The 1,080,046-nt window shown below is 43.8% G+C and overlaps 5 protein-coding genes, 6 long non-coding RNA genes, 2 other non-coding genes and 7 pseudogenes across 32 annotated transcripts, besides 68 other annotated features; 9 read left to right on the forward strand and 11 right to left on the reverse strand.

Moving 5' to 3' along the window:
- Window positions 16,453-17,652: an enhancer, noted in NCBI's record as "MED14-independent group 3 enhancer chr13:98381876-98383075 (GRCh37/hg19 assembly coordinates)". NCBI's record gives its function as "activates an origin of replication core promoter dependent on BRD2, BRD4, P300/CBP and CDK7 cofactors, and independent of MED14, by STARR-seq in HCT116 cells {active_cell/tissue: HCT116}" and the evidence as "EXISTENCE:reporter gene assay evidence [ECO:0000049][PMID:35650434]".
- Window positions 143,308-143,377: an enhancer, noted in NCBI's record as "active region_7895". NCBI's record gives its function as "activates an Ori minimal core promoter by ATAC-STARR-seq in GM12878 lymphoblastoid cells {active_cell/tissue: GM12878}" and the evidence as "EXISTENCE:reporter gene assay evidence [ECO:0000049][PMID:35858748]".
- Window positions 143,408-143,527: an enhancer, noted in NCBI's record as "active region_7896". NCBI's record gives its function as "activates an Ori minimal core promoter by ATAC-STARR-seq in GM12878 lymphoblastoid cells {active_cell/tissue: GM12878}" and the evidence as "EXISTENCE:reporter gene assay evidence [ECO:0000049][PMID:35858748]".
- Window positions 143,548-143,647: an enhancer, noted in NCBI's record as "active region_7897". NCBI's record gives its function as "activates an Ori minimal core promoter by ATAC-STARR-seq in GM12878 lymphoblastoid cells {active_cell/tissue: GM12878}" and the evidence as "EXISTENCE:reporter gene assay evidence [ECO:0000049][PMID:35858748]".
- LOC124903259 (small nucleolar RNA U13) lies at window positions 172,640-172,743 on the forward strand. Its single transcript, XR_007063958.1, has one exon. It is a non-coding gene; the product is annotated as a small nucleolar RNA U13 (small nucleolar RNA).
- On the forward strand, window positions 188,483-189,084 carry RPL7AP61 (ribosomal protein L7a pseudogene 61; annotated as a pseudogene).
- Window positions 198,925-199,130: a silencer, noted in NCBI's record as "fragment chr13:98564348-98564553 (GRCh37/hg19 assembly coordinates)". NCBI's record gives its function as "represses an EF-1alpha promoter that drives an FKBP-Casp9 reporter gene in an ReSE screen in HepG2 liver carcinoma cells and phorbol 12-myristate 13-acetate-treated (for megakaryocytic differentiation) K562 erythroleukemia cells {active_cell/tissue: HepG2 | K562(+PMA)}" and the evidence as "EXISTENCE:reporter gene assay evidence [ECO:0000049][PMID:32094911]".
- Window positions 200,237-200,519: a silencer, noted in NCBI's record as "fragment chr13:98565660-98565942 (GRCh37/hg19 assembly coordinates)". NCBI's record gives its function as "represses an EF-1alpha promoter that drives an FKBP-Casp9 reporter gene in an ReSE screen in HepG2 liver carcinoma cells {active_cell/tissue: HepG2}" and the evidence as "EXISTENCE:reporter gene assay evidence [ECO:0000049][PMID:32094911]".
- On the forward strand, window positions 240,506-311,127 carry IPO5 (importin 5). 12 transcript variants are annotated; one of them, XM_011521089.3, is made up of 31 exons: window positions 240,506-240,547; window positions 240,950-241,029; window positions 247,178-247,234; window positions 249,991-250,113; window positions 256,554-256,661; window positions 263,524-263,617; window positions 269,334-269,414; window positions 272,252-272,444; window positions 275,893-275,995; window positions 276,957-277,053; window positions 277,264-277,368; window positions 279,723-279,845; window positions 279,936-280,056; window positions 284,362-284,449; window positions 287,370-287,476; window positions 289,298-289,422; window positions 289,515-289,604; window positions 289,695-289,868; window positions 292,961-293,179; window positions 294,890-294,973; window positions 296,712-296,844; window positions 296,934-297,055; window positions 299,077-299,173; window positions 300,873-301,045; window positions 302,361-302,472; window positions 302,557-302,612; window positions 303,560-303,682; window positions 305,316-305,535; window positions 306,412-306,640; window positions 307,823-307,964; window positions 308,567-311,127. In XM_011521089.3, the coding sequence occupies exons 5-31, from the start codon at window positions 256,612-256,614 to the stop codon at window positions 308,651-308,653; spliced, it is 3,348 nt and encodes a 1,115-aa protein (XP_011519391.1). In that variant the 5' UTR covers window positions 240,506-240,547; window positions 240,950-241,029; window positions 247,178-247,234; window positions 249,991-250,113; window positions 256,554-256,611; the 3' UTR covers window positions 308,654-311,127. The 12 variants fall into 12 exon arrangements, with proteins under 12 accessions (XP_011519391.1, XP_047286254.1, XP_047286255.1 ...); XM_047430298.1 differs by having other exon boundaries at window positions 256,557-256,661; XM_047430299.1 differs by lacking the exon at window positions 249,991-250,113 and adding an exon at window positions 262,722-262,828.
- Window positions 262,769-263,498: a silencer, noted in NCBI's record as "silent region_5453". NCBI's record gives its function as "represses an Ori minimal core promoter by ATAC-STARR-seq in GM12878 lymphoblastoid cells {active_cell/tissue: GM12878}" and the evidence as "EXISTENCE:reporter gene assay evidence [ECO:0000049][PMID:35858748]".
- Window positions 263,679-264,028: a silencer, noted in NCBI's record as "silent region_5454". NCBI's record gives its function as "represses an Ori minimal core promoter by ATAC-STARR-seq in GM12878 lymphoblastoid cells {active_cell/tissue: GM12878}" and the evidence as "EXISTENCE:reporter gene assay evidence [ECO:0000049][PMID:35858748]".
- Window positions 273,780-274,056, reverse strand: FTLP8 (ferritin light chain pseudogene 8; annotated as a pseudogene).
- Window positions 348,331-348,927: an enhancer, noted in NCBI's record as "H3K27ac-H3K4me1 hESC enhancer chr13:98713754-98714350 (GRCh37/hg19 assembly coordinates)". NCBI's record gives its function as "activates a minimal SCP1, AML or CMV promoter by ChIP-STARR-seq in primed H9 embryonic stem cells {active_cell/tissue: H9 hESC(primed)}" and the evidence as "EXISTENCE:reporter gene assay evidence [ECO:0000049][PMID:30033119]".
- Window positions 350,720-351,315: an enhancer, noted in NCBI's record as "H3K27ac-H3K4me1 hESC enhancer chr13:98716143-98716738 (GRCh37/hg19 assembly coordinates)". NCBI's record gives its function as "activates a minimal SCP1, AML or CMV promoter by ChIP-STARR-seq in primed H9 embryonic stem cells {active_cell/tissue: H9 hESC(primed)}" and the evidence as "EXISTENCE:reporter gene assay evidence [ECO:0000049][PMID:30033119]".
- Window positions 351,316-351,913: an enhancer, noted in NCBI's record as "H3K27ac-H3K4me1 hESC enhancer chr13:98716739-98717336 (GRCh37/hg19 assembly coordinates)". NCBI's record gives its function as "activates a minimal SCP1, AML or CMV promoter by ChIP-STARR-seq in primed H9 embryonic stem cells {active_cell/tissue: H9 hESC(primed)}" and the evidence as "EXISTENCE:reporter gene assay evidence [ECO:0000049][PMID:30033119]".
- LOC105370328 (uncharacterized) lies at window positions 353,143-430,741 on the reverse strand. 4 transcript variants are annotated; one of them, XR_931669.3, is made up of 4 exons: window positions 362,118-362,334; window positions 361,784-361,913; window positions 353,788-353,877; window positions 353,143-353,244 (listed from the first exon to the last, which is right to left on the reverse strand). It is a non-coding gene; the product is annotated as an uncharacterized LOC105370328 (long non-coding RNA). The 4 variants fall into 4 exon arrangements; XR_931670.4 differs by lacking the exons at window positions 361,784-361,913; window positions 362,118-362,334 and adding an exon at window positions 430,670-430,741; XR_001749971.1 differs by lacking the exons at window positions 361,784-361,913; window positions 362,118-362,334 and adding an exon at window positions 365,825-365,893.
- LOC107984566 (uncharacterized) lies at window positions 360,026-362,304 on the forward strand. Its single transcript, XR_001749972.1, has 3 exons — window positions 360,026-360,176; window positions 361,672-361,801; window positions 362,239-362,304. It is a non-coding gene; the product is annotated as an uncharacterized LOC107984566 (long non-coding RNA).
- Window positions 429,376-429,425: a silencer, noted in NCBI's record as "silent region_5455". NCBI's record gives its function as "represses an Ori minimal core promoter by ATAC-STARR-seq in GM12878 lymphoblastoid cells {active_cell/tissue: GM12878}" and the evidence as "EXISTENCE:reporter gene assay evidence [ECO:0000049][PMID:35858748]".
- On the forward strand, window positions 429,420-742,007 carry FARP1 (FERM, ARH/RhoGEF and pleckstrin domain protein 1). Of its 3 annotated transcripts, NM_001286839.2 has the most exons (28): window positions 429,420-429,608; window positions 500,051-500,244; window positions 630,593-630,697; window positions 652,226-652,268; window positions 654,948-655,026; window positions 664,652-664,749; window positions 671,561-671,675; window positions 672,498-672,645; window positions 675,214-675,309; window positions 676,788-676,951; window positions 677,643-677,711; window positions 680,474-680,549; window positions 682,058-682,307; window positions 696,169-696,356; window positions 697,565-697,654; window positions 698,732-698,865; window positions 711,403-711,481; window positions 717,874-718,111; window positions 722,407-722,537; window positions 724,597-724,689; window positions 725,635-725,703; window positions 725,938-726,027; window positions 726,792-726,874; window positions 726,954-727,066; window positions 727,501-727,667; window positions 732,929-733,036; window positions 733,497-733,648; window positions 735,067-742,007. In NM_001286839.2, the coding sequence occupies exons 2-28, from the start codon at window positions 500,074-500,076 to the stop codon at window positions 735,146-735,148; spliced, it is 3,231 nt and encodes a 1,076-aa protein (NP_001273768.1). In that variant the 5' UTR covers window positions 429,420-429,608; window positions 500,051-500,073; the 3' UTR covers window positions 735,149-742,007. The 3 variants fall into 3 exon arrangements, with proteins under 3 accessions (NP_001273768.1, NP_005757.1, NP_001001715.2); NM_005766.4 differs by lacking the exons at window positions 429,420-429,608; window positions 724,597-724,689 and adding an exon at window positions 429,925-430,323; NM_001001715.4 differs by lacking the exons at window positions 429,420-429,608; window positions 630,593-630,697; window positions 652,226-652,268; ... (22 more) ...; window positions 733,497-733,648; window positions 735,067-742,007 and adding exons at window positions 429,925-430,323; window positions 531,322-532,135.
- Window positions 429,666-429,975: a silencer, noted in NCBI's record as "silent region_5456". NCBI's record gives its function as "represses an Ori minimal core promoter by ATAC-STARR-seq in GM12878 lymphoblastoid cells {active_cell/tissue: GM12878}" and the evidence as "EXISTENCE:reporter gene assay evidence [ECO:0000049][PMID:35858748]".
- Window positions 460,346-460,640: a silencer, noted in NCBI's record as "tiled region #2492; K562 Repressive non-DNase unmatched - State 21:Repr". NCBI's record gives its function as "represses a minimal TATA promoter and a strong SV40 promoter by Sharpr-MPRA in K562 cells {active_cell/tissue: K562}" and the evidence as "EXISTENCE:reporter gene assay evidence [ECO:0000049][PMID:27701403]".
- Window positions 462,616-464,100, reverse strand: RNF113B (ring finger protein 113B). The gene is made up of 2 exons (NM_178861.5): window positions 463,113-464,100; window positions 462,616-463,007 (listed from the first exon to the last, which is right to left on the reverse strand). Exons 1-2 carry the CDS (start codon window positions 464,065-464,067, stop codon window positions 462,994-462,996), a joined length of 969 nt encoding a protein of 322 aa, NP_849192.1. The 5' UTR covers window positions 464,068-464,100; the 3' UTR covers window positions 462,616-462,993.
- Window positions 488,926-489,220: an enhancer, noted in NCBI's record as "tiled region #10209; HepG2 Activating DNase matched - State 5:Enh". NCBI's record gives its function as "activates a minimal TATA promoter and a strong SV40 promoter by Sharpr-MPRA in HepG2 cells {active_cell/tissue: HepG2}" and the evidence as "EXISTENCE:reporter gene assay evidence [ECO:0000049][PMID:27701403]".
- On the reverse strand, window positions 490,666-491,023 carry RN7SKP8 (RN7SK pseudogene 8; annotated as a pseudogene).
- Window positions 495,355-495,431, forward strand: MIR3170 (microRNA 3170). Its single transcript, NR_036129.1, has one exon. It is a non-coding gene; the product is annotated as a microRNA 3170 (primary transcript).
- Window positions 566,900-566,949: an enhancer, noted in NCBI's record as "active region_7898". NCBI's record gives its function as "activates an Ori minimal core promoter by ATAC-STARR-seq in GM12878 lymphoblastoid cells {active_cell/tissue: GM12878}" and the evidence as "EXISTENCE:reporter gene assay evidence [ECO:0000049][PMID:35858748]".
- Window positions 572,392-572,893: an enhancer, noted in NCBI's record as "H3K27ac hESC enhancer chr13:98937815-98938316 (GRCh37/hg19 assembly coordinates)". NCBI's record gives its function as "activates a minimal SCP1, AML or CMV promoter by ChIP-STARR-seq in primed H9 embryonic stem cells {active_cell/tissue: H9 hESC(primed)}" and the evidence as "EXISTENCE:reporter gene assay evidence [ECO:0000049][PMID:30033119]".
- Window positions 600,266-600,560: a silencer, noted in NCBI's record as "tiled region #11603; HepG2 Repressive DNase matched - State 14:Gen5'". NCBI's record gives its function as "represses a minimal TATA promoter and a strong SV40 promoter by Sharpr-MPRA in HepG2 cells {active_cell/tissue: HepG2}" and the evidence as "EXISTENCE:reporter gene assay evidence [ECO:0000049][PMID:27701403]".
- Window positions 602,584-603,226: an enhancer, noted in NCBI's record as "H3K27ac-H3K4me1 hESC enhancer chr13:98968007-98968649 (GRCh37/hg19 assembly coordinates)". NCBI's record gives its function as "activates a minimal SCP1, AML or CMV promoter by ChIP-STARR-seq in primed H9 embryonic stem cells {active_cell/tissue: H9 hESC(primed)}" and the evidence as "EXISTENCE:reporter gene assay evidence [ECO:0000049][PMID:30033119]".
- LOC105370327 (uncharacterized) lies at window positions 615,037-620,069 on the forward strand. 2 transcript variants are annotated; one of them, XR_002957490.2, is made up of 3 exons: window positions 615,037-615,155; window positions 615,367-615,990; window positions 619,602-620,069. It is a non-coding gene; the product is annotated as an uncharacterized LOC105370327 (long non-coding RNA). The 2 variants fall into 2 exon arrangements; XR_931667.3 differs by having other exon boundaries at window positions 615,367-615,638.
- Window positions 722,236-722,671, reverse strand: FARP1-AS1 (FARP1 antisense RNA 1). The gene is made up of 2 exons (NR_046595.1): window positions 722,603-722,671; window positions 722,236-722,489 (listed from the first exon to the last, which is right to left on the reverse strand). It is a non-coding gene; the product is annotated as an FARP1 antisense RNA 1 (long non-coding RNA).
- STK24 (serine/threonine kinase 24) lies at window positions 732,016-863,938 on the reverse strand. 3 transcript variants are annotated; one of them, NM_001032296.4, is made up of 11 exons: window positions 863,576-863,938; window positions 806,074-806,304; window positions 769,096-769,152; window positions 762,081-762,189; window positions 761,652-761,809; window positions 753,207-753,392; window positions 750,522-750,667; window positions 748,605-748,728; window positions 747,203-747,271; window positions 743,999-744,135; window positions 732,016-740,040 (listed from the first exon to the last, which is right to left on the reverse strand). In NM_001032296.4, exons 1-11 carry the CDS (start codon window positions 863,615-863,617, stop codon window positions 740,004-740,006), a joined length of 1,296 nt encoding a protein of 431 aa, NP_001027467.2. In that variant the 5' UTR covers window positions 863,618-863,938; the 3' UTR covers window positions 732,016-740,003. The 3 variants fall into 3 exon arrangements, with proteins under 3 accessions (NP_001027467.2, NP_003567.2, NP_001273578.1); NM_003576.5 differs by lacking the exon at window positions 863,576-863,938 and adding an exon at window positions 808,606-808,956; NM_001286649.2 differs by lacking the exon at window positions 769,096-769,152.
- Window positions 732,071-732,120: an enhancer, noted in NCBI's record as "active region_7899". NCBI's record gives its function as "activates an Ori minimal core promoter by ATAC-STARR-seq in GM12878 lymphoblastoid cells {active_cell/tissue: GM12878}" and the evidence as "EXISTENCE:reporter gene assay evidence [ECO:0000049][PMID:35858748]".
- Window positions 732,666-732,960: a silencer, noted in NCBI's record as "tiled region #8978; K562 Repressive non-DNase unmatched - State 8:EnhW". NCBI's record gives its function as "represses a minimal TATA promoter and a strong SV40 promoter by Sharpr-MPRA in K562 cells {active_cell/tissue: K562}" and the evidence as "EXISTENCE:reporter gene assay evidence [ECO:0000049][PMID:27701403]".
- Window positions 732,891-732,940: an enhancer, noted in NCBI's record as "active region_7900". NCBI's record gives its function as "activates an Ori minimal core promoter by ATAC-STARR-seq in GM12878 lymphoblastoid cells {active_cell/tissue: GM12878}" and the evidence as "EXISTENCE:reporter gene assay evidence [ECO:0000049][PMID:35858748]".
- Window positions 745,266-745,560: a silencer, noted in NCBI's record as "tiled region #11628; HepG2 Repressive DNase matched - State 17:Gen3', and K562 Repressive non-DNase unmatched - State 16:ElonW". NCBI's record gives its function as "represses a minimal TATA promoter and a strong SV40 promoter by Sharpr-MPRA in HepG2 and K562 cells {active_cell/tissue: HepG2 | K562}" and the evidence as "EXISTENCE:reporter gene assay evidence [ECO:0000049][PMID:27701403]".
- Window positions 750,548-751,049: an enhancer, noted in NCBI's record as "H3K4me1 hESC enhancer chr13:99115971-99116472 (GRCh37/hg19 assembly coordinates)". NCBI's record gives its function as "activates a minimal SCP1, AML or CMV promoter by ChIP-STARR-seq in naive H9 embryonic stem cells {active_cell/tissue: H9 hESC(naive)}" and the evidence as "EXISTENCE:reporter gene assay evidence [ECO:0000049][PMID:30033119]".
- Window positions 762,989-764,188: an enhancer, noted in NCBI's record as "P300/CBP strongly-dependent group 1 enhancer chr13:99128412-99129611 (GRCh37/hg19 assembly coordinates)". NCBI's record gives its function as "activates an origin of replication core promoter dependent on BRD2, BRD4, P300/CBP, MED14 and CDK7 cofactors, with strong dependence on P300/CBP, by STARR-seq in HCT116 cells {active_cell/tissue: HCT116}" and the evidence as "EXISTENCE:reporter gene assay evidence [ECO:0000049][PMID:35650434]".
- Window positions 762,989-764,360: a biological region, named in NCBI's record as "P300/CBP strongly-dependent group 1 enhancer GRCh37_chr13:99128412-99129611".
- Window positions 763,230-763,329: an enhancer, noted in NCBI's record as "active region_7901". NCBI's record gives its function as "activates an Ori minimal core promoter by ATAC-STARR-seq in GM12878 lymphoblastoid cells {active_cell/tissue: GM12878}" and the evidence as "EXISTENCE:reporter gene assay evidence [ECO:0000049][PMID:35858748]".
- Window positions 763,340-763,489: an enhancer, noted in NCBI's record as "active region_7902". NCBI's record gives its function as "activates an Ori minimal core promoter by ATAC-STARR-seq in GM12878 lymphoblastoid cells {active_cell/tissue: GM12878}" and the evidence as "EXISTENCE:reporter gene assay evidence [ECO:0000049][PMID:35858748]".
- Window positions 763,640-763,859: an enhancer, noted in NCBI's record as "active region_7903". NCBI's record gives its function as "activates an Ori minimal core promoter by ATAC-STARR-seq in GM12878 lymphoblastoid cells {active_cell/tissue: GM12878}" and the evidence as "EXISTENCE:reporter gene assay evidence [ECO:0000049][PMID:35858748]".
- Window positions 764,066-764,360: an enhancer, noted in NCBI's record as "tiled region #10916; HepG2 Activating DNase matched - State 8:EnhW". NCBI's record gives its function as "activates a minimal TATA promoter and a strong SV40 promoter by Sharpr-MPRA in HepG2 cells {active_cell/tissue: HepG2}" and the evidence as "EXISTENCE:reporter gene assay evidence [ECO:0000049][PMID:27701403]".
- Window positions 765,024-765,083: an enhancer, noted in NCBI's record as "active region_7904". NCBI's record gives its function as "activates an Ori minimal core promoter by ATAC-STARR-seq in GM12878 lymphoblastoid cells {active_cell/tissue: GM12878}" and the evidence as "EXISTENCE:reporter gene assay evidence [ECO:0000049][PMID:35858748]".
- Window positions 767,687-768,187: an enhancer, noted in NCBI's record as "H3K4me1 hESC enhancer chr13:99133110-99133610 (GRCh37/hg19 assembly coordinates)". NCBI's record gives its function as "activates a minimal SCP1, AML or CMV promoter by ChIP-STARR-seq in naive H9 embryonic stem cells {active_cell/tissue: H9 hESC(naive)}" and the evidence as "EXISTENCE:reporter gene assay evidence [ECO:0000049][PMID:30033119]".
- Window positions 769,288-769,477: an enhancer, noted in NCBI's record as "active region_7905". NCBI's record gives its function as "activates an Ori minimal core promoter by ATAC-STARR-seq in GM12878 lymphoblastoid cells {active_cell/tissue: GM12878}" and the evidence as "EXISTENCE:reporter gene assay evidence [ECO:0000049][PMID:35858748]".
- Window positions 771,171-771,862: an enhancer, noted in NCBI's record as "H3K27ac-H3K4me1 hESC enhancer chr13:99136594-99137285 (GRCh37/hg19 assembly coordinates)". NCBI's record gives its function as "activates a minimal SCP1, AML or CMV promoter by ChIP-STARR-seq in primed H9 embryonic stem cells {active_cell/tissue: H9 hESC(primed)}" and the evidence as "EXISTENCE:reporter gene assay evidence [ECO:0000049][PMID:30033119]".
- Window positions 771,299-771,468: an enhancer, noted in NCBI's record as "active region_7906". NCBI's record gives its function as "activates an Ori minimal core promoter by ATAC-STARR-seq in GM12878 lymphoblastoid cells {active_cell/tissue: GM12878}" and the evidence as "EXISTENCE:reporter gene assay evidence [ECO:0000049][PMID:35858748]".
- Window positions 771,529-771,608: an enhancer, noted in NCBI's record as "active region_7907". NCBI's record gives its function as "activates an Ori minimal core promoter by ATAC-STARR-seq in GM12878 lymphoblastoid cells {active_cell/tissue: GM12878}" and the evidence as "EXISTENCE:reporter gene assay evidence [ECO:0000049][PMID:35858748]".
- Window positions 772,009-772,088: an enhancer, noted in NCBI's record as "active region_7908". NCBI's record gives its function as "activates an Ori minimal core promoter by ATAC-STARR-seq in GM12878 lymphoblastoid cells {active_cell/tissue: GM12878}" and the evidence as "EXISTENCE:reporter gene assay evidence [ECO:0000049][PMID:35858748]".
- Window positions 782,782-783,616: an enhancer, noted in NCBI's record as "H3K4me1 hESC enhancer chr13:99148205-99149039 (GRCh37/hg19 assembly coordinates)". NCBI's record gives its function as "activates a minimal SCP1, AML or CMV promoter by ChIP-STARR-seq in naive H9 embryonic stem cells {active_cell/tissue: H9 hESC(naive)}" and the evidence as "EXISTENCE:reporter gene assay evidence [ECO:0000049][PMID:30033119]".
- Window positions 787,879-788,018: an enhancer, noted in NCBI's record as "active region_7909". NCBI's record gives its function as "activates an Ori minimal core promoter by ATAC-STARR-seq in GM12878 lymphoblastoid cells {active_cell/tissue: GM12878}" and the evidence as "EXISTENCE:reporter gene assay evidence [ECO:0000049][PMID:35858748]".
- Window positions 791,173-791,332: an enhancer, noted in NCBI's record as "active region_7910". NCBI's record gives its function as "activates an Ori minimal core promoter by ATAC-STARR-seq in GM12878 lymphoblastoid cells {active_cell/tissue: GM12878}" and the evidence as "EXISTENCE:reporter gene assay evidence [ECO:0000049][PMID:35858748]".
- Window positions 791,663-791,732: an enhancer, noted in NCBI's record as "active region_7911". NCBI's record gives its function as "activates an Ori minimal core promoter by ATAC-STARR-seq in GM12878 lymphoblastoid cells {active_cell/tissue: GM12878}" and the evidence as "EXISTENCE:reporter gene assay evidence [ECO:0000049][PMID:35858748]".
- Window positions 792,758-793,357: an enhancer, noted in NCBI's record as "H3K27ac-H3K4me1 hESC enhancer chr13:99158181-99158780 (GRCh37/hg19 assembly coordinates)". NCBI's record gives its function as "activates a minimal SCP1, AML or CMV promoter by ChIP-STARR-seq in naive and primed H9 embryonic stem cells {active_cell/tissue: H9 hESC(naive and primed)}" and the evidence as "EXISTENCE:reporter gene assay evidence [ECO:0000049][PMID:30033119]".
- Window positions 793,358-793,957: an enhancer, noted in NCBI's record as "H3K27ac-H3K4me1 hESC enhancer chr13:99158781-99159380 (GRCh37/hg19 assembly coordinates)". NCBI's record gives its function as "activates a minimal SCP1, AML or CMV promoter by ChIP-STARR-seq in naive and primed H9 embryonic stem cells {active_cell/tissue: H9 hESC(naive and primed)}" and the evidence as "EXISTENCE:reporter gene assay evidence [ECO:0000049][PMID:30033119]".
- Window positions 793,958-794,557: an enhancer, noted in NCBI's record as "NANOG-H3K27ac-H3K4me1 hESC enhancer chr13:99159381-99159980 (GRCh37/hg19 assembly coordinates)". NCBI's record gives its function as "activates a minimal SCP1, AML or CMV promoter by ChIP-STARR-seq in naive H9 embryonic stem cells {active_cell/tissue: H9 hESC(naive)}" and the evidence as "EXISTENCE:reporter gene assay evidence [ECO:0000049][PMID:30033119]".
- Window positions 799,659-799,708: an enhancer, noted in NCBI's record as "active region_7912". NCBI's record gives its function as "activates an Ori minimal core promoter by ATAC-STARR-seq in GM12878 lymphoblastoid cells {active_cell/tissue: GM12878}" and the evidence as "EXISTENCE:reporter gene assay evidence [ECO:0000049][PMID:35858748]".
- Window positions 804,381-804,440: an enhancer, noted in NCBI's record as "active region_7913". NCBI's record gives its function as "activates an Ori minimal core promoter by ATAC-STARR-seq in GM12878 lymphoblastoid cells {active_cell/tissue: GM12878}" and the evidence as "EXISTENCE:reporter gene assay evidence [ECO:0000049][PMID:35858748]".
- Window positions 807,158-807,659: an enhancer, noted in NCBI's record as "H3K4me1 hESC enhancer chr13:99172581-99173082 (GRCh37/hg19 assembly coordinates)". NCBI's record gives its function as "activates a minimal SCP1, AML or CMV promoter by ChIP-STARR-seq in naive H9 embryonic stem cells {active_cell/tissue: H9 hESC(naive)}" and the evidence as "EXISTENCE:reporter gene assay evidence [ECO:0000049][PMID:30033119]".
- Window positions 811,190-811,269: an enhancer, noted in NCBI's record as "active region_7914". NCBI's record gives its function as "activates an Ori minimal core promoter by ATAC-STARR-seq in GM12878 lymphoblastoid cells {active_cell/tissue: GM12878}" and the evidence as "EXISTENCE:reporter gene assay evidence [ECO:0000049][PMID:35858748]".
- Window positions 811,660-811,709: an enhancer, noted in NCBI's record as "active region_7915". NCBI's record gives its function as "activates an Ori minimal core promoter by ATAC-STARR-seq in GM12878 lymphoblastoid cells {active_cell/tissue: GM12878}" and the evidence as "EXISTENCE:reporter gene assay evidence [ECO:0000049][PMID:35858748]".
- Window positions 812,857-813,176: an enhancer, noted in NCBI's record as "active region_7916". NCBI's record gives its function as "activates an Ori minimal core promoter by ATAC-STARR-seq in GM12878 lymphoblastoid cells {active_cell/tissue: GM12878}" and the evidence as "EXISTENCE:reporter gene assay evidence [ECO:0000049][PMID:35858748]".
- Window positions 815,717-815,886: an enhancer, noted in NCBI's record as "active region_7917". NCBI's record gives its function as "activates an Ori minimal core promoter by ATAC-STARR-seq in GM12878 lymphoblastoid cells {active_cell/tissue: GM12878}" and the evidence as "EXISTENCE:reporter gene assay evidence [ECO:0000049][PMID:35858748]".
- Window positions 823,220-824,083: an enhancer, noted in NCBI's record as "H3K27ac-H3K4me1 hESC enhancer chr13:99188643-99189506 (GRCh37/hg19 assembly coordinates)". NCBI's record gives its function as "activates a minimal SCP1, AML or CMV promoter by ChIP-STARR-seq in primed H9 embryonic stem cells {active_cell/tissue: H9 hESC(primed)}" and the evidence as "EXISTENCE:reporter gene assay evidence [ECO:0000049][PMID:30033119]".
- Window positions 850,046-850,340: a silencer, noted in NCBI's record as "tiled region #8410; HepG2 Repressive non-DNase unmatched - State 19:H4K20". NCBI's record gives its function as "represses a minimal TATA promoter and a strong SV40 promoter by Sharpr-MPRA in HepG2 cells {active_cell/tissue: HepG2}" and the evidence as "EXISTENCE:reporter gene assay evidence [ECO:0000049][PMID:27701403]".
- Window positions 854,712-855,213: an enhancer, noted in NCBI's record as "H3K4me1 hESC enhancer chr13:99220135-99220636 (GRCh37/hg19 assembly coordinates)". NCBI's record gives its function as "activates a minimal SCP1, AML or CMV promoter by ChIP-STARR-seq in naive H9 embryonic stem cells {active_cell/tissue: H9 hESC(naive)}" and the evidence as "EXISTENCE:reporter gene assay evidence [ECO:0000049][PMID:30033119]".
- Window positions 857,238-858,437: an enhancer, noted in NCBI's record as "MED14-independent group 3 enhancer chr13:99222661-99223860 (GRCh37/hg19 assembly coordinates)". NCBI's record gives its function as "activates an origin of replication core promoter dependent on BRD2, BRD4, P300/CBP and CDK7 cofactors, and independent of MED14, by STARR-seq in HCT116 cells {active_cell/tissue: HCT116}" and the evidence as "EXISTENCE:reporter gene assay evidence [ECO:0000049][PMID:35650434]".
- Window positions 858,065-858,114: an enhancer, noted in NCBI's record as "active region_7918". NCBI's record gives its function as "activates an Ori minimal core promoter by ATAC-STARR-seq in GM12878 lymphoblastoid cells {active_cell/tissue: GM12878}" and the evidence as "EXISTENCE:reporter gene assay evidence [ECO:0000049][PMID:35858748]".
- Window positions 858,966-859,260: a silencer, noted in NCBI's record as "tiled region #9599; K562 Repressive non-DNase unmatched - State 14:Gen5'". NCBI's record gives its function as "represses a minimal TATA promoter and a strong SV40 promoter by Sharpr-MPRA in K562 cells {active_cell/tissue: K562}" and the evidence as "EXISTENCE:reporter gene assay evidence [ECO:0000049][PMID:27701403]".
- Window positions 861,448-861,507: a silencer, noted in NCBI's record as "silent region_5457". NCBI's record gives its function as "represses an Ori minimal core promoter by ATAC-STARR-seq in GM12878 lymphoblastoid cells {active_cell/tissue: GM12878}" and the evidence as "EXISTENCE:reporter gene assay evidence [ECO:0000049][PMID:35858748]".
- Window positions 862,972-863,841: a silencer, noted in NCBI's record as "silent region_5458". NCBI's record gives its function as "represses an Ori minimal core promoter by ATAC-STARR-seq in GM12878 lymphoblastoid cells {active_cell/tissue: GM12878}" and the evidence as "EXISTENCE:reporter gene assay evidence [ECO:0000049][PMID:35858748]".
- Window positions 863,892-864,201: a silencer, noted in NCBI's record as "silent region_5459". NCBI's record gives its function as "represses an Ori minimal core promoter by ATAC-STARR-seq in GM12878 lymphoblastoid cells {active_cell/tissue: GM12878}" and the evidence as "EXISTENCE:reporter gene assay evidence [ECO:0000049][PMID:35858748]".
- STK24-AS1 (STK24 antisense RNA 1) lies at window positions 864,086-865,672 on the forward strand. Its single transcript, NR_046542.1, has one exon. It is a non-coding gene; the product is annotated as an STK24 antisense RNA 1 (long non-coding RNA).
- Window positions 864,222-864,371: a silencer, noted in NCBI's record as "silent region_5460". NCBI's record gives its function as "represses an Ori minimal core promoter by ATAC-STARR-seq in GM12878 lymphoblastoid cells {active_cell/tissue: GM12878}" and the evidence as "EXISTENCE:reporter gene assay evidence [ECO:0000049][PMID:35858748]".
- Window positions 864,462-864,651: an enhancer, noted in NCBI's record as "active region_7919". NCBI's record gives its function as "activates an Ori minimal core promoter by ATAC-STARR-seq in GM12878 lymphoblastoid cells {active_cell/tissue: GM12878}" and the evidence as "EXISTENCE:reporter gene assay evidence [ECO:0000049][PMID:35858748]".
- Window positions 883,631-883,680: an enhancer, noted in NCBI's record as "active region_7920". NCBI's record gives its function as "activates an Ori minimal core promoter by ATAC-STARR-seq in GM12878 lymphoblastoid cells {active_cell/tissue: GM12878}" and the evidence as "EXISTENCE:reporter gene assay evidence [ECO:0000049][PMID:35858748]".
- On the reverse strand, window positions 896,937-897,705 carry NUS1P4 (NUS1 pseudogene 4; annotated as a pseudogene).
- CYCSP35 (CYCS pseudogene 35) lies at window positions 916,316-916,788 on the reverse strand (annotated as a pseudogene).
- On the reverse strand, window positions 927,640-928,138 carry CALM2P4 (calmodulin 2 pseudogene 4; annotated as a pseudogene).
- Window positions 940,200-940,319: an enhancer, noted in NCBI's record as "active region_7921". NCBI's record gives its function as "activates an Ori minimal core promoter by ATAC-STARR-seq in GM12878 lymphoblastoid cells {active_cell/tissue: GM12878}" and the evidence as "EXISTENCE:reporter gene assay evidence [ECO:0000049][PMID:35858748]".
- RN7SL60P (RNA, 7SL, cytoplasmic 60, pseudogene) lies at window positions 958,811-959,109 on the forward strand (annotated as a pseudogene).
- SLC15A1 (solute carrier family 15 member 1) lies at window positions 970,632-1,039,503 on the reverse strand. Its single transcript, NM_005073.4, has 23 exons — window positions 1,039,426-1,039,503; window positions 1,013,674-1,013,690; window positions 1,013,199-1,013,280; window positions 1,012,954-1,013,095; window positions 1,010,743-1,010,862; window positions 1,008,635-1,008,734; window positions 1,008,326-1,008,416; window positions 1,006,068-1,006,151; window positions 1,002,709-1,002,791; window positions 999,329-999,415; window positions 998,685-998,774; window positions 996,698-996,742; window positions 996,573-996,605; window positions 996,403-996,491; window positions 995,517-995,598; window positions 992,965-993,084; window positions 991,120-991,266; window positions 989,311-989,360; window positions 975,301-975,408; window positions 975,079-975,187; window positions 974,412-974,555; window positions 973,021-973,128; window positions 970,632-971,746 (listed from the first exon to the last, which is right to left on the reverse strand). Exons 1-23 carry the CDS (start codon window positions 1,039,427-1,039,429, stop codon window positions 971,555-971,557), a joined length of 2,127 nt encoding a protein of 708 aa, NP_005064.1. The 5' UTR covers window positions 1,039,430-1,039,503; the 3' UTR covers window positions 970,632-971,554.
- Window positions 994,686-994,735: a silencer, noted in NCBI's record as "silent region_5461". NCBI's record gives its function as "represses an Ori minimal core promoter by ATAC-STARR-seq in GM12878 lymphoblastoid cells {active_cell/tissue: GM12878}" and the evidence as "EXISTENCE:reporter gene assay evidence [ECO:0000049][PMID:35858748]".
- Window positions 1,024,914-1,025,456: an enhancer, noted in NCBI's record as "OCT4-NANOG hESC enhancer chr13:99390337-99390879 (GRCh37/hg19 assembly coordinates)". NCBI's record gives its function as "activates a minimal SCP1, AML or CMV promoter by ChIP-STARR-seq in naive H9 embryonic stem cells {active_cell/tissue: H9 hESC(naive)}" and the evidence as "EXISTENCE:reporter gene assay evidence [ECO:0000049][PMID:30033119]".
- Window positions 1,041,953-1,045,028, reverse strand: LOC105370330 (uncharacterized). Its single transcript, XR_931672.2, has 3 exons — window positions 1,044,897-1,045,028; window positions 1,042,553-1,042,863; window positions 1,041,953-1,042,414 (listed from the first exon to the last, which is right to left on the reverse strand). It is a non-coding gene; the product is annotated as an uncharacterized LOC105370330 (long non-coding RNA).
- Window positions 1,068,646-1,068,940: a silencer, noted in NCBI's record as "tiled region #1899; K562 Repressive non-DNase unmatched - State 21:Repr". NCBI's record gives its function as "represses a minimal TATA promoter and a strong SV40 promoter by Sharpr-MPRA in K562 cells {active_cell/tissue: K562}" and the evidence as "EXISTENCE:reporter gene assay evidence [ECO:0000049][PMID:27701403]".
- Window positions 1,072,531-1,073,730: an enhancer, noted in NCBI's record as "BRD4-independent group 4 enhancer chr13:99437954-99439153 (GRCh37/hg19 assembly coordinates)". NCBI's record gives its function as "activates an origin of replication core promoter dependent on BRD2, P300/CBP, MED14 and CDK7 cofactors, and independent of BRD4, by STARR-seq in HCT116 cells {active_cell/tissue: HCT116}" and the evidence as "EXISTENCE:reporter gene assay evidence [ECO:0000049][PMID:35650434]".

The raw sequence follows: 1,080,046 nt of genomic DNA on the forward strand, positions 1-1,080,046 counted from the left end.
GAGTCTCCTCCAAATTCAAGCTCATGAATTTGCATTTTGAGCTCTTCAACTTTTTTGAGTAATTATTTTACCAGAGTTTGGAATAGGATTCGCTCCAATAAATAATTGTACTGGGTCCAGTTAGAAGCCTCAGGTAGGTACCTTTTGAAAATGGATTCTTCCAAATGTAAGGAATCTGGAAATCCAGGAGTCTGGGACTCTACTTTCTGAGACACCAGTTAATTTTATGTACTAAATTTGTAGACCCAGAACCAATGCCTTTCTAAAAGACTCCTTATAAAAGGCAAATGAGAAATATTAGAAATCTTTTGCACAAATGTTAGTAAAAAACTTCAGCCATCAGGGTGAATAATCTTGTTCCATTGGCCAGAGAAAAACAATTTGGATACAGGTATTTTTTAATAAATTAGTAAACTTTGTATTTTAGTGCCTGGCATATGGCTACAATTTTAAAATAAAAGCTTTAAGATCTGCCTTGATCTGCATGATTATTTATGTCTGTCTATGGGAATGTATGTGTGACATTTTTCTACCTCTGGAGAGTATTGACAAAATTAATTTGTAAAAGAGCCATATTTAATTGGTTAATGGAAAAATAAGCTCTTATATTGATTAACTATTCCTTAAATTATTCAGGAAGGTTGAAACTAAACTAAAATGTTTTTCAAGTTCATGTGACCTGGGAGAATTTTCGGTAAATAAAAGTTTGTTAAAGCTTGTCAATTTGATAAAAATAGGCATGTCTTCAGAGTCAGCATTAAATATAATACAGATGTACAACTTTTTCAACCTAAGTTTACTAGTAAAATAAGCTCAAGTTATCGCTATATTAAAAGATATATAACTTGGCCAGGTGTGGTGGCTCAAACCTGTAATCCCAGCACTTCAGGAGGCCAAGGCAGGCAGATTGCCTGAGGTCAGGAGTTTGAGACCATCCTGGCTAACATAGTGAAACCCCCATCTCTACTAAAAATACAAAAATGAGCCAGGTGTGGTGGTACACACCTGTAGTCCCAGCTACTCAGGAGGCTGAGGCAAGAGAATCATTTGAACCTGGGAGACAGAGGTTGCAGTGAGCCAAGATCACACCACTGCACTCCAGCCTGGGTGACAGAGCAAGACACCGTCTCCAAAAAAAAAAAAAAAGAAAAAAGAAAAATAAGATGATGACTGTTTATGATCTCATTTTCATAACATTCAAGCATAATTGTTTTTTAAGTGAGTTAAACAGGTATAAATGAGATAAAATTCCTATATAAAAGATGTCCTCTCTGTACAGGGAGGTTTTAACATTCTTGCCATCAATTAAATGGAGGCTGAGGGAAATCTATACAAATAATGATTTAATTCTCAGGCCTAGCCAAAAGCTATAAGACAGATAAAATTTTGCCTCCCTGTATCTTCTTATTACAGAGAAACTATAGATAGCTAGGTCTGTTAATAAACATGTCCTGTGCCACCTTCAAAAATTGTACCATGAGGAAGCAGATGCTTCTAGAATTATAAAATGATGTTAAATTACAAAATGCTGGTATGTTGCAGGCAGTTCACAATTGCTTGCTTCCTTATTTTCATTGGAAATTAGCAGTTAAAAATTCTAATTAATATATGTAATTAAAATTCCTAGAAATAATAAGGGAAACAACATCATATGCCAGCATACAAGGAAGATAAGATGTGGTTTTTGCAAGGAAAGCTATGATGTATGTGTTCTGTTTCATAAAGGGAAAAGGAGACAAATTTTTATCCCAAAGTAGAGTGACTGGTTGTTCCACAAGGAGAAAGACTTTGAAAAGTATAGGACAAAAACTAAATGGATATAAGAAAGTTGTAGGTTTGTGAAAGAGGAATCTTGGTAAAGGAATTTTATGTGTGATCAACTGGCTAAAATTTGAAGGGAATTATAAGGTTTTTTTAAACTGAGCATTAATACCAAAAGTACACTGATGCAAATGGAGAATTTGGTCCTTTCTGTTAAAACAATAAGCTTTTCTTGGAGTCTTGGTCTGTTCTTTATAAAAAATTATGACAAGTTTTTCTTTACTTATTAAGTAATTAGCCTAGAAAACAAAGATTATGTGTTTTATCAAGATAATTTCCTGTCTTTGATTACTAAGAAAACTGAATCCTCTATATTAAAAGAGCTAAGTTTTTTCTACAACTATATGGCATTCTGTATTTACCTTTGAAGACTTTAATTCACACTCTAGTTAAATGAATAAATATTGTTTCACAATGACTTGTGATCCTATTTTAATTAAATATTTCAAACCATTTGATATTCCTGACAACTTTCTAATACCAAATCCTAAATTAAGATCTTTCTACCTCAAACTAACTCTGGGAGCTTCCAGACAGGTCGCTAGAGTATTTCAAAAAAATTTGTTCTCTTTTCATAAGAAGAGAGATATGAAACTACCTAGGCTTATTTGATATGTTAAATTGTTTGGGAAGTATTGTCTAATAAGTGATGCTGAACCTTCTTTAAGCCATATATTATTAATATGTGTTTAATATGTGTTTCATAAATTATACAGAATGCCCAGAAATCTGATAGATTTGGTATGATGCTACCAGTCATAATTTTAGTTATTATCTTAAAATAGTGTATGTCACAGAAATAAAATTTCCTTGTCAACTGTGGTATAATGAACCCTCATCAGATTTTCACCATGGCCATTTTAAATTTTGTCATCCACAAACAGTTAATTGGTTTACTCTGGTACTTTCCTGAAAACTATTACAAGCAACTACAAACCTAGTGTTTGTCTTTGAGGTGACTCATGGAAAGGACTCTGACAAGTACAGGGTTTTGATAACTTTAAGATCATACCATTGAACTGGATAACAATTCCCAGAACTCTAATGAAGGAACTGATTGGTTAATAGAATTGCTAACCCAACATCAAGCAGAACAAGAAATAACTGAATACCAAGCAAATTCCTCAGCAGATTTTCATGCTAAGTTAGCTAGTATTGAAAATGTTAGAATATGCTATTTGAATGAACTCCATAAGATTGATCCAAGTGAAACCACCTATAATAACCTATTTAATAAGCAGTGTTATATGTATCTGACTTGGAAAAACAAAATTTGTATCTAAAAGGATACAAATTTAATGTTAAGCATGGACTCACAGAGGGTTTGGATGGCTGCCTGGTCTTTTGAGTCCTTAAAGATTCCATTACTAAAAACTCTGCAGCCCAAGACTTATCATAGAGTAGATTAAATTGTGTAAATTCCTCTAAATGGGCATCTTTTGGTAGAATGTTACTTTATTGGCTTGGCACAAATGTAAATAAGGTTATGGTTAAAAATCTGTCTCAAATATCAGCTACTATAGTTAAGTTTACTGCAAAGGCTATAGGTGCCTAAGAAACTTCTCTAAACTCCCCTGCTAAATTTTTTGTAGATAATCAAATTGCCTTGGACCGTCTGTTGGATGAACAAGGGGCACTGTGTACATTAGCTAACACTCCCTCCTGAACTTGGATAAACACATCTGGTATTGTAAAACCTCGGTTATCACTGAATGACCTGTTGCAGTATTCTCATTCAAGCATTCTTCATTGTCTTGGCCATATGATTGTAATGACTGACGGAGGGAACCCGTGCCACTCTTTCCACCACCATCTTCACCAAAACCAAAGCATGGTCTTCATGATGTATGGAGACTCCTCACATGCATTGCAGTGGACATTCCTTGGAGATCAGAAAAACTTAACTGAGAAAGCTCATTTTTGAAGTGACCTAAAGAGTGTCATTGAAGTAGATCTTAAGTAGTCATGGTGATTGTTTACATGGTTGTCATTGGACTCAATCTCAGGAGCTGGAATGACAGACATTCTTGAACAAAGAAGCCAGGATAGTGGAATTAAAAGGGTTTCATCTCAGTGCTCCCATAAGTATGAAGTGTATACATTTATAATTTTCACTTATCACAGGGTAAATATAAAACTGATCCATTTAAAGAATTATCTTTTTCGAGAATTCAAAGAACATAGAATTTTGTGAAATCTTTTTACTTACATGCCATTTTTCTTTCTAACTCTACCCCCCCCCATCTATTATTTTATAAACCAGTTGGTACGTAAGTAGTTTCTCGGGGGATGACATATTAGCTAAAGATTTTCTATGTAGTGAACCTGCTTATATATTTACATATATATATATATATATATATATATATATATAAAAATTCATCCAACTACTTTGTTGGAATGATCCCCATGAACTGGAACTGCTGGAGCAAAGTATATGCAAAATCTATACTTTGTGTAAATTTCCTATAACCAGAGTAAATTTTCCCAGTATTTGAAGATTTCCCACTTCCTAAAACTATACAAACATTAGATATCAATATTTGTAAACACTGATAATGTAATTTATAGTGAAATTGCTTTTTCATCTATTAATTTTAAGCTATATCATCTTCACATAGCCTTGTAAGTCATTTGTGTTATTTCATTTTCCTCTGTTTTTTTCACTTCCCTTGTAATGTTAGTCTCTTTGTTACTGATTTCTAAGAGCTCGTTTATCATTAAAGATATTAACATTTTGTCAAGCTTTGCAAATAAAATATTATGTTTTTTCCCATTTATTTTACTGTGGTGTTTTATTTTGGGGTTGTATAGAAGTTATATATTGAAAAACAACCTTGTTCTGTTTTTTTTTTAAGAAATCAACAAACTCGATAATTGGTTAAAACAAGTACATTTCTATTCTGTATCATTCTTTGATTTACTTAATTATAATTGGTTTGGTTCACAAGGGCCTTGGTTAAGAAGCATATTTCAGTCTTTTTGTGTGATCCTCCTGATAGTCATCATAGTAGTCTCCCTGGTATGCTGTATCCTTTAAAAAGCCTTAACTGCTTGTATGCAGTCATCTACTGTATGTCAGATGGTCTCACTCCAGGTATAGCAACAATAACACAAAGAGAACATGAAGAATTATTCAGCTGACTTAATATCATGACTGTGAATTCCATACAGACACCAAAGAAGTCTGTTATGATGGTGACAGAGAATAACATCAATGCCCAAGGTTTTAGTGAATCTCTCAAAATTGAGAGGCTGGCTGAAACGGAGGGATTGTTAAGGCAAAATAAGGAGGCCATTTGCCTGAGGCTGTCTCCATACTTTGAATTCTTATGTAACAAACCACAATCTAACTTAGTATATAAACAGACCAAAACCTAACTTTTTAGTATATTTTTTGTAAATAAAAATTGCTGGATTTCAGCCAATCACAGGCATCCAACTGATCAGACCAAATAAGGCAAATGCCTCATCACACCATGCCCATAAGGCAAATGCCTAGCTATAGACAACCAGGTAACTTTTTTATTTTGCTTCTGTGTTTGGCCTATAAAAAGCTCACTGCTCATGCTTCTGGATAGAGGTCTCTGAACATCTTCTTGTCCTGAGAGTGCTACCCAATTCATGAATCTTTCTTTGCACAAATGAACTCTGTTAAATTTAATCTGTCTAAAGATTGTTTATTTATTTAGAGACAGAGTCTCACTCTGTCGCCCAGGCTGGAGTGCAGTGGCGTGATCTCAGCTCACTGCAACCTCCACCTCCCAGGTTCAAGCGATTCTTCTGCCTCAGCCTCCCAAGGACCTGGGATTACAGGCATGCACTACCACACCCAACTAATTTTTGTATTTTTAATAAAAACAGTTTCACCATGTTGCCCAGGCTGGTCTTGAACTCCTGGCCTCAAGTGATCTGCCTGCCTTGGCCTCCCAAAGTGCTGGGCTTACAGGCGTGAGCCACCATGCCCGGCCAAGATTTTTCTTTTAACAGTTCTTATCAGCTTCCAGATTATGTAGTGCTGAGACAGCTTTCAGGTACTAAGAAACAAATTCAGGCCTGGGATAAAATCTATGCCCCACTGCTTACTAGTTTAGCAAACAAACAGGATAACTACAAATAAGTTTTTTGGGGTTTTTTTGTTTTATTTTAGAGACATTTAATACATATGTCTCACTGTGTTGTTCAAGCTGGCCTCAAACTCCTGAGCTCAAGTGATCCTTCTGTCTCAGCCTCCCAAGTAACTGGAACTGCAGACGTTCACCACTGGGGCTGGCTAAATAGGATTTTTATAGAAATCATAAATCAATATTCTAGATAATTTTGCATAGTTATTTTGCTATAAGCAAAAGATGTACAATTTTTCCCCAAAATATGTTTTCTAAGATAGCATAAAAATACATAGACATAATACTTACTTAGGACAAGTAAAGGTTAAAATACAGTAGGCCCCCTTATCCACAGGGGATACATTCCAAGACCCCCAGTGGATGCCTGAAACCACAGAGAGTTCCAAGACCTACACATACTATTTTTTCTTATACACACCTTTAATAAAGTTTAATTTATAAACTAGGAACAATAAGAGATTAGCGATAATAGCTAACAGTAAAATAGAACAATTATAACAATATGCTATAATAAAGGTTACCACAAACTATGGCCATAACTTTTGCAGTTTCAGGTGTGACAGCAAAACTAGCATGAATTTTTTTCCCTCTTCACAATTTTATTCTTACTATATATCTTAGCAACCTCAGCGTGCAATTTTGTTCTTTCATTAAGTCAAGAACTTTAACTTTTCACTTAAAGGAAGCACTTTATGGCTCTCTTTGACATATCTGAATTGCCAGCATCACTATTCCTGCACTTTGAAGCCATTATGAAGTAAGATAAGGGTGACTTGAACACAAGCACTCCAATACCATGACAGTCAGTCCAATAACCAAGACAGCCACTGAATGACTCACAGGTGTGTAATGCACACAACATGAATACATCGGACAAAGGGATGATTCCTGTCTTGGGTAGGACAGAATGGGACAGTGTGAGATTTCATCACACTACTTGAACTGGTACTCAACTGAAAACTTAGGAATTGTTTATTTCTGGAATTTTCCATTTAATACGTTTGGACTACTGTTGACTGCCGTTGAAAACGTATGAATTGTTTATATCTGGAATTATCCATTTAATACATTTGGACTACTGTTACTGCCGGTAGCTGAAACCATGCAATGCAAAACCATGGATGAGGAGAAACTAATATATAAGCAAATATTTTAAAACTTACTCACTAATAGTGTTTTTTCATATCTTTTCTATAAAATTTTCTGTTCTTCCCAATATCTTCATTTCAACCAATGTGGCAATATCATTCTCCAGATAATCTGATCTCCCTGACCTGAGCGAACTTTCATTCTGTCCCTTTTCCTCCCCAGTTCCCATCAGCCAATATATGCTATAGATTTCTTATATCATACCTGTTTCATCCATTTTTTCATTTCTACCTCTTCTCCTCCAAATATATTTTTGGATACTTTGTTTTTTTGAAAGTTTATTCTAACTCTCATACTTTAAATCCATCTAATACATACCATTCACGCCACATTCACGCCATTTTCTCTGTTCAGATGTTTAAATAGAACCCAGTTGCCTAGGATAAAGCTGAAATCATTATCCTGATATTCTAGACTCTCCACAAGCTGATTCTATTGCTGAAAGGAAGTGATCCTTCCTTCCTTCTTCCCTCCTTCAGTAAATGTTTATGGTGCACCTAGTATATGCCAGGCACTGTGCTAGTCAGTGGAGATTCATTAATAAACAAACAAGACATGGACCAGTCCTCAAGAATCTGTGGTCTCCTGGGGAAGAGGTTTAAATCAAATATTGACACAACAATACAAATTGTAATAAGCACTATATAGAAAAAGTTGTGTTAAGAAAATGTATAGCAAGGTTCTTGAGCTAATTAAGAGGAACATTATAACTTTGTCCCAGTCCAGAGGCAGCATTCACACATGGAGTTGCACAGCATGGCAGCCCTGCTCTAGGCAGTCAGACAAGTCCTGAGTAAGAGACACTTGAGTTTCCAGCCAAAGGGCATATTGGCTAAGCGGAGAGGCAGATCATTCCAAGTCCAGAGATTCATACGCACAAGGTGCTGGGGGCAAAAAGGAGCTTGACATGTTCATGAAACCAAGAGGACGCTGTGTGACTGGTGTACAGGGAGCACCCAGCCTCCAAGTTTCACCCACACCAGTCAGCTCGCTGGGCCCAGACCACACCTTGGACCCAGCAGTCTTAACAGTTTTGCTTTCATATATTTTATTACTCTCCTATTCTCTCTTTAAATTTAGTTCATAACTCAAAATGGATCATAGCTCTTTATGTAAAATCAAAAAATATAAAACTTATAAGTGAAAACATAGGAGAAAGACCTTGTGAACTTGGGTTAGCAGCTATTTTAGGCACAATACCAAAAGCATGATATACAAGATAGAAAACTTTATAAACTGGGCTTCAACAAAATTTTGTTCTTCCAAAGGCACTTTAATAGAATGAAAAGATAAAATAGAGAGAAAATATATGCAAATTACATATCTAATAAAGCACTTGGATCCAGAATATATAAAGAACTCTCAAAATTCAATAATAAGAAAGCAAACAACCCAGTAAAAGGTAGACAAAATATTTGAATAGACATTTCTTGAAAGAAGTTATTTGGATTGTAATTAAACACAATAAAGGATGGTCGACATCATTAGTCTTTTGGGAAATGCAAATTAAACCGTGAGATACTGCTGACACTTATTGGAATGACTAAAATCAGAAAGACCAGCCAAACCAAGTGTTGCTATGGATACAGAGCCAGTGGAATTCTCATACACTGCTGGTGGGGACGTAAAATGGTACAATCATTTTAGAAAGAGAAAACAGTTGGACAGTTTCTTAAATGGACACTGATCAGAAGACCTGACAATTGCACTGCTAGATAGTTGCCCAAAAGAAATAAAATCATATGTTCATCGAAGACTTGAACCTGAATGTTCATGGCATCTCTATTAATAACAGCCAAAAATGAAAACAACCCAAATGCCCAACAAGAGGTATATGGATATAAACAAATTGTGGTATATTCATATAAAGAGTTACTACTCAACAATAAAAAAGAATGAGCTATTGATACTTGCAACAACTTGGCAGAATTTCAAGATAATTGTACTATGTGAAAGAAGCCAGACAAAAAATTCTAGCAAGCAGTCCCAGTGACTGCCTGGAGGCAGAAAGGTGTGGAGAGAGGAATTATAAAAGGGCATGAAGAAACTTTGGGGGTTCACGAATGTGTTCATTGTCTTGATTTTAATGATGGTTTCAAGGACGTGTACGTATGCCAAAATGGGTCAGATGTTTCACTTTAAATATGTATAGTTCATTTATGCTAACTCTAACTCAATAAAGCTGCTAAAATATAAAAAGTATGTTTTAAATGCAGGTCATAACTCAAATCTTCTAGGAGCTATCTCCGATCACTCTAGTTCAATGTCTCCCCTGAGATCTATAAGTACTTAGTGATCTATGATTCATTTGACTCTTAACATTTACGGCCTTTTGTTATTAATTATCATTTATTGGGCACGTTTACCACCTCAGAAACAGAATCAGCACTTCTGCTCCTCCCTCAGTCTCTAGAATGGTTCTTTGCACGTAGTAGGCCTTCAATGAATATCCTGTTGAAAGATTCATATTAAACCCCTAGAGAAAAACATTGTGTTATTTTTCAAAAGATAAAATATAGGACCTCCTCCAGCACTCGATCGAGTTGATAGAAACAAATTCCTAATTTATGCTTAAGCAGCTCATTGCCAAACACAGCAATTTCAAATGTGAAAGATATTTACGAATCTAAAGCTACAATAAATCATGTGTGACAAAATTAGTGTGATTGGCCAAGGATCAGATAAATTCACATTACAAACCATACAATTAACCAACACTGCCAAAGTAAATGTTTCAAAAAGAAGCTAATTTGTAAATGTTCTTATTTGTTTGTTCATTCATTTATTTACTCACCTCATTCCAAAATATGCACGAGCAGAATAAAGCAAAAAATGCTACCAAAAAACTAATTGTGTGTTCCAAAACAATTTGGTATCTCAGTGTGAGAAAATCTGCCATTTGTGTCACGGTTTTCATTTTATCCTATATATTTCACATACGTAATTATTATTTACACAAGGCACCAGCATGGAATAGGTGGAACTGTGTGACAAATTCTTTATTTCTAGTTAAATTCTGGATATTGGCTGTAAGAACCACTTCCCCCCACCAATATCTGGATAAAATTGCTGTGAACCTTCATTCCAGGTTAAAGTTTAAATCTCCTGCCAAGGTTTTAGCAAATTCCAGGGAAGCTCACATTCTGGTATCCACCTTTGTCTGAGGACCCTTCACTTGTGAATCAGCTCCATTTTGAAACTTCTTAACCACTTGCTCATGCTCTGTCTGCTGCAGCACAAAGATCCAGCCATAGAATGCAGCTCTTAGTTTTCAACAAAATTATCACCCACACAAAGCACTTGTGTGTGTGTGTGTGTGCGTGTGTGTGTGTGTGTGTGTGTGTGTTAGGTTTAATGAAGCTCTGGGAAGACCCAGGTTACATCTCAACAATGCAGGCAACTTCAAATAGAATATTAAACAACGATGCCTTACATTCATTAAACAAACAACCATGCCTGACATTTCAGACCACTCAAGTAGTAAGGAGTCTTTCCACTCGCCACTTGAGGCCACTTTAGCCCACTCTCCATTCTCTAACTGGCTTCTCACTTCCTCTTATCCCTCTTACGGCTCTTTCCCATTACTTCCTCTGGCTCTCAACTCTTCTCCCTCTACTGTGCAAAGCAATTCTGTCTCCCCACTTCCATTCCCACGCACTGCTTCAGACCCATCCTGGCACATTCACACTCAGGCAGGTACTCAACAACACATTCCTTTCACATTAAACACATCAACCCCCTTTAAATGTAGTCATATCAGTAAACAGCAACTTCTGTTCTGCATCCTATTTACCGGGCTTTGATTTTAATCCAAAAATTCACTAATATTATGTTGGAGGCCATTTTAATGGACAATAAAATCTTTAAAACCCTCAGATGCCAACTCTGAACTGTGTTTTTCCCTGTGAAGATTTCCTCGGCTGCCCAGGTAGTTAGCTGCTTCTTCTACCTTTGCTCAGAATTTATCTTGTCATGGTGCTAATGATGTTTTCTCTTCCACCAGCCTGAGGATGGGAACTATACCTTATTCATCTCTGTAGCTACATCTGCCTCTATCATATACTAAGCATTTGGTAAATATTTGTCAAATCAATTATTTGATGCCAATCACGTCTGGTTGATGTTGGGTAGCAAATCATTTGGTCCCAGACAGCAAATGCACAAATCCCTACAGAAGTGAAGCCGAAAGGCCAAAAGTTAGAAAGCCATATAGATAGAAAAAAAAGAAAAACATATAGACAGAAAAAACAGAGCTATTCAATGCAGAAAGGTACACCATGTACTTTTGATCATTCAGCTTATTCTGGAGGCAGGCTTCCTTCCAACCTTGACTTTCATAAATTTTGTTCTAGCTGTGCTGCCTCTGGAATTCACAGTGCCCACTTCACTAGACGATGACTCATGCTCACCATGTTCCACATTATTTCCATTTTGATATCATTTGGAGGCACTAGACAAAAAGACTATAAACCAATTCTACAACAAAAGATGGTCTCTCAGTAAAGAGTTTTCACCCACCTCCTCTCTCAGTTGGTTTTCCAAAGAATAATTATAGAGCAAAACTGTAAGCTCACTGAGAATAATAGCTGTATCTAAGTTTCCTTTATATAACATCTTGCACCAACTTGAGCTTAGTAGGTATTCGATACATATTGAATTGCATGGGAATAACCATGAATTCAATTCAGCATGGCAATGACTTCAACAAAATATGTTTACGTGAGTACATATGTATATATGTGTATGTGTGCATATATTCACACATATATACAGAGAGCAAGTGAGACAGCACCTGCATTGTAGGCAATCGTGAGTAGTTGCACTTGATTATTTATTGTCCTACATACACCACACTGTGCCATCTGTTATTCTTTCATTTAATCAACATTTATTAAGTTCCGACACATCAGGAAAAACTATGAATAGAGGAAAAGAGGATGTCTTGTCTCTTTACAGCTGCCTCTAATTTTTCTCTCTGTTGGAGCAGAGAAGAGCAGGAGCAGGTGGAGAAGGTAATACAGCCGCATGACTGTTGGATAATACAGTGTTATTAAAGGGAAGAAGGGATAAATCCCATGCAGCCTCCAGCATCGGGAAGTGCCGAGTGTTGAATGACTAAATGAACACCAAGTCCATGTGCTTTAGGGAGGCTATCAGGCAACCCATCTCAATCTGAGAAAAAGTAATCAATGAGGTAGGAAAACATCCAAAGAATGTGATTTATAAGAAAGACATGCAAGCACCACATATGCGTGATGTAAGTTAACAGCCATAGCCAGCAGGCGATGATGAGTATAATTGAGATGGAGGCGTTTATCAAAACTTGTAAACCTATAATAATTTAGAGCTAAAAGGGCCTCAGCAGTTTTCAGGTGCAACATTTCCCAGTCCTTTTTGGGTCATACACACATAGAAAATGACAATATTTATAAGGCACGCTGAGATAAATGAAGGAGGTTGCTTAGGGTAGAAGGCTATCGGCTCAAGGCCCAGATCAGCTCCCCGAGGGCTGTCAGGAGACAGTAGTTGAAAAGGCCTACTTTAGGCCAGTCTCCTCATTTTGCATGGGAAGAAACTGAATCTTTGCTCAAGATTACTCAGCTAGAAAATCGAAAAAGAGGCAGGAGTAGAGCTTTAAGTTTCTCTCTTAATTGATGCTTTTGCTGCAGCTGACCCTTGAACAACACAGGGGTTAGGGGCACCAACCTCTATGCAGTCAAAAGTCCACGTATAACTTTTGACCCCTTCAAAAACTTAACTATTAATAGCCTACTGTTGGCCAGAAGCCTTACTGATAACACAAACTGTCAATGAACGTATATTTTGTGTGCTATATGAATTATATACTGTATTCTTACAATAAAGCCAGAGGAAAGAAAATGTTATTAAGAAAATCATAAGAAGGATGTATTAGTTGGGGTTCTCTAGAGGGACAGAACTAATAGGATAAATGTATATATAAAGGGGAGTTTATTAAGGAATACTGACTCACATTATCACAAGGTTCCACAACAGGCCATCTGCAGGCTGAGGAACAAGGAAGCCAGTCCAAGTCCCAAAGCTGAAGAACTTGGAGTCTGATGTTCAAGGGCAGGAAGCATCCAGCGTGGGAGAAAGATGTAGGCTGGGAGGCTAGGCTAGTCTACTCTTCACATTATTGTGCCTGCTTTTATTCTTGCTGCACTGGCAGCCGATTAGATTGCATCCACCCAGATTAAGGGTGGGTCTGCCTTTCCCAGTCCACGGACTCAAATGTTAATCTCCTTTGGCAATATCTCACAGACACGCATAGGAACATACTTCACGTCCTTCCATCCAATCAAGTTGACACTCAGTATTAACCATCACAAAGGAGAAACTATATTTACAATTCATTAAGTAGAAATGGAACATCATCATCCTCGTCGTCCTTATGTTGAGTAGGAAGAAGAGGAGGAGTTGATCTTGCTGTCTCAGAAGTGGCAGAGGCAGAAGAAAATCCAGATATAGGTGGACCTGCACAGTTCCAACCCATGTTAAGGGTCAGCTGTACTCCAGTGCTTCTCCAAGTATTGTCCCCAGACCAGCAGCATCGACATCACCTGGGAACATGTCCAAGTGCAAATTATCAGACCCCACCCTCGACCCTACTGAATCAGACACTGGGGGATGGGGTCCCACTCTCTGTGCTTGAACAAGCCCTTAACAAATTATTCATTCTGATGCTCACTCAAGTTTGAGAACTACTGTTGTCATCTGTACTGACTCTCAATGCTGCTATAAGCTACCAGGTTAACATTTAGATTGCCTAACTCAGGGGTTGCACAATGTTTTCTGAAAAGGGCCTGAGAGTTTTGTAGAACAAAAACAGTTATTGGCACCACATAAATGAGTGTGGCTGTGTGCCAATAAAACTTTATTTATTTGCCAAGCTGCCAGAAGTCCCACTTTTCAAAGGATAAGGATGGAATTAAAAGTATTTATTTATAGATTTTCAGGGACATATCTTTCAAAAAGAGAAGTAAACTTTAATTGTACTTCCCTTGTGTCTGTTCTTCACTTAAAATTGCTTACTTCTCTGAGAAATTCAGTACCAATTTAGATATCACTTTATAATCATGTAATACACAAACTCAAATCATTATTTTCACTGGTAAAAAATGAGTTGTGTCTGCATACTGTACATTTTCTACAGCATCTGATTAAGAAGTAGTTAGGACAATAAATAACTAGAGTTTTCTTAAGTCCTTCCAGCTGAAGAATTTGTTGATTTGGGGTTGTTTTGTTTTTGAGATAGAGTCTCACTCTGTCGCCCAGGCTGGAGTGCAGTGGCACAATCTCGACCTACTGCAACCTCCACCTCCCCGGTTCAAACAATTCTCCCTGCCTCAGCCTCCCGAGTAGCTGGGATTACAGGCTGGCACCACCATGCCTGGCTAATGTTTGTATATTTTAGTAGAGACGGGGTTTTGCCATGTTGGCCAGGCTGGTCTCAAACTCCTGACCTCAGGTGGTCCACCCACCTTGGCCTCCCAAAGTGCTGGGATTACAGGCATGAGCCACGGTGCCCAGCCTGAAGAATTTGTTTTGAAAGAGGGTTAGCCTATAAAAATACTTTATTTTGTCTGATTTTTCTTTTTAAAAGGAAGAGTTTTACGGTAAAAGAAGTGAGACTATTCAATTCAGGACAATAAAGCGAGTGGGTGAAGATAATGCTAATCTATTCCTCTTAAAAATAGAACTATGCTTAGAGGAGAAGTTTAAATACTTAATCTGGAATCATGGTGGTTTGGTTAGTCATACCTCCTAGATCTTTACAGCTATAAAAGGGCCCTTAGGAATTATCTAGTCCAACCCTGTCATTTTGCAGATGACTAGGCTGAAACTCAAAGATGCCAAGAGTGACAGCGGTGGCTGCTGTTCCCCAAATATTTGAGATGTTCTTCATTTTCCAGCCTGTCCTCCCACTAACCACACCTTGCCTCCACAGTTAGGTGACAGCCATGTGACCCGTCCCGGCCCATACACTGTGAACAGATGTGACATGCTACTTCCTGGCTGAAATTGTGGCAAGCCAATGTGTCCCTCTCTCTCTCCTTCCCCTCGGTGGCTCCCATGTTGAGATGCTGTAACCACAGCATGAAAGCCACCTGAATTTCCAGATCACCCCATGGAAGGCAGCTGCTCTAGAGGATGGTCCAGCACTCATCAGGTTTTTGTCTTTGTGGTTCACAGCCACAGAGATTTCAAGATGTCCTTGTTCCTGCAGCATAGTTTAGCCTATTCTAACAAACACACTAAGCAACTCACTCAAGTTCAGTCAGCAAGTTAATGGCAGAGCTAGGATTAGAATCCAAATCCCCTGACTGACGAGTCGAGGGCCATACTTCATCACTCACCGAAGAGTCAGGATAGGCTCCACCAAACCGAATCTTAAGCAAAGGAACCAGACAGTTGAAAACGGAAACAGACAAAATGTGGACTGGTAAAGAGGCAGTACCCATGCCTTGAAGTCCAGAATTAGGAGGGGAATGGTCAGGAAGGAAAGAAGCCCCAGTGTTCAACTTTCAACAGAGGACTAGGGAGGCCGAGAGGACAGAGGTGCGATATTGTCCTTGATGGTCTCTTGTTTCCCAATTTATACATTTCCCTCAAGTTGATGACAAGTGCTCCTAGACTCTGTAACCCAGTTAGGGAGTTAAATACCCCAAAAAAGTGCCACCATCTTTTTATTTGTGCACAGCAGCCATCAAATAAACAGGAACCTTGTGCCTCAGACCCAGATTAATTAATTTTTTTTTTAATACGGAGTCTCGCTCTGTCACCCAGGCTGGAGTGAAGTGGCACTATCTCAGCTCACTGCAAGCTCCATCTCCTGGGTTCAAGTGATTCTCCTGCCTCAGCCTCCCAAGCAGCTGAGATTACAGGCGTGCACCACCATGCCCAGCTAATTTTTGTATTTTTAGTAGAAAAAGAGTTTCACTATATTGGCCAGGCTGGTCTTGAGCTCTGGACCTCAAATCATCTGCCTGCCTCAGCCTCCCAAACTGCTGGGATTACAGGCATGAGCCACCGCACCTGGCCCCAGATTAATTTAACACGACATAGTAGAAATTTTTAAAAACAACAAATTGAAAAACAAAATGAGTAATTGGTTGCTAAGCAACATCAGTGCAAAGCTCTTTCTTTCCCTTCAAGAGCATTTGCTGCATCTTTATGAACAAAAGTTAGAGTACTTAGAGCAGGCATATATTTGGTGGTGCCATCAACAGATACCAAACGAATTTTTCCTAAACACAGCATACTGCACTGCGTCAAGCACTTCAGAGTTCTGAACGGCTACCCCCTGTCCATAGGATGACGTTGCCTGTTCTGAATACTCATTTTTCTTTGTACAAACAGGTTAGATGGCCATCTTTTGGAAGTAATCAAAATAAAACAGGAGATTTTGCAAAGTCATGCAAGGACTAGAGGGGGTTAGCTGTGACCTGTCTAGTGTGAGACCCTTTGTCTGGATGCCAAGCAGCTCAAGCTAAAGGTTAGCCCCTCTTTCTCTTATCCCTTCCTGGAAAATGGATGTTTTGCTCCTGAACTGGCCTCTCTAGATGCAGACACTCACTCAAATGTGAACCAAAAGCAAAGCTAACAATGAGCTGAGGGACCACATTTCCAGGTCTGTCTAGACGACTGTCTGCTGACTCACTGGGGCACATGGCCTCCTGCATTGCCCTGCCTTGTTGCCCCTTTCCCCTCCTGCTTTCAGTTTGGCCTCACCCACTGGCCCTGACATGTACCACCACATCTCTTACCTAACATCTATTTTAGACTCAATTCCCCTAATCAAGCTTACCAAAATCCTTAGAACTCATTTCTTGCTGTTTTCTCCCAGCTCCAAACAACAGGGCACCTTTCCTAGCAGCAGGACACCGACGCACTCTAGGAAGTATCATCCAATGTGCAGCTGCCCGACGGACGCCACTTGACCCAAAAGGAAGCAGACAGCAGAATGGACTCTGTAAGCATTTCCATCAGGGATACAGAAAGTTGCTCATCCCAGAGCTCTTAAAGCACCTGTTATGTGTAAGACACTGTTCAGAGCTGTGGATATTAAAACAAAAGAAACAGTTTGATTTTTGAGGAAATAAGACTAACACAAAAGAAGGCAGTGGGGAGGAGCCAAGATGGCCGAATAGGAACAGCTCCGGTCTACAGCTCCCAGCATAAGCGGCGCAGAAGCCGGGTGATTTCTGCATTTCCATCTGAGGTACCGGGTTCATCTCACTAGGGAGTGCCAGACAGTTGGTGCAGGTCAGTGGGTGCGCGCACCATGCACAAGCCGAAGCAGGTCGAGGCATTGCCTCACTCGGGAAGCGCAAGGGGTCAAGGAGTTCACTTTCCTAGTCAAAGAAAGTGGTGACAGACGGCACCTGGAAAATCGGGTCACTCCCACCCGAATACTGCGCTTTTCCGACGGGCTTAAAAAACGGCGCACCAGGAGATTATATCCCGCACATGGCTCGGAGGGTCCTATGCCCACGGAGTCTCCCTGATTGCTAGCAGAGCAGTCTCAGATCAAACTGCAAGGCGGCCTCGAGGCTGGGGTAGGGGCGCCCGCCATTGCCCAGGCTTGCTTAGGTAAACAAAGCAGCCGGGAAGCTCCAACTGGGTGGAGCCCACCACAGCTCAAGGAGGCCTGCCTGCCTCTGTAGGCTCCACCTCTGGGGGCAGGGCACAGAAAAACAAAAAGACAGCAGTAACCTCTGCAGACTTAAATGTCCCTGTCTGACAGCTTTGAAGAGAGCAGTGGTTCTCCTAGCACACAGCTGGAGATCTGAGAACAGGCAGACTGCCTCCTCAAGTGGGTCCCTGACCCCTGACCCCCGAGCAGCCTAACTGGGAGGCACCCCCCAGCAGGGGCACACTGACACCTCACACGGTCCGGTACTCCAACAGACCTGCAGCTGAGGGTCCTGTCTGTTAGAAGGAAAACTAACAAACAGAAAGGACATCCACACCAAAAATCCATCTGTACATCACCATCATCAAAGACCAAAAGTAGATAAAACCACAAAGATGGGGAAAAAAACAGAGGAAAAAAACTGGAAACTCTAAAAAGCAGAGTGCCTCTCCTCCTCCAAAGGAACGCAGTTCCTCACCAGCAATGGAACAAAGCTGGATGGAGAATGACTTTGACGAGTTGAGAGAAGAAGGCTTCAGACGATCAAATTACTCCGAGCTACGGGAGGACATTCAAACCAAAGGCAAAGAAGTTGAAAACTTTGAAAAAAATTTAGAAGAATGTATAACTAGAATAACCAGTACAGAGAAGTGCTTAAAGGAGCTGATGGAGCTGAAAACCAAGGCTCAAGAACTACATGAAGAATGCGGAAGCCTCAGGAGCTGATGTGATCAACTGGAAGGAAGGGTATCAGCAATGGAAGATGAAATGAATGAAATGAAGCGAAAAGGGAAGTTTAGAGAAAAAAGAATAAAAAGAAATGAGCAAAGCCTCCAAGAAATATGGGACTATGTGAAAAGACCAAATCTACGTCTGATTGGTGTACCTGAAAGTGACGGCAAGAATGGAACCAAGTTGGAAAACACTCTGCAGGATATTATCCAGGAGAACTTCCCCAATCTAGCAAGGCAGGCCAATGTTCAGATTCAGGAAATACAGAGAATGCCACAAAGATACTCCTCGAGAAGAGCAACACCAAGACACATAATTGTCAGATTCACCAAAGTTGAAATGAAGGAAAAAATGTTAAGGGCAGCCAGAGAGAAAGGTCAGGTTACCCTCAAAGCGAAGCCCATCAGACTAACAGCAGATCTCTCAGCAGAAACCCTACAAGCCAGAAGAGAGTGGGGGCCAATATTCAACATTCTTAAAGAAAAGAATTTTCAACCCAGAATTTCATATCCAACCAAACTAAGCTTCATAAGTGAAGGAGAAATAAAATACTTTACAGACAAGCAAATGCTGAGAGATTTTGTCACCACCAGGCCTGCCCTAAAAGAGCCATGAAGGAAGCGCTAAACATGGAAAGGAACAACCAGTACCAGCCACTGCAAAATCATGCCAAATTGTAAAGACCATCGAGACTACGAAGAAACTGCATCAACTAATGAGCAAAATAACCAGCTAACATCATAATGACAGGATCAAATTCACACATAACAATATTAACTTTAAATGTAAATGGACTAAATGCTCCAATTAAAAGACACAGACTGGCAAATTGGATAAAGAGTCAAGACCCATCAGTGTGCTATATTCAGGAAACCCATCTCATGGGCAGAGACACACATAGGCTCAAAATAAAAGGATGGAGGAAGATCTACCAAGCAAATGGAAAACAAAAAAAGGCAGGGGTTGCAATCCTAGTCTCTGATAAAACAGACTTTAAACCAACAAAGATCAAAAGACACAAAGAAGCCCATTACTTAATGGTAAAGGGATCAATTCAACAAGAAGAGCTAACTATCCTAAATATATATGCACCCAATACAGGAACACCCAGATTCATAAAGCAAGTCCTGAGTGACCTACAAAGAGACTTAGACTCCCACACATTAATAATGGGAGACTTTAACACCCCACTGTCAACATTAGACAGATCAATGAGACAGAAAGTCAACAAGGATACCCAGGAATTGAACTCAGCTCTGCACCAAGCGGACCTAATAGACATCTACAGAACTCTCCACCCCAAATCAACAGAATATACATTTTTTTCAGCACCACACCACACCTATTCCAAAATTGACCACATAGTTGGAAGTAAAGCTCTCCTCAGCAAATGTAAAAGAACAGAAATTATAACAAACTGTCTCTCAGACCATAGTGCAATCAAACTAGGACTCAGGATTAAGAAACTCACTCAAAACCACTCAACTACATGGAAACTGAACAACCTGCTCCTGAATGACTACTGGGTACATAATGAAATGAAGGCAGAAATAAAGATGTTCTTTGAAACCAACAAGAACAAAGACACAACATACCAGAATCTCTGGGACACATTCAAAGCAGTGTGTAGAGGGACATTTATAGCACTAAATGCCCACAAGAGAAAGCAGGAAAGATCCAAAATTGACATCCTAACATCACAATTAAAAGAACTAGATAAGCAAGAGCAAACACATTCAAAAGCTAGCAGAAGGCAAGAAATAACTAAGATCAGAGCAGAACTGAAGGAAATAGAGACACAAAAAACCCTTCAAAAAATTAACGAATCCAGGATCTGGTTTTTTGAAAGGATCAACAAAATTCATAGACCACTAGCAAGACTAATAAAGAAAAAAAGACAGAAGAATCAAATAGACACAATAAAAAATGATAAAGGGGATATCACCACCGATCCCACAGAAATACAAACTACCATCAGAGAATACTACAAACACGTCTACGCAAATAAACTAGAAAATCTAGAAGAAATGGATAAATTCCTTGACATATACACTCTCCCAAGACTAAACCAGGAAGAAGTTGAATCTCTGAATAGACCAATAACAGGCTCTGAAATTGTGGCAATAATCAATAGCTTACCAATGAAAAAGAGTCCAGGACCAGATGGATTCACAGCCGATTCTACCAGAGGTACAAGGAGGAACTGGTACCATTCCTTCTGAAACTATTCCAATCAATAGAAAAAGAGGGAAACCTCCCTAACTCATTTTATGAGGCCAGCATCATCCTGATACCAAAGCCGGGCAGAGACACAACCAAAAAAGAGAATTTTAGACCAATATCCTGGATGAACATTGATGCAAAAATCCTCAATAAAATACTGGCAAACCGAATCCAGCAGCACATCAAAAAGCTTATCCAACATGATCAAGTGGGCTTCATCCCTGGGATGCAAGGCTGGTTCAATATACACAAATCAATAAATGTAATCCAGCATATAAACAGAACCAAAGACAAAAACCACATGATTATCTCAATAGATGCAGAAAAGGCCTTTGACAAAATTCAACAACCCTTCATGCTAAAAACTCTCAATAAATTAGGTATTGATGGGATGTATCTCAAAATAATAAGAGCTATCTATGACAGACCCACAGCCAATATCATACTGAATGGGCAAAAACTGGAAGCATTCCCTTTGAAAACTGGCACAAGACAGGGATGCCCTCTCTCACCACTCCTATTCAACATAGTGTTGGAAGTTCTGGCCAGGGCAATTAGGCAGGAGAAGGAAATAAAGGGTATTCAATTAGGAAAAGAGGAAGTCAAATTGTCCCTGTTTGCAGATGACATGATTGTATATCTAGAAAACCCCATTGTCTCAGCCCAAAATCTCCTTAAGCTGATAAGCAACTTCAGCAAAGTCTCAGGATACAAAATCAATGTACAAAAATCACAAGCATTCTTATACACCAACAACAGACAAACAGAGAGCCAAATCATGAGTGAACTCCCATTCACAATTGCTTCAAAGAGAATAAAATACCTAGGAATCCAACTTACAAGGGATGTGAAGGACCTCTTCAAGGAGAACTACAAACCACTGCTCAAGGAAATAAAAGAGGATACAAACAAATGGAAGAACATTCCATGCTCATGGATAGGAAGAATCAATATCGTGAAAATGGCCATACTATCCAAGGTATTTTACAGATTCAATGCCATCCCCATCAAGCTACCAATGACTTTCTTCACAGAATTGGAAAAAACTACTTTAAACTTCATATGGAACCAAAAAAGAGCCCGCATCACCAAGTCAATCCTGAGCCAAAAGAACAAAGCTGGAGGCATCACACTACCTGACTTCAAACTATACTACAAGGCTACAGTAACCAAAACAGCATGGTACTGGTACCAAAACAGAGATATAGATCAATGGAACAGAACAGAGCCCTCAGAAATAACACCACATATCTACAGCTATCTGATCTTTGACAAACCTGAGAAAAACAAGCAATGGAGAAAGGATTCCCTATTTAATAAATGGTGCTGGGAAAACTGGCTAGCCATATGTAGAAAGCTGAAACTGGATCCCTTCCTTACACCTTATACAAAAGTCCATTCAAGATGGATTAAAGACTTAAACGTTAGACCCAAAACCATAAAAACCCTAGAAGAAAACCTAGGCATTACCATTCAGGACATAGGCATGGGCAAGGACTTCATGTCTAAAACACCAAAAGCAATGGCAACAAAAGCAAAATTGACAAATGGGATCTAATTAAACTAAAGAGCTTCTGCACAGCAAAAGAAACTACCATCAGAGTGAACAGGCAACCTACAACATGGGAGAAAATTTTTGCAACCTACTCATCTGACAAAGGGCTAATATCCAGAATCTACAATGAACTCAAACAAATTTACAAGAAAAAAGCAAACAACCCCATCAAAAAGTGGGCAAAGGACATGAACAGACACTTCGCAAAAGAAGACATTTATGCGGCCAAAAAACACATGAAAAAATGCTCACCATCACTGGCCATCAGAGAAATGCAAATCAAAACCACAATGAGATACCATCTCACACCAGTTACAATGGCGATCATAAAAAGGTCAGGAAACAACAGGTGCTGGAGAGGATGTGGAGAAATAGGAACACTTTTACACTGTTGGTGGGACTGTAAACTAGTTCAACCATTGTGGAAGTCAGTGTGGCGATTCCTCAGGGATCTAGAACTAGAAATAACATTTGACCCAGCCATCCCATTACTGGGTATATACCCAAAGGACTATAAATCATGCTGCTATAAAGACACATGCACACGTATGTTTATTGCGGCATTATTCACGATAGCAAAGACTTGGAACCAACCCAAATGTCCAACAATGATAGACTGGATTAAGAAAATGTGGCACATATACACCATGGAATACTATGCAGCCATACAAAATGATGAGTTCACGTCCTTTGTAGGGACATGGATGAAATTGGAAATCAGCATTCTCAGTAAACTATCCCAAGAACAAAAAACCAAACACTGCATATTCTCACTCATAGGTGGGAATTGAACAATGAGAACACATGGACACAGGAAGGGGAACATCACACTCTGGGGACTGTTGTGGGGTGGGGGGAGCGGGGAGGGATAGCATTAGGAGATATACCTAATGCTAGATGATGAGTTAGTGGGTGCAGCGCACCAGCATGGCACATGTATACATATGTAACTAACCTGCACATTGTGCACATGTACCCTAAAACTTGAAGTATAATAATAAATAAATAAATAAATAAAAAGAAGGCAGCACAGGCTATTCATTTCATCCGATTCTGCCTTTATGAACATATTACAAGAGATAAGGAGGCCAGGGAAAGGGGGCAGAAGATAACTTTAGACTTGGTTAACAGCAGATTCCAAAGGGCAGTCTTGTTGATCAGGAGGAGGGGCAGGGCCACTTTCAGAAGAGCCTCCTAGAGGCCCGTTCAAGGTCATTGGCAGAAACCGGGACCTGCTTACCCTCCTCCTTCGCATGTCCTCTGTGCTACTCCCTCCCAGTCAGGATCGCAGAATGTTTTTTGAGATTGAATTCTTACTCCCATTACTCTCACCCCTGCTAGAATCTGCCTGTTTATTGCCAACACCTGAGCCCCACCTGCCACAATTCCTTTCCCTCTGCCACATCTAGCTTTGGAGCTGGCTGGCCCACTTTAGCTTCATGACCTGAGCACATTGCCTCCCTCCCCGCCTCATGTTCTCGCCCCCAAAACTTTTCCTGAGCCCATACTATTTGTTAGGAACCAAGCTTGGAAACTCTGGAAACACAAAGACAGAAGAAAACATTGTCCTTTTCCTTAAGGGATGTACCATCCAAAACAGGCAACCAACATAGAAAGTTCTAGGTCCAACTGAGGCGAATTTCGGTAATTTGAGTTCTCCAGGGTGGGCACTACATGAATGGCAACAGGTGAGTTTCTTCAGTTCATCTCAATTGAATCTGGTGCAGGGATTTGCCTATGAAGCAAAAAGCTTCCCACTGAGCAAGTTCAGTTACTATAACATGCTTCAAAAGGACAGTGCTTGAACTTCTTTGCTTAATCCAGTCTTCTTTGCATAGAGCATTGCTAGGCACTGAAAACAAGCTCATTAAAGATGTAAGAGTTGAAAGGTAATTAATTCGAAGGACCAGTGCTGCTTCTGCCTCTCCTCATGCCCCCTACACACACACACACACACACACACACACACACACCTTCCAATTTCCATTTTTCATGCAATGTGCTTTGTAAATGTCAAGAGCAATGCACAAACAACAAGTATTGCTATTATGTCCTGCTCCCCTCCTATTCCTTGTAGAAGAAGATGCCCTGGTCATTATAGCAACCTGTGCTGCATAGCTCTTCTCCTTCACCTCCCCACACTGTCATGGAAGTGAGATCAACTAACATCCCTGGCAAAAATAAAGCCAGAGCTCAGTGAAAGAGCTGTGCCTTCATCTCAGTACTGCAAACTTATGTGCCCCTGAAGCAGCTTATTTTCTGTTTCTGATGGGTGTGCTTGTGAGTATAAACCTAAAATGTTCACAAAGTCAAGGCAGATTACATCCTTGGCTTCCTCTCCATCAATCAGGCTTGCCACAATGTCCCTGAAAAATTAAATTGGTCTGCCAGGATTTATACTTTATGAGGTCTCATATTATTGCCCTAGAATCTGTTCTTCTCAAGGGACTTCCAGATGCATATGATTTTCTTCAACACTTCTCCAGGTATAGAGGTGCATCTTTTAGGATCTTCTCTTCCATGCTGAAATCTTGCAGAAACCAGAGTTCCCTTTTGACTGATTTAGTAGGATAGGTTCAGGCATGAAGGCACTGCCTGCATTGTATAGGATAGTGGTCATACAACAGGAAGTCATGACAAGTGGCATGCATTTGGGATAATGAGTTAATTGTTGAATCTGAGCTTTTAATTCTAAAGTTGATAACTAATAAATAGAAAGTTTGCTCTATTAAAACAAGTCCAATTCTGAGGGCAGCCATCTCCTTAGGCAGTCAAGTAGATGGCCTGGATGATTCTAAGAGCCCACCCAGTCACACAATAAAGACTGCTGAAATAAATGCCACTTGAAGAACAGCAAACAGTATGCCCTTTTGTTTTTAGAATCCTAGAACCAATCACAGTTTCTAATAGCATCTAGCTCTGCTAATGTTCCTTCTTAGAACTTCTAAGTTCTAAATACTTTCATGTGAGCACTTTCAGCAAGAGGAAAGTGCTTTTCAAATGGCTTTTTTTGGCAATTGATGTCAAATATAAATAAATTCCTTATTGACAACTCTAGAGTTTTGTTTTGTGGTTGGTCTCTAGACTCACAACGAAGTTCAAAAATATTTTTGAAACAATTGAGAATTCTAAAATTCTAATAGTTTCCTGATTGCTGCTTTCCTGTTGCACTCTAAGTTTTCCTACATTAAAACATATTATCCAAGCAGCAAAAGTTCCTGTATCAATCAATAAGCATTTGCTGAGAAGTTTCTATGTACTAACACTGTGAGATTAGCAGGGGAAAATACAAAAGAATTCTATGACATATCTGTCCCTAATAAGTTTACTGTCTACTTGAGAAACAAAATTGACCAATGGACAAATTTAAGAACATTTAACATTTAAACTCTGCATCCCAGTCACAGACATAGTAAAAGGTGAAAATGGACAGTACATTGAAAGCCAGACAGGACTTGGAACAGACAATGAATTTCTGCATTTCAGGGCCTTGGTCTTGCAGTTTCTTTCACCAGAGAAACCATCCTTGGCACACTCTCAAAATCAAGTTCAAATGCCCCCTCATCCATGAAGCCTTCGCCAGTGTTCTTAGTTGGCATTAATTGTTCCCTTTGCCAAACTCCGAAGTTGCACTTTGCTTGTAATTCTGTTAACATCATTACTTAATTCTGCTTTAATTTATAGTTAACTAGCAAATATCAGCCTTCCTTAATGAGCTTCTTGAAGGCGTAGATTGAGACCTCACCCTTGGATGCTCCCCCAAATCAGCACCTTGTTGCTGTTTTATCTGTGTTTAAAAACATTTGTTGACATTATTTAATTTTGCCATCATATCGAGATTATACTTTCATATAATAATTTATGTGCTGTTTTCATGTTAGTTTGGTATCTTCCATGGGAGTTTTCAAGTTGAACTAAGATATATATAGTTTAATATACCATCTATCATTAAATTATATCATACCCAGATTTTTCATAATGCATTCCTTTTCTCTACGTGTTATACATCAGATTTTTTTCTGTAAAATAGAAATTAACTCAGTCCAAAAACTATAATATCATTTCAATAAGTTAACTTTTTTGTCTTCATTAACATTCTCATTTGGAACAAGAACTTGGTGAAGCACAAGGAAGCTCTTAAATCATATGCAACATATTTAGAATATTTTTAAAGTGCTTTCAGTTGTTATATTAATATTAGCTAACATTTATTATATACGTATTGGGTGTCAGGCACTGTTAAGCTCTTATATAAATTAATAATTTCTTACAAAAATCTAATTTCCAATATTTTGTTGCTGTCATTAGCTATGTTATCCTCCTTGTCCTTGTGAGCTTGTCTTTCTTTTAAAATTCCTTTCATTTAATTTTAGTGTGGTTTCAGAAAGGACAAAAATTGATGTTTGTGCTTAATTGGCCTTAGCCTGGCTAGAACCCAGTGTTTATTTCAAAGAAGGCATTTTAGTACAATGGTCAAGAGAGCAGGCTCTGGGGTCAGACTGCCTGATTTTAAATCTTAGTTCTAAAAATTATTAGCTGTGAGACACTGTGTAGAAATAAAAAGAATTTAAAATAGCTTTAATCTCCTCAGAGAGATAAGAGAAGTTTGCAAGAGATAAGAGAAGTTTGCAACCCGAAACAATAAAAAGATGCCATTTTTAGAAGAAGAGAGAAGAAGGAAGAGGAAGAGGAGGAGATTCAGAAAACAAACAAAAACAAAAATGGTTCGTGGAAATTAAAAACATGATTGCACAGATTAAAAACTCATTGAAGTGTTGAGAGATAGGAGTAAGGAAGTTTCCTAGACAATGATGTAGAAAATATAAAAGAAAAACCAGAAAAATTAGAAGACCAGAAGTTTAATCTCAAATAAAAGAAATTTCAGAAAAAAAGAATAAAATAGATGAGTAGCTGGGCACAGTGGTTCACATCTGTAATCCCAGCACTTTGGAGGCTAAGGTGGGTGGATCACTTGAGCCCCAAAAGTTTGAGACCAGCCTGGGCAACATGGTGAAACCCTATCTCTACAAATACAGAAATTAACCAGGTGTGTGGTGGTGCACACCTGTAGTCCTAGTTACATGAGAGGCTAAAATCAGGCAATCACTTGAGCCCGGGGAGGTCCAGGCTGCAGTGAGCTGAGATCAGGCTATTGTACTCCAGGCTGGGTGACAGAATAAGACCCTGTCAAAAAAAAAAAAAAAAAGAAGGAAGGAGAGAAAGAAGGGAAGGAGGGAGGGAGGGAGGGAGGAGAAGAAAATCGTCAATGACCTACTACAAGAAAATAAGCAGATCCAAAGGGTGTGAATTTTCTGATGCAGAACCCACCCAGCAAGTACCCAGAACAACAAAGATAGATCTACCACAAGGCACATCACTGGGAAATTTCAGAACATAAGAGTAATAGTAGATTCTGAAAGTCTGCAGAGAGAAAAGAATAGATCACATGCAAAAGATCTGGAATCAAATGGCTTCAGAACTCTCTACAGTAATATTGGAAGCAAGAAAACAATGGAGCAATGCCTTCAAAATTCTAAAAGAAAATAATTACTATGATATCTAATTTAGAAGGCTATATGAGGCAAATTATCAATGGAAATACATTCTTAGAAATGCAAAATCTTTACCTCCCATGTACTTATAGGGTCTCAGGAAACCATGTCTCAAAATAAAGGCCTTGGAAGCAACTCTCTGACCTTCTCCTACCCTTCAGTCTCTGGCCTTTTATTTTCCCCCGAGGCTAGCCATAAAAACTAGAATCCCTCTTCCCCAAGGCAGGTCATAGAAACCAGAACCTCTTTTCCCCAAAGCTAGCCACAAAACCTAAAAATATTAGTCTTACTTTCCCTACATCTTTCTGTGTAAAATGTGGCCATAAAGAATTATCTGGGCTGAAAATGGTGGCTCATGCCTGTACTCACAGCACTTTCAGAGGCCGAGGCAGGTGAATCCCTTGAGTCCAGGAGTTTGAGACCAGCCTGGGAAACATGGTGAAACCCTGTCTCTACAAAAAAAAAAAAAAAAAAAATATATATATATATATATATACACACACACACACACACACACACACACACACACACACACACACATACACACACACACACACACAAATTAGCCTGGTTTGACGACATGCGCCTTGTAGTCCCAGCTTCTCAGGAGTCTGAGGCAGAAGGATCGCTTGAGCCCAGAAGGCAGAGATTGCAGTGAGCCAAGATCGTGCCACTGCACTCCAGCCTGAACACTGTGAGATTCTATCTAAACAATAAAAAATTAAAAAAGAATTATCTGACCTACCTTCTTTGATCATAGATCATAAGAACCCCTTTCCAGAGAGGGTCCTATCTCATACCCAGAAGGAAGGAATGAATGCTCAGAGAGGCCAAGAAGAATCTTGGCTGGGTTTCCCCACTCAATCTATTAGTAATAGATCATATCCTCTTTGCCCAGTGATATTTCTACACAGCTATCCATACCTTGTTGAACCTAAGCATAAAATGAGCAGTGTCCCCTGTATTTTTGGATTTTCATTCTGAAGGCTTCAGGGTCACATAAAACTATGATTAAATACATTTGTATGGATTTTCTGCTACTAATCTGGCCCTTGTCAGTGATGTCAGTGAAACGCTCAGTGGGCAAAGAGGGAGTTTTCCCTTGGCCTCTACACACTCTTTCTAGAAAGCTCCAGGAGGATGTGTTCCAGTAAAATGAGGAAATAAATTCAGAAGAAGGAAGACATGCAGGTAAGGGGGAGCCGGCAGAAGGATGATAAACACAGAACCCTGATTATCATTAAGTGCCAGTCACAAGTCAGTCCATATTGAAGCAGTGAGACACAGGAGCCAGGCTCACTGAGAGCTGTCATCACCAAGATGCCACTGCTTTCTACCCTGAGCCCAGAATAGCTAGGTGAGCCTAGCACAGATTGACCAATTAAACACACACACACACACACGTGTACATGCACACACCTATTTATGTAGCATGTCCTATGTGTAAGGCAATGTTCTAAGTTCTTTACAAATATTAACTAATTTATCCTTTAACTAACCCTACTAAGTAGGTATTATTATTGTCCTCATTTTACAGACAAGGAAAATGAGGTACAGAGTAGTCAAATAGCCCAATGGTCATGGAGAGGCCAAATTTCAAAAGCAGACAGGCTGGCTCCAGAAGCTCTTAACCACAGATTCTTATTGGGTACTCGGATGATGAAGGTTCTGCTCTTCCTTTGAAAACTGCTGCCTGGATTAGCTGGGGAGGCTCATTCACCACTCCTAGGAGTCTGAGAGAGCCCACAATGAGCTTAGAAGCAGAAAATACAGAGCAGCCAATGGCTCCGAGCCTTCTTCTGCCTATCATCCAATACCTGCTCCACACAACAGCCCTGCCAGGTGCCCCGAATGTCCTGAGCCCAGGTCCCCAGGACACACTCAGTGCCTTGCCTTGACTTCCCCAGAGGGCTCTTGTAAGTTCTTAGGCAAGCTGAAGCCCTACTATGACCCAGAGATCAGCTTATTTTCTTCCAGGAGCCTTCATCTGACAGTGGCAATGCTTTCCCTTTCTTATGACACTAGAGGTGTACTTGCTGCTCAGTTTTTCCAAATAAATATCACTAGGGTTACTTACTCATGTGATAACACTATAAAGAAAAGCAAGAGTGTGATCAGCATGAGTCACAGTTTTAGTTACCTCTGGGGGAAGAGAACAACGAACTAAGAGAGGAGCAAACGGGCTTCCACAAGACCAGGACTGGGGATGTCCTGTGTCTTAACCCAAGTGGTGGGTATATGGTGTTCATTTTATCCTCATCCTTTAAACTGCACCTATATATATTTTATACATTCTTCTATGTGAATGGTACATGCCACAGTTTTTAAAAATTAAAAATAAGACACCTGGCTCAGGGGTCTGAATACATGAGGCCTGTCTCTCCTAGAGAGGCTAGGGTTTGTAAGGGTTTGGGAGTGGGCTGAAGTGTGGAGATAGTTGATTGGGTGCAAGGTGAAGTCAGGAGACAGAGAGATGGAGAAAATGTATTTCCATGCTAATTCTCTCCTATTCTTATGACTTTAGACAATTCGCTTCTCCCCATGAGACCCTGTATTAGTCCATTCTCACAGTGCTATGAAGAAATACCCGAGACTCATTTATAAAGAAAAAAAGGTTTAATTGACTCACAGTTCCACATGGCTGGGGAGGCCTCAGGAAACTTACAATCATGGCGGAAGGCAAATGAGAAGCAGGCACCTTCTTCACATGGCAGCAGGACAGAGTGAGTGCAAGCAGGGGAAATACCAGATGCTTATAAAGCCATCAGATCTTGTGAGACTCACTCACTATCTCGAGAACAGCATGGGGGAAACCGCCCCCATGACCCCATCATCTCCACCTGGTTCCACCCTTGACACATGGGGATTATGGGGATTATAATTCAAGATGAGATTTTAAGTGGGGACACAGCCAAACCATATCAGACCCTATTTCCCCAATGGTCAATGAAGACCATTTCTCTTCTGCCCACCTCAGCAGTGATGAGAGATGAAATGAGACCACATATTTGAAAATGATTTGTACGCTGCAAAGTGATTTCTATGCAGCAGTAATGATTATTATGGCAAGAGCCGCTTTGCTAAGGACATCTGCACATACAGGGATCCCCATTTTAGGGTCAATGTGTCACATTCCTCATGTGCTTCCCACATGCTGTTATCTGGCTCTTTGCTATTCTTAGATTCTCTTTGATTGCATCACAAATATTTGTTCTCTCTTGGGAATAACTGAACAAAATGAAATTCTGCCATCAGCTGCTCTCACTGGAGAGAAAGCACAAAATGTATGTCCTTAGGCACACTGCATCCAACAATAACCTTCGCTGCTGCTTCTGATCAGTATGGAAAGAATCGGCCAAAGCACCTGTGAACAGGGTCAGCCTTGTCCACATAGCAACGTACTTGAGTGTCAGCTCTGGGAAGAACTTGGAGCATCACTAAGAACAGGAGATGCCTCCTGAAGCCCGTGTATAGGTCTGGTGCATATGCTGGCCCAGAAAAAAATCATTTTTAGACTATGTTTCAGGTTCAAAGCAAAACTTCATTTTACAAAGAGAAGAAACTTCAATGGTCATCTAAACTGCCAATACCCTTGGTAAAAGTCTCACCGATGAGGCCTTGGCAGAGAGATTCCAATGTATTTTTCTTTTTCAGATGGACTCACCTGTGAAAGGCACTGGTATGTCCCAGACCAAAGTTCTTTGTCACCCAACTGTGGGATGTAGAACCATCTGTTCTGCATCACAAAAGGACACAGCACATTTTATTTTCATGGCACTTATTCATTGAGCTGTTTTCAGCTTCTTAGAGTACAACAGTGCTATGATAACTCCACAGACCAAGATAAATCAAGTTAGCGTCAATCCCACAAACCAAGTAAAAAGGCTAATTAATGTCCAGTAACCCAATCCATCAGCTCTATCATTTGACTATTTTGCCATTACTGATACAGAATAACTCGGCTCCGGGCTAAATCCCACCCTTAGGCCTTGAACCGTGCCCCTAAGTGAAAACAGGTAACCTCATTTTTTTCACCCCCAATGTTGCCTTTTTGGCCTGCCATGCCCCATCCTGTGCCCAGAAAAAGACTTCAGCTGGCAGAGCAACATAAGCAGCTGAGCTGTGGGGATACAAGTGGCTGAGTAGTGAGCAGAGAAGCAACTGAGTGTCAGAGACTATGGATAGACATGGCTAACTTCAGAAGGTGCCGCTTCAGGGAATGATCACCTTCTTCCTGCATCATCCCCTTTCCACCTCCCCATTGCACTGACAGCCACTTCCATCACCCAATAAAATTCTCTGCATACACTTCCCTTCAATCCATTTGTGTGACCTCGTTCTTACTAGATGCTGGACAAGAACACGGGTGCTGAGAGGGCAGGGGCTGGGATGCTGCTGTGGGAACTGCACAGAGCCTGCTCCTGCCAGAGAGGAGCGACTGACTAGTTCCAGCATTTGTTCCCTCTGGTTCCCACATTTGCTTGCTCATAGGCTCCCTCTTACAAGAAGTAACCAGGGGCAGGCTGAGTGAAGTAAGTAACTCCAGTTCCCACCCCTCAAAGAGGGTCGAAGTCAAGGGAACTATCCTGTATCATTACCAGAGTGTTACTCTTCTGATATGCACCAAAAAGAAAGATGGAATGAGAACTATTTTTTAGAGGTTGTTGGCGGTTGATTTATGTCCCCTCCCCAAATTCACATGTTAAAATCCTAACTCCCAGTTCCTCAGAATGTGATCTTATTTTGAAAAAGGGTCATTACAGATATCATTAGTTAATATGAGGTGATAAGGGTGGGCCCTAATCCAATATGATATTCTAAAAAGAGAAACACGAACACAGAAACATGCATCAAAGGTCTAGGCACAGTGGCTCATGCCTATAATCCCAGCACTTTGAGAGGCTCAGGTGGGAGGATCACTTGAGCCCAAGAGTTCAAGGCCAGCCTGGACAACATAGTGAGATCCCCATCTCTACTAAAAAAAAAAAAAAAAATTAGGAGTGGTGGTGCACACCTGTAGTCCCAGCCACTCGGGAGGCTGAGGTGGGAGGATTGCTTGAGCCTGGGGAGTTGAGGATACAGTGAGCCCTAACCGCCACTGCGCTCCAGCATGGGAAACAGAGCAAAATGTCACCTCAAAAATAATAAAATTAAAAAATAAAAAATAAAATAAATATGTATAGAGGGAAGATGATGTGAAGACACAGAGAGAAGACAGCCACCTAAGGCCAAGGAAGAGGGTCCTGGAACAGATTCTTCCTTCCCAGCCTCACAGGGAGCCACCCCTGCTGACATCTTGATCTTGGACTTTTAGCCTCCAGAACTGTGAGTCAATAAGTGTTGTTTAAGCCCCTAGTTTGAAGTATTTTGTTACCATAGCCCTAGCAAACTAATACAAAGGTAAAAAGGAGACTAAAAGAATGTGTGTATTGTATGGCTGGGCAGTGGCTCATGCCTGTAATCCCAGCACTTCGGGAGGCTGAGGCACTTCGGGAGAATCACTTGGGCCCAGGAATTCAAGACCAGCCTGGGAAACAAAATGAGATCCACATCTTTAAAAAATAACAATAATAGATTAAAAGAATGTATGTATTGCCTGTGGAACTGAATCTCCCCTGGTGAAGTTTTTCTGTATTTTCCCTTCTATTTGGCTTTCATTGTCATGGGAATCTCCTGGAGCGTGAAGTTTAAATGTGAACTCCATGGGCAACAGAGGAGGACGGATATGCCTTTCACTCCTTTGCTCATGTAATTATAAAGCCTGGGTCCATCTGCCAAGATCGGCCTCTCCTGCACCAAGGACTTAGTGTGTGGAATAAAGACCCAACCACTTGGTGTCCGGCTCTTCATCATTTATCATCGTTTGCACTGAGGCTACAGACAGCCTGAGTCTGCCCAGCCCAGGCTGACAGGACCCTGGCTTCAGGCATCAGCCTCCTCTCAGCTGCAGGCCTTCAGCACCTAGCACAGGGTCCAGAGATGCCACCCACTCCTCGGGACTCAGCCCCAGGCCACTCCCTCAAGCTTTTCCCAAGCAAGCTCCCTCACAACTGTACCAGCCTCTCTTCCTTCCTTGTCTTCATTCACCAAATTAAATTTAAAGACTGCCTTCTACTGTTTCTCAACACCAGCCAGTTCTCAGCTCTTTTAAGGGTGTTGTTTTTTGTTTGTTTGTTTTTTTGAAACAGAGTCTCACTCTGTTACCCAGGCTGGAGTGCAATGGCACAATCTCGGCTCACTGCAACCTCCGCCTCCCAGGTTCAAGCGATTCTCCTGCCTCAGCTCCCCAGTTGCTAGGACTACAGGTGCCCGCCACCACGCCCGGCTAATTTTTGTATTGTTAGTAGAGACAGTTTCACCATGTTGGTCAGGCTGCTCTTGAACTCCTGACCTCAAATGATCCACCCGCCATGGCCTCCCAAAGTGCTGGGTTAAGGGTGGTTTTTTTAAAAACGCAGATGCCTGGGCCCTTCTCCAGGTCATTTCAAACAGACCATCTGGTTGGCTGTGGTGTAATACAAATATATATTTGCTTTTCGTTCCCAGTTTCTGGCCCAAATTCCTAAGACTCTTGGAATTTCCGTGAGAGGAGTGTCTTCGTTGGAACCCCTGTAGACCACAACTGAGTTGATGTTAATAAGTGGCTCAGGTGGGGCCCCTAGAGGGATTCAGGGTGTAGCTGGTCACCAGAAGGAGCAAACAAACGATTAGGGGGTGGAACTTTCAGCCTCACCCCCAGCACCCAACCCAGGCCTCCGGGGAGGTGAGGGGAGGGAAGCTGGAGACAGAGCTCAATAAAAACTCTTGAAGAATGAGATTTGGAGGGTTTCCGGGCTGGTGAACGCAGCAGTCCTGGGAGGGGGGTGTCCCATTCCATCCCCCACAAGGCATGGACGCTCTGCATGCTCCTCCTCCCACCAATACCATGCCCTCTGTGCCTCTTCCATGGGCTGTCCCTGAGTGGAATCCTTAACAATAAAGCTGGAACCATAAGTACAGCACTTTTCTGAGTCCCTTTGTCACAGCAGGTGGCTAGTCAGGCATGAGCAGGGCAGGGGAGGGCTCCTTCTTCCCTGCCATCAGGAACGTCAGGCAACCATCAGGTGATAGTCAGATGATTATTACAAAGTTTTTCTAAAATAATAATTGGTCACAGCCATTGCCAGGGAAAGGCAGTCTCTCAATAGATAGAAAAAACCTGAAACTCGTGATCAGCAGTTTCCCAATAATATCTCAGGAGTTGGGTGAGTAGACTCAAGCATGCACACTAAGTAGCAAAATAGTGAAGTTTAACTGGTATATGACCTTCCTCTAGGAATGTTAGACTAGTAATGAAGCAGCTACATTGGGGTATATGCCCAGGGTTCGTCATCAGGAAAAGTTAGGACTTGGACACACATGAGGAGTTTAGGAGTGCAGGTTTAATAGGCAGAAGAAAGAGAAAGAAAAATAGCTCTCTCTCTAATGAGAGAGGGGACTCCCAAGAGGAAAGACCACTGGTGGTGGATGAGATGGATCTTACGGTCCACCTTGAGGAGGGAGTTTCTGATTTACGTAGGGTTCACAGATTAGTTCAATCAGTTATGATGTTTACATAGCACGCGGGGAAGGCCGGTCACCCCACACTAATCTTATTATGCAAATGAACTTTCCCCTTGGCCAGGCCATCTTCCTTACTGTACACGTGGCTGGCAGAGAAGGGAGGATGGAGCCACCATCTTGAACATGTCTAGTCCCTAGTTCTTGCAGGCATTCACCCATGCAAGCTCCCAGCTGGCTTGTCTATGTCTACAGCTCAACTTTACAGGCTGCTCTTTGTTAGAAAATGATTTGGAGCTGCTTTGCATTAAAAAGACAATCCCTACCAAGGACTCCCATACCCACACTATCTTTCTAAGTGATTTCTTCTTAGCTCTTATGTCAGTAAGGGAAGAATGCCTCAAGTGAGCATGGATATAACTTCAGTAAGCACACTGCACATGCGGCTCCTTCCAAGCACTAGCAGGCCACTGTGCATAAGGACAGCCCACCCCAAGGGAAGAATCAGGGGAGAAGAGACATAACCCCAGAAGCATGCCAATGTATAAGACCCCAAGTCAAAGGTCAAACTGTGCACTTGACCCCTCAAGTCACCTGCCTGACCGTCTTCCAAGTGTACTTTACTCCTTTTCATTCCTGCTCTAAAGCTTTTTAATAAACTTTCACTCCTGCTCTAAAACCCGCCTTGGTCTCTCACTCTGCCTTATGACCCTCAGTCGAATTATTTCTTCTGAGGAGGCAAGAACTGAGGTTACTGCAGACCTGTACGGATTCACCGCCAGCAACACTGAGTCATTCTAGTGAATCACGGAACCTGAAGAAGGAGTGGTAAGTGTAACCATAATAAGTTCATTGCCTGATGTGCATGGCAGGTCAATACTCCAAGACACCAGGTGGCAGCAGAGAAAGAGGTTTAATCATAGGGCTGCCAAGCAAGGAGATGGGAGGAAACCTCAAATATGTCTCCCCAAGGAGATTGAGGCTAAGGTTTTCAAGGGTTTTGGAGCAGGCTGGAGTGTGGTGATGGTTGATTGAGTGCAGGTGAAGTCATTAGACAGGCAGGTGAAGAATATAGATTCTCATGCTGATTCAGTTCCTCTGAGGGGGTCTTCCAACTGGTTGGCGTCAACTGTTTCAGTGGAATTCAGGGTCGGCTTAAGCAATTCTTAAACAAAATCCTCATGATCCTATGATTCTGTTTAAGCAATTCTTAAAAGTCTTATGATTTTAACATTAGAAATCCTGTCTATAGGAGCAGCGGGCATGCAAATGGTCAGTATCTAGTGTTACGTGGCTTTGGTTATAAGGAAGTGGGTCAAAGCACAGACTAATTAATGCTTAATTATAAATATATTTCTGCCCAGAACTCTTGTTAACCCTGTGAGGATGGCTTCCTAAGCAGGGGAACCCTAAAATTTAGAGTTGGCTGGGCAGAAGCATGGGTTGCCTGGGGATCCCATGGGCAGCTGGCATCTGAAGTGCAGCAGTCTCATGGGACTGAGCCCTTTAACATGTGGAATCTTATGCTAACTCCAGGTAGATAGTTGAGAACTTAATTTAATTATCGGACTCCCACTAGAGTCCAGAGAGTTGGAGAACTGGTTGGTATCACATGGGCAGTGGCAGCACTGAACAGGGGCACTCAGCTCTCCTTCAAAAGAAACTTCTGGGGAAGAATTATCACAGTGGTCTAGTGGCACCAGATGCCACCCTTTTGGTCCCATCTTGCATTTGTGCTGAGGAAACCAACTTGTCCCGGTTTCCTCAGATATTCCCAGTTTTAACAATCAAAGTCCCAGAGCCTGGTAACCCCTTCAGTCCCAGGGAAACTAGGACAGTGTTCAGCTGGTCAGTCAATGGCTTAACACAGCTCCCCCGCAATGACTGAGCATTGTGGAATATGAGTTCTGGCTCACTCCTGCACATACACAAATCCTCTGACAGGCAGTTTTTGCTTGGGGACTTCCCACCAGCCCAGCCTGAACTTTCTCACAACTGTGCTACTGTCTGAGGATCAGCTGACCCAACCCTCCTCTTTCTCCCCTCTCTGTCCACAGGGGTCACGCTTGCCTCGGGGTCTGATGGCTCTCCCTGCCTGCTCCCACTCTTTCCCCGTCATCTTTTCCAGGGACTTCCCGCAATCAATCTCTTACCTGTCTAATTCTGTTTTGGCACCTGATTCTTAGAGGACCAGAATTGACACAGGGACCCATTTATCAATTTTTTTTTTGAGACAGGGTCTCACTTTTTTTTTTCTTTGAGACACTGTCACCCAGGCTGCAGTGCAGTGGCACAATCATGACTCACTGCAGCCTCAACCTCCCAGGCTCAGGCTATCCTCCCACTTCAGCCTGTCAAGTAGCTGGGACCACAGGCACGTGCCACCACACTCGGCTAATTTTTTTTTCTCCTGATAGAAAACAGGGTCTCCCTATGTTGCCCAAGCTGGTCACAAACTCCTGGACTCAAGCAATTCTCCCACCTCATCCTCCAAAAATGCTGGGATCATAGGCATGAGCCACCACATCAAGCTTCTAAGTATTTTTTAAAGCTCCCAAAGCAATTGTGATGTCAGCCACATTTGAGAACCACTGTCCAGCTGTGCTAACTACCAATGTGTCTGCCTGTAGTCTAATGGGGGGAACAACATGGAAAATGCAGCTAGGCATATGTGAGCTGAATGTTCTGGAAGCACTGAGGAAGGAGAGACTAAATTGCCCTGATGAAGTAGGGGGTGGCTTCAGCTTCCTGTGCTGAGAGACGACAAAAGTATCTTAGTCTCTTAGGGGAGAAATCTTACTATTTGTCCCATCATATCACACCAGTATGATAAAATTGTCATGTATTGTGGACATAAATTCATAATACTAAGCCTTGATTTCCAGTGACTTCTATTGAAATTCAATAGAAAGAAAACCAACTTCCTTAAATATCCTGGCAAAAGAACTGGTGTGTGTGTACATTCTGTGTGTGTGTGAGAGTGTGTGTGTGTATAAAATGCTGCATCCATAGAGCTAAACCTGTCATGCTAGCAACACACATGCTTTAGAAATATGCAGATTTTTACATCAACTGTCTCCAATAATTTCTGGTTTTCCTTTTAAAAAATGCATCACCAATTATAGGATAGTTATCCCAGCTGGAAGTCTTTTATCTTTGCTGGATACAGCCATTTTCCAGCAAGGCTAAAAACCAGATAAATGTTATGTGTGGCATTTAAAAAGTCAAATATTATACAAGGTCACATATGAATCACTTTTTTCCCAAATTAACACATTATTTTGATGTTCCAAGAAAAATGTTCTAATGCATATTGCCTTTTAGCTTCAACTATTAAGCAATTTGAAACAGAGGCCTCCATCACCCGCTTTGGACTGCCAATCTCCAAGATGGAAAGAGTCACACGTGCATACCCAAGCAGCTCTCTGCTAATGGGAGATAGGTACAGTGGGAGGGGAAAAAACATACGTTTCCTTCAGCGTTTTTTCTTCTAACTGTGATCTGAGGTTGGAAGAAGGGTGGCCACAAAAATTGTTGTTTTGGGGAGATTTGGTTTTGGTTTTTATTCTGGTAAAATATGCCTAACAAAAAATTGCCATTAACATTTGATCCAACTTATAGAATATAGGTCCCTGGAATTGCACTGTGCATTCACTTCCTGTCCACACACACATACACGCTCATTCAAATGCTTGCACACACATTCACACACTCACACACTTGTACACACATTCAGACACCCTTATATTCTCACACTCAGAGACACACAGTCACACATATGTTCACACTCACTAACACATGCATGCCCCTGACCTCGCTCTGGGAGTTGAGATACTCAGTTAAAGCATGATGCTTGTTAGGAGGATAATAGAAATGAACCAAGGAGGTGAAAACTCTTCAGGGAAAGGGGCAGGGAATTTGCCCTAGTTGGGCAATGAACAGACACCTGAAAGTCTAAAATAATAAGAGATTAACGTGCGTAAAAGGGAAGTATAATTTTCTTTCTTTAGCTGTCTATGGCTCCTTAGCATAAAGGGAGTTTGAGAAAGATAGAAGGGAAAATTACTGTCTCATGTGTGCCTTCCCTCAAGCTACTGTCCCACCTCCCTTACGTTTTCCATAAGCAAAGATCATAAAATCATAGTCTATACTTGCAATGGACTAAACAGTTGTGTCACCCCAAAATTCATATGTTGAGACCCTAATCTCACTGTGACAGTATTAGGAGGCAGGCCCTTTGGGAAGTAATTAGGTCATCCTCATGAATGGGATCAATGTCCTTATAAAAGAGCCCCTAGAGAGTTCTCTCAATCCCTTTTCACCCTGTGAAGACACAATGAGAAGTCGGCCATCTGCAACACCAAAGACGGCCTTTTTTAGAACCTGACCATGCTGGCACCCTGATCTCGAACTTCTAGCCCCCAGTACTGTGAGAAACAAATGTCTGTTGTTTATGAACCTCCCAGTTCGTGGTATTCTGTTACGGCAGCCACAACTGACCAAGACAATACCCATTCTCTGTTCATCCCAAGCATGTTGCAATGCTCTGCAACCTGACTTCACCCCTAGTACTTCACTGGCACGGCTCCAAATAATTATCTCCTAATTACCAGCTCAGTGCTTTATTCTTTGGTCTTCAGCCTACTTGAGCCCTCTGCAGTACAAGACACCATGGATAAATGGCCTGGAAACTCCCTCCCCCGTGGCCTCTAGAGCACCTCTTTCCTGCAACTCTCTCTGGCTGTTCCTCCTGTTTCTCCTGCCTGTAGGTGTCTGGATCCCCCTGTCCTTCCCCGGGCTGCCTTCTTTTATGTGTTCTACATTCTTGCCTTGGGAACCACCCAACTCCTTTGCCTTCTGTTTCATCTGTGCTAAGAACTCCCTAAACTCTCTCCTCACCTGACTGCTCCTTCATTGTTCCTACTCAATAGACCCAGGTGCCTGCTGGACAGCTCCTCCTGTCTTCCTTATCAGCATCTCACACTTGACATGCCCAAAACAGAAAATAAATAAATAAATAATAAATAAAATAAAACGACAACAAACAAATACTGTCCCCTTGGTATTCTTTATCTGAGTTAATGGCACAGTCTTAGTTAGCTCAGGCTGCCTTAATAAAACACCGTGGACTGGGTGACTTAAACAAAATAATTTATCTTCTTACAGTTCCAAAGTCTGAGAAATCCAAGATCATGGTGTCAGCCAGTTCAGTTACTGGTGAGAGCTCTCTTCCTGACTTGCAGATGGCCATCTTCCTGCTAGGTGCTCACAAGAGGAAGAGAAACTTCTCTGATGTCTCTTAGGAAGACACTAGTCCTATCAAATCAGGGTTCCACCCTTATGACCTCATTTTATATTAATTACTTCCTAAAGGCCCTATCTCCAAATGCAGTCACATTGTGGGTTAGGACTTCAATATATGAATATAAGGGTGGGGATACAATTCATTCCATAGCGGCCACCATGTTCCAAGCTAGGTCTCATTCTTGACTCCTCTCCCCCATATACAGCTGGAAACCCCAGTGCTTGAGCTGCTGACCCTATTTCTCTGTGGCCCATTTCTCTGTCTCCATCCCTACCATTGCACCTCCAGTGCAGCGCCCCCTTGTGCCTTGCTTAGACCACTGCCTTTGGCTTTCCTGCTGCCCTTCCTCCCCCAGTCTTTCCACTGTAGTGCTCCCAGGTCAGCATCCAAAATTACAGATCTGATCAGGATGTCTATGCAATGCAATAAACTCTACATAATACAGTTTTTCCCCTGTCCAACCCTCACCTACTTCTCTAGTCTCACTTCCAGCCATTGTCCCCATGTATCATGCTCCAGTCACACTGCCATTTCCAGCTGTCCCAGTGTGTGCTGCCACCCTGGCATCACCTGTCTTCCTTTATCCAGGCTCCTCTTCTACTAAAATGTGCTGCCCTTCCTTCTTTGCTTGGAGCATTATTGGCCATCCTTCAGATCCTGGGGTAAATATGATCACCAAGAAGATTTTTCACACCGCCCCACTCCCCGCCACCTGGAGCTTAGCTGCTCCAGGACCTGATCCATACACCTGTTATAGCCTCTGCTGTGTTCATGCGTCTGTCTCTCCCACTTGACTTGTGGTTCCTCATAAGTAGTGAGTTCATTTGAGTTCATTTGTGCTGCTATAACAAAATACCTGAGACTAGGTAATTTATAAAGAACAAAATTTATTCCTCATGGTTCTAGAGGATAGAAAGTCCAAGATAAGACATCAGCAGGTTCAGTGTCTGGTGGGGGCCGGCTCCTTTACAGCTCTCCTACTGGTAGCATCCCCACCTGGCAGAAGGTGGAGGGGCAAAAGGAATGATCACTAGTTCTCTCCACCCTTTATATTATTTATTTTTTTATTTTATTTTTTTAGAGATAGGGTCTCACTCTCTCACCCAGGCTGAAATGCAGTGGTGTGATCATAGCTCACTGCAATCTCAAACTCCTGGGCTCAAGGGATCCTTCCACCTCAGCCTTCCCAAGTACCTGGAGCTACAGGCACATGCCATCAGACCTGGCTAATTTTGTATTTTTTGTGTACAGATGGGGTCTTGCTATGTTGCCCAAGCTCATCTCAAACTCCTTGTCCCAAGTGGTCCTCTGGGCCTCCCAAAGCTCTGGGATGACAAGCATGAGCCACTGCATTCAGCCTCTCCAGCCCTTTTATAAAGTTGCCAATCTTATTCTTGAGGGCAGAGCCTCCCTCATAAGGTAATCACTTCCCAGAAGGTCTCGCCTCTTAATACAATGGGAATTAAGTTTCAACATGAATTTTAGAGGGGACATGTCCATAGAACCAAGTACCTCTGCTTCCCCTAACAAGTATCTGATCAATGTAAATGTCAGTGTAGTGTGTTGCAGGAATGTCATTTAATTGTCATTAACTTTTCTCTAGTGTACAGGTAAACCTTAATTATCTTAAACTATGTATTTGTATGGACCATTTAATTCTTTTGAACAAAGAATTAGACTTTAAATATACATACATTCTTCATCTGAATATAATCACGTCATTTTTAAAAAAACAAAATTAAGAAGACACTTGGATTATAAGCCAATTCTTCCATTTTCAGAAGAAACATATGGTACTCGTAACCAGGATATTTAATGTATGATTCAAATGTGCTCTGAAATAAATTTTATGAAGGCAAAAACCATTATATTTTAGTGTTTAACATTTTACTTTAGGCTTAATTTTAAATAAATCTAAAAGAAAAAGGTTACAAATACTCCTCAATTTAAAGATCCTCCTGGGGTGAATAACCTCACCTTTGATCCAGAAGCACTAGAATTTTTAAAGATTATATAAAAGTTGGGTTGATATTAAAATAAAAAAACTTCTTAATTAATCAGATTAAATCTCTGTGCATTTCTGGCTATATGCTTCCAGATATTCTTTTCACAAGAGTCTTTTGAAATGTCTACCAGAGGTGGAAACTTTTATACAAAAGCGCCCTGAATCCTGTAAGGAGGACAGAGCACGGAACATCAGGCAGCCTTTACAGGAACAGCTTCTGACCTTTTGAGCTAGATTTTGTAAAGTGTAATGGCTAAGGGAAAGCCTCCTCACTGGCAGTATTCCTGTTGTGAGGAAATTCAGACACAAATGTCCCGGAATCAGGATGTGATCACCTTAAATGATGCTTAAATGTCCTTATAATTAGCATCATCTTGGAGTTTTTGCTTAATGATAAAGGGGAAGAAATCATTTTCTCTGAAAGAAAGGAAACCCCAGATAGAGCAGTGAGACCTTCGAGTACCCAAGAATGGAACTTGAGCAGTCCAGAAATGTGGTGCTTCTTTCATGGCTGAACAAGGACTTTTCCCCATCAAGGCACCAAGTTTGTGGAACTAAGTCACTGGTCCAACCACCAGAGCTCAGTGGTGACTGGGAACAGGAGAGTGACGTGAGGTTAGTTGCTCCACTGTGGCTTCCCAGTGTGGGATGTAAGTGTCCTCTCCACGGGGTCAGGAAACTTGTCTTCGTTGGCCTTGTGCACTGGTGCACATCCCCAAGCCCTGTGCTTGGCGTATCCTGTCTCTTCCTACTTCCTACTTGAGACCACTCTCAAACCTCACCAAATTCCTCACTCACCAGCTGCTTCTCACCTCAATACTTTACTGCCCATGTTGCCTCCCTAGCCACCTGGAATGCCACCTTGACACCCTTCCCCAACCCTTTCACTTGGCAACTTGCTATTCAATCAGCTCTGTCTATTACAGTTCACTCTGTCATCTCCTCCCGGCAGCCTTCTCTGATCCCTTTCCCCAAAGCTGAGTTAAGACCCAGTACTAGTTTCCTAGAGCTGCCATTAAAAGGCACCTAAAACTAGATAGCTTAAACCACAGAAATTTATGTCCCACAGTCCTGGAGGGTACAAGTCAAGGTCAAGGTTGTTGGCAGGGTTGTTTCCTTCTGAGAGCTGTGAAGAAGAATCCGTTCGAAGCTCCTCACCTAGCTTTTGTGATTTGCTGGTGATCCTTAGAGTTCCCAGTTTGTAGAAGCATCACTCCCATCTCTCCTTTCATCTTCTCATGTTCTTCTCCTCAGTGTGTGCCTGTCCCCCAAATTCCCCTTTTTATAAGGAGATCAGCCTTATTGGATAAGGGCCCACCATAATTAACTTCATTTTAACTTGATTACATCTTGAAAAACCCCATTTCCAAATAAGGTGACATTCTGGGGTACTGGGGACTAGGATTTCAACATATGACTTTGAGAGGAGGACACAATTCAACCCATAACAGAGCCCATTATCCGTGTTTCCATAAAGCCCTCCATATGTCCCTATCATTGCTTTATAATTGACTATTCAAATGACTGTTTCCTCCAATGGACTGTGCGATTATTTGCAGAAGGCACTGTGTTGTGTGATCTTTGTACATCCAATGCCCAGCAGAGTGTCTGGAACACCTAAGGACTCAATGAATAAATGAATGAATGGGTCCACTGTGAAGATGTAAAATATTATAAATGAACTATGTACAGATTTACTCTACAGTCAACTTAAACATTTTTGTAAACATACATAAAGCATAAACATATGTATACATGTTTGCATGTACAAGACTATGCATACTCAAAACATTACACACGATATGCAGATATAGTAAGAATGATTTTACTGTCAGTCCCTCCTCAGTTGTATATTTGTAAGTTTTGCCATCTCTGAACCAGATCCTTTCCTTTTCTCATTTTGGTTTTATCTTTTCTGATCCCTTTCTCTGTCCCACTCCAACAAGCGCTTTCCCCGAGTCACAGCCATTTGGAAAATACAGAGAACCTCGAATGGTTCTAGTGCCTAATCCCATTTCCAATCACTGTTTTTGTGCTTTTACACAACTGGATGTACTGAACTTCTCCTTCCACTGGTGCCACCCTCAGGCACTTCCTGCTTTGCTAGGTCCCAGTGGAGGTTTGGGCAGGAGGGGAAGGCTCTCAGGCGGAATGCCGCCCGGAAGACATCCCTCAACTTCACATAACTTAGAAATTGTTTGTTCCATAATTATTTCCCAATTCTTACTGCAAGTATTCACACAGCAAATACAGAGATCTCAGACCCAGCCACTCTGGGGAACAGTGGTTTAACATCTTATCTCAGATGCAGATAATACTCTAAATTCTTTCATTCCCATGATATTTGGGTTACAAATGCTTCCAATATTTTCAAAAGCTCTGGGCAAGTCTCCAAATTAGAGTTTGCTCTGGTCCATGTTTAGTTATTTGTGAAGTCCTTATCTGTGGTCTTTGCATCTCTAGTTTTCTCACCTGTCCATTGGAAGAGCCATCAATGGACATCCCCACACAACAGGGTCAGAAAAGGAGATTAACACACATGTGGTGTGTTTAATTTTTAAAACTAAATACTGGCCTGATTCTCACAAGTATGTTTAATAAATGCACACACTTACATTAACATTCAAGAACAGGCATCATGGGATGAGTGCCAATGTTGCTCTGAGTTCCCCACGAGTAAAGACACTAATGGAACAGCAGTCCATTTGGAAACCCACGCTTGGCCTCCATGAATGGGCCACCTGAATAGTCCTTCAGCAGTTGAATAGTAGCATGCATGTAGTCCCAGCTACTCGGGAGGCTGAGGCAGGAGGGTTACTTAAGCCCAGGAGTTTAAGGTTGCAGTAAGACCACACCACTGTACTCCAGCCTGGGCAAGAGAGTGAGACCCTGTCTCTAAAAAAATAATAATAATAATAATAATAAATTGCAGATAATAAGAGTACCTACCTTAAAATGTTTTATGAGGAGTATGATAATACATTTCAAGGACTTAGCACAGGACCTGAAAAATAATGATATCTTGGCACATGTTAGCCAAAGCTAAGATTTGTACTATTCTTCCCATCTTACAGATAAGAAAACTGACAGGTTGTCACATTATAATACACCCACAAAGTGATGGAGCTGGGATTTAAACACTGCTCTGTGACTCTAGATCCCACCAAGTAATTACCATGTTCTCACAGTAATTAACTATCTAATTTCCTTATTCACTCATTCAACATATACATATTGATCAAATGCTCAAATGTTGGACATTATGCTAAGAACTAGGAATACAACAGTAATCTAAACAGACAAGACCCTCCCCTAAAGGAGTCTACGCTCTCAGGAGAAAAACTAATATTAATCAAAAACCAATTGGTCACATGAATAACTTATTACTTAATTTTTTTACTATGAGCTATAGTAAATATTATTAAATAAAAATAGGATGAGAGTCAGCAATGTTAGCAAAAACCATGGAGTAAAGAAGGACCTCAACATTTCATCCCTCCACAAAAGCAATGAAAAAAACTGGCAAAAACCTGTCAAAATTAACTTTTCTTATTGAAGTATGATTGACAAATAAAAAATTGTGTATATTTAAGGTGTATAACATGGTGTTTTGATATAAATATACCTTTTGTACTGATTCTCACAATCAAGCTAATTAACATATTCATCACCTGATGAAGGCCTTTTGTGTGAGTGTGTGGTGAGAGCACTAAAGATCTACTGTCATAGTTCAAGTACATAATACGTTATTATTAACTATAGTCTATGAACAATTGTCACAATACTGTATATTAGATCTCCAGAGCTTATTTATCTTACAGCTGAAGGTTTGTGCCTTTTGACCAACATCTCCCTATTTCTCCCAAACCCCAATTTCTGGCAAACACCATTCTACTTACTCTCTGTTACTCTGAGTTTGACTATTTTAGATTCCACATATAAATGATATCATGCAACGTTTGTCTTTCTGTGTCTGATTTACTTCACTTAATGTCATCCACACTGTCACAAATGGCAGCATTTCCTTTTTTAAAGCTGAACAATATTCCATTGTAAATATATGCCATAATGACTTTATCAATTCATCCATTGCTGGATACAGGCTGTTTCCATATCTTGGCTATTGTGAATAGTGTTGCAATGAACCTGAGGGTGCAGATATCTCTTTGAGATAGCAACTTTGTTTCCTTTGAATATAGACCCAGAAGTAGGGTTGCTAGATCATATGTTAATTTTACTTTTTAGATTTTATTTATTTATTTAATTTTTTTTTTTTTTTGAAACAGAGTCTCACTCTGTCACCTAGGCTGGAGTGCAGTGGTGCAATCTCAGCTCACTGCAACCTCCACCTGCTGGGTTCAAACAATTCTCCCGCCTCAGCCTCCCGAGTAGCTGGGACTACAGACGTATACTACCATGCCCAGCTAATTTTTTGTACTTTTAGTAGAGATGGGATTTCACCATGCTGGCCAGGCTGGTCTCATACTCCTGACCTTGTGATCCACCCGCCTAAGCCTCCCAAAGTGCTGGGATTACAGGCGTGAGCCACCACGCCCAGCCCCAGTTTTATTTTTAATATTTAGAGGAATCTCCGTACTGTTTTCCATAACGATTACGCAACTTATATTCCTACCAACAATATAAAAGGGTTTCCTTTTCTCTACATCCTCACCAACACTTTTTATCTATTGTCTTTTGATAATACACAACCTAATAGGTATGAGATGGTATCTCATTACGATTTTGATTTGCATTTCCCTTATGACTGGTGATGGTGAGGACTTTTTCATATATCTATTGGCCATTTGAATGCCTTCTTTAGAAACACATCTATTTAGGTCCTTTGCCTTTGCCTGTTTTAACTGGGTTTCTTTTTTTTTTTTGGCTATTGAGTTGTATGTGTTCCTTACATATTTTGGATACTGATCCCCATTCAGATATATGGTTTGCAAATATTTTCTCCCATTCTGTAGGATGCCTTTTAATTTTCTTTATTGTTTCCTTTGCTGTGCAGAAGCTTTTTAGTTTAATATGGTCCTACTGGTCTATTTTTGCTTTTGTTGCCTATCCTTTTATATCATATCCAAAAAAATCATTGCCCAGATCAATGCCATGGAGCTTATTCCCTAAATTTTCTTCTAGGAGCTTTATAGTTTCAGGTCTTATGTTTAAGCCCTTCATTCATTTTGAGTTGATTTTTGCGTATGGTATATCATAAGGTTCCAAATTTTATTCTTTTGCATGTGACTATCCAGTTTTCCCCCACATCATTTATTGAAGAGATTATTCTTTCCCCAATATGTTTTTTCAGCTCCTTTGTTGAAGATTTCAACCATTATCAATTAATTATTTTTTCAAAAATTGAAAAAAAATGGAATTTTTTTTTTCAGAACTCTGGAAATTAACCAAAGACTTACAGCAACCCAGTGACCATTTATTTGAGAAAAATTGCTGAATCTTGGTAAGAATAGCAAAATTGGGGACATTTTTAACTTGCTGTATTTTCATCCCCTGTTCCTAAGCTTATCAGAAGCCTTGGAAAATAATAGTCCACATTCCCAGGGCTAGAGAGAGCAGAAAGTATCTAGAATTCTTTCAGAGCCTCATTCATACCTGTGTGGTAGGTCCTTGGCACCCCCCTGGGAAGACTTACCTTTATTTAACATAACTTGGAACACACAGTGCTAAACAATCACAGATAAGAGGAAATCTATGCAGAAATTGGAATGTTTATTCCTTCCTTTCAGAAGAAGGGAGGCAGTACAGGATTAGATAAAGTATTTGCCAAAAATACTTAGAGACAATTATTTTAATGTCACTACTGTCTGGGATGATAGATAGCAGTTGAGGCAAACAATAGACTAAACAAAATAAATAAAAGGAAAAACTGAGGAATAAGATATTCACAACACCTTTGAAAATCTCCAACATATTTCTAGGAATGTAGAAGTCCACATGCATGTAAAGCGCTGTGTATGTGCTCCAGGAAGACCTGAGAAGTTATGAAGTTCTTATCTCTGGCTGACCTTGAGGTTCTTTCAATAAATGAAGGCTAAGGTAGAGTTGTAACCTGCCTGGCTGAGCATTAAAGGTTGTTCCAACACATACACAGGCCTCTTCAGCAAAGCCTGGGAGATTTTCTGGTTTCAGGCATTCAAGGAAATCTGTTCAATCATTAGCTAACCACAAAAAAAAGGGAATAGAGATGTGAGTGGCTACAAACGATGAATACATGCTTTACAAAATTAGTTCAGAAAAGCCACTGAATACATGCCTACTACTATAACAAGTAGCAACAACAAAAGAACTTGGGAAGGTAGAAAAATCTGATTCCTAGAGTTAGTACATAATATTTAAAATGTCCATTTTTCAACAACAACAACAAAAAACTAAGAGACATGCAAGGAAACAAGAAAGTATGCCTCATACACAAGGGGGAGGAAAGAAATTGTTTCTTTTAAAAACTCCCTGAGGAAGCTCAGAAATGGGACATGGTAGACAAAGACTTCAAATCAGCTATTTTTAGAAGAGCTAAAGGAAACCATGTCTAGAGAACTAAAGGAAAGTGTATGAGTCAGGGTTCTCCAGAGAAACAAAACCAATGGGCTATATAGAGATATATAAAAGGAGATTTATTATGGGATTCTGCACGATTATGGAAGCCAAGAAATTCTATGATCTGCCATCTATAAGCTAGAGAGCCAGAAAAACTGGTGGGGTAATTCAGTCTGAGGCCAAATGCCTCAGAACAAGGTGGGTGGGCCAGTGGTGTAAGTTCCAGACTTACAAGGCTGCAGGGGGGCGGCAGGAGAAGTGGTGTAAGTCCCAGAATCCCAGGGCTGGAAAACTAGAAGTTCTAATGTCCAAGGGCAGAAGAAGATGGATGTTCTGGCTCATGAAAAGAAAGAGACAGCAAATTTACCCTTTCTCTGCCTTTTTGTTCCATTCATAACCTCAACAGACTGGATAATGCTTAACCACATTAGTGGGGGTGATCTTCTTTGCTCACTCAGTCTACTGATTCAAATGTTAATCTCTTCCAGAAATGCCATCATAGAAAATACTAAAAATATTTTACCAGCTATCTGGGCATCCCTTAGCCCAGTCAAGTTGACACATAAAATCAACCATCACAGAGAAAAGAAAATCTGTGGAGAAGTTGGAAAGTTTATACATTGGTAGTGGAAACGTAAAATACTACAGCTGTGATGGGAAATGGTTTGGCAGTAACTCAAAATGTTAAACATAGAGTTACCATATGATCCAGCAAATGCATTGCTAGGTGTATCCCCAAAAACATTAAAACAAAATTATTTAAACAAAATCTGTACATGAACAGCACTATTCACAATAGCCAAAAGGTGAAAACAACCCAAATGTCTATCAACCAATGACTAGATCAACAAAATGTGGTACATCCATGCAATAGAATGTTATTTGACCATAAGAATGAAGTAGTGACTCATGTTACAACATGGGTAAACCTTGAAAACATTATATACTAAGTGAAAGAAGCCAAACAAAAAAGCCCACATATTTTTTATTCCACTTATGTTCAGAATAGGCAAAACCATAGAGATAGAAAGTAGATAAGTGGTTGCCAGGGAGTGGGGAGATAGGGAATTGGGAGTGACTGTTAATAGGTACAGGATTTCCATTAGGTGGGATAACATTGCGGAGTTAAATAGTGGTGGTGTTTGCACAACTTTTTTAATACAAAAATCCACTGAATTGTACACTTTAATGTGGTGAATTTTATGTACATAAAGTTTTATGTTACGTTAAGCTTTTAAAAGTAGAGTGAGATTTGAAAGTGTAAGACAGGGATACTGATCATGTGGGGAAGTGGGTGGTGGGGTGCAGTTTCCAAGTAATTATATTTGAACAGAAATTTGAGGGTTGAGTATGAGTTATCCAGGTGAAATGGAGAGCATTTCAAAGAGCACCTGCATAGGCAGCACATCCCAGGAAAGTGGTGTAAACATCCAAGAAATACTAGAGTGACTGGAGGACTAAGCATGAGAAGATGAGGCTGGGAGACTGAGTGCCTGTCATTCAGGACCTGCTAGTTTGGAGCTTCCCAGCTGTGCAGTGAGGCATGCTTATGACCATGGCTGCATTATAGGTGAACTGTCATCATAGATTCCATCATCTTTGGGGGTGGCATAAGCCCTCAGGCTGGTTGCCTCTGAACATAAACAACCTTATTCATTTTCTTGTGAAATCATACACATATTCTCATTTTCTATGTGTGCTAACATGTAAAAATCGACTGGGAAGTTTGAACCTATATATTACATAAAGGATTCTGATGGAATACCATTGACATGTGACTTTATTTAAGCACGGGTATTCCATTAAAGCAATTGGCCTTTTTGGAAGATTACCTCTACTGCAGTGTGGAGTAGTGATAGTGAGGAGATCAATTAGGCAGCTGTATCAGCACGGTATTACAATAGCTTGAAATGTGCAGATGGAGAAGTATAGGTGTATTTGAAAGACAATTAGGAGAAAAACTAACTTGCCAATGGGCTGGCAAAAGATTCAAGATCAAGCAGCATGGATATCTTACAGGTTCTCAGCAACATCCCTGAATACACAATAGGGGATTCTCTCAGAAGAACACTGCAGGAGGGATACATTTTAGGGAAAGATTATGAGCTTGGTTTTGGGCATTTTCAATTTGAGTTGATGGTAAGATATTAATAGTAGATGTCTGCAAGCAGTTGGATATATGGATCAGGATTTAGAGATAGAAATTTAGATTTCATAGGTATGTTTTTTATTTTATTTTTTATTTTTTTTAACTTTTTTTTAATTATACTTTAAGTTTTAGGGTACATGTGCACAATGTACAGGTTAGTTACATATGTATACATGTGCCATGCTGGTGCGCTGCACCCACTAACTCATCATCTAGCATCAGGTATATCTCCCAATGCTATCCCTCCCCCCTCCCCACACCCCACAACAGTCCCCAGAGTGTGATGTTCCCCTTCCTGTGTCCATGTGTTCTCATTGTTCAATTCCCACCTATGAGTGAGAATATGTGGTGTATGGTTTTTTGTTCTTGCGATAGTTTACTGAGAATGATGATTTCCAATTTCATCCATGTCCCTACAAAGGACATGAACTCATCATTTTTTATGGCTGCATAGTATTCCATGGTGTATAGGTGCCACATTTTCTTAATCCAGTCTATCATTGTTGGACATTTGGGTTGGTTCCAAGTCTTTGCTATTGTGAATAATGCTGCAATAAACATACGTGTGCATGTGTCTTTATAGCAGCATGATTTATAGTCCTTTGGGTATATACCCAGTAATGGGATGGCTGGGTCAAATGGTATTTCTAGTTCTAGATCCCTGAGGAATCGCCACACTGACTTCCACAATGGTTGAACTAGTTTACAGTCCCACCAACAGTGTAAAAGTGTTCCTATTTCTCCACATCCTCTCCAGCACCTGTTGTTTCCTGACCTTTTTATGATCGCCATTCTAACTGGTGTGAGATGGTATCTCATTGTGGTTTTGATGTGCATTTCTCTGATGGCCAGTGATGGTGAGCATTTTTTCACGTGTTTTTTGGCTGCATAAATGTCTTCTTTTGAGAAGTGTCTGTTCATGTCCTTCGCCCACTTTTTGATGGGGTTGTTTGTTTTTTTCTTGTAAATTTGTTTGAGTTCATTGTAGATTCTGGATATTAGCCCTTTGTCAGATGAGTAGGTTGCAAAAATTTTCTCCCATTTTGTAGGTTGCCTGTTCACTCTGATGGTAGTTTCTTTTGCTGTGCAGAAGCTCTTTAGTTTAATTAGATCCCATTTGTCAATTTTGGCTTTTGTTGCCATTGCTTTTGGTGTTTTAGACATGAAGTCCTTGCCCATGCCTATGTCCTGAATGGTAATGCCTAGGTTTTCTTCTAGGGTTTTTATAGTTTTAGGTTGAACGTTTAAGTCTTTAATCCATCTTGAATTGATTTTTGTATAAGGTGTAAGGAAGGGATCCAGTTTCAGCTTTCTACATATGGCTAGCCAGTTTTCCCAGCACCATTTATTAAATAGGGAATCCTTTCCCCATTGCTTGTTTTTCTCAGGTTTGTCAAAGATCAGATAGTTGTAGATGTGTGGCGTTATTTCTGAGGGCTCTGTTCTGTTCCATTGATCTATATCTCTGTTTTGGTACCAGTACCATGCTGTTTTGGTTACTGTAGCCTTGTAGTATAGTTTGAAGTCAGGTAGTGTGATGCCTCCAGCTTTGTTCTTTTGGCTTAGGATTGACTTGGCGATGCAGGCTCTTTTTTGGTTCCATATGAAGTTTAAAGTAGTTTTTTCCAATTCTGTGAAGAAAGTCATTGGTAGCTTGATGGGGATGGCATTGAATCTGTAAATTACCTTGGGTAGTATGGCCATTTTCACAATATTGATTCTTCCTACCCATGAGCATGGAATGTTCTTCCATTTGTTTGTATCCTCTTTTATTTCCTTGAGCAGTGGTTTGTAGTTCTCCTTGAAGAGGTCCTTCACATCCCTTGTAAGTTGGATTCCTAGGTATTTTATTCTCTTTGAAGCAATTGTGAATGGGAGTTCACTCATGATTTGGCTCTCTGTTTGTCTGTTGTTGGTGTATAAGAATGCTTGTGATTTTTGTACATTGATTTTGTATCCTGAGACTTTGCTGAAGTTGCTTATCAGCTTAAGGAGACTGGGCTGAGACAATGGGGTTTTCTAGATATACAATCATGTCATCTGCAAACAGGGACAATTTGACTTCCTCTTTTGCTAATTGAATACCCTTTATTTCCTTCTCCTGCCTAATTGCCCTGGCCAGAACTTCCAACAGTATGTTGAATAGGAGTGGTGAGAGAGGGCATCCCTGTCTTTCATAGGTATGTTAAAGGTTATTTGATGCTTGGCTGTGGATGATGTCCCCTAGAAAGCCATTGTAGACTGAAGAAAATGGTCTTAACAGCAATATTTACAGTGCAGCTACAATAAAGTAAGTGAAAGACACTAAGAAGGACAGGCTTTAGAAGCAGAAGGAAACATGAAGAGGTTTTAACATGGAAATTGAGGAGAAAACGTGTCTCTAAAGGATGATGCAATAAACAGCAACAAATGTTGCTGACTATGTGGTGATGACTGAAAATTCCCCATAGGATGTAACAAACTGGAGATTGTGTTTGTAAAATAAAGTGAGTGAAAAGCTAGATGGAGTGAATGGGGAAGCCATTGGGAAATAAATAAAGAGATCTCTTTCAAGAAGTTTTGGCTATGATAGGGGAGCAAGAAATAGCTCATAGCTGGAAAAGATAGTGGGGGAGAAACTTCAGCATGATTCAGTAGAGAGGATGTGGTTTGCCATGGGACAGAGTTGGCTAAAAGGGTCAGGAAAATAAGCCCAGGTAAACAGAACTAATCTAGAACACACTGTCTGGAAGGTAAGATCGAGGATCTGGGAGACAAGATATTTAATAAAAGAAGCACTAGCCATCAGAGTTGATGGGCAGAAGCCATTTGTTCTGCTTGCAGTTTACTGCAGGTTTCATCAAAAAGCCACACAGCAGGGACCATCCAGGGGACAGGTAGTCCTGGCATCAAAGGTGAATGTGATCCTTAATTTAGCAGATGTAGAAAGGCTAAGATAACCAAACATTATGGAAGTGACACCTTTGCAAAAGAAAGGAGGCCCAGGGTGAAAGAAAAAACTGAATAAATGGACAGGAGAATACAGTATTAGTCAGAGTTCCCTAGAGGGACAGAATTAATGGAATAGATATACATATATAAAGGGGAGTTTATTAAGTATTAACTCACACAATCACAAGGTCCCACAATAGGCCACCTGCAGGCTGAAGAGCAAGGAGAGTCAGTCTGAGTTCCAAAACTGAAAAACTAGGAGTCTGATGTTCGAGGGCAGGAAGCATCCAGCACAGGAGAAAGATATAGGCTGGGAGGCTAGGCCAGTCTCTCTTTTCACATTTTTCTGCCTGCTTATATTCTAGCTGTGGTGGCAGCTGATTAGATTGTGCCCACCTAGATTAAGGGTAGGTCTGTCTTTTCCATGCCACTGACTCAAATGTTAATCTCCTTTGGTGACACTCTCACAGACACACCCAGGAACAATACTTCGTATTCTTCAATCCAATCAAGGTGACACTCAGTATCAACCATCACACATCTACCCCTTATCAAATTGAACACATACACATCTCCTGAGATTATATATAATCTTCAAATAAAGACAATAATAAGAACATAATTACACCTAAGATAATACAACTATTCTTCATACAACCAGAAACCCACCAATCCCCAACCCAAATGTTATTACATAAAGTTAACAATTTTTAAATGCTGATGTGAAGTCAATAAATCTAATGTCACATAATAAAGGAAAATGAAATAAAATAAATATATTTTCTTAGTACAAGTGTGTACATGCACAAACACGTTTTTTACAAAAGAAGGAGGAAATACTCATAACAATGACAGGCCTCATTTCTGTCATCATGTCGTCATAGTGATGACTACCTTCTTCTACTGCCCATTCTATTTTCCCTTTGCCTTCAACAAGCACCTCAGTAGGTCATGGTTTTTTCCTGGTGGACTGACCCATACCTTCGTTCCTGAAGGGTTTGGGTCATTTGTAGTCCTGTCTGGATTAGGCTGTTGTAGTTTTCCATTGACCTTAATTACCAGGCATGGTAATACTAAGAAACACCCTAATGGATCTCCTATATTCCATGCCTACTCTTCCTTACCCTCCGTTGTGGAGTAGTAGGCTAATTTCATCTTGATAGTCCAGGTCAATCACCCCAGCCAAAACTGTAACTCCCTTCTTAGCCTGTTGACTTAAAGGTAGGAGGAGCCCAAAGTGTCCAAGTTGCAATCTTAACTTCCAGTTTAATAGAATCATTGTTGTGTCTCCTGGTGGCAGCGTTTCTCCCTCTGGAACTAAGACCTCTAGGCCAGTAGAACATAATGTCATGGGAACAGGAAGCAAAAATTTTGCCAGTGGATCACTAGGGGTGATGGTGAGTGGTGCCGCTTCCACTTCCACCCTTGATTTCAGGACCCATGAAACAGTACCATATATTGGACACTGATTCAGAGCATACATGGCCTTCTGGAGAACTTTGCTCCAGCCCTGCAAAGAATTGTCACCTAGTTGGCATTGTAATTGTGACTTCAAAAAGCCATTCCACCATTCTATTAATACAGCTGCTTCAGAAAGATGGGGAACATGGTAAGACCGGTGAATTTCATGAGAATGAGCCCACCGCAGTGCTTTTTTAGCTGGAAAGTGAGTGCCTTGGTCAGAGGCAATGCTGTGTGGAATACCATGACAGTGGATAAGGCATTCTGTGAGTCCACAGATGGTAGTCTTGGCAGAAGCATTGTGTGCAGGATAGGCAAACCTCTATTCCAGTGAGGACAAACCTCTGCCCTTTCCATGATGGAAGAAGTCCAATATAATCAACCTGCCATCAGGTAGCTGGCTGATCACCCCGAGGAATTGTGTCATATGGAGGGCAACTATTGGTCACTGCTGCTGGCAAATTGGGCACTAAGCAGTGGCCATAGCCAGGTCAGCCTTGGTGAGTGGAAGTCCATGTTGCTGAGCCCATGTGTAACCTCCATCCCTGTTACCGTGGTCAATGACAGGGTGGCTGGGGAAAGAGGCTGAGTGGTGTCCACAGAACGGGTCATACTATCCACTTGATTATTAAAATCCTCCTCTGCTGAGGTCACTCATTGGTGAACATTCATATGGGATACAAATATCTTCCCAGTTTTTGACCATTCAGAGAGATCCATCCACATACCTCTTCCCCAAATTTCTTTGTCACTAATTCTCCAATCATGCTTCTTCCAAGTCCCTGACCGTCCAGCCAAACCATTGGCTACAGCCCATGAATCAGTATATAATCACACATCTGGACATTTCTCCTTCCATGCAGAGTGCACGACCAGGTGCACTGCTCAAAGTTATGCCCACTGGGAAGAGTTCCCTTCACCACTGTCCTTCAGAGATGTCCTGGAAAGGGGCTCTGGTACTACAGCTGTCCACTTTCAGGTGATACCTGCGTATTGTGCAGAGCTATCTGTGAACCAGACCCCAGTCTTCTCTTCCTGTCAACTGATCATAGGGAAGTCCCCATGAGGCCATTGGAGCAGGCTTGGGGAGAGAAGGCAGGGTGACAGGAGTAGAGACTATGGGCATTTGAGCCACTTCCCCATGTAACTTACTTGTGTGTTCAAGACCTGCTCACACCCAATCATGTATATACCACTTCCATTTGATGATGGAATGCTACTGTGCATGACCCACTTTATGGCTAGATGGGTCAGAAAGCACCCAGTTCATGATAGGCAGTTCAGATCACATGGTGAATTGATAACCCATAGTCAAATATTCAGTTTCCACGAAAGCCCAGTAACAGCCCAAGAGCTGTCTCTCAAAAGGAGAGTAATTATCTGCAGAAGATGGCAGGGCCTTGCGCCAAAATCCTAGAGGCCTCTGTGGTGATTCACCTATGGGGTCCTGCCAAAGGCTCCAAACAGCATCCCTATCTGCCACTGAAACCTCAAGCACCATTGGATCTGCTGGGTCATACGGCCCAAGTAGCAGAGCAGCTTGCACAGCGGCCTGGACCTGTTGCAGAGCCTTTTCCTGTTCTGGACCCCATTCGAAACTGGCAGCCTTTCAGGTCACTCAATAAATGGGCAAGTAACACACCCAAAAGAGCAATGTGTTGCCTCCAAAATCCAAATAGGCCCACTAGGCCTTGTGCCTCTCTCTTGGTTGTTTTCTGGACAGGCCCCACACCACTGGATCCCTAGAAATTTTACTGAGGTAGAAGGTCCCTGAATTTTAGTCTGATTTATTTCCCATCCTCTGGCATGCAAATGTCTCACCAATAAGTCCAGTGTGTTTGCTGCTTCTTGCTCACTGGATCCAATCATATAATGTCATCAATGTAATGGGCCAGCGTGATATCTTCTGAAAGTAAAAAGCAATCATGGTCTCTCCGAATAAGATTATGACACAAAGCCAGAGAGTTGATATACCCCTGAGGTAGGACAGTGAAGGTATATTGCTGGCCTTGCCAGCTGAAGGAAAATTGCCTCTGGTGGGCCTTATGGACAGGAATGGAGAAAAAGGCATTTGCCAAGTCAGTGACTGTATACCAGGTACTAGGAGATGTGTTAATTTGCTCAAGCAATGAAACCACATCTTGTAAAGCAGCTGCAATTGGAGTCACCACTTGCTTAAGTTTACGATAATCCACTGTCATTCTCCAAGATTCATCTGTCTTCTACACAGGCCAAATGGGAGAGTTGAATGGGGATGTGGTGGGAATCACCACCCCTTCGTCTTTCAAGTCCTTGATGATGGCACTAATCTCTGCAATCCCTCCAGGGATGCGATATTGTTTTTGATTTACTATTTTTCTAGGTAGAGGCACTTCTAATGGCTTCCATTTGGCCTTTCTCACAATAGCCTTCACCCTACCAGTCAGAGAGCCAATGTGGGGGTTCTGCCAGCTGCTACATATGTCTATGTCAATTATGTATCTGGTACTAGGGAAATGACCACAGGATGTGTCTGGGGACACACTGTACCCACTGTAAATCGGACCAGAGCTAAAATCCCATTAATTACCTGACCTCCATAAGCCCCTACTTTAACTGGAGGACCACAATGCCATTTTGGGTCCCCTGGAATCAATGTCAGCTCAGAGCCAGTGTCCAGTAGTCCCCACAATGTCTGATCATTTCCCTTTCCCCAGTGCACAGTTACCCTGGTAAAAGTCTGGAGGTCTCCTTGGGGAAGGATGGGAGAAAGATTTGCTGCATAAATTGTCAGTAATGTAGTGGGGTCCTTCCTCAAGGGGACTTGGCCTCCCCCTTCATTCAAGGGATTCTGGGTCTGTAAACTGGCTGAAGTCTGGAAATTGATTGAGGGGTCGTGATTATCTGTTTTTATAATTCAGATTAGTCTTTTGTCCATTTAACCTAGTTTTGTGGTTGTATAAATTAAGTAGTAATGCAGTAGGCTTTCTATCAACTTTATTTCTAGGAATGCCATGATTAATTTGCCAATGCCAGAGTTCTACACAAGTCAGACTCTTCTGATTGCCACTTTGCTGTCCATTCCAGTAGTTATGTCCACCTTGCCTTTGACGGTTGAGTGTCACCATTTGCCACCTCAGGATCCACCTATTTACACTGTATTTCAATTTTGTATTTGAGTGACTGGGGTTCTGTTAGATCTGACATACAGAGAAGAGCAATTACAGGGCTCTTCAAAGACGCAGGTACTGCCCTCACAAACCTGTTTCACATGGCTTTGGTCAAGGGTATAGCTTCTGGTCCCCCCGAGGTGGGATGAGTAGGTCTAATGTGACTAATACACTTGACCATCCCAATGTTCATAAGCCTTTAGATCCCTTCCTCTACATTAAACCAAGGGAGATCAGGCATTTCCAGCTTGCTCACAGTGGGCCATCTTTTAATCCATAGTTTAACTAACCAAGCAAATAAACTATTAGAACATTTTTTAACTCCCTGAGCTGGCACCACTAAATGCAGAGTCCCTACTTAGTGGGCCCAGATCAATAAATTCAACCTGAGCCAACTCTATGTTCCTTCCATCCCACACCCTTAATATCCATTCCCATGCCTGTTCTCCAGATTTCTGTTTATATAAATTAGAAAACACAGAATTCTTTTCAAATGTAGTGCACCTCCTGATGGGTCACACTCTCAACCTCACCTCTAGGAGCATGCCAGGACTTGAGTCTAGTTATAGGTCTAGAAGCAAACAGGGGTGTGGGGTGGCAACTGAGGAGAGTCAACATTACCTTGCCTGGCAACTGCCTCAGGGGATGCCATCATTGTTGCCTCAGGCAGTGCAGGGTTTATCTCCTCAGACAAAGGTGAAAACACTGATGGCAGCATGGGTCAGGGAGGGGATGTTGCCACTACTGGGAATGGGGAAGCTGTTTCTTCTGGCAAAAAAGGTTCATCAGAGTTTACAAACTCAGTGTCCCCAGCTTCATCAGGGTCCTTCCATACATCCCCATTCCAAGTTGCAGGGTCCCATTCTTTTCCAGTCAATGCCCTCACTTTAACAGTAGACACCTGGTGAGGCTCTATATGCACCTTTCATTGCAGGTCAGCCACTCACATGATAAGAACTTGTGTCTGTTTTTCCACGATTTCAGCTCTTTCTCTACAGGAGATAAGACTCTCACCCAGGGCAATCTTAGCAGATTTGAGGTTCACCATCTGCTTCTCAAGCCGGGAGACAGAATCCCTGAGTTCATCATTTTCTTTTATCACTTTGTCCACTGAACTTAGGAGCAAACAACCAGCTTCATTATGTTCCTTGATTCTCCACATATGGTCAAAGGTATTATGTATAGAGTTACTAAACTCCTTGCCTCTCATGAGCAATGAATCAGAAATGTCAAATGCATATATTTTGCATAACTCTCTAAACAGTCCATGCCAAAGACTATCAGTGTTCTCCATACTATTAGAAGTAAAGTCCGTAGCATTTGGGGGTCTAATCATGTTAAGCAGCCAACTCCAGAAACCCTGAAACCAATGAAAGAACTCCATCCTTAATATTCTGTTCCTCTAGAACCACTCCTGGTACCAAAATCTGTTCTCTAGAGGGTTCTCTAGAGGGACAGAACTAATGAAATAGATATTTATATAAAGGGGAGTTTATTAAGCATTAACTCACATGATCACAAGGTCCCACAATAGGTCATTTGCAGGCTGAGGAGCAAGGAGAGCCAGTCTGAGTTCCAAAACTGAAGAACTAGGAGTCTGATGTTCGAGGGCAGGAAGGACCCAGCACAAGACAAACATGTAGACTGGGAGACTAGCCCAGTCTCTCTTTTCACATTTTTCTGCCTGCTTATATTCTAGCTGTGCTGGCAGCTGATTAGACTCTGTCCACCCAGATTAAGGGTGGGTCTGCCTTTCCCAGCCCATTGACTCAAATGTTAATCTCCTTTGGCAACACCCTCACAGACACACCTAGGATCAATGCTTTGTATCCTTCAATCCAATCAAGTTGACACTCAGTATCAACCATCACAAACACTAACCTAGTATTTAAATTATTCAGTCCTAAGATGAGATCAAGGAATTTTAAGACAATCAAATTCTGAGAAGTATGTTATTATAAATAGATTTCTAAGATTCTATTATGTAGGACAGGTCCCTATCACACTGTGGCATCTAAAAAGCTACCAAGTCTCAATTTTGTATCAGGCACCTGACTAAGAGCTGGCTATATTTTGATAAACCAATCAGAAATGGCCTCTTATCTAGTAGAGTTTACATTGCAGTAGAAAATAACAAACAAGCACAAATAAATACCAACAGAGGTAAGTGCTCTAAAGAATAAAAGAAAATCTTAGGAAAAATATAGAGGAAGTCCTTTAGAATAAGTAGTCAGGGAAGCCTCTTCTGAGGTGATAACATTTAACTGAAGCCTTAAGTATGAATAAGAGTTAACTCGGTAAAGAGAAGAGGAATGAGTATCCCAGAATTAGGGAACAGCACAATCCAAGTGAAAATAAATATCCTCCCCCTCCCGCTCCCTCTCCCCCTCCCCCTCCCTCTCCTTCTTCCATCTGCCTCTGTTGCCGAGGCTGGACTGTACTGCCTGATCTCAGCTCGCTGCAGCCTCCCTGCCGCCTCCCTGCCTCAGGCTGCCGTGATTCTCCTGCCTCGGCCTGCCGAGTGCCTGGGATTCCAGGCACGCGCCGCCACCCCTGACTGGTTTTTGTATTTTTGGTGGAGACGGGGTTTCGCCGTGTTGACCAGGCTGGTCTCCAGCTCTTGACCTCGAGTGATCTGCCCACCTCCGCCTCCCGAGGTGCTCAGATTGCAGACGGAGTCTCACTCAATGCTCAGTGTTGCCCAGGCTGGAGTGCAGTGGCGTGGTCTCCGCTCGCTACAACCTCCACCTCCCAACCGCCTGCCTTGGCGTCCTAAAGTGCTAAGATCACAGCATCTGCCTGGCCGCCACCCCATCTAGGAAGAGAGGAGCGTCTCTGCCTGGCCGCCCATCGTCTGGGAAGTGAGGAGCGCCCCTGCCCGGCTGCCCCGTCTGGGAGGTGTACCCAACAGCTCCGAAGAGACAGCAACCATCGAGAACGGGCCATGATGACGATGGCGGTTTTGTCAAAAAGAAAAGGGGAAAATGTGGGGAAAAGAAAGAGAGATCAGATTGTTACTGTGTCTGTGTAGAAAGAAGTAGACATAGGAGACTCCATTTTGTTCTGTACTAAGAAAAATTATTCTGCCTTGGGATGCTGTTAATCTATAACCTTACCCCCAACTCCGTGCTCTCTGAAACACGTGCTGTGTCAACTCAGGGTTAAATTGATTAAGGGTGGTACAAGATGTTCTTTGTTAAACAGATGCTTGAAGGCAGCATGCTCGTTAAGAGTCATCACCACTCCCTAATCTCAAGTACCCAGGGACACAAACACTGCTGAAGGCCGCAAGGACCTCTGCCTAGGAAAACCAGAGACCTTTGTTCACGTGTTTATCTGCTGACCTTCTCTCCACTATTATCCTATGACCCTGCCACATCCCCCTGTCCGAGAAACACCCAAGAATGATCAATAAATACTTAAAAAAAAAATTTAAAAAAAAAGAAAATAAATATTCTCACCAGCAATGCAGGGAACTCATTTGTGGTCCCTTTACATGACCCACCATGTGAAATCAGCAAGATATTTCATTTATTTTTCTTCCTCCATCTTCAATCTCAAGCTTTCCTCAGACAGTCCATGTCATCTTTGGGAGGGAGGGGGTTCAACTTTTTTTTCAATAGTTTTGGGGAACAGATGGTTTTTTGTTACGTGGATAAGTTCTTTTGTGGTAATTTCTGAGATTTCGGTGCACCTGTCACCTGAGCAGTGTACACTGTACCCAATGTGTAGTCTTTTATCCTTCACCTCCCTCCCCGAATCGCCAAAGTCCATTATATTATTCTTATGCCTTTGCATCCTCATAGCTTAGCTCCCAGTTATGAGTGAGGACATAGGATGTTTGGTTTTCCATTGCTGAGTTACTTCACTTAGAATAATCGTGTCCAACTCCATCTAGGTTGCTGTGAATACCATTATTATTTCATTCCTTTTATGGCTAAGTAGTATTCCATGGTGGATATATATCACATTTTCTTTATCCACTTATTGGTCAATGGGCATTTAGGCTGGTTCCATATTTTTGCAATTGCAAATTATGCTGTTATAAACATGCATGTGTAAGTGCCTTTTTCATATAATGACTTAATTTCCTCTAGGTAGATACCCAGTAGTGGGATTGCTGGATCAAAAGGTAGTTCTACTTTTAGTTCTTTAAGACATCTCCATACGCTTTTCCATAGCGGTTATACTAGTTTACATTCCCAAAAGCAGTGTAAGAGTTTTCCCTTTTCACCACATCCACACAAACTTCTATTATTTTTTGATTTCTTAATTATGGTCATTCTTGCAGGAGTAAGGTTGTACCTCATTGTGGTTTTAATTTGCATTTCCCTGATAATTAGTGATGTTGAGCATTTTTTCACGTTTGTTGGCCATTTGTATATCTCCTTTTGAGAATTGTCTATTCATGTCTTTTGCCCACTTTGATGGGGCTATTTGTTTTTTTCTTGCTCATTTGTTTGAGTTCCTTGTAGATTCTGGATATTAGTCCTCTGTCAGATGCAGAGTTTACAAATATTTTCTCCCACTCTGTGGGTTGTCTGTTTACTCTGTTGGTTATTTATTTTGCTGTGCAGAAGCTTTTTAGTTTAATTATGTCCCATGTATTTATTTCTGTTTTTGTTGCATTTGCTTTTGGGTTGTTGGTCATTAAGTCTTCACCTAAGCCAACATCTAGAAGAGGTTTACTGATGTTATAGTATAGATTTTTATGGTTTTAAGTCTTAGATTTAAGTCTTTGATACATCTTGAGTTGACTTTTTTTATAAGGTGAGCATTCAAAATCCAGTTTCATCCTTCTGCATGCAGCTTGCCAATTATCCCAGCACCATTTTTTGAATAGGGTGTCCTTTCCCCACTTTATGTTTTTGTTTGCTTTGTTGAAGTTCAGTTGGCTGTAAGTATTTGGCTGTATTTCCAGGTTCTCTATTCTGTTCCAGTGGTCTGTGTGCCTATTTTTATAACAGTACCATGCTGTTTTGGTAACTATAGCCTTGTAGTATAGTTTGAAGTCAGGTAATGTGATGCTTCCAGATTTGTTCTTTCTGCCTAGTCTTGCTTCAGCTATGTGGTGTCTTTTTGGTTTCCATATGAATTTTAGGATTTTTTTTCCCAGCTCTGTGAAGAATGATGATGGTACTTTGATGGGAATTACATTGAACCTGTAGATTCCTTTTGGCAGTATGGTCATTTCACAGTATTGATTCTACCCATCCATAAGCACAGAGTGTGTTTCCATTTGTCTGTGTTGTCAATGACTTCTTTCAGCAGTTTTGTAATTTTCCTTGTAGAAATATTTCACCTTCTTGATTAGATATATTTCTAAGTATTTAAAAAAATTTTTTTTGCAGCTGTTGTAAAAGGGATTGAGTTCTTGATTTGTTTCTCAGATTGGTCATTGTTGGTGTATAGCAATGCTACTGATTTGTATACATTAACTTTGTATCCTAAAACTTCATTGAATTCATTTATCAGATCGAGGAGCTTTTTAGATGAGTCTTTAGGGTTTTCTAGGTATATGATCATATCATCAGCAAGCAGCAACAGTTTGACTTCCTCTTTACTGATTTGGATGCCCTTTCTTTGTCTTGCCTGATTGCTCTGGCTAGGACTTTTGGTACTATGTTAACCAAAAGTTGTGAAAGTGGGCATTCTTGTCTTGTTCCAGTTCTTAGGAGGAATGCTTTCAACTTTTCCCCATTCAGTATAATATTGCCTGTGGGTTTGTCATAGATGGCTTTTATTACCTTGAGGTATGTCCCTTCTATGCCAATTTTCCTGAGGGTTTTCATTGTAAAGGGATGAGGGATTTTGTCGAATGCTTTTTCTGCATTTTTCTATTGAGATGATCATATGATTTTTGTTTTTAATTCTGTTTAAGTGATGTATCACATTTATTGACTTACATATGTTAAACCATACCTGCATCCCTAGTATGAAATCCACTTGATCATGGTGTATTATCTTTTTGATATGCTGTTGGATTCAGTTGGCTAGTATTTTGTTGAGGATTTTTACATCTATGTTCATCAGGGATATTGGTCTGTGGTTTTCTTTTTTTGTTGTTGTTATGTCCTTTTCTGGTTTTGGAATTAGGGTGATACTGGCTTCATAGAATGATTTAGGAAGGATTTCCCCTTTATCTTTCGGAATAGTTTCAGTAAGATTGGTACCAATTATTTGAATGTCTAATAGAATTTAGCTGTGAATCCATCTGGTCGTGGACTTTTTTTGTTGGCAATTTTTTATTACTGTTTCAATGTCACTACTTGTTTTTGGTCTGTTCACAGTTTCTATTTCTTCCTGATTTAATCTGGGAGGATTGTATATTTCAAGCAGTATATTCAGGAATAAATCTTTCTCCTCTAGATTTTCTAGTTTGTGTGCATAAGGTGTTCATAGTAGACTTGAATGATCTTCTGTATTTCTGTGGTATCATTTGTAATATCTCTCGTTTCATTTCTAATTGAGCTTATTTGGATCTTCTTTCTTCTTTTCTTTGTTAATCTCACTAATGGTCTATCAATTTTGTTTATCTTTTCAAAAACCACCTTTTTGTTTCATTTATCTTTTGTAATTTTTTGTTTCAATTTCACTTAGTTCTGTTCTGATATTTGTTATTTCTTGTCTTCTGCTGAGTTTGGGTTTGATTTCTTCTTGTCTCTCTAGTTCCTTGAGGTGTGACCTTAGATTGTCTATTTGTGCTCTTTCAGACTTTTTGATGTAGGCATTTAATGCTATGACCTTTCCTCTTAGCACAGCTTTTGCTGTATCACAGAGGTTTTGATAAATTCTGTCAGTATTATCGTTCAGCTCAAAGAATTTTTAATTTCCATCTTGATTTCACTTTTGACCCAAAGATTATTCAAGAGCAGATTATTGAATTTTCATGTATCTGCATAGTTTTGAGGGTTCCTTTTGTAGTTAATTTCCCATTTTATTCCACTGTGGTCTGAGAGGATACTTGATATAATTTCAGTTTTTTTTAAATTGACTGAGACTTGTTTTGTGACCTATCGTATGGTCTACTTGGAAAATGTCCCATGTGCTGAAGAAAACAATGTATATTCTGCAGTTGCTTGGTAGAATGTCTTGTGAATATCTGTTAATTCCATTTGATGTAGGGTATAGTTTAAGTCCATTGTTTTCTTGTTGACTTTCTGTCATGATGTCCTGTCTAGTGCTGTCAGTGGAGTATTGAAGTCCCCCAATATTATTGTGTTGCTGTCTATCTCATTTCTTAGGTCTAGTAGTAATTGTTTTATAAATTTGAGAACTTCAGTGTTAGGTGCATATATATTTAGGATTATGATATTTTCCTGTTAGACTATTCCTTTTATCATGCCCCTCTTTGTCTTTTTTTAGACCATCCATATCATCTTACCAATGATTTTTAAAGAACAAGAACAAGAAGACCAGAATATATCTGATTGCAACATGCTTAGTCATAATTGCAATAGTCACAATGATCACAATTCTACCTGCAGAGATTTTTTTCTTTCATTTGATTTTAGTCTACCATATTTTAAACACAGAGAACCTGTTTTCTATGTGTGAGCCCAAGTGTTAGACTGTTTGTGGCCCACATGCTCACAGTGTAGTTACCTGATGGACGGGGTAAACCTTCTTCTTAAGGTGAGACAGCCCACAGGCAGGATCACCTCCACAACCACCTTATGCAACTCTGACCATGCTCCCAACTCATTCCACAATCTGGCCTTTGGGGTAGGAGTAATACATGATAAAATTTGGAGTTAGGAAGAGGGTAGATAGGAAAATGAGAAGATGAAAAATGGGTCAGGGCAGGGAGGAGGAAAGAAAAGGGCAGGGGAGGGACCATTCCAGGGAAAATTGTACCTACTCACAATGGGAGGGAAGAAATATTTAAATAAGCAATAGCCAAATTTTTCACTGTTGTTTATTCCCTCTCCCAAGTATACATTTATTCACCTGGGCCCAAAATACACAAACTGCTATTTTAGAATAGCCTATAAAAAGAGTTTTCTGCCAAATTCAAAAACACTGTGCCCATGATCTAGGTTAGACCATGTATCTGCGTATATTGTTTTTATTTTGCCATTTTCAATAACACAAGCCCCAAGACATAATATCTTTTGTACTCCTTCAGAAGTGCATTGGCATATTCTGCCTTTCTAATGTGTCTTAAACACTACCAGAAACTAGACGAGGTTGATTTATTTGAGTCTCTGACTGTGCAAGCTCCAAAGAGTCTTTGATGGAAACAATTTGACTTTGGACTTACGGGGAAACTGACAGGCTCAGTTCCATCCACTGGATTGTAAGTTCCTGTAGAGAATTCTCAAATATATTTTTGATCAGCATCTGCTTTGATGTGATCTTTGCAGGAGTAAAGGAAAAGGAATGGAGGGAGGTTGGGAGGGTAAAAGGGAGAGAGAAAAGGAAGAAGGGAGGGTGTAAGGGAGGTCTTGACAAGAACGTTGATGGCCCACATTGGAGATGAGAATGACGCATGGCCAGCTATGGTTTTGACATCAATCAATAGATTATCATTGGCCCGTTTGTGACAGCTGCTCTATTTACACTGCACCCCCACTCCTTAGCCCACACAGGGCCCAGTGTAATGTTCTGAATGGTGGCTCATTATTTAACCACCCTCCAGGCACAGCACTCAATGAGACACTGTTCCAGCTCTCTCAGAGTTTCTCCTCCAAAGGAAAGAGAAATGAACATTGATACCAGCCCAAAAACACACACAGTTCTATTGAACACACAAATATAAATTCATACACACTCAAATGCTCTCGCTTTTCTGCCGTCATCTCTACTTTCATTATTGAGCCAGCACTGGAGAATTAGAAAAGGGTCTCCATCCCTCTGGATGGACAAGCCCCACAGCCTTGGGAGTCTACACAACTGTTTATGGTGGCCCTATTAATTATAGACATTCTACACATCTAGAATCCAAGAGAAGAGAATTTAGGGTTTATTCTAGATGCTGAAGAGTATGTATGGTAATATCCTTGGATACCTTTTCTGTTATTTTACAAGAAAAAAAAAAAGGAGGGAGGGCTAGAAACTGAACACTCCTTTGTATTTTTTTAAAAAAACATGCTATCGAAGGTTCTCAACGTTAAAAGAATTTTTTGTTAATATTTTAAGTGCCTGTCTAGGCACATGTGTTTGCTAATGGATATTTCTACTTAATCCAAATGACAGAGTTCTACATACCTCATAAAGAAAAGTCATTCTATTTTGATGCTGTATTTACTAACTCAGAAACCTGACATTTCTGGAGGAGCTGTGCCAAGTAATTTCATGATGATAAATTTTATAAGACAAAATACTGTTTTCTACACAGCTCAGGTATAATTTAAAAGGAAGATAAACAGTTCCAACATTTAATGGGTAAACAAATGTGGCAGAATAATTTATTGAGATATTAATTTGTGATTTTTTGGTCTTGCTCCTGCAGGAGTCTGAAAAAATATAAAAGTATTGTCATTTGCCCAGGCAAGAATGTGGGCATGTTATGAGTCCAAATTCCTTCTATTATTTACAGTGTCTCATTTTAAGGCCTGAAAGCAAAGCTGCCAAGCAACCTTCAAAGAGAGAGCTACAGCTCCAGAGAGTAAGTTATCAAGGGCCTATCCTAGAGCAGGGCTGGGTCAGGGGAGGATGGAAGGAGAAGTTCCCCAGGATATCATAAGGGATGGAGTTGGGGTGAATCTATAAGTGGAAGGGATCCGTTTACCAAATGCTCACAGAATTCCAAGAGGTATAGAGGGACCAGGAATATCTGAAAAAAAGTAGTCTTCAGGTTTCCCTAAACAGCTTCATATGGACTACCTTGGTCATGAGTAACCAATGTTGAGAAACCAATGTTGCAATCTCACTCCCACTCCCACTGTTACCCTCAGCCATGAGAATCCGAAACCATTCTTGGTCTAGGTATCACTCCCCAGCGGTATGTTTTGCTAAATAATCTTGGGTTTAATTATAATATTGGTCACAAATTATTTGCTTTGGCCCATGGGACACAAGTGGAAACTTGAATAGTGCTTGCTTATTTTGATTTCATCATTTCTTGCTGCTTCTGGAACACAGTCCCCCAGTAATCTGGGATAGCTGAGTCATACTGGACAGACATAGCCCTATTGCCCACACCACCAGGGCCAACAACCAGACATGTGAGAGAGGTCTGGGACTGACAAACCCCCAGGTGACCCATCCTGCTATGGGCTGAATGTTTGTGTTCCTCCAAAATTCACATGTTGAAACCTAATCTCCAATGTGATTATATCAAAAGATGGGGCCTTTAGAGGTGATTAAGTCGTGGGAGCACAGCCTTCGTGAATGGAATCAGTACCCTTATAAATGAGGCCCCACAGAGCTAACAAGCCCCTTCCACCATATGAAGACACAAAAAGAAATTACCATTTATGAGTAACAGGCCCTCAGCAGGCACCACATATGCCAGAGCTCTGACCTTGGACTTCTCAGCCTCCAAAATTGTGAGAAATAAATTTCTGTTGTTTATAAGCCACCCAGTTTGTGGTATTTTTGTTATAGCAGCCCAAATGAACTAAGACAGAGATTGGTACTGAGGAGTGGGGGTATTGCTACAACAAATATCCAAAAATGTGGAAGCAGCTTTGGAGCTGGTTAATGGGTAGAGACCGAAAGGATTTTGAAATGTATGCTAGAAAAAGCCACATTGCCACGAAGATACCTTAAAGGGAGGTTCTGATGAGAGCTCAAAAGAAGAGGAAGATGTAGAGAAAGCCTCAATCTTCTTAGAGAATATCTAAATATTTATGAGCAAAAAAATTCATAGAAATACGGACAGTAAAGGCCATTCTGAAGAGGTCTCAGATGTAAATCGGGAACATAATATTAGAAACTCATAATATTGGAAGCTCAGCTTTGTTATATAGTGACAAAGAACTTGGCTGAATTGTGTTTGTGCCCTTGTGTTTCATGGAAGATAGAACTTGTGAATGAAATCAGACATTTGGCTGATGAAATATCTAAGCCAAGTATTAAGGAGTAGCATGGCTTCTATTGAGTGCTTATGGTGAAATGCAAGAAGAGAAAAAAAATAAAGTCAATTTCATAATCAAAAAGAAAGCAGAACTTAATGATTTGGGAAATCCTCAGCCTATCTCTATGGGGTAAAAGGAGAAAACGTGCTCTGGAGAGAACACTAAGGTTGTGGCCAGGCAATCTTTTGATAAAGAGATGAGTATGAATTACCCAGGTGATGTTTATCAAAATGATGGAAGTATGACCTCTGGGCATTTTGGAGATTATCAGTGCTGCCTTCCATGACCTGCCAAGAGTGACAAAATGTAGGGACCAGCCAAGAGTGACAAAATGTAGGGGACAGAACAATGTCAAAAGAGGGGCCCTGAGCTTCTACAGAGCCTCACTCAGTGCTTGCTCAAGTTTGCTTGCTTAATGCTTTCACCACCTCAAGTATCTGCTCCCCAGATTCTGGTGTGATGCTCTTTGGCAGCCTCAGGTGTGGCTCCAGGAGGCCAAGGTGTGATTCAAGACACAGTGGCTGTCCCTCTAAAGGGCATGGGCAGTAAAACTGGGCAGCCACCACACAGTGCCATCTCCATAGATGTGCAGAGTGCATGAGCTGTGGGGACATGGCTGTCTCCACCTAGATTTCAAAGGATGCCCTGAAGAGCCTTTGGGCCCCATCAGGGAACCACAACAGAGAGCCCCCAAAAGGGCAATGCCTAGTGGAGCCATGAAAGTAGGGCTACTCATAGCCTTGGATGCTCAACACCTGCCTGGCAATGCTGCAGAGTCTGGACCCCTGTCCCACGGGCTGAGAGGCACAACATTGAATCAAAGATGACTTTGGAATCCTAAGCTTTAATGCTATTTGCCTTGTTGGGTTTTGGACTCACTTGGGACCTGTCATCCCTTCCTTCTTTCCTGTTTCTCCCTTTTGAAATGGGAATGTCTATCCTATGCCTCTCCTACTATTGTATTTTGGAAGCGAATAACATGTTTGATTTCACAGGTTCACAGCTGGAGAACAATTTGTCTCAGAATGAATAGTACTTTGAGCTTCACCTATATCTGATATAGGTGACATTTAAATAAGACTTTGGACTTAAATTTTAAAGTTGATGCTAGAACAAGTTGAGACTTTGGGGGCTACTGGAATAGAACGAATGTATTTTGCATGCAAGAAGGACATTGTTTTAAGTGGTCTAGGAGTGGAATGCTAAAATGTTTGTGTTCCCCAAACTAATATGCTGAAATCTAGTCCCCAGTGCAATAGTATTAAAAGGTTGGGCATTTAGGGAACAATTAGGTCATGGGGGGGACCTAATGTGTCATGAATGAAATTCATGCCCTTATAAGAGAAGCCTCAGAGAACTCCCTTGCCCCTTCCACCATGTGAGGATGAAGCAAAAAAGTCTCCATCTATCATCTAGAGAGTGAGACTTCACCAGATGCCATATATGCTGGTGCCTTCATCATGGACTTTCCAGCCTCTAAAACTGTAGGAAACAAATTTCTGTTGTTTATAAGTCACCTCGTCTGTGGCATTGCTATAGTCACCTGAACAGATTAAGACACATACCCAGGTGACCCAGCTGTACAGCCACATGAGAGAGGTCAGACAAGACCAGTGGAAGAACCATCCTGCTGAACCCAGGCCACACTGACAATCCATGGAATCATGAGCTAAGTTAGGGCATGGTCTGTTATGCAGCAATAACTGATTCAGAGTTTTAGCAAGAGAATGGTGTAGGTACCCTTCTACTCCAATAGCATCACATAACTCATGCTAAGTCCCTCCTACATTAACTGCTACCACGGGAGCAATGCAAAAGCCCAAGTTCCAAATTAGCCAGGGACCTCTTCTGAGTTAACACCTTTTTCAAGTCACAACATGCTTTTGAGCACAGGTTTTCCTTCCAGAAAGCCAGGTCAGAGCACGCATCAGTGCTGACACCTTCAGACTCAAAACCACTGTCCTCTCTTCCTCCCTCCTCACTCTGGCCTGCCTTCATCCCATTGGCCCTATCAATTTCCAAGACTTTCCTGAAAATGGGCCTTGAACAGAACCCATCTGGTCAACCACAATAGCTTTACCTTAATTCTGAGTCTTAGGATTTTATGAATTGACATGTGTTCCCCTAATATTTATATGTTGGCATCCCAACCTCTTGTACCTCCGAATGTAGCCTTATTAGGAAATAGGGTCATTGCAAATATAATTAGTTAAGATGAGGTCATACTATAGTAGGTGGGCCCGTAATCCAATATGACTGGTCTCCCCATAAAAAGGGGAAATGTGGGCACATCAACACAGGAAGAACACCATGTGAAGATAAAAGAGATCAGGGTGACACTCCTATAAGCCAAGGAATGCCAAAGATTGCCAGCAAGCCAATAAAAACTAGGTGAGAGGCATGGAACAGATCTTCCATAGCACCTTCAGAGGTAGGATGGCCCTGCCAACACCTTGATATTGGACTTCTAGCCTCCAGAATTATAAGACAGTAAGTTTCTTTTGTTTAAGATGCCTAGTTTGTAGTACTTTGTTATAGCAGCCCTAGCAAACTAATACACAGAAAGAGGGTTTTAGGGGTCTCAGTTTCTTACCAACCAGGAGATCCCTGAATTATTTATACAAATTACTAGTCTCTTTCCCAGCTCCCTGGTCTGCTAAGTTATGTAAAATAAAAGACCCTGTCAAACACTTTCCCCAGGTCAATGCCTATGGACTAGCCGTGCACATAAGTTATTTTTTTAAAGTAATTCTACTAAAGGTCTCCTATATACAAGGAAATAATGTCATAAATTTTCTCAAATTTTACAGCAACAAATAGATGTCACTTTACATATACTATCAATTTAAGTATATACATTACAAGTTTGCTTTGTTTAACTACAGATTGTTTGATCCCGGAAACATTGGAGGAACAAATCTTAATGGCATTTAACGATGCCAAATTTGAATGCCTCATTTGATAAATCAGAATTTTTCTGAGCAAATTATTTGTTTCAGCATTTGCTTATACTATGCACATATGGATATCTGAAATACATCCCTATGAAACAAGAAAAAATATAAATGGATTAATTAAGGAGTTGACTCAAGAAGTTAAAAAAAGTAACAAAGTAAGCCAAGGGAAAGTAGAAAAAATGAAAACATTAATACATTAAAAAAGAGATCTCATATAATTGATAAGTATACATGAGCTATTATTTTCTTAAGAAAAAATGAAGCTATATTTAGCCTTTTTTTCAATGAGAAAGAAGAAAGAAAAAATAGTAATGGCAAAGAGAAGAGTACCACAGATACAGAATAAATTAAAGACTTAAGGGTCTTAACTCTGTCTATAGCTCTGTAAATACATTTGAAAATATGAGTAAAATGAGTACCTCTCTTCTTAGAAAATTAAAATTACCAAACTTGATATCATAACAGAAATCTTGTCCTCACAGATCTGTATCCTTAAAAGAAATTAAAATCTTTTGTCAAATGATCTCTTCCTGACAAAAATGCGTCAGTCCTGAAATTTTCCAATGTGAATTCTCACAATCTTCCAGATTTGAATTCCAATACTATGTACACTTTTTCAGAGACTACAGGAAGCAGGAACATTGCTGACTCATCTTTTAAAGAGCAAAAATAAGACTTTCACTTCTGCCCATAGTGGAGTAATAAATAGAAAACAAAGTCACCCTCTCACCTGAACAAAAACAAGAAAAACAAAGCAACAAAATATGTAAAACAATAGCTTTGAAGACACTGGACATCAGGCAATGAAGGAAGGTGATCCCTGGGAGTTGGGCAGTCAATAAAATGAGCCCTGTGGTCGCCTAGCTTACTTCTGCCAGAGTTTCCAGGCTCTAGCAAGGGGTGACCCAGGTGGAGAAGGCCATGGACTCCCTGAATTGAGGAGATAATGCTGAGAGCCCAGGGAGACCCAGGCATTTAGATTTTGCAGGAGTGAGCAGTGGACTGGAGGAGTATAGAAGGAAATTGTATTGATTTATTTTTTTTTTGAGGTGAGTTCTCACTTTGTCACCCAGGCTGGAGTGCAGTGGCGTGATCATGGCTTACTGCAGCCTCTACCTCCCAGGCTCAAGCAAAGGTACATTTTTTCCTCTGAATCACCTTTGCACTATTGTTGCAGACAATTGTCCACATATGCATGGATCTATTTCTGGACTTTCTATTCTATTTCTTTAATATGCCTATCTTTGCACTAATACTACACTGGCTTATTATAATTTTATAACTCTTGAATCAGGTAGTGTTATCCCCCCATCTTCGTTTTTTGTTAAAGTCATTCTGCCTATTTGGGGTCCCTTGCACTTGTAAAAATTTTAGAATCTGGTTGTATATGTCTACAAAAATTAATGCTGTGATTTGTTTGGAATTGTGTTGAATCTAGAGATCAATTTAAGAACTGACATCATAGCAACTTTGATTCTTCTGACCTATAAACATATTTATCTGGGTCTCCTTTGATTTTTCTCAGAACATGTTACAGTTTTCAATGTACAGGCATTACATATCTTTTGTCAGATTTATCCCTAAGTAGTTAACATTTAGGTGCTAATTTGTTTTATAGTTCAGTTTTGGATTGTTCATTCCTAGTTTACAGAAATAGAATTAATTTTTAAGTATTGATCTTGTACCATACAACTTTCCTAAACTTATTTATTAGTTCTAGTTGCTTTTTGTAGATTCCATCTGATTTTCTATTTAACTGATTATGTCATTTGCAAATAAAGACAGTTTCACAATCTGGGTGCCTTTCCTTTTTCTTGCCTCATTGTGCTATCGTAGACCTCCAGAATAATGCTGGATAGAAGTGATGAAAGCAGACATTCACCTTTTCCTGACCTTAAGGACAAACTATAAGTCTTTCACTATCACAAATGTTAGCTGTTGGTTTTTCTTAGATTTCCTTTATCATGTTGAGGAATCTCCTTTCCATTTCTAGTTTGCTGGAAGTTCACATCAGGAATGGGTATTAGATTTCATTAAGTGTTTTTGTACACCTACTGAGATGACCAAAGGGTTTGTCTTTGTTGGGAAAGGCAGTCTCCTACGTGTAGTCTTTTGACCCATACTTGACTGTGTAAGAATGGGCCCTGGGCCTGGAACACTTTCTTACCAAAGTATGAAGAGTCTTCACAGGCTGTGCTGAGCTTGTTGCCTTGTGTGGGAATATCTTTCCCTATTTCAGACCCAGTGTGTGCTTTTATTTCTGCTTAAGTGTGTGTATCACATGGTACTTGGCTAATCCCACTGTTATATCTGTTCTCTGCAGGGAGGGGTCAGGGTCCTTCTGCTGCAGTACAAAAGGCATGTGTGCAGGCCAGCTGCCAGGAGAGACCCACAGGCCATGGAGACTGACACCAACTACTGAAACTGATCTTGCTCTGTCTCTTCTTGTGTGAATAAAGCATTGTTCCATCCAGTGATTGACTGAATTGAATTTTCTTTGGTGGCTCCAATACCAAGAGGCAGTGGGCAGAAATGCTCAGACTTCTACTCCTGATAATAGGCAACAGACATCACCTGTTCAACAGATTAATTTTTGTGTTAATATGGTGAGATACACTGGATGATTTCAAGTGTTAAACCAACCTTGCATTCCTGGTATAAACTCCACTTGCATAAACCCTCTTGTATGTATTGCTGAATTTTATTTGCTAAAAATTTGTCAGGATTTTTTGCATCTATGTTCCTCAGGACATGGACCTATATTTTTTTTCCTTACAATGTCTTTGCCTGGGTTTTTATATGAGAGTAATACTGGCCACAAAGAAACAGTTGAGAAGCATCATAATCCTCTTAAATTTTCTGGAAGAAAATTTGTAGAATTTTAATTATTCCTTAAATTGCAGAATTCACCAGTGAAGTAGCTGGTATGAGAGTTTTCTTTGCTTTAAGGTTTTTAACTACAAATTTAATTTATGTAATAGACAAAAAGCAATTCAGGTTATACATTTCATCCTAAGTAAGATTTGTTAAGTGTATCCTTAAAGAAATTTGACCATTTCATCCAAGTTGTCAAATTTATTACCATAAAGTTGTTCACAGTATTCTCTTATTATCCTTTTAATCCCTGTAGAGACTGTGGTGATGTCACCTCTTTCATTTTCTTTTTCCTGATCAGTCTTGCTAGGGGATTATCAACATTATTGATATTCCCAGAGAACTAACTTTTGGTTTCAGTGATTGATTCATGAAAGGTCCATATATGCAAAATGACACCCAAACATAGAAGGAGCCAAGAAACCAAAGAACAAGGCAGACAAATCCAGTCAGTTGGCAGAAGGTTATTTACTGGGGAACTAACAAACAGGAATGTGGTCTTGGGCAGCCACAAGACAGGTAGAACTCCATGCTGCTGCTCTTCAGGCCTGGGACCTATGTACAATAGGGAAATGTTATACATGCTCCAGGCCTGGGACCCATGTACAATAGGGAAATGTTATACATGCTCCAGAGGGAATGTGCAGGACAATTAAAGTCTTCTTTCTGGGAAAAAAAATACGTGCCTTATAGCCTGTAATTTATGCTATAACATCCAGTTTGTTTTCACCTAAGGGCAAGATTTACAGAAATTATGTGTTCATGCATAAGGAACTGTAGATAAAGTAGAAATCTCAGAGGCATTCCCAAAACTACAGTTAATCAAAAGTCAACATGGAGGACTAGCATCCAAGATGGAGCTACTTTAGCCTTCCTAGTGATTTTTTTTTCAGTTGTTTCATTTATTTCTACTCTTACTCCTATCGTTTCCTTTCTTCTGCTTCTTTTGGATTAAATATACATTTATTTTCCTAGTTTTTAAGGTGGAAGTTGAGGTGATTGATTTGAGTTCCTTATTCTCTTTTACTGACTGCTAAAAATTCCCCTGTAAGTACTGTTTTAACAGCATGCCACAAATATTGGCATGTTAGGTTTTCATTTTCATTCACGTAAAAATATTTTCTAATTTCCTTTTAATGTCTACTTTGACTAATTTATTATTGAAAAGTGCAGTATTTACTTTTTAAATCTTTGAAAACTTTCCAGATATTTTTCTGTTTTGGTGAGAGAACATGCTTTGTATGACTTTAATTCTTATAAATGTATCGAGACTTGTTTTATATTTCAGAATTGGTTTACCATGGTCAGTGTCCCATATGGACATGAAAAAAGAAATGTAATTTCTTTTACATATTCTACTATTATATATTCTAAATAGCATATTCTACTATTATTGGGTAGAGTGTTCTATTAATGTCAATTAGGTCAAGTTGATTGACAGTGTTGTTCAACTCTTCTACATCCTTGAAGATTTTCTGTCTCCTTTTCAAACAAATTATTTAAAGAATGGTATTAAAACCTCTAGCTGTGGATTTGTTGATTTCTTCTTGCAGATCCTGCACCTTTTACTTTATTTTTAAAAATCTCTGTTATTCAGTGCATAAACACTTATGATTTCTTCTGTCCTCTTGATGAATTGACCCTTTTATCATTATGGAATGACTTGTTCTATTTCTGGTTGTCTTCTTTGTTCCGAAATCTACTTTGGCAAATACTATTACAGCCACTTCTGCTTTCTTTTGATTAATGTTAGCACAATATCTTTTTCCATTCTATTACTGTTTTTACTTTTTGAGACAGGGTCTTACTCTATCACCCAGGCTGGAATGCAGTGGCATGATCTCAGCTTACTACAATCTCTGCCTCCCAGGTTCAAGCAATTCTCATGCCTCAGCCTCCCAAGTAGCTGGGATTACTGATGCATACCACCATGCCCACCTAATTTAGGATTTTTTTTTAGTAGAGATGGGGTTTCACCATGTTCCCCAGGCTGGTTTTGAACTCCTGAGTTCAAGCGATCTGCCCACTTCAGCCTCCCAAAGTGCTAGGATTACAGCCATGAACCACTGAGCCCAGCCCCATCCTATTACTTTAAATATAGCTCTGTCTTTATATTTAAAGAGTATTTTTTTGTAAGCAGTATATAGTTGGATTTTTTATCTAATCTGAAAAATCTGCATTTTAATTGGGTATTTAGACATTTACATTTAATATTATATGATTAATGATATGGTTAGACTTCAATCACCCATCTTGCTATTCATTTTCTCTTTGGCCTATTTGTTCTTTGTTTCCTTTTTCCTCTTTATTTACCTTTTTTTTTCAATTCATTTTGATCTCTTTCAGATGTGTCATGAATATAACTCTGTTTTTTTTAGCCATTGCTTTAAGGGTTTATGGCACATATTTTTAACTTATCACAATCGATGTTAATATTATACCAATTCAGCAATAGTGTGAGAACCAGATGCCCCTCAACTTCAATGGGGTGATATCCCAAGAAACCCATCATAAGTTAAAAATATCAGAAGTCACAAATGCATTTAATTACACCCAACCCACCAAACATTATAGCTCAGCCTGCGTTGCCTTAAACGTGCTCAGAACACTTAAACTAACTTACAGTTGGGCAAAATCATCTAACACAAAATCTGCATTATAATAAAGTGTTGAAAATCTCATTTAATTTATTGAATATTATACTGCAAGTGAAAAACAGAAGGATTGTATGGGTACTCAAGTATAGTTTTTACTTCATGTGTACCACTTTTGTACCATGATAAAATAAAAAAACTAAGTCAAATTGTATTAGTCCATTCTCACACTACTATAAAGAAATACCTGAGACTGGGTAATTTATAAAGAAAAGAGGTTTAATTGTTTCATGGTTCTGCAGGCTGTACAGGAAGCATGATGCTGGCATCTGTTCAGCTTCTCAGAAGGCCTCAGGAAACTTACAATCATGGCAAAAGGTGAAAGGGAAACACACATATCATCATGGCTAGAGCAGGAGCAAGAGAGGGTAAGAGGGTAGGTGTTGCACACTTTTAAACAACCATATCTCATGGGAACTCACTATCACAAGAAGAGCAGCAAGTGGATGGTGCTAAACCATTCATGATAAATTTGTCTCCATGATTCAACCACCTCTCACCAGGCCCTACCTCCAACATTGGGGAGTATAATTCAACATGAGATTTGGTGGGAACAGATCCAAATAATACCATTCTGCCCCTGGCCCCCCAAAGCTCATGTCCTTCTCATTTTACAAAACAAAATCATCCTTCTGAACAGTCCTCCAAAGTCTTAACTCATTTCAGCATTAACTCAAAAGTCCACAGTCCAAAGTTGCATCTGAGACAAGACTACTCCCTTTTGCTTACGAGCCTGTAAAATAAAAAATAAGTTAGCTACTTCCAAGACACAATAGGGGTAAATGCATCAGGTAAATACTGCCTTTCCAAAATGGAGAACTCAGCCAAAAGAAAGGGGCTATAGAGCCCATGCAAGTCCAAAACCCAGCAGGGCCATCATTAAATCTTAAAGCTCTAAAATAATCTCCTTTGGCTCCATGTCCTAAATCCAGGTCACAATGATACAAGGAGTGGGCTCCTTGGGAAGTTCCACCTCTGTGACTCTGCAGGGTACAGCCCCTGTAGCTGCTGTCACAGGCTGGTGTTGAGTGTCTTTGGCTTTTCCAGGCACACGGTGCAAGCTGTCAGTAAATCTACCATTCTGGGGTCTGGGAGACAGTGGTCCTCTTCTCACAGCTTTACTAGGCAGTGCCCCAGTGGGGACTCTGTGTGGGGCTCTAGCCCCACATTTCCCCTCTGCACTGCCCTAGTAGTGGTTTTCCCTGAGGGCACCATCCCTGCAGCAGTCTTCTGCCTAAACATCCAAGCTTTTCCATACATCTTCTGAAATCTAGGTGGAGGCTCCCAAGCTTCAACTCTTGTACTCTGTGCACCTGCAGGCTTAACACCACATGGAAGCCACCATGGCTCACAGCTTGCACCCTCTGAAGCAATGTTCTGAGCTGCACCTGGGGCCCTTCTAGCTATGGCTGAAGATGGAGTGACTGGGATGTGAGGAGCAGTGTCCTGAGGCTGCATAGGGCAATGGGGTCCTGTGTCTGGCCCACAAAACATTCTGTCCTCCTAGGTCTCAGGGCCTGTGATAGGAGAGGCTGCCACAAAGATCTCTAAAACATCTTTGAGGCCTTCTCCCCATTGTCTTGGCTATTAGTATTTGGCTCCTTTTCACTTATGCAAATTTCTGCAGTACTGGGGGAACCCACCCCCAATGTTTCAACGTAGGTTCTTTCTATTTTCCCTAAGTGTTGGCCTGTCTGATAAATAAAGAGAAAGAGTACAAAGAGAGGAATTTTACAGCTGGGCCGCTGGGGGTGACATCACATATCAGCAGGTCCGTGATGCCCACCTGAGCTGCAAAACCAGCTAGTTTTTTTTAGGGATTTCAAAAGGGGAGGGAGTGTACATACAGGGAGTAGGTCACATGCTTCAAGGGGCAAAAGGCAGAGCAGAGATCACATGCTTCTGAGGAAACAGTACCAGAGCAAAATCAGAAACTCCTGATAAGGGTCTATATTCAGCAGTGCGCACATTGTCTTGATAAACATCTTAACAGAAAACAGGGTTCGAGAGCAGAGAACGGGTTTGACCTCAAATTTACCAGGGCTGGGGTTTCCCAATTCCAGCAAGCCTGAGGGTACTGCAGGAGACCAGGGTGTATCTCAGTCCTTATCTCAACTGCATAGGACAGACACTCCCAGAGCGGCCATTTATAGACCTCCCCCAAGAAATGCAGTTCTCTTCCTAGGGTCTTAATATTATGTTCCTTACTAGGAAAAGAATTTAGCGATATCTGTCCTACTTGCATGTCCATTTATAGGCTCTCTGCAAGAAGAAAAATATGGCTCTTTTTGCCTGACCCCGCAGGCAGTCAGACCTTATGGTTGTCTTCCCTTGTTCCCTAAAATCGTTGTTATTCTGTTCATTTTCAAGGTACACTGATTTCATATTGTTCAAACACACATGTTTTACAATCAATTTGTACAATAGTGGTCCTGAGGTGACGTACATCCTCAGCTTATGAAGATAACAGGATTAAGATATTAAAGTAAGACAGGCATAAGAAATTATAAGAGTATTATTTGGGAACTGATAAGTGTCCATGAAATCTTCACAATTTATGTTCAGAGATTGAAGTAAAGACAGGCATAAGAAATTATAAGAGTATTATTAGGGAAGTGATAAATGCCCATGAAATCTTCACAATTTATGTTCTTCTGCCGTGGCTCCAGCCAGTCCCTCTCTTCGGGGTCCCTGACTTCCCACAACACTGCAGCCTGCTTTAATTTCTCTCCTAAAGATGAACTTTTCTTCTCTACCACATAGCCAGGCTGCAAATTCTCCAAACTCTTACACTTTGCTTCCCCTTTAAGTATAAGTTCCAACTTTAGGTCATTTTTTTTTGCTCACACATATGAGCCTAGGCTGTTAGAAGCAGCCAGGCCATTTCTTGAAAATTTTACTGCTTAGAAATTTCTTCCCCCAAATACCCTAAGTCATCACTCTCAAGTTCAAAGTTCCACAGATCCCTAAGGCAGGGGCACAATGCAGCCAAGCTCTTTGCTAAGGTGTAGCAAGAGTGACCTTTACTCCATTCCCAGTAAGTTCTTCATTTCTATCTGAGACCTTATCAGCCTGGACTTCACTGTCCATATCACTAATGGCATTTTGGTCATAACCATTCAATCAGTCTCTAGGAAGTTTCAAATTTTCCCTTATCTTCCTGTCTTCTTCTGAGCCCTCCACACTCTTCTGACCTCTGCTCATTACCCAGTCCCAAAGTTGCTTCCACATTTTCAGTTATCTTTACAGCAATGCCATACTCCTTGGTACCAATTTTTTGTATTAGTCCATTCCTCCACTACTGTAAAGAGATACCTGAGACTGGGTAGTTTATAAAGAAAAAGCATTATGCTGTCATCTGCTCAGCTTCTGGGAAAGTCTCAGGAAACTTACAATCATGGCAGAAGGCAAAAGGGGAACACACACATCACATAGCCAGAGCAGGAGCAAGAGTGGGGGAAGTGGGAGGTGCTGCAGACTTTTAAACAGCCATATCTCACAAGAACTCACTATCACAAGAACAGCACCAATGGGATGGTGCTAAACCATTCATAAGAAACCCACTCCTGAGATCCAACCACCTCCCACCAGGCCCCACCTCCAACACTGGGGACTACAGTTCAACATGAGATTTGGTACACAGAGCCAAAACATATCACCAATCACCATAAGTCATGGACCATGTGTACTTCTATTTTTCCCCTCCTGGACTTTGTGCTATTTTTGTCATACATTTTACTTCTACACAGGTTAAAACCACCACACTACATTGTTAATATTTTTATTTAAACAAGCAATTATCTTTTGAAGACATTGAAATAAGAAAATTTTCATACATTTATCCATTTAGTTATCATTTTCAGTGCTATTTATTTCTGTAGGCAGATCTAGGTTTCTGCTATTCCATCTAGTATCATTTTTATTCTGTTTGAAGAAGTTCAATTAACATTTCTCATAGTGTGGAATCTAGCTGATAAATTATTTCAGCATAGCTGACAAACTCAGCTATACTGAGTTTTTGCTTGTCTCAAAAAGTCTTTATTTCTCCTTCATTTATGAAAAAAATCTTTACTGAGTGTAAGTTTCTAGGTTGGAAGGGTTTTTTTTTTTTCAGTACTTTTAATGATGTTGCTCTATGATCTCTTTGTTGCTTTGTTTCCAAAGAAAATATGCTGCTATTCTTATTTTTGTTCTTCTGTAACATAAAATGTCTTCTTTTCTCCTCTGGCTACTTCTAAGATTTTTTCTTTATCACTTGTTTCGTGCATTTTATGATGTCTTAGTATAGATTTCTTCATGTTTCTTGTACATGGGGTTTGTTGAGTATCTTGAACCTATAGATTTATAGTTTTCACCTAACTTGGACATTTTTCAGCCATTGTTTCTCCAAATTTTTTGTGTATCCCTACCACACACACACACACACACACACACACACAGCCCTATTCTTCCTACAGGAACTCCAATTACGTGTACATTCATTTACCTGAAGTTACCTCACAGCTCATTGATGCCCTATTTTTTTAGGTCTTTTTTTGTCTCTACATCTTGTTTAGAATGGGTTCTATCGCTAAATCTTCAAAATTACTACTACATATTTTGGCAATAGATTATCTGATGTTAATCCTATCTAGTGTATGTTTCATCTCAGAGACTGTAATTTTTATCTCTAGATATTCAATTTAGGTCTTTTCATATTTTACATGTCTATTTAACATATTCAGTCTCTCCATTAGCTACTTGAACATATGGGATACAGTTAGAACTATTTTAATGTCCTTGTCTACTGAATTTAACATCTATGTCAGTTCTGGATTGGTATCAATTAATTCCTTTTTTCTCCTCATTCTGGTTCATATTTTCTTGCTTCTTTGTCTTATGAATTTATAATTTTATCACATCTTTATCAAAAGATATTTGCTATATCATTATTTTTAATAGAAAAATAGAAATGACATATCAATAATGAATTCAATAAGTTAGAAATATAAAATACAAATATATTTTGATATATATCATATGAATATGATATATATGAAATACTAGGCAGATGATAAGAATGAGGTTGCTCCATGTTTGCAAATATGCAGATGTCTTCTAAATATACATTACAAAAAGGCAAGGTTTATGGCAGTGTGAAATAAAAATTTAAAAGGTTCTAATGTGTATAATACATATTGTATTGTGTATGCATTTTTTTCTGTTTGAATGCAAACAAATTAACAGTTACTTTTAAGGATAGGACCTTCAGGGACTCCGAGTGGGCTTAGAAATTTTTACTCTTCATTTTCATTGAATGTTGCATTGTCTTAGTGGGTGCATGTATTAATTTAATTTTTACTTCTGTTTGTTGTGTTTTATAACGTTAATGGTGTATTTCTGCTGAAAATGGAGTTGTCAGCCACTTCTGTTTTCTTCCTTTTCTAAATTTAAATACATAGTATTAAAATAATTACCTAACGATAGGGATAGATCCCGATTCTGTGGGGTCTGATGTTTAAAGAGAACCCTCTTTAAGAAAAATAAAAATAAAAAAATCTTACTTTCGCAAATTTCCTGCTATATCACAAAATTTAGTTGTGCATGTGCTCATTGGTCTCCTCTCTACTAGAATGTAAGATCCACACGGGCTGGGTTTTTTTATCTGGTTTATTCACTACATTACTCCCAGTACTAACACATTGTAGACACTCAATATTTGTCGAACAAATGAATTAATCGGGTGGGAGGTTGAACTCTGTGACCTCTAAGTTCCATGACAATGCTAAGATTAGTGAGTCTATATCTGGGGACTTCCTATTCCTCTTACCTTTCCCTACCCCTACCTAAGAAAATCACTTACCCAATTTCCACTTCCCATAATTCTTAGAAGGAAAAGGATGTCCTTTATCACACATCTGAGGTAACGAATAATACCAATCGGTAACGTTGTTTAGGCAAGTGCTGTACATCCAGCACTAACTTTGACCTGCCCAGCATCTGCTGGCAAGAAGTTCTGTAGCCATGATTGGTTATTAACTCTTAATCATAGCCTTCTTCTGCAATCAAGAGCTTTGATTAACTCCATTTACAGTCCTGAAAGGGCAGAAGTGAGGGGGCGGAAGGAGTTGTGAAATTAGACGGTAATGATCATTCTGGGCTCCACAGCTAGTCCAGGGTGACTATTTCATTTCTTGTTAGTCCCTAAGTGATAAAACGCCAGGATTCTCACCCTCCTGTCATGTGTTTCCCTCTCCAAGACGTTTCTGCTGTGAGCCTGACTGCCAACCTCTGTTCCCAGGGGTGAGGCTATTGCCAAGAGAGGATCCAATACAAAAAGCAAGTCAAGCCAAGAGTGTACCTGGTCAGACAGGGAGGATTGTCAGAGGGGGAGACCAGCAGTGTTAAAGCCCACCACCAAAGGCCTGACATTCCATTAGCAGAGTGCACACTTCCCCTAAACACTCAAAGTATTGGGCTGTTCTTGAAAGCAGCTGTCTTCTTGGATCATGATGATGAGGCCAAGGCTGAAGCTCCCTATTCCCTCTTTTGCCTATTTTATGAGCCCAGCACCATCTGGGATGATATTTGGCTTTTGAACCTCACTAAGAAAACAAAATTAGCCCTGGATGAAGTTATTACATTGCAAATATCTGATTGTCATTCAGAGTTTTCTGTGATCTAATCAGTTCTCATCAAGTTCATATCATCCAAAAAGCACTCTGAGGATAGTGTGTCTTGTAAGAAATAGCTCACCTTCAAGGGTCATGACATGTAAACTGGTAATTACAACACAAAAGAAAGCAATGACTCAAGTCCCAGAGTGGCTGAAACCCTATCTGGTGGGAATCAGAAAGGCATCAGGGAAAAGCAGCTTTGGAGATAAGTCTAAACAAGGAGAAATATTTCAACAGGTAGAGATGAGGTGTGAATCTACAATGTTCCTCTAAACTTCTGAAACATTCACACCTTTAAATTTTTCACTGAACTGTGTTGGGCTTAATTCATTCAGTTTCAACCCCTCATTTGCCTATTTTTCTCCACCGAAGTTGCAGCGTGATGGGAACAACGCGTTCTGCCTCCGCCCACTGGCTGGCAGAAGCGTAATGCCTGCGAGCAGAAGGGGTAATACTGGAGGCTGAGTCACAAGCTCCATTCTTCTTTTTTAACTGCTCTATTGAGGTATCATTGACAAATAAAAATTGTATTTATTTAAGGTTTACTGTTTGATGTTTTGATATATATGCATTGTGAAATGATAACCATGGGTCAAAGGGAACATAGCTTCAATTATGCAGACTCCACTCTGACTTGTAGCCCTACTGATGAAATGCTGCTCTGTAGCTCTGGTGGTCTGATGTTTTTACACCAAAAACAGGCCAAGCCAAATAAGTTTCGGGAGACTGTCCTGGCAGGAAGCCTTTATATTTAGATTAATCCAAAAGGCGTCATTTGTTAACTGCGGCACACTGTGCCTGAAGCGCAGGTCACGCAGAACATCTGGTTTTGGTCAAGTCTTAGTTTGTATTCAGTTTTCCAACTGGGCTGAGTCAACACAAGTTCAAAGTATGTGCCCTGTAACAGACAATACAGCCTGCTATTGAGCTGTCCGGGACACCCAGCCTTCTGCCCTAACTCTGTCACCTTCGACAGGGTATACCTTTAATCTCGGTGACTCGAGGAAAAGCAAAGGGACGCCTGTGTTTTCTGTGCATTCATTCATTAGCTCTTCATTAAGACATTGTCATTGACAATCAAACAAATGTTAATGGCATTTCTTTTTTTTCCTTTGAAATCAAGATAACTCTTGTTCAGACAACATACAACATCATGTCTAGAACATACTATCAGGACTAAAGCCAAATGCATTATGCAGTGTCCCCTCTAATGGCAGTGTGTGGATGCTGAAGGGTTTGTGAACATTCTGGGTGAAGCTGCAAGCTCTTTTATTTTATTTATTTTTTTTTTTGGAGTGTGTTTTCATTTCGACGCTTGTATTAATGTAAATAGCTCCTCTGGGTAATCACCTTATAACCAATTACATTTCCAGATTTCATGGCTCATGTTTGCATTTCTGTTTGTAGTTATGTTGGAGAACCATCCAGATAATGGGAAAAGAAGTGAGATTAATCGATAAATGAAGCATTCTCACTTAATGAAAACAAAATGATGCTAAAATGACTCACTATACAGATGAAGGTTTGTCATGGCATAAGTAAAATAATGTAATAGGAAAATTGATTAACCACATAGCACATGGGAGTATAGGCACAGCAAACTCATGCCAAATTCAGTGGTGAATAGCCATGTAGTTTCAGCAAAATAACACCATCCTCTACATCCCATTAATGTTGTCAATTTGTCACCTTTTAAATTTTTATTTGTATTAACTTTATAAATTTTATTTTAATAAATCATTTTATAAAAGCTGTAAACATAGCATGTTCTCTCTAGTTTTATGTTTTTATGCATTAGGTAAAATAATAAAAATGTAAAAACAATTTAAGTCAAAAATTAAAATATCAAAAGTGTTATTACCCTTTTGCTCAAATTTGAGAAATAGTGAAGTAAGCCTAATCCTCCCTATGTGTCTAAAATGTGATGGGCTAGGTCAACAAGGCAAGAGCCCTGACTGATTTTCAAGCCAGTTGAATTAGACGAGAAGAGTTTTAGAATAATAAAAGCAAAAACGGTCAAGGAGCTAAGAGTTCAAATCTCAACTATGCCATTTGCAGAGTGTCAGAACTTAGATAAGCTACTTCCACTTCTCTGGGCTTCAGTTTAATCATCTGTGAAATAAGGAGGTCTTAGTATAGAACTATTTCAGGTCCCTTTCAACTCTGAAATTTTATGGTTCTATTTCTCCTTTATTCTAAAGAAGTTAAAAGACAGTCTCTGGGTCGTAGAAGCCTGCCCTCTGCTGGCCGAAGCCCATTCTTCAATCCTGACGTCTGCCAAGTGTGGAGATGAAGAGACCTAGACCGGCCTCAGCCCTAGAAAAAGGTCTAGGCCCTAGAAAAAGTTAGGGCCAGACGCGGTGGCTCATGCCTGTAATCCCAGCACTTGAGGCAAAGATGGTCCGGTCCCCTGAGGTCAGGAGTTCGAGACCAGCCTGACCAACATGGGGAAGCCCCATCTCTACTAAAAATACAAAAAATTAGTCGGGCGTGGCAGCGCATGCCTGTAATCCCAGCTAGTCAGGAGCCCGAGGCAGGAGAATCGCTTGAACCCGGGAGGCAGAGGTTGCAGTGAGCCAAGATGGTGCCATTGCACTCCAGCCTGAGCAACAGAGCGAAACTCCGTCTCAGAAAAGAAAAAAAAAAAAAAAGTAAACAAAAAGGCAGCCTACTTTGCTTTTTTTTTTTTTTTTCTTTTTTTCATCTTCTTTCTGTTATTTTCTTTTCTTGGATTCTGCTCTTGGAGTAAGGGAATGCTGAAATGTCCTTCACAGTCATCCTCATCTCTAATCTGTTCTTAGGCAACAGCCCTGTCTATACGCAGTCACCCTACAGCGACTGGGTTTATACCATGACATCCCAGTCTCGCCTCACCACAGCTAACTGGCAAGTCAAGAGCAGCTAATCCAACTATTCGGTATCCTATGGCATGACCTGGAGGAAAAACAGGAGCTGCATGGTGTAGTCTTGCATATGAATTGATGAAATCTTAAGCTAAAGAGGTGTCAGAGTCCACCCCCAAGATGTCCCTGGAGATCTCCACCTCCTAGCCTTTATGTCTTGTGTCGTCCCCTCCCACAGTGAATGGGACTGACCTGTGGCACCAATAGCATATTGTAGAAATGGCAACATGTGACTTCCGAGGCTGGGTTATAAAAGCGAGCTGCCTCCGCCTTGCTTGCTCTTGGATCACTCCCTCTGGGGGAAGGAAACCAGCTGCCATATTGTTAGGACACTTGGCAGCCTATGGAGAGCCCACATGGTGGCAAACTGAGACTCCTGCCAACAGCCAGATGAGTGAGCCATCTTGGAAAAAGATCCTCTATCCCCAGTTATGCCCTGCAATGACTACAACTCTGGTTGTTGTCTTGACTACACCCTCATCACAGACTCTGAGCCAGAAACACCCAGCTAAACTGCTCTGAATTCCTGATCACCAGCAACTGTGTGAGATAATGTTTATTGTTTGGTGCCACTAAGTTATGGGGTAATTAGTTACAAAGAAATATATATCAAATATAAGAGATGGCACCCTGAAGGCATCTTTTGGGAAATTCAGGGAAGATCTGGGGCTATCAAGGACCCCTGGTATTTATACCCCTCATGATGTAAGTCCCATCTGTATGCACTAAGAAAGGAGGTCTAGGGGTTCTCATGGGTAGTTACCAGGATTGCTATGTCTGGAGGCAAATATGACTAGGAAGTATATTTTGGTAATGCTCTGGCCTATTGGGTAGAGAAACATAATGTAGAATCATGACATAAGAAATTAGTCAAGGAAAAGACAAAATTTCAACCCATATGTAAAATAAGTTGGCAGGCCCTGCCATAAGGCACAAGAGGGTAAAAGTAACACAGCTTTGAACAACAACAACAACAGAGTAACAGCTAGAATCAATGTGTTTGTGGGTGCATTCAGAAAGTAAAGGAGTACACATGTATGTTGGGAGACAAAGGAAGGATGAATACAAAAATCAAGACTGAGAAAGGTGGGGTTGAGGAAGTTGCAAAAACTGTAGGCTTAGTGCCTACATAGGGTATCCAAAAAGTCCAATGTGCTGTCTTCAAATGGGCATGGTAAACCCTGCTTGCTTGGGACAGATATCAATATCCAGTTGAGTTTTATCTGAATGGTGAGACATCGCACAGCTGGTCAGGCGATAAGCACAATCTTAGGCAATCAGTCCATCAGCAGACCATGTGGTTAGTGCTTGGATCGACAGAGAGCAGAACACAGCCTGGGAACATGTTTCTCCAATAGAAACATGCTTTAGATCAAAACTCCTGGCTCAGGAGAGAAATTGAAGCAGTATATGGACTGGATTGTCTCAAAGGGACTAAAAAGGCTGGGACTCAGTAGATAGATGCATGCATGTGGCTTGGCTAAACACACTGGGTACCAAGACACATTTAATTCCTGATCCCTGGAAGTTCAGGACTGATTTCAGAACTGGTTGAAGCTGGGAAGGCATGAGCTGGCAGACAGCTTGAATGTTGTCAATGACAATTGTTCCACCAGCATTGTAAATAAACTGATCTACCAAATATTTTTGAGCAATTATAAGGTGTAAACAACAGGGAAGGAATTTCGCCTTGAAATTTCTAGAAAGCTATTCTTATTGTTGCCACTCTATAGAGACAAGAGAACCCCACTCAAAATTCAGTTTGGATGTTGATATGGTTTGCCTGTGACCCCACCCAAATCTCATCTTGAATTGTAGCTCCCATAATTTCCTCATGTTGTGGAAGGGACCCAGTGGGAGATAACTGAATCATGGGGGCAGTTTCCCCAATACTGTTCTCATGGTAGTGAATAAGTCTTGCGAGATCTGACGGTTTTATAAGGGGAAACCCCTTTCGCTTGGCTCTCATTCTTCTCTTGCCTGCCACCATGTGAGATGTGACTTTCACCTTCCATCATGATTGTGAGGCCTCCCCATCCACCTGGAACTGTGAGTCCATTAAACCTCTTTTTCCTTATAAATTACCCTGTCTTGGGTATGTCTTTATCTGCAGTGTAAAAATGGACTAATACTCACTCACTCTAGTCAGTTATCAGTCATAAGACATTCCTAATCCTTGTGCATATTCTGTCACTGCGCTTACTTTCATTAATTTTTAAAATAATGATTTGCATCTCAATAGATGCAGAAAAACTTTTATAAAGCCCAACATCTTTTTATGATCAAAGCTCTCAAACTAGGCATCAAAGGAGCATACCTCAAAATTATAAGACAAGTCTATGACAAACCCACAGCCAACATCATACTGAATGGGCAAAAGCTGGAAGCACCTCCCTTAAGAACTAGAACAAGACAAGGATGCCTACTCTTAACCACTTCTATTCCACATAGTACTGCAAGTCCTAGCCAAAGCAATCAGGCAAGAGAAATAAATAAAAGGCACCAAAATAGGGAAAGAAGTCAAATTATCTCTCTTTGCTGACAATATGATTCCATACCTAGAAAATCCTCAACACTCCACCAAAGGCTCCTAGGACTGACAAACCACTTCAGTAAAGTTTCAAAATACAAAATCAATGCACATAAATTAGTAGCATTTCTATGCAGCAATAATGTTCAAGCTGAGAGCCAGATCAAGAGCACAAACCCATTTACAATAGCCACAACAAAAATAAAATACCCAAGGGTACATCTAACCAAGGAGATGAAATATCTCTACAATGAGAACTACAAAACACTGTGGAAAGAAATAATGGATAATACAAACAAATGGAAAAACATTCCCTGCTCATGGATTGGAGGAATCAATATCGTTAAAATAGGCATACTGCCCAAAGCAAGCTCCAGATTCAATGCTATTCCTATCAAACTACCAAAGCCATTTTTCACAGAATTAGAAAAAATTATTCTAAAATTCATATGGAACCAAAAAAGAGCCCGAATAGCCAAAGCAATCCTAAGGAAAAAGAACAAAGAGCATAACCTTACCCAACTACAAACTGTACTACAAGGCCACAGTAACCAAAACAGCCTGATACTGATACAAAACAGACACATAGACCAATGGAACAGAATAAAGAACCCAGAAATAAAGCCACACACTTACAATCAATTGATCTTCAACAAAGTTGACAAATATAAGCAATGGAGAAAGGACTTCCTATTCAATAAATGGTGCTGGGATAATTGGCTATTCATATGCAGAAGAATGAAACTGGACTCCTACTTATCACCACATAGAAAAATTAACTCAAAATAAATTAAATACTTAAACGTAAAATCTTAAACCATAAAGACCGTAGAATAAAACCTAGGAGCTACCCTCTAGACCTTGGCCTTGACAAAGAATTTATGACTAAATCCTCAAAAGCAATTGCAACAAAACCAAAATTTGACAAGTGGGACCTAATTAAACTAAAGAGCTTCTGGACATTAAAAGAAATTACCAATAGAATAAACAGATAATCTACAGAATGGGAGAAAATATTTGCAAACTATGTATCCAACAGAAGTCTAATAATATCCAGAATCCATAAGAAACTTAAACAATTCAACAAGAAACAACAAATAACCCCATTAAAAAGTAGGCAAAAGACATGAACAGACAATTTCTCAAAAGACATACAAGCAGCCAGCAAACATATAAAAATATTCATCATCAAAATCGAAACCACAATGAGATACCATCTCACACAGGTCAGAATAGCTATTATTAAAAAGTCAAAAAATAACAGATGTGGGCAAGGCTGCAGAGAAAAGAAAACCCTTATACGCTGTTGGTGGGAATGTACATTAGTTCAGCCACTATGGAAAGTAGTTTGGAGATTTCTCAAAGAACTCAAAACACAACCACCATTCAACCAAGCAATTCCATTACTGAATATATACCCAAGGAAAATAAATCATTCTACCAAAAAGACACTTGCACTCATATGTTCATCACAGCACTATTCACAATAGCAAAGACATGAAATCAACCTAGGTTCCCATTGACGGTGGATTAGATAAAGAAAATGTGGGACATACACACCATGGAATATGATGCAGCCATTAAAAAAAGAATGAAGTCATGTCCTTTGCAGCAACATGGATGCAGCTGGAGGCCATTATCCTAAGAGAATTAACTCAGGAACAGAAAACCAATACTGCATGTTCTCACTTACAAGTGGAAACTAAACAATGAGTACACACATATACAAAGATGGGAACAATAGAAACTTGGGACTATAGAAGGGGAGGAGGGAAAACGGAAAGGGTTGAAAAACTATCTATTGTGTACTATGATCACAACCTGGGTGATGGGATCAATGATACTCACAACCTCAGCAAGATTCAATATACCCATGGAACAAACTTGCACATGTACCCCCTGAATCTAAAATAAAAGTTGAAATTTTAAAAATAAATAAATACTAAAATAAAATAATGATCTGTATTTACCTATTTCCTTCAGTAGACCGTGAGCTCTGCGAAGGCTGGGACAGCGTTTTGTTCATTTTTGCATCCCTACAACTTGGGTCCCAGCACAGTGGTGTCAATAAATATTTGTTGATGAGAAGAATAAAAATATACAGGACAGTGTTTGAAACCTGGGGATAATCTTGATTCATAGGCAGGGAGTAAGAAGTTCTACTTGACACCGGGGACTCTTGTGGGGCAGGGGCGGGGAGGGATAGCATTAGGAGAGATATCTAATGCTAAATGACGAGTTAATGGGTGCAGCACACCAACATGGCACATGTATACATATGTAACAAACCTGCACGTTGTGCACATGTACCCTAAAACTTAAAGTATAATAATAATAAAAAAAATTTTTTTTTAAAAGTTCTACTTCATACTATGCAATTCAGCAGAAATTCAGGCTTCCCTGCAGTGCAATCTGACCTCAGACTTCCATTAAGTAACTAAACTTTATATTGTCCTAACACCTTTAGCCTCAAAACTCAATAATCACATTTTCTTCAACTTTTAGGAGTGGTCTTGCTCTTATCTTCCTTAGGTCCTCCCTTCATATTTACTCATTTATTCAACGTGTGCTCATCAGATATTTATTAAGTGGTTACTATGTCCCAGGCACCATTCTAGGCACTGGGGATACATCGATGAGGGGGAAAAAAAAAAAAAGACAAGAATACCTGCTCTCATGGAGCTTTTGGAAAAAAGAAAAAGTACACTGGGAATTCTGCTTGTGGTCAGAATGCAGTTTTAAATCAGATGGTGAAGATATACCTCAATGCAGAGATGAAATTTCAGCAAATACTTGAAGAGAATGAGGGAATACGTCAAGCAGCTAGGGGGAAGGAGTCCTAAATAAAGGGACCAGCTAATACCAGCACTCGAAGGTTGGAGCAAGCATGTGTGTTCAAGAAACTTCTGTGGTTGAAGCAGAATCAAGTAATGGGAGATAATGCTAGTAGATGATGCAGAGACAAAAGTCCAGCCCCTGAGCTCTAGTTTCATCCTTGGTTGTCTCTACGGGGCATTGTCATCAGAAGTGCCAGGGATTCGGGACCAGAAAGAGGTGCCTTGGAATTTCTTCTCTACCTCTCACCAGCTCTATAGTTTGGGGAAGCAATTCCCTCTGTTCTGCCTAGGAAGCACTTTATGCAGGTTATCTCAATGAGTCTTGGAAATGCTCCATCAAGTAGGGGCAAGTATTCCCATTTTACAAGTTGGAAACTGGCCAGGTGCAAACTGGCCAGGTGTGGTGGTTCACACCTGTAATCCCAGCACTTTGGGAGGCTGAAGCAGGTGTATCACCTGAGGTCAGGAGTTTGAGACCAGCCTGGCCAACATGGTGAAACCCCATCTCTACTAAAAAAAAAAAAAAAGAAAAAGAAAAATACAAAAATTAGCTGGTCATGGTGGCGGGCACTCTTAGTTCCAGCTACTCAGGAGGCTGAAGCAGGAGAATCACTTGAAGCCAGGAAACCGAGGTTGCAGTGAGCTGAGATCACACCACTGCCCTCCAGCCTGGGTGACAGAGCAAGACTCCATCTCAAAAAAAATTAAATTAAATTTTTAAAATATATAAATAAAAATAAAAGTTGAAAACTGAAGTTTAGAGGGTTAGAGAGGATTTAGTAACTTGCTCAGAACTGTCAGAAATGACAGAATCAGGATGGGAACTCTGGTGACTTGATTCCAAAGGCTGTGTCCTTCCTCCCTACTTCACATGGGATAGCTCAATGTGTGTCCAGAGTCTGGCACGTACTAAATGTTCAGTAAATGTAATTCTTTCTTTCCATTACCTTGACTGAGTTCTCTGAAGTTGTCTGCTTCCTTGGCCAGATCTCTGAGTGCTGCCTGCTCTGAGGATCCCCATTTCCCACGAGGATGCCTTCATTTCCCAAAACAGAAGTTCTCATTCAACAGTGTTGAATGCCTGGCCATTGCCATTGCTATGTGACCTTGGGCAAGTCATGTCACCTCACTTGTAAACCCGGCTTGGTATTCTCTGCTTGCTCCAATGGGGGACATATAGGACAGAAGCCATGTAAAGCATCTCACACAGAGCTTCCCAACTCAATGACTAGTCGTTGCTACTATTGTGTTCTTCTGGAACTTGCTTTCTTTGCCTTCTTGGCTGGCTTTTCACCAACAGTTGAGCCAGCCTCACTTCAAAGGTGGATGGGATTATGGGTTCTGACCCCTTGTAGTCTCCTCAGAAGATTTTTCCATTGCTGGCCATGTTAACAGATGTCATAAATACATCTAATTTTTAAACAAGCACATCTAATACTTTTAATGTTTTAGCTACAGATGTGAATAAAGGGCAGATAGCTCTGCTGAGGTCAACTTGGACTGTCTGTTCATGTACTTATGGTTTTGCTAGAATCCATATACTGGAAAGAAACATTAGCTAATTTTTACATTTTAAAACACTTTCTCTATTTAGAAAGATTGATATAAACAGGGTTGTGGTGTTACACAGCTCTAGGAGGTATCATGCACATGTTTGTACCTGTGGAGCTGTGCAATGGTTGACCCTAGGAACAAAGAAACACATGCTGGACACCTGTCCCCGGCTGCCATGAGTGTTGGCTGCTAAGCACTCAGTTGCCCCCTCTGGAGAATCATTCTCAGCTGCGTGTGGAGAAAAGGGAAGCCTTGCACACTGTTGGTGGGAATGTAAATTAGCAAACCCATCATGGGCAAATGTATGAAGATTCCTCACGATATTAAAAATAGAACTACCATATGATCCAGAAATTCCACGTCTGAGTATAGTACAAAGAAAATGAAATCAGTATGTCCAAGAGACATTTACACTGTCATGATCATTGTGGTATTATTCACAATAGTCAAGATATGGAATCAACCTAAGTGGCCATCATTCAACCATGAATTGATAAAGAAAATGTGATGTGGGGTGGCTCATGCCTGTAATACCAGCACTTTGGGAGGCCAAGGCGGGTAGATCACTTGATGTCAGGAGTTTGAGACCAGCCTGGCCAACATGGCGAAACCTCCTCTCTACTAAAAACGCAAAAAAATAAAAAATTAGCTGGTCATGGTGGGTGCATGCTTAAAATCCCAGCTACTCAGGAGGCTGCAGCATGAGAATCACTTGAACCCGGGAGGCAGAGGTTGCAGTGAGCCGAGATGGCACCACTGCACTCCAGCCTGGGAGACAGAGCAAAACTCCAACTCCAAAAAAGAAAAGAAAAGAAAAGAAAAGAAAATGTGTTGTATGTACACAATGGAATACTATTCAACTTTTAAAAAGAAGTAAATCCTGTAATTTGCAACAACATGGATGAACCTGAACCTAGAGGACATTATGTTAAGTGAAATAAGCCGGGCACAGAAAGGCAAATAAATACCACATGATGTCACTTACATGTGGATTCTAAATAAGTTGAACTCAAAAAAGTAGAGTAAAATGGTGGTAACCAGGGTCTGAAATGGTTTGGGTGGGGTGGGGGGGAGACAGTGGGGGCAGGGGCCGGAGCTGGGGAAATGTTGGTCAAAAGGTACAAAATTTCAGTTAATCAGGAGGAGTAAGTTTAAGAGATCTATTATACAACATGGTGACTTCAGTCAATAGCAGTGCAGTGTACTCTTGAACATTGCTAAGAGTAAACTGTGTGTCCTCGCCACAAAAAATAAGGATGTGAGTTAATACGTATGTTAATTGACTCGATTTGGCCAGTCCACAATGCGTACATATTTCAAAACTTCATGTTGTACACAATAAACCCATATAATTATTATCAACTTAAAAATTAATTAAAAAAAAAAAGGAATTGTCCTCAGCCAAACAGACCCTCAGCCAGACCCAGAGGCTAACAGGAGGACAAGACAAGTTAATGACCAGAAACATTTGGTGAAAGTTAGCAGTTATCTTTATTGCTACTAGTGATGTTTGATGACTGGCTGACCTGGGACATCAAACTATGGCTTCTGATCCTAACTCGGGACTCTTCCACTCTATGACACATCTATCTAATCCAGCTCAATCTCAACTCTACGATTTAGATCCACCTACCCTCAAAACCAAAATTCAAATCTATCTTCCCAAGCTGGCATTCTTTCCAGGTTGAACAAAAGTTATGAGTCATGGGGAAAGGAGTCCAAGAAGAGGCTCAGGTTTCCAAATCTAAATCTCAGAAAAATAGAAGCAAAATGTATTTCTTAAAGAACCCACATCCCAGCCCTGAAAAATTTTGATTTTCAACACTCAAAACATAACCTATTCAGACAACTATATTGGGCTGAGTATATTGCAGCTGTGATAAATTCCACATGATTTAATATAATTTTAAATAATTCACATTCTCAACTATGTCAGTAAATCTAAAGATGCAACAGCACTGTAGCAAAAATGCATCTTTTTGTATAAATATGTCTTTGTTTCCTCAAAAGAAGGCTCACAAAAGGATTTAACTCAGAACTACTTGAACTGATTTAATTCAACTATTTGAATGCCTCAATTTTCAGCAAATTGGCTGTGTTCTATATAAATCAACTAATGGTATTAAAAGATATTAAACAATGATAATGCTTATTAGAGGCATAATCCTATCTCAGGCGAATTCTCTTGGAGGTTAATATGGGAGATATATTTCCTTTCTCTAAAGATAACAGCAAATGCTCAGATTTTCAGTCATTGAACCAAAAGAATATTAGAGCCCCACCTGGTGGATCTGATGCTTATTCAGCGTACAAAATAAAATTTTTCACTAAGCCATTACTGAGTACCGTGCTATAACTGCTTTCAGAATGTAGCAGTTAATCTGTTTCTTCATTTTACATTTTGGTGTCTATTTCCTTCTGCTTGAATGGCTGGACTTCATCCTCCAGCATTTATCCACCCCTCTCTTTCTCTAAAAACAGCCTTCATCTAGACATGGATTAACACAGTTGTGTTTAATATATAGAAAATTACATTTCAAAAGATTCTATTTTAACAAAGTTGACAGATAACCTAATCACAATTATATCACAACATAAATTATATATTATAGTATATGTGATATGCATATATCGCAAGTTACTAAATTGTATAATATTAAAATACGGTCACACATTGCTTAATGAGAATGATATGTCCAGAGAAATGCATCTGTCTCCTCCGCATCTTGTCCCACTGGAAGGTCTTCAGGGGCGATAACATGCACAGAGCTGTCATCTAAGATAACACTGCCTTCTTTTGGAATACCTCTTCAAGGACCTGCCTGAGGCTGTTTTACAGTAACTTATTCATAAAATAAGTAGAAGAGTAATGTTATAAAATACTGATGTAAAAGTATAGTAAATACATACATCAGTAACATAGTCATTTATTATCAGTATTATACACTATACATAATCATATGTGCTAGACTTTTATACAACTGGTAGTACAGTAGGTTACATCAACATCACCATAAACACATGAGTAATGCATTGTGCTAACAAGTTACAATGGCTACAATATCAGTGGGCCATAGGAATTTTTCAGCTCAATTATAATCTTATGGCCTCACCACCATCTACATAATTCACTGTTCACCAAAATGTCATTATGTAGCACATGACTGTATATATTAAACTTTATATATAACTTATAAGATATACTCTCAAACACAGACAAGTTTTAGGAATAGAGTAATAACAGCCTTTATTTTCTCAACCAAGATGAGGCTGTCTACTAAGATATGAGGAGTGGTGGTTGGTCACGAGACTGGAATAGTTACTGAGAATGGGAGACAGAAATAGCTACTCTAGGAAAAGTAAAAGCAAGTCTCAAATGAGATATGCTTTCAATAATCTGGGGACAGAATCAGAAAAATTACCTCCACACAAAAGGACAAAGGAAGGTATTACATAATGATAAAGGGTTCAATTCAACAGGAAGACTTAACTATCCTAAATATATATGCACCCAACATTAGAACACCAAGATTCATAAAACAAGTACTTCCAGACTTATGAAACAACTTAGACAATCACACAATAAGAGTGGGGGACTTCAACACCCCACTGACAGTGTTAGGTCATCAAGGCAGAAAACTAACAAAAGAAACTCTGGACTTAAATTTAACACTAGACCAGCTGGACCTAAAAGATATCTACAGAATGCCCCACCCGTCAACCACAGAATATACATTCTTCTCATTTGCACACAGAACCTAATTCAAGATCAATCCCACTCTCAGCCGTAAAGCAAGTCTCAATAAATTAAAAAATATAGAAATTATACCAACCATTCTCTTGGACCACAATGGAGTAAAAATAGAAATCAGTACAAAGAAGATCTCTCAAAACCATAAAATTACATGGAAATTAAACAACTTGCTTCTGGATGACATTTGGGTAAATAACACAGGAATCAAAAACGTATTGGAAATAAATGAAAACAGAGATAGAAAATACCAAAATCTCTGGGATACAGCAAAAGGAAAGTTTATAGTACTAAATGCCTACCTCAAAAAGTTAAAAAAAAGACCTCAAATTAATGATTTAACATTAGACCTAGAGGAACTAGAAAAACAAGAACAAAATAACCCCAAAGCAATTAAAAGAAAAGAAATAATTAAAATCAGAGCAGAATGGATGAGATTAAGACCCAAACATCCATACAAAGAATGAACAAAACAAAAAGTGGTTTTTTGAAAGGATAGACAAGATCAATAGACTGCCAGCTAGATTAACAAAGAAAAAAAGAAGATCTAAATAAGCACAATCAGAAACAACAAGGTGACATTTTAACCAACTCCACAGAAATACAAAAGATCCTCAGAGGCTACTACAAACAACTCTATACACACAAACTAGAAAATCCAGAAGAAACTGATAAATTCCTGGAAACACACTCTCCCAAGATTAAATCAGAGAGAAAATGAAACCCTGAACAGACCAATATCAAGTTCTGAAATTGTATCAGTAATAAAAACCTGCCAACCAAAAAAGCCTAAGACCAGATAGATTCACAGTTGAATTCTACCAGATATACAAAGAAGAGTAGGCATTAATTCTACTGAAACTATTCTAAAAAATTGAGGAGGAGGGACTCCTCTCTAACTCATTCTACAAAGCACCTGATACCAACACCTGGCAAAAACACAATAAAAACAAGAAAACTACAGGCTGATATCCCTGATGAACATAGATGCAAAGATCCTCAACAAAATACTAGCAAACCAAATCCAGCAGCACGTCAAAGACTTAATTCACCATGATCAAGTAGGCTTCACTCCTGGAAGGCAAGGTTGGGTCAACATACACAAATCAATAAATGTGATTGACCACATAAAGAAAATTAAAAACAAAAACCATATGATCACCTCAATACACACGCAAAAGGCTTTTGATAAAAATCCAACATCCCTTCATGATCAAAACCCTCAACAAACTAGGCATCAAAGGAACATACCCCAAAATTATAAGAGCCATCTATGATAAACTCACAGCCAACATCATACTGAACACGCAAAAGATGAAAGCATTTCCCTGGAAAACTGGAAAAAGACAAGAATGCCCGTTCTTGCCACTCCAATTCCACATAGTACTAGAAGTCCTAGCCAGGGCAATCAGGCAAGAGAAGAAATAAAAGCAATCGATATAGGAAAAGAAGTCAAACTATCTCTCTTTATTGACAATATGATTCTATACCTAGAAAACCCTAAAGACTCTACCAAAAGACACCTAGAACTGATAAATAGCTTTAGCAGTTTCAAGCTACAAAATCAACGCACAAAAATCAGTAGCATTTCTATACGCTAATAATGTTCAAGCTCAGAGCCAAATAAAGAACATAATCCCATTTGCAATAGCCACACACACAAAAAATACTAGGAATACCAAAACTACTAGGAATCACCAAGGAAGTGAAAGATCAACGTTACTGAAAGAAATTATAGATAATACGAACAAATGAAAAAACGTTCCATACTAATGGATTGGAAGAATCAATATCATTAAAATGGCCAACTGCCCAAAGCAATCTACAGATTCAATGCTATTCCTATCAAACCACTAATGTCATTTTTCACTGAAATAGAAAAAACATTCTAAAATTCTTATAGCAAAAAAATAGCCTAAATAGACAAAGCAATCCTAAACAAACTGAACAAAGCCAGAGGCAGCACATTACCTGACTTCAAACTATAGTAAAAGATTATAGTAATCAAAACAGCATGGTATTGGTACAAAAACAGACACATAGACCAATGGAACAGAATAAAGAACCCAGAAATAAAGCCACACACATACAGCTATGTGATCTTTGACAAAGTTGACAAAAATAAGCAATGGGGAAGGGACTCCCAATGGCTGCTGTGATAGCTAGCCATATGAGGAAGAATGAAACTGGACCCCTATATTTCACCACATACAAAAATTAAATCAAGATGGCTGCTGGGATAGCCAGCCATATGAGGAAGAATGAAACTGGACCCCTGTATTTCACCATATACAAAAATTAAATCAAGATGGATTAAAGACTTAAATGTAAGACTTCAAACTATAAGAATTCTGAAAGAAAATCTCAGAAACATTGTTCTGGACATCAGCTTTGGGAAAGAATTTATAGCTAAGTCCCCTAAAGCAATTGCAACTAAAACAAAAATGGACAAGTGGGATCTAATTAAACTAAAGAGCTTCTGCATAGCAAAAGAAGCTATCAACAGAGTAAACAGACAACCTACAGAATGGGAGAAAATATTTGCAAGTTATGCATCCAACAAAGGTCTAATATCCAGAATCTATCAGAAACACAAACAATTTGACAAGAAACAAAAAAACAAATAGCCCTATTAATGGTGGCGCATGCCTATAATCCCAGCTACTCAGGAGGCTGAGGCAGGAGAATCACTTGAACCCAGGAGACGGAGGTTGCGGTGACCTGATATCGTGCCATTGCACTCCAGCCTGGGCAACAAGAGTGAGACTCCATCTCAAAAAAAAAAAAAAAAAAAAAGGAAAAAGAAAAAAGAAAAAGAAAAAAAGGAAGCAAAAGACAGAAACAGACACTTCTCAAAAGAAGACATAAAAGGGCCAAACAAATATATGAAAAAACACTCATCATTACTAATCATCAGAGAAATGCAAATCAAAACCTCTGTGAGATACCATCTCACACCAGTCTAAACGGCTATTAATAAAAAGTCAAAAAACAACAGCTGCTGGTGAGGCTATGGAGAAAAGGGAACTCATACACTCTTGGTGGGAATGTAAATAGTTCAGCCACTGTAGAAAGGAGTTTGGAGATTTCTCAAAGAACTTCAAACAGAACTACCATTCCACCCAGCAATTCCATTACTGGGTATATATCCAAAAGAAAAGAAATCATTCTACCAAAAAGACACATGCACTCATAAGTTCATCACAGCACTACTCACAATAGCAAAGACATGGAACCAACCTAGGTGCCCACCGATAGTGGATTAGATCAAGAAAATATGGGCTTGGTGCAATGGCTCATGCCTGTAATCCCAGCACTTTGTGGGGGCCGAGGTGGGCAGATCACTTAAGGCTAGGAGTTCAAGACCAGCCTGGCCAATATGGTGAAACCCCATCTCTACTAAAACTACAAAAATTAGCTGGGCATGGGCGGTGCACGACTGTAGTCCCAACTACTCAGAAGGTTGAGGCAGGAGAATCACTTGAACCCAGAAGCCACAGGTTGCAGTAAGCCGAGATCCCACCACTGCACTCCAGCCTGGGCGATGGAGCAAGATTCTGTCTCAACAAAATAAATAAAAAAAAAAAGAAAGGACGAAGGAAAGAAAATGTGGTATATATACACCATGGAATACTACGTGGCCATAAAAAAGAACAAAGTCATGTTCTTTGCACCAACATGACTTTTTTGCAGCTGTAAGCCATTATCCTAAGCCAATTAATGCAGGAACAGAAAACCAAATACAGCATGTTCTCATTTATAAGTGGAAACTGAACATTGGGTACTCATAGACATAAAGACAGCAACAATAGACACTGGAAACTACTAGAGTGGGGAGAAGGGAGGAGGACCAGGGTAGATAAACTGCCTATTGGGTACTATGTTCACTACCTGGGGGATGGAATCATTAGTACCCCAGACTTCAGCATCACACACTGTACCCACATGACAAACCTGCACATGTGTCCCTGAATCTAAAATAAAAATTGAAAGTAATTTTTAAAAATTTAATTCTTTTCCACTTACAGATTTTTATTATCACATAACTTGAACAATAAAAATCTGATGTTTTAATTTTTTTTTTTAAAAAAGGAAAATTAGCTCTAGAATTTGAAATGTGTAAGAATCAACCTAGTAGGGATAAGATTGGCCATGTGTAGATATCTTCTCCAAAAGTGGCTTACTTTTAATTTCCATTCTAAATGTGTTCCTGATGAGGCCAGGGCATATTCTAAAATCTGATTGGTAAAAATAATCTAAAATGGAAGCAAATAAGACAAACGGAAGTGATTAGCGTGACTTGCTCATGATACAGTAATGTAGAGTAACAAGTTAGGGGTCACTAATGAAAAAAGGAAGTTGCTAATTGCCTTCCCAACATCCATTTCCCACTCATTCCTTCCTGGCTAAACCCCAAAGTTGTTCAGTATAGCAATCTGCCCTGTTAAAATATTTTGACTCTCACCTTCCTTGCAGCTACGGGTGGCTAAGCAAACCAGCTCAGCCAATGAGATGCAGGTTGAAATCCCTGAGGAGGGCTTCCAGAATGAAAAGGTAAAACCTCTGCTTAAGGGTTGTGACCCCTTGTCATGGGCCTTCCCCTTCACCTTTCTTCCTTCCTAGAGGGAAGACATGATGCCAGAAGGTACACACAGCAGCCATTTTCACCCACGAGGATGAAAGCCAAATGCTAAGAGTGTTGGAGAAGGAGGACTCTGGTTCCTTACTGAGGATTTTGAGCTTGGTTCTGGCTTTTTGTAACAGGAGAAAATAAGCCCCTTCCTTGTTTAAGACATAGTCTTTACTAATATCTAAAGGTAATCCTAACTGAGAATAGGATTAAAGTCTATCTATGTAGCAAAAGGTAATTCAACATCGCATTCTGAAAAAAGAAAAGAAGAAAATGAAAGAACGACTTTAAAACAGTTACTGAGAATATAAAGCTATAAAAAATACCATCTCTATTTTGAAATCACACTCACAATCAAGTGAAAAAGACAGATTCATATAGAGATGATTTCAATGTATATGTTTAAGCTACGAAAAAGGATGTGAATTTCATGAAGGCCAACAAGAAATAGAGATGTTGAAAGAAAACAGAGAGAAAGGATAATTCTCAAAGCCAGGCATGTGGAGAATTTAGGACTGATTTGTCAAAAGTTCCCAGGGAGACAGCGCAATCTGATTTTTTTAAAAAAACAAAATATATCCACTTGATTTAAAGGCCAAATTGCTATTTTGCAGCCTTGGTGATTACAATTTCAGTGGTTAAGGAGGAGGGCAGATGTCAAATTGCAGTAAGTTTGGGGAGTAGATTGGAGGTGCATACACACCACCTTTATAACCTACCTCCAGGCGTGGTGGCTCACTCTTGTAATCCCAACACTTTGGGAGGCCAAGGTGGGCAGATCACCTGAGGTCAGGAGTTCGAGACCAGACTGGGCAACATGGTGAAACCCCATCTCCATTAAAAATACAAAAATTAGCCAGGCATTGTGGTGGGCGCCTGTGGTTGCAGCTACTTGGGAGGCTGAGGCAGGAGAATTGCTTGAACCCAGGAGGCAGAGGTTGCAGTAAGCCGAGTTTGCACCACTACACTCTAACCTGGGCAACAGAGCGAGACTCTGACTCAACAAACAAACAAATAAAAATAAATAACCTAGCTGATAGCTAGGTGGAGGGATTTAGGGCTTCCTATTGATATGCTTACAGGTTGACGGGAAAGATGCAGTACGGAGAGTGAGGTTCAACTTACAAGAAAGTCAAAAATACACAGAGCAAGACAGGGCACACAGGGAAGCATAGGACCGAAAGCACAAATGGATGGGAGGAGCCTTAAACAGAAAGATGCAGAGCATCTCAGAGACGAAAGGAAGTAAGTGAACATGGGCAGAGACATGTCAAGTTTCAGGAATATAATGCTAGCCTTTGTGTTCTCAGCAAAGCTGATGGAGCTGTCTGCTGAAATGGAAAAGGTGGCAGCTGGTCCATGCACTGGAATGGTTGCTGGGAATGGGAGGGAAAGAGAGCTACTTTAGCAAAAAGTAATAATAATAATAGCACATTTTTAAAAGTCAAGAGGAATTCATTGTCCAGCTATGATAAAAGGGACAGAGAGGGGATAATGAAGAAACCTCTCTGATTTTCTGCATACTCACAATGCATGCATTTGCCAAGTGGGGATGGGGAGGCAGGGAGCATTTAAGAGAGGTTAGATCAGCCTATAGAATGGCAGTCCTTAGGTCAAAGTCCCATTCGTGGTGCATTAACAGGGAGCAGGGTTAAGTGGGGATGGGACCATTCCATGGCCATGGCCTCATCCTTCATCAAGGAATGTGAGCAAAGCGAGTCCCTCCACGGAGGGAAGTGCATATGGTGGACATTGTGAGACTTGCCTATCTGATACTCCTCCTTTTATGGATTTACAGAGTAGTACTCGCATTACATATAAAATAAAAGGTTGAATCTGGAAATTAACAGACATGATCCAGAGTTCATGGTGACATCCATCAAATTACAAAAGTTATAAGGCTCCGGGCAAAACACCACCTAACTTTTCTAGACTAACTAGTTTTAAAAATAAAATAAAATAAAATGTAACTACCAAAAAGGGGAACATATGTAATCTACTCACTCCAACCATCTTTCGAGTACATGCTCAAAAGCACTGAGCTGAGTACCTCTCCAAATGGGAAGATGAAAATTATCCAGGCTCTGCCCTCAAAAATGCATACTCCTAATGATGGAGACTGGTTGATGCCGCCTCTGGTTCTGTATTCTACCATTTATTCTCCCTTCCTGTGTATATTATAGGCAAATAAGCTAACCAGAACTGAACCCAGCATGCTCAAAAACTGTGCTATGTTTTCTAAAAAGTTCATGGAAATAGACCTTACCTAGGGAGCTTCTGGCATGCCTCACTCTGACCCCATATCAATGAATTCTGTTCCAGACGTCACACTGTGAGACAGATGTATGCATAATACAGCTCATGCATGAGGGACAAGGGACTATTACAAGTGAAATGTTTTAACAAGTTTTACAAAGACGAGAAAATCTTAGAAATCTCCAGTGCAAACTTTTCGTCTTAGAAATGTCAAACCTGTGCTTTGAGAAAGTGAACAGTTTTGACCAAAGCCACACAATCAATAAATAGCAGAGTTAGGGCTCAGGTCTTCTCCATGTGCCATTAGTATTAACAATAGTTGGGATATTTCACTTGGAGAAGAGGAGACGGAGAGACAGACAGATCTTCCATGAGTTGAAAGGTAGTCAAGAGTAAGAAAATTTTTTCCCAGTAGCTTCAGAACATAGGAGCCAGTATTTCAGTTTCTTTCTTCTTCAGTCACCTATTAAATCAACTCACATTTGAGTTGATTGTCCAAGGCCACAAACAGCATAAGTTACACAGAAAATAATCAAAGATGTTTTATACAGAGAGCTGTTTCCAACTTTCCCAATGACTCCCAACGTGCTTTGCTTCCAGTCATCTTATCTTCTTCAGGTTCCAATTCTCCCTTCGTAAAGTTAGCATGCTTTTATTTTCTACTTGTTGTCCCCAGAGGTATGTTAAATTAAGGATTTTGTCTTGGTGCAATACTGTCACCTCTTTTCAGCAAAAGGAAGGGCACATGAGCAATGAAATATTGCCCGGGAGCTCAACTGGCTACTCTTCTCCCAGCAAGATTCTGTATACTGGAGGTTGTGCCAGTTGTTAAGTTATTGCTCCTTGGCTCCAAATCCACTGTTCTCTGCCCAGCTTTGCCATACTGGAACTGGACCCTGTAGACATTTCTCCTTTGCCAGATAGCTTGATGTTTTTGTCAATGGGGGTGCTGGAGGGACCCTGCAAGGCCAAAGCTGGAGGAAAGGACTCTCCTTTCTTCCTGTATAGTGTTATTTTCTGTGCATCCTGCTCAGGGCCCTGCAGCACTTGCCACAGGGCAGGGGTCCTCACAGACCGGCTGCAGCCCAGGCCCTCCAGTAAGATTACCTGCCAGGAGTAAGGCTGCTGGTTCCAGCTGGTTTCTCAGACAGACAGAAATGGGCCATTCCCAGGTACCAGCTTCAGCCTGTGCCCTGCAGCACGTGTCTCTGCCACCAGCAGGATGCACGTTCTGTAGCTTTCATGTCCTCTCCACAAAGGACTGAATCTACACTTTGTGGAGAACAGGGATCTCTTCTAACTTTCTGAAGTTATTTTCTTGTTCACATTCCCTTTGTTATCAACATCGTAGCTGCTTTCCACAGTTGCTATTCGTGTACTCTCTAGAGTCCCATTCTATCCCTACGTATGGTTAACTGCTCTTTTACTAGGAAACAATTCTTTACATAAATTTTACCTATTTAAGTTACTGGCATGGTTGGTGTCTCCTGAACCTTAGCTGAATATTTTTCAAAGTTGCTCAGGCTCTAAATCCTCTTTCTGTTCTACCCTCTATTTCCATATAAATTAATTACAAATTCTATTCATTCTTATTTCCAAAGTCTTTGAAAAATTAGGCTGGGGGTGGTGGCTCATGCCTGTAATCCCAGCACTTTGGGAGGACAAGGCAGGTGGATCACCTGAGGTCAGGAGCTCCAGACCAGCCTGGCCAATATGGTGAAGCCCCGTCTCTACTAAAAATACAAAAATTAGCTGGGCATGGTGGCAGATGCCTGTTGTCCCAGCTACTCAGGAGACTGAGGCAGGAAAATTGCTTGAACGTGGGAGGCAGAGGTTGCAGTGAGCCAAGATTGGGCCACTGGACTCCAGCCTGGGTGACAGAGCAAAACTCTGTCTCAAAAAAAAAAAAAAAATTTTTTGAAAAACTTTAAATCTCCTTTCATGTCCAAGGCCACCCACTCTCACTCCTAACCTCCTATCTAGTTGTGTTCCCACATTTTTATGGTCTGTGTCCCTTTCAGTACAACCGTAAAAGTCAGCTTTCACCATATCTGTTGAACAAGTTACCTTGCTCACCTGGAGCAGAAGTCCTGTTCTGTTGCCTGTCACCAGGAGCAGAAGTCCAAGCACTCCGCCCACTGCCTCTTCACATCAGAGTCACCAAGGAGAACAAAATGCCGCCTGGCACTAACTAGATGGAAGAAGGCGTTCCCCACGTAGGAAGGAGACGGAGCAAGATCAGCTTCAGTAGAGGGTGTTGGTGCCCCAAAACCAGCAAGTTCCTCCCAGCAGCTGGCACAGGGCCCGTGGCCTGCACATACCCATCTTGTGCTTTAGCAGGACCCCAACCCCTCCCCATGAGGCACAGGTATAACAGTGGGGTTATCCACATGATGTACACACCAGCAGAACAAAGGGGTACATGCTGAGTCTGAAACAGGGAAAGATATTCCCACACAAGGTAACAGCCCAGCACAGGCTGTGAAAACTCTTCGTATCTTAAGAAGGAAGCGTTCCAGGCACAAGACCCATTCTTATGTGGCTGAGTGGATGATATGGTTTGGTTCTGTGTCCCCACCCAAATCTCACCTTGAATTGTAATAATCCCCACCTGTCAAGGGAGGGACCTGGTGGGAGGTAGCTGAATCATAGGGGTGGGTTTTTGCCATGCTGTTCTCATGGTGGTGAATAAGTCTCATGAGATCTGATGGTTTTATAAAGGGGAGTTCCTCTGCACACGCTCTCTCTTGCCTGCCACCATGTAAGAGGTGTTTTCAACTTGCAGCACTTATTAGTGCTTTGAAAAGCAATCATTGACTCATGCCACATCTTTTCTTTTATTATTCTGCTTTGTCATTTAACTCACATAGTTCTTTATTTCTCCTGACAATATGTCTTTTCTACTTAGAAGTCAAAGTCCACCCAAGGTGGTATTTTGTGTCAAACTTCTTCATATCCTCAGAATCTAGCAAAATAAGTCATGCATCTTACATACATACATGAGTAGAATGAATATCAATGAGTAAAATGTACTAAGATAGAACTATAGGTCCCCATAAAGAAGAATAATGAGAGTAAATTTGCCCTAGGAGATATGTAAATATAGTATGAAACTATAGCAATTAAAGAAGGATGTTACTGGCTTAATTAAATCAATCAAACAGATTTAACACATCAGAAACTTCCAAATAATTGGGATTTTGTTATATTAAAAAGGTGGCATGTAGCTACCTTACTGAATAGATGGGGAAATTATGTACTCTTCAAAATATAATGAGAAAATTGACCAAACATTTGGGGAAAAGTTAGATTCCTACCTCTTCACTCTACCCCAAAATTAAGTCCAGATGGAGTAAGATTTCAATGTTTTTGAATTTTTATTTTCTGATAATGATGAGTTCGTTTATTCAAATTTTCCCCATAGAAAATGACTAAAAATGGTAGGTAAAATATTTTAAAATATCTTAACTGCAACCAAGAGAAGCAGATAAATTACTGAGCTAAAGGCAAATGAAAGTTACAAACCCAGAGAGCTATACTAATATGAAAGCCACTTTTGCTCTAAAAAGTGTTTGCCAACACAGGCAAACATGATTGTTTGCTTGAGTGGCTTTGGGGGAGAGTGGAATAGAGGAAACATTCAAAGAGATAAAGGCTGATGAATTTTCAGAACTGACTTAAGACACCAAACCACAGATTTCAGAAGTTTAAGGAATCTCAAGTTAAACAAATAAAAAGAAAACCAAACCCAGGTATGTCATTATGAAACTGCAGAAAACCAAGCAAATAGAAAAATATTTAAAACAGCGGGAGAAAAAACAAAGGCAGACTCTCTGTAAAGAAAGCATCATGAGACTGACAGCTGACTTCTCTCTAGCAGCAATGAAAGTAAAAATCATGGCTTTGTCTCAATTCACTTAATAGATTGCTGCCTCCAGCCTGTATTTTCCATTCTAGCCTTTATCTATCTCCCTTAGAAGGTGAAAGATGCAGTTCTTCTGTGTTTTCCATACACCTTGCCATAAAGCTACCTTCACATACCTTTTCATTAGAGTTTAAAATACTTTAGAACACAACCCTTTGGGCAACTGCTGCATTGCAAACACATTGCCCTGATTTAAAGCAAATCTACTCTGTAGTAAAGTGCATTTACCATTTTCCCTCAGGAATGTGAATCTCATTTCTGAGAATGGTAACTTGCATTATGGTACTATGTGCCAGGAATTGTATTAGGCTGTTGATGTTCAGTATTTAATTCAGTGTTCATAAGAACTCTATGAAGAAAATGTTTTTACCTCCATTTGACAGACCAAAAAAAAACTGAGGTTAAGAGATTTAACACATTTTACATGATTTTGCAGCTAATGATGGCAGAGCCAAAATCTAACTAGTCTCTGACCTCGAATCCTATGCATTTTCCACTTCTCATGCTGTCTCCAAGAAGTCCACAATCTGAAGGCATAATAACACAGATTACATGTGACTACCAAATGTTAGTCTACTTCCTTTTAAATTCTAACTCTTCTGCATACTACCTGAAACATACACATACAAGCATCAGTACATACTTTTCCTTAATTAGAAAAAAAAGTATTATTGGATTGCAAATGTTTGTACCTAGAGATAATAAATGTTCCCCTGTTCAAATGTCAAATTTTACAAGGATAGGACATTTAGTCATTGCACGTTTGCAACAGTCAGCCACCTGCTGAGGATTATGTCTAGATGTAGATTTCCAGGATGTAGATTTCCTGATAAAAGGATGTATCTGTCTAATTGCTGCAGGATAAAAATTTTTTACAAACAAGCATGTTTCTTTCAGTAGAAAATAATCCTCATAGGTACACACTCAAGACTGCCATTTTTTGATGTAAGAAAAGGTGTTCATAGTATTTTACTGTCAAAGGGAGAACTTTTTAATAATACACTGGATTTCTGAATTTTTAAAACCCAGTTTCAAATCCTTTCTTTATGCCTATAGGGAGTTTAGACTTTACTCTTTCCAGCTGTCTCATAATCCACTGGTATTTAGCAAAACATTTGGAAGTAGGTGAAAAGAAGGCTAGACTCAATGATTTCAAAATGAGTGATGACTTCTTTACTTCTGCATTCTCTAATACAGTAGCCACTAGCCACATGTGGCTACTGAGCACTTGAAATATTATTGGTGCGAACTGGGATGCCAAGTATAAAATACACACTGAATTTCCAACATTTAGTATAAAAAAACTAAACTATCTCAATAATAATTGTTTTATAGTGATTATATGTAGAAATAAGTTGCGGATATACTGAATCAACCAAAATATATTATTATAATTAATTTCACCTGTTTCTTTTTACTTTTCCTAATACATGGCTACTGAAAAATTTAAACTTATCTGTGCAGATCCATTTTGTGGCTCATACCATATTCCTGCTAAACTGTGCCATCTTACTGAAAGGCATTATCCTCCTAACTGGCGTGCCTGCCTCCATCTATGGCATCCCTATAGTCTATTCACAACAGAGCAGCTAGAGTAAACCTTACAAAAGCGTAGGTCAGATCACATCACTCCTCCCTCAAAGACCTCCAATGGCTCCCATGTGAGTCAGAATAAGAGCCAAAGTCCTCACAATGGCCCTCCAGGCCTTATACAGCTTGACATCAACATCTCTGCCTTCATTTTCCCCACTTCTGCTCACTCAGGTGACCCTAACTACATAGGCTCCCTCACTGTTCTTTAAACACCCCTTGGTGCTCTCACCCCAGGGCCTTTGCACTAGCTATTCTCTCAGTCTGAAGCATGCTTGCCCCTGTTATCCTCATGGCTGAACCCTTCGACTGCCTTAAGGCTGCTCAAAACCCACATTCCCGATGAGGTTTAACTATCCCCTCGCTGCAAGTGGCAACCTGTGAAAATCTGCACAACCCTTACTCTGTGTTGCCTTATCTTTTTCCCTTTTTGATAGCTTTTATCATCTTTAAAATCTACCATATAATTTACTTATTAAATTGGTGTCTGCTTTTTATTGTCTGTCTTTCCCCACTAGAATGAAAGCCACAAGAATAGGAATATTTGCTGTTTGATTTACTGCTGTAATCCAAGCACCAAGACCACGACCAACACATAGTAAGCACTTGATTAATAACTGTTGAATGGACCAGGCTGGCGGGGAGGGGGTGACATTATTGCATAGTACAAATTCTTAGCACTTCCAAAGGATCCTTGGCAGTAGAGGCAGGAGAATTGTTACACATAGGAGGGAAAAAATAGAAAAGAGTGGGAAACCAATCAATGGGCAAAACTAAATGATCATTTGTTTCCAATAACATTTTTACCATCACTACAGACAATGACCGTCTTATAGACAAGAAGTATATCTTTTTCATATACATTTCTCTTGCAGCTTTACCTATGGTAAATTGAACTATTGGCCCCAATTAGTCTGCTTTAGTAAGATTATACATCCACTCTCCTGTCATGATGGTGCGGGGGAATATACCTCCACATCCACTGACTCTGGTCATGGCCATGTGACTTGCTTTGGCTAATGGGAGGTTAACAGACATGACACAAGCAGAAGCTTAAAATGTGCTTGCACAGGCTGGGTGTGGTGGCTCACGCCTATAATCTCAACACTTTGGGGGACCGAGGCCAGCAGATCATGAGGTCAAGAGATCGAGACCATCCTGGCCAACATGGTGAAACCCCATCTCTACTAAAAATACAAAAATTAGCTGGGCATGGTGGTGCACACCTGTAGTCCCAGCCACTTGGGAGGCTGAGGCAAGAGAATCACTTGAACCCGGGAGGCGGAGGTTGCAGTGAGCTGAGATCACGCCACTGCACTCCAGCCTGGGTGACAGAGAGAGACTCCATCTAAAAAAAAAAAAAAAAAAAAAAAAAAAGCTTGCACAGATTGGCCTGGCCCACTTGTACTTCCAAACTCCTACATTAGAAGAATAAATTCCCAGGAGCCATTGATTCTCCACCCTGAGTCCTAGAATGAGAAGCATGGAGCAATCCTGAACTTGACCCACGGACTGAAGCTTATAAGCAAAAAATAAAAAAGTTTTGTTGTATGGCACTGAAATTTTGTGGTTGGTTGTTATGTAGCAAAAACTGACTAATACAGCATCTGATACATAGTCATATTAAAAATATATAGAACCAGGCATGGTGGTGCACACCTGTAATCCCAGCTACTTGGGAGACTGAGGCAGGAGAATCACTTGAACCTAGAAAGTGGAGGTTGCAGTGAGCCAGGATCGCACCACTACACTCCAGCCTGGGTGACAGAGTGAGACTCTGTCTCATTAAATAAATAAATAAATAAATAAATAAATAAATAAATAAATAAATAAATAAAATATGTATAGGCTTAATGGGGAGAAGTTACAACACTGTCTGCCATTCCTAGCTGGTGCCTGACCTCCTGCACTATTGTATTTGTTATAAGTGTATTTGTTGCACCTAACTCCTGCCTACCCACCTGACTTTTACTCCTTGCTTTGTGGGCTAATGGAAATATACTGTGACCCCACATCAGCCCGACTGACCCACTTGGCTTTGCAACCCCACTCACTTTCACTACTGCCTTCCTGCTACTTAGCCATTTCTGGATCACTACTCTGTCCAGGCTTGACCTTGACTAACCCAGGCTTGACCTCCTGCTGTGTCTGATTTCCACCAGAGCCCATTACCCACCCCTAAGAGACAGCAGGTCTGTTCAGGGAGGTCAAGAGAAGATGGACTTGAGTAAGAAGAAACACAATATTGGGCAGTAGTGTTAAGAGGAAAGAGAAATCATTTAGAGAAATATTTAAAGTGTGTAGAAAGAACAAACTTCCAATGATTGTCCCGAATGCCAGCTAGACATGTGTCAGAGGCATTCAAGCCAGAGGGACTCCATCTTGAATTGGGGCTGGGTAAAATAAGGCTGAGACCTACTGGGCTGCATTCCCAAGAGGTTAGGCATTCTTAGTCACAGAATGAGATAGGAGGTCAGCACGAGATACAGGTCACAAAGACCTTACTGATAAAACAGGATGCAGTAAAGAAGCCAGCCAAAACCAAGATGGTGACAAAAGTGACCTTTGATCATCCTCACTGCTCATTATATGCGCATTATAATGCACTAGCATGCTAAAAGACACTCCCTTCGGTTCCATGACAGTTTATAAATGCCATGGCAACATCAGGAAGTTACCGTATATGGTCTAAAAAGGGGAGGAATCCTCAGTTCTGGAAATTGCCCCTTTCCCAGAAAAATATGTGAATAATCCACCCCTTGTTTAACACATGATCAAGAAAGTTGAGAAACCCATGCCACTGCTCTGCCTATGGAGTAGCCATTCTTTCGTTTATTTTCTTTCTTAATAAACTTGCTTTCACTTTACTTTATGGACTCACCCAGAATCCTTTTTTACATGAGCTCCAAGAACCCTCTCTTGGGATCTGGATTGGGACCCCTTTTCAGTAACACATGTACATTCACTCAGGAAATCCAGATCCAAATGAGTATGGCATTTTTACCCAGTAGGAGGTAGAAATCATCCTCACACTTTGTTTTCTCAATGTTCTCTTCCCAAAAGCCCTTGTCCGGTACCTTGAGGAATCACCAAATCTGCCCCAAAGCCCATCAGATGCAGGAGCTGATGGACAGAAGAGGTCATCCCATGAAATGGAAAACTTCCCCTCCAGAAAAGATGCCCTTCCTCATGACACTGCTGTGGGACTCTACAAAAAGTCCAAGCTCATCTTTAATGCCCCTGCAGAGCAAATGCTTAGACATTGCTTTGGCATCTACAGCTGAAATCTCCAAGTGTGAAGGTTTTGTAACTGCTTCTTTTGAATTCATTTTGTAAGTGCTGATTACTTGGCTCCAAAAAAAAATGCAAAGCTTTTAGAGACCATTATCAAGCCATGAGTGCTGCATCCCCTTTTCTGATGGTTCATTCTTCTCCACCACACTTTTCGGTGAAGTCCATCTCCTTTATTGGTTCACTGAATCGATTCATATTAAGATAAAAGGTCCATCTTCTGGTTTGTGGCAATGATGCATTTTATCTTGAGTTCCCTTCTTTATCTCTTTTATAAAATTAATTTGAGGACATTTTCCTCATGAGTTTATCGTAACATGAGATTATTTTTAAAACTTTTTATTGAACTATAGCATAAACATCCATAAAAAATGCAATCATCAAACCAAAGTGAAGCCTTTGCACAAAGTGAATACACCAATGTATGTAGGACTCAGAACAAGACACCAGACATTACCAGAACCCTAAAAGCCCCCTCGAGCACCTGCTGGTCATTAACCCTCCCACCCTCAAAGGTCAACCTATACCCTGACTTCTGACACCATAGATTAGTTTTACTTGTTCTTGAACTTCACATCAATGAAGTCATAGAGCATGGACACTTTTGAATCTGGCTCCTTCCATTCAAGATTATACAAACTTTATTCATTTGCATCATGTAGTTGCAGTCCAATCATTCTTATTGCCGCATAGTATCCCATTGTTTGAAGATAACACACTTGATTATTCTGCTGCTGATAGGTGGACATTAAGATTGCCGTCTGCTTGGGGCTATTATAACCAGTACCCCAAGGACGTTCTCCTATTTGTCTTTTGGTGAACGTGTATGTATGTGTGTGTGTGTGTGTGTGTGTGTGTGTATATATATATATATATATATATATATATATATATATTTCTGTTGGGATTGTATCTACTAAAACAATGATCTTTTTTTTTTTTAATTATACTTTAAGTTTTAGGGTACATGTGCACATTGTGCAGGTTAGTTACATATGTATACATGTGCCATGCTGGTGCGCTGCACCCACTAACTCGTCATCTAGCATTAGGTATATCTCCCAATGCTATCCCTCCCCCCTCCCCCCTCCCCACCACAGTCCCCAGAGTGTGATATTCCCCTTCCTGTGTCCATGCGATCTCATTGTTCAATTCCCACCTATGAGTGAGAATATGCGGTGTTTGGTTTTTTGTTCTTGCGATAGTAAAACAATGATCTTAATTTAGAAGTTCTTCCTGTTTAAAAAAAAAAAAAACTTCTGAATATTTCTGAAGAGGCTGGTATTTCAAATTCTGAGTTCCAGATCTAGACTTTCAGGAGGAGTTTCTCTATCACCTTCCCTGAAAAATAAACAGATTTCTGTGGAAGGAAGGGTCCAGATATTGAACGGTATCCAAGTATTAATAGGATAGGAAATGTAGTAGAAAAGAATATTAACACTTAAGTGATTTGTGCCTCTTATTCTGGGGAGTGTTAAAAGTTTTAATTTTCTTAATATATTTTATTCACTTAAGAAAAAGCATTCTGGCTGTCAGAACACAAAGCCAGCAATTTTCACCTCAGTCCCTTCCAACTTCAGCCTCCAGAGAGCTAGCTGATTGAAGGTCATATTAAAAGAGCATTAAAAAAGAGATTCTACCAATTGTCAGTGATCCATCTGCAGCTTTTCCTCACCAGAACACACAAACCAGAGCAAGGACAGTCAAGAAATATGGGAAGCAATGGTAATAGACATAAAAATAGTCTTTTTTGGAAATGCAAAATGGTACAGCCACTTTGGAAGACAGTTTGGCAGTGTCTTACAAAGCTAAACACACTCTTACCATATCATCCAGTGATCACTCTCTTGGTATTTACCCAAAGGAGTTAAAAACATATGTCCGCACAAAAACCTGCACATGAACACTTATGCCAGCCTTATTCATAACTGCCAAAACTTGGAAGCAACCGAGATGGCCTCCGGTAAGCAAATAGATAAGCAAACTGTGGTACATCTATAAAAGGGAATATTATTCCGAGATAAAAAAGAAATGAGCTATCATCCACAATGATATACTACCTCACACCCATTAGGATGGCTACTCTCAAAAAAAAAAGCAGAAAATACTCCTGACCTCAAGTGACCCATCCACCTCGGCCTCCCAAAGTGCTGGGATTACAGGTATGAGCCACTGCACCAGGAGTTCGAGACCAGCCTGGCCAACATGCTGAAACCCCGTCTCTATTAAAAAATACAAAAATCAGCCGGGTGCGGTAGCGGGCATCTGTAATCCCAGCTACTTGGGAGGCTGAGGCAGGAGAATCGCTTGAATCCAGGAGGCAGAGGTTACAGTGAGCCGAGATCACGCCACTGCACTCCAGCCTGGGTGAGAGTGAGACTCCGTCTCAAAAAAAAAACAAAAACAAAAACAGAAAATAATAAGTGTTGGTGATGATGTGGCAAAATTGGAATCCTCGTGTACTGTTGGTGCAGCTGCTATGGCAAACGGTGTGGTGGATCCTTAACAAATTAAAAATAAAATTACTACTTCACTCAGCAATTCCATTTTTGTTTATATACTCAAAAGAATCGAAAACAAAGAGATATTTACACACTTGTGTTCATGGCACCATTATTCACAATAACAAAAGATGAAAGCAGCTCAAGTGTGCATCGTTGAATGAATTAGATAAAATATGGTGTATACACACAATGGGATATTATTCAGACTTAAAAAGAAAGGAAATTCTGACACATGCTGCAACCTGGATGAAACTTGAGGACATTATGCTAAGTGAAATAAGCCAGTCAAACCCCAACAAATATTGTATGATTCTACTTATATGAACTACTAGAGCAGTTGAGTGAAAGAAAAATCAGAAAGTAAAATGGTGGCTGCACGGGCTGGAGAGAGGGGAAATGGGGAGTTATTTTTTAATAGACGGAGTTTTAGCTTTGCATAAAGAGTTCTGAAGATGGATGGTGGGGCAGTTGTACATCACTGTGAATGTACTTAACACCACTAAACTCTACGCTTAAAAATGGTGAAGACAGTAAATTTCATGTTGTCTATATTTCATCACAATTTAAAACAGTGTTGGCCAGGCATGGTGTCTCACTCCTGTAATCCCAGCACTTTGGGAGGCCGAGGCAGGCAGATCACTTAAGGCCAGGAGTTTGAGACCAGCCTGGCCAACATGGTGAAACCCCATCTCTACTAAAAATACAAAAATTAGCCGGGCACGGTGGTGCACACCTGTAATCCCAGCTACTCGGGAGGCTGAGGCAGGAGAATCTCTTGAATCCAGGAGGCAGAGTTTGCAGTGAGACAAGATTATGCCACCGCACTCCAGCCTGGGTGACAGAGCAAGACTCTGTCTCAAAAAATTAATTAATTAATTAATTAATTTTAAAAATAGTGTTAAAAAGAATGAACTATCAAGCCAAGAAAAGAGGTAGGAGGAGGTTACATGCATATTGTTAAGTGAAAAAAGCCAGCCTTCATTACTGTCTGAATCCAGCTATATAAGATTCTGGAAACACAAGACTATAAAGACACTAGAAAGATCAGTGGTCACTAGGGGTTCACCAGAAAGCAAGGGAGGGATGACAGGGGATGCACAGGGGACTTCCAGGGCAGTGAAACTATTCCGTATGATACTGTAATGGTGGATACGTGATAATATACAGTTGTCAAAACCCATGGAATGTATCACACAAAAAGTTAATCCTAATGTAAACTATGGACTTTGGTTAATAATGTCTAAATAGTTGTTCACCCATTGTACCAAATGTACACCAAAGCAAGATGTTAAAAATCAGGAGATGGTTGGCTGGGAGAATGAGCATATACGGCAGCTATTTATACTTTGACCCTCTGTCCTCATCAGTGGAATCCTGGAAATGGAGCTCCCAAAACTTCTCCCCTCTCTGGGCAGAGTCATGTCATCATTATTTTACTGGTCACCAGTGCCCACCTCTGCCAATCTCTGGCGCCTTTGCCCTGTGATCCTAGCTCCCTCTAAGTCTCCACTTTCTTAGCATGCACTGACCTCGCCTTGATTCTGCCTAGAGTCTGTCGCTGCCGTGATGGCACCTCTCCACCTCTCTCACCTCTGCTGATGCTAACCTGGCCGCTGACAATGCTCTTGCTGGGCAATGACACTAACTCTACCTACCAAGTATACAATGATTATAAAGTGACTGAAGGGGGCCATCCTGATCTCCCAATTTCCTGCTTCAGTCTTTTATATATGTTAATTAAGTTTTAGCTCTCCTACAGCCCCTGCCTCCTTTCCATGTCCAAGGAACGTAACCAAGGTGCTTTTGGGATTGGGAAATAAGCTGTCACCCAAGTGACCCCATACAAAATCCCATGCAAAACATCCCTTTGTGCTGCAAGTCAGTCAATGTTCTGTGCCTCTCTCTTACCTCTGATCGCTCCCTGATCACCAAGAACACTATCAAAAACAGGGAAGCTCTAAAGTCTTAACAATAAGCTCCTGAGCCAGCCACTCGAAGACCTTGAAACTGCTTCTCTGTTGGGATAATTGATTCTGCATGAAATAGATTCCTGGTGGATCTGCCCTGGCATTCTAGAGTTTTCTAGAGCTGAGGTTCCCAAATGCTAGGCCATTAGGCCTTGCCTTGCTAGGCAAGGTTCTCAAAATTCCATGGCAAAATGAGAAAAATAATGTAGTGAGTTTTTTTCACAAAAGCCAAACTTACTAAATTTTAAAAATTGCCGGTTTTGGGAGATTGTATCTTTCCTTCATTGGGATGGGTGTTGGTTAGAGGTCCATTTTTTAATTGAAATGATGATGACAGAAGTTTGCCTGATAGTAGGTGTTTAAAGCCACCTCCTAAACGCATTTGTTGTGAAGGAAAAGAAAAAGCCACCAACACTCTGTTGATCAAAAAAAAATTAGTTTTCCTAATCCATAAAAATCCATGTTGGGATTCATTGCCCTAAGTGAATATACAGATTACCTCTCTTCCTCCAAGGATCTGAAATATATATAAGAAAAACCTGGATACTCAAAGTCACCACCTAACCTAGAAATTGTATCCAACAGAAAGTTTCCACCACCTCCCCTTTGCACCCAGTGTCCTGCTAGAACTGCCAGCCCAGGTGGACTTTTCCATGCTGCTTCTCCCCTTGATCTCCTTGATGACTAAAATCAGGCAACAGAAGGCAGACGGTGGAGACTCAAATGACTGAATCATCCATCTGCATGTAGATCCTTGAAAACAAGATTTTTCTGCAGCCCAACCCACAGTTAGATCATGTGCCCAGTTGAGTCTCGTAGTTAATGGAAACAGGTGTCAGGAGCCAAACACAGCAACCTGCAGGCTTTAGCGTGGCTTTCAGGATCACAAGCTTGTACAGGATTCATTCATCACTTTGGAGCTTAAAGGAGAAGCTTGAACTGAGACCATTTTCCAGGAAGATCATCCCACAGGGCCTGAGGCAGAATCAACATCACCCCTACCTGGAAAACAGGGGCTCATTTGCTTTGAAAGAACCTCCTGTGGGCCACTACACTAGCAATTTCTTTTTTCAATCCAAAAAAATAGGATAAATCCATTATTAGTCACTAAGCCAAGATTTACTACAAAAATTGACATCCAGGAAAATGTTGGCTTGTCTAAGTTGAAAGGAAATTTCTGTATCCACATTTGTTTTCATATTAGTTTCATTATTTCTCTCCAGCCTGGTATAATGATTCATCTGTGAATTGGAATCACTTTCCTGGGATCCTTGAAAACAGACAGGAGGCTGCTATTAATTGATATAACCATTTTAGAGACAGAGAAATGGAGACAGAATTCAACACCTCAACAAGGCAAGAGACCAGCTGAGGAAAGATACCCCTATTGCCCATCAGTATAGCACCTTTCCTGCAATCAGACCATATTGTCTCTTAGAATACTGTTCTCAGTTACCATGATCCTTTACCTTCTAAGATTCTACATGTATTATATAAAGGTCCAGGATAGTTTCATATTTGATCAAATGATGTAACTTCTAGCAGAGGTTTTCAAACTGTGCTTCATAGGGAAGGGACCATATTGAGGGGAAGAAAGTGTGGGTATGGGTGGAGGCATTGGAAGAGTTGAAACTTCACCCCTTGTTCAACCAGAGAAAATCCATTTTTAGATTTTTTCTTACACATTGTGCTTCCATGTAATATTTCAAGAAAAAGTGCATTTTTTTAAAAAAAGTTTGCAAATTACTCATAAATCTGAAACTGTTTTTGCAAACTATAAGGCATAATGCAAATATAGGTGTTTCTACTGTATACATACAAGGAGAGTGAAGTCTGCTCATCAGTGGGCACAAGCAGACAGACATTTATGCATGCCCATTTTACAGATGAGAAAAATGAGGTAAATTCCCACATCTAGCAATATTTGAGAATGACTAATTCCAAAACCTGTGCTTTTTCTTCTTTATCAGATTCTCTAACCTTTTAGCCAATGCATGTGTCTGGCTTCCTCAGAAAATTAAACACCACAATCTTGGTTCTAAAACATCCTCAGAGGCTCAGGAGAAGGCAAGGTTGAAAAGTTCAGCTTTTACTGCTATTTATGGTATTATCACACCAACTGTCAAATATAAGGTTTAAATTTTTTTTAATTTACTGTTTCTTTTCTGAGATAATACATGACCATTTTTAAAAACATATTCCTGATTCTTTCAATGGCAATCAAGTCATTAGGCTCCACTGGCGTTTATTAGCCTTAATGAGAAAGAAACATAGCCAAAGATTCTAATAAATAAGAGTGTTTTATTCGGTCTGCACTGCATTTTCCTTCTCTTCATTAGCAATAGCCCATATGGATGCACCCATTGCTTGAAAAATGATTGTCATCTTTCTCAATAATTCTGATGAGGAGCCCTATTTTTAACTCCCATCTAAAATACATTAAGGGAGCCATCTAGTGTTTCCAAGTCGGCATTTAGTAGTTATAGAGCACATCCCTCCTCCCTAAATTTGATTTACCATCTGTGTTCATTCTCAGTGTTCCAAAGCATCAACACGCGGTGTATATTTCATTGGGGGGCGAAAAAAGGTTAAAAATAAGAGCTCCTTAAGCTGCCTTACACCTGATTCTCTGTATTTGAAGGATTCTTAACTCCATGGTTACTATGAGTTTTTTTTTCTTTCTTTGTTATTAGGTTCAGCAAGGTAACAACATGTAAACAGTTGAGCCATTTGAAATAAACACACTGTATGTTCAGCAGCCTCCCAAACTTAAAACCTACATTATATTGACTATTTTTCTGACAGCAAAACAGGGCCAAACTTAGACACAGGCAGTGCAGGTCACAGTCTACTTGATGAAATTTTAGAAGCATCAGGAAAGGCTCCAAAACATCTTCCACCACCTCCTGCTTTATGCTTTCTAATCTTCTAATAGCTTTACCGAGGTACAGTCGACAGAATAAACTGCCTATATTTAATAAACTGTACAGTTACATGAGTTTCAGCACATGCACACAACGAGAACATCACCACAATCAAGATAATGAGCATTTCATCACCCTCAGAAGTTTCATCCTGCCCCTTTGTACTCCATCCCCCCATGCTCCTCCCCCAACCTTCAGGCAACCACTGCTCTACTTTCCATCGAGAGATTAGTTTGCATTCCTAGAATTTTGTAAAAATTAAATCATATGGTATATACACTTTTTAGTCTGGCTTCTTTCATTCAGCTAAATAAATTATTCCATGTTGTTATATGTCAATATTTTGTTGCTCTTTATTAATAAGTAGCACTCTAAGGTAGAGATATGCCATGGTTTGTTGATCAATTCACCTTTGGATGGGTATTTGAGTTATTTCCAGTATTTGGCTGTTACAAATAAAGCTGGAATAAATGTACAAGCCTGTATAGACACTTACTTTCATTTCTCTTAGGTAAATTCCTAGGGTGTGGAATTACTGAATTGTATAGTTGGCATTTGCATAACATTTTAAGAAACTGCCTGTCTTCTGGAGTGGTTACATCATTTTACATTCCATCAACAATGTGTGAGAGTTCCAGTGGCTCCAAATCATCACCAACACTTGATATTTTTGGTATCTGGATTATAGATATCCTAATGGCTGTATGATGGTATCTCATTGTGATTTTTAATTTATTTTAATACATATTTATACATATTTATGGGGTAACGTGATATTTTGACACATGCATACAATGTTTAATGATCAAATCAGGGTATTTAGGATATCCATCACCTCGAACATTTACTATTTCCTAATGTTGGGAATATTTTGAAGTTTCTCTTCTAGCTAATGAAATATACAACATATTATTGTTAACTATAGTCATCCTACTACGCTATTGAACACTAGAACTTATTCCAACTAACTTATTTTAAAATTAGTTTGTGTATGTGGTATAAGATAGGAGATGTTCATTTTTTTGCATATATGTGTTCAATTGTCCTGTCACCATTGGTTGAGAAGATTAAACTTTCTCCTACTGAATTCCCTTTACACCTTTATCAAAAATCAACTGGTCATTGGACTACTTTTGGGTTCTCTATTCTGTTCCATTAATCTAAATATCTATCTTTATGCAAATATCATATTATCTTCATTTTACAAAAAGTCTGAAAACAGGTAGTATAATCTTCCAACTTTGTTTTCTTTTTAAAATTGTTTTGGGTGGGGTGGGGTAAGAGATAAAAAAAAAAACATATTGGGTACAATGTGCACTATTCAGGTGATGGATGCATTAAAATCTCACACTTCACCACTATGCAATCCATCCATGTAATCAAAAACCACTTGTACTCAAAAGCTATTAAAATTTTAAAAAATTAAAAATAAAAACAATAAAATTGTTTTGGCTATTCCAGGTCCTTTCACTTCCGTATAAATTTTAGAGTCAGCTTGTTAATTTCTATAAGAAAGCCTGCTGAGATTTTGATTGGTATTACATTGACCAATTTGGGTAGATATTAAGCCTTTTGATCCATGAACATAGTGTATCTCCCCACTTATTTAGGGTTTGTGTTGGTTTGTTTTTACATCAGCAACGTTTTATAGTTCTTAGTGCATAGTTCTTGCATCTATTTTGTCAAATTTATCCCTAAGTATTTTATATTTTGTTATTATAAATGGTATTTTTCATTTTTAATTATTGCTACTATATAGAATTATTATTTCTGTGTATTGATTTTGTGTCCTACCAACTTACTAAACTCACTTTACAGTTCTAGTAGCTATGTGGTAGATTTTTATGAGATCTTCTAAATAAACAATCATGTGGTTGGAAAATAAATATGGTTTTATATCTTCCCTTTCAATCTGTATGACTTTTTTTTCTTGCTTTATTCTTTCTTTTTATTTTGAGACAGGGTCTCACTCTGTCACCCAAGATGAAGGGCAATGGTGTAATCACAGCTTACTGCATCATTGCAGCCTCAACCTCCCAAGTTCAGGCAATTCTTCTACTTCAGCCTCCCAAGTAGCTGGAACCCCAGTGTGCCAACACATCTGGCTTCTTTTTTTTTTTTTTTTTCTGTAGAGACTGACACTCCCTATGTTACCTAGGCTGGTCTAGAACTCCTGGACTCAAGTGATCCTCCCGCTTCAGCCTCCCAAACTGCTAGAATTACAGGTGTGAGCCACTGCACCCAACCTTTACTTGCTCTATTGCACTAGCTAAAACTCCAGTACAATGTTCAGTAAAGATGATGAGAAAGGACATCCTTGTTTTGTTCCTGATCTTAGGGGGACAGCATTCACTCTTTAACCATTAAGTATACAATTAGCTGTAGGTTACTATATAATTGTTCTTTATTATATATACTCTATTTTTTAAAGCAGTTTTAGTTCCTAGCAAACTTGAGAATAAGGTACAGAGATTTATTCTACTTTTCTTTATTCTGTCAATATAGAAAATTGATTTTCAAATGTTAAACCGACTTTGAACTCCTGGGACAAACCCCAGTTGGTCATGATGAATTATCCCTTTATATATTGGTGGATTTGACTTTCTAAAAGATTTTTCAAAATTTTCCTATCTAAATTTATGAGAAATGTTGATCTGTAGTATTAATTTCTTATAATGGTTTTGGTTTAGGTTTCAGCATAATTCTGTACCCAAAGAAAGAATCAAAGAATTTCTTCCTCTTTTGTTTTTCTATACAAGTTTGTTTGCATGAATTTTTCTTTAAATATTTGGTAGAAATCATCAGCAAAACCACAGAACTTTTTAATTTTATATTTTAATTTTTGTGGATACATAGTAGGTGTATATATTTATGGGGTACACAAGATGTTTTGATACAGGCATGCAATGTATAATAATCACATCACGTAAAATGGGGTATCCAGTAATAGATGTGATTGGCTTATTTTGTTATTTCCTGAGTGAGATCTGGTGGTTGTTGCTTTTCAAAGAATTTGTCTTTTCCATATAATTTGTCAAATGTATTGGCATGAGCCTGAGCAACATAGTGAGACCCTGTCTATACAAAAAAATTTAAAATTAGCCAAGCATGGTGGTACACGTCTGTAGTCCCAGCCACTTCGGAGGCTGAGGTGGGAGGATCTCTTGAGCCTGGGAGGTTGAGGTTGCAGTGAGCCACAATTGCACCACTGCACTCCAGCCTGGGTGATAGAATAAGACCCCATCTCAAAAAAAAAAAAAAATATTGGCATAGAGTTTTAAATAAAATCCCCTTATCCTTTTAATTCCCTTCTCCTATTGCTGATAGTGATAATTTGGGTCTTTTCCTTTTTTTTTCTGATCATTCTGACTAGAAGTTTGTTTATTTATCTCAGAGAACTAGTTTTGGTTTTATTCATTTTCATCATTTTATTTTATTGCATTTATTTTTGCTCTTATTTTTATTATTTCCTTTCTTCTGGTCACTTTGCATTAGTTTGCCCTACTTTTTTTAGTTTTTTAATGTGGAAGCTTAGAATATTGATTTTATATTTATCTACCTTTTTTTTTTTTTTTGAGATGGAGTTTCACTCTTGTTGCCCAGGCCAGAGTACAATGGCACAATCTCGGCTTGCTGCAACCTCCGCCTCCCAGATTCAAGCAATTCTCCTGCCTCAGCCTCCCGAATACCTGCGATTACAGGCATGTGCCACCACACTCAGCTAATTTTTTTTTTTTAAGTAGGGATAGGTTTCACCATGTTAGTAAGGCTGTTCTTGAACTCCTGACCTCAGGTGATCCATCCACCTCGGCCTCCCAAAGTGCTGGGATTACAGGTGTGCGCCACCATGCCCAGCCCATTTATCTACTTTTCTAATTTGTTTAATGCTATAGTTTTCCTCTAACACTAATTTAACAGCATCCCACAAATTATAAGTAATATTTTCATTTTCATTTAGTTCAAAATATTTAACTTCTCTTGTGCTTTCTTCCTTGACCCATAGATTATTCCAAAATATGTGATTTTGTTTTGAGATGTTGGAGCATTTCAAGACATCTATTATTGATTTCTAGTTTGACTTCATCATAATGAGTCTCTAAATATTTGTTGTATAACTTTAATTCTTTGAAATTTGTTAGAATTTATTTTATGGCTCAGAATTCATCTATCCTTTTTAATGTTGTAGGTACTCCTGAAAAGAATCTGTGTTGTCTTCTTGTTGAAAAAAGTGTTGGAACACTATAAATGTTCATTAGATCAAGTTGATTGATAGACTTTTTCAAGTATTCTGTATCTTCACTATTGTCTCTCTACTTGACCTATCAATTGTTGAGAGAAGGATGTTGCCATCTCTAATTATAATTGTCAAGTTCCAGTTGTGGACCCTATTTCTCCATTCAGTTCTGTCCCTTTCTGCTTTATGTATTTCAAAGCCCTGTTATTATGTACATAAACATCTAAAATTATCATGTCCTCTTAATGAATTGACCTCTTTATCATTATGAAATTACTCTTTATCCCTTAAAATATTCCTAGCTTTGAAATCTTCTTTATCTGATATTAACATAGCCACTTCAGCTTTCTTTTTATTAATGTTAGCTTGGTATATCTTTTCCCATCGTTTTCCTTTTAACCTATCTGTGTAGTAGACAGCATATAGTTGAATTTTTAAAAATAAATTTGACAATCTTTTCATTTAGTTGCAATGTTAAGGCCATTTACATTTAATGTGATTATTGATATGGTTGGGTTTAAATCTACCATCTTAATGCTTGTTTGCTATTGGTTACCTCTGATTTTGCTCCATTTTTCTTCTTTGTCTATCTTCTTTTAGATTGAATATTTATGATTTATTTTATCTGATTCCTTATTAATTATATATTTCAATTTTGTTCTTTTTGGTGATTGCATTGGGGTTTACACTATCCATCTTTAGCTTATCACAGTTTACCTTCAAGTAACATTAGTTCACATAATGTGTAAGGACCTTACACTAACATAGTCACATTTTCCCCTCTTTCAGTCTTTGTGCTGTTTTTGTCACATATTTTGCTTCTACATATTTTTATCCCTTTATATTGTTATGATTCTTGCCAATATTCAAACATCTGTCTGAGTTCATATTCACTGGAGTCCAAATGAAGCACCTGAACAGGTTTTAATGAGAGATGAAGATAGGAAGAAAGCTTGACAGCTAGGTGAATAAACACCACACCAAGGAATAAACAGGGCAAAAGGAGACTTTTCCTATTTTAAGCTTTTGGGAAAGCAAGCTTAGCCAAATGCTAACTATTTGAGAAAACTCATCTGTTTCCCCTTTAGACTGCCCAGATTTAAAACGCTGGACAGTACACTTACAGCATTAACCTTTGCATTTTAAAGCTACAAGAATAAGGCAAGGTGAAGAGAATATAAGATCATAGCTTTATTATGAACTAGTTAGTTAACTAGTTAGCTTGAAAATCAGCTGATTTTAAGAAGCAGGTAAGCCACTGATGTGACACATTAGCCAAACAAGTAGTTAATTGAATGTGTATTCTTCTTTCATTTTTTCAGATCTTATGTTTAATGTCATATAGGTCTATTACTTTCAGAGACCAGACCAAATTTATAATAGAAATGTAACAAAGTTAAAAATAAATGAAAGTTTACCAAATGTGATCCTATAAACAGAATTGTTTATTCTTCAGGAAATTTTACAATAAACTCCTTGAGCTATAAGACAGAAATTTGCAAAGAGATTCAATAAATATAAAGCCTCCTCTCTCTTACCGTCCTTTATACCCACTCCTACCCTTCCATTTGTCTGGACTCCAAAACGCAGAACAGGAAGAGATTGGAGATCCACCAACTCCACGATCTTGGCAAGACTTCAGCAGCCATAGGGTCCAGGCTTAAGTACCCATGTTCCCGAATCTTGATGACATCTTAACACTTCAAGAATTTTTGGCATAAAGGAGCTATTGTAAGTAGAAAGTCTTGGAAATATTATTCTACAAAAATTTGTTTACCACAAAGTTAAAAGTTTTCTGTAGATCACCTCATTTCTGTGAGGAGAAATATTTTCTAGTGCACAGATTTCTAATAAGCTTCAGTGTCTTTTCCACTCCCTTCTCACTCCCCTCTCCTTTTCTCCCCTTCTCTATTTCTCTCTATGTCTCTTTATTTCCTACTTCTCTTCTTTAAATAGAATAGTGGTTAGGAATACAGACACTGGATCCAATTCTCCGAGTTCAAATCCTAATATTGTCACTTATCAGTAGAGTGACTTTGGCCACCTAACTTCTCTACTTCTCTGTGCCTCAATTTTCTCATCTCCAAAAGTGAGGATAATTGTTCCTACCTCATTAGAATGTTAAGAATATTAAATATATAACATATTTTAATATTTAATATATAAATATATTAAAACATTTAAAACAAGCCCTGACAGTAAATTCTCCATGATTAGCTATGATGATTATTATTAGTGATAATAATCTTTATCATTATTTAAGTGAGAAATATTTACTCCCCTGGAAGGCTGTGGGAGAGAAACCACCAAGTTTCTCTGCATTGCTCTCCCACTCAGCTTCCATTCTGACCACTTACAGGTGTCATAAGTTTTGGGTCCCCCACAAGAGACACTCTCTGAGCAACCTTAAGCCTCCAAGAACAGAGCAGAGGCAAGAACCAGCTTGTCAAGACTGTGCACGGAAGAATGGACCCAGATTTGCAGCAAACATTTTATATCATCTTATACAGTCACTTTATTTCTCCAATTTTTTTTTTTTTTTTTTTTTTGTGACGGAGTCTAGCTCTGTCACCCAGGCTGGAGTGCAGTGGCGCGATCTCGGCGCACTGCAAGCTCCATCTCCCGGGTTCACACCATTCTCCTGCCTCAGCCTCCCGAGTAGCTGGGACTACAGGCGCCCGCCACCACACCCAGCTAATTTTTTTGTATTTTTAGTAGAGACAGGGTTTCACCGTGTTAGCCAGGACGGTCTCGATCTCCTGACCTCATGATCTGCCCGCCTCAGCTTCCCAAAGTGCTGGGATTACAGGCGTGAGCCACCACACCCAGCCTATTTCTCCAATTTTCAAACTTCCTTATCCATGACATGAAGCGTTTGGAATAAAATTATCCCTAAATTCCACCCCGCACCATGCTACCTCAAATTCCATAATCTATTCCATGTATACAGGTTTCTTCATATTTGCAAAATACAGAATACATGGGGCATTGAGAAGTGATTAATTCTGACTTGGTTGGGGAGTTGGCAGGAGAGGTGAGCCTCCCACCTTCCTGTGGGCAAGCTCACATGGGTTACAACCTATTGAGCTCCTGACAACTCAACCGCACCCACCAAGAGGAAAGCGCAGCAAGTGCACCGTGGGTTTGCTGGGGCAGCAGGGGCCTTTCCATGCAACGCTCCTTCCAGCTGTCTTACAAGAAGAAATACCAGGAGCACATCACAGCACTAGAAAATAAGGGTGCCCCCTGTCCCCACTACAATTATATGTACGCCTCTTTCTATTTTCCTCTTCCTCAACGCTCATTTCCCTTTCTCTTTTTTCTGCCTCTCCTCAGCATTGCTTCCCACTGCTGCTGACATTTAGGACTGAAAGGCTGCAGCCACTGTGGTCGATAAACATCTGTCCACCCAGCCTTTCTTTCTCATTTGATGGGCATGTTTCTCATTTATATGAAGTTACATGCACAATTTTGTACAGATAAGTTGTACAATGTTGAAGAAAAAATAACAAGGAGAAGAGCAAGAGAAGAAAGAAAAAGAATTATCTATACTCCTACCACCCAGGTTTTTGTATATTTTCTAATCTTCTTCTGGGCATAGATTTTTATCTTCCCAAGGAATATTACATGTTTCCATTAAGTGATAATACCACAGTTTAAACCTCCTTTTTCCACTTGATACTATTTTCAAGCATTTTCCACGATAGCATCTATGCATCACAAATATATTTCATGTTAATATTTTATACCCTATCAAGTGCATATGCTAACGGTTGCATCTGGTGGACTGGTGAAGTCAGCTTTGGCATATGCACTTGCTGGGGTAAAAATATTGATCATTTAGGTTATCACTGTATTGATCATTTAGGTTATTTCCAGGTTTTCACCATTTTCACTAGCACTGCAATGAGCATCTTTGTGCGTTAAGCTTTTAATATCTTAGAGGTATTTATTTTGGATCCCATAAATTGAATCACTGGGTCAAATGGTGTCAACATTTCTAATCTATGTGTTTGCATAATATTTTCCAAAAGACAATGATTTCAACCACTTATTCATTACACCATCATTAATTCATCTAAAAAATTTTATTGAACATCTACTGTGTGTAGGCACTACCTAGATGCTGCGAATAATAGTGAAAAGTGCAGATGTGAAGCTTCCTTTCCTTCCAGCCACATACAAGAGCCTCCTCCTTCTGCACCTGGGACCAACCCATCCCTTAAAGAGCTGAGTAAACAGCAGCAGCTGTTGAATATGCATTGATAGTTTCTATATGCACATGATTTATGAAGTTTATTGCATGCAATCAAAGGTATATGACAACCCTGTAGGGAGGCATTTCCATAAACCTCCTTTACAGTTAAGGAAAATGGGATGTAGAGGAGTTGAGTGGCATACCCAAAGTCAGATTTATAATAAAGAGTGGGTTGAAGGGGCCAGGGGCAGTGGTTCATGCCTGTAATCCCAGCACTTTGGGAGGCCAAGGCGGGTGGATCACCTGAGGTCAGGAGTTTGCAGCCAGCCTGACTAACATGGTGAAACCCTGTCTCTACTAAATACAAAAAAAATTAGCCAGGTGTGGTGGCACATGCCTGTAATCCCAGCTACTTGAGAGGCTGAGACAGGAGAATCGCTTGTACCTGGGAGGCCTAGGCTGCAGTAAGCCGAGATTACACCATTGCACTCCAGCCCGGGCAACAAGAGTGAAACTCCTTCTCAAAAAAAAAAAAAAAAAAAAAAAAAGCGGGGTTGGGGGGGCTTGAAGGAGATCTGTTGGTTCTCCAATCTCGTTCCTTTAGCTAATATGCTATACTGCTACCTATTGTACATCTTTATGTCTTCAGGATCTACCCTTAATTTCCCATTTCTCAATGAATGCTAGTAAATGGTCACTTCTTAGCTCCTGTGCTCCTGGGATCTTCTCTTCCTCTCCAATCTAACTTCCATAACATGGCCTTCCCTTCAACCAATCTCTTGCAAACCTCCCAAATCCCTTGCTTATTGTTCCACATCAACCACCCAGAAAATCTTAACCCTGGACACATCCAGACTAATGTGAAACTCTACACGCCCATCATTCCAGATGTCCTTCCATTCACTGGACTCACCATCTTCTCTCCCGTCTCTGCATCGTGGGATGTGGTGTTCCCCTGCCTGTCACTCTTTTCTCCACCTCTTTGTCTGGCTAGCTCTTACTTATTCTTTACCCCTGGGCAGACATATCACTTCCTCCAGGAAACCCCAGACCAGATAAAGGGCCTCTCCTATGTGTTCCCACAGGCACCAAAACACTTATTACACTCACTGGTCATTTCTTGTCTAATGTCTTCTTTGCTATAGTATAAGCTCAGCAGGGACAGGGACCCTCGAAATCTTGTTTACCCCTATGCCCCACACCTCGTCCAGTACCTGAAAAGTAGCAGATCTCTGTCACTGTTTATAAGTTGAATGAACATTCTGTGACGTTGGTGCAAAAGTAATTGTGGTTTTCACCATTACTATTAATGACAAAATTTAAAAATTGCCATTACATTTTTTTTCTTTTTTTTTTTTTTTTTTTTTTGAGAGGGAGACTCACTCTATCACCCAGGCTGGAGTGCAATGGCATGATCTCAGCTCACTGCAAGCTCTGCCTCACGGGTTCACGCCATTCTCCTGCCTCAGCCTCCTGACTAGCTGTGACTACAGGCATCTGCCACCACACCTGGCTATTTTTTTTTGTATTTTTAGTGGAGACAGGGTTTCCCCGTGTTAGCCAGGATGGTCTCGATCTCCTGACCTCGTGATCCACCCACTTCAGCCTCCCAAAGTGCTGGGATTACGGGCGTGAGCCACCGCGCCCAGCCGAAAATTGCCATTACTTTTAATGGCAAAACCCACAATTACTTTTGCACCAACCTGATAAAAATGTCCCTGCATGGAGATGTCTAACAATGACAATGAAGAATTTCTTCTACTTTACATTTTAAATGTCTCAGGTAGTTTTCTTCTTCATGGGTTTAACATTGTATACCAGGGTATACATACCCCATTTTTTTCAATCTTCAGACATTAATTGTATATAAAATTAATATGGAAATCTAGGTTGATTAACCTGTTTTGTTTGGACAAAAGCATTTATCTGTTAAATAAGAAACTTCATCAAATGTTAAAATGTTTCAGTGAGACTGCCTGGTGTGTTTTCTCATTTTTAAAAAAGTTTAATTGTAGTAAAATATGTATAACATAAAATTTACCATCTTACCCATTTTAAGTGTACAATTGAGTAGCATTAAGTACACTCATAATGTTGTGCAACCAGTCTCCAGAACTCTTGTCTTTTCTCATTTTTTTAGTAAACCTCAAGCACTAGAAATATTTATATAAATGTCTCTTCTTTAGAACAGGGGTTTCCAGAGTTTTCAAATAAAGAAACATCCTTTAATATTTAAAAAAAAAAAAGTCCATGGAGCCCTATAGGATAACAGCCATGTTGCTAATATCTGTGAGAAAATAAACTGTGGAAATATTTTTTTTTTCTGAGACGGAGTCTCACTCTGTTGCTCAGGCTGGGACTACAGGTGTGCGCCATCATACCAGGCTAATTTTTGTTTTGTTTTGTAGACAGAGTTTTGCTCTTGTTGCCCAGTCTGGAGTGCTGTAGGGCAATCTCAACTCACTGCAGCCTCCAGGGTTCAAGTGAGTTTCCTGCCTCAGCCTCCCAAGTAGCTGGCATTACAGGTGCTCGCCACCACGCTCAGCTAATTTTTGTATTTTTAGTAGAGACGGGGTTTCATCATGTTGGCCAGGCTGGTCTTGAACTCCTGACCTCAAGTGATTTGCCCACCTCAGCCTCCCAAAATGCTGGGATTACAGGCATGAACCACGGTGCCTAGCCAATAAATTATTAATCCAATAAAACTTTCAGATTTGCATTTTACTAATCAACAAAACCTGAAACAAAAGCCTGCAATGAAAAACCTGCAACAAAATCTGCATGTAGGTATAACAGACAAGGCTTGGATTTTCTGTCTATTTCACAATGACACTCATTAATCCACAATATAGTAGGGGCAGGCTTCTGGCAGCCACAGATCACCAGACCAAGAGAGGTCACCTAATTCAATTGAACTAATCAATTCCTTCATCAAGAATTTGAAATTGGTAGAAAGACAGAGGCGGATATTGATGGATGGGTTGATGGATTCGGTGTTTCTATGAACTAAACCTGAAAGATAAATTCAGAAATTGTGGGTGGTCATATTCAACAGCTCATCAGCACCATAATTCTTTGGAGGGGTCTATTATCCCCATGTTACAGATGGGAACACAGAGGCACGGAGAAATTTTGAGCCTTGAACTTGGACATCAGCTATTTCTCAATATGGCCTCCCATTCAGCGCGGCACTCTTGAAATGGGGCTGTCATTGCAAGTTTACCTGTCTGTCTTTCCATTAAGTTATGAGCTCTGTAAGATCTCGGACAGTATCCTGTTCAATGGCTGCCCAATGAATGTTGATTAAGTAAATAAATGAAATTATATTTTGTACTGTATGCAGTAGCAAAAAATAATATAAACAATTATTGACAAGAAACCTAACCAACTTGCTCAAGCATTGAAGAAATATGGTTAATATGCCTGAAAACTCAGATACTGTGTAGAGTTTAGCCTTCATTGTATGATTATTTGGAGAAGGAAAATGATCACTGTGTTTTGTGTCAGCTTAAACTAAGTGTGATTGATGATATAAAGCTACAACTGTTGTCTTTTAAGGCACTTCAAAGCAAAGTCAGGCTATAAGATGTTCTGGATATTATTATTCCAACACTGTCATTAACACTACTGCAAATGTAACTTCTAAGCTCATAAACTTTGTGTGTACCTGTCATTAAAGTCCTTGAGGAGCTATTACTTATCTATAGTTGGAAAATAAGAAGGGCTGTTAAGGTGAGATCCGAGAGGTCTGATTCAGTGATACTTTGGTCTTTGAGATTATTTTATAAGTAAATTTAATCTCCTTAAACACAGGTTTAAGTTATGTCCTATTTTAACACACTCATAATCCTAATGATTCTCAAAAGTTTGAGAATATAATTATTTCAGGACCTCAATTCCAACTCCATATGAAATATTGATCTTTAAAAGTCTGTCAGAATTGACAGCCTTCACAGCCTGAAAAGATAAATGAAAAAAATTATTTGATAAGGCCAGGGAGAAATTTCTTCCCTCGTATTACTGATAGATGTCCCAATCTGTCTTCAGATCAAGCAGACAAATTTCAAATTTATTCATAGAACACATTTCACACCTCCTCTGTGTCATAAGTTTAATATGTTTCCTACACCATATTGTATCAAAATGCATAACTGAAATTGGTTCTGTCATAAATTGTTACAAAATGAAATTCTGAAATCAGATTAGTACTTATTTAGGAACTGTGCATACTGAAAGAGGTTGAAAGATTTTCATTTATTGTTACAATTACTTTGCAAGGAAATAAGTTACTATCATACTATTTTTCAGTGTTAAAGTTCCTTCCTTTCAAAAAATTTTGCCAATGAGCAGTGGCTCACACCTCTAATCCCAGCACTTTGGGAGGCTGAGGCAGGCAGATCACTTGAGGCCAGGCGTTCAAGACCAGCCCGGCCAACATGGCAAAACCCTGTCTCTATTAAAAATACAAAATTAGCCAGGCATGATGGCGCATGACTGTAGTCCCAACTACTTGGGAGGCTGAGGCAGGAGAATCACTTGAACCCAGGAGGTGGAGGCTGCAGTGAGCTGACATTATGCCACTGCACTCCAGCCCGGGAAATAGAGCAAGACTCCATCTCAAAAAAAAAAAAAAAAAAGATTTTGATACCACCTCCACTCCCCTTTAAAAGCTCACTACGAGTTAACACAATGTATTTGGTCCATAATTCATTTGCTTTTTATTATTGGATCATGCTTTCAGTATTCTCTGAAGTTTAATTACAAAATTATTTCAATGCAATTCAGGATGTTGGCAAATGTGTCAAAATCATTTTCATTTGAAAACATACAGTATTGTTATTTTAAATGTACCACCTATATTATTTCCAAGACATTCAGTTCTTTGTATGTAGAGATGGCACTGCTGATCCCTTATCAGCGGGAAAATCACTACATTGTACTGCTAGCAGTGAAAACTATCTGTAGTTAGACATCCTTGCTTCCTCAAAAATCCTGCTTTTATTAGAGATGTTCAAGGAGCATAGCTTTCTCTCAGCAATGTTAACTGGACCGCGTAGTAACTAAATTAGTCCTGGAGGTCATGTTAATGCAATGCTAATCACCTAAGTTATCAAACTGAGACACTTTCCATTTTGGGCAGTACTCCCTCAGGTACAACCAACAGACACTCAGTTAAACTGGCTTAGTCAAAATAGAGAAATGATTGGCTCTTGAAACAATTATAAAGTCCAGGAGTATGACCAGCTTCAGACACAACAAATTCAGTGGCTCCCAACAGAACGCAGGACCTGGGACCTCACACTGTGTCTCTCTCCACTGAGCTTCTCTAGGCTGGCTTCATTTGCATATTATTCACAATATGGTACCCTTCAGGCTTACCTTGGCTAGTTTGCAACCCCAGTAGAAACAGTGTCTCCAGTTCCTGGGCAGGACACTTGCAAGGCCATCTTTCAATTAATTACTGTGTCCAGGAACAAGCAACAGTAATGCCCACCCCTAACTTCAGCACATGAGGTTCATCTTTCCTGAACCTCATGAATTGAGATGGGAAGAAGGGTTGTTTCCTCAAAGGAAAAATCTGCGAGCTGGTCCAGAAGAAAGGGGAATAGTGCCAGGCAGGCCAAAACAACAGATGCTGTTTTCCATGGATAGGCAGCCCTGTGAGACTCAGAGGAAGTTTTCCCTTCCTGAAACCTTCAGTGACCTCCAAAATGAAACATAACAAGGTTCCCCAGCAGCAGAAAGAGCACTTGGCTTCCTGCGTGAGGTCAAGGGGTCTCACTCCAGTCCTGCCATTACTTAGGAATGACTTTGAGCTGACTGTTCCAGACCTATTTCCTCACCATTTTAAAAAGCTCTCTGGACCAGTCCCCACCCAGAAGAGTCTTCAACAGTGATCCTCTGCCTGAAATGCCCGGCCTAAGGTTTTCCAGACTTAATGCACACAGAATCCACTGATTTATCCCCCGAAAACTCATCGAGATGGCTCTCAGACCCAAGCTCAACATACGTCCCAGCCCCATTCTCTCTCTCACTCTCTCACACATATACACAAGCACAGCCTACACCTGTTCCTCCTTCTCCTTTTGTGTTTCATACCACAGAACCACAGTAGGTGACCTCACATCCTAGCCAAAGCCAGGAGCCAGAAATTTTCTAAAATAACCACCAGATGTCAGCCTACACATATGTCCCCTTCCCTCAAAAAGACTCTCAGGTCTAAGGTCTACCTGGACCCAGGGAATCTCACCCTAGAGTCCGTGGGTGGGTTCCATTCAGATCCATGGGCCTCCTGAAATGATATATCAAGTTGTGTGGATGTGCACATGGGTGCATGTATTGGACATTTTCCCAAAAATAAACTTTTTAGTTCTTATCAAAATTTAAAAGAATATCCATCCCTGTGTCTCCCTTTAAAAAAACCTCAAGAACCACCATTTAGCCCAGCACTAAAATGTCCCATGCCTCTCCTCACTTCGCTAATGATGCGCAAACACTCAGCACCTTCAGGTGGCTTTTAAACATGGCCTCAAATTCTCCAATACCCTCCCTGATGAGAGCTGGGGTCTACAGTCCGTGTTCTAGAATCTGGGTGGATGTGTGACTGTAGAAGCCAGAAAAGAACAGGGAACGGGACCCTGGGTAGCTTAGGAGTCCGGCCAGCTTACAAAGCCATGCAGCTTCCACCTGGTCACCACAACAGTATCATCTTTGGGAGCCCTGAGCTACCGGTATGAACTCTAACTACCTGCAGCCTCCATGCTTGAGAGGCTATGGTGGGTCAACAGTCCCCATGGAGCCCAGCCTCCCAGCCATTGCCATCATCACTAGGCATGTGAGTGAAGCCACCCTGGCCCCTCCAGACCAGCCCCTCTGGCTGCTGATCATTACTGAGGGACCCTGTCAACAACCATGTGGAGAAAATAATCATCTAGATGAGCCCTGCCCAAATCTGTGACTCACAGAATCATGAGATAGAATAAAACGGTTGTTGATAAAGCCATTAGTGTTAATGTGGCTTGTTATATTGCAGTAGATGACCAGAACGTCCCCAGACCTCTTCCCCAGTTCAAATGCCATGTGGCTGCCTAGAAAAGATAGGTGGATGAGGCAACCTTGTTGAACTAAAGATTTCAAGATGATCTGTGGCAGTAAGTGAAGTGCCCAGGGTAGGAGCTGGGGCTAAACATGCAAGTTCCTGCCCAGCAATTAAAAACAACTGGAGGCTTCTTAGAACTCAGCTCTGGCCAGGCGCGGTGTCACGCCTGTAATCCCAGCACTTTGGGAGGCCAAAGTAGGTGGATCACAAGGTCAGGAGTTCGAGACCAGCCTGACCAACATGGTGAAGGCCTGTCTCTACTAAAAATACAAAAATTAGCCGGGCGTGGTGGTGCACACCTGTAATCCCAGCTACTCAGGAGGCTGAGGCAGGAAAATCGCTTAAACCTGGGAGGCAGAGGTTGCAGTGAGCCAAGATCATGCCACTGCACTCCAGCTTGGGTGACAGAGCGAAACTCCGTCTCAAAAAAAAAAAAAAAAGAACTCAGCTCTCTGTAGGGGATAGATCATGTCCAGAGAGAAAAAGAAAGCAGCCTCGGTCCAAATCAGGGCACATGCAGATCAGCAGGGTATTGAAACCAGTCAGATACGGCTTAGTTTCTGAATATCTAAATGATAATCCTAATGAATTATCTTGAGCACTGTGACAGGCAGAATAATGATCTTCCCAAAGATGTCCACATCCTAATCCCCAGAACCTGGAAATATGTCAGGTAACATGGCATTAGTCCATTTTCACATTGCTATAAAGATACTACCCAAGACTGGGTAATTTATAAAGGAAAGAGGTTCAATTGACTCACAGTTCCACAGGGCTGGGGAGGCCTCAGGAAACTTACAATCATGGCAAAAGGCGAAGGGGAAGCAAGGCATCTTCTTCACAGGGTGGCAGGAGAGAGCAGTGCAAACAGGGGAAATGCCAGACACTTATAAAACCATCAGATCTCCTGAGCACTCACTCACTATCACGAGAACAGCATGGGCGAAACCACCCCCCCATGATGCAATCACCTCCCTCCCTCCACACGTGGGGATTACAGTTGGAGATGAGATTTGGCTGGGGAGACAGAGCTAAACCATATCACATGGTAAACGAGAATTAAGTTGCAGCTGGAAGTAAGGTTGCTAATCAGCTCACTTTAAAGTAGATTATCCTAAATTATCTGAGTGAGCCCAATGTAATCCATTTACAAGCAGACAAGGAAGCAGCAGAGAGTCAGAGGAGGATGTGACCAGAGAAGAAAGTCAGAGAGAGGTGATGTTGCTGGCTGTGAAGATGGAGGAGGGGCCACAAACCAAGGAGAGTGAGCAGCCTCTAGAAGCTGGAAAAGGCAAGGAAACTGATTCACTTCTGGACTTTCCAGAAGAGAACACAGCCCTGCCAACACATGAATTTGAGCCAAGTGAAGACTTCTAACTAAGCCAAGCGTGAGACTTCTAAATTACAGAAATATAAGGCAATAAATTTGTGTTGTTTCAAGCAACTGTGTAATAATTTGTTACAGCAGCAATAGAAATTATTACAAGCAACTACTATGTTATAGATGTTATATTAGGAGCAAAGAATCTATGAGTATACTGCCTTATTGAGTCCTTGCAAAGAAGTATTGCTATCACTGCTTTTTAGATGCCAAACCAAGGTTCAGAGCAGATAAGCAATGGACGAAAAGTCCTGTATTAGTCCGTTCTCCCATTGCTATAAAGAAATACCTGAGACTGGGTAATTTATAAAGAAAAGAGGTTTAATTGGCTCATGGTCTGCAGGCTGTACAGGAAGCATGGCAGCACCTGCTTCTAGGGAAGCCTCAGGGAGCTTTTGCTCATGGTAGAAGGCACAGTGGAGGCAAGCGTCTTACCTGACAAGAGCAGGACCAAGACAGCGGGGAAGGTGTTATGTACTTTGAAAAACCAGATCTCGTGATAATTTACTGCCTCACTGTCATGAGAACAGCACTGGGGGGATGGTGCTAAACCATGAGAAACTGCCCCTGTGCCTCCAAAGCACTGAGCACCAGCAAATATTTAATGCTTAACAGACTGCCTGACTCATACTTGAATACTTGAAGAATCAAAGATGCATGGATGGATGGATGGGTGGGTGAAGGGGTAGATGAGTGGGTGGGTAGATGGGTGAATGGGTGGGTGTATGGATGGATGGATGGATGGATAGATGGTTGGTTGTGTGGATGGTTAGATGATTGGATGGAAAAATGGGTGGTTGGATGGATGGTTAGATTAATGGCTGGGTAGATGGAAGGATCAATAAATGCGTGGAAGTGTGGATGGGTGGATGGGTGGATGGATGGATGGATGGATGGATAGATGGATGGATGGATAGATGGTTGGGTACATGGATGGTTAGATGGTTGGATGGAAAAATGGGTGGATGGATAGATGGTTAGATGAATGGTTGGGTGGATGGGAGGATCGATTAATGAGTGGATGAATGGGTGGGTGGATAGATGGATGAGTGGATGGGATGCATAGATGGGTGGGTAGGTGGATACATGGTTTGATGGAAAAATGGGTGGGTGGGTGGGTAGATGAATGGATAGATGGGTGGGTAGATTGTTGGATGGATGCATAGGTGAATGGACGTGAGGGTAGGTAAGTAGATGGATGGGTGGATGGATGGATGGATGGATGGATGGACTGGTGGGTGGATGAGTGGGTGGATGGGTGAATGGGTGGAAAAATGAATGGGCAGTATAGTAGCCATTCAGAGACTGCTAAAGTGCTGGAAAGTTGACACAGAGCTACGTAACAGTCTTATTTGATATTTACTAATAATACAGTTCCATGGAGAAAAACATCAGCTTATTTGACTTAAATATGACATGTATTTGCAAATCTCATGAAGAGAAACTCACACTGCTTTTCAAAAAATGGTCCTGCCCTGCAGTGGTGCTGACATCAAGCAGTGTCCCAGAGAGGGGAGGAAGCAGACACTGGCCAGAGATCCATTATAAGGGCTCTTGGCTCATTAACTTTCTACTTCCATCAGTGGCCTTGTCACCTCAGTTAACCTTCTTTCCATCTCATTTCACTCCCCCTTCTCCCAGAAATCCATGATACTTCCATTTTCTCTTCCATTAGGGCACAATTAGGAAGGTGCTTGGCATGTAAGGAAGGCCCAATAGATATTTGGCAGTGTTTATTAATGAATCCCACTGTTCTTCTGACACATCTATCCCCTCTAGTCCTTCACCCACGCAGCTACCAAAAATATCAAAACAGCATGAGATGTCATATTTTAATGTGTAACACAAATGAAATGTGGCCTGCTTGCTACTGATTTAAGGTCTAGCTTAGTCCTGTGACTCATTGCAAGTCAAACAACAAAAATCCTTGAAGAGTAAATAGCAAAATTTCCTAAAAATTTCCATTAGACTCTCTCTCCCTAAAGACCCTAATCGTTGCTTTCTTTCTCCAAAAACAAGACAAGGGTGGGGCTTTCTGAACTGGCTCCGGACACCCTCCCTCCTGCTCATCCAGACTTTTCTCTCCTCTTGCTCACTTCCTGCCATTTCACATGCAATCGAATTTCAACTTCCCAAATATATTGTGAGTTCCCCAGATCTTCTCACTCCTTTTCCATGATCAGTGCAATTAAGACATAGAAATCAGAAGGTCGACATGTGAAAAAAAATGCTCAACACCATTAATTGTCAGGAAAATGCAAGTTAAAACCACAATGAGGTATTACCCCACACCTGTCAGTATGGCTGTTATAAAAAAAAAAAATGATAACAGGTGTTGGCAAGGATGTAGAGAAGAGGGAACCCTTGTACATTATTGGTGGGAACATAAATAGGTAAAGCCAGTACGGAAAACAATATGGAGGTTCCTCAAAAATTAAAAATAGAACTAGCATATGATCCAGCAGTCCCACTACTGGCTATATATACAAAAGATATGAAATCAGCATGTCAAAGAGTTATCTACATGCCTGTGTTTACTGCAGCATTACTCACAATAGCCAAAATAGGAAATCAACCTAAGTGTCCAGCAACAGATGAGTGGATAAAGAAAATATGGTGTAAATACACAATGGAATACTATTCAGCCACTAAAAAAAGGAAACCTTGTGTTTGCAACAACATGGATGAGCCTAGAGGACATAATATAATGTTAAATGAAATAAGCCAGGCACAGAAAGACAAACACCACATGATCTCACTTACATGTGGAGTGTTAAATGTCAAATCATATAGAAACAGAGAGTAAAATGGTGGCTACAGGGAAAGAGGAAGTAGAAACGGGAAGATGTTGGTTAAAGAGTATCAAGCTTTGGTTAGACCACAGGAATAAATTCTGGAGAGCTATTTTACAGCCTGGTGACTATAGTTAACAAATGTTAATAATAGCAATGTATGCTTGAAAATTGTGGCCCAGGTGCAGTGGCTCATATCTGTAATCCCAGCACTTTGGGAGGCCGAGGCAGGTGGATCACCTGAGGTCAGGAGTTCGAGACCATCCTGGCCAACATGGTGAAACCCCATCTCCACTAAAAATAGGAAAACTAGCCAGGAATGGTGGCAGGCACCTGTAGTCCCAGCTACTCGGGAGGCTGAGGCAGGAGAATTGTTTGAACCTGGGAGGCGGAGGTTGCAGTGAACCAAGATCGCGCCACTGCCCTCCAGCCTGGATGACAGAGGAGACTCCATCTCAAAAAAAAAAAAAAAAAGGCTAAAAGATTAGCTCTTAAATGCTCTCAACACAAAAGCGTGATAAGAATGTGAGGAGATGGATACGTTAATTAGTTTGATTTAGTCATTTCACAATGTATACCTATATCAAAACATTGAATGTTATACCATAAACATATACAATTTTCACTTGTCAATTATACCTTAATAAATCTGGAAAAAATTAAAATTTAGAAAAGAATATCTCACAATTATAATATTCTTTTAGATATGCTTTTCTGGAATCATTTCCTTTGTATGTTACGGATTAATGTATAATATATGAACATTACAGCAAGGTAATTCAATCTTTGCCTTCCGATCTTTGTGCTGTTGTTATCAATAATTTTATTTCCACATATGTTAGACATGGTTACTATCTTTGCTTTAATCAGTCAAATATATTTTAATAAAAGTTTAAGATGAGAAATAAAAACTAAAATAAAATAGAAGCCAGGGAAAGTCTTGGAATAATTGTTTTTAGTATCTGTCACATGTGATTTGTTGCAGTTAGATTTCATCAAAATGCATTGGCTTTATTTGGAGAAGGCCATGGCAATGTTGGAGCCCAAGCAGCATAGATAATGTGCGTATATTTGGCACTAGGGGGCGATATAGCATTGCTTTCAGCCCTTCACTGTCAGCGCACACGCAAAATAAATGAATTCCCGCTAAGGAAAATCATTCCCAACTTTTCTTCTGCATCTCAAGTCATTGGCTCTTACGTCACTTGGCAAAGCACTCTGAACAGCAGGCCTCGAAGGTCCATTCTTTAAGTTACTGATTTATCGATTTTGTTTGCTGGTGTTTTCACTTAATCCTTGGTTTGCTTTCACTGAGCTCTGAGAGTTTTTTTAAATTGGTCAGTCTTGCTAGAATTCCAAACATACAAACAAAAAAAAACTCTACTGTTTACAGTAATCTACCATGGATCTAGTGGTTGTCTGGATTCTGGCACAGGGACTGGCTCTGGGGGGCAGCTGAATTCTGATGGAAGAAAGCACTAATGCTAATGTGGAAGGCCTGCGCTTGGCTGAGTCCCAAAGGAAGCAATTCCAGGCCCTGACCCCAGGCTGGGCCCCTGTTTCTCGGTCACAAGGGAGGCCAGCTAAGACTTGTGCAACCCGGCTCGAAGGATGTCGAAGCACCCTCAATTTCATATGCAAATGAGAGCCAGTCCAAAAAAGGATTGCAGGGTTTCCCAGAAGGTCCAGCTCCTTGGAGGATTATGAAGCCGCCAGCTGATTTCACATTCCACCTGATTTACAGCATTAACTGCAGATTTTTTTTTAAATATCTAATACGATATGATGCCTACGTGTATCAAGATGGCTCTAAGGAGCTTTAATTTGCATTGGGTTTTTTGGTTTTGCTCAGTCATAGCATGTTCTAGGAGCTACTTGTATCAATATCAAGAGGGTAAGTCCCACCAGCACTCTCAGGAGGAGGCCTTCCTGTAGGTATTCAGGCCCTTGGAAGAAGGGCTGTTGGCCCTAGAATTTACCAAAGGGGCAGAACTCAGGCCCTCTGTATTCTGACGGTGAAGTTTGTGGTTCCCCAAGGAGGAGGAAGAGATGACACAGGTGCTCCCCAGGTGTCTCTTGCCTCCTGGAATGGCCGCCAGAAGAAGTGAAACAGCTGAGCTATGAAAGCTGTAAACTCAGGAGCACAAGGAGGGCAGGGGCTGGGTCCTCCCTCAGAGAACCACAGTAATGAGCACAGAACTCAGTCTGCACCAGGTCAGCATCTCTGTCAGATGGTGCTGGACCAGGCGTCCTCCCTACCAGGGCCACCACTTGGGATGTTGGACGTGAGGCTCACAGAAGCAAGTAGGAGCTGAGATCTTGCCCAGATTTCCTGTGCCACACAAAGAGTCCACAGGGCTGTGCATGCCCAGACGGGCATTCCTCCCTAACTTCTGGAAAGTCCCTGGGGGACTTAGAGGTGGCTCTGACATTGACACGGTGTGGCAAGGAGGAGCTGTGGCAACGGCGAACTGATTAAACTTTGGCTTCACCACCCAACTCCCTACCACCTCCCACCTTAGACACTATAACCCTCAAGTTTTTAAACAACTGGGGGAGCAGGTAGCCCTAAGAAGGAGATACCAGCCTTTCTGCTAGTCAAGAATGACTTCGGAGCTGGGTGTGGTGGTGTGGCCTGTAACCCCAGCCACTTGTGAGGCTAAGGCAGGAAGATTGCTCAAGCCTGGGCATTCGAGGCCAACCTGGGCAACATAGACAGACCTCGCCTCTAAAAAAAATTTTAATAATGATCTTGGGTTAGTTTTCATTTTTTAAGAGATGATGAGACCACGTGTGTGCTGCAAGTTTGTGAAATAACGCATCAATAGCGCTCAGAGTAACACTCAGACGGCAAAGAACTTATCATAATGCCTTTTTTAATGCCAAAATGAGTCTTAGAGAGATTAAGTGACTGTTGCACAGATAATAAATGAAAGAAATGTGAGTACCCAGTTTCTCTCCCCAGTACTCTAATTGATAGATTTTGGAGCAATAGTCCTGCTTTAATAATTAATTCATATTGCTGCATGGATGAGCTATGGGATATTATAGCCAATTCTACCATAAAATATATCATTAAAAAATTTTTTGCAAACTAATTCTTAATTTGGCTAGCTGAGACCTTGGACTAATTCCTGGAACCAAACCCTCTCATTTCTACATCTGCATGGTGACAGGATTGACAGGCGATTTCCAAGGGCCCTTTCAACTGCAGAATTCCCATAGTCTGAGCAAAAATAAGCATTGACTATACAACAGAAATTAAAATAGCTTTACAACAACACTGCCAGGAATTATTCTCCAGATCGTGCAGATGAGAAAACCAAGGCTTTGAGAGATGAAGCCTCTTGGACAGGATCACTCAGCTGGTCAGTAGAGAGGCAGGATCATGAGCATGTGGCTGCGAAGCCCACACTCCATTGACACCCTACATGACCTGCATCAAACAAAATACTCTTCCCTTGGTTTCCCCGCCAATGTTACACACTATGATTCGGTCCGACATACTCTGGGAGAACTCACCACCAGTAGGAGTATGTTCAAACATGGTCACTCAAGGAATGGGGAGTTTGGTGGGGAATTGAGAGTACAGACGATGTGTACAGTGAGAGGCATTATTTGACCAGCAGGCCTGGAAGGAGGAAGGGCTGCCATGGAATCAGGGGATTCAGTCCCCTGGAAGGTTCTGAAAGGCAGCTCAGAGCAGAGGCAGTAAACTAGTGGCCTGCAAGCCATATGTGGCCACAGCTGTGTTTTTGGTGAGCAAAGCACATTTTTAAATTGAATGAGTTGCCAACATTTTTAGATTTTTTTTTTAATCCAGATTTGTAACCCAGGCGGTGCTGGAACTTAACAACAATAAGCTGGAGTAGAGGAGCCCCATCCCCCTGGAGCTCTGCATCTCTAAAGTCACCATCCTGTCTAGTTTTATTAATTTAAGTTAGCTGCCTCTTCAACCACTCCCCATAGGCAGTTGAGGTTAAGACCCTTGTTCTGGAGGCATTGAATTGGCGGGGAAGAGAGCAGCTGTAGCAAGTGGCGGGGGGTGGGGGGTAAATGTCAGAAAGGACCAAAGGATGCTGCTGAAGACAACTTCCCATAATTCAAAATTTTGCAAATGAAGACTGGCCAGATTCTGTGCAATTAAGAACCTGGCCCAGTCCAGGGAAGGGCGCCAGCCTGGCGTAAAGAAGTTTTGAACGTGATCCCGATGCGAGTGCTCACAGCAATGAGAATTAGCTCCAGAACCTCCCCTTCCGCTTCACCTGCTCATAGGTTGTTCTGCTCTCTGATATCCTATTCCCAATCCTTGCTTAATGTGTAGATTCTATCCTGCCCCATTCCTCCAACAAGACTCTCTAAAGTCCCAGTCTTGGGACTCATTCTTGGGTTCTAGCGTTCACTTCTTTTGTCTTGGAGTCTGGTGCCCTGGTTGTGTAAGTCACAGTACTGTGTCACTTTTAAAATTTCTCTGGATTGCAAATAGTTTGTTGGGTAAAGATTGTTGTCTGTCTCATTATTGCATTCTGAGGGGGAAGGGGGAATATCCCCTGAGGATTCAGAACCAACACTTGGACCTTACTCAAGCCCAATTATATATATGTATACGCGTATATGTGTGTATATATATGTTAGAGTATATATATACATATATAAACACACCTGTATACTCTAGATACCTTTAATCCAAGAAATTCAACAAATTAATAGAAAAGCTAGCCCCAATCTTATGATACCTCTGAGGCTCCAGGAAGAAGTATACATAAAACCTTTCCAAAGAGCATATCCCCCAACAAGACCGCACTGCAGTCCTAGATGTAAAATCCCACTGGAAAATCAGCTCTCAATTCAAGATTATAAAATTCACAAGAAAAAAAATGCACCAAGAACAAAAGTCTGCATATACAACAAATATCAAGATTAGATCCTCTAAAGTTTCATTTAACAGAGCCATCTGAGTATAAATAAATATGTTTAAGATTAATTTTAAAAATAGAATTAAAAAATTAAACACATAGATAAACATTCTGAAAAAAGAGCAAGTATATTTTAAGGGGGTCAAATAGAACTTTTAAATTTGTGAAAAAAGATTGTCATTGAAATAAAAAATTCAATTGATGGATTAAGCCACAAATTTGAGGTAGCTGAGTAGAAACCCAGTGAACATGAAGGAAGAGCTGAGGAATTTACACAGCATGAAGCACAGAGAATTAAAAGACAGAAAATACGAAAGAGAAGTTAAGCGATATGGAGGATAGGAAAGAAGGTCCAACATGCTTCTAATGAAAGTTCTAGCTGGAATGCATACAATGGAATACTATACTGCAATAAGAATGAACAAATTACAATACATACAGCATGGATGAATTTCACGAACATAATGTGGAGTGAAAGAGAATTAGAGTATGGCTTCATTTTTACACATTTGAAAAGCGGGTCACACTAATCTATGGTGAAAGAAGTGAAGATAGTGTTTACCCTTGATAAGAGGCAGACAGTGACCCAAAGGGGGCCTAAGGAGGCTTTGGGGGTGCTGGGGCTGTTCTGTTCCTGGGTCTTGGTGCTGGTTAAACAGGGATTTCTGTTTGTGAATATTCATCAGACTGAACACCTCTAATTTTTGTACTTTTTAATGTATTTTATGCTTCAATAAAACTTTCACTGAAGAGTAAAAAAGTTTGAGATAGAAAAGAGAAAACAGGACAGGGCTGAGAATGGGGGCTCACGCCTGTAATCCCAGCACTTTAGGAGGCCACAGCAGACAGATCACCTGAGGTCAGGAGCTTGAGACCAGCCTGATCAACATGGTGAAACCTCATCTCTGCTAAAACTACCAGCCTGACCAACATGGTGAAACCTCTTCTCTACTAAAAATACAAAAATTAGCCAGGCATGGTGGTGCATGCCTGTAATCCCAGCTACTTGGGAGGCTGAGGCAGGAGAATCTCTTGAACCCAGGAGGCAGAGGTTGCACTGAGCCAAGATGGCACCATTGCACTCCAGCCTGTGCAACAAGAGCAAAACTCCATCTCAAAAAAAAAAAAAAAAAAAAAAAGGAAAGAAAACAGGACAAAAACAACATTCTAAGACATAAGGCTGAGATTTTTCTGGAAATGACAAAATGCATGATTCTGTAGACTCAGGACAACAATGAATCTTTTGGAAAATAAATTAAAATAAATCCACATCTAGACATAGTGTGGTTTAACTGCAGCAAACAACAGAGCTTTAATGCCATCAGAAAAAAAAATGAATGAATGAAATATCATCTACAAAGAAATATCATCTACAAAGAAATCACAATAAGATTAATTTCAGACTGTCCAGGTGCAGTGGCTCCTACCCAGCACTTTGGGAGGTCAAGGTGGGAGGATCACTTGAGTCCAGGAGTTCAAGACAAGCCTGGGCAACATGGTGAAACACCATCTCTACAAAAATTGAAAAATTAAAAAAAAAAAATAGCCAGGTGTGATGGAACAAACCTGTGGTCCAGCTACTCAGGAGGCTGAGGTGAAAGGATCCCTTGAGTCCAGGAATTCAAGGCTGCAGTGAGCTATGATCATGCCACTACACTCCAGCCTGAGCGACAGAGCAAGACCCTCTCTTGGGGAAAAAAAAAATTAAAGATTAATTTCACACTTCACAACAGTAGCAAAAGAAACTAGAAGACTCTGAAATAATATTTTCAAAGTGCTTAAAGAAAATAATTGTCAATCTGGAATTCTGATCCAACTAAAATGTCATAAAAGAATGGAGACATAATAAAGACATTTGCAAACAAATCAAGACTAGATATACTTGAGGTAGAGGAAAATTGAACCCAAAAGTAAAGAGTAAGCTATAGGAAGCAATGTTGAGCAAAATATTGGGTAAACAAATAAGTAAATCTAAACATAATGGCTAATTTGAAGTCTGTAAAAACAAGGTAGGGAGATGTTATGAGCTGAACTGTATCCCCCAAAATTTCATACATTGAAATCCTAACCTCCAGGACCTCAGAATATGACCTAATTTGGAAATAGGGTCATTGCAGATGTAACAGTTCAGCTAAAATGAAGTCATTAGGTGAGCCCTAATCCAAACTGATTGGTGTCCTCATAAAAAGGGAAACTTTGGACACAGAGACACCCACACAAGGAGAATGTCATGTGAAGATAAAGGCAAAGATGGGAGCAATACATCTACAAGCCAAGATGGCCAGAAAACCACTAAGAGCTGGCGAGAGGCATGGGAAAGATTTCCTCTCACAGCCTTCAGGAGGAACAACCTGGTCTTGACCTCGGACTTCCATTCTCCAGAACCGTGAGACAAAACATTTCTGTTGTTTCAGCCACCCAGTATGTGACCTTTTTACAGCAGCCCCAGCTAACTAACACGGGGACTAAAATTTATGCTGGAGAACAATTGCATTTTAGACAGGGGTCTGGGGTGGGGGAATTAAAGGTAAAATGATCTTGTGTGTGTAGGAAAAACGTCAAGAGAGTGATTAACTTTGGTCTTCTTAATATCCAGAATGTGTGTTAAATTATAAGAGTAATCACTACCAAAAGAACAGAAATAAAATGTATAGTTTCTAAACGAGCAAAGAGGAAAGAAGAAATTTCTTAAAGCAGCAAAGAAAAAGTACAAAAAAAGATAGATGGTAGAAACAGACCTGTAAGAAATGTGTAATTAGAATACATGCAGACTGACTAAATTCTGCATTAAAAGAGTATCTCATTGATGGATGGATACATGGATGGAAGGAAGGAAGGAATGAGAGATGGAAGGAAGGAAGAAGAAAAGGATTTTTGTCATATGCTATTTTCAAGAGACACACCTATAAGAACTCACAGTGGTTAAAAATAAAGAGATTACTACTCAAATCCTAACAAAAATAAATTATTATAACTGTTCAGTGGGCAGAATAATGCCCCTCATCAAACATGTCCATATCCCAGTCTCCAGGATCTGTGACTATGTTAGGTTACATGGCAAAAAGGAACTAAGATTGCACACAGAATGAAGGCTGCTAACTTCCTGACCCTAAAATAGGGGGATTGCCCTGGTTATCAAGGTTGGCCAATGGAATCACAGAGTCCTGAAAAGCAGGAAAGGGCTATAGAAGGAAGTCTGTCTGAGTGTATTAGTCCGTTTTCACACTGCTGATAAAGACATACCCAAGACTGGATAGTTTACACAAGAAAGAGGTTTAATTGAATTTACAGTTCCACATGGCTGAGGAGGCCTCACAATCATAGCAGAAGGCAAGGAAGAGCAAGTCACATCTTACATGGTTGGCAGCACGCAAAGAGAGAATGAGGAAGGTGCAAAAGCGGAAACCCCTGATAAAACCATCAGATCTCATGACACTTATTCACTACCATGAGAACAGTATGGGGGAAACCACCCCCATGATTCAATTATCTCCCACTGGGTCCCTCCCACAACACATGGGAATTATAGGAATACAATTCAAGATAAGATTTTGGTGGGAACACAGAGCCAAACCATATCATTCCATCCCTGGCCCCTGCAAAATCTCATGTCCTCACATTTCAAAACCAATCATGCCTTCCCAACAGTCCCCCAAAAGTCTTAACTCATTTCAGCATTAACTCAAAAGTCCACAGTCCAAAGTCTCATCTGAGACAAGTCAAGTCCCTTCCACCTATGAGCCTGTAAAATCAAAAGCAAGCTAGTTATTTTCTAGATACAAATGGGGGTACAGACATTGGGTAAATACAACCATTCCAAATGGGATAAACTGGCCCAAACAAAGCAGCTACAGGCCCCAGGCAAGTCAGAAATCCAGTGGGGCAGCCAAATCCTATAGCTCCAAAATGATCTCCTTTGACTCCATGTCTCACATCCAGGTCACACTGATGCAAGAGTTGGGGTCCCATGGTCTTGGGCAGCTCTGCCCCTGTGGCTTTGCAAGGTACAGCCTCCCTCCTGGCTGCTTTCACGAGCTGGCGTTGAGTGTCTATGGCTTTTCCAGGCACTTGGTACAAGCTGTCAGTGGATCTACCATTCTGGGATGTGGGGGACAGTGGCCCTCTTCTCACAGCTCCACTAGGCAGTGCTCCAGTGGGAACTCTGTGTGGGGGCTCCGGCCCCACATTTCCCTTCTGCACTGCCCTAGCAGAGGTTCTCCATGAGGGCCCCTCCCCTGCAGCAAACTTTTGCCTGGGCATCCAGACATTTCCATACATCTTCTGAAATCTAGGTGGAGGTTCCCAAACCTCAATTCTTGACTTCTGTGCACCTACAGGCTCAACACCACGTGGAAACTGCCAAGGCTTAGGGGTTCCATCCTCTGAAGCAACAGCTCAAGCTGTACCTTGCCCCCTTTTAGTCACGGCTGCAGTGGCTGGGACCCAGGGCACCAAGTCCTTAGACTACACACAGCAGGGTGACCCTGGGACCAGCCCACAAAACCATTTTCTCCTAGGCCTCTGGGCCTGTGATGGGAGTGGCTGCCATGAAATCCCTCCCCCATGGTCTTGGGGATTCAGCTCCTCATTACTTATGCAAATTTCTGCAGCCAGCTTGAATTTCTCCTCAGAAATTGGTTTTTTTTTTCTATCACATTGTCAGACTGCAAATTTTCTGAACTTTTATGCTCTGCTTCCCTTATCAAACTGAATGCCTTTAACAGCCCCCAAGGCACCTCTTGAATGCTTTGCTGCTTAGAAATTTATTCTGCCAGATACCCTAAATCATCTCTCTCAAGTTCAAAGTTCCACAAATCTCTAGGGACCATGCAAATCTCTTGGAAGTTCCAAACTCCTACATTTTTCTCTCTTCTTCTGAGCCATCCAAACTATTCCAACCTCTGCCTGTTACCCAGCTCCAAAATCCCTTCCAAATTTTCAGGTATATTTTCAGTAGTGCCCCACTCTACTGGCACCAATTTACTGTATTAGTCTATTTTCACACTGCTGATAAAGACATACCCAAGATTGGGCAATTTGGAAAAGAAAGAGGTTTAATTGGACTTACAGTTCCACATGGCTGGGGAGGCCTCATAATCATGGCAGAAAGCAAGGAAGAGCAAGTAAGTCCCGTCTTACATGGATGGCAGCAGTCAAAGAGAGAATGAATGAGAAAAACCATCAGATCTCCAGAGATTTATTCACTACCACGAGAACAGTATGGGGGAAACCACCCCCATGATTCAATTATCTCCCACAGGGTCCCTCCCAGTGGGAATTATGGGAGTACAAGTCAAGATGAGATTTGGGTGGGGACAAAGCCAAACCATATCAGCAAGGAAGGTGTCCCTATGAGAGAAAGGCACAGAGGGATGCAACATTGTTAGTGTTGAGGATGGAGGAGAGGGCCATGAGCCAAGGAATGTAGGCGGCCTTTAGAAGTCAGAAAGGGCAAAGAAACAGATACACCCCTAGAGCCTTCAAAAATGAACACTTTTTTTTTTCTTGAGACAGAGTCTCACTCTGTGGCCCAGGCTGGAGTGCAGTGGCAAGATCTTGGCTCACAGCAAACTTCGCCTCCCAGGTTCAAGCAATTCTCCTGCCTCAGCCTCCTGAGTAGCTGAGACCACAGGCACCTGCCACCACGCCTGGCTAATTTTTGTATTTTTAGTAGAGACGGGCTTTCACCATGTTGGCCAGGCTGGTCTTGAACTCCTGACCTCAAGTGATCCTACCACCTCAGCCTCCTGAGTGGCTGGGACTATGGGTATTCATCACCACACCCAGCTAATTTAGCTAATTTTTTAATTTTTTGTAGAGACAGGGTCTTGCTATGTTGCCCAGGCTGGTTCCAACTCCTGGCCTCAAGTGCTTTTCCTGCCTTGGCCTCCTAAAGGGCTGGGATTACAGGTGTGAGCCACTATGCTCAGCCTGTGTCAGACTTCTAACATACAGAACTATAAGATAATAAGTTGTATTGTTTTAAGCCACTAGTTTCTGGTAATTTGTTGCAGTAACAGTAAAAAAACTAATCTAATTATATTAGCATAAATATATAATTAATACATTAATATAAAGTGATATATACTTAATAATCTACTGAATAATTAAGCATACACTGGTTAATACCTATCAGTAAGCTTGAACTTATAATGACTCTGAGGCTGCATGTTTTTAACAGCATTGCCTTAAAGTATGTAAAGCTAAAATAAAATAGTTACTAAAAGGAATTGAAAACTCAGCCATCATAGTAGGATAGCTTAATAAACCTTTCAGTAAATGATAGATTAAGCCGACAAAAAAAAAATAGGATATGGAAAATCTAAACACACAATTGTAACTTTAACAGTACAATCAGAAGCCATTGAAGATGTTTAATCTTTTTTAGTTTTAAACAAGAGGAAATAATGGAATCCTTGTTAAGTAATCCAGGAAAGTGTCATAATACAAAAGCAACATTTTAAGAAAAATTGGAATTTTTCTTAAATTTAAATGCCACATAGTAAGTATCTGTGAAGCTTCAAAATATAGAATCCTTGATTCCTTTTCTGTACTGTACAGACAATGCTGCCATGAAAATTCTGAAATATTCACAAGATAATATCACAGATGAAAGATTAGGTGATTGTAGTAAAAGTCTGAATTGGAACAACTGAAAAATTGTGAGTTTGGCTTAAATTAACAGGTCACAGTAGCTATGAAGAATGTTTGTTCACTTTGGGTCCAGGGCTCAGGTTACCTCCTGATCAGACTTGAAAACAGCATGAAAAATACCAAGAAATTCCATCGGGTTTTATTAATAACATAAGTAGGTCTCATATTTACAGGGAACCAAAAAACATTCAAGAGACAACAAAAAATTTGGCCTTGCTTCAAGTTGGGTAGAAATAACAGGAAATTAACCAAATTGGAACTGTCTGGTGAATGACCACTGAAAACTGATGGGTTTGTTCTAACAGTGCAGCCAGGTGAGACAAATGCGTTCCTACGGAAGTGGAGTCATCATTCCAAAGTGGATGATTCAGTTGGAAGCCACTGTCTTAGGTCTAGATGATTGCTTGGATTCATAAAAGAGGTAAATTACCCAAAAAAAGGTGAGCAATTTGCTTCATGTGAATTTCCTCATTCAGACCTCTTTCTCCTGGAATCGGTTTGAATGACACAGAGTGCCATCTGTCCCAAGAATACCCAATGCCTTTGTGAAAGCCGTCTTTTGAAATCATAAACTGAGACCACAGAGGCAGCTAGGTAGCCCAGAGACAGATTACCTTGCTCTCCCTTTCCCCTAACCCAATCTGAAGTTCTCTAGCTTCCAACCAAGCTGATAACCCAATATGCGTAACAAGAACTAACTCAATGTTCAAGAATTGCAATCAGGTGGCGGCTCACACCTGTGATGCCAGCACTTTGGGAGGCTGAGATAGGAGGATTCCTTGAGGCCAGGCATTTAAGACCAGTCTGGGCAATGTGGCAAGACCTGTCTCTACAAAATTTTTAAAAATTAGCACAGATGGGGTGGTGCACACCTCTAGTCCCAGCTACTCAGGAGGCTGAGGCAACATTGAGCTGTGAGCACACCATCGTATCCAGCCTGAGCAACAGAGTGAGTCTCCAAAAAAAAAAAAAAAAGAATTGCAAAGAATGACATTTGAAACACAGGCTGGGTTTTAATTTAGCTTTCCTTTATCACAAAATAATGAAAAGAGACAAGTCCTTGTAATGACTCTCGCCCCTTCCACACACACTCTTCCTTCAAGTCACCTCTCATTTAAGACAGGAAAGTCCGCACAGCAAGAGTCTCACCCATATTTGCATGGGGTTCCTAGTGATACAGACAGGAGACAGGGAAATACTGAGTAGAAGAGGGCAGTTCCCTGGCAACGGCCCCACCCTCAAGCCTGGAGACCCACAACCCTAAATGGGAAGAGGCATTCCTGTTTTGGCACCCAAATGTTGCCTTTTCCAAGACCACTCTGGCCCACCACACTCCTATCCTATGCCCATATAAATCCCAAGCTCCACTGGCAGAGCAGCAGAGGAGAGGAGTGTCTGAACGTTGAGAGGAGTTCAGCTGGAGATGGTCAGAGAGGAGATTGGCTGTGTGACGGCCAAACACCAGGGGAAGATCATCTTCCCACTCCATCCCCTTTCCAGCTCCCCATCCATCCCACTAAGAGCCACCTCCATCACTCAATAAAGTCCCTGCATTCACCATCCTGGAAGTCCATGTGACCTGATTCTACCTGGACACCAGACAAGGAGCCAGGTACCAGGAGGGCAGGGTGTAAAAGGTAGTCACCTGACTCTCCACTGAGCTGTTTTAACACTTAGCCATTCACAGACAGCAACTGCTAAAAGAGCATTAATTGTAACACACCCCTAGACGCTACAATGGGGCCAGAGGCCAAAAGCACTCGTCCCAGCTCCTGCACCTGCCCATGTGTGTGCTCCCCCTCCATAAGGGGTTTGAGTGCAAGAGCAAACAAGCCCACACCCCTGTCACAAGTCCCTCGAGGGGGTCAGGGAACTCTCCAATTTCAATAGTCCTGGAATCCCAGAGGCCTCTGCTGATAATGTCAGAGCACACATCCCAGTCTGTCTTCACATCCAGAGTTTAACTCTAGGAGGAAGGAAGTCCTGGAAGCTTGTCATGTTGGGAAACAAGGGGTGAAGGGAATAATAGACAGCAGTAGTGATTCCCAAGCTGAGGTAGCAGCTTTTACAAATCCCTGAGCCAGGAAGAAACTTAATCAGATTGGAGAATGATTAGTACCACAGTTCTGCATCGTTAGAGTACCATAGAATGGAGGAGTTGGCCATGGGACAAGGCAGAAGATTAAAGAAACAGGCAGAGGCTGCATTTTATTTTAAGGCAATTGTTCTCCCACTAATTTAATGTGCATCAGAATTACCTGGAGGACTTGTTAAAACTCAGGGGGCTGGGGCCTACTTTACTCCCAGAATCTGATTCAGTAGATCTAGACAGGGCATGAGAACAATATTTATAACAAGTTTTCGGGTGCTGCTGATGCCACTGGTCCAGGAAACACACTGAAAATCGCTGCTCTAAGGGGCTCCTACAGTATCCTGAAGGCTTGCAAATGGAAAGAAGTAGAGGCTCCAGGAGCTGTGATGGAAAGGTCTTGAAGAGCGTTTTGAATCTGTAGAGGGCAAGGTCATGACTGAGCACCAGGAGGGTGTGGGGGAGTTTGAGGAGGGCAAAGGCATTCGGAAACAGGTGCTGGGTTCATAGCAGGGGCGGCTGGGTAGTTTTAAGGTGTAGATGAAGTTGGAGATGATACATGTGTAATGGCAAACTGTTATCAGTTGTCTGACTTTCCCCAGCAGGAGTAGGAGGTGCAAGGGTAAGAAAGGAGAAGGGGAATAGTGGTTTAGATCCAGGATTAGAGTTTTCTTGATGGCTAAATATAAAGAAAGGGGAGATGGCCGGGCACAGTGGCTCACACCCGTAATCCCGCACTTTGGGAGGCCGAGGCAGGCGGATCACGAGGTCAAGAAATCGAAACTGTCCTGGCCAGGATGGTGAAACCCCATCTCTACTAAAAATACAAAAATTAGCCAGGCGTGGTGGCACGCGCCTGTAGTCCCAGCTACTCAGGAGGCTGAGGCAGGAGAATTGCTTGAACCCAAGAGGCGGAGGTTGCAGTGAGCCGAAATCACGCCACTACACTCCAGCCTGGGCGACAGAGTGAGACTCAGTCTCAAAAGAAGAAAAAAAAAGAAAGAAAGGGGAGACAAAACAAGTTGGAATGTTGGAGTGTGGTGTTTGAGCTACTTAGGAAAAGACATTACTACCGGTGGGTTCTGATAGACTGATGGGAAATTAGGGCCTGGAAGTGTAGATGAGATCAAAGAAAAGGTGTTGTGGTTGCAAAGGAGGGAGAGCATTGGAAGGATAAGTTGTGGATCAGAATGACAGGTTAGGACCAAGATTCCAGGGGTAGAGAAGTTTCAGGCCAGGCAGGGGCAAATGGATGGGCTCCCAGGGGTTTGCAAACCCCTTGCAACTTTTGGGGAAATATCAAGTGAGGTCTGAAAGATCATTTTCTCCCTGAGAGAGGATTCATAACCTCAAAAGTGTTTCTGAGCCATAACTGACTGAGACTCAGTGGCCGTGTGTATCCCCAGAAGAGGGTGACAGAACTGGAGTTGAGGTGAAGGCCCCCGGGTTTGAGGGGGCTGGAGAACCGTGGAGCAGGACTTCTGGTGGGCAGAAGACAATAAGACAAGAACCAAAGTCCACCTGCAAGTAGACACATTACAGAGATCAGAGAGGTGGTTGTGACAGTCACTGAGGATGGCAGTTATCAAAGTATCTTGCAAACAGTAAAGCATTTCTAAATCCATAAAGGTTATTTTTTATTATTATAATAACTTATTTTCTGACTACTAAAATAAAAATTCCCCCTTTGGAATTTTTTAAAATACAGAACTGTAAAAAAGATAACTAAAAATTATGTAACTGCTCAAATTAAGTGATCACTGTGAATTATAGCAGATTTAGGGTAAAATGACTATGAGTGATGACAGCCGTACTGCCTTTCACATGTGATGCTCGGACCTGGAAAACCAACAGCCAGACCAAAGCAGCTCAAAGTAGCTAAGCCCTCTGGGTTGGGCTCTCTGTTCATGCCCAGGAGCCACTCGAGCTCACTCCTCCAGCAAGAGAGGCTTCTGTTTGACAAGAACATTCATTTCTATTACAGAATTATAAATACAAAGAGTGAAAAAATAGTGCCTATCAGTCTCCAACACATCAGAGTTGTCAATTAAACAGATTTCATCCTAGTTCTGGTCTTTAATTGCTGACATTTTAAATTTTGCATTATATTTCTGTGCCCACCCCATAATCTCACTTATCGTTAAAAAATTAATTTATTATAAAAGTCCTGTTTTCCAGCACAATGGAGACTAGTCATTGGTTGGTTTGTTAAGGTGGAAAATAATTATCTTTTTTTTTTTTGAGATGGAGTTTCACTCTTGTTGCCCAAGCTGGAGTGCAATGGCACGATCTCAGCTCACTGCAATCTCTGCCTCCTGGGTTTAAGCAATTCTCCTGCCTCAGCCTCCCAAGTAGCTGGGGTTACAGGTGCCCACCACCACATCCAGCTAATTTCTTGTATTTTCAGTAAAGATGGAGCTTCACTATGTTGGCCAGGCTGGTCTCGAACTCCTGACCTCAGGTGATCTGCCCGGTTCAGCCTCCCAAAGTACTGGGATTACAGGAATGAGCCATCACACCTGGCTGGAAAATAATTTTTTTTTTTTTTTGAGATGGTATCTTGCTCTGTTGCCAGGCTAGAGTGCAGTGGCGCAATCTCAGCTCACTGCAACCTCCACCTCCCAGGTTCAAGCAGTTCTCCTGCCTCAGCCTCCCAAGTAGCTGGGATTACAGGCACCTGCCACCACACCCAGCTAATTTTTGTATTTTTAGGGGAGGCGGGATTTCACCATGTTGGCCAGGCTGGTCTCAAACTCCTGACCTCATGATCCGCCGCCTCAGCCTCCCAAAGTGCTGGGATTACAGGTGTGAGCCACCGCACCCAGCCTTGTCTGCCTATTAAGCTAGGTTACAGTTCGTCAACAAGGACTCAGATATAGAAGTACAGAGCCCTTCTCAGGCCATATTTAGTTTACTATAACATTTGTAAACCAGTTCTTAAAACAAAGGTGGTTTTAGCTGCTACTCTGTGAGTGGTGTCAAAGGCGTAAATCAATATGCATTAGCACACTATACTTATACTGCATTAAATCTTCCCCAAGGATTTTGAAAAAAAAAAAAAAGCATCAGTTGCAACAGAAATACTCTTGGGAAGATGAAAAATAGAGTGATGTGGATATTATCCTTGTTGATATACCTGAAATATATACCCAGAGCTTTTTGCAAATACAGCATACAATCATCTGAATTAAGTGGAAAAGAGCCAGATGAAATGAAGACCATTAAGTTTTTACAGCTAAAAAAACTCTCATTTCATCTTTATATTGTATAGGTTCATTAATATTTCAATCAATTACATAATTACAATAACAAATACGTCTGGCCTAAACATACAAAAACAAAACTGATTCTTGGTAAGCATATCATCTCTACTGATGGGGGCTTAGCGGTGCAGGCAAACCAGAGAGAACTCAGCATCATCTCATGAGGGAACAGCACACGGAGCAGCCATCTGTGTTTTAAAGGAAGAGTGAAGAACATTGTTTGATCCATGAGTCCCTTAAGTGGAAGTCAAGACCATTAAGGGGAGACAAGTTAAGAGAGCTATTATATATTCCAAAATTTTTTAAGGCCCGCTAGGCATTACACATCAATTAGAAGGGCTAAAATTTAAAACACTGGCAATACCAATTTCTGGTAAAGATGTGGAGCAACAGAAACCCTCATTCATTTCTGATGGGAACACAAAATGGTACAGACACCTTGAAAGACAGTTTGGCAGCTCTTCACAAAGTTAAATAGAGTCTTACAATTTGATCCATCATTGAGCTCCTTAAGTGTTTAATTTGAAGGTTTATGTTCAAACTAACTAATTTGAAGGTTTATGTTCACACCAAAACTTGCACGTGAATGTTTATAGCAGCTTTATTCATAATTGCCAAAAACTGGGAGCAACCAAGCTGTCCTTCAGTGGATGAATAGACAAACTGTGGTATCCATGCAATAAAATGCTATCCAGTAATTAAGAAGAAATGCACTATCAAGCCATGCCAAGAAATAGATGAATCTTAAATACATATGGCTAAGTAAAAGATGCCACCCTGAAAAGGCTGGATACGATGTGATTACACTTGTATGAAATTCTGGAAAAGGCAAAACTATAAAGACAGTAAACAAATTTATGGTTGCCTGCAGATTGGGGAGAGAGAAATGTTGAATAGGTGAAGTGTGTGGGAATATTTTAGTACAGTAAAACTATTCTATATAATATTGCAATGGTGGATACATAACACTATACATTTGTCAAAATCCATAGAACTTTACAACACAAGGAATGAACCTTAATGTAAACAAATTTTTAAAAAATCATATAGGGGAATCACAGGATGGTATGCACAATGTAACAAAACAATCCGACTCTATTACATATGTAGGAAACAACACAACTGAAAGGGTAGAGGGAAAGGGTATGTATTAGTTCATTCTCACACTGCTACAAAGAAATACCCAAGACTGGGTAGTTTATGAAGAAAAGAAGTTTAAGTGGTTCATGGTTCTGCAGGCTGTACAGGAAGCGTAGCAGCTTCTGCTTCTGGGGAGGCCTCAGGGAACTTGCAATCATGGCGGAAGGCAAAGGAGGAGCAAGACACTTCACATGGCTGGCACAGGACAAAGTTGGGGGGAAGGTGCCATATACTTTTAAGCAACCAGATCTCACAAGAACTCACTCATTATCATGAAAACAGCACCAAGGAGGATGGTATTAAACCACGCATGAGAAACTGCCCTCATGTTTCAATCACCTCCCACCAAGCCTCACCTCCAACATTGGGGATTACAATTTAACATGAGAGTGACGTGGGGACATAGATCCAAGCCACATCAGGTGCTGACCTAAGTAACTTTAGAAATGACCAGTCTATAAGACTAAAGGCAAATGGAACTGTATATAAGACTGTACTTTGGGTGATGATGTAGATTTACACAGGGGTACAGGTTAACAATTCCAAAACCACTATACCTGTATTCTGGAATTGAACAATTAAGAAAATGGATGACAGGCCAGACACAGTGGCTCACATCTATAATCCCAGAGCTTTGGGAGGCTGACGTGGGAGAATTGCTTGAGGCCAGGAGTTCAAGACTAGCCTGGGCAACATAATGAGATTTCGTCTCTACAAAACATTTTAAACCTAGCCAGACATGGTGGCACACACCTGTAGGCCCAGCTACTTGGGAGGCTGAGGGAGGAGGATCACTTGAGCCCAGGAGTTTGAGGTTACAGTGAACTATAATCACACCACTGCACTTCAGCCTGGACAACAGAGAGGGACCCTCTCTCTAAGAAAAGAGAAAGAAATGGATGGCAGATGGCAGATGCCAGATTTCTCACCATTGGAGCTGCAGTTTACAGATAAGCAAGGGGAGGTGGCTGGAATGATTCATGTGGTAATGGGTTAGAGCTAAAGACATCAGTATGAACTCATAATTAGCTTAATATAGGTACAGATGATTATATATAGAAATATTTCTAAATTTATAACCGCCTGATGGGTTCTCTTTGCCCACTGCCTAGACAGAGCCAATTTATCAAGACAGGAGAATTGAAATATAGAGTTTAATTCATTCAGTGCTGGCTGTACAGGAGACTGGAGTTTTATTGTAACTCAAATCAGTCTCCCAAAAAACTCAGGGATTGGGGTTTTTAAGACCAATTTGGTGGGTAGGGGGCAGTGAGTTGGGATTGCTGATTGGTTGGGCCGAAGCTGTCCTCTCGCACTGAGTCAGTTCCTGAGTTGGGGCCACAAGACCAGATGAGCCAGTTTATCCATCTGGGTGGCATCAGCCTATCCATCAAGTACAGGGTCTGCAGTCTGCAAAATATCTCAAGCACTGGTCTTAGGTTTTACAATAGTGATGTTATCCTCAGGAGCAATTTGGAGAGGGTCCGAATTTTTAGCCTCCAGCTGCATGACTCCTAAATCGTCATTTCTAATCTTGTGGCTAATTTGTTAGTCCTACAAAGCCAGTCTAGTCCTCAGGTAGGAAGGGGGTTTGTTCCGGGAAGGGCTGTTATTGTCTTTGTTTCAAAGTTAAACTATAAACTAAGTTCCTCCCAAAGTTAGTTCAGCCTATGCCCAGGAATGAACAAGGGCAGCTCAGGGGTTAGAGGCAAGATGGAGTTGGTTAGGTCAAATCTCTTACACTTGTCATAATTTTCTCAGAATTTTTCAATGGCAGTTTGAATGTCTATAAACACATGGCTTATATATCTGTAAACCAAAAAGTCTCTGAGACATGTCTCAATCAGTTTAGAAGTTTATTTTGCCAAGGATAAGGACACGCATCTGGGAGACTGGGTCTGTGACTTTCTCCAAAGATAATTTTGAAGGTTGTAATATTTAAAGGGAAAAGGGCAGATACTGGGGAAAGAGGAAGAAATTTTTTAAAGGTGTGGGTAGATAGGAGACAAAGGGTTGCATTCTTTTGAGCTTTTGATCAGCCTTTCACCAAATACAAAATTTACAGGTCGGGGGCAAGGTAGAGGTCTGGCTCTGTGAATCTGCATTTTTACATACGGTAAAATAAATAAACAATAGGGCCGAAGAAGCAATCAGATAGGCATTTGGTGAGCAGAGGGATGACTTTGAGTTCTGTCCTTTTCCCATACTTGTGAAGATGAGCTATCAACTTACGTTGCCAGGGTGAAATTCAACAGAATAAAACAGGAGGCAGGTTTGCCTGACGCAGTTCCCAGCTTGACTTTTCCCTTTGGCTTAGTGATTTGGGAGTCCCGAGATTTATTTTCCTTTCACGTATCTCTTTGCTCCGTCAGCTAAGAGGGCCAAGAAGTAATGACACCCCTGCAGCCACAAGCACACCTAATGCCCAGATCTTTGTCTCTAATGCCATTCTCCAATAAAAGGAACCAAGGATCCTTGGAGAAATGGCTGAATCTCGGACTAGAGCAGGAAACAATACAAGATAGGACTGTGTTGGAGGAAAAACCGGGTTCTTGTCACAAGATCAGGAAAGAATAGGCTCGCAGTCACTTTGAAGGGTGAGGGAGAATGGAAGTTATTGGGTGAAAAGGAAAAAGTTAGAACAACACAGCAAAGTGAGATGAGGTCCTGCTAACAGGCGGGCTCTCCACCTCACGGATTGAATCCCAGGTTACCACACAGGAACAGGAGGGGCCAGGCTCCTCCCCGCTGCAAACGGGGCAAACTTCCCCGGCTCCACCCCACTCTCCCAGTGCGCAGGCCAGTTGGAGATTCTCCGGGGTCCCCTTTGTATTTGGCTGTCTCAGCTGGAGCATCTTATAGTGCCTGAAATCAAGAAAGTGCTCAAAAAAGTAAAGAAAAATGTTAAAACTCCACAAGGATGTGGGTATATCAAAGGGGTACAGGAACAAAGTGAAAGAGTTCTCTGTGCCTGAAGGTAGAACGATTTGAGCAACAATATTAAGTAGTATTAGATTATAACACAAAACACAAAATAAGTATCCACAAGTCTATAATGGCATAAATAAGTGACTGAATAAATAAATAAATGGGGAGAAGAGACAAGTCTCCTGTGCAGAATTCCATTAATACATGTACATACTCTGCCCAGAATCCCAGTTCTACAAAATACCTGAGGAGTACTTCTCAAAATCGTCAAGGTCAACAAAAACAAGTGATACAGGGGGTAGAAAGAAATTATTTAGGCAGATAGTAGGGCAAAAGAGTCCTCGGCAGAGCTTCCCTTCTAACAAAAAGCAGCCCAAGAAATTATTTTTTTCCTAAGAAAGAGCAGCCTGAAAAATCGAGCTGCAAACATAGATAAGCAAGCTGGATGCCAGCATTCACAGGAGAATGCCAGCAGCTGTGCCAATAGAAAACAGCTACCTGGGAGCCAGGAGTGTCCAACATGGAGGCTCCGTCTTCCATTTGTTTGTTACCATGTGTACGGTAATAAAAAAATGGCGCAACTCAGGCAGAGAACCTACCTCCATAATAAAAGATTAGAGTGGGGGCTACCAGATATTCACGCCCTATGCAAATGGCACACCTGGTCTAACCAGTCTTCCTCCTTACCAGCTCATCTATAAAACCCCCGGCATTTCACCACAGATCAAGCAACCCGTTTTCCAGCACCCCACTCTGCAGAAGAGAGCTCTTCTCTTTCTTTCGCTTATGAAACCTCTGCTATCAACCTCACCCTTTGTGTGTGCCTGCCCTCGTTCTCCATGGACATGAGACAATGAACCTCGGGTGCTATTCCAGACAGTGAGGCCATTTCAAAAGGAAAATCTGAGAAACTGTCACAGCCAAGAAGAGCCTAAGAGGATATGATGACTAAAAGTAATACGGGATTCTGGGTGAGACCATAGAACAGAAAAAGAACATTAGGTAAAAATGAAGGAAATATGAATAGAGTATGAATTTTAGTTAATAACCATATATCGATATTGCTTCGCTAATTACGACAGATGTGCCACACGAAATGTAAGATGTTAGTCATGGAGGAAGCTTGGGGTAGGATATATAGGAACTCTGTACTATATCTGTAATTTTTCTGTAAATGTAAAACTCTTCTAAAATAAATGTGTATTTTTTCAAAGTAAGCTAGGTTAGAAAAGTCACTCATTAGCTGAGTGACTTTTTTCTGTAAATGTAAGAGAGTAATTTTTCTGTAAATGTAAAACTCTTCTAAAATAAGTGTGTATTTTTTCAAAGTAAGCTAGGTTAGAAAAGTCACTCTAGATTTCATTAGAAAAGGAAATCTGCCTTTGGAGGAAATTATTACTTAACTATTACTATATACCAAACAATTAAAAATTTATTCCTAAATCTTAGCCCTATTCACAAAATTACAGCACAGCTGAATAGATAGGTCAAACCTCCTATTAACAACGCACTATTTAACATTTGCTAATTTGGAGAAGCTGGGAAAGAAATTGCATACTTTTAAGTGAAAATAAGACATTCACTAAAGGGTCTTAGCCAAAAGAAAAGATTTAAAATATTTAAAATATAGATGTAATTATAGTATAGAGTGCTATTTATATTTATTCATCAGAATTAAATAAGGTTTTAGGTGTCGCAGATAGCAAGGAAGAGTGATTAATGAGTCAATGAGAAGGACTCAGTATAAACTGTATTATTAAGAGTTTTGGCCAGGCACAGTGGCTTATGCCTGTAATCCCAGCACGTTGGGAGGCCGAGGTTGGTGGATCACGAGGTCAAGAGATTGAGACCATCCTGGCCAACATGGTGAAACCCTGTCTCTACTAAAAATACAAAAATTCACTGGGCATGGTGGCACGCACCTATGGTCCCACCTACTCCAGAGGCTGAGGCATGAGACTCGCTTGAACCCGAGAAGCAGAGATTGCAGTGAGCTGAGATCACGCCACTGCACTTCAGCCTGGGCAACAGAGGGAGACTCTGTTTCAAAAAAAAAAAAAAAAAAAAAGAGATTTTCATGATTTTTAAATCAAGTGAAAGAATGTATGTATATTTTACAGCAAAGACCCAGACTTGGCCACCCTTTTCCTTCCCTGGCATATGTAAACAAGACCAAATTGCCTACTTCAGCTATAGCGACATGTGCAAAACTCTGATGCTCCTACCTGATATCCTTGCTGAGACTATGAGACACTGCTTGGCCTTTTGTTTTAACATTGCATTGTGCGGATTTATTATAGGCTAGATCTTGGGTAGAACTGAAGCATTGGAATGATGCTGTACTAGGAGAGTCATCCTGTGGGAATAACTTTTAAGCGATGCCTATGTGTAAGGAGGTCTTTCAAAACCAAAAAATTGGCCAGGTTTGATGGCTCATGCCTGTAATCCCAGCACTTTGGGAGGCCAAGGCGGGCAGATCACCTGAGGAAGAGGTTGCAGTGAGCCGAGATCGCACCACTGCCCTCCAGCCTGGGCAACAAAATGAGACTATATCTCAAAAAAAAATTTTCTGTAGAGAATAGTTTGGTGGTCAAGTCCACTTAAGTGTAAATGGCTTACTGTAGTATTGCATCCTGATCCTAGACAACAGGGAAGTCACACCATTTTCTAGGTTAAAACAAGGCCCCTGGAGGGCATAGTCCTATTAGAACCACGCATTGTAAGTGAATGGTATTGACCCTGCTGACTACAGAACTGAACAAGAGAGAACCAGCCTTGCCCAAGCTACAGATTGGTGCTATTTCATCTGAAAAACTAGGAAAAGGAACCTGAGCTTCTGCTCTAGAAGAGAGGAGAGGGAGAGCAGGTCAGAATGACCCCACAGTTGCCTGGGATACCAAGGTTACCCAAGTGTCCTCACAGTTTATGAAAGAAAAATGCACGGAGTTTATGTCAACCATGACTAAGTAAACAGCTTTTGAAAAGGCAGGCAGGACATGGATAAGCTCAAGGAAGCAACCAGCAATACAAGGAGGCGGCAACCATGGAGAAGGGGTATACCATTGGCCGGCTAGATGAGAAGTAGCCATGTGGTGGTTACCTGTGGCAAAAGAACACCCACGATGCTTAGGGCTTACAAAGACTCTGGCTTGTGTGTTTTCTTTGTGAGTTGACTCTTATGTTCTAAACCATCCATAAGTAAACAGCTTCTCCTCACCACAAAGCTTGCATGTCTGCTGTTTCCAAGTTGAAGGAGTCATAAGACTCTCACACAAGCCATCCAAAAGCTGCTTCAAACTGCAAATGACTTTGAGTTCATGGAGGCAAGGATCCTTGCCACTAATTTCCCCAAACCGTAGCAAGAGCACTAGGTACCAGTTATGATCCACCATCTTAAGGGGCATGTCCTTTTAGACGAGATCCTTTTAAGCCAAAGTTCCATAAGAAGCAGGCAAAGGGCAGAATCTTTGGGGAGCATGCTGAATACAGCGCAAATGTCACCAGCGATCCAAGAATTCTCTGCAGCTGTTCAGCCTTTACAGACATGGGTCCTCTTGGATATTTCTGGGTCAGAATTAGCACCCATGATCCCTACAATCCCTTACATTGTTTGGCTGACATTCTTCCTGCCCTTTCTGAGAAAGTGTTTGACCTGCAAGTGTGGGACAGAAAGCCAAAGAGCTTCTTGATGTGTTAGTCCCCTAAATAGCTATGCTTTCCCTTTAGACTTGCAAAGTCACTGGGCTACACAGCAACGGTGGACCATAGTTGACCCTAATAAAGGAAATTACTGGACTAGGCTAAGCCTACTCCCTTAACTCTAGATCTAAAAATGCAATGGATGACATTACCATTTCCATACCTACAGTAGTCCTCAGCTCACAGTGAAAAGAGGGCTGAGCTGAGATTGGAGCACTTGGCTTCCTACCATTGCTTCTAACCTTGTAACCCTGGAAAAGTCATCTGAACTCTCTGAGCCTTCATTCTTGCTCTCTTTAAAACAGGGGAAGGCATGTATTTGCAGGGTGGAGCAGTCCCCTGGCTCCTCTAGCTTCACTCTCCACCTTTTGCGATCTACTTTCCGTCCTCGGAGGCTGACTTGTAGGAATGACATCACAGGGCTCTTTTGCCCTGTGGCTTCCAGTTTGCCATCAGGGACTCCCAAGAAGAGATTAGGAGGGAATCCCAAGAGTGAGGGTGGGGTACTCATCTGCCCCCTGCTCTGTTCCTGTGGGATCTCCTGGGAGTAGCAATGTCCCTCTCCTGAAGTTCCCTGCTCTCTCGAGGCAGCCCTGTCTACCCAGTCCTCCCCTTTCAGCTTCTGGTAATGGGTCCCTTGCCAGGCCCCTCAGCCCAGCAGGATAACAACTAGCCCTGGGTTATTATACCATCCTGTATGGTTCCCTATTCCTGCCTTTGTGGATGGTTTAGTAAGTTTAGACCTTCCTTAAAGTCCCTCAGTTTGAGAATGCAAACTGTTTCCTGCTGAGACCGTGACTAATACAATGAGCTAGATTTGAGGAATGCTGAGCGTCTTCGGGGGCCTTCTTGGATTCCATTTGCACTTTGATTTGAATTTTATGACTGCCAGATCTGATGGGAGATTGAAACCAGCTTCCATAGCTTCAATTATGAGTTTTGGATTTTTCACAATAGTTTTACTGTTCTCACTGACCGATGCTAACACAAATCAACAAAATACATTTCCACTTGCAAATACGCCTCATTGGAAAAATGCCACTTTATTTGTTTCATGTATCAGGATATCGTCTAAATTTTATTGAAGAAAAAAGGGAAGAGGGACTTTACTGCTTTAAAATGTTTGGTAACCGCAGGTTACCAAAACGCAGGTGGATGGCTTCTGGGATCCTTCCCAGATTCTAAGGCTCTAAAGCTCACATTGTGAGGACTTGGGAAATGCTTAGCCTATCTCAACTGTGCTTCCGGGCAATAAAACAGGGGGTGACACCCCCTATAGGTGAAAGTATAGGAATAATTCTGGGCTTCCTCCCACAGACCATACCCACCCTGCCCAAGGTGCCAGCCACTGGGGCCTGAAACCTGGCAAAGGTGATGGGGTGTAACAGTGTCTCACCCTCCTCCCCTATTCCCTCAGCCTGAGTGGTTCATTCTTCTCACTGATATCTCTCTTATGTAAACCAAAAATAAAATTCTAAGCCCCCCAACCATCTGAATGGACCCCTCCTCTCGGCCAAGGCCATTCCAAAATTAACCTGGAAAACCAGTTCAGGCCATGATGGGAAGGGGAAGTTGGACACACCTCATGATACCCTCCCTTTTGGGATTACTAACTCTTTAAGTCTGATAGAAACGTTTACACTCTATTCTCTCTGAAGCCTGCTCTACCTGGAGGCTTCATCTGCGTGACAAAACCTCAGTCTCCACAACCCCTTATCATAACCCAGGTATTTCTTTCTATTGATTCTGGGTCTTTAGATAATAACTCCTTCAACCAATTGCCAATCAGAAAATCTTTGAATCTGTCTATGGCCTGGAAGCCCCGACCCTTGCCAGTTGTCCCATGTTTGTAGATGAACCAATGTACATCTTACATGTACTGATTGATGCCTATGTCTCCCTAAAATGTATAAAACCAAGTTGTAGCCCAGCCACCTTTGGCACATGTTCTCAGGATCTCCTGAGGGCTGTGTCACAGGCCATTGGTCACTCATATTTGGCTCAGAATATATCTTTTCAAATATTTTACAGAGTTTGACTCTTTTGTTGACATTTAGTAACATAACATTACTCATAGCTGCCTACCATTTCCTGATAGCCTACTATGTGCCAAGCACTGTGCTTAATGCTTTATATATGTGACTGGTAACTGATAGACTGGTAGTTTCCCACGCTGTGATGCCATGAGCCCAATTACGCTGACCAGCAGAAGGTCCAGCCCCTGCCCATCTGATTCCCTCATATCCAGGAGGAATCTGTTCACTCACCCATGTCAGGAGGAGATTTTCAGGCTGTCCTGCCTGCTTCAGTCTCCTTACACCAAAACTCAGTCAAAATGAAATGGGAGAGTTCCCTGATGCCCTGGCAGGATGTGCCACAGGGGTGTGGCTTGTCTGTTCTGCCTCCACCGCTGCTCAAACCCCTTACAGGAGGGGGAGCATGCAGGTGGGCAGGTGCAGGAGCCAGGATGAGCACTTTTGAGCTCCAGCCGCACAGTGGTGTCTAGGGGTGTGTGCCTGTGACTTTGAAGCCCCGGTGGGCATGCTACAGTGCTCTTTTAGCTCTGCCATCTGCAGATAGCTTAAGTGTTAACCATCTCAGTGTCCTCTTGGCACCCATGTATCCACACACGTACCCAGGTTCTTGTCTGGTGTCCAGGAAGAATCAGGTCACACATGGACTTGAAGGATGGTGAATGCAGGGATTTTACTGGGTGACAGAGGTGGCACTCAGTGGGATGGATGGGGGCTGGAAAGGGGATGGAGTAGGAAGATGATCTTCCTTTGGAGTTCAGCTGTCCCGTGGCCGATCTACTCACTGACCGTCCCAAGCCAAACTCCTCTCAAAACTCAAACGCTCCTTTTCTTCTCTCCTTTTCTGGTGCGCCACTCTTCTGTTCCTCTGCTCTTCTGTTCATCTATCTGTCTGCTCATCAGCTTGTGGAGCCTAGGGTTTGGGGTTTATATGGGTACAGGATAGGGAGGTGTCATAGGCCAAAAATGCAACATTTGGGTGCAAAAACAGGAATGCCTGTTCCCATTTATTGCCACAGGTTTCCAGGCTTGGGGATGGGGCCTATGCCAGGGAACTGCCCTCTTCTGCCCAGTATTTCCCTGTCCCCTGTCCGTATCAAGAAGAATTTCACTCTAAGCTATACAAGGTCTTTCTTTAGGCAATTCCCCTGAGCCACTCCTCTAAGGCCAAAGTCTGTCTTCAGGAAGGCTAGGTAGGGACAAGCAGAAAATGGGACTGCCTCTCAAGGGACAAGGGCCATCTGATTCTTCTCTCTTCACTCACTCAAGGCCAAAGGCACCCACCACCACGATCTCCACAGCCCACTTCTTTCTACCCTGTTGGTAGTTTTATTTCAGGGCCCTCCTCACCCTGACCCTGCTCAGCGTCCTCCTGAACCTTCCTGAAGACTGTTCTGAGCTTCAAATCTTAGGGACAAGAGGTTAGAATCTTAGTCCCTTCTTTCTTAGAAAGTATAGAACTCCTCATACAAACTGTTGAAGGTTCACCCCAGTACTTTGCTTTTCAAACCCTATGAGGTGGGAAGTGATTTCCCTCCCCAACTTAACCCCAGTAGTAACTCAAGTCTTCACCAAAGTGACATTTGTGGTCTCTACCAAAAGTAGCTGGCCAATATTTTAGCACCCAATTCACCAAGCACTGCTGAGTGTGCATACCTGGTTTACTCACCTCTATCATTCGATGCTTACAGCTGAGAAAATCAAGACTCAGAGAAGTTAAATAACTTGCCCAAGATCTCTCAGCTAGATTTTGAAACTAAGTTAATTAAATTTCACAGCCCAAGCTTGATCCAGGTGGTAGCTCCATTCTCTACGCATCCCTTCTTTGTTTCTTTTAATAAGGTCACAACCGTTGAATAATCGTGATGATGGAGCTTCGGAGGCCGCAACTTAGGGTAGCCCTGGCCCTACACCCTGAAAAGGTTCATCTGCATTTTCTTTTTGTAGAGTGAAAGAAGATGCAAACAATGATTCCTATTTCAAATTTCTGATATGAAAAGAAATCTCTGGAATAAATCCTGCTGCTCTGGTTTTAAATTAATCTTGTATTGTCAGGAGACCATGAGTTTAAAACTGAGCACTTGGGGAGCCAGGGGTAATTTTTAGAATCACAGTGAATGACAGAGCAAACAGAGGCTCAAAGTCAGAGTCAGGCACATGTCTCTGATGAATGAGCTAGCAAAAAAATGTTGTTCTACTACAGTTCAAACCGCCAAAGTCAGATGAGGCTGTTTTTAGAATATATAAAGGTTCTGCTAAGTTCATCTCAAGTTCAGCAATGTAAAAGAAGTGCTCCATTGGCAATACAATACAGAAGGAGGAGCTCCAACCTTGGAGGCAGAAAAGTGGGCTTCAATCCCAGCCCGGCCTTGGGCACAGTATCTAACTTCTCTGAAGCTCAGAAGCCTCATCTATAAGACGGAGACGATGGTGCATACCTTGTTGTAAAGAGTCAAAGAGATAACATATCCCCAGCCCCAGAACAGTCCTGATACATGGAAGACACTAAGTATTCAACATTCAGATGAATGACGGGATAAAGCCCCTGATATCAATCACAGACACACTCAGTGAGGATTAGTTCCCTTCGCTCAGTCAACGCCATGAGTGTGGTCAAGATCATCTGGGGGAGAATAAGGAATGAGAGGTGAAGGAGCCAAGAGGCACACCAGGAGACATCAGAAAGACTCAGGAGGAACTGGAAGGAGGTGGGTGGCAAGCAGGGGAGAGGGAGACGGGAGCCCAGAGGGAAGGGGCTTATAGACAGGGAGATGTCCACAGTTAGATGCTGAAGATAAGCACTGAAATATATCCAGATAAATCATGGATTAGGCAGTCACTGGGGACCCTGGTCAGGGTTCCAGCAGGAAACAGATGACAGCTCCAAAGAGAGTTGAATGAGGAAAATGTACGATGCTCTGAGCAGACTCAGGGGAAAGTGGCTGGGGTGAAGTGCCCTGGGGTGGAAACAGCAGGAATCCACCACAACCCCTAGCCAGAAGGAGTGAGTTGGGCAGGTTCTCCAAGCCCCAGTGAGACCTGCATCCACAGGTGGCCATCAGTGGAGCTGGGGGCTTCAGAAGAGGAGGCAGCCATTGCCAACCCTGCCCTTCAGGAAGGGGCAAGAAAGCAATACTGATGACTCTCTGCTCCCTGCCTCCCATCACCTCCCCCAACCCTGCCATCTTCCACTAGAAACCAGAAATCCAGGTAGCTGCTGTCTACAGAGGTTGGCCTCCTGGGGAACAGAGCATGGGGAGAAGGGTGAAGGTCAGCATATCCAGCCCCCTGGGTGAGAGCAGACAGTTTGAGTAGCAGGGTGGTTGGGATGGGTCGGGAGAAGGGACAGCAGGCCCTCTACTCATAGTGACTCCATCAATAGCTTGAATCCTATATACACATCTGAAAAATAAAATACAACACAATGCCACTTCTTTTAAGATAGTCTACTATTCAGAATTCCCACAAAGTCTAACTGGCCTTCCCCCAACTGGTCCAAATTGAATTGTACTGCCTGCTGTCACATGGGGAGCTGCAAAGCCACACATTTCAAGACTGTCTAAAAACACCTCCATGGCTCTATCAGATGGCAGCTAGCCACAGCACTACTTCTTTTAGAAACCACAATTCCCAAATCTGAAAACGATTTGAGAAAGTACTACAAAAATGGCTATGTCTGCTCTGCTTCTCTCTCTGCGTCATCCTTGTGCAGAGAAAAGAACAATTTCAGCTCCTTTTGGGGATACAGATGTGCCCTGACCTACCTTCCCTCCCTGACTGGCCTGAGCTATCTTTGAAATTGGGTCTGCACTGGGGCCGGCGTGTCCTCAAAAGTCTGAGCGATCTGACCATCCATTAAGGACTGAGGTATTTGGCTTTTGCTTTTCCAGCCCCTCCCATCAGGCCTGTCCACCACCTCTGTCCACACCCCTCCGACCCACACACACCTGCACACACACCCGACCCACACACACCTGCACACACACCTGCATGCACATCTGCACGCACACACACACACACACACACACACAGACGCATTTCACAGCACAGTCTGCAGCCCTCTTCAATGTGGAAAGCTTGAGTGCATCACTCCACCTAGGGCAGGAGCCAAGCTTCCAGGTGAAACTGGAGCTGCAAATTCTTTCCCTTCTGGATGCCACAGAGCAGAAAGCAGACTCTTGGAATCACAGATCCCAGTGCAGGAAGAGGACTTACACTGCCTGGGCACCCTGAACAGTGCATAAAACCTCCACAGCCACTGCCTGGCTCATGGCAGCAATTCTGACAACCTCTTGCTTGGTCCACTTTCCTCCAGAACTTGTGCTGTCTGAGACCTTCAGAATGTGAAGTGCAGTGGGGAAACTGGGAGGGAAGCAGGTTAAGACTCATCCTCCCTCTCTTTAGGAATTCTACCAGTTAGCATATGGGTTGAGCCATATGGAAATGCTGTTATGCTTCAGTCAAAATGATGTTAAGATCCTCTTGTAGCTCCTAAGTGTGACGATTGGGTTTTCAGGCTCATATGTGAGATGTGCCTCCCTCAGATCTTGTTACGATGTTGGCACATTACCCATCTGATGTGAAAAAGAAGTGATGTTGAATGTTGGCATTCATATAATTCAACCTAAACCATAGAGAACCAATAGTCAAAGTACCACACTCATGAATGGGTTGGAAAATGCCCAACAATATCACTAAGACAAGGCTGTCTGTGTAAATTGGACTAGAAAAGGAGTATAATTGAGGCCTAAGTGGAGTTTCCAGTTGCCTTTCCCTAGAATGGATGATGACCATGGCTGCCAAGCAACTTTCTCTGAGGCAGAGGGGGAATGGTGGTCCTCCCCAGCCAAAGGAGGGCTCATCTAGGTGTACTGGTTGGGGACACCAAAAGAGATGCTGTGAGGCAGGGAGGGAGAAGGGTTGCCCCTTTTCCTCATTATGAATCCTAAAAAGTGGCCCCCCACATATTGTCCTGCATTAGCTTATGATGCAGACATTGTCTTAGTCCATTTGTGCTGCTGTAACAAAATATCTGAGACTGGGTAATTTATAGAGAGCAAAAATGTATTTTCTTACAGTCCTAGAGGCTGAGAAGTCCAAGATCAAGGCACCAGCATTCACTGTCTGGTGAGGGTCATCTTACACATCAGAAGGTGGAAGAGCAAAAGGGATGATCTGTCTGTCTGGAGGCTCATTTATAAGGGCATTAATCCACCCCAAAAGATCCCACCTCTTTGCAATCTTTGCATCTCTACAAAGTAGATTGTGTTTCAACATGAATTTTGGAGGGGACGTCAACATTTTAAACCATAGCACACATCAAAGTAAATCTGGAAGCACAACATGGTTGTGATAGTGAATTTTATGTGTCAATGTGACTGGGCCACAGGGTGCCCAGGTGAAATATGATTTTTGGCTGTGTCTGGGAGGGTGTTTCTGGATGAGATTAGCATTTGAATAGGTGTACTCAGTAAAGTACATGGCGCTCCTTCATGTGAGTGAGCCTCATCCAATTCTTTGAAGACCTGAATAGAACAAATGTCAGAGAAAGGAAAAAACATTTGCTGCCCCCTTTTCTTGAGCTAGGACATCTCATCTCATGTTCTCCTGCCCTCAGGCTTGGATTTATACCATCAGCTTCCCTAGTTGTCAGGCCTTTGGACATCAGACTGAATTATACCATTGGCTTTCCCAGGTATCCAACTTGCAGACAGCAGATAATGGGACTTCTTAGCCTCCATAATCATGTGAGTCAGTTCCTCATAACAAATCTCCTTTTAGATAGATAAATAGGTGATGGATGGATGGATGGATGGGTGAACGGATGAATAGATAGATAGATAGATAGATAGATAGATAGATAGATAGATAGACAGACAGACAGAGAGATAGAGTAGGGGTAGAGACAGAGATAACCCCTATTGGTTCTGTTTCTTTGAAGAACCGTAACTAAGCCAATGGTTCACCTGATGAGCACCCTAGTATTTTGCTTGCTCAGGCTATTTGTGGCTCCCAATAACATAAGCAGAACCGAGACATTCCCATAGTCCCCAGGGGAGACTCAGGAGGCAGCTAAATTCAAAGAATCATAGGGCCTGCCACACTGAAGGGAAAAATAATCAACACCAGAGGCTTGGGGTGGCCTCCTTTACCAGGAGCCAGGTGGACACTAATGCAGAAACCCAGAACTCACAGAGTACCAGCAAGAATCAAGGGAAGGACAGGTCATCCAGAGAGGGCTAGCAGGTTCTGCCTAGGCAGGAGGAAAGATAACACATTTTCCCCCCAAGATTATAGAACAGGCCTTGGCCAACATGCTGGAACCAGGAGAGGAAGAGAGCTATATAGAGCAGGGCCACCACAGTCAACCCTCAACATGAGACAAAGCTGTCTCAGCTGACTTGTAAACTCATAAGAAAGAAATACACGTTTCCTGGGGTATGCCATTGAGATCTTGAGGTTGTTCTGCAGCTACATCTGACCAATACAAAGACAGAGTTTAACGTGACTTGATCATACCTTGTGACATTGTCTGTCAACACGAGCCACAAACACAATATTAGAATTTAGAGGCCAGGCGCGGTGGCTCACACCTGTAATCCCAGTACTTTGGAGGCCAAGGTGGGCGGATCACCTGAGGTCAAGAGTTTGAGACAAGCCTGGTCAACATAGTGAAAGCCCATCTGTACTAAATACAAAAATTAGCCGGACACAGTGCTGTGCACCTGTAGTCCCAGCTACTTGGGAGGCTGAGGCAGGAGAATCACTTGATCCCCGGAGGTGGAAGTTGCAGAGAGCCGAGATCATGTAACTGCACTCCAGCTGCTCAACAGAGTGAGACTCTGTCTCAAAAAAAAAAAAAAGAAAGAAAGAAAGAAAGAAAGAAAGAAAGAAAGAAAGAAAGAAAGAAAGAAAGAAATTAGAGTATATTTCATGATATCTCTAACCAGCCCAGTTGGCACTGTTGGTACAGGGGAAATGATACATCTGAAGAATGGAAACAGACTGTCAATCGAGAAAAATGATAAGACAAGTCTCAATCATTTTAGAAGGCTTATTTGCCAAAGTTAAGGATGCACACCCAGGAGACAGGTCTATGCCTTTCTCCGAGGATGATTTTGAGGGCTCCAAATTTAAAGGGGAAATGGTAGGATATTGAGAAATATACAATTTTCATGTAAGAGGGGTATAGGGAAAAATAGTCATTCATGCCTTTGTCTGGCTCTATTAATTTGCATTTTTTTGCATAAGATGACATAGACAAATGGGCAGAGGAAAAATACAGGGAATCTGCATTTGACATAAGATAACATAGACAAAATGGGACAGGGGAACAATCAGATATGCATCTGTGTCTGGTGGGCCTGGGGTGACTGCACCTGTAAAGAGAAGCTATCATTTTACATTGCCATGGTGAAATCTTCACAGAAACACCTTAAAAGATCTTGCAGCTCACTAGGAATTTTCTTGTGGGCAAATTATGGGGGAGGTGTGTAGCTTTTTATCTCGTAGCGATCTTATTTAGGAACCAAAAGGGGGAGGCAGGTTTGTGTGACCCGGTTCCCAGATTGACTTTTCCCTTTGGCTTAATGAGTTTGGGGTCCTAAGATTTAATTTCCTTTCACAAGACTATAAATAAAATTTCTTTGCTCCCCCACCACTGTCACAATAAAAATAAATCTGTGACAGGAACTTTCGCTTCACTAGAAAACAAATTAACAAAGGAAGAACAGCTATCTGAACTTCAAGCTCTTCCAAATGAAGGATGCTATTTTGGGGAAGCAGTTAGCTCAATGAAACCTCATTATATAAACTCACTTTGCAAACTCTTCCCAACCAGGCAATCTTGGTGATGATATGTGGTTTGGTCCAGAAATGAAGGCAAAAAAGTATTAATTTTTAACATGTAAGACCCATTTTTTAAAGTCTTAAGGACTGAAAAACCCTAGTTTTAATGTCTTTCTCTATTTAATGAAACTTGACACGGGAACAATTCTAAGTGAGAAGAAAGAGCAAATATCTTTTAAATTTACTCTTTCTTAGTAAGGGTGGTAGCAACTGTACTTCATCAGGTTCTGGAATGTCTTTTCCAAATCTTAATAAAATGCAGCATTATCATAAGTTCAAATACAAGCAAGAAAACAAGTACATGGTAGGTTTATTAATAGTAGGTTAACCCAACCAGGTGGAATTTGAGATTACCTTTGGTTCAAAACTGTTTCAGAAACAAAAGGAGACAGGGAGATTGTAAATTCCAAAAGAAATGGAAACTCACAGTCAAAGGCACCTTACTAAAATCCATTTTAAATCTACTGAATCTCAGCAAGTCACCTATTAAAGGCCACAGTTTCACTTCTAATGAACAGAGATTAAACCAGTTTTGACCACCACTATCTAATAATGTCTTTATATTTTACCTCCCTTGTCAGAAAGAATTAATTCATGCTTTATTCATTCAGCAAATATTTATGGATTGTTCATGTTCCACCATGAGTTCTTGTAAGTCCTGGAGGGAGTATTGACACGAATAGTGCACAGTTCTGTCCTCAAAGAGCTCATAGTGGAGGAGCCAGATAAGACAACTGACAACCCCAAGAGAACACCAGCAGATTGTAATCTATGAGCACACAGATGAGGACAGCAGACCCAGCCAGCAGGGTCAGGAGAGGCCACTCAGAGGAACTGAGACATTGGAACTCAGGCCTGAAGGATGATGGCAGGAAGCCCAACAGGAGAGGCCATTTCAGGGAAAGGGAACAATATTATGTTTGAAGGCAAGGCAGGGAGAGCTTGGAGTATCTGGGGAATGACAAGTGTTTCAATATGTATGAATTTGGCAATGGGGAAGATGAGGCTGAAAAATTATTCAGGGCCAAATCAAGAATCCCCATGCATGAGAAAGACATCTCAAAGAATGACTTCCTTTTTTTTTTTTTTTTTTTTTTTTTTTTTGACAGAGTCTCACTCTGTCACCCAGGCTGGAGTGCAGTGGTGCAATTTCGGCTCACTGCAACTTCTGCCTCCCAGGTTCAAGCGATTCTCCTGTCTCAGCCTCCCAAGTAGATGGGATTACAGACAGGCACCACCATGCCTGGCTAATTTATTTATTTATTTATTTATTTTTGTATATTTAGTAGAGATTGGGTTTCGCCATGTTAGCCAGCTGGTCTCGAACTCCTGGCCTCAAGTGATCCACCTGCCTCGGCCTCCCAAAGTGCTGGGATTACGGGCATCAGCCACCACCCCCAGCCTCAAAGAATGACTTTTGAAGGAGATAAAAGACCAGCGTTGAGCCAGTAGAGAGCAGAATTTAATTATGATTCTGCAAATCCACATTTAAGGTCATGGCGTCCACAGTACTATTACTCTAAAAAAAATGTTTTTTTAAATCAAGATTCAGAAGGAAGTGCTACAGATGTTACTCTGGGCAACCTGGTTCCATCAACTGGTTCTAATTAAACCAACACCTGCATTTTACGCAGGAATGGACTTTTCGGGAATAAGGATCCAGCTTTTCTCAAAGAATAATAAAATAATAGCACTCATTTGCTGTGGACAAAGGGTGCGGTAATGTGGAGCCAAACTGCAGAGGAAGTTTGTAGAGAAAAGGGAGGTCATGGTTTTTAGGCTGAGCAGACAGGTAAAAATTGTCTTCAAGGTTATAAAATTAGCAAATTGCAAAGCCAGGATCCAAAGCCATTTCTCCTGGTTCCAAACCCAATGTTCTTCTTGTTGTCTTCTTCTTGCTAAAGAAGCAGCTTAGCTGACAGTTCACTGGCCTTAAGTCAAACAATCTAAGTTCAAGTTCTCATTCTGCCACTTGATATTTTTGCTATATTTGCTGAATGAATAAAGAATGAATTAATTCTTTCTGACAAGGGAGGTAAAATATAAAGACATTATTAGGCAGTGGTGGTCAAAATTGGTTTAACCTCTGTTCATTAGAAGTGAAACTGTGGCCTTTAATAGGTGACTTGCTGAGATTCAGTAGATTTAAAATGGATTTTAGTAAGGTGCCTTTGACTGTGAGTTTCCATTTCTTTTGGAATTTACAATCTCCCTGTCTCCTTTTGTTTCTGAAACAGTTTTGAACCAAAGATAATCTCAAATTCCACCTGGTTGGGTTAACCTACTATTAATAAACCTACCATGTACTTGTTTTCTTGCTTGTATTTGAACTTATGATAATGCTGCATTTTATTAAGATTTGGAAAAGACATTCCAGAACCTGATGAAGTACAGTTGCTACTACCCTTACTAAATTTCCTTGTTAGCCTCTTCATGCAACTCAGCCTCCTTGTGAATAAAATGAAGGGGTCTGGGCCCGGATCTGTGCTTACACCATTTGCCTAGAGATCCACACATGTCTGGGTTATCAGTTAGGTATTATCGCCTCTGATTGTGGACATATTTGCCTCCCACCCCTACTCCTTGAGAGATATAAAAGAGAAGCCTCCAGATGGTCCAGAAATGCTGTGTGTTCATGGGCACATGGTGGCCCCAACCTCAGCTGCTACAGTTCCACACAGGTTTCACTAGGAAAAAAGAGTTCATTGCTTAAAAAGGAAGAAGAAATAAACAAGTCTGTCAAACACTGGCATGTATGAGCACTAAGATCATTTCCAGCTAAAAATAATTGACCTTCTAATGTTGGGATGATAAAGGAAACTTAGATGATTAAATATGAGATAACTCTTACTGAATGCTACATGCCTGGCATTATGCTAAGAGCTTCATATGTATTAATTCATTTTGTTTTTTTTCTTGAGACGGAGTCTCTCTCTGTCGCCCGGGCTGGAGTGCAGTGGCGCAATCTTGGCTCACCACAACCTCTGCCTTCCAGATTCAAGCGATTCTCCTGGCTCAGCCTCCCAAGTAGCTGGGATTACAGGCGTGTGCCAACACACTTGGCTAATTTTTGTATTTTTAGTAGAGACAGGGTTTCGCCATGTTGGCCAGGCTGGTCTCAAACGCCTGACCTCAAGTGATCCACCCACCTCAGCCTCCCAAAGTGCTGGGATTACAGGCATGAGCAACCGCACCCGGCCAATTCATTTTATCTTTACAACACTCTTGGAGGTAGCTACCATATCCATTTTACAGATGAGAAAACAGAGGTGCAGAGAAATTTAACTACTTGCCTGAGATAACCCAGTTAATAAGGGTGAGACCTGGGATTGGAACCCAAGTATTCTCACTCCCATCAGAATACACTAAACGTGGCCCTCACAATTTACTCAGGCAACCATCACATCCTAAAGAAAATGTGTTAAGCTTTTATTCACCGAGCACACTCTCAAGTAAATGTGACTCTGTAGAACTTCAGAGTCAGATCACCTTAAGTCCATTCTGTTTTCTTAACTAAATCCTTTTCCAATCCACAACTTGAAATTACCTTCCAGAAGGAAAGAAACTAAGTTTTTTATTTATTCACATGCATAGATCCACCACTGATCAACAACTTGGAGCATACAATGATAATGACATTTAAACACTCAGGATGTGTAAAGCATCATGACAGATACAGGTCATGAGTCATCTCATTGAACCTCACAGGACTCATATGAGGCAGGTCCTAGTAACAGAACTCTTTGGTTGCAAGAAAGAAACACCAACAAGCATAAGCAGGAATGACGCTGCAAGACTGCTTCCCAGAACCCGGGAGAAGGAAACCAGCAGAGCCTCTGGAAACAGTGACAACCAGGAACTCGGAGAAACTCCCCAGCTCTAGTCTCCACTTCTCCAGAGAGGATAGGGGATGTGGGGAGGAAGTAAAGGCACAACACTATGTGAGAACTCAGGAGTTCAGCTGTGGCTGAAGTGTGTGGCATGTGTGCCTGTGTGTGCAGGATGGGTGGAACAGTAAGCTGGTGAGATCAGTAGGACAAATTACAAAGAACTTTATAATTTGTAATTAATAAATTATAATTTGAGTTAATTTATAAATTATAATTAATAACTGTATATTGTATTTTTAAAGTATGATTGTGACATACTTAAATATTTTTGGAATGTTTCCACCTAAACATGTACACACACACACAGACACACACATACATACATGTAAATAATGAATAACTTTTTTTTAAAACCACCTCTATGCCAGGCACTAAGTGCTATTCACATTACTTAGTCTTCATAATCACCCTATGAGGGGATTATATTACCCTTCTTAATCCACATTGTCTTAGTTCAGGTTGCTGCAACAAAATAACAGACTGGCTAACAGAAATCTATTGCTCATAGTTCTGGAGGCTGGGAAGTCCAAGATCAAGGCGCTAGCAGATTCAGTGTCTAATGAAGGTTCACTCTCTGCCTTATAGTTGGCACCTTCTTTCGGTGTCCTCACATGATGGAAAAGAGACACAAGCTCCTTCAGCCTATTTTATAAGGTCACTAATCCCATTCAGGGGGACAGAACCCTCGTGATCTCATCAATTCCTGAAGTCCCTACCTTTTAATACCACCACACTGGGGATTAGGTTTCAACCTACAAATTTTGTGCAGGCCCAAATATTCAGATCGTAGCACCCATTTTACAGGTGAAAAAAAATCAAAAGTTCAGAGTAATTAATAACTTGCCCAGAGCACACAGTTACTGCATAGTGGAGCTCAGATTCCAACCCAGGCAGTCTGACATTAGTTTCACGCCTACTCCCTGCTTCACTTGAATGAGGAAATAAAAATGCTACAACATGCTAAGAAGCCAAAGACATCTTACCAAGGAATCGGAATGTCGAGACAGATGGTTAGTAGGGCTTGTCATCGTTATCAAAACTCACATTTGTATTGCACTTTATAACTTTAAAGTGCGCTCACATCTGTCTCATTTGGTTCCCTTGACCCCATGAAGTGAGAACAACGTGGTAGTTTAGGGTGAGTTCTGTACCCTGCTTTCCCTCATGCCAGTGCAGTAGGCTGCATAATTGAGCCTCCGCACTGCCAGCAAGCATCCAGGAGAAGTATCACCTGCCCATGCTCAGTGCAGAAAGTGCAAGAGCACTTCCAAGAGCAAGAGACAGTGCACTCTCTCTGGGCTTTGTTCAGCTCACTTATGCTTAATTCTCACCCAAACTCTATGAGACTTTTGAAATTTATCCAGAGACCAAAGTGATAGAAATGAGCCTAAGTTCTCAAACCCTCCTCCAGAAAGGCCAGGCCTCTGGCTCCATCTGGCATTGGAATTCCAGGAGCCACCATGCTAAAGGTCACCCCTGGCCTGCCCGCATCCTGAGCTCTGGATCATTCTGAAGAGACGTCCTGAGATTAAGCAGATGAGAACCCATGGACAGTGTAGGAAAATCATATGTTGTATGGAGCCTTGGAAGAGCAATCTGAAACAATGATGCAAAGAAGGAGGCCAAGGAGTGAGGAGTGGGCAAGGAGAGTCTGCAAAGAGAACCAGGAGCTGGGGCTGGGAACCTTCTATGCACATGGACAATGGGATGGGTGGAGCCATTCTGTGACTGGTCAGAGTTCTGGAGTCATCAACCTTGGCTAGAAATCCTGCTTTATCACCTACTGGGTGTATGATAGTGGGCAAGTTACATAGCCTTGTATCAGATTCCTCTGCTGTAAAATAGAGATGACGCTTACTTCCAGAGGTTACACTGGGAAAGAAATGAAAACCATATTCCAAGAACCAAACATACTTAACTGGCACATCACACTTCATTATTGATAGTTTCCATGATATTAAAACATTCCCTCGGGCTGTGCATCTGAATTTCTCCTCTTTATGGACAATAATGAGCCATCAGGAAAACAGGAGGTAACCCTCACAATCAACAAGAGGCAAATCATTAAGTAAACTAGTTGTCCTAGCGACACCAAACTCAGCGGAATATTAAGAAGCCATTTTAAAGGATAAATATGAAGGACATAACCTTTTAAATGATTAGTTTAAAAAGACACAAAATTCCAAATGTACTCTCATTATAATTATGTAAATATATGGGCCTTACTGAAAAGACACGTGGAAAACTAAAAATAGAGTAATACATTTATGTATTTTTAAAAAATATTCATATCGTCGGGCATTGTGGCAAATGCCTGTAGTCCCAGCTACTCCAGAGACAGAGGTGAGGCGAATGACTTGAGCCCAGGAGTTTAAGACCTGCCTGGGCAACACAGCAAGACCTAGTCTCAAAATATATGCATATATCTCTATATATGTATTTATTTAATATATTTATCTTAATAAATATATAATATTTATGCAAATATACTATGTATTTATTATTAGAATAATATATATTTTATGTATTTTATGAATATAAGATATATATTTTAAAATATAAAAATATATATATAAATAAATTTATGTGGTGCTCAACATCATTAGTTATTGGGGAAATACAAAGTAAAACTACTGTAAGATACCATTACACATCTACCAGGACACCTAAAATTGAAGGACAGATAAAACCAAGTGTTGACAAAGATGAGGAGCAACTGGAACTCTCATACATCTGTGGAAGGTTCAGCCCTTCCACTAGTTTGAAAACCATTTGGCAGTAGCTGCCAAGCCAAATGGAGTTATGCCCTATGACCTGGCATTTTCATTCTTCGGTGTAATCCCAACAGAAATGAGTGGTTATCTTTACTAAAAGAAAGTTTAAGAACATTCATAGAAGCATTACTCAAAATAGTTCCCAAACCAGAAACAACCTTTGTCCATCTACAGGAGAATGGACAAATAAATGTAGTGCATTCATACAATGGAACACTACACAGCAATGGAAAAGTACACATTACTGCTATAGACAAGGAAGAATCTCACAGATATAATGTTGAGCAAAAGAAACCAGCACAAAAAAGCTCAAAACAGGCAAAAGTAATCTGTGGGGCTAAAGAGAAGCCAGAGAAGTGGGTGTTTTGTGAGGGAGCATTGACTGAGAGGGAGTATGAGCCTTCTGGGGTACTGAAAGTATTCCAAATATAATTTGAATGATGGTTACACAAGTGTATATAATTCATTGAGCTAATGCCTTAAGTAAGATTTATGTACTTTGCTGTACATGAGTCATACTTCAACTCAAAAAGCAGAAAATTTTTAATATTAGTATTAAGATTTTTAAAAATTCAAATCAGGCAAAAATTTAAGATAAAATCTGATTGACTTTCTTTCCTCTCTCTATTCCCTTGAAGTTTTTAGTTTGGAGAATTACCTGATGTACTCAGTGAGAATACATTTCTAAGACAAAAACAGTTAGATATTTTAAAAATATGATGCAAAGCATAATGCAGTTAAATCTATTTTTGGTGTCTGTTTTTCATTTTTGTTGTGTAACATTGAACAGTCTTTTCCTTTCCAGATCCCTCTGAGCTATAGTTTGGCCACTTATAAAAAGGTTGAGAATTTTCCCTGCCTCATTTGAGCCATAAGAATATATGAACAAAACCAAAAAGGTTGAGAATTTTCCCTGCCTCATTTGGGCCATAAGAATTTATGAACGAAACCCTGCCGGCACTTAAAAATATTGAACACTCTTAAATATTTTAAATGCTTCATATGGTATTCCACACGAGATGAGCCCATGCACTAGATGTATCTGTGGGACCCTTTATATTTAACCATATCCCTTTTCTTGCAAACATTTCTCCTTATTTAACTTCTGTCTTTTGAATGTATACTGTATTCTGAAACATAAATGCTTAAAATGAAGTTTCTAACAATTTATTCAAGTCACTGATACACCTTTAGTGGTTTCTTGAGCTTGAGCTTCACTCCTGGAATGAAATTTATGTTGAATGCTGTTTTCATCTGTTTGGAATGCTATAACAAAGTGCCATAAACTGAATGGCTTATAAACAACAAAAATTTATTTCTCACATATGGAGGTTGTGAAGTCCAAAGTCGAGGAACCAGTAGATTTTAAGCTTGGTGAAGGTCTGTTTCCTGGTTCATAGATGGTGTCTCCTGTCTGCATCTTCTCTTGGTGGAGGGGGCCCAGCTCTCTGGGGCCTCTTTTATAAAGGCAATAATCTCATTATAAAGGCTCTACCCTCGTGACCTAATCACCTCCCAAAAGTCCCACCTTCTAATACCATCATCTTGGGTGTTAGAACTTCAACATATGAATTCTCAGGGGTCTCAAACATTCAGACTATAGCAAATGGAGTTCCAAAGAGATACCTCAAATTTCAAATTGTAGATCATTATTATCTGTGCAGTTTATTTTTTATTGTATTGTATTTTCTACCTTTTTAATAAAAGCCATTTAACTGGGGTGAGATGGTATCTCATTGTAGCTTTGATCTGCATTTCCCTGATGATTAGTGATATTGAACATTTCTTCATATACCTTTTGGCCATTTGTATGTCTTCTTTTGAAAAATGTCTGTTTGGATCTTTTGCCCATTTTTACTTTAGATTATTTGGCATTTTTGCTATTGAGTTGTTTGAGTTCCTTCTATATTCTGGTTATTAATCCCTAGACAGATGAGTAGTTTCCAAATATTTTCTCCTATTCTGTGGTGTATTAGTCTGTTTTCACACCACTATAAAGATACTATCCAAGTCTGGGTAATTTATAAACAAAAGAGGTTTAATTGACTCACAGTTCCACATCGTTGGAGAGGTCTCAAGAAACTTACAATTATGGAGGAAGGAGAAGCTGGCACATCTTACGTGGCAGCAGGCAACAGAGACAGTGTGAGAGAGGAACTCTCAAACACAAAACCATCAGATCACGTGAGAACCGTCAAACACGTATAAAATCATCAGATCTAATGAGAACTGTCAAACACTTATAAAACCATCAGACCTCATGAGAACTCACTCACTAAACAGCATGGGGGAAATAGCCCCCATGATCCAATCGCCTCCCACCAGGTTCCTCCCTCAACACCTGGGGATTACAATTCAAGATCAGATTTGGGCAGGGACACAAAGCCAAACCATATCACGTGGGTTGTCTTTTTACTTTATTGTTTCCTTTGCCATACAGAAGTTTTTTAGCTTGATGTAATCCCATTTGTCTATTTTTGTTTGGTTGTCTCTGCTGTTGAGGTCTTGCACAAAGAATATTTTCCCAGACTAATGTCTGAGACCATTTCCTCAATGTTTTCTTCTAGTAGTTTCACAGATTCCTGTCTTAGATTTAAATATTTAACTCATTTTTGGGCTGGATGCAGTGGTTCACACCTGTAATCCTAGCACTTTGGGAGGCCAAGGTGGTAGGATCACTTGAGCCCAGGAGCTCAAGACCAGCCTGGACAACACAGTGAAACTCCATCTCTACTAAAATACAAAAAAAAATTAGCCAGGCGTGGCAGCGGGTGCCTGTAGTCCCAGCTACTCGGGAGGTTGAGGCAGGAGAATCACTTGAACCCTGGAGGCAGACGTTGCAGTGAGCCAAGATCACACCACTGCACTCCAGCCTGAGCAACAGAGCGAGACTCTGTCTCCAAAAAATAATAATAATAATAATAATAAAAAATATTTAACTCCTTTTCAATTGATTTTTTTATACAGTGAGATGAGGTCTAGTTTCATTATTCTGCATATGGAAATCCAGTTTTCCCAGCCCCACTTATTAAAGAGACTGTCCTTTCCCCCATTGTATATTCTGGGTACCTCTGTGAAAAATGAGTTGGCTATAAGTGTGTGGATTTATATCTGGGTTCTCTATTCTGTTACATTTGTCTATGTGTCAGATTTTATGCCAGTACTATGCTGATTTGGTTACTATAACTTGGTAGTATATTTTGAAGTCAGGTAGTATGATGTCTCTAGCTTTATTCTTTTTGCTCAGGGTTGTTTTGGCTATTCAAGGTCTTTTGTGGTTCCATATAAATTTTAGGACTCTTTTTTCTATTTCTGTGAAGAAGATCAGTGGTATTTTGATAGGGATTGCATTGAATCTGTAAATTTTATTGGGTAGAATTGTCATTTTAATAATATTAAGTCTTCCAATCCATGAGCATGGAATATATTCCCAGTTTTCATGTGTCCTCTTCAATTTCTTTCATCAATATTTGATCATTTTCCTTGTATAGATTTTTCATTTCTTTGGTTAATTTCATTGCTAGATATTGTGCAGTTTAGATAGCTTTATGGATTTGATAAGAAGTTTGTCTTGTTACCACGTCATTGTGTACTATGGACTTGCCCCTTCAGGGTCTGCCCAGAACGTTCTCAAGCCCAGGAATCCCTTTCAGAATCCAGCTCCACCATTCCAGGAAGGGGGAAGAGTGAGGAAGCCTCACTTCTGCAGATGTTCTCTGCCGATTTGGGGGTGGGTATGTGCATACTGACTGCAGTGACCTCACCCACAGATGGGCTAACCAAGCTATAACTGTTTATTAGAAACTAGAATGGTTCCATGAATATGTCATTCACCATTTCTTTAGTAAATTCAGTTTACATCATCATCTGCCTACAAGATAAAGAATACTTTATGCGTAGTATCAGCTCACTACAACCTCTGCCTCCTGGGTTCAAGCGATTCTCATGCCTTATCCTCCCTAGTAGCTGGGATTACAGTGACCAGTTTTCTTAATGAAGTATTTTTCCTACTGGGAAAAAGAAAACCAAGAAAGCTTTCCCTCCACAATTGGTGGGGAGGACGCTCATGTTCTGGCCTTTCTCCACTTTCCTACCTGGCATTCGTCATTCTTGGAACCTCCCGCCCCTTCTTCTGCGTCACTGCTGTTTCTGTGAGCATTATAAGCTTGCAGTTAATTCACCATATGACCTAAAGTCAGAATAATGACATATGGAATTTCAGGCTGATTTGCTGTACAAAGAGATCTAAGCATATGCCTCTTGAGAACAGGCATTGCTGTTACACAGCACCGTGAACACATCCATACTGGATTAATTTGGAATTTGCAAAGTTTAAAAAGAAACCTCTCAAGAACTATGACCATGATTATAAAAGTCAGACCACCAGACTATGATCTGTATCCAAGGAATGGTACTGAAGATTTTCAACCCCACTGAGCCTGTTATACGGATGGCTAACAGAGTCTGGGCTGAAGAAGAGATGTATACATTATCTTTTTTCTGTAGGTTTCTCAGACACCACCTGGGCAGCTGACCTATTTCACTGTCAGAAGCAATGACATGAGTCTCATATGTGATACTTTTCCAACAATTCTAAGCTTCAAAATAAACAATTTTGAAAACCTGCAGCTCAGCACTTGGCATTTCACCAGAACTTTCCCAACTCCCCAAAGCCAAATCTGTTTTTTTATTCTACCATGGAGTGCCTCGTTTATCTTTCCCAGGAGAAAATGTAAAAAAAAAAAACCACCTACAGAATTTGGTTTGGAGGGTATATAATGAACAGATAAAATGATCCTAGAACAGTAGTCCCTTAAAAAAGTTATATCAGGCCTAGATTCTTCTAGGAATATGTATATATAAATAATAATAATCTAGTATCCCAATTTTTATTCTCTTTGATCTCATTAGTAGATTTCTCAAATACCAGGTAAGAGAGAGCAACCCACATAAAATAGACAAACAAAAGACAGCATGTATTTTAGAATAATTACAGAGTTCCGAGTATAAATATCCTAGTGTTGCTAATATCATACTTTCTAATCAACAGAGGACATAAAGATTTAATGCTGTCTTTATAGCACATGAAAAATTTATTTTTGCTTACTGAGGAAAGAAGTATAAAAATTGATTTGATACAGTCCATTTTTAAAAAAAAAGATAAGTCTTTACTATGGAGGAAAATAAAACCTCAATGTTTGGTCATATTTACATATGTTGACTTCTAGAAGTACAGATTTAGACTGACCTTGAATGGCCAGATTTATTTCTGTAAGGCGAATCTGGAAAACTTCTCTACAAATGTAAACCATCAGGGAAACGGGTGGCATCAGGCCTGACAGGGGCTTGTTGATTTTAAATATGGCACATGTGTTATTTTAACCAAAATTTAAAATGCTATCAAAATGTTTTAAAATGTTCAAATCAAAGCTGAATTATTATTTCCAGGCTGAGCACAGTGGCTCATGCCTGTAATCCCAGCACTTTGGGAAGCTGAGGCAGACAAATCACCTGAGGTCAGTAGTTTGAGATCAGCCTGGCCAACATGGTGAAACCTCGTCCCTACTAAAAATACAAAAATTAGCCAGGTGCATGTCTGTAATCTCGGCTACTCAGGAGGCTGAGGCGGAGAACTGTTTGAACTCAGGAGGCAGAGATTTCAGTAAACAAAGATCGCACCACTGCACTCCAGCCCAGGCAACAGAGTGAGACTCTGTCTTAAAAAAAAAAGAAAAGAAAAAAGAAAAGAAATTATTATCATTCCCGGTTAGGCCTACAAAATGGGATGCAATAATCACCCCTGTCTGCTTGTCAAATGCAGCTGTTACATCCAGCTGTGGTGGCAAAGAGTCTTCCTTTATAAGTGTTTGAAAGCATCCCCTGAGATGAACCAGCTCACTCAGACATTGGCCAGTCAAACAGCTACTGAATTGCTTAAAGTGGCCAACTACATTCAGGCACAGAGCAAGAAAAGCAGAGAGCTGCCAGAAAAGGGGTATCCCCACTGAGACTGCCGGTCCTTTAAGCAGGTGTTTATAAAGTCACCACCTTGGTGGAGAACAACAAGGCTCACCTGGGGATGACTGCACATGTGTGGATTCCACTGAGCTGGTTGTTCTTCCTGCTGCCTTGGGCTCTAAAATGGGAGTCTCCTAGTTCATTATCAAGAGAAAAGCCAGACTGGTGGGATGTTTCCTCCACAGAAAGACCTGCACCACCATTGCCTTTACACAGGTTAACTCAGAAGACAAAGGAGTCCTAGCTAAGCTGGTGGAAACTACCAGGACCAATTACAATGACAGACATGACAAGATCTGCTATCATTGGGGATAACATTCTATCAAATTTATGGCTCTCATTGCTAAGCTCAAAAAGCAAGGCTAAAGAACTTGTCGCCAAACTGGGATAAAGGTTTAATGTTACCTTTACTGTACATAAAAATAAAAATTAACCTTCAAACATATTAATCTCATTAAAATACCTTTATTCTCCAAATTTGCATTGTACTATAGCCTAGAACGCACAGACTCATTTACTATTTACAGCTCGTGATCTCCCCAAGCCAATGAAATATTCTTTGTCCCTCTACCTTATATTTTAATTTCTTGGGTGCCTGTCCTTGCTCTCCTAATAGATAGACTGCAAGCTTATAGAAGAAAAGAAGTGTATGTTTCTTCTCCTTGGACTGACTTGATTTAGGTCTAAGATCGCTTTATTGTTGTTGCTTACATTCTTACAGCTCCCAGCACAGTTCTGCACACATGGAAACAGTACAGAGGCCAATGAGCGATGCACAATAGGGCCCCTGGGAACTCAACCGTGCACCCACATCTACAGCACATATCAGTCTCTCTGCTTCTGGGGATTATCTACACACTGCAAGTGGTAAATTGGTTAGTAGTTACCAATTCTGTCACAATCGAATGTTTGTGCTCCTCTAAAATTCATGTTGAAACTTAGTTTCCAATGTAATAATATTAAGATGTAGGGCCTTAAGGAGGTGATTTGCTCATAAGGGCATCTCCCTCTTGAATGGGATTAAGGCATTTATCAAAGAAGCTTCACCAGGATTCTGCCCTTTTTGCCCCTGCACCTTCTGCCATATGAGGACACAGTCACAAGGTGCCATCATGCAAGCAGACAGCACAGCCCCTACTAGACACCAAGTCTGCTGGCACCTTGATCTTGGACTTCCCAGCCTCCAGAACTGTAAGAAATAAATTTCTATTCTTTATGAATGACCCAGCCTCTGGTATTTTGTTATAGCAGTGCAAATGGACAAACACATACAAAATACCAGAGCCTGGGTAATTTATAAAGAACAGAAATTTATAACTATGGATAAAAGTCAGTATAACACTAGCCCATGCTGTGGTAACAAATAGACACCCAAATCTCACTGGGGTGTCACAGCACAAGTCAACTTCCACTATTCACAAAATGTCTAGTGCAGGTAAAGAGCTCTCCAGGGATGTTTTTTTGATGTAATGACTAAAGATAGAGGCTGCTTCCGTTGTGTGGCTCCTCCATGTCAAAATGGTCACACAAAAGAAGAAGATGATGAAAAGCCTATGCCTGTTTTTAACTGTCTCAGTCCAAAAGTGACAAAAATTCATTTTTCTCATGGCCCATCAGCCTGATCTAGATACATGGCCCCAGTTCAACTATGAGTGAGATGAAGAACTAGGGGAGCCCATGGAATATTTAGTGAACATTACTGTCTCAAGCATACAACCAATTTTTTTTTTTTGAGACAGAATCTCACTCTGTCACCTAGGCTGGAGTGCAGTGGCTTGATCTCAGCTCACTACAACCTCCGCCTCCTAGGTTCAAGTAATTCTCCTTCCTCAGTCTCCCAAGTAGCTGGGATTACAGGTGCATGCCACCATATCTGGCTAAGTTTTGTATTTTTAGTAGAGACAGGGTTTCACCATGCTGGCCAGGCTGGTCTCGAACTCCTGACCTCAAGTAATCTGCCTACCTTGGCCTCTCAAAATGCTGGGATTATAGGCGTGAGCCACCATGCCTGGCCACAACCAAATTTTTTTAATGGAACCAGAGGACCAGTTACAGAATGCCACTTGTATAGTGATACAGCTATACCAACAAGGCACATAACAATATATTTTATTGTGTAAATTAATTAAGAGCTCCACATATTTATATTAAAATAAAATCCCTATTCATGCAATTGATCTTTATCATTTTCAAGGAAAGCAAGTCCTGTAAAGAAAGTGTGTTTTTATTTCGTACAAAGCAATGAGGTGTTATGACTTGGCTTTGGAAGAAAGTTCTTAAAATAATACATCAGGCTCATCTGTTGAGGCCGTCCCTTCTGCTGCAGCTTGCTATTGCCCAGTTTTCTATCTCTTATAATAGTAACCAGCTTTGAAGCCAAAATAAACTCTCTAGTTCTCTAGAACACCCCATCTGCCTCATCCTTCAACACCAGGAGTCCTTCCAAAGCTCTTAATGGCTGAGGCAATGCATACTATAAATTAATTGTCATGTGGCTTCATTCCATCAAGGCTAAAAAGATGTGCCCATTTCATCATTGTTGCAAGAATAAAGTTTTTAATTTCACACAGCAATCTTTCCCAGATCACTAGCTTAAAGACTATCTTTGGTATGGTAAATGAAATAGTCATTCCGCACGTGAAAAATAATCTGAGACTCTAAAAACATTCCATTGGGATCAAAATAATATCAAAAAAGAATGGTCACAAAAATGTTTTACCTCCATTAACAAAGGCATCTATTCTATTTGTTAGCACACAATCATAATTTCGTTATAGCCCTTTCTTTGTATCTCTAGGAAAATAATAAGAATTGCAAAGTGTAATTTTTGTAACTTATAAATAATGCTTTTACAAATTAGAATTCTGATAACCCCTTAAAGGTTATGACCCCCAAAACTTATAAAAATTACATTGGGCTGGGCACGGTGGCTCACACCTGCAATCCCAGCACTTTGGGAGGCTGAGGCAGGCAGATCACCTGAGGTCAAGAGTTTGAGACCAGCCTGCCCAACACAGTGAAACCCCGTCTCTACTAAAAATACAAAAATCAGCCGGGCATAGTGGTGGACGCCTGTAATCCCAACTATTCGGGAGGCCGAGGCAGGAGAATCACTTGAACCTGGGAGGCAGAAGTTGCAGTGAGTTGAGATCGCACCACTGAACTCCAGCCTGGGCAACAAGAGCAAAATTCTGTCTCAAAAAAAAAATTGCATTGACTTTCTCTCAAAACTAGAAAAGTTTTGAAGTATGAAGTTAAAAATATAATTGGAAGATGACATATAGTCAACTCTCCTTACTCTTATGAGTTCTCCCTAGAGATACAAATGGAACTTTGGTTCTTCTAGTATCTCTCCCATGTGTTACATCATGGCATCATATTCAAATCAAAGAACTAGAACTGGGAAGTGCCAGCAGCTAGCAATAGATACCAAAATAGCTTCTCTTTTTCAAATTTTTACAATCACTAACATTGAGAAATGGTTACCCAGTACAGAGTTAGGTGAAAACACGTACACACATATATAGACATTTATTTAATTACATGTATACCCTACCACAAATATCTATGTGGTCTCTTGTCTTTTTACTAGATTCACTACAGTATAACATAAGATACTTTGGGCTGTGAATTGGAGAAAAGAAAATCCTTATTGTCTTAAATGATGGGGAAATTAATTGACTCACATAATCATTGAAGTCTGTAGCAGTGTTTCTCAAAATATCTGTGGACAGTTGTTCTTGAATTGATTTAATTTTTCAATTCAGTGCAGATTGCTACATGGTTATAAAGCACAAGATTTGTACACAGTTTGCACAACTTACAACTCATCCATTTGTTGGACAACACCCCAACTAGTCTAGAGCCTATTTGGCTAGATAAGTGCATTGACCACACACTTGGAGGCGATTGCAATATCAAATCCCTACAAAAATTCCTAAGCATGTCTCTCAATTTCTATGTCTATGTCATCATAGAATGGTAACAAACAGTTCCCAGACACCCTACATTTTGAGTGGCCCTGGTCTAGAGATAGGTTGGGCATTCACAAGGTTCTTGTTCCATCTCCCTGGCATTTTTTAAGTTTTCCTCCTTTGTGTGCCAGCTGCCTCCTCGGGCTGGAAGGAAGATGTGTGCAATGGTCCCAGTCTTAATATGTGACAACATCCAGAAGAGATAGGTCACTTCAAAGCAACAGCAAAAGAGCAAAGAAAACCTCTCCTGGGAGGCTCTAGCAAACTTTCTGCACATCTCATTGTCCTTAATTGGATCACGTGTCTATTCCCGAACTTATGACAGGCAAGAAAAAGGGGATTACTCTTGGAGCAATTGGGCCCCCTCCTGGAGCTAGGGGTGGGAATCCATCCTTGGGGCATGTGAGTTGCATAATAGAGAGTAGAGAGTGTGTTGCATTAAACATAAAATTGGGTTTATGTGGTAAACGTGGGAAGGAGGAATGGATGATAGGGAGACAATCAACAATGTTGGAAGTATTTTAACTAGGCTTTTGTATAATTATTAGTCAATCAAAGGATATTATTAAGTAGTCATTAATTTAGTAGCTTTGTATCGAACTTGGGCACACAGAAAGCCTGACTTACCCTAACATTTCCAGCACCTGAGGAAAGAATCCTATCGACCCTATGTTCTCCAATCATTGTGACCAAGAGAAAAGGATTTCACAGAACAATTCTGGCTGCTTAAGAGAGGAATTGGCAGGGTATCCTTATGGATTTGAGAGTGAGCAGTTACTAGGGAGGGGGAGGTCATGTGAACTGGGCAGATGCTTCAGAAAATGTCCCCACAATCATTTAAAAATTAACTCCATAACTCTCTCCTCCTTAAGTGTGAGTTTTGCACAGTGACCTCCTTTCAAAGAGTACAATGTGGAAGGGAGGGGAGAAACTTGATAGTGGAGAAATCTCACAAACAGCACTACAGCCAGGTGGTCAAATTCAAAATCAACAGTGATAGATCACGTTGATAGTATGTACCCTTGATGTGATATGATGACAATGGTACTTAGCATCTGTGGCCTTCCTCCCAATAACCCATTACCTCAGTCTAATCATGAAAATATCAGACATCCATGTGTGGGCAGGAAATGAAATAAAATATTTAAAAACTAAAAAATAAAATAACAAAAAAGAAAACATCAAACAAATCCCAGCTGATGGACGTTCTACAAAGTAACTGACCAATAATTCTCACAACTGTCAAGGTCATAAAAAAAGTCTGAAAAACTGTCACAATGAAGAGCACCCAAGGAAACGTGACAAATAAATGTAATGTAGTGTCCTGGATGTGTTCCTGAAAGATAAAAAGATAATTAGATAAAGACTAAAGGCACCTGAATTAAGTATGGGCTTCAGTTAATAATAATTTATCAATATTGGTTAATTAATTGTAGCTAATGTACCCTACAAATGTAAGATGTTAATAATGGGGAGATGGGAACTCTGTACTGTGGGCTTAAATTTTCTGTAAATCTAAACATACTCTAAAAAACAAAGTCTACAGCCTGGGCAACATGGCAAAACCCTGTCTCCACAAAAAATACAAAAGGCCAGGTGTGGTGGCACACACCTGTAGTTCCAGTGACTTGGGGGACTGAGATGGGAGAATCGTTTGAGACTAGGAGGTCAAGGCTGCAGTGAGCCGTGATCATGCCACTGCATTCCAGCCTGGACAACAGAGAAAGACCCTGTCTCAAAACAAAGTCTATTCATTTTTCTAAATTGCATGCTACTAAATAGGTGTTTAAAATTATTTTTTGATGGGTATAGAGTTTCAGTTTCAGATGAAGAAAAAGGTCTGGAGATGGATGGTGATGATGGTTGCATGACAATGTGAATGTAAGTAATGCTATAGAGCTAGTACACTAAAAATGGTTAAAATGGTAAATTAAGTATATTTTACCAAAATTTAAATGTATCTTAATAAAGTATACAATTATATTGGTGTTACTACCCAGTTTAATGACAGGTTTCATAGGTATGTGTTCTCTGTTCCGAAGGAATTCCAATATGTTGAGCATGAATATCAATGTAGAGTCCAACTATAAGTCAAAATCTCAGTAAGTTTTGGTTAGTGAAGGTGATATGATTTGGCTCTCTGTCCCCACCCAAATCTCATGTTGAATTGTAATTCCCAATGTTGAGGGAGGGACCTGGTGGGAGGTGATGGGATCATGGAGGCAGATTTCCCCCTTGCTGTTCTTGTGATAATGAGAGAGTTCTCACGAGATCTGATGGTTGAAGAGTGTGTGGCATTTCCCTCTCTCCTGTGCTCCCATGGTTTGATGTGCTTGGTTCCCCTTTGCCTTCTACCATGATTGTAAGTTTCCGGAGGCCTCCCAGTCATGCTTCCTGTTAAGCCTGCCCAACTGTGAGTTAATTAAACCTCTTTTCTTCATAAATTCCCCAGTCTCCGGTAGTTCTCTATAGCATTGTGAGAACAGACTAAAGCAGAAGGATGGGGAAACTTTCCAGAAAAGGTGTAACTTAAAATCCTTCTAGAAGAAAGGGAAGAATTTAGCTGAGAGGAATATGGGTGATATTTAATTTCACAACACTGGAAAGAATTAGGCTTCTAACTGATATTGGATTTCAATCTGCTTGAGGTCCACCACCCTGCACACTTTTGTAAGTAAACCTTCTTCAAATTATCCAAATTTGAGTGAGTCACCTGTTTCTTGTTGGGACCCTGACTGATATTTTCTTGGGAAATATTTTCTTGGGAGTCGATCTTGGGAAAAATTAAAAAGAAGACTATGGGTCAAATGACGTTTGATGAGAAGCCTTTGGAGAGAATCATACATTAACATATAATTTGGAAGCTCAAAAAGGTGTTCGTTATTGTCCTTCTCAATAACATGAGAAAACAGAGACTGTCCATATAGGTTATCCCTGTTCCTACTTTGGAGCTTAGAGCAGAATACAAAACAGTGGAAAATGGATCTGGAAGGGCAAATGAAAGCTATTTAACACATTCGATAGGTCTCATCACTCATTCTCCTTCCACTGAAACAACCCCTCTACCTCCTCCCCACAGTTTAGGGAGGACCTCAGCTAATACTGGGGAAATGATTGAGAAAAATGTTACAAAAAAAATTGTAGGTGCATCAATTGTGGTACTTCTGACTATAAGAAGAGTAGACCCAACTAATAGAAGTTAAAATAAAAGATTATTTTATAATAAGTCCAGAAGAAAGACAAGTTCAAGCCTAGGTAAATCCATGATCCTACTATGTCCTCAAGAGCCAGGGGCTTTTTCCATCTCGGTAGCATGAGAGCAAAATCTCCTCTTGGCTGCAAGATGACTGCAGATGTTCCAGGTCTCACACACTAACTCAACAACCTCTAGTCAAAAATAGCAGCATTTCACCCTAGGGTTTTCTTTGTTTTAGTGAGGAAAATCTCTCCCCAAATCTTCAAATAAGATACCCTCAGATCCCATTAGCCAGAACTCAGCCTCAAACCATTTCCTAGGAATGTGAATGAGGTTGTCACTTAAGTCAATCACAATTTACCTCCTGGGACTGTGAACGAGCCACAGATTCAAAGTTTCTACCAACAAGGAAAAAGGTGGTAATTGCTGCAAGGTAATATCCAACATTTCTGTATCGAGGGAGGGAAATACAACACTTTTTCCTCAAAGAACCAAAGAACAGGCTTTCGTGTAGCTTCTTCCTTCTTCCCCCATAAGCTGGAGAGATCGCCAAAGTAAAATTTTTAGTAAAAGGAGCACCAAAAATTTATCTTCCTTTCCACATCTCTGCCTTTAAGAAAATATATTATGGTGATTTTTGCTTTTGTTCTTTACTTTTTTGGCTGTTTACCACCTTTGGGGATATAACAATAAATAAACCAAAGCCCCTGAATTCTAGGAGCTCATGAATGATGTCAAGAGAGTGGTAAGTTTTTAATCCTTCTTGAGTTAATTTTTGTATATGGTGAAATGTAAGGGCCCAGTTTCATTCTTCTGTATATGACTAGCCAGTTACCCTAGTGCCATTTATTGAATAGGGAGTCTTTTCCCCATTGCTTCTTATTGTCAATTTCAGTGAAGATCAGATGGTTATAGACCATCTATAAAAATCTAGAGTCTAAAACTATAAAAATCCTAGGAGCAAGCCTAGAAACTACCTTTCCAGATATTGGCCTTGGTAAAGAATTTATAACTAAAAGTCCCCAAAAGTAATTGCAACAAAAACAAAAATTGATGAGTGGGACATAATTAAACTAAAGAGCTTCTGCACAACAAAATAAACTATCAACAGAGTAAACAGACAACCTACAGAATGGGAGAAACTACTTGCAAACTATGCATCTGACAAAGGTGTAATATCCATAATCTATAAGGAACTCAAACAATTCAACAAGCAAAAAACAAATAACCGCATTAGGAAAAGTGGCAAAGGATATGAACAAATATTTCCCAAAAGAAGACCTACATGTGGCCAACAAACATATGAAACAAATGCTCAATATCTCTAATCATTAGAGAAATGCAAATCAAAATCATACTGAGATACCAGGTCATACTAGTCAGAATGGCTATTACTAAAAAGACAAAAATTAACAGATGTTGGTGAGGTTTCTGGGAAAAGGGTACACTCACACAACGTTGGCAGGAATATAAATTAGTTCAGCCAGCGTGGAAAGCAGTTTGGAGATTTCTCAAAGAACTAAAAATAGAATTACTATTTGGCCCCGAAATCCTATCACTGGGTATGTATCTAAAAGAAAATAAATCATTCTACAAAAAGATATACGCACTGGTATGTTTATCACAGCAATATTCACAATAGCAAAGACATAAAATCAACCTAGGTGCCCACCAATGGTGGCTTAAAGAAAATATGGTACATATACACCATGGAATACTACACAGCCATAACAAAGAATGAAGGCATGTCCTTTGCAGCAACATAGATGGAGTTGAAGGCCATTATCCTAAGCAAATTAACACAGGAACAGAAAACCAAAAACTGCCACGTTCTTACTTATAAGTGGAAGCTAAACATTGGGTCTACATGGACATAAAGCTGGAAACAATAGACACTGGAGACTACTAGAGGGGGAAAGGAGGAAGGAGGCAAGGGTTGAAAAACTACCTATCAGGTACTATACTTACTACTTGGGTGATGGGATCATTTGTACACCAAATTTCAGCAACACATGATTTACCCATAAAACAAACCTGCACATGTACTCTCTGAACTTAAATTAAAAGTTTAAGAGAGAGAGGAGAGGAGAACACTCTGTGTACAAAGGAGAGACCAGTGACTGAAGTCAGGAAGTGAGCAAAGGGGTCAAGAGCTACCTTCTGCTCTGGAGAGCTGGGTGGTGCATTGGCTGTAAACAAAAGGAAGCCCAGGAGACATCTGCTTAAGACTTATCTTAGACACTGACTTTAGAAGGAAGAAGCAAGACCTTAGTAAGGTAGGAAAGTGCCAGGGAAACAGGGCAAAGCTTCTTCAGGCAAAGCTTGTCTGTTTGACAGAAGCCCTCCCTGAGCTGTCTCAGGAACTTGAGTGAAACAGCAGTGACTCACACAGGACACCCCCTCAAAACAAGGCAGGGAGAGGCACTGCTGGCCATCCCAGCCAAGGGACATCACAGGAGCAAAGAATCAGGAGCAAAGGTGAGAATCCCAATGCCAAATCTGTACATATGAGAGATGGGTATGGAATGGAGACAATTGAAATCCAGAACTGCACCACATGCCATTAGTTCATAAGAGAACAATGCTAACGATGACTGTGAAGATGTCAGTGATGATGAAGACAATGACAACAATCGTGTGATGGCTGTGGTCACCTTGACACATCGGCTGGGTTAGTGGAGGTTATCCCTGCAGTGCCACCTGCAGGTAAACTCGAGAAAGACCTGGCCCTTTCAGTCCCTTGACCCACAAAGAGAAGATCCAAGTATCAACCTGAAGTCTTGGTTGATACTTTTAGAGCAAGATGTTGTTAAATATTTAGCTAAGGATTTGCAGTTGGATTTTCATCCATACCAACATGACTGCTACGGTTCTGTTTGAAATGTTCACAGCTCAGAAAATTGCACCACCCTACAAGTTAATCAGCTTTTCTATACATAGTTTCTTCTAGTGTGTAATTACTGGCCGGGCTTTATATTATTTTAGGATAGTGTCAGCAGCTAATTGTGGTACAGTCTGAATGCTTTGAAATGAGCTCGGCTGACTGTGAGAATAGCTCAGCAAATTTAAGGCTGTGTGTGCATCATTTAAAAAGTCTATTGTTTAGCAGGACACTGAACATGGCAGATTAACGGTGGAGTCCAATTCAAAGGCAAGTGATTATGGAATCCGACCTGCCGCACACTTCACTTTGAACTTCCTAAGCTGCTCATTCTTTGCTACCTACTTACCACACTCAACTCCCAGCGAATGTTTGTGCTGGCCCACATGCACAGGAAAGCCTCCAGCCCTGGAGAACAGCTGAGCGTCAAACATGGCTACAGGCTCACAAAAATCAAGTCATTTGGACTGCGTAGGAGGGAGTGTCATTCTTGCCTCAGGTTTCTTTTAAGAGAAGGAATTTCCTTTCCATTACCCTGGAGGCAAAAATGTAGGAAGAATCCTTCTGGCCCCTTTTGGCTTCCTTAGCTACTATTCTATTTTTGGTTTGTTTGTTTGTTTGTTTGTTTTGGGGTTTTTTTGGGTTTGGGGTTTTGTTTGTTTGTTTGTTTGGTTTTGGCACTGAGTCCCCCTCTATTGCCCAGGCTGGAGTGCAGTGGCACAATCTCAGTTCACTGCAATTTCCGCCTCCAGGGTTCAAGTGATTCTCATACCTCAGCCTCCTGAGTAGCTGGGATTACAGGCGCACACCACCACAGCTGGCTAATTTTTGTATTTTTACTAGAGATGGGGTTTCACCATGTTGGCCAGGCTGGTCTCGAACACCTGACCTCAAATGATCCACCCGCCTTAGCCTCCCAAAGTGCTGGGATTACAGGCCTGAGCCACCATGCTGGGCCTTTTAATTTAATTTTATTTTATTTTATTTTATTTTATTTTATTTATTTATTTATTTATGTTGAGATTGAGTAGCTCCAGTTCTGTAGGGTATGGATAATGGATGAGAGCACCGTATCTGATGGATACATTTGGGAAAAGGAAGGAACATTAGTGATTCAGCCACTTCCACTCACTCTATCCATATTCTGATTTCAAGATACAATTGTTTTCCCCTTCCACATTTCAAGCAACTTGCCCCCACAGAGGAACCCCTGCACGGATTCAGGTCAAATGGTGTTGTCCAATAGTTTTCCCAATAATTCAGAAAATTACATAAATTCTACATATTGATTTAACCAAAATCGTAATGTCACTCCAGTGGGAGGATGGGAAAGAGGAAGCAGTACAACAAAGGTAAATACTTAACTGCCATAATAGGAAATTAATAGGTAATGTCTAAAATTAATGAGTCAAAGGATACTATTGAGAAATCTAGAACAGGATATATGCCAGAAGAAACAGCCAAAACTGTCTTAAGAAGTTGCCAGCAGGGAAGGGAATGAAATGGACTGGAGAACAGTGGGTGTCTTAGTCAGCTGGGCTGCCATAACAGAATACTACAGGCCGGGTACAAACAACAGACATTTATTTCTTGCATTTCTAGAGGCTGAGAGTCCAAGATCTAAGTGCTGACAAGTTAGGTTCCCAGTGAGGGTTCTCTCCCTGGCTTGCAGACAGCCATCTTTCTCCTGTGTCCTCTCATGGCCTTTCTTCTGTATTTGCAGAGAGAGAGCCAGCTCTGGCATCTCCTCCTCCTCCTAATGAGGACACCAGTACTATGGGATTAGGGTCCCACCCTTAAGTGTGCAATGCCAACAGATTGGTGTTTGCTATTGAGTGAAAGGGGTGCCAGAGATGTATAGATGTTAACAGAAGATAACTGAGAAGGACTTCCCCTTAAACAAACTTTAGTCATTTCTCAGCCCTCTTCTCAACTAGGTCTTGGCCTTGGCCTACTGAGCCCAGTTTTAGCAAAGAATCCTGCTAAGTCAGTTTATCAAGAATATCCCCATCCTGATATCCAATCGAACTCCTTTTCCCTCACCCTCGAAACTAATCAGCTCCTCTCTCTTGTTCCCTTGATACCTCACAATTCTCTTAGTCATTTTCCATCCTTGGCCTCACCTTGCCCATCGACAATAAATCCTCACTTGTCCCTGCTGTATTTGGAATAGAGTTCATGCTCTCTCCCCTGCTGCAATAGTCATGAATAAAGTCTTCCTTGCTATTTTTAACAAGTGTCAGAATAATTTCTCTTTGCTTTAACACAGTGTACATTCTCTATGCTTTAACACAATATCTATACTTTTAAATTGCCATTCGGTTTCATCCAAGTGGTAAGAAATAACATTTCAAGCTTGTAAACTAAATTTAAAGTAGAACAAATTCTCTGTCACCAAATAACAGCTCCCCTCCCCAGCCCATATATGCCCATCTCTTGCTTTCCTTCTGTGTAAACAGCTTCTAAAATGACTCCCAGTGATCCCCACTTCCTGGTATTCACTCCCTTGTGGAATCTGCTTCTTTTGTGTGGGAGCTAGAACTAGCTTCTAATAAAAAGAAGATGGGAAAAAATATGGAATTTATTTCTGAGATGGGATTATAAATGCCTATGACTACTGTTTTGAATGCAGCCTCTTGACTGCTTTCTTGGTTGGCTTGTTTCAATAAAGCAAGTTGCTGTGCTGGAGAGGCCCATGTGTCAAAGAACTGGGGGTGGCTGCTGACCAACAGCCAGCATGAACTTATGTCTCTAGCCAACAGCCCACAAGAAACTGATCCTGCCAACAGCCACATGAGTGAGCTTAAAAGTGTGTGCTTCCCCAGTCAAGCCCTGAGATAGCTACAGCCCTGGCCAACACCTTGCTTACAGCCTGTGAGAAATCCAGAAGCTGAGTACATGGCTAAGCCTTCCAGATTCCTGAACTGCAGAAGCTATGAGATAATAAATGTATGCTTCTTAAACTACTACACTGTGGGGTGATTCGTTACAGAGCAATTGGTAACTAATACATCTTCCATGGCCTTCTTGTCATTGGTCAACTTTTGTGCATAACTTAAAAATAGAGACCAGTGTGACACACAAATTTTGGATAGTTTAAGGACACATAGAATCCACTGCACTATCCTGGGCAGACAGTGTTCTGATTTAAACTTGACTTTTAAAAGATGTTCATGCAGATTTTTGTTTCCAGTATTTCAATATCTTCTCCAGTTCCTTCTGAATATTGCCTGCTTCCATCATGTGGAAAAGCATATTCCAAAACAAGGGTATGAGGCTGGAGGAGTGAATGCATAAAAAATGTTTAACATCCCTCTAATACCTACAAGTCACCCCTCCATCCCTGCTTTTCCAGAATTATGTTTATTCATTCAACATTTATTAAGCACTTACTATCCTGGCACTATTCTGGTACTGCCAGGATAGTAAACACAGCAATGAACAAAAGAGGTAAGGTGTCTGCCTTCACAGGAGTCATGTTTTAGTGAAGGGGGCAATAAAAAAAATACATAATATAAGGTCAGATAGTGAGAAGTGCTATAAATAAAAAATAAAATGCAGTAAGGAGGATGCTGAATGGTAGAATCACTCTGGAAGGAAAGGTAGGTGTTTTAGGTAGGGTGGTCCAAGAAAAGAGCCATACTAGGAAAATGTTTTAGATAATACCTGAAATAATGGAGCGAGCCATGGGAAAAATCTGACCAGAGTATTCCAGTCTAATGAAAGAGCAAGTGCAAAAACTCTGATGTCAGAACAAACTCGAGATGTCAAGAAACATCAAGAAAACCAGCACAGGCTGGCTGTGGTGGCTCACACGTGTAATCCCAGCATATTGGGAAACTGAGACAGGAGGATTGCTTGAGTCCAGGAGTTGCAAAACAGCCTTGGGAACATGGCAAAACACTGTCTCTATAAAAAATACAAAAAAAATTAGCCAGGCATGGTGTCTGTAGTCTCAGCTATTTGGGAGGCTGAAGTGGGAGGATGATGGAGGCTGCAGTGAGGTGGAGGCTGCAGTGTGCCATAATCAGGAAGTGGAGGCTGCAGTGAGCCATAGTCATGCCAATGTACTCCAGCCTGGGTGACAAAGTGAGACCCTGTCAAAAAAGAAAAAGAAGAACGAAAAAGAAAGAAAGAGAGAGAAAGAAAGAAAGAATGAATGAAAGAAAGAAAGAAAGAAAGAAAGAGGGAGGGAGGGAGAGATGTAAGGAAGGAAGGAAGGAAGAAAGGAAGGAAGAAAACCAGCATAGCTGGAGCAGCATGAGCATTTAGAGGTGAGGCTAAGGTTGGAGTGAGGAAAAGGGCCTGGCTGTAGAGCTTGTTGACCAGTGGACAAGTTCGTGTTTTATTATGAGCATGATGGGAAGACTGTAGAAAGTCTGGGTTTAGATGATTCCAGATTATGTGTATGGAGGGAAATGGGTCACTGACAGTCTAAGATACCTTTGGAAGAAGGGTAAATTGGGATAGAAACATTGGCGAGTATATTAGTCCGTTCTCATGGTACTAATAAAGACATACCCAAGACTAGGTAATTTACAAAGGAAAGAGGTTTAATTGACTCACAGTTCAGCATGGCTGGGGAGGCCTCAGGAAATTTACAATCATGGAAGAAGGGGAAGCAAACATGTCCTTCTTCACATGGCAGCAGGAAGGAGAAGAATGAGAGAAGTGCAGAGAGAAGAGGGGAGAAGACCCTCACAAAACCATCACATTTCATGAGCACTCACTCACCATCATGAGAACAGCATGACGGAACTGCCTTTATGATTCAATCACCTCCCAAGAGGTCCCTCCCTCAACACGTGGGAATTATGATTTCAATTACAATTCAAGATGAGATTTGGGTGGGGACACAGAGCCAGACCATATCAATAGGTGCTTAAAAAAATAGAAAATGTGCACGTTCTACAGCCTGGTCATTCCATTTCCAGTATATAACATACAGAAGCCACTATGCATTTGCACAAGGAAACATATATAAGGATGTTTATTGCAGTATTGTTTATAATAATGAGACTGTTAAAGATGGAAACTGAATAAAATATGGTACATTATAAAGCTGTTAAAAGCAATGAACTAAATCTATTTGTATGAACATACTATGTTTGAAAAACAATGTTGGGTGGAAAAATCAACATACAGATGAATATGTCTTGCATGACACTACTTATTTACACTGAAAGCAACAACCAACTCACAAAACAATATTACCTACTGGTTGTATATATATATATTTATTTATTTATTTATTTATATATATATATATAAATACAGACACACACACACATCCATACATACAGGTTGAGCATTCCTTATGCTTGGGACCAGAAGTGTTTAGAATTTCAGACTTTTTCAGATTTTTGAATATTTAGGATTCTGGAATATTGTACTTACCTATTAGGCATCTCTAACCCCAAAATTCAAAATCTGAAATGCTTCAACAAGCATTTCCTTTGAGTGTCATGTCAGCCCTTGAAAAGCTTTGGACTTTGCAGCATTTTGGATTTCAGATTTTTGGATTAAGAATACTCACAATTTAGGCCGGGCGCAGTGGCTCACGCCTGTAATCCCAGCACTTTGGGAGGCCGAAGCGGGTGGATTACCTGAGCTCAGGAGTTCGAGACCAGTCTGGCCAACATAGTGAAACCCTGTCTCTACAAAAATCAGCTGGACATGGTGGCAGGCGCCTGTAGTCCCAGCTGCTTGGGAGGCTGAGGCAGGAGAATCTCCTGAACCCGGGAGGCAGAGGTTGCAGTGAGCTGAGATTGTACCACTTCACTCCAACCTGTGCAACAGAGTGAGATTCCATCTCAAAAAAAAAAAAAAAAATAGAATACTCACAAGCTGTATATGAAAAGAAATTATAGAATTAATTGAAAGGATACCTACAAAACTCATGGTAGTGGTGGTGGGAACATGAATGGGACACAAGGTCAAATGTCGCTTAAGGCAGCGGTCCCTAATCTTTTTGGCACCAGAGACCAGTTACACGGAAGACAATTTTTCCATGGATTGGGGGAATGGTTTGGGGATGAAATTGTTCCACTTCAGCTCATCAGGCATTAGATTCTCATAAGGAGTGCGCAACCTAGATCCCTTGCACACAGTTCACAATAGGCTTTGCACTCCTACCAGAATCTAATGCCACCGCTGATCTGACAGGAGGCGGAGCTCAGGAGGTAATAATGCTCACTCGCCTGCCACTCACCTCCTGCTGTGTGGCCCCCGTTCCTAACAGGTATCGGTTTGTGGCCTGGGGGTTGGGGAACCCTGACTTAAGTTTTCCCCATAATACTTCCTTTCATTATAAAAATAAAAAGATACATATGACAAAAATATCCTACATTAATTCCAGGTGGTAAGAAACTGGTGCTTTTTATACTGTTCTTTCTACCTTTATATCCATGTAGGAAAAAGCTCAGCTATTCTACAACAATTAGTTGGAGCAAAAGGAAAGCCCTTTTGCTTATTTATGGCCATATAAAATTATTCTGCCTTGAGGAGATAAAATCAGATCTCTATTTTGGACTCAAGAAGAAGATTAAAATGTTTCCCTGGTTGTTTTTGTGGGTAAAATAGGCCACTTATAATTCTTCAGCAGTTTCTGCGGCCTCAGGCCTTTGCAGTCTGCTCTTCTTAACACTCTTCAGCAAAGCCACAAGGCTCCAGTCTCACAGCCAGGGTCAATATCACTTTTATTATTTTATGTGAAAAGGTCTGTTCACACAGTCCTTAAACCTACATCCAATCAGTTCATTTAAAAGAAAAAAACCTCTCCATCCCTGGGATGAGGTCCAAGGACTGAGATATCCTGTGAGCTGAGAAAGAAGAAGTTTAAACCAAAGTACAGATTTAAGCTTTTAATCCATTGATTTCATTAAGCTAGGCGGCCTGGATCGAAACCAGTCTCATTGGCTGTGAAGACTAGAAATAAATAAACAAATGTAATTACATGTTTATCACCAAGCAATTGTCAGGTATAATCTGCTGATACTTGAGGGGAAGGTAATGTAGGGGAAGCAGGGTGGGATGGATTGTTGCCATTTTCTTCCTCCTGATGGGGATTTTTGCAAAACTTAGAATTTACCTACACAGTTTCAACTGATATTGATGTCATAAATCTGACTTCATATTCCTTTTCCCTTACCTCAGCCACATTGTTGCCAGATCCTAAATTTCTTTATGCTACGATTTCAACCTCCAAGTCTGTCCTCCACTGGAAAATTCATCGCATCAATCCTACCCTCAAATCCTTTCCTCCAGGCTCTGAAAAAAAAAATGGGTGCAGTGGCTCACACCTGTAATCCCAGCACTTTGGGAAGCCAAGGCAGGAGGACTGCTTGAACCCAGGAGCTCGAGGCCAGCCTGGACAACACAGTGAGACCCCATCTCTATTTTTTTAAAAAAGTTTCCTTCTTGATATAGTTTGGCCATGTCCCCACCCAAAATCTCATCTTGAATTATAATCTCCATAATCCCCACATATTGAAGGAGAGACCAGATGAAGGTAATTGAATCATGGGGGTGGTTTCCCCCATGCTGTTCTCATGATAGTGAATTCTCATGAGATCTGATGGCCTTATAAGGGGCTCTTCCCCCTTCATTCAGCACTTCTCCTTCCTGCCGCCTTGTGAGGAAGGTGCCTTGCTTCCCCTTTGCCTTCCACCATGATTGTAAGTTTCCAGATGCCTCCCCAGCCATGCGGAACTGTAACTCAATTAAACCTCTTTCCTTTATAAATTACCCCACTTTGGGGCAGTTCTTTATACCAGTGTGAAAATGGACTAATATACCTCTCCTTTTCTGTGGCAAAATGAGAATTTTATTCTTCAGTACTCAAATATGAGAAACTTCACATTTCTTCCTTTTTCTAAGTCAGATAAACCCACTACACTGTGAGTTGCCTCACCCACTCCCTCAACATGAGAGAGGATCTCTTCCTACTTTTCACAGAATTGTATAAGAATCTTGGTGCCAGAGAACCAGCAGGAGGGCTGAACCTTAGTCCAGAGCTTTCACCTCATGGCTGGGGCTCCCTCTGGGCTGCTGCCCAGGTCCTCTGGCATTGGATACATTCTAAATGTCACACAGGTGCTGGGGTCTCTCAGTGACCCACCCTGAAGAGCACAGATGCCTCCCCAGAACCTCTTGCTGCTGCTGGCCTTGGTGTACACAGGTTTTCTACAATGATTCCCAATGTAAATGGTAACAGCAGATCATCTGACCAAGTCACTCTCTCCTGGCTGCTTATTGCATTTAGAATAAGGCACATGATGCAACCCTATTCTGGGAAATGCACTACCCCTGCCCCCTGTCCCCCACTCCCACCGCTCACCCCAAGCTCCAGCAAAGATCCACTAAATGCTCTCTATGTCTAACTGCTTCCATCTTTCACCTGCTTTAGGTTCTGCCTAGAACACCACCTTCTCTACCCTCCATCTTCCCTCTTCTCCCCCGACCCCCAGCCTCACCTGTGTTAATAGTGTTAACACAGATGGGCTCTCAAGTCAAAATGCTTGGGTTTAAACCCACCTATATCTGTGTGTGACCTTGAGCAAGACACTTGATATGGTTTGGCTCTGTCACCACCCAAATCTCATCTTGAATTGTAGCTCCCATAATTCCCACATGTTGTGGGAGAAACCTGATGGGAGATAATTGAATTACTGGGGCAGGTCATTCCCATGCTGTTCTCATGATAGTGAATAAGTCTCACGAGATCTGATGGTTTTATACAAAGGAGTTCCCCTGCACATGCTCCCTCTCTTACCTGACACCCTGCAAGACATGACTTTGCTCCTCCTTTGCCTTCCACCATGATTGTGAGGCCTCCCCAGCCATGTGGAACTGTAACTCAATTAAAACTCTTTCTTCATAAATTACCCCGTCTCAGGTATGTCTTTATTAGCGGTGTGAGAACAGACTAATATAACACTTAACCTCTGTCTTAGCACCCTTGTCTGTAAAATGGACAAAACATATTAATAAAACATTAATTGAATTAATAGATTACAAATAAATTACGACAATATAGCACCTATCCATAGGGGTGGTGATAAGAATTAAATTAGCTACTACTAATAAGTGTTTGGAGTAATGGCTGGCCTGTGGGAAAACCACACTAAGCAAGTATTGTTACTGTCACTGCCACCCAGCTGAGCACAAGCTTTAGCTCCTCTGAGGAGTCTCCCCTCACTCCTCCAAACTGCCTCCAGCATCTCAGGGCACTCCCTGGTTTCAACGTACTCTGGTGACTTTCTTAACATAAGACAGTGGGTTTCCCCGGTTCAGTGACTTCTCTGTCACTAGCCCTATGCCCATAGCCGCTCATATTACCGTAAATACAGCACAGATATTGGAGTTCAACCAAACCATGGTTTTCAACCCCACATTAGAATCATCTGGGGAGCTTTTAATACACTGCCTGGGCCCCAAGCCAGACCAATTACATCAGGATCTCGGAGCATGGGGCTCAGACTTCAGTATTTTCTTAAAATACTGAAGTTATATATACCAGGTGATACTTATATTCAGCCAGTGTTAAGAACCACTGACCTGAACCCACATTGAAATCTCAGTTCTTTCACTTCCCAGCTCTGTGACCTTGGGCAAGTTATCAAGACTCTCTGAGTCTATTTCCACATCTGTAAAATGTGCATTAAAATATCTGACTGCACTAGTCACATGCAGAGTGTGTCACCATGGCCTGCACAGATCCGAGAAAGACAGAGGGAGGTCGAGGTTCCCTGTCTTCCACTCTGCCAGGCCATCACAAACATCTTGAGTCCCTCCACCAAGGGACACACTGTTGGGCAGTCCTCTCCTACAGACAGAGCTATTTTCTCCATAGGACACCCATAGCCATGCCCTTCCATGGCATCTGCAGATGCAGGGGTGGGAACGCCTTCCCACTCTTCATCCCCACGGTCCTTTACTCTGCCTTGTGGGTTTGCCTTCACTCTGCCCACCCTTGTATAAATAATTCCTTTATTAAAATCTCCCACGCTCTCATCTGAGTGCGCCATTTGTAATCCTGCTGTGATTACAATAGCAGACCAATTGCACTAGAAAGAGAAGAAAAAAGAGAGAACTGAAATCTACAGGTAAATTTTTAGAAAAGTTAAAAAAAAAAAAACACCTCAATCCTACCTTTACTGGCAGAATAACCCCATGGAACCCTGGAAAGCTTGAAAAGACTTCTGGGTATCTGTGTTTTGTTTGAGAAAAAACACAGCAAACTAAACCATATTCCAAGTTTTTCTGAGACTGTGTCTCATACCACTATTTTTCTAGTTGATGATATTCCTTCCGTCAAAGCCTTCTTGTTCTTTTCAAATTGGCAGAAATCATTCACAGAATTGCTGTGAAGATGAAATAAGGCCAGGCATGGTGGCTCATGCCTGTAATTCCAGAACACTGGGAGGCTGAGGCAGGTAGATCACTTGAGTCTAAGGGTTTGAGACCAGCCTGGGCAACATAGTGAAACCCCGTCTCTACAAAAAATACAAAAATTAGCCAGGCATAGTGGCACACAGCTGTAATCCTAGCTGCTGAGGAGGCTGAGGTGGGAGGATCACTTGAACCCAGGAGGCAGAGGTGGCAGTGAGCCAAGAATGTGCCACTGCTCTCCAGCCTGACAGAGCCAGACCCTGTCTCAGGAAAAAAAGAAAAAACATTAAATGACATGCTCTATGGAAAAAACCTATCCCATCAAAATGATATAGTGGAACAGGCTCGGGCTTTGGTGTCAATTTTTTTTTTTTTCTTGAGACAGAGTCTTGCTGTGTCACCAAGGCTGGAGTACAATGGCATGATTTTGGCTCACTGTAACCTCTGACTGCGGGTTCAAGTGATTCCCATGCCTCAGCCTCCCGAGTAGCTGGGATTACAGGCATGCACCGCCACGCTCAGCTAATTTTTATATTTTTAGTAGAGACAGAGTTTCACCATGTTGGCCAGGCTGGTCTCAAACTCCTGAGCTCAGGTGATCCACCTGCCTCAGCCTCCCAAAGTGCTGGGATTACAGGCATGAGCCACCGCGCCCAGCCTGGTGTCAAATTTACGTGCCAAAGTAGACCTAAATTTGCACCCCACTCTTCATTCTGTAACTATAATAAAACAAATTGTTTATTGCGTCTGAAAATTAGTAGTAATTCTCACCGGGTTGTTGTAAGATGTTATATAATGATTATTATGAGTTATTATTTTGAGCACTTTCATGTATCAGACAATTTAATAAGGACTTTATATGCACTATTTCATTTAATTCTCACAAAAACTCTCCAAAGTAGGTGCTCTTTTTAATCCTTATTTTACATATAAGGAAACTGATGATCGGAAGTTTAAGTAATTTGCCCAAGGTTGAACAGCTAGTAAATAACAGCATAGGAGATGATGTATGATGTAAGGTGCCCAGAGTGTATATTAGGTACATGATAATGATATCCTGATAGTTTGATAGTGATTAATTTTCTTGTAAAACAAAATACAAGGAGAGTTCAGAATCCCATCATAATCTAGTAAAGTAGTTCTGAGCTAGGTAAGTGCCCCGATTGTCCAGAATTCAAGGTTTCTCTGTCTAGGACTTTTAATGAGCATAATGTCCTGTATTTTCACTCCTAGGAATTCTCCCAAGAAATATATATCCACAAAAAGACATATACAAGAACATTCAGGCCAGGTGCAGGGGCTCACGCCTGAAATCAACACTTGGGAGGCCAAGGTGGGCGGATCACTTGAGGTCAAGAATTTGAGAACAGCCTGGCCAACATGGTGAAACCCCATCTCTACTGAAAAAATGAAAAGTAGCCAGGTGTGGTGGCACGTGCCTGTAGTCCCAGCTACTTGAGCGGCTGAGGCAGGAGAATCACTTGAACCTGGGGGGTGGAGGTTGCAGTGAGCCAAGATCGTGCCACTGCACTCCAGCCTGGGCAACAGAATGAGACGATCTCAAAAAAAAAAAAAAAAAAAAAAAAGACTGGAAGATAAGGTTAACCCGAATTCTGGAGAACCTTTAATAGCAGACTGAAGAATTCGAGCTTAATATAACTATCAGGAAGCAAGGCAGTAACCTAGTGGAAATTACGGTTGTATACAGCATTGAGAGAAAGGCATGGATTTGAAATCTCTGGTTCTAGGCCTGGTTAATCTCACTGCAAACTGTATGAACTTTGACAAGTCTCTGGGCACCATTTCCTTATCAAAAAAGTGAAAAGAATAATGAATAATCTCAAATATATTGTTAATGAGAATTGTAAAACGGCAATGATATTTATCATTTATCTGTATTTATCAAGAACTTGTTAAATACCTGCAATAAAATGTAATAATGTAATAATTAAAAATAAGTGAGACTAAGAACATGAGTCCATTCAATAAGCTGCTGTAGAAGTCTTCCTACCAATGTTATTCTCTAAAGGTCATTCCTGGCTGTGCAACTATACTTTGACTAAACTGAAACCCAGGAACCTAAGTTTTCTACACCCTTAAAAGATGCATTTACTCATGTTTTCGTGCATTCAATAAAGACAGTACAGGGGAGTATGAAAGGTTTTCTATCATGACTTAACTCTGCTTCTTGCTTTCCCGCTGTGCCTAGATTTAGTTATCAAGACAATTTGACCCTCACTCTTGTAGCAGAAATGGTACAAAAGGCGGCAAGAGGAGAAAGATGCAGAGCAGCCCTTTTCCCTTGCCTTTTCCTAGATGATTTAGAATTTCCTGATTAGGCACTGGAGCCTGAAGGCAATCACATCTGTTCTTTGCTATTTAATACTTGTCAGCATCTCTTTAGGAAAGAAAATCTGAATGGCAAGTTTGTGCAGTTTTTTTCAGGTCACTATGCCCTTCCAAAGTTGAGATGATAATTAAACAAAATCTAGGTATGTCTTTCATTTTATTTATTTATTTATTTATTTAGTCAGGGTCTTACTCTGTTACCCAGGCTGGAGTGTATTGGTGCAATCACGGCTCACTGAAGCCTCAACCTCTCGGCTCAAGTGATCCTCCCAGCTCAGCCTTCCACTGGGACCACAGGTGCACACCTCCACACCCAGCTGGTTTTTGTATTTTTGGTAGAGACAGGATTTTGCCATGTTGTACAGGCTTGCCTCGAACTCCTGAGTTCAGGCGATCTACTCACCTCGACCTCCCAAAGGGCTGGGATTACAAGCGTGAGCCACTGCACCCAGTCCTACGTACTTCTTGATGCTTGAAAAGTTCATTGATATTCAATACTTACTTTTTTTTATAATATAATGGATTGAAGAAAAATAGCCAAAGTCATTGAATAACAATTAAGAAAGTAAGAGTTACAAATGACCAATATATGTACCAGAAAATTCCAACTCTTTCCTAATTGAAAAGATCTAAATTAAGGCCAGGCGCAGTGGCTCACGCCTGTAATCCCAACACTTTGGGAGGCCGAGGCGGGTGGATCACTTGAGGTTAGCCTGGCCAACATGGTGAAAACCCATCTCTACTAAAAATACAAAAATTAGCCGGGCATGGTGGCGCATGCCTGTAATCCCAGCTACTCGGGAAGTCTCACCTGATAACAATATTCCATGGGTGTAGCCTTTTACCTTTTTTTTTGAGACAGAGTCTCACTCTGTCACGCAGGCTGGAGTACAGTAGTGCAAAAATCTTGGCTCACTGCAACCTCTGCCTCTGGGTTCAATCAATTCTCCTGCCTCAGCCTCCCACGTAGCTAGGATTAGAGGCATCCATCACGCCTCGCTGATTTTTGTATTTTAGTAGAGATTGGGTTTTGTTGTGTTGGCCGGGCTGGTCTCGAATTCCTGACCTCAAGTGATCTGCCTGTGTTGGCCTCCCAAAGTGTTGGGATTACAGGCGTGAGCCACTGCACCCAGCCAAGGGTGTAGCCTTTTAATAATTGATATTAAGTTAATGCCATTGCTCATCTTTGTATTCCCAACTTCCCCCACCCCCCACCCAACTTTGTTTCAGATGTTTCTTGTATGCAACAGATAGTTGGGTCTTACATAGCAATTCAATCATTCTTTTTATTGTTATCAGGTGAGATTAACCCACCTCTATAAACATGGGAGGTACGTTTGGTCTTAGTTCCGTCATCCTATTTTGTTACATTTTTAATATTTTCATTGCCTAAAAAATACTTTCTATAGGCTGTGATTTCTTTATAGTTTTGGTGTATGTGCTGTTTCGCTTTGTTTTGTCTTGTTTTTGATACAGGGTCTGCTCTGTTACCCAGGCTGGAGCGCACTGGAGTGATCATAGCTCACTGCAGCCTCAAACTCCTGGGCTCAAGGGATCCTCCCACCTCAGCCTCCCAAGTAGCTAGGGCTATAGGTGGGCACCACCACACCTGGCTAGTTTTTTATATTTGTAGAGATAGGGTCTCATTATGTTGCCCAGACTGGTCTTGAACTCCTGGCCTCAAGTGATCCTCCTGCCTCGGCCTGCCAAAGCGCTAGTGTTACAAGCATGAACTACCACACTTGGCCTGGTGTGTTTTTTATGATAATTGGAAAATCTGGTGGCTTTGTTCTAATGTTTACATTTACAATTTCACCTTTTTTTTGTTATTTTGTGTTTTTCTATTTTCTGGTAGCTAATACATGAACATGGTACAAATTTTAAAAGGTATAAGAATATACATTGAAAAATGTGTCTTGGCTGGGCACGGAGGCTCACACCTGTAATTCCAGCACTTTGGAAGGCTAAGGCAGGAGGATCACTTAAGCTCAGGAGTTCGAGACCAGCCTGGACAGCATAAGGAGACCTCATCTCTACAAAAAATAAACAAAAAATTAGCCAAGAGTGGTGGCATGAGCCTTGTAGTCCCGGCTACTCGGGAGGCTGAGGTGGGAGGATTGCCTGAGCCCTGGAGGTCGAGGCTGCAGTGAACTGAGGTTGCACCACTGCACTCCAGCCTGGATGACAGAGCAAGACTTTATCTCAAAGCAAAAGACAAATATGTTTCTCCTGTCTTCCCAGGTATCCAGTTCTCCATCTTAGAGGCATTTATTGTTACAAAGTTTCTGATAGTTATAATTGTTTAATACTTAATCATCTATTTTTAGACAGCATGAATTACTCCCATTATGAACAATAATGTTAGTGTATTTCTTTTGTTTCTACATCCCCATATTATCTGATTTTTGTTTATTGTCTTTTTTAGTATTTACTTTTATCCTTAAATATATTTGCCATCTATTATTTTTATACCAGATTTCAATGATTTCTTATATCTCAATCTCTAACTATTAAAGAAATCATAGTACTGGCCTGGCGCGGTGGCTCACGCCTGTAATCCCAGCACTTTGGGAGGCTGAGGCGGGTGGATCACGAGATCAGGAGATCGAGACCACGGTGAAACCCCGTCTCTACTAAAAAATACAAAAAAATTAGCTGGGCGTGGTGGCGGGCACCTGTAGTCCCAGCTACTGGGGAGGCTGAGGCCAGGAGAATGGCATGAACCCGGGAGGCGGAGCTTGCAGTGAGCCAAGATCGCGCCACTCCACTCCAGCCTGGGAGACAGAGTGAGACTCTGTCTCAAAAAAAAAAATCATAGTACTTAGGTCACCTCATACCTTCTCACTATCTCATCCTCCAAAATTTTAATAGCTACATCACTTCTACATCATCAGAATTTATAGATTTAACCTTTCATCCTCAACCATATCATGAGATCTGTTTTGGTCTTAATCCTGCAAGTAGAATTGATGTTATACTGCAATTTTTTCATTGAGCTTTTATTTGGCTGAAGTTTGTCTATAGTATTTTCTTTAAGAAGGGCTCATAGAAGCTATAGTCCTTAGGCCAGGTGTGGTGGCTCACGCCTGTAATCCCAGCACTTTGGGAGGCCAAGGCAGGCGGATCACGAGGTCAGGAGTTCGAGACCAGCCTGGCCAACAGAGTGAAACCCCATCTCTACAAAAATGCAAAAATTAGCCAGGCATGGTAGCACACTTCTGTAGTCCTAGTTACTCGGGAGGCTGAAGCAGAAGAATCGCTTGAACATGGGAGGCGGAGGTTGTGGTGAGCCAAGATCATGCCACTGCACTCCAGCCTGGGCAACAGAGCAAGACTCTGTCTCAAAAAAAAAAAAAGCTATAGTAATTGCATCCTGGGTGACTAAAAAATATTTGTATGGAGGCCGAGTGCAGTGGCTCACGCCTGTAATCCCAGCACTTTGGGAGGCTGAGGCGGGTGGATAGCTTGAGACCAGGAGTTAAAGACGAGCCTGGACAACAAGGTGAAACCCCTTCTCTACCAAAAATACAAAAATTAGCTGGGCGTGGTGGCACACACCTAAAATCCCAGCTACTAGCAAGGCTAAGGCACAAGAATCACTGGAACCTGGGAGGCAGAGGTTGCAGTGAGCTGAGATCACACCACTGCAATCCAGCCTGGGTGACAGAGTGAGACTCTGTATTAAAATATATATATATATATTGCCTTTATACTGGAAAATTTTAGCTAGGTTTTTAAAAAATGTTTGTCACCCTCTCCTTCTCTAAAGCTTTGTAAGCAAAGCTCCATTGTTTTCTAACATTGAATGTTTCCTGAAGAGTCAGAGGCCAACCTTACGTTTCCCCCTTAGAGGTGGCTCAAGCATTTCCTCCCCACCAAAATGCCAAGGTCTCTGGCTTCATCTTGGTAGACTCATAACTTTACCAGATGTTACTGCTGTTGATTAGTCTGTATCAATTTTTTCAATAAGATGGATCCCTTCAAACTGCAGATCCATGTCTTCTATTTCTATGAAATAAATATCTGGAATTTTTTTTCTAATTCTGAGACAACTGCACATTCAAATTTCCTTTTACTCCTGGAAATGTTTATTAAACAGTTAAAATATCTTATTTTCTTTTTTTTTTTTTTTTTTGAGACAGACTCTGTTGCCCAGGCTGGAGTGCAGTGGTGTGATCTCAGCTCACTGCAACTTCCACCTCCCAGGTTCAAACAACTCTACTGCCTCAGCCACAGGAGTATCTGGGACTACAGGTGTGTGTCACCACACTTGGTTAATTTTTTTTTGTTTTTTTTAACTAGAGACAGGGCTTCACCATGTTGATCAGCCTGGTCTCCAACTCCTGGCCTCAAGCGATCTGCCCACCTCAGCCTCCCAAAGTGCTGGGATTACACCGTGCCCTGCCTTAACATTTAAATATCTTCCAATTTTTTTCTGTTCCATTATTTTCTCTTTGTCATGTACACCTCTTATGCATATATTAAACATCTTTTGTCTTTCATAGATCAGTTTCTCTCTAATCCTTCTTAAGTGTGCTCATTTACATTACATTTTGTTTGCTTTTCTCAATATGCCATCCATATGCTCCTTTGAGCTACTTTTAATGAGGCTTTTATTTCTGTAATAGTCAATATGTATTTTCTTCTTCTTCCCTTTAGTCTGTTAGTTTATGTTTCATCTCCTTATGTTGCCCTGCTATATTTTTCCTGAATTTCCTATATTTCTTCTTTAAGCTCTTGTTTTATAGACACAATTGAATCAAACATTAATTCTTTTTCCTTTTTAGGTTTTGAATGGTGCTGTTTGGTCACAACATCCACTTGCTTTGAGGTAACGTTTTTCTGATGAGCATTTTTTTAGCCAGCATTAGTGTTCCTCCTTTCCCCATTTTTTTTTTCTTACAGTATTGTTGTATGGTTCTCATTACTATTTGCTACAATTTGTTGCAGGTTACAAGTTACAAATGGTCTAATTTTCCTTAGTAGTCATTGTTGAATTGTTCAGTTCTTTCTATATCAAATAATTGCAGAAATATCATGGGAGAGGGGCCAGGGGATAATTTCCAGAGTATCAGAATCACAATTAGGTTCCCTGAGTGAGGTTTTGGGTTCCAGGAGGGTTTTTCAGTGTCAACTTTTCCCCCAGGAAATCCAGACTGATAACTTTGGCACTGCATGTGATAGTTTCCTCTGCTCTACTGGCAAAGTGCTTCTAGCAAATATGGTGGGTCTGTGTGTTTCCCTGTGTTCCAAATTAGGTATTGTTGGCCTTGCTCTGCTGACATTCTGAGAGATCTGCACTCCAGGCACCTTCTGTGGACATCAAGCTCACGTTTTACCGTCGCCACTGAATTTGGCCACCCTCCCCCCTCTACTGTGCTTCTGCGCTACAACTGTCCCCTCGTTTATTCAAACATGGAGTTTTCTTTCCTATTTATTTTTGTTTGCTGGCATTTTTAGAGATGAGACTGCAGAAGAACTTTCTTACTATGCCATTTTAAACACAGCTATCTCATGATTTTTGTAAAATCCAGATATAATTGTTGTCTTTTTTTATTCTTGCGTAAAGTGTGAAATCTTGCATACCTTCATGGTATTTTGTAATCAGCCCCAGCCTATTTCATCTTCATCTTCTGCTGCTTCCTCCCACAACTTTTGCTTTGGCTACAAGATGATATCATACAAAATCCTCAGTGGCAAATGTGTTTTCTCCTGAAATTCATAACATAAAATAGCCATTAAAGGGTGTTAGTCATACTTGATAACTATTACTGAAATAAAAACAGGACTCAGGCATAAGAGAGAAAAGAGTTTATCAAATGGCAATCAGATCAATGGGGATTGTTTCAACAGAGAAAATATTTGACAAAATAAAAGTGAATTCCTTCCTGAAGACACTGGGATATATAAATCAGAAATCCCAGATTTTGCATAAAAAAAACATGAATTTTGTCCTTTCTCAAATTCCTTTATTAATCTTGGGATTCCCTTTAAAAAAAAAGAAATGTTTTTATTGAAGTATAAAATACATACAAATAACTTCATAAATCATAAGTTTACAGTTCAATGAGTTCTTACAAAATGAACACACATTTGTAATCTCCAATATCAAGAAATAGAAAACTACCAGCCCCCAAGAAGCTTACATTGGCCACCTCCTAGTCATTAGTCCTTCACTGCAAAGATATCCATTGTCCTGATTGTTCACCATACAATATGCTTTCTTCTGTGTTTGGCTTTCTTTAACTTAACATTATGTTTGTGAGGTTTATCTGTGCATCTTCTTTCTGTATAGCATTGTACTGTATAAATATATCACAACTGATTTATCCATTCTACTGTTGGTGGAAATTTGGGGTGCTACGTGTTTGGGATTATTATAAATTGCTGCTGTGTGCCTTATTTCACATGTGTTTTGGTGAGTACGTATACAAATTTCTATTGTGTATACCTAAGAGCAGAACTATTAAACAACAAGGTCTATATGGCCAGCTTTTAGTGATACTACCTCAGTTTTCCAAAGTTCTTGGGAGACCCTTCTGGAAGGATTTTTATGCCTGTGGTGAATTTGCATCAAAAGCATTTATATTGGTTACTTTTGGGGCCATAACAATCCACACTGAAACTTAGTGGCTCACATCAACTCTTTTGTTGTTCATGATTCTGTAGGTCAGCAATCTGGGTGGCATCCTAGTCCATTTTCTGTTGCTATAACTAAATGCCTGAGACTGGGTACTTCATAAAGAAAAGAAATCCATTTCTTAATGTGGTACATATACACCATGGAATACTATGCAGCCATAAAAAATGATGAGTTAATGTCCTTTGTAGGGACATGGATGAAGCTGGAAACCGTCATTATCAGCAAACTGTCTCAAGGACAAAAAAACAAACACTGCATGTTCTCACTCATAGGTGGGAATTGAACAATGAGAACACATGGACACAGGAAGGGGAACATCATACACCGGGGCCTGTTGGGGGGTGGGGGGAGGGGTGGGGGGAGAGGGTGGGATAGCATTAGGAGAGATACCTAATGTTAAATGACGACTTAATGGGTGCAGCACACCAACATGGCACATGTATATATATGTAACAAACCTGCACGTTGTGCACATGTACCCTAAAACTTAAAGTATAATTTAAAAAAAAAAGAAATCCATTTCTTACTGTTCTGGAGGCTGGGAAGCCTCAGGTCAAGGGCTGCATCTGGTAAAGGCCTTCTTGCTGGTGAGGACTCTGCAGAGTCCCAAGGCGGATCAGGGCGTCCCACAGCAAGGGGCTGAGCAAGCTAGCTCAGGACTCTCTTTCTCCTCTTATAAAGCCACTGATTCCCCATCCTCATGACTTCATCTAATCCTAATTACTTCCCAAAGGTCCCTCTTCTCAAATGCCACAGTCAGATTCCCCACCCTCTTAATATGGTTACAGTGGGGACTGTGTCAACATGAGTTTCAGCAGGGACTAATATTCAAACCATAGCAGGTGGCTATGCCAGTCAGGTCTTCTGCTGAGGTCACTAACGTAGCTGCCGTTATCTGGCAGCTCCACAGGGTCAGATGGGTTAAAATGACCTCATTATGTCTGGTGGTTGGTTCTGGCTCTTGACTGAGCGGCATGTCTCCCGCAGGTCAGCTTGAGCTTTTCACATTAGAGTGGCATTCAAAGAGGAAGAGAGCAGACACTAAGATCTCCTGAGGCCTCATCCTCGTCCAGGAAGCCACCCAGCATCACTGCAGCTGCATTCCACAAGTCAAAGAAGGGCACAGGGCCAGTCCACATGCAGGGAATGGGGAATAAGCTCCACTTCTTTTTTCTTTTTTTTTTTAACTTTTATTTTAAGTTCAGGGGTACAAGTGCAGGTTTGTTTCATAGGTAAACTTGTGTCATGCGGGTTTGTTCTACAGATTATTTCATTACCCAGGTATTAAGCCTAATACCCATTAGTTATTTTTCCTGATCCTCTCCCTCCTCCCACCCTCCACCCTCCAAAAGGCCCCAGTCTGTGTTGTTCCCCTCTATGTGCCCGTGTGTTCTCATCATTTAGCTCCCAAAACTCCACTTCTTGATGAGAAAGTCAGCAAAAAAAAAGTCAGCCATTTTTTTTCCAATCTCCCATCATCTTTCGTCTGACCACAATTATTTATTTTCCTCTCACATGCAAATTATGCTTGCCCCACCCTAGGAACACCAAGTGCCTCATAAGTGCCTCATCCAATTATGGCATCGTGCTCAAGGCTATGGTCTAATCATCTGCATTGTGTCCAAGTGAGGCTCCTGGAGGACTTATCCTCAGGTGTAGCACCCCTCAGTCTGGACACCTACAAAATAAAAAGGCAAGTTTTCCACCCCGCACATACCCAAAATATCATAGTAAAGCGGGATAACCACAATAAATAATCCTATTCAAAAGGGAAGGATGGAGGGACATAGAAGTAATTTTTCCATGGCAATTCTCAAACACAGCTGGACATCTGTTGCCAGGTCCCCCTAAACTGGAAGCCAGGAAAGTTCTTTTTTTGTTTTTTGTTTAGTTTTTGTTTTTGTTTTTGAGATGGAGTCTCACTCTTGTCGCCCAGGCTGTAGTGCAATGGCGCGATCTTGGCTCACTACAACTTCCGCCTCCCAGGTTCAAGTGATCCTTGTGCCTCAGCCTCCTGAGTAGCTGGGATTACAGGTGTGTGCCACCACACCTGGCTAATTTTTGAATTTTTAGTAGAGACAGGGTTTCACCATGTTGGTAAGGCTGGTCTTGAACTCCTGACCTCAAGTGATCTGCCTGCCTCAGCCTCCCAAAGTGCTGGGATTACTGGCATGGGCCACTGTGCCTGGCCCTGGAAAAGTTCTTGATTAGGGTTCATTGCTGTTCCTTTGGCATGGAATCACCCAGCTCATATCTCGGAGTGGTTCTTGGCTCTACACTACACTAGGGGCCCTTAGCTCAGCCCTCTGAGACAACTTTTCATTTCTATAAGAAATGGCCCATTTTGCCACTGAGTAGCTTTCTCAGTCTGCCTCCTACCTAGAGAATGTCGGGAGCCCACAGGTCATTTCCTTTTTTTTTTTTTTTTTTTTTTCATTTTGAACAGTCTGTTCCTTTTAGTGCAAGCTGGCAGTGCTTTTACCAGGAAAATTCTCTTAAAATTTTTGTGGATTTCTTGTGACTTTGCTACAGATCTTCATGTGGCAAAAGTCATATTGATAATTTTTGTTTAGACACTTCTTCTTCTACTTTGGGTCATAAGTCAGGCTGAGTGCAACAATGCTCCTCTGTCTACTGAGAGTGTTCAGGAGACTCTGCCTTGACTCTTTTGGCAAACTTAAATATGATGTCACAGCTGTACAATTAATTTGGGACTTGGGCCCAGGTCTCATTTCATTTTGAGACTCTTCTATGAGCTGTGGAGACCAGGGATGATCAAACAGTTTTATCTTCCAACCCAGCAAATCTTGGATCCTTTCTTTTTTTATTAATATGTCATAGTTGTACACATTTGGTGGGGGTGCATGTGATATTTTGATATATGTATACAATGTGTAATGATTTGGATCCTTTCTGTTTTCTCTGAATTTTACTTGCAAATGAAACAGCTACTTCTTGACTTCATCTCTCTCTTCCTCTACCTTACCATGTATGTATTTTAGACCAACAAGCTGACACTTTCAACATTCTGCCTGGGGACTTCCTTAATGAAATTCAAAGGTTTATTAGTAGCATTTGCTGTCTTCCAAGTTATCGTAGACAACAGTCTTGCAGATTGCTCTGTCATTTACCCCGATTGCTGGAGCCATCTCTTCATTGCTTTTCCAATCTCCGCTAATGCTTGATTTGCCACTTACACACAGCCTTGATGAAAAGTTTTATCACCACTGTCTGTTCTTTTTCTCCATGTCATTTCTCAGGATTGTTTATTCAGCTAGTAACCTTGAGAGATGAGATGGTGTCTCCCCCAGGACAAATAGTAGGCTGCTAACTGCTTGCTCTGAAAGTGTTGGGGTCCCAAAGCTCAGTGCTTCTCAGTGGCATCTCAGACCCACTGCATGGGTGGCATTCATCTAGGTCACATTGCATCGTCCCCATAGGACTTGGAGGCAGAGAAAACCAAAGCAAATATGCTGACGCCCATGCTGCTTGCTCTGCCATGAATAATAAAGGCCTTTATCTCTGACACAGGAATCTTTGTCTAGCGCCAGCATCCGTGAAACAGGCACAGGCTCACTTATCAGCTTGTAAGTAGGCAAAAAACAAATCCCAGATCCAACAGTCTCCATCTCCAGAAGGTATTCTCAGATTAATTTCCAACAAACCTCGAGTTAACACTACCAAAATTTGGACATGACCTGAAAAAAACTCACTTCCCTGAGATAGAATTGGAGGAAAAATTATGTTCATAGCATTTTTAAAAATTCAGAACCATGTCAGAATTCAGAAATGGAAGTAAATCCTATTAACATCTCTGTGCTCATGTTTCTATGTGACCTCAGAGCTAGCCTAGCCTAAGATCAAATGAAATATTATAGCATTGTCAAAAACCACGTATTCTCTTCAGGAAGTTTTATCTTTAGGAACATTTATCCGCCTAGCAAGAAAAAAAATTCCAATAACTTGCCAAATGCAATGCTTTATGTAGTTTCTGAACAAACATTGTAATCTTTAACTCTATGACTCCCAAATAATGTCTGTGTTACAAAATAACAAGTCAGAAAAAAAAAAAGATTAGAGACATAAGGAGGAAAAAAAGATAAGTAGCATTCATATCTCACCTACCACATGCCAAGGAACTGTAGAAACTTTGTTGATATTTATGTAAAACCCTATGATAATTGCTACTGCAACTTAAAATAAAAGTTACATTAAAAAAATAACAATTACATCAAGGATCCGTGGCTCATGCCTGTAATCCCAGCACTTTGAGAGGCCAAGGCAGGCGGATCAGTTGAGGCCAGGAGTTCTAGACCAGCCTGGCCAACATGGCAAAACCACGACTCTACTAAAAATACAAAAATTAGCCAGGTCTGGCAGCACATGCCTGTAATCCCAACTGCTCAGGAGGCTGAGGCATGAGAATTGCTTGAATCCAGCAGGCAGAGGTTGCAGTGAGCTGAGATTGTGCCACTGCATTCCAGCCTGGGCAACAGAGTGAGACCCTGTCTAAAAGATAAAAATAAATAAATAAATAATAACAATTGCTACTGCTTTAATTTCACGATGAATAGTACAGCCTGGTGCCTAGGAACAGACTCTATGACAGACAACCTGGGTTCACAGCTCAGCTCACTGCTAATTAGCCCTAAATGTGGGGGGCAAGTTACTCAGCTTCTCCAAGCCTTTGTTTCCTCATATGCAAAATGGGGATACTATTCATTCCTACTTCCTAGGCTTACTGTGTTATTTGAGGTAAAAGGGTTAACTCCTGTAAAATGCTTGTAAACGTGCTGTTTAATTTCAATGAATAGTATCTAGGTCAAAAACACTGAATGAGGAGGAGAGAAAAAGAAAAAATGTTACCGTGTACAGGAACAGAAATGGCTGGACTACACGCTCAATGATCCAAGAGTCTGGGAAGAAGGAATGCAGTACTTCAATGCCTGGATTTCTGGATGACTGCAAGTTGACTCCAGAAACTTTTTTTGCATTAGCATCTTTCTAAAATACAGAAATCTAATGTCCTTAATCTCAGACATCTAGCCTCAAAAACTATGAGACAATGCATTTCTGTTGTTCAAGCCATACAGTTTGTGGGTCTTTGTGACAGCAGCCCTAGGAAACTAACACAAAACACACTATGTAAATTTGCACTATCTTTTCTGACTTCTTTTCTTTTCTTTTTTTTTTTTTTTTTTTTTTTGAGATGGAGTCTCGCTCTGTCACTCAGGCTAGAGTGCAGTGGTACGGTTTTGGCTCACTGCAACCTCCGCCTCCCAGGTTCAAGCGATTCTCCTGCCTCAGCCTCCCAAGTAGCTGCGATTACAGGCACTTGCCACCACGTCCACCTAATTTTTGTATTTTTAGTAGAGACGGGGTTTCACCATGTTGGCCAGGCTGGTCTCGAACCCCTGACCTCAGGTGATCCGCCCACCTCAGCCTCCCAAAGTGCTGGGATTGTAGGCGTGACCCACCGCGCCCAGCAGACTTCTTTTCTAAACGAAGACACAGTACAGAAGTGCTTATAATAACAAGTAACAATTCCCTACCCCATCCCTAGTCCCTCTCAGTTACAATCTAAAGAGCCTTTTAAATTGCTGTTAAATTTCCTTCTTCTTTAAAGCCTTTCCAACTACCTGGAAATGCAGTGTGGGTTTCTCATTTCTCGTCCATGTACTCTGATATGAATGTTCCACTTTGCAGCACACGAACCGCCTATGCAATGCATATGCATAATACATTTTATTTTTTTTAGTGTTTGAACAACTCCACATCAGACTGCTTTGGAAGGACGTTGGCTTTATGAAAGTCTGTTTTACATGGAGGTGCTGTGGGCAGCTGAAAATAGCCCAGGCTTCACGGGGGGTCCACTGCCTGCCTACTCTACCTCTAGCCAGGTGACTTCAGTGCCCCACACATGGTTGCCTTTTTTTTTTTTAATGGATGTAGGGAGATAATATCTCAAAATATGAATCTCAGTGCTCTTCTTTTCTTTTTTTTTTTTTTTTGAGACAGAGTCTCGCTCTGTCGCCCAGGCTGGAGTGCAGTGGCATGATCTCAGCTCACTGCAACCTTCGCCTCCCTGATTCAAGCGATTCTCCTGCCTCAGCCTCCCAAGTAGCTGGGATTACAGGCACCCGCCACCATGCCTGGCTAACTTTTGTATTTTTAGTAGAGACGAGGTTTCACTATGTTGGCCACACTGGTCTTGAACTCCTGACCTCAAGTGATCCACCTGCCTTGACCTCTCAAAGTGCTGGGATTACAGGCGTGAGCCACCGCACCCGGCCACTTCTTTTCTTATTTTACTGTGAAATACAAAACATTCACAGTTTAACCACTACCTAAGTTAGAAGATAGAACACTGCCCCTCCTCCAGTAATGTTCCACATCACTCGCCATTAAGGAAGTACAAATTAAGGCCATGATGATCTAACACTACACATGTATCAGAACAGGGGAAAAAAGTGTAATAGCAGCAATAGCAAATGCTGGCAAGGATGCAGAGAAATTGCACTTCTCACACATTGCTGGTGGAAATGTAAAATGGTGCAGTCACTTTGGAAAATGGTGTGTTGGTGTCTTTTAAAACTCAGCATACACTTACCATAAAATCCAGCAATTGCACTCCTGGGAATTATTTAAGAAGTAAAAATGTGTATACACACAGAAACCTATGCACAAGTACTCATAGTAGCTTTATTTGTAACAGGCAAAAACTGGAGGCAACCGAAATGTCCATCAAAAGGTGCATCCATACAGTGAAATGCAACTCAGCAACACAAAGGAACAAACTATTGATAAGAACATGTGTTGATCTCAAGTGGATTCTCTGATTGTACAAAGCCAATCTCAGAAGGTCATGCATTACACAATTCCATTTATATAACATTTCCAATGACAAAATTACAGAAGAGGAAAATAGTCTAGTGGTTGTTGCCAGGGTCTAGGGATGGCAGGGAGGGGCTGGAGGGAGGAAACTATGAAGGAGACGCACACGAGGAGCTTTGTGTATGTGTAATCAAATGACACAGAACTAGATCCATACATTGGACCAATGTCAATTTGTACTATCATTATGCATGATCCAACTATTGGGGGAATTGAGTGACAGGTATGCTGGACATTTATGCACAGTGTTTGCATCTTCCTGTGAATTTATAATTATTTTAAAATACATATATTTTTAATTCTAAAGTAACCACCACCTAAGTCAGAAAATAGGATAGTGTCTCCTGTCCCACACATTCCTCCCCACTCAAAATCCTCTTCCTTGCCATTGACACCTTGCTTCCTATTATATATTGACCACCGGTCTTTGTCTGTTTATGTTGCTACAAAGGAATATCTGAGGCTGGGTGATTTATAAAGAAAAGATATTTGGCTCATGGTTCTGCAGGCCATACAAGAAGCATGGCACCGGCATCTGCTTCTGGTGGGGACCTCAAGCTGCTTCTGCTCATGGCGGAAGGGGAAGGGGAGCCAATGTGTGCAGGTCACATGGTGAGAGAGAAGGAGGCAAGACAGAGCGAGCAAGAAGGTGCCAGGCTTTTTTCAACAACCAGTTCTCTCGGGAACTGAGAGTGAGAACTCACTCACTCCCAAGAGAATGGCACCAAGCCATTCATGAGGGATCCAAACACCTCCCACAAGACCCCACCTTCAACACTGGGGATTAAATTTCAACATGAGACTTGGCAAAGCTAAACAAACTGCATCCAAACCATAGCACCACCTACACATGCTTTCCTAAAAATAAATTATTTTTTGCCTAATTTAAACTTTATACAGATGGAAGCAATCATATGAAATCTTTTGACTCTGCCTTTTTTCACTAAACTTTTTCACTAAACATCATAATTGTGAGTTTCATCCATGGTGCGTGTAGCTGTAATTCTGTATTCCATCAAATGAATACACCACAATGAATGCATCCATTGTGTTGCAGATGACTTTTTGGGTTGTTTCTGGTTTGGGGCTATTATGAGCGATGCTATCAGGAGCATTATTGCACCCTGGTGCATCTGTGCATGCAGATTTCCAGAGAATATACCCAGGAAATAAGCTGCAGGCTCCTGGGGTATATTTATTTTCAACTTTACAAGAGAACAATAAATTATTTTCCAAAGGTTTGTACCATTTTTCACCTCCATTGGCTGTGTAGGTAAGTTCTTCTTGCTTTGTTTAGCTTTGAAAGACAGATTTAGCCATTCTGGTGGGTGCATAATTGTGTCGTGTTGTAGCTTTAATTTGCATTTTTCTGATTACTTTTTGGTTGAGCATTGTTTCATTTTGGATTGTCTCTGTTATGAAATGTTGGTTCAAGTTTTTGACCATTTTCTATTGAGTGGCGCATCTTTTCCTTACAGATTTGTAAGAATTCTTGTATATTCTGAACACTAACCCTTAGTCTCTGACTGTCCTTTTCCTTCATTCCCTGCTCTCCTTTCCCAATTCAGCAGGCATGGCCCTTCCTTTCTTCAGCCAAAGGCTTAGGTAAAAAGAAAATCAGTAATAGGAATATAAACAAAACCGAAATACTGTTTATTTTTATCTCCTAAATAAATTCTTTAAACTATATTAGTTACACCCATGATCATAACAGCTCTATTCACAATAGTTAAAATGTGTCTGCAACCAAAGTACCCATCAATGGATGAATGGATAAACAAAATGTAGTATATCCATCCAATGGAATATTATTTGCCTTAAAAAGGAAGGAAATTCTGATACGTGCTATAACATAGATGAAGCTGGAAGACATTATTGTTGCTAAGTAAAACAAACCAGACACACAAAAAATAGCATCTTTGAGCAAAGTCTGTGGGATTCCACTTATATAAGGTACCTAGTCAAATTCACAGAGACAGAAAGTAGAATGGTGGTTGTCAGGGACTAGAGGTGGGGAGAATGGGGAGTTAGCATTTAATGGATACAGAATTTCAGATTTGCAAGATGAAAAAAATTCCGGGCCAGGTGCTGTGGCTCACACCTGTAATCCCTGCACTTTGGGAGGCTAAAGCAGGAGGATCACTTGAGTTCAGGAGTTTGAGACCAGCCTAGGCAACATAGGGCACGGACCAGCCCATCTCTACAAAAAATTTAAAAATTAGCCAGGCATGGTGGTGCATGCCTGCAGTCCTAGCTACTCGGGAGGCTGAGGTGGGAGGATCACTGGAGCCTGGGAGGCGGGGGCTGCAGTGAGCAGTGATTGTGCTATTGCACTCCAGCCTGGGCAACAGAGTGAGACACTGTTTTAAAACAAAAAAAAATTCATCACCACCATGAATGGTGGTTATGGTTGCACAACATTGTGAATATATTTAATGCTGCTGAACTGTACTCTTAAAAATTGATAAGACGGGGCCGGGCACAGTGGCTCACACCTATAATCCCAGCATTTTGAGAGGCCGAGGCGGGCAGATTGCTTGAGACCAGGAGTTTGAGACCAGTCTGATCAACATGGCGAAACCTCGTCTCTACTAAAAATACAAAAAGTTAGCTGGGCATGGTGACTCACGCCTGTAATCTCAGTTACTCAGGATGGGAGGCTGAGGCACAAGAATGGCTTGAACCCGGGAGGCAGAGATTGCAGTGAGCCAAGATCACACTACCGTATTCCAGCCTGGGCAACAGAAACAGACTCGATCTCAAAAAAAAAAAAAAAAAATGATACGATGGTAAATTTCGTCATGTATATTTTATCACAATACAAACTGTATTAGTACGGTTGTTTAAAATAACCTTTTATTAATACAGAGAGAAGTAATATGTGTATTTTTAAAATTAGAAAAAATAAGCAACGTGCTAAATAAATGAATAAAATGTTTTCATTTCTACCACCCTCACTGTGACACTGAATGTAGAACTTCTGATCTGAAATGAGCCTTCTGCTGTACCTGTTTGATAATCTACCTTATTGTATATGTGATTTATACTTTTTTTTTTTTTTTGAAAGGGAGTCTCGCTCTGTCACGCAGCCTGGAGTGCAGTGGCACGATCTTGGGTCGCTGCAAGCTCTGCCTTCCGGGTTGAAGCAATTCTGCCACCTCAGCCTCCTGAGTAGTTGGGACTACAGGCACCCACCACCACGCCTGGCTAATTTTTTGTATTTTTTTTTTTTTAAGTAGAGATGGGGTTTCACCATGTTAGCCAGGATGGTCTCGATCTTCTGACCTCGTGAACCACCCACCTCGACCTCCCGATACATTTTTACATTCAATTTTTTCCAATTGAGCTAAACACATAACAATCGTTTTAAAGCCAAACCTGAGTTTGGCGTTTTGGTACTTGTTTGTTTTGTTTGTTTGTTTGTTTTTAAAGAGTCAAAAAGCAAGGCTCTAAATAGGCAGCCTATAAGATTCATTCTTAAGCAAGAGCTTGGGGCTGGGCACAGTGGCTCACTCCTGTAATCCTAACACTTTGGGAAGCCGAGACATGCAGATTGCCTGATCTCAGGAGTTCGAGACCAGCATGGGCAACATGGTGAAACTCTGTCTCTACTGAAATACAAAAAACCAGCCGGGTTTGGTGGCAGGCGCCTGTAATCCCAGCTACTCCGGAGGCTGAGGCACAAGAATTGCTTGAACCTGGGAGGCAGAGGTTGCAGTGAGCCGAGATCATACCACTGCACTCCAGCCTGGGCAACAAAGCAAAACTCTGTCTCAAAAAAAAAAAAAAAAAGCTCTGGGGGGAAGTTAGAGCATGCTGGGGAGGAAGAGAAAACGGGAGGAGTTGAGAAGAAAAGAAGGTGGGCGGGCCCTACACGCCTAGAAGAGCAGAGAGTGGCCTCAAGATGGCCTGGACCCTGTCAAGGTGAACACCCTTAGTCCCAGAAAGCAAGCTGGGACCTTGGCCAAAGACAGCAACTTCATAGACTTTAGTGAGCACTGCTTGTTGCTGTGCTAATAAACTACAGTGGTTTATTAGCAATGTGCCAGGTGACCCCCAGCAAGAGTGACAGCTATCAGCAACTTCAGACTGCACAGCCCATCTGGACTCTCCCATGGCCCGGAATATGTGTGGATATCACTGAACGTCCCATATTCCTGAGGAAAGTACAACCTGCCACAAAGGGTAGTTTTAAGGATGGAATAACTCATCTGAAAGTATCTGGGACAATGGCAATCTCAGCTCTATGGATGTTTATTGTTCTTGATTTTTTTTTTTTTTTTTTGAGACAGAGTCTCGCTCTGTCACCCAGGCTGGAGTGCAGTGGTGCGATCTTGGCTCACTGCAAGCTCTGCCTCCTAGGTTCACACCATTCTCCTGCCTCAGCCTCCCAAGTAGCTGGGACTACAGGCGCCTGCCACCACGCCCAGCTAACTTTTTGTATTTTTAGTAGAGACGGGGTTTCACCGTGTTAGCCAGGATGGTCTCGATCTCCTGACCTCGTGATCCACCTGCCTCAGCCTCCCAAACCGCTGGGATTACAGGTGTGAGCCACTGTGCCCGGCCTATTGTTCTTGATTTTAAGCAGGCCTATCTCTAACTCCAATTACACAGTAATTGGCATGATCCCATTGTTACCTATGCAATGCATCCTATTTGAAGATAACTCAATAGCTTACAAGAGAGGAAAAGCAAACATCATTAACCACATTGCGTGGCTATAAGAAATGAGGTTGATTTTCCTGAGGGATGGTAATCTGACTCTGGACAGATTCCAAATTCCAAACAGGGGAATTTCCGTGCTCTTTTGAGCAAAGGTGGTACCCCTGGAAAATCATACAGTCTCCCTGCTTGGAAGACCATCTCTCCTTTAAGTGTGTCAACTTTTGCGACTATTGTTCAGTTTCCTAAGTTTCATGATGTCATTGATCTCATGAATACCATGAGATATTTGTTATTGCCTAAGATGCTTTAAATTAGCTTTATGGTTCTCAGAAATCACTAGACCCACACAAAAAAATTCTGTCTGGACTGCAAATTTTCAATGTCCTATTTACATTGAGCAGTTTAACCTCTTCCATTAGCAGGCAATAAATGTCATCAGTTTTTAATGAGTAAATACCAGATGCATGGCATTGTTACAGGCATTAAGGTGTAACAACGGAGAGATCTGACATGGTCCCTTGACCTCTGGTTCTACTCAGAAACATAAGACACCAGACATGGATGAAGCTGGAAACCATCTTTCTCAGCAAACTAACACAAGAACAGAAAACCAAGCACTGCATGTTCTCACTCATAAGTGGGAGCTGAACAATGAGAACACATGGACTCAGGGAGGGGAACATCACACACTGGGGCCTGTCGGGGGGTGGGGGGCTAGGGAAGGGATAGCATTAGGAGAAATACCTAATGTAGATGATGGGTTGATGGGTGAAGCAAACCACCACGGCACGTGTATACCTATGTAACAAAACTGCACGTTCTGCACATGTACCCCAGAAATTAAAGTATAATTTTAAAAAAAAGCAACATAAGACACCTTAACAATGAGAACAATATAGATGTGAGGGAAGTGGCAACTAGAAAAATGCTTAACAATTTTTATAATTAACATAGGCTTTTACAAAGCCAAATTTGGAAGAAAAATACTTTTTATTAATTTTTAATGTTATTGTAAGCTTTGTTCACATTAACCATGATTTCATTGAGCTTTTATTTTTATATTTCTTTACATTTTACTATGCCATATTCATTAAGTTTTTTGTTTTGTTTTGTTTCTGAGACAGAGTCTTGCTCTGTCGCCCAGGCTGAAGTGCACTGGTGTCATCTCCACTCATCGCAACTTCTGCCTCTCAGGCTCAAGCAATTCTTGTGCCTCAGCCACCTGAGTAGCCAGGATTACAGGTTGTCCCACCACACCTGGCTAATTGCGGTATTTTTAGTAGAGACAAAGTTTCGCCACGTTGGCCAGGCTGGTCTCGAACTCCTGGCCTCAAGTGATTTGCCCACCTCAGCCTCCATAAGTGCTGGGATTACAGGCGTGAGCCACTGCACCCAGCCTATATTCATTAAGTTTTAAGAGGAGATGATAAAACCAAAATGAAATGAATTTTAAAAATAGGTATCATAAATTTTCTTTCAAGGAAAGAATTGTTTCAATAACAGCACTTTTGTTGTGAATCATATATAAAATATTGTTATAATATGTGCATTACAGTAATATTTACTTGTTTAATCATTCAGTGAAAACACTGCTTAGAGAGAGGTAGGCAGATTATATGATGCCCATTTTATAGAAAAGAAAATGTACTCAAGAGGTCATGTGACTCTCCCAAATCTTACCATGAGTCATAAAAGCAGAGATTAAGTTTCCTGACTCTCAGGCCTTTGCTGTGCCCACTTCATGCTGTGTTCACTGATTTTAAAACTCGACTCCCTCAGTCTGTTTCCAGCTTCTTTTCATAGCTGATTACAGTTTTGCCTTCCACGGCTCAGAAAAGTGTTTTCATTTGTACATGTTCATGCTTTCTCAAAGGATGCCGACATTCATCACAGGACTTCAGACCTGCAAGGGGTCTTTGAGATCTAGTCCACCAGTCTCATTTTATAGGCGAAGAATCTGAGGCCCAGAATGGTTAAGAAGCTCCAAGAGAGGTAGAAAGGCAAATAATGGCATAAAAATGAATCCTATAAGAAAAGGTTAAAGGCACTGAAATCGTTTCCTCCAAATGGCTAATATAATAATGGCCTTTGAGTATTAGATTTATGATTCAAGACAAGGAAGTTTTTTACTCTTCTCTGTCTCTACCAAAAACAAAACAAGTGTTTATTAGAGTGAGCAAAAAGAAAAATACTAAATATGGGAAAGAATTTTCTGGCAAGACACAGTGGCTCATGCCTGTAATCCCAGCACTTCGGGAGGCCAAGACGTGAGGATCACTTGAGTCCAGGAGTTCAAGACCACCTGGGCAACATAGGGAGACTGTTTCTACAAAAAAAAAAAAAAAAAGTTAAAATTAGCCAGATATGGTGGCTCATACCTGCAGTCTCAGATACTTGGGAGGCTGAGGTGAGGGGATCACTCAAACCCGGGGGGTCAAGACTGCAGTGAGCAGTGATCACACCACTGCACTCCAGCCTGGGTGACAGAGCAAGATCCTGTCTCAAAAAAACAAAAAGTAAAAAAAAGAATTTTCTGGCAGCCAGGAAGAAACCTAGAGAGTTTTCTTTTTCATTCTTTCTTTCTTCTTGAGATATAATTCACATACCATACAGCTCACTCATTTCAAGGACACTTCATGGTTTTTAGCATATGCATAACTGTGCAACCTTAAGTATAATCCATTTTAGAACACTTTTATCCATTAAAAAAACACACCCTTTAGCTATCATTCTCCTGCCCCACCCCCAGCTCCACTGGCCCTAAGCAACCATTTAGTCAACTTTGTCTTTATAGATTTGCCTATTCTAGTTCATATAAATTAAATCATATAATATGTAATCTTTTGTGACTGCCTTCTTTCCCTTAGTGTACTGTTTTTAAAGTTCATCCAATGTTGCCGCATATATGAGTATTTCATATTTCTTTCTATTGCTAAATAATATTCCATTGTATGCATGTACCACATTTTATTTATCCATTCCTCAGTTGATGGACATTTGGGTTGCTTGCACTTTTTTTCTCTTTAGAAACAGGGTCTCACTCTGTTGCCCATGCTGGATTGCGGTGGTGCAATCATAGCTCACTGCAACCTTGACCTCCCATGCTCAAGTGATCCTCCCACCTCAGCCCCCCAAGTAGCTGGGACTACAAGTTCCCTTTTCTCTTGGGTATATGCTAAAGAGCAGAATTGCTGGGTCAAATGGAACTCTGTTTAACTTTTCAAGAAACTGCCAGACTATTTTCCAAATCAGCTGCACCACTTCACATTCCCGCCAGTAGTGTAAGAGGATTCCAATTTCTCCACATACCCACCAACATTATTATTATGACTTTTTGATTATAGCCATTTTCGTTTGTATGAAGTGGTATCTCACTGTGGTTTTGATTTGCATTTCCCTGATGACTAATGTTGGGCATCTTTTTTTTCCCCCCCGAGACAGTCCTGCTCTGTCACCCAGGCTGGAGTGCAGTGACACAATCTCAGCTCACTGCAACCTCCAACCTCCACCTCCCGGGTTCAAATGATTCTCCTACCTCAGCCTCCTGTGTATGGGCATCTTTTTATGGGCTTATTAGCTATTTGTATATCGTCTTTGGAGAAATGTCTATTCAGATCTTTTGCCCATGAAAAATTTCTTTTTAAAAGGTTAGGCCAGGTGCAGTGGCTCATGCCTGTAATCCCAGCAATTTGGGAGACTGAGGCTGGTGGATCACCTGAGGTCTGGAGTTTGAGACCAGCCTGACCAACACGGAGAAACCCCGTCTCTACTAAAAATACAAAATTAGCCGGGCATGGTGGGGTGGCACCTGTAAGCCCAGCTACTCGGGAGGCTGCGGCAGGAGAATCACTTGAACCTGGGAGGCGGAGGTTGTGGTGAGCCAAGATCATGCCATTGCACTCCAGCCTGGGCAACTAGAGTGAAACTCTGTCTCAAAGAAAGAAAGAGAGAGAGAGAGGAGGAGAAAGAAAGGAAGGAAGGAAGGAAAGGAAGGGAGGGAGGGAGGGATGGAGGGAGGGAGGGAGGGAGGGAGGAAGGAAGGAAGGAAGGAAGGAAGGAAGGAAGGAAGGAAGGAAGGAAGGAAGGAAAGAGAAGGTTAAGTGCAGATTAGACTCTTATTCTCTGGGTTGCTTCATATCTAATCCTCTCTTAGATAAATTATGTAAGTCCTAATTGTATCAATTAGAGTTCTTCTGGCCCTTTCTAGTTCAATAAATCTATAGTTTAAAAGAATTTTCATATCTGAAGTTTGATTTTTGTAGAATACAAGCTGAAGACAAAATGCTACAAAATGTCCCCTCTCCCACAGAGATGAATTTTTGAGTTGAGAGTCTGTGGAGATGCATTTCAGGAAGATCCTTTGTTTCAGGGGCAAGTCCTACAGAACAGAACAGGCTTTCAATATTGGTGCAAAACCTGGCACAGATCAGGGCCAGTGGGCCAAGGGGCTTCATTTCCTCTGGCATTTTAGAATGATTGCCTGAAAAAAAATAAACCTTGCTTTTGTCTGAATTACAACATGATGGGCTGATTCATCTTCAACCCCCACTGAAAGGGTGTAGCTGAGTTGCTTCACCAAATATATGATGTAGCATGAAAATATGCGTCCCAGGAAAGGCAGTTCGGCAGGGTCTCCGTATAAGAATGCTCAGCCTTGGTGGAAATGCCAACACTTGGCTTCCAGGCCTTTCCCTTCCTCTCTAAATGAGTTGCTTCATTTATATGTGAACACTTTAATTTTTCTTTTCTTTTTTTTTTTTTTTTTTTTGAGACAGGGTCTCTCTATAGCCCAGGCTGGAGTGCAGTGGAGCGACCTTGGTTTACTGCAACCTCCACCTCCCAGGCTCAAGTGATTCTCCTGCCCTAGCCTCCCCAGTAGCTGGGATTACAGGCGCACAACACCACGACAGGCTAATTTTTGAATTTTTACTAGAAACAGGGTTTCGTCATGTTGGCCAGGCTGGTCTCAAACTCCTGGCCTCAAGTGATCCACCTGCTTTGGCCTCCCAAAGTGCTGGGATTATAGGCGCAGGCGTGAGCCACCGTGCCCAGCTAAAAATATTTTTTCAGTTGGATTTTTTCTTTTTTCTTTTTCTTCCCCCAAGACATGGTCCCTCTCCATTGTCCAGGCTAGAATGCAGTGGGGTAATCACAGCTCACTGCAGCCTCAGCCTCCTGGACTCAAGCGATCCTCCTACCTCAGCCTCCCAAGTAGCTGGGACTACAGGTGTGTGCCACCACGCCTGGCTAATTTTTTTATTTTTTGTAGAGGCAGGATATTGCTATGTTGCCCAGGCTGATCTCAAACTCCTGGGCTCAGGCAATCCTCCTACCTTGGCATCCCAAAGTGCTGGCATGAGTCACCATGCCTGGCCCTAAGTTGTATTTTTAAAGCCTGCAGGCTCAACATTCAAAAAACTAAGACTAATGATATTGAAAGGGAAATAAGTATGTACCTGTTTGTATGTGGATAGATGTGGTGTTAGGTTTAGGAGTTAGAGTAAAAAGTTATGACTACTTCAGGGGCACCTAAAGGCACCACAGTTAATCACTCGAACACAATATAAGCTCATTGAATATTTTAAGAAATAAGGACAAACATTTTTCTTCCTTTCTCTTCCTTTTTTTTTTTTTTTTTTTTTTTTTTTGACAGAGTCTTGCCGTGTCACCCAGGCTGGAGTGCAATGGTGCGATCTCGGCTCACTGCAACCTCCGCCTCCCGGGTTCAAGCAATTCTCCTGCCTCAGCCTCTCAAGTAGCTGGGATTACAGGCACCCGCCACAACGCGCGGCTAATTATTTGTATCTTTAGTAGAGATGGGGTTTCACCATGTAGGCCAGGCTGGTCTCGAACTCCTGACCTCGTGATCCACCCACCTCAGCCTCCCAAAGTGCTGGGATTACAAGCGTGAGTCACTGCTCCCGGCCCCATTTCTCTTCTTTTAAACAAAAAACAATGTACATTATTATCCATCACTAACACGGATACCACTGCCCTTAATAGTATAATGGAATTAAAAGAAATGTCCTAGGCCCAGCCTGGTGGCTCACACCTGTAATCCCAGCACTTTGGGAGGCCAAGGTGGGTGGACCACCTGAGGTCAGGAGTTCGAGACCAGCCTGACCAACGTGGTGAAACCCCGTCTCTACTAAAAATACAAATATTAGCCAGGCGTGGTGGCGGGTGCCTGTAATCCCAGCTAGTGGGGAGGCTGAGGCAGAAGAATCACTTGAAACTGAAAGGCAGAGGCTGCAGTGAGCCAAGATCATGCCACTCCACTCCAGCCTGGATGACAGAGTGAGACTCTAAAAAAAAAAAGAAAGCAAGAAAGAAACCTAAAATAATGTTAACTGAAGGACAACGTATCAACATATCTAAATGATCATCAGAGGGTGGACATTTTAGAAAAAGAAAAAAAAAACAGACAATGGGGTTTGCTGATTATCCAAGATTCTCACAGCCCATCTATGGCTACATGAAGTGAAATGAATAAAAGGCAAATAAGGCCACTCATATGGTTTGGCTGTGTCCCCACCCAAATCTCATCTTGAATTGTAACTCCCACAATTCCCATGTGTCATGGGAGGAACCTGGTAGGAGGTAATTGAATCATGGGGGCAGGTCTTTCCTGTGCTTTCTCATGATAGTGAATCAGTCTCATGAGATCTGATGGTTTTAAAAAAGTTTCCTGGTCGGGCGCTGTGACTCACGCCTGCAATCCCAGCACTTTGGGAGGCCAAGGCAGGGGGATCACCAAATCAGGAATTCAAGACCAGCCTGGCCAACATGGTGAAACCCTGTCTCTACTAAAAATACAAAAATTAGGCCACGTGCGGTGGCTCACATCTGTAATCCCAGCACTTTGGGAGGCCAAGGCAGGTGGATCACCAAATCAGGAGTTCAAGACCAGCCTGGCCAACATGGTGAAACCCCGTCTCTACTAAAAATACAAAAATGAGTCCAGGCGTGGTGGCTCACGCCTGTAATCCCAGCACTTTGGGAGGCCAAGGCAGGTGGATCACCAAAGGTCAGGAATTCGAGATCAGCTGGCTAACATGGTGAAACCCCATCTCTACTAAATATACAAAATAGCTGGGCATAGTGGCACACACCTGTAATCCCAGCTACTCAGGAGGCTGAGGCAGGAGAATCGCTTGAACCCGGGAGGTGGAGGTTGCAGTGAGCCAGGATCGCATCGCTGCACTCCAGCCTGGGTGACAGAGTGAGACTCAGTCTCCAAAAAAAAAAAAAAAAAAAAAATACAAAAATTAGCCGGGCATGGTGGCATGTGCCTGTAATCCCAGTTACTCGGGAGGCTGAGGCAGAATTGCTTGAACCCTGGAGGAGGAGGTTGCAGTTAGCTGAGATCACACCACTGCACTCCAGCCTGGGCGACAGAGCAAGACTTTGTCTCAGGAAAAAAAAAAAAAAAAAGTATCCCTGCACAAGCTCTCTTCTCCTGTCTGCCGCCATGTGAGATGTGCCTTTCACCTTCCGCCATGTTTGTGAGGCCTCCCCAGCCATGTGGAATCATAAGCCCAACAAACCTCTTCCTTTTGTAAGTTGCCCAGTCTTGGGTATGTCTTTATCATCACTGTGAAAACGGACTAATAAAGCCACAATGCAAAATATCCACCATAGTGCTCTCTATATGTGACTTTCTAGCCTACCCTTATCCACCATGGTGATTCCTATTCAGTATTCCACTGGTTGTGCCTGCTGATGAAGAAATCAATGTATATTCCCCTAAATCCTGTCTTTGGTGTAGGTTTGGAATGCCCAAGGATCAGCCAGTGCAGTCAGGTCTGCTGGCACCTTCCAAAAAACCAAGTGATATGGTTTGCCTGTGTCCCCACCCAAATTTCATCTTGAATTGTAGCTCCCATAATTCCCGTGTGTTGTGAAAGGGACCCGGTAGGAGATATTTGAACCATGGGGGCAGTTTCCCTCATACTGTTCTTGTGGTAGTGAATAAGCCTCACGAGATCTGACGATTTTATAAGAGGTTTCTCCTTTCACTTGGTTCTCATTCTCTCTTGCCTGCCACCATGTAAGATGTATCTTTTGCTTTCCACCATGACTATGAGGCCTCCCCAGCCACATGGAACTGTGAGTCCATTAAACCTCTTTTTCTTTATAAATTACCCAGTCTCAGGTATGTCTTTTTTTTTTTCTTTTTTTTTTTTGAGACCAAGTCTTGCTCTGTCACCCAGGCTGGAGTACAGTGGCACAATCTCGGCTCACTGCAACCTCCACCTCCTGGGTTCAGTGATTCTCCTGCCTCAGCCTCCCAAGTAGCTGGGACTACAGGCACCCACGACCATGCCCAGCTAATTTTTCTATTTTTAGTAGAGACAGGGTTTTGCCATGTTGGCCAGGGTGGTCTCGAACTCCTGACCTCAGCCTCCCAAAGTGCTAGGATTAGAGGCATGAGCCACTGTGCCCAGCCACGGTCTTTATCAGCAGCATGAAAACAGACTAATACACCAAGCAACTGGTCAATGTCATAGGCACTGGAGAAACTTCTCGGATTTGTTCTTTTAAAATGTTCTTCAGGAAGGGCACAATGGCTCACCCCTGTAATCCCAGCACTTTGGGAGGCCAAGGTGCTCCCAGCTCACTTGAGGCCAGGAGTTCAAGATCAGCCTAGGCAACACAGTGAGACCCTCCCCCAACGTCTACAAACATTTTTTTAGAACATTAACCAAGTATGGTGGGGCATGCAGTGAGCCATGATTGCATCACTGGACTCCAGGGTGGGTAACAGTGCAAGACTGTCTCTAAAAAAAGAACTAAAAAATAAACAAATACGTAACTAAATAAAATGTTCTTCATACATTTTGCAGTAACCTTGTAACCATTCAATCGCTGATTCTGAATCTATGTAAATTCTGGTATCAGACCCTTGGTAAGATGCTTGAGCAAAATGCCATGAAGACACCTGCCCACAAGCCAAAATGTTAGAAGTCAGGTGCAGTAGCGAGCTCCTGCAGTCCCAACCACTTGGGAGGCTGAGGCAGGAGGATCTCTTGAGCCCATAGTTCGAGACCAGCCTGGGTAACATAATGAGACCCCTGTCTCAAAAACAAAAAAAGAACCAGTGACATAGGATGAGGACGAAGAAGCAAGGAATAGTGCTGAAGAACTTTCAGGATATGCGGGGTGACACTAGAAAGTGCTTAGACATCACACGTTACCAAGAAAAAAATGTGACCTATACAAAGGAGTCTGCCCATGTCCTATGAAACAATTTAAAAATCAAAAATAGGCCGGGTGCGTTGGCTCATGCCTGTAATCCCAGCACTTTGGGAGGCCAAGGTGGGCAGATTACGAAGTCAGGAGATCGAGACCATCCTGGCTAACATGGTGAAACCCCGTCTCTACTAAAAATATAAAAATTAGCCGAGCATGGTGGCGCGTGCCTGTAATCCCAGCTACTTGGGAGGCTGAGGCAGAAGAATCGCTTGAACCAGAGAGGCAGAGGTTGCAGTGAGCTGAGATCACACCAGCCTGGGCAACAGAGAGAGACTCTGTATCAAAAAAAAAAGAAATAAATAATTACAAAAATGGAGTTTGGCTTTAATTAATGATCTGAATTAATAAAAACAACAAAATGCTAGGCCAGCGCAGGGGATCATGCCTGTAATCCCAGCACTTTGAGAGGCCGAGGCAGATGGATCACTTGAGGTCAGGAGTTCAAGACCAGCCTGGCCAACGTGGTGAAACCCCATCTGTACTAAAATACAAAAATTATTCGGGCATGGTGGTGGGCACCTGTAATCCCAGCTACTTGGGAGGCTGAGGCAGGAGAATTTCTTGAACCCGGGAGGTGGAGGTTGCAGTGAGCCGAGATCACGCCACTGCACTCCAGCCTGGGCAACAGAGTGAGAATCTGTCTCAAAAAAAAAAGAAAAGCTAAATGTACAAAGCTAGGGCATTGAGATCCATGAGAATACAGGGCAAAATTGATGTTAATCTGTCATATAAAAATTTAATTACATCCCATAAATATCTGCAATTTTTTATTGTTTATTTTTTGAGACAAGGTCTCACTCTGTTGCCCAGGCTGGAGTGCAGTGGTGCAATCACAGCTCACTGCAGCTTCAACCTCCCCCGGCTCAGATGATCCTCCCACTTCAGCTTCCTGAGCAGCTGGGACTACAGGTGTGCACTGCCACACGCATCTAATATTTGCATTTTTCATAGAGATGGGGTTTTGCCATGTTGCCAAGACTGGTCTTGAACTCCTGAGCTCAAATGATCCTCCCACCTCGGCCTCCCAAAGTGCTGGAATTACAGGCATGAGCCACCCCGCCCAGCCAATATTTATAATTATTACATGTCAACTAAAATAAAAGAAAAAGTAATTTAATCACAAACCCAGTTGACATAAACGTATGTAATATGGAATTTCCTGTTGTTTCCATACAAATTTATCTTTGTCTATTTGAGAGATCAATTTCTCTTTTCAGTATTGAGTAGTGAATAGAATCAAAATCTGTGGGTAAAGAAGCTACTCAGACAGTTTCAAAACTGAATTTGATGACACATTTGTACCCAATCTGAGTGGCCCCCAGCAACATGGGTTTTGAGTTCTCAAAGGCCAATAGATAGCTCCCTTTCCTTTCCACAGCTTTGGGAGCTTGGGCTACCCTGTAACGTCTAAATGCCTGTGCAGTGTGGGCCTGTGAAGCTGGCAGGGTGGGCAGTGTAAATGCCCACTAGCAGGAGCCAGCTGACCTCCTGCGTGTCACAATAGCAGCCAGGTGTCTCCACGGTGACGTCTCTGAGCCAGGAGGTCAGAACTGTGGGATTGATGACCTCCCACAACTGGAGCAGCCGGGAACAGCTCTGACCACAGTAAGTCATCCCAAAACCTCACATTCAGATGAAACCATTTAAGAATTTCATCTGCACTGAGGAACAATTTAGCGTGATACTGGAGGGAAAGAGTTTCCCTGTGAGATCCAGGAGGTCCCTTTAGCTCGTCTCCTGACGTCACCACAGTCATACCCAAGAGGAAGGAAACGTCAGAGACAATGATTTGGAGAACATTCTACACAAAAACCAAGTATGAAACAATGACGATTTCATGATGGCTCATTGTTCTTTGGTATTGTGCCTTACGTGAGCTGGGGACTAACTCTGTATCCTTAAGGAGGCATCACTTGATTAGAGTTGCCCAAAAGAATGTGGGTTATTATCCTAAAGGTCTGTGTTGCCATCCTGAAACAGTCAGAAATCAGTTTTTATTTCACTTAGGTGGTTCCGGGGAGAAGCCTTTCCAGGACCCATGTGTAGGCACAACTGTTTTCCCTGATCAGGATACTTGCGGCACTCAAGTGAGTCTAGAATTATCAGATTTTGTTCTGTCTCTCTTCACTGTGAATTCTATTCTTTATTTCCTTTAAAACAAAAAGCTCCTGCTATTTTCTCCTATAATTATGATATCTGTTTCTTGATCATTTTACCTTCTATTCACCAATTAATTGAAATCCAACCCATCAGGATTATCTACCCTGCTTTCCTATAGGGAGAATAAAAAGTGCTTAGAAGCAGTATGATTTTCACTGCCTTTAATTTCTCAAATCCCAAGATGTTCCATTTAAAATCTTTAGAGTATCTATTTTGTCTTCTGTACATTATGGTTGTATTCCCTCAGAGGCCGAGTATATTTTATCTTAGTTTTCAGAGATCACTAAAGTCAAGTAAATGAAGGAAAACAGAATTCATTTTCATTATGGGAAAACAAAATCAATCCCTAAGTAGTCAAAAGATTACTTACTTAAGGAACCACCTGGTTAACTTCTTCTCCTAGAACTTAATCCCCTAACTAGGGGTAAAAAAGGCTCATTGTCATCTTATAAAGTATTAGATACCAGGGACTTGTCAAATGCTAATGCCTTTATTATAGAATGTTTAATTTAGACCTTCCTAAACAGTTTTGCTTTCTTCCGTCATTTGTCTGTGATGGAACCTCAAAGACACTAACTAGTATGCGAGACAGATTTGTGTTGGAACATTGTGTTAGCTTTCCAGTAGAGTTAAAACTCTGGAATGCAATTATAAACCTCCAAATGAAAAATACCGGCCGGGCACAGTGGCTCACACCTATAATCCCAGCACTTTGGGAGGCTGAGGTGGGAGGATCACTTGGGCCTAGGAGTTTAAGGTCAGCCTAGGCAACATAGTGAGACCCTGTCTCTACAAAATATAGAAAAAAGTAGCCAGTTATGGCAGAATGCATCTGTAATTCCAGGGACTCAGGAGGCTGAGGTGAGAGGATTCCTTGAGCTGGGGAGGTCAAGACTGCAGTGAGCCATGACTGTGCCACTGCACTCCAGCCTGGGTGACAGAGTGGGACCCTATCACGAAAAAAAAAAAAGAAAAATACCTAAGTGGCCAAATACCTTATAAAGTTCATGCATGCTACTCTACAGGAAATATCCTCAGCTGTCTTCTCTGTGCTGAGTTCATATACTCTTGTGCCTAGTTCATACATGCTTGGTCATCTGCCTTCCAAAGCACACAGCAAACCAGATGATGAGAGCAGCTGACAAGTGGAGACAGTTGTCATTTTATGTTGGCAGCTACAATAAATGACACTGTCTGATGGAGAAAATGAGCGGGGAAAACACTTCCAAAACACAGGCAGAAATATAAGAGTTGAAATCCCAGAGTTCCAGAACAATTTCACCTCAGGGCAAGCAAGCCTAAGTGGCCTGTGTATCCACCACTCTACCACAACCCAGTGACATAACCGACTTGATGGTCCTCAGACGCCGGAGCTGGGAGGATCCCCTAGGGTGCTGCCCAACTCGCCCCAATTTACAGATGAGGAAATGGAGGCCTCAGGAAGCATTGACAGCCCAGTTCAGGATCACAGCTAGTTAAGGGGGAAGCTGCAACTACAGTCAGGATCCCCTCATCCCAAGGGCCAACTTCTATCCTATACGCCCCACTCTGGAAAGGTGAAAAATAATTCAGCATTTTGGCCAGGCGCAGTGGCTCATGCCTGTAATCCCAGCACTTTGGGAGGCCAAGGCAGGCGGATCACAAGGTCAGGAGACCAAGACCTTCCTGGCTTAACACGGTGAAACCCCGTCTCTACTAAAAATACAAAAAATTAGCCGGGCGTGGTGGCGGGCACCTGTGGTCCCAGCTACTCTGGAGGCTGAGGCGAGACAATGGCGTGAACCCGGGAGGTGGAGCTTGCAGTGAGCCAAGATCGCGCCACTGCACTCCAGCCTGGGCGACAGTGCGAGACTCCGTGTCAAAAAAAAAAAAACGAACAAAAAAAGTAAAAAATAAAAATAATAATAATTCAGTGTTTCAAAAGGTTTCAAAAGGCCAGTAAGGAATTAATACATGTTTAAAGAATTTTCTTGACAAAATGGTTGAAGGCTCATTGGTTACATTTGAGAATTAAATAAGATAAAGCATAGAAGGTTATCCCTCAAACACAGAAAGAAATCAAAATGTTGTCAGTTATTATTATAACTTAAAAATCTGATATATAAAAAAGTGCTTTTTTACAGAAGTCAGAAGAAAGTAGGTTGAGCATTTTTAATACTAATCTTTTAAATACCTTTGCTCTGCCAGAAAATTAATTTTCATAAAGCAATACATTGTTGGATCTCACCCTTAGGAAGGTCTTCCCTGGGCACCCTATTTTAACAGTACCCCATCACCTCTAGCTCTTTACTTTGATTTCGTATGCTTTATAACCTATTACCATATGAAACTAAAGATATGTATAAAATCTTTTCTCTAAAGCTTCTCCTAAAGTTCACAGCTAAAATACTATGATTTTCTTCTGGTTTTTAAATAGTCCTCTTGTTAGAAAAGATTTAGCCCTTATCCTCAATCTCACAGCCACTAAATAGTCAATTCACACAAGCCAAGTGATTTGTAAAATAGGAGTCTCTGCAAACTGAGTCCAACCAGCTTGAATAATAGCATCATAACATAATGGGATCCCTTTCTGGTGGTAGTGTCCGGGACCAAATACCAAAATTCCTATTTTAAGCTGTATTAAGATTTTCTAAATGTAGCTATGTTTCAAGAGAAAATGCTTGGTCTATGGATAGCTGAAGCCATGTAAAACAAGCATTCTTATCACATGGGTCCAATATCGCTGATTTTACATGGCAGATAGACCTTAAAACGCATTCCTACTTTTCCCACTCCCTCCCACATTCTTTAAAAGGGTAGGGTTTATTATCTCTCTGAATACTCAAATGAAAACTTAAGTGTATAAACAAAACTAGAAAAATCCTTAGATTAAGATGGGAGGAAGATGGTCTTTTGACCTCTTAATATTAGTTTGATCTAACATCTTTTTTTTTTTCTATTTTTTGAGACTGAGTCTCATTTTGTTGCCCAGGCTGGAGTGCAGTGGCGTGATCTCAGCTCACTGCAGCCTCCACCTCCCAGGTTCAAGCGATTCTCCCACCTCAGCCTCCTGAGTAGCTGGGACTACAGGCCTGCGCCACCATACCTGGCTAATTTTTTTTTTGTATTTTTTGTAGAGACAAGGTTTCACCATGTTGGCCAGGCTGGTCTCGAACTCCGACCTCAGGTGATCCACCTACCTCCCAAAGTCCTGGGATTACAGGCATGAGCCACCGCACTCAGCCTGATCTAAGTTCTTTAAATGATCATTCCATATTGTTAAACAATGTTTCTAAGTGAGAGGTAGAGAATTATATTAGTTGGTAGGAGGCCTAAATGCTTGAAGACAATTTAGAGAAAACTAGTTATTTCCTTGGCACAAAGTAAATCCTACTACTCCTGAAGTATAAGAAAAAATAAAAATAAAAACAATAAAAATAAACAATTCTTTGATCAAATAATTTTTTTAATTGACTTGTTCTGATCATTAGGGCCTACTTGTTCAGCCCACTATCCTTACATGCATTAGTGGATTCCTTCTCTTTTTTATCTCTGAAGATTTCAGAAGTAGATCAGTGGATTCCTTAAATGTTAAAGAAACCCTGTCTTCTGTAATCCCAGCTACTCTAGAGGCCGAGACAGCAGAATCGCTTGAACCCATGAGGTGGAGATTGCAGTGAGCCGAGATCGCACCACTGCACTCCAGCCTGGGTGACAGAGTGAGACAGAATGAGACTCTGTCTCAGAAAAAAAAGTAAAGAAAGAAACCCTTGCAATCAGAAAGAAAAAGAGAATTACAACTTAAAGTGACTAATGTTAAATATACTATTATATTTGGACTATATATAAACTAGAAACCTCCAGGGCCTGGCCTCAGGTGGAGTTGTCTTGCAGCTGATTGCTTGGCTCTCTTCTCTCTTCCCAACCTGATGTCATCCACTTCCACAACTTTAAATGCCATGAAAGTGATGGCTTGCCATTTCCAGCCCTGCCCTCTTCCTGGGCTCCATTGTCCCTCTATCCTCAGCCACGTGGCTGTTTCCTGTGTCCCACAAAAGTGCCACGAAGGAAACCCAGCTCTTCTCTCCAGACCTTACCCCAAACACCTCCTTCTCATCTTAATAGCATCATCAGTTGCTCAGTCACAAAACCTGGGCATTCTTGATCTCTCCCGACCTCACCCCCACCATCGGGAGAGGACTCATCAAGAAATTCCAGAAGCTTAAGTGTCAGGGACTCTCCTTTGCTCAGGACCCTCTATCTCATTTTGTGTTACCCCATTGCAGGGTCCTCTATCTCATTTTGTGTTTAGTTTTTATTTTTCTTATGGAAGGCCCTCAAACTGTATGATTTAGGCCTCACAAACCTTGGATCGGCCTCTGCACCCTCTGTCCAGCTCATTTCCAAAAGAAAACTATCTCAAAAAAAAAAAAGAAAGAAAGAGAAAAGAAAACCATCTAAAACCGACCACACAACAGTGAACACTGTTGATTGCTACCACCTCAGTCCAAGCCCCATCCCACCCCACCCCACACTGCAGCCAAGATGATCTTTGAAAGTTGAAAGCTTCTCAGGTCAGATCTCTTTCTTAACCCTCCACTAGATTCCCCTTTCCCCTAGGACAAGTCACACTACAAGAGGCAGGACACGGTGGCTCACACCTGTAACCCCAGCACTTTGGGAGGCTGAGGCAGGTAGATCACCTGAGGTCAGGAGTTCAAGACCAGCCTGGCCAACATGGTGAAACCTCGTCTCTACTAAAAATACAAAAATTAGCCAGACGTGGTGGCGGGCACCTGTAATCCCAGCTACTCGGGAGGCTGAGGCAAGAGAATTGCTTGAACCTAGGAGGCAGAGGTTGAAGTGAACTAAGATCACGCCACTGCACTCCAGCCTGGGTGACACAGCAAGACTGTGTCTCAAAAAAAAAAAAAGAGAGAGAACAAGTCACACTACAGAACCATCACAATGCCCTAGTAGCAGAACATGCTGCTGAACTATCAGGGTGCCCTGGGTGATCTGGCCTCTGCTGGCCTCTCAACCCTCTCAGCTTTAGCTATCCCCTTCTTTCCTTTCTGGAATACCCCAACTTGTTTTTGCCTCTGTCCTTCGTATTGTCACCTCTGCTTGAGAGAGCCTCCTCCATTTCTTTATTTGCCTCATCTTTCATTGTCACCTCCTCTCAAAAGACTGTCCCGGCAGGGCACGGTGGCTCACGCCTATAATCCCAGCACTTTGGGAGGCCGAGGCGGGTGGGTCACAAAGTCAGAAGTTCAAGACCAGCCTGGCCAACATGGTGAAACCCCGTCTCTACTAAAATACAAAAAACAAAAATTAACCGGGTGTGGTGGCGGGCGCCTATAGTCCCAGCTACTTAGGAGGCTGAGCCAGGAGAATTGCTTGAACCCGGGAGGCGTAGGTTGCAGTGAGCCTAGATAGCGCCACTGCACTCCAGCCGGGGTGACGGACTGGGACTCTGTCTCAAAGAAAAGAAAGACTGTGTCCCTAGGGTATGACCCCACTCCAAATCCAGTCATTCGTGATCCCATTATCTTCTTTTTTCACCTATAACTGTATGCAAGTATCTTATCAGTTTACTTGTTTATTATCTGAATTCTTTCAAAAGAGCTAAGCTCCCTGAAGGTGGGAACCCTGTCCGCATGCTCACCGTGGAATCCCCACAGCCTAGCAGCACCTCCCACAGAGGGGTGCCTAATATTTTTCTAAACAAATGAATGAAGAAAATGTTCATTAAACAAATACTACTGCAGTTAAATGTGGCATCAAGCAGTACTACACATAGGATGCATGGAATTGAAGCCTATGAACCATTATAAGGTCCCTTTCATTTGTTCCTCATTAACTGTGGATGACTAAAAATCCATGCTGCCAATAGCTCCAACTATGAGATGCAGATCGATGTCACAATTCAGACTCCATTATGTATGTCCTCACAATGCAGGAGGTGAAATGTGTATGTCATGTGTCCAAATTGTAAGATACTTGCTGTAAGTAGCAAAAAGATGGGAAGGAAAGTCTACAGACCAAATCATATCTGAATCTCCCCATTCTCCCTCTCCACAAATATTGGTTTAGGAATTCTCCGAAGTTTGAAGGTTATGAATGGTTATCACTCAAGGATTCAGAACTAAGGTAAAAATACTGTGAATGATAGGGGGAAAAAATCACTAATTGAGGTCTAAATCAATATCCTTCAGCTCTCTAAGGAAATGTATTTTTAATATAATAGCTTTATTGAGACATTCATACACCATAAAGTCCAAATTTTACTTTTTATTTTATTTATTTGGTTTTTTTTTTTTTTGAGATGGAGTTTCACCCTTGTCACCCAGGCTGGAGTGCAATGGCATGATCTCGGCTCACTGCAACCTCCACCTCCTGGGTTCAAGCAATTCTCCTGCCTCAGCCTCTTGAGTAGCTGGGATTACAGTCGCGCACCACTACGCCCAGCTAACTTTTGTACTTTCAGTAGAGACAGCGTTTCACCATGTTGGTCAAGCTGGTCTCGAACTCCTGACCTCAGGTGATCCACTCGCCTGAGCCTCCCAAAGTGCTGGGATTACAGGCATGAGCCACCTCACCCAGCCTAAAGTTCAACCTTCTAAAGTGTACAATGGAGTGTTTAGTATATTCAGTGGGCTGCACATTCATCACTATCACCCTTTCCTCACCCTAAAAGAAAACTCCATACCTGCTAGCACTCACTGATTCCCCTACCCACCCCATGCCCAGGCACATGGCAAGCACCAATCTACTGTCTATGGATGTGCTGATTCTGGACATTTCCCATAAGTGGGACCAAAAAAATGTGTGGTCTTTTTGTCTGATTTCCTTCAGGCAGTCTAATGAGTTTAAGGTTCACTCATGTTGTTACATGTATCATTACTTTATTCTTTTATTGCGAAGTAATATTTCCTTGTATAGTTAGAAGACATTTTGTTTATCCATTCACCAGTGGATGGACAGTTGAATTGTTTCCACTTTTTGGCTGTGGTGAATAATGTTGCCATGAACATTCATGTACAAGTTTTTGTGTCAACATATGTTGTCTTTTCTCTTGCACATATACCTAGGAGTGAAATTACTGAGTCAAATGGTAACTCAGGCTGGAGTGCAATGGCACGATCTCGGCTCAACGCAACCTCTGCCTCCCAGGTTCAAGTGATTCTCATGCCTCAGCCTCTCGAGTAACTGGAATTACAGGCATGCGTCACCACACCCAGCTTATTCAGACTGTTTTCCAAATTGGCTGTAACATTTTATGTTCCTATTAGCAAAGTATGAGCGTTTGAATTTCTCCACATTCTTGTCAACACTTGCTGTTGCCTTTTTTATTAAAGCCATTTTATTGGGTATGAAGTGGTAACTTACATTGTGGTTTTGATTTGCATTTCTCTAATGATGAATGATGTTGCACATCTTTTCATGTGCTTATTGGCCATTTGTATATTTTCTCTGGAGAAATGTCTATTCAAATGTTTTACCCATTTTTTTAATTGGGTTGTCTTTTTTTAATTGAGAGTAGGGCTTTTTAAATATTCTGGATATAAGTCCCTTATAAGACATATGATTTGTGGCCAGGCGCAGTGGCTCACACCTGTAATCCCAGCACTTTGGGAGACCAAAGTGAGTGGATCACTTGAGGTCAGGAGTTCAAGACCAGCCTGGCCAACACGGCAAAACCCCATCTCTACTAAAAATACAAAAATTAGCTGGGCGTGGGGGCGCACACCTGTAATCCCAGCTAATCTGGAGGCTGAGGCAGGAGAATCACTTGAACCTGGGAGGCAGAGCCTGCAGTGAGCTGAGATCATGCCAATGCATTCCAGCCTGGGTGACAGAGTGAGACTTTGTCTCAAAAAATATACATTATTTGCATATATTTTCTCCCATTCTATGAGTTGTCTTTTCTCTTTCTTGATGGTGTCCTTAAAAGCACAAAGGTTTTAATTTTGTGAAGTTCAATGTATCCATTTTTCTCTTCTGCCTTTTGTGATTTTGATGTCATAGCTAAAAAATGATTGCCTACCCCAAAGCGATGAAGATTTAGTCCTATATTTTCTTGTAAGAATTTTATAGTTTTAGCTCTTACATTTAGTCTATGATCCACTTTGAAGTTTTTATGACGTGAAGTATGGGTCCAGCTTCATTCTAACGCATGTGGATATCAAGTTGTACCGGCAACAATCTTTCCACAGTGAACAGTCATGGCTCCTATATTAGCCAGGGTCCTCAAGAGAAAATGAACCAATAAGAAATAGATGGATGGGCACAGTGGCTCACACCTGTAATCCCAGCACTTTGGGGGGCCCAGGCAGGCAGATCACTTGAGGTCAGGAGTTCGAGACCAGCCTGGCCAACATGGTGAAACCCCTGTCTCTATTAAAAATACAAAAAATTAGCTGGGTATGGTGAGGCACATCCGTAGTCCCAGCTGCTCAGGAGGCTGAGGCACAAGAATCACTTGAGCCTGGGAGGCAGAGGTTGCAGTGAGCCAAGATTGTGCCACTGCACTCCAGCCTGGGTGACAGAGTGAAACTGTCTCAAAAAAAAAAAAAAGGTAGATAGATAGATTTATTTTAAGGAATCTGCTACATAATTATGAGAGATGGAAAGTTCAAATCCTGCAGGGCAGGCTAGCAGGCTGGAAATTCAGGTTTGAGTTGATGTTGTAGTCTTGAGTTTGAAATCTGAAGGGCAAACCAGCAGGTGGAGATTCGGGCAAGGTTTCTGTGCTGTGGTCTTGTAGCAGAATTGTTTCTTCCCCCAGAAACCTCCATCTTTGCTATTAAGGCCTTCAACTGATTAGATGAAGCCCACCCACCTTGTGGAGGGTAATTTGCTTTAGTTAAAGTCAACTGATTATAAATGTTAAATTGTATCCACAGATACTTTCCCAGCAACATCTAGACTGCTGTTTGACCAAACAACGGGGCTCCAACAGCCTAGCCAAGTGAAACATAAAACTAACCATCACAGTATCCTTGTCAAAAATCAGTCTGACAACACATGTAAGGTTTATTTCTGGAGTCACTATTCAATTCCATTGATCTATATGTCTGTCCTTATGCCGGTAACACTTGTGTCTTAATTATTATAGCTTTTTTTTTTTTTTTTGAGACGGAGTCTAGCTCTGTCACCAGGCTAGAGTGCAGTGGTGGAATCTCAGCTCACTGCAATCTCCGCCTCCTGGGTTCAAGCAATTCCCTTGCCTCAGCCTCCCAAGTAGCTGGGACTACAGGCATGCACCCTCACGCCCGGCTAATTTTTTGTATTTTAGTACAGATGGGGTTTCACCATGTTGGCCAGGATGGTCTCGATCTTCTGACCTCATGATCTGCCCGCCTCAGCCTCCCAAAATGCTAGGATTATAGGTGTGAGCCACTGCACCCGGCCATTATTACAGCTTTATAGTAAGCCTTGAATTCAGCAACTGTTAATCCTTTGAATTTTGTTTTTTTCGACTGCTTTGGTTACTCAGAGTCTCTTGCAACTCTAGATGAATTTTTAGAATCAGTTTGTCCAATTTACACTCCCACCAACAGTGTAAAAGCATTCCTATTTCTCCACAGCCTCGCCAGCATCTGTTGTTTCCTGACTTTTTAATGATCACCATTCTAACTGGCATGAGATGATATCTCATTGTGGTTTTGATTTGCATTTCTCTAATGACCAGTGAGGATGAGCTTTTTTTCATATGTTTGTTGGCAACATAAATGTCTTCTTTTGAGAAGTGTCTGTTCATATCTTTTGCCTACTTTTTGATGGGGTTGTTTTTTTCTTGTAAATTTGTTTAAGTTATTTGTAGATTCTGGACATTAGCCCTCTGTCAGATGGATAGATTGCAAAAATTTTCTCCCATTCTGTAGGCTGCCTGTTCATTCTGATGACAGTTTCTTTTGCTGTGCAGAAGCTCTTTAGTTTAATTAGATCCTATTTGTCAATTTTGGCTTTTGTTGCAATTGCTTTTGGTGTTTTAGTCATGAAGTCATTGCCCATGCCTATGTCCTAAATGATATTGCCTAGGTTTTCTTCTAGGGTTTTCATGATTTTAAGTTTTACATTTAAGTCTTTAATCCATCTTGAGTTAATTTTTGTATAAGGTGTAAGGAATGGGTCCAGTTTGTGTTTTCTGCATATGACTAGCCAGTTTTCCCAGCACCATTTCTTTCTTTTTTTTTTTTTTTTTTTTTGGAGAATGAGTCTCGCTCTGTCACCCAGGCTGGAGTGCAGTGGCGCGATCTCGGCTCACTGCAAGCTCCGCCTCCCGGGTTCATGCCATTCTCCTGCCGAGTAGCTGGGACTATAGGCACCTGCCACCACACCCAGCTAATTTTTTTTTGTATTTTTACAAAAAAAAGTAGAGACGGGGTTTCACCGTGTTAGCCAGGATGGTCTCGATCTCCTGACCTCATGACCCGCCCGCCTCAGCCTCCCAAAGTGCTGGGATTACAGGCGTGAGCCACCGCGCCCGGCCTCCCAGCACCATTTCTTATATAGGGACAGTGTGGCGATTCCTCAAGGATCTAGAACCACAAATACCATTTGACCCAGCAATCCCATTACTGAGTATATACCCAAAGGATTATAAATCATTCTACTGTAAAGACACATGCACACGTATGTTTATTGCAGCACTATTTACAATAGCAAAGACTTGGAACCAACCAAATGCCCATCAATGATAGACTGGATAAAGAAAATGTGGCACACGTATACCATTGAATACTATGCAGCCATAAAAAAGAATGAGTTCATGTCCTTTGCAGGGACATGGATGAAGCTGGAAGCCATCATTCTCAGCAAACTAACACAGGAACAGAAAACCAAACACCACATGTTCTCACTCATAAGTGGGAGTTGGACAATGAGAACACATGGACACAGGAAGGGGAACATCACACACCAGGGCCTGTCGGGGGGTGGGGGACAAGGGAAGGGAGAGCATTAGGACAAATACTTAATGCATGCAGGGCTTAAAACCTAGATGATGGGTTGGTAGGTGCAGCAAACCACCATGGCACATGTATACCTATGTAACAAACCTGCACGTTCTGCACATGTATATCGAAACTGAAAAATTAAAAAAAAATCAGCTTGTCCATATCTGAAAAACAAAGGCAATTGGAATTTTAATTGGGATTACCTTGAATCTATAGATTAAGGGAGGGAGGTATCACCATCTTAATAATATTAAATCTCCCAATCCATGCGTATAGACTGTGTTTCCATTTATTTAGATCTTCTTTAATTTCTTCCAACAATGTTTTATAATTTTCAGCATACAAGTTCTACAGTTCTGTGAAAGTTACTATTACTTTGTTACTGAGTCTTATTCTTTTTTGATGCTATTGTAAATAAAACTGTGTTCTTAATTTCATTTTCAGATTGTTTATTGCTAGTGTATGGAATTACAATTGATTTTTATATATTGATCTTGTCTCCTGCAACCTTGCTGAACTTGTTTTGTTTGTTCTAATAGTTTGTGTGTGTGTGTGTGTGTGTGTGTGTGTGTGCTTGTGTGAATTCCTTAGGATTTTGTCTATACGAAATCATGTCACTTGTGAATAGAGATAGAATTTCCAGGCCGGGCACGGTGGCTCACGCCTGTAATCCCAGCACTTTGGGGCGGCCGAGGCAGGCGGATCATGAGATCATGACAGAGATCAAAACCAGCCTGGCCAACATGGTGAAACCCCATCTCTACTAAAAATACAAAAATTAGCTGGGTGTGGTGGCTTGTGCCTTAATCCCAGCTACTCAGGAGGCTGAGGCAGGAGAATCGCTTGAACCAGGGAGATGGAAGTTGCAGTAAGCCGAGATCTGCACTCCAGCCTGGGTGACAGAGCAAGGCCCCCTCTCAAAAAAAAAAAAAAAAAAAAAATAGAACTTCCAGTAAAATATTGAGTAAAAATGGTGACAATAGACATTCTTGTCTTGATCTCAGGGAGAAAACATCCAATTTTTCTCAACTAAATATGATGTTAACTGTGAGTCTGTCACAGATGGCTTTTATGAAGTTGAGGAAATTCCTCTTTATTCCTAGTTTGTTGAGCGTTTTAATAATGAAAAGGGATTGGATTCTGTGAAAAGCTTATCCTGCATCAATTGAGATGCTCATATAGTTTTTACGCTTTATTAATATGGTATATTACATTGATTTTCATATGTTATGCCAACCTTTCATTCCTGGGATAAATTTCACTTAATCATGGTAGATAATCCTCTCTATATGTTGTTTAATTCAGTTTGCTAGTATTTTGTTTATAATTTTTGTGTCGATATTGGTCTATAGTTTTTTTTGTTTTTGGCAGCAGGGCACAACTGGCCTTATAAAATGATTCATTACGTGTTCACTCTGCTTCTATTTTCTGACAAAGTTTGAGTAGGAATGGTGTTAATTGCTTTTTAAATGTTTGGTAAAATTCACCAGTAAAGTCATCTGGTCTGGGATTTTTCTTTGTGACTTTTAAAATTACTAATTCAGCTGGGCGCAGTGGCTCACGCCTGTAGTCAAAGCACTTTGAGAGGCCGAGGGAGGTGGATCACTTGAGGTCAGGAGTTCAAGACCAACCTGACTACAGTGAAACCACATCTCTACTAAAAACACAAAAATTAGCCGGGTGTGGTGGTGTGTGCCTATAGTCCCAGCTACTTGGGAGGCTGAGGCAGGAGAATTGCTTGAACCAGGGAGGCGGAGGTTGCAGTGAGCTAAGATCACGCCACTGCACTCCAGCCTGGGTGACAGAGCAAGACTCTGTCTCAAAAAATAATAAAATAAAATAAAATAACTAATTCAATAGTTTTACTTGCTGTAGATCTATTCATATTTTCTATTTCTTCGTGAATCACTTTTGATTTGCGTTTTTCTAGAAATGTGTCCATTTCCTCTAGGTTATCTAATTTGTTAGCACACAATTGGGTACAGTATTCTAATTCTTTTTATTTCTGAAAGCTGGGTAGTGATGTCTCCTCTTTCATTCCTGATTTTAGTATTTGAGTCTCCTCTTTTTTTTCCTGGTCAGTACAGCCAAAAGTTTGTGAATTTTGTTGATCTTCTCAAAGAAACAATTTTGGGTTATTTTTATTTTCTCTTTTTTAATTTTCTATTTCATTTATTTCCTTTTAGTCTTCTTTCTCTTTTTCTTCCTTTCTCTTTCTTTCTTGCTTTCTTTCTTTCAGCTTGTTGTGGATTTAGTTTGCCCTTCTTTCTTTAGTATCTAAGGAAGTAGGTTATTGATTTCTTCTTTTCTAATTGATAAGGACAGCTCTAAGTGTCCCTATGAGCATTGCTATCACTGCTATCCCATAAATTTTGGTATCTTATATTTTTGTTTTCATTCATCTGAAAGTATTTTCTGTTTGTTTGTTTGTTTGTTTGTTTGAGTCTCGCTCTGTCGCCCAGGCTGGAGTGCAGTGGCTCGATCTCAGCTCACTGCAAGCTCCGCCTCCCGGGTTCATGCCATTCTCCTGCCTCAGCCTCCCAAGTAGCTGGGACTACAGGTGCCCACCACCACGCCCGGCTAATTTTTTGTATTTTTAGCAGAGACGGCGTTTCACCATGTTAGCCAGGATGGTCTTGATCTCCTGACCTTGTGATCCGCCCACCTCGGCCTCCCAATATGCTGGGATTACAGGCATGAGCCACCGCACCCGGCTCAAAGTATTTTCTAATTTCTCTTGTGATTTTTTTCAATATAGAGAAGGGGTCTCACTCTGTCTGTCACCCAGGTTGGAATGCAGTGGTGCGATCATTGCTCACTGTAACTTTGAATTCCTGGGCTCAAAGGATCCTCCCACCTCAGCCTTCCAAAGCACTGTGATTAGAGACATGAGGCACCGTGCCAAGCCATCTTGTGATTTCTTCTTTGACGCACTTGTTATTTAGGAGTATGCAGTTTAATCTCTTGTGAATTTCTCAAATTTCCTTTTGTTCTTGATTTCTAATTTTATTCTGTTGTGGTCAGAGAACATACTTTGTTGGTTTCAATCCTTTAAAATTGACTGAAGCTTGTTTTACAGCCTAACATATGGTCTATCCTGGAGAATGTTCCATATTCACTTGAGGAAAATGTTTACTCTGCTGCTTTTGGGTGGAGTGTCTTACACTTGTCTTGTAGGTGTAGTTGGTTTATCTTATTCTTTGTCTTCCATTTATTATTGATCTATCTAGTTATCCTATCCGTTACTGAAAGGTGGGAACAGAAGTCTCAAACTATTTTTGTTGAATTATCTATTTCTCCCTTAATTCTGTCAGGTTTTGCTTTATGTATTTTGGTGCTGTTAGGCACATGTGTTTAAAACTGTTCTATCTTCCTGATTGAATTTTTTATTATAAAAATGTCCTCTTTATCTCTAATGACATTTTTTGTCTTAAAATCTATTTTGTCTAAAATTAAGAGAGCCATTCCACCTGCTTTTGTTTTTTTGTCTTTTTGAGATGGAGTCTTGCTCCGTCACCCAGGCTGGAGTGCAGTGGCACCATCTCGGCTCATTACAGCCTCTGCCTCCCAGGTTCAAACAGTTCTCGTATCTCAGCCTCCCAGGTAACAGAGTACAGCCGCCTGCCACTACACCCAGCTAACATTTGTATTTTTAGTAGAGACGGGGTTTCACCATGTTTGCCAGGCTGGTCTTGAACTCCCGACCTCAAGTGATCCACCCACCCTGGCCTCCCAAAGTGCTGGGATTACAGGCGCCTGCCACTACGCCTAGCTAAAGTTTGTATTTTTAGTAAAAACGGGTTTTCTCTATGTTGGCCAGGCTGCGTATCTGCTTTTGAATACTGTTTGCATGGTGTGTCTTTTTCTATCCTTTTACTTTCAACCTATTTGTGTTCTAAGAAAAATCATTTAACTTAGAAATGAAATCTTTCTGCTAAGTATATATATATATATATATATATTTTTTTTTTTTTTTTTTTTTTTTGATACGTAGTCTCGCTCTGTCACCCAGGCTGGTGAGCAGTGGCGCGATCTCAGCTCACCGCAAGCTCTGCCTCCCAGGTTCACACCATTCTCCTGCTTCAGCCTCCCGAGTAGCTGGGACTACAGGTGCCCACCACCACGCCCAGCTAATTTTTTTGTATTTTTAGTAGAGACGGGGTTTTACCGTGTTAGCCAGGATGGTCTCCATCTCCTGACCTCGTGATCCGCCTGCCTTGGCCTCCCAAAGTGCTGGGATTATAGGCGTGAGCCACTGCACCCGGCCTCTGCTAAGTATATTTTTATTTCAGGTATTAAAATGCAACAAATGATTTTTAAAAATCCATTTACCACTTTTAAATGAAAACAACATCAAGAAAAGGTATTTTTATTTTCTCCAACTCTTAACCAGTCTTTGATTTAACTGATAAGGATTTATTCTTCAAAATCAGATGTGATTTTTAAGAATATCATCTTCAAAATTAAGTACCATCTAATGGTCCACCATTCTGTTTCTGTCAAATCAGCAGAGGAAAGAAATTCCTAAGGGAACACTGCTCAGAAAGTACTGCAGCATGTCTTCAAATGCCTGAGGATCAAGTTGGAAAACTAGAAGCAACAGAAAACACAATAAGGTAACTGATTTCACCTGGGGAAAAGTCACTTCCTGTTTTGTTTTTTTTAAAAGAGACAAGGTCTCGCCATGTTGCCCAGGCTGGTCTCGAACTCCTGGTCTCAGGCAATCCTCCCACCTCAGCCTCCCAAAGTGCTGGGATTACAGGCGTGAGCCATCACACCCAGCCAAAAGTCACTTCCTAAATGTCAATGTACAAAGTATGTAGGACACCTATGTGTAGCTAGTTGGCTATTTTATTCTCCAGCAAAGCACTGCCCAATCGAAATATAATATGAGCCACAAATACAAATCACATATGCAATTTTAAAATTTCTAGTAGCCATATTTTTAACAAGTAAAAAAAAGTGAAATTAATACATTTAACAATAGTTTATCAATAAATATAACTATTTTATTTAACACAATATATTAACATTTCTACATGTGACCAATATAAAATTGTTATTCTTAATTTCCTACTAAGTCTTTGAAATTTACTGTGTATTTTACACTTAAAATATATCTCAGGCCAGGCTCAGTGGCTCACGCCTGTAATCCCAGCACTTTGGGAGGCCGAGGCGGGTGGATCACGAGGTCAGGAGTTCGAGACAAGCCTGGCCAAGATGGTGAAACCCCGTCTCTACTAAAAATAAAAAAAAATTAGCCGGGCATGGTGGCGGGCGCCTGTAATCCCAGCTACTTGGGGGGCTGAGGCAGGAGAATCGCTTGAACCCGGGAGGCAGAGGTTGCAGTGAGCTGAAATCGTGCCACTGCACTCCAGCCTGGGCGACAGAGTGGGACTCCGTCGCAAAAAAAAAGAAAAAAGCATACCTCAGTTCAAACACGCCATATTTCAATTGGTCAACAGTCATAATGGCTAGTGGCTACCATAATGAGCATTGCAACTGTAGCATTGAAAGCCAGAAATAGCCTTTAATAGCTCTGTGATAATCAAATCAAACTTGATTTTTTTCTTAACCACAATTATGATGCATTCCTGTAACATGACCACTTATATAATGAGAATATAAAAATGCAATAGTCTAACAGGTAGATGTCCAATCAAAATTAAAGTTACAAATTTTAGAGGTTGCAATCTGTATTAGCAATCACAGCCACTATCTATTAAGCATTTACTCTGTGCCCGGCACTACTGCCAGGTATTTTAATCAGTAGTAAAAAATACTTCTATTACACCCATTTCAGAGAAGAAGAAACTGGGCTTGAGACAGGTTACCTTGGGCAAGATCACACAGCATGTAGGCTGTGAAGCTATCATTTGAACTTGCACATTGGCCGGCTCTGGAGCCTCTGCTCCCAGCCTCCCTAAAATGAGTCCCTCCATCTGCAGATATCCACTGAATCTCAAATATAAAACTAAGAAAGGGCGCAAAAGAAAACAATCAAGTCAAAATTTCCCTGCCTGTGTTCCATTCCACAATTTACTGAGGGCCTATTGTGCACAGTGTCCTTCAGGATTGTTAGGGTCCCACTTGCCCCTGGCTGAGGTGCACTGACTGTATGTAACAGACTGCTTCAGAGCAGGAACTTGAAAGTTTTGATAAAAAGCAGTTGAAAAAAATGTGAATATTTCAGCATATTTTCAATAATTTTTCAACCATTCAAACTTTTTTTGCTGGCTCTTATCTAGGCAACAGAAAACATCAGTATTAGAGTCAGAAATCTTACTTATCAGCCAAGTGTCTATTGAATATCTGTAATCCATTCCATACACTATTTCACTCTGCACAATTGGGAGACTAATAGAAAATACGCAAGTAGATTTTATATAAACACAAATGTGATGCACATGACTATGCATCAGCTGCAGCCTTAAGAGTAATTACTTGTTTAAGGCCAGGCGCGGTGGCTCAAGCCTGTAACCCCAGCACTTTGGGAGGCCGAGGTAGGAGGATCGCTTGAGCCCAGGAGTTCAAGACTGTCCTGGGCAATATAGCAAGACCCCATCTCTAAAAAAACAAACAAAAAGAGTAATTACTTGTTTAAGGTCACATTTAACTCCCAAATCCATCTTACTAATAAAAGAGATAATTATTGAGTATCTACTTATGCAGACACCATACTATGTGAATTTACATATATTATCCTAACTTTCAAAACACTCCTATGAAGAACTATCATTCCAATTTTACAGATGAGAAAACAAAGCCAGCATTCTTTTTCATTGTACCAGGTTAATTATTAACAAAAATAATAATGCCATCAGCTTACATTGGTGTAGTTACAGATTATAACACTTTGATTTATACCATCTAAATTGACCCTCATAATAAATTGTGATATCAAGAGCATAGCGCTTACAACTACCAAGATAAGGAGTCATAGAGACCCGAGACAACTTAAAACAAAATTAGATTATTCACTTGGGAGAATCTTATGTTATTTGCATTCAGCACTCTGCAAACCAGAAAGGGCAGACAAAACCAAATTCTATCCCAGCTGAGAAAAGCTTTCACAGAGGTCTTACAAGCCTAACTTCTCCAACCTTCTCCCACTTCCAGAACACTCCCATCAACATGGGAGCCCATAAAACTAAGAGCAGTAGTGGGAGAGATTCTGATGCTCTCTAGTTAAGGAGCCTGGTCTCCTGCAGTATTACAAATAGGTCATGCCCAGGCTGTGCAGTACTTCCTAACAGCAAAAATCCTAAACTACCTAGATTTCAAGTAGCAGTTGAGAGAGACTTTGTTTTCTTTCCCCCAACCTCACCCTTTTCGTAAAGGGTTGCAAATGCTCCAAGCAAATTTGCCTCCAGCACTTAATGGAAGTAGTGCCAAGTCTAATAAACTGCAAGGGAAAGGAGCTGGCCATTCACAAGATAAACCACTAAGTACATTACTTCGGGGCAGTTTTGTTTTTGTTTTTTTATTTTAATGCGGCCAAAGCAATGGCAGCGAATACGGAGTAAGCAAAACTCAAAGTTTTCTATCCTTGCATTTTTACTTCCAATTATAAGTTAATGCTAGAAGAACTTTTATGATTAATAATATACTTTTTATTATCCCCATTTTATAGATGAGAAATTGAGGCTTAGCGACATTAAGCACTCAAGGTTACACAGCTAGTAAGAGACTAAAGATACAAATCCCCTAGACTCAAGTTCAAGGCTCTTTACCTTCCACCATTTGATCTCCTTGGGAAATAAATAAATCTATAATCCTGCAGGCTGTTTTTATGGAATATCTTAGTTATTTTCTTTTATCTTCTTTTTTTTTTTTTTTTTTTTTTGAGAGGGAGTCTCACTCTGTCACCCATGCTGTAGTGCAGTGGCATGATACTGGCTCACTGCAACCTCCGTCTCCTGGGTTCAAGCGATTCTCCTGCCTCAGCCTCCAGAGTAGCTGGGATTACAGGCATGCGCCACCATACCCAGCTGATTTTTTTTTTGTATTTCTAGTAGAGACGGGGTCTCGCCCTGTTGGCCAGGCTGGTCTCAAACTCCTGACCTCAGGGGATCCACCCGCCTCCCAAAGTGCTAGGATTACAGGCGTGAGCCACTGCACCCAGCCCCTGAGTTATTTTCTTATAAGAAAATGATACTCTTATAAACAATAAGGACACTGTCTATGGGAAATGGGCTTCTAAGTGCAGTAAACTTCCCAGAAGGCTGAGCATTATAAACTCTTCAAAATGGCAAGCCTGCTACCGAAAATACAGTCCCCACTTAGGAGGTTTTCTGGACACCAGAACCAGTCTCCATTGTCAGGACATCTGCTATCTACCCCAAGTTTACTGGAATTTCTCCCATTTTGGGTGGCGGGGTGGTCTCTTCATTCATTAACCTTAAAATTCTTCTCCTTCCCTTTTGATTGGATATTTAAAATGTTAAAATAAGGCTGGGCTGTGATTTCGTGTTCTAGCAGTTGATGTCACCACTAATACAAAATTGTTTTGTTTTTAGCCTGCCTGAAATAATCTTAGGTTTACGCTTTGCCTCGTTAAAAAACAAGCTCCTAGCCGGGTGTGGTGGCGGAGGCCTGTAATCCTAGCACTTTGGGAGGCCAAAGTGGGAGGATCGCCCGAACTCAGGAGTTTGAGACCAGCCTGGGTAACAGGAAGACCCCATCTCTACCAAAACTGGAAACATTAGCCAGGTGTGGTGGCTTGTGCCTGCAGACCAGCTAGTTGGAAGGGCTGAGGTGGGAGGATCGCTGGAGCCCAAGAAGTGGCGGCTGCAGTGAGATCACACCACTGCTCTCCACCCTGGGCAACAGAGTGAGACTCTGTCTCAAAATAATAATAATAACAATAATAATAATAGTAACAAATATCTGCAAACTTGATTGGAATTTCTATTATTTAGTAACTATTAAGCAAATATATGTAACCTACAGACTCATTGCCAATAGAAACACATATCGCAACAGGTGTTAAAAAGTAACTGGAGATCGGGCCATGCCCTAAGCAGCCTCTAAGCAATTTATCATATTTCACTGTTAACCTAGTCATTTGAATGAGTTGTTTTTGTCTGAAATTCTTTTTTTTTTTTTTTGAGACGGAGTCTTGCTCTATCACCCAGGCTGGAGTGCAATGGCACGATCTCGGCTCACTGTAACCTCCACCTCCCAGGTTCAAGTGATTCTCCTGCCTCAGCCTCCCGAGTAGCTGGGATTACAGGCGCCCACCACCACCACACCTGGCTAATTTTTGTATTTTTAGTAAAGACGGGCTTTCACCATGTTGGCCAGGCTCGTCTCGAACTCCTGACCTCAGGTGATCCGCCCACCTCGGCCCCCCAAAGTGCTGGGATTACAGGCGTGAGCCACCTTGCCCGGCCTGTAATTCTTAAAACCTTAATAACCTTGGCTGATGATGAAACCTCCTCAGAATCCAGATACCCCAACGACCCACAAAAAAAAAAAAAAATCAAAATCAAACAAAAAAAAGCTGCCCCAAAGTAATGTGCATAGTGGTTTGTCTAGAAGAAATAACGTGGCATAAGAATGAAAACTTGTCACATCTAAGAAATATAAATTCAACAAAGATAGGTCTGCAGACCTCCTGTAGAGAACCCATCATTGTCATGGCCCAAAACTTTCTAAGAGAATTTTCTCTAGGAACCAATTAGAATCCTTTAGAAAAAAATCTTGGCTGGCCATCCCAATTGCACGTGGATCCCAGGGCTCAGCCCAGATTCTAAACACAGTGGCCAAGATTTAAAATCATTCACCAAAGAGCAAATGTTTTGACTTTCAAAGAGCAGAACTGCAGCAGAATAGCCAACAGGAAATTAAATTCCCTAAGTTAAATACTATGTACTGCCAGCGGTGTAGAACTACTCTTCCATCTCACCCAGTATGAAACCTCCTCACTAGAGATGTAGTGTCCCTTTGGGGCAGAAATGAATTGTTTTTGTAGCTGGGCGCAGTGGCTCATGCCTGTAATCCTAGCACTTTGGGAGGCCGAGGCGGGGGGAGGGCGGGGGGGGCTGGTATCGCCTGAGGTCAGGAGTTCGAGACCAACTGGGCCAACTTGGTGAAACCCCGTTTCTACTAAAAATACAAAAAAGTTAGCTGGGCATGGTGGAACATGCCTGTAATCCCAGGTATTTGGGAGGCTGAGGCATGAGAATTGTTTGAACCCGGGAGGCAGAGGTTGCACTAAACCGAGATCGCGCCACTGCACTCCAGCCTAGGCGACAGAGCAAGGCTTCCACTGACACCCTTAGCCCAATGTATTGGATACAACAGGGTCTCAACAAAAGTACCCTCTGATTTGTACACTGCTCTCTGCCTTTGGCAGCCCCAGGAGTTAAAGAACATCGCGTGTATTATCTGCGCATTAGAATGCTGAAATTGAAATTACGCCTCTAGGTTCCTAGACTGAGATTGAGATAATCAGCCCTGTAAACCAGGGCTCCTTTAGGAAGAAAGGTGTCTCTCTTGACGTTCCCCAATCATTGCGAGAACAGAATCCCTAAACAAGGGATTCAAGGGAACAGTCACAGATCCTGGGGTGGGGGCATGTTTGCTACGTGTACATCCGAAGACGACCGCGGGCTGGGGACGGGCGGCCTGGCGGGACAGCCCCGGGCTGAGTAACCCCTCTTCCGGGCAAGCCCCAGGCGTGAGTCACTGGAGAGCGCGACGGGAGGAAGGGGCGCCCTGAGTCCACAGCCCTGGGGGAGGTCGGAGGGTCTGAAAGCGAGAAGTCCGTGAGTAGAAGGTACGTAGGAAGTGGGTCTAAAGGGACTGCCTTCCTGGGGGTGGGTGAAGGGCTGGATCCCAGGGAGCGAGGGACCAAAGGGGTGGGGCCTGCTCCAGCGGCCACGGGGAGGGGCCGGGGGTCGCTAGAAGGAGGCCGACCAGCCCGCGGCGCCGAAATCTCCCGCGCTCAGCAGCTGGCCCCTCCTCCCCGGCCAGGCCTCAGGCCCCTTGCCGCGGCCGGGCCCGCCGGCCGGCTCCTCCCGCTGTCCCCGCGACGCAGCCCTGGCCCCAGCCCAGGCCTCGACCTCGACCTCAACCCCGACCCCGACCCCGATCCCAGCCCTGGCCCGGCTGCGAAGCCGCCAGCCTACCCAACCGGCGTACAGCCGGCGGCCCCCGATGCGCGGCCACTGACGGCACCGCAGGGTGCGTGGCCAATCAGCGCGGCCCCCGAGGAGGCGTCCTCGGCCCCGCCCCCCTGCGCCCAAGGCCAGTGAGGCGCCGGCGCCGGCGGCCGCGGCGGGGTGAGAGGCCGCGAGGCCCCGCCCCGTCCTCCCCTTTCCCCTTTGCCCCGCCCTTCCCGCGCGGCCCCCCGCAAGCCCCGCGCCGCCGCTGGTGCCGGTCCCCGCGCTGGGCCCGCCCCCGCCCCTCCCGCGGCCCGCGAGCGCGCCTCACGGCTCCTGTCTCCCCTCCCTCCTTCTCTCTCACGCCTAGCGCAATGGCGGCGGCCGCGGCGGAGCAGCAACAGTTCTACCTGCTCCTGGGAAACCTGCTCAGCCCCGACAATGTGGTCCGGAAACAGGCAGAGGTAACCGAGTTCGCCGCCCCAGTCTTCGCGCCCTGGCCGGCGCGCCGACCCTTTACCGACGCCAGCCGCACCGGGCCTCGGCCGGTCCGCGGCGGCCGCGCAGGCTGGGCCCGGCGGGCGGCGGCCGCGCAGCCCACGTGTGAGGCGGCCCGCGGCTCCCGGTCGTGCCCCCGGGCTTTTCCGGCCATTGCTGCCGCGGCGCCTGGCACCAGTTACCTCCCCGCCGCCGCTCGCACCCACGTGCGGCCGCTCCCGACGCGCCCCCGTCCAGGTGTGGGGTGCCGGGCGGGCCCGGGGCCCCAACTTCGCTGGCCACCCCGCTTCCCAGCTCCCCGCTTGCCCCTTTCCCGCTTTCTCCCAGTGGGAGCCCCCACTGCCCTTCCAGCCGCTGTCTCCACCCAGCCTAGCGCTGTGGGTCTCCCAAACCCTGGCTGCTACCTGACCCGTCACGCCTGCTTCTACCCCTGCTCATCTCCCACACCGTCTGTCCCTCTCTTTTTAAATATGTGCCCTGCCTTGTCCCTACTGCCTTTTTCCATTTAGTTCTTTCTCATTCTAGTTCCTAACATCAGAAGCCAGATTTCCCTACCCCCTCCCACCTCCAGTTTTGTGAAGTTGCCTTTAGGGTTTCTTTCTATGCAGTTTCCACCTTACTCTGGGCTTATAATACACTTACTCTGCTCTTCAGACAAATTTTCTTTGCTCTCTAGAGAATCGTGGGATAAATGGGATGTAGTGGGACTTCCGTTGTTTAACTGGGCCAGTACCATATGTTTAAGTCTTCAACTTCATTAAATCTAACCGTAATCTCTTTTTTTCAAACCACCTCTTGTTCCTGGCCTCCAAAATGTGGAGAGACTTTCAAGTGACAGTATTTTAAATATATCTGTAAGCTCATTTACCAAGTTCACTAGAAGACTGATGTTACATTTTCAGCGTTGAGACCACGATTCTTGTGGGATACTTCCAGGGGAGGGAGAAACTTTCCAGTTTCTTAGCTGACCGCCAAACTTGGTTATATATGGGGTTTTTGCAACCATGCGATTGTAGAGTTTCATAAGATTAAGTGAAGGATGTTCAGCCAGATATTTTTAAATAACAAAAATTAATTTTACATATAGCCAATGAAATTGACTGCAAGTCCTCTTCTGAACTCAGGCCTGAAGACTTTTCCAGGTGTCTTTGAAACGACGGTGGTAATCGTTGTTTTGAATAGATGGTGGATATGCTGGTTACACTTAGGGGTTTTATATTAAGTGAAGTAAACACACCCAAAATTCGGTTCTATGTGAAAAAGCATTTTCTACTATTCACTTCATTAAGTTTTTATTTATTATACATGTAATACATGTTCAGGGTAAAAATTCAAACAGTGAATCGTTTCTTATCCCGTTTCCCAAAGGTGACCGCTTGTGTCGTGAATCTTCGCTGAAAATTTAACATACACATTCATTTTTTACTTAATGGGCTTATAATACTATTTACACTATTTTGCAACTTGAATTTTTCACTCTATATTTCACATTGCCTCATAAGTGAGGTTTTGGTCAGCTATAGATTATACATCATATGGATAGATATTTATATAAGCAACCCTCTATGAAATGGATATTGCGGTTTCCAGTGACCTGCTCTTTTAAAAATAGTACTATGCGCAGGAGTACATGTATACCTATCTTTGCATACTTTGCCAGGTTTGCTTGTAGAATACTGAAAAGTAGCATTTGTTCCTAGAAGTGATATGCATGTATTGCACCAGTTTGCCTTGGGGATATGATGATGCTTTAAAAAAAAAAATTAATGCTTTCTGGTAACTCTTGAGATAATTTTTCGCCAAAATAACTTTTTAATCCCAGCATGAAAATAATAGAAATTTTCATGTGTTACAAAGCAGAACAGCATTGTAATTAGTAAGCTAGTTTAATTCTCTCTGTTCCCTCCAGTTGCTTAAGTCTCTATTGTCAAGCCTAGTGGGGAATCTCTCTTCTATTGAACTAAATACCAGTGTCTGGTTTAGCTTGAATTCCAATTGGTGCCTGTTGTAAATCTTTTATCACTTACATCACTTTGGGGATAGTTATCAGCATTCAGCACATTTTCTCATAAAGAACAATTGGAAATAAGTACTGTTATTCTCTTAGTCTCTTTATTCCTAGTGAAAACATTCAGATACTAGGTTTTTACTTTCTTTGTATATCCTGAGAATGTATTAATATGTAAACTAAGTACTGTGATACAGAATTTTCTAATTTGACCTCCAAAAAAGTAAATGTTAAGAGAAGCTCTCTGGTGCCATAGAATGCCCCTTTCTTTTTTGCCTAATGAAATAAGCGTTTTATAAGAGATCAAATGAAATAAAATTAGCATTAAGTCTGATACAGCAAATATAGAAATATTTTCTATGAACTGAAAAATTGGCCAGGGCTCAGTAAATATCTTTGTAATTTACTCATTCAAAATAAAAATACTTAGTCGACACATAAATACCAAACTGTTGACTAAGGTGACTTTTGTATTCAAATATGGTTATATATTTGGTTGAAATCATTGAAGAGACGTCAAAACTCTAAAAAGTTAAAACTTTTTTCGTCGTATATGCCATTTAGTAGGCTTTATAGTTTATTTCTATTTTTAAAAATCTGTAAGGATATTTCTCTTTAACTTTATAGAAAATGTTTCTCATTTGAAGAAACGTATGTGAATGTCCCTGAGTCTCAGAATACAATAACGTGAATAAACCATTGAATAAATAGTTGACAAGTAGTGCAAAGTACAGTATTCATGGTATTTATCACTAGACATTTTTATATGACATAAGCTTAAGTATTTATTAATCATATGCATGGATTTTATTTTCTTACTAAGGTTCTCCATACAGAATTTGTTCCTCATTGACTCTAATAGAGAATTTCATTGAGTGTTTTTTGTAGAGACAGGGTCTTGCTGTGTTGCCCAGGCTGGTCTTGAACTCCTGGCCTCAAGTGATCCTCCCATCTCCCAAAGTGTTGGAATTACAGGCATGAGCCACCACACCCAGCCCATTGTTGAGATTTCAATAGACAGAGGATAACATTGAAAAATATACCTGATTGTTGAGGAACCAGGGTGTTAATAGATAAAAGTCATGTGTCCCCTCTTTTACTTTTCCTCATACAAGGTAGGCTCACTATAAATATTTATGGAATGAGATGAGTACATATGAGCATTTCTTCTTCGTGGGCAGGGAAGAGGCGGAGGAGAAGTCTTTGCATTGTGTAAATTGTATAAGGTGGAATCAAATCAAATTGAAATTTTGTTTGCCACAACTGATAACATTCACTGAACCTAACTGGACTAGTGCTAGGAATAGTATTAGAAACAGTCTTTATAATTCTTATACACTAATATGCTACGTACTTAGATACAAAGATAAAAAGTTACCATCCCTGTCTGTGTGGAACTTAGACTGTTTAACCATTATCCTTGACCATTGTGATGGTATTGATGTAATACTATATTTGGATTACCACAGTGGAACATATCACATGGAGAGAACCCTCTCTCAACAGACATCATCTGTCACTCGTACTAAACTCTCCCACCATTGGCTTCTAATTCATTATGGAGTAGAGTTTAATATTTGGCCCAATGTTAAGTTGGGTCAATTGTTAAGTCTACTAGAGTTAGCATAGTCACACCAACAGTTCCGCCTGGGCAAGAGTAGGGAGCCTCAGGATTTATATTAGGTTTTCTGACAGTGATAGCCTAGTAGAGAAGTTTATGGCTGGGCGCGGTGGCTCATGACTGTAATCCCAGCACTTTGGGAGGCCGAGGCAGGTGGATCACGAGGTCGGGAGTTCAAGACCAGCCTGGCCAAGATGGTGAAATCCCATCTCTACTAAAAATAAAAAATTAGCCGGGCGCGGTGGCAGGCGCCTGTAATCCCAGCTACTGAGGAGGCTGAGGCAGGAGAATCTCTTGAACCTGGGCAGCAGAGGTTGCAGTGAGCCGAGATCGCACCACTGCGCTCTAGCCTGGGCGACAGAGTGAGACTCTATCTCAAAAAAAAAAAAAAAAAAGTTTTTGCAAAAACTTGATTTAGACCACTGAAAATTTAAGTGTTAAACATTGATCACATTACCAGTGTTTAAGTGGCTAAGCTGGGTGCTTTTTATTGTATAGTGAGATACTTTTTAAATGAAAACATACTACTGGTATAAGGAGTTGCTTTGGTAAATATTAAGTGAAAAGTCTCAAAGGTACATAACCATTTTTGCATTCAGCTTGTGAATATCTTTACATAAATTATCTCTTCTGGATAAATAAATTCAAACCATCTTCTCTCCTCGGCTGTGAATACTTTTTGGCACAGTTTTCAGCATTGTTAAGATCCTATGTGCTTTTTACTAGAATGGGAACTTGAGGTTATCAGAAGATCTTGAATTCTCCTTTCCCCCAAAATCTGTTCTTCCCCAGACAGATATGTTTGAAAAGTTTGAAACCTGTGTAGCACTGCATAAATAGAACTGGTTGTTTAATGAAGTGAAACAGAGCTTTCAGTACCAGAGAGATTTTGAATATGGTTGGCCTTAGAGGACCAGAGTTCTGTCTGCTATTCATTGTCTATGATCTTAGGCAAGTCATTAACTTATAAGCCTTTATTTCCTTATCTGTTAATATCTCATGGATGCCATGGGGCACTTAGTAAAAGGTTTAAGCTAGATGTGGATTCAAAATAGCCTTGTTTTTCCTCCCTTGTCACTTTGTTCCAGAGAAGCCACGTATAGAGGTATGGTAGCAATGAGAGCAGGTAAGCTCTAAAGAAATCAATGTTACCCACATTAGACTCAACTCTAAATTGCTAGATAAGAATGGATTATCTATTTACTAAGAGGCTTCTTAGAGTAAGCAATTCCAAGTGTACTTAAATTGATTTCTTTTCCACAGTGAACAAATACCATCAGAATTCTTGCATATGAATCTGCACTTCTCTGGACAGCATATAGTTGGTTCTTGTTTTTTAATCTGTTCTGATCATCTGTCTTTTAATTGGTGTCAACTTTTTATTGTTAACCAATTTGTTGTGATTTTACATTATTAGCAGAGGATAGAGTGTCCTGAGTCACAAACCTCTTGCTAATAGATCTACAAAAGACGATAAAGCCTCCTGGCCGAATTTATCCTGACCACATTCATTTATCTATGTAGTAAGGTTTTAGTATGATCCTTGCTTGGAAGAAAATGTAGCATAAAGGATTTGAATACTTTGTTTCTCTGACTTACTTCCAGGTGTGTGTCTGGTGGTTCTAAGCAGTGGTAATTTGAACCAGTTGTACATCATCCAGTCTAAAAATGTTAACGAAACAGTTTCTCATGATGTAAGGTGATTTTAAGTGAGCCCTAAAGTTTGCAGCACAATGGCTTAAGTCACATTTGGCAATTTTTTGGCCCTCTTAGGCCTTGAGTTTTGTTAACCAGGGAGCATAAGTTGGGAAAACATGCACACACATTAGAAACATTTGTTTAAGAGATATATGTAGAAAGGAACTTGATAAGTAACCCTTTGGACATCTCTTCCCTAACATATCTGAAGTGTATTTCATGTCACAGAAGGTGTTAACACCAGACCTAGATTAAATAATTTCTCATGCATCCTTCCCACTGTTTATTTCTTTCACTGGTTTACTCATGAAGTTTCCTAACATTCTTTCCTAACCATTTTTTTTTTTCCATGCAGGAAACCTATGAGAATATCCCAGGCCAGTCAAAGATCACATTCCTCTTACAAGCCATCAGAAATACAACAGCTGCTGAAGAGGTACTACCTTAATATTTGTGACTATTACATTCTTAGAAAATAAGTTATTAGATGATGATCATAGTAGAAATTAGAGAAATGAGAATTGTGATTAACCACATAGACTTTACTAGAACTTTGTACTTATTATTTGCTAAAAGCTACTTAGGAGTTATAATGTAATTTTTTGAAGTACTTTGTATTAAGAATGAGAGTTGCCTTTTTTCCGCATAAGATAATGTGTCCAGGGTAGATGAAGATTAATGGTTTTATAAGTAATTGCATAAGAATTATTAAATTAAAGTGATTTGATTTGATTGATTGATTTTGAGATGGAGTTTCACTCTGCCCAGGCTTGAGTGCACTGGCACCATCTCGGCCCACTGCAACCTCTGCCTCCTGGGTTCAAGCAGTTCTCCTGCCTCAGCTTCCCGAGTAACTGGGATTACAGGCGTGCGCCACCACACCTGGCTAATTTTTGTATTTTTAGTAGAGATGGGGTTTTGCCATGTTGGCCAGGCTGGTCTCGAACTCCTGACCTCAAGTGATCCACCCCCTTCAGCCTCCGAAAGTGCTGGGATTACAGGCATGAGCCGCCACGCCCAGCCTAATTTAAGTGCTTTTTGCAGCTAAAAGTTTTCTTTCCTTGAAACAATTTATTCTAAAGAAGTAAATTAGTTCAGTGTTTTGATGTGTTATCAATGTTTTGAAAAAATATTTTTTTCCCATCTTTAAAAATTTATGCTTATAACCATCTCTGGATGAAGTGTATGTACTAAAGATATACTTAGGAACAGAGACATTTTCTAGAATATTTTATTAGAATCATGGTTTTTAGCTAATTACCTAGTTCCTATACCAAATTCAAATTTGTTTTAATTTTAAGAATTACTTTTCCCTATGGTAAAAACAAGGCTATTTCCTAGGATTTTATAGTTTCCTACTACTGATTGAGGCATTTTGTAGCTAATTCCACCCCCCCCCCCCACCGTCCCCCCGATTATAAGTTAATATCCTCATAAATATTGAATGCCATTGAATATCTGTTTACTTTGGAAAAGGTATAAAAATACCCAAGTCTAGAAAACTATTCTACCTACAAAACATTACATTTAGAGTTTGTAGTGTAAGACTTTTTTTGCTAGCAAACTGTATATAAAATGCTTATCCTTGATGGAAATAAGTCACACTAAACTTTTACATTATGTTTCACCTGACTTCTTCCAGTCAGTCAGTTTAGACTAGCAACTTCATGTTCTCTCAACCACTTTAAAAGCCATATAAAAGTATCCCAATTTTTTTTTTTCTAGATGACAAGAGGTACTTCTTTGCTTTTGTAACCTGTTCTTTTCTGTAACTCAAAATGGATGTCAAATATGAAGAACCCTATATAGGGTAACTTCTTTTTTTTTTTTTTTTTTTTTTTTTTTTTTTGAGACGGAGTCTCGCTCTGTCGCCCAGGCTGGAGTGCAGTGGCGGGATCTCGGCTCACTGCAAGCTCCGCCTCCCGGGTTCACGCCATTCTCCTGCCTCAGCCTCCCAAGTAGCTGGGACTACAGGCGCCCGCCACTACGCCCGGCTAATTTTTTGTATTTTTAGTAGAGACGGGGTTTCACCGTTTTAGCCGGGATGGTCTCGATCTCCTGACCTCGTGATCCGCCCGCCTCGGCCTCCCAAAGTGCTGGGATTACAGGCGTGAGCCACCGCGCCCGGCCTAGGGTAACTTCTATCACTAAAAACAGATGACTGTTTTAATTCTTGAAGATTAGTGCAAGTTAGTAAACAAATTTTAAAGCCAAGAATACTGAATTTTTTTAATAACTTGTATTAAGCCTTATTTAAATCTTAACTAGATTTAAGAATTAGATGATTGTTGTGAATTAGTGACAGCATCTTGATTGTGGCTTTATAGTTTTTGGTATATGTGTGAGAAGAATTGCACATGAGTTTTAACCACTTTTATAAGAATTGTAACCATTTTGAATTCTTTCTAGAACATGTTAAATATTTGTAAAGGTTTCTACCTACCATAAATGTTTCAGTAAAAAGATTTCTCGGTGAAAAGTAATGGAGGAAAAAAATAGCCAATTTTATTTGTATAGCTTAACATTTTTTTTGGTCAAATTCCCAAAGTAATTATAGTGATAATGAGTAACATCAGCTTGGGGAAATCGAGAGCAGGAAAGATTAGGTTCAATATTCCCAATAGCTTATTGGCTTGATTTGATAAAATTTTAGAATGGCATTTGTCTTAGCTTTTCTTTTGATAATCTCAAGAAATGTTATACAGAAAATGCCAAACTTAATTACACAGATTTGAAAATGAAAATCCAAGAATACACATGTTGAGATGGATTAGCACTTTTTAGGTATCGGGAACTCGTAATGTTTGTTTGCATGAAAGAAGCATTTTATCTAAGATGCTAATGAAAGGGCGGTTATGTAACAAGTTAGGTCAGGCTGGGAGCCTAAGGTTGGGTGGGAAAGGCGCTTGATATTCTAGAATGAGACCAGACAGAGAGGTAGGAAAAGAGCATTCATTATAGGGTTTACAATTTAAGATTTGTTTTTCTCCCAAATAATGTGTTAAAAACAGGGATTAAAGACAGGTTTATCATTGCTAAAATATGTGTTCCTAATTGAATTGTAATGTGATTAGAAGTTCTCCTCACCTTAAGTACAAATGGCTTATTTTGTGGCACTAACAAAATAAGTCTGTATAATAGACTAATGTAATTAGAAAGAGTTATATATTTACTTCTTTAGAAAATTAGGCGCTTTTGAAATATAAAAATACAACAGTGAAATACATCAATGGCAGAGTGAATCTAGTTATTAACAATGTTATCTGTTTATAGGCTAGACAAATGGCCGCCGTTCTCCTAAGACGTCTCTTGTCCTCTGCATTTGATGAAGTCTATCCAGCACTTCCCTCTGATGTTCAGACTGCCATCAAGAGTGAGCTACTCATGATTATTCAGATGGAAACACAATCTAGCATGAGGAAAAAAGTTTGTGATATTGCGGCAGAACTGGCCAGGAATTTAATAGGTGTGTATGCAGGTGCACTCATGTTACCAAGAACATGGGTATATCCTTCCTTTTTTTTTTTTTTAATGGAATCTTTTAGAGTAAGATTCATAAGTACCTGAGTACCATTTATTCTGTTTAAAATGAATGTGCTTATGGATTTTGCATTTAGAGCCAGAAATTACAGATAGATGTTTGTGAAATCCAGTCATAGGACTCACCTATTGGTATTCAAAATACCCATGTGAGGCTAGGCACAGTGGCTCACACCTGTAATCTCAGCACTTTAGGAGGCCGAGGTGGGCACATCGCTTGAGTCTAGCAGTTCAGGACGAACCTGGGCAACATGGCAAAACCCCGTTTCTACAAAAAATTAGTGGGCGTGATGGTGTGCACCTGTAGTCCCAGTTACTTGGGAGGCTGAAATGGGAGAATCACCTGAGCCCCAGAAGCTGGAGACTACAGTAAGCGGTGATCACGCTACTGCACTCCAGCCTGGGCAACAAAGCAAGACTATGTCTCAAAAAAAGGAAAAAAAAAATCCATGTGGAAAAATAATTTTGTAATTTGCTTGAAAATTGGCAGTTACATTTTCTCCTAAATCTATAATGTTTTAGAAGCACAGGCTAATTAATGGTATGACCTACTTTGTACATTAAACTTGCCAGTTGAACTAAAAATCAGAGACTCCAGTGCTTTTGCTGTTGTATATGTGTGGTGACAAATATATACATATACTGTTACGTAGCTATACTATGTATATATATATTTTTTTTTTTTGAGACGGAGTTTCGCTCTTATTGCCTAGGCTGGAGTGCAGTGGTGCAATCTTGGCTCACCGCAACCTCCGCCTCCCAGGTTCAAGTGATTTTCCTGCCTCAGCCTACCAAGTATCTGGAATTACAGGCATGCGCCACCACACCCAGCTAATTTTTTTTGTATTTTTAGGGTTTCTCCATGTTGGTCAGGCTGGTCTGGAACTCCTGGCCTCAGGTGATCTGCCCATCTCGGCCTCCCAAAGTGATGGGATTACAGGCATGAGCCACTGCGCCTGGCCTACTATGTACATTTTTAATGCCCAAAAAATATTTTTTTAAGTGAGGTAAAAGGCAAACATCATAAAAAAATGCATTTTACTAAAGGTAAAAATCCTTTTTAGTCAACTAAAAATAATAGTAATGTAATTGAACATGCTACTTTTTTATCTTGCTGCAAAAAGCTTTATTTCCATTTGGTCTAGTGCCTGGGAGAGGGCTCCAGCTTGGTTAAAAAGCTACCTAATGGCTGGAGGGAGAGGGTCAGGCAGAAGCTCTGATACATTGAGGGGGACCCTCAGAGGTCACTGGGCTTTTAGTGTTGTTTGATGATGAGCCTTTTGAAGAGACACTTGCCCAGCTCAACATAGGAGCCAACTAGCCTGCGGAGGTTGGTCACGTGGTCACCCATCTTAATGAGTTTCACTTCCTCATCTAGGAAGTGGCTCTCCAAGAAGTCACAGAGATGGGGATCTGTGCAGGCAGAACCCAGGGCATGAAGATCCAACAGGGCCTGGTTCCTGGTACAAGTTCTTCTCCAGGGCCATGACAGCTTCCATGGTGTCTTGGGTTTTGTCCCACTCATCTTCATACTTCCTGCTCGTAGAAGAGAGTGTAGCCACCACTTTTTTTTTTTTTTTAGACAGGGATTTATAAGTGTGGTTGTAAGCGCAGCTTGTTTAGATGGCATTTTTAATAGTTGAAATGAAGATCAAGGTTACATGGGAGATTACTATTGATTGAGCTTACTACATTATGACACTAATTTTAAAATCTCATCAACCAGTAATACAGTAAGTCCTTGTTCAATTCAGCTAGCAGATTGTATCCTTTCTTATGTCAACCATTTCTTAGAAACTAATGGGGAATGTGTCAATTCTTTATATTTTAGATGAGTTCAAATTAATTTTTTTAGACAGTTTTGTTCTGTTGCCCAGGCTTGAGTACAGTGGTGTGATCATGGCTTACCGCAGCCTCCACCTCCCAAGTTTAGGTGATTCTCCTGCCTCAGCCTCCCACACGCCCAGCTAATTTTTGTATTTTTTTAGTAGAGATGGAGCCAACTGGGTTTCACCCTGTTTGCCAGCCTGGTCTCAAATGCCTGACCTCAAATGGTCTGCCCACCTTGGCCTCCCAAAGTGCTGAGATTAGAGGCATGAGCCACAGCGCCCAGCCCTAATTTTGAATATTTTTAAATTGTTTAGAAAATTCTACTTTCCAGTTTTAAGTATGCAGATAGGAATTGTTATAGGTGACATCATTTCTCATTCAGAAACACTTAACAATGCAAACCTTTCCAAAGTATTCAAAGTGCTCTCATAGATTTTTTTTTTTTAAGCTGCTATTTTATTTCCCCTCAAAGCATCATCTTTAGGTTGAAGAAACATTTAATGTCAGCTTAGCAGCACAATTGTCATTTCACAAAAGTTCAAATATCGGGGGACGTTTAAAAAGAAAACATCTGTAATTCATCTGTAAGTTGTATAACTCTTAAGGTCTTTGTGACAATATAACCAGAGTCTTATAAGTGGCACAGTAGATTTTTGTGGTCACTCATTTTTATTATAAAGTATTATTTAAAATCTCTTAATCTTGTTAAATAGTAAACATATTAATAACATCCTCTGGCACTATTTGAACCAAACTGCAAAGTGTGAGCACCCTGTATGGGTCCTGAGATTCTAACCCTGATGTCTTCTCAAGTTCCAAAGTAGTTGTTACTTTGGTTTCAAGACCTTGCCACCAAATACTAGCTTTGCCTACTTTTTCAACTCTTTAATAGCAATGGTATATATAAAGGAGTCAGTCAATCAGATATTTGTACAGTTAAAAGTGCTGCCTTCTCTTCAAATTCCACTCCTTAGAAATAACCTCTGCCAGCCAGGTGCGGTGGCTCACGCCTGTAATCCTAGTACTTTGGAAGGCCAAGGCAAGTGGATCACCCAAGGTCAGGAGTTTGAGACCAGCCTGGCCATCATGGCCAAACCTCGTCTCTACTAAAAATACAAAAATTAGTCAGGCATGGTGGCAGGCGCCTGTAATCCCAGCTACTCGGGAGGCTGAGGCAGGAGAATTGCTTGAACCCTGGAGGCAGAGGTTGCAGTCAACCGAGATCGCGCCATTGCACTCCAGCCTGGGTAAAAAAGTGAAACTCCATCTAAAAAAAAGAAGAACCTCTGTTAATATCTGATTATCTAACCCAAATACAGAGTTGTTTGGTTTGTTGGTTTGTTTGGTCTTTTTTTTTTTTTAACATGATTGTGATGCCATTTTTATGGCTAAAGGACAGAATTTTGTGGAGTTTTTAAAAATAGCAAAAGTGACATTTTTCACTACTCCAGGTTTGAATGAGGCTTATGAAATGAAAGGATTTACTCCTAGTATATTGAAGTTCTGACTTACACAACTTTATGTCTGGATTTCTTTACTTTCAGATGAGGATGGCAATAACCAGTGGCCCGAAGGTTTGAAGTTCCTTTTTGATTCAGTCAGCTCTCAAAATGTGGGACTGCGGGAAGCTGCCCTTCACATTTTCTGGTATATACATTAATCTAGTTTTTTGAGACATTTGATTTAATGAATGCCCTAAACACCTTTTAACTGATTATTTTAGCCTAATTTAACCTTATACTTAAAATGATAATAATGCCTTTACATAAGTTTTGTTTGTATTTGTATTGGAAGCAATTTTTTTTAAAAGGGCCTTTTATTTCACATTATGATCTTTTTTGTACACAAAGGTTCTCTACAGCTTGCTTGCTTTCTCTTTGTCTTTTATGATTCTGAAAGTTTTATTGAACAGTTTCCTCTCCTTTATTTGGAGATTAACACAATACTGGATGTAGCTTTTCAAAAGCCACATTAATAATGGTGTCTTGAAGAGGAGAAGGAGAATGCAGGTGAATCCCCATTATGTTTTCTGGGTCTTGTGTGACCCAATTTTATAATATGTTAAGAAACCTGTATATTTATAACCAAATAGTCTAAGTTTAGAATTAAGTGATTATTCTTTGCCCCACTGTGCTATATTTTTTTACTACACCTAAAATGTGCTCAAGATCATACACATTTTAGGCTTTGTATCATTTTGTACTTTAGTTGTCATATATATCTTTGTTTATATCAGTAATTCAGATTAGAGAATGCAGATGGCCGGAGAGCATAGTTCTTGTAGTTTTCATCTGAAAACCTGTGGTTGCTCTTGTCCCATCCTGCACTCCAGGTCAGCTTTCGACTGAGACAGAGTAATAAGGATAAAAGCATGTAGCTGGGAATGGGCTGCTGAGTAGCCTCTACTCCCAGCCCAGACTTCTCCAGTATGTTTTCATTCACTTAACCCAAAAACAGGATTGCTTAGAGAATGGGTAGATGATGTTCAACCTATGGATTAATGCGTACTGAGTCAGGTAAACAAACAGTTCATTAGAGATTCTAGCTCATACTTTACCAAGATATTAATATAATGTAGTTTTTAAAGAATGTTTGGATTATCTTTTAGGAACTTTCCTGGAATTTTTGGGAACCAGCAACAACACTATTTAGATGTCATCAAACGAATGTTAGTTCAGTGTATGCAAGATCAGGAACACCCGTCGGTAAATAATTTCAATCCTATTAATATAACCATCTATTTTAATCTAATTTGCGAAAGAAATTAGTATATTAGGAGGTTGTTTTCACTTTTATACTTTAAAATACAAACACCAGTTTTACTGATAAAGAATAATTTGATCTTGAGTAAGAAAACTTGAATTTGCGTTTATCAAAAATTTCTCATGTTTGACATTTTTTCCTCTTGATTTTAGATCAGGACGTTATCTGCTAGAGCTACAGCTGCATTTATACTTGCAAATGAGCATAATGTTGCTCTGTTCAAACATTTTGCAGACTTGCTACCGGGATTCCTACAGGTATGAAAGCAATATAGAATAAATCATAATTATATCTTATTTGGTTCTTTAATGCATTCAATCATTTATGCAATAAATTCATATTGCCTATTATGTTCTGGCGCTAGGCATACAGCAGTGAACAAAACATGCAAATCTCAGTCTCCATTAAGCTTATGTTTACTGCCTTTGAAAGACATTTTTAGTCTCTTACAATATTTATAGTTATAAAATTTTTCTGTAATGTAAATGTTGTAAGCAATTATATGCTTATTGTTGAATTTATGGTCATGTAGATTATTTCCATTAAATCAACCAAATAACCTGTGAGATTTAATGCCCATTTTACATAAGGAGAAACTACTCTTAATTACAGGGTGTGTAATAGTTTGTATTATAATGTAAGTTTATGGTTAATTCACATTATCGTTAAGGATGTTAATTTTTAAGAATACTTTCTGCTTTAATCAGAAAGCAAAATAAGATGAGACAAGATAGAGCATATATTCAGGGCAACTTGAATCTATGCTCCTGGGGAAAAAAATTTTATATTAATTAAAATTTAAAAGATTGGACAAGTTAGTGGTTCCCAACCTTGTCAGACTCCAAACTCCTTTTTTATGGCAATCTTTTAGTAATTTTTCATGTACTCTTCTAAAAATGAAATGCATAAGTAATGTAATATATATGCATAATTTTTTAGAATATTAATATATGGCCTTAATACAAAAAAGAAATGCAAAGAAACGTATAATAAAATGGCTTGCTTCTCCTTATGTAAATGGTCAGACAAGACTACACTGGAAGACATAATAGACTAGGTGGCTTCCAAGTGATCTGTACAAATGCAATAGCTAAAACTGGACTAATAGCAAAGATATTGGCAAGTCAAACACCACAGTTCCCATTAGAATTGGTGATAAGATTTCCTAAAATAGTAAGGTTCTGAACAAAGCAAAGTAGAGGTTGAGTGTCTCTTATTCAGAATGCTTGGGAGTAGAAGTGTTTCGGATCTCAAAATCTTTTCAAATTTTGAAACACTGTATTTGTGTTATACTTACCAGTTGAGCATCTCAAGTCAGAAATCCGAAATACTCAAATGCGCATTTCCTTTGAGTGACGTGTCTGTGTTCAAAAAGTTGAGGATTTCAGAGCATTTTGGATTTGGGATGTTCCACCTGTATGTATCCATTCTTGATTGATACAGTAGTTACATTGGAGGGGGGGATAACAGTTGTTAAAACCAGGCAAAAAATAATTTGTGAGTTAGTTTCTAGGTTCAGATCATTATAAAGAGTTTTCTCCTTTTTATAAATGTCTGGGATTTGTAATAATGTGAAATGCATAATGAGAAGATCATGTAAGTCCCTTGTGCTTGTGTCACAGGTGCAGGACATTTAGTATCCATGGCCTTTGCCCATCCTCAATCGTGTGACCATCAAGAAATATCTCCTGGGTGAAAACCATTCCTCTTGAGAACCACTGAGTTAGAGAGGATTTAGAGGAGCTAAAATTGAAGGTTTCCACATGATAAGTTATTTAAAGGATTTAGTGAAACTTCTCTCCCCCTGCTATCACAATGAAAAGATAGTTTCGTGACAGAACATAAATTGTAACATACTATTGCTTTAGTAGTTTATTATCTGAAATCTCTAGTTACTGTTGAAATCTAATCCCGGTTTTCTTCCTCTGGATTTAGAGTAAGTTAAAATGTTTACCACAACTTTTAAGAGTTGTTATTCTGAAATAGATAATGATAAACACAAAATGCATACTTTAATACCACAGTGACCAGACTTAACATCCAAGATAAATAAAATGGGTAATATTGGACACTTTAAATGTATTACAGGTTCTAGTACTTACTATGCGTATGAGAAAAACTAGGGCATGGATATAAGAAAGGACAGAAGAGCCAGGTGTGGTGGCCACACATGTTGTCCTGGCTACTCAGGAGTCTGAGGCACAAGAGTTGGAGGGTACTGTGAGCTATGATTGTGCCACCACACTCCAGCCTGGGCGACAGAGCGAGACCTTATCACTGAAAAAATAAAAGGACAAAGGAAAGGGACTCCTGGTTATAAAAAAAAGTAATTCCTTGGTAGCCTTAAGTATTGTAATGGTTATTATAGTTTCACTGATTTTCATTTTGACTTAGATGTAAATCTGTTTTGAATGTTTCTAGTTAACATCCATCAGAAGGAAGGTATACATGTGCCTGCAGGTAGAACATTTGCATAATATAGATTGCTAAATTATTTAGTGAAAAATAGTTTAGTAATATTTCTCTATTGTCAGCATCTTAGGAATCTTTTGGCTAATGAGGCATTATAAAGTGAATCTTCAGCACCGACTTTCTGTTTCATCTTTTCTAGGCGGTAAATGACTCGTGCTACCAGAATGATGATTCTGTCCTAAAATCCCTCGTTGAGATTGCAGATACTGTTCCAAAGTATTTGCGTCCTCACTTGGAAGCAACTCTACAGCTAAGTCTAAAGGTAAATTAAGTACGTTAGTAAACGTTCTGTTTGTTATTTTCAGGGACTAATCTAAATTATTAAATGTATACAAATATGTCTTCTTTGTAGTTGTGTGGAGACACTAGCCTCAACAATATGCAACGCCAGCTTGCCCTTGAAGTGATCGTCACCCTCTCTGAGACTGCAGCTGCTATGTTAAGAAAACATACCAATATTGTTGCACAGACTAGTAAGTCAATGGTCTTCAGATAGTTTATGTGTATTGTGGCCAAATTTTTGGATAAATTTGCTGAGGGTTGTGTGATTTCTCAGATTGTTGAGAATATAATGAATATCCTTTTAGAATCAGATGAATTTGGGAAAATGCATCTCAATACATGCAAGCGTGGACCCCCACATTGTGGTTATGCCTTTAAGACTTTGCAGACACCCTGAAATCTGGTGTTAAAAATAACATTTCTAGAGTGGAGTGTGACAGACTCTATCATTTATATGTTAATATTGGGCACAGTTAATAGAGTCAAAAACAATTCAGCGGGGATATATAGATGCACAGTAGCGAACTACAAACCAAAATAGCATGTCTTGCTTACCAGTGAAGCCAAGATTAGAAGAACAAGGTCTAACACTAGTCATGGCTCTGTTCACTATATTACATTGCTTTTGTTTTATAGACCCTCGTTGCAGCAGAAACTTAAATGGCTATTGTGCTATGGAAATACTACTTTAAGTTTCATTGTGCTGGGATAAGGACTTGAGAACTAACCTGATCATTTTCTGGCCTAGCCATTTCTTAATGAGCTAATGAGTACTTGAACACTTAATTTAGAGGGTAAATACGTCACCAGATTTATTTTGTAGTGGTACCTACCTTTTGTCTTACACTGAGGTAGTGGTTGGAATTTTAGAAACATTCCCATTTAAGTCAGGAACAAGAAAAATATCTCCTTTATCACTGTTCATGTTGTACTGACTGCCCCAGCTGATGCATTAAGAGATAAAAATAAGTTATAAGCATTAGAAACAATGGCTGGGTGCAGTGGCTCATGCCTGTAATCCCAACACTTTGGGAGGCCGAGGCGGGCAGATCACCTGAAGTCAGGAGTTCAAGACCAGCCTGGCTAACATGCTAAAACCCCGTTTCTACTAAAAATACAAAAAATTAGCCAGATGTGGTGGTGCACACCGGTAATCCCAGCTACTCGGGAGGCTGAGGCAGGAGAATTGCTTGAACCCGGGAGGTGGAGGTTGCAGTGAGCCCAGACCATGCCATTGCACTCCAGCCTGGGCAACAAGAGCGAAACTCGTCTCAAAAAAAAGAATTAGAAAACAAAAATATTGCTTATTTGTAGGCTATGTGGTTATTGTCTACAAAAAGTTTTAAAGACTCAACAGATAAACTGCTAATCAAAGGGTTAAGCAAGATCCTTAGATATGAGAACATTTTATTGTAAGTGTTCCATTATTCATAATAATCATTTAGAAAATTTTATAGGCATGAGTTATAGTAACTGGGAATAAATCAAAAGATGTACAAGACATATGGGAAAGTTGAATAACATATTGAAAGACTAATAGAAGAACAAATTATCAGTTCTCAAATTAATCTAGGGTTATGATAGAACAATCCTGAAATTCTTCTGAAAGAACATAGGGCCTGGAGTAGCCAAGACAATTTTGACGAATAAAGTGGAGATCTTGTTTCATCAACTCTGTGAATTTAGAATGCATTGATGATGCAGGTGTTGACAATGGATCGGATGGAACAAAGGGTAGAGTGTAGGAGAAGATCCGCTCACATGGGAACAAAGCCATTTTTAAAAAGATAATTGATCAAAAGTTCTTGGGGCCAGGCATACTGGCTCAGGCCTGTAATTCCAGCAATTTGGAAAGCCAAGGTGGGTAAATTATGTGAGCTGCTGAGTTTGAGACCAGCCTGGGCGACATGACGAAACCCTTTCTCTGCCAAAAATACAAAAATTAGTCGGGCATGGTGGCACACGCCTGTGGTTCCAGCTACTCAGGAGGCTGAGATGGAGGATTGCTTGAGCCCAAGAGGTCAAGGCTGCCGTGAGCCAAGATTGCACCATTGCACTCCGGCCTGGGTGACGGAGTGAGACCCTGTCTCAAAAAAAAAAAAAAAAAGTTTCTGGGATATCTTTCTTTCATTCTTTCTTTCTTTGTTTTTTTTTTTTTTGTTTGTTTAATAGGTTTATGGGGAACAGGTGGTGTTTGGTTTAGTGGTGATTTCTGTGATTTTGGTGCACCCATTACGGGAGCAGTGTACACTGTACCCATTGTGTAGTCTTTTATCCCTCACTCCCCTCCCACCCTTTCCCCTGAGTCCCCAAAGTCCGTTGTATCATTCTTACACCTTTGCATCCTCATAGCTCAGCTCCCACTTATGAGTTGAGAATATAACTGGTTATTTCTATGGGGAAAAAAATTCCAACTCTAGACAGCTTATTAAAAAAACAGGCCGGGCGCGGTGGCTCACACCTGCAATCTCAGCACTTTGGGAGGCCGAGGCAGGTGGATCACGAGGTCAGGAGATCAAGACCATCCTGGCTAACACTGTGAAACCCCGTCCCTACTAAAAAATGCAAAAAATTAGCCGGGCGTGGTGGCGGGCGCCTGTAGTCCCAGCTTCTCGGGAGGCCGAGGCAGGAGAATGGCGTGACCCGGGAGGCAGAGCTTGCAGTGAGCCGAGATACCGCCACTGCACTGCAGCCTGGGCAACAGAGCAAGACTCTGTCTCAAAAATAATAATAATAATAATAATAATTTGGGGTCTACTCAAGACCTGAATATTACCTTGCACGCTGGAACTAGTTAAAAAAGTTAAGGGCTAAATATTACAGATATATTTTACAAGTAATGCTTAATAGTAGATAATTTTCTAAGACTGAATCACAAACCATTGATGTAAACATTGCCAAATTGGCAAATGCGAAAACAATTTTTTGACCAATCAGATACACCATAAATGAACTGAAAAAATAAGCCACAAACTGGAAGAAAATAATTACAGTGCACACAATCAACAGTTTTGTTATCTAGAGAATACACAAAGGCTGAGAAGAGGAAATTCATTGCTTTTTTCTTCTTTAAGATGGGGTCTTGCTCTGTCATCCAGGCTAGAGTGCAGTGACATGATCTCAGCTCACTGCAGCCTCCCAAGTAGCTGGGACTACAGGCACGCACTACCACACCTGGCTAATTTTTGTGTTTTTTGGTAGAGATAGGGTTTTACCATGTTGCCCAGGCTGGTCTTGAACTCCTGGGCTCAAGGGATCCTCCCACCTAAGCCTCCCGAAGTGCTGGGATAACAGGTGTGCACCAGCAGGCCCAGTCAGGAAATTCGTAAAAGAGGGATCTGAAATAGCTAATGAACCCTGCTAAGTCTCAATAAAAACAAGTGTAATTGTGGAATACAAGTTGTCCAGAAGTTTGACAGTATCAATTGTTAATAAAAGATGTGGAACTGAGAGGACGCTTATTCCACCCCCAGGGCACTTCACACATTTTTGTGAAATAACGGAGACCTCCACTTAAACTTCACATAGTTTATGCAACAGCTGTGCAGAGCGCAGCTTGTTTGGTAATTTTCTTTTTTTCTTTTTTTAGACAGAGTCTCGCTCTGTCGTCCAGGCTGGAGTGCAGTGGTGTGATCTTGGCTCACAGCGAGCTCCACCTCCCAGGTTCACGCCATTCTCCTGCCTAAGCCTCCTGAGTAGCTAGGACTACAGGTGCTCGCCACCACACCCGGCTAATTTTTTTGTTTTTGGGGTTTCACCATGTTAGCCAGGATGGTCTCGATCTTCTGACCTCGTGATCCGCCTGCCTCAGCCTCCCAAAGTGCTGGGATTACAGGCATAAGCCACCGCGCCTAGACTTGTTTGATAATTTTTTAGTACTATTTGAAGATAGTAATAACAATTTCATGCCTAGACTCATGCTTGTCAAAGAAAAGATGTAATAATCTCATCAAAGCAAATTTTATAGGAGGAAAAAATTGGAAACAACCAAAATGTTTATCAGCTAGACAGTGGGTAGTATGTTTATATAATGGAATGCTATTAAATAAACTGAAATCCTTATGTGTTGAGAAAAAAGCAAATTGCCGAGGTACATATATTATGAAACCATTTATTATATAAAAAATCAAATCTTGAAATAGTACTATAATTTTGTATAGAGATATGGAAATCTGTAGTTCAAGTGTGAAAAAACAATTGCGGAATGAGAAACATTTGTGATGTTGCTTCTTACCTCTGGTGATGGGGAGAATGTAATCGGATTTGGGAATTTCATAGGAGGGTTTGACTTAATGAATGTTGCTTTTTAAAGAAACGATAAAAGCAAATATAACAAGGTTAAAATTTAACAAACCAGGTTTTGGGGGCACAGACAAATAATTGTTTTGTCTTGTTCTCTTACAGGCAAAGTAAAATCTTAAAATTCTTGTTTATAAATAGTGATATGGATAAGATAAAGTCACAGTCTTCGGGTATGAAATAATTGTTTACTTTAGTTCCTCAGATGTTAGCAATGATGGTTGATTTGGAAGAAGATGAGGACTGGGCAAATGCAGATGAACTAGAAGATGATGATTTTGACAGGTAATCAAACATTGTGTCCAGGGTGGCAGTGAAAGCCCTAGGGCTCCACGGTCCATCTCTTCACTATTGCACCCTGTAACCTGAAGGTAAACTTTTAAGCCTGGAATATGGGGCACTTTGCCTTGCTGTTGTATTTATTGCTGTGTCACATGTTATAAGTAGTATTTTCTTTAGTTTTCATGTATAATTTATATTAATAAAATTTATGTTTCTTGGAAGTTCATAAAAATATTTTAATAGTTAATACATAAAGTTGTATTTTATAATCAGGAACTGAAAGATACCTACAACAACAAACAAGGAAGTTTTTCTTTTTTAAAAAAAAGTATGACATGAAAACAGCAAATAAAGTAGCTATGTTTTTTGTTTGGTTTTGAGACGGAGTCTCGCTGTGTCGCCCAGGCTGGAGTGCAGTGGCGCGATCTCGGCTCACCGCAAGCTCCGCCTCCGGGGTTCACGCCATTCTCCTGCCTCAGCCTCCCGAGTAGCTGGGACTACAGGCACCTGCCACCACGTCCAGCTAATTTTTTGTATTTTTAGTAGAGACGGGATTTCACCATGTTAGCCAGGATAGTCTCGATCTCCTGACATCATGATCCGCCCGCCTCGGCCTCCCAAAGTGCTGGGATTACAGGCGTGAGCCACCGCACCTGGCCAAGTATCTATGTTTTTAACTGTCGTACTCTAAATTATTTCCAAGTTTTTTGTTGTTTTTGTTTTTGTTTTTAGTTTGAATATCTTTTAAAACGTGTATAAAGCAGCTTTTTTGTGATAAATGCTTTTACAGGCAGAGACTTCCCTTAGAATAATTGTTTCAACAAAATTCCCTGCAATACACATCATATTTTCCTAGTAAAAAGCAGTTTAACTTTAGGATAGGCAGCATCCAGTGGTGAAAAGATGAGAGTCAACTGGGTAGAGTATTACTATTGTACTTATTTATTTCAGCTTAGGAAGTCCCATGAATACAGGAAAAGTCAACCAAAATCTGTATTCACTGTGCAGTAGTAATGATGGCCCCTTACATGTATGTGAAACATAGCACCTCTGAGCTCTGTTACTTTAATCAACTTTATTAGCAGTCCCAGAGGTGTATTATATTACAGTTGCAGAAAGGGAGATTGAAGATTGAGTGATTTGTCTGAGGTTATGTAGCCAGTTAATGGACTGGGGTTAATTACCATTGTTTTCATTCTTCCCAGTGCATTATACTACCACCTTTTCTTTAAAAAAGCTGAAATTGGCTGGGTGCAGTGGCTCACACCTGTAATCCCAGCACTTTGGTGGGCAGAGGCAGGCAGATCACCTGAGGTCAGGAGTTCGAGACCAGCCTGACCAACATGTTGAAACCCCGTCTCTATTAAAAATACAAAAATTAGCCGGGCCTGGTGGCAGACACCTATAATGCCAGCTACTCGGGAAGCTAAGCGAGGAGAATCTCTTGAACCTGGGAGGTGGAGGTTGCAGTGAGCTGAGATCACGTCATTGCGCTACAGCCTGGGCAACAGAGCAAGACTCCATCTCAAAAAAAATAAAAAGCTGAAATTATTCTCCTGAAAGACTTGGAGTCAGTATAAACTACTAGGTTAATAAAAGTAAAAATTAAAGATTTTTGGCTTTAGAATATATATGCATTTTTGAGACTTAATCCCATTGTTAAAAATGACTGATTTCTGGCTTTAATACTGTCTTGAAGTATATGAAAGTAATCTTTCACTGGAAATCACCTGATAACGGCTGAAGAGAAGACCAGGGCTAGGTCGAATTTCCTTTTTGGTTCAGTTACTGTAATGTGCTGCTACCTGTCCTTTCATTTGCCCTGCAAATGGCACTTAAATTTATACAGTTTAAGAAACTTTGTTTTCTAAACTAGATGAATAAGATTTTCTCATTTGTGAAACAGCATAAATATATTTTCAGGGTGAGATTTTTTTAAGTCTAAAAACCTGTTCTGAAGATAATTTATAGTTTCATTTTTATAGTATTGTCTTTACATAGTAAAGATAATGCACATGAAATACACTACTGATCCTCCAGTTCTAAGCCAGGATAAGTCCAAATGCTTTTATGCCCACATTCCTTTGGCTTTCAGAGAAGACAATAGAATTGAGTTTCACATAGCTATGCATAGTTTTTGGCAGTGCAGTTTGCACCCCTTTAAGGGTGAATAAACTCACAGTGGGGAAGATTATACATTCTCTGCACCCTTTTCAGTTTTCTATGTTCTGTTCATTGATAGGTTTGAAGACTGTATTTCTAGGAAATGAAATACATGAGGCTCTTTCAATACTGCTTTTACTGGAGTGTTGAAAGTGTCAGAAGCTATTTCTGAGAACAGTTTTTAGCCAGTAGCGGGTGGGGGTGGTCTTGAAAAATAAGATTCAGGCTGGGCACAGTGGCTCACGCCTGTAATCTTAGCATTTTGGGAGGCCCAGGCGGGCGCATCACAAAGTCAGGAGATCAAGACAATCCTGGCTAACATGGTGAAACCCCGTCTCTACTAAAACTACAAAAAAATTAGCCAGGCGTGGTGGCGGGCACCTGTAGTCCCAGCTACTCGGGAGGCTGAGGTAGGAGAATAGCATGAAGCTGGGAGGCGGAGCTTGCAGTGAGCCGAGATCGTGCCACTGCGCTCCAGCCTGGGTGACAGAGCGAGACTCTGTCTCAAAAAAAAAAAAGAAAAATAAGAATCAGGCATGACTTTCTAAACTATGGTGGATCATGATAAAAACATTTACTCTTTTTTCTTTTCTAAGCTGCAGAGTTTTTAACCCCTAATTTCAATTCCACATTTAAAGACAGCTTGAATTCTTTCTCAGTCTTAGTTTAATAATAATATGGTTAGAAGTATGTCTGTAGAGTATACTATTTCTTTTGTGTTTCAGATATATTGAGTACATAATTCTGTTTATGTGTTTAGCAATGCAGTTGCAGGCGAGAGTGCTCTAGATCGAATGGCTTGCGGACTTGGTGGAAAGCTCGTTCTGCCGATGATCAAGGAACACATTATGCAAATGCTTCAAAATCGTAAGCTGTGTCCTTCAAATGCTAGAAGAGTGAAGTTGTGCCCTTTCTAAAGCTTAAATTCTAAGATATGTTTAGACTGTTAAAAATTAATCTTTGTCTTTTTATCATCCATATTTAACCCAATTCATTTATTTTACCGATAAAATTGTCAATCCCAAAGAAAATGTACAGATTTACTTCCTAGCCAAAAGTATTTAGATTTGAATTTGAAAATGATGTTATTATTTGAATTTTTATGGAATATTAGAATGTTTGAATCATATACTCTTCTTTCACCCAATATCTTTTATTTTTAAAAGAAGAAACTCTATCTAATGTTATCAAAAGAGAAACCACTTCTTTCTTTCTGTTTTTGCCCCTGACGGAGGTGATGGTGGAAGCCCACCTGCCCTGGAGGGCAGCTGTTGTTGTTGACACAGGATTTCGCCATGTTGCCCAGGCTGGTCTCAAACTCCTGGCCTCAAGCAGTCCTCCTGCTTCAGCCTCCCAGAGTGCTTAGATTATAGGCATGAGCTACCACACCTGGCCATCCTTCCTTTTTATTTCTATGAATATTTCAGTTACCTTTGTACCTGTAATATATATATCAATCCCAAAGTTTATTGTTGTATGTGTTTTATTTTCATTTGTGTTTTTTAATTATAAAGTTAATGTGTTCTTTTGTTAAATTAAAATTCAGAAGTATTAAGTTAGAAATTTGTTTGTTTTTTGGTGGAATCTCGCTCTGTTGCCCAGGGTAATGTGATCTCAGCTCACCGCAGCCTCCACCCACTGGATTCAAGCGATTCTCCTGCCCTAGCCTCCTGAGTAGCTGGGACTACAGGCACATGCCACCACGCCCAGCTATTTCGAGACAGAATCCCACTCTGTCAAACAGGCTGGAGTGCAGTGGTGCAATCTTGGCTCACTACAATGTTCACCTCCCAGTTTCAAGCAATTCTCCTGTCTCTGCCTCCCAAGTAGCTGGGATTACAGGCATACACCACCACACCCAGCTAATTTTTGTACTTTTAGTGGAGATGGAGTTTCTCCATGTTGGCCAGGCTGGTCTCAAACTCCTAACCTCAAGTGATCCGCCCACCCTGGCCTCCCAAAATGCTGGGATTACAGGCATGAGCCACTGCACCCGGCCTAATTTTTGTATTTTTAGTAGAGACGGGGTTTCGCCATGTTGGCCAGGCTGGTCTTGAACTCCTGACTTTAAGTGATCCACCCGCCTCAACCTCCCAAAGTGCTGGGATTACAGGTGTGAGCCACCGCGCCTGGCCTGATACATACTTTTAGAATCAAGTAGTCACGCACTTTTTCTGTTCATTTTTCTAAAAAGTAAATATACAAATGTTTTGTTTTTTGTTTTTTTTGTTTGTTTGTTTCTGTTTTTTTTTTGAGACAGAGTCTCGCTCTTTCGCCCAGACCAGAGTGCAGTGGCGCGATCTCGGCTCACTGCAAGCTCCGCCCCCCCGGGTTCACACCATTCTCCTGCCTCAGCCTCCCGAGTAGCTGGGAATACAGGCGCCTGCCACCGTGCCCGGCTAATTTTTTGTATTTTTAAGTAGAGACGGGGTTTCACCACGTTAACCAGGATGGTCTCGATCTCCTGACCTTGTGATCCGCCCGCCTCAGACTCCCAAAGTGCTGGGATTACAGGCGCGAGCCACCGCGCCCGGCCTATACAAATGTTTTTATATTATATATACATATACCCTTTTCAAAAAAGTTTTGTTACTCTTTTCCAAATAAGAACTTTTATACATCTCCCTCTACCAGAATGACATGTTTATAGTGTGTAATTGCTATTCCATCTGTAATTTTTTTCGGTAGCTGACTGGAAATACCGGCATGCAGGATTGATGGCCTTATCTGCCATTGGTGAAGGGTGCCACCAGCAAATGGAAGGAATTCTAAATGAGATCGTAAATTTTGTTTTACTTTTTCTCCAGGATCCTGTAAGTACCAGTAAATATTTGATTCAAAATGATTAGTGTAGCTTCATGTGGAAACCTTCTTGCTTTTACTAATGAAAGGGAACATTTTCCAGCATCCAAGAGTAAGGTATGCAGCCTGTAATGCCGTGGGACAGATGGCTACAGATTTTGCACCTGGTTTCCAAAAGAAATTTCATGAGAAGGTAAGTAACAAGTCCTCAAACACTTAAATCAGACTTTAGGAAGAAGGGTGGACATTTCAACATGTGTGCCCATTTGGTTTCATTTCACAGGTGATTGCAGCTCTGCTGCAGACCATGGAAGACCAAGGCAATCAACGTGTGCAGGCCCATGCAGCTGCTGCCCTCATTAACTTTACTGAAGACTGTCCCAAGTCACTACTTATTCCATACTTGGATAATTTGGTGAAACATCTGCATTCCATTATGGTACTGAAGCTTCAAGAGGTAAGTTTTAAGATCTGTAGGCTGCTTTCTGTTTGTAGATTAATTTGGGTTGATTTGATGGGTAAGAACTGGAGAAAGAGGGACTTGCAGCATGACCATAAAGAATATAAAGTACAAAAACTGAGGAGGCTATTCGGAGTTGTGGAATGATGAGTAGAGAAATTCAGATTGACCAAAATGTGGGCTGATAATTGGAATTGGGAAAGATACAGCTAAAGGTCAGGTAAAATCAGTGTATATGGATCACCCTGAAAATAAGGCAGAGAAGTTTTTGAACTCTGATTTATGTAAAGTGTGAAAAACCATTCTGTGTTCTTAAATGCTGCAGGAAATTATCATATGGTAAAAAATTAGTGTGGTAGCATTGGGTGAGGCATACACAAAAAAGGGAGAAGATTTAAGGCAAGACCATCATACTGTCATCGTCCAGGGAGCTTAGATAGTAATAGTGGAAGAGGTGATTCTAAAAGACATTTCATGGGAAGCATTAACAGTTTGTTTCTGGCAGTTTGAATTTTAAAAGATGAAAGGGCCCGGCACGGTGGCTCATCCCCGTAATCCCAGCACTTTGGGAGGCTGAGGCAGGTGGATCACCTGAGGTCAGGAGTTCGAGACCAGCCTGGCCAACATGGTGAAATCCCATCTCTCCTAAAAATACAAAATTAGCCGGGTGTGGTGGTGCACGCCTGTAATTCCAGCTACTCGGGAGGCTAAGAGGAGAATCACTTGAACCCGGGAGGCAGAGGTTGCAGTGAGCTGAGGTGGTGCCACTGCCCTTCAACCTGGGCAACAAGAGCAAAATTCTGTTTCAAAAAAAAAAAGATGAAAGAGAAGAAATTAAAAAACATTGAGTATTCTAACCAGAGTGGCAGAAATACAGAAGTTGTAGAAGCAACATCATTTTTGAGTATCCAAGTAAAAATGATTATAGTTACAGCTGAAATAAGGGATGCAACCTGAAAACAATTGAATGATGTTAGTCCAGCACAGTGTGTGAGAGATGTAGATGCGAAAAGCAAGGATTTTAGCCCAGTTTATTGTCAAATGTTTATTGTCAAATGCAATGAAAATGGATTACTACTATAAAAATGAAATGAATAGAAGGCATAGAAAATAAAAGATAAACCTGCTCTCAAATTGCTATAAAAGTTTCTAATGCCCTCAATTCCTATACTTAATATGAACTGGTAGCAAATAGTTAACAAACCACAGTTTGCATAGCACTGGCAATTGGTCAGAGAGCAAGATAAACAAGAAATGCAATGTCTCAGAAGCCAAAGACAGAGGACTTATAAACAAAGGCCCAAGTGCTCAGTATCAGATGACAGCAGACTAAGAATATGATAAAGGAAACATTCGTGTGCCCGAAGGCAGACCGAGGTGGACCCAAGTTGAAGGCAGATTGGTTGGTTGGTTAAATCAGTAATGGATGGATCCAACATGACTTTACAGGTTTGGGTGGATGGCTGTGGTATGATAGTCTGTGTGTACCCCTGCCCTTCCTTCCTGCAGTGAGGCACTATATGGGTTTTTAAAGATAAGTGGAAGGAGTTGTTGGGATGGGATGGTAGGAGGACAGTGTTCACGAGGAAGAGTTGTACGAAGAGAAGGTAGCCTAGCAGAGGAGGAAAGACATTTCCTCTGGGGCCAGCAGCACAGTCCACACTAAACATGGAGCAGAGGTTGAGGTACAGAAGCAGAAAGTAAGATGGCTTTCTCAAGACATAGTTGAATGTGTAACACAAGTTAAAGAACTCTGCTGAGAGTGTGGGTGTAATTGACGTGGGGAATTATGAAAATCTGGAGTAGTAACTGGCTCAGGTTCATATGAGTTAATATTTTATTTTATTTTATTTTATTTATTTATTTATTTATTTTTATTTTGAGATGGAGTCTCGCCCAGGCTGGAGTGCGATAACGCACTCTCTGCTCACCGCAACCGCCGTCTCCCGGGTTCAAGCCATTCTCCTGCCTCAGCCTGCCGAGTAGCTGGGATTACAGACGTGCACCCACCACACCCGGCTAATTTTTGTATTTTGAGTGGAGACAGGGTTTCACCATGTTGGCCAGTCTGTTCTTGAACACCTGACCTCAAGTCATCCGCCCACCTGGGCCTCCCAAAGTGCTGGGATTACAGGTGTGAGTCACCGTGCCTGGCTTCTTTTTTTTTTTTTCCCCAGACAGAGTCTTGCTCTTGTCAACCCAGCTGGGATGTAGTGGCGCAATCTCGGCTCACTGCAACCTCTGCCTCCCCAGTTCAAGCAATTCTCCTTCCTCTGCTTCCGGAGTAATGGGATTACAGGGGTGTGCCACCACACCTGGCTAATTTTTATTTATTTATTTATTTATTTATTTATTTATTTATTTATTTAGTAGAGACAGGGTTTCACCATGTTGGCCAGGCTGGTTTTGAACTCCTGACTCAGGTGATCCGCCTGCCTCAGCCTCCCAGAGTCCTGGGATTACAGAAGAATTATTTTAAAATATTGCTGGTGACAGGACGGGCCCAGCAGCAAATAGTTAGTAAGCATTTGTTACTAGCTGGGTCAGAGAACACCAGATCTTTGGTGCAGAGAAAAAGGTCATCTCATCTGTTTCAGCAAGACAGATGCAAGAGAAGGCAGCAGGGTTCCTTCGTGCGATCTTCTGGGGAGAGGGGGTTAGAAGATAAAGGAAGGGGCCAAAGAGGGAATTTTCTTTATGACGTAGTAAGACAGCACAAAATATAATCATAAGTAGAGGAAATCAGTGAAGAAAAAAATGAGGATGAAGTGTAGGCATTAAAGTTGATGAACACAAAAATTTTGATTCCGTATCTGTACTCAAGAATTAGCTGTGCTTTGAGATGAGACTAACATGAGTTAGAGGTGTTGTGTTAATAGAAGAGAGAAAAAAAAAATCTCACATAAATAGTTCAACATAGATTCTTTTTATAGAAATTTCCTCCAAAACCTACAGTCTCTGCTTCTGGAGAGGTGGTCTCATTCTGCTGTTTCAGAAAAGCATTCAAGAACTTGAAGGGAGTAGTAATTGTAAATTTAAATACTTCTTCCAGTTTTCCTTTGAGGTAATAATTTGTGTCTTCCTTCTAGCTGATTCAGAAAGGCACCAAGTTAGTTTTGGAACAAGTTGTGACATCCATTGCATCAGTTGCCGATACTGCAGAAGAAAAATTTGTCCCCTACTATGATTTATTTATGCCATCACTGAAGCACATCGTTGAGAATGCGGTTCAAAAAGAACTGAGACTTCTGAGAGGAAAAACTATTGAATGCATTAGCCTCATTGGTCTGGCTGTTGGGAAGGAAAAAGTAAGTAATTTTTTTTTTTTTTTTTTTTTTTTTTTTTTTTTTTTGAGACAGAGTCTCGCTCTGTCACCCAGGCTGGAGTGCAGTGGCACGATCTCGGCTCACTGCAAACTCTGCCTCCCAGGTTCATGCCATTCTCCTGCCTCAGCCTCCCGAGTAGCTGGGACTACAGACGCCCGCCACCACGCCCGGCTAATTTTTTGTATTTTTAGTAGAGACAAGGTTTCACTGTGTTAGCCAGGATGGTCTCAATCTCCTGACCTCGTGATCCGCCCGCCTCGGCCTCCCAGAGTGCTGGGATTACAGGCGTGAGCCACTGTGCCCGGCCTGTAATTTCTATTATGTTAAATTTACTGTACCTAACTTGGCTGTGGAGGCATTGAGAGTACTAGAGGGATTTTTTCCTTCTGAAAAATGGTTTTCTGGATGCTTGTTTTTTTCCTTACTCCTTTCACATTGCTCCTGTTTTATATACAAATTCTTGCCTTCATCTTTTCATTGTTTGTTTGTTTGGTTTGGTGTTTTTTTTTTTTTTTTTGAGACCAAGTCTCACTCTATCACCCAGGCTGGAGTGCAGTGGCATGATCCTGGCTCACTGCAACCTCTGCCTCCTGGGTTCAAGCGATTCTCCTGCGTCAGCCTCCCAGGTAGCTGAGATTACAGGCACCTGCCACCACTCCCAGCTGATTTTTGTATTTTTTTTTTTTAGTAGAGATGGGGTTTCACTGTGTTGGCCAGGCTAGCCCTGATCTCCTGACCTCAAGCAGTCTGCTCACAGGTGTGAGCCACCGCGCCCAGCCCGTCTTTTCATTGTTAATATTAAGGTTTCTTTTTAGCTCAGCTGTGCTCCTGATGCCTCCTCCTTTCCCCACCACACACAGTGCATCTCGTGGGAGGTGTGTGGAAGTCAGTATCCATGTTCGTTCCCTTTAAATATGTGCTTGGAAACATGTCACTTGCTTTCCTATTAATCTAAAATGCATCAAGTGTTCTAAGAGAGAAATCTATGCATATAGATCTTCAGAAAATAATTACCAAGGACCATTGGCCAGTGTGTTTCTCAGCCAACATCTCAGAATTGTTCAAGCTAATGCAAAAGAAGTTTCTCTGTCATTGAATCCTCATGTTCTGACCCTGAGAATTATCAACAGAGAAGCTCTGTCTTGCCTTCTTCAAAACCAGCATCAGTATTAATTTATATTTGGAACTGGTTTCTGTGAGACGCTGACCACTAAAACATTGGTATGTTTTTTACCAATAAAATATTTGTATGTCCCATACTCTATATATCTGGCTTTCAATGTCTCTTTAAAACGCTGCCTGTTTATACAATGGAGATTACCAGAACTGCAAAGAGTTAAGTGAAAATCATAGACAAAATTTTATGCAGTGAATTCTATAAACAATCTAAAATTTTCTTTCTGAATTTGAATTCAGTTTTACTGCTTGAAATGCGTAAGCCATAGACTAACACCTGATGCCATTAGAAGTACCTTTATACTGTAGTTCCCTGCCCTTCAGTGGAAAATATATTTTTCTAGAAAGTGAACTAAATCTGTCACAATATAGATGAGAATTTTTCAATATGATAGTTTATCTATGAAAGTTATGACCTATGTGGGCAATGTAGTCGATTTTTTGGCAAAGCTTTGCTAATTACACAAGAAACAAAATTCGGTATCAACAAGTGTGTCTCTACATATTTTCCTCTAGTTCATGCAGGATGCATCAGATGTGATGCAGCTTTTGTTAAAGACCCAGACAGACTTCAATGATATGGAAGATGATGATCCTCAGGTAAGTGGTCTTAATGCATTTGCTTTGATCCGCTAATGAGTTGTGGACAGCACATGGTTCAATATATTTAAAACAAAAGGAGTGATAGGTTTCTTGACATACTATCAACCCCTGCTAGCAGAGACATTCTTCACTGATTTTCCTTCTGTTTCTCAAGCTACTTTTTCTCAGTCTGTTGTAGGTTGCTCTTGCTTTCTGTGACTCTCACTCAAGTTTTGGTGTTTGTGGGTTCTATCCAAGGCTCTCTTCTCACTCCTGTGGAGCAGTGTCACTCACAGACATGGCTTCCGGTTTCCTCTGTGTGCTTGCAACTTTCAGATCTTCAGAATTGAAGATTCATTTATCCAACATGTAATAGACATCTCCATTTGGGTGTCTCCTAGCCCTTTGAAGGCTGCATGATCTCCCTCCCCTGGCAGAAAATACAGAACCCAAGAATCTCAGGACACACTGCTTGCCTCTCCGCCAACGAACAGACAAAGGCATTTCATTAGGAGGAACCCCTGCCTCTCGACACACACGCACATACACACATAGGTATACATACCCAGCTAACGCTTGCTCACAGTTCTCATCCTTTACAAGATTTTCCTGATCTGCTCAGTCTCAATGGTGGGCAGTTCCAACACTGTTATAGTAACATCATAAATGTTTGTCATATCTTGATGGTATTCCCAATGCCTAACATATAACAAGGCACTCAATAAATAATTGTTGAATTAAATTTTGACTTTACATTGCCACACTGTAATAGTTTAAATAGGAAAACATACCATTTTGCAAAGAAAGCATGTTTTGTTGTTGTTTGCTTTCTTTGCAAAATGATATGCAAATATACATGTATGTTTTGTATGTACAGAGATAACAGGCAGGAGGGATACTTAGCAGACTGCTGACAGTAGGGAGACTGAGGGGACTGTAAGCTGTAGGGAGGGGTGGTAAGGACGAGGCGTGTTGCTCACCTTTGTATCAGCCAGCATATAGTTTAATGCCTGGCATGTGAGAAACACCCAGTACCTATCTGAAGAGCGGGTGGACTTTTACATATAAAATCATTAAGAGGTGGGGCATGTGTCCATGCATGCTCAATAGATAAATAGGTAGGTGGATGACAGATATCAGGGGATAAGAATCACTTTCTAGGTTGCAGGGGTGGTGAATGGAACCAGATTCTCTAGGTAATTTGCAGATGATAAAGTCTGTGTAAACACAGTAATAGGAGAAGAGGTGTTTTAAATATACTCAGCCACTTATGAGAAAATTATAACAGCTAAGAGAAAAGGATGTTTTGTTTCTTGGGTTTTAATAAATGTTTAATGAATGGAGTGGCAGGCAATAGGGATACAGAGTCAGATAAAATACATTTCTGTCTTCAAAAAATTTGTAACTGGGAGTTGATGAAGTGTTTGGTTTTGTTTAGGTGATTAGTTTCATTTAGATGATTCAGATGCTAAGAAAGAAAACCATTATCACTTACTGAAAGTAGAAAGAAATACCCAAGGTTCTGGTCTTTGTGTTTTGCCTCACCTGCTGTCCATATCCCAGTGTAGTGAGTTCACAGGGATTTCATTATTGATTCTGAACCTTTTAAGTACATAACCTTTAGAAATGCTCTTACTGCTTAAAGTACTGTGAACATATCAATAAAACATTGTTTCTATGAAATAAGGAAATGGCTTTCTTTATCACGTTTACCCATTGTTTTTTAATCTATTTTAATTTTAAAATTTTTCCCCAGATCTCTTACATGATCTCAGCATGGGCCAGAATGTGCAAAATCCTTGGAAAAGAATTTCAGCAATACCTTCCAGTGGTTATGGGGCCTTTAATGAAGACGGCTTCAATTAAGCCCGAAGTAGCCCTTTTAGATAGTAGGTGTCTTTAGAAGGAGCTATCGGTTATAATAGTTCTCTCTTTGTTATTATTTTTCATATGCATTTGTTTTCTTCTCCGTTAATAGCCCAAGACATGGAGAATATGAGTGATGATGATGGTTGGGAATTTGTGAACCTTGGAGATCAGCAAAGCTTTGGTATTAAAACTGCAGGACTAGAAGAAAAATCAACTGCTTGCCAGATGTTGGTAAGAGAGCACTGTTTTTACTAAACTTTTATTTTACATCTTATATACATTTCATATGAGTGCTTTTAATAGCTGCTAAAGAAATTACTTTGGAGAGCCAGTAATATGTTCCTTAAAAAGTAAAGTTTTCTTTCCATTTTAAAGAAATCGTATGGATAAACCTTTCATTATCAGTGCTGTTTTAAATAGCAAAAAACAACAAATAGCCCAAATTCCTGTTAGTGGGAAGATGAATTACTGTGCCTTGGAGTAATATACAGCCATTACAAAAAGTTTATAAGCTACATGAGGGAAGGATTTTTGTTGGTTTTGTTCTTAGTCTATAGTAGGTGGCCATGGAATGTTTTTTAAACAAATGAACAGAAGTGTGTTCATGCTATTTAATGTGAAACAAAACTTGTATGATTTCAATTGTGTAAAAAAACAGATATGGCAGGAAAATCAAAATGTTCGGTTATTATCCCTTATGGTGTTTGTGGTGTGCATATGCATGTTTAGTTCCTAGTTTTCTTTTTGTTTTCTTTATGAGCATGCGTTTTAAAGTGAAGGATAATCCTTTTTTTTTTTTTTTTTTGAGGTGGAGTCTCTCTTTTTCACCCAGGCTGGAGTGCAGTGGCACGATCTCGACTCACTGCAACCTCCACCTCTGGCGTTCAGTTGATTCTCCTGCCTCAGCCTCCCGAGTAGCTGGGATTACAGGCGCCTGCCACCACAGCTGGCTACTTTTTGTATTTTTAGTAGAGATGAGGTTTCACCATTTTGGCCAGGCTGGTTTCCAACTCCTGACCTCAGGTGATCCGCCTGCCATGACCTGGGATTACAGGCATGAGCCACTGCACCTGGCCAATACTTACTTTTAAAGTTAGATTTTAGAAATTAATGTATTTCTTATTGTCATCTTCAATACTTAGTATCTATAAATTATAAACACTTTGGATTTTTGTGGGTTTTTTCTCTCAACTGGAAAGCAAATACAAATAATAACATCTTTAAACAGAATTAATCTTTAGATGTAGTAGAAGAGAATGAAACAATTGGGTTTTTGGGGTTTTTTTTGTTTGTTTGTTTGTTTGTTTTGCTTTTTGAAACAGAGTCTTACTCTGTCGCTCAGGCTGGAGTACAGTGGCTTGATCTCAGCTCACTGCAGCCTCCGTCTCCTGGGTTCAAGTGATTCTCCTGCCTTAACCTCCCGAGTAGCTAGGATTACAGGTGCACGCCACCATGCCTGGCTAATTTTTTGTATCTTTAGTAGAGACGGGTTTTCACCATGTTGGCCAGGCTGGTCTTGAACTCCTGACCTCGTGATCCGTCTAACTCTGTCAGCCAGGCTGGAGTATAGTGGTGCCATCCCGGCTCACTGCCACCTCCACCTCCTGGGTTCAAGCGATTCTCCTGCCTCAGCCTCCCAAGTACCTGGCATTACAGGTGCCCGCCACCATGCCTGGCTAATTTTTGTATTTTTAGTAGAGACGGGGTTTCACTGTGTTGGCCAGGCTGGTCTCGAACTCCTGACCTCGTGATCTACCAGCCTCAGCCTCCCAAAGTGCTGGGATTACAAGCATGAGCCACCGTGCCCAGCCATGATTTTTTAAAAATACAAAATAACAGAAGCGTTTTCTACAGATTTACAAAGTAAATGCTTCAATTAACTGATGGTTTCAGGGTTTTTTGTATCTTTTAGAATGATTTTTCCTCAATTAAGTGATACATTTTGTTTGATGTATTGCTGAAACTTGCTGAATGGAATACGAATGATTCCAGCCTTTGAAGGGACAATATATACGACAATAATTTCCTTTTTTTTTTTCTTTTTGTCACTCACCAATACTACAATCATTTCATGACCCTTCTTTTAAGACTCTTTTTAGTTGGAAGACTAATTTGACAGTTCTACATGCAACTTTAAATGTAGTTCTAGTCAAAATACAACCTCCTGTGGTCCTTATGATTTTGCTGTTTGTTAATATTAATGCTTGAAGACTAACATGAATCTTTATTTCCTCCCAATACTTTGGTTACAGGTTTGCTATGCTAAGGAGTTAAAGGAAGGCTTTGTGGAGTACACCGAACAGGTTGTCAAACTGATGGTCCCTTTACTGAAATTTTATTTCCACGATGATATCCTACAACTTCTGAATACAAAACATGTCTAGATTTAGTAAACTTGTAGTTTCTTGGAGTATTAGACAGTGTTGACTGAAGTAGACTTCACCATGATTGTTTGTATTTGCACTAAGTGTACTCTTAGGTGATAAACTCGGTTCTCTGCATGTGCCTTTGTTTCCACTTGTGCCAAAACATGAAAAAGAAAACGTGACCTATCCTATGTTTGTCAGCTTTCTGTGGCCCACTTAAGGATTTAAGGATAATTAGCAAATGATTACAATTATATATAGTTGCTACTTTCCCCAAATATCTTTTGGTAAACGTTAAGAAAATAAGACTTTTATTTTAAGAGATGGTGTCTCACTCTGTCACCTAGGCTGGAGTGCAGTGGCGTGATCAGGACGCACTGAAACCACAACTTCCCAAGTAGCTGGGACCCAGGTGCACAACACCAAGCCCAGCTAGATTTGATTTTTTTTTTTTTTTTTTTTTTTTTTAAGAGATAAGGTCTGCCTATGTTGCCCAGGCTGGTCTCAAACTCCTGGGCTCAAGCAGTCCTCCTGCCTTGGCCCCACAAAGTTATGGGATTACACACCTGAGCACTGTGCCTGGCAAGACCTGTCTTAATAGATTAGAGAACCACTGATAGATGGTCAGCTTTCTGTAGCAGTGAGAACCCTACATTTCAAATGTGGATAGCACCTTTGCGGGGAAACATCACTTGGCACATCTGCATTCTTTTTTGACACAGGGTCTCACTCTGTTGCCCAGGCTAGAGTGCATGGCACGATCTTAGCTCACTGCAACCTCCACCTCCCAAGTTCAAGCGATTCTTCTGCCTCAGCCTCCTGAGCAGCTGGGATCACAGACATGCGCTACCATGCCCAGCTAATTTTTTGTATTTTTTGTTTGTTTGTTTTTGTTTTTAAGTAGAGACGGGCTTTCACCACGTTGGCCAGGCAGGTCTCGAACTCCTGACCTCAGGTGATCCACCCACATCTGCGTTCCAATATCTTTCTCAACATAATGATAGCCGTAATTAATATTTTCCAGTACATTTTTATGCCTTTACACACGAGAGTGGTAGACAGACACAAACCCAGATCTGTCTGACTCCAAAGCCCGTTTGTCATCATTCCTTTTACGGTATCCTATAGTGGTATCCTTTACAGAAGACAGCTTTTACCCAACAAAGACTTAACTTCCCAGGATGCCAGAGGACAAAGCGGGATTGCTTTTAAGAGGAAGTTATCAAGACCTTATTTTATAAATGAGATTAGATAGGGAAAGGCAATTTAATCTTTATTAAAAACTGAAAAGGCCAGCATAGGAAGAGGTCCTCGGTGGTCTTTTTCAGGGAAATACTTCAGTTGCTTTTATTAGAAACAGATAGTACCTAAGGTTTTGAGGTAGGTACAGCTTAAGGCATGCTAATGGTCATGGGTCCTTCCATAGTCATTTTTGTATTTTGGTTTACATTTGAGCAATAGGCAGCCCTTCACTGCTGCTGGACTCATTCCTGCCACTATTACAGGTGACAGAGGAGACAGGAGGTATGTCTTTTCTATTTTTATACATGCTTTATATTTAACACAAGCTCTTGGGTATCTTAGATAAACAGAAGTTGCCTAGCACTCCTTTTAGTGCATTGAACCCTTTAACATTTAAGCAAAATAATAAACAGTCTTTTGAGGTTCCTTAACAATGAAACGTGTTCGAGTGGCAGCAGCGGAATCCATGCCTCTTCTCCTGGAGTGTGCAAGAGTCCGTGGTCCTGAGTATCTCACACAGATGTGGCATTTTATGTGTGATGCTCTAATTAAGGCCATTGGTACAGAACCAGATTCAGACGTCCTCTCAGAAATAATGCATTCTTTTGCAAAGGTGAATATTTTTCTCTTAAAAAATATGTATAAGGTTGTATGTTCATTTATTAGTCTTGCTAAAAGTAAAAAAAAAAAATTTGAGACAGGGTATTGCTCTGTCACCCAGGCTGGAGTGCAGTGGCGCAATCGCAGCTCACTGCAACCTCCACCTCCTGGGTTCAAGCAATTCTCATGCCTCATCCTTCCAAGTAGTTGGGATTATAGGCATGCACCACCACACCTGGCTACTTTTTGTATTTTTAGTAGATGTTCCTCAGGTCTCAAACTCCTGGCCTCAGGTGATCCACCTCGGCCTCCCAGAGTGCTGGGATTGCAGATGTAAGGCAGCTAAATAAATTTTTATATGCTATAGTGTATGATTTGTTAAAAAATAAAAATGTTAAATTTTTTGTTTTAATATTTTGGTATTATTATGTTTGTTTTAAAGAGGGTAAATTTGCCTTGGAAGGGCAGTATAGGTAGAGGGAATGATATGGGCAGCAGCATGGAAGCATGCATTCTTTGGAAAAAGAGAAGAAATTCTGAATACTCTAGTATTTTAGTCTTGCACTTAATAATCCAACTATAGAAGCTTGGGTATCATCTCCAGTTTCTGTTCTTTACACTTTCCTCAATTCTTCTCTTTTTTTTTTTTTTCATTGCCCCATCTCTTTTTCATGCCATTGAAATAGCCTCACTTGGGCTACTCCAGATGTCTCCTTTCTTTTCCTCTCAGTTCATTCTCCTTTCCTCAAGCACTGCCTTCCTCTTCATTGAGTCACTTCCTTTCTCATACAGTGTCACTCCCATTTTGCACAACTCTAGTTTGCTCCAATCTTGATTGAAGATTTACAGTTTCTCAGCATCTTTATATGTCCTTATTTACACTCCTGTAATTCAGAATTGCTTCTGATTTTCCAAAGACAGCATGCTTCCATACCTTTGCCTATATTTTATTTCTTCTACCTCTAATGCCCTTCCTTCAGTGTTCTTGTATGTTGTGTGTACGGAGTATGGATATAGCAATTGTGTTCCTTAGGAGCTGGTTGTGTGTGTGTGTGTGTGTGTGTGTGTGTTTTCCATCTTTGAATCCTCAGTACCAAGCATGATGCCTGGCACCTAGGTATGCTCAGTAGTGTTCAAAAGAAAATATTTTTTTCTAACTCCAATCTCTAAAATGCTGTCATTCTAACAAATACAAGCTAAGCATATGTAAATAATCTTCCAGGATACTGAACTGTGTTCATTTTTCCATATGATTCTTAGTGGAGTTTAACTTTGGACTCCAAACACCCCAAATCTTATGGATTGCTTTCTTTCCTCAACCTCATTAGTGCATTGAAGTAATGGGAGATGGATGCCTTAATAATGAACACTTTGAAGAACTGGGAGGTATATTGAAAGCAAAGCTTGAAGAACATTTTAAAAATCAAGAATTACGACAAGGTAAGTTTTCCATGCTTTTATTTCTGAATATAATCCTTGACCATCTTGGCAATCATTTAAAACATTTATTTGGGTGTGTTTTAGTTAAAAGACAAGATGAAGACTATGATGAACAGGTCGAAGAGTCACTACAAGATGAGGTAAGTTATTCCCTTTGGAACTTACTTACGTGACCACTTGCATCTGAAAGACTTGTAAATGCCTCAATTTCTGATTTATGTGACTTGTCATTCTGATGTAATTATCAGTCTTTAGCAGAGGAGTCAGATATATTTCCTCTCTTAATTTATGAATAAGTAATTTGAAATTAAACTGATATGTCTTTCGGTGCTATGTGCATTTTGTTGTAATACCTCACTCAACAAAACACCTTGAGGTTTACCTAGTTCATTTACATACTGCTCACAACAACCATTTGTATTTTGTGGTGCTTTCACTATATTAAAGATGAGTAACCTAAAATTCCAGTGTTAAATGATTGCCTAGAGTCACACTGTTGACGGTCTGGGGCCTTTTTCACCATGTTACTTAGTTCTCTCATCAAACCACCTAGGACTGTCAAGCATACTTCATTGTGTGTTTAGAGTCCAGCATCTCATATGTGGCCACTTGGTGGGCCAGTGCTACCGTGTAGGTAGTACCAGCTTCCTGAAGGTGCCCACATGCTTGTAGGCCCAAATTGCCACTAACAGCGAGACCCCATTCTCCCCACCATCCACCCCGAAATGAGGATTATTCTGCTGAAAACAAAGTAAAAATAGTGAAAACACCTTTGTTTCAGAATGTAGAAATTAGAGATAATTTTTCAACCCATCTATTTTAAGTATGTTCCAAGGAAAATCTTTGCAATAAATACAGTTCTTGCCACACACCTTTGTCTTTCGAGGTAAGACTGGCCTTTGATTAGTAAGAGACATGATAACCCACACTTGAGGGTTACTCCGGTCTCTAGACTCTTGATTTACCCTTAAAACAGGAATGAGAAATTGATTTTCTGCATTTTTTAAGGTTTTTATAAATGTTACTATTGATAATAGAAAATATACTTTTTAATCCATATGAGTGTTTATGTGTATGTTTTTTTTAGGATGATAATGATGTTTATATTCTGACCAAAGTGTCAGATATTTTACACTCAATATTCAGTAGCTACAAAGAAAAGGTGTTACCATGGTTTGAACAGCTGCTTCCATTAATTGTCAACCTCATTGTAAGTGTTACCTCTCTTAATAGTTGTTTTGCGTAGTTTACCTGGAATTCTTTTCACTGCAACGTAAAATCTAATGCTTGAAGTTAAAATGGGTCTCAGAAATGATTGTTTCCATTGTACATCTTTGATTTTATCAAGTTGACTGCATTACCCTGGATATTTTCTCATTCATTATATGCTTGAAGATTCCTAACTTGGTTTTCCATAGGCCAATTCAGTTCTAACACATCTGAAAGATATATAAGTGATTTTTTTTATTATTTCAGATTATCTGTGCCCTCCTAAATTAATAAAAGGAAACAGAATGGTTACTTCTTTTTTAGTGGACCATAGATAATTCAATTATCTTTGTTATGTACTACCAGCAATCATGGATTATGGATAATGGGCATATATATATATATATGTATTTTTTTTTTACCTTCTCTCACCCTTATATTTGATTTTTTTAAAATGTTTTATAGACTTCTTTTTGTTTGTTTGTTTGTTTGTTTTTCTCAAGATGGAGTCTTGCTCTGTCGCCCAGGCTGGAGTGCAGTGGTGCAATCTCGGCTCACTGCAACCTCCGCCTTCTGGGTTCAAGCAATTCAGACGCACGCCACCACACCCGACGAATTTTTTGTATTTTAGTAGAGATGGGGTTTCACCATGTTGACCAGGCTGGTCTCCAACTCCTGACCTAGTGATCCACCCGCCTCGGCCTCCCAAAGTGCTGGGATTACAGGCATGAGCCACTGCGCCCAGGCCTACGCTTCCTATTTTAAAGCAGTTTTAGATTCACAACCAAATTGAACAGGAGGTACAGAGATTTCCCATGTGCCTCTGCCCCTGTGCGTGCATGGCCTCAGCACCATTAACACCCCCCATCACAGTAGTAGATACATGTGTTTCTGTTATGGACCTACATCAACACATCATATAATGGCCTATGTGTATTCAGTTTTTTTGTTTGTTTTGTTTTTTTGTATTTTTAGTTGTGTTTTTTTGTTGGGTTTTTAGTAGAGATGGGGTTTCACCATATCGGCCAGACTGGTCTCAACCTCCTGACCTTGTGATCCGCCCACTTTGGCCTCCTAAAGTGCTGGGATTACAGGCGTGAGCCACCTCGCCTGGCTGTGTATTCGGTTTTTAAAAAATATATTATAAATTAGCAGCTATCATCAGATGTTTGGAATTTTTCTTTTTGGCTTTCAATTTTGCATTTTATTGTATTAAGTAGTGCAGTACATTTTTTAAAAGATTCGGGCACACATGACTTAGCCTGTTGAATAAATGCTATAAGTTAAGATCTTTGCAGCTTTTATTATTATTGTATTTTTTTAATGTAGCATTACCATTGTCTTTTTTACAAAGTAAATTTATATACAATGCTTCCACTGTCAGTTCTTCTGTGTGATAGTGTCAGATTGTAGAGTTCTGTAACAAATCATACAAGTCTTTGAAACCTAAATTTTATTAAATCTGTGTATTTGATTGAATATCGTTGGTCACAAGAAGTGGTTGTTACTATGTTTTCTTTTTTCTTTTGCCTGTATGAGGAATATCAATGTAAGCAGATAGTCTATAGTGAATATTTCTTTACATTCTTTGTGTACACCAGTATTTGAAGCTTAAAAGAGAATTTCTTTTGTAGTGTCCACATAGACCATGGCCAGACAGACAATGGGGATTATGCATCTTTGATGATGTCATAGAACACTGTAGTCCAGCCTCATTTAAATACGCAGAATATTTCTTAAGACCAATGCTCCAATATGTATGTGACAACAGCCCAGAAGTCAGGCAAGCAGCTGCATATGGCCTGGGAGTCATGGCACAGTACGGTGGAGATAATTATCGCCCTTTTTGTACAGGTACGTTTGCTTATTCCGTTACGTGCATTTCATTCCAGACATCCTGTGAATCCCTACTTTACTCTCTTTACCACACTCCCAAACATTATTTGCCTATTTCTGCTGTAGTCTGTTTTCAGACATCTCATCTGTAGCATTTAGGATTTTAGATGATAAAAAGATGATTTATTCTCATAGAAATAGAATCAAAGACATCCCCTGCCCCCAGCCTTCCAGGGTGCATTTCTCTTTGCGTTTTGGCAATATACAACAGCCTTAGAATAGGACTTTTTTTTTTTTCTTTAATTGAGGCCCAGGCTGGAGTGCAGTGGCATGATCTCGGCTCACTGCAACCTCCGCCTCCCGGGTTCGAGCAATTCTGCTTCAGCCTCCTGAGTAGCTGGGACTACAGGCGCATGCCACCACGCCTGGCTAATTTTTTCTATTTTTAGTAGAGATGGGGTTTCACCATGTTAGCCAGGATGGTCTCGATCTCCTGACCTCGTGATCGGCCCACCTCAGCCTCCCAAAGTGCTGAGATTACAGGCGTGAGCCACCACACCTGGCAGAATAGGACTTTTAAAACTTACTGGGGAATATAGTTAGGCAGCTTTTAAAGTTTAAGGACCCTCGGGTGATGTGATGAGTACTGTAAATCTGGAGGCCACTAATCTCTCTGGGTCTCTAAGTTAGTAGAGGGCTAGTGCTCCTGTCCATGCTGGGGCAGTCCCCCCTCTGTTGCCATTCTGTAATGACATAGCCAAGAAGACAACACTTCCCATACACTTTAACATTTCTTTACCATAATCAATATCTGAACCAAATACAAAAATACATATATTCATTTGCATGAAAATGTGAGGTTTTAGCTGAACTTCTTTCAAATGCTTATTTTAGAAGCACTTCCCCTGCTGGTAAGAGTTATTCAGTCTGCGGATTCTAAGACCAAAGAAAATGTCAATGCTACAGAGAACTGCATCTCAGCAGTAGGGAAAATCATGAAGTTCAAGCCTGACTGTGTAAACGTTGAAGAGGTCCTTCCACACTGGTTGTCTTGGCTTCCACTACATGAAGATAAAGAAGAAGCTGTTCAGACTTTCAATTATCTGTGTGACCTGATTGAAAGGTAGGAAAGCAGACTGTGACCTTATTTCCTTCTCCTCCACAGTGCTTCCTGGTTTTTCTTGCCTAACATCAGTCTTTTAAGGTTTAACCACATGATCTCTGCACAGTCCTCAGTTGTATAGGTTTATAATAGTGCTGTCTTTATAAATCATATTAAGAAACCATATCACAGTTAACATTGCCCTTATAATAAGGTCTAATTTTGAGTTATTCTTTATGAAATTAGATTCAACAGATGAGGCACTTTAATTATTTATTTCTTTGTTTTTAAATTTTTTTGGTAGCGACAAGGTCTTAACTGTTTTGCACAGGCAGGTCGCAAACTCTTGGCCTCAAGAGATCCTCCCACCTCAGCCTCCCAAAGTGCTGGGATTACAGGCATGAGCCACCAAACCCAGCCTAAGGGAATGTTGTTTAGTGTCTGTTTTCTAAGTCCAAGTTCCCCCCAAATATCAGTCAGATCTAAGCTCTGTCGCTATTATTATTTTTAGGTTATGAATAAATTCAAGGGCTACAACCACTGCCACTATTGTAGCAATAGGCCAACAGGTATATTCTCCATACTTGTTTAAGTTCAGGTTCACATAAGAAATGGGTTTGAGTCTTCCACTGACCATATCATTAAGGAATGTAACAGCCATCCTGCAGACTACATACTCCTGACCTGCTCCTACATCTGAAATGACCAGGTCTTAATCATGCTATTTGATCATCTTCCTTGGAAACGACTACTCTGAAATTCTCTTAGTGACAAAGACTAGAATTCTTAAATTCGCTATCAGGTTTTTTCCCATTAAACTTGCCTGAGTTTATTTCCCAGTTTATTCTTGAAATGTTTATATAATTTTTTTGAACTTCAGAGTTATTTTAGAAGCTATTTTGTAGTAGCAAAATAAAACTTGTGTTAAACTTATTTTTAATAATACAAAACATTTTTTTTAACACATCACAAATTATTTATAAGGTATTTAGAGCATTCTGTTGTTTGGCCCTTAAAACAATCCTGAGAGATGAGCCCAGTATTTTTTTTTTCTAATTTATGTAGAAAGAAACTAAAGAGTTCATATATAAGATTGGCTGGTTTTCTTCCTACTGAATTTAAAAGGCCATTGATTTTAGTGAACACATAATCATATTTCTCCTTATAAATTTCACTTACTAAGGTTTTCTTCTCATTTGTCAGTAATCATCCAATTGTTCTTGGCCCAAACAATACCAATCTGCCCAAAATATTTAGTATAATTGCGGAAGGAGAAATGCACGAGGCAATTAAACATGAAGATCCTTGTGCCAAACGTCTGGCCAATGTCGTTCGCCAAGTACAGGTAAGCTGATTTGGTTGAATTGGGGAGGGGGAGATAAAACCTTTTTTTCTTTGTAGTCCTCTATGAGAAGAAACTAGAAATCTAATGAGCTAAGGAATTTTATTTTTATATTTTCATAGTCTCTTGTCTCCAAGCCTCAAATGGATTATACTTAATGTAATCCATCCGTATGTACTTATTATTTATTAGAATTAAAACCTTCATCTTAGGACATTTTGAGCTTACCAGTTGGTGCTTAACACAAGCTTATGTGTAGTTTTTCTGCCTATCTTAAGAAAAAAAAACAAGATTTAATAATAACTTGTCATCTGCCAAAAAACTTTATATGATTTTTACTTCCTATATTCATGTGGTATATGGGTTACTTTAAGATGTTACCTGCTTAGTGTAGCTTTTTCAGTGCAAAAATGAAGAAAACTTACTGGAAATGAAATGAACTTTAAAAAAATGAACAGATTTCTTGCTTTTACAATGATACTCATCAAAATAATGTACCTAGGGAGAAGGTATTTTGCCATGATTACAGTTTACCTATGATGATGATTAAAATCCTTCCAAATGAGCATTTCGTCCTAAGTCTGTGAAAATGTTTCTTTCCCTAGACTTCTGGAGGACTGTGGACTGAGTGCATAGCACAGCTCAGTCCTGAGCAGCAGGCCGCCATTCAGGAGCTCCTGAACTCTGCGTGAAGGGCCTTAATGTCACCCACCAGAAAACTAACTCCAAATAAACGCTTACCCTTTCCTTTAGGTTTCTTTGTTTTGTTTTTGAGCAAAAGAGATCGGTAGTGTTGTGTGTAGGCCATTCTTCTGGAGAGCCACAAGCAGGAAGAGCAGCGCTGTGTTGCAGAATGGAGTTTCCATGGATTTCTACCAGACCACTGAAGGAGTTCCTGGAAGCCCTGCGGTAGCTAGCACTGAAGACTATTTTTCTATTGGTATAACCCGCCCACCTGAAGGGGAAAGGGAAATCAAATTAATTTTTCTCGTTAGACATAAGGAAATTTAAGGAAAAACAGCTTTAAGAACAGTTACTCAGCGTAGATGTGTGTTCACACAAATTGCTCTGCATTCAGTGTTCATTGTGAATTGGGAGTGTGAGTCTTTCTGTAGGGTAGAAAGAAGCCTCCTACCCAGCAAACCAGTAGACCCAAAAGTTGAAAAAAACTGATGACAGACAACAAGCATGAAGATGGCATATTTGATGTCACTTTGGTTCTTTTTCCCAGAAGGCTTATACAGTGACTCAGTCGGGAAGCTTTCCAGCTTCCAGCCCTTGAATGTGAAGTGTCATTGGCATGTCTGGCAGTAGTCTCTCATTCACTCCTCAATAAACAACATTGAATACAAAAGAGGCTTGTGTAAAAACTCAGTACTGTCTGGCTTGGATTCATTTCATGTTTTTAATATAAGAATGATCTAATATTTTTTTAAAGTAATAGCTATCAGTAATAGCTGAGTGTTTTTTCCCCTAATATTTTCCTTGTGCAATTCAGACTTAAGCATCGAGTTTTTACCATCTTCCACTTTAAGCTAAGTTATGATACCTATTCCATTCACAATTGGTGTTCTTTTTAAGGTTTGCAAATTTCAGCCAATTTTGTAGCTAAGATTGTTCTGATCAGCTCAAAAAGATTTGGCTTAGTGTTTTCATTGCAAATTATAATTGCTGTAGAGCCACACACAACTTTTGAACTTTTAATTATAAGTGTTATGGCTAAAGTTATTTACTGAAAATTTCAGTAAAATGTGTGAATGTTTCTTTATGTATTAACCTCATAGCAGTAAATGACTTGCTGTTGTTTAATTTTTCTAAGGCATCTTAATAGACTTCTGTTGAAAACTTCAGTGTTAACATTTTTATAGTTTGTACTAAATTTAACCGTGATATAAAAATGAATTTTATGCATAGATCAGAATTTTAAATTAAAGGTTTTTTCTTTAAATGATTTGTATTACTTTATTAAAACTAAATCTGAAATGGAATAGAAAATAGAATGGATTACATACAGATGGTTTCCTTGTTAGCAGATGCCCTTCAAATATATTTTACGTTTGCAGCACAACACCATTGCCCGGAGGCTTCCGAATCTAGCAAAGCAGCATATTAAATGACTCCACCTGCGCAGTCCTTGTGTTCAGTGGATGAATACCTGTGGGCTCTTGTAATGTGTGGTAATATTTGGAGCTTTATAGCCTGTATTCCTTGGGAGAAAAAAATGGGAATTGGAGTAAAAAGTGTGTCAAGACAACCCCTTTCTGCTTTCTTATGTAGCATCTGCAAAGCCGATTCATGTACTGATGCCAATCAGCTAGAGCAATGTAGGCTTTTTTTAATTTAAATTATTACTACACTTTATTACTACACTTGCAGAAAAGAAACATGTTAAAATCATGGCACACCTGCAGAATTTCAGATGACAGTGTGGTCAGAAGATGTTTTTTGGGAGAACCTAGTGTTTGCTGGGCACTATGCTAAGCACTTTGGGAGCAAGAACCTCCTACCTTCCAGTTTAAACACTAGTGGTATTGTCAGATGCCGTTAGTATCTGAGATGTACTTACAGCAGGGTTCTAAGAGCTCTGAAAGAAGCGCTCTGTTAGATGCAGACTGGCAGCATCCTCCTTGATAAAAGCAGAAAAGCAAAGAGGTAATTGGAGTTGAATCAAGTTAATAGGGAAGGTTGGTAGTAAATGCTGTTAGTGTGACATGATTCTGAAACCCAGAGCTCAGAACTAACTGTGAGATGTACCATGAACTAACAATTCTTTGAAAGGACCTGCAGAAGCATTTTTAATACCTCATTCTGTCTATGCAAGATGAAAATCCATGGAGTTTTTTCTTGGCTTTTGTACCAAATTTAGGGGTCTTGCATGTCAGCAAGTGATATATATTGTTTATAAATGCAAGCTATTTCTGGAGGGGAAAAATGTGTGTGGCTCTTACGTTTTCTGGGAATTTTGTAACAAGTTACACGCACAAGTGTTAGAAACTTTGGCATAACTCAATTTGGAGTATTTTTTAAATGCTGTATCTTTAAAGAAAAGTAAAATTGTCTTAAATCTAATTGACACTTCTGTAATGAGAGGCAACCTTATAACTCTGGAGTTGTAGTTTGACAGAACCATCAGTAAAGACATAAGCAAATAAATGGTCTTGGTGCACCTGGTCTGATAATAAATAAGGGGGGTGCTTACTTACAGTCTTGCAAGCATTATATTTTTATGATCTAATCTTTTGAGTGAGTGCCTGTTTAAGCAACGTGAAAGGCTAAGGAGCTAGCTAAATGTTTTAATAACTGCTTCATTCTGCCTAGGAGGATTGTTGGGTCAGTTTTCTCTGCTGCACAGAAATCACTTTGCAGGTCGGGCGCGGTGGCTCACGCCTGTAATCCCAGCACTTTGGGAGGCCAAGGCAGGCGGATCACCTGAGGTCAGGAGTTGGAGACCAGCCTGGCCAACATGGTGAAACCACATCTCTACTAAAAATACAAAAAGTAGCCAGGTGTGGTGGCAGGCACCTGTAATCATAGCTACTCCAGAGGCCGAGGCAGGAGAATCACTTGAACCTGGGAGGCAGAGGTTGCAGTGAGCCGAGATTGTGCCATTGCACTCCAGCCTGGGCAACTGGGTGAGACTCCATCTCAAATAAAAATAAAAAAAAAAAAACGAAATCACTTTGCTTCTCTTAACCTTCTTTGCCACAAAAGATTAACAGCCAAAACCTGCCATGTTTGCTATTCCTAAGCAGATTTTCTTTCTCGGCCCTAAAAGTATGAGTACCACTATTAGAAGAAGAAAGTGAATGATCCACAATGTATGCACATCACACTTGGGAGGAAGCATGAATATTTATTTCCAGCACTTGGAACTTCTGAATGGTGGTGCTGAGGAGCAGGGGTTAATTCTAACAACATCCTGCCCTAGACTTAAACCCTTTTTTCCCCACACAGCTGTAACCCTTACAGTGTATGCCAGACAACATTTGGGCTGATTATTTCTATGTATTTATTATATTTGGATGAATACAAACATTTTAAAGATAAATTATAGCTATATTATTCACTTCTCAATGAATCCAAAAGTGGTACAATATAATTTTTTGTAAAACATTACAAAAAATTTTTTCTAAATTCCACTAAGGCAGCAGAGTATAATTATGAAATCTGTTCTTTCATGATTCAGGAGCTTTCATTGTGTATTTCCTTTTGATTGATCTATCATTTCTGTCCTCTTGACTAGCATTCAGATTGTAATGGAAACCAGAATAGTGCCACTTGATATGAATCAGAAATTAGTTCCCCTATTTCCCCTAAAAGTTTTGTAACAGATGGGTAGAAAATGTAAGAGTTTGGATCAGCCCGACAACTTGCTCCTGTGATCCTAAGGTGCACCATAAAAGACCATGGTGCTGTATGGTTAAGACCAGAGGTTGGCAAATGTGTTCTCTAAGTTCGAGATAGTAAATATTTTAGCACTCGTCACCGAACAAGTATGTGTTTGCAAGTTATAGGGTCTCACAAACTGCTTAGCCGTTGCAGTGCGAAAGCAGTCATGGACCATAGTAAACAAACGGGTTTGGCTGTATCCCAGTGAAACTTGACAAAAGAGGCTAGCCATAGCTGCTGACCTCTGAATCAAATCACTGTGTCAGTTAAAAAATCCCAGTCTACCATGTACTCAGCTTACCTAACCTCTGTATGCCTTAGTTTCCTTCTCTGTAAAATGGGAACAATAATAGTACATACCTTATAGAGGGTTCAGATGGATTTAGAAGCCAGGCACATTAAGCATTAGCTATCAGAATTACACCTAAATTCTATTAATACTTACAGATAATTTAAGCAAACTTTTTTTTTTTTTTTTTTTTTGAGATGGAGTCTCCCTCTGTCACCAGGCTGGAGTGCAGTGGCGCGATCTCGGATCACTGCAACCTCTGCCTCCCAGGTTCAAGTGAGATGCCTCCCAGGTTCAAGTGATTCTCGTGCCACAGCTTCCCGAGTAGCTGGGACTACAGGTGTGAGCCACCATGCCCAGCTAATGTTTGTATTTTTAGTAGAGACAGGGTTTCACCATGTTGGTGAGGATGGTCTCTTGACCTCGTGATCTGCCTGCCTCGGCCTCCCAAAGTGATGGGATTACAGGTGTGAGCCACGGTGCCCAGCTGCAAACTTTTTTTTTTTTTCAAGTTCTCTAATCAGCCTTGGCATTAGGAGGAAGCCTAGAAAGTTGTGGAAAATATTGGGAAACTTTGCAAAGTCAGTGAAGTTGTGCCATAAACGTGGTGTATGTGGACTATTTTACTTTCTTGACACTGTGATTCTGGTGTTTGAAGATGCCTGATCTGCATAAGACATGGCCCTAAATGCACCCATTGCCTCATCTGGAGCTCCACCCTAAAAAGCAGCAGTCTGTCCCTGTTTGGAGAAGACATTCAGTTTGCTGCAAGAGCTGGTTTGTTCGGTACACTGAACTGTAGGTCACCAGGGACTTTTGCCCCCATGCTCACATGAATCTGGCATCTATGTAGGATGAGATCACTGTCAAGGCCATTGTACAGGAGTGGACAGCTGGAAAGCTTTGCCCCCTGGGGTCACACTTCCTGCCTGGCTGTGGCCCCTTGCGGGAGCTCCTTAATCTCTTACATAAAGTTAACGGCTACCACACAGGGTTGTTGTAAGGCTTAATATATGTATAAAGCACCTAGAGCAGTGCCTAGCATTGTAGATTTGATATTATGAGTACACATGCTGAAGAGATGGAAGTACATTTGGATAGCATTTCTTTTTGTTAGTGTCAACCTAAAAGAGGATCTCAAAAAGAAAACGTTTATTTGGGAGTAGAGCATTGCAATGGGAATGTACATGCCATCATAGATGATGAGTATATTGAGGGAAAAAAAGGTTTTTGTGGGTTTTTTTGGTTTTGTTTAATTTTGTGATGACAGAGTCTCCCTATGTTACCCAGACTGCTCTTGAACTCCTGGGCTCAAGTAGTCCTGCTTCAGCTTCCCAAAGTGCTGAGATTACAGGCGAAAAGAGAAAGGTTTATAAAGGAAGAAATGAGGATTACATCGTTGTTTTGAGATAATTATCCCTGACTGCACAGGTCAGTAACAAGGGTGATGCCAGTCCAAGGTTGACAAGCAGTTGGATGTGTGCTTGCAGAAGTATTTTTTGTGTGAGGTTGCAAAGGCCTTTGTGCAAAGTTGTGATTTTTGTGGTCTTTGTCATCATGCGTACAAACATGAGAACCCTCTATGACCTTTCTAGCTGTTTGTCCGGGTGTTCTTAACATTAGTGACTCCTTTTTTTTTTGAGACGGAGTCTTGCTCTGTCACCCAGGCTGGAGTGCAGTGGCGCAATCTTGGCTCACGGTAACCCCCACCTCCCGGGTTCAAGTGATTCTCCTGCCCCAGCCTCGTGAGTAGCTGGGATTACAGGCATGTGCCGCCATGCCCGGCTAATTTTTGTATTTTTAGTAGAGACGGGGTTTCACTGTGTTGTCCAGGCTGATCTCGAACTTCCAACATCAGATGATCCAGCTACCTTGACCTCCCAAAGTGCTGGGAGTACAGAGTGAGCCACCGAGTCTGGCCTAGTGACTGACTCCATTTTGATTCTGACAATTTTCAAATTAGTTACCTATGGCATAAAACATGCAAACCATGGAAAACGGAAGTACTTGCTAATCAAGAATTTGATTGACTTTTATTAAGCTATTGACCAAAACTACGTTAGGCTTGCATAATAAAGGGCTGAGTAAAACACATGGTCTCTGCTACAGGGGACACATCATTAAGGAAAAGTAAAGGGTGCACTGGGTGTACCCTTTGATGAAGAAATCAAAGAAGTAAATTCACTTAATATTGCAAATAGGATGTGCATTGAGCTGCCTCAGTTTCAGCATTATAGCAAACTGCACCAAAGATAAAAATACATGTGCTCCTGGTCATTGAGAAATCCCTCCCCAGGTGATGCATTTTCCAGCCTTGCTACTCACAATTGGTTGTTCTTGGGCTGCTGCAGAGGTGACCCAGAGTGGGGCATTTGTGACCAGACAGGTCACCGGATGTGCTCCCTTGGAGGGTGAAGGAGCCAGACAGGCAAGCAGGAAGTTTTGGTCTCCCAAACTGCCTTACACCCAAACCCAGATCCTTCCTAGGGGCAGTATTGCTATGAGATAGTCCCCTTTCAATTAACTGACAATTGGGTTGGCAATGAAGAAAACCTGCCAGATTATTTGTAGCCATTTAGAAAGTTGGCCCCAACCCCCAGAGCAGTTACTGTCTTGTTTCATCCGTTCCTAGAAATCTCCTAATGGGGTATGTGGTCTTGTTTGGTGTGTCTGTTTCTGTCCCGAGTGTGCTGCTGCTGCTTAATCACACTCCTGAATTTTCTCAAATCTTCTATGATTTAGGGATTAACTGGCATGTTTTATCTAGTTTTAAGAATTTAGCCAGCCGGCCCAGTGGCTAATGCCTGTCATCCCAGCACTTTGGGAGACCAAGGTGGGTGGATCACAAGGTCAAGAGTTCGAGGCCACCCTGGCCAATATGGTGAAACCCCCGTCTCTACTAAAAATACAAAAATTAGCTGGGCGTGGCGGGAGGCCAAGGCAGGAGAATTTCTTGAACCTAGGAGGCGGAGGTTGCAGTGAGCCAAGATCACCACTGCACTCCAGCCTGGGTGACAGAGCGAGACCCCGTCTCAAACAAAAAAAAAGAATTTAGCCATTGAGGCTGGGCGCAGTGGCTCACACCTGTAATCGCAACATTTTGGGAAGCTGAGGTAGGTGAATCATTTGAGCCCAGGAGTTCAAGACCAGCCTAGGCAACATGGAGAAACCCCATCTCTACTAAAAATGCAAAAAAAAATAGGCATGGTCGTTCAGGTGTGTAGTCCCAGCTACTTGGGAGGCTAAGGTGGTAGGATAGCTTGAGCCTGGGAGGCTGAAGCTGCACTGAGCCATGATTGCATCACTGCACTCCAGCCTGGGTGACAGAGTGAGACCCTGTCTCAAAAAAAAAAAAAAAAGCCATTTAAATAAAGTCCCTTTTGATTAAGAAATATTGAAAGTGAAAATATTTAAGCAGTTAGGACCCTATTGCATTTTCTAATTTGAAAAAGAATGTACAGTTTATTACTGAAGGGTCAAAGAAGATAGATGTGTTTGAAGAAAAATATAGCCCATCACTATCTTGAGTGTTCTCCAATTGGTTCTCATGGGAAAAGGCTGCCATTATTACAAATGGTCAATAGCCAAAAAACAAAGGCTCACATTGTAGCTGATATTTCAAGAAGAATAAAAATACAAAACAGCAACACTAATGTGGAGACTGGCGATGGGCAGAGACCTCCTTCTGGAAGGAAATTAATGAAATGCCTACATGTCTTTCTGATGGGTAGGAACTATTCTAAGAAACCAACTGCCCACCTGGTTAACCCAACCTGAATTCTTTAACCAGACATTATATAAGTCAACAATGAGGCCGGGCGCGGTGGCTCACGCCTGTAATCCCAGCACTTTGGGAGGCCGAGGCGGGCGGATCACGAGGTCAGGAGATCAGGACCATCCTGGCTAACACAGTGAAACCCCGTCTCTACTAAAAATACAAAAAATTAGCCGGGCGTGGTGGCAGGCGCCTATAGTCCCAGCTACTTGGGAGCCTGAGGCAGGAGAATGGCGTGAACCCGGGAGGCGGAGCTTGCAGTGAGCCGAGATCGCGCCACTGCACTACAGCCTGGGCGACAGACAGAGCAAGACTCCGTCTCAAAAAAAAAAAAAAAAAAAAAAAGTCAACAATGATTAACTACATTTATTTTTTGCCTCTAAAATATCTCTACAACAAAATCTTTGAAATTTAAGTAAATTTATAACACTCTTGACTAAATTATCTGAAAAGGGTTTTTTTTAAAACGTCCTCCCATAAGGAAAGATGATCAATTCTTATGTATCGTTCTAGGGATATAAATATTCAGGAGGCTTTTCAGAATAAAAGTTAAATCATTTTAGCTGGGAATTCTCAAAATTTAACCCTGTTAAAGATGAAAGTTGGCGGGGCGCGGTGGCTCACGCCTGTAATCCCAGCACTTTGGGAGGCCAAGGCGGGTGGATCACGAAGTCAGGAGATCGAGACCATCCTAGCTAACATGGTGAAACCCCGTCTCTACTAAAAAAAAATACAAAAAAAAAAAAAGATGGAAGTTAAATATCTTTTGCCCTTTTCAATAAATGACAACCTATAAATTAGTATGGCCAGTGCTGGTGATCATCAAAATGTTGAGAATAGCATCACCATACTGAGTTAGAACCTCATTTCATCTTAAACTAAGTGGCATTGGGCCAAGTCTCCTTTAGTACAATTCAGCATATGAAGTTCTATTCTCATTGGGGAGCATATTTTCAAGTATGCGTTTTTATAAATTATAACAATTGCTTATTTTTTTAAATGTAATAACATTGTTCTGTTTTTAACATTTATTTTATGGTTACCTTCTATTTATGACAAATGAGTCAGGCTCGGTGGCTCATCCCTGTAGCCCTGTAGTCCCAGCATTTTGGGAGGCTGAGGTGGGAGGATTGCTTGAGCCCAGGAGTTCCAGGCTGCAGTAAGCTATGATTGTACCACTGCACTCCAGCCTGGGTGACAGAGTGAGACTCTTGTCTCCAAAACAAAAACAAATACCAGTTTTTCGTTTGTAGTAATGATTTAAAATTTTCTTTTCAAACACTTCAAAAAAAATAAAAGTCAGTGAGTTGATTTATTTTTAATGTAATGTAAACAGAGCTACAGTTCTGAGGACGTGGCAAAAATCATGCAGATGATACTGATGATGGAAGTTCAGGAAATCCTTTTTCTTGGCGGAGGGTAGCCATGCAAATATGTCTCTCAGAAGTTTTGTTCTACTTAGTTTAAAGAGATACAATGACTCTGTGGGACTGGATGAACAAGGCTCAGTCAGCAAGAAGAATCTGTCTCTGCCAACTCTCCCCATTAAACAGTAACTTCCCACCCACCACCCAGGCTCCTGGCAGCCCCCATTCTACTTTCTGTCTCTGTGAGTTTGCCTACTCCAGATACCTCGCGTTAAGTGGAAGCATACGGTATCTGTCTCTTCGTGTCTGCCTTATTTCACGCAGCATTATGTCCTCAAGGTTCATCCTGTTACAGGATGGGTCAGAACTTTCTTTTTAAGGCTGAATATGTTGCCTCTCTTTTATTTTTCTCTCTCTCTCTCATCCTTCTAACATCTGTATGACCAGTTTGCTCTATTAAATCCCTGTTTGAAATACCTAGTATGGTCTCTGTTTTTCTGATTAAATCTTGACAGATACTAAATGTACACAACAATTTATTTAGTGTATTCGATGTGTATATTTTTATGAGTAAATTAATAAGAAAAATACATTTTTTACTCTGTGATCCTCAGTTTTGACAAGTTAAACATTCCTTAACATACTCGTAAGAAGAAAACAATGTATTCAAGGAGGAAATGTTCATTTAATATTTTCAAGAAATGAATTCATTATAACAAGTTTTAGTTAATCAGTTCATTTGGTGAATTCAGATCATGGATAGTGGGCAAATCGATCTTTTAGTAACATAGCTTTTGGCAAATTAATGTTTGGTAAATTGGCCCCACTATTCTCTTTCACCCCAGCCTGGCTCAAAAGTCATTTCTTTTGTTGTTGTTCTTTTTTTTTTTTTTTTTTTTTGAGATGGAGTCTTGCTTTGTCACCCAGGCTGGAGTGCAGTGGCACAATCTCGGCTCACTGCAACCTCCGCCTCCCAGATTCAAGTGATTCTCCTGCCTCAGCCTTCCAACTAGCTGGAACTACAGGCACATGCCGCCACGCCCAGCTTATTTTTTATACTTTAGTAGAGACGGGGTTTCACCATGTTGCCCAGGCTGGTCTCGAACTTCTGAGCTCAGGCAATCTGCCCACCTCGGCCTCTCAGAGTGCTAGGATTACAGGCGTGAGCCACCGCGCCTGGCCCCAGCCTGAATTTGAATTGCATGTATATTCTCTATTTCCAAATCTCTGGATTTGGAAAGTGGACTTAACATCATTTTCTGCCTCAGTTCACTCATTGGGAAATGGAGAAACGCCTCCTTGGTATGGTTGCTGAGAGAATTGAGTGTGGACAGGAATGCAGAAGGCCTGGGAACCACGGGCAGACGCCCTGTGCTGTGCTGAGCCAGCAGAAGGCCTGCCTGGCCCTTGTACCTTACATCTCCATTCCCTTAAGAAAAGGAGAGTTTCGCAATTTCTAAAAATTAGCATCTACGGTGTCTACTAAGTTATTTTATCTCAGAACAAAAATGTAACAGAAAGGTTGATAGTGTACACAGTAAAATAATAAATGGAATTTGTGGTGACTGATTTATACTGTGATTATCTTAAAACCTAAGAACATTATATTTTAAAAGTTTTGCTCTTTTATCTGAAAATGCAAAATGTGTTTTTTATTATATATTTTAAGGATTCATCATCCCTGAATTATGCTACAGGAAAGACAATTGCCACCCCACAAAATCAGTATATGGAAAGTCTTATTACTGGGTTTTTTTCATAATTCAGACTATCAATAGTTTGTATTCTGAGCAGCTTATGTGTGGTTTTCATATTGTATTTTGAATGGCCTTTTTGGTTATTTAAAAATGTGTCTCAGCCGGGCGCGGTGGCTCACGCCTGTATTCCCAACACTTCGGGAGGCTGAGACGGGCGGATCACAAGGTCAGGAGATCAAGACCATCCTGGCTAACATGGTGAAACCCCGTCTCTACTAAAAATAAAAAAAAAATTAGCCAGGCGTGGTGGCGGGCGCCTGTAGTCCCAGCTACTCAGGAGGCTGAGGCAGGAAAATGGCGTGAACCCGGGAGACAGAGTTTGCAGTGAGCCGAGATGGCGCCACTGCACTCCAGCCTGGGCGATAGAGCGAGACTCCGTCTCAAAAAAAATAAATAAAAATAAAAATGTGTCTCTCTGGCCAGGCGCAGTGGTTCACGCCTGTAATCCCAGCACTTTGGGAGGCTGAGGCAGGCAGATCACTTGAGCCCAGGAGTTTGAGACCAGCCTGGCCAACATGGTGAAACCCCGTCTCCACTGAAAATACAAAAATTAGCTGGATGTGGTGCCAGGCACCTGTAATCCCAGCTACTCAGGAGGCTGAAGCTGGTGAATTGGTTGAACCCTGGGAATTGGAGGTTGCAGTGAGCTGAGATGGCGCCACTGCATTCCAGCCTGGGCAGCAGAGCAAGACTCCGTCTCAAAACTAAACAAATAAATAAATAAATAAATAAATAAGCCTCTCTCTGGAGAAAACTGAGAACCTTGAGGGGGCAGCAGAGGAGCATCACTCACTGCTTTAAAAAGTTAGAGAACGACGGCTTCTGGAGCTTCACCATCTGAGGGAAAAATGCTTATGTGGAAGCATTTCTAAAGAATATACCAATTAGATGAGAAATGCGTCAAAGCTGAGGACTTCTCTCCAGGTGTACGGCGCGGCTGCCGTTTCAGCTGCTGGTCAGGGCCCTGCCTTCATCCTTCCATGCTCAACTGAATTCAGAGGGCAGACAGGTGAGAATGAAGCTCATCATGAACAATAGAACCCTAGGGGCAAGAAAGGTACAAATGATTCTCTAACAGAGCCATCCTGGGTTAATTATTAGTGTGTCTCCCACGAAGCCCGTCCTGGGTTAATCATTAGTGCGTTTGTACTGTCTCTTCTGATCCCCCTCCCTTGTTGGGGAAAATAATCTCACTAACAACATAAAATTGGTAAGGCTTGAGGTCTGAGCTATTATTTAATTAAAGTTATTTTGAAATTTTTGTTGTTGTTTTTTGAAACAGGGTCTCACTGTCACCCAGGCTGGAGTGTGGTGGCACGACCTCCGCTCACTGCAATGTCTATAAGCCCGGGCTCAAACGGTTCCCCCACCTCAGCTTCCCGAGTAGCTGAGACTACAGGCATGGCCACATCCCCCGGCTAATTTTTTTTTGTTTTTTGTAGAGACAGGGGTCTCAGTATGTTGCTCAGGCTAATCTTGAACTCCTGGGCTCAAGCAATACACCCGCCTCAGCCTCCCAAAGTGCTGGAATTATAGGCATGAGCCACCACACCTGGCCTGAAAGTATTTTTAATTGGGAGATACTTTAGAAACCTTTCTATACATTCAGTGCCAAATAAATGCAGTCATTAACGTGACAAATAATTAATAGCTATTTGATTATCTAGTGTTATTTTTTAAGTGCCTTTTTCTTTTTTCTTTTGAGACAGGGTCTCACTCTATCACCCAGGCTGGAGTGCAGTAGCGTGAACACAGCTCACTGCAGCCTCGACCTCCCAGGCCCAGGTAATCTTCCCACCTCAGCCTCCCAGATAGCTCAGACTACAGGTGCACCACCACGCCCTGCTCATTTTTTATGCTTTCTGTAGAGACAGCGTTTCTCACTATGTTACCTGGGCTGGTCTCGAACTCCTGGACTCAAGTGATCTACCTACTTTGGCCTCCCAAAGTGCTGGGATTGTGGCCGTGAGCCACCACACCCATACTTTTTTTTTTTAAGAGATAGGATCTCACTCTGTCACCCAAGTCTGGAGTGGTGCAATCATAGCTCACTGTAGCCTCAAACTCCTGGGTTCAAGCCATCCTTCCACCTCAGCCTCCCAGCAGCTAGGATTACAGGCATGTAGCGACACACCCAGATAATTTTTTCATTTTTTGTAGAGATGGAATCTCGCCGTGTTGCCCAGATTGGTCTCAAACTCCTGGCCTCAAGCAATGCTCCCACCTCAGCCCCCAAAGTGCTAGAATTATCGGCATGAGCCACGGCACCCAAACTTAAGGCAATATTGAGATTCCAGATTCCACATATTCCCACTAGAATTATGGCCTGCTACAATATGGTAAGCAAATGAGTAAGAATTTGGAGAAACCTTGAGAGTTTTAGGACCACAAATAATAACATAGTAGGATTAAGGGAAACATTGAGGATAAATATTAGAAAATATGAAAAAAAGAACTGTTACCCTAAAATACAGGTTAAGCTAGCTCTATGTACTTAACACATTTCTGAAGAAGAATGCATGTTCCATATGGTGAATACTTTTTATATTGTTATAAATGTGGCACATGCCCATGGAGAGAATGATAGCCTTTATGCATGATGAAACCCGTCATTTTGACATAACTCTGGACTTGCTCAATTATGTCTTTTGCCATTACTATCCATTTTAATGCATTTAGCTCTCCCACTCAAAGTGGGCAAAAAGAATGCTCAATTTATTGATTTCTCTGTATAACCAAAGGCAGACATGGGGGTGCGCACCTGTTACCTCAACTACTTGAGAGGCTGAGGCGAGAAGGTTGCTTGAACCCAGGAGTTCAAGGCTGCAGTGAGCTATGATTGTGCTATTGCACTTTAGCCTGGGCAACAGAGCAAGACTCTGTCTCTGGGGGAAAGAAAAAAAAACTTGTGTGTGCCAAAATATGTGGCCGTGTGGTGGTTTTCTTTAGAGCAAAAGGGCAGCCCCATGACTTCAAGACTTCAAAGGTAAGCACGGAAATTTCCCCTGTGTGGAGTGAGCATTTTCATTTCCATCACCCTGAAAAAGGCAGGTCCTAGATTCGGAACTGGGGACTGGCGAAGCAGGCTTTTGATGAGAAGGTTTGGGACCTAGTCATGTGGGTCTCGTCTCTGACTGGCCCAAGCCCACGCAAGAGCACTTTCCCACTGGAAGCTCAACCAGCCTTTGCCACATGGAGCCAGCCCAGATATCAGGGAGACTGTGTTTCTTTTGAGATGGAGTCTCGCTCTGTAACCAGGCTGGTGTGCAGTGGCGCGATCTCAGCTCACTGCAACCTCCGCCTCCCAAATTCAAGTGATTCTCCTGCCTCAGCCTCCTGAGTAGCTGGGACTACAGGTGCACACCACCACACCCCGCTAATTTTTTGTATTTTTAGTAGAGATGGGGTTTCACCATGTTGGCCAGGATGGTCTCGATCTCTTGACCTTGTGATCTGCCTGCCTCGGCCTCCCAAAGTGCTGGGATTGTAGGTATGAGCCACCGCACCTGGCCGAGATTCCGTCTCAAAGGGCCCCGGGATTGGTTCTGCTCACAGTAGCTGGTGGACTGATGTAGGTGAGCACTAGGATGTGCTTCCCTCCGTGATTTCCAAATTGTAAGTGTAGTTGTATCCAAGGCTGCAGTCTGGTCCCTGCTCAGCCACTTCTAGAACACCACCACAGAACAACCCCACTGCAGGGGTTGCTACCTGTGCCATAGTAGAAGGTGAGAAAAACAGGGAGTTACCACCCAACCGTGGACTCCGGAGTGACACTGCTTCGGCTGTGTGCAGACAACAGGGAGCTGAGGCCAGGCTGCTCTCTCCAGACTTGTTCTGCATTCAGGTTCTGCCCCCACAAAGTATGGACCTGACCTGCTGCTGCCTCTCACCCCACTCGCTTCCACTCTCAGTTCAGACCCAGTGTGAAGGCATCAGATTGGTAGAACTCAAGTTCCATCTGAAAACCTAGCTGTGGCCGGGCACAGTGGCTCACACCTGTCATCCCAGCACTTTAGGAGGCCGAGGGGGGTGGATCGTTTGAGGCCAGGAGTTCAAGACCAGCCTGGGCAACATAGCAAGACCCCATCTCTACTAAAAGTACAAAAATTAGCTGGGCATGGTGGCACATGCCTGTAATCCCAGCGACTTAGGAGGCTGAGGCAGGAGAATCACTTGAACCCAGGAGGTGGAGGTTGCAGTGAGCCGAGATTGTGCCACTGCACTCTAGCCTGGGCGACAGAGTGAGGCTCTGTCTCAAAAAAAAAGGCCTACATCTAGGCCTGAGGTTGTGCTATAGGCTGTTTATTTCTCCCCAAAATTCATGTTGAAACCTAATCTCAAACGTGATGGTATTGGAGGTGGGGCCTTCGGGAGGTGATTAGGTCACAAGGACAGAGCCCTCATAGATGCGATTCGTGCCCTTATAAAAGAGAGCTTGTAAGGGAGCTCCTTCACCCACCTGCCAGCAAGAAGACAGCTCTATGAAGCAGGAAGCAGCCCCTCTCCAAACACTGAGTCCACTGGTGCCTTGGTTTTGGACCTTTGGACCTCTCAGCGTCCAGAACTATGAGAACTAAATTTCTGTTGTTGATAAGTCACCCAATCTGTGGTAGTTTTTGGGGTTTTGTGTGTGTGTGTGTGTGTGTGTGTGTGTGTGTGTGTGTGTGTTTTGTTTGTTTGTTTTTTGTTTTTGAGCTTTGCTCTGTCTGTCGCCCAGGCTGGAGTGCAGTGGCGCATGTCAGCTCACTGCAACTTCTGCCTTGCATGTTCAAGCGATTCTCCCACCTCAGCCTCCCAAGTAGCTGGGATTACAGGCACCCACCACCATGCCCGGCTCGGCTAATTTTTGTATTTTAGTAGAGACGAGGTTTCACCGTGTTGCCCAGGCTGGTCTCGAACTTCTGACCTCAAGTGATCTGCCCGCCTTGGCGTCCCAAAGTGCTGGGATTGCAGGTGTGAGGCACCACACCCAGCCTATAGCAGTTTTGATACAGCAGCCAGAACAGACTAAGGCAGGTGGGGAGGGTGCTCCAGGTGGAAGGAAGTGCACAGGCAGAGGCCTGGCAGTGGGACCACGTGGTGCGCTCCAAGAGCTGAACTGGTGTCGGAGCTGGACAGAACAGTAACGTCAGGGCAGGCGTTTCTGTTTCCAGCTGGACAAAGAGAAGTCATGGGCAGGGAGATTCAAAAGACACAATGGTTTTTCTCCCTCTCATGATTAATTTGAGATAGATTCAGTAGCTGAGAAGCTGAGGCAAGCTTGGCATTTTAATACTTACAGAGTGAGTGAAAAATGACCTCCACGCAGAGGGGAAAGCTAACAAATTGAGGGATGATGGATAGCTTCTCTCTCTTCAAAGAGGGGAGCCCCTTGAAAGGTTTCTGACATGAAGGTGAGGTTCTAGAGCTGAGCTGTCCAACCCAGCAGCCACCAGCACATGTGGCCTTGAGCTTGAGCTTGAGACGTGGCTAGCACTTTGGATGGGATGTGCTGCAGGTGTGAAATATATACCTGACTGCAGGAGACAGAGCGTGGGAAAAAAAGGAATCTCAGTAATAATGGAATATATGGATTCCATGTTGAAATGATACTATTTTGGATATATTCAACAAAATATATTGTTAAAATTAATTTTACCCCTTTCTTCTTACTTTTTAAAGTGTGGCTACCAGAACATTTTTCTTTTAAGACAGAGTTTCTCTCTTGTTGCCCAGGCTGGAGTGCAATGGCGCGATCTTGGCTCACCACAACCTCCGCCTCCCAGGTTCAAGCCATTCTCCTTCCTCAGCCTCCCGAGTAGCTGGGATTACAGGCGCGCACCACCACGCCTGGCTAATTTTGATGCACAGCTATTTTTTGTTTTTGTTTTTGTGTTTTTTGTATTTTAGTAGAGACAGGGTTTCACCATGTTGGCCACAATGGTCTCAATCTCCTGACCTCATTATCTGCCTTCCTCGGCCTCCCAAAATGCTGGGATTACAGGCGTGAGCCACCGTGCCCGGCTACCAGAACATTTTTAATTACACACATGGCTAACATTATATTTCTTTTTTTTTTTTTTTTGAGATGGAATCTCACTCTGTTGCCCAGGCTGGAGTACAGTGGTGCAATCTCAGCTCACTGCAACCTCCACCTCCCAGGTTCAAGTGATCCTTCTGCCTCAGCCTCCCAAGTAGCTGGGATTACAAGCATGAGCCACCACACCCAGCTAATTTTTTTATTTTTAGTAGAGACAGGGTTCCACCCATGTTGGCCAGGCTGGTCTCGATATCCTGACTTCAAGTGATCCACCCACCTCGGCCTCCCAAACTGTTGGGATTACAGGCATGAGCCACCACACCAGGCCCTAACATTATATTTCTATTGGACAGTGCTATTTTTGAGTGCCTTATTCTACCTAAACAAAATTCAAAGGAATTTGTTTAAAGTGGTTACCTCTGAAACCCCAGAGCCTCATGCAATTATTTTTCCCTGTAAATTTCAGGTCTGCCAGCTCCCTAGCCCTGTCTTGCTTGAGACTAGATTTTTATGTTATAAACCATGCTTCCAATAATATATCCATCTTTGAAGAATGAATTTTGAAGTTACAGAGTTATGCTTTTGGTAAGAAAGAATACAATTTTAAAATTTTTTATGGGTCTTTAATATCTCGTGATGTGAATGCTGCTCACTCAGGGCTATCGACGCACAAAAAGCAGCTGCTCCACTGCTCCTGCAGCCACATCCCTGGAGCCCTAATGGGCAGTTCAAGCCTTGTCTGCCCACATTGCCCTGGCTCAGGGCCAGCTACAGTGGTCTCCAAGGGAGCAGGAAGGTGGATTCTTCAAGCAGCCATTGCCAAACAAGAATACCTGAGAAGTTGGCTGGGCGCGGTGGCTCATGCCTGTAATCCCAGTATTTTGGGAGGCTGAGGTCGGCAGATCACTTGAGCTCAGGAGTTCGAGACCAGCCTGGCCAACATGGTGAAACCTCGTCTCTACTAAAAATACAAAAAAAATTAGCTGGGTGTGGTGGTGGGCACCTGTAATCCCAGCTACTCCAAAGGCTGAGGCAGGAGAATCGCTCGAACCCGGGAGGCGGAGGCTGCAGTGGGCCAAAATTGTGACACTGCACTCCAGCCTGGGCAACAGAGCGAGACTCTGTCTCAAAACAAACAAACAAACAAACAAACAAAATCCCACAAACCTGAGAAGTCCCTCTAACTGAATTCCCTTCTTCCGGTCACTTCAGTGAAATTCTCACACACACCAGCATTTGACCACCTTCTTCTCTTGTCCTCTTTGTCCCAAAACCGTTGGTTTCTCTTGTCCTCTTTGTCCCAAAGCCCTGGGTTCCCTTCTTGCCCCCAGGAGCTCATCCTCATGGTTCGCCCCACGTTGGCAGCCCTAGACCACCTCTAGGGGTTTCTCACCCTCTCCTCCTTTCCGGCCCGTTGGCTGTACCTTATCCTCCTCATTGCTGCGCACACTTGCCCCTAGATGGGGCATTTTCCAATACAGGCAGCCTTCACCCAGCTGCTCGCGATGGTGACGCCTTACATATCAATAGGACAATATCAAAACCTGGGAACTGACATGGGTGCATTGCTATTAACTAGACCTTATTCAGTCTTCACCTTCTTAAAAAATAATCTTCATTCGTGTCTGTGTGTGTGTGTGTGTGTGTGTGTGTAGGCTATGCAATTTTGTACACGTATAGGTTGTGACTTAACTACAACCACAATCCATTCTGAACATTCCATCAGCACAGAGGAACTCCCTTGGGCCCCCTCTTTGTATTCACACTAGCCTCTCTACTCAGCCCCACCCTGGCAACTAATAATCTGTTTTTCATCTCTATAGTATTATCATTTGCCCAACCGTGGCTCACACCTGTAATCCCAGCACTTTGGGAGGCCAAGGTGGGTGGATCACTTGAGGTCAGGAGTTCGAGACCAGCCTGGCCAACATGGCAAAACCCCATCTCTACTAAAAATACAAAAATTAGGTGGCATGGTGGCGTGCGCCTGTAGTTGGGAGGTTGAGGTACGAGAATCGCTTAAACCCGGGAGGCAGAGGCTGCAGAGAGTCAAGGTCACACCACTGCACTCCAGCAGCCTGGGCGACAGAGAGAGACTCTATCCCCACCCCACCCCCACCCCCCAAAAAATCTATATAGTATTGTAATTTCAAGAATGTTATAGAAATGAAATCATACAGTAAGTAACCTTTTGAAATAGACTTTTTTCACGAAGCGTAATGTCCTCAAAGTCTATCCAGGTTGCTGCTGGTTCATTCCTCTAGTGTTCTGTGGTAGGGATATAACAGAGTTGGTTCAACCACTCATCACGGAAGGACATTTGAGTTGTTGGCTATAATGAGTAAGGCTGATGTGACCACCCGTGTACAGGATTTTGAGTAAACTCAAGTCTTTATTTCTCTAGAAAAAAACATGCTCAATAATGTGATGGCTGGGTTGCATGGGAAGTGCATGTTTCACTGTGTTAGGAACTATCAAACTGTTTCCAGAGCAGCTGAACTATTTTATGCTCCCAACAGCAAAGTATGAAACATCCAGTTTCTTGGCACCCTCGCCAGCATCTGGTGTCATCACTGGTTTTTGTTTTAGCAGTTCTAATAATTGTATAGTAATATTGTGGTTTTAACTTCATTGCCCAGGTGACTAATGATGTTGAACCTCTTTTCATATGCAAATTTGCCCTCTGTGTCTCCTGTTTGGTGAGATATCTGTTCATATCTTTTGCCCATTTTACATTTGAATTGCTAGTTTTTTGTTTTTGTTTTTGTGTTTTAGTGTCAGATTTTGAAAATTCTTTATATATTACAGATATAAAGTCGTTGTCAGATACATGATTTGCAAATACTTTCTCAGTTGGTAGCGTGTCTTTTCATCCTCTTACCAGGATCTTGTGCAACACAAGACAATACAGGCTCTGTATGCTGAAAAGCACAACAAACCGATGAAATAAATCAAAGATCTAAATAAATGGAGACATCTTCTGTGCTCATGGATTGGAAGACTCAATATAGTAATGATGCCAGTTTTTCTCAAATTGATCTACAGATTCAACACTTCTCAAATTGATCTACAGATTCAACACAGTTCCTATCAAAATCCCAGCAAGATTTTTTGTAGATACAGATATTCTAAAATTTATATAGAAAGGCAAAGGAAGTAGAATAGCTAAAATAATTTTGAAAAAGAAGAATTAAATGAGAAGAAATACTCCACCTGATATTAAGACTTACAATATAGCTATAGCAATCAACACAGCATGGCTGGGCGCGGTGGCTCACGCCTGTGATCCTGGCACTTTGGGAGGCCAAGGTGGGTGAATCACTTGAGGTAAGGAGTTGAAGACCAGCCTGGCCAACATGGTGAAACCCCAACTCTACTAAAAATACAAAAATTAGCCAGGCACGGTGGCACGTGCCTGTAATCCCAGCTACTCAGGAGGCTCAGGCAGGAGAATCGCTTGAACCCGGGGGACGGAGGTTGCAATGAGCCGAGATGGCGAGCCACTGTACTCCAGCCAGGGCAACAGAGCGAGACTCTCTTTCAAAAAAAAAAAAAAAAGACAGCATGGCAGCAGAAGAGGGACAGAATATAAATCAATGGAACAGAATGGAGAACCTAGAAACAGACCAGTGCAATAGGCCTAATGAATTTCTAGGAAAGGTGCAAATCAATTCAATAGAGGAAAGATAGTCATCTCACAAATGATGCTGGAAAATTGAACATCTGTAGGCACAAAGTGAAGTTTGACTCAAACCTCACAGTGGATTCAAAAATAAATTTTTTTTTTTTTTTTTTTTTTGAGACGGAGTCTCGCTCTGTCGCCCAGGCTGGAGTGCAGTGGCGCGATCTCGGCTCACTGCAAGCTCCGCCTCCCGGGTTCACGCCATTCTCCTGCCTCAGCCTCCCGAGTAGCTGGGACTACAGGCGCCCGCCACTACGCCCGGCTAATTTTTTGTATTTGTAGTAGAGACGGGGTTTCACCGTGTTAGCCAGGATGGTCTCGATCTCCTGACCTCATGATCCGCCCGCCTCGGCCTCCCAAAGTGCTGGGATTACAGGCGTGAGCCACCGCGCCCGGCCGGATTCAAAAATTAATTTTAAAATGCCATGGTCAGGCATGGTGGCTTTGACCAGCTACTGGGGATGCTCAGGCAGGAGGATCCCTTGAGTTCAGGAGTTCTAGGCCTGCCTACTAGACAACATAAGGACACCTTGTCTCAAAAAAAAAAGTCATGAATGTTAATGGAATACATAAAACACTTTTAGAAGAAGGCATGTGAAGGTGTGTTTAGGACTTAAGGCTAGGCAAAGAGCTCTTTGACATGACATCAAAAACACAGACCATAAAAGAAACATTTTTTAAATTGGATCTCATCAAAATGTTTATGCCCATCTTCTTTTGTTTGTTTTGATTTTTGAAATAGAGTCTCACTCTGTCGCCCAGGCTGGAGTGCATTGACCTGATCTCAGCTCACTGCAATCTCTGCCTCCAGGATTCAAGTGATTCTTGTGCCTCAGCCTCCTGAGTAGCTGGGATCACAGTGTACACCACCACACCCTGCTAATTATTGGTACCTTCTGTAGAGGCAGGGCTCACTATGTTACCCAGACTGGTCTCGAACTGCTGGGCTCAAGTGATCCACTCACTTTGGCCTCCCAAAGCACTGGGATTATAGGCGTTGGCCACCACACCTGGCCTTTGGCCTTTTATTTTATTTTAAAGATAGGATCTCATTCTGTCACCCCAAGCTGGAGTGCAGTGGTGCAATCATATCTCACTGCAGCCTCGAATTCCTAGGTTTAGGCCTTCCTTCCACCTTAACCTCCCAATAGCTACAGGCATGCAGCACCACACCCAGCTAATTATTTTATCTTTTGTAGAGATGCGGTTTCACCATGTTGGTTAGGCTGGTCTTAAACTCCAGCCCTCCAGTGATCTGCCCACTTCAGCCTCCCAAAGTACTGGGATTACAGGCATAAGCCATCGCTCCTGGCCCCCATTTTCTTTTGAGAAACCGTTCTTTTTCCTCTCTGAATATGGAAGCTGTCATTTCTTAAGTGATCCCATCTTTACAGGACATCAGACCCAAGTTGGGCCAATTGAAGTACCTATTCCCCTAGTCATGGGACTTGGTGCAAAGCATGAACACAAGATGCAAGTGTTAAAGGAAAAAGAAAAAACCTATTTGCATTTGTTAAAGCACAGAAAGGAAGACTTTATTCACGACCATCACGATAGGTGAGACCACAGCAATGGGATTTTGCTGTGGGAGAGAGAGAGTGAGCTCACCTCCAAACACAGCATGGGCAAGTAGGAAGTTACAGCCCAGGAGCAGGGGAGGAGTCAATGGATGGAAAATTACTAAAGAAAAATCAGGGTAAGAAGTAGATTCTGACTAAAGCCACCTAACAGAGTTCTTGCTGAGGACAGGCCAGGGCAATGAGACATCATCACCTGGCAGGAGGTAGAGGCTGAGGACCCTGACCAGATATCAAAGGTGATTAGATACTGGTGGTCAGGGCGTGGGCGGGGGTGGGTCTGGCTAAACTGACTTAGCAGGGTTCTTGCTAAAACTGGATTTTATAAGCAAGTGCAGAGATGGGCCTAGGAGAAGGTTCGGGAGGCTGACTAAAGTTTTGTCAAGCAGAGAATCTTTGCCACAAGCCAAGCCAATCAGAATGGCCCTGGGAGTGCTCTACCTGGAGCCTGGGGAAGCAAATTCCTTTCTTTTCTAACCACAGGCTGTAAAGACAGGAACCCAAGCGGTGTCAGTGGTCACATGAGACAGCAGGTCTGTGGTGGCAAAGAAGCTGGCAAGCCTAGGAGAGCAGCGTGACCGTCCTGCACACGTCAAGGGGCCTGCCCTGGTTTGCCCGCCCGCTCCCTGGGGCCAAGGGGAGGAACCTCCCAGCACACGTGTAGCCCAAGTGTGGTCCACTGTTCAGGAAGCTCCGCAGTAGCCGGCAAGAACCCCTTTTGTGTGTAGGCTTTTGGGATTGGGTTTCTGTCACTTGCAATGGGGGAATTCTGACTCCTTTGTGGGGCAAAGACAGTTTGGGGACCCAAGGCCATCTGGTTTCAAAGGCTGTGCCCTTCCCCACCACATGACAGGCTATCTCCCGCATGTATGCCCTCAACATAGAACTACATTTCTGAGAGGTTTTTTTGTTTTGTTTTGTTTTGTTTTGTTTTTTATCTGCGAAACTCCCTTTCAGGGAGGTCATCATTTGTTAGTCTGTCATGGTTTTCATGACCTTTTCAACTATAGCCAAGGCTCCTGTGAGTAAAGAATATTGGCCAGGCGTGGTGGTTCACGCCTCACCCATCGTGGCTCATGCCTGTAGGCTGAGTTGGAAGGACCACTTGAGTCCAGGAGTTTGAGACCAGCCTGGGCAACATAGTGAGACCCCATCTTTACCCACCCCCCAAAAAAGAATATTGAGGTTCAGCTAACAGTCGTTGATCATTTATAATGTGCCACAGATTATGCTTTTTCATATAATACTCAAAGGGATTCTGTGATGTCATAGTTTCTGCATTTCGCCAATGAGGAAACTGGGGCTCCATGAAAGTGAGGAACTGGCCCAAGGCCATTGGTAATTTCCACCTCACTGACACTCCAGTGTTCTCTGTGGGCACTGCCCTGAATGAGCTCCAAGACGTATATGCCTGTCCCTGGTGCCTTTCCCTTTTTTTTTTTTTTTTGAGATGGAGTTGCCCAGGCTGGAGCGCAGTGGCACCATCTCAGCTCACTGCAAACTCCCCTCCCGGGTTCAAGTATTTCTCCTGCCTCAGCCTCCCGAGTAGCTGGGACTACAGGCACACACCGCCACACCTAGCTAATTTGTTGTATTTTAGAGATGGGGTTTTGCCGTGTTGGCCAGGCTGGTCTTAAACTCATGACCTCAAGTGATCCATCTGCCTCGGCCTCCCAAAGTGCTGGGATTACAGGCATGAGCCACAGCATCTGGCCACCTTTTTTTTTTTAATTGAAAAAAAAAAACAAAACTATTGGAAACTTCCTATATGGCTGATGAAAATGCAAAATTATTCAGCCACTGTTTGACTCAAAAAAGTTAAACATAGAATTACTATATGACCCAGCAATTCCACCCCTCAGTCTACACCCAAAAGAATTGAAAGCAGGGACTCAAACCAGCACATGTGCACCCATGTTCATAGCCACAGCCAAGTGTCCATCAGTGCAAGAGTGGATGAACCAATTGTAGTATATACACGCGATGGAGTAGTATTCAGCCATGGAAAGGGGCAAAGTACTGATACAGGTTACTATTAGAGGAACCTTGAAAATATTATGCTGAATTAAAGAAGCCAGATACAGAAGGCTGCACACTGTGTGATTCCATTTATATGAAATACTCAGAATCAGTAAATTCACAGGGACAGGATACATGGTGTTTGCCATGGGCTGGCAGAGGTGGGGGTGGGGTGGGAGGGAATAGAGAGAAACCGCTTAATGGAAACTGGAAACAGCTTTATTTTGGAGCGATGGAAATGTTTCGGATCTAGATAGAGGCGTGGTTGCACAGCATTGAAAATACAGCAAATGCCACTAAATTGTTCACTTTAAAATGTTTAACTTTATGGTATGTGAGTTTTGCCTGCACAATATTTTTAAATTTTTATATATGCATACATATTATTACACCAAAATGCATAAATATCATCATAGAATATCTATTATTTTTGGTTTGGTTTTGTGTTTTTTTGGTACAGGCTTTCCCTTTTTTTTGTTTTGTGAGATGGAGTTTTGCTCTTGTTGCCTGGGCTGGAGTGCCCTGACACGATCTCGGCTCATTGCAACCTCCCCCTCCTGGGTTCAAGCAATTCTCCTGCCTCAGCCTCCTGAGTAGCTGGGATCACAGGCGTGTACCACCGTGGCCGGCTAATTTTTGTATTTTTAATAGAGATGGGTTTTCACCATATTGGCCAGGCTGGTCTTGAACTCCTGACCTCAACTGATCCGCCCACCTCGGCCTCCCAAAGTGCTGGGATTACAGGTGTGAGCCACCGCACAGCCCAGCCTTTCTTTTCTTATGTAGCTTGGCTTCTCCCCTGTCCCTTCCTCCCTGTATCCTCACATCAGCTGTCCCCACCACAAGTAACACATGTCCATACACTGTTTCTCTGTGCTCTTATAATCACATACAGACATTGTATATATACGTAGACGAATACAAGAGGTTTTAGTCATTTCATAAAGTGGGATCATACCATACATACCTTCTACATTTTGTCTTTTTCACTCAGAAATTACTGCTGAAATATTGACTCAAGTACTGGTATAACTCTAATTTGCTCTTTTTTTTTTTTTTTTTTTTTTTTTTAGACAGAGTTTTTCACTCTTTGTTACCCAGGCTGGAGTGCAATGGCCAATGGCGCAATCTCGGCTCACTGCAACCTCCGCCTCGTGGGTTCAAGCGATTCTCCTGCCGCAGCTTCCCGAGTAGCTGAGATTACAGGCACCCGCTACCACACCCAGCTAATTTTTGTATTTTTAGTAGCAATGGGGTTTCACCATGTTGGCCAGGCTGGTCTCGAACTCCTGACCTCAGGTGATCCTGCCTGCCTCGACATCCCAAAGTGCTGGGATTACAGGCGTGAGCCACTGTGCCCAGCCTAATTTGTTCTTTTTAATGGCTGTATATTGCCTTACTAACAAACATTGAAGACCCCCATCCAATCGACAGTGTTTACTGTTAGTCCTTATTTTATTCTCCCCTCACAGCTCCCTAAAAGTCCTCTAATCTCGCCCATCTACAAAAGGGCTCTGAAAACCCAAGATCAATGAGTCATGTACTTGTAAACTGGTTTTCCGATCGTGCAATGGACATGCCCATGGTGTTCCATTCCGGCCCGCCAGGGACTGGTGACATGCATTTTTTATTTATTTATATTTTGAGACCGAGTCTCACTCTGTCGCCCAGGCTGGAGTGCAGTGGTGTGATCTCGGCTCACTGCAGCCTCCACCTCCGGGGTTCAAGTGACTCTCCTGCCTCCGCTTCCCGAGTAGTTGGGATTTCAGGCACCCACCACCACGTCCGGCTAATTTTTGTATTTTTAGTAGAGGTGGGGTTTCATCATGTTGACCAGGCTGGTTTCAAACTCCTGACCTCAGGTGATCTGCCCGTCTCGGCCTCCCAAAGTGCTAGGATTACAGGCGTGAGCCACTGCGCCCGGCCAACATACATTTTTAAGATGGCCAAGGTCAAGGTACAGTCTGCGTCAGGAGCAAAGGTCACTTGTCTACACGGGGACTGAACCCAGGGCTTCCGCCTCATTACTGCCATGCTTGAGCTAAGGAGACAGTCGGTGGCTGAAAATAATTGTGGTGCAGACAGCCTCTCTCTTCCCATGGGTCTGTAATAATCAAAACAATCTTTTGAAGCAAATAGAACAAACTCAGATTCTTTTTCCGTGTTGGAATGGAGTTATTTTCGTCAGCTTCCTCCAATATAAGACTTACTAATAAGGATTGCTTAGGTTAGTCGCACAGGTGGTTTAGGGAAAAAAAAAAAAACGAAGAAAGAATCCCTGATTTTGTCATTTGACTTGCTGTCAGTGGAAGCCGTTTTCACTTCCCTTCTGCAGGCGCAGAGAACGCAGGCTGGCATACTTTCTTCTGAGATTTTCAGAGCACATGCAGCACAGTGGGCTGCTTTCATCCCAGGAAGGTGCCAGCCGTGGTGATTGCTCTGAGGAATGAATGAGTGGTCTTCGCTAATGAAGATGGAGCCATGTGCCAGGTAAGTCTGTCATCCTCAAGGGGGAGATAAAAATGAGATGTGGCCTCAGGCTGAGCCTTGCAAAGTGACCTCGGCCTCAGATGTTCCACAGGCTTTCTCTCAATAGATGGAAAACGTGATGTTGCTATTTATCAAAGGCAGGAAAGTAACGACAATGTTTCAGCAGGAGAACTTCCAGATTTTCTGGGGTTTTCAAGTCATGCAATTCAAGGGGGATTTTTTTTAAATAAAATACAAAAATATATTGCCTTTGCAAATTTTACAAAAACTGATGACAGGGGAACACATTGGCAGGGGCCTTGGAAAGAACTCCTGCTGGGAGGGACCCCTGACGCTTATGTTCCACAGGCTTTAGTGTAAATGCACCCTGACTTTTGAGGACCTACTATGTGCTAAATATTTTCACGTGTTCTTTCATTAAACTCTCCCAACAATCTTGTGATGGTATTAGCACCTCCATGTTTTCCGGGTGTTGAGAAAATTACTCGCTTTTTTTTTTTCACTTTCTCTTCTTCTTTATACTTTATGTGTTATTTGAATTTTCTTTCTTTTTTTTTTTTTGTTTTTTAATAGACACTGGGTCTTAGTATGTTGCCCACACTGGTCTCAAACTCCTGGACTCAAGCCGCAGCCTCCTGGACCCAGCTCAGCCTCCCAAAGTGCTGGGATTACAGGTGTGAGCCACTGTGCCTGGCAATATATCTGTTGTTTGTTTGTTTGTTTGTTTGTTGTTGTTTTTTGAGATAGGGTCTCACTTTGTCACCCAGGCTGGAGTAGCTTGGCACGATCCCGGTTTACTGCAGCCTCAACTTTCCCAGGCTTAGGTGATTCTCCTGCCTCAGCCTCACGAGTAGCTGGGACTACAGGCCTGCGCCACCACGCCTGGCTAATTTTTGTGTTTTTAGTAGAGATGGGGTTTCACCATGTTGGCCAAGCTGGTCTCTACTCCTGACCTCAAGTGATCCACCTGCCTTGGCCTCCCACAGTGCTGGGATTACAGGTGTGAGCCATTGTGCCCTGCCTGCATTTAGCTTTTTTTTTTTTTTTTTTTTTTTTTAGATGGAGTCCTGCTCTGTCACCCAGGCAGGAGTCCAGTGGCACAATCTCAGCTCACCACAATCTCCACCTCCTAGATTCAAGCAATTCTCCTGCCTCAGCCTCCTGAGTAGCTCGGACTACAGGCGTCTGCCACCACACCCAACTAATTTTTTGTATTTTTAGTAGAGATGGAGTTTCACCGTGTTGGCCAGGTTGGTGTCAGACTCCTGACCTCAAGTGATCCACCCACCTTGCCCTCCCAAAGTGTTGGGACCCCACCCAGCTGCATTTAACTTTTTATTATAGAAAATTTCAAAGACTCCCCAAAATAGAGAATTCAAAGACTCCCCCAAATAGAGAAAAGAGGCTAATGAACCCCTGTGTAACTGCCACCCAGATTCCACAATTATCAACATTCTGCCACTTTGTTTTATTTTCCCGTCACTTTTTCTTGAGTATTCAAAAGCAAATCCCAGACATGAAACTTTTACTTGTAATACTTTAGTACATCGCACCATTAAAGAGTCATTCTTGAGAGGTTGCTTTTCTTCTTTGAGGATAAATATTTACCAATTAGTGGCAAAAGGTGATCACCAAAAACAAACACAAGATACAAAGTGAAGCCTTGACATACAGACAGATCAAATCTGTGTTGGACTGTGACTCTGGCAGGATGTTTATTTAAGCATCAAATGCCGTCTTCCGTGACTACTGCATGCTGGCACTGTGCCAGGTCCTGGGAGCCAGAAGACAGACAAGTCACTGCCCATGTCGAGTGGACAGCATGGAGGACTTGGTAGAGAAGGACCATGAAGACATGAGCAGCTGCCATAGAGCAACTAAAGACACGCACGATGGACAGAAAAAGCCTGTAAGCCTGTAAGGTCACACAGCTAGCAGCAGATGAGTGGGGCAAGGCTAGGAAACACCATCCCACACCCCATTACCAATTTGGTGCTTGGGAATCAGAGAGGGCATTGGCACCTGGAAGGCAAAGGATTTCCCTCTGCTCAGGGCTGTGCATGATCCAGAATGATGTAATCCAAGAGTAGACCCAGATCCAAAATGGAGCTTTCACGTAAATTAGGCTCGAGAGGATTGCTAATGTGGATGTTGTTGTTGTTACAGAGTCTCGCTCTGTCACCCTGGCTGGAGTGCAGTGGCGCAATCTCAGCTTACGGCAACCTCCACCTCCCGGGTTCAAGCGATTCTCCCGCCTCAGCCTCCCTAGTAGCTGGGATTACAGGTGCATGCACCACCACGCCTGGCTAATTTTTGTGTTTTTTAGTAGAGATAGGGTTTCGCTATATTGGCCATGCTGGTCTTGAACTCCTGGCCTCAGGTGATCCGCCCACCTCGACCTCCCAAAGTGTTGGGATTACAGGCATGAGCCACCAACCCCAGCCAATTTTCGTTTGTTTGTTTTGTTTTTTGATTTCTTTCTTTCTTTCTTTCTTTTTTTTTTTTTGAGACAGAGTCTCACTCTGTCGCCCAGGCTGGAGTGCAGTGGTGCCATCTCAGGTCACTGCAACCCCCGCCTCCCAGGTTCAAGTGATTCTCACACCTCAGCCTCCTGAGTAGCTGGGATTACAGGCATGTGCCACCATGCCCAGCTAATTTTTGTATTTTTAGTAGAGTCGGGGTTTTGCTAGATTGCCCAGGTTGGTCTCAAACTCCCGGGCTTAAGCAGTCCACCCGCCTCTGCCTCCCAAAGTATTGGGATTACAGGCGTGAGCCACTGTGCCTGGCCTGTTCTTTAAAAAATACACACATTCAGCCCAGTGTGGTGGCTCATGCCTATAATCCCAGTACTTTGGAAGGCGAATGTGGGTGGATTACCTGAAATCAGGAATTCAAGACTAGCCTGGCCAATGATGGCCAACATGGTGAAACCCCGTCTCTACTAAAAATATGAAAATCAGCCAGGTGTGGTGGTGCACACCTGTAATCCCAGCTACTTGGGAGGCTGAGTCAGGAGAATTGCTCGAACCCAGGAGGCGAAGTTTACAGTGAACCAAGATTGCGCCACTGCACTCCAGCCTGGACAACAGAGGCTCTGTCTCAAAAAAAAAAAAAAAATACACACATTCCAAGCACTGCACCATACACATGCAAAAATATACTATGTCATTCATTATATAGGATTTTAAGCAATTGCCACAGCCGGGCCAGGCACGGTGGCTCACGCCTGTAATCTTAGCACTTTGGGAGGCCGAGGTGGGCAGATCACCTGAGGCTGGGAGTTCGAGACCAGCCTGACCAACATGTAGAAACCCCATATCTACTAAAAAATACAAAAATTTGCCAGATGTGGTGGCACATGCCTGTAATCCCAGCTACTTGGGAGGCTGGGGCAGGAGAATCACTTGAACTCGGGAGGCGGAGGTTACAGTGAACCGAGATCACGCCATTGCACTCCAGCCTGGGCAACAAGAGCGAAACTCCGTCTCAAAAAAAAAACAAGAAAGAAAGGAAGAAAGAAATTGCCACAGCCACCCCAACACCCCAACCTTCAGCAACCACCACCCTAATCAGTCAGCAGCCATCAACATCGAGGCAAGACCTTCCACCAGAAAAAGAAAATTATGACTTGCTAAAAGCTCAGATGGTCATTAGCATTTTTTAGCCATAAAGTATTTTTAATTAACTCATTTCCTGTTTAGAAAAAAAAAATTGCAGCTCTCCGTCAGTGCTCATTTAATTTGACATAAACATACTCTTTAAGGCTAAAGCAAATCTGACTGATTTTCAACATGAAAATAAAATATAAAAACTATTCTTGGATTTATTTTTAAACAGAACTTGTCTCCAATCCTAATGTAACAGAAATGTATATAAAATATAAAATAAAATATACAAAATATTTTTGGATTTATTTTGGATCCACCTGCCTCGGCCTCCCGAAGTGCTGGGATTACAGGTGTGACCCACTGCACCTGGCCGTATTTTCTTCTTTTTTGCATGAAATTTAGCATTCTACACGTAATCTTTTACTCTTTGATTTTTCTACTTGACAATATGTCCTGGAAGTTACTCCCTACCAGTTCATAGCTTCCTCTCTCTTTTTCACAGCTGTATAGTACTCCTTATGTAACCTACTATACTCAACTGCTCCCCTATGGATGGGCACTTAGGTTGTTTCTGATGCTTTGCAATTACAAACAATGCTACAGTGAATAATCGTGTGCGTATGTATTTTCACATTGTTGGAGGTATATCTGCAGTGTGGGTTCCTAGGAGTGGAGTTGCTGGATTGCTGGGTCAAAAAAGTAGAAGTGCATATGTAGTTTTGTCAGATACTGTCAGGTTCCTCTCCAGAAGGAGAATGCCTGAGTGCAGGCCCACCAGCAATATGTAAGAGTCCCTGTTTCTCCACAACCTTGATAATAGAATATGTTGCTACATTTTAAAATTTTTATCACTTGGATAGCTAAGAAGTAATATGTCAGTGTTATTTTAATTTGAGTGAATTTGGACATTTTTTCATATGTTTCAGGGAAAATTTTATATCCCTTTTTTGTGGATTGTCTGCATGTATCTTTTCCACTTCTTTCTGTTGTGTTTTCAGTCCTTTGTCCCTTAATTTTTAAGTTGTTTTTAGTATAATATATTGGGATATTGGCCTTTTCTGTAATATGTTACAAATATTTTCTCCCAGTTGGTCAGCAGTATTTTTTTTTTTTTTTTTGCTTGTTTTTTGTTTTGTTTCATTTTGCTTTTTTTGAGATAGGGTCTCACTCCATCACCTAGGTTGAAGTACAATGGTGAGAACATGGCTTACTGCAGCCTCTACCTCCTGGGCTCAAGTGATCCTCCCACCTCAGCCTGCCTCCCAAGTAGCTGGGACCATAGGCGCATGCCACCACGCCTGGTTAATTTTTGTATTTTTCATAGAGACAGAGCCTCACCATGTTGCCCAGGCTAGGCTTGAACTCCTGGGCTCAAGCAACCCTCCTGCCTTGACCTCCCAAAGTGCTGGGATTACAGGTGTGAGCCATGGTGCCCAGCCTTGTCAGTTGTCTTTTGACTTTGTTTGTGTTTTGTTATTATTGTTATTCCATTTTTTTAATATAGCCAAGTTCATTAATCTTTACTTATTGCCTCTGGATTTGGGGTCATAATTAGAAAGTCCTTCGTTATACCAAACTTAAAGAGAAATTCACTTCATTTTTTTCACCTAGACTTTGTATGTTTTCATATTTTACATTTAGAGTCTTGATCCATTTGGAGTTTGTGTTTGTGTATGGAGTGAAATGCAAGTTTAATTTTTTCTTCCTCCAAATGGTTATGTAATAGTCCCAGCACCATTTATTAAAAAGTCCATTCTTCCCCCAGTGATTTGAGATGCCACCTTTGTCGTATACTAAATTTCCCTGTGTATTTGAGACTAATTCTGGACTTTTCATTCTATTCCAATTGTCTACTTACCTATTTATGTGTCAGCACCACACTGTTTTAATTACAGTGGCTTTAGCCTATACTTTAATGTCTGATAGAGTGAATCTACCCTTTATTTATCACTGTTTCCCTGCTATTCTTGCATGTTTGTTTTCCGTAGAACCCGAATCACATCGTTCAACTCTATAAAATAGCTTGTTGGTATTCTTATTGGGTGGGCTTGCATTGAATTTGTAAATTAACTTAGGCAGAACTGACATTTTAAAAATGTTGAGTCATCCTATCCAAGCACAGGGGATGTCTTTCTTTTTGTTCATCTATTTTCGTGTCTTTCAGGAGTTTTTTAAGAATTTTGTCATATAAGCCGTGCACATATCTGTTCTGCTCTCCTCCTGTTTACCCCATTGGTGAAGAAGGGATTCCCTGCCTTAAACAGCCTGTGATCACCAAACGTGTCACCCTGACACTGGACAGATGAGCAGGGGAGCAGCTCATTAGTCACATATGCTCACAGCCCAGGGGAAGAGGACACTGCCTGCCATGCAGAGCCACCCGGAGCTGCCCGCAGGAACAGCGAACCAGCAGGGACTGTGGGAGGCAGACTTCACAGTAACAAAGGGTGGAGGTGCCCCCTGGTTCCCATGGGAGGATGTGATCGGCTTGTTTGGGTGAAGATGGGGAGCCTTTGCAAGATAAAGGGAACTCATGGTGGAGCCTTTGAGGCCCCTGAGAACCAAAGATCTCAAGGCAGTGTGGAATCGCAGTCCTACATGCAATGTCTTTTTTTTTTTTTTTTTTTTTTTTTTGAGACAGAGTCTCGCTCTGTCGCCCAGGCTGGAGTGCAGTGGCGCGATCTTGGCTCACTGAAAGCTCCACCTCCCGGGTTCACGCTATTCTCCTGCCTCAGCCTCCCAAGTAGCTGGGACTACAGGCGCCTGCCACCACGCCCAGCTAATTTTTTGTATTTTTAGTAGAGACGGAGTTTCACCGTTTTAGCCAGGATGGTCTCGATCTCCTGACCTCGTGATTTGCCCGCCTCGGCCTCCCAAAGTGCTGGGATTACAGGAGTGAGCCACTGCGCCCGGCCCCTACATGCAATGTCTTGTTAAATTTATTCCTAAGTTGTTTCTCTTATTTGCAGCTTTATAAATGGGGTTGTTTTTACTGTTATGTTCCGTAGCTAAACAATGTTTTTAAAAGGTTAACACGGGCTACAGAGTAAAGCAGCTACCATTCAGAGACACAAAGACAATAAAACCTCAATTTTACAACTGAAAAATCAGAGAAGATATTTACAGAGCAATTAGGACCAAGCATTACCATCCCAGGTCAGCTCCCTTGTCAAGCTGTTCTGCTTTGAAAGTAGAAGAGCAACCTTTATAAATCCTCAGGAACAGAAAGGGCTACCATTAAAAATCATTCATTTCAAGGATCATTAAAAATGGACAATTTAATTTGCATTTCAAAAGTAGACTCAGAAAAGATAAATTTGTCAGGATGACTAGTGGGAAAAGTTTCATGGTGCAAATTATCTTTCGTCTTCATGGAATATATGGTATATAGCAACAAGGTATAAAAAGGGAACTAAAGAGATATAAAAGCCTTAATTATTTGACAAAGATCAGGGATAAGATGATGAAACCAACTATCCCTCAAAAGGAACTTCAACCATTTTTTTAAATCCATAAATAGCAACACGAATGTCTCACTCATTTATTTATTCTGCAACCATTTATTGAGTGCCTTCTAGCAGCCGGTGTTCTTTCTAGGAGCTGGCACTCAGAGGTCAAGTTTACAATCTTGGTCCTCAGGTTGCTCACAGGACTTACAGGGAAGATGAACCAGCAAACAGATGTTACAGGTAACAGGTGCCACAGCTAACAGGTGCGATAGGGCTCTACTTGGGCTATAGGAAGAGGTGAGGAACGGATCAGGAAGAAAAGATTTCCCAGTGGGGTGGAGGGGATTTTAACCAAAATTTCAAGGGTAAAGAGGAGGTATCCAGGCAATGAAAGAGGAGAAGGGAATTTCTGGCAGAGGGAGGAGGGTCAGCATTCAGGGACATGGGAAGTGAGGCGGGTGGCTGCGGCTTAGTACAGAAGGAGGCTGTGGCTGGGCAGGTGGGCAGGGTTTGCATAAGAAGGATCTTGCATTTCATGGGAAGACTTTGGATCCAATTCTGAAGGCAGTGAGGAGCATGGAAGGATTCTCAGCAGGGGGAGATAGGGTCAAATTTGGAGTTTTGGAAAAGTCCTCCAGCTTCACTGAGAGGGGCAGGCTGTAGGCTGGGAGGGCAAACAGGAAGATGATGTAGCAGTCTAGAAGAAAAGATCTCAGGGCCTGGAGGAAGAGGGGCTGGAGACCAGACAATGGGACAGAGATGGGTTGTTTTACGGAAAGAGATGCAACAAGACATGGTCATTGGCTAGACTTGAAAGGTGGGGCCCGATAGGGGTGGAGGAAGATTGGCCCAAAGTTTTTTTTACCTGGATGGCTGAGGTTTTAGGGAGCAAAGAAGATGATTAAGTTATATTTGTCATGTGCTGAATTTATTAAACTTGGAAGTGCTAAAAAGTTCACTAGACCAGTGGATCTCAAACTTGGATGTGCTTCTTGATCTCACCTGAAAGATAGGAGTGGCTATACCTAATTTATAACATCTGAAATGTAATACAGATAAAATGAGGTGAAGAAGAATAAACTCGAATAATTGCTTTGGGAGAAATGCTTCCATAAATGCTTGGGGTGGGAGGTGAGACTAGAAGAAGCAGGTAAGGAACTGTGGGGCGCAGGCTTTGCCAGGGGACGCCCGCCTGGAAAGGGGAGTGCGATGGTGTGGTGCTGTGGGCAGGGCCTGGAGGCCAGCCTCTCATTCTCCTGATCATCAGGGAGGATGCATGGATCCCTAGTGGTCTTGTTGGGTGGTGGGGAGAGGGGGGACATGCGTGTGCATGTGCATGATTGTGTGTGTGCATGTGTGTGTACATAAGTGTGTGCACGTGTGTGTGCATGTGTGTATGCGTGTGGTTTTGTGTGCGTGTGTGCATGAGTGCATAAGTGTGCATAAATGTGTGCACGAATGTGTATGCGTGTGTGCATGAAGGTGTGCATGTGTGTGTGCAGGAATATGTGTATGCATGGGCGTGTGTGCATAAGTGTGTGTGCATGAGTGTGTGCGCATGAGTGTGTTTATGCATGTGCATGTGTGTATATGCATGTGTGCATGTGTGTGTGCATGAGTGTATGTATGTGTGCATGTGTGTGTGTTTGAGGCAAAGCTGAGTTCTGCATCCAGGCAGTGCACAGCCAAACACGGATCCAGCAACAGGGACAAAGGGCCCGGTGACATCTGAGTTCCATAAAGAACATCTCAACAAAGCAAAACATCCTCAATGATGAAGGATAGCTCCATGTCACAGTTACACAGGAACCAAATTCTCTGAAAAGGAAGAGTCCCCGAGTGGCTTTAAAACCCAAACCCAAGGATATGATGGATCCAAAGACAAGTTTGAAAAAAAAAAAGGCAGACTAAAATCACCCTGAGGAAATGTAAGAAATAGTTGTTTTTACAATGGAATTTTTCTTTGTATATATTTAGGCAGGACCAGCGCAGGTTCTTACATGCATATATCGCATCGTGGAGAAGTCTGGGCTTTTAGTGTCCCCATCGCCCGAACAGTGAACACTGCACACAATGGGCAGTTTTTGAACCCTCACCTCCCTCCCACCTTCTGGAGTCTCCAATGTCTCTTATTTTACTCTGTGTGTCCATGTGTACCCCATTGTTTAGCTCCCACTTGTAAGTGCGGTATTTGACTTTCCTAAGCAGGAGGTTTAATCATGATCTCGGACACAACAGACTTTACACAAAAGCGTGGGGAGCTATCAACAATGACACATCAGAATGATCAAAGGCACAGCAAGTAATGAAAACACAGCATTATGTGCCACACATTTGGTAGCAAAAAAAAAAAATTGATGAAAAGACGACAGATATCTGAGAAGAAATAGAATGAAACTCTACTTGGATTCCTTAGTACCCTGCTTTCAGAATATAGCAAATCAAATAAAAGAATGGTCAAAAATTACAGAGCTGAACACCACCATTAATAAGGTAGAATTAACAACAGCTACAGAGAATTCCATTTAAAAAATTAGAGAATGGCCGGGCGCGGTGGTTCACGTTTGTAATCCCAGCACTTTGAGAGGCCAAGGCAGGTGGATCACTTAAGGTCAGGAGTTCAAGACCAGCCTGGCCAACATGGTGAAACCCCGTCTCTACTAAAAATACAAAAAAATTAGCCGGGCGTAGGGGCATGCACCTGTAATCCCAGCTACTCGGGAGGCTGAGGCAGGAGAACAGCTTGAACTTGGGAGACGGAGGTTGCAGTGAGCCGAGATTGAGCCACTGCACTCCAGCCTGGGCAACAAGACGAGACTCTGTCTCAAAAAAAAATAATAAAAATTAAAAAATAATTAGAGAATGTACCCTTTAAAAATGTATACTCTCACACCCCAAATAATTATATTTTAGGTTAAGAATTTTCAAGGGGCTGGACACAGTGGCTCACGCCTGTAATCCCAGTACTTTAGAAGGCTGAGGCAGGAGGATTGCTTGATTTTTGCTTGAGCGCAGAATTTGAGACCAGCCTGGGCAACAAAGTGAGAGTCCACCTTTACAAAAAATAAAAAAAATTAGCCCAGTGTGTTGGCAGATGTCTGTAGTCCGAGCTACTCGAGTGGCTGAGGCAAGATGATCACTTGAACCCGGGAGATCAAGGCTGCAATATGCTGTGATCACACCACTGCACTCCAGCCTGGGCAACAGAGTGAGATGCTGTCAGAAAAAAAAAAAAAAAATATTTCAAGGAAATAAAAAAGAATATACAGGGCCAGGCACGGTGGCTCATGCCTGTAATCCCAGCACTTTGGGAGGCTGAGGCGGGCAGATCACGAGGTCAGGAGATCAAGACCATCCTGGCTAACACGGTGAAACCCCGTCTCTACTAAAAATAAAAAAAAAAAATTAGCTGGGCGTGGTGACGGGCGCCTGTAGTCCCAGCTACTAGGGAGGCTGAGGCAGGAGAACAGCTTGAACCTGGGAGGCGGAGGTTGCAGTGAGCCCAGATTGAGCCACTGCACTCCAGCCTGGGAGATAGAGCGAGACTCCATCTCAAAAAAAAAAAAAAAAAATATATATATATATATATATACACACAGATAGACCATACGATGATAGAATTAGAAACAGAAGAGCAAACACAAGGAGCATATCATGTAACAGGCATTCTTTTCTGTGTTTACAAATATTAACTCATTTAATCTTCACTATAACCTCACAAAGTAGGTATTATTTTTATTAGCCTTATTTTAGAGGTGAGAGAACGGAAGCAGACAGAAGTTAACTGTCCAGAGGCCTCCCTGGGAAAGTGACAGTCACTGCATGGTGAACAGGTAGGTGTAGCCGCCCAGTTCACAGTGCTCCACTCCGTGACCCCAGTGACCCTCAGAGGCAGGCCATGTCTGTGTTGTAAAACTCTCTTCCCACCGGACCCAGAAGTGGACATCTGACCCAAGCTGGGCCAATCAGATTTCATCTCCAGGAGTTTAACCCTGGCCCAGAGAACCCCTGAGGCTTGAGAAGTCTCCAGCTGAGCCCCATGAAAGCCACGGGCTCTAGTGGACTCAGGCCTCGGGCTGCCAGACACCTGCGTCCTGAGAGCCATTGTTGGGCTCTTCCTTTACTGTTAGGAGCCGCCCAGGGATCCTTCCAGTACTTTCTAGTTTTGCCTAGTTACCCAGTGACCCCAAAAGCCTTAATAGTCACACTAAATTTAAAAACACTTCCCCAATAGCAATGAAATCACAGAGAATATTCACAAACATTAATAACATACCATTTAAGAAGCAAACTCCACCCATCAAAATTCGTGAGTGCAAGGTTTTATCTAGAAGAAAATAGGTTTCTCTAGATACATATGCTGGTAAGAAGGCAAAGAGAGGATATAAACTAGATCTCATTACAGGATTTAGAAAAGGAACAAAGTAAGTTGTTCAACAGAATAGCATTGAACAAAATAGAAACTAACAAAAAATAGAAAATGTAAACAAACCAATGATTAGTTATTCAAAAGATCAAGCAAAATCATATATCATTGAATCAACTTTTTAAAAAGACAGGAAAAAAATTAAGAAAGTAAGAAGGTGATTAATTCCCCAAGAGAGGAAGTTGGCAGTAAACCTAAGCCCACAACTGTGTAATACGAATGTGTGGATTAGCTGCGCTTATATGCTTAAATTACACATTTATTAAATCTGTGTATCCTTAAGCCGTACTGTATCTTTGCTTCTTACCAGCTAATTCCTTTGTTTTTTGTGGGTTTTTTTTTTTTAAAGTGCCTGGCTAAAGAAATCTGCCAGGAATGATAAATCAGAGTTCTTGAATCTCAGAGGATGGAAACAGCTCAGCTTGGGTGACAAAGCGACACAGCTGTGCTCACTGGCCAAGGGCCTGGGGTGAGTGGCCTTTACCGCCACCCAGGCCACTGTCTATGGCATCAAGCTGCTGTAATGTGGAGTCCCGCCCTGTGATGCTGGTGCTATTGGGTTGTCTGCTAAAGGCAGAAATCCCCATACTTCCATGTTGCCCTGTCTCAGGGGAAGCCCAAGGCACCTCTCTCACTTCTGGCTCTCCCAAGCCTCAGAACCCCTTTCTCACTCTGGCTTACTGCCATCTTTTGAGAGCCTTTGGCTTTCCCACATGATGGGATGGGCGTTCTCCCCTGGACACCTGGGATTTCTGCTCTTGGCTCAGGGTCCCCAAAGCCTTTCATGAACCCCTGAAGCAATGAAAGGTAAAATCTTGCTTCTGAGGACTAAGCTCGAATTTTTTTATCTTGCCCAAATTTCTATCTAAGGGGTCTGGGCGAATCATGCCCTACAAACCATAAATTCTCATCAGATGGGTTTTATTTGACCCTTTATGTCGTGACCTACTTTCCAATCTGACTCTGGAATAACATTATGAGACAAGGAAAAAAAATCAAAATATTTCATCCCAAAACATGTTTCTCTGCCACATCTTGAAATGGCCCTGCAAAGCTGTCCTTTGTGGGGGGAAAATCTGCATCTGTAAAGAATCTCTATTAACATAGCTAGATCTTTTTCTTCCAGGCCCTCCCAATCCTGAAGAAATGAACTAAAAGTCTAGCACTTTTTAAAGATCTGAATAGGAAACACTTGTCATCTCTTGTCTCTAAGGGCAGCCACTATAAAACTTCAAAAGAACCTTGGTCTCCACAATCTTTTATCTTACCCTGAACATTTCCTTTCTATAGATCCCAAGACTTTAGACAAACTCAACCAATTGTCAGCCAGAAAATGTTTAAATTTACCTACAGCCTGAAAGCCTCCCTCCACCAACACCCCCGCTTTGAGTTGTCCCACCTTTCTGAACCAAACCAATGTATTTCTTAAATATATTTGATTGATGTCTCATGCCTCCCTAAAATATATAAAACCAACCTGTATCCCGACCACCTTGGGCACATGTTCTCAGGGTCTCCTGAGGGCTGTGTCATGTGCCATGGTCACTCGTATTTGGCTCAGAATAAATCTCTTAAAATATTTTACAGAGTTTGACTCTTTTCATCGATACTTCCTTGGAACAGAAAGAAGGAAAAACACAGCAGCAAGAGATCAACGCAAATTAAAATTGCTGTAAATTATCCTGGTGTGGTCCTAAAGGGTTGCTGATAGGATCCCTAAGCTCCGTGAGAACTACCCCGTTGACGTGAGGCTGTCAGGAGTGATTCCTTGGGCTTAAACCGAGAACGCACGTTCTGGAAAGGAGCCGGGAGAGCTGGCCAGAGAGGTGTTGGAACCCTTGACAGCATGGTTGCCATTCTTGCATGTTCTCTGTTTCATGCGCATCCATGTGAAGGGACCACCAAACAGGCTTTGTGTGAGCAATAAAAGCTTTTAATCACCTGGGTGCAGGTGGGCTGAGTCCGAAAAGAGAGTCAGCAAAGGGTGGTGGATTATCATTAGTTCTTACAGGTTTTGGGATAGGCGGTGAAGTTAAGACCAATGTTTTGCAGGCAGGGGTGGATCTCACAAAATACATTCTCAAGGGTGGGGAGAATTACAAAGAACCTTCTTAAGGGTGGGGGAGATTGATTACCAAGTACCTTCTTAAGGGTGGGGGAGATTACAAAGTACATTGATCAGTTAGGGTGGGGCAGAAACAAATCACAATGGTGGAATGTCATCAGTTAAGGCTATTTTTACTTCTTTTGTGTCTTCAGTTACTTCAGGCCATCTGGATGTGTACATGCAAGTCACAGGGGATGCGATGGCTTGGCTTGGCTTGGGCTCAGAGGCCTGACATTCTATAAGAAGAAAAATACAGTTTTTAAGAGGCCAGTAAATATACCAGCCTAAAGACAAATATATTTTTTCTATTTTTTAAATAAAATAAGTATAGGCCGGGCGCGGTGGCTCACACCTGTAATCCCAGCACTTTGGGAGGCCGAGGTGGCGGATCACCTGAGGCCAGAAGTTCGAGACCAGCCTCGCCAACATGGTGAAAGCCCATCTCTACTAAAAATACAAATACTAGTCAGGTGTGGTGGCGCACGCCTGTAATCCCAGCTACTCAGAAGGCTGAGGCAGGAGAATCGCTTGAACCTGGGAGGCGGAGGCTGCAGTGAGCCGAGATCATGCCATTGAACGCCAACCTGGGCAACAAGAATGAAACTGTCTAAAAAAAAAAAAGAAAAAAGAAAAAAAGTATATTTTAAAGAATAAGTCAAGGTAACAGCTAACTATAATAATCTCAAAAAAAGAAAAAGAAAAAAGAAAAAAGTATATTTTAAAGAATAAGTCAAGGTAACAGCTAACTATAATAATAGCTAAAAATCCGCTGCTTTATGAATTTTCTCTGAGAAAACTGTTGTTTTGTTAGGAATATATTATTGCAAATAGAAAATCATTACTAACGTACGGTTATTCATAACTCTTATTTTTGAAGATATGACCAGCATTTTAGATATTTATTATGATACAACCATTGTGATTTATCAGATTAATAATACTAGACATTCAGATTGCTAGCATTTCGTTAAGGACTTTTGTTTACATTCATAAGGATATTAACCCCTTTTTTTCCTCGTAAAGTCCATCTGGTTGTGGTATCAGGGTAATACTGGCCTTATCTAATCTTACTAAGATCTTCTTGAGAATGTTGAGGGTTTTTTCCTTTTTCGTTTTTTCTTTCTCTCCTCTCTTTCTTTCTCATGAAAAGGCAAAATTACAACAAATTTAGTTTTAGATCTTACTGGCTTCTATTTGCAATTCATGAATCCAGACAGCCTCCAATCTACAAAATAGACCGGGAGCTCCCACCAGGAAATGGCAGGTTTTTAAGTGTGGAACAAGGAAACAGAACAATAGAGGGAAAAAACGGATCAGTTAACATCAGGTTACTTTTCGGAAGGGTTACAGCAGAAGGAACTTCCTTATTACTCAGGTAGACTGAAATCTCTTGTTTTCAGGAAAAACTGATCTGTTCTGGGATCTGTCTACCTTCTTAGAGCTTCAGTTTGATTACGTGGCATTTAGCCTAAGTGACTCCATTTGCTTTGGTCTGGTGGATTGAGGCTTCATGCAGGAGCTCAGTCCAAGAAAATAAGACTATAATCTCCCCTCCCCTCCCCCTCTCCTCCCCTCCCCTCTCCTCCCTCTCTCTTATCTTTTTTTTTTTTTGAGACGGAGTCTCGCTCTGTCGCCCAGGCCGGACTGCGGACTGCAGTGGCGCAATCTCGGCTCACTGCAAGCTCCGCTTCCCGGGTTCACGCCATTCTCCTGCCTCAGCCTCCCGAGTAGCTGGGACTACAGGCGCCTGCCACCACGCCCGGCTAATTTTTTGTATTTTTAGTAGAGACGGGGTTTCACCTTGTTAGCCAGGATGGTCTCGATCTCCTGACCTCATGATCCACCCGCCTCGGCCTCCCAAAGTGCTGGGATTACAGGCGTGAGCCACCGCGCCCGGCCCCTCTCTCTTATCTTATCAGGCAATCAACACAACCCAGTTAGGCTCACCTGGAAGTTCTGTCTGGCTTTCTGTGGATAGTGATTCCTGTCTCCTTTCAGTTTTCAAAGGCTGCAGTGTTGTTTGGGGTCTGTCGCATGCCTAGGTAGCTCCGAGGGGAGCTCAGACCTGTGTGGTTTCATATTCGGGATAAGGGAACCCCTTTTACCCGCTTTCTTCTATGATTGTCTCCACCTTCTTCAGCTGACAGGATCCCTCATCCCCCTGCTCCCAACTCCGGTGCCCAGAAACATGGGATTTTTCTGAGTGTTGACTTCTCGTTCTGCCCCTAACAGAGCTCTGCCACAGATGTTTGCCCCTGGCGCAAAGCCATGAGAGAAAGGAAAAAAACAAAATGGAGATTCCAGCCCCCTTTCCTCTCCCACACACATACACACACTCTTCAGACAGCACGGGCCACTTTTCTAGATGACTTTGGCCGAAATACCGGGAGTCCCTCTGAGTTTAGTCCCACAGCTCCATAACTGGAACTCACCTTCAAGGCAAAGCCATGAGAGAAATGAAAAAAAGAGAGGGGGAGAAAAAAAAATCTGGCAAACTCATCTCCACGTTTCGAGCCCCCTCCACAATCACGATCTGCCTGCCTTTTTTTTTCTTTCTTTTTTTTTTTTTTTTTTGAGACAGAGTCTCACTCTGTTGCCCGGGCTGGAGTGCAGTGGCACAATTTCGGCTCACTGCAACCTCCGCCTCCCTGGTTCAAGTGAGTCTCCTGCCTCAGCCTCCCGAGTAGCTGGGACTACAGGCGCATGCCACTACGCCTGGCTAATTTTTGTATTTTTAGTAGAGATGGGGTTTCACCATGTTGGCCAGGATGATCTCCATCTTTTGACCTTGTGATCTGCCTGCCTCGGCCTCCCAAAGTGCTGGGATTTTTTTTTTTTTTTTTTTTTTTTTTTTTGAGACGGAGTCTCGCTCTGTCGCCCAGGCTGGAGTGCAGTGGCGGGATCTCGGCTCACTGCAAGCTCCGCCTCCCGGGTTCACGCCATTCTCCTGCCTCAGCCTCCCAAGTAGCTGGGACTACAGGCGCCCGCCACTACACCCAGCTAATTTTTTGTATTTTTAGTAGAGACGGGGTTTCACCGTTTTAGCCGGGATGGTCTCGATCTGCTGACCTCGTGATCCGCCCGCCTCGGCCTCCCAAAGTGCTGGGATTACAGGCGTGAGCCACCGCGCCCGGCCAAAGTGCTGGGATTACAGGCATGAGCCACCACGCCTGGCCACCTGCTTTTCTTTACTTTGCAAAGTCCTTGGAAGGTTGCATTTGTTGATGAAAAGGGTCAAACTCTGTAAAATATTTGAAGAGATTTCTTCTGAGCCAAATTTGAGTGACCAGTGGCCAGTGATACAGCCCTCAGGAGATCCTGAGAACACGTCCCCAAGGTGTTTGGGATGCAGCTTGGCTTTATAACATTTTAGGGAGACATAAGGCATCAATCAATACTTTTAAGATATACATTGGTTCAGTTAGGACAGTCAGGGCCACTAGAAGGGAGGTGGGGCTTCCAGGTCATAGGCAGATTAAAGATTTTCTAATTGGCAATTGGCTGAAGGAGTTATCAATAAAAAGGATTGTTTGGCTTAGGATATGGGGTTGTGGAGACCAAGGTTTTATCATGCAGGCGAAGCCTCCAGGTGGCAGGCTTCAGAGAGAATAGATTGTAAATATTTCTTATCAGACTTAGAGTCTGTTCTGTCAGTATTTTCAAAAGGGAGGAGGGTATCACAAGGCATGTCCAGCTCCCCCTTCCCATCATGGGCTGAACTAGTTTTTCAGGTTAACTTCATCTGTTCAAATGGTTGGGGGGTCTTAGAATTTTATTTTTGGTTTACAGCTTTTGTACTCTGTCCAGACTTTTTGCTATTGTTGGTGGCAGAGATAGGTCGTATAGGCTCACTCCATCTTGGCTGGGACCAGAAGCCCGGCCACAGGCTGTGATCTGCTGGCAACTCTATTGCATTTGGCCGATATGCCGGCAATGTTGAGGACCTGGTGGCACTGACTAACCTGGGAAGAATCTGAGTGGTCACAAATACTCTTGTTTTTTTTTTTTTTGGTTTTTTTTTTTGTTTTTTGAGAGGGAGTCTTGCCCTGTTGCCCAGGCTGGAGTGCAATGGCATGATCTCGGCTCACTGCAACCTCCGCCTCCCAGGTTCAAGCAATTCTCCTGCCTCAGCCTCCTGAGTAGCTGGGATTACAGGTGTGTGCCACCACACCTGGCTAATTTTTTGTATTTTTAGTAGAGACGAGGTTTTACCTTATTGGCCAGGCTGGTCTTGAACTCCTGACCTTGTGATCCACCTGCCTTGGCCTCCCAAAGTGCTGGGATTACAGGTGTGAGACACCGAGCCCGGCCCCACAAATGCTCTTTTACCTGCAAGTCAAGGAAGGAAGTTCTTTGTATTGAAACATGTCACAGAAAAGCTCTGTCAGACAAACTTCTAATATTCAAACTTCTAAGTCATGTTTGAGGGTGTTTCACCTTGTAGTTGAACAGTTGCCTTTCCTACAAAGCTCCCAGGCTCATAAACCACACTGATATGGCTTGGCTGTGTCTCCACCCAAATCTCATCTTGAATGGTAGTTCCCATAATTCCCACACATTGTGAGAGGGACCCGGTGGGAGGAAATTGAATCCAGCCACGTGGAACTATGAGTGCATTAAACCTCTTTTTCTTTATAAATTACCCAATCTCGAGTATGTCTTTATCAGCAGTGTGAAAACAGACTAATACACACACCCTCCTTTCTAAGGGACATAGCCCAAGTTTAGCAGGAACCCACCACTTGTGAGGGAGGCTGTGTTTGGCTGTTGCCATTAGTCACCTGTACAAGAAAACTCCTAGGCCCTCTTTCCTTCTGGCAGAGCCTCCTTCACTACCTTCCCGTTGTGGAAGTGAAAATACTTGTTACTTACCTGCATCCTCATAATAAACTCTATTCTTCTTGAAGTCACTTGAGTGAATCTGTTTCTTCCAATGAAGAGAAGCCAACTAAAACAGGAACTCTGCACAATATAAGATGAGAAGAAACAGAAATAAGAGGCATTAATATTGAGAAGGAGAAACCGAATTAATGTCATTTACAGGAAATAATAGCTAACATTCGGAGCTTTCCCTATATGCCCAGCACACCATTCACACTTGCGTGTGTTATATCACTTAATCCTACAGTGCCTCACTGTGCTGTGTTGTGTTTTTGGGTAGTCACTCTGCTTCCTGGGATCATAATTCCATACCTAGAGAGGCTATTCTCCCAATTAGAGTCCACTAAAACATTGTACATTTCTCTAATTTTTTTTTCTTTTTTTTTTTGAGACGGAGTTTCGCTCTGTCACCTAGGCTGGAGTGCAGTGGCGTGATCTCGGCTCACTGCAATCTCCACCTCCAGAGTTCAAGCGATTCTCCTGCCTCAGCATCCCAAGTAGCTAGGATTATAGGCACCCACCACCACCAGGCTAATTTTTGTGTTTTTAGCAGAGACGGGGTTTCACCATGTTGGCCAAGCTGGTCTCAAACTCCTGACCTCAAGCAATACACCTGTCTTGGCCTCCCAATATGCTGAGATTACAGGCATGAGTCACCCCACCCGTCCTCTCTAAAATTTTTAAAACTAACTTTTTAAATAGTAAATGTGTAATATATGCTACTGGCAAAAAAAAAAGTTTAAAACTTTGCAAAAAGGTATTCAGCAAAATATTAAAGTACCATTATGATCCACCCCACCTTGCAAACAAGTTCTTTTCTATCTATCCAGTGAGGTTTCAGGCACATACATGCATTTATATAAATGTAACAGTTTAAGTGTAACTGGATTATTATTATTTTATTTTTACATAAATGGTATATTACTCATACTCTTCTACAACTGTACAAAGCAAATCTTAGCATATTTGGGCCAGCTTTCCATACAAAAAATTTAGATCTAATTTGTTCCTTTAAAAAGCTGTCTAGTAGGCCAGGCGGTGGCTCATGCTTATAATCCCAGCACTTTGGGAGGCTGAGCTGGGTGGATTGTTTCAGCCCAGGAGTTTGAGACCAGCCTGGGCAACATAATGAGACCCCATCTCTACAAAACATTTTAAAAATTAGCCAGGTGTGGTGACATGCACCTGTAGTTTTAGCTCCTGGGGAGGCTGAGATAAGAGGATAGCTTGAGCCTGGGAGGTGGAGGCTGCAGTGAGCTGTGACTGCGCCCCTGTACTCCAGCCTGCCTGGGCAACAGAATGAGATCTTGTCTCAACTAAATAGATAAATAAAGATCTGAATAGTATTTCACTGTCTGTGCATATCAGCACAGTATTTATTTTATTTTTACCAGGTCACTCTTGGTGGACATATAGATCGTGTTTTAGGTTTTATTGCTATCAATAATACTGCAATAAATATACTTTTAAAAATAGATCTTTGTAACACAAGCTGATTATGTGCATTTCAGAGTTCATAGGAAATGGCAAATCATTACAAATTTGTAACTGTTTCTATTTCACAGTTCACAATGAGCTTCCTGAAACAGACTGGACTCCCCTCAGTCTGAGAACCTCGGAAAGCTCTTCACAGGGAAGAGAACAGAGTCCACACTCCGCTACCTGCTGGGTGTTTGCCGTGCCCACTCCACACGGACTTGCCAGCACCTGCCCTCCCACCATGCACCCTGTTCTTCAGGAACGCGGGGCATCCTGCAGTTCCTTGATGACGTCAGAATATTTAGGATTCCATAGCTATGCACAGGTTTTACTCTCTGCCTTGAATTGCTTTCTCATTCTGATATGGTTTGGCTGTGTCCCCACAGAAATCTCATCTTGAATTGTAGCTCCGGTAATTCCCAGGTGTTGTGGAAGGGAATCAGTGGCAGATAATTGAATCATGGGGGCGGTTCCCCCATACTGTTCTCGTGGTAGTGAATAAGTCTCGCGAGACCATCTTCTTTTATAAAGAGAAACCCCTTCTGCTTGATTTTTTTTTTTTTTTTTTTTTTGAGACGGAGTCTCGCTCTGTCGCCCAGGCCGGACTGCGGACTGCAGTGGCGCAATCTCGGCTCACTGCAAGCTCCGCTTCCCGGGTTCACGCCATTCTCCTGCCTCAGCCTCCCGAGTAGCTGGGACTACAGGCGCCCGCCACCGCGCCCGGCTAATTTTTTGTATTTTTAGTAGAGACGGGGTTTCACCTTGTTAGCCAGGATGGTCTCGATCTCTTGACCTCATGATCCACCCGCCTCGGCCTCCCAAAGTGCTGGGATTACAGGCGTGAGCCACCGCGCCCGGCCTTCTGCTTGATTCTGAGTCTCTCTTGCCATCACCTCGTGAGGTGTGTCTTCGCTTTCTGTCATGATTATGAGGCTTCCCCAGCCACGTGGAACTGTGAGTCCACTAAACCTCTTTTTCTTTATAAATTACCCAGTCTCAGATATGTTTTTATCAGCAGTGTGAAAACGGACCTCCTTCTCACTCTTCAAGGGCCTTAATTCTTGTGAAGCCTTTTTTTAAATTTATTTTTTATTTTTTGAGACAAAGTCTCGCTCTGTCTGTCGCCCAGGCTGGAGTGCAATGGCGCGATCTCGGCTCACCGCAACCTCTGCCTCCTGGGTTCAAGTGATTCTCCTGCCTCAGCCTCCCAAGTAGCTAGGATTACGGGCACCAAGCGCGGCTAATTTTGTATTTTTAGTAGAGACGGGGTTTCTTCATGTTGGCCAGGCTGGTCTCGAACCCCTGATGACCTCTGGTGATCCACCCGCTTCAGCCTCCCAAAGTGCTGGGATTACAGGCCTGAGCCACCACACCTATCCGTGAAGCCTTTTTAAATTGATACTCCAGGCAAAATCAGTCACATCATCTTCTTTGTCCCCAGAGTTCTATCTACAGCCCTTGTTACAGTGTATTGTACTTACTGGCTTTAGATGTCTGTTCTACCACTAAACTATAAGTTCTCTGAGGCCACTTTTTATTTATTTTTGAATCCACAGTGTCTAAGCCTGTTGCAGGGCAGGTGGGAGCAGCTTGATAAGTGATTGCTGAATGAATAAGCAAACAAGCAGGGGAAGAGGAGGAGATCTTAAATATATCTGTTACAGTCTTGCAAATGGTTACTCAGAGCAAATGAAAATGGACAGCCATGCACAGCAAAGACTGTAGATCTAATTACCTTGTCTCTGCTAAATTGGGCTAGGAGGTTTAGCATGAATAAAAATAGTAGCAGATGGACTTATTTAGCATATACATTTTCCATTGGTTTAATGTGATATTCACACACTATTTTCTTAGTACACGTGCTATAAATAGAAAGCCCATAATTTGATTAGGTGTTAAATAAGTTACCATATCAATCCAGTAACACAGTGATAGTTAATAAGGTTACCAATTAATGTAAGAAAGAACATTTTTTAGCTGGATGTGGTGGCTCATGCCTGTAATTCCAGCACTTTGGGAGGTTGAGGCAGGAGGATCGCTTGAACCCAGGAGTTCAAGATCAACTTGGCCAACATGGTGAGAAACCATCTCTACAAAAAATAAAATATAAACAAATTTGCTGGGTGTAGTGGTGTGCACCTGCAGCCCAAGCTACTTGGGAGGCTGAGGTGGGAAGACAACTTGAGCCCGGAAGATTGAGGCTGCCATGAGCTATGATGGCACCACTGCACTCCAGCCTGGGTGACAGAGCAAAACCCTGTCTCGAAAAATAAAAAAATTTAAAAAAGAATTTTATATAAATATTTCCTATAATAGATTTAGATATTTGTGGCTGGGTGTGATGGCTCATGCCTATAATCCCAGCACTTTGGGAGGCCGAGGCAGGCAGATCACTTGAGGTCAGGAGTTCAAGAACAGCCTGCCCAACATGGTAAAACCCCATCTCTACTAAAAATACAAAAAAACAATTGGCTGGGAGTGGTGATGCGTGCCTGTAATCCCAGCTACTCAGGAGACTGAGGCAGGAGAATCACTTGAATCCGGGAGGCACAGGTTGCAGTGAGCAGAGATCGTGCCACTGAACTCCAGCCTGTGCAAGAGCCAGACTCCATCTAAAAAAAAAAAAATTAGATATTCGTAAATTTTACTAAGTACCTAATATGTCCTTGGCTCTATAGTAGCCTCTTTTGTGTCAAGTTAGTTATTATGACAAGCAGAGGGTTTAGTATTATTCCAATTTTATAAGTGAGGAAATAGGCTGAATATTTTGTCCAGCACCAAACATGCTACTTTGTACACCAAGAGACAAAAGTTTGGATGCAGATTTTCTGATTCCAAGTCCACTGCACTAACTATCCTGCAGTTGCCTTAAATGGCACACTTCCTCCACTTCTGAGAATTTTTACCTACTTTACTATGTGGTCGCAATATGGACAGATCTACTCTTCTAAGACACACAGAGCTGGTCAAACCCTGACACTAGCATAAATGCATCTGTGTGGAACCATTACACATATCTGAGGGCTGGTGAAACAGGTCAGTGTTTCCCAGAGATGATACCAGTAATGAGATGGGTGATTATCTCATGAAATAGGAGCCAGGAAAAATCATTTGTGTCTGTGTGAAATAATACAGAGCCAAAATTCTGTCTTCTTTTCTGGTAAATGGTATTTGTAAAAACAATTACTTCTAGTTAGAATAATGAAAATGAATTTCAAACTCTGTCAATTTCAGGTTATTTCACAGTCACAGGAAGAGAGATGACATTTAGGGTCCAGTACTTAGCAAGACTAATGTCAAGGATTTTGTTTTTGCTGTTTTTAATAAATCTTTTAAATGTTTTCCTAGAGGGAGAAGAGTGTTTTGTTTGTTTTGCTTTTTTTGTATAGATGGGGTCTTGCTATGTTGACTGGGTTGGTCTTGAAATTCTGACCTCAGTGATCCTCCCGCCTTGGCCTTTTTAAAAAAAGAATCATAAACAAACATCCAGAAAGACAGATTCCAACAAAGATTCCAACCAATCTTTGTTAGAAGCAAAGATTGATAGGTGAAATTTTGCAGAAGTCCAGTTAGATTTCTTCCTCGTAATAGCTGCTTGCCTCACTGTATGTCCATAATTAAGACTCCAAAGTAGTTACATCTTGTGAAGTCCAAGAATTGCAATTGTAATTATAAATTCTTTAAAAATATATCTTTGTGGCTGGGAGCAGTGGCTCATGCCTGTAATCCCAGCACTTTGGGAGGCCAAGGTTAGTGGATTGCTTGAGGACAGGAGTTTAAGACCAGCCTAGCCAACATGGTGAAACCCCATCTCTACTAAATATATAAAAATTAGCAGGGCGTGGTGTAGTCACACCTGTAGTCACAGCTGAGGCTGAGGCATGAGAATCACTTAACCCGGGAGGCGGAGGTTGCAGCGAGTCGACATCGAGCCACTGCACTCCAGCCTGGGAGACAGAGCAAGATTGTCTAAAATAAAATAAAATAAATCTTTGTGATTCCATTGTACCATGAGGAATTACAATTAGGAAAACCATGCAATTCTGACCTAAAGTCCAGATGCAAATTCAAGGAGCTGTTCCAGGAGGGAGGGTAACATTGCTCCCTTCATATCATTCCTTTCCACCATTGCTGGACTAGGATGAGCTACGGAGGTGTTAATGCTCTTAGTGGGCGTGCCAACTCTCAACTTACAGCCCCTGAGCTCCAAATCCACTTTTCATTGCCCTGTTTGTGATACTGGAACATTTCTCCCTGGCCAGCTGGCATGAGCTTAAGCCTTGTCAGTCCAGAGTGTTGGAGGAACACTGCAGAAGGAAGGCACTTGCTATGGTCTGAGTGTACTCCCCAGATTCATATGTTGGAACCTAATTCCCAATGTGATAGAATTAAGAGGTGAGGCCTTTGGGGAGTGATGAAGCCATGAGGGCTCCACCCTCATGGATGGGATTGGTGCCCTTATGAAAGAGGCTCAGGTAAACCTTCTGTTACGTGAGGATGCAATGGAAAGGCACCATCTTTGAAGCCAAGAGCCAACCCTCACAAGATGTTGAACCTGTTGGTGGTTTGATCTTGGACTTCACAGCCTCCAGCATATAGGCAGTAAATTCCTATTGTTTATAAATGACACAGTCTAGCATATTTTGTTATTGCAGACTGAATGGACTAAACCATGGATCTTTTGTTTGTTCTAGACACCCAGTGGTGCTCACCCTAGTGAGTTTCAGAGCCACCACCCCTCCAGTGGATTCCCGGTGATTTCCACATTTCAGCATCTCCCTGTAGGCAGTCATCTTTTTCCTGGTTCTCCAGTGGGCAGAGACTCATTGGGTTCCACCAGCGTGGAACCTTAGCAAATATCTCCATCACCCAGTGGGCATGGCTATACTGTCTTCAACAAGGTCTGGATCCCAGCCCTGGCTGGGGACGAGTTCCGTCTTCTGGGTTTCTTCCTTTCTTGGGTGCTCCGCCCCGACCCTGGAGATAGTGGCTGTTCCTTCCACTTCCTTTACCTATATTTTTCAGGGTTCTCTCTATCCCTTAGGAGGTAATCCTCTGTTACACTGAATCATTCTATACATTGAACTCCTCGTTTAAGTTACATGGTGGTTCATTTATCTTCACTGGATCCCGACTGACCCAGTGAGCTATACCCCTAATAATTCGTAGTAAAGGATATCATAGTAAAGGACGGAGTCTCGCTCTGTCCTTAGGCTGGAGTGCAGTGGCACGGTATCAGTTCACTGCAACCTCCACCTCCCAGGTTCCAGCGATTCTTCTGCCTCAACCTCCCAAGTAGCTGGGACTACAGGGGTGCACCACCACACCCAACTGATTTTTGTATTTTTAGTAGAGACAGGGTTTCACCATGTTGGTCAGGATGGTCTCGATTTCCTGACCTCGTGATCCACCCACCTCGGCCTCCCAAAGTGCTGGGATTACAGGCTTGAGCCACCGCACCTGGCGAGGGTTTTTTATATGATGACACTGTGTTAAGAACGTTACAAACATCTGATTTAATCATTTCAATAGCACTCCAATGTAGATATCATTATCTCCATTTTCAGATGAGGAAATTCAGGTTCAGTGTTGCCCAAGTAAGAAATGAAAGACCTGGTCTAATAGACTCAAGGCCTGTGCTGTTAACCACTGTAATCTGAAGAATTACCATTAAGGAGGCAATGCAGGCCAGGCGTGGTGGCTCATGCCTGTAATCTCAGCACTTTAGGAGGCCAAGGTGAGCGGATCATTAGGTCAGGAGATCAAGACTATCCTGGCTAACACAGTGAAACCCCGTCTCTACTAAAAATACAAAAATAAAATTAGCCGGGCGTGGTGGCAGGCACCTGTAGTCCCAGCTACTCAGGAGGCTGAGGCAGGAGAATGGCATGAACCCAGGAGGCAGAGCTTGCAGTGAGCCGAGATGGTGCCACTGCACCACTCCAGCCTGGGCAACAGAGGCTGGAGTTTTTTTGAGACTCCATCTCAAAAAAAAAAGAGGAGGCAATGCAATCTTGACCTAAGGCATAAGTGCCAATGCATGGGTGTGGTCTCTAGTAGGCAGAGATGAACATGCCACTTTCATCCACAGCTGAAGTCACACGTTTTCTTGGATAAAACATAAATAAATTCAATTGGCTTCCCTCATAAGTATTCAGTCGGCTCTAGGGTAAACTGCCTTCTTTGATAGTTTTCAGCCAATCAACTTGTCCAAAGACAAAAAAATAAGGGCAATCTCTGGTTGGTCCACAGATAGTCTGAAGTTTTTATTTCATAAACCTTCCCTTGCCATTGTTCAGTGACATTTGATTTATAGGTGATTGATTGCCCTAGTATACAAGTAAGTTTCAGCTAGGCTTCTCACTAAACTCACTCGTCTGAATTATTCTTTGACAGTTATTTCCGGAGGACCTACTGAGATCTGCTCACTGGAATGTATTCATAGGAGCCTACAGAGACATGCAGTTTGTGAGCACGCCTCATCGGGACCCCGTGGGTCAGAGCTTACCTTGTCTGGGTCCCTCTGGTGAGTATCATTTTGTAACACTTAAGCTCTTTGGATCTTGGGTGCTGATTATACTTCCTGGCCAAGTCTAGTTCTTCTGTGTCCATGTCCATCTTGTGTGGGGACAGGGGAGCTGCCAAACAGATCAAATCATGACAATTCTCTGGAAGTGTGACTTTTGAAGAACCCCAAGGCCATCTTCTCCCGCCAGAAGCTGATAGGCTGCTAGCTTTCATAGCTACTGGGAGCCCCAGACTTGGTTTTCAAGACTACTACAGTTACAGAGAAGGGGTGGGAATAGGGCAAATTAAACTGTCACAAAGATCATAGTTCTTACCAACATTCAACTGGTTTTCTTGAATAAACACTCCTTGGATCATCACAAGCCTTTGATTAATTTCCAGAGTTCTGAGAAAGTTAATTTTGACATTTTTGACCTGTGTTCTCATCGCTTTTAGGGAACAGGAGATTTTTGGAAATGCTAACTCCGTTATTCCAAAAGTGCTTTTGTGTCCGGAATTTGTGGGTTCTTGGTCTCACTGACTTCAAGAATGAAGCCGCAGACCCTCACGGTGAGTGTTACAGTTCTTAAAGGTAGCGTGTCTGGAGTTTGTTCCTTCTGATGTTCGGATGTGTTCGGAGTGTCTTCCTTCTGGTGGGTTTGTGGTCTCGCTGGCTCAGGAGTGAATCTGCAGACCTTCGCGGTGAGTGTTACAGCTGTTAAGGCGGCGCATCTGGAGTTGTTTGTTGCTCCTGGTGGGTTTGTGGTCTCGCTGGCTTCAGGAGTGAAGCTTCAGATCTTCACAGTGAGTGTTACAGCTCATAAAGGCAGTGTGGACCCAAAGAGTGAGCAGCAGCAACCTGTATTGCCAGGAGTGAAAGGACAAAGCTTTCTCAGTGCAGGAGGGGGACCTGAGCGGGTTGCCACTGCTAGCTCAGGCAGCCTGCTTTTATTCCCTTATCTGGCCCCACCCACATCCTGCTGATTGGTCCATTTTACAGAGAGCTGATTGGTCCGTTTTGACAGGGTGCTGATTGGTGCATTTACAATCCCAGAGCTAGACACAAAAGTTCTCCACCTCCCCACTAGATTAGCTAGATACAGAGTGTGGACACAAAAGTCCTCCATGTCCCCACTAGATTAGCTAGATACAGAGTGTCGATTGGTGTATTCACAAACCCTGAGCTAGACGCAGGGTGCTGATTGGTGTGTTTACAAACCTTGAGCTAGTTACAGAGTGCCCATTGGTGTATTTACAATCCCTTAGCTAGACATAAAGGTTCTCCAAGTCCCCACCAGACTCAGGAGCCCAGCTGGCTTCACCCAGTGGATCCTGCACCCGGGCCGCAGGTGGAGCTGCCTGCCAGTCCTGCGCTGTGCGCCCACACTCCTCAGCCCTTGGGTGGTCGATGGGACTGGGTGCTGTGGAGCAGGGGATGGTGCCTGGTCGGGGAGGCTCAGGCCGCGCAGGAGCCCACGGCGGCGGGGGAGACTCAGGCATGGCAGGCTGCAGGTCCCAAGCCCTGCCCCGCCAGGAGGCAGCTAAGTCCCGGCGAGAAGTCGAACACAGCAGCTCTTGGCCCAGGTGCTAAGCCCCTCACTGCCTGGGGCCGGCGGGGCCTGCCGGCCGCTCACAGTGCAGGGCCCGCCAAGCCCACGCCCACCCGGAACAGCCCCGGTTCCCGCCCGTGCCTCTCCCTCCACACCTCTCCGCAAGCTGAGAGAGGTGTGGCCAAGCTCCCGCCTTGGCCAGCCCAGAAAGGGGCTCCCACAGTGCAGAGGCGGGCTGAAGCGCTCCTCAAATGAGGCCAGAGTGGGCGCCAAGGCTGAGGGAGTGCTGAGAGCGAGCGAGGGCTGTGAGGGTTGCCAGCACGCTGTCACCTCTCACTTTGACAAAAAGGTTTAAGTAAATCCTAAATTTGAACCCCTTAATTTGACTAACAGTCTTTCTAAATAAGTACAGCAGAAAACAGCACAAAACAAAAATAACAGAAATCTGCTGTAAATTCCACAAGAATTGCTGTATCTTGCCCGAGGAGATTTTCCATTGTATGAGTATGAAGCTATGTTTCTAAACAGATACATTAGTAGTATTATATACAAAAAATAACTCTGGCTCCCACCTGCATGTCCCCCCACTTAAGAATCCCTGGGCTCAATGCCTGTGAAGACCCTTCCCTATATGAGCATGTTATAACTCATGACACATGTCACATAAAATCCACTGCAGTTTGCATATTGACATGTGTGCAAATTCCAATATGAAGTGTTTACAACCTTAAGTCCAAGAATTTGTGGGAAATAAAAACAAGTCAGAGAGTCACATGCCCATTTGTATGAGAGATTCTGCTTATCTGACTATTCTTGAACCCCTCTATTTTTTCCTAGTTTTAATAGTTTTGTTTCTATCTAGTTGTTATCCTCATTAAAATTACGCATGAATAGAATTTCCTCAGTTGAATAATCCTGTGAGGCTTGATCTGCAAAATGGCCAGGCACAGTGGCTCCTCCCTGTAGTCCCACCGCTTTGGGAGGTTGAGACGGGATGATTGTTCGAGCCCAGGGTTTCAAGACCAGCCTGGGCGACAGAGCAAGACGCCATCTCTACAAAATATAAAAAATTAGCTGGGTGTGGTGGTACGTACCCATAAGCTTATTCGGGAAGTTGAGGCAGGAGGATCACTTGAACCCAGAGGGCTGAGGCTGCAGTGAGCTATGATTGTGCCACTGTACTACCTCCTGGGTGACAGAACAAGACACTGTCTCTAAAAAAAACAAAAGAAAGAAAGAAAAAAAGAAAAGCAACCATCATCCCATTCTACCACCAATTTTTCACTCTGCAGGTACCACTACTTTTAACTCTTTTAACTAACTTTGACTGATTTTTATTTGTATTTTTCCCTATTTCCTTAAATAACACACTTCTCTTGCTATTTCTTGTTTTTTAAACTTTAGGTATTACCTAATGGCTTCCTGCTATGGAATATGAGGAGATAGCTTTTTCTCCCTCACATCCCCGTGTCCTCATCCTTCTAGTAACGCAATATTGTAATTTTGGTTAGAACAATAGCCAGTGTTCCATTACTAGGACTATGTAAATACCATTGGTAGATAGCTATATAATATACTTTGAAATTTTCCTTTCTGACCCAATGTTGTATTTTCTCTGGAACTAATAATTATCTTCTGAATTATTAGCTGAATTTTCTTTATTCTTACCACTGATTTATCTCCAAACTCTCCCCAGTTTGTATAAATCTCCTCTCAACATTTCCATTTTTCTTTGTCTTCCTTTTTCCTTTCCTTCTTCCCTTTTTTTCTTGACAGAGTCTCGCTCTGTTGCCAAGGCTGGAGTGCAATGGTGCAATCTCGGCTCACCGCAGCCTCCGCTTCCCGGGTTCAAGCAATTCTCCTGCCTCAGCCTCCTGAGTAACTAGGATTACAGGCACGTGCCACCACACCTGGCTAATTTTTTGTATTCTTAGTAGACACAGGGTTTTTCCATGTTGGCCAGGCTGGTCTCAAATTCCTGACCTCAGGTGATCTACCTGCCTCGACCTCCCAAAGTGATGGGATTACAAGCATGAGCCACCATGCCCAGCCCTTCCCTTTCTTTCTCAAAAAAAAAAAAAAAAAAAAAATCTCAGTGGGAGTCTTCTGATATGCTCCAAACCACACCAGGAGATGTCTGGGCCAGCTGCCATCATAGGCTCTCTTTTGACCGTTATCCTGGGAGTTCTTTTATCTTTCTCTTGGGCTGGAACCCCACATTTTCTCTTTTCTGGGTTCGCTATTATTTTGGTAGAGTGTATCTTACACGAGCTTTGTGAATAAGTTTTACAGAAGGTAATTGTTTGAGGCCTAAAAATGTCTAGATTCTGTCCTTCTGCTTGATTGATAGTTGAGCTAGGTACGAGATTCTAAAATCTTGTTTAGGAACCTGAAATCACTCCATTCTTTGCCTACAGTTGTGAAATAAATACCATCGGAGGAAAGTGATCATTTCACAACCCTTCCCATTCTTTCATCTTCCTTCCCCTCACCTAATTTTTCACTGTTGTTGCACTGAAGATGTGAACAACGATGTTTGGCACTGAAGCCAAATAAACCAGAAACACCACACTGCCGTTAGACAAGAGAAGTTTGCTGTGTACCCAGCACTGTTGGGAGATGCAGAGAAGCCAGAGGTGGTATTCTCATTCACAGAAGACACCTAAGCATAGGAACAAATGCACAACGTCATCAGAAATAAGCATCATTAATCGCATGTTTTCTCTGTGTGCAAAAAAGGCCTAATGCCCCCCATAGCTATGGGCCAGTGGATCAGGAATTTTCTAGAAGTGACAACGTTTTTACATGGATTCATTTCTTACAATTCAGAGTTCCGTTTATTTGAAGTAGAGCAACAACAAAATGCTCAAAGAATGAGATCCTATAGTATCAACTGTACACAGCCAGACAGGACAGAGCCCCTCAAGAGTGGGCTTGGAAATGGCTCAAGAAAGCCTCACCTGATATACATGAAGCAAGATTGGTTACAGTTTTGTTTGTTTGTTTGTTTGCTTGCTTGTTTTCTGAGACAGAGTTTCACTCTTGTTGCCCAGGCTAGAGTGCAGTGGCACGATCTTGGCTCACTGAAATCTCTGCCTCCTGGGTTCAAGCGGTTCTCCTGCCTCAGCCTCCCAAGTAGCTGGGATTATAAGTATGTGTCACCACACCCAGCAAACTTTTTTTTTTGTTTGTTTGAGACAGAGTCTGTCTGCGATGTCCAGGCTGGAGTGCAATGGTGCGGCCTCGGCTCCCTGCAACCTCCACCTCCCAGGTTCATGCGATTCTCTTGCCCCAGCCTCCCGAGTAGCTGGGACTACAGGCACACATCACCACGCCAGGCTGATTTTTGTATTTTTAGTAGAGATGGGGTTTCACCATATTGGCCAGGCTGGTCTCGAACTCCTGACCTCAAGTGATCCACCCACTTTGGCCTCCCAAAGTGCTGGGATTACAGGCATGAGCCACCGTGCCCGGCCAACTTTTATATTTTTAGTAGAGATGGGGTTTCACCATGTTGGCCAGGCCGGTCTCAAACTCCTGATCTCAAATGATCTGCCTGCCTCCGCCTCCCAAAGTGCTAGGATCATAGGCGTGAGCCATGCGCCTGGCCGGTTAAGTACTGATAAATTAGATGGGTGACAGGTACATGAGAGTCTATTAATTTTTCTCCACGTAAGTTTCAAAATTTTTTATAGGTAAAATAATGTTTGAAGAGGGAGGAGGTAAGAAAGCTTCATCCAAGTGTTCTGCTTCACTTATCAGCCTCACTATTAGGAATTATTTAGTAATTAACTGTCATAAACTCCTCGTGTTGGCCAAAAATATTCATCCAGTCCATGGTAAATTTTCTGTGTGGCAAGACTCACCTCTGCCTTTTCAAACTTGTGTGCACACACTATACACATATACTCACAGTCATTCACACACACTCACACCTCCCCACTGCACTACCGCCCTCAGGGTGTCGTTTTAGGCACTGTGGGAGCTCTCCGGCATGGCAGAGAGATGACTAGAAGCACAGGCAGGAAGTACATGCACTAACACCTTTGGCAAATCCTGTCTTCCCCAGGCCTCCGTTTCTGCATCTGAAAGAGGGGTCATTGCCATAAGGACTAAGGATTTCTCCCATGATCCTCTGGTTAAATGACCTGCTGGGGCTATGGCCCATGGTCTTACTTGCATCTTGCTCTTCACAGTTGGCCACAGGCTAGAGCACATTGTTTGACAAGAGGCTGGACAAGTGGACCAAGAGAATGTGCTAGGTGCAGTGATGGGAATGGAGAGGGCTTTATCAAGGGATGCTTTCCTTGGTGATTTTGTGAATGTCTGTGATGGCAATGATGGTCTTCTGAAAATACTGCAACTAAGAATTAAGAAAGCCTCAAATGGTCGGGTGTGGTGGCTCATGCCTGTAATCCCAGCACTTTGGGAGGCCAAGCAAGATGGGAGGATCACTTGAGCCCAGGAGTTTGAGACCAGCATGGGCAACATAGTGAGACCCTGTCTCTACAAAAATAAAATAAAAAATTAATCAGGCATGGTGGTGTGCTCTTGTCATCTCAGCTACTTGGGAGGCTGAGGTGGGAAGATTGCTTGAACCTGGGAGATCCAGGCTGCAGTGAGCTGTGATCATGTCACTGCACTCCAGCCTGGGTGACAGAGCAAGACCCTGTCTCAATAATAAGAAAACAAAAAACAAAGCCTCGAAGTGTTTAGAGTCCCATCACGTGTCTACCTGCACTGTCTCTCTGGCATCTGTTCACTGATTTCTTTTCCTTCTTCCCCATAGAGGAGCTTGAAGTGTGTTCTGTACCTACTCACTTAGAGCCTGGTCTAGAGCCCCATTTGATGTTGGGTGCCAGATCCAGCCATTCATATCCACCAGTTTACCTCTGCATAAACTGGTGCCTGTGGCAAAGGACCCACCCATGTGCAGAAAGGTTTAGCACAATCTTATTGGTAAAAGCAAAATCACAGAGTTGATTTCCACCTACAGGGAAATGGTAAATCACATGGGTCCACTCACACTGTGGTCTTGCGCTGCTTAAAGGGCAGGTGCTGCTGTAAACGTGGATGTATTGAGTGAGGCTATGTGAAATGAGCTTCTACGTGTAAACACAGGGACTCAGGTATAATAATACAAATATCTAATATTTATCAGTACTTGTAATATGCCAGGCTCAGTTCCAAGCACTTTATATGTATTAACTCATCTAATTCATGTTCCCACAACCCTATGAGGTAGAATTTTTCATTTTTCTTGTATTTCTCTTATTTTGCTAAGAGCTATGAGGTGTTTTGTTTTTTTGTTTTTTGTTTTGAGACAGAGTCTCGCTCTGTTGCCCAGGCTGGAGTGCAGTGGCGCGATCTCGGCTCACTGCAAGCTCCGCCTCCCGGGTTCAAGCAATACTCCTGCCTCAGCCTCCCGAGTAGCTGAGATTACAGGTGCCCGCCACCACCCCCGGCTAATTTTTGTATTCTTAGTAGACATGGGGTTTCAACATGTTGACCAGGCTGGTCTTGAACTCTTGACCTCGTGATCCACCCACCTTGGCCTCCCAAAGTGCTGGGATTCCAGGCGTGAGCCACCATGCCTGGCCAGCTATGAGGTATTTAATAGATATTAATATCCCTTTTTTACAACTGAGGAAATGGAACTTGGTCAATGTTGCACTGATAGTGACTGAGCCAGGATTCAAACCCAGCCCTGATGCAGAGCGCTGCATCGAACCACTGAGCACACACACACACACACAAACACACACACACACACGCACACACAAACACACGCACACACACAAACACACACAAACACACACAAACACACATGCATGCACACACACACAAACACACGCACACTCACATGCATAGAACATTTCTGGAAGGATGTAAGTATCAGTGGCTACCTTGAGGGAGGGTGGTCTTAGCGGGTGGGTGACTTAAGTAAGAACAAAATATTTATAATTGAACACCTTTTGGTATTATGTATCCTTTTTAAAAAAATAATAGGCTTTTCGTAGATTTTAAAAAGTCACATGGTGTGAAGAATAAGACAGGAGCAGTCACATATCACATCCATGAGTCTAATGCACAGAATATTTCTCTTTTCTTGGCCCTCACTTTTTACCTAAAACTCCTAGACAGTTTGCCATTAACCTTAAATCCTAATATAGATTGAACATTTGTGTCCCTCCCAGATTCACGTACCGGATTCCTCCCAGGGTGGCAGTATTAGGAGATGGGGACTTTGGGGACTGATTGGGTCATGACGGCAAAGCCTCATGAATGGGACTCGTGCCCTTATAGAAGAGGGCCCAGAGAGCTCCCTTGTCCCTTCTACCATATGAGGACACAGCTAGAAGGTGTCTGTGAACGCCTTGATCTTGGATTTCCCAGCCCCCAGAACTGTGAGAAATAAATTTCTGCTGTTTATAAGTCACCCATTCTATGACATTCTGTTTAGCAGCCTGAACAACTAAGACAAATCACTAAAAAATAAAAATTTCATGAAAATGAATTATTATATTTAGCTGTAGTTAATGTCATCTTTTTAAAATTATAGCATGAGAGTAGCTTTAATAACATTTGTATGATAAAATAATTCCCCTCTAATAATAATTACACTTATTTCTACAAACCAGTTATTAAGCCCAGATTTACCAGTGTCAAGAAAGATTTTCAGTATTTCCTTGTGCCTGGCATAGCACAAAAGCATTGCACATAGTAAGTATATACATTACTTTTTTTCTTTTTTTTTTTGAGATGGAGTTTTGCCCTGTTGCCCAGGCTGGAGTGCAATGGCGCAATCTCGGCTCACTGCAACCTCCGCCTCCCAGGTTCAAGTGATTCTTCTGCCTCAGCCTCTGGAGTAGCTGGGATTACAGGCACGTGCCACCACGCCCAATTAATCTTGCATTTTTAGTAGAGATGGGGTTTCACCATGTTGGCCAGGTTGGTCTCAAACTCCTGACCTCAGGTGATCCACCCACCTCGGCCTCCCAAAGTGCTGGGATTACAGGCGTAAGCCACCGGGCCCAGCCTACACATTACTTTTATGTCTGTAATGTGATCCAGTGGAAAATCTGAAACGTGACCAACGGTCCTTCTAATTCATAGAACTATGGTTGTAACAAATCACAGATGAGTCAATCCTGCCTCAAGTGTTTGGTATGAAAAATTCATGAAGTGGCTTATGGACTCCCTAGAGAATGTTAAAAGTTGCTCATGAAGCCAGCTGCCCGAATGATGTGATAACTTAACAGTAGGAAATTGTTTCAAACTGACCACTGAGCCAAGAAGTTTCTCAGGAATTCGTGGAATCAGATTGTTGAAAGAGCTCTCCAGCCACCTGCCAGTCTACTCATTCTCAGGTCTAACTGGCCCTCAGAATAGTCTGGGGGTCTTTATGTTGTTGTTGTTTTTAATACAGATTGCTGGGTTCTCCCCAGAAAGTTTAGTAGCTCTGGGGTGGGACCCAAGCATTTGCAATCCATTGCAGTTGATTTCTGCAAATTTGGGAAGCGCTGGTCTGGTTGATCTATTTACCAATACAGTTGTAACTCATCTCATTGTGCGGCTGTGATTGACCTGGGTAGACAGTGAATAATGAAATGCCCTATAACACTTTTAAGGACATATCCTGCTGCATTGAAATAGACTATATGAATTACAAAATAGGAAATAATGATTCATGGGTTCATCACTTTCTAGTTAATAAAAGGTATTTGCAAGGCTGGGCATGGTGGCTTATGCCTGTAATCCCAGCACTGGGAGGTAGAGGCGGGTGGATGACTTGAGGTCAGGAGTTTGAGACCAGCCTGGCCAACATGGTGACACTCCGTCTTTACTAAAATAATACAAAAATTAGCCAGGCGTGGTGGTGCAAGCCTGTAATGCCAGCACTTCGGGAGGCTGAGGCAGGAGAATCTACCTTAACCTGGGAGGTAGAGGTTTCAGTGAGCCGAGATCATGCCACTGCACTCCAGGCAGGACAACAGAGCGAGACTCTGTCTCAAAAAAAAAAAAAAAGGTATTTGCAGATGTCATAATAGAGGATATACAGTGTAGTGCTCAAGGTTCTGGAGTCAGGCCGTTTAGCTTCAAATCCCAGCTCCACTTTTTCCTATCCATGGGACCTTGGACTCATTTTCCTGGTTTCATCATCTGGGCCTCATTTTCTTCATCTACAAAAATGGTGGGAGCAGAGGACTCTCATGGAGTTTGCTGTGAAGCTTGAATGAGTTAATACTTTTAAGCCCTCAAATCACAGTCTGACATTTAGTAATTACTTGGCAGATATTCACTGTTATTTTATGTGATCCTCACAAGGTGTATTTCCACAGTTTTATGACTACGGAAATTGAAGTTTGGAGAGTTTAAATTGCTTGCCCCAGGTCAGATGAAAAAATAGTGGAAACTTAAAACCAGATTTCCTGACTTCAGATTCTATGCTACCTGGCTTTTAAGTATTTATTATTTAACATTTTAGATTTGTCTCTCATTCTTGCCAAGAGGATTTGTGATAAGAATTTACTATTGATTGTCTGGACGATTCTAGAACTATACGAAAAAGCAGAAAGATATACGTCAACAAGAGAGATAACTCTCATCAAAAACAGCTATTGACCAAGTAGGAGAGGCTTTAAACATAACAAGTAAATGACATGTGTAAGGATATGCATGGGTGTGAGGTTGACTTAGGTAAGTGAGGTTATGACAAAAATAACAGATCGAGTGTGCTTTTGCCTGATCTGCTACCAATGAGGGTGACATCCAAATTCAGACAAGGGAGGAAGTTACTACATTTTACATGGACAGTTTCCGAGTACCCATTTAGCCTCTGTTGGAGACCCTGGGTAGACTATTACCATATCATTGTAAAGATACAGCCCCCTCAAATAAATACAATGGATTTCAGCTCAACACAGGGATGAAATTGAAGAGACCTCCCCCTCAGTGTTTGTTTGTTTTTGTTTTGTTTTGTTTTGAGATGGGGTCTTGCTTTGTCCCCCAGGCTGGAGTGCAGTGGCGCCATCTTGGCTCACTCACTGCCGCCTCCATCTGCCAGGTTCAAGCGATTCTCCTGCCTCAGCCTCCTGAGTAGTTGGGATTACAGGCATGTACCACCATGCCTGGCTAATTTTTGTATTTTTAGTAGACATGGGGTTTTGCCATGTTGGCCAGGCTGGTCTCGAACTCCTGACCTCAGGTGATCCTCTCCCTTCGGCCTCCAAAAATGCTGGGAATACATGTATGAGCCACTGCACCTGGCCCCCCTCAGTATTATTGGCCATATGAAAACAGAAAATTACAAGCCCCATAGTTTTTAATTCAACCTTGCCAAGAGGTTATAACTGAAGCCAGTAACTACAGACGCTGGTTGCCATTTGTTTTTTTAAAAATTCAGGCTGGGCACGGTGGCTCACGCCTGTAATCCCAGCACTTTGGGAGGCTGAGGTGGGTGGATCATGAGATAAGGAGTTCGAGACCAGCCTGGCCAATATGGTGAAACCCCATCTCTACTAAAAAAAAGACAAAAAAAAAAATTCAAAGAATTGGGGCAGCTGACGTGGTTCTTTGAGATGACAAGCTTTCAGCCAGCCATTAGGCTCTCTAAATAGACAAGGAAAAGGTTACCAAATATTTACAAAACTGTTATCGTAAAAGTGAAATTAAATCTATATTCTGCATCTCGTTATCTTAAAGTTGAGTTTTAAAATTCTTTGTTAAAAATAGTGAAGAGCTTTCTCATAAATTAAGAGGTTATTTTTAGTAATTCTAAGGAGTACTTGTAATTTAGATTCTAAATATGTGTTATGTGAAACTTGGTTCATTAGAATTTTTCATGGAGAAAACTTTATTCTCTTCAAATTTATAGTTTATTTCCAGTTTATAACTATGATTGAAGTAGGGCTTGATTTTACTACTGCATTTGTAATAATTTACTAGGTGTTCACTAATCTAGCTTTATTTAACTAAAGATCTGTGTAAACTCTCTTAAACTTAGGAACAAGGCTAAAGACATTTATCACTTGTAAAATTCTGTTTTTGTTTTTTTTTTTTTTACAAATGAAAATAAAAGGTCTCTAATTGAGTAAAACTCTTGACATATGTATTAGTAGGTAGTCAGAAATGACTTGGAAGTTTTGACCAAAATATAGCGTGCCTGCATTTGGGTGTTGAAATCAGCTGCACAAAAATCAGTATGAGAGGAGAGAGAATGAGTTCCGTGGGGTGTGGCTGATTACAAGCTAATAAGCCAGCAGGGTGGTAAGTCTGCTAGAAGCTTCAAGGCAGTCTTGTGCTCTATCCACAGAGGTGCAGAGAACAGAGGAAGGTGATCACACCTGCTCTACTTTGCATCACACTTGAGTAGTATGCTAGGACCCAAGCACTATATATATATATATATATATATATATATACACACATATATATATATATTTTTTTTATACAGAGTCTCACTCTGTCACCCAGGCTGGAGTGCAGTGGTGTGATCTCGGCTCACTGCAAGCTCCACCTCCCGGGTTCACACCATTCTCCTGCCTCAGCCTCCCGAGTAGCTGGGACTACAGGTGCCTGCCACCATGCCCGGCTAATTTTTTGTATTTTTAGTAGAGACGGGGTTTCACTGTGTTAGCCAGGATGGTCTCGATCTCCTGACCTCATGATCCACCCACCTTGACCTCCCAAAGTGCTGGGATTACAGGTGTGAGCCGCCACACCTGGCTGACCCAAGCACCATATTTTAAGAGGAAACTCAAGAGTGCAGAGTGTGGCCCTGTGTGGCAGCCATGAGAGTATGCAGCTGGGATCTCCTGCAAGAAGAACTTGCTGTTCAGCAGAAAGGGATGCTGGTCCCAGCAGCCCCCAGCTGCAGTACCTTCAGATGCGACCTCAGCTCTGGGACTGAAGCTACACTCTAGCTGGGCAGCTCTCAGCCAATCCCTGAGTATAGTGGGAGCCCGGCCAGCTCAGCTCACCATGAGACTCTGCAAATGGGTGATCTTGGAGCAGTGGATGGTTGGACGAGCCTTTGTGACACCTACAGCCCAGGCCGAGGCCCTTCCTGCCCAGTGCCACTTCCTTTCCCCATCCTTTCCCAGGGCTCACATGAGCATGGTGGTCTGAAGCCATTTCCTTTTCATTCCCCTTTATCTTTCACAGGCATCCCTGTCCCCTGATAAATCACTGCACTCCTAACTCCCTCTCAGCTTCTGCTTTCTGAAGAACTTGGATGACACATCAGAGAAAAGTGATCAAAACTGAAAAGAGAGACTGAGGCCCAGTGGCGAATGGCGATGTTTATCCTGGCAGTGGGAGAAGTGAGGAAGCTGCCAACTTCCTCAAGGTAGCAGAAGGGGCTCTAGACTAGAACCCAGAATCGTGGGGTTGATCTGAGCTTAGCCACAATACACACACTGTATGACCCCACCTAACCTTTCCAGGCCTTGCTCTTTTTACCTGTAAAATGAGGGACTAGATCAATAGTTTCTTTGGGTTTTGTTGTTGTTTTCCTAGGCTGGAGTGCAGTCACACAACCTCGGCTCATTGCAGTCTTGCTCTCCTGGGTTCAAGCGATTCTCTTGCCTCAGCCTCCTGAGTAGCTGGGATTACAGGTGTGTGCCACCAAGCGTGGCTAATTTTGTATTTTTTTTTAGTAGAGACAGCGTTTCATTATGTTGGCCAGGCTGGTGTTCAACTCCTGACCTCAAGTGATCCGCCTGCCTTGGCCTCCCAAAGTGCTGGGATTACAGGCGTGAGCCACCACATGTGGCCAATAGTTCTTAATTACTTTACCCTCCCAATCACTATCAAAGAAACGAGATACAGCAGGACAGCAGCCAACACAGTATTTTTTCCTAGAAGAATGTTTAAGTGTTACAGCCTATTTACACTTTCAGAGTTAATATAAAAAGCCTCGTAAATTCTGGAAGAGGCCCCCTAGGTGATGTTTTCAGATACCATCCAGCTTTAAAATTCTTTAGGTTTATGAATAAGTGAGGGCTTGTCTCATAAAAGAGGGAGCAGATTTCTTTGGGTTGAGTGCTGAAATAAAAGTAGTTATGGGAAAGAGGATTTCCATCCACATAGAGAATTTTTTAACATCCGAACAGTCCAAAAGTGAGATGGACTGTCGCTAGAAGTCATAGGCGCCTATGTTAGTTTGTTGGGACTTCAGTAACAAAATACCACAGACTGAGTGGCTTATACAAAAAACCCCATATTTTCTCACAGTTCTGGAGGCTGGAATCTGAGGTCAAGGTGTTGGCAGGGTTGGTTTCCTCTGAAGCCTCTTTCCTCAGCCTACAGGTGTTGCTTTTGTTGGGCCCTGACGTGGTCTTTCCTCTGCATCTTTGACCTAATCTCCTTTTTAAAAAAAAAATATTTTTTAATTATATTTTTGAAATTAAAAAAATATATATATAGAGAGAGAGAGAAAGAGAAAGAGAGATAGGATCTCACTATATTGCCCTGGTTGATCTTGAACTCCTGGGCTCAAGTGATCTGCCCACCTTGGCCTTCCAGAGTGCTGGGACTACAGGTGTGAACCACTTCGCTTGACCAATCTCCCCTTCTTTTAAGGATACCAGTCATGTTGGATTAGGACCCACTCTAAAGACCTCATTTTAACTAAATTACCTCTTTAACTCCTTATCTCCAAATATGGTTATGCTCAGAGTACTGAGGGTTAAGGTTTCAACATGTGAATTTGAGGGGACACAATTTGGCCCATAGCAGCCCCTTCACTGTAAATATCCAGTGTCTCTGCCAGACATTTGCAGACTGGGTTTCCTTCACTGGGGTGCCACCAGCCCCTCCCACGTTTGCAGCCCAATTTTGTCTCATGTACATGTCTTAACACTGGGTTCCCCTGGAAACAGGCCTTTAGACAAGGATTCCAGCACAAGTAGTAATCTATTTGCAGCATGGTTCCAGGAAACAATGGTTGGGGATGGGAAAATGAGTCAGGAGAGGAAAGGGTGGCAACCAAGCATGCTTTATGAAAGCAGTCATTGCTGAGGACCCATGGGCCACTGGAAAGATACTCTCCAGTGTTTCCCCACCCATGGGGTGGAAGAGCAAGGGCATTTTCCACCCACTTCACTGTTGAGGGTTGCGCTTTGGGGACATTCATTTCCTGGCATTTCCATCCTGCCCCTGTACAGGCCAAACAAATCACCAAAGCCAGAAAGAGCCTCCAAACAGAGTGTTAGGTGCAGACAATTGGGGGTTAGGCCAGCATTCACGAAAGTGGCTCCTGCCAGGAGATATGGGCGCAGCACAGACACCTTTTCCCACAGTGTAAAAGTTATTTTAGCCACAACAGATGGCAGACTCCCTTAAGGTGACTTATGGCTGACTGAATGTGCAGGAGAGCAGGTGGCCACTTGGTCTAGAATGGACATCGTCTGCCATGCGTGGGAGGTGAGAGTGTGTGCACAGCAGCATAAAAAGATCATTGGTTTCTTGGAACATACAAGAACTTTCTATCATGAGGTCAAGGCTGTTCTTTCAAACGATTCTATTAAAAAATCATTGCCATTTGAAAGTGCAATCCAATAGAGTGAAATCATCCTGAATGTTATCCAATCCCTTAAAGTATGCAGCAAAAAATTTTAGTGTTCAAAATTGTACTTTTATGTCAAATAGAATGACTTAGAACTATATTCTTCATATATTGTGGTGTCTGGTTAAAAAAATGTAGAAAGTATGAATAGTATGGCACGTGTGTGTGTGTGTGTGTGTGTGTGTGTGTGTGTGTGTATTTTTAAGGTATATCTGTGATCATGTTTGTTTATGCAGGGGTTATCTCTAGAAAGATCCCCAAGTCGTTGGCAGCAGTGGTTGCCTGTGAGAAGGTGGGCTGAGTTGTGAGTTGACTCAGCTTCCAGTCTACCCTCATTTTAAGGTGCCATCCTGGCCGTAGAGGTTAGAAAGATGAAGACTACTTTCCCTGACTCCTTTGCAGCTAGAATCTTGAAAGTGAATGTAGTTCCCTTGGTTGAATATGCTCATGTGCAATTTGGGAAACAGAAGAGAGGCACAGGGCCTCTTCCTGCTGCAGCATTTGCTGCTAGGCAAGGCCACGGGGCATGAGCAGCTGAATTCTACATTACTGTGCCAGCGCCTACATGGTGGTTGCTGAGAGGCAGTGGTGGTGATGGTGGCTGGATTGGTTTCTTGACCTCTGGGTCATAGCCATGGTGGTTGCTCTTGAACTGCCCAACTCCAGGGGTAGCCTTTTGACAGTCCCTCTTCCAGCCCTCGCCTAGATTTTGTAAACATCACATTCCTTATAAACATCAAATCCCTTTCTGCTGGAAGTACCTACAATGAAACTGTCACTCATGAAGCATTAGAACTGGGTGGGATGAAATGGAAGAGAAACTTAATTTTTACTCAATACCTTTAAAAATGATTTTTTATTGTGATAAAATAACAAAATTGGTACATTTATGTACCAATGTTACATAAAATAACAAAATTGGTACATGTATTCAATAGTATACATGACAGTAAAAAAGAATGAATTACTACTACATGCAACAACATGGATGGGTTTCACAAACATAATGTGTAGTGAAAGCAGGAAATCCAGAGGCAAAGTATCCATATGGCACGACTCCATTTATATAAAGACAAAACAGGCAAACTAGATGGGGATTTGCACCAATCTGACCAACTGTGGGACATGACAAGATTGTGCTTTTCAATAAAATGCAAAGTTTGTGCACTTATATAAAATGGAGGATGGGATTCTGGATCCTGATCAGTTCCTACTGAGGATGTAGGATACACAGCCAGACTTCTCCTGGCCACAGCTCCTGTCTCTCCCTGAGCTTGTTTCAAAATTCAGCCATTGTTTCACCTGTCTCTCCTTTAGAAACTGTCCAATGTTGTCTTACAAAAGAACTATTCTGTAAATTACTTTAAAATGAATGAAAAAAAAATGGTTTCTTGGATTTTCTTTCATCTTTCACTATTGTCACATGAGGTCATAGGTAACTCTGTCTAACCTTTCCAAGAAATGGCTTCTTTTGGAAAAATATGAGCAGTTTATAATAATTGGATTGCATTTCTCTTTCTTCTTTTTAGTTTTCAGTCCCCTTTCCAGGACACAGTCTACAAGCAAAATAAAAGAGGAAAGTTATACCACACTAATTATCTACTCTGAATGATATTAAATTTTTTTCAAACAGACTGTGAAGTTACCGCTATGTTTTACTAGCAATCTTAAAAGTAGTGGAAGCATGCAACCAGGCTATGACTCAGGCATACCCTAGTCGCCCAATATTAAGTTAATTTAGGTAACAGTTATAAGAATTATCAAACTCATTGTATTTAAAATAATATTGACAAAAATCTGTGACATCCTCAACTTTCTCAGCTACTCCTTTGGGGGAGAGTTTATTCTTTCATTATTCTGCTTTTCAGTAGTATTACATTTTATGTATCCTTTATTTTGATTGATTGATTTATTTTTTGAGATGGAGTCTCCCTGTGTTGCCCAGGCTGTAGTACAGTGGCACGATCTCGGCTCACTGCAACCTCCGCCTCCCAGATTCAAGCAATTCTCAAGCCTCAGCCTCCAGAGTAGCTGGGATTAAAGGTGCACGCCACCACACCCGGTTGATTTTTGTATTTTTTGGTAGAGACAGGGTTTCACCATGTTGCCATGTTGGCCAGGCTGGTCTTGAACGCCTGACCTCAAGTGATCCGCCCACCTTGGCCTCCCAAAGTGCTGGGATAACAGGCCTGATCCAACGTGCTGGGCCACATTTTATGTATCCTTTAGAGGAAGAACCTGATCTATTAATTGAAAGTAACAGGAAAGTGCCTGGTTTGCATCCTGGCTATGTATTAATATATGCCTTATGAACAAAAAAAAATTCAAATATGAATATTTGCTAAATTCTTTCCCAAAGCACCAAATGTCTTAAAGGACCCCCTACTGACTAGCCTATTCTCATTTTCATTTGAACTGGGTAAATGAGCTTGTTTATAGAAATAGGTAGTAATGAAAATTTGAATTCTATTAAAACTGTTAAAAAATAAAAATGTGATTGAAGAAAGCTAGTCTCAATGTCTCAGCACAATCTAATTATTTCAAAAGAAGGAATCTGACCCAGAGGTATAGTTAAACCAGTGAAAACAGAGCCTTGGGTCCCTTGTTAATTGAAAACTAGAGATTTTTTTTTGCACCTTCCTTCAGGGAAAATTGTGTTGTATTTATTTCTATGGAGGGAAAAGCAGCAAACTAATGCCAAGTTTGGGATCCCTGGTTCTTACTGTTGCTTATTGTCCATTGTCATTTTTAAGTTCTCCAGAGAGAAGTAATGAACCCTTAACAAGCTGAGGTATTTTCAGTTAGAGGGTTAATTCCTCCAAGGTCCCCCTGTATTAGTCTGTTTTCATGCTGCTGATACATCTGAAACTGGGCAATTTACGAAAGAAAGAGGTTTAATTGGATTTACAGTTCTACATGGCTGGGGAGGCCCCACAATAATGGCGGAAGGCAAAGAGGAGCAAGTCACATCTTACAGGGATGGCAGAAGGCAAAGAGGAGCAAGTCACATCTTACAGGGATGGTGGCAGGCAAAGAGAGAGATTGGGCAGGGAAACTCCCCCTTATAATACCGTCAGATCTTGTGAGACTTACTCGCTAGCATGAGAACAGCATGGGAAAGACCTGCCCCCATAATTCAATTACCTCTCACTGGGTCCCGCCCACAACACATGGGAATTCAAGATGAGATTTGGGTCAGGTGCAGCCAAACGATATCAGTCCCTGAGGATTCTAGATTCTAGAGAGTCTAAGAACGCTCAATTAGAGCCTGGTCTCCAGATTACTACAGAGGAATATTTGTCAAGGTAGGCAGGCAGGACATACTTAGCTCTTTGTTTACTTGGTTCTAAGCCTTAAGGATTCAGCCCTATGGAATGGGGGTCCATCTGTGCTCTGCACCCCCAAACATCAAGGGCTGACCTGGCTCAAAGGCATGGATGAGTGCCTGAGCTAGGGTCTGTCCCCAGCTCTTGCTCTTATGGCCTCCTTCTTTCTGCTCCTCTGCCTCGTTTCTTTTCTTGTTTTTGTTTTTTGATTTTTTGAGATGGAGTTTTGCTCTTGTAGTCCAGGCTGGAGTGCAGTGGCATGATCTTGGCTCACTGCAACCTCCACCTCCTGGGTTCGAGTGATTCTCGTGCCTCAGCCTCCCGAGTAGCTGAGACTATAGGCACTTACCACCACGCCCAGCTAATTTTTTCTATTTTTACTAGAGACAGGGTTTTATCATGTTGGCCAGGCTGGTCTCAAACTCCTGACAGCAGGTGATCCACCTGCCTCGGCCTCCCAAAGTGCTGGTATTACAAGTGTGAGCCACCGCGCCCAGCCCCTTGTTTCTTTTCTAAAACACATTCTACGCTTTTAAGTTTGCTTGGGAAAACTCAACATAGTGACGTAACCAACTGCCCCAAACGGGGTGTCTTACACAACAGAAGTTTATCCTCACCCAGTTCTGGAGGCCAGAAGTCTGAAATCAAGGGCTGGCTCCCTTAGGAGGTTCTGAGGGAGAATCTGCCCAGGCCTTCATCCTAGCTACTGTGCTTTGCTGGCAATCATTGGCAATCTTTGGCTTGTAGATGCATTGTGCCAATCAATGCCTCTCTCTTCCCATGGGTTCTCTCTGTTTATGTGTCTGTGTCTCTTGTCTTCTTCTTATAAGGAAACAAGCCATATCGGATTATTGCCTACCCTACTCCAGTGTGACCTCATCATAACTTGAGTACATTTGCAAAGACCCTATTTCTTTTTTCTTTTTCTTTTTCTTTTCTTTTCTTTTTTTTTTTTTGAGACAGGGTCTTGCTCTGCCGCCCAGGCTGGAGTGCAGTGGTGCAATCTCAGCTCACTATAACCTCTGCCTCCCAGGTTCAAGTGATTCTCATGCCTCAGCCTCCTGAGTAGCTGGGATTAGAGGCACTCACCACCACACCCAGCCAATTTTTAAATTTTTAGTAGAGACAGAGTTTCACCATGTTGGCCAGGCTGGTCTTGAACTCCTGACCTGAAGTGATTCGCCCGCCTCAGCCTCTCAAAGTGCTGGGATTACAGGCATAAGCCACTGCACCAAGCCGACCATATTTCCAAATAAGGTCACGTTCACAGGTACTGGGAGTGAGGACTTGAACCTATCTTCCTGGGGGACATGATTCAACTTACAGCACCTTCTCCCATTTTAGCCCACTTCCATGTTTTGCTGAATGAGCTAGTCGCCACATTGAATACCAATGCAGATGCTCAGCTGTGGCCACAGTTACACCTTCAGGAAATGCCCCTCCCTGGTGGTGGCTGCTCAGCAGCCCCACAGCCCGTCCCTTTCAGTGGGTGCACCTGCACATCACACAGTGGTCCTTGGGGGCTGGAGGGCTTGGTTTGTCTCTTTGTGAACTCTGTGGACCAGGGAAGTATGTACCATAGAGTCACCATAGGCTTTGCTGAGTAATTGACTGCTTTTCTGGCTCAGCTTTCTATCTTGTGGTTGTGTAATGTAATGAAGACAGAATCAATTCATAGCCTGACCCTTGGGCTCAACTCCTCGTTCTGCTAATAATTAGATGTGTGGCCTTAGGCAACATGTATTCCAGTGGGTCTCAAACTGCAGCGCCCAGCATTAGCAGAGGACTTCATAAAACAGGCTCTGCCCCGCAGCCCCTTAGAGTGGGTTCACCTGATTCGCTAGGTCTGAGGCAGGGTTCAGATATTAGCATTTTATTTTATTTTATTTTGTTTTGTGTGTATGTGTGTGTGTTTGAGAGATGGTCTCACTCTGTCACCCAGGCTGGAGTGCAGTGATGTGATCTTGGCTCACTGCAACCTCCACCTCCTAGGTTCACACGATTCTTCTGCCTCAGCCTCCCAAGTAGCTGGGACTACAGGCATGCACCACCACACCTGGCTACTTTTTGTATTTTTAGTAGAGATGGGGTTTCACCATATTGGCCAGGCTGGTCTCGAACTCCTGACCTCATGATCTGTCCGCCTCAGCCTCCCAAAGTGCTGGGATTACAGTCATGAGCCACTGCGCCCGGCCACGTTTTTCTTTCCTAAGGCTGAATCATATTATTTGTATATATACACCACATTTAGTTCATTCATTCATTCATTCATCCACAGATGCTGGTCTGCTTCTACTGCTTGGCTATTTGTGAATAATGCTGCTATGAACTTGGTGTGTGCACATTATTAAGAAATGTTCTCCATAATTAATAACAACCTTACATTATTTAATCATTTGCACAGCCCAGGCATCTACAACCACGAGCTAGAAGAGAAGACATGTGATATCTGTGTTGTTAGAAATTTGGCCCCTGCGTAAAGTAAATATTTTGTTGAACAAATGGGTCTGAAAAACAGACAACTGTACCTGCCTAAAGGAGATGTAGGCTCAAATGAGATCATTTGAAAATGCCAAACATCCATGTAAAAATCGAGGCAGTCCTGTGATTGATTATTGTGGCCTTTTCCAGCCCGCATTTCCTTCAGTGCACCTGCTCTCACTGTCCCTACCTATGCTAGGGAAGGGAAGGACATCCCCAGAGTCTGCTGCTCCCTTCTTTATCACTCAGATTTTGTTCATTTGGTTTCTCCTGCTGTTTCTTTTTGGTTTCCTGCCTACTTTTCTCATACTTCTCCCTTTGACCCTTCTTCCTGTGGGGCCTGTTCTAAAATTATACTCGGGATTTAATTTATAGAGGCCAATGCCATCGGAAGAAGAAGGTATTACATTTGCTGAGAAAGAGACACGCCACACCAAGCAGGGCCATCGGGGAAGCCACAGTGGAAGACGGGGAGGGGAAAGCCCAGCTTGGAGCCTTTTTTTTTTTTTTTTTTTTGAGATGGAGTCTTGCTCTGTCACCCAGGCTGGAGTGCAGTGTTGTGATCTTGACTCATGGCAACCTCTGCCTCCAGGGTTCAAGTGATTCTCCTGCCTCAGCCTCCCAAGTAGCTGGGATTATAGGCGCCAGCCACCATGCCTGGCTAATTTTTTTGTACTTTTAGTAGAGACAGGGTTTCACCATGTTGGCCAGGCTGGTCTTGAACTCCTGACCTCAGGTGATCTGCCTGCCTTGGCTTCCCAAAGTGCTGGGATTACAGGCATGAGCCACCGCACTCGGCCCAACTCTTAAGTAAATTGTGCGCTTTTCCCTTGTTAATCTGTCTCAGTCAGTTTACTTGTTAGGCCCAGCCACAGAACTCCACGGGGGAGAAAGGAGTTTTTCCTCCTCTAAACAGGAAAGCTTTACACCACCCCTAGGAATGAGCCGGCCTGGGAGAAGGAGTCTTTTCAGGGTTCTGTAAGGGCCCCAGGAGATGTTAAAACATCACAAGATACAGAAAATAAAAAACATAGTTAATTCAGATGTCAAACCAGCCAGTCCCACTGGGCTCTCGGATTTCTGCAACTTTCCCATGGCCAGGCTCAAGAATACTACCTGGCTTTCCCTGGACAGCTGCTTAGCTGTGGCCTTGCTCAGGGTGTGTCATTAAGGACACATGAAGCCATCTCCCAGGAAGTGGGGGCATGGCTGCCTATGAATTATTAATTATTGTAGGTTTCAGGACTAATTAATTAACCCTTTAATAAGGATCTGCTCATCTTCCTGCAGAGGCCATGGTGAGGTTTCTTAAGGTCTTTGAGTCCCTAAATTTTTGTGGTGGCGGTTGTTTTGAGACAGGGTCTGGTTCTGTCGCCCAGGCTGGAGTGTAGTGGTGTGATCGTAGCTCGCTGCAGCCTCAAACTCTTGGGCTCAAGTGATCCTCTCCCCTTAGCTTCCTGAGTATCTGGGAACTATAGGTGCACACCACCATGTTGGCTAATTTTTAAACATTTTTAATAGAGATGAGGTATTTCTGTGTTGCCCAGGCTGGTCTCAAACTCCTGGCCCCAACCGATGCTCTTGCTTCAGCCTCCCAAAGCACCGGGATTACACGTATGAACCACCACGCCCTGCTGAGTCCCTGAGTTTTGAGAGTCATGAATATGGTGGCAACACCAGTGATTTCCATTGCTGGAGTCAGTTTCCCTGCTTGCTGTGAAGCTGATCATGTCTGCGTACCCATCTGTAAAGTAGACGGGTTATTTCTGGTGAGATATATTGGTTATCGAACTGCCAGAGTATGGTAGAATCACCAAAGAAGGTCCACCATTGCTGATCACTCACGCTTGTTAGACGTTGGGTGGCAGCTTATGAGTAAATTTACCTGTCCCCTGGATTTTAGTCGAGAAAGCAAGGGCTGTGGGGCTTAGTTTTGTTATCCCACATAACCACTTGCATGAAGGAGGCAAAAAAGAATGGATATTCACGTGAGATGCCTTAGTCCAGCCCCCACACAGTTGGAGCCTGGATTACTGGGGTGGAGATTCACATTTTCTCGTTCTTCTCAAGCTTCCATCCCCACCATTTGGGAAATCACACATTCCGTTCTCTTGTTTGGAAATTCCTTTTCCCTGCTGCTTTCTTTTCTCTGCTGGACCTCCTCATTGTGCAGTATTTAAGAGATCGTTCTTCCTATCTCTTCCCCTGCTACCCCTTATTTTTCACTGTTGTGTCTTTGAAAATAATTAGGATAAGAAAGTTACTTTTACAGATGTGTAGTTTTGCGTGCAGAACCCTAAAGTTTTTGGACAAAAGAGACCATGTCACACATCAAACATGTTAAAGTTCTTGAGTCCATATTGCAACTACATTAAAAAAAATAATAACTCCTGGGGAGTTCTAAGGAACCAAAAGGTTATTTTGAAAACTGGTCATTAAGGGGAAAGAATAAATCATTTAATTTGCCTTGCTAATGTAAACTGTGTTTCTCTAGACATTTCTTTGAGCTTCAGATCCAGCAAAGGAAGAAGAAATGATAGAATTAGAGTATCTGTAAATATTTCAGTATGTATCTCTAAAGATAAAGGTTCTTTTTCGAGACATAACCATGATTTAATTACCACATCTAAAAATATCTGATCAGCATTCAAATGTTTGCAAATGAAATAAAGAGTTTACGTAAGGATCATTGATGGACACAAACTGCCTAAAGAGAGACCACATATTACCCCCCTCCTGTTGGGAGTTTAAAATATCCTCTTATAAAGTCTTCCTACCCCCTCCCCCCACAAAAAATTGAACTGCGTGAGTCAAGACTTTAAATCTAATTACCAGTTACAGGAAATGCTAAAGTCAGCAGAACACATAAATACCATAAGGATATAGTCAGGAAACTCCAGAATGTGGGAAACTATACAAGGCAAATGACCAGATTTCTTCCACAACAAAAGATTGCAAGGAAAAAAAAATGGGAAGAAAAATCGATACATAAAGAGACTTAACAGGCCGGGCGCGGTGGCTCACGCCTGTAATCTCAGCACTTTGGGAGGCTGAGGCGGGCGGATCACGAGGTCAGGAGATCAAGACCATCCTGGCTAACACTGTGAAACCCCGTCTCTACTAAAAATACAAAAAATTAGCCAGTTGTGGTGGCGGGCGCCTGTAGTCCCAGCTGCTCGGGAGGCTGAGGCAGGAGAATGGCATGAACCCGGGAGGTGGAGGTTGCAGTGAGCCAAGATCGCACCACTGCACTCCAGCCTGGGCAACAGAGCGAGACACCATCTCAAAAGAAAAAATTTAAAAAAAAAGACTTAACAGATATATTAATCAAACACAATGTTTAGACCTTATTTGGATCCTGCCTCAAACAAACCAACTGTACAAAACATTTATGAGACAAGTGGGGAAATCTGAATATGAATGTTCTTTGTTAAAATAAGAGGATTGCGATCATACCTAAAAATAGAGTCATAAATCTGTACCAACACATATATACATATACATATATATATAAAATATACCAACATGTTTACAGATGAAATCATATGATATTGAGGATTTGCTTCAAAATAGTATATGTCTGGGGAGGGACCTGCATGGAATTACAGATGAAATAAGATTCAAGAGTTGGTGTAGAGTCCTAATTAGAGAAAAGGAGTCCGGCCCGCAGGGCCAGGAGAAAGTAAAAAGAGCAAGCAGATAAACTTAAGTCTGCCTTTCTTCATGGTCCAGAACACATAGTCTTGCACAAATAACTTAAAATCTTCCCGCACCCAGCTATCACCAGACCCTCAGCTGATAGAAAAATGCAAGTGAGCTTACTGCAACCATGGCATTATCAGTACCGCACAAAGCCCTCTTCAACACACAGCACAGACACCATCCTATAAAATCCCCAGCAAGCCTTTGTCTCCTCGCAGTCAGCTCCTCTCTTGCTGACCTGCCCATTGCTTCCTTGCAACATACTTTCATACCTTCTCTAATAAATCTGCCTTTCTATACCTGTAACTGTCTTGGTAAATTCTTCTTACTGCCTGTGCTACTGGCCCAAATAGTCGCTAATCACTTGCAATAGTTGGTAAATGTTGCAGCTGGCTGATGGGGGTTTACTATATTATTCTCCCCACTTCTGGGTATATCTGAAAGTTTTCATAATTAAAAGTAAAATAGGCCAGACACCATGGCTCATTCCTGCAATCCCAACACTTTGGGAAGCTGAGGCAGGTGGATCACTTGAGGTCAGGAGTTCAAGACCATCCTGGCTAACACAGTGAAAACTTTGTCTACTAAAAACACAAAAATTAGCTGGATGTGGTGGTGCATGCCTGTAATCCCAGTGACTTGGGAGGCTGAGGTGGGAGAGTTGCATGAACTTGGGAGGCAGAGGTTGCAGTGAGCCAAGATTGTGCCACTGCACTCCAGCCTGGGTGATACAGCTAGACTCCAACTCAAAATAAATAAATAAATTTTTTAAAAAAGGAAAATTAATTAATGAACGAATAAAAGAGCAAACACTCTGCTATGCACTTTCCCTGGTGGGTGAGTGGGTGGGTGAAGTTTCTCTACCAATTTTATAAATAGACTGTAAAATTTAGGTCTCAGAAACATCTGCTCATGGTCTTGCATTGAGATCGTCGACAGCCGATGCCATTGATTTGTCTGTTAAAGTTTTTCTGTAACATAACATAGATATTAGCTCACTCAACCACGCAAACCCATATAGAGGCCCTGGATGTGCCAGTAACTGTGATGCAGGTGGCGGAGCGAAGTCCACGTGGAAACAGTCTCTCCCTGAAGAGGTGACAGCCTCTAAGGATGGGTCCACGGCTTCCTTGTTCACAGTCATCTCCACCTGCTTGGTTTTGCTCCTTTGCTGACTCACCTAGCTCATGTCACAAGGGGCTCCTAGCTCATGTCACAAGGCAGACAAAGCCGTGACATTCACTTTTCAATTCTCCTAAATCACTTAGAACAAAAACCTGCGTTGTTGAAAATCACAGCACCCTTTGAAAGCAATTAAATACACATTTCCTGAACCAGAATCAATCCATGCCTAAATATCATCTGGTTCTTAAATATTTAATATTGTTCTCTCTGACCCTTGCAAACATTGACTGTCTTCGTGGAGTCTCACCTGAGTGTAGCTGTTGTTTCCCTGGGTGTGATACAACATTTTCACTATCAACCTGCCTTGAAATTAGGTCAGCATTTATATTTCAGGGGCTGATTTTGATTCTTCCTGGTGCTCCAGTTGTGCAGAAGCAATTGGCCTAGTTAGTCTTTCTGATGCGCTCCTTTGGCCCAGGTGTGGGGCTCCTACTAAATTATCGTAGCAGAAGCAGCCCCTGCTATTCCTCTGACTCCCTTCGAAGGACCCGTAGGCCCCTCACAAAGTCTGCTCTTCCCTCATTTTATTATTATTATTATTATTTATTACTATTATTATTTTTTGAGATGAAGTTTCCCTCTGTCGCCCAGGCTGAAATGCAGTGGCGCAATCTCAGCTCACTGCAACTTCCGCCTCCCAGGGTCAAGCAATTCTCTTGCCTTAGCCTCCCTAGTAACTGCGACTACAGGTGCCCGCCACTACACCAGGCTAATTTTTGTATTTTTAGTAGAGACAGGGTTTCCCCATGTTGGCCAGGCTGGTCTCGAACTCCTGACCTCAGATGATCCGCCTGCTTCGGCCTCCCAAAGTGCTAGGATTACAGGCATGAGCTACCGCACCTGACTCTTCCCTCATTTTAGAACAACAAGGTGAAAAACACAAAATCCAGATCAGGAAAATGGTTGCTAATTTGTTTTCCTGAGTCAGGAGTTAAATCTTAAAAGGCTGTTAATGTTTAAGAGCAACCAAAATTAAAGACATTTTTTAAAATGTAAAGAATGAAAAATTCTTTCTTACAGATAGTTTTTTTTTTTTTGACATCTTTGTTGTGCTGAGAAAAAGATGGCCCCCAAATGCAATAAAAACCACATAAAAGCATGGAATAGCCACACCACAGTAATTTCTTTTTAAGCGAAGTAAAGGAGCGACTTTCTAGCCTTTAAATTAAAAAGAAAAATGAACTCTCAAGTCCTTTTAAAGACTAATTTTATTTTAAAAGCAGCATTCATTGCTTTATTAAAAACATGCATTAGTTTACCATTTCCGTATTCTAATTTAAGAAACCTTCATGGGCATTGCTAAAATATTCCTCTGTGTTTGAAGTGGGAGTAGAGGCTAAAATAAATGGAAAGAATTTTTAAAAAATATTTTTGCTATTTTTATTTCTCAGTTTTAATTTTTTTCCTCTCTAATGATCTCAGCTATGGGCAATATTGATGATTTTGATACTTGCAAGTGCCCAGAATTCGCTGCTTATCGTGCTGGGAATATGACGTCAGGACTCATGGTAATTACATCTTTGCTCTGAATGAGTGTCATGGTCATGCAACACTCCCAAATTCTCATACGTTTATCAATTTTCATGGAGGAAACAAGCAAAGACTCTTAATTCTAGCAAATGGTGTCTTAGTTTCTTAAAAAAGGAATGAGGTAAAATGCCAGAACCTATGGACTAATATGTTTGGCAAAAATTCCTCACAAGCTTTTTTTTTTTTGAGACGGAGTCTCTCTCTGTCGCCCAGGCTGGAGTGCAGTGGCACAATCTCAGCTCACTGCAGCCTCTGCCTCCCGGGTTCAAGCAATTCTCCTGCCTCAGCCTCCAAAATAGCAGGGATTACAGATGTGTGCCACCACGCCTGGCTAATTTTTGTATTTTTAGTAGAGACAGGGTTTCACCATCTTGGCCAGGCTGGTCTCGACCTTCTGAGCTCGTGATCCGCCCGCCTCAGCCTCCCAAAGTGCTGGGATTACAGACGTGAGCCACCATGCCCAGCCAATTTTTGTATTTTTAGTAGAGACAGGGTTTTGCCATGTTAGCCAGACTGGTCTCGAACTCCTGACCTCAAGTGATCCACCCACCCTCAGCCTCCCAAACTGCTGGGATTACAGGCATTAGCCACAGTGCCCGGCACCTCACAAGCATTTTTAAAATAACATGATGACAATCAGAAAACGATACTGATCAACAAAATACATGTCATGCAAAATTCATCCCATTTGCTTTTTTTGAAGTTGACACTAGGTTGATTGAGATAGAAAAAACCCACTTTTTCTTCTTTTTTAAACAGTCACTGCAACACAGAACGCTTCACCTCTGGTCACCAAAATGTGTGTAGGTTTTCTCCACTTCGACACCAGCTGGGTGTCCTATGGTTCAGTTCAAATCCTACCTGGAGGTAGCATCAGATCCCACAGGTTGAGGGCTCAGTCCCCAAATATTGTCCCCACGTCAGATGCCAGTTGTAAGCCCCAGACTATTCTATCTGACCAACTGGCTAGAAATGGGAGGTGCCTATGATCCCCTCCTTGGGTTCAATTAATTTGCTAGAGCAGCTCACAGCACTCAAAACAAATTTCACTTGTGTTTACCCATATATTATAAAGAATAATACAAAAGAAACAGCTGAACAGCCAAATGAAGAGATGTGTAGGGTAAGATGTGGGACGGGGCATGGAGCTTCCATGCTCTGTTGGTCCACACCACCCTCCCAGAACCTCCTTGTGTTCAACAGTCCAGAAGCTCTCCAAACCCTAGTCTTTGGGGGTTTTATGGAGGCTATATTACATAGACATGATTGATTAAATCATTGGCCATTGGCGATCAACTCAGCCTTCAGGGCTCCTCTACCCTCCTGCCAGAGGTTGGAAAGTGGGGCTGAAAGTCCCAACCCTTATATCACATGGTTGGGTCTTCTGGCAGCCAGTCCCATCCTGAGGTTCTCCAGAATCCACCAGCTCACAGTCATCTCATTAGCATACAAAAAATTACTCATATCACCCATTAAATTCCAAGGAATTTAGGAGCTCTGTGTCAGGAACAGCGTCAAAGAACAAATATTGGAGCAGAAGATTGTCCTAGCACACCTATCTACAAGGGTTTTTAGGAGCTGTCTCTGGAACTGGGAGCAGAGAACAAATATATATATCTCATCATATCACAATATTGCATTGATAAAGTAAGGTGATGCTAGAGTCCAATGTTCTTAATTTCATCAGGGAATTAATATCATCTTTCATGTTACAAGATAGAAAAATGTGAAGCTTCTGATAAAGAGGTTTTAGAGAAGTTAAAATAAATTGGCCTCACTCCTGAATTAAGTAATGGCGGTGCTTTCACTAAGGAGTTTTAGGGGAATATCACAGGATGTAGCCCGTGACTCCTCCTAGTGATGGGATATGAGATGGACATGAACATGGATATGCAGGAGACATTTATCAACTCTGCAGATGACACAGAGATGGGAAGGAAAATAGTGTGACAGAAGACACCCAAGAGCTTCAAATGATGGTGACAGCTTGAAACAGTGGTCCAAGGCAAACAGGAAGAGATTTAATGAAGATAAGTGAAAACAGTTTTAAATTGTCCCTGGGATTTGTTTTAATCAGGTATGGTAAAACATGCAGACAAGGACCTTCATGTCATGAAGGCAGAAGCTTGTATTATTCTCATGGCCCGTGCAGGGCCCCGCGGGGAAGCACCGGCTCAGGCAGGAGGCAGAGGGAGCAGGGGGTACTCCGACAAGGGATTTTGTTAGTTTCCACGGAAAGGCAGGATGGGCAGGCTTACGACTGGCTAGTATGAATAATTCTAGCAGGCTCTGGAGCACAGGAGCTGTCTCCAGTTGTCTGGTACCTGGCCTGGGGGCAATTAGGGGAGGGGGATAGAGGTCCTACGAGAAGAGCCCCATAGAGGAGGTGCTCAGGGTAGGGGCTCTAGTTGGGTTGGTTTGCATTTGAAAGGCACACTTGCAAGTGAGTTCTTTACCTCTAGGAACTAGCCAACCCTGGGAGGGGCAGAACCTCCAGGGTCAGCAAGGCCCCAAGATGTTAAAGCATCAAATACAGATACTAGAGAATGTCATTATCACAGAAACATAATGCATACATCCCTTGCTAAAGGCAGAATGGGAAGATCAGGCTTAATAATTCGTGTAAAGAAATCTGGGATTTTGGGTTTATTTCTTTGCTTGTTTAGATGATTGGCTCATCAAAACAATGGATGATTGGATCAACAGTGTGATACTGTGCTGTTTATGTAGTCACTTGTGGTTAGGTCTTTGCTCAAATGTCTCCCCCTCAAAGAGATTCTCCCTCACCATCCAGCCCAATACCAATCGCCATTCCCAGTCACTTCCTATGATGTTGTTGTAGAACTTTGCTCCTTAGTTGAGCTAAAGCCAGGTTCTTGTCACAATGATATAGGAGTTAAGAGGAAATTATTTAGGCAGATAGGGCACAGGAGTCCTTCATAAGGTTTTCCTTTTAAGGAAAAGCCGGCCCCAAATAACTTTCTTTTCTAACAACAAGCAGCCTGTAAAATCGAGCTGCAGATATAGACTAGCAAGCTAGAAGCTTGCATAGGTGAATGCCGGCAGCTGCGCCAATAGGAAAAAGTTACTTGGGACTACGCATGTTCAAAATGGTGGCTCCATCTTCCCTTCTCTTTGCCAGCCATGTGTACAGTAAGGAGCAGGCAACATGGCACAGGCCAAGCAAAGACCTATTTGCATAATAAGATTAAGGTGGGGCCACCAGCTTCCCTGCGAGTTATGTAAACATCACACCTGGTTCAACCAATCTTTGGGCCCTATGTAAATCAGACACCGCTTCCTCAAGCCTGTCTGTAAAATCTGGTGCACTCCACCAAGGGCCAGAATTCCCATTCGGGTGCCTCTCTCTCTCTCTCTCTCTCACACACACACACACACACACACACTTGCACGAGAGAGGGCTGTTCCCCTTTCTCTTTCTTTTGCCTATTAAACTTTTGCTCCTAGACTCACTCCTTGTATGTGTCTGTATCCTTAATTTTCTTGGCATGAGACAACAAACCTTGGGTATTACCCCCAGACAAGGATGCTGCTTCAAAATGACCAGGAAAAGTTAGGCACACAGACACACTGAAGGGTGAGGGGAACAGAATTTACTGGGCAACAGGAAAAAAGAATAAAAAAACAAAAAACTCTCAGCAAAGTGAGAGGGAGTCGTGAAAAAAAAAAAAAAAAAACTCAGCAAAGTGAGAGAGAGTCATACTAGCAGGCTCCTATCTCACGGACTGAATACCAGAGGCCACCACACAGGAACTGAAGAGGCCAGGCTCCTCCCCACTGCACACAGAGAACTTCCATGGCTCCACCCTATTGTCCCAGCACACAGGCAGGTTGGAGATTCTCCAGGGACCCTCCCCTTTATCTGCCTCCTGCATCTGTCAACATTAGACTGTTTCATGTCCTCCTAACACTTATAATCTGAGACGATCTGGTGTACTTCCCTGTCTGCTTGGCTAACATCTGTCTCTCCCACTAGAATGTAAGCTCATGTTCACTGCTGTATCTCTAATATGTAGAACAATGCCTGGCACATAGTCAGCATTCAATAAATGTTTACTGAGTGAACAAATGCAGGGACCAAAAAAAAAAAAAACCAGTTGCACCTTAAATTGAATTAATTGGTATCTAGTAGTTGATCACAGAAAACAATAGTTTCTTCGACTTGGTTTGTAAACACAGAGAACATTATATCAGATTTTTGAGTGCCACACATTTTAAGAAAAATATTGACAAACTAGAGAGACCAAAGCATAGAGAAGGGCACCCAGGATAGTCTACAGACCATCTCATATGAACTTAAGGGGGAAAGAATGGACATTTAATTAGCAGCTACTATGTACCAAGAACTGTGATAGGTTGCGAAGAAACACACATCTGGTTGTCGCATGTGGGTAACTTGCCTCTGAATAAAAGATGTGAGTGTACTGATAGGAGAGAGGCCTGTAAGGGTCTAAGCATGGAGCCCTATTCCATGCAGGGAGCTGGGATTCAGCTGAACTTCAGGTTGGTCTTTGGGAGGATGTTGCCTTCAGCAGAAGCTAGATGGGGAGGAGCAAGTTAGGTTGTATTAGGCTGTTCTTGCGTTGCTCTGAAGAAATACCTGAGGCTGAGTAATTTATAAAGAAAAGAGGCTTAATTGGCTTATGGTTCTGCAGGCTATACAGGAAGCATGGTGCTGGCATCTGCTCAGCTTCTAGGGAGGCCTCAGGAAGCTCACAATCATGGTGGAAGGTAAAGGGAGAGCAGGCATGTCATATGGTGAAAGCAGGAGCAAGGCGGCGGGGAGGTGTCACACACTTTTAAATGACCAGATCGTGTGTGAACTTAGAGAGCTCACTTATCACCAAGGGGATGGCCCCAGCCATTCATGAGGGATCCTCTCCATGATCCAATCACTTCCAACCAGGCCCCACCTCCAACATTGAGGATTACATTTAAACATGAGATTTGGGTGGGGACAAATATCCAAACTATATCATAAGTGAAACTCAGGCTGCTGCACAGGACCCTGGCTCTCTTGACCTCATCATCTCATGTCAAAGGCCCAGCCTGAACAGTGCTCAAAGGCTTAGCCCTTGGCCAGCCTGGCCTCACCCAGCTGCACCTCAGCTCACCTATGTCCTGCTGGGTACACGTGCAGATCAGCACCTGTGGGGCCTGCAGGGGCATAAGTGCCTCTTGTGCCTCTCTGCCTGTGATGGTTAGTTTCATGTGTCAGCTAGGCCAAGCAATAGTATCCACTTATTCAAGTGGATCTAGGTGTTGTGATGAAGGCATTTTGTAGATGGTGAATGTCCACAATCAGTTGACTTTAAGTAAAGGAGATTGCCCTCTGCTGTGGTTTGAATGTGGCCCCCAAAAAGCATGTGCTGGAAACTTAGTCCCCAGTGCAACAGTGTCAAGAGGTGGAGCCTAATGGGAGGTGTTTAGGTTATGAGGGCTCCACTCTCATGAATGGATTAATGCTAATTATAAAAGGGCTTGAGGCTGTGAGTTCAATCTCTTGTTCTCTTTCACTCTCCCTTTCACTCTTCTGCCATGTGATAATGCAGCAAGAAGGCCCTCACAAGATGCCAACCCCTGGATCTTGGATTTCCCAGCCTCCAGAACTGTGAGAAATTGTCTGTTATAGATCTCCCAGTCTCAGGTATTATGTTATAGCAACACAAAACAGACTAAGACATCCTTGATAATATGAATGGGCCTCACACAGTTAGCTGCAGGGCTGAAGAGCAAAGCTGAGGTTTCTCTGAGGAAGAAGAAATTTCATCTCAAGGCTGCAGTATCAGCTCCTGTGGGAGAGTTTCCAGCCTGCTGGCCTGCCCTACAAATTTCAGATGTCAGCTCCACAACCCTGTGAGCCAATTCCCTGAAACAAATCTCTTAATACAACACATATGCACACATGCACATGCACACTTCTATGCCACTGGTGGTTCCGTATCTCTGGAGAATCCTGAGTGATATGTTGCCCCACCTGTCAAGGGGCAGGAGCTCCAATACGCTCTTCTCTCTCTACCCCAGGCTTCAGAACAAGTGTCTTTTCTGCTCTTGCCTGATTAAATCCTGTGCATTAACATCAGATCTCAGCCCAATGGACACTTCCTGGGATGCGGCTTCTTTGACTACTCATGCCAAGCTCAGCCCTCACTCACGTCATAAGGTGGAAAGCTTCATCCCTATCGGGGAAGGAGATGAGTTTCTCAAGCCCCATGGACCTCACTCCTGGAACAGTGCTAGCAAGTGGTAGTTTTCCACAAATATTTGTGGAATGTGTACCAGGCTGAAAATTTACTCTCACCCTTCATGGATACACAAATACATGCAGTTGTTTTTTTTTTTGAAAATTTTTAAATGGATACATAATAATTGTACATATTTATGAGTATATAGGGATGTTGCAGTACATACAATGTATAGTGATCAGATCAGGGTAATTAGCATATTCATCATCGCAAACACGTATCACTTCTTTGTATTGGGAACATTCGCTATCCCCCTTCTAGGTATTTAAACTGTATATTATTGTTAACTATAGTCATCCTGTGTCCGGAATTTATTCCTTCTGGTGGGTTCTTGGTCTCCCTGACTTTAAGAATGAAGCCGCAGACCTTCGCAGTGAGTGTTACAGCTCTTAAAGGTGGTGTGTCCGGCGTTTGTTCCTTCAGATGTTCAGATGTGTCCGGAGTTTCTTCCTTCTGGTGGGTTCGTGGTCTTGCTGACTTTAGGAGTGAAGCTGGAGACCTTCGCAGTGAGTGTTACAGATCCTAAAGGTGGTGCATCCAGAGTTGTTTGTTCCTCCTGGTGGGTTTGTGGTCTCGCTGACTTCAGGAATGAAGCCGCAGACCCTTGTGGTGAGTGTTACAGCTCATAAAGATAGTGCGGACCCAAAGAGTGAGCAGCAGCAATATTTATTGTGAAGAGCAAAAGAACAAAGCTTCTACAACATGGTAATTGCCGCTGCTGGCTCAGGTGGCCAGCTTTTATTCCCTTATTTGGGCCCGCCCACGTCCGGCTGTTTGGTCCATTTCACAGAGGGCTGATTGGTATATTTTACAGAGTGCTGATTGGTGCATTTACAGTCCTTTAGCTAGACACAGAGCGCTGATTGGTGCATTTACTATCCTTTAGCTAGACACAGAGCACAGATTGGTGCATTTACAATCCTCTAGCTAGAAAGAAAAGTTCTCCAAGTCCTCACTCGACCCAGGAAGTCCAGCTGGCTTCACCTCTCAATCCTACAGTGGTATAGAACACTAGAACTTTTCTTCCTATCCTGTCATTCTCAGCAACATGGATAGAACTGGAGGATTATGTTAAGTGATACAAGCCAGGAACAGAAAGTTAAACACCGCCTGTTCTCACTCATATGTGAAAGCTAAAAAAAAGTTAATCTCATAAAAATAAAAAGTAGAAAAAAGGATACTAGAAGCTGGGAAGAGTAGGGGAAAGGGGTGGGGATAGAAAGAGACTTGTTAAACCATACAAAATTACAGCAGTTCTCTAATCTTCTATAAGAGATCTTCCTCTGAGTGTAGCACTCTGCTGAACAGTAAAAGAAAACATTAAACTACTTTAATTGTGAAGTATTTGTTTTGTCATTCTTTACTAGTTTAGGTAGTCTTTTTTGGGAAGAAATTAACAGACAAGAAATAACAAAAGTTTCTAGAAGCAAGCACGCTGTAAAAACATTTTTCCTTTTGCTATAATTCAGCACTGTAGATGTTTTGTAGCTCTGCAATTTCTATCCACTTTGTGTTTGTCTTCACTGGACCTTGGAAATGTCATTTCTAAAGAAATGATGCAAATAAAATAACCTAGAAGCAACCTCTAACCTTGTAAACTGAATTCAAAAGATACCCTTTAGTTTACATGGTTTTCAATTTCTGTAAAATTCATATGGTTACTAGTTATTTTTTCCTTTATCAACTTAACGTAAACTACCAAAACATTAAAATTCTGCCTATGTGCTTGTGTTGGAATTTTTTTTTTTTGAGACAGCATCTTCTCTGTCACCCAGTCTGGGGTGCTGGGGTGCAATCTCAGTTAACTGCAACCTCCCCCTCCCGGGTTCAATCCATTCTCTTGCCTCAGCCTCCCAAGTTGCTGGGACTGCAGGCACGCACCACCATGCCCAGCTAATTTTTGTATTTTTAGTAGAGATGGGGTTTCACCATGTTGGCCAGGCTGGTCTCAAATTCCTGACCTCAAGTGATCTGTCCGCCTCAGCCTCCCAAAGTGCTAGGATTACAGTTATGAGCCACCACACCAAGCTGGATTTTTTTTTTTAAATTCTGGTTAAATTTTAACCTTTTCTAGAAAAAATGTTATAAACAAATATGTTGATATTTTATGCTTCATGTTAAAAGTATTAACAATTGAAACTTCCATTAAGGAATCTTTTTTTCACAGGTTTTGTTGACTTGTAATGCTCAATAAAGACTATATTTGTAAAAAAAGATCTTTTGGATTTTTGGATGATTGATCCCTTTTGAATAAATGCTCTTATTTTCAAGGTTTTAAACAACATCAATTCAATATTGGCCTCTTCTGGTGATAGCTCTCTTCCTGGCTTGGAGACAGCTGTCTTCTCACCATGCTCACATGGTGGGGAGAGAGAGAGAGAGACAGAGTGAGCGAGCGAGAGAGAGAGACGCAGAGAGAGAGAGAGAGAGAGAGAGAGAGAACAAGCTCTCTGGCTTCTCTTCTTATAAGGGCACTGGTCCCATCGAGAGGACTCCACTGCCATGAACTCATCTAATTCTAATTACCGCTCAGGGACCCCCTCTTCAAATACTATCACTCTGGGAGTTAGGGCTCCAAAATATGAATTTTGGGGGGGACACAATTCAGTTCATTACAGGGCATTTGCCTGACCTCGTGGTAGCAGGGTAGGATGGGATCCCGGAACTTCACTCAGTCTTCTAGACATGGGTAATTCTCTGCTGTGAAGTCTCTGGTGTTTCCTAGTCCCTGGACTGGTGACCGCTGCAATGTGATGGCCCCATCTGGCCTTCTGGGATGGCAGGCTGACAGCTGGCCCTGGACTCTGGCACAGGGCTGCCTCCTGTGGTTCTCACCTGGTCTCTACTGGCCGATTAGCTCTCTCAGAGGTTCCCCAGCCCAGCAAGCTCCCAAACACTTGGGGTTCTCCTGCAGGCATGCTCAGGTGTGGTGAGCGAGGAGCACCTCCCGTTCTCAGGGCAGCCCTCTCACCCACATACTGCACTGCAGGTGGACACAAGTGTAGGGATTGGGAGGACCCATAGAGGACCTCTTAGAGGCTCCAGAGAGGCCATGGTAGGGAAGCAGGCCACTGGCACTGGCATTCTCAGGGGCCTCTGTCCTCTCTGAATGTTTCCATGACAGGATGAGGAAATGAGGATCCTGGCATCCTCCATCCTCCATTTCCATGCTCTTCTTCCACACTCCAAAATCCTTATCACTGCCGGTAAGGAAGGCCCTTGTGCAGAATGAGGGAGCACAGCAGGTCTAACTGCCACCCCCAGAAAGGCCTGCTTGCAAGGCTGGCCCTGGGCTGGTGTCTGGGAACTTAGATTTTAGGAAGGTCACACTGTTCACTGATAAGAGTGGCTCACTGCGCCTGGACTGTTTGTGTAAACAATACGGTTTGTGTAGAACATCTGCTTTCCTTCTGAGAGTTGGGAGTTTGGTACACACCAGGCAGTTCACTGCGTGATCAACCCTCAATAAAAACCTTGGGCACTGAGTCTGTGATGGCTTCTGGGCAGACAGCAGTTCTCACATGTTCTTACAACTTGTGGCTGGGGGAACTAAGCGTGCCCTGTATGATGACCTGGGGAGACGGCTCTGGAAGTTGGCACCTGGTTTCCCTGACTCTGCCCCACATGCCCTTTCCCTCTGCTGATTTTGCTTGGGATCTGTTCTCTGGAATAAGTCATAGGCGTGAGTCTGGCCTCATGCTGAGTCCCGTGGCCTTCTAGTAAATCGCTGAACCTGGGGGTGGTCTTGGGGACCCCTCACACAGCCCTCCATCGCCTGGTCTGGGTGCTTCTATGACCTCATCGCCTCTCCCTCTCCCCCTCACTACTGTCTCCAAACTCATGGTAACATCCTATTCCCTTTGCCTGGAGCACCTTCCCCTACATCACATGTAGGTTGCATGCTCACCTCATTCAGGTCTCTGCTGGAAAGCCTTTCTTGACTACCTGTATTGGTCAGAGTTTTCCAGAAAAGACAGAACCAATAGGATGTATGTATATATAAAGGGAGATTTATTGTAAGGAATTGGCTCACACCATCAAGGAAGCTGGCAAGTCCCAAGATCTTCAGGGCGAGTCAGCAAGCTGGAGACCCAGGAGAACCATAGTGTCATTCCAGTAAAGAGGCGGGGTGGGTGCAGTGGCTCATGCCCATAATCCCAGTACTCTAGGAGGCTGAGGCAGGCAGATTAATCACTGGAAACCAGGAATTAAAGACCAGCCTAGGCAATATGGTGAAACTCCATCTCTACAAAAAAATACAAAAATTAGGCAGTCGTGGTGGTGTGCACCTGTAGTCCCAGCTACTCGGGAGGCTGAGGCAGGAGGAACAGCTAAGCCTGGGGAGGTCAAGGCTGCAGGGAGCCGTGATTGCACCACTATACTCCAGCCTGGGCAACAGAGTGAGACCCTGTCTTAAGAAAAAAAAAAAAAAAAAAAAAAAGGCCAGCCAGCTCAAGACCTGGGAAGAGCCATGTTTTCCTTCGAGTCTGAAAGTTTGGAAAAAAAGCCAACGTTCTGGTTCCAAGGCCCTCAAGCAGGAGGAATGCTCTCTTACTTACAAGGGGGTCTACCTGCTTGTTCTGTTCAGTCCGTCAACTGACTGGATGAGGCACATCCACATCAGAGAAGGCAGCCTGCTTTACTCCATCTGCGGATTTAAATGTTAATCTCATCCCCAACATCCTCACAGAAACAGCCAGAATAACATTTGACCAAATGCCAGGGCATTCTATGGCCTGGTGAGGTTGACACATAGAATTAACCATCACTCTAGCCCAGGGTAAAATCGCGCCTGCCCCACTGTTCTCTATTCCCTCACCTGCCTTCATTTTTGTTGTTAGTGCTTACCACCTGATAGGTGTATATTTATTTGTTTATTTTCTTTCTTTTTTTTTTTTTTTGAGATGGAGTCTCGCTCTGTCACCCAGGCTGGAGTGCAGTGCCACGATCTTGGCTCACTGCAGTTCCGCCTCCTGGGTTCACGCCATTCTCTTGCCTCAGCCTCCTGAGTAGCGGGGACTATAGACGCCCACCACCATGCCTGGATAATTTTTTGTATTTTTAGTAGAGACGGTGTTTCACCGTGTTAGCCAGGCTGGTCTCGATCTCCTGACCTCGTGATTCCCCCCGCCTTGGCCTCCCAAAGTGCTGAGATTACAGGCATGAGCCACCCTGCCCGGCCTATTTGTTTATTTTCTTATTGTCTCCCCCAACCCTACCCCATCAGAATGAAAACTCCATGAATCAAGGATTTTTATTTTTTTTCTGATTTGATTAAACCATTTTGAAGGATGTATAGGTGAAATGATTTGCTTTAAAAACTTCATCAAATTAAAAATCTCTGTCAAACCCAGGAACAGCAGAAACTCACTTGAGAAATTGTCTAAGACAAAATGCATTTTTGAGTTTACATTGTTATCACACGATTAAGACAGGTTACCATGTGATCATTACTACCAGTATTTTAATAACATGTATTTTAAAAATTTAGCATAAACATTTTCAAACAAAAGTAGAAAGGATAGAATAGATTTTCATAATACAAAGTCTTAAGTTATCATCAAGATTTGGGCCAGGGCCAGCTATAGTGGCTTATGCCTGCAATCTCAGCACTCTGGGAGGTCGAGGTAGAATGATCACTTGAGACCAGGATTTGAGACCAGCCTGAGCAACATAGTGTGAGACCCCATCTCCACAGAAAAATTCTCAAAAATTAGTAGAGTGTGGTGGCATGCGCCCATAGTCCCACCTACTTAGGAGGCTAAAGCTGGGTGGGGGAGTGCGGGGGCTGGGGGGCGGTGGCTTGAGCTCAGGAGGTTGAGACTACAGTGAGCTATGATCATGCCACTGTACTCCAGCCTTGGTGACAGAGTGAAAGCCTGTCTTTAAAAAATAAATTTTGTGGGCCGGGCGCGGTGGCTCACGCCTGTAATCCCAGCACTTTGGGAGGCCAAGGCGGGCTGATCATGAGGTCAGGAGATCGAGACCATCCTGGCTAACACAGTGAAACCCCGTCTCTACTAAAAATACAAAAAAAATTAGCCGGGCGTGGTGGCCGGTGCCTGTAGTCCCAGCTACTCGGGAGGCTGAGGCAGGAGAATGGCGTGAACCCGGGAGGCGGAGGTTGCAATGCACTGAGACCATACCACTGCACTCCAGCCTGGGCGACAGAGCAAGACTCCATCTCTTTTTGTGATATTTGCTAGCTCTTTTCCCACTTTGTGGTAGCATTTAAAAGCACATTTCAAAGTTCTTGTCATTTTACTCCTACTTCTTAATATACCTCTAAAAATTACGGACATGTTCTTATATAATCACAGGCCATTTACCTCACCTAACAAAATTAATAATTCTTGGAATCACAATATCCAGGCCATAATCAACATCTCCTGGTTCTCTCAAAACTCTCTCTCTACATGTGTTTTGCTTGAATCAGAATCTAACCAAATTCAATACATCTTTTGTTCAGTCTCTTAAGCCTTTTTTATTCTACAACAGTCCTCTTCATTTTTCACGCCATTTATGACATATGCTTTTTAACAAAAATGTTTATTTTTAAAAACACAGAATAAATGAGGGAACAAAAATGAAATTTGCATGAACATTGAAAATATGGTCTAGTTAAAGACACTGAGAACCATGGAATTAAGGCATAAGAACCCCTCTGGTTCCTTGCATAGATGGAGTTTGCTGTGGGGGATGTTGATTGAATTACAGTCTGTTTCCTGCTAATCTAAGGAAAATAATGATTTTAATTTCTGTATTTTGAAAGGCAGGGATATCAAGGTGCTGGGGTGGTCTTGTTGTCTGGAGTGTCTGGTTCCAGTGCCCGGCGCATGCTAGGCTCTTTGTGTATAGTTGAAAAATTAGACAATTTGGTCAATAGCTATTCTAAAAAAATCTGTCAGTATTTTGTCTTACGATTGAATATGATTGTCAGAGAACTCGTTTCCGGTCTCGGCTTTTCTGTTTTTGATGGTGGGCCCTGGGCAAGTTGATCACCTCCCCAGCCTCAGTTTTGTCTTTTATAATATGTTTTACAAAAAGTAAAATTTAAAATACAATGATCTCTGGCATGCATTTTTCCTCAAAACATCATTTTGTATAATCCAGTTTGGGAAATGCTATTTTTGGATTTTGAATCAAACAGAACACACACGCTAAAACCTGGTCCGAGCAAACAACAAGCCGGCCAGAAACCTGTGTTTGGTAAGTTGCATTGTTTTTCTACTTGTCCCCTCCCTGCCCTTCAGCATTTAGTGAAAAATTTTTTCACTAAAAAAATCAAGTGATTTTCCTGCCTCAGCCTCCCAAGTAGCTGGGACTACTGCCACCATGCCCAGCTAATTTTTGCATTTTTAGTAGAGACAGGGTTTCACCATGTTGGCCAGGATGGTCTTGATCTCTTGACTTCGTGATCCTCATGCCTTGGCCTCCCAAAGTGCTGGGATTACAGGCATGAGCCACCGCACCTGGCCAGTGAAAAATTTGAAAAGCTGCAGTGCAACTCAAAAGTAAGAAGAACACAATAATGGGATTGGACTATGCCTAGCATATTAATTAGGCCTCTCTTGATAATAAGTAGGGAAACCAGCTCTGACTAGCTAATGTGATCATAGACTTTGTTACTAGGGAACTGCAAGATTCCAGGGCAAGGACACAGCCAGGCCTTCAAGATGGAGCCAGGGCCTGCTGTGCCATAGAGAATCCAAGAAATCTTCTGGTTTGGGATTGAATTATTTCCCAAAAGGATATGCTGAAATCCTAAGCCCCAGTACCTGAGAATATGACCATATTTGGAAACAGGGTCTTTGCAGATGTAATTACGTTAAAACCAGGTCATACTTTTTGAGAGTGAGCCGTAATCCAACATGACGGTCGGTCTTCTCAGAGGAGAAGAAACAGGCACAGAGGTTGGGGAATAGGCCATGCGAAGATGGTGGTAGTGACTGGAGGAGCCTATCTACAAGCCAAGGAGCCCCAAGGACTGCCGGCTGCACCAGAAGCAAGAGACAAGCATGAAACAGAGTCTCTCCTGGAGCCTTCAGAGGGAGCCCAGCCCTACTGACACCTTGATTTTGGACTTCCAGCCTTCAAAACTGAGAGAGAATACACTTCTGTTGTTTAAGCCATCCCAGACTATGGCGCTTTTTACAGCAGTCTTAGAAAACCAATGCACCTTTCTATCTCTTGCCTCTGCCTCCCTCTGGATATCTGCGTCTTTTTCACACTGCAAACTAAATGTTTCTTTTTGTTTGTGTTTTTTGAGATGGAGTCTCATTCTGTCGCCAGGCTGGAGTACAGTGGCGGGATCTCGGCCCACTGCGACCTCTGCCTCCCGGGTTCAAGCAATTCTCCTGCCTCAGCCTCCTGAGTAGCTGGGATTACAGGAGCATGCCACCAGGCCCAGCTAATTTTTTGTATTTTTAGTAGAGACAAGGTTTCACCATGTTGGTCAGGCTGGTCTCGAACTCCTGACCTCGTGATGCGCCCGCCTTGGCCTCCCAAAGTGCTGGGATTACAGGCATAAGCCACAGTGTCTGGACTTTTTTTTTTTTTTTTTTTTTTTTTTTTGAGATGGAGTCTCACTGTTGTCCAGGCTGGAGTGTAGTGGCGTGATCTCGGCTCACTGCAACCTCTGCCTCCCAGCTTCAAGTGATTCTCCTGCCTCAGCCTCCCGAGTAGGTGGGATTACAGGCGTGTGCCACCACACCTGGCTAATTTTTTTTTTTTTTTTTTTGAGATGTGGTTTTGCTCTTGTTTCCCAGGCTGGAGTGCAATGGCATGATCTCAGCTCACTGCAACCTCTGCCTACCGGGTTCAAGCAATTCTCCTGCCTCAGCCTCCTGAGTAGCTGGGATTACAGGCACCTGCCACCATGCCTGGCTAATTTTTTGTATTTTTAGTAGAGGCAGGGTTTCACCATGTTGGTCAGGCTGGTCTCGAACTCATGACCTCAGGTGATCCACCTGCCTCAGCCTCCCAAAGTGCTGGGATTACAGGTGTGAGCCACCATGCCTGGCCCAGACTAAATGTTTCTGTTTCCCTTTACATGGTAGAAAGCAGTTGCTGCAACAGTCTCCCAGCTGATGCGATGTTACCAAACCCAGCCTGGGTCTGCTCAGTCAGTGCATTAAAGCCAAACACCAACACCAAGGTTTGCAGCGAGACAAAGAAGGACATTGATCTGTAGAGTGTCCAAGCGCAGAGCAAGGAGAATTGGACAGCTGTCACTTAAGACCTGACCTCCCTGAGGGCTTACAAGCAAGGGTTTTTAAAGGCAGTGGTACACTTTAGGAAACCAGAAGTTACAGGCAAAATTATAAATCAATACATGGAGGTTAGACATTGATTTGGTCCAAAAAAGGGGGATATCTTGAAGCAGATGCTTACAGCTCAAAGGTGAATTCAGAGATTCTTTGATTTGCAATAGGATAAGGAAGCAAAGCTTTGTCTAAAACCGCGGGATCCGCAGAAAGGAATGTTAAGGTTTGGGCTATGGATGTGACTCTCTACGGGCCCCTCAGGAATAAATTTAGAACAAAGAACAGTGGTCAGAGTTCGGTCCTCAGTTCCCCCTTATCTGAGATCTACGTGACAGCAGGCATTTTCCACCTGGTGAGGGTCCAGGGTTCTGAAAAACAACTCAGGAACTAATATGTTACTTGTTATCTTTAGTTTCTGTAGGGAGCCAAACATCCTGTGGTTCTAATTTCCTTGAGTGGCTTTTTTTTCTTTTTTTTGACATGGAGTCTCCCACCCTCCCCCAGGCTGGAGTGCAGTGGCGCGATCTCGGCTCACTGCAACCTCCGCCTCCCGGGTTCAAGCAATTTTCCTGTCTCAGCCTCCCGAGTAGCTGGGATTACAGGCGCCCGCCACCAAGCCCAGCTAATTTTTAGTGGAGACAGGGTTTCACCGTGTTAGCCAAGATGGTCTCAATCTCCTGACTTCATGATCCGCCCACCTCAGCCTCCCAAAGTGCTGGGATTACAGGTGTGAGCCACCACGCCTGGCTGAGTAGCTATTGTTTTAAGCGATTATTTCCTTTTTGCTTATTAGGTTACTCATTTACTTCTCAAGGCTAGCTGGGTGCCTGGAATTCCCTTAAAGGAATTCAAGGTCTTCCATTATTTCCATGCTTACTAGGTCCCAGCAGACCTTATAGAGAGGTCCTTGCTTTGTCTCAACGATACAGCAATTGATGCCGGGTGTGGTGGCTCACGCCTGTATTTCCAGCACTTTGGGAGGCTGAGGTGGGCGGATCACTTGAGGTTAGGAGTTTGAGACCAGCCTGGCCAACATGGTCAAACACTATCTCTACTAAAAATACAAAAAGTAGCTGGGTTTGGTGATGGGCACCTGTAATCCCAGCTACTTGGAAGGCTGAGGCAGAAGAAAAGCTTGAACCTGGGAGGTGGAGGCTTCAGTGAGCCAAGATGGAACCACTGCACTCCAGCCTGGGAGACAGAGTGACTTCCTTTCCATAAATAAATAAATAAATAAATAAATAAATAAATAGATACAGCAATTGAGATAATTAAGAGATAGACTAAATAGTTTCTCTTCATTCCACTCCAGATTCTTGGGGAAGGGCCCCATGGTCTATCCTGAACAGGGTGCCCATCTCAGGCCCATCCTGCTGCCCAGGCAGGATGGTTTAGGTATTATCTGTGGAAGGGCTGCAGGGGCTGGTGGTCAGATTATCTCACAGATGCCCGCTGCACTGGTTCAGAGAAGGAGCAGCACAGCTGGTGCAGGCAGGGAGGTGAGGAAACACCGAGGGAAGGGGAAGGCCAGGGAACCAGAGGTACCGGCTGGGTTCGCCACTGCTTTGCAACAGGATGGTGTTCCCCTTAGGCTGTTCTTTTTTCCTTTTCCTTTCTTTCTTTTTTAAAAAAGGGGCTGAGCTCACACCTGTAATTCTAGCACTTTGAGAGGCCAAGGCAGGCAGATTGCCTGAGCTCAGGAGTTCGGGACCAGCCTAGGCAACATGGTGAAACCTTGTCTCTACTAAAAATACAAAAAATTATTTATTTTTAAAATTTTTTCTTTTTTTTTCTTTTTTTGAGGCAGAGTCTCGCTCTGTCACCCAGGCTGGAGTGCAGTGGTGCGATCTCGGCTCACTCTGCAAGCACCGCCTCCTGGGTTGATGCCCTTCTCCTGCCTCAGCCTCCCGAGTAGCTGGGACTACAGGTGCCCGCCACCACACTCGGCTAATTTTTTTTTGTATTTTTAGCAGAGATGGGGTTTCACCGTGTTAGCCAGGACTCGATCTCCTGACCTCGTGATCTGCCCGCCTCGGCCTCCCAAAGTGCTGGGATTACAGGCGTGAGCCACCGCGCCTGGCCCAAAAAATTATTTATTTTCATTTTATTTTATTTGAGATGGAGTCTCACTCTGTCACCCAGGCTGGAATGCAGTAGCACAATCTTGGCTCACTGCAACCTCCGCCTCCCCGGTTCAAGCAATTCTCCTGCCTCAGCCTCCCGAGTAGCTGGGATCACAGGTGCCCGCCACCACGCCTGGCTAATTTTTTTGTATTTTTAGTAGAGAAGAGGTTTCACCATGTTGCCCAGGCTGGTCTCGAATTCCTGAGCTCAGGCTGTCTGCCCGCCTCAGCCTCCCAAAGTGCTAGGATTACAGGTGTGAGTCACGGCACCTGGCCAAAGATATTTTATTGTTATAAATGCTATTGTTATATGGTTTTATTTAATCTTCTCAAAATTCATGTGTGAGGGAGCAATTTTCATCTCCACCAATGAAGAAACAAAGGCTATGAGAAATTAAGTTAGATGTTCAAGGTCACCTTGGCAGTGTGTAAGAGGCAGGACAGACGCATAGAGAGATGCTGGCTGGTGATGAGAAAAGTTGAACAACATAACCTCTGTAGCTTATGAAAACTCTAAAAATTCTAGGGAGGTAGATTCATAGCAATAGCAATAAGACAAACCTTTATGCGATATCTGTTTTACGGGTACCTTGAAGTACTTTTCATATTTTCCCATTTGATTTTATATTATCCTAATAAGATTGTACAATATAAAAAATCTTTTTAAAAAGAAAAATCATATTCCTGTTCTGATCTAATCTCCGAGAATCACTCATTTTAATGGACATAAATTTTTTCACATATTTCTATTATTCATTCTTTTAAGTACCAAAATTTCACACTGTGATAATATCAAAGAGTACCTATTTTGGGGCCTCCCCAATCTGACCATTTCTATTGGTTGGGAAATGAGTTCTCTTCTTTCTTTTCTTCCAGCAAGGATTATTAGGTTGAGGTCAGATTCCAGATTTTGTTCTTTGGATTTTTTTTCTACCACTTACTTTGCTATTTTCACTTTGTTCCCATGGCATTCGTCTTTGCTGCTTTCTCGTATTTCTCGAAGACTTATCTCTTATAAGACTTATATCATTTTTCTGTGTTCCCTGAGTTTAGTTATTAGCACAGCTCAGAGTCTCCATTTCACGGGCCCCTTTTCCATGTCTCAGTGTCTTGCTATCTCTGTGCTTTGCAAACTGGGCCCCAAATATTCTGCTTTTGGAAAAAAAAAAAAAAAAAAGCAATCTAGGTATACAAAAGACAAAGGATTTATTGTCTTCATTTCCCAACAAAGAAGTGACGAGACAGGCGAAGCAACTTGCCCAAATTAGTTACTTAAACTAACCCCCAAAGGCCAGGCAGTGGCTCATGCCTATAATCCTAGCATTTTGGAAGGCTGAGATGGGAGGATTGCTTGAGCCCAGGAATTCAAGACCACCCTGGGCAACATGGCAAACCCCATCTCTATAAAAAAATTAGCCAGGCATGGTGGTGTGTGCCTGTAGTCCCAGCTACCTGGGGGAGTGAGGTGGGAGGATAGCTTGAGCCCAGGAGGTTGAGGCAGCAGTGAGTTGAGATCACGCTACCACATGCCAGCCTTGGTCACAAAGCAAGACGCTGTCTCAAAAAATAAAAATAAATGAAACTAACCCACCCTTTCTTAAGTGTCCTCACTGTCAGACTAGTACTTCTGCAGCATCTTTGTTTTATAACCTAATGTGACTCTCCCATGAAAAAGGTAGAGTAAATTAAAACCACAACCACAGCCACAAACATTATGTGAGAGTTGTTACTGTGGAGTTGAGGAAAGGTTAGGAATTGACATTTTTAGATCATATTCTCTTCTGCTACATGTCAAGACATCTCAGCCTAGTGGGTGGCTGATACTTCAGACTCCTGGCCTGTGAACATTGTGCCCAAGAACCAACAGCCAAGTTGATGCCCATTCAATTATAGGCTGTGACTGCAGTATCCTGAGAAGACAGGGTCTCTTTAGCAGGAGCAAGACTGGACACTGAGGGGTTTAGGATGCCTTAGCCTCTGTTGCAGATGGGAAGGGAAGTTATATAGAGGACAAAAACTAAAGGAAAGTCATCTACTTCTTCCTGACTTAGTGTTAGGAAGGCTGCATTGTGGTCTCCCAAAATTCCTATGCTGAAGTCCTAACCCCCAGCCTCTCAGAATGAAACTGCATTTGGAGACAGGGGCTTTAAAGAAGTAACTAAGTTAAAATGAGATCATTAGGGTGAGCCTTAATCCAATCTGAATGGTGTACTTTCTAAGAAGAGAAAATAAGGACACAGCTACACACAGAGGGAAGACCATTTGAAGACACAAGGAGAAGATGGTATCTTCAAGCCAAGGAGAGAGGCTTCAGAAGAAAGATCCTGACCGCACCCTGACTTCAGACCCCGGCCTCTAGAACTGTGAAAAAATACATTTCTGTTGTTTAAGCCAACCAGACCGTGGTGCTTTGTTAACGGCAGCCCTGGCAAATGAATACATTGAGGTTGTCCTCAAACTTGAGGACACTTAAATGAACATCCAATTGGAAATAAGCAAAACATTGCAATATGAGGTGGACAAAAGTGGCTCTCTGAACAATCTTTTCTTCCTTCCACATGCCATAGATGTTACTTACTGTAGATGACTTAGTAGCACAGAAATCAGTGAAACCACTTCTCATTTTCCTGACCTCCAACCATGGGAGCTCCCAAGGCCAGTCCTTGGGTGTCCAGCTTCACTCCCTCTCTTGGTGAGCTTAACTGGTCCTTGTGTTCAGATGCCATCTACATGCTGTTAACTTCTGTCTTCATCTGCTTGGGCTGCCATAACAAAATACCATAGACTGGGTGGCTTCAACACCATACATGTATTTCTCACAGTTCTGAAGCCTGGAATGTCCATGCTGTGGTTTGGATATGGTTTGTTTGGCCCCATCAAGTTCATGTTGAAACCTGATCCCCAATATTGGAAGTGGGGCCTGGTGGGAGGTGGGGGTGGATTGTGGGGGTGGATCCCTCAGTTATGAATTGGTAGCATTCTCACAGGAGTGTGTTCTCACTCTTAATGCCCGAGAGACCTGGTTGTTGAAAAGAGCCTGGCACTGCCTCCTTCTTTCTTGTTTCTGCTCTCACCATGCGATCTGTACATGGCACTCCCCTTCACCTTCCACTGTGAGTGGAAGCAGCCTGAGGCCTCACCAGAAACAGATGCTGCATGCTTCCTGTAAAGCCTGCAGAACCATGAGCCAAATAAACGTCTTTTCTTTATAAATTACCCATGCTCAGGTATTCCTTTCTAGCAACACAAATGGACTAACACAGTCCATGATCAAGGTGCCAGCAGATTGGGCTTCTGGTGCAGCCCTTCTTCCTGGCTTGCAGGTGGCCTCCTTCTCACTGTGCACTCCCATGGCCTTTTCTTGGTGTGTGCACGTGGAGAGAAAAGGAGCTCTCTCTCTTCCTCCACTTACAAGGGCACTAATCCCACTACAAAGGCCCCACCCTCATGACCTCATCTAATCCTAATTACCTCTTAAAGGCCCTCATCTCCAAATACTATTGCACTGGGGATTAGGGCTTGAACATATATAAATTTGAGTAGGGGGGCAAGACACATAAACATTCAGCTCCTAACAAGATCCAAATTTTTAACTCCAGTCTGGACCTGTCCCCTGAGACTGTGTCCAGTTGCCTCCTGTCATCTCGTCTTTGATATTTGATATGGTTTGGCTGTGCCCCCACCCAAATCTCATTTTGAATTGTAGTTCCCATAATCCCCACATGTTGTGGGAGGGATGAGAGGTAATTTAATCATGGGTGCAGTTACCCTCAGGCTGTTCTTGTGATAGTGAGTTAGTTCTCATGAGATCTGATGGTTTTATAAGGGGCTTTTCCCCCTTTTGCTTCACACTTCTCCTTTCCTGCCATCATGTGAAGAAGGACATGTTTGTTTCCCCTCCTGCCATGATTGAAAGTTTCCCGAGGCCTCCCTCATCATGCAGAACTGTGAGTCAATTAAACCTCTTTCCTTTATAAATTATCCAGTCTTGATAAGTCTTCATTAGCAGCGTAAGAACGGACTAACATACTGAATTGACAACCCAGACTCAACCCATGCTCAACCCTGAACAGATCTGTTCCCACAAACCCGCTCCTTTCCCTAGTCATCTCCAGCTCAATACATGGCAACTTCACTTGCCCAATTGCTAAAAAACTTGGAGTCATCCTTGACCCCTCCATATCTCTTTCATGTCGCACATCTAATTTGTCACTGGATCCCCCTGGCTCTGCCTTTGCAAGATACACAGGCTTTGACTGTTTCCCGTCACCTCCACCATTTCCAGCTTGGGCCATGCCACCATGCTGGACACCTGCTTCTGCCCTTGTGGTCAGTTCTCAGCACAGTGGCCAGAAAGATCCTCTGGCCTTAAATCTGATCTGACCTGCTTAAAACTCCCTAATCACTTCCAACTCACTCTAAGTCAAAGCCAAAGTCCTACAATTCCCTACTATCCTGCCACCTTCTCCACTGTGTCCTCAATGACCATGAGTCCAGCCTGGCTCGCTTCACCCCAGCCACAGTGGCCACCAGCTGTTCCTCAACCACACTGGGCATGCACCCACCCAGTGACTCTTGGTGCCTCCTCTCTGCCTGGACCACTTTTCCACAAATATCCATATGGATACTTCTTGTATCTATTCTAAATATGGATATTGATCATATTTCTCCTTCACTTTATTCTGATCTTTTCTGGAATTTCCCCTTCTCATAAAGCCTTCCTGGCCACCCTACCCAAAGTCACAGCACCTAAATACTCACTTCCTACCACCTGAATTACTGTTTATTCTCCTTAGGAGTTTTTCCTTTCTTTCTTTGAGACAGGATCTCACTCTGTTGCCCAGGGTGTAGCGCAGTGGTGTGATTACAGCTCACTGCAGCCTCGACTTCCTGGGCTCAGATGATCCTCCTGCCTTGGCCTCCTGAGTAGCTGGGATCACAGGCATGCACCACAATGCCCAGAATTTTTTTTTTTTTTAGAGAAGGGATCTCACTATGTTGCCCAGTCTGGTCTCAAACTCCTGGTCTCAAGCAATTCTCCCACCTTGGCCTCCCAAAGTGCTGGGATCACAGGTGTGAGCCACCAAAGACAACCCAGGATTCTTTATCATCTTACTTGCTAAAGGTTTTGCTTATGTATTATGTATATTCTTTCCTTCCCAACACCAAGATATAAGCATCATGTGGTGAAGAATTTGTGTCTGTTTTATTTACCGCTCTGTTCCAGCTGATTGAAACAATACCTGGCACATAATACATGCTCAGTAAGTACTCGAGGAATGGCAGAATTATTGTTTTCTGTCCCTGGTTCTCCTCTGGGAAGGGAAAGTTGAGGAGCTAATGCGGGTGGTAGGCACAATAATGGCCTCCTCCCAAAATGTTACCTTACATGCTAAAAGAAACTTTGCAGATGGGATTCATTTAAGGGTCTTGTGATAGGGAGAATGTCCAAGTGGACCCAATACAGCCACAAGAGTCCTTAGGAAAGGGAGGCATGGACTGTAATCCCAGCACTTTGGGAGGCCGAGGCGGGTGGATCATGAGGTCAGGAGATCGAGACCATCCTGGCTAACACAGTGAAACCCCATCTCTACTAAAAATACAAAAAATTAGCTGGGCGAGGTGGCAGGTGCCTGTAGTCCCAGCTACTCGGAAGGCTGCGGTAGGAGAATGGCGTGAACCCGGGAGGTGGAGCTTGCAGTGAGATCACGCCACTGCACTCCAGCCTGGGCGACAGAGCGAGACTCCGTCTCAAAAAAAAAAAAAAAAAAAAAAAAGGGAAGCAGGGAGACAAGGTGAGAGGAGTGATGTCAGGAGCGGGTGGAGGTGGGAGTGATGAGGGGCCATGAGCTAAGCAGTGCTGGAGTTCCCTAGGGGTTGCTGGAGGCAGGAGATGCTCCTGAGAAAAGTGCTCTTGCTGACCCGTGGTTTCAGGACCTCCAGCCTCCAGAACTATCAGATAACAAAGTTGTATTGTTTTAAACCTCTAAGCCTGTGGTGATTCGTCACAGCAGCCATGGGAAACCAACCAAGCAGACTTAACTAATTCCCGGGCCAGGCCTACCTCAGCTGAGGGCTTCTCCGGTCCAAACACCACCTCTCTCGCTGTTCTCTGAGGGGATTCAATGGATTCTGAGGAGAACTGAAGTTGTTTTTTATTCAGAGGCTCAGATAATCAAGCAAAGCTACTCCAGGGATGGGGACTCAGACAGGGACATGGAGGTAGAAATGGGCACCAGGCATCTGGGCTGGTCACGCTGCTTCCTCACAAGAGTCCAGTCTCCCTGTGGGCCCCACGTGCACATCTCCCAGGGATTTCCCATGAACCATTTCTCCTTCCTAAAGCTTTCCTCTTCCCCTCAATTCCTTGAGTCCTCTCCTTTGGGTCCTCCCTTCTCTCATACACCTATTCCCTTACCCAGTTTGCTTTTTTTTTTTTTTTGGTCTGAGACAGAGTCTCACTCTGTTGCCCAGGCTGGAGTACAGTGGTGTGATCTTGGCTCACTGCAGCCTAGACCTCCTGGGTTCAAGTGATCCTCCCACCTCAGCTTCCCAAGTAGCTGAGACTACAGGCACATGCCACCACCCCTGGCTAATTTTTTTTTTTTTTTTTTTGTATTTTTTTTTTGTAGTGACAGGGTTTTGCCATGTTGCCTAGGCTGGTGTTGAACTCCTGGGCTCAAGCAATCCTCCCGCCTTGGCCTGCCAAATTGCTGGGATTACAGGCATAAGCCACCTTACCTAGCTTGTACCCAGCTTTTTTTTTTTTTTTTTTTTAAACCTCAGTTCCTGCTAACCTTCTCACTGGAAATACAATCATGCCCCACATAAGAACGTTTCGGTCAAGGATAGACCACATATATGACAGTGGTACCATAAGATTATACTATAGCTGAAAAATTCCTATGGCCTAGTGATGTCCTAGCTGTGGTAATGTTGTACAGTAATGCATTCCTCATGAGCTTGTGGTGATGCTGGCTTAGACAAACCTGCTGTACTGCCAGTCCTATAAAAGTCTAGCAAAGGCTGGGTGTGGTGGCTCACGCCTGTAATCCCAGCACTTTGGGAGGCCGAGGCGGGCGGATCACGAGGTTAGGAGATTGAGACCTTCCTTGCTAACACAGTGAAACCCTGTCTCTACTAAAAATACCAAAAATTAGCCGGGCGTGGTTGTGGGCGCCTGTAGTCCCAGCTACTTGGGAGGCTGAGGCAGGAGAATGGCGTGAACCCAGGAGGTGGAGCTTGCAGTGAGCCGAGATCGTGCCACTGCACTCCAGCCTGGGCAACAGAGCGAGACTCCGTCTCAAAAAACAAAAAAAAGTCTAGGACAGACAATTATGTACAGTGCATCATCCCTGATAATGATAATAAATGATTGTGTAACTGGTTTATGTATTTACTATAATATTTGTTCCTTTAACTTATAAAAGAAAAACGTTAATTCTTAAATAGCCTCAAGGAGATCCTTTAGGAGGTGTCGAGAAGAAGGCGTTATTACTATAGGAGATGACAGCTCCATGCATGTTAGTGCCCCAAAAACCTTCCAGTGGGACAAGATGTGGGGGTGGAAGACAGTGATATTGATGATCCTGACCCTGTGCAGGTCTGGGCTAATGTGTGTATGTTTGTGTCTTAGTTTTTAGGAAAAAAGTTTTAAAAAATTCAAAAAGACAAATTCTAAAAATAGAAAAAAGCTTATAGAGTAAGGATATAAACAAAGAAAAATATTTTTGCACAGCTGTATAATATGTTTAAGTAAGTGTTATTACAAAAGAGTCTTAAAGTTTAAAAAGATTTAAGCATTTATAAAGTAAAAAAGTTACAGGAAACTAAGGTTAATTTATTATTGAAGAAATAAAAAATTTTTTTTCGAGACAGAGTCTCGCTCTGTCGTCCAGGCTGGAGTGCAATGGTGCGATCATGGCTCACTGCAACCTCCGGGTTCAAGAGATTCTCCTCCCTCCGCCTCCCAAGTAGCTGGGATTACAGGCACATGCCACCATGCCTAGCTAATTTTTGTATTTTTAGTAGAGACGAGGTTTCACCATGTTGGCCAGGCTGGTCTCGAACTCCCGACCTTGTGATCCACCCGCCTCAGCTGCCCAAAGTGCTGGGATTACAGGTGTGAGCCACTACGCCCGGCCAGAATAATATTTTTAATAAATGTATATTATGATTAGGCTTTGTATCCCCACTCAAATCTCATCTTGAATTATAACCCCCAGATGTTGAGGGAGAGTCCTGGTGAGAGGTGATTGGATTATGGGAGCAGTTTCCACCAGGCTGTTCTCATGATAGTGAGGGAGCTCCTATGAGATCTGATGGTTTTATAAATGGCAGTTTACCCTGGGGTTCTCTCTCTCATCTGCTGCCATGTAAGCTGTGCCTGCTTCCCCTTCCACCATGATTGTAAGTTTCCTGAGGCCTGCCCAGCCATGAGGAACTGGGAGTCAATGAAACCTCTTTCCTTTATAAATTACCCAGTCTCAGGTATTTCTTTTTAGCAGTGTGAAAATGGGCTAATACAATGTAGTAGCCTAAGTGTACAGTGTTTATGTAGTCTACAGTTGATATGCTTTGTCTCTGTGTCCCCACCCAAATCTCATCTTGTAGCTCCCATAATTCCTATGTGTTGTGGGAGGGACCCAGTGGGAGATAATTGAATCTTGGGGGTGGATTTCCCCATACTGTTCTCTTGGTAGTGAATAAGTCTCATGAGATCTGATGGTTTGATAAGGGGAAACCCGTTTCTTTTGGCTTTCATTTCTCTCTCTTGCCTGCTGCCATCCATGTGAGACATGACTTGCTCCTCCTTGCCTTCTGCCATGATTGTGAGGCTTCCCCAGCTGTGTGGAACTGTAAGTCCAATTAAACCTCTTCCTTTTGGCCGGGCGCAGTGGCTCTTGCCTGTAATCCCAGCACTTTGGGAGGACGAGGCGGGCAGATCATGACGTCAGGAGTTCGAGACCAGCCTGACCAACATGGTGAAACCCTGTCCTAAATACCAAAATTAGCTGGGCATGGTGGCGCACGCCTATAATCCCAGCTACTCAGGAGGCTGAGGCAGTAGAATTGCTTGAACCCAAGAGGCGGAGGTTGCGGTGAGCCGAGATCGTGCCATTGCACTCCAGCCTGGGCGACAGAGGGAGACTCTGTCTCAAAAAAAATAAATAAATAAAACCTCTTCCTTTTGTAAACTGCCCAGTCTTGGGTATGTCTTTATTAGCAGCATAAAAATGGAGTCGCATATAGCTATGTTCTAGACCTTCAACTCATTCACCACTCACTCACTGAGTGAGTCACCCAGAGCAGCTTCCAGTCCTGCAAGCTCCATTCATGGTAAGTGCCCTCTGCAGGTACACCATGTTTTAATCTTTTATACCATACTTTTACTGTACTTTTTCTATGCTTAGATATGTCTAGATATACATATACTTACTATTTGTTATGATTACCTACAGTTTTCAGTACAGTAACATGCTGTTCCAGTTGATGGCCTAGGAGCAACAGGCTGTACCATATAGCCTAGGTACATAGAAGGCTACACCATCTAGGTGGGTGTAAGTACATTCTGTGATGTTCACACAATGATGAAATCGCCTACTGATGCATTTCTCAGAATGTATCCCCGTCATTAAGCAAATCATGACTGTCATTAAATTCCAGAACTCTGAGTCTTTTCTTGTGTCCTGCACATTTTGCAGCCTCAGACATCATTCAGTGGCTTTTCTCTTTGGCCAATTACAGAGACCCCAAAGTAGAAGGAGTGGGTTTTGATATAGTATGTTTAACCCTTCCATGTTAGGAGAAAGGTGAGCTTGCTCCTGAGGATGAGGGCTGGGGAAGAAGCTGGGATGCCAGGTGTGACTGTACCAAGCTTTAGGTCCCAGTCGAAATCTCCCTCCCTTCTCCCAAGCAGGAATCATTTCCTTTGCAGTTCCTTCCCAACCCACCCTCACCCCTACCCTGGTCTGATCTACTAGGGAGATTCATATTCTCTGTATTAACATAACTTTGATTCTAGTTTTGCTAAAAATACTCTGGATTTATTTTGCTAAGACAGCATTTGCCCCTCCTCCTCCCAATGCTCTCTCCACAGTTACATTATAAAACTTGTTGGGTTAATTGACAATAAATTGTGTCATTTACAAGTCAACCTTTTGTAATTCCTTATCATTTAGGACAATAGAGAAGACTCAGTTTACCCATCATGAAAGCACTAAAAAAGAGAAGCTGCATAAAATGCACAAATATTTGAGCAAAGAGTGTTGAAAAGAACAATTGTGGAGTAAAACCTTGTGGGACCATCTTTTCCACTGCCTGCTGAGCCCTCCACCTGTTTCTTACCTCTTCAGGTCCTGGCTTAGTGTGCCTTCCCCCTAGAAGTGAATAAGGCTTCTTTTGTCATATCCACATGGGTGGGCTTGGTGCACTTGTGATGTGGTGCCTCCTGTTAATTCACCTGTCATCCCGGCTGCACCGTCAACGCTCATGGACGGGGGCCTCCTAACACAGACCTTGATGTCTTTTCAACATGAAATGGATGATGGGTATTTTTTTTGAGATATTCAGGTTTTCAAAAGCCAAAACCCTAAGTATGTTCAGTGTTCTGTGGGAATAGAGGAGCCAGAAGTCGTGCCTCTGAAGGAAAAGAGAAAAGAGAAGGGATTCCCTTCAAGCTAAAACGGAAGGAGGGGTCTGTGGTCTTGCAGACAGCAGGGACCCCCCCTCATCTGCGGTTCCCAGCCTTGCTGGCAGTTCGCTTGCCCTAAGCAGGGCCTGGAAGTTGCGGCGCAGGTGCACGGACCTGACATGCAGCTGGGACTGTGGTCCTCAGAGGGTCTCCTGACACCCTGATGCTACCTGAGTTGCTGGAACTCTACTGTCCAGCAAGACGTCCAGCGAAGGGGGTGCAGTAAGCCCCGCAATGGCTGGGGCTGAGTTTTTTCCTGCCTGGTGGAAAGAAGTTTGGAATATAAATTAATTTAAGTGATATTCTTTGCATGCCTGAATTTGGAAATGTAGTTATTTAAATGGGAAACAAATATAGAGTGCTTTCACCATGGGAAAAACATCAAAGTTCTTAATTCTACCACGAAAAAAAAAATCAAAGTCACAAGTTAATTACAGTGTGAATCTGTTTTGATGACTAATTTGTGAGAACTGAAGAAAAATGTAGAAGTAATCAGCATCAAATTACATTAAGATGGTCAATGAGATCATCCGGGGAGATAGGTGGTAGAAAGTTATTTCCATGACTAGATCATAAATACTGGAATGGGAAGATTATTGAGAAAATGAAAGGTCTTTCTTCAGAAATGCTTTAAAACACAAAAGATTGATACCTCTGTCCAGCAAGGCGCCTCAGGAATCGACTAGATGCCATTGGAAAGTCCTTATTAGGGCTTCTAATTTACACAGAAAGAAACCAAACTCAATAAGAGAACAGGCACACACAAAGAAGCTCTCAAGTCAGAAAAGGCTTTGGAAGAATCATAAAGAGGGGATCATGGTTTGTTTTTTTTTTCTTCAGGTGGTGGAAAAAATGCCAAAAGTACTAAGATTACATATATAGGAGCATAGATTCAAAGAATATGTTAGAAAATTATCAGTTTGGGGCCAGGCGCGGTGGCTCATGCCTGTAATTCCAGGACTTTGGGAGGCTGAGGCGGGCGGATTACCTGAGGTCGGGAGTTTGAGACCAGCCTGACTAACATGGAGAAACCCCATCTCTACTAAAAATACAAAATTAGCCGGGCATGGTGGCACATGCCTGTAATCCCAGCTACTCGGGAGGCTGAGGCAGGAGAATTGCTTGAACCTGGGAGGCGGAGGATGCGGTGAGCTGAGATCGTGCCATTGCACTTCAGCCTGGGCAACAAGAGCGAAATTCCATCTCAAAAAAAAAAAAAAAAGAAGAAGAAAAAAGAAAATTAGCAGTTTGGAGAAGCTTAATGCAAGGAAAATGCAAAAAGTATGAAATGACAGTTTAATTACTACCAATGATGGCGCAATTGCACATCAATATCCATAAAAAAGAAGTACATAGGAATGTTGGTAGAAAGACTTCTATTATAATGTAATTTTGAAATGTATATCCTGGTGCTTTCATTCTTTCATCTATTAGACATGTTTTACATATCATAGGCATTCAATTAGTATTAGCAGAATGACTAAGATATGGTGTATCACCTCTTGGGGCGAGTGAACAGCCTGAGTCCCTTTTGTCAAGGATGAAGAAGGGCTTTCACCTCTTGGTCTGTCCACCTGTTCACCCACCTCCTTATTCTTCCTCAGAAAAATTGCTAACTTGCGGGGCGTGCTTATATCATCTATGCAGCTAGTGGGCCAAAACAGAACATTGGGCCACAGCTGAATATTGTGGAGCACAGTTCACCTGTGGGCTACAAATGAACATTGATAGAAGAGGAACTACAAAAGGGTCTTAAACATGGGAAAACGCACAAGTTCACAAATGGGAGAGAAAAGCAAACTCCAGTATACTAAGACATCTTTTTTTTTTGAGACGGAGTCTTGCTCTGTCACCCAGGCTGGAGTGCAGTGGCGTGATCTTGGCTCACTGCAGCCTCTGCCTCCCGGGTTAAAGTGATTCTCCTGCCTCAGCCTCCCAAGTAGCTGTGATTACAGGTGTGCACTGCCATGCCTGGCTAAGTTTTGTTTTTTTAGTAGAGACGAGAGACTAGGTTTCACCATGTTGGCCAGGACGGTTTTTTTTTTTTTTTTTTTTTTTGAGACGGAGTTTTGCTCTGTCGCCAAAGCTGGAGTGCAGTGGTGTGATCTCAGCTCACTGCATCTTCCACCTCCCGGGTTTAAGCAATTTTCTGCCTCAGCCTCCTGAGTAGCTGGGACTACAGGCACCCACCACCACGCCTGGCTAATTTTTTTGTACTTTTAGTAGAGCCGGGGTTTCACCATCTTAGCCAGGCTGATCTTACCACACCCCGCCTAGGAAGGTCTTGATCTCCTGACCTCAAGATCCGCCTGCCTCTGCCTCCCAAAGTGCTGGGATTACAGGTGTGAACCACAGAGCCCAGCTGAGACATCATTTTTTAACCTATCAGACTGGCAAACAACTTAGAAGTGTGACAGCCTACTCTGGTGAGGTGGTTGGGGGTGGGATACCGGGAGCGAAGAAGAATCTCATGTTGCTGGTATAAGTATCAATCGCAATCACCCCATGGAGGACAATTTTGTGATGTTTATCAAATTACAAATGTACAACATTTTGACCCTGGGATTCTGCTTGTAGGAATTTATCCTGCAGTTATATTAGTATCTGTGCAAAATGACATGAACAGGGTTATCCATGGAAGCATTTGGATATAATATCAACTAGGAAACAATTTAAATGCCCATCAATAAGTAATTCTTAAAGTAAATTATGGTGTGCCTATATAATGGAATACTATGTAGATGTAAAAAAAAGAGAGAGAAATTGATATGAAATTATTTAAGCATCGATATGAAATTATTTCCGACATTTTCCTGGGAAAAAAATAGCATGAAATTCTATATTTGCTGTTAAAAAAACAACATATATCTGGGTTGGCTTGAATTCTCTAGAGAGATAAAGAAGAAGCTAAAAGATAAACATGTCTTTTTCTGGAAAGATAAAGAAGCAGCTGTAAAGATAAAGAGGTGACCTGTTTGGAGGTAGGGCAGATAGCAGCAACAGGTGAACAGGGTAAGAGGAAAGCTTTTCATGAACTATCTTTTAATAGAGTTTGATTGGAATTCTATCTTTAGAATTAGAGGATGAGGATGACGTTAAGGCGCCATGTTTGCGCTCTCCATCTGTGCTCACTCACTCTTGCCTGAGTTTCGTGCAGCTTGGGGTCATGCGGAGAAGGGTGAATCCCCGCACCATTTGGATTTAGGTTCTGAGCTAAGCCTCTGCTCCAGCCTGGCCCTCCCAGAGCTAGGGTGATTGTCCTGGGCCAATAATTCTCAATCTGGCCGTATGCTAGAATCTCCTAGCGAGCTTTAAAAGATCCTAATGCCCAGGCTGCACCCCAGACCAGCGACATCAAGATCTCTGGAAGGGGAGGAGCACCTAGGCATCAGTGCATTATCAAAGGTCCCCAGGCCATTCCAGTATGCACTCAAGTTTGAGAACCAGTGGCTTGTTTAAAGAATAACTTCCTCATTTCACATGCACTGTCATGCTCTGTCTCTTTCTTTCTGCCTCTGGGACTTCCCAGGGATCTAAAGTGACGAGCAGGGCAGTGTTTAAGCATTTAAACTTTAGTAGCCTTAGTAGCCTCTGACTTTAGTAGCCTTAAATACCATGTGAGTCTATCCTGAGCTATCTGTAACTAGCAATTGTTAAAAAAAAAAAAAAAAAGAAGACACTTGAAAGAATATTAGAGTCCTCCAGTTAGAACCAGTTTGATGAATCAAAGATTAATACCATGAATTGAATTTAGAAATTCCTTAAGAAATTAGTGTTAATATATACAGAATATATTCGAATTTATGATGATGATCTTTTTCTTCATTTACAGCAAGAAATTTGTAGTTGATACAGCAATTAATCAGGTGATAATAGGGCTGAAGGTAATATTTTTTCTGACATTTTATTTTTAACACCTGTATTGAGATATAATTTACATACCATAAAATTTACCCACCACACAATTTACCCATTTTAAGTGTACAATCCAGCTTGGCATGGTGGCTCACACTAATACCAGCACTTTGGGAGGCCGAGGCTGGTGGATCACTTGAGGTCAGGAGTTCAAGACCAGCCTGGCCAACATGGTGAGCCCCATCTCTACTAAAAATACAAAAATTAGCCGCACATGGTGGTGTGCACCTGTGATCCCAGCTACTCGGGAGGCTGAGGCACAAGAGTCACTTGAACCTGGGAGGTGGAGGTTGCAGTGAGCCAAGATCACGCCACTGCACTCCAGCCTGGGTTACCAAACAAGACTCCATCTCAAAAAAAAAAAAAGGTGTAAAATTCAGTGGCTTTTAGTATATTTAGAGTTTCACAATCAACTCCACAATTTTAGAACATTTTCATCACTCAAAAAAGAATCCTTGTACCCACTAGCATTCACTTCCCATTCTCCTCCAACTCCCCAGCCTCTGGCAATCTCTAATCTACTCTGTCTCTACAGATTTGCTGACTCTTGATCTTTTCTAGAAATAGAATTATATACTATAAGGTCTTCTGTGTCTGGCTTCTTTCACTTATGATGTTTTCAGGGTTTATCCATGTTGTAGCATGCGTCAGTACTTTCTTTTTATTGCCAAATAATATTCCATTGAATAGATACACCATATTTTGTTTGTCCATTCATTATTTAATGGACTTCCAGGTTGTTTCTGCTTTCTGGCTACTTTGAATAATGCTCATATGAATTTGTGGACATGTTTTCATTTCTCTTGAATATATACCTAGGAGTAGAATTCATCATTTTATTATAAAACGTTCAAACATACAACAAAGTTGAATTTTACAGTGAATGTCCCTCTAGTCACCACTACAATTCTATTAAAATTTTAATCTACTTCTTTTGTCACATATCTGTCAATCAGCCTTTTTATTTTATTTTTGAGATCGAGTCTTGCTCTGTTGCCCAGGCTGGAGTGCAGTGGCGTGATCTCGGCTCACTGCAACCTCCACCTCCCAGGTTCAAGTGATTCTCCTGCCTCAGCCTTCCGAGTAGCTAGGATTACAGGCGCCTGCCACCACGCCCGGCTAATTTTTTGTATTTTTAGTAGAGATGGGGTTTCACCATGTTGGCCAGGCTGGTCTCAAACTTCTGACCTCAGGTGATCCACCCACCTTGGCTTCCCAAAGTGCTGGGATTTCAGGTGTAAGCCACTGAGCCCAGCCAAATTTTAGCTTTCTTATTGGGTGTGTGGTACTCAATGCATTTCTGGACAACAAAAATACTTCAGGTAGTCATCAACAATGACATACCTTCCCTTTATGTATCATTTCTTTCTCTGAGATGAGAATCAAAGGGCAAGATCGTAGGCCAGACTGAAAATGATTTCAGTCTATGACCTTCTTTTGCTTCCCTTCTGAAGTTCTCCTTTTGAAAGTGAAGTGAAAAATAAATGACCTGAAGTCTTCACTTTTTATCCTATCCTATTTTCTATCCTAAAAAAGTGCATTTTGAATGCTTTCTCCAGTTGTCCTAGATTTTTGAATATGGAGGCACAACACAGGATCATGGCTAAGAGGGTGGCCTCTGAAGCTTGACTGAGTCTGAATCTCTTTCTTGGCTGTGTACTGTGTGTGACCTTGAGTAAATTACTTAGCCTCTCTGTGTCTCAGTTTCTCCTTTGTAAAATGGAAATAATAATACAAGTCCAAAAAGTTGAAGTTGAAGGTCAAAATGTCAGCACTCTTTTTTTTTTTTTGAGACAGAGTCTGGCTCTGTCATCCAGGCTGCAATGTAGTGGCGTGATCTCGGCTCACTGCAACCTCTGCCTCCCGGGTTCAAGCAATTGAGCCACCATGCCTGGCCCAAAATGTCAGCAATTCTAATCAAAATTGTAATATGATTATTTTCAGAGCTTAACAAAATGATACCAAAATTCATGTGGAAAAACAAACATGTAAGACTAGCTGGGAAAACTTTTGAAATTAACAATAATTATGGGGTCCAAGCAGTATCAGATAGTAAAATACATTATGAAGCCATAAACACAAACATTTTGGTAACTGGCACAGGGATAGGCAGATAAGTAGAAAAGAATATTCATAGAAAAGCGGATCCTAAGGTAGGACAAAGTTGGCATTTTAAACAGGTATGGAAGATGAAAGTAAGATGGGTTTTCAAATCGTATCTGCTCAGCCATTTGGAAAAAAGATGTTGGAGGCATGTGTCATTTCTTATGCCAAAATAAGATATAGATCAATGATAAAATATAAAAATAAAACCATTAAAGTATAGAAACATGATGATTTTTTAAAACATCTTGCATAGAGAAGACATTTCCAAGCATGACACAAAAATGTGAAAGCATAAAAGTAAACACTGACAAATCTGACAACATAAAAATTAAGAACTTGTTGTGAAAAAGAGTACCATATTAAAAAACGTAAAAAATATTCATTACATGATAGCAAAGGGCTAATTTCCTTAACATATAAAACATATTAAGAGTTAACAAAAAAAGATAACTCAATGGCAAAATGAGCAAAGCACATGAAGGGCAGTTAATGGATAAATGCCAATGAATAATTTTTAAAATAATGAGATTTTGTTTTTGCCTGTAAGACTGACAAATATGCCTGGGAGCGGTAGCTCACGCCTGTAATCCCAGCACTTTGGGAGGCCGAGGTGGGCAGATCACGAGGTCAGGAGATTGAGACCATCCTGGCCAACATGATGAAACCCTGTTTCTACTAAAAATAAAAAAATTGGCTGGGTGTGGTGGTGCATGCGTGTAATCCCATCTATTTGGGAGGCTGAGGCAGGAGAATCGCTTGAACCGAGGAGGCAGATATTGCAGTGAGCCTACATCGCACCACTGCACTCCAGCCTGGGTGACAGAGTGAGACTCCATCTCAAAAAAAAAAAAAAAAAAAAAAAAGACTGACAAATATTAAGTTTGCCAATATCCAAAGTGGGCTAAAGAATGATCATTCTCAAGCATGGTTAGTGGGTTCATTTATTGTTCCATAGTAAGTCATGCAAAGCTTAATGGCATGAAATTACCAGTTTATGGGATTGGGAATTTGGAAAGAACACAGGGTTCTTCTCTGTCCATGGTGTCCTTAGGTGGTATGACCCAAAAGTCTGGGGTGGTTGGGATGGCTGGGAACAGGGACAGTGGGAGCTGGAGAACTCATTCTGAGGTGGCTTCTTCACTCACGTTCTGACACGAGGGATGGGATGATTGAAAGACCAGCTCATCTGGGACTGTCAACTGGAACATCTCCAAATGAGCCTCTTGAGTATGACAGTCTCAGGATTGTTGGGACTTCTTACATGGCCACTCAGATCTCCAAGAACAAGTGTATGCAAAGAACAAGTTAAAAGCAGCATGGCTTATTCTGACCTAGCTATGAAAGTCACATCACGTCCACTGTATTCTATTGACCGTAACAGTTATGAGCCTGTCTAGATTCAAAGGGCATAGACATAGATCTGAACTCTCAGTGGGAGGAGTGTACGATAATTTGTGGCCATGTTTTAAAATCTCTACAGTGGAAGAATAAATTTTTGCAGTGTCTTTGAAGTACAATTTTGCAATATCTACCAAATTTTAATATGCAACTATCTTTTGAACCAAAGGCATCCCACACAGATAGTCCCCGGAATCCTATCCTCTACCTCCCCCACTCTCTCCTTAAGCTGTTCTCCATCTGGCTTCTGTCACCACCAGTGCTGCCCCTTCCCCTCCAAGGTCTTGATTCTTTGCAGAAGAATAAGGTCTTACCTCCAGATCCCAACTAATACCTCATAAGTTCTCCAACCTCAGATGTCTACTTCATGTCAGTTGCTTTCTCTGTAGCTCAGTTTCTGCTGGTTCCATTAAGGGCTGCTGAAACTGAGCTCAAAATCCCAAGATTTCCCACCAGCTACACAAGGAGATTCATATTCTTCCTGTTGACACGACTTTGAAACTGCTCATCCTAATATTCTTCCTCCTACCACATTATGCTGTGTTATCTATTGCTGCAAAACAGGTTATTCCAAAATGTGGCTTAGAAGAACACTTATCATCTCATACTTCCTATGGGTTAAGACTCTAGAAATTGCTTAGTTGGGTCCTCTGGCTTTGGGTTCCTCATGACACTGACATCACTTCAAGTCTCAGCTGGAAAGGACTTGTGTATCACATGGTTGTTGGCAGAATTCAGTGCCTCCAGGGCTGTTGGAGTAAGGCTTCCCTCTGTTCCTTGCCACTGTGGGTCCTCCATAGGACATCTTACAACATGGCAGCTGGCTTCATCAAAGTGAGCAAATGAGAGGGCAAGACCGTATCAGTAAGAAGTTATGGGCCTGGCGCGGTGGCTCACGCCTGTAATCCCAGCACTTTGGGAGGCTGAGGCGGGTGGATCACGAGGTCAGGAGTTCAAGACCAGCCTGGCCAAGATGGTGAAACCCCGTCTCTACTAAAAATACAAAAATTAGCCGGGTGTGGTGGCACGCGCCTGTAATCCCAGCTACTCAGGAGGCTGAGGCAGAGAATTGCTTAAATCCAGGAGGCAGAGGTTGCAGTGAGCCGAGATTGCACCACTGCACTCCAGCCTGGACGACAGAGTGAGACTCCGTCTAAAAAAAAAAAAAGTTACAGTGCTCTGTGACCTAATCACAGAAGTGACACTGCCTTCCTTTTCTGTATTCTATCCATTAGCAGCGAGTCACTAGGTCACACTCAAGGCAGGGGGATTACACAGAATGAGCCCACCACAAATGCTACAAGCAGATCTCTTTCCGCCTTGGGTTTTAATACAGGCTGCCTCAGTTACTGTCAGTGCATACTGTCACGTCCAGAGAGCATCATCACCCTAAACCCAGGTTCTCCGAAAGGTGATGTGTTGAAGGGGAGGGAACTATGGAATAAAAAGTTGTGTTTCACTGTGACGTGTGATCTCTTAATATGAAAGATTTGCTTGCCCCCACACACTTTTGTATATGAGCAGAAAATTCCTGAAAGACTGTAAAAACTGTTGGGAAAATTATTTCTAAGAAGCGAGATTAGGGATGCAGGAAGGGTTCCTTCTAGGTTTCACTTCATACTCTTCTATACTGCTTAATTTTATCTTGACATGTACACACGTTTTACAGTAAAACAGTTAAAATTAATAAGAGGAATTGTTAAGCACAGGGTGATTCCTTAATCCAGAAAGATTTCTAAATAACCCATGCCACAGCTTGGGATAAAAGGGGGATCTAGGGGGATTATACATTTTTATATTCTGAAAGTTAAGCATAAATGACACACAATGACAAGGAAACGCCTAAGTTTTTCAGAAGTTGATTTTCCAGGTTCAGGATTTTCGAGGCCAGGTACCCCTGGCTTTTCAGGGAGAGGAATTTAAAAAGTGCTTTCTGGCCAGGCACGATGGCCTTATGCCTGTAATCCCAGAACTTTGGAAGGCCAAGGCAGGGGGATCACTTGAGCCTAGGAGTTCGAGGCTGCAGTGAGCTATGTTTGTGCCACTGCACTCCAGCCTGGGCAACAGAGCGAGACTCCTTTTTTTTTCTTTCTTGAGACGGAGTCTCGCTCTGTCGCCCGGGTTGGAATGCAGTGGTGTGGTCTCGGCTCACTGCACGCTCTGCCTCCCGGGTTCACGCCATTCTCCTGCCTCAGCCTCCCAAGTAGATAGGACTACAGGCGCCGGCCACCATGCCTGGCTAATTTTTTGTATTTTTAGTAGAGACGGGGTTTCACCGTGTTAGCCAGGATGGTCTTGATCTCCTGACCTCGTGATCTGCCTGCCTTGGCCTCCCAAAGTGCTGGGATTACAGGCTTGAGCCACAGCGCCCAGCCAAGACCCTCTCTTAAAAGAAACAGTACTTTCTATCAGGTTAGGTACCAACCGCGGAATGTTGGTGAGAGCTGGGAGGAAACGTAGGAAGTTCTCTAGTGTGACCCCACCGCTTTACAGCCTCTCTAACTAGATTCCCAGAACTGCCCCTTCTCCCCTCTCTTTTCCCCCATTAACTCTCTCCCCATGGGCTCCTGCCCTCAGCCTGCAAACCTCAGAACGGCTCCTTTAAAAGTCACCTTCACAAATGTTGATAATGTTGAGATAAGGCAACATGGGATATTATGTATTATCATATTGATTAATATGATCAATATATTATGTGTTATGATCATAAATAGTTTTAAGATCACAACTAAATCTAATTCTAGACATACAAAGACTATGAAAGAAATGCTGTAACATGTAGAAAATGTCGGTCTTGCAAAGAGAGTGACTGGGAAAATGTCACTTTTCTAATTTTCTGCGCTTTCTATGATTTTTTGCTTTTATTATTTTTATGATTTTTTTTTTGAGATGGAGTCTCACTTTGTTGCCCAGGCTGGAGTGCAATGGCACGATCTCGGCTCACTGCAACCTCTGCCTCCCGGGTTCAAGCAATTCTCATGCCTCAGCCTCCCGAGTAGCTGGGATTGCAGGCGCGCACCACCACGCCCAGCTAATTTTTGTATTTTCAGTAGAGACGAGGTTTCCCCATGCTGGCCAGGCTGGTTTACAAGTTCCTGACCTCAGGTGATCCACCTGCCTCAGCCTCCCAAAGTATTGGGATTACAGGAGTGAGCCACCGCGCCCGGCCTAATTTTTTCCTTTTAGTTGGGAGGTATGACATAGCACTTTGCTACTACGTGTAGTCCTTGGACCAGCAAGTAACACCTGAGAGCTTGTTAGAAACAGTCTCAGACTTACTGAATCAGAATCTGCATTCCAACAAGATTCCCTGGTGATTCAGGTATACACTAGAGTTTAAAAAGCCGCCTACAGCAACTGTTCTCAAACCTGGCTACACACTGGAATCACCTGCGGAACTTTACTGATGCCTGGGTTAGAATCTTTATATATTTGGCTGGGGTGCAACCAGGGTGTTGTTTTTTAATCGCAGATGATTCCATGAGTTTGAGACCCACTGTCCTAACACTGTGATCCTCCAAGTGTGATCCCAGGACCAGAGCAACATCACTATCTGGGAATTTGTTAGAAATGCAAACTCTCAGGCCCCACCCCAAACCTACTGAATCGGCAGCTCTGGGGATGGAGCCTGACAGTCCTTTATCCCTGCAGGCGATTCAGATGCTTGCTAAGGTTTCATTAGGTAGGTCGGGGATGCGGCCCAAGAATGTTCATTTCTTGACGTTTCCAGGGGCTGCTGGTGGTGGTCGTGGTCTGAGAACCACACTTAGAGAATCACGAGCAGAAAAAAATCTGATCTGTGACACACAGCTGGTTGGGCTGACAGAGCAAAGCCTCAAACCCACCATTTCTTCTCTTCAACCACAGACCACCAAATCTGCAAGTATTACATCTCTGCTCCTCCCCAGGAGCTGCCCACAAGCACCCCCTACTTCCAAGACCCCTGTTCTTGTCTCAACCCGCCCTTCTATCAGGGTCCCTACACTCCACTTCTGCCCAGCTCCTGTCCAGCTGTGAGTTCACTTGAGGCCTCTCCCGTGAAATCTGCCCTCTCGGTCTGAGGTCAGGGAACTCCTGTAAGACGCAAAAGGCCCACGGTTCTGAGCCAGTGGCCTCCGAAGGCCGGAATCCGCTAGCCCCGGGTCTGGCAGAACGTCACTTGCTGCGCCCTAGGCCTCTTCCCGCCACGCTTAGAGAGAGGGACTGGAGGCTCAGAAGGGGGAAGAGAAGGTAACGCGGCAGCTGCTGGGTGGGGACGGTGACTGTGCCCCTAGATCGCTGCCTCCTGGGTCCTGAATCTTGCTCCCCGCTCCGTAGAGTTCCCGAAACCCCGAAGGCTCTCAAGCACCGCAAGCCACTCCTAACCTCCCCCACGCCATTCCCCAAGGGCACTGTCCCCCGAGGCTGGGCGGGCGGGAACTGTCATGGGATTCGCTCGGGCGGAGGGCGCTGGGCCAGGACGTGGGCGGGCGCGGGGTGGCCGCCGCTCCCCCAAGCTTAAGTCCCGCGCAGCCCGGGGTGGTGCCGGAAGCCCGTGCCTGTGGCTCCGGGGGAGGGGAGGGCTCGGTGGGTCCCTGAAGACTGTCCTCCCCGCGCGACGTCGCAGGCGAAGCAGCCCCAGGCAGGACCTCAAAAAGCGACCTGCAGAGTCCGAGCCCCTGACCGCCCGCCTGCCGCTCCCGGCTTCGCCGTGCACACGTCTCCCGCTCTCCCCGGTTCGTTTTTCGCCACAGCTGCTGGATTCGCGTCTCGCCAGTGGCGCTCCCCGCGCTGCATTAGGTAGCGCCGCGCGGAGCCCGGCCCTGGCCGGAAGCCCAAGAGAGGCGCAGATCCCCGGCGGCGCGCTGGGCTCGGGAGGCCCCTGGGCGCACCTGCCCGGGCGGAGCGGAGCGGGGCGGGGCGGGCGCAGGGCGCGGGCCCGGACGCTGGAGGGGGCTGTGGCTCTCCCGCGTCCCCGCTGCTCGGGCTGCGCGGCGCCCGCCTCCCCCCGCCGAGGGGCCGGCCCAGACCCGGGGAGGGGCGGTGGCCACTGCACTTCCCGCTCGCCGGCCTCAGAGGCGGCGGGTCCGGCGCGGGCGCAGCGGTGCGGGCGCTCGGCTGGGGCGCGGGGCGGGGACGCGGCCGCTGCCCGCTTTGCGCCGCTCCTCCCTGCGCGAGTAGCGCTGGCCCCGGCGTCGAGGCGGCCATGGCGACCCGGAGCCCGCTCCCCACCCACCCCGCCTGCTCCGCCCTCCCCTCCGCCCCGCGCCACCTTTGATGGCTCGGACCTCAGCCGGCCACCGCCAGCCCTGCTCGCGCGCCCGCGCCGCCGCCGCCCGCGGGTATTAATAGCCGGCGCCGCCGCGCCCTCGGCCGCCGGGGGCTTGGGAGCCGCCGATCCCGGAGCCCGAGCCGGGAGAGGGAGCCGCCGCAGCCGCCGGCGCTGTGGAGGTAGGAGGCGCGCGGTGAACAATGACCGCGGCGGGAGGGCGGGGGCCGGCGGGGTCCGGGCCGCGGGCGGCAACTTGTGCGAGTCCAGGCTCCCGCAGCGCACGGCCGCGGCTGCGGGCGAAGGTGGGCGCGTGGTCCCCGAGGTCCTGCCCTGCGCAGTCGGGCGGCGGGTCGGGCCCGGGCAGCCCCGGCCACCATCGCAGGAGCTCGGGGGCCTCGGGGCTCCGGGCTGCCCCCTGCGCCCCTCTCCCCTCACCTCCGCCGACGTCGGGCTGCGGGGCTCCGCGCCGGTCCCCGCTCGCCTCCCCCGACCCCGGCGCCCTTCCCCCGTTTCCTTCCGTCCTACCCGCCCGCTGACAGCGCTGGACGCCGCTTCCGGACCTCGGGCCGCAATCTCGGCCCCTGAGGCCGGTTGCGGGCCGGGGAGGTGGCCGCTGGCGCGGATGCCGCCGGGTGCCCGCCGCTCGCCCACGCGCGGCGCGAGGGTTCCCGGCGGGTGACAAAGAGGAACACACCCTCTGCCCAAGTTAGATTTGTGTCTCTCTTTACTGTCTGCCTTTATGCAGGGCAAAGTTTTTTTTATTTTTTATTTTTTAAAGCAAAGGACAGATTGCTTTGCGGCGAGTATTTCCAAACAACTTCTGATTGTGGTTTTACGATTCAAGTTCCGGAAACTTTAGCTGTGTGATCCGGCTGGACCCCGGAGACTCTGTGTGTGTGTGTGTGTGTGTGTGTTTTATTTGAGGGGGGGAAATACGAATTCCCTGTAATGAGTCTGGATCTCGTTTGTGGCAGCTGGAGGCCAGCGGCTGTTGGGGATCGAGTAGGGTTCCCCAGAAAGGAGGGAGCTGAGGCTCACAAAGAAGCGAGGCCCTGGTATCTGATCAGTTCGTGGAGACGTGGGAGAGCCTGCTTGTCATCTGGAACAGTTTAGCAGCCTCGGCCTCCCTGTCTCTCCCAGCCCTGGGGAGTACCGGTGGCCTCTGGCCGTTTCATTATATTGTTGTTAAGGCTCTTCTCCTTGTCAGTTTACCAGGTTTGACCGCCCAGCCCTGGTCTCTGCGTGGAAACCCCCGGGGGCCCCTCTCCTTCCAGTAGGCAACATCTTCAGAGCCAAACCCTGGCCTAGCACTGGCTTCTGTTTAATGTGCTTTGCACGTGGTGACTTGCGGAGCCCATTTCAGAACATCCTCCAGCATTGTCTTGCTTTTCTTATTCAGTCTGAACAAGGAGAGGAGAAAGAAACATCTTTCTGGTCCTGAAAGCTTTAGGGAGAGTTGCCTTAAAAATTGGCTTCGTTGTTCCGGAGACTTTAGGAGGGCCCTGCTTCATCCTATCTTTGGCTTTCTCCCTCCTTCCACAGTGTTCTCGTAGGGGGTTTATTCTCAGTCTTTCGGATGGGTTGGTCTCCAGGATGTGACAGTTTCTGACAGTGTGCTTCATAAGTGGGTACAGCTAGCACATGGCTCACTTTATATTCCTGCAGCATCGTTCTGCAGCAAGGCATCAATATTGGAGTTACTCCAAGCACAACGAAGCGTTTGTGTTTTTAGAATGTCTGGCTAATAGATCTGCTTCTGGGTAAAATAAATAGAAGCATTATTGGGCAATGGCTGCTTTACTGAGGGAATTGTTGGTGGAGACAGTGAGTAGATGCCTTCCTAGCCCAGCGCCTCCCAGAATCTCTTACTTGTTTCTTTTATGTGAATGGGAAACTGGAAACCCTCGGTGTGGAGGTGGCTGTGCCTCCTAGGGGCAGATTCTATGGTGCACCACCCCGCCCCCGTTACTTGGGGTGTGGTGTTTCATTGAGAAGTTCTGTCACTGTGGGAATCCTTTTGAAGCGTGGTTTCTAATGCCCCCTTTCACATTGATATTCTCTTCCTTTAATTGATACAGGGATGGATTTATTCCTTGCTTCATAATAGAATGTTAACTTTACTCTGTAGCCAGACTTATCAAAGAAGATCTTAAAATAATTATCCTGGACAAGTTTCTTACTGGGTTATTGCATTCACCTCAGAATTATCCAGAGTTTACAAGGAACCTGGAGGAACGTTTTTGTTTCACTTTTCGTTAAAGAAACTGTCCAAGGGGGCTGGGCATGGTGGCTCACACCTGTAATCCCAGCACTTTGGGAGACCGAGGCGGATCACTTGAGATCAGGATTTCCCAGCCTGGCTAATATGGTGAAACCCTGTCTCTACTAAAAATACAAAAATTAGCCAGGGGTGGTAGCAGGTGCCTGTAATCCCAGCTGCTCAGAGGCTAAGCCAGGAGAATCGCCTGAACCCAGGAGGCGGAGGTTGTAGTGAGTTGAGATTGGGCCACTGCACTCCAGCCTGGGCAACAGAGTGAGACTCTGTCTCAAAAAAAAAAAAAAAAAAGAGAAAAAAGGAACTGCCCAAGGAAATTGTTTTGTTTTGTTTTTTGGTTAAAGATACAAATAAGATAGCATTGAAAGGGTTAGTTTTTTTTAAACAGTGAAGCTTATACTCATTTAATTTATTGAACACCTAAGAGCTTAATTCATTTGGAAAATTGTATATATTTATGAGGAGGATGCTTGTGATAAACATCAGAAAAAAACAACTCTTTTCATCCTGGACGGGATTAGAGAATACTAGAGAAAGGATAAAAGGCTGGTTTCTGCAGGCAGAATATGCTTAGGAAAAATGGCATTGTGATTTTCCCAGAGGATAAGAGAAATTCTGTGGATTTGTAAGTACTGTACTTGCCTGATTTTTTTTTTTGAGATGGAGTTTTGCTCTTGTTTCCCAGGCTGGAGTGCAATGGCGCAATCTCGGCTCACTGAAACCTCTGCCTCCCAGGTTCAAGCGATTCTCCTGCCTCAGCCTCCCCAGTAGCTGGGATTACAGGCATTTGCCGCCATGCCCAACTAATTTTCTGTTTTTAGTAGAGACGGGGTTTCTCCATGTTGGTCAGGCTGGTCTTGAACTCCTGACCTCAGGTGATTTGCCCGCTTCGGCCTCTCAAAGTGCTGGGATTACAGGCGTGAGTCACAGAGCCTGGCCTTGCCTGATGTTTTGATAGCATGGTGGACTGGACATTTTAAAGAAGCCCTTTGTAACTGGCCTTGCTTATTGCAGATAACTGCTTAGTGTTTTTGAGAAATGCACTTTCCTCACCAGCTGAAGGTGCTACAGATAAGAGGGGCAGGTATAGTCCTGTAATGCAGGTGCTAAAGTCTTTCTACTTTGGAAGGACAGGCATTCCCTGTATTGGTTACCGTTTGCCTGGGAAGGGAGGCTGTGGGGTTTTAGGCTCTCGTGGCAGTCTCTCTCCTGTTGTTTGGTGCTTTTGATTGAAAGGAGCCTCTCCAAGCCTGGCTATTGAATGGGAAGCAGCGGATCAACTTCTTTTCTTGTCTTTTAGTGTCAGAGTTTATTCTGTGGTGGTACTGGGTCACAGTCCTTTCTCTCTGTTTCACCCATGGCAACTTAGGTAGGCTGTTACCTCCTTAACCACTTCCACATGGCCAGGAAGATCAGAGCCAAACGGTTTTCATTCAAATTACTTGAAATACTGATTTCTCCAGTCCTGTTCTGCCAAATGCAGCCTTTGTTTTCAATCAAGAAGCCCCCAGAAAACGTGTATTTAAAACTGGCAAAACTTTTTATAGGATGCCCTTGCCCTGGTTTGAATTAGTTAAAAATGTTTGGCCAAGTGGATACTTTGAGCAAAAGTGGATAATGGATACATTACTAAAATATCATGCTCGAAGCTTTTGATACTAATCCGGCGAGACTGAAACTGAGGCATGCTCAGTGCTGCCTGCAAACTGTTAACTCAGATTTTAAGTTTTCTTAGTTTAATGTGGGATGGAAATTATGAACTTCAAGACTTGCAATTAATGTGGGAATTCATCATTTACACTGAATGAATTTCATATGTAAAACTGTCATATTTGTTCACACATTAAAAAAAAGAAGAGCCTCAGGCCACACTAGACTGCCTTTAACTCTCAATTATGATAATAACCTCTGACCACAAGAGTAACTTCACTTTATGTGCAGACTTTTGACGAAATGCTTTGCATAAATTTATTATCAATTAGAAGACTTAAAAATCCAGTATTATGATGACTTTCAGTTTTTGTTCTTGTTCATTCAGGATCTAGTATAGTATCTGAATATAGCAAACCCTTGGTAAATTATTGTGTTCTGTTTTCTTTTTGAAAAAAACTCGAGGCTGGAGTGCAGTGGTGATCATGGCTCATTGCAGCCTTGACCTCTTGGGCTCAAGCAATCCTTTCATCTCAGTCTCCCGAGTAGCTGTGACTACAGACACATGCCATCACGCCCAGCTAATTTTTTCTTTAAAAAAATTTTTCTTAGAGAGTCTCACCGCTATGTTGCCCAGTCTGGTAAATCCTTGTTGAATGAATAATAAATCCAGTTTTTACCATCCCTTCAAATTAGTCTTTAGGGTTTTTAAAGGAAACTTGTTATTAGAATTGATAGATTGCAGTTCTGGCAGTTTGATATTTGATTTTGTTTTCATTTCATTCTAATTTAGCAATTGAATCCTTAAAGCTAAGTCAGATTGTAAAAAGACAGAGGTTCCTTTTCAAAAAAAAAGACAATAAGGTGCGGTGGCTCACGCCTGTAACCCCAGCACTTAGGGAGGCCAAGGCGGGCGAATCATCTGAGGTCAGGAGTTCAAGACCAGCCTGACCAACATGGAGAAACCCCGTCTCTACTAAAAATACAAAATTAGCCAGGCGTGGTGGCGCGTGACTGTAATCCCAGCTACTCGGGAGGCTGAGGCAGGAGAATCGCTGGAACCCGGGAGGCGGAGGTTGTGGTGAGCTGAGATTACGCCATTGTACTCCAGCCTGGGCAACAAAAGTGAAACTCCGTTTCAAGAAAACACAAGACAATAAAAGCATGAAGAAGAAAATAAAACAAACTTGAAATCCTGCCACCTGTTACTGACTCCTACCTTAGCATTTTGGGATCTGTTCTTTTATATAGCCTTCTCATTTCTTAACCTGCGCCAAATTTGACATTCTAATTGTTTTATATGGTACTTGTCTGTAAATTTAATGTGCTCACCATTCCTTTTTGTACTTTGAAGCTTGCTTCTGGGATACATTTTCCTTCTTCCTGAGACACATCTTCTAGAAATTCTGTTAGCATCTGTTGGTGGTAACTTCAGTTTCTGCATGTCTTAGATACCTTTGTTCTTGAATGGTAAGTTTATCTGGGTGTGCAATTCTGTATTGTTCCTGTATTAATCAGCTGTGTTCTGGTCCCATTGCTGTTGCTGTCTAATTATTTGTAACTAGTCTGCCTTTTCTCTCTGGCTACTTTTAAGATGCTTTGGTGTTCTGCAGTCTGGCTATGACATGTCTAGGTATTTCTTCTCTCTTTTACTTTTTTTTTTTTGAGTCAGGTTCTCACTCCCATTGCCCAGGCTGGAGTGCGGTGGCATGATCTCGGCTCACTGCAGCCTCAACTTCCTGGGCTCAAGTGATCCTCTCACGTCGGCCTCCCAAGTAGCTGGAACTACAGGCAAGCACCACCACACTTGGCTCATTTTTTGTATTTTTACTAGAGATGGGGTTTTGCCATGTTGCCCAGGCTAGTCTTGAACTGCTGGGCTCAAGTGATCCTCCTGCCTCGGCCTCCCAAAGTGCTGGGATTACTGGCATGAACTGCCATGCCTGGCTCTCCTTTAGTTTTATTCCTCTCTCTCTTCTTCCCTCTTCTCCTCTCCCTCTCTTCTGTTCCTCTTCCCTGCTCCCTTGCTACTGTCTTTCCCATCCTCTTTATTAGTTTATTTTCTGTTGCTCAGCAGTATTTCCGTGGCTGGATATGCTATGACTTGCGTATCCACTCCCCTTTGGCCATTCAAGTTGTTTTCAGTGTTGGCTATCATGAATACAGCTGCTGTGAACATTTGTGAACAAATCTTTGTGTAGAGATAGGTTTTTATTTTTCCTCCTGGGTCTTTAAGTGTGTGCCTAACTTTATAATAAGCTATTTGTAAGAAAGCGTTGGCACCATTTTATGTTACCATCAGTGATGTATGAGACTTCTAGTTACTCCAATCTTGATCAACACTTGAAACAGTCTTTCCTTTTAGCCATTCCAGTGGCTATGTAGTGATATCTCACTGTGGTTTTGTTTTTCCTGATAACTAATGAAACATTTTCATGTACTTATTGACCATTTATATATCTTCTTTTGTGAGTGTCTGTTAGATATTTACTTTTTTTTTTTTTTTTTTTTTTTTTTGAGACGGAGTCTTACTCTGTTGCCCAGGCTGGAGTGCAGTGGCGCAATCTTGGCTCACTGCAAGCTGTGCCTCCCAGGTTCACACCATTCTCCTGCCTCAGCCTCCCGAGTAGCTGGGTCTACAGGCACCCGCCACCATGCCCGGCTAATTTTTTGTATTTTTAGTAGAGACAGGGTTTCACCATGTTAGCCAGGATGGTCTCGATCTCCTGACCTTGTGATCCGCCTGCCTAGGCCTCCCAAAGTGCTGGGATTACAGTCTTGAGCCACCGCGCCCGGCCAAATATTTACTTTTTTTTTGAGACGGAGTCTCACTCTGTCACCCAGACTGGAGTTGCAGTGACACAATCTTGGCGCACTGCAACCTCTGCCTCCCAGGTTCAAGTGATTCTTCTGCCTCAGCCTCCCGAGTAGCTGAGATTACAGGCATGCGCCATGCTATTTTTTGTATTTTTGGTAGAGATGGGGTTTCACCATGTTGGCCAAGCTGGTCTCAAACTCCTGACCTCAACTGATCCACCTGCCTCGGCTTCCCAAAGTGCTGGGATTACAGGCTTGAGTCACTGCGTCCGGCAGATCTTTACTGTTTTTAATTTTTTTGTTCAGATTGTTTTATATAGCTTTATTTAGGATACTTGATATACAGTAAACTGCACATTCTTAATGTCATCTTATAGTTGTAGGAGTTCTTTATATATTTTGTGTATAAATCCTTTGTAAAGATCTACATAGTATGAATATTTTCACCCAACCTATTTTTGCCTTTTCATTTTTTAAGTATCTTTTGAAAGGCAAAAGTTATTAGGAAAACATTTTACATGGTCTAGTTATTGAACTTATTTAACGTCAGGAAATATATTCAGTGTTGGAAGAATAGCACATTTCTTGTCTGTAAGGCAAGAGAAAAGGAGCATATTGCTCCTTTCAAGAGATCAGGCTCCATTTACTGGATGGCGATGGAACACTTTTGTTCTTACCTAACTAAAACTGAGTTGGAAAAAACCTATAGAGGAAGAAAAAAATTGCCTGCTTAATTTGAAAATATAAGCAAAAAAGTGTTTAAGATTATGATCAAATAAATAGATTTAAAGTCCCAAACTGAGTTGTGTTTGTTCTTTGGCACACAGAAGGATTATGGGAAAAAATGTTTTTGAAATGAATGAAAAATGGGTGCCTTGGGCAAAAGCAAGTTGTAACATTCTAAAAAGAGGTTAGTGTGGCAGATACACAGCTCTGCAGTCTTGCTTTCTGCAGTTTCAGTTACCCACGGTCAACCACAGTCTGAATAAACAATTCACAGGTCTTAAACGGTGTGCTGTTACGAGTAGCTTGATGAAATCTCTTAGCGTCCCACTCTGTCCCTTCTTCATTATGAGAAGGTGAGTACAGTGCATTAAGATATTTTGAGAGATCACATTCACATAACTTTTATTACAGTGTATTGTCCCTCCGTTTTATTACTGGTTATTGTTAATCTCACTGTGCCTAATGCATACATTCAAGTTTACCACAGGTATGTAAGTACAGGAGAACACAGAGTGTATGTAGGGTTCAGCGCCATCTGCGGTTTTTAGGCATCCACTGGGGGTCTTGGAATGTAAACCATCTGGAGAGGGGGACATTAGTTTCTCTGTTTTGGTAGTAATTGTATCTTTTTATCGGTGTATTCTCCTTAGTTTCTGGGCCAAAGAGCAAGTATTGTAAGGTCAAGAAGGATGTTTCTCTAATTTTTGGTTTTCTTGCCCACAGAAGATCAATGATAAACATTGGTTGATTTGAACTGAAATTTGTGAAATATACACTCTCTATGACATTTTAGAGTAAGGAAGGCACAGGATATCAAAGGTGACAATTTGGAGTATAGTTGTTGAAGCGAGACAAACCTGCCCTTATATATCTTCCATCTTTTTTTTTTTTTTTTTTTGAGACGGAGTCTTGCTGTGTCACCCAGGCTGGAGTGCAGTGGCATGATCTTGGTTCACTGCAACCTCCGCCTCCCGGGTTCAAGCAATTCTCCTGCCTCAGCATCCCAAGTAGCTGAGATTACAGGTGCACGCCACCACGCCCGGCTAATTTTTGTATTTTTAGTAGAGAGGGGGTTTCATCATGTTGGCTAGGTTAGTCTCAAACTCCTGACTTCAGGTGATCTGTCCACCTCGGCCTCCCAAAGTGCTGGGATTACAGGTGTGAGCCACCACGCCTGGCCATATCTTCCATCTTTGACATTGGACAAGTTATCAATGCTCTTTCCCGAAAACCTCAAGGGGACATTTAAGAGTACATGTATCTGCAAGTGGCAGAATGTCTGACTAATAGCAGTTTCAGCCATCAAATACTGAGTTGCTTCAAGTAATAAAGGGGCTCCCAGTTCATGTCTCAGCCCAAAATATCATCAAGGACACAGATGCATTCTGTCCTTCTCTGCTGCCCCTCGGCATGTTGATTTTTGCACTTGGGCTTGTTGGCCATGGTTAATTAGACTGCTGCAGCCTAATTAGTCATTATGCCTAATGGCAGTTGCAGCTCCAAGCTTCATACTCTCACACATTTGTTGTTACTAGGTCCCTAGCAGCACAGGCTTCTCATTTAGCAAAAATTTTCCCAGAAGGCTCCAGCATCTGGGAGGTCTTTGAAGAGGATTCTGGGGAATGTTTGTGTGCACTTAAAAGGAGACCCAAAGACTAGATGTGATGCCTGGAATCACAGCAGCCATGTTTTTACTAGACCTGAAGCAGGCAAGAGGGTGACAGAGCTGAAAGTGGAACCAGAGTCCATAAATGCATCATTGAGTCATTTAGATCTTGCGCACCTGGAGCTTAGCATGCCAAATACTAATCTGTTCTAGGATACCAGATAATATGTGAATTCACTTTCTCGTCGTACTTGAGTTGGGGTTTTCGGTTATTGCCATCTAAAGCATCATGACTGATATATTAATTGGGAGATTTTATCTTTCATCTGCTATTTAATATTATCTATGAGAAAACTGATTTCTACCTGTTAATTATGTGGAAAGTGACTTAAAGTCATATCAAATCACTGTTAGAGATGATCTCTTTATAAGGACTTTAGATGTTTGATAATGTGTGCAAGTCGTGCAACTGAGTCTACATGAATTTCGCGTCCTTTTAAGCTGGCCTTGCAGGGCATCTGCTTGGAATCTACCATCTGGCAGTTTGGGTTACAGAACATACTTGAGAGTATTGCTTCATTTCTTCAAGAAAAAAATGATGGAAATGCCAGCCATTTCTGTCAACCTAGAATATCATCTATCTGCACATTTAATATTGTTAGGAACTTTGTGAGGAACTTATTAATCAGGGGTTTGTGATCTTCCTTTGTAATCTTAACTGGAGTGTTTGGTTCTCTAACATCAGGTGCTAGCAGGGGCCAAGATGGATCCAAGTGGAGTGAGCTGTTTGGAAATATCAGGATATGGGGAAACCAGCGATTTTCTAAATGAGACAAACATGTTAGTGAATCTGTGAAGAAAAGTTAAGTGATGTAATAATAACCTTTATATATATATAAAATATATATAAATATATTTATATATAAAATATATAAATAATATAATATATAAAATAATATATATAAAAATATATAAAATATGTTATATATAAATATATAATAAATAATACATTATATATAAATATGTATAATATGTAACACATTATATATAAATATGTATAATATATAATACATTATATATAAATATGTATAATATATAATACATTATATAAAAATATGTATAAATATATATTTATATATATATTATATATAAATATGTATAAATATATATTTATATATATTATATATATATTTCGAGATAGACTCTTGCTTTGTTGCTCAGGCTGGAGTGCAGTGGTGCAACCTTGGCTTGCTGCAACCTCCGACTCCCGGGTTCAAGTGATTCTCCTGCCTCAGCCTCTCGAGTAGCTGGGATTACAGGTGCCTGTCACCACACCTGGTGAATTTTTGTATTTTTAGTAGAGACGGGCTTTCATCATGTTGGCCAGGCTGGTTTCAACTCCTGACCTTAGGTGATCCGCCTGCCTCAGCCTCCCAAAGTGCTGGGATTACAGATGCGAGCCACCATGCCTGTCCTTTTTTGAGTTTTAATGCATAGATTTGTGTAACCAACTCCACAGTCAGGATATGGGACATTTCTGTCAATTTAGAACATTCCCTTGTGCTGCACCCCCAGTCCCTGTTAACCACCTGTCTTTGCTCTGTCACTAACTATAGTCTGGTCTTTTCCAGTATGTCATATAAATGGAATCTTAGCATTTGTAACCTTTTGAGACTGGCCTCTTTCATTCAGCCTAATGTCTTTGTGATTCCAACAGCTCACTCACTTTTGCTATCTAGTTAGTATTCCATCATATGGATGTACCACAGTGTGTTTATCCATTTACTTATTGAAGAACAGTTGACTTGTGTCCAGTTTGGAGCAATTATGAATAGAGCTGCTATAAACTCTCACATACAGATTTTGATATGGATGAAGTTTGATTTCTCATGGACAAATAGCTAGAAGTGAAATCCTTGTCAGCACTTGGTATCGTATTTTTTATTTTAGCCATTTTAACAGGTGTGTAGTGGTATCTCATCATGGTTATATATTTTTTTAACCAAAAAAATATAGAGAAAAACATCTTTAAGAAGGGCTTACCTGAAGATGTGACTAAATAATTTCTTGGACTCTCTGGCAGAGAAAGACTGGAGGAGCTTTGTTGGCTGCCTGCGTTTTGAAGGAGTGGATTGGAAAGAGCAATTTGTGTGTAAAATCTCGAGGCCCAGAATGGAACAGCGCCAGCGGGAATAAATAAGATGTCAGTCCTGTAGGTGATTATCTCAAAGACCTGATGGGGCATGTAGGTTTAATTCCAGTAACTATTTTGTTAATTCTCTATGTGAATATACAGGGATAATCATTCAAAAATAAAATTACCGAAGCAACTGCAAGGCCCTGTGGAGGTGGAGAAAAGAATGCAGGCATTAGGGCATGCCTTCATTATCTATGGCCGCATGACACATTACCCCCAAAGCTGAGTGGCTTGAAACAACGGTAAACATTGATTATCTTTTGCAGTTTCTGTGGGTGAGGACTTTGGAAATGGCTTCAATGAACAATTCTGGCATGGAGGTTTGTGATGAAGATGTCAGCTAGGAGCTGGGCATGGTGGCACATACCTGTAGTCTCAGCTACTTAGGAGGCTGAAGGTAGAGGATCGCTTGAGCCCAGGAGTTCCCAGCCTCAGCAGCATAGCAAGACCCCATCTCTATTTTTTGAAAAAGTCAACTGGGGCCGGGCGTGGTGGCTCACGCCTGTAATCCCAGCACTTTGGGAGGCCAAGGTGGGCAGATCACCTGAGGTTGGGAGTTCGAGACCAGCCTGACCAACATGGAGAAACACCATCTCTACTAAAAATACAAAATTATCTGGGAGTGCTGGCACATGCCTGTAATCCCAGCTACTTGGGAGGCTGATGCAGGAGAATGGCTTGAACCGGGAGGCAGAGGTTGTGGTGAGCTGAGATCGCACCATCGTACTCCAGCCTGGGTAACGAGCGAAACTCTGTCTCAAAAAAAAAAAAAAAAAAAAAAAAGTCAACTGGGACTGTGGGGTCTGCTACCAAGGAGCCCGATAAGCTCCTTAGGCGGGGTGCTTGAATACCTTACAACATGGTGGCTAGCTTCTCCCAGAGTGAGTGAACCATGAGGAAACCAAGGCAAAACTGCTGTGGTTTTTTTAAGTTTTAATTTTACTTATTTATTTTTGAGACAGGGTCTCACTCTGTCACCCAGGCTTGAGTGTGGTGTGATCTCAGCTCATTGCAATCTCTGCCTCCCAGGCTCAAGTAAGCCTTCCACTTCAGCCTCCCAAGTAGCTGAGACTACAGGTGTGCACCACCACACCTCACTAATTTTTGTATTTTTTGTAGAGACGGGAGTCTCACAGTGTTGCCCAGGCTGGTCTTGAACTCCTGAGCTCAAGTGGTCATCTGCTTCGGCCTCCCAAAGTGCTGGGATTATGGGGGTGAGCCACTGCGCCTGGCCCTGCTGTGGCTGCTTGCCAGCCATGGAAGTTATACACTGTCACTTCCACAGTATTCTTGGGCCTACTGCCAGCTATGACTTAAGGGGAGGCAGTTACACAAAAGTGTGGCTGCCAGGAGGCAAGAATCATTGAGTGCTGTCTTGGAAGCTGGCTGCCACAGGACCCTGAGGTAGCTGTGTTCAGATCCCTGCTCTACTACTCAAAAGTTAGGTCGTCTGGAGCAAGTCATTTCATTTCAATCCCCGTTTCCTCCCATATTTTAAAAATAAAAATAATACCTTTTGAATAATGCCCATTATGATACAAATCATGGATTCTAAATAACTAATTATAAAAGTCCTTGTGATCAGTGTTTTTTAAGATTTGGAATTTTGGCCATTTGGAATTTGTTTTGAGAATGACAGATAACGTATAAAAACATACTCTCTGGCAATTTATAAAAGACTTAAGACATGGTAGCTGTTATTTGTATTATTAAACCATGAAGCTTTGAATCTGAACTGTGTGTAAGCATAAAAACAAAGATAAACATATTAAGTTATAATAACGTTCTTTTTAGCAAAAGTCTTAGTCACACAGCTTCTTTCACTTTATTTATTGATTTTTATAGGTAAGATCTTGTACTGTCACCCAGGCTGGAGTGCAGTGGCACAATCATAGCTCATTGCAGCCTTGAACTCCTGGCTCATATGATCCTCCCACTCCAGCTTTCCAAAGTGGTGGGATTACAGGCATGAGCCAGTGTGCTTGGCTGATTTTTAAATTTTGTGTAGAAATGGGACTTTGCTTTGTTGCCCAGGCTGGTCTTGAACTCCTGGCATCAAGCGATCCTCCTGCCTCAGCCTCCCAAAGTTATAGGATGAGCCACTGTACCTGGCCCCCATTATAATCTGGGTTTTTTAAATTTAAATTTTTATTTTTTTAAAGAGACAGTGTTTTGCTGTGTTGCCCAGGCTGGTCTGGAACTGGGCTCAAGCAATCCTCCTGCCTTGGCATCCCAAAGTGCTGGGATTACAGGCATGAGCCACTGCACCTGGCCTAGAATGTATACATGTTTTTATTTATGTTTTCCTTTCCTGAAAGGGGTAAGCCAGTCACTGAAATAGCAAAAACCAAATTCCTCATCTAGTCTTCATTAATACCCCCAAATAAGAAATACCTAATCTGAGGTCTGCTGGGTCATGCAGGAAGGACGCTGAGAGACATTATTGATGAGTTTAGCATGTCTGCAGAGTGGACGTGAAGGATCACCTCACTGCATCACCGCCTCTTTATAGAGATTTTAGAAAATGCTCACTTGTAAAAGTAGTTTTAGAAAGCATGAATCAGTGCCCTTTGAGTTGACTGGAGTAGTCAAGAAAAGTTTTGGTTTTAAAGTGATCATTGTGTGAGATCATGTTACTGTTTTGCTGGAATTGATAACGAGCCTGGCTGGAAGAAACCTGGTGTTTTTGCCCCATTTTATTTCCCAGCCTCCTGTACTTCCCTCTTCCCCCTGATCAGTCCCCCTCCCCCATGCTAGTCTAGGTGAACTTCCTACAAGCCACAGAGCCTTCCTCTGTCACATCTTCCCATCTGCCACTGCCCCGGCCTTCCACCAAGTCCTTCTCTGCTCTGACATTCATCCAGTCCCTGCCTACCTCCTTCCAGAAGCCTTCCCTAAGGCTAACGTCTCCTCCCGGGTGCCAGCGTGGACCCTCCGTGCTTGTACTGGCGTGTTTACTCTCCTCTCCACTCATTTTGGTTATTTGAGCACTAACATTTACTGAACATTTGAAGTCCTAGGCTGAGTTCTAACAGCCCAACCACCCTGATTTTTATCCTCATTTTACTTAAGAGGGTAATGGAGGTTCAGAGAGGTTAAGTGTGCCTAAGGTCACACAGCTTATAATTGGCAGAGCAGAGATAGAAGCTCAGGAAGTTTTTCCTCACTTAGAGCAACTTCTACTTAAGTATTTTACACATCTGCATTCCTAATGCCTGGCAGAGTGCCAGGAACATAGTAGGTGCTCAATAAATATTTAAGATGAACTCTCTTAAGTGGTAAACATCGTCACAAATTATTTCTGTACATTTCTTTGTAAAATGTAGCCTCCCTTGGCCTTCTGCAGGATGAGGTTCTGAGTTACTGCTCTTCCTTGATCCTCCTGTGGCTGGGAGGTCACTTACCACTTCTTTTGTGATTATACTGTTAGTTTGCTGCTTAAAAGATGAGCATGTTTGCTTAAAATTCTATGCATGACATATATGCATTGAGAAAAGGATGTTACGGTTTTCTTTGCATGAGATTAATCCAAGTGGTTTTTATTTTCTGCTTTGAACTTCTCTGTATTTTCTAAAGTTCCCACAAATTTTTATTGCTTTTGTAATTACCAAACCATGTTATTTACAATGAGAAGAGAAAACTATTTTTTTCGGAGTGCATGAAAAGGAAAACCTTAAATTTTTTTCCCCTGTGGATTAAGCTAAGCCTGCTACACATATAAAAAGTCATGTAAGACATACTTTGGCTACAGAACATGCATTGCAAATCTGTCCCTACTCTACTATTGAAACCACCTACTCAAAGGTCATTTTCTTATTCCAGTGTGTCAAAGGCACATAACAAAGTAAGGGAGGTGCACATGATACTTGAGTGAGACATGGTCTTCTTGGGGAGATGGTTATTCCAAGGAGTTTATTTGTAGTTCAGAAGTTCAGGGTTGTCAGATCAAGGTTGTCCAGGTCAGTGGGATGCTTTGGTTTTGGAGGTAGAATAGCATAAGCATGAACTCAGGCTCCAGGTACCATTTGAGAATAGTAACTCCAAAGTCACATAAAAAAACCCTAAAGTGTGAGTTTGAGGTCAGGCTCAGAGCCTTTGGCAGGGGACCAGGGACAGGGAACAGCTGCTTTTCTCAGGATTATAGGCAATTTAGCCAGGACTGTAGGGGCTAAGAGACTGTCTGGTGGTTTAAAAAATGGCGTGCTTCACTGTTAGGAAAGAAAATTCTGAGAAATGCAGAGGTGGTTGTGTCTTCCGTCTGCGTCATGCTGTTTGTGGCCGCACCTGCCTGTTCACCTGGAGGAGCTAGACAGGGATGGCTCCTCCATTCCTTGGAGAGCTAGGAAAGCCAGCTCCATTCCTTGCTTTCCCTGGCATAATTTTGGGCCAGGAAGGTTCATCAGTCCTAAAGATTGAGCAGAAAAATAAGAAAAGTCTATCTTCAAGGTAGAGAAATCCCGGTGATCTGCCAAAACCCATTTCCTGAAAATTGCTTGAGTCTAGTGTGTGAACAAGCATGGCAAAGTGCATGTAGGAGACGCCTTCTGGCCCATCCTTGGAATCGTGCTCCTTGATGGGGTGCTATTCCCACGGCCAGTTTTGTGCTATTATCATGCTAGGCACTGTGCTCAGCATGTTGCATAGATTTTTACTTGACCATTCAATGAGGAAGGTATTCGTTTGACAGGAAGCTGAGGCTTAGACTATACGGTATTATGCCCAATGTCACACAGCTAATAAGTGAAGTCAGGGGTCTTCTTGTAGTACAGGTGTCCCTGAGTGTGCCAGATGAGGGTGAGAGGAGATGTATCTTGCAAGATCAGGGTCAGACCCAATCTTTATTGAAAATTTTATTGCTTTGTTCATTGTGGATTTTTTTTAATTGTGATTTTTTTTTTTTTTTTGAGATGGAGTCTTGCTCTTGTTGCCCAGGCTGGAGTGCAATGGCGTGATCTCAGCTCACCGCAACCTCCACCTCCCAGGTTCAAGCGATTCTCCTGTCTCGACTTCCCAGGTAGCTGGGATTACAGGCATGTGCCACCATGCCTGGCTAATTTTGTATTTTTAGTAGAGATGGGGTTTCTCTATGTTGGTCAGGCTGGTCTCGAACTCCCAACCTTAGATGATCCCCCCACCTCGGCCTCCCAAAGTGCTGGGATTACAGTTGTAAGCCTCTGCGCCCAGCCTACTTGTGATTTTAAAAAATATTCATTACACATGACTATCTTAATTATGGAGTATTTGGCACTCCCTTAAATTCTGCACCCAAGGTGAGTGCCTCACTGGCCTCACCCTAGTGCCAAGTAATGAGCAGTTGTGAAGTTGGAGGATGAAAATCTGGTCAATCACCAGACGATTTCATCATCATTTTCGGCATTGTAGTACAATTTTGTTTTCCTTCAAGGCATTTTTGGAGGTCAGTCATGGTCTTAAAGATGTACTTTAGCTTCACCTTTGAAGATACTGACCTATCTGATACACAGTTGTTGGTACCAGAGGTTGCTTGCAGCATTTCACCTTTTAGAAACCAAAGCCCAGGTCCAGTGAAAGCCTGTGAGAGTCACTGTGGCCAGGAAACCATGTCTTTGGAGCTTGGTGATGGAGGTGAGGGAAGAAGTTAAATCTTTAAATTGAAGTCACATCATAAAGGAACTGAGAAATGAAGCCTCCTTTGAGTGGATATGCCAGCACTCTGGCAGGTGTGTGCTGTAGGCGTGATGGTGGGGCCTGGGCTGCCTGGTGCTGGGGAGTGGCTATCCCCTTTCCTTGCATTGCTACTGGATGACTTGGGTAGACCAGCCATCCTACACAGATCGTAAGGATAGCCTAATGTATTTCACATGAGAATGGGCTGTGTTTCACTGAGGCTTTAAAAAAAATTTAAAAATAGCCTCGTTTCTTTAAAAGCTTTTTTTCTCGTTTCTTTTTGTTAATTGCAAAAATAAGGTCATTGTAGAAACATGGAAAGTGAAGAAAAGTAGGCAGAATACATACACACAGACACCTGTTGTTAACGACTACCACTCCAGCACACACAGATTGCTTTTGTCATATTTGCCTTATTTTTAAAAATTTTTTTAATTTAAATTTTTTTTTTGAGACTGAGTCTTGCTCTGTTGCCTAGGCTAGAGTGCAGTGGTGCCATCTCGGCTCACTGCAACCTCCACTTCCCGGTTCAAGTGATTCTCCTGCCTCAGCCTCCTGAGTAGCTGGGATTATAGGCTCACACTACCATGCCTGGCTAATTTTTTTTGTTTTTGTTTTTTGTATTTTTAGTAGAGATAGGGTTTTGCCATGTTGGCCAGGCTGGTCTCGAACTCCTGACCTCAGGTGATCCACCCGCTTAACCTCCCAAAGTGCCGGGAGTACAGGAGTGAGCCACCGCGCCTGGCTTATATTTGCCTTATTTTGTTTTCTTGATGGACTTTATTATTCATAGCAGTTTTAGGTTCTCAGCAAAATGGAACAGAAGTTAGAATTCCCCTATGCCCTCCTGCTGAACCTTCCCTACCATCAACATCCCACAGTTTCCTTTTTACATTTTTAAGAACGCTCTATTTTTTTCAAATTGGTAATATATTATACATACGTTTTGTGAATTTCTTTCCCCTCCATTATCTTGCTTCAGTAATTTTTTTTTTTTTTTTTGAGATGGAGCTTTGCTCTTGTTGCCCAAGCCAGAGTGCAATGGTGTGATCTCAGCTCACTGCAACCTCCATCTCCTGGGTTCAAGCGATTCTCCTGCCTCAGCCTCCCGAGTAGCTGGGATTACAGGCGCGCACCACCATGCCCGGCTAATTTTTTGTATTTTTAGTAGAGACGGGGTTTCACCATGTTAGCAAGGCTGGTCTCGATCTCCTGACCTCAAAAGATCCGCCCGCCTCGGCCTTCCAAAGTGCTGGGATTACAGGCATGAGCCACCATGCTCGGCAGCTTCAGTAGTCTTTAAGTCAACATGATTGAGGTCAAAGGTCTCTTGAGGTCATTTCCTGTTGACCTTTCTCTGAGGAATGTGGCTGAGTTCACATGATGGGAAGGGGGTTCCCAGATGTCTTTCAAGCCCTTGACTATATTGTGTGGCGATTTCCCAGAATGTGTATAGAAGGCTTTGGGGACTATGAAGTCCCTACCTTCTTGTCTCTCTTTTTCTCTCTTTCTTTCCTTCCCTCCCTCCCTCCATCGTTCCTTCCTTCTTTCTTTCTCCCTTTCTTTCGAGGCAGGGTCTCATTCTGTCACCAGGACTGGAGTGCAGTGGTGTGATCTTAGCTCACTGCAGCCTCAACCTCCTAGGCCCAAGTGATCCACCCACCTCAGCCTCTTAAGTAGCTGGGACTACAGATGTGGTCTGCCACTTCTGGCTAATTTTTGGAATTTTTTTGTAGAGACAGAAGTCTTGCTATCTTCCCCAGGCTGGTCTCAAAATGACCTCAAGCAGTCCTCTCCTCTTAGCCTCCCAAAGTGCTGGGATTACAGGCCAGCCACTGTGCCTGGCTCTTCCTGTCTCTTTCTTTTATCATTTGACTTTTTTCTCACTGGCACTTGGAGGAGGGGGTTTGGGATTCACTTTCTATTAAAAGTGTTCTTCATGGGTTAGAAAATAGAACTGTAGCGGGAATGTTTCCAGAAAAGTCTTAAGTGTCAGGGGAGACACCTAAAGTGAGATGAATCAGTTAATACTCCTGTGTGCCATGCCTGCGTACAAGTGTGGAGTTTCTAAGTGGCATAGGACAGATTTCTAAGGTGGTGGGTAGGCAAGAACTGACAAGGTTTGCCTTCTCATCGATGTGCAGAAGAGAATCTTTTCCTTGTGTACCAACAATTCTGGCTTATTTTGTTTGCGTTTGTGCCGCTATTCCTAGCTCGGGGCATGGCCTGTAGTAGGTGCTCATTAAATCTTTGTTGAAGAAACCCCTCTTGGGGTTTCTGGATAAACTTACCTTGAACCTCTCAAACCTGGGCTGACCTCACCAGCTGTTTGGCCCCCATGGTCTGTAAAAGCCTTGAACTTATAGTCACAAATGGGTGGCAGATATACATTTATTTATGATCTTAGTCTTCAGACACTATTTATCTACTTTACCCTTCATCTACCTTTGACTTCTAGATTGTTTCTGTCTCTCTCATGTCCAGGCCTGTTAGTCTCTGGTAAAGTTAGAGATGCTCTAACAATGTTCTAGGAGTGGCTGAGGCGCCTTGCAAGTCAGGAGCTACAAGATCTTAAAAACAAATACCCATTTAGGTTGCTGGCGAGGTTGCGGAGAATAAGGAATGCCTATGCACTGTTCGTGAGAGTGTAAATTAGTTCAACCGTTGTGGAAAGCAGTGTGGCGATTTCTCAGAGAGCAAAAAACAGAACTACCATTCAACTGAGCAATCTCATTACTGGATATATACCCCCCAAAATATAAGTCATTCTACCATAAGGACATAGGCACGTGAATGTTCATTGCAGCACCATTCACAATAGAAAACACATGGAAGCAACCTAAATTCCCATCAATGACAGATTGAATAAATAAAATGTGGTACATATATACCACGGAATACTATGCAACCATAAAAAAGAACAAAATCATCTTTGCAGGAACATAGATGGAACTGGAAGCCATTGTCCTTAGCAAACTAACGCAGGAACAGAAAAGCAAATACCGCATGTTGTCACTTATAAGTGGGCGCTAAATGAAGAGAACTGATGGACACACAGAGGGGAACAACAGACACTGGGGCCTACTTGGAGAAGGGTGGCAGGAGGGGGAGGAGCAGGAAAAGTAACTGTTGGGTACTAGGCTTAGTACCTTCTGTTAAACCCCTGTGACATGAGTTTACCTATATAACAAACCTGCACGTGTACCCTGAACCTAAAATAAAAGTTAAAAATTAAAAACAAAAAATTGCCCCTCCCCTTCAAATCCCAAATAGCCATTTAGGAAAATCAAATCAAATCCTTATTTGTTGGTGTTTTTTTTTTTTGAGATGGGATCTCACTCTGTCACCCGGGCTGGAGTGCAGTGGCGTGATCTAGACTCACTGCAACCTCTGCCTCCCAGGTTCCAGCAATCAAAAATACTTACTTGGTAGTATGGTATCATCCAGTGGTGGCTTATAAATTAAACTTAGCATGGCCTTTTCTTTTTTTTTTTTGAGACGGAGTTTCGCTCTTGTCGCCCAGGCTGGAGTGCAGTGGCGCGATCTCAGCTCACTGCAACCTCTGCCTCCTAGATTCAAGTGATTCTCCTGCCTCAGCCTCCCCAGTAGCTGGGATGACAGGCACCCGCCACCACGCCCAGCTAATTTTTGTATTTTTAATAGAGACGAGGTTTCACCATGTTGGCCAGGCTGGTCTTGAACTCCTGACCTCAGGTTATCCGCCCGCCTCAGCCTCCCAAAGTGCTGGGATTACAGGCATGAGCCACTGCACCCGGCCAGCATGACCTTTTCTAAACACTTCAAGATTATCCTTCTTTAGCTTAATTCTAATTGCTGGATTGCTTGACTGTACCTCCATGAATAATCCTGTTGGCACTAAGTCCTGTGAATGCCTTACTTTTAATGAAGAGTTTACCTAATAGCATGTAAGATTGTGCAGGAAACGAAGGACAGAAAGGCCCAGGAAATTGGCATATGGATAGTTTGCCTCCATTTGTTAATTTGCGGGCCACCTTGGTCCGTTTTGGGGGCGTGGCGTTTGTTTTCACCATATGGCGGGTGACGGAACATCTGGACTGTTTACCTGACAGCCACAGGGCAGCATTTCAGGAACTCTTGAGAATGTGGGAAAGGACATTTTAGTTCTAGTCTGAAACTAGGACATTTTAGTTCTAGTTTGAAAGAGTCAGAGAGTCTGGGTTGCTCTTGGTAGGTTTATGCTCAAAAGCCTTTTAATTCTTTCTAATTGAATCCCTTGGCTTAAGATTCTTTTGATTTGTATTTGATTAAACAACAAAGCAACACATCTGTGGCCTTCATTTGTATGCATCTTTACCTACTGCTGTGAACCCAATGAGAGGTGTCTTTCAGAGAACTTAGATTTTTGTTTAATACAAAACAAGCTGATATTCTTAATTGTTTTAGGAATTACATAGCATTCTTCATTGTTGTTCTGGCTTCCTCCTCCACCATCTAATGTGTAAATATGTGTGAAAGGGGAAGATCTCCAAAATAGAGCCATGGTCTGGCAGGTTGAGAGGTTTGTCAGTTAGAATTGTCCCAAGTGGGTCGGCCGCAGTGGCTCACACCTATAAACCCAGCACTTTGGGAGGCCGAGGCGGGTGGATCACTTGAGGTCAGGAGTTCGAGACCAGCCTGGCCAACACGGTGAAATCCCATCCCTACTAAAAATACAAAAATTAGCTGAGCGTGTTGGTGCATGACTGTAATCCCAGCCCTTTGGGAAGCCGAGGTGGGTGGATCACTTGAGGTCGGGAGTTCAAGACCAGCCTGGGCAGCATGGCAAAACCCTGTCTTTACTAAAAATACAAAAATTAGCTGAGTGTGGTGGTACACACCTGTAATCCCAGCTACTCTGGAGGCTGAGGCAAGAGAATCACTTGAACCTGGGAGGTGGAGGTTGCAGTGAGCCGAGATTGAGCCATTGCACTCCAGCCTGGGTGACAAAGCCAGACTCTGTCTCAAAAAAAAAAAAAAAAAAAAAAAATTGTCCAAAGTGAATGATGTGATGATTGCTTCGTTGGTCTCATTCTTCTTTATCCTTTAAGTAATTTAAAATCATACTGTAACTTGGCATGTTATGCTGATATTAAAAGAAATGAAACAGTTTTTGAGGAGAAATGTCAGTGTTTTGAGGCAGATTGTAACTATTGAAGATATTGTGAGTGCTCCTCTGTGCCCAAAGGTGGACATGCATTGATTTTTAAACCCCACCAATTCAGAGTTCAGGACAGTTGACCCTTTGTCAGTCTAAAGTTTGTTTTAACAGAAGGCCGTGGGAAAAAGTTTGTTACACAAATAATGAAAATTTACAGGGGAAAGTTTACTCTATTTAAAAAAGACTTTTCCCAACACTTCAGCATCATTAGTAATTTTTTCCCATTAAAACAAACCTGGTAAGACCTTAATATGATAATCTCTCATCATTAAAAAAAAAAAAAAAACCCTTCCAGAAGGGGTTTTTTTTTTTTTTTTTTTTTTTTTTTTTTTTTGTCTCACTCTGTCATGCAGGCTGGAGTACAGTGGTGCGATCTCGGGTCACTGAAACCTCTGCTTCCCAGGTTCAAGCAATTCTACTGCCTCAGCCTCCAGAGTAGCTGAGATTACAGGTGCACACCACCACGCCTGGCTAATTTTTTTGTATTTTTAGTAGAGGTGGGGTTTTGCCATGTTGGCCAGGCTCGTCTCGACCTCCTGATCTCAGGTGATCCACCTGCCTTGGCCTCCCAAAGTGCTGGGATTACAGGTGTGAGCCACTGCGCCCAGCCCAGAAGTCTTTTATGCATAGACATTTAGCATGAATAGTAGCATACCCTAAATATGGTGTTGTGCTTGTTCTCTTCAGTTTAATACACTCCGAAGATGGTTTCATATTAGTACATACAGATTGGCCTCATTCTTTTTATCGGCATATAAACAGAGGGTACCATTAAATAATCTGTAAAATTTTCCCTGTCAATAGACATCTAGGTTGTTCTGAATATTTTGCTGGTCTAAATGACACCACACTGAAGATGGGTGATACCTGAAGTATAAAATCCTAGTAGGATCAGTGGTCAAAGGCTGTATTTGTTTTTAATATACATAGATATTGCCATATTGCCCTCCATGGCTTACAACCTTATAACCGTTCATTCGTTTTATGAACTTGCATATAGTGCTTACTTTGTGCTAGAAACTATATCAAATGTTTTACAAATATTAACTTGTTTAATCCCCAAAGCTACCTGTAGGGGAGAGGTATTATTATTATCACAGTTTTGCTGATGAGGAAACTGAGGCAGGAGAGATGAAGTAACTTGCCCAAGGTTCACCTCAAGTAGCAGAGCAGAGATTTGAACCCACACAATCTGGATCTGCTGTTGGCTCTTAATCACTGTGTTGAGGCTGTTTTTCCCAAACCGGAAACCTACAGTGATGGCAAATATTTTCACCTGTCCTAATCTGATCAGTGAGATGCCAGTTTTTCTTTCTTTTTTTTTTTTTTTTGAAACAGGGTCTCGTTCTGTCACTGTGGCTGAAGTGCAGTGTCGTGATCATGGTTCACTGCAGACTTGACCTCCCTGGGCTCAAGGGATCGTCCTACCTCAGCCTCCTAAGAAGCTGAGACTATAGGCGTGCACTACCACACCTGACTTAATTTTTTTGTATTTTTAGTAGAAATTGGGTTTTGCCATGTGTCCCAGGCTGATCTTGAACTTTTGGGCTCAGGCAATCTGCCTGCCTCGGCCTCCCAAAGTTCTGGGATTACAGGCATGTGCCACCACACCCGGTCCAGTTTTTCTTAATTGTCATTTTGCACTTTTCTTACTACTCGTTGTGGTTGAATACATTTTCAAACGTTGACAACTCGACAAGCCATTGGTATTTTCTTGACCATCCTTCTACTCCCTGTTCCTGTCCCTTGGCCAATTTTCTAGGAGGTTGCAAATATTTTTCTTATTGATTTATAGGACTTCCTTTATATATGGAGAATTCTTAATTGATTTATAGGCGTTCCTTTGTATATGGAGAAAATCAGCCCTTTATAATATGTAATTCAAGTACTTTTTCCTAGTTTGCTTTTGGCTTTGCACTTTTTTAGTTTTTTTCCCTTATGGCATGTAGCATTTAGGTCATGCTTAGAGAGATCTGCAATTTGAGAACAGTTTTACTTTTTTTTTTTTTTTTTGGAAACAGTCTCACTCTCACTCTGTCACCCAGGCTGGAGTGCAGTGGCGCGATCTCAGCTCAATGCAGCCTCTGCCTCCCTGGTTCAAGTGATTCTCCTGCCTCAGCTTCCCTTGTAGCTGAGATTATAGGTGTCGACCACCACGCCCAGCTAATTTTTGTATTTTTAGTAGAGCTAGGGTTTCACCATGTTGGCCAGGCTGGTCGCGAACTTCTGACCTCAAATGATCCGCCCGCCTCAGCCTCCCAAAGTGCTAGGATTACAAGCATGAGCCACTGCGCCTGGCCGCAAACAGTTTTAAAAAATCTTATGTTGTCTTCTAGAACTTTATGATTCATTTAAAAAAGTCTACATTGACTCAAGTAATATTGGGATCTAATTTTATTTTTCTAATAATAATCAGTAGTAATGATGCACAGCTATACACGAATAAAGAGCCTTCCAATAGATTAGATTTGGTGCCATGCTGGCCGGGTGCGGTGGCTCACGCCTGTAATCCCAGCACTTTGGGAGGCCGAGGTGGGTGGATCACGAGGTCAGGAGATCGAGACCATCCTGGCTAACACGGTGAAACCCCGTCTCTACTAAAAATAGAAAAAATTAGCCAGGCGTGGTGGCGGGTGCCTGTAGTCCCAGCTACTTGGGAGGCTGAGGTGGGAGAATGGTGTGAACCCGGGAGGTGGAGCTTGCAGTGAGCCAAGATCGTGCCACTGCACTCCAGCCTGGGTGACAGAGTGAGACTCCATCTCAAAAAAAAAAAATAAAATAAATAAATAAAAAAGTTTTGGTGCCATGCTGTTGTAATAGACTCTACTATCACTATTGACAGCTAAACTGCATCATAAGCTTTGTGGCTCATGTATATACCATAACTAATTTTCCTTTATCGCTGAGTTTTGTTTCCTGTGGAGTCAATGGTTATCTTGCTTTTCCTTTGCTTCATTTTCCACATATGTATCTAATTAATTCTGAAACTCTCACCTGTTGTCTAAATCGACTTTTAGTCTCTTCAGATTAATCAGATCATTAGATATCCTGTTTCATCCTTGAGAGATCCTTGTCCAGAAGTCTTCAGACTGGGCCAGGTTTCTCACTGGCCTGGTCAGCGTCCTGGGGTCTCCCCTACTGTAATCTACTGGGGGGGTTCCCCTTGCCTCTATCACCTGATGTAGGATCTTTGTCCTGGACAGCTTCAGGGATCTCCCCATGACCCTGATGATCCCCTTTGCTTCTCTTTCTTGAAATTTGTTTCCTGGAGCTTATCTTCTGATTTCTGTGTTTTTTTTCCCCCTTCATTCTGGTAGAGCCCTTCCCAAAGTGATTGGAGTGATAAATGCTTTGAGACCTTGTGGATTTGTTAGAAGATCAGAAAACAGGATCTTGAGCTGAGAGGCTGTTTAAGAAGTAGTTGAAATGTTCAGGTGTCCTGTACTTCCTGCTGTGGGCAGGGGGGATCAGCTCTCAACCCCCGCTGGACTCACCCAATGTGGTTTGCAGTGCAGTCTTTGTTTAACTCAATGTTGGTGTGTATATCATTATGACTGTGTGGACTTGTTCACTGCTGAGCCAGATAATGCCCTATGATAGTTTTCTTCAAAAACTGTTTTTTTTTGTTGTTAAGATAATTCATTTTTTAAAATTTGTTTGATTTTTCTACGTATCCATTGCTAATAACTTGAACCGACCTATCAGTTTTCTTTCAACTAATTTGTACTGATCTCTAAGCCATATATAGCCATTCAGTTCCCCCATCATCCTTTTTCCTGGTGCTTCACCTTCTGTAGCACCCCCATCCTTCAGCTTCTATCTGAATGGGTTGTACTCTAGGCGTAGTTCACAACCATCATTCAGGGGCTTTCCTTTACCCTTCTTCTTTCTTGGACACGCTCTTTTCTGGATTCCGTATCATCTCATTTCATGATTTACTGCATTGTTTTGGTAGAACACATACACCCGTAGCTTTCTCAGAAAGGTAAAGAAGCTACATTTCTTTTGAATCTTTAACATGTGAAAATATCTTTGCTGGATGCAGTGGTGCATGCTTGTAATTCCAGCTACTTGGAAGGCTGAGGTGGGAGGATTGCTTGAGGCCAGGAGTTCAAGACCAGCCTGGGAAACAGGGCAAGACCTTGTCTCGTCTCTTGAAAGAACAACAACAAGAAACTTTAAGGCATGCTTAGATTTCCTTGATAATTTTACTACATACAGAGTTAAAAATGGAAACTACTATCCTTGAAATTTTGAAGACATTGCTCCGTTGTCTTCTAACATATTTTGGATATGATTTAATTTTTTCTTTTTCTCCCTGGAACATTTTAGAATCTTAAGATTTTAAAGTGTCACAACTTCTGTCATGTACTTCGGTGTAGATCCTTTTAAAATTATGCTGGGTATTTTGCTTTCTCCATTTAGTCTGGAGACCATTGTCCATCAGTCTGAGATATTTCCTAAGTTTTCAAAAAAAAATTCTTCTAAAAAAACTTCATATTATTTGATTATTAGGGCTTTAGGAAGATTCTCTACTTTCCTACCTTTAAAATTTTCCATGTAGTTATGTTTTGCCTTACTTTCTATGAGATCTCTTCAAATTAATCTTTATAAACTAATATAGAAATAAAACTTTCAATTATCCATATTATCAATTTTGGGGAGCTATTGGCCTTTTTTCCATAGCAACTCTTCTTGTATTTTGGAAGAGATTCTTATTCTCTTGGGGAATAGTCTAGATTTTAAAACATTTTCTTCTGCTCCCTAGAATGTCTGCATTTTTTTTGTTTTTGATACAGAGTCTTACTCTGTCACCCAGGCTGGAGTGCAGTGGCGCGATCTCAGATCATTGCAACCTCTGCCTCCCGTGTTCAAGCAATCTTCCCACCTCAGCCTCCCAAGCAGCTAGGATTACAGGCATGCGCCACCATGCCTGGCTAATTTTTGTTTGTTTGTTTATTTGTTGAGACAGAGTCTTGCTCTGTCACCCAGGCTGGAGTGCAATGGCGCGATCTCGGCTCACTGCAGCCTCCACCTCCCGGGTTCAAGCAATTCTCCTGCCTCGACCTCCTGAGTAGCTGGGACTACAGGTGTGTGCCACCACGCCCGGCTAATTTTTTGTATTTTTAGTAGAGATGGGGTTTCACCGTGTTAGCCAGGATGGTCTCTATCTCCTGACCTTGTGATCTGCCCACCTCAGCCTCCCAAAATGCTGGGATTACAGGTGTGAGCCACCGCACCTGGTCTAATCATTGTATTTTTAGTAGAGACAGGGTTTTACCATGTTGGTCAGGCTGGTCTCGAACTCCTGATCTCAAGTGATCTGCCCACCTCGGCCTCCCAAAGTGCTGGAATTACAGGTGTGAGCCACCGCGCCCGGCCATCTACATGTTTTTAGAAGGTTTTTTTCCTCTTCTTTGTTTTGGATGTGACTTTCATTTTGCAGGCTTTTCTTGAATGCGTACTGATCTTTGGCTGATCCAAGGCACTTAAAATCAGGTTGGAATTTTTGTGCACATGGATGGGGCTTGTCAATTGTTGATTTTTCTTTAAAATGATGAAGCAGCAACTGGTCATTTTTGTCAAAGGAAATCCTCAAATATCAGTATATGTGCTCATTGAGATGGTCCTGAGAATAATTCTACCAGCCCTGCCTGGAATAAACCTGGATAAGCTATTCTGGAAGCAGGATGGAAGAAGGGGACTGTGGAGGTTTCCTGGTACAGTAAGTAGACTGATTCTTCCTCAATTCCCAACACCTCGTGCCTCATTTTCAGCCCTGAATTACACACACCCTCTTCGTCATTGTGCCTGGCGTATGTGAGTTTCTAATTTTCCTGGTTCAATGTCCTTGGGTAATAAACTTCTTTGGGGTTTGGGTAGGTGGGAGAGGGTCCCTGGGTGCAAAGGTCTAGCCTCTTCGTATAGTGACTTACACCCTCTTGTTTCCCACGCCCTTCCCCCTCCCATTCAGCATGAGCCTCCTGGGCTTTGGACTATTTTGTTGGAATTCTCTGAGCATCACTTATGATACAAATCATCACAGACCTCTCTCTTGCTTTCTGTCACCCAAAAGTCAGTAGAATGTTTTATCTGCTCTTGTTCCTGCTGCTATAGTCCTCTTAAAGTATATTTACTGGCATTTTTGTAGGATTTTTGGTGTTGATACAGGCATGTGGTTAATCTGCCATGTTCAACTGGAAGTCCATTTTATTTTACCAAGGTATAACATAACATGATTTAAAAATTTACTGTAATAGCAGTAATCATACCAGAGCTACATTGTTAAAAAATATGCAAAATTTTTATTTTCTAAGGGTGCAGATTCAGTCAGATATTCACAGATTAGTCTAATTTATATGATTTGCTTAAAGTCCTCCTCCCCACCAATGAGGTAGCCTCTGAACTCGTCTGAGAGTGTGAATGACATTTTTGAGTTGACCATTCAGACTTGTGCCCCTGAACGTATCTGCACACGCGCTCGGTCACATTTCTCTATCTCATTTTCTTCCCTATCACACAGAAAATCACATTCAGCCTGAGGTTTGGTTTTGTTTTGCATTAGGTCTCTGGCTGCAGGTGTTGTGGCGCTCTGGGGGTGTCTGCCTGCCTCCTGTCAGTGCAGCAGTTCTCTTCTGGATGGTAACAAAGAGAAGATGTCACCGATAATGCAGGGCCATGGAAATCCGGCCGTTCTTTATCTGTGCTCTGCTGTTTGTTGGGCGGGGTGGGGAAAAGTATGAGAATTCTAGTTCTGATTAGCCGTGAATGAGACTTTTCTCAGTGGGAGTCCTGCGGACACCAGGGTGTGGTGACTGATTTCATTTCTGCTGCTCAGGGATGTCTCGGTGGCTGTCGGCCCAGAGTGCTTGGAAGGCAGGAGAAACTGGCAGGATCAGCAAGGCTCTGAAAATAGGGCGTCATGGGGGTTGGCACGGGGGCTGGGGCTGGTCTCCGGCAGTGCCACTGAGCAGTTATGTGACCAGCTAGGTTTCTGGTCTCCTTGACCCCCTTGGAATTTCCTCATGACCTCACCTCCCCAGGGGTTGTAGCCAAAGAATGAAAATCACAGAGCTGCCTCTAGCATAGCACCCTTAAAATGCTCGGCTATGAAACGAACAGTTCCTTAACATTCAACAGACAGAAGCAGAGAAAAGTTACCTGTTAGCCCTTAACCTGCCCGCTTCCTGGTTTCTTTTAGACCTTGGGCAAGTGTTATAGTTTTCATATTTATTTTTTGGAAGTGGAGAAGCTGGAGAGAGAAGGAAGTGAGCTAATAACCAGCTTTTCAAGAGTGCTGACTTCTGCATTTCTTAGTACAGGATTTTGCCAGGCCCTTGACATTCGTTTAAAGGAAGAAAGAATTCTTTCTCCTTGAACATCTGTGCAAATCAGTGGGGGTGGGAGTCTAGAGCCCAAGGAGAGTATGAGATAACTTTACACGTTTCTGAAAGCTAGGATGAGAGACAGCAGATCCACGTTATTGTACTGCACTGGCAACAACCCAGTAGCAAAGGCAGACCAATGAAATGTGCCAAAAAGATGCATTTGTAGTGTGGTATAATCACATTTTGAAAAATGTGCAGTAGATAAGTGGGGAAATACGCATTCTGGTTGCTTCATAAATAATAGTAGTTAAGGATATCTATCAATCTCGTGTTTTTTAGCTCCAGCACTGGGTATGTAGAATAAAAAAGGCAAACCGAATCAGTTTGGCATAGAGCTCTTTTCAAATTCAGCATCATTTCAGTGCATTTCAGCTTTATACATAGCTCTCAGCCAGGAAATCTCAGGTTTAATTAGGTCATTTGTTCTTGAGAGTTCTGTCCTTGCAAAACAGGAGAGGAATTTTTATGGGCAGTTGGCACACAGAAAAAGTCAACAGCAAAATGTCCCTGTTTTCTTCAATTTTAGGTGGTACTTATAAAAACTCCTTAGAAGGAATTTTGTGTATTTCAGGATATTAATCAATCTGGGTACAGTGTTTTCAGGTTTTGATTTTCATGTGCTCTAGGTTTTTGCCTCTCCTGGAGTCTTTGGAATCCTAGGGGTTTGTGACCTTGGAATGCAGGCCTGTGAGGCATTTTCAGGATTTCAGAAGGCCTAACCAGAAACTGGCAGTCATGGGGAGAGGGAATGGAGCTGCCTCCATAAGTCCATGCAAATTAATGAAAACATCAAAGCATTGTTTGGTTTTGCCAGATTTTTCTCATGTTGCTCATGTTGATTCCGAAGGACTTATTGACCATTACGTGTGCCTTCAGTGAACAGAAAAAAGGTCAAGTCAGTTGTTGCTTAACTGCAGCCTGGCTGATGTGTTCTTTTGACCGGAAAGATAGGGGTTGGGGTGTGATGTGGTGGGACCTGGTCCAGACAGGATAAAGTGCCGGTAACCACGGTGCTAACTTTGAAAGCCAGCTGGCCCCACACTGCTCTTCACTTCCCCAGCAGGGTGCTGTGTAAGGTGGTGCAGTGCTGATGGGGGACTGTCCTCATCCCTGTTCTGAGCTGTTTCAGCAAAAGTCTGAGGGGTCGCTCCAGCGTTGTGACCTTAGAGCGTGGTGATGGGAAGGACTCAGCTCCCAAGGAATGTGTGCACTCCCTGCAGTCCTGCTTGCTTCTTCCTTCCAACTCCAGAATGTTTATTTCATACATTAATATGAAAAATACACAGAAAAAAGACTGGAAGGAAATCGGCCAAAATGCTAGCAGATTTTGTTTACCCACTCTATGTTAGTAAACCAAATTGCCAAATTCGGCAACGCTTACTAGTGATCGCCTTTCTGCTTAATTTTGCAAATGATTGATTATGAACCTTATTCTGTCATTTTAAAAATGGAATAAGAACTATATATCTTAGTGCATATTTGGAATGTTTTCAAAAGGTTGGTGACTTGGAGCACTTGTTGACAAGGTTCACGAGCGTAGCTGAGTCCAGTGTCTAGGAAGGGACATACATGAAGCATTGTAAAGAAACTCGAGTGAGCCTTGGGAGAAAAATCCTGGAGCCAGAGCTTAGAGTTTCTGCTTCGGAGTGCCTGAAAGTTTCATATTTCTTCTTTTGTGCAGATTCCAAATGTTTTTGGAAGGCTTGAAAGTGAATAAAATAGCCCTTTGACAGAACTGACAAAAACGGACGGACTTAGGGGTAGGGCCCAGTAAGTCATTGTACACAAGCTTTGTGTTGTTAGCTTTGGCAAGGACAATTCTTAGAGAAAGCTCTATGTGAAATGCCAGAATAAATGGCTCACTTTTATGGGGCACTTGAACTGTCTGCCTTGTCGACTATCAAGCTGCCATTTTCCCTGCTTGAATTACAATAATCGATATGTTGATAGCACATACTGTATGTCAGGCACTGTTCTAAATATGTTAATTTTTGCTTCAAAACAACCCTGTGAGATACTACTATGTATGAGGAAACTGAGGCACAGAGAGGTAAAGTAACATACCCAAGGTCACGCAGCTGTAACTGGTAGAACCATGACTTGAATCCTATCTCGCTCCTGGGTCTGTGCCCTCAACCACGGCTCTGCTTTTGTCTGCAACCTGGCCATGGTGGTGGGTGGGTCGATGGGTGTGGTTCAAGGTCAAAATCACGTGGAAAGTTTTGCCGAAGTTCGCTCTGCCGCAGTTGCTTGCATAGCCGACTGCTAGGTAGCTTGGTTTGACTGACTTTTCACTAACTGACTTTTTATTGAGCTACCTGTTGGCCATTAAAAAACAGGAAGTATGTGAGACATGGTTTCAGTCTTCAAGGAATTCACAGCCAAAGTTGATATATGAGATAGGCTCTTATGAAAATTTACATAATCTGTGTCAGTTCCTTGTAAGGAACTCATCAGCTGTGAGGAACTCAGCGTGGATCTGTTGGTGTTTGTCTTGGGAGAGGAATACATTGCCATTTTAAGGGAGAGGATGTTAACATCAGCCAAACAAAATCAAATCCAAACTTCAGCGTGGATATTCTTCTGTCAACTCCTCCCCTCCTTGGTTCTTAACTGATATCCTTTATTTGCTGTTTTGGTAACTCTTGAACCCCATCCTCTCCACTCCCTCCCGGTCTTGGTTCCATCATTTCTTCCTTTTCTGATATCTCTTTTTAGCTTTTTTGAAAAAAAAAATTAATTATAGTACAAAACATAAAATGTACCCTTAACCATTTTTAAGTGTTCACTCATATTAGGTATATATATATTGATGTGTAACAGAGCTTTATAACTTTTTCATTTAGCAAAACTCAAGCTCTGTACCCATTAAACAACAGCTCCCCACTCCCGCTCTTCCTAACCCCTGACAACCACCATTCGACTTTTTATGTAATTTTGACAACTCTAGATACCTTATATTAGTGAAAAATCATACAGCGTATTGGTCATTTTGTGACTAGTTTATTTCACTTAGCAGTGTCGTCTTCAAGGTTCATTCTAGTTGTAGCATGTGATCCTTAAAAGGATCAGTTTAAATCTTTAAAAGGATTTCCTTCCCGTTAAGGCTTAATAGCATTCCATTGTGTGTGTGTATCGCATTTTGTTTGTCCATTCATCCATCCATGGACACTTGGGTTGTTTACACCTCTTGGCTTTTGCAAATAATTCTGCAGTGAACATGGGAGTGCACATACCTCTTTGAGATCCGGATTTCAATTCTTTTGGTTACATACTCAGGCATGGGATTGCAGGAAGACTGTCATCTCTCTCATCTTACTCAACAGGCTGCTTCTCCCCAGTGTACATACAGACTTGAGTCTTTCTTATCTCTTTTTTCCTAAAAGAACAAAAAAATTTATTTAAATGTGAGAATTATGGGAAACCTAAGCCATGGGAATTGGACACTCATGGGGGTCTTCTGTGAAATGGGACTTGCCCCCACCTTCTGCAGCCTGAAGCTTTTGCAGTTTCGCCATCAGTTCTTTGGCGGGGTTAAAGATGCCGCCGGTTGGCTGGTCACAGATGTAGCAGCGCGGGGTGGCCCGGAAGTGCTCCAGCGCGCAGCTCTCGCAGAAATAATGCCTGCACTTGGTGACGACTGGGTTTTGGAAGGCCTGGCGACATATGAAACACCTGAATGGTATTTCCTCTTCCTCGCTTCCCACTTCATGGTTTTCGTCCTCGCAGATACAGTAGCGACCCTCTTCAAGCTCCCGTTCAATCTCCCACCCGAGCTTGTAATCGGAACGGTCGTGGAGGAATTTGCAGCTGTCCCCGAAGCCACAGAAGCCAGTCTCCTTGTAGTCCTTGCAGATGTCAGGCTGGTAATCCCAGCGCACAGTGGCGCGCAGATGCCCTGGCGCACGTATGGGGCCCTTCCTCGCCATCCCCGAGGAGGAGTTGCCCATGGACGTGTCCTTGGGCTTCAGGTACCTCAGGTAGCTGTGGATTCCCCGGTAGATGTGGTCGTGCTCCCGACCCCGCAGTGCCTCCTGGACCCGCTGGCTGCACTTGAGGATGGTCGGCGTATGGTGCTCCTTCTCGGTGTCCTGCTCGAAGTCAGCGGTGGCCCCCATGTCCTCTGGCCCCACAGGCTTCGCCGAGCGGGTGGACCTGTACACCACGTCGAGGCTCTCAGGCGCCGCCTCCTCGCCCCTCCTGTCGCCGTGAGCCGCCTTCTGCCAGCTGTGGAGGCCCCGGGGCCTCGGTGCCACCCGCGGGGGCTGAGCCACTGTGTCGCCCTCGTCCCCGCTGCTGCTGCTCTCTCCGTGCTCGGGGTCGCAGGCCGGGCGCTTTCTGAGGCCTGCAGCCCCTTTCCGTCCAGGCTTTTTGAAGAGGAAGGTGCATACCTGGTCTGCTTGGTCGGCCGTCCTTCCTGGAGAAGGTGGCGCTGCCATGTTTGAGTCTCAGGCTCCCAACGGCCGTGGCGTGCGTCACCCTTGCGTCGCCCTTGCGTCGCTGCACGTGGGGCGTGGGCCCTCCCAGTTCTAAAAAGCAAAAGCAAGTGAAAGAAAAGCTTCTGCTAGGCCAGGCGCGGTGACTCACTCTTGTAATCCCGGGACACTGGGAGGCCGAGGTGGGAGAATCACCCGAGGTCAGCAGTTTAAGACCAGCCTGGCCAACATAGCGAAACTCCATCCTTACTAAAAATACAAAAATTACCTGGGTGTGGTGGCGTGCGCCTGAAGTCCCAGCTACTAGGGAGGCTGAGGCAGAAGAATCGCTTGAACCCAGGAGGCAGAGGTTGTAGTGAGCCGAGATCACGCCACTGTACTCTAGCCTGGGTGACAGAGCGAGACCCTGTCTCAAATTAAAAAAAAAAAAACCAAAAAAAAAGGCTTCTCCCGCCCTTCCCTCCCTTGACCTGCCTCCTGGCCCTCAGATGGATTCCTTGAGAGAGTCATCTTCACTTGCTCCTCAGCTCCCTCAGTGCACACTCATTTTTCAACAGATTCCTAAAAGGCCACGGGTGGAATCATTCCAGGCCATAGCGAACCGGTGGTGCTCATCCTAAAACACAGGCGCTTGAAATGCGTATTTAAAAGCAACACACGCGCAGTGCAGAAAACAAAAACAGATACAAGCAAAAAGTAAGACGCCTATAATCCCTCCCCTCAAAGATAACCACTGTCAACACTTTTGTGTCTATTCTTTTAATATAGCCTTTATTAAAAGACTGTCATATCACACTGCACCTGTGGGTGTGTAGCTGGCTTTCATTTTGAAATAAAAGTAACACATGTAAACATTTAAAAAAATATTATCAAGCACTTATTGTAATGGAAATTGGCTGTCCCCTGCCTGGCCCCTCCACACGCCAATTCCTGGTACCTAAGATAATCATTTTTAATTTTTTTTTTTTTTTTTTTTTTTTGAGAAAGAGTCTCGCTCTGTCGCCCAGGCTGGAGTGCAGTTACATGATCCCGGCTCACTGCAACCTCTGCCTCCCGGGTTCAAGCAATTCTCCTGCCTCAGCCTCCTGAGTAGCTGGGATTACAGGTGTGTGCCACCACACCCAGCTAACTTCTGTGTTTTTAGTAGCGACAGGGTTTCACCATGTTGGCCAGGCTGGTGTGGAACTCCTGACCTCAGGTGATCCACCCACCTTGGCCTCCTAAAATGTTGGTATTACAGGCGTGAGCCACTGCACCCCGCCTTCAAATATTTTTAACCCTTTTTTTTCTTGAGTTTATCTTCAAGTTGTGAAATAATTCATTTATATAATGTAAATGGATTCTAGTTCTTATTTAGCCAGTGCATGTCATAAAGTGTTACATGCAATTTCTTTTTCTAATTTAGGTTCTATCTCTTTACTTACTAGAATGGAAGATGAGATTCAGCTCACTTGTAGTGCCCCCAAAACACTGGCTGCTGTGGGATGAGGGAGAAGTTGTGTGGGTCTCTCTTCCTAGACACCAAGGCATCCTCAGCTGTTGGAAATGTGATGAATAAGCTTACAGTGTAAAGAACAATTCATCATTTGTCAGTTTTCTCTTAGGATAGTAATTCTAGATTTTTCTTCAACTGTTATCATCCCATCTTTCATGTTGGAAGCTTTTCTAAAATACTTGGTTATCTCCAGCTGTTTATACTTCAGAGTGAGGTGCCTAAAAGCTGGCTGGAATCCATCGGTATTGTTGGGCTTGTACACTGGACTGTCCTTTGTGTGATTCAGTTGGAACCCATCTTTTTTCTTGGAGACCCCCAGATGTTGGTGTCCATATTAGTCCGTTTTCACGCTGCTGATAAAGACACACCTGAGACTGGGTAATTTACAAAAGAAAAAGGCTTAATGGACTTACATTTCCATGTGGCTAGGGAGGTCTCACAATCCATGGTAGAAGGTGAAAGGCATGTCTCGCATGGCAGCAGACGAGAACAGAATGAGAACCAAGTGAAAGGGGTTTGCCCTTATAAAACCATCAGATCTCATGGGATTTATTCACTACCACAAGAACAGTATGGGGGAAACTGCCCCCATGATTCAGTTATCTCTGGTAACTGGGTCTCTCCCACAACACAAGAGAATTTTGGGAGCTACCATTCAAGATTTGGGTGGGGACATAGCCAAACCATATCAGTGTCCATAGGTCTTTTCTGCTGGGTTCTCGAGTTTCTACAGAGAAGACTTATCTCACATTCCGCTGTGGGGTGTGATCTTTGCTGCCAGAATTCTGTGATAAGAGCTGTAGAAGTGGGCTGGGAAGGGAAGGCCTTATAATTTGGGGTATAAACTTTGACTTGGCCTGGCATGGTGGCTCACACCTATAATCCCAGCACTTTGGGAGGCTGAGGCAGGTGGATCACGAGGTCAGGAGATCGAGACCATCCTGGTCTACCCCATCTCTACTAAAAATAGAAAAAAAAATTAGCTGGGCGTGGTGGCGGGTGCCTGTAGCCCCAGCTACTCGGAAGGCTGAGGCAGGAGAATGGCGTGAACCCGGGAGGCAGAGCTTACAGTGAGCCGAGATCAAGCCACTGCACTCCAGCCTGGGTGACTGAGCAAGACTCCATCTCAAAAAAACAAAACAAAACAAAACAAAAAACTTTTGACTTAATTCCTCATTTTTAGTAAAGCATCTGATTCCCACCTTTGGTTGTTCCCGGGCCCTTTGAGCTTAGGCCCTCCTAGATTCAGCCTCCACAGAAGAGATATCTCCTGCTTCTGCCGGGCTAGGGAAAGGGTAGCCAGGCTAGGGAAAGGCTAGGGAAAGGCTGCATGGGGTGGGAGATTGTGTTAGTTTTGCATTGCTATAAAGGAATGCCTGAGGCTAGGTAATTTATAAAGAAGAGAGGATTAATTGACTTGTAATTCTGTAGGCTGTACAAGCAGCATGGCGTTGGTATCTGCTTCTGGTGATGGCCCCAGTAAACTTCCAGTTGATCACAGTGGAAGGCAAAGGGGGAGCAGGCTGTGTCACATGGCAAGAGTGGGAGTGAGAGTGGGGAGGGGCCACGTACTTCTAAACAACCAGAACAAGATCCCTGGGTGAGCACCCAGGAAATGGTGCTAAACCACTCATGAGGCATCCACCCCCATGATCCAGTCACCTCCCACCAGGCCCTACCTCCAACACTAACCACATTTCAACATGAGATTTGGAGGGGACAGACATCCAAACCGTATCAGAAAATTTTCAGATTCTCAGCCAGTCTTCTTGTGTGGAGCCATATCTGTTTCCAGTGATACTTGATTCTTGCAGTTCCTGGGATTTGTCTTGAAATTGGCATGCTGCTGCTTGTCATCTCCCTCCACAGCCTTCAGTTTCAGCCTTCTTCCAAGTTAGTTGAGATTTTTCAGCTCACTTTATTTCTTCTAAAATATTATTGATGTTCTTGTTTTCTCTGGTGTCTCTTTCTTCTGGCTCCTTTTGTGGGAATCTGCCTTTGTAAAGTAATGTTTATCATTTTAGTGGGATTTTGGGAGGGAATAGGGGTGAATGCCTGAGTGCAGTCTGCTGTGTTGAATGAGGAATGGTAGTGGGCTGTCTTCACTTGATAAGTATTTTCCCCTGTTCCTTAGTATTTCTCCATAATGTGCATTTTAATGCCTGCATAATGATCAATTGTATGAGTCTATGATGCCTTATTGTCCTAATACTCTGTTGTTAGATTATGTGTTTCCTCATTTATATACCTTTCCCTGTGTTTACATTTGTTTTCTTAGGGTTGATTCCTACAAACAGAATTACAGAGTTTAAGCATTTTTAAGTCTTTTTTTTTTTAAGACAGAATTTTGCTCTTGTTGCTTTCTGAAAGAGTTGTATTGTATGTACATCCACCAGACATGCATGAGTATGGCCGTTTCATTGCAGATAGCACTTCTCCCTGCTGGTTTAGGTCCACACATGCCTACTAAGTGAAGGAAAAAATTGGGATGAACCAAATGAACTTCAGTAATTCTGTCAGCTCACATGTTAACGTAGCTTGGCTGTCTGAGGTTACATCCTGGCGCTGTGACCGACAGCAAATGACCTAACTGCCCTGGATTTCAGTTTTATCCCCTGCAAAGTGGGGTATAAGAGGAAGAATAATAAGTGAATAGACTTAAGTTTAGATTTTTGCCTGGCTGGCAGCGATGGAGAAGAGCAAAACCAATAAAGTCAGTTTCTTAGGTAGTAATGAAAAGATTGTTCTTTATTATTAAAAAGTGACTTGTTTGGGAAGAAGTGATACATTCTCATTATAAAAAAAATACAAAAAAGTAAAAAGAAGAAATGAAAAACCTCACCCTAAATCTTACCATTTAGAAATAATATTATTTATTTATTTATTTATTTATTTATTTATTTATTTATTTATTTGAGAGAGAGAGAGAGAGAGTCTCACTGTTGCCCAGGGGTGTGTGGCGCAATCACAGTTCAGTGTAACCTCAAACTCCTAGGCTCAAGCGATCCTCCTGCCTTGGCCTCCCAAAGTGCTGGGATTATAGACATGAGCCACTGTGCCTGGCCAATGATGTTGGTAACATTTTTTGAGCCCTGTCTAGAACTTGCCATGGTCATGGGGTCTTATCACACATGGTATTTAATACTTAAAGATGTAAAATAAAATAGACTTGAATTAAAGCAAAGGAAAAGAAACTAAAGCAAGATAGAAATGCTGACTTCATTGCAAGAGAGATTAGCGCTATCTTTTAGAAACTAAATTTATGACAAGATGATAAATAATAAATACTAAGAGATTAGAATAATTTCTTATAAACTATGAGTTTGTGAGACTCTCTCCTTTGAAAGCTAAAAAAAAAATAGAACTGACCTATGCTCCCCCTCTTTCCCAAGCTCCAAAATTTTATCAGTTAATTATGAATTTTACAGTGTGAAGGATTGTAACATTTCTATTCTAATAATGCCACAATTCCCATAGCTCTTTGACTTAGTCCCCTTTTAGGATGGATTCAGAACTTGTTAGTCTTTTTACTGTTTTTTTTTACCTTGCTTGAGTTTTAAATTTTGACTCATTGGTTGGTTCATTGTTTTATTTATTTAATCGATTTTATTTTTTGAGACAGGATCTTGCCCTGTCGCCCAGGCTGGAGTGCAGTGGTGCCATCATGGCTCACTGCTGCCTCACCCTCCTGGACTCAAGTGATCCTCCTATCTCAGCCTCCTGAGTAGCTGGGACTTACAGGCACACGCCCCCACACCTGGCTGATTTTTGTATTTTTTGTAGAGACTGAGTCTCGCCATATTGCCCAGGCTGGTCTCAAACTCCCGGGCTTTAGTGATCTACCTGCCTTGGCCTTCCAAAGTGCTGGGATTACAGGGGTAAACCCAGTGTGGCCGCATCCAGCCACATTATTTTATTTAGAGAAGCCCTGGTAGGTACTGTGTTCCTTGAGGTCTTAACACTTAAGGATAGCTGTTCCTTGCTTTTATATTTGAAGGACAATTTGGCCGAGTACCAAGGTCTTGGGCCACACGTTCTTGCCCTCAGAATTTCTTAGACATTGCTCCCATTCTTTTTTAGCACTGGATATTTCTGGAAGAGAAAGCTGAGGCTGGGTTAATGTTTCTTTCTTTTGCACATGACTAGCTTTTTCCATTGGATGTGCCCATGAGGTTCTCTGATTCTTTTTGAAGTTTAGAGTTTTACCAGCATTGCTTGGGCATTGGCTGTTTTATGTCACTTTCCTGGTATGTCCTATACCATAATATCTGTTGATTCAAGTCTGTCTTTATATCAGTAAAATTTTAAGATCCTTTAATATTTTTGCATATATTTTGAATGGTGCTCACTTTTTGGGAACCATAGTTGTTAGGTTTTATCTTCTTTGCCTTCTAAATCTAGCATCTATTCTTATTATCATTTGTGTATCTTTGTCCCTCTTGTTGTTCCTTTTTAGTAATTTTGAGTGATTTCCTTGTTTGTTCTCTGCCTCTGTTTACAGAAGCTTACACTATGTTTTACTGTAGTTGTGTGGCTTCCATTCTGGATATTTTTTTTTCTAGTCCATTTATTTCTTCAACTCTATCAGTCCATTTAAAATCTCTTAGATTGATGACTGTCAGTTCTTTGGAACTTCATATCTAGTCTCTGAGCTCCCCATTTTTAGAAGGACCATTTTATCTTTAATATTTTTGAGACAATGGAGGACTATTTTTTCTGAGCTCTTAGTCTGTTACCTTCGTTTTTCAGGCCCAGATTCCTGGGCATGGGACCTCTGCATCCACTTAAGGGTCCACGCTTGGACGAATGCTCCCGTCATTGTCTTGAAATTGTTAATAATTTCTGAACAGCGGGCACTGCATTTTTGTTATGCAGCAGCTTCTGTTGATTATTTTTACAAACGCACCTTATTAGCTGCCTTTGCCTGTGTTCTTATTCAGTGGTCGCTCATCTTTGAATGAGGCCGAGCTGTTTGCCGCAAAAACTGGTGTGGGGTATGCTGAGGACTGGAAGGCAGGGGTGGGGAGTGTTGTGAAACCTGCTCATACTCGCTGCCTCCACTGTCCTCCAAACAATTGTTATTTCTTTTACCTTGAGAATGATCCTCCTTCGGTTTTTGGCTTTTAGGAGGCTTGTGTGTCTCTCTCACAGCCAGTCCCCTTAGCGCCCTGGCTCTCTGAGGCTTGACATATGGTGGGCATGGCGGTTGTTCCCCCAGGCCCTTTCTTCACCCTCACTTTCCTTGTTAATCCAGGCCAGGTCATAGGTATTAAAAATGACATCCACATGGTTTCTCCTTCAGTTCCACCTTCCCAGTTAGATTTTAACTTTTAAAATACTTGAGAAGGGAGAGCAGTGTCAGACTCAAAAAGCCAGCAAGCATTGTTTTTTGTTTGTTTTTTTTTGAGATGGAGTTTTCACTCTTGTTGCCCAGGCCGGAGAGTGGTGGTGAGATCTCGGCTCACTGCAACCTCTGCCTTCTGGGTTCAAGCGATTCTCCTGCCTCAGCCTCCCAAGAAGCTGGGATTGTAGGCGCCTGCCACCCCACCCGGCTAATTTTTGTATTTTTAGTAGAGATGGGGTTTCACCGTGTTGGCCAGGCTGCTTTCGAACTCGTGACTTCAGGTGATCCACCTGCCTCCCAAAGTGCTGGGATTACAGGCATGAGCCACCACGCCCGGCTGCCTTTTAATGTGTCATTTTAATGTGTCATTTTAAAGTTCTGTGCTAATAAGGATGTAGGAGGTTATTTGATTTTTGGAAAATTGTTCATACTATATTAACATGTAAAGGTGCTTTATGAAACAGTATGTGGAGTGTGATTCACCTGTTGTTGCTTCTTAAGGAAGTACGACTCTACATTAAAAAATATTTGAAGGGAAAAAAATACCAAAATGCGATTGCCTGGATTCCTAATGTCCATCCTGCTTCCGCCTTTGGTGATGGTGTATAGCAGTGGCCAACTCCACAGCCTTTACATTTTCTCAGTGATCCTATGCTCTAAGAATTTGTGAGGGACTTGTTTTTAAAAAGATTGTTTCTAGTACCGTGTCTACTCTCTTTTGTGGATTAAAATAAATTCATTCTGATGTTTTTGGCAAATACTTCAAGTGTATTTTAAAATACATAATTTTATTGACAAGATACTTTGAACAGGGAAGAACCAGTTTCACAACCAGCTCTCTTGAAAAACAAAAACAAAACTCTAATTCATAGAGTTTGCCAGTTTCCGTGGTGTAAATATTTCCACCATGGCCAGTTGCAGGCTACCAACATGACATCATTGCACACAGAGTTAGGAAAAAGTGTGTGGTAGCACATTCCTATGTAGTATTGTTACCATCCAGATGCAGCAGGCAAAATAACCTCACAATCACAGATAGATAAAAGTAAAATGTAAAATAATTGGGAAGTGATGATTTTTGAGTATTCATTACTTCTGTAAAATTTATGCTTAATAAATATTGATATAATTTATTTTAATCCATATCTTTATATAATAACTGGCTGGTAAAAATTCCTGAAAATTTAACAGCAGGTCCCCATGAGTTGATACAAAAGCAGTATACCGCTGGAAAGAGCCCTTGAATTTTTAGAAAGGGCTTAACAGGGCAAGTCAAGAAAGTGAAGCATGCAGGCGTTGGGATTGGTAAGATAAAGCTCTCTATGGTTGGTTCAGGTGTCGTTTTGTCCTAGATCTTTATGTTGGGGGGGCTTCCTTTTCTGTTTAAGGTTCCTCGTGATCAGAACACCCATAGAAAACTTGGGGAGATAAGCAAGTGCTCTGCTCTTTAGTATGTAATTTTCTTGGCATTCGAAATGGGATGCTACCTTTCTTGATACCATTCCTGGGAAGCAGCATAGGTTCCTTTAGAAACCTTTTAACACATACCAGGTGATTTTGATTCTGATAATTAGTTTTTTTTTTTTTTGGCTGTGGTGGTAAAATATGCATAAAATTTGATGGGTTTGTTTGTTTGTTTTTTTGAGATGGAGTCTCTCTCTGTCGCCCAGGCTGGAATGCAGTGGCACGATCTCAGCTCACTGCAACCTCCGCCTCCTGGGTTCAAGCAGTTTTCCTGCCTCAGCCTCCCAAGTAGCTGGGATTATAGGTGCGTGCCACCATGCCCGGCTAATTTTTGTAATTTTAGTAGAGACAGGGTTTTTCCATGTTGACTAGGCTGGTCTCGAACTCCTGACCTCAGGTGATCCGCCTGCCTCGGCCTCCCAAAGTGCTGAGATTATAGGCGTGAGCCACCGCGTCCGGCCACATTTACTGTTTTGATCATTTTCAAGCATGCAGCACAGTGGTATTCAGTGCACTCACATTATTGTGCCACCATCACCATCATCTATCTGCAGAACGTTTTCTTTTTCTTTTCTTTTTTTTTGAAACGGAGTTTCGCTCTTGTTGCCCAGGCTGGCTGGAGTGCAATGGCACGATCTTGGCTCACCGCAACCTCTGCCTCCCTGGTTCAAGCGATTCTCCTGCCTCAGCCTCCTGAGTAGCTGGGATTACAGGCATGAGCCACCACGCCTGGCTAACTTTTTGTATTTTTAGTAGAGATGGGGTTTCTCCATGTTGATCAGGCTGATCTTGAACTCCCAACTTCAGGTGATCCACCCACCTCGACCTCCCAAAGTGCTGGGATTACAGATGTGAGCCACCGCGCCTGGCGCTCCAGAACATTTTCCATCTTTCTTCTCTCTCTCCCCTGCCCCTGGTAACTCTTCTACTTTCTGTCTGTCTGAATTTCCCTGTTCTGGATATCTCATGTAAGGAGCATCATACAGTAGTCATCCTTTTGTGACTGGCTAATTTCACTTAGCATAATCTCTTCGTGCTTCATGTTGTAGCATGCGTCAGAATTTCCTTCTTTTTAAAGGCTGCGTAATAATCCATTGTATGTATATCCCATGTTTTGTTTATCCATCTATTTGTTGCTTCTACGTTTTGGCTGTTGTGAATAAAGATGATATGGGCCGGGCGTGGTGGCTCACACCTGTAATCCCAGCACTTTGGGAGGTCGAGGTGGGTGGATCAGTTGAGGTCAGGAGTTCAAGAGTAGCCTGGCCAACGTGGTGAAACTCCATCTCTACTAAAAATACAAAAATTAGCTGGGCGTGGTGGCATGTGCCTGTAATCCCAGCTACTCAGGAGGCTGAGGCGTAAGAATTGCTTGAACCCAGGAGTTAGAGGTTGCAGTGAGCCAAGATCGCGCCACTGCACTCTAGCCTGGGAGATGGAGCGAGATTCTGTCTCAAAAAAAAAAAAAAAAAAAAAAAAAAAGCCATTAACGTGCACATACAGATATATGTGTTCAAATCCCTCCTTCCATTTCTTTTGAGTTTATACCCAGAAGTGGAATCACTGTATCGTATGGCAATTCTATATTTAATTTTTTGAGGAATTGCCATTCCATTTTCTACAGCTCATTCATTATTTTTTGACCTGGAAACTAATGTATCTTTCCAAAATGATTGCACTGACTTATGTCCCTTCCCTTGCAGGTAGAATGTCTTTCTGTGAGCCTCCTCTTTGGTGATGGTGTTCTTTCAACATATCTCATATTTGAATGTTTACACTGTAATGTGATAGCCCAATTAAGAGTGGAGATGCTGTCACATAAGGCACCGTATGATAAGTGTCAGAAGAGAAACACAAGATGCTTTGAGCTCCCAAATAGAGGGGAATGGAAAAAGTTTCATGGCATTTGAGATAATCTTTGATAAAGGAGCAGAATGTTGGCAGGTGGAGATGTGGGGGAGGAGGATCCAGGCAGTGGTAAGGAAGGGGGCTCTGTGTCCTGGGGAGAAATAGAGAAAGTCTTGGAAAGTAAGTTCATGTCACCTTACAGGGCCTTGAATGTCAGGCGAAATAACTTATTCAACTTCGTAGGTGATGAGAGCTGTGGAAGGCTTTGAGCAGGAGAGCAACATGGTTATAGCTGAGTGGAAATCATTTGAGTCCAGAAGTTGCTGGATTACCATATGGAGCTGGAGACTATAGCTGCAGAAATCGTGTGGCTGTTGAAATAATCTAGTGGAGAGGGCTGTTGGGGACATGTACAGTTAGTTATCTTATTTTCATTTTCCTCCTGTTGATGTAATTTCTGTGACCAGAGTCTTGTTCTATTTTAATCTGCAAAGCATGCTGTTCAGTATGACATGTAATAAATGTTGAACCCTCTTTGGGGAGTCAGTCAATCATGAAGACAATTATTTTGACTTGAGACAAAGAAAATGAAAGTCCTGAGGAAAAGTGTTCACATTTGCTATTTTAAGCTGGGAGAGCAAATGTTCTCAGAACTCTGCGGTCCCTTGGATTGGGTGCAGTTTGCTCTGCTGAGCGTGAGTTGGCAGCCCTGCCTGCTTGAACATGGCTGCCGCTTGTTGTTCAGGTTGAGTGGACTTTCCTGGTGGGGCCGAACACCCCTCGCATTTCGGCAGCACCCACGTGGGCCTCTTGTTCACAGGAGTGTCCTGAACAGAACAGTTTCTGTAAGAAAGAAGCCTTCATAAATATTTGTTAAAGAAGTTTCAGGCCGGGTGCGGTGGCTCACACCTGTAATCCCAGCACTTTGGGAGGCCGAGGCGGGCGGATCACGAGGTCAGGAGTTCGAGACCAGCCTGACCAACACTGGTGAAACCCCGTCTCTACTAAAAATACAAAGAAAAAAAATAAAGCTGGGCGTGGTGGTGTGTGCCTGTAATCCCAGCTACTCGGGAGGCTGAGGCAGGAGAATCGCTTGAATCCTGGAGGTGGAGGTTGCAGTGAGCCGAGATCATGCCATTACACTCCAGCCTGGGGGACAGGGTGAGACTCCGTCTCAAAAGAAAAAAAAAGGAGAAAGAAGTTTTCTAGCTAGAAAGGAGAGGCTAAGATGTCTGAAGGCTTAAAGCGGTGCCCTTGTGCCTTGACTGCTTCCTGGGTTGCCCAGGCTGACCTGCGGGTCCCCTGTGGGCTTCACTATGGCTCTAAGGGAGGTGGAGTCTGCGGTGTCCACACCCCCTGCACTCTGAAGGACCCTCCTTCCTTGAGAGAAGTCCCTGCGAAGTCCTCCTTCAGAAGTGTTCGGGGGGTGAAACGGGGACGCATGTCCTGCACATCCGAGGCTCACCGTATGGGCCCAGGCTCCTTTCTGTCATTGATACCAATTGACCTTATGTGTGCTGAGGACAGTCTTTGGCCCTGGACCCAGGATGTTTCTGAGGTTACAAGTCCAGCTTGGTGGCAAACCGATAAGGCCCATGAAGGCTCGCCAGCTCCACAGGTGTCAGACGGGCCTCAGGGCAGGAGTGTCTTTCTCCTCTCCTTGTCCTGTGATGCAGGTCACTTCCCATGATGTCCCCAGTGAATGGCCCGGGCTGGGTTGCCTGATGGGTGCTGGCCTGTGGGAATGTACTCCTTAACAAGGAGGAAGAGCCAGGTGTGCCCAGTGGCCAAGAACATGAACCCATGCCCCCTTGCAGGGCTTCAAGTAGATCAGGCAGCTGGGGCAGATTTCTTAAGGCTGTGGTCAGAAATGAGTACTTTTTTTTTTTTTTTGGTCATCATAAAGCAGTACAGGAAAAGCACTTAAAATATATTTAAGGCCTTTAATTTATAATGCATTCTTAAATAAATGTTCTTTGTCTACCTAAATTACCATGGACTGTTTCAGACCAAGTTCACAGAAGGTATTTTTTCATTTTTTGTGCCATACTTTGGTCATTTTAACAGGCAGACAAGAACAGCTTTTGATGATGAGAGAATCATTAAAGATTCTGTTAAGAAACCTGGTATTATAATGAGCAGAACAGAAAGGAACTTGAGTATATGATAAATTAGTTAACCAGATTATGTAAGTTGTAGGAATAGAAATTCCCTAACCAGCCCAATATGTATTCAAATTAAATACGTATTCGAGAGGGAGAATATTTACTTATTATTGCCATGCATATTATAGAAAACTTCTCAAGTCAGGCATCGTTGAATTTTCAATTTAAAAACTAGTTTGAGGCATAATGTAATAAATCTGTTTTGCATTTTTATTTTCAGTTTCCCAGGAAAGATTTCAGTTATAGATGGTGTATTATCACAATTTCAGGAGCAACAGTTGAGATTTGTGATTTCTATTAACCAAAGCCTTTTGGGTTGGCTATTCTTGTTGAAAAACTTAATTAAAAATTATTTTTTACTGCTTATTTAAAACATTTTTACCTTTTTCATGCAAGTTCTCTGTCTTCAAATTATACCGTGTTTCCTTTACTAGAAATGTCTGTATTTAGTGACCGAAGATTGCCCTTGTCTTCTGTTCTTGGCCAGTTGCCACTGTCCCTCCCCCTCATCCCTGCACCGTTGGTTCTCTTGACCCTGTCTGTAATGGCTTTATATTAACTTTTCTCTTTTTGAGTTGATCCGCTGAAAAATTTTAATGGTGGTGGGATTAAAGAGATCCCCACTTCTTTGTCATTTCCTTTAAAAATATTTTACAATTTTCTCCTTTTCTACAAGGTTTTTTTGCATCAATATAGGAACAATTATGGTGCAAACCTTTTACAACAAACTCTATTCCTGCATTGTACCTCCACACCACCAGGGTAAATGGTAAAACTCTGAGAACTTCCCTTTTTCTCAGGCTGTTGTTTCTAGAGATACATTCATTATAAATCAGTGTTGAAAAAGCTCCTACCTCAAAGTCTTTAACTCTGTATATGTTTATTTTGTGCTCTCTCTTATCTTCCAAACTTATTAGAAGCAAAATCAAGGTTGACTGATAGGAAATTAGCAGGATCCCTTTCCTTCCCAGCTGGGAAATGGGTAATAAGCATCAGATGACATTTCATTTACTTATTTATTATTATTTTTAGAAACAGGGTCTCGCTCTGTTACTGAGGCTGGAGTGCAGTGGCACAATCATAGCTCACTGCAGTCTCAGCTCCTGGTCTCAAGCCATCCTCCCATCTCAGCATCCTGAGAAGCTAGGACTATAGGTGCATGCCACCATGCCCAGCTTTTTAAGTTTTTTTTTTTTTTTTTGGAGAGACAGGGTCTTGAACTTCTGGCCTCAAGTGATTCTCCCCGCTTGGCCTCCCAAAGTGCTTAGATTACAGGCATGAGCCAACATGCCCAGCCTCATATGATATTTCAAGTAGATCTATGAGTGATCATTCCATGATTTTCTTTTTTAAAATAAAAACAGTGACATAGGTAGTCCTTGACTCCAGAATACCAATTACAAGTGTTCTGGATATATGGACACTGCATCTTATCATCTCCCCCGGTCCTGCCTCTGGCACTGTGCCCACCCATGCCCAATCCTTCCTAAAAGCAGAGCTGACACGCAACGTGGCCAGGACCTTTCCTCTCCGGCCCGACACTGCTGGAGGCATTAAGGGAACTCCCGGGCCTACCCCAGCTGTCGTGGTGACCTCTGATGCTGCTAGGTTCCTCATAATGGTGCCTGTTTTTCCTATTTCCAGGAGCTTCAACCTGTAGAACCCTTGACCGTACTAACCTTTGAGAACACTGCCTGTGTTCTCAACATCAAAGAGCAACCTTGGGAGTCTCGGACTGGGTGAAACGAGCACTGGGGATGTTGAACTGGGCTTCAGAATATACTTGTCAACAGAAATGAAACTAAATAGCAGTTAGGTCTTGTTCATAGTGTTGTTAAGCTTCATCGTGGTGAAATGGGCTTTCCAGGGTTGACTTGAGAACTCTTCCACCATGTAATAGTGGAAAATGCTTTGGGGTATGAAGTATTCATCAATATGAGAGTAAATATTTGGAATATAAACCTGTTCATACTGTATAGACTACCAACGTGAATTTCATCTCAATTATGAAAGCATTCTGGGAGACTATGCTTCTTCATTTTATTTTCAGTATTTCTTTTTTTCCTTCCTGTAATATAGCAATAAGACCAACCTCTTAGTTAAATAAATTTGGCCAGGTACAGTGGCTCATGCCTGTAATCCCAGCACTTTGGGAGGCCGAGGCGGGCAGATCACCTGAGGTTAGGAGTTTGAGACCAACTTGGCCAACATGGAAAAACCCCGTCCCTACTAAAAATACAAAAGTTAGCTGGGTGTGGTGGCGCATGCCTGTAATCTCAGCTACTCGGGAGGCTGAAGCAGGAGAATCACTTGAACCCAGGAGGCAGAGGTGGCAGTGAGGCAAGATCATGCCACTGCACTCCAGCCTGGGTGACAGAGCAAGACTCTGTCTTAAATAAATTAAATACGTAAGTAAATAAATAAATTTTAGAGAAAAATGACTTGTAGTCCCGAAACCCCAGCAAGTCAAATTCTTTGCATCTGACATCCAGACACTGTGTATTCCTACTCGTTGTGCAGAAGCAATTTTTAAATTCTTTAAAAAAAAAACAAACTTTAACATCATAACAAATTGAGTCCTCTGCATTTCACAGTCTTCATGTTTGTGATTTTTGAGTGTAGACTGTTCTAGGCAGCAGATATGCTACAGTTTGGTTAACCTTTCTTTGCGTTTATAGCCTTTTTATTGCTTGTGTTTATAGCCTTTTTATTCCTTGGGATGATTTCCCAAAGCCAAATTCCTATAAGTGACAAATTATGGGTATTTATGGTATTGGTCCACATTGATTTCTGTGTGTGTTGAATCACATTGCCATCAACCCCAGCAATGTAACATTGACTGTTACTTTTTTTTTTCTGAGATGGAGTCTTGCTCTGTCTCCCAGACTGGAGTGCAGTGGCATGATTTCAGCTCACTGCAACCTCTGCCTCTCAGGTTCAAGGGATTCTCCTGCCTCAGCCTTTCGAGTAGCTGGGATTACAGACATCTGCTACGACGCCTGGGTAATTTTCTGTATGTTTAGTAGAGACAGGGTTTCACCATGTTGGCCAGGCTGGTCTCCAACTCCTGACTTCAGGTGGTCCACCTGCCACAGCCTCCCAAAGTGCTGGGATTACAAGTGTGAGTCACTGCGCCCGGCTGACTTGTTATTCTACTTTCAAAAAGATGATCTCCAGAAAAATTTCCTGGGCCATTTTAAGAAAAATTATTGATTATAGGCAGCTGTTTTAAATTGACCAGAAAAGTGAGGAAGCCAGAGAAATTTGCTTGTACAAGTAATAAAAAAGAACTTGGTCCGTCTAATTTTGAGTTGGTATTTTATCAAGTGAAGTAGATTTAATGAGATGTCTATGTTTCTTCAGTCCCTCACCTAAGCCACAAGTTGTATACGTGTCACACACGCAAACCCCGGCAGGGTGTGTCAGCAACCATTCACAAGTAAGATGCCATGCTGCCAGCCCTTGTCTTCCAATAATTATGGTTGCCAATTACCAGACAACCAGACTGTTCTTTTTTTTTTTTTTCGAGATGGAGTCTCACTCTGTTGCCCAGGCTGGAGTGCAGTGGTGCAATCTAGGCTCACTGCAACATCTGTCTCCCGGGTTCAAGCGATTCTTCTGCCTCAGCCTCCCAAGTAGCTGAGACTACAGGCTTGCACCACCACGCCTGGCTAATTTTTGTATTTTTAGTAGAGACAGGGTTTCACCATATTGGCCAGACTGGTCTTGAACTCCTGACCTCGTGATCCACCCGCCTCGGCCTCCCAAAGTGCTGGGATTACAGGCGTGAGCCACTACGCCCAGCCAAGACTCTTCTTACATATGTTTATTTCCCCTCATAGAAGCAGCCAGCTGACTTATTTAGAGCAACCTGTCAGAGTGCGTGGGATCGTAGTCTACGAAGTGATGTCTTGTGTAGAGCAATGGTGTATTCCTGTCAAATTTCCTGCTGGCATTTCTTGGTGTTAGTGTTTTCTTATCCAAAAATAGGGCTTGCATGTCATTAAAACCTTCGTTGAAGCAATTAATAAAAGATTCTGGTAAGTTTCTGGAGACATTCTTTAATTATTCAAAACTCTTTGGGCACATTCTTCAAGTAGCAACCCACTTTGCTGTACCTTCATCCAGCCCCAATTCCTGTCTAATTCACAACCATGTCATGCTTGTTTCTTCCAAATGCCTTGTGGAAATCCAGCTATGATATGGCTCTAACAGTCTCCTTATCTCCCAGCCTAGACATCTGTCAAAGACAGAAAGGAGATGATTGTGGCCTGATTTAGTCTTAATGAAGCCATCTTAGCTTCTAGTGATCCTTGCTTCATTTCCTGAGTCCTTTTATTTATAACAGTCCATTTGGACATAGTCTTTTAGCAGTATATTTTAATTTCTTGAACTACACAAAAATTAATAGATTCTTTAGTTCATTGCCTGTTTATTTTCTAGATGGATTTTCTTTTGCTTTATCATGCTCTATAATGCATTCTTCATGGATTTTTGTATTGCTGAAAATTTGTATATGAATAATTTTATTTTTATTATACACCATTTTATTTTATTTTCTATTTATTATTATTATTATTTTTTGAGACGAAGTTTTGCTCTTGTTGCCCAGGCTGGAGCGCAATGGCACAATCTCGGCTTGTTGCAACCTCCGCCTCCTGGGTTCAAGCGATTCTCCTGCCTCAGCCTCCCGAGTAGCTGGGATTACAGGCGCCTGCTACCATGCCTGGCTGATTTTTATTTAACTAGTAGAGACAGGGTTTCACCACGTTGACCAGGCTGGTCTGGAACTTCTGACCTCAGGTGATCCACCCGCCTCGGCCTCCCAAAGTGCTGGGATTACAGGCGTGAGCCACCGTACCTGGCTCCTATTTTTTAAAATTTCTTTTCATAGAATACATTTCACATTATATGCCCAGTGTTCCATTATTGGAACGCTAAGCATGTGGAAGTTATTTATATCTTGTTCAAAGTCATTGCCAAGGTCTGATTTTGCAGTTCAAAAAATTGCAACCTCAGGCATAAATGGGTTAGTGATTCCCACGGTGGGAAAATAACAATTTATTACTTAGAATTTTATTTTTGTGGACAGATTATTTTAGATCAAGTAAAACACATTTGAGAATTAAGTCTCAGTTTAGAGTCTGTAATATTTTGATACATCAACAAGGGGGACCTAGTCCTTAAATGGAACTTCTCTATATTCAGAAGCTCTCCAAGCCTTTCTTTCTAGGATTTAGAAATTCATAATGTGAGAGATCAGCATCTCCTAATTTTAAAGTGTTCCTAGTGTATGTAACCATCAGTGGCGGGTATCTACTGAACAGTGAGGAAGTTTTCAAAAATTAAACACTGTCTGATTTTCTGCAGAGTTTTTATTCAGAATGTGCTTGGACTTCCCAGCCCCTTCTCAGCTTTCTTGTTTTTGGCAGATGCTTCAAGTAAAGCTTTCTTCTTCAGGTACCTACGCCATAGGGTCGTTGTGTAGAATCGGGAGTGTTAAATGATGCAAATAAGTGCTTCAAGACTGGCCCTTCTTATTATGTAAAATCACTTTGTGGGAAAGTGAAATGATTTGAGTGAAAAACTTGTATTTCTCAACAGTTACAGGAATAGAGACACTGTGCTTGGATGTTGCATTTCAGACCATGGCCTGTCCTTTTGGCTGGAAAGTGACTTGGGACTTAGCCCTCAATTCCACTCCACTGTCCTTTTTCCCTTTTGTGGTATGCACCTAAGGTTGCTCCTCGATCTGCCTATTTAAACCAAGCTGTGATTTACATGGGAACTGAGCATTTGCTTTGGGGAATATATGTATTCCCCCGGGCTGTTTGTTTGTTTGTTTGGTTGGTTTTTGCCCACTAGTGTCTACTGCGTGTGTGTCTCAGTATTACGGGAAGCTCTGCAGTTTTAAACTATATTTATTTAAGGGCAGTGAGTTTGCATGTGCCCTGGGTGTGTTTAGTTCTAACCCAGACTTCAGGCGGGGCATCCAGAGCGTTGTTGGAGCGCCTTTCTGATTGCACAAGGAAGGGAGGGCAGTGGGTGCCATAGTGCCTTTCTTTTGTGGGTACTCAGTGTATTCTCTGATCCGCTGTGTCAGTAGAGTGTTTGCTATAAATCCTTGCTAATGGAAGGGAGAAGGGTTTTAAGACATTTACAACTTTCATAATTTAGACCCATAAAACGACTACCGGCCAGGTGTGGTGACTCACACTTGCAATCCCAGCACTTTGGGAAGCCAAGATGGAAGGATTGCTGCCCCAGAAGTTCGAGACCAGCCTGGGCAACACAGTGAAACTCTGTCTCTACAAAAATTTTAAAAAATTCGCTGGGCGTGGTGGTACATGCCTGTGGTCCCAGCTACTCAGGAGGCTGAGGTGAGAGGATCACTTGAGCCTGGGAGTTGGAGGCTGCAGTGAACTGTGATCGTATCACTGCACTCCAGCTTGGGTGACAGAGCAAGACACTGTCTTCAAGACATATTAGTAGACCTCTTTATAGGTCTAGTAACAATTCTAGTACACATTTTGATAATTTGATAGGTTTTCTCCTGAGGCATCCTCAGTAGCTTAGTGATTTGCCCAGCAGCTTGATTGGCACTTTTGTGCTCAAACAGGTGAGAGGTTTGGGGAGACTTTGTGATTGCATCTAAAATGACTGAATCATAAAGTCGCTGGATGGTAGAGAGGGTGACGGCTTTAGAAATCATCATGTACAAGAGGGCCCTTGGCATGGGAGTTGAGACCAAGCACTCTGGCACCAGCCTGTCTGCATCTGGTCCCATGTCTGCCACTTACGAGCTGGGTGACTGTGGGCAAGTTAATCTCTTGTGTCTCAGTTTCCTCATCTGTAAAAAGGGGTCAGGGTAGTGTCAGTCTAATGGCGGTTGTGAGGATTAAATGAGTTAGAATTTATAAAGCTCTGAGAACAGTGCCTGCCATGGAGAAAGTGCTACATAAGTGCTGGCTAAATAAAATAATAATACTTACTGTGTTTTCACATTCCATGAATGAGAAACCTAAAATCCAGGAAAGAGGAAGTTAATTTTACAATACACTGAAAATGTCAAAAGTTAGGATTAGAACCAGGCCTCTCTTGGCTAGTGATTTTTCTCTTTGTCATGCTGCAGAATGACTCCAGTCTGGTGGTCAACCTGATAGCGCCTAAATAATTTTCCCTCCCTTTCAGCAATCTGCAGCAACAATGTGCTGTTCATAATCATTAATTTCTTTAGTAGACATTGTTTAATTAAATGCCTTATCAACCAGGCTGACATTTAAACTTTCTCATTTTCCCACAAGGGATTTCACTATTTTATTACATACTTTTTTCCTTGACATTTCACTATTGTAATTAATCATTAATTCTAGTTGAAGTATTCCAGGATAAGGTACCCTTTACACATCTGTTGTATTTTATAGTATCCTTTGGCTTATAATAATACTGCATAGTTTATTTCTTGAAGAATATTGAAACTGTTAGAAAATTGTGTGGTCTGCTTTTTAATGGCTTAATGGAAATTGCTTTTCTTTTCCCAACTTGAAGGAAGCCCTATCATTTCTAATTTACTGAATTTGGTAAGCTTTAGGAAATGGCTTCCTTTTTCATAAAGTTGTATAAGATGATGATGTTGGCCAGGCGTGGTGGCTCACGCCTGTGATCCCAGCACTTTGGGAGGCCGAGGTGGGTGGATCACCTGAGGTCGGGAGTTCGAGACCAGCCTGACCAACATGGAGAAACCCCGTCTCTACTAAAAATACAAAATTAGACAGGCTTGGTGGCGCATGCCTGTAATCCCAGCTACTCGGGAGGCTGAGGCAGGAGAATTGCTTGAACCTGGGAGGCGGAGGTTGCAGTGAGCTGAGATCGCGCCATTGCACTCCAGCCTGGGCAACAAGAGCAAAACTCCATCTCAAAAAAAAGAAGATGATGTTATTCATTCCATAATAGATGTCTGTGGATGATAACACAGGATGCAGGTAACATTTACATTTTGGCATGTATTTCTTAAGTATCATTTTCAGAATGTCCAAAACTTCAGCAGAAAATGGTAGAGGGCAGGAGAACTTTTGACTAAAAACTTCCTTAATTTTTTTTTTTGAGATGGAGTCTCGCTCTGTCACCCAGGCTGGAGTGCAGTGGCGCGATCTAGGCTCACTGCAAGCTCCGCCTCCCGGGTTCACGCCATTCTTCTGCCTCAGCCTCCCGAGTAGCTGGGTCTACAGGCACCCGCCACCACGCCCGGCTAATTTTTTGTACTTTTTTAGTAGAGACGGGGTTTCACTGTTTAGCCAGGATGGTCTCGATCTCCTGACCTCGTGATCCGTTCGCCTCGTCCTCCCAAAGTGCTGAGATTACAGGCATGAGCCACCGCGCCCGGCCAAAAGTTACTTATTAAATAATGAGGCTGTTGGGAATATGCTGACTAGATTTGGAAACAAACAATAATTCTTTACAGTTTATTAAAGAAAATACCCATTGGTGTTTATTTCTTTTACATAGCTTTCCAGACACATTTTTATTTATTAAGTCCTGTCATTTTCTCCTGAACTCAAGGAGGCAAGTTATCTCTCTGATAAGGACCTCAGCAATCAGCTGAATTACCTGCCAGAGGCTATAAAGGGGCTTGTCTGAGCCAGAAATTCACAGCAGTGTCTGCCAGTGAGCCCCAGGACTTTGCTTCTCGTTTCCAACCTTAAGTTGATCCTGCTGTCTTTGTAGAGGTAACATCTACTTGCTCCTATATCTGCACCTGAAAAGCATCTCAACATAGCCCAAAACTGGAAGCAACCACAATGTTTTTCTGTAGGGGAATGGATAAACTGTGGTATATCCATACAGATGGGATATTATTAAGCAATACAAAGACATGAGCTAGCAAGCTACAAAATTCATGGAGGCCAGGCGCGGTGGCTCATACTGTAATCCCGGTACTTTGGGAGGCTGAGGTGGGAGGATCCCTTGAGCCCAGGAGTTCGAGATGAGCCTAGGCTGTATAGCAAGACCCCTCCCTCTCTAGAAATAATTTAAAAACTTAGCCATGGCTGGGCACTGTGGGCCATGCCTGTAATCCCAGCATTTTGGAAGGCTGAGGAGGGCGGATCACTTAAGGCCAGGAGTTAGAAACCAGCCTGGCCAACACAGTGAAACCCTGTCTCTACTAAAAATAGAAAAGATTAGCTGGGCACGGTGGCACATGCCTGTAATCCCAGGTACTAAGGAGGCCAAGGCATGAGAATTGCTTGAACCCAGGAGGCCAAGATTGCAGTGAGCTGAGATTGCACCACTGCACTCCAGCCTAGGTGACAGAGCCAGACTCCATCTCAATCTCAACCCTCCCTGCTCCGCTCCCCCTCCCCCTTTCCCCCTCCCCCCACAAACTTAGGTATGGTGGTGTGCACCTATAGTCCCAGCTACTCGGGAGTCTGAGGCTGGAGGATTACTGAGCCCAAGAATTTGAGGCAGCTGTGCACTATTTCAGGCAGACCAAAAGCTGCCTCTCACCTGCGTATTTAATTTTCTTTTCTCTATTTTCGCACTTCTATTAGTCGGATCCGCTATTGGCACACCTTTCAGTACATGGTGGATGCTTAGTAAATACCACTGGATGCACAAACGTGAGTCCTACCCACACCATGCCATCTGCCATCACTGCTATTTAAGAACCTTTTTTCAGGGACTAGTTGATGTCTCAGTTCCTCAGTGAGGTGGCATCCTTATTTCTGAGGCTTTTAAAATTCGTTTAATACCTATTGTCAGAAGTAAACATGTTGCCTTGAACAGTCATCTCTGAGTTACCTGTTCTCTTGCCTGATAGATTATGCATCTCATAAAGACAAAACGATATTGTGCCACATTATTACTTTGTGTCCTATAGGGTGTGAAATGTAGTTGCTGAAACATAATAGGCCCTCATAAATGTTTGTTAATGGTGATGATCTCGATTATGGTGACACTTGAATGATAGTATACTTTGAACATTGGGTTTGTTATTTTCAAAGGCATTGAGTAAGCAAAGCCAGTAATTCACTGCATCCTCATTATGGGCCAGGCAAGGGTTGGGTGCTTTCTACAAATATTTGGAGAGGCTGACTGGTGTCGATTAGAGAAGACTTTCCTTAGTGAGTGGAAGAGAATGATGTGTGTTAAGTCGAGTGAGGTTGGCTGCAGACTAAAAAATGCGCCTGTTTACATTGCAGTGACCTTGTTAGTGTGGGAATTCAGAGGGGCTGGAAGCTGGTGGCTATCTTCCTTACATTTAATTCACCCTGACCTTTTCCTTAGAGGTAGAATGAGGGGTGAGCTAAAGTTTAAAGTTTGTACTCTCAGAATCATTGAGAAATTGACATCATTAGAATGGGAATGATTGGAGATTTTTTTCTGGTTTCCTGATTTTTCTGGAGATCAAAAAGCCTTCTCTTCTGGTAATTTTCACCTCCACTTCCATTCTACACATTTTTGTCTTTGCATATCTGTTTAATGGAGGATATGTGCTCTACCGAATCAGTGAAAGTGCAAAGCCAAAGTATTGACTTAGATTGTTTTTAGAACAAGGTTGGAGTAGAAATTAAAAATTGATTGGAAAAGGCATGCCACTTTTTCTTGCGAGGAGCTGCTGAAAACAGGCACTCACGACCTTTGGCACATGTGCAAAACATGGCAGAGTGTCCCTCTTTTCTTGGGGAAGTTACCTAACCAAGTAAGTGCTTGGCTTGTGTCTGGTGGTTTTACAACTGTCATTTTAGCTAATCTTTACGGAGACCCTCAGAAGTGGAGCAGGAGCAGTGCTTCTCAGACCAGAGCCTGCATCAGAATCACCTGGAATGCAACCTTCACCCCCCCCCCCTCCCCTTTGTGATTCAGTGGGGCTGAGCTGGGCTGAGATGAAGAATTGTATTTCTAATGAGCTCGCAGGTGATGTGGATGCTGATTTGTGGGCACATTTTAAGAAGCACTGCAGTAGAGAGTAGGCTTTCTCTCCATCTTTTAGGTACGGAGAATGACTTCTGGGATGGATAAGTGACTGGCCTGATGTTCTCACAGTTCCTAAGTTGAGACTAGAGCTGTCTCTAGCACTTACGCAAGAAAAGTGATGTCAGGCTCCCAGGTAAGGGAGACCCCTGCCCTCGGGACTCCCTTGGAAAAGGCTTGGAAAAGAGGAGAAAGGCCTGTAAAGCCTGTGAAGTAGAAGCTAAATGTAAACAACACCCCAGGGAAGATGAAGTGAGTATTTTTTTCCTAAACCATTGGATCAGGAAAGTCTTTCTGGGTGAGGTGACACTGGGACTGGCTAGAGAAGTGTTTTTTTTCTTTTGAATGTAAGTGTTTTATTTTTCTCTCCCAGTCTTTTATCTTTTTAAAATTGAGATTCATAGTTGTATATATTTTTGAGGTACATGTGATATTTTGATACATGTATACAATGTGTAATGATCAAGTCAGGGTAATTGGGATAGCCATTGTCTTTTCTTTGTGTTGGGGACATTCCAATTCTCTTCTAGCTCTTTTGAAATAGATAACACATTATTGTTAACTATAATTTCCCTGCTGTATTTTTGTACCCATTAGCCAACTCAAAGATGGTGTTTTAGCAGGAAGAAACAGAACAGGCTGGGCACAGTGGTTCATGCCTGTACTCCCAGCACTTCGGGAGGCCAAGGTGAGCAGATCCCTAAAGTCTGGGAGTTCAAGACCAGCCTGGCTAACATAACCAGACTCTTTCACTACAAAAATTAAAAACCTACGTGGGCATGGTAGCAGGTGCCTGCAGCCCAGCTATTCAGGAGGCTGAACGGGGGAGGAACGCTTGAGCCCAGGAGTTAGAGGTTACAGTGAGCAGTGAGCTGAGATCGCGCCACTGCACTGCAGCCTGGGTGACAGAGCGAGACCCTGCCTCAAAGAAACAGAACGGCAAAAGCTTAGTGCCAGGAAGATACAAGAGTGTTGAACAGCAGAGTTCAGCTGGATTAGAAGATGGTTTAGTTGAAAGGAGAGACATCATGGCAGATGGTTGAAATGCCTTGCTGGGAATTTTTACATTTAACTCGGTTTTGATTGGACTCAGGTGTTTGAGTAGAAAAGGGATATGGGTAGAACTGGACATTTGAAATAACCCCTATGAAAATGATAAAGATGAGAAAATTTCTCTTTTGCTCTGAGTTTTCCTTATTTTCCAGAGACTTGTCAGGGTTATTTAAGATAACCTATTTAATTAAAAAAATTGTTAAAAAATATGGTTGCCAAGAAGGAACAGTGAAGCGAGAATCTTGAGCTCTGCAGTTAATTCTCATTTCCTTGCTTTGTTGTTGAAATAGGGGTACCCTGCTCGTAGACAGTTAATAGCCTGGTCTCCTTTTTCCAAATGATCAAACAGGCCGAACAGTTCCTCCTCTGTTTGAAGTGTCTGGTTGATGTAAAACAGTTGATCTGCAGTTGTTTCTTTTGCTCACAGACTTTTTGGAAATAAGCAAATCCATCCACACAGATAGCTGTTTTTGAACTTTCTCAAAACCCCTTACCTAACCCCTTGTGAGAAGTCAAACTGAGCTGCTTTGCTTTTGAGGAGGGCCGGGCTGGCAGCTTTTCTAGTTTATCTCCACCCCAGCCTCCCCTGGGGCCAGCTCCTGGCGTGTGGCTCCCCCGGGACAGAGGCACAAGGTGGCTTTGTGGCAGCTTCCGGCTCATAAGAGCAGAGCCAGATGCACGGAGCTGTTGGAGATTGATCACACGCCCTTTGCCCTTTGCTCTTTGCTCTCCTGGGTGTCTGACACTTGATTTTTTGCCCTCACTCAATGGCACATCCACACTTCTTTGCTTTCAACATGGGGCACAGAAGTGGTTGGAGGACCCAGAACCCAGCCCTTTGGCTTCCTGCAGCTCTGCCACTTGGACTTCTTCTTTGAATAACACGTTTCTGTGAGTTTTTCTTAACCTGGAATTTTTCAGTTGCTTGTATTTAAAACTGGAAGAGGGGAAACAAACTCTTGCAAAAAGTTTCTCTTCATCTACCCGGCTTGATTGAAAGTAGTTCCTCTTCACTGTGATTTCATCTCACTCGATTTATGCTCTCAGTGGGGCAGGAGTAGTTGGTAGGAGTGTGTGCTTTTAGTAGATTAAATTAAAAATTGTTTAATTACTTCTTAATGAAACATAGTCTTCTTAATTACTTTTTTTTTTCTTTTTTAAGAGATAGGGTCTTGCTTTGTTGCCCGGATTGGAGTGCAGTGGTACAATCATAGCTCACCACAGCCACAAATTTCTGGTCTCAAGTGATCCTCTTGCCTCAGCACTGCAAGTAGCTGGGACTGCAGGTGCTTACCACCATGCCTGGGTAGTTTTTAAATTTTTTGTGGAGACGGGGTTTTGCTATGTTGCCTAGACTGATCTCAAACTACTGGCCTCAAGTGATCCTCCTGCCTCAGCCTCCCAAAATGTTGGGATTACAGGCATGAGACACTGCCCCTGGCCCAAATTACTTCTTAATTAAACATATAGGTATATGGTACAAAATTAAAAAGGTCCAAAAGAGCATCTGATGAAAAGCCAGTCCCCAGCCTGCCTTGCTTTTGTCCCAGGCCAGGCTGGCCGCCTCACTGGAGTCAGCTCTCCTTCCAGTTACCTCCCTCTCCTTCCAGAGAGGCTCTTTGTGTTCACAGGAATATTCACGGACACATAGACATTTTTAGATTTATGGAGGTGTAATCACAAATCGTAACTTTGACCTGTTTCAGGTGTACAATTCAAAGGTTTTTAGTCAGTTTACAGAGTTGGGTGACCATCACCACGGTCCAGTTTCAGAACATTTCTATCTCCCCAAAAAGACCACAATTCTTTGTGCCCTTTGCTGTTGATCGAGCTCCGAATCCCAGCCCCAGGCAACTACTTTCTGGATATTTATCCTCCTGATAAAGCCTTGGCTGGATATTACATTTAATAGGATCATAGGTTTATGGTGTCTTTTGCATGTGGCTCTTGTCACTCAGCAAAATGTTTGCGAGGTCCATCTATGTGGCGTGTGTCAGCATTTTGCATCTTTTTGTGGCAGAACAATATTCCCTGGTATGGATAGATCGCATTTGGTTTATTCACTCACCAGTTGATGACTATTTGGATTATTGGGTTATCCACTTGTTGGCCCTTTTTTGGCTGTGGACATCTGCATGTACTTCTGTGCAGACATATGTTTTCATTTGTCCTGGGAAGATACCTAGGAGTGGAATTGCGGGGTCACCAGGAGAAGGGTTTGCTGGGTTTCATGCCAAACTTATGATTACAATTTTAAGAAACTGCCAAAATGCTTTTTAAAGTGTTTGCAGCATTTTATATTCCTTCCAGCAACCAGCAGTATATGAGTTTCAGATTTTTCACATTCTTGAGAGCTTATTTGGAAGTCCTAGCAGGGGGGAGCACAGCTACTCGTATACCCTTGACCGAAAACCGGTCCTCCTCTATCGGGGATGGTCGTCCTCTTCTGCCAAGCACACAGTTTTGGAAGGGACACACATGGAGTGGTGAGGGAGGAAAGGAACACCCGCCTAGCCAGCCAGGTTAGCTAGATCAACCCTGGCAATCACCCCTAGCCCAATGAACCCTGACGATCAATGGGGTGACAGATGTCACAGCCAGATGGCCCTCACATCCAGATTCTCCACATTCTTGATAACACTTGTTATTGTCTGTCTTTTTTGTTATAACCATTACAGTGGGTGTGAAATATCTTATTGTGTGTATAATTTGCATTTCCTAATGATTAATGATGTTGAACATCTTTTCATGTGCTTGACCATCTTCATGTTTTTGCAGATTTAAAATCTTCCTATTATCAGTTTTAAAACATGAGGTAATAGGTAACTTACAGTGCCTCTCACCATTTCTACTCCTTTCCCTGCCAGTTTTTTAGCTGCATTATTTCTACATTGTCAGGCATTATATAATATTCTGTGGCTGTTACAATTATTTTTTTCTTTCTCTTAAAGTATAAATGGTTGTAAAGTTTACTAATAATTGTTTTTCATTCTTTCACCATTTACCTTTTGTTTTGCTGAAGTTTATCCTTTAGTAGTTTTTTTGAGAAGGGATTGGCTAACATTCTTCTGAATTCTCACCTGTTTAAAATGTTTGGCTATTGGCTGCATGTGGTGGCTTATGCCTGTAGTCCCAGCACTTTGGAGGCCAAGGCAGAAAGATTGCTTGAGGCTAGGAGTGCAAGACTAGCCTGGGCAACATAGCAAGACTTTGTGCATACTAACTGGTGGTGGTGGTGGTGCATATTTGCAGTCTCAGCTACTTGGGAGGCTGAGGCAGGAGGATCGCTTGAGCCCAGGAGCTCGAGGTTACAGTGAGCTGTGATCATGCCACTGCTCTCTAGCCCAGGTGACAGAGTGAGACCCTATCTAAAAAAAAAATAGCAAAACAATTTGGCTATTATAGTTGAATGAAAATTTGCTTGTGATGAAAGTTTTGATTCTGTTACAATTCTTTGAGGATGTTTTTGGCATTTAAGCCTTGGATGTTGCTGTGGACAATTCTAAAATTTTGTCCCCTCATACTTTATTTGAACTTTTTGCCTAGCTGCCCAAATGATTCCTTCCTAAAGTTTGAAGACCAGCTATGACTCAGGAAATGAGTTGTCAAATTATCTTTGTGGTGATCATTTTATGGTAGTTATCCCTGGAATAGGATATCTTCATTTATTATGCACAAGTATCTTTAATTTCTAAAATGTTTTCCTGAATTATGCCTTAAGCTTTTTTTTTCCTGTTCTATTCTTTGATTTTTGTTTCTTTAGGGATACCGATTGTGGGTATGTTGGATCATCTCTCTCTGTCTTCCATATCTATCAGTTCTCTGTGTTTTTTTTAGACAGAGTCTCACTCTGTCACCCAGGCTGGAGTACAGTGGCGTGATCTCGGCTCACTGCAAGCTCCACCTCCCGGGTTCATGCCATTCTCTTGCCTTAGCTTCCTGAGTAGCTGGGACTTCAGGTGCCCACCACCATGCCCGGCTAATTTTTTTGTATTTTTAGTAGAGACGGGGTTTCACTGTGTTAGCCAGGGTGGTCTCGATCTCCTGACCTTGTGATCCACCTGCCTTGGCCTCCCAAAGTGCTGGGATTACAGGTGTGAGCCACCGTGCCCAGCCAGTTCTCTGTGTTTTAAATCTATTGCTTGCTTTTCTCAGTCTTTCCCATTAGGTCCTTCATATTTTCACCAGTGCATATTTCCTTTTAGCTGCTTCCCATTTGGCCTGTATTTTGGTGATATTTTCATTCTTCCATTTTGTCCTCCTAAGGTCTGCCACCCTTATTCTTTATTTCCTGCTAATGTCTTCCCATAGCTTCCCTGAACTCTTGTAAATCCTTTTATGTTTTTGTCTATGGAATCAGTTATTTCATGAAGTTTTATTAATTTATAACTATGTTTGGACAAAGCTTTAATCTGTTGCATGTAACATTTTCTTTGGATGTTCATCTGTCATTTTTCTTTTTTCTTGCAGCATCTTTGTAAAGGTTTTTTTGTTTGTTTGTTTTTTGGTTAGTAGGTATGAAGTAGCTCTTTGCAGGAGCCTCAGTGGGCCAGCAGACAGAGCCGTGTTCCATACTAATAGGAATTTTCATGACTTGAGGTTGTGTGTGTGTGTGTGTGTGTGTGTGTGTGTGTGTGTGTGATCCTTTCAACCTTTGCTATTCCCTTATTTGCTGAAACTTTGGTAGTCAACCTTGGTGGTATGTCTAATGCAGTCTGTCTTTTTCATCTTGCCTCAGCGACAGACTGCTTCCTACAAATATGGCTTGCCTGTATGGTTTCTCATTTCATATCAATCTCACTATGTCCAGGGAAGCTGTTACTGTGAATCTGCACACCTGTCCCTGTTATTCCAAGAAAGTTATGACTGGTTTGCTGCTTATTTGAAGCTCCGCCATTTTTATCTGAGATCTGTAGCCATGAGCAGCCTCTCCAAGCATTTTCCTTCCCTTCTTTCTGACCTTCACTGCAGCTTGGCACATTTTTGTTACATTTTCTGGTTTGGGGCTACAGATGTCTCCCAGTTTCCTCAGGGATGGAATTTGTGTTTTTTAGTTTACTGCTTATTGCTTTTGGATGAATTGCAAGAGGAAGTCCTTATAAGTCAGGATACTAAGACAAGACAACTCTAGTTTTTTACCTTTTCTCTGGCGGTTAAAAATCTTGTTACTTCTTTGTTGTTACTTTTTTAAAGTAATTTCTCAAATAGAGCTAACTAATAAAGTAGTTTTGCAAGCAGCTTTTAACTTTAAGGTCTGGAATAATCACTTTAGTAATAAGGTATCACAAGGAAAGAAATAGTCTATATTTTGACTATTCCTCAAGAATTTCAGAAGTCAGGAAGTTAATGGAGATAAATTCAGAATAGAGCATAGGTTAATATTTATACACTAGAGGCCTTTCGGTTTGTTGGATTTGTTTATCTGGAAGACGGCATTTTATTACTGGGCTTACCAGTTTTGCTATCAAGCATCAACTGTGGTTACCCATTTATGACTTGCCAGCGTTCCTGAGATGTTCCCTTAGCGTTCTTAGGATGCTCAACTCAAAACTCTTGGCTGGATTTATGATTGAATTAAACAGACTTTTCCATGTACAGCAACAGTCTGCATGCAAGTATGATAACAGAGAGAAAGTATGACATACTTTGTTCAAGCATCAGTATCCAGAAGTAGAAATAACCTAGACATGAGATCATTTGAGAACTAAAGAGAAAGGAAGTTAAGCTACCAAGTATCTGTTAATGACTAACTCAATTAAATTTTTAAATGCCAAGGTGCTAAAAATTAGAATATATATTTATCTGGGGATTTTGGGCAAGAGGGAGAGAAAGGATTCAGTTCAGAGGATGAGGAGTCTTGCTTTTTGCTTAGGTAGGACAAGGAGAAGATATCTGCAGGGAGGGTCTGAGCACCTTTAGGCTGGGGTGAGGTGGGAGAGTAGAGCCCTTCCTTCCTGCCGTCATCGGCTCCCTGGATGGGCATCAACACCATAGCCAGGTCCATGCCTGCTTGACTCAGAGTGACAAGCCCAGCTATAGCCCAGTGTGAATTACCGTGCACAGGGCCTGTCCCTGCTGAGCAAGTGCAGGGCAGAAGGGGTGGGGTGGGGGAGGGGCCACACCAAAGTACGAAAAGTGCATGGAGGGGCTGGGAATGGGGAAGGCCAACTTGACTGATGGCATAGTTTTCTCTGGAGATTGCATTTATTTTTAACCATGAGACAGTGAACAGAAAACATATATGGAATAGAAGTAATTTTGCCTGGCTTGTGAAGATTATTTTGGACACAACTGACTTCATAATGAATATACTGCTCCCCGACCACCACCTCCACACACACACACACACACACACACACACACACACACACACACACACACACACACACACACTTTGATTCATTGGCCCAGTATTGAGGATCTCTCTTCCACTTCGGTGAAGGGCACTAGGCTGGGATTCTAGATTAACCAGGCTGGTCTCATCTCTCAAGGCTAATGAGTGAATGAACCAAAGCAGAGATCACACAACCAAACAGATTAGAAACAGATGCTTAGAAAAAGCTTATTTGAGGCAGAAGTGAGAAAGGCACTTATATAACAGACCTGTGGAATCAGGCATTCAAAAAAGAAGGGGCCAGCGTGGTGGCTAACTCCTGTAATCCCAGCACTTGGATCATTTGAAGTCAGGAGTTCAAGACCAGCCTAGCCAACATGGTGAAACCCCATCTCTACTGGGGAGAAAAAAAAAAAAAAAAGCCGGGCATGGTGGTGGGCATCTGTAATCCCAGCTACTGGGGAGGTTGAGGCAGGAGAATCGCTTGAACCTGGAAGGCAGAGGTTGCAGTGAGCCGAGATTGCGCCATTGCACTCCAGCCTGGGTGACAGAACAAGACTCCATCTCAAAAAAAAAAAAAAAGCAGTTCTCAGATCTTCACTCCATATGTCATCTGGTAACACTGGGGTTCTGAGACAGACAGTGTTAGCTCCAGAAGCATTGCCTGTCTTAGAACCCCTATGTTACCAGACGACATAAGGAGTGAATAAAATCTTCAAAAGGCTTTGATGGACCGTAGGTGAGGAAGGTGAGTGTGGGAGAAGTCAGGAGTAAATGGTGTTTCCTAGACAGTGATCAGGTGTTTCCTAGACATGTTCGATGGAAGGACACGCCCTTTTAGGCCCTGGTGATTTGAGTCGCTGTGGATGTGATCCCATAGTTTCTGATTTGCTGACCTCAGGGCCAGCCCTTGTGTCTATGGTGACAGCATTAGAGGTTTCATTGCAGAGGAAGTAAGGAATTCATTAGGAAACTTCTGGGGACCTACTCTTAAGGAAAAGGCTGAGAATGAGTTAGGGAAGAAAACTCTACAAAATGAGATTTGGAAACCGGATGGTTTTCCTGAAGAGAAGGCTTTAACACTTTCCTGAGTTTTGTTTGTTTGTTTTTGTATTTGAGACAGAGTCTTGCTCTGTCACCCAGGCTGGAGTGCAGTGGCACGATCTCGGCTCACTGTAAGCTCCGCCTCCCGGGTTCACGCCATTCTCCTGCCTCAGCCTCCCGAGTAGCTGGGACTATAGGCGCCCACCACCATGCCCGGCTAATTTTTTGTATTTTTAGTAGAGACAGGGTTTCGCCGTGTTGTCCAGGATGGTCTCGATCTCCTGACCTCGTGATCCACCCGCCTTGGCCTCCCAAAGTGCTGGGATTACAGGCGTGAGCCACCGCGCCCAGCCAACTTTCCTGAGTTTTAAAGCAGTGGTAGAAGTTTCCAGGTGAAGAAAGAGGGCAAAGTGCTGAGCCACAGTGAGCCACGTGTGGAGACCTGGAGGCAGACAGAGGCAGCGGGAGGGGAGGGAGAAGCTGAGGGATCAGGAGACAGACTATCTGGGGAGGAAAGATTTTTTTTTTTTTTTTTTTTTTTTAAGGAAAATAACTTTGTTGGCTGGGCACGGTGGGTCACGCCTGTAATCCCAGCACTTTGGGAGGCTGAGGCGGGTGGATTACTTGAGGTCAGGAGTTCAAGACCAGCCTAGCCAACATGGTGAAACCCTGTCTCTACTAAAAATACAACAATTAGCTGGGTGTGGTGGTGTGCGCCTGTGATCCCAGCTACTCGGGATGCTGAGGCAGGAGAATCGCTTGAACCTGGGAGACAGAGGTTGCAGTGAGCCAAGATGTTGCTATTGCACTCCAGCCTGGGCAATAGAGTAAAACTGTGTCTCAAAAAAAAAAAAAAAAAAAAAAAAAAAAAAAAAGAAAAAGCCGGGGGTGGTGGTGCACGCCTGTAATCCCAGCTACCCGGGAGGCTGAGGCAGGAGAATTGCTTGAACCTGGGAGGTGGAGGTTGCAGTGAGCCGAGATTGCGCCACTGCACTCCAGCCTAGGTAACAGAGTTTGAGATTCCATTGCAAATAATAATAATAATCATAATAATAATAGTAAAATAAAATTAATAAAAAATAAAAAAAACTTTGTTGATACTATAGTACAATGTATAGAATGGTAGAATGGCTTCTTGGGAAAGGGGGAATAGTTGGTGGGGTGGGTGGCTGGAAAGAAATGAAGGGTGACTTTTTCTCAAATGTGAGTGAGACGCAGCTCACAGTTCCATTCCTTGCACCCCAGATAGCTCTGTGGTGCCCCTTCTGTGGCCCCTTTGTCCAGAAGTGCCCCCTGGGGGTCTCTTTTTCCCATTTCTTCTTTCTCCATGACCCTCACCATTGGGCCTGATGGTTCATTTTGCTTTTTTGGTTATACATTCACCTCCTTTCATTGATTCTAATGGCTTTCACCCTGAACCCATAGCCCAGACCCAGCCTGGACAGGACAGCTCCCAGACAGGACAACCCACAGGATGTCCTTTTATAGCCCCAGGGAGCATTCCAAAGCACACTCACACCTCCCCCTCCTACTTCCTCCCTTCTGCCCTGATTTCAAACTTTCTCATCAGTGTTGGACTTTCTTTTTCGTTTTTCTATCTTTTCTTTTTTTTTGAGACAGAGTCTCGCTCTGTCGCCCAGGCTGGAGTGCGGTGGCGCGATCTTGGCTCACTGCAACCTCCGCCTTCCGGGTTCACGCCATTCTCCTGCCTCAGCCTCCCGAGTAGCTGGGACTACAGGCGCCCGCCACCACGCCTGGCTAATTTTCTGTATTTTTAGTAGAGACGGGGTTTCACCATGTTAGCCAGGATAGTCTCCATCTCCTGACCTCGTGATCTGCCCGCCTCAGCCTCCCAAAGTACTGGGATTACAGGCGTGAGCCACCGCACCCAGCCCAGTGTTGGACCTTTACCTCCTCTTGGTAGCTAACCATTTTTAACATTGGGTTAGTTTTTCCACAGAAGTAGATTTTATAGCATCACCTTTTGATTTCCATTGCTGCTGTCCAGATTGGCACTTCAAGCATGAATTGTTACAGGTGATTTGTAACTGGATGCCCCAGCCCCTGCCCTCCCAACCCTCTTTCTTTAGTTATATATAGTACCATCCTCAGGCTCATTTTTCTGAAATTGTTGTTGTTGTGTTGTTACTCTTCCCTCAGTGGCTCCTGCTGCCTGCAGGGTAAAGACCATATTTTTCAGCCAGGCATTTGAAGTCCTCTAAAGGAGGGGTCCCCAGATCCTGGGCCGTGGACCAGTGGTCCGTGGCCTTTCAGGAACTGGGCCGCACAGCAGGAGGTGAGCGGCAGGCGAGCATCACCACCTGAGCTCCGCCTCCTGTCAGATCAGCTGCAAGCATTAGATTCTCATAGGAGCACAGACCCTGTTGGGAACTGCGCATGCGAGGGATCTAGATTGTGCGCTCCTTATGAGAATCTAATGCCTGATGATCTGAGGTGGAACCATTTCATCCCGCAACCATTGCCTCTACTTTGTCTGTGGAAAAACTGTCTTCCACAAAACAAGTCCCTGGTGCCACAAAGGTTGGGGACCGCTGCTCTAGCACCTGACTTCAAATCATTTCTAAAATACATCTTGAACTCTCTGGCTCTGATTCTCACTCTTTTTTGCCTGTGCCATCGTGTTTCTGTCCCGTAACTCTGTGGATGCCATTCCACTTCCCAGGAGTGCCTTTTCCTTGTCTGTCTCCTGTCTCTTTCCAAGTATTTTCCAACATTTGAGACCAACTTGAGTTCAATTCTCACCTTCTCCATGATGGAAGGCTTCCCTCTCTTTTAACCACTTCATCTCACCTGGAAATCTCGTTCCCTTATGTCCTTCTGACACTAAATATGCAGCCACATATAAATATACTGGCTGAGTGGTCCAGTCGTTAAGCAGCCAGTATTGACCTCCACTCCGTGTGAGGCATTGTGCCTAGGTAGGCGCTGAGCTGCAAAGGACATTCGAGATTGGGTTCCTGCTTTAAGGGCATCACAGTGCCTTCTCCACACACGTGGGCTCAACCACCATGATGTGGCTTTGACAGCCACGAGCACAGAGGGGATAACACATGTGCTCTGCACCAGATGCCAGGATGTGACATTTGTTTTCGTTTTTGAGATGGAGTTTCACGCTTGTCCCCCAGGCTGGAGTGCAGTGGTGCAATGTTGGCTCACTGCAACCTCCACCTCCTGGCTTCAAGCGATTCTCCTGCCTCAGCCTCCCAAGTAGCCAGGACTACAGGTACATGCCACCACACCTGGCTAATTTTTGTGTTTTTAGTAGAGGTGGGGTTTCACTATGTTGGCCAGGCTGGTCTCGAACTCCTGACCTCAGGTGATTCACCCACCTTGGCCTCCGAAAGTGCTGGGATTACAGGCGTGAGCCACCGTGCCTGGCTGGGATGTGACATTTGAACTGAATTTTAAAGCAGTGGTAGAAGTTTCCAGGTGAAGAAAGAGGGCAAAGCACTCAGCCACAGCAAGCCACGCATGTGGAGACCTGGAGCCAGACAGAGGCAGCGAGAGGGGAGGGAGAAGCTGAGGGTGTCATTAGACAAGAGTAGACTATCTGGGGAGGAAAGATGATTGTTTTTAGGAAAATAACTGTTGATAGTATAGTATAGTGTGTAGAATGGCTTCTTGGGAAAGGGGAAATAGTTGGGGGGGTGGGTGGCTGGAAAGAAATGAATTATTAGGTGGTTATTGTAATAGAAATAGACACTAGAAACCAAGAAAAATGACCCTACTCTCTGTTGCCTCTGTATGAGTGTATGTCTGCGAGTGTATGTCTATTTCCTCAACCAGATTATTAGCCCGAGCTCTGCAGTGCGCGTTTTACCTGTTTATCTTTAGAATACCCACAGTACTTAGCATGTAACTATGTCCATAAAGGTAATTAATGGATGCTAATGATATGGTTTAGGCACTGTTTATCATCTTCCCACCAGACTTCAATGTGTAAAAAGTAGTGCCTAGCCTAGCTCATTGTAGACACTGAATAATTAAGAACAGACTGTAAAACGAGAAAGGAATAAAATATGCAACAATATGCAAAATTATTCAAAAGAATAAAGTATGCAAAAAGTATTTGCATGCCTTGAGTGCTTAAAGGTGACTTTGTGAGTGAACCGATGCCTCCCTATATGTGATTCCTGTGCAGGGGATGGAGCCCCCTGCCCACCTGGGTGGGGTTCAAGGTGGCACACAGCTTGGGTGGTAGTCTCCTATTCTGATGTGTTTTTCTTTCTCACTGCTTCCTGCAGATATTCTCTAAGCCGCTTTCATCATGGGAGAAATAGAGCAGAGGCCGACCCCAGGATCACGACTGGGGGCCCCGGAAAATTCGGGGATCAGTACCTTGGAACGTGGACAGAAGCCGCCCCCAACACCTTCAGGAAAACTCGTGTCCATCAAAATCCAGATGCTGGATGACACCCAGGAGGCATTTGAAGTTCCAGTAAGTTGGGGGCTTATCTGTAACCCAGGAGTGTGGTAGGGGACAGCCTTTGGTGTGAGGAGGTTCGGCTCATTCCCATGGCCAGTGACATGAGGCGGCTGGAGGTCCTGCATGTTCAGCACCTCCCTCCCCGCCCCCCAATGGCCCCGCTGACCCGTTCTGGTTTCGAGCTCTCCAGTGTCTAGATTTATGCTTGAACCACCCACATAGTGATGTCAGTGGCCTCGGCACTTGAATTTTACTATGAACTTTCATTCAAATATATATATGTAATCTAAGTGCATATGTATATGTTATGTATATATATGTAACTGGAGGGAAGAGTGGTCTTGTGGCTGGATCCCAGTTTAATTTACTGGTCATAGACAATTCCTCTCTCACATTGGTGCTTGTGCGTGTGTGTTTGTGGCAGGGGGGCTGTCGAACTCAAGTCCCGGTTACTGGCAAGAACAGTCCCGAGAGCATCATTAAAGAGCCACGTGTGTTTTCATGTGAGGGAATCAGGAGAGCCTGTGCATGCAACCCCACAGGGCAGGTGTGGGAGTATCGAAAAGCCTCCTTCCGAGCCTGCCATATGGCAGCCCTAGAGATGGGGAGGCCCTGCCACCGCAGGGCCCTGGACAGAGCAGCCTGGGGGCCGGAGGTGTCACAGGAGGAGCCGGCAGCCTGGGCCCCTCAGCAGCTGGAGCCGTTGGAGCCGCTGGAACCTCTGGTGCTCCTCACTTCTGCTGTTCTTCTCCGAGCCCCTGCCTGGCCTCTCCCAGCCTCCTCCTCAGATCGCTCCTGCGGGAGGATGAGAAGCTGCCGCCTGCTTCGTGCAGCTGGTGCACATCTTATTCCCGGCAGGAGAGGAAGTGGGAGTGTCTGGCTGGCTAAGCAGCAGGCCCACTCCCTCTCATCGGCTCAGTCCAGAGAACTCTTAACACTCCTCGGATCTAGTATTTTGGGTTTTCTGTCTGGAGTATCAAATACCATGTCTAATATTGTTTGTGGAGGAGGAAGATAACTCTTGAATTCCAAGCAGCCAACTTACAAACAAACTCTGGGAGCACACCTGTTTTTAACATAGAGATGATCTGTGTGTCATTCCTGTTGGCTAGAGGGGCTGGAATTTAGTAGTCGGCATTAACGTTGGTAACCCATCATTTAATCACTTATGGGATATGAGTCAGCGAATTATATTTATTTCAAAGAACATTGCTCAGAGCACATGAACTAACATTAAATGTCTCAGGAAAAGATAAACTCAGAACAGCTATGCTTAAAACCACCAATTTATTGCGCACTGCAAACAACCTTTGTGTTTTCTGATTTTCTTGTGGAATTTGTATCTTTCAAGGACTTGGGACAGCTTTGTATTTTGGTGAACAAAGCTATTGCTCATCTGCTAAAATCATAGACTGTTGAGGAGAGCCCCTGCCATGCAGTTAGAATTGGGCCTCCTGGCACACGTGGTCCGTATGTGCGCCACCTCACCCACTTTTTTGTCTTTGTTGCCAGACTGGTTCAGTGAGGTGTTTCGTTTCAGTGTTTCCTGTTGAGCACTGTGAAGGACTTCTGAGCCCAGGTTTCTAGCACACACATTCTATTACACGGTGTTTCTGAGTGGGTTGGACTGTGGAACTGGCAAATGCTGCTCTTGTGTGCACTCACTCCAGGGATCGTTGGACTGTGCTCACCTGCAGTTCTTCTTGAAACCAAAGAAAGTCAAGACCCCATTCCTAGCTACTATTTAGCAGCTATCCAGGAACTCCCTGCCCAAGAAGTAGTAATAGAAATGTGTTTTTATCTTTTAAAATGATTTTTCTTCATAATTTCTGATGGCTTATGCTTTGCATTTATAAGCCCTTTGTCTGGAAGGAACCTTTCTCATGCTCTCTAATAAACTCCTGTGCATTCTTAAAAGCCCTATCAGTTTTACCTGGATGCCTACTCTCTCAAGCAGGGCTTTTTCTTCCTTCCTGCAGACCACTTTACTCATATACCTGTCAGATGCACAAGGGAGCCTGGGTTCAAATCCCAGCATCTCCTACTGAGAGTTGTGCAGCGTGAACAAGTTATTTAACCTGTCTGTATCGATAAAATGAGGCTAATAATAAACTCGACTTTATACTATATGAGAATAAAAAAAGAGGTGACACAAAGTGTTTGGAGCAATTCTTGACATGTAGTAAGAGCTTAACTAAATAGTAGTAATGACATGCACGTCCAACTGCCTGCCTGTTCTGTCTATATCCCCAGCATCTAGCATGGCACCTGGCATATAGTAGCTGCTAATTAAATGTTTGCTGACTGTTAGAGTGAGTGTGAGTTTATTTTACAAGTAGAATTAATGCCATTGTTCGTTTTCACATGTCTCCTCCATTCATATTTTTCTTTTTCTCTTTTTTTTTTTTGAGACGGAGTCTTGCTGTGTCTCTAGGCTGAAGTGCAGTGGTGCGATCTCAGCTCATTGCAAACTCCTCCACCTGGGTTTAAGCGATTCTTCTGCCTCAGCCTCCCAAGTAGCTGGTACGATAGGTGCCTGCCACCACACCCAGCCAATTTTTGTGTTTTTAGTAGAGACGGGCTTTTACCATGTTGACCAGGATGGTCTTGATCTCCTGACCTCGTGATCCGTCCGCCTTGGCCTCCCAAAGTGCTGGGATTACAGGTGGGAGCCATCACACCTGGCCATATTTTAATTTTTCTAGTTTGGTCAGAATCTTTCTCTTAACCTCTGGGAAACAGATGTATTCCTTAACTGGCTGTAGAAAGTCACATATCAGCATTTTTATTGGTGGAGCTGATTCTGAGTCAGTACCTCATGCTGTTTAAGAGCAGCCACGGCCAGGCCAGCAGCAGCTGAAAGGCATGGGGGCTGGCTGTGATGGCCCAGTCATCAGGGATTGGGAGGAAGGTGACTACAGGGTTGTGAGAGACTCAGCTCCCCAGTCTTGCTTTAAAACCTTGCTGTGAAACTTTTTGCTGGGAATTCAAGGCCAAGTGTCTGACCCTGGAAACGTCCTTTGATGGAGTGCCCCAAGTGAATGACTTCTCATGGCTCAGTCACATTTGCCACGCAGCTGAGCTGGGCACGTGGCCAGAAGTCCCTGCAGTTTCCTTTGGGGATGACTGGTGTCTTTCCCTGGGGGTTGAATTTCCTGGGCCTTTGCTTATTAATTTTATTTTAAAATACGGAATTATAGGCAAAGCAGTCATTTAAAATGCAAATCCCCTAAACACTTCCTGGAACAAAGAACCACACCATCTTCTCCATGGTGTCTCCGTCCTTCTTTGTACCCTAAAAAAATTATTATTAAAGAGATCTACCTTTTGGGAGGCTTTGGCAGTTAGCTCCACGATCTTTTCCATTCTGTAGCTGTTTCCACAAGCACCTCTGTGGTTGAACTTGGACTGTCTTTTTAGGTATTTCCTCTGCAGAGTGGAAAGTTCAAGCGCAGTATTTATAGTAAATTCTTGCATGGTGTTTTTTCATCTTTATGTGGAAAACACCGTGCAAATAAGCTTCAGCCTGTGGTTTATGATATATGCAGCTTTCTCTTCCAACCAGAGGTTATGAAACAGAGTGACTCTTGGGCATCTGAAAGGGTTAATAAGGTGCCCCTATGCCCGCCCAGGCCATTTCCCTGATGGTTCCTGGGAAGGTTTTCTGTGTCCCCTCCTCGTGACCCGGCGGGTAAACAAACACAGTTCCCACTGACATTAGTAGGATGAAGCAGATGGTTTCCTCTCCAAGTGTTTATTCAGTTTATGTATTTTCATTAGCAGTGTTTCTATAGGAAGAGCAGAGGAAATAAGACACAGCCATTTTTATTTTTTATTTTTATTTTTATTTTTTGCTTCTTTTGAGCAGCCCTGGTAAAAAAAAATGCTTGGGGAAGATGCTCACAGGTGACAAAAAAGACACCTAGTGCCTGTCGAAGGGTTAGAAGGAGTGGTGGCCAGTTGCAGGCGGGTGGACGATGGCAGAAGCCCAGAAGCCCCCCAGGAGAGCAGGGGCAGGAGTTAGTTGCTGCAGAGGGAACTCGGCGTCTACGACCGTCGTCGCAGGAAATGATCCTTGTAACTTTCTCGTGTTGCTGTCTTGTCACTGCTGTACTCGAGCTTTTGTAGCTCCTGAGACTTAAGTAGCATTCATCCTTTGCCTGAGGATCAAGTGTGGGCTTCGTAGCTCGGGGAGCCTGGGAGAGAGCAATGAGCCTCCATGGAGGGGCCCTGTACACCGGGAGGTGCCTGGGCAACTCCCATGGCTCATCTCAACCACAGTCCTCGGCGGTTTGTTTTCTGCATTAGCTTCTCATGCCAGAACACCCTCTTATTTGTTTACCTGCTTAGTGTTGGCCTCTTGCAGGTAGAGTGGCCACTCCTTGGAGGGCAAGGCCTCTTGTTCTTGTTCGTCATCATATCCTACGCCGCAGCGGTGCCTGTGCATGAAACTGACTGGTGACAGTTCTGCTCGGTCGTTTAACTATACGAGAGTTGGTGCTGTCCTAGCATAACAAGGGAAAGAGCAAGTGGGAAGAGCTTCTGAGTCCCTTCCTCGTGTTTTCACAGCGTGAAGGTGGGGCTGGGATTGGAGTCCGGCCCGCCAGACCCTCAACTTACCCATCTTCTGGGCACTAAGAGCCGCCTCCTTTGTGAGATTCGCGGACTTCCTCTGCCTCCTACTCCCACAGAGGTGGTCCCTGTTCAGCTTGGCCCGGCCCTCCCCCACCCCACATCCTCGCCCCACATCCTCACCCCATGCTGCCCTGTTCTTACCTCTTTCTAAACACCCACGCCATCCTCACCCCGAACACATTGATCAAAATCCCACCAACTGCCAGGCCTCTCCCAGGCTTGTGCTCCAGGCCAGCCTTCTCTCCTGACAGTGCTGATAGCTCACCTCCAATCAGACCTTGAATCATGGTCTCTAATCTTGCCCCTCGCACTCATTATTCCTGGTGCAGTGACTCAGTTTTTTAATCTGCAAAATTAGGCACTGGGGCCTGATGATGTTAAAGGCTACCCCCAACCCCTTTCCTTCTTTGGAAGTGAGGACCCTGTGTTGACATGCTCCTTGACAAATTAACTTTTTGTGACTGTATTTGTGAATTCTCCAGACAGATGGTAAAATCTTTGAGGAAAGAGGTTTTTAATCTTAGAGCAAACCTTGAGGCCCCCAAAGCCTGATTAGACACAGTGGGTACCGTGTGTCTACTGTTAAAGAAAGCTATGTGATGAGAGTGAAGAAGCATGCCACGATTTATATGTCCCATGCCAGTTGCGGGCCGCAGGAAATGTTGTGATTGGCCTTATGTGCGTGTGGGGTGGCTGTTTTCATAAAACTCACTGCACTCCATGCTGCACTCCAGGCTGAACTCTATGCTGTTTGACCATGGGAAATGGAAGACGGAAAGAAATATTTTCTTGATAATACATTATTAGTAGAAAATTCAAGTTTAAGTTGAAATCAGAGAAGACCTAAAGTTTTTGAGAAAAGTAATGAGTTTGTATGTCATAAAAGACCACGTAGGTTCTTTTCTGGTGTCAGAATCGCCTGTGCTATCTTGGAGACCTAATTAGGAGTGTTACAAATTCAGTCCCATACATGATTAAACATTGATTTCATTTCATTATTATACCTTTTGAAATGTAACAGTTCTTTCATTCCTTTAATTTTCACTGAAACCTAGGTTTGAGATCAATAGGGAGCTTATTCTCTGAGAGCTCTGGTTCAGAGTAAGGTGTCCACTGGTGACAGATTCTAGAGCTGGCTCCATAAGCTCCATCTCAGAAAAAGGGACGGAGCCGAAGTTTGTCTTTTCAGAAAGCTCAGGGTTTCCTCTTTGTGGCCCTGCAGTTGACATCAGGAGCTGGGCTTGTGCTCATTGGTAGCAACTGTGCCTTTATGGAAGTGTGTTCATTTTCTCTGTCTTTGTCTATATTTATTTATTAAAAAGTCTTTTTTTTTTTTGAGACAAGATCTTGCTCTGTCACCCAGGTTGGAGTGCAGTGGCATGATCATAGCTCACTGCAGCCTCAAACTCCTGCCTTAGCCTCCCTAGTAGCTGGGACTACAGGTGCATGCCACCACACCGGGCTAATTTATTTTTATTTTTATTTGTAGAGATGAGGTCTTGCTATGTTGTCCAGTCTGGAACTCCTGGTCAAGCAGTCCTCCCGTTTGGCCTCCCAAAGTATTGGGATGACGGGCATGAGCCACTGCACCCAGCCACATATTTTTTATTTCTAATGAATTTTGTTTCCCAATTTATTTTCATTTTTTGAGACAGAGTCTTCTCTGTCACCCAGGCTGGAGTGCAGTGGAGCAATCTTGGCTCACTGCCGCCTTGACCTTCTGGGCTCAGCGGGCCTCCCACCACAGTCCCCCCTAGTTGCTGAGACTACAGGCACGCATCACCACACCTAGCTATTTTTTTTTTACTTTTTGTAGAGACAGGGGTCTCGCTATGTTGCCCAGGCTGGTCTCAAACTCCTGGACTGAAGTGATCCTCCTGCATTGGCCTCCTAAAGCGCTGTGATTGCAGGCATGAGCTACTGTGCCCAGCCTGTTTTCCTTCTTAATTTCTCTTTCAGCCATCTTAGGGAATGTGCCCTTTTTGGTAAGCTGAAGAAAGTATTTTTTTTTTTTCTTTTTCTTTTTCTCCCCGCAAAGAGGTGAAATACACATTTAACTAAAGGTCTTGAGGGGGCGGGGTCTATCTCTTCTGTAAGTGTAGCGGTTCCGACTCTCCTGGAATGGAGTCCCTCCCTGACAGTGGGGTTGTCCCTCCAGTGGTCTGATTGTACTGATAATGGAAGGAAGGTGTTTAGATCCCAGGACTACTTAATTTTCTTCTTTTGCCCCAAATGCTTCACACATAAGAGGTGGAGGTGGTGGAGGAGGAGGAGGATAGACCCAAATAAAATTTAATTGGCCCTTTCAGACCTGCAGGGAGGTGTGTGTGCCCAGAACTGCTTTTGCCGCCGCTTAAGCAGCTGGGCTTTGAACTAGAGCAAGCAGAGGGAACTTAGCATGTTCACCCAGCTTTAAAAAATAAGTCAGCGTTTCTTTTTTCTTATCACTGTTTCTTTTGGCTCCTTTTATTTGCAAAGTTTCTGAAACAGAATTTAAGGCTACTTTGCTTGGCATGGTCATTTCTGTGTTTTATTTAACTTTGATAAATGGTGCTTGTCTGAGTGTAGCCCCATGAGATTAAATTTAAAGGCTATTTTGGCTATTTTAATAGAGGAAAAAAATTTTTTTCATAAATCATTTTAGCTAAATACTGTTAGCTTTCCTTTCTGGCGTCTCAGGAGCAAAGAGTAGAATTTAAGAGCTGGCTTGAAATGTTTGTGTGCACCCCTTTCAGCTGTAGTTAAGACCCTTGTGATCAAAGTCAGTTCTCTAGCTCTGATATGCTTGCAGTAATTCTTTAACAGCTGTTTGCTATTTTATCCCTGAAAAAAAAAACCAGTATAACCTAATTAAAAGAATAAACTAATTGAGAATGTCTGAATCTGACTTTAAAATGGGCCATGATCTGAGAAAATGGAGGAAGTTTGAAAAGCTGCTTTTTTTCTCTTTTAAGTGGAAACAATATTCTCAATGATAAGAAACGGAGGGGTTAAAGGGGAAGTGCAGGCCCTGGGTCTGGGCCGCCTCGCTTCCTACCTATGTGGCGCTGCATGAGTGGCTGCCCATTCTCATCTCTACACATGGAGAATACCGACCACTTGAGGCCCAGGTGAGGCTCTAATGAGATCTTCTGCAAAAACACCTTGCAGAGAACACAGATTTGGTTCTCATGAAAGTAGGTTGTCTTCCTTCCTTTCACCCTGAACTTTAGTTTCCTTCTTGTTCTTTCACGGAATTGAGGCTCTGCTTTCAATGTAGAGCTGTTGGCTGGATCAATGGGAGAAAAGAAAGCGAATGAAAGCACTTAAGAATAAAAAATCATGTGCTTCTGTCAGATGGAGTCATTCCTCTTAGACCACAGCTGCCTGTGTAGTCTCACATCAAACTGGGGCTTTCTTTGGAGGGGAATCATTACCTAAGCCAAAGCTGTGTCCCAAGGGGCCTTTTGGAAGGTCTATAAGAACCAAGCACCACTTGGACAATTGCCGTGAAACCTCCATTTCTGCCAAGCTCGTTTACTGCGTTTTTGTGGACTTACGTGCAGCTTCTGTGAGCTTCAGTTTAATCAACTTGAAAATTGAGGGGGTTGCACTTTGCGCTCAGAAATTTTACGTGCATTTTTGCTTTCCTGATTTCTTGATCTCCTCTATTTTCTTAGCTTCAAAACTTTTCCATTTTCCTAGAGTCAGGATGTTCCTGGGTGAATCATGTGTCCCTCTACCATGGACTGGATGAATGGTTTTAAGGTAGACATAGGATTTCAAGATCCTCTAGGGTAGGTCTTCTCAATATGGGCTCTGTGGGTTCATTTGAAGGAAGTGCTCAGTCAGCTGGATGCTCTTGTGTTAGAATGTAAATATAAAAACATTGCACATATTAAATGGACTGATTTTAAAAAACTATCTGCCATGTTTGAATGTTCAATTATTTGCTGTCTTCTATCACTTTGAGCATTTGAGCTGGAGGTAATGATTTTAACTCATAAGACAGACACAGAATGACTTAGTTTGGGATTTCTCTTCTGTAGATAGAATGATCATGTAAAAGAGCAGTTCTCAAAGCTGTTAGCACTTTGTAACTTTGAAGGAGAGCCTCATAGGTCTCTGTTTCCTCATTTATACAAACAGGAAGTTGGACCAGATACCCACAGTGGAATTCTGTGGCTCTGGTTTTATTTTATGGAATGTGGTCTTGGAAACATGATACGGGTTTCACAAATGTGTATCAACATGGAAGGCAAGGTGCTACTGGTGATAAGAAAATGAATAAAAACAATAACTACCCTCTGAAAAATCCCTTGCTGTGTGCCAGACATTGTGCCAAGTCTGCCCGTACATTATCTCATTTGTTGCTAAGTGAACCTGTGAGGCAGGTGAGAATAACACCGATTAGTCTCACAGGGCATAAGTGACTTGGCGCGGGTCAGAGTGCTGGAGAGAAGGAGCTGGAGTCCCAGCCCAGGACCACATACACCTAAGCCTGTGTGTCACTCACTTTGTTAATGGTCTGGGGCCATAAAGAGCCGTTAGGATAATACAACATGTTGGCTGTGCTAGTGCCTGTGACAGGTGCCAGTGGAGGGTGCTTTTTTTTTTTGTTTTTTGAGACGGAGTCTTGCTCTGTTGCTAGGCTGGAGTGCAGTGGAATGATCTCCGCTCACTGCAACCTCCGCCTCCCGGGTTCAAGTGATTCTCCTGCCTCAGCCTCCCCAGTAGGTAGGACTAGGACTGCAGGCGTGCACCACCATGCCCAGCTAATTTTTTTTTTTTTTTTTTTTTTAAGTAGACATGGGGTTTCACCATGTTGGCCAGGATGGTCTTGGTCTCTTGACCTCGCAACCCGGCTGCCTTGGCCTCCTAAAGTGCTGAGATTACAGACATGAGCCACCGTGCCTGGCCGGAAGGTGCTCTTAAGTGGGCAGGATGGGTTGAAGAGGGCGGAGTCTGCAGAAGGAAAGCCCAGTGACCAGGGTTTTGGCAATATCATCTCCACATGGTAGTTACTGATAAGGGCCAGGGCCCTGCAGAAGCAATGTCAGGGGACTGACAGATACAGGAGAAACCCAGGACGTAGACCTGACAGGGCGTGGCAGCTGATGGGACAGAAGCAGGGAGCCCCCCAGGAGTGGGAGAGCACCTGCAGTCATCAGTTTTACAGCCTGGATGGCTCAGTGCTGTCACCAAGGGCTGAGAAGTCAACTCTGTGACAAATGTTTTACTTGAAATAATGTCTTCCTTCAGTTGACATGAAAGGAACATTGGTAGTGTTGCCAAAAGAAGGCATTTCTTTTTGTTTGTTTGTTTGTTTGAGACAGAGTCTTGCTCTGTCACCAGGCTGGAGTGCAGTGGCACGATATTGGCTCACTGCAACCTCCGCCTCCGGGGTTCAAGTGATTCTCTTGCCTCAGTCCCCCGACAGCTGGGACTACGGGCACCCGCCACCATGCCCGGCTAATTTTTGTATTTTTTAGGAGAGATGGAGTTTCACCATATTGTCCAGGCTGGTCTCGAACTCCTGATCTCAGGTGATCCACCCGCCTCGGCCTCCCAAAGTCCTGGAATTACAGGTGTGAGCCACAGCGCCTGGCCATAGAAGACATTGCTTTGTTTTTTATCACAAAGAATCTGTGGCTCTGGAAATTAACTTCCAGGATTCTTAGTGATTATGTAAATGGTACAAACTGGAAGTAACAAATGGAAGTTGATTGCTTGGTTTCAATTTATGTTAGGAAAGTTATTTTTACTTCTTGCATTCCAATTTCCTCATCTCCCCAGAAGCTACTCTGTTAAGCTTGCCACACCTGGGTGCCCACCAAGCTGGAAAAGCATTTAGATCCAGTGTTTTCAAAGGACTCTGTTCAAAAGCATTAGAAAGGAGCAGGTCAGTTGCTTTCTTCAGCTCATTGTTTAGTTTTGATGTAATTTGCCTGTGACATGAACTATAAAATGCAATTGGCTATTATCCCATCTTCCAGTGGCCATTTGTCAGTGAGTATTTCTGCCAGCAAACAGAACTCAGGTGCTCCATTTCCTTTGATCTAGGCATAAGACTGAGTGTGTAAAGCATTGCAGAGCAAGACCAGAGGGCATTTGTGGAGTTGTTAGGTTATCACAACAATACCTTTTTTCATGTTTGAAAGCTGAATTACTTTCCCAGGGCAGCCATAACAAAGTACTACAAACCCGTGGCTTAAAAAATAGGCAGTTACGGCCAGGCGTGGTGGCTCATGCCTGTAATCCCAGCACTTTGGGAGGCCGAGGCAGGTGGATCACGAGGTCAGGAGATCAAGACCATCCTGGCTAACATGGTGAAACCCCGTCTCTACTAAAAATACAAAAAATTAGCTGGGCGTGGTGGCGAGTGCCTGTAGTCCCAGCTACTCGGGAGGCTGAGGCAGGAGAATGGCGTGAACCCCAGAGGCGGAGCTTGCAGTGAGCCAAGATCGTGCCACTGCACTCCAGCCTGGGCGACAGAGTGAGACTCTGTCTCAAAAAAAAAAAAAAAAAAAGAAAAAAAAAAAGAAAACACAAAACAATAGGTAGTTACTATCTTACAGTGCTGGAGGGGCAGGTGAAACAGAGCTGAGTCCCTATCTTCTTGACTACCCATCCCTTGCCAGGGACTCCCATTTGCTGACCCCAACCAGAAGCCCCAGAGTAAGAGAGCTGAGGTGAGCAGTTTGTGGAGCTGGGCCTGCAGGCAGGCAGTGAGAGAAGAGCCAGGGCACCCTCTGTGGTTGGAGGCGACCATGACTTCTGCCTCACAGAGAACATGAAGGCTGTGAGGCGTGGGCTGCTTCCACCCCTGCCTCGCTAACCTCAGGCTCTCTTCCTCTGCCTTGGCTTCCATTCCTGCATTCTCTGGCCACGGGATCCTTTTTACCTCCCGACTGATCCTTCATCCCTTCACCTACAGGACATGGCTTCACATGGCAGGCATCAATAAGAATACCTTTCATTCACACTTCAGTCCTGGGATTCACAGACATGCTCTGAATTTCTAGACGGTCTTAGCAGTAGAATTCAAATGATGAAGAAAGAGACTGCTTTGTGTAGTAGTCACAGCATAAGTTGAATATAAGAGCTGAAAAAACCTCAGATGTTACTATTAACCATCTTATCTCTTAGCCTGATCATTTTTGTAAGGACGAAGATGACATATTTTATTAGAGCTGTTAAACGGGACGTCTGGTTTCGTGATCCAGTGCCGAGAACAACTCTTTTCCTTTTATTGACTTGATTTCAGTTGCATTTCACAGCTCATTGCACCCAAGTAGATTTCTCCACGATGATCAGACCTCCTGTGTGTCGCCCACAGGACTGAGCTGCTTGGACTCGCACCATTCCTCTGATCATGCCCTGGGGTTTATTACGATCTCACCCATTATTCCCATCACACGAGGAGAACTCTCGCTCCAAGTACAACAGTACGAGTGTTTGCTAACTGTGGACTCTGCACTCCCTCATGAAACCAAGAGTGTTTCTTCTTCGTTTCCCTTCCTTTCCATTTTAAGGACCATTTCTCTAAGGCAGACTTTCCCGTCAGGACCCTCCCCTGCCTTGTGTCTCTTTTGAAGCTCCTGAAAGGCCCGTGGCCATCTTAGAAAAATAAAGTTCTGATTTTCTCCAGAAAACTGGTTCAGCAGAAACCAAGACACTGCCAACAGCCCTCCGGCGTCCTGCCAACCGGGCTGTTAGAGTCTTTATGTGGGTAGGTACAAGTTGCCTTGCTTAGCTTCCAAACTTATTTTTGCCCTCTTGTCTGGCTCCTAAAATGCTGGATCCAGGGGCCTGGAGAGTTGGTTTTGTCTCTGGTTATTGTTTAGTGGCACACAAGGTACTGACTGAAAACAAGGGCGTTTTTGTACATCCCTTTTACCCACATGCACTCTTGGGGAGGTCAGTGATGGTTGGAAGTCCCTGCTGGCACCGTCTCTGCCATAGCATTGGGGGAGCACTTTAGTTGTCCGTTTTTCCAGGCTAATCCATTCCTTAATGACTTAAGTTGACATTTGTTGAATTATGGAGTACGAGTTCGCTAGCACTGCTATAACAAAGTACCACAAACTGGGTGGCTTGAAGAATCTCAGTGTATGGTCTCAGCTCTGGAGACCAGCTGTCTGAGATCAAGGTGTCTTCAGGGTTGGTTCCTTCCAAGGGTTGTGAGGAAAAGCTGGTCCTGTGCTTCTCTCCTGGCTCCTGGAGGTTTGCTGGTAATCTGTGGCATTCCTTGGTTTATAGATACATTGCCTCTGTCTCTGCGGTCATCTTCACGTGATTTTCTTGCTGCGCAAGTGTTTCTGTATTTTCCCCTTTCGTAAGGACATGGTCATATTAGATTAGGGCCCGCCCTACTGACTTCATTGCAACTTGATCATTTTCAAAGACCTGATTTCCAAATAAGTTCATACTCACAGGTACCAGGGATTAGGACTTCATCTTTTTTTTTTTTTGTGGAGGAGGGGAGATGTAGTTTAACACAACTGTATAACAACTCCCATTGTTTTATTTTAACAAACCGTTTGAAAAATGGCTGTGCTGTTGACTGCTGCTGTGACTTCTAGCTGTGTAACTCATTTCCCCAGTTTTCTGCTCTTGTTCTTTTGGAGCATAATGTAGTCTGGGACATTTTCCCAGTAAGTGGAGGAGACCAGAACTCTTAAATCACATGTATGTGTACTTGGAATTAGAACTGAAGTACGGGTGGCCATATGAGATGAGAAATCCCAGCTGTATTAATCAAGTGAACTGTAAGAGCGATTGGTTTTTTTTGTTGTTGTTTTTGAGTTATTTTTCTTCACCATCACTCTCCCACCACCATTTCCCGGTGGATCAGTAGTGGGAGAGTGCGAGTTTGAAAGCTACCAGGAGCACCTCTCAACCAATCATGTTGCATTTCTTTCTTTCTTTCTTTTTTTTTTTGAGATGGAGTCTTGCTCTGTTGTCCAGATTGGAGTGCAGTGGCACGATCTCGGCTCACTGCAAGCTACGCCTCCCGGGTTCACGTCATTCTCTAGCCTCAGCCTCCTGAGTAGCTGGGACTACAGGCGCCCGCCACCATGCCCGGCTAAGTTCTTTTGTATTTTTAGTAGAGACGGGGTTTCACTGTGTTAGTCAGGATGGTCTCGATCTCCTGACCTCATGATCCGCCCGCCTTGGCCTCCCAAAGTGCTGGGATAGCAGGCGTGAGCCACCGCGCCCTGGCCTCCTGTTGCATTTCTAACGTTCATGTTCATTCCGGCAAATGTCTGTTCTTTAGATGGATTAGTCCACGTTGAAAAAATGTCTTCACCATTATCCTAGCATTCACTCAGGCTTCCAGAAGCTATGTTGGGGAACATCACTAATCATTTAAGAAATGCAAATCAAAATCACAGTGAGATACCAGCTCACACTTACTAGGATGGCTACTATTAAAAAAAAAAAAAACAGAAAAAAACGAGTACTGATGAGGATATGGAGAAATTGGTACTCTGTGCACTGTTGGTGAGAATGTAAGATGGTGCAGCTGCTGTAGAAAATATTATGGCAGTTCTAAAGAAATGTAAAATAGAGTTGCTGTATGATCCAGCAATCCTCCTTTGGGGGCATGCCCAGATTGAAAGCAGGATCTCGTCGAGATAATTGAACACCCATGTTCATAGCAGTACTGTTCACGCTAGCCAGGAGGTAGAAGGATCCCAAACATCCATCCTTGGATAAATGGAGAAGCAAAGTGTGTTATATACGTGCAAAATGGTGTACTATTCAGTCTTAAAAAGGAAGGAAATCCTGCCATATGCCACAACATAGATGAACCTTGAGAACATTATGCTAAGTGAAATAAGCCAGTTACAAAAAGAAAAATACTATATGATTCTACTAATATGGGGTACATAAATAGAAACAGTAGAATGGTGGTTGCTGTGGGAAGGCAGAAATGGGAGCTGTCTAATGGGTACAGAGTTTGTTTTGCCAGATGAAAACATTGGGAGATCTTTTTCACAACAATGCGAATATACCTAGCACTACTGAATGTGCACTTAAAAATGGCTAAAATGGGCCGGGCGTGGTGGCTCATGCCTGTAATCCCAGCACTTTGGGAGGCCAGGGCGGGTGGATCACCTGAAGTCAGGAGTTTGAGACTAGTCTGACCAACATGGTGAAACCCTGTCTCTACTAAAAATACAAAGAATTAGCTGGGCATGGTGGCGGGCGCCTGTAATCCCAGCTACTGGGGAGGCTGAGTCAGGAGAATTGCTTGAACCCAGGAGGCGGAGGCTGCCGTGAGCCAAGATCGTGCCATTGCACTTCAGCCTGGGCAACAAGAGTGAAAATCAGTCTCAAAAAATAAAAAGAAAAAGGAAAAATGGCTAAAATGGTAAACCCCATGTTACCTGTTTTTTTAAATCACAATTAAAAAAAAAAATGCCACAGAGCAGCAATGTGATTTGGAAACTAGTTAAATTAGCCCCAGCTGATTGAAGTTTAAAATTCAAGTTTCCCTACCATTCATCGCATCATTTGGCGGTTATCTATTGTTTGTATAGTATATCGTTAGTTACCATTTTATGGATCTCGCCTTACAGATCCATCAGACCCTTTAAGGCTGTGACTGGCTTCTCTGGGATTTCCCCGGTTGCCAGAGTGTTTCTTGCACATACCAGGAGTAAAAAGTTAATGGAACTTTTTTTTTCTGTTCATTGATCCACTTACGGGATCTTCTGCAGATTACCTAATTCTAAGGATTGGTTCACCTCTTCTTGCATGATTTGCTTGGTTTCTAGGCTATCCGATGATTGAAAACACATTGCAAAGATATAGAATGTTAAAATGATACTGAAGTTACTAAAGGGATTAGATGTTCTTTATTTTCTAGTAGTTGCTATATGCACTGACCAGTTGAGTAATAAGATTCTCATAACCTCAGAAATAGGAATTTGTTATTCTTTTTAACAAATACAAGATTACAGAATCTTTTAATATTTGTATAAAACTTATCTTTGAGCAAGCAAGCCAAGTAGCATCTCCCTGCTGCTCTAGACATGCAGATCCTGCAATTAAATATTGTTTTTTGAATAACATATGACATTCCAAGCAGAGAGCTGCCAAGACATAGCATGTGGACCTTGCTCTAGTTAATTCCTCGCTAGTGACACATTTTCTATTTACCCTTCTACCCACATTTCCCCACATTTCTTTGCAAAGATTCAGCTAGCAGTGAAGATGAAGATAGAACACATCAAGAATGGTGTTTGTGCTGTTGTGTTGTAGCATTTGGAAACTTGCAGTGTGGGATTTTTTTGCAAGAAATTTAAAAGTTATGTTTTAATAAAAGGGTAGCATTTGGGTAAATTTCCCCATTATGAAACCTTTTCTATTTATATTTTATTTACAACATGAGGCCTCTGAGTAACAATGTAAAATATTATTAACTTTTATAACAGGGACAGGACATATATACATTAATAACATAATCTCAGATTTCTTTTTTTTTTTTGGAGACAGGGTCTCTCTGTTGCCCAGGCTAGAGCAAGTGCAGTGGTGCCGTCATGGCTCACTGCAGCCTCAACCACCTGGGCTCAAGCGGTCCTCCCACCCCAGCCTCCTGTTTAGCTGGGACCACTCTCCACCAGCGAATTTTTAGATGATTATTATATACTTTATTTCTTTTTTTTTTTTTTTTAATAAAGATGGCATCTTGCTTTGTTTCCCAAGCTTCAGTTCTTTTTTTTGTTTTTAGTGGATAAGGGTTACACAGCATAGCATATAATAAAAACTACAAAGGTCATGTCAGCAACCCTGGTGGAAAGCCATGGGGCTTGCAGTATCTCACTTGAGTTACTACGCCTCTCTCTACTGTATTGGCTGTTATGGGTTAAGAATATGAAATAAAAATAAAAGGTAGACAATACACAGATTTATTGTATGAGTGTTGAAGAAATACTCAGAAAGCAAGTGTTGTTTAAAATCAAGTTGTGATGGTATAAACGACATTTCCTAGCAGGCAGCCTGATGGTCACTGGTCGTGCCTAGTACCGTAGGATAAATGAGACATTGCCTCTTACTTGCTTTAGAGAAGTGGGCACTCCCCTCCCCTCACCCAAGAGAGACTTATTTGGGCATTATTGAAAAAAATTTGTCATTGTCTGTGAGCCTGTTATAGGTAATTTTAATAATTACATGTTAACATTACAACTTTGAGTATAAGAGGTTTTGGCATCTTTGAACACATTATAGGCTTTAGTGAGAACCAGAGAAACATATTTGGTCTTTCACAGAAATTAACCCTAACCCTCCGAGTTCCTTAGTATTCACCCCAGTGCAATCTATGTTTATTGTAGCAAATTGAGAAAATGCATAAATGGTTAAAGAAATAAAAGCTTCCATCAGTCAACCAAACAAAAGCATTGATGATTTAGATTATGTCTTTGCAGTTGTTTTCTTTTATCTATGTTCTCAATTAAGAACCTTTGCATTGTAAGCAACAGTAAGTGACTCTGGTTAATGTCAGCAGAGAAGTGGGCTTGTTGTGAGGTCCCTGGGCAGCTCACCATGGTCAAAGAGTGTGGACATGAATTACTGTGACCTAGGCAGTCACCCCATTTGTCTTTTTTCTGCTTTTTTTTAATAAAACCAGAATATATTATACATGGTGCGTGTTCCTCACTTTCTGTGCCTTGGGAAACACTGCTGTGATGGGCATAACGAGTCTCAAAGAGGAAGGATCTACGGGTAAAGGAGATGCATGCAGAAACAGCCTCTAATTTGTCAGTAAGCCATGCAGTTAGCAGGTGTATTAGTCTGTTCTCATGCTGATAATAAAGATATACCAGAGACTGGGTAATTTATAAAGGAAAGAGGTTTAATGGACTCACAGGTTGGGAAGGCCTCACACTCATGGCAGAAGGTGAAGGAGGAGCAAAGGCACATCTTACATGGCGGCAGACAAGAGAAAGTGTACGGGGGAGTTGCCCTTTATAAAACCATCAGATCTCGTGAGACTTATTCACTACCACGAGAACAGTAAGGGGGGAACTGCCCCCCCCATAATTCAGTTATCTCCACCTAGCCCTGTCCTTGATACATGGGGATTATTACAGTTCAAGGTGAGATTTGGGTGGGGACACAGCCAAATCATATCAGCAGGGAATGGTTTAGCAGTTCACAATGACAAGCCTGGGTGCAAGGATAACCCCAAGATACTGCTTCGGCCAAGCTGATATTTGGACGGAGGACACAGAAAATAAATTCTTAAGCTCTGGAGCTAGGGAGAACAGAGGATGTAAAAAAAAAATACTCTGGACAAGCTTAGTGGCAGTCAAGGAAAGCAGAAGCAGTCAAGCAGTTTTACAGGGCAGTGCACGCTTTCCATGTAGATGCTATGTTGTCATTCATTTCTATTTTCTATTTCTTATTTTATTTTATTTTATTTTATTTGAGACAGAGGCTCGCTCTACTGCCCAAGCTGGAGTGCAGTGGCATAATCTTGGCTCACTGCAACCTCCGCCTTCTGGGACCAAGTGATTCTCCTGCCTCAGCTTCCCAAGTAGCTGGCATTACTGGTGCCTGCCGCCATGCCCGGCTAATTTTTTGTATTTTTAGTAGAGACAGGGTTCCACCATGTTGGCCAGGCTGGTCTCAAACTCCTGACTTAAGGTGATCTGTCTGCCTTGGCCTCCGAAAGTGTTGGTGAGCCACCACACCCGGCCTCATTTCTGTTTTGGAGTTCAGATTTACAAAGGGACTAGAGTACTTTTTTTCCTCATAGAGAATAAAATATCCTCTTTAAAATTTGCCCTTTTGCTTTATTTTTATTTAATTTTTTTGAGATGGAGTTTTGCTCTTGTGGCCCAGGCTTGAGTGCAATGGCACAATCTTGGCTTACTGCAACCTCTGCCTCCCAGGTTCAAGTGATTTTCCTGCCTCAGCCTCCCAAGTAGCTGGGATTACAGGTACTCGTCACCACGCCCAGCTAATTTCTTTGTATTTTTAGTAAAGATGGGGTTTCGCCATGTTAGCCAGGCTGGTCTTGAACTTCTGACCTCAGGCGATCTGCCCACTTTGGCCTCCCAAAGTGCTGGGATTACAGGCATGAGCCACCGTGCCCGGCTTTTTTTGTTTGGTTGGTTTTTTTTTTTTTTTTTTTTTGCTTAACTAATGAATCTTTAGGGGCCTGTTGTTTTTAATTCACTTAGTCTCACTTTACCACCATGTAAACTACAGTTTGGTATACAGTCACTTCAGATTTTATTTACTTTTGTTTTGAAGGAGAACTGCTGGTATTTATAGGAAAAGATTTCTGTCAGAAGTAGTTTTCAGATTTTCATGCTAGGAGTGTAGATTTCATAAATGGGCACCAATGTGCCTAGTTAATAATGTATGCAAAGATCATCTCCTTACAGATTCCAGGCATGCCTCATCTTATTGCTCTTTGCTTTATTTGCCTTTGCAGATATTGCGTTTTTTACAAGTTGAAGGTTGGTGGCAATTCTGCATTTCGCATGTCTATTGGCCCCATTTTTCCAACAGCATGTGCTTATTTCATGTCTCTGTGTTAGCATTTTTTAGCAATAAAGTATTTTTAAGGTATGCACACTGTTTTTAAAGACATGCTGTTGCACACTTACTAGACTACAGTATGGTGTAAACATTTTTTTTATGCACTGGGAAACCAAAAAATTTGTGTGACTCATTTTATTGAAATATTTGCTTTATTGCGGTGGTCTGGAACCAAACTCATAGTATCTCCAAGGTATGCCTAGATATCTGTTCTGAGAAAGCTGCGGTTTGAAACTTCATATTGAGTGAATGATGATTTCAATACTACTGTCTGATTTTTCCCAGAAATCAATCTCTAATGGTTTCCCTATTGACAGAAGATCAAGTGAGGACCCTGTGAAGGCCTTTCATGGTATCTGTTGTCATTTAGGAGGCTCAGAAGTTCAAGGGCCTTTGTCTGCAGGCTGGTGTGTTCTTCTGGGCCCCAGGCCCTCAGGCTTTGAGGCTGTAAGCGAGCACTTGCCTGGGGGTAACTATCCAGCTCAGTGGGTAGGTTTTTCCAAGGCATGGATGGTTGACAGCTTGGCAGAGCATCTCATCCAGACCATCTCACTTTTTCCATTTGTATAGAATTCTCTGTTAAAACAAAGGTGTTGTCTAATGTTAAGAGGGAGTGGTGTTAATAAATAACATCTTCCTCTCCTGAGTTCAGAACTAATTAAGAAAGAGGCATGATATCCATGGCTAGTCACAGTGTCCACCCTGTTACTGATGAATGCTGGACCTTGATGCCTGTCAGCCAGGCTGGTTAACTATGCCCTGAATTAGACACTCAGTCACTGGTGTGCAGACTGGGAAGCCACAGGCTCCCCCACGTGAGAACTCTCCAGAATGTGTGCTCTCGGTGAGCAGGTAGAAGTTACAGGAGAGGGGAAAGAACTCAGCCAAGGAGTCCCAGCTCCTTCCCCCAAATACACTCATTAGATAGACAAGCCCCAGGGTGGGGCCAGGAGGGTTCCCCAGCTGAAACTTGTCCACGGGTACCATGAAGAGGAAATTGTGTTTAAATGTTATTACAAGTCCTCCAAGCTTCTATGCATGTGAAGAAATTTGAATTCTCAGGGGGAAACTGAAAAGCTCTGGAAATCACGTACTGCTCAATTCAATTCAGAAGGTGTGAGTTCCTAAGGAGCATTTTCACTTCCTTTCAAACTTAAAAAATTGTGGTCCAAGGAATGACATGGGATTCTGACTTTTTATGACCCATGCTAACTGATTTGGTGACTTCTGCCAGTGCAGGAGGCTCGGATTTTCCCCTGAAAGAGCGCCCTGCTCATCTCAGAAAGGTTCAGGCTGTCGGGTCCATTCCGCAAGGACTCGCTTCATGTATTTCCTTTACAAGTCAGAAATGGAAAAAGAGGAAATTACCATCCCACATCTTTTCTTGATGTGTATGAATGCGTCTGCCTCCAACTCTGAGGGTTTCTTCTCCAATCAGGAAAAAGTTGACATTTGCCACCAAGTCAGTACGCTTCTAAGCTTTCATTTTATTTCATCAGGACTGACTGAGCGTCAGCATTCTGGCCGAGTCCTGCAGTTTTACCCACTGTGCAGGTCAGCGTTTTCTTCAAGGACTCTGGCCCTGGCTTGCTGGCATCCTCAGAGTGTCTGGATGTTACCCAGGGGCTTCCTCTCACCTCACCTTCATTCTTGTTCCTTGTTCTTAGATGGATGGGAGGTTCAGTTGTTGGAAACTACCAGTTAGACTAAGAAAGCTGGACTTCTTTCATACTCCTTAAGGCAAGTAGGGTATAAGTAAGTGGCCTGTTGGCTGATCTCAAACATGAGAGAGCATTAGGTTCATTAATAATATTCTGACTTTTTCTTATCTAAGCCAGTTTACTGATTAAGAAATCATCTGGTGAAATTAATCTCAAATATTTTTAAATGCTCAAAGAACATATTGCTTCAGCTTCATTAAATACTTGTCTAAACACCTGGAAAAAATTTCCACCTCCGTTTCACAATACTTTGTGTAGTGAAACCTGATGGAGTGATAGTGTGTTAGTTATTATGGAAATATTGTGGACAATTCACAAGCAGAGTGTTTGTTCCATAAAATTAAACCTGAAATATGTTTGCTTGCTCTTAAGTTAGAAGTATTGACAAGCAGGAAACAAAAAGAGAAATAAATGAATGTATGGACAAGCAGCTGAAGAGGAAGCTCAGAGATTCTGTAGTATTTCTTTGGCTGTCTATCTAAATATGACACAACAGCCTCCATTCTGAGAAAGCAAATTGAGCTGACAGGTGCCGCCAAGCCCATCTTTCCACATAGGACCGAAAGACTCTGAAACACTCCCAACTTCTCCATTTTTAATATTCTCTTAGAAACACTGGATTTGTAATAATGCCTTTTAAGCCAGGGGTTAGTAACATCTTTTAATTCCAGTGATATCAATCAAAATAAATTTTCTTTAGAGGATAAACAGAGCTAACTAGATTTCTTCCCATATCCCTCATTGAGTAATAAAAAGTAGGTAGTTTGGGTCTCTCCTGACCTTGATGGCAGTGACAGTGCTGGCGAGATTTTTATGTCTGAGTCCTTGTGTGTACCCCACCTTCTGGCTTCTTTGATGGCTGTGGTGGAGCTGCTTGGCATTTTTACACCCCTGAACACCTTCATCAGTTTTACAGAGAACTTAGTGTGGTCCTCCCCAGGCAATACCCCCAGAGCCACATAAGTTTCATCACAGTGCCCAAGGCTGTGGGCCCCAGGGAATCGAGGGTAATATTCTAACACAAATCAAAAGTCTCAAAAAAGCCACAAGTGACTTGAAGGCACTGAGAAGAAATTCTAAAGTGATTTATGTCTGATATCATGCCTAGAATTCCATTATGCCTGATGTTTCAAATATAAAGAAATCTCCTGGGGAGGTGATAAAAGGAGCTACACAGGTATCGGAGACAGAGGGGGAAACTCCCTCTCTCCACAGCGGAGTGATGCCCGGGTGTGGGATACTCTAGGTAGGAATGGAACATTTGACCGATAGCTTAGAGTGGGTGGGATGTCATAAAGCTCACCATCTTAATCATTTTTAAGTACACGTTTCACTAGTGTTAATAAGTATATTCACGTTGCTATGCATCAGAGCTCCAGAGCTCTTTCCTTTTTAAAACTGAAACTCTAGATACATTAAACAGCCCCCATTTCCCCGTCCCCCAGCCCCTGCCAACCATCTAGGCTCATTTTATACACTGGTTTATTCCGTATCATTCATAAACCGTACAATTCACCTCTGTCTTTTTTTTTTTTTTTCCCTGAGACAGAGTTTCGCTCTTGTTGCCCAGGCTGGAATGTAATGGTGTGATCTCGGCTCACGGCAACCTCCGCCTCCTGGGTTAAAGCAATTCCCCTGCCTCAGCCTCCAGAGTAGCTGGGATTACAGGCATGTCCCACTACACACAACTAATTTTTGTATTTTTAGTAGAAAAGGGGTTTCTCCATGTTTGTCAGGCTGGTCTCGAACTCCCGACCTCAGGTGATCTGCCCGCCTCGGCCTTCCGAAACTCATATAATTGGAATCATCCTATATGTGGCCTTTTGTGACTGGCTTCTTTTCTAGGCCCGTTTTTAGAACAAAGAGGGATGAACCTTTGCTTTACCATAAATAACCCTCATCACATGGCATTTTTTCTTCTTCAAAAACCTTGATTTGTAGCCGGGAAAAAGTGATTTTGTGAAGATATGGAGCTCTCCATCTAAGCAGCACCTGTATGAAAACTTACGAAAAAGAACTATGCTTCCAAACACGATTTAATTAAAACCATGTAAGGCCATAAATCTAGTAATATGATACCTGCTCAGAGCCTTCCTTAGCTTGCACGGAAAATGCATAGACGTTGCCAACATCTCCTACGTGCATTTCTAAAATAATACAGTTGGCCATTGAACAACACAGGTTTGAACTTCTCAAGTCCAATGTTATGCAGAGTTTTAAAAATAAATATATTGGAAAATTTTTTGGAGGTATGTGACAATTTGAAAAAAACAGATGAACCTCATAGCCAAGAAATAAAAAAATTAAGAAAGTGAGATATGTCATGAATATATAAAATATATGTTGGTAGTCTATTTTATCATTTACTACCATAAAATGAACACAGATCTATTACAGAAAGTTAAAATTTGCCAGGCGTGGTGGCTCACGCCTGTAATGTTAGTACTTTGGGAAGCCAAGGCAGGTGGGTCACGAGGTCAGGAGTTTGAGACCAGCCTGGCCAACTTGGTGAAACCCCATCTCTACTAAAAATACAAAAATAAATTCGCCAGGCGTGGTGGCACACGCCTGTAATCCCAGCTACTCCGGAGGCTGAGGCAGAAGAATCACTTAAACCCAGGAGGTGGAGGCTGCCATGAGCCAAGACTGCGCCATTGCACTCCAGCCTGGGCAACAGAGCAAGACTCTGTCTCAGGGGGAAAAAAAGAAAACGTTAAAATTTAGGCCGGGCGCGTGTGGCTCATGTCTGTAATCCCAGCATTTTGGGAGGCTGAGGCAGGTGGATCACTTGAAGTCAGGAGTTCAAGACCAGCCTGACCAACATGGCGAAAACCCATCTCTACTAAAAATACAAAATTTGCCGGGCATGGTGGTGGGTGCCTATAATCCCAGGTACTCGGGAGGCTGAGGCAGGAGAATCGCTTGAACCTGGGATGCGGAGGTTGGAGTGAGCTGAGATCACGCCATTGTACTCCAGCCTGGGCAACAAGATCGAAACTCCGTCTCAAAAAAAAAAAAAAGTTAAAATTTATCAAAACTTACACAAACGCTGACGGACTGTATGTGGCACCGATTGCAGTTGAGAGAAATGTAAACAAATGTAAAGATGCAGCATTAAATCATGACTGCATGAAATTAACTGTAGTAACACTATACTACTGTCCCAGTCTCATAGCCACTTCCTGTTGCTGTTGCAGTGAACTCAAGTGTTTTTAGTATCTGCTTCAAATGTGGATCATCTCCGTCATGAGCGGTTCATCTCCACTAAATTGCTTATCTCAGTAAAAAGTGATCACTCGTGGTTCTTGCGTATTTTTTCATCACATTTAGTGCAATACTGTAAACTTTGAATGACACTATGGGACCCGTATGAAGTGGCACCATTGATTCTGGAAGTGCTCTCAGGAAGCAGAGAAAAGTCATGTCATTACAAGAAAAAGTTGAATTGCTTGATATGTAGCATAGATTGAGGACTGCAGCTTCAGTTGCCCACCATTTCAAGATAAATGAATCTAGCATAAGGACCATTTTTTTTTTAAAGAAAGAAAGAAAAATTAGTCAAGTGGTCGCTATGGCTACATCAGCAGGTCTGAAAACCTTGTGCTTTTTGCGAAATGCTGTTTTATCTTGTATTGAAAATGCAGCTTTTATGTGAGTGCAGGCTTGCTCTAAGAAAGTCATACCTATAGACTCTAATAATATGATTTGGGGAAAGTGAAAACTTAAGGCAAAAGGAAGGTGAAGGATCTAAAGCTGGAGAATGTCATGCCAGCAAAAGCATGGTTTGATAATTTTAGAAAAAGGTTTGACTTAAAAAATGTTAAGATGACAGGAGAAGCAGCTTCTCCCGACTAAGAGGCAGTAGATGAGTTCCCAGATGCCATCAGGAAAATCATAGAGGAGAAAGCATATCTGCGAAACAGGTTTTCATGCAGATGTCTCTGCTGCCCTTGAGACAGCAAGACCAACCCCTCCTCTTCCTCCTCAGCCCACTTGAGGTGACGCTGTTGAGGATGAACCCTTATGATGATCCACTTCCACTTAGTAAACAGATTTTCTTAATAACATTTTCTTGTCTGTAGCTTTTTTGTAAGAATACAGTAATAATACACATACAAATTATGTGTTAATCGACTGTATTCCGTTCTCATGGTGCTAATAAAGACATATCTGAGACTGGGTAATTTATTAAAAAAAGAGGGTTATTGGACTCGCAGTTCCACATGGGTGGGGAGGCCTCACAATCATGGCAGAAGGCAAAGGAGGAGAAAGGCATGTCTTACGTGGTGGCAGGCAAAGAGAGAGTGTGCAGGGAAACTCCCCTTTATAAAACTATCTGATCTCCTGAGACTTATTCACTGTCATGAGAACAGCATAGGAAAGACCTGCCCCCATGATTCAGTTACCTCCCACCAAGTCCTTCCCAGGACATGTGGGAAGTATGGGAACTACAATTCGAGATGAGATTTGGGTGGGGACACAGCCAAACCATATCATTGACTGGCTATGTTACTGATAAGGTCAACAATAGGCTATGAGTAGTTAATTTTTGGGGGAGTCAAAAGTTCTACTCAGATTTTTGACTGTGGAGGGGGTCTGTGCGCCAACCCCCACATTGTTCAAGGGCCAGCTGTACTTGAGGTAGCAAAATAACTAACCCACTTAGCATGCGTTACCTTTGTTGTTTTAGAGAAAAACCCAACTTCCTGCCTGGGAAAGTCTGATTAGTGGTATGGATGGGGTCTTACCTGTTAAAACTCACAGGGAATTGGACTTCCTTATGGGTTAATGTATCTACAGACTACTTTCAGCATATTTTTGAAGATTTACTGCAGTTGTGGGGAAATAACACCAGCATTCAGTATATTGAACACTTAAGATACTTACCCTATGGAGAAAGGAGCCCCAAGGGAACAAGTGCCGGTTTACGCAGCTGTCTCCTATTAGGTTCTCTACCCTGGACCGACCCTGGTTGTGTTTTCTCTCCCTCATCCCATCATAAAAACTGGAGCCCACATCCAGGTTCAGCCAAGGCCCTCAGGGCAAACACTGGCTCCACTGCCCCTTTATTGCGTGCTTGCAATTGGAGCTCTTTGGGCCTGAGTTTCCTTACTGTTTTGCTTGATCAGCAGTGCGTTGACAAAGATGTTGTTTATATTTTATCCAGCATTTTTAGCTGTTTCATACGATTTCTACACTGTGGAATCATTTTAAGTGGTGTGAGGGGTGGAGGGGGAGGAGACATGGCTGGAGCTGAAGAACTGATCTCCAGCATGAGTGGGGCTGAGGTCCGGATTAGGCAGTGCTGTTAGAGACTCCAGCAGGCCTCAGGCAGGGATGGCAGGCACCAAGTGGCCTGGGGGCAGTGGGGAGAGGTGGTCCCTTGGGTTTCTGGCTGGGCCACTGAGTGGCGGGTGGCATTGGTTATTGAAGGGCTGCTCCCGGAGGAGATGAGCGGGGAGGGGGTGCTCAGGTGAGACTTCTGGGGAGCAGGTGACTCTCTGGCTCCAAGCGGGGAGCCCCACCTGGACTTGCTGGTGGGGCTGCTGGTCCAGACTGTGCTAGAGGAGAGAGAAAGGGCTGCTATTGTTTGCCTCCCAGCAGGTGAAGGAGGAGGGGCCCAAAGACACCTGGGCAGGTAACTTCATCAGGAAGACGGCTACCTCTCTTCTCCAGAGAGCGAGAGTGAAGTGAGCAGGTGATATCCGTGGTGATCCCTCCACAAGGAGGGAAGGAGGCAGGAGGGGAGGTGGCTTTAGCTCCCTTTCCTTTAGCCCTGTGGACTGGAGGGGCCTTGATCATCTCTTCTACCCTTGCACGGGGTCACCCTTGGCCAGGGACGCCTGTGGCCAGTGGCTGGGGCCTTGTGCTGCTTAAAGCATGAGTTATTAGCACAACCGATTCAGGGTAGACGCACGTTTTTTGGGACTTTTGGAAAAGGAACACGCGATGACGAATGAATGATTAGATCTGAGGCCTTGGAGGGGTCAGCGAGTGCTGGCCTTGAAACTCAAGCTGCTTTGGCCTTGGTGGGAGTCTTGCCTGCGTGGTGATGGTGACGGTTGGAGTGGCCTTCCCAGGCAGGAAGGGAGGATGCGGCGATGCTCCCAGTTTATTGAAACCTGACTTTGTTCCCTGCTGGCAGCTGTTCTGAGAGAAGAAGGGAGGTGCAGGGCACTGGGGGCAGGCAAACAGAGAAGGATGGTTGCATTCTATGACAAGTTGACAGCATTATGAGAAACTGTACCAGATACTTTGTTGGTGGATGGTCTGGGGCTTTGGGTAGAAAAAGAAAACATTAGAGCTGAGATGAAAAGGAAAAGAAATCATCTGACCAGCAAGACTGGAGTCTAGAGAGGTGGTCCGCCTGCGGACGTCATCTCACTGGTCGGGAGAGGATGAGAATTTCAGTGATTTCAACACGAGATCACCATACTGACAAATAACACCTGAGAGAGTGGGTTGGTTTTGTGTCGTGTTCTAGTGCGTTTTCATCGTGAACATCTTAGGATGGGAAGGCCTCAGGGAAGGGCTTTCGGGGAAGGACAGAACCAAGAGGCTTTAGTAGAACCCGGAAACCTGGCATTCCTTTACGATCCGGCATTGAGCTTTGCCCTGGACTTCCTAGGAGTTACAAGATCTGAAGCTGCTGTTTGAGATGCACAGCAGGACTCTGGTGGGTGACTCAGGAGAAGGAAGGCAGAAGGCAGAATCCCCGCCCTAGCGAAGATTCGAATCCAGCACGCGCACATGGCAGTCGAAGAAGAGAGTGTAGACAGTGGGCAAACTTAAGGGACTGTCGTATGGGGTGAACGAAATTCTTAAGTGCCAAGGAATGCAAAAACTGGCCCTGGGAAGAGTCAGGAATGAGGTGGTTTCTGCCAGAGGTGAGGTCTAAGTGGAGTTTTCAAGAAGGCTGTGGGTGTGGCGGGCAGAGTTCTAGGGTCCTTGGGGTGCTGCTGGCAGGACGAGCCTGAGAGCTTCTGGGGAGGTGGACGGCATGTGCTGGGGGCCCAGAAGCTTTTGAGAAGCACCTCCAGGGGAGTGTGGGGCATTTTGATGGGCAAGGCCCTTAAATACGGCATGTTGCACACGATGGGGTGGACTCCACAACAGGCACATGGAAGAGACCACCTCTCTGCAGGGTCGTGTCCTGCACATCTGGACTAGAATGCAAGCTTCTCTTTTTAGAAAAATGGGGCCAGGCATGGTGGCTCATGCCTGTAATCCCAGCACTTTGGGAGGCCCAGGCAGCAGGATCTCTTGAGGCCAGGAGCTCAAGACCAGCCTGGGCAATATAGTGAGATGTCGTCTCTACAAAAAACTTTAAAAACTGGCCAGGTGTGGTGGCTCACGCCTGTAATCCTAGCATTTTGGGAGGCTGAGGTGGGTGGATCACCTGAGGTCATCAGGGGTTCGAGACCAGCCTGGTCAACATGGTGAAACCCCATCTCTACTAAAAATACAAAAATTAGCTGAGCGTGGTGGTGCATGCCTGTGATCTCAGCTACTTGGGAGGCTGAGGCAGGAGAATCGCTTGAACCCAGGAGGTGGAGGTTGCAGTGAGCCGAGATTGCGCCACTGCACAACAGCCTGGGCGACAGATTGAGACTCTGTCTAAACAACAGCAACAACAACAACAACAAAACTTAAAAAATTAACCAGGCACGGTGGTATGTGCCTGTAGTCCCAGCTACTCAGGAGGCTAAGCCGGGAGGATCGCTTGAGCCTGGGAGGTCCATGGACAGGTCCTCTGCTGTACAGCTTGTTTTTCTATTTTATGTGACAGATGTAGCAATGTGTCTTGCATTGACAGGCTCTGCTTGCAGTCATTTTATATTAAACACAACCTATGTTTAGATGGACCACCCTGAAAGTGTTGTTTGAGATCTATTAAAGAAACATATTTCTATGAATGTTCGTAGCGTACTCCCCCTCCCTCGAGGCCGTAGGGACCGTTAGTGTTTACTACCTTATGGAAACTGTTTTTCTCCATGCTTTTATCTGGAATAGCACTCAACATTCATTAGCTAAATAGGAAACTTATTTCAGAGGGGATCATTTTTCATCCTAAAGAGGATTTTTAAAAATTTGGGGCCAGATGCAGTGGCTTATGCCTGTAATCCCAGCACTTTGTGAGGCCGAGGTGAGAAGATCTCTTATGGCCAGGAGTTCGAGACCAGCCTGGGCAACATAGTGAGACCTCCATCTCTACAAAGAAAATTTAAAAGGTAGCCACGTGTGGTGCTGTGTGCCTATAGTCCCAGCTGCTTAGGAGGCTGAGATGGGAGGATTGCTTGAGCCAAGGAGGTTGATGCTGCAGAGCTGAGATTGTACCACTGCATTCCGGCCTGGGCAACAGAGCAAGACCCTGTCTCAAAGAAATCTGGACTTAATATAAAATTTTGAAAGATGTAAGGCTATGGAAAAACATAGTAAAAAATTATTCAAGAATATTTTGTAATGCATGAAAGCTTTTGAAAGGCTAATTTTATCTTTAGTTGTATAAATATATTTTGGAAGAGAATAAGATTTTAATATGTGTATCTACATTATCTGTGTCTTTCACTAATAAGACAAGGTTCAACATCTGTCTTCAGATTGCATTTTCTGTGGGAAGAACTTAGGTTGTAGGCATTTAGCTCAGAGAAAGGGGAAAAGGTACTTTCACTGCTCACTTTTTGCTATTTCTGCCCCAAGACCTACTGTTCATTCTCCAGACTTGCTGTATTTTATGTCGAAAGGTTTTACTGTTTCCATGAGGAACTGTGGTTCATTTTCCCCAGGCTTATAATCAGTAAGTAGTGATTTTCTTTTCAGTGTTACTTACTGTGATACTGTAAAATCAAACTAACAATAAGGTGCCACAACGCCATAAAAAATTAATAATATTGGGAAGATGTTGATTCCCAAACTAAGATTTGGGCTTTGGTTTTGAACTGTTAATTTGTTCATTCATTTTAATATTTCCTTTGACTGTCTCAGATATACCAAAGCGTGGTGCATTGTGGAATGTGTGCCAGTCTCAATGCATGTAGCTCTGTAGGATGGAAAGTCAGTTATGAAGAGAGACTTCTTTTTCTTCTGTGTCCTGTTGATTAAGAAGAATCTGTATGGCCGGGCACGGTGGCTCACGCCTGTAATCCCAGCACTTTGGAAGGCTGAGGGGGGTGGATCACGAGGTCAGGAGTTCAAGATGAACTTGGCCAAGATAGTGAAACCCTGTCTCTACTAAAAATAAAAAAAAAAATTAGCCGGGCGTGGTGGTGGGCGCCTGTAATCTCAGCTACTTGGGAGGCTGAGACAGAGAATTGCTTGAACCCAGGAGGCGGAGGTTGCAGTGAGCCTAGATCGTGCCACTGCGCTCCAGCCTGGGCGACAGAGAGAGACTCCATCTCAAAAAAAAAAAAAAAAAAAAAATCTGTATAACTTGCATTGCCCTTTCAGGTAATTAATCACCCTTTTTTTCCAGCAGGGTTAAAGATTGTAGTATTGACTATCAGTTATTTTGTAACAAAAACTGGACCTAAAGTTCAATTCACTGTTGACTTTTTCAAGAGGAGTATTAAATTTTTACTCCCTGCTGTACATGTGGAATTTCAGTGTAATTTTAAGCCAAATTCTTTAAAATATGTGAAACTCATAGTGCTATTACAAAATAATTACAAAGGAAGCAAGTTTTCTCCCCTGAGCATCTTATTTCTAGATTTTTTTTTTTCCTAAGCAATCTCTTGAAAAGGAATATCAGTGAGCAGATTTCTCTGGGGCCATTTGAACTTCATTAAAATTTCAGAGAGGGCTTTTCAATGAGAATATATTCATGTAAGCACTGGAGAGTTTTGCATAATTTTAAAGTTGAACAGAATTGGGTACAATTAGTGATGAAAATACAGTCCATCCCAGATTCCTAGCTGATTGCCATTTTGGTTTTCCCAGCAAACACCCTTTCTACCCCACTTCCTAGCTTTATTGAGATATATCTGGTATATAAAAAATTGTACATAACTAATGTATACAATTTGGTGAGTTTGGATATAAGTATAGGCTGGTGTTACCATCACCCAGTCAAGGTAATAAACATATCCATCACTTCCAAAACTTTGCTGTGTCTCTTTATTGTTACTGTTTTTTAAAAAACAACAACAAAAAGCGCCTTTTCAAGGGAGTAGCATTTGCTCTCCTCTCTTCCCAGATGGTGTCCTCATCCTCCTTCCTCAAAGCCACCGGCTCCTCCTGGACGGGTTGGGTACTGAGATGCTCCATGAAGCCCAAGCACCATTCACATCTAATTGAGAAGTTTGGAGAGGACAGAATTCTCACTCATCTTACAGGCTCTATTTCTTACACAAACTGGGCTGGAAGTAGAAGCTTAGCGGTCACAGTCACTGAAGAGCTTCTTAATCTTTTTTGAGTCAGGACTTGAAGTCCTGTTTCATTATTTCATTCAAAGAAATTGATTGGCAATGGCCAGAGTTAAATTCAAAGGTGACATTAACACATTTCAGTGCCCAATAAGTGATTTTTCTGCTGGGTAGGAGTAGATACAGATGTGATCTCAGATACGTGAAGCTGCATACAGAGGGGCCCATCCACTCCTAAACGGGTCTCCAGGAGGCTTGGTTTGATCTACTAGATTTGGTGCCTCTTAAAGGGAAGCAATACAGCTTTTCTGCTGTGGGTTGTTTGCCACTAGGGGAAGATTCATTTCTATTCCAGCCATAAATTAGACCAAAGAGAGGGATTTGGTTTATTGCTAGTGCAGAAGTTAAAAACCATCTTCCTTTCCTGAGTGGTCTCTTAATTAGATTCTTTAGTTTTTAAATGTTAACTGGAATTGCTGAAGTTTAATTCCTGAAAGGGTTTAGTTTTTAAAAGGAGTACCTCATTTACCATATTACTGTGTTCTGAGAAATCTACAGTAATTTTTGTGTAACTTTTTTATTCAAAGAATGGATTGTTAATTGTAAAGCCATTTAGAAAGGCGAATAAAGTCAGATCTACTTTAATACATGTTTGTCTTACCAGCTTATTGATAAGCACTTTGTGGGATGTTTATGTGAGAACAGTTGATTTTAATGAGAAAACAGATTTTCAGCTCCCATGTTCAGTGTTTTATGTGACAAAATCATACACTGCAGCAACTAAGTAATACGAAGTGAGTACTTTAATTGAAACAATTAGAGTGACACAGGAGGCATTTTCTACTTGTGTAAACGCAAAGCTTAATTTTTAAAAAGCCTCCCCCAGTTTTCCTTCCTAAAGGAAGTGGATGATCAAGCCTGAGCTAGATAGAATAGCAGATGTGTATTTCATTATTAATACAAGAGGAATCTTTTTGGGTTAATAGAACTATTCTTTAGAAGAAGAACTTGTTTTGTGTTACAAAGGTGTTACATGGTTACTTACAGTAACAATTTCGAGCAGCACAGAAAATGCAGAAATGTATCCCATTCTTAGGATTTTTGAGATAAATTCTTTTTTTTATTTGGAGAGGGAGTCTCACTCTGTCACCCAGGCTGGAGTGCAGTGGTGCGATCTCGGCTCACAGCAACCTCCGCCTCCCGGGTTCAAGCAATTCTCCTGCCTCAGCCTCCCGGGTAGCTGGGACTACAGATGCACGCCGCCACGCCACCATGCCCAGCCAACTTTTTATATTTTAGTAGAGACGAGGTTTCACCGTGTTGCCCAGGCTGGTCTCGAATTCATGAGCTCAGGCAATCTGCCCCCCTCAGCCTCCCAAAGTGTTGGGATTACAGGTGTGAGCCACTGCGCCCGGCCGAGATAAATTCTTTTTTTTTTTTTTTTTTTTTTTTTTTGAGACGGAGTCTCGCTGTCACCCAGGCTGGAGTGCAGTGGCGCAATCTCGGCTCACTGCAGGCTCCGCCCCCTGGGGTTCACGCCATTCTCCTGCCTCAGCCTCCCGAGTAGCTAGGACTACAGGCGCCCGCCACCTCGCCCGGCTAATTTTTTGTATTTTTAGTAGAGACGGGGTTTCACCGTGTTAGCCAGGATGGTCTCGATCTCCTGACCTCGTGATCCCCGCCTCGGCCTCCCAAAGTGCTGGGATTACAGGCGTGAGCCACCGCGCCCAGCCCCGAGATAAATTCTTAATTCTCATCTGTAGATCAGCAAAAATAAGCTTAGTCTTCTGATTCTTGTAACTTAAAAAAAAATTAGAGTCTATAGTTTTTGTCTAGGAAACATGGTTGTCAGTTTTCATTGTTAGAGTCTCAAAATAAGTGGTGTGTGTGTGCTTGCTTGTGTGCCTGTGTGTTTGTGAGTGTTGTGTGTGTGTGTTTACATACTATACTCCCTCCTTCTCCTCTGGGGATAATCTAAAAAGCTCAAAGTTCTTAGTCCTGGGTACTGAAACAATGCTATAAGGGAGGCATTTAGAAAAGCTTAATTTTAACCAGGTACTTACACCACAAACAGAATGACATCACTAAGCACACAGCACGTTAGTGAACAGTGGCTTTGTCAGAGCTTTCTACCCAGAGCCCTGAAATGGAACATTGTTAATTAGCTTTAAAAAATCCAGCTGTTCCTTGAGCCCATGGATTCTGCCTGTGCACTTCCTGCATACAACCGTCTACACAGAACCGAGGGCTGGAACTCCTGTGTTTAAGAAGGCAGCTGTTCCTTGGCGGGGCACAGTTGCTCACGCCTGTAATCCCAGCACTTTGGGAGGCCAAGGTGGACGGATCACCTGAGGTCAGGGGTTCAAGACCCAGCCTGGCCAACATGGTGAAACCACGTCTCTACTAAAAATACAAAAGTTAACTGGGCGTGATGGCGCATGCCTGTAACCCGCATGCCTGTAATCCCAGCTATTCGGGAGGCTGAGGCAGAAGAATCACTGGAACCCAGGAGGCGGAGGTTGCAGTGAGCTGAGATCGCACCACTGCACTCCAGACTGGGTGGCGGTGAGACTCTGTCTCCAAAAAAAAAGTAGCTGTTCCTTTCTACACCTAGAAGACGATGCGTGCCATCTACCAATAGTGTCACGCCCAGGGTGTGTACTCTGTTGGTGGTGTGCAGCCTTCCACACCCCTGGCTGGGCCCACTTTGGCCCCCACATAGAGTTCTTTAACTGCCCTTTAAGAAAGTCACACTAAGCTCTAAATGACCAGGCCGGGTCACTAACGCAGACAGACACCCCAGTATGACTGGCTGGGCTATCCATCCCCGCAGCCCTGCTGGGGGAGTGGAGCTCACTGGGAGGACAGGTGGTGTGAAACAGAGAGAGCTATTTGAACTAACATGGGAGGAGGGAAGACGGAGAAGGATACAACAGACAGTGAGCTCAGGGCTCTGCTGGGATCCAGGGCAGGGGAGGAACCTTTCCCAGAGAAAGTTAGGAAGGTGAGCAAAGGTTGGTAGGTTGACCCCAGCTTCCACCTTCAACGGATTCCAGGCAGTTCACGAGGAGCCAGAGTGTAGATGATGCGGATTGGGAGCCGATAAGAAAGTCCAGGCAAACAGAAACAGAGAACAGGGGCAAGATGTCCGCAGCATCCAGAAGGAGGCCTCTTCACAAAGTGAATGCCACCAAGCCACGGATGTGGTCATCAGCTTCCAGCGATCCTTGTGAAGAGCTGTGTATTGAATGCTGGACACTTGATCAGCAGTCGTATGATAAGAATAAACCAGTTCTCAGAAGAGTCGCAGATTCCTGACACTAAGACCAGAAACACATCTCTGCCAAGGGTCCAAGAAGGAAACAAATTTTATGAACAAAAACCTTCGCAGCCTCTCTCAGCATCAGAGAGGCGGGTACCTCGGACCTGTCTTCCCAAACAGGCCAATGGGTGCAATCCCGTCCAGCCCAGCAAACAGCAACTCTAATGAGAGAAATGGGCCAATGACACCTCTGTCTAATATCTGGCATGAGTAAAGGATAGATTTTGCAGTACCTAGAAAAATAGTGAACCAGTTCTCTCTGAAATATTCTGTGATTTTTGAACTCTTTTCTACTGTATTTGGGTGGAATGAGATTTAATAGTGGACTCAGGGACACTGAGGGTAGAGGGAGGGGTAAGGAGATACCTCCTAGCAGTGATGTGAGCTGTTTCTCCCCGGGTAGAGGGCTTCCCCAAGGTATTTTCCTGTGGCCATAGACATAATACAGTATCCTTTTATAGGATGGGATAGTGTCAGGAAACAAAATGTCTCATGTTTTAAGAAATCATGAGAAGCTTCAGAAATACTTTTGGATATTAATGTTAAATCTAGGATATGCTGAGTCCTTACCACACTGGATAACACATTCTTCATGGATTCCGTATTTGTGAATCCACCTACTCCCTAAAATTTGTAGTCCCCAAATCAAGCTTGTGGTGCTTTCCTGGTCATTTGTGGACCTGCCCAGGATTACAGAAAAATGTGAGTTGCCCAATGTGCACATTCTCAGCTGAACTCAAATGAGGGTCTGCCTTCTTGTCTCAGCTCTCGCGCTGGAAACAGGTGCCTTTTTGATGATCTAGTTAGTGCCGTGATTTGTTTGCGTTTTCGTGCTTTTTGTTGGTGATTTCACTGTTTAAAATGGCTCTGAAGTGTAGTGCTAGAAGCACTGTCCAGGGTTCCTGAGCGCAAGAAGGCTGAGAATGTGCCTTACAGAGAAAACGGGTGTTAGGGAAGCTTCATTTAGGCATAAGTTCTAGTGCTACTTACTGGCCATTAATTCAACATTAATGAGTCAACAGTGTATATTAAGTAAAGTGTCTTTTAACAGAAACACACATTAAACAAATTTATATTGTTCAGTTGATGAGAATATGACAGAAGATCTCAGAATCTAATCTTGTATTTCTCCTAGACGCAACAGTTCAGTGTTCCCTAGTTCAGTGGTGACCATGTAGAGTGCAACTACAGCAAATAATGAGAATCGACTGTATTTCAACTAAGTGAGCACCCATGGGTGCTCATTTAGACGAATAGGAATTTTCAGGTATCTTTTGTGATGCTTTAATTGAATTATTTTACTGTTACAACTTTGCCTTTGGAAATATTGCAAGTATAGCTCCTTGTTAATGTACTTGGTGAACTTTTTTGGGAACATAAAATTTTTAATGATACGATACTTCTTTTATGTGACATGGTAAGAACTTAAACTCTTGTAAGATAGACGCTTTTTTGCAAGAGTGTTACAGCCCATTATTGAGGGAAGAGGTCTGATTTTTGCTTGAGGAATACATCATTAAAAAGAACTTCTGGTCTGCTTACTGTTTTACTTTTTCCTTGTGGCAACAGAGATATTTTGGCAGAAGTCTTGTGTTTCCCCACCATGTTCTTCACCCAGCTAATGGCCCATTGATGACACAGAAATTGTTTGGCTATTGGAATGATTAATGTCACTCAGGCCTATGTCTCGGGGAGGCAGGAAGGTAACAAGATGTACATCTCCCAAAGAAATATCACACAGGCCTTGTGTTTACACCTGTCTTTGAGCATTATAGAAGAAAAAAGACAGACGGAAACCTGAGGCCATACCGTTTCTTAGTGATGGTTCCCCGTGGTGGTATTGACAACATGAAATTCCAGGGGCAAATGAACAGTCTGGTTCCCCACCTCTCTCCCTTCAGTTACATATGCGATGTTTGACAGCTCCTTCCCCAAATTTCTTTTGGAAATCTTCAAAATTCATCAGGGTTTAGATTGTTGACCTGTTTTGAAAACCTAATTTTTAAGTTTTCAATCTTTTAAGCCTTGGAAAGGATAGGCATTTAATAAAAGAGAAAATAGATGATTTTATATGTATGAGAAAATACATCGCTTTAAATTTACTCGTGAGATTCACCAATGATTTCTGAACACCAAACATTGGGGTGGCCCAGTGACTTAATCGGAGAAACACAGACACTTTGAAAAGAAATGTGGGATTTAAAAACCTGCAAAACTGAGTCTGTCATTCTTTAAAATGCCATCTCAAGTCACAAAATAATGATGTTAAAATCTGAAACCATATGTGTTTTGAATGGTTTAGGTTCTAAAGAAAGGTACAATAATGCCAGTCTTTTGGGTTTGTACATGATTTGTTTCTTTCTCACATAATCTGTCAAAACTTTAAATTGTGAAATATGGCATATTTACAAAAGAGGCTATAAAAAGTGTAAGTATAGTTTAACAAATAAAAATATGAGGGCCGGGCACGGTGGCTCACACTTATAATCCCAGCACTTTGGGAGGCCGAGGCGGGTGGATCACGAGGTCAAGAGTTTGAGACCAGCGTGGCTAACATGGTGAAACCCCATCTCTGCTAAAAATACAAAAATTAGCTGGGCATGGTGGCAGGTGCCTGTAATCCCAGCTACTTGGGAGGCTGAGGCAGGAGAATCGCTTGAACCCGAGAGGCAGAGGTTGCAGTGAGCCGAGATCACACCACTGCACTCTAGCCTGGGCGACAGAGCAAGACTCTGTCTCAAAAAAAAAAAGAAAAGGAAAAAGAAAAAAATATATAACACTACCAGTATGGGCCACTCTCTGAAGACTTTTAACCCCCATCCCTTAAGAAGTAATCCCAGCCTAAATTCTGTGTTGGTCACTCATCTGCCTCTTTTTATAGTTTAACACATGTGTGTAATTCTAAACCACTGCATGATTTGGTTTGTAAATTACTGGTTCAGTGCCTGTCTTCCCCACTTAGCTGTAAGGAGAGGGATTGTGTGGCCCCTGGTCTTTGATCTGTCCTAGGCTCGAGCACAGTGCTTGGCACATAGCAGGGACTTCATAGATGTTTATGAACTTGTGAATACATAAATATGTTTATTCTTAGAAAAATGACGATTTCTAATATATGAATAAGGCACATACATGTGTGTACATTTGAATCATAAAGAATATTAAATCTTATTGTTGAACCATGAAGTTAAGTGGACAGCTGTTAGAACTGGAAGACCTGGATGCCCATTTCTCAAAGAAAGAAGTGAGGCTCAAACAGGTGCTTTGTCCAAGTTCATTCAGTTAGACGGTGGCTAAGGCGGGGCCACAGTTCATATCTTCTGCCTCCTTGTCTAGGATTCTAGGCCCTGTGCACTCTCAGGATGGTTTTATGCAAGAGATATAGACGACTTTATTTGCTTAATAGAAAGTCCCCACTGGGGGCCGGGCATGGTATTCTTACGCCTGTAATCCCAGCACTTTGGGAGGCTGAGGCGGGTGGATCACTTGAGGTCAGGAATTTGAGGCCAGCCTGGCCAACATGGTGAAACCCCACCTCTACTAAAAATACAAAAATTAGCTGGGCATGGTGGCGCACACCTGTAATCCCAGCTACTTGGGAGGCTGAGGCAGGAGAATGGCTTGAACCCGGGAGGTGGAGGTTGCAGTAAGCTGAGATCACGCCATTGCACTCCAGCCTGAGTGACAGAGTGAGACTCCATCTCAAAAAAAAAAAAAAGAAAAAAAAGTCCCCATTAGGGAAGAGGGAGGACAAACAACTACCAAAGCCCTCCAGCATCACCTGTTGGCATCACGCAATTTGATAAAGTCCATGATAAACCATAAAAAGATAGCAGATTGGATAGTAATATAGCTAATTGTATGTATGTATGTATGTGTGTATTTTGAGATGGTGTCTCATTCACTCTGTTGCCCAGGGTGTGCAGTGACGCAATCTTGGCTCAATGCAGTCTCCGCCTCCTGGGTCCAAGCGATTCTCCTGCGTCAGCCTCCTGAAGAGCTGGGATTGCAGGATCCTGCCACCATGCCCGGTTATTTTTTGTATTTTTAGTAGAGACAGGGTTTCACTATGTTGGCCAACCTGGTCTCAAACTCCTGACTTCAAGTGATCTGCCCTCTTCGGCCTCCCAAAGTGCTGGGATTACAGGCGTGAGCCACCGTGCCCACCTATATATGTATTTAACAACAATGTTAATAATATGTATTATATTAGCATATTAGGAGATTAGAGTTATAATGACTTTATTATCAGATGAATTTTTCAAAATGCCCATTTGCATTTTGACTGTTCAGACTTCCTGACTATTCAATGTGAGACTCATAAGACTAAAAGAATATCAGTGCATGTGATGTGACTCAATAACTTTAAGACTTCAGCGTGGCTCTTGTCAGGTTCACATTCATGTTCTTGGGTAGGTTCAATAGAACGTTCATTACCTGCATATTTTCATTTATTAAAATTAAAACCGACCCCAACACAGAGTGAAGATGACTTTTTCACATTACTTTGACTTGTACCTCAAAGACAAGCCAACAATGGCCCAGCTAATGGACAGGAGTGCCCTGGTGGCAGATGGTCTGGCTTGACCCTCATGGATGCTACCAAATGCTGAGATTTCCTCTCACAGGCTGCTGTAGAATGTGCCCTCCAAAATGCCAGGTATCTCTGTACTGTGTTCTTTAAACATTTATTGAAGACCTTTGTCTTTAATACCCACCCACTTAGTTGCCTGTGCCTTCCCAGGACCTGAAATTGGATGTAAGTCAATGTCAAAGAAAGTGTCCAGTGTTGTTCTTTAAGGAAGATTATCTATTATCCTGCTCTAACATTCAAGTCAGCGACCCAGTGAGCCCCGGTGATCATGTATACTTCAGAGGAAAATATATCTGCCTCAGATTCTCAGGGTGTTATTTTTAGAAAAATACTTCCAAATTGTTTGACACCAACATTTTTCAACTTGATTTTGGCAAGCATAGGCCCCTGAGATTTTAAAGTAGCTTTTATCAAAACAAAACTAGCTACTTAGCTATGACTGCGTAGAATTCCAAAGGTTGGAGAGAACCTTGGTGGCACCCATACTCAAAGTAGGGAGTGTGGTGCATTAATAGCTGTATGTTGATTTAGTCTGCGACGAAAGCAATGTTCAAGCCAAGTTTGTCCAGCAAGGAAAAATGTTAAGTTTCTGATCTTTAAAAAGGGTGTTGAGGGAGATGAAAATTAATCTGAAGCATTAAGGAATGCTGTTAAATGCTTGTTGGCAAGTAGTCCTGAGTTTAGCCTTTTATTTCTCTTAACCCACTGCTGGGGCTGCAGAAGATGACGCCAGTGATTGGTAATAAAAGTCTCAGTAGCTGCCGTTGACTGAGTGCTGTTGCAGAGGATTTTCCTGATGCTCTCGCAGGAAATGCCCATAGCAACCGCATGAGTCAGATATCCCAATCTGGCTTATCAGTGAAGAAACTGAGACTCAGATCAAAGACTTTGATGTGAGACAAAAACTGGATTTGGACCCTGCCTGCCTCTGCCACTTTTAAACTATGGCCTGGGTTTCACCATTTGTGAAATGAGGATGATGGTCTCCACCTCAAAAGGTGGTTGTGAGGATTAAGCGAGATGATGTATTTATAACAACACATCACTTACAAAGTAGGAAGTGTAGACTGCTGTGGGCTTTGCTGCGTTCATCCAAGGTCGCACCGCTAAGTCATCGTTGAGCTCGGTTTCCAGCCCAGATGTTTCCAGCCAGATGTGCTCTGCTCTTGGCCTTTTATTTTATAGTTGCTGCATCAGTTCATAGCAAACATTTCATGGAAACTGGGCCATGTGGTTAGTTTTAGGTTTGCTGTAATGAAGAGCGCCCTGGGTGGAGGCAGAATTTCTGGGTTTGAGGTCAGAATCCACTGTCTTGTTTGTGTGTGTATGACAGTTTTCATGCATGCTTTCCATGTGGGGTTTGGAACAAACTGATGGGCAGTTTTGGCTCTTCATAACACAAAGTGGGGCTCATCGCATAGTTATATACAGCTTTGAAAATACCACTCTGTACTTCTGATGCATGTGATCATTTCAGGGTTCTGAGACCACCCCAACTCATTTGCCCATCATTATGGGACCTCTGAGTTTCCGGGCAAAGTGATAATCTGAGCGGGCAGTCGGTAGTGTGTGGGTGTCCCTGAAAAGTACTAAGTGTTCTCCTCACTTGTTCCCAAATACTCATCTCATAATGATGCACTAATACATGCCATTATTGGTGTTTGTGTCATTTTTGGATTTTGAGGTTGAAGTTGAAGAGAGATGACAGTTTAATTCTTAGCTCCGCTCTTAAAAACTATGGGATTCTGAACAAATTTCTTAACTTTAGTGAGTGCCAGTTATATCATCTGTAAAGTGTGGATGAGAATAGTATCTCTCTCCTTGTGTGTTAATAATGGTGCCTGCAAAATGACTAGATAACACATGTAAAATGATCAGACAGTTTTGGGCATCTAGTAGGTGCTCAATAAAAAGTGGGTATTCTATCCCAGTGATCATGAGCACGAAGAATTGTGTCTGTTGTATTTGTGGAGAGTCTACTGATGAGAAGTGTATCCTTCTGCCTGTGTTGCTGTAGGTGCAGAATGTGATTTAAGCCAAATGCATGGCGGTGTAGCCTGGCCAGCTGTTTACACATTCAGATTCAGCCTCAGCAGAAATAGCCTAGCCATGAATTCACAAGAAACTGCTGAGAATTCAGGATCTGAGCTCACTGCTGGGATTAATTTCTTTTCAACAGACTGACTGTCTAGAGAATGTCCATGATGCTATAAATGAAAACATATGTTAGTATAACCAATGGCAGTGGGGGAATGGGAAAGCAATGATGGGATATTCAGGAACCATTTCATGGAGAAGAACCACTAGCTTGGCTGTAGCTGGGGCAAAGAAAAAGACATATTTACTACAAGATCCTTTTGTGGCATCTTCCTCTTTTTTTTTTTAAAGGTTATTTTGCATTGAAAAACAAAGGAAGAATTTTTTACTTGTAGGAGCAATTTGTGAAACAATGAACTTCCATAACCTGAGAATGTGGCTTCATTTGAGAAATGAGATTTTGGGTAAAACAACAGTAGGGAGGGAGGTCTCTTTTTAGGGCCCCTTTGGCCACCTTCAGATAAGCTCAATGAATAGCCAAGACAAAAAAATTGTAGGCAGTGTTGTTAAACTGGCATTTTTCTTGTAAATGTAAAAGTGGTTGCTGTGGCCGGGCACGGTGGCTCACGCCTGTAATCCCAGCACTTTGGGAGGTGGAGGCGGGCGGATCACAAGGTCAGGAGATCGAGACCATCCTGGCTAACATGGTGAAACCCCGTCTCTACTAAAAATAGAAAAAAAAATAGCCGGGCATGGTGGCAGGCGCCTGTAGTCCCAGCTACTCGGGAGGCTGAGGCAGGAGAATGGCGTGAACCCAGGACGCGAAGCTTGCAGTGAGCCGAGATTGCGCCACTGCACTCAAGCCCGGGCAACAGAGTGAGACTTCATCTCAAAAAAAAAACAAAAACAAAAACTAGTGGTTGCTGTGTTGTGAAATACAGTGTTTTGCCGATACCTTAAAATATTATGAAACAATGCTCTTTTTAATTGTATTTGCCTTCATGGGTTGGTTTTGAAAGATGTTAGTAATATGCATAAGATGGAAAATATATTTTGTTTGTCTTTTTTATAGTTCCCCTACCTAGCAGATTTAAAAGTTAGCAAAGGCTAAGATCATACCTTCAACTTTCTTAATAAAACAGAGACCCTTTTGGAAATCTGATTCCTAGCTCATGACTGTGCTTGACCTTTGTGGATTTCTTGTACTGTATGTCAGGCAGAGCTCATGTGGGAAGTTCTCTTATGACTGCAAGAAAAGGAAGCGTAGTAGAAACATGTAGCTGGAACTGTAGGCCATTGTGTGCGCAGTCAGCCTCCCTTCCCAGCCCCCAAATCCAGAACAATCTGTCTGAACATTAGAAACACCAGTAAACGTTAAAGCAACAACCCTTCTGGTGGGCCATTTGGCAACTGGTCAAAAATCTTAAGAATGTGCACAGCTTTGTTCCAGCAGGTTCGCTTCTAGGAGGTGCTCTTACAGAGCCGGTAGAAATGAAATGCCCATCCAAAGATGTTCGTGAAAGTGTGGTTAATGATCAAAGAAAATCATAGGTCCACCTAAGTTACGGTTCATCATTCTATACAGGTATTAAAATGTTGATAAACATTTGTTAGGAATGAAAGTGAATAGGGACGTTGTGCTGTATTTTAGGTAATGAATCAGTATTTAAAATTCGAGGTTTTTAAAAAAGTTATCAATTCTGAATTCATGAAATTAAGTGAGATCTGTGAAATATATGTGCGATGGGGAGAAGAATGGTGGTTATCAGAGGCAGGGGAGAGGGGAAAATGGGAGTCGTTTAATGGATACACAGTTAGTTTTGCCAGATGAAGATGTTCTAGAGAGGATGGTGGTGATGGCTGCACCACTGTGACAAGTGTGCTTAATGTTATTGGTCTGTACCTTTAAAAATGGTAAATTTTTGTGTTATGTGCATCTTACCACTTTTTTTTTTTTTCTTTTTTTTGGAGACAGAGTTTCACTCTGTCACCCAGGCTGGAGTGCAGTGGCGTGATCTCAGTTCACTGCAACCTCCACCTCCCAGGTTCAAGTGATTCTTGTGCTTTGGCCTCCCGAGCAGCTGGGATTACAGGCATATGCTACCATGCCTGGCTAATTTTTGTATTTTCAGTAGAGATGAGATTTCACAGTGTTGGCCAGGCTGGTCTCAAACTCCTGGCCTCAAGTGATCCACCCGCCTCAGCCTCCCAAAGTGCTGGGATTACAGGCGTGAGCCACCACACTTGGCCTTACTACAGTTTTTTTTTTTTTTTTTTACAAGGAACAATAATAAAAAGAATGATAAATAATAACAATAATTTTCAAAGTATATATGTGGATATATATATATATATATATATATATATATATATATATATATACCGAAAGATTTCCCTTCTGAAGGAAAGTTTGGTTTTATTTATAATTATTTCAGTATACATCTCTAAAAGATCAAGCGTTCTTCAACATAATCACTATTCCCTCGTCACACTTCAGATACTAAAATTTTCCAAATATCATTGAATACAAAGGAAAACTTTGTGATTAAAAAACACAGCATTTTAATCAACTTAACTCAAGCATTTTTGGAGATGGACTCATCTGTGTATTTAAAACAACACTAGTCTTGGCAGTGTCAATAATCTGGTACGATGGAAATGTGTTCTGGAAGCTTTTGGACCTGGTAGGATTTTATGAAGGGAGAGAGGGAATGTGATAGGATTTGCTAATCTTTCTCACTGACACGTCTAATTTTGTCAAAAATACACATTCTTCTTTTCCTCGTCTGTTTTGTTACCTTCTCCTCATTCTGTACGCCCTTCTTTCTGCACTATCTATTATACATCTGTTTGAATCCCTCTTTAAGAAGTAGAACCCTGAGGCTGGGTGCAGTGGCTCATGTCTGTAATCCCAGCACTTTGGGACGCCAAGGTGGGTGGATAACAAGGTCAGGAATTTGAGACCAGCCTGACCAACATGGTGAAACCTGTCTGTACTAAAGATACAAAAATTAGCTAGGCATGGTGGCATGTGCCTGTAATCCTAGCTACTTGGGAGGCTGAGGCAGGAGAATCACTTGTATCCTGGAGGCGGAGGTTGTAGTGAGCCGAGATTGCACCACTGCACTCCAGCCTGGATGACGGAGCAAGACTCCATCTTGAGGGGGAAAAGAAAAAAAAGTAGGACCCTCATTGATGTGTGGCTACAGTGGAGATATCCAAGCTAAAACTTCTGATCTATTTGCTACTATGTTTTATGTTGAAAACAACGCATAGATGTGAAGTCACGCGTGTGTTAAATAGCTTGATGTAGCCATTCCACAGCGTGTACATCTATCAAAACATCATGTCGTACACCATTGATATATATAATTTTTTTTTTGAGATGGAGTCTCGCTCTGTTGCCCAGGCTAGAGTGCAGTGGCACGATCTTGGCTCACTGCAAGCTCTGCCTCCTGGGTTCACGCCATTCTCCTGCCTCAGCCTCCCGAGTAGCTGAGGCACCCGCGACCGTGCCCGGCTAATTTTTTTGTATTTTTAGTAGAGATGGGGTTTCACCATGTTAGCAAGGATGGTCTCAATCTCCTGACCTCATGATCCACCCGCGTCAGCCTCCCAAAGTGCTGGGATTACAGGCATGAGCAACCACACCCGGCCTGTAATTTTTACTTGTCAATTTAAAAAGTAAACTTAAAGAAAAAACATAAATAGAACATGAGAAGGACAGGTCATGAAACCTTTCCAGACTCCCTGTACTTTTAACTCTGAAGAATATTTAGAGTTTATGCAATCACTGCCTGGCATAGAGTTATATCAAAATGTCCTGGTAATACACCAGACCACGTGAGCATCGTGTTTGCTAATTTGTGACCTTGAATAGGTATTGTTTAATTTGATAAAGTTTCCAGGAGTATAGATTGAGGTAAAAGATCTGAATAGTGGCAAAGATGATGGGAAAAATCAGTTGGGTGCTGTCACTCATGCTTGTGATCACAGCATTTTGGGAGGCCGAGGTTGGAGGATCTCTTGAGGCCAGGAGATCAAGAGCAACCTGGGCAACATAGAGAGACTACATCTCTATTGTGGGGAAAAAAAAAAGCCAAGGTCAATTGTTCACTGTTTTCTGAGGCTCTTTCATCCTCTGCCTGACATCTAATTTCTTACCCTCTTGATGAGATGACAAATTCTAGATCAGGCAACCCAGGAATGCTGTCATCTGGTAGGATCCTTCATATGTATTTATGTGATTTTATTTGGTAATTGAATTTGAGAATTTAAAATGCTCTTGATTTCAGATTTACCTAAAAAATCATCAGGGCTGGGCCTGGTGGCTCACGCCTGTAATCCCAGCACTTTGGGAGGCCAAGGCGGGAGGATCGCTTGAGCTCAGGTGTTTGAGACCAGGCTGGGCAACATAGTGAGACCCTGTCTGTCTCTACAAAAAATAAAAAAAAATCTGAGTGTGGTAGGATGTGCCTATAAACACAGCTACTCCAGCGGCTGAGGTGGGAGGATTGCTCGAGCCTGGGAGGTCGAGGCTGCAGTGATCCATGGTTGTGACACTGCATGCCACTGTCACCCCTGGGCAACAGAGCAAGACCCTGTCTCAAAAATAGATATGTATATTTTTATATTCTCTCTCTATGTGTATATATAGAGTATATGTATATAGAGTATATATATAATACTCTCTATATAGAGTGTACATATCTATAAAGTGTGTATATATACACACATATATACGTGTGTGTGTGTGTGTATCAGCAGCTTGCATTTACTAGTTTTTAAGTGAGCCTTAGAAATGTCCTTAGGTGGCTCCCAGCATGTCACTTGGGGCTTAAGTGCAGCCTGTCTTACTGCTCACATGTCCCTGTGTTGGGCCTCCCTCAGGCTTGGCTCCAGAGGTTTCACCGTGAGCAGGGGACCAGTGTTTTGCCCCCCAGGTTTCCTGGCTGGTGAGCTGGCACCATCTTCACAGAGGCTTACAGTGTTTGATTATAAAAATGGCAGTGTTCAATTTTTAAAATGCATATTCCAAGTTGTCTTTTTTCCTAAATATTCCTAATTACATTTGATTTTTTTTCCAAGATGGTTGCTTGGAGCTTGACTTATTGCATGCTTGAGAGAAAGAGAAGGGGACAGAGGTTGTTGGAGTAAGTCAGGTGGAGCTTGGCTTAAACATCAGGATCCAAGATTCAGGTCGGATGAAGGGAAGGTGGCCTGTAGAATAGTCACGGTGCTTGAGAAATGGGAAATTTAAAGATACCTGAAAAGTGTGTGTGTGTGTGTGTGTGTGTGTGTGTGTGTGTGTATTGAGAAGACCTTGGGGCAGTTACCCTCTGAGCCTCAGTTTCCATGTTGATAAAACAAGGGAATCGGAATAATTGATTCTTCAAAGTTCTTTCCTTATTTAACCCACTGGGGCTCTGGACTATATTAAATGTGTAAAAATTGCATCTGCTAGGTGGGCGGCCCATTTCAAGGAAAATTCTAGAATAAGTAAGCCTTACATTGGGTAAATACAAGTTTTAAAAAAGCACACACACACGCCCCTCGTCAAGTTTCCTAATACAAGTTTTACTTCACAGTCTGCTTATAATTCTAGGTAGGTGCTGCACAGCATGAAGAAGGTATTATGTGTTGAGTTTTGTTGTATTTAGTAACCCATTGCTCATCTGACTGTAAAGTCTGTCTTATATTTCAAGGTGTTACTAATCATGGGTTCACACACCCCTCTGTTGCCTATTGATAGGTGAAACACTGCTTCATTTAACATTTTTCTTTGTTGTTCTTCAGTTTATTCCATTTTGGTATAGTCAGCTTCATCCTCACTGAGTTTAGCCTTTGCAGATATCCATTCCTCCCTGGTTACCTCTGCAGCATCTGAAAGACCCAGTCAGTGATACACAGAGGTCTGGAACTCAATCCAGCTCAACTCTGGGCCTGTGAAAGCAAAACAATGGGGACAAATCCAGCTGGCCCACGAGCACTTGCTTTATAAAGCTGCCCACACACTCTTCACTCTACTTGCTTTTTGGTCCCCTGTTTTTAGAGTTCCCTGATGCTTTAGCTAGAGGGGCTTTTTCATGTTGTTTCAAGGCTGTGAGTTCTAACACGTAAGCTGCGTTCTGGCTTTAGCCACTCTGTCCTGCCAAGAAGCTGACCACTGTTTGAAATCAACTTCTCATCTGCTTCTCGTCAGGTTTTCCAGAGCCCAGAGAACAGTGTTGAGTCAGGCCACAGATAGGATACAAAGGCCAGGACACAATTCCAAATCCCAGGGGGCTGGAGAGAGTCAGGGCCTTCAGTGTCAATCAGTTAAACACCGAGGCAGGAGGAAGGGACATTGGGAGACTTGCAGGATCCTGGACTTGTGTTCACATTTAATTCTGCTCTGTGTAGGGGTGTGTATTAGGACTGCAGGATGGACAGGTGTGACAGCTCTATGGGAGGAAGGGGAAACTCTGGTGTCCGCATCCTATGGGAATGCACAGTGCATTGCTGCGTGGTGACAGCTGTTGATGGGGCACGCTGCTCATGCAGACACTGGAAGGAACCACTGCTGTGGTCCCATGCTTTGCTTTTCTAGGTGAGGCCTGAGGCAGCGAGAGAGGAGATGCCCGGGCCAGGCTCCCACAGAGAAGTGCTGGCAGAGCTCATGTGTGGGCGACCCCTGGCCCTGAGCTGTGGGTGACTACAGCAACTGGGGGATTTGTCAGGACCTGGCCCATCCTTGGGGGAAAGAGTGTTGCCTTCCAGAAGGACATCCGGGTGTCCGTTCACCTTGACCTCCCATTGGATGCAACCTTTTGGTCCATAGCATCTTACTCCCCTCCTCCCTTCGTTGACCAGATCACATTCCTCTCTATAGATTTCAGTCAGCTCCCACTGGTATGCATGTCTGTGTACTTTTTTTTTTTTTTTGCCTAGAAAGTTTGCTTTGGGCTTTGAATACAATGGGAAGGGTGGATAAATTATGTGTGGGAAGGAATTTATGGTGTCATAGGAAGAACATTGACTGATGTTTGTAAAAATATGGGAGTTTGTAACATAGATGATATCTTTTTGATACATGTAACATGCTGTGTAGGTGTGGAGGAAAAGCAAGAGAAAGAAGCAAGGCATGCTTCGAATTTCTCTGTACAGATGATTCCTGTTAGTGCGTTTTGCGTTACAACCAACACTCTCCTGAGCTAATAGAGCGAGAACTCACTGTTGCTGTGGGGAGGGCATCAAGCCATTCATGAGGGATCCACTCCCATGACCCAGACACCTCTCACTAGGCTCCGTCTCCAACTCTGGGGTCACATTTCAGCATGAGATCTGGAGGGGACACCCAATTCCTTTAACTGCCCTCCTTGTGCTAGTTTTGCTTCCTATAGGTTGATACTGTGCCCACCCCCGCCCCCCCAACTTTTTTTTTTGAGATGGAGTCTTACTCTGTCACCCAGGCTGGAGTGCAGTGGTGTGATCTCAGCTCACTGCAACCTCCACCTCCCGGGGTCAAGTGATTTTCCAGCTTCAACCTCCCAAGTAGCTGGGACTGCAGGTGTGTGCTACCGCGCCCTGCTAATTTTTTTTTTTTTTTTTTAAAGAAACATGGTTTTACCATGTTGTGTAGGCTGGTCTTGAACTCTGGAGCTCAAAGAGATCCACCTGCCTTAGCCTCTCAAAGTGCTGGGATTACAGGCATGAGCCACTATGCCTGGCAATACTGCATTCTTTTATTTGCCGACTTTTCTTCTTCCTCCAGGCTCCAGACATGTAATGTACAACACCCTCAGCTGGTTTTTGGGACACTTAAGTGGCTGGAGGGCAGCCTGTGAATATGGTTTTTCTCTGTGTTGGGTGAGGTGATCATGTGTTTTTCTATTGAAGATCATGGAAAGCTGAGGTCATGAAGGAGACTCGCAAAGACTGGCAGTTAAAATGGACAGAAATGAAAGGATCGCATTACAGGTTTCATAGAAACTGGTTATTCCAGGCATATGTTAATGAAATTCACGCATTTTGTGTTTATTGGAATACCGAATGGTCATATTCACTAGCATTGAATTAATGTGTTAAAGTGAGGTTTTGATGACATTAGTTGCACATGACTTTTAGTTGAAAATTTTTTTCAAGAAGTAAAATTAAAGCAATGGAAATAGAGCCAGTAATCTGTCAGGCCTGATCTCTGTCAGACCCGAAGTTAACTTACCAGATCATTCAAATTACTGTTCATTAGAGTGTGGAGGTATCGGGCCTGTTTTGGAGAAGCTAAGTATTACAGTGGCCTGGTATAAATGTTGACTGTAACATTTATAAAGAGGAGTTAGCACGTCATTTTACTAAGTCTCTGCCCCTTTTACAGTGTCACTTTCCTAATACAGTTTCATCTTAAACATTATTATTATTATTATTATTATTGTTTTTTGGGACAGAGCTTTGCTCTTGTTGCCCAGGCTGGAGTGCCGTCGCGCAATCTCGGCTCACCGCAACCTCCACCTCCCGGTTTCAAGCGATTCTCCTGCCTCAGCCTCCTGAGTAGCTGGGATTACATGCTGTGCCACCATGCCTGGCTAATTTTTGTACTTTTAATAGAGATGGGGTTTCTCCATGTTGGTCAGGCTGGTCTCAAACTCCTGACCTCAGGTTATCTGCCCGGCTCGGCCTCCCAAAGTGCTGAGATTACAGGCATGAGCCACCACGCCCGGCCACACTACTTTTATTTATAATGTTTATGTTTAGAAAGAATCCCTATGCTTATATTTAGAAAGCTAGGAAGGTGGAATGGGAATAATTGTATTCATAATGTTTTATTTCTGTTATTAAAAAACTTGAAATGTGAGAAAATATTTGTCATTACTCTTGTATCATCTTTTGTACTTGGATCTATTTTCAAGACTGTTCTCAAAAGAGAAAAAAGTTTATGCTCACTATTGAAAATTTGTAAAATAACGAACATAATGAAGAAAATAAAAATCATCCATGATCCAGTGTGCAATTTCAATACACAGTTTTTCAATTAGCAATTGCTCTTTGAAGCAATCTCTTCTAAGGAAATAGGTAGATCTGTGTGCAAAAATGTAGCCCAGTAGATGTTTAATAGTAGGTTATTGAGTAAACCATGGTACACCCATCAAGTAATATGTTCTCTGAATATTAAATGATATTTATCTTAGAATTGATCTCACATTTGTGAATCTTAACCTTTTATATTGTGACATCCTTCAATTGATTTTCCTTTTCCCATTTATTTTTAGTGCTCCCCCCCCAACAACATTTTATTAGTTTTTCCAGCTAGTTTGGAAATACAATGACTTGTTATAACCGTTGGAGCATCCTTGATTCTAACTTTTACTAAGTTACTAATTTACTGGTGGCCTTGCACAAATCACCTTCCATTGTCATTGAATAAGTCACCATTCATTGAGCCCCAAGCACTGGGCAAAAGTGTGTTAGGCAGAGGGCACAAGGCAGGCATAGCCAGACTCCCACAGAGCTTTGGGTCATCTACCTCTGCCCTAATGTGCTAACCTGCAAAACGGTGCTAATACTATCTACCTCATTTCCCACAAGCTATTTAGAGATTAGCTGGGGAGATGCTCTTGGCAGTATGGCCATACCTCCTCCCTCAGGGCCCCCAATCCTCAGTTTCTCTTTCTGTAGTTTGTTAACCTTGGTCAACTGTGGTTCAAAAATGTTAAAGGGAAAATTCCAGAACTAAGCAATTCCTAGGTTTTAAATTGCATGCCATTCTGAGCAGCGTGATGGACTCTCATGCCATCTCACTTCGTCCCGCCAGGGACATGAATCCTCCTTTTGTCCAGTGGATCCATGCTGTCCGTGCTCCCCGTCCGCCAGTCACTCAGGAGCTGCCTTGGTGCTCAGACCGACTGTCGTGGCACCACAGGGCTTGTGTTCAAGTCACCCTTATTTGACTCTTGTGCCCCAAGGCACAAGAGTAGTGATGCTGGCAATCTGGATATGCCAAAGAGAAGCCATGAAGTCCTTCCTTTAAGTGAAAAAGCAGAAGTTCTCTACTTAATAAGGAAAAGAAAAGCTCAAATACCAAGGTTGCCAAGAATGCATTCTATAGTAAGAATTCTATAGTAAGAATGAATGGTAAGAATACTATTGATTAGTAAGAATTACTATTCAATAGTAGGAATTTTTATTCTATAGTTAGAATTCTTACTATTCAATAGTAATAATAAGAATTACTAATATCGAATAGAATTACTATTCGATAGTAATCATTATTATTCTGTAGTTCGAATTCTTACTATTCATTCTATAGTCTCAGGCATTATCCCATTTGGGAAGTCCACGCCACCTCTGTACCTCTGACATGGTTACCGAACCTTACAAACTGTATTCTTAGTACTTGCTTATCTAGCATGGTACTCAGCCAGGCTTTGGGCCATTAAAGGCAAGATCCTGGTCTTAGTTAACTTTGTAACCCAACTAGGTGCCAGTGGTGTTCCCGGCCCACACTAGTGCTCGTAAAGTGTTTGTGGAAATGAACTGAAGGCACTTAGGAAATTATACAGTACAAAGCATGTGAAGGTGGTATTAATGAGGACATCTCAGTGTGGTGTCTTGACTCCCTGGGTATGGCCAGGTGTTATTGTTGGACAACAGATTGTGATATTTTTGTGTTAGCGATGCTGGTTAGTGCATGACATACACCCACCCACCCACACCCCTCCTTCCTGAATTTTTTTTTTTTTTTTTTTTTTTTTTGAGACGGAGTCTCGCTCTGTCGCCCAGGCTGGAGTGCAGTGGCGGGATCTCGGCTCACTGCAAGCTCCGCCTCCCGGGTTCACGCCATTCTCCTGCCTCAGCCTCCCAAGTAGCTGGGACTACAGGCGCCCGCCACTACGCCCGGCTAATTTTTTGTATTTTTAGTAGAGACGGGGTTTCACCGTTTTAGCCGGGATGGTCTCGATCTCCTGACCTCGTGATCCGCCCGCCTTGGCCTCCCAAAGTGCTGGGATTACAGGCGTGAGCCACCGCGCCCAGCCCTTCCTGAATTTATATACGACATGTGAGATCATATCCAGCTGTTTAGACACACACACAATTAGGTGATTTTAACTGTGCTTCTCTGAGCTACACCCATCCCTTGTTGCTTAACTGTAAAAATGTTTATTTAATTTCTACTTGCAACAACTCATGTATATGGGGCTTCTGTTCTGCTGGAAGCTCTGGATCCTGTGGCGTGGGGATGCCGTCACAGACTTCACAGTCTGATAGAGGAGGCAGCTGATATAAGTGCCACCTCCATATGTCAAGCTGCATGTCAGATGGTACGCTGGGACTAGTTGATTCTCTGTGACTTGCCGCAAAAGTTCCTTGCCACAGTAATCCCTTGTTTCCCAAGGGTGATGTAGATCATCCTATGTGACAGTAACAATAGGCTAAAAACAGCCAAAGGACTTGAAAGCGCTTTTTTTTCCCATTTTTTTTTCCTAGAGTGACTGAATAATGAGGGCAAAATGGGTGTCAGTGGGCATGAAATGAATGAATGCCATTTGCACCAACCTGTTTTAGATGAGGAGGGTGGGACCTGGTGAGGAGTGACCACTGGGTGAGCATTCTGTGTCAATGGATTTCCAGCTCACATTGGCAGCGATTTGTACATTATTTCATCCCATTCCTGTGTGATCCATCTGAAAAGCCGCGAGACAGAGGGACACACATTCATTTTGGTGTCAAAGATCTGGGCTTCAGTCCCAGTTCGGCCACATACTAGCTGTGTGGTCTTGGGCAGGTTTGCTCTCTGGGCCTCTGTCCTGCTCTGTAAAGCAGGATTCACAATAGTGACCTTGTCCTTTGGAGGAAGTAGGAGGTGAAGTCCCTGGGCCCAGCTCAGCGTCCACAGCAAACTCCTATCAGGCCTGATCACCCTGGTGTGAACATTAACCCAGAACTAGCTTACTTACTTGCTCTGCCAAGAAGCAAGAGTTCTGGGTTGGTCTGAACTACTCTTTGGAAAAACTACTTTTGGCAGATTTCAAACCAGTTCCTAAAATTTCCATGTATTACATTTAGATTAAAGAGGAAAAAACAACCCCAAGATGTTCTTTAATTATCAATAAGACACACATTGAAAATTCTACACGGATGGCATGAGGCCGGGCGTGGTGGCTCGCACCTATAATCCCAGCATTTTGGGAGGCAGAGGTGGGTGGATCGCTTGAGGTCAGGAGTTCGAGACCAGCCTGGCCAACATAAGTGAGACCCCATCTCTACTAAAAATACAAAAAATTAGCCGGGTGCGGTGGTGCACGTCTGTAATCCCAGCTACTCAGGAGGCTGAGGCAGGAAAATCTCTTGAACCTGGGAGGTGGAGGTTGCAGTGAGCCAAGGTCACACCACTGTACTCCAGCCTGGGTGATGGTCAAGACTCCCATCTCAAAAAAAAAAAAAAAAAAAAAGGGGTGGTATACAAGTGCAGAGAAAGGGGTTATTATTTCACCTAGGTGTTAAATGAATAGCACAGTAAGAAAAAATATTTTTACCTAAACGGTTTCAGCCACAGGCTAAATCTGGACAAGGGCCACCACTATGTTTTTCTTAAAGATACACTCACACTCTGACTTAACCCTTTGATACCGTGGCAGCATGGTGCAGACTGACTGCAGTTGTCTTTGGGGCGTGTCTTCCTGCTTCACAGTAACTGCTTTCACTGCTTTGAGTAAACTTGGCCTCTGCACCTCTGTCTGGTTATTGGCTGGATGTGGAAAGGGCCGGTTGTGTCGGCCGAGCCCATTTTCCCTTCGGTGGTGTTGTAAATGCTTTCTGTAGCCTGTCCAGACTGTTTTGCTCAAACCTGTTCTTGACTTTTCTGCTGGTCTGCTGCTGTGGTTGGGGGTTGCAGACGCTCCCACCCCCCCATATCCTTCCCAAGGTTGGACTCTCGGCCTATGGAGGGCTGCTGATGAGGCCCGTGGATCCTTCTCAAATCCAGTTTCTATATCCTTATTGGAAAATGTTCCAGCCCCGTAGGTCCACACAAGCTGAAGGGATGTGCCTCACAGTTCAGAAGCCTTCAGGCAAGGTCAACAGAAACACGACGGGAATCCAGACAGTGTATGTCCCCTCACCCTGCAGGCGCAGCCGCGGACCTCAGGCCTTTGCCTTCCCACCGAGGACTGCAGGACGTGCTGGGTTCCTGGGGCCTCTGATCCTGGGCCTTGTCCAGTGATGTCTGACTGCTGTCTACTCACTTTTGGTTAACCTGCAGTACACCTCATATCCTGTTTCAAAATGAAATTGGAAGGTGGGGCTCCCTCAGGGGCAGCAAAGCTACAGCTTCAAGGCCAGACACGGATACTTAAAAAAATCTTCTAAAATTGTGGTAGAGTACACATAACATACAATTTATCATCTTCACCATTTGCAAGGGCTCAGTTGGGCAGCATTACATACAGGCACATTGTTCGACCTCCAGAACTTTTTCACGCTGCAGAACGGAAACTCTGTATCCATTTACATTTTTAACTGGTTGAAGATGGAAAAAGAAGGCTATTTTGGGGACATGTGAAAATGACATGAAATTCACATTTCAGTGTCCAGAGATGAAATTTTATTGACTAAAGTCCTGCCCATTTGTTTTGGGGTTGCCTGTGGGGGCTCTTGTGCCACAGCAGCAGAGTCAAGACCAAGTGGACCACAAAGCTGAAATTTGTGCTGTCTGGCCCTTTGCAGAAAAAGGTTGCCGTTGCCTGGAATAAATAGGTTTGCATGTATGGAGGATTCAGCTGAAGATAAGGCCATGGGGTTGGGTCAGCAGGAAGAGATACTGGCCAGCAGAAACCTCTTCCCACTCCCCAAAGCACATCTACGCTGACTAAAGATTCTGTTTCTCCCTTCTCTTTTATTTTTTGAGATGGAGTCTCGCTCTGTCACCCAGGCTGGAGTGCAGTGGCGCGATCTCAGCTCACTGCAACCTCCACCTCCTGGGTTCAAATGATTCTCCTGCGTCAGCCTCCTGAGTACCTGGGATTACAGGCGCCCACCAACACGCCCGGCTAATTTTTGTATTTTTAGTAGAGACAGGGTTTCATCATGTTGGCCAGGATGGTCTCGAACTTCTGACCTCAAGTGATCCTCTTGCCTTGGCTTGCCAAAGTGCTGGGATTACAGGTGTGAGCTACTGCATCTGGCCTTTCCCTTCTTTGTGTGTGTGTGTGTGTGTGTGTGTGTGTGTGTGTGTGTGTATACAGCTTCCCAAGTAGCTGAGACTACAGGTATGTGCCACCACGCTCGGCTAATTTTTATTTATTTTTATTTTTTTATTTTTATTTTTATTTGTAGAAACGAGGTTTCGCCATATTCCCCAGGCTGGTCTTGAACTCCTGGGCTCAAGGGATACTCCTGCCTTGGCCTCCCAAAGTTCTGGGATTACAGGCATGAGCCATCATGCCCAGCCTCTCCCTTCTGGTAGCTGAGTTAAGGGACTCTGTGGATGGCTTTATTGTGCAGCTATAGTATTTAATAAATATTGGTAATTTACTGGCTTTGTTTTAATATTAAAATTATGGTAAAATGAACTGCCCTGACCCTTGATATGCTTGTTTCTACCCTACCTTCCCTCAGTCAGTCAACCTCATCTAAATATATCTCCCTGCAGTTCTAATGGTGATCTTTCTAGGTGAATGTCATGAGCTGCTTTTTGATGCTCTTTCATTATCTGTGAAAAAGGATAAAAGTAGTTAAGTGGATAACTTAAGTATAAACAAAATCTTCATGGATTCTTTTAGCAGGAAAATGAGCTTGAATTGAGTGGTCATTTCTGTTCATTAAGTTCAGATTTTGAGGCCCTCCCCGCCAAGATGATTCTAGTTACTAGTGCTTACATTCGTGTACTGTGTTCTAAGCCATTTGGCATCTCAACAGACTCATCCACAGCAGCCCTATGAAATTGATGGGGCAGATATTTCTATTTGCTTTTGGCAAATGAGGACATGAGGCTCATGAGGGGCCTGTCAGGCCCAGAAACACTGAACCTTGTCCCACTCTTGGGTCAACATAATATTTAGCTTTCAGTGACTGCTCATTCTTGACCTTGTTGTTTGTCAAGGAAGGGGTTGGGGAAGAGAAAATTTAATTTGTTACTATTTTTCTTAACTACTGGGACTATATTGCCTGAGTGAGTGGTCGGGGGGTGTCAGCGAAGATGTTGGTTCAGGTAAGAATAAAATTCAGTTGTTATTTATTTAAGACTTACCATGGGCTGGGCCCAGTGGCTCACGCCTGTAATTCCAGCACTTTGGAAGGCCGAGGTGGGTGGATCACTTTGAGTTCAGGAGTTTGAGACGGGCCTGAGCAACATGTCTCTACTAAAAATACAAAATTAGCCGGGCTTGGTAGTGCACGCCTGTAGTCCCAACTACTTGGGAGGCTGAGGCCAGAGAATCACTTGAACCTGAGAGGCGGAGGTTGCAGTGAGCTGAGATCACTGAATCTAACTGAAAGGCTTTTGAGAATAGGTAATTTTATAGAAGGAGAAATGCAGTACATAAAATTGGCTTTATGTTTATCTTGAATACCAAGAAAATTGTTTTTCTTGGGTAAATTTAGGTGATTTTCCAGTGGTGCTTTCTTGCACATTTGACCATAGAAGAACATGTGTTAAGCCCATCCCTTCTCATTTGGTCAAGGTCCATCCTTGGTCTCTATGACAGTTGAATGAAGATTGAGCTGTTCACACATCCTCAGTAATATACAAGTAGTATATCCGTCAAAAGGGTTTTGTGCTTATTTTCCAAGAGCTCTCGGTGCTCTAAATTCTTTATATGAACATGTAAGATTGCACATCTGGTTTTAAATGTGGACATGGGCATTGTAGGGTCCTGGTTTTTAAACTATTCATGACTTACAATGCCTCAGCGTATCTTCCTTGGGAGAATTCATTTTGTTGAATGCTCATCCTGAGGACGCAGCTCCCTTCCTAGAAATGAGGTAGCTCCTGGCACCTTGAGAGTTCCTCTGTGTGCAGGAAACCGATGAGTTTGCAGATACCAGCTTCATGATAGCCTGACTGAAACTTGTTGAGGAGCAATGCAGGATGGTGAATATTTTCATGATCTAGATCAGTTAACTCATCCTGCACATGGCTAACTTTATGTCATGAGAACAGATTTCTTAGCCTGAGAATTGGGACAACTTAGAAATTGGGAAACTAAGCATGTATATCTTTTAATTTTTTTCTTTTCTCTCTTCTCTTCTAAATGGAACATTCACGCAAGGCAGTGTACAGAGATGGTGTGGTATACTGCAGAGAGCAGGGGCCCCGAGGGCAGGCCAGGGTACGAGTCTAGATGCCACCCTCTGAGCCATCGTTTCTTCACGGTTTTACATTGCTGTCCTCTGAATCAGAAATCATGATGTAAGACGAGGCGAATTGCAGTTGTGTGAGCTCTCTTTTCATGAAGACGATTATACATTTTGCTGATGTCTCAATAATTTCCCAAGTCAGGATGACAGAAGAGCTGAAAGCAGCCTACTTAGGATTATTCAAGGAAATGAAAGAACTGTTTCCTTCATTCATAAACACCTGAGAGTCTGCTCTGGCTTAGACACTACGCTAGTTGTTGAGAAACAACTCAACAAATTAGGCCGAGAATCTGCCCTAATGAAATCTAGAGTTTGGAAGAGAGAACACATCTACAAACCAGCACACGGTGACGACTTTTTTCCAAGGACCCACTTGGCGTCATTTGCTAAATGCTCCTCTTAACGGTGGTGAGTCTTATCTCCTCTTACATTGACAGTACTGACAAGTATACATATATATATTTTTAAATTTTACTTTAAGTTCTGGGATACATGTGTAGAACGTGCAGGTTTGTTACATAGGTATACATGTGCCATGGTGGTTTGCTGCACCCATCAACCCGTCATCTAGGTTTTAAGCCCCACATGCATTAGGTATTTGTCCTAATGCTGTCCCTGCCCTTTCTCCCCACCCCTCGACAGGCCCCAGTATGTGATATTCCCCTCCCTGGGTCCATGTGTTCTCATTGTTCAGCTCCCACTTATGAGTGAGAACGTGTGGTGTTTGGTTTTCTGTTCCTGTGTTAGTTTGCTGAGAATGATGGTTTCCAGCTTCATCCATGTCCCTGCAAAGGGCATGAACTCATTCTCTTTTAAGGCTGCATAGTATTTATGGTGTATATGTGCCACATTTTCTTTATCTAATCTATCACTGATTTGATAGACTGTATATCAGTATATCACTGATTTGGGTTGCTTCCAAATCTTTGCTATTGTAAATAGTGCTGCAATAAATGTACGTGTGCATGCTTCCTTATCATAGAATGATTTATAATCCTTTGGGTTTATACCCAGTAATGGAATTGCTGGGTCAAATGGTATTTCTAGTTCTAGATCCTTGAGGAATCGCCATACTGTCTCAAAATACATTTTTTTTTCTTTTTCTTTTTGAGGTGTAGTCTCGCTCTGTCTCCCAGGCTAGAGTGCAGTGGTGCGATCTTGGCTCACTGCAACCTGTACCTCCTGGGTTCAAGTGATTCTCCTGCCTCAGCCTCCCAAGTACCTGGGATTATAGGCGCCTCCCACCACGCCAGTCTAGTTTTTGTATTTTTAGTAGAGATGGAGTTTCACCATGTTGGCCAGGCTTGCCTTGAACTCCTGAGCTCAGGTGATCCGCCCACCTCACCCTCCCAAAGTGCTGGGATTACAGGTGTGAGCCACCTCTCCTGGCCAAAATACATATTTTTTAAGTACCTCAAAATAGCCCTTTTGCACGCTAATGGAAAGCCCAACAGTCATTATGATAGAGAATAATCTTCAGTAAAAGATAAGGAGGAAATTTTAATTTGGGAACCCGTTCGTGAAATGCATACCCTTCTGTTTTCCCTCTGACTTCCTTGTCCTTTGTGTTTAGGAGCTTAAGGGATCCTTCTGTTTAAGTCACTAGGGGCTCAATATTAACGTGCAGATATGTGGGGAAAATGTCACTTGTTTGGTTGCAGTTTTGCCAGCTCTAAAATCAGTTGGTAGTGGCTGCCTGGAGTATCTTGTCCTGAAAGATTGGGAGTTTGAATTGAGGATCAAAGGGGGTGTCAGAGATTAGTGATGTCTTCTGTCAGGAGGGCTGGTTGCCATGGTTGCTACCCTGGCTTGAGCTCCTATCAGCTCACATTTCAGAGATGATTAGTGAGGATTATAAGGATTGGGCTCAGAGTGGGGCCATGGGGCAGAAAGAAGACACTGGCTGAACTATTCTGAACTCTTAATGGGCACCCAAAACAAGTATGTTCAATTTTGTCAAAAGCTAGAAGGGCCCTGGCCACACTTGTGTTAATGGAAAAACCAGACTCCATAAAATATTCTAAAGAGGTATATTCTGAGCGAGTATGAGAGACTGGGAAACGTAGTCTGAAGAGGTCCTGAGAAAGTGCGCCCAAGGTGGTTGGGTTACAGTTTGGTTTTGTATATTTCAGGGAGACAGGAGTGCAGGTGAAGACATGAATCAATACAAGGTTAGTATGCGTTGGTTTGCCCTGAAAAGGTGGGATATCTTGAGGCAGGGGCTTATAGGTGGATTCAGAGATTCTTCAATGTGTCATTGGTTAAAAGAGTAAAGCTTTGTCTAAAAATGTGGAGTCAGCAGAAAGGAATGTTTAAGATAAGGACGTCTGTTAACCAAGATACTGGGTCAGAGTCACCTGTAGGGATGTGGGACTTAATCCTTGTCTGTTTGGCCTTAGGTCCTTTGATGTCTTGCTGTCACAAAGAGTCTGTTTTGCGAATCTTATGATCTCTAGTTTAACATTAATGCTGGTCAGTTGTGCCTAAACTCCAAAAGGGAGGGGATGTAACGAGGTATGTCTAACCTCCCTTCCCATCCTGGCCAGGAATTCAGTTCTTAAGGTTCTTCTGAGGTCCCGTTAGCCAAGAGGCGTTTGTTCAGTTGGTGGAGGGCTTAGGAATTTCTTTTTAGTTTACACTGAAATGAGCTGTGCAAGGCCTGGGGCCTCATCTCTCTAACTTCTTGTCCACGGAAGCATCTGGCACAGTGGGCATTCAGTAAGCGTTTGTTGAAGTAACAGTGATGAAAATCATATTCTGTTGATAACATAGCTCGTGTGAAGCAGCAAATGCTATTTTGTGTGTAGAGAAATAGAAGGTCAGAGCCCACAATGAACTAAGCTCTGTGAGGGCCTCCAGGGAGACCTCCAAGAAGTTCAAGGTCACACAGTAGCGGGCCCAGCAGAGCAGGGATTTGAACCTAGGTTTGCCTCATAACAAAGCTCATCTTCTTTCCCCCACAAAAGGAAGTGTGAGAATGATGGCGGTCAATGACAGACTTAGCCACTTATAATCAGTTTTTGTTTAAAAATGACAACACCATGGTTTGACCTGGGTAGGGAGGAAGAAATGGAGTTTGCTAGGTCTGGCTGTTGACTGTGGTTGCTTCTGAGGGGACAGACTTTTCAGGGCAACCACCCTCTCCACCAGCATACAGAGATTGCTTTTTTAATCTAGGATTGCTTTTCTCGTCATACTTTGTCCCTATTCAGATGTACCTGTAGGCCTGGTTATTTTGTCTGTGTGATTGTTAGAGGAAAAAAGTGAAAAGATTTGAAAAATGATCAAGAAGAGCACGAGATATCCCCAGGTTATACAGAGAGATTCCCTGGAGGCTTTGTTGGCGCACAGGGCCATGCTTGGTTTAGAAAAGGCAGCGCGGGGCAGCGTGGGGCTCCTCCGGTTTCTCTTTGTCTGAAATGCTGAGTTTCACAGGCTCCTTACTGAGTTCAGATTTCCCTGGGGCAGAAGAGACTGAGGGAGGAAGGAAGGTTGCCGTTTATTTCATTGATTAATGGCAACAACTGCAATTACTTTTGCACCAACCTAATATTTCTACGATAATAGTTTTTTTTTTAACACAGCAAAAATCAGGGATTGAAAGTTTGAAACCTGAGCTTTTAGGCAAACTCCTCCCCTAAAAGTAAACAATGAGATAAACAGCAGCCTTTTAATGGAAAAAACTGCAATTACTTTTGCTCCAACCTAATAATTTACTTTCTGAAATCCTCCCCAGCAGACTTCCTAAAATCAAAGTGACCGGATGGTCCCATTGAGAGGATTTCAGTCTAAACATAAAACACTAGTAAACGATTACTAACCAGCTCCCAAGTTGGTGACCATCAAAAATCTCACATATTAAAAGCTGGTACCAGTATCCTTCAAGTAAGTGAAAACCTCCTTTAATATGTTAGGGTTTTATCTGGACATCAGGTAAATTTTGTATTCAGATCAGATCACTTTATTCTCAAGGTTTTAATTTAGGTCAGATAATAGATGCTTGGCTATAACACTATCTGTTTGTTCCTAAAGTAATATGATTGTATTAAAAAGTGTTCTTCAGCCATGCAATACTGTATTCATCTTGCCATCCTTGAGTGAGTCAGTGAATTATCTTGTGATACAGGACTGCATTTATCTGACAGATATCTTTTGAAAGTAACATGATATCTGTGAGAGGTCTGAGGCTGTGATTTCACTTTGGTTTTCTGTATGTGATTCTGTAATAAGTTAATGCCTTAACTTAAACTCTAATGTTACAGAATATCGTAAACACGAACAGATGAATTCAGATTCCTTTTCAAAAGTAGATTTGACACACTGAGCTATTTATGCATGGAATACATGATGTCAGAGATTTGCTTCCACATAGAATAGGTGGCAGTGAATGTGGGTAAGGAGAGAGAGAGAGAGAGAGAGAGAGAGAGATAATATTTATATATTTTTATATATATTCATATATATATATGTAGGTGAAACAGGATTGGCCATGAGTTGATGATTGTTGAAGTTAGGTAATGATTTGGTAAATATTTTAAAATATTTTATGAATTTTTAATAGGTTTAATTGTGTTTTCCTAAAGGCAAAATCTGACAAGCTTCTAGGGAGGAGATTGGCAGAATAGAGTAATTCCTAACATTGTTAGAGTTTGAAAGGAAATGGTCCCCCCACTTCTTTTCTCTTTCTCTCTTTTTTTTTTTTTTTTTTGCATCTCTGAAAGACTGAGCTGAACGATTGTGACAATTAGTTAGTATATAAAATGTCCCACTTTCCTGGTGAGTGGTTGACATTGGTGGCTAAGCAATTTCAGGCATGAGAAGAGAATAAACCTTTACTGATTAATGGTTGACTTGTGACCTCCTGGTCACTTTCTGGGCTGGCAGCAGCATGATTTGTGTAACATTTAAACATAGTTGAGAATCATAAAATATTCTTTTCATGCATTGATTTCTTAATGCATTTTTGAAGTGTTTTCATTAAGACTGGAAAAATTATGATCTGTGTGTGAAACTGACAAAGGTCGGCGGGGGTATGATGGATGTCATTATGGAAAGTCCTAAGTGATCATGGAAATCCCTTCTTCCTTTTTCTGAGGCATACAGGCAGATGGAATTCTGCCTTGTTTCATGTTGACATCTCTGCATGTTCATTCTGAGAGGCTCACAGGATGGCTGGCCTGGCTATCCCTGAGGGCTCATGGCCTGTCCCCAGAGGAATTAAGCATAGCTGAAGGCTAGCCTTCCCTCTATTGATGTAATTGATGAAATGAGGAAGCAAGATGCTAAGAACAAGACCCATTTCTCAATTATTGAGTGTTGTAGAGTCTCTGAAAAAGATATTTAGAAGCACCAGAGCCTGCTAATTTTGCCTGGGGTTTAGGATTTATATATAACCAATGAGACAGAGCAAGAATTCCCTTTTGGGCAATATGGTCTACTCTGCCCTGTTTATGGAGTTGTTGATTCATAATATTATGGCATAACAGTTGAAAAAAAGCAAAACACAAGATTATAGGTAAGACTTGATTACAAAAGCTATGTGATGATTTTGTACTGGTACAGACAAAAGAGAGGAGCTAAACAAATGTAAAAATAATTGGGTTAGGGTAGAGGGGATGTGGATAACTTTTTTTCTTGCTTAAAAGCATCTTTATTATTATATTGTTTTTACGTTTGGATTTTGTTTACAAAAGAACCAAAGTAAGTCATCTTCTTGGTATTCAAAAGTTCCAAAGATGGAATTTTCCCATCAGAGTGCGATGGTTTAAATAGAAGTTAGGTTCCTAGGAAGAATAAATGAACCATAATATAATTGCATAGGATGTAGAATATCCATTGCTTTCCCCAAGACCAGAATGATACCTCTCACAGGCAATGCGAGGAGTCCTCCACCCCTGCCACCCACACTGGGTGTGTGACCCAGCAAGGGGGCATGGGTGGGGTGGGAGGAAGGTAAAAAGGGGAAGACCACAATAGCTGTTCATATACAGGATTATTTGCTATTCTGTTCTTAAAGATTGCTTGATATTTTGTTTTGATTGCAAAAGGTGATTGATATGAAAATGTCAACATTTCAAACACAAGTATTCGTTTTGTTCAAAATGTTTGTTAGATCAAATCAGAATATGATCCCAGAACATGTCTGAGCTCTTGGATCTGCTCTAGAAAAATACACACACACACACACACACACACACACACACACACACACCCCATATGTATATATTAGAAGCAGGGAGTGGCTCTGTCACCCAGGCTGGAGTGCAGTGGCATGTGTGGTCATAGCTCACTGTAACTTTGAACTCCTGGGCTCAAGTGGTCCTCTGGCCATGGCCTCGCGTGTAGCTGGGACTGCAGACACACACCACCTTGCCTGGCTAATTTTTATTTTTATTTATTTATATATTTTCTGTAGAAACAGGATCTTGCTTTGTTGCCCAGGTTGGTCTTGAACTCCTGGCCTTAGGTGATCCTCCTGCCTCAGCCTCCCAAAGTGCTGGTTTTATACCATGCCTGGCTTTAGAAAGAAATATATTAATTAACATCTACAAAGAGATGATCCATGTCCACATAATTGGTTCTGCTTATTCAACAAGCCGTTTTTCAGTGCTGAGACTTCCTCTGAGGAGGTATGGGTGGTGGCGCTGGGAAAGGGGTGAGGCCTTCTGGGAGACCTTCGGGGACGCCACCTTGAGGGTGGAGTCCTGTGCTAGTGGCAGAGCACTGTTTAGAGTCAGCCGAGTGAGTCTCAGTTCCCTGGGCTTGTTTTATGCATGCGGCGCCTGTTTCAGGTTCTCAAGAAACATGGTATTCAGTTCATTGAGAGCACTGGTTCTTCATGCCAGCTGCCTATTAGAATCATCTAGAAATCTCTTGGAAAACATGGATGCTCAACTTCCACCCCCCAGAAATTCTGATTCAATTGGTTGGGCGGGGGCCTAGGCATTGTTATTTCTGAAAAGCTTTCCAGGTGATTCTATTGTGCAGCGAGGGTCAAAATCTGGTGATCTGTTATTTAACAAGCTATTGTTTTAAATGGTCAAAATCTGGTGATCTGTTATTTAACAAGCTATTGTTTTAAATGGTCAAAATCTGGTGATCTGTTATTTAACAAGCTATTGTTTTAAATGGAGCTTAAGGGGAAGTATTACTGTGACTATTCAAAAGAGCTGTGTTTTCTTCTACCGGTCCACAGTGAGACTTTAATATCCAGGGTGTGTGTATGAGTGAGTGAGTGTGTGTGTGTGTGTGTATGTTCTGTGTGTCTTTGTGTTGTGTGTGAGTGTATGTGTGAGAACATGTTGTATGTGTGTGTTGTGTGTGTATGTGTATATTTTGTGAATGTGTGTATGTATGTGTGTGTGTGTGAGAGTATACTGCAAGTGTGTGTATATGTGTGTGAGTGTGAATGCGAGAGTATATTGTGTTTAAGTGCGTGTTTGTGTGCACGTTGCATATGTGTGTGAGTGTGCTTGTGTGAGCATTGTGTATATGTGTGAGAATGTGTGTGAGACAGTGTTGCAAGTGTGTGAGTGAGTGTGTTGTGTAACTCACCAGATGACCCTAATGTGCAAACAGGGTTGAGATCCAGAGCTGTGTCTGAGTGTTGTCTGTGTCCTCCCTGGAGAACATCCTTCGTTTTCTGGTTCGGAGTGTATATTGATTGGCATAATAACCACTACTCATCAGTAAACCTGTGTAAAGACCCATAAGACCTGCTAGCTGGGAAAATGGTAGATTTTTCACTTCTTCACTTCTACATTTCTACCTTGTGGTTTCATGGACTATGTCATAAATTTATTAATATTAATTATGAACACTTATGAAGGTGTTTTGATACCTGCTGTGACGAGGCTGCATTGTTTTTCTTATCATTTTAATGTTATTTATTTATTTATTTATTTTGAGACAGAGTCTCCCTCTGTTGCCCAGGCTGGAGTGCAGTGGTGCGATCTCGGCTCACTGCAACCTCCGCCTCCCGGGTTCATGCCATTCTCCTGCCTCAGCCTCCTGAGTAGCTGGGACTACAGGCACCTGCCACCACGCCCTGCTAATTTTTTTTTTTTTTTTGTATTTTTAGTAGAAATGGGGTTTCACTGTGTTGGCCAGGATGGTCTTGATCTCCTGACCTCGTTATCTGCCCGCCTCGGCCTCCCAAAGTGCTGGGATTACAGGCGTGAGCCAACGTGCCCGGCCCATTTTAATGTTTTTTAATCCAGATAGGCAGCATGCTAAATAAATAGTAAATTTCTAAGTACAATAGAAAAAATTGCTCATGAAATGTGCCAGTATTAACATTTATTTCTTCCATTACATTACTTTGAAAATTTTGTAGATTCAAGAGAATGTTGAAGTGGTGGTTACTTTTGTTTTCCACATTGATTCTCTTCACTGAGAATGTTGAAATAATAATGATTGTGAAGTGAAATTTCTTTTTATTAATGCAATTAAAAATTTGCTCCCCCTTGCATATGCCATTTGAAACAAATTCCACACATATTACAGTTTTACAGCAGTGCTGAATGGTGGAACTGCTGTGATGATGGAAATGTTCTGGGCTTCTGCTGTTTCAGTAGCCACTGGAAATGTGGTTCTGGATTGACTGAGCAACTGAATTCTTAATTGTATTTAATTTTAATTAACTTACTAGCCACATGTGGCTAGTGCCCGCCCCAGTGGGCAGAGCACGTGCAGAGGCTGGTTCTGTTCGGCTTGAGAGGAGCTTGGGTGGGGCCCCTGCAGCAGAGTGACAGCTGCCCCAGGGGATGTCAGGGACATCACCATTGCATATACCCTGGTAGGTGGGTTGTCTTCTGAAATCCTGTGCCTTGCTACTGTTACTCGTAGAGGCTTGGACAAGAATCAGTGATCCCAAGAAAGGATGTAGGATGTGGCTTTGTGGGGTATGACGTAGCTCAGATTGAAGACTTGTGGCCCCGGTACCAGGCGACGCCCCCCCTCTGTCTTCCGGGTCTCCCCCACGTTCTCCGCTGTCTGACCCTGATGTGCCCAGCACCTTTCTCAGGTGTTTTCAGCCTCTCCCTTGCTCCTGGCTCCTCCCAGGGGGAGGTAACCATTGCCACATCAGTGCCCCTGTGCCCTCCCCTGCATGCCCTGCTCCCAGCCATGCATGTCGCCTCCATTTCCTCTCTGCCTGCAGTGCCCGTGGCTCCCCTCCATGACCTCAATGCTGACTATTCTTTTGAGGAAATCCTTCTTTAACACACAAATCAGCTGGCGTCACTTCTGCTTAAAAACCAGCAGTGGCTTCCCCTAGAAAACAGCCTCCTGGGTGTGCTTCCGGGGTCTCCGGGATCAATTCCCCCATGCCCTCCCCCTCCACACCCAGCATCAGCTGGTTTTCCAGCCCAGCCCCGAGCCCCCACGGGAAATGGCCCGAGCTGGTGCAGCCTCAGCTTTCAGGCCTCGGCGGCTGCTCTCATGCCTTCCTGAGCAGTTCTGCCAGGCTTCATCCCAGGCTCACTCTTTCCTCATGTCTTGGCCGAGAAGACCCTTCTTTAGGTGTCCTTCCCATGTGCTCCCCGCTCACCCCAGCTCTCTGTCTGCTCCTGTCTGTGTCCCTGTTGAATCCGTATAGCTGCACAGAGCCTGGCCGGACACCCGGTGTACTGTCAGCACCCACGACTGTGGTAAACGAGCAACTTGAACAAGTTCATCATGTAACCCAAACCCTGGGGGGTTTCTGTTCACAGACACTTCTTCAAATCCTAAGTTTGACAAATTAATGAATTTTTCCAGAAAACTCAACTGCCTGGACTTCATCCCTCAACTTCTTTACTGATCGTTTACTCAATTCCATTGACTCCATTTTTATTCTTCATTTTACAAAAGCACGATCGTATTCTTTCTCTGGATGTTATTAGCCCACTTATTTAGGGCCCATGGTAGTTTAATCAGAGAAAATAGATGGCTGGGTTCGTTCTGAGAAAAGCAAAAATACAGAGAGGGATGTTTTTGTTAGGAGTGAATTTTTAAATTTACACCTAACATGATTAATGTAATCCTAATCTGTTACTACTTAATGCAATTAAAACTTTTTTGGACAATTATGTATTATAAATAGTAAAAGCAAAAATATATTTATTAATAATGGCTAGTTATAAAGTTTATTTCAGGTTGGGCTCAGTGGCTCATGCCTGTAATCCCAGCACTTTGAAAGGCCGAGGTGGGCAGATCATGAGGTCAGGAGTTGGAGACTAGCCTGGCCAACATGGTAAAGCCTGTCTCTACTAAAAATGCAAAAATTAGCTGGGTGTGGTGGCACGCACCTGTAATCTCAGCTGAGTAGGAGGCTGAGGCAGGGGAATTGCTTGATCCCAGGAGGCGGAGGTTGCAGTGAGCCGGTTGCAGTGAGCTGAGATCGTGCCACTGTTCTCCAGCCTGGGCAACAGAGCAAGACTCTGTCTTGGAGGGAAAAAAAAAAAAGTTCCTTTCAGCAAGCTTGTTTAAGAAGGCATAGCTTTTTAGTGGCTCTTGTATGTCTATTCATTTCCATCCTCTTTAATCACAGTGCAGTTATTTGCACCTGGCCTGGATCTCCTTATTGCCCTCCTGTCAGGGAATCTGTATTCACTACAGTCCACATTCACTCCATGTCTCTACCTTCCCATACAACAAGCACAAGAAAGTCACTAAAAGTGGAGCATCAAAATGCTTTTACCTCTAGCTAATTTTAAAGGTAAAATGAAAATGTACTAACTGCAAACAAGAAATCTGCTCCATGGTCAACATTAATGATGAGTCTTTGGCATTTGACAATACAGGGGAGTGATATTCCTCAGCTGTTATGAACTGCGAGGCCCTCTGATTATTCCAAGAATTATCTGGTACCCTTGATTCTGGTTAATAGTAAGTTACCCAGCTAATTTTCTGTTAACTGAAATTTGGACTTCAGCTGTTATTTGGAGGGCACGCATCTTACTGCCTCAACTTCTTTTAAGGCAGATGTGAAATTCTAATGTGGGGTCCGTGGGGCATGAACCTCTGAATGCATCACTTGGCAGAAATCCTCTGCCCATCAGCCGAGTACTTTACTCCTTAGTTCCTCATTCAAAACATGATGAGGCCGGGCGCAGTGGCTCACGCCTATAATCTCAATGCTTTGGGAGGCCTAGGTGGGCGGATCACTTGAGCTCAGCAGTTCCAGACCACCCTGGGCAAAATGGTGAAACCCTGTCTCTAAAAAAATGGAAAAATTAGCCAGGCATGGTGGTGTGTGCCTGTGGTTCCAGTTACTTGGGAGGCTGAGGTGGAAGGGTCACCTGAGCATAGGGACCTGTGATCACAGCACTGTACTTCAGCCTGGGGGACAGAGTGGGACCCTGTCTCAAAAAAGGAAAAAACAAAAAACAAAAACCCCATGATTAACAAACTCAATTAACCTACACAGGCTTAGTTATTGTTCCTAGGACATAGAAGGTTGGAAAGAGATAGAGCAAAGTGAGCTGTGAGAATTGATAGCAGAGGCTCTGACTCTACAAAAGTAAATAGTAACTCAAAAGTTGACAGGCTTAGAATACTATAGTAAAAATAGTAATAATAATGGATGTTTGATAAATGGTCTAAGATCAGTTCTCTCTCTAAGAACTCAAGGAATTATAAACCTACTCAGAAATTATTTCTATCAGAGGATTAAAAGATTTGACCTTAAAAGAGAATTTCTGGGCCAGGCGCCGTGGCTCACACCTGTAATCCCAGCACTTTGAGAGGCCGAGGCAGGCGGATCACAAAGTCAAAAGATCGAGACCATCCTGGCTAACATGGTGAAACCCTGTCTCTACTAAAAATACAAAAATTAGCTGGTGTGCGGCACGTGCCTGTAGTCCCAGCTACTCAGGAGGCTGAGGCAGGAGAATCGCTTGAACCCAGGAGGTGAAGGTTGCAGTGAGCAGAGATCACGCCACTGCACTCCGGCCTGGCAACAGGGCGAGACTCCGTCTCAAAAAAAAATAAAAAAAAATAAAAAATTTTCTGGAAAATTCTCTCCTGTCAAATGCTTTATTTTTTTTGACATTGCCATAAAAACAATATGTCATTATACCTACTATCTTAGAAGATGCATTTTACTGAAATAATCATGCTTATCAGTATGCACATGTTATTATGCATTTCTCTGTATAATGAAGGACTTTATGTGCACTTGAGCGAATTTGTCTACACCTTAAAGAGGATCATTTTGACTTGATTGAACAGGATAACTCTGCATAAATGCTATAATCTATATGCTTTGAAAGTGGCTTTCCTGTCATTTGACTTAGTTAGGAATTTTCATAAGGAAAATCAGGACATCTTCATTCTAAGGAGAAAACCAAAGGGAAGTTTTAGAGGAAGCCGTTCATGCAAATTTAAGGTCAAGAAAGACTAAAATTACTTGGGTTTTGTCTTCAAATTTTTTAGAACAGTAGAATGCAAGAGGCTATCCTGGAAAATGCCATGTACAGCAATTAAAAGCTTAGTCTTCTCCCCAGAAGCCTAAGGATGCAGCAGAGTTTACCGAAGCCCTTGCAGAGAGGCAGGATAATAAACAGAGGCTACCAAACAGGACAGAATCCAAGTGTTGGGTGTTCTGGCGTTCTAAGAAGCTGGTTTTGTTTCTGTTTTTTTCATCTGAGAAAAATCTTTGGATAATAAACCTTCCGATTTTATCAGCCTATTCACTAATATTTTTAAGATATTTGTTCTTGCTTTAGGAGAAAGCACCCTGAAGGTTGTGCTCTTCTATAATTAGCATATACCTTTAAGTGAAATTTTCCTCAGCCTATAATGTGGTTAGTTTATATATCTCTGCAGATGAAGATAATTACTTAGCTTGTTTATAGAATACACTGCCACAAATATGGGTATTTGCTGACTATAATTAAGGATGTACAAGTTACTGGGTAAAATAAATCCCAAAATGTTCAAAGTTAGAATTTTCTGTTTGGAAGGGCAGCTAACAAAGAAGGTAGGTTGTGTCCTTTAAATCTATGCTGTGCAGTGTGGAAGGGCTCCAGCAACATATAGTGATTTCAGTTTAAATGAAATACAATTAAAATGTTTGCTCCTCAGTTGCACTGGTCATGTTTGAAGTTCTCAATAGCCTCATGTGGCTGGTGGCTGCCATATTGGACAGTGCAGATATATCTAGAACAAGTTTGTCCAACGCCCATGGCCCAGGATGGCTTTGAATGAGGCCCAACACAAGTTTGTAAGTGTTCTTAAAACATTATGAGACTTTTTGTGTGATTTTTTTTTTTCCTCATCAGCTATTGTTAGTGTTAGTGTATATTATGTGTGGCCCAAGGCAATTCTTCCTCTTCTTCCAGTGTGGCCCAGGGAAACCAAAAGATTGTTGGTCAACACTTGGATAACCAATGCCACCACCTTCCTTCTATGTATAAATGTCTTTAAATGACCAAGATGATACATATCCATAACTTGCCCTTCCTATGCCCTGCCCCATCCCTGCCCTCACCTCACGGTACCTAGGCAACAAACAAAGCTAAATCCCTGAGAAGTGTTCCCCCAACCCGAGAGCTAGACATTTGATCCCCAAGAACTAAGTGGCTAAACTGGCTTCAGCAGACACATAGATATTTGGGAAAAAAAATAGCAGTCTCATTACGGAATTAGATGAATGAACCCATTGCTCTTTTTCTTCTTCTGATTACATTAAGGATATCTAGACTTTTCCAAATGCCCAGTCTCAAGTATCTGAGTTACTGACTCCCTTTGTCCCTCAATGTTTTTTCCTGATTATATTTGCAAGTGAAGTTTGTTTCTACTCTCAGTGAGTTGAGAAAATTAATTTCTAATATTCAGAGGATCTCAGTCTGCCTCAGAGTAATTTGAGTGAAGTGTTGGATTAAAACCAGGCTCTGGAATCGTTCTTCCTGTGCCAGCTGCTAGCTATTGACTCTCCTTGAGCTGAGGCACACTTCTTGCTAGTTCTCTGTGTACGCATTTCCTATTAGACAGATGGGAAAATGTCACTCCTGTTAACAGAGGTGGGCCCCCTTGGACCTGAAAGCCACACAGAGTCTGTCTAATTTATGGTCTGGCCCTAGATCCGACTTTGGAATGAAAGATTTTGAAACCTGCTTCCATGTTGCTACTTTTCCAAAAGGTGCGAGTATTATTATTCAGTAGCTAAAAGGTAATGCTGCAGTGCTCATGGAAATGCATTCCATTCAATCAAGCAGGCAGTCTAGATTGTAACAATGTGCATGTCCCCTTATTGGACTTAACAAAGCTTTTTTATTTTGAAGGGAAAAAATGTAACATGTACACATTAAAAAATTTTAAAATATGGAATCCCTCCCCACCCCCCATAACCTGGAGGCATTCTTACTTATAAGAAGTTTAAAAAATTGAAATAAAACAGATTAATGTGTGTTTTCTCGTCATGAATGCTAGCTCCTTTCCTTTTTCTCCTAATCTCCTCATTTTATTTCATTCAGAATTTTCTGAGCATTTTTTTCTTCATCTCAAAGAGCCCCTGGGAAGCTGCGTGGTTGCTTAGTGATGTCACTCACAGTCTGAGAAAGCCAGGTGCCTGCTAGACATTAAAACATGCTCATTATCCTTCCTGTAATCTGCTGCCTTGTCTCACAGAAATTTGAAACCTAAGTGGATCCTGGTTGTAATGAAAAGAATCATCATCAGCCCTTTTTACATCTGACATTGGGGTAATTTTGTTTTGCGTATTTGGTCTCAACTGCTTTTTAATCCAACAGGCAGCATTCAAACGACTCTCTTCCTTTATGGAGATGATCTTGTTCAACTGCTTCCGCTGTTATTAGTCTTAAGAGTTGAAAATAAAATGCTTATAGTAGGAAGCTTACTAAGAAGACAAGTTGTTGCTTTTCAACCATCGTTTGGGAGTAACAGTGAACTTGACAGGAGTCAGTATTTGCCAGAAAAATGATCCCAAGCCTTGCTCCAGGCTACTGTCTTCTCACCCACTGTTCCACGGCCCCTTCCTGGCCCGTTTGGGGGTCCCCTGTGTCTATTTCAGGCCACGTCTCCCTCTGCATGCAGACCTATGTATGCCGCTTCCTCTTTGCTGCCCCTTAGGTACCCTGAGATCAGTATATCTAACACTGAATTGACTCTCTCACTGCTCATAATACCTTATTCTTTCCTCGCTTAGAACCCCTGGCCTCACTGTCCCTTCCACCCAGTCTGCAAACCAGAAACCTGCGTGGCCCATGGGTTTCTCCTGCCCACTCGTCTCTTGTAGCCAAGCAGTCACCAGATCTTGTGATCCTGCGTCTCGTTATCTGCCCCTCTCTCCTGCATCTGCTCCTTCCTGAGCACAAGCCTCATTATTTCATAGAGCCCTCCTGTGACCAGCTGGTCTTTCTGCCTCCCTTAGTATCTGTCCCCTTGATATGGTTTGGCTGTGTCCCCACCTAAATCTCAACTTGAATTATAGCTCCCATAGTTCCCACGTGTTGTGCAAGGGACCCCATGGGAGATAATTGAATCACAGGAGTGGTCTCTCCCATACTGTTCTCATGGTAGTGAGTAAGTCTCACACGTTCTGATGGTTTTATAAGGGGGTTCTGCTTTTGCTTCTCTCTCTTCTCTTGTCTGCCGCCATGTGAGACATACCTTTCACCTTCTGCCATAATTTTGAGGCCTCCCCAGCCATGTGGAACTGTGAGTCCTTTAAACCTCTTTCTTTTGTAAATTGTTCTGTCTTGGGTTTCCCTTTATCAGCAGCGTGAAAATGGACTAAAACACCCCTTTTCAGTCCACCCTACTAGAGACAACACATTGATTACCGATGGACTCATTGATCCAGTCAACATTTACTCAGTACCTACTTTGTCCCAGGCACTTCTTCTTGTTGTTGTTTAAAGAAATTAGCTTTTATAAATAAAAAGAACAATGAGGAAGAATAATAACAGAATTTTGGATTGATGGGCTTCAGGGATCCTTGCTGTACTGTGAGCTTATCCAGTCAGATTTTGTTTCCATGATATCACATCATTTTGTTACCTGAGCCAATTTAATTAAAAAACTCTCATACTGTTTATGTAGCATCGTACTGACCCAACCTGTTGCAATTTAATCTTTGCATGTGTTTTCATGACATGCTCCCAATAAAACAAAACAGAAACCAGTTTCTGCTATAGTCACTGTGCTTTGCACTACAGATACAAAATGTTCGCTTTTCCTTTCATCTTCCAAATATTTTTGTTTTCTCTGCAAAAAGTCAATGTCATAGGCATTTGTCCTTTCCAAATTAACCATCAGACATGTCTTTTTTTTTTTTTTTTTTTTTTTTTTTTTTTTTTTTTTTTGAGATGGAGTCTTGCTCTCTCTCCCAGGCTGGAGTGCAGTGGCTCAGTCTCGGCCACTGCAACCTTCTCCTCCCGGGTTCATGCCATTCTCCTGCCTCAGCCTCCCGAGTAGCTGGGACTACAGGCGCCCGCCACCACACCTGGCTAATTTTTTGTATTTTTAGTAGAGACGGGGTTTCACCATGTTAGCCAGGATGGTCTCAATCTCCTGACCTCGTGATCCGCCCATCTCAGCCTCCCAAAGTGCGGGATTACAGGTGTGAGCCACTGTGCCCAGCCAAGACGTGTCTTTACCATGATTATTCTGACTTTGCTTTTACACATTGGCAACCAGATTCTACTTGACTGATTCTAGATTGTTTGCCCCCTACCTGTTATTTAAAAGCACATATTTCAACATATTGAATTTCCTAAGCTACAGTTGATTTCAATTTTCTTTAGCTCATTTTTAATTCTCTTCATGCATAATCTTTAAAAAAAAATCCAATATGATGTTTTGTGCTGTGCCGTTTGACAGCTTGAAAACTGGTTATGCCATGTCCCAGGCACTTCTTTTTTTTTTTTTTTTTTTTGAGACGTAGTCTCGCTCTGTCACCAGGCTGCAGTGCAGTGGCACGGTCTCGGCTCACTGCAACCTCTGACTCCCTGGTTCAAGCGATTCTTCTGCCTCAGCCTCCCGAGTAGCTGGGACTACGGGCACCCACCACCATGCCCGGCTAATTTTTGTAATTTTAGTAGAGACAGAGTTTCACCATCTTGGCCAGGATGGTCTGGATCTCCTGACCTCGTGATCCGCCCACGTCGGCCTCCCAAAGTGCTGGGATTACAGACGTGAGCCTCCGTACCCGGCCCCACACACTTCTTTTGATGATAGGAATACATGGGTGAACAAAACCCATGCAGTCCCTGTTCTCATGGAGCTTAGGGTCGCTGGGGGAGGACTGACATTCAATTAGTAAGTAGCACAATAAAGACTGAGGAGGGATGGTATAGGTTTGCTTATGCATAGCTAAGTGTGTTATTCTTCAGTGGTTTTCCTTCATCTTTGGGATAAAATCTAAGCTTCATAGCACGTACATATGGCTATTCTGGAACTGACGGGAGCCTCTTGATATACTTACAGATCCTCTCCACGCTCCCGCCCCATGTCTGCGCTTCATTGGAATGCCTTGGCCTCTTGCTTCTTGAACAGACTTCAGTATGAGCCAAAGCACTATTACTTCCTTGGAGTCTTTCCTGCTTTCTTATTCATGATATTTCTCCTTGGTGCGCTTGTGGCCTCACTGTGTCCCATCACCAACCCCTTCACTGTGTAATTTTGTATTGTCTCCTTTAAATAGATTCTGAGGCCCTTGGGCCCAGAAATGCGGTTTTCTGTCATTTTATCCTTAGTGTCTGTCTTAACATCTGATAGGTGCTGGAGGAGTCTCATGGTTAGTGGTGCCTACAGACGGATCATTGTTTTGATGGCGGTAACAGCACCTGGGTTCCACAAGTGTTTGAACGAATACACACACCCCTGCTGGATATCCAGTGAATGAGATTTCAGCTTTGGGCGAGATGCTGGCCTATGTGGTGTTTAAATGTTTTGAAAGTTATCACTGCTTTTTTTCTATTACATAATTATTTATTTTTACCAAGCTCTCAAATGTCTTAATTGTGCCAGTCATATGTTATGAATTCTATTTCTGGGTATTGTAGGAACAGCAGTTCCTATGGCTTTTTTTTTTTTTTTTCTGTGTATGAGCAATTCGACTCAGTGGGATGATATTTTCTTTTATAACTCATTAATGTTTGCGATACCGTGTACTCAAATATTCAATGTCAGCTGTCAGCTACCATTGGGATCCATCCCACAGACCATCAAAATGTACTTTTGGGCTGAATTAGTCCTATGCCAAGACTTGTGGGTGGATCCAGCAGCAGTTGGGAACCACGTGCCAGGCCTGGTGTATGTGCTCACGGACACATTAATCCGATCATACCTTTCTTCCCTTAAAGAAACAATTAATGTTAATGTTATTGTACTTTGGCTAATGCAGAGTCTCAAAGTTAAATTAAGCACAACATAGGAAATTCTAAGTGGTTACCCGTAAAATGGAAGACCGTTTCATTCCCGCTGAGTGCAAATCTGGTGTCTCCGTATACTCAACATGAATGGCCGTAATACTTAATGCTTTAAAAAATGCATCTATTTCCAATGATAGATGAAAAGCATTTATTTGAGCCATCCGCATGCAGTGAACAATCTGTAAAATATTTGGTTATCTTCAGCTGGGCAGCATTCTTCCAGCTCGTATTGAGCTTGACTACGTCTAGATCTCATGCAAGGCATCCGGGCCAGCCATGAAGGAGGATGAGGTCCCTGCTCTCAAGGAGATCACTGTCTCGATACACAGATGCTCAGAGCCCTGCAGGACCCCTCTGGCTCTTGGTGTGGACTGTGCACTGCATGCTATTTCTCTTGAAAACTCTAGAGAACTGCTCGCTGTCCTGTGGGTTAAGTCACTTAGTGTAATCCCGAGGGAATAAGCAGACGCCCTCCCGAAAGCCTGGCATCTGGGACTGTCAACATTGATTACTACAGGGACCCAATGAGATGGAATTAAAATTAGCCCATACAGAAAAAGAGCACAGGAACTGTCAGGGAGATAGGAACATTTGTCCTGGAAATACCTGGGTTTTTGAATAGGTTTCCTGATGCAAAGGTCAGTGTTTCATACACACGCGTACTTCTCCCCACAACACCCCCATTTTACACCTTTCAGTACAACTCTGATTTAGAGAAGTGTGGTGGAGATTTATCTTTTTTTTTTTTTTTTGGTGTTGGGTGGCGAGGAGGGAGTGGTGAGGTTGGGAAGGGCAGTCCGTCATCCCCAAGCCTTACTTCTGGGGGATTTCCCCCTTGTAGAGGGCTGGGAACTTACGTTCCAGTACAGAAAGACAGGAAAAGACCTAACTACATCATATGCCAGGTGGTACTAAGTACTACAAAGAAAAACAAAGTAAGGGAGGAAGGAGAGAGCATAATGGTGTGCAAATGGATATATACATGTTCATATTTTATAAAACTTGTCAGACAGGCCTCTCTGAAAAAGTGACATTTAGCAGAGACCTATGGGAAATGACCTCAAAAATGACTTCCCCATTTCCCATGGGTCTCTGCTAAATGTCCAAGTTTTAGAGAGCAAAAAGAGAACGTGCAAAGGCCCTGAGGTAGAGAGCATGTTCTGTGTCTTTAAGGAACCGCAAGGTGTCCTCCATGGCTGTAGAGAACAGGTGAGGGACAGTGTGGTATAGGGTTGGATGCCCAGAGAAATTGCAGTAGGCCAGGAACAGTTCAGAGTTTATTCTGAAGGACGGATCTGACCTGACCTTGCAAAAGGACCACATTGGCTGCTGAGTTGGGACAGTAGTGGCCAGGAGACCAATGGCGGTGGCTTTGAGTAACATCGTACTGGTGTAGGTGGTGGGAAGTGCTGGGGTTCCAGCTACATTTTGACAGTAGAGCTGACAAGATCTCCTAAAGAATTGGGTATTGAATGTGTGAGAAAGAGGAGTCATGGATGACTCCAAGGTTTTTGGGCCAAGGAGCTGGCAAAATGGAGTTGCCGTTTTCAGAAGGGAAAGACCAAGGGGGCAAACACATGAAAAGAACATTAGCCCCTGAATTTTAGATACTTTCTTTGCTCCATATGAAAGGAACTTGAAATTTGAAAGGATGCACATCTCTGATTATATAAGTAAATATTACAGTTGCCTAGTTCTTGAGATTACAGTTGATCCGTGAACAACGCAGGTTGGGGTGCCCAACCTGTGCAGTCAGAAATCCACGTATACCTTTTGACTCCCCAAAAACTTAACTACTAATAGCCTACTGTTAATCAGAAGCCTTACCAATAACATAGTCAATTAACATGTTTTGTATGTTGTATGTATTATATACTGAGATTCCTACAGTAAAGTAAGCTAGAGTCAAGGAAAATGTTATTAAGAAAATCATAAGGAAGAGAGAATACATTTACGATTTGTTTAATGGAAGTGGATCATCCGAAAGGCCTTCCTCCTCATCGTCTTCATGTTGAGTGGGCTGAGGAGGAGGAGGAGGATGAGTGGCTGGTCATGCTGTCTCTGGGACGGCAGAGGCAGAAGAAAATCCACATGTAAATGGATCCTCACAGTTCAAATCCATGTCGTTCAGAGGCCAAATGTATTTGGGTCTGTGAAACTGGCCTTTGCTTTCCATCGTGGGCAGAGTTAGCTGATTATAAAATCATTCGTTCAGCAGAACTTGGTGGTTGGATTCCAAACCTGCAAAGGAACTATCATGAGGGGCAAGTTTCTGCCAGCGGGTATATCCCATCCCAGCAACACTGTTCTGAGCCCCTCAGCAAGATTCCATGTCCTGGTGCAGGGAGTCACTCCTTGTACTCCCAACAAGCTAGCCAGAGTACTCCTGCCCCGTCAGCCTCCCTCCCCACCTTCTCATCACTGTTTGCTGTCTCTCCTTTGAGCGCCTCCAGGTCTCTAAGTCTTTGGTGTAAGTGGCCCTGCCAACTCTCTCTTGGTCATTCAAAGAACAGTCTGTGTAAACAGCACCAAGTTGACACCATCTGGCCCAATTCCCCTGCATTTTCTTGGAGAGTGATTGTCTTGTGAAGCATTGAGACAAAGCCTTATTTGAGGAGAGTCCTTGGTGGGGAAACAATAGCTTCTGTGTTCTTCACAAGAACCTCTTTGGAGAGCAAACTAAACTTGGGTGGGTGGATATTGAAAAGGCTTTTCCAAGGGTAGGAAGCAAAATGTAATTATCTTCCTCTGCAGGAGTTTTTCTGTTGACATTTCCTGCTCTTAACAAAGTATAGTGTGTGCCCTTAAGTGTGTTGTTCTGGAAGCATCCACAGCCCTTTCAGTGTATCTTACATGCTGTGGATAATTTAAAAAGTACCCATTTATTTTACAAGTTGGAGGGAGTGTAAGACCCACTGAATTCAATACATAGCATCCACATTTTTAACCAGAAATCTGAAGTGTTAATTTGCTTCCCGTTTGTCCAGTGAACTTGACTCTTAACATTTTCTTAAATTAGGGGAATGGGAGCTGTAAGTTACAGTAGATGCCAAGTACTTGGTAAAAATGAAATGTTGGTGGGGGAAAGCCATGGGGAAAATGTATTTGTCAAAACACTTTAGGCTAAATAACTTAATAATAAATGTAGTATCTCATGGCCAGGCAGTGCAACATTCAATACAGTAGTCACTTGCCACATGTGGCTATTTAAATTTAAATTAAATAAAATTGAAAACACAGTTGCACTAGCCATACTCAAGGGCTCATTAGCCATCTGTGGCCAGTGGCTACTGAATTAGCACAGATATAGAACATTCCCTCCCTGGTAGAACATTGTATTGGGCAGTACTGATGGAGAACATAGTATAGGAACCATCTATGATAAATTATCATACATGTCACTCATTGTTGTCCAGCCCAAAGCCTGAGGGTAGGAGATGCTAAGAGACTTGAAGAAAATCTTGTTCTACAGTGGCATGATCTTGGTGGTGTAGGATGGGAAGCTCAAGTTTTGTACCCTTCAGTTGAAACATTTATCCTGCTGGTAACTCTGGTCTAGGACAGTAACAGTGTACTGAGCTACACGATCCTGTGTAGATAACGTGCTTTGTTCTAAGACACTTACATAGAAAATATAACCTATTTTAATAAGAAAATAATGGAGTCATTTCAACTCATGGGGTAAATAAAATGTAGGAAAGAAAGGGGGAAGCAGAGGTGGAGTGAATTTTGAAAGTCCCCCGTTTGTGTCGGTGGGTATGTGATCTGACTTTGAATAAAAGAGAATCAGATGGACGAATCTTTTCTTAACTCAATGGTGGATGACTGACATTGCCCTATTTTCCAGTTACATTTAAATGGAATCAATTGTTTTCTCTTCTAGCATAAAGAGCAGGCAAAGGATGGTTATCATGCTTTGGCTGAGACCAGGCATGCTGGATAAATATTTACCAAGCTAAGGAGGTCTGTGAGAACAGGGCTGGGTCAGGGATGCCCAGGAGTAAGTGACATTGTTCTCATAGCAGAGCCATGTTGTGCTACTGCTGCCAGATGACCCAGCAGGCTCAGAGTCATACTTCAGAGGAGGGGAACACAGGTCACCTGAGGAAAGGTAGCGTGACTTCAAACACTGGGCCACTAAGAAAGGTGGACCCCATCTCTGAGGTACCAGGCTACATGCTGTGGTTGACACCAGAATCCATGGAGAAACCTCTGGGTGTCCTGCACCCCACAGAGAGGTTTGGAAGCAGGCTGCAAATGGCACAGGGATACTGTCAACAATATGTAAAATGTAGTCAGTCAGTGTAAGGAATCGAAATTTCCATGATCACAACTTATCCTGAATGTGTGTGGAAGTAAAGCCAGGGGCTATTGTACTGACAAATAGGAATAGGAGAAGGTGACCTCCCTGAGCCTAGAGAAAGGCAGGGCAGGGATTTATCGGGTTAACATGGGCCAGTGGAGAGGGTGCGGCCTCCTGCCCACTGGGAAGAAAGGGCCAGGCATCCTGTCTTTAAACTAAGATGGCCATTTTGCTTACCCACATTTTTTTGCTCAGCTCACTATTGAGTCAACAAATCTTTTGATCATGGCAGGGTTCCCAGATGTTTTTGGGATTGTAAGGCAAATGTGAGGATGCCTCAAGAGATGCTGGTCTACTTGGGCTTTACTCTTTACCAAGTAGGTATATTTATGTGTGTCGAAGTCCATCTATGAATGGTCTGTGGACTTGAGCTATTTCCCTGGTATTTGATCATCTCTAACCAAGCTGATCAGTCATTTTTCATTCCTGAAAGGAGGAAAAAGAACAAACAGCATTTTGGCCCCACTGTGGCTTCCCTTACTCTCATTTGACCCTTGGCCCTCCTTCTCACTGAGGCCTGTGGAAAGCACAGCTCCGTGAAATTTAACATTATTCTTGTTATGATCACCAGTGAAGAAACTCATTTGCAAAGCCACTAACTCAAGGAGGGCAGGTTATGGGATGCCATGAAGGGTTCAACCATTGATAAGATAAGGGTTCAACCATGAAGGGTTCAACCATTGATAAGAATGCTCTTATCAAGCATTCAACAAATATTGATAAATACTGTTATAATATTTATTTGTAAACTATATTTGTATCATGTCATGCAGTGAACTAAGAGTTCTCCCACATGTCATATTACTTAATTTAAAATAAAAACACACTTGTGAGGTGAGGACAGTGCTTGCTTATTACTTTTCGGCACAAGTCATTATAGGGAAAGATAAAATGAAATAGACACACACCTGGCCTTTGGCATAAAGGTAAATTTACAGTATTATTAATTTGGAGAGAGCACTTTAGAGATTGGCTTTGTTTGTTGTATTTCTTCTTTCTGTTTTGGCAGGAGTGAAAAGCATTTTATTCTTCAAAAAATATGTATGTCCCCAAGGCCAGGCATGGTGGCTCATGCCTGTAATCCCAGCCCTTTGGGAGGCTGAGGCAGGCGGATCACCTGAGGCCAGGAGTTCAAGACCAGCCTGGCCAACATGATGAAACCCCGTCTCTACTAAAAATACAAAAATTAGCTGGGCGTGGTGGAGGGCACCTGTAATTCCAGCTACTGGGGAAGCTGAGGCAGGATAATCGCTTGATCCCGAGAGGCAGAGGTTGCAGTGAGCTGAGATCACACCATTGCACTCCAGCCTGGGCAACAAGAGCAAAACTCCGTCTCAGAAAAAAAAAATTATATATATATATATTACACACACACACACACACACACACACACACACACACACACACACACACACACACACACATATATCCCCAGGCATTATTTATTTATTTATTTTTTGCAAGTCTGTCTACTTACATAAAGGGCTATGTTGTTAATTTAAATGAAAGGGATTCATGTTTAGGGCTTCTTGCCTGGTATACCTTGGTGCTCTTTTGAAGTGATATTAAATTTTAGGGCAGGAATCGTAAATTGATTTTTATTCCACTGCCAAGTTTAGAGGAGTCATGGCAGCAGAGGGAGCCCTGGGCAGGCAATGCCACGAGACTCGCGTGTCCTCAGTGGATATGGGGAGGATGAAGGGGCAGTGGACACAACCCAGGTTTGCTATTCTTGCTCCGTGGGGGAATGCTAGCCATTTAGATTTAAGGAAGCTCGCTGGGTTACTACCTCTGCTTATAAACTCCAGATTTGTCAATAAGATGACCTTTGAAAGCATAAAAAGCCTGCAGATAAAAATAACCTCCCAGTCCCCCTCTCCTCCCCCATGTTCTTCTGGCTGGGTGAGTCAGTTTCTTATGCATCTTTGACTTGCTGATCTTGTTCCATAAAGCATCACCATCTTAAAGAATGGTTCAAATAATAAAGAGACATTTGGAATTTTCTTCCCAGCCTAAAGACTTACTCCAGAAATAAAGGTCAGTTCAGATTTGTTAACATCTGCATTAATTAGGACATCTAGCATGTCAAGTAATAAAAGCTAAAATTCTTTCTGCAACGATAAAGAATTGTATCTGGAAGACTGGGGTATGTATGCATGTGGTATTCTGAGAGTCCTTTCTTCCCATCCTTTTATATTTTGCATTCTTAAAATTAAGAAATTAAAGAGCCATAATCACTGCAGTTTAAAATATAAGAAAGAGCCCTGAACTTGGATGACCTTAGGTGGTTGCTTAGCCTCTAGCCCAGGGCTTGTCCAGGCCAACTGCACATTAGCCTCACCTGGGGAGCTTTTTAAAAGAATACTGATTCCCAGGTGCGACACCAGCTAACTGCATCAGAGCTTTGGGGATGAGACCCGAGCATCGATACATTATTTTAAAGAGCTTCCACATGGAGCATGTCCTGGTTTGAGAGCAGCTACTCTAGCAGATCTGTGTCTTCAGTTTCCTCATCTATAAACTCCCATTATCAATCAACTGGGAAGACCTTCGTGGATTAGGCTCGTCACCTTCTCCAGCCTCACCGCCATCATTCCTTCCTGTCCCGTGGCCCCCCGATTGCAGGTACACCTTGCCGCCAGCACATGCGCACACTCTCCTTTCTGCCTTGAATGCTATTTCCCCAGTTTCTTCCCATTCCAGTTCTCTGGATGAAATGACTTTCCCTGTAAAAATCCGAATCAGTGCTTCTCCCCTTGTAGAAACCCCCGTTCTCGCCAGAGTGGACATGGGCATCCTTCTCCTATGTTTCCATGATCTGTGAAGACAGGGACCCCCCGCTCTTCATGCACATCCTCCACTCCTAGCACAGGAGATGTTCAGGAAGCCTTTGCTAATGGGAGCCTTTTTTGCGTAGAATGTCTGTTTTCCCTTCTGAAGTTCTGAGCCACATTAGAGTACTTGTAAACTGTAAAGGATTTTACAAATATAAAGTGACTTAATGGCCTTTTTTTTTTTTTTTTTTCCTGAGACAGAATCTCCCTCTGTCTGCCAGGCTAGAGTGCAGTGACATAGCTCACTGCAGCCTCTGCTTCCCAACTCAGGTGATCCTCTCACCTCTGCCTCTTGAGTAGCTGGGACCACAGGTGCTAGCCACCATGCCTGGCTAATTTTTGTATTTTTTGTGGGGACAAAGTGTCACTACATTGCCCAGGCTGGTTTCAAACTCCTGAGCTCAAGTGATCCTCCTACCTTGGCCTCCCAAAGCTGGGATTACACGGCCCTAAATGACTTTTTAAATGACACTGATTTAAATGATTTCAAATGATGGTTTTTTAATAACAGCAAATGAATATTCATATATCACCTTTCTGTAATCTCTGCTTTTCTTCAAGTGAGAATATGGGGCATAGGGCTTTCTTTATTGTGCACAGCACAGTCTGGTTGCCCTCAGGGGAGATGCCGGATTGTTCCCATAGGAAGATAGGCTGTAGGGTAGCCTTAGTGCTGTCAACTGCAAAGTGACGTTCAGCTGATCAGCAGGAGCTACTTAGATGGTGTGTGCCCTGGGCAGCAGCTCCATAAAACCAAAACCTTGTCCAAATAACGGAGCTGCCCATGAACTTTTATTATGTGGACTTACCTCTCTCGAAGCCATCTGTGTGTGTGGTTTTGTGAAGCAATTAAGCTCCAGGTGTGCAATAGAAATGAAGTAGCCGCTTAATTATTTGGTGAAACAGCAGGCATTTGGGATTCAAGATTGGCTTTAAAACTTCCCAGGCTTTGTTCATGCTATTTTGTTCTTAGGAATTTTAACACAGCCTAGAGAGAAAGGGTGAATTACTATGACTACAGCCAACTGTAGGTACGATAATTTTAAAAACTCAAACTGCCCCGTGTTTAAATGAAATTATAAGAAGATCTGCCTGATTCTCTTTGGGTTATTACTACTGTGGGAAGGAGGACATTTGGGTGGGGACGTTATGTTTATGAACGGGCTGACATGTAAGCAAAATTTGGGTAGATGTGTATGTTTGGGGGAAGGAAGCCCCTCTCTCTCATCTGATTCTCAAAAGGGTCCTGTCTCCCTCCACCGCTTCACCCCCACCAATAGGAATGGAGTCTTCAGTGCTGTTTTATGTTACTTTGAAGTTGTCAGTTGTATCTAAGAATTAAAGATAGATTTTGAATAAGTTCCTTGTCATGTTACATGGCATAGAAGCAGATCCCTATCAGAGCGGGTTTCTGAATTATCCACGTTCCCTGTATCTTGTTTGCCATCATCCTGTGCGTTTGCATTTTGACCTTGACATTTCTGATGAGAAATGGCAGAGAAGTAGAAAATGAAATAAAGCAGAATGCCGAGAAACAGGGCGACCCAGGATTTCCATGTCAGGCTGTGTAGGACTGTGATGGGAACTGCCCCAAGCCCCAGAGCTGCGCAGCACGGTGGCCCTGCGTGTGCTCTGCATATTTGAGCATCTGTCCTCTATCAGGCATTATGTGTATACTTTCCTTTTTAGTTCCTTTAACAGCATTTTCAAGGCTTGGTTATCCCATTTTGCCAAGGAAAAGGGAAGACACCATGGCTTGTGTTTAAATACATTGCCTTGGGATCACACATCTCTACGTTCATTCGTGTCGCATAATCTGAAGACTGATTGACAAGGTCCCATGCTTGCACAGAGGTGGACTCACTAAACATTTGTTAGCTGTAACTTACTAGCATAGAAGACAGTTTCCAAAGGTGCAGATAGAAACTCTTATGGGACTGCACCCCATGCTTCTTTTTGTTTTATCATCTGCTTGTATGAAAGAGTTGGTTGGGATGAAGCAATCAGCTTAATTTTTTTCCCCTTACCTGTGGCTTTCAAGTATTTTGTGTTTGCTCTGCCAGCTGTTCCCAGGAATGGAGTGAAACCCTTGTTTTGTTTTTGTCTCTGTGTTTATGCTGTTGGGCTTTCATATCTTTTCATCAGCACTTCATTAATTCTTTGGTTATGGGACATGAGCAATGTATAGAGGAGTTAAAAACAGTCCCTGGCCTTCTAGGAGCTTAGAGCATTAAAAAGGAGCTTTCTGTCTTTTCAACGCCTTGGTTGTGTAATAATGTAGGTGAGTTACACCCGCTGATGGATGAGTAGTATGTTTCTTGCTGTAAAGTGGAAATAGAAAGGAATAAATGGTGAGCAGGCTTTAGGAATGTATTTGGTCATTTACTAACATTGTATATATGAGGATTTTCAGACCTGTGCTGAATGGAACTGCAAGTTTTAAGTGGAGGGGCTGCCAAAAATGAAGGCACGTGCTGCTAAGATGCTATCTGGCGGGAGGGATGGAACAGGAAAGCGGAGGTTTCTTTGGGAATGCAGTGAGTGGCCCCCTTGGGATTATGTGCACAACTTCAGAAAATATTGATTATATTTAAAAAATATTGATTTTAATGCTGGGTAATAAAGCAATACATGTTCCTATCAAAAACATTTGAACCGACAGCAACTAAAAAAAGCCACAGTTCTACCATGCAGAAGTAACCATTGTTACAAAACTTTGCTGTCTGTTTTTTTGGCATAGGGTGTTTTATTAATATTGACCTTTGCTAGAAACAACCTTTTCTCTTCCTCTCTATCCTCACACCCTCTCTCCCAGGCACTGAGAACAAGATGGTTACCAGCCAAGAGACATAAAAGCATACTCTGGCTGGCTCTATTTGAAAGATGGGGCCCAGCAGGCGAAATGTATGAACACGTAGGGGCTGTCTACTGAAGTGAGAGCTTTGACATTACGCCTTCAAATTATTCCTTTCCTTGCCTATTCTACAGAAGACTCATAAGCCTTGAGCAATTGTGTGTGGAGTTATGCTCCTGGGTGGCAACATAAATGCTAAAGTAGGAAAAATATTAGTAAAGATACAGTCTGGGCCCCAAAGAACCACATTAGAGTCTTAACTCCAATTATAGTCTTGGAAACCTGAATTCATAATTTCCTTCCATCCTTCTGCAGCCTTAGGAAGATGTAATTCTTTAATCACTTTATTTGAGAGCTTAGGAAAATAAACAGTAACAAAAAGCTGTTCAGTGGAGCTATATGGCTGCAACACACGACTGCACGGACAAAAATGTGGTGCTGAAATCACTGCTATTTTAATAATCGGTACATTTAATTCTAGCTCTTTATTATTTTAAAATAGTTTTTTGTTTCTATGTTTTTGGATGCTTTCTGCCTCCCAGATGATCTGCTGCTTCAAGTATGTGTGCTAATCAGTAGCTAATCAGGGGGACTGAAATGCTACAGGAGCATTGAAAGCTTCCTCTTTTGTTCTGGCCTCACTATTGAATAGTTTCTAATGTTCCCCCAAATAATGTTTAAAGAATTTATTAAAACACTCCCTCTCAGTCCCAGTAATAGGCCAAGAGCCAACCACACACAGAATTTGGCCACACCCTTTCCCCTGAGAGCACTGTATCTAGATTAAGATATTTATTGAGGCAAAGAGAAAGTTGGTGTTAGGTTAGGAGGTCTGGAGTGAGAAGACAGTCCGTCCATGCTGCCTTATGGGGTTGGCCTCGAGTAGTGTGGGGACGACAGGCTTTCACGTTAGTCACTTAGAGGTCACTGGGAACTGTTCCTTGGGGCCCTGGGCCACTGTCGTTTGCACGGACCCCGTGTCTCTCTCAGCCTTGGTAGCAGTCATCCAACCACATCTCTATCATCGTTCTAACCGGCAGTGAAGAGAGCTGGGCAGATGCTTTGGGAGCCCTCTTGGTTTGGTACCCAGGATGTCCGCGTATTCTTTTTGAGTGGATTGATTTCCAGGGAAAATGTTACATTATATAACAGCAGTTTTATAAACATATACAAAATGTGTTCTGTACATGTAAAAGGGTCTTGCCTTCTGACTGTGCCCTCTTGCCGGTGGCTTCATCAGCTCTTCCATCTCTGCAGGTGAAGCCACTTCTCTGCTCCGCCCAGCAGGGCCACCCTTCCCCGTCCCCTCTGTACTTTTTTTCTAAAATATAGAAAGAACAGCATTATGAATATTACTTGCTTTACCAAATGATGGTTTCAAATATATATGGGGCACTTAATGTCCAGTTTTCTTTGAAAATAGACTTCTCCAAAAATGTTGGCCTGGTCAGGCACTGAGGCTTCTGTCTTCTGTGCTGCTGCCGACTTGGGGGCTCCATGGCCTTGGAGAGTTACCCTTTAAGGGACTCCATTAATGCATCCCAAATGACAAAGCCCCTGCCTGGATGATCTCTCAGGTCTCTCCAACCCTGGAATTGGTGATCCTGTTGTTGGTCCAGACCAGCTGTCATCAACTTGGGGCCATTGCGCCATCCAGGGGACATCGAGCTGGGTCCAGAGACTGCTTTGGTTGTCATCTAATGGCATCTTGAGGAAAGAGGCCAAGGCACTGCTGATCATCCTACAAGGCATAGGACAGTCCACCCTGCCCCCAACAAAGGAACACCTGCTCAAATGTCAGTAATGCAGAGCTCATGCCAGCCCCCACCTGGAGGAGCCCTGGGCAAGTACATTGACCAGCTCCTGGCCACTTTAATGCACTTTTTTCTTTCTCTCTGTTGGACTTGTAGGGCTTTCTCTGGTCCACGTGTCACTTTCCACGTCTGTTTACCATCTGAAAGTTCTGTAGGTGAAGAGGTGGAGAAGTCAGACAGGTCTGCTTGGCAGAAACAGAGCTTCTATTGTATGAGGTTGCTGGCAAGTGAGAGAAGCCTGAAGTCAAGCCTTCTGCGGAGGTGTGGGTTTTCTGAGCCACATTAAAAATGTGTGGCTCGTTCTCTTCTCTCTGTTAGAATTTTCCTGGCAGTGACTTAGGAGCTTGGCATTTGTTTACTTTTCCATTTTGTTTATGTCTTTCTACATTCCTGGGACTTGGATTGTTGAAAGCTCAGCGTTTTCTAGATAATACTGTGCATTTAATATTTTAGAGGGGATAGAACCTAAAGAAGAGGTGTTTTGATCGTATAAACCTTTCGGGCTTTTGGGGGGAAATCAAGTCCCCAAAATGGTAGTACATTGAAAACACACAGAGGGATACTTAACTTGCCTTAAGAAGCCAGTGTTTTTATGTTTATTTAAGTGTACACGTACTCGGTGGTGTATGGCTCAGACTTCTTTAAAAAGCAGAAAGTAAAGACTGTCCTCTGAGCCAAAGCCAGGGCATGGAGGATGCGTGCAACAGCCTTGTTAATTCGGGTGACCGGATTTCTCAAACAAAACAGATCATCCTGTCTGTCGACTTTAAAATTCATGATCATTTTTTTTTTCCCCTAAGGAAACCTGATTCCTTTTAAGGAATACTTGGTGTAGACACACCTCAAAATTGACCCCGTACACAGACTGGCTCTGTACCCATTAACTTCCCTGCATAGAAGTAGGAAGCAAAAAGGAACTTTCCATGAATTGGGCTGACTTAGCTGCCACATTTTGGCACAAAAGCAGGGGCCACCAAGTTAGCTGTTAACTCTGCTCTTTAATGGAAAGCCATAATCAAACCTCCAGAATAATGGGGCAAACACGTGGAATGAACTCTCTTTCCACCACTTTTGTAAAATCTACCATGAATGGCAAGTGCCAGCTTATGCCTGTAATCTTACCCATATCAAAAAATTCTTTTCTAGCTCACATTCATTCCTCCATTTTCCCCAGTTGCTATATTTTCAACCTCCCACACTCATCTTTTTTTTCACCCCTGCCCACACCAGTGGCCAAAGATGGTCACTTTCTTTTTCCGAGAGCTGCTTCTCCCTGTCCGGGGCAGATCAGCTTTGCCACACTTCACCCTTCCTGGGCGTGCTCAGGCAAAAAGCACTGCAGCCCTCTCTCCTAGCACCAACCTAGCCTGGGTGCTAGCACTGACCAAGGTCTGGGCATTTGAGGAATTTTTACCTATAACATCGTTGTCTGGAGAGATCAAGGAAAGGCAAGGTGAAGAGCAAAGAGGAACTTCTTCAGGATCCCATTGGGGTGAGAATGGAAGCCATTAGTTCTCAGTTGTGGGATGCATTTCTCCTTGCTGAGAGATTGAGGTCGATGAGGTAGCATGGTTGATATTGATCCCTTGGGACCAGAGTAGGGGCAGGAGCAGCTCTTATCTGCAGCTGTGGGTGCTTTGAAACCAGGGGCGAGGAGAGTTAAGGTGAGTGCAATAAGCCCATTTGGGCAAGAGAGAGAGCAGGGAGTATCAGGCCCCAACGAGGAGAGCTCCTGAGCTGAGGGAGGAGGTAGTGATGTGGCAGCCTGTAGAAGTGTGGAGGTGGCCACTTGGTCCTGGTGGAGTTTTCATGAATTTTGCGGGCCCACTCTGTATGTAGCAGGCTCTGTTTTGATTGTAAAGGGAATATCAATATAATTTACCTTGATTGGTTATGCTCAACATGCACGAACCTCCAGAAACTTTATGCTGTGTGAATAAAGTCAGATACACATGATGACGTGTTGTTTGAAGCCATTTATGTGAAATGTCCAGAAAAGTCAAATCTTAGAGGCAGAAAGCTGATGTTGGGTGGTTGTCTTGGCCTGGGAGTGGGAACAGAAATTGACTGCAGACTGGCTTGAGGGAAAGTTTAAGGGTGATATGGAAATGTTTCAGAACTGGATTGTGGTGATGTTTGCACAGTCCTAGAAATGTACTAAAAAGTCATTGAACTGTATACTTACAGTAGTTGAATTTTATAGCATGTACATCTACTTCAGTAAACCTGTTAACATTTTATTTAAACTGGATTTTGTTTTGAGGCTTGTGGCGAGGGTTGAGAACCTACAAAAAGATTTATATGAGGGAACTTGGTCCTCGTTGTGTATGTTCTGGGGAACATGTTCATAAATGATGCTGTTAAGAGTTGGAACTTGTAAATTAAGTCCTCTCTGAACCTACGCCCTTAGCTTTAGTAAGCAGATGTTCCAGAGTCCCCGTTGTCGTCTTCTGAAATGCTCAACATACAAATGGCTTCATGGCTTGTGTATATAGGACATAGATTTATGTATATGGGAAAATCTCACTAACTGGGATATTTTACTTTAGCCTCAATTAGTAAAATCGATATGTGTAACAGGAGTGGAATTCTATGGAATCTCAGGGTTGGAAAGGGCTTTAAAGGTTAAGCGCCAGAGGAGGGATTCTGCAAAGAAAAACAGACAATTAAGAAATTCAAAGACTGCACTGTATTTGACTAGCTGATTGAAAGACCTGAAAGTTAATTTATGCCTCTTTGATTAGAAAGTTCCATTCATCAGAGTTCACTCGTTACTTGACCGAAGTGGTGGTCTGAGTGTCACTGCAAGCCTCCTTTTTCCCTGGTGTGTAGAAAACTCTACCTAACGGTCCTCTCTGTTTACTTTGGGAAATGCAGCAATTATTAGCGAGGTTGCTGAGAGTCACTTCAGGCCTGGTAAAAACAAACCGTGAGCTCCCTTTTCCCCTGTCCCCATGGGTAGATTCATCTTGGTGTATGACATAGTGGGGCCCGAGACCCCTCCAGCAGAAGGGTCTGCTGCTCTGCCAGACCTGCATATGGAAGCCAGTGAAATTACTGGGTAATGGAGTGTAGGACTTCCAGCTGCTTAATTGAAGGCTCTTGTTTTTACCCATATTTACTAGGGAGTTTATCTTTATGATTTTCATTCATCTAAGAACTAGGTGGGAAGAAAAATTATTTTAAAATGGTTTATAGATTATCAAGGGCTTTTGAAGTGACTTGTGCTTCTGTTTCATTCATTTATTCAGTCAGCAGACATGTACTCCTTGGGGTGTTAGGTCCAGAAAGGTGCAGATTCCGAGGTGGGTCCTGCTTTGAGATAACTCTAGGCTGGTGGAGAAGAGGGCTGCAGAGCGGTACAGGCCTGGAGCCTGGAGACACAGGAACCAGGAAAGCTACCCATTCGATGGGCACAGCCAAGGCGGTGACACGAGTTTCTTGCAGGCGGGCAGGTGCCATGATTTTAAGTGGTATCACCTTCGCAGACCAAACTGATGAACTGAGAAATTGTATGCGATGCTGATGTTTCTGTCTGAAGCCAAAAGACATTTATTTCTCACAGCTCATGCCTCCCTGTCTCTCTTCAACTACTAAAAAGTTGAGACCTTGTCTGAGCTGGGCATAAATTCATGCATAGAAAATTAACGTATTATCTGTCAGCCATTGGAACATGCTGTTCATATCTTTCCATTTAACCTTAAAGAATATAACAAAGCATGTGCCACAAAGAAATACACTTGAATTCTGCTTCCGAATCTTTCAGCCTCATCTGTCTGTGGTCTGTATTCTTTGTGTTGAGTAGAGAAGTATTAGGCATGGCCATAATGCTTTTAGCAAGAGAGAGAGAGAGAGGAGTGAAGGTTCACTGTAATTTGTGGTTGAAAGATGATAGGGGCTCAGTAAGAATATTTAAATGTGTATATATATATATATTTTTTAATTTATTTATTTTTTATTTTTATTATTTATTTATTTATTTTCCTTGGGGAAAATCCTTTCCTCATTCACTAACAACAACTTGTATTTGTCAGAGAGGATGTGATCCTAGTACTGGCTGCCATTTGGGTACTCATGCATTTAGATCAGTTTCCAACATTTTATCCCTCGCACTTTCAATGCCATGACGTATCTCTGAGAATTTCTTTCTTTTTTTTTTTTGAGACGGAGTTTCGCTCTTGTTGCCAAGGCTGGAGTGCAAAGACGTGATCTCAGCTCACCGCAGCCTCCATCTCCACCTCCTGGGTTCAAGCGATTCTCCTGCCTCAGCCTCCCGAATAGCTGGGATTACAGGCACCCGCCACCACGCCCAGCTAACTTTTGTATTTTTAGTAGAGACGGGGTTTCTCCATGTTGGTCAGGCTGGTGTTGAACTCCTGACTTCTGGTAATCCGCCCATCTCGGCCTCCCAAAGTGTTGGAATTACAGGCGTGAGCCACCACGCGGGCCCTGAGAATTTCCTTAATGTGAAAAGCTTCACTTCTTTAAGGACGCCTTCATCATTTGCATCACAACCTCTTTCCTCATTTCTGTCAATAATCCACCTTCACTAAGCTTCTCTGGCTGCACATCTAGAGTCTCTCAAAGGGCCAGTGTTGACGTTCCCCTGGTCCACTGTTTCTTCTAAAACTCCACTTAAGTTCAACTCAAATTTTACTTCTTGTATTATTACTTTCCCTTTTTTTTTTCTTGCACTTTCATCTTCATTGGCCAGTTTCCCTTTTCAGTTACCCATTTTTGTAAAATGTGATTCTGGGCGAATCACTGGGAGACAAGGAGGCAACACAACTCCACGCTTTGCTGTCTGTGTGGAGACTGAACTATCCATGTGCAGAGACCCATCTTCAGTAGACTATGAAAGAAGTGATGGGGTTGGTCACTGATCATGCATAACGTGCATCTGTATTTCATGGAGTGATGTGTAGACTGGACAGCTGATTGCAACGTTTGCGCTTTATGCAGTTACTTACAGTTAACTATGTTCTAATAACTGAAGTTTGCATTGTGTTGTTGGGAGACTGGTGTGATTTAACTAAACCAGAGTAACTGAAACTGGTGCATATCAACCATGCCAAGCTTAAACATATGGGAAAAGGAGAAATTGCCTGACCCACTCTAGTACCTTTTCTTACGAGGGGAAGAGGTGGGAGGGGACTAGCAGTGACTCAGCTTCTGTTGCATGCCCCTGTGCTAGACACTTTACATGTTCCATTTTGTAGGAAAGAAAACAGTCGAAGAGTTTTAGTCACTTGCTTGAATACAGTTACAAACGACAAGACTTAGAATTCAGGCCCAGGCCTTCCAGCTCCAAAATCTTTTTTATCTTTTTCTTTCTTTCTTTTTTGTTTTGAGAAAGGATCTCACTCTGTTGCCCAGGCTGGAGTGCAGTCGTGCAATTGTGGCCCGCTGCAGCCTCGAACTCCTGGGCTTGATCAGTCCTTCTGCCTCAGCCTCCTGAGTAGCTGGGACTACAGGTACATGCCACCACACCCGGCTAACTTTTTTTTTTATTTCATTTTTTGTCGAGATGAGGTCTCTCTATGTTACCCAGGCTAGCCTCGAACTCCTGGCCTCAAGCAATCCTCCTATGTTGGCCTCCCAAAGTACTGGGATTACAGGTGTGAGCCACCGTGCCCGGCCTCTAGCTCCAAAATCTGTGCTCTTTATACCATACCACTCTTGGAAAAGAAACAAAATATTGTGTTAGGAAAAGAGAAAGGAGTTAACATTCATTAAATATTGGGCTTGGGCCATGTCATTCTTATTCTTCATGACCACCCTCCCAGAAACCTATTATTGTCCCCATTACAAACGAAGAAACAGAGCAGAGCTGAGAAGCTCAACAGCTAACCTCGTCACAGCTGGCTAATTGTGGAGGGCTCAATGTACAAATGACAGGACAGAGATGAGAGGTCCCTCTTGACTCGCATGCTGTTTCTTAGGCTTTAGTCTTGAGTTTCATTCTGGCTTTATGATTCCGCAGATTAGAAAGCCGGAGAAAGCAAAGGATGAGAGGTTTACCTATGAAGTTGATTGAATGCGTTTTTCTCAGAAGGCAGTTTGGGTTGATATGAAGTCATTGATTTTTGAATTAGGTTGAGAATTTTTTGAAATGTATTGGAGGTTGAATTCTAATACCTCACACAGATTCTGTTATGGATGGAGTTGACAGAACTAATACCTAATGAAAAGTGGCTCCTCCTGAAACGCGTCCCTTGCCCCGGTTTCCCCCACCACCCCAGCCTTCCTTGACCTCTGACTTGCCCATCTCTGTCTCGTGGGCTGTGAGCTGGTATCTCCTGCCCAGCCTTGTGGGTGTCCCGAGGTGGTGTCGTGAGTCCTGTTCACACGCTACAGGCCTCGAGTCTTTGAGATTTCCACCGCAGGCTCACAGCGCGTTCATGTCGGTGCCTCTTCATCAGCTCCCTCCTTCTCCCGAGGCCACACCAAGTCTCAAGTCCCCTTGTATTTCCTGCTAAATAAATATTTTCACATCTGTTTCCTCCTGTTTATCTCTGACTCTGCTGCTTTGTTTAGATCTTTGCAATTACTAACTGGAAATAATGAAGCCTCTCCGGTCCCTTACGTTTCTGTCTTTCTCCCTCCAATATTATCTTACTCTCTGCCAGAGTTTCTAAAGCCCAAATTTGATAATGTTACTCTTTTGGAAAAAAAACTATCAGTGACTTTTCATTGCTTGCTGGATAAAGTTCTTAGTACTTAGCAAGGCACGCAAGATCGTTTACAATCTGACGGCAGCCTAGCTTCCTGCCTTATGTTCCTTAGCCCTTGAACAGGCTGCCCCTGGCCTGGACTGCCTGCCCCCCTCCGCCCGCCCCCACTCTCTCTCTTTTTTTTTTTTTTTTTTTTTTTTTTTTTTTTGCTAAATGCAGCTCCAAGGGTTTCTTGGACTGTGAAACCCACGGAATTTATCCTAGCCTTTTTTCCTCCTGTGGCTCCACAGCACATGCATTCCTTGAATATAGCACGTATCACATTTGACTTTGTTTACGTGGTTTTTCCCAAAGGATTGTGTTGAGACCTTGAGGATGATAACTGTCCTATCTGTGTTAATCAGGTAGTAGGTGTTCAGCAAATATTCAGTGAATCGATTTCAAGGTCACCGCTCTTCTCGTGCTCCCTCAGGGGCACGTGGGGCCTGAGTGCCAGGGTTATGAAGGGCGTTCTTTGTAGGTCCCGTAGCTGAGACTGACAAACGTGGTACCCCCTTAGGTGGTGCAGCGAATGCATCACCTGAGGAAGGGGAATGGACGAAGATAGAAGATGAGGTCAGAGGCTGGAGCCGCTGTCCAGGACAGCCTGACGAGCCACATGCACTGGACGGCACCTGAGACATGGCTCCTCCAGACTAGAGTGTGCTGGATTTGCCTGAGACACACTCAATTTCAAAGACTTAACAACAACAACAAAGAATGTAAGATAACTCAGTGTTTTATCTTGAAGTTTTAATATGTGTAATTTTATTTTTTGTTTGTTTGTTTTGAGATGGGGTCTCACTCTGCTGGCCAGGCTGGAGTGCAGAGGCGCAGTCTTGGCTCACTGCAACCTCTGCCTCCTGGGTTCAAGTGATCCTCCCGCTGCAGCCTCCCGAGTAGCTGGTACCACAGGCATGCCACCACCATGCCTGGCTGATTTTTTGTATTTTTGGGGTTTCACAAAAACGGGGTTTCACCACGTTGCCCAGGCTGGTCTTGAACTCCTGGGCTCAAGTGATTTGCCCACCTCAGCCCCCCACCAAAGTGCTGGGATTACAGGCGTGAGCCACTATGCCCGGCCAATAGGTATAATTTTATATTATAAAATATTAGACATAATAATTTAAAGTGATCTTTATAAATTCACATGATCTTGTTGGCAATTTTGAAATGGATCATTTTAATATGTTAAAGTGATAATATTTTGGACCTATTAGATTACATAAAATATATTAATATTAATTTTAAGAGGCCTTTTTTTTTTTTTTTTTTTTTTTTTTTTTTGGAGACGGAGTCTCGCTCTGTGGCCCAGGCGGGAGTGCAGTGGCGCAATCTCGGCTCACTGCAAGCTCCGCCTCCCGGGTTCACGCCATTCTCCTGCCTCAGCCTCCCGAGTAGCTGGGCCTACAGGCGCCCACCATCACGCCCGGCTATTTTTTTTTTGTATTTTTAGTAGAGACGGGGTTTCACCGTGTTAGCCAGGATGGTCTCGATCTCCTGACCTCGTGATCCGCCCGCCTCGGCCTCCCAAAGTGCTGGGATTACAAGCGTGAGCCACCGCGCCCGGCCAAGAGGCCTTTTTTTAAACTTTTTAAAATATGGCTACTAGAAACTTTTAACTTATATTTGTAGCTCATATTCTATTTCTCCTGGACAGAGATGGGATAGAGAGAAGCTGTAGGAAGCAGAAGAGGCTGGTGCGAGATGGGAGACTTCCATGCTTAAAAAATGCTTAAAAAAGAATAAAAAGTGGAACGAAAGGAGGGAGGAGTTGCCATATTTGGCAGAACAAGGAAGGCAGAAACTGCCAAAAACAGCAAACGCCGTCAAGGCACTGTTGAGGGGTTAGGTGATGCGGAACTGTGCCTGTGTAGGCAACAGCCCCTTACCCCAAACGGACAAACTCGAAACGGTGGGTGAACGCTTGCATTGTTTTCCCTTGTGACAAAGCCATTCCCGTGCACTTTAACACAATGGGAGATACAGCAAAAAGGGGAAAATATATTCCGCATCTGTAATCCTGGTCTTCAGAAGTAATCCCCATACACTTGGGATACTGTCCTCTCTCCGACCTCTTCCTCTGTCTGTGTGCGTTGATGTCTGGTTTTTACGCCGATGGGACCATCCTCTCTCTCTCTATTCCTCCAATCTGCTCTTTTGTTCCACTTAATAGATTACATGTTTTTTTTTTTTCCCATAATAGGCTTAAGTGTAAGATAATCTCGATGGCCTTCAGGGAAATAAAGACACAGAATGACGATGACTTCCACAGTGCAGCTTGCTTGCCTCCCCTTCCCGACGGCAGCTTTGACAGTCCTAGACCGGATCCCATCACTCCAGAGAGGCAGGTCGCCTCTGTGCCTCCCCAGGAATGGTTCCTTTGGTGGAGTTTCCTAAATACCATGGCTAAACCCCTCCCTCCTCTGAAGGGTTATAGCCACAGCCTGAAATAAATCTGTACATCAGTAATTAGGCATCACAAAGATGACACAGACATCCTCATCATCCACACAGCTGTGCTTATGCCCAGGTGCATCTGCCTTCATGTGGCCCAGAGCACATTAGATTGAAGAATTTGAAACTAGGAATTTAAATATTCCAATCTTAGTGAAATTTTCAAAAATGGCTATTTTGCTAATTTATAAAGTCTGAAATGTGGAGGTTTCGAGTTGACATTTGGAGATGGGGTAGATATCAGTTACAAGTGTGAACACTTGGTAGATTTTAGAGGATGGGATGAAACTCGTGGGCTGTCCAGTTGAAGGTGTTGTGTGACTGGTGGTGGTGGGTGGTGGTGGGTGGTGTGGGCCAGGATGTTGATTTGTTTCAAAGAGTAACTTTATCCCCTAAGAAAGACAGTATTTTTGAGTACACTCAAATTGTTTATTGAGATTTGATTTTATTTGTCTTAAGTTTCCTGTTGGAGATGAATCTCAATATATCCTTCCTCCTGCCCCCTTGCAGAGAGAAGCTCTTTGGAAATGCAGGGTCAGAGTCCCCTTCCCCATTACCTAAGAAGGAGAGGTCAAAGGGCATAGCAATAGCATTCCCAGAAATTGTTAGGGTTCATGGAGCAGGAAACAGGCTCTATCTGTGGGAAGTTTGTGAAAGGCAAGGGAGGTAGTAAGGAAATTCAGTGGAAAACTGGGTTAAGGACCTGTTGCTTCTTAGTAATCATTAACTTCTTAGTTACAGCAGAAACAATCACACTTACAAATTAACAGCAGCACCACTCTTGATTGAACTTTCACTGTGGCCCTGGTGGCCTAATGTATCTATTGTGATATTTTTCATGTTTACTGCAAACCTGCAAGCTTCAGGAAGTTATCCTCATTTTGCACATGGGAAACTGAAGCCCAAAATGATCAGTACTATGTCAAAGTCCCATGGCTAAGGAATGACTGAGTGGGATTTAATCCCAGGTTTTTTTTGTTTGTTTGTTTCCTCTCCCAAAGGAAAGCAGTTGCCAAAGTACTAGCAGGTCTGTGTGTGACTCCCTCTCCCACCTCCAGCCCTGGTTTGCTTCCTGTTAGGGCAATGAATTTTGGCCTTTTAAATATTTTAGTATCTTTTAATTTCATGACATACTCTCTTCATCCTTTCCTGCCAGTTGAGAGCAAGGAAAATCGGCAGATAGCAAATCAGGGTGCTGTGTGTGTGTGTGCATGTGCGTGTGTGTGTGTGCACACACGTGCACACGTTGGGAAAGTGGTGGCTTTTCAATGCAATCCCAGCCGTATTCTGGTTGGTGGCCCTTTCTTACACTTTAAAAATCTTATCCTTCTGGAGAAACTTTAAATAAAGTAAGAGCCTTTGAAATTCTCCTAGAGAGAACTCGTACTTTCAAAAATAAACTTTGATGAGCAGGAATGGCTACCGTAATGATGGGTTTGCCTGCCTGCAATGTAACTGCTGTTCTTTTATTTCGTTTTGTTTTTTTTTGTTGTTTTTTGTTTTTTTTTGAGACGGAGTCTCGCTCTGTCACCCAGGCTGGAGTATAGTGGCACGATCTTGGCTCACTACAACCTCCGCCTCCCAGGTTCAAGCAGTTCTCCTGCCTCAGCCTCTGGAGTAGCTGGGATTATAGGCACCTACCACCATGCTTGGCTAATTTTTGTATTTTTTTAGGTAGAGACAGGGTTTCACCATGTTGGCCAGGCTGGTCTTGAACTCCTTACCTAAGGCGATCTGCCTGCATTGACCTCCCAAAGTGCTGGGATTGCAGGTGGTAACTGCTTTTTTTTTTTTTTTTTTTCTTTGAGACGGAGTCTCGCTCTGTCGCCCAGGCTGGAGTGGAGTGGCGTGATCTTGGCTCACTGCAAGCTCCACCTCCCGGGTTCATGCCATTCTCCTGCCTCAGCCTCCCTAGTAGCTGGGACTACAGGCGCCCGCTACCACGCCTGGCTAATTTTTGTATTTTTAGTAGAGACAGGGTTTCACCGTGTTAGCCAGGATGGTCTCAATCTCCTGACCTTGTGATCTGCCTGCCTCGGCCTCCCAAAATGCTGGGATTACAGGCGTGAGACACTGCGCCCAGCCAGTAAATGCTATTTTTAAGGTGGTCATAGCTCAGTTTGCAAGGTGCATGTTTGTGCTTCAAACTGTAAGTATTCAAGATAGAGAAAAGATGGATTTATTCTAGCATTTCAGTTTTAATTTTGATGATACAAGAAATTCATAATGCTTCCCCCCCCACCGGAAAAGAGGTCAGTATAGCTCAGTGGAATAATTAGTACACCCAGCTGGGGCAGAGCTGTTTTTTAAAACTAGGAGGCTTTAGAAGATGGGGACATTATTTATAAGAAAAAATTTGAAGCATCTCTTACATCAGTTTATAAGCCTCTCCTGCATAAGAACCATCACAACAGAGCCGCGGCGTTTTCTTGAGTCACTATAGAGGCCGTGTGCACAGGGCGCTCTGCCTTCTCCCTCAGCTGGGCTCACTGGCTTACCCGAGGTCTTTACAGTGCGGCTTCTGACTTTATCACAGACATAATTTGGCTAAAGAGGGCAGGAGGAGAAGTGGGCCAGGGTTTTCTTTCATGGGCTACTCCAGAAGTCAAGCTGTTTTAGGTTGAACTGTGCTCCCTCCAAAATATGTTGAAGTCCTAAGCCCTGTGAATGTGACTTAATTTGGAAGCAGAGTCCTTACAGATGTAATGAAGATGTAAGTTAAAGTGAAGTCACTCTGGAATCGGGTGGGTCATAATACACACACACACACACACACACACACACACACTCACTCGAATCGGGTGGGTCATAATACACACATACACTCTGGAATCGGGTGGGTCATAATACACACACACACATACACTCTGGAATCGGGTGGGTCATAATACACACACACACACACACACACACACACACACTCTGGAATCGGGTGGGTCATAATCCTCCCCTTCCCCCAAACACACACACACACACACACACACACCTGCACAAACGTGCAGGCCCAGGGAGAAGGCCGTGTGATGATGGGGGCAGAGACTGCAGTGCTGGAGCCACAAACCCAGGAGCGGGATGCCAGGGCTTGCCAGCGCCACCAGGAGAGGCATGGAGCAGATTCTCCCAGAACCTTCAGGAGGAACCGGCCCTGCTAATGCCTTGACCTTGGACTTACTGGCCTCCTGAACTGTGAGAGAATAAACTTCTGTTCCTTTAAGCCACCCATGAATGGACCTTTGTCCCTAAGAAACTGATACTCAAGCCAGCTACCTAAGGCTGCTGTTGGACTTACTCTCTATGATAGCTAAGGCTCCCCTCGCAGCCCCAGCTGAAAGATTTTTGCTTTGGTCTGCTAGCCTTTTTAGCATGAGTCTATCGTCATTCCTTTAGAGAAAAAAAATGCGGAAGAAGTAACATGGCACAACACTGGGAAGGGATCATAGGGAAGGACCTGCCAGCCGCCTCCTCATCTCGGCCCGCTCTTTGCTCACCTCCTCGCCCCACAAGAGCGCCTGTGATAGCCCACTTTTAGGAAAGACTAGACTTCGAGAAAAACCCACCACCTTGCAAGTCATCATCATCTAAACAAAGACTGGGTTTAGGATGAGGGTCCCATCCTCACGGCTCACTCACCGTTTGGCAGGTTGCCAAGGCTGCCCAAGCTACAGGTCCCTCTTGTGTAACACGGATTGAGCTGGGTCCAAGCTCAGGCATGTAGGGAGAAGAACGTGTGTGCGGATGGGTACAGGTGCAGGCAGGGAGGCTTGGGGTTGAACACTAGATCTTACGTCAGTGTTTGACATGGAGCCAGTGTTATAAGTCACATTCTTCTTGGTGAGAAAGTGAAAGTAGCAAACATTTTCCTGAGATCCTACTATATACCTGGCATTCTGCTGGTTAGCAACATTTATTATATTTTATGTCTTTTTTTTTTTTTTTTTTTTTTTTGAGATGGAGTCTTGCTTTGTCGCCAGGCTGGAGTGCACTGGCGCAATCTCGGCTCACTGCAACCTCCGTCTCCCGGGTTCAAGCGATTCTCCTGCCTCAGCCTCCCGAGTAGCTGGGACTACAGGCGTGTGCCACCATGCCCAGCTAATTTTTGTATTTTTAGTAGAGACAGGGTTTCACCATGTTGGCCAGGATGGTCTCGATCTCTTGACCTCATGATCTGCCCGCCTCGGCCTCCCAAAGTGCTGGGATTACAGGCATGAGCCACCGTGCCCAGCCTATGTCATCTTGTTATTCATTTTATAATTTCAAGACGGCTCAAAAAAGAAAGAGGTGGGGAAATGTTTGTGGTGGAATCCTGGGTAGTTTGACATGACAGCAGAATTTGCTTAAAGCAAATTAAATGAAATCAGCCAGGCCCTGCAAATTGCTGTCTCCTTTTTGAGGCAATTAGACCCCACGAATAACCCAGCTCTTGTGGTCCTGCGGGACGCATTTCCCAGAGCACCTCTAGGGAAATAGGATGAGCCAATTAAGGAAGAGAGGGGCAGACCGATTGTCCTTATTGTATGTATGTATTGTTGGGAGGAGCTTTGTGTTTGCTTGGGACTCGGATTGAAGATAGCAGATGGTTCAAAGACTTGGAGTGGAGAAGGTTGGAAAAACACCAGGACCCTGTGTGGGCGAGAGAGAAGCTAAAACACCCAGAGCTGGGAGGCCAAGTCATGGATGGCCAACAGGACAGCGCTCCCAGGGCTCCTTAAATGGCTCTTTGGGCCTTCTCAGATGGTTACACAATAACAATCGACTGTGAGTTAAAGATGAAATTTTGTTCATTTGTTTGTTTTTTAAAACAGGGTCTTGCCCTGTCACTCAGGGTGGAGTGCTGTGGTGTGATTCTGGCTCACTGCAGCCACAGTACACCTCAGCCTCCTGAGTAGCTGGGACCACAGGCACATACCACCATGCCCAGCTGTTTAACGTTTTTGCTGAGACAGAGATCTCACTATATTGCCCAAGCTGTCTCGAACTCCTGGGCTCAAGCAATGCCCCGCCTCTGCCTCCCAAAGTGCTGGGATTACAGGTATGAGCACCCCTCCCAGACAAGGATGAAGTGTTTTATGCGAAGATGGTCCATTAAACCAGCTGATGTGTTATGATCAAGCACTTATCTAAATTTTCCTGAACTTTACAACTCAAGTTACTTGTGCCCGTTTGTCTCCACTCCTAAAGGAGTTTCAGGAGATAGATGTGAGAACAGGTGGCCTTTCATGAAAGTGCCATGTGCAGTAGGAAAAACCAGGCTGTGTCTGGGAAGGCTGAGGAGTGCAGCAGTGGGTGGAGACGGCCGTGCTTAGGAGCTCACATCTGCTCGCTCTTCCTTCCTTCGCCTCGTGGTGTCCTGGAAAACAAAAGATGCAGAGGAGACTGTGAATGCTTGAGTCACTGCAGTGAGGAGACTTCAGAATTCACTGGTGGTTTTCTGAGTCCCAGCCCAGCAGTAAGAGCAGTCGGGCAGTAAGAAATTTCTTGCCAATTTCGCTTCCAAAGGTGAGTTACAATTGTGATCCTCAAATAAAATAGCTCCTAGAACTTCACATTTTTCAGCGTCTTATTGTCATTGATAATCTTCAGTGGTTTCAGATGTTCAGGCCTCTCCCTCCTATGGACAGTATCACCAGTGCCTTCCAACAGTGACACTGAAGTGCGGCTTATGTCATGGACCCGGGGAATGCGGAGGAATCTGTCACATGAGACGGTTTCGGCTGGAGTATGTCAACCCTCATGGTTGCTGTTGAATTTGTTTGTGAACATTTGACTGCAGGCTGCTCTCATTCAGTGTGTGTCAACCCTTGTCTCAGGAAGGTGCTGAGCTATTTTTAACAGTAGAGTGAAGAGCTACCGCCTTGGCTCGAACCAGCTGTCCCCTACTCTCAGATGTGGACTCCCTAAAAAAGTCATAACACCATTAACAAGCAAAACCCCTAGCCAACAGGGGGTTCCTGTTGGCAGTCAGGCACTGCTGGAAGTTGTTTCCTTGTGAAAAACTATTTAATCTCCATGAGAATCCTGCTAGGTAGTTCTTGGATCATCCCAAATTTTGTAGATGTGGAAACAAAGGCATAGAGAGGTTAAAGAACTTGTTCCAGGTCACACAGCCCATGCGTGGCAGATCCTCTGCAGCTCCTGGTGCACCCTGCAGACACAGGACCCGGAGCCCCCTCCCCATCCAGGTGAGGCCCATTGCCCTGGAGAGCTCAGCCTCCAGCAGCCATGCCTTTGGGGTCCCACCTCTTTCGCCTTGGGGGTCTCCCAAGTCATCTTCATCCTTGCGTTGTAACACAGCTAAAGTTTTTATTTGTAACTAGTGGATGCCAGAACACTGCGTTGCAAGCATGTGTATAGCTTTACCCAGTGATTCCGTCATGGGGAGATTTTGCCGAAATGAGTCTTGTCCCCTTCAGTTGGTTTGAGCAGCCACCGCTGTGATGGAACCAGAGATAACACCAGGCCTGACATTTGAGGGTGTGTGTAGGTAGGTTCTTTGTGAAGAATTAACTCCCGCTCAGAAGCAACCAGTTGGAAAGCAAATAGGGGTGCTTTTCACATCCCACTTTGGTTACACGTTCTCAGTAGGTTAGGAAAGTTTAGGAAGGAACACCTGTGAGGCTGATTCTGAAATCACCCCCAGAATTACAGTTTTTGCAAGTGTAGGGCTTCCTTTTGGAGAACAAGCAGCTCCATGCTCAGCACACAGACACACACAGCCATGTGGAGTGCAGGGCGACTTCTCTCTGCTTCCAGCTGCCACTCCCTATTTCTAGCGTTGCTGCCAAGAAGATGGGTTATTAGTTTGGCCAAAGCTAATCCTAAAGGAAATTGCAGGTACCAGAGAGAGAGAAGGGAGAGCAAGAGAGATTTCAAACATGAAATCTCATTTTTAAAAATTGCATGTGTGGTTTTGTTTGTTTGATTTTAGAGCTGGGGTCTTGCGCTGTCACCCAGGCTGGGGTGCAGTGGTACGATCATAGCTTACTGCAGCCATGAACTCCTGGGCTCAAGGGATCCGCCTGCCTCAGCTTCCTGAGTAGCTGGCACAGCCACTTGCCCACACAACTAGCAAATGAAACCCCATTTTGGGTGGTCTCCTTCCTTGTTTTGAACCGGAGGCATTGACTCCATAAGTATATTTGAAAATGGAAATTTGTCCTGACGACAAAATCCCCTTCCTTATAGTCCAAGACCCTTTCCAGCTGAAAAGGTGATTGGTTGCTATCCACTTGTTATCCAAAGAAGGTAAAGATGGGGTTTGAGTTTTTAATTGATTCCCCTCTGTCTTTTGCTGTAAGTGGCTCCATACCACTTAGGTGGGGCTGTCATAACCACACGTCACTGACTGGATGGCTTAAACAACAGAATTGTATTTGCTCACAGTTCTGGAGGCTGGAAGTCCAAGATCAAGGTGTTGGCCAATTCCAGTCCTGGTGAGGGCTCTCTTCCTGGTTTGCAGAGGGCCGCCTCCTTGTAGTGTCCTTTCATGGCAGAGAGAGAGCAAGCAAACTCTGGTGTCTCCTCCTCCTTTCTTTCTCTCTCTCTCTCCCTCCCTCCTTTCCTTCCTTCCTCTCTCCTTCCTTTCCTTCTTTCCTTCCTCTCTCCTGCGTTTCCTTCCTTCCTTCCTCTCTCCTTCCTCTTCCTCATCCTCCTCCTCCCTCTTCATCTCCTTCTTCCTCCTCCTCCCTCTTCATCTCCTTCCTTCCTTCTCCTCCTCCTTTTTTTTTTTTTTTTTTTTGAAACAGGGTCTTGCTTTGTTACCCAGGCTGGGTGCAGTGGCACAATCATGGCTCACAACAGCCTCAAGCTCAGCTCCCACCTGAGCTTCCCAGGTAGCTGTGACTACAGGCATGCACCACCACACCTGGCTAATTTTTGTATTTTTTTTTGTGGAGATATGGTCTCCCTGTGTTGTTCAGGCTGGTCTCAAACTCCTGAGCTTGCAACCTGCACACATTGGCCTTCCAAAACACTGGGATTTCAGGCATGAGCCACCACTCCCGACTATCTCTTCTTCTAAGAACGTGAATCCTATTGGATCAGGGCGGCATCGTTACGACCTCATTTAACCTTAATTGCTGTATTTCCTTACTTTAACCGTGGCCACACACAGGGTTAGGACTTCGACCTGTAAATTTGGATGGGGCACAGTTTAGTCCATAGCAGTGTCAAAGCTGCCATCTCACTTAATCAGGGAAGATGTGACCAAGGATGAGAGCCACAGGCTGCCCTGAGGCACCCTGGCATCTCCCTGGTAGAAGTGGCCATTGCTTTCCAGGGCTGCCGCACTTTCTCCATTTGACCTTGCATGGCGCCAGGTTGGGAGGGAGAGCTGGTTGCCCAGACTGCCACCACCCCACCCAGCAGTCTGCCTTCTCTTTGATGTCTTTTGCTGTCTGCCCTGTCTCTCTGGAGCTCCTGGCCCCTCCCTCCTGTTGTAGGCAGTAGGCAATGGGGCTGCCCTCACTTGTCTGTGTGCCTGGTGGCGTTTGTATCTTTCTGGAAAGTATGCGTGTTTCATTTATGCATCTGTGTGAAATACAAGACATATATGTCTTCATATGTACCTGTTGCTTCCTTTGGAGCTTAGTTTTTTCTTGTTTTTTTTTTTTTTTTTTTGTTTGTTTGTTTTGACAGGATCTCATTCTGTTGCCCAGGCTAGAGTGCAGTGGCAGGATCTCAGCTCACTGCAGCCTCGGCCCCCTGGGCTAAAGCAGTCCTCCCGCCTCAGCCTCCCAAGTAGCTGGGACCACAAGTGTGCACCACCAGCCCCGTCCAGTTTTTGTTTATTTTTTGTAGAGATGGGGTGTTGCTATGTTGCCCAGGCTGCTCTCAAACTCCTAGGCTCAAGCAGTCGACCACCTGGGACTCTCAAAATGTTGGGATTACAGGTATGAGCCACTATACCTGGCCTGAAACTTTGTTTTTAAATAGTAAAATACTTGGAAGGGAATAATATAATTTATTATAGAAAATAATCAGTTCGTCAGCCAGGTGCAGTGGCTCACGCCTGTAATCCCAGCACTTTGGGAGGCTGAGGCAGGCGGATCACAAGGTCAGGAGATCGAGACCATCCTCGCTAACATGGTGAAACCCCGTCTCTATTAAAAATACAAAAAATTAGCCAGGCGTGGTAGCAGGCACCTGTAGTCCCAGCTACTCTGGCGGCTGAGGCAGGAGAATGGTGTGAACCCGGGAGGCGGAGGTTGCAGTGAGCTGAGATTGCGCCACTGCACTCCAGCCTGGGCAACAGAGCAAGACTCTGTCTCAGAAAAGAATGAGTTCACAGCCTCCATTTATCTCTCTTCTTCCCCTTCATAAATGTATATGAAATATAAACCCACAGTAGAGCATGTGGATTCTTATTTTGTCAGGATCAAATTGTTTTTATTTTCCTCAAATAACTTGGTATAATCTGCCATTCTAGTAGATTTATAGCAAAACCAAGTCCAGTCTTTATCTTTGAAATCTGGATACCTACAGTTGCTGGGGGAAAAAAACAACAGACTTTTTTTTTTCTTGAAAATAAGTTGGAAAAAAAGTTAAAAGTGTGTTTCTGAATTAGGTATTACTTCTTCGGTTATAAATGAAGAACAACCTTGAGGTAACTTAAGCAGAAAAAGGAAATTGATCCTCACATTATGGGGGTGTCTGAAACACCCGGGGTGGAATGTAGCTGAGGATGGTGAGGTTACGTGAGCCAGGCCTGTGTGGTCAGACACCCTGTCTGTTTTCCTCCCGGGCTAGCTCTTCGGTGCCTGCCGTCTTCCCTTCATCTGCAGACCTGCATGCTTAGTGTCTCCAGGCCTCTTGGAAGATGCCCATTCTCATACGTGGGCCTGGAGTCAAGGCTCACAAGGAGAGAGAAAATTATTTTATCAGTTGTAGTTCCAGGTTCCTGAAAAGGTACCTGATCGGCCCAGGTGTGCTCAGGACTCCCTCTGTCCCTGCCCCCTACTCTCCGTACAATCTGGATGTGCGTGTCTTGCTGCCAGGTATTCGTACTATTATAGTTTTACCCAGTTTGCCCGTCACCACTTGGGAATAACACCTGTGCCTGTCCTCACCTATGTGAAGCTGTAGTTTCAAAATCATCTTTGGATGACTAGAATGAACTAGAACCAAGAACAGGTACTCACTTCTCCTTTAACCTCTTTATCCCTAGCAGCAGATAACATAACACCTCATGGAGATACTAAGGTGGTTTCTTAAGTCAGATAAGAATGAACAGATTTAACTTGCTTTTTTGGTATCCATGGACACCTTAGACTGTTAGAAAACTCTCAGGATTTGTTGGAATTTAAATTGTAAACAAAACTGTTTTAAAGCATTTATTCTGAACACCTCCAACAATGGTATCTTCAACAGTGATCTTCAAACTGGATACCATTCTTATCTTCTTTTCCAAAAAGCCTCCCAAAGGTTGGGCCCTGTGGGTTGATATGAGCTGCCAGACGAGATCCGGTTTAGATAGACACAGTTAGACAATTGCTGTTGTTGGCATGTTCAGGATTAGAGCCCTATCTCCTCCGAGTCACTCAGAAGGCCCGGAAATCTAAATGTAAAACTGGAGCTGTTGTTCACTCCCCGAGAGACACCTCCAGTTTGAGAAGGTGCAGGTGACCCTCGCAGGTGCCTTTCAATGTCTGTGACTCACGAACTGGGAGTCTTTGGGTTATGGAAGAAGAACGTGATGGTAACTTGTCATCACCACCTTTGACGTTGTTTGAAGCTATGATGTGTGAGTGTCCCCATGGCTGTTGGTCTTATTCAGCCATTGGATTCAGACAAACCCTCCAGGACTCTTGGTCTTTCCAGAAGAGCTGAGCTGTCACCACTGACCTTGTGGAATGGAGGATCCCACTCTCTCTTTTCGCTTGTATCCCCTGTGACCGAAACTGAGGATCCCATTTGTTTCTGTGGAGTCGTGGAGAAACTCAGCCGGATCATCTCATGGCCAATGAGTTAACTTGTTGAAAGTCTTGAGTCCAGGCTTGACTAAAGCACACTTGAGTTACATATCAAAGCGTGAAGTTAAACCCACGCTTAGACAAATGGTTGTGTCTGAAAAAGGTTCTAAGAATTGAAAACAGCTTCAGGGAAAGGACAAAAATCACCATCTGATTATCCAGGGTTGTGGTATGTCATGCTCTTTAAGTGACAGATAGACTGCTAGATTTATGGCCAAAGTAGCAATACCAGAAGACATTCCAGGGGGATGATGACCTGATGCCATTGCAGAAAAGAAACACTTTAATATGGAGGCAGAGACAGAAGGCTCTGTGACAAATTACCTGTGCGTGCTAAACGGGTGCTTCTTCTGTGAAATCAGTTAAGGGAAGCCTCTTGGCCTCATATGACTTTTGTATTTTAGCTACTTAGTCATTAAAAGAAAACCATAGCTCTTTGAGCATTGTTATTTGGAAATTTTATGGAATAGAAAAATGTTTGATAATATTAATCATCTGAGAGAATTTGATGTCACCACCTTCCAGCCTGGGCTTTGGATTTGAGCAAACTTGAGTTGAAATCTTAGATCTGCCACGTAATAGCTGGGGCAGTTATCAACCTTCCCTGCTCTTCAGTTTCTTCCTCCAGTACTTCCTGGTGGGGTTTCTGTGAGGGTTAAAATGGGTATTGTTTGATTGAAAAGTACCTAGCACAGGGCCAGGAGCGGTGGCTCACGCCTTTAGTCCCAGCACTCTGGAAGGCCGAGGCTGGCGGATCACCTGAGGTCAGGAATTCGAGACCAGCCTGGCCAATGTGGTGAAACCCTGTCTCTACTAAAAATATAAAAATGAGTGGGTCATGGTGGCAGGTGCCTGTAATCCCAGCTACTCCGGAGGCTGAGACAGGAGAATCACTTGAACCTGGGAGGCAGAGGTTGCAGTGAGTGGAGATTGCACCATTGCACTCTAGCTTGGGTGACAAGAGTGAAACTCCGTCTCAAAAACAAACAAACAAAAAAATGTGCCTGGCATAGGACTTAGGAGAGAGTCAGCACCACCTGAAAGGCACTCCAGGAAAAATACTGGCAATGTGAAGGATTGTTAGTGACATGATGCCACTTCCAGGGTGAACACCAGCCTAGCTCCAGCCCAAATCCACATGCTTCTGGGAGCACTGGGATTTGGACTGCAGTTCATCTTGCTTGCAAGAGCCACCATGCTGCACCATCATCCCTCTCACTTGTCAGTGCTCCTTAGCCGTCAGTGCTCCTTAGCCGAGTACAGTTCTGACTGCCATGCGACCAAGACCCGGAGCTTACATGCTCCTTATTGGAAACAGAAGGAAAACTCTTGTGTGATAGGAAGAAGGCACTGAGTAGAGGCTGTTCCCCGGGAATTATCCAAGAATCACAGCTCAGCCGAGGACTTTCTGGTACTGTGCATTTCAGATTTTAAATTTCACGGTTATAATAACCATCTTGCACAAAGGCAGCCGAAACCCAACCAACTGAAAACACGGGCACACACATACCGTATATACCACGCATACATGCATGTCAGCCACACACAGATGATTTGCCTAGAAATTTGTTTCTCCAGACCTTTTGGCAGAATAGCTATTTGTCATGGGAGAGGGAGGAAAATATTTGCATTCGTAATAGGAAGAGTTTATGGTTGTGAATAAGCTCATGTTTGAAAAAACAGTAATATTAGATATATGGTTGCTGGCACTACACAATTGCAGGATGTAATAGTGGCTACTAACATTAAACATTACTTAAAATTACATGCATTATAGAAATGGGGATATTTATCTCATGTTTAATGATCCGTGGTGAAAGGATTTGTTGCTTACAATCCTTAAAATGATCAATATATTATTTTAACACTTTTAAAAGGGAGTTGGTTTTTTGGTTGTGAGTTAGGAGCAGTTGTCATGCACATATTTTATAATAAAATTTTAGATTTGTTGCCACAGTTTCATTAATATATTTAAGCAGGTGTGCCCAGGTAGTGGAATCAGAAAGGCAACTCGATTTTATTTAAAATATGGTTCAAGTGGTCTCTGTAATGAGAAATTCACATGGCTTTTTTTTTTTTTTCTAATGAGTTTCCTGCTGGCTTCGGAGATGTGGTTGTTTACAGTAGAAGTATTTTTTTTTTCCATTTGAGGCTTCCATTATTATTATAAGATCAATAATAAATACACTGAATTTATGTCTGTTAAATATTTTTAGCCTGCTCCTAACACATGAAAATATTACATACCTGTTTTGATCTATTTGTATTCTGTTCCTTCCAAGTTTTTCTATTTTAAAGGAAAATTCTTGAAGGCCACCTTTTAAGGTTTCTCTAATTGGCACATCTCTGGTCATTAACTTTTTACTTTTAAAGGAGAGCAGAAAGACAGATTGTAAAAACAAAAAGTAGATATCTAGTTTATTTTGCTACTTGATAAGAAAAAAATCTCCAATTCTTGCATACTATTTGCAGTTAACTTTATTCAGCCTTTAGAGGAAAATGTCTCTTCCTTTCCAGAATTCAAGCCCCATAATTTTGTCTTCCTGTTGAGTGTCAACAATTTTTTTAAAGCCTATATGAGGAAGCTAACTTCCGAGCAATTAAGTACTCAAGAACCAGAATTGAATTTAGTCATTTTTATATTTATAACTAATACACATTTTGAGTTTCATCACAACTTGAACTATGTCTGAGGAGTTGCACATGAAGGATTTTATTACTTGATTAATATATTAAATGCACTAGGAAAATTTCCTCGTAAAGTTTCATTAAAGAGTTAAGATAGTCCTTTATTTCATGCGTACATTGAAGTTATGTATAATGGTGGCTGTGAAATGTTTTCTAAATTTCAGGTGGCTCTTGATTTTCTTTGTGTTTTCATTTGTGGCTTGGAAAGAAAAACAAAGGTCAAGTTACTCTCATCCTTTATCACCCAGTGTTTCATGAAGGAAGCCTCATTTTCATGAGGAAATCTTGGCGTGTCTACTCCAGCTTGTGTATTTTGGCAGTATGGAAAAGCGAAACACGGTTCCTGCTGCGCCCACTGCTTTTTGTGTAAGATCTATTTTGTATTGGGTAACCTTGGCATTCAGTGTTTTCACATTTAATTCGTAACTGTCTGCAAGTTGTTATGAAGCTGAAATTGATGATCCATCAGTTCAGTCTAAAGAGCGTGTTGGAATCATGATTTGATATTTTCTGGAAAGAGTTTACTTTTTGAAAGGATGCCCTTAGCTCTTTTTCTAATGTCTTCAGAAGAAAAAAAATGGTTTACTATTTTCAGAAAAAAAAGGCGATGTACTCACTGGTCTATTTTCTGTGATCAAAATGTGTTGACCACCTACCCCTGGTGTGTGTTTCTGAGCGTCCTTGGCAGCCTCTGCCTTCACAACCATTCTCTTTTCAAATTCCTCTCCTTTTCCCTTTCCCGTTTGTGCTAGTAAAGACTCTTGGAAGCATCAGGCCCTGATGAGCTGAAGCCCCCATTCCAGGGGTCTTTGGCTGCTGCATTTCTGACTTGAGCCACACAGCGAAGACCTTCTGACCTATGGCTTCTGACCTATTGGCCTTCATGGCCCATGGCTGCCTTCCGAACTATTATTTATGGTGGGCATTGAGGGATTCTGTTTGTTGGCCATGCCTTAATGCTCTGTTTTTTGAGGCCTTAACACAGTAGTTGAAATTTCTTGGCCAAATTGGATAGAGAATGTGAAATAGATACTGTAGAAGCACTTCAGAACACTCTGTCATGAACTATGGGATAATAATGAAGACTTCCCAGACTGACTGGTAAGTAGTCCGTAAGGAAGACTTGTGGAAATAAACCCTGAAAAATATGGTTTATGCATTTGATGTTGGAATAGAAGAAATTATTTTGTTTCTATGTTTCAACAGCCTATCTTTCCATGAGTATTGAAAACAGTGCTTCTATTTTTTACATTATTGGATTCATCTTTACACTCAAGTGATTACTAACTTGGTTAATAAAACTGTTGTGTTTTCCTTTTCTTTTTTTGTCTTTGTCACGGCTCTCTATCTCATATGTTCTGTTTCTGGTACTCTATCATCTGTACGACACTGCTGAAAGTGAAGGCTCCCACCTGACGCCCCAGCTTGCTGATTAAATTTAGGTTAGGCTGATGATTTAAGGAGTAAACCATCTCACCAGCACTGTTCCAGTTCTTCACTGGTGAACCAATGGTAATGTCTGGGTTGAGAGTTACAAACTGAAATCCAGGAGAAATGCTGATCTTCCCTGTCTTGCTAATCTACCTTGTACTGGAACCCAGAATCAGGTTCCTAAATTCTAGATTACACAGCCGTGACAGAAGGCATTGAGAAATCAGAGAGGCACATACTTCTCCAACACATACTCAGGTTTCCTCAAGAATATTTGTCATAATATTTGTAGCTTGTCCAGTTTGATCTGCATGGAGTTGTCATAAGAAAGTCTTTGTGGCTGAGGATTTGGTAAAATGCAGCATGCTGGTGAGAGTTATATCTCTTGTTTAAAACAAAACAAAACCTGAAACAACCAGGGCCTGAAAGCCGCACTGTGTTCCCAAGACTCCGCAACAGCCACAGGGCATTTTAGCAGAGAAAACAAAGCTTGTTTTATAGCTTCTCTTCATAGGTCTCCCTGACAGGCTTAGAGGGACATTGAGTGAAAATGGAGCTGTTAATGATATAATAAATGCTTCTGAAATTTTTCTATTGGGCAATCCCTCAATAGCTGACTGCTTTGAAAAATGAATGAAAATCAAACATAAAGACACAAATGGCTTCGTCTGCTTGGTAATGAATAAACATATGCAAAAGGACAATCAGTTGCAGGTGTGTTGCCTGTCTATAGTGTTTTGTTTCTGCTTTTGTGTTTGTCTTCCAAGCAATTAATAAACCAGCCTGGCCTATAATATCGTTCTGGAAACATTCTTTTTCACAGGCTCAGACTTGGAGATTTAGCCTTAATGCTTTCTTTTCTTGTTTTAGTTAAAAAAACCCACCTACATAAAATTTACCACCTTCATCGTTTTTAAGCATACAGTTCAGTAGCTTTTCGTATTTTCACATTGCTGTGAAACAGAGGTCCAGAACTTTTTCATCCTGCAATCTGAAACCCTATTCCCACTCAACAACTTCCCATTTCCCCCTCCCTTGGCCCCTGGTAAGCACCATTTTGTTTTCTGTTTCTGCGAATCTGTTGCCTGATTTCTTTTCCACACGTGCTGGTTCCTGCATCTCCTCTCCTGATTCACTACAATTGGGACTAATCATGCCTTTCAGGAGGAGAGAACAATATGTAATTTTCACAGTGGTTTTTATAAAATAGAGTACCTGGTACGTGCCCACTAGGATATGCAGCTCCAATAAACTTTTCTGTTGGCATAATTCTTTAGAATATGTTAAAGTCATCTCACGTAGTTGAGGAGTTAGATGGTGAAGGCAGATCTAAGCTTTTAAAACTAGATCATTTTGCTGCCTGTGTCAGCTAGAATTGAGTCTCAACTGTCCAATTCCTAGGCAAACCTCTGAACTCATCTTCTTTTAGGGCATGTATAATTTTTGACAGATGACAGATCTGTTTTAAAAATGTGCTTATTGTCCTTTGGTATTTTAATTTGATTTGTTTTGAGCACTCATGTTATTGTTTATAAATGTGGGCCAAATGCATTTAATGAGTACACGCAATTGGTAGAATACTGTCGCTCTGAATAACCTTAACTCTCTATGGAAGGAGACACACTCCATTTTCATTTGTGTAAATTCTTTGCTGTAGGTCACCACTGTAGATTCACATTTCGAATGCTGTCAAATCATAGAAGTATTAAAAAATATTTGTTTTTAAAGATGGCTCTTATTGCTTGCATTGCTTTTTCAGAAACCTCTCTCTGTTTTCCAATACGGCTTTTATGTCAGTGCTGGTATTAGGTCACTGTAGGCTGCCCATGTCACTAAATTTAGTTTATAATTTCACAGGATTTTTTTTAAAATGTGTCATCGAAACCCATGTTTCTTAGTATATATCTTACATTTGCCTTCAATTTTCAAACAGCTAACTTTTGCAGTGATGATACCTACATAAAAGGGAATTATCATTAAAACGGTGCTTGTTAGGATGGTTTACTTTAAGATAAGGCTTCATAACAAGGGACTTAAACTGAGCAAAAAACTCAAAACCAGTGTGAGTTAACAATGGAATGTGCTAAATCTCAGGCTTCCTTCTCTTGGCCAGATTTTAAAACAATCACATTGAGAGCAACAAAGTTAACTGGTGAGCCAGTTTAAAGGGAACTGAAGTTTCTGATAAAGTCTTTCCCTCTTGTCCATGGGGGATACATTCCAAGACCCCAGTGGATGCCTGAAGCCATGGATAGTACCAGACCTGATTGCTGTCACTCTGGACACGTTTCTGTTGTCAGCTGAAGGATGAGACAGTTTGTAAATTTGGAAAGGAGCTTTTTGTTTCTCATAAAGGGTCGCAGCCTGCAAAGCGGGCATTCTGACAGGCTAGGAAGCATAGCTTCTGGTCAGAAGCCAGAAACAGACACTTCAGAGGGGAAGAATAAGACAACAATTTATGCTGAATGGGGTGGGTAATAGGCATATTCAATAAGCTATGGGGGAGTCATGAATATTCATGAAACGAGAACCATGCGCACGCGATTGAGATTCACGGTCCCATGTTCAAAACATGGCAGTGTTAGCATGATCCAAGGGCAGAGTTTTCTGGACTCTAATGTGTTAAGCTGAAGCTGAGGACACGCAGGCCCTCACTGCACAGCCCCCACAGGCTGGTGGAATGCTGGTTTGTTGTTTCATTGACATCACAAAAGGGAGGGGTGGTGTCAGTCTGTTGGTTAAGTCCTAGGTGGAATCTTTGGAAAGAACTGGCTTTTGTTCAGCCCTTAGGGAAGAAAGCCTGTGGCCTTTAGCAAGCAAGGATGGGGGTGTAACCAGGCTCATCAGACCTCCCATCCCCTCACAGCCACAGACCCAGCTTTAAGGTTACTCTGGGGTCCCCTTGGCCAAGAGGAGGGTCTGTTCTGTGGGTTGAGAGCCTTAGGATTTTATTTTTCTTTCTTCTTGTTCATGCCTTCAACAAGTATAAAGCCCTTTCCATCTTAACTAAGCACTTATCACACACTGTGGCTGTAACTTCTGCAGCTTGAGGTGCGATGGCGAAAGTATTATTAATTTCTTTTTCCTTCTTCACAGTTTCCCAGACGGAAGATTATTCTTACTGCAGATCTTAGCAACCTCAGCACATGACTCTTTTTCTTTCCTCATTAAGTCAAGAACCTTTGGCCTTTTCACTTAAAAGAAGCACTCTAAGGCTTCGCTTTGACATACCCCAGTTGCCAGCATCACTACTGTTTGGGACCATTAGGAAGTAAATTCAGGGAGACTTGAACACAAGCACTGCTTATCTCGAAAGCTGATCTGCTCACCGAGGTGGCCCTTGAGCACGGACAGCCTGGATCTGCTGGGTAAAGGGAGAAGTTATGTCCAGGGTGGGACAGAGAGGACGGCGAGAGATTTCCTCACTACTCAGAACAGCGGGAAATTCAAAACTTAGGGATTATTTCTGAAATTTTCCATTTAAAATTTTCTATTTAAAATTGACGAAGGGTAACTGAAACCAGAGAAAGCAAGACTGACGATAAGGGAGGGGCCTCCTGTACTCCAAGAGCACTGAATCTGGAAAAACTCAACACATCGATGGAGTCATATATTTAATTTTTTCTTAAAAGCCGCCTGCGGGGTATTGTAGAAACGCTGCGCTGCCTATCACAGCTTGTGATGTGACACGTTCATTCTGCAAGTTTAAACTTCGCCTAGGTATTTCTTTTCCTGTGTGACCGTCACATGACTAGTTTTGTTGTGCATTGTTGTAGAAGTTAACATGTTTCCCTATCGAAAGAATGTCATCTTCTATTTTCTCTGTTTCTTTTAAGCTTTTTTCATATAGTTGGCCTTTTGTTAATGGTCAGCATTTATGGCTTTTTGCAGACAGCATCTCTTTGAGCAACAATTTCTTGAAATAAAAAAATATATTCTTGGCCAGGTGTGGTGGCTCACGCCTGTAATCCCAGCACTTTGGGAGGCCAAGGCGGATGGATCACTTGAGGTCAGGAGTTCAAGACCAGCCTGATCAACATGGCGAAACCCCATCTCTACTAAAAATACAAAAATTAGCCGACCGTGCTGGCGTGCACCTGTAATCCCAGCTACTTGGGAGGTTGAGACAGGAGAATCACTTGGACCTGGGAGGCAGAGGTTGCAGTGAGCCGAGATGGTACCACTGCACTCCATCCTGGGCAACAGAGCAAGACTCTGTCTCAAATATATATATATTTTCCCTAGTTGGCTTTAGACTCTTGACCCCAGCTTATAGTTGTTTTTGTTAAAGACTGTATTATTATGGTCTCTCCATGGGAATTATGGTTTTAAAATTATTTTATTCATTCAGCAAATCTTTATGAGCATCTACTATGCATCATGCTGTTCTCGTGAACAAAACAAGATCCATATCCTGAGGGAGTGTGCCTTCCAGCAGAGAAAGACGGCAGTGTGTAAGGAGCGTTAGAAGAAGATGTTGTCTTTTGTGTGTAGAAAGTGGTATGTAAAAGTGAAAAATAAAAAGAAATAGAGCAGAATCAGGGATGGAGGTGTGGGGCAAATTGTAATTTTGAATAGGGTAGTCAGGGTCGGCACTTTTGAAAGCCTGACGTGAGCAAAGCGAAGAAAGAGGTGAGGGAATTAGCCACAAAGATTTCTGGGGACAGAGTGTTCCAGCCTGTGCAAAGGCCTGGAGGTGGGTGTGTGCCTCGTGTGCTAGAGAACAGCTGGCCTGGCTGGAGAGGAGTGAGCCAGAGGGAGGACATTTGGATATGAGCTCAGGTAGGTGACAGGGGTGGGGCAGATCACTGGGGACCCTTTTTTCCATTGTGAGGACTGTGGCCTTTACTCTGAGTGAAAAACATTTTGAGTAGGGGAGTGACATGTCTGATTTAAAGTAGAAGATGATTGTTTCTGATAAAGCTGACTTGAGAAGCTATTTGGAAATTGTTTATGTGATAAGTCAGATAGTAATCATAAGTGACAGAGGTTAAATGCAGGCAGAGAAATTCAAGGAAATTGTCAGAAAAAATATTTCATCTACCGGGCATGGTGGCTCACTCCCAGCACTTTGGGAGGCCGAGGCAGGTGGATCACCTGAAGTCAGGAGTTCGAGACCAGCCTGACCAACATGGTGAAACCCCGTCTCTACTAAGAATACAAAAATTAGCTGGGCGTGGTGGCAGGCGCCTGTAATCCCAGCTACTCGAGAGGCTGAGGCAGGAGAATCACTTGAACCTGGGAGGCGGAGGTTGCAGTGCGCCAAGATCACGCCACTGCACTCCAGCTTGGGCAACAGAGTGAGACTCCATCTCAAAAAAAAAAAATTAAGGTACTCACAGAAGGTAAAGAATGTCATTAAGCTGCGTGGTATCCCAGTTCCTGAGTGTCATGAGTGTCCACAGATGTATGAGTGTGTATGTGCAGTAGAGTCATTGCAGGAACATTTAGGCATGTGAGGCTCTCTAGGTTTGGGGCCAGAGGACATGAGTGCTTAGAAGTTTTCAGGCAAGCCTCATTTCCAGAGTGCCCTTGGAATCACTGCTATCATCAGTTGGAATTAGTTCTTTAATTAAATCCTGGCCATCGATCAGCATCCCTTTCTATTGCATTTGACGGAGCTTACAGAATCTGTGTTGTAAACAAAGCAGAAGCATCTTATTTCCCAGAACTGTGGTTTATTAACACCTAAGGAAACTGGTTGTCTGATACTCATATTTTTAAAAAATGTGCTTAGTAATTCATAATCTTTTAGTCCTTCTAGACTGTCAGCATTGTTGGATATGCTTTATGTATACTTTTGTTATATGCTTATTTGTAAGTTTCTTTTTCCTAAATCGAGAATCTATGTGTTCGTATTTTGTCCTACTCTAGCAAGCTTTCAGTGGGAAGAGACTGCCATCCGTAGTGAACCCATATCATTTTTTGTTTCTTAGTCGTTTCCTCATTTGTGGATCATAGAGACCCCATTTCCCACCTTTTTCCTCTTCTAGTCAGTGTCTCATTCCCCAGCTGCTCATCAGAAGATAGTGAAATATGAGGGGAAGTTTAAGTTTTATTTTATAGTGATTAAAGTACGGTGAGGTTTAAAAATACTGAAGGTGGAATTTTCATAGCTACCAAACGTTGAAAATAACACAACATATTTCAACTAAAAATGAAGCAAGGTGGGTAACTGACTTCTTGAATCCCTGCTGGATGATGGCACTGGTGCTTAGCACTTTATGTATATTTCCTTCATTTAACTCTCACAACCACTCCTTTATCGGACGTCATCATTCCATTGTTCAGATGGGAAAGCCAGTGTCCAGGCAGGCCAGGAGACCTGCCTGAGCCCCACAGCTAGTAAGTGGCAAGCCAGCTTCAAAGTGTTGACGTGATGAGCCTAGAACCCCTGCCTTCCCCTATTCTATGCTGTTCCCAAATATCTCCCACAGTTTTGCGCCTAATAGTAATAGCTTCATCTGTTGAAAATGACATCAAAGTTAGTTTTCCTTCCATCTTTATAATGAAAATACTTTTTATAGTGCTTGACTTTTTCTACCCTCCCCACACCCACCCAGTTTACCAGTCCATTTTGTAGATTGTCAGTATTTTCGGATATGCTTTTTTCCCCATTTTTTAATTGTGGTAAAATATACGTAACATAACTTTACCATTTTAACCATTCTAAGTGTACAGTTCAGTGGTATTAAGTATGTTTATGTTGTTGCTCAGCCATCCCCATGTCTCCAGAACTTTTTCATCTTCCCAAACTGAAACTCTGTCCCCATTAAACACTAACTCCCCACTCCCCTCTCCCCTTCCTCCACCCCCAGCCCTACAACCACCATTCTCCTTTCTGTGTCTGTTGGATATGATTGTACTTTTGTTATATACCTGTTTGTAAAGTTCTTTTCCATATTAATCTGAGCTTTCCAGCTTTTCAAAGGAGAATAAATACCAAGTATCTGGTTAGAACTCTGACCTCTTTGCAGAACACAAAGCTGGAGCTGAAGCTCACCCCCACCCCCACTCACTCCCGTGGTTAACAGAATATTAAACCTGAAAAGTACATTTTAAAAAAAGAATGAAAAGTAAAAATGTTTGGGAAGTTTTCTGGAAACTAAAGAGCTAAGAATTCTTAAAGGATCCGGAAAGCTGTGTTTTCATACTTCAGTTTGATGCATGGATTTTCAGTTTAAAAGCCTTTTGCATAAAAACATTAAAGTCTCCTTCTAAGGGGTAAGAAAATCTTCCCATTCTCCCAACTGACTATTTGAAAAAAATGTTAAAAAAGTAGTTTCTGTAGAAAGTGTCTGTAAACAGAATAATTTTTCATTCACGTTAAGATCGGTTCTTGGGGAAAAGCTGTGCTTCAGAGACAAGGTTGAAGAACTTCGCCTGCATATGATGGAAGATGACAATGGGAACCACAGGTGTCATTGGTGGCTTTGTTTTACAAAGTCTTCACCTTTCTGCTGAGTCACGGGACTAAGTTCAACACAATTTCTACTTTCCGCCTTCCTTTGGAATAATAGTTTTGGAAGCCAAGTATTAGTATATGATACCAGGTGTGTTTTCTAAAGATTCAGGTTCAGTGGGCTGAATGCACTTTCATGACTTCATTAGACCACTGAGCCCAAGGAGAAAAGTGCCAATCTTACTAGACATGAGGAAAAAGACACATCTTTTGCTCTTGCTGGAAGTGGTGTCCTACTTTCTACAAGCAGTCGTCATCTGGTTTATACTTGCCTTGTTCAGTTTTTGTGTGATATTTTATTCTCTGCCTAATAGATATTAAAGTATCAAGCTGTCAAGATGATTTTTTAATTTAGATAAATTTTAGAATTTTTTATTCATCTACTTCTAAAAGGGTGAAAAGATAATGAATTACTCAAGATCAGGAGATGACAAACCTAGCACTATGAAGAGCTGGATTCTCCCCTAAATGTTTTTGTTTCTGTTGCTTGCTTCATACCAGGTTTGCAAGAAAGCAGTAGAAATCCCCCACATGTACACACACACACACACACACACACACACACACACACACACACAAAATCTATCTTTGCAGAGTTTTGGAATGAAAGAAGGAGGGAGTTGTGTACTAATGACGCCGTGGTTGTGTCGTTGCTCCATTATAGTGAGGGAGCTGAAAGGGCCCATTCTCTTCACAGCCTGGAGTCGGGGACTCTGAAACCTAATCTGAAGTGTGTTTAACGAGGGTTCTGAACGCTGGGACTTATTGCTGAGGGGAACAAGGAGACAGTGTGTCCTCAGGGGCAGTGTGGCCGCCCCTAGAGCCACAGCAAGCAGGAAGAATCGCAGCATTTGTGGTCAGAACCGATGGGCAGGCCTAAACATTTAGCTACTTTGCCCCAGAATGAAAGCCTTGTTCCAGCTCCCCAGGGTTTGGATTTAAAGTTTTAGTTCCTGTCGGTGGTCGCAGTTTCCTGACGAGGGTGCCATCCAGTCTGCTGTTCAGCTTTTGAGTCATTTAATTTTTCTTCTTCCAACTTCTCCTCCTCCACCTTCTCCTCCTCCACATCATCATCATCATCCCAAATACCCATTAGAGCTCGCCTAGTCTGGATGCCGTTCTAAGGGCATGGTGTATACTAAGTCGCTTAATCCTTACGGTGACCCAGTGAAGTGGTTCAATCTTTACGTCCATTTTATGTAAGAGGAAACTGAGGCACAAGAAGTAGCTTGCCTCCAGTGAGTGTGACTTTGGGCACTCCGTTGTCCTCCAGCCTGGAAAGTCCCAGTAGATACAGCACAGCTGAGGTGCAGGTGTGCAGGTATATCAATCCCTTCTGCCCACAGGGTAAAGCCCTAGAGCATTGCATCTGGTCTCAAGTGTCCAGGGCTCAAGTGTCCAGCTTTACACAGATGTTACTGCTGATGTCTGGAAAGTGAAAAAGGTAGTAACACCCTGTTCTGGCTTCTAATATACTTTTGATACACACAGGCAGAAGGGCAGTGTCAACTCATCCCCTGTAATTCATTCTGTAAATTTCCCTTCACCATCACGGTGGCAGCAATAATAAAGAATGTGTATCATGTGCCAGGCCTTTTGCTAGGTACTTTATGGTCATGGTTTCATTGAATTCTCACATTAGTCTTAAAAGGGAGATAATAATAGCATAAAATAGCATCTCTAGCCCTTTCATGACTCATGTGCTGTGGACTAAATTGTACTCCCCACCCTAATTAATTTATTGATGCCCTACCCACCATGTGGCTGTATTTGGAGTAAGGAAGTACACTAATTAAGGTAAAATGAGGTCATGAAGATGGAGCTCTGATCTGATAGAACTAGTGACCTTAGGAGAAGAGACACCAGAGGGCTCTCGCTTGCTGTCACTCAGCCATGTGAGGACACAAGGAGAAGGTGGCCATCTGCAAGCCAGGCAGGGAGCCCTCAGAGAACCAGATCAGCTCGTACCTTGAGTGTAGACTTCACACCCTCCAGAACTGTGAAAACATCAATTTCTATTGTTTAAGCCACCCAGTGCGTAGTGTTTGGTTATGTCCACCTGAGCATACTAAGTCATCACGTTTCCATCTGTGTTTACCTAGCAAACTCCTACTCATCCTTCAGGACCCATTCAAGTGGGCTACTTCTAAAAACACATTAGGTACTCCACTCTCAAAGAACACCTCCATCAGGGAGAATAGCCATTTGCTCTATTCTCTGACTTTCTACAGCTTTTTGCTAGTTCCTCTAACATGCCACTTACCATGTACTCCAATTTAGCTGGTTATTTTTGTACATCATCGACGGAAGTAGTCCATTTTCACACTGCTGTTAAAGACATACTTGAGACTGGGAAATTTATACAGGAAAGGGGCTTAATGGACCCACAGGTCCACATGGCTGGGGAGGCCTTACAATCATGGCAGAAGGCAAGGAGGAGCAAGTCATGTCTTACATGGATGGCAGCAGGCAAAGAGAGAGCTTGTGCAGAAAAACTTTTCCTTATAAAACCATCAGATCTTGTGAGACTTACTATCACGAGAACAGCATGGGAAGTACCTGCTCCCATGATTGACTCACCTCCTACAGGGTTCCTCCCACAACACATGGGAATCTACAATTCAAGATGAGATTGAATCTACAGTTCAAGATGAGATTTGGGTGGGGACACAGCCAAACCGTATCACTGACCCAAAGAGAGATGCTCATCTTCTTGCTTTCCTTTCTGTCTGCTTAGCATAGTGACTGCACACTGCAACTTGCTCGATAAATACACCGCAGCCTCCTCAAGCCATCATAGTTATTAATACCTCTGCCCACCTGGTCAAAATCTGCCAAAGGGCTGTAGGAAAATCTGTGACATTGTGATGCCCTAAGATGAGATGGGTCGAGAGTTGGTGGGTTATAGGATTTTGAACAATATTCTGATAGGTATCAGTGGTAGGGAGAAGGGCACAAGGCCTTCGAGACCAGCCATTCCCTTCTACTGAGTGAGAGCATGCCTTGGTTGTCATGGTTACGCTAATCCCAAAACAGCAAAAATGAAACACTTCCCAAAACGGCTCTCTGTAACCCCAGGAGGTGCAAACCTTGTAAACCTGGTCAAACATTATCAAGTTCTGTCTATGAGATGATTTCCACAAGGCAGTACTTTAGCTCTCTCAGGTAGGGAATTAATTGATTTAGATGATTTAATGTGGTAGGGAGAGGGAGAATATACTCCCAACCTATAGAAGGAATGGTGTCTTTATTCTTTTAGAAAAGAAAACAAAACATACTCCTGCTTAAAACTTTGTTATAGAAATAACCTGAAGACATAGAAATGTTGTTTCTGTTGTTGTTTTTGTTCGTTTGTTTGTTTGTTTTGAGACAGGGAGTCTTACTCTGTCGCCCGGGCTGGAGTGCAGTTGCGTGATCTTGGCTCTCTGCAACCTCTGCGGAGAGGTTGATTGAACCCGGGAGGGTTCAAGCAATTCTCCTGCTTCATCCTCCCAAGTAGCTGGGACTACAGGCACGCGCCACCACGCCCAGATAATTTTTTTGTATTTTTAGTAGAGATGGGGTTTTGCCGTGTTGGCCAGACTGGTCTCGAACTCCTGACCTCAGGTGATTCACCCGCCTTGGCCTCCCAAAGTGCTGGGATTACAGGTGTGAGCCACTGTGCCCGGCCTAGAAATGTTTTAAAGTCACAATAAACTGGAGCAACTTTGAGTCATAATTTGTAATAGCTTGAAGCGCTGTGTGAACATGCATGCTATTTAGTATTCAGTGCGTACTTGCCAGGCTTTCCCCATGAATGTAAACCTCCTCCTAAGTTTAATTTTATAGGCTCCAATGAAAAGCCAATTGAGGATGGAGAAGGCAACAGGGACACAGAGCATGGAGCCAGCCAACTGGTTGGTGCGCTAGATTAAAATTCAACTGCCTTTTAGAGCATCATTAAAAGTAGCCATTAAAAGAAAAGGACAAAAATTTCATTACATAGTTTCACGAATTGCTGGTTTGTTATTCCAAAATAGAACATTATAGTGACTGTTTGGCCTCTTATAAGGAGAACCCTTCAGGAATATTACGATTGAGACTGATAGTGAACGGGGTGGTTTCTTAGAGCTGATGGGAGCCTTAGAGAGATCTACCCCCAGCCCCAGCACAAACCCTTGAGGACATCATAAACATTCATTTGGGCCAGGTGCACTGGCTGACACCTATAATCCTAGCACTTTGGGAGGCCGAGGCAGGATGATCACCTGAGCTCAGGAGTTTGAGACCAGCCTGGGCAACATAGCAAGACCTCGTCTCTACTAAAAATAAAAATAAAAACATCAGCCAGATGCGGTTTTGCGCTCCTGTAGTCCCAGGTTCTTGGGAGGCTGAGGTGGGAGGATCGCTTGAGCCCAGAGATTGAGGTTGCAGTGAGCTACAGTGGTGCCACTGCACTCCAGCCAAGGCGACAGCAATACACTGTCTCCAAAAAAATGTTTAAATAACAGAAATAATTACTTTTCTTGGAAAAACAACAAAACACTCATTTGTCATCAGATCCTTCTCATATTAAACCATTACTCACATATATGGGTTTTCAAATGATGCCTAGATAAGTGGGTTTTGCTTTCTTGTGTATAGTAGTCTGTGTAGCCGTGTGTGTGTGTGTGTGTGTGTGTGTGTGTGTGTGTGTGTGTGTGTGTGTTTTGAAATAAGTTAACCTTTAAGAAAATACTTTCACTGATGAATTTTCCACAGGGCCTTTTTTCTTGAGTTCTGTCAGCTTAATCTGTGCTGTTTCCACCTTTTCCCCATTCAAACTTGACTTGTTTACAGGTTTGGTTTTTTAGCAATAAAAGGCTAGTGGATTTGTGGCTCTTGAATCTATCTCATCGTTGGCTTTCAGTGCAAAGCCTGCCCCAAATGCATAATTTGCCATTATTTCCAAAGATGTTCAGTTTATTCCTTTTTTTGCCAGACATATAAAAGAGCTCTTTGGGTAAAGAAATATTAGCAATTATTTAGTGCATACACATGGATAGTCACCCATTTTCCTCATGTGATAAGGTCCTACCTCATAATATTTTTCGAAGATCTCATGTAAAGAAAATAGATTCTTTGTTTTCTTATTTTTAAAAGTAGTGTTAACAGATTGCATTGTGAATTACCGTTTTCAGTTGTTTATAGATGTGAGCCCTGTTCCTCAACTACTTTTTCTCCCGTCTGCATTTTTTAAATTGTGGTAAAACACCTGTAACAAAACTTACCGTTTTTACATGTGTAGTTCAGGGGCATTAAGTACATTCACTCAGAGGCACTAAGTACATTAAGTACATCCACATCGTTGTGTGATTATCACCACCATCCATCTCTAGAACTCTTCTTACCTTGCAAAACTGAAGCTCTGATCCTGTTAATCACTAACTCCCCATTTCCCCTCCCCAAAGCCCCTGGCAACCCCCATTCTACTTTCTGTCTTTATGAATTTGCCTGCTCTAGGCACCTCATTGAAGTGGAATCGTCCAATATTTGTCCTTTGATGACTGGCTTATTTCACTTAGAACAGTGTCTGTAAGTTTCATTCATGATGTAGCATGTTCCTGAATCTCCTTTCTTTTGAAGGTTGCATCATCCTCCAGTGTGTGGAATCGTCCTCCTCATACTGTTTATCCATTCATTCAGCAGTGGACACCTGGGTTGCTTCTAGCTTTTGGCTATTGTGAATAATTCTTCTGTGAACGTGGATTTACAAAACTCTGCTTTCAGTTATTTTCGTTGTATACTCAGAAGTGAGATCGCTGTATCCTAGGATAAGACTATTTTTGTAATTTTGAGAAACTGCTGTACTGTTTTTCCATAGTGGCTGCACCATTTTGCATTCTGGGATGTGACGTGGAGCAGAATTACCTTCAGAGTGAAGTTCAAAAACTCACTGGGAATAAGTACAGAGAAATGATGCTGCAAGCTGATGAAATAAATTTACTATAGGAACAAAAGGAAGAATCATTTTCTTAATGAAATACAAGCTCTTTCTTTGCCTCTCTTCTCCGAGAAGCTTCCTCAGAAGCAGGCTTTAACCTGGTGTGCGTTGACACACTTAGATAGTTCAGGACCCCTTTCTAAAAGAAAGGGAGAGGAAGTCCTTGACCATGAGGGTATCTTTATGTCTTGAAGCGCTTTAGGCTTAGCTGCCCGGTACACATTGGGGTGTTAATGCACAGTCCACGTAGCACATTTGTATTCGTCCATTCTCACAGTGCTATAAAGAACCACCTGAGATTGGGTAATTTATGTAGAAAGGAGGTTTACTTGACTCATAGTTCCACAGCCTCTTCAGGAAGCATGGCTGGGAGGCCTCAGGAAACTTACAGTCACGGTAGAAGGTGAAGGAGAATAAGCACGTTTTACCATGGTGGAGCAGAAGAGAGAGAGAGCCCAAAGGGGGAGGTGCCACATACTTTTAAACCATCAGATCTCATGAGAACTCCTCATTATCAGGAGAACAGCAAGGGGGAAATCTGCCCCCATGATCCAGCTACCTCCCACCAGGTCCTTCCCCCAACATTGGGAGTTACAATTCAACATGAGATTTGGGTGGGGACACAGAGCCAAACATATCACCATTGTAGTGCCATTTACCCATGCCATTGTCATGTAGTGGGTGCATTTCAGCCCTTAGTGATGTTACATACGGAGTTTCCTTACAACCATAGATAGAGCCAGTATTCACAGGGGAATTTGTGTAATGCTTTATGGACATCTATTTTACAGATGAATTTTAGAAGCTATAAATATACTATTGAAACTATAAGTTGACATCACCCTATAAAAATTTGGTGCCAAAGAAAAGTCATTTTCTATAAACATTTTGTATAAAATAATTTTAACAGTTTTAAGGATCGACTTGTGATTTATTAGCTAGATCCTAAGTCTCTACTGCAAACCCATGACAATGCAGCTAGTTAATCATCATCGTTTCACTTGTCTCTGACAGGCCCTAAGGAGTGTGCAGTGCTGGGGCGGCAAGGCTGCAGGTTCTAGGACTCAACACGCCCTCATATTGTATGCACTCCATACATTCACAGAAACCGCTGCTGACTCGTTGGAGTACCCAGTGTAGATGTTAACTCTCCCCCTCCCCTCTTCTAAAGCGCTCAGTTTAACACCATGTCCATAAAGACATCCACTGTATATTAGTTTTTTTTTTTTAACTTTTTGAGATTTCTAGTATTGAATTTTTAAGTCTCATTTCCCAGACTCTGTAAATCTAGATGAAGTTATCAAATTCCCTTAGTTCCCAGAACTCTTTGGGAAATGTGAGTGCTTGCCAGCTGGTCAGATAATTGGTGGTTTATTTTCATCACAGATAGGAAATGTTAAGAGTTATGAGAAAGAAGGTTCTGAAACTGGAATGTGTTCTTCCTTTAAAAGAAAATCTTACAGTATGGGAATTCTTCCACAAGTTCTTATCCTTTGGTCCATTTTTATAATGTTCTATTTTTCCAGGCTGGAGTGCAGTGGTGTGATCTCGGCTCACTGCAACCTCCGCCTCCCAGGTTCAAGCAATTTTCCTGCCTCAGCCTCCTGAGTAGCTGGGATTACAGGAGCGGGCCACCACACCCGGGTAATTTTTGTATTTGTAGTAGAGATGGGGTTTCACCATGTTGGCCAGGCTGGTCTCGGAACTCCTGACCTCAAATCATCCACCCGCCTCGGCCTCCCAAAGTGCTGGGATTACAAGCGTGAGCCACCATGCCCGGCCTATAATGTTCTTATTAATGTCTGCAGATTTTATTGGAGTGAGAGGTGGACCCCGAATAAGTTGCTGTGCATAAGTTAACCATGCAGCTCTTGGCAGCTGGTGTGGGGACTCAAACCCAGGATTAGGGACTGGAATGGAGCAGCTCATTGCTCCCTACATTAACCGACCTGGGAAATGCTTGTCTGACCCTGTGTGTCGGAAACAGGGCACATTGCTGTAGCAAAGTGGTGAAGATAAGATTGGTGATCAGTGTTCCACTCTGCTCTCCTGACCCATTTCCTCTGGATAAGCATGCCTGGAGAAGAGGAGAGCTTGGCAGGGAAGAATGGGGGTTCCACGCAGTCACATGTGACTCCTGACATTCCTGCAGGTGATGTGACTCTGCCACTGTCAGGCATTTAAGATCTAGAGCCTGGAGAGTTTGGGGATCATCTGTGCAGAATGTGTATCTTCTGGATTGCAGTGAGGGCGAATGTGGGGGTGTAAAGCGGCATCTGTTAAAAAAAAAAAAGTACTTAATGTTGAGCATCAAGCAGCATCTTTCTTGGCTCCTCTGTTTCATGCTGGTACAGGCTCATGGACATGTCCATCCGTGTACTTGGCGGGCTTTGACTCCTGCTGTCACTCAGTCTCCAGGGTTACTAATTGGTTCCTAAAATGCTCTGTTCTCAGGGAAGAGGTGAGAAGTATAAAACAAGTAACTGTGGGCTGGGTGCAGTAGCTCACACCTGTAATCCCAGCACTTTGGGAGGCTGAGGCAGGCCGATTACGAGGTCAGGAGTTCGAGACCAGCGTGGTCAACATGGTGAAACCCCGTCTCTACTAAAAATACAAAAATTAGCTGGGCGTGGTGGCGGGCGCCTGTAATCCCAGCTACCTGGGAAGCTGAGGCAGGAGAATCACTTAAACCCAGAAGGCGGAGGTTGCAGTGAGCCAAGATCGTGCCACTGTACTCCAGCCTGGGTGAAAGAGGGAAACTCCGTTTCAAAAAAACAAAAACAAACAACAACAACAACAAAAATAAGTAACTGTGAATGGCAATGTCGTGAAAGCATTTGTCTCCCAAGATTTGATCTATATGGTGGAATTGATCCATTTTACTATCAGTCACTGGGAATGTACATAGTGAAAAGAAATTGAGGCATATGATTCTAAGCTCTTTAGGGTAGAACGTGGGTTCTTATATATAATATTCCCTTTCCCTATAGATCCAGTATGTAGAAAATGCATGAATAGTATTGATTTCAGCAGACATTGATTGATTGCCAGGTGCTGTGCTAGGCAATAAGAATACAAAGATGACCAAGTGGCCTGATACTAACTGGGGACATAGACACATAGGTACTAAACCATCTATAATACAGTGGAATGGATAACTTTTATTGATTTGTTCATTCGTTTCCACAAAATTGGTTGGTCTTTAGGCATTGTGGATACAGGGATGAACAAAATATGGCCTTTCCCTTCAATGTGGGTATAGTCTCGATGAGATACTGCACAGAGTGCTACAGGAATGTAGAGGAGGAAACCATCCATGTCATATTTGTGGACAAGGAGAGAGGCACAGGGACAGGGCTTTGACTGTTACAAAAAAGGCCTGGGGTCATGAGTTGAAAACTTAATGTCCACATAAAACCTGTCCAGAAATATTTATAACACCTGTATTCATAATTGTCAAAACTAGAAGCAACCAAAATGTCCTTCAGTAGGTGAATAAACTGTATTACATCCAGACAGTGGAATATTATTCCACAGTAAAAATAAACAAACTGGCTGGGTACGGTGGCTCGTACCTGTAGTCCCAGCACTTTGGGAGGCTGAGGCAGGTGGATCACCTGAAGTCAGGAGTTCGAGACCAGCCTGACCAACATGGTGAAACCCCATCTCTACTAAAAAATACAAAAATTAGCGGGGCATGGTGGCAGGTGCCTGTAATCCCAGCTACTCGGGAGGCCGAGGTAGGAGAATCACTTGAACCTGGGAGGCGGAGATTGCAGTGAGCTGAGATCGCGCCATTGCACTCCAGCCTGAGTGACAAAAGCAAGACTCTGTTTCAATAAATAAATAAGCTACCAAGTCATAAAAAGACATGGAAGGGGCAGGGCACAGTGGCTCATGCCTGTAATCCCAGCACTTTGGGAGGCTGAGGGAGGTGGATCACCTGAGGTGGGGAGTTTGAGACCAGCTTGACCAACATGGAGAAACCCCATCTCTACTAAAAATATAAAATTAGCTTGGCATGGTGGTACATGCCTGTAATCCCAGCTACTCCAGTGGCTGAGGCAGGAGAATCAGTTGAACCCGGGAGGTGGAGGTTGCAGTGAGCTGAGATCACACCATTGCACTCCAGCCTGGGCAATAAGAGCAAAACTCTGTCTCAAGAAAAAAAAAAAGACACAGAAGGATCTTATATGCATATTACTGAATGAAAGAAGGCAGTCTGCAAAGGCTACGTACTGTATGAGTCCTGTATGAGTCCAGCTAGATGACATTCTGGGAAAGGCAAACTATAGAGACAGTAAGATCAGTGTTCGCCAGGGATTAGGAGGGAGGGAGGGAGGAATAGCTGGAACACAGAGGAGTTTTAGGGTGAAATTCATATGAAGCAGTGAAACTATTCTGTATGATGCTGTAATGCAGACGGGTCACAACACATTTGTCATAGAACTTTACAGCACACGGAGTGAGCCTTGTGTGAGCTATGGAGTGTGAGTGATGATGCTGTGTCAATATTGGCTCCACAACTGTAGCAAATCTCTACCACCAAGGTTAATAACGGGACACTGTGTAGCGCGAAGAAGTTTTTGCTCAACTTTTTGTAAACCTAAAACTACTCTAAAAAAATAGTCGATTAATTGAATAAGGTGGGAGGAGTGATGCCTGGCGTTGGAGTGGGAAGAAAATGCTAAGAGATTTGCATCCAATTTTGGGAACAGCAGGTGCTGGGATACGGAGGTGTAGATGGGGCTGGCGTTCAGGGTGTCACGGAGGTGGGCGGTGGCAAGCTCTGAAGGACCTGCAGACTTAGGAATCCAGAGGTTTCCTGCAGCGAGGAGCTGTGGTTTGTTTTCATCCGTGCCTGCCTCAGGGATAACCCCTGTTGTTTCTGCTCACAGCAAAGAGCTCCTGGGAAGGTGCTGCTGGATGCAGTTTGCAACCACCTCAACCTCGTGGAAGGTGACTATTTTGGCCTCGAGTTTCCTGATCACAAAAAGATCACGGTAGGTGATGTCAACTTAATGTTACTATTTTACTGTCTGTTCATCTTGGTGGGGGGCTGGGCAGGGGCCAGTCTAAATGATTGTGAGTGAGATATTTTCATGCTGTCTGTTTTGTCTGTGAAGTCTTCAAATCTGGTGTGTATTTGACACCTCAGTACCTCTTGGTTTAGACTAGCCATGTTTCAAGTGCTCAGTCATCACATGTGGCCAAGGGCTATGTATCGGCCCTCACAGTTCTATACCCAAACTAATATGTTTGAGAAGCTGTTAATGCATTTAAAAGAGAGTGTGATATGATCTGATTTCTGGTTTAGAAAGAGAACTGTAGGCAGATTGGAATAGGACCAGACTGGAGTCAAGAAAGCCATCAGGATCTAGCGATGAGTCTGGTTGGAGATGGTGCTGGCTAGAACTAAGGGAGAGTAGAGGGGCTGGCAGGAGCTGGATGGATTCCAGAGGTGGGGTTGGGGGCAGTAGGAGAGGATGTGATTGAATGAATACCCCTGTGGAGGAGAGGGCTTGGAGTGGCTCAGTTTTCCAGCTTTGCCATCTGGGTGGACAGTAGTGCCCATCCCTGGGGAAGACCATGCCCGGGGGTGAAGATGAGTCCCATTCCAGCTTGAGGAGGCAGGGGCATCCGTGGCATTCAGTGGAGACATCCAGCAGGCAGTGCCAGAAGGTGTATTTCCTGGAGCACGGGAAAGAGATCTGGGTGGAAATTTGGATTCAAGAATCTTGTGATTATTATGAATGTCTGTCGAAGCTCTGAAACGGGATGAGAACATTCATTGTGAAGAGAAGGTGGCCACAGGTGGGACGGCAGCATCTACGGGAAGAGCCGTCAGAGGCAGTGCAGATCGAGCCTGGCTCTGAGCAGAGCAGGTGGTGAATGAACGGATCTGTCATGGGCCTAAAAATGAGAACAAGTTGTGTTTTCTCAATTTATTCCCACCTCCAAACACTCTGTCGTTTTCTAGTTTGTACTTCAAATCCAAGATTCCCTGACTCCCAGCCCTTTTTACAGTGTGGCATATGACCACAGACCTGCCAAATCTCATTCTGCCTTCTCCTATTCAGCTAACAATTATTTTGTGCCTACACTGTGTCTGGCATCAGACTTCACATGAAAGGTGAGATAAAGTGACAGCTAGCAAGAAGTAGTTACGGTTTCCATTCACTAGGCACACACAGCTTCTGAAGAGAGTCCAGGAAACAATTAGAGTGTAGCAAGTTATGCGGAATATTGTTTCATGCTCTTATTTCATGGTAAAATAATGATTCTCAAAACACCTGAAGATACCGTTATCTCATTATTTCTAACAACCCCGTTCTGTGCCTGCCTGAATTCCTTTAAGCTCCTGATGGCTTTCCTGACTCCAGTCTTGCCCAATTCCAGTCCTGCAGGAGCTGTTTGTCTAAACCAGAAATCGGCAGCAGTGTTTGGGCTTCACAGCTGAGGGCGCTAAGATTCTAAGAATTTCCCCATGTCTGAATCTACCAGTTAGCTAATGGCACAGCTAAGATTCTGTGTTCTTCTGACTCCAAGTTCAGCGTCTCTTCTGTTAACCATAGGTGCTTCTCTTTTGCTAGAATTTGTAAGCCTATTGTTCTTTCTAGGTACCGGGCAGGGCTGACTTCTTTCAAGTTGTTACCAGGCTTGACTTTTATGATTTCACTCCATTCTTACACTATTGTTTAGGAATGTATTCAACTGCAAAATAAAACCCACCGTTGATGACTTAAATAAGTAAGTGTTTGTCACATGTCACACAAAAGCCGCCCCATGAGTGCTTCCTATGTGCTGGAGTGTTCTAGTCCCTATGGGTACAGCAGCACGCATGACCCACGTTCTACAGCAGGGGTCACACCTTCTTTGTAAAGGGCCAGAGAGTACTGTAGGCCTTATAGGCCATGCAGTCTCTGCTGCAACTATTTGAATCTCCCCTTATCATGCAAAAGCAGCCACAGATAATATGTGAATGAATACATGTGTTTGTTCCAGCAGAACTTCATATAACAGGAAGCCATAGTCGGCCAACGCATGCTCTAGAGAGTGATAACTGCCAGGCACCGTGCTAGGTTCACATATAGTGTTTCATTTATTCCTGCAACGGTGCATTATAGCCCCTTTTTCTGATGAGGAAGTTAAGCCTTAAAGAGGTTAAGTTGTTCACCCAAAGGCACACAGCAAAGAAATGGGATTGAAGCTCGGATCTGTAGAAGTGCCTTCCCTCAGTCATCATCTTGTTCTGACCATATCACTAAACTGACTTGACTCTCTGTTAATTACTGAATTCCAGCCTGAGCTAATTGCATATAATTTTTTTTTTTTTTTTTTTTTGAGAAGGTGTCTTTCTCTGTCGCCCAGGCAGGAGTGCAGTGGTGCGAGCTTGGCTGACTGCAACCTCTGCCTTCTGGGTTCAAGCAATTCTCCTGCCTCAGCCTCCTGAGTAGCTGGGATTACAGGTGCCCACCATCACGCCCGGCTAATTTTTGTATTTTTAGTAGAGATGGGGTTTCACCATGTTGGCCAGACTGGTCTCGAACTCCTGACCTCAGGTGATCCGCCCGCCTCAATTTTTAAAAGTTCTTTTGAGGCCGGGTGTGGTGGCTCATGCCTGTAATCCCAGCACTTTGGGAGGCTCAGGCAGGAGGATCACTTAAGGTCAGGAGTTTGATACCAGCCTGGCCAACATAGTGAAACCCCATCTCTACTAAAAATACAAAAACTAGCTGGGTGTGGTGGCGCACGCCTGTAGTCCCAGTGACTCAGGAAGCTGAGGCAGGAGAATTGTCTGGACCCAGGAGGCAGAGGTTGCAGTGAGCTGAGATCGTTCCACTGCACTCCAGTTTGGGTGACAGAGTGAGATTCCATCTCAAAAAAAAAGTTCTTTTGATAGAATGGATCTGTGGTAATTGAGGGGATGCCGTAAATGACTGGAGGAGTTATAGGGATTGCTGCCAGGGTCTTGGGTGTGTTCTCTCTCTTGATCTGGATGCTGGTTCCGTGGATACAATCAGTTTGTAAAAATCCAGTGAGTTCTGCCTTACAACATGTGACATCGATAACTTCAATAATAGTTACAGATGCAAATGCAATGAAAGTTCCAAAATGCAATGAAAGCACACAGTAGCAGAAATGATGACCAAAAGGTCATCAGACAGAGTCTATTTTGGAAGTGCCACAGGCCAGTCTTGCTTGTATGAACTGAGGAAGAGCATCTCACCTTGTGAGAATCGTAAGCACCAGCTGGATTTTCCCCTCTGCCCCAGACACAGTTGCTTGACAATGTCTCTTAGCGTGCAACCCAGTGTCTGGGATCCATTGAAGTGTTCCAAAAGCATTATTTATGGAAACTTGTTACCATCGTCATCTTCGTAGTTATTATTTTTTTAATTGTGGTCAAAAACAAGTAACACATTTGTAACCATTTGTAAGTGTGTAGTTCAGAAGTGTTAACTACATGTACTTTGTCGTAGAGCAGATCTCTAGAATTTTTTTATCTTGTGAAGTGGAAACTCTACACCCACTGAAGAACTCCCCAGTTCCCCTTCCCCAGCCCCTGTTCTACTTTCTGTTACTGAGTCTATCTACTTTAGACACGTCATCAAGTAAGTGGAATCGTGTGGTCTTTGTCTTTTCGTGACTGGCTTATCTCACTCAGCATAATGTTCATCTGTGCAGTGGCATACAACAAGCTTTCCCTCCATTTTAAGGCCAAATACCATTTCCATTGTGTATATTCACCACGTCTCCAGTATCCATTCCTCCATGGATGGACACTTACATTGCCGTCACCTCTTGGCCATTGTGAGCCATGCTGCAATGAACGTGGGTGTGCCATCACTATTATTTTTTAATATCACCATCGTGACTGTCACCTCTGCCAGTCTTCATTTGGGAGACTGTGCACCTGTCTTCCAACCTGAGAAAAAGCATGGTTGGTTTCAAAATGCCCAATCATAGGGCTGTAACAACTGGGTTCACCCCATTTCTCTGTGTGTGATGTGTGGGAAACTAGTTTCCCCCAAGCACCTGGCATGTCAGGTTGTGAATCCTTGTCTCTAGGCAATAAGTTGTTGAATTTAGGCAGCTTGAATTTCTGCCCAGCCTTCTGTCTTTCTTCTCATCATTTCTGTCTTATAAATACCCAAGTCAGAGCCTTATTCATAGTAAGGATGTGAAGGAGTTTAAGGGGAAAATAAGGGTTTTTCATAGTCTAAGACGTGTTTCTCAAGATTGTAAATAAACTACTGATCATTATGAAATAATTATGTTCTACCCTTAATTAGACTTGTCCCAAGGCTTGTCAATTAAAAGAGTTGATTGCAGTGTTGACACGCAAGCTTGGCCTGCTCTTGCCCTTGGCTCTTGTCCTGCTCTTGCTCTTGTCCAGCACTGTCCCTAAAGGATCACTCCACAACAGAAGTGTTTTAATCAGCTGTTTAAAAGTATAGATTGAGCTTTCCATGGCAGAAACACTACTGATCATGGGAATCAAGACCCCGTGCTTATTACGGCTGCTAATTGGTACATAGAGTCTGAAGGCTGGGAAAGGGCCAGAAAGCCATTAGATGGCCATGGGGGCGAGTTCCGGGAGCTGGCCAGGGGACTCCCTCGAAACGGACTTTGCAGGATTCTTGCTAAAACTGGACACGGAAGCCTGAGGCTGAGGCCTCATGGAGAAGAGGAGCCTGGCTGAAGTTCAGGCCTGGTGAGAGGCTTTGTTACACTCAACTCTGTCTTCACAGAGCAGAAGCATCCGTAGACGATGTGAAATGAATGGATGTGGCTGTGTTCCAATACAGCTTTATTTATGGGCACAGAGATTTGGCTTTTATATAGTTTTCACATATCACGAAATGTGATTCTTTTGATTTTTTTTTTAACCACTGAAAAATGTAAAAGCCAATCTCTGCTTCGGACCTGTGCCAGAACAGGGAGTAGCCTGGCCGTATTTGGCCCATGTGCCGTAGTTTGCCAATCTCTGTGGTAGGTATTCTATAACCCAAATTTTACAGTGAGCAAATCCAGAGAAGTAACGTGCCCAGTCCTTAACAATGAAATGTGTAACCAGGATCCACACAGAGCCTCTCTTAGCTAAAGCTCATGTTCTGTATGTCGCATGTGGCTGCCTGTCCTTGGATCTCCCGTCGGAAAGAGCTGCACAAACCGTAACAGCAGAGATAGTTGTATACGGAAAATTTATCTCATTGGCCTATTGAGGCTAGCTGGAAAAGCTCTGCATTGTGGCTTGCATATCTGTTTAAACATTCGCTTTGTCATTTAGCTGCTAGGTTGATTCTTAACTTCCTTGATTTTGCACTTCATCTGAGAAATGAGAGGAATAAATGACCATTTTACAAGGTTATTATGAGGGCTAATCAGATACTTTACAATGATGAGCCCAGCAGGTCTCATGGCACATAGTAGGCACTCAGATATCTGTTGTATTTCATTTTTGCAATCTAACTCAGAAACCAGTGAAGCCAGCCCACCACTGTTTTATTAAAATGACATTGTGGCTGGGTGGGTGGCTCATGCCTGTAATCCCAGCACTTTGGGAGGCCGAGGCAGGCAGATCACTTGAGGTCAGGTGATTGACACCAGCCTGGCCAACATGGTGAAACCCCATCTCTACTAAAAATACAAAAATTAGCCCGTTTGGTGGCACGCGTCTATATTCGCAGTTACTTGAGAGGCTGTGGCAGGAGAATCACTTGAACCCAGGAGGCGGAGGATGCAGTGAGCCGAGATCGCACCACTGCACTCAAGCTTGGCGACAGAGCAAGACCCATCTCAGGGAAAAAAAAAAAAAAAAAAAAAAAAAAAAAAGACAATGCTTACTGGCCTGATAAAATCAATTCTGGTTTCTTATAAATAAATACTGTCGAAGCTCCAGGAAGAAGATTGGCACCTTGTCATTCATTTTCTGTCCTCCATGCTAGGAGAAAAGCTTTGTCAATAGTGGGACTGCTTTTGAGGGGCAGGAGGTCATGGAAACTGCAGTTCCCGGGGATGACGGGCATCCCTTGCTGGAGGTTTCTAGACCCTGCTGGAGTCAGACACACCTCCTTCATCTGTGCTTAGCCGCAGCGTCTGCCCTCGCTTCTTCCTAGGGGTCTGAGGACCTCTGAGGTGAGGAGGAGCTTTTTGAGGAACATGGGAGGTGTAAAGGATGGAGAATGTCACAGGATCGAGGACAGCCTGCAGCTGTGGGAAGCCAGCAGAGGTGAGGTTGTACAGCGGCTCGGTCACCTCGCGGGGCAGCACCATCTAATGGTGACTGTGTTGACAGGCAGGTCCCCAGAGGAGGCAAAGCTCCCCTCAAGCAGAGAGTCTGGGAGGACAGGCCCTTTGGAAAATACAGCTGTGGGAGATGCTCCAGCTCTCAAGTGGGAAGGAGAATAACTGATTTTGGGGCTTTTAGTGTTTTGTTTGTTTAATTAATAGATTTAATATTTGTATTGCAGTTTTAAGTTGACAACAAAATTGAGCCAGAAGTACAGAGGTTCCTATATACTGTTCCCGCTCTGTCCGTACTTACAGTGTCCCCCGTTACTGACACTGTGCCTTCGTGTGGCATGTGTGTCCTCGCTGATGGGCCAGTGTCAATCCATTATCATTCATTCACTGCGGTCCAAACTTGACATTAGGCTTCACTCTTGCTGTTGAACATTCTGTGGGTTTTGACACATGTTTCTGGACTTGCATCTACCACAACAGTATTACACAGAGTTGTGTTACCGCCCTGATCCTTCCCTGTGCTCCTCCAGTTCCTCCCTCTCTCCTCGTGAGCACCTGGCAACCCCTGATCTTTTCCCTCTGTACTTTTTAATTTTCTGTACTCTCTGACACCTGAGGCCTTGTTGACTGGGGAGCTACTTCCCCTCCCCGGGCTAGCCAATTCTTAGAGATGGCAAATGGCTCCCTGTGAGTGTACCCTTTATTTGCCAATTAACCAATCCAGAGGCCTATCCAGCCACCTCCTTCCTGCTGGTTCTGACACTCCAGGAGGCAACAGTCACCTTCAGGGCCAGGTACCCACAACCAGAGCCAACCACACCCCAGAGCCCACGGAAATGATGCAGATGAGCCAGTGCTAAACCTGCTTACCCTGCCCAGCCTCGCCTCCCCTGCCCAGCCTCGCCTCCCCTGCCCAGCCTCGCCTCCCCTGCCCAGCCTCGCCTCCCCTGCCCAGCCTCGCCTCCCCACAGAAGCGATCCTGCCCTTGTTCCCCCTCCCCCTCTCCCTCTGCCTCCAGCCCAGCCCTGGTACTTCCTTGTGGAGTGGTGGGCCCCCTCCTCTTGGGAACTGTGAGTAATAAACCCTCTTCTGAATGGCAGTGGCCTGCTGAGCTGTTGGCCGTATCATACCTGAATAAGAAATGTGCTTGTGTTAGGCCATTTGTGTTGCTATAAGTAAATACCTGAGGCTGGGTAATTTATAAAGAAAAGAGGTTTGGCCGGGCGCGGTGGCTCACGCCTGTAATCCCAGCACTTTGCGAGGCCGAGGCAGGCAGATCACAAGGTCAGGAGATCAAGACCATCCTGGCTAACAGGGTGAAACCCCGTCTCTACTAAAAATACGAAAAATTAGCTGGGCGTGGTGGCAGGCGCCTGTAGTGCCAGCTACTTGGGAGGCTGAGGCAGGAGAATGGCGTGAACCCGGGAGGCGGAGCTCGCAGTGAGCTGAGATCACGCCACTGCTCTCCAGCCTGGGCAACAAAGCAAGACTCCATCTAAAAAAAAAAAAAAAAGAAAGAAAAAAAGAAAAGAGGTTTAATTGGCTCATGGTTCTGTAGGCTCTATAAGCATGGTGAGGCCTCAGGAAGTTTTTACTCATGGCAGAAGGTGAAGTAGGAACAGGCGTGTCATGCTGCAAGAGAGAGAGCAATTGGGGGTGGGGAGGCACCACACACAAACAGCCGGATCGCCCATGGACTCTGCGTGGAAACATGCTTATTACCCAAGGAGCTGGTGCCAAACCACTCATGAGGGACCCGTCCCCGTGAACCAGTCGCCTCCCGCCAGGACCCACCCCCAACACTGGGAATCACATTTCAACAAGATTTGGAAGGGACAAATACCCAAACCATATCAGTGGTTAAAGAAAAAATACATAGAAATAATATGTTTCAAAATGGATATGCAGTTCTAAGAAGGTGGTGGTGGTGGTGGAAGCATAGTTTTTAGATCTTCTCAAACCCAAGGCCGTACATAAAGACAGCTACTTAGCAAAATCAAAAACCCACAGACAACATCTGTGGCAAAACTAGATGCCATAGTAAGTCCTAGATCCCAAAGAACAAGCAGCTGGAGACAGAACATCAGCCAGCCCCAAGGCCTGCACGCCATCGGTGTGTGTTTAGGAAGAAATGAGGAAACAATAGGGCGTCTGATGGGTGGCAGAAGAGAACCCTCAAATTGCCACTGGAAATCACAGGGAAATGGTTTGAGAAGAGCAGCTGAAATGGGTAAGGCCTAACAGGGCTGGAGCAGCTGTGCTCCAGTGACCAGTAACTGCCCCTTGAGACGGGCCATCACTCAAGAGAGACTACTGAGAGGGGAGCCCATATGGAACTGAGTTGGGACAACAGAGAGAAATGACAGAGAAGGGGAGGGCAATCGAGCCAGGGAACTTGAGAAAGCACGCTTCCATATCCTTCAACACTGTACAGAAACAATAGACAAGGAAGCTCTGGGAGCTTTGAAAAGCTACTCTGAACCATGACTTTAAACAGGTTAGGAAACAATTTTCACATAAAAATGAGTAACAAAAATGTATCAAGGTCATAATGATATTTAAAAAACAGAGACTTCAATGTGTTCTTCCTGAGACACCACGTTTGGCCTTGCCAAAGGATTCAGGTGGATCCAGCTGCCAAATTGTAGAAACTACAGGGAAGATGATCATGTTGAATAGTACTGTGAGTGTGCAGTCAGCAAAATCCAAACTCCAGGAAACCCTACAAGTCAACAGTGAGGAAAAGAAAGAGATGGAAGAGGAAGCTATAGATTAAACAATATAAACTCCTGCCCTCTACAAGTAACCTCCATGCAGAGTTTCAGAGTAACTGCATATGTTTGTAATGTTTTATTTCACCACATCGTGCATCTTTATACACCAGAGTTTAGTCTTAAGACTATAAAGACTAAGCAATTTGGGGGTGGGGGCACCACACACTTTTAACCAGATCTCCCATGAACTCTGAGTGAAAACATATTTATTACCCAAGGGGATGGTGCGAAGCCATTCATGAGTCTCAAGGCTAGAGTGGTTTAGTCTTAAGACTAAACTCTGGCGTATAAAGATGCACCATGTGGCAAAATAACACATTACAGACTTATGCAGTTACGATGAAACTCTGCATAGTGGTTACCTGTAGAGGGCGGGAGTTCAGTTTGGAAGGAGTTGACCAGCAGAGTTTGATTTCTTGACTTGGTTGATAGATACAAGGGTGTTTACCATCTAATAATTCACTAAGCTGTACATTTGCTTTGTGCAGTATTATTATTATTACTTTTTGAAACAGAGTTTCACTCTTGTTGCCCAGGCTGGAGTGGAATGGTGCAATCTCGGCTCACTGCAACCTCCGCCTCCCAGGTTCAAGTGATCCTCCTGTCTCAGCCTCCCGAGTAGCTAGGATCACAGGCATGTGCAACCATGCCCAGCTAATTTTGTATTTTTAGTAGAGATGGGGTTTCTCCATGTTGGTCAGGCTGGTCTCGAACTCCTGACCTCAGGTGATCCACCTGCCTCGGCCTCCCAAAGTGCTAGGATTATAGGCATGAGCCACCACACCCGGCCTGCTTTTTGTAGTTTTAAGCATCTGTTTATTTTAATATTAAATATTTTTTAAAGGTTGAAAAGGAAAAAGGTATACAGCAGAATAAGCAAATGATAGTTTAAAGGGTTGTATAGCATTTTATCTATAGTTAACACTGTGTTGCATGCTTAAAATTTTGAGAGGGTAGATCTCATGTTAACTCTTCTTACCACAATTTTTAAGAGTTCAATTAACCATAACACCCATGTGAAATCTTTTGAAATGAGTCATTCGAAGCTAATGAAAATTAAACAAATGATTTAAAAATAGTTTAAACTGAGTAATTGATGTTTTGCAAGGACCATGCCTGAGGTCTGCTGAATCCTGGTTAAGAAGTAAAGATTGTAGATATTAAAGCTTCCCTCCAAGTCCAGGCTCCCTGAAACCCCACACATTGCATTGTAATATTGTCTTGGTTTGATTCCAAAGCTTCCCTTCACATATATCTCTAATACCAACTCCTACTTAATGAGTTCAGTACACAAGTGCATAGGGATAGCCTGTACTACATTTGATTTTGTAGTTTGGTTTGCAGATCTGTCTTTAATTTCTTTTTCATTTAAAGCTTTTTTGGTAAATACGTAAAACCATATTCTACGATTTTCAGTTCAAATTTTATTAAACACAGATTCCCTTCACCAGATTAGTGTTGTCAAAAAGGGAAGGTAGGGAGAGGTAGTAGGATAGATGAAAAGAGACTTAGAGGACATAACCAGATATGAAACATGGTCTTGGTTTGGACGTTAGTTTTGACAGATCACCAATAAGGACGTTCTTTAGTTAATTGGAGGAATTTGAATATTGCCTGAGTATTTGATGAGAGGAAAGTTTACAAAATGGAGAGGTACAAATCTTTGAAAAAAGAAGTAGCTGATAAAACAATTTTGAAAAGAGTCTGGTAGGATTCTTATTAAACTAAATATACACTAATTTTTTTGACACAGCAGTTCTACTCCTAAGTATTTACGTAAGAGAAATGAAAGCTTATGTCCATAAAAATAAGTATAAAAATATTCTTTGCAGTTTTATTCATAACTCCAAACTGGAAATCGCACATGTGCCATCAAGAGAAGAATTGTTAAACAGACTATGGTATACTACATTATGTAGAGGGAAAGAAGTCTTAGACAAAATTATATTTTCATTTATCCAAAGTTCTTAAGCTTTAGGTAATAAGCACTTGAAACATAGCTAGTGCAAATTGAAATGTAATCTAAGTATGAAATAGGTGTGGAATTCCAAAGAGTAGCAAAGAAAGCAAAATATCTCATTAATCATGTTTTTATACTGATTACATATTTAATTGGTAATATTCTGCACAGATGGGGTTAGATAAAATATGAAACCATTTTTAAAATTTTATTTTGGTGACCAGGCAAGATGTCTCATGCCTGTAATCCTAGCGCTTTGGGTGGCTGAGGCATGTGGATCACTTGAGCTCAGGAGTGTAAGACCAGCCTGAGAAACATGGTGAAACCCCTCTACAAAAAATACAAAAACTAGCCAGGCATGGTGGCTCACACCTGTAGTCCTAGCTACTTGAGGGGGCTGAGGCAAGAGGATCACTTGAACCCAGAAGGTAGAGGTTTCATTGAGCCAAGATCGAGCCACTGTACTCCAGCCTGGGTGACAGAATAAGACCCTGTCTCAAAAAAATAAAAAATCTCATTTTGGTTTTTAAAAAGTATATGAATGTTTATATTCATACACATCACATATAATGAGAGATATGGAAATGTATGTACTAAGGCAGTGGTTCTTAAAGCATGGTCCACAGACCAACAAGCAGCATCCACATCACCTGAGAACTGGCTAGGAATGCACATTCTCAGGGCCGCATCCCAGATTAGGAACTCTGGGAACAGGGCCCAGTGGTGTACGTTTCAACAAGCCCTTACTTAGGGCAATTTTAATACATGCTCAACTTTGAGAACCACTTCCCTAAAGTGTTAATGATGATCTCCTAATGGTGAAAAACATATTTTTAAAAATTTTCCGTATTTGAATTATCTAATTTTCTAGATTACATATGTTTAAATTGTAATAGATTATTTTTAAAATTAATAGGGTTTTTTTGTGGCATCCCACAAAGGTTGATTTCTTTGTGGCATCCACAAATTGTGTTTTCATTTTCAATACTTTCCCATTTCCCCTTGGTTTCTTCTTTATTTAAAAGTATGGTATTTCATTTCTAAATCTATGGGAGATTTTTCACAAATTCTTCAATTGTTGCTTTATTATTGAATTCCATAGTGGTCAGAAATCATAGTTCATATGACATGAAGCTTTTAAAGTAATTTACTGATACTTGTTTTATGGTCCCGAATATGTCTTATGTTGGCAAGTGTTTTACATGCACTTGGAAAAGACTGTATGTTCTGTGTTGGGTAGGATATTCAATATATTTCAATGAGGTTACGTTGTTCAAATCTATTATTTATTTTCTGCCTACATACTAATATTGAGAAATAAATATTAAAAATCTCTGTAATTATAATTGTTGATTTTTCTACAGTCATGCGTCACTTAACGATGGCTATATGTTCTGAGAAATGTGTTTTTAGGCAATTTCATTGTGCGGACATCACAGAGTGTACTTACACAAACAGGTGGTGTAAGTACGGTTGTCTCTATAGCATATTACTGAACTGAATACAATAGGCAATTATAATGGTAAGTATTTGTGTTTCTAAACTAAAAAAGGTACAGTAAAAAATACAGGATTATGATATATACCACTGACGTATTATGCGCCTGTTCTTGACTGAAATGTCACTATGCGGTGCATGACTGTTTCTCCTTGCAGTCTCATCAGTTTCCTAATCATGTATTTTAAAATTGTTATTAAGTGTATAAATATTTAAGATTGTTTCGTGCTCTTGACTAAGTGACTCCATTATCATTAAGAAATTACCCTTTTAAAATTTTATTTATTTATTTATTTATTTATTTATTTATTTTTGAGACAGCCTCGCTCTGTTGCCCAGGCTAGAGTGTAGTGGCACAATCTCAGCTCACTGCAACCTCTGCCTTCCAGGTTCCAGTGATTCTCCTGCCTCAGCCTCCTAACTGGGACTATAGGTGCCCGCCACCACGCCCGGCTAATTTTTGTATTTTTAGTAGAGACAGAGTTTCACCATGTTGGCCAGGCTGGTCGCGAACTCCTGACCTCAGGTAATCCACCTGCCTCAGCCTCCCAAAGTGCTGGGATTAGGCATGAGCCACTGAGCCCGGCCAAGAAATTACCCTTTTTTAAATCCCCAGCAATATTCTTTATTCTGACATCTGCATTGCCCAACACTAATATAGCCACTTCAGTTTTTAAATTATTATTTTTTAGTATGGTGTACTTTCACCCTTTTTTGTTTAACTTATTTGTGTCTTTACATTAGCAGTGTATTTTTGTAGGCAGCATATACTTGCTTTTTTCTTTTTTAATCCAGACTAACAATCCTTGCCTTTTAATGGGGGGTGGAGGGGTTAGACCATTTACATTTAATGTGATTATTGATATAGTTTAAATTGAACACCTTGCTGTTTGTTTTCTTTTTGTCTAGCCATCATCTTTTGTTCCTTTTATCTGCCTTCCTTTCAATTGAAATTTTTTGATGACTTCATTTTATATCCTTTGTTGTTATCCTTCCTTTTGCTTATAGTAGCAGTTTTCTGAGAATGTATTGACAATGGTGAGGACTTACTGTACATTAGGCTGCTTAAAGTGTTCTACAGTTTTGTTGCTTTTTAAATTTTGTGTGTGTTTCATTTTGGATTATTTCTATTGTTAGGTCTTCAAGTTTAGTAATATTTTCTTCGGGAATGCTGATCTGCTGTTACAGTCATCCAGAGAGCATAACATTTTATATCTCACAGTATAGTTTTCACTGTAGAAGTTTAGCTTGGATCTTTTTTTATATCTTCCATATCTCAACTTTTCAAACATATGGAATATAGTTAGAATAATTATTTTCATGTCCTTCTCTATGGAGTCTGTCATTCGTGTGAGTTCTAGGTTAGTTTTTACTGATTTTTGTTGTTTCCTTGTGGGTCACATTTTCCTGCTTCTTGTACCTGATTTTTAAAAATTGGATGTCACATATGCTGCATACTTCTGTATTACTGTAAGTTTTATTGAATTTGTTCTGGGATATAGTTATTTGGAAGCGATTTGATCCTTTTGGATTTGGTTTTTAAGACTTGTTAGCCTGGACACTGTAGGGCATAGTCTGGGGTGAATTATTCCCGACTACTAAAGCGTGACTCTTCAGCACTCTGCCAAGGCCCCAGGAATCATGAGGTTTTCCAGACTGGCTGATGGGAATAGGTAGTATTCCTGGCCCTGTGAGCACTAGGCACTGTTACCTCTAATACATTTCTGTTTTTTTTTTTTTTTCCTGACCTTGACTACTTCCCACACATTCAAGGATAACCCCCTGTGGCTCTCCTAAGTTTTTTTTGGGTATCTCTCTACTCCCTGGTACTCTGTCCTGTGAACTCGCATCCCTTTGGCCCCCCTGAACTCTCCCCTCCATCTCTTGCACTCATGGATTTGGCCGCATCCTACCTGTGTTCCTCCTTCCTACACCAGAGCCTGGAAACTCACTCAAGGCAGCAGGCTGGGGCGCTCACAGGGATCACATTTTCATTTTCCTGTCTCTTGGAGATCACCGTTTCTCACTGCTTGGTGTACCATGTTTTCAGATCTGTTGTGTTATATATTTTCTCCATTTTTGGAGTTGCTTTGTATAGGAAAATAAATCCAGTCCCTGTTACTCTATTTTGACCGGAAGTGAAAATCTCTAGAAAGTGATAGGTGTTTACAAGAAAGCCACACTTAACATATCTTTTAAATATAACCAAATGTAAAATTAATAAAGTCAAATAATTTTTAAAATTACTTTGAAACAAATTATTACAAAGAATTCAAAGTAAAGTTTTTTTGTTTCTTTCTTTTTCTTTTTTTCTTTTTTCTCACTCTGTCACCCAGGCTGGAGTGCAATGGCGCGATCTTGGCTCACTGTAACCTCCGCCTCGCAGGTTCAAGTGATTCTCCTGCCTCAGCCTCTCGAGTAGTTGGGACTACAGGCACCTGCCACCACGCCCGGCTAATTTTTTTTGTATTTTTTGTAGAGACGGGGTTTCACCATGTTAGCCAGGATGGTCTCGATCTCCTGACCTTGTGATTCGCCTGCCTCAGCCTCCCAAAGTGCTGGAATTACAGACGTGAGGCACCGCGCACGGCTCTTTCTTTTTCTTTTAGGAGTCAACTGCAGAAAGACTAATTTGTTGCAATGAATTCTAGACACTGGATATTTTTCTATGACAAATATTTTCTTGGCTCCTATATGTGTTACAGTTGACAGGTTGTTTTTGTCATATGCTGTTTTGGTAGTTAAGAAGAGAACTGAACTTTTGTTGAGTCCTTTAGCTTTGGAGGGAAGCATATTAGTCTTGGATTCAGCCGGACTTGATGTCAGATTCAAGCTATGTGACATTGAGCAGCTTGAATAAGCCCTCTGAGCTTGCCTTCATTCATGTGTGAAGTGACCACATTGTTTTGAATATTAAATGAGAATGTGTGAAGCACTTACCCACTGCCTGGCACACAGTGGGTGCTCAAGAAATATTAGTCCCTTCCCTGCCCCTGCTCTCATATCAAATAACTGATTATCTTTTAATAAGACCCTTTCCAAAACACCTCAAACATTCCAGTTGCTTATGAAATCCACCTAAAACATCACCCACCAAAATAATAGGGGGAAAAAGGATGTTTTGAGAAAGAGGAGAACAGCTTTGGGGATAGTGATTCAGCTTGCCCTGCCTTTGATACGTTGGCCTTAGTATCTCCTCTCACCTCCGAGTACAGCCACAGGCCACATACTGACCTTGTGGATGACAGACTGCGTGTACGATGGTGGTCCCATGAGACTATAATCCTGGGTCTTCACTGTACCTTTTCTGTGTTTAGATGCACAGGTAGTTGCCAGTGTGTTGGAGTTGGCCTCAGTATTCAGCACAGTAAGCGGTTGTGCAGGTTTGCAGCCTGACAGCAGTAGGCTGTACCTGGCCTTGGTGGGTGGTAGGCTATGCCACCTAGGTGTGTGTAAGTTCACTGTATGATGCTCACACAATGCCAAGGTCACCTAATGATGTGCAAAGCACACATGTGTTCCAAACGGGGAAGGTAGCATTAACAGGGCATCAGAGACAAATCGGATTGGAGGAAAGAAAACAGGGCGCCTGACTGAAATGGAGCAAGATGGGCTCAAAGGCGGTATTGCAGCTGAATTATGGAAGAACAGTGCTACGGGCTGAATTTGTCCCCTCCAAAATTGTGTGTGTTGAAACCCTAACCCTGAATTCCTCAGAATGTGAGTGTATTCAGAGATTGTGTTGCTTTTTTTTTTTTTTTTTTTTTTTTGAGATGGAGTCTCCTCTGTCACACAGGCTGGAGTGCAATGGTGCTGTCTCAAATCACTGCAAGCTCCGCCTCCTGGGTTCAAGCAATTCTCCTGCCTCAGCCTCCCGAGTAGCTGGGATTACAGGCATGCGCCACCACGGCTGGCTAATTTTTATACTTTTAGTAGAGATGGGCTTTCGCCATGTTGGCCAGGCTGGTCTCAAACTCCTGACCTCAGATGATCCACCCACCTTGGCCTCCCAAAGTGCTAGGATTACAGGCGTGAGCGCTCAGCTTAAGTCTCTGAAGAGGTGATTAAGTTAAAGCGAGGCCCTTGGTGTATGTAGGCCCTACTCCTTAAAAGAGGCCACTTGGACAGACACTGGAAATGCTCGCACAGGGGAAAGACCAGGCAAGGATGCATCGAGGTGGCAGCTGTCCAGAAGCCAGGGATGGGGGCTCTAGGAGAACCCACAGCTGCTGGCACCTGCAGCCTCCAGAATGGTGGGGGAATAAACTTCTGTAGTTTAGGCCATCCAGTCTGTGGTACTTCGTTATGGCAGCCTCAGCAAACTAATAAATACAGTAGGCCTTCAAACCCTGGCAGAGGCGCCTGGATTCAGTAAGCAGGTGCATCTTTGAATCCTACTGATGGGCAATGAGATTTCTCTAGAGGTCCATTCATTTCAGCCAGATGCCTTTCCAGTCAGGCCATGTGGATGTGTGAGTGTGTTCAAGAGATCAGCGGCATAGATTTCAGTGAGAACAGGGGCTACGGTTTGGTTGAAGGGGTAGGAGTTTGGGGTTAAAGAGATCATAACAAATGTGACCCTCTAGAGAAAGCTTATGGTGTTTTTGTTACCTTTTAACTCATCGGTAACTGGTTTCTGTGTGCTTAGGATGCGGGAAAAAGTGACTAGCCCAGGATGACCTAGTCCAGCTCCGCTCGCCTCCCTGTGACCCTCGCTGCATAGCAAAGGCCAGTGCTTTCACTGCAGTTGAGTGGCAACCTCTTTTTTCTTTTTGCTGCTCCCAGCTCATCCATTTCTAATGGTTTAAGTCCAGCGTGCCCCAGACCTTCTCCCTCAGCTCTGCAATCTCGCTGGGAAACAGATAGGTCCTCACAGGCCATGCATCCTCACCCAGCCTGGTTGCGTTGGGGTGTGATCGGCTTCTTGCAGTGTTCCCGCTGCGGAGCTGCTGAACACACTGAATTACCCAGGCCCATCTTGTGCTCCCAGCCCCATGTGTTATAAAACCACATGCTCCCTTGGCTCAAATAGGTGCTTGTGTTTGATGCTTTCCACAGAAATGCCAGAAACAGAGGAGAGATGTTTAAAAACAATTCATAAAATAGGCAACTGCACTGCCAAAGTGTCATTGATTCGTCCTGGGGAGTTTGCAGAAGTTTAGGCTGGTTCTGTGGCCACCCTGGCAGTGGCAAGAGAGTTTAGTGGCTGGGACAGCAGGCTCCCAGTGCGCTCTCTGGTTAACTCACCCTCTCAGGCAGCATGACAGTTTGGAAACTTCTCCACTCTCCTGTATCCTCCAGCCCTCTGATTTTACAAGGGAAACAGAAGGCATCAGAGAGGAATTTTCTTGTTTTCCTAACACAGAAAGGTGAACCTCCTTCAATCTGTCATTAGCCTGTCCCTGTCCCTCTCACAGATCGAAGGAGGATGAACCTCCTTTGATCTGTCATTAGCCTGTCCCTATCCCTATCCCTTAGGATGTTGTTTCCATCCTAAGCCAGTGTCCTGGGTTTTAGAGCTCTGTGTTCGCATCATCTCAGGTCTCTTTGGATATCGGTCATCGCCTCTTGCCCCTATTTTTAACCCCTCCCTTTCTTAAATACATGCAGGTCATTCCAGTTAAAAACAAGTAAACGGGTTGGGCAAAGTGGCTCATGCCTATAATCCCAGCACTTTGGGAGGCCGAGGCAGGTGGATTGCTTGAGCCCAGGATTTCGAGACCAGCCTGGGCAACATGGCGAAACACTGTCTCTACAAAAAATATGAAAGTTAGCCAGGCATGGTGGCATGTGCCTGTAGTCCCAGCTACCCGGGAAGCTGAGGTGGGAGGATTGCCTGAGCCTGGGAAGTTGAGGCTGCGCCACTGCACTCCAGCCTGGGTGACAGTGAGACGCTGTCTCAAACAACAACAACAAAACAAGCAAGTGAACAATACCCTTACCTGATTCCCCAGCCAGCTACCCCCCATTCTGTTGCCTCTTGCTTCACAGCCAAGTTTCTTGACGAAGCCATTCATCCTCTTCCCCATGCACCAGACGTTCAGACCCAACCCTGGGTCAAGTGACCTGCTGAATCACTGAGTCAAGGACGGGTGTGAGTTTGAGACAGTTCTCAGTTTCTTCCTTTGCGGACACTGTCATCCCATGATGTCCATGACACAGTTCTCTCCTTCCTTTACTTCACGCCTCCTCTGCTCCTACCTGGCTGTCCATGGTGGACATATTGGCCAACGCTCATGCATTTTAATTCTTTAGACTCTACGCTGGCCGTCTTATCCTCCATGGAGTCAGGGTGGTGGCACCTTCTAAATGTGAGATGTCTTGCCCAGGCTTCTCCTCTGAGCTCCAGATGAATGTGTGTCATTGTTTGTATACTGTCTCTCCCTGTATGATCCAAGGACACCTCAGAAAATTAACTCGGCTGGAACCTCTCAGTCCCAGTCATCCTGCAGTGCTCGCTATCTCTGGAGGTGGCACCAGTGTCTGCCCAGATGCCTGCTGCAGAAATCTCAGTGTTATTCCGGTTATTGTCACCTCCTTCCCTGGGCATCGTATCCATCAGTGCATTCCACTGGTTGTTACGTCTTCAGTTGTTCTTGAATCCACCTACTTTCTCAAACTCTACTTCTGCCATTCTGGTCCAAAATACCGTCCTGTCTTGCCTGGACAATTGCCAACAGCTCAACCTGCATCCATTCTTGCTCCTTCTAACCTGTTCTCACGCTGCCAGACTCATCTTTTAAAAATACAAATCTAATCATGTCCTCCCCATGGGGTAGTTCCTTCCCATTGCTCTTAGGATAAGGACCAAGCGTCTGAATGTGGCCTTGGCGGGGCCAGGCCTCTTCCTGACCCACCAGCCCTGCTCTGCAGCCATGATGATCATCTGGGCATCAGGACTAGGGTTTTTACTGTCTGTTTTCATAGATTCTGCTTGTCTTTCTTCCCTTTGAGATCTTAGCACAGGGTCATTTTCAGGGAAGATTGCTCCCTACCTCTGCCCCTTCCGTGTGTATTGCATATATATAGAATTTTCTGCATATTGTGGTGTTTTGACATCTTAAAAGACCTTTCTGGCTAAGAAGAGACTGCGGCTTCCAGTGCTAGCCAGTCCTTAGAGCTAGCAGGGCCCAGCTGGGGGTACCCACCTTTGATATACAAAGAAACCAACCCAGGGCTGCCTCCTTTATCTGACCTGCCCATCCCTGGGAGCAGTATTCCTCTGCCTGAATCATCTCAGCGCCTGGTAACAGGCAACTCCAGACCGCTCCTATAATTAAGAGATTGCCAAAATTATTCCAACGGGCCAGTCCTAAACTGTGTACCCTGCCTTGCCCTGCCATGGAAATCTCAATAAAGGTCTAGGCTCTCCTGTGACTCCTGTCTTTTGAATTTATTTATTTCTTTCTTTTTTCAAGACAGAGTCTCGCTCTGTCCCCCAGGCTAGAGTGCAGTGGTGCGATCTTGGCTCACTGCAACCTCTGTCTCTTGGGTTCAAGTGATTCTCCTGCCTCAGCCTCCCAAGTAGCTGGGATTACAGGTGCCCGCCACTGTGCCCAGCTAATTTTTATATTTGTAGTACAGATGGGGTTTCACCACGTTGGCTAGGCTGGTCTCGAACTCCTGACCTTGTGATCCACCTGCCTTGGCCTCCCAAAGTGCTGGGATTAGAGGTGTCAGCCACCGCACCTGGCCTGTCTTTCGATTTTTAATGCCTGCATGGTAATGTGTCATAATGATGTACATTATTCTACTTAATTTAGGTTACTGTAAAAATGTTTACGATGATAAAAATGCTGCAATTAGTATTCCTTGTGTGTGCAGAAATGCATAATTTCCCAAAGTGAAATGACTGGGTAGTACTTTTTAGGGCTTAGGTCCTGATTCTCTAATAAGTCTCCAGAAAAGTTGTACTAATCCATGTATCTATCAGTAGAGTAAGATGGTGCCTGCTTCCCTGAACCCTGGCCAACTTTGGCTATTATAAAATATAAACATGCAAGCAAGTGTGTGTACAGCCATATCTAGATGGAAATTTAATGGGTGGAAATGGTATTTAATTGTTTCAATTTGCATTTCTAGTGCAGATTACTCCTGAACGTCAACAGTTTTCTGTTAGCTGTTGGCATTTTCTCTTTGTAAATTATCTGTGGTTCTCAGCATGATTTTCTAAAGGGCTGTTTCTCGTTTTCATATTTACTTATAAAACCCTCTTTCTATTAAGCACATTAACTTAGTTTTGTCATATATGCAAATATGAGCTTCTGTGGAACCCTTTCAAATGACTAGAAATTCAAGGGGGAGTTTAAAGAAAAAAACACATGAAATGGGATGGTCAACTTACATTTTATTAATAAAGGCAGCAGGTTTCTCTCTTCCTTGAAAAGTTCGCTATCCAGACTGTGTGCCAAGAAGCAGATGTGTGAAAGAGAGTCTGGACTTTGAAGTTAGACTGGATTTCAGTCCTAGCAGTGTCACTCTCTAGCTGAGGGACCTGGGGCAAATTAGCCTCTGCAAGTCTCAGATGTCACTCCTGGGTAACAAGAATCCCTCTGGCCTTGTCTGGAGAGGTCAGTAGCTTATAGGTAGTGCATGGTGCAGAGGTGGTGTTCTGTAAATATTCATTCCCTTTCCGCATCCCTCAAAGATGTGCTGTTCTAGACACTCACACATCTATGTATTCTGTTTCAATAAGGAATGTACGTATTTCACTCGGCTGATAGTCACAAATGAAATCATTCATTAATATTTTCCAAATAGGTAAATATGATAAATGTATAAATGAGAATAGAAAACTTCTTAGTTAACCATGTGTATCTGAGTCTAGGAGCAATTTTAATTTTCAAGCTCAGGGATAATATCAGCAAATTAGGATCTGTTTTATAAAAGTGGTAGACAACGTAAGATACGGCATTCTGGAGAAAAATGGAACAGGCGGCCTCATATCCTCAAAAATATTTTGATTTTAAACAGCTTTAAACAAAATCTCAAAATACTTGCACTCTTTCATTGAGAACTTAGGTCTTAATCTGTTCTTTTTTCCCTTCTAGGTGTGGCTGGATCTCCTAAAACCCATTGTGAAACAGATTAGAAGTGAGTATATACCATATGTTTAATAGTGATGTGAAATCTGAAGCCAGACAGTTTCATGTCTAGACATCTCTTGCCCTGTGGCATGAAGCACTAGAAACACAAATTCTTCTACCCCATAATTGCTTTTCATCATCGACTAATCCGTGTACTATTAAAATGTGTGTCTTCTGCAGTTTTAATGTGTAACAGTTTGGTAATCAAAACCGAGCTTGGAAAATAAAATATCATTTTGATTAACAACTGAAGCCTGCTATTATCTTAAACCCCAGAATAATTGAGCTTGTCTTGTCTATGCCATTGTTCCTTTCTGTCACTTTCGAAGGGAAGAGGTGGAGCCATTTATTCATAAAATTGTTTTTAGGTTTTTGGTCCTTCCTCTTCAAAGCCTGTGAAATCAGAATGCAGGTATTGTTTGGGAAAAAGAGTGGCCGAAAGTGTGAGTGTGTGTGTGTATGTGGTGTGTGTGTGTGTGTGTGTGTGTTTCTGAGTAGCAAGCAGAGCCCTGAAGGGAGGCTGGCATGTATGCATTTAGACTGTGTGTTGGAAAGAAAAGATTAAGGAATGTGTAGGGGAGGAACAAAGAAAAAGAATGCTTCCTTTTTCTCTCTCTTCTTGTGTCTTCCCCTCTCTATGCTTTGAGCTAAAATTCAGCATCAAGCTCTGGTCCCAATGTCATCCCAAATGGCCCTTCAATGTAGTCAGAGTCTGGACAAAAATCTGAGAATACTGTATCCTTTTAGTTGAGCATGAAGCTTACAGTACCTATGGGATCATTTGTATGTCTGATTAAGAAACCCCACTGGGCCACTTACAGCAATTGATGTGGATGTAATAAACACGCAGCACAATTTCTGTGTGGCCCGTGTGCAATTGAAATTGATGTTGATCATCTACAATTTCAATTAAGCAGTTACTTATAATAATTATACTGACAATGAAATGGCCATCATTTAATATTTGCTGGGTGTCCTGAGCATGGCTGGCAGGCAACGACTAGTGTTGGGGGCGAAGAGAAGCCCCCCAGCCTCATGGGCCCAGGTAGCATAGAGTCTAGGAGATCGACATTTGTCCCCCGCATGAAGGGAACTGCTAACAGTGGCAAGGTATATCTTTGGCGCAGACCTGAAGACAGAGTTGACTCTGGTTGGGTCAGAGCTGGAGCATTACTGTAGTTGTCTCCTCCATATGCTGTGACAGGCCATGTGTGACAAAGCTGTCACTTGGCATTGAGTGCTAGCATCTTCCTAGTTTCAAGTTTTCTAAGGATCTGAGTAGCCGCTCAGTGAAAATCGCAGAGAATAAGTGGTGCAGCCTTCTCGTCTTCCTCATTTTGCTGCTGTTATTTTGTGCTCCAGAATTGACATGTAAGAGTTTGTTAATTTTAATGCCTTGTTTTTTTCTCCCAATTTTGTACATATTGTCAACATCTTTATTGTATGTCATTTTTGCTTTTTTTAAACTTGAATATGTGATCACAGAAATTATAATACATAATTAGTATTTGTATATGATAGTGAAAAGTAAAACAGACATTTTTCTGCTTTTGTAATAGGACAGTTAAAATTTAGATTTCATTATAGTACCTTATATTTCATAGAACATAAATGTATTGCTATCATTCCAAAGGGCAGACCTTTTAAGATGGCTTATATTGTAGCTTACACATCAAAACAAAAAAACTCCAATGCAAATCACAGATGATGATGATGATGATGATGATGATGATGATGATGATTGAGATGGAGTCTTGCTCTCTCACACCAGGCTGGAGTGCAGTGGCACGATCTCTGCTCACTGCCATCTCCACTTCCTGGGTTCAAATGAGTCTCATGCCTCAGCCTCCTGAGTAGCTGGGATTATAGGCGCCCGCCACCACGCCTGACTAATTTTTAGTACAGACAGGGTTTTGCCATCTTGGCCAGGCTGGTTTCAAACTCCTGGCCACAGATGATCCGCCCACCTCAGCCTCCCAAATTGCTGGCATGACAGGTGTGAGCCACCGCGCCTGGCCACAGATTATTATTTTATAATCTGTCTGTCCTGTTTTCTTTCTTTTTTTTTTTTTAAATTCTGAAAAGTTGTTCATCTTATTCAATCTCTCCCTCCCCTCACTCCCTATCTACTTCCTGATTTTGTCTAAACTCATTGGTAAGAGGGTTTATAAGATACTGATAAAGGCCTTGGCTGGCTGAGACAAAGCCAGGGCCACATCTGGTGTATGTTTTCCCCAGAGCTCAGAAGAGCACCTAGAGGCTGAAAACATATTTGATGAACATATTAGCAACTGTACCTTATAAATAGTTAAATATAATGAATTGCATAACTGATGTATGTTTTCATTATTTGGGTAAAACCAGCCAATTAGATACATTTTTGAAGACAAATGACTTTATTTTAAAAAACCTAGATAAAATTTAAGTCTGCAGAGAAAAAATTTAATAGCTCTATGTAGTACTTTTGTCACAGTATTTTTTAAAAATGGATCTCTCTTTCCCCACAATATGGAAGTGTGAATTAGTAGCTGAACTTGGCCAGTTGTTAAGTGACTTGGAAAATGGCAGATGTGCACTTGGCAGCTTGGAATGAGATGCATTATTTGTATTTGTAAAGTCTTTTTCTTTAATGGCATTTGAAACACAAATCAGTAAATGCTTTACTTCTTTTTTTCTTCTTCTTTAGGGCCAAAGCACGTTGTTGTTAAGTTTGTGGTGAAATTCTTTCCGCCTGACCACACACAACTCCAAGAAGAACTCACAAGGTTAGTGGTTTGGAAACTGTGTATTTTTTGCTACAGAGTACAGAGGAAAAGAGAAAATGAATGTTCTCAATTGATGACACAAACATTTTCATAATGTTTACTTGACCAGCATCTGTTCTGTACTGAACAGTTTAACCTTCCTCTTTCCCAGCCCTGCTTACAAAAATGGGGGGAGAAGTACTGTTTTCCCTAAAACTTGGTTTCTTGAAGGTTGTGATATGAAGTGAATCCTGGGCTTATACTCTGTTAATAGCACATTTTCCATCTTATATGTCACATCATGGACTGTTCTGGATGTGAATCTCTTCTGTGAAACCAACATGTCAACTCAGAGTTTGTCTTTGCCGCTGCCATGGGTGGTAGATTTGGCAGGAACTGGAGGTCAATTCTTTTCAAAGTGTGACCGCGTGGAAGAAGTGCAGGCATTGAGTCAGACCTGGCTTCGGCCACCATCCTGCCACTTGCTGTGACGGGCCAGTTACTTTCTCCCTTTGTGTTGCCATTACTTCCCCTATTACAGTGTGGACTCTAATGCTTGCTTGGCCAGAGTGGTTTTGAGGATAAGCAGTATTATACTAGAGTAGCTGGGATCCAGTAGGGACACTGTAAATGGTAACTATCAACACCACCATTGTCACCATCACCATCACTGTTTTCATTGTCGTCACCATCATCATCACCATCGTCATTATCACCATCATCACATCATCACTTCTACTCATTTTATATATACCTTTTTTTTTTTTTTGCAACAGAGTCTCTCTCTGTCGCCCAGGTTGGAGTGCAGTGACGCAGTCTCAGCTCACTGCAACCTCTGCCTCCCGGATTCAAGCGATTCTCCTGCCTCAGCCTCCTGAGTAGCTGGGACTACAGGTGCCCACCACCACACCCAGCTAATTTTATATTTTTAGTAGAGACAGCATTTCACCATGTTGGCCAGACTGGTCTCGAACTCCTGACCTCAAGTGATCCACCTGCTTCAGCCTCCCAAAATGCTGGGATTATGTGCGTGAGCCACTGCGCCCAACCTCATTTTATAATTTGAGGCAAGACTGATGGTGTTCCAAAAGAGGGCAGAGCTGGCAGGAACATGTGTGGATAAAATGATTCCCTTTGAAGAGAATCCTTCAGAGGACACTAATCTAACCAGCCTAATTCTTTTTTTTTTTTTTTTTTATCATTATTATACTTTAAGTTTTAGGGTACATGTGCACAATGTGCAGGTTAGTTACATATGTATACATGTGCCATGCTGGTGTGCTGCACCCATTAACTCCTCATTTAGCATTAGGTATATCTCCTAATGCTATCCCTCCCCGCTCCCCCCACCCCACAACAGTCCCCAGAGTGTGATGTTCCCCTTCCTGTGTCCATGTGTTCTCATTGTTCAGTTCACACCTATGAGTGAGAACATGTGGTGTTTGGTTTTTTGTCCTTGCGATAGTTTACTGAGAATGATGATTTCCAGTTTCATCCATGTCCCTACAAAGGACATGAACTCATCATTTTTTATGGCTGCATAGTATTCCATGGTGTATGTGTGCCACATTTTCTTAATCCAGTCTATCATTGTTGGACATTTGGGTTTAACCAGCCTAATTCTTGTCATACATGGTGTTCAAGCAGTGACTGTTTAATACCGAGGCCATCATATCCTTCCTCATCCCTCTCAGTACAGAGCACAGTATCTTGGGTCATCATTGATCATCATTTATCAAAGGGATGAAGATACTGATGTAATCAGCAATATTTATTAAGGGTTCCCTGTGTGCAAGCATTGTTCTAGGCACTGGGAGTGCAGTGATGAAAAGACAAGAATACTCTCATGGAAACAGACAAAGCGATTAAATAAACAAGATAATATCAGATAGCGGCAAGAACTCTTTAGGTAATTGAAGTAGGAGGATGTGATAGAGGTGCCTGGGTGATGACTTCAGGCTGGTGGGTCTGGGATGCCTCTTGAGGAAGTGAGAAGGAACCATCAGTCATTTACTGAGAGAGCTTTCTAGAGAGATGGAGCAGTCAGTACTCTGCCCAAGGCGGGAATCAGCTCCAAGCATTCAAATACATAAAGGAGGGCCAGCATGGCAGGAGTGTTGGGAGCGTCGTGGTGAGGTGGGAGAGAGGCTTGACACACATAGTGTTGAAAGATTGGCTGCCATGTGGATGTTAGGGGGAGAAGGAGAGTCCCAGGGCATCCTGTGAGGAGGCGGTCACATGGTGATGGCAAAGAAGCCACCAATAGGTAGCAGTAGAAATGGAGGCAAGTAGTTGTGTTTGGAACAGGTACCGGAAGCAGGGTCCCTCTGTCTTGGTGATGAGGTGGTGGTGGACTTTGAGGGAGGGAGAGGGGGCACTTAGATTTTTGGCTTGAGTGACTGGGGGGGAGATGGTGTTGGGGGTTACTAAAATGAGAAAAGGATGGAGGGAAGTGGAGGACTGTTGGGGAGTGGAGAGTCAGGGTGTTTCTGGCCAGGTCATGTTTGAGATACCTGTTAGCTGTCCCATGACCACAGCAGCAGCAGGAAGGACATCAGATACAGGAATGTGCAGCTCCAGGGAGACAGTGACAAAGACTTCCCACTGCTTTGTGTTTTCTGAACGTTTGTGCTGCTAATCATCCACGTCCACTTAGAACCCTCAAATCAGCGAAGAAGGCAAAGGCAGCCAGGAATTGGCAGAAAGCAGCAGCCTTCTGGGAGCTACCTGCATAGGAGGGACAGCCCGAGCTGCTAAGCCGGGTCTGCACAGGACTGAGGGCTGGCTGATGACAGGAGGGCCTTTCGCTGGGGCTGCTGGGTCTTGGTTTCTCAGGCTGGTTTTCCTGTCGTTGGAAACTGCATTGCCCTGAGCTCTGCGTGCTGAAATAAATCTAAGGGCAAGTCCAGCTGTTGGAGGAATGTAGTTGTGTTTGGAATAAGTAGCATCGGTAGCGTGCCTTTTCCTCATGTGAATCACCAGGGCTCTTTCTTGCTCAGGAAGTTGGAGGCACAAATCCTGTATCCCCTCACCCCCGCCCCCCGTTTTTTTTTTTTTTTTCATTAAAAATTCTGTTTTGCCAATAGTTTTGCACCTTTTCAATTTTTGTGAATCGTCTCTAGAGGTTTGCAGTTGGCTACCATTCTGGCCCTTGCTCTGAAACTCCATACAGCTGGTTACCATCGAGCCGCATGTGCCTGGTACATTGCCAGCTCCTCTGTCAGTGCTGATAAATTCCTAAAGTTACACGAGCTCAGCTGGACGGAGCAGGTTTTTGTTGTTTTTGTTTTCTGGCACCCAGTGTGAACTGACATTTAAGAAGTCTTTTCCAAGGAGACAGTTCTTTTGGCTCATTGTTGAATAAAATTGATCTGAAATTCCTACTTTTTTTTTTATCATCTCTCCATCACTCCCCACTTGGTACAAGGCATAGAGAACCTCATGGGGCCGATGTGTTGGGACTCTCGCATCTCAAATTCCTGTAGAAGCAAAAATGGACTGACTATTGAGATTTCAGGTGCTGTTCTTTGGCAGATGGTGAATGAGGGGATGCTGGGAGAAGCTCCATGTCAGCTGTGCTTTGTGGGGAGGGACGCATACACAGAAGTGGGACAGACGGAGAAACTGGCCTGTGGTTCAGCAAAGCATAAGTGACTCTAGCTCTGTAGTTAATGCTTTGGGCCTCCAGGAATAGCTCTTTCAGCTTCCCATTGATATAGATAGGAGATTAAATTGCACTCTTTTGTTAAACAAGAAGCTGGATTCCTTTCTATTTATTGAACTGCAGGTGGAATGCCATCCTATTGACAGCAGCACCCAGACACCTAGAAGGAGAAGCGTATTGACTCCTGGGTGCAGCCTCAAAACAACGAGTGAGGGTCTTTGGAAAAGATGATCCCAGTTTTTCTTTTTTTTTTTTTTTTTTTTTTGGCGATGGAGTCTCGCTCTGTCGCCCAGGCTGGAGTGCAATGGCACGATCTTGGCTCACTGCAACCTCCGCCTCGTAGGTTCAAGCGATTCTTCTGCATCAGCCTCCCAAGTAGCTGAGACTACAGGCACGTGCCACCACACCCAGCTAATTTTTGTATTTTTAGTAGAGACGGGGTTTCACCATATTGGCCAGGCTGGTCTCGAACTCCTGACCTCATGATCTGCCTGTCTTGGCCTCCCAAAGTGCTGGCATTACAGGCCTGAGTCGCTGCACCCTGCCACATGATCTCAGTTTTTCTTATCGTGTGGCTTGGAATCACTTTCCTTGTGCCATGTTTAGCCACCCTTTGTTCTTCCCCTTCTCTCTGGGCATCCCGTCTTCAGTTGGATCCAGCTTCTACTTGCCTGTGTTCTTATAGGTGAGGGGACCCTATCAGAACATGCTGCTCTGCGCCCTGCACGCCCTACTGAAGTGTTCTCTTAGACTGCAGGAGAATTCTAAATTGCTTATATGTAATAAGAAAAGAGGGAAGATGGTGGTTTTCCAGATGAAATAAATTATTCATATTGAAAGCAAGGCATCAAATGGGTGTGACATGTGACTCTTGCAGTCCCTAGGAGTGAAGTCCCTCTGTCTGCTCCTGCCATAATCGTTGTCCTCTCCTCACATGAGAGGTGGACTCTCCTCACGTCCACTCTTCTGCTAAGGAAACTTGATTCCATTTTGAGCGCTTTATGTTTTCATTGTGTTTACCGGTTCAGTTTTATTTAGTGCTCACCAAGTAAAACTTAGCCTCTAGCTCGCGTGAGACTGATTGGAATTGCTTCAGTGGACAGTACTAAAGGTGTTGCAGAATCTCTAAAGTTAGCATCGCGGCCAGCATGCTCAGCTTACAGCTCATGGTAAGAAAAGTGGACAGAGTTAGTACCCAGGAAGCTACTTCTCATGTTACAAGGGCCTTGGATCAGGAAGAGTCCATGTAATCAGGGGGAGTCACGTTCTTCCTTCAGCCTTCAAAATAGCCTTGTGCTCTCCCAGTAAACGTGTGTGTTTTCAGAACCTGATGCCATCTCGCAGCCCATGTGTGATTGTCACCAAAGGTCCCCAGAGCCTGCCAGACTGCCCATGCGTTTGTCCCTGAAAACCTCTTTGTGAACACAGAAACTCATGTTTGAAATGATAAATGGTAAAATATTCAGAATGTAATTTTAAAACAGGTAAAATATTCAGAATGTCATTTTAAAACATGAAGCCCTCCTATTTAATGAAAAACCGATTAGAAATTTGTAGCTCTACAAAGTGTTGGGCTCAAAAGACAGTGACTATAATCCAGCACGATAGTTTGTATTCCCACCTCCCACATGAGGTTTAGATTGTTTTATATTCTCTGCTTTTCTTCCCTTTGACTTTCCAGAGACAGACAGACAGACACACACACACACACACACACACACACACACACACACACACACACACAGAAAGGGGGTTGCGGGGAGAGACAGAAGGGTAGAGCAAGAGAACAAGAATAAAATTAGGGAGGTCAGAGAAAGTCCCACTGGTAGGTCTGTAGTCTGTAGGGCACTTTTTGCTGGTTATACAATTGCTGCTGTGGTTTTTTAGTTCTTAATAATAAAATTTCCTAAATGACTTAAAATGGATTATTCTTTTATTTTTAAAAACTGCCAACTTTTATTGAATATTTTTGTTCTAATAGTGTTTTCCATGTATCTCATTTAATTCTTATGGAAACCTCTATAGCTAATACTATTAAAGGCCCTTTTGAAAATCAAAAATACCCTTTCATTATTATAATAGTAGTAAACATACATTGTAGAAAGTTAGAATAGACAAATGAATAAGACTAAGAAAGTAGAAACATTGCATTCCCATTGCCCGTCACATTAGTAAGATATCCTTTCTGAATTTTTCTATGCATACATATGTACTTTTCATCTCATCTAATACATTGGCCATATTCACATTTCCCTATTTATCCCCTAACTGTCCTTTGTATCTGTTTATTCTAAAATAAGGTTGGCTAGGCACAGTGGCTCACATCTGTAATCCCAGCACTTTGGGAGGCTGAAGCAGGAGGATGTCTTGAGCCTAGCAGTTTGAGACCAGCCTGGGCAACACAGGGAGACCTGTCTCTACAAAAAATTTTAAAAATTAGCTGGGCATGGTGGTGTGTACCTGTAATCACAGCTACTCTGGAGGCTGAGGCAGGAGGATTGCTTGAGCCCCCAGAGGTTGAGGCTGCAGTGAGCAGTGATTGTACCACTGCACTCCAGCCTGGAAAACAGAGCAAGACTCTGTCTCAATCAGTCAATTAATCAATCAATTAAAAAAAACAGATCCACTCTAGGACCACATATTGCATCTAGTTAGTATGTCATCTGGGCCTATGTAAGTTAGTCCCTCATTTTCTTTTCCTCATGATAGCATCTTGTTGAAGAAACTGGACCAGCTACACTACACAGTATCCTACTTTCTGAATTTGCCTGCTAGCTTTCTTGTGGTGCTGTTTAACTTGTTCCTCTATCCTTTGTATTTTTCCAAAACTGGAAGTCATAGTCTGTTCTATGCTGCTATAAAGGAATACCTGAGGCAGGGTAATTTATAAAGAAAAAAGGTTTATTTTGCTCATGATTCTGGATGGCTAAAAAGTTCAAGATTGGGCATTGACATCTGCTGAGGGCCTCAGGCTGCTTCCACTCGTGGTAGAAGGCAAAGGGGAGCTGGCATGTGCAGAGATCACATGGTGGGAGAGGAGGTGGGTGGAACAGGGAGGTGCTAGGCTTTTTGTAACAACCAGCTCTCACAGGAAGTAACAGAGTGAGAACTCACTCACCCCCAAGGGAGGTTATTAGTCTATTCATAAGGGATCTGCCTTGACAACCCAAACACCTTTCACTGGGCCCCACCTCCAGCACTCAGGATGAAATCTCAACATGAGGTTTGGAGAGGACAGGAAATTCATTCTAGGGCTTGACTGATACACTTAAACATTTGGGCTGGAGTCTGTCATAAGTGATGTTGTGTGCTTCATATTTCATTAATGATTAGAGATTGTTCATTGGATTCAGGTGGTGACATTCTGATTATTCTTTTGCCAGGTAAAGTCATATTTCCTTTGCCCTATGTGACTGTCCAGTCTCCTACATGGTTTTTTCACCCATTGATAATCCTGGCTGGAGTCAATAATTTCTTTAGAGTTTGTGGAATGAGGATTTTCTAATTCTATTATTCTTGCTATGTTATAAATTGGCACTTACAATTTTTTTGCCAAATACTTGAGGCAAAATTTTACTTTATGGGAGATAAACCTGTAAAACCTTTCTTCAACTACTTGGCTGTCCTGAAACACCCTTTCCTCTGGCCAGGCAGGTTACACACTCAATTCTTTGCCTTGGGTTACCAATTTTAAATAAGGAGATGCTTTGATCTGCCTGGAATCTACCATGTCTCCAAGGCCCTATCTCTCTATCCTTCCAACAGGTAATTGTTTTTTGTTGTTTTTATTGTTTTTGTTTTTGTTTTGAGACGGAGTTTCGCTCCTGTCACCCAGGCTGGAGTGCAGTGGTGCAATCTCGGCTCACTGCAACCTCCACCTCCCGGATTCAAGTGATTCTTCTGCCTCAGCCTCCCGAGTAGCTGGGATTACAGGGGCGCATCACCACACCCGGCTAATTTTTATATTTTTAGTAGAGACAGGGTTTTGCCATGTTGTCCAGGCTGGTCTTAAACTCCTGACTTCAGGTGATCCACCCGCCTCGGCCTCCCAAAGTGCTGGGAGCCACAGCGTGCGGCCCCAACAGGTAATTGTAAGAGGGACAGAATCTGATTGCAAAGGGTGCTACTGAGAGGACACTGTTCTCAGGCAGCAGGTAAACTAGATATCTAAAAATCTATGAGTTTGTATCATTATTTTCACATCCATTTTAACATTGTACAGGTTCGGTTTGGTTTTGTCTTGCTGCGGGGCAGGGGGTGGTATCTATGACCTTAAGTATTTATCCTTTGTGTTACAAACAATCCAATTATACTCTTCATTATTTTTAAAGTATAGTAAATTATTATTGACTGTAGTCACCCAGTTGTGCTATCAAATATTAGATCTTATTCATTCTATCTCATTTTTTTGGACCCATTAACTATCCCCACTCCCTCTACCTTTACCAGCCTCTGGTAACTTCATTCTGCTCTCTCTTTCCATGAGTTCAATTGTTTTAATTTTTAGCTCCCAAAAATAAGTGAGAATATGTGAAGTTTGTTTTTCTGTGCCTGGCTTATTTCACTTAACATAATGACCTCCAGTTCCAATCATGCTGTGCAAATGACAAGATCTCCTTGTTTATGGCTGAATAGTAATCCACTGTGTATACATACCCCATTTTCTTTGTCCGTTCATCTGTGGATGGACACTTAGGTTTCCTCCAAATCTTGGCTGTTGTGAATGGTGCTGCAGTAAACATGGGAGTGCAGATATCTCTTTGACATACTGTTTTCCTTTCTTTTCGGTACACACCTAGTACTGGGATTGCTGGGTCATATGGTAGCTCTATTTTTAGTTTTTTCAGGAACCTCCAAACTGTTCTCTATCGTGGTTGTACTAATTTACATTCCCGCCGATAGTACTTGAGGGTTTTTTGTGTTTTTTTTTTTTTTTTTTTTGCCACATCCAAGCATTTGTTACTGCCTATCTTTTGGATATGAGCCATTTTAACTGGGGTGAGATGATATCTCATTATAATTTTGATTGCATTTCTCTGATGATCAGTGATGTTGAGCATCTTTTCATAAGCCTGTTTGCTGTTGCACAGTTTTTACTTAATGTCTTTGATTTGCAAATGTATTTTTTATCTTACACCAAAAATGTTGACATGCTTAATACCACAATATAAAGAAAAGAAATGAATGGGTGCAGTGGGTCATGCTTGTGATCCCAGCACTTTGGGAGGCCGAGGTGGGCAGATCATGAGGTCAAGAGATCGAGACCATCCTGGCCAACATGGTGAAACCCCGTCTCTACTAAAAATACAAAAAATTAGCTGGGCGTGGTGGCGTGCACCTGTAGTCCCAGCTACTCGGGAGGCTGAGGCAGGAGAATTGCTTGAACAAGGGAGGTGGAGGTTTCAGTGAGGCGAGATCACGCCACTGCACTCCAGCCTGGCGACAGAGCGAGACTTTGTCTCAAAAAAAAAAAAAAGAAAAGAAAATGAATTTTTACAAATCTTGTAACTGGGTCCTATGGAAGTAGTTACACCACAAAAAAAAAAAAAAAAATGACGCCCCCTTGTTTTTCTCATTTCATTGGCAATCCTCTGACTCACCATAATAAACTACTGTTATTGTCTGAGCCATAGAACCATGTTAGAGTATGGATGACTGATTCTGTGAAAAAAATGTAAATATTTCCTGTACGCTACAAAAATATATAGCATGCTAGGTTATGGTCTCACATTTTTATGGCTCTCTCTCCCTATGTAAAATGAAACATATTATTCATACTGTGAAAAGATGATAGCATACATCTCTTTGTATTTTGGAGGGAGATATTTACACTGCAGTGAATGGCAGCTGGAATCCGTTCCAGCCCATGCAGACTTCGTGGTTGGGGTTTGCATCCCTCTCCTTGGCCTCTCATGGTGAGGCCAGGTTCCCGGTGACCTCCTGCCCTCTTTGCCTGACGCCCAGCTCTGTTGATCTTCGCAGGTACCTGTTCGCGCTGCAGGTGAAGCAGGACTTGGCTCAAGGCAGGTTGACGTGTAATGACACCAGCGCAGCTCTCTTGATTTCACACATTGTGCAATGTAAGTTCTATTGGTTTCCTTTGAAAATCATGTTCAAAATAACACAGTGATCTGATTGATGGGAAAAAAATCACATCCACCAAAAAAGAAAGTGTCAATGTTTTTGTGTTATTTTTGCTGTTCGTATGAAGGCCTACGGGTGGAAGAGAAAAACAATACTCCTGATGTCATTTAATATGCATATCCCCAAATGTTAACTCTTGTACTTTCTGTTCAGGTGTTTGTCTTTCTTCAAGGACTAGTACGCAGTTGATACTTCAGTTGTCTTAAAGGATAAGCTTGGATGGATGGTTGCCAAATAGACTAAACTTGTTCTGTCCTGTTCTTGGATTTAAACTTTATCATTGAATATGGCATAGTAGCCTTAAGACATAATACTGCCACCGATTTCACTTCTCTCTAGAGATTTTTGCTCTTCAGAATTCAGTAAACCAAGACTCATGCTGGATTAATGGAGCTGGACCCTAGATATTTTAATTTGCCTTAATATAGACAAAGGATGAATCAGATTATGCTCATCTCCAGGCTTGCTGACAAGCCACCTGGGTGTTTTTTCCCTCTTGACCAAGGCAGAAATTACTTGAAATAAAATATACACATTATGTTTCAGAAAGGTAATTGTGGGTATAATACTTAATGTATAATAAGCACTACTATAAAGGAAAGTTGTGCTATCATATCACCTTTTACATTTCCACTGTATATGAATTCGTCTCATATAATCAGTCCCCTCCTATCCTGATATGTGCCTAGTTCACTAGATTTACAAAGGTTTATAGGAAGTGTCTCTCTCAGTAGTCAAAAAGTTGCCTTAGTCTGATACAGTAAGGTGTTTCAGATGATGTGTATCTTCTTGTTTTTTGAATATGAGCACTTATTAGATAGATGTTTTCTTACCAATTTGAAAAAAATGACATGGGCAAGAAAAAAACAAAAAAATAGGTATCTTTATTAAGCCTGACCATGTGCCAGCACTATATATATATATATAATATATATATAATATATACAATATATAATCTATATATAATATATATATAATATATACAATATATAATCTATATATAATATATATATAATATATACAATATATAATCTATATATAATATATATAATATATACAATATGTAATCTATATATAATATATAATATATGTAATATGTAATCTATATATAATATATATATAATATATAATCTATATATAATATATATATAATATATAATCTATATATAATATATATATAATATATAATCTATATATAATATATATAATATATAATATATATATAATATATAATATATAATCTATCTATATATAATCTATATATAATCTATATATATAATCTCATTTAATTCTCCTAACAGCCCCTTGAGATCAAGTCTGTCATTATCCTTATTTTACAGGGGAGGAATCCTTAGCACAGAACTTAATGTAATTTTTATCTTTCTTGTGTTTGTTCTCCCCTCTTCATAAAATGATAGTGGAGAGGGAGAGGAGGGAGAGGAGGCTTTGAGTCTGGCAGACCTGATTTCTGTTCGTTGGTTGGTGACCCTGGCAGCTTACTAACCCCCCAGCCTCCATTTCTTTTGGAACATGAGAATAATAGAATCCTTTTCATAAGGCTGTAAAAATTAAATGGTAGCATACACAGTTGTCCTTTAATGTCCATGGGGTATTGGCTGCAGGACCTCCCAAGGACACCAAAAACTGAGGATGCTCACGTCCCTGATATAAAATGGTGTCGTATTTGCATATAACCTACATATATCCTCCCATAGACTGTAAATCATCTCTAGGTTACTTATAATAATTAATCCAATGTAAATGCTATGTAGTTACATTGTATTATTCAGGGAATAATGACAAGAAAAAATATCTTAGATGTTTGGTATAGATGCAGTATTTTTTCCTAAGTATTTTCAATGCATGGTTGGTTGAATCCATGAATATGGAACCCACAGATAGAGAGGGCCAGCTGTATACCCAGTACATGCTAGGTATTCAGTAAACATTAATTTCCTTTATCCTTATTCACCTGCAACCCTCCTTTTCCAAACAACATGAAACTTTAAAATGAAGCTTCCTTATTGAAATAGTAACTTCATAAAATGTCTCTGACCCTTGGCATTTTGTAAGCAGAAGAGAAATTGATCTTACTCAAAGATTCCTGATGCCATTGAGTCGTGTACTTCTTTCCTCCTATGTTTTTTTCTTTAAAGGTCTGTTACACTAAAGAGTAGATTTTGGCCAGGCATGGTGGCTCACGCCTGTAATCCCAGCACTTTGGGAGGCCGAGGCGGGCGGATCACTTGAGGTCAGGAGTTCGTGACCAGCCTGGCCAAGATGGTGAAACCTTGTCTCTACTAAAAATACAAAAATTAGCTGGGTGTGGTGGCGGTGGGCGCCTGTAGTCCCAGCTACTTGGGAGGCTGAGCCAGGAGAATCACTTGAAACTGGGAGAAACCCCACTGCCCTCCAGCCTGGGCGACAGAGTGAGACTCTGTCTAAAAAAAAAAAAAGAAGAAGAGTGGATTTTAAGTGTTCTCACCACAAAAATAAATAAATAAATATGGGCAGTAATACATATGTTAATTAGCTTAATTTAGCCATTTCACAATGTGTACATATATCAAAAGATGATGTTCACTATAAATATATCCCCCCCAAAATTTTTTTTTTAGACAGTCTCTGTCACCCAGATTGGAGCGTAGTCTCTCAATCATGGCTCACTGCAGCCTCGACCTCCTGGAATCAGGCAATCCTCCTGCCTCAGCCTCCTGAGTAGCTGGGACTCTAGGCACATGCCATCAGGTCTAGCTAATTTTTTCTTTTATTTTTTTGTAGAGCTGAGGTCTCACTGTGTTGCCCAGGCCAGTCTCAAACTCCTGAGCTCAAGTGATCTTCCCACCTTGGCCTCACAAAGTGCTGGGATTATAGGCATGAGCCACCATGCCTGACCAATATGTATAATTTTTATTTTGTCAATTAAAAAAGTAAATTAAAAAAAATAAAGGTCTGTTAACAATAGTGAATTTCACTTGCATATCTGGGAGTGGAGATTCGCTGACATCCAGAAAACCATGGTCTCAGTCCAGTATACCATTTTCCCCCCAGAAACCAGCAAGTGGCTCAAAATCCCCAAAGAATCTTCCCTTCTCAAAAGGCAAATAGATGGGATGAGAAGTTCCTCTGCTGTTTACATGGTATTTGACATACAGTCATGAGACACATAATATTCTTAAAATCTTCCGATATGTGTAAGGCCCCATTTCTGCATTTTTAAGTATCCCATGCACTCAGTCATGAAAGGAGGCATTTCATAGAGTCTTCTGTGGATTGTGTCGTGATTTCAATTATTGGTGATTATTGGTAAGGTATAAGGGGTCAAGTCATCTCCCTTTGGCAGAAACTATATTACCCCTAATGGAAAATTATCTCTGGTAAGCTGATGTTCATCTTGTCCGTCTCTATACACACAATCTGCTGTCGTCTTATTTTCCTCCCTTCTTTGGCTTGAATGCATAGAGTCTTTAAGATAGTCTGTATTTTTTCATTTGTTCCTCCGTCACTGGCCTTGCATCTTCCCTGCAGTATTTTGAACTTAATTTTCTCTAATTTATTTTGGATTGACTAAGAAGGACAAGCTGATGAAGAGAAGAATCAGCTACTAGTTGGCCCTGATGTAAAGAGCACACGTGGGCAGCATGGAGGCGAGGCAGGGCTGCGTTTGTGCAGGTCGTGTGGTCCTTGCTCTGAGGGTTCCGCGTGGTAAGGCAGGTTTGTCCACGCCTGTCCTCTGGGGAAGTTGCATCCATTTATTAAAATCACAGGATTTTGGTTTGCTGCTGTTTTTCCTATTAATTACTTTGCTGAGTAGACTGCTAAGGAATATAGTATATGCATAAGCTGATGTGACACTTTCAGCATAAAACATTTAAAAAATAGGAAGTCAGCTGGGTGCGGTGGCTCATGTCTGTAATCCCAGCGCTTTGGGAGACCCAGGCAGGAGGATCTCTGGAGGCCAGGAGTTCAAGACCAGCCTAGGCAACATAGTGAGACCTCGTCTGTACAAAAACAAAATTAGCTTGAGGCCAAGAGTTCAAGACTAGCCTGGGCAACATAGTGAGAGCCTGTCTCTACTCAAAATAAAAAAAAAAAATAGCCAGGTGTGGTGGTATGTGGCGGTAGCCCCAGGTACTTGGGAAGCTGAGGTGGGAGGGTCACTTGAACCCTGAAGTCAAGGCTGCAGTGAGCCGTGATCGCTCCACCGCACCCCAGCCTGAGTGACAGAGCGAGACCCTGTCTTGGAAAAAATAAAAGGAAGTCAGATTTTGAGTATGTGTCTGTTTTCAAATTCCAGAAATTTAAGGAGCAGCCTATTTCCACATTTCAAAGAGGAGAAATGTGGGGAGCGAATGAGTTTCATAGTCATGTCACTATGGCGTGACAGGAGGGCAAGAAAAGACAAGCGACCCAGAAGAAAAGAGAATTAGACGTCTCCACCCTGATGCCAAAGGAAAAACTGGACCATTCGGCTCTCTTTATATGGAATGATGGGAAAGAGTGTGTTCTAAGATTCATAGGAATTAAGAAGCCCAAACATAAAGCTCACAAGACATTTCGGATTTAAGGAATTCCTCCATAGATAGTCAGGGCTCATTATTCTCAGATTCTGTCTGAAAATTCGCTTATTTACTTGTAACCCCCAAATCAACACTCATGCGCTTTCACGGTCATTTGTGGATGGCGAAAATTTGGAGTCACCTGATGTGCATTCCCAGTGGAGGTCAAACGAGGCAAAGCTCTGCCTTCTGTTTTTTTTTTCTCGTACTGTTAATAAGTATCCTTTTCATGGTCTATTTAGTGCCACGCTTTTCGCATTTTTGTGCATGTTTTTGGTGATTTCACTGTTTAAAGCAGTCCCCAGGCGTTGTGCTGAAGCGCTGTCTGTCTTGTGTCCCCGCGTGCAGTGCTATCTGCCTGATAGAGCAAATGTGTGTTAGGTAAGCATCGTTCAGGCATGAGTTCAGCTGCTGTTGGCCATGAGCTCAATGTGAAGAAATTGGCAAAGTATATTTAAGATGGCTTTCAACAGAAACACACATAAGATACGGCCAGTTAACTAAAATGTTGTTTCAAGACTACTCTAGGAACCTCACCCCGTATTTCCCCTAGGAGAAATGATTCAGGAATGGCTAATTCAGTGTTTATGGTAACCTTGTAGATCATAACTGCCTCGAATAATGAGCATCAACTGCATTTCCTTGAGAACCAGATAGAAGGAATTGCAGAGAAGCCAGGCCCTCTATTGTCAAGGCAACATATAACGATGGCAGTATGACCAGGCGTGCCCCCATTTCTGTGCCATTTTCTGTGATGGAGCGTGGCAATTTTACTCTATTTAGGAAGGGAGAAATCAGTCCAGAAAAGGCAATTAGGAAATAGTGTTGTTGGTCTTTCGGATGATGAGGAAGCGAGGGAGGGAGGGGTTCTTCCAGTGCACCGGCTGCTGCCAGGTGAGTTGGCATGGCTTTGTGCAGAACAGATATCCTCAGTGGGTGTGATTGATGGCAACATCCAGGCCATGTCCTGCTTGATTGCTGGAGTGCATTGCCCTAAGTGTGACAAGCTGCTTCATGTGACAGAATGAAAGGTGAGTTTCATAGCAACAGTTCCCTTGGTTTTTATCAAAACAGCTGGGCTCTGGTCATTAGACTATTTTTTATGAAGCTTGTTATACAGTATATGTGATACAAAGAAAAAGGTGTGCTGTCTCAGAGGTGTAACAATTGGTGTACATTGACCTTGAACTAGTGTTGTTAAGGCGCAAGTCTGATTTTAAAGCTCTATCCTTTAACTTTCCACATTCCAGCAGTATTGAGGACTGTCTTGAGGTTATGTGAGAATCATATTTCTCACAGATAAAAACGTGTAAGACTTTGCAATCTGATCTGTTATTTCTGACAAGACTACGAAAAGTTTAATAAACTCATAATTTTTTTAAGCATTAGATTATCTACCTTTGCACCCACTGACGTTCCTCTTTTCTCTGCATGATAAAGCATTTGCGTTTTGCACTAGTCATTGCTAATATATAAGAGTTTCACTTTGATGTTTATAAAGTCCTGAAGTTTTAGGGCTTTTTAGGAGGTCATACGGTTGTCACCCACATGTGTAGAATTTACTGCCAAGAACCTCCCCAGGCGGATGGGGAGAAAAGAAAAACCGGGAGCAGGTATGGCTGAAGATGGATGATTCTGAGGCTTTTTTTTTTGTAGGGGGGCGGGGGGGAACATGGAGTCTTGCTCTGTCGCCCAGGCTAGAGTGCAGTGGCACGATCTTGGCTCACTGCAACCTCCACCTCCCGGGTTCAAGCAGTTCTCCTGCCTCAGCCTCCCAGGTCGCTGGGATTACAGGTGCCCGCCACCGTACCCAGCCAATTTTTGTATTTTTGGTAGAGACGAGGTTTCGCCATGTTGCCCAGGCTGATCTCGAACTCCTGACCTCAAGTGATCCACCCGTCCTGGACTCCCAAAGTGCTGAGATTACAGGCATGAGCTACTGTGCCTGACCTTGAAGCTTCTTTCTGACTGATAGAGATGAGGAGGGGAGAAAACTGTCTTCTCACATCACCACAATTGATAAATGTATCCTGGCATCCCGTCTCTGAGATCTGGCCCTTCTGATGTTCCCCACCAACTGGGCTCACCTTATGTTGTCTGCTAGCTTCTGTTTGGCTCACTGGGGAATATTGACAAACTGGGAAGTGTCATTCCTACGTGACCTGTTTTTCTTTCTGTTTCTTTTTAGCTGAGATTGGGGATTTTGATGAAGCCTTGGACAGAGAGCACTTAGCAAAAAATAAATACATACCTCAGCAAGACGCACTAGAGGACAAAATCGTGGAATTTCACCATAACCACATGTAAGTCTCATTCTTGGCTTCATATTCCCTCTGAGCCGGTTCTCTCTGCCTCCAACCTACATGGGTGTACATCCCTCCACCCCCCACACAAACTATTGTGGAGAACAACACAAAGCGTGAGGAAAGAAGATCACAGAGGCTCATTGGGATGTGGTGATTCATCCTGGGCTCTCAGAAGCACAGGTCACCCACTGAAGCCTGGAGTTTAAGGATGCCCATGCTTTGGAACAAAAGAGAAAGTAAGAGCAAAGGACCATCCAGTCATCAAGCTAATGACAAATTGGGAAAGGGACGTGGTCACCTAGGGACAAGGTCAGAGTATCGTGAAAATCCAGAACCTTCATAGCATCTGCATTTTTGTTTTTGTTTGGATTAATATTTTCAAAGGACTCATGGTACTTTTGGTTGTTGTTTTAAGGAAGCATTGGAGCCTGACGGCCATGTGAAAAAGTGTTCTCTTGAACTTTGCTTGCAGGTTTAGGTTATTGAAAGCAACTAAAATCTTGTTTTAACCCAGTGGTGTTTTGCTTTTATATGAGCTTAAAGGAAACTCTTTGAGATTCCAAAAAAAACAAAAAAAACAAAAACTGGCTGAGTTTGGAGACTTTTGGGGTTTTATGTTCCATGAGCAGTGGAGGTTTTGTCCTAGCTGCTAGACTTTGGGTTACAGTGAATGGGAGATTGGGTGTCATCTGATCGGGTAGCCCCAGTGTTTGTGATGAAATGCCTTTGTATTTCCCAGGAGAAGCTTCTTAATCTCAAATTAATAGATACAGGGAATTCAAATCTCCTGGCCTTTCTGTTTAATTTTTGTTTTGTCAGTGGACAAACACCAGCAGAATCAGATTTCCAGCTCCTAGAGATTGCCCGTCGGCTAGAGATGTATGGAATCCGGTTGCACCCGGCCAAGGACAGGGAAGGCACGAAGATCAATCTGGCCGTTGCCAACACGGGAATTCTAGTGTTTCAGGTGAGAGCCTTGAGAACACGGCCTGGTTCCCTTGGTGACAGAGAGAGAAGAGCTGGCCCTTCAACTCTGATTCATATTCAGTGGGCTAAGACCTCTGATGGTTATTTTTCGGCGAACAAAGAAAAATTAACCTCATCTCAGGCTTTCTGTTTCCCAGGCCCTCAGCTCCCAGATTCTATTTCACTTACCTTTGCCCTGTTTGGGGAATCCACATTACAGATTTGTTTGGTTTTATTGACTTTGTAGCATCACAGAAACATGTAGCTCTCCATGGACCTACACTTAGAACACAGTCTAATGGAATCGAGATTTTAGGTCCCCGAATAAACACCTTTTTCACACTTACAGATGATACTTTGCTGTAATGTGATCCTTTTTTTTTTTTTTTTTTTTTCAAACACAGTTTGGCTTGAGCCAGCTTATTTGGTCGGGACTTCAGATATACTTAAAGAGTGTTAGGCACACTTTTAAGATACAGCAGTTTTATAAATTCATAAAAGCCACATTCTTGCAATTTTGTAGCAAAACACATACTGCACTTGAATTCTTACTTGTATTCTACTTAAAGACATAATGATTCTCTGCACTCTAAAATGTGTGCTCTATTGATCATTCTGCTATTGGACTGTTTCATTGATCAATGCTTCTCTCTTAGTAGCCTTATTGAAGTATTGTTGACGTACAATAAAGTGCACACACTTGAAGTGCATAGTTTGATAGGTTTTTATTATATATATGTATATCCTGTAAAATTCCCCACAAAACCAACAGAATGAACGTATTCATCACCCCCAAAAGGCTGTTCAGTACATTCCTTTTCAACACAAGTGGGTAACCTGTGCTTTTAGTTTCAAAGGGATATAGAGAAAGCACCCGCCTTTCTCATGAAATAGGATCAGATTTCACCCAGTTAGGAAGTTGTAAATATGTTCAGGACCTAAAACCCTTTATTGAGCTCTTCCAGGTTTGCTTATATTTCCCCCTTATCTTTTATCAAAAGAGTTCCAGTGATTCTCTATTCATGCACCAGAAGTTTATGACAGCATAATTATTACAAATCACATCCCAAGAAGAGTTAAGTTGGCTTCCTGCCAGGTAGTAGGGAGTGACATTGTGAGAGCAGTGTGGTATTCAAGGCGGATTTTTTCTTGACAGTTTTTGACCTGCACGCATAGCCTCTGAGTATCGGATAAGAGAAACAATAGGCCGGGCGCGGTCGCTCACACCTGTAATCCCAACACTTTGGGAGGCTGAGACGGGTGGATCACCTGAGGTCAGGAGTTCGAGACTAGCCTGGTCAACATGGTGAAACCCCGTCTCTACTAAAAATACAAAAATTAGCTGGGCATGATGGCGTGTACCTGTAATCCCAGCTACTTGGAAGGCTGAGGCAGGAGAATCGCTTGAATTTGGGAAGCAGAGGTTGCAGTGAGCCAAGATCATACGACTGCCCTCCAGCCTGGGTGACAGAGCAAGACTGTCTCAAAAAGAAAAACAATAAAGCCAAGTGGAGTTTTGAGTACTATCATTAAATTTCAAATCACAATCCTGAACCATTTCTAAAAAGTATTAAGAAGGAAAAGAAGTGTCTCACAATTGAATTAATGTGCTTTGATTGTGTTTGACACAATCCCTAAGTATTGGGAATACCTGGGTAATGTAGTCACGTGCAAAGCCTGTGTCTCGGAACCCACCTTCTTGCCAGTGCCCTATTGCTTCATTCTTGCCACGTTAAATGAACAGGCCTGGTGTTCCAGTGGGCTCCAGAGGAATTCTAATTTCAGCTGAGACTGGGCAGATGGGAGTTGGTATCCGGCAGCTCCCCGTTGTTTCTCCACCTTGGATGGAGACAATGACTCCCTGGCTGCCAAAGACAATGAAGACATGTGAATCCGGCCCAGAGACTGTGCTGGCCTTGAAGACACACAGCAGGCCTGGCCTCCCATCCTCAGTTCTACCGGTGCTGTTGGAAGCTTGATGGGCCCAGGAGCCAGACCAGCGTGGATGAAGCAGGGAGTTGATTGCAAACCTGCTGAATGTTAACCATAGCTGCCAGGAAGGCGTGTGCTTGGAAGTCTCTTTCTGCCACATTAAACGTGTCATTTGCAGCAAATTAAAATAAATCCACGTTGCAGTTTCCATGTGTATAAAATGAAAATAGTAAGTCCATCTTGCTGGGTTTTATCATATCAGGGTTGTTAAGATACAGTATATAAAGCCCTCAGGATGGTACCTGGCGCTTCCTAAGTCCTGGCAGCTAATGATTGTGGTGGTTGTCATGGTTTTTATTTCTATTTATCTTTCTTTTCATCATTATCTTGGCTAGTTTCTTCTCTCCCTAGAGGCAGACTTAGTTTGTATGCCAAAATCCTATAATTAGTGAGAAATAATGATCCAGGAACAGGTATCATCCGATAGCCACAGATCCTGTGAGTTCTCTGCAAAAGTCATCTCTACTGAGCAGTCGCCTGCCAGCCCTCTTCCTTTAGCTCCCATAAGCAAAACAGACCAACTCCCAAGTTGCTTGTTATGCATTTCCTGGCTCACTGCTACTGTCTTTCTTTTTAGGGTTTCACTAAGATCAATGCCTTCAACTGGGCCAAGGTGCGGAAGCTGAGCTTCAAGAGGAAGCGCTTTCTCATCAAGCTCCGGCCAGATGCCAATGTAAGTGGTCCTGGCGGGAAAGGGGACCCGTTGAGCCATGGGATGGCGTGTGTCCTGCAAGGGGTGGAGGTCTGCTTGGCAGGGCTTCTGCTGAACCTCTGGCCAGTGCTACCCAGGTGCTTTTGTCCACATGAACGCCGAGCGTCTCTAGGACAGATGTATCCAAATGGTCGGTAACTCTACGGCTGTCATCGTTGGTAAACAGAGAGCGTAAAGGAGGTACATGAACATGTACCTGGGGAGAGGGTCATTTCCCTGCGCAGATTCAGGCAGCCCCTCCTGATAAACAACCTGAGCTGTGCTATTGCTGTGCATCCAGCCCCAGGCTACACCTGGAGACCCCATTCAGTATCCTGCCCTACCCCAGGCATAGACTGACTTCCCCAATCCCTGCTGGAGGCCCTGAGCCCCCAGTGGAACTCATTTTCATGGGCTAATTAGGTTCCCTTCCCCACTTACTTCCCACAACACGCCTAACACTGTGGCCCACGCCAGGACTGGGACGGGAAGGGAGGAGAAGCCTCTTCTTTGTCTGCCAGAAATGGCGACGGAGGAGGTGGGTGATGTGTCCTGGGCGTCTGTCCCCAACCAGCGTGTAGAGTTCTTTTTCCCATGGCAAAGAAGATGATAAATGGCAATTAGGCTTATAGTGTAGCTACAGTCTGGGTTCAGTAGGTTTTCATGGCCCGACCTGGGAAGCATATACCCATTTTAAATGGTTTTCCATGGAAAAATTCACTGGAGTTCCAAAAAGCTGCCTTATAGATAAAGAACTGCAGCACAGCTTGTTTGTAAGTTGGGTCCACCCAAAACTGTGAGATCCCCCAAAATAGTTAGAACTGCTGGGAATGCTAAGGACAGTAGTAACTTTTGTTTATATAATATGGCCACTTCAATTGGGAGCAGAAAATTTCTATATCCCCTTTCCAGAATCAAAGGGCATGATTTTTTTCAGCCAAGAGTGACACTTTGTGCTCCAGAAAAAAAAATTCATTTCCTGTGTAGTTCCTGGGGTGGCCTGGAGCCCGGAGCCGTGGGCGACTTCACAGAGAAACGACGTAAGAGCCAACATTGACACGAAGTATGAGGAAGAGGATGAACGTTGCGTTTCAGTGATTTTAAGGAGGCAGGAAGGGACTTTCAGTATCTGGGTTTTGTTTTTCAAGGAAATGTAAGCCAAATAAACATAATTTGTATATGAAATCTGTCAAAAAATGGTGTCACTTCCATTGAAGCCACGTGGCTGTTTCTGTTACCCGTCTAAGAGATTCTGTGGGGAAGAAAATGATGGACTAGGGACCACATCTTGTCCTTAAGAATAACTAGAGTTTAGTAAGTCTTTGCACTGATGGTCATGCTATAATAAAATACACAGCGAAAACTTTATCGGACAAAGCTATCTTCTGCCCCTTTTCTCCTATTTCAGTGGTGTATCTATGGGTAATGGAAAAAACCACCGTTGTATTTTCCCTTTTTAGAGTGCGTACCAGGATACCTTGGAATTCCTGATGGCCAGTCGGGATTTCTGCAAGTCCTTCTGGAAAATCTGTGTTGAACATCATGCCTTCTTTAGACTTTTTGAAGAGCCCAAACCAAAGCCCAAGCCCGTCCTCTTTAGCCGGGGGTCATCATTTCGGTTCAGGTGAGGTCGCCACTTTGTGCCTCTGTTTGCTGGGTGCACGTTTTTCCTCCCGCCTCTCACAGCCGCTGTGACACACAGCAGGTCAGGGAGGTGAACGCTCATTGGCCTCCAGGAGCTATGGCCAAGCGGGGGCGCTTGTATCTTAATCCCAGTGGGCTCTGTTTGAACAGCAGAGGCACCAGGCAAAGCCACCCAGTCATGGTAAACGCCTAGCGGGAGTCTCTAACTCAGAAAGGATTTCTCTCTCAGTAGAAGTACAGTGTCTTACTAACATTTGGTGTTGCTTCATAGAATATGTGGACTTGGATGTTATTGGTGAACTTTTCCATTCATTTTTAACAAATCATTGTCTGCCATGTGTCAAATACTGTTCCAGGCACTGAGCCCAGTGATCCCTGCCTTCACTAAAGGCACAGGCTCTTGGGATGGTTGCTTAGTAACCAAACACAGTTATCAAGTGGGCTTAGTTAATTGAACATTTTTTCTGTATATTCAAGGAAAATATCAAGAGACTGAGTGGACCCAAAAATACAGAGTCTGTCAGGATTGCTTTTAGTCCTGGCTAGCCAAGCAACCCTGCATCTCTCCCAGTTAGGGAAGGAGGGGAAGTGAAGCCCTGAAGCATCATTTGTGTGTTTAAATGAGAATGCCTTGGTATTTCTCCCCTTCCCTGTTGTGGTCTCTGTTTCAGTGGTCGGACTCAGAAGCAGGTTCTCGACTATGTTAAAGAAGGAGGACATAAGAAGGTGCAGTTTGAAAGGTAAGAGAAGCTTCAATGCTACTTCCAGTCTGAGAAGGCTCAGACTCGCCAGGTAACAGTTTGTTGCTGCTAAATATTTCTTTACCCAGACTTCAGACTTGATGTCCCTTGAGTTGTAAATGATAGTCTCAGTCATCCTCAGCAAGTCCAGTGTTAGAGAGGAAGGTTTTAGAGCCCAGGGGCACACCCTCGAGAGTGAGATGAGAACAGACAGAAAGGACTAGGGGAGGCGGGAGAGGACATACTGGGGAAGGAGAGAAGGGCTTAGGACATCACAGTGGGGGATGAAGCATGATAAAAACTAGCTCACTGGTGAGTCCTTCAATATTTTGGGATTTGTATTGAAAGCATGTCTATGAACATTTTAATTAAATCAAGTAAATCTGGATGAGCAGAAACAGGATTTTTTCTTTCTCAAAACAGGGTCTTGCTCTGTTGCCCAGGCTGGAGTGCAGTGGTGTGATCACAGCCCACTGCAGCCTCAGCCTCTGGGACTCGATCAATCCTCCCACCTCAGCCTCCTGAGTAGCTGGGACCACAGGTGCCCACCACCACTCCCAGCTAAATTTTTGTAGAGATGGGGTCTGCCTATGTTGCCAGGGCTGGTCTCAAACTCCTGGGCTCAAGCCATCTTCCCGCCTTGGCCTCCCAAAGTGCTGGGATTACAGGCAAGAGTCACCATGCCCAGCCAGAAACAGGATTTATTATTATTATTGTTGTTGGTGTTATCAAACACTTGTAGCCCTTAGTGTGTGCCAGGCTGTTCCGAGCACTGGGCCTGAGTGAACTCATTGAGTCTTCACCTCAGCTCTGTGAGGTCAGTGCTCTTTTATTCCCTTTATAAAGATGGAGATACTGAGTCCCCAGTAGGTTAAATAACTAGTCCAGGTCTCATAGCTGCTAAGCAGTTTCTGGCCAGCCAGCCAGCTCCCAAGCCCAATGCTCCAAGGAGGAGCAGCAGAACCCAAGGAGGGTAAAGGAGCGGAGGATAGGCCTCAAGAACTAGTTACTGCATGTAGCGTTTTTAAAAAACTTTTTTCATTTTCATACATTTAAAAATTACAATAAAGTACAGGGAAGTCAGCAAACACCCAGATTCCTACTACTTAGAATTAACGGCCATTAACAGTTGGACACATTTGTTTCTGGGGTTGTTTTTTCTTCTTTTATTTGCAGCTCTCGTTACAGACATGGTAAAACCCCCTTGAACCACCAGCTCTGGTAATTTCCCTTCTCCCCTCCCCAGAGGCAGCTGCCACATTTAGGCTCCTTTCTGTATGCATATTACTGCATCCCAAAAGAGTGTGTAGAATTGCTCTGGAGGCCGGGCACAATGGCACATGCCTGTAATCCCAGCACTTTGGGATGCCGAAGTGGGTGGATCACTTGAGCTCAGGAGTTTGAGACCAGCCTGGGTAACATGACGAAAGCTCATCTCTACCCAAAAAAAAAAAAAAAAAAAAAAAAAAATTAGCTGGATGTGGTGGTGCATGCCTGTGGTCCCAGCTACTTGGGAGGCTGAGGTAGGACGATTGCTTGAGCCTGGGAGGTCAAGGCTGCAGTGAGCCAAGATTGTGCCACTGCCCTCCATCTCTGGGCCACAGAGCGAGATCCTGTCCCAAAAAAAAAAAAGAGAAAAAAGAAAAACTGCTCTGAGTGTGTTCTTTTCATTCATATAAGTACTCCCATATATAATTCTGCATCTTGCTTTTTTAATACTACCTTTTTTTTGAGATCTGTTTTAAGGGCCATACAGTAGTATGAAGATACTACACTGTATTTCTCTGATTGCCTATTGAGAACCATCCAGATTATTTCAGTATTTTGTTTTGATTTTGCTGAAATAAACCTGCTTCTGTGGCCATCCCTGCATCTTCCTTCTACCACAAATCTGTGGTGCTTTCTCATGCCCTGTCTCTATAAATGTCATGTTCAGGAGGTTTTTTTCAGGAGGTTTTTTTTTTGGAGATGAATCCCATAATTTTCCTGGACAGTCAATGGTTAGTATTTGAAAACCATGTAAGAAATAGCCCAGTTCTCTCTCTGATTCAGAATGTGGATCTCTAGAGCTTTTCTGTGCTAACCTGGAGTATTTTGAAGAAGAGCTGGATGTGCCTGGGAATAGAATCTATATTTACACAGTCTCATGAATTTCAGGACCTGAGCATTTCAGTGCCTGTTTGATGGGGAAAAGGGGAATAGGCAGACTGAGAGGGAAGAGATGAAAGAGACGTGTCAAGATGCTGTTAAAGTCAGTTCCTTCTACTGTTGAGGGCAGGCCTTTTCCTCTGAACTTACCGCTTTGATAGAGTGAGCGGATGAGTGGTAATTGCCTCTGTTATAGAACTGATCCAGAAAATAATTACCTAAAGTACATGAATTGATTTCATATTGTCAGACCATAGCTTGCTATTCAGAGCATGGGAGGGCGCAGCCACATCCTCCCTCCTCTGTGACTTTCCCCTTAACTAGAAAGGTCCTGCTCAGTTGCTAAATGTTTCTTCACGAGCTGCACCGTGAGAACTACAACAAGGGCTTCTGAGAATTTCTCCGAGATTTAAGTAACCCTTGAACCATGCAAGTGCTATCAAAGGATGACTGCGTATGTTTCCAAGTAGCATTTGTAAAGGCGGCTCTGGGTACCATCATTATTGAGGAAGGCACTAATACGTCCAACAAAAGGACTTTTGTTTCATTTAAAACCAAGGAAAAAGAAACAAAAACCTCACCTAACTTTAATGATCTTGTGTGATTTTTCCCAGGAAGCACAGCAAGATTCATTCTATCCGGAGCCTTGCTTCACAGCCTACAGAACTGAATTCGGAAGTGCTGGAGCAGGTCAGTGATGGCGCTGTCCTATGATAACTCTGCTTTTCCCCACACTTCCTCCACGGAGCCCTGGGCTTCAGAGCGGGCTTTCTTGTTCTCTGTCCTTTCCTTTGGGGTTTTTAGCAGATGAGAATCTGATTATGGGCCTTGGCTTTGACCAGATATAGGCTTTGTGCCATGTGCCGGCAGCCTGGGCTCAGAGGCCGTGGAGTGTGTTGTGTTTTCAGCTGCCTTCTCATCTCCCATGCGGTGCTCTAAGCCACTGAGAACTCAGCTCAGCGGCGGAACCATCGCGGCAGTGGGCAGAGCTGAGACTGACTCTCCAGCTAAATGGGTCCACTTGGGAAGAGATGGGGACCCGCTTTGTAACCAATGGGTGTAACTCCTGCCTGGTGCCAAGGCCAGAAGCCTTTGCTGGCACAGAACTGGTCGGCGAGTTCCCAGAGCTTGTATTACAGGGCAGTGACCACAATTGGCAGTAAGAGACATTATCACTCTTGCTCTGAGGGTGGCAAAAGCTCGTTTTCCCTGGAGTTGGTCTCTGGGTAAGTTCTCAGGGCTTTCTCTAAAAGAGAAAAAGAAACTTGGGGAAGAATATAAAGGAGGTTTCATCGTGTGAATCCAAAAAAACCCCTTTCCCCGTCCAGGCTGCCCTGAGAAGTATAAGCAAACATGTCCTTTGTCGTTTTTCTGATGACTGTGTCAACTTGCCTTCAGGGGTCCCTGATGTGCCTGCCCATCCTTCCCTGGAGACCCCCTGTGGGCTGGAAGGGCCGTCTTGTTCCGTAGAAGCTTTACAAGCCCAACATGAGCAGGACGTGGTGGCTGGCGCCTGTAATCCCAGCACTTTGGGAGGCCAAGGCGGGAGGATCACTTGGCCCCAGGAGTTCAAAGCCAGCCTGGGCAACGTAGACCCCAGTCTCTATAAAAAAATTTAAAAATTAGCCGGGTGTGGTGGCACATGCCTGTGGTCCTAGCCACTTGGGAGGCTGAGGTGGGAGGATTGCTTGACCCCAGGAGTTCAAGCGCAGCCTGGACAACACAGGGAGACCCCATCTCTACAAAAAAAATTTTTTTAATTAGCCGGACATGGTGGCGCAGGACTGTGGTCCCAGCTACTTGGGAGGATTGCTTGAGCCCAAGAGGTCGAGGCCGCTGTGAGCTGTGGTTGCAGCACTGCACTCCAGCCTAGGTGACAGAGTAAGATCCTGTCTCCCCCTCCAAAAAAGAAAAGCAAAGCAAACCCCAGCATGAGTCGGCGGGTCCTGGAAAGCAGAGACCGGGCCGGGCTTGTGCTGCCGGGAACAGTGCTGTCAGCCGCCACGCCCTGAAGGAACCTTCTGGATCATGCCCAGATGTGCCTCCGTGATTGCTGCTAGGCCAGAGAGCTCCGGGGCAGTTCTCCCGCCGCAGAGGCCTCGGGTGTTCTTGCCTGGCTCTCCTTTTCTGTTTTCAGCCTTGGAATAACAGTCTCCCTCTTCTCTATCTCTCCGCACCTTTTTCCCCACCCCACCCAGTCTCAGCAGAGCACCAGCCTTACATTTGGAGAAGGTGCCGAATCTCCAGGGGGCCAGAGCTGCCGGCGAGGAAAGGAACCGAAGGTTTCCGCCGGGGAGCCGGGGTCGCACCCGAGCCCTGCGCCGAGGAGAAGCCCCGCGGGTAACAAGCAGGCGGACGGAGCCGCCTCGGCGCCCACGGAGGAAGAGGAGGAGGTCGTTAAGGATAGGACCCAGCAGAGTAAACCTCAGCCCCCGCAGCCAAGCACAGGTCCAGCATCCCGGGCTGCCAGAGGCAGCAGTACTTCCATTCCTTTCATTGACTGCAGTGACGTAGATAGCGAATACGACCTTCTTAGAGAACAAGCGTCCCGATCCCGGTCCCGATCCCGGTCCCGGTCCCAAACAAATGACAATTATGAGGGTGATCTGACCAGCGGTGTCTATCTGCTGTCCAGGGAGGAGGGGCGAAGAGAGGCTGGGCGTAGGGCTTCCCCGCACTCTGCGAAGTCCTCCCGGCCTCCTTCCGGAGAATTCCTTGATGACGATTCAGCAGACATCACCTTTGATATGAGCGGGAGCCCTCGACTCCCAAGGCATAGCTCTCTCATAGATGAAATGTTCAAGGGCTCGGCTGGTCACAGCCCCCTGGCCACCCCATTGTCTCCCAGCAGCAGCAGTTCAAGTCCAAATATGAGTTGGGACAGAACTGGGTCTCAAGGCTATGTTTCGGAAAATGGACATGACCATAGAGAGGGGAGTATGGGAGAAGACACTCTCCCGGACCAGGGTCCTCCTTATGAACGCTGGTCCCCCACCTCGCCAAGGCCATACATGCGGAATCTTCCTGGTAGATGTAATAAGTCAGAGACAGATCCACTCATCCTTAGCCAGGTAGCATTTACCCCGGAGGCCATGGATGGGCTTGGTGGCCGTGGGAAGTGGGGGCAAGCCAGCGCAGCTGCTCCCGAGGGTAGAAGCCTGGCTAATGGCACACCCCCCATGGGTGCAGCCTCTAAGGTCCCTGCTGTGCAGTCGGTGTGTGCCAGAGGCATGGCGGGGCAGCTGGCACCCCTGCAAGTGACCGAGGGCTCCACCAGCAGTGGGACTGAGTCCAGTGAGTCAGACTCTGAGATGCTGATCCCCGGGAGTCAGCCCCTCATATTTGGTAACCCCGCAGTGCTGCGTTCCCCGTCCCTGCTGAGAAGCCGGGGGTCCTTGGGTGGCCTGCGTTTGAGTGAGGAACAGGAGGAGGATGAGTGAGGAACAGGAGGAGGATGAGTGAGGAGGCCAGGAGCCAAGTCTTCAGCCCGAGCAACCTGGGGTCACGAGACCAGGGTTTCCCTAAAGATCATCTGTTCTAGTGACTCATTCATTTGTAGTCTACATTTGTTAGAGGAGATTTTGGACAGGCACATGTTTGAAAGAGTCTGCCTGACTTCTAAAATCGTTAAGAAAAACAAAACTTCACATAAGTGGCTTGCTTTCCAGAAAAGGTGGGCAAGATAAACAGCAAGTCCTAATGACAAGTTCTCAGGAGCTTGTTTATTTTGCTGGTTGAAGGCTAGGAAGAAACACTTTATTATGAATCCGATCATGTGTATAGTGTGTTATATTTATATGGCAATTTTCTGTGTATGTTCAATTATGCAGCTCACCCTCCTGTTGGTTGAGAGTTTGAACTGAAGCATCCTTGAGATTACAGAAAAGGGTTTCCCATTCTCCCCTTCTTTAAAAGGAGGGCTGCTTTGTCCATGCCTCATGAAGTGAGGAATTGGCACTATTCAAGGCCAAATGTAAATTGATAGCTAGTTGAGATTATGTTGGTGAAATCTTTCGTCAAGAATAATGAATATTTTAATGGGAAGAATTTGGGGTTATTTCTGCTTCCCAGGCTTCCTGTGAAATACTAGAAAAGTTGTCAAATCTTCATGAATTGTGATCTACTAGGGATTGCTGGTTTGGTTTAGGTTTGCATTGGTGGATCATATTGTTATGTTTTAAGAAGTACAATTCTGCCTCTCAGAATCTCTTGGTGAAACTGAAATCCTATTGAGTGTGGATGCAGGGAAGAGCAACACCTTGAAATAGGCACTGTTGTCACCAGTAGGTCAACAAACTAAATGCCTGCCTTTGAATTGTGTACAGCGCAGAGAAGGACTGTTTTCCAGCATGGTTGCTCTTGGTTGGTGTACAGACACAGTCTTACCATTCACACTCTGGTGAACAGTGTCCTCTGTTGGGAATAGTGATACTTGGATGTTTCTCTGAGCCAGAAAAAAGAAAATGTAAGGAGAGAGAGATTGACTTCTTTTTAAATCTTGCCCACCAGTGTCACTGCCTTTCACCCAGCATTCCTGCATTTTAGATTAAAGAGCCTGGTTTTCACTTGAAGTTTCTCTGCCTTAGCTGCACGTTGCAATTTTCTGAGATATTTTAAAAATTAGTGATGCCGGGACCCTGACCCTAGGGATTTTGATCTCATTGGTCTTGAGTGCTCCTTGGGCTTCCCAGCTGTTTGTACTGGGCAGCCAGGGTCACTTCTTACCCAGGCTGTCTCGAATCTAGTGGAATACAGTAAAAGTGTTAGCTAAATTTTTGGCTTGCTTGCAGAGTAAGAAAAACATCACAAACAAACTGCTTTTTCTTGATGCCTGTGATTTGTACTTTTCAGCCTTAGGTACTTTTTTTTTTGAAAAAAAAAAAAAAAAAAAGATAAATTGTAGAATAAAATTTTTAGATCCTAAGTAACTACAAAATTATTGAAAAGAGTCCTAACAAGGATAGCTCCCTGATGTGCCACCATACCAGGGCCTCACTGGGCTCATCACGCGACCCGATCACAAGGGAAGCACCAGGCGTGCTTAGGACACTGAGTAGAATTTGGCAGCAGCATAGAAAATGGAGGAGGATCGGCTCGTCTCATTGACAAATGATATCTGTCCACATGAATGTCCAGAAGTCGGTTTTAAAGAGTCTGAACACTTAATCCATTTTTATACAGACTTTTTTTGTTTTGTTTTCCTAATCATTTGATTCAGTGCCTGATTGAATCAAGCTGATTGTTGGATCGTTTGAGAGTTGTTCATTGAAGTAGTCTATTTACGCCTTGCTTTGAATTTATATATTTAACCAGAATCACAGAATTTTTAAACTGGAAGGGACCTCAGAGGTTCTTCTGGGCAAACCTTCATTTCTTCTGAAAAAGTTAAGTGACTTTGCATAACTAATACAGCTATTGCATGACAAAGCTGAAACTGTAACCTCGTCTCTAGGCTTCACTTTTTTAATCTCTGTGATATCTTGGTGCAATAGGAGCTTTTTGATTCAATATTTTAATTTTGGAGAGTCATATGAATTAATAATTCAAATCGGATGTGGAGACTAGTGATCAAGTAGACTTAGGCAATTACAGGCCATAATAGGTGGGAAGAACTACTTCTTTTTATATGGTGAGGGTTTTGCAGTTATAACACATTTTTGCATAATCTGTTCAGACATAGGAAAAATGTCAATTTGCTATGAGTGTTCAGTGAAGTGTGAGTTAAACAGAGCCAAGTGTGGAATCCTGTGGTTTATCTGTGAAAGTGGTTTGTTCAAATGAATTTTCTTTTTCCCTCTAATTATACAGCAGTCTGGTAATGAAATACGATTGAGCACTAGGTATGAACTTACACAGCGTATGACAGGAATCGTCAAATGTAAGCATCCCCGAGCAAAACACGCTTCAATCATTATTTTGTTTTGCTTTTTCCTACAGCAGTGATTTTTATCTAAGTATTTTAAGAGCAGTTGATCAATGGCAGTATACTCAGTTGTGTATTGATGAGATTTTTCACTTTAAGAGTTGCTCATAGAGTTTTTCCCTCACTGGCTTTGTACCAGGCAAGCAACTTAATTTCTGCTTCTTGGCCAGTATTCACAAAAGCAGCAATCCTGGTGTAATTAATGGTGCTTACAGTTTGTTTAAAGGCTGTTTATCATACATCCTGATGTGCTGCGAATAGTCACTACTTGCCTCAAGAGGAGCTTGTCCTATGCTAATAAAGATTCTATAACATTGGCCAAAGGGTCCGTTTATACATTCTTTGAGCCTGGTGGAGCACGTTTGCTGAGGTGATGTGGTCTCCTCAGTGTCACTGTGAAGAGCTCAGTCAGGAAAAGCCAGCAGCATCTACCCTGCCACCCTCCAAACCTTCTGACTTTGGGGAGACTCCAGTCCCCCAGGTCTTTACCCAGCCTGCAGATCTCATTCTAGCTTAACAAGGGCATGCGTGTGCATGAAGTTGAACTAAGAGTGGAGGAAGGCCAGAGGTAGGGTTGGGTGTGATACTAGGTAGCAGATATTACAGACTTCTGAATGCATTCAGATTTCCAAAGGGTTTCCTGAGACCTCTCAACCAATCTTTCTAGGACAATAGCTAGTGTAGGGGTCTCCTGACTCAATAGGGGACCCAGGCCTTCAGATACCAGCCACTCACTGGCTGCTCTGTGACGTGCTATCTTAAGACCGTGAATGGAAGACAAGCCCTATGTAAACACAAATCTTAAAGCCACTGTTGGCTACTCGAGGGCCTCCTTGTGCTAATATCTTTTGTTGGATATTATTTCAAAATATGTGAATTTTAGACCCTTTTGTGGTTGCCTTTGCTGCCGCTTGTTAAGGGCAAAATAAAAACGCAAGAAATTCTTTTAGCATGAAGAAATACATTTAATGAGCTCCAGAACTCAAAATAAATGGCTTCAGCTCCTTGAACAGTCATCTGTATGCCATTGACAATATTTTATTAGATAGGCGTTTAATTAGAGGAAGTCTGTGGGCCAGATTCTTCCCTGCATGTGTGATTCATATTTGGAAATTTCTGATTTATCTCCCCCCAATTGTGCCATGTGGCCTGCACTTAAAATGTAAGTAATTCTGATTTTATTCTCAAGAACTTATTTGAAGATTCAAGCCAAGCAATGCTGAAAAAAGCTAGGCCTGCAAAACTAAAACATAGCACGAGCCTCTCAAAATTTCCACCAAATATACAAAATCCAGTCTGCTCTGAATGTGCATCAGAAACTCAACTTTGGTTATTAGCCCTGGAATTTGGTGCCAAAAACAAAAATTTGGTTTTGTTGTCAAGCAATTTCTAAAGGAAGAAACAATGTAAATATTAATCTGTCATTTTAAATGTTGTTGAAACTGCCATGAGTGTGCACACAGCTCTCTGTTTCATACCTGTAATCAGTATTCGCATGCTTTCAGTCCACTGTTTCTACTTAAAGCATTATTCCGTATTTCAGCACAGAATGACTTTGGTGAAACTGTAGCTGTTAGTGAGTAATTGCGTTACAGGCAGACCCAGTCTTAAATTAACAAATCTGGGTTCCCTTAACTATCAGGTTTATGTTGGTTTTATTTGCTTCTATCTGGATCCCTTCTCTTTGCCTGGGACCTTATTCTGATTAGCTAGATTTTTAAGAGCTTTTAAAGTTACATTCCCCAGAAAGACTTTTTTTCTCTGGACTTTCTCTTTTATGGTCTGTAAACATTTCTCCTCTGATGGTCATGGACTTAGTTCTAAGACTGGCCTTCCTCTAGTGTGATGGTATGAGTCTATTCTATTGCTGCTAAATTTTACAAATTGAACTGCAGAAGAGTCTTTCTAGGTAATCCCTGTAACAGAGCAAGTTTCTTTGAACCCTAGCCATGTATGTGTAGTGTTCCATTATTGGAACGCTAAGCATGTGGGAGTTATTTATATCTTACTGCTCACGGTCATCATCAAGGTCTGATTACAAAAATTCAAAAAATTACAACCTCAGGCATAAATTTAAAGAGGTGGCCATTTAAAAATAATCCGTTGCTACCATTTCCACTTAAAATGGTAGCTCTCTGATGAGTTTTATATTGGCTCTCTGTTAGCCAAGCCCGTAAGAGCATATGGAGAGAAAGGTACGATTGAATGAACTTCTGTGAGCGGCATAAAGACATTTACTCTGACAACATTAAAGAATTTACTGGTACTGTTTTTTTTCCTTGTTAGTTTAATTCCATCTGTTTCTGTTTAATTGAGTGAAACTTAATAAAAATGGTGTCTCTAGTGAGCACATGTACACACCTCTCCCAGTTGTTGGGATTTAAAATGAAGCTGTGACTTTTAGGCCAAAATTAGCGTGACACTTAATATAACAGTTTTCTTTCTATTAAAAAATAATGACAAAACACACACACACACACACACACAATCTGTATGATGATTTGGCCTGGAGTTGTAGACATCACAGATCAAAAGTGGCCTGGTGCTAGCTGTTTGGGTATATCCTTGAAAAGGGCAACTTTGTCATTTCCTAGAGTAACCTAGAGAGAGATTTCCAAGCATTTCCCCATGAACAGAAGTGGTAAATGCTGATTTATTGTGCCATATGTGTGTTTGGGAGGAGGGGAGATAGCGTCTTGTTTTGAAAAAAGTTCTCACTTCATAAAATAAACTGCACACCACTCCAAAAAAAAAAAAAAAGATGAAACCTCAAGCAGGAGGAACTTTTTTATTTAACCCCTAGTGAAAGCAATTAAACGTCTTGGTAGATGCTAGGGAAGAATTAGAAAATCTTCTTTTCCTGAAAGCTTTAAACATTGAATAGACTCTGATTTATTCAGGATCATTTCGGTGTAGATTGGCCACTCGACACAGACATCACAGCATGGTAGCCTCGAAACCAAGCCTTCAGCATCTTCTCGGCGCCCGGTGTTGGAGTGTTACTTGGAGTGGAGGCAGTGCATTTGCATCTTCATGTAGTCTCCAGATCAGGTTACTCTGATTTGTCTTGGAGTGGCTTTCTGTTTGAAAGTAGGGAAGATTAAAAATCAACTTGCCACGGGATATCTGATCTCCATGAGTAGTTGAAAGCCAGTCTAAAAGGTTAACTCTACAGGGCCGGCGCCGCCAGTGCGGTCATGGAAAATCGTGCTGTGAGATACTGGAGTGTGCTGCTGGGGCCAGGTGCAGCAATTGCAGAATGTTGAGGAGTGAGGAGTAGTTAGAAATCACTGCAACATGGAAAAGCACACAGACCAAGGACGCTAAGGAGGGAGCGAGGACTACCGGGCAGGTGTGCGTGTGTGGAGTAAAATGCATCGGACAGTGATTGACTCCACTTTTGAGTGAGATGTGGAGGCGGTAGTGGTGTGGGGGTTGTGAGGGAGTGAGTCTGCTTTATTATGAATCAGGATTGATAGCTGGCCTTAAAGTGGGAAATGATAGAAGGGTCACTTAGGAGCCTGCAGTGGCATGGTGACCAGTCTGTTATTACTCATAGATGACCTTTTCTGGCTCTTGAAACCAAGCTAACGACTCCTTTTTCTTCTGGGCCTCAAAGTTTCTTTGTAGGAAGTAAAGCATTTGTCACTTTCCCTGCAGTGATTTATTGAAAGACTGAAGATAGGTCTTCCTTAGTTAAGGACGCACACTGGCTGCTCGCTCCAGAAGCACCAAGAATGGCTGATGGATAAATCCCTTACCCATACTCCTGTTTCTGCCTCCTAAGGTTGCTGTGAAAACCTAACTAACCAAACCTCACCAGCTTGGCCTATATTATTAATCAAATTCCCTTCTGTTCTCTCTGTGTGTATATTTAATACTGTAGATAATATGTTTTATTTAAAATTTCTAATACACCAAATTAATTTGAAATAGAAAAGGCTGGGGACTTCATTCTCATTTTTGTCATTTGTTTAATCAGTTTGGGAAAACATTTTCCGTTGTTCCATTGTATGCAGTGTCTTGTCAGCATGTACCTATCTAGGAGAAAACGCTTTGTTTTCAGCGTTCTGTCTTTACCCTCAAAGCATGGTGTAGCTTCTGTTCTTACACTGTTGGAGCACTGTCTGATGTCTTTTTTTTTTTTTTTAACACTGCTGAATACCAATTTGTACTTGGAATACCTCTTTCCTCTAGAATACAGTGATCCTATTCCCCAAAGTGCAAGCTTTCATGTGGAAGCATCCTAAGTGATCGTCCTGGGTGATGCCATATTTCACTAAAGTGGGAAAAGAAGAGGTGAACTTTGCTCTTCCAACAAGGCTTGCACTTTATACTTTGGGCAGTGCATGGGAGAAGGGGGGCCCTTAGAGGTGAGCAGGATCACTGTAGCTAGAGGAGAGGTCTCACTGAAACAGAACGCATCTGTGACTGTAGCTTGCATGGAGAGCCTAGACAGCCAACCATGGATTTGCCTTTATGTTTTGAATGGAAACATCTATTTCAATTGGGATAGAAACCTTTACCTATGTCATATCTGTAAGAGAATTTAGCTTATAGATATGTAGATACGTGTGTGTGTTGCTGGGTGGGGAAGTGGGTGGGAATGTAGAAAAGGCCTCACCTGACTTGGTCCCAGTTGGCTTCTGATGGCCAAGGAGCTGTTTTTCATTTTGGTGGGCACCCAACATGTAGGTTCTCACAGATGCTGTCTGGTTTCTTCTTCTCTCCATGGCGGAACAATGAAGTACGTCAATAAAGCATGGACTCATACCACTGGGAAGAATGCTGGCTTCTCCAGTAACAATGAGCTTGGTGGTTCTTTGAGCATGGAAGGCCAAGCTCATGTCACAGTGTATGCACGGTATTAATATATCTCTTGTTGATCTAAACTGAAGGGGCTTTTACTTGTCCTAACAGGTATCATGCTGTAAAAACTGTCCATTGTAACTGTTCTTTCCCACTGATGGCTGAAGCTTTGTCCTGAGTACAAGATGGTATTTTTCATTGGTACGAAGCACCATGTTCCCAACCCAAACACTGCCTCCACCACCACCACCACCACCATCACCACCACCACTGCTACTACCAACATCACCACCACCATCACCACCACCGTGTTCAAACAAAGCAGCATTCTCCTGTGTCTTTTCCTCATAAGTAAGAACAAGGTAGCACATTCATTTTTCCATTAGTGCATTTCAATTCTTTTCCTGCAAGTTGCATTGCTATTGCTTTTCTGAATTGCTTGATGATGAACTGTGAAGCTGATGCTTAGCTGCTTGTGAAACTTTTCTTAAAGGAACTGGGTCTAAGAAGCACACATACATTACCCTCAACAACCTCAGGTATCAAGAAGAGGACCACACTGCTAACATGGGTAATCCTATAACCTGGCTTTTCTTGTGGAACTTTGTAATTTCTATAAAATACCGCCAGCTTTGCGTATTCCACTGAGCCCCAACTTAGATATCAGACGCTAGTGAGTCCTGCCTATTCAGGAAGCTACGTATTATTCAGCATAATACTGCCCTTTTTTTTGATAACTGGCTTTCAAATGGGATAATCTCAAGAGAGGTTTCATTGTATCCTCTTAGAGCGTATGGATTTAAATAGAGCCTTTCAAAAAAATAGATGAAAACCTACATCTCTAATATATTTCCTACTTGGGCCTTTTGAGCATATTCTGGGCACATAGAGAGAAAATCTCCTATGTTTTAGAACAGAATAAAAGAAGACAAATTATGGTAGATAAGTGGCACCCAGAAGATTGCAAAATAAATAATTTTATGTGGGGGAATATTGAAGAAAAAGCATAGAAACTTTTTTATAATTGCACTTTAAAATTTTGGAAAAGAAAAATTGAGAATGCAATCAGTAGTCTCATTTTTGTCAGTATTCTGTCAGATATTAGCTATTCAATAAGCATATCTTGGATTACTATTTTTTTAGTTGTCAGTTTTTCTAGTTTCCCCCTTTATAGGAAAAAATAATACCTATGTGGTTAAAAACTGAGACCCATTTAAAAAACAGGACAGGTACAGTTAAGTACTAGAAATGCCGTTTTTATCACTTGAAAAATAGATTAGAAATGTTTTTCTTTTCCCAGAATTGTGTGAGTTTGTTTTGAAGCCTTGAATACCGGTACATGGTTAACAGGCAGCTTGTGCCCAATCCCAAAGCGGGAAGAAAGGCCTGGCTTTGGCTCACTGATGATAAAGTCTCCTCCCACTGCCTTTCAGCAGCTCTGCCGAAGAGCTGATCAAGATGCTGCAAACCCAGCTTCCCCAGACCGGCCAAGAGGGAAGAATGATGAGCGTGTTTTAAATTACAAAGAGAGAGCAGCGCAGGCAGTTTCTGGTCTGGGTGATAAATTGAAATCCATAAATATAGCAGTGCTAATTTGAAGTTCCGTAATTGTTTGTGCCATGAGAATGTGTACATTTGAAAGGATTTTATAAAGCAATTACTAGAAATGCCTCCCTTGAGAGCTGTATGACTGGAGGTGTTTTCAGTCTGAGGGGGGCAGCATAAACCCAAACCTCTTCTAGATGAATGGCAGGGTGGCGGGAGGGGTCATGAAATCATGGGGAAGAGGTGAAGGATTTGAGAGCTACTAACCTGACATCTAACTGAATGCCTAAGAAATTGCAGGGCAATTTCAGGAAATAGGAAAAATAATTTTGAAAACATTCAAAGCCTCCAGACTTTCGGTGTGTGACTGATCTTTTTTCTAATCTCTTTAAACTTCTTTCCACCTATTGCCTTAATAGCAGGTGCTTCCTCTTAGGGTCCCCCCAAATTATTTACCTCGAGTTCCCTAATGAAATTACTTTGCATTAATTTGTCATAAAGGGAGAAGTGCTAGAAATACCGAGGCATTGATAATTTCATGGAGTAGCAATGAATGTCAGTCACAGTTTCCTCTCCCCGTTGCCCGGGGCTGTGCCTTCAAAGCAGGTGACAGACTGCAAGGTGTAAACAAGCTTTATAATGCCATATAAATCAAACCGGGCTCATTTTACCTAACAACAGAACCATGTTTGTTTGCTTTTTTGTAAAATGGACTACTTCAGTGAAAAATTGATTCCACGTAGTTCTAATAACTCTGTGACCTTGGACATTGGCTTTTTATAGACACAGCTCTTCCCACCTGCTGGTATGGACACCAGTTTGTACAGACTGTTGTCACACACCCTGGCTCAAAGTCAAAAGAGAATTTTAATTACTCATCAAGCTGCCAAATTCTACTAATTGCCCCCTTGTCAGCATATTTCATTAATTGCTGAAAGGTAAATGAGTTACATATTTTGTTTGGACCACGTCACCTGTACATTTTCAAAGCCTCGGATTGTTTATCTTGCAAAGAGAGAAGGGGCCTCTTCTCCACAGATGCAGCTCAAATTAGCAAAACTGAACTGTAGAGTTTCAGGCCTTTCCCTTCCTTAAAATGCTGATAGATTTCTAGACCAGACTTTGATATTTATTGGCTTCTTGGTCTTGCTGTTTAAACACACCCATTGCCCTTTCTTTCTTAGGCCCTATAAGCAAAGCTGGAGTAGCGTCTTGGGAAAAGGCCAACTGACCACCCTAATTTTGTCGTTCCAAGTCTGCAGAGCGCACATATTAAGTAGTTGTTACTGACATCTTTAGGCTCCGTGAGTGAAATGCAGCAAGCCTGCCCCCAGCAGCCTGTGGGCTAATCCTGAGCTGTTCCTTCGTTTAGGTACACAGGTGACCCTGAAGTTCCCACTCGGCCCTCTGTTTTCTGAGTCCTGTCTCCTCTGTAGCACAGTGGGGATTGTTCTGAACCGTGGCACGCCTTCTTGGCGAGGCAGGCTCTCTTATGGAACCATAGTCTGTTACCTCATTTCTTCCAACTGCTCTGTCCCCTAAATGTGTGTTCCCAGGTGCAGTGCAGCAAGGGTGCTCGCTGTTGGCCTTTGAGAGTGGAGGTGGCTGTATCGGAGTGTGCTCCCCCTACTTTTTCCCTTGCCCCGAGTGGCAGTTCTTTTCCTCTCTGTTGCCGGATGCTGTCTAGGGCCTGTTAGTTGCTATTTCCTTGCCTCCGCTCCCCTTCCCACTAGCCTTCTAACTACCTTTTATTCTCGGCTCCAACTCTTTCAATGATGAGGTGAATGCTTTTTCTGTTCCACGTCACTGCAAAGTCAAGGTGTCCAGCATGCTCTCACTTATAACTGCCTCACCCGATCTCACGCACAGTGCGAGAGCTGAAGGTAAGCCCCGGATGTTGCCAGATTACGGTGGACAAATAAAAAACAACTCTCCAACAGCAACTCACAAATGCATGAAATGTTTTAACCTCTAGACAGACTGCCAGAATTTCTCTCTTCTAATTCCTACTTGTAGTGATAACATTTTTCTTTTTGTGATTTTTTTTTTTTTAAATAATAGTGTAGTACCTTGAAACAACTGCAGTTCTAACTCATTGTCACCATTTCTGTTTGACACGTTCCACTTCCTTTGCAATTATTGTATTTAGTTGTGCACTAGTGTCAATAAAATTGACATTTGTGAAGCAATTTCTGGCCTTTTTCTCCGGGGTTTTCTGGGTCTGGTGGTGTTTCGGGTGATGGGGTCTTTGTCTAACACAAGGCTTCATGTTAGTGAGGTATATTAAAAAACATGAGGATTTAAAAGCAGAGGGATTTTAAAAATGCAAGCTTACTGAATCTGCCTTTTCCTCACATTTTCTAATCTTGCTATCCAAGGATCATTGCACTAACCAGTAGTCCGTGGGCAGGACGTCTGCCTTTTGTCATTCTCCAGGTACAGTGGATCTTCCTCCACTGTGTTGGCGGTGCTGCTGACTGCTCAACCTGGCACCAAGGGTGGGGGCTGGTGGTGGTTTCTCCAGGGTTCATTTATACTGGGACCAAATTCACCGCCCTTACTTCATCAGCTCCATTCTAGGTAGGCTGTTGTATCTTGTAATTCCAAAATGCACATGCATGACTCCAGAGGGTGAGAACAGATGACAGGAAAATGGGGGTGCTCCTAGAAAACCGCCCTCCACCTTTTCCCTTAGAGATCTTCAGCGTACCAAGTAGCAGCGAGCCTGAAACTGTAGACTGGGAAATTGAGAAAGCGCTGACTTTGTCTTTCCTTATCATGGTAGTAGACAGGACTGCAGGTTATTTTAACTTTGCTTACCTCATATTAGCTCTAGCAAATCTGCTTTATTAGTATAAATATAAGTGTTAGACAAAAACACTTAGGTTAGAAGTATATTCTGAAACATCCCATGTAGCTTCATTGGGTTGAGATACAGATATTTGCAAAAGTGTATTGGCAAAGAGTGTCCTATACATATCATCTCCCTTGGCTGACTCATAGCGGGTAATATATACTTTTTTTTTTTTTTTTTTTTTTTGAGACAGAGTCTCACTTTGTCGCCCAGGCTGGAGTGCAGTGGGGCGATCTCAGTTCACCGCAACCTTACCTACCTGGTTCAAGCAATTCCCCTGCCTCAGCCTCCCAAGTAGCTGGGATTGCAGGCACCCGCCACCATGCCCAGCTAATGTTTTTGTATTTTTGGTAGAGACGGGGTTTCATCATGTTGGCTAGACTGGTCTCAAACTCCTGACCTCAGGCAATCCGCCTGCCTCGGCCTCCCAAAGTGCTGGGATTACAGGCGCGAGCCACTGCGCCTGGCCACATTTTCATATTACTATGGTATCCTTTCTCAAGGACTCATGGTACCCTGTCACTTTTATCTTATAAAGGGAAATTGTGATAATATAATGACGTCTGCTTTTGCATGTTGAAGTGATCACATATGCCTGTAATGTGATGCTAGTGTTTCTGTCCCAAACAGTGAGAGACATGGAATGACATCACCAGGTATAACAAGCTTGCTTCTGTTCTTTGTAGAATGGGGAGTTAGTTGCTTGACCTTTCTGTTAGCTGTGACCCATTGTTACGGGACGTAGTGTGTCCTAAGTACAGCAGTTGCTTAGATGCCTGTTAGTATAGTTGTATTTTCTAATCATTTCCCCATGTCTCATTGTGACATAGACACTGTGTCTTTCTTGAGTAATTCTTAGAAGTAAGCAGTAGTTGGGAGATGAAATTCCTATTTCGGGATACACTATGCTTTTAAGCTATTTTAATTGCTATCTAAGCAGAGTTCTCTATCTTATCATTAATTACGTAATGAGGCTCCATTGAATCCTTCATACTTTGGTATCTTTATTAAGGCAGCTTTGACTTAGGAAAAAAACTAGAAAATAAAGAATCGCTTTAGGTTTGCCATGGCGGGGTAGTCAAATCTTACGATTTGAAAAAGGTGAAAGTAGTGAATAGAAATCAGGTCCCAGAAAAAAATTACTTTTTTTTTCTTTAAAACTTCTCATCCCCAAACAGGCTCCCTGACTGGCAGTCCTCACCTTTCCGAGCTGTCTGTGAACTCGCAGGGGGGAGTGGCCCCTGCCAACGTGACCTTGTCTCCCAACCTGAGCCCCGACACCAAGCAGGCCTCTCCCTTGATCAGCCCGCTGCTGAATGACCAGGCCTGCCCCCGGACGGACGATGAGGATGAGGGCCGGAGGAAGGTACAGGGCCGAGGGCTCAAGCGCGTGTGTGGCTGTGTGTGCACGTGTGTTTGTGTGAATTTTAAAAATTGTACTAAAATATACATAAGAGCAAAGGTACCATGTGAGCCATTTTCAAGTGTACAGCTTGCTGGCATTAAGTACATTCATGTTGTTGTGCCACTGTCCCGACCATCCATCTCCAGAACTTATCTTCCCAAACAGAAACTACATCCATTTGTCACTAACTCCTCCTTCCCCCTCCTGCCAGCCACTGGCACCTCATTCTACTTTCTGTCTCTATGAATTTGCCTACTCTAGGTACCTCATATAAGCAGAATCACCCAGTATTTGCCATTTTGTGACTGGCTTATTTCACTTAGCATTCTGTCTTCATGGATCATCCATATGTAGCATGGGTGAGAATTGCCTGCCATTTGAGGGCTGAGTGATGTCCCGCTGTGTGTATAAACCACACTTTGTTATCCATTCTTCTGTTAATGGACAGTCATGTGGTTCCCACCTTTTGGCTGCTGTGAACATGAGTGTCCAGGTATTTGTTTGAGTCTCTGCTTTGAAGTCTGTTGTGTGTACACCCAGCAGTGGAGTCAGGTGGACTCCTATGAGAAGTGGGCAAAATGGCGGACAACAGGCGACCTCCTTGCACTTATTGTTTAAAGAGAAAGCAAGGTTGAATGGCCGGCCTCCTCCACGGTGGGGCTGGCTGCCCACCTGACTGACAGCCGCCAAGGGAGTTCAGGCCGATGATGCCACCAGCTGATCTCACCCCTGTCCCTTTAGACCCAGCTACCATGTGTTCCCACAATGTAACTTCCATGTCATGAACACCAACTCCACCAACGGACATAGGACGAGACAGTTCCTTTTTTATGTATTTCCTTTGCCTAATTTGAGTCCTTTTGCTGACGGTAATTTTTACCTGGAAGGAAACCTTCCTAGACTATATTCTCATCATGGAAATCCATTATCTTAGCCTAGCTCCTCACATGAAACGGAGAGTAATTCATATTTATTCTCTTAACACAAAAAGGAGAATACATTCTTATTTATTCTCCTAACCCAAAAAGGAGAATAAGAATTTTATTTCTTGTTGATGCCAGCTAACAAAAGATCACAAGTTAGTAACATATCACTTTAATGAGGACATTCTCCGAGACGCATACTCAAAAATGATTATTGCGCTTTGTTTCTTTTGCTGGGTTTTGCAGAGATTCCCAACTGATAAAGCGTACTTCATAGCTAAGGAAGTGTCTACCACCGAGCGAACATATCTGAAGGATCTCGAAGTTATCACTTCGGTATGTGCAGTATTTCCCCAAAAGCATTCGATTACATGATTTATCTCAGCTAATACTCAGCTATACGGGGAGGCTGGAGCTAATTAAATGTTGGATTCGCTGACTTCAGTTGAAAGGATTGTGGTCCTAGGGTATAGAAATTAAATGCTAATAGTATATTTAATTGGGAATATATGCTATAACATTTTTGATAATGATGATTTTCAAGTGCAAAAGAAGGAAGTTCCTAAGGCAGAGAAAATTAAAATTAAACATTTTACCATCTGTGTGCACCAGTCCAGAACATGTCGTGTTTTGCCCATTGCCAAGTATAACTGCTGATTTTTGTTCACGGGAGACCTCGGAGGTGAACAGGAGATTCATTTTATCTTTGATAATAAATTGAGCCTTGTCCGCAAAATCTGCCAGAAGACCGCCTTTTATTATTTTAATCAGTCCTGCTCAGTCTTGAAAACAAATTCAGGGCATTGCAGATGTCTTCCTGACCCCTGGATTCTGGGAAAGCACAAGCCAATTGGGAGGGAAATTGGGATCACTGAGTTTCTGATCCTCTGGGCTGTGGATTGTGTTAGGCCCTTGACAGGTGCTCGCTAAGCGTTGTGAACCCAGCTCACCTCAGCGACAGGAGTGACTTTGTGTGAAGGCTGTGGCTTTATTCCCAGGTTTGGCCACCTTCATGCCCAGTGTTTTAACAAAGGAACAGAGATGGAAGTTCTTAAAGGAATGAAGCACAGAATATTCAGTGGTCATAAATTAGTGGTTATCCAGTGAATCGGCCAGAATGGAGGTTTTGATTCGAGTAGTTCCCCATTTAAGAGATTTCTCCTGGCTTTAACAGTCAATGGGTAGCAAACTGCAGAAAGCAGTAATATACAGATGGGTGCTTCTTACCCCGTCTAAGGAAAGAAAGGGGAAGCAGTAAGGCCCGGGCAGCCCCGTGTTCCTGAAATGCCAAGAACCTCGCAGGAAAGCCCTGGCTCCTCCCAGTGCATTTGGCTGCATGTGACTTCTGGAGAAAACTGCAGACACTCGTCATTGATCTTTCCACCCGTAAGTGCATCGTCTTCTTCTTTCCAGTGGTTTCAGAGCACAGTGAGCAAAGAGGACGCCATGCCGGAAGCACTGAAAAGTCTCATATTCCCGAATTTTGAACCTTTGCACAAATTTCATACTAATTTTCTCAAGGAAATTGAGCAACGACTTGCCCTGTGGTGAGTACATTTCTACTTCCCAGCTACGTTCCTCCCTCCGTCTTGCTTGTGTTATTTTTATGTCGTCCCTGGGTAGGCAGCAGGCAGGAACAAAGATGAAAGGCAGGAAACTGGCTTACAACAAGTCAGCCTTCAAATGATTTTCAGTTAAATCCTACATGCGTTCAGATCTCATTTGCAGTTTCTTTCCTCTGGTTTGCAGTTCTTCAAGATGGATTTTTTTCCCTCTCTTATGATGATTATATGATTATCACAAAATAAAGACAGTCGTTACTTCTGGAGGGGCAATAGGGATTATAAAGAGTAGGGGCTTAGGAAGGCTTTGAGGGGTGCTGGTAATATTTTACTGGTGCTTGCTTTAAGTCTTTTATGAAGTACATACATGCCTTGTGCAGTTTTCTGTATTCTATTCCAGTGTTTAAAACATGCTTTGAAAAAGAGATGTATGTGGCGTGTGCATGCGCACACACACACTTTTACCTTATCTTGAATTATCATAAGGATCTGTTTTAATACATGAAATGCCATTTAAACAAAGACATCCAATGAATAATTAAAATAATAGAAATGACCTAAGTGTCCATCAATAGCAGATTGGTTAAAAATTATCTTAAGCCTGTCCATTAAATACCAAATGAAACATTAATGTGAGAGAAGAGGGAGGTACAAAAAACCAGGAAAAGCTTTATGGACTGTCACATGCAGAATCCTCTACACCTTTACCTAAAATAGAAGGTTTTGTAGACAAATCCTATGGCAGTTTTTTAAAGACAATTATATGGAGAGAGACACATGGGGAGTTGATTGTCTACTAAACATGCATTTGAAAAATGCCAGGAGAAAATAGCAAAAAGTTTTTGGCAGAAATAGAACCCGTTATGGGCTGTATCCTCACTACCAGTGAGAATTTGGTTTGGAGTGGCCTCAGGGGCCCTCAGTGACTGTAGGGCCTGAAGGAGCCCTATGTGAGGTTGTCCTGCCTCTGGTGATCCCAGACTGTGGCATTCAAGCGTCGGTTTAACAGCTAAGCAGAGCTGCTTTCTGTGTTGTGAAGCCAATATGCTGGGGCAGCGGGAGTTCTCTGATCTCCCTAAGTGATGTCCGGCTTTGTACATTTTTTATACCTGGAGGATAATTCATGTGCAATTCTCCTTCCCTTGAGAGAGGGAGGTGACAGGCATTACTGAGAGGCCCCAGTGGGGAGAGCACAGCCAGAATTGGAGAAATAATAGGTACAAAGTCAGCCTCGCTGGAAATGGGAAAAATTGAAAATGCCACGTTAGCAAGAGTCTTGGTATTATGAATATAAGAGAAATGTCACTTTTCAAAATTAAAAATAAAAATGTGGGCACAGTGGCTCATGCCTGTAAATCCCAGCACTTTGGGAGGCTGAGGCAGGAGGATCACTTGAGGCCAGGAGTTCGAGAGCAGCCTGGGCAACATAGCAAGACCCCATCTCAACAAAAAAACATTTAATTAGCCAGGCATAGTGATGCAAACATGTGGTCCCAGCTACTGGAGAGGCTGAGGCAGGAGAATCACTTCAACCCAGAAGTTCAGGGCTGCAGTGAGCTATGACTGTGCCACTGCACTCCAGCCTGGGTGACAGAACAAGACCCTGTCTCCAAAATTAAAATTAAAATTCTACCAAATGTAACTTTACCTTCCCCAGGTTGACCTAGAACCTTTCACGTGTGTTCTGCCTGTGTCTCATCATTCATACAAAGTTGAATGATGCTCTCATAATGGGGTCAAAGACCTTACAACTCTGGAGAACCCATTTGGCAGTTTGTTCTCTGGCCAGCGAGACATGTGTTAGTACCGTCTTAGGCAAATCTTCCTGGAGGCTCAGGGCATCTTGAGCTGATGTCACTATAGCAGTCTCAGTGCATGTGGCAGTTGATTTAAATAAGGTTGGAGAGGCCACACACAGGAAATGTCATCAGTTTGCAGTACCCTGAAAGCCCTTCATGGTGGCTTTGGCTGGCTCCCCATTGGAGGGCGCCACCAGAGAGAAATGCAGAGAGCTGTCTAATACGACTCATTTTAGGAGTAAATGCCGTACGCGTGGATCTTCCATGGCCATAAATCTTTACCTTATCTGTGAAAGAGTAGTGAGTTGCTTAAAAAGCAGTTGATATAATTTGATTCCCAGAGGGTTTTCAGTAGAGTATCTTTCTAAGATCCATAATGTAACCCATGTTTTACAGAAAGACATCAGAAGCATGTAAAGTTCTCAAAGCTAGAGAGAAAGCAGATAGTCAACAAGCAGCTCCATCAGTGGGACCTGCAGTAGCCTTTCAACAATAGACCTAAACCAAATACACGACACTGGTCAGGGATCATTGGAAGGGGCTGCAGTGAAGTTAAGCTAATCAATTACTCAAGAACATGATGAGGAGGACCTGGTGTGGCAGGAATTCCAAGGGAAAAAGGCTGAGTGTGAATGAGTTTAGTATGAGCCATAGACCAACACAGAGAGAAACCAGTGTCTCTCTAGATCTGCACCTCTCAGCATCGGCTCCTCGTTGAAGTTACCTCAAGCAGCCTGATATAACCCAGCCCTGTTATATCAGAGTCTCTGAGGGGTAGAACCAATGCATTCGTAGGTTCTAAACTTCCCAGGTGATTCCAAAGTGTAGCCAAGGTCAAGAACATTTGCCCTAAAATGCCTCATTAAAAAGAGCCCAGAGCCTAGAAAAGGATGGCTCCTTCAAAATTCAAGGTTCGGCACTCCTGCAGAGCACTACACCACACTCGGCTTTCACGTGTCAAATGGGATGAGAATGCATTCCATTAAAACAAAATGACTGGATGAGAAGAGACTTTCCAAAGCATGATGGCTCCCATCAGGTACCTGCAGTCTGGTCCTGTGGGAAAGGGCATACGCATCTTCTTAGTGGAACCAGAGGACAAAATTGAAACAATGGAGTGAATTTCCAAAGAAGCACAATGTCTGAACACAGAAAAGGATTTCTGAAGCCTAAGTGCAGCGTGGCAGTGAGAGTCTGCCTTGTGAGGTCAGGAGCTCCTTCATCTCAGGGGTGCTCCAGCAGAAACTGACTGTTCATGTCCAGACAGGATTTGTCTGTGGAGCAAAACCCCAAACCTGGCGGTGCCTCAGGGTCACTGGGCTTGGGAACTGGAGGGGGCTTTGAAAAAGGCAGATTGCCAGGCCCTATCCAGTTCTCTTGAATCAGAGCTTTATTAAGAGTGAGACTCAGGAATCTGTGTGTTTTAAGTACTTCTTGGGGTGATCGTGATGAATACCTTTTCTGCAACAACCGACCCTGCAGTGCCTCTGACAGTGCTAACAGTCTATGATTCCTTGGTTTGCATGCCATAGACTGGTTATAACTCTTGTTTCTTTAGTCTACAAGCAATGCATGAAGGAATATATTAATGAATGAATGAGTGAATGAATGAATGAATGAGTAGGTGAGTGTGTGCGTGGCAGGCTTTGCCCATGGGGGACTTGCACTCTCAAAGGAGGAGGCAGGCACATAGGGCACAGAGAGCCGTGTCCTCTCACAGGTGTGGGTGTCACATCCAGGGTGGTCATGGAGCGTTGCTGCCAGTTCTGTCCCTGAGGACACACATGTACCATCATTGCCTATACAGAACAGGCAACCCTTGGGCTAAATCTGTTCAGTGAGAAGAATGGATCACAGGGAAGATTATTAAGAAAGGATTCACCCTGGCTACTGACTGACAGACTGCGCATGTGTGTGTTCAGTGCATGTATGTGTACCCATGCCTTTCCTCACGTTGCCGTGATACGGAAGCGCAGGTTGGCTCCTGTCGATTGGGATGGGTAAGATCCGAATTCGAGGTCACACCCCCGCCATGGGGCTGTCTTCAGCTGTAGGTGTGGGCCTCGTTGAACCGCATTTCCTCCTGGGTGAAATGTGGATGGCATCTCCCATGCAGGGTGTTACGCAAATGGCACAGTGTCTGGAAGGGGCTTAGTATACTGCGCTGCGCAGAGAAAGCGGGGAAGCTGATCATTTTTTAAAAATTAACTTTTTATTTGGAAATAATTCCAGAGAAAAGTTGCCAAGACAATAGTGTTTCTGTATGGTCTGCACCCATCCTCTTCCCGTTAACATCTTATGTCACCATAGGAGAGTCGGCAAAACTAAGAAAACAACGTTGGTATGTTACATTAACTAAAGTCCAGATTTTATTCCATGGTAATATTTTCAATGATTATCATTAATGGAAAGAGATCTAAAGTATAATATGCAGCAAAAGTTCCCCAGAATTTGGTATATAAGTGATCTAGTGAGTGTGACCTTCCCTTCGCAGTCCTGCATGAGACTGCAATATACTTCCATCAACAGTGGGGAAATTACAGGGCAGAGAAAGTCTCAGGAAGTTTTCCGGAATGATTAGGCTGAAGCTCAGTTCAGCAAACACACCTGCCCCTATCCAAATGTCACCTTCTCCTGAGTAAACACACCTGAGAAGGAGATGGACGCCCAAGGCCTGCTTCTTGCTGGCAAAGCCACATTACCTGCTTTCTTCAAAAACAAGGAAACTGGTTTGGTGAGTTCTAATAACTTCAGGAGTTCTTTTCCTTGTGAAAGCAAGAACAGTTTACTCAGCTGTTCAAATGAGTTCAGAGAAAGCCACTTAACAACCTTTGGCGTGCAGTCAGGACTCCCAAATGCCAGCCCTGAGGTGACTGGCAGAGGCTGAGTGCAAGGTGGCCAGCTGGGTTCCCCGAGACAGGTGGAAGGCCTGCTTTGCTACAGAGTGCCTTGGTAGATTCTGCAGGGTACAAAACTCCACTTACGAGCCAGCTGGGAGCTGGGAGACAGCAAGCAGTCAGTCGTACAAAGAGGCCCTCGGAATTGGCTATGGGGTGCACGCAGTTTTCATGGAGGATCAGCTGCATGTTTTAGGAGAAACTTTGGCCAGAGTCACGTGGAAAGCATGCGGGAGACTGGCTGGGAGGACCAGACTGACTGAATGTCGAGATATCACTGAGCAGCCAAGGCTCTGTGAGACAGTGAGGAAGGAGAGGGGAGGCCACCTAGAGTTTTGAACACAGTCAGCTCAGAGGATGGTCATGAAAATGGGAGGGAAGTCAAAGAAGCCAGGAAGAAAGAAGCATACAAGTACGATAAGGGAAGATGAGCTTGCTTTGGGAATGATAATTTTGAGGGCCCTGTGATAAAGTGCTCCAAACAGTTGGAAATGTGGGTCCCAGGCTTTGGAAAGAAATGAGGCAGAAAGGTGTAGGTTTGGAAGTTATCCACAAGAAGAATCAGATCTTCAAGGAAGAGAACATTAAGAGGAAAAGAGAGCTGAGGGCAGAATCTTCTCGACTATACCTTTATGGCAGCTTGCTTTCCATAAACGTAGATCATGGCAGCATAAAAACCAGCAAAGGAAACAGAGGCCACCAGAGGTTTGAAAAAAAAAAAAAAAAAAAAAAAAAAAAAGAACACATGGGGGTGGAGGGTCCAGAAGATAGCCGGTCTTGGAGAATGGCAGCCAGGAGGGCAAGGATGGTTTGAGGAAGGTAGTTCCTGGTGTACAGGAGCAGACTCCGGGCAGGAGGAAGTCCTGCAGGGGTAAGAGATGTGAGAAGGGTGTCCTGAGGGATTGGAGATCCCTCCAGGGCAGAGAGGGGGCTCTTTCAGGGATGGGACACTCTCACAGCTGCTGTCAGGAGTTTCACAGAGGGAGCAGCATTGTGTTGCCGTGATGCTAGGTGGCTGAAATGGAGATGACTAAGGTCAGAAAATTGTTTTGCTGCCCAGAAAAATGGAGCATCTTTATAGAAGCACCAGTGAGCCATCATAGAATAAAAATGAATTAAATACTTTTCTCATCATTCTACTAGCTCTCTGAAGCTTCAAGTGTTTGTGCTAGGTATCATTAAAAGAAAAATCAGTGTTCATAGCAGCTTTATCCACAGTAGCCAAAAGGAAGAGGTAACCCAAATGTCCATTGACATGAGTGGCTAAACAAAATGTGTGATCGAATATCCTTTTATTTATTTATGTTTTTATTAGTTTTTTAGAGACAAAGTCTCGCTCTGTTGCCCAGGCTGGAATGCAGTGGTATGATCATAGATAACTTCAGCCTTGAACTTCTGGCTTCAAGCAATCCTCCCACCTCAGCTTTTCAAGGTGCTAGGATTATGGGCATGAGCCATCACACTTGGCCTTGTTTCCTTTTTAAGCATGAGTAAAATTACATGTTTATTTGTTTGTTTTGTTTTGTTTTGTTTTTTGTTTTTTTTTTGAGATGGAGTTTCCCTCTGTCACCCAGGATAGAATGCAGCAGTGTGATCTTGGCTCACTGCAACCTCCGTCTCCCAGGTTCAAGCAATTCTCCTGCCTCAGCCTCCCCAGTAGCTGGGATTACAGGCGTGCATCACCACACCTGGCTAATTTTTGTATTTTTAGTAGAGAAGGGGTTTCGTCATGTTGGCCAGGCTGGTCTTGAACTCCTGACCTCAAGTGATCCACCCGCCTTGGCCTCCCAGTGTTGGGATTACAGGCGTTGAGCTTCCACGCCTGGCTAGATTCCATGTTCTTGAGCATAGCTTTGAGCTAGTTTTTCTTGGATTTTCTGCCTTAGTCGTGACTATATAGCTCACAGTGCTTTGAGAGCAAGCTGTTTCCCTGAGACGAGTGAAACCGTTTTGCCAATTGCCAGAATTGCAGGTGGGTTTCTACTAGAAGACACTTGAGAGAAAGCCCTCTCCGGGTCACTAGACGAGTCTGACACAGCTCTTCTCTTCTACTGTATTTTAATATGTGCCCTGTTGATAACAGGAATGATACCGGGGCTCACCTGGATGCTATCAAACCTGCCTGTGACCGGGTTGTCACTTTGGATCCTCTTATTCAATTCGACCTGGTGGTAAACCTCAGGAAGGCAAGAAAGAAGCTATAGCTTTGAGCAACCTAAGAGTGTAATTGACAGACTTGAGGGTGGCTGAGAATGGGAGGGCTTCTGTCTTCTGTGTTTCCCGCAGCTGCCAAAGGCGCGGCGTTCCCGGCCCATTGAAGATGCCTCTCGCACAAATGTCATCTTGACAAGTGGGCATGTGAATTAATGCTAAGACCAATGGGACTTTAATGAAAAATCCACATATATCACATGTGGCTGATACATATGTCATACACAATATGTTAGGTCAGGCACAGTGGCTCACGCCTATAATCCCAGCACTTTGGGAGGCCGAGGTGGGTGGATCACCTGAGGTCAGGAGTTCAAGACCAGCCTTGCCAACATGGTGAAACCCCATCTCTACTAAAAATAGAAAAATTAGTTGGGCATGGTGGCAGGCACCTATAATCCCAGCTACTCGGGAGGCAGAGGCAGGAGAATCACTTGAACCCAGGAGGCAGAGGTTGCAGTGAGCCAAGATTGCACCACTGCACTCCAGCCTGGGTGACAGACGAGACTCTGTCTCCAAAAAAAAATACACACACACACACACACACACACACACACACACTCTGTTACTCTGGCTAATTTGTTTGCTTTTGGAACCCAGCCACCCTCCCCACCCGATATATTAATGTAGGATCCGTCTGTTCCCACTTACTCATTTCACACTATGCTTTTCACTTACATAGACACACAAACATACATAATTTCATACTTTTTTCCATTTAGAATCATAGAGACTGCAGGGAATAGTGAGGACAATGATGTGGTATTGGTGTTGCAAGTGAAGACTAAGAGGCTTCAAAAAAAGATCTATTTTCGGGGTGGAGCAAGCATCTAGAGATAGAGCAGGGGGACAAAAATGAACCCTCAAGCTCCAAGCTGCACCGCTGGCATGTGTGCTCTGAGGAGATGGCTCTTCATGTTGTGGCAAGGAGAGAAGGGGAGAGCTGGGTGATGAGTAAACACACTTGGGTTTACATTGGGCCCATGGGGTATGCAGTGTGCCAGTCACTGCCCTCTTTCATGGTTAAGGAATCTCCCGGGGCACTTCACCACAGCCTGGCCAAATGTTACTGCCTTCCAGAAAACACGCCCTCTCAGAGGGAGCCCGCACCCTAGGGCTCGTGATGCTTTAGAGGACAGTTGGGAGATTTTATTGCCACCAAGGTCACCAGCACACTGTGAACTGTTTATCTGATGTTCTAAATGGGCTTTATGTTGACCCTGAGGTTGGGATGGTGAATAGGAGGGCAAAGTATTGATTTATCCTGGCTGGCTTTGCCCCTGCCTGCGACGACAGCCCACAAAAGTGTTTCCTGGCAGTTGGAGACAAAACTCGTCATACAGGCTGTCCTTCTGCCTCCTCTTAGGGGGGTGATGGGCAGAATACTCACAGTCCACCCTTGGAGGCAACCTTGCTGTTGGTCAGCCGCCCACCCACAGTTGGTCATTTTCATGTCCTTTACTTCTTCCCTGTCCTCAGTCTGCTGCTGAATGACTGACCAGCTCACGTTGTGGTGAACGAAGTTTTGATACGAGGTCAGGAAGACTTGAAAATTCATGACGTGTGTGGGTGTGTGTTGCGTCCTTTGCTGAGGTGATGTGTAGTTGCTCCTGGGAGTAAGTTAATCACATTGCACAGGTCAGAATTGAGCAACCAGGCAGCTTCTTAGCAGACTTTACATGGTTTTCCTAAGTGAAATTGTCAAAAGAATTTTCATCTTGGTTGCTGTGTGGTAATTACCCAGGCAATAAATATGTGGCCCTGCCTTGCAGACAAGGACCCCTTTCTTGTGAGGTTAACATCCAGAGGACGTGGTGGAAGAGTTATAATTACTTTTTCATGTTCTTGATAATACAGTGACCTTTTAGCCGTTCATAATAGAAGGAACACTTTGGCTTTATACATTTGGAGGCAGTGACATGTAGAGGAAATAAAACCATGAGGATGTTTCTAGATGGGCAGCAGGAATTTGGATTTTGTCCCCGGTCCCTGGGGCTGTGTCCTGTGTATTTGGACCCAAGCAGGGCTGGGACTTGCTATGTGAGCTGGGGTGGGGACAGGATGGGACGAGAAAGACAGATGTGCTTGTGTTTGCAGTGACTTTAGAGGCCTCCAGCCTGTACTCACCACATCGCGTAGAGCTGACCCTCTTTACAATTAGGGATTTGCATCTTCCAACTGCACAGAGGTCTGATGGTGCCAACCCAGAGCCTTCTCTACCATGAACGATGCTGGGGACTTAGAGAGATACGGATGTGGGAAGGAAGGTTCTTTTGACTTTGAAGCTTTAACATCAGTAGATAATAAATAGTTGGCAAAAGAATAGAGAAAGTGAAATAGATGACATTTGGCTTCCATCTCATTCCCCACCGCCCTCGCCCAGCGTCCTCTTCCCAGCCCTTCATTTTCTCTTGGGTAGGGGTGTGTCTATGAGAGAGAGGATATTGCTTGTTACTGATGGAAGCCAGAATCCTCCCCATTTCTTCTCCCGCAATCCAGACTCTCACTAGAATATCTAAATGATGTCCTCTGAACTTAAGTCCTTTATTTCTGTATGTTCTCAAATGGCAGATCCATTCAAAAAATTCTGGAGCCAATTATTTAAGTTCCAGATAACAAGGCCAGGCAATGTGGCTCATACCTATAATCCCAGCACTTTGAGAGACTGAGGCAGATGGATCGCTTGAGTCCAGGAATTCAAGGCCAGCTTTGACAAAATAGTGAGACCCCATCTTTACAAAAACAAACAAATTAGCTGGGATGATGGTGCACACCTCTAGTGGCTACTCAGGAGGCTGAGGCAGGAAGATTGCTTGAGACCAGGAGTTGGAGGCTGCAGTGAGCTATGATGATACCACCACACTCCACCCTGGGTGACAAAGCAAGACCCCATATCTTTAAAAAAAAAAAATTTTTTTTAAGAAAATGGAGGAAGAGGATTTGGTGTTGGAAATAAGATCCTAAAATCTGGAACATTTTGTGTTTGAGATAGGAGATATGGGGTCATTCACATGGAGTGCTCTGGATGGTCTAAGAAATGCATTACCTGGGTCAGCCGTGGTTTGGCATCATGAACCGAAACCACGGCAAATAGGAGGGCTTGTATAGGAAGAAGTAGAGGGTGAAAAGAGAGGACAACCAAAGGATTCCCAAAACACACAGATAGCTTGGGAGCAGCCTGAAGGAGGTGGCCACGAGAATTGAAGGGCTGGCCTGAAGATTAATGAGGGAGTCTGGAGAGGAAAGCTTCCCGTAGCAGATGAGCTTGGAGGGCCACGCAGTGGGGCCGACCAGCCCGGAGAGCCCGAATATAGGAGGAGGGGAGGTGGGCTCTGGTGGTTCAGAGGTTAACAGCTATCTTCCCAGAACCTTTTCAGGGGAGCAGTGGGGAGAGATTCGTTTAATTAGCAGAGGAGCGGTGCCAATTAAAGCAGCTAAGAGAACGCAGAGGACTGAGGATGCTGTGTTGGTGGAAGAGAATGGACCAGGTTGAAGACCACCAGCACACAGGGCAGCAACGAAGACCCAGGAAGGAGCTTGGGGAGCCTGGGGGTGCTCTCTTTTCTTTGATTTTAGAGAAGCTTTAATTACCTAAAAGGTTTGGGTGCCCTCAGTCTTTCCTGTGATGTAATTTGCACTATATGCTTAGTTGGAACCAATAGAATAAATAATGCTGTTGATTGCCTGGAATGTGAAGCCAGGAGCAACCTGTTTCTACTCACGATGACTTTTCTACCTCCTGGGTTTGCTTAATTAAGCGTGTGCATCCTCCTTGCCCTCTTCTGTTCGTCAGAAGATCCTTGATGTATCGGAGATTGAGTCAACAGTCAGGAAGGCTCTGAGTGTCCCAGTGGAAGCCATTTCTCGCGTTGCCGGAGGGTTCTTAGCCACCATATCTGTGGGGTGTCTATTAGTCAGGGTTCTCTAGAGGGACAGAGCTAATAGGATAGATGTATATATGAGAGGAGTTTATTTAGGAGTATTGACTCACACGTTCACAAGGTGAGGTCCCACAATAGGCTGTCTGCAAGCTGAGGAGCAAGGAGGCCAGTCTGAGTCCCAAAGCTGAAGAACTTGGGGTCTGATGTTTGAGGGCAGGAAGCATCCAGCACAGGAGAAAGATGTAGGCTGGGCAGCTAGGCCAGTCTAGTCTTTCCATGTTCTTCTGCCTACTTTTATTCTGGCCACGCTGGCAGCCGATTAGGTTGTGCCCACCCAGATTGAGGGTGGGTCTGCCTTTCCCACTCAACTGACTCAAATGCTAATCTCTTTTGGCAACACCATCACAGACACACCCAGGATTGATACTTTACATCCTTCAATCCAATCAAGTTGACACTCGATATTAACCATCATAGGGTGTATGTAGATCCCGGGTCCCTCCTGACTTCAGTTGCCGGGTATTTTTTTCCACTTTGAAGATCTCTCACTTCCTATTAGAAGCCTAGTGCCAGTTTTGTTTGTTTGTTTGTTTGTTTGTTTAATTCGTTCCTTTCATGTAAGTTGGCTTCTGGTTTTCCTGAACAGTTGGTTTAAAGATAATTGCCAGGTTGATTGTTGAAAACCATGTTTTAATTGTCTCTGGGAAATTCCTTTCTCAGTGATGGGAAAGTCAGCAGCTATGCACTGGCACAACGGTTAGGCGTGTGGCCTGGGAAACTAGAGCTGGCTCCTGTGCGAGTTCACACCTCGTGATAACAGATATCAGAGAAGTTCGTGGTTTCTTCATGCTTCTGTCTCCTTCACTATAACATGAGGGTGATAGTGGTACCTGCCTCAGACGGTTTCTATGAGGACTAAAAGGGCTCATGACTATAATTAACTTAGCATGGTGTCTGGTACATGGACAGTACTTAGTAAATACTCACTACCATCCATGTTTTTATATTTCTCTCTGCGTTGATCCGTTGAAAGGTGTACGTGTACCCCAAACCTCACTGAAAGTGCCCACAGCTTTGCTGTCTAGCACCCAATATGTCTGGGGGACCATGGCCCTCCCCTCCACGCCTCTCTCTCTTCCTGGGCCACACACCCTACCCTATTCTATGGCATTTACGTCACTCCCACCTTAGGTACCATCTCCTGTCCTTTCTCAGTTATGCATTTCTCTTCCCAAGGGCTATGGACAGCTATTGGTCTGCTTCAGGCAAGGGCTCTTAGAAGCAGAAACCTTCCTCTGGGGCTGAGTCTTGCTTCCTGCAGGTGTCTAGCAGTACCCATCTCTAGGATGGAATCTGTTTACAAGCTACTTATTGCAAATGATCTCTGTGCTGACCTAATGATGCTAAAATCACCCAAGTGTGGATGGAAAAAAATTAATCTAAAATCAAACTCCAGTGTGCAGATGGGTAGAGTAAAATAATTAAACCAAATTAAAAGGATTGGAAATTGGTTCTCTCTTGTCTCTTTCAAAGCATAAGTGGAATTCTTTGCAGGATGAGTGGGGTAATTTCCAAGTCTCCTTCCAACGATAACATTCCATGACCCCATAAGAAGTTCAGGAGATGTCCGGGGAGGGGTGATTGGAAAGGAAGCGGTAGGCTGATATTTGTAACCCAGGGCTGTCATGTCACTACTGATGCTTTGTATTTCCAACCCTTTGCTTTTGCTCTCAGGGAAGGCCGCTCAAATGCCCAAATCAGAGATTACCAAAGAATCGGCGATGTCATGCTGAAGAACATTCAGGGCATGAAGGTGAGCTGGTTGAGATTTGGGTGGAGCAAGGTTCACCAAGGAGAATCGAGCGGGGCTGCCATGGGCATAGGCTGTAAGCCATTTCCATCAGCATGCATCACCTGATTTGACTCTCTACACCAAGCTTGTCCAACCCACCGCCGAGCAGCAGCTTACAGCCCAGGACGGCTTTGAATGTGGCCCAACACAAATTCATAAACTTTCTTAAAACATTATGAGATTTTCTTTTTGGTGATTTTGGGGTTTTTTTTTTTTCTTTGCTCATCAGCTATCGTTAGTGTTAGTGTATTTCATGTGTGACCCAAGACAATTCTTCTTCTTCCAATGTGGTCCACGGAAGCCAAAAGATTGGACACCCCGGTCTAATCTAAGGCACATCAGGAAGATGGCTGTTCGGCAAACCCTTCTCCAACCTTTCTAGATAATTTTATTTCAAAGCATGAATGAAAAGCCAATCACTTTAGCGAAAGCATTTTTAGTAGGTTTTTTTGTTTCAAAAGTTTTGCATTATACCCAAAACAAGTGTTTTCTGTGAATGGATGATTCAAAACTTCAAAAAAAAAAAAGATGTGGACAAACACTGTCTGACTGAACATTTCATTTTCAGTCAGTTGTTTTGGTTTCTTCTAATAACCATGACAAAAATGTTGGATTCAGAGCTGTGTAGGTATTTCAGTAAATTCTATGACTTTAAATCAGTGTACGAGGCAAATATAGTTTTTTTTTTTTGTTTGGTTGGTTTTGTTGTTGTTGTTGTTTTTGAGATGGAGTTTTGCTCTTGTTGCCCAGGCTGGAGTGCAATGGCGCGATCTCGGCTCACTGCAGCCTCCGCCTCCCAGGTTCAAGCCATTCTCCTGCCTCAGCTTCCCAAGTAGCTGGGACTACAGGTGCGCACCACCACACCCAGCTAATTTTTGTGTTTTTAGTAGATATGGGGTTTATGTTGGCCAGGCTGATCTCAAACTCCTGACCTCGGGTGATCTACCCACCTCAGCCTCCCAAAGTGCTGGGATTATAGGCATGAGCCATCACCCCTGGTCGCAAATATGTTTTTAATCATCCAGCAATATCTACAATCAATGACATAAAAGTGAAAGTATATCCAAAGAAGTCAATAAATATTAAATTAATACTCTACCACATTTAAAAAGTCTGCCCCATCTCTTATATCTGAAATCTTCCTTTTTTTGTTTTCATTTGAATCCATTAATAATTCCTTTAACATAAAATGTTTTAATTCACACAGCGTCTCTTTTGAATATACCTGTACTCACATTTTAAAGCAATCTTCCTGAATCTTAACTGCCCAGAGCCTGTATGACAACCTTAAAAACTAATAACTGCCCAGAGAAGCTAGCAACCCCTTAAAGAAGGTGCTCATACTGCCCCCATTTCAATCCATCCATCCACCTGTCCATCCACCCAGTGCTAACTGAGCACCTACTATACACAAGACACTCATAGAATGAAATTACCATTAGGGTTTGTCTTAATTCCCATAATCCTAGCTAAGTGGGTTAGCATTTAGTTTTTTCCCATTAAAATGATGTATCTCAGCCGGGTGTGGTGGCTCATGCCTCTGATCCTAGCAATTTGGGAGGCTAAGGTGGGAGGATTGCTTTGAGCCCAGAAGTTTGAGAGCAGCCTAGACAACATAGCAAGACTTGTCTCTATGAAAAATAAAAAAACATTAGCTAAGAGTGATGGTAAGTGCCTGTAGTTCCAGCTACTCAGGGGGCTGAGGGGAGAGGATCACTTGAGCCCAGCAGGTTGATGCTGCAGTGAGCCATGATCGCGCCACTGCACTCAAGCCTGGGCAACAGAGCAAGACCCTGTCTCAAAAATAAATAATAAATAAGCAAAGATGAATCTCGTGAGGGAGAGACAAGAGGAGGATGGTCGGTGAGTAGCACAGAAAAGACAGGATCAATTGCCACTCAAGGGATTTCCTGTCAATCTCTCTTAACAAAGACCACGGTAACATTGACTGGATCCTGAGGTATTGTTTTGTTTTTTCACTGTGTTCAAACAGCAACCCTTTGCAATTTGAGGCAATACCAGAGAGAGGCCGTGGAAGTGATCAGGGTTGCAGAATGCTATGCAAAAAAAGAAAAGCAAGAATTACCTAAGATGTTCCATAGCCACAGTATTTTGAATGGCATGAGCTATGGCTGAGGCACAACAGATAGAAGGATAACAGACATCTTTTCCACTTTCCATGGGAGTTTCTGAAGTTAACGTATTTTATCTTTCAAAGCAATTTTAGCTTTACAGAAAACTTGAGGAGAAAGTACAGAGTTCTCGTATTCTTCCGTCCACCCCTAAACACACAGTTTCCCCTGCTATTAGCGTTTTGCATTGGCGTGGTGCTCGTGTGGAAACTGATGAACCAATACTGACAAGGTTGACCATTAGGGCCCCCTCTTGGTGGTGTACATTCTCTGGGTGTTGACAAATATATAATGACAGGGATCCACAGAACAGTTTCCCTGCCCTAAAACTTCCCTGGGCTCCACCTATTCATCCCCCTTAGATGCCCCCCAAATCCCTGGCAACCACTGACCTTTTCCCATCTCCATAGTTTTATCTTTCCAGATGTCACATAGCTGGGATCAGACAGTATGTAGTCACTGCAGACCGGCTTCGTTTGCTTTTCAAAAACGTCCTTTTTCCTCTCTCATGTAACAGGACGCTGTTTCTGTTGTTCTCTCCCATCTTTTCCCTCGTTTCACATGCTCTGTACTTTTTCCAAGGCCGTTCTGGTTTCTCAGCTTTTCTCCCTGTGTTCTTCAATCTGAGATCACAGCTCCCCAGGGAGGCGCCCTCTTCAAGGAGGCTTGGACTCTGGTGTGGGCCTTTGGGGACAGCAGCAGAGACCTGCCAGGTTCATCTCCACCCGCGGGGACAGTCCCCAGTGTGGTGCTGTTCAGCAAGTGTCCTTCGTGCCTTCTCCAGGTTGTGTGCCAACTCCCACCACTGCTTTTCCTCAGAGGCTGACATCCCACCCTCCCCTACCCTAACCCAGCGCAGAAGACCACCTAAAAATACACCTGATATCCGCTCCTGGCGTTCTTTCTCCTCGGTCTGGGGAGCTGGCATTTCTGCATTCAGCCAGCTTCCCCTGCTGTGCTGGCATCTCAGGAGTGTGCTGATGCCATGAGCGTTTATAGCATGGAGCTCTGTGCAAGCAAAATAAAAATAGACGGAGAGGTTGCTGAGAGTCACTGGCAGCCTTTTTGAGAAGTTAGTTGGGGTTTTTTTTAATTGCTGTTTTTATTGTTTTAAAGAATTTCTATAAAGCATGGAGGGGCACAGCAGAAGTTTCCAGAAATGTGAGAAGCCCAGGCCAGCACTGTTGTCCAAATGCTTAGAGTGTTCTCGAGCCTGCAGTGTCTTTCCCGCTTCGCTCCCACCCCCGACCCGTGCACTCACCTGCTGTCATCAGTCTCAGCCTGATTGGCTCTTCCCAGACTCTGCACACAGGAGTGAGGTCACACAACCAAGGGAGGGTAGTCCAGGGTCTTTAACCACCTCCACAGAGTCAGAGACACCCAAATCAGGATCTCCAGCCCACGCTGTGAATGTCCACTTGCACACATCCATCCAGACGCACAAAAACGCTTGGAAATCAATGCAAAGAAAGGGCCTTTCATCCTGACCTTCACCTGCTTGGCAAGTGGGGACCTTCATTCCTTCCTGTATCGCCTGTCTCTCCAAGCTTCTACCACCTGTACCTCTTTCTGACACTTCTACCACTTTGCTTCTCCTGGCTCTCTGTTTTCTTCCTGCTAGGCGACCAGGCCAGCTTCCCAATGAGTCACCTCCCACCAACCCAGCCTTCCAACCCACTACTTATATGATGGCTGGAGTCACTGTTCATACAACACAAAACTGACAGCGCAAAGCCCTCCTGGTTTCTCTATGGTTTGGAGAATGCAGTCCAAACTCTAAACCTAGTGAAGAAAGCCTCTGCTCTAGTCCTAGGCTGTCTCTCCAGACCCTGCTCCCAACCCTTCACCTTCCACCCTGCCTTCCGGCCACCGTCAACTCATGTGTCCTCCCAAGACCTCTGCCTTGGCCTGGGTGTGTGCATTGCTTCGTTGGCTCTTTGGTATATACAGGGAAGACCTTTGGACACCCACTGTGTATGCCAGGCCCCCAAGGATGTGACGACATGCCAGGATGTTACAACATGATGATGCCCTCTCAAAATCAAATAGGGGACCACACGTGTGATAGCATCGCACAGAGCGACACACACATGCACGCACATGCACGCACACACATGCAAGAGCGTGTATAACTGGTGCAATCTGAATAAGCTCTGTGGGCTGTACCAATGTCAATTTCCTGGTGTTGATATTGTACTCTAGTTTTGCAGGATGTCACCATTGAGGGAGGCTGGGTGAGGGGTGCACAATCCCTCCCTGTATGTTTCTTTGCAACTTCCTATGAATGTCTATTTCAAAACAGAAAGTCATGAAATCAACCCAGCAGGGAGGCTGTGTGATAAGGGCGGTTGTGGAAAGACACAGCAGTGAGTGCGGGAGGATGCAGGAGTACAGAGCAGGGCAGGCCCCGGAGTAACCCCGAGGGATGGGGGGTCCTCAGCAGGGGTCACTGTGTGCAGAGTCTCTGGGTGCGAGAGTGTGCCGCATTTGGATGCAGGGCGGTCAGTGGGTGGCTCAGGGTGAGTCGCAAGCGTCAATGCCAGAGAGGTCAGAGGGATCCCGGCTTAAGGGGAGTCTGTTGAGTGGCATTGCAGAAAGTTCATTCAAGGGGCTCAACTCACAGTGAAGTGGAAGGGGCTGGAGACCACACAGCCAGAATGAGAACAGTGACCATGGGAAAGAAGACAAGGGCAGGTCCCACATTTTCTGGAGGACAAATTGATAGGACTTGGGGACGGGTTCATACAAGGAAAGAATGTGGAGTGTACCCCAGGTTTTAATGTCGTGAGTACCTGGCTGGTGGTGGTACCCATCCTGAAGTTAGAGAATAAATGCGGGGGCCCCAGCTGAGGCAGGAGGAAGTGGGCATGTGTCTGGACAGCTGTGTTTCCAGCTTTTTCCGGGGCGTGGGAGTGGAGAAGCCACTGAGGTTGGGCCATAGCCTGGATGAGAAATCTAGATCTGGTGCCGCATTTTCCTCTCTGACTTGGGCTACTCGCCTGTGCCAGATACTACCATAGGCTTTTCTACAAAAACAAGTCAATTACAAAACCTTTCATCATTTTGTGCCTTTTATATCTATAGACATGTATACAAATATACACCCACATACATGATAGAAGAATCTAGATTTCAGGCCGGGCGTGGTGCCTCATGCCTGTATTCCCAGCACTTTGGAAGGCCAAGGTGGGAGGATCACTTGAGGCCAGGAGTTTGAGACCACCAGCCTGGGCAACATAGTGAGACCCTGTCTCTAAAAATAAATAAATAATTTTTTTTTAAATTAGCTGGGTGTGGTGGCTCAAGCCTGCAGTCCCAGCTGCTCGAGGCTGAGGCAGGAGGATCCCTTGAGCCCAGGAGTTCGAGGCTGCAGTGAGCTGAGATTGCGCCACTGCACTCCAGCCTGGGCAATAGAGCGAGACCCTGTCACAAAAAATAAAAATTCAGATTTGGGAGTTACCAGCACATAGAGAGCAAGCCCACTCTGGGAGGTGATTATCAAGTGAGACTTGAAGAAAGCAAACTCGGTTTTTGTGTCCTGGGGTGTCCCCTGTCCTCTGCTCTCCCCCTATCTGCCTGGAAGTGTCCTTGCCTTGGGAGTCCTCCCTCCCACCCAGGTGAATTCATTCCTCCTTTAATGCTCTGTCATCCAAGCGCTTACTCTGTCCCCATCCCCACCATGACTCCAGGAGAGTCAGGGCGCTGTCTGACTCTCATCCATCTCCCCAGACCTAGCAGAGGAGGGGCTCACATAGCTGCTTAGCTACTGTCTGAGCAGACGGGGCGAGGGAAGCAGAACTGTGGTTTTAAAACGATGTAATGCTCACTGACGGCCCCTGGGCTGTTTGTTATCTGAAGACATTTAGAAGAAAACCACAGCCCTCCTTAAGGAGCTCCTGTTGATATATTTGTCCCCAGTTTTTCCAGGCTCAATTTTAAAGGAACATTTATACCTCTGATGTTATATACATAGCTTATATATTTTATGATCCATGTGTATTTTAAACTGCTCAGTACCTTAATAGGCCTTTTTATTTCATCCTGAGAACTTAAGTGAAATAACAAAAAGAGTGAACTATGAACAATGTGAAATTTAAGGAAATTAAACAAATCGTGAAATAGAGAGTGCAGGAGCGCTTCATTTCCCCAAGTGAAACTGGGCAGAACACAGGTGCATCCCATTCAGCTGAACAGGACCCTCCTCCTCTGTTGCCTCCCAAGCACCTGGCGGCTCACCTGTGGAAGCACAGCGAGGCCTTGGAGGCCCTGGAGAATGGAATCAAGAGCTCCCGGCGGCTGGAGAACTTCTGCAGAGACTTTGAGCTGCAGAAGGTGTGTTACCTACCGCTCAACACCTTCCTCCTGCGGCCACTGCACCGGCTCATGCACTACAAGCAGGTCCTGGAGCGGCTGTGCAAACACCACCCGCCGAGCCACGCCGACTTCAGGGACTGCCGAGGTGAGTGCTGGGAGCCTGCGCCACCTGGTGCCCATGCCACAGTTCAGGCCGGGTGCTCCCAGACTGAGCCCAGCCAGGGAGGGGCTCCCCGGGGAGAGAGGTCAGCTGATGCTGGGTCCCAGGTTTTCATCAGGGTGGGCGCCGGTTTTTATTCCTGCTCTGGTGTTTGGTTACATCTTGATTTTTTTTTTTTTTTTTTGAGACTGAGTCTCACTCTGTCGCCCAGGCTGGAGTGCAATGGTGCGATCTCGGCTCACTGCAACCTCCACCTCCCGGGTTCAAGCGATTCTCCTGCCTCAGCCTCTGGAGCAGCTAGGATTACAGGCGCCCGCCACCACGCCCGGCTAATTTTTGTATTTTTAGTAGAGACGGGGTTTCACCGTGTTGGTCAGGCTGGTCTCGAACTCCTGACCTTGTGATCCGCCCGCCTTGGCCTCCCAAAGTGCTGGGATTACAGGCGTGAGCCACGGTGCCCGGCCACATCTTGATCTTTCCGTAAAGAAGGTGCTGATGATCGTCAGGACCCCTTTCTTCCTTTGCCTCTTGCATGCATTTTCTCCTTTGGTTCCTGGGTGGTTTTGTGCAAAGATCCCTAGAGAAGCTCCGCTTACAGTTAGCCCCCACCCAGGAAGCTTGCTTCTACCCACGTGACGGAAACTCATCCCTCTACCATGGCCACAGAACATAGCTTGTAAGAAATCCTGTTGCTCATTGCTACCGGTCATTTGTAATGTGCCCATCAGCATAATGAGCATCTCTCCTGTATTAACTCTTCCCAAGCCTCAGGCACAGGTGAGTTCATCTTACATATGGGGACTACGGAGACTAGAGAGGTTAAGGAACCTGCCCAGAGTCACACAGCTTGGAGGGAAATGATTTGGAACCTAAATCTAGAACCCATGGTCACAACCGTCCTGCCCTTCTATCTCATGGACAGTCCTACCCGCTCGTACTTGCTCAGCCCCAGGCCAGGTGCTGTGTACCTGATACTGTACCAACGTTCACACCATTACTCCTTTAAGGACCCCTTTAGATCAATTGCATTATCCCATTTTACAGAGCGTGACGCTGAGACTCAGGGGAAGGGACTTGCTGGGTCACTCAGAGGTCAGAGCCGCATTCCAGACCTGCTTTTCCCACGGGGCCACGCGTGCTCTTCTGAACGGAAGTCGTTGTGTCTGGTGTCACAGTTGGTCTGTGGGTGTCTGCCCTCCCTGGCCTAGCATGCGGAGTTGGCCCTGCGTAGGTGGCTCCCGCACAGGTGGCCCGAATCCACACACCCACTAGGAGGGCAAGGCCCTTATTCCTTGCCTGAAATGTCAGAAACACCTCCCAACTCTTTAGCCAAAACTGTCATCTTTTTTAAAAATCCATCTTCTTACACCTTGGCTTAAAACCTGGGTGACGGCTGACTGCCTCAGGCTAAAATCGGAAGTCTTCATGACCTGGCCTGGCCAGCTCTCACACCCCAGCTGCGCAGCGAGCACCTGTACTGGGCGTGTGAGGGAGAAGGAACAGTGCGGCCCCTGACCTCACAGGACCCACTGGAGGGTCTGCAGGCAGGTACCTGGGTGCTGGAGGGTCTGCAGGCAGGTACCTGGGCAGTGGCAACCCTGCACTAGGGCCGTGAGAGAGAAGTGGACGGTGCAGTTGGAGCCGGGGCGTTAGGGGGTGTTGGGGGGATCTCGAAGGGAAATGGTGTCTAAGTTCAGAACTAACATGTAAATAGGAGTTTTCCTGGGTGAAAGGAGGGTGTGGAGAATAGAGTTAGAAACAGCACAAGCTCAGGTTCAGAGGGGACAGAGACCGGAACATTGCCAAAAGCGTGCAGGGCACAGGGAGAGCCACAAAGTGAGGCTGCGACAGAAAGCAGCGGCTACATCCCACTGCGCCCCATGGACCCCGCAAAGCCGTAACCTAAGAGCAGAGGCCGAACAGGAAGTGTTTTAAGGAGGGAAACAGTGATACCAGGCTTGTTCTAGAAAAACCGTTGTTAATATCTAGAATATATGGCGGACTCCTACAAATTAGTTGTTAAAAAAAGGCAACCCAATAGGTAGAAGACTTGGCAAAGTAATTGAGACAGTGACAGTTCACAGAAGGGGAACACAGGTGCCTCCTGACATGGTTTGTCATTGACCATCTGTCTTTAAAACAAACCATGCTGGCCAGGGGTGGTGGCTCACACCTGTAATCCCAGCACTTTGGGAGGCCAAGATGGGAGGATCACTGGAGGCTGGGAGTTCAAGAGCAGCCTGGGCAACACAGTGAGACCTTGTCTCTACAAAAAATTTAAAAATTACGAGCATGCACCTATAGTGCCGGCTACTCAGGAGGCTGAGGTGGGAGGATCGCATGAGCCCAGGAGTTGGAGGCTGCAGTGAGCTATGATTGCACCACAGCCCAGGCGACAGACCTAGACCCAGTCTCTAAAAACAAAACCATGCTGCCTCTTGCCTCCACACCTTGGTGCATTCCGTTCCTTCTGCTTAGAGTCCTGGCCACCACCTCCTTGGCCTTTCCTGGCCAGCTCTCTCTCGTCCTTTAAGCCTCAGCTTGTGCCTGGCACCTGATGTTGAGCTGACCTCCTGTCCGCCTTGTCCTGTCACACTGGCATTGCCTGTGTGTTGGCCGAGCCCGGAGGAAAGGACCCAGGGCCCCTCCTGGCTCTGAGGACTCCTCAGATCTGTCGCCCATGGGGGTGAGAGCGGTGTGTGGTTTTGAAGGCGCTGTTCTTGGCGGACTCATCCAGTTCCACTCTGCTATTTCTCTAAACAGTACCCAATGGAGATAGGCTATCCTTGATGATTGAGGAAGAGAGTGCTAGCTAGCTTAAAGCATGAAGTGGCAGCACTGTAGGAGCCTAGGTTTCCAGAGCTAGAGGGACACTGAATGCCAAGGGCTGTTCCCAGCACGCCCCTGCCCCTGAGCACCGGGGGCCGGGGTGCCATCATTCCATCATTTTCCTCTCAGAGCTCCCCACTACCCCCCAGCCCTGCCACTGAGCACTGGATGCCAAGTAAATGTTTATTGGACCAAACTGGGTGGTCATGTCTGAAAATCGAGCAAGGCCTGGGATTTGTCACTATGGCTGAGACCGCATTCTCTGATAAGCCTGGGAGAATTTAACTCGCATCCTTGGGGGAAAAAACAAGAAAACTAAATGCTTCCCTTCCAACACTGAAATGCTGGGGGAAAGCAGTGAAAGAGGTATTTAGAGTTCTGAAGACTGAAGTTCAGTCAACAAGTATTTCTTGCTTTTCTTGACCAAACTACCCAAGTGCTCAGCCGCTGGGGACTTGAGTGCCACCCAAACTTGTCAGCCACTGGGGACTTGCGTGCCACCCAAGCTTGTATTAATCAGGCACTAGCTTCTTTTAAATATTGGATGCCCACCAGTATAGGGGAGCCGTGCCTCTATCGAAAAATAAAGGCCTGATGTGGTGGCTCATGCCTGTAATCCCAGCACTTTGGGCGGCCAAGGCGTGTGGATCGCCTGAGGTCAGGAGTTCGAGACCAGCCTAACCAACATGGTGAAACCTTGTCTCTACTGAAAATACAAAATTAGCCGGGCGTGGTGGCACGCACCTGTAATCCCAGCTACTCGGGAGGCTGAGGCAGGACAATCACTTGAACCTGGGGGCAGAGGTTGCAGTGAGCTGAGATTATGCCATTGTACTCCAGCCTGGGCAACAAGAGCAAAACTCTGTCTCAAACAAATAAAAGAAAAGAAAAAATTTGAATTCTACAGCAATTCTTCACAACCATCTTGGTAAACAGTGTAATTTCCACACAAGACAGAACTGGGGTGTGGTGGAATGTTAGTTACCTGGAATATACTGACACTTCACAATATCAATTACACCTCCTCCCAAGGAGGTGCTGACTTTGCTCCAGATTTTTCTATGGCCTCTTTGTGCTCACTGTGCCTTGTTCTTTCCGAGTAACAGGAGGGAAAAGAAAAGTCTCTACCCAGGGACAAAATTCAAGGCAGTCTTCTTCCCCCGTGTCTTTCCCCTCTAAGCCAACAGGTCCGTCTAATTGAAGGACAGCTGTATGCCACGTCACCATGCAGGGGTCACTTAGTTTTAAGATGCTAAAGTGAAGCAAATAAATACAGAAAATACACCATCAATTTTTATTATAGAGAAATAGCACTGTTTTTGCTCAAAAGACACCTTTGAATACTGTGCAGGGACTGGAGTGATTTCCCTGCAGCGTTGAGCTGACAGCTGCTAGGGGAAGACCCCTGCCTGCCTTTCCCGCTGCAGACTGTGTATGTCTTTCCTTCACAGCCGCTTTGGCAGAGATCACGGAGATGGTGGCACAGCTCCACGGTACGATGATCAAGATGGAGAATTTCCAGAAGCTGCACGAACTCAAGAAAGATTTGATTGGCATTGACAATCTTGTGGTTCCGGGAAGGGTAAGCAGCAGTGGCCTCACTATGCACTGCGCGGGGAGCAGAAAGGAGGCATCGGAGGGACTTACATTTGAACCTTTTGAAGAGAGACCCTTGCAAAGCAAAATGTCCTCTTTCCATCCACCTGGGAGACAACTGGAAAAACACAACAGTGTCGTTAGTTCAGAATCATTGTGTTCGGAGGAGATAAAGCAATCCTCTGACCTCATATTCTGCTTTTTCTCCTTACGGGGTGATTCGCTTCTTTACCTTTTCCCCTACCATATCCCACAGAAGATTTGAGATTGCTTATTTTATTTTTTTTAAATGTACATAAATGAAAATGGAAAATTAAAAAAAAAATTAGGTAAATAGTAATAAAGCCAGAAAGGTAGTGCATTAAATTATGCTAGAAATTCCCATGCAGGTATGAAGTGTTTTTTTAAAATTCAATCTTCCATATATAATTTAATTTGAGTTCAAAATTAAAATACCAAATCTTAGCTGGAAAGCAATTCCAGGAGAGATGCAAGTTCACTGACACTGTCGCCTACCCCTCCCCAGCCCCCTGCCTGAGATGCAGGTGATTCCTACTCAACAGGGCTTCCCGCACACACTCCTTCCAGGCCAGTGACAATGTGGAGGACAGGAACAAAGCCTGCCTTCTCCACTTCCCTTCCTAGAAAGCCATCATCACCCAGGAATCAAACGTATCATTCAGTTGCTGCGTCTCATCAAATCTCTCTCTGGGATCTTTACCCTGTGGCGCCCCCATTTCAAATGCTACGTCACCCAGGTCGAGAGACAACTCACTGTAGCTGCTTTGATCTGCTGCTGCAGGATCCAGTATCTCAGGGGCTTTTAGTCTTTTTCCAACAAGCAGCTGCCCTGGAAACTTGACATCTGTAACTCAGGGCAGGGGAAGGAAGCTCTCCTTGTTTTGGAGCATTTCTGTCAGGAAGCCTAATTACAGAACTGACCAGAAGCCACGTTGTGAGAGATTGTCAGAAGAGCCATGCGGTAAGCGCTGGCAGAAATTAGAGCTGGGATGGCCTCAGCTCTGCTGGTGACAAGATCCTGCCAGGCCTCGGCACTTAATGACCTTATTTACCCATCCACACGGAACCCTCAGAAAAGCCCTGTGGAATCGATGTAATTTTCTCTCAGCTTTGAAAGTTATAAAATATTTAGCATCTCATGCTACATGGTGAACAGACCACTGATAAAGAATTCCTTTTTTTGAGGAAATGTTTTCCACTGCAATGGAAAGAACCTTGGATTGGAGGAGGTGGCCCTGGGTTCAAAGTCTCGCTCTACCAGTGCCGGGGTGGCGGGGGACCATGCACATGGAGACCATGGCCTCTCCCTCATAGGTCATTAAGATCAAATGAGATTTGCTCTGTGAAAATGACATAATACATATTAATTATCTTCGTTTTCCCCCACCTACATTTAATTGAAGAGATGAAAGGTAGCCATAGAATAGTGGCATTAACTACATTGCAGAGCACAACGGGAAGCATTTTGCTCTATCACACACTGGCCGATCAGGTGATGATGGGCAAGTTTCTTAATCATTTGCCCCTCAGTCTCCTTATCTGAAAAATGGGAATAATGATACTGAAGGTGCAGGCTCACGTCTGGAGCTCCTGTAATCGCTCCGTGTCGCAGGTGATCAGTGATTATCTGAGGCTGGTGGTGCAGGCGGTAAGAATTATTTACGAAGACAGTTATAGATAAAGAAAGGCAGGCTTATTCGAGAAGTAGGAAAATACATTGCCAGAAAGCAACAGCAAGAAAGCAACAGCAAGGGAGGAGCTGACTGCAAGGAGACAAAGGCTTGCTGGGGATTTTTACCGGGTGGTGTCTGTGCTGTGTGCCCAGGAGGGCTTCGTGCAGGGTGATAACGCCGCGGTTGCAGCGAACTCACTTGCGTTTTTCTATCAGCCAAGGCTCTGGTGATAGCTGGGCGCAGGAAGATGGTGAGTTATCTGTGCAGGAGGGCTGTGTCCTGGACCGTGAAGAAAGGCAGACCTGTATAGCTTCTCCGCTTTGTCTTTTTGCTTTCTCTCGGTCCCACCAGCCTGGCTCCTTTTCCCTTATTAGGACTCCACACTTAGGACAAGCCAGGCGCATCCCATGTGCTCCAGAGAGGAGGCCATTGTTATTAGTAAAGGTGAAGATGGAATTGGGGTACTCCTTCCTAAGCTCAGATGATCCCCTGATTCTTGGCACTCATCAGGCCGCCACACATCCACTCATTGTTTCAAATCAACCCTGAGCAGAATGGGAAGGTGGGATCGGAGGCGCCTGAGGGAGCACGTTCTGGAAGTAGATGGTGGCGATGGTGGGGCTACCTTGTGAGTCCACCAAGGCCACACATGCTCAAGTGTTTGTGGATTCTACCACAATTTAAAAATGATCATTTTTTTGTTTTTAAGTGCTTGTGCCCCTGCGATCCATGCCCTCAAGAGTGTACAGCCCCGGGGAGGATGTCACTCGGGAGGCAGAGGTGCCTTGGACACATCTGCCTCTCACTCCTTTATCCTCAACGCAGTTACTGCTCATTGAGAAGCAGGGTTTTCAATCATGGAGAAGCTTCCTCCAGCCACAGTGCTCCCATGTGGCCTCTCGGTCCTCAAGGGTCCCTTGCTGCCACTTTTTATAGCCTCTTTCTTCTTTGAGAACTGCTTGGGGTCCTTCTGATCTCCCTCACCGTGGGGAGCCCTGGGGATCCTGGGGTTACACACATGGTCCTCAGAGAGGCCCGGGCACTCTTGAACCCGACCGTCCGTATCCTTTGTTGGGGGAGCTGCTGGTGGTACCTGCCCTGTACCTTCCTGGGGAGGAGACAGATGATCCCTAGAGAGGGTTTAGCACAGCACCTGGGGCAGAGCAATGGTGCAGTGAATCGCAGCTGAGTGCTGTAACTTCCACCATGCAAGGGACCCAGGTGGGAGGAAGCCAGTAGGTTTGCACGCTCGCAGTCCGTTCTTGGGGTCTGCACGCTCGCAGTCAGCCCTCAGGGGCTACAAATTTAGCCCTCGGGGTCTGCACACTGGCCGTCAGCCCTTGGGGTCCGCACGCTCGCAGCCAGCCCTCCGGTCTGTCTCCCCTGCAGGAGTTCATCCGTCTGGGCAGCCTCAGCAAGCTCTCGGGGAAGGGGCTCCAGCAGCGCATGTTCTTCCTGGTGAGTGGAGAGAGCGGCTTGTCCTCACAAGGATTGTGTCACCTGGGCAAGCAAGGCTCCCAAGGCCGGACCTCGGCCACCCAAGTGAGGGACCTGGGGTAGAGGAAGAGCAGCCAGAGGTGCCCAGGCCCAAGTTGTTGAGGACAGTGAAGGCACAGTTGAGGACAGGGAATGCTGGAGGGAAGCCTGCTGTCCAAACGTGGTCTCACCTCCACACACTTCTGATTCCTCCAGTTCAACGACGTCCTGCTATACACGAGCCGGGGGCTGACGGCCTCCAATCAGTTTAAAGTCCACGGGCAGCTCCCGCTCTATGGCATGACGGTGAGTACAGCACAGGCTCGTGGCCAGGGCCTGTCCTCGGGGGCAGCAGGTGCGGGCGCTGCTGACCCGGCGATGAGGAGGGAAGGAGACTGGATAGGGAGGGAGAGGGTGGCTAGTGGCATCTTGGTTACAAGACATGGGCTCAAAGACCATCGAAGACCATACAACCCTTTCACCTAAAAGCTCGAGCCTTCTAGGGCTTCTCTAGTGGGGCTCTGGGGACACGGCTCCTTCTCCTGCACATGGGATGTGCAGGTCCATTCCTTATAGAATCGAGTGAAAGGGTAAGCTGACAAGGCCGCGTGGCATGAACTCGCCTCCCACAGCCTGTGCCTGGCCCCAGGGGCCCCGACAGTCCTCGCCACACACAAGGATGACAGCGCCCGCTCCCTGGAGCTGGGCCAGCCACCTCGTCCTCCCCCGAGTTGGTTTGGGGCTGCCTCCTGTCCCCCTTGGCAGGCAGGTGTAGAGGGCGCCTGGGCCTGGGATGTGGCCCTTTGGCTGGTGCCCACGCTGTCCTCCGGGATTGGAGAGAGGGAAGTTTGTGGGCTCTGCCAAAAACATTCAGTGTGCCGCGATCTTCCTGTCGCCTTTCCGATTTGGGTTTTTCCAACTCAGAGTGCCTTCTCCCTCTGTGGGGCTCTGGGTCTCCTGAGCCCTGCTCAGGGGCACCCCTCCTTTTCCAAGTTGCCTGGCTGCCAGCTCAGGGATGTTTGGAAGTGCATCACGTGCCTCATGGTGACGTTATCTTCTCTTGCCCACAGATTGAGGAGAGCGAAGACGAGTGGGGGGTGCCCCACTGCCTGACCCTCCGGGGCCAGCGGCAGTCCATCATCGTGGCCGCCAGGTAACTCGGGAGCCCGCCCCTTGCCTGTTTCCCCTTTGATGTGCTGTGGCCTGAACACCTGACGCGTCTCTGTCTCCAGTTCTCGGTCCGAGATGGAGAAGTGGGTTGAGGACATCCAGATGGCCATTGACCTGGCGGAGAAGAGCAGCAGCCCCGCCCCTGAGTTCCTGGCCAGCAGCCCCCCTGACAACAGTGAGTGTGGCCAGGGCAGCTTTCCCATGCAGGGGTCTGGTTCATGGAGGGACAGCATTTCTGCATCTAAAGCCACCCCATCGGGTAGGCCTCACATCCGTGGTGTACATTTGTGTTTAAAGCCAAAGATCAAGACAGTTCTTTTTCCTAAAAGTAAAACCCCTGAAATCGGCATGAGGGAGCTGGGAAGTCACCTTTTCTGGGCCGGCATTTACCCTTGTCCAGGGAGAGAACATCAGGCTGTTTACACACCCGGGAGGGGCTGGGGCTCTGTGACTGGAGCTGCAGGGTCCATCGAGGCCTCATTAGATTCTGGTTGGGCACCACAGGTTGTGACTGCTGTGAGCCCCCCAACCTTCCAGCACCTCAGAGTGTATCAGGAAGGGGCGCTGGGAGGAAAGATCAGAAGTGCTGCCTTTTGCCCCATCCTGTAGAGTCCCCTGATGAAGCCACCGCGGCTGACCAGGAGTCAGAGGATGACCTGAGCGCCTCGCGCACATCGCTGGAGCGCCAGGCCCCGCACCGCGGCAACACAATGGTGCACGTGTGCTGGCACCGCAACACCAGCGTCTCCATGGTGGACTTCAGCATCGCAGTGGAGGTACGCAGGGGCAGGGCAGCTCTGGTTCCCAGCTTGTGCTGGCCCAGGCAGAACCCAGGCAAACTTCTGGGCCAGGGGCTTGAGGGAGGCTGGGACTGTGGGTGGCCCCACCTACCCGCGGTGGCTGAGCAGGGAAGGATCAACACTGGGCCCCCTTTGGAGCCTGCCGGAGGTATCCCTGCAGGGGTGATGCTGAGTGGGCGCCGACCTCCCACAAATGCAGTCATATCCCTTGGTGCTCATCAGTCCTATTGCCATCCACAAGGTCGTTTTCTCTCTTTCTTCGCCTGTTTTCTTGCCTCTCATGCAGTTAGCCCAGAACACAGGGCCCAGGGCACAGCTGCTGGACAGTTCCATGGCTGTCATGTCCTGAACCGCCCCACGGGAATCTGGTGCATGGGAGGGAGGAGAGTCTGCACGATGGCAAGCAGGTGCCAGCTCCTCCCCATCATGAGGGTCACGGCAGACACTCCTGTGACAAAAGACAGGCTAACAAGGGAAAAGCATGACCAGTTTATTTCATCGTCATTTTACATGACATGGGAGCCTTCAGAATGAAGACCCAGAGGTCCGGCGAAAACCGTCTGTTTTTATGCTTCGCTTCCGTGAAGAACAGGGCGCCGTGGGGAGCTGATGGGACAGGCTGAGAGCTAGTGCCAGGAGGGCGAAAGGAGCCCCGCAGGGCCCCTCCGGGTTTTCTGGGCCTTTCTGAGCAGCGTTCCTTGCTCCGGGGTATGGTGCGGGACCCTTTCTACAGTGGGGGTCTTAGAACCTCTTCTCACACCAGGTGGGCCAGGGAGTAAGTTTATAGCCAGCTCTTACACAGAACGGTGGAGAAAGGTTAGGGTGACCGTTTTTGGTTTTGTGGCTGGCTTTGGGGGAAGGAGGTTCTGGTTTCAATGACCCGCCTTAAGGAAGGGGGAGTCCAGTTTCCGTGGCTCGCCTGGGGAGGAAAGGGGCGAGGCAGGAGGTGGGCAGGGAAGCCTGGCTTCTGAACCTTTCACTTCAGGGTATTGTTTTCTGAGCCCACCACCTGAAAGTTGGCTTTGAAGATGCATCTCTCCCAGATCTTGAATCCTTCCAGACCCTTCCAAATGCCCATTCCCTAAGCATTCTTCAGTCCAGGCCCATAGCTGTGTTTCAGAACACTTCAAGCCCGTGAAGGTGTGAAACAGGAAAGCTTTCTTCATCTCTCACTGGCAGTGGAAGCTGCCCTGAGCTGGGGCGAGGCCATTCATCATTGTGATTGTGTTTTATGTGAATGCTCACGTTTCACCGCAGAATCTCTGCCCCCGCGCCCTCTGCGGGGCTGCTGCAGTCGAGGCAGGACTCCCTTCCAAACGCAGAAAGGGCCAGTTCCCACACAGGCCTGGTCCAAAGAGTGTCACATAAGAGACTCAGGCCAGGACAGGAGTTTGCTGGCTCTTGGAACCAACAGCAGCAGGAATGAGCCAGCAGTGCTTCATGGAGGGTCTCGAGAGAGTCTCGGAATTTATTCTCGGGAAACGACCTTCCCCGTTGCTCAGACCTGCCTTTATTGAGTTTCCTGCTACAAGCCGCTTGTTTCTAAGCCCAGGCCTGCTTCTGAAGACATCCTCAAGGGGACACATCCGAGGTGCAGGCCCTGGCTCCCCCACGGGCACAGCCTTTCTTCCCAGCTGTCCCCACATACGAGGCTCTGTCCCATGGGGTTCCCCTGAGTGTGCAGGTGTGAATATTCCCTCCCCGGGCCTCCTGACAGCCCAGGTGTGAAGAGCACTAAACATTCTTCCCCAGCTTCACACCTCCACCAGGCCTGTGCGCAAAGCTTGCGGGTCTGAGACTTCTCCCAGGGGATGGGGATTATGATAGCAGGAAAGGAGACCCCCGAAGCGGAGGAGCAGGGAAGAACCCGTGATAGGCTCATGGGAAACGAGGCCTCATCAGATCTCACCTGTGGGCGTGTGTCTGAAACGAAGCCAGTCGATGTGTGGCGCCGCCACTGGGGAGGAACCGTCTTGGCCTTGCTTCGTCCTGACCTCAGCAATGTGTGAATTACGACTCTCAAGGCTGGGGTTTGTCATAGGCCTCAAAGCTTTTTACATACCTGGAGGCACCCAGGCCATTCAACGAGGCAGCAAATACCCAAGTGGGGTCCAGGTGGCCCAGAGCCACCTGCAGCCCAGCTTTTTTGGATAACAAATCTACACGGTCGCAGCCTTCCGTGTGCATGATCAGGTCAAGGCACTGAGTCAGGGGCACGCTGGCCCCCAGCCAGATCTAGCCCCGGCCTGGTGGCTTACAGCCTGCGAACCAAGAATGGGTTTCACTTTTTTTTAATGGCTGCTACATAATGTCTTCAGTTTTGCCCCTTGGCCTGCAAAGCCTGAAATATCTGCCGTCTGCCTTTTGAGGAAAAGTTTGCTGACCCTAGTAGAGAGCAGGAGAGTGAGCCACTGGCCAGTGGGGTTTGAAGGTGGCAGTGACCACCTAGTACAGTCAGGGACCTGGGCTGCTCTATCACTTTGCAGATGTCCCTCCTTGCCAGAAAGCCCCCTCCCAAGGCACGTGGCATCAATCTTGTGTCGGTGGCAGGCAGCCCTCATGTGCCAGACGCCAAATGCTCGCTGACTCGCAGATGAGCCATCCCCAGGGCCTCCTCCCTGCATGACAGGACAAAGCAGCTCCATCTCCTCCTGACTCAACAGCCTCCTCTCCCCAGTCCCGTGCCCAGCCTCTCCCAGTTCCCACTCCCGTCTGACTCGTGTAGGCACACTTGAGGAAGGGGCGTATCTGGGGACCGTGTGGCCTCACTGGCCTCTGCTAAAAGTTGTGGGCAAGCCGGCAGGCCTGGGGGCTCCCACTAGAGGTGGGGTCAGATGTTGGGATGGCCAGAGGGCTGCCCAGCCTGTGGGCACTAGAGCCAGTGAAGGGCCAGAGGCAAAGCAATGCAAGTTGTCTTTTAAGGCTGGAGTGGCGAGACGGGACAGCAGGGAAGTTGTTCAGCAGACAGAGCGCAGACAGGACTGGGAGGAGGGAAGGGACGGGGTGCAGACAGGACCGGAAGGAGGGAAGGGACAGTGAGGCCAGGGAGTGGCGGGCACGGGGGTTATATTTGTTCCCCGTGGCGTCACTCGGCACCAACCTCAGACTGGGTGAGGCCACAGAAACATCTCCCACAGTGCGGGAAGCCGGAAGTCCAAAATCAAGCTGCTGGCAGGTGGGTTCCTTTGGGAGGCCTTGAGGGAAAATGTCCCCACCTGACAGCATCTGGTGGCTGCGGCAGTCTTCTTCTCGGGGGGTCCCCGACTCCACCCATGTTGCAGGGCTCCGGTCTGCCGTGTCACCAGCTGTCCTCCCTGTATCTGCACTCTAATATCCTCTTCTAAGGACACGGCTCGTGCTGGGCTTAGGGCTCGTCCTAGTGACCTTACCTTGACTCGATCGCATCTGCAGAGACCCTGTGTCCATGTGAGGTCACCATTGTAGGCACGGAGGGTTTGGACTTGTTGGGGGTGCAATTCAACCCACAGCAGGGTCTGAGGGAATGGGATCCAAGAAGGGAGAGGAGCGGTGGCCCCAATGAAGGGCCACGAGGAGACAGGGCAGGCTGGTCTGGTTCTGAACAAGGATGTTGACCCTCTCGTGAAGGCAGTGAATGGAGACAGGTCTGGGAGCCACCAGCATGGCCTCGGCCTCCTGAGTGCAGGGCAGGAGACTCATGGCGCGCAGGGCCCGTAACACGCTGGAGGCCAGGATGGACCCGACACAGGGGAGCGGGAGGCTCGGCCCGGCCGTGGGGAGCGAGGAAGGGCCGCTGGATGTGCCTATTGATAAAGAGGTTTCCAGAGGCTATTGGAATGGCCAGGCAGAAGCTAGAGAGCGCTAAGGAAGCTGCTTTGGAAACAAATGGGCCCAGACTGTGATGGGTGACATGTATGAACCCCACTGTGGGCTGGCTGCTGTGTGAAAATTATGTGAGTCAGTATGAAAATACCTAGGAAAGGGGAGTGTGCCACCCTCCTTGCTCCATGTTGCGTGACCCAAGATGCCGCATGGGCATCAGCCCAGCCCTGGCCACCACCAGGACCTTCTGGGAACCTGGAGCCTTGCATTTTCTTGTTCCTTTCTGCCACTGGGGGAGGAGGATGGATGGCTGGAGCTGCCTGCCTGGCCTGGAATGCCCTTTCTCCCCGTCTGCGGGGTCCCCCACATCCTGCAGCCCCTCACGGACCTACTGTCAGTGTCCATGTCTCCCACTGGACCCTCCCTGAGCAACTGGAGGGCAGGGACATCAGACCATTTGATCCCAGCTCCCAGCACAGAAGCTTAGTGCCAGGGGCACCCAGAGAGATGGAATGAGGCAGACTCGGAGGTCTGTATTTTTTATTGTGGTAAAATAGCTATACCACAATATTGGCCAACTTAACGATTTTTACGGGAACAATTCAGTGGCATTAAGTGCCTTTACAAGGTGGTGCAACTGCTTTGAGTCTCTGCTGGTGATGTCACTTTGGCAAAGGGACGAAATGAGCCACCAGTGCGTCAGGCCTGCTCAGAGTTGTTTGGAGGTAGCATGGACACAGGTGCCTGTCCCTGCCCCCTAGCTGGGCTGCAGCGCATCCTAACAATGCTCCAGGGGCTGGGCCGGCCCTGAGCCTGGAGGTGGGCAGGGCTGCAACTGCCTCCTGGGCCACTAGAGGGCATGTGGGAGCCACTCACATGCACCCCAGGCCCCACTTCCTGGGTAGGGTGCCTGGCCCCTCAAAACGAGTGCTGCTCTGAGCTTGTTGGGATGGATCTTTCCCTCCTTCAGCTTCCGCCTGCTGGCAATGCATGGGGTCCTGCGCCCCCATTTCTGCCTCGGTGTCACAGGGCACACCCCTCTCCCCTCAAGGTGGCTCTTCTCCTCAGGACACCACTCCCGTTGGATTTAGGGCCCACCCTACCCCAGTGTGATCTCGTCTTCACTAGTTACCCTGCAACGAGCCTATTTCCAAATAAGCCTGTGTTCTAAGGTACTGGTAGTCAGGACCTCAACGTGTCTTTTGGGGGGACACAGGGACCCCAAGATGCCCCACAGCAAGTGACAAGGGGAAGTGATGAGATCAGGGTCCCAGGACCTGCCAAGTCTCCCCACACACGGGGGAGCGGGGGTGGGGCCCACATCCTTCAGTCACGGACATGCCCCAGCCCAGGGCCCTGGTGCAGGGAGAGCTGCTCTCTGTGCCCTCCTGGGGCAGGTGCCCGCTGTGCTTCTCACAGGCCTCCTTGCCTTTCAGAATCAGTTGTCTGGAAACCTGCTGAGGAAATTCAAAAACAGCAACGGGTGGCAGAAGCTGTGGGTGGTGTTCACAAACTTCTGCCTGTTCTTCTACAAATCACACCAGGTAAGTGTCTCGCACAGGGCAGGTGGCCCTGGGACCTTGGGGGTGGCAGCATGAGGTGAGGGGGCCGCCCTCCTCTGGAATGACTCAGGCCTCTTGGGCTCCAGGTGTCACGGGGATGACAGGGATGCTGGCGGGGGGCCCTGTCCACCCGAGGCCCTCAACTCTAGGGAAGACTGACATTATCATCCACTGAAGGACAACTTCTGCCCTAGGAAGGGCCACCTGTCTTCTGCCTGGACAAGGGACGGGGGTTGGCTTTATCTACAGCTCAGTCCTGGCGGGACTTGCCACCCGGGCCATCACGTACAGGCAAACACTGGCTGCCATGGTCCCTTCCAGGCCCACGCCCGAGGAGGGAGCTGCCTGGGCTCCCAAGTCCCTGTCTGATGCGGGGCAGCAGCCAGGCCCAGCAGCAGAAGCTGACCCCGAAAAGCCACTTTGCTTTGTTTCCCCTTTCCAGGACAATCATCCCCTTGCCAGCCTGCCTCTGCTCGGCTACTCGCTCACCATCCCCTCTGAGTCCGAGAACATCCAGAAAGACTACGTGTTCAAGCTGCACTTCAAGTCCCACGTCTACTACTTCAGGGCGGAAAGCGAGTACACGTTCGAAAGGTAGACACCCCCTTCCCACGCACAGGGCCCTGCAGAAGAGGACCCCCTCTTCCAAACATCAGGATTTCTCCCAAGTCAGCGAGTGAGATGGCCCCACCCTTCCCTGCCAACTAAGCGTTTAGACCTGGGGTCCCACTGCCCGACACCAGCAGGCGATTCTGTTCTCATGGCAGAAAGTGGGGTCCCAACTTCCCTGCGCCCTTACCCTGCACGGTGTTGGCTGAGGCCCTAGACATCTTGCTTGGAGATCTCTGACATAACGTGTCCGGGATGATGAAGCTAAGCCCCAGTGAGACTGCCTACATGGTGTAATGGCAGGGACTGCAGACTTCATTTAGCCAAGAAAGAAATGCAACAGTCAGGCCTAAGACTGTTCCTGCAATTCATATTTTGAATAGAGATCCTGGGCCTCTGCAAATTGCATCCCCAAGCCGACTACTTGTGCAGTTTGCCCTGCTGAGCCCTCCTCGCCCCGGGAGGCAGAAGGGGAGGGGTCCTCAGCAATATGCTGAGCACCTCCTAAACAACATCACCTGAAAAAGGAACCTAGAGGAGAGCCATTCTCAAATCTGATCCTGGACTGAGCTCGAGAGCTGGGTTGAGAGCTGGGTTGATCAAAGTTGGGATTTTGCTATTATTGTGACAAAGGGTCCAGCCTTGCAGTCCAGATCCTGAAAGGCCTGGGACAAGGCCAGGTAATTTGGGGAGTCCGTCCTGCATTGTGCAGGATGTTCAGCGGCATCCCTGGCCACCCACTAGATGCCCGCAGCAACCCCTCAGTTGGGACATCTAAAAATGTCTCCAGACTTTACCAAATGGGACAGCATTGCACCCATTTGAGAAGCACCGGTAGAGAGCAAATACACAAATATATAAAAAGGGAGATTTGGGCGTGGTGGTGCAAGCCTGTAGTCCCATCTCCTGGGAGGCCAAGGCTGGAGGATCGATTGAGCCCAGGAGGTAGCTACAGTGGGCGATAACTGCACCACTGAACTCCAGTATGAGTGACAGAGCCAGACCCTGTCTCAAAAAAAAAAGAAAAAGAAAAAAGGAAGGGAGAGCTTCCACTAAGCAGGATGGGACACGTCCCGCCATTCTCTGCCATGTCCATGAAAATAGGAGGTAGCGTTCTCCCCAGCAACCAGAGGCCACCTCGCTCCTAACTGCTCCAATGGAGCGGGCAGTGTCACTGCAGCAAGGTACTTCCAGCTCCACACTGAGTGAGTGCCCAGGCCAGTGGGTCTCCACTGTACCTCAGGAACGCCTGGGTGCTGGCTGTTCCCTTGCTCTTCTGCTGAAGTGGCAGATTACCAACCAGGCGGCCTGACTTCACCTTGTGTTTCTGTAAGCGATGCCCACCAAAGTGTCAGGAGTCCGTCCAAACAAAAGGTTGACTAACTGGCGTTCCCGTGTTGCAGGTGGATGGAAGTGATCCGCAGTGCCACCAGCTCTGCCTCGCGACCCCACGTGTTGAGTCACAAAGAGTCTCTTGTGTATTGATGGCCGGACACACTCGTTTCCGCAGTGGCTGCTTTCCTGGAAGACGTTTCCTTTCTTCTGTATTAATGAAGCCTGGTAAAATTAACACCTGTCTGAAAATCAAAAACATGGCTTCCCAGCAGCTCTCCTGTCTCCACAGCCGCGTTTTTTAACCCCGACCTCTCAGCGTCTGAATGAACAGCGCTCCCACCTCCAGTCCTGGCATCCGCTGGGGGCGCTGTTCTTTAGCTAGTGCCAGTATTAAAACATTGTCATTACGAGAGTGCCAAATGACATCTTCCCTCCACCCTGCCCCTGAAAAACAGTACACACACATCCGTTCAACACAAGACAGGGCAAGTGTTTTTCTTCCTAAAAAAAGTTCTTTCTTTTATTATTTTCACCTATTGGCTGCTGCATTTTACGAAGTGGACTTCCCGGTGTTTGTTTGTTTGTTTGCAATACACTCAGTGCAGCCTTAAGCAAATGAGATCATTTTCAGATTTCATTTTTTTTTTCAGTCTTTCTACTTTTGTAATAATAGGAAGTTAGTAGGACTCACTTCTCTGATTAATAAGCAATTTGCAGCACACAGCGTTCCACTGCGGGGTTTCACGCTCACCTGAAAACACCTGTTCCCAACCTACTTCTTGGTGCAAGTTGACCAAATCGTTTTAAGTGGTAACTCTTTCCAACCGTAGCAGGGTTGTTTTCTGTTAAGCAAAGCCGAGATCCAGTGCAATACCTGGACTGTCACCGTCCTGTGAGTGGTGTACACAATGGGAAGATAATAAGCCGTGGTGTTTTGCTGTCTGTCTGTGTCACAAGCATGAAAACCCGTGTGTCATTGATCAGCACCATTTGTGGTATGTTCCGTGATGAGCGTTTAGTGAGCCTGCTGGCTGCAGAGCACTATGAAATCATGGTACGTAGTCCCCGGCACCTGTCGTTATTCCTATATCCTCCTGCAACTGTGGTTTGAAACTGCGCATTCTCTAGTAGTATATATCGTGCCTGTCTTCAAAAACATTTCCCTTTTTATACTCATTCCCCCCAGGCATGGGGTAGTGTCAGTCGGACTGCACAGGGAACACGGTTTCCAGTGGCTTTGGCCCCTACTCGGGAAACGTCTGCCTGTTCTCGATGGTGATGGGGTGGCTGCCATTCCCTTGGTTTTCCTAAGCCCTTTCTAACGAGAGTCTCAAACAAGCGGAGGCGAGGGCCAATTCAACCCCATTCTTTCCAGCGCCCCGCACCATAGCACCTGCCCACCTGAGAACCAGGAACGCACCCTCTCTGTGGAGCTCTGACTGGTGTAGCTGGAAACAAACAGCAACTTGCAAACGGACGAAGAGCCTGCCGTGTGTTAATCATTTGCCTTACAAGATGTACCAGACGGTTTCCAGTACTAACAAAGGGAATAAAAATACCTCACGCCACAATCCAGCATATTGATGTTTTAAGGCAAAACAACCAACTTTGTCTGTAGTCTTCATTTTCTGTGTGGGGGGGGAGGGGGGAAGGGGACACTCCAGCAAGGGTTTCTAAAGCCCCAGTGTTCAGAGTGACACAGGGAGGGCCTGCCCCCCACTGTTCCCTATGCTCCCCCCACCTCCAGGCAGGGGCAGAGCAAACAAACAGCTCCGGGCCACACAGCAGCATCAGGCTCCCTCCAGAAGTCACCACTCACTCATTCCTGGAGACTTGGGGACAAGGCAGTCTCCTCAGCTATTTATTTCTGAATGATTGATTGATTCCAAACTACTTGCTGGACACTGGTGGTTCTGACCTGTGACCAGCACCTCTGCTTCCTGTGTGCCCTCAAGAAAATACTAGTGTGGGTAACAGTCCATCTGAGTGGAGTTTGAGACACACTACACATGAGACACACAATGATGCAGATACTCGTTTTCTTGAGCTTTATTGGCCCCTGCATGATACAGTCCCTGTGCTTAAGAACATGCCCTATTAGGTCACTCTGCCTTTGCTGACACATTTTATAGCAGAAATACACAAGCTGTTTTTAAAGGAGGGAAATATAAAAAATGTTTATAAACTGACAGTGTTTTGCCAGAGGAAAGGTACAAAATGCTACATACAGAACCAAACCAGCCACTTCACAAGAGCAATGCAGGGATAAAACTATTGGATAAGGAAGGCAGATGCACTTCCAAGAAAATCAGAACCCAGCAAGAAGTGGCCAGTGCACCCCAAACCACACTGGTGTCCACCTCATTGGCAGCAGCCAGCCAGGACACAGCTCAAAAACGCAGGAGCTACCAGCCACCCAGTCCACGGCCCTCGTCTCCCAGAGGCTGAGTACCTCCCCAGGCTGCAGGCTCTGGGCAGCTGAGCCAGGAGCAGCTCAGGGCTGGCACTGAGAGGCTACTGGTGACAGTAAACCCGTCTCAAAGGCTGGGCCTGGCTACAGACCAGCAGCAGTTGACGCTGAGGCAGGTTCCAGTGGTAGCCCTGGTGCCTGGGCTCTCTCTTAATGCAGGCCTGGAAGTGGCGACACAAAAGCCAGCTTCCTTGGCTAAGATGCCCTTAAAAACATTGGGGCTGATTTTGTGCGTCTACAGAAAGTAACAGCCCAGGAGAGAATGTACACAGAGGCGAGCTTTCTAACTCCATCAAACCCCACCTCCCCCGACAGGAAATGCTGCCAGTCAACTCTAAAAGAACCACTTGTTGCTCTACGGGGGAAGGGGCTGAGTATGATTTGTCTGGCGACTGCAGAGACTCCCCGTTCATACCAGTATTCATTAGAACCCAGTCCCTCGAGCGGCTCACCCACTGTTACTAGCATGAGACTGGCTTCAGTGCTAAAAACTGTGATGTCATTGTCCATTTGTAAATCTGAAGAACTCTGTAAATCAGAAAAGCTGCTGTCCGCCCTGGCTCACTTAAAAATCAGGTAACGGCACACCCTGGGGAACACAGACTCAATCTGTGTGATTCGCAAGGACAAAACTCATCTTTGACTTATGCCGCCGGCCTCACGTAAGGAAACAGTTCCCCACACAGAATACTCCCTGGAAACACAAAATGAAATCTTCTCCAATTTTATTATTCAACATAACATTCTTGTATGGAGTAATGAGTACAATAAGAATTAGCAACTCAGTTCTATTTCCCCAACCAAAATATATCCCTTATACAAATTAAGAGTTCAACCCAAATCCACTTCTAATAAAATACCTCAATTTTAGAGCTTAAAAACCAGACTGCACTAGCAAACCGACACAATAACCCACTCAAGCATCTGTAGCTCAGGGCTCTGTCCCCTCCCTATAGCTTAGAGGCCACTAGACCAGCAGATAGCTGAGCTACATCCCCAAGCTCACCCACTAACTTCCTTGCTTCCAAAAATCCTGTCTTAACTCCACAAGAACTGGCACACCCACGGGAGATGTCAATCATCAGCTTCAACAAACATAAAAGAATGCTTCATGTACCAGTCAACAGCTGCTGCACGAACCCTCCCACTCCAGAAACCCAGAGATTTTCCCCCTCGCCAAGCAAGGTCCCACAGCAAACCAAGAAAAACAGACACACTGGCTGCCTGCCTAGCAAGCATAGGCCCCTTCCAGAGAAGCAAAATAACTCTTAAGGTCCCCGGCAACCGCTACAGCAATCGCACAGATCAGCAACCTCCAACTGCATCATCTCGGTGAGCAAGTGCGCAAGCAGTCCAGGGCGCTGACCTGGGCACTCGGCAGCTCCAGGCCTGGGGACTTCTCCCTGGAGTCTTCCAAAGTGTCTCATCACACACACACAGCCACGAGTACACACGCACGGCCACACATACACAGCAGGTGCCCTGTCCTCTGAAGAGTCACATTTCAAGGAGTATGCAAAATAAGCGTGTTATAAAATTTATTTGTGTAAGCATTCAGACATTTTTAGGTGGGAAAGATGATATGCAGAATCCACTACAAGGTGCAACAGAAAATCGTATTGGAAAGGACGGTACATCTGGCGCAGACCAGCAGTGGCACGATTCCAAACAAATGTCAGACGAGAGCGCTTCATGGGGAGAAACTGAAAATTATAATTTAAAGCTTCATGAGGCAAGATATGTTCCAATTTAAAACACTAAGAAATAGTACCATCGATGAAAAAGGAAATCAACCTCTAGGTGTACCAAAAGGGGCGTAGGGCAAACGGGGAAAATTTGCATTTGTTGAGGTACAAATAGGAGTGTTCTGTAAGAGAGGGGCATTAATTATTAATGACAAACCCTGCAAATACAAAATAAAACCCAAATCACTGGTCACAGAATTCAAAATGTACATGTAATAAAGGCAAGGCAATAGACTCAAGTTATGGCCTGTCGAATATTTACTCCACTGACGTTATCTACAGAAGCACTTGGCCAGTTTGTACACAGTGATTCCTTATGCACGCCGAAAGGGTTTCCGTAAAAATGACATTATATACAAATCTGTACACCCATCCACCAGAGCGATTCTCCAGCTCCCAGAGGGAGTTATCAACTTAAAGCAGGATACCTGAGGTTTCATGTCTTTAGTTGCCTTATCATAATCCCAAATATACATTTCAGGGTTTGTTTTTGTTTTTAAAGACACTTTCCTGGAATATGTGCACTATGGTTAAAATTAAAAACAAAAGTAATAAAATAAAATAAAATGATCGCTGGAAGGAGCTGACCCTCCCCACCCATCTGAGAGACTTCATCTGGCTGCAGCACAGTGAAGACTGTGTGTGTCCCTGGACGGGCGCCTGGCGCTGGGGTGGCTCCCAGTGGCGCACCTCTTCGGTGGAGTCAGCGAAGGCTCTCGTTGACTTTTAAAAAAGGAGGAGGATGAAGAAGGAAAAAAGGAAAAACAAAACCCCAAATGCCAAAGGAATTTCAGTGGGATGAAGTTCCTCCACCACTTAGAGAGTATCTAGGGAAAAAGAGAGAGAGAGAAGTCAACACATGTCATTTCTCATCCCTGTGCAAAAATTCATATAGTAACCAAAATCTTAGTTTTCATAAGAAATTCCAAGTCATACAAAAATAAGTGGAGCAAATATCAATGTGTAAGTCTAATTTTAAAAGAATGCATATAAAGACTGAGAAGATCATGATTCTTACACAAAAACTCCAGAGCATGTCACCAAAAACCAAGAATGGGTTCAGCCTCCCTGGAGAGATGTGAATAAAACGGGAAATCATATCCCTTTTACTTACGATCAATTGTCAAAAAGTGAACATTGATCCATACATGATGACACAGTAAGATTCCAGGGATGCATATGCATTCCCGATGTGAGGGCAGGAAACCCATTTTGGCCATAAAAATAGTGATGCAGTCCAAGAATCTATTTCCTAGAACTGCTTCCGAAATATGGTCCAAAGCAGGAACAACGTGTCTGCACAAAGATGTCTCTCGGGATTTTCGTAATTACACTAATTTGGAAACAACTCTGATGCCCAACAGTACAGAATCAGTTAAGTAAATTATACAAACTGAAATAACAGACTAAAAATGGTAATTATCTGTATTTACATATATATATTAAAGCAATATTAAAAATATGTACAAGTTTAAAAGTACATACAAAATTACAGATTGGGCATCCCTTATCTGAAATGCTTCTGGCTTTGGATCTGGGAATATCCGCATTATACTTACCAGTGTGCAGCCCCAAATCCGAAATCTGACATGCCCCAGAGAGCAGTTCCTTTGAGCCCCATGCTGGCGCTCAAAAGTTTCAGATTGGGGATTTGGGATATTCAGCCTGTATATGTGCACTATATAAGTATATTTACATGAACAACTTCTGTATCCTAAATTAAGTACTATAGAAATTCTAAAAAATCTTCTTTGCACTATAAGGTAGATAAGAGAATTCAGTAAGTTTATGACCTGGTATGACAACAGAAGGCAATGCACCCAAAGATGCTGATGAGATTTGGGCTACAGTGGTGGGATCATGGGTAATTTCTGTGTCTTCCAAAAATTCTACAAGATTGTCTTCAGAAGACAACAAAGGGTGAGAACGGGGTCCCCTCATGACCACAATTCCCTCAACCATTTTACAACAGACTCCAAATCACAGGTCCAGGAGAGATGGCTGAGGATGTCTTTGACCAGGCTTATCTCAAACGTTCCAATCTAGAGCTCCTCTTTTCAGGCATTTGAAATACTTGGCATCTCTCCCAGAGAACAAATGGTTACATAAGGTCCTCCCAAAAGCACACATTAGCCACGGAGCCTAAGACTCAACTATCAAGAAATACAAATGACTAAATCACGGGATGAGTTGATGTCACACAAAAGAATCCAAACATTAATTCCAGCTGAGACAGAAAGGCTCTGAAAATGCTTCAGAGGAGAGGCGGCTCTCATTTTTCCTACAGCCATCCACTGAAACAACATGTTTGGAGCAAAACTGGCAGGAAGTCTAAGCCATGGCCACCGTGGTTTTGGCAGCCATCGGGGTGAACGCTCAGTGGGAGCTTCAGGAGCAGGGAAGGAAGAAGTGGGTACCACAGCCAAGCCTGCAGAGAGATGATAAGCACCTCAAGAGGCAGCTCATCTGAGGACAGAGGAGGAAAGAGGGCACTCCTCATCACAGACAAAGGAAAGAGAGCACCAACTTGGCTTCCCCCATGCATCACTGCAAAGTAAAGTTTTAAACACAACACAGACATCAGGTAGCTACAGACCCGCCCGAGGGTAAATAGGGTCAACCCCAGCCACGATGCCCAGTGAGCACGTAAAATGTGCTGCGTCTGAATGGAGATGTGCTAAGTGTAAAACACACACCAACTCCAAAGACGGTCCCTCCAAAAATGTAAAATACCTTATTGATGATTGTTGTTATTAATGTTGAAATAATACTTTGGATCTGGCAGGTTAAAAAATGTATTGTTGAAACTAATTTCACTTCTTTTTGCTTTTTAAAAATATGGCTACTAGAAAATGTAAAATTCTCTTTTTGTTTGGTTTTTAGAGACAGGTTCTCACTCTGTTGCCCAGCCTGGAGTGCAAACGTGATCACAGCCATAGCCGCGAACTCCTCAGCTCGAACAATTCTGCAGCCTCAGCCTCCCAAGTAGCTAGGGCCACAGGTACAAGCCACCATGCCTAGCTAAATTTTTTTTTTTTGGTAGAGACAGGGTCTTGCTATTTTGCCCAGGCTGGTCTCAAACTCTTGGCCTCAAGCGATCCTCCTGCCTGGGCCTCCCAAAGCATTGGGATTACAGGCATGAGCCACCACATCCAGCAGAAAACATAAAATTCTGTGTGTGGCCCACGCTGTACTTCTACTGGCCAGCACTGGTACAGATCAACTTGCCTTAACAACTAAAAGAAGAGGAACAGAGAGATAGGGGCCTGGGAATGGGAAACGTGGATCAGTTCAACACATACAAGCCACACACTCTGTGCCCTGGAGCTGCCCTGGGGAAATCAAGTCACGTATATAAACAAACAGTTCATAACAATTTCAGGCAATTCTGGACAGTGTGGAAAGTATTGGTTTTAAAAGTAATACTACAAAAGCAGAGAGCAAAATGCCCAACAAGACAGTAACAATCCTACCCGTTTCTGGTTTTGTTCTATTTGTTTTATTATAAAGCTCTTTCTAATGGGAAATAAATGCCTCTAGAATGAGGTATGTGATGCTAAGTTTGAGAAATCAAAAAGTTTGTGTTCAGGCAAAAGATGGGTGACTTTTTAATTCTATTTTCCTTTATTCCTATATTGTTTTTAGTATCAAAGGAGGGAGGGATCGTCCTTCAATTGCCTCAAAATTGAAGGCAGCCAAGTAGATCATTTTTATTTTCTAGCAACTTAAAAAGTTGAAATGTCTTACTAAGAAACCCGAGTTCAGAAGCATAAACGTGAAGTATCAGAACTGTGGTTTTCTCCTGCTGTCCCCACGTAGAGGGGCTCTTCACAGGACAGTAGGCAGCCCCTTCAATCACTTCCAAATAGCAAAAGGGACCTCACGTGTGCAAAACTTCTTTATGTACTGTCAGGTGGGACGCAGTCTCAGGAAAGACCCAGAAATCCCCCTCATGATCACAGAGTCTCAGCCAGCTTTGGGAGGTGTCAGCCTGGACACCTGAAGATGAACTGTCAAGGCAGCAGCACGCCTGGTCCTCCTGGGGGTGTGGAGGACAGCCCAGTGACAAATCACCCTCAGGTCACACAGAGCGGCTTCCCAGCACACATCCACTGCCTCCAAACGCCTGCACTTGTGCCAGATGGCAGTCAGGAGGGGCTTGGTTCCCATGGATACTCCTACAACAAGTTGGGAGGGGGCAGGGAGGGCAAAACTGTCACCCCACTGAGTCCTCACCCATAGTGCATTCAACAGGTGGGGCCACTGGGCAGGGACAAAAGCTCCCTACAGGCTGGCACAGATGAACCCCTACCAAGGAGGCTTCCAGACATGACACACACAGCTAACACAGGGAACACACCTGCGCCCGCTCCCGCTGAGTTGACCACACCAAAGCTGCTGTCATTTCTCACACTTGACTTTAAAGCCGAAAACCAGATAGATAGTTACACACATCTGGCTAAGAACGATCATTCTCTGGCCAATAATTAAGCTGCATAATTAAGAGGAAACAGGTATTTCACCACCACCCTGTATTTATGTGGCAAAAGCTACAAATGCACTAAGTCCTGTGGGCTTTCCAGTAGTTTCCAGATTCAGATCCTTCATTCACATTGATTTCTAGAATTCAGAACAAAGTCTCCTCTAATTCAACTCTGTCTACCCTGAGGCCTGCAAGATAACAGGAACAGACAGGCCAAGAATCAAGTACCAAACTCATCAACTAAGTCCCAGCCCAAGTGCAGGTCTCTCCTTCCCCAGCCCAGAGGGGCCCTGGGTAGTTACCTCTGGAGCCGCTGCACGAGCTGGGCCACCATGGTGTCGGAGATGCCAGGGCACGCCTCCTCCGCTAGGTAGATGGCCCCTCGCAGCTCTTCAATGGACCCCAAGTTCCCTCCGCACGCCTGGCTCTTCTCCTTCAACTGAAAACACACGAACAGGAAGAATGGCATGAAGCACACCAGCTGCAAAACTGGGAAGCATGCTGTTCAAGGAACAACACGGCGTGTGGACCACGACACTACCCCAGCCCCAGGGTGTCCGGGAAAAGCTTTGGCTAGGGCTCCAGGCCACTTCAAATTGCTTTTTTTTTTTTTTTTTTTTGTGAGACGGAGTCTGGCTTTGTTGCTCAGGCTGGAGTACAGTGGCGTGATCTCAGCTCACTGCAACCTCCGCCTCCTGGGTTCCAGCGATTCTCCTGCCTCAGCCTCCCGAGTAGCTGGGATTACAGGCCCCTGCCTCCATGCCCAGCTAGTTTTTGTATTTTTAATAGAGACAGGATTTCACCATGTTGGCCAGGCTGGTCTTGAACTCCTGACCTCAAGTGATCCGCCCGCCTCGGCCTCTCAAAGTGTTGGGATTACAGGCGTGAGCCACTGTGCCCGGCCCGGGTTCCTTTTGAAGAAAGGTGATTCAAATGCTCTGAGAGCAGTTATGTATACACAGGGCAATCATCAGACCATAATCATTACTGTTCGAGGCCAGAACAGAGACGACTAGCTCTCTGTGTGCCTTTCCCAAGTCTCACCGTGATGGACTGTCCTCTCTGTGCTGTTTTCCTATTTCAACCATAACCTTGTACCAGAAAAGCAATTTCAAAGCCTATCCTAAGTTATTCTGATCTCAACACTGCTTACTTCCTAATGTTAATGGGTTGGTTCTTAAACTCCAGCAAACTGCCTTTGTGATCCAGAGTAGAGTCAAAATATTTGATTTCATGTAAATAAGTGGCAGCCTTAAATTCTGGGAATCTCCAGTGTTCTTCCTGGCACCTCTACTCCCAAGAGAAATCACAACAGTGCCTTCAGACACTTCCCTCAGTTGAAGGTCAACTCCAAGTCTCTCTCTGGAGGCCCAAAAACGTGAACTGTGAAAATAAGAGCTGTTCAAGTCAAGATACAGCATGGCTCAGAACTCAACAGAAGAGGCTCTTTGTGATGGACACCGCCTCCTCTTCAGGGAAGAAAGAAACATCTCAGGCGACATTCAGCTTGGTTTTCAGGTTGTTGAACACATGCTGTCATTTCCAAACCCAGCCCTGCCCTAAGAGCAACGGCTTCTCTCTTCGCTACTGAAGGGGCAGGCAGGAACTAGAAGGGTCTGACCTTGGAGGGCCAGTGGGTGTAGAGAGCATTTGTTCCTGAAGTTCTTGCTGTCACAGGGCCACGCCGCCGGCCCCGAGGCGGCCACTCGTGTTTGTCTAGGACTCCCAATCACTTGACAGTATTTACAAGTCCCGAGAGGGTCAGCTACAATCCAGCACTCTCCCTCCTGCCCATGCCCCGCCCCTAAGTCTCAAAGAAGGAGCAAAGGCGGCAGAAGGGCCGCCCTGGGAGAGGGCCTGTCCCCTTGCCGTGTGGAACGTGCTGGACCCATCACTGACTTCAGGGAGCAACCTGACCTGTGCTCCCTGAAGGAAAGCAGGGACGCCAACACCCGTCTCCTCAATGTCCTCATCTGTAAGCATGGGGATATAATCCTTCTACTGGGCTTCTACAAGTATTGTATGAAATAATACACAATAAACACTCTGAACTCTAGGGTAGCAAATATCATTCTTAAAAATACATTGGGAAAGATGCCTGTGAGTTTAGCAATTGGTTACCTGGAAAATCCAGGATATGACGGCGTTTAGGATATGTCCTGAATAATTATGTCAAAGTTGCTTCATGGGCCCAGTAAAAAAATAAACAGCCTCAGGAGAATGAAAAAGTCCATGCACTTTCCCTAACTGCCTGACTGACCCTATTCCAGCGGCCAATGGCAGGGCCGCAGGAGCACAGCCTGGAAATCCCACGGGGCCAACTCCCATGGGACAAAATGAAGCGCAGGATGGCGCTCAACCCGGACATCCTAGTTAGGAAGAACACAGGTGCCCAGAACCATGAGCCAGGGCTGAAGCCAGACATCATCCAGCAGGGCCTCCGCGTGCCCTGTGGCTTCCCCGACACCAGCGGGCTCGGCTACTTCCCACTTGAAGCTGCAGGTGAGGCCTCGGGCTCTGGCCACAGCCCTGCTCCCACCGGGCCCTGAACTTGCCAGGTCAGAGGCCCTCAGACAAACCCTCCAGGGCACCTGCTGGGCAGGGCAACAGGTGAAGGCTTATTGGAGGGCTGGGAAGAGGCACTGGCAGGACCGTGGCTGGCCAGGCACGGCCCATGGCCGGGGGTCCCCCGCTGCGTGACGCAGGCACAGGGGAGGAGAATGAGCTCCTATGACACTTCCTCTCCTGAGCACCTCCCCTTCAAGGACCAGGACCCCTAAACACAGCCGCAGTGGAAAACTGCCCAAAGAGGGAAGATCCCCACGCAAACAGATGCGTGTGTGGCCCACAGTGAGTACCTCAAAGGCAGCCTCAGCCAGGAAGGGGCACAACAAGAAAAGAGGGGACTTCCAACTTATTTTCAAATCCGCTACTAACCAGATGCAGAACAATCTTCATTCTTATAAAGCCTACTTTTGAAAATCTCTCAAAACACGGCCACGGGAGCACTTTCCTCTGGGAGGGAGAGGCTGAGCAGGGAGTGGGCGTGGGGAGGCCCAGCTGGGAGCACAGCACTGCTGAGCAGAGGAGGGACTTCAGTGAAACATGTGGCTCAGGGGAAACCGGAGGACTCCAGGGCATCCAACGTCTCCTTAGAAGAAAGAATCTACTTTTCACATGGCCAGAAATTGGTCTGAGGCAAAGAGAGCAGGCTGTACACAATGAGATTTGCTAAAAAGCAGGGCAACGGGTGACACAGGGTCTCGGGCTGGGTCACTGTCATCCAGTCTACACATTCCAGGCTGCGGCGGAGTGGGCATCACCCAGGACAGGGGAGGCGCAAGGTGGTGCTGACAGCCTTTGGGAAGGCACCATGCAGGCTTTCCGAGCCTTTGCCAGCTTGTCTTAATGTCCCCAACTCTTAACTGGCAACATCACCACTGAAGTGTGTCCAGCTTCTCCTTCCCCCTCCCCTCCCACTCCGAAAAGGCCAGCCAGGTACCTACCTCTGCAAACAGAGGAGAAATAATTGTAGATAAACACTGAGAGAAAGGCCTCTTCGGGATGTCTTTCATCTTGGGGGAGAGGGAAAAAAAGGTCATCAGAAACAGTTGACGTTCACATTGGCAATAATTTAATAAACCTCCCACCTGGACTATGGAAGCGCAGGAGTTGCCTCTACACTTCACGCTGAGGAAACACCCTCTGCGCACCATAACATCTGAAGGAGACTATCGGCTGCCTCTCACTAGACTTCAAAGTTTCATCTGCAGTGACATGCAAAACCCACGCACCGGGGAAACCAGCATCTGGGTTCCATGTGGAAGGGGACTCTGTGTGGGCACAGGCGGTGAACTGCCTCGTCTTGCTATCTACGCAGAAGTGCTTTACTGGTTGGGCGTGGTGGCTCATGCCTGTCATTCCAACACTTTGGGAAGCCGAAGCAGGAGGATCACTTGAGCCCAAGAGTTCGAGACCAGCTTGGGCAACATAGTGAGACCATGTTTCTATTAAAAAAAAAAAAAGTTTTAAATAAACTGGGCGTGATGTCACATGCCTGCAATCCCAGTTACTCAGGAGGCTGAGGTGGGAGGATCACTTGAGCCCAGGAGTTTGAGGCTACAGTGAGCTCTGATGGCACCACTGCACTCCAGCCTGGGCAACAGAGACCCCGTCTCAAAAAAAAAAAAGAGAGAGAGAGAGAGAGAGAGAAAAGTACTTTACTAATGAAACCCTGGAAATAGAAATCAGGTCAAGATTGGCCATTCCAATGGCTGTCTAGGACAGAGACCGAGTTTCTACTTTTGCAACCTCTATTTGGACATTTAACACCTGTTCACTTATCAAAGCGGGACTTGTAGGATCAACAGGGGACAGCCACTGGCCCACCCTGCCTGAAAGAAACTACACCACTATGCTTTACAAGACCCTAAATATATGGCCTTTCATAAATTTAACAGGCATAAAACCAATTAATCAAAATTGTTTTACATAAATATCAAAAGCAATGCATTTACTTATAAGGTCCTTAAAACTCAGTCACAAAATTATGATATGTATGTAAGTAACCGCAACATGCACAACAGTCCCTCAGAGCTATGAAGTCATTTCACGGGTCACCCCCAAACCCCATGACATTGCCACATCGGGACATCCTAACTCAACAGCAGGGCTGCAGAGAGCAGAATAGAGTGGCACAAAACAGACCAGAGGCCAGACTCCCTGGTGTGAACACCTGGATCATCAGACAGAACTAAAGCTCTTCATCTGCCCATCCCCTAGCAACAAAATTCCAGGACAGCTGCCACAAAGGACCCCAGCCGCACCCACAGCAAGCTTCACACACAAGTGCCTCCAAAACACTGCAGACTGAGGTCAGCGTGGCCATTCTGGAGTGAGCAGACGTACCTTATTTCTGTCCAAGTCCGATGGCTGAAGAGCTCCATTCTCGAGATTCTTGGGATCTTTTTCTCGGATTGTGAAGATCCAGTCCCCAGAATCACTGCCCCCCGAGGCTTGGCCATCTGTTTCCCTTAACACAGAAATGCAGGAAATCCCATCAGTGCTCGCACACCTGCTCTGGGGGCGCTGGGACGTTCAGGGGGAGGCCGCCTGGGGACCTCTAAACCCACACCCACCAGCCCCAAGTCCCCACCCATCACACCCTTGTCCAGTCCCTCTGGGATTTCCCAAAGACCCCCCCGCCTCCTCCCTCACAGAGAAGAGACCATCGGGAGGTGGTTCCACAACTCCCTGGCGTGCCAGTGTGTGCATGCCCACCCTCCTCCTCCTCCCGGAGAACACCTCCCCCACCTCCCTGGGAGCCCATCTCTGGGACATCAGCTTCTCTCTGCTGGGCTCCTCCTCTCACCAGGGAAGCAGATGTCCCTGTGTTGGGTGTGGTGGCTCATGCCTGTCATTCCAACACTTTGGCCTCACCTTGGCCATCTCTCAGCCCTGGTTCTGGGATTCACACTCACTGCCTCTATTTGGTACCCTCCACTCGCTCCAAAGCCCACCCGTGTCCCTCCGAGCGCTCCCTCCCCCATCATGAGATGATGGTGTGCTGATCACTCCCTGTCCTGTATGGGCCTCAGAGGCAATGAGCCCCAGGCCCTGCTGATCATCCCCTGATGCCTGTGGCCCCATTAAGCCTGCACCTCCTCCCGCCCCTCGGCCATACCTCTCCCCTCTCACTCACAGGCGGAGCCTCACCCTCACACCTAGGGGCCAGCCTCACTCCCCCACATGCCCCAACTGACACCCTTTTTTCTCTCGGCTCAAGTGACCTCCACAGAGCAGTGGCCCCTAAGCCCGCTTCACCTGCCCAGCTTTCTCACCTGAACTCCACACCTCGGTGCCACTTCACACTGGACGTCTCTCCTGGACAACTCAGACTCACACACGGTTCACCCCACACTCGGCTTCCCGCACCACACATCACAACACCTGGTGCCACGCTGCCCCAGCCTGGAACATTGGCTTCCCTCCTTCACCCAAATCCACCGCCGCGTCCTGGCTCTCCAAACCTCTCTCCAGTCTCTTTCTCTTGTCATCCCTGTTGCTACCCCAGCAATCTCCCAATGGCAGTACCTCAAGAACTTCCGGGGGCAGTGGTCTCAACCTTGGCTTTAAACTGGAATCACCTAGAGACCCTGAAAAACCACTTAGGGTCTCATCCCCGGAAATCCTCATTCAACTGGCCTGGCACATGGACCTGCACTGTGGGCCAACTTTAACTTCTGCCAAGGCATGCACGAGAACAGACGAGTCCCACGCTCGGACTTCCAGACACAAGTCTGCCCGACCACCTCCCCCAGCCCTCCCCACACAAATGGCTCCAGCCCCACTCCGCCTCTTAAGCCAAGGGAATTCCTAGATGCCAAACTTGACAGCAATTCTCAGTAAGCCACTCCTGGTACAGAAGCTTCTACCAGACACAATACAGAATCACAAACACATGCATTTCTGGCCTTTCAGACATCCATGTAAAGCAGTTTCACCTGATCAGGGTTTTACAAACAGGAAGTTTAATGGAAAACAGAACAGAACAGAACGAAACAAAACAGAATGAAACAGCCAGGTCCAGTTCCCCATGCACAGCTCTACCACAAGAGTTCACTCGCAGAAACTCCACCAGCAACGTCAAGAGGCTAAACAACTCCCAAACAGGCCCAGGCTGTGTCTAACACAACAATTGCCACCAACCTGGATTGTCTAAAAAAAAAAAAAAACTCAACAGAAAACGAAACCCACACCAAACAGTGACAAAGACCAGCGGATCCCTCCCACACACATGCTTGGGTCACTCAGGGGCCGACTTACGCGTCGGAATCCTCGGAGCTCGAGTCGTCATGGCTCTGCTCGGCCTTCCATCTCTTGTACCTGTCGATGAGCTCGGTCAAGTAGGAAGTTTTCTTTGCATTGCGTAGTATAAACTTGTGCTTCAATAACTCCTTAGCAGTGGGTCTCTGGAAAAACACACCCAACAATTAAAGTATGAGATGAAGTTCTTGGTCCTACCCCAAAGGACAGACTTCTGCCTCAAAATGTCAACCGCCACACTGACACCTGATGGCTGGACTCTCTACTCCACAGCGCTTCTCACTGCAACTCACCCAAAGACGAGTCGCTCAGGACCTACGCCTGGGCTCTGGGTGCTATGGTGGGCAGGGCACTGTCTTTCCAAGGATGTCCCTAATAAATACATTTTCACAGAAAACTCTGCACAGAGCTTCACAGGGATCATTTAAGAGAGCTTAAATGATCTGGTCGGGCGCAGTGGCTCACGCCTGTAATCCCAGCACTTTCGGAGGCCGAGGCGGGCAGATCACGAGGTCAGGAGATCGAGACCACCCTGGCTAACATGGTGAAACCCCGTCTTTACTAAAAATACAAAAAAATTTAGCCGGGCGTGGTGGTGGGCGCCTGTAGTCCCAGCTACTCAGGAGGCTGAGGCAGGAGAATGGCGTGAACCCAGGAGGCGGAGCTTGCAGGGAGCCGAGATCGCGCCACTGCACTCCAGCCTGGGCGACAGAGCAAGACTCTGTCTCAAAAAAAAGCTTATCTCCTAGTTTATAAAATACTTTATGACAAATGCTGACAAAATATATGTTCTGTGTTGTTTAACTTTTTTTTTTTTTTTTTTTTGAGACAGTTTTGCTCTTGTTGCCCAGGCTGGAGTGCAGTGGCACGATTTCGGCTCACTACAACCTCGCCTCCCCAGTTCAAACGATTCTCCTGCCTCAGCCTCCTGGGTAGCTGGGATTACAGGCCTGCACCACCACACCAGGCTAATTTTTTGTATTTTTAGTAGAAACGGGATTTCACCATGTTAGCCAGGCTGGTCTTGAACTCCTGACCTCAGGTGATGCACCTGCCTCGGCCTCCCAAAGTGCTGGGATTACAGATGTGAGCCACCATGCTGGGCTGCTTTGTTAACTTTCTGTATTAACGTTTGGCCACATCCAACCATATAATAGAAATGTCAATTTGGAATTATCTCAGAGAAACTGGAAAGGAGCCAGGAGATCCCCTTTTTCCTGTCTGCTGAAAGAGCAACTGGATGCGCTTCACCACCAACTTTCCCGGTTTAGAAGGGCTATTTCCCAGGTCCCTCCCTCCCTTCCCTTGTGATTGGGCTGAGGACTTCACCCATGCCCTGGGCTCAGCATGGCCACCGCAAGCAGCACCTGGTCAGCTGCCTGCCTTGAGGATGGCGATAGTGACAGGGAATGTGCTTCCCAAGGAAACCAGCATGGCCCAAATGGGAACAGACAGCAGGAACACCCAAACACCGAGTCGAACCAAGTTCCCACTCACTCCAAATTACAAAAGCTTGATTACAAGAGCCAAGCATGTTTTCAGATTCAAACTCATGAGAAACGTGGATCACCTCAAGTATTCTCCCTCCCTGTCCATCCAAGGGTGAAACCCCAACTACCCCGGAGGTGCTCATATTCTCGCCTCTCAGCCAGCTCCTCGGTAGCTGTGGGGTGGAGCTCTGTGTGCTGGGGCATAAGCCCATACAGGACACATGCTTTGTATGGGAAGACATGCCTGCACACATCTCCACTGGTGCTGGTGCATGATGGCTGCAAGAAACATCATCGTGTAATAAAATGCAGAGCATCGTGGCATGCAGGACAAGCCCCACCACCACCCGATGCTGATGTAGTCATCAAACACTGGTGTGGTGGTCTCAGCCTGCATCTCCTTAGACGTACTTAGAAAATGTTGCATTACCCATTTAATTCCTTTACCAGAACTGGCATATTAGGAAACCATGGTGCTCTTGTAAAAGTAACCACCCATTTTTACATAAGAGTTAAGAAAAGGGGGGCTCAGCTTAGCCTTCAGCTAACTCTGCTGGAAAACTCAGAAACAAAACAAGGACATATGGTGCTACCTCCAACACCAACACACACACACTACTTTCAAAGAAATGTCCTAATTCAGACAGAAAATGAGGCAAAGCCACACAGTCGTTACTGCTGTATGGCTCTGCCAGAGTCTATTAAACCTAAAAAGAGAAAGTAGGCAGGAAGGGGAGGGGAAGAAGCACAGAGGGTGGCTTGGTTATATTTTCTAATCTTTTGTTTCCTAACACATGCCACCTGGAAAGTGAAAACATTTACTTTAAAGACATATTTAGCCATTTGTTTCCAGCTAACCTTTGCCATTATTAAAAACAGTGTAACAGTTTATGGCCTGATCTTCTATAAATATTAAACATTTATGATTCCACATTTAATATTAAGGAGAATATTCTTCAGATTCAATGAAGTATGAGATGGCAGAAATCTAAAAGAAAATAAGGAGATTTTTAATACTTAAAAATTAAAATGTATTTGCAAACCAAAGAAGTCAATCATACTTACTTAGAAAAAGAAAAATGAATAATACCAGGAAGACAGCTGAAAAGAGTGATTAAAGCAATCCCAACAGGATGTATCTCAACCAAGTCAAGCCGCACATGAAGAGGTACGCTGTGATCCCTGGGAAACTTACAAAGCTCGGCTCCTTATTCAAACAGGCCTCCACAAACTCCTTGAGGGGTTTACTGTAGTTTCCTTCCAACGTCGGTGGGTTGTTCTTTGGAATGAGGAATAAAACTTTCATGGGGTGCAGCTCGGAATGAGGTGGTTCCCCTCTTGCAAGTTCAATAGCTGTTATGCCCAGGGACCAGATGTCTGCCTGCAACAAGAAAAGCATCTTTACAAACACCAAGCAGGAATCTATTCCAATACACAGTATTTAGGGGGAAAATGGTAACATGTCTCAATACTTCTGAGGTTTTGAAAAAGGTATTTTTAACTGATATTTAAAAACATAAGCCCTCGCTGTAATTTCAAAAGAGACAACAGGAGAAACTGTAATATGCCAAATGTTTTCTGCCTCTACATGGAGATGGCTTATCAATTCACTCCTACTACGCCTCCTGCTGGATGCATTCGGCATTCCCCGTGGAGTCCCGGGGGCCAGCAGGACCAGTAAGAGAGGTGAGCAGAGAGGAGGAGTCCGGAGTGGGTGTACGCTCGCGAGTCACCCCCTCCAGCAGTGCTTAGAACTTAGGGCACAGCTCTGAGGTCGAGAGTGGGCACCTTGGTCTCAAGATACCTGGGTTGAAATGCCAGTTCTACAGTCAAAGTCCTGTGACGTTAGATGAAAGAGCTAACCTCTGAGCCCTGTTTCTCTCATCTGTAGAATGGAGGTGGAAGAGGAGGAGGTGGCCATGTAAGGTGCCTTACCAGGGGCCCAGAACTTAAAAAAGTTTATTATGAAAATGTTCAAACATACAAAGAACTGAGAAATATTAATATAATGCATCCTCATCTACCTATTGCATGAATTTACTAATTAACATTTTGCCATACGAGCTTTGTCCATGTGTTCCCCGAGTATATTTTAAAATCAATCAGTCATCATGACATTTTCCCCCGAGTATTTCCGTGTGCCAATATACAGACTTTTTACTACCTATCAGTGCCTGAAATTAACACGAATTCCTTAATGTCATGTATAATTAAATGTTCTCAGCTGTTCAAAAACTGTCATTCCATGGTTGGTTTATCTGAATCAGGATCCAAAGTCCACGGGGTACAACTGACTGCCAGGTCGCTAAGGCTCTTTCAACCTACAACAGTCCTGTCCCCAGTCTCCCCAGGGACATCAACTTAAAGAAACAGGTCCCAAATTCGGGATTTGTCTGGTGGTTTCTTGCTGATGTCATTTACTGTGTCTCTCTAGTGTCTGCATTTTCTGCCGAATGTCCCAGAGGAGACATCTGCAGAAGCCGTGTGGCCCCACTAGGACATCTCAGGTCCAGCTGCCCCACCTCCTTCTGCCCAGCACAGGCCTGTGGCACAACCAAGCAGTTAGGCAAAGGAATGAATTCCTTGAATGTGTCATGTCAATGAGAAGAGCCAGGCCATCCTAAGAGGAACTTGACAGCTGATGAGACATTGACAGCATGTGACACCAATCCCCAAACAGGACAGAGGCCGACAATGAGGCAGGACATAGTCCTATATGGGCTGGCGAAAGACGAATGGGGACTGGGGTAGAGAACACGCCTGAGTCTGGTACAGCTTTCCTGCTGTTCTCACTGTGCACTGGAATCCATCATTATTCCAAGAACTTCAGTGAGAATCGAATACATCTCTCACACTCACTCTACAGCAAGGAAATGCATAGGCGGAAGCATCGTTGTGGCTGCAGGGTGCTTTAACTATCCAGAGGATACACTTACCATGTTCCTGCAGCCTTAGTGAGTACCAGAAATCCCTACTGGAAGCCCCCAAGCCCAGCAGTCCATGGGAATGATGCCTACGGCATATTCTATTTCCTTATTCTCAGTGAAGATGAAAAGCTGCCAGCAAGTCTTGTTCTAAATTCTTTCTACTAAATCTTGTACTGAAGGGGTCAGTCTAGAAGAGCTGACGTTGGAAGTAATACTATTTTCCTTCCCTCTACAACTTGGACTCTGCTTTATCTTGCATTGCATTATCTTAAAAATCAGCAGAAATGCAACTGATCCCAGTCTCTTGCCCCTAGGAGCAGGGAAGCAGGTGCATGGGAGCACAGGGTGGGCAAGCACCCAGAACTGTGGCAGCGACAGGAGGACAGGAGTGAGCAGGCACAAGGAGGGAGGACCGAGGAGGGGAGAGGCAAGAACAGAGGTGGCAATTGTGACTCTTGTGTGGCAGCGGTTCTCCACACCAACAGGTGGCTCTCAAGTTTGTGTGATTCCACATCTGTCTGCTTCCCCCAGGCCTCTCAGATTTCATTACAGCTACTGCTGTTTTCAAAGCATGCTGTCTCCTGGCCACACAGACCCAGAGCCTTCTCATTTGTAAGGGTACATAATAGTTATATGAATTTTTTCTGGTACAAGTATACAGTGTGTAACAATCAAATCCGGGTAGCTGGGATCCCCCTCACCTCAAACACGGCTCATTCCTTTGTGCTGGGATATTCCAAATCTTCTCTTCTGGCTATTTGAAACACAACAAATTATTAACTACGGTCACCCTATTGTGCTACTGAACATGATCTCTGACGGATGCACCTCCAGACCTCCAAGCACCTCTCAACCAGCTAAACACACTCGGTGACTGGCAGGCAGGCCCTGGCAGAAGCCGATCTCTGCTGAGAGTACGTCGGTGATGCGCTTGCCTTGATTTTACTCAGAGGCCCGAGGACTTGCTTTCAGGTTCAGGGACAGATAATAAGCAGGCGGCCGAACGCCTGCTTGCGAACGCCTGCTTCTGCACGCAGTGTGCACCACGGGAAGTTCACTGAGAAAACCCCTGCTGGCCCCATCTGAACGCAACCCACGTATCAGTCTCCTGGCTTCCAAGGAGGGCAGCCAGTACAGCACCATCAAGAACAAACATGGGGGCCAGGCGCGGTGGCTCACGCCTGTAATCCCACCACTTTGGGAGGCCGACGCAGGCAGATCACTTGAAGCCAGGAGTTCGAGACCAGCCCGGCCAACATGGCGAAACCCCATCTCTACTAAAAATACAAAAATCAGCCGGGCATGGTGGGCTGCACCTGTAGTTCCAGCTACTTGGGAGGCTGAGGCAGGAGAATCATTTGAACCTGGGAGGAAGAAGTTGCAGTGAGCGAGATCATAAGTCTGGGTGACAGAGCAAGACCCTGCATCCCCCCCCCCAAAAAAAAAAGGCGGCGGGGGGAGGACATCCTACTAGGTAGCCATGCCAGGGACACGAGGGTCACCCAGCTCCTTAGGATCCCCTCTTTGGACCCTCCTAAATCCAGCTGCAACCCAGGGTGTATGGTTCCTGGGCTCTCAGCACCCTGCGTCCCCTCTACCCCTCCTAACTTTGGATTAGTCTAAAGGGATCTCTTCTCCCCAGGACTTCTGTAGGGGGCTCCCAAGTGGTCTTCCTGCCTGCTGGCTCTCCCACCAGACATCTAACTATGAGTAATTTGGAATCCTGGACTGGCATGTGAATCAATGGCAAGCAATTTGGCATACAAATCGAAAGCCACAAAAATATCCAAACTTGTTAAAACCAATTACTTCGATTCCTAGGCATCTCTACTACATTTTAAATTTGGAAAATGGTATGGGCTGCCCAAAATATTCAACAGCAGCATTACTTATGTTCAACCTCAGAAGAATGATTAAGTTGCTATGGCACATTAACTTAATGAAGTAGGATGTACTCAACAATGTGTTGATAGGGAAACTCATAAATATAATTGAGTTTGTCTATTACTGCTTCTAGGAAAAATGACAGCAGATCAAGAACTTGTGTCTGAGGTTTTTTTGTGTCTTTTGGCAGGGAGGGGACTCACTCTGTCACCCAGGTTCAAGCCATCCTCCCACCTCAGCCTCCTGGATAGCTGGGACTATAGGGCATATCACCATGCCCAGCTAATTTTTAAATTCTTTGTAGAGGTGGGAGTCGGGGGGGCAAGGGGGGGTCTTGCTTTGTTGCCCAGGTTGGTCTTGAACTCCTGGCCTCAAGCTGTCCTCCCGCCAGGGACTCCCAAAGTGCTGGGATTATAGGCGTGAGCCACTGTGCCTGGCCTATGTCTGAGTTTTAAAGTAAACTTTATGTGGGGAGCAGGCAGTCATCTTCCAAAGCAATTAAAATGAGGTGGAAGGAGAGACCCATTTGGGAAAGATATGAAATTAGACATTAAGACACTGCTCACAGAGAAAACAAACAGTGGTTTCTAATATAAGCTCCAGTCAAAAGCTGCAAATGCACACATTAACTGCGAACGAATCTTCTCCTGGGGCATGCTCCTGAGTGACCACCCTGAGTTCTCTGTTACTGATGGTTCTGGACTCTCCTCAACATTGGGAGATGTGGGGATCTATGCAACAGCATCCTACATCTTCACAATATCATGTCAAATAAAGTACGCTAGCTACACATCTGAAGATACAATTTAAGTGATTTTAATTATATAGAGAAAATAATTCTAGAAGAAACCAACTCTATAATCAAGAAGAAAACCAGGGATAACCCTAAATCACAGCTGTAATCAATCAAAACAAAATCTCATTTGATATAAGCTTATTACTTAAGCAGATGCGATCATTAGGAACACACTTGTAACTGGCATCTAGAGGCGTATGTGATGTTTATGACCATTAAGAGCAACACAAGGTTGACCAAAGTGGCCCAACATTACTCATGCAAAAATAAAGCCTGCTGTCTCCTGGTTCACATTCTTCCCTGGCCCTCAGGGCTCATCCTCCCAGCCAGGCCTGTGGACAATTCCTGAGCCGTAGGCAGGAGCAGGGAGTCCATGGGCTCAGTGACCAGTGACAGGAAGGGCTGGTACGCAGTGCAGTAGACAGGCTGGCTGCCTGGGTTCTGGCAGCCCATCGGCTCATCCCACCACGCTTTCACTCATCTTCAACAATGCTATTTTTTTCCATCAATGCATCACCAGTTTCCACTTTTCACCATGGTTACACTTCAAACCAAGCACAATCCATTCGCTAACATACCATCGTAATGATCTTACAAGGAAAAAGGGAGATGAGAGTTCTTCAGCCCAAGACCTTTCTCTAGTGTTGAAACCGGAGGCTTCTTCGCAGTGAGCAGAGGTATCTCCCTTAGCACCATCTCCAAAGGATGGGGACTCCTTCAAACAAACCAAACTTCCCCAAATCACCTTAAAACAGTAGTAGTGAAGGTTCTTACGACATATGGGCAATCAGGACTTAGTAATGTCATGCTTAGGTTAAGACTGACATAAGATTCTCTTTGTATGCAAAGACATTCAGCAACACCTGAGCAGCCCAGACAAGATAAGGGGGCACAGCTACTGCCAGAGGTGACAATGCTCAAAAAGGTTCCAAACATATACAGGAAATGGAGGTTTGTATTCCCTTTAGTTCAGTGAGATGAAGAAGCTAGTGAGGCAGGTGAAGTCCATCACTTCTCCCAACCCACCCTTCCTTTGACAATCTGCGTGTGAACCTAGGTGTGACTTGGGCACGTGCCTTCATAACTACCATACAGAACCCTGTCCCCAATAGCTGGAAGGTCTTTCCTTACCTGCAGTGCACAGACTAGGAGGGGAAATGTCTACAAGTCATGCAAGAGAGAATGGAGGGAAAGCTGGGAAGCAGCTGAGTGAGCCATGAGACCAGAGCGGCCTCCAGTGTACCCTGAAGAGCACTGGCTGCCTGGCAGGCAAGCCAGCCACTGGAGGGACACACACAGGGCAGCCAGGAAGAGCGCCCTTATCAGGCCCTGCTTGCGACAAGAGCTGCCAGTCCAGAGCCACGCCCAGTGGGAAACAAAGGAAATCTCAGCCCTAAGGCCCCAGCGTGAAACCCCACTTCTGAGAACTTTGAGACGCAGACACAGACGTGACCCTCATCGGCCCTCACCACACGCCTCCCGGGTCCACAAACCTGGAAAGTCAATTTCACATCAACATAAGAGTTTGCTCATGATTTCCAGTTCAGAGTTGGAACTGGAACTCTGAAGGGAGGACTTGCCCTTCAAGGAAGGTGGGTGCGGATGGCTCAGGCAGACAGGACAGCTCTCGAATAAAGGTTCTCATGTGAGCAGTGATGGTGCAACCAAGAGCGGAAGATCTTCACATGGCCCTGTCTCCTTTTTTCCACGGCACTTTGCATGATCTGAAACTGCTTATTTATTGTTTCTTCTACTTCAGGAGAGGAGGGAGTGTGCTGTCGTGATCACAGTTGTATTCACAGTGCAGTTGCTCAGTACAAATTTGTGAATGAATGGCACCAGCTTGATTTTCTTCCTTTGAAGGCACTTAATTTTTTAATAAGTTTGTAATACAACTTTTTTCCTCTGGAAAAGGTTCTGACATATGTAATCATCTCTATTCATTCATTTTGCTTGGTACCAGGCAACCTCTTTGACTTATGGGTTCACATCATTCTTGACCTTGGGTAAGTTTTAAATCTTTAAACATTCTTCTATTTATTCTGGAGTTTTCTTTCAAAACACCAATTAAAGCTGTGCACTGATGCTTTCAAAACTCTTTTAAACCTCTCTCAGCTTGCATCTCAACTAGAACGCCATCCTGCCAGGGCCCAACCCTGAAATGGCCGCACACTGAGGTGCCCATGCCTTCTGCCCCGCCACTCTCTAGGGATATTTGTCACCTAAGGCAGGTAACTCACTGAAAATGGTGACTACAACACAGCACGCTTGCTCCTAAAGTGCTGTTAATTCTTCCTGTTTACTGTCAGTCTCCCCCATATGAATTTAAGACATACAGGAGAAGAGACTTTTGTTCTTGTCTACTCCAGTATTACTGGAATCCAGAAAAATGTGCCTACACAGAATGGGTTAAATGAAAGAATCAATATGAAATAAATACAATAATGAAAGAGAGAGAAAGAGAGAAGGAAGGGGAGGAAGGAAAGGGGAAAGGAAGGAGGGAGAGAGGGAAATCTAAAATCAGAGTCCTCAGTCACATGGTAGATCAGCTAATTTACTACAAAGAATGAGAAGAGAATAATCGAGGTGGTGTCATCCAATGAGTTAAGAAACATGGGTTCTAGTCTCAGCCTTGCCAAAATCTACACAGATGAACTTTGATAAATGGGGTCAGCTTAAAATAAAGAGAATGGACTAAACATGTAAGTTCCTGGTCGAGTCCCAAAATTACATGACCCCAGGAAAAGGGTCAACAGCCAAAGTGACTGCAGATGAGAAGCAGCCAAGGCAGTGTCCCTCCCACGTGGGGTAGAGACACTCCCAGGCAAGGGCACACACCCAAGACCAGCCAGGTCTGCTGTGTGGGTATGTGGGGGGTGGGGGAACCCATCAGTCACTCACCAGCCAGAGGCTGTCAAGGCCATCATAGTGCTCAGAAAAGTCACAGCCACCGCTACCACTCAACAGTGAGACGGGCTCACTCCTCCCAAGGTGGAACCAGGTACGCCTGCAACTTGAGCTACAACCTGGACGCTTTCTAACAGTCTATAGCTTGCAACGGTGACCTGGGTCTGCAGGGAAAGTCACCTGGTGCTTCCTGTACTATGTTTAACAAGGTGGGAAGTTTACTGGGTACTGGGAAGATTTCTGTTTAAAAGCAGCAGCAAGGTTCGGCCTATATGCATATCTGAGTTAGGTATTTGTTTGCTCAGAAACTTGGAGCCCAGGAAAGCCAATTCTCCGTGGATCATGTGGCCTTTTAACTGTGTACAGGGTCCTAAGAAGAGCAGACTGTGCGAACTGAAGTTAAACCAGAGCCCTAGGAGGCAAAGTCCCGGGATTTTTTGTCCCATCTAACAGAGTTCACAAAAGTGGAGGGCAACAGAGAAAAAGAATATGAGAAAAATTAGGAGAGTGTCCCTAACACAGGACAAGTAAAAAACAGTGGGAAGAAAGGGTTAGGGTTTCATCACATGTTGACAAGGACAGGCTGGGAACGAGAATCCTCAGAACTAAAAATAATAGGAAGACCCTGCAGCAGTCACTCAAAGCACTGTTCTTCCTCCATTCTCACGCTTCCGTGGACTCCCTTTCTCTTGTGGGAGCCCCTTTCTCTACAGGCCCCTTCAAGGTTGCCGATTCCACGCACTTGCACTTCGACCCCCAGCTGTGCCCAGACAGCAGGTGGAGCCCCTCTGCAACCGCACACGCCTCCACCCCTCACCACCATGGCCCTTCAGTTCCTCCCACCCCCCTCCAAACCCGCTCCATCCTGTGTCCCCGCTGCCACCAAACAAACATAGCCTGAGTTAAAAACCTCGATCATGGTGGGCTGGATCAGCACAGGGTATTAAATGATACAGCAGGAGACAGAGGAGAAAACTGTTCATAACCAAGGTTGAAGAATTACCTTTATGACCTACCTCAAGGTACCAGCTTCGTTCCAACTTAGAAAAGCTACCAGGCTAAAGAACAAAAGGCGGGAGCCCTCCAGGCCTCGTGAGGCACGGCGCCGCCCTCACCCTCCCCTCACCTTCGAGTCATAGGCCGACTGTTTGATGACCTCGGGTGCCATCCAGAATGGGGTGCCCACGAAGGTGTTCCTTTTGATCTGGGTGTCTGTCAGCTGGCCAGCCACGCCAAAGTCCGCCAGCTTCACCTCGCCATGCTCAGACAGCAGGACGTTGGCCGCTGCAAAAGAAAGCCAAGGCGGCCCTGGGCGGTGCGGACTTACAACTCCGTGCACTGCCACAAGCGCGTCTTCTCCCTGGCTGGGTGGCGAACCCACCGAGCACAGGCACCGGGGCTACACTTTTTGTCAGACCCCCTCAAAGCCAGCCCAGCCCAGGCAAGGCAAACGTGCAGGACAAATGGGCGCCAGCACCTTCCCTTGAGAAGTCTTCAGGGCAACCCCACCACCACCTTCAGTATTTCAAAGGAATGAAAACGGATGTCCTCTTACCTTTAATGTCTCTGTGGATTTTCTTCTCCGAATGGAGATAATCGAGTCCTTTCAGTATTTCTCTTAATATAGTAGCGATCTGGGTTTCATCTAATGGGCCAGGTTCTAACTAAGAAGAGAAAAAAATTCTTAAAGTTACTTAAATGATTATCTTATGAAAAGTTTGAGATAAAACAGAAACACTATCCATGTTAATGGACAAGGGTAATTAAAACCTGAAATCTTCTTCACTTAAAACACATGATTTTGCCCTAACAATTACAGTCCACTGAGGGACCCTTAAAAAAACAAAGGGCCCGAGAAAATGGCTTTGCTCAATGAAGCCAAGCCAGCAGAGAAGCAAAGAGGAGCCAATGAGGAAGCCCGCAGCCCCGCCTGCGCCTGCAGCTGACCACAGGGCGACCCCCTGGCCATGGCAGGGGCGGGGCGCAGGCTGAGCCAATGAGGAAGCCCACGACCCGGCCTGCGCCTGCAGCTGACCTCAGGGTGCCCCTCTGGCCATGGCAGGGGCGGGGTACAGGCTGGGGATTTCACTCCAGGAAACGAACAGCCAAGAGACAGAGCAGCCAGGATCTGTCCTAACATATGTGGTTCCCTTACCAGAAGGCTCACCCCTGGTACCCAAAAACACCCAGGAAAGAAGGCCTAGGAGCCAGGCGCCTCTGAGGATATCCTTGTATTAGAATTTTTTAAATCTGCAGTTAAAGCTCCCCAACTTGGGGGAATGCAGCTGAAAGAGCTTAAATCCTAATAGTTTGGGATTTGTTATATAATAGATATTATATAATAATAATAACTATTATATTATCCCTAAGATAATAATTACCTCTGAAAGCTTTTATTCTCAGAAACTCAAAATAATTGTTCCTATTGACTCCTTTATATCCACAACTATATCAGATGAAAGGAAGAAATGTCAGGTATCCACATCTCCATTTAAAAGGAAAGGAAAACCAGGCTAACAAAGGCTCACTTCAAACCAGACGGGAAGCCCCCCCCCGCCCCCTGCAGAGTGGGGCAGTCAGTCACAAACAGTAATTCCACAGATGACAGCAGCAAAGCCACCAGTGCTCCCCGGAACCACAGAAACGGAGCCAGACAGAGGGCAGATGTCTAATCGATGCAGGTAGGGTTCCCCCAAATCATGGTCCCCCATTCTTGGTTTTCAGACTTGACAGTGAATGTCTTCACAGCCCACACCCACACATTTTAGCCAACAGGAAGATACAATCTGGGGCCTTTCACTTAGTTTTAAAAAGATAAGAAATGTGCTTTAAGCCAAAGGGGATGAAAACTAGGGCGCTCCTCCACAGGAAGCATCCGACTCAGGCGTGCACATCTCTGGGACAGAGCCCGACAGTCCTTGCGTGCCTCAGCTCCTTCACATCCTGTTCCACATCCGGAAGTACTTGTGGGGTGCAGTGTGGGGGCAACCGAGACAGCCCTTGTCACCGAAACCACAGCCTGACTCATACCTGGCCCTGCTTTCCGGCCCATGGGTGAGCTGTGCTGCCTTGGCTCGCAGGCCTGCCCTGGTCTACACAGCAATCCCAGGGTCAGGGCCACTCTCAGAGGTGGCCTCTCCTCACACACTGGCCTCGCTGGGACTCTGGCCTGCCTGGCAGCAGACACACCTGGAATCCAGCCACCCCTGGCCTTCTCCACCCAGGACCCAGGTGCAGAGAATGCACTTGTCGCTTTTAGTTTGACCGCACACATATGCTCAGAGAAGGTCAAAATGCCCATCTCCATCGCCTGCCAGAAATTGTCCCAAATTCCAATTAAGATATTGTCCAAAAGTTACCTCAGACTAAGGCATTACGCCACAGACTCTGTTCCCCAGAAAGTAGTTTTTTCCCAGTTACCTGAACAAAAGTCTTATTTATAAGAAATGCATATCAAAACTACTATTCTAAAGAACACAATCAGGAAAACTATGCCTTAAGTCAGCTTTCTCCACATCTATTTTTCAGTGTTCATAGAATGTAGAAATTTTAATTTTCAAAATGAGGAACACAGACTTTTCTCATCACCTGGGTGGACAGTGGGGAGGAGGATAGAGATGCCGGAGTGTTTGCTTTTGTTCATAATGCTGGAGTGCAGGAGAATCCAGTCGACCAAAGATCAAAGTCATGTTAGAGGCCAGGCGCGGTGGCTCATGCCTGTAATCCCAGCACTTTGGGAGGCCGAGGCGGGTGGATCACCTTGAGGTCGGGAGTTCGAGACCAGCCTGGCCAACATGGTGAAACCCCATCTCTACTAAAAACACAGAAAAATTAGCCGGGCATGATGGCACATGCTTGTAATCCCAGCTACTTGGGAGGCTGAGGCAGGAGAATCGCTTGAACCCAGGAGGCAGAGGTTGCAATGAGCCAAGATCGCACCATTGCACTCCAGCCTGGGTGACAGAGCAAGATTCCGTCTCAAAAAAAAAAAAAAAAAGTCACATTAGAGTCGGGTCCCATCTCCCATCTCCTCCTTCACCAAGTCTGTGCCCAAGCCGACGATCAATACCTGTGGTTAGATCTGGACTTAACCACCTCCCTTCCATTACCAAGTCTCCCAAAAGCAACGGCAGAGCGGCCTGCTGTCATTCCCAAAGGGCGCTAAGAGGAAGAGGTGAGGAACACTCATGGAAAATCCTCCCCTGGATAATTAAGGGCTGGCTCTGTGATGACTGTCTGCATGGTTCTGCCCTTTTAAATCTGCCCTGAACACCATCCATCATTGACTTATATGCCCATGGGGAACGAGGAGGAAGGGGAGAAAAAGAGATAAAACTCTCCTTACTTGGGGGGAAATCCTTTCTGCGTCAAAATTCACTATAAAGGGTATTCGGCTGCTGTCTACCCCCCAGAGTGCCTCATGAGCAGCTCGGACCAGGCCAAGCTCTCCAAGTCAGCAGCTGGTGTTCGCCATTGCGACCATGCTCTCCATCATTCAGGCACTTGCAGACTCTTCAAATAGGACCCAGGAAAAAAACCTAGACCACATCCCACCTCTGTGTGACTTCTAACTCCCCCTCCCCGAGCCTGTCCTCCCCTGCTTCGAAGCTCTGTAACAGGGACTATTGGCCGGGGCACTCAGCCACAACAAGAAACCACATTTCCCAGACTCTGAGCAGCAGCCTGTGGTCAGGTGACTAAGACCTCGCCAGTGGGTCAGACAGGAGCAAATGTGCCCCATGCCCCTGCTTGGTCTTGGCCCTGAAGCACTGGCAGTGGGAGAGGACAATGGCTGAAGACCAAGGGAAGCCTGGGGCTCCAGATGCTGAAGCCACCCACCAGCACAGACCGTGACGGTATGGACCAGAGCCACTGACCCCATGTGCAGGGGGAGAAATAAATTTCTATCTTTTGTGAGACACTGTTTTAGAGCTGCTATGATGGCAACTTGGCCTAAACATTAATGAATATGCCATCTCATTTCTTAAAACCCATGTCGTGTACTCATTTTTTAAGTCCGTCAAACATCTCTGCCTGATTAAGTGACTGGTTTATGTAGCATTGTCCCTTTGTAATTAGATTCCAAGGTTGTCCCTCGGATTCTCTGGCAACACTGGCTGATCTTTTAATCAGCTAAAACCTTCTGGTCTCAGGCCCTCTGTGGCTCATCCTCACTCCAGCTCCCCCATTCACCTCCCTCGCCTGCATTGTTTTCCTTGTAAGGAAGGAACCTTCTAACAAACGGTGTAATTGACAGACCTCCCCACCAGAACTCCCCAAGAGCAGGACTTTCCGCTGCTGTGTCCAACGGCAATAATCCCCAATGGCCAGAGCAGCCCCTGACACGCGGGAGGCACACAACTCTATGCTGAATGAAAAATGGTTTCCCTCCCCGGGCTACAAAGACAGACTGCATTTAAGTTAGGGTGTCTTGGACTGTGTGATACTTCTTATGCTCTTCTAAGTCAGGGCACCCTACAGGCAAGGCGGCTGGAACTTGAGAGATGACTGACTTGAGTAGTTTTCAAGCTATATTCCAAGAGCCCAGCGGCCTTGGGATCATATAGACACTTAATTTCCATTTACCATTTTATTTTAAATTTTTTTAAATCAACGGACTGAGCACACACTCAAATATGTGCATTCAAAATAAAATGTGTACCTATTTTCTATTTTATATTCATGGCTCTTAATAATACTGTCTCTAGTCTCCACCTGAAATCCCAAATTTGCATTTTTTAAAAGTTAAAAAGCACCTGGAGAGCGGAAAAGGTGGCTGCTAAGGGATGCACCCCTGCCAGCTGAGGGATGCCCATGCCCAACAGCAGACCTGGGCTCATCCCAGCCTTCAAGTCCTAAAGCCTCTCTGCTTCGTCCTTCGCTCTGATACGTGGGGCCCGAGATTTATGTATATGCCATGTTGTCTGCCACCCAATTTTTAACTTGGGGCAAAGTCACTTCCCCTCTCTAGGGTGCCCCAGGCATCTGTAAATTTCCAGATGGACTTCCAGTTCCCCTCAGCTCCGGGAGACCCTTGCACCTCGAGGGGGCCCGGTGCTGTGGATGTGGGAAAGAAGCAAAGACTGCAACAGCTCCCAGCCTACCTCCAAAACACCCCTTCCCAAGAAAGTGTGGCCTCTTTGAGGGGCTGAGAGCAGGCCAACAGAAAAGGGTAAAGATGGAGAAAGACAACAACATCAGAGGTTGGTAGAGGACACTGCGGGGTCAAGGGAGGCCACAGGCTCTGAGCTGGCAGAGCAAGGGTCAAGGCCCAGCCCTATCTGCTAGCTGGGACCCTTCAACCCTGAAGGTCTCCTAGCTGAGACCCCTCACCCGTGAGGGTCTCCATTCCTGCACCAATTAAATGAGACGATTAGGGGCATTCAAAAAGGAATGTCTGTCCCTTGTCACCAGCACTCCTTAAGCAGAAGTGAAAAACAGTTTGCTGGAAGTCTCACACTATGTGGGATTTTTTAAGTGGAGAGTTTTACCCTTCCTTCCAACTGTAATATCTAAAATTTCACAGACTGCAATTCAAAGAAATCTGAAGGTTATCACCAAATAAATTATTATATCATTAAATATGAACACGCTAAAGCATTCCTGGAATTGCTCTTCTGAAGGACTTAATGTTGGAAAAAGAATCCCTGTAAACAACTTCGTATATGCTACAAATGAAATTCACTTAGATAATAGTAAATCTAATTACATAAAATGAGGTAATTTTCTACATTTCTGTAGTATTTCCCAACAGGGTGAAAAAATGAAAAGCTCTTTATGTGTACATTTATGGAAAGGAACCAAAATAAGTTGTAAAAGTAATCCCACTACATTGCTGTTTTTCCCTTTTTAATATAATTTTATACCATATTAATTTTTCTTGAAATCTCCCTTTTTAATACCATTTTTATCAATTATTTTTATGGTTTATAATAATATTTGATTATGTAAATTGGGTACGTTAGCCTTCTGCAGATACATATAGTTTCAGAAGTTTATCTTCCCAAAACAAACTATCAATTGCTATTATTACTGTGAGAAAAAAGTTTCATTTTATTCTAGAATTAAATTTTTTACAGAGATAGGATTTTGCTATGTGGCCCAGGCCAGTCCTGAACTTCTGGGCTCAAGTGATCCTCCCACTTCAGTCTCCCAAAAGTGAACAGACTGTAAGCGTGAACCACTGTACCAGGCCTAAGAAGTTTCCTCTCAAAGGGGTTTCCTTTCCTTAATGAGTAATACCCGTGTAGACTATGCTAAAGTAACACAGCTAACTTCAGCTCTCCCTGCAACCACAGCCCTGTCATCCTGATGGCCGCCTATCATCCAGGACCCAACCTCTAACACTGCAATGACAGATCTGGCCTATCTTGAAAATCACCACTCACCTAAATGACCTGCACTTACAGAAGGGGTGGGGAAAGAGTGATCACAGTGACTTCGCTGCACAGCCACAGCGGGGATGAGACAGCAAGTGCTAAACAGCTGCACGAATTCGTTTGCATTTACTATGTTTCAAGGATGACTTCAGCTGTGCTCATGACATATGCTGGTTATCTGTAAGCACTGCATCAAAACCCAATAGGAAGCCATGTTTTACACAAGCAAATCACAGACCAGGACGGTACAGCCACCCTCCACCTGGCTTCCACTACCTTACATGTGGACTGGAGGCCACAGAAGGCACTTGAGGGAGAGTTCAGAGGAGACATCTGGTGCGGGCCAGCCCCACCTCCACACCCTGGGAGCGCTGGCAAGCAGGGAAGTGTGTGTTCCCCTTAGGCATGACCACTGCTCCCACATCCGACATCCGACCTTCATAATCACACCCTGCCCCTTACTTCCAAAATTACAATATTACATGCTTATTTTGGAAACTAAGTTGTCATGTGAAATATGAAACGATGAGATAACAGCCCTACAAAAGTAAATAGAACCTGTTTCAGAAAATAAGCTACCCAGCTGTTCTCAGTTGAGATAATTCCAGGCATGATCCTTCCTTGCTTCCTTCTATGAATACATTTATTGGTTTCCCATGAAACAAAACAGCTGGTTTCAAAAGCAGACAGACAGGCATGAGCCACCGCACCTGGCCTATAATCCCAGCACTTTGGGAGGCTGAGAGCGGGGATCACTCGAGGTCAGGAGTTTGAGACCAGCTTGGCCAACATGGCAAAACCCTATTTCTACCCAAAAACAACAACAACAACAACAACCACAAAATTGGCCAGGTGTGGTGGCATGCACCTGTAGTCCCAGTTACTTGGAAGGCTGAGGCACAAAAATCGCTTGTACCCAGGAAGTAGAGGTAGCAGTGAGCTGAGATTGCGCCACTGCACTTCAGCCTGGGTAACAGGGCAAGACTCTATCTCAAAAAAAAAAAAAAAGGTAAACCAATAATTTTTAGTGATATATAAGAAGCAAAAAAACACGTAAGGAATAGTTTGGTTCCTTTTTTAATGCAACTTGAAAGAAAGAAAAAGAAATGGATACATGCAATGGATTCTTTAAAACCCAGGTTTCCTGAGAAAAAGCTTTGATACGTATTCTGCATCCAACATAATACTTACTAGATCTAGTGCGGAGCCTCCACCAAGATATTCCATTATTATCCATAATTTTGTATCCTATAAAACAAAAAAAAGAAGAGAATCATTTTCAAAATGAATCCAGGAAAATTTTTTTTAATAATCAAAGGGTATTTTTCACAATTATATTGGAACTAGAAAGTTTTACAAACATGTACCAGCACGGGAAGTGTGTCAAAGTGAGAGCTGTGCAGGGACCTCCAGAGTGCAGGGACACCCCCATCATGCTCTGGGAGGGAGCTGTGGGGTGTGCTCGGGGGCCCGCACCTGACTCCCCAGGGCTCCAGGGCATGCGTTCCACCGACTGCCCCAGGATCTCAGAAAGCAGACTGGGTGTTTCCATTTTTAGGCCACTTCACTGGGGGATCCTCAGGCACAGTGAGAGCTGAGAACTTGCAGCCACTTGAGGCAGTGGTGTCACACACATCGGGAGAGCAGTGCCAAGGCAAGACCCTCTCCTCTTCCTCCCTCCTGCAGCACTGAGCCTCCCCTGCGCCCCCCACCCCCTACCGTGTGTCTCCAGGTCCCTGTGAGTGGAGGGGCCGCCTAGCGTGGCCTCCGACTCACTTGCCTGTTTGGCAGAAGGGCAGCCAATTCTAGCACCTCCCAAAGCTGCCACAGTCTCCCCTCAGGGAGCTTTCCAGAAAAGCAGGTCTGTCCTAACATGCATGTCTGTGTCCTCTCAAGGCCCCGGCTCTCACAGTCCCCAGCTCTGCGCCTGCCTTCCCTGTGGTCTCTCTTCAAGCTACTCAGCCCTCATGACTTGCAGAGTTCTCTTTTTAAAACCACAAATCCCAAAGTGCTACTCCCTGGAAAACAAGCCCGCAAACCTGTCCGCCCTCCTTGGGGAGCCAGGCAGTGCAGGGCACGGGGCAGCCTGGGCAGGGTCTGGATCCCGACTCCCACTTCACGACCTAGGGGCCCGGGCAGCTGTCTCCTGAGCTTCTGCACGAGGCCTTGGCCAAGAGCCTGGCCACGGCGAGCAGCCAAGAACCCATGGCTGGCACGGGACGCCACCGCCAGAGTTTGGGTTCACAGTGGGTTCACGGGGTTCAGACGTCAGCCTGCTCCGCTGCTGACTCAGGACTCGGTGGTGGCTTTTGCACACATGGAGGAAAAAAAAAGAAGAAACCTTTTTTAAGGCTCTTTGGTCCCTTTGGGAGAGCACTGAGTCCGGCTCTTAGAACACCCAAGGAAGACCCCTCAGTTCGCCCCTGACTCCAGGTCTCACTGCGCTGACTCCAAGTGAGCTCACCCTTTGAGAACACGCCCCAACTTCCCAGGCCTTTTTGCTTTTGGAGGTTCCGCAAGTCAGGAAAATGCTTCACTTGTCTTCCCTCCCCACGCCCTGGGCAAACTTTACTTTTATTATCTATTGCTCTGATTTTCATTTCAGGTTTACTTCTCTGCATTTTCCACTTAACAGCAAACTCAAGTGCTCAGGGACAGCGCTGGTGTGCTCGAGCTCAGTAAATGTTAACTGTGGACCCTGTGACCAAGGAAGAGTAACTCGTGTTGACTCTAGGGAGGCGCTAACGGTAAGATGCACTGCATTTATAAAATACATTCCTCTCACAATTCAAACTAAATCCTGCCATCTGGAGTTGATTCTAAGACAGTCCAAATAAACAGCCCAAGTTTTAATGTATGTTGAATGCTTTTCAAGCGTTTAAATGCCCTTGACTGCTAAGATAATAAAGACAACTTCAGTCTTGACCGGACAAGTGCGGAAACCTCGAATGATGTGTCTGACACCCAACTCAGAGGGACAGGCATGTCGCTCATTCAATAACCATCCAGTCACGGGCACCTGCCTTGAGGAGGCTTGGTGATCCCAGGTTCTGATTTCAGGGAAGCTTCCATCATCAAGAGTGTCCTTCAGCACACCTTCATCTCACACACACGCTCGCCTGCAGGCTTCCACAATGCTTGCTCCTGGGGAATGGGTATGCCACAGTAAGCTCTTCCAGGAAAACACCAGTATCTTTCTAGATGGCAAAGGAAATCTAAATCGCTTTTCCCTAAGAGAGCTGGGAACTCTGACGTTTCTACTCCCACTCCCTTTTTAACAGCTGCTGTTTAACTGGTTTCACTGGCTCCCATCCCTTCTATTTTCTGGGCATTAAGTCTGCTCACAGCAAGGGGAGCTCCCAGCAGGGAGGTAATCTCCCCGCCTCTTCTCCCACTGTAGCCAGCTGTGCAATATGACACCCTGGGAAACAATCTTTTGCTGACTTAGGGGACTGAGGGTCACCAGGCAGCTTCCTGGAGCAGCAAGGCACAAGTGACCACCCCCTCGTCCTTCTGCACTTCCAAAGCTCCGCCCTCCTCAGTTCGCTGCTCTCTCAATCTGACCACGAAGGTACGTCACCACTTGCCAAGCAAACAAGATAAGTTTCACCTGGCTACCTTCTCCTTTTAAGGAGCCCTAGCAAGACACCTCAACCAAGTTTTCTGTGTCGCCCTGATCCTTCTGGGGACGTGCAAGCAACAACAGAACATCCAGAGCTCTCTACCCAGAGCAAACCCCGCCTCAGGACCAAGGCCGCCTCCTTCCTGGAGAGGAAGATGGAGAAATAACACAGCCTTCCCGCTTCCCTCCAACTCATTCCTGGTAGCAGACGCGCTGGGTGGCAAGGCTACCCAGACACAAGGCTCACCAGAGGGCACTCAGGAAACCAGCTCAAGTCCTTATTGAGGTCACTGCGTCTCAAATACCCGGGCTGGGCCTGTGACTCACACACCAGCACCAACAACCAGGGGGTGGGATATTGCATCAGGAAAAGCTCCACTCTGGGTGGAACCTGCTTTTCAACCTCATTGGGTGTGTCACCGCCCAGTGGGTTCACCTTGCCCGCTGCCTAGACAGAGCCGACTCATCAAGACAGGGGAACTGCAGTTGAGAAAGAGTAATTCACGCAGAGCCAGCTGTGCAGGAGACCAGAGTTTTATTATTACTGAAATCAGTCTCTCCGAGCATTCGGGGAGAATTTTTAAGGATAAGCTGGTGGGGTAGGGGAAGCCAGTGAGCCAGAAGTGCTGATTGGTAAGAGATGAAATCACGGGGAATCAAAGCTGTCTTCTTGTGCTCAGTCAGTTCCTGGGTGGGGGCCACAAGATCAGATGAACCAGTTTATTGATCTGAGTGGGGCCAGCTGATCCATCAAGTGCAGGGCCTGCAAAATATCTCAGGCACTGATCTTAGGAGCAGTTTAGAGAGGCTCAGAATCTTGTAGCCCCAAGCTGCCTGACTCCTAAGCCATAATTTCTAATCTTGTGGCTAATGTTAGTCCTACAAAAGCAATCTAGTCCCCAGGCAAGAAGGAGGTCTGCTTTGGCAAAGGGCTGTTACCGCCTTTGTTTAAACTGTAAGTTTCTCCCAAAGTTAAGTCAGCCTGTGCCCAGGAATGAACAAGGACAGCTTGGAGGTTAGAAAGATGGAGTCAGTTAAGTTCGATCTCTTTAGTCTCAGTCATCATTTTGCGAAGGCGGTTTCAGGTTTGCAAGCATTCCAGCCGCTGAAGGTCGGCCCGGGGGACCGGATGGAGCCCGCTAGACACAGGCAGCAGCTGCACCACCGCCTGGCACTTCTGGGGCTCTCTTCCTGTGCTCTATGCACCAGCCATTAATGGAGGAGGACCCTAACACCCAACGCCAGCCACTAAGACAGCAGCTTTCCCCTCCTTCCCACAGAAATGGGAGGAAGCGGAAGAGGAGCAGGGACAGGAACACATGGACTCGGGGAGGGGAACATCACACACTGGGGCCTGTCGGAGGGTGGTGGGCTAGGGGAGGGACAGCATTAGGAGAAATACCCAATGTAGATGACGGTTTGATGGGTGCGGCAAACCACCATGGCACATCTATACCTATGTAATAAACCTGCACGTTCTGCACATGTACCCCAGAACTTAAAAGTATTAAAAAAAAAAAAAAGAAAGAAAAAGGGGACAGAGTGAAGGCCGGGTCTCAGTCTTCTGGTGCCCATACATGTGGGCCGCACTCGCGCCACACCCCTGCAGCACTGCACTGGGAAGGTAGGACAACAGACAGTCAACATGGGCGCCAGAAGAGGGCCCTGAAATGTGCCTCCAATGAGATCCCAAAGAATCGTTTCTACCACTACCAATCCTAAGGAAGAAACCTTCAAAGGTGAACACACGGATAAGCTTGGGAAAGCAAGAGACAAGCTTTGGGGGCTGCAGGCAAGGCTCTCCTTCACAGCCACACCAGGGATCCTCCACCCCAGCACTGACTTTTGGAGCTGCTCAGCTCTGCTGCAGGCCTCCCCCATGCACTGCAGGGTGTTCAGCAGCACCCCTGGCTCTGTCCACTAGATGCCGGTGACACACCCCAGGTTCTGATAACTGAAAATGTCTCCAAACATCGTCAGTGTCCCCCAGAGGGCAAAATCACCCAACAGAGAACCGCTGAACTACACCCACGATGGACGCTGACAAATCTGACATGGTTCCTGACCAGAAGCACCGTTCAGCCATTCTTCCTCGTCTTGGCTTACACACTGAAACTCCTGCAGCAGGAAGACCAGCTCTTACCAGGAGACATCAGGCAAGTCATTTAAACCCTCTAAATTCTTCATCCACAACAAGATGGGAATCAGATCGGTGCTTCCAACCTCACAGTTCCAAGTGACAATTAAATGAGATCATGAGTGGGAAAGCACTTGGCAAAATTCATGGTGCTCAACAGATGCAAAGTGCTATCAGCTTTATCAACATCATCACCCAGAAATGCCTCTGAATAACCTGGTAAAACCAAAAGGGCCCAATTAACAATTCTAAGTAGTTTCTAAGCAAAATGAAGCCTGGTACAATGATTCACGTATTCTGCACCAGAGGCCTCATGGCAGGAGCGTCTGAGTGGCAGCCTGTTCTCCGGGAAGGACCCAGCTCTGTCCTGCAGATGTGGAACCACTGTCCTCATAAAACCTTCCAAACCATGACTTCTGAGGCACTCATTCCCCAAGAAAAATAAACCAGCAGGCTTCTCAACACAATGATGACTTTAATCGAAATAATTTCATGTTTTTTCAACAACCTCAAATAACCTAAGTTATGAATGACCTCGTGATACAATTTTCTCATCAGGGAAATAAAAGTATTCATTTAATTAATAAATTCTGGAGTGAAAATTTAAAAGGTGCCAAAGTATATACAGTGAGAAGTCTCCCTCCCACCCTGGGCCCCCATTACCCAGCAAACCAACCGTCCCTGCCCCAGCAAGTCATCACGACATCTAATGTAACCTCAGAGAAAAATAGTTATGCACATACGAGCAAATACCTACAAAACTTTACCCCCCTTTTACCCAAACGGTGGCATTCTACACACACTGTTGTTTACCTTGCTTTTTACCTAAAGTTTCTTAAAGAGCAGTCCATATGTAAAGGACTTCCTCATTTTTTTAACCATAATTAGCCCATGCCTTATTGAGCTCACATTGTTTCCATTTTTCGCTCTGACGGCCCAGGTGTCAAGGAAGAGCTGTACATTTGTCAGTTTTGCTGGGTCCTGGAAGCAGACCTGCTGGGTGAAGGGACTCCATCTGAATTTTTAACAGATACTGACAAGTGACCCTCCAAAGAGGCTGTCCCATATATGGCCTCAGCAGTGTCTGAGGGTGCTAATTTCCCCCTTTCCCATGCCACAGTGTCATCAAGTTTTATTTTATTATTATTTTTTGGTCATTTTTATGGACTGAATTGTGCTTCCCTCTCCCACACACCCACGATTCACATGTTGGAGTCCCAATTCCCAACACTGCAGAATGTGACTCTTTAAAGAGGTGACTGAGTTGCAATGAGCTCATTAGGGTGGGCCCTGATCCAATACGGCTGGTGTCATAAAAAGAGATGAAGACACACACACACACACACACACACACACACACACACACACACACACGGGAAGACCACATGAGCACACAGGGAGAAGACGGTCATCCACAAGCCAAGGGGAGAGGCCTCCCAAGAAACCACCCTACCAACATCTTTCCAGGTTTATTAGCAAACGAATTCCTGCTGAAGGCTCCCAGTCTGCGCTACTTCGTTCTGGCAGCCCCAGCAAATTAAGCCAGTTATTCATTCATACACAAAGGATGCTTCAGGGGAGTTTTATTTATCTTTCTCCTATTGTAAGGCTGAACATCTTTATATATTGAAGAGTCATGCATATTTTCTTTCCTGTGAGCTGTGTATATCCTTTGTCCATTTTTCTATTGGGTTACTGACCTTTTTTTTAAAGTAGGAGTTTTTAACATATTGGGAAAGTTCGCCTTCTGTAATAGGAGCTGCAAACACTAGCTTTTGCTTCTGGTAATTTTTGCTTACAGAAATTAATTTAATATAGACATACTATCAATAACCATAGCACTTCCAGGCAAACTTGCCCCAAAGTATTTGGAAGTGCCTCCTAAGAACCCGGAATCATTGACCGGAACCAGGGCCCCCACATTAACAACTCTCACAGGAGCTTGGCAGAGGTCACACGAACCCACCAAGGTTAAAAAAAAAGACAAACGAGAAAGGGCAGATGCTACACAGCTAACAGTGAAGATTTTAAAACAGGAATTCGAAACTGCAACTCTGCTCTGCACCTGAAATGCCCTTGGCAGCCTCCACATTTCACCAGCTGTAACCAAAGGCCAAGACCAAGAGGTATAAACAATGCAGCGGGCTTTATTAAAATCACACGGGGTCACAGACTTCCTTAAGAGCGTGAGTTTTTGTAAAAGGTACCTTTCCGCGCAGATGACGCATGTGGCCTCAAAGCCTTAAGGCCTGGTTTGCATCCAGGCTCAGGCCAGCTCTGATGGCAACTACAACAAGGCCTCGCCTATGAGCCTCCACTTCCCATTGCCCCCGGGACTAATGTGCATGCTCCTCAGAGGGGCTTCGATGATGATGAAGTGAGGCCGTGTACACAGCAAGACTCATCAACTTGAACCACTATTACTGTGTTAACTCCACAGTGTCCTCTGTCTGAACTGCAGGCTTGCGAACCCGGAAGAAATCCAAGCCTGTTGCCTATTTTACCTTCAGAGCAGCCCCTGACCATCTTCAAAGTGCAGGAACCATTCCTGAGCTGGAAAAGCTTATGTGGTTGTTCCTCAGGCTCACAGACGCTAGGATTTCTTAACTGATTCATCTAACACATAACATACCTACTAGGTACCCAGGGTGGCTGAGGGGGAACGCAGAGTGAGTAACACCCTGGCTCTGGCTTTCAGGAACTTCTAATGACAGAAAAGTGGGCAAATAATTAGCATCAGACAGCCAGTGGCAGATGCCACAAAAGACAGGGAACACCTGGTTGCTCACGAAGGTCCGTCTAACCTCCAGGAGGGAGGCGGCACCTGAGCTGCTCCCTGAAGGGCTGTGACCTGCCAGCCTGGGGCAGGGGGTGTGTTTCTCACAGGCTCAGGTGGAGAAGAGGAGGAAAAATCCTGTTCGCAGAGGGCAGCTAGGAATGAGAGGGACACCCTTGAAGCCAGCTGATGGTGTTCAAAGTTAATTTAATAAGCAATGGGAAGTCAGCGAAACTTGTGCTAATAGAACAAATGACCAGCCACTGCCTACAACAACAAATACATGAGGAGAAAAGGAAAGTAAGAGCGAGGAGAAAAGCAAAGTAAAAGCAATGAGAAAATCAAAGCAGAAGGTCAGGGAAAGGCCCAAAACGGTTCTAGAAGTGGCACTGATGAGCACCCACAGTGGACAGGCATGGAAAGAAGAGAAGCCAGAAGCCAAGATGGTGTCCTCCTCTGCACCCAAGACAGCCAGCTCTGCCAGGACAAACAGCAACAGCAGGTAGGTAGGGGAGGGAGTGGAGATGGGTGCCTGCATTTCTGTGACATTGAGGAAACACTCTGGTGGGATATTCAGCAAGCCAGCTGCTTCCTTTGCTGGCTCCTGTGTGCACAGATATAAACCTTTTTCTCTCATTAATATGTCACTTATCAGTTTAATCTGCAGGCCCCAAATGCTGAACCTAACCTAGAGAAAAAGAGTTTTTCCTTCCTGACAAGTGAACTATTGCCAAATTTTTAACTCAAAGGGCATGTTGATCATATGCAAGCCACCCTAGGTAAATAAAGTCCAGCCCTATCACTTATTATCTTTAGTTAATAAGAGGACCCTATATTCACCGGAAAACATTACATCCTGTGGGTCACTCTTCCCATGTACTACCCTAGTTCCAAACTGCATTTTGAACTCTTACATTATCTCAGCAACACAATTAAAGGGGTGGGGGCAGGACATACAATACTAAGTTGGACTAACGTCCAGGGTCAAAGCTTCCACGTGATGAATGTGGAGTAAAGGCGCCGGCCTTCCATTCTCCCAGGTGATCATTATTAGAAAAGAACCAGCCAGCAGTGACAGCTTCCAGTGTTGGAGAAAACCCGGATTGGACAATGTGGAAGGAAGGCCTCATCCTCCCTTGTGTTCGCAAACAAAAACGTCCAACTTAGGCACACAGCAGCTCAACGTCTCCAACCCACTCCCATAGGGAAGGCAGCCTACATTAAAAAAAAAAAAAAAACAGAACACTGGAGTTTCTGTAGCAAATCATGTCACTACTGATTGCCTACTAACCTGAGGAGGCTTCCCACAGTGAAGGAGAGGCTAGATGGAGAATGAGAAGTGTTCTCTGGAGAAAACGAGAGAGAGCTGCAAAGATGCATGGGGACCAGCCCAGCACAGAAAGCCGGGGGAGCTGTCAGGCTAGGGTGGAGAGGGAAGCACTGGTTGTCCTTCCCTTTCAGATGCCAGGCACTGCGCTGGGTTTCTGGCGTACATCATGTCACCAGTCCTCACCACGTTCCCGTGAGCTGGGGGTACAGCTAGCCCCCTTACAGAAGAATGCAGAAGCCCACCGGACCTACACCCCTTCTCATCTCCCTGCGAGCAATGCCTTCTCTGCTGACCCTAAACTAATGTCCAAGTTCCCAACAGGTGGCTTAGTCACTATTTTTAGGTATGAGCATGGGGTAGGGGGAGATCACTGCTGATTAGGAAAAGGAGCGGGGAGGGAGACCCCAGGCTTCGCTCTTCCAGAGGGCCCCAAATGCAGGAAGAAGTGCTTCAAAGCAAGGAACGTTTTCTTGTGCTGGCAACAAACGTTCACTGGGAGAAAGGCCGCTGTAACATCAACATCAACTTAAACATAGGGGTGCACGATAAAACCTGAAATAACACAAAGAGGAACAAAACGAAGCAACTGAAAATTACTGGATCACATCCTCACATCAAAGAAAAAAATCTAAACCATCACTACAAGTTAGCTACAAATAATACTGGAAACACTGCAACACCAAAAGCTATACAATCCAGCCAAAGATTTATTTCAAGGAAACCCACAGCATTACAAACATTCATTACTAAGCCAAAAAAAAAAAAAAAATACTAAGTGTTCAATCCAAAAGTCTAAGAAGGAAAGCAAAGAATAGAATAAAGATACATGCATAAATAATCAAAAATATTGGGATGAGAAATGAATCCAATCATTTTTAAAATAGATAACTTCCAGTTACTATAACCAAGGAAAAAATAGATCACATATCCATTTGCAATAGAGCAATAAAAGGACAGGAAAAAATTTTTAATGCAAATAAAACACATGGCAAAATTTTACAATAGTAAATTTGAACATACAGAATTAGACAATTTCAATAATTTATTAATAAAATTTACTCAAGAAAGAATAAAAACTATAGGCAGAAAAGGGTGGGTGAAGAAATAGATCAATTCACCTCCTTTAAAGTGCGTGCGCGTGTGTGTGTGTGTGTGTGTGTGTGTGTGTGTGTAAACAAATCAACAGATCGCAAGAGGCTCAAATGGTTTTGCCCTTGAATAATTCCAAAACGTGAAGGAACTGGTAATTTTAGCAACTCCTTCAGGGCACAGTATTTTTTAAGGGCATCACAACATAATGCCAAAATCAAGGAGGAAGAGGAGGAGGAAGAGGTTCCTATTAAGGAAGGATGAGAACTCCTAGAAAGTGGGAGGGTGCAGTTCTATGTGTGAAGAGCGAAGCCCTTTCTGCGATAGGAAGCTGTAGTCTAGTGAGAGGGGCTGGCCCAAAGAGGGCCCTTTCTAGGGGAGGAAAAAAGGGTGCTTTTGGAAATGAGTATGTGATGTATGAGAGTCTCCGGGTATTTAAATCTTTTTCAGCTCTTTTTCTCGAATACCACCGGCCCACCCCTAGCAATCCTCAGGATTTGCTCCGCACAGCCCACCCCCAGGTGGGCAGGATGCAGGCTTTTCAAGAGGCTTGAGCTGGGAAAGCAGGAAAGCCTCATTCTCCTTCACACAGGGTGGCCACAGGCTTCCTTAGGAAGAAAACAACCCCACAATTTTTCTCTCCCTGGTCAAGAAGGGAGGATCCATACCACCATCTTATATTAGTACCATGGGGCAGCAACTCATACTGTACTAAATACTTCATGAAGAGAACTCCACTGGATTCTCCCAATCATCCTGTCTCCCCTTAGGTAATCAGCCTCTTCCCATTTTACAGATTAAGATGCCTGCACATGGCAAGGAAGGAGAGAAACTGGGACTCAAATCCAGATTTCCTGACATTGCATCAGATGCCTAAATAAGAACCACAAGAAAAAAAAATTCACAGACTATTAATTTCTAAAGGATTCCAGTAAGAAAAATACTTTGACTGTTCTTAACATTTAATTTTTAACTGATTTCCTTTTAGAAGCCAATGAACTCTAATCTGACTGTCCAAAAAGTACATCAATTTATGAAAACAATTGCCTGTAATTTGAAAGGTTTACGTGCCTCATTCCATCATGCAAGGTTTAAGAACTCCTGATCCCCTTTAATAAACTGGAAAGAACACTGGGCATTCCCTAAAACATTCTTCTTGGGATTTATGTCACAGACCATCTCTTTTGGAAAGGGTTGCGTGTGTGCGTGTGCTCGCGTCCAATATGTACAGAGATGTTCCTCTTTTCCATAAACACAAACTTGACACATTAAATCTGCTAATGGGAAGTTTCTGTGCTTAAATTCTAGCAGATACTAAGAGGAATAAAAACATTCTGCTTAAACTTAAGGATGCTTACAAAGCAATCAGGGAAATACAACTACAAATAACCTAAATCTGAGGGAAAAGAAAAGAAACAACAAAGAGAAGCAGGAAAAAGTACCCTGGGAGGCAAGAGAGAGATTTTTTCTTTCCTCCCCATCCATCTTCATTAAAGAGCAAACATCACAGTAAATGATCATCAACTGCCAAGTCAGATAAGTTCCATGCCATCATCTTGCTATGAAGCTAGTAACACGTGTTCTTTCTGCAAAAGTGGAGTATTTCTAATAATTACAATATTGTTCTGCTAGATGACAATCTTAATGTCAATATGTAACATGTTACAAATATCAATGAAAACCAAAAAAAGTGATTTTTTATGACTTAGCATTAATTCTTTCAAGACCCAGCCGAAAGAGACCAAACAAGACCAAGTCAGAAAGTATGTCTGAGAAAGAATAAAGACTTAACGGTATTCTGCAAAAAAAAAATTTTTTTTTTTTTTTTGAGAGGGAGTCTCACTGTGTTGCCCAGGCTGGAGTGGAGTGCAGTGGTGCGATCTTGGCTCACTGCAAGCTCCGCCTCCCGGGTTCACACCATTATCCTGCCTCAGCCTCCTGAGTAGCTGGGAATACAGGTGCCCGCCACCATGCCCGGGTAATTTTTTGTATTTTTAGTACAGACGGGGCTTCACCGTGTTAGCCAGGATGGTCTCGATCTCCTGACCTCGTGATCCGCCCGCCTCGGCCTCCCAAAGTGTAAAATTTTTAAGAAGTGCCTCGGCCGGGCACGGTGGCTCAAGCCTGTAATCCTAGCACTTTGGGAGGCCGAGGCGGGTGGATCACGAGGTCAGGAGATCGAGACCATCCTGGCTAACACGGTGAAACCCCGTCTCTACTAAAAATACAAAAATTAGCCGGGCGTAGTGGCGGGCACCTGTAGTCCCAGCTACTCAGGAGGCTGAGTGAGGCAGGAGAATGGCGTGGACCCGGGAGGCAGAGCTTGCAGTGAGCCGAGATTGCACCACTGCACTCCAGCCTGGGTGACAGAGCCAGACTCGTCTCAAAAAAAAAAAAAAAAGTGCCTCTAACAGTATTATAAGGAAAAATTATGGAATGAGCTGGTTCACAAACAGCAAATGCTGTATTTCAAATGCATGGGTGACAAATTCATATTTATATTTCCACTGCCATGTATGGGGTTTAACCCCAAGCTAAACAGCTTCCAAAGGAAGGGACTGTTCACTGTGGTTGTCTGTTCAACGCTTGATTGTCCTGAGGCATTTTTTTTCTAGTGTTGGAACCCTCTGGTTCTCTTCCCTCCTACCTTTTGCTACTTCATTTTTATTTTCTGCACAATTCTATTCCAGAAGGAACTGTCAGTTATGTAAATCAATGTGTTCTTGATTTATAATAAGTTTGTTAGCCGAGAGCTACTGAAACAGTCACACTGCACTAGGGTCAGACATGCAAATCCAAGGGCACCCGCACTGAGGCACCCCGGGGCACAAACACCCAGCTAAAGGCCCAGGAGAAGGGTCTGCGACCCATGGAGGGATGCAGAGACAGCTGCTCCTCGCCGCATCCAGCACAGAAGGAACCACCACCAACGCCTCGGTGAAGATGACCCTGTGGCAGCACATAAAACCCAGGCAACAGGATGGCGGGCTCCAAGAAACAGCCTCCCAGCTCCGTCTAGCACCCAGCAAACCAGGTCCGATGTCAGCAACAACCACGACAACTTGTTACTACCAGACAAGATTCAAGAAAGGGGCCTGGTTCCCGCAGCCCACTTTCCTTATTTTGAAGCAGGTGTCTTTACTTACTCAAATGCCTGGAAGTCATGCTGTCCTACAAGAACTGCTGAAGGAGAATTGATTTGCCTCCCTGGAAATAAGTCTCCTTTTATTACTTACCTGCAGTCCTTTATTCCATAATCTAATTAACATTTGTGATCTCTTGTATCATGCCACATTGTAGAAATTTACTCAGGAATATAGAAGTTTTAGAAAAGAAAGCATATGGCATAATTATTTTATTGAAATATATCAGATGTGTTTAGATACCCCAGACAAGAGGTTTAAATTTGCAGAATGTGCATATTGAGACAAAAAGAACTAAAAATGCCATTAATACTTATTTTAAATTATAGGTAACATTAGCCAGAAAACAGAGCTGAATTTCTTTTTGGAGAAGTAAAATATTTAGCCTAATTGGAATTTTAATTCCATTCAACTTTCTGGACAGAGAAAAACATAAAATGAAGCTGCCAAATGTCTTCGGGGGCTTTCTTCAGTTACACTAGGACAGTGTGTTCAGCAGAGAGAAAGGGATCATAGTCCTTGTCCTCGGACACATTTCAAAGCAGATCTTTTATATTATCTTCGGCACTAAGCCTACAATTTTTACCCCATAATTGATTGCGAAATGAAATGTACGCCCTTGTGATTTCACAGCAAGATTTCCTTGCTGATTTGTTTCGTCGTTGCTGATGTGTTTAGTCCACCCAAAAGCAAACAGCTTTGCTTTTACCCACTACAGTCTGATACCACGGGCTCCATGGACCATTTCAATATTCCACAAAAGCTCAAGGGCAGATCCCTGCACACTAAAGATTTTTCTCAGAGAAAACAGATGTGCTTCTCCCTCTCCCAGAAGTTGCAGCTGTGCCAGACTGATCAGGGAGGCAGCCGATGACTTCCAAATGGCAAAGGAAGCCTTGGTGCATGGCTGCCCTACACTCATGCGGGAGGGGACAAAGGTCTCCAGCTTCCCTGTGGGGAGCCATGGGTGGGATGATTTAAGCAGATGAGCAGACACTGATGCAGGGAAGTGAGGACTGTGTCAAGAGGTGGCAAGCATGCTCGTAAGAACCAGAGAATCCTCATGTTTGGAATAAACAAGTCAGATTTCCAACCCTTGGCGAGGCAGCAAAAGTGGAAGGGAGAATTGCCACAATCCAAACTGAAGTCACAAGGATAAAGATTTTGTTTATTGCTTAGAGGAAGGGAATTCTCATGGAAAAAAGAAGTCAACTCTGACTGCCCTACCACATCAAAGGAGGGCGTGAGGCTACTGAGCAAAGAAACAGAAGTCCCCAGCGTCACTGGGCCCCGGTGGGCTGTGGCTGCGCAACCAGAAACCAATGACTAGGGTAACTCAATGGCCACCAGACAAAAACCCTCCATGTCCCAGTAAGGGCTCCTCTGGGTGTGTCCCCACACGAGATCAACGATTTGGCTGTTCTCAAAGAACACTGTGCCCCCTCTTCAATGCAATAAAAATCCAACTTACAAACCTCTGGGGAAATTGCCACTAAAATGAGCTGCACATGTGATCCTGTTTATAAAATGTTGCAGACTCTGCTTATTATATTTGCACCACTTAAAGAGAATCACAAACCCAAAACCCATTCCTTTAGAGGGCAGAGTTGATTAATCGGAGCCAACAAATGGTGAAAACAGAAGTGGCACAGAAACAGGACAGACATTTGCAAGTAACTCTTAAATCAATTTTGTTTAAAATCACCAGCCAAAAACCTAAGAAAACAACGCAGAGAAGTCACAAAACAGACAGTGAAATGCGCAAGCCACATCATCTGCGGGTACACATCCTACTCTCCCCCTCCAAGTTTTAACATGCTGAGATTAGAGTAGGACAGTGTTGGGACCCGCATTTCTAGGAGCAAGAAACCCATTTCCGATTCTGGCAGAGGCTAGGTGCCCAGCAGCCCCAGGGACAGGCACCCCTCAGCTGCCAGGCCCACTCTTCGGCACACCTCTTCTCTGGCCACCTCCCTGCCCGCGGCACAGTCCTGCTTTCCTCACCGCCTTCCTCTGGGGTCTGCCTCAAAGCCACCCTCCCTGTGAGCTGCTCCCTGACCCCTCCACTGAGGGCTCCAGAAGCCCCACCCAAGCCTCCCTGTGCCCCAGTTTTCTCCGCAGCACTTATGAAGGTAGGACTAACCACGTATGTTAGGAATTGGTTTATGGTCTCTCACCACAAACTCCAGGCAGACTATGAACAAAATTTATAAGGCACATTTCTTTTTCCCTGCCTGCCAGATCAAAAAGAGTAAGACACCAATGTTTCTGTTCCCTTGTTTTGCCTTCCATGTCACAGATACAGTGACGATGCCCTAGTGAAAACCAGGACGCCATGAAAGAGAGGTCAGAACCTCTTGTCCCAATCTCACACTGCTTACCTCAAATGACCTGTCATGCTCTTTGAGGAATTCAAGAGCTCCCAAAACAGAGGTGGCTCAGGAGACCTGGGCCCTGCTGGCAAAGCTCAGGAGGGCAGCTCCAGCCACTAACACAAATTCTGTGGACCACCCACACCCTGGCTCTGGACTTGCCCATTGGCTTGTCTCTCATTTAGATAAAAGAAGACGGCACCTTCCTCCCATCCCTGGCGCAGAGCTGGGTGGATACCAGGATGTACAGAGAAAACTGGCACAGCAATGGAAAAACAACAGGGTACAGCGTCCTGGGGACAGATGCTGTGAACTGTAACACTAACTCTCTAAAGGAATCTACCCTCAATTCACCAAGAAAGACCAAGTGGGACTGGCTGCACTCAGCAACTGAGCCACCAACTCACTTCAGGGAGTCCCAAGCCCACACCCCACTACACCTATTTTGGTACCAAGAGTGGTTCTAGAGGAACAAAGTCTTATGGATGCATTTTCTGAATTGGTTTTGGAGTTTCTGGAATTGGCTCTCTCATCTGATTGGATCTTAAGATGCTAATGATGTTGTGTCCAGTTAGCTGAGCACTGATGGTCTATTGTTTGAACTGTTGATAGAGATATGATAGACGTCTGCACTGGATACTCGAAAGACTTACAAGAAGGGTCTAAGTTAACTCTGTGTATGATCCCTTCCAACATCTTTGAAAAACTGAGAATATGATGTTGGTTGGTTGCTCCTAATGTCACTGGACAAAGTGGTGAAAGACTAGGATGAACTAAGGAATTCAAATGCTCAGCTCAAGCACTGCATCAAATCATCTAAGAGCAGCTAGGTGTGGCTGGAGGGAAAGTCTCTCCTCCTACAGTCACTGGGCTGAGATTGCTGAAAAGCAAAGCCAGGACCTCATCCTGTGATTGGTTGAATGACAAGTTACAAGTTGACCTCCCAGACTCATGGGGTGTCTGCTGGTAAAATGAGGGCATTGGTTGGGAAAGAATGGGATCCTGTAACTTGGGATGAGCCCCTAAATTCTGGTGAGTCTTCTCTGCAAGTGAAAGAGTGGTGTGTGAGGACCTCTAGGGCTGGACCTGGCTGCCCAAGGCCTGGAACTGAACACCTGGCTATCAGGTTAGATGGACATGAGAGAATGGTTTCTTTGTCCCTCCTCCCCTGCCGTCTCCCCACTGTACACCCTGCACAAGAATCCAGGAGGCATTACCTGCCCATGTCCTCCTGTCTGCAGACCCATGGCAGACACAGCAGGAGCCAGTGGGACAGAAAGGGAAGGGAAAACAGGACAGAGCCAGGCTGAGGCATCCCAGACCGCCACTGGGGAAAAATGTTCTGGTAACTCTGTCTCCAGATTTTCTGTCTCCAAGAAACCATTCATGATTCCATCCTCAACGGTTCCTTTGAAAACAGCTTCAGGCAGGCACGGTGGCTCATGCCTATAATCAGCACTTTGGGAGGCTGAAGCGGGTGGATCACTTGAGGTCAGGCGCTTGAGACCAGCCTGGCCAACATGGCGAATCCCTGTCTTTACTAAAAATACAAAAATTAGCCAGCATAGTGGTGCAATCCCAGCTACTCGGGAGGCTGGGGCAGCAGAATCACTTGAACCCAGGAGGCGGACGTTGCAGGGAGCCGAGATTTTACCACTGCACTCCAACCTGGGCAACAAAGCAAGACTCTATCTCAAAAAAAAAAACCAGCTTCAAGTAAGGGCCTAATGTTCTCCACACATTCACACTTGCAAGGCATGAACACATTTCCCAGACGCACGGCAGAGGGAATCCCGCACCTTGGGAATTTAAATCAGGTCAGTCGGGTGGGGATGCGGCACCTGCATTTTCACACCCTCCTGGTGTGTTCCCACTTGGAGTGATTGCGTATGGAAAGAAGCACCCTCTCATCAATCCCTTGGAAAAGGTAACTTCTGACTAATTCACTGAGTCCTGGCTCATCAGCTGAAAGAACTCACTGATGGGGCAGGTGGAATGTCATGTTTCCATGGGGCATTTCAGGGGTGGGGTGCGTCATCGCTTCCCTGTGTGGATCTGAGAAGGAGAGGGGGCAGGCCAGGTGCAGAGACTGGAAACCCAGGCTTGGACTAGAAGAGTGTTCCAAGAGTAAGCAGGGAGCAGTGATCAGTAGCCGAGGTAAGGAAGGACCAGCGGAAGCACTGGAAGCCCTGATCAGCAAAGACAAGGTCTTGCTGCCCAAAGCTGAGGGCAGAGGTCACTAGCCTGCCCACAGCTGCATTCCACACTCCCAACGGTGACTGACTTCTTAACTGAAAGGACTAAATGCAGGAGCGTGAGCCATACCCACCTGAGGCAGAGAACACGAAAAATTGAGACAAAAAGATTTCAGGATAACACAGTGTTAATCAGAACCCTTTAATCCCCTCAATCTCTCAATCTGTTGCTGAAGATTTTAACCTACTGCAGGGTTCAGCTCCTGTGATGTGCGTGCTAGTGTTACTTTGTGTTTCCTAAGGAACAGGACATTCACAAATACCTTGCAGCTTCTTTTCTCTCAAATCCCACTGCATCACTCAGAGAGCTATTTACTGGAAAACAAAACCATTTAAAACATTAATATGCTATTTCAGGAATTGCCTTTTATTTAATGCTTCATGGTCCTTTGTCACTTCATCTAGTTTTAAAAACAAACATTTTAAGAAATGCATTTCAACCACAGCAAATGAGCAGGAGGCCCACAGAAAGCTATTACTGACTGCACTTAGCATCTCTGGACTTAGTTCTTCACCACGTTTCCTAAGGCCTCATCTTCCCAAGTGTGTTGGCTGGAGAAGCTATTTAAGAAGGCTCTGCCATGTCTTGATATGGAATTGAAATTTACCATTCAGAGAGGGGAGGGGTGTCCCACAATTAAATACTGTCAGGAAATGCTGCATATTAAACCTCCCTTAGAGAGTCCCAAAAGCTCTGAGAATACTGTAACAGAAACCTGCTAAACCTGATGCGTCCAAACTCATGAGACCAGGTGGCACCTACTAACATCTCAAAGAATGGGACTCCTATGGAAACGCTACCTTAGGTCAAACCTTCCCACCCCCACCCCCCACCACTCCCGTGACCATCGGCTCGCCAGTCAGTCTGAGACCCTTCTGCCATGCCTCCTCCCACACCTCGCCCCTTCCTTCCCCTCCCATCCTCCCCCAACCCGTCCACAAGCCCAACTATGACAATAATTAGATTTAGCACACAGGCAAGTGCTGGGTAGGCCCAACTTAATAAAATACAGTGTAAGTGATGTTAGTGGCAAATTTCATGATTCCAGAGACCCAGGAGAACACTGGGATGCTCACACTTTTTAATGACACACCTAGACTTTTAAAGTCACACACCTCAATGTTCTTAAGTAGCCACATCTTTTCTTACTACATCTGATGAGTAAAACATGCGCGTCCATGTCACACTGGCCAATACACATTCAAGTTACTGTTTAAAACTTTGAAATGAAATGAGAATATAAGGGGGAAAAAAAGGGAAACCACAACAGAGGGTTCCAACAATATTTATATCACATTATTTACACCTCTTATGTGTAGTTTCAAACTCTTTAGTCTATAATTAAGCAAAGTGACTAAAAACAATTCAGTTTTCAGGAACTGAAGTCGGGTTCGCTTGCACAGCCTCACCGCGGAGTCACAGAAGTGGCCTGTGGAGCTGAGAAACCCCAGGAGGGGAATCGCCCTGAACCTGCACACTCCCTCCTCACAGAGCTGTGGTGTGCTCCAGACAGGCACTGTGCAACTGTGCAAGGCCCAATCCTCCTCTTCCTCGGCTAGCCAGGGGTGGGGCGGGGGCCAGGAGGGCAGGGGCAGCGAGAGAGACTCCAGAAGAGAGCCCCAGGAACTGAGGAGGCTGCAACCTACCTATGTCAAAGTTTTAGAACATGAATTTTTCAAGTGAAAATTCTTATTTCCCCAGCCCCCCCAGTTTAAGAGCAGAAAACCACCTTATCTGAATAATAAACTACAAAAATTAGGTACATGATAGAATCGATTGGCAGAATACAATTCAAGATAGGTTATCTGTATCAAAACAGCTCATGTATCCCATAAATATATACACCTACTGTGTACCCACAAAAATTAAAAATAAAGCTTAAGTAAAAAATTTAAAAACAATAAAAAATTTTACAAAATAAAGTCAGTTATCTGACACTGGCCAATCCTCATGTATCATCTCTACGGTGAGATAAGCACGATAAGCTGCTCCCCTAGCCCTGTCTGCTCTCCGACACGGCCCAAGGTCCCCATTTGGCTTTCCCCTGTTGCCCTATCAGTTTGGTGCCTTTATTAAGAAGTTTTCCTAATATCTCCTTCTTAAATTTCCCCCAATTCCTCGCCCTCTGACCCAGAGTGCTGCTGCCGGAGGTTCTTGCAGAGTCCCCTATGCCATTGGAGGGTCCCCTCTTTAAGCTGCTGCCCCAGCTCTCCAACCCTAAGCCAGCAGAAAACTCTAAAAACTAATCCAGGAAGCTATTGCCCCGTCTTACTCTGCCCCAACCCTGGCCTCTTGGCCTCTTGTCCTGAATGGTTCCCTGTCCTGTGTTCCCAAAGGACAACCCTGCCCTGATCATCCAAGCACTTACTCAGGGTGACATCTGCCTGGTTATTTGTCTCTCTCCCTCACTACACCAAAGAAGTTCTGGGTGCAGGGCCACATCTGCTATGTTCCTATCTGCGTTCCTGGCCCGAAGCAGAGCAGCTGGGTCCAGTAAACATAGGAATCAATGAGTTGATAAAAGATGGGGCAGGAGGAAAAGACTGACACCTTACTCTAGGTCTTAAAGCCCTAGAAACAGGGTCTTAGGATCAAGTGGGAACAAAGACCTTTAGAAACAAAATGACTTCCACAGTCATAATGCTACGATTTGAATGTGTCCCCCAAAATTCATGGGTTGGAAACTTAATCTCCAATGCCACAGGGTTAGGAGGTGGGGCCTTATAAGAGGTACTTGGGTCATAAGGACGGAGCCCTCATGAATGTATTAATGTGGTGACTTCAGGAACAGGTTTGTTATCGTGAGAGTGGGTCGTTATACAGCAAGTCCTGTCCCTGGTGCCTTTCTCCTTCGCACGAGCTTGCTTGCTCTTCCCACCACGTCATGACACAGCAAGAAAGCCCTCGCCAGATGCCAGTACCATGTTCTTGGCCTTTTCAGCCTCCAGAACTGTGAAAAATACATTTCCTTATAAATCACCCAGTCTATGGTAACTACCCAGTCTTTCTGTTATAACAACAGAAAGCTAAGACACAAAATATGCTACTAGAGGGAGAAGACAGCACTGGGAATCCTAATTTCTTTGGATATGTGAAATTCCATTTACAATTTTAAAAAGGAAACACCTGAGAGGACTACTACCTGTGAGGAAAGACAATTCAGATTTTCAGGTAATTAAGGGCTCACACATCCCATAATGAATATATTAGAAATACTTTCCATGTGTTTTTTTTTTTTTTTTTCAGTATGGTACAACTGACCACCAACCAGTTAAATGTGCTCTAGGGGCTCCAGGCATAAACTCAACTGCCAAACAAATACAGTTTTCAACAGGAGATCCCAATTTACCAAGAGAGTGTTTTTTAAAAAAAACAAGTTAAAGATGAACACAACTCCGCACACTTGTAGCACATTCAGTAGACTGTTACCCAACACTTATATGCACTCAAAGATGGCTGCAGAAAGTCAGAGACTAAGAATGTGCCTGCCGCTCAGTCACCAGCCATGCCAACAGACCAGTTTTAATTTCCCAAATAGAAGATGAGGGCAGAAACCTGATTAAAACAAACAAAAAGTAATACCAAACTTGGTACATTACTAAACCAAGAGCTGAAGCTAGAATTCATTTGGTGACCTTGAGTTTATGACCTCCTGGCAGCAAGTGAAAGTTCATTGTTTATATGGCTGCCTCACATTAAAGTGGCTGCTGCTCATTCACACAGTCTCCAAAAGAAAGGGCAAGGGCAAGGACTGCGGACAGCTTCACGTTCCCCTTGGAAAGTCAGCACGCCAGTGGGAGACGTGGAAAGGAGAAGCACATGTAAGAACCAGGAATGACCTTTCTAATACAGCCACACTAGGCAGAGCCTTACAAGGGCACTGCTTCCAAGTGTGACTGTGAGCTTAAAATATCCTTAGAAGTCATAAAGATAATCTTAAAGGGTAGAAATAAGAGACAGAAAAAAGGTTAACATTGAAGATTTTTCCTTTTTTAAAACTGCACTAACTGTCATAAAGGAAATGTTCAGAGATGTGACTGCCCCCAGGAACATGCCACGACTCCCACTGACCACAGCAACCAGCCAGAACCACTGCAGCTGCCCTGCACAGTCCAGCGTCTGTTGACAGAAGCCACCCACGCAGAATCTGCCTCCACCTCCTACACCTGCGATGGCCAAACACTCTCTCCTCATTACTGTCCCAGAGGGAGATGTGAAGTCTATGGAGAAGACAGAAAGATCACATTTGGGTTAAAATCGACTTCTCCCAGCAGCCATTCCTCAGCTTCCAAAGATATTTTTACTTTTAAACAGTAAAAGTGAAAGTTCATTCCTAGTTGATTTTCCCAAGCACACAAATGAAAATTTCTCTTCTCTCAACCCTGCAGCCTAACTTAACTGAAGACAAAAAAAAAACAAACTTTAAAACAACAAACACACACTTGTTCTGATATATCCATCCCTTTAATAATAAGAGAACAGAGCAGGAGAAAGTAGAGCTTCTGTCAACAACAGTCAAGCCTGTGCAAGGTTGCAATCCATTTTCCAGTCTGTAGCTTTGCTCTGGGAAAATGCAGATTTCTGGTCCACCATGCCTCTTCCCTGGGTCAGGATCTGGAATAATACCTTCTAGAAAAGTCAGAGCTTAGTCTCTCAAACACTAGCACGAGACTCAGGTCGTGGTGACCACCACAGTGGTTAACAGCAATCCCGCTGACAGTTTCTCCTTTAATGCAAGAAGGGAAATAGACTCTTTCAACTTGTCCCCAAATGACAACAGTGGTTCATGGTGAGAATGAAGCCTACTGTGTGGTGAGGGGCAGACACAAAGCTGTGGAGTCGTCGGTGACTATCTACACAGCACTATCTCAGGGGAACTCCCTGTCCTCAACCAGGAGGAAGCTGCTAGAGCTTGCTTTCTCTCCATTCATTTCTAAGCCCAGGAGAGGAAGGGCTATTTTTCACCTGAGGTCGCTGATCCCTACCCTTGGCTGGAAGCAGAGAAACAACAGCCTCCAGTACTCCATCCACATGTGCACAAGGTGTGGATGGAGGCAGGTTCGGGCTGATGAGGAAGGTGCACGTCTGTCTGGGCGACGCTGACAGAGCAGCTTACCTCCGTGGGAGTCTGTCGATGTCAGGGTCATGTGCCCACTGTCCACTGGGCTGCCATCCCTTTGAGGAGAGGGAGACACTGATGGGAACCAAAGGATCTTCTAAAGGCAAGTTCTTACCGCAAGCTGGCCCCAAGGTCCCTGTAATCAAAGAAATCATTGTGGTTTTGCATTTGGCATATTTATGCCCCCTTTCTTCTAGGGACAAGTCTGTCAGCCTCTGAACGGGATCTCAACTTTCAAAAGGAAAAGTGTCCGGAAACACAGATCCACCAAGGTATAAAGGAGACGAGAGAAAGGCTTCATGCCACACCTCAGTGTAGACAGCAAACATAATAGCAATTCATTCTCAAAAAAGAGCTGTAGATCCACTGCTACTTTTAACGAACCAATGTTTTCCACTAAACATTTCAACTTAAGCCAACTCCACCTCATCACACTTGTTGGAAATATATGATCAATAATGACTCCAAAATTCATGTACTATACTACACCAGCCTTGGCTGGAAGCCAACAGCAGAAGCATGTATGTAAATGAAGACTGCAGATGATTAGCTTCTGTAAGCCCTGGTCTATAATCAACCTTGTCATTGACCTATCTCCACTGATTCCATTTACAATGACAGGGAAGAGTCATTAGACCCAATTGAAGCATATAATCGAAAGCCAATCTCATACCAAGCCAACCAAAAATAATCAAAATTCTGTAAACTAACTTGAGTACCTAATCTAGTGCAACAATGATTGGTCTCTTAACAGGTTATGTAAATTTCTTTCAGCAATTCCATCTGCAGTGACCAACAGCCACCCAATGTCAAAACATCAACACTTTCTAACTAACTGCACAGCTAGCAAAAGTATTTATGTATGTTCTATTATATATCAACACATCATTTCCTTGAAAAAATCTGCTTTTCCCGGGACAAAGAAATGCCTGCAGATACTTGATCCTTGTCACTACAGAAATGTGAATAATGGAAATCAGAATACTGTTAACAGTTATCTGTATATCAAACATACAAAGAAAGGAAGACAAAAAAATCTTTTCATGAAGAGTTTTCTGTATCTCTGTTTTAAAAGTTTGATTCAAATATATGTTTTAGATAGCCAATCAAAAAAGGAGAAAAAGCTTACCTACAAATTAATTTACTTCTCTAAAGATGAACTGCCACAGACAAAAGGACTCGCCAAAACACCAATTAAGTTTTACGTCTAGTAGCTTTTCAAAAGGCAAAAATCTAAACCAGTCACCACTCCAGAAACGACTAGGAACTAACTCCAAACACATCAGTCAATTCTCTAGAGCCCGACGGGTCTGAACTGTCAGACAAAAAGAGCAACGTTCTCACGGACCCTGTGCTAGGATGCAAAGGTGACAAGGAAATAAAATACAGGTCGTCAGGAAGGATACAGCTTTTCAGACAGCTGGATTCCTAATAACTGGAACGGCTGCAATGAGAACAAATGGAATCACCGCCCAGATTCATAGGCAACCGTGAACATCCACAGGTGAGGAACACAGCAGTGCTAACGAAGGAAGGTGCAGGACCACAAAACCAAAACGAGGCTCCTGGCAGCAGCTGATGCGAGCACAGGAGGGGAGGACAAGGACTGCCCTGCCGAGCTCACAGGGCAATGTCTCCCGTAGCCGAAGCAGCTCCTCCGTTATCAATCACACAGTGCAATTTCCCACTCAAACACAAAGGACAGACTTGTGGACCCTGGCTAAGCTTCCGGATCTATGTCAAAGTGGGGCACAGCTACCGGCACCAATTCAAATTCAATCATTTAATACATATGAGTACAGAGGTGAGCATCGGCGAAGCACTAAAAATGCACTAAAACCACGGACACGTGTTAGGCAAGAATTTCTCCTGCTGAACTACCCAATAAATACGGTGGCCGTGAGTAAGAATTCAATGCTAGGACAAATACAGTCTTTTGAAGATGTGACCTAATACTCTCAGATTCCAGGCAAGTGTGAAACGGTGACCCTGGGCCAGGAGCCCGCAGGCCCGTCTTGCTAATTTGCTCAGGCTTTCAGGGGAACCTCACTGGACACATGCAAAGGGCGTGCTGACCTGTGAGCAGAGGCCTGAGTGCAAAGGACGGTGCTGGCCGACACTAGGCCTCTGTAAATGTGCAGCTGGGCGGGAGAGCCAGCGAGGATGCCTCCAGCAAGGCAGTGCCACTGTGTCTGCTCCACCCGATTCTCCCTCCTCAACTTTGTAAAATGGCTGAACTATTGAATAAATATCTGAAATACCCTCTGTAGAAGGAGAACACACCACTGGAGAGAGGGAATCCGGTAAGAAAATGGGGGAGAAGTACTTAAGAGGACAACCGTCAGGTGCAGGGAAGCTAACGGTAGACCAGGAATGAGGAAACTCTGGCCCTAAATCCCAGCTCAACAGCCAAAGGGCTGCAAAAGCTTTGAAAGCCTGAGCAAATTAGCAAGACAGGCCTGCGGGCTCCTGGCACAGGGCCAACGCTTCACACTTGCCTGGAATCTGAGTATTTGTCCTAGTGTTGATAGTAGAAGAAAAGGAAATCACTCAGCTTCTCTGGGCCATGGTTTTCTAGCCTAGAGAAAGAAAGATAAGGGCTAGCCACCTCTGAAGGCCTTTCCAGCTCTAATTATCTTTGGCTCTGATTTCTCTGACTTTACACAAGGAATACCGTATCTTAGGGCCAGCTGAGCCAAATCAATTACAGACTGCAAATAACTTAAAAGACAAGTATGCCCAGTGTCTGCAGATGAGGAAACAGAGCCCAAAATTAGACTACCACACTCCCTGGCTTCATTCCCAGCCAGGACGGGATATCCTGAGGCAGGTCTCCAGGTCTCCAGATCTCCAGAGCACAGAGTCAGGAAGGCGGGAGACAAACAGAAATGTGATGGTAAAGGCAGCCTCCCCTCTAACTAGGTCTTGTCTCTAGCTTCTTTTATGACACTTCCCAAAAGCCCATTGCAGATCTCTTCCCCCAACCCTAAAACCTCTATTCCACCAAGTCAAGCTCAAGTGGTGTTATCCCATAAACCCACATGGCCCAAAATGCAACAGGGAAAGTACCAAAGGAGAATTCAAACACCAATGCATAACAAGTGTTTGACATTACAATAAACTCAAAAATATAAAGAAACACGTAGCCTGCAATGACGGTCCCAGCTACCCAGAATTCTTCCTGCTCCCCACCGCTTCTTGCTACTTCAAATACTAAAATATGAAAGGCTAATTATAAAGCTAATAGAAGAAAAAAAATAAATATATTTGTAACCTATGAGAAGCTGATGTATTTCGTATACAGGATCCCAAAAGCAGAAATCATATAAGGTGAAAAACTGATGGATTAACTACATTAAAATCAAGGATTTTTTTCCCCAACAGAGGACGCTTCAAAGTTAAAACTAGTGTGATAAAGTCAGAGAACACACCTGTGGTATCAAAAACCAACACTAAGAGACAAGAAACATAGTAGGAAATTTCACAGAAGAATGTATGTTAATAAACAGCAAGAGTATTTGCCTACAAGTAAACCACTAGCCTTTCAGGGTCAGCAGAAAAGAATGCCAATTTAAATGCAACTTACACCACAAGCCCCACTGGAGAGCAGAAATGCTACTTAGAATTTCTGTTGGGACAGAAGATGAGATCTTTCTTGGTAAACTTATTGCTATTGTCCGGGAAAGTGAGGGTGGGAGGAACAGGGGGTATTTTAAAGGGGCCAGGGGCATGTCTGTGTACACAGTGTCTGGTTCCATGCCATACGAGCTATGGCAGAGAGAAAAAGCACTTTCCCCTAACTCTCAGAAAAGGTGGTCTTAAATCAGAATGAGTTAACTTTGTAACATACCACAAACTAACCTTCAGGGCCACGCCTCATATTTTATTCCCATGAAGCTCCCACTTAAAACAATTCACACCTTCTCTGCTTTGAAGTCCATTCTTCAGCTTTGCCAATTTCAAAGCTGTTTCATCAGTTCTCAAAGGGATGGTCAAGCTTGAGGAATGTGACTAGCGCTGGTGAGACTCACAAGAGCTCCTGTTCACAGACTAGAAATAATTTGTAATGAATTAATTTGTAATGTGGCTACCAGGCCAAAACATATAGTTTTGGGCACCCTTTTTTAGTTTCACAATACTTCATAAGCCTAATTATCAGACAATTATTTCCTGACTAGAAAATTGAAAGGGAATTTGATAATCACATGTAATAAACACATTAAACTATAGAAAACTTCCTAGGAGATATGAATTCAACAGAATAATCCTAATGGTTAAGAACATACATAGATGCTCAAAGTTATGATTAATAGAAATGGAAATAAACATAAAATACTGTTATAGCTAAGAGATTGGTGAAAGAAAGTTTTATAGTATCAATGTTGCCAAGAACGTAGACAAACCATGCTCAACACAATTAGCCATGATTAGTCATGAGGGAAATGCATGTGAAAACCATGAGATACTGCTTAACACAATTTTAAAAAAACAAACAAGGGGAAATTGAAACCTTCATTCACTACCATGAGAACATAAGCCACTACTGAAAACAGTCTCAACAGTTCCTCAAAAACAAAAAAAAAAACCAGTTCCTCAAAAGGTTAAACATAAAATTTGTATATTACAGTAAACTCTTCAAATTTTATGTTGCCTTGGCATCCATTTTGAATACAAGTTTAACTTTCTCATACCAGAAGCAGGGCTTAGTCACCCTTGACACGGTCTCCAGTTCTAGACCACACCCAAAAGGCCCAGCTCGCTGGCCAAGATAAGAACTTAGAGGCATCTCCTACACCCAGCAGACTGAGCTCCCCATGTTCCATCTGCTTCCTTTAAACAGAACACTCAGGCCTGCCCGAGAACTTACAGAGCCCCACGCCCTGTTCCCTCTTATATAATGTATACTGCCAGTTGTGCACACTCTCTCTGTCGCTCTCTCTCTCTGCCTGACTCTTCATTCTTGCCTTGTGTAACCCAGGACAGAGGACTGCCTCCTGCCCAGGATATGTAAGTAATAAGTCTTTGAACTTGGATTTGACCACGACATATTATATGTAATATCAAAATATCACATGTACCTCAGATATCTGTACAATCATTATGTAGCCATTTTTCAAAAGCATCTTCTAAAATATATGTTTGAACTTGCTTCCTGTTGTGATGGTGTACGGACTCTGTACCCTCCATCCGAAGAACCAACCACATTACCCCAGGACGTGTGGGAGCAAACAAGGTTGGACTCCCAGCACCAGAATGATGGCCAGGTAGTCAGACAAGACCCACAGGGGTGTCCGTCAGTATAAACAAGTTTCCCGAGTCGGGGCTCAGACCATTATGCGTGAGCCCATCCACCAGGTAAAAGAAGCATCCTGTGAAAGGCACACGGTCATCACCCACATCCAGCTGCCTTTCAGTTCCCCTTAGGGAAGGGTCGCTAGCTACTCTGATACTGGAACCCAATTCAGATGGGGGCTCCCAAAACACATTTGACCCAATAACCCCACTCCCAAGTAATACATCCAAAAGAAAGGAAAACATATCCACACAAAAACTTGTACACGAATGTTCATGGGAACAGTATTCACAACAGCCAAAAAATAAAAACCCAAATATCCACCAACTGATAAATAGATAACAAAGTGTGGTCTATCCACAGAATGGAACATTATTCAGCAATAAAAAGAGCTATTGACACATGCTGCAACAGAGCCCTTGAAAACATGCCGCGTGAAACAAACCAGACACAACAGGACACATGTTCTATAATTACACTTATATGAGGTGTCCAGAATACGCAAATCTATAGAGACAGAAAGGAGACTCGGGAATCTGGGAAGAAATGGGAAGTGAATGATGATGGGTAGAGTATCTTTCGAGGGGATGAAATGTTCTAAAATTGTGGTGATGGCTGCACCGCTCTGTGATATACCAGAAACTCTTGAATTGTATATTTTAAGTGGGTGAATTGTAGATCGGTAAAGGTTTTTATTTTTTTACTTAAACACAGAAACAAAAACCCACAGCTAAACCAGGCATTTAGCTGGTAAGGCTATTCCGAACAACCACACGGTAGTATTTTTTCCTTACTAATAAAAGAGATAGACAGTGTCTCACTCTGTTACCCAGGCTGGGGTACAATGGCACAATCATAGCTCACTGCAGCCTCGAACACCTGGGCTCAAGTGATCCTCCCACCTCGGCTTTCCAAAGTGTTGGAATTACAGGGTGAGCCACTGTGCCCGGCCCCATATTCCCACATGGTAGCATTTACCTAAAATGAATATCCTACTCCAAACTCTAGAGTACTGACGGGAAATAGTAAGCGTCTTAGGACAAGATACTCAAAAATCATAAGTCATTAGGGAAATGCAAATTAAAACTACAATGAAATACCATTCCACACCTACTAAAATGGCAAACATGAAAATTACTGACAGTACCCCAAATGCTGGTGGGGATGCAAAATTATACAGGCACTCTGGAAAATTAAACAGACATTAAATAGAAATTAAATACCTATCCTACTCATAAGTATTTGCTCTAGAAAAATGAAAAACTTATGTTCATACCAAAAAAGTGCATCAATATTCATAGCAACACTGTTCATAATCACCAAATTCTGGAAACACCCACATGTCCTTCGATAGGTAAACCTGGTTATACACACCCTGGTGCCCTACTTAACAGTAAAAAGGAACAAACAAGTGACACATGCATGAACACGGAAGGATTCCTCAGGCATGACAATAACTGAAAAACGCCACTAACAAAAGCCACTAACAACAGATGTGTGATTCCATCTACGGTGCTCCGGAAAAGCCAAAATGCTAAGGACTGATCAGTGACTGCCATGGGCGGGGGATGGTTCAGGAATTCTTTGGAACGTTGGCATTGTTCTGGTCCCATGTGTGGTGGTACTTATAAGAATCTATACATATGTTACAACACATAGGACTATACATCCAAGAGTGAGTTTTACAGTAATTTTTTTTTTTTTTTTTGAGACAGAGTCTCGCTGTGTCACCCAGGCTGGAGTGCAGTGGTGTGATCTCAGCCTCCCAGGTTCAAGCGATTCTCGTGCCTCGGCCTCCCAATTAGCTGTGACTACAGGTGCGTGCCACCATGCCTGGCTAATTATTTTTGTATTTTTAGTAGAGACAGGGTTTCCCCATGTTGGCCAGGCTGGTTTCGAACTTCTGACCTCAAGTGATCCAATCGCCTCAGCCTCACAAAGTGCTGGGATTACAGGCGTGAGCCACTGTGCCCAGCCTACAGTACATAAATTTTTAAAAATGTTATGGGGAAAAACAAACCCATACATACACCATACACAAAACCATGTTTTCTCTATTGAAGACACACAGATTAAAACAGAAAAGGATCTTACATAGGTCGATGATGATGGTGCCATGAACTGCAAAATATGAAAAACTCAACTCTTACCTGAGGTCCATAAATAGAACAGAGAGAAAGAAATGCAACCAGAAAATGAGCAGCAATTGACTTAGAGCGAAACAGGTCATTTTATTGGCTAGAAAGGAGTCCAAAGCTCAAAGAGGCTACTGGGAAGAGCCCTGCTTTAGCACTAAAAATACACATCATGTCTACCGAGAAACAAAAACAAAACAAAAACCCTAAACACACACAAAGTAAGTTTTTTTTTTTTTTTTTTAAAAAGGGAAAGCAAGGTACCAGCCCCTAACTTGCTTTCTCCTTCATTAACACTACTCTAATGAACAAGGTCAAAATATAAAGCCAGATAATTCTGACATTGGTCATTATCAGTTTGCTACAAAACATGCAAAAAACATGGGCAGGTGAGGACCTCCAGTCACACAGCCCCATTCCGGATGTAAATAATGTCTCAGGGAATATTAACTTTTGTAGAAAGAGTACAAGTGTCCAAGGGAGAGTCACAAACGTCCCATTAAGACTCCACTCAGTGAGGGAGGGGCTCCCTCTCATCTGTGGTGTCTTCTGCTCAACTGTGGAAAGCAGGGTTTATAAGGAACACCAGACTTACCGGGGTCACTGCCAACACTTATGTAATCAGTCCCTGCTGCGAACCGGCTTCTGCAGCCCATCGGGGTCCACTTGCTGCCCTCTCTTACCTCAGAACAAAAGTAACCCAGAAAAGCATCTCTGAGTTATCCGCCTTCCCAGGCGCTGTGTGAGCATTCACAGCCTCGAGAACAGAGGCTGGCCAGCCCACGCAGGGTGGACACACTGCCCCGAGTATGGACACGCCCTTCTCATGATGCTGGCAAAGCCTGCACTGGGTCCTGCCACGGACATCATGGTGGGCACAGCCATGGGCTCCGAGACCCTCCATCCAAAATGCCCTTTGGGATATTCCAAGAGTCCCAAATGTCAGCCCTAGAAACACCATTACTTAAACCTATTTTCTGGGACAAAAGGTTCATTCCACGCAGCAGTTTTTCAACAGTGGCACTGTGGACATTCGGGCTGGGTGAGTCCCTGTGTGGAGCCATCCTGTGGACGTGATAAGCATCCCTGGCCTCCACCCACACCCCCAAGTAGTGGCAGCCGAAACATCTGCAGACACTGTCACCTGTGCCTTCAGTGAGGAAAGGTCCATATGGGGCAGTGGCAGGAGGAACAGAGAGGTACACAGTGCCAGATCTAGGTGGCTCGGTTCTCTTCTCTGTTAAGATCACAGAAGCCCTTCAGACTGCACAAGAGTTTCTCCATATGGTGGAGTCTCAACTTTCTTCTGGGCCCTTTCAATTTCATTTGTTATCTAATTCAAATAAACTGCAAATCATCTCTCCATATGTACTAAAATAGTATCTCATTTTCACCATCTCAATGAAAGCGCGGCTGGGACTCTGCCTTTGAAGGAGCAAAGACATGAATGAGAAAGACACTGTGTGCTTTGATGAGAATTTCTGAGGCATAGGAGAGTTCACCCACACCAAGCATATATCTGAACTAAAATGCTTTCAGAAACTAACATAATAACCCATCTGAATTCCTAAGTATGCCTGAAGCCAAGGGCCAATACAAGAGCATGATTTGCTATGAACTAGCTTAAAGAAAGGTGTGAGTAAAGATAAAATTCACAGGTGTCCTAACAGGATACATTCATCATCATGTAGCTAGACTGGTATTTCTTCTCTGCAATGTGAAGTTATCATACAATATGGGCAAGGCTGAGAATCACGGTGTTTTTCTGCAGATAGGCATAGTAAGTAGGCTGATTATTTTCTATTGTCCAAACTAGGGTGCATCTGAAAGTCAATAGGCCAGTTATTAGTTATGCGGGGGAGAAGCATCCAAGACTGCAGATGGACACTGACCTGCACAGCAGCCTCGTTCATGGAGACGCTGGCCACTTCTATCAGTATTTTTTACTCTTTTCCCCAAGGATAAAATGACTGGTTTTTCTGTTTCATCAGAAACTATTTCCCCTTTGGGGACCACAGAAAAAACAATAGAAGTCCCAAGAATATAACTTGGAAAGATGACTGTGAAGTGAGATTATGAACCTGTAACTACCCACAATCAATCCTTTCCCAGAATAACCTGTACTTTCATAGAGTACTTAGTTTTCTAAAACTCACCAAGGGACTTTCCCATATTAGTCTTCTGGTGAATCTGATGGGTCAAACTACTCAGAAAAGTTTTTAGGAACTGATGAAAACTTGTAAGTCAGGGATCTGAATCCGCAATGAGACAACAGGGCATGTTTCTTTAATAATGACACTACAACAAAAACTACTATGGCAAGGAAGAAATTTGAAAAGCACAGCTTTTAAGACCTCGCACCTGATTTGCTTTGGTTAAACTGGCTTGATGTTTGAGAGGAATAAATAATTTATCATAAAAGAAAATGATAAACCTTATTTTTAGCATGCTAACAATCTATTTTAAGACTTGTGAATTTTGAGTCTGTTTGGCGCAGATAACTTAAAATTTTTTTAATAAGGGAAAATCATCATTTACTAAAAATCTACTACATGCCAGCACTTTACATACATGATCTCATCTTTATAGTAATCATGGAAGTATATCTGCGTTTCCTCAAGAAAATCAGCAGCCCAAACAGCGACCAGTTGAGTACCTGTACTAGAATCTGAGACTAAAATCTTGGCTATAACTAAAAGTGAATCTCAATATGGACACTCTGATAGAATAGCAAGCTCCTCAAAACAAACCCCCTGAAAAAAAAAAAAAAAAGATTTGTAAGTGCTGAAGGGAATGCACATTTGCAAATGGTGCACAGAGAAAAAACAGGTCAGCATCCCGTACTACACCATCCTGTTCTCGTTACAATTATATGTCTTCACTGCCTAATTAAAATACAAAACCAAAAAATTCTCTCTCCCCTCCTGCACACTACCCCATATCCCCTACCCAACCCCACACACAGGCAGTTTCATTTTGACTTCGTGGATGGTACCTCAGTGGCAGAAAACTCCAGGGGTATAATGGCTGGGACATGGAGGATTCTGGTTAAGTATCCTAGCTGGTTTAATTTCCCAAAAAGTAAACACTGAAACTACAACGGGTGAAGTTTTTTCCATGGTCTGTGATCATCCTCAAGACCTTTCCAGGCCTCAGATCCATAAATATTGGGGGGGTGGGGGGATTCACTGTTGTATTGTTCCTTCTCCTCCCTAAATTCTAGCCCTTGTTTTCAATCTTTAGGGGAAAAAAAATGCTACAAAGCAATTTTGTGACTTCATCACTGCTACTGTCAAAATTAACACCACTCACCAGATCCTTAGTAACATTCAGAATATTTAGACCACTTCTCTATTGTTTTAAATCCTTTTTTCTAGACTAAAAGAATGAACCAAAACATAATTATGAGACCTGTGAATGCTAGCTACCCCAACAATGAAGAAACCCATTTCTGGTAATCTCTTCTTTGTCCTGGCCTGCTATATAAAAGTCCCTTAACACAGGGTGAAATCCTAAGGCCCTCTCTCCAATCACCCTTAAAGAACTAAGAACAGTAGCTCTGAACGCTACAGGGAGTGTTTTAAAATGACAGTGAAAACCACATAGAGCACTATTTCCAGCTCTGTGCCAAAGACCCATTTGTCTTACAAATCCATTTAATCTGTATCCTCCTTGACATTAGGACCACACTTTCTAAACCTACCAAGATGATGGAAGAATGGCCTCTGACTCAGGAGGGTCCCCTTCTGGGCCAAAGAATTTCATGACACTCCATTACACAAGAATGGGCAGACAGAATTACAGGTCTGGATTCTTCTCCTGCTCAATTATAATAGTTAATTATTGTTTTAGAAGAGCAGTTCATGATGTATGTAGCCAAATAAGACAATTGTCCTTCACATGGCTTTAAAATCCGGGCCAACTTTCCACAATGGCCACGTTCTTCCAGGCATTCTTGTGGCAGATACTCCCTAAAGGACAATCTGCTTAGTAAAATACAGAGAGCGCACTGGATAAAGTATCAACACTTTTCAACCTGCCTGGAGGCCATCAGCACCTGAAGACCACTCCCTGAGCTATTCCACTTCCTACAGAGATGAAGTGACTTTGAAAAGGCCAGCCTACTGTGCACACAGCCTGTGTCCTCTTCCCACGAAGCACACTATTCAATGACATTTCTTAGCCTCTCCTGGGTCAGGTGTGGGTCATGTGGCTGAGTTCTGACCAGGAGAACATGAACAGAAACAATGTGCCCTACGTCCAGGCCTGGGCACATAAAAACTTCCCACACGTGAGCCTCCATTTCTCCCCCAACGCTGACTTATGGCAGCTGAGCACAGCCACTTGTCAAGATGAAGGAACAATAAGATAAAAGGAACTCAGGTTCCTGAATCAGTGTCTGAAGGAAAACAGCCCACGGATCAGGGCAACCAGTGAGGAAGAGATACATTTCTAACATGTATGAGTCGTTACACATTTAAGGAGTTTACTACGGCAGTTGACGTTACAATAACTAAACAAAATACCGGGGCAACCTTAGATCAAGGTTAGGCTGATCTGAAACCTAACGTTCTAGCATTAGCAGCTCAGGCAAGAACAGGACCTGTTTGGATGGAATCTCTAGATACATGCAGATATGTACTGTGGCCGCTATATTTGGCCACAATAAAGCAGCCCATTCCAGCATGCAGTAAAGATCGTGCTAAGGAGCTGAGGTTGAACAAGATGTTTTGAACCACTGATCCTTAATTTCCATAGTTAAATATTAGCTGGTATAAATCACCAAATATTTGTCAGGATCCTCCACACTTCCTTTGCCAAAACCATCATAATAATTCATATTAAAATACAACATCAGCAAACCACACGAAATCCAACTCTGAATTTACTAGAACACTACTGCTGAAGTAATTTCACAGGGAATAGTACGCAGTACAGTGGACAGAATCCAAACTGAGTTTCTTTAGCTGTTTGTTTTCAATCGAAATTTAACATCGAGGCCAGGCACAGTGGCTCATGCCTATAATCCCAGCACTTTGGCAGGCTGAGGCAGGTGGATCACCTGAGGTCAGAAGTTCGAGACCAGCCTGGACAACATGGTGAAACCCCATCTCTACTAAAAATACAAAAATTAGCCGGGCACGGTGGTTGGTGAGCGACTGTAATCCCAGCTACTCAGGAGGCTGAGGCAGGAAAATCGCTTGAACCCGGGAGGCGGAGGGGGCAGTGAACTGAGATCGCCCCACTACACTCCAGTCTGGGTTACACAGCACGACTCCATCTCATTAAAAAAAAGAAATTTAACATCAAGATGCTGGCATTCCCCCACGGAAGTCACATGTGTAGTGCTTTCGTTTTTGCTGTGTCAAGACCCAAACTGGGTGCACCACACAGCAACATTTGCTCTTCTTGTTGGCATTCTTCCTCCATTCTTTAACCCTGGTTTCCTTGGTTTGACCTCAATGGATACCTTAACTGCAAACTACCTTCATTGCATATTCATTGCAGGGTAATTTAAGAGATGAGGTATGAATAAATGCTACCAAGGAAGGAAAATACGCATTAAGTACCTACTACATGTCAAGTACTTTCACATACTTAATTCCATTTAATCTTTGTAACATATGATATATACCATAATTTTCCATTTTGCAAATGAGAAAGTGGAGAAGTTATAAAAAATAATGAAAACTCACTCAAGGCCACACATCAAAGTAAATGACAAGATTCAAGTCCTGTGACACCTGACTCCAAAACTCACTCTTTCCATTTCAAAATGCTACATTTGACCTATGACACACTGCTGTCCTTTACACAAGGGATAAAAAAGGGATCACTGCTCAATTTTGATTTCCTTTAAATATCCATTTTAGTTAATCAATGGTTCTCAAAATGTCCATCCTCTGACTTACACCTTACTGTATTTCTACAAAAGCAAAACCTACACGCTCCCTTCTCACATCAGAGCAGCTTACAAGTTGTAACTTAGAGACTTTAGAGGGTAAGGCCAGGGGAGGAAGAGGCCTGGCCCAAATTATCCAGGTTTATCGCTGCCTCCCCTGGAAAATCATCATTTCTTTCTTCATAGTTCTGTATTCCACAATAATTATTTCAGAGCGTTTTTTTCCCCACCAATTCTTATGATTTCTAAAACCCCATTTTAAAGGTTACAACATTTTTAAGTTCAGTGAAACAGGTATATTTTGAGGAACTTGAAACACAAGAACGGTCATAAGCCTTCTTAGTGTTGTAACAGGATTGTTCTACGATGTCTAAAATGGTAAAATGGTTCCATGCAGGATCAGAAAAACATTTTTAATACTATTCTTTCCCACTTAAAGAACAGAGTGGCAGTGCAGGACAATTTTTGTGTCATATTATTATAACTACCGTTTTATTTAAGTAATTACCAATTTGCCTAGCATTCTTAAAAGTCAAGCGTAGATAAGCTAGCTAACTAACCAACATTATCAATTCTCATCAGCAGTTTTTAACAGCATTAAATTAAACCACAGCTGGTAAGTGAGAATATCAAAAGATTAACATTCTTAAGTTGGTATGAGTTTTTAATACTAATCATAAGCAGTCCTAAAATTAGGTGAATAACTGTTATAATAACTTAATAAGAAACAGTTTTAATGACAAAGTCCCACCAGAAATACTCTTCCTTATTCAAAAGAGAATTAGAACATCAAACACTTTCACCACAAATATTTCTATAGGAGACATTTGAGATGATGGAACTATCAAAGCCAGGTTCTTTTGATCACGAAGGTCAAAACATCTCTCCTTGCTCTGAAACCTGCTGTGCTTTGTCCTATCAGAGTCCTTCCCATTCCCTGCTGGCACCTCAGCCAAGTGCTGCAGAACGGAGAAGCACGTTATTTTAAGCCTTACCTTCAGATAGGATCCATAATATTTGGTTACATATGGACTGTCACACTGACTCAGCACTGTGATTTCTTGTTGAATGTCCTCTATCTCATCTTCAGCTTCTTCCAGATCAATGATCTTTATGGCAACCACTTTCTGAGTCCGATTGTCAATGCCTTTGAACACCTCTCCAAAGGAGCCCTTCCCAATTTTCTCTAGTTTTGTAAAAAGCTCTTCTGGGTCTGCCTTTAGGTTCTGTAGAGAGAAGGAAGAGAAAAGGGAAACTTTAGTCCCTCATAGCACCACAACTCCTTTGTCAATTTTATGTGTAATGTTATAGACCACACTGTCTTCCAGGGACTCATCTATTTTCTGTGTCCAGCATCAGGCTGGTGGTGACCACAGCTCTGCAGGTTCAGGACATAAGATTCCTAGGTCTCACCTACACATGCGCATCAGACTATGAAAGGCAGCAAGCGTACAATAAGAACAATCACCCAGCTAGATTAGAAAACATGGAAAAAATGCCAACTTTTGTATAATGAGGGTAAATTAAAATCTAAGCACTTATTGGAATGTTAGGATACACAGACTTATCGAAAAATCACTTTTGTCTAAGCAAAAATTCACTTTTCTCCATACCCAATCCCCAAAAGTTCCTGAATTCAAATGAATTTTTACTAAAATGTTAACCAGCTATATCACAGAACAGAAAAAAAAACGTATACCGTAACTATGCATCTTCATGAATAGTACTGCCTTCACCAAAACAATAACAATCTAACCAGATTCCAGAAAACAATAAGCAGCCTGTTTTGTCACATACATGCTGTACCCTGGAAATAGCCTCTAAAAGCTCTTAACCACCTGATTAGTTACACATACATATATAGTATACATTTCTAAGAAGGCTAGCTGTCAGAGCTCAAGCTCTCATCCTAACAGCTACACAGTACAGAGTCGTGTGAACAGCTGAGTTCTCAAAGGGGGCAGTAACCTGTCATCCACAGGGCCTGTTTGTCAGGAAACTGAGAAGCAATCCCGATGTTTAGCAAGGCAAGACAGGGACGCTGCATATCTCCCCACAAATAACTGCCCAGCTCAAAATGCCAATGGCACCCCGGTGACAAGCACTAGCCTGGAACCCCACAGAGCAAGGAAGGACTCTAAGAGACACCACTGCTGCAGACACATCTTCCCTCAGAAATGGTCCATAGAAGGAACAGAACGCCAGGCCAACCCTCCAAATCTATGAGTCCTTTGAAGAAGCTGAACTACTAGGAAAAGGAACAAGCACAGGGAGGAGAGGGAGGCCTGAAAAGGAGGTAAAGAAAGAGAATGAGGAGAAGAAAGATGACACAGAAGAGGGTATCCAGAGTGGTGCATGTGAGGTGGGTCACACACACAACACTGCAGCAACGGCGGTGCCTCATGAGTGACGTGAGCCTCAGGGCCCATCAGGGGCCACCCAGCCACAGCTCTCCAAGGTGAGACACACTGAGTTCCGAGCAGCTGCTCTCCAAGAGAACTGTTGAAAGCCAGTCAGCCCATTTCTGGTTTGCAGGCCTTACAGTGCTACAGCGTGTCCACCATGGCAACAACGCACATATCGCCACAATGACACACGAGCAGATAGCCACAGTGACCTCCTGCACACAGGGGCGCAGAGCCCCTGCCCCATGTTTGTTTGAGGCTGCACATCAAACAATGCAAAAGCTCACAAAACCCACCAACCATCTTAGTACAAAATGAACCAAGGCTTGCGTGGTGGACATATACCCAACGGGAAATGCGTCCTGGGGTTACCAAGAGAGCAGGACAGGCCAGAGGCCAGACACTGAGTGCTCAGCCCACACCGGAAGGTCATGGCCAGCGTAATCCGAGGTCTAACGAGCGGCCAGGGATTACAAGGACTACAGTTTTAGCCATGATCCCCCTTGGCTCCTAAAACGCTACACAAACATCCACTGTGTTAAAAATCAACCTATCTATCCAACTTCCACTTAAAGTACTGCACTAAACATATCAATTGGGTGATTAATCGAGAGGCATTTAATTTTTTTCCTGAACAATTGCTCAATTGTTTTCAGTCACGGCACTACATTTCAAATGTCTTATGACGGTCATACTTAGGAGGAAGCCTGGCTGTGTGTTTACAGGTTTTAAAAAACACAGTCCAAGACTCCTGGGTTTACCAAGATAGTCAATGACCCACAATCAAAGCCCAGGATAATTTTTTCAAGTGAAGACTGTTTTTGGAGCTCGTGAGCAGCCCTACAACATCCTCCTCTTCCTATTTTCAAGCTTATCAATACCCCAGGCTGAGTATCACCAGTCACTTTTGGGAATGCCACAGAATGCCCGGGTGGGTACCTCCCACCTGACTCCCCCTACACGCGGCCTTGAACCTGCACCTCCACCTCCTCTAACACAAGCTGCTAGGATGAGCAGCTTTCGGGGATGCGGGGGAAGCAGCGCATCCTTTTTTAGCTATAATGAAACATACCCCGTTTTCAGCAGCTACTATCCTCGCTGCTTTCATGCCCTCTCCCTTACCGTGCTCCCTCCAGGATGAGGTAGAGTGGCCCTCCTTTTATTCAAGGCCAGTCCCCAAAGCTGGGCTCTGGAGTCCATCCTTCTCTCCTCCAGGATAAGGCTTCGTCAGTAACCCCCTTCTCGCTCCTTCTTCCATTCACCCCTCTCTGCTGGCTCTCTGCCCTTGGCAACATGCTCCAGTTTCTCCCATTTAAAACAAACGAAAGCACTCTCCCTAACCCAAAGCCCTCCTCCTCCACTCTCTCCTTCCTCTGGAGTCCCTTCAAAGTCATCTGGACCTGCCCGGTCCTCCCCACCACTGCAGCCTGGCTCCGCTCTGGATCCGGTCACCAGTGCTGCAATGTCGTGTCTGAGCCTTGTCAACCACGCCCTCCCCCTCCTCTGGGTAACTTTCCAGTCCTTTAGCATCCACAGCCCCACTCCCGCTGGCTTCTTCCAGTCCCTCTAGTTCCAGAAGGATCTTCACGCAGACTCCACCTTGGCTGGCCCTTACTCTAGGTCCCAGCCTGGGCCTCTACTCCTTCTCCCCAGGGGTGCCCGGTAGTTTCAGGGTCTGGGGCCCTTGTTTCCCAAACCTGCCCGAACAGAACCACCTAGGACATCTGACATTCTTGCAGAAATATATGGGAGTTCAGAAGAGGAGGTGAATAATCCATGTTTTTAAAACACCCCAATGGATTCTGATCAATTGCCACCTTGAAGGAAAGGCTGTGTTAAAGACTCACGTACATGACAGCTTTCAAAGCGCTAGCTCAGGCCTTCCTTCTGAACAGGAACCCCCCAGACCAGCTGCTTCCCAAGCATTCTCTCTTTCTACCCAGACATCTCTAGCTCAACATGTGTGCACGGAATTTGCCACTTCCCCTGCTGGACTGTCCTCCCACAGTAGCCCTCTGCTCTGCGCTGTCTCCTTTGCTCAGCTGCAAGCTGAAGAGTCAGGGGCTGTGTCTCACGCACCTCTACACCCCTGTGCCCAGGTATGATAAGTGGCATGGGACTGTGGTCAGTAAACATCCCCTGAGCAATAAGAAAACCCCAGACTCACCCTGGCTCGAACAGGACCCAGGTCAGACACCTCAAAGCCTATCCTACACACAGACAGGGGGTCCTGGAGGGAAGGGGAAAGCCCTTCCTGCTGACAAGGGCGAGAGGGGTGCTAACAGCCTGCCTTCCTGAGGTCAGGAGAGCCGGTTAGCACTGTCATTCCCGGGAGCAGTGATTCTCAGACCTGGGTGAGCCTCACACTCCCCTGGAAGGCTTGTTAGGCCACAGAGCCCCATCCTACGAAGAATTTCTGATTCAGTCAACCGGGGGTGGGCCCAAGAATTGGAATCCCGGGGTGAGGGAGATGCTGCTGGTCCAGGGACCACACCTGGAGAACCACCACTCGGCACAGGCTGGGACAGGAGGCCAAGCAGCCCCAACATGCCACTAAAACACCATCATGTTAGGTCAACTCATCACCCCCTCCAGTAAACTGTCCCGCTCCCATACTAAGAGTGGCCTTTCCTTTCTGAGACTTAATTTTAAAAACAGGCGACAAGAATTTATCCAAACCCTTACCACATTGTTGAGGACCCTGTGGGAGACTGTTACAAAAATAACCACCCATAAATCCCACCTCTCTGGGTCCACACCCCTATGAATGTGACTTGGGCACTCCTCCCAGCAAGAGACAGTGGCTGCCGCCCTGGCCCTTGAACCTGGGCTAGTCTTGCTCTGTGTTCTGATGAACATAATCTAAGCAAGGCCCCAAGAGGACTTGCAGAGCTCCCTCCAGAGGGACGTGACCATGAGGCAGTGGAGAGCTGGCAATCGAAAATGGTGTGGTCAGAAAGACAATGACATCCGCCCACTTCCTCGACGCCAGCTGAGCTCCCAGGATGTGCCTCAAGTCATCCTGGGCCACCTGGCCTCAACCATGCCATTAGCTGACTGCAGAGAGCCCAGAAAAGGCCAGCAAAACTGCTCAATCCACAGAATCACGAGAAATCGTGAGCCTGCTGTTTTGGCCACTCGGTTTTGGTTGGCTTGCTACTCAACAATAGGCAACTAATACAGAAACTGATGCTAGAAGCTGGGCACTGCCCCAGCGGAGGCCCCGACGGCCCATGCTTGACTCTAGGTCAGAACTGCTGCAGCCCATCTGTTGTGAGATGCCTCCATCCCTGCCCTCTTTGAAGAGGAGTCTCTGTGGCCGCCCCACTCTTCCTGTCCCACAATTCTTGTTGAGCTGAGGCTCTCTGAATCAAGAGCTGGCAGCCCGTCCACACCCAGCCCCAAAGCAGGCAGGGCACGCAGACCCTTGAGTCAGACGCTGTGCCAGGAGGGAAGTGAGGAGATGCTGGATGGAAGAGCATCTCTTGCATGTGTGAGGGGCATGAACCCTGGGGACCGGAAGGCAACCCTGTGGATTGTTACAATAATGGCACTAATAACCCATCCCTTGTGTCTACACCCCCACCCCCCGAGACTTTGCCTGCTGCTCCCATAAGAGCAGCCCACACCTTGAACCACCTGGCCTGTGGTTCCTGTGCTGGTGTACCCTCTCCAAGGTCAAGCCTCAAGGGACCCCGCAGTGTTCGCTCTGCCTCCTGGAAGGCCTCCATCAGCAGCATGTGGAGAGGCCTGTTCTAGACACTGGAGAGGCCACGTGGAAGAGAGCACGGCACCGGATAAACATGCAGCCAACTGCTAGACCTGGGGCGAGACACGCAGCCTTCCTCGCTGCCTCTGCTGAACCCAGGCCCCAGACACTCTCCAGCTGGCCACAGCCACACGAATGCACCTCAGCCAGGCGGGTGGAAAAACCACCCATTCACCCCAAGGAATGGTGAGAAATGCTAAATCGTTATTGTTTTAGGTTGCTAAGTGATATAGCGGTTTCTTGGTTTCTTATACAACAACAGATAATAGAATTCAACAGAAACCACTGCGGGAGAAAAGTGTCTATGGGGTGTCAGGGGTAGACAGATGTTCCAGATTCTGGAATGTTTTAGTAACCTGCCTGTTTTCCTTTTGCCTGGACCAAGACGGCTTAGAAAACAGCAATTTTCACTCTTTTACTATTGTCCCAAAAGACGTTTCCAGGCGTACGGCACCTGTACAATAAAGGGTCACTGCATTGTCTCAATCTGCTCAAGCACGGCGACTTTCAGAACCCCTGGCCTCTGTGTCAGCAGCTGTAGGCCAGGCTAAAAATTACCCCTGGCAAGAAGGCAGCCATCTGCTGAGGCCGGGGCAATGGGGCACTCAATAAAGCAGGGTTCCCTGCGCGGGCAGCCCTGCCCTTTGGCAATTCTTGCACGGGTTCATTACCATACTGTGTCCCCCATGGCCAGAAGAAAAATCAATGCCAAAGAGGCCCTCTTTCAAATAAGAACCTTGAGATTCTGCTGCCAGAATTTGCTCACCGAGGAAAGTAGATTTCCTTGGCAAAAAAGGCACAATTCTGCCAGCCTTCTTGATAATTTCCTTTTTAGAAGGGTTTGGGCTGAACTAAGCACCGGCTATGGCCTCAGATTGGAAAGGCCTGGGGCCCCTCAACCCCACAGCCCGTGCCTGAAAGGAAGCAAAGCCTAAGCCAGGGCAAGGCAGGAGAATCAGGACGCCCAAGGGCTCCGCCTTTTCTGAAGCAGTGGGAGGTCAGGACACATGGACAACCCCCGCTCCCCAACATTCCCCTCCAAAGTCACCTCCCCTAGGGCAAGAAGACTAGGGGATGGGGGCGGGGATGGGAGCAGCCTGCACACAGCACCCCCTCCCCAGGCCCTGGACTCAGCACTCAAAAATATCAATTAGATGCCTTGTCCCTACAGTGGAGCCGGGCTCGCCACCCCGGTATAGGCAGGAGGATCGGCTTCTCTATGACCAAGGGAAGCACAAGGGAGTGACTTCCCCTTCCCGAGCTCACCGAGCCTCGAGCCCCACAAGCCGCCTCACACTGATGAGCCCTGGGGCTTGCTCCTCTGAGGAAAGGGTTCAGGGATAAAAAGACAATGATAAATAATAGTATCTATCTCTGCATTAAGGGCAACTGAGAGTGAGGATCCAGCACCTGTGGAGGTGTCTGACACATCCCATGCAGGGTCTGAATAGAAGGCACTCGAATACTGATTTCTCTACTCACAACTTTCCAATTCCCTAAAATCCCCCCAAGAATTTTAACAGCCCAACTTCCCCTTCTGGGGGACCTCGGGGTTAAGAGCCACCACGCCCGCCCGACCTGAAGGACAGGCTTTGGTTGGGTAAGTCAGGGTTGGTCAGCTGGAAAGCTGAGCGGGTGAGGGATGGTGGCTGGAGTGCGGTGGAGGGAGGAGCATTGGCAGTATGCTGGGGTGAAAGGGGCTTTCGAAACAGGTCCGTCTTTGCTTTTTCTGGTTTTTAAACAATTTTTGTCCTGTTTTCTCTCAGTCTTCTTTCTGTGAACAGATGCTTTGTCCTTTGTCAAGCTGTATGTATAATTTTTTTCGTGGATGCAAAATTGTTGTCTCAGTGTCCCAATATGACTCAGGCATTTTCCCCCTGCAGTGCACACAGCGTGTAGCCAGCCTAATAGGAGTGGATTTATTGAGGGTGTACTTGTTCCAGGCTCTGGGTCAGGAGCTTTACATGAACTGTCTCAGCACATTCTCATGACAAAGCTAAGAGGAAAGTACTTCTGTCTACCTCATTTTACAGATGAGCAAACTGAGCAGAAGAGATATTGAGTATCTTGCCCTTGGTCCCAGAGCTGGCAGAGGGCGGTGGAGGGGTTTGAACCTAGCCAGCAAGCTCCTGTCTCCTCACTGTACTAGGCTTGGGACCATGTCATTAGAAACAAAAAAGCAAATATTCCATTACATGGCTGCATTCAAGTTTATTTAACTGTCTTCTGCTGCTTAATTAGGTAGCCTTTACTTCTTTTTAAATTTTATTCTGTTTTTCAAGAAACTTGGGTTGTGCATTTCTGCTGTGGGGAGGAGTGAGTGAGTGACCGCTTGTCAGCTCCTGGCCAAGACTTGGGAAACGTGATTGGAAAGGACCACAAATGGCTTCCTGGAATTTGCTCATCAGCTTCATGGCCCATCCCAGTAGTGCGGGTGTAGAACACGTTATTCAGATATGCAGGACCACTGTCCACAGGCGCGTTTTCATGAGACGCTTGCCAGGTGGAAATCGGCCTGCTGATACCGACCCCATGTGAGGATAACACGCCCATATGGTCACTCTGTGTATGTGTCAGATTCCCTGAGAAGAGGCAGTGACATATATCGATACACACTCGGAAGTAGAAATTTGTTTTGTAATTCTCATCGGCATCCTTTTGGAGTTTATTTCCATTTTGTGTAGATGTGGGCCTATCACTCTTCACAGGGAATGGCCAGCCACTGAGAATAACTGAAAAATCAGAGGGCCCATGTATGTGTGCACACAGCAGAGCTGGGCGTGGTGGCTCACACCTGTAATCCCAGCACCTTGGGAGGCCCACAGATCACTTGAGATAAGGAGTTTGGGACCAGCCTAGGCAACAAAGTGAGACCTCAGCTATACCAAAAAAAAGTCTGCCCTTCTCCCTCCACTTCATCTAAAAAGCCCAGAGATGGAGATGACATCTGATTCCAGTGGCCAAGACCCCACCCCAATTAGAGCGGTGGGAACATGTGGCCTGCAAAGGGGCAAGGTGCCGGGAATCATGCTCCGCGGGCCACCAGTGAGGACGAAAGTTAAGACCTCAAAGGCCAGATCAGAGTCAAGAGCATCCGAGGGAGCCCTGACACAGAGGCTGTGCCCACACCTGGGCAACTCTCCCACGGGCCACCGGCACCCCCTTCCCCACTCTTCTCTGAACCCACCTCCATGTGCCCCTGTGCCTTGAACGACTGGGGAGGGCACACAGGCCCCGCAGGCAAACCTGAGCGGGGAGGCTCCTGGATGCAGAGGACACGGGACCAGGACCGGGTGAGCCACAAGGGAGGTGGGGGGCCCAGCACTGCCTCACCAGCACCACCCAGCCACAGACGCAGAGCCAGCGGCCACGGGAGACCAGAGGGGTTCAGAGGCACACCGTCGAAAATCCCAAAACAAGGGGAGGGACAGTCATCACCTGCTTTATTGGAACAAATGTCCCCTGCTGTGACTGCAGCCCCAGTTCATGCTGGCGTCTTGCAGCCCCGCCAGCTCCTGTACCTCTCTGGGCCTGACTCAACGGCAGAAAGCAAAAGGAGAGCTCTGGGGGCGATGGTCTCCTCAGCCACAGCTCCCTAGGCTAATAATCAGGCCTCCGCAAAGCTGGAGAGAGCCGTCTCCATCAGGCTGACCCCTGGGTTCCCACTGGGCCACCGGACTCTCATTCATGAGGATATGCAGGTTGGCCCAGGGCGGGAGGTCCAGGACAGACCCGGGCCCATCAGTCTCGGGCTCCCTTCACAGACTACACAGAACGGCCATGACCTGGGGGTTTGCCTGGCCAATGTCATGACCACACCTACCTTGCAAGGCGAAAACCTAAATGAATGAGAAAGACAGATGGAGGTATCTTCTGATTTACAGACTGATTCTGCGCTCAATGAGAACGCCAGAAGGTGGGTGTTTTCCTGCTCCCTCTCATCTCACAAAACATGGTCCCCTCAGCCCAGTCTAGGTGGGGGGCAAAACCAGCAACTCCAGCCAGGCCTCCAGGGTTCCGGCTCCTTTGAGGAGAAAACCCAAGTGCGAAGTATCCTATTACCCACCCAAGAGTTACAAAGACAATTCCGAAGCTCTGCCCTTCTGCAGCTCAGAAGCAGGGCCATTCCACAATACAACACAACACTTTATTATATTCCATAATCCCTTGAAAGAATTCTTTAAAATTGTTCTATGATGACTGAAGTATTTTATATTTTTAAACCTGAATAGCTGTCATCATCTTCTTTTGATCATTTCTGGCAATGAAAAATGCATGTGGCATTACCAATCAACTTTCAGTGTTACTCAGCTCCAAATGTACCACTTGCACAGTCAAACCACACTCAACTACTCTGGTTGAAACCAAGCTTCTCTACGCTTTTCCATGAAAACAAAAAGAAACTGAGGGTGACGTGCTCTAATACCCGGTACTTCTCACACCACTATCCCTACTGGAGCGGGCGGGAGGATGCTGGAAGGAAGCTGAGCCTGGAGCAGGGAAGGGGAGTTGGCTGCAGGCACGGACTCTCACCACTCTGGCCTTGGCAAGCATCTCTAATGAATCACAAACACTCTCCTAGAGCTGAACCGAGCCTCAGAATCTACTCACCCCAGCCAGTCACCACCGATTTGGCCAACTGGGCACGCAGGTGGAAACCTACCTGTTGGCCTGTCTGGCGCTACCACCCACAGACCCATGCTGGTGGCTACCATTCCAGCTCACCCTTCCATACCCGCCGTCTCCCTCTCCCCAGGCCCCCCACCACGTGTTTCATCGTTAACAGTGTTGCTACCTACCATTTCTAAAGCTGGAAACCTCTGCACCCCCATTCCTCTCTCACCCCAACATGCAAACCGCGTCATGGTTCTTCCGAAGCGTCTCTCCATCCAGCCCCTTCCAGGTCACTGCCTGGCCCTCCCTCCCCCACAGCAGCAGCCTCCAACTGATCCACTTCAAGACCTGCCTGTGACCTGCTGTCAGAGTTGATCTTCCTAAAAGCTCACGGTTTCCTTCACTGCTTAAAACAACTGGGGACGACCCACTGCCCTTCACACTGAGGTCACACTCAGCTTGTGAATCTAAACCCCAAAGCTCCTTTCTAATCCCCTCACTTACCCTCTTGTCATCCAACTTCTTAATACTGTCTACAAGCGCCAAAGGTCATATACAGTATGAGTCCCTTTATAGAAAATTCTCAAGGTGACAAAATTTGACTGGTGGAGAATAGATCCTTGGTTGCTGAGGCTGGGGTGAGGAAAAGACAAACAAACCACCAAACAGGGGGGTCCAGAGGCCCCTGTAGGTCCAGGGATGGGTGTGGTTGGGGTCCTAACACGAGGCTTCCAGAACGAGCATTCAGCCATCAAATGCAATGACTCTACCCAACTTAAAAGGCTCCTAGGTCTAAGAAATGATGCTGGGAACTACAGAGGCAAGATCATGGCTACCAGAATTTGCAGAAATCCACGGACCTTTAAAATTGCCTTATAAAGGTAACCATTAAACCTCTTAAAATAGAAAGGGTCTACCTGCAGGGCCCAGGAAAGAAGGCTCTACTCCACTGGCACTGCTGGAGAAGGAAGCCGATGTTAGACAAAAGGCCAATTGCAGGAAAAATGACGGCAAAGAAAGAAGGCAAAAGGCACTGGCCCTGTATGTGGGTGCAAACACACACAGATATACACACACACACGCACACACACACACAGAGCTGTCAAGAGGACCAGACATGACAGTTTCTGTCTGTGGCCCCCAGACAGAAACACACACAAATACTTCCAGAAAGTTTGTGTAAAGAGAACTCCTAACAATTTCTGAGGAGAAACTTAATTGAATCTAAGAGAATGTCTTGTAAAACACCTGGAATACTTAAGGCAGCTCCGTTTTTACCCCCATAAAGGAACTAGATTGCCAGAGCTCCTGGCCTTCTCAGTGTCACAGATTAGGTGACAGCTGCAGTCAGAGGTAATGACACTCTTCTCTTGGATATGGTCTTGGATGTGGTCTGGGCAGAATGACACCATAAGCAAAGCTACTGTCATGCCCGGGTGCCCTCTACGGAGGAGGCACGAGCTCCATTTTCTGACGATTATGTGACTTGTCTTCAGGCACAGAGCCTGAACAGGAACCTATGGCCATCCGACTCCAAACACTGAGCAGGTCCATCACTGTCTCCGGAGCTCTGACAGCAACATACAACACAAGGGCACAAAAGAAGAACCCAAAGCCCTGGAATGAAAAGCTGTGGTGCGCTGCTGCAAGACCTCCAGCAAGTTCTTAGCTTCTCAGTCAAATGGACAATGAGCTCACAGGTCTGTTCCGGGATCAAACCTGCCGGCAACGTGGTGAACTGCCACCACCTTCACCAGAGTTGGCATAGAATCTTCAGCAAGCACACTGAAGAACATGGGAAGCCATCTTTAAAACAGCACTCAATTTTGGAGACATTTTTGGAAATCACTAACTCGCTGGCCATAACTCTTAACTGAGAATATACGAGGTACAACACAATGCGACAGGGTCTCCAAAGAGTAAAAATGAGAGTAGATTTTTAGTATGGCTGAACTTTAGGCCAATCTCCTATTTTTTAATACAGATTATTCTTCCCCTAAGTAAGAAATCCTAAAGCTGACTGCAAACAAATAAAATACCCTGGAAAGCCATGTCATCTAATTAAACTGGCCATTAAATGTGAAGAGGCATTCTGTGCTGGAAGGAATAGTGAACAATTTGTCTAAAGCAAGCCTATTCATCCATAAAGGTCTTCTTTCATTCTAATAAGTTTAAAGCTCACTCTTTATCAGTCTTTCCAATACGCCCTCCCAAAATCTGAAAATCAAGCTGTCCTTTTTATAAAATATCTACACATGCAGGGATATGTACAGAAAAGGCCAATGGAAAGTTTATAAACCAAATGAAAAAGACCAAATAAAAACCAAGTGCTCTTTTGTGGGCAGTTTTCCCGCCAGAAGTTGTCATCAAAAACCTGTCATGGTCGAAACCCAATCTGGGACTGCATATCCCTGGCCTCCTCCATTGCCCTGGGAAGCGCCCAGGGCATTTCCACTATCAGGACAGCATCACACCTTAGGGACTCCCCCAGTCAGATCCTGGGGCTCCACACACCAGCCAACCCTAGACACCTTTTGATATGAACAGAACCGGAGAAACATCAAGCTCCTGATTTTGACTTAATAAGAAGTTTAAGGTCAGGACTAGCCTTCATACCAGTGCTGACTCAGGACATCAGGGCTCCTCTTGAAGCCAAGGAACAAATTTGAATCCCTGTTCTCCCCCTCACTCGACCTTCACCCTTTGAAGGTGCAGATGGTATTAATGGGTTTTTGGCTAGACATCACTAACTACCCAACGATGCCTATCGTCCCCACAATGGCCTCTGCTCTGTTAGAGGTGAGCTGGAACTGCATAGACGCAGGACAGTGCATCAGGAGAAAGACGCTCGTGGGAACTATTTGCTCTGTGATCCTGAGGTCAGCACCCTCCCAGGGCCGACCCTCCCTGCTGCATGTGGCTAGGGATTCTCAACCTGGGCTGCATGTGGGTAGCTCCCTAAACAGCTCGATGTCCCAGCTTCAGCCTGGACCGATTAAACCAGAATCTTTGGGGAAGGGCCCCACCCCCCATCAGCTTAGTTAAGCTAACCAGAAACTCTCACACGCGGCCAAGGTTGAGGACCACCGGTCTAGTCTAGGAGATTGCCCCAGGCTCTGCAGAAGTCACAATGCCAGTAGTGATGCCTGGAAAACTCTTTTTATCCTGGGTCACACTCACCTTTCTACACCTGGGAAAAAATCACATCAGTGCAGGGGAGGAGGCACCTCCCGGCACCTCACCTTTTTCATCTTTTACCTCTCCCACCTCTCTTCTCCATGAGAGAAGGAGAGGGCAACCCCTCCCCACCACCTTGCCAGATGACTTCAGTGACTAGTAATTGATGGTGCATGCCCATCCCACATCCACCAAAGACCCATCCCACACCCACCACACACCCATCCCACACACATCCCATCCCACACCCACCACACACCCATCCCACACACACACATCCCATACCCACCACACACCCATCCCACACACACATCCCATACCCATTCTAACCTCTCTGGAGGTGAGCCCCAAAGGGTGCTTCGTGTACGGTGAACTAGTTGGTTAATCTAAGGTCTCCAAAATAAAAATCAGTATTTATCAAATACCTATCTTTAGCAAATGGCTCCAAGAAGCTCAAAGAATTGACAGATTTTTCTAGTCCTCAAATATTCTTTCGAAGAAAAGTGTTATTTCTAGCCTACTGATAACAAATCATTTTTATACAGTAACATGCTTTTCTACACATTACAATAAATCTACTAATTACTACAATGTAAGTTCTTCCTAGTCTGTGTCCATGAACAGATAATTTACTTCTGTAAGTGGCACTACTCAGTTTATCTACCTGAGCTGTATTAATGCGTTACAAATGCCCCCACCATCTGGTTTAGTAAACTCATTTCTCCCATAGTATACACTTTATTTTATCCCTACAATAATCACATCATCTAGAGGACAAGCTGAATAAATATCCTACAGTATTTGACAAAACAGAAAATTGGCACAAAGAGAAATTAAATTCTATGAATTGCAAAGTCTAGGTCTACACAATCAATTAGTTTTCAGGCCGGGTGTGGTGGCTCACGCCTATAATCCCAGCACTTTGGGAGGCTGAGGTGGGTGGATCACTTGAGGCCAGGAGTTCAAGACTAACCTAGCCAACATGGTGAAACCCCATCTCTACAAAAAATATAAAAATTAGCCAGGCTACCAGCTACTCAGGAGACTAAAGCATGAGAATCACTTGAACCTGGGAGGTGGAGGTTGCAGTGAGCTGAAATTGCACCACTGCACTCCAGCCTGGGTGACAGAGCGAGACTATCTCAGTTTTCCTAAATTCCTTAATATTTCCTAAATCTCCTAAAGATTAAGGAATACTTAATATTTTAATTAAGGAAAACCCTAGTGCTAGCATCTACTATCTATAAAAAAATACTTAAGATAGAAATGCTCTAGCTAAGTTAAAAATATAGCAGGGCTTCGTGACTCAAGCCTGTAATCCCAGCTACTTGGAAGGCTGAGGTGGGAGAATCACTTGAGCCCAGGAGTTTGAGGCTGCAATGAGTTATGATTGAGCCACTGCACTCCAGCCTGGGTGACAAAATGAGAACCCCCATCTCTAAAAATAAAAAAGAAAAATATAAATTCGATTTTTGAAAAGTATTAAAAATGAGAAAAACACTACTATACCACCTAGATCAGTTTATCGCCTGTGGCCTCAGTACCCAACACACACACACACACGCACACGCACCACACCACCACCTGCTCTGTTACCTTAGGAAACCACTGTTTGAAGCTCCGCAAGGTCACAGTGCAGGGGAAGGTGACCCTAGAGAGAATAATGCTCAGACACCATGGGGTCCAGTCTGGACACAGCATAGTGTGTGCCAAGGTGAGGCTCTCCACCCAACTCTCCTGGAGTCACACTCCTTCTCAGCACAAGTTAAACAAAGGCTCTGAGGCTCTCCTAGTCTGCCGACGCCTACCCACCACCTGGTGCTAGCGGGCACCCCGCTTGGTCATCTCATCCACATCCTCCTCCAACCGCATGAGGCTTCATAGCAGAGGCAGCCGAGGAGGCAAGGCCCATGGTCACAAAGCTCCAGCACCCCCGGAGTCCCCACCAGGGAACCTCAGCCCTGCCCCAGGATCTCTCAGTGGTTGTGTGGGGTACTTTTCTTCAACAGAAGGCTCCCTGGCTCAAAGACGAGGCCTGCGGTTTGAGATGACAATGAAACTGCCTCTGCAAAAATTCTAACAGTGAGAAAATGATGACAGTGAAAGAGATCTGACCTAACCGACTCCATCTTGCTTCTACCCTCCAAGCTGTCCTTTTCATTCCTGGGCATGGGCTGAACTAACTTCGGGAGGAACTTAGTTTATAGTTTAACTTTGAAACAAAAATGGTAATAGCCCTTTCCCAAAACAAACCCCCTTCTTGCCTGGGGACTATACTACCTTTGTAAGGCTAACAAATTAGCTACAAGATTAGAAATTATGGTTTAGGGGTCACGCAGGCCGGAGGCTACAAGATTCTGAACCTCCCAAAACTGCTCCTGGGGATAAGATCACTGTTGTAAAAACTAAGATCAGTGCTTGGAATATTTTGCAGACCCAGTGTTCTGATGCACCAGCTAGTGCCACCCAGACCGGTAATCTGGCTCAACCAGTTCTGGGATCCCACCCAGGAACCGAAAACAGCAAAAAACCCACTTCAATCTCCTATGATTCCATCTCCGACCCAACCAATCAGCATTCCCCACTTCCTGAACCCCTACCCACCAAATTATCCTTAAAAATCCCAATCTCCAAATTTTCAGAGAGGCTGATTTGAGTAACAATAAAACTCTGGTCTCCTGTATAGCCAGCACTATGTGAATTAAACTCTTTGTCTATTGCAATTCCCCTGTCTTGATAAATCAGCTGTTTGGGCAGCAGGCAAGGAGAACCCACTGGGCAGTCCCAACAAACAGGCCCTGACAGCATAACCAGGAGTTTCATCAGGCAAGAATTTGATAAAAAATATGCAACGGGCCAGGCGTGGTGGCTCACGCCTGTAATCCCAACATTTTGAGAGGCTGGGGCAGGCGGATCACCTGAGGTCAGGAGTTCAAGACCAGCCTGACCAGCGTGTATTTACTAAAAATACAAAATTAGCTGGGCGTGGTGGCACGTGTCTGTAATCCCAACTACCTGGGAGGCTGAGGCAGGAGAATCACTTGAATCTGGGAGACGGAGGCTGCAGTGAGCCAAGATCACGCCATTGCACTCCAGCCTGGGCAACAAGAGCGAAACTCTGTCTCAAACAAACAAACAAACAAACAAACAAAAAAAAAATATATATATATATATATATGTGTGTATACACACACACACACACACACACACACACACACACACACGCAATGCATTCCAAATAAAGTATATAGTTCCTTGGAAAGTGAAACTGGCACCTCCTTTATTAAAATCAAAATGCAAACAAAAGCCATGGAAAACATACCCAGTGTACAAATAAACAGTAACAAACAGTGGCAGCTCCCACTGCTGAAGCTCCTCCCACGGGAAGGCCTTGTGCTGGGCAGCGTTCACAAATACGGTTTCTAGACCTCACAACCACCCCATGAGAAAGAGAACACTGTCCTCATTACACAGCTGAGACAATTCGGGCACAGATCTTACACAAGATCCCCCACAGCTCGGAAGCGGGGTTTAAGGATCATGGGTCATTCTCTGGACTGCAAAGTGCTCATGAGCTGCAAGCTTCACAGGGTGCCTGACTCCAGAGGCACCTAAGTGGCAAGGCTCATCCTGTCATCACACTAGAATGCCAGGAGTAAAATGTGATACCACTTCCCATTCCCTACAGGTGAACTCACCTTCCTGTATTTTACAAGAACTGATGGAAGCAATGATGAGTATCAGGAAACTGACTATTCTAGAAGCCAGACCAAATCGTTTTGGTGTATGCAGATTTCAATTAATAACGCATTTCCTTTACCTGAAAATCTTTTAGCTTTTAGAGGCCTCGAAGGGGAAATTCCTGGAATGGAGGTGCGAAGGTCATAGACAAGGTTGATTTGTCACAAATAGGAACACACGTATCCTGCCCACCGGGGGGAAAAATGTCACTGAGTGTTCTTTTCTCCCTAGGTGGGGCAGCAAGGGCAAGAGGGAACGTGAGCAATCAAGATACAATCTGTGAGCCAAATCCTACATCTCACAGAAACCCTGCAAGCTCCAGGCCAACACACTTCAGTAGGGGCCAGAAAACAAATGCCTTAGGCTTTGGGGACTAAATTGTCTCTGTTGCATATTCTTCTTCTATCTTTTTTTTTTTTTCTCTTCCAAGAGAAGGGATCTCTCCCTGTCACCCAGACAGGAGTGCAGTGGCACAATCATGGCTCATTGCAGCCTCAAACTCCTGGGTTCAAGTGATCCTCTCACCTCAGCCTCCCAAGTAGCTGAGACTACAGATGTGTGCCACCATGCCTGGCTGACTGTTATTTTACTTTTTGTAGAGACGGGGTCTATGTTGCCCAGGATGGTCTCTAACTCCAGGGCTCAAATGATCCTCTCACCCCGACCTCCCAAAGTGCTGGGATTATAGGGATGAGCCACCACACCTGCCCTTCTCTCCATTTTTAAAAGCTCATGAGCTGATAAAAGCCGGCCTCCTAGTCCCCTGCAGGAGCCCAGTGCTCTGGGGTCCCGGGAGCTGCCCTGACCTCTCAGAACGATCTTCCAAGCATCACTCAACAGAACCAGAAACACATACCCTGCCAGCCACCACACTCCTCCGCCTGTCCTCCAGCTGTCCGGCTGCCACACTCCTCCGCCTGTCCTCCAGCCGCCCAGCCACACTCCTCCGCCTGTCCTCCAGTCGCCCAGTGAAAGGGAGGGGGAAGCAGGCCCTTGTGTGCCCCCGACACTGGCCGGAGCCCGCCCCTCCCGGCTCATCTCCTTACCTCCCCCAAACCCCTTGAAGCAGCCGCCTCCAAAGATGAGAAGGGGAGGCTTGGCAAGTAAGTCACTCACCCAGGGAGAGAGCCAGGATGGTGGCCTTCAGCTCCTTGAGTCCTCAAGCCAGCGTTCTTCAGCCTACACTGTGACCCCCTCAAGACCTACCTCTGAAGGAGCAGGCTACCTGTGCAGTGCCACCTCTCTAGACAGTGGCCCTCAGAGGGCTCCCATCAGGCAGTCCTCCTGGGTGAGGCTGCTGGGATGGCTAAGGACACCTGTCTTCGTGGGGCCTCTCACAAACACACACACCTCATCTGGAGTGGGGCCTTCCCCCTGGATGGCGTTACCCTATGGCCGCTGTGATGTCTGCTTTGAACAGCAGCGGGCTCATTCACAACAGCACAGTGCCCGGCACACGGGAGACCTCAACCCCATCAGCTGAATAAACAAGTGAGGCGAGTGCAGCTGAGGAGCTGAGGCCCCAGCCGCCAGCTGTGGCACGAGAGGCAGACAGACCTTCCAGACTAAGGACCGGGCCACGCACTGGCCAGGGTGCCGGCCTCACTACCCACAGCAGGACAGGGGCCCCAGCTCCACCCAGGTGCATGCCAACAGCCCAGGAAGCAGCAAGCAGGTGGAGACGTGCACCCGTAAGTACAGAATGTGAGACAGAAGCAAGAGGAGGTGGCGATCTTTATAGTCTTCACCTGGGTTCCTTTCTGCTGCCCCCTCAGTGTAGTGCAGGGGCTGAGGGCTCAGCTCCTGGAGCCAGGCTGCCTGAATCGAATCCCCAGCTCTGATGAGGGATTCGATTTAAGTGACTGACAAAGTCACTTAAACGCCCTGTGCCTCAGCTGCCTCTTCTATAGATGGGGATAACAAGAGTACCCACAACACAGGGCTGTGGGATGAACCTGCTGAGGGGCTCAGGGCTCCGCTGCATGGCCCAACCACTTCCATGATGCCCCAGCTGCTCCGCTCGGGGTGCAGCTGGAGGTCAGAGTGGGCAGGGCCTACCTTGTAGATGTCACTTGTAGCTTCCACCCTGGTTTTCTGTCACAACAGACACCTGCTTTCTGGTGCCCATCAATGTCACTAATCCACAGGGATGTCAACAAATCCTCATCACTTCCAGAACTTCCTTCCCAAGAACCATGCTAAGCTTCAGGTTTTAGTGAAGGAAAGGGTATTCTCCATCGGCTAGGTCAATCACTGCTTTGGTGCTTGCTTTTTTTTTTTTTTTTTTTTTGAGATGGAGTCTCGCTCTGTTGACCAGGCTTGAGTACGGTGGCATGATCTCGATCACTGAAACCTCCGCCTCCCAGGTTCAAGCAATTCTCCTGCCTCAGCTTCCCTGGTAGCTGGGGTTACAGGTGCCCACCACCACACACAGCTAATTTCTGTATTTTTAGTAGAGATGGGGTTTCACCATGTTGGTCAAGCCGGTCTCAAACTCCTGACCTCAGGTGATCCTCCCGCCTTGGCCTCCCAAAGTGCTGGGATTACAGGCATGAGCCACCGCGGCTTGGTGCCTATTTTTAATCCCTTCCTCAAGCAGTAGCTTACTGCACCTTCAACTGATCTTCTGCTCCAAGGGGAGTTTGTGAGCTCATCTTATTCATTCTCTGCCCAGTCTCTTGCCACTTCTTTCTCCTAGTCCTCTATTCTGGTACACACATACACATTCACACACATGCATGCACACACCTGCCTACAAAACCATGCCTTGTGCTAAACCCTACCTCCTGGAGGGAGCTTCCAGAGCAGCCCACCTGCCGCCTGACCTCCTAGGTTCATCACTGCCACTGCCTCCTTCCCACACTCAGGCCCTGGTGTCCCTTCTTTCTTGCTCCTCGGTGAGGCCCAAACAGGTGAAAATTTCATAATTACTGAGAAAACCACAGAAAAGATAATACTTTGTTCTGCCCTCGCCACCTGTCACAATTTCTGGAAGGCATTCGAAGGAGACACAGGAGTCAGGGCTGGTGGGGAGGGGGACACAGAAAGGAAAGGGCGACAGCCAAGACTCACACACAGTCACTCCCCAGACCTGACATCCAGCTGTACACAGCAGAGCACCCGCTGTTTCCATCAAAGGCTCAGCCTGCTGCGCACTTTGTACACAATTTTCCATTTCCATTCGGCTCACTCCAGCTGTGCCGCCCTGAAGCACACACCTCTTCCATGGGTGGGTTCAGCCTGCTACAATACTAACATCCTCCAAGAGAGCAAATACTATAATGCAACTCTTTTTGTGATTCGGCTGCTTTTCTCCATTTTGCCATATTTATATAACAATATTAATGTTGCAATGGAAGTAGGAGTACATCTATTGGCACCATAATCTGTCGTCCCCTTCCTATATTAAAATGATTCTTGATGATGAACCATCCTTGGATGCCTGAAAAAAAGAATCAAATCCTTTATCTTCAGTGCTCTCACAGCATTTGAAAATAATGCTAGATTTTAAAACATCACAAGTCAGCAAAGCAAAGTGCTTAAGAGAGTAGGCTTTGGAGTCAGGCTGGCCCAGTGTTCTTCTCTCGACTTGATCTCTGCAAAGCTCCATTTAAAAACAAAAAAAAAAGGAAACTTACATTACCAGCACAGTAATGACGGCTGCATCATTATTTCTCTCTTATGTTACCTCAGAATTTACTAGGTCCATAATGGCAACTTTTTACTGCTTTGTATTAAAATTACACATAGGAGAAATGGGAACATTACAAACGGCTGGAGGGAGCAAAATGACGTGGCCACTTCAGAAAGCCATTTGGCAATTTCTCAAAAGGTTAAGCATAAAACTACCATATGTGGAAACCAGAGAGTCTCCAAGGGGAAACAAAAAACCTACCCTCTAACCCAGCAACTCCATTCCCAAGAGAACAGGACACACAAGTCCACGCAGACACACACACAGATGTTCACAGCGACATGATTCACAGTAACCGCCAGTGCAAACGGCCTAAATGTCCACCAGCTGGAGAGTAAACAGACAACAAACAGGTGGCCCATCCAAACAACAGAATACGATTCTGCTGCAAAAGGAATGAACAACAGACACAAGCTGCGTTGCGAGCCCCAAGAACGTCATGCTAAGCAAAAGCAGCCAGTCACAAAGGAACACATACTGTGTGATCGACTTACATGAAATGTCCAGAAAAGGCAAATTTATAGAGCTACAAAGTAGATGCAGAATTGTCCAAGGCTAGGGTGGGAACAGAGATCACCTGTGAATGACGATGAGGAATCTTACTGGGGATGAAATGTTCTGCTCTGATTGATGCTAGCTGCACCATTCAGTAAAATTACTAAAACTCACTGCATTTTACACCTGAAATGAATTTTATGGTATGTAAAATATGTATCAATAAAGCTGTTTCAAAGAAAAACTACACATTACATACCTTTAGACTTCTGTCTCTCACAAATGACTGTGAGATCCTTAAGGGCAAAGACTTCCTTCAGTTCATCTTGCCCCAGCATCTAGTAAAATGCCTGGCACAAGTGAGAGCTGAAATGCCCAGTGGATGAAGGACTTTTGAAAACAAAACCAAAAAAAGCTAAGTATTGTTCACAGTTTCATGATTTACCTAAACTTCACATTCCTGTCTACTCCTCCACCTAACTGATCCCCAAAACCAATGACCAGTGCAGGCCACAAAGCTGACAACGTGTCCATGAAGCTTGGTGGCAGGCCAAGTCTCTCTCACACAGGCCTCTATAACAACTGTTTCAGTACTGAGTGGTTAAGCTAAATATTAAAAGCAAAAAAAAAAAAAAAAAAAAGCCATTGCCCTTATACAAAGCTGGAATATAACAAAAGCCCACCAAGAGTTTTGCCTAGGCCTTTCCTGGGCCTTAAAGCATGACAAAATAACCAAAGAATTCTTAACAGGACCCATTTAAGATTAAATAAGTTTTACTAGGAGTCTGAAGAAGCTCCCCAGGCCTCCACAGACAAGGTTATTGGGCATCTGAAGGAACTCCCCAAACCTCTGTGATTTAGCAGGAGACAAAATAAGGGTTATCTACCCCAGCACCTGGACGCATTTAGATTAAGTAAATCTACTGAGGCTCCAGAGGAAGGTCTTCAGGACTCAGACCTTAGTTATAGACTAAGAGAAGTTGCTCACTAATGTCTTTAGCTGCACACTTACATACAAGAATATATAGCTTAGAAGGTATATAAGCTCTGGAAAACTTTGTAATTTTGAGTTGGTCCGGGGATAATTTCCAGGCCTTCTCCCTGTAACCGGCTGCAGGAAATAAAAACGCTCTTCCTCTCCAGTTCATCTGCATCTCATTATTGGGCCCGAGAAATAGCAGCCTGACCCTCAGTTTGGTCTGGGAACAGCTTCAAGCTGATCAAAATCAGGACCCAACACTTTCAGCTGCATCCCGACCAACTATGAAGGGCAGTTTGTTCAGATGTTCAAAGGAAACAGTGTTTTCCTAATGGCAGTATTATGAAAACTTTTGAGGTTGTGAGCAAAGAGACCATGATGTCAGCATCAGAGCCAGAAAGTGGGAGGGTTCAGGAAAATTATAACCTAATTTACAATAAACTTTTAAATTCTTTCAAGAGATATTTCTTATTTTTGACTTAGAAGCTGCCAATGTAATAAATGTACCAGATGCTGTCCCTACAGAATTAAATCATGTAATCCCCATCTCTTCAAAGATAAGGAAACCAGAACACAAAGGTGAGATGAACTGTAGGAAAGATTTGAACCAGTTTGTCTCAACAGCCTGTGCCCTCATCCATGACACTTTACCCTTTTACCATGAGGAAGTGTATTTTATCTGCACATCTAAACAGCACGCACTGGTATTACTGAAGCCCGGGGGTTAGCAGGGTGTATCACATAAATTCCGGGAAATGTGGAATAGAGTGAGCAATACTTTTCCACTCACTACTCCATTACTGCTGCTACAATATTTAGTTGAGAAAATAAAATCGTGCATTTCAAAGCAATCTCTTCCTTGGCACAGATCAAAGGACACAGAACACAAGTGAGTCAAAGCTCGTTCCATCTCCACCCGCTGTTCTCCAAGGGTCCACTAGGACTTTAACCATGGGCCGTTTATAACTCATTTCTTATCCCGACCTGAAGACAAAGGTTATTTACAAGACTGCGTTATTTTCTGGACATGGTAATCAGCTCTCATGATTTAATACTTTCTTGACATCACACTCCACCGACCCTAGCGCTGACTGATATGTCAGCCATTTTAAAGCATTGTAAATGGGACTTAAATAAGCAACGTTTTGGAAGGTGTGCAAACCTAAATAAATATTGCTGAGTAGGGACCATTCCAGCCAACTCTCTCGTCTGTTAAGGTAAAAAGGACTGACAAAAACAATACATTCATCCTATGCACAAACAACAACAACAACAACAAAAAAAACGGCCAATTGGTAGGTTCCAACTTCCTCCCAGCTCTGCCTTTTACTGATGGTAACCAGAACAGGGCCAGCCTCAAACTCCAGGGTCAACTCAAGTGACAACACAGTAACCCCTCATACTCACAGAGCACTCTGTGTTTTTCAGGAAACCAGCATATAAATATAAATGGCTTCCTAGACCCAAGAAACAGCCTACAAGGTAGTTCATGCACTTCAGATAAAGAAACACACATTAAAAATCATACAGCTGAGCCTAATAAATGCTCGGGTTTCCCGGTTCCTAGGTTCCTTTCCATATTAGTCCCTTGTTCCTGGAGTGAAAGTGACGGGAAGCAAAGCAGCCCACAGCCCTAGAAAGGCTGATGGTGCAATCTACTTTCTATGCGTTTGTCTTTTACTCTACTTTCTCCATCTACACGTCCAAGTACCAACGCTTACCCTGTATGTCCGTAAGAGGTCAGTTGAAATCTAGACCCCCTCATTTCCAAACAACACCAGAACACGCGGCCTGACAGGAACGGGTGTATTTGTGGAGACGATGGGACGGAGTACCAAGTCTCAGATCCACCACTTCCTGTAGCAGAAAACAGCAGCCAGCTAGCGTGGACCTGGAAGGCCCAAAGACTGAAGCCTCCGGGGGCTTACAGGTGCCAGCAAAGGCCAAGGGAGGGGGGAGAGGCCGCAGCTCCGCTCCGGCTGGGAGGAGACCAGTCATGCCATCCTCCAAAGTTTACAGCTTCGGGAAAATCCTCTCTATCCAAGTGTCCCCACAGAGTTGTTTTTTTCCCCAAAAAAAGAGAACTAAACACTTGAAGGGCAAACCAAATGAATAATTCAACCAATGTGCTCCCGCGGCTGGACCTGACAGGAAGTCTGCATACATTTACTTAACTGCGGCTCTCTCAGTACAACTCAACTTTGATTCGGCACTCAGATTTGAGAAACCTCGACCCTCCAGAAGCACCAAGCAAAAAAGGTCTCCAAGCACAAACACAGCTGCCCCAAATTCCCGGTCTGCCCAAACTGCACCTCTCAGAGTGGGGCCTCAGTCCTGCTCTCAGAACATTCTGGTGCGTAATAAAGGCACACACTACGAAAGGTCAAACAGCTGGTCTCCATCAACAGCAGCTGAGAAGCAGCAGGTGAGGCCAGGGTGGGCGCGGACCCGAAGACGCGGGTCTGATCGCTGCAGAGAGACAGAGAATACAGAGAGAGGGGAGGCAGCAACAGGAGACCCCGCACTGGGGCCCGGAAGCCCTCTACTCCCAAGTGGCCCCCAAGGATGGTGCTGAACTATGGTAGGACGCAGGACACCCCTCGACTGCAAGAGAGGAGCTGCCAGCCGCCCCGAGGGTGAAGCCTGCAGATGCGGTGCCGGTCATCAATGGCTTCTATTGAACGGATCACCGCCAGAAGCTGCCATCCACGACTCAGTATCCGGCAGACTCGGTCACCCACACGCATAAACCACATGCTATACAAAAGAAACTTGATTTTACTTCTGGGTCTTTTTTGATCCTAGGCTTCATAAGAACAGCACACAATGTAAATTGGCAAGTGTGAGTATCCTGGCTCTAATTTGGAGTCATGTTAGTGGACCTCAGGTTTAAAAATAGCTATGAAGAGGCTTCTAGTAAAAGCCATTAAATGAAAGGTGCATTTACGTTAGGCTGCTGTGGCCCACGCTGAAGTTAATAAAGGAAGGAGAGTGAGAAGAAAAGTCCATCTGCAATAAAACTAGGAACTACTCTCACCTGAACCCACAGATGACAAAGACTACCTGCCGGGCACAATGACCTCTGCCCCAGGCTGAGGCGACAACTGAGAACACAGCAGGACCTTAGGCCAGCACAGGGGCAGGAGGCTCTGAAACTGAGGTGGCAGGTACGTTCCCGTGGCCCAACTGCAGACACAGAAGTCCCCAGCAGGCCTGGCCCACGAGGGCATCTCCACTTCCCTAACCAGGAAGGTTTCCTGGAAGAGAGGCCAGCTTTGCACTGTGGGCCCCAGGCAACTGGGCCCTGACCCTGCATCTGGGAAGCAAGGGCCCTACTGGGAGTGGCGCAGCCCCCCTGGAGTATCTCATCCCGCCGGGTAGAGCAGGCAGAGGCACAGCCAGCCGGCAGAAGGCAGGGCAGGCCGGAGAGGAGAGGACAGAGCCGCCCGCCCCAGGAGGCAATGCTCCCCACCCTCCAAGCCGACCTGAGGCCAGGGTACATGGCAGGTCCCCTCCTAAGCCAAAGAATCCACACCGAGGCATGCGGAGACGCCTCTACAAGGAAAGACAGTGGTGAAAAAGAAAACAAGCAAAAGGAAAATATTTCCGAATTCCCAAGGGAGAGGGGAAACATTTCAGAAAAATACTCTCAACTCTCAAAGAAATTACAGACAATTCGGAGCACCTTTTAAGTCTCCAAAAAGCATTAACACAGCTAGAGATGAAGGTAATAAAAATCATTATCAAAATAAACATCACATTAAAAGCAGCAAAAAGTAGAAAACAATGACAAAAAAGCATATCATCTGAAGAATGGAAGCGCTAAAAAGATGGAAAAGTGATCAGAAAAGATGTTCCATACCTGAAAATGAAAATAAGCAAAAGGCAAAAACCCCACTTCCAGTTAGTTTATCCTAGGGAAATAGACAAGTGAAAAGATTCATATGTCCAAAGTTTTCCAAAAATGTTTTTAAAGCTGCAAACTACCTAGGTAGACATCAATGTAAAATTAATGACAGGAATTGGTGCCCTTTTGGTTGAGGGACAGGCGTACTCCTGCACACATTCAAAGAAAACATGTGGAATGAGGTACACTGAGATGTTAACAGTATGTTCTCTCTGTTTTTCTGCACTGTCCCAGTTGTTAGCAATGAGCCTATTTCACACAGGCATATTTCGGGAAAAGCAGGGCAACATCTCAATTTTTAACGTACACACGTGCAGATCAAAAAGTGCCAGACTAGGCCGGGCGCAGTGGCTCATGCCTGTAATCCCGGCACTTTGGGAGGCCGAGGCGGGTGGATCACGAGGTCAGGAGATCCAGATCACGGTGAAACCCCGTCTCCACTAAAAATACAAAAAATTAGCCAGGCTTGGTGGCGGGCGCCTGTAGTTCCAGCTACTCGGGAGGCTGAGGCAGGAGAATGGCGTGAACCCGGGAGGCAGAGCTTGCAGTGAGCCGAGATTACGCCACTGCACTCCAGCCTGGGTGACAGAGCAAAACTCCATCTCAAAAAAAAAAAAAAAAAAAGTGCCAGACTTGGCTTCAGGAAGAAGATTTTAAGTTTATTCCTGGCTGCTCAGTCAGTGATTAGACAACTCAAATCCATTACCCTAAATCAATATGGATAATAATAAAGAAGCTAAAAGCGGCAAATGTCTTTCTATATTAGATGAAACATCCTGAATTATATTACACCAAACACTGTAATTACTGCATGACTTTTAAACAATTCTTTCCATAGGGAAAACCGACAAAATGAAAATACAAAAAAAGAGAAATCATTCAAGAAAAAAATGTTACCTTAAAACTCTTCTTCTGAAGCTAAAAAAAACATGAAAGTTTAAAGAAATTGGGAGATCACAGGAATTGCTTAAGATCTGAATATAATTCAACACCAGTCTTAAAGTCCTTGTCATTCTGGGTTTCACTGATGAAGGCTAAGAGTACAGGATTAACTTCTGATACATGAAATTGTTCAGTTTAAAAGACAATGCACAGATGACCGCTGCGGCAAAGGCTGGGCAGGGTGCTGGGGTCCACCTGATGCCTAGTGCCACCCCCACTGTCCCCCAACCCCTGTTCACAAGAGACAGCTGTGAAAGGGCCACTAGCACACAGCATGGCACCTTATCCCAAAGGCAGTGCTATCCCAGATGATCTGGTGAGCAGTTCAGGCAGATCTCAAATGGCCTGGTCCATCTGAGAAAGCCCTTACTTTCAAAAGCCTTCTATCTACCAACTCTTACAAAAACACACACGAGTAAATCACTTTAAAAGCCTTTTTTATAATTTTGCTTTAAAAAAAAAATGAAATCCCCAGACCTGTCAAAAGCTGAATCTATGCCAGAAGGAGACCAGATTTTGCCAAGAATATGGTGAACAGGGACTTCCTTCAGTCCCCTGGCCACAAGTGGCCTCACTCACCACCAGATGGGCTGCGTGTCCTTCCACCTGGTCTCGCAGTCAACCAACCCAGAGATAAGCAGGCCAGCTTATCCTCCAAACATCGCCCACAACAGGCCTGAGCTTCAACCCTACAAACGCAGGTGGGGCAGCCCCTATCACGGAAAGTCAAATTCCCATTTTCAGTTTCCAATGAGATGTCAAGAACCAAGCAACAGGCTCAGGAAGAGCCAAGAAAATTGACTTTCTCAACTAAAAAAAGGCCAGAACACATGAACTCCTTGTGTTTGTCATGTGGACTCCAGTTACTCACACCTGAATCTCTGAGGCCCTGAACATCTGTGTTCCCCCTTCCTTCCATATCTAATTGTTGTTTTTTTTTGTTTGTTTGTTTGTTTTTGAGATGGAGTTTCACTCTTGTTGCCCAGGATGGAGTGCAATGGCACCATCTCGGCTCACCGCAACCTCCGCTTCCCAGGTTCAAGCAATTCTCCTGCCTCAGCCTCCCGAGTAGCTGGGATTACAGGCATGTGCCACCACACTCAGCTAATTTTTTTGTATTTTTAGTAGAGACAGGGTTTCACCATGTTAGCCAGGATGGTCTCGATCTCCTGACCTCGTGATCCACCCGCCTCGGCCTCCCAAAGTGCTGGGATTACAGGCGTGAGCCACCGCGCCCAGCTATCTAATTGTTTTAAGGGGTAACTTTTATGTTAAAATTTATATTAAAATTGTGGCCAGGCCCAGTGGCTCACACCTGTCAACCTAAGCACTTTGGGAGGCCAAGGTGGGAGAATCGTTTGAGGCCAGGAGTTAGAGACCAGTCTGGGAAACATAATGAGACCCCATCTCCACCAAAAATTTAAACAATGAGCCGGGCACGGTGGCACACGCCTATAGTCCCAGCTACTCGGGAGGCTGTGGCGTGAGGACTGCTTGAGCCCACCAGTTCGAGGCTATAGTTAGCCATTACCACATCGCTGCACTCCAGCCTAAGCGACAGAATGAGACCCTATTTCTTTAAAACAAAATTAATGACCAACTATGATAAAAAGTCAATAGGTTGTTTGCAGTCAGCTGGTTTTCCAGTATTTGTACTGAGACACCTCTTGTCCAGGATTCCTGTAATGACACGCCATGGGCTGGGGAGGCAAGATTAAGAGTAAAATCAATAGCTGTGAAATGGTTTTCTCTGCAAGGCTCCCAGTTGTATTCAGCCATCAATTTAGTAAACTTCGCCTTATTACCAACTCTTTGTGACCAAAGGAGCAAACTGAGAAAATACATGATGTGCAAGCACCTTTCCTATACTTCAATATCACAGCCTCATTCACCTTCTCATCTCCAGTAAACTGATCCCACACTGTAGTTCTTATCCACACAGAGCAAACTACTGCTAAACCCTCATGGTAGATGAGGCTATTTATGCAGCTGGGCCACCAAGCCCTCCCCTCTCTCCCTTAAGAACTCAGAGAGACTCTAACTTCCCGCTCCAGCAGCAAATCTACTGGAGGAGCTGACACCACATGAAGAGAAGAACGTGGAGTCTACGGCCAGGTGCATGTGGCTTCAAATCCACCTCCACCTCTTACAAGTTATTTGCCTCTCTAGGCCTTAGTTTACTCACCTGTAAAAAATACAGAAAAATGCATACATATTATAGTTCCTGGGGCTAAAAATAAGATGTTTTCTTATTCTCCTGGGGCTAAAATAAGACAATTTTTTATTTTCCTGGGGCAAAAACAAAGTTTTTTTTAAAACTGGACATAGTAAGTGCTCCCCTGTTCCCATTATGGTGTGACCTGCAGCCTCAGCTGTGTTGTCCTTTCTAAGCCACAACTGCCAATGCTACATAAAGAAGCAGCTGAATCACAAGTGACAGGCACACCCAGTAAATTCCAACTAAAGGCTGAGATAGGAAAATAAATCATCAAGTGACAAGAAACTGTCTCATCTCAAGGGTTTACCCTCAAATCACACAGCTGATGATGCGTACACTTCACTATTATTCTCCCTCGTGTCACATCTTTCTACATGAAAATAGAACAAATGGCTGGGCACGGTGGCTCACACCTGTAATCCCAGCACTGTGGGAGGCTGAGGTGGGTGGATTACCTGAGGTCAGGAGTTCGAGACCACCCTGGCCAACATGGCGAAACTTTGTCTCTACTAAAATTACAAAAATTAGCCAGGCATGGTGGCAGGCACCTGTAATCCCAGCTACTCGGGAGGCTGAGGCAGGAGAATCACTTGAACTTGAGAGGTGGAGGTTGCAGTGACCCAAGATCATACCACTGCACTCCAGCCCAGGCGACAGAGTGAGACTCTGTCTCAAAAAAAAAAAAAAAAAAAAAAAAATAGAGTAAATGACTAGATCTACCATATGACCTTCAATACACATGTGGCTCTCCCAAGGTATGCCCTTTAGTAATAACAAATAGAGAAGACCCCGATCAGTGCCCCGGGGTAGGACAATGGTCATGAGGCCTCCTGCAATTAGGCTGTTGCTAATACAAGCCCCAATGGAGACACTATCCTGAGACCATGTAGATAACACATGCTGTGAAACACAATTTCAGTGAAGAGAATTTTTTTCTTCTGACCATCTGAAACATATGCAGCTAACCACCAACAATGCTTGTGCAACTTCCTCCATTAGCCTAAATACTTCTGTCTTAGTCAGCTCAGACTGTGCAACTTTTATAAACAACATCGATTCATTGCTTACAGTTCTGGAGGTTGGGAAGTCCAAGGTCAAGGCACTGGCAGATTCGGTGTGTACTGAGTGCCATTCCTCATGGATGGCACCTCCTAGCTCTGTCCTCACATAGCAGAAGGGACAAAGAAGCTCCCTCGGACCTCTTTTGTGAGGGCACTGATATGGTTGGAGGTCCCCTTCAAACTGCATGATGAAATGCAATCCCCAGTGTTGGAGGTGGGGCCTGCTGGGAGGTGTTTGGATCATGGGGGTGGATCCCTCGCGGCTTGGTGCTGTCCTCATAATAGTGAGTTCCAGCAAGATCTGGTTGTTTAAAAGTGTGTGGCACCTTCCATCTCTCTCCACTGCTCCCACTCTCGCCATGTGACTGCCTGTTCCCACTTCACCTTCGGCCATGAGTCAAAGCTCCCTGAGGCCTCCCCAGCAGCCAAAGAGAAGCCTGTACCATGCTTCCTGTACAGCCTGCAGAACCATAAGCCAACTAAACCTCTTTCCTTTATAAATTGCTTTATAGCAACAGAAGAACAGCCTGAGACAGGCACTAATTCCATTCATGAAGGCAGAACCCTCATCAGCTAATCACCTAATCACCTCCTAAAGGCCCCACCTCGAAACACAATTGCACTAAGATTCACAACATGACTGTGGAGAGCCATAAGCATTCAGACCACAGTAGCTACCTATTTCCTTGCCTCCTGACTATGCCTGGTGTAACCTCACAGTTAGGTGGTCTCACATCTCTTCAATGATCTTGACTTTTCCACAAGAATCTCACTTCCACAGGTGGGTCGTCTGCAGCATACTACTAGCTCATTAATACACTTTATTTATAGTGGCTAGGGTTGTAACACTGCAGGCTTCCCTTTGATGACTCAATTCAATACTCCACAAAGATTTTCATCCTAGTTCATGAAACGTCATTAACACTGTTAGTCATTTACAACTGAGGGAATTCTCTAGAAGCAGTAAAAGCTTTCTTGTTTCTTCTTTTTCATTTTACATAGGAACAGGCCAAGCACAGTGGCTCATGCCCATAATCCCAGCACTTTGGGAGGTCAAGGGGGGAAGATCGCGTGAGCCCAGGAGTTTGAGACCAGCCTGAGCAACATAGGGGGAACCTGTCCCTACAAAAAATAGTTGGGCATGGTGGTGCACACCTGTAGTCCCTGCTACTTCGAAGGTGAGGCAGGAGGATCGCCTGCGCCTGGGAGGTAGAGGCTACAGTGAGCCATGATCACACCACTGCACTCCAGCCTGGGTGAGGAAGCGAGACCCTCTCTCCAAAAACAACAACAACAAAAAGGAATGGCCTCTTTCTTGTAGTTTTGTCTTCTCTCTCTAAAGACAAACCATCAGTATTTATCACTCAAGTCCAGTTGTCCTTTCTAATACTTATACTGGTGGTCCCATGAAAGCTCAGGGACACAGCATCCTTTTCCCAGCAGGGTAGAAGCCTAAAGCTCTGGGCTCAAAGGTAAAAAAATACTCATTTGCATGTAATTTTGCATAAACTCTCTTGTTTAGTTCCAGATGCCCAATTCTAAGTATGCAAAATAAAATGAAATCATTTATACAGCTTACTGCTTCCAGTGTTTTCAATTCAATGCTTTAACAATAAAAGCAAAAAGAAAACCTTCTGAATCAATTTCTGAATTAAGTTCCTTAATCAACTTCTGAATTAAGTTGAAGATTAAGTTCAACTTAAAAAAAAAAATACATGCATATATATTGTGACCAGCCTATAAAAATCAACACTTGGCCGGGCGTGGTGGCTCACGCCTGTAATCCCAGCACTTTGGGAGGCCGAGGTGGGTGGATCACAAGGTCAGGAGATCGAGACCATCCTGGCTAACATGGTGAAACCCCGTCTTTACTAAAAATACAAAAAATTAGCCGGGCATGGTGGCGGGCGCCTGTAGTCCCAGCTACTCGGGAGGCTGAGGCAGGAGAATGGCGTGAACCCGGGAGGCGGAGCTTGCAGTGAGCCGAGATCTTGCCACTGCACTCTAGCCTGGGCGACAGAGTGAGACTCTGTCTCAAAAAAAAAAAAAAATCAAGACTTATCTACGTTTCCCATTTCTCCTTGTTTTCTGTCCCTCAAGCAAAATCAGAAATAAGCTACGAGGCCACCAAGCCTTCTTCAAGGCTATTCTGAGTTATCTAATCCATTAAGGAGACTTGGAACCCCCGTCATACTTTCTCTTTTTTTTTTTTTCTTAGCACCTTTATCCTACTCCAAACTAAATCTTTCTATCACGGCTTCTTTCCCATTATTTCATGCAGGAGGGAGGAAGGAAAAACCTAACCCTTCTCATCTTTGTCAGGCAACCCAAACTGCAGTCCACTCTGTGAAGAGACCCACCTGCCTGGAATGCCCTCTACCCACCAGCACCTTCAGGAACTGCTCAAATGCTGACTCCTCCAGGAAGGGTTCCTTTCTTTCACCCAGTTTGTACCTCTCTCTGGTTACTATTAGCCTGGACTCCAATGCTTGCTGGAATGTCTGCCCGAAGCTGGCCTGTGAGTTCATTAAGGACAGCAGGTATGGCGTAGGCATCTTCCCCAGGCTCCACCATGGTGCATTAAACATAGCAGACATTCAATAAATCTTTGTTGAGAAATGAGCATCATGTCTCATCAGGAGTATGAAAAGCACTTAAGTGCTGCAGAAATTGGATTGCTTGAGGGGTCTTGGTTAGAGGTTCGTGACATTGCTGATGGACCTGCTGCGATAAGGAAGGAAAAAAAAGTCAAATGGCCTTCGCAAGCCTTCTCTTCAGCTCTAAATGTACGATAGTGAACAATCCTTTGCAGTTAAGGGAACCACAGAATCCTTCCTCTCCACATTAGTTACCCCTGGGGAATAAAATCATGCTTCTGTATTGTCTAATTTTTAAACAATTAGTCATGTATTGATTCTATATTTTGAATAAATTAAACTTTATAATAGCTTGATTTTTATTAAAAGGAATCTTTACATCAGTAGGGAGAGGCACTATGGGGTATTTTCCCCTCCCTACAACGACCACCCACAGGAACAAGGATGATGGGAAGGGACGCAGACCCTGGACGCTGGGTACCAAATTGATCAGAAACATGGGAGAAGGTGTGGTCAGCAAGGTGGGGACAGGCCAGCTGGGGACACAAGTGGCTACGGGACAGCAGAGAGGCAAACCATCTGCAGCTAAGCCGGCGGAGGTCTTCTTCCACTCAACCCAGCTGGGAAAAGACTAAGGGAAATTTGAGGCAGAGAAAACAAAGCAGGAGGTCCTCCTTAGAGAAGGACATGCACTCAGCTTTTAAACCTGGCCTCGAAGTGAATTGGGGAGCAGAGCACCAAAAAGAGCTATGAGAACTGCCCATTAGAATCTGACCTTGTGGAGGTCCAGGGTGGCTACCGAGGGCGCCTTGAGAACCCCAAGGGCAGGCAGCTTTCTGAGTGGCAGACCAGCCACGGGGACCCAGGATCTGCCACTCCAGAGAAACTGCCTTCGGTCTAGTCAGAAACCGAAGACGCCAACAAGGGGAAGATGGCATCTGCAGAAAACCACTTGAGTAGGGCCAAAAGGACACGTTTTCAGGATACCCTCACTGATTTCCAGGCAGTGGAACTATCCTGTAGGACGCTCCAGTGGTGGATGCATGTCACTATACGTTTGTCAAAACCCACTGAACATACACCACCAAGAGTGAGCTCCACCGTCAGCGATGGATTCAGGTGATGACAACATGTCAACGCAGGCTCATCAGCTGTGACAAACGTACCACTCTGGCACAGGATGCTGACACCAGGGGAGACCCCGTGGGTGTGGGAGCCAAGGGGATGGGAAATCTCTGCACCTTACACTCAATTTTGTTGTGCTCCAAAACTGCTCTAAAAAAAAATTTATTTAAAAAATAATGACAGCCACCACGGTAGGCTAAGCTCCAGAGTCCCTGTGGGGTGCGTGAGAGCCGGACGGGCACTCAGCAACTCTGGGCCTTGCTGAGGAAAGGGTGAAGGAGGTCCCCAGAAGCCGAGGGGCCAATGTCATCACATGCGTTAGTGTGCAAACCTGCCGGTGGGGAGCACAAGCAGCAGTGCCCAGAGGCTTCGGGAGCTCCTCCGAGTTTTCTCAGAGGTGCTGGCAGAGGTGGAAGGCCACATCCGCCAAAGAGAAAGGAAAGGTGAAGACGCAGACAAGGCGGGCCAGGCCTGTCAGGAAGAGAAATGAAACCTACATCCCTCCACCAAGGAACGAAAAAGTAGCTCAAGGATTCCAGGCACCCAAGAGGCCTCCTTTGGCCTTTTTCCAGTTCTGTTCTGAGCATCACCCAAAATTCAAAGAAAACATCCCGGCCTATCCGTGGGTGATGCTGCACAGAGACTGGGAGGGATGGGAGAGACAACACTGCTGCAGATGCCCAGTAGCCTAGGAAAAGGAGGCGCAGCATGAGAAGGATCCTGCTGCAGGCTGGGCTGAAGGAATGCCCGATGAAGTACAAAGAGAGTTGCTCAGGCTGAAAAAAAGCAAGAAAAAGGAGGAACAGGAGGCTTGGCGCAGTGGCTCACACCTGTAATCCCAGCACTTTAGGAGGCCAAAGTGGGGGGATCGTCTGAGGTCAGGAATTCGAGACCAACCTGGCCAACATGGTAAAACCTCACCTCTACTAAAAATACAAAAATTAGCCAGGTGTGGTGGCAGGTGCCTGTTATCTCAGCTACTCCAGAGGCTGAGGCAGGAGAACTGCTTGAACCCAGGAGGTGGAGGCTGCAGTGAGCCGAGATCACGCCACTGCACTCCAGCCTGGGTGATGGGCGATGGAGCAAGACTCAGTCTCAAAAAAAAAAAAAAAGGAAGGAAAGAAGGGGGAGGAAGCTGATGATGATGATGAATTGGTCCTGGTGCAGTTTTTTTTCTTGTCAATAAAGCATTTAAGCCCCCCATATGCAACTTACTCCCTTTAAAGAAAAAAACTGAAATACAAGGCTGTGAAAAAATAACAACAAACGTCCTCATTATTCCAGGAAACCCCCCAAAGAGTCCATACTTCCCAAAGACATTTAATACCTACTGCTCTTTACAGAACAGAACTTCCTTTAAAACAGGACATTTCACTTTAATTACTAAAATTACCTCTGACTAAAACAGCAACAACACAGGCGCTCCAATGTAACCTGCCAAGTTGTACTCATGGTCATTCCAGACCTCCAGGTTATCTAAAACACTGCACCTCTCACAGATTAAATCAACTAAAAGCAAATCACCTAGATAAAACTCCAAAATCCCTTTCCCCATTAAACCTGGCATTTTAGGCCAGCTGCCAGTGGCTCATCCTTGTTATCTGAGCACTCTGGGAGCCAAGGTGGGAAGATTGCTTGAGGCCAAAAGGTGAAGACCAGCCTGAGCAAGGTAAGACTCCACCTCTACAAAAATAAAAAACAAACTAAAAACCTGGCATTTTTAGAATGCTTAAGTCATTCAAATATTAAAGAAAATTGTTAGGCCAGGCGCGGTGGCTCACACCTATAATCCCAGCACTTTGGGAGGCCAAGGCAGGCAGATCACCTGAGGTCAGGAGTTCGAGACTAGCTTGACCAACATGGTGAAACCCAGTCTGTACTAAAAATGCAAAAATTAGCCAGGCATGGTGGCACACACCTGTAATCTCAGCTACTCAGGAGGCTGAGGCACGAGAATCACTTGAACCAGGGAGATGGAGGTTGCAGTGAGCTGAGATAGTGCTACTGCACTCCAGCCTGGGAGGCAGAGCGAGACTCCAACTCAAAAAAAAAAAAAAAAAAAAGAAAGAAAAAATAGTTTAAGAACATGATCACCCAAAATATCCTAACACTGCTTTTATCTTTTCTTATTACACTTGATTGGTCTAGTGTGTATCTTATAACCTAGCCACCATCATAGCTGACTATAATCATGACCTGCTCTTTACAGAGTGAACGCTGAGCTCATGCCATCCCTTTTCCCCTCATGTATAACTGGCACAATATGCCCTGCCTTCCAGGCAGCACACACAACCCTATTGTTGGATAACCATGTTTAAACTCACTCTCGGCCAGGCACAGTGGCTCACGCCTGTAATCCCAGCTCTTTGGGAGGCCGAGGCAGGCAGATCACGAGGTCAGGAGACTGAGACCATCCTGGCTAATACGGTGAAACCCCATCTCTACTAAAAACAAAAAATTAGCCAGGCATGGTGGCGGGCGCCTGTAGTCCCAGCTACTCGGGAGGCTGAGGCAGCAGAACGGCATGAACCCGGGAGGCGGAGCTTGCAGTGAGCCGAGATCGCACCACTGCACTCCAGCCTGGGCGACAGAGTGAGACTCCGTCTCAATAAAAAAAATATATAAATAAATAAAAACCTCACTCTCAACAGAAAACTCCTGATTGGTTTTAACCAATTAAAAACGTCCTACACATATCAGCCTCCCTGTCTTTTTTTTTTTTTTTTTGAGATGGAGTCTTGCTCAGTCACCCAGACTGGAGTGCAGTGGCGCAATCTCCGCTCACTGCAAGCTCCGCCTCCTGGGTTCACGCCATTCTCCTGCCTCAGCCTCCCGAGTAGCTGGGACTACAGGTGCCCGCCACCACACCCGGTTAATTTTTTTTGTATTTTTAGTAAAGATGGGGTTTCACCATGTTAGCCAGGATGGTCTCAATCTCCTGACCTTGTGATCCACCCGCCTCGGCCTCTCAAAGTGCTGGGATTACAGGCGTGAGCCACCGTGCGGGCTACCAGCCTCCCTGTCTTATGTAAATGTCTTCCTTTCTCTAGATAAGGTCTTTTATCAGCATATACCTGACGAAATGCCCGGATAAGAAATTCGGTCCCATACTCAGGACCCACTTCAGGAAGAACTCTATCTTTCCTGACTTCTCCTCCTTCCCCGGGGAATTGTCAGTCGCATGGCCTGGATTCCCCAACAGGGCTGGCAGGGGGCATGGATTGGCCAGAGCCCCACTCCTCTTGCCACAGGGATCAGTCCAGGGTTAAGGACTATGCTAGGACGCTCAGCATTGCCTAAGAACTTGTGCTAGAGCTACTGAAAAAGAGGTGCTCTTTGTCCCCCAGGATCACATCATTAAGGCTGGGTGCTGCGGGCAGCCGCCTTTATCATCGGCTGGGGCACACCTGCCTAAGAAGTAAGCCCTCACGTTCCACTGTACTGGAAGTCAAGCCCACTGCAGCCCTTTCAGTGCTGTGAGCAGATGAATCTCCCCTTCTTCTTTTTGCTTAAACTAGTTGAGGTTGTTGTTCTTTTGCCTACAACTGAAAAACAACAACAACAAAAAAATCACTGTAACACAATGAGTATGTGCCCCAATGGTGAGTAACAACACCAGCCAGGGTCATGCCAGCCACCCTGGGCCACATCAAACCAGGGATGGTAAAAGCAGCACCACTGGAAGCCCAGAATCACCCACCTGGGTTAAAATGAAAGTCTGCTGGGTTTAACTCACCTAGAGGCTTCTACCCGATTTTTGCAGGTGCAACCAAGACTGAGGCTGTTTAAACAGCCTTAAATTCTGCTATGCAACTCACTGGAAAACTACTTTAGGACCCACTTCGGAAGTGACCACCACTAAACTGGACAAGAGATGCAGGGTCAAAATGATGTATATATTAGGTATGTGGAGCTCAGACACATGATTTGTCTAATAAATTTGTTAAAAGGAACTCCTGTCGTCTAAGAAATTACAAGCTACTCTTGACTTACGACCAGCTGACACACTGTTCCCACTGGTGATCAGCCACCCACAGCACCTCGCACCCCATCCATCCACCTGAGCCAATGCTGCTGCCGTGTGGACACTCTGGGGCTCACATTCAGAGCAGAACCTGCTTTGCCTAGCAGGTAAAGCTAGGTGGAGTAGCCAAGTGTGATGAAGTCTGGGATCTGAAACACAGGCTACTCCCTCTTCAATCACCCTCTGTATAGTGATAACAGCCGTCCCATGTTGCTAGCACAAATGACCTAATTAATCAGTCACCAGACTCAGTCTCTAGCCTGAACTCTTCCACCAGCTCCAGACCCATATTTCTAACTGCCTGTTCATTTCCTCTGCCCACAATCCACTCATCTGAAACAGAATTCCTTATCTACATAGGATCTTCATCTTCCATGCTAGTCATCAGCCCCAAGGACTTGGGTGCGTGGGTGCGTTCATTCGCCCCAGGGCACCTCCCTCCCTCCATCACCATCATCACTGAAGCCTGCCCCGCTCACCCCCACAGCTCCCTCCCTCAAATCCCTCCTCCTCCCCACCCACTGGTGGCACAGTTCGATCTGGCATCAGCTTTTACCTGGGAAACCGCAATGAGACCTAGCTGGGGGACCAGCCTCCTTCCTTTCCAGTCTAACCACCAAACTGTCAACGCCCAAAATGGGTCTCATTCTGCCAATTCAAATTTCCCAGAAATGTCACATCACCTAATAGGCTAAAGCCCAAACCACTCAGCATGGTCCCATGGGTGATAATGACAAGGTAGTCTGGGAGCACTTATTTTAGGACCTGATATGATCTGGTCCTGGACTACCTTCTTCAACATATGTGTCTTGTTCTCTTTCCTTTCCCCTTAAGTCCGGCAGAATTGGATTCCTTGTATTTTTCCAAACACTCTGTGCCATTTAAAGACACCATGCTTTTGAACATTCTAATCTGTCTGGATGCCCTCTGCCTTTAAAAGAAATTCTTCTAGAACAGAGCTCAGCCATTGTTTCCTTTATTAATCTTCAGCCGGCTAGGTCTAGATACTTAATTACCCCCTCCTCTGCGCTACTTCTGAGCCTTATACTTCCATAAATGCATTTTTTCCCATTGAAATGTATGCGACACATGTGCCTCTGCTACTGGGCCATAAGCTCCTTGAAGACGGAGCTGTTAGTCATCTAATCCCAATGCCAGCACTGCACCAGACGTATGACAGATCCCTCTTCAACTCTAAACACCATCTCCTATGCCTTACACATTGGCTGATATACCACCTATTAGATATCTATTCAGATCAACACACATCTTTCTTCCCATAATTAAGAAGGCCTACCGGTTTTATGAACTATTAGGAATACTTTCCCAGCATCCAGCTGAGCAATTTTGACAGGAGGAATCCTGTTTTCATGGGAACTACTGAACCCACTAGAGGGGGTGCAGCAAAGAGGAATGCAGTAAACACCAGAGCGGTACAACACCAGGAGGGCACTACAATGGAGAAGGGGGTACTGCAGGGCACAGCCAGGCCTGGCACAGCCCCAAAGACCAACCTAAACTAACTCAGAAACCTGCACCCAGAAACATAAAGAAAACTCCTCCTCCTCCTCCAACTCTCTTATGCCAACTAGCTTCCTGCCTTCAGAACCAGGAACTTAACTCTTAAGATTATAGTTTACATAGACTTTGGAGTAAAAGGCTTTTCTAGCCTAGCCTCACAACTTAACTGCTATTTCCAAACTCCTTTCTATACGAAAATATGCAGGCGACTAACCAACAAAGTTACAAGTGAAATCGGGAATGTATTTGGGAACAGTCCACATATTTTAAACTTTATTTCTTACAATTGAAAAACTGTGCTTCTTTTTGCATCAAACAATGGTGACCACAGAAGTAAATTACAATAAAAATATTAATATATCCCTAGGCTGGGCACGGTGGCTCACGCCTGTAATCCCAGCACTTTAGGAGGCTGAGGCAGGCGGATCACCTGAGGTTGGGGGTTCGAGACCAGCCTGACCAACGTGGAGAAACCCTGTCTCTACTAAAAAAAAAAAAAAAAAAAAAAAAAAAAAATACAAAATTAGCCAGGCATGGAGGCACATGCCTATAATCCCAGCTATTCAGGAGGCTGAGGGCAGAACAATCTCTTGAACTCAGGAGGTGGAGGTTGCACCATTGCACTCCAGCCTGGGCAACAAGAGCGAACTCCGTCTCAAAAAAAAAGAAAAAAGTGTATTAATATATCCCTGATATGGTTTGGCTGTGTCCCCACCCAAACCTCATCCTGAATTGTAGCTCCCATAATCCCTATGCATTGTGGGAGGGACCCAGTGGGAGGTAACCGAATCACAGGAGGGTTTTTCCCATCCTCTTCGCATGACACTAAGTCTCACAAGATCTGATGGTTTTATAAAGGGCAGTTCCCCTGCACACGCTCTCTTGCCTGCCGACATGTGAGACGTGACTTTGCTCTTCTTTTGCCTTCCGCCATGACTGTGAGGCCTCCCCAACCATGTGGAACTATGAGTCCATTAAATCTTTTTCTTTATAAATACCCAGTCTCGGGTATTTCTTCATAGCAGTATGAAAATGGACTCATACAATCCCTTCCTAGTTTTTGTCATGCGATTAAATGGCCACAAAGTCTACACTTACGTACCATTTTTCGTAAAATAGCAAAGATCTTTACAACAAAGCCTGACAACACTCCCTCTTTTTCTTAAAGTGTACTTCTATCCAAATAGTTTCCATTTCTCACAAAAGTTAAATCACTAAAGACAACCAATCATACCAAAACAAAAATTTGAAAATCTGAACAAAGAGAAAAAGCAAATGAGTTCCAGCAAAATTCAGGAGCACTAACTTCTCATATCTCATATCACTGAAAGGAAAAAAAAAAAAGCCAGGCACTGTGGCATGCACCTGTAGTCCCTGCTTTTGCAGCCACTCGAGGCTGAGGCAGGAGAGATCACTTGACCCAGGAGTTCAAGTCCAGACTGGGCAACATAGTGAACTCCCATCTCTTAAAAAAACAGTAATAATAGAAGTGTAGTAGTAAAGGTCCAGGTCCCTTATCCAAACTTTCAAAATCCAAAAGTCTCCGAAAACCAGCAGTTTTTCCAACTCCTCTGGAGGTGAGATCTAAACTGATCTGAAGCCGGTTGACAGCAAACCCTGAAATGATGTGCAGCTACTCACAGTCTCAGTGCCAACAGGCAGACACCTCCCCTCGACGCTCCAGTCCTCGTGGGTCACTGGGCACAGCCAAGCATCCACTCAACGCTGCTCAACGCTATGGCTCAATATTGCCCCTGACCCACTTATGCACCTTGTACGGGATGAAAACTTTATACAAGGAATGTATTATTTCAATGACTACTGCCCTGCCACTCAAAATGCATACAGTATGATTATGCTGAAAAGCAGACTGGTCCTATTTTGGGGTGAATGTTCATTCAGAGCAGTAATTTTAAGTCATAATATTGGCACTTATCCTGCAAATCTCCTTCTCATCTGAGACTTTTAACTAAATCAACAGGCTGAAAAGAAACACAAGATATAAGAGCTATTTTAAACCAGACTATTTACCATATATTTATAAAAGATTCATCTAAAAGACAATCAAAAACATAATTCTGGCCAGGCGCGGTGGCTCACACCTGTAATCCCAGCACTTTGGAAAGCCGACGTGGGTGGATCATTTGAGGTCAGGAGTTCGAGACCAGCCTAACCAACATGGTGAAACCCCGTCTCTAGTAAAAATACAAAAAAATTAGGTGGGCATGGTGGCACATGCCTGTAGTCCCAGCCACTCAGGAGGCTGAGGCACGAAAACTGCTTGAACCCAGGAGACAGAGGTTGCAGTGAGCCGAGATCACGCCACTGCACTCCACTCCACTGCACTCCAGCCTGGGAGACAGGGCAAGACTCCGTCTCAAAAAAAAGAAAAAAAAAAAAAACCATAATTCAGTCAGGCAGAATTCTAACTGTTTGTCCTCCTCAGGCTCCCACAGCCACTTCAAAGTTAGCCAGAGCCTAGACACAGCCAGGACAGTGGTTCTGCTGTCTTGAGTGAATGCTCACACTCTCAAGGAGTATATGTGTGGACCCCAGTCTGCAGGCAGTGATCCTTGTTTCGAATACAACTGGGCAAGGGGTAAGGTGCCCAGCAGGAGTGTAAGTGTAACACCACCGTGTGGGTATTCTCACTTAGCAACCTAGGCAAAGCAATTAACTACATAAAACTCATTAAATAACACACTGCTTTCCAACAGCACTGCCAGGGATGAGAGGAGGAGAGTCATTTTTTCTTTCTCCAAAGGCAAAAGAAAGCAGCAAGGAGGTCGGGCACGGTGGCTCATGCCTGTAATCCCAACACTTTGGGAGGCTGAGGCAGGCAGATCACTTGAGGTCAGGAGTTCAAGACCAGCCTGGCCAACACGGTGAAACTCCCTCTCTACCAAAAATACAAGCATTAGCCGGTCGTGAGGCACACACCTGTAATCCTAGCTACTGGGGAGGCTGAGGCGCGAGAATCACTTGAAGCCGGGAGGCAGAGGTTGCAATGAGCGAAGATCACGTCACTGTACTCCAGCTAGGGCAACAGAGTGAGACTGTCTCAAAAAGAAAGAAAGAAAGAAAGCAGCAAGGTTATTCTTTCTAACTTGTTTGGCCAGAGCCAAACAAGTATGTATCTCTGGCTGGTACTCCTCTGTCCTAAAGATGGGGCAGGGCTGGTCGGGTGCAGTGGCTCTTGCCACTAATCCTAGCACTTTGGGGGAGGCAGGCAGATCACCTGAGGTCAAGAGTTCAGGACCAACCAGCCCGGCCAACATGCTGAAACCCCATCTCTACTAAAAATACAAAAATTAGCTAGGTGTGGTGGCACGTGCCTGTAATCCCAGCTGCTCCAGAGGCTGAGGCATGGGAATCGCTTGAACCCGGGAGGTGGAGGTTGCAGTGAGCCGAGATCCCACCATTGCACTCCAGCCTGGGTCAACAGAGTGAGACTCCGTCTCAAAAAAAAAAAAAAAAAAAAAAAAAGATGTGACACGCCTTGTATTAAAGGAGGCACAGAAGTCAGTTAAGACAGTAAAACAATCATCATGAAAACCATATGGAAATGTGGGATGATATTTATGACACAATGCTGAATGAGGAACAATATCAACGTGTACCTACATTATGACTGCAATTACTTAAGGAAATGTGTGTACGCAGACAACTGGCAAATAAAATAGGAAGAACTACATACTCAAGTACTGGGATTCTAGATGCTTTTGCTTTAAAAATACTTTAACGGAGATGGAGTGAAGATATTTTTCTGGGTGAAGGTTCCCATTTCTGTACAATCCTCAACCCCCCACTTCACATGATTCTTTTATAGACCATGTACGCATAACGGGGCCAGGGTAGGAAACGGGACTCGCACACCACAGCCGATAAGCAACTGGCTGTTCTGCTGGTTTCCAAAGGCCCTTACTATCACAAGTCCTCCAGCAGAAAGGAACGGAATTACTACTACTCTGACATAAAATGACAAACTCAAGAAGAATTATTTTCGGGGAATTTCAAAAACACTCTCATTTGATTGCTATAGCTAATATTAAGAAATCATCTATGCAACAGGCCATGTAAAAAGTACTGAGGTGTTTATCACTTTAAAAGGGTTCCAGGCTGGGTGCAGTGGCTCACGCCTGTAGTCCCAGCACTTTGGGAGGCCAAGGTGGGCAGATCACGAGGTCAAGAGATCCAGACCATCCTGGCTAGCGCGGTGAAACCCCGTCTCTACTAAAAATACAAAAAAATTAGCCGGACGTGGTGGCGGGCGCCTGCAGTCCCAGCTACTCGGGAGGCTGAGGCAGGAGAACCACATGAACCCAGGAGGCAGAAGTTGCAGTGAGCCAAGATCACACCACTACACTCCAGTCTGGGCAACAGAGTGAGACTCCCTCTCTTAAAAAAAAAAAAAAAAAAAGGTAAAAAAAATTAAAAATAGAAAATAACATATTTTATATGAACGTACCTGCATGCACAGAAACGTCTGTATATTTGGGGGTTGGGAAGCTTCTCAAGCCTTCTCAGGCCTCCCAAGAAACGATTTGCTCCACAACATACACAGTAATGCATCCCAGAGGAAGGAACCAGGGATGCCACTTGGAGAACTAGTTTTCAACTGAAGTTGTTTAAACTATGTGATCACTTTATGCCTCCAGGGAAATGAAATCCCATCCCACAACATCCAAGGCTAGCACCGATGGCCCCAGGTCAATTTTGGGAGTGTGTACCCAGAATACCGATGCTATTAGATGGCACACTTCAATCGCATCCTCTGCCTTTATTCTTCAGAGATAAACACAGGCAGTTGGGGGACCGAGGCCAGGAAATGCAAGTAGTTTCACTTCACAGAAGCTCGTCTTTTCTTGCAGAAGACAAAGCAGGGGAAGGCATTCTGAATGACACAAGTTGTTTTAGAAAGACTTCAGATTCTTCGATAACAAAGGGAAAAAAGAGCGCAAATCTCTGTAACTCCTCTTCCTGATGTGGTCAATCCCCTAAGTCTGTATAATGTGCTGTTTACCCTTGTATTTTAAAATGCCGTATAAAACACATTTCCAGGCTGGGCGTGGTGGCTCACGCCTGTAATCCCAACATTTTGGGAGGCTGAGGTGGGCGGATCACGAGGTCAGGAGATCGAGACCATCCTGGCTAACATGGTGAAACCCCATCTCTACTAAAAATAAAAAAAAAATTAGCCGGGCGTGGTGGCGGGTGCCTATAGTCCCAGCTACTCGGGAGGCTGAGGCAGGAGAATGGCATGAACCTGGGAGGCGGAGCTTGTAGTGAGCTGAGATCGCGCCACTGCACTCCAGCCTGGGTGAAGGAGCGAGACTCCGTCTCAAAAAAAAAAAAAAAAGTTTCCAATTCCTCATGTAATGAATTGTAACAAGCCTCAGAAAAACTACAATGCACTTAAAACCAAAAGCAAAGCCAACAACCCCAAAACCCTCAAATAAGAAAGCCTGGTAAAATCAAAGTGTAACTAAATCCAGTACACCCTAATAACAGACGACATTATTAAAATAAATGGGGGGGAGAGATAACAGAGAAATAGAGATCACTTCTGAATCAAAAGTCAAATCAACTATACATAAAAGCCAACATCCCAAACATTGAAAACTCTACTGATATGAAATACTTTTTCCCATTCTGAAATATATGTATAGTATTACATTTAGTTAAGTGTTAAATACAACAGCTACCGAGAAAAGAAAATCAATTCTAACCAAAGACGGTCATTTCATCAGTGGGAAAAACACCGGCGGGTATGCCCTTCTCTCCCCTGCGGCATCCCAGCACCTGGAGCTAAGAGGAGCTGGACAGATGATACAGAGCTTGCTCGGGGGCTTCCCCTTACGAGGGCTCCCTAGGCAGAGGAAGGCAAGCGGTACTGAGTCTGAGAATCCTGCAGTGGCTGAGCATGGGGAGGGGTAGGTTCAAAGGCCCAGGAACAGGCACTGAGCTTTGGAGGAGCACAGGGAGCTGAGCCCACCCAGGGCAGAGGAGCTGAAGAGCAGAGAGGAGGAAGCTGGGTACTAAAAAAGGCCCTGAGTTTTAGGCTGGCGTCTACATCTGATCAGGAAGTCAGGAGCAGCAGGCAATACCACAGTTAAGAAAAGTTATCCTGACAAATTTGAGAATTATCAGGTTCAGAGCATTTGTTCTAGTTCGGGGTTTTCCAAAAAGACTACTGCACCCTAGATCTTGAGAGATGCACTCCTTATGAAATAAGGTTCCAAGTGGCACGCAGTAGCATAAGCCTGTAATCTCAGCTACTTAAGAGGCAGAAGCAGGAGGACTGCTTGAGGCCAAGAGTTCAAGTCCAGCCTTGGCAACATAGCGAGATTCCCATTTCTAAAAATAAAAATAAGGTTCCAAGGTCAAAAAGACATGGAACACACATCCTCTGCCCCCAACAGGTTTATAAATACATGCTAAAATCGCAAAGGCTCTAATGAGTCTTATAATTACAGGCCTATTCAATTCCCAAAGTTAGGTCAGCGGTTCCAAAGTCAGTCTTTGGAAATACAAGCCATAGGCTGCAAGCACTGATTGTAGCTTGCTCTGCTTTTCAAATGGGCAAGGCTACTGTGTGCTTCACTAGAGTGGGGAGCAATGAGGATTCAGGATTCTTTTTTGATTCTCCAGCGCAGTGGTTCTCAAAGTGTCATCCTCGAGGCGGCAATACACCAGGACACTTGCTCAGAACACAAACTCCCTCCGAGACGCCCAGAATCAGAAACTCCAGGGCAGCAGGGCAGAGCCTGTAGTCTGCATTTTACCAACCCCTCCAGGTGACACTGAGTGGCCTTATATTCTATTAGAGGGCTGGGCGCGGTGGCTCACACCTGTAACCCCAGCACTCTGGAAGGCGAAGGCGAGAGGATCACTTGAGGTCAGGAGCTTGAGACCAGCCTGGCCAACAGGGCAAACAAAACCTTGTCTCTACTAAAAATACAAAAATTAGCCTGGTGTGGTCGCGGGTGCCTGTAATCCCAGCTACTTGGGAGGCTGAGGCAGGAGAATTGCTTGAACCCGGGAGGCAGAGGTTGCAGTGAGCCGAGATCGTGCCATTGCACTCCAGTCTGGGCACGAGAATGAGACTCCATCTCAAAAAAAAAAAAAAAAAATTATATTCGATTAGAGGGTACTTTTTCAGTTATTTCTTCACCATCCAAAACAACACAGTCTGGGCAACACCTGAAAGGCAATGAACAGGAGCCAGTCAGCAGCTCCATGCCCACCCTAAGGAGGTGGGGCTCAGAGCTCACTACAGAGAATGGAGATAAAGGAACAAGGAAAACATCTGAAAGTCCAAGTCACCGCCCCCCACACCCACAATCCTAAATTCCAGGAAGCCAGTTAAAAATAATCCAGGAACAAGTTTCCCGATCAGGAGGAGTGCACAGACAGCGCAGTGCCAGCCCGGTGGGCTGAAGGCCCAGGGCTCCCTCTGCTCCAGCACCAGGCGGTAGGCATGGGGGTGGCAGCCAAGGTCAGCTACCTCCTCTCACGCAGACAACCGCCACCAAGAAGGCCCAGCCCCTCCGGCACAGGACCACAAGGACCCACACCGCCAGCTGCCCACCTTGCTGTGCCAGGCACGCTGCCAGCCAGAAGCACGCCAGGCTATGGGGGAAGGACCTGCCCTCAATGAAATGGAGATTTTTCTTTTCCTCAAAAAAAATGAATAACAATGAAACATGAACACACTCTTCTTTAAAGGTTAAAAACAAGGAAATAAAAACGCCCAAAACACCCTCTGTTCACAGCCCTGAACTCAGCTGTTTCATGGAGGCTGGAGGGACAATGTGACGGTCAGGAGGGCAGAGCTGTGTTGGGGATGTGGTGCAGGGAATCTGACACGCCAGGGAGCAGGCAGTCGGGAGGAAGGAAAAGAACACACATGCTGGCCTCCCAGTCAGGGCTTCCGCCCCAGTGATGCTGTTTTCTAGCCGAGGCCTTGGGCAGGTTTCATAAGCCTCGGTTTTCTCATCTGTAAAATTAGTCTGACAGCCATTCCCTCAGCAGAGACCCTGAGGGTTCACCAAGAGGCCTGGCCCTCACTGAAGAAAACTCAATCAAAGCAGTCCCCTTCCGACAAGGCTTCCCATGAAGGGCAACAAATTCCAAAGATGTTTATTTTCTAGACTGACATAAATCCAGCCATGCCACAGGCTCAGTCCTTCCACCTACCCACAGCAAGCAACAGGGAAGCAGGTGGGAGAAGAAAGCTCTGCTGCAGAACTGCTGAAGAAGTGAGGCTTTGTGCTACCAGCTTTTTCTGTGTGAATTACCTCTCAAGAAATATTTGGTACCAGGAAACTGCATCCATCACACATACCACAGGAACGCTCCTCAAGCAATACCTTTCTTCATCTGGAGTTCAAGTGGCAGTTTAATAACTTTGAAGTCACCACATTGAACACGCTTCCAAAGTTCGACGAAACTATACCTAAAATAACTGCGGGCTAAGGCTCAGTCCCAAGTTCCAGACTGTTTTTCATTTCTACTCAATGGTTCGTTGCTGTAAAATTCTACCCAAGAAAGTACTCTGTCCTTAAGCAAGAAATCACTTGAAGGCCATACCCCAAAGAAGAGCTTTCGCTGTTTAGATACGCACCCTTCAAGTCCTCCATCCATTAACATGCTATGGATTTATGGCCAGCGCTGTGCAGTGCCCCCAGCGCGCAGACACCACTGACTCTGCAACATGCAATCTGCTAACACATGGCCACTGGGACAGCCACATAACACCCAGGCCCTCTGACGGGCTATTCGGCATCTGTGGCACACGTGTGCCCCAGTCCTGCACCGACCACCACGGAACATACGACCAGACTGATGCCACCTCCGCCCTGCCAAGAAGCACATACTCAATTCTGGACCAGGGGGTTGGAACCCCAAAGCATCATAAACTTAAGCAAGCGTTTCTCCAGAGAGATCCTATGAGGCTCCCGGACATCGTTCTGTGTCCACAGGATCTTGGGACCAAAAAAATGAGAGAAGCAAGAAGAGCAGGTTCTCAGTTCAAGTTGGGGAGGTGGAGGCCACCGACCAGTAGAGAGATGGAAAAATAAGCAGACATGTATACTGCTGTTTATTTACAGGGAGAAAATAAGAGGCACAATCTCATGATGAAGAGAACGGAGGCTCCGAGTTCTTGCCCGCCGCCCTGGCCCAGCAGTCAGTCCTAGCTCTTGGAATTTCCTCACCTGCCTGGCCCTGTCTTTATTCACCTATAAACTGAAGAATAGCAACTTGGAGGTAGAGGGGTCACACAGACAGCAGCATCTAATTGGGTCAATCCTGAAATCCCACTAAAATCATAAATCTAAAAACCACCACATACCTGAAACAGAGAGAAGACAACTGCAATGAAATCTCAGAAGCTGGAAAGTAGGTAGTGGTTTAAAAAAAAAAAGGGGGGGGGTGGGGAGTAGAGGAAGACAACGCTAAACCGGAGGTGCAGAAAACAGAGAACTTTTTTTTTTTTTGGAGGCACAGTCTCGCTCTGTCGCCCAGGCTGGAGTGCAATGGCGCGATCTCGGCTCCCTGCAACTTCCGTCTCCTGGGTTCAAGCAATTCTGCCTCAGCCTGCCAAGTAGCTGGGATTACAGGCGTGTATCATCACGCCTGGCTAATTTTTGTGTTTTTGGTAGAGAAGGGGTTTCACCATGTTGGTCAGGCTGGTCTCGAAATCCTGACCTCAAATGATCCACCCGCTTCGGCCTCCCAAAGTGCTGAGATTACAGGCATGAGCCATCGCGCCGGGCCAGCAGAGAACTAACTTAACTCACAGTGCTGGACCCCCGGCTCTCAGGAACTGACGGCACCAGTCCCTCTGCCGGGGGAATGAGTGAACCAGGCAGAGCCTCAAAGTCAGCCACAGAAGTGGGTAGACAGCCAGACAGCTTGCCCCACATCTCACAGCCAGGCTCCCAAAGTCAAGGAAATGATGAAAATATATTATCTGCAAAGGAAGGAAAAATTGAGGATATATGGACCAGGCTGCAGCAGACACAGCCGGAAGCAGAGGCAGCATACTTAAAAATGGGGAATGAAGGCCGGGGATGGTGGCTCACACCTGTAATCCCACCACTTTGGGAGGCCGAGGCATGTGGATCACCTGAGGTCAGGAGTTCGAGACCTGCCTGCTCCACATGGTGAAACCTCATCTCTACTAAAAAATACAAAAATTAGCCAGGCATGGTGGTGGGCGCCTGTAATCCCAGCTACTCGGGAGGCTGAGGCAGGAGAATCACTGGAACCTGGGGGGGCAGATGTTGCAGTGAATGAAGATCACGCCATTGCACTCCAGCCTGGGTGACAGAGCGAGACTCCATCTCGAAAAACAAAAAAGATAAAAGAATATTTGAGGGCCGATGCAGAAGGTTCACCATCCAAGTAATAAAGTTTCAGAAAGAAAGAACACAGAAAATGGAAGGGGGGAGGGGAATCAAAGAAAAAAGTCAATGAAAAGATCTGAGTCGCTTCACAGAAAAGGCCTAACCAAGTATCTGTCACGAGAAACGAAAACAGCCCCACTCCAAGCCACATCATTGTGAAACTTCAGAACTCAAGGAAAAAGTTCAGATCCCATTAGGTCCAGGAAGAACAGCACAGCCTGCACACACAGAAGCCGGTGCTGGCAGGGCCTCCATCTTCAACAGCAACACTGGAAGCTAAAACACAGTGGAGAAACACCTTTAAAATTCTGGAGGAAATGAATGTCCACCCTGCAATTTTACACCATGCTAAAATATCAACTGAGGGAGAAGAAAAAAAATTTTTGAAAAGCCTGTCTCCCACGCTGCCTATTCACAGAAAATGGCGCACTATATGCCCAACCAACATCATGGCATAAACCAAGAAAGAAAATGACAGCAGAGACAAAAAAAAAAAAACAAAAAAAAACAAAACAGATATTCAACACAAGAGAGCAGCAGAAGGAACCCAGAGGATGAGAGCAAAGGAAGACCAGAGGATGGGGGTGGCACAAGAAGCATAGAAGATACGCAGGTGACGAAAGGCACAGGTGCCACCCGAACTTCCTAAGACAAGGTTGCAACAACTACAGAGTGCTGGGATGAATGAGAAGCATTACCAAAAGAAAAGAAATCTGATCAGTAACTATGGTTGAGTAATAATGGCTGGGCTGCAGATCCGTCTGCAGTCCATTAATGTACACACCGCATTCTGACCTCACTGACATTACAACATCTCTCTGCTGGGGGAGAGCGGGGAGCCCATGTGAGGAAAAGAGGCAAGCGGAAGAGAAGTAAATCCTCATCCGCAGGGTCCAAAGTCTATAGACAATGCCTGAAACCAGGAAAAAAAAAAAAACACAGGCAGAAATTTTTTTTTTTTTTTTTGAGATGGAGTTTCACTCTGTCACCTAGGCTGGAGTGCAGTGGCACCATCTCAGCTCACTGCAACCTCCGCCTCCCAGGTTCAAAGAATTCTCCTGCCTCAGCCTCCCAAGTAGCTGGGAATACATGCGCCCACCACCACGCCCAGCTGTTTTTTTTGTATTTTTAGTAGAGACAGAGTTTCACCATGTTGGCCAGGCTGGTCTTGAACTCCTGACTTCAAGTGATCCACCTGCCTCAGCCTCCCAACGTGCTGGGATTACAGGCGTGAGCCACCGCCCCCGGTCAATTTTTTAATGTTCCTCATAAACTAAGGAGTAACAAAAACAAAAATCAACCAGGAGAGATCAAAGGGGCTGCCCTCGGGGAATAAGAAATGGCGGGAGGTGGAAGCAGCTGCTATCTTTCCCAACCAACCTTACAAAACTACCCATTAGACATTTCTAAATAGAAACTAAACAAAATCCTAAGTAATTACAAATAAAACAAAGGATGTGGACCTGTAACAGTTCTTTCAAACCTTACGGCCTAAAATTCTCTTAAAAAACAGGAAGAGACTTAAAATAATAGGAAGATAAACCCCAGCTACGTACTTGGTAAGCATTAATTTAAAACTTGAAATGTTCCCACAATGTATTCAGATACCAACAGAGCGCAGAACAGAAAAGGTTTCTTTTGCTGACGAAGAACCCTCAAGAAACACAATGGAAGGTCTCTAGAGTCAACAATGTTGTTCCCTGGGTGCGCATAAAGTGACTGGTAACCACCAATTTGGGATGTTTCACAGTTTGTACCAAGCAAAGGCATATCTCAGTTTATTTCCCCTAATTTAAACCTTGCAAACCAGGGAGCCATTTAGGATTAAGAAACTCCATAGTCACCCTCAGGAGGCAGGTTATTTTTCCCAAAGCATTTGGCACTTATATTTTTTATAATTTCCACTGCAAAAACATGAATTATGGGAAATGACTGCTACAAACTACTCCGACGACAGTGGCTGATTCTACGCGATGAGACATGGATAATAGAGTGCAACTTCTATTTCCTGCACTCACACCACCCACAAGATTCCATTAATGATAATCAGCTGAGCTAAGGCATTAAAAGGCACAGAAAGGTGGCTTGGGTGTGGTCCACTTCCTGCAGGTAAGGAGCTTCCACAAGGGCAGCTCTGAATCATCGGGAGTAATCGCCCAAATAAAGAGCTAAGGGGCCCGTTTCTCAGGAGACCATCGGACGCCTGGACTGCGGCTTTAGAGTGTGTGTAACCGCACAAGCACAGCAGAAAGTAGCAGTGACCATCGACAGGCTCCTCCCTTCAGTAACTGCTCACCCTGCATCTTGCACCAGGGTCCTGGAAAAATACTGAACTGAAAATGAAACTCAACCTGCACCACATTAGGCAGCTCAGCTCTACGCATCAGACCGTAGCTCCAAGAAGAGCATCAAAGTCAGAAAGAGGGTGGGAAAGCAATGATGCCAGCCGCCACCTGCCCATAACTGCTCAGCACAGTTAGCAAGCTAGAAAATCTCATCTGACCAATTCCTACTTGAAGGTCACTTGCTTTTATGTGACATGCTATCAAGAATACTCCCAGATCTGAGACTGGACTCCTCCAAAAGTTTGGGTTTTTCTAATTTAAAAAAACCTTGTGACCATCCTCCCCCTCAAAAAAGAACACTTTCAAGCAAAACAAATTCTTACCATTGTTACATTTTGGAACACGGAGTATTCAAAATAGGTTTTTTGTTTTTTTGACACTTACATAGGCAACTAACTAACAAAACAGTAACTAACAGTAACTGAGTACTTATTACTCTTTAGCACTGATCAGCAAAAAGGATCATAAAGCAAGAGGAGTAATGAGATACTATAAAATGTTCACTGAGAGTTCAAGCCACGAAGCTGAGTGAATGCTAAAAAAATCCACTTAGGCTGTCCTACTGACACCTGGGCTCCCCACTCGCATCCCTGGGCTTCCTCTTCCCTGAAGTGCTGCAATGCCTTCTAAAGGGGCACCCAGCACTCCCCACACCTGAGAAAGCAGGAGCCCCAAAGAACAGGAGATCATCTGCTCAAAAATGTGCCATACTTCCGGCTGTCTACAGATGCAAGGCCTCCCCCAGGCCCACAGGCACCCCACTGCCTCTTCAGCTCCAGGACCGATCTAGATCTAGCCCACCAGAAGCTGTGTCACCGCTTTCCAACCATGTGCCTTTGCTCACTGTGTCCTCAGTCACTGCAACCTTCTTAGAGCACATGCCCCAAAGCAGGCAGCCGACCTCTTGAGGACAGGATGGACTGAGGCTCTGAACTCTGCCTCCAACGACTCCGGGCACTATACTCTGCAGGCTCCCCTGTGCAGTCCAATGCTGTCAGTCACCAGAGCACACTCCACAGTTCAGCAAGTCCCCAAGGTGCTCTCCGAACCCACGTCTCGGATGTCCTGACTGTCCACACCCAGTGACACACCAACCTTCCCCCAGGGTGCAGATGGTAACAGGGTAACTGGGCAGGCACCTCCCAAGGAAGGAACGGAAAAGAACCCGTGGAAATGTGACACTAACAAGAAAAAAAAGTACAAGAGCACTTAAGCCACAATTAAATGCAGCTGTCCTGTGTTTGCCTTCATTTCCCAGACTCCCAGAGTGCACAGGCTTCCCTAGGGTGGAGCAGAGCACTTGAGAAAAGCTCCCCATGTTCCCAGACTGGCCATTAGACACCAGTCTCACTATCCTGATGCAAGGGGCATTCTCAGCAAAGGTCTATTTATCCAAGCAGCAAGAAAAACAGAAGGGGAACGAGGGGGACAGGATGATGTTAACAAGACAAACTTCAGGTTTTTAAGCTATTCCTCTAAATTATCTGTATTTTCAAATATGAAACTATGTTAAACTTACAACTTCAAAACATGGTAAATTAACCAGGCCCTGCAATATGCAATACATGTGACGTATATAATTCAGTATTTTTCAAACTGTGGGTCAGGAATCAGTGGGCTGTGAAATCAATCTAGTGTTGCAACCAGCTCCTTTTTTAAATATACCACAACAGCACATCACAAGCACAGGCTGAGCATCCCTGATCCAAAATGCTCCAAAATATGAAACTTTTCAGCGCCAACATGACACTCAAAGGAAATGCTCATTGGGAGCACTTCTGATTTCGGATGTTCAACAAGCATATAATGCAAATATTCCAAAATTCGAAACACTTGTGGTCCCAAGCATTTTGGATGAGGGATACTCAACCCGTAGTAAGGATTAGTACGGTCTCCTGAAACTTGTTTTTGATCCTGATGTAAAATATATTTCTTACATGGGTCACGGTTCAGAAAAGTTGAAAAGTGACTGATAAAATTTTGTAACAGAAATGTGCAAACCAAAATCTCATTTTTAAATCACATTTCTGCAAACTCAAAGCCGATTGGTGTTCCTGCCTCCATCTGAAGCTTTTCTTTTAATCTCAATTGAGTGAAACAACAAATGCTCAATGAAAGACGGAGTACTTATAGCCACAGATCAGCCTGATTTCTTTATGTTTATTCGTCACTATATTCATTCAGTTTCTGATGTCTATTTTTTTCCCCTACTGAAATATAAAACTGGGGTTTAAGAGAAAAAAAGCAAAGGCTTCAGCAACTTTCATTAAACATTTACTTTAAATGGTAACCTCATTCAGATCTACCACTTTCAACCCCTCCCCTAGGACCTGGCACATGAAAGTTCAATAAGGGTTGCTGATTGAATAAATTAAAAAATCAGCCTCCTATTTCTAATTTCTTTAGCCAATCTAACTAGCAATGAGATAAACTTTAATGTTTGCAAAAGTAACCATAAAACAGTAACACTGCATGATGAGTGGGAGTAGGAGGAGTAGTAGTTTCCAATCACAAATTTGCCACATAATATATGATCTCACCTTGGTCAGTTAAGTCTTCCTTGGTCTCCACATCTACAAAATGGTATAATATCATCTACATCTCAAACGGTACCGGTAAGAATCAAGAGGCATAAAAATGATTTGCAAAACATTGAAAAATGGTGTTTATACTAACATGGTTGTTATTTTTCAAGCATCCTTGCCTAGGCCACCTGAATTCACTCTGCTTTATTTTTTTATTTTATTTTTTTTTTTGAGACGGAGTCTGCCTCTGTCGCCCAGGCTGGGGTGCAACGGCACAATCTCAGCTCAACGCAACCTCCGCCTCCCGGGTTCAAGTGATTCTCCTGCCTCAGCCTCCCGAGTAGCTGGGATTACAGGCGTGTGCCACCACGCCCAGCTAATTTTTTGGATTTTTAGTAGAAACAGGGTTTCACCATGTTAGCCAGGATGGTCTCGATCTCCTGACCTCATGATCCGCCCACTTCGGCCTCTCAAACTGCTGAGATTACAGACTCTGCTGTCTTTCTAAGCCAACTCCTTATAAGCCCTGGTCAGGAGACAAGAAAAAGGGAGGGCTATGAGGCCTATCAGAGCAAGCCATAGAAGAGATACGGACTTCTCTCCTCCCATTTAGCAGACAACAGTCGAAAGCAGGTGTGTTTTTAATTGAATCTTCAGCAACAACTCTTAGGGAAGCCTCCCAGGGCAGTAGCAACTGCTAATTTGAAGTAGAAAATAAATGTGCTGTTGTTTTTCTTTTGTGGGGTGGGGGAGGAGAAAAGAATGTTCTTCCCCAAATGATACACTGTTACCATACAGTCTGTAGATGTACTTAGGTACAGGAATGACTGGCAGAAGCCAACTTACCTACCTCTAAAACTGTAAAACTGTAACAGCTGAAAATCTGATCATCTTTTCCACTGAGAAACACTTAAGATCTTTCATACTGAGAAAACAAAATAAAAACAGTTCCCATGTAACACAACCTAACAGATACATAATAGTTGAGAGGCAAAGTTATTAAGGAAATGTATCTTCTTTTCCCAAGGTTTAAGAATTCTGACCCACTCAAAAAAAAAAGTGAGGATAAAAATGAAAAGGTGAGATACTAGATATCACCTGGTAACCATCTGATACTGACTTCACGGCACCAGCCAAAGGGGCTTTAGTACCTTTTCAAACTGATTCGCTATCCACAAAGGCCAATTAACCTAGTAAGTGAGGCATTTGTGCTAGATTCCAACCTGATGAACACGGTATAAATATCAACCTAAAGGAAATATTGATAAAACTTTTTTTTTAAATCATTACAAGAGTCCTTTCTTGCTCGACTAGTAAGAAATTACTTTTTTCACCCAGTTCACTCTGACCTACACACCTCTAAATTCATACCAAAGCGGCTTTAGAAAATACCAAGAAACCACATCTGATTGTTACCCAGCAGTCAGCAGAAGTTTAGGTTTTGAATGCATGCTAAATTCAACGCTCCTTAAATGAGAGTCGACAAAAGAATATTCTTCAAGCATCTTCCCAGTCACTCTTAAGATAATAACTTAACTGTTGCTGCTTAAATGTATATTTATTTACTGCTTAAACATATATACACACATATATATACTGCTTATATATACACACACACACACACACACACATATACACACACACACACTTGGACTAAAATTCTAGCTGCCATTAAAGTGGTAACTTTGAGTTCCTATTTTTCCAGAATTCAAACCTGAACAGTGAAATCCAGTTTTCTTTTTACGGTTTCAAAAAAAGAAGGGAGAGGGATGATCTCACTGGAAGAGGCGAGCAGACCCCAGAGGCAGTCCCAGGTCTGGGCTCTGTGCTTCTCAGCCCTCAAGACACAGGGAAGGAGCCTGTTGGTACCTGTAAATCAACCAGTAATCTACTTGGATGCTTTTGGTTTTCTTCAAACACTTAACGTTCACTCAGCTAAACTGGCAGAGCAAACTTTCATGACATATCCTAACTGCATCCTAAGATTTCCATCCTAAGCATTTTGCCACCATTTCTGCGCCTACAAAGTTTACAAGAGTTAGCCAAGGACGGTAGCTTTGTTTTTCAAAGGGCTAAAAGCAACGACAACGAAAACAACAACAACAAAAAACCTTTAACTTATACATGTAAATTTGAAATTCAACTCCTCTCCCACTCCCCAAAAAGTCACTGGTAGGCCAAGGTGTCACCAAGTACCGAAAGAGAGGTTTACTGGGCGAAGAATTCCTGTAAATGCAACCAAGTCTCAAAGTGAAAGTCCAGGGTCCCGGGGCCGGGCCCGGGACCCTGGTGCGCGGCTGTCCGAGGGATTCCTCCTTCCAGAAGGTTTGCAACTCGCACTTTCCCCCGGTCCGCAGGTGCACGGGGGCTCCGGGCAAAGCCACTGCAAGTGGAACTCGCGGTTACCTTCCTCCACTCCACCCTGCCTACTCCGCTCGGGCCCGGACGAGTCCAGGCGCGCTCCCCGTCCCCGCCCTGCCCAGGTCTCCCGCCCGCCTGCCCGGGGGTGGGGGACGAGCCTGGGGGACGCGTCCTGGGGCCCTCCGCCAACCCGGCCACCACGCAGGGCCCCGGGACCCGGCGGGGGCCTCCAAGGGCATCACTCCACCTCACTTCTCCCGGGGACAGGGCCACCCAGGGCCTGCAGCTCCGGAAGAGTGTTGGGGCGAGGGGAGCGCGGAGGACTAGGCGCCCGCACCCCCACATCCGGACCCAGGCCGCGGTTCCTACGGCTCCTGCACGCACACGCCGGAGACCTCGGCCGCCGGAGCCGGCAGGGACGCCCAGGGACTCGGACTCGGACCCCCGGCCGAGCCGGGCGCGCGGGGAGCCAGGCTCCGGCGCGACCCCGGCCGGCTGAGCGTAGGGGGACGCCGTGTGGATACCGCCAAGTTGCTGCTTCCGCCCCGGTCGCGCATCCCGGCCCCGCGGCCCGCGCCCGCCTACCTGCATGCCGGGCAGGCCCGACTGCACCGGGGAGTGAGCCATGGCGCTCAGGACGGCCACTTCCTGGGACGGGACGGCCGGGCCGCGACGATCCGCGCGGGGCGGCGAGGCCCGCGGGCCGCGCGCAGCCCTCGGGCGGCGGGGCCGGCCGGAGCCCGAGGCCACCCCAGCCCTGGCGGGTCCCGGCCGGGCGGCGGGGGCTCAGCGGCGGGTGGCGGGCCGCGTCTCCATGCACGGCGCCAGGGAGGAGCTGCTGGGGGCGCAGGGCCTCGCGCGCACTGCCGCCGCCGCCGCTGCTGCCGCTACTGCTGGGCTGGAGCCGGGCGGCCTGGGCCCGCGCGCGCTGGCCGCTGGAGCCGGAGTGGGCGCGCACAGCCCGCCGAGCCCGCGAGCGCCGAGCGCGTCCCGCCCCGGCCCGGCCCCCGCGCCCGCCCCCACGGCCCGGCCGGGGACCCCGCCCCGCGCTTCCGGGAGGGGGAGGGGAGAGGCCGGTGGCCGCGCGGGAGCCCTAGGCCGCAGCCGCCGCCTGTCGGCCCGGCCCGGGTCCCAGCTGCTCCTGCGGCGCTCCCACGCCCCCGCGGGCGGGCGGCGGGGCCGGGAGGGGGCCTCGGCTGGGGCGGGCGCCGGGAGGGACCGAGTCGGGGCCGGAGGCTGGCCGCGTGCCCACCGGGCCGGCGCCGGGGCGAGCCTGGGCCGCGGCCCCCTCTTCCCGCCAGCCAGCCCACCCCGCCCCGGCGGCCTCTGGGAAAACGCGTCCCGGGCGAGCCCCTGAGGGCAGGATCGGAGTCGGGGGCACCTGGGGAAGGAGAGCGCCCCGTGGGGCCTCGGCCGGTGGCCTGTGCCAAAAGGCCGGGCAGAGCTGCTTCGGTGTCTGGGTGAAGTTTCCAGCCAACCCAAGAAGGAAACCGAAAGGGAAGAGGCCGAGAGAGAGGTTAATTCCTAGTGCTTTGGTTACCGAAAACAGCCCGGCTGGGACTGCTGGGCTGGGAACTTAGCTAAGCAGTGCGGAGGCTGAACCCCACCATCTCTGGGATCCGCAGCAAATCAGAAGCCCCCACCCACGATAAGGGGAAAATGGGGCGCAGAGGGCAGGGAGGAAGGGAAGAGAATGGAAGGAAAGCGCGTCTGGACTTTGAACTGCAGCCCTCTCCCTCTTTCCCTTGCCTCGGAAGCTCCAGGCCCACTCAGCACCAGTTCTGTCTCCTCTTTTCAGCCGCCTTCTCTCTAGCTACTGAGGGGAAAAGTCAGGATGAAGCGGGTCCCTCGGCCTCCAGAAGGTGTTTTATTACAGTCGCAAACAGGTAGAGCGGCAGCCACCCCAGTGATGACTCCCTGCTCCTTAGATTGTAGGGACGCTGGCACCTCACTCATGCTCCTAAGTGGCCATTTTGCGCCCTGGCTGGGCGAGTTAGGCAGACAAAATGAGCCCCCAAAAGTTTAAAGGCCTCCACCAAAGGAGTATTTCTTTTCTGAGGTGTCATTGTATTCCATCCACGAACTTCAGTTCCCCCGGGTGCTCTGGATCTGACATGGAGTAGGATGCTAACATCTAATCCCTTCTTTCCCTTTGGAAAGATGCATGTTTTTTCTCGGAGTCCTAGGGAATACCTTAGAATACTTTCATGGTTGTCATTGGTACACCCATCCCTTGAGGAGCCCTGCCACCCGTAAGTAGGACTGCAAGGAAATACAAAATTAAGAGAAGTATGAACCCTGATACCCAGGAACTTAAAATCAGGTGTATAAATTTTGTACACCTAAAAAATATGGTACCTAAAGAGGCGAACAGCAAAACAAGCAAGAATGTGAATCTTTAAAATGTTTCTATTCTTCAGCGCAGCCCAGGAATTCTACCTAAAGTAACATATCCTAAGGCAACAACCAAGAAGTGTGGAAGAATGCATGTAAGAAGACACAGTGATGTTTAGAATCCTGGGGAAACGGAACAGCCAAAAAGTCTCACAGAGGTTAAGTAAATAATAGCATTTTCATACGAGTACTATGTAGTCATTTAAAATTATGTCTTTCAGTACCTAGTAATGGGGAAAATGTATTCATTATATATTATTAAAGAAAATACAGGGTACAAAACACTGTATATAGACTGATCTCAAATGACTATATATATATTAATATATATGGCCTACAGACACACAGTCATGTATTGCTTAACAATGGGTATACATTCTGAGAAATGTGTTCTTAGTTGATTTTGTCACGTGAGCATCATAGAGTGTACTTCCAGAAACCTAGATGGCATAGCCTACTACACACCTAGGCTATATGGTATGACGTATTGCACCTGGACCACAAACCTGAACAGCATGTGACTGAACTCAATACTGGAGGCAACTATAACACAATGGTAAATATTTGTGGATCTAAACATGTCTAAGCATAGAAAAGGGACAGTAAAAATATTCTTCTAGGGTCAGCAGAGCCAGGGCAATAACCTGGCACCAAGATAAAGAGCAAGAAACTAGATGAATGGATGGAAATGTCTGGATGCTGATCTGAGACATTACCATGGTAAATGCTCAGAAATCACTTTGCAGTGGGCTAATTGCCAGCAAATAAGTCACAGCAGATGGGGGACAAAGGCCCATAGTACCCTGGGTATAAAAAAATAACCGGAATCCTAGTTTGTGTCCTGAGGCTAGTGAGGCTCAAAACAGGGAGATTCCGGCAGGATGTAACTTCTCTGGACACAGTGACTTGCATCCATTAGCTGGTCTGTTGCCCCGAACCCTGTTTATCTTCTCTCCACACTGACCATTGTTTCATCCTTTGACAATGTTCATACTGTTGAGCACCATTCTTATCGAAAGAAGGGAAGGAAGCAACATGGGAGTTACTGGTTCTCCTTGGCCCTATGCAGGTAGTACCGAGTATTCCCCATGGCAGAAGTAGGTCTCCACCTTATTTGTTTTTGCACAACAGAGATGATGCACAGGGCCTGAGCCCGGGATCAGATCCGGTGCAATTGCCTATTATGTTCATTCATTCACACCTTTTTTGAATACCAACTATTAATACATGTCAGATACCCAGTTCAGTACTGGGCATATAAACATTAGATCCTCAGGTGCCTCTTAACCCATCCTAGGGACCTGGTCTCCCAGAATCCTAACTTTGGATGAATACAATACCATAATTGATTAAACTTAGAGTGGCAATAGCTATCATTTCCACCAAGGAAAGAAAAGGATCATCCTCTCACCCTCTTCCTCTTGTCACTTTCCCTCCACCCCCAATGTATGATTACAACAGGTTATACACTACCGTAAGTCCAGAAGGAGATTATGAGAGTCTCCATAGAGATGATGCATTTTATGGTCTCCATGGAGATACTAACCCATTGAGTTATTTACTTTATCCATTGAATTATTTTTCTTCCCTGGTCCTCTTTGTCTTTTGTGTTCACTTAAGGACATCAGTCTGGCAATGAATTATGATCTGAAATATATTCTGGACCACAAAGAATATTTCCATACCCCTATATGGAGCCCCTCCAAATATAAAGCCCCTATGTATTTGCTGCCCCTAAGCTAGTTTGTACGCACTCTCAGCAGAGCTCAGAGAGGAACAGAAAACAAGAATTCCACAATCAATCCCTTCACTTTTCTTTCTAAGTTGAAAAGATAAACACCCCCAAATGCTGCTTTATAAAGAACAGCTAGACAAGTAGAGCATTAGCAATTTAAATTCAGAGATTAAAGAAAGGGACTTACATGGTGAACTTTAAAGGGAGAAATAGGAGTAGCTTGGATAAGTAACTAACAGAAGGCTTAGACAAATTTCTACACATGTTCAGTAGGTGAAGACAAATTATCAAGATCAGTTTAAAGAAGAATGTCTAGTCATTGTTGGATGACACAATAGCAAGAAAAGGTATGCCAAAGCCCCAGAAAAATATCCCAGCTACATTGAGGAATGGTACCAATAAGGTTTCATTCTGTGCGTGGAGAGCTCAGAGGGCAGGCTCTTGCAGGGATATCACCCTAAGTAGGTTTTCAGTTGCACCCTGCCTTAGTTTGCTAGGGCTGCCGTAACAAAGAACCACCAACTGGATGGCCAAAACGACAGAAATTTATTTCCTCACCATTCTGGAGGCTGGAAGTCCAAGATGAAGGTGTCAGCAAGATTGGTTTCTTCCGAGGCCTCTCTCGGGCTTGTAGCGGCCAGCTTCTCCCTCTGTGTTCTCGTGGTCTTCACTGTGTGTTCCTGTGTCCTAATTTCCTGTTTTTATTATTTATTTATTTATTTATTTATTTATTTATTTATTTATTTTGAGATGGAGTCTCGCTCTGTTGCCCAGGTTGGAGTGCAGTGGTGAGATCTCGGCTCCCTGCAACCGCTGTCTCCCAGGTTCAAGCATTTTTCTTGCCTCAGCCTCCCTGGTAGCTGGGACTACAGGCGAGCGCCACCACACCCGGCTAATTTTTGTATTTTTAGTAGAGACGGGGTTTCACCATGTTGGCCAGGCTGGTCTCGAACTCCTGGCCTCAAGTGATCTGCCCACTTTGGCCTCCCAGAGTGTGTGAGGCACCACGCCTGGCCCTAATTCTTTGTTTTTAGAAAGATACCGGAGTCGTACTGGATTAAGGCTCATCCCAATTACTTCATTTTTGCTTAGTTACCTTATTAAAGTTCCTATCTCCAAATACAGCCACATTCTAAGGTACTAGGAATTAGGACTTCAGCATAGGAATTTTGGAGGGACACAAGTCAGCCCGTAACACACCTCCTTTTCTGCAAATGTGTGTCTGGTCAGCCCCCCTTTAGCTGGGTCTTCCAGGCTCAGCTTCAGGAATGAGAGCTTCCTTCTCCCTTGCCAAGGCCTGTGGACCTTTCTGCGCACTTCACATTGCACACTTCTGCTAATAAGCATTGCTTCATATTTCCTTGGGTGTAGGCCTTAAACTTTATCTTGCATAGAAACCAGAACACTAGTCTCCAATCACTGTACAACTGAGAGCAGAAACAGAGAATGCATAGGTGTTTGCTTGATAAAATATTCCTGATTAAAAGAAATCATCTGGAACACGTGACAAAAATCTGCCAGAAAAGGGTTCAGAATATTTTGCAGGCCTATCCATACTCAGTTCAGGCAAAAGATTTAAACAAGATCCATCTTTCTCCCCCACTGCCTCCTCCCCTGTGTTGGGAGGTGCAATTTACCAGGGGAGTTGGGGGTTGAGCCTCCAAGGGGGCTCTTTGTTGCACATGCTCTCTGCTGCAGTTCTGGGGGCTCACACCAGGGAACATCAGGCTGTTTAGAAGGACTCACTTGAACGAGCTCACTAGAAAAATTCTCATGTGCAATTTTGCTTGGCAAAGAACCAATGAACAGGGCTTGTCACCCTCTAAACAGTGGCCACTTGACCCTGCCAATCTGCTCATAAAGACTTCAGTATGCAAAGATTCATCAAGAGCTGTGTGTGTAGATTTCCCTTCCTCTTGAAGCTGGATTTGCTTTCAGACATACCCAGAAAGGGCATACATGAAATCATCCCCAGAAGGATGATGTCATCCAGCCTACAGTCACACAACTGCAGCACTAGTTTTTAAAAGCTCTTGGCCCTGTTTTCTGACAAGGAAGACAAATTGTAAGAAATCATTTTAATTTTCACTTCAACCAGATCCAGGGGATTATGTGCTTGAAGATCATTGTACAAGCACACAAAGGTAAAATGTGCCTATGAGTTGCAGATACTCATTCCACAATGCACAAAACTTAAGTCAGCTTAAAATCATCACAAAAATGTTGACCTATACACTACCCTATCATCAAAGCTTCACCTGCAAAAAGGGCAAGCATGTTGTCTTTTACCTTAATTTTCCTGCCATTTTTTAAATTTGGTTTCCCAAAGAAGCTACGTTGGAGATACTGTTAGTCAGAAGTCTTTGAATAACAAATGACAAATACTTAGCTCAGACCTCCATAAGCAAAAAAGGGACATTTTAGTTCAGCAACAAAAATCAACACTTGGCTAAATCAGGCTTGGATCAATCCAAGAAGATGAGTTCAATGATAAAATCAACTCTGTCTTCCTCTGCCTCTCACCTCTTCTCAGCCTCTCCTAGATGAGAACCTCTCATCTAGGTTCTCTAGGTATGGTGTCAAGAGCTGCCCCATGTGGTCCTTGTAATCCCAGAGAGAAGAGAGTGACCTTTTCTTACCCAGTGCCCATATGCCAAATGTAGTGGAGGAATTCACATCTGTGCATGTCCATTCTTGGGACCAAAGGGCAAGAAGGCACAGTAATGGGAGAGTCCAACCTGAACGGCATAATGGAACAATGGAATGTGGAAGGGGCAGTTCCCCCACGCAAAGAAGATTCCTGGCCTAATACATTCCACTTCTTGGCTGCCCAGACATGCATGCACACATACGCACGCACACACACGTTCTCTTTTTCCATATGTAGAACTTCTTGTGTGTACTCCCCTCCCCAAATAATACAGCCAGTCCATGAGTAACCATTTATACACTCACCTCTTCCCCACAGCGAGTCAACCCTACTGCCTTCTACTGAGGCCATTTGTTTCCTGGTCCAGGGGCTCTGGACAATCTGGTTTTCTCTTTTTCAAGCTGAGATATGGCTCTTCACAGGCCAGCAATCTCTAATTGGTAAATGTGATCACCCTTCATGTGTTTAATATATTATGGAGGAGGATATGTTTGAAAACTACCTTAAAAACTCTCATTTGAAAGGAAAAGAAAAGGAAGGGAGCAGGCATCCATCAGTCCGTAATGTACATGAAACCTTTCTGGAAGATAAGGTCGGGGGGCCTGGGTCAGCCCTTGGGCTGCACTTGGCTCTGCTCTTTGGGAGATGCTCCCTTTTATGTGGTCCTCCATGGCCACCTTGGAGAGAATTCTGGGACAGACTGACCAGCCCACCTCCTGTTGGTGAAGATGTGGGGTTCTGGGGAATATCCTGGAACAGAGTTCCCAATGTTCTCCTTCATAGCACCCTTAGTGCCTCAGTGACTTTTTTTATAGTATCTCTGGGCCAAAGGAAATACCTAACAGGCCAATTAGTTAAGAAAATAGAGGCTGGGTGCAGTGACTCATGCCTGTAATCCCAGCACTTTGGGAGGCCGAGGCAGGTGGATCACGTGGATTACGTGAGGTCAGGAGTTCAAGACCAGCCTGGCCAACATGGCAAAACCTCATCTCTACTAATAATACAAAAATTAGCTGGGCATGGTGGCAGGTGCCTGTAATCTCATCTACTTGGGAGACTGAAGCACGAGAATAGCTTGAACCCAGGAAGCGGAGGTTGTAGTGAGCCAAGATAGTGCCACTGCACTCCAGCCTGGATGACAGAATGAAACTGTGTCTCAAAAAAAAAATTTAAGAAAATAGGTACAAACAAATTAATATGGACTCCTGTCTTAGTAACTTAGCCATTTGAAGAAATAGTACTGTACATTTAAAAATAATAGTTTCATTGTATTCTTAAGTAATCCCAATTACTGATGGGACATGTGTTCCTGTTGGACACTGCACAACTTCCCAATCTTTGAATCACAGTGGACATTGCCACCTTCGTTTTTTGTTCCACATTGATTTTTTGTGTGTTTTTAAATCACAATAACTTCCAAAAATATAAGCAACCACTTTGCAAATAATATGACACCACTGAAAAGAATATAGCATGATCTAATGTTAACCTGAGCTACCCGTCAGTGTGGCATCTGACAGATGTTGAATCTCACTATATTTCCTAAAAAAAAAAAAAGTAAAATATTGCATATGGGCACCTCTGAATTTTCTGCAGTACCCAAGAGCACCTTGGGACAGAGTTTGAGAGCCATGGGCTTAGGGAATTAAACAGTCATCAAGTTTGGGACTGTCCTGGTGATATAACTCCCTTGAAAACTGAGAAGAAACCGCAGCCAGAAGCTTATTGAGTCCAGGCTTTTGAATCTAAACCTCATCACTGGAAGCTCAGCCCTCTGCCCCTTAGGGCCCAAGGTCTTATTCTTTCAGGGTAGTTCTCTGCCTCTGAGTGAGTTGATTGAGGTGATAGGCAGGGTTAATCTGCCCCTGTTTCCCTGGATATACCCCAGGCCTGGCAATGGGGGAAATTATTACTCAGCCAGTAATTAGTACTCAGCAGGAGGAGGGAGGAGCCTGGTGCTAGATCCAAGGATCTTGGAGGATCAGGGTCACTTGATTCTCTGACTTCTCCAGAGTCCCAGGCAGGACCAGCTACATTTGCAAAATAAAAATGTGTGCCCTTGTTCAAAGCATATTAATAGTTTAAAGACTATGAGAATAGAGCAGTAAACCAAGCATAGGGCCCTTCTAAGTGTGGGGTGATGTGTGACCATGCAGGTCACACACCCAGCCTGTAAGCCTGCTCTCAGGCTTACTTCCCAGGTGTTTACCCGCCTCTCTGACTAACTCTCACTTACTCCAACTTGGGAGCGTTCATACAGCTTTTGCATTCTGCAGGAAACATGCCTCTTCCAATTTGGGATTGTTGGTGCAGGCTGGAAAGTCCTCCTTCTGCAAGATTCCGTGGCTTTTATCCAAGACTGCATGGCCTCCTGATGTGCCAATTCGGCTGAAGCCTGTCTATTTCTTCTTGCAACTTACTGAAAGCCACAAAAGTAATCAGCACACTCAGCCTGGTTTTTTTAGACTAAGAACTTCCTAAACACTGGGCTGTGTGGCACACCATTACGGTGGCCGTCCGTGCCCCGAGTCCCAGACAGCTGGGCAGTGCCTGGTATTGAAAGCCTCCAGGCCAATTGCCTCTGGCAGGGAGCACCCTCATCTATTTAGATCAGTGGTGCCTGACACAGACTGTGTTTCTTGATGTCGATGAGGAAGCACCATTGTAAAACTTCATTCTCTGCACTTCCCAGATCCAAAGTCTATAAGTGATTTGAGTCCAAAGGCACAAGAGATACCTGACTCTGATTGGCCTGGGGTGGTGGGAGGGGATAAAATCATCCCTCCTGCATCTAGGGACAGAGGATGATTTATTCAGGAAGGAGGGGATGGTATACCCTAAAAAAAGTGACACTGAACAGATAACAGTCCCGTATCCACTGGAATGGGGGAGTTGGAGGTTTGGTCTATGAAGCCAGCTTCAAATCGAGGTTCACTGGCACCAAGGCTCATCAACTTCCCAAACTCTGAGATTTCTGCTGTCTTCCACTCAGCCTCATGCATACCATTTACCTAATCAATTTTCTTCTGGCACCTTTCACTCCTGGTCCCGGTTTCTATGTATTTATTTAATAGAGATAGGGTCTTGCTCTATCACCCAGGCTAGACTGCAATGAAACAATCATAGCACACTGTGACCTCGAACTCCTGGGCTTAAGCCATTCTCCTGCCTCGGCCTCCTGGGTGGCTGAGATTACAGGTGTTTGCCACCACACCTGGCCATGGTCCCAGTTTTTATGCTTGTCCAGACTCTTTCAGTTTCACAGAAACCCTGTGAAAACTAACTTAGGCAGAAAGAGTAATTAATGGGCTCATGTAACAGGGAATTCTAGTATTTATGAATCAGTCACAGTCAAGTTTTAAGAAGAAAATTGCAGAACATGAAGCTGGCTTCTGAATAGTCCATCTAGGGATTCAAAGAAGGGAATCAGGACTCTGTGGGTTCCTATTTTGGCTCCCTGACCTCTGCTGGCATAACTATTAGGTGGGCTCCTTCCATATGGGAGCAAGACAGTTGCTGTCAGCCTTAGGCCTTCATCATGCTAACAGGTTGAGAGCCTAGATTAAAGGGAGCTGTCTTTCATGACAGATCTGCCAAGAGTCGCAGGGAGGACTCTGAGTGGCCTGGGGTGGTGGGAGGGGACAAGATAATCTCATCTGAATCCAGAAACTGAGAATGATTTATTCAGGAAGGAGGGGGTGGTACGCCCTAAAGCCCTAAATAAAGTGATACTGAGCAGATAAGAGCTCTGTATCCACTGGAGTGGGGGAGCTGGGGGTTTGGTTTGTGCAGCTGCTTAATCTGGCAGTGAGGAAATCTTTATGAAGTTCAAGATCTTCTTATAGAGTTAGAAGGATAGCCAGCCTTTAGATCAGGGGCTGGCAAACTTTTTCCATAAAGGCCAGAAAGTAAATATTTTAGGCTTCATGAACCTTGTGGTCTCTGCCCCAGTTACCCAACTCCACAGTGATATCACTAAGCAGCCATAGACAATACCTATAGAGTGAACATGACTGTATTGTGATGAAACTTTATTTACACAAACAGGTGGCAGGACAGATTTGTACCTGGGAGCCATAGTTTGTTGACCTCTGACCTGAGTGAGTGATTTTGGTAAACTGGGTGAGTGGTAAGAACCATAGAATAGGGTTCAAACAGGACAAGTTTAAGAGAGTAACATAAAGGAATAAAAAGAAACTACAGCCATCTTATGTGAATATGTAGCGTCGACAGAAAGAGATAAAGGAGCCATCCTGGACTGTGAGCTGTAATACATAATTGTAGTTCAAGATAAAGGCAAGGTCCAAAATACATCTATAACTGGTAAGAGCTCAAGGAGGTGAACCTGTCTACAGAGGATTCAGGCCTTCCAGGAACATCACCATGGACCTTCATGAAAAGGGGGTCATGGAAGACCATCTGTGAGGAATCATGAGCTCTGGAAAGTCAGGGTGCAAGTTTATTTTTTTTCTTTGTGACCCCAACAGTGTTCCCACCATAAGAATATAAAAGAATCGTGTAGAAAATACTTGTTCATAAGTCAGACGCAGGCAAGCTTTAATAGAGAATACTGAGTTTTAATAATAGAATTATTTAGAAAATACTTAGGCCGAGCATGGTGGCGGCTCACACCTGTAATCCCAGCACTTTGGGAGGCTGAGGTGGGAGGATCACTTGAGGTCAGGAGTTCGAGACCAGCCTGGGCAACATGGTGAAAACTGTCTCTACTGAAAATACAAGAATTAGCCAGGCATGGTGGTGCATGCCTGTAATCCCAGCTACTCAGGAAGCTGAGGCAGGAGAATCACTTGAACCCAGGAGGCGGTGGTTGCAGTGAGCTGAGATCACACCACTGCACTCCAGCCTGGATGAGAGTGAGACACTGTCTCAAAAAAACAAAAACAAAAAAATATAAAAATTAGCCAAGTGTGGTGACATGCACCTGTAGTCCCAGCTACTTGGGAGGCTGAGGTGGAAAGATCACATGAGCCTGTGGAGGTCAAGGCTGCAGTGAGCCATGATCACGCTACTGCACTCCAGCCTGAGTGACAGAGTGAAACCCCCCAACCAAAAAAAAAAAAAAAAAGCCAGGTATAGTGTGTAGCGGTAGGTTCCTGTAGTCCCAACTACCTGGAAGGCTGAGACAGGAGGATCCCTTGAGCCCAGGAGTTCCAGGATACAGTTAGCCATGATCACGCCACTGTACTCCAGCCTGGGTGACACAGTGAGACCCTGTCTCTAAAAAAAAAAAAAAAAGCTTAAAAATATAGGGAAATCAGCTGGGCGTGGCAGCTCAAGCCTGTAATCCTAGCACTTTGGGAGGCCAAGGCAGGCAGATCAGTTGAGGCCAGGAGTTCGAGACCAGCCTGGCCAACATGGCAAAACCTGTCACTACTAAAAATACAAAAAAATTAGCCAGGTGTGGTGGCACAGGCCTGTAGTCCCAGCTACACTGGAGGCCGAGGCAGGAGAATCGCTTTAACCTGGGAGGCAGAAGTTGCAGTGAGCTGAGATTGCCCCCCTGCACTCCAGCCTGCGTGACAGAGCGAGATTCCATCTCAAAAAAAAAAAAAAAAATAAAGAAAGAGAAATTGGCACTTATGTACCACTGGTAGAAATATAAATTAGTATGATTTTCCTAGAGGGACCTTTAGTGAAACAAGAAAACCTTTCAAATATTCATACTTTTTAAATAAATTTTTACTTTGAGATATGATACATAGGATATAATTACAACTACTTACAAATGTATATATGAAGATGAGATCATATTGCTGTTTATAAGAGAGAAAAAATTGAAAAATGCTTGAAATACACAATTATAACCATTTGGCTAAAAATTATGCTACAATCATAGAATGGTAGAAATTCTATCTAGCATTAAATTATTGCACAAATTAATATTGACATACTTATGAAAGATGTGGATGGTTCATATATGGATAAGTGAGAAAAGCAAGTTATTAGAAAGTATTTATATTATGATAACATTTTTCACTCATGTATATGTAGAATTCTGCTTCTGGATATGGCTGACTAGTTTATTTCAGAGCAATCCTGCCATTAAGAATGACTAGAAAAGCTAGACAGAATAGTTAACAAGGGAAAATCCAAAACCCATGTGCTTGGAATTATCAGAGAACTAGCAAGGCAATTTGTAGAGCCAAGATCCAGAAGAGATGGAAGCTAAGAGAGGCAAGCCTGGCACCGGGCACTGCATCTCTCCTTGAGGCAGTTGCTAATTTGGAAGACAACTGAGTGGCAAAAGGGAAAACAGAGGTTTAGCACTTTGACAGGGCCAGGTGGGCACAGTTTGGGTTTCAGTGCCCTTTATGGAAGAGAAGTTCTGGCAAACAATCCAGGCTTTTGATTGGGACCACAAAGCACTCCATTCTTAGAGTAAGGGTGAATGGAAAATAGACTAACTCTCACAAGGAATGAAGTCCAGCTTCAAATCAGCTCAAAAAATTAGATTAAGATCTTATGCCCCTAGCCCACTTATTTTTATTTATTTATTTATTTTTTAAATTGAGACGGAGTCTCACTCTGTCTCCCAGGCTGGAGTGCAGTGGTGCAATCTTGGCTCACTGCACCCTCTGCCACCCGGGTTCAAGAGATTCTCCTGCCTTAGCCTCCCAAGTAGCTGGGACTATAGGTGAGCACCACCATACCCAGCTAATTTTTTTGTATTTTTAGTAGAGATGGGGTTTCGCCATGTTGGCCAGGCTGGTCTCGAACTCCTGATCACAGGTGATCCGCCCGCCTCGGCCCGGCAAAGTGCTAGGATTACAGGCGTGAGCCGCCGTGCCCGGCCTCCCCTAGCCCACTTTATGCCGGAAGTAAACATGAATCCTCTCTGGAGGAAGATACTATCATCTAAAGCCTCAAACCATCTCTGCATTTTTTCATACACTATGTGTGGTACTCAATAAAAAATACTCCAGGCAAAGTAGAAAAGTAGAATAGAACTTACAAAATAAAATCAGGTATACAAAAAGATAACACTTGACAAAAGCCGGGAGAAGAAGCATACAATGTGAACTCACGCATAGGAGACATGGAAGTGCTGAGCATGAAATTAGAATCAACATGACTAACACATTCAAGAGATTAAATGACAAGATGGAGAATTTTGAGACAATTGGAAACTATAAAAAAGAGTTAAAATTCTGGCCAGGTGTGGTGGCTCATGCCACCAACCTTGCAGTGAGCCAAGATCACGCCACTGAACTCCAGCCTGGGTGACAAAGCAAGACTCCGTCTCAAAAAAAAAAAAGAAAGAAAGAAAGAAAGAAAATCTACAAATGAAAATACAATAGTTCAATGTTAAAAACAAAAACAAAAACAAAACAAAACAAAAAAACAAAGAATAATGGGTTTAAAAGCTGATTAGACCAGGTGCGGTGGCTCACGCCTGTAATCCCAGCACTTTGAGAGGCCAAGGCGGGTGAATCACCTGAGGTCAGGAGTCAGAGACCACCCTGGCCAACATGGAGAAACCACATCTCTACTAAGCATACAAAAATTAGGCAGGTGTGGTAGCACACGCCTCTAGTCCCAACTACTCGGGAGGCTGAGGCAGGAGAATCACTTGAACCCGGGAGGCAGAGGTTGCAGTGAGCTGAGATCACGCCACTGCACTCCAGCCTGGCCGACGGAGCAAGACTCTGTCTCAAAAAACAAACAAACAAAAAGAGCTAATTAGATACAACTGAAGAGAGATTTAATAAATGGAAAACAGTGTGTGTGTTTGTGTGTATGTGTGTGTATGCAGTGATGCACTGATGCTCAATATATAATGTTGAATAAAAGAAGGCAGGTATAAAAGAATACTATAAATACCAAGGAGTACTGCATGGTTCTACTTACATAAAATTCAAAATCAGACAAAACTAATCTATAGTGTCAGACATCCACAGAGTAGTTACATTTAGGAAAGATAAAGAGAACAAGGTGTGGGAATTAAGGAGGGGTGGGGGGTCTATGTCTTGACCTAAGGTATGGTTGGTTACACTATTGAATCCACTTTGAGTTATTTATCAAGCTGTTCATGATTTGTGTATTTCTCTCTGTGTGTTACATGTCAATAAAATACTTACTAATATATATGTGGGCTGGGGATGTGGTGGCTCATGCCCGTAATTTCAGCAACTTGGGAAGCCAAGGCAGGAGGATCACTTGAGCCCAGGAGTTTGAGACCAGCCTGAGCAAGGTGGTGAGACTCCATCTCTACAAAAAATTAAAACATTTATCCAGGCATGATGGTGCACACCTGTAGTCCCAGCTACTCAGGAGGCTTGAGCCCAGAAGGTTGAGGCTGTAATGAGCCAAGATGGCACTGCAGTACTCCAGCCTGGGCAGCAGAAGGAGACCCTGTCTGAAAAAAAAAAGTAAAATTAAAAAATGTATATACACACATATAAATCTGAAATGCTATTAATAGAGGTTATCTTTGAGCAGTATGGATAACTTTTTTGTTTGTTTTTTTCTACAGTAGTCATGGATTCTTTTTGAAAAAGGAAATTGAAAAAAGAAAAAGATGGCCAGGTGCGGTGGCTTACGCCTATAATCCCAGCACTTTGGGAGGCCAAGGCAGGCAGACCACCTGAGGTCAGGAGTTCGAGACCAGCCTGGAATGCAACATGGTGAAACCCCGTCTCTACTAAGAATACAAAAATTACCTGGGCAAGGTGGCAGGCACCTGTAATCCCAGCTACTTGGGAGGCTGAGGCAGGGAGAATCCCTGGAACCGGGGAGGCGGAGGTTGCAGTGAGCCAAGATCACACCACTGCACTTCAGCCTGGGGGACAGAGTGAAACTCCATCTCTGAAAAAAAAAAGAAAAAAGAAAACAAAAGAAAAAAAAGAAAGTAAATGCTGACCAGTATTTACTTATTAAAATTCTTCTGATGCCAGAGTAAAAGGAAAAGGGATTTAGATTTGGTTTTAAAAAGAACCTCCTAGATCTAAATGTAGTTAAACAGATAAAATCATGGATTCTTCTTCCCTGGAGGCCTTTCAAAATAGCATAATTGTTATGTATGGTCTTCACTGAAGCTGTGGCTGTAAACCAGAGAACTTCTTAAGATTCATTTTGAATCTATGATCCTATAGTTTTTGATATGAGAGAGATATAGTCAAGGACATTCTTTTATGGTAGGTTTATCTTAAAGCAGTGAGCTAGGGAGGGGCCAGGAAAAATATGTAATTATATCTTCACAGTCTATAGACATCCCATAATTATAGACAAACTGTGACAAATTAGCATAAATGCCATTCATGAACAATTATGAACTGAGTGCCGGCATGAGTCAGACTGATCAGAAAACTAGGATATGATGGTAAACAAAATGAAATCCATGCTCTCATGGAGGATATATTCTACTCTGAAACAAACAAATACACAGCACATCAAATGCGATAAAGTGTGATGAAGAAAACCAAAGCAGAATAAGGATAAAGAAGGATGGCGGGAGGAGGGTTGTACAGGGTGAGCTGGTTTAGACAGGACAGACAGGGAAGGCCTCTGTGTCTCAGGACGTTTGGGTGGACACCTGGATTAAGAGAGGAGTGATCCAAGTGGCTTTCTATACTTGAGCAGTCCAGGAAGAGGGAGTGTGCCTGGAACATTTCTGAAGTCACGAGAAGGTGTGTCTGGGGCGGTGTGAGCAGGCAAGGGAGCATGGTAAGAGATGGGGTCTCCTAGAGCAGATCACGTAGGGACCTGTGATCCACCCTAAGGACTTTGAACTGATCTTTGGGAGATGGGAAGCTGTTGGGGAGTTTGGAACAGAGGCAGGAGATGATCTGGCTGAAGTTTTAAATGTATCTGGCTGGCTGCACAGTAGAGAACTGATGGTGCCAGGGCTACTGTGGGGTAAGACCAGTGAGAGGCCCTTGCTCTTCTCTAGGTAGGACATGATGGGGGACTGGACCACAAAGGTATTATAGGAATAGTGAAATGGAATATAATTCCGGATCTGTTTTGAAGGCAAAGACAATAGGATGTGTTGCTGGAGTAGATGTAGAGTATAAGAGAAAGAGAAGACTTGAGGATGATTCTAGGGTTTTGGGGGTGAGAAACTAGTAGATTGGAAATGCAGCGCTCATTGAAATGGGATAGTCTTGAGATGTGCAGTTTGGGGGTATGGGCTGTATTAGAATCAACTCACTTCTGTTATTACAGAGGAGGAAGCAACTCTAAAGATAGGGCAGCAGAATGGATGAGGAATACCAGGCCCACATTTTTTTTTTTTTTTTGAGATGGATTCTTGCTCCGTCCCCCAGGCTGGAGTGCAGTGGTGTAATCTCGGCTCACTGCAACCTCTGCCTCCTGGGTTCAAGTGATTCTCCTGCCTCGCCCTCCCAAGTAGCTGGAAATAACACACGCGTGCCACCATGCCTGGCTAATTTTTGTATTTTGAGTAGAGATGGGGTTTCACCATGTTGGCCAGGCTGGTCTCCAATTCCTGACCTCAGGTGATCCACCTACCTCAGCCTCCCAAAGTCCTGGGATTAAAGGTGTAAGCCACTGCACCTGGCCCAGCTCACATTTTGATAGTGCCTTTGCAAATTAAGCATACCACAGAGAGGCTTATAATCCTATCAGTTTTCTTTGTAAACTTACAAAGCTTTTTTTTTTTTTATGGCTAAACAGATAAAAGATAACATTTGTCATGTTTGCCATGTTTAGCGTACAGTTCAGGGGCACCAGTACACTCACCTTGTTGCGCTACAGCCCCCACCCTCCATCTCCAGAACTTTTGCATCTTCCCAAACTGAAACTTTGTGCCCATGAAACCCTAACTCCCACCCTCCTCCTGCCAGCCCCATAACCGCCATTCCACTTTCTCTCTATGAATCCTACCACTCTGGGTACTCACGTAATCCTATGAATTTTAAAAGGTATTCGTTATTCATGTTGTTCAAATCACTTTTCTTTTGGCAATTGTTGCATTTTAACAGGGTTACAGTTAAGGCAAACCATAATCTGCATACCTGGAATCCATTTTAGGTCATACGCATCCTTACCTCTGACCTTTCCTTTACCTTCCTTTACCTTTACCTTCCTGGATGTTTTCACTCCTTCTGGCAAGCTCCCCCTCACCTCTTGCACCTCCAATTAGGTATTCCTCCTTCAGTTTCCATAGCACCTCAAGGGGCCTGCTATTATATTTCTTACCAAATATTCTTACCAAATATATTATGATCATCTCTTTTTTTTTTCTGGCTCATCAGATAGACAAGTTCAATTATCTTTGTGTACCCAGTAGCTGACTTAGGACTTGACACTCAAGAAAATGTGAAAGGAAAGACAGTGGGCTGGGAGGAAAGGAAGCCAGGAAAGATCTAGAATACATTGTCTCCCCATTACCTGAAGGTTATGGGACTGCAATAGGGCCACCTTGCTTCGGTTTACTCCTGGTCCATTAAGCCAGATGAGATGTAGGTGTATTCCAGAAAAGTTGTTCAGTGTGATGAAATGGAAAACCATTAAATGATAACTTCTGGAAGCATCCTAATATCTTCCCACTATTGTAATTGTATTAAGTCTGGAATTATGGACCATAGCTATCCAGTGAACTTTCTGAAATGATGGAAATGTTCTGTATCTGTGCTGCCAGTAGAGTAGCTGCCAGCCATGAGTGGCTATTTGGATAGCTCAGCTATGGACTCTTAATATGGGAAGTCATATTTTCTAATTTCCTCACTTAACAGATGAAGAAACTCTGTCTTAAAGAAGCAGTGTTAGGCCAGGCGTGGTGGCTCACACCTGTAATCCCAGCACTTTGGGAGGCTGAGATGGATGGATCGCTTGAGGTCAGGAATTCGAGACCAGCCTGACCAACATAGTGAAACCCCCGTTTCTACTAAAAATACAAAATTAGCTGGGTGTGGTGACACATGCCTGTAATCTCAGCTTCTTGGGAGGCTGAGGCAGAAGAATCACATGAACCCAGGAGGCGGAGGTTGCACTGAGCCAAGATCGCACCACTGCAGTCCAGCCTGTGCAACAAGAGTGAAACTCCATCTCAAAAAAAAAAAAAAAAAAAAAAAAAAAAAAGCAGTGTTGACTGAGCACAGTGGCTCACACCTGTAATCCCAGCACCACTCTGGGGGCCCAGGAGTTCGAGACCAACCTGGGCAACTTCGAGAAACCCCATCTCTACAAAACAATACAAAAATTAGCCAGGTATGGCAGCACACACCTGTAGTCCCAGCTACTCAGGAGGCTGAGGTGGGAGGATCCCTTGAGCCTGGGAGGTGGAGGTTGCAGTGAGAGGAGACGGGAGATCGTGCCACTGCATTCCAGCCTGGGTGACAGAGGGAGACCCTGTCTAAAAAAAAAAGGAAAGAAGCAGTGTTATTTGCCCAACTTCCTATGTCCCGATTTGGTCACTACTCATTCCTAATGTGACCTTTATGTTGAAATCCTCTTCTGTAGAAATTTTGCATTTTCAGATAGCAGACCAAATGTAATCCTTACAGACTAGTAAGTCATAAGCCACTTAACAAAAGACTGTAAGTGCAACTATATTTAGAAAAATGTGATTTTCTCAATAAAGAATCTTAAAAGTTATGATGTTTGTAATAAATGATATACTATGTCTCATCTGATGATGATTTTTCTTAGGTGGAATTGTTTGTTGAGTCTCAGAACTAGCTGCACATAACCTTACTCTAGTGGTAAAGTGAACATCTGAACAAAGAACCCAATTTCTGAGACTTTACTTTCTCCTCTAGAGAATAATGAACTGGGGACACATAAAATAACCGAAAAATGACTATGTGGAGTAAATGTCACTTCTGGGGTCAAAAGCACTTTCACATCTGTATAGCTTATGCGTTGGGGCAAAGAGGCTGGAGTTGTATGCTTAGGTGACAGTGGTCAGGCAGGAATGGTGGAGGGCTGAGGGGATGATAGGACATTCTCCTATAATAATCAACACAACTCTTGTGAACCTGCTGTGTACCAGGTCCCATAGCCTAGAGAACCTTCTTTTCAATAGCTTAGACTAAGCTCTATTTCTCTTTGTACTTTTCTTGCATGTTCACCCAACAAATCTCCAACACTAGATGGACCAAACGTTCACCTGTTGCATCCTGCCCTTGGGCAGCTGAGTAGCTAGCGTAAATCTCTCTGTACAGCCTGCTGGCTATAGGCTTCAGGTCACTAGTCTGTCTGTCTGTCTGTCTGTCTGTCTGTCTGTCTGTCTGTCTCCCTATCTCTCTTTAGAGATGGGGTCTTGCTATGTTGCCCAGGCTGGTCTCAAACACTTGGCCTCAAGCTATCCACCCCCCTTGGCCTTCCACAGTCCTGGGATTATAGGCATGAGCAGCCACACCCGGCCAGGGTCACCAGTCTCAAATGGGCCCTAACTCTGCCTGCAGACACCTCTGCTGCTCTAGGTGGTCATTCTTCCTGTGCCCTTTACCACCCAGCACTCCCACTTCCATCCATCTCTCTTAGCCATGACCTTCACTCCTGCTTTCCCAAGAACAGAATCCATCAGAAGAGAGATGGTTCTGAATCTCACCACCACGTCTGTAAACCTATTGACATTGGTCCAAATCCTCTCTTGTTGTTATAAAGGGGATGTGCCCTTTCTCACATCTGAGTCCACTTCCTCCACCGCCCCCTTCTCAGTGACCTCATGCTATCTCTGGTTCCCTATCACTTCTGTATCTTAAGTTTCTCATTTTGACTCAGTCTTTCCAATCAGCATTTAAACATGCTCATGCCTCTTCCATTTTAAAAGAAACAAAAACAGGCCAGGTGTGGTGGCTCAGCCTGTAATCCCAACACTTTGGGAGGATGAGGTGGGTGGATCACAAGGTCAGGAGTTCAAGACCAGCCCGGCCAAGATGGCGAAATCCCATCTCTACTAAAAATACAAAAATTAGCTGGGCCTGGTGGCGGGCGCCTGTAATCCCAGCTACTCGGGAGGCTGAGGAAGAGAATTGCTTGAACCCAGGAGGTGGAGGTTGCAGTGAGCTGAGATCGCGCCACTGCACTCCAGCCTGGGCGACAGAGCGAGACTCCATCTCAAAAAAGAGAAAAAAGAAAAACAACCTTCCTTCCACCTCACATACCTCTCCAGCTACCATTGCAGTACCTCTTTCCCTCCACGGACAAACTTCTTGGAAGTGTGTTCCATTCCTTTACCTTATCCTCCCTTCTCAGACCCCTCCAACCTGGTGCACACCCCCACCAGTCCTCAGAAACCATGTAGCCATATTCAATTCACCATAACCTAGGCAGATATAGTTCATGGGCAATTTGCAGCCCTCTGTCTTTTCACCATGGCACCTGACATAGTTGGCTATGCTGGCTTCTGGAAGCAATCTCTTCCATTGACATTTGTATTATAATGTTCTTCTGGTTGCCTCTGACCTTTGAGGTTTCTCCTTCTTAGTATCCCCAGTGGGCTTAATAAGTATTACCCATCCTTTATTGTATTGTATTGTATTTTTTTATTTTTTTTATTTTTTGAGATGGAGTCTCGCTCTGTCGCCCAGGCTGGAGTGCAGTGGCGCAATCTCGGCTCACTGCAAGCTCCACCTCCTGGGTTCACGCCATTCTCCTGCCTCAGCCTCCCAAGTAGCTGGGACTACAGGCACCCGCCACCATGCCTGGCTAATTTTTGTATTTTTAGTACAGACGGGGTTTCAATGTGTTATCCAGGATGGTCTCGATGTCCTGACCTTGTGATCTGCCCGCCTCGGCCTTGCAAAGTGCTGGGATTACAGGCGTAAGCCACCACGCCCGGCTATTTTATTTTATTTTATGTTATTTTAATTTATTTTTTGAGACAGAGTCTCACCTGTCACCCAGGCTAGAGTGTGGTAGCACTAGCTCGGCTCACAGCAACCTCTGCCTCCCGGCTTCAAGCAATTCTCCTGCCTCAGCCTCCCAAGTAGCTGGGTCTACAGGCGTGCACCACCACACCCAGCTAATTTTTCATATTTTTAGTAGAGACGGGGGTTTCACCACGTTGGCCAGGCTGGTCTCAAACTCTTGACCTCAAGTTATCTTCCTGCTTCAGCTTCCCAAAGTGCTGGGATTACAGGCGTGAGCCATCACGTCCAGTCTTACCCATCCTTTAAATACTAGAAGCCCTAAAGGGCCAGTTCCAGGCTCTCTCATCCTCTCGCTCCTCTTTACTCCCTTGGGTCTACTATACCATTTGCTTTACCTAATGATTTCCAGTGCACATCTCTAGCCTTCTCTCCTGAGCTCAAGACTTAGAAATCCATCTCCCTGCCCACTTCATTCGGATGTTTCCTAAGCTCAGGAGCTCCCCCTAGAAACTCCCTTCTCTTGTTCCCAACGTCGACTAATCAGACCACACAATCCCTCCTGCTCAAAAACATGGGACCCATCCTTGGTGATCCTTGGGTCCCCTCCTCCTGGTCAGTCAGGGAGTCCTATTATCCTAAATATAGGATCCTAAATTTCAGAGCTTTCTAAATAGTTCTCAAATCCATCCATTTCCTCCTTCTGTGCTGTTATCATCCTACCCGAAACCCTTGCTACTCGGTGTGGTTCAGCATTAGGAACATCATTATTTACCTGGGGGCTTGTTAGAAATGCGGTGGCTCAGGCTGGGCATGGTGGCTCACGCCTGTAATCCCAGCACTTTGGGAGGCCAAGGTGGGAGGATCGCTTGAGGTCAGGAGTTTAAGACTAGCGTGGCCAACATGGTGAAACCCTGTCTCTACTAAAAATACAAAAATTAGCCGGGCATGATGACACATGCCTGTAATCCCAGCTACTTGGAAGGCTGAGGCAGGAGAGTCGACTGAACCTGAGAAGTGGAGGTTGTAATGAGCCGAGATCATGCCACTGCACTCCAGCCTGGGCAACAGAGTAAGACTCCATCTCAAAACAATCAAACAAACAAGCAAACAAACAAAATGCAGTGTCTCAGGTGCAACCCAAACACTGATTCTATTAATCAGAATTTACATTTCATGCAACTGCAAGTCATTTGCATGTTTGAGAGCATCTCTCTAAACCACTCTTATCTCTCCCCTGGTCTCCCTGCTTCACTCTTGCCCCTTCCAGTAGATTCTCCACCAGCAAACCAAATCATGTTTCTCACATACTAAAAGCCCTTCAATGGCCTCCTATTTTTCTTAGAATAAAGTCTATTCTACCTAGTCTTCCTTTAATAAGCTAGTGATTGAAGATACTGTTGTCTTTTGTCTTTCATCTTTACTAAATCTCTTTTGAGACAAAAAAATTGACAGCTTTAATTTTTAAAAAGGACCTTAAATCAAGAAATCTTTTAATTTTGTTCTTTTTTGTACAAATGTTACATTTGCTTTGCAAAAGGACTATTTCTCAGTTCGTGCCATTATTTCATATAAGAAATGCATACAAAAAGCCCTTAATTATTAAAGAAGTTGTCTTCTTTGGAAAACCCAATACATTATGCTCTGAAAGCTCTAGAGAAACCCCTTGGATAGATGGGATTAAAATCTGAATGTTTTAATGCATGGAAAATAAAACTCTTTCTAATTTTATTTTTGTATCAGGAAGACAGTGCCCTGGACATGATGGCCACTTCTTTAAAAGAACATCATCTGATGTGCCCAAATATGTTAAAAACAGGCTCAGCCTTCTGTTTCAATTCCCAGGTCAAAAGCCAGTGTGCAAAAAGGTTTTGTTGTCATAGGTAACCTATGTTCCAAGAAAACAAAGGCACTCTGTTCAAAGTCCAAAACTCAATTTAAAAAAACGTCTATTTCATTAGTTCAAATGCAAAGGAAAAGAAATATTTGGGAATAGAAATATTTTATAAAGCTACAGGATTCCATCCCAAATATAAAATTCAATGTGGATTCTCTTCAAAAGCTTTCTATACCTTGTAATTTGCAGTGGGGTTGTGGGGACTGCTGGTAGATCTTCACAAAGTATGTCTGGAATGTTGACTGAAATCCTCAGGCACTGCTGCTTTCAGGCAGCAGAGCCCAAGTTACTGCCAGCAGGCTGCAAAAGAGCATCTCCAGGATGGCATTAACCCCTCCACATCACTGGGTGGCCATCATTAGTGCCCTCATAGGGCAGTGTCTTCTTGCCAGAGAGGGCCACAAGCAAAGGCAAGATTTTCAATTGTTTTTCTTCTCAGAAACAGCATCTCAGCCTGTCACTCAGGCTGGATGCAGTGGTGTAATCATAGCTCACTGCAGTCTCAAACTCCTGGCCTCAAGTGATCCTCCCACCTCAGCCTCCCAGGTAGCTGGAACTATAGGCATGTACCACCACACCCTGCTGATTTTTATTTTTTTTAGAGATGGGGTCTCACTATGTTACCCAGGCTGGTCTTGAACTCCTGGCCTCAAGTGATCTTCCCACTTCGGCCTCTCATAGTGCTGGAGTTATAAGTGTGAGCCACCACACCCACCCAAAGGCAAGATTTTCTAGGGACAAATTCAGGAGAGATGACAGTGGCTTCTGCAAAGTAGGAATCAAATAATCTGAAATGTGTGATGGGTTTGAAGGGACAGAACTTGAGGGGAGAGGAGGAGAAGAATAAAAAACACTCAAACAACACAGAGAAGGAAGCCAGTCAGAAGGACCACATATTATGTAATTCCCATCCATAGGAAAAATCCAGAATAGACAAAGCCATAAAGACAGAAAAGAGATTTGTGGTTGCCTAGGGCTAGGGGGAAAGAATGGGGGAGTTGAGGGTTGATAGCTAAAGGGTACAGGGTTTCTTTTTGGCATAATGAAAATATCCTAAGTTTTATAATAGCGATGGTTGCACAACTCTGTGAATATACTGAAAGGTAATGAATTGTACATTTGAAGTTGATGAATTGTATGGGATGCAAATTATGTCTCAATAAACCTGTTAAAAAGTAAAAATAAATAAGAAAAATTTAAAAATACCCCCCTCAAAAAAGGCAAGAAAGAAGGTTTTAAAGATTTTGAACAGTTATTTCTTGTGATGCATATACAGCTGTTTCTCAAATTTTTTTCCCCAAATCAGTTATCAACCACTGGCTTCCTGCTATATGACATGAAGAGTTAACTTCTTACACACAATCCCCCCCAGAGCACCCATGCACACATATACTTTCTCCTCCTACCATCCTCCCATTATAGCTGTATTGTAATTTTTGGTGAGATCAATATTCAGCGTTGATGACTCTCACATTCATATCTCCAGCAGGATTCTTTCTGGACTCTGAACCATATCCAGGTGCTTACTAAACATCTATACTTTAATACTAATAAGCATCTCAACCTTCATTTTCCAAAACAGGGCTCTCAATCCTCCCTCCAACTCCTGTTCCTCCCATTGCCTTTTCCATCTCAGTAAATGGCAAGGCCATCTTCCCAGTGGCTCAAGTCAAAATCCCTAGGGCTATCTTTGACTTCGCTCTTATTCTCCCATCTATATCTGATCTGAGAGCAAATCCATTTGGCTCTACATTTAACATATATCCAGAATCTGACACCTTCTCACCACCTCTATGATAACCCCTTGGTCAAAGACACCATTGTCTCTCTCCTGAATAGAGACTGCCATGGCCTTCCAGTTAGTTTTCTTGCTTCTATCCTTGGTCCCGTTGAGTCTAGTTTCAACAGAGTGATCCAGTTAGAGTAAAGGTCAGACCATGCCACTCCTCTGCTCCAAAGCCTCCAGTGTCTCCCCATTGCTCTAGAAGAGCACAGGCCAGAGCCTCACAAAAGCTTGCAAGGAAGGTCCTGCATGATCCAGCCTCAGTCAACTCTCTGACCTCTTCTCTGGCTGATTTGTTCTCTGGCTCACCCTGCTCTAGCCACATCTGCCTCATTGCTGTTTCTCAAACGCTCAATGCACCAGGCGTGCTGCTGCCTCCAAGCCTAGGAGTGAAGCTTACCTAACATCCTCCTTTGATATCCACGGGTTTAGTTCTCACACTTTTTTTTTTTTTTTTTGAGATGGAGTCTTGCTCTGTCGCCCAGGCTAGAGTACAGTGGTGGGATCTCATCTCACTGCAATCTCCACCTCCTGGGTTCAAGTGATTCTTCTGCCTCAGCCTCCCGTGTAGCTGGGATTACAGGCGCCCACGACCACGCCTGGCTAATTTTTGTATTTTTGGTAGAGACGGGGTTTCACCATGTTGGCTAGACTGGTCTCAAACTCCTGACTTCAGGTGATACGCCCGCCTCGGCCTCCCAAAGTGCTGGGATTACAGGTGTGATCCACCATGCCCAGTCTGTTCTGGCACCTTCTGACTCAATTGTTACCTTCTTAGTGAGGCTTTCACTGGCCACCATAACTAAAACTTGCAACCTCCCCCATTCCTGACACTCTCAATGCCCCTTCCCTGCTTTATCTTACTTTGAAAAAACTCATCATCATCTCATATAGTATAAACATATTTTATATGTTTTTATTTGTATTTATTATGTATGCAAAGAGTCTTCAAAAAGTTCATGGAAAATACATATTGTGAAAAAACCATGCATGGATTTCAACATTTTTTTTTGCACCAAAATAAAACTCATACTAACTTGGTATAACCTGGTTAAACAAGATCTAGTTTAAAGCACTAAAGATAAGACATCAGTTTGAAAAGAGCCCCTATCAGACTGGATTAAGAAAATGTGGCACATATACACCATGGAATACTATGCAGCCATAAAAAAGGATGAGTTCATGTCCTTTGTAGGGACATGGGTGAAGCTGGAAACCATAATTCTGAGCAAACTATTGCAAGGACAGAAAACCAAACACTGCATGTTCTCACTCATAGGTGGGAATTGAACAATGAGAAACTTGGACACAGGATGAGGAACAGCACACACCAGGGCCTGTCATGGGGTGGGGGGAGGGGGGAGGGATAGCATTAGGAGTTATACCTAATGTAAGTGACGAGTTAAGGATGCAGCACACCAACGTGGCACATGTATACATATGTAACAAACCTGCATGTTCTGCACATGGACCCTAGAACTTGAAGTATAATAAAAATAAAAATCATAATAATAATAATAAAAATTTAAAAAAAGAAAGAAAAGAAAAGAGCCCCTATCAGAGCAACATGAATTCTGCTACAATTGAAGCAAGAACAAACATAAAATTTTATGGTGACAGGTGGAAGAAGGGTGATGTTTTATGAAAAGTTTATGGGGACAATGCCCCCAAAGAAATCTCCAGTTTACAAATGAATAACTCATTTTAAGAAGGGATGAGAAGATCTTGAAGATGAAGCCTGCAGTGACAGACTATCCAAATTCATTTTTGAGGGGGAAAAAAGTCATCTTGGACAGGTGCAGTGGCTCACACCCGTAATCCCAGCACTTTGGGAGGCCGAGGCGGGTGGATCACGAGGTCAGGAGATCGAGACCATCCTGGCTAACACGGTGAAACCCCATTTCTACTAAAATACAAAAAAATTAGCCGGGCACGGTGGTGGGCACCTGTAGTGCCAGCTGTTTGGGAGGCTGAGGCAGGAGAATGGAGTGAACCCAGGAGGCAGACCTTGCAGTGAGTCCAGAACATGACACTGCACTTTAGCCTGGATGACAGAGCAAGACTCCGTCTCAAAACAAAAACAAAAACAAAAACAAACAAAAAAAACTTGTGTCCTAATTGAAGAGGACTGATGATTAACAGTAGAAACAATAGCCAACATCATAGACATCTCAACTTTCCATTTATTCATTTCTTTACATCAGTATGGACTTATGGATCCCTGTTTTATTCAATAGTGATAATCCTTTACTACCATTATTTGTTTCAATTTTAGAATTAACCCAGATTTGTCAGTGGAAGCCCATTCAAGCTGGTTTCTATGTTCTTTTGACCTGTTTCCATTATTCTTTGCTATTTCCATATTTTCTGGTACAAGATGGTTCGGCTCATGCAGTATTTTCTCTGCTCCAGCTCTGGAATCAGCCATTTCTCTAAAGAGCTCTGATTCTTTACATGGAGGGTTGTATTCGGGAGTAAGAATGCCGGCACTAGGTGTGTTCATTATTACTGGATGTCACTGATCCCAGGAGCTTTCAGCAACAGAACCTGGGAGTGTGTGTGTGCCTGCATGTGTGCGCGTGTGCTTGTGTGTGTGTGTGTAAATGTTCACATTCACTCATTCACATTTATACTTTTGTTTGTTTTGAGACAGAGTCTCACTCTGGTGCCTAGGCTGGAGTGCAGTGGTGCGACTGTGGCTCACCACAACCTCCGCCTCTTGGGTTGAAGGAATTCTCCTTCCTCAGCCTCCAGAGTAGCTGGGATTACAGGCATGTGACACTACTGCCTGGCTAATTTTTGTATTTTCAGTGGAGACAGGGTTTCATCATGTGGGCCAGGCTGGTCTCGAACTCCTGACCTCAAATGATCCACCCACCTTGGCCTCCCAGAGTGCTGGGATTACAGGCGTGAGCCACTGCACCTGGCTCATTTATACTTTTTTATGTATCTAACTACATATATTAAAAATCATGAGTCCACACCAATCAGTATCTCCAATTCCAAACCAACAATACAGGGTCCATTCTAGTTTTCCCCTTCATATATATATATATATATATATATATATATACACACACACATATGTATATATATTTATTTATGAAGTAAAAATGATTTAAAAAAACAAATACAATTTGGAGGAAAACGATAGGTTTTCAAGAAATAGTGTTGAAAAAAATGGGTATTAATATGCAAGTAAAATCAACCTTGATACAATGATTCATTGAACCATTTACAAAAATTAACTCAAAATGGATCATAGATCTATATGAAACCTATTAATTAAACTTAAAGCTTATAGAAAAAAATCTTCACGAATGTAGGTAAAGATTTTTAAGGTATGACACCAAATACATGATCTATAAGAGAAAAAAATATACGTTGGATTTTGCCAATGAGGGGCTCATTCTCATTACCTCATCTAATCCTAATTACCTCCCAAAGCCCTGTTTCCAAATAAATCACACTGGATATAATTAATTTACATATTAATTGGGGAGATGGGGAACACAAACATTCAGTCTATAATAGTTATAAACAGGGAAATTGATCAAATAAGTGAAAATACAGAAGAAAATGGGAGCCAGGGGTGGGCATGGTGGCTCACATCTGTAATCCTAGCACTTTGGGAGGCCGAGGCAGGTGGACCAGCTGAGGTCAGGAGTTCGAGACCAGCCTGGCCAACATGGTGAAACCCTGTCTTTACTAAGAATACAAAAATTAGCTGGCCATGGTAGCAGGTGCCTGTAATCCCAGCTACTCAGGAGGCTGAGGCAGGGGAATCGCTTGAACCCGGGAGGCGGAGGTGGCAGTGAGCCGAGATCATGCTATTGCACTCCATCCTGGGCAACAGAGCAAGACTCCATCTCAAATATATATATACATATAAATATATATATAAATATAATATATAAATATATGTAAATATATATAAATATATGTAAATATATATACATATATAAATTTATACATAAATATATAAGTATATATATTTATGTATAAATTTATATATAAATATATATAAATATATATACTTATGTATAAATTATATATAAATATACAAATATATATACTTATATATAAATTTATGTATAAGTATATACTTATATATATAAATTTATATATAAATGTATATAAGTATATATAAAAATATATATATTTATATATTTTTAAATATATAAATATTAAATATATAAATATATATATTTATATATATTTATATACATAAATATATATACATAATTTATGTATATAAATATATAAATATAAATGTATATAAATATAAGTATATACATAATTTATGTGTATAAATATATTTATATATGTAAATATATATTTATATATTTATATTTATATATTTATATTTATAAATAAATATAAATATAAGTATATATTTATGTTTATAAATAAATATAAATATAAGTATATATTTATATTTATAAATAAATATAAATATAAGTATATATTTATATTTATAAATAAATATAAGTATATATTTATATATTTATATTTATATATATTTATATTTCTATATAAATATAAGTATATATTTATATTTCTATATAAATATAAGTATATATTTATATTTCTATATAAATATAAGTATATATTTATATTTCTATATAAATATAAGTATATATTTATATTTCTATATAAATATAAGTATATATTTATATTTCTATATAAATATAAGTATATATTTATATTTCTATATAAATATAAGTATATATTTATATTTCTATATAAATATAAGTATATATTTATATTTCTATATAAATATAAGTATATATTTATATTTCTATATAAATATAAGTATATATTTATATTTCTATATAAATATAAGTATATATTTATGTAAATATATATGTAGAATATTAGTGTGTATTTTCTAACACAAACCAATTTAAGTTTTAGATTCCTAAGTGTCTATCTGCATCTAGATTTCTAACTAATGCAGAGGAGGAGGTACTTGGGAGAGGGTGCGGTAAACCAAGCCAGGAGTGCATGGCGTTGGCTGCACGGGCTGGCAGCAATTGGGGGAGACATGCAGTACAGATGGGAAGATTATTGCCCTTGGAATGCTGTGGCAACAGATGTAGTCAAACTGGCTCAGCAGTATCTTGGATTCCTTATCGTTTGGTTTCCTAATTCCGCTTAGGTGTCAGATAGTATGTACTCTCTCTTCCTGGCTTCCTTTGCTCAGCATCACTATTTTAGGATTCACCCATGTTGTTGTATGTAGCAATAGTTCATCCTTTTTTAATGCAAGTAGTATTTCATTTTATGAATATATGTTTTTTTTTTTTTGAGACAGAGTTTTGCTCTTGTTGCCTAGGCTGGAGTGCAATGGCGCGATCTCGGCTCACCGCAACCTCTGCCTCCTGGGTTCAAGCAATTCCCCTGCCTTAGCTTCCTGAGTAGCTGGGATTACAGGCATGTGCCACCATGCCCGGCTAAATTTTTATTTTTAGTAGAGACGAGGTTTCTTCATGTTGATCAGGCTGGTCTCGAACTCCCGATCTCAGGTGATCCGCCAGCCTCAGCCTCCCAAAGTGCTGGGATGATAGGTGTGAGCCACTGCACCCGGCCTGAAAATTTGATAATTAATTTACTGTTGATGGATTTCAGGGTTGTTTCCAGTTTTGGCTATTACAAATAAAGCTGGTGTAAATATTCATTACAAGTCTGTGTATGGACACAGGCTCTCATTTGTTTTGGGTAAACATCTAGGAGTAAAATAGCTGGATCATATGCTGTATGTGTGTTTAACATTTCAAAACATAGAAAATTTGTTTTCCAAATGGCTGTAATTTTTTACAATCCCACCAGCAGTGTATGAGATTTCCATTTGCTCCATATTCTCACCAAAATTTGCTATGGTCATTTATTTCTATTTTTTTGAGATGGAGTCTCGCTCTGTCACCCAGGCTGGAGTGCAGTGGCGCGATCTTGGCTCACTGCAACCTCAGCCTCCCAGGCTCAAGCGATTCTCTTGCCTCAGCCTCCCAAGTAGCTGGGATTAGAGGTGCGTGTCACGTCCAGCTAATTTTTGTATTTTTAGTAGAGATGGGGTTTTGCCATGTTGGCCAGGCTGGTCTGAAACTCCTGATTTCAAGTGATCCACCCACCTCAGCCTCCCAAAGTACTGGGATTACAGGCATGAGCCACCGAGCACGGCCAAGTATTTTTAATTTTAGCAATTCTAATATATGTGTAATGGTATTGCATTGTGGTTTTGTTTTATATTTCCCTGATGACTAAAAATAGCATCTTTTCATGTGTTTACTTGCCATTCATATATCTTCTTTGAATATAAGATAAGATGTCTTTTCAAATCTTTTGTCTGTTTTAAAATTGGTTTTGTAACTTTCTTACTATAGTATTTTGAAAGTGCTTTTGTCTCCTGGATACAAGTCCTATGTCAAACATATTGTTTGCAAATATTTCTTCTTGGTCTATGGCTGGTGTTCTCATTTACTTAATACAGTCTTTCAAAGAGCAGAAGTTTCTAATTTTGGCAAAATCCAATGTATATTTTTTTCTCTTATAGATCATGTATTTAGTATCATACCTTAAAAATCTTTACCTACATTCATGAAGATTTTTTTCTATAAGTTTTAAGTTTAATTAATAGGTTTCATATAGATCTATGATCCATTTTGAGTTAATTTTTGTAAATGGTTCAATGAATCATTGTATCAAGTTTCATTTTACTTGCATATTAATACCCATTTTTTCCCAACACTATTTCTCGAAAACCCTATTGTTTTTCCTCTAAATTGTCTTTGTTTTTTTTTAAAATCATTTTTATTTCATAAAATCATAAATGGGGTTTTGTAACCCAAAGGTGACACATTTATTCTTCATAGCTTCAGAATTTGATAAGCGATTCTAGACCATGCTTTCCAAACCAGTCTTCTTTGCTATTTTTCAAACTTCTGAGATCTAGTATTAAACTGCTTTATTCTAAATGTATGATTTCAGATAACTCTTCTACACTTGTTGATAAGAGTTTTCTGAAAACAGTCTATCAAATATAAAGAATGGTTTCTAAGAATCAGTAGTGACTTAAGAAATATTAAACACCTACTAATAAATCAATTATTCATTTCAAAAATAACAGAACCAGTGCTGTTCTCTGTCATAGAAGAGAACATGTAAAATTAAATTATTTTTATAGACTTTGGTAATATTTTATTCCCCACACAGACCTTCAATCCTACTTAAAGATCTTTGATGCACAGTAACCATCAGGATTTACTGAGTAAAATCCCAGGTATTAACCATGGCCCTAAAATGTGCTATTCCAAAGAGGAAGAGGTTAGCTGATGGAATTTTTTTTTTTTTGAGATGGAGTCTTGCTCTGTTGCCCAGGCTGGAGTGCAGTGGCACCATCTCAGCTCACTGCAACCTCCACCTCCCTGGTTCAAGTGATTCTCCCCTCTCAGCCTCCCAAATAGCTGGGACTACAGGCACTTGCCACCAAGCCTGGCTAATTTTTGTATTTTTAGTAGTGACAGGGTTTCACCACATTGGCCAGGCTGGTCTCGAACTCCTGACCTCTAGTGATCCACCTGCCTTGGCCCCCAAAGTGCTGGGATTACAGGTATGAGCCACCATACCAGCCAGATGAAAATATTTTTTAAATCAACTTCGGGTATAACATGGCATACTGCCCACCAAACAAAAAAGAAAATCTAAATCTTCTTCCTTTTTAGCAGTGCCCACCTTTACTCTGAAGATTACAACATATTCATTCACCTTTTATGCTTGTTTGTTTTTCTGACTGCCTAATCTAACATTTAACTTTTTAAAATTCTGCATTTCAATGTAGTGAGAGTTATTTTTCAAATGATCCTCACAGTCTGGAACCCAGACACCAGAACGACACTCTCAAATCACACTGTTTGACCATAACGAAGAGAAGAAAATGGACTGATATCTGAAGATCTGTATTCCTTCTGTTCTGAAGGTGAGAAAGTTTTTAACATGGGAGAAACACAGAACTTCATTCCTCTGGAGCTCCTTTCAACACAGAATGCGGCCGGGCGTGGTGGCTCACGCCTGTAATCCCAGCACTTTGGGAGGCCGAGGCGGGCAGATCACAAGGTCAGGAGTTCGAGACCAGCCTGACCAACGTGGTGAAACCCCGTCTCTACTAAAAATACAAAAATTAGCCGGGCCTGGTGGCGGGCGCCTGTAATCCCAGCTACTCGGGAGGCTGAGGCAGGAGAATCACTTGAACCTGAGAGACGGAGGTTACAGTGAGCCGAGATCGTGCCACTGCACTCCAGCCTGGGCGACAGAGCCAGACTCCGTCTCAAAAACAACAACAACAACCAACCAACCAGCCAACCAACCAAACAAACAAAAACCTCACAGAATCCTTCAATTCAACAAGTCAATATCCTATTCTTAAAAATTAAAGTTTGGTCACTAAGAAGGACTGAACAAAAATTATTCACCTCCCGCCAGACACAACCAGAGCAGCTCTAATCAGGCCCCCTTCTCCCCACAAAAACAGGAAAGTTGGCGGGGCTGAAGACTTTAAGTGTGACATTTCAGTTCCTACAACATCGCTGCTATTTGCTCCAAGTTCTATGTCTATGTATTTCCCTCTCCAGTACGTCCCCATGTATAAGTTTATTTCCATACATACAAAGGTGCACATATGTGCACTCACGCATGCACACACAGACACACATACACACATTCTCTCAAGTCAGACATCAGACACTTGTGTTTGTTGATAAATTATGAGGATTATGGACTAGGTGTGTACAGGGTTTCATAGGTGCTTTGTGAACATCAGAGTCACTTGAGTCCTTTTCTCTAAAAGCCTAAAATCCAATTATGCAACCAATAACTACTGCTTTTCCTCACGCTGGCCACAGGCTGCATACTGATGTAGGGCAGAGAAAAAGTCGTCATAACTGATGTTTAAGTGGGCAGGCAAAGAGACAATCTCAGTAAATCTGATGTGCCGGGGAAGAAAGCCTAATGTGCTGTCCACAGGACCAAACTTCAATACTAAATCAGGATCAGGAGAACCATTTGAACTAAGTAAACTGCCTAACATAGCTCCTTCCAAATCTGTGGGTCACTTTTGCTTCTGGGCTACTAACTGGCAAAAGTCCTGAGCAGCTCTCAGAATATCTGCTTTTCCATCTACCGGGGACAGCACCTTCACTGCCAAACGGCAATTTAGAACTTGATCACCTTTGTCGTTCCTATTTGCAAACTCTGGTGAGTATTTTGAACAATCTAGGCCCAGAAGTTCTTGCTGCTGTTTTAAAATTTCATCCATCAATATGGAAATATTTCTTTTGAAAAGATTGGTGGCCGTAAACGTGAATGTAGGAGACGGCCACGGCCATACACCACAGCACGAGGCGTGTGATGTCCGAGAAACTCGGCTCTCGTTTCACCGTGGCATCACCAGGCCCATGTGTACATCTAAATTGTTTTCTGAATCGTTGTTGAAAATCAGTTGTTCATATAGGTGTGGTCTATTTCTGTGCACTCCATTCTGTTCCATTGGTCTATTTGTCATATTTATACCAATCCCACATTGTCTTGATGACTGCAGGATTTAATAAGTCTTGAAATCAAGTCGTAGTAGCCTTCCAACTTTGTCCTTCTTCAGAGTTGCTTTGGCTATTCAAGATCCTTTACATGTCTTTCTTTTTTTTTTTTTTTGAGACGGAGTCTCGCTCTGTCGCCCAGGCTGGAGTGCAGTGGCGAGATCTCGGCTCACTGCAAGCTCCGCCTCCCGGGTTCACGCCATTCTCCTGCCTCAGCCTCCCGAGTAGCTGGGACTACAGGCGCCCGCCACCATGCCCGGCTAATTTTTTGTATTTTTAGTAGAGATGGGATTACACCATGTTAGCCAGGATGATCTCCATCTCCTGACCTCGTGATCCACCCACCTCAGCCTCCCAGAGTGCTAGGATTACAGGCGTGAGCCACCGCGCCCGGCTGGTCCTTTACATTTCTATATGAATTTTAAAAGTGGCTTGTCGGCTGGGGGTGGTGGCTCATGCCGGTAATCCCAGCGCTTTGTAAACATCACTTTGTAAACTGCCAAGGCAGGAGGATCACATGAGGCCAGGAGTTCAAGAGCAGCCTGGGAAACATGGTGAAACCCCATCTCTACTAAAAATACAAAAATTATCCTGGTGTGGTGGTGCACGCCTGTAATCCCAGCTACTCAGGAGGCTGAGGCAGGAGAATCGCTCGAATCTGGGAGGTGGAGGTTGCAGTGGCAGAGATTGCACCACCGCACTCCAGATTGGGTGACTGAGACTCCATCTCAAAAAAAAAAAAAAAAAGTGGCTTGTCAAGTTCTGTGAAAAAGTCTGCTGGAATTTTGATTGGGATTACACAGAAAGATGAGCATTTCTGAGAGATGCATCTTCAAAGGTAGGACAGGGTCTAGCTCCAGTATTTAACACTGGCCAATCCTGGGGAATTAATCCAGTGCTCCCTTGACTGGCATTTTGGGGCCATCTTTTGTATAACCAGCTCACACCCAAGTCAGGACACAGCCAGCCTCCCCTCCCTGCTCTTTGGCTAGGTTCACATTTCTGTTTCACTGAATCTCTGCACAGGAGAAGAGAGGCATCTGCAACTCACGAGCTGCTCATTTGCTGGTTAAGTGGGAGCCCCACTGTCACCACCCCACAAAGCACGGACATCAGGGATGGTGAGATTTCTGAACCAGTAAATCCAACTGGCCCCTGGCTGGTCTGTTACTGAGGTATACAAGCCTAATGCCTAGTAGTTTTCTGGATGGAATAGAAAGGTTAAAACTCTACTTAAAACATCAAGCATAGGCCGGGTGCAGTGGCTCACACCTGTAACCCCAGCACTTTGGGAGACTGACGCGGGCGGATCACCTGAGGTCAGGAGTTTGAGACCAGCCTGGCCAACATAGTGAAACCCCATTTCTATTAAAAATACAAAAATTAGCCGGGCATGGTGGCGCACGCCTATAGTCCCAGCTACTTGGGAGGCTGAGACAGGAGAATCGCTTGAACCTGGGAGACAGAAGTTGCAGTGAGCTGAGACTGTGACACTATACTCCAGCTTGGGTGACAGAGTGAGACTCTGTCTCAGAAAAAAAAAAAAAAATCAAGCATGAAACAACTCCGCCTTTGTCTATTAAGCTTACACCATTTTCCAAAGAACACATTTTTTCATCCTGGTAAACAGAAGTCCTTGCTATTGCTCTGAGATGGGACAAGGACACTAGACTACTTTTTAAAATCCAGTCTAAACTCTCTAATGCAAATCCAGCTATGATTTCTTTCCTTTTCCTTCCTCCCTTCCTCCCTTTCTTTCATTCCTTCCTTCCTTCCTTCTTTCTTTCTCTTTCTTTCTTTCTCTCTCTCTCTCTCTCTCTTTCTTTCTTTCTTTCTCTTGCCAGAGTTTCTGCTCTTGTCCAAGCTGGAGTGCAATGTTGCAATCTCAGCTCACTGCAACCTCCGCCTCCCTGGTTGAAGTGATTCTGCTGCCTCAGCCACCCAAGTAGCTGGGATTACAGGCACCCACCACCATGCCTGGCTAATTTTTTTGTATTTTTAGTAGAAACGGAGTTTCACCATGTTAGCCATGCTGGTCTCGAACTCCTGACCTTTGGTCATCCACCTGCTTCGGCCTCCCAAAGTGCTGGGATTACAGGTGTGAGCCACCGGGCATGGCCTGGCTATGATTTCTTAAGGAGGACAAGAGGGGGAAAACCTGTCCATTTTCCTAAACTACTCTGTCTACACAATCCCTCCTTGGTCCCTCACACGAAGCACTTACAGTCTATCCGAGGTCCTGACTTGGGGAACTGACAGGATGCTCCAGAAAGAGACAGAGGCATATCGTCGGGGCCACTCTTCGGATGCTTCAAAATCTGTTTCTTTCTGTTTGCAAATGACCCTGTGTCTAACTATCATGGCATTCGTGATCCTGCTATTGTTCTATTAATCCACAGTAATCATCTTAATGTGTGAAATCCAAACATGTTATGTAGGAAGTAGTATCACTGGGAACTGAGAAATAGATTTTTTTGGATCACAAAAGCAGCATGAAGAGGATTTATAGAAAAGTTGCTGTAAGCTGCTGTGGTTACAGTTTAGGAAATGTGGTTATTTGAATAATCATTTGAGCCTATTTTTTCTCTTAAATACTGGGAAGGGGATTGGGGCCAGTATTGCCTTCTGCTGAAGTTGTTAGCTGTCCTCCCTCACTGGCCAGCGAAGGAGGGCCTCCAAGGGAAGCCTCTGCCCTGGGTATCTTGCTGGTTAAGCTATTTCTTGGTACCAGCCTTACTCTTCATGAATCTTCTCTTTATTCATTCAGTTCCCTGGGGATTCCATCTGATTTCCTTTCCCCTTCACATCTTTTATTAATTACCCCTTAAAGTTCTTCTTCCAAAACCAATTGCAAAGTGGGAAAGAATGTGACAGTTTCTCTTCTCCTTGCTCTCCTTCATTCTCTTATTCACAAATATTTACTGAACACCTATGATGTGTTTCTCAATGTTTGAGTCAGACTCCATCTCTGTCCTGGTGAAAATGACAAGAGTGAGGCAGACAGATATTAAACGAGCAGACAACAATATGTACTTGAACGGTATTATTACATTTTAACATTTCTGAAATTGAAATGCATCTTATAGGTGATGATAATGAGAGAGAGAGACAGAGACAGAGAGAGGAGAACCTCCAAGTTAGAGGAGAGCAGTGTAATATAGTTATTCTTTAACACTTTTAGGTTTTACCTCTGCCATTTGACTGAATGCGTCTAAATAATTTGCTGAAGCTGCTGTCTTATGTTTCTTTCCTCCCAGAGGCAGAGCTTGGGACAAGGGCTTGCATATGGGTGGTTTATTTGGACTAGTGATCCTAGAGAACAGGAGTAAGGGACTGTGCAATGTGGAGGAGGGAAAGCCAATGTCAGGTGCTTGATGAGTCAGTTGGCACATGGGCAAGTGGGGTTCAATCCTTCTGGAGCCTTCTGATGGGCGATGTAGAACAGGCTCGAGAATTGTCCACCCTAGAGGTAGAAGGGGAAGCATTTATCCACCAGCTTTACGTTTCCACATGCATGGGTACCGCACTGCAGAGCTGGAGAAGTCTAGCTATGTGAGGCAGCTGCGGTGAGGTGTGTTCAGATTACACCTGCTGCTGGGGCAATGCTTGGAGACAGTGGTGGGCTGAGAAGAGGAGATGCAGCAGAACAAATGTTTGATACAGGCCAGGCGTGGTGGCTCATACCTGTAATCCCAGCACTTTGGAAAGCCAAGGTGGGCAGATCATCTGAGGTCAGGAGTTCAAAACCAGCCTGCCCAACATGGTAAAACCCCATCTCTACTAAAGTACAAAAATTAGCTGGGCATGGTGGCATGTGCCTGTAGTCCCAGCTACTAGGGAGGCTGAGGCAGGAGAATTGCTTGAACCTGGGAGGCAGAGGTTGTAGTGAGCTGAGACCACACCTCTGCACTCCAGCCTGTGTGACAGAGCGAGACCCTGCCTCAAAAAAAAAAAAAAAAAAAAAAAAAAGTTCAATACGATCGCTATTCTTTTCTCCTATTTGCTAAGAATGTTCATAGGAACTTTCTTCACAATAGCCCCAATCTGGAAACAATCCTGAAGTCCATCAACAGGAGAATGCATAAACAAATTGTGGTATATTTGTCCATTGAAATCCTGCTGAGCCACAAAGAGAATGGACCACTGATACATGCAACAACATGAGTGACTCTTACAGACATTATGCTAAACAAAAGAAGGTGGAAACAAAAGAGTACATACTGTAAGGTTCTACTTTTTTTTTTTTTTTAAGAGACAGGGTCTCACTCTGTCACCCAGACTAGAGTGCAGTGGTGCAATCATGGCTCACTGCAGCCTTGAACTCCTAGGCTCATGTGATCCTCCCACCTCGACTTCATAAGTAGCTGGGACTACAGCCACACACCACCTCACCTGGATAATTTTTTTTACAAAAATAGAGATAGGGTCTTGCTATGTTGCCCAAGCTGGTCTCAAAGTCCTGGCCTCAAGTGATCCTCCAGCTTCAGCCTCCCAAAGTGCTGAGATTACAGGCATGAGCCACTGTACCCGGCCTATAAGATTCCACTTACATAAGTTAAAGAACAGGCAGGCCGGCCATGGTGGCTCATACCTGTAATCCCAGCACTTTGGGAGGCTGAGTTGGGCAGGTCACTTGAGCTCAGGAGTTCAAGACCAGCCTGGGCAACATGGCAAAACCCCATCTCTAATATGAAAATTAGCTGGGCATGGTGGCACGCACCTGTAGTCCCAGCTACTTGGGAGGCTGAGGTTGGGGGATTGCTTGAGCACAGGAGGTTGAGGCTGCAGTGAGCCAAGATTGCATCACTGCACTCCAGCCTGGGTAACAGAGCAAACACTGTTTCAAAAAAAAAAAAAAAAAAAGGCAGGCCAGGCATGGTAGCTAATGCTTGTATTTGTATGCTTGTATTTGTTTTCTTTTCTTTTTTTTTTTTTTTTGAGACAGAGTTTTGCTCTTGTTGCCCAGGCTGGAGTGCAATGGCGCCATCTCAGGCTCACTGCAACCTCCGCCTCCCAGGTTCAAGCGATTCTCCTGCCTCAGCCTCCCAAGTAGCTGGGATTACAGGCATGCACCACCACACCCGGCTAATTTTGTATTTTTAGTAGAGACGGGGTTTCTCCATGTTGGTCAGGCTGGTCTCAAACTCCCAACCACAGGTGATCTGCCTGCCTCGGCCTCCCAAAGTCTTGGGATTATAGGAATGAGCCACCACGCCCGGCTAATGCTTGTAATCCCAGCACTCTGGGATGCCAAGTTGGGTGAATCACCTGAGGTCAGGAGTTCAAGACCAGCCTGGCCAACATGGCGAAACCCCATCTCTACTAAAAATACAAAAATTATCTGGGCATGGTGGTGTGCACCTGTAGTCCCAGCTACTCAGGAGACCGAGGCAGGAGAATTGCTTGAACCCGGGAGGCAGAGGTTGCAGTGAGACGAGATTGTACCACTGCAGGCATTCCAGCCTGGGCAATAGAGCAAGACTCCATCACAAAAAAAAAAAAAAAAAAAAGAGCAGGCAAAACTAATCCATCGAAGGGGAGGTGATTAGAGCAGTGGCTGTCTCTGGTAGAGTATAGGGATTAACTGCAAAGAAGTGTGAGAGAACTTCCTGAGATGATAGAAATTGTTCATATTTTAATAAGTATGTGGATTATATGGTTTATGCAGTCATCAAAACTCATTGAATTGTATGCTCTCTTTATTTCTTTATATATATAAAAAGAGAGAGAGTATATATATAAAAAATTGTATGTGCGCTCTCTGTCTCTCTCTCTATATATATGTACATTTTACCTTAGAAAAAGAGCTATAAAGAAATAGTTAACTCTAGGTAGTAGACTCACTTCTCGCAGTGGTAAAACTTAACTCTGAAAGTATTTTCTGTGTCCTCAAGTCTCTAGCAGATGAATAGTGTATATTTAGGATAATGAGAACTAGGCTTCTTGCTCTTGTAAAAGGGCATTATAAATATGGACAGAGTGAAGACTAGAATGTACCTGTGGTGTTGGATGTATCCATATGAACACATGGTTTTCTGTGGATTAATAGAGACAGAGACAGACCTATGTATATATGTTTATGTGTGATGCACACACATGCACACACACACACACACACACCATTTCCTAGCTCTATCTGCTGAAAGAGCCTAGAAGCAATGACACACCAGGAAGAATGAGCTTGCTAAGAATCGGAATCTTGGTTTCTAGATACCATTCTCTACCAAAAGAAACCAGAGCTCTTTTTAGAAATGGCTGGCTCTAGGGCTGGGGCAGGGGAAGTACAAAATGACCCTGAAACATATTAGATAAGACAGTAGCTCCAAGGCTGATGGAGAGTATCAAAAAGACAGTGGAGCCAACTTGAAGGAGTCCCCAGTGGTCAAACGTTGGGGCAGCTTGAGCATAAAAATAAACAGTGATAGTAATGGAAATTAGTAGTCGCGGAACCCATGATGAACTAAATTGAAATGATGCTAAACTAAGAGCATTCATCAATAAAATGAAGCATGACTGGAGTAGCAGCAATTGGAGACAGCATCATTAATATCCAGATAAACAGCATCCTTTCCCTGAACTGCAGGATCCCAACAATCCAAGTATGCACAAGGGCAGCCAAGTCACCAAGAACTTGAAGCCGCCAGTTAGACTTCTGCAAAGTACCCTGGCTTAGAATCCGCCAGGCGCGGTGGCTCACACCTGTAATCCCAGCACTTTGGGAGGCTGAAGCGGACAGATCATGAGGACGGAAGTTTGAGACCAGCCTGGCCAACACCGTGAAAGCCCGTCTCTACTAAAAATACGAAAAATCAGCTGGGCATGGTGGCGCACGCCTGTAGTCCCAGCTACTTGAGAGGCTGAGGCAGGAGAATTGCTTGAACCTGGGAGGTGGAGGTTGCAGTGAGCCAAGATCACACCATTGCACTCCAGCCTGGGCAACAGTGCAAGATTTCATCTCAAAAAAAAAAAGAATCCTCCGTGTTAATTCTAGTCGCTTCTAACCCTAGTACCAGTAACTACAGCATACTTAGTAGCTGTAGGAGGTATGAATCTTGACTCACAAACTCAGAGTGTACATAAAGTATCAATTTCTTTGTTTTCATTATATCAAACTAAATCTTTCAACTCCTCAGCCTCCTAGGCTGGGAGAAAATTACATTGTCATTGGCGTTGAGGTCTCTTCTCTTCCTGGCTCTCAATGGAAGTTGGACATTCTCTGTGGTGCCTAAAACAGGCAAGACACCATCCTATGTTTTGTGTTCTCTTTATCTTCACTCTTTCTCTCTTTTTATTTTTAGATGGGGTCCCTTTTTGTCACCCAGGCTGGAGTAAAGTGGTACAATCATGGCCCACCGCAGCCTTGACCTCCTGGGCTTAGGCAATCCTCCCACCTCAGCCTCTTGAGTAGCTGGGACTAGAGGTGCATGCCACCATGTCTGGCTAATTTTATTTTATTTTTATTTTGACACGGAGTCTCAGTCTGTTGCCCAGGCTGGAGTGCAGTGGTACAATCTCGGCTCACTGCAACTTCTCCCTCCCGGATTCAAGCGATTCTCTTACCTCAGCCTCCCAAGGAGCTGGGATGACAGGCACGCACCACCCTGCTTGGCTAATTTTTGTATTTTTAGTAGAGATGGGGTTTCACCATGTTGGCCAGGCTGGTCTCGAACTCCTGACCTCCTGCTTCGGCCTCCCAAAGTGTTGGGATTACAGGCGTGAGCCATTATACCCAGCCTTATCTTCATTTTTTATACCCACCAATGTTTCTTTCAGTCTGGCTGTTCTCTGCTTCCTTGAGGCTGGGAGCCCTATGGTTGGGGCCCCACTCACCAAGTCAGCCCCTCTGAAATCTTCACACTCCCTCTGGGAGAAGCAGAGGGCAAAGCCCACTGGCTGGAAGGAATCCCTCCTGCTGCCTTTTCTTGCCTTAAAGGCAAAATGCTTCTCTCTCATTGGTGTCCTCAAAAGAGGAGCACATTATCTCCTTCGTAAACTCCAATTTTAGAAAAATAAAGCCCAGGAAAAAAGCATTTTAAAAGTAATTTCACCTTATCAGAGTAGCCCCCAACTTCCTCTGAGGCACAGGGTTAGTGGGGGACATGGGGGAGCACACAGGTCCTGCCTATTTTGGGATAGAGAGGAGAAGTGTTGGAAAAAATATTCCAAGAAACGGCCCTGTCACGTAGATCATAGGTGATCCTAGCTGTTTGTAAAGTGAAAACGTATGGCTTGTGTATTAATCACGTAGAAGAATCGAGAGAGGGCTGGGTGCAGTGGGTCATGCCTATAATCCCAGTGCTTTGGAAGGCCGCGGTGGGGGAGGATCGATTGAGGCCCAGAGTTCAAGACCAGCCTGGGCAACATAGTGAGTCCCTGCCTCCATAAAAAATAAAATAAAAACCGGCCTAGCATGGTGGCTCCCAACTGTAGTCTCAGCTACTCAGGAGGCTGAGATGGGAGGATTGCTTGAGCTCAGCAGTTCAAGATTTCTGTGAACTATGATCATGCCACTGCACTGCAGCCTGGGTGACAGATTGAGACCCTGTCTCTCATAACAATAATAATAATAATAAAAGAGAGGGTATGAGTTTTTAAATCAGTTTTAGGTCCATTAGGGGAACTTTGTGGTCCACTGATGAGCCCTGATCTTTCTTTGAGAATCCTTATCTGGTCCCTTCTTCTATTCATGGAAGACACACATCATGACATCCCTCACACGGCAGTCACCCAGCTCCTGCTTGAACATGTCTGGGCACAGAAGCAGCTGCCTCCCAGGCCTTTCTAAACAGCTCCCATTGAAGGCAGCTTCTGCCTCTTTAACGTCTATTCACTGATCCAGCTTTCACCCTTTGGAGCGTTCCTGAGTTTGTCTAGTTTACTAGCAGTGGTTCCAGAGACATGATTTTAAAGTTTTTGCAGGACTCTGGGGTATCATCTGCTTGAGTCTTAAACTCATTTAAAACATCTATTTTTATTTTTATTTATTTATTTATTTTTTTTTGAGACAAGGTCTTTCTCAGGCTGGAGTGCAGTGGCATGATCTCGGTTCACCGAAACCTCCGCCTCCCAGGTTCAAGTGATTCTCGTGTCTCAGCCTCCCAAGTAGCTGGGATTATAGACGCGTGCCACCACGCCCAGCTTATTTTTGTATTTTCTGTAGAGACAGGGTTTCACCATGTTGGCCAGGCTTGTCTCGATCTCAAGTGATCTGTCCACCTCAGCCTCCCAAAGTGTTGGGATTACAGGCATGAGCCACCGTGACTGGCTTCATTTAAAACATCCAGATCATCTCTTGTGAACTCTATCTAGGACTTTATGCCCTCTTAGGGATGTGTGTTCTCTTCATTCTAGTTGGAAAATTTTTATTTAAAAAAACTAAATGGGGTTGGGCGTGGTGGCTCACGCCTGTAATCCCAGCACTTTGGGAGGCAGAGATGGGTTGATCACGAGGTCAGGAGATCGAGACCATCCTAGCTAACATGGTGAAACCCCATCTCTACTAAAAATACAAAAAAATTAGCCGGGCGTGGTGGCGGGCACCTGTAGCCTCAGCTACTCGGGAGGCTGAGGCAGGAGAATGGCATGAACCCGGGAGGCGGAGGTTGCAGTGAGCTGAGATCATGCCACTGCACTCCAGCCTAGGCGACGGAGAGAGACTCCGTCTAAAAAAAAAAAAAATGCTAAATGGAAATGAAATAGTTCTACTTTTTTCTCTCATTGCCTTACACAAACAGTGGAAGTTTCTACTCATGTAAATTCCTGGACGAGATAGATTGTTAGACTCTGGGTACCAGTTCCATATTCCCAAGAGGGAGAATCTATTGGCTTGCTTTAAAGCTTGGACGTCTTTTACAAAAATAGAGAAAAGATGGCCAAGAGAAGAAAAAGCCAATAAACCTAGCACCCAGACCCCTTCATTTATAATGGATAAACAGAAGTATAATCATGTATACCAAACATTCCACTGGCGGGCTGGGCGTGGCAGCTCATGCCTGTAATCCCAACACTTTGGGAGGCCAAGGTGGGCAGATCACCTGAAGTCAGGAGTTTGAGACCAGCCTGGCCAATGTGGCGAAACCCTGTCTCCACTAAAAATACAAAAATTAGCTGGGCATGGTGTTGAGCGCCTGTAATCCCAGGTACTCAGGAGGCTGAGGCAGGAGGATCACTTGAATCAGGGAGGTGGAGGTTGCAGTGAGCTGAGATTGCACCACTGCACTCCAGCCTGGGCAACAAAGAGTGAAACTCCATCTCAAAAAAAAAAAGAACCTGCCTTTTCCTCTTAACAATATGCCTGGTAAGGCCAGCTTTCCCACGCTCACCACTGAACATGATCCCCAGGCATAAGCAGCAAGTAACCTCTTCATTATTCTTCCTATTCAAATACATCTATTTTTATAAGCTCTTGAATAGTTTGTTCTTTGGGTTTTTGGGACTATTTGTTCAGTCCCATAACCATCGTTTATTTGATTCTGTGTGCCTCCTTCTGTCTGTGTACACATTCTTTATCATCTGTCCTTGGTGTTGTCACCCATGCATGATCCTGCTGTCTTTAGATATTTTCCCATTTCTTTCTCAAAAAAGAGCATCGCTTGTCATTGCTTCTTCAGAATTTTGCTTTTGTGAAGACTTCGTTCCTCTTGAGCCAACTAATCTTTGGAGTGAGATCTATTTCTTTCCCCTGGACATTTTTTTTTTGAGACAGAGTTTGACTTTGTTGCCCAGCCTGGAGTGCAATGGTGTGATCTCGGCTCACCGCAACCTCTACCTCCTGGGTTCAAGTGATTCTCCTACCTCAGCCTCCCGAGTAGCTGGGATTACAGGCATGCACCACCGCGCCCGGCTAATTTTTTGTATTTTTAATAGAGACGGGGTTTCTCCACGTTGGTCAGGCTGATCTTGACCTCTCAACCTCAGGTGATCCGCCCGCCTTAGCCTCTCAAAGTGCTGGGATTACAGGCGTGAGCCACCGTGCCCAGCCTCCCCTGGACATTTTTGACATCTGCTTGGCTGAACCCAGAGCAGGGGATCCAACTCCAAGTGGGCCAGGCCAGGCCTATCCTGGCGCTTTCTGATAATCTGTTGTTTTGCCCATTCCTCTGCCCAGATATAGCAACACACACACACACACACACACACACACACACACACACACACACTGAGACCCTACAGTCAATGGCTCAATGGTTGCCCTAGCGACTATCGTTGGCTTCTTGGTCACAGCAGGCAGTTGAACTGGGGCAAAGACATCTGGTTCAAATCAAGCCAATAGATTTTCTCTCCTGGGAATATGGTACCTTGACTCAGAGTCTATCAGTCTGTCTCTTCAAGGAATTTACATGAGAAACCTCATCTCTACTAAAAATACAAAAAGTAGCTGGGCATGGTAGTGAAGTTTGCAATGAGCCAAGATTGCACTAGTGCACTCCAGCCTGGGTGACAGAGTGAGACTCTGTCTCAAAAAAAAAAAAAAAAAAAAAAAATTGGCAAGCGAGCCCAGATGCATGCAGGTAGCAGAGGAAGCTGCTTTTCAGAGACAGAGGAGAACAAAGCAGATGCAGAAAAGGAGGCAGTGTTGCCCTAGCAGACAGAGCTGCCGCCTTGCCCAGATCCCCTCGGCTCTCATTCACCAGCTTCGTGCATGCTCACAGCCCAGTTCCTGCAAACTCTGTCATTCATGGCCCTCGCCAGCGACTTTCTGAGGATTGCCTTTGGGTGTTGCAGGCATCCCACCCACATGGAGAGCTAGATTCCCCCAGGAGTTTTCTCTTCTCCCCATTACCTCCAGCCCCACCCCTACCCATGGCTGTGACCCTCAGCTGGCTGGTGTGCAAGTGAAAAGGTCCAGCTCCATTGCTTGAGGCAGCACATACCCTGAGGTCTCATTGACACTCCTGAGCTCCCCATTCCCACACTCCTTCACCAGTTTCCCCTGGGAGCACCTCCCTGGAGCATCTCACTTCCACCCGAATCCCTGGCATTTAGGAGAACAGATGTGAAACCAGGCGGCCCAGAGGAATGGAGGCAGTGCCCTGGGCCTGAAGATTGCTAGTTCTCGTCCAGGTCCCTTGGGAGACCCAAAGCTCTTCCAGTTTGTGGCTTCTATGACATACTCCTCAATCTTCAACCAGCTTCCTATGTGGGTTAAATTTCAACCAGCCCATTTCTAAAAACCTTGCTGCAGGCACCCAGCATTCCCCCAGGGCCAGCATCATCTCATCTCCCAGAGGTCTCGGTCTTTCACCGCAACCACTGATTTCCAATTGCCCAGCATCTGGGAGATGAAATTATCAGCAAGGCACGTTTAGAATTTATCAGATGCTTTTCCTGGAAGGTGGTTTCCAGTAGGATTTCTAGACCTTTAAATCACTCATCACGGCTATTTTTGGCCCTGTGTATGCTTTTGCATTTATTTCTAGACATTTAAAGATGAAATATACATTTATTTACATAAAATAAATAGAAATTTAATATAAATATTTTATAAGTAAATCTGTATTACATAGGTGTGTATTATTCTTGTCCTAGAACAAAATTTTTACTATAATTAATGGCTTTAAAAATATTCTTTTAACGGAAAGTTCATGTCTTTTGCCCACTTATCCAAAAGTCTATTTATAGAAAAAAAACAAGCCCACGTTCCTTATTTGGTATCTGTGCTTCTTCCTTCTTCTACTCTAGCCTGCCTGAAAGATATTTTTGTTGCTGATATGAAGGGGTTTTTTTTGTTGTTGTTCTTTCCTAAAAGCCATGGACTTCATTAGATATTAATTATCAGGTTCCTCCCTGGCTGTGATGAAAAGTAATATTGCTTAATAGACTTTTCTGTCTATAGAGTAGCTGTTTCCATTATAAAGAGAATACATTATACAACAATTATCAATATAGAAAATCAGAAAGAAATGAGGGAAATCACCCTTAGACCTGCCAGAAGCCATATTTCCAAATAAGTACCTCACTTCCCAGGCTTCAGCATCCTTCTTAATGAAATAAGGGAGTTGACCCAAAAGACCCCAGTGATTCTTCAAAATACTCAAAAAGAACATACTGGGGCTGGGTGCGGTGGCTCACGCCTGTAATCCCAGCACTTTGGGAGGCCGAGGTGGGCGGATCACAAGGTCAAGAGATCGAGACCATCTGGGCCAACATGGTGAAACCCCCTCTCTACTAAAAATACAAAAAAAAAAAATTACCTGGGTATGGTGGTACATGCCTGTAGTCCCCAGCTACTCAGGAGGCTGAGGCAGCAGAGTTGCTTGAACCTGGGAGGCAGAGGTTGCAGTGAGCCGAGATTACACGCCACTGCACTCCAGCCTGGTGACAGAGCGAGATTCTGTCTCAAAAAAAAAAAAAAAAAAGATCCTGGAAGGAAACATTGGCCACGTGTTGACTTGGAGAAGCACAGGACTAGAAACCAGTTCTCATTCCTCATCCAGTCCTTTTCCTTTTTCTGTAGGGCTTTCTTCTTTTCCACGTTCTCCCCAACTGTCTCTTTTGTTTCCAGCTGTTCCTGTTTTTTTGTTTTTGTTTTTTTTTTTGAAAGAGTTTCATTCTGTCACCCAGGCTGGAGTACAATGGCATGATCTCGGCTCACTGCAACCTCTGCCTCCTAGGTTCAAGCAGTTCTCCTGCCTCAGCTTTCTGAGTAGCTGGGATTACAGGTGCCTGCCACCACACCCGGCTAGTTTTTGTATGTTTAGTAGAAACAGGGTTTCACCATGTTGGCCAGGCTTTTCTCGAACTCCTGACCTCAAGTGATCCCTCCGTCTCAGCCTGCCAAAGTGCTGGGATTATAGGTGTGAGCTACCACACCCAGCCTCCAGCTGTTATTTTGATTCCCTGATCATCTTTTGACACAATGCTTAGGGGTTCCAAACATGTTCATCCAGCACTCCCAGATCACTGGACTTTATTTTGTCACATGCTGACCACAGGTCCAGAGGGCCCTTTGCGTAGCACCTGCATGTAATAAGGTATCAGTACATGCTTGCTAAGTGGCTGGATAATCAAAAGCAGAGAAAATATACAGAAGTTGACCGGGTGCGATGGCTCATGCCTGCAATCCCAGCACTTTGGGAGGCCAAGGCAGATGGATCACTTGAGGTCAGGAGTTCGAGATCAACCTGGCCAACATGGCGAAACCATCTCTACTAAATATATATATATTTAAATTAGCCAGGCATGCTGGTGTGCCTGTAATCCCAGCTACTTGCACGGCTGAGGCAGGAGAATCACTTGAACCCAGGAGGCAGAGGTTACAATGAGCTGAGATCGTGCCAATGCATTACAGCCTGGGCAACAAAGCAAGACTCTGTCTCAAAAATAATTTATATATACATTTTATTTATATATAAATTTTATTATATGACATATTTATATATAAATACAATGTATATATAAATAAAATTTATATATATAAAAATTTATACATATACAAATAAAATTTATACATATATATGTCATTTGTAATTCAGTCATCATGACAATTCCAAAATGGAGGTGCTACAGCACAGTACTGATTTCAGTAACTCTAGTGGGAAGTACACTTTTTTTTTTCTTGGAGACAGAGTTCTACTCTGTCTCCCAGGCTGGAGTACAGTGACCCAGTCACAGCTCACTGCAGCCTTTAATGCCTGGGCTCAGTGGGATCCTCCTGCCTCAGCCTCCTGAGTAGCTGGACTACAGGTGTAAGCTACCATGCCTAACCAAAAATAGACATCTTTTTTCACTAACATCTCAGAATGCTGGCGCTTCTTACTATTTTTGGCATTTTACAATTGGCATTGGCCAGGCAGTAAGTGGTCGTTTTTGCCTGTGCATGCACAAATTTGGTCATTACTGTTAATATTATCATTTCAACTTAGTGATGAGCATTGTTGGGACCACATGTGTCGAGCTTGACATTTTATGTTTTCAAAAAATATTGCACTATTATTCAGCCTTGTAATGAAAATACAGTCAATGCAGAAAAACATACAAATAGAGCCGGAGGCCGGGCACAGTGGCTCACACTTATAATCCCAGTGCTTTGGGAGGCTGAGGCAGGAGGATCGCCTGAGGCCAGGAGTTTGAGACCAGCCTGGGCATCACAGTGAAACCTTATCTCAACAAAAAATTTTACAATTAGCCAGTTATGGTGGTACATGCCTGTAGTTCTAGCTACTCAGGAGGTTGAGGCTAGAAAACCACTTAAGCCAAAACATAGAGGCTACAGTGAGATGTGATTGTGCCACTGTGCTGCACCCCAGCCTGAGTGACAGAGTGAGACTTTATTGAAAGAAGGAAAAGAAAGTGGAAAGGAGAGGAGAGGAGGGGGACGGGGATGGGAGTGGGGAGGGGAGAGGAGGGGAGGGGGGAGGAGAGAGGAGGGGAGATGAGGGGAGGGGAGGGGGAGGAGGGGAGGGGAGGGGGAGGGAAAGGAGGGAAAGGGAGGCAAGGAGAGGAGAGGGAAGGAAGCTGGAAACTTGTCATTGGAGAAATGATTGCATTTGTACATTTTCTTGTGAAACAACCACCAAGGGCTTTATGCACCCAGAAAATGAAGATTCCCCCCAAAGGTAGATGAAGCTATATCACCTTTAGTTACTGACATATGTGCAAAAAAACTGCCCATTACATACCAAACAGTGCAATAGGAGCAAGGAGAAACTGCCAGATCTCTGGTGCAGATGAAAGAAATTTCAAGGCAAGGAGAGGCTAGTGTGGCCAATTCATACATTACATAGGGCTATGGTTTCAGGCAACATGCCAAAGTTTAATTAGCAGCACTTGTCTTTCTTAGAAGTAAAGAAATAATGTATGCCTTTAAGGAAAGGCATCTTATATTTGATTAAATATATTCCTCCATTTTGCAGGTTAAAAAATTGAAGATTAAAGAAATGAATTTGCCCATTTCACAATGTCAGTAAGTTATAGAACCAAGAGTCAAATCCCAGCCAGTCTGATTCTAGATCTCACAGTCATAATTGCAAAACTGCCCCTCACTGCACTTAGCATGGTGCCTGGTAAAATAAATATTTGTCAATGCAAACTAAACTGTCTAAAGAAGATGTATTCCTGGTGAGAAATAATCAAATACATGGAGAACTTTTCTAAACATGGAAACATCATTCTGGTAGGAGAAGAACTCAGCGCACAGTTGCTTCCGAAGCTCTGAGCCCAGGAATAAACTGGAAAGCCAGAGGACTGCATTTTCACCTATAGTCTCTAGTCCAGACCCCTGCAGACACCAGGGATGGGGGCCAAGGGTCATACTCTTGGGCCTCTGGCTTGGAATTTTTTTTTTTCTTTTTTTAAGACAGAGTCTCACTCTGTTGCCCAGGCTAGGGTGCAGTGGCACGATCTCAGCTCACTGCAACCCCTGCCTCCTGGGTTCAAGTGATTCTCCTGCCTCAGCTCCCAAGTAGCTGGGATTACAAGTGCCTGCCATCACACGTGGTTAATTTTTTTTTTTTTTTTTTCTGAGACGGAGTCTTGCTTTGTTGCCCAGGCTGGAATGCAGTGGCGCAATCTCAGCTCACTGCAACCTCCACCTCTTGGGTTCAAGTGATTCTCCTGCCTCACTCTCCCAAGTAGCTGGGACTACAGGCACCTGCCACCACACCTGGCTAATTTTTGTATTTGTAGTAGAGATAGGGTTTCACTATGTTGGCCAGGCTGCTCTCAAACTCCTGACCTCATGATCCACCTGCCTTGGCCTCCCAAAGTGCTGGGATTATAGGCGTGAGCCACTGCGTCTGACCAATTTTTGTATTTTTGGTAGAGACACGTTTTCACTATGTTGGCCAGGCTGGTCTTTAACTCCTGACCTCAAGTGATTTGCCCGTCTTGGCCTCCCAAAGTGCCAGGATTACAAGCATGAGCCACCGCTCCTGGCCAGCTTGGAATTTGTAAGAGCTGGCCCCCAAGAGGCTAACTTCAGCCCATCAACTGAATTATCTCTGATTTTGAAACTTAAATATTTTATTATGTTAACTATTTTTTCTGATTCCTAAAGTAACTTATGCAAAAAAAAATATGGAAAATACATAAGAAAATGTAATCACTGTTCATGTCCTGGCATATACACTTATTTTTTCGTAATCTGTGATTGTGGGTTTTTTTTTTCTTTTTTTTCTTTTTTTGTTGGAGACAGGGTTTTTTCGTTTTTTTATTTTTCTTTTTTCTTTCTTTCTTTTTTTTTTTTGAGACACTGCACTGTTGCCCAGGCTGGAGTGCAGTGGCACAACCTTGACTCACTGCAACCTTGAACTCCTGGGCTCAAGTGATCCTCCTACCGCAGCCTTCCAAGTAGCTGGGACTATAGGCACGCACCACCATGCCTGGCTATCTTTTATTTTTTATATAGATGAGGTACCACTATGTTGCCGATGCTGATCTTGAAATCCTGGGCTCAAGCGATCCCTCTGCCTTGGCCTCCCAGAATGCTGAGATTACAGGTGTGAGCCACCATGCCCCGCCTGATTTTATTTTGATTATCTTAAATCTTATGATCACAGATAATTTATAAACTCGTGTATGTCTCTTCTACTTTAATCCTTCTAATGAGTTGCCAAAGCACACATACACAATAGTTCTGTAGTTTTATGTGTTTTTGAATAGCTGTTTCAAGACAATCCTAATTATAATTTGCTCTCTCCAGGCCAGGCGCTGGGGAGATTGAGTAGGGAGATCGGTGGGAGTGAGAGTGCGCCACTGCACTCCAGTCTGGGTGACAGGCGAGATTTTGACCATCTAAAAAAAAAGCACCTGACCTTATAGATCATCTATAAAATGTGAAAAGTATTAAATATTTTTTGGTATTACACAGAAACCACACTAAAATGCCTTTCAGTAAGTAAAAAGCCTGCTTTTTTTTTTTTTTTTTTTGAGATGGAGTCCCTCTCTGTCACCCAGGCTGGAGTGCAATGGCACGATCTTGGCTCACTGCAAGCTCCGCCTCCCGGGTTCAAGAGATTCTCCTGCCCCAGCCTCCCGAGTAGCTGGGACTATAGGTGCATGCCACCACACCTGGCTAAGTTTTTGTATTTTTAGTAGAGACATGGTTTCACCGTGTTAGCCAGGATGGCCTCGATCTCCTGATCTCAAGTGATCTACCTGCCTTGGCCTCCCGAAGTGTTGGGATTACAGGTGTGAGCCACTGCACCTGGCCAAAAAGCCTGCATTTTAGATACAGGGAATTCTGATTAGATTAGCATAGTCAGGACCAAAAATATAAAGTAGACATTGCTATCTTATCTTCAACCCTTGCCCTTAATACGCCAATGAACACAAATTAAACCACAGGTGAGTGTTACTTGGTTCTGAGACAGTGAAGATATTTCCCCAGTATTTAAATATAGTCATATAACCAGTTGTATAAATGTAAATATAAAACTGACCTCCAATATGTTTTGAGACAACATTTGCCATCTCTGTGAGAAGTTGGACATTACTAGTGAAGTCCAATCATATCTTTAGAAGGGGAAAATGGTAATAGTACTTTGAATTACTATCAAAATTCAAAAAAGCTGATCATATTCATTTAGCTATAAGCCAGTCTTATTTAAATCAGGACTGTTCAACCAAAATATCCTGTCATTCATGATCTGAATTCTGGTGTATGAGATCAAATTATGGTAACACATTTGAAAAGTCATGAGACATTTCTGTTTTGTAATAAACAAGGCAGTGGCCAATTATTATCCATTAGCAGCTTTTTTGAGATAAGCTATCAAGTCTGCCCTTTCTGACCTCTCAATGTCAGCAAAGATGATTTCTGTTCCAGGGATGTACTTCTTGGGATTCTCCTAAGACCCCATCGGTGTCTCCTCTCCCCAGGTGATGCCTTTGTTCTTACTGGCCTCTGTGTGAGAGGATCCAGCTGCCTGACTTGTCTTCTGCCCAAAGAGACCATGGGGATTTGGCCCAGTTATGTGCTTGCCTCCATTTTCCATGGTGTGGCAAGGGGTGCACCGTTTTTTGTTTGTTTGTTTTTTTTTTTTTTTTGAGATGGAGTCTCTCTTGTCGCGCAGGCTAGAGTGCAATGTGTGATCTCGGTTCACTGCAACCTCCGCCTCCCAGGTTCAAGCAATTCTCCTGCCTCAGCCTCCTGAGTAGCTAGGATTATAGGCACATGTCACCACACCCAGCTAATTTTTGTATTTTTAGTAAAGACAGGGTTTTACCATGTTGGCCAGGCTGATCTCGAACTCCTGACCTCAGGTGATCCGTTTGCCTCGGCCTCCCAAAGTGCTGGGATTACAAAGTCTTCTTACTGTTCTCCACACCACCCCTATTTAATAGTCTTTTTTGTTGCTCCCATTACAAAGGTTCCTGCTTAGAAGCCAGATGTCCCTCTCACTTCGTGTCCACATTTTCAAGTTTTAGATCAGGTTTCTTTGTAACCTTTTCTTCAGATGTAGTATATTTTCTAAATCCCTTCTCATAGATTAAACATCTAAAGTAGAGGATTCCATTGTATAATTTTTTTTTTTTTTTTTGAGACAGCGTCTTGCTCTGTTGCCCAGGCTGGAGTGCAGTGGCGCAATCTCCGCTCACTGCAACCTCCGCCTCCTGGGTTCAAGTGATTCTCATGCCTCAGCCTCCCAAGTAGCTGAGATTACAGGTGCCTGACACCACACCCGGCTAATTTTTGTATTTTTAGTAGAGATGGGGTTTCACCATTTTGGCCAGGATGGTCTCAAACTCCTGGCTTCAGGTGATCCACCCACCTCGGCCTCCCAAAGTGCTGGGATTACAGGTATGAACCACTGTGCCCAGCCTTTTTTTCTTTTTTTTGAGACAGAGTCTCGCTGGAGTGCAGTGGCGCAATCTCGGCTCACTGCAACCTCTGCCTCCTGGGTTCTACTAATCCTCCTACTTCAGCCTCCCGAGTAGCTGGGATTACAGGCACATGCCACCATGCCTGGCTAATTTTTGTATTTTTAGTAGAGATGGGTTTTTGCCACGTTGGCCAGGCTGGTCTCGAACTCCTGACCTCAAGTGATGCACCCACCTTGACCTCCCAAAGTGCTGGGATTACAGACGTGGGCCACCATGCCTGGCCCTAAGTGACATTCTTGAGGGCTGTGTCTCAGGCTTCTCTTTCTGGTTCTCTATGCGCTGCTAGGCTCACATGCCTGCTATTTGTAGGTAGATGTCTCTCACTGACCTCTGTGTGAGTCCGGACCATAACATCCTACTACCCATGACCCACTTTCCCCCGAGTCTGACAGCCACTCAGACGCTCTGTGGCCATGGCTGAACTCTTCATCTTTCCCACGATTGTGGCTTCTTTTTTTTTTTTTTTTTTTTTGAGATGGAGTCTCGCTCTGTCGCCCAGGCTGGAGTGCAGTGGCACGATCTCAGCTCACTGCAACCTCTGCCTCCCGGGTTCAAGCGATTCTCCTGCCTCAGCCTCCCTAGTAGCTGGGACGGCAGGCACCTGCCACCATGCCTGGCTAATTTTTTGTATTTTTAGTAGAGACAGGGTTTTGCCATTGCTAGGATGGTCTTGATCTCCTGACCTCGTGATCCACCCTCCTCGGCCTCCCAAAGTGCTGGGATTACAGGCGTGAGCCACCGCACCCAGCCGCTTCTTGCCATTTTGTTGTTGTTGTCTCAGTGAATGGTGCTCATGACACCCACTGGACTGCTCCACCTGAAATTTGGGAGTCGTCCTTGCCTCTTCTTCCTCCCATGCCTCAGCGTTCCATCAGGCATTCACCAAGCCCCCTGAGGCTCCTCCCAGTCTCTCCTCCATCCCTTCACCTGAGTTAGGGCCACCTCCGACTCCCCCCCAGATTCCTGCAGCCACCTCCTAATGAGGTCCCTGCCCCCCATCTTGTCTTCTTCCAACCCACTTTCTACACTGTATTCACAGTGATCTTTCTAGGATGCAAATTTGATCAGCATCCCACCCCTACCTCCACTCAAAACCCTCAAAGCCCTCAGAATAACGTTCAAACTTCCTAAAATGCCCCACAGTAAGGTGGCCTGTTCATGACCAAATTAGCAAACTGGAGTTTGTTCGGAAGAGAATCCTTTAAGACTGGATTTCCAGTCCTCCTCCTCCTGTGTGCCCAGTGGGATTTTGCCTTTGTCTCTCAGTAGCTTCCCATCTCTCCATCCTCCCAGGCAAGTCCAAGCTTTGGGGCTCAGTGGTACAGAAGCCCAGCAGGAAAGGAGGCAGTAGGAAGCTCTGAGAGGCTTTGCTTTTTTCATTTGTCTATTTCTTCTTTTTCAATTTTTTTTTAAAACTTAGAGAGAGCATCTCATTTTGTTGCCCAGGCTGGAATACAGTGCAGTGTTGGGATCAAAGCTCACTGCAGCCTCAATCCTCCTGCCTCAGCCTCCCAAGTAGCTAAGACTACAGGCTTGTGCCACCATGCCTGGCTAATTTTTTAAAATATGTTTTGTAGAGACCAGGTTTCGCTATGTTGCCCAGGCTGGTCTTGAACTCCTGGCCTCAAGTGATGCTCCTGCCTCAGCCACCCAAAGTGTTGGGATTACAGCATGAGCCACCACGTTCAGCCTCCTTTGTCTATTTCTTTTGAGACGGAGTCTCACTCTGTCACCCAGGCTGGAGTGCAGTGGTGTGATCTCGGCTCCCTGCAAGCTGTACCTCCCAGGTTCATGCCATTCTCCTGCCTCAGCCTCCCGAGTAGCTGGGACTACAGGCGCCCGCCACCACGCCCGGCTAATTTTTTTTTTTTTTTTGTATTTTTAGTAGAGACGGGGTTTCACCATGTTAGCCAGGATGATCTTGATCTCCTGACCTCGTGATCCGCCTGTCTTGGCCTCCCAAAGTGCTGGGATTATAGGCGTGAGCCACTGCGCCCGGCCTCCTTTTTCTGTTTCTTAATACAACATTGTCAGCGCACAGGCCCGTTCTCTGCTGCAAGGTGTTTCCATGTTTTCTTTAACACTTACAATCACCTTGTGAGGTAGGTTTTGTTCTTATTGCCATTTTGCAGTTGAGAAAACAGGCTCAGAGAACTTAAAAGACTTGCCCAAATTCCGTAGTCAGCAGGAAGCAGACCTAAATTCAAGTCCACATCCAAAACAACGAATGTCTTCCACTCTCTCATGCCGTTTCTCATACCCTTTCTGCTCCTTTTGCACTAGATTTCTCCAATGCCACTTCCTTCTGCATTTTCACTTCTTTTGTGCAAGGGAAGTGTTTCTTCTGGCTTCCTGTCTCAGCTCTCCCACGGAGCCCTTCTGCCTGTTCTATTGCATTCCACAGAGCTGATGAATGAGCTATCACTGAAAATGGATCTTCTTATTTGAAAATATAATTATTAATTTAATTTTTAGAACAAGTAATTTGTATCAATGGCTCAAAAATTAAACACACAGAAAGATATAGAGGGAAACTATTTCTACTATCTCCCATCTTTTTGTTTCCCATCGATCATCACTTCCATTATTTTCTTATTTGTTCAGAGCTTCTCCATGTGGTACAAGTACCAATATCTATTCTGTTACCCCTTACCTTTTTTATTTATTTATTTATTTACTTATTTATTTATTAATTAAGACAGAGTCTCGCTCTGTTGCCCAGGCTGGAGTGCAGTGACACCATCTAGGGTCACTGCAACCCCTGCCTCCCGGGTTCAGGCCATTCTCCTGCCTCAGTCTCCCAAGTAGCTGGGATTACAGGTGCACACCACCACACCTGGCTAATTTTGTATTTTAGTAGAGATGAGATTTCACCATGTTGGCCAGGCTGGTCTCAAACTCCTGACCTCAGGTGAACCACGTGCCCACCTTGGCCTCCCAAAGTGCTGGGATTACAGGTGTGAGCTACCACGCCTGGCCACCCCTTACCTTTTATACAGAATTTTGCATACTATACACTCTTCTACACTTTCCTTTTTTCATTTAACAATAATATATATAAGAACCTGTCTTTTATCAGGGCATAGAAAGTTATCTCATTCTTTATTATAGCTGCAGAACAGTTCAATGAATGGATGTATTCCATGATTTATTTAGTTAGTTCCCTAGTGATGGAATTTGACTAGTTTCAATTCTTTGGCTATTATAGAAAATGCTGCAAGGAATAACCTTGAAGATACTTCATTTTGCACACATAGAATAAGTATGCCTTGTCAAAGGAAATACTTGATAGTGCCAAATATCTGTCATTATTTGTCTAATATTATATATTGTCTAATACCCATTCCCTGAATGAGAGTGCCTGGCCAACAGTTTGCATTGTCAAAGTTGGGAATTTTTACCAATCTTATAAACATTGGTATTTTACTGTAGTTTTAACATGCATTTTGTTTATGTGTAATGGGAACCGTCTTTTCATATTTTAAAGCTGTTTGTATTTTTTTTTGATAGCTGTTCATGTTCTGCTCTTTCCGGGATGGTGTTCTGGCCTTGTTGACACTTAAAGATTTTTGTATATTTCGGAGAGTAGTAGTTTGCTTGTGATATAAATCACATAAATACTTTTTTTAACTTTGTCATTTGTTTTCTGACTTTGCTTATAATGCTTTGTGCTATGCAAAAAGTGACTTCGTTTTTTTAAACTAACATACAGTAAAATTGAATTGTTTGGTGTGGAATTCTAGGAATTTGAACACACGTATAGACTGTGTAACCACCACTGCAATCAGCAGACAGAACTGTTCCATCTTCCCCAAAAAATTCTCGGTATTATCTTTCCCTCCACCCTTCCAGAGACCACCGATATGTTCTCATTCACTCTAGTTTTCTCCAGAATATCTTATAAATGGAATTATAAATATGGAGCCTTTGAGACTGGCTTGGCCCACTTAGCAAGCATAATGTCTTGAGATTGGCCTGATGTGTTGCCGCATTGATTACGTGTTCCTTTTGATTACTGGGTAGTACACCATTATATGGATGTACCACAGCTGTTTGTCCATTTACCTGTTGAAGGACAGTTCGATAGTTTCCAGTTCTTGGCAATTATGGATAGAGATATATAAGCATCTGTGTTGGCTGGGCACAGTGGCTCATGCCTGTAATCCCGGCACTTTGGGAGGCCGAGGCAGGCGGATCCCTTGAGGTCAGGAGTTCGAGACCAGCCTGGCCAACGTAGTGAAACCCCATCTCTAATAAAAACACACACAAAAAATTAGCCTGGCGTGGTGTGCACCTGTAATCCCAGCTACTCAGAGGCTGAGGAAGGAGAATCACTTGAACCCAGGAGGTGAAGTTTGCAGTGAGCCGAGATTGTGCCACCGCGCTCCAGCCTGGGCAGCAGAACAAGACTCTGTCTCAAAAAAAAAAAAAAAAAAAAAAAGCATCTGCGTACAGGTTTTTGAATAAACATGAGGTGAATACCTGGGAGCGGAATTTCTGTGTTGTATGTTTGACTCTATAAGAAGTGACAAGTTGTTCTCCAGAGTGGCTGTCTCATTTTGCATTCCCACCATGAAAGTATGAGCATTCCAGTTGCTTCTCATCTTCACCAGCAACTGGTGACAGTATTTTTATTTCAGCCATTTTAATAGATGTGTAACAGTGTCTCATTGTGGCTTCAATTTGCATTTCTCTAAAAATGGCTGTGATATTGAACATATTTTCATGTGATTATTTCCTTATGTTCTCTTTGGTGAAATATCTGCTCAAGTCTCGCCCATTTTTAAATTGGGCTACTTGTGTTTTTTTGCTGTTCAGTTTAGAGTTCTTTGTATATTCTAAACACAAGTCCTTTGTGGGATACATGATTTGAAAACATTTTGTTCCAGTGTGTAGTTTATCTTTCCATTCTCTTGGGTCTTTGTAGATAAAAATTTGTATCCACATGATACAAAATCATATAATTTTGATGATGTCTAATCATTTTTTTCTTTTATTGATTATGCATTTGGCATTCTGCCTGAGAACTCTTTGCTTAACTCAAGTTCATGAATACTTTCTTTTATGATTTCATCTGAAAGATAGCCTTTCATTTTACATTGAGATCTAAGATATATTTTGAGTTAATTTTTGCATAAGCTGTGAGATTTGGGGCTCATTTTTGTATGTGTGCATATGTTCAGTTGCTCAAACACCATTTATTAAAAAAGATAATGCTTTCTCCACTGAATTGCCTTTGCATTTTACTCAAAATTGGTCATATTTGTCTGGTCCAATATTTAGGCTCTCTTTCCTGTTGCACTGATCAATATGCCTAGCCCTTGCCGTACCACACTGTCTTGCTTACTTTAGCTTTATAAAAATTTAAAAATTTAGTAGTATGATCCCTCTGAATATATTTATTTCTTTCAAAATAGTTTTGACTACTCTAGTTCCTTTGCCTTATCAAATAAACTTTAGAATCAGCTCATCTATATCTACAAAAATCCCTACTGGGATTTTTTTTTTTTTTTAGATTGCCTTATATCCGTGCATTCATTTTGGGAGAATTGCCATATTTAATATGTTGAGTTTACTAATCTATGTTTTTGAGACAGGAGCTCACTCTGTTGCCCAGGCTGGAATGCAGTGGCACAATCACGGCTCTGCAGCTGCAACCTCCCAGGCTCAGGTGGTCCCCCTGAATAGCTTGAATCTCTTAATCTATGAACACAGTATATCTCTTATTAATTTTTGTCTCTTCAGTGTTCAAGTTTTATAGCTTTCAGTATTCAGATTCTATACATATTTTGTTAGATTCATACCTAATCATTTATTTTTGAGTGAGCGATTGTAAATAATGTGTGTGTATATATGTTTAAATTCTTCAATACACTTTGTACTATTAGTACATAGAAATACAATTGATTTTCATGTTGACCTCGTATTCTGCAACCTACTAAGCACATTTATCATATCTCGGAGGCTTTTTGTTGATTCTTTAGGATTTTCTATGTAGTCAATCATTTTGTCTGTGCAAGAAAACCATTTGGATCCCTTCCTAATGTGTATGTGCTTATTTCTAGATCTTGCCTTATTGTACTGGCTAGGACTTCCAGCATGATGGCAAAGAAGATGCCAAAACTTTTGTAGTTTTTGTTTTTACTTTTAAAGGTTGCATTTATCAACCTTTTCTCTTTTTTTTTTTTTTTTTTTTTGTTGTTGTTGAAATGGAGTCTCACTCTGTCACCCAGGCTGGAATGCAGTGGTGTGATCTCAGCTCACTGCAACCTCTGCCTCCTGGGTTCAAGCAATTCTCCTGCCTCAGCCTCTCGAGTAGCCAGGATTACAGGTGCGTGCCATCATGACTGGCTAATTTTTGTATTTTTAGTAGAGATGAGGTTTCACCATGTTGTTCAGGCTGGTCTCAAACTCTTGACCTCAAGTGATCCAGCCGCCTCGGCCTCCCAAAGTGCTGGGATTACAGGTGTGAGACACCACGCCTGGCCAATCTTTTCAACTTTTATTTTAGCTTTGGGGGTACACGTGCAGGTTTGTTACCTAGGTAAACTTGTGTTATGGGGTTTGATGTAGATTGTTTCATCACCCAGGCCCTAAGTCTAGTATCCAATAGTTATTTTTTCTGATCGTCTCCCTCCTCTCACCCTCCACCCTCAAGGAGGACCCAGTGTGTGTTGTTCCCTTCTTTTTTCTATGTGTTCTCACCATTTAGCTCTCACTTACAAGTGAGAACATGCGGTGTTCCTGTTAAAGATAATCTATCAATCATTTCTTAATGAATGATAATGTATCATTAAGAAATGATTGATGCATTATCCTTACATTTTTTATTTTGAGTAATGATAAAAATTGCTTTCCCACTGAAAGTTATTTTATAACTTTCCTTCCTATGTTTTTTGGAAAAATGATGGGCCGGGCACGGTGGCTCATGCTTGTAATCCCAGCTGAGGCATTTGGGAGGCTGAGGCAGGCAGATCATGAGGTCAGGAGATCGAGACCATCCTGGCCAACATGGTGAAACACCATCTCTAATAAAAATACAAAAATAAGCTGGGTGTGGTGCCGCATGCCTGTAGTCCCAGCTACTTGGGAGGCTGAGGGAGGAGAATCATTTGAACCCAGGAGGCAGAAGTTGCAGTGAACCGAGATTGCACCACTGTACTCCAGCCTGGAGACAGAGCAAGACTCCATCCCAAAAAAGAAAAAAAAAAAAAGATATTAGGGCAGCTACATTTGTGAGGCCTGGATGAGTGAGAAGGAGAGACTTAGCCATGTATTATGGTAGTTTATGTATTTCTTTTCATAGTGTCTGAGAAATGCTATATGAGAACTTGAGTTATTTTGAAATTAATTTTTTAATTATTGAACTCCATTCTTTAATCGCACTCCACTCACACTGGATGATGTGAGTGAGGGCTCTACGGGGGTCATATTACCTCAAGGATACAAAAGGTATCCACACTCATTTTTTTTTCTTGAGATGGAGTCTTGCTCTGTCTCCCAGGCTGGAGTGCAGTGGTACGATCTCAGTTCACTGCAATCTCCATTTCCCAGGTTCAAGGGATTCTCCTGCCTCATCCTCCCAAGTAGCTGGGATTACAGGCACCCGCCACTACACCCAGCTAATTTTTGTATTTTTAGTAGAGACGGGGTTTCGCCATGTTGGCCAAGCTAATCTTGCACTCTGGACCTCGAGTGATCCACCCGCCTTGGCGTCCCAAAGTGCTGGGATTACAGGCGTGAGCCACTGCACCTGGCCCACATTCAGTTTTAAAAAGAGTGTGTTTACTAATGTGAAGTGAGGCTTAAAGTTCAAGTGTCCTGCAAATTTTAAGTACGATTTCAAGAACAACTAATAAACATATAAAAACATGCTCAATCTTATGAGACATCATAAAAATCAAATTAAAGTTCCAGTGTGACACTATTGCATACTCAACACAATGGCTAAATGGAAAAGGACAAATACTGAGTATTAGTTAGGATATGAAAAAAACAGAATGTTTACGCCCTGCTGTTGTGAATATAAATTGGTACAATCAATGTGAAAAATTAGTGATATCTACCTAATGCTACCGTACATATCCCATGACCTGCCAATTACATACTTAAGTAGATGTTCAAGATAAATGCACAGCTATGTTTGACAAAAGATATACACAAGAATATTCATAGCAGCACTATGAGACTAGTCCGAATTGGAAGCTACTTAACTCTCCATCAACAGTGGAATGGGCCAGGTGTGGTGGCCCATGCTCGTAATCCCAGCACTTTGGGAGGCTGAGGCTGGAGGGTTGCTTGAGCCCAGAAGTTTGATACCAGCCTGGGCAACATAGGGAGCCCTGGTCTCTACAAAAACATTTAAAGAATTGGCCAGGCATGGCGACGTGTTCCTGTGGTCCCAGCTGCTCAGGAGGCTAAGGCAAGAGGACTGCATAAGCCCAGTGTGAGGTTACAGTGAGCTGTGGTCACACCACTGCACTCAAGCCAGGGCAACAGAGCAAGACCCTATCTCAAAAAAACACCAAACACACACACACACACACACACACACACACACACACACACACACACACACACCAGTAGAATACACAAAAAAATTATGGTATAGTCACATTGCTGTATACAAAACTATATCCACTAAGAATAAAGGCCAGGTGCACCTTGAATCCCAGCACTTTGGGAGGCCAAGGGGGAAGGATGGCTTGAGGCCAGGTGTTTGAACTAGCTTGCTTAACACAGTGAGACCCCGACTCTGGATAAGTTAAAAAAAAAATTAGGCCAGGCGCAATGGCTCATGCCTGTAATCCCAGCACTTTGGGAGACCAAGGCGGGCAAATCACCTGAAGTTGAGAGTTCGAGAGCAGCCTAGCCAACATGGTTAAACTCCGTTTCTACTAAAAAAAAAAATGTTAGCTAGATGCAGTGGTGGGCGCCTGTAATCCCAGCTACTAGAGAGGCTGAGGCATGAATCCGGGAGACAGAGGTTTCAGTGAGCCGAGATCATGCCACTGCACTCCAGCCTGGGCAACAGAGCAAGACTCCATCTCAAAAAAAAAAAAAAAATTAGGTGAGTGCAATGGCACATGCCTGTAGCCCCAGCTACTTGGGAGGCTGAGGAAGGAGGATTGCTTGAGCTCAGGAGTTTGAGGTTGCAGTGAGCCATGATCACACCACTGTACTCCAGCCTGGGCAACAGAGCAAGACACTATCTCAAAACAATAACAACAACAACAACAACAACAAACACGAATGAACAACCTGTAACTACATACAATACTGTGGATGAATCTCACAAGCATACAAGCATAACGTCAAGTGAAAGAATCTAGACACAGAATAATGCATACTGTGTGAGTCCATTTATATAAAGTTCAAAAATAAGCAAAACTGCTCTATGGGGTTAGGAATATAAGACAGCAGATACCCTAAGGGGTATAAGAGCAAAAGGAGGCATGAGAGAGCTTCTGATAACACTTGGTCTGTTGATATGAGCCCCATTACATGAGTGTGTTCAATTTGTGAAAATTTACCAATTTTACTATTATTATTTGTGTACTTTTCTGTGTATATTTTACACAAGTTTTAAAAACAAACATGTTTTTATTTAGTAATCATGATTGTTAATTGGTGGAATAAGACACAACTGGTCTCAAAATTCAGTCACATAATGCATTATTATTATTATTATTATTATTTGAGACAGAGTATCACTCTGTCACCCAGGCTGGAGTGCAGTGGTGCAATCTCGGCTCACTGCAACCTCCACCTCCTGGGTTCAAGCGATTCCCCTGCCTCAGCCTCCCAAGTAGCTGGGACCACAGGCATGTGCCACCATGCCCGGATAATTTCTGTATTTTTAGTAGAGATGGCATTTCACCATGTTAGCCAGACTGGTCTCGAACTCCTGACCTCAAATGATCTGCCCACCTTGGCATCCCAAAGTGCTGGGATTACAGGCGTGAGCCACCGTGCCCAGCCTGTGCAAACTCTTCACAGTTTACTTGACCGTCACCATCAATATCTGCTTCCCTGATCATTTCGTCAACCTCTTCATCTGTTAACTTCTCTCCAAGGTTTGTCATCGCATGGTGAAGTTCTGCTGCACTAATATAACCATTGCCATCCTTATCAAACACACGGAATGCTTCTCTCATTTCTTCTTCACTGCCTGCGTCTTTCATTTTTCTTGCCCTCATTGTCACAAATTCAGGGAAGCCAACTCTGCCATTACTATCAGCATCTACTTCATAAATCATGTCCTGTAACTCTGCTTCTGTGGGATGCCGCCTAAGAGACCTCATTTCTGTTCCCAGTTCCTTTGTTGTTATAGTTCCATCACCGTCTTTGTCAAATAGTAAATAAGCTTATTTGAATTCTACAATCTGCTCTCCAGTCAGTTGGTCAGCCATGCTGAAAGCGCTACCGGTTTCCGAGACGCGACTGCACGACCACTCGGCTCGCTCGCTCCACTCGGACTCCCTTCTACTTTAAAGATCAGATAATTTCAATGCTCTTAATTCCAGACCATAGAAAAAAAGAAAACTATAGATCAATTTCACTTATGAATATCAATGCAAAACTCTTAAATATAACTGTAGCAAGCAGAATCCAACAGCGCATTAAAAAATAATACATTGGCCAGGCGCAGTGGCTCATACCTGTAATCCCAGCACTTTGGGAGGCTGAGGCGGGCGGATCACCTGAGGTCAGGAGCTCGAGACCAGCCTGGCCAAAATGGCGAAACCCCATTTCTATTAAAAATACAAAAATTAGCCAGGCATGGTGGCAGGTGCCTGTAGTCCCAGCTACTTGGGAGACTGAGGCACGAGAATCGCTTGAACCTGGGAGGCGGAGGTTGCAGTGAGCCGAGATCGTGCCACTGCACTCCAGCCTGGGCGACAGAGAGAGATTCCATCTCAAAAAAAAAAAAAAAAAAAAAAGTTTGTACAGATGATGATAGCAAAGACCTTGCTCGAAATGTGTTAAATTTCTTTTACAAAATTATTTATTTGCCTTTTCTTTGTTTGTAACTTATCTGTAAAAGGTTTCTCCCTACTGTCAAAAAAAAAAAAAATGCATACATAGTAATTAGGACTTAATTCCTTCATGTTTTCTTCCCCTGTCTCACTGTCATTGTCCTGAAACTTTATTTTAGAAAATTGAGGCCGGGCGTGGTGGCTCACGCCTATAATTCCAGCACTTTAGGAAGCCGAGGCAGGCGTTTTAACTGAGGTCAGGAGTTCGAGACCAGCCTGGTCAACATGGTGAAACCCTGTCTCTACTAAAAATACAAAAATTAGCCGGGCGTGGTGGGACACGCCTGTAATCCCAGCTACTCGGGAGGCTGAGGCAGGAGAATCACTTGAACCCAGGAGGTGGAGGTTACAGTGTTGAGATAGCGCCATTGCACTCCAGCCTGGGCAATAGATTGAGACTCCGTCTCAAAAACAAACAAACACCACTATATATATATATATATGTATACTTAAAAGTAGCACTATTGCAAAATGGGCATATTATTCAGGTACTCTCATACTTTTTTTGAAATGGAGTCTCGTTCTGTTGCCTAGGCTGGAGTGCAGTGGCATGATCTCAGCTCACTGCAATCTCCGCCTCCTGGGTTCAAGCAATTCTCCTGCTTCAGCCTCCCGACTAGCTGGGACTACAGGTTTGAGCCACCACACTTGGCTAATTTTTATATTTTCAGTAGAGACGGGGTTTCACCATACTGGCCAGGCTGGTCTTGAACTCCTGACCTCCTGATCTGCCCGCCTTGGCCTCCCAAAGTGCTGGGATTACAGGCATGAGCCACCACCCCACTGGGCCTATACTCTTTTTTTGTACTACTGGTTCTGTACCAGAAACATTTTAATTGTTACTTGCTTTTTAAACTTTGTTTAGCCACTTAAAGAAAATCCACTTATGATACAATTTGCCTCAAATTCATTCCAAGTTGTATATTTGTTTTCTAATACAAAGTTACAATAAAATCATAATAATAAAGTAGATGGAAGGTAGAATTCCCCTGTGAAATCTGGGCTTGGCGTACTTAATTATTTATTTTTTTGAGACAGAGTCTCACTCTGTCGCCCAGGCTGGAGTGCAGTGGCTTGATCTCCGCTCACTGCAAGCTCCACCTCCTGGGTTCTCGCCATTCTCCCGGCTCAGCCTCCCGAGTAGCTGGGACTACAGGCGCCCGCCACCACGCCCGGCTAATTTTTTATATTTTTAGTAGAGGTGGGGTTTCACCATGTTAGCCAGGATGGTCTCGATCTCCTGACCTCATGATCCGCCCGCCTTGGCCTCCCAAAGTGCTGGGATTACAGGTGTGAGCCACTGCGCCCCGCCAGGCTTGGCATATTTTTGAGGAGAGCTCTTTAGCTACTTCTTCTATTTCTTCAACGGTAGTTAGCCTGTTTCAACAGGTTAATTTTTTTAAGTAGTGTTTTTCTTAAAAATTATGTATTTTACCTAAGTTTTCAAATTTATTTACAAGGAATTGTATATGGTAATGCCCAATTTTTTATTTCCTCTGTGTTATGGTTATTTCTAATTTTGTATATTTATCCTAGTGGTTTAACTGTTTAGTTTACATTTTCAGAAACCAACTTTTAGATTTATTAGTTCTGTTTATTTTCCAACTCATTAATTTCCGTTTTTATATTTATTGTGGTTTTTTTTCCCTTCTGCTTTGGTTTGGCTTATTTTGTTTTTTCTTTAGCTTTCTAGAAAGGAGGTTTAATCAATTAATTTCCATATCCCCTAGGTACTTAATGGTACTTATATATACTTAATGCAATAAATGTTCCCCTAATCACTGCTTTAGTAGTATGACACAGATTCTGATACATCATATTTTCATTATCTATATTTTCAAGAAGTTTCCATTTCAATTTCATTTTGACCCAAGAATTATCTAATAGTATACTTTGAAATTTGCAGGTGGAAGAATATTTTGCTTTCATTATTTCTAGTTATATTGCTCTGTGGTCAGAGACCACTGTGTACTTTCTTTCTATTTCTTGACATTTCTTGAGATATTATCCTTGTGCCCTAAAATGTGGTTATTCATGCATATGCACTTGAAAAAGTATATTCTCCAACGTTAGGATTTGGAGTAAGTTCTGTTCAGCCTACGTATTAAATAGGTTTTTAGTTTTGTATTCCTTCTTCCTTTTGTCTGCTTGATCAGGCTTCTACTGAGAGTGCTCAGGTCCACCCTTATCGGTGTGTTTGTTGGTTTCTCACACGTCCTAAAAGTTCTGCTTTATGAAAGTTTTAACTTTTAATTTTTTTAAGTTTTAAGTTTTTTTTTAACTTTTAACTTTTAAAACATATTAATTTTTCTGAATCTTTTTTGAGATGTGTCTCTTGTATATAGCAGAGTGGTAGAGTTCGCTCTTTTAAACAAGTTTGAAAATCTATTGTTTCTTGGCAACCAGTGGCAGCCGACAAGTCTGATGACACTGTGATGCCCTTTTTTAAAAAGCGACTTGATTTTTTTTTTTTTTTGCTTCAATATCCCCTTTTTTTTTGGCTGCATGCAGTGGCTCATGCCTGTAATCCTAGCACTTTGGGAGGCCGAGGTGGCAGATCACCTGAGGTCAGGAGTTCGAGACCAGCCTGGCCAATATGGTGAAATCCCATCTCTAATAAAAATACAAAGATTAGCCGGGTGTGGTGGTGCATGCCTGTAATCCTAGCTACTTGGGAGGTTGAGAAACGAGACTCACTTGAACTCTAGGGGGTGGAGGTTGCAGTGAGCTGAGATCACACCACTGCACTCAAGCCTGGAGGACAGAGCAAGACCCTGTCTTAAAAAAAAAAAAATCCCTTTTCTTCCTCTATTGTCCAATTGTTTTGCTAAAATATGACTTGGTGCTGGCTGTTCTGGGTCAGTTTCCCTAGGTATGACAGGTAGCGTGATCTTTTAGTAGGACGTTCCGGTTGTCTTTCTTTCAGGAGGTTTTTCTTTCTTAGATCACTAACTGTGCATCTTGGGCTAATTACTTAATCAGAAATGGAAGCCTCCATTTCTGTCTGAAAAAGGGAATAATGAGAGACCCTCTTTCACAAGAATGTTGTGAAAATTAAACATCATCATATGCGCAAAACCCTTGACTCTGTGTCTTGCAAATAGTAAGTGAATATTAAATATTAGCCAGTATGACAGAGAACCTTAATACCAAAAAAGATTCTTTCAGAACACCATTGATCTTCTTAGCATTAGAAGAATCAATTACACTTAAATCCACTGCCTTGTAGTAATACCCTTTCCTTGGATAATCACCAGTATAACACATACTAAAAATTTTGCTTTTTCAATTTTTCCTTTATAGTTTAAGGCATTTCACCTACATTACATTCATTGGTTTTACATAAGAATTGACAAGTAGGCAGTAGTTTTTAAATAAGCATTTAAAATGTCCGAATATAAAATTAATAGATGTTCATTGCAGAAACTTTGGAAACTGGAAAATAATATTTTTAAAGAAAAAACTTACCTTAACACCCAAAAAATACACTCACAAAATGGTAGGTTTACCCTCAAATTTTCTTCCTGTGCATTTAAAAATCAAAGTTGTGATTCTCTTTTACATACAATCTTTTGTCCTGGTTCTTAAACCCAATATAATGCAAATAATAACTTGTTAGCTTGAGCCACCAATCTCAGCACAGTGTCTTATCCAACAAAAACATACATGACCTTAAAAAGCCAGGAGAAGTCTGGGTGCGGTGGCTCATGCCTGTAATCCCAACATTTTGGGAGGCCAAGGCGGGGGGATCACGAGGTCAGGAGTTTGAGACCAGCCTGGCCAACATGGTGAAATCCTGTCTCTACTAAAAATACAGAAAAATTAGCCGGGTGTGGTAGTAACATGCCAGTAATCCCAGCTACTCGGGAGGCTGAGGCAGGAGAATTGCTTGAACCCAGGAGGCAGAGGTTGCAATGAGCTGAGATCACACCATTGCACTCCAGCCTGGGCAACAGAGCAAGACTTGGTCTCAGAAAAAAAAAAAAAAAAAAAAAGGCCAGGAGAAATCATGTAAAACTTTACCCAATATCTCTTATGAAGGTGGTGTTGGGGGAGATTGAAGCAGATGTAACAAGGAGAATTCCTAGAAAATTAGAGCAATGTAAAATGGACTTGGGGATGTTTTGCTGTGTTTTCGTGGTTAACACCCCCTTCAGAGTCCCCAGAGATGGTTACGGGACAATGACCCGTGTCTTGCTTGCCTTGCCTTAGCCCTCTGTTCTAGTTGTCCCTGACATCCATTCTCCCTTTATTTGCTATAACTGGGATTCTGGGTTTGGCATATGGTAGCTCTACTGACTATATTTCCAAGACCCTTTTGCATGAATGCATCATCGTGACCAAATTCTAGCCAACAGGGTGTGCCTAGAACTGACGCGTGTAACTTCCAGGCTGTGGTCCTGCAGGGAAGGGGTGTTCTTTTTTCTTCCCCTTTTCTCCTCCTTTAGAATGTGGGGACTGGAGCAGTCATCTTGCGCTATGAGATGGAGGCTGTGCTGAGAATGGTAAGTCACAGAAGGAAAAGAAACTGGGTCTCTGATGATGTTAGGATTCCCAGACAACCTGCCTGGATGTCTCTGCAAGATAATTAAACTTCCACCTTGTTAAATAGAAGTTTCCCTGTCAGAGCAACCAAACCTACATTCTAACTAATACACCTTCACATGTGAGTTTACACTCAGTTCTCATTGGCTTTGCACTTGCTCAGGTCTTTGATCCCCTGGTCTGGTATCTTTGCGAATGCCTCATCACACAGGTGGGTGATCCATTCCTGCCACCACCCTTCCCCGCCCAGGCCTGGGCATGGAGACCCTTCCCTTCTATCTTAGTGCCCCTCTAGCTCCATCAGGCAGAAGAGCCCATGAAGCATCTTGTTGAAAGTAATTAAGGCCAGGCGCGGTGGCTCACGCCTGTAATCCTGGCACTTTAGGAGGCCAGGTGGCCCAGGAGTTCAAGACCAGCCTGGACAACATGGTGAAACTGTGTCTCTAAAAAAAAAATTAAAAATTATCCAAGTGTGGTGGCGCATGCCTATAGTCCCAGTTACTTGGGAGGCTGAGGTGGGAGGATCACTTGAGCCCAGGAGGTGGAGGTTGTAGTGAGCCATGATCGAGTCACTGCACTCCAGCCTGGGTGACAGAGTGAGACTCTGTCTCAAAACAAACAAACAAACAAACAAACAAACAAACAAAAAACCCAAGTGATTAATAAACCTTAAAGAAACAATGTTTTGATAGCTGAAAATATTCCATTCTAGAATTTTTAAATCAAACCCTATTATTGGTTATTTAGGTTTGTTTCCAAATATTTGCCATTACAAAAAAAATAACAAGGCATAATGGGAGGAAAATTGGCTGAGAGAGGCAGATGGGAGTTTGACCTCTGCTCCGACCACTCACCATCTGGGTGATTTGGGACAAGGCATTTTTCCTCCCTGGCCTTCAGTTTTCTCCTTTGTAAAATAAACACTATAATACTCATCTCTCTGATTTGTTATGGAGATTAGAGACCATTACATAACTCAGCTAGCACAGTAGCAATCATATAGGAGGCTCAATACATGGTAATTACCAGCAGAGGAGTAGTTACGTGCTTTTGTACATAATACTATTTCTAGGTACCAGAGTTTTTTATTGATAAAACTCCTGAAGCAGGAGATTACTGGTTCAAACAATATAACTTGTTCAGATTCTTAATACACACTTGATAGGAATTATTTCTGACATTTTTTCAGATGAAGAAACCAAGGATCGGAGAAGTTAAGCCATTCATCTTGGGTTTTAGGGCTCATTAATAGTAGAGATCAGATTTAACCCATATTTTCTAACTTTTAATCTAGGGCAGTTTCTACTGTATGTCACACACCCAGAACCAGAACCCTTACAGTACAGGAAACTGAATTAAAACCCTTTGTGAAAATCAGATAGGCGTGATGGCTCACATCTGTAATCCCAGTATTTTGGGGGGCTGAAATGGAAAGATCGCTTGAGGCTAGGAGTTTGAGACCAGCCTGGGCAACATCTTGTCTCTACAAATAATAATTAAAATGTGTGTGTGTGTGTGTGTGTGTGTGTGTGTGTGTATTAGCTGGGTACAATAGCTCACACCTATAGTCCTAGCTACTGAGGCAAGAGGATCACTTGAGGTTGCAGTGAGCTATAATCTGTCTTCCACTTCAGCTTGGGCAAGAAAGTGAGACCTTGTCTCTCATAAACAAACAAACAATAAAAAACATTTTGTGAAAATCAACTGTGTTTGTATCAGCTTCTTTCTAATACTGTTGTTACATTCTGACCTCTGCTTCCTTCAGTGAACTTTATGGGTGTCTAATACCGTTGCTACATTCTGATCTCTGCTTCCTTCAGTGAACTTTATGGGTGTTCAGTAAGGAAGGGTGTGGAGAGAAGCCACCAGCTTCAGGGAGTCAGGAGGGCTGGGATTTCTTCCCAGTCTTGTTATCTACTATTCATATTCTCTTGGCAGAAAAGTCAACTTATCTGGGCCACAGGTAACTTATCTGTAAAGTGAGAGAACTCTGGGTGATACCTAAGGTCACTTCTTGTTTAAAGTTCAATCATTGAGCAGAGTGAGGTAGACAATTCTGAGGAATCCAGACTGAAACTGACTTCCTCCATGCCCTATAGTAAATATTAGGTCACAGCGGAATGAATTGTTGCAAAAGGTATGTACATTTGTTCGTAGATTTTCATTCAATTTTTTTTTTTTTTTTGGGGACAAGGTCTCACTCTTTTGCTCAGGCTGGAGTGCAGAAGCACAATTACAGCTCACTGCAGCCTCAACCTCCTGGGCTCAAGCCATCCTTCCATCTCAGCCTCCTGAGTAGCTGGGACTATGCGTGTGCACTACCACAGTTGGTTGATTTTTTTGATGTTTTGTAGAGACAAGGTCTCAGTATGTGGCCCAGGTTGGTCTTGAACCCTGGAGCTCAAGCAATCCTCCTGCCTCAGCCTCCCAAAGTGCTGGGATTATAGGTGTGAGTCACCGTGCCTGGCTCAAGATATCTTTCTACATCAGAAGGACTCCTCATGTATGCATCATCCCATAAATGTTCAGGAGAAGTTGTGTTGAAAATTGAAGATGGGTCTACTCAAGAGTTTTATGTGTAAGAAAAGCATGTATTCGTATGGTAAAGGGCTGGAGGGAAATGAAGAAAGGAGAACCACTTGATTTGGAGAGATAATATAACAGTAGAATTTGTCATGTTTTTGTTAAAGGGATAGAGTCTTGCTCTGTCACCCAGGCTGGAGTGCAGTGGCACCATCATAGCTCACTGCAGCCTCAAACTCCTGGGCTGAAGGGATTCTCCTGCCTCAGCCTCCCAGGAAGCTGGGAATATAGGAGCACACCACCACACTTGGCTAATTTGTTTTATTTTTTGTAGAGACAGGGTCTTGCTGTGTTTCCCAGGCTGGTCTCAAACTCCTGGCCTCAAGCAGTCCTTCCATCTCAGACCCCTAAAGGGCTGTAATCACACGTGTGAGCCATCATACCTAGCCCAGTTTGTTTTTTAAATTTTCCTTAATGTTGTTTATGCAGTAATAACATCATCATTGACAACAACAATCATACTTCTTCTTCTTTTTTTTTCTTCGAGATGGAGTTTCGTTTTGTCGCCAGGCTGGAGTGCAGTGGCGCAATCTCAGCTCATTGCAACTTCCGCCTCCCGGATTCAAGCGATTCTCCTGTCTCAGCCTCCTGAGTAGCTGGGATTACAGGTGAGCATCACCATGCCCAGCTAATTTTTGTATTTTTAGTAGAGACAGGGTTTCACCATGTTGGCCAGGCTGGTCTTGAACTCCTGACCTCGTGATCTGCCTGCCTCGGCCTCCCAAAGTGCTGGGATTATAGGCATGAGCCACCGCGCCCAGCCAACAATCACACTTCTTAAGATGCTGGTGGTGAACTTGGACTTTGAGAACTTTGCTTTGAGGACTTTAAAAGAGGAGTCTTCTGTTTGACTTGGCATGGGTAAACATAATAGATGCAAGTAGCCTCGTGGTAGGGGACAGGAGGGTATCTCTGAAATTGTCCAGAATCTACAAATGGGCAGATTTGTGCACATAGCATATTTAATTATTTGTTGCACAAACAAGTGTTTGAGATGCAGCGGCAGGGGATTGCCTAAGCCTCTGTTACAGCATTTACCTGCTGGCTCCAACCCTCCCCTCGCTCCAGTCTTACTTTCTGCACCCACTTGAAAGCAGAGGCCCTGTGTCCTCTTCTTATTGCTCTGAAAGTGGAGGGCAGCTTGGTATCCGTAGTTTTCATCCATGGGTGGTTTTGCCCCGCAGAAGGGATATTTATCAATGTCTGAAGACATTTTTCCTTGACATAAACGAAGCGTCTAGTGTCAAGGCCAGGGGTGCTACTAAACAGCCTCCAATGCACAGGGTAGCCCACATAGCCAAGAATTATGCAGCCCCAAGTGTCAATAGTGCCAAGGTTGAGAAACCATACTTCAGAGATAAGAGAAGCAAAGACAGGGTGGAGGCTTCTACCCTGGTCCCCTGGGGCAGGCCATTGTTTGCAAAGGGCACAGAGAGTGAGCAGGGGCAGGGGCTGGTCCTGCAGCTCTGCCCCAGTGATGTCATCGAGCCCTGGAACTCGGTGCCCTTCCTGGAAGGGCTTCGCCTAGATGGAGACTGACCTGACAGGAATCGGCTCCACCTGTGGACGTACGGAGTTGGACTTTGTCCCAAAACTGTGCCTGTGACATACATTCCTACCTTCACAAGGCTCCTTCATGCCAATCGCCCTGTCTATAAAGCCTGTTTCTCACTGCAGCAAGCTTCCTGCAAAGCCAGTTTCTCAAGCTTGCCATCCCGAGGGGTGTGGTGGCATAGCTCGGATGCTTCCGAGCCTCCTCTTCCTTGATTACATGAATTCCAAGACATGCAAGGATGTTCTAGACAAGGAGGCCAAGCACTTGGTGAAGGGGAAACTGACAGCAGCAAGGACTGAGAAGAGAAGCTTTGAGAAATGATCATAAAATAGTCAGGTTCTGATGAGGAAGTGCAACTAGGATTGGCACGAACTCCATGCAAAGGATGATGATGGTGCAATGTTTTTGTGAGTTGAGTTCTGAGAGTTGGCTTGGAGCATTGAGAAGGGAAAGGTGAAGAGAAAGGAATTGGTCAGAAACACAGAAATCAGAAAGGAAAGGGGTTCACAAGCAGGATAAACAGTATCTGTCTCTCGATAGTGGAGAATGGGAACTTATTAGCTGACCATGGCTTGGTAAAAATATTTCTTCCAACAGCTGGCTTCTTCTATTTTAATTTCATATTCACAGCACAACTCCAATCCGAATGTATTTTTTTTTCCAAGGTTATTGACCTGCTAAAATGAAGATGTGACTGTTTTCACTGTAAATGTGTGAGTGAGCATGTTGGTTTTGTTGAGTCTTGCCCATGGGAAAGGACTTGAATAAGTCTGAATGGTGGGATCTCTAACGCTGCGAATTCTGGAAACTGAGCTGGAGGCCTTTGGCAACCTCCATAGCAACAAGATGAAGACCCACATTGCTTCTGGAAGAGTCTTTCAGAAACCAGGTATTAAAACTGGTTTTCAGCAGTCATGGGTCTCTGTGCACAGATTTGCATACCAGAGCGGTGCTCCTGAAATATATAGTCTTGTCCAATCCTTCATGGTCGACATCGCTGATGGAGAGAGGAGATAAGGTTTCAGAAACACCTGATTGTTTGTCTCTCCCTCTCCCCTAGAAGGATTTGGTCCCCCCCATTAGTCCAGCTGAGGACATAATCATATTAGTTAAGCAAGACAGTAGGGTACCTGGTTAGGAAAAAGGGAGGGCCTTTTAAGTCATAGGAATGGGTCAGGTAGATGGGCCCCAGCAGATCAGTAGACATAAAAGTTTTTTCCAGGGTAAAACAGATTACAAGAGATTCTCAAAAGCAGACTCTCTGGAGCGATTGTCAAGGCTCATGTGGTAAGCAGGGTGGGGCAGACCCCTGTGAAACAAAGGAGGCTGTGTCTCCTCAACTCCCGTGCCCTTGGCACCCGCCTCACTCAAGTCCCTTCCCTGGTGGTTTGGGCCTTCTTCTTCCAGCTGCTCCAACCACTGGCTTCTGGAATGTTTTCAATCTTCAGTCTCCCGCTCCAGACTTTGACTTTGCTCGGTGGACTGTACCTGCTCAGATCTTGGTCCCATTTTCCACCCCGGAGCCCCTACTTGGCTTAATCACACTCAGACTTGCCTGGAGAGCTTAAACAGATTCAATGTAAAGGTTCCAATGGAGGGAAATGACTATGCGTCCCCTTGATGCAATGTTGTATTTCTTCTGCCAGATCCCATACCCTTCATCTGAGATCAACAAAACCAGAGGAAGAGTTTGAGCTGGGTCAGCTAGGAAAATACCACCTGCACTGTGACATTATTAAGATGTACGGAAGCTCTGTAAAGGCCAAATTACAGTGTGGAGCCCATGTGGCAACAAGGAAAGATGCTTATGGTGAAATGGTTCAGTGAAATAGGACTAGAATGTATATGATGCCGAGATTACAGCCCTGTACAAGAAGATTTCTCAAAGGCAATGCTCTCAGAAGTATCTAGGTCTCCAGTCATAGGGCTGCTGGATCAGAGCTTTTGGGGCTAGAGTCCAGGAATCTGAACTTTAAATGAGTTTTCCAGGTGGTTCTTCTGCACTCTATAGAATGAGGTCAGCTATGTAAAGAACTGTGTGCTCAAGGCATCATATTGCAGCAAAGAATTGTGGCCAGATTCAGTGGGACTACTGATGGATTTTTCTTAACCCACAATTTTCAAATTTTATCTGTACAAATAAAGTATTTTACTTTTATAATAAAACAAAATACATGAAAATAAAAACAAAAATAAATAAAAAGTTAAAAACATATCAATAAAAAGGATAGATAAATTAGATGAAGAAGGGCCTGGAGACAGGGACAAAGGTAGGCAGCCACTGATTGGCCCAGGTGAGAGAGGATGAAGACAGGACCTTTGCAGTGCAGGTGTAGACAGACAGGTCCTTTCGACCCAGACTTAGGAAGGTTTGATGCCAGCTCTGGGTTGCTGGCTGTTAACTTGGGGTGAGACATTGAGCTGTAGGATGTTGTTGTGAAGTCCAAATGTAATAATTGATGTTCTTGAGCACTTTCCATGGGCCAGTCCCTGTTCTGAGTGCTTCACATATCATGTGATCATCACAGAAGCTCTTTGGTGTAGATACTATCATTATCCCACTTTTTCAGATGAGAAAATTGAGAAACAGAGAGGGTAAGTAACTTGCCCAATGACACTCAGCTAGGAAGTGGCAGAGCTGGGAAGTAGGTATGGACGTACACTGTGATGTGTACAGCTCCATAGAATGTTAGGGGGCAGCATTTTTCTGTCTCCTAAACGTGGCAGAGTAATCCCTTTAATTAGAAGGAAACCTTTAGATTCTTCTTAGTGGCTTCACATATTGCTCTGTTTCTAAAGAGTCTTTCTCTCTCTCCCTGTGATCAGCACAACCTGAAATGGAGGCTCTCAAGTGGGAAAATACCATCCCTCCGTGGCAAGTATTGTTGAGGGAAGCCCAGTCTCTACTGTCAGGCTTCTCACGGTACATCTGCTCTGTGACCTGGAGGTGTTACCTGCACTTCCAGCTCCAGGAACTGGCTCCTTAAGCCAGAGCTTGGGTTCCCGTCAATAGATCTGGGCTCAAGTCACAGCCCTGCCACCTACTGGCCATGGGATTGCCTGCAACATATTTAACGCAGGGGTTTTCAACCAGGCTGCCCTGTCTGGGGATTACCAGGGATTGGGCATTTAAAACCCTCCAGGTGACTCTCGTGCACAGCCGGTGCTGAGAACCTCTGGCTGACCTCTCCAAAGCTTTTTGTTCCTTATGTGTAAAATGGAGGGATCCACTCTTCACCAAGATTTATTCATTGAGCACCTTTGTTTTTTTGGCCATCAGCAAAAGCCCCCAATTTCAGTACTACATATCTCCCATGTAACAGTTTGTGATTAGCCGCAAACTAGACCCAAACCTAGCTGATCCGACTGCTGGCCAGTTCTTCCCCCCATTCCACAGCCCTCCATCAACAGCTATCCCAGCTGATCCGACTGCCGGCCAGCTCTTCCCCCCATTCCACAGCCCTCCATCAACAGATATCCCAGCTGATCCGACTGCCGGCCAGCTCTTCCCCCCATTCCACAGCCCTCCATCAACAGATATCCCAGCTGATCCGACTGCCGGCCAGCTCTTCCCACCATTCCACAGCCCTCCATCAACAGACACCCCACTGATCCGACTGCCGGCCAGCTCTTCCACCATTCCACAGCCCTCCATCAACAGATACCCCACTGATCCGACTGCCGGCCAGCTCTTCCCACCATTCCACAGCCCTCCATCAACAGATATCCCAGCTGATCCGACTGCCGGCCAGCTCTTCCCCCCATTCCACAGCCCTCCATCAACAGATATCCCAGCTGATCCGACTGCCGGCCAGCTCTTCCCCCCATTCCACAGCCCTCCATCAACAGATATCCCAGCTGATCCGACTGCCGGCCAGCTCTTCCACCATTCCACAGCCCTCCATCAATAGATATTTTCCACACATGGTTGTTCTGAGGATCAACCACGAAACTCCAAGTACAGTGCCTGGAGCATGAGTCAGTAGCAGTAATATACTTAATTAACTTGAGATTAGAACATTAGAACTAATTCTAATTTACATCTTTCCAGGTATCTTGGAGCTCAGTACATACATACCTACATACTACACACACACACACACACACACACACACACACACACACGTATATATGAAAAAATAAAGACAAACAGAAATTAAAATACATATAGCCGGGCGCGGTGGCTCACACCTATAATCCCAGCACTTTGGGAGGCTAAGGCAGGCGGATTACCTGAGGTCAGGATTTCGAGACTAGCCTGGCCAACATGGTGAAACCCCATCTCCACTAAAAATACAAAAATTAGCCAGGCGTGGTGGTGGGCGCCTATAATCCCAGCTACTCTGGAGGCTGAGGCACAAGAATTGCTTGAACCCAGGAGGCAGAGGTTGCAGTGAGCAAAGATCGAGCCACGGCATTCCAGCCTGGGCGACAGAGTGAGACTCCATCTTGAAAAAAATAAACAAATAAAATTAGGGCCCTTACCCCTAGTCCTGGATTTCCTGGATCAACTTTTCTCATCCAGGTCTGCGTCAGGTGGTCCTTGGGATCATTACAATGTGGTCTGTTTGCTGGAGTGGAGGAAGATGATGGCTTCCAGTGGAGCATGCGGGCTTGGAAGTGGTGTGGATGCAGGATGGCTTGAGCCATATCCCGTTTGTCTCCCTGAAGGTCCCGTTTCAGGAAATCTTTGACTCTTGTTTTGGGGTATTTGAGTGACTTCCTGATATAGTCCCCAAATTCCAGGGCTGTGGCTCCAGGGGGCCAACTGAGGGCTGTGCATTCTCAGGGTGACAGCCTGAACCACACAGACGTCAGGAAAGCCTTCCTTGAAATCCCTGCGCACTTCCCCTCTCCATATCAGAATCATCTGGAGACTCGTTAAAGCACAAGTGTGGAGGGTTAAAGCAGAGTGTTTGATTCAATACAGCTGTGGCAGTGCCTGAGAAGGCGCATTTCTAAGTTGTTCTCAGAGGCTGCTGATGCTGCTGGTCCAGGGACCACACTTTGAAAACCACTAGACTAGGGAGAGAGCTGGCATCATCACCTGAGTCTTGTGAGGCTGCCTCTTGGGGATTCTAACAGTGACTTTGAGGCCTCTAGGCCTGACCTGGTCCATGAACTCTTTGTTCACGTTGGAGGATAGAAGACCACGGGGAGAAGTAGGAGGAGGAAGTTTGGGCAGATCCACGACCAGGAGTGTAGGAACTCACACTTGAGGCTGGACAGGGAAGTCTAGAGTACAGAGTCTGTTGTTGTTGTTGTTGTTGTTGTTGTTTTAAAGAGGTAGGAGTCTTGGGTGTTTTTTTTTTTTTTTGAGTTGGAGTCTAGCTCTGTTGCCCAGGCTGGAGTGCAGTGGTGTGATCTCGGCTCACTGCAACCTCCACCTTTCAAGTGATTCTCCTGCCTCAGCCTCCCGAGTAGCTGGAATTACAGGCATCCGCCACCAGGCCCAGTTAATTTTTGTGTTTTTAGTAGAGATGGGGTTTCACTGTGTTGGCCAGGCTGGTCTTGAACTTCTGACCTAGTGATCCACCCGCCTCAGCCTCCCAAAGTGCTGGGATTACAAGCGTGGGCCCCTGTGCCGGCTTTTTTTTTTTTTTTTTTTTTTTTTTTAAAGAGGCGGGAGTCTGTCTATGTTGCCCAGGCTGGTCTTGAACTCCTGACCTCGAGCCATGCTCCAGCTTCAGCCTCCCAAGTATCTGGGACTACAGGCATTTGCCGCCATGTTGGCTTAGTTACAGAAGTCGTACACGCTAGGATTGAACATCAAAGTCCAGGGATAAATGCAAGCCTTGAATGCCAAGAAAGTCTTCACAGCAGACAAGGTTCAGAGGCAGCAAAATGTGGGATGGTGATGCCAAATGGGAATCACTGCCATGATGAATCCTCAGGCAGAGAAGGACCTGAAATTCTGTGTGCAAAGGTGGTGAAAAGGGAGGTGGGATCCTGAGCTCATAGGGTAATAGCTAAAGCCAAAGGCAGAGGTGAAAGACCATAGATGCATTCTGATTGGGCCTGGGGCAGAGGAGCCCAGAGCCCTAGGAAGCAACTCTGGCCAAGCCATGTGGAAATATCAGTGTGATAGGCGTATGCTTTTTGCCACAGGAAACTTAAAAATAAGTTTTTGTATGATGCTAACTGAGGCAGGTAATTGACCTTGAGAAACTGCTTTGGTAAAAAATATCTGATGTCAATGGTTTTTGCACGTTTAGATAGTGAGTCCCCAGGCTGGTCTAAGCCAGCCATTGCTGTGAATCTGCTGGTTCTCTTAAGTGTCAACTTCATTCATTTGGAAATCGCATTGTATTCTTCTGCAGTATGGTTAAGAGCAAGTGAGGGCTGGGCTCGGTGGCTCACACCTGTAATCCTAGCACTTTGGGAGGTTGAGGCGGGTGGATCACGAGGTCAGGAGTTTGAGACCAGCTGGCCAATATGGTGAAACCCCGTCTTTACTAAAAATACAAAAATTAGGCTGGGCACAGTGGCTTATGCCTGTAATCCCAGCACTTCGTGAGGCTGAGGCGGGTGGATCACCTAAGGTCAGAAGTTCAAGACCAGCCTGGCCAACATGGTGAAACCCCGTCTCTACTAAAAATACAAAAATTAGCAATGGGTTGTGGCGGGTGCCTGTAATTCCAGGTGCTTGGAAGGCTGAGGCAGGAGAATCGCTTGAACCCCGGAGGTGGAGGTTGCAGTGAGCCGAGATTGCGTCATTGCACTCTAGCCTGGGTGACAAGAGTGAAACTCAATCTCAAAAACAAAAACAAAAACAAAAAACAAAAAATTAGCTGGGCATGGTGGCAAGCAGCTGTAGTCCCAGCTACTCAGGAGGCTGAGCCAGAAGAATCGCTTGAACCCGAGAGGCGGAGGTTGCAGTGAGCCGAGATTGCGCCCCTGCACTCCAGCCTGGACGACAGAGTGAGACTCTGTCTCAAAAACAACAACAACAAAAAAAAAAGAGCAAGTGAGATGCAAGGCTGGGGTTGGGACAGGTAACTGCTTTCCCTGCAGGAAGCAGTGAAGCCCTCGAAGAGTCCTGTGCTTCCCCCAAGCTCTTCATTACTCATTCAGGCTCGCTTGGACATTTCCAGATCAAATGAGGGCACACTGCTTTAAATGAGAATAGGAGTTATTTTTTGTCTAGGAGTTATTTTTTGTTAGGAAAAAAAACTGTACTCTGACTCATCACAATAAAAAACATTTTCAACTTGCTGTTCTTCAACCGGTAAATTATTTTTATCGGAGCATCTTAACATCATTAGGCTAACACATGTGCTCTGAAATTCGCTGGTATCCAGGTCAAAGGAGGTTCACTTCTTTTGCTTGGAGCCTGGGATGAAAAGGACACCAGGATCTGAATGGTTAGCATTCTCCATTGACAAGCATGTTTTAGTTCTGTCTTGCATGTGTTTTCTTCTTAATGGAATTTTAATTGCACTGAAAACTGTGTTGGCTAAAATAAGGCTCAGGAATGCATATGAAGTCGTAAGGTGAGTAAGCGCACAAATGGAAGAGAAAGTGAAATGCGCAAATGTGAGGCTGCCCACGAACCTGAGAACGGCTGAGAGGGCCTCGGAATTATATTGAAAGGTCTTTGGAACACAGAGGGAGTTTGCAAATACTCTCTGCAGTACTCCTCAGAGAGATTTTTGAGAGCATTTTTCCTAATTCAAAAAAGATCCAGAAAGTGAAACTCAGTGTGTTCATTGGGTTAAGTATTCACACGGGCGTTGTTTTGAGAACTTTCTTGGACTAAGCCCACATGACTGTCGTCACCATGCAAGGGAGTGGCTCTTTGTCCATTGTCAGCCAGTCACCATGCAAGGGAGTGGCTCTTTGTCCATTGTCAGCCAGGTTTTAACGACAAGATCACATCTCAACCCCCATGTTGGCATGTGATTCCTTTCTCTTCATCCCAGTCCCTTAATTCTGTCAGGCCTACAAAATTTTTGTGAACGATAACAACAAACACAAAAACAAACAAAGGTCCAGGCGCGGTGGCTCATGCCTGTAATCCCAGCACTTTGGGAGGATGAGGCGGGCAGGTTAACTAAGTTCAGGAGTTCGAGGCCAGCCTGGCCAACATGGTGAAACCCCATCTCTACTAAAAAAAACAAAATACAAAAATTAGCCAGGTGTGGCGGTGGGTGCCTGTAGTCCCAGCTACTCAGGACACTGAGGCATGAGAATCACTTGAACCCGGGAGGCGGAGGTTGCAGTAAGCCTAGATTGCACCACTGCACTCCAGCCTGGGTGACAGAGTGAGACTCTGTCTTAAAACAAAAACTAAAACAAACAAACAAAAACAAAGAATACTGGCGTTGCCAAGGACATTCAGTGTCTAATCCAGTCTCTGATGGTATGGACATTTGGGGCCTGGTTGTTTTTTTACAACCCTAGAACAGCAGTCCCCAACCTTTTTGGCACCAGGGACTGGTTTCGTGGAAGACAATTTTTCCATGGCGGGGATGGTTTTGGGATGAAACTGTTCCACCTCAGATCATCAGGCATTAGATTCTCATAAGGAGCGCTCAACCTAGATCCCTTGCAGGCGCAGTTCATAACAGGGTCCGAGCTCCTATGAGAATCTAGTGTGGTGGCTGATCTGACAGGAGGCGGAGCTCAGGCAGGAACACTCACTGGCCCACCACTCACCTCCTGCCGTGCTGCCCGGTTCCTAACAGGCCACCAACCTGTACCAATCTGCAGCCCGGGCGTTGGGGACCCCTGCCCTAGAACATCCCACATGGCTGAATTTACACCTTCTCAAAATACGGGATAAACCATTTTGGTGAGATAGGAGCCTTTTCTCTAAGACTTTAGTGTTTAGCCTTTCCCTAGCTCTCTCCAACACTTCCACATCAAATGAGGGCACACGGCTTCAAATGAGAAAAGAATTTGACCTCATCTAGGAGTTATTTTTTATAAGGAAAAAACTGTACACTGGCTCATCATAATAAAAAAATATTTTCAACTCGCTGCTCTTCAAGGACAAAAGCAAGGGACATCTCTGAATATTAAAGTTACTCCGTTCCTTGAAGGAAGAGCTGAGAAGGCATAGAGAACTCTACGCTGAGGTCTGATTCACTGTTGCCTTTGTTTGTTTGTTTTTTCTTGAGATAGGATCTGGCTCTGTCACCCAGGCTGGAGCATAGTGGCAGGATCTTGGCTCATTGCAACCTCAACCTCTGGGACCCAGGTGATCCTCCCACCTCAGCCTCCTGGGTAACTGGGACTACAGGCATGTACCAACATGCCCTGCTAATTTTTTGTATTTTTAGTAGAGACAGGGTCTCACCATGTTGCCAGGCTGGTCTTGAACCCTTGGGCTCAAACGATCCTCCTGCCTCAGCCTCACAAAGTGTTGGGATTATAGGCGTGAGCCGGGCCCACTGTTTCTACTGGGGCCCCAATTCAGTCTTTGCCTACAGGTGGTGGTTGGCATGGAGGAGAGGCTTCGTGTTTTGTACCTAATCATTGCTACTACCAGTCATCTGATCCGTCCAGGGGTTGCCAAGGGTGCTACTAATTCTGTGGGGTCCCTAGTGTCTCCTTACTGCCCCAGCCATGCTGCCTGCTGCTCCACCATGGTCAGTTCTGCTGGAGACTTTAATTTGATTTCCCGAGGGTCACTTCCTGTGAAACTCCAACCAGATGCCCACAAGGCTGATGCCTGAAGGCCTGGAGCATTCACGTTGGGCAGTGCCTCCCGAACATCGGAAAACCACCTCAGGCCTCTGTCTCATTATTGGCTCTGGGAAGAGCAGGCTGGAAGGAGGGGCCAGGAAGAGGTGGCAGGAGGGTTGGGCGGGCAGTGGAGGGTTCTAGAGGTGAGAGGGCTCCATGCCACCCTTGGCACACGGATTTACCTCGGCAGCAGGGAGGACATTGCTCTCACCCAGCCTTGACCCTGGAAGGGTCTTCTCTCTTCCTAGGCAAGAGAGGCTGTTTCTTGCATCGGAAGGAATCAACAAAGACCACTCAAAGGAGCACAAGGAAAAGCAATTTATCCAGAGCTTGCCATAGCAGGGGAGCTGGCCACCATCACTGGCATTTGGCAGAGACTCAAAGACAGGCATGGGAATGGGGGAGCTTTACCGCTGACATGAGGGATGGCTTCAGGTGTGCCCTGTTGGAGGCTGTTGCCTGGGGAAGCCAGGGGCAGCTGAATAGCAGTGGGGCAGCCACGTGATTGGTCGGGGGCAAGCTGGCTGATCCTAAGCTAGAAATGGGCACAAACATCAGGGAAGTGGTCAGTTACTAATCGAGTCCTGGCCATTTGGGGCCCACTATTGGAGGGGTTACTGTTTGGCTTCCTGGGCTGGTGGCTGGATGTGGTGGCCTGGGTCCCACTGGTCTGATTCATAGATATCAGGCCACGTCCTGGGCTGGCTGCTACAGCTTTGGGGTCAGAGTTCTATTTTCATGTATGATCTGGCCACGAGCCATCTGTATATTCAGCCTCTCACCTTCATCTTACTGCACAGGGGTCCTAAAGAAGGATAACAGGGCCGGGCGTGGTGGCTTACGCCTGTAATCCCAACATTTTGGGAGGCTGAGGAGGGTGGATCACGAGGTCATGAGATCGTGATCATCTTGGCTAATACGGTGAAACCCCGTCTCTACTAAAAATTACAAAAAATTAGCCGGGCATGGTGGCAGGCGCCTGTAGTCCCAGCTACTCAGGAGGCTGGGGTAGGAGAATTGCTTGAACCTGGGAGGCGGAGGTTGCAATGAGCAGAGATTGTGCCACTGCACTCCAGCCTGGGTGACGAGAGCAAAACTCCATCAAAAAAAAAAAAAAAGGAAGAACGATAACAGAGACTGTGGACCATGAATGGGGAGTGGGCCAGGGAGAAGGGCTTCTTATTCCCCAATCCCAAAGGCCCTGCTGAAGGCAGCTGGCACGCCCATCTAATGGTCTCACCTCTGGAAAGGGAAGGAACGCCAGGTGGGTGTAGACAGAGCACGGCCCTCTCTCACTTTCCTTGGCGGGCGCTGGCCCTGCATGCTGGTATCCTTGCTGCCCTACCCAGCCCTCTCACAATGCTTGGCCCATAAAGGCCGGAGAGGGCCTCTCCCCAGGCTGCCCTCACCTACGTGCCCAGCTCCAGCACACTTTTTCCTTCTCCACCTCTCCTCCGTCCTCCTCTTCTGCCTCCAACGCTCTGTTCTCAGAGTGTGAGGTCTTGGTGGGCATTGCAAACAAGCAGGCATGTGAATGTGCCCAGGTGATCGGCCTCTCTGAAGAAGATGCTGGTTGAAGCTAACACAGCTCGCTCATGATAGCTCCGGGCTGTGTGTCTCAGGGAAAGATGCCCAGGTGATTGGTGTCCTGTGCAATGGGAGGGACGCTTTAATTTAGCTGGCTTGCTGGAGTGAGAGGACAGTGAGCCAGGAGATCTGAAGCCACCCAGAGTGGTGCAATTCATAGGAACCTCGCCACCCACCTGGCCTCTCAGCCTGGAGACCCAATCAAAGCACGTGGGCTGGCAACAGCCCTTCGTGGGTAACTTACGGAACTCTGTTCCTGTAGATTTGGGCTCAATATTTTGATGCCGATAGAGCATGTTCTGCCCACAACACAAAGTCTGTGAGTGAAAAATCGGTGGCTTGGAATCTGGAGAAGAAGCCAGAGCGTGGGGTCTGGCCCCCCTTTGTCTGATTAACAGAGAAGATTTGCATCTCTGGCCTCGGCCCTGACATGAAGTCTGCATGCCTGGTGCTGCACAAAGTGTTGGCGAAATAGAATTAAAGTTTTTAAAAATCCACTCCCAGCCCAGAAAACCTCTCCTGAAAGATAGAGAGGAAGAAGATACTGTTATCATTGAATAAGCATCTAAACCAGAACAAGATGAGCATTGCAGGTGACAGCTAAAGGTGTCATGGCTCTGACATTAGGCAGATTTTACAATGTGGAGTCAGGTGATGCTCTAGGTTCTTCTCCTCCCAGGAAAGTGGGAGACAGGAGGGACGCTCCTGTCCTGGATGATTCCATTGCAAAGAGGGGGCTCCCCCTGGGTCCCCGAGGAAACATTTCTGAGTTGTAAGACTGGCTTATTTAACCATTAAAAAGACTCACATAGGCCAGGCACGGTGGCTCACGCCTGTACTCCTAGCACTTTGGGAGGCCGAGGGGCAGGCGGATCACTTGAGGTTAGAAGTTCAAGACCAGCCTGGCTAACATGGTGAAACCCTGTCTCTACTAAAAATACAAAAATTAGCCGGGTATGGTGGTGCGTGCCTGTAATCCCAGCTACTCGGGAGGCTGAGGCAGAAGAATCGCTTGAACCCAGGAGGCAGAGGTTGCAGTGAGCCAAGATCATGCCACTGCACTCCAGCTTGGGTGACAGAGCAAGATCCCATTTCAAAAAAAAAAAAGAAAAAAAAAAGATTCACATACATTTGAAAAGGATGGAGAAATAACTTCTGGAAGAAAAGGGAAAGGTGGGGCATCCCTTTCTTTTCAGCTGGGAGAATTACACCTTTGTTTTTAATTTGTATTTGCCAGATTTCAGGAATCAGGGACTGGTTCAGAGGGCTGACCCCGGAACCTGCCAGTGATCAAGCCTGGCACTGACATCACCCACGAAAACTAGCAGGAGTGGCGCAGTTTCCCCCTTCAAATGCTCCCTGCAGCCCAGCGCGAGACCTGGGCTGGGGGTCCTCATTCATGCTAGGGAACACTTCTCTGGCCAAGGTGGGGACCTGTGAGGGCTTACATCACCTTTCCTTCTCCCCACAGAGCCTAAACGCCTACCCTCTGTTACAGAAAAGGGGTCCTGATCCAGATCCCAAGAGAGGGTTCTTTTATCTCTCGAAAGAAAGAATGATGGGTGAGTCTGCAGTGCACAGCAAAAATCGTGCCACTGCACTCCAGCCTGGTGACAGAGTGAGACTCCATCTCAAAATAAATAAATAATTAAATAAATAAGAAAGTAAAGTGGTGAAAGAACAGGCTACTCCATAGACAGAGTAGGGCATTCCGGAAAGTAAGAGGAAGAGCGCGTCTGCCCTAGGTACAAGCATGTATATATACGTTGTTTATATATACGTATATATATACATTGTATATATATGCGTATATATACATTGTATATATATGCATATATATACTATGTATATATACATTATATATGCATATATATACAATGTATATATACACACATTGTATGTGTATACATATACACATTGTATGTATATATATATACACACATTGTATGTATATATATACACACACATATGTATATGTGTGTGTATATATGTATACGTGTGTGTGTATATATATGACTAAAAAAAGATGATGGGAAGATGTGCTCTTCTACAAGGGTTTGTGATAAAGGATTAATTTCATTTAATTACTATATTTTGTAAGAATCAATATTATTAACTTTAAAACAAAATTAGGAATGCCTTTGTTTTCCAGATATTGGATATCTGGACATTCCCAAGTCTGGGTCTGTCTAGTAAGTATTATCAATCTGTTCCCTTAACCGTAAACTCTAGAGGCTCAGAATGCCTGACTCTCTGGGAAAACAGCCCAGCAAGCCCCAGCCTCATTTTCCAGCCCTCACTCAAGATGGAGTCGCTGTGGTTCGAATGCCTCTGACACCTCCACAAGTCTCACGTTTCTCTCTGGTCCTGACTCACCAGATACAGTTTCTATAATGGAAAATACGAGCACAACCCATGTCAGGTGGTGAGTCAGAGATGTTCAACTGTGACTAAAGAAGCCTGCTCCACGGGTGGCTCGGGCACTGACACCTACGCAGAGGAGGAACCTGCCAGGGAGTCGCGGCTGCTACACGTTGATGTTCTTTTGTTTCCCTTCCAAGTCATCTTTTCCCAATCTAGTCCTTTCTGGAACTGCAGCCCCTGTCCTCCCTATGGCTTCTGGAGCTCTGAGTGGAGTGGGTGTTCTACTGTTTCTAAAACATTCCCTCAAAGCCTCAGGCATCTATTTGGTGGGTTTCTAACAAAACAATCAAATGTCAAAAAAAAAAGGCAAATAAATCACAAATTCAAATCCTCTGCCTCCAGACAGGTCATTGCCTGATGTTTTCAAGGTGGATAACTGCTGGTCTTCTCTTAAATGAAATATCAACATTGCCACATTCTACCGACCATACATTCATTCACTTGTTGATTCCTTTTAACAAAAATGTATTGATGGCCAACTCTGCATTGGACACTACTCTAGATGGTATGGATTTAGGATAGATTCTGCCTCTGTATGCCCCAACAGACTGAACAAATGTGGCAACCTGTGGGGTTTGAGCCATGCATCCCCAGGGATGCTTAAGTGTTCCTGGCAGTGACCAGGGACCCTTGGGAGTCATTTGCCATGTGGTCTGAATTCTGTATCTCTCATATTCCTGAAAACTGTTCAGTGGAAAGACCGGGAAACCTTTGAAAACCTTGAAAAGCATCTGGTAGCAGATAAGGAAGCAAGGAAGTTTCATTTAGCCTGTGCATTTGGCCAAAGTCTGTCATTCAGCTTTGTGGTTAGGATTGCCTTTAGAGTGTCTGACAGCAAACTTCATTGCTTTTTTGGACATCCTGACCTCATGTACCTAGGTTACCATTAAGTCTAATCAATGTAGTGATGAATGCTGTTCAGGTTAATTATTATACCTGAATACTTGCTTGCAGATATGAGTAAATATTCCAGATTAATGTGTAATGAAAACACCCAGAAAACACATTCTTTAAGCAATGCACAGGTCTTAGTTTATGGGATTGCTTTGATGAGCTTGTATTTTTGCCATTGATCAAATCAGTAAGCTCAGGAGTTAAAGAACAAATACATCTTTGCCTTTGTTGCTTGCCACTTGGAGAAGAAAGGAAGCTTAATAACTTGGTAAACATGATCAACCCCAATGCCTGCCCTGGCAAAGGTAATCCCCCAGAAATCTTGCTCCCCCACTGACTTTATTGGAAAGTGAGTGACAAATCTCACAAAAATGTGGTTTTGTGGCCACGAAAGAAATTGCTTTTGTGTTGAAACGTCAAAATTTAAAAACTGACTTCTTAAATTCTTGATAACATTGAAATAATAAATAATTTTTGATGAAATTTCAGGTTTATTTTTGTAGCCCAGAGGTTTAGTCTTTGATGATTATTTTTGGCTTCAGCATCAGCTGAATATTGAATTTAACACTCAACCATTCCCATTTGGCCAAAATAAACATTTGATGCACCTGTGGTCACAAAGACCTTCAGGCTGACTCTCCCTCACTCTCCATGACTGGTCTGTGGAGGGGTTGGGGTGGGGACAATGAAGAACAATGAGGGCAAAGGTCAAGGGGTAAACAAAATAGCTGGAGAAGTTGTGAGCTCAAAAGCTTGTGACATTAGTCTTACAGCTTACCCTCCACTAATCTCCTTTTCTTCTAAAGGTAGGGACAGCTGCATTTCTCTTTTGAGCCCAGGGCCCTGGTTGGTACTAGCATTTTAGCACCTGGACCTCCTCTTGTCCTGCTCCTGGTCTGAGTTCTTTGGTCCAGAGGCCTTGGTCCCTCTAGCACTGGGATCTCGTCTCATGCCCTAAGTCTACCTTTGAAGCTTTGCGCTCATGGCTCTGCCCCTACTGTCCATTGTCAGGTTCTCTGAAAGAACTTTCCATCTCTCAGAGTCTAAGCCTTGGTCTCACTGCATGGCCCCTTCCTGTGGCTGTTGGCTGGCTGAGCCCCACTCTCTAGATTGAGAAGGTTCTGCTCCTGTATTGGCTTTCTCTGAAAACCCTGTGGCAAGGGCACAGCTGCCATATTGATTAAGTGTAGAAGCAGGCTTGGTCAGACTGTTAACGCAAAATACACTGGAATTCAAGAAATCTTTGGAATAAACAGATAAAGGAAGAAACATACATCATAGGTACAGGCATTTTAAAAAATAGCTCTTGTAGCAAGCCAGATAACACCTGGTTTGGAACTGACACTGATGACATCAGTTAATGGGACTGAGGACCCCATGAGATGCCAGAGCAGGTAATGGGGAGGGGGCAAGCTCACTGCTACAATATCTTACTTCATCTTGATTATATGCCTGGAAGAGATGCTCAGAAATATTTGCCATAGAATTAAATGAATTGGAAATCCTTTTACGTCTGTCTTTCCAAAGCATGCTGTTAATATTTGATTTAACAATTTACGATGACGTTTTCATTTTTCATTCAAAATTTTTACCCTGAAGAAAATCTCAGGCATCAGAAAAATTACAAGACTAGAATAATGAGGCTGGGCTCAGTGGCTCATGCCTGTAATCCCAGCATTTTGGGAGGCCGAGCCAGGCAATCCCCTGAGGTCAGGAGTTCAAGATCAGCCTGGTCAACATGGCGAAACCTCGTCTCTACTAAAAAATACAAAAATTAGCCAGACATGGTGGTGGACACCTGTAATCCCAGCTACTCAGGAGGCTGAGGCAGGGAGGATTGCTTGAACCCAGAGGCGGAGGTTGCAGGGAGCCGAGATCGTGCCACTGCACTCCAGCCTGTTCTACTAAAACATAGTACAACGAATTCAACAAATTTCATACAATCTTTACCTGAATACACCAATTCTAGCCATTGTTACATGTTTGCTTTCTTGCTCTCATTCTTTCTTTCTCTTTCTCTCTCTCTCATAGTATAGTATCTCATAAGAACAAAGGCATTCTGTTACCTAACTAGAGTACAATTAGTCAGAGTCAGGAGATTGAATAATAACACTCTTCTACTAGCCCAGGCGCAGTGGCTCATGCCTATAATCCCAGCACTTTGGGAGGCTGAGGCGGGCAGATCACAAGGTCAGGAGTTCCAGGCCAGCCTGGACAACATGATGAAACCCTGTCGCTACTAAAAATACAAAAATTAGCCCGGTGTGGTGGCGCATGCCTGTAATCCCAACTACTTGGGAGGCTGAGGCAGGAGAACTGCTTGAACTCGGGAAGCGGAGGTTGCAGTGAGCCGAGATCGCACCGTTGCACTCCGGCCTGGGTGACAAAGCGAGACTTTGTCTCAAAACAAAAAAACAAAAAACAACACTCTTCTATTATCTAACCAACTGTCCAGTAATGTCCTTTAGAACATTTCTTTCTGATCCAGGATCTAGCCCAGGATTGTGACTTGTATTTGGTTGTCATGTGTCTTTCCTTTCCTTTATCAAGACCAGTTCCTCAGCCTTTTCGTTTTGGTCTCCAATTATATATATATATATATATTTGTCTTTCACGACATTGGCATTTTGTAGGGGTACAGGCCATGTGCTTTGTAGATTATTTCCCCATTTTATCTTTGTTTCCTAGTGATTATGATCAGCTTTCTTGATTAGAATCAGGTTGTTCATTTGTGGCAGGGTTTCTACATAAATGATGTTGGATCCTTCTCAGTGCAATGCATTAGGAGGCATGTGATGTCAGCGTGTCCCATTACTGCTGATCACTCAGGTAAGACAGTACCCTCCCGGTCTCTCCACTACAAAGTTCCCTTTTTTCCCATTGCAATTAATAAATTAATTGTAGGGATAGGCTTTGAGATACATCCTGTGCCCCATTGTATTAGTCAAGGTTCTCCAGAGAAACAGAACCAATAGGATGTGTGCATGTGTGCGTGTGTGTGTCCATGTGCGTGTGTGTGTGCGCGTGCACAGAGACAGAGACTGATTTAGTTTAAGTGGCTCCTGCAACTGTGGAAGCTGTTGAGTCCAAGATTTGCAGAGCTGGCAGGTTGGTGGCCCAGGGAAGAGGAGATGTTGCAGCTTGTGTCTGAAGACAGTCTGAAGGTAGGATTTCCTTTTTCCTCAGCGGACCTTAGTCTTTCTCTTCAGGCCTTCTGCTGATTGGATGGCCCCCCTCCCCCATTAGGAAGGATAATCTACTTTGCTCAAAGTCTGCTGATTTAAATGTTTAGCTCATATAAAAAAGACCTTCACGGCCACATTCTGGTGTTTCAGCAAATATTTAACCCAGCCAAGTTGACACATAAAACTAAGCATTACCCCTGTCAAACTTTCACTGTTTCCCAGTGGTATGGTATACACAATTATTACTTTGACGTATATAATTCCAAAGTATTTCATTTTTTAAATATTTAAATCTTTGCTTCATTTGGAACTTATTCTGAGTGCAGTGTGACCTATGGATCTAACTTCATTTTGCTCCAGGTTAACTATCCTACTTTCCTATCATCGTTTGTTGAAAAGTCCATGTTTTCTCCCACCAATTTGATATGACAGCTTTATCGAATTCTAAATTCCCATATGATTGCAGTTCATTTGGATCTTTATCTTCCATTCCATTTGCTTACTTGTCTTTTCATACACCTGTATTTCCTGTTTTAAGTAAAGAGGATGTAGACCATTGTCTTTGGGTCTCTTGCAGTTTTCCACATCTTGTGAGCTGAAGATGCCTTTGGTCCAGACTGTCTTTATGAGGATATTTAGATGGCAAACAGCCTTGAAAGATAGAGATGGTGGCTCCCTGAAGTGAAGGACAGGCACGCCTATGCCCACCGTAAAAGATTTGGCTTTCCTAGGCTCAGAGCTCCTTCCCTTAGTGTAATACACAGTACATGCCGGTGTCCCCTGGCCCATTCTATGTCACCTTATGGGAATCAGGGGCTGGGAAACCCACACAAGAAAATGTTGATAATGCGGACACGTGGCTTTCCCCAGGAATCTCATGTCTTCTACTGGCATCATGAAACTGTGCAGGGTAACTTGTTAGCTTGAGAGAGGACGAAACATCACACTCTCCACCATCCTTGATGCCTCATACAGTCGTCTCTCCTCGACGCTCTTCTTTTTAGTTTTCCTGACATTTTTCCATGTCTACTTGTCCCTGTAAACTTAGAATTATCTAGTTCCAAAATGAAATCAATCAATTGAAGAAACAAAAGCTTCCAGTATTTTTATATGGAGTGTGTTAACTTTACAAGTTGATTGAGGGAAAATCTGTCTTCGTTGTCGAATATTCTTCTTTTCCAGTCTCATGCTCGACTTTGTAATCTGGGTCCTTATTAATTACAACTGAATTATAGCCCTTCTAAGAATCAAATCTTGGATTTAGTTTTAAATAAGTGAAACCTTAGGATGAAGAGCATAATGGCCAAAATGTGGCCTGTCATTTAGCAGAACCTGGGCTCCATCTGAAAAGTGAGGCAATAACAGAGGCAATCCTGTAGGGCTACTGGGGAGACCACGTGCATGAAGGCATATGGGTCAGGCGTGAGGAGGGCTGGATAAATGGCAGCAACTGTTATTCTTATAACTGGTTCTTTGTTGTAATAGTGATCTTTCATCTCATTTGGTCCTAAAAGTCCCAGTTCTAACCATTGTAATATGTGCAAATCTGTACAGTGAGGAAAGTCAGAATAATTCTTGCAATATGGAAATATGATTTATTGGACTCCTGTTGAACACAAATTCATTAATTTGACTAATATGGTTATTATCATCTATAAATAAAATCATTTCCCTCAAATTTATCTTTTAATTGAAAAACATTTCACATTTCTCATGGAGGCCACTACTTAATCATTTTTACAGTGTAATGAGAATGAGAGCCCTGCTTATTCAGAGAGGGGTAGTAATTGATGGCTGTGTTCCCTAGCAGAACTATTATGCTAAATCTGGGTCATCCATCCTTGGAAATGTTTGGTTCATAGATTAAAACCGATAGAAGGCACTGCAATCTTCAGAGTTTTACTGGAATTTGGCAATTTGCTTCATTCTAAGATATATTTTTCAATTCCCAATATTTCATTTGGATACTAAGAGCCCTGCCTTTGAGGTCATAATCAAGTGACTGAGTGATTTCCATAATTACATGCTAATTTTTAAGGCCTAAATCTAAAAGCGCAAGGGGACGCCTGAGTTGTTAAGGGCAAACCACTGAGCACAGTAACCTCGTCCAGAGGCAGGAGCGAAACTCAGGCAAAGCCTGTGTGGGTCTCATGGAGAAGCCGGTGGGACTTAAGACACAGCGCCCTAGTCCAAAGACAATGCCCTCTCTTATCTGTGACCTGGACGCTCCCTCCCTGCTTCGAGTCTTCCTGCCTTCGCTTCAAGTTGTCCCGCCTTTCCAGATGGAACCAATGTACTTCTTACCTATATCATTGATGCCTCATGTCTCCCTAAATGTATAAAACCAAGCTGTGCCTTGACCGTCTTGGGCGCATGTTATCAGGACCTCCTGAGGCTGCGTCACAGGCGCGTCCTCAACCTTGGCAAAATAAACTTTCTAAATTAATTGAGGCCTGTCTCAGATGTTCTGGGTTCACAGTATGGACCACATTTTCTTTATCCAGTGTATCATTCATGGGCATTTGGGTTGATTCCCTGTCTTTGCTATTGTGAATAGTGCTGCGATGAACATATGTGTGCAGGTGTCCTTATAATAGAATGATTTATATTCCTTTGTCTACCCCTACTCTTAAACATAGAGCAGACAGCCAAGGGTCATAAGACATCGAATGAGATCTGCTATTTGAAAAACATACCAAAAAACAAGCACATCAGAAAAAAAGGCAACTTGGGGAAAATAGAGATTACGTAGGGTAAAAAAACTTCAAAATCCGTATGTCAACTGTCTGAAACTTCTAAGAGAAGACACTGTAATCAAGAAGTACAAGCTGGATACTATAATCAATAACAATTCAGGTAATTAAAAAGCCCTTTGGATTGAAGACTTGATGAAGGAAGTAAAAAATACATGAGAGAGCTTAGAGCATAGCTGAAGCAATCTCAAAGTAGAGGCTGGGCACGGTGGCTCACACCTGTAATCCCAGCACTTTGGGAGGCCAAGGCAGGTGGATCTCTTAAGGTCAGGAGTTCGAGACCAGCTTGGCCAACATGGTGAAACCCTGTCTCTACTAAAAATACAAAAAATTAGCTGGGTGCGTTGGCAAGCACCTGTAATCCCAGCTACTCGGGAGGCTGAGGCAGGAGAATGGCTTGAACCTGGGAGGTGGAGCTTGCAGTGAGCCGAGATCATGCCACTGTACTCCAGCCTGGAAGATAGAGTTAGACTGTCTCAAAAAAAAAAAAAAAAAAAAGTGAGAAAAAGAAGTAGGAGAGAAAGGATAAGAAAATTAGAGAGCTGGTCAAGGAGGACTAACCTCTAAATAACAGGAGTCCAGAGAGAACAGAGGAAGTGGAAGGGAGAAAATTAAAAATGAAAAATTCATAAAAATGTCCCACAATCAAAGGACATGAGTTTCCAGTTTGAAAGGGCCACTGGAGCATCAGCACAATGGTTAAAAATGGGCCCATGCCAGATATATCATCATGAAATTTCAAATTTCTAGAACCCAACAGATGATTCTACAAGCTTCTGGAGAGAAAAACATTCTTACACACAAGATCCATAACAATCAGAATGCCTTGGGCTTTTCAATAGCTGAAGCATTGAAAGCTGGAACAGTGGAGTGATACTTTCAAAATTGCCGGGGAACACTGGGCATGGTGGTGTATGCCTGTAGTCCCAGCTATTCAGGAGGCTGATGGGGGAGGATCGCTTGAGCTCAGGAGTTCTGGGCTGTAGTGTGCTATGCCAATCGGGTGTCCACGCTAAGTTCAGCATCAATATAGTGACCTCCTGGGGGTGGGGGACCACCAGATTGTCTAGGAAAGGGTGAATTGGCCCAGATTGGAACTGGAGCAGGTCAAAACTCCTATGCTGATCAATAGTGGGATCGTACTTGGGCATAGCCACTGCATGCCAGCCTGGGCAACATGGTGAGGGTCCATCTCTTTAAAAAAAATTACCAGGAAAAATGGTCTCCAGCTGGAATTCTATACACAGTCAAATGTCAAGCAAAAGAGAAGGGAGAATTCAAACATTTTCAGACCTGCAAGACCCTAGAAAAAGTTTACCTCCCCTATTACCTTTCTCAGGAAGTCACTACAGAAAAGTACCCCACCAAAAAAAGGGTCTTCTTTCTAAGTCAAGAAAGAAGATGATATGGGGTACAGGAGGTGACAAAGTGGTGAGATGAAGGGGACCCCAACATAGTTTTTTGTTTTGTTTTGTTTTTTGTTTTTTAACCCAAACCAAAAATGGTCAATACCCAACATAGTTTTAGAAGGATTTCTCTGAATTCTGCTGTACAATGGGCCTCCAGGTTGGAGTCCTTCAAAAGGTTCTTCAAATACTGAAATTAATAGAATACTCATCAGAGTTGACTAAAATATCAGCCTTCATTACTCTCTGCCTCCCTACTCTCTTTGTTTCTGCTTTGTGACACTTATCCACACCTGACGTTAGACTCTCTGTCAGTTTATCTGGCCTACATCCGTGCCTAGAAAATAGTAATGCTTACTAAATATTTGTTGAATGAATGAATAGATGAGGACATATGTAAAATAATGCAAACCCTGGCATGTAGGAAGTGCTTTGTCAATGTGAATTTCTTTCCTGAATTTCTCCTAATTCAGGTAAAGCCCGTTGCTTCCACAAGATGTCTGGTGCCATCTGGAGGAATTGCGATCCCTGCTGGAATCCCTACCTGAGTCCAGACAGACTGTAAGTCCGCTATGGCCAGTCCCAAGATTGAAACTTCTAGAAATACAAATACTCAGTTTCGGACAGGCCTTCTGATGTGTACGCACAAAAAATTCCTAATTTCTGACATTGAGAAAAGCCTTTTGTTGCCATGTTTTCCTACAAATGTGCTTTCCTGCCATCTTGTGGCCAATCTGGGGAACTTGCAAACAGTTTGCCCGGACCTCACTCAGTCTAAAGAAAAGCTCCGGGAGCTGGGCTTGCCCAGAGCCATTTGGCAAAGCACCTGTGGTCATTTGACCACACCCTGGGGCCATCCGGCTTCTCAGACGCCCATGTTTTCGAAACAGGAAGCCACTGAGGTCACTGCTCTGTTTGGTGGCTTCTGCTGGGGACAGCTGAGAGAAGTGCCTGACCTTTGTCCTCCCATTTAGACACAGCCCCACTATTAACCCTGTCATGGTTGGACCCCAAGGATTTGCTCTGAGCATTCCGTGAACACCTGCAAACTCCTTGAGGGCAGGGCTTTATCTATGTTTTACCCCCAGTGTATCATACAGCATTGAACACATAGTAGGTGCTTACTAAATAAATGTTGTTGAAGAGATACTATCATTGGAGCATCTAAGAGCACTTCAATGAGCCAAGTCCAAGCACTTTACATAGATTGTCTTATTAAATTAAAGTGACCAACTCATCCTGTTTGGCCAAGGACTGTCCTGAGAATCCTCTCAGTCCTGGACCAACGAGGGCAGTTGTTCGGTCCCCTTAATGCAAATTCTGGCAACACCTCTCTGACATTGACACTACCATTATCCCCATATTTCAGAGAGAGGACTGAGGCTCAGAATTCTAAGAACTTGCCCATTATCACACAGGTCCTAAGAGCTCCCTACTTAGGGACTTAAATCCAAATCTTGGACTCTGCGACCTCCGTTCTCACCACCGTTCTGTGCTATTCCCTGAGAGGCAGCGCAGGTCCTTGCGTCGCAGATGGGGCTGCCTGTCTCCAAGGCCTTCCCTGCTCCTATGACAGTGGAGGTGTGAAGGGGATTGGAAGTGTCCTCGAGTTCTTTCTGAAGAAACACATCAGGCAAATAACAGATTTATAAAGGTGAGCTGAGGGGCGGTGGGGAGAGAGAGAGGGAGAGACAGAAAACATGCTCTTCTTAGCAATTCCACCTTGATATGATTACAGACTGGAAGTCTATACCTAGACTAGTTAACCAGGAAGGCAGATGGGAACTTGGATTTCCTACTTCCCAACTGTGGTTTCTGTTTCAATCACAGACTACTGCAGTCACCTCTCTGTTGGAAACAAACATTGACTCTCTGCTTCCTCCCAAGGTGCAGGCACTCTCAGAATTCGAGAGAACAGAGGCACAGGAAAGCCATCATCAAGCTTGGGTTTGTCTCTGTCACTTACAGAGTTGTAGGATCTCGAGCAAGTTATTGAACCACAGTGTGCCTCAGTTTCCTCATCTGTGGCATGAGGATGCTGATATGCTTACCTCCAAGGGCTGCTCAGGGTATTAAATGAATAAAATGCTCAAAGCCCTTAGAACAGGCCATGCTGAAAGTAGCAAATATCTTTCTCTTGTCTCCCACATTTCATCTGTCAGAGAATCCTGTTGGCTCCATCAACCTCCAAAGTATATCCAGAATCCCACCACTTCTCACCACCACACTGCCACCTACCTAGCCAGAGCCACCCTCCTGGAAGGTCACTTGGGAACCTGCATGGACACTTGGCCCCTTTCAGTTTATTCTTTTTTTTTTTTTTTTTTTTTTTGAGACGGAGTCTCGCTCTGTCGCCCAGGCTGGAGTGCAGTGGTGCGATCGTGGCTCACCACTGCTCCGAACTCCTTGGCTCAAGGAATCCTCCTACCTCAGCTTCCTGAGGAGCTGGGATCACAGATGTGTGCCACCATACCTGGCTAATGTTTAAATTTTTTGTAGAGATGCGGTCTCCCTATGTTTCCCAGGCTGGTCTCCAACTTCTAGGCTCCAAGTAATCCACCTGCCTCAGCCTCCCAAGTACCCAAGTGGCTGGGACTACAGACGCGCCACCACGCCCAGATCACTTTATTCTTAAGACAGTAGCTAGAGGGGTCCTGCCACACAGCAGTCACGTGACTTCTAGGCTCAAAACCCTCTGTAGACATCTCAAAAGCCCAGGCTTTCACCCTGGCCTGCCCAACATGAAAGACACACCCTTTCTCTCCGCCCTCAGCAACTCGCTCCCCTCACTCCCCTGATCCTGTGTGCTGACCTCTCGCTCTCCCTCCTTCCCCCTCCCCACATCCTGTATGCCGGCCTCTCGCTCCCCTCACTCCCCTGATCCTGTGTGCTGGGCTCTGGCTCTCCCTCACTCCCCCTGATCCTGTGTGCTGGCCTCTCAAAGACACCAGGCATGCCCCGCCTCCGGCCTTTGCACGGCTGCCCCTCTGCCAGGCACTCTCTGCCCTCACCTTGTTGAAGTGGCTGCTCACATGCCACCATCCCAGGAAGCGCCCTCTGACCATCCTTTTCAGTCACAACCTCTGTCCCTCTGCTCTATTTTTTTTTTTTTAGATCCATGGCACCCAACACCTCCTACTATACCACATCATTTTCCATAATTTCCTTATTCAGCCCATTTGTTGCTTATGGTTCATCGGCTGCTGCGAGAATGCGAGTGTGCACAGAGGCAGGGGTCTGGCTTCTTTTTGTTCTGGGAGGTATCCCACCTGCCTGGCATGTGTCTGCCCTTGGTGCATGCTCGGTAAGCATGGGTAGAACAACTAGCACAGGGCAAGGGCTCACCCAGGGGCCTTTCTTGGCACCACAAGGGCCTTACCCCAACCCTGGGAAGCGGGCACTGTCTTTATTTTACAAATGGTGACGTTGACGCCTCCAGCGGCCTGCCCAAGCTCACAGCTCAAGGAAGGGAAGAACCAGGAGCATGATGTGTTTCCACCCTCGCCCTGCAGTCTCGCTGCAGCCCCACCCTCCCGAAAGCACGCGTTCACCCAGGCTGCAGGGTCTCTCCCTGTGTCCGCTTCTTGCCAGCACCTGCCTGCTGCCCGACCCCTCCCGCCTGCAGGCAATTTGCCCGTCTCCACTTGCCAGAGGCACCTCCCAGGCCACACCACAGAAAGCCTGCACACTCCGATTTACCTCCATGTCCCGTGTTGGTCACTGCTGTGGTTTGGGAGCCACCGCCCTCTGCTACTGACTTGGTGCCTTCCTGGACCTCCCTAGTGGGCTCATCTGTTTCATCTTTCTGTACACTCATTAGGGAAGATGGGCACACACACACAAGCACCCACGCACGCACGCACGCACGCACACTCTCTCGCTCCTGCTGTAGGTCCTTAGCAACTAACGACTAGTTGTGCCTGTTAGTAGCTGGGTGGGACTTATTCCAGATCCTTTCCAGGTTTGTAAATCAAATCAAGGACCTGAGTCAGACTCCGGACTTACTGAAGTTCAACCTTCCTGAAGACGAAAACAGGCTGAGCAGCATGGATGGCAAGGCCGTCTCTGCCCCAAGGCACCAGCTGGCGGACAGGATCTCGGTTCCATCTACCAGCCACTGCAAAGCAGGGACATGTGTGTCAACCGGGCCCTGGGACAGGTGGTCTGGGCCTCCCCTCTCTTCCCTGTGGTGATGGGGACAGGGAACTTTGTAGGAGAAACCTACGAAATGGAAACTGTGAAGGGAAATGCTTTTTTTTTTTTTTTTTTTTTAATGAGATGGAGTTTCACTCTTGTTGACCAGCCTGGAGGGCAGTGGGGCGATCTCGGCTCACTGTAACCTCCACCTCCTGGGTTCAAGTGATTCTCTTGCCCCAGCCTCCTGAGTATCTGGGATTACAGGTGCCTGCCACCATGCCTGGCTAATTTTTGTATTTTTAGTAGAGATGGGGTTTTGCCATGTTGGCCAGGCTGGTCTCGAACTCCTGGCCTTGGGTGATCAGCCCACCTTGGCCTCCCAAAGCGCTGGGACTACAGGCATGGGCCACCGTGTCCAGCTGGGAAATGCTTTCCTTGACTCAGTGCTAGGAGTAGGATGGCCCCAAGCACAAAGGGCTGCTTAGTCAATCCTCTGACTGCCAGAAGGTACAAAGCTCTTAGAGCCTGACATGGTTTGGATGTGTGTCCCCTCCAAATCTCAGGTTAACTGTGATCCCCAGTGCTGGAGGTGGGGCCCAGTGGGAGGTGTTTGGGTCATGGGGGTGGGTCCCTCCTGAATGATTTTGTGCCATCCCCTTGGTGATGAGTTGTCGCTCCGTTAGTTCACATAAGACCGGGTTGTTTAAAAGTCTGGGATCCCCCCACTCTCTCTCATTCCCACTCTTGCCATGTGATGGGCCTGCTTCGGCTCTGCCTTCCGCCGTGGTTGTAAGCTTCCAGGGGCCTCGCTAGAAGCCAAGCAGAGGTTGGTGCCATGCCTGTACAGCCTGCTGAACGGTGAGCCAAATAAAACTCTTTTCTTTATAAATTACTCAGTCTCAAGTATTCCTTTATAATAACACAAAAGCGGACTATGAATAATACAGGGCCCCACGCTGGCCTCCAGAACATTCAGCCCTTAGAAATGCATGGCTTTTTGTTCCAGGCGCGCCAGAACAGCACCCCACCAGATTCGCTTCCCGTGGCTTTTGAGTCTTAAACATATCTACGGCGTCTAGGAGCCTCATTAGAACAAACCAGACATTACATCAAATGAAAACCCCAGTGGTTCTGAATCACCAGATGTTAGCAGGAGGCGAGATGAAAAGCCACAGTCCTCTCGCAGCAGCTGCTGGAGGTGGCTGTGTCCTTGCTGATGGACCTGGAGGTGGCTGTGTCCTTGCTGATGGACCTGGAGGTGGCTGTATCCTTGCTGATAGACCCGAGATACCTGGAGACCCAGGCTCACTCCCTGCTCACTGCCTCAGATCAGGGCTGGAGACAGAAACCCGGACACACAGGACCCTCTTGAGAAAGCCCAGGAGCCCTCAACATCACAGGACACAGGCAAGTGGAAGGAGAATGGCTTTTTCGTTTCTCACACTCTGGTGGCCTCTGGGGTGAGGGGGAGTGGGGAGTTAGTGTGGAATGCGGACAGAGTTCCTGTTTTGCAAAATGAAAAAAGTTCTGGAGATGGATGGTGGCCATGATGAAAAAGTTCTGGAGATGGATGGTGGCCATGATGAAAAAGTTCTGGAGATGGATGGTGGCCATGGTCCTCCAGCAATGAGGATGTTCTTCATGCCACTCAACTGCAGACTTAAAAACTGGTTCAAATGGTAATGTTACCTTATCTTTATTTTGTCATAATTTTATTTTTTGAGACATTCTCACTTTGTTGCCCAGGCTGCAGCACAGTGACACAATCCTGGCTCACTACAACCTTCGTCTCTCGGGTTCAAGCGATTCTCCTGCCTCAGCCTCCTGAGTAGCTGGGATTACAGGCGCCCACCACCAGGCTTGGCTCATTTTTTGTATTTTTAGTAGAGACGGGGTTTCACCATGTTGGGCAGGCTGGTCTCGAACTCCTGACCTCAGGTGATCTGCCCGCCTCAGCCTCCCAAAGTGCTGGGATTACAGGCGTGAGCCACCACACCTGGTCTGTATTTTGCCATAATTTTAAAATAAATAAATGGAGGAGCCTGCCCCTTCTTGCTGCCCTGTGCTGTAGGCCCATGGACTTCCATGCTCGCCTTTCCTCTCCTTCGCTGTTTCTGGCCACTCCTTTTTCTGTGGCTTTTACTCCCTCTGCCCCTAAGCCGGCTGCCCCTCCAGGTGAGATGCTGGCCTACTGTGTGGTGAGTTTCAGAGCTAATCACCACCGCCTTGTTGGGGGGGTCACCCACCGGGACACCCATAGGCAATAGGGCACTCACAAACCGGGCCCATGGGGGAGGGGGTTCCAACATCCTTACAGGAGGCCCTGACTCCACTAAGAGGATAAATGTGCTGAGACTCCACTAAGAGGATAAATGTGCTGAATCTTTTCTGTTTAGCCGTTTGAGAGCAGGGTTTTTCAGCCTCTCCTTTCTACACACTTAAGCCCCTCTTAACCACCGAGGCCAGGCCTAGGGGTTCATCCTTCCCTTCAAGCGGACAGTTCACTCTCCGAAGCCCTTCAGTGCCCACTTTGCCTTCCCTTGCCCCCTTTACATGGCCTCAGCCATCACAAGTTTGCTTTCTGTTATATGAACATAGTGTTGTGGTTAACAGGGCTTTCTCTTTGCCCAGACATGCCTGGGTTCAAATCCTGGCTCAGCAAGCAGCCAGATATATGGCCTTGGACCAGTTACTTAAATTTCACGTTCTCCAGTTTCCTTGTATCCAAAATAGGAATAACAAAACCTTCCTTAGTTTTGTTATAAGGATAAAAACAGAATTAATCCATACTGCCCATTGAACATTGGCAGTGAGAGGCGGCTCTGTGCAATGACTGGCAGCTGGGCTCTGGAGCAGGACTGGGATGGCCTGGGGCAGGGTACTTGGTTTCACTGTGCCTATTTTCTCCTCTGTGGAATGGGAATGGGTAACGGTAATCTACATTACAAGGCTGTGGCAAGGATTGCATGTTTGTAAATTTCATTCAATAGAGTGCTTGGCATGCTGTCTGCACATACTCAGTGTTCAGTAAATACTCACCACTTTTGTTAGCAAGTGAGGTGGCCATTTAGAAACGAGGTGGCCAGGCACAGTGACTCACACCTGTAATCCCAGCACTTTGGGAGGTCGAGGCAGGCAGATCACCTGAGGCAGGCAGACCACCTGAGTCAGGAGTTTGAGACCAGCCTGGCCAACATAGTGAAACCCCCGTCTCTACTAAAAATACCAAAATTAGCCAGGCATGGTGGTAGGTGACTGTAATTCCAGCTACTTGGGAGGCTGATGCTGGAGAATCGCTTGAACCTGGGAGGCGGAGGTTGCAGTGAGCCGAGATCATGCCATTGCACTCCAGCCTGGGCAACAAGAGCGAAACTCCGACTCAAAAAAACAAAGAAGCTACCAGGCCAGACTCGGTGGCTCACGCCTATAATTCCAGCACTTTGAGAGGCCAAGGCAGGTGGATTGCTTGAGCTAAGCAGTTCGAGACCATCTGGGGCAACATGGTGAAACTCTGTCTCTACAAAAATTGGCAGGGCATGGTGGTTTGCACCTATAGTCCCAGCTACTTGCAGGGCTGAGGCGGGAGGATAGCTTGAGCCCAGGAAGCAGAGGTTGCAGTGAGCCAAGATGGTGCCACTGCACTCCAGCCTGCATGATAGAGCTAGACCTGGTCTTTAAAAAAAAAAAAAAAAAAACTACCAAAAATATTCCAGAATGCATGACAAAAATCAATGTCTAAAATAGTCAACAAAAATCAAACCTGGACATACATTAACTAAAGTAATTTTATAACATCTAAAAGAGATATCAAAATAAATATTTTAGTGCCCTGAAAAAAAGAAAGAACATTCACAAAACGAAAAACATAATTGGCTGGGCATGGTGGCTCAAACCTGTAATCCTAGCACTTTGGGAGGCTGAGGCAGGCAGATCACTTGAGGTCAGGAGTTTGAGAACAGCCTGGCTAACATGGTGAAACCCCATCTCTACTAAAAATACACAAATTAGTCAGGCGTGGTGGCACACACCTATAATCCCAGCTACTCAGGAGGCTGAGGCAGCAGAATCGCTTGAAGCCAGGAGGTGGAGGTTGCAGTGAGCCAAGATCGTGCCACTGCCCTCTAGCCTGGGCAACAGAGTGAGACTCTGTCTCAAAAAAAAAAAAAAAATTATGGAACACATGGAAACAACAAGAATAGTGCAACATGAAAAATATTCATATATGCATTGTAAATACTTCTCAAGGTATGCTGGCTTTTAGGAGTAAGAAACGAAGTCCTGCTATGTCCAATTAAAGCATTTCCATCCCAGGGGCTTCTTTAGCTCCTCCCAACCCATGCTGAATTGTATTTTAATAGTCAGACAATGATCAAGTCAGTGTACTATTTTGGTTATACATTGGTCATCATGGAATTTAGAGAAAGGCACAAAACACGAAAAAAAATGAGTTGCAGGAAAAGTACAGAAGAGCAGAGGTTAGTGATGTGGCCTCTGCATTCCCCTCCACCACCCCCATCCATGACATTTGCAATTGCATGAGGTCTTGCAAAGAGGGCACCCATGTTGGCCTCTGTCCATCTTGATTATGCTTGGAAGTGGTGAAATGAGAGCCAGAGGGAGGATTACTCTGAAAAGTCAACCCTGATGGGCAAAATGCCCAAGCTCCCCTCTGTGCTCTCTGCATGTCCATCAAAGGTTGAAGAAGAGCCTGTAGGCATCATTTCCACCCATATGCAGAGCACACTACATGTTAGTTACTCACACGCAAAGAACACTATGTGTTAATATCAGACTTGGTTGAGGGGCATGACAACGACCTTCATTCAAATATATGAATGCCTGTTGTGTGCCAGGCACCCTTAAACAAAGGATTTATTTTTTTATTTTTATTTTTATTTTTCTTGAGACGGGGTCTCACTCTGTTGCCCAGGCTGGAGTGCAGTGATGCGATCTCGGCTCACTGCAACCTCCGCCTCCCGGGTTCAAGTGATTCTGCTGCCTCAGCCTCCCGAGTAGCTGGGATTACAGGTATGTGCCACATGCCTGGCTAATTTTCGTATTTTTAGTAGAGATGGGGTTTCACCATGTTGGCCAGTCTGGTCTCAAATTCCTGACCTCAAGTGATCCACCCGCCTCGGCCTCCCAAAGTGCTGGGATTACAGGCGTGAGCCACTGGACCCAGCCAAACAAAGGATTTTTAAGGCCTCACATTGTCTGCCTGGTATTCTCTTTATTTCACAGGAGAGGAAATGATTAAAAAGATCAAAACCTGCCCAAACTTATACTGCAACTATAAGAGTGGAGCACTAGGGCTGGGTGCTGTGGCTTATGCCTGTAATCCCAGCACTTTGGAAGTCTTAAGCCCAGGAGTTCGAGACCAGCCAGTGAGACCCTGCCTTTACAAAAAAAATTAAAAACTTAGCTGGGTGTGGTGGCACAAGCCTGTAGTCCTAGCTACTTGGGAGGTTGAGGTGAGAGGATCCCGTGAACCTAGGAGTTCAAGGTTGCAGTGAGTTATGATCGTGCCACTGCACTCCAGCCTGGATAACAGAGTAAAAACTTGTCTCTTAAAAAAAAAATTAAAAATTAAAAAACAAATAGAGGATTACTATGTTCTGGAGACTGAACAGTGAACAAGATATACAGAAGAGCTTTTGGTCTAGGAAAAGCTAGATAGTGATGATCCACTGAGGTCTGTGCAACTTGAAAATGTGAAGCTGTGTTATGGGAGCTCAGAGCAGGGCCACAGCCTAGCATGGGAGGGAGGGAGGACAGGAAAACTCTTGGAGGACATGGCATGAAAATGAAGAGGGCTTAGCCAGGTGGAGGGGTTGGGGGTGGTGGAAATTAAGTATCTTGGGGTATTCTTTTTCTTGCCTTTTGACTTGGGAATGAGAATGTGATGTGTTCCAGGAAGGAGCAGCAGCTCCATGCTGGCAGGATCAGAGTGCATGGAGAGAAAGGAAGTGTGTCCAGAGGGAAAAAGAGCCTCATGGCCCCTAGTTAAGGAATTAGGACTCGATCCCAAGGCTAGAAAAAGTGTTAAGATTTGATAATCACATTATGTTTCTCACTCTGGACTTTGAGTCTCCCCTTCAATGCAGCCCCTATGGTGCAATGGCGAGCTTGTATATAAGCATTTTAGAGGCCAAATGCGAACTCTTCCTTCTAATGCAGGAACCAGTTTCAATCATCAGAGTTGCGCACTAGTTTGTCTAAGAACTGTGGCTTGTTTGTGTAGGAGTGCCAAGGTAGACTCATTCTGGACCTGATACCTGGGATGGCTAAATGATAAACATCTCTAGGATAAATTAGGCATTAGGTGTTTAAAATGTTTTAGAAGAATTTTTACGCCAGCAGGAAATGTTTGTGAGTATCGAGAAAAACACTAGGAGATGGTACACAAATGTGCACATAGGACGGTCCTAGTAATATAAGTCTCTCCTATCTATCTATCTAATCTATCTATCATCTACCTGCCTACCTACCTACCTACATTTATCTATCTATCTATCATCTATCTACCAACCTACCTGTATCTATCCATCATCTATCGATCTATCTATCTTCTTCTTTTTTTTTTTTTTTGAGATGGAGTCTTGCTCTGTCGCCCAGGCTGGAGTGCAGTGGTGTGATTCCAGCTCACTGCAAGCTCCGCCTCCCAGGTTCACGCCATTCTCCTGCCTCAGCCTCCCCAGTAGCTGGGACTACAGGCGTCTGCCACCACACCCAGCTAATTTTTTATATTTTTAGTAGAGATGGGGTTTCACCGTGTTAGCCAGGATGGTCTTGATCTCCTGACCTCATGATCCACCCGCCTCTACCTCCCAAAGTGCTGGGATTACAGGCGTGAGCCACTGTGCCCGGCCTATCTATCTATCTTCTATCTACCTACCTACCTTTATCTGTTTGTCTGTCTATCTATCTATCGATCATCTACCTACCTACCTTTATCTGTTCATCTATCTATCTAATCTATCTATCTATCATCTATCTATCTGCCTATCTACCTTTCTTTATCTGTTTGTCTGCCTATGTATCAATCAACCAATCAATCAATCATCCCTGGGGAAAACAGGACCAGGAAGAAATTTTAATGAGCAGGTGCTGCTTTTATAATCAGATAGGATGTTAAAGATTTCTTACCCTACCCAGAGATACATGAACACTTAGGCTTAAGAACAGAAATTTATTTCACACCATTGAAACTTCAAAAAAATCATTACTGGCCTTCACCTGAGCTGTCTTTCGAGTTATCCATAATTTAAACACAGGTAGGGACTAGAAAAACAAAATAACAAAAACCCAAAGGTAAAGTTATCAGTTAATACCAGCTGGTCCTTATCACAGCCATTTCAAACCTGTACGTTCACTTTTGGCCTTGGCTCCTGCCTCCTTTAGAATAGTTTTCGTAAGAGTATTAGAAATGAACAGTATGGAATAGGAAACTTTGTTACCATTTCAAAATTAAGCTAGTCCAAAATAACATCATTTGTGTGATAGGGAAGATGACCAATGTGGGGTGGGCTCACAGTACTCTAAGACAGTGTGTGTACGTGTGGCTTAAATAAGCCTTTCAAACAGAAGACTTCTTCCAGAGTTTTAGATTCACTGCTGGCTGCTTAGAAAATAGCGTTCACGGCCGGGCGCGGTAGCTCAAGCCTGTAATCCCAGCACTTTGGCAGGCCGAGGTGGGCAGATCACCAGGTCAAGAGATCGAGACCATCCTGGCCAACATGGTGAAACCCCATCTCTACTAAAAATACAAAAATAGCTGGGCGTGGTGGTGCATGCCGCTAATCCCAGCCACTCGGGAGGCTGAGGCAGGAGAATTACTTGAACCTGGGAGGCGGAGGTTGCAGTGAGCTGAGATCGTGCCATTGCACTCCAGCCTGGACAACAAGAGCAAAACTCTGTCTCAAAAAAAAAAAAAAAAAAAAAAAGAAAAGAAAAAGAAAAAAGAAAATAGCATTCATGGTTTAGTTCCCAATTCTGAAGTCTTCCTCATCAGGGGCCATCCAATGGAGTGTCCTGCTACCTGGGGGCAGAGGTCAGGGCATCTGCGGGCCCAGTCCATCCTCCACTTGCCTCCTGACCTTCACATCTGTTTCTGTGAATTGGCCCCTGACATGAAATATGGGTTACTCTTTTCCAGTCTGTTTTTCTTTTCATCCTCATCAAATTGAGCTTCGATCTCCGCTGGGTTGATGTAAGTATAGAACCGAGCCATGATGGCAAAAATTACACAGACGACCAGAAGCAACGCGGCAAATAGAATGTACTCGGCCCACTTTGAAGAAATCAGAGTTGGAGCAGGAAAAAGAACAAAAATAAAACAGGTCATACTGATGAATATATGGTGCGTACATGTTCTTGCTACATGCAGATGGAGAGTGCTTTGAAATTAAATTATGGAAAATTGGTAAGCAACCAATACAGATACAGTAAGCCCAGCTTTTCTGGAATGCCCAAGATAGATAGATGCTAATATAGACAACATGTTTTGAACAGCACTAAGGTACAGAAACAACAGACTTTGGGAAGATGAGAGAAAATTTCTGAAATACTGAAGCCTTAAGACATGTGGCTGGACCTGGAAGGATGGGGACCAAGAGAACAGCAAGCAGTCCCCACAAGGGAAAAATGAATATGCTGAACTCCAGCAAGTTAAGAGCCCCACGTTCCTCCTTGGAAACACCTGGAGCTCATAAGCACACAGCATTAGCACATCTGCTGCTGGGACCTGGTGCAGGAAGTCATGAAACGGATGGGATAACAGCTCCCTTATGAGGCAGACATGCTACAGTGCAGAAGGAAAGAGTGTAAGTATCAGTAGAGCCCTCATTTAATTTTAGCTGGAAAATTTATAACCAACTCTAGGATGGCTTTAACTTCAGGTGTTATGAAAGTTCCAGGATAACATGTGTCTGCTTTGCAGCTGCTAAGCTGCATTCACTGAAGCTAGGAGAGATGTTTCCCTTGATAGTAAAACACATAAGGGCAACTTCAAGTTAACCCATTCCAGCTATTTTGGTTGTCAATTTCCAGCTGCGTTAACAACAAGTGGGAATAAGAAGAATCATCAGGCCAGGTGCAGTGGCTCACACCTCCCAGCACTTTGGGGGGCCAAGGTGGGCAGATAGCGAGGTCAAGAGATCGAGACCATCCTGGCCAACATGGTGAAACACTGTCTCTACTAAAAATACAAACATTAGCCGGGTGTGGTGGTGGGTGCCTGTAGGCTCAGCTACTCTGGAGGCTGAGGCAGAAGAATCACTTGAACCCGAGAGGCGGAGGTTGCAGTGAGCCAAGATTGCGCCACTGCACTCCAGCTGGGCAATAGAGTGAGACTCCGTCTCAAAAAAAAAAAAAAAGAAGAAGAAGAAGAAACAGCAGACACTTTGCCATAAGGCTATTTGGGAACAGCCCTGGCTGGTCTGGCAGTTTAATCCAGCTATTAGCCTAGATGACCACACAGAGCACACAGATGGCTAGGGAAGGCCACCATGATGACCATGAACAGGAAAGACAGAGGTATGTGCAATCTCCTCTCCCACGCCATACCTGTTTGCTGAACTGGCCTGCCCCTGCCACGATGAGCACAATGATGTTGCCAACAGCCACGGTCAGCAGCCATCCTGCCTGAAGCACCGACTTCATGTTGGAAGGAGCCTGAGGAAGCAAAGCAAAGTGAGTCCTGCTCCAGGTCTCACCCTCCGAGCAGGAGAACACAGCTCACCGATGGGCGTTTCGTGAAGCAGATCACCCTAACAATGCACACGAAAAGTCAGGTGGCCTCAATGTAAAAAGGATCATCACTTAAGTAACAAGACACCCAAACATGCACAGACGAGTAGACAAGAATTCCTGTGTTTCACGCTCCACATCCTTGCAAAGCTGTCCCCTTAGTTAAATGGACACATCTACGGAGGAGCTGATCCTATTTCTACAGGAGAGCTTCCAAGCAAAGCCACCCAGCCTGGCATAGTCTTCCCCTCAAATGCAGGCTGCCCTGGGCTGCAAGCTTGCCCTTCTGTGGCTTTCCTGCCACATCTCCAAAATCTCTTCAAACACCTGTCACCTGTATTACAGTTATCTCCTTTATTAGACTGTGAGGTTATCACAGAAAGTGATTTTCTGACTCATCTTGGCCTCTTTACTATAAAAATTGATGGTACTAGGCATTGTGGGCTATAATGCCTATAACTATAGCTCTGACAACACAGTTCAATAATTAAGCTCTAATTTGGGTATCAATAAAACCTAGCTCATTAGTCTAACACACTTAAAAGCAATAATTCTTTTAAACTTTTTCTTTTTCTTCTTTTTTTTTTTTTTTTGAGATGGTGTCTTGCTCTGTTGCGCATGCTGGAGTGCAGTGGTGTGATCACAGCTCACTGCTGCCTCGGACTCCTGGGTTTAAGCAATCCTCCTGCCTCAGCCTCCCAAGTAGCTGGGACCACAAGCGTGCTCTACCATGCTCAGCTAATGTGTTTTTTTAATTTTTTTTAATTTTTAAAGCTAGACCTTATTTGTTATGTTTACTGGGAGCTATAAAGAGACCTCAACCAAACCTATCATGAGGACATAGACCTGTAATTGAGCTGTTTTATGAATGGTTGGTTACATTTGGTTGTTTCAGAAAGGAGAATCTGCTGACCTTCATCACTCTGGTAGCAGTCAGTAATAAATACTGGGCGCTAAATGTCTAGGGTATGACTGTGGGGCTATGGACACATGTGAACACGTGCTCTTGCAAAGTTCAAGACAGTAATAATTCTTATTCACTAAGGACAACACTTGGTGACCTCAGAGACCTTGCTGTAGGGAAGATACCATAATGCTTTCTAGACTTTTTAAAAAATATAGTTATCCCAGATTTAAATTAAGTCCCATCAGCATTTTCTGCAGGCAGGGGTATTGCAGATGGGTGGTAAATACAACAAACAAGAAACCTGAGAATATGAGAATTCCAATCCCGTGACAGAGAAGACCACTTCGCCACAGGTGAGAAGAAAATACTGCGGGATTTGCAGAGCCATGTTAACTGTGTTGGCTGAAATATCTTCAAACACCTTCACTTCAGGGCAGCTGTCATTCTGCAGCAGTAAGGCAAAAGCAGAAGAAGTTGAGATAGCTTCTAAAATAAAAACTGTTCGAACAGGTAAATTGAGTTTGACCTTCTAGGATTACATCATATGATTTGTCAAGTACGTACACATTTTAAACATAAGGCAACACTGCATTTTACACTTGCAATGGGATTTGAAGACACGTTCAGGAGGATTTTTCTTTTAGATAAGAGAGTAGGTTGGAAGTCATTTTAAAACACTGCCCTCTCTTTGAACTATGAGTTCTTTAAGTCCATGTTAATAGTCTAGAAGGAGGCATCAGATATTGGTTAACATAAATTATTATCCAGGGGAAGTCAGTCTGTTTAGATTCTAATGATTAAGTCATCAATAAGTTAAAGAATTAGCCAAGCAAATTAATTCTAAGCCCATTTAAAATACAGATCCTAATATCACTCTAGTTAAATCATATTATGTCCTAAGTGTTTGTGAGTCTTCATATCAATCGAGTATGAGCAGATCTTCTGATACAATGAAACGAGTTACTAACCTTCCTTTGGACTATATAGGTATAAGCACTACCAAATTCAAGGTAGAAAGTATTGAAATTAGGTTGACATTGTGGCGGAATCTCTGTTGAGCTTATTGTGAAGCCTTTTCTATCAAAATAAAGAATAATATTGGTTAACATTCTTGGCATTAAAAATTTCAATGCATTTTTTAAAGAAAAATTCTTGAACCTTTGAGTGAAGCATTCAGTCTCGGTACTTACATGCCAGAAGGAAAAAACTGGTATGTGCTGGCATTGTAGCTGCTGATGTTTGCATAAACTTTCCCACTCATTGTGATGGTGATGAGCTCGTTAAAAGTATTTACAAATCTGAAACAGAAAACCATCTGTCTTGTAACTGAACTAGAGAATAATATATTCTAGGTCACAGTACATGCACCTGAAGTTGGGCAATACTCCCTATTTTGAAGGAGTTTAAGATGTTTTCAGAATATTTCTAGAGAATAAAGACAAAAAGTGAAAAACTCTGGGTTTATCCCTGCTCACCCACTCATGAGAACACACCTAAAAGAATGTATTTAACAGTGTTTATATGTGCTGGTTACTGCTCTAAGTACTTTGTAAATCTAACCTAGTTCAATACATTAGGAATATTAAGCAGGGACTGAAGTAGATACTGAGCCTCTTCCCTTCAAGAAGGTAGCCGTGCCTTTGTGTTCCTTGTTTCAGAAACTTTATTTATTTATTTAGAGATGGAGTCTCGCTCTGTCACCCAGGCTGGAGTGCAGTGGTGCAATCTCGGCTCACTGCAACCTCTGCCTCCCAGGTTCAAGCGATTTTCCTGCCTCAGCCTCCCGCGTAGTTGGGACTACAGGCATGCACCACCACACCCGGCTCATTTTTGTATTTTTAGTAGAGGTGGGGTTTCGCCATGTTGGCCAGGCTGGTCTTGAACTCATGACCTCAGACGATCTGCCCACCTCGGCCTCCCAAAGTGCTGGGATTGCAGGTGGGAGCCACTGCGCCTGGCCAGAAACTTTAGCGCTCAAGTAGTGAAAGACCAAAACCAGATGCTGCCCAGTTCCTAAAAGATAGACCCCAGTTCCTAAACGACACCCCCTTCTTTAGGGGGTTGAGGAGGAAAGCCCACCTACTTCCTACCTCTAGGAGCCTCAGGTGGGGAAGGGCACCCGGGACTGGAGAGGAAGAAGTGGGCCAGCCCAGTAACAAGAGACGGTTTTTTCAGTCTTTTTTAGAGATGAGGTCTTGCTCTGTTGCCCAGGCTAGAGTGCAGTGATACAATCACAGTTCAATGCAGCCTCGAACTGTGGGCCTCAAGTGATCCTCCCACCTTAGCTTCCTGAGTAGCTGGGACTACAGGTGTGTGCCACAATGCCTGGCTAATTTTTATTTTTATTTTTGTAGAGACAAGGGTCTGGCTGTGTTGCCCAGGCTGGTCTCAAACTCCTGGCCTCAAGAGATCCTCCCTCCACAGCCTCCCAAAGCACTGGGATTATGGGTATGAGTCATTATACCAGGCTGAGAGACAGCTTTAAGGAATCCCCTTCAGAGGGTGGAGGCCTGTGTGGTCCTGGAGTGACAGTGGTCAGCATCCTGCTGGAATACAGCTTTGAATGGATACCCAATAAGACCGACTTCCAGGTCCAAGGCTTCCTATCTCTACAAAGTCCCGTGAGGCTACGCTTCATATGGAAGCAGGTGAATTGTTTGCCTTCATAGGACCATACAGATGGTGAACAGCACGGATGGCTGATTACAGACCCCTTTCATAGCTGTTCCAGGCTATAGACGACCCTGAAACTCTCATACAACCCTAGTGACCAGGACGGTGTTGCTCAAAATAAGACCAGTTGACTTTTCCTACCAAACACATGAGTGAAGGCCTAGAGCAGATTATCCAGGGTAGAGAACAATAAGTCTTACTAGTGTACACCTCAGCAGTGTAAAGAATAATTTAACCTTTCCATGGCTAAAATGTGGGGCCAAGTTTCATCAGTTTTGTGGCAACAAATAATACTGATCAAATTTTAGGTGCTGGGAGAAAATGGCTATGAATTAAACTCAGGTCCTGAAGTCCCGAGGCCTTCTACTTGGTGTCATTTGATAGCTGATTAATATGGAAAATGGAACCTGAGACAGATCCACACGGGCCTTAGCTAGAATTCCCACTGCTCTAGACTGTAAGAGCTGCTTTTATCAAAGATGAAGATCACCCACACAAAAGAGAGCATGTGGGCAGAGTGAAGCCGAGGAAGCAGAACGTTGGGCCTGAGGCCTGGCTTTATAACTTATCAGCCATCAGACTCTGAATGAAACCATCCCTAAGGCTAGAGGATTCTGAGCTGCCTGGCCTATGTCTTAGGGCTGGTGCGACAAGAAATGAAAACACAGTCCGAGTAACTTAATGATGGGGATGGGGTCTGGGAAATGCGTCCGGAGGCGATTCAGTGGTGATGGGAACCTCACAGCGGGCACTTACCCACACCTAGACGGTGCCACCCACCACACACCCAGGCTGCATGGGTGTGGCCTTTGGCTCCGAGGCTACAAACCTGTGCAACGTTGGCTGCACTGAATACTGGAGGCAACTGTGACACAATGGTAAGGATTTGCACATCTAAACATGTCTAAATACTCCCATTCGTTCCTCCCTGGCCCCCTGGCAGCCATTCATCTGCTTTCTGTCTCCATGGCTCTGCCTGCCACTTGATGTCAATGGAATCATTCTATGCAGGTCTCTGTGACCAGCTTCATCCCTCTTAGCATATTGTCTTTCACATTCGTTCATATCGTGGCATGTATCCGTACTCCATTCCTTTTTTGTTTTTTTTTGAGATGGATTCTCACCCTGTTGCCCAGGCTGGAGTGCAGTGGTGCGATCTCGGCTCACTGCAACCTCCGCCTCCCAGGTTCAAGTGATTCTCCTGCCTCAGACTCCCAAATAGCTGGGACTACAGGCCCCCGCCACCGCACCTGGCTAATTTTTTGTATTTTTAGTAGAGAGGGGATGTGTTAGCCAGCATGGTCTCAATCTCCTGACCTCATGACCTGCCCACCTCGGCCTCCCAAAAAGTGTTGGGATTACAGGCGTGAGCCATCACACCCGGCCACTTCATTCTTTTTTATGACTAACATTCCATCATATGGATATACCACCTTTTATCAGCTGATGGACATTGGATTTATTTGTACGCTTTCTCTATTGTGAATAATGCTGCAATGAACATGCATGCACAAGTTTTTGTGTGGACATGTTTTCATCTCTTCTGGGTGACACCTCACATGTCACATTTGGCAGGCTTCCAAATCAACCACCTGAGGAAGGTCTCACAATACATGGCGTATAGCCTGTCTGTGAGTAAAGAGTGACTCCCTCCAATCTTATTGTGTTGATATCTGATTAATACGTAGCCCACTAACACTGAAAAGGATGCAGATTTGCTTCTGAATCATGACGTTTTACTGACTTTCTTGTGGTAAAACATTTTAGCCCATATGTTGTCATCTGTAGCCAGTGATCATAACCTCTGTATTATAACCTCCAATGAAAATGGAAAGCTTGAGCGGGGCACGGTGGCTCACGCTTGTAATCCCAGCACTTTGGGAGGCCGAGGTGGGCAGATCATCTGAGGTCGGAAGTTTGAGACCAGCCTGACCAACATGGAGAAATCCCGTCTCTACTAAAAATACAAAATTAGCTGGACATGGTGGTGCATGCCTATAATCTCAGCTACTCGGGAGGCTGAGGCAGGAGAATCGCTTGAACCCAGGAGGTGGAGGTTGCGGTGAGCCGAGATCGCACCATTGTACTCCAGCCTAGGCAACAAGAGCGAAACTCCATCTCAAAAAGAAAAAAAAAGAAAATGGAAAGCTCTAATATGAGGAGTCCCCCTCTCTTCTCCTAAACTTTTTTTTTTTTTTTTTTTTTTTTTTTTTTTTTTTAAGACAAGGCCTCACTCTGTCACCCAGGCTGGAGTGCAGTGGTGCAATCATGGCTCACTGCAGCCTTGAACTCCTGGGCTCAAACAATCCTCTCACCTCAGCCTCCTAAGTAGCTAGGACTGCAGGAGTGCATCACCATGCCTGGCTAATTTTTAAATTCTTATATTTGCAGAGAGGGAGTTTTGCTTTATTGCCCAGGTTGGTCTTGAACTCCTGGCCTCAAGTAATTCTCCTGCCTCCACCTCCCAAAGTGCTGGGATTACAGCCATGAGCCACTAAACCCGGTCTTCCTAAACTTTCTTATAAGAGTCTTCCAACTTGCAGTAGACTCTGGGACATGCCCTACTTTGCTGATGTCTCTTTCCAGGTTGATCCTCACATTTGGCTTCCAATAAATCAAATTATTTCTGCCTCAACACCCGTAATTTTGGTCAACATGGTTATATACCCAGGAGTGAAACTGCTGAGTTTTGTAGTAAAACTCTATGTTTAACATTTCAAAGAACTGTTTTTCAAAGTGGCTGTACCATTTTAGATTTACCACCAGCAATGAATAAGGGTACTAATTTTTATTTATTTGTTTGTTTGTTTGAAGACGGAGTCTCACTTTGTCACCCAGGCTGCAGTGCAGTGGCACCAACATGGCTTATTGCAGCCTCGACCTCCCGGGGCTCAGGTGATCCTCCCACCTCAGCTTCCCGAGTAGCTGGGACACACCACCATGCCTGGCTAATTTTTGTCTTTTTTTGTAGGGACAGGGTTTTGCCATATTGCTCAGGCTGGTCTTGAAATCCTGGGTTCAAGCACTCAGCCCACCTTGACCTCTCAAAGTGCTGGGATTATAGGCATGAGCCACCATGCCCAGCCAAGGGGTCCAGTTTACCCGCATCCTTAACAACACTTGTTATTGTCTACGTTTTTTTTTTTTTTTTTTTTTTTTTTTGAGACGGAGTTTCAATCTTGTTGCCCAGGCTGGAGAGCCATGGCACAGTCTCAGCTCACTGCAACCTCCGCCTCCCGGGTTCAAGCGATTCTCCTGCCTCAGCCTCCCAAGTAGCTGGGATTACAGGCACCTGCCACCATGCCCAGCTAATTTTTGTATTTTTAGTAGAGATGGGGTTTCACCATGTTGGCTAGGCTGGTCTCGAATTCCTGGCCTCAGGTGACCTGCTCACATTGGCCTCCCAAAGTGCTGGGATTACAGGCGTGAGCCACTGCGACTGGCCTATTGCCTATCTTTTTGATCAGAACCTAGAAGGTAGGCAGTGGTATCTCATTGTGGTTTTAACTTAAATTTCCCTAAAAACTTGGAGCATATATTCATATGCTTATTGACTGGATATCTTCTTTGAAGAAATATCTATTTAAATACTGTGCCCATTTTAAAAATTGGGTTGTCTTTTTAGTACTGAGTTGTGAGAGTTCTTTATGTATTCTGGATATAAGTCCCTTATCAGATATATGATTTGTAAATATTTTCTCTCATTCTGTGGGTTGTCCTTTCAATTCTTGATGACACCATTTGCAGCACAAAAGTTTTCAATTTTTATGAAGCCCAAATTCTTTTTCCTTTTTTTGTCACTTGTGGTTTTGGTTTTCTTCTATAAATTTCATTGTTTTGGTTATGTGAAAGGAAGTAGAACCTCAGGACCCCAAAATCACTATGCCAAAGGGAAAGCGAAGCTTGGGAACAGAGTCACACAATACTGGCTTCCCTTTGTTCTCAGATAGCTGTAATTTTACAACCCTGTGTCACAGTCTCACAGTAAGCCAGCTTCCACAATGATAGAAGGCCACATATCTCCCCAGGTGGCCTCCCTCACCAATTGCTTACCCCCTAAATCTTTCAGGATTTAAGTCTTTGATCCATTGAGTTAATTTCTGTGGAGAGGATCAACTTCAGTCTTTTGCATGTGGATATCCAGTGGTCCTAGCACCCATGGTTGAAAGCTTCACAATATATAGATGAAATCTTTTTAAAGCATCAAATTATGGTCAATTATGCCCCACCGATACTCCCTTCTTGAAGTATCTTTTTCAGTATGACAGTCATGAAAAACAAGCATTGAAATGAACTGAACTTAAAGCCAGACCTTTGCATAGCTGTTTTCAAATCTTACATTGAGATTTTTAGAAATGAACAAAGTATATTTCAACCACATTATCTACACTAATGATTTCTGTACCACTAATGAATAAAAATATTTGTAAAATATTGGTTTAAGAAAACTTTTCTCATCCCCTTTATATTTATTTTTTGCATTATTTATGAAGTACATTAATTTGATGCAGTTTATATATATAATTTATAAAGGATACCATACTCATACATAGTGGGTGCATGCTCAAAATATTTTCATTACATGTGACAAAAAGTTTTAAAGAAATCACTGCCCTAGAGAAACTTCATACATGTGGACAAAGAAACAGGTAAGAATGTGAATTTTGGCATTGTTTGGCAAAATCAGAATCATCTAAATGTCTTTGACTAGAAGGAATGAATAAATAAATTGCAGTATATCCATGTAATAGAATACTATACAGTGGTTAAGTGAATGGATAAAAGATGCATTGGCTGGGCATGGTGGCTCATGCCTGTAATCCCAGCACTTTGGGAAGCTGAGGCGGGTGGATCACGAGATCAGGAGATTGAGACCATCTGGGCCAACATGGTGAAACCCTGTCTCTACTAAAATACAAAAAAAGATTAGCTGGGTGTGGTGGCATGCACCTGTAGTCCCAGCTACTCAGGAGGCTGAGGCAGGGGAACCGCTTGAACCTGGGAGGTGCAGCGAGCCAAGATCACACCACTGCACTCCAACCGGGGTGACAGAGTGAGACTCCGTCTCAAAAAAAAAAAAAAAAAAAAAGAGATGCATATATCAATATGGCTAAATACTAAAATAAAATATTTTCTAACATTATTTATAACATTGCAGAATGACATGCATGCAGGACACTCACTTTCCTATTTAGTGTAAAAATGTGCTTAACAACGTGTTGTTTATAGACATATACATACGGAACAATGTATAACATTTAAAAAGTGCATGAGAAAGATCACTATCAAACTCTCAACCAGTTATTTTTTATTTTTTAGATACAGGGTCTCACTATTTTGTCCAGGCTGGCTTCGAACTCCTGAGCTCAAGTAATGCTCCCGCCTCAGCCTTCCGAGTAGCTAGGACCACAAGCATGCACTGCTATGCCAGACCCAGTTTTTTTTGTTTGTTTGTTTAAGACAGAAGTCCCACTCTGTCGCCCAGGCTGGAGTGCAATGGTGCAATCTTGGCTCACTGCAACCTCCGTGCCCCAGGTTCAAGTGATTCTCTTGCCTCAGCCTCCCGAGTAGTTGGGATTACAGGCACACACCATGCCCAGCTAATGTTCTTATATTTTTTAGTAGAGATGGGGTTTCACCATGTTGGCCAGGCTGGTCTCAAACTCCTGACCCCAGGTGATCTGCCCACCTCAGCCTCCCAAAATGCTGGGATTACAGGCTTGAGCCACCGAGCCCTGCCCAAGCCCAATTTTTGGCTGATGCATTGCCACTTTATTCAAAAGGTTCTCCTGAAGTTAATCACTTAAGTCTTGCAGCTTACTGATACCACATAGTCAAAGGATTCCATTTTGCTTAAAATAGTATATACTCTTCCTTTAATTCACATATTGCTCAGAAGTCTGACTTCCTGAGATTCTCCGTTGTTCTATTTCTCTGTTATTTTCTGACACCAGTTTTCTAGAACTTCTCCTTTTTTGTGTTTTTTCCCTAGAGCCTCACTGAAATAATAAAACCTTTGATCCATTAAAGATTTGATGTTACCAATTAAAATTAAAAGGAAAAAAGCTTCCAGTTCATCTTTTACCACATGGGTGGGGTAGTCAAGTGTTGCTAATCTCGTGGGTCTGTCTTCTTTTCTAAGATCTCTTTGAAGACAATTTTTTTAAATGGAGCTTTGGGACTGGGCACGGTGGCTCGCAACTGTAATCCCAGCACTTTGGGAGGCTGAGGTGGGCGGATCACTTGAGGTCAGGAGTTCGAGACCAGCCTGGCCAATATGGTGAAACCCCGTCTCTACTAAAAATATGAAAATTAGCTGGGCGTGGTGGCATGTGCCTGTAATCCCAGCTACTCGGAAGGCTGAGGCAGGATAATTGCTTGAACCCGGGGGCGGAGGCTGCAGTGAGCCAAGATGGCACCAGTGCACTCCAGCCTGGATGACAGAGTGAGATTCCCTCTCAAAACAAAACAACAACAACAAAAAAAAACCCAACAACAAAAAAAGAAGCTTTAACAACACCAAAACAAGAAAGGATCCCCCAATATCAATTGCTCAAAGTTTCCAAGGTTAGGAAACATTCCTGAAGAAAGTAAAGCAACGGAAACCACATTCTGAGGCGAAAGGGAAACTCCAGAGGTGCTTCCAGCTCAGAATCAAATACAAAGACCAGGACAGGACCGGGTGACCACTGTCAGTGTGTTTCCTTCCAGATCAGCCATGGCAGCTGTGTATGAGCACGTGTGGGGGACAGGAATGATCCCAGAGAGGTGGGAGAAGGGGTGAGGGGCTGAATGGTGTCGCTCTCAAATTCACAGGCTGGAACTCTAATCCCCAGTACCTCAGAGAGGGACTGTATTTGGAGAGATTTTTAAAGGGTTTCCTCCTTTAAAGGTGATTAGGATGGGTCTTAATCCAATGTGACAAGTGTTCTCATATGAAGAGATGATTAGGACACAGCCACACACAGAGAAAGGGCCATGTGAGGACCTAGAGGGAAGGTGGCATTTACAAGCCGAGGAGACAGGCCTCAGGAGAAACCAGCCCTTCTGGCATCCTGATCTTACACTTCCAGCCTCTGGAGCTGTGAGAAAATTAATTTCTTTTCTTTTTTTTTCTTTTTGAGAGGGAGTCTTGCTCTGTCACCCAGGCTGGAGTGCAGTGCCGCGATCTTGGCTCACTGCAACCTCTGCCTCCTGGGTTCGAGTGATGCTCCTGCCTCAGTCTCCCCAGTAGCTGGGATTACAGGCACGCACCACCACGCCCGGCTAATTTTTGTATTTTTAGTAGAGACGGAGTTTCACCATGTTGGCCAGGCTGATCTTGAACTCCCGACCTCCTGATCTGCCTGCCTCGCCTTCCCAAAGTGCTGCGATTACAGGTGTGAGCCATTGCTCCTGGCCTGAGAAAATAAATTTCTATGTACATAAGCTACTCAGCCTGTACTATTTTGTCATGGCAGCCCTACTGACCTCATGGAGAAGGAAACAAAGAAGAGGAACGAAGGAACAAAAAAAAAATGGAAGACCCTCTTGCTGGCAAGATGAATACAATTATAGCCATGTTTAGTTACACTGCAGAGAAATTTGGCAACACCAAAGAGAAAGAAGACACTGAAAGCTTGATGAGCAGAAATGGAAATCAACCACAAAGACTGGCTGATGCTTTTTTTTTTTTTTTTTTTTTAAATCTTTTAGTCAAGCCTCCAAAGTTATGGAAGAAAATGGTGTCTAGCCAATGATCCAAGTGTGAGAATATAAAAAGGCAATTTCAGGCAAGCAACAACTTGGAATTGACCTCGTTTTCTCTTGACAAGATATTTGGCCATACGCTGCCGCAAAAGTAGAAAGAAGGCTGAGAAAGATGACATAAAATCCAAGAAAGAAAGGCATTAACCTGGCACACAGTGAAAAATTCTACCAGGATAGTGGTTCAGCAGGACGACAGAGCCAGTGCTCCTGTTAGCTCAAAGAATGTGCTGAAGAGTTGGTTTTTCAGGAGGAAAAGTGGATTCCCAGAATAATAGTATAATTAGGAAGCTGGTAACCTTGGAGACTGGGTAAAGGCTTATGTTTTTGTTAACAAGAGGCCAACTAGGTTACGGGGAAAAAAAATAGAAGCTGTGCAAGAAAGCCTTGGTGAAATGAAAGCAATCAAGATGGGCACCGCTGAGCAATTCATCAATGTAATAGGAGAGTCCAACGCACCTGGATAGTCAAGACATTTTCAGTTGAGGGATACATTTTCAAGGATATAAAGTAACATTTTCTCTTGCAGACTGATCACACTTTATTATGTTGTAAATAATATTTATAGGGTCATATTGTAAATCCTGTTTATGGATCTATTATTTAGACTCAGCCTAGCACAGGGAAAACAGAAACATAAATCTAATAAATATTAACAATGTGAAGCAAACAGGAGGTGAGATGAAAAGTAAAAGTCCATTTCACCACCATTTGTATTAGTAAGTTGTTTTTTGGTTTTGTTTTGTTTTGCTTTTTTGGAGACAGGGTCTCACTCTGTTGTCCAGGCTGGAGTGCAGTGGCAAAACCTTGGCTCACTGCAGCCTCCGCCTCCACAAATGTTCAAGCATTTCTTCTGCCTCGGCCTCCCGAGTAGCTGGGATTACAGGCACATGCACCATGCCTAATTTTTGTATTTTTAGTAGAGACAGGGTTTCACCATGTTGACCAGGCTGGTCTTGAACTCCTGACCTCAGGTGATCCACCTACCTCAGCCTCCCAAAGTGCTGGGATTACAGGCATGAGCCACCATGCCCAGCCTACATTCGTAAGTTAATAGACATTGTCCCAAAATATACTTAATATATTTTTTGTATACTTTTGTATATTAATAGTATACAAAATATACTATTACTGTGTGTTTTATTGCCAACTAGTAAAAGCTAAAATCAGGAATTATCAAAGTTGTAGCTACAGGGGACTGGAGACTGGGGTTGAACGTTGAGGTGAACAGGATACCTACTCTCATTCCCCCCAGTTTATTCTTATTAAATATTTATTTATAGTAAATTGGCTTTTGGGGTGCACAGTGCTATATAAATTTTAACATTATCTTGATTTATAAATACTGTCACGATCAGAATACGTAGACCCCAAAATTGTGCTACCCCATAGTCAAACCTTTCCTCCACTCCTAACCCACGCCAATCACTAATGTGTTCTGTGTCCCTGGAGTTTTTGGCTTTCTGCGAATGTCATGTAAATGGAATTATACAATTATTCTGTCAATGCCACTCTTTTGGGGGAGTGGGACTGGGCAAGAGAACAATTTCCATTTTTAACCACAGAGCTATGGCAGAAGGAACCAGTGAGCTGTCCCTCTGTTCCCCTTCTCCACATCTCCAATCACAGGTGTGAGAAAAGGAACTCCAGCCCAGGGTGGGACCAGCCCCTCCCCACACCCTCAATGTTTAAGAAATAAAAGTGTGTAATTTTTTGAGGCTGGCTTCTTCCACAGCACAATGCATTTGAAATGCATTCACATCGTTGTATCAAGTTTGTTCCCTTTTTTGCTGAGTGGTGGGTGTTTATGCATCCTCCATTGAAGGACATTTGAGTGATTTCCCATCTTCAGTGATTATAACCAGAGCTTCTATAAACATTCATGTGTGGGCTTTTATGTGAACACAAGTTTCCAGTTCTCTAGGGTAAATATCTAGGAGTGGGATGGCTGGGTCACATGGTGAGTGTTTACCTGTATAAGAAACTGCCAAACTGTTTTTCAGAGGGGCTACAGCATCTTGTCCTCCAACCAGCGATGCAGGGGAGTTCCAGGTGCCCCATATCCTCACCAACACTTGGTATTGTCAAGGTTAAAACAATTATTACAGCCACCTGATAGGTGTGTTGTAACTCATTGTGGTCTTCATTTATATTTCCCTTAATAAGACCAATGCTATTGTTCATGTGCTTATTTGTCATGTGTGTATATCTCCTTTGGTGACATAGCTGTTCAAATCTTTTGCGTTTTTAATTGGGTTATATAAAATTAAATTTAAATTAAGATTATACAGATTTGCTGTGAAAGAAGCCAGCCTCAAAAAGTTGCACACTGTATAATTCTATTTACATTGAGCTTTTAGAGTACTTTACATATTTTGGATACAAGTTCTTTGTCAAATACATGATTTCTAAATATTTTCTCCCAGTTTATAGTGAATCTTTTTATTCTCTTCAGAGTGATATTGGCTGGGTACATGTATTCAAATTTGTATTCAAATCTTAGTGTAGGCCCGCACAGTGGCTCATGCCTGTAATCCCAGCAATTCGGGAGTCTGGGGTGGGAGGATTGCTTCAGCTCAGGAGTTTGAGACCAGCATGGGCAACATAGTGAGACCCCATCTCTACCAAAAGTGAAAATTAGCTGGGTGTGGTGGTACATGCCTGTAGTCCCAGCTACTTGGGAGGCTGAGGCAGAAGGATCACTTGAGCCCAGGAGGATGAGGCTGCAGTGAGCTGTGACTACACCACTGCATTCTAGCCTGGGCAATAGAGCAAGACCCTGTCTCAAAAAAAAAAAAAAAAAAAAAAAGGGTGACATCGACAGAACAAACATTTTTAGTTTTGGTGAACTCTATCAAGTTTTTCTTCTATAGATTGTGTTTTTGATGTCATATCTAAGAACCCAAAGTCACAAGAGTTTATGTTTCTTGTATAAATTTTATAGTTTTACATTTTACTTGTAGATCTAGAATCAATTTTGAGTTTTCATATAAGATGTGTAAGAATTTAATATAATTTTTATGTATGAATTGTGTATAAGATCTGAGGTTTAGGTCAAGTTCATTTATTACATATGAATGTTCAAATGTTTCAACACTGATTGTTGAAAATACTTCCCTTAATCCATTGAACTGTCTTTGCACTTTTGACAAAAATCAGTTGGTTGGGTCTGGATTATTCATTCATGTATGGGTCTATTTCTTTGCCAATACCATTTTGTCTTGATTGCTGTAACTTTATAGTAAGTTTGAAAACTAGTGGTAGTAAGACTCTTCCAACTTAATTCTTTTTCAAAATTATTTGAGCTATTCTAGTTCCTTTGCCTTTCCATATACATTTTAGAAGCAGCTTTTTTATAAAAGCAAATAAAAATAATGCTACGATTTTGATAGGAATGGCAATAAACCTACAGGTCAGCTTGGGGAAAAATGACATCTTTACTATATTAAATCTTCTGATCAATGAATACAGCTGTCTCTCCATTTAGTTAGCTTTTCACTGATTTCTTTCATAAGCAATTTTGTAGTTTTCACCACTCAAATCCTGCACATTTTGTTAGATTTATATCTAAGTATTTCATATTCTGTGGGGGGAGATAGTATACATGAAATAGTTGTAAAATTTCAGATTCCAACTCTTCATTGCTAGTACATTGAACAGTGATGGATTTTGTTTTTGTCCTGTGTCCTGTGACTTTTCTAAATTCACTTATTGATTCTGTGAGCTTCTTTTGGTACAGTCCTGGGGACTTTCTATATAAACAATTGTCATCTATAAAGTAGAAATTTATTTATTTATATATATATATTGATTTATTTTGAGACAAGGTCTCATTCTGTCACCCAGGCTGGAGTTCAGTGGCAGGATCATGGCTCACTGCAGCCTCAACCTCCCCAAGCTCAGGTGATCCTCCCACCTCAGCCCCCTGAGTGGCTGGGATTACAGGCACACACCACCATACTCAGCTAATTTTTTTTTTTTTTTTTTTTTGAGACAGAGTCTTGCTCTGTGGGCTAGGCTGGAGTGCAGCAGCACGATCTCAGCTCACTGCAACCCCCGTCTACCAGGTTCAAGCAATTCTCCTGCCTCAGCCTCCCGAGTAGCTGGGATTACAGGCATGTGCCACCACATCTGGCTATTTTTTTTAAAAATTTTTATTAGATACAGGGTTTCACCATGTTGTCCAGGCTGGTCTTGAACTCCTGGGCTCAAGAGATCCACCTGCCTCAGTCTCCCAAAGTGCTGGGATTACAGGTGTGAGCCACCACACCCGGCCAATTGGAAATATTTTTATTTCTTCCTTTCTAATCTAGATGCTTTTACTTCTTTTTCTTGTGTCTTTGCTCTTGCAACCAGAGGATGTTTAATAGAAGTGCGGAGAGTGGAAAAATCTTACCTTGTTCCTGATCTTAGTGGAGAGCTTTTAGACTTTCGCCATGAAGCATAATATCAGCTCAAGCTTTTGTAGATGTCCTTTTTCAGGGTAAGGAAGTTCCCTTCTATTCCCAGTTTGTTGAGAGTTTTTGTCATGAATGGATGCTGAATTTTATCAAATGCTTTTTTTAATCAATTGATAAGATGACGTACAATTTCCTCTTGAGTTTACTAAGATGATGGGTTATATGGATTGATTTTTTTGGGGAATATTCAGCCAGCCTTACATTGCTGGGACAAACCCTATAATCTCATTTTATATCCTTGTTACATTTGGACTTTACTATGGGTATGCATTACTTTCATAAGAATCTGATAAAACTTAAATTTTAAAGAAATATACATACCTGATTCCATTTTCCCCTTTTTCTGGCTTCTGGTTAAGACCATCCTTTACCTGAGAGAGAAAACAGTAATGTAAAAATATTTTCAAAATAATATTCATTAGAATGAGTTCAGATGAATATTTCAGTCTTTGAGAAGGTGGTATTGACACTTATCCTAGGACCTAAGGACATGGTTACATTAGAAGGGCTCTGGAGGCCGGGCACAGTAGCTCACACCTGTAATCCCAGCACTTTGGGAGGCTAAGGCAGGAGGATCACTTGAGCTTAGGAGTTTGAGACCAGCCTGTGAGACACAGTGAGACCTTGTCTCTCTTAGAAATTAGCCAGGTGTGGTGATGCACACTTGTAGTTGTAGCTGCTCAGGAAGCTGACGTGGGAGGGAGAATCATTTGTTGAAAATTATTCTTGGGTCTGGGAGGTCGAGGCTGCAGTGAGCTGTGACCATGCCACTGCACTCCAGATGGTGCAACAGGGGGAGATCCTGTCTCAAAAAAAAAAAAAAAAAAAAAAAAAAGAAAAGAAAAAGAGGGTTTCTGGGCCAGGCATGGTGGTTCATGCCTGAAATCCCAGAGCTTTGGAAGGATCTCTTGGGGCCAAGAGTTTGAGACCAGCCAGGCAGCATAGTGAGATCCTGTTGAAAGTGAAAGGAAGAAAGAGAAAGAATGAAAGAATGGATGGACGGACAGAAGGAAGGAAGGAAGGGAGGGAGGGAGGGAGGGAAGGAAGGAAAGGAAGGAGAAAAGAGAAGAAAAGAGAAGAGAGAAAAGGAAGGAAGGAAGAAGAAAGAAGAAGGGCTCCATTTCTTCAGCCTTGATTTTCTTTAAAGCTAACATGAGCCTCTACAATTTTTGATCATTGGTTGCCGGTGCTTCCACAGAACACTACTGTCCAAAACTTTAGAACAAGCCACTCAGCAGCTCCCTAATTAAGCAAATGACCAAGAGTCTTAATTCCATATTGCAGTTCCGTAGAAGCTCACTGAAATGCACTTTACAGAATGCCCACAACTCTACAACTCTTTCATTTAGCTCAACTATACCTTTGTAGCTGCTGCTGCTGCTTTTTTTTTTTTTTTTTTTTTTTTTTTTTTTTTTTGAGACAGGGTCTTGTTCTGTCACCCAGGCTGGAGCACATTGGCATGAACATGGCTCACTGCAGCCTCTACCTCCTGGGCTCAAGCAATCCTCGCACCCCAGCCACCCAAGTAGCTGGGACGACAGGCATGCACCACCACACTCAGCTAATTTTTAAAATTTTTGTAGAGACAGGGGTCTCACTGCGTTGTCCAGGCTAGGTTTCACAGCTTTTTATGTGCGAATGACATATTTAGATCTCTGTATTTTCTCATCAAATATTTTGTATGCATAGTATTTTATTGCTTTTACCTGGTAGGCTTATTATACTTTTTCAGAGACTGCTCTAATTTTCTGACTATTTAGTGCAAATTTTTAAATTCAGTGCAATTAATTATATATTTTAAATTATCTGAAAAAGTCCCTGAGAATTCACATATGTACTCTGTGTGACTTCTGTACACACACGCATGCACATCTGTGCACAGACCCCATACAATGTCCAGAAGTTGTCTTTTTAGAAATTTCAATTAATATTAACTTTTACTATCCACCAGTCATACTTTTATTGGAAGTCTGACAGGTGTTCTTGAAGTCTTGTGTTCCAGAAGAAGGAAGAAATTGAGGATGATCTAATATAACACTATATGGGAGTAAAACAAAGTCACACCATAAAAATTTTGGCCTCCAGTATCACAAATAGCAAAGAGTCAGCTGTAGGTCTTCACACACTTACCACCTGGTAGTGATTGGGGGCCCACACTAGAAGCGTGTGGCGTTGGCCCTGCTTGAAGTCGTCAGTTACAGCAGTGACTGGTGATCCAGGAGAAGAAATGTTTATCCTTGTCAGTTTGTTTACATCAAAAGTCATAAATGCATTTGTCTATAGAGGGAGGGAAAGAGGCATAGTTAATATCACAGAGTCTCGGCACTATGCAACTGAACGCTGGAAGAGCAGTTATCTGATATTCTGCATTTCCAGGTTCATGTTCATAGATACCAAAAAAATGCCTGTGGGGAGTTGGCCTTTATTTGCCTCAGCTTCCCACCCACCCTTACAGACACCGTCATGAGGTTTTTGGTACCACCACAGGAACCATACTTTTCACCAAGCATCTTACTTTTATTTTGCTTTTATCAAAAATAAATACTATGAGAATAATTTCTACTGTTAGGCAAAGAACAGCACCAGAGCAAAAGCAACAGCCCTGGTAAAAATCAATACTGGGCTGCTCCAAGCATTAGGAATCGGGCTTTTTGTTTTTACCTTCAAGATTATTAGTTTCACAAGGTCTAAGGTTGTGGTGCTCAACCATGGCTAAACAGGAACGAGACTGGCTAAATCTCAACATCTCTGGGGCTAGGGCTGGGCGCGGTGGTTCATGCCTGTAATCCCAGCACTTTGGGAGGCTGAGGCAGGCCAATCTCTTGAGGACGGGAGTTTGAGACCAGCCTGGCCAACATGGCAAAATCCTGGCTCTATTAAAAATACAAAAATTAGTTGGGTGTGGTGGTTCATGCCTGTAATCCCAGCTATTTAGGTGGCTAAGGCATGAGAATCGCTTAAACCCAGGAGGCAGAGGTTACAGTGAGCCAAGATAGCGCCACTGCACTCAAGCCTGGGCGACAGAGTGAGGCTCTGTATTTAAGAAAAAAAAAAAAAAAAAGGGATCTCTGGGGCTGGGACCCAGGTATCAAAATTTTCAAAGCTCTCCGGGTGATTCTGACATGGGCTGGAGGTTGAGTACCACGAATCCAGAACAAGGGTGATCTAGAGCAGGGTTTTCCATCCTTGGCACTGTGAACATTTGGGTCACGTAATCTTTGTTATGGAGAGCTGTATGTCAGCATCCCTGGCTTCTACATGAGATGCCAGCAGCATACTCCCAGTTGCTACAACAAAAAATGTCTCCAGAGATGGCTAAATGTCCCCTAGCATCAAAATCTCCCCCAGTTTAGATCCTTGATCTGGTGGTTCCAGGCTCCAGCAGCAGCAGCATTCCTGAGAGCTAGTTAAATGCAGCATTTCAGGCCTGCTGATTAAAAATCTGCATTTTGGCTGGGTATGGTGGCTCACACCTGTAATCCCAACACTTTGGGAGGCTGAGGTGGGTGAATCACCTGAGGTCAGGAGTTCAAGACCAGCCTGGCCAACATGGCAAAACCCTGTCTCTACTAAAAATACAAAAATTAGCTGGGTGTGGTGGCACACACCTGTAATCCCAGCTACTCAGGAGGCTAAGGCAGAAGAAATGCTTGAACGTTTGTGGAGGCAGAGGCTGCAGTTAGCCAAGATTTTGCCACTGCACTCCAGCCTGGGTGACAGAGCAAGACTCCATCTAAAAAAAAAAAAAAAAAAATTCTGCATTTTAACCAGCTCCCTGGGCAATCTGCATACACAACAAACAACATAGTGTGGAGCACACTGGTTTAGAATATAGCCAACATGAGATCAAGATCCTTAGTTCACTTCTGGGCTGGCCTTGGCATTTATACAAGGACCAAGAAAAACAGCTTCTCTAAATCCTATTATAACAGGGTCAGAAGATGAAAAAGAAGGCAGCAATTTCCTTCTACTTACTTGAGACATTGGGCCAAGTGTCACCATCTCTCCAGGAAGAGATATATTCATGGTATTGTTTCCTATATTCAAAACTTTAATTTGGACTTCGTTTCCTTTGGGGAAGACTGGAAGAGTTTTCTGAGCAAAATAAAAGAAAATTGGCAGTGAGGTCTTCAATACAACATGGAAAGTCATCTTAACCCTGACAAGGGGGTGCTTTCCTCCAGCTGGGAAAAGCTGCGCTGGCTGAAACACGCCAGGTGTCTCCCACTAAGCTGCCAATCACAGACCTCGTGGCACCCACAGAAATGACTTTTGCACGGAATACTGAAGTGATATGGTTTGGCTGGGTCCCCACCCAAATCTCATCTTGAATTGTAGATCCCATAATTCCCGGGTGTTGTGGGAGGGAATCAGTGGGAGATAACTGAATCGTGGGGGTGGCTTCCCCCGTACTGTTCTTGTGGTAGTGAGTAAGACTCACAAGATCAGATGGTTTTATAAGGGAAAACCCCTTTCGCTTGGCTCTCTTTCTCTTTTTGCCTGCAGCCATGCAAGATGTGCCTTTCACCTTCTGCCATGACTGTGACGCTTCCCCAGCCATGTGGAACTGTGAGTCCATTAAATCTCTTTTTCTTTGTAAATTACCCAGTCTTGGGTACGTCTTTATCAGCAGCATGAGAATGGACTAATACGTGAACGAGTCAGAAAGATGCTGCTCTTATCTTATCTAGCCACTTCCAGGTCAAGGGCTGCCAAGATACGAAGCCAAATATCTGATGGCTCTGAGTCACTATAACCTAAACAAATATCCTTCTTGTCATGACACCTGAGATCTACCGTCACCCGACTCCAGTGTTCTACTGTAAGTCTGGAAGCCCAGTCCCCAGCCCTAGACGCAGCAGTGTACACATCTCACAAATGCCTGATGCTCTCCTGCCTCCATACCTTTGTTCAGAGTTTTTGTCTTTTTTCTACAATGCCCTCTTTCAAAACCCAGTGTCACTGAAGCAAGCCATGTCCACCTTAGCCCACAATTCATCTTCCACAAAGCTAGCTATGTCCAAGAGGAGCGTGAGTACAGCCATGTTCATGGCGGCACTGTTTGCAATAGCCAAAAGGTGCAGGTAACCCAAGTGCCTGTCGGGGGTGAATGGATGAACAATGTGGTGTATACACACAATGGGTTTAGTATTCAGTTTACAAAGGAAGGAAATTCTGACACAGTCTACAACAGGAGGAACCTTGAAGACAATATACTAAGTGAAATTAGCCAGTCACAAAAGGACAAATACCATATAATGCCACTCATAGGAAGTGCTAGAGTAGTCAGATTCATAGACTCAGAAAGTAGAATGGGGGTTGATGGGGCTAGGGAAAGGGGAAATGGGAGTTGTTTAATGGGTACAGAATTTCAGTTTTGTAAGATGAAGAGTTCTGAAGGTTGACTGCACAACAATGGAAAGGTACTTAACGCTACTGAACTGTACACTTAAAAATGGTTAATATGTGACCGGGCATGGGGGCTCATGCCTGTAATGCCAGGACTTTGGGAGGCTGAGGTGGGAGGATTGATTACCAGCCTGAGCAACACAGGGGGACCCTGGCTTTACAAAAAAATTTTAATAAATTAGTCGAGTGTGGTGGTGCATGCCTACAGTCCTAGCTACTCAGGAGGCTGAGGTGGGAGGATCGCTTGAGCCCAGGTGTGGCTGCAGTGAGCATGATCGCACCACTGCACTCCAGCAGCCTAGGCGACAGAGTGAGACCCTGTTTAAAAAAAAAAAAAAAAAAAAAAAAAAAAAAGAATACGGTAAATGTTATGTTATATATATATATATTTACTGCAATTAGTTTTTTTTAAATTTAAAGATATTAAAAGAGCTGCTCTGCCTGTGGAGTAGCCAGTCTTTATTCCTCTACTTTCTTAATAAACTTGCTTTCACTTAAAAATATAAACAAAGATATTAAAAGGGTGGGGGAGGGAAGGAACGAGAGAAAGACAGAGAGAGAGAGGCAAAGAGAGGGAGGAAGTGGTGGGGAATGGTGGGGAGAGGGAAGAGACCCTTACCCACCACATAACCCTGTTTCTAGGAACTGATCTCAGACTACCAGCATTAGTCTAGTTTAGCCCACTGCGAGTCCAATAGATGTGTGGATTAACTGAGAAACCAATCCTTTTTAGAAACACTAGAATTCAAAATACATTCTCACATCAAAAAGACCATTTACACACATTTGAAGTGATGCTTGTTTGTAAGTGATGAACTTCTTTTAACCAGATTCCCTGGGAGTTCAGATTGTGAAGGAACACATTCTGTAAACTTCTTTTCCATTATAAAAACTGTATTATAAATGCAAGCTACTTATGTAAGCCTTTTTCCCCTGCTGAAGCCCACCCACTGTACCCTCACACCCATGGTGCCTCCCACTGCCCACAGCTCCAGGGCTCAGTTTACAGAGAAAGACCTTGGCCTCCCCTAATCCCCTTCATGCTGAAGAAAGAAGATTCTGAACGCTCCACCTAAATCCACCAGGAAAGGACATGGGAGAACCAGGGGACAACTCACATCGATTTCCACCTGCACGATGGCAGCCACCACAAAGGCCATGGAGGCCAGGACCATGCCAACTGCCATCTTCTTCAAGGAGCTGATGGCACAAGAGAAGAGTGACTCTCAACCAGTTTCACATAGATGAGCTAAGCTAAACCCCCACCCCCACCATCCCCCCAACAAAACTAAATTCCTTCCAAAAACATGGGCTTGAAAGCACCTCTCCCCATCTTGGTCATGGATTCATGAGGATTCAAGGAGGATAAGTGGAATATAGCTTCTTGTTTGCATATTTACTTTTTTTTTTTTTTTTTTGAGACAGAGTCTCTTTCTGTCACCCCGGCTGGAGTGCAGTGGCACAATCTCAGCTCACTGCAACCTCTGCCTCCTAGCTTCAAGCAATTCTCATGCCTCAGCCTCCAGAGTAGCTGGGATTACAGGTGAGTGCCACCACACCCAGCTTATTTTTCGTATTTTTAGTAGAGATGGGAATTTGCCATGTTGGCCAGGCTGGTCTCGAACTCCTGACCTCAAATGGTCTGCCTGCCTTGGCCTCCCAAAGTGCTGGAATTACAGGCGTGAGCCACTGTGCCTGGCCTGTATATTTACATTAATTTCTAGAAACTATGGTTCAGGTGATACTCCAGATTACAATGACCATTCCTATCATCTGCGTAGAGAAGAAAGCCTTGATTAAAGGCCTTTTCAGGCTGTCAATCACAGCATTTTTATTTTAAAGAACATTTTCAGAAACATCAGCACACGAACATTTGTTTTCTTCATTCTTCAAAACCCTATCCTCTAGGCGAGGTTGCGGGAAGGGCTGCAGGCTGAGCGCAGCCCATCTGCAAAGCCCTGGGACCAAGGGAGCCTCAACCAACCCAACCCACCCGTCACCTACGTGAAATTGAAGCCACATTTTGCAATGAGAGGGTACAGCACAGCATCGAAGATCGGGACCATGATCACGATCAGGATGGCGTTCACGGTCTGCAGAGGAAGTGGAGGAGAAATGTTAAGCTTGTCTCAAAGACGACTCTGATCCCTGAAAGCAACTTACATGTCTTCTACCTGCATCTGATCGGGCTGAATTTCAAGAGCTCCCTAAAAAGAGAGGAAAACAATCTCAGTGAAAAATGTCATGAAAGGGAAGAAGAAAGGGGACAAAGAAACTAAAACAAAGGAGTCAAACTTACGATTTTCCCGGACATAGTTGTTGCCTGCAGTGTCCACCTGGAGCCCTTAAAAATGAATACATTTGCTGTATTATTTGGGGATGTGGGTTTTTAAAATTTTACAAGTCAATGGTGAGTCTTTTCCAAATCAGGAATGAGGTCTGACATGTTATGGGATTTAAAGTTGTTTTAAACATCAAGTTAATCTCCCAGCTCTATTATAATACTAGGTCAAAAGAAACCAGTTGCATTTCTAGCGTACGAGTGAACACAATACGGAGTGCTCCAACCCCTCCTGAAGCTGCACAAAGCAGTACCCTGAGATGAAGCTATCCCTAGGAAATACAAAAATGCATTTCTGAGGCTCGTTGGAAAGCATGGCATCGTCTGCAAGGTAAAAGTAGCTGTGCGTGTTGCAGATGGTCCATATTCACTGCCATCCAAGATTCACAAATATTATTGTTAACAGCCATTTTGACAGTCTAGGCTGGCTGCACCTAGATCTCCATCAAGAGAGTGGTGGATTTATACCTGGGCAGCCCCTTTACAGTCAACCTATTTCACAGTGAAAGAGGACACAGGACTGTACAGGTAAATATGATTATGTCTATGGAAGACTAAACATGTAAATGCTTCCGTATGAATCCATCAACTCCACTAGAAAGACATCATAGAAAGTCAGGAAATTGGCCAGGTGCAGTGGCTCACACCTATAATTCCAGCACTTTGGGAGGCCGAGGCGCGTGGATCACCTGAGGTTAGGAGTTGGAGACCGGCCTGGTCAACACAGCAGAACCCCGTCTCTACTAAAAATTAGCCAGATGTGGTGGCAGGTGCCTGTCATCTCAGCTGCTCAGGAGGCAGAGGCAGGAGAATCGCTTGAACTTGGGAAGTGGAGGTGGCAGTGAGCCAAGATAGTGCCACTGTACTCCAGCTTGGGCAACAGAGTGAGACTCTTGACTCAAAAAAAAAAAAAAAAAAAAAAAAGAAATCTACCCCTGTTTGAGTTCTTCATACAGGCCAGTCACTGAGTACCTTATGGATGTTCTCACACTGGACCCTCACAGCCTTGCGGAGGGTGATTAGCACCCTTTGGAAAATGTTAAGGGTTATTACAGTGACTCAAGTCTCACAGCTACCAGGTGAGGAGTGTGTTTCCAGTGACCGGCTCCTGTCCGCATGCAGCACTGCCTCCCGGGTCTGTCTGACACATCTCAATCTCCTACTTAAAATGAGGAGATGAATGTGTACACTCACATTTCTCCCAAGCAATGGCTTATCCCTATCACCATCCTCCCTGCTCAAACCACATGTGTTCATATATATTTTTTTAACTCCATTTCCTAAGAGAAACAATAGCTATTTTTTCATTCTGTAAACCAGGATTGATCTTTAAAAACAAACACTTTCCAATTGCTTTGGTTACTGAGCCCCATGCACTGAGTTGTCTAACACGATTGTGAAAAATTCCTGGGTATGTGTCTTAGGGCTGTGGTAGAAAGAGACAACAGGTCACCTGCCAGGTTGTAGGTCCCTGCTTGGAGAGGAGTCATTTTTCACCCCAGGATGGTACTTCTAGCCCAAGCATTCCATCTTACAGTGGAAGAGATCAAGTCCCTCTCCATTTATGTATGGGCTCCATAAAAGGCAATGTAACTTGTTACCACGCTGTATTGGTAGGAAAACAAACTCTTGACTCTCAGTTTTGATTGGAAGAGTGCTGGATGAAATCTTTCCCAAGGCTACTTGACTTGACCTCATGTAATTGTCTTCATTGTTAGCAACAGAAATGTGGATAGAACTACCTAGAATTGCTTTTGGTTTTGTTTTGTTTTGTTTTGTTTTTTACAATAAACTCAATGTGATCTAACAATTAAACAAGTGAAATATAAATAAGAAACTGGAGGAGAACTTTTTAGATGTGAAATATGAAGTGAGCCTTGGTACCTGGCAGTGCGGGATGTACGCTTGCTCCGTGAAGAAGAGCACAAGCAGAGTTTCACATTACCTGCTGGTCAAACAAGGCCCAGAACATTGGGAGTGGAATATACAGGAACATCACCCTCGTAACCATCTTAATTTGGGAGATGAGCCGCTCCTGTAGTTGGAGTGGGGAAGGGACAAATCAGCCACACCCTGTGTCCTGTGCCACTCACGGCTTACAGGTGCTGCTGATTTCAGTGGAGACACAGATATTTGCATCTAGAGGCAAGCTGGGAGGTGATTAATCCAAAACATACTGCCGCAGTTTTCTTTAGAAAATCGAAAATGTCTAAACTATTTAAAATATGAGTGAAAACATCTATTTAGGAGGTAAATTACGTGAATTTACTAAATGTAAATCCCACCACCGCCGTCACCACCTCTTGACTCTCCTATATTCAAACTAAGGTTATGTGATCCCAATTACATATAATTAATGCCAGATTATACCAAATGAAAAACTATGAAAAGGTAATATTATTTCCAGATCTATTTATCAAGTTCTTTCAATTAAAAAAATGCACTCATGCATAGTTTTATTTAATATGCTGTAAAGGTTAGGAAGGTATCACTGACCATTTTGTCCATGTAACCTTAATCTGAATTGAGATTTTTCAGTGTTCACTTCCTGGGGGAATCAGGGTCATTGTAGCAATGACCGTTACTTACATCGTATTTCTCTTTAGCCCAGTCCAGCCAGTGCTCCCTCTTGGGAAATGCCTTACTCCGATGCCTAAATCTATTTTTGATGGCAAACTGAAGGAAGGAAGAAAAATCGAATTTCAAAACAGGACCAACAACTTTGTCAGGGAAGCACATTTCAATTAAACTACCTTTAGGAGAAAAATATACGTGTGAGAAAAGCAAAATATACAATTGTATCTACTAGTATATGAGTACTTATTTCTATTAATAGTCTCTGTCCAACTAAGAGCGTTTGAGTTGGGGTGAACAGAATTAAGCTGTGTCCACTTTACTCTCCAGATCCTCTAGAGAAGCACGCCCAATAGAAATACAACACGTGTTTGCAATTTAAGTTTTCTAGTAGCCAGCTTAAAAAGTGAAACAGGTGAAATTCATTGTACATACATTTGTATAACATGATAAACCCCACTATGATTTTAATAGGTAATCAATATTTAAAAATTAATAAGAATTTTTACCTTCTTCTTCCATATTGTCTTCAAAATCCAGAGAATATTTTACACTTATGACATAATCTCAGTTTATTTGTTTGTTTGTTTTTGAGACAAGGTCTTGCTCTGTCGCCTAGGCTGAAATACAGTGGCACTGTCTTGGCTCACTGGAGCCTTGACCTCCCAGACTCAAATGATCCTCTCAGCTCGGCCTCCCAAGTAGCTGGGACCACGGGTATGTACCACCATGCCTGGCTAATGTTTTAATTTTTTTTTTAATGGAGACAGGGTTTTGCCATTTTGTCCAGACTGGTCTCAAATTCCTGAGCTCAGGCGATCCACTCGCCTCAGCCTCCCAAAGTGCTGGAGTGGCATTAGCCACCATGCCTGGCCAGCATATCTCAATTTGGATGCTAGATTTTTATTAGAAATACTTGATCTGTATTTAGGTTTTATAAAGTTTGTGTTTGAAAAACCAGATTTACACACTAAGTTGTTTCAAACATACTTAAAATCCTTCCAATAACTGAACTATTAGTTTTTAAGAGTAAGAACACACTACAGAGAAATACATTTATTAAAAAATTAAGGCTATAGGGAAACATATTTTAAGATATAATAACACAGGTCAGAAAAATACGATGGCCCACCCATCATAAAATTAGGGGCCACTAAGATTCCTTGTTAGTGTTGTTTAGGAAAAAGGCCTTTGGGAAGAGCAAAGTGCATTTGCAAAGACACAGCAAGAGGTGAGGCTGGTGGAGGCTGGAGGCATGAGCGTGATCGAAAGGCAGTAAGTTGGCCAGGCGCAGTGGCTCACACCTGTAATCCCAGCACTTCAGGAGGCTGAGGTGGGCGGATCACTTGAGACCAGGAGTTCAAGACCATCCTAGCCAACATAGCAAAACCCTGTCTCTACTAAAAATACAAAAATTAGCTGGGCGTGGTAGTGTACGTCTATAGTCTCTGCTATTTGGGAGGCTGAGGCTGAGGCAGGAGAATTGCTTGAATCTGGGAGACGGAGGTTGCAGTGAGCCGAGATCGTGCTACTACACTCTAGCCTGGGTGTCAGAGTGAGACTCTGTCTCAAAAAGGAAAAAAAAAAAAAAAAGAAAAGTAAGTCAAAGCTACAGGCTGACTTTAGGATACTTCGCAATATAGTTCTCATGACCCTAAATAGCTTGAAGTTGTTCTTCTGGAGTTTGAACTAAGTTGTCAATGACTTGTTAAGGAAGGACTTGGATGGGTAATTGGTAAGGTCCCCTCTTTGCTTGGAAAAAGCTTTTTGGTGGGAACAGTTCTAATGTGAGAAGAAAACAGTACAGCTGTCCTTGAAGGGATTTTTTTGACAGGGAGAGGGCACATTTATTTCAAAAAGTGAAATACAACACAATACAACAATCTAATAGTACAATACAATTGAAATATAATACAATAATCCCAGCACTTTGGGAGGCTGAGGCGGGCGGATCACCTGAGGTCAGGGGTTTGAGACCAGCCTGGCCAACATGGCAAACCCTGTCTCTACAGAAATAGAAAACTTAGCCAGGTGTGGTGGTGTGTGCTTATAGTCCCAGCTACTTGGTAGGCCGAGGCAGGAGAATCGCTTGAACTGGGAGGCAGAGGTTGCAGTGAGCTGAGAGTGCACCACTGCCCTCCAGCCTGGGCGACAGAGCAAGACTCCATCTCAAAAAAAAAAAAAAAAAAAGAAATGAAATATAATACAATAATCTAACGCAATAAGGCCAGGTAAGATAAAGTAAGTGATCTAAAATTATCTTAAGGCTGCCTTTTCATCCATAAGATTCACACATGTGATTTTTTTTTAATAAATGACACATTTACCTCCAGTTATACAACATATACAGTATGTTCACTAAAAAAATGGGGAGTGTATAAGGAAAAAAATCATTTGATTCCATTATCTAAGGATTCTACTCTCAACATTTATTTCCCACCCATAAATGTATGTGTATATGCATATCCTATGGAGGTACTTATGGAAGAAACCATATTCTGCACATTCCTATTACTACATATTCCTTAAAAACAAGACTGCTCCCGGCTGCATGCTATGCCAGAGATGAACTGTAAGTTCAGCACTGTCTTCCTATTTGCAGCAATTTGTGGGCTTACATTTTTGCTATTATAAGTATTACAATGATAATCTTTGTACATGAGTCTGTGTTCACTTTTTAAATATTTTTTTCTTACTCTAGTTTTGTTTTGAGACAGAGTCTCCCTCTGTCGCCCAGGCTGGAGTGCAATGGCACAATCTCGGCTCACTGCAACCTCTGCCTCCCAGGTTCAAGCAATTCTCCTGCCTCACCCTCCAGAGTAGCTGGGATTACAGGCACCCGCCACCATGCCTGGCTAATTTTTGTATTTTTAGTATAGACAGGGTTTTGCCATGTTGGCCAGGCTGGCCTCGAAGTCCTGATCAAGTGATCCGCCCGCCTAGGCCTCCCAAAGTGCTGGGACTACGGGCATGAGCCACAGTGCCTAGCCTATTTTCTTACTCTTAATTCTTGAAAGCAGCATGACTGACTTGAAGCAACTGAACACCTGAGACTCTTGCTACACATTGCCAAATTGAGCCTCCCCATTTTTGATTCACTGCTCCCTGACAAACCTCAAGCACTGTTCTGCCATTTCGACAGATGAAGAGTCACTTTGATTTGCTTTTCTTTGACCATTGATCTTATTTTATAAGCTCAAGAGCCATTTCTATTCTTCCCTTATTAAGTTCTGTTTGTGTCTTTTTGCATTTAGAAGAAGCTACAATTTACTGAAACAGTTAAGAACACTAAAAATATATTTAAAGGAAAGTCAAAGCTTAAATTTTAATTTAAAGAAAGTAGAAGGTTCTGAGGTGGTTAAATAGCCTTGAGAAAGAGCAGCTGAGATACTTACACCGATGCACTTGGCCACTTTACCCATGATGTTGCCCTGTGGCTTGAACTTCTTGTACATCCCACTGCCAAGGACAAACACAACTAGATAGGGCAGAAGAAGACATGTCAGCAAAGCATGTGACCGAGCGCCCTGTGGCCTAGAGAGATGCGCCTTTATTTGAATTATAACTTTGTTTTGGGATAATGGGATTACTTATGGAATGGGTTTACCTTCCAACCTCACAGTTTAGAAAGTGCTTTTAACTCTCACAATCCACAAAAACCTCTGAGTAACGTTAGGTTTGTCTTCTAATATGCAACCTGTAAGCCTAATATCATCTACTTCCCATAGCTTAAGGTAGCTCACGTACACTCACACAGCTATTTAAGCACAAGTTCTATCTCTATTTAAAGGGAGACAAAAGGAATCAGTACTTTCATATAACACATTAAAGTACTATTCTACTAAGACAATAAATGGGGCCAGGCGCGGTGGCTCAAGCCTGCAATCCCAGTACTTTGAGAGGCCGAGGTGGGCGGATCACTTGAGGTCAGGAGTTTGAGACCAGCCTGACCAACATGGTGAAAACCCGTCTCTACTAAAAACACAAAAATTAGCTGGGTGTGGTGATGGGCACCTGTAATCCCAGCTACTCGGGAGGCTGAGGCAGGAGAATTGCTTGAACCCAGGAGGTGGAGGCTGCAGTGAAATGAGATCGTGTCACTGCACTCCAGTCTCGGTGACAGAGTGAAACTCCATATCAAAATAATAAAAATAAAAATAAATGGAGCTGTAATCTTCTGAATGCAATGGGAAGAGAAACCTTTTTCTTTCTCTTTTTAATATTCAGGAAAAAAGAATTAATCTTAATCATATGTGGCAGAAATTTTTTCTGTGGTCACTGTACAGAAGCAGTTAAAATTAATTGCATCTGCAGCTACAGTTTTACAAAAGTTAGAAGCACCTTTTCAATGAGGTCATTCTTCCACGGACCTTTTTGGCAAGTCATATTGTGAAAATAACTTAGAAAAAAACCATTCTAGGGCTGAGTGTGGCAGCTCATGTCTGTAATCCCAGCATTTTGGGAGGCCAAGGCAGGAGGATCACTTGAGACCAGTAGTTCAAGAGCAGCCTGGGCAACATAATGAGATCCTATCTCTATCATCTTATTAAAAAATTTTTAAAAATTTAAAGCATTGTTGCAAGTATATCTGAAAACATAGTCCATATACTAGGATTTCTGATTATCCAATACCACAGTTCAATAATTTAAAAACACCGATAGCTTGAATTCTACTTATTTTTCTCAATTAAGAGGGTCTGAGATTTTTGACAGGTGCTAGCTCCAAGTATGTGCCTATAATATAGATGTTCTTTATAGCTGATAAAAGAGATGTTTACTTATATTCTTGCCCAATGTCAACATTTCTGAATGCAGACATGGATGGTAAAGATGTCCAAGAGATTGAGTCTATGTTTTCTTTTACCACTAATATTTAATCTTTAAGCTTCTGATTAACTGAAACCTAATTCAAGCGTAGGAATTTCTAGAGGCAGTGTTGACACATCGGATTTGGCCTGTTCTCAATTCCTCCAGAAGAAAAAGCATAATCGTTGATAGAGGAATGACTTGTACAGATGAGATAACAATGTACCTAACGTGCTTAATACAGTGTCTGGTGTAAAGCAAGACTTTTGGAAATGCTCTCTGTCTCCTGCCAAGAATTAGAGAGGAGGAGGTATCAATGAGCCTGCTAGGGGACGGTGGCAGTATGGGAAGAACCATGGAAGAAAAGAGACATTAAAAAGAGGAGAATACTGAGCTCTCACCTAAATGAAAGGGGAAAGCTAAATTGCTACACTGTGAGCAAAAGAGATTGAAAACGGTCCTATTCCATGTACTACTAAGATCTGAAAACAAAAATTGGAGAGAGAGACGTGATTGTCAGCTGAGCAAAGCTGATGACAACCTCATTTGAGTGGGAGAAGGGGCTCTGAAGAGTTGAGGTGGCCGCTGGGCTGTTTTCTTTTTGCACCGTTCTTGGCCACCTTTCACATCCAAGCATCCCATGTAGAAAACGCCACCTTTCCTAAAAGCCAATGCCAAGAACTAATGTGCCAATGAATGCCTCGAATAGACATATATGTTCTGTCCAGTGGGAAAGAATTCTAGTAGAAACATATGGGGGGCGGGGGGAGGTGATACTAGTTTGGTGCAAAAGTTATTGCGGTTTTTGCCATTACTTTTAATGGCAAGAGCTGCAATTACTTTGGCACCAACCTAATCAATTATGGAAATGTAGATGTTCATTGGAGTGTTTCAGTGGCAACTGAACCAGGTTGCCATTTCTTCAAGCAAGTTATAGATACGTACATGTTGACAAGAACAAAAGCTTTTAGCCTTGGGTTCAGCTAATCCAGCAGATTCTATCACCTTCATCTTTTTTTTTTTTTTTTTTTTTTTTTTTTTTTTTTTTTGAGACAGGGTCTTGCTCTATCATCCAGGTTGCAGTGTTATGGTGCAATCATGGCTCACTGCAGCCTCGACCTCCCAGGCTCAAGCAATCCTTCCACTTAAGCTTCCAGAGGAGCTGGGACTACAGGTATAAGCCACAGCACCCAGCTAATTAAAAAAACAAGCAAAACAAATAAACAAAAACAACAACAAAAAAACCAGCTAGGTGTTGTGTCTCATGCCTGTAATCCCAGCACTTTGGGAGGCTGAGGTGGGTGGATCACCTGAGGTCAGGTGCTCGAGACCAGCCTGGCCAGCATGGTGAAACCCTGTTGCTACTAACAATAAAAAATATGTGGTGGCCGGTGCCTGTAATCTCAACTACTTGGGAGGCAGAGCCAGGAGAATCGCTTGAACCCAGGAGGCGGAGGTTGCAGTGAGCTGAAATCACACCATTGCACTCCAGCCTGGGCGACAAGAGCAAGACTCTGTCTTTTTGTTTGTTTGTTTTAGAGGTAGGGTCTCTCTCTGTTGCCTAGGCTGGACTTGAACTCCAGGCTGGTCTTAAACTCAAGGGATCCCCCTGCCTTGGCCTCCCAAAGTGCTGGGATTACGGGCATGAGTGACCATGCTGGGCCTCTCTCACCTTCATCTTAATCTGCCTAAATAGTATTACACCTTTCAATGACCAACTCAGTTGGTTCCTTTTCCTGTAATTCTTTTTTTGATCCTATTCCCTCGGAATTGATGTGCCAATCCTACTTTCTTTGAATACTTAGAGCATGTTTAACATCTGATGCCAATTCTTCTCACTACTTTTTGTTGCCACTTGTTACATGCACTTTAAAAAATTAGTCACAATCATTCACGTAGGGCCTGACCTGGTCCTAGGCTTCTATTAATTCAACCGATTTCCACTTACTCAGGGCTACAGCCATGAGAGCAGCAGGAACCCCAAAGGCCAGTGGGTAACAAGCTTGTTTACTGTGAATTCCACATTGTTGAACTGGGGAGAAATGACAAGATTAAAATTGTTATGGCATTGGTAATGAGCATATAGTTCCCATTTGTAAAGATCCCTCACTGATAATTACGTATTGCTTTCACATACTGTTCTAGACATATCCATTTGCCTCACTGACATAATTGCCAGCTAAGTAAAGCAGCAGTGAAGCAGGAGGAGCAGGAGATGGAAACCAGTTCTAATCTCAGCCCCTAAATAGATGGGTGTTCCCAGCTTGGCCAAAATCAGCGGCCCCCTCTTGGTTCTGTGGATTTTCTTTACGGGGGAGATAAAGATGACCTGGATACACTAACTTGATTATATGGGACTCAGTAAATCAAAAGTACACTGGAAAATCAATACTATCTGTTCCTGAATTCATGCCAATCAGGTAGCAATTCGATGACCTAGGGCAGGGGTTGGCACACTTTTCTGTGAAGGGCCCAGCAGTAAATATTTCAGGCTTTGTGAACCATTGGTCTCTGTCAACTACTTAACCCCACCTTTGCAGGGGAAATCAACTGTAGACAATACATCAATGAATGGTCTTGCCCAGATTTCTGGATTCGGCCCATGGGCCACTGTTTGGCAACCTCTGACCAACAGCCATTTTAGCTTTGAAATCCCAGGATTTATATATATATTTATAATAAATAAATAAAAATTATTTTAAAAGTAAGCCTTTGTAAGAAGTCACGGAGATTCCTGGAAATCCTTTCTATGGAATGCTGGCGCCTCCAGGCATGATCTGCTGCTATCAGGGTTTTGCTTTGGTTCAGCTATCTCACAATTCGGGAGAGAAAGAAGTTAACTAGCAGAAGTGACACTCATGCAAATGTTTCCTGTTCATGGCAAAAAATAATTTTCCCCCTATAAAGAATAGAAATTTGTTAGTCAAATCTTTATTTGAACTGATTAATTATCAACTAATTAACAAGTTACATAAAATTTTTGTCACATATTCACTTTATATTTGTAAGAGAGTCATGAACTTCCTTTTAAAAAATTATCCTTTAACAGATTCTATAATTTAAACATGCACCCTCTAGTAGAACATAGAGGTAGGAGAGGTGAGCGAACAGGACACACGAATAAAAGCTGTTACATTTTTATACAAAACAAGTTGGAAAAAAACAAAAAATAAAACAAGTTGGAATGGGGTTTAATTGTCTGTCATCTTCAAACCACTATGCTGTGGAAGAATACATAAATCCCCCTGAAATCTTTATTTCATAATCTAATCTGATTCAAATGTGGACAGGATGGTCTTGTTAGTTTGTCACCAGTAACACCACATATTCCCTTCCACATGGGAAATTCACAAACTCTCTATGGAGCATTAGCAAGCACAAACCTCTGATAGTTACTGACACTGTCCCATTCTCTTTATCTGAGCAGTTCTTTTGGAAATACTTGAGATGATGGGAAAGCAAAGAAAAAAACTTTGCCTTAGCCAGGCGTGGTGGCTCACACCTGTAATCCCAGCACTTTGGGAGGCCAAGGCAGGCAGATCACGAGGGCAGGAGATCGAGACCATCCTGGCTAACATGGTGAAATCCCATCTCTACTAAAAATACAAAAAATATTATCCGGGCATGGTGGCAGGCGCCTGTTGTCCCAGCTACTCAGGAGGCTGAGGCAGGAGAATTGCTTGAACCCAGGAGGTGGAGGTTGCAGTGAGCCAAGATCACGCCACTGCGCTCCAGCGTGGGTGACAGAGCAAGACTCCTTCTAAAAACAAAACAAAACAAACAAAAAATCAATACAATTTTGCCCAGTAAACTCTTCCTAAGTCACAGAAATATCACTGGGGAGCAAAGCTTGAAGGCTAAAATGGCAGCTACGGCCACCAGCTTGGCTTCCAAGGCACCTCTCTTGCCTCTTACCTCTTACCACGAGCATGACTTTGCATGAATAACAGTTTAGGAAGATGGATGCCCATGCTAAGGATGGCTTAGACTCTCCAGTGGTCACTGGGATAAGGGATTTAAATAAGACAAAAAGGAGGTGAAACTCACAGGGAAGGAAGCACTTACTCCAGATTCCAACGTGCATCCCAGCATGTAGCTGACAGCTAGAAAACAGGGCAGAAGGGAAGAACAGAACAAAACGAAGAAGACACGGACTTGGCCTTACTAAAAAAAGACCAACAGAAGTTCCTTTCAGGTATCTCTTACCTCTGAGCATGGGTGTGATGATTGTGGAAAGCAAACTTCCAGCATTAATAGCCAAGTAAAAGATGGAAAAAAATCTGTTTCTTTGTTTCTCCTGCAATGAAAAGGAGAAAGTAAGATGACTTTGGCTATCAATCCACTGAGCACAGGGAGCTGATGATCTCATTTTACTACTAACTTAGTTTTGGTTGGTATCTTACTTTCTAATGTACTTAAAAAGAATCCGATGTAGAACAGACTTTGTGCCCGTGGCCTCTGACTCCTGGATGTGTAGTTCATTCACGTGGGCTCTGGGGAGGCCCCTACCCTTACCTGGCCCTCTTCAAACTGATCTCCACCAAACGCAGACACACAGGGTTTGATTCCTCCAGTCCCGAGAGCTATCAGGGCCAGGCCGATCAAGGACAGCACCCTGGGAAAGACAGGGTGTTAGGGCCAACATGGCAGATCCTCGCAAGTAGAAGGCCTCTCTTTTCCCCAGTTTCCCTCAGTGGGCCTGGCATAGTGACACACATAGAGAAGAAGACAATCTCGCGAGAAGCCAGCTCACAGGAATGCAGCGTGATAGTCAAATGCAAACTTGAACTCATGGGCCTTCAAACTCCTGCCCCCATCTAATAATTTACCATCCGGAAAACATAAAACAGTAGCTTGCGAGCTGAGCAAAGCCTTAGGTTTGGGGTTCTTTTGTAGCTTTATTGTTTCCAGTAAAAGAGAGGATAAATGAAATGTTATTGAACAAATATAAGCATTGTGCCTGGTACAGTCATAACCGACTCATAATAGTCATTAAGTAACATTGGAAAACATGATTTCATTGCAAAGCGGAATATCAGGTTAGGTAGTATGATCTCAGTTTGTTTACAAGGTACAGAAAACTGGAAGGAAATAGACTAAAAGATTTATTGTCATGTCTAGATGGTGGGATTAAGGGTTATTTAATTTACTCTTGTATTTTCTAGGTTATTGCTAAGTATTTTAACTCCTGAGTTGAAAAAAAATTCATAGCATTTATTGACCCTCACTTTGTAGTTTTATTAAATTTACAGGTAGGTACTACAAATTTCTGGTTTTATAGGCATGTATCCCATATCTTCTTGGTTGCTAATGTTGCTTTTAAACACTTAAAAAATTTTATGAGACAGATAAAGTCAAGGAAAATATTGCACAGGTAAAGAATTCTTTAAAAATCATGCTTCCTGAACCAATCTTCCTGAATTGGCTGGCCAAATCACCCCTTTAATCTTGTCTGCCTCTTAATACAACTTGCATTTAATGTTGTCAATCTAAGCATTTTAAAAGACAACAAAAACACGGCCAACTGAATATTATATACAATTTACTCTTGTGAGAATTTTAGGTGTGCTCCAATACGAACTCCATGAAATGAAAAATGAAAAGCTAATATTTCTTGAGCACTGATCACTTGTCAGGCAGTGTTCTAGGTGCTTTACTTGGATTAACCCACAACAGTCCTACACGAAGTAGGTACTATTACAACCAAGGAAACTGAGGCATAGAGGTTAAGAAACTTGCTCAAGCTCACACAACTAGGAAAGGGCACAGCCAGAATCTGGCTCCAAAGTCCATGTTCTTAACTGATATTACAGATTAGAAAACTGAGGCTCAGAGAAGAACACCTCCCCAAGGCCACAGAGCTGCTCTGTGGGAGGGCTCACAGCCACTCCCTCCACCGACACAGTTCCCTCTGGGCACCAAGAGTGTTGCATCAAGAGATCCAGTCTGGACAGCAGTCTGATCAACTGATAAGCCAGCAGTGTGGGGATTGCCGATACTAATTTGAGTTTCTATTCTTCTTTCCCAGCTCATTAGATAGTTTACTTATAGATCAAGGAACTGAAGCACAAAAACAGGAAACTAAATAAATCTCTACAACTAGTCTACTAGGCCAGACTGCAGTGAAGCAAGATTAATCCAGCACATGAGCATTTATCAATAACACCTGCCATCCAGAGCCCAGCACAAATGGCTGGAACAAATATTTATGAAACGGGATTATTGAAAAATAGGCAGAAGTGTGGTACAAGACAGAAAACCCAAGGTCCTGGAGTCCTGAGGACACCTGGCGGTGTGAAGGATCAAGGTCTGTGGGACTTTATATCCCTCCAGGGTAGGTCAAGACCAACATGAATCCCCTGCGCACTGACTGTACTTCACATGGGATATGATGGCGCATGACAGCTGAGCCTCAGAGTGAGCAATGCCTCTAGACAACTGTTAGGGTGGTGACATCCTGAAGACCCAGCTCAATCTATTTGACAGCCTTCTCCATGCTGCCCAAGGGGGAGGAAAAACCTCCTTATGCTCTCAGTGAAGTTCAAGGAAAAAGACGAAGACTTAAGGCATCAAATGCGCACAAGGTGGGAGGGTGATGGGGGCAGCAGTGAGCACCAACTCACACGTGCACAGGAAGGCTGTCGGGGGTGCCATCATGGTTGTGGTCTGTGAGGTCATTAATGGAGCTTACTGAGGTGACTGCTTGTCCAATTGTGTAGACAATGGAGAGCGACACAATGGTCCTGTGTTTCCAAAGATTAAGAGAATCCGAGTTAATTGCACAATAGCCATCCACTTTTGACTCCACCACAAAAGACCCCCTCCTTGAAAGCTTTCAAGAGCCCAATCCTGAATACACTTATTTCTCAAACTTGAGTAACACTGTTAACTCTCAGGAACTCACATGGGCAAAAAGAATAGAACAAAGTTTTGGGCTAGGCATGGTGGCTCATGCCTGTAATCCCAGCACTTTGGGAGGCCAAAGCAGGAGGACTGCTTGAGCTCAGGAGTTCGACACCAGCCTGGGCAACATAGCAAGACCCCATCTCAACAAAAAAATAAAAAATTAGTCAGGTGTGGTGGTGCATGCCTGTGGTCCTAGCTGCTCAGGAGGCTGAGGTGGGAGGATCACTTGAGTCCAGGAGGTTGAAGCTGCAGTGAGCCAGGATTGCACTACTGCACTCCAGACTGAGTGACAGAGCGAGACCCTGTCTCTTAAAAAAAAATTAACAAAATTTTGGCCAGAGGGCCAGGAGAGGGGAAAGATCCGCCTCCTGGGTTAACACCATTCTCCTGCCTTGGCCTCCCGAGTAGCTAGGACTACAGGGGCCCGCCACCATGCCCGGCTAATTTTTTGTATTTTTTAGTAGAGACGGGGGTTTCACCACGTTAGCCAGGATGGTCTCGATCTCCTGACCTTGTGATCCACCTGCCTTGGCCTCCCAAAGTGCTGGGATTACAGGTGTGAGCCACCGCACCCAGCCTATATTTTTAAACAGTAAGAATTACTTATATTCTGATTGGTAATGATATTTGGACAGGAAGTAGACCTTTGGTAATTTTTGTAGAATTCTTTAGAGGTAGTGATTCTTCTTTCTTCTGTCCATGCTACAGTTTGGTTATCTGTCTCCTGCAAACCTCAAGCTGAAATGTGATCCCAGTGTTGGAAGTGGGGCCTGGTGGGAGGTGTGTGGGACACTGGGGCAGATCCCTCATGAATGGCTTGGTGCTGTCCTCATGGTCATGAGTGAGTTCCTGCAAGAGCTAGTTGTTGAAAAGAGCCTGACACTTCCCTCCTCTCTCTCTCTCGCTTCCCCTCTGGCTATGTGATCTCTGCACATGCCAGCTCTCCTTCACCTTCCTCCATGAATGGAAGCAGCCTGAGACTTTCATCAGATGCTTGGTCTTCCAGCCAGCAGAATCATCAACCAAATATACCTTTTTCCTTTATAAATTCCCCAGCCTCAGGTATTCCTTTATAGCAACACAAGTGGACTAAGACAGCCCACGTCATTCCTTTGGCCTGGAAGAGCCTCTACTTCCTTCTTCATTAAGTCCCAGGAAAACTTTCCTGACAACATCCCACTGGGTGTGCTCGTGGAGCCCTTCCTGGAGGGCTGGGTGACTTCTCTCTTTAGTGACCTCACACCATGTGACCTCAAGCAGCGTGAGCCCCTCAGCAGCCAAGGGGGTATTTTAGAGAGTTTCTTCATATCCCCAGACCTTAACTCCATGCCTCACACATCACTAATAATAGACAGTATCCCTGCTACTGTGTCAAGATGTGACAAAGATGCTACATTTGTTTGCATTAGGGAAAAACAAAAACCTATAGATGCTGCTTGCAGTCACTAAATGTCAGGCACTGTTTCAGGCTCTAGGGACAGGATACTGAGCAGAAACAGCGCTGTAAATGCTCTCCTAAGGGTTTGTTTCTGTTTTTAATTTGTTTTTGAGACAGGGTCTTGTTCTGTCATCCAGGCTGGGGTGCAGTGATGTGATCACAGCTCACTGCAGCCTTGACCTCTGGGGCTCAAGCGGATCCTCCCACCTCAGCCTCCCAGCTAGCTGGGGCCACAGGTGTATGCCACTATGCCTTGCTAATTTCTTTATTTTTGGTAGAGATGGGTCTCACTATGTTGCCCAGGCTGGTTTCAAACTCCTGCCTCAGCCTCTCAAAGTGCTGGGATTACAGGTATGAACCATACCACACCTGGCCTCTCCTAAGAGTTTCTGTTCTTTGATTCATCATTCCCAGATTCCACCATTCCCAACTACAAAACCTACATTTACTTTTTCGCTTGTTTGTGAACAAGAAATTTCCAGCCACTCACTTGAACTTTCCCAGCCACGAGTCGGCGATAAGAGCTCCGAGAATTGGCGTCAGGTAGCACAGAGCCACAAACGTATGGTAGATGGCGGTGGACAGGTTATCATCCCAGCTGATGAAATTTGTGAAGTACAGAATCAGGATTGCTTTTGCAGAGGGCAGGTGGAAGAGGAGGGGGAAACAAAGTTAGGACTGGTTATGGCCACTCCCGCTCTTCCCTGAAGGGTGAGAAACGGCCAATACAGTTACCTCGCATTCCATAGTAGGAAAATCTTTCGCAAAACTCATTGACCACGATGAAGAAGATGCTCAGGGGATAACCAAAGAAACTCTGACAAAAAAGAAACAAGCACAGGATTGAAATACACCCCCCACTGGTCCATAGCCACAAAGGAGCACCAGTGGCATGAAAGGCAGCCAACGCAGATTCAGTAACTTACCGGTGACTGTCTAGAGCAGGAAACTAGCATTTAATCATTTTATTCCCTACACTAATCCTTCCACATAGAGACAGCAATGAAATAAAGCATCCAGTGGTATTGTTAGTCTGAGGAGGATTATCCACAGCATTTCCTCAGGAGAGGACATCTCACATGGAAATCCGGGATCATACCCTCACTGGTTCCAGATGTACAGATCTGTTAGGTGAATGAACCCTTAGGGGTAAAACAGATGATAAAATTTACAAGATGAAGATATGTAGAGAAGGAAAAAGGGTACTCACGTGTGATTTGGACATTCCTAAAAGAAAAACAGAATCCCAATATTAAAGTCAAGCCATTACAATAGTTTTTGCTGTGTCTAAACTCAGAGCCTCTGACTTTTTAGGGTGGTCAGAGGGGCCATTCACCAAACAGCTCCAGCCCTCCCTGGGATCCCGGCCCCAGACTCATGCTTCTTATCTGAGGTGGGGCCTGGCATCTGTATTTTCTTTTAAGAAGCTCCTCAGGCAATTCTCGTATGCAGTCAAAATTGAGAAGCAGCAGCTCAGAGAATCAGGCCTAAACCATTTCCTCCTGAAACACTTCAAAGGCCGCCCATCGGGATAAAATCCACACATTCTAGCATGTTCTTCAATATCTGACAAGTGTTTTGGTGGGGATGAAATTTCTGTAATATAAAATGCTTCTGAGTGCCTGACACACTGTGCACACTCAACCGCCACCTCCTATGGCTTGGGCCCTGCCTGCCAGGCTCACCCCATGATTTAAGTCTTGCCACCGATATTCCCTTCCCAAATCATCTCTGATGTGCCTACATCACCATACTGTAATGATGGGCAGTTTATATTTTTGCTTCCCTTCTGGACCAGGTTCTGAAAGCAGAAGAATCATGTGCCATCCATCACACCAACATCCCCACTTTCAACGTCCTGTACAATACCTACCACTGGTAGGGGGTTATGTCACAAGAATGAATGAGAAGAGCAGGAAGAAACAGCCTGAGAATACAAGGGAGCTGGTGCACGTCAAGTCCAGTGGACTCTCCCATGTGCATCCTAGGAGCGCCTCATCCCCATCCCGTCAGCACCTGCTCTTCTGTCTCCCCGGAATTTTGGCAAGAGCTGAGCTGTGCCCTTGTCTCTAGTCTTTACACCTCCTCACTCTGCTCCTACACAAACACATTGCCCTGTGTTCATCCGTGTCTATCACATACTACCCTGTTTCCCACAGGACATCCATCCCCTTCCCCCTCACTCACCCCGATTTCCTTATATTAGAGTTCTTTGTTGCCAGGGCTCCCTGAACATGCTCCACCTCCATTAGGAATCTAGGAATCGGTGACCCCATAGCAGTGGGTCTCACACTGGAGTGTGCCTCAGAATCACCAGAGGGCTTGCAAGAACAGATGGCTGGGCCCCATTCCTGGAGTTGTTGATTCTGTAGGCCTGAGATGGACACTTGAGCTTGCATTTCTAACAAGCTCCCAGGTGTGGGTGCTGCCACTGGTCCAGGCAGTGTGCTTTGGGAATCACTACACTGGAAAATTATTCTTTAGACTGTTCTTTTCCCAGTGTTTGTTCTTGGCAGCTTTGTCAAAAATGAGTTGGCTATAAATGGATGCATTTATTCCTGGGTTCTCTTTTCTGTTCCATTGGTCTATGTGTCTGTTTCCATGCTGATTTGGTTACTACAGCTTTGTAGTATATTTTGACATCAGGTGGTACCTCTGGCCCTATTCTTTTTGCTCAGGATGACTTTGGCTTTTCGAGGCCTTTTGTTGTTGTATATGAATTTTAGGATTTTTTTCTATTTCTATGAAAGTTGTCGTTGGATCTTGTCATTTGCAGCAATACAGATGAAACTGGAGGACATCAGGTTAAGTGAAATAAGCCAGGCACAGAAAGATAGATATCACATATTCTCACTCATATGTAGGAGCTAAAAAATTGATCTCATGGAGGTAGTAGTGGGTAGAATGGTGGTTACCAGAGGATGGGAAGGGTAGGTGAAGGTGGGAGGATGAAGCAAGGTTAGTGGATACAAAAACACAGTTCTGTAGAAGGAATAAGAGCTGGTGTTTGGTAGCACAACACGGTGACTACAGTTAACAAAAATTTATTGTATATTTCAAAATAGAGGCTGGGCGCGGTGGCTCACACCTGTAATCCCAGCACTTTGGGAGGCTGAGGTAGGCGGATCGCTTCAGGTCAGGAGTTCAAGACCAGCCTGGCCAACATGGTGAACCCCCATCTCTACTAAAAACACAAAAATTAGCTGGGCATGGTGGCACACGCCTGTAATCCCAGTTACTTGGGAGGCTGAGGCAGGAGAATTGCTAGGACCTGGGAGGTGGAGGTTGCAATGAGTCAAGATCACACCACTGCACTCCAGCCTAGGCCACAGAGTAAGGCTCTGTAAAAAAAAAAAAAAAAAAAAAAAAAAAAACAACAAGCCCCAAAACAAAAAACAAACAGAATAGATAGCAGATCTGGAATGTTCTCAACACAAAGAAATGATCAAGGTTTGAGGTGACGGATATTCCAAATACCCAGATTTGATATTAACTGTAAAATATTGTATTAATATTAATATTAAATCCAGATTTGATATTAACTGTAAAATATTGTATTAATATTAATATTGTGTACCTCTATTAAAAATCATATGTACCCCATAAATATATATAATTATTATGTATCCATAACAACTTTTTAAATCCTTAAAGCCCTATGGCAACCCCAGTGTTTCGAGCAGCAGCAGAGCTGCCCATATGAAAAGCAGCTCAACTGGAAGGCAAGGCCTGCCTCTGTGGCTGGTATTTGAGAAGACTGACTTCTCTCTGCACCTGAGATTTGCATCTCTAACAAGAGTCAAGGTGATGTCAATGATGCTGGTCTGGGGACTACACTTGGAGGACCACATGCAGGCTGTGATGTCCTGCTGCCTAATGGCTCTACATAAGAGAGTTTTATCACTTCCCTGGTTCCAAACGCCAGAAAGACCACGCCAGCTATCCAGAGCAGACACCGAATACAGGAGCCATACAGCATGCGGAAGCCTCCACCACAGCACCCTCCTCCATCTCCCACATCGTTTCCCTCTGGGGCCCTTCCTTGCAGATTTACTGCCTTATATTTTCATTATGTGCAAGTTCAAAGCCCTATCCCACAATAAACAAAGCCACAACCCTGGCAGAGGAACTCCCTTCCCGACCCTGACCACGGGGCCCTCCAGGCTTCACCACCTCTTCCTGGGCAGGCGCCTTCCCTCCTGATCTGTCAGCCTGTGCTGGTGTTATTTCCACTCCTGCAGCTCGGCGTGGCCCCAGGGGCCTCCTACCAGATGGTCTTGCATTTTTGCCCACTTAAGAGCATTTTAGGGCCGGGCGTGGTAGCTCACACCTCCATCCGAGGTGGGCAGATCACTTGAGGTCAGGAGTTGGAGACCAGCCTGGCCAACATGGTGAAACCCTGTCTCTACTAAAAATACAAAAATTAGCTGGGCGTGGTGGTGCATGCCAGCTACTCAGGAGGCTGAGGCAGAAGAATCGCTTGAGCTTGGGAGGCGGAGGATGCAGTGAGCTGAAATCGCACCACTGCACTCCAGCCTGGGCAACTGAGCGAGACTCCGTCTCAAAAAAGAAAAAAAGGAAGGGAGGGGAAGGGAAGGGGAAGGGAAGGGGAAGGGGAGGGGAAGGGGAGGGGAAGGGGAGGGGAAGGGGAGGGGAAGGGGAGGGGAAGGGGCATTTTAGATGCTCTTTTTAGTCCTTGTCCTAAGGGGGAAATACACTGTACTGGTTTCACAGGACCCCAGTTCCCAACTCTTCCTGCCTATTAGAGTTCTGGACAGAGATTCCTCCGCACGAATAACCTGGTTTCCTGCCGAGTGAGACCTGTCGTGGGATGGGGCTGCTTCCAGGGCAATACACCAAGAGCGAGGGCCATGGAGTCAGCCCTGCGGCCGAGTTTCATGCTGGGACCTGCCAGCTGCATGGCGGGTGAGCCCATCTGTTTCGGGCCAGCCGAACAACCAAATGAGGATGACCTCCGCCCTGCGGGGTTGCTGGAAGAGTCCTGCGAACCCCACAGCCCTCAGTGCATCGTTACGGGGGAGACGCGACTGCCTCAGGGTCCTCAGCGCCTCCGCGCCGCTTCCCACAGAGGGGAAATTCAGTGTTTGTGGGACACGTTTCCTAAGGCCCCGTTTATCAGTCACAGAGCACAGTGCTCAGATCCAGCTCTGCATGGTGGGTCCCGTGGGCCCTTCCAGGACCGTCCTTCTTCTTCAGCTCCCAGGCTGACCTGCAAGGAGCTCATCCATGTCCCGGGTCTCGACCTAGCTCCCAGGTCCTTTGGCCAACAGGGAGCCCTGGGAAGATCAGAGGGAGGGAAGAAACGTTGGGGTATTTGTTTTTCTGGTGCCCTCCCTGCAAGGTCACCTCGGACCGTCACTTCAAGTGACAGTCACGGCTTCTCTGACGTCAGCCCTTCCCACACAACTCTTTCCTTCCAGGTTTCAGTAGCGGTTCCTTCCCCTCATCTTGCAGGCCAGGGGGCAACAGGGAGGCTGCTGCAGGCCCAGGTGCCACACTACCATTTGTTGTGCCCGTCCACAGCGGCATCTTTCTGTGACCAAGCCCTCCTGTGCTGAGCATGGCCTCTGTGTCCTGGGAGGTCCGTGGTGAGGCAGCGCACCTGCTGTGGACTTGGGCTGTCTTTCACACCAGGCAGGGAAAGCGCCAGTGTCCGGCGAATAGGAAGGGCTGGTCGGGCAAGCGTGTGTTTTGCAAGCTCGGTGCAAACCAGCCTGAAGGTGCAAAGCGTCATTGCTGTAGTGCCGTGCGTTCTTGAGGACACGGCAACAGCACGTTATGCTTCGCCTACTTAGACTTTGGGTAATATGGCCTTACCATTGCCTCCCAAAGCCAACGAGAGAGGTGAAGTCACAGAAAGGTCCCTGTTATCCTTGGCCCTCTTCAGGGAAGCAGGAGCGAGCTCTGAAAACCCAAATCACCCAAATCCAGCAGAGAGAGCCCGGGGCTTCATCACAAACCTTCCTTCCCTGTGTTCCCAGGGCTTCATCACAAACCTTCCTTTCCTGTGTTCCCCGGATTTTTATTTGCAGGGAAAGACTTCATCTTTCCAGAGTCGTCCTTTTGTCTTTGCTCAATATTTTGTACCTGTTATTTGCTTAATAGTGGTAAAGTTTTTCTCTACTCCAACCCACTACAGTTACAGAAAAGAGGTCATTCAGAAAGCTTAGGTCTTAACAATCATTATACACCTAACTAAATTATGGGAAAGGCAATCCCTTGAAGTGTAAATCTGAGACTCAGTACCCAGCCATTACCAAGAAGGCATTTTGTTTTCTGAAAGTGTGTATTCCAAGAACTGCTTTTATTATTACAGGGCAGAGGTTGCTAAACTCTTTGACAGAATCCAGAGCTATCTACTGGGTGTAACACTGCAGTCAGCATTTCTTATCTTAATGTACCTGTGTCAACAGGATTGCTATCTTAGAAAGCTCAAATGCAGAAGTGGTGTTTACATCGAGACTTCAGACCGAACTCAAGTATCAACTCTCACAAGATTCTGTTTACTTTGGTGCAGTCCTGTTTACGTTGGTTCCCTGCTAGTAAACCTCAGAGGCATATTTGAGTAGCCTAATGTTTCTAGTATTACTCTGGGGTCCCTTGTGTTGAACTATGATCAGAGCCAAACCCAGCTTAGAATCTGGACTTCCCATAGGACTGTTCCTTAGCACCCAACACATTGCAATCACTGAATAAACACAGGCTCTTCTTGCTATTCTAGGCCCAGAAGTGGTTTTGCTTTCTTTTTGCTAAATAATTTGATGAAATAAGTGTATATTATACATTTATATGATTACTGACTTGGGGGTTGGGGGGGACAGGGAACACAGGAGAAAACAAGAGACTCCCCTCTTCCGCACGACTCAATAAAATCTCCCATCCATATGAATATTTCCTACTATTTATATAAAGCATGCTCCATATTTTGAACCATTTCAGGATGGAAACTCTAACTTTGAAGTCTTATTACCTAAAAATTAATAACTCCCTCAGCAACTGAAGGCTGCCGAGAGTGCATCTCTAGGAGTTGGACTTCGGAAGTTGGAAGGAATGAGGCATTTTGCTGAGGTCTAAGAGAGAAGGCCTCCCTTTCAGGCAGAGAGATAACTGTTTCCTACCATTACCAAGAGTGAAACTGAAGGAATACTGTAAGTTTCACATACTGCTTTGAGGACGTGTTTCTGAACTTTCAAGGTGTGGTGGTCAGAATGGTGGTCCCCTAGAGATGTCCATGTCGTAATCTCTGGGATTCAGGGATACGTTCCCTCCCATGGCAAAAGGGTCTTGCAGATGTGATTAAGTTAGGGGCCTTGAGATAAAGAGTTTATCTTAGATTATCCAGACAGACCCAATATAATCACAAGAGTCCTAAAATCAGTCAGAAAAGGTGAAAAGCAGGGGAGTGACTGCAATTGTTGGGGGAGGGGTCCCCAAGTCAGGGAATGTGGTGGCCTGGAGAAGCTGGAAAAGACAAGTAGGGTTCTCCCCGAGAGCCTTTCAAGGTAGCACTGCCGACACCTTGATTTTAGCCCGGTAAAATTCATTTTGGACTTCTGACCTCCAGAACTACAAGAAGACACCTGTGTGAAGCCACTAAGCTTGTGGTTTTTTTGTTACAGCAGTAATTAGAAACTAATACACATAGGTTTGCCCCAAACTCTGTAAATACAGGTCTTTATAATCACTACTTACATATAAGTAAGACTCAAATTCCTGCCACATTTTATTTGTTGGTAAAATGCTCTCTTTATTAATTTTTTCCTAAACTATATTTTTCTACTTGGAGCTTAGAAGTGCATACCTGGCACCTGGCTTTTAAACTGGATTTGGCAGAATCTAAGCTCTGGTGCTTCCTCTGAAAATGGTTTCCTAAGCCAAGGGTAAAGGAGTAAAGTAGACAAAGTTGGTCCCACAAAAGCCCCAGGAAGCCAATGGTCCCTGCAAGAACACAGCTTGGCCTTGCTAATGGCAAAAGTGGTTTTTCAGTTAAGGAGAGAATTTTCTCAGTATTGCCCCTGCATCTAGCCAGTGGAAAGACATGGGCTTTTGGGAATCAGGAGATCGAACCTCAGTGTAGAGATATTCCTCCTAGCCATGTGGCCTTGATCAAGGTGCTTACCCTCTGGGCTTCCATTTCTTCATCTGCGATATAGTTTGCATGTATGTCCCCACCAAAATCTCATATTGAAATGTAATCCCCAAAGCTGGAGGTGGGGCCTGGTGGGAGGTGATTGAATCACAGGGGTCTAGCACCATCCCTCTTGGTACTGTCCTCACCACAGTGAGTGAGTTCTTGTGAGATCTGGTCGTTTTATTTTATTTTATTTTTTGAGATGGAGTCTCACGCTGTTACCCAGGCTGGAGAGCAGTGGTGCAATCTCAGCTCACTGCAACCTCCGCCTCCCGGGTTCAAGCAATTCTCCTGCATCGGCCTCCTGAGTAGCTGGGATTACAGGTGTGTGCCACCATGCCTGGCTAATTTTTGTATTTTTAGTAGAGACGGGGTTTCACCATGTTGGCCAGGCTGGTCTTGAACTCTGGCCTCAAGTGATCCACTCACTTCAACTTCCCAAAGTGCTGGGATTATAGGCATGAGCCACTGCACCCAGCCTTAGATCTGGTTATTTGAAAGTATGTATCATCGATATAGCTCCCCTTTCCAAGATGGCCAAATAGGAACAGCTCTGGTCTGCAGGTCTCAGCGTGATCAACACAGAAGATGGCTGATTTCTGCATTTCCAACTGAGATGAACCTGGTTCATCTCACTGGGACTGGTTGGACAGTGGGTGCAGCCACGGAGGGCAAGCTGAAGCAGAGTGGAGCATCGCCTTACCTGGTAAGCACAAGGGGTCGGGTCAGGGGATTTCCCTTTCCTAGCCAAGGGAAGACTGTACCAGGAAAAGTGGGACACTCCTGCCTTAATACTGCACTTTTCCAACGGTCTTAGCAAATGGCACACCAGGAGATTAAATAGACGCAATAAAAAATGATAAAGGGTATATCACCACTGATCCCACAGAAATACAAACTACCATCAGAGAATACTATAAACACCTCTATGCAAATAAACTAGAAAATCTAGAAGAAATGCATAAATTCCTGGACACATACACCCTCCCAAGACTAAACCAGGAAGACATTGAATCCCTGAATAGACCAATAACAGGCTCTGAAATTGAGGCAATAATTAATAGCCTACAAACCAAAAAAAGTCCAGGACCAGATGGATTCACAGCCGAATTTAAAGGTACAAAGAGGAGCTGGTACCATTCCTTCTGAAACTATTCCAATCAATAGAAAAAGAGGGAATCCTCCATAACTCATTTTATGAGGCCAGCATCATCCTGATACCAAAGTCTGGCAGAGACACAACAAATAAAGAGAATTTTAGACCAATATCCCTGATGAACATCACTGCAAAAATCCTCAATAAAATAAAATACTGGCAAACCGAATCCAGCAGCACATCAAAAAGCTTATCCACCATGATCAAGTTGGCTTCATCCATGGGTTGCAAGGCTGGTTCAACATATGCAAATCAATAAACGTAATCCATCACATAAACAGAACCAAAGACAAAAACCACATGACTATCTCAATAGATGAAGAAAAGACTTTGACGAAATTCAACAGCCTTCATGCTAAAAACTCTCAATAAACTAGGTATTGATGGGACGTATCTCAAAATAATAAGAGCTATTTATGACAAACCCACAGCCAATATCATACTGAATGGGCAACAACTGGAAGCAGTCCCTTTGAAAACTTGCACAAGACAGGGATGCCCTCTCTCACCACTCCTATTCAACATAGAGTTGGAAGTTCTGGCCAGGGCAATCAGGCAAGAGAAAGAAATAAAGGGTATTCAATTAGGAAAAGAATTGAATAGTCAAATTGTCCCTGTTTGCAGATGACATGACTTTATATTTAGAAAAACCCAAAGTCTCAGCCCAAAATCTCCTTAAGCTGATAAGCAACTTCAGCAAAGTCTCAGGATACAAAATCAATGTGCAAAAATCACAAGCATTCCTATACACCAATAACAGACAAACAGAGAGCCAAATCATAAGTGAACTCCCATTCACAATTGCTTCAAAGAGAATAAAATACCTAGGAATCCAACTTACAAGGGATGTAAAGGACCTCTTTAAGGAGAACCACAAACCACTGCTCAATGAAATAAAGGAGGACACACACAAATGGAAGAACATTCTATGCTCATGCACAGGAAGAATTAATATCATGAAAATGGACATACTGCCCAAGGTAATTTATAGATTCAATGCCATCCCCATCAAGCTACCAATGACTTTCTTCACAGAATTGGAAAAAACTACTTTAAAGTTCATATGAAACCAAAAAAGAGCCCTCTTTGCCAAGACAATCCCAAGCAAAAAGAACAAAGCTGGAGGCATCACGCTACCTGACTTCAAACTATACTAGAAGGCTACAGTAACCAAAACAGCATGGTACTGGTACCAAAACAGATATATAGATCAATGGAACAGAACAGAGCCCTCAGTAATAACACCACACATCTGCAATCATCTGATCTTTGACAAACCTGACAAAAACAAGAAAGGGGAAAGGATTCCCTATTTAATAAGTGGTGCTGGGAAAACTGGCTAGCCATATGTAGAAAGCTGAAACTGGATCCCTTCCTTACACCTTATACAAAAATTAATTCAAGATGGATTAAAGACTTAAATGTTAGACCTAAAACCATAAAAGCTCCAGAAGAAAACCTAGGCAATACCATTCAGGACATAGGCATGGGCAAGAACTTCACGAGTAAAACACCAAAAGCAATGACAAAAAAAGCCAAAATAGACAAATGGGATCTAATTAAACTAAAGAGCTCCTGCACAGCAAAAGAAACTGCCATCGGAGTGAACAGGTAACCAACAGAATGGGAGAAAATGTTTGCAATCTACTCGTCTGACAAAGGGCTAATATCTAGAATATACAAAGAACTTAAATAAATTTATAAGAAAAAAATCAAACAACCCCATCAAAAAGTGGGCAAAGGATATGAACAGACACTTCTCAAAAGAAGACATTTATGCAGCCAACACACACATAAAAAAACGCTCATCATCACTGGTCATCAGAGAAATGCAAATCAAAACCACAATGAGATACCACCTCACACCAGTTAGAATGGCGATCATTAAAAAGTCAGGAAACCACAGGTGCTGGAGAGGATGTGGAGAAATAGGAACACTTTTACACTGTTGGTGGGAGTGTAAACTAGTTCAACCATTGTGGAAGACAGTGTGGCAATTCCTCAAGGATCTAGAACTAGAAATACCATTTGACCCAGCCATCCCATTACTGGGTATATACCCAAAGGATTATAAATCATGCTACTATAAAGACACATGCACACGTATGTTTATTGTGGCACTATTCACAATAGCAAAGACTTGGAACCAACCCAAATGTCCATCAATGATAGACTGGATTAAGAAAATGTGGCATATATACACCATGGAATACTATTCAGCCATGAAAAAGGATGAGTTCATGTTCTTTGTAGGGACATGGTTGAAGCTGGAAGCCATCATTCTGAAGCATCTGTCGCAAGGACAGAAAACCAAACACCTCATGTTCTCACTCATAGGTGGGAATTGAACAATGAGAACACTTGGACACAGGGTGGGGAACATCACACACTGGGGCCTGTCATGGAGTGGGGAGTTTGGGGAGGTATAGCATTAGGAGAAATACCTAATGTAAATGACGGGTTAATGGGTGCAGCAAACCAACATGGCACATGTATACATATGTAACAAACCTGCACATTGTGAATATGTGAACACTAGAACTTAAAGTATAATAATAAAAAAAGGAAATAAAATATGTAGCAGCCTCCCCCTCCCCTCACGCCTGCTTTTGCCATGTGACATGCCTGCTCCCTCTTCACCTTCTGCCATGATTTGAAGCTTCCAGAGGCCTCACCAGAATCAGATGCTGCCATGCTTCCTGTACAGCCTGCAGAACCGTGAGCCAATTATATCTCTTTTCATTATAAATTACCCAGGTGTTTCCTTATAGCAATACAAGAATGGCCTAACACAGAAAAATGGTACTGAGGAATGGGTCATTGCTATAAAGATACCTGAAAATGTAGAAGAGCTTTGGAACGGGCATAGGTCAGAAGAATGTGGAGGGCTCAGAAGAAGACAGGAAGATGAGGGAAAGTTTGGAACTTCTTAGAAACTGTCTAAATGGTTGTGATCAAAATGCAAATAGTGACATGGACTGTGAAGGTCAGGCTGAAGAGGTCTCAGGTGGAAATGAGGAACTTATTGGGAACTAGAGCAAAGGTCACTTTTGTTATGTCTTAGCAAAGAACTTGGCTGCATTGTGTCCATGCCCTAGGAATTTGTGGAAGTTTGAATTTAAGAGCAATGACCTAGGATATCTGGTAGAAGAAATTTCTAAGCAGCAAAGGATTCAAGATGTGACCTGGCTGCTTCTAACAACCTATGCTCATAGGTGGGAGCAAATAAAATGACTTAAAGCTAGAACTTATATTTAAAGGGGAAGTAGAGTGTAAAAGTTGGGAAAATTTATAGCCTGGCTATGTGGCAGAGAAAGAAAATGCTTTTTCAGCAGAGGAATTCAAGCAGGCTGTGGAGCAACCACTTGCCAGAGATATTTGCATAACTAAGAAGGAGTCAAGTGCTAACACTCAAGACAATGGGGTAAAGGCCTCTAAGGAATTTCAGAGACCTTCCTGGCATCTCCTCCCATCACAGGGCCCAGAGGCCTAGAAGGGAAGAATGGTTTCATGGGCCAGCCCAGGGCCCCACAGCCCTATGCAGCCTCAGGACACTGCTTCTTACATCCCAGCCACTTAGGCTCCAGCCTTGGCTCAAAGGGCCCAAGATACAGCCCAGGCTGCTGCTTCAGAGGGTGCAAGCCATAAGACTTGGTGGTTTCCACATGGTGTTAAGCCTGCAGGCGCACAGACTGCAAAAGTGAGGGAGGCTTGGGAGTCTCTGCATAGATTTCAGAGGATATATGGAAAAGCCTGGATGTCCAGGCAGAAGCCTGCTGCAGGGGCGGAGCACTCACAGAGAACCTCTGCTAGGGCAGTATGGAGGGGAAAGGTGGGGTTGGAGCCCCCACACAGAGTCCCCATTGAGGCATTGCCTAGTGGAGCTGTGAGAAGAAGGCCATCATCCTCCAGACCCTAGGATGGTAGATCCACCAACATCTTGCACTCTCAGCATATAAAAGCCACAGGCACTCAACAACATGTGAGAGCAACCTCTGGAGCTGAACACTGCAAAGCCACAGGGGCAGAGCTGCCCAAAGCCCTGGCACCCCACTTCTTGGATCAATGTGCCCTGGATGTGGGACATAGAATTACAGGAAACTATTTGGGAGCTTTAAGATTTAGTGCCTGCCCTGCTGGATTTTGGACCTGGGTGGGGCCTGTAGCCCCTTGCTTGTGGATGATTTCTCCCTTTGGAATGGGAATGTTTACCCAATGCCTATACTCCCATTGTATCTTAGAGTAACTTGTTTTTGATTGTGCAGGCTCATAGGTGGAAAGGACTTGCCTTGCCTCAGATGAGACTTTGGACTTGGACTTCTGCATTATCGCTGGAATGAGTTAAGACTTTGGGGGATTATTGGGAAGGCATGCTTGTATTTTGAAATGTGAGAGGGACAAGAAATTTGGGGAGGCCAGGGGGAATGATACAGTTTGAATGCATGTCCCTGCCCAAATCTCATATTGAAATATAATGCTCAATTGTTGGAGGTGGGACCTGGGGGAGGACACTGGATCATGGGGACAGTTTCTCATGAATGGTTTAGCACCCTCTCCCTTGATACTGTCCTCACAATAGTGAGTTCTCATGAGATCTGGTTGTTTAAAAGTATGTAGCACCTCCCTGCTCACTCCTTGCTCCTACTCCAGCCATGTGACATGCCTGCTCCCCCTTCACCTTCCAACATGATTGAGCCCTCCCCAGAAGTGAGCAGATGCCAGCACCATGCTTCCTGTACAGCCTGCAGAGCCATAAGCCAATTAAACCTTCTTTCTTTATAAATTACCCGGTTTCATGTATTTCTTTATACTACTGCAAGAACAAACTGACACAATCTACCACTTTCTCTGAAAGTTAGTTAATAAGATTGAATCTACAATGAATAAAATAAGGTTTTTTATTCACTTCATCTCAGGAAGACAACTTGGCAGATTCTTAATTGAGTATGGATGGACATTTAGAATGGACTGACTTAAAATACGACAAGAATTTACCATGGGGGACCCCTGGCAGAGGTGAGGAGGTAGCCATCAAAGAAGAAAGAGCCCCCTCCAGGGTCAATTACATTGACCCAAAGTAGAAGTGCCGATGATGTCACGCTGGAAGTCAGACCATGGGGATGAGGATGGTGTGGACCAGAGCAAAGCGGTCTTCTCAAATACAAGCCATCATGACAAGCCTTATATTGTCTTTCAAACTGCTTTTTGGGTGGAGGTTGCTATAGTGTGCACCAGGCAGGAGCTAGGGAGAGTGAAGGTCCTGTCACTCCGAAGCCATGCTAGTGAGCTGATGCAGAAACATGCCTGGGGCAGGGAGGTGCTTGCTAGGCACGGCCCCTGTCCAGGGTCACCCGCTGTGCTCCGCACTCCACCTGGACTGTCCACCGTCCACACCAGCAACCTGAGCTTCCCCCAGTGGAGAACCTTGCTCCCAAACCTTGCGTGCTCTCTCCTTCCTGCAGGTGAAGCCCTACTCCTAGGCCCGGCATTCAAGGCCCCCCAGGGTCTGACTGTGGCTCCATCCTCCTCCACCCCAGCTGTCCATCCACATGACTCGTTTTCTGTCTCCACTTGGGCCCTTTCAGAACTCCATGTGCTATGTGGTCTCCCTCTGCCTCCTCGGCTTCCCAAATCCTCTCTCCTTTCTCAGGGCTCTTTAGACCCTTTACAGCTGCCCTGGCAGAGCAAGGGGTTGTACTTCAGAAAAACGTCACAGAGCCTCCTGTAGCATAGGTTGTCTCTCACTTCTTTTTAAGAAAATAAAGCATGTGCCACTTCAAAAAGCAGCAGTGGGACCTGCACCAGGCTTCACTGTCACTGCCCTGAGGACAGGGGTGGGGTGGTGGGAAAGAGGAAGGATATGGGTGCCTGGTGTCACACACTTGGTTTGATGTCTTTTCCAAAATGGATGAACTTTGATCGAGCAATGAAAAGTGTTTTTCTTTCCTTAAATGGGCTCTTCTAGCATCAGAGTCAGGTTAGCTTTAGAAGAAATTCAGCGCCTATAACCCAAAGCCCTTGTTTCTGGAGTGGCTCTTGTTGAGGCTGTTTCTTGCCCAGCTTGATGCTTTTTTTTCTTCTTGGATTTGAATGTTTTGCCACCTTTCCCACCCTCGGGGACTCTGCTTGTCCACCCAGCATTCTGGTGTGGATTAGAAAAGTGTGGGCTTCTAGGCCGGATGCAGCCCAGTGGGGCCTGGCCTGACAAGTGAGCGAGGGCCACTCAATCCAATCAGAAAAAGTGTCCCTGATGGCTGCACTGCTGGTGACTGGAGCATGGGCTGCATTCCATACCAGGGGTCCTCCTGCTGGGACCGCCATGAAGGCATAGCCGGCACCCAGGCTGTGCCCATCCTCAACTGCTCTTCATAGAAATAGCCTCCTTTTCAGGAGCAGGCACGGTGGCTCACACCTGTAATCCCAGCATTTTGGGAGGCCAAGGCGGAGGGATCACTTGAGTCCAGGAGCTTGAGACCAGCCTGGCCAGCATGGTGAAACCCCATCTCTACTAAACATACAAAAATTAGCTACACTCCTGCAATCCCAGTACTTTGGGAGGTCGAGGCAGGTGGATCACTTGAGGCCAGGAATTTCAGACCAGCCTGGCCAACATGGTGAGAGCCCGTCTCTACTAAATATACAAAATGTAGCCACATGCCTGTAATCCCAGCTACTCAAGAGGCTGAGGCCCGAGAATTGCTTGAACCCAGGAGGTGGAGGTTGCAGTGAGCTGAGATCATACTACCGCACTCCAGCCTGGGTGACAGAGGGAGACTCCGTCTCAAAAAAAAAAAAAAAAAAAAAGGCCTCCTTTTCCACGGCTACTTTCTTCCCCACTAGGAAGCTGCTGCAGTTCCTCTAATCCATAAACAAACAGGGCCATAAACACAGAACATGCTGATGTGTGGTTTTTGAATGCCATTTGCTCAAAGCAAATGAGGTATCAGACTCCAAGAATGAAGAAATCTCACTAACCCCTAACGGCAGGAAACTAACTTAGAAACCATGTGGGGAAACTGGTGCTGAAGGGAGACTGTGGGTTTATCAAGTGACTGGGTGTGTTGCCATGTGGACAGCAGCCTAGCCCTGCGGACCTTGCACGTGGGCCACTGGGCCAAGGCTTGACTGCAGCTGACCTGAGTCTCAGCAGACGCCTGGTGGTCCTCCCAGAACACAAGAGAATGGGAAGGCCGTGAGGGGCTCCACCTCCCTCAGGACCCCCGAGGATTCTGGTGAGGCGGTGGGGGAGCTTTCTGCCCAGCACCCTCACAAGAGAGACATGGAACACAAAACCACTCAGCCGCAGCCTGGCCCCGGCTCCTTGGCAATGAGCCACCTCCTACCTGTCGCCAGCCCCTGCTGCTACAGGGCTGCTTTTCCCGCCTACATGGGTCATGAGCTGCCTTGCCTGTACCTCTTCCATGCAAAGTCTGTCGCCATCTGTCGTGTGCTGGACAGCCTGCCTTCACCTTCCTTTAAGACAGTTCCTCCCTCAGCTTGGGTGTCCATGGCTCCAGCCTGGGGACAGCTCCTGGTCAGTGTAGGAGTTTGCCAGGGCTGTCTTACAGAGTGCCTCAAACCGCGTGGCTTACAACATGGAAATGTGGCCTTTCACAGTTCTGGAGGCCGGAAGTCTGAGATGGAGGTCGGCAGGGTTGGGTCCTTCAGAGGACGCAAGGGAGAATCTGTCCTGGGCCTGTCTCCTGGTGCTTTGAGGCCCAGCTTTGGTGTTCCCCGTCTTGTAAGAACATCACCTCCACCTCTGCCACCATACTCACGTGGCGCTTGCCCTGTGTATGAGTCTATGTCCAAATCTCCTCTTTTTACTCATTTTTATTATTGTTGCTATTTTTGAGATAAGGTCTCACTCTGTTGCCCAGGCTGCAGTGCAGTGGCACGATCATAGCTCACTGCAGCCTTGAACTCCTGGGCTCAAGGGATCCTCCCGCCTGAGCCTCTTGGGCAGCTGGGACCACAGGCGTGTGCAGCCATGTCGGCTAAGTTTTAAAATTTTTGTAGAGACAAGGTCTGCTATGTTACCCAGGCTGGTCTCAAACTTCTTGTCTCAAGTGATCCTCCCACCTGGGCCTCCCAAAGTGCTGAGATTACGGGCACGAGCCACCATGTCCAGTCCAGATTTCCTCTTTTTGTGAGGACACTGCTCATATTGAATTAGGGGCCACCCTACCCTGGTATGACGTCATCATAGTGAATTACATCTGCAACGACTCTATTCCCAAATAAGGTCACGCTCCAAGGTATTGGGGCTTTGGGCTTCAACATATGCATTTTGGGGGATAAATAATTTGCCCACAATAGTCACAACTTACTGATTTAGGTTCAGATATCCTCCTAGCTTTTAAAAAGGTTTCCACACACAACTATCTAAAATCATAGGCTGAAGAGGCCTGAAATGACCAACCTCTCGTGGTTTTATAAATTACCTACAACTTTCAGCATCTTGTTCCTGTAACTACAGGCATGAATCTTTGAACGCCATTCCTGTCCTCCTTCAGGAAGAAATGATCTCTCTGGGACCCAGGATCCAGCCACCTTTGGACATGCTGACAGACAGTTGATTTCCAACCTGCTCTCAGCTTCAGGGAAAGGTGAGCCAGACCACAGAGTGCTCCAGGGTTCACATGCAGCAAAGCTGTTTGGCAAAACAGGAAAGATCTCAGGACAGTCCTAAGTCCTGCCTCAGGTAGAGGCCGGGTAGTCAGGTGAGATGATTTTCCTGGCTGTTAGTACAGCAACCCTTGCTCTCCAAGTTAGCTTCCTGATCTACACCTGGATATTTTTAGTCTAGAAGAACACCTTTCCTTCAGAACTAAGAGTGAGACTCTCTTTAAATGCCAGACTGCCGAGGGTAAATAAACAAATATATGCTCAGGTTAAAGAGAAGAGAGACCCTTCCTCAGAGCAGACTCTAGAAGGAGAAAAGAGGAGAGAACACAAAGGGAAGCAGATACCAGCCTCCGGGACAGCATCAGCTCCCCACACCCAGCAGGCAACAGAAACGGTGGCCCTAATAATATTGTATATTGTCACAGGAGAAAATGACTCTAAAGATACATAAATGTCGCTAAATTAAAAGGAAACAAGCCTGGGCAATGTGGCAAGACCCCACCTCTACAAAAAATAACAAAAATTAGCCAGGCATAGTGGCACGTGCCTGTAGTCCCAGCTACTTGGGAGGCTCAGGCAGGAGGATTGCTTAAGCCAGGGAGGTCAAGGCTGCAGTGACCTGTGATTGTGTCACTGCACTCCAGCCTAGGTGACAGAGTGAGACTCTGTCTCAAAAAAAAAAAAAAAAAAAAAAAGAACCAATCTCTTGGTCTTTTGGAGGGTTGTTTTTCAAGGCAATGAGGTTGAAGACCCTAACTTATACACACACAGACTTTTTTTTTTTTTAATGGTAAATCATGACTAGAAAAAAATGCTTTACAATCATGGTTAAGTATGACGTTAGGGTATAAAACAGAATGCAAGTTTTCTGCCCACATGATAGATTAAAAGTAATGGCAAAGCCGGGTGCGGTGGCTCACGCCTGTAATCCCAGCACTTTGGGAGGCCGAGGCGGGCAGATCATGAGGTTAGGAAATCAAGATCAGCCTGGCCAAGGTAGCAAAACCCCCTCTCTACACAAGATACAAAAATTAGCCGGGCGTGGTGGCATGTGCCTGTAATCCCAGCTACTCGGGAGGCTGAGGCAGGAGAATCATTTGAACCTGGGAGGCAGAGGTTGCAGTGAGCCGAGATCGCGCCACTGCACTCCAGCCTGGGCGACAGAGCAAGATTCCATCTCAAAAAAAAAAAAAAAAAAAAAAAAGGCAAAAACCGCAATTACTTTTGCACCAACCTAATATTTGGGTTGCACATGGCTCTTTCCTATCATAAGAATATCTGTAAGAAAGTTCTAGACATAGAATGCTGTTAAAATATTGTGTGTATTTTAAATTTCATTAGATATTCTCTAACAATTCTCCATAAAAATGTCAGGTGACTTATTTTTTTCAGTCTTCTAATTTTAGAATTAGCATGCATAGCAGAAACAGCTATATTTTTCAAAAACCAGAAAAGTGAAACACTGCACATGAAGACTGCCTGGAAACTTTATCTGCAGGTCCACAGTACCGCATCAACAGAATGGGAACGTCGTTTTTAGAACTAGAGGTAAATCGCCTGTGTCTCCTAGATCACTTTGGGGCCTGTTTTCTACGTACCAACTCTCTTACTAAGTGGACCGTTTACAGTTGACCAGAAACTATGACCAGAAAACCCATCTGTCTTGCTGGGGGAAGGAACTGGTCACCAGACATAGCATCCGAGCTGAGGACCATGGTGGAGTTATCTTTACACTACAAATGTTTTCTACCTAAAGTCATCTATAAGCCATGGACATAGTTCAGAGAGAATACTTTCTGTTACCATGTCGGGGTGTCGAATAGTGTCCTGCCCATCCCCCCACAAATTCACATCCTTCTCAATCTCAGAACTTGACCTTATTTGGAAATAGGATCATTACAGCTGTAATTAGCTAAGACCAGGTCATACTGGGACAAGGCGGTCCCTCATCCAATGTGAGTAGAGTGCTCCTAAGAAGAGGAAAAGTGACACAGAGACAGATGGGCTGGCAGAGACGGCAGGGGTGTGTCCGCAAGCCAAGGAATGCCAAAGACCACCAGCCACACCAGAAGCAAGAGAAAGGCCTGGATCGGCTTCACCCCCAGAGCCTTCGGAGGGAGTGTGGCCCTGCTGACCCCTTGACTCTGGGCTCCCAGCCTCCAGGACTGTGAGAGAAGACTTTTCTGTTGTTTCAAATTCCCCAGTTTGTGGTGCTTTTGTTACAGACACCATAGCAAACAAGTACACCATGTGAGTTTAGGTGTCTTGATGTATTTTTGTTTTTTTTTTAACTTGTAACATTATTTATTTACCATTTTAACTTCGATTTTAGGGGTACATGTGCAGGTTTGTTATATAGGTAACTCGTGACTCAGGGTTTTGATGCTCAGATTATTTTTCCACCTAGGTACTAAGCCTAATACCTAATAGTTGGTTTTTTCCAAACAGCTCTCTCCTCCTACCCTCTACCCTCAAGTAGGCCCCAGTATGTGTTGTTCCCCTCTGTGTCTTTGTGTTCTCATCATTTCGCTGCTGCTTATACGTGGGAAAATGCAGTGTTTGATTTTCTGTTCCTGTTAGTTTGCTGAGGATAATGGCCTCCGGCTCCATCCATGTTCCTATAAAGGACATGATCTTGTTGTTTTTTTATTGCTGCGTAGTATTCCGTGGTGTATATGTACCACATTTTCTTTAGTCTATCATTGACAGGTATCTAGGTTGCTTCTATGTCTTTGCTATTGTGAATAGTGCTTCAGTGAACATATGTGTGCATGTGTCTTTATGGTAGAATGATTTATATTTTTTTGGGTATATACCCCGTAATGGGACTGCTGGGTCAAATGGTAGTTCTTGGAGGAGTTGTCACAATGCTTTTCACAATAGTTAGACTAATTTACACTCCCACCAGCAGTGTATAAGCATTCCCTTTTCTCTGCAAGGTGTTTTGATTTAATGGAAAAAAAGGAAAAACGTTTATTTCCTCAAGAACATCTCAAATGTATAAACATCTGCCATGTCCTAATAGAGCTTATAATAAAATCTTGTCACTAGGGGCAGATTGTAGAAGTTCTAAATGCCTAGTTTGAGAACTTTTAACGAGCCTTCTTATGGAAGTACATTTTGTGAATTTTCTATTTGTTAATCTGATCTCTGAACCAAAATTCCCTCTGGACATGGACCTGTTGTTCCATATCCCCACATCATACCTGGAGGACTCTAAACCCTCTCTCCAATGAGAGACCCCTTTCCGCAGCCCGGTGAGGAGCTTTGAGCAGTTTCCAGTCTAGGAACCAGGAGAGGAACTAGACCTTCCTCCTTCTTAAGCCTCTGTGGAAGACCCTGTCCCTGTGCCCCGTGGCTGTGGCACTTCCCAACGGCTGAGCCTGTGCTTTAACTGTGTTCTCATAGCTGCCCTCATCCTAAACCCCAAAAACCAGAGGGGCCGAGAGAAGAGGTGTGGCCCCCCCCACCCCGGCTGACACAGCCTCCTTTGTATCACATCCATGAGGTGAACCCAGGGTCCAGTGTCCTCCGCAATAGACTTCCAGCTTCTGAAACCAAGGGACAAAGGTACAAAAGAGTGACTCCCTGGTTCTTGGTGTTGCAACCCCGGGATGATGAGTCAACCGTGCTCGCTCAGCTGAGAATACTGCTCTTTCTCTCACTGTCCTCAAGGAAGAATGTGGAAAGGTTCCTCAGGCCTGACCCTTGTTTTTATTTCCTTATCGGCTCACCTGGGACACCTACCCACTTTCTCATCCTGCAAAGCATAGAATCAAGACGCAACTGTGTCTGAGAGCTTCTGCCTCCACCATGGGAACACACCTGGCTGGGAAGTCTTAGCTCCAAAGTTCTACACCAGGCCCCCAGTCATCAGCAGCTCCACCATGGGGAATAGAGTAGCAGTCCCATTTTCTAGGGAGGATTCCTGGTAGCTCAACTAGCCCATTGAGTAAGCCCTGTTTGTTCTTCATGGAATGGTTCAGTAACTCAAAGGGCAGTAGAAAAAAATTATTAATCAAAAAAACCCAGCCTGGCACAGTGGCTCAGGCCTGTAATCCCAGCACTTTGGGAGGCCAAGGCAGGCGGGTCACCTGAGGTAAGGAGTTTGAGACCATCCTGGCCAACGTGGTGAAACCCCGTCTCTACTAAAAATACAAAAGTTAGCCAGGTGTGATGGTGCGCACCTGTGATCCCAGCTACTCTGGAGGCTGAGACAGGAGAATTGCTTGAACTCAGGAGGCAGAAGTTGCTGTGAGCCGAGATTGTGCCACTGCACTCCAGCCTGGTTGACAGAGCAGACTGCATCTCAAAAAACAAATGAACAAACAAAAAAACCCAAGGGAATCGAAAATGGAATAATCTTACTCAGGACATTTTGTAAGAGACGTGAAAGACCATGCAAACATTTAGCATTCCATCCAAACTGGGCAAACCTAAAGTAGGCAAACCCTCCTGCTCAGACAAACACTCCTAGTTGCTGCTTTCACTGGTCTCATAGTACCTCATTTTCCTCAACTCTAACTCGGAGTGGAAGAGTGTTGTTTACGGGCTTATGTTCCTGCCCCCTGAGGATATAATTTCTTCAGGCAGGATTATTTTTATCCTCACATGGTTAAGTAAATACCTGCATAGATATGCAATTCAGGTGCATCCTGGCCAGCCCAGCTGAACCACATTCATTTCTCACTCCTATTCATTTCTACTCTCTTTACTTCTTTGTTTTTGTCTTGTTGTTGCTTCAGACACAGTTTCTCTGTTGCCCAGGCTGGAGCACAGTGGAGCAATCTTAGCTCACTGCAACCTCCACCTCCTGGGCTCAAGTGATCCTCTGGCCTCAGCCTCCCGAGTAGCTGGGACTAGAGGTGCGCACCGCCATGCCCAGCTAATATTTTTGTATTTTTTTTGTGGAGACGGGGTTTTGCCATGTTGCGCAGACTGATTTCAAACTCCTGAGCTCAAATGATCCGCCTGTCTCAGCCTCTCCAAACGCTGAGATTACAGGCGTAAGCCGCAGTGCCCAGCTATCCCTACGTTAAGACGGCACCGGCAGACTAATTCTCAAGTTCTACCTGCTAATTTACCCAATGCTTCATCATCACGGACATGTACCCACATGGACAAGCCAGGGCCCAGACTGTACTAGACCTTCCCACAGCCTAATTTTAGGGCACAGTGGCAACATGTTCACATGGGCAGGGGTCAAAAAAAAGAACCCAGGGGATCTTTAGAGTCGTGGTTCTCAAAGCGTGGGCCTGGGAGCAGCAGCATCACACCACGTGGGAACGTGGTCAAATGTCAGTGCATGAGCTCTACCCTGCACCTGAGACTCTAGGCAAGAGGCCCAGCGAGCCCCACTGCTGGAACAAGCCCTCACTCAGATAAGCCTGATGCATGTTCAAGTTTGAAAAACGCTGACTTAGAGCAATATTAGCCCAAAAGAACCCAATGTTAGAAGTTCTCTTTTCTTGCTGCTGGCTAGGAGGAGGTGAGTTCCCCCGAAGGTCATATGCCAAAGGCTTCCTTCAGTGTGGGACCACCTCTATAGCTTGCAGCAGGGACACCAGCTGCCCTGGTACTTCAATATTGTTCTTCGGTTGACTCAAGAGTTGACAGGAGGAGGAGAGAATGTGGAGGGACGCACCAGGTGTGAGGGACCTTCACAGCCCATCCATCATTTTAAGCTCAGGCAGCTGACTTGGAAAAACCTATCAGAATCACAAACAAGGCCAGCCAGGAGGCTGAGATCTGGTGGGGCAGGAAGAGAATAAAGTATCCTACTTTAAGTGAGTGAGTATCTCCAATCAACCTGGAGGTCTTGGCAGATAGAGGCAGGTGCTTGCTGCATTGAACCTGAAGCCTTGTACCTAATTTTCAGAGTCCATTTAGCATAGTCTTGCTAAGCTTTGGATAAGGGAGTGAGGTGGGGTGGGAGGAAAGAGATCAAATAGTCAAAACCTTCAGCAAAAGCACCCCCAGCCCTATGATCCTACGAAGGCTTCGGAGGCTGCTTTTTCTTACTGACGCTTCTTCCCAGCATATAAGAAGTTTTCTGCTATTCAGAGACTGAATTCAACCTGACAGCCCTTGGGAAAAGAACATCTCTCCACCCCAGGCTCTGAGAACCACACAGATACCTTGGCTAGGATCCCCAAACTATGGCTCATGGGCTACATCTGGCCCACTGCCTGTTTTTGTGTGGCTCACAAGCTAAGAAGAATGTAAGCTTACATTTTTAAGTGATTGTAAAAAGTTTTTTAAGATTTTGTGGCACATGAAAATTACATAAAATTCAAATGTCTCAGTACATAATGAAGTTTTATAGAAACTGCTCTGCTCATTTGTTGATTGTGTACGGCTGCTCTAGAACTGCAGAGTTGAGAAGTTGCCACAGAGACCACCTGGCCCCCAGGACCCGAAGCATTTCCTACCTGGGGCTTTCCAGAAGAGACTGTCGACCACTGCTTTAAAACAAAGGAGGTGCCGTTCATGAGCCCAACAAGACACTCAGCCAGGTTTGGCTGTGCATTGCCACACCCAAAGCAACATTTTTTTTTTTTTGAGACGGAGTTTCACTCTTGTCGTCCAGGCTGGAGTGCAATGGCACGATCTTGGCTCACTGCAACCTCTGCCTCCCGGGTTCAAGTGATTCTCCTGCCTCAGCCTCCCTAGTAGCTGGGACAACAGGCACATGCCACCATGCCCAGCTAATTTTTGTATTTTTAGTAGAGACGGGGTTTCACCATGTTGGCCAGGATGATCTTGATCTCTTGAACTTATGATCCGCCCGCCTCGGCCTCCCAAAGTTCTGGGATTACAGGTGTGAGCCACCGCGCCCAGCCCCAAAGCAACTTCTATTTATTCTGTTAACTGTTGTGGATTCTCCTTGCCTCTGTTACTAAGTCTAATAAATGCCTTAATGGTATGATTCTGAGTCTCATCCAATCCCTCACTTTCCTATTCATTCAGAACTTCTGCTCCTGGATTCTCAAGGAATGAAAAAGCACCTGCCGTGAAAATTTGCTCCAATTACAGTGGGACAAAGTCAGAGGCAGGAGGTACAGGCTTCTCTAAGGACCACGTCCTTTTTGTCCCCTGCCTCGTTCGCCAACTGCTTCAAGTGTCCCCTCAGTCACTGAGGGATCTGAAGCAATTCTGGCATGACCTAAGTACCAAAGATCTGTTCTTTTTTTTTTTTTTTGAGACGGAGTCTTACTCTGTCGCGGAGGCTGGAGTGCGGTGGCACCACGTTGGCTCACTGCAACCTTCGTCTCCTGGGTTCAAGCAATTCTCCTGCCTCAGCCTTCCGAGTAGCTGGGATTACAGGCACCCGCCACTATGCCCAGCTAGTTTTTATATATTTTTAGTAGAGACGGGGGTCTTACCATGTTGGCCAGGTTGGTCTCGAACTCCTGACCTCAGGTGATCCACCTGCCCTGGCCTCCCAAAGTGCTGGGATTACAAGCGTGAGCCACTGCGCCCGGCCAAGATCTGTTCTTAAGAGAAGTTACTACTACTTTTTTTCCCCATAACAACCATTAAACAATTTTTTTTTCATTTACTAACTAACCCTTGATATTGAAAAGTTAGGACTTCAGTAAAAATCAAATCGGTTTTTGCATATCAACTTTTTTGTTGCTATTCACATGCTATGTCAATCTCAGTTGCAAACAGAGAGGACCAGTTGCAGACTAGAACGCATCAATTCATTTGGAAAGGAGGCTTCAAATCTAACTCTGTATTCCTTCACCAATAACCAGGCAGCTGCCTCTAACAGCTCTCGGGATTGGATCTGCTGGAAATGCTAAACACGGGTCATAAATTCCAACTCAACAAGGATGCTGCTCAGGTATTTGGTATTTGATGATCAACAGAAATAGTTCAGAGCACCTCCCAGCAAAGTTGCATAGAGTGACAGGTGGGACTTGTTTGAGGGCGGGACCCAGAACTGCAGCCCAGGAATCTGCCTGCAGAGCTGAGCTCGGCCACAGTCTCCGCCAGAGAGGGAAGTTGCAGGTCTTTCTGGAACAGGCACAACTGGCTACAATTAGAAGTCCAAAGTGTGAACCACTCACTGCTTCTCCTTAGGAACCACCACATGCTGTGTCCGGCAGGCATTCTGAGAGCCAGAGGACGGCTGCACCCTGGGGCTGGGCACTGACACACATCACTCCACCAGGACCACTGAGGCAGCCACCGACCGACATTCCTGTCTACAGGCTCAGATCCCCCTCAACAACGTGGCCACATCTTCTGCAAAATGCTGGCCGGGGGCATCCATGGCACAACTTTGGGAAGCTGACTGGGCTTCCTCATCTTTAAGAAAGCAGCGGGCTGGGCTGCTCCCAGCAGCTCTGGCTCTGCTTCCGTTCATTCTCTCTGGGTCTGCCTTAGTTCCAGGGTGATTAATTCGGAAGCGGGGCAGGAGTCAAGTTGCCTCCTAGCTGTTTTGCTGACGCTCCAGCCCCATCAAGAGCCAGCTCCTCACCTTCTGTAAGGCACAGAAGGTGCCTCAAATTAAGCCAGGGGACAGTGCAGAGGGTTAAGAGGGGGCCACAAAGAGAGGCCCCATCTCCTCTTGGGCCAGGGTTCCCTGCGGAACTCCAGGGTCACCTCGCCAGCCAGAGGCAAGACAAGTGCAAAGGCAGCCACAAGGCTTCCGCCAGTTAGACGGTGTTTCTGCCGCCCCTGCCGTCACCCGCTGGGTCCCGTCCCGCTCCAAGCGCACTCCCGGCCCGCAGGGTGGGAATACGAGGATTACAGTGCCCCACGGGCGGGCGGGCCAGGATCGCAACCTCGGCGGAGTCGGCGCCTCTGGGCACCTCTGGCTTCCGCGCCCCGGCCGCACGGTGACCACCCGGGAGGGGATCCCGGGCGCCCCGCAACCTCCCGGCCCCCGTGGGCCTTCGGGTCGCCCCGCTTCCCGCCGCCGCGTACCCTTCGCGCCTCCCGGCCCTCGGTGCCGGCCCCCGCCCCGCGTAGCTCCGAGTCTTTAGCCCGGCCGGCCCCCCACCCGCCGAGCGTACCCATGGCGGCGGCTCCCAGGGCTCCTGCGACCTGCCGGCGGGACGTGCTCCTGGCAGGTGCTACTCCTCCGACCTGACGTCCAGGCCCGGCCCCGTTGCCCCAGGTACAGCCCCAGCTCTGCGAGGCGGGGCCGCCGGCTCCACCCGGGGGGCGGTGCTGCGGGGAGCAGAGGTCCGTGCTCCCGAGCCGTCGCGCGTGGACACCAGCCCCGGCCCAGGTGCGGGTGGGCCCCGACGGGAGCGCGTGGCAGGCCGGGGGAGAGCCAGTCTAAACGCGGATTCCCAGGCCCCACCCCCCGGCCAGCTGACTCAGGAGGTCGGGGCTGGGGCCCCAGAATGTGCATTTCTAAGAAGTCTAAGGGGAGGTTGATGCTGCTGGATCCAGAACGACACTTTGGAAACCACTGTGGGAGGAACGCACGCTTCTGGGTGGGGAGGCAAAACACGGTGGGACAGTGGTCAGCTGTGTGTGTGTGTGTGTGTGTGAGAGAGAATGTGTGTGTGGGTGTGAGTGAGGATTGTGTGTGAGTGTGTGTGTGTGAATGAGGATTGAGTGTGAGCATGTGTGAGAATATGTATATAGTTTGCATGTGAGAATGTATGTGTGATGTGTGTGTGAGAGTGTGTGTGAGAGTGTGTGTGTGGCTTTATTTTGAGATTCAACCTTTGAAAGCATTTCTGGGGGATTCTACATTTCCTTTCTTTAAGAATCATCCTTTCTTTAAGAGGACACAACCAAATGGAAGAATATTCTATGCTCATGGATAGGAGGAATCAATATCGTGAAAATAGTCATACTGCTCAAGGTAATTTATAGATTCAATGCTATGCCCATCAAGCTACCAATGCCTTTCTTCGCAGAATTGGAAAAAACTACTTTAAAGTTCATACGGAACCAAAAAAGAGCCCCCATAGCCAAGACAATCCTAAGCAAAAAGAACAAAGCTGGAGGCATCATGCTACCTGACTTCAAACTATACTACAAGGCTACAGTAAGCAAAACAGCATGGCACTGGTACCAAAACAGATATATAGACCAATGGAACAGAACAGAGGCCTCAGAAATAACACCACACATCTACAACTATCTGATCTTTGACAAACCTGACAAAAACAAGCCATGGGAAATGGATTCCCTATTTAATAAATGGTGCTGGGAAAACTGGCTAGCCATATGTAGAAAGCTGAAACTGAATCCCTTCCTTACACCTTATACAAAAATTAATTCAAGATGGATTAAAGACTTAAATGTAAGACCTAAAATCATAAAAACCCTAGAAGAAAACCTAGGCAATACCATTCAGGACATAGGCATGGGCAAGGACTTCATGTCTAAAACACCAAGAGCAATGGCAACAAAAGCCAAAATAGACAAATGGGACCTAATTAAACTAAAAAGCTTCTGCACAGCAAAAGAAACTACCATCAGAGTGAACAGGCAACCTACAGAATGGGAGAAAATGTTTGCAATCTACCCATCTGACAAAGGACTAATATCTAGAATCTACAAAGAACTTAAACAAATTTACAAGAAAAAAATCAAACAACCCCATCAAAAAGTGGGCAAAGGATATGAACAGACCCTTCTCAAAAGAAGACATTTATGCAGCCAACAGACACACGAAAAAATGCTCATCATCACTGGTCATCAGAGAAATGCAAATCAAAACCACAATCAGATACCATCTCATGCCAGTTAGAATGGCGATCATTAAAAAGTCAGGAAACAACAAATGCTGGAGAGGATATGGAGGAATAGGAACACTTTTACACTGTTGGTGGGAGTGGAAATTAGTTCAACCATTGTGGAAGACAGTGTGGCAATTCCTCAAGGATCTAGAACTAGAAATACCATTTGACTCAGCGATCCCATTACTGGGTATACACCCAAAGGATTATAAATCATGCTACTATAAAGACACGTGCACACATATGTTTACTGAGGCACTATTCACAATAGCAATGTCTTGGAAACCAGCTCAAATGTCCATCAGTGATAGATCGGATTAAGAAATTGTGGCACATATACACCATGGAATACTATGCAGCCATAAAAAAGGATGAGTTCACGTGCTTTGCAGGGACATGGATGAAGCTAGAAACCATCATTCTCAGCAAACTATCACAGGGACAGAAAACCAAATACTGCATGTTCTCACTCATGGGTAGGAGTTGAACAATAAGAACACATGGACACAGGGCGAGCAACATAACACACCAGGGCCTGTCAGGGGGTGGGGGGCTGGGGGAGGGATAGCATTGGGAGAAATACCTAATATAAATGATGAGTTGATGGGTGCAGCAGGCCAACATGGCATGTGTATACCTATGTAGCAAACCTGCTCGTTCTGCACATGTACCCTAGAACTTAAAGTATAATTTACAAAAAAGAATCACAAAACAAAAATAATAACACAGTGATTGTCTCCAGATTATTGTTCTGTTTTCTTGCCTGATCTCAGGAGGTTTTGCAAACACAGAAAGGAACATTAAAAAGGGGAATGAAGGTGAGTTTCCACAGCCTTTTTGTTTTAATCATGCTGAAATACAATGTAAAACTATCTGAAGTGCACAGTTCAGTGGCATGAAGTACATTCTCATTGTTGTCCCACCATTCCCACCATCCAGCTCCAGAACTTCTTCATCTTCCCAAATGGAAACACTGGACCCATTAAGCAATACTCCCCATCCACCCTTGCCCCCAGGCCCTGACACCCACCGTTCTTCTTTTTGTCTCCATAAATCTGACAACTCTGTCGTCCAGGGAAGAAATCTCCAGTGTTTGTCCTTTTGTGTCTGGCTTCTTTCACTTTGGGTAATGCCCTCCAGGCTCATCCATGGTATGAAGTACATCAGCCTTCCTTCCTTCTGAAGTTGAGGAATATTCTGTTGTGTGTCTACAACACACTTGGTTTATCCACTCACCTGACTCTATTATCTCTTGAGTCTTAGCATTCTCCCAGCCAGCCTTTCTGGAAGACTGTGGTGCCTAGGGAGAAACAGAGACTGCTATTCCATGGAGGTGACTGAGCCTGCCCTTCCCCGGCTTTCTTCACTGCCGCTGAAGAGTAAGAAACTCTTCAATTAGTTGCAGCATTGATACACACAAGGTAGCGGTCAATGTTACCTCCAGAAATGGGGGCTGCAAGTCACAGGACCTCATTAGGTAGAAAAATGCAGCCTCGGCTGAAGGAAAGGAAAACTTTCTCTGGAAGGTTTGGAAGCACACTCACAGTTGCTACCCTGCGAGATATCCCGGGCGTAGAAAGGTGGAGCTTGTGATGGTTTGTTTAGGTCAAAGTTTTCTCTGCAGGGTGGTATTTCTGTGGCTGAGCTCATGAACCCTGGAATCCGGACTTCTGTAAACACACTCTTGGTCTAGGCCAGCGGTTCTTAAACTGTGATCCCTGGACCAGCAGCATCAGCATCACCTAGGAACTTGAGAGAAATGCAGATTCTCAGGCCCCGCCCCAGAGCTACTGAATCAGAACGTCTGCAGTGGGTGCAGCAACTTCTCAGTAGTTGCGAGACAAATGCTGTTTCTTCCACAGGCTTATTTAATCCTTCATTCAGGCATTATTTATTTATCACCTCCCAGTGCCAACTACCATGCTAGTGACGGCATTGGGCAGAGTGGGTGGCCAGCGCAGAGACAGGCCTGCGCCCACAGAGCTCACATTCTTATCCGTTACAGCACGGCCAGAAGAGGCAAGGTACTCAAGATGGAGAAGCCTAAATGAAGAACAAAAACCAAGGGGGTCAAGGAGACAGGCTCTGCAGATCCTGAATAGCTCAGCCAATCCCTGGAGACCTGTGTCTTGCTGTGCTGCTCCCTGGCAGGCTGTGTAGGGGGTAATAGTGTAAACCAAAAGTAAATTTCTAAGGCCCCCCGACCATCTGAATGGACTTCCTCCTCTGCCCGGGCACTCTTAAAATTTAACCTGAGAGACTGCTCCAGGCCATGATGGGAAGTGGGGATTGGACGTGCCTCCTTGTACCTCTTGGGCATGGCACTAACATCAACGCAGACCTTAAGTCTAATAAAAAACATTTACAATATATTCTCTCTGAAGCCTGCTACCTGGAGGCTTCACCTGCATGATAAAACTTTGGTCTCCATCACCTCTTATTGCAACCCGGACATTTTCTGTCCATTGATCTCAGCTCTTTAGATAAATTCAGCCAATTGTCAACCAGAAAATTTTAAATCTACCTATAATCCAAAAGCACACCTCCCCCCATCCCCTACTGCTTCAAGTTTGTCCTGCCTTTCTGGACTGAACCAATGTACCTCTTAAATGTATTTGATTGATGTCTCATGTCTCTAAAATGTGTAACACCAAGCTACACCGGGATTACCTGGGACACATGTTCTCAGGATCTCCCAAGGGCTGTGTCAGGGGCCTTGGTCACTCACATTTGGCTCATAATAAATCTCTTCAAATATTTTACGGAGTTTGACTCTTTTCGTCAGCAGTAGACTCGGTTTTTATACCCTCCATATGGGCAACACAGTCTATGTATTCTATTCGTTTCCTGTGGCTGCCGTAACAAACTGCCACAGACTTGGAGGCTTATGAAAACACAAGTGTGTTCTTTCACAGTTCTGGAGGTCAGAAATCCAAAATCAAGGTATCAGCAGCATGCTCCCTCCAGAGGCTCTGGGGGGGACCCTTTCTTGTCTCTTCCAGCTTCTGGTGGCTCCATGTGACCTGGGGTTCGTGGCAGCATCACTTCCATCTCAGCCCCTGTCTCTACATGGCTTCTGCCCTGTGTCCTGTCTCCTTCTCCTCCCTTGTAAGGGAACTTGTCATTGGAGCTGGGGCCCACCCTAGTCCAGGATGAGTTCATCTCCATATCCTTCACTTGCTTCCATATGCAAAGACCCTTTTTCCAAAAGAGGCCCGGGTTCCAGGCAGGCACCATGAGCCCACTATACTCCCCAAAGGGACCCAAGTCTGGAATTGGAGTGTACAGAATTGGCAGGCTGGTCCTGGAGACACAGAAGTGTTGCTTGGCTTCCGAGAATTTTCCTTAGGCAAATGTTGTAACAATGAGATCAGCACTCAGTGGTAGCAGTCAGGGTTGTTCAAAACTAGGCCTGTCCTTGTTTTCTTACTGACACATTTAAATGATACAAAGGTATACTAGTAATCTATTCTAGGAAGAACATGGCCTTGAAAAGGTGGCTTGCAAACTTTTTGGAGTAACAGAGCGTCATTTCCTCCAGTTCTGTTCCTCAGATTGCTTGGCTGTAAAGACCTTTTCATTCCATCTCAGAGAGAAATTGAGTAGATGTCAAATATACAGCAATTAGAGTTGCTATGGAGATGCTGATGTTTAAGGAAGGGACTTGAGGAATAAACAATAAGAGTGAATCCCATAGCCATTATTTGAGAAGAGAGAGAGTCTGGGAAATGGAATGAGATGGTGGGGAGGAGGTAGGAGGGGAATAAACACGTGAAGTTTACCTGGAAAGTAGGAGAAGGAGGAAGACCAGTAAGCAACTCAAATTCATTCAAAGGCACTTGGGAACCAAGAGCTGGTGGACAAAATTCACATGTTGTGGCACATGAACCCCCAAGGCCTCAGAATATTAAGGGACTAGCCCCAGGAACATGGGATTGGGGGGCTTCCAAGCCGTGATGTCCTATTTACAGCATCTAGAAGACAAAGTGATCCATAGTAAATAAGTACATTACCATGAGCACCAAACTAATCTAAATTAAAACAGACTTTCCTTGCAAATCTAATTCTCAATCTTGATTGCCTGTAGTGTCAGTAGTAATGATCAATATTGATTACACACTTGCTGTATATAGATCCTGTGATCAATCTCATTTAATTCCTTCCTCACTATAATGCTATGGGTATTATTATCGGGGAGCATTTTTTTCTTTTTATTTATTTTTTTATTATGAAAAGTTTCAAACATACATGAAAAGGAAGAAGAGAATATGGCCGGGCGTGGTGGCTCATGCCTGTAATCTTAGCATTGGGAAGCCAAGGAAGGAGGATCATTTGAGCCCAGAAGTTTGAGACCAGCTGGGCAACTTAGGAGACCTTGTCTCTACATAAAGTACACACAAAAAGTTACTGGGCATGGTGGAGGTCAAGGCTGCCGTGAGCCGTGACTGTGCCATTGCACTCCAGCCTGGGTGACAGAGTGAGACCTCATCTCTAAAAGAAAAAATACAAAAAGAAATACAGACACAAATGTCCTATTTATTCACTTCAGGTTTAATTATACAATACCAGAACATATCTGACAACCTGCTTTAGTCAAGTCCTATACATTTAAAATACTATAGGTGATGGAGTTGGCAGTTATTTTGAATAAATATACATCTTGACACCTTATTACTCATGCACAATTACTCTATGTTTATCTTCTAGAATTACAAGACATGATCTCTCCAAATGCCACAGCTGACAAAGATTTTAGAAAATTCAGGTATTTCTATAACACACTGCTTAATTTGCCTTTCAAATTTTCTTTTTTTCTTTCTTTTTTTTTTTTTTTTTTTTTTTTTTTTTTTTGAGACAGAGTCTCACTCTGTTGCCCAAGCTGGAGTGCAGTGACACAATCTCAGCTCACTGCAACACCTCAGCTCACCGCAACCTCCGCCTTCTGGGTTCAAGTGATTCTCCAGCCTCAGTCTCCCAGGTAGCTGGGATTACAGATGTGCACCACCACACCTGGCTAATTTTTGCATTCTTAGTAGAGATGGGGTTTCACCATGTTGGCCAGGCTGGTCTCAAACTCCTGACCTTAGGCGATCTGCCTGCCTCGGCCTCCCAAAGTGCTGCAATTACAGGCATGAGCCACTAGACCTGGCCATCTTTCAAATATTCTACCACTCATATGTATATTAAATAACTGGCAAAAATCATGAGTTTTTTTTTGTTTTTTTTTTTTTGAGAAAAGGTGTTCGTTTTCTACTGGTACTGGAATAAATTATCACAAACTTAGTGGCTAAGACAACACAACTTGCTGACAGTTCTGGAAGGCAGAAGTCCAGAAAGGGTCTTACGGGGCTAAACTCATGGTGTTGGCAATCTGCGTCCTTTCTGGAGGCCCTGGGTAGAACTATTGCCTGGTCTTCTCCAGCTTCTAGAGGCCGCCGGCATGCCTGATTGTGTAGCCTTCTCCTCCATCTTCAAAGCCAGCAGCATAGAATTTTCCAACATCTTCCTTGCTCTCTGCTTCTTTCGCCATCGCATCTTCCTCTCTGATCCTGACTTTCCTACCTCCCTGTCAATGAGGCAGAAATTTAAAGAAAAATAAATACTGCATTTATTCACTCCAAGGAAAGTAAGGGTTAAGTGAAAAACACAAGTTTTCCTCTACTGCAGGCAAGGCTATAGACAGGTCGTGGTGACCCGGCCTGCAGAAATGAGCTCCACAAACCCCCAAAGCAAGGTTAAGAGAAGAACAACAACGCCGGGTGCAGTGGCTCATGCCTATAATCCCAGCACTTTGGGAGGCCGACGTGGGCGGATCACGAGGTCAGGAGATCGAGACCATCCTGGCTAACACGGTGAAACCCCACCTCTACTAAAAATACAAAAAAATTAGCTGGGCGTGGTGGCGGGCACCTGTAGTCCCAGCTACTCAGGAGGCTGAGGCAGGAGAATGGCGTGAACCCAGGAGGCAGAGCTTGCAGTGAGCCGAGATTGCACCACTGCACTCCAGCCTGGGTGACAGGGTGAGACTCCAACTCAAAAAAAAAAAAAAAAAGAACAACAACAAATTCCTTTACTTTCTCTCCTGTACTGAACTATTAGTTATGACTATGTTTGCCAATGCTTGTATTTAGTAAGATTTGCAAAGTTCCTGTTTGTTTGTTTGGTTGGTTTTTTTGACACAGCTGCAAGGCCACTAGGTATGTAAGGCCATAAGTTATGCCAAGTTAGCAGTTATGCTATAGATTATGTGACCTGTCAATGTAAAATGTACTGTCTTTGTTTTGCTCTTGTATGCTAGCCTATTCAAGCTAAACTCTGTCTTTGTTCAATGCTCAGCTTTTTAGATGTGAATCCACTGAGCCAGTGTGTACCTTAAAATAAACATCCTCCTGTTTTCCCATATTGGTCTCTCTAGTCCTCAGTTTATCACAACATTTTGGTGAGCCAGCCAGGAGTGGAGATGGCAGGTTTGCTGTCTCCTTTGCCAGTGGGGCTGAAGCCCTGGGTCAAGGGAAACTTGTGACCCCAGGCACTGCCAGGAGAACTTCAGCCTGGAGGGGAAATCAGCTCTTCTGTGACCAGGCATCCCCACCCAGCAGTGCAATGGAACCTGAGAGGGGCTACCAGATGATTACTAGGAACAGTGTGCTACTGGACCGCGGTAAGGTTTTGGGGCCCAAGGCAGGACCCTTCCCATAAGGACAGAAGGGGAGCCTGATCACCTCCCATGGTGTAACTAGTAGTCTGACCCAGAGAGGTTGGGGGCAGCAAGAGTGGCTCGCCAATTCGGATGAAACTCACACCCCAACCAACATAGGATGCAAGAGTGGCTCGCCAAGTCAGTTAGGAAAAGAAAACTGGAGGTGGCGAGAGTGGCTCACCACCACAGTTAGGGACACAGGAACTGGGAGTGGGGAGGTGTGTGTGTGTGTGAAAGAGATTGTTCCGGGAGGAACCAATGTGGGGAGTGACGTGGGGAGTCGTAGATCTCTTAGCATGGACAGTGTGCTCCGAGCAAAGTGTGGGGCCGACCTGGACTAGTGGCAAACCGCATACAGCTAATAGGAGCTGCCCCACAGCTCAGAATTGTGGTGGGAATAAAGACCTCTCCAAAGCTAAGCAGCGTCTGAAAACTCCCATAATAGGAAATGGTCTGGTCAGTCCATAACAAAAGGAAGAGTGAGTGAGCTGTGCCATAAGAGGAGGAAAACGGGAGGACAGTCATCAAAACCTACCCCGTTAGAGTGCATGTTACAGAACTTTAAGAAAGGTTATGCAGGGGATTATAGAGTTAAGCTAACTGCCCAGAGGTTGAGAACTCTCTGTGAATTAGAATGGCCTTCTTTGGTGTTGGATGGTCAACCGAAGGAATTATAGACAGGGAAATAATTGGCCATGTATTTAAGGTGGTGACAGGGGTCAGAGGACAGCCTGGGCATCCAGATCAATTTCGTTATATTGACTCATGGTTAATATAGCACAGACAAGACCGGCATGGATCCAGCCCTGTTTAGCAGCTTATTGCAAAACACTTGTGGCCCGAACTGAGCCAAAAATGAAAGTAAGAGCAGCTTCTCTGGCAGACACAGAGTTAAAGGGAAAGTCCCAGAGGGAGCAAGAAAGGCCAGTCTTATAGGAGCCACGAGAGGGAGAAGAGATTCCTCCTCCATATGTCCCAGCCTACCCCCCTTTACCAAGGCCAACAGCCCCCAAGGAACTAAATTCAGGAGCTAGCACGCCCCAAGTCTCAACCCAAAGGTAAGGATCGGAGCCTCAAGAGGCCAGGGAAGGAAATTAAGATAGTCAAGGAGGCCGTCTCAGATCTGGCTGTGCTCGAGCTATGCAAATGCCTCTCAGGGAGGCGCGAGGACTCATTTATTATGATGACCAAGGCCAAGTCCAGGGGGCGGGCAACCGACTTTCATCTATCAGCCCTTTACAACCACTGATCTCTTAAACTGGAAACACCATACTCCCTCCTATATGGAGAAGCCTCAAGCTCTTATAGATTTGATGCACTCCATCTTTCTGACACACAATCCAACCTGGCCAGACTGCAGGCAGCTTCTTCTCACATTGTTTAACACTGAGGAGCGTCAGAGAGTAACACAGGCAGCTCTCCACTGGCTAGAAGCCCGCGCACCGGCAGACGCAGTGAATGCTCAGGCATATGCCCAGACCAAGATCCCAACTAGGACCTGGAAGATGCAACCCAGCTTCAGCGTTTGCAGAGGTACCGAGAGGCACTTCTGCAAGGGCTAAGTGATGGTAGAGAAAAGGCAATCAATATAAGAAAGATCTCAGAGGTGCTTCAGGGAAGTGATGAGAGCCCTAGCCAGTTTTATGAAAGACTCTGTGAGGCATACCAGCTTTTCACCCGTTTGACCCTGAGGCTGCTGAAAATCAGCGTATGGTAAATACATCATTTGTAGAACAGGCCTAGGGTGATACTAAGCAAAAGCTTCAGAAACTTGAAGGTTTCACAGGCATGAACACCACTCAGCTTATAGAAGTAGCCACTAAGGTGTATGTTAACCGTGACCAGGAGGCAAAGAAGGAAGCAGAATGGAGGCTTAAAAAGAAGGCTGATCTGTTAGCGGTAGCCCTCATACAAAGAGACACTAGCAATGTGAGAGGACATAGACACGGACATGGATGTGGAAGAGGTCAAGTTAGACAGGGATTCGAGAGCTGACCAAGATTAGAGAAGGATCAATGTGCACAATGTAAAAAGAAGAGACACTGGAAAGATGAATGTCCAGAAGGCAATGAGGGAAATGGCCAAGGCCGCAAAACAAAGAGGTCAACAACCAGGGGCTGCTGCGCCCTAGGAGAACCAGATACTGATCTAATCGGGCTGGCAAGGGCTGAAGGATATGAAGACTAGGACAGACTGAGCTCCTTCTCACTGGGCCTCCAGGAACCTATGGTCACATTAGAAGTTGGAGGCCAATTGATGGACTTTATGGTAGATACTGGGGCTGAACACTCAGTAGTAACTCGACTCATAGGGCCTCTATCCAAGAACTATACGACTATTGTAGGGGCTACTGGAGTCTCAGAAAAGAGGCCATTCTTCCAGTCAAGGAGGTGTGTTATAGGAGGATGAAAAGTTCAGCATGAGTTCCTGTACCTCCCAAATCGTCCAATTCCCTTGTTAGAGAGAGACCTACTTCAAAAACTGCAAGCACAGATTACTTTTGGCCTGCAGGGAGATATGACTTTAAAGCTAACTCACCTGAAGGCCATGCTGTTAATCCTTACCATCCCACAGGCTGAGGAGTGGAGACTTTATAGAAAGAAACTACAGGCACCAGTGCAGCCTCGTATGCAGGATGAAGAGAAATGATTATTTCAGTTAGTTAGAGAAATTCCTAGAGTATGGGCTGAAGACAATCCACCCGGGCTAGCTGTCAATCATGCACCAGTTGTAGTAGAATTAAAACCAGGAGCAACTCCTATTCAGGTTCGTCAGTACTCAGTTCCCCAAAAGGCTGTACGAGGCATCTGTAAACACTTAGAGAGGCTCTATAAACATAGGATTTTAGTCCAATGCCAGTCACCCTGGAATACTCCACTTTTGCCAATACGAAAGCCACTGCCAGGACCAGAGTCTGATGAGTATAGACCAGTGCAGGACTTGCGTGCCGTGAACAGGGCCATGGTAACCATCCATCCAGTGGTACCCAACCCATATACTTTAATAGGACTCATTCCAGCAAGTGCTACCTGGTTGACAGTCTTAGACTTAAAGGACACTTTCTTTTGTATCTGCTTGGCACCAGTTAGTCAGCCTATCTTTGCATTTCAATAGGACAAAGAAGCTAACACAGCTCACCTGGACTAGGGTCCCAAAAAGGTTTAAAAACTCTCCCACAATCTTTAAGGAAGCATTGGCCTCAGACCTCAAGGCCTATACCCCACCAAATGATAACTAACGGTGCCTTATTGTGGTACATGGATGACCTTCTTTTGGTGGCCCCAACCTGAGAGGACTGTTACCAAGGAACACGAGACCTCCTCCATCTCCTATGGAAAGCAGGTTACAAAGTATTGTAGGGAAAAAAAAGAGATCAGAATGTTACGGTGTCTATGTAGAAAGGGAAGACACAAGAGACTCCATTTTGAAAAAGAGCTGTACTTTAAACTATTGCTTTGCTGAGATGTTGTTAATTTGTAGCTTTGCCCCAGCCACTTTGACCCAACCTGGAGCTCACAAAAACATGTGTTGTATGAAATCAAGGTTTAAGGGATCTAGGGCTGTTCAGGATGTGCCTCGTTAACAAAATGTTTACAGGCAGTATACTTGGTAAAGGTCATCGCCATTCTCCAGCCTCAATAAACCAGGGGCACAATGCACTGCGGAAAGCCACAGGGACCTCTGCCCTTGAAAGCGGGGTATTGTCCAAGGTTTCTCCCCATGTGATAGTCTGAAATATGGCCTCGTGGTAAGAGAAAGACCTGAGTGTCCCCCAGTCCGACACCCGTAAAGGGTCTGTGCTGAGGTGGATTAGTAATAGAGGAAAGCCTCTTGCAGTTGAGATAGAGGAAGGCCACTGTCTCCTGCCTGCCCCTGGGAACTGAATGTCTCGGTATAAAACCCGATTGTACCTTTGTTCAATTCTGAGATAGGAGAAAAACCGCCCTATGGTGGGAGGCGAGACATGTTTGCAGTAATGCTGCTTTGTTATTCTTTACTCCACTGAGATGTTTGGGTGGAGAGAAACATAAATCTGGCTTCCGTGCATGTCCAGTCATAGTACCTTCCCTTGAACTTCATTATGACATAGATTCTTTTGCTCACATGTTTTTTGCTGACCTTCTCCTTATTATCACCCTGCTCTCCTACTACATTCCTTTTTGCTGAAATAATGAATATAATAATCAATAAAAACTGAGGGAACTCAGAGGCCGGTGCCGGTGCAGGTCCTTGGTGTGCTGAGTGCCGGTCCCCTGGGCCCACTGTTGTTTCTCTATACTTTGTCTCTGTGTCTTATTTCTTTTCTCAGTCTCTCATCCCACCCGACTAGAAATACCCACAGGTGTGGAGGGGCAGGCCACCCCTTCAAGTGTCTAAAAAGAAAGCCCAAATTTGCCATGAAGAGGTTACATATCTAGGTTTCATAGTGAGCCACGAGGAACGCCGGCTTGGCGATGAGCGAAAGCAAGCCATTTGTGCACTTCCAACCCCAACCACCCGACATCAAATAAGAGAATTTTTAGGGGCAGCAGGATTCTGCCACATATGGATTCCAAATTTTTCACTGATGCCTAAGCCGTTATATGAAGCCACAAAAGGAGGAGAAAAAGAGCCCCTCCTTTGGAAAACTAATCAGGAAATAGCATTCAAATAGATCAAGGAAGCTTTAACTCAGGCCCCAGCCTTAGGACTACCAGATATAACTAAGCCTTTCTTTCTATAAGTTCATGAACGAAAAGGAATGGCTTTGGAGGTTCTGACTCAAGTTATAAGATTATGGCATTGCCCAGTGGCATATTTATCTAAACAACTAGACTCCGTGGCACTAGGATGGCCTCCTTGCCTTAAGGCGTTAGCCGCTACCATCTTGTTAACACAAGAAGCTAACAGATTTACTCTGGGACAGCAGCTAACCATCTGGGAGCCACACTCAGTTATAACCTTGACAGATCAAAGAGGGCATCATTGGTTGTCAAACCCAAAAATGACTCAGTACCAAGGGTTTCTGTGTGACAACACTTACATTATCTTAGTGAACACCTTCAACCCGGCTACTCTGCTCCCTGTCGAACCGGGAGCTCCCCTCCATGACTGTCGAAACAGTAGATGAGGTATTCTCCAGTTGGAAAGATCTTACAGACGGACCCCTCAAAGACCCAGCTGTCGAGTACTTCACAGATGGAAGCAGTTTTGTGCTAGAAGAGGTTCGAACATGCCAGGTACACAGTAGTAACATTAGACTCAGTAGTAGAGGCTCAGCCTCTGCCTACTAGAACACCTGCTCAAAAGGCAGAATTAATAGCCCTGACAAGAGCACCGTTGCTAGCAAAAGACAAGAAGGTTAATATTTACACTGATTCTAAATATGCTTTTACTACATTGCACATACATGGAGCTATAAACAAAGAGAGAGGACTTTTAACAGCTGGAGGCAAAGAAATAAAGTACAAAGAAGAAATTCTACAGCTCTTACAGGCTGCAGAGGGTCCAGAAAAAGTAGCTGTAATGCACTACAGAAGGCACCAAAAGGCAAGGATGCCAGAAGCCAAAGGAAACAGAAAGGCGGACAGAGAGGCAAAACGGGCAGCAATGATTATGCTGCATTTTAAAGAGAAAGCCGAGGAAGTCTTAGCTATGCCTCTCCTCCCAGAACCTCCTCTCCAAGAGATCCCAAGTTATACTCCAAATGAAAGAGCCTGGTTTGCCCTGCGAGCTGGAAAATATATTAAAGGAAAGTGGTAGAAATTCTCTGATAGGAGTTTAGCTATTCCGGAGATGTTAGCTCCTAAGTTTGTGAAGCAAATTCATCAAGGAACTCATGTAGGAAAAACGGCACTAGAAACGCTACTAAAATGCCATTTCTATGTGCTGTGGCTCTCTGCCATCACTCGAGCCGTTTGTGAACAATGCTTAACCTATGCTCAGAACAACCCGCGACAGGGGTCCACTCGGCCCCCAAGAATTCAGGAAGTAGGAGCCATGCCTTGTGAAAACTTGCTTATAGACTTTACTGAACTGCCCCGTGCCAGGGGCTATCGGTATAGGCTAGTGCTTATCTGCACCTTTTCAGGATGGGTTGAGGCTTTCCCCACCAGGACAGAAAAGCACGAGAAATGACTAAAGTATTGTTAAAAGACATTATCCCCAGGTTTGGACTGCTTTTAACTTTAGGATCCAACAGTGGGCCGGCATTTGTAGCTGAAATAGTGCAAGATTTAACAAGACTGTTAAAAATAAAATGGAAGTTACACACAGCTTATCGGCCGCAAAATTCAGGAAAGGTGGAACACATGAACCAGACACTCAAGCAGCTACTGAAGAAGTGTTGCCAGGAAACTCACCTGAGATGGGATCAGGTCTTGCCTATGGTCCTCCTCCGAGTCAGGTGCACCCCCGCCAAACAAACTAGGTATTTGCCCTACGAGATTTTGTTCAGTCAGCCACCCCCAATCATAAGTCAAATTGAAAGTGATCACTTTTAATCACTAGAGGAATTGACTTTAAGAAAGCGAACGCAGGCTTTAGGAATAGCCATGCAAAATGTCCATAGTTGGGTACATGAAAGAATGCCTACAAGTCTGACAGACCCAGTACACACTTTCCTAAACCTGGAGACTTTGTCTGGGTTAAGAAGTGGAATCCAACTTCTCTAGGACCCATATAGGATGGGCCCTATACTGCAATCTTGTCCACTCCCACTGCTGTTAAAGTCGCAGGTGTTGTGCCTTGGATCCACCACAGTCGGCTGAAACCGGCAGCTCAGGACAAGTAGACCAGCCAGCAGGACCCAGATCATCCAGCCTGGCTGATCCTGAGACGAGACCAAGCTGCTGCTGAAGACAACAGCCCTGCTCTGGTCACTCTGGAAGCTGACCAGTCTACACATGGCTGCAGCTTGAGGAGACAACAAGCCCTGCTCTAGTCCCACAGCAGAAGCTGACTAGTCTACTCACGGCCGAAGCTTGAGGGCTCATCAAGCAAGTAAATGTAGTTAGAAATCTTAAGACTAGTAGATTTCCTTGTAATATTGTTTTTCTATTGTTCTGTCGCTGTACTCAACCTCTTCCCCCGGGTAAGGACTTCTTCTGCCCTTGCTAGGTATGGATAGCTGTACATTGCTTTGCTGTTGTTACCCCCTTCAACCTTGCTAAAAAGAAGTACCCATAGAAGGGTGTCCCCACTGTACACATACTACATGGTCAAGGAACAGTATAACTAGAACTCTATTGTACCAGACCTATTATGAGTGTACTGGAACCCACCTAGGAACTTGTACTTACAATCAGACCATCTATTCAGTCTGTGACCCAGAGGATGGCCAGCCTTATATATGGAAATGAAAACACAAAAATGGGTACACGAATGTTCATTGCAGGATTATTTATAATAGACAAACAATGAACACCCCAAATGTCTATCAGCTGATAAATGGATAAAGAAAATGTGGTATATTCATAAAATGGAATATGATTTAGCATAAAAGGAACAAAAATACTGATACATACTACAACACGGATGAACCTCAAAACATTCTGCTGAGTGTATGAAGTCAGACACAAAAGGCTGCACATTGTATGGGCCCATTTATCTCAATGTCCAGGATAGGCAAATCCATAGAGACAGAAAGGAGATTAATGACTGTCAGGGGCTACCGGATGGGGAAGGGGGAATAACTCTTATTAGGTACAGTTTTCTTTCGAGAGCTGAAAATATTTTGCAATTAGGTAGTGGTGAGAGTTGCGCAACTTTGCAGCTATACTAAAGATGACTGAAGTGTGTACTATAAAAGTTGAATTTTCAACTTTTTCATATAAAATCTACGATTTAGAAAGGTTGCACTGGAGGTTCTCAGCAAATCATAAGCAGAGCATGAGGGATTTTCACCCAAGGGAGCACATCACACAACCATCACCTCAATAAAAACTAGAACATTCCCAGAGCCCCAGAGGCACCCCTGGTACCCCCTCCCAGTCACTACTCTCACCCAAAGGGTAACAAAAGATGAGTTTGGGTGGTTTCTGAACTTCGTGAAATCACATGGAACATACTGTCTTTACGCCTGGCTTCTTTCATCCAACATGGTGCTATGAGATTCGTGCATATGGTTGTGTGTGCGTAGAGCATGCTCATCCCATTGTGGGACAGAATTCCATTTTGAGTTCCATTCTGTTCCATGCCACACTTTACTTGCTTATTCTACTACAGATGGACTTTTTGGTTTGTTTCTAGCTTTTGGCCATTAGCGTCACAAACATTTTTGTGCATGTCTTTTGACATACATATGTACAATATTCCTCTCGCATGTATTCTGCAGATTGCTGGGTTGTAAGATATGTGGACAATCAGGTTTAGTGTACAATGCCAAGTAGCTTTCCTAAGTGTCTATACCAGTTTATACTCCCAACTTCAAAATATCAGAGTTCCAGGGGAATGCTTTAAAGCCAAAGTGTAAAAAATATGTGGTCCTCATTATGTCAAGAAAGGCAGGACTGTGGCCATATGTTTTATAAATGAAAATAAATGAAGGAAGAGAGAAGACATAATCACCTGGAGAAATGCAGACGGTGTATTAGTCCGTTTGCAACACTGCTGTAAAGAAATACCCAAGACTGGGTAATTTATAAAGGAAAGAGGTTCAATTGACTTACAGTTCCACATGGCTGGGGAGCCTCAGGAAACTTACAATCATGGCTGAAGGCGAAGGGGGAGCAAGTACCTTCTTCACATGGTAGCAAGAGAGAGAGAGAGAGCAGGGGAAACTGCCACTTATAAAACCATCAGATCTTGTGAGAATTCATATGACAAGAACAGCATGGGAGAAACCATCCCCATGATCCAATCACCTCCCACCAGCTCCCTCCCTCGAGATGTGGGGATTACAGTTCGAGATGAGATTTGGGTGGGGACAAAGAGTCAAACCACAGCAGACAGAGAGCGCCAGCTGCAGGGGCCGCATGGCCCACACCTGCATCCTTGCGGCCTCTGCAATGTATGGTCTCATTGTGAAGGCAGACTTCCAGCTGCTTCTCCTGCCATGAAATTTTCTTGTGTTAACTGTGTCGCCAGATAGAGTTCATCTTCTGTGGAATACTCTTGCTGTGTTCAATTAGTCCCCAGGTGTCCAGCTCTTATTTTGGTTTCAGCCCCGTGATAGGAACTGTGAGTGATCCAGGAGGCCGTCAGATGATGTCTGCATCCAGGGCTCCAGTGGCAAGCACTGGACAGCAGAGCTGGCAGAGATTAAACAAGTATCTGTGCACTGATATCTACCGATCTCACATGTCCCACGTTTCTCAGACTATAAGATGGAGAACAGGCAATAAAATGTCCCACCAAACTCAGGATGAAAACAGTAGGCTAGATTCATAGGCAGAGGAACAACCTTTATCAATGTGCTCTGATCCTGTCTTTGAAAATTTCCTGGGAAGGAGATGTCTTCCTTCTTTCTTCTTTTGTTTCTCCCCCAGCCCAGTGCAAAGCTGAAAAAGATGTCTTTCTAATGTCTCTGCACCAACATTGGGTCATGGTTGGTTGAGAGTCCACCTGTGCCTGGTGCCACGACAAGTGGTTTCATGGACACTGTCACACAATCTGCCTGAGGCAGGAGTTCTCATCTCCATCCTATAGGTGAGGGGACAGAGGACAACTATTAGGACAACCCATTGAGATTCCTCAAACGAGGACACTTGAACACACACTTCCAGCTCTATTAAGGGGAAATCTACACACAATAAAATTCATCCATTATTCATGTATAGTATGATGAGTTTTAGGGAATTTGAGCCTAGGCCTTCAGGATAACCATCCCAAAACCATGTGCACTACTAAACATCGATTTCAGCCATTTCTAGGCAGAGAGGACCGTGGCAGTTGCATCTTGGATAAGTAACTGACCTTGGGATAGTCGGGACTCCAAATGAAATACTGGAAATGTGAAGTTTTCTCGAGGCCATCAGACATCTCAAAATGTAGGCACCGTTAATTACGATAATTGAACTAGGACCTTCTCACTTTTAAGACAGAATCATGTGGTTCAGGAACCCAGTGAATCCCCTGCATTCCACAGCCTCCAATTCCATTTTGCTTGTCATTGAAGACTTCTGTTCCAACACTTACAGGTTTGCTACATTTCTCGTGCGTAGCATTTTGGCAGCCTGATCCAAGACCTTTTGGTGGCATATTTGAGAAATGTAAAATATTTTAACTGGAAAACTTAGGCCTCAGGTTTCAATTTCAACACAATGCAGAACTACTTCTTCACCTGACATTCACTTTGCATAATGAGAAATCTCTAGAACCCTAATGGGCACACAGAAGGATCAGTTCATCTGGAAATAACAAACCCCCTGTTCTAGGAGTTTCACTTGTTGACTGGCCATAATGTCTTTTGGGCTGTCGATTATAACTAAAAAACTTCTTGAAATGGTGCAGCTGAAATGACTTACCTACATGGTGAGTCTAGCCCTCAGCCTCTTCACATCCCCACCTCTGCTGGCTACTCCAGTTATTTTGCAGAACTCAGAGCTGGTCATATCTCCCTCTCTTCCCATTCCACCGCCATGACAACACCTTCAGGAAATTCTCCCAGGCCACAGGTATAAATCCCAAACTCTGAAGGTTGCACATAACACACTTCACTTGGCAATGCCAGCTTGGTTTCCAACACCTGTTCTTGTCATCTCAGACTCTGAGCATGATGCCCCCTCCAAATAACCAGGTTTTTTTTATATCTCAGAACTATGCACAGGCTGCAACGTCTGCCAAAAACACTCTCCCCTATTTTGAAGTGTCTGTCTTTGTTAAGTTGGCCTGACTCTTCCTGCTGCAGTGTACATTGCTCTGGTACAGACACTGATGACATAGTATTGTCATGAGGGGTCCCCACAGCGCAGGACAGGACATGGTCCATAGTGGGTGGCCAGCATATGTGACCGTAAGGGGCAGGAGGACTTGGGGTGATTCCCGAGGCAATCGCGCTAGTGGCCGTGCTAGTGTGGGTGGTTCCATTTCACTATGACTTGGGCCGTTTCCTTCTCCTGGTTTCCCTGTTTGCTTTGAGAGAGGGTGGTGGGAAGGGAGGACTGCCAGGTGGAATGAATTGGATTTAGGAGCGGTGGCTCTGGCCTTGAGCATAGCATTATACTTTTCCAAATGTCTGATAATAATAAAAACAGTTACTGAAAACACGGTCAGCTCCGGCTCATTAACAAGACGGCATGTTTCACAGCTGCCTGGGCAATCATGTGCCACTCAAATAGAATGATGTAATGTGAAATGAGCTTACTTTCAAAGTCACAAATTCATTGTTTAGGAAGGCCCAGACTCTTGCCAGAGTTTTTACTGGGTTATCTATTATTCATTCAAGACCAAGTAAACAGAAAGTTGGACGCAGGGCCACATGCTGGGATGGCGCAGCCCAAAAGCCAGGAGGTTCTGCCCAGTAGGAATAACCGTTCAACAGAGTCCCAGATGTCAAGCAGCCAGGTGCAGGGCTTCCAGCGGGGAAGGAGGCCTCCAAGCACAAAGGTCAGGTGGGTAAGAACCCAGCTGGGAGGGGGAGCATAGGGCCCCGGAGCTGTCCAAGTCACCCTAGAGCTGCAGGGAAGAGGTTGGGGTGGAGGCTGGGGCCGGAAGGGATGGGCATCAAGAGGTGAGGAAGCTAAGAATGTAGCTGAAATTGTTGCACATTGTTTAAGGTTGTTAATATGGAATCTGCTTTTTTCAAAATAATCAAGAGACCACATGGTTATCTTCACCTCTCAGGGTCTTGCTCTGTCACCCAGACTGTAGTGCAGTGGCATGATCACGGCTCACTGCGGGCTTGAGCTCCTGGGCTCTTCACAGGAGCTCAAGAAATACTTGTTGAATGGCTAAATCATCTCACTCTTCACAGGAAAGTAAACTCATAAGTAGATGCTCTTTCTAGCCTCCATTTCCTAGGGGGAGATAAGCTCACGGCTCCAAGGCATTACTCTCCACATATGCAGAGCCAGAACTCCAGGCCAGCCCCTCAGCTGCAGAGGCTGTGTGTGTCCTCCCTGGCTGTCCAGCTGCTCAGGGACGTTTTGCCCATACTTTTGTGTCTGACAGGGATGAGGTGAAGCAGGGCTGCCTCAACCCTTGGGAAGATGCGGAGTTTAAGGAGCAGCTGTCCTCCTTAGTTGAGAGATTCAGAGCCTGGGACTCCGGGCTGGAGAGCAGGCAGGCGACAGGCATGTTCTGCTGGGCCCTTTGGCTGGGGACTGGGGTCCATCCTGGAAGGAACCAGACCTGTAGAGGTGAGTGCTGGGCGGTGGTGCCAGGCGGTGGTGCAGCGCCCCTGGTGGGCTTGTTTGACGGAATTGCCCTTGGAGGTGCCACCCCTTGGTTGTCTTTGAGCATAACGTCTACTGGAAGCCTGTTGAGGTCACCCTTCTCCCAGGGCCCTAAGGAGATGCTCACGTCCTGTCCTAGTTTCAGGGCCACTTAGGTTTTCCTCATCTATTGAAAACTGCATTTCTTTTTCCACTGGCAACTGACAGCCCACCGGCGTCCCTTTCCTGCAACAGACGTCTAGGTCTGGAATCACAGGAGTCTCTGGCTTAGCCCCGCTCTTGTCTCTGTTTTCTGTTCCTGGATGGTTTTATTTCTTCCCTCCATCCACTTTCCACCTGAGAGCTGGCCTGGTATTATTTATGGAGCAATGTGAAATGAGTTCAAAAATCAGTGAGTTTAAAAATGGGAGGCCTCATGTTCATTAGGAAAGGTCTCTCCTTTCTTTCTTTGTCATGTCTTTCACATCCCATGGGGCTTCTGCAGTTGGTCCTGAACCAGGGAGCACTGGTCTGGAGGACTGAGAGTGCCCTGACCCTTCCAGGACCTCGCCCCTTGAGCCTGCCCCTCCCGTGAGGGTGATGGCTGAGAGGGGCTGAGGAAGAACCAGATGACAGGCAAGGGCTGCCCGGGCCGAGAAGGGCTGAGGAGGAACAGGCCACAGGTTGGGTGTGTGGTCAACATGGGAGCCAGCACTGAGCTGCCCCGCAGCTCCCAGGGGAAGTGGCCACCAGCCCTGGACTTCTGCCAAGGAGTCTCCCGGAAGGACAGCAGGGCGGGTGGGCGGTCAGGGTCAGGTCCACGCTTGTGCTGGTCCGTCCTGGAGCTCGCCATCCCGGGAGGGGTGCGCCACCGTGGGTGCAGGGGCATGTCCAGGCCTCAGCTGGTGACTTCCAGACAAAAAATGCCCAAGCAACTCTGAGGCCTGAGGGCAGCCTACGGGGAGCGGCCACCCGCTGAGTGTGGGAGCAACCACCGTGGGGTCGCAATTTAGGGGGCTTCGTTCTCCCGGACGCCAGATTCTGCGACCTGAGAGTCTCATGGTGGGGCTGGCCTGCCTTGAATGTGTGTGCATCCCATATTGAAAAAATGGATGGAGGGCCGGGCCCGGTGGCTCATGCCTGTAATCCCAGCACTTTGGGAGGCTGAGGTGGGCAGATCACTTGAGGTCAGGAGTTGAAGACCATCCTGGCCAACATGGTGAAACCCCGTCTCTACTAAAAATACAAAATTAGCTGGGTGGCACACTTCTGTAATCCCAGCTACTCAGGAGGCTGAGGCAGGAGACTCGCTTGAGCCCGAGAGGCGAAGGTTGCAGTGAGCCGAGATCATGCCACTGTACTCTAGCCTGGGCGACAAGAGCAAAACTCCGTCTCAAGAAAAAAATAAATAAATAAAAATAAAAACATGGAGAAGGCAAAGCACTCAGGCTTGGTTTTCTGCAGGTGGGAAAGGACCACACAGAGGCCAGACCCCTTCAGACGTGCCTGCTCCCCACACAGCCGGCTTGGGAGCCAGGTGGCCATTTTCCCATGTGAAGGAGAATATTTCCCTCCTCATTCAGGGCATCTGGGGTTGGGGGCCAGGACCTCCTCTGTCCCTGCTTCTCCTACATCCATCTGTCCAATGGATGCCAAGCTTCGACTGGTTGCCAGGCATGGGGCTGGGCCCCAGGAGAACCGGAGCAAGGACGAGACCTCTTCTCCATCCTGGTGAAGCTCTGTTCCTGGGCGGGTTAGTCAGGTACTCAGGACACCACAGAGGGCAGTGGGTGGAGGGCTTCAAAGTCATGCCCTCGGTAACTGGCCAGCAAGTGTTGCCACCAAGAGCCGTAAGGGGGCTTCAAAACGCTGGCACCTGCTACTGAAAGGTTTGTGGAATCTTCTTGAGATTAAAAATGAAAATGCTGCTGGCCTCTGTCTCTACACATTCTCTAGTGACTCTGTGTCTTCATCAGGGCAAATCATTCCTTGCAATAAATATCTTGAAGGTGTTCAATGAGCTGGCTAGTTAGAGCTTCTCTGGAGCCCTGTGTTCGAGTGGGACACTTGACTTTTGCTGTCAGGCCCCTCTTGGCATTGGGGTCACAGGGAGCAGTGATTCTCACACCCTACTGTGCAAAGGAATCCCCTGGGGCTTGTTGGAATGCAGACTTGCGCTCGGTGGCTCTGGGTGTGGACGAGGACCCTCTGCCCGCAAGCTCCCAAGTACTTGTCTGTTCGCGGCTGCTGGGCTGCAGGTCACCCCTTGACCAACAAGAGCTTAGACGGAGGCTTCTCCGCCGTGGCTGTACTGCTGTCCTGGACGATCTCTGTCTGTTGTGGGGGCTGTCCCGTGCACTGTGACATGTTCAGCAGCATCCCAGCCCTCCACCCACAGGGTTACAGTAGCACCCCCACCCTCAACCATGACAACCAAAAATGTCCGCAGACGTTTTCGTTTGCATCCCCTGGTGGACTGGGGCATGGGGGCGGGGTGTTGAGAACCACCGATTAGTAGACTTTCAAAGACTCTCCCAAATCCAGTTTTTTTGTGATCAAAAGTCCACATCAAATCCTCTTAGTTGGAAAACACGCATCACTCTAAGGCTGAAAAAGATGACTCCACAGCTGAGCTCTAAATGTCCTCTTAAAAATATAAAATCCCAGATCAACCTGTCTTCACAATGGCCGCATGTAGCAGCCCCTCCACAAAGACTGGGTACAGTGGCATTTGCACCTTCTAAGGGACCCTGGAGTGCGGCCTGACTGAGAGAGTGGATGGGGAGGGGATGCCGGGTCTCTGGCTCAGGTGTTGCGTGTTGGGAGCCCACTAGGTAGAACAAGTGTCCTCCACCCAGCTCAGCTCCGGAGCCTTCCTCGAAAGGCAAGAGGTCAATTCATCTTCTGCCTCAGCAGAATCGTCCCTTCCTTTACAAGGGGACTTTGCTCCATGATCTGACAGACCTGGGAAGTGTGTGGAGGTTTTACACGATGACTCAGTGCACATCAGAGTCAGAGACAGGACGGCCGAACACTGATTCCAGAGATAGGCATGTGGGCCCCGCCCGGGAAGGAGAGCTGCCTGGGAGATGGGGAGCTGCAAGAGAGCACCCAGAGGGGTAAATTTGCACAAGGCCACTGCGTACACTGGTACGTGCTTCCTTGAAAATGTGACATTTTCAGGCAGGGCGCGGTGGCTCAAGGCCGGGCACGGTGGCTCACGCCTATAATCCCAGCACTTTGGGAGGCCAAGGCGGATGGATCACGAGGTCAGAAGTTCAAGACCAGCCTGGCCAACATGGTGAAACCCCATCTCTACTAAAAATACAAAAATTAGCGGGGCGTGGTGGTGCATGCCTGTAATCCCAGCTACTTGGGAGGCTGAAGCAGGAGAATCGCTTGAACTCAGGAGGTGGAGGTTGCAGGGAGCCGAGACCGTGCCACTGCACTCCAGCCTGGCAACAGAGTGAGACTCAGTCTCAAAAAAAAAAAAAAAAAGAAAATGTGACATTAGTTTTCATTGCTCTGAAAGAAAAGCGAGACTGTTTCAACAGTTGGGTAAATTACTGTGCTTCCAGTAACAAAGACAGGTTTTCAGATGCAAAGTGACATGTACAACTACTGTGGAGAAATGTCCATCAGACGGAGTGCTAAGTGGGGACAGTGTGCCACCACTGAGCCAAGAATGGAGGAGATGAATGTGTGTGTGATATGGAAAATAAATGGAAGGAGAATTCAAAACCTTTCAAATTTGTTTTATATAAGGAGTAGAGAAGAATAATGAAAACAAGCACAAAAGTTAGACTTTTTTTTTCTTTTTTGAGACAGGCTCTTGCTCTGTAGCCCAGGCTGGAGTGCAATGGCACAATCACAGATTACCGTAGCCTCCACCTCCCAGCTCAATTGATCCTCCCACCTCAGCCTCCTGAGTAACTGGGACTACAGGCACACATCACCTCACTTGGCTAATTTTTGTATTTTTTGGAGAGATGGGGGTTTTGCCATGTTGCCCAGGCTGGTCTCAAACTCCTGGGCTCAAGCAATCCTCCTGCCTGAGCCTCTCAAAGTGCTGAGATTACAGCTGTGAGCCACCACACCCAGCCTAGACTTTTTTACATCTGTTTTCTCGCATAATTGGCTTTGGAGTCATGAATTTATAAAAAATTAATAGAACTTGTTTTTGTTTTTTTGAGATGGAGTTTCACTCTTTGTTGCCCAGGCTGGAGTGCAGTGGCGCGATCTCGGCTCACCACAACCTCCACCCCCCAGGTTCAAGCGATTCTCCTGCCTCAGCCTCCCAAGTAGCTGGGATTACAGGCATGTGCCACTACGCCCAGCTAATTTTGCATTTTTAATAGAAACGGGCTTTCTCCATGTTGGCCAGGCTGGTCTCAAACTCCTGACCTCAGGTGATCTACCTGCCTTAGCCTCCCAAAGTGCTGGGATTACAGGCATGAGCCACAGCGCCGGGCCCTAATAGACTGTTTTTTAGAGGAGTTTTGGGTTCACAGCAAAATTGAGGGGAAAGTACAGAGAATTCTCACATTCTCCCACTCTTCAACCCCCAAAACACCTTCCCCCACTGTCAACGACCTGCACTGGCCATACATTGTCGGACTCCATCAACCACGATAAACACATCATTGTCAGCGGGAGTCCGTCATTTACATGCAGACTAGCCCTTGAGTTTAACAAATGTATAATGACACATATCCACCATTATAGTATCATATGGAGTAGTTGCCCTAAAACCCTGCTGAGATGGTGCTGGTATTCTTATTCTGAGGTTGTCAGGTATCTAACGTGGAATGAAGCAATAGGTCATTAGTGATATTCTATCATTCCTGATGTCCCAAAAGCCGTGAATATCAGCGTGAGAGAAAGGGGATACAGACGGAAGGTGGAAGAGGAACCGCTGCCATCTTGGATATGAGTTAGAAGTGTGGTTAGGAGCTCCTGGGCTAGGAAGTACTTTATTTATTTATTTGTTTGTTTGTTTGTTTATTTATGAGACAGAGTCTCACTCTGTACTCACCCAGGCTGGAGTGCAGTAGCGTGATCTCGGCTCACTGCAACCTCCGCCTCCTGGGTTCAAGCGATTCTCCTGCCTCAGCCTCCCTTGTAGCTGGGATTACAGGTGCCTGTCACCATGCCCAGCTAATTTTTGTATTTTTAGTAGAGATGGGGTTTCACCATGTTGGCCAGGCTAGTCTTGATTGAACTCCTGACCTCAGGTGATCCGCCCACCTCAGCCTCCCAAAGTGCTGGCATTACAGGCATGAGCCACTGTGCCCAGCAGAAGTACTTTATAGATGTGTATTTCCTAGCTCTTCCACTGTAAAAGCTTAAAATCCATGACCAACCCTCAGCCATGTCCAGAGGGTGGCTTGCAAATTTCTAACTTAAAAAAACCCCCTGGAATCCTTGGAGAATGAGCTGATTCCATGTTTGGGCCAGGAAATGTACAAGATGAGCCACAACATCATATCCAATAGCAAAGATGTTCTCAAAGACTGTGAGGGTCAAGACAACAGGGCCCAGTAGCAACCTGGAGAAGCACACACCGGCCAAGACGAGACCATTTAAACATCAATAAAAATAAGTCAGTGCAACACATCAGATACGTTTAAATCAATTAAGTTCATTCTGGCACGAAAGGGAAAAACAAACTCGTCACTGCGGGAGATGCAGGGAACTGACTCATTGTTTTGCAAACTGGAAATTAAAAGAAAACACTTACGTATTCATGCTGTGGTGGCTGTACTGGTGGCTGACCAAATGGTATAGATAAGGGGATTTTTTCCTTACCAGGAGCATTCCAGTTAATAGGTGAAGGCAGACATCACGATTTTGTAGCCTGTAATCAATGAAATCGAACATCATAACAGCCCCACAAGACATATCTGCCTTTAGATGGAAGATTACAGCACCATCTATCAATATTATCAGTAATCTCGCCAAAAAAATCCAAATCTAAATTTGGTGAAGCCTCTAGATCCAATGATCCATTTATAGGAAATACAAAGGAGAGAGGAAAGTGTTAAGAGACAGACTCTGGCCAGGCGTGGTGGCTCACATCTGTAATCCCAGTACTTTGGGAGGCTGAGGCAGGTGGATCACTTGAGGTCAGGAGTTCAAGACCAGCCTGGGCAACATGGCGAAACCCCATCTCTACTAAAAATACAAAAAATTAGCCAGGTGTTGTGGCGCACACCTGTAATCCCAGGTACTTGGGAGGCTGAGGGAGGAGAATCGCTTGAACCCGGGAGGCAGAGGTTTCAGTGAGCTGAGATTGCACCACTGCACTCCAGCCTGGGGACAGTGTGAGACTGTCTACGAGAAAAAAAAAAGAGAGAGAGAGACAGACTCTAGGGATGCCATCTGGGAAACCCAGCAGGAAACCCCGAAGGAAAAACACCCCATTTTCTTCAACAAATACATTTCAGGGAACTCAAAGGTGGAGGGGAAATTTATAGGTTAGAAAAGGCTTAAAAGAAATACCTACTCAAAATATGAGTACTGATGAGAAAACTGTGAAAAAAATTACTATGGCATCAAAAGACAGTTGGAGATAACACTGACTGGAGGTTTGATGACATCAGTGGATAACTGTGAATTTTAAAAGTCAAGCGAGTATCCTTATCTCTTAGAGAAATGCCTTGAAATATGAGGGGATGGAATGAGGTGGTGTCTAGGATGTGCTTCAAGTCACACAGCAGAGGAACTAGCCAAGCATTGATCATGGCTGAAGCTGGATGGTTCATGGGGAGGCATTGGGCAGTTTTGTCTCTTTTTTATTTCTATTTATTTGTTTCATTATGTGTGTGTGTGTGTGTGTGTGTGTGTGTGTGTGTATACATATATAATATAGTTACACATATATATACACATATATTATACATATATACATATATATATATATTTTTTGAGATGGAGTCTCACTCTGTTTCCCAGGCTGGAGCGCAGTGGTGCGATCTTGGCTCACTGCAACCTCCGCCTCTTGGGTTCAAGTCATTCTCCTGCCTCAGCCTCCTGAGTAGCTGGGATTACAGGTGCACACCATCATGCCTGGGTAATTTTTGTGTTTTTAGAGACGAGGTTTTGTTATGTTGCCCAGACTGATCTCGAACTCCTGACCTCAAGTGATCTGCCTGCCTCGGCCTCCCAAAGTGCTGGGATTACAAGCATGAGCCACCATGCCCAGCCTTTCTTTTTTATATGTTTGAAATTCTGTATAATAAAAAAATAGAGGAAATGCATAGATCAGAGTCAAGCACATATGAGAATCCTAAGCTCCAGAAGAAGTGGTGTCTTGGGCTTTGTTTGGAATTTCCTTTCTGGATCGCTCACTATGTACCAGCTTTGTGATTTATAACCAGGAACGGAAGCAACAAAGAGCATTTAGGATGGCTTGAATTTGGAAGAATAGCATGATGGTTACACATGCAGACTCTGAAGCCAAGCTCATAGTTTCAAACCCCAGCTCCTAGCTGTGTGACCTTGGTCCCACTGTATACAATTGTATAGCCAATTTTCTTCCACATACCTCATCCTTATATGATGGTGACATCAGCTGGGCCAAGAAAGACTTCATTTGTTGAGTGCTTTGCTTTCATGCATGTGGAATTTCAGATTTGAATCCATTTCCAAGTGGAGTTATTAAGTAGACAGGGAGACTAACAGTCCGGAGTTTGAAGAGGTCTGTGCCAGAGATGTACATTTCAAATTCATCACCTAGATGATGGATGTCAACATACAGTTAGCATAGACATGGAGGGGGGTCATCACATAGATGGTGAATGTAGTCATATAGTTGGCATATAGATGATGGATGTTGTCACATAGATGATCTATGTCATCACATAGATGATGGACATCACTCTGTCGCTCAGGACGTCAACGCTGTCATCACCTTGATGATGATCATCATCATGTAGTCAACACATAGACAATGGACATCATCGTGGTCGTTACATAGACAATTGACATCTTCATGGTCATTACGTAGACAATGGACATCATCGTGGTCATTACATAGATAATGGACGTCATCACAGTCATCACATAGATGATGGATGTCATCATAGTCATCACACAGATGAAGGACATCGTCGTATGGTCAGCATATGAATGAGATCATTCAAGCCACAAGAAGTGAGCGTTGCACCCAGGGGACCCGGGAAATAAGACACTGGGCAGCAGCACAGGAGGAACCCCTGTGGTGTGAGGGAGGAAGGAGAGGTGTGTCCTTCCCGGCAGCCAAGTGAGGACGGTGCTCAGGGCGGAGCAAGCTTTGGCTCCCACACTGCTGCTGGTCAAGTGAGGCAAGCACTGAGGACAAGGCCCTGGAAAACTTGGCAAGAGCATCACGGGTTGATGGGGGAATCCGTGCTCCACGCATAGCCGTGACGGCTGTGACCTGGCTGGACACTGTGATGGTGAGGGGCATGGAGCTTTGGCAAGGACTCACTTTCTGTCAGAGGACAGGAGAGTTGAGGTCATAGGAGCATGGTCGGAACGTGGGTACCTCAGAGCGGGCCCCCAGGACCAGACAGGCTAGCTTTCTGGGTGCCTTGTTGGGATTGAGGACCTCCCACCCATCATGGCCACGGCCTCTCCCTAGAGGTGCATGGGAGGCACAGGTACAGGCTGCTGTTGGGGCTCTGGGGAAAGAAGGGACCCACGACCTGCACCTTATCACCCACTGCCTGCCACACTAAAGTAGAAGCTTCCTCTGACTCCAGGATTCCCAAGGAGGTGTGTGGTGGCCCAGGAAGAGCAACTGCCATGTGGACAACTCAGGAGGAATGGAGAGCAAATCCCTTCTGTCCCACATACACTCAAGGAAGCTGACCCGCTCAAGTAATGGAGGTCGGGGGAAGGGGGTTGAGAACCTGGACTCCACAGGCAGGGGGTCTACACTGGCACTGGTGAAGCAGGCAGAGCCTCAGGCACCTCCGGCCGCATCATTGTGTCCCGGGGACCCAGCAGCCCAAAAGGGCTACACGGACTTTCCTTGCAGAGCCACACAGAGGATTTCTTTCCTCTACTCAGTTCTAAAACAACGTCTCTTGCTCCCTTCAGTAAGGCGACCCCTCCCATGGCACAGCTAATATGTGTGAGTAGAAAAATAACAGTGACACAATCCACACAAGATCCATGGAGCAGATTTATCTTAGGATGGAATTTTTCAATGACACGTGTTAATGTGTGTGAACCTCCTTTGGTGGAATTTCACGGGGTGAAATAGAAAAGGACAAGGAAATTCTGAGAGGTGCACGAGGCTTTTTGGGCATGGTAATGAGACATCCTTTCTCAAAGCCCACCCTGTCTCCAGGTAAATCTTCACCAAGACAGTAGGAATAATGGGTGAAGGAAGTTACAGTGGCTCAAAACTACGGTTCTCACTCCACCAGGGGCTCTTACTATCTGCAAAGTAGAGCCCATTTGGGGGTGGGAATTGGAGGAAGTGGGTGCTCTGGACCAGCTGTGCAGAGCTCCTGTTGCAGAGACAGCTGTGGACCCAAGGCTCACGTGGGTGGGCAGAGCAAAGATGGCAGAAACCTGTTGCTCAATTTTTATCTTAAGGAAAATGAGCTCTGAGTCACGTTGAAAATCTGGTAACTCTAGGTGCTCCTACACAGTATTTACCGGGAACCAAAACTTCTAAAGTTGAGGCAACCTCAACTATGTGGGTCAAGAAACAACAGGAAACTCAGAAGACAGAAAATGCTGGAATGGAGCCAGTGAAGTGTCGATGGCAGTTATCTGGAAGGGATGAGGGTTGGAGGACTGTGGATATTTAAATTCTCATTTCTATTTTTTGGTATTTTATACACATTCTACTAGGAGCAAATAGTGCTTTTATAATTAGAAAAAAGTACAGAGGCTATTTTTTATAAAGAGAGGAGGGGGAAAGTTTACTGGATTTGCCTAGAACATGAGATTGTGACTGGGTGGAGATAACAGTGATAAATTCCTCTATTTTAAGCTACACAAATCTAGGAAGTCTACAACATCTAGAAATGTAGGAAATCGGAGTGTAGAGCCTGGCCATGGATTCTGTTCTTCATGTTTGAAATGTGCACGTTGAAAGAAAATTATCATTTTAAATTCTGTACAGTGTGTAACTTTAAAAAAGTACTGTATCTTCTAAACTTCAAACATTTTTTTAATCTACTTTTGAAAGTGTTTCCCTTTTTCTCTTGGCTGCCAGGATGCTCAGAGCTAAATTTGGGGCTTAGTCTGTATTGTTAAGGATAACAAACAACCATCTCTTCCCTTCTTTCCTTAATGTCCATTATTTTATGCTTGCTTGAATGATTTTATTGATTATGTTTTTATTACAAGCCCCTACAATCCTTTTGGCTGGGGATATAGTAATAGTAAATGATGTTATTTGACAGAGAAACTGTGAAGTCAAGAGAAACAGGGATTTTCCTCAGTTATGGGTGTCAAAGCTGGAGCTCAGATGGTGTTGGACTCCACACTTGGGCCACTGAGCTAGAATCCAGCCTCTCAGACTCCTCATCCAGTGCTCCTTTCACACTGCCAAGCTAAGCAGAGGACATTGGGTGGCTGTCTGTGACAGCTTATGACAGATGGTGAGAGAGGGGCCATATTACCTCCCACTCACTTCCGGTCATGCCCACCTGGAAAGGTGGGAAGTCATTTACCAGGCAATGTGGGCCCTGCTGTTGCCCCACTCCTGGAAGCACCTGCTCAGAACCAGTCGGACGGGGCTGCCACAGCCAACGGTGACAATATTTCCCAATCTTGGTTTCAGAGCAAGGCTAGTTCCTTCAGAAACTTGTTGTCCTCATCCTGTCTTGGTTTGGTGATGTTTCTGTTCAAACCTCTGTCTCTCTAAGGATCTGAGTCTCCCCACATGTCCTGGAGCACCATGGCCCCATCCCCTTGTGTGGCATGGGGTCTGGCTGTGTTAGTCCGCTCGGCTGCCACAACACAGCTCCACAGGCTGTGGTTTAAGCAGCAGACGTCACTGCCTCACGGTTCTGGAAGCCGAAGTCCGAGATTAAGGCGTCAGCAGGGGCAGCTGCTTCTGAGGGCCATGAGGAAGGGATCTGTTCCAGGCCTCTCTCCTTGGCCTGTGGACGGCCATCCTCCCCCTGTGTCTTCACTCACCTTCCTGCTGTGTGAGTCTGTGTTCAGATCTCCTCTTCTCACAAGGATACCAGTCCTGTTGGATTGGGTTCCACTCTAGTGACCTCATGTTGACTTAATTACCTCTCTAAAGACCCTACTCCAAATCCAGTCACTTTCTGAGGTGCTGGGGGTTAGGACTTCAATACACGAATTTGGTGGGGGCACAGTGGAGCCTGCAGGACTTGCCCCTATCTCTGCAGAGGCCGGTGTGGCCTGGAGGTGCTGAGCACCTTGGCCGACCAGGCCCCAGGTCAGAGGAATCTCCCCGTGTACCGTGTGACTACGCCAACTTTGCCCATCTCTCTGCCCATGGTTTCTTCACAGGAAGCCACCGCCCACATGGCAGCATTGTTCTGAGGATTAAGGGTCACACTGGAAAGTGCTGGCACCTGAGAGCAGCGTAGGAAGAGGGTGTGGTGAGTGTCCCTGACACAGAGGGATCAGCCTTTGTGAGGAGGAGGCCCTGCCTGCTCTCCTCCTGAGCTGATGGGTCAGTCACACCAGGACAAAGGTCTGCCCGGGGCTGTGTGGGTTCCTCCTTCCTGAGCTGCACACCAGCATCTGCTGAACACCTTCTGGAGCTCAGCTCAGTGTCTCGTCCAGAGACACTGGTTCCCTTGGCTTCTCAGCAACTCTCGGATCTGGGCCTGGGTCTAACCTCAGCGGTGGTCTTGCCCATTTCTAGGGCCTCACAATTCAGCCTCATGTCTTCACCTGTGGCTCTTTTGCAAGGCTCAGAAAGCTCTAGGGTCAGTTCCAGATGACTCCCACCAGCATGCCAGTAGGAGCCACCACCCCCTCTCAGCCAGCGCCACCATATTCCAGGCAAATTCCAACTGACACAGACTTCAAGGAACGATTGTAGCCGTTGTTCTTGCTTCTTCCAAATGGAAGAGTGCATTATTGGGGTCCCTTCTAGCACGCATTTCATTCCCCACCGTGAGGCAGGGGATGCCCGGGCTTTCCCCTGACTTGCAGGGGGAGAGACAGGAGTGAAAATGAATCTGCTCAAGTCACTTGTGGACAAGAAGGTGCAAGCTCCAGACTCCGGTGCTGCGTCCTCATCCGGTGTATGCGCAGCATGACAAGCCCGGACCAGCAGCAGATATCAGGCCAGCCTGTGCCAGGAAACCTCCTACATCAAGGGTGCAGGCTCAGCCCACTGGGGTGGGCAACCTGCGCCCCTTCCATCACTGCGTCTGGCTAAGCGGGCAAGTAGACAGCCACCCAGGTGGGGCAGGTGATGGCTGTACCCCTGCTCCTGGCTGGAGTTGCTAACCGAGGACCCTTGGGAGCCACCCTCTGCCACCAGGGATGAACCGCAGCCAAGGAGGCAGGACAGGGGCCCAGTCTGTGTGGTCTCTGGAGTATTTCTCAGAGAGCATTTGTGGGACCCTGGCCGCGGGCCAGGCTCTAGAGGAGCAGGTGTGTCTGTCAGTGGATTTGGGGAAATAGTCATTAGCAGGGACCTGTCTTAGAAGCAAAGTTCATCCAAGAGGCTTTGAGAGGTACTAAAGGAGAAGCTGCTCAATCTAACTTCTTATAACAAGGAAACCCAACCTCCTTTTAATTTTTTGTCCCTCAATGTCCCTGTTAACATCCCATGTCCTTGGAACTGGTAATGTTCCCTAGAACGCCTGTGGGAAAACATGGGTCAAAGGGAGTATTGAGCAAGAATTAATGCTGAATTCTCTCCTCTTCCCTTATTTGTGCTGAGTCCTGGTTAAAAAATAATAACAATAATAACATTTACTCAGGGCTTACCATGAGCCAGTCGGCAGTGCTTAGCCCATTTCCTCCTCGGGACCGCTCCAGGTGCAGCAGACTATTACCATCTCATTTGACGCATGAGGGAACTGAGGCTAAGGAAAGTCGAATCACTTGCCTGAGGTGAAACAAGCAGTAAGTGTGGGATGAATGAAGACACAACTCACCCTTGGTGGCTTAATTTCACGTCTTTTTCTGTTTGCTGAAGTCTAAATAATATTGTTAAGTTGTACCAGGCAGATTCCACAGGCTGTGAGTGCAGAGTGCACTGTAACCAGAACATTCGTCAGAACACCTTCAAAGACCACCACGAACCCAATACAGATGCCAAGGCTTAAAGGAGATGAAATAATGAGCTTTGCCGGTTCCCTCGTGTTATTTTGTGGAGAGCAGTTCGGTGATGCTGGTCAAATTTAAAATGTGCCTTCCCTTTGACCCAGCAATTCCGCTGCTAAGAATGTACCCTTTGGAGACAGAGACACGTGTGCAAAGGTGAAAATATAATTTGTGCACGTCTTTTCTCTCTACACCTTATCCCTCTCTCTCCTTTCTTTTAGTGGATGACCCTGCTTTTCATTTCCCAAAGAAAACAGAAGCAACCAGCAGAGAACCGCATACCCTTCAGCCTGTGTTCAGCAGAGCCTCCTTCCTTTCTGAGGCTCCAGACCCAGCTCGGGCACCCCTGACCTCTAGTGCCCAATTTCCTCCCTCCTGCCTGTTGGAAGACATCACTCTTTTTTGCATGATCAGTTTTCTGCCTTTCTACCTGGCTATTTTCATCAGTCTGTACACCTGCTGTCATTCTGCTATTGAAAAAACCTGAGTCCTCTCTTTACCTGACTTAAAACTTTCCTCAATATCATCAAATTCTCCACTCCTCTTTATAAAGCAAAACATGAAGTGCTCATGCTCATACTCAGCGTTCCCATCCTTCCTGAAAGCCACTCCCATCAGCCTTTGGTCCATACCACTCTCTCAAGGGCTCCCTCCAACCACCTCCTGATACGGTTTGGCTTTGTGTCCCGACCCAAATCTTTTTTCGAATTGTAATCCCTGTGTGTCAGGGAGGGGCCTGGTGGGAGCCGATTGGATCATGGGGGAGATTTCCCCCTTGCTGTTCTCGTGATAGCCAGTGAGTTCTCACGAGATCTGGCGGTTTGAAAGTGTGTGGCATGTCCCCCTTTGCTCTCTCTTCTGCCGCCATGTGAAGAAGGTACTTGCTTCCCCTTCACCTTCTGCCGTGATTTTAAGTTTCCCGAGGCCTCCCCAGCCATGCTTCCTGTGCAGCCTGCAGAACTGTCAGTCAATTAAACCTCTTTCTTCATGAATTACCCAGTCTCAGGTGGTTCTTTGTAGCAGTGTGAGAATGGACTCATACACCTCCACTTTGCCAAATCCAACGGCAGATTCTTGGGCCTCATTTTATTCTCATTGGATTCATTGGGTCACTGCCTTTTTGAACTACTTTATTCACGTGGCTTTTGAACGCCCGTCTCTTGGCCCTTCCAGACCTCTGCTTCTCTCTCATGGTCTGCATTGTTGGTTCCTCCTCCTCTCTGTGGCCTCTCAACACTGCAGAACCCCCACGCTCTGCCATGGACCTCTCCTCTGTCCGCACTCACCAGGGCCCCAGCTGGTCCTCATAGCTTTACTATCATCTACATAGCAGCGTCTCCTCCAGCCCAGACGCTCCCCTGAATTCGACTTCCAAATCCCCTGCACTCCTGACCACCCCACTCTCAGAGCCCTCTCAACCTTCACATGCCCAGAAGGGGGGCTGCTCACATCACTGCACCTTCCCAGTCTCCCTTTTCGCTCTCTCCATTCTTCCAGTGGTTGACCAAAATTTTGGATCCCCCCAACTCCTGTCCCTCCCCCTGTCCCTCTCCCCTAATCCAGTCCCCAGCACGTCCTGGCAGCACTCCCTTCTGTGTATCTTCAGAATCTAGTTCCTCTTCAGCCCCTGCACACCTGCACCCAACCTCAGCCCCCACCCCCGGGCCACAGCCACAGCTTCACCGTAAGCCCCGCTTCACCCCTTGCTCGCGGCAACCCCTTCTCCACAGAAGCCAACTGATCTTTGAAAAACCCTAAGCCTGGTCGTGTCAATTCTGTGTTCAAAACCTTCCAATTGATTTCCATTTTCGCATAAAACACAGAGTCCTGCCCAGGCCACCAGGGCCCTCTGGGGGTCACCTGCTGTTCCCTCTGCCCCCGTGCCTCCCCTCCCTTGGCATCTCTGTGAACAGCCGGCACCCACCTCTGTTCCCTCTGCTGAAACACCTTTCCCCTCAGTTCCCCCAAGGGGCTTGGCTCTCACTCATGTCCCTCTCCAGTGTCCCTGATCAGAGGCCTCCCTGGACCCCCCGCAGACTGGCCAATGGAAACCCCTAGAGAATTAAACATACATGCAGAAGTGTACCATCTTAACTATTTACAAGTGTACAGTTGTGAGGCGTTAAGTACACACACATTGTTGAACAACCATCACCACCACCCACTTCAGGACATTTTTCATCTTACCCAACTGAAACTCTGCACCCATTTAACACTCACTCCCCATTCCCCCTCCCCAGTGAGGCAGGAAAATAGGGTCTGGAGGCAGGGAACATAAGGCCAGCCGATTGATACTTCAGCTATGACAGGAAATATCCTGTCCATAGGGGGTACGCCGAGTCAATGATTTTGTAACCTGACTTCATCCTCTTCATTTACATAGGGCATACACCAAGTTGCCAGTGGAAACCCCTAGAGGGTATTTAAACCCCCACAAATTCTGTAACTGGGCTCTTGAGCCCCTATGCTCTGGCCTGCTCCCCCCACCCTCGCTGTGGAGTGTACTTTCATTTTCAATAAATCTCTGCTGTTGTTGCTTCATTCTTTCCTTGCTTTGTTTGTGCGTTTTGTCCAATTCTTTGTTCAAGACACCAAGAACCTGGACACCCTCCACCGGTGACAGCAGCAGCCCCCATTCTACTTTGTCTCTATGAATTTGCCTACTCTAGGTATCCATGTAAATGGAATCACATAATATCTATTCCTTGGTGTCTGGCTTATTTCACTTTGCGTGATATCTTCAAAGTTCACCCATGTTGTAGAATGTGTCAGAATTGTTTTCCTTTAAAAAGCTGAATCATGTAATAATTCCACTGTATTGAGACTCCTTTTTTTTAGTCCATTCATCCGTTGATGGACGCTTGGGTGGCTTGCACCTTTTGGCTGCTGTGAATAATGCTAGGAACATCCTGAATCTGTTCAAGTCTCTGCTTTCAGTTCTTTTGTTTTATACCCAGAAGTGGAATTGCTGGATCATACGGCAATTGTTGAGTTTTTTGAGGAACCTCCATAGCATTTTTCATAGTGGTAGCACCATTTTCCATTCCCATCGGCAGTGCACAGGGTTCCAGTTTCTCTACCTCCTCATCAGTGCATTTTGTTTTGTTTTTAAAATAATAGCCATAATAATAGGTGTGAAGGGGTGTTGGCCTTTTTTTGTCTTTGCCCATTAGCATTTCCCTGTGGTTAGTTTCTTCGGCTCCAAGTATAGGATGTATGAAGCAAAAAGAAAACCAGAGAATTCACAACTCATCACTCGCTGGACCCAAGGCCTCTTGTGGGTCTGCCTTCTTCACTCCACCTTCCAGGGTCTTCTGTTGATGCCTAGTGTGCAGGGATTTTAGCTGTACTTAGTGGGGACATAGGGAAAAGTGTGTCTACTTCACATTCCTAGACGTGGGCCCCGAAGTCTTTTTTAATACATAGGTTCCCTCTCCATCTCTTTTTTCTTGAAATTTGTTTATTGAAGAAACCAGCTTGTTTATCCTACAGAGCTTTCCACAGGATGGACTTTGCAGATTGCATTTCCCGCAGTGTCACTTAAGGTGTTCCTCTGTGCCCTGTGTGTCATGGAGAATTGGTAGGTAGAGTCAGAGGCTTGATCTGAGTCAGATGCAAGTTTTTGGCAAGACTACTTCATAGGTGGTGGTGTGTACTTCTACCAGGAGACACGAGAACGCTTTGTCTTTTTTGATAATATCAACTCCTTCAATGGTTACCAAGCAGTTTTCCTTTCATTATGAACTCATAGACTTAATTACATACTTTCAGTCCGTTGCAATTATTCTTTTTTTTTTTTTTTTTTTTTTTTTTGAGATGGGGTCTGGCTCTGTCACCCAGGCTGGAGTGCAGTGGCATGATTACTGCTCACTGCATTGCAATTATTCTTACTGATGCCCATCCTGCACCTTGCTAGTGGGAGCTTCTTTAAAATCCTTCTCACACGACCCCAGAGTGTTTTAATTTAACCCTGCTGGTCTCATAGACACATCTTTTCCTCTCCCATGTAAGAACCTGGTTCCCGATGATACCAACATAAATACTCATTTACTCTCTGGCAATAAACATAAAACAGTCTCAGAATAAAAACCAATGCAACACTTAAACAAAACAATTACTGAAACTAGTTTTTGTCAATAAACCACTAATAAATAAGTGGTTGCCACTTATTTGGCTGGGCGTGGTGGTTCACACCTGTAATCCCAGCACTTTGGGAGGCCGAGGTGGGCAGATCACTTGAGGTCAGAAGTTTGAGACCAGCCTGGCCAACATGGTGGAATTCTGTCTCTACCAAAAATTCAAAAATTAATAAATAATAAATAATTGATTGCCACTCTTCTTGACCTGAGGGCATATCACACTAAGAAAGCACAGTAAAACTGCTGTAGTTTAAACTTGTTTGAAATAATTCCTTTCTGTATGTTGCCAACATAATATTATATGGTTAGGTTCATTTATCACATTTTGCCTTCAATTTCTTAGAAATTTAAAAATTCATTTGCTAATGATGTAAATATTTGCATGGTTCTGAAGCCAAATCTATAAAGCAAATGATATTAGACAAGTTTATCTTCTAACCCTGTCCCCTGCACGTCATTCCCTCTCCCTTGCTGTAGGTAACAACTATAAAACATGTTAGTTGCCTATATACGTTACTGTTATTGTGCACTTACAAATTTGTTAAGAGGGTTGATCTCGTGTTAAATGTCCTTACCACAAAACAAGAGGGGAGCACGAGGAAACTTCTGGAAGTGGTGGATATATTTTACTGTCCTTTTTTTTTTTTTTTTTTTTTTTACCTCAGTTGTGGTGATGGTATCACAGGTGTATGCGTGTCTGCTCTCATCAAATTGTATACATTATTATTATTTTTTGAGACAGAGTCTCACTTGTCACCTAGGCTGGAGTACAGTGGTGTGATTTCGGCTCACTGCAACCTCTGCTTCCCGGGTTCAAGCGATTCTAGTTCCTCAGCCTCCCAAGTGGCTGGGATTACAGGCGCCCGCCAGCATGCCTGGCTAATTTTTGAATTTTTGGTAGAGACAGAATTCCACCATGTTGGCCAGGCTGGTCTCAAACTTCTGACCTCAAGTGATCTGCCCACCTCGGCCTCCCAAAGTGCTGGGATTACAGGTGTGCGCCACCGCGCCCAGCCAAATTGTATACATTAAATGAGCAGATTTTTACAGCTGCACAGTATTCCACTGTGTGGATGTACCATGGTTTATACAAACGATCCCCCATGGATGGAGATCACATTTTCTTGGAACGGAGTCACTGCTTTGAGTTATATGATGAAACCATTCTGGATGGCTGCTTCTCGTCACTCAGGTTACCTTGCCATCCTGCAGTCCTGCTCTCAGCAGCTGTCCTCTGTGCAAGGGTCTGGCTCTATTTGTTCCCACCTGGCTAATATCCAGGACAAGGTCTTAACTAGAGTTTTAATTCCAGTGTTGCCTCAAAAGCAGTGTTGTGAGGGGGAAGTAGGGAGTTCCTGTTTAATGAGTACTGAGTGTGAGTTTGGGAAGATGAGTATCTGGAGATGGAGGGTGGCGATGGTTGCACAATGAGAATCTACTTGATGCCAATGAACCTTACACTTAAAAATGGTTAAACTGGTACATTTTAGGCATATTTTACCTCAATTAAAAGAAAGAATAAGTAGGACCTATGGGAAAAAAAACCCCACATTTACTGCAGAATAGCAATACGAATTCCCAAGAAAATGCTCCACCTGGCTTTGTACATAACGAAGGGAAGATTTAATTGATACGGATGTTTCCCTGCAGGATGTTCCCAACTTAGAGATGGCTCCTCTCTCCACTCCTGTCATAAGCAAGGCTTGGTCGCCTTCCAAACTTACCTTTATCTGACATGGGCTCTTTCTAGACTTCTATTTATCTTACTACATGGTGACTTGAGTTTTATGGTTTCTGGATGAGGCATTTATGACTAGACGATCCAGCTCAGCGCCAGGCTCTTCTCCCAGACATGCTGATGTTTGCCTTAAGGTTTATTAGCCCCGGCTGGGATGTCAGCGACATGGAACAAACGTATGCTGGGTAAGTCCCAATGGCGTCATGAGTGCATAAGTGGGCTGTGGATTCTGGTGGGTCGTGGCGACCCTTTGCTACCTCTTTATCTCTTCCCAAGACCTCCTGCCTTATCATTGGTAGGTAGCAAATATTTCAGATGCCACAAGACCCTTGGCCACTGGGTGCTCAAGGGGTGCACAGCACCTCAAGTTTTCTTTCCTTAACTGGTCATGTAAAAAGACAGCCTTTACAGCCCTTCAAGGCAAAAACCCAGCTATTTTATTTTGTTCTGTATTTTATTTAGTTCCATCATGGAACTATATGGGGCTGAGTGACAAGGAGCTGACCTACCTGCTGGGGCCACCGGGCATACCAGAAGCAGGAACAGCACCTGCAATTGGAACCATCATGTGACCTGGTTCAGGGATCCTGACCACGTGGGGCACAGGGAGTGCACCTGGCCACCTATGCACTATCCCAGAGTTCTCATCTGGAAAGCCAGTAAGTGAGGGGATAAAGATGGACGTCTTGCTACAGCCAAAGGGGAAAAGCCAGAGCTAGCGAGGTGTCCACGTGAACCTGGGAGTAACTGGTATGATTTAGATCCTGACCACGGTCCAACAAAGCATTCATCC

This window comes from Homo sapiens, chromosome 13 (assembly GCF_000001405.40).
Source record: "Homo sapiens chromosome 13, GRCh38.p14 Primary Assembly".
Classification (NCBI taxonomy): domain Eukaryota; kingdom Metazoa; phylum Chordata; class Mammalia; order Primates; family Hominidae; genus Homo; species Homo sapiens.

Coding starts and splice junctions, on each gene's coding strand:
- FARP1 (NM_001286839.2), top strand. CDS start 500,074: ATGGGAGAAATAGAGCAGAGGCCGACCCCAGGATCACGACTGGGGGCC. Junction 630,698..652,225: donor CTGATCACAAAAAGATCACG/GTAGGTGATGTC, acceptor TTTCCCTTCTAG/GTGTGGCTGGATCTCCTAAA. Junction 698,866..711,402: donor GAGCAACGACTTGCCCTGTG/GTGAGTACATTT, acceptor TTTTGCTCTCAG/GGAAGGCCGCTCAAATGCCC.
- SLC15A1 (NM_005073.4), bottom strand. Junction 1,013,096..1,013,198: donor TTCCTACTATGGAATGCGAG/GTAACTGTATTG, acceptor CCTCTGCAAAAG/CAATCCTGATTCTGTACTTC. Junction 974,556..975,078: donor CCTATATAGTCCAAAGGAAG/GTTAGTAACTCG, acceptor TTACTGCTGCAG/AATGACAGCTGCCCTGAAGT.
- IPO5 (XM_024449346.2), top strand. CDS start 256,612: ATGCCTGAGGATCAAGTTGGAAAACTAGAAGCAACAGAAAACACAATA. Junction 256,662..263,523: donor GCAACAGAAAACACAATAAG/GTAACTGATTTC, acceptor TCTCACGCCTAG/CGCAATGGCGGCGGCCGCGG. Junction 269,415..272,251: donor ATACAACAGCTGCTGAAGAG/GTACTACCTTAA, acceptor ATCTGTTTATAG/GCTAGACAAATGGCCGCCGT.
- STK24 (NM_003576.5), bottom strand. CDS start 808,683: ATGGACTCCAGAGCCCAGCTTTGGGGACTGGCCTTGAATAAAAGGAGG. Junction 744,136..747,202: donor TTTCTCCTCTGTTTGCAGAG/GTAGGTACCTGG, acceptor GTGTGTTTTCAG/TTGAAGGAGAAGAGCCAGGC. Junction 740,041..743,998: donor CTCGTGCAGCGGCTCCAGAG/GTAACTACCCAG, acceptor CTTTTTCCCTAG/ATACTCTCTAAGTGGTGGAG.
- RNF113B (NM_178861.5), bottom strand. CDS start 464,067: ATGGCAGCGCCACCTTCTCCAGGAAGGACGGCCGACCAAGCAGACCAG.